Here is a 1,057,240-nt window from a genome sequence, read left to right as displayed (position 1 = left end):
GATACCCATTCTACGGACTGGGCCGAATCCACCAACAAATTTATCGTTCGTGGATCCTTCGTGAAATTTTCCACGTTGAACTTCAGGACATGGCTGCATGGCATCATCGCTTATCTGCTCTCGACGCTCTTTCACAGGAAGTGGAATAGGAGTGGCAGCTCCACGCAGCCGCTTTCCGCAGCATAAGTGCCGTGTTTATTTTTAACACGATGGACCTCCTCTTCTCAAAATACAGTATCATGCCTCTCCAACATCACGGCGGGTGTTCAAAGACCATCCAGTGAAAGAAAAAAAATGACCGCACAGATACGCATGCGGCACACAGGACGCGACGGCGTTCGGAATCTACTTCCCGTGCACATATGGTGCGCAAGCCTTTATTTTGGGCGCATGGATGCAAGTCACAAGGTTACCCTGTATATCAAACTGATATGTTTAGTGCTTCTATTACAATGTAAGCGGCCAGGCTCGGTCTGGCTCGGAGATGGCGAGGCGGCTTCCAAGAGCCTCCACGACGTTTCCACGACGTTCCCCCTTTTTTTTTTTTTTTTCTTTTCTTCTGCAACTGAAGCCACTTTTGGCCGGCCGCAAGTTCCTCCGCGAGGCTCGCCGAGCTTCCGTCGGGCCCTCGCCGAGCCTGGCGGGCCCTCGGCGCACGGGATCAATGCTCATGCCGCCAGACGGCGGGGCCCTATCTTCAACATCTGGGAGCGGTTGGCTGCGGCTGCGGGCGCGCGGCCACGCCCCTCCGAGCGTCGGGAGCCGGCGCATCTCACGTAAGGTGCAGATGTTCTGGAGGCCCGATCGGGTTTCAAATTCGGTGCCTCGGGTGCGCCACGGGGCTTGCGGCTTGTCGCTATTTCGAGCTGATTGAAAACAGTGCCAAACACTTTGGGAAAATGGGGCAAAAATGTTGTTTTTTTTCGTCAGAGCGGATGGCTGGGAACCGCCGTGTTACAACCCGTGCCAAGAAGAGGAAACTGTTAATAGTTTTCGTTCAATGAACAAGTAGTCATCCAATTAGATGTCTTTAGCACAGCAGACCCCTGCCACCAAAGTTCCAGAAACCTTTGAAAATCACTTTTATACTTTTTAAGGGTAAACAAATTAGCCCAGCACTAAATTTAGATCCTGGTTCTAATATTAAGTGGTCCTCAGAAGGTTCCTGGGGACGCTTGATGCAGTTGAAAGGCATTTTTGGTCCCAATCATAGGTATGAATAAACTGGGAGTAGTGCAAACCACTTTGGGAGAAATGATGCAAAAAGAAGAGAAGAGAAGAGAAGAGAAGAGAAGAGAAGAGAAGAGAAGAGAAGAGAAGAGAAGAGAAGAGAAGAGAAGAGAAGAGAAGAGAAGATAAGATAAGATAAGATAAGATAAGATAAGATAGGAAAGGAAAGGAAAGGAAAGGAAAAACTTTATTCGTCTCACAAAGGAGAGAAAATGTCATCTTTCCTCCAAAATCAGTATCGTGAGTATACTGGTACTTGTATCGGTCTGGAAAGTAGGCCGGGCACCTCCAGAGTGAGGTCGACCCGTGCTACACGGTGATGTCAATTCCAGAGAGGAGATGCTCGGCAGAGGGGCTTCCTTCGCTGGCAGCCTCCCTGCGGCGATGAGAGAACCACCAAAAACGGCACTCTGTTATTCTTTCCCTCTTCCTGTGCGGCCATGAAAACAACATCTCCGGGACGTCGGAAGTGTCGTTTGGTGGCGCGGCCTCGCCGTGACCTCCTTCCTCCTCCTTCTTATGAATGAGATGGTCTTGCTCGGTGAATCAAAGCCAGGCCTTGTGTTTTTGTTGGCTTCCTCCGACTCGGCCGGAGGAGTCAAGGGAGGTCTCGTAGGAAGTTATGGGATGTGATAATGCCCTCGGTTGGCTGTGTTGTTCAACTGAAGTGAGACAATCCCTCTCTTTATCTAAAAAAAAAAAAAAAAAAAAAAAAAAAAACGCCAGCTCAATCAAGCATATATTTTGTGAGCTGACCCTTGTGTGCTGATATGGGTTGGAACAGTTTTTGTCACGTTGCGTGGTGGTGGTGGACCCCAAAAAGCAGGCAGGAGGGAGGAGCAGGGTGTACTTGACGAATTGTATTTAAAACAAAGAAAACTAAATCCAAAACAAAGTCCAAAGTAACAAACAAAAACCATGACTTAAACAAAAACTATCAATAACCAAAACACTACTAGAACAAACATGACAGCAGCAAAGGAACAGCAAACAAACAAACATGACAGTAGCAAGAGCAAACAATAGGGGTGTTCACACGGCAAGATTTGGTCCGGTGCTACGCCGGGGCTGCCCCAGTAGAGCGTTCACACGTGCAAATTAGCTCCGGCGTAGCCCCGGAAAAAGGCTTACACCGGACCAAATTTGATCCACCTCAGGGAGGTGGTTTAAAAATTTGCTCCGGAGCAAATGCTCGTTTGCGAAGCAGCACCGATGTAAATTTGCACGTGTGAACGCAACTGGGTTAAATTTGCTCCAGAGCAAATGCTTGTGAAGCGTACGTACGGCGAGAATGCGTTGCTTTCGCGCTCTGTCGGACTTCCGTCATGTGTTTGTTTAATAATGACACAAGACTTGGCTGGTAACATCTTTCCTTTTGTAGGAGACTGGACTGTCTCGGAGTTGTTAGTGTAGTTTGTTCCTTTGTTGTGTGTTCACAACCCCCCGCCCCCCATATAATTTATTTAGTGATTTCCTCTTTTGATTTTCTGTTTGGCGCATGATGTGTTTGCTTTTCTGAGTGTCATTGAAGTCATCGTTGATTTACGTTTTCGGGGGCGGTCGACTCTCGAGCAGAAGGCACGGAGACCGAGAAGGAGAAGGACGTGCCTGTCCAGTAGTCGCTTGAGTTGTGTATACGTTTTAAAAAGAACCAACACGACAGCTCATTTGTTTTCTGTCGTTTTGCTCCGCTGCAGAAACTGTCGTGTGAACGCAAGTGGGGCTGCACCGACGCTGCGCCGGTGCAGACACGCTCAGCGGCTTTGTAAAATATATCGCAACAAAATACATCGGTGCAGCGCCGGAGCAAATGTGTGCCGTGTGAACACCCCTAATGACCCGACAATGAGTGGTTGGGCTGGGAGTCCTTTTAAAGCCTTAATTACGTAATGACCAACAGGTGTGCAGCTTCAGGGGGAGCCCGACAGTGCCACCTGTTGGTCCCAAACCGAATCATGACATTAACAATGACCTGGCACCGAGTGTTCGGGCAGGAGTCCTTTTATACAACTAATAATTACGTAATGACCAACAGGTGTGCAGCTGCAGGGAGAGCCCTACGGTGCCACCTGTTGGTCCCAAACCAAATCATGACAGTTTTGTGTCACGCACTGGTTGAGACAAGTTCGAAATGCTGCATGAAAATCGGAATACAGTCCCATTTATCCATACGGCTTCGATGAAAATAGAGCCCGTTTTGTCAATGATGTTTTCTTCTCCAGCGTAGCCGTCAGTGACGGTGGCATACGTTAAGTACAGATCACAAACGCTTCCTCTGGGTGGAAATTGTAAGAGAGCCTTTTTGAAAATACGCTATCTTTCCCATGCGGAATTAGGAGAAAAAGAAGAAAAAGTCAAAGTTATTTTTCGGAATTCTCTTGCCAAGATTAAGACTCGGAGGCTACAAAGCCGCTGTTAGATCACGCTTCCAATCATTGTCTCACTTCCACGTTCTGGTCTCTCTCAGAGAGGCCGACCTGCCCTCCACTCTTCTGCCGTCTCGCATCCTCCCTTTTCCTCCTCCCGCCGCACTTTGATCACAGCACAACTTTATCCGGGCCGTCAGCCGGGCCGTTAGTTACCGCGAGCTGGCTCGAGGCATCTGAATGCATGAGTCACACAACCACTCCTCCAACGCTCAACCGGCCATCAAAGGTTGGAAAAAAAAAAAAAAAGAGGAGGAAGCGGGGATGTGGTTATTCACAAGGCTACGAATTAATGGAGCTCGCGTATGATTGAAATAATGAAACGTGTGTCAGTTGCGATGCGAGACCTTCATGCTAGTTTTAGCTGCGGCCTTGGTAGCCGTTAAATGAAAGGAGACAGCAGCAGATTATAGTGTTTGAGCAAACCAAAGCGCATGTGTGCACATGACCGATGCTGAGCGATGACATGCTGATGTGAGGTCCTCCATTTAGCTGAGACTCATTCCGCATCACCTCGGAAAAGTCTACATCCTCGCCCTGAGGAACGCCGTGGTCCTGTGTGGTGCTCCCCCCCCCCCCCCCCCCACCCCGTTTAACAAAACTAACAAAATGAAACTGATGCTTGACCTGAAGGATTATTATACGGTCACAGATGTTTCACCATCCACAGACTCAAAATTGTTTCGAAAGTATCAACAGTAGAGGCCTTTAAAAAAAAAATAAAAAAACATTTCAAAAATCACTGGCGATCTTCTTATCTGAAAAGTTAAAAGCACATGACCCCATATTTTCACCTTTCAAAATTACAGACACAGCTGTAATAGATGCGGAATTATACAAAAAGAATTTAGTACATATTATTTGGAAATAAACAAAAAAATATTCAATGTGACACAATCGTATGCAACATAAGCATATTATTTTTAACAAAAAACAAAAGTTACATCAGCTAATTTAAAAAGCCAAATCTTAAAATACTCTCTATATATGTCAATAGAGGGGTCTGTATACATATACATAAAGATAAGTGTTTTTAAACTAAAATTGCCAATTAATATTCAAACTACACATAAAAAAAAATCTACATCAACGTTTTTGGGATTTTCGCTTATTTTATTGCCATGCATAGCATCCATACACTCTTTATATAACACAAACAAAATAAATAATATATCCTTTCGATTTTGATGACATTATGAAGGAAACATTCTCTCACTTTAATGGGAAAAATAAATCATTGTTTCATTTTGTTGGTTTATTTATTTTCATTTCATATGTTCCAATTTTTTTTTCATTATTCCCCAAGTTCACAATGATACTAAAAATAAAATATTTATGGTACTTTAAATATGAATATAAAAAAATGTGAATTTTAAATCATTTTAAGCAATGCTCTTTCTGGCAGCTAAATTTTGGGCACATCCTTAATCGGACCGCACGTGCGTTCTCGTGAGCATCTCGTGAGCATCCAGTACAGTATACGTTTGGACAAAAACAAATGAGGGGAGTCCAGACACCCCGGCGGTGATAATTCAAGGGCGATGATAAAAACTTGGACCTACTCAAGTTTAAAGAGACTCTGCTCCGTTTGGCTGGCTCGCATCTTGTCAATAATACGAGCCGCAGCAGCTTGCACATCCTCGACGAGATGTATAAATATTTTAATTACCAGTTACATGTAAAAAAAAAAAAATCGCCTCGTAAATCTTCTGTTTTGCTGTTTTGATGTGTGGTTGGCGTCGGGATTCAAAGGACTTTAATGTGTATCTCCATAAGGAAGCATTTAGAATCGCTAACAATGCATCCATTGCTGCTCTTCGTTATGTCGATGTTTTGCATGTAAAAGCCATGTGACCTTCGGTTTGTCCTCTAACATGTCAAAACCAAAAGGTTTTTTTTTCCAGCACAGGTGTTAAGTTAGTTTCGATGAGTAATAATTGAGCTTAAAAAACGAGCTTAAGAGTTAGTCTTTTAGCATTTGCCTCAGCTAACCATGCTAACTCACGTTTGTAGGTTACACTTGAATACGTGCCGCTTTTTTCACCAAACCAACTATTTGATTGTGTTTTATAATAATCTTATGTTATGTTTATGTTGTTTCTTTACACGCACGCTGTGGTCACTGGATATTTTCAGTCACAATGATTCGACACCTGATTTACTTATAGCTAACGGCTAACATAGTGCGCTCTTATTTACTCATCTCATCATCATGATCAATTCTATTACTAACAATTTCAATCAATATTTAGTGAATTAGTTTTCAGCTTTTATTAAGTTTTTGGTGTTGTTTTTCGCTTTCCACTTTCACATCATTTGAGGCGTCCATGTATAGCATGTGACATCCTCACTCATTCGACTTTAAAGCCGCAGAAACATCTCACAATGTTAGCAAAAGTGGAAACAGATGCTTCAATCTCCACCTTTTGCTGGATTTACACCAAAATTGGGCCCCACTTCTTCCATGTTCCTCCCCTCCGTGACATTCAAGTGTGAATTAACAGGCGAAAAAAAAAAATCTCAAAAAAATCCTTCCAAAATCATAGAGCTGAATATTTAGTAAGTTTTGAAAATGCAGTTTTGCACAATAACTTATTGAGAATTTAGCAGCCTTCTTGACACTTTTTATTGGATGTAGTCCTGCTTCCCCATCTGGGTCTCGTTTGGAAGACGGAAGAAATGTTTACTTAGATTTTCTTTTGTCCGCATGCCGGTTATGATTGACTGACGCCGATCCTTTTAGGTCCCTTCTGCCATAAATATAGCAATATATTTCACATGTTGATGGAAGGGTGTGGGTCGTGTATGTTTCCGGTCGGGGGGGAGGGGGGGGGGCTGGGAAAGCATTGCGCTTGCCAAAGAAAATCTCACAGCAACTCGTTCATTATGGACCATTAAATGGGTTTCACAGCTCATATATTATTTCAGTTCATCCTGCCACTCCATCTGCATGATGGCCTCGTTCATGACGAGCTGATGTGCAAATGCCTACACTACAACCAACTTACCATTCCATCTAGCTGCCTTCTTCAATCTACTCACCAACAGAGGAACCAACCGATGTACCCATTTGCATAACGAACTTCTGACCAACTTCATCCGCCATGGCAACAAAATCATGGCAGAGTTCAAGCGGATTCGGGATGCGGCACATCCCAAATTGGTGACTTTTGGCTTTGTCAGCGGCATTGGCAGTTTCCAATGGCGGTTAACATTTGCTGACTGAATGTCGGAGCGCTCCGGTTTCATGTGTTATAAAATCCATCCATCCATCCATCTTCCGAACCGCTTGATCCTCACTAGGGTCGCGGGGGACACCCTGAATCAGTTGCCAGCCAATCGCAGGGCACACAGAGACGAACAACCATCCACGCCCACACTCTCACCTAGGGACAATTTAGAGCGTCCAATCAGCCTGCCATGCATGTTTTTGGAATGTGGGAGGGAACCGGAGTACCCGGAGAAAACCCACGCAGGCCCGGGGAGAACATGCAAACTCCACACAGGGAGGCCGGAGCTGGAATCGAACCCGGTACCTCTGCACTGTGAAGCCGACGTGGTAACCACTGAACTACCGGGCCGCCTGTTATAAAATCATTTTTTGTAATTGACGCTTATACTGTCATACATGTTGATCTGATTGTTCATACTGTATTATACATCGTAGTTGGCGGCCATTTTATTGGAAATTATGACACCGAACTGCCGTTATAAGGTGCGGATTTGTTATGTCTAACCAGGTTGGACTGTACCAATCATGCCACCTACCAAGCTACCGAACTACCTACCATGGACCTTGCTCGACCAACTAACTAGTACCAAGTAAAAATCTACTGACCAACCAAGCAAGCAAGCGATAAAAGTGACCAACCTGCCCCTCTACCCGCCGGCCCTGCCTATAGACTCACCACCGAACGACTTCCTGACCAACCAACTGACGACCCAGACTGACCAAATAGCCTGTAACCTTGCTTGCCGACCGAAATAAACACTCCATAACCGTAAAACATGCCTACTCGACTACAAACTCACCAATCAACCGACGCTTGCACCATCCTATCAACCATAGCTGCGGCCTACTCATCTAATCGAGTCCATAAATGAAAAACTATTACGAAACCATTGTGGTCCAAATCCAGTCCATGGGTGCGAGGCCATAATGTGCTTAAATTCGCATACGGCGGGACGGTCCGAGCAGACCCTTCATCGGCTTCGTCAAGTGCCGCCGTTGTTGCAAAGTGTGCGGATTAAAGGCCCTTAGTCTTTTGTGTGTTCTCCCACAGGAAACATTTGCCTTGAACAATTTAATTGTTGCGAGTGGACATTCCACAGCGTCACTTTCTATGCGGCGCATTCCTTCTCCTTTTTCGGGGCCGCACAATGCATTCCTGGAGAGCAGGCGCGATCTCCATCAGAATCAGTTAGACATTCCTGACAATGTGTGAGGAATTCCATCCCGCGGTGAGAACAACGTGCCCGGAAGACGTGATTGATGGCGTATTAATTAGAGACCATTCAGTGCGGACAGCCTCGGAGATTGCCAAGTGTCATTGTTGAGACGGAGAGCTGCTGTTCACCGGACAAAGACATCCTGGTCGGCTCCTTAAGGGGCACTCAGCAGCAATTAAAGTGCGTGCGGATGCTTGGAGGTTGTGTCTCTGGCTTTTTCTTGGCTTCCTCTCCTGTGTGTAAAGCAGCGAGGCAAGAGAGGTGGAAGTATCTCAAATACACGATGTGTAAGTGTGAGTTAAATGGAGACGCAAGTCATTGCAACTTGGACTCGAATCACTGTTTGGATGGCTTGACTTGCCAGAAACCAAAAACACTCGAGGCTTGACATAATCTTGGAAGTTCAGCCTTGGCTTTTGAGATATGATGACAGGCTTGATTGTTGTTTATTTTCTATGTCTGATTTCAAGATGAAATATAAGAGCAATTAGGAACGGAATGCTGCGATTGGCTGGCGACCAGTTCAGGGCGTAGCCCGCCTACTGCCCGAAGACAGCTGGGAAAGGATCCAGCGCGCCCGCGAACCTCGCGAGGAGAAGCGGATTAGAAAATAGATGGATGGGAACGCAATGCAAGCGCGCGCTGGGACTGGCGCTGTCACGTCTGTCAATCAGTCAAAGTCCTCGCTCTCAAATTCTCAATCGGCGACCACCTGTTACCACAACCACAAAACAACCGAACAACCGAGGGACTTAAGAACTGACTATGGACAGAACAAGCAGCACCCCAGATTACTTGGCTGCAGTCTGAGCTACCAAGTATCTGAAAGACCAAACTTGCCCGCCTATCCTACCTACCACCAGACCGATTTACCAACCCACATGATATTTGGACCTATCCACCGATGACAGACGGACAAACCAGTTCACCAACTCACGTGTCACTCCTCTACTTCAACACCGAAATACCAACCAAATATCCAATCACGCCACCGTCCCGCCTACCCAAGTTGTGGCCTACACATCGATCTGTCCAAGCAATGCCCAAAGCGCTACAACATTTGTAACTGTCACTTTCCCTTCGCGATATCGTAATCGCAACAACAAACAAGGAAATAAGCATCCATCAGAGACAGAGATGAGATGAGGCTGTAAAAACAGCAGATTAATCAAACAGTGACGGCAGGGGTTGAGTTATGACAAAATAGGAAATGAATGACCCGCTCTCAGATTGAAAGCGACAACGTGAATTTACGCTTCGGAGTCCCTGTCTGGTCTGAACTCGACCATGGCAACTATCTTCCGTGCTCGCCCACCACATACCGGTGGAGAGACTTGCACTTCAAAAGAGTCAGTAGACCTTGGCTTCAGTACCAAGTGGAAGGGAACACCAAAGACTCTTGGGGTTTTCCTTCCACGGGTGAAAGATTTATTGAGGCAATTTCTGATGTCGGAAAGCAGGAGTGACACTAAACAGGAATGTATAAAAGCTTTTCTAAATCACGATTAACCTCCCGCTGACAAAGAAGCGGAGTTTTGCACCAAACGAGAACCACCTGTTCCTCCCGTGTTATCCGATGCCATCTGCGCAGGAAAGCACGCAAGCATCGCGGGTGAACGGAGATACACACCGAAGTGCGTACCTGCGTCCAGTATTCTCGCAATGTCTCACGACGGCTCATATTTCCTCAGGAAACGGAGCACGGGCGCCTCTGGTTAATGTTTGGCCCCAGTTGGAGTCCACATTAGACCCCCGCTGAAAGAGAGAACTAGCACGAGCCCCCGGCCCTAAAACCCAACTGCCGGTTTTATGCCCATCCACCTGGAAAACCGAGCTAACGAGGGGCGTAAAATTATAACATTTGAGTCGGTTTTGATCCGAGCTCAAGCGGTGCAGCACGCTGTGGAGAAAACATTGCGAATCATAGGAAAGACGTTGCATGGGACATTAAGTTTTATTGGTTCGTTGGGTAAAAATAAAACAGGAAAAAAAATAAATCCTGGCTGCGGTCTTTTAATTGCACAGAAATGCTCAACATTTAAGATGCAAACAGTCGCACATGCTCCTCGCATTGCTCATTCGACGAAATGCTCCGCCCAGATTGGATGGCACATGCGAAGAAGCTGGGCAATTTATCTCCCGTCACCCGTCTTGGATGCCTGCTTTTGATTCAAGCAGCAAATCTGTTACTAGGGCTTGGTCAGAGTAGAAAGCCGAGGAAAATCTTTTTCGCTGTTGTCATGGGACAATGAAAGCTTTTCATGTGTCCTGCTCCGATGCATTTGTCCAGCCAACTTCAATCAAACGAGTGTTGGGAGAAATGCCCAGTAGGAACATGTCCCGACGTAGCTTCTTCAAATTAACACGTCCCATTTCTATCTTGATTTTGTGCACGGGTCCTTGGTGTGATGCTATTTTCTCATACTTATTACATCACGTTGCACTTCCTAGTATGTCATTAGCTCATGCGCCAATTCAATCATTATGGATTCAAATGACAATGAAACGGAATACACCAGTCAGCATATAGTTATTGTAATTGCCTCATTGTGGGTTCAGTCCATAAGGCATAAAGTTCAAAGTATCACTTTGGAGCGACCTTTTTTCTACTCTACTAATTCTAATTTACGACTTGTCAGCGTGGCGTCGCCGTTAAGCTTCTAGGCGTCGTGTTCTTTTTGTTTGTTTGTTTTGCTTTTAATGGCTTTATAAAACGATTACAGAGGGAGCAGAAAACATCAGGAATGATTGCCGTCTGCAGGATATTTGGCCATCCATCGTCACGTCTGGAGGCGACGCTGATGACTTCCACCTCAAATGTAAATCCAAATGAAATGATAAGTTATCAAGGAAAGACACACGGAAAACAAAAACATCATCCATCGTCTTTGCAATTTTAATAAAGATTTGTCGTGTCCTGTGCTCATTACAAACAGGCGTATCAGTGTAATCTCTCATTAAGCACAAACAAACCCCACCGAGACGAAAAATGCTAAATTAATTTGTGGCGCCGCCTGCGCCATGTGGCCCCTTGGCTGCTCGAGTCCCACGTTCTGGAGTTCATCAGCTCGTGTTTTCCATTTGTCTTCTCCGAGCAGCAGCGTGCACATGTGAGGTGGACCTCATCTTGGCAAGGGATGGGACAGATGTTTACCAGAGGTGGCAAAAGTCCTCAAACTCTGAACGTAAGCAGAAGTACAAATATAAAAAAAGAAATAAAAATTGTGCTGACTATGAAAATTCCTCAAGTACTGTAGTTTAAAAGTAAACGGGAATGTTTACTGTTAGTTAGTTAGCTAGCTAGTTAGCTAACTTGCACATGAGTTCATTAGCTCAGGATGCTCATTTTTAAAATGTCAGATCGGCACTGACATTTAGTTTTTGTCCATCTTGAGTTAGTTAGTTAGTTAATTCGTTAGTTAGTTAGTTAATTGGCGAGTTAGTAAAAAAAAGGAAGCCATGTCAAGATGAAACTTAGTTTTTGCTATCTACTTGAGTTGCAAAGAACAAAAGGTTTGTGGCAGTTTCGGGATTGTTTTGGCCTCGATGGAGTTTCTAATAAATGATGATGATGGGAAAAGGGCTCTTAGTAACATGCCGACCTCACACTTTTACTGGAACACGTGATATGATACTGAGAAGATGCTGCAGCGGATGACGAATTGTGCCATCATAGTGTGTTTGCGGATGTGGTTGTATGTATGTGTGTGTGCTCTTTCATAGTACTCAGAACTCGTTTCAGTGCCAGCACTGGATTGTCAGAGTCCTCTAAAAATGGAAGTGAGTCACATAGGAAAGTTTTAGCTTAGTTGCAGCCCCAACTTTGAAGCATGCTCACGACGAACCATGTAACATCATGGCATTCTTGTCCGATGACTTCTTTTTGATTCAACATATGTTTTATGCATTAAGAAAACATGAAAAGGAAAGAGCAGCCGATTGGCTAAGCCGCGATATGTCAGCTGTTTCTTGGCATTATAGGCGCTTAGCACAACCTTGCCATTGTTCTGCTGTTCGAAAACGCAAAGTGACACGACCCCAATAAAACTTTGTGAACTTGATGAGGGGGGGGGGGACGGGCGCACAGCCGTGTCGCTCCTGGGAGCCGACACAGGTGACTTTTGAGGGAGCCGAGCCTCCTTGGGGTGATAACCTCCAAAACGTAACTTGAACGTGTATGATCTTGTTTTGCATCCGAGTTGCTTTGCTCGCAAGAGTGTGTCATGACTGAAAGGTTGAGCCTCGATGGAAAAATGCCGGAAATTAAAAGTTGCACAACAAGACAAAATAGAGTTGAGTTGAATTGAGTTCATAAAGATACAACGCAATCACAATGCAGCGACTAACGATGATTTTAATAATTGGTTAATCTGTCAATTATTTTGTCAATCGATGAATTGGATAAAAATGTTTTCATTCCCATCCGTTTATTCCAAAACGATTTTAAATTTACGATGCACAAAGATACGTGCGTTAAATTTCAGGGACTGGTTTGGTTTGTAACACGTCAGAAAATAGGCAAAAATGTTGATTAGTGTTTTGCAAAGTAAAAGCAAGAAGAAGAACCCCCCCCACAACAATAATCCTGCTGCTCTCATTGGAAGCCCATTCGGGTAGTTTCTGGCCACAAGATTAGGTACACCTCTCACAAGCCTTCAGCTCTGCACACCTGATTCAACTGATCAGATCATCAGGTGATGATCTGATCATTTGAATCAGGTGTGTTGCAACAGGGAGACTTGGAAAACATGCAGGACAGCGGCCCCCCAGGACCTGTCTTTGACACCTATGGCTCTGACATTGAACAAGAACTAACTTGATCATTAATGATTGTTTGTGGTGGTTTCAGAAGTGGCCTGTGTCGTATTTAGATCTGCTTTTAATATTTTGGATCCTATACAAGCCGCTGCGCAAACTTCCTTTTCCTTTTTTTTTTTTTGTCTTGTCTTCCATGCACAGTTTCATGATGCAAAGCACGGTGGCAGCAGAGTGCAGCTTTCAACTCGCCGCCAATTCCTTGTGGCTGTTTTAAGGTGAAGAAGGAGGCGCAGGAGGCTGCCAGTCCGCACTCCAGTCATGTGTTGAATACATTACATTTGGGAGAGTGAGAAAGCGAGAGTGAGGGACAAGTCCGCCGTCGGAGCCCCTACTCCGATTCTCGCAAGCAGTTCTTAACGGCCAAGCAGACATACGACAGTGGATGCAGATTTTGTTGGCCGCAGGGGAGGGGGAAGAAAAATCACCTCATGAGGAAGTTTTCCCCAATTTCATTTGGAGTTGTGCACCAGCAAGTGTGAGGAAATGTCGTAAAGATGGACGCAACTCTCACCGTCGTTTTGGTTTTCACTGGAAGGCACTGAGAGGAGGTTTTTTTTTTTTTTTTTGGATGACTTCAATCTCCCCTTGTTGTTGTCAGCCACCTGGGAAGAAACCCATGAATGTAAGTAGCCGCCTCGGAAAGTCTTGATGCGTAACCTTTTTTTAAATTTTTAACTTAATGAATGGATGTTTCACTTGCACTGCACCGTGCCAGAGAGGTGCTCGTAATATTTGCATTTCTGGTGGTCATATCTGCTCCTCATGAGACGCTCACAATTCTACGGAGGCCCTAAAGTGACATGGAGAAGAAAATGTTTCTCATCTGAACTTTCTAAGAAAACTTTCTCGACCTAATGAAAAATGTCTTTCGCCGCGAGCGCTGGCTTCTTTACCTGCGTGAGTGAGCTAGCTCTATTTTCAACCTGCGTCCAGTGCAGTGAGCCAATGTTTCGCAGAAGAGCACTTTCACTCATTCCTCAAAGGCAAGGACGACATCAAATAGCATCATCGACCAACTAAAATAAGATGATGATAATTGTTTCTCATTAGGACGAGAAAGTTGACTCGTTTGGATGAGAAACGTTCTCGTCCAAACGAGAAATGTATCACAATGCTATGGCAAATATAATGAGAATAGCATCTTGAAGTTTTATTTCGTGCATCTATGCAAGCCTTTTGTAGAGTGGTTATGTAAAGCTCTGGGAGCCACCCCGCAAAAAAACCCCCGAAACAAAAACCTGATTTTTACTACTTTTAATTTTTTGCAAATACATACGAATAAAGTCTCATTATTTGTACTGTATCTTGAATTTAGTTTCTTTTTTATAGCTGGAAAATGCAACTTTTACTTATATACCTATAAATAGCATCATCAAATTATTTTTTTCCTCTCTCCAGAGCTTTATGTACATTCTTACACACACAAAATTACAATATCTACTGTATATCTATTTATTTATTTTTTGCCTGACTTGTACATGACAGCGTTAAGGCAAAGCATCATGTGCAGTCATGCTAACAAAATGTGGAACATACAGGATATATTCAATGATTTTTTTTTTTTTGCGGAGGGCGGGGGGGGGGGTATGACTGTATAATCAACCTCTTTCCTATCTACTCATGTGTGTGCAGTTTAAGTTTGTGAGCACACTCCCATGATGATGCTTCACTCTGTACTGTAAATAAACCATCTCGGCAGGGGTTTAATCATGCTCACTTTTACTTTGCTTTGCCTTTGATGTAACTGTGTTGTGCTTCCATTGTCGTTTTTACCTACATGACCCATTTGTTTGCAACTGATCCACTCGTCTGTCACTGTGGAAAGAGACGGCCAAATAATTAAGGCTGCAAGCCTCATGAGTGATGACCAATGGAAAATGAGTGCCTGATGACGTATCTCGCCCACATTAGAAGGCGGAGGCCCCAAAAAGTTTCGCATTTTTGTGGCAAGCCATCTATCGTAGGATAAATGCTGGTCGAAATCTAGTTGGAGTTCGTCAAAGCACAAACCCAGCTGGGAATTTGGCTAAAATGGCAAAAATATCTGACTTCCTCTGAAAACAACTATTAGGCAGGGATGGTTAGGCTTTTTTTTTTTTTTTAAGGCATTTTGTTGTGATAGACGTGTCCACCAAATTTTGTGTCAAAACTGTTATTCCGGTCAATTTATTTTGCTCAAATGTTTGTCATCAAAATGATTGCTTGCTTCTGAACGCGATTCGTTTGGGCAAAAGAAGGCGGGAGTCAAAAGTATGAGCTCAAAACAGCCGTTTCAAACCAGGATTCTCGGCTTGCCCTTTTAAATTCATGAATGAATCCTTGAGACTTTTTCATGCGTCCTGTTATGATAGACATGCCCACCGGATGTGTCGATCAGGGAAACTATTGGTGGCTGATTTTTTTAAAAAGTTTTTTCTCCAAAACATCCCGGCTGATTTTTTTGGGGTGTGTATTTAGCTTCACCCTCTACAAGCAAATCTTATATAACGCTTCAAATAGAATGGTACACATAACATTTGTGGGAAGAAAATGACCCCAACCCCCCCCCAAAAAAAAGCATTTTTTTTTTTTCCCTCCAGAATTTGTTTCGGGAAATCTAAAAGGTCACTTTAGTTTTGTTGTTGGGTCATATTTGGAAGAAATATAACAAGGCGATATGAATCAGATATTTTACATATAAATAAATAAAATACAAAATATAGCGATCGTACAAAACATTTTTTTTTTTGGGGTGGGGGGGGGGGCTTTTTCATAGTTTGTTTCGAAAAATGTGCGCTGATAAAAAAAACGATGGCTCATCCATCCTGGAACTTCTTGTTCTTTGTTTTACTGTGACAAAATAACATTTCATCATAAGTTAGAACAGAATGATTTGGATGTTTTTTCAACTGGGCAAAGAATATGGAGCAGAAACGCCGATGGTGTGTTTTGCCCCAAAAGTAATGATTTGCTGAAATGGAACAATGCTGTGACTTGTTTGTCAATCTCTTGCCGTTCACACAATAACATCCATCCATGCAGCCATCTGGGCAGTTTCTTCTGCAAAGAGACGAACGAACGCATGTTTTTGGAACGTGGGAAGAGCTGGAGATTCAAACCCTGAACCTCTTGACTATTAAGTCGACGTGCTAACCACTTTTACACCCTGCCGCCCACGACCTTTTCAATGGAGGCAACATTTCTCGAGCATTTTTCAGACGCAGTCCCTGATTTCACAGTGAGTGTGTAACTTGTGAGTGAATTGAAACAGGATGATTATTCCAGTCTATTTACTTTTTTTTTTTTTGTTGACATTTTTGTTTGGTGGTCTGCCATGTGGTTCACTAATGTGAAATATGCGCTTTGTCTTGGTGAAGACTCACAAACACTTCTAATTTTAAGCTCTCTGGGGATTAGACATAACCGGTCCGGTGGTCCAGTGGTTAGCACGTCGACTTCACAGTGCAGAGGTACCGGGGTTCAATTCCAGCTCCGGCCTCCCTGTGTGGAGTTTGCATGTTCTCCCCGGGCCTGCGTGGGTTTTCTCCGGGTGCTCCGGTTTCCTCCCACATTCCAAAAACATGCATGGTAGGTGGATTGAACACTCTAAATTGTCCCTAGGTGTGAGTGTGGGCGTGGATGGTTGTTCGTCTCTGTGTGCCCTGCGATTGGCTGGCAACCGATTCAGGGTGTCCCCCGCCTACTGCCCGAAGACGGCTGGGGTCGGCTCCAACACCCCCCGCGACCCTAGCGAGGATAAAGCGGTTCGGAAGATGAATGAATGAATGAATGAATGAATGGGGATTAGACATACTCCACAAAAAAAAAATCTGTCTAGCTAGCCGTCCATCCATCCTTCCATCTAATCTCGTTTTTGAGGCAAAAAAGAAATAAAATCCCCAAATCTGTCCTGCTGGAGCAGCAACGATTCCAAAATGTACCCTCGTAGTGTTGAGGTTTTTCTTCAGAGTTATTGATCATATTACTCCTGGCATAAAAAAACTCCAATGGTGATGTCATGATTAAAGCGCCATCCTTTTACCCTCAACGCCCTTGTAGCCCGACAAGCTTGCTGATATGCAACCTTGCGTGGGATTAAAAATAATGACATGTGGATCTGTTTTGGGTGGCTGAGTCCGCGCCACCCAGAGGGACTCCTCTGGGACTCAAAAGTGGTTGCATTAAAAAAAAAAAAAAAGTACATTTAAATCATTTCCCTGCATTCTGGTCCTTGGAATTTTGGGAATCTGTTGAGGCTGTCTTGGCCAGAGTGTTAGTTTATGGAGCTCGTCACATCTCGCATCTCTGTAAACATCTTATTTTCTTTCATCCTTTGTTTTCCATTGTTTGCTCCTTTTTTTTTCTTTAAATAAGTAAAAGGAATTCATCCCAATTAAATGTCACGACACACAGGCGTCACGCCGAGCCATTCAACATCAGACACAATTAACCCCGGCATTAGCCTTTTTTATTCCATTTCAAACACGAGTACATGCTGTGAGGATATGGTGAAAACAGAACAACGTCATGAATTGAATACAAACATGTATGCACACCTACTGCGACACTTTCGTGAAATCGTCTATTACATATTCATCTACCTATTTCAGTACTGTGAAGCCACTATTTGACCAGTTATCAGTGAACTCAACTGTGATGTTAACATACCTGATCGGTTTTGTCATGACCAAGCTGGATCAAGTCTCTCTCGCTCAAGATTAAAACAACAATTTTCTACCGAGTTAGCTTGACAGTTTCAAACAACAAACTAGTCTAGTTCGAACTATGTCTCTATCTACAGTATATCTCTTGCTTTCTTACTCTAATGCTAATTAGCTAGCTCGCCTAAAAAAAACAAAACGACAACAACCACAAACATAGTGGAGTTAACTCTCTTGCTCATTAGCTACTTAACAAATGCAAATTTTCGGTTCAAGACTTTCCGTGCATACTGCTTTTTTGGGGGGATATTTGTGGACAATTTTAACAGCGTTCTGATCTTTTCACCGTGTCACATGATTCCCATACGGTGACCTATGACCCTGGCTGAGGCCATATCCAAACATCCCCCTGCACACGCATACTGACACCTGGCATTGTAACGCGATCTCCGTTGTGTTTTCGATGATGCCACCGAGGTGTGTGAAGCTGTGGAAATGCGGCACGTCTCTCTCACACACACACACACACTCTCTTACGCATGCCGTGGGAATAACTAAAATAGACGTTTGTCTGTCTGGCTAGCTAGCTATGTTTGCCTGTCTGCGTAATTTATCCATGTAAAACACCAAAAATTCAGATTCACCAGTTTTCGAGCTTGCTCATTTGACACGGGAATGAGACGATTCTTGTCGGACTGCTACTTTTCTCCCTGCTGTGCCATGTAGCTAACCTTGTGATGAGTTTTTCAAACATGATTCGAAGCCTTTGTAGTTGTTTTGGATCTACCCTTGTCATCTTCACGTCCGTCTGTCACTTGTGTTTGTGGTTTCCATTCTGGCTCCAGTGAGCCTGGTCCAGGCTGGCACGGCCTCTGACCACAAGCTAACCGGAATGGTGACGTGGAGTCAGAGGCTCCAGTTACATAGTGGGCTGCAATGGTAGCCCCTCCACCCCCCCCCCCAGGCTGTGTGGTGGCTTGGTTGCTTTAATTAAAGTTGTGCAACCGTGCTTAAGTTTGGATTTGCACATTTGTTGATTTATTGTTTTTTCTTTTGATAAATCGGCGGAAGTCGTAATGTGCTAAGTCGTCCACTCAAGTTACTGCAAGTCAAGAGCTACTGTGGCAAAAATCAAGCCAAGCCAGTCAAGTCGAGTCTATGTGAAATTTCAAGTCGAATCAAATCATTATTTGGGTGAAGCAAGTCATAAGTCAAGTCAATCATGCTCAGTCACAATATACAGTGTATTCACACATTAGCCACTTTGCACTCATTGCAACTGTCCTAATGCATTTGCTATCACTTTTTTATTTAACAACCCCAAACCAGTCTATGTATTGATCTTGACTTCTTGATTTAAGGTATAAAGGACACAAAGCCGATTGGTTTGCCCATCTATCGGTGAGCTTACTTGACAGCAAAAACAAAAATGTTTCTGGTTGGTACCCGTCTGTCTGACCCAGTTTTCTGAAATACAGCATAAGTTGACTTTGTTGAAAATCACACCCACCATCAGAGCCTGGCCAAATGTTGAGTAACGATGTGCGTTTATTTGATGAATGGCCGGACATTTTGTTAATGTTATGTTGTAATACTAGATCTTTCTGTGTTTCTTGCCACTTTCTTGTGTCATTTCCGCCATGGAATACATGTTAACTCCATAAAAATGTACTCAGACTTCAAATGTGTCCGGGATTTGAATCATTTAAGTCTTGACGCACCTTTTGGCACCTCACTTTCTAATGTAGATGTTGGCTTGTGGAAGGTGGCAACAGCGCCGATGCATTTTTCTTTTTCTATTGTGAGCGTTGCCAAAAATGTCCTTGTCGTGTACCCATGGCTCGGGAAGACAAATTGCACTTCTATGAGCAAGTTTATGTATTATGATGTATCAAGATGGAAGATGCGAGCAAGTCAGCAAACAGCCGTCCGCGAGAGTGGAGCAGATGTTTTGATTCTGCATGCAAGTCCTTGAAACCTTGGATGCACCCAGTCAGTGTTGAGGATTCAAAGTAGACGGACGCAAAGCCACAGAAGGGATTCGCTTGCTCACTGCATTCTATCAGCTATTTTGGTTGTTGTTGTTAAATTCAAGCCCATTACTAGTTAGCTACCTATCTTAAACACAAATGTTAAGTTCTGTCTATACTCCAAGTTAATCATCTTGTTCATGATCTCGTGAGCTTGAAAAAAGAAAAACGGAAAAAATAAAGTCCTATCAATCGGTCTGGCTTTCTGTCTATCAAATCTACCTAATTCGCTCCTGATGTGCCTTTGTAGTTGTTTTGGATCTTGGGTAGATAGCTAAAGAGCTACCTATCTATCTTGTTAGCCATCCTTCCAGCTATCAGACGAGCTATCTAGCTAGCTTAAAAACACAACAAACATTTGCAGAACTTTTTACATCATTCTTTATTGTTCGTGTATGTGCGTGTGTGTGTGTGCGTGTATATATATATATATATCTATCTATCTATATATAAACGTGGGTGTGTGTTTTACACTCAATATTGCGGACTGACCTCTACACATTCAGAAACGGTAATGGAGGCCTCTGTAAACTGTGTTACACATTTATTGTCGAGATTCCTCTCAGGCTTCATGTACAATCTTCTCCACTCCCAACCTGAGGTCTCTTTCAAATCTGCTTTTTTTGTGCAATTACCCCAGCATGTCTGCTAGATCCATTAGGCCTGCCTGGCTCTGCAGAGGTCCACTACCCAACCAAAGGGCTGCTTTATTTCAATTGTGAGATTCTTGCAAAGACTCCGGCCTTGGAAAGTTACCCTTTGTTACTTTGGAGAAAGGGAAAAAATTGCCCAGTGTTGCTGGAACATAAATCAACATGGAAGACTTGAAAGTTGAAGCACTTGTCAAAGGTTTCAAGCTCCGGCTGCGCTTCTGTTGCAGTCAAGAGGAGCACTGACAAAACTACTCGGCGCGTGTGCTACACATGTGCTCACCCTTGCCGCCATGATCGCAGGTCTCAAAGTGGTAGGAAATTGTAGGAAGCTAACGCACAGCTTGCTTTTAATTAAGATATATAAATATCAGGAACAAAAATGAATGTGCGGAATGCTTATATTGTTTTTTGCATGAAGTGGAAACTTTTCAAGGAGACATACCCCAAGGAGCAAGAATTACAGACCCCCCCCACCCCAATATTCACAGAGGATAGGGAATAGCGAAAACCCACAAGTAATAGGCCCCCCCCCTCTAAAAATATTCCCGATATTAATCGTTTAAACCAATATTATACCACACTCTATTACCCTTAAAAAGAAAAGACTTAATGAATTGATTTTGAAAAAATACACCTTAAGTGAGCATGGTTATGCACATGCGACATACCCTAACTTCCGCTTGACACACCTAAAATCCCACAAAAACAGCAGCAAAAAGCCAAATGAAAATGATGCCGCAATTGTCCTTTGATGCCATCTGCACCGACCTATCGTGAGATATGCCGTACCATTTCGAATCGTCACCTTCCCAAACTGCATGACACGAGCCTGTACATGCACTTAAAAAAAGAAGAAGTAACTCTTGACGTTAAAATTAGTATCTTTTGTTCTGAATGCTCTGAAATTAGCCACGGAAGCATCTGTGAGTGCTCATGGCTAGCTGGAAGCAGACACTAATTGCAATGGTGCAGAGCCAGAAAAAGTTTGCGCAGTAGACTGCACGGAGCCTTTGGACTCGGGGGCCCGTGTCGCCTGAGGATGCGACACACTGTATCTGTCCGGTACACTCAGATGAAGATTAGCACACATCAATCAAACCAATTGGGGCAGCCTTGATGAGGACTGATTATTAACCAAAGAAGTCAGTGTCAATCAAGCTTTCATTACCAAGAAGACCAGAGGTGGCGCTATGGCACTGCAACGTTGATCATTTATAAAACGACTTTCACGATTGTAGGTTTAAACATCATAATTTTTTTCAAATGTGAAAAATAAAATAAGTTGAACCTTCTGTACTTTTTTTTTCTGTGCTTCTTTTATGAGATATATTTTGAAATTAATTTTTAAATGAACCCCTTACATAACTGGTGCTTTGTGGCCAACTACTTTCCTATTTGGTTTCAGTATTGAAAATAACAGCGACTCAGTTGGAAACTACATGTTGGGTGTGCACACACAAATTCAATCCAGTATCTGGCCTGACAGACTACAGCACTTCACCGAATATTGCTATGGTGAGCAACAAAAATCAGAGCTGCGCCTTTTTAATTAGATGGAGTAGGAGCAGCATCCAAGGAGATGGGAGGTGGTGCGCTGCGGCATGCGGTTTTGATGTTAGGAAGTGCGGCCTCAGCGATGCGCAGGGGGAACAAGGTGTTGACTTATTCGGAGAAGTAAGAGCTGTCGGGAAAATGTTATGTGTGGGTTCTGTGTGGTTGGGATTTGTGCCTGTTGGACATATGGGAAAGTCTTTTTTTGGGGTTGCTTATTTTTCTTAAACGAGCTCGCTCTTCATGTCAACGCAAGAATAATACATATCTCCATTGTTTTTCCCGCTGTCAGATTTTGACATTGTTCAGCATTTACTCACCTGTACTGTATGTGTTTGCAGGTTTGAAAGAAAGGAGCCAAAATGAAGACGGCTGCCAAGGGTTTGGGGAAGTCCACCATGGATCCTTTGCAATGTGACGGGTGCTGGATCAGAAGGATCGTGCTGATGTTGTACGTGGTGCTAGGGCTCGTTTCGGTCCATTCACCAGTGGTTCAAGGCACTCTGGATCTACAGCTGGATGAGGAGCAACCGGCAGGAACCATCGTCGGTGACATAAGCGCAGGGCTGCCTCCCGGCATCACTGCGGCCCTCTATTTCATTTCCGACCATGAAGGCACTGGAGTGAGCACCGATTTGGACATTGACGAGAGCACGGGAATCATTAAGACTGCCAAAGTTCTGGACCGAGAACTGAGGGACAGGTACAACTTCATAGCTGTAACCATGACCGGCGTGACGGTGGAGGTGACCATCAAGGTGAATGACATCAACGACCACGGGCCAACGTTTCCCAAAAAACATGCTACCTTCAGAATCCCCGAGCAGACAGCTGTTGGCACTAGGTTTCCTCTTGACCCGGCAGTGGATGCGGATGGAGGTCAATTTACCACACAGGGTTACCTCATTAAGGATGGAAACATTGGCCAGGCCTTCACTTTGGAGACCAGAAGGGGAAGCAATGAAGTCCTGTATCTGGACTTGGTGGTCAACGCCATCTTGGACAGGGAGAAACGGTCGACCTATACTTTGTCCTTGGAGGGCTTTGATGGCGGTTCCCCTCAAAGAACCGATCAAATGACTTTAGACATCACCGTCCAGGATATCAACGACAACGCTCCTGTGTTTAATCAGAGCCGCTACCATGCCATCATCTCCGAAAACCTGCAACCGGGAAACAACATCTTGCAGGTGTTTGCCACAGACGCCGACGAGGGAGAAAACGGCGCGGTGACTTACGAGATCAACAGGCGACAAAGCGACCCAGATCGTTACTTTGTTATCGAACCCCACACGGGCATCATCACGCTCAACAAGCCGCTGGACTTTGAGATGCGGCGAGTCCATGAACTGGTGGTGCAAGCCCAAGACAATGCCACTCATCCGGAGGTGACCAACGCCTTTGTCACCATCCACGTCAGAGACTACAATGACAACCAGCCCACCATGACAATAATCTTTCTCAGCGAGGATGGCTCTCCTCAAATCTCGGAGGGCGCACAGCCAGGACAGTACGTGGCCAGAATCTCTGTCACGGACCCGGACTACGGCGAGTACGCCAACGTCAACGTGTCGCTGGAGGGCGGAGATGGCAAATTTGGACTGACCACCAAAGACAATATCATCTATCTGATTTGCGTGGATCAGATTCTCGATCGCGAGGAGAGAGATGTTTATGACTTGAGGGTGATGGCAACCGACTCGGGGACGCCCCCTCTCCGGGCCGAATCTTCTTTCACCATCGAGGTGACCGACATCAATGACAACCCGCCACTGTTCGACCAAACTGTCTATCGGCAGGTTATCCCGGAGGTGGTGTTTCCTGGGAGTTTTGTATTACAGGTGACCGCCAGAGACAAAGACCAGGGGCCCAATGGGGACATTAGCTACGGCATCCTTCGGGATAAAGGACCTTTTGCTCACTGGTTCAGCATAGACGCCATTACGGGGATTATCACCACTCTGTCTCAACTGGATTACGAAAAGAACCCCAATCCCAGCATAACCGTGGTGGCCACAGACGGGGGGAGGCCGCCGCTGTCGTCGACCGCGGTGGTCAACATCGTTCTTCAGGATATTAACGACAATGAGCCTGTCTTTGAGAGCAACTTCTACAATGTCTCCATCAATGAGGACACGGCTCCAGGCACGTGCATACTGAAGGTAAGACATTTTCTTGCTTTCTTGCTAGCTATCCGTCCAGCTATCAAACTAGCGATATAGATTCAAGATTCATGTACCATCCTGGTGACCAATGCAAAACGTAGCAATGAAGGGATGTTTGTCAGAACTTCTGTCGTCAGAGGTTTCAGCCAAAATGAGCGCCCCATGCCCCAACAGTCTCCTTAGTCAAGTCGATTAAGACTTCTGTTTCCACAAACTGTGTCTAAAGAAAGAAGTGTCACTGCAATCCCAAAAGGCTTCTTAATAAAGCTGAATGAGCGTGAGAAAAAAGGGGGAAAAATACACGGTAAACCTGAAGTCCAGGCACATTAAAGACTTGACAAGGACTCGAGAGTCATTATTCAATTATTCCGTATTCTTGAGTGTGTATTCAATTATTCCGTATTCTTGAGTGTGCTAGTTCCCCCCCCCCCTTACAAACTGAATCTTGCATGGATCAAAGACTTGGATATCGAGTGCAGTACAGACAGAGGGCTCAGCAGACGGGCTCTTGGATGAGGCTTTGGCCTTGGGGAAAGGGAGGGTAGCGGAGAGACGCGGGGCCTCACCGCGACTCCTGGCTCGTGCGCAGAAATAGAAGCTACCAGGGCTTTCTTGTGTGAGGTCCCCTAATTATAAATCACAGGAACCGCAAGGATGATGGGAGATGGGAACAAACTGACATTGATTATAGAATTTGGAGCATGAAGCAAGGAATAGTTAAAAATGTGTGTTTTGGAGGAATCCCAGGGTGGCTTGGAGCTCGTGTTGATGAAAAATATCTTTAAAGCCGCCCGCAGTTATCTCGCCAGGAAGGACATTTTCCTTCCTCTTCATTTCCTGAAGCGTATCACAACTTCTGGGTTCACCCGGGCTGTCCAAGTGGATGCCCGAGTATGAGGAGGCCGTCCAAAGGCAGCGCTCTCCAGACCCTCTTGAGTTCTTGGCCGCCCGTGTGAGAACAGACTGCCTGGACTCGGGAGGGCCTGTTGGAAAGCCAAACGTCTTAGCCAGACATGAATTACTCTCACACAACATTGTTCAAACACTTTGATATGCCTATTGTGATTGCCCATTTCAAGTGGTTTCTTTGTTCAGCCCCCACAGGTCCCCCAAAGCACAGCGGTTAACAATTATCTGTGCCTGTGATTTTTGCCGTTTTCCCCTCGTGTATTCATCTGTGTACACTTATTTATTTATTTTTGGGGTGGGGCAGAGGCGGGTTATAGAAAAGGCTGCCTCATAGACTGTTGGTTAGCAGTTCTGCCTTACAGTGGAGAAGTCCTGTGTCAAAGGGGCTCCGGCCAACCCAACACCCAAGCAGTGGGCAAAAAAAAATAGATTGAAAAAAGAATGGATAATAAAAAAGACATCTAAAAATAACAACTAAAGCCTGTTAACAGCCACCACTTTGTGTAATTTAATCTGCTAGATGTGTGCAAAGAAAATAGGTTGTTCTCCAGAGAGAAAATCAGATTTGACATTGAAAACATGATTTGAAAAACCACAAGATTCAGCCAGGAGCCAATACCAATTCTAATCTTTAGTATAATTTCCATTGCAGTGTCCTCTGGATGGTGCACAAGTTAAATATTACTGAGTGCCATTTTCACTTTGTATGTCAATTGTATTCAGTGGATTGGAACCTCTGTTCGAATCCAAAGCTGCCTATATTCATCACAAATGTGACAAGCCATCTTAGAACAATAAAAAACAGACAAGGTCCAATAAAAATAACAACCAACATGTGATAAAATGGTATAATTGTGTATAGAATAGACTCTCGATTCTTGACGATGTTGAGACAAGCCAACCTGCCAGACTTTTGTCTTGGAATAGCAAACTAGAAAAATTCCTTTGGAAATTTTAAATGTGGCTTCATGTCTGTAACCCGTGAAGATTTATTGAGAGTTGGAGAGCTATTTTAAACTTTGGATTCAACAAAACGGAAAGGCTTACAAAGGTAAAAGGTAGCATGTTAACACCCTAAAACATGTGCCCTGTGGTCCATTACTGCTTGCCCAAATGCTAACATTCTATCAGTTCTTATGCTAACATTTAGCCAGATAGCTGGATAGGGATTTTACATTGTACTCTGTGATAAGGTACTGTTTTCAAAGAACAATAGTCACACAAGTCACACGTATCCCTTTTCCACCCCAAAAAACTCGGTGCTTGTTGGGCGCCAGGGCCAGTGCTGTGCTTAGCTAGTGCTTAACAAGTTCTTAGAAGAACGTGTTTGGTTTTCCACTGGCAAAGAGCAAAGTAGGAGCGATCTCATTACGTCATCGCAAAGCATCCAAACGTCACCGCTTACGTCGAAGTTTAGCCGAGAGTAATATGTGCTGTTAGCATCTGCTAGGCAACTTAGCATAGCATCGATGATACTCTTATGTAGTATATAACAATCAGGGATATGCAATCAGCAGGTGATGGAAAAAGAATGAACTGGTGCTAACCTGAGCACTGGTCCAGAACGAGCACAAGCACAGTGGAAAAGGGCCAACAAAGGCAAGTGCATAAGGATTTTTTTATTGTGTTCTGTGGCAGGGTGGAAACTGGTCATAAAAGCAGCCTGTGCTGACTTTTAGATGACTTTACCATCACTTCCATTGTGTGTGCTTTAACTTCCAAAGTTATGACACGTTGACTGGTGCATTGCATATGTCGGGAACCTCATTTACACCTCACTTTATAGCCTGTTTTCTCAGCAAAGAATTGTCCCTCTGTCTGCATGGGGGCCCCCCCAGTAAAAAGGCGAAAGTAGTGGTGATGGTGGTTAGGAGGGGGTCTCTGGGTGGTTGAAGGGGAAATGAGCCCTGACAAGTGCTGGCATGAGTGACAGAGGCGACACAAGCAAGGAAGGGGGTTGGTCGGGGGGAGCGCACCCTCTTTGTCCGGCCTTCCATCTATCTCGGTACAGACTCTTTATCTGATCTCGCCTCATTTCTCATTAGCCGGGTGTGAGTTCTGACTATATCTCTCCCTCTCATATCTCAATCCCTGCTCCTGTGCTCATAGTCGAATGGGCTGCTCGTCATGAGACCACGCAGCGGCTTGACCCTTTCTTGAAGTTCTCATCCATTCACGAGCCAAAAACGGGTTTGACATCACATCGACTGATAGTAATGTACATACGGGAAGCTAAGATCAACTTTTAGGCTTTGGTGGAAATTTCCTGCATGCTGAATGACTAGAATGTCACATAATGAAGCCCATCGGAACCTTGAAAGGCAGAGTTGAAAGTGTGTGATGAAGTGGCACTCTCGTGTCTCCTTTCCTGCCAAATGACAGCAGCTCGTCCATAGGGGAACAAAAAAATTACTATGCGGCGACTGAATGGCAGACGGTGATTCTTTGAGGTAAGTGGCGAGCAGAATCCTTTTGTGAAATGACGAGGTTTTCACGTCTGTGCTATTCAGTCTCAGGTCCCTGTTTTATTGGGCCAATGGACTTCATTTACCTTGCCAAACGGGTCAGAGTGATGGTGTTGGGACTACGCGAGCTACTAGAGTGAGAGCAAAAGTGAAAAAAGGGATTTGGACAGAGCCCTGCCACAAATAGTGCCACCCCCCTCCGAACCACCCCCCCCCCCCCCAAACCAAGCAGAAAAATCTTTACACTTGCCTACAGTCATAATTCCAACTGTAAATGTACCACAAAATGCTATTGCAAAACACGTGACTGATGATTGGGTTCTGAAAAACAAGATGTAACTCCTAACCTCTTCCACTAACAACCCAGACCAAACGTAGCTCCTCCCAGATGTACAAAGCTCGTGTATCTGTCGAGATGCTTCAACACCAGTAGTTCCTTGACAAAAAGCGTAGTAGATGAAATTGTAAATTATTTTCTTCCCGTTCCACTCTCGACATTCCATAGTAACACACAAGTGACCATTCTAATGCGGACCAATCAATGTCACTGTGTCCAGTTGCACCTTACCCAATTGCACCATATTGTAGTTCAGCAACCGGGCCGATGAAATACAGAAAAGGAAATGTCTACAAGGGTAGATCAATATATATATATATATATATATATATATACAGTCAAACCTCGGTTTTCGAACGTCTCTGTTCTCGACCAAATCGGTTTTCAACCAAAAATTTCGAGTTTTTTTATGCCTCGGATTACGACTGAAAATCGGTTCTCGACCAAACTGAGCGCACTTGAATGCACCACTTGACTCCTCTCGCCTTCCTTACACGAGGAAGTGACGCTTCCTCGAGTAGACGAGAAAGTAACGCTTCCTCGTGGAGCGTTCCATTGTGAGCAGACGTGTTCAATAAAGATTATTTTTTTAAAAGAGCGTGGTTTCGGTTTTCGAACAAATCGGATTTCGAACAGCCTTCTGGAACGGATTATGGTCGAAAACCGAGGTATGACTGTATATATATATACTGTATATAAAAAATATAATATTTTTTCCTGCGTGGTATCTTTGGATCACAATGAAATGCTATTGACGCATTACCCCTTCCACAACTCATTTTTCTTTCTTTGTTTTGTAAGCTCGATGACAACATCTTTCAGCGTTCCCACATCATTTTCAAGGCTTTTATGAATCATTTGGCTTGGCCCCGCTGCAACAAGTAGCACGCGGCCATGCCGTTCTAGTTCCTACAGTACCGTTTAATCTTGCTCTGCTCGCTCTACTTCCCTCCCAGGGCTGTAGAATGCCAGCATTGCTTCATGACATCTTCATGTAGCTCATCCGCCCCTACACACCTGCACGGCGCCTCAGGTCTGTGGACCAGACCTTATTAGAAGTACCAAGAACTAAACTGAGGCTCAGAGGGGATCGAGCCTTTTCTGTTGCTGGTCCCTCTCTCTGGAATGACCTCCCACTGAACATTCGGCAAGCCTCCTCGCTGCCCATCTTTAAAACCCTCCTCAAAACTCACTTGTATTCTTTGGCATTCGACTCAGCATGACTTAGATTTGTTCTTGGTTTTACTGTTTGGTGCTTTCTACCGCCTTTATTACCGTCTTACTGTTTATTGTGCATGTTAAATTGCTCCATGTACAGCACTTTGTATGCAGCGATGGCTGTTTGAAAGTGCTCTATAAATACTGTTGACTTGACTTGACTTATGTCGGCTGTGGAATGCATCCACTTTAAAAGAGGACGCCAATGAGGAAACCTCTCTGCCTCTCTGAAGCACGTGGGATTTGCATACGAAATTGATCCGTTTCCTCGCTTCTATTTGCGTTCGGTTCCTCCATAGAAGATTTCTCATCAATGTTTCAGTTGCTGCACATACGGCAGCTTCGCCGGATGCGAGAACCCGCTCATTCTGCCAAATGGCCGTGCGCTCTATGCAAAGATTTGGTGTCCGCGAGGTGAAACGCAAATGCTCAGCTGCATTCTTAGCATTCATTCTTTTCCTCCCGCCGACGGACTTGGCCGCCTTTTTGGAATGGAAAGGTCTTCCAGAGTAGCCAAAGGATTTTTTTTTGGGGGGGGGGGGGGGGGGTTGTAAACACGGGAAGCCAGTTCAGCAGATAAGTCCAGAATTGGTATCTTTGCACAGAAAGCATGTAATCAATTCTCACCAGATGTTTTTGTGTGAAGAATTTGCGAGACACAAAACACTCACTGGTCTGTTTTCCTGCCAGCTTGGACGGCATCCCCCCGGAGAGGCGAGCTGACGCTGCGCTTGGCCTGCCGTGTTTCTTTTTCCCTTTCTCTTAACGACCTGGCTCCCCTGTGGTCATGCACTCGATGCAGGGGAATGGTAAAACGTCAGGAAACTGGATGTGCTGCTTAATGTGTTCCCAAATGTCATACTTTCTCGGGCAATCGCCCCTTGGGCCTTGACCATGAACCTTGCCCCCCCCACCCTCCCCCTGTGCACACCTGGACGGAGCCTGGGCATTGAGGTCAAAGTTGCCTCGCCGGAGGCTACCGAGTGCGTTTTATTGCCTTTGGGTGTCCATCGGCGAATTTCACGGGCATCCTCAGGCATGTGTTGGGCGGAGGGGGCCGGCGTTGTGAAGAGTCACTTTTACAAGAGAATGTTTTTTCTGTTCTGCCAAACCGGGCCTGGATAGGCATTTCAAATTGATTTATGGTCTTGAGGTTTCGGCAGAATAGTGCGGTAGCCTAATGCTTCGCACATCTGCCTCCCAGTTAGGACATTTGGCTTCAAATCTCAATTGCGTGGAGTTTGCATGCTCACCATGTGTTTGATTTTCTCCGGGTACTCCGGCGGCCCCTGGCGTTCCCAAAACGCGCGTGTTAAATTCATTGAAAACGATCTGAAGATGTGGATGGGAGCGCGAATGGTTGTTTGTTGGGTAGATGTGGCCTACGAGTCGGGAACTGTTTTAAATGGTGAAAAAAAGGCACAAATATGTCCTATTTGTATGCCAATGTATTTGTTGAAACTATCGAAGCAGTGGAGTGTGGTTCCCCTGGCTGTTGGTGTGCGTAAATGTCAGCAAACCAGTCCCTTCTGTCACGATTGGGGATGGCGGTCACATGTTGACACGCCAAACAAGATTCAGTCGGCTCGGATTTACTTGATTTGTTTTTTGACACTTGTGCATTTGACTGTGACGAGGGTTCGCTCAGAGCCTCCGCTTTCATTTGTTTTGCACTTCCCACACAAGGAAATTCATTTGCAACGAAGAGAATTGATGCAACGTGCTTTCGTCGGAGCGCAGATTTCAATGCGAAAACACTTTCTGCCGGTAATTGATTTTCCTAATCACTGAGCTTTGATTGTCCATCGTGCCGAGTGAACGTTAGTCAGTCTGCTTGTTATCAAACCAAACAAGGTGAGGGCTGGATGATCTGCGCAGGCTGCGGTGAAGCCACCCTGGCAATCAAGCCCCAACGTTTATGAGGTTTGAAATCAGCTGCGGGGCTTTCCTGCCCACATCTGGCGAGGAAGGAAGGAAGACGGCACTCTCTTTTGGGACGAGAATATTTCTATTAATGCGGCCTGACTGCCAGAGCGTCTGCTGCAGGTGAGGCGGAACTGAGCGGAACTTCTTAGTGTCGATGAGAGAAAGCAAACACGGGAGATCTTCCAGAGGGAGAGTCGGCCTCTGGCAGCTGCGACCGAGCTCCCGATGCAACAGCTGGACTCAGCTGTTGCTCCCCGCTTGAACCTCTTCCTCTCGCAAGGGTGGGATCACCATCGGAGACGAGGAAGAAAGCCCTCGCATCCGTATGACTCCGGACTCGTTATCTCCCGCGGCTTCCTTTCCCACGTTGTCCTGTCGTGTCACGTCGCCTCATTTCCTCCCTCCGGACTGGTGACACGCAGACCGGAGCAGGTGAACGCATCGCATCTGCTAACTCTCCGGCCTCCGCCGTTGGAGATCTAACGCCGTACTTGCCTCGAGGGTCCCCGTACGACCCTGCCCCAGTCGATCCCATTTGATAATGCCGGATGAAGTCAGACTGCAGGTGTGTGCTCCTTCATTGACTCCAGAGTCCATTATTCACTCCGCATCCCTCCTCCACTTGGGACAGCTGAATGAGGCCCAGAGGCTCTCCGGGATGAGGGGCAGCCAGGCCTTCTGTTCTCGCTGGCCCCTTCGCGCTTTGGCAGTTGCCGGACGGACAAGCTGGGCATCAGGAAGCATCATCTGCCCCGAGTCGCCGTTTGGTTCCTGAATAAATCTGGGCTAAATCAGCCGTGCAGCCCCCAGCTGTCCGTCGGGGGCCACCAGACTGGAGAGCAGACGCCGGGTGTCAGCATGCCAGACAGCGAGAATCGGTAGCCAGGGGAAACTTGATTGGGGTGGGGGTGGGTGGGCGGGGGCTGGTCCTTGGTCATCTCACCATTGGAGGTAACTAATTTGTGTGTAGAATTGGAAGGATACGAACTGGATGCGGCACAAGACGGACGGCATGCTCTGTTACCGCTGTGCTTTCACTTTTTCCTGACTGATTATTTTAAATTGATGACCCGGACCCGATGCCCGATCAAATACTCGACTGTGATGATGATTTTACGGTCGCTTTAGCCTAGGGTGGTGACAAACCGTAGCACACATTCCGACTTGCATATAAATTTAGGTTACCCTGCCGCCTAAGGAACGTAACTCCGTTATAAGCCCCCCCACTTTGTCTATTCCATTAATTACAAAACGACCGCTTCCAAGAAAAGCATGCGAGGCACATACACGCCCCACACACACAAACCCCAAAATATCCTAACCGCCCAGAAAATGATCTCCGCATCCAAATCGCGACTGTTTACAAAGAATGCTTCGCTCGCGTCTGCCAGCGACCTCGGGGCCCTTTTTTTGTTTTTTTTACTGACCGCCAGCCTCGCTGCTGCGTCGCTGGCTGCCACTTAAAATGTTAAGCGAGCTCGGCGTTCAGTCACTCGGGGCGTGCGGTCGCACCATTGTATTTCCACTCGGCTAATTTGATCCATTTGGTCTGATTAGAACCGGCGCAGGTGGCCCCGCGCCAAAAGGATGAGCGCCGATGTTTGGAAATGTTCACGTTTTATCTGATAAATGGAAAACAGCTGTTTGGTAATAGATTGTCACTTGTCATTTATCATATGCGGACCTCCACCAAGGCCGTTTAAACCCTTTTTTTGGATCAGCGCCCGAGTGGATGCCATTTTGGATATGCATATGTCGCATACATCAACAAATTGTCTTGTCAGTCAGATGCATGCATTAATCAAAGGGGAATCCAGCGACACTGTTGACACACTCGCACACAATTTTTTTTTAAAGTCCTGGATCGACACCTGCATCTAGTTTCTATCTTGGCCTGCGCTCCATCCTTCCATTTCTTCCGTCCGGTAATCGAGTCTTGCGTAATCCTCCTAATAAATGAAGACGTTACAGTCCGGCTCGATCGTCTTTGCAGTCGGCGGAGTTCAAAACGAGACCTCGGCAAAACTTCTAAGGTGGAAGGAAGGCTTCAGTGTCTCGCGATCAACAGATGAGGAAGACACGACAAACCACTCGGAGACGGATGGTTTGCGGCCAAGGGATGATCTACTTTTACATTTTGGTTGGCCGGCGTTGCCAGTTTGGTTTCAGACAGCGAGGCACCCGAGCCCAACTCCAGTCAGACTCGCTGTCTGACGGCGCAGATCCTCCATGGTGGTCCGGTCCCGCGCTGCCGCTTGCGTGTTTCAAAGCCACTTCGATAACTCCCTTTGCGTCATATTGGTCAGAATCCAAGGTCGTCCGTCCTGTCGTGTGACGAGGCAACTGCTTGTTTTAAAATTCCCCTCGGGGGTAGTGTTTAGCAGCGGGGCTAATTACCACAAGGTTGTGTACGCCATCAGTGGGGGCTAATTTGGCCTGGTCCTCGAGTGTTTATGTTTAGAGCTTCTTTTAAGCCCGTGCGTTAGAAGCCCATATTTAGATTGTCGTGCAGGACGGAACCCGGAGGCAGTGTGGGGAGCAGTGGGGCTCTGCTGTAATTAGGCAGCCCTTCTATGCAGGAGAGCCACACTTGAGATGTGTGATGTGGTATCAAAGCAGCCAAGCATTGGGTGTGCGTGTGCTCAAAGGCATCCATTTTTTTTTTTTTTAGGCTGGAATGAATTGTCCAATCATTGCTCTGGATTCCTTCCCGATTGCGTTACTGGTGTCGCCAGTACGCAAACACCAGCGACGGCAAGCGGAAACATTTACAAAGCAGTTGAGGCTTTGGCATCCTCGGGCCAAACGAAAGCGACACACGTCACTGCTCGGCTACGCCGGCGTTGCAGCTCAGCGTGCAAGACGAGAAAAAAAAAATAGCCCGAGGCTCTATATTGAGATCCCAGCGTGTTGTTCTCTGCTTGGTCTGCAGGGAAAATCAACTTATTGATTCTTTTGACAGCAACGTCAGCGCGTGGCGTTCCGTTTTTGCCGTCTCTGAAACAACGGCAGGATGCAGTTGCGGTCGGCATTTGCCTCGCAGTCCAGATGCGTTCGTGTCTAGACACAGCTGATGACAAGAAGCCATCTGGGATATCGGCTCCAGGTGACCCATGACCCAAGTGCTTCAGAAAATTGATAGACTGATGGATATCCAGATCTCGTTTTTGGATGATGACGGTCTAAGGGGGATTGACGCCAGAACTTTCGGGGCCGGTTGCCCATCAGTTGTAGTTGTTGGCCCAGAAACCGTACGCTGTTCTCTGACGTCGGCTTGTTGGGTCTTCTTCCCAACTCCTTCACAGGTCATTGTTGGCACGGTCGTCGCCAGCGGAACGACTTGAGTGCTCTCATGTGCCGGGCAGCGGTACAAAACAATCTCGCTCGGCACGACTTTGCAACAACACGAGCTGGCGGCGGCTCTTTGCAGAGCTTTTGGTTTGATGCCCGCACTAGAAAGTTTCAGCGTCACCCGTGCCTGTTTTCACCTCCAACAACATGTTGCTTTGGTTCCGTGATTAGTTCAGGCGGCAGGAACGGTGATTAATGTGGCAATTTGCCTCTGGACTTGGAAGAATAACACAAGCTAATTGGGAAATGTCCGTGCGAGGTACGGTAGACACTCAAGTACTCGATGGGGGCTTGTTATTGGACTCTGTGGTCCTTTTTTTCAGTAGCACGATGTACAGAAGCAAATGTTTGGTGAGAGAATTGCTATTGTCCACTTCAAAAAAAAAGGGATTCCCAACCGGACCTGCGTGCAAAACCTGGATTGCGTGCAAATTTCGAACCCCTAACTATGTATCCTGGTAGTGTCGTAGTTTATGCTGCTGCTTTTTGTGCATCCGATATATGTGTAAACGTAAAGTGAACTATACTCAAGACAGAACATTTGTAGACAATGGGCCAAAATGTCTTTAGAAATTTCCCATTGAATGGTTATTTTGCGGGTCAAATTTATTTGCGGGCGGCACGGCGCTCAACTGGTTAGCACGTCGGCCTCGCAGTGCAGAGGTGCAGGGTTCCATTCCGGCTCCGGCCTTCCTGTGCGGAGTTTGCATGTTCTCCTCCCCCGTGCCTGCGTGGGTTTTCTCCGGGTTTCCTCCCACATTCCAAAAACAGGCATGACAGGCTGATTGAACACTCTAAAATTTCCCGATGTCTAATCGTCTAATTTCCAGTATATAATGTCATCAATGTTTCCATTTCTCCATCCACATAACAAGGAGATGAAATGTTTTGATATGGTGTCCCCAGTTTTACATCTTACTACTGAATTTCCGAGCCGGTTGGGTTGGAGGTATCGTGAGAAGTGAGCCCATCACTGCTGCCGTATCATCTTTTTCCAAACGCAAATTTTGGACAAAGCCGTGCGAGTACAAGACAGGCAGGCAGGCTCATCACTTGAGAGTGGAACAAAGGCTTTGATTAAAAAAAAATAAATCGAGTATTCAGGGCCGATTTGGATGACGTGAAAAGGTCTCCTGGCCTGCATCATCTTCGGAGTGTGTGTGGTCTCCAAAGCAAACAGAAAGAGCAACGACCATTCATCTAACGCCACTCTTCATATTGTGGTTTCATCAAGGACAACACGAGGAGCGCATTAATATGCCCTCGCAAGTCGCAAAGGGAAAAGAGGACGCGGGGGGGGGGGGGGTGGGCGGTGAGCCCATGAATGAAAAAAAACAACAAAAAAGCAGTGATGACAGATCTGGTGACGGGCTGTCGCATGCGAGGAGCCTGCAAATGATCTAATCTCCGCCTGAACATTGTTGCGCCTGCCTGCTTGATGCTTACCGTCAAAGAATTGTGACAAGACACATGTTGGTTGTGTCTTATTTATTTATCTTTTTTTAATTTTCACACATATTTCAATATTTTGACATTCTAACTTTTGTTTGAACCCAAACATCGAGCTCCAATTAATTCCAGATCTGATTTGGTTACATTTCTGTGAGAGTCTGGGTAGTGGTGACAATAAAAATTCATTTAAAAAAAAAATCGATTAAATTAAATCCCACCCAAATTGAAACTGATCAGCTCCACATTCAATCTAGTTTGACATTCCAACTTTTGATTCGGCTTTGAAAACGTGATTTAAACCCGATGAGAACTTTGGGAAGTTCGTTTTTCTCATGGTACGTGGATCAACACCCAACCTGAACAAAATATCATCCGGATTCAATTAGGTCCTACGTTAGAGTTTCTGACTCGGCGAGCACATTGTAAATTGGAATCAAACCAGATCAAGCTCCTCCTCCTCTCAATGTTAGTCCCATCCTGAAAAGAATTGGCCGTTCAAAGGCTCACCCATAATTAAAAAGCACAACTAAAACTGCGGACGAGACGTAGCACACAGTTCCAATTCAACTCTTTTGGTGGAGGTAACAAAAAAAAAAAAAAAAAAATCGGCCGCTAATCAAAAACACGGTGAGAGCAGATGCTGCAAGTGAAAAGGAGGCGATTAGCCTTCACGCGGCGGATGTGCGTGCAAAATAGGCAAGCGGGCCGGGCTGGAGTGCTGGTGTGTGTTGCCATGGCGACGGGGGGAAACAGAAGGGCGCAGAGTTGCTGAAAGTAGAAACGGCTTTTTACAGGCTAATCATCAGCCTGGACCGCCTGTTTTTTCTTTCTTTCTTTTCTTTTTTTTTTTGTGGCTGAGTATTTACACAGCCCGGCGGTCAGCGAGTCCACCTTTCGGTATTTGCTGTTTGCCGTCTCTCAGCATCATCAACAAATTTAGACGGATGAGCGTTTGGATTTCGGAGAGGCGTCTTTCAGCCCGAGTAGGGTGTATTTATCTTGGCGAGTAAACGGTTTATCATCATGTGAATCCATATTGTTTATCAACTCGTTTCCGGGGCGACGGAACACACACTCGCGCACATGCTAATGCCTCAGGATCAGCCACCTCTCCAAAACTCACGTTTTTTGCCCGTCTGATTGGAGATCCGCTTGGATGATAACGCATCCAAATGAAGCGGATTAGGAAACGAGGCAACGCGCACTCGGTCTGGAAAACTTCCCTCTACAACTCGACAGTTTTATTCCACGGTGACATCCGACCTTCCTTTTTCGATGTATTCCCTACACGTACAATTTAAACAGCAAAAGCGTATGGACAAATACTCTGCTTTCATTCCGTCAATTCTGGGCCGGAACCTTCCGGGGTCTGCAACTAAGATGAAACTGACAGCCACATTAGAAGGAACAAGCAAAAAAAAAAAAAAACAACTTTTTAGCCTGACCCATTTGGGAAGATTACTGAGAAGGAGCCTTGGAATTCAGCCAAAATGGCTGACTTGCTGCTCAATTTTGGCCACGGGTCCTTGAGACTTTTTTTTATGCATTCTGTTTTGGTGGAGGTCCACCAGATTTAGTTTTGATCGGTTAAACTGGTGTCTGGGCTTTATTATTTTTTTTATCTACTATTCGGTCGTGGGTTACGTGGGTTGTGTTTTATTTTCACCACACACGTTGAAAAAAAGATTTTGTATCAGGACAATTTGAGGTGACCAAAGTGCGACTGATTCACACAAAACAGCAATTCCACCGCGGCCTTTACCCTGCCTGGTATTTGGATCTATATAAAAATTTATTTGGGCAGTCCTGAATAGTACCGCCCCCCCCAAAAAAAAGTCACTCAAATCGAGCCCCCCTGGGAAGTTGCATAAAAACAAATTAACCCCGAATACCAGTGTCACCATTTTATGCAAATTCCAAATCTTGATAAACTGCAACTCGGGAATTGGTCCAATCAATTTCCAATCGGAAGCAGGTATGGGCGACACTAACTGACAAAGATTTTTTTCCCCGTTCATTGCGGCGTGCAACTTTCCTTTGTCAGTGAAGGGTTCAAAATTCCAAATATTCTTCCTTTTGGGACACTTTCTTGGCGCGTACCAGTGGAATGAAACACTTATGTGGGGATTTAAGAGGATTGTAAAGACAATGAAAAATAGCATTTTCCCAGAGAACGGGAAAGATCAAATGTTCAGCGTGATCACTTTCCAAAGTGGAACATTTGGAGCGAGACGCGCGATCCTGGCGGCTACCGCTGCTTCTCCCGCAGGAGCTGTCTGCATGCCGTTTAGGCCAAACCACGCAAAAAAGAAAAAAATAAAAAAAAATAAAGGATCATGTTTTGGATTGGATGTGCAAGAACTGATGCCTCAATAAAAGCGGATTGATACGCTGAAAACATGGCATGACTCAATCATGTTCTTTTACCAAGCGCATCGAAAAACGTTGCCGCTGACTGGATGCGAGGCAGCTCGCACGACCTCGTTCGCCCAAGTCGGCATCACGCCGCGCGGTGAGTTCAAGGCTGCCACCTTTGAATTTGTCAACACGGCGCCAAAAGTAGCGGACGGGTGCAGCGAGAGGCCGTGAATCGCATCGGGGGCTCCTTGCGTGATCATAAACACATACTAGGAGGGCCCTTTTTTGTTTTGTTTTTTGGTGATGCTTGTTGAAAACCAAAAGCCAGCCAGTCATCTCCGGTGTATGTCACACTTTTGTTTCTTATCCCGCATTTCATGAAAAGTCCTTTGACTTCACCGATGTTCAAGGACTCTGCAAATAAAATGTGAATTTCACTTTTTTCCCCAATTAGCTATTTTCGCATTGGAATCAGATTCCAAAAATTCGGTGGGAGGTCGGGGAGTAATACAATCTTGAAAAAGCATTCTAAAAGGTATCGGGAACCAGTGAAGGGATGCCAAAGTAGGAATTCCCGCTTATGATTACCACTCAAGTGGCGAGCAGCAGCATTCTGGACCAACTGGAAATGCTTCATGGAGGATTTGCTTCAAACTCACATCGCCAAAGTGCTCGCAACTTGATTTATTAAACCAAACTCAAGTGTCTCCTCTTTCAGCCTGCCTGTCTTTGTTCATCTCTTTTTCAGCTTTGATACAAAGTCAATGGAGCAGGGTGAGATCTGAAGAGAAAGTAGCGTACATTTGTCGGATCTTTCTGGCGATCCAGTGGAAATTCTTGTTGAAAACACGGCTTTATAAAAACATTTTTCATAGAGGACGTACGAGGTGGCCACTGGACAGCCGCGAGTGACCTCGCAATAGAAATGTCCTTGGCAGAGGTCATGCGGCCACCGATGCCGACTCATTCCTTGAATCCAAGCGAAGCTATTGGGAAAATGCCGACGTAGACTTCATACTCGTGGATAGCCAGAATAAAAAATGAAAGTTACAAGACCTATTATCAGAACACAAAGGCGGTCAGTCCGGCCTCATTCAGTCACCCTTGTTGTTTTAAGCCGTCCTGCGGGATTTTTCACCGTCCACATCCTGGTCTGGTTTTGGGCTGCGTCTGAAGGGGAAATGAAGAATGATCTCCCCGGGGTCACGGGTCACGGTTATGGTAATAAGCAAAGCGGAACGACGCTCGGACAAAAATGGTCCCGGCGGATGTTTTTTTTTTTTTTTCCTTTTCTTTTTTTTTTTTGAGTCGCGGTGACAACTGGTGCAAACACAATGGCTCGTAAATGATACTGAAGTAGGTCAACGTTGGTTTCCATTCGAGTTTGAACTGGCAATTGTGTGAGCTTTTGATTTCAACATGTCATCGACATCATTACATGGAAAAAAACAAACCCACAAAATTAACAACTTTTAAATTTTTTTTATTATTATTATTTTTTTTTAATGATTTGCCGGTAACATATCAGGGATCCCCAAACTTTTTTCCATGAGGACCAAATAACTTTTGCCTTCTCTAACGGGGCCAGGGTCAGTTTGGAACAAAAAGTGTGATGATCACTGAGGTGCCCAAACATAAACATTTATTGTTTTCCAAAAAGCCACACATCACCAAATATGAACCCTTTCTGAGATCTTGATAGTTGTTGGAGAAAAAAAACTGAAAATAAATAATAACACTTAATGAAATGAATAACACTATTTATGAAAATAAATAACCAATACATTTTTCTCTTACTTAATCTTTTCACCTTTATTGCATTTTATTTGACAGGGGTGTGCCCAGGACTTTTTAATGTTTTTGTTTGGGGGGGGGGGGGGGGCGGGGGTTTCAGATAGCATTGTTCAGGGGGCCGGGCAAAGTGTGGAGGCGGGCCGTATCCGGCCCGCGGGCCCTAGTTTGGGCACCGTTGCAGTATATGTTAATAATGCGGAAGTTGCTTACAGGAAAAAAAATACATTCAACGGGTCAATTTGACCCGCGACAGGAGGGTAATAATCAATTTGACCCCAGCCCTTGCGTAATCATCCAGAAATGTCAGAAACTGAAAACAATCTGGGAGTTAACCTGACTTTTTTTTTTTTTTTTTTTAAGCGAACCAAGACATAGTCGCCCCGTTGTAGCCCTCCTCCTGTGTTGTAGCTCGAAAGTTCATTGCAGCTTCACTCTAACGAATAAGCTCATTAAAGCGACCCTCAAAAGGCAGCAGAGGGGGCAGCGGGGGTGGAAGGTGAATACTGAATCGGGGCCCGGAGATTAACTTTGCGACGTCATGGGGATCCAACCCTCGCATCGCAGAATGGCGTTCGGTTGGTTTTAAGCCAGGCGCACTTAAGATGTGGCCAGAAGAGGAGGAGGCGGTGGAGGAGGTCAGTGGAAAGGAACACTGAAGCCATGATGAGTGGATGTAGATGACAAGGAGGTAATTGGCAGCTCTTACAGGGGGGGGAAAGCACCACAGTAACTCATGGCTTTGGAATCTTCACCGTTGGACTCCCCATCTTCCCTCTTCGTCGACTGTCTTATTTGAACATTACCAAAAAAACTTTGAAGCATTTTTCAGCCTCAAAGGATGGCTGCGTGAATGTCCTCAAGCAGATACTGTCTTTTGTTTGTTTTCTTCACAAGTTTAAACAGCTTATTGATTTATGACCTTCGTCTTAATCAGATTCTGTCAAAACATCACAGGGATCGGGAATTACGGCACACTTTTCACCTTGCTCGAACCGTAAGCACTGCTGTGTTTGTATCAAGACATAAAAAAAAATGTAATTGCTTTTCAAATATACCCTTTAAGGCAGAGGTGTCCGAAAAAAAACAGACTGGCACCCGCCATCCATTTTCCAGCGGCTTGGAGCATATCATCAGCCGCGTAGTGCCCAAAAGTCCTTATAAAATATTTACGGAAAACAAGCACACATTTTTCGAAAAACACGCTACGACTCGTGATTTGGTTTATACGCCGTCGAATGTTAAATGAGGCCCGTTTGGCACAAATAATGACAATAGGTGACTCGAGCTAGGCCGTCGTGTCGCCGCGACCTTTTCTCCTGGCTCGGCATCTTCGTCTACCCACGACACCCTTGGCGCACACATTAGTCCAATTCAGTTAAGATCGCGGAGTCACGCGTAGCCACATGGGCTCGCCAGAGCCGCCCTCCCGTGTGGCGGCGAGGGCGGGGGTGGCCAAGGCAGTATAAGAATAGGAACCGCTTTGGACAGATTAGACCTTCCACATCTGGTGGAATGAGGCTCCGTGGCTTTGAGTCGATCTTTCTGGCAACCATTAAATAGTTCAAATGAGAATATACGGTCTTCTGGTAATTACTCGAAGTGTAATATTGCAAGCATTGAAGATAAAAGGACCGGTTGAAGTTCACAAAGAACTTTTCAATTGGTGCCCTGACCCCGGATTGCAAAGATACAAATAAACTATTTGTTGATTAAAATAGTAACGCAATTTCTCTTCAAAACAACGTGGCGGGGAAATCGTCATCAAAGGTTTGATCGACGATGCGGGGGTGGGTCTCGTCTTGTGTGATACAGCGCCAAGGTCACCCAAAATCTTAAATCCTGTCGTTTTTCCTTTAGCACCTTTTAACAGAAGCAGATTGTCACAATAACTAGTTGATTTTGATGTATTTAGTCAATTAAATTCAAAGAATTCCGAAGCAGGCTTGCATCCCTTCCATCTCATTCAAAAAAACATTTTGTGGCCCTCAAATGAAAAAAGTTTGGACACCCCTCTTTCAAGGGTTAGAGTTACAAACGATGATGTATACGTGTACTTTCCATGTTCCTTTGCAGCAACTAGAACATGTCTGCCCTCAAGTATTTCTTTTCAAACTCTTGACTTGGATGGCTGATGTGACGTTTAACAACCGATTTACTGTCTTTCATGCTCCGGGAAGTCGAGCAAATATTCCTAATTGCAGCTCTCCAGAAGGCTCGAGGATGTCACAGTACATGGGCGACCTTCCCCATAAAACCTAAGCGCTAATCTGATCTCCTTTAGAGGGCCAGTCTAGAACCCTTTTGCGCAGCCGTCCCGCTGTTGCCTAGCTATGTAAAAACAACAACAACAAAAAAGAATAAAAATGCAATGGGTGGGAGTCACCCAGCAATGTGTGTGTGCGTGCGCAGAATAGCAAATGGCACAAATGTGGCGTTCCTCAGGAAGTGTTGCTTTATGATGCTAAAAGCGGAGGGGACCCCCCCCCGGCCCCCCGGTTCGTGCGCCAGCGTAGCCGCATTGCACGCGAATTGCCTCAACACGTCCGATTAGCTGCTTGAAATAAACCGGTCGCTTCCCTCAACGGGGCCAACGTAGACATTGAGGGCTATTGAGCAAGGCCACAAAAGGCCGTCCGACGGCTCTCGTAGCTTCCCTTTCTTGTTGCTTCTTGGTCCGGATGGAAGGAAGGTTTGCGAGCTGCATGACAATATGGCCGCCGGAGCATATTTCAATGGCTTTTTGAAGGGTTGCAATAGAGATGAAGTTGTAAACAACCGATTGAAAACGTATTTTACGCTTTGTTCCTGGCGCAGTTGTCAAAAAACAAAAGAACAAGCAAGTGATGCGCAGCCTAAAAATGTGACAAATTAGCAAGCATTCCACAAACTGTCTTGCCAAAACATAAAATTAATTTCAATAACGTTACCCTAAAAAAAAATAAAAATAAAAATCACTCCAGTTGATGTGATTTCAAATGCAGTGAGACTCTCCGTAACTTCCACTAACAACCCAGGCTAAACTTAACTCTTTTCTGCTCCCAACAAACTTTTATTCATTTGACATTGTGCTACTTTCCTATTAAGACAAAAATTGTGAAAATGTGAGTTTTTTTCTCATTAAGAGCTGGCGAATTGAAAAAAAAAAGGATGAATAGGCTCATTTGTTCAATCGCAAATAGTGCTTGATCATTCTACCTTCAACTAATTTACCATACTCACCTTTTTTTTCCATTTCGTGTGTATTCTTGTGAAAATGTATTAAAGGGGTTCCCAACACGACATCCCGCAAAACTAATTCTTTCGCCAACTGGGCGGTATGAAAAAAATGAGCTCCCCATCATGACCGGAGGCCCGAAAATGTCTCCAAGAGCCATGTCTGCAATTAAACAGGAAATTGCCCATTTTGGTTGGAAGCGGCCATTTTGGGGCTTGCGAGGTTTGGACACTCTTATTTTCATACATTTGTTTGTTTTGTTGTGATTTGTTTGATTGCAAATTAAAGAACCGCGGCAGCTGTTTGGCTAGCTCACTTTAGCCGCACGTATGCTGCACGCATATGGCCAAAGCAGTCGGATGCGGGGTCTATTTTTTTTTTCCTCGTCTTTACATAGCATCGAAAATTATGGCATGAAAGGAAGCCTGCTTGCATTCATGTTGTTTTTTTCCTGTCATATTCCTTTGTCGTGGATGTGGCTCAAACACATCCTGTCATCATCACAGTTGTCGAAGAAGAACAAGATGGCGGTAAAGGAGGCTGAGGAAGGGAAAGTGGGGAGGCATTTGGGGTGAATGGGAAATGGCGGGGGGGGGGGGGGGCAAAATGGAATAAAAATAGGCTCCTGATGGAGCTGGTGTCTCCACGCAGGCAGGCCGCTAACCTCAGAGGCGCCACACTCCCCGGGCTTATCCAGCCCAGTGGAAAGGAGGGGGCGCGCCACAGAGCTCGCTGGCTGCCAAGCCCACTCCGCTCGCCTTCTGTCTGGCTCGCGGGAGGGCGACCAAGTGCCGCTCCGCTCTTTGATTGACGGCCAAGCCCACCAACCCCGCCCCCGTCATCCCCACGCCGGCCGACCCCCGCGGCAGTCACGCGGCCAGGTGCCAAAACAACCTGTCGGGTTTTCATCTGGGATGGTTTTGGTACTTCAACTAACTTGTGCGTGTGTGTGTGTGTCATGACAACATAAACTTTTTTTCTATAAAGAAAAAAAAAAAAAGGTATTGAGCTGACTGAGGTTGCGGTCGTCGCTGTCGCTTGCATGCCGCGTATTGCTTTGAACCCCCGCATACGCAACTTTGGAGCGTCGTTCGACCCTCGGCTCACCTAACTAACACACGGCAAACAATCGGTGCGCTAATTTGCCAATCAGAGGCCGGACTCTTTTCTTGGAGGCTGTTTACGCTCTGCGGTCCAATCTCCTCGGGCGTGCAACCGCGCCTGATTTATCAGGAAGTGGATTTGTGTTCGCAGCTTTTTCTTCACGTCAAGAGAAAATATTTTCATAGCCAGTTGAAATTGTACATTTTAGACGGATTAAGGGAAGCGCACACATATTTTTTCGCTCCCTCCCCCCGCCGCCGAGCTAAAACAACATCTGGGCCGCGTTAGTCGCGTCCTGTGTAATTATTTTGATTTGTCACTTTACAGGCCGAGCGTGTCGCGGGCATAAAACGTGTTTTCTTCGCGACCGGCGTATAATGTTGACCTAAAAGGCCGCAAATCCCCTGATCCTAGTGTGTAGTACAAAAAAAAAAAAAAGAGAATGTAGGTGAGACCGGACACCGTGAAAGCGCTCCTTTCGGCGACGTGATTTATGTCGATCTACAACGCAGCTGAGCCAAAACAACAAAAGCTTGGCGCAATATAGAATGAGATATCTGGCACGAGTTAATTTCGATACCCGACACGCAAGAGAGGCCACAAGACGGGACGAAAAAGCATTTTCTGGGACTGTATTTTCAGAAATATCCCCAAACGATCGACTTCAGACTCGCAGCAAACTCTCGACTTGTATTTCCCTCCGTGTAGCAACACTGCTGTTCTTTATTCCATCTGATCCTCCATACAAGAGTCTTAGTTCTACTCCGAGTTTGCACCCCGAGACCTTTTCATCTGGTAGCAATCTCCCGTGAGCCGTCTCAGCCGCCACAAGACCAATCCATCAGCCGCGGTCATGTGACGCGCTGCGGCTTGAAGAGAACAGGGGAGGCTAATGTTCTCGCGGGATGGAAAACAGCCCGTTGGTGCTTAGATGAAGCATAATATGCATTTATTTTCACCGCTTCAACAGTCCCCAGGTGACTGTCGACATGCTTTTTTTTGGATCCGGAATTACAGTGCACTTGCCACGCCCCCAAACGAGCCTGTTTTGAGTGGGCGGAATTGTCTCATCCAAGTGATCACCCTGCCCTGTGTTGTCTTTCTGCCTTTGACACGCAACGCAGGTGCTTCTGCGCACCCCTGATGACCAGACTCTGGTTAGCGCTTGAAAATGGCAGATGTTGGTCGTGGGCCCAGAAACTTGGTGCAGGTTTTGAATTCCATTTGTCGTTGAGGGAAGCACAACCACAAATACGGCGCACAAAGTCAGACAAATTCCATCAAAAGTCTATGCAGCTCTGCTTACCTTTTGGCTTTGACGTGAGCAGATTCTCATCCAGGTGTTTAATCATTCTGTACAGCGTTGCCTTCAGGAAGTGAAACACCTGTTCAATCGGATTCGGATCGGCCGATCGACTTGGCCCACTTCTTTGCCTTCAAAAACTCAACTTTCTCAGTATACGTCGGGTCATTGTCCAACTGCACTGCGCAGCGCCGTCCGTTGAGTTCGGCATTTAACTGAATACGGGCAGATGATTTTGCCCGAAACCGTTTTGGATTCCGGCAGTCATGCCGTCAGCAACTACAAAGCTGTGAAGCTATATTAAAAATCAACTTCAATCTTGCGTGCTCACCGCTAATATGGTAAACCAGCAACAGACGCCGGCCGTTCCAACACAAACAATGACACGACGCGCATCCTGAAGCGCCGTCCAAGCGATCGTAGACCGGCCACATGTCTCTTGTCCGCGAGGCGTACCGTATTTCCGTATTTTTATTATCTTTGAAATGAGTTGGTCTTGAAGTCATCGCATGGCAGAGCCTAACCGGTTCCACGATGTCGGAGGCAGATGATAACGGCGGGTCACGGTAGGACAGTACGCCCTTCAGCCATCACCCCCGCTCGCTCCTAAGACGCATCATATCCGCTGCACTTTGAGGAGTAAAACCTGGGATCAAATGTAATATTAACAGTCTCTTTTAAAGTGCGCAAAAGCTGGCCGGGGGAACACGCAGCCCCGAGCGCTTAGACCGCGCCAAGGTCGAAGGAGCGCTGCGTGGAGGGATTACGAGACGCAGGATGTCTGCCCCGCGCAGGAAATGAGAGGTGTCCACATAAAGCCACTTTAAATGAGGCCGAGCAGAAAGAAAAAAAAAAAAAAAAAAAGAAGTGAGTGAATGATGTATTCTTGCCTTGTGGCCTACACGCGTCGGAGGAATGGATCATATAGAGACAGCTGCTGGAAACGCGGCATTCGACATTATTGAATTGTCCCCCCGTGGACAGCTGCGGGGTCAACTGGCCCCCACAACGATAGGAAAGTCTGACCACGGAAAGATTCACCGCGAGTGCCGATGACGACAATTTTTGATCCACTCCAACAAATCGAAATATTGTGTTTCACCTGACCTGAATGCGTTTCGAGAAAAATAATGAGAATAGCATCATGGCCGTTTTTTTTTTTTTTTTTTTTTTGTGGTCATTTTTGTGAGCTGCTATTTATTTCTTGACTTGGCTTTTAAACGTCTAAAATTCTTATCTTGGTCAATGCCTATGAATTTTGCGCAGCACGTTTAACTATCTTCCATATGACATGCCCTTTGTAAGTAAAGCCGCCTTGCCTTGTTGTGCCGTATTTCTCCAAACCTGAGTTAAATTGAAGAACTTGACTCCAATGGACTCGAGGTATTTACCTCAAAGCAATTGGATTTCGGTTTGTAACACCGCTAATGTTGCCAGTGTTTAGTGGCGGCCTTAGCGTTAGCGGCTAGCAGCGAAAACATCAAAAGGTGTTTTCAAAAGTTGGAGGTCCAATACCTGAGGAAGCAAATGTTTGTTTGCTTATTTTTTTAATCATAAATCTTAATCCTAGTGTCGGGGTAAAATGAGTTGGATACTTTTTGTCTTTTCAGTTTTTGGGGTGAAATTTACTGACAGCTCGGCTTCCTATTTGTCTTCCATTTGCGTCCCTTTCGACCTCGAGGAAGTGAAGCCAGACGCCTAGCGAGCAGCTGCTTCTCATCTCGTCTCGCAAGTATGTGTTGTTATGGCTGCACGCGCTCATTGGAGCCCCTCGTATCTCCTCGGCTCGCCTACAGAGACCGGCGTTTCATTAGCATGCGCGAGACATCCGAACGCACTTCCACGCATCTTGCTGGCTGAGCTAATATTTGCCCATTCTGGCTGAGGGAGAATCGCTTCATCCCAGTGATGTCATTTTGCAACAACATGGTCTTGCACTTTTCGCAGTGAAAGCAACGTCAGCTTTTAACCCAATCCGCAATGAAAGCAGAAGTTTCGAACCATTCGCCGTTGAGAAGCTTCCTGCATCCTGGTCCTTTTCTTGTTTGTGGCGCAAAGCTCCTGTTCTTGCACTTTGTGTGTGTTGTGGGTGTTTATGGCTTGTTGTTTTTATTTATTGATTTTTTATTTTTTATTTTTATTTTTGCATTCGAAGTTGGTGTCACGTTGAGTTAGTCCAGAGGTGTGCCGAGTCCTGGCGAGACTGCAGAACAATATTTTTCCAAGATTGGCCCCGTGTGAGTGGCAGTGGGCCGAGCCTCGGGGCTTTCTCTGCATGGCCTTCAACTTCACTTGTTTCTCATCGTGATCCGAGAATTAATCCGACTCCGGGTGAAATAAATTGTGTGTGTGTTTACCACATATTTAAAATGTAGTGGGAATACAATTAAGTGTGTTATATTTGCAAAAAAACCAAACTGTTTCGGGGCCCATTGCACTGAAATTGTGTCGTACCAAGGATGTAAACTTCCATCTAAAAGGCATTCTGCAGGAGCCATTCTGTGCCAGCCAGATAGATTCTCTTTCGCCCATAAAACAACATCAACAGTGAGCCGCAGGGAGGTTTATTATCTTTATCTGCAGGATGCAGCGAGTCCACTCCGCACACCCAGGGTGGCTCCTTTACTCAGGCTAACAGAGGATGTACTGTACCACCTGTGATACAATCCGTCGTTTAAGTAAATGCACTTTACTTTGGAGTCAGACGATCCTCCATTAAGTCTCTTCAGTTGGTCCAAAATGCTGCTGCTCGCCTCTTGACTCACTATTAGAGGTAGCGAGAACTAAGCGCAGGCTCAGAGAGGATGGAGCCTTTTCCGTTGCTGGTCCCTCTCTTTGGAATGACCTCCCCCTGAAAACTCCTTTTTTTATTCTTTGACTTTGTATTCGGCGTGAGACTTGATTTTTATTTGGCCTGTTTTTGTGCTTTCTGCTGTCTTCGTTATGACTTTATGGTTTTTATTGTTTGTTTTTTGAATTCATTTTGCTCCATGTACAGGACTTTGTATGCTGCGGAGGTCATTTTCAAGTGCTCAATGAACGTTTCACCACCGTGGGTTGCAAAATCCCAGTCATCATTCAACACAAACAAGAAATGGGGAAATCAACAGGTGTTTTCATTCCAGTTTATGAGGTTAAATTTCCCAAAACGTTTTTGTTACATCATCCTTGGGTATCCCATTGTGGCATCTTTTAAGTTTATGTTCTGCTATTCTTCATATTTCACAAGCCTGATATCCAAAATTCATTATTTATGTCCTTTTACCTTTTCGAAATGCGTTAAAATGAGGAGTGCGATGATAATCATCAAGTTAAGAATTTGGCCGGCTGGCAATGCATCACCAGCAGCGAATTAGCCTGCCTAATTTGCCCTCCACAATAGACGGGGGCGTCCCACATTCCTCGCCCGGGCACCGACTCGACGGCGCGTCAAGCTGAAGAATGCGCTCCTCGTAGCGACCGTGAATGAGAACTCGTTTGGTGGCGAGGCCAAGGTCCGCTCGTTCCCACGTTTTCCGGACCCGGCCGGGTCCGGAGGAGGAGGCCCTCGCTGCGCCGTTGCCAAGAGTCGCTGACTTTGGTGCGGCTCGGCCCCGGCGGCGTCGCCGCCCGCATGTCGTCTGTCATCCGCGCTAATCTGCAGACGACAGTTGTGAAAATACGGCTGTCGGTGGGCTCCCCCGAGGTCTTTCGGCCTAATCCCGCAGTTGTTCCCCCTGATTGAAAACAAACACATCCTTCGTCACCGCCGTGATCTGTGGCGGACTTGAGTCGAGAGGATTCACCTGTAGGCGCTCGCTGACTTTGGATAAAATGGATCTTTCTACGATGAGATTCAAGTCAAGATTAATGTGGGAAATACACAAGTCATGAAAAATATTGAATGAATAATCGATACATTGAAGAAAATCACCTACGATTCATCAAAATATTATTAACGTAACTGAAGAAGGAAGGTCGCAAGTTGGATTTGCAGCGTTAGTTCAACCTGAGGACAGAGTGAATAGGTGACTCTGTCATACACGTGCTCATGAATTGAACTGTTTTTGATACCAACAGTGAAATTATGAATACCGAAGGAAAACAACAATGGTCCTAAAACAGACCTTTCCGGGACCCCTTTGCAGACATTCAGTGTATCTTAAATCTGACTCAAGTCTGCCACAGTATAGATGCCCTGTAATTAGCTGGCGACCATTCCAGGGTGTACTCTGCCTCTCGCCTGTTGTTAGCATAATTACCCAGGTCATGTTTAACTTACTGCCACAATATTAATGACCGAAAAAAGGCCGAAAATTGTCTTTTTCGTTTCAGTGTAGATTGTCAGTCATACTTGACTGTTGAATTTGTTGCATTTTTCCCCCCTTGTTCCTCAAAAATATTTGAAAATGGCTTGGCCACTTATGCTATCAGACGAATGATGTTTTCTCCCTTACTTTCCCCAGCGTGAACAGAACCATGACCTTAAAACCAAGGTACTGTACATGGCGGGACAGCCCGAGTATGCAATTTGGCCCATCTTCGGACCATTAAGGTGCTGAAAGGCCAAGGATCAGGCGTCTGAAGTCACAACGACTTTAAACTGTGCTCCAGGAATCGTCGTCAATGTTTCTCCATCTGGACAAAAGAGAAATAAAACAAAGCTGACACAGTGTCTTCCCCCACCCCACCCCTCAAAAGTCTCTCTCCTCTTTGCAGCTCCTCTTTCATCTCTGCTCGGCCGCGATCTGTTTCATCCATTAGCCCGAAGAGGCCCGTGGCCGCGGGGGCCTCGGGGGGCGCGTGAAGTTGTCGGAGCAGTTCTTTCGGTGGCCTGGCCTGCCAAAAGCCCCGAAATGGACGGACTGGCCTCAGCCTCTGAAAAAAGTCCATAGAGAGGACACAATGGAGTCCGTAGGACAAAAAAAAAAGCCTGTAGAGCTTTGACTTTGTGCGAATTTGCAATCGCAAATGAGTCATCGGCTGTAATGCGATGTGACGTCCGGGCCGCTTCCACCACTTCCCTGCTCAAATATCAATAACTCTTGCGCATTCCTTTTTGTGCTTTCGACGCAAGGGGAAACGTGCATCTCTTTAAGGCAAATGAATGTCTTTCCAAATCGAACGCGATTCGGTGAAACCCGAGGAGCTTTTGGGGAGTCCTTGACGGATGGCGTATATCAAAGCCTTTTTTGTTAGTCGGGACGCGACGGCCGACCAAGTCGAGCTCATTGGATGCCGAGAAATCCAGATTAGCAGCAAGCTTTGGGGAAGGCGGCTCAGCAAGGAGGTCGCCGTGCGCAGGTCCGTTTCACTCTGATTGATGGTTTTAATAATCACGTTTCTTTACAAGTCGGCTATGTTGATAATTAACCAAGCCCCAGTGAAATTCAAACACACAGGGAGGATGTCGCGCTCTTTGTTCACGTGCAAATTGGTGCTACTGCATGTACAGTATGTCTTTTTTTTTTGTCTTTTGAACCAAATACAAGGAAAGAGCTAAAAGCAAAAAAACAACAATTTTAAGTAGAGAAGTGGGTAAAAATAACTTTAAACTTTTTGAATGAACTCTCACAACGCTACTCAGTTTTTGTTTAGTTTATTATACGGTAGTTTAAAAACTATTATTTGTGTTGTATTCCATCACTTATATCATTTTTATTAAAATGAAAACATAAAAAAATATTTTTTAATCTAAAGTCATCCAAGAAAATATTTCGGCATAAGAAAAAATATATTTAATTTATTTTTCATTTCTATTTTTCCACCAACTTAAAAAAAATGAAAAAGCTGTTTCAGATTTCAAATGATTTTTTAAATTTAACATTGTTTTATGCAGATAACTGCGCATCTAATGTAATATTTTCTTTTTGTTTGATGCAAAAATTAAACCCCTTCAAAACTCTGTTTTGAGGGGTTTGTTTTTATTTTTATTTTTAATCATCATAAACTTTTGTTTTTAAGGTCATTTTTGACAAACATATTGATATTATGAAAATACACAAAGCCCATTTTCTCAAATAATAGCACATAAAAATATTTTTTGTCGGGGGACAAAACGAAATGATGATCATCAAGAGGGTCTTTTGTCGTATCACTTGACACATCCATTGCGAGAAAAAAAATATATATTTTCAATTTCATCCATTTGCACCGATCCGATTTGGCACCGCGAGCCTGCGCAGCGTCTGCATCGTCCGGCATCGGGTGCACCAAAAGTCACTCGGGAGCCAGCCCGGAAAGCGTGAGAAAGGCCGCCGCGTGATTGGATTAGCGCTTGAGCGCAACGTTACCTAATGAATGAAAACAAGGCGGCAGCGGAGAGGGAAGCCATTTGCGCCGTCAAGCAAATCCCTAAACCAGATTTCCCAAAGTGGGGCGGGGCCTTCCACCTTTGTTGTCTCGCGGCTGCGGAACAAACAGTGCCAACATCTACCAGATCTAGATCGTAGATGTGACCAGTTCACCAGGGGCTTGTGAGAGCGCAACATCGCATTCTTCTTTTCTGGAAATAATTAAATGCTGATCAAAGGCAGCTGCAAAGTTCAGATAACATCAGCACAGCTGGACATGACACCTTCAAGACTGTATCGTGGAAGTGGTCAGCAGAATCTGATGCTTGACGATCAGGTTAGGGTTTGAATACTTTGGCTTTCAAATTTGGCTTTCAAGCCAGTGTTATGGTTTTGTGTTGGGGTTTCAAATTTAAGGCTTGGGTTAGGGATACCCTGCGGTAGGGTTTCATACAAGAGTTTGGTGTTCAAGTAAAGTTTCCAAGCCTGAGAAATTGTCTTTAGCGCTTATTAGGAATGACTCAACCGCCCTTGACACTCCCTCATCTCTCCCTCGTTAACATGGTTAACATTGTCATGAAATAAACGAAGCGGCCGCTTGGCGTGTTTTCACGGCCGCTGCGTGACATCATCAAAGGCACCTCGTAAACATGAAGGAAGGCCTCCTTAGAGGTCGCCACATCCTTAGTATAACATACACGTTGTCAATTGGGGGGGGGGGGGGGGACTACCAATCTGCTGTTTTGAACTTTTGAACAGATGCGTAATTGCAGACATGTTCAAATGTACTTGGAGGCCAAACGCTACAAATGTAGCATTTTTTTTTACCCATAATGTCTCATGGCACGGACTTGCGCATGCACAATTTAAAAAAACAACGTTCACATTTGGCTTTCATGATAGCAATACGTTCAAAAATTAAGTAAACATTGTTTCTTCTAAATGTTACGGTTTTAGTCTGTTGGTCACAGTCTCATCAAGTGCATTTCTGGGGGAGGGGGGGGGCAAACACAGCAAAATTAACCAATCAACGAAGAGCAGACATGGCGTCAGAAAAAAAAAGACTTCCAATGTTGTCAGCTGCTGTTGTTTTCAAGACTTTAGATTTAATGCTGAATGATGCTAACAAACTTATCGTCTCTCCCGCTCGCACAGAAAAATAAATTGGAGCGAGTTTCGGTGTTTTTCAGTTGCAATCCTTTAAGTCTTAAACCGCAGGTCACCCGTATATGCGGCGCACACACACACACAAAAGAGAGACTTTGATCCGCAAAGCGAATATTTGGCAGAGAAAAAAACTGTTCCTCCGGATAATTGCCTAATGGGCCCGAAAGGAAAGGTAATCTCATTTTGTGGCACAAGAGGACTGCGGTGGGGGCCACAAAATGCACCAACGTATATCCCGCTACATAAAAGGATCTTCTATTATTCTGCATGAACCAGCATTGATGTCCAACATAAAAGGTTCATTCTTTTTCAAGACTTTCTTGACCCAAAAAGAGCAACATCATGCACTCAGTCAAACAAAGGTACAAAAAAACCAAAAGCCAAATAAAGCAAAATATATATATATATATATATATATATGCATGAATACAAGAACATTTTAGATTTTAATGACATTTTTTTGCTCAACGGGACATAGATTGGACAGTCATCCGCACTGCAGTTGAAGGAAATACCATGTTTCCCGAAGATAGAACCCACAGGGAACAGATACAGTGAGAACAGCAGAGGCCCCAGAATTGAACCCTGCGGAACACCACACAACAGTGGGGCAGTTCGTGACTCAGAGCAACCAAGACAAACACAAAAGGTTCACTCAGCTAAATTGGACCCAAACAACTCAAAGGCGATACCGCCAATGCCCACCAGGAGTTGCCAATGAGCCAACAGAATACTGTGACATCAAATGCTGCGGTGAAATCCAGCAAAACCAGAGCCTCGTAGTCTCCAGTGTCATTTGCCGGGAGTAGTCATTCAAAACTCAGAACAGACTGACTGACTCTGTCCTATGCACCATCTTGAAACCTCACTTCAATATTTAGACTTTGAAGAGCAACTGAGGAAACATTAAAACACCATGAAAATAATAATGTTGCCACAATAAGTAAAGGCAATATTATTTTTTAACTTACTATATATTTTTTTAAAAAGTCTGTCTTCGCTCAGCTAGTTAAAAACAACACAAACCTAAACCTTCTAAATTGTTTCCCGTTCATTTATTTCTATTTAATATTCAAAATTTAAAATTAAAAGACTTTCACAGAATAAACAATAACCTCTGGAATAGAAATTTATTCATCAAATATTTGAAAGAAGCTGATGCGGCATGGCAAGAGGGAGATTTATTTTGGTGTAAACGCTTCCCTCATTATTTATTGATCACAGATGGAATCTCGATGCTGGAGTCTTCAGTGTCTGCAATACAAGCAAAAAATGAGAATGTGGCGCTTTCGAGTCCGAATTGATGCATGTCGAGATCAAGGGTGTTGCTACTTGCTTGAAAGCAGCGCAGTTCATTAGCATGTTGCATAGAAGACAATTTTTTTGGTCAAATGAGATCTCACGTTGTGGTCCACTGGAAAAAAAAATTGGTGAGTTGAATTTACTCAATTTTGGTTGCAAGCGAATCATTTGGATCCAGATACATGTTTTGCGTCGATTCAAGGTCCACTTCAAAAAATATATCTGTATTCATTTTGTGCAACCACTTGACGAAGTAAAATGAGTGCCGTCTTTTCCACACTATAAGGCGCTTTCGAATATAAGGCGCACCTTCAATGCATGGCCTATTTTAAAACTGTTTTCATATATAGGGTGCACCGCGTTATAAGGCGCTTAGAATAGAAGCTACAATAGTGTCTGCGGTTATGTTATGCATCCACTAGATGGAGCTTCAATACAATACAAACATATTTATTTATATAGCGCTTTCACAACCGCTGCAGCTGTAACGGGGCGCTTCACAGAACATTTAAAATACTATGTCCAAGAAATCAGAATATTGATCCATATACAAGGCGCATCGGTTTATAAGGCGCACTTTCAGGTGCATCCTATAGTGCGGAAAATATAGTAAATTTGACCAAAAACTTTTTTCACTCTCCCTTATTTCCTGGAGAACTTTTCGAGCCTTTGCCCTGAAATGATGACTAATCCCTTTGAAGAACGCTTGCTCTACTTGTACGCACACACAGCCTTGTAGCCCCCCTGGGCCCCCCAAGAAAGTGTCATGTGACATGTGAATGGCCAACCCACCAACCCATCAAATAAACTTAAATCATCCCGGTGGTGCACTTTGAGCGATCCCATGACTCGTCAGTAATCCACAGGGCTCCGTTTCTTCCCATTGGTTTGTTGGGGGGGGGGTGGGAGGGGGGGGCTTACAATCTGTTTTCTTTGTGCCATTTTTTTCTCCTGCAGCGTTATTAACACTACAAAACAGCCCTCAGGTTTCTTTAGCAAAAGCCACGGCTAATCTCTCATTAGCCCACATTTGCATTCTTTAGCGCAGTGTTTGCTGGCTTTGTATGTGGTCTCGGCGGATTAGCGGAATCGGCAATTTCGACTCCGGCAATTTTTTTTTCTTCCCCCCCTACCAATGCATACATCTTTGCAAAAGCCTCCTTTGGTATTTCTTTCCCCGCTTTTTTGATGGAAGGTGCGAGTGTTTGACTTCTCGGCGGTGCTGATGTAATCTGTTCAAGGGAAGGAAAACATTGTGGACTGGTTGCTGAAGGAGCCGCTGGAAGTCTCGGGCCTCGTCAGAAGCTGGCTCAAACATTTCTCTTCATTTTTGTATTTATTTTATTTTTTTTTTGTTGCAATTTTTGGCTCCACTTTGCCTTCCTCTCTCTTCAGCAAATTCACTCATCGACTTCGTTCGCAAGGCCTGTTTTTTTATTTTTTTTAACATTTTTAGACAAGTCGTGAAATTCTTGTTTTTACAACGGGAGATCGCACCCTCTAAAATTAATACAAATGGCCGCGAGGGAAAGATTGAAGAGGTGACAGACGAGTAGCGCCGCGCAATAATAAACGCGGCGGCGGCGGCCGTATCGTAATCGCTTAGTAGCTGCGGTTGTTCTGGAGGATCCAGGAGAGACGGGACATCAGCACTTTTTCCACCGTGAAAAAAGGGTCGGGGTGTTGCGTGAGTGTGAGTGAAATTATTTCGAGTGAGGCCAGCAGCTTGAACTGTAAAAAACGGCATTTTTTTGTTGTTAAACTATATAATAAAACCCATTCGTAAAATAGTAACATAACATTTGGAATCTCTTCTTTTTAGGAAAGTGCAACGTCAATATCCCGGAAAGGAGCGATGCTAACAACCGTAGCGGTAACAATAACACTATAACATCGCGGCGTGAATGTTTTCTTTTTTAGGAATGTGAAACGCAAGAGTCGGTCTTGTTTTTTCGGAAGCAAAGGGCACATTTGCCTTGACGTCGCCAGAGGTCGAGCTGCATTGTGGTTGTTGACGGAATCGACATGTGGCGTAGCTGATCGAGCGTCGAGTGATTACATTTAGCGGGTATATTTTTCTTTTTCTTTGGCTTTTCTGATGCTTTAGTAGCCTCAACGGTGGCTGAATGGATGTTTACAGTCAGTCACTGGATTCTTGTTCAATGTAGAGACCGCATTGTAAAAAACGCAACTTGTATTTTGTTTTTTGTTTTTTGGGGGGGTGGCATGTAAAAAAAGACATTTGAGTTGGAAGACCTTTAAAATATAAACTCTGGACATTTATGGCAACGATGTGAGAGAGCACAACAAAAGCAAGCGAGTTCATCCACTTTGTCCTTTGTTATAAAAGTTGAGGTCGCCTCTTTTAGTGGTTTCAAGTTGGTTACTTTTTTTTTTTTTTTGGGAGGATGGGAGGCGAGGTTCCACTCGTATAGCAAAAAATAAATAGAAAGTGACATCTGTGACCTGACCTCCATTTCAACGTGTATGAGGCTCAGAAATTCACCATCTTGTTTTTTTTTTTTTTTTTTGTCTGTCTGAAGAATTGAATCCACTCTGGTGCGTCTTTTGACCCAAACCACAGTGAGCGCATTTTCTCGTGTTGCGGTCCAACAGAATTCAACAACCCCCCCCCCTATCCCCCCACCCCTCCCTCGGAAAACAAGCCCGCTTTTTTAAGCCAAGCGAAAGGGTTAATGACCCTCATCTCGCCACGTCCATCCTGGAAAAACATCACTTCTATCTTCTTTGTGTCCCGGGCACCATCTCCCGCCGCTGTTTATTGCCACTGCTTTGTTTATTTAGTCCCTCTTTCAGCACCTTCTCCCCTGGCTTAGCCCCGCAAACCGGTGACCCCTCCCCACCCACCCGGGGGGACTGCGGGCCGGACTCCGTGTCTTGGCTCTCCTCCCAGAAGTGACGCAAAGAACGCTAACAAACGCAACAAAAAGCCGAGCGCCGCGCGTGCGTCTTTGGGGGGGGGGGGGGCGACTTATCCTCTTCTCGGTGCTCCGCTTGAATCCCTCAGTGACCACCGTCATCAAACAAGCCAGAACCCTCTTTGGTGGGGGTCAAGGTCTGGCAGTTCCCCATCCACTCGGCGCAGCGCACCGGCGACCTCGCTCGTAGGCTGCGAATGAACCGGCGCGGAGCGTGACGTCCACCGACTGCTTTCTATCAGGATCCGAGTACAAAGCGGCTTCTGAAAGGCCCGGGCCTCATTTTTCACCAAACAGGTGCCCGGGACAGCGCTCAGCCGCCGGAATAAAGTCCATATGAGGTTTAAAATGCAGTCGGCGTAGAAGTGAGAAAACATGAGCGAGACCGCGAGGTGGAACACACTTGATTATGGCCGGAATGTTTTCAAGCTGTCCAAACACGCAACTTATCAAAGAGGCCGAGAGCGAAACGATCGCCGCTCAGCGCTCGCAAAGACAAGTCGGACGAAACGGAAGCCGGGATGGTTTAAGGGAAAATGATTTGGCATCCACGCTTTACCGTTGGGGCTCATTTGGCACATTTCCCCCTCGTCGGAGTTGGAGCGCTGGAATTCGTACAGAATGTTTGAAACCCAAAATGGTCTTGAACAAAATGAAGCTTGAGCAAGAGCAAACAAAGCTTTGCAATTTGTTGCCCGCTTCCCATTGTGGCCTCATTTGAAAGCCTCAAACCAAAACGAGCCCCTTCCTGTTCACTTTCATGCATCCACTTAACGACGGACATGCCCCCCCCCCCCTCCTCCACAAGTTTGTGTCAAGTGATGACACCGGTGTTGGGAGTGGATTTTTTTTCTTTTGGGGGGGGGGGGGCATTGAGTTTTGGGCTCTTGTGTTCCGGAACCCTGCAATACATCAATTTTCATCAGGATACACACATCTGCAAAGTTTCAGGCCTGTCGTGTCCCCCCCCCCCCCCCCCCCCCACTGAACAACCGATTGAACCGCCCTCCCTGAGACTTAAAGAAGAGCAACGGTGCCCTTTGACTCTTTGAACGACCGGGCCTTTTATAATAGCCTGCGTCACGGTCCGCCCCTGCAGATAAATCTGTCCTCGGGAGCCCAACTTGGATTTATTTCTGACCACCGCAATAACGGGACCGTTTGTTTGGGTGTCGTGTCCTTGTTTCAAAGACTGAAGCTTTTCTGTTGCAGAGGACAATCAGACTCACCGTTCGCAGAGCGTTTATTTGGTTTGGGCAAACTAAAGAGAAGGGGAGGTTTGTTAAACCTATTCGCTCAACGAAATAGATCCTGCAAATATGCTGCCAAACGCAAGCTCTCCGAATCAATACTTGAAACGGATCCGCGCTACGTAAGGGGAAAGAAATGCCTTTGCGCGCTCCTTCAGATGAACTCGCATCTTTACATCAGCAGACGGCCATCTTGGATTCCAGCTGAAGGTGCAGCTTTTTGCGATGACGAAGGGGGATTCTCTCCGGAGAGGAGAGGGGAACGCGCTCCGAGTCGCAAGCGCTTTTTGAAAAACGCCGCAGATGAAACACAACACCGTGACGCGGCGTTTGCTTTGAACAAAAGTAATGCTTCTCTCCCGGCTTAGCTCGACACGGCGCCTGAAGTGGAAAATAAAAGGAGGGAAATCAAACGGGAGGGATTCGGCTGTGCACGATGAAGCCTATAAATGGAAGTGGACGCAGATTAAGTGCGGTGTGACTGGAAACAAAAAAAAAGAAGACTTGACAATCTTCTTGTTTGATGTCCACCTTTGACAAGTGGCTTCCTACTTCTCTTTGTGGCTTATTTGAAGATCATTTCCTGCCTTGAGATGTCCTGTAACGCAATCCTGCAAAACCTGCGAGCGGCTGTCGATCGCAAAGCCAAAAACGGCACCGAGGATTACGCAGGCTAAGTTTACGTGTGATTTCTTTCTTTCCATCTTCGGCCCGCCACACCGTTAACAAAGACTGGACGGGGGGCTGGGCCGAAGGTCTTGGGGGAGGGCGCGGGGGGAGGCGGGGGCAACCGGTGGTTTGGCAGCCCTTTGACCCGGGACCTCACATGTTAGGCAGGTGGTACTTTCTGGCCGGTTAGAGCCGATTAGGGGACGGGCTTTGCTTGCAAATCTCATAAAAATATGCCTGAGACTTTGCGATATGATCAATAGGGGTATTGTGCTTTGGGGACACGAAACATGGCTGGGTGGATGGATGCTTCCAGGAAGATAACATTTGATATCGTCTTACACTTGGTGGCACGGTGACTGACTGCTTAGGGAAATGACGAGTTGCAAGTTTTGCATTCAAGTGCAAAAGCGCCAACGTGACTTGCGTCGCAGTCCGTTTACAAACCGGTGACGCTTTTCTTCGTGTTCGTCCTTATCAGGGCTGCGGGGAACTCGAGCCGATCCTTGACACCTGCGGACAATTTTGAGTCTTTCTTGAACTCCATACAGGAAAGTGACAACAAAAATGTGACACCGCATTCCCTGAAATCTTGTGCCGCGGAAGAAGGCATCCACCCACTCATTTCTGAACGGTTTCTCCTGTGCAGCATGACGAGGCTACCGCAGCCTATTCCAGCATGTTGCCGTGTACACCCTGAACACATTTCCATGTGCCCGTCTTGCTTTTTGCTCAAAGCCGCGCGGACCACTGACCTTCACGCGGCCAGCGTGGGATCGATTCGACTCCCCGAGCCTCCGAACAGGATCATCAAAGGCAGCGGATGTGTCTTTAGGTCGAGGCTATGACGTGTCCTGCTCAAAATTCCAAAAGCAAGTTCTTTAACTGGCAGGAATTAAGCGTAGCTTCGCAGGACGGAATTATCTCAAAGGTCAAATTTGGTGAGAGACGGGAGGGGGGGGGGGGGGGGCTGCGCTTTGTCTGGGTCATGGAGAGTGCAGGTTGGAATGAGCTAATATGCATCCTGCAAAGTGAAAGGCCAAGCAAAGCAAAAAGCAGGTTGCGTGCAACTGCGCCACTCAGTGATGAACCACGATTGGAATAATATTTACTGCCGTCGATGGGCCAAGAACAACCGCGGATCACAGGGGCGAACCTGACCACCAACATGAACTCCGGAGCCCCCCCCCCCCCCCCCCCCCCCCCCCCCTCTGAGGTCATTCTCTTCTTCGTCCCGGCCCACTCCTGGGTCCAATTTGCCCCGGGAGACTCTTCCAAGGAGTTAATAAAACAAGCGCTGATAAGGCCACAATTGCATGTTGAAGTGTGCTGCTGTAGCGCGAGGAGGCCCTCTTGTAGTTACCTACGCTCAAATAAGAAAGGAATGCATTATCTAATGACGCCTTTGGAGTTTTTGGACGATCGGGTTCCAGTTTAATGAAAAACAGCCATCTTTTCAAGTTGACAAATCGAAGAACGAAATAGCGTTTGCAGGTTGTGGGAGACCATCGCGCCAACAGCGACAGTCCAACCTCCTTTCAACGTATCCCGTTGACCTTTTCACCCCTAAAACATTCCCGATTTCACGTCAGTTATTTTCCATTGCCAATTTTGCTGACAAAGAACACCTTTATAATGTAAACGTCATGATAACGAGCATTTTTCCCCACAAAATAGTGAAACGGCTTTCGTTACAACGAACTGCGGGAAGCTAGCTGCGTCAAGCTAGCTGCCGACGCGTCCTTGCTTATGAACAAAATAAACGGCGCGGGATCCGCCTCTGTTGCTGAGTATCGCTACTTGTGTACTCGCACATTGTGGTACTTTCGGACTCTCGGTGCGGTCCTGGGCACTTGATCCAAAAAGACGCGTGGTAAACGGTAGCAAATGTTGCTCTCTGCGAATAGCTAAAATTGTCTCTCACTTTTGACGACACTCCGCCGAGTTGGCAAAGTCGACGATTTCGACAATCATCCGTAATGGCAACAAAATCACTTCAGAGTTCCAGGCCAACAGATTGAAAGACGACCGGAAGCGGCTTCGGGTCGCTGCGCGTTCTGAACTGTCAGCGGCACTTTTCATTGGCTGACTAAACGTTTTCAGAGATTTTGTAGGAACGCTACAAGTTGTTGGTTTCATGTCTTATCAAATCATTTTGTCTTCATATTCACGTATTTCTAAATGACATGTTTCCACTGTATCACATTTTTACATCTCTAAATGTTCATCCTGTATTATCCATCGTAGCTGGCCGCCATCTTATTCGAAACGGTGAGGACGGCCGGCCGTTATAACGCACAGATTCGTTTTGTCCCTCGAGGTACCTTGTACCCAGGTCCGACCGTACCATCGGAATCATACAAGGACATTTGAAAATCTCAATTTATCAGACCGCCCTAAGGAAGTGGAAAATGAACGTTATCATTGAACATCACGTTACACTCGGAAGGAGCTCTGTTGCCCAGCTGCGCAACGCGTTGTGGTCCAGACACATGCCGACAACATCCCACGCAAGCCTCATTTAGCACAATCATCCTCAAGATAAGTGGCCTCATTTGTTGTGGCGTGGGGATTGACTATGAAGTGTGCCAGGATCTACGATCGGGGGGGGGGGGGTTATCAACTTTGGTCCCGCCATCTTTTTCCATCTCTTGGCCGACGCGATGTTTACGGCCGGGCGTCTGAGAAACAAGCCGACTACCTTATGTATACGCAGAGACGAGATTGTTTAAAATGAATCATGCCGAGTTGGAGCAAAACTCGACATGTATACAAGATAAAATATAATTAGCCTATCACTTAAATATTTGGCCTCAAGCTAAATAAATATGCCGTCAAGGAAGCACAACCAGTTTTTGGGAAGCTTTTAAGGGTTCAGAAGAAGATCATCTGATGAATCGCAGTGAGGATGCCGAACACGCCAATCGTGTATTTCGTAGCTTTTCAAAGAACAGGAAGTGTCTGAGTTAGAGCAAGTTCGCTCTATGATTCTCTGTGCTTCCTGGAAAAGACTTTGTTCCCACGCAAGGTGTTTTCATGAAGATGCTTTTGTTTGTTAAGTGGAATGACTACTTAAGCAACTTGCGGAAGGGGAACGGATTGGTCTAGTATCTGGATAATGGGACTCTTTTTTTTTTTTCTTTCATTCTCAGGACTGGATGAATCTGATCGGCATTTTACTTCCGTTTCTTTTTCAATGATACTTTTCAAAATGAGTCTTGATTCCTGTGGTCATTCAGAATAAAAATTTGAGGTCAGTCAACTGCGACCCAAACGGCGCATGGCGTGGCAACTGTCAAGTCCTGCGTCTTCACAGGAAGACCGTCCTCTTAGCATTTTGGCCCAGCGTTTGGCGACTTGTTTTCAAATGTTTGCACTTTCAGGCTCCAAAACACTCCTGTCATGTCAAAACACGGCCCGAAACGACACCCTTTTCAGTTGAAAATGTTGCCGCGTAAACTGCCCCGTGGCCTACAGTTAAACAGACGCTTGCAGGAAGGAAGAACCTGCCAGCATCATCCTTGAGCGCTCTTCATTTATTTGCCAGTGTTTACGAGTCAGTGACAGGCTCTGTTTATGTGCGCGCTTCCGGTAGAGATCGAGTGACCCCGATGCCCGCACTTTAACCCACCTCCCGTTGCACTCCCTTGCCTCGTTTCCCCGCAGACGGACTAGCTCGCTAAAGTAAAGGTTCATCCGTGGCGGGTCGACTTTTTGCAATGCAAGAGATGAAGATTATAAAAAAAAAAAAAAGTCAAACCTGAAGTGGTCTTCCCATTGCGCGGGCGGGGTCATTCATCAGAATTCTTGGGCGCTGCGCCGTCAGCCTCTCGGATTTTCTCCAAGTTACATCATCGCAGCAGCAGCGTCTGTCGAGCCCATCGCTAAATGGAGCAGCTGTAGCCGCCAGCGGTGAGCTTTGAGCGGCCATCTGAGGGGAAAAAAAAAACTTCACGCGGGGTTGAGAATGTACAAATGCTGTGCGGGGATATGGTGACAAAAGACACCGTCTAAAATGTGAATATGTAAGTCGCACCTGAGTACAAGTGGTACCCCGACTTACGAACGTCTCTTCATACGAAATGTTCAAGTTACGAAAATATTGCCTCTTGTTACGAAATAAATTTCAAAGTACGAAAGGTAAAAAATACATGCGATCGCTCACGATGGTGATGTTTGCCTTGGACATTTCCGAAGGATTGTTAAAAGCCGACAAAAGTAAACGTCCTTGGAATAGTTCTGTACAAAACGCCAGGCCAAAACCACTTCTGAGAGAGAACATGAACTAAAAAGGGCAAAAAAAATATTTAAAAAAAGAGAATTTTATTATTTATTTTTTACATTTTGCACAACTCTCATTTATTGTGCAATCATCTAATTGTAACATGTGTTTGTTACATATTTTGATGCATTTGAGGGGTGTTGGGGGTGTCTTGGAACGGATTAGGGCATTTACATGGAAAACGCGTCTCTACTTACAGCATTTTCTAATTCAGAAAAGTCTTCCAGAACCAATTAATTTTGTAAGTAGAGGCACCACTGCATAAGAAACAGGATTATGGGGAAAAAAAAAGTGTGACTTATAGTCGTAAAAATACGCCAGTTGGAGAAACCGCTTTCAATCACGGGGAGAATACGCAAACTCCGCGCAGAATCTCGACTGTGAGGCAGGCGCACTCGCCCCCCGATTTTGTGCTTGCGCTTTCTGCTGTCTTTAGCAGTTCCGCAGGCTCTGGTGTGTTTTTTTTCAAAAATTTTTTCTCTATGATGTAATTTCATGCGTAATTTATAGCCGTTTGTTTGATTGTAAAACATTCTCATGCTTCGCTTGCTGCAAATATAGAACATCTTCTCGTTTGGAGTTTATTTGCGGGGAAACGTCTTATGAGACGGGCAAAGTTTAGTCTCCAGTTATTCATAATGCAATACTCTTCTTCTGCTTCCCAGGCCGTCTATTTTGATTATTTTATTTATTTTTTTTGTGTGTGTCTGTGTGTGTGTGTTCCAGGATTTGAGAATGAAACGGCAATTTCAGCGTAGCAATAAACATCAAAATCCATCAGCCTCCTCGGCATGCTGTGTAAATCTCTTCTCAATTGCTGCTGTCAGAGGAGTGAAGTTTTGAGCGATGAAGTCTTACCGTTTCATTAGGGCCAGACTGTCACTGTAAATTAAGCGTTGAGGAGCTTCAGAGCACTCGGGCTCTTGCCACGCCGCACATTTGGCACCGTCAAAGTTGACCGAAAGCATCACTTTCTCGCGCCGACCTCAAGTTTTGCAACAAAAGCCCGTGTGGCCCCGATGTGTTGCGTACTGTAGCTGGCGAGTGACTCTGCGGAATTCTTTCACGGATGCTGACTTGGGCCGGCAAGATCTGCTTTGCGATAAGTGTACCCCCCCACCGTGATGAATGATCTTCGTCCACCTCATCAAACATGCGCTTGGATCTTTGGGAACCGGGTCCTGCAACCGCATCTGTGCTGTGTTCGTGAATGCCATGCCGAGTGGGCAAATATGGAAGCAACCGCCCCCACAGCAAACTCTGGAGGAAGCTGAGCCAAGACCACATCAATGCCGCAGCATGCTGGGAAGGGTTCATTTTGGGTCCCCCCCCCCCCCCCCCCCGCTTCCCACCTAGCGAGATCCTTAGCCTGCCTCAGCCCACTTTGAGAGGGGAAAAGGAAGACTTCCCTACACTTAATTAGGCAGCGAAATTCAAACAACGAGGCACAACACAGTCAATTATAAAGTAAAACCGTTCATGTACATATAAGAGGACTGCACTAGGAACCGTCATTTTCTAATGCGTTTGTGCTCATGAGGGTCGTGGGGTGCCCAAGCCGATCCCAGCCGTTTTTGGGCAAGAGAGGGGGTTCACCCTGAATTGGTCGGCAGCCAATCGCAGGGCACCACACATTGACAAACAGCCATTCACACTCACAGTCTCACCCAGGGTCAACTTACCATTCCATTAACTTGCCATGCATGTTTTGGGAATGTGGGAGGAAACCGAAGTACCCGGAGAAAAGCCACGCAGGCATGAGAAGGAACATGTAAACGCCACACGGGTAGGCCGGAGCCGGAATCGAACCACGCACCTCCGCACTGCGAGGCGGACATGCTCACCAGTTCATCATTGTGTCACCCGCACTAGGAACCATTCCAGAATCTACACAGATCGTCAGTTCGTCACGGCGTTTCCGTCAGTATTTCAGGCCCAGTCCTTCCCTCGTTGGCGACAGCCAATCAGCGTCAAAATTATAATTTGCTGACCCAAAGAATTCTTTGGTTCGTGGTTAGGGTTGGGTAAAGGTCAGGAGTTTTGGTTCAAACTAGGGTTACGTTTCGGGGTTCACGTTATGGAAGGGTTAGCATTAGTTTTAGGGCTGCGGTTGGGATTACGATTCGGGGTTAGGCGGGAGGGTTCCAGGTCTACGATCACTCATGTCATATGTAGTTTAGGAATGTCGGCTTAACGGACGCAAGGCGAATGGTCCTTGTTTTCAGTCCTGACCGAATAGCTGAAAAGTCGAGCCTGGACTTTTGTTGCTCTTCAACCGGCATCGAAATCTCCGAACGACACGTTGAAAGGCCCGTGCATCCAATGCAGGCGTGTGACCTCTGGCCACTTTTATGTCCCGCAACGGCGTGCTCGCCCAAAATGTTTCGCATTGCTTGCAATGTGTCCCCAGAAACGAAAGCCATGTATGTGCTTTTTCGATTGACAACGGTAGCCACTGGACATGCGTGATTAAAGTCCAACTGCTCCGAGCGACTTTGTTGTTTTAAATACTCATTACGATTCAAAATGACTTGTTTCGTCCAAATCATTTGAACGGGCAATTTTCTTTCTTTGTTTTCTTTTCATTGGCCCCAGCGGCAATCAGCAGGCATAAGAAAATAACCGCAGGTTGGCGTCTCCTGTTTGACCCATGGAAAATAAACAGGCAAACGTGTCGGGCAGGAGCCTCTTTGCCGCTTTACGGCGAGCCGCGCTGCGTCCTTCCAGGTGGCCGATGGGTTAATAGGCCTCGCAAATATGACGGCGCACCCGGTGGGGCTTTAGCCTTGTTTACTTTTCGACCTAGTGTAAAGCTTCTTCGGAATTGTCCGTCGGAATGAATCTCGTTTGAGACGTCTGTTTTCACAGCGACTCCCAAAAGCTTCCTTTCTCAATGAGAAGCTAACATCGCAATATTTTAAGATTGTATCGACTCAGATTTTCCGTTGGAATCGCAAATAAAGGCCGGAGGATCGGAAACACGTCAACATTTCTTGGGAGTATATGCAGAATATCGCCCGAGAATGACTTTGTCATGACTTTTGGAACATTGTTAGTCTTGATTAGCCTGTCCAGATCATTTGAACGCCGAAATATCGTATGACATGCCCGAGCAGTCTCGGATGGTAGTTGCCCTGCCCATCCTAGCCATTTTTTTTTTGGAATTGCACAACATTTCTCTCTCCACGGCTCTTTCTTTCGGCCTTTTTCTGAAACCCTACTCGCCTTAAACGGTTTGATGCCTAATCCCTTCCAGATGGAAGGGCGGGATGAAAGACAGACACTCCAGTTTAACTAGAAAGTCTCATAAATGTTTAAGAAAATACTGGCCATCTTACCTCCCGCAAAATTTGTCAAAAACTAAACACTACATTCAAAGAATGGTTTGGCACCCCCGAATTCCCGTGAAGGTATCTCGTTGTATTCCGACGACTCAAGAGTCCGAATGTATACCACAGAAAGAGGCGATGACGTCACGCCTGAGATTCATCTGGCCATCCCCATTGCTGCCCGTTGTAGTGTTTTGAAATGTTTTTGCAAGCCTGAGTGAACGTTTTGACAACGCTCTCATATGGAGGTCATACTTCTAAAACACAGAGATGCAACATGCGCCTCTTTGCTAGGTCCTATCCTTCTCAGGTCAACGTAGCCTAAGCCCGTCAATAAACGAACCCGCGCCAACTCTGTTCCATTACGCTCACGCTGCAGATGAAACGCGGAAGCTAATGTTAGACTTAGGAACCAGAGCCCAGTCGTCGCCCGTCATCAGGATTTTTCTTTTCACGCTCGAAGAAGGGAGCCAAGCTCATCACGGGGAGGCCTTTGGCCTACCGACCAACTGCCGCCCAATAGATTTAGAGTCCAAGTCTTGTTTTGTGCTGACCACATGTGCAACCGACGGCCCCGTTCGGGATGTTTGGAACGTACTCTGGATGAGATGATTTGGCAAGCGTCGCAGGAGCGTATATTTGCGAGGAGATTTGATGAAAATTGGTAGCGACCTTGACGTTTTTATGCCACTTCTCGGCGGCGCCGCCCTCGGTCGCGCAGTCGTAGTTTAATGGCCATCTGGACAAAGCCTGCGCTCCACAAATCTGGAGTTAATTGTTCCACTCATGTCATGCAAGGACGTCGAAGACGAGCGGGGCATTCACACACGGACTGTTTTTGTTCTGTAATTATCAAGAGTGTAAATAAGCGTGACTTTCTCCGGCGTCTGCGTAATATTACCGAAAGCGTGGACAAAAGAAGCGATGCAAATGGAAAAAATTGGGAGATGATGTCAAACTGTTCACTCCAAAGGGTTCAAAGGCGCCTTCCTTTCAGTTCGGATTCTTTTGTGACCCACACGCTAAAGACTCGGGCCAAACCTTCCATTGCGCCTGGTGGGCGCTGCTTTTTTGTTTTTTTGGTTTTTTTCCCTCTCTCTCTTTTCTTTGGGTCCGAGCGTTCATCCAAGCACTTTGGTCGGGACTAGCAAAACCATAAAAAAAAAAAGAGTTCCAGTATGAGCCCCTTTGGTCATGTTATTTGCTACGGTTATTAACAATTTCCAGATGAAAGCTAATAGACTGAAAGCTGTTCCATGATAGCATGTCTCAAGAATCCACCGCTTTTTTTTGGGGCGGGGGGGTTCCCCCTCACGGTAGGGATATGTATACTTCAAAGACTATAAAAACGTTCAAATGGTGTGTTTTATTTTTATCCTCTTTGCCGCTGGCCACCTCTGGACTTTTTGTCTCTCCAAATATGAGAGGAACTGGCCCTTGCGGTGGCTTCTTGACGGTCAGAACCTCTGAACCGTCATCAAATGTGGATGCCCGGCCCAAAATTGCAGTCCTTCAGAGACAACCACGAGCCGTACGACTGCAAATTCCCTGCTTCTGCATGAACATTTGAAAGTGTTTTAACTGGTTCTATCCTTTGCAAAAAAAAAAAAAAAGAAGCTTTGCACACGCTTCGAAACTCGGTTCAGAACTGTAGTAAGCGTTGGTTGAAACGGTGTCGATGGTTGAGGTGTGGCGCTGGACGCGTTGTCCGAGCTGCCTCAGCGTTTCCGTGTGCCCAGCAAGAGGTTTTTGTCCTCCTTTGCTCAGAAGGGATGCCCGGACATCATCAGCGGCAGCGGCGGCAACCGCGGCGGGCTTTGCACCAGCTGTGCCAATCCCAAAGCTGTTTTTCTGGCCGCATTCCCGCAGCCCGCCCACTGGACACATTTCTTTGCAGCCCGCACTTCCCGTTTTACCTTTTTAACGATCAGCATGTTCTTCGCCACCTGCAATTGTTCGCGTAGGAGTCAAGGCTCGGCCGGCCTTTCAATCTGTCACGGAAATAATATTTGATGATGACGACTTGGGGGTTTTGACCACTGGTGGTGATTCAGCATGTGGCCTAAAATCTCCAAACCGGCTGGCGTTCATGGCGGCCTAAGCGCTGCGCCTTGAGCCACCATTTGGCGCGATCTGGATCAGCTGGGTGTTTTCATTGTTCGGAGTCTCAAAATATCGGATGTATTATACGGTTCTTTTGAATAGGTCGCAGTTAAACCGACAGCCTGATTAGCGTTCGTGTTAGACTCAGGTGAGCCGATGTGAACCCATAAAAACAGGAAGAGCGTTTATAAAATTTTCGTCCACGGAGGCGGCGCTTCATGACCCCATCCTTGTCAAGTAGCTTACAGTATGCATCGCCAAAGTCATTTTTTTTTTGCATCCGTATCTATGGTTATTGATTTAAGGACCCCTCCACAGTTATGCCTGTTCAGATTTAAACCACATTCGAGCTTTGCGGCCAAGCGCTGCAGCGTTCAGGTAGCCAAGCGAGATAAAAGCAAAGCGTCATAAATTTCAAGCTCGAGCCATTTCGAGACGGGGTGTTTTTGGATCGGCTCTCCTTTCTCATCTGCGCAAGGTTGAGCCGTGACCGTGCGGAAGATTGACTTTATTGCACATTTGAGTTTGCTGTCCATCTTTTGCACGACGCTGATGAGCCATGACATCGTCTCCCCGATGTTTGCAGGTTTTCGCACTTTTGATTGCGTGTTGAAGGTGCACCGAAGGGACATTTTGCATTCGGAAGGTGATTGATGCGTGCGATAATTTCCCGGCGGGCAAACATTTACATATGCGCTCCATCGTTCTGCGGCCTGTTTAGATTGGCAGGCGGCGGCGCGCTCCCGATCGGCCGGGCCTTCACGGTGGAGCGACGCGAGACGGATTTGTTTGACCGGGCCGCCGGTGAATCGTGGGGGAGCGTGATTAAAAACCGCCTTTCCGCCAGCTCTCACTTTGTTGGCTTTCAATGGGCTTCGGTCCTCCGCTGCTCATTTTCTCGGGGTAGTCATTTTCACGGCGTAGCTCGGCGAGAGGAACGGTAGCCTGGGAAAACAAGGCCAAAGTGACCTACGTACGTTTGCGTTGTCCTCTAGGACTTGACAAAAGCCCGGGTGCTCCATCACACGCTCGAGTGCGAATCCAATCGAATGCGATCCAGGAGCCCCATCAAATATTCTGCTGCTGCCAAGCTAATAACGCTCCCTTTCGGTCAGACGGGTATAAAACGAGGATTGTTTGAGGTAGCATGTTGGGTAAGTTCAGGGAGACATGATCCATCCATTGCCTGAAGCGCTCACCTCATCCTCACGAGAGTTGCGGGCGGGCCGGAGGCTATCCGGCCGTCTTCGGGCCGTAGGCGGGGCACACCTTCAACTGGTTGTAAGACGATCGCAGGGAGAGATTAAACAGATGCATTTTTCTTTCCTCGCGGTCTATGACAGCTCCCAAGAGTCCTTAAAATAAAAAAGCGATTCTTCAAAATCAAAATAAGGATAATCTCTAAAGAGTAGACTTGTAGCGGTCTGGTTGAAATCCCCGTAAGTGGGTGCTCAAACTGCAAAAGGCAAGAAAATCCTTTGACTTTTGAGAGCAATGATGCTAATAATGACGTCGCTCGGCCTGACGTTCTCTCCGACCGCAAAGCAAGGTCGGCCAAATGGGCCAGCAGCGTTTTTGGGGGGGGGGGTTCTCAGAGCGTCAGGCTCCCTGATCAATTTCAGCATACGGAAGATAAATATACACGCGAGGCGTGCGAATCTGCTTCTCTTTAGCGGATCGTCAGACGGTCTCCTGGAATCTGGTGGGAGAGAACCGCAGTGTGGCCCACTTATCGTTGGATTCTCCAGCTTGTTTTACCGAAGGGGCTCGAGGAGCGAACGGCGCCTGATAAGACGCCTTCCAATCGCGCCTCGCTCACCGACGCCGAGTGCGGTGAGAAAACCTCGAGCTGCCCCTGATCCAACATCGCTCCCCAATCTTTTGGAACTTTTCATCCAATTCAAATAACGGCTTGTGTAATGCCTCTCTACCTTGAAGTGGAAACAGTTTCATAGGATTGGGGGAAATCGGCCCCCCAAAGCAACATGACCAAGTCATGAGGAGTGTACGGAGGGATTTTTTTCCCCCCCTTTCCTTTGGTAATTTCCGCCAACTTTATTGACTGCTTCCTTGAGTTTTTAACACCTTTATGTGCCCAGTAACTATGTAGGACATCCTTGTGAAACAAAACACCCCAAATGAATAACCGGACTGGGACTGTTTTTATTATCGGTTCTTTTAATTGTCACACAAGTTGACCGCCGCTTACGAAACACAATAAATTGCCTACTCAGCCATAGCGTTGAAAATACCGGACACTAATGCTTGGAAAGTGAGCCGCTTCACAGAAAGACAAAGCGCAGCTCACTTGCTCGCACGCAGTCGACATTCTTTTGTTATTATTCGTGTTGCAACAGCCGTACTGCATTGAGAAGTCATGACAGAGACATTTGGGTAGTAGCGATATTTTTTTTTCTTTTTTGGCCTCCACACTGAAGCATGTACCTTGCTGATCATAGTCAACTCTCCACCTGATCACAGACGGACTGCTGAAAGTTGACTCTCGGCTTCCACTTCTGGTGTTTCACACATCTACATTTCATGTTAGCTTCGCGGTTCGCAGGCCTTCTTTGTCTTCTCCTGTTATCGCTTCTTATCTTAGTTACGTAAATACTCCTCATCCTTCTTTTGTCATAAGGAGACTTGTAGCGTTTGAAGTGTAGCTTTTTCGGTGCTCGGGAGGCGTGGATAGTGACTTAGAGGAGCAGCTCTGGACAGTGTTTAGCCGTGCTAGCTAGCCGGCCTCAGCTAGAAGCTGGTGCCCCCGATAGTTTCCGACTAGCCATTAAGTTTACTCTAAGCATCACTTCTGATCTTTTGATTTTCTACGTTTAATGTTAGCTTAGCGGTTCGCATGCCTTTGTTGGATTTGCCGCGCCCCGAAGCCGTTTCCGATCATATTTCGTAAATCTGTAGGCCTCAAAACTCTGCCGTGATTTTTTTGCCATTGCAGACGAAATCATCGACTTTGCCAATTCGCGGTCTCGGCTGAGCGTCGTCTGGGAGACTCCCTTTTGAGAGTGAGAGACAATCTCAGCCTTCGCAGACAGCGAGATTTGCTTCCGTTTACCAGACGTGTCTTCAGACCATGTGCTCAGGACCGCGCCATGCCTCCGGAAGTAGAACCGCATACGAGTCGATCAATAGCGTTGCTAAGCCACAGAGCGGAATCCCGCGCCGTACATTTTATTCCGAAGCAAGGTCATGCCGGCGGTTAGCTTGCCACGGTAACGAAGGCCTTTTCACTATTTTGTGGGGAAAATCTGGTCCTCGAAGTTGTAAAGGTGTCCGTTCTAAGCAAAATGGGCAAGTGGCGAATGAACCACGTGAAATCGGGACTTTGAAATGTAAACGTTGTAGTAGTGAAAACGTCGAAAAGCCGTTCAACTGCAGAAGGAGCAGCAATCCAAGCTCATTTTTAAAAGCATTTCTCAAAGTCATTGTAAACAATTGTATGTTTGCTCTGTATAATGTCTCTGTTCTTGCAAAACGCTTTGGCTTGCTCAAGTCTTTGCAGAATATTCGTGCCACAGCACACTACAAGTTGACAACGGTGAAGCTACAGGGAAGGGAGCAAGACTCGCAGGGAAAGGATCTTGTCGTGACATTGTCGCTCAGCTGGGAGCGTTATTCATTTTTCCTCCTCAGACTTTCTACAAGGCTTGTTTTGAAGCCAACGCGGCTGTGTTTTATTGGGCTCTGCGTGTCCCTTTGGGTTTATGGTTTGCGGCTTGGCTAATTTTCCAATGCCGGTTTTTCATTTGCATACGACCTCACGTTGTCTCGTGTGGGAAGTGCCGATCTCCTGGACCGCAAGGGGAGACGCCGCCGCCGAAGCCGCCAATGGAAATGATAGCTTTGGGGCACTTGGCTCCAAGTGGTAGCGACTTATGCAAATTTGCGGCGGGTTATCTGTGAGTTCATTCCCACCGACGTGCCTCACGCGTCTGCAGCACACTTTGTGACGGTTTGAGGTTTCGCAAACTCATCTGAACTGAGTTTTGAGCTGAAGCAGCAGAAGCTTCCTTCTAGCTCCTCCGCTCGGATTTCTCCACTGCATTTTCTGTTCCGTACCATAGTAACAGTTGCATCGAGTTTATTTATGCAGCATATGGGTGAACGACGGAGAGGGGCTGGGGGGATGGGGATGGTAGCGGCCAAATTGGAAAACAAGTAGTGTCTCCTTGAATATCAGAGCGAATACAATGAGCTCATCTGTTATTATTCGAGCCTGAGCACCCGACGCATGTAAAAAAAAATTAACAAAACTCACACAGGGATGCCTGCTGGGAAGTTTGAAAAAAATAAATACTGTAACCCCGACACCACTTTTATGGATGCATATGAAATTCGGTTGATACGTCTATCATAAGAGGAGGCAAGAAAAAGCTTCGGTGACCCATTTTTGAAATTGGACTGGAAATCCGAAGTTTTGGTTCAAAAATAGACACTTTAGGTTCGGAATTTCACAAACGCCAGCTCGCTAAATTGGCTCAGATGCGCTCTGCTCAGTTTTCCTAGACCGGTGATTCTCAACTGGTGGGTCGGGACCCAAAAGGGGTCACGCACTCAAATTGGGTGGGCCACAGACAACTCTTAAGTACAGTTTTTGTATGTCATTGTTATTGTTTAAAAGCAATTTGCTTTTAGCCAAAAAGTTGTATTTTCAGAGGCTAGCATTTAAACAAAAAACAAACAAAAAAAACTCTTTATTGTTCTTCATTTCCATAAAAGTGCTTCGTGTCTCAGGACAACAGCAGTTGAGAACCACTTTTAGAGATGCCAAATGGCAAAGTCATTTTTTTCTGTGTCTATGCCATCTAATCACGGCGGGCCCCGGGGCCAAATTTCGATGATCATTTTGAGGATTTGCCATGAAAAATTTGTATGCGGCGTCATTCAGTTGTACCAAGCTGCTGTTAATCATTTTGACCCGGTTCTCAACCAGAAACTCTTCCTTCAACTCCCTACGTTGCCAAACAGCTGGCGAGAAAACAAGCACCCAAATGCTTCAGGCTCACTTCTTTCACTGAAATGTTTGAATCTTACATCGCTAGCCAGCCGGCCGGTGCGTGCGCGTTAAAGATGGAGTAGCTGACTCCTATGGCGCTCGGTTTCCCCTTTCCTGGTGCGGTTTATTATTTTTCTCTTTGGCTGGCGCGCTCACTCCTACACGCCACTCGTCCGCCGTGAGGAGTTACAATGCACGCCTCCCATCTGCTGCTCCGACATCAGAGTGGAGCCTGAATGACTGCTTGCCCCCCTTAAGCCTTCATCGCCTCAAATGAATGATTTTACTCACACTCACTTCTTCTTTTTTGGGGGGCGGGATGATGAGTCTAGTTTTTGGATGATGAACCTTATTTTCCTTGGCCATGCTCGTGATGACAATTCAGGTGTTTGGACATTGTAGAAACAGGTTCTTTTTTTTTTTTTTTTTTTCCTGCATGTTCAACTTTAAAGGGCTGAATGCCAGCAGACAGGCATTTACACTCATGCTGTCATGGACGAACATTTGTATTTGTCTTTGAAACTCAACACGTTCTGGATGAGCGTTTGGAAAGTTGAGCTATGACTTTTGGAGTCCAAACGCGAGCAACTGACCGACAGTAGAACCGATCACTTGAGATTCGAAAAGATAGACCTCCCAATGACGGCATGACCTAAAAAAAACGCAAGCGGAGACATCGGCCCGACTGGTGACTTTACGATTTGTGGTTCCCAAAAGTAGTGGTGTCTTTCTATGATGAATTTCGATTTACAGGACCTAAAAAAAAACAAACAAACAAAAACGAAGGGATTGTCAGTATGGGGGCAAAGCTCCAATGAAAACGTAACCCCCTTTCATGGAGCTCATCATAAACATGTTCGCTTTAATCCCGCTGTGATAATTTAGTTGCAGTAGGCCTCCTTTCGCAGCCAACACTTGCAAATGATTATACACTGCCGGTCCCCAGAGGCCCCCATTTTGCATCTCTGGAGATGCCGCAGTAAATGACTCGGGTGGCTGACGGCTGGTGAGCTACTTTTACGACTCTGGCGGGTTCCAGCCATCTGTAGATAGCGCGCTTTTATTAAAACCACACCACAAGCGGGACATTACAGGGTAGAACGCGCCACACTGAAGCGAACTGTGTGGTACGCCGCCGTTCCGCAGCCGCCACCGCCGCCGTCACTGTCCTTTGTAGACAGACGCCATTCCCGAAGCAGGCAGTTTTTCCCCCCGCGCTGGCATCCTTCCCGGTTCCTGGAGAAGTCATCCTCTTTGGTTTTCCCTCAGAGCCCACATCCTGCCAGAGGGCCTGCTTGGCTCAGATAAACAAAATAGAAAGAGTCCAAAGATGCTCTCAAACAGCACCTGCGACCATATTCTCGCTCGACTATCGTATATCCTTCGATCTGGTCTGCTTTGCTTCCGACATTTGGAATGACGATTATTCAAACACCTGTGGGTTGTTTTCTGTTTTTTTTTTTCTTTCGTGTCTTCTCCTTAGGTGATGGCAACGGATGAAGACGGCGGTTCCTTTGGCTCCATCACCTACTCGCTGAGTTCGGGCCCCAACAGTGCCATGAACTCCCAGTTCACCATCGACAAGGAGACCGGCGTCATCTGCACTCGCGGCGCGCTGGACCGGGACCAAGGCCAGAGCAGCTACGACTTCACCGTCACTGCGGTGGACGGGGTGAGCCGCGGCCTTTCTGAAAACAAGGCTTCATACGAACGCGTCCCATAAACCCAGCAACGCGCCGCGTGTTGTCATTCGGGGTCACGTGGCGGCCAGTCGGCGGACGTGAGCATCCCGCTGGATTTATGTCCGATATCCCTGTGAAAATACAAGCTGAAAAATGAAAGAAAACGACGGCCACGTTAAAACGATTAGTTGAGGGGGGGACAAAATACCTTCGCTGTCAGCCGGTAATATTTTATTAGTTTGAACGGCCGCCTCCTTTGTTTTTGCCACCTGGTCCAAATGAAATGGCTGCATTGTATTCGGTGCAAATGAAAAAGCCTTCATGAAACAGACTGCGGAAAAGACCTCTTGCCCCCGGGCCGGCCTCTCTCGGGGGAGGCTATCAATCTGATCTGTTGGGACTGTTCTCCGAGGTCATTCTATACATAGACTATTTTCCCCGGGGTTTATTTCGACACCATTATTAGGGTCGACTCGCAACGCCGGCGAGTGTTTGGTGATTTATCCGACATGACGGTCTGAAATAACAAGGGAGCTTTTTGATTCTCGGACAGGGGGGACTGAGCACACTCGCCTACGTGAAGGTAGATCTGCTGGACGTGAATGATAACAGACCCGCCTTCTATCCGCTGAGCTACGCCGTCAGTCTCAGCTCGCAGAGCGCTCCCGGGACCTCTGTGGTCCGAGTGATCGCCTACGACCCAGACTCGGGAGAGAATGGCCGGATTACGTACAAAACTCTATCTGGGGGGTCTTCCTCTTACTTCACCCTCAACAAAGACACAGGTTTGCCGTATTTTCCACATTTTGGCCTTCAACGTACACGCCAGATCCAGATCGACTCCACGTGCGCTCTTGTTTGCGCAGGTGTGATCTCTCTTTCACGCTCCGTCCACGGCAAGGCCAACTCGGTCATCGCGATGGTGATCTCAGCCCAGGACGGCGGCGGTCTGGCCTCCCTGGCGAACGCCAAGGTCAACATCAGCGTGGTGGCGGGCGCGGTGGCGGCCCCCGTGTTTGAACAGGCGCAGTATTACTTTGCAGTTTCCGAGGACGTCTTGCAGGGGACTGTCGTGGGTAGCGTGCAGGCCAAGAGTAAGACAGGTACGTCGCGACCCGGATGATGCATCGCGACTTCAGCGGTGTCGGCCGACACACTTACCTCAGAATTGACATCGCTCATAAATTCCATTTTGCCGATGTGTTTATACATTCGTATTCGCAGACCTTTATGTGCACCCTGGAAAATGACAAATGGCATCTCCGGAGCGTGCTTAAGTGCTTTTCACCGCAGCCTCTCGGGTAATGATGACTTCTGGTTTGCGTCTCGTTTCCCCCTCCTTACAGGCCCCCCCAGGGATATGGCCTACACCATAAGCTCCGGGGACCCCGCGGGATACTTTACAGTGGATGCAGACACCGGAGCTTTGCGAACCAGTCTGTCCCTGGATCACGAAGCCCAGCCCACGCTCGACTTGGAAGTGCAAGTCCGCACGGGGAACCCCCCAGCGTTCGGTCAGACCCGCGTCCACGTCACCATTGAGGATGTCAATGACAACCCGCCCGTGTTTCTTCCCTCATCCTCCGAGTCCCTGCTCCTGCCAGAGCACACCGAAATGGGGACGGTGGTATATCGCGTCCAAGCTGAGGACAGAGACTCCGGAGCGAACGGCCAACTGTCCTTTGACCTGTCATCTCCGAGTGGTGTCCAGAGAGCTTTCAGCGTAGAACGCAGCAGCGGTGAGATAAGACTGGTAGGGGTCCTCAACTATGAGAGCGTCCCCCGCTATGATCTCCAAGTGGTGGCCAAAGACAGTGGTGTGCCTCAGCTTAGCGCCACTTTGATGCTCGTGGTCCATGTCCAAGCCGAAAATGACCAGGGACCCGTGTTTGATACTCTCAGCTACAGAGTGGAGCTCAAAGAAGGCACGCCCATCAATACGCGCTTCCTGCGGGTCCGAGCCCTCAACAGAGAAACCTTGGGCTCGGCTTACTCCAACCCTCTTTCGTATCATCTGCGACCAGATGGCGATGCCGCCGGTTTCGGCATCGCTTCGGACAGCGGCTGGCTCTTCGTGAAGAGCGCCCTGGACCGAGAAGTCAAGGACATGTATCTTCTGACCGTGCTGGCCAGCGCAGGTCACGGACAGCTGAAAAAGACGGGCAGCGCCACCGTGAGGATATCCGTGACGGACGAGAATGACAACTCGCCTCGACTCGCGCAGCCCAGAGTCTTCATGTCCGTGAGGGAAAACCTGCCGGTGGGGACGGGCTTCGGTCACGTGTTGGCCACCGATCGGGACAGCGGCTCCAATGGACGCCTCGGCTATCGTCTGCTGCACCCCGACCGCAATTTCCAGATAAATTCACACACAGGTCAGTCGCATGCGCGCGTACCGTTTTACCATGTTTCGAGATTCATCCGTCCTCAAGGATGTGTCAATTAACTCATTCACTCCCAAAGACGTATTTAGATGTCTTTTCGGACGCCACACATTTAATCGCAGCTCCTCATTTTATATTGACTGTACTTGAAAAGGGTCTGAAAGGCCGCCATTCAATTTAAAGAGACTAATAGACAACTCAATTTCAATTTGAGGCTTCAGTTATCCTTAGAAGCGCACTTTTGAAGTGGCAGGAACGGGTAGAACCTGCAAACTCCATTTCGAAACGTTCCGGTTGAGTTTCGAACCCAGATCTGCTGACTGTGGCTGTTGTATTAGCCACTGTATATCACTGTAAGAGTTCTGTCAAGAATCTCATCAGATCATTAATTCATACCATTAGGTCTGAACCGAGCCAATTGCTTTCGTTGGAAAGGCTGCAAATCAAAGCTGCAAATGTTTTCGTATGACACATTCATGACACACTTCCCAGCTCTCATGGAATTATTTCAATTATTCAGAAATAAAATCAATTAAAGCTAAACTTGCGTCTCCTCCGCCCCCCCCCCCCCCCCTGCTTCAATGAATAATTCAGACAGCGGTGACAGCGCCTCGTTGCGCTCTAATTGGCCCGCTGACTCTGTTAAGCTATGGGAGGAGATGCAGACTCTGATTTGCGATCGCTTTCTGGCAGCGTCGCGAGTCTCAACAGCATCTGTCAAACTCGCAATGCGGATCTGCTGATGCGGATCTTCTGCATCGTATCGTCCCCACGTGTCATCGGATCAAAGCCTGTTAGCTGTGCAGCACAGTACTTGTACCGGTACCCGAGCTCAGATTGAAGTCTCACGTCTCTCTCAGGTGAAATGAGCACCAAGGCCACTCTGGACAGGGAGCAGCAGTCCAGCTACCAACTGGCGGTGGTCGTGCAGGACGGAGGCTCGCCTTCACGCAGCGCCACGGGTACCGTCTTCGTCAGTGTGCTGGATGACAATGACAACGCCCCGACTTTTGTCCACAGCCACCCGGGGAAAAAGCTCATCTTACAGGTGACGCCACGAGACTGTCGACAAACAAACAAACATGACAATGCCGATCGTAACTTTGCTCCTATTTATTTGCCTGATGAGCAGGTATTGGAGGGTCAGTCCTCTGGGGTTCTGCTGGGCACGGTACAAGCCAAAGACCCGGACGAAGGCGAGAATGGCACCGTACTCTACTCTTTGTCAGGTACAGCAAAAGAAATCGGTGATGGCTTAGTTCTAAAGTGAACCATCATTTGCACGTTGCTAAATATTCAAAGCCATAAGAACTTGATGGGTCGGACGAACCCGCACCCGTTGAGCTCACGGTGCTAAAAACACAAGTTCCCTGTTTCCAAGCTCAATCAAAAAAGTGAATTTCAAGAAAGTGTTCATATTACAACCGTCGTGAAGTTCTTTTGTTTTATGGTATGTCATTTCTGATTTTGTTGCAGTACGTTTTAGAGCTAATACTCTCACTAGCTTTAGCTAGCTACCAGTTGGTGATTTTGGAGAGCTAAAAACAACTTTCTCTCGTTCTTGGCATCATAAAAAGCAAATGCAACAAATGAAAATAATCAAATTTGACTTGTTATTATTTCCATCTGGTTATTCTGACAACTAGCTACCTAGCTAGCCGGCAGTATATTGTGATCGAATAAGGTTATCGGTTCAAAACATCTGGAAAAAGGGGTGTGCCAATGTATAGCAAATTGAACCCTATTGAAGATAATTTTTTTTCTATGGAGCCTTACCTCATCTATTTGTACAGTAAACTTTGAGGACCTGATGTCTTGCAGGTCCGAGGGTCGAGCGCTTCTTCCTGAACCCCAACACAGGCGAGCTGCACTCGTCGTCGCCCCTCAGCCACTCGGAGCGCCCCGAGTACTCGTTGACGGTGACGGCGAGCGACCGAGGGCTGCCGCCTCGCAGCTCCTCCTGCTCCGTCACCATCCAGGTCAGACCCGAGCTGGAGCCGGGCCAGCCCAAACAACGCGTGTGGTGGTGGTGGGGGTGGGGGGGCGAGGGTCCACGTCTGCGGGGCCCCTCAGACGTATCAGACAAGGCTCATTCCCCTTTTCTCGCCGTGACATTTCAAAAGAGCTTTTTTTTTTTTCTTTCACTGGAAAAGCGGGTGTGAATCAAACACTCCCAGCTGGCTGGTGTGATGCGTGCCAGCTGCGATCGAGCCTTTTCGCGGTGACTTCAACACTCTTTCAAAACAGAAGCCCCTTTTGACATTGAGTGGCGGTGCAAAATAGCCCATTTTCAGCCTATTATTTTGAAAGTCCTTCTTTTCATTTGTAACCCAGAACGGAACGCTGACACTGAAGAAGGGACATCTCGGTTCCAGGAAAATGGCGTTGCCAGATTGACAAATTTATAGCTGACTTTTTCCTAAGACTTAAAGACATAATTATTTAATAATTGGATTAAACGGGCCAATGTTGTTCTTGCCTGCTGATGCGTTTATTTTACGTCCTTTAATCATCTCTTGCCGCTTATTTTCCAAGTCGGTCAACATTCAGAGCTGGAAGGGGCTCACTTTTTCCATCTAATGTGGAAGCAATTTATAGCATGTCATGTCGCATATCGTCAAAAAGCTTCGACCGACTGCGGTGGGCTTCCACAATGATGCAACGGCGCGTGTCCAAATGTGGAAAAATAGCATGACATTTTTCAATCAGTTTCCACTCCCTCTTGGAATTGCTGTTTCATATTATCCTGACGAATCGATATCTATTTTTGCGATAGTGGTGGTTGGGGTCAACATGCCTGAGAACTCACCAATGTGAGTTATCTTGACAAAAATCGACTTAGAGGTCTTGAAAATGGCCGTCCAAAACTCACTCACACTACCCACTGAAAAATTATTCAAATTTTCGAGATTTCAATGGAAACAAAAGGGAGGAGAAAGTCTCAAGAACCCATGCTGGCGCAAATGAACATGAAGTCAAGGATTTCAGATGGAAGCTGCCATTTTGAGCAAATTCCAGGGCTTGTCCCAGTGGATGAGTGGCTAGCGCCTTGACCTCACAGTGCAGAGGTCGTGGGTTCGATCCCCCTCCCTGTGTGGAGTTTGCATGTTCTCCCCGCGCCTGCGTGGGTTTTCTCTGGGTACTCTGCTTTCCTTCCATATTCCAAAAATATTATTGAACACTCCAAATTGTCCCTCGTTGTGAGTGTGAGCGCGGATGGTTGTTGGTCTCTGTGTGCCCTGCGATGGGCTGGCAACCGGTTCAGGGTGTCCCCCGCCTACTGCCCGAAGACGGCTGGGATAGGCTCCAGCACACCCCAAAGAAAAATCTTCAAACTGGTTTCGTTCCCCCGCTGAGAACGCATAGCTACATGGCAGCAAGTGCATCAGATCTGTTTCTGTTTTGGTCCTAAAATCCCAAACCTATTTATGGTTTTCTACTTCATGTGATTAGAATTTACCACCGCTTTGGAGTCATGCTCTTGACTCCTCAAATAAACCTCATGGTTGTTTTTATTCATTTTTCTTTTTACAGGTTCTCAACATGAGCAGACCTTCTTCAAAGTCCAACTGGCATTCTCTAGCTTTCAACTCCGTGGAGGAGGCCAAGCCGGGTTCGGTGGTCGGCTCCGTCCGCCTTCACGATGGAGAAACCCCGGCAGAGGGCGAGGTTACCTACATGGTGGTGGGCGGCACAGACAGGGACGGGACTTTTGTGGTGGACCGCCTGACCGGCGACGTCTACCTGGCTCGGCCTCTCGACTATGAGCAGGACGCGCACTACACGCTGAAGATCGAGGTGGATGACTTCTCTCAGGCTCCGCCCGTCAGCACCCTGGTCCACGTGGACATTAACGTAAAGGACAGCAACGACCACGCCCCTCAGTTCCCCGAGGACCCCGTCACGGTGGTCGTTTCGGAGAGCGTCCGGCCGGGTACTTCCGTCTTCACGTTCCAGGCCACGGACAAGGATGGCAGTGGGCCCAACAGTGACCTGAGGTACTCCATCCTCCAGCAGCATCCGGAAATACCCGGTCTGCTCACTCTGGACCCTTCCACCGGGGTCCTTACCTTAAACCAAGAGCTGGATCACGAGGTCATCCCCAGCCTGATCTTGGTGGTCAAAGCAACGGACTCGGCGCCGGACGCGAGCGAGAGGCAGTGGAGCTCGGTCACGGCCAGGATTTACGTCACAGACGAGAACGACAACCCGCCGGTGTTCAGCTCGCCGACGGCGGTGAGCGTGATGGAGGACCAGCCCATCGGTTTCGTGGCGCTCTATGTCATGGCCAGGGACGCGGACCGAGGGGAAAACGGCAGGGTGACCTACAGAATCCAGTCGGGCAACACGGGCGGAACCTTCAGCCTCAACCCCAACACCGGTAAGAACTGCCCAAATATTTTCCCACCCCTCCGGCAACAATTTTTCCCTAAAAAGTGACGAGCAACAAACCTCGCGAGTCTTTGTGCCGCATTGGAGATTTGCGGAGACTCCGAGATTCCTTCCGGAGCAACTGTTCGCCCCTCCGTCTGCATCCAGACTGCATATGGATGGCGCTCGCGCAAAGCCACGACGAGCGAATTCAACCGCACGAAAGCCAGCGCACTTAAGATAAGGAAATTAGTTAGTGTTTTTGTTATTTTGTTTTTTAAAGCCCATCCTTACGGACAAGGGCCTTTCAATTTTAGTTGTTAATTTTGGGTCACGTACTGGAAGCAGTGCGGCCAATGCGATGGACTGGCAAAAATAGACAATTGGGGGGAAAATCGTAATGCAATTTCGGGGAACAAATTTTACAATTTAGTTTGCAAAAGATGAGCCATCGTAGCTGACTGCAAGGAAGCAAATATGCCACCCTCCTTTTGTGTTCATTTTGTCCCCCCCCAGTAAATTCATGCCTTATCGACCCAATGACTGTGGAGATGATTGATATATGGCGATTACCGTAGGAGACGTTGGACTGCAAGATTCATTTCAACCCCCGCAACTCGAGTTTCTTTTTTGCAGCTTCTTTGCATGTTAAAATCCGCCCCGGAACGGCCATCCCTTTGCTCACTTTTTATATTTCCACCACCCGCTGCGAATTCCATTCCACCGCCGCAGCAGCAGGCCGGCCCACATGTGTTCACCTGTTCCTGTCATTTCACGGCTCCCCCCCGTTTGAAGAATTTGCGGCACCTGTAAATTTCTCCGGCCGCTGTAGATCCGCTCACCTTTGAACAGTGAAAAGAGCCCCCACCCCCCACCCCCCGACCCCCCCGCCGCCATCTTCACCTCACCTTCCCCCGCTTCCATTGATCGGCTGCTGTAAACACGCAAACTCTTGTCATCCTCTGTGAAACTTCTGAAAGGGGGCGGGGCGGGGGCGCTCTCGGTTTACCGATTATGACTTATTTCACTCAGTTGGAAGCCAGACAGATGAAGAGGGAATGACAAATATGAAGCACACGCGCACACGCAAGAGCCCACATACACACAGCATCATCCACGAAAGAGCAAAGAACCTCCTGCTCGGGCTTCTGGGAACCATTAGAGGAGAGGGGGGGGGGGGGGGGTCTGGTGGCGGTTACGCATGTTTATGCCTGCGCACGTGTTTGTGTGCGACGGCGCGCTCGCGTGAGACTGCGTTGCTCAGTCAAAACGCTGACCTCGGGGGCTGTTTAGTCCCGTGGGCTTTGTTGTGGCGTCGGAGACACGTGTCTGGCCCCGCCCACCTCATCGTCCTCAAGTTTTCGCGCGGGATGGAAAGAATCGGGGGTGTGGGGGGGGGGGGGGGGGGTCTGTCACGCCCATCACAAGTGTTTTCATGCTCACTTGTTATTTGGAGGGGAACAAGCATTGATCTCCTTAGCACCTGGTTCGCGACGGGGGAAAGACCGAGGACCATAGACCTCAAGTCCATTCGTGTGCCGTGTGTATGTGATGTCATCAAGTGTGCCGTGGGAAATGACCCACTTTCACGTTCAAACTCCAGCTTGGCAAGGTGGGGTTTCGCAACGTTGTTGATTATTTTGCGCCTCATTAATACGTATTGAAACTGGGACTCAAACGGGAGACTTGCGTCAAGTATCAGAGCTAAAAGAACCACGAGACGCTCTCTCAAAATCTTCGCTGGGCTCACGTCACCTACGCCGGCACTCGCTAGGTCGAGAGAAGCTCTCGGTTACTACTCAGCCTCAACACGTTGCCGAGTCAAACGGTCGTCTCCTCCGTGGCGACGAAGAAGCTCCATTTCTGATAAATGGGCTTCGCCGTATATGCTGTGCTAACTGATGTTTGGCTACTTTTTGAGACTTTTCATAGCATTTGCCACTCCAGCGATCCTACCTACCAACCCCCCCCCCCCATGCTAGCAACATAAGGCAACTTGATGTCTTCCCATCGAATCGTGATGAATGCATTTCAGCAACTAACCTCCGTGTTGTGCAAAACGTTGTGGCGCCACTTAGAACCACCCCAAATGAAAATTCCTCTCTCCCACATCTTTTTTATTTTTTAAACCTTTCACATGTGCTATGAGTGATCGGGGATCGAGCTGAATCGCGGAGTGAGTCAAAGAAAAAAAATTCAAAGCGGCAACTCGGACCAGATTAAAAGCTCAAGGGCAAAACTCTCTCTCGAGAGAGAGAGAGAGGCTCCAAATCAAACCGGCGTCGGCTTTCTCTTTCGTTCACGTTGCAATTTTACGCACGGAATTGAAAAGGATTCGACGCGAGCTCATGATCTAAAAGGATCAAAATAAGCGGCGAGGAGCGGTGCCCCCTTCATTTCCACGGCGCGCGGCAGGCCTTGATGTTGCGTGTCTCCGGCGCGTGTTTACGGCTCCTTCCCCCGACGGCCGCCGCGAGATGCTGTGGAAAATCTTGTAAATTGCGGCCAGACGGTTACAAGCTGTTAGCGCAGCGGCGCTGGCGGTTGTGAGCGTTCAGGTGGGCGAAACTCTGCGTGTGTGTTATTCGGCCCTCACACGGCAACTTTTCACACTTTTTTGGGAGGGGGGCAGGGGGGGGGGGCGACCGGCTGGAGAGCGAGCGCCATGTTTTATGGCCTCTGATGATTTCAGCCTGTTTTCACGGTCGTCTCGTGCAAAGACATCACGACTGACAAAAGGTTCAAGATCTTCGAGTCTTGGATGGAATTTCAGAGGGAACCCTAAAATGCACAAGAGCTTTCGCATTTATTCGCTTTTATTTTGACTTCCCGCGAAGTTTTGAAGGCGCTGTTCAACGTTTCAAGAACAAAACTTGCAGTTCGCTAACAAGGAGCTGAGCGGCAAATTTCACAACTGGTTGTTTGATCCATCAATGAATTCAAACTCGTTGATTTGAAGAAACCAAAGTCAAAACGGACCAAAAATAATCCCGAATACTCATCCCCCGATTGCCCCACAGGTTCTTTGTCCATCTTCAAACCCCTGGACCGCGAAGAGCGGGAAGTCTTCAACCTGACGGTGGTGGCCGAGGATCACGGCGCGCCCTGCCGCTCGTCCACTCAGCTGCTGCGCGTCTTCGTGGTCGACGTCAACGACCAAGCGCCCCGCTTCGAGGAGAGCCGCTACGAGGCCCAGATCTCGGAGAACCGACCGCGAGGGACCGCCGCCTTGACGGTGTCGGCCGTCGACCTGGACCAAGGTGATAAAGCGCGACTATAATAAATGAATAAAGGCTCAATCGAATCTCCTTCTGTTTCAAGGTTACGTCACGCTATTAACCTGAGCCGCCTAACAATAAGTGGTACGGGATCATAAGATTATGTTTTTATTTAAAAGTATTTTTACTTCGGGTGAACTTCGGTTTTGTTGGCAGCTTATTCCAATTGATGGCAGCATTACAGGTGGAATCGAACCTGTGGCCTCTGTACTCTGTACTGTGCCATATATATATATATATATATATATATATATAGATAGATAGATAGATATATACACACACACACACAGTCATACCTCGGTTTTCGACCATAATCCGTTCCAGAAGGCTGTTCGAAAACCGAAACGCTCTTTTGGAAAAAAAAACATAAAATCTTTATTGAACACATCTGCTCACAATGGAACGCTAACCGAGGAAGCGTCACTCCCTCGTGTAAGGAAGGCGAGAGGAGTCAAGTGGCGCATTCAAGTGTGCTCAGTTTGGTCGAGAACCGATTTTTGGTCGTAATCCGAAGCATAAAAAACTCGAAATTTTTGGTTGAAAACCGATTTGGTCGATTACAGAGACATTCCAGAACCGAAGTTTGACTGTATATACACACACACACACACACACACACACACGCACACTCACAGACAGAGTGAGCAGTATAAAGTTGATCTTCCAAAGGAATGACAGGAAGGATGATGTGCGGCGTGTCCTTTCGATTGCCCGCAGGAGCCAAAAGCAATCCCAGTTTTCCAAGATGTTCTGTCTAACAACCAACACTAGACAAAGACCGAATTGTGAGCCACATCTCTCAAAGCACGGAATGATATGAATTATAGTATGATGACAACTAAGTTGGATCTTCGAAACCGCGTCGCTCTCACAATTGCATACTCCAAGTCCAACAAACATTCTTCTCTTATGGCTTTTTTTTTTTTTTTTTTGGATTTCCATGCGGCGTGACTCAGAAGCAAATAAAAGAAAAAGCATTGTAAACGTTCAATCCAAAAGTGATGAGCGAAGTAAACAAGGCGAGTTTTCTGCCAGACGCCGCCGTTGTGCTCTCACACGCACCTGGAGAAGCCTCGTTGCTCAGTTACTTCGGCAACCGATAACAAACAAATAAGGGGGGGGATAAAAAAAATGAGTCATTACACTTTATGCTTTTTTTTTTTGACAGTAGATTTGTGTGTTTCTCCATCAGGATCTAATGGGAAGGTGACGTACGGTGGCGTCTCAGTGGAAGGTTTTACCATCAATCCTGTGACGGGCGTCATCAGCACCACTCGGTCGCTCGACAGGGAGCTGCGGGAGTACTACACTGTTACCGGTACGAGCTAGCAAAAACATTTTTTGTAATGCCCATTAAGGAAAATTAACAGTGGAAAACAAATGAGATGGGCAAACAAAATGGATGACTGTGCGACGTGCTAGTGGTTAGCATCAAAGGTTTGTGGTTCGGGATGGAATGTCGCCTCCGGGCCTTCCCACGCTCTCATGTCTGTTAGCTTCATTCAAATCTGTAAATTGTTCCTAAATACGAATGTGAGTGTCAGCTCTCTTTTGTGCTCAGTGAAAAATGGATGGTTTAAAAACATCATTTTCATTCTCGTCGTTGTCCAATGGTTTTTTTTTTTTCTTCATATTTTGGACTAGTGGCCACTTGCCTCATCGCAACCCTCTACTTCCTCGTTGTCGTGGCAGCGGTAGCCACGCTGGGCATTCGGTCCTGCGGGGGGAGGGGGGGGGGGGTTTGAGCACTCATTTGCATATGAAGCACAACCACCCCCTCAAAGTGGGCCGATTTCAGTGAGGCTAAACAAAAAGTGTTTGAAAAGTGTGCTCAACTGTAATTTTTGACGAATGTATGTCATAGACGTGTTAGTAAGACACCTGGGAACTGTTTTAAATTGTGCGTGTGTGTTTGGGGGAATGGGGGGGGGGGTGAAGCACATCATGTCTGCTTTAAAGAGGTGATCAAAGGCAGCGCAATCACCATGGAGTACTCCGAGCAAAAAACACTTTGGAGCCATTAGATACCGGTGGGCTCGTTACTCTTCCAAATCGCTCCGAGTGACACGTCGACGCGCAACCGCGTTGACAACATACATAACACTCAACTGAATTGTTGTTTTTTTTGCCTCAGTTTATGCAAAGGACGGAGGCCTTCCCCCAAACTACGCCAAAGCCACCGTGATGATCCGTGTGCTGGATGAGAACGACAACGCCCCCGTCTTTGGACGCCAGTACTACAGCATCGAGGTGCCGGAGAACATGGACTCTCGCCTCCTTTTCACACTGCGAGCCACCGACCAGGATGTGGGAGACGGAGGGAAAATAAACTACAGAATTACGGGTGAGGATGTGTACGGGATGTACTGACTGTACCTGTAAAGTGTCCCCCCCCCCCCCCCCCCCCCCCCCCCCCGCCATCTCACGGTTCACCTACTGCGGCCGCACAAGATTGTGGATGTTTTTGTGGACGTGGCTAGCCAGTTTTTGTTTTGGGTTTTCCAGTATACCGACTAACTGAAATGCCCTCACATGTGGGAAAGGAGAGCCGCAGTCTCCGATGCACTTTTCAAGATAAATGCGAGATTTGTGTCGGGATTCGGCATTAAAACTGTTAGCCACTGTGACAACCCCCAACGGGAGAAGGCAATTAAATAGTCGCAGAATTCACAGCCAATTCTCAATTCCCCGTGTCGACTTTGCTCTCGTTGCAGCCGGAGACCCCGCAGGCGATTTCCACTTGGACAGACAGTCTGGTGCGCTGTCCACCTCCGGCCCTCTGGATCGAGAAAAGAGAGCCAGATACACGCTGACGGTGGCCGCCCAGGATCAGGGCCGCCCGCCGCGCGGCAGCAGCGCCACCGTGGAGGTGACCGTCATGGACATGAACGACCACAGCCCGCAGTTTAGCAGCAACGGCTACACGGCGGACGTGTCCGAAGACGTGCCCATCGGCTCTTTGGTTCTGGACGTGAAAGCCGCCGATCTGGACGATGGCCCCAACGGCCAGGTGGTCTACTTCCTGAGCCAGGGCACCGAGAGCATGTTCGTCATCGATCAGAACACGGGCCGTATCATCACAGCGGCGCTTCTCGACAGAGAGCGGACCGCCTCTTACACCTTCGAGGTGTGCGCCGCTGACTCGTCGCCTTCCGACCCTCGCAACGCCACCGCCCGGGTCACCGTCCACATTCAGGACGTCAACGACAACGCCCCTTTCTTCATTCAGGACCCGCTTATTTTGAACATTTCCGCCAGCGGCCTGTCGGGCCCGAGAGTGCTGGCCACCATGAGGGCCGAGGACAAGGACTTTGGGGCCAACGGCTCCGTCTTTTATCGCTTCGCCAACTCCGTGAGGGGCTTCGCCATCAACTCGCTGACGGGAGCCATTCAAGCCACCGAGAAGCTGCAGGCACTGACCCAAAGCCAGAGGACTTTGATCGTGCAGGCTATGGATCAGGGCAACCCGGCTCAGTCCTCCCTGGGGGTGGTTGTTGTTTATATCAAGGAGCAGACCTACAGAGGGATTCGCTTCTCTCGCGCGGCCCGCGACGTCAGCCTGCAGGAGAATGCTGCCAAAGGTCGGTCGGGGAGATGAAAGATAACGGACATTTGTTTCCAAGTAAAACTGTACTTTAATTTAAACTTTGGATGCATTTCATGTTGCAGGCACAGTGGTAACCCAGGCCCAAGCCCGCTACCCAGATGGCTCTCAAAGCGGGGTCAGCTACAGTCTTTTCAGCGGAAACAAGTTGCAATCCTTCGGAATAAACACCATTACCGGTGAGTGGAGAAAATGGCGGCGGATGCTCCAAAAAGTGGCCCAAAAATGTCGCCTTACGTTTCTTTACGCGAATCAGGTGAAATATGGGTCCAGAAATCCGAAGGGCTGGACTACGAGGAGACCCCCAAACTCCGCCTCGTGGTGAAAGCCGAGACGGCATCCTCCAGCTCCTACATGGCGGTGAACTTAATCCTGCAGGACGTCAATGACAATTTGCCTCGCTTCCAGCTCCAGAACTACGTCGCTTATATCCGAGAGGCGCAGGGTCACGATTTTCCCATTATCCAGGTGCGCTAGTACGAACTCCCCCACCCTTGCCCGAGTTTATTGTGGTTGGCCGTTGTGAAGTTATGGAGCCGAATAGAAACACTCTTCACTCTTGAGCGGCCTGGATAGTTTCACCGAGGCGCAGTAATGAATGGCTGTATTCTCGGCACTCCCGCTGAACGTATTCAATCAGTTGTGCCTTGGAAGCGGGTCCACGGAGTCCATTTTATTTCATTTGGACCCCTTTGGCAATACTTCTCACCGCATCGAGTTACGCTGAAACGGCGCATATTTCTTTAGTTTCATTCAATCTTCTCGCAGGTTGCAGCAAACGACTTGGACCAGGGTCAAAATGGCCAGGTGACATATTCCATCCGGCCGTCGTCTATGAGCAGTCTGTTCAAGATCGACCCGCTGACTGGCAGCATCAGCACCACAGCCATCATGGACAGAGAGATCTGGATGCAAACAAAGTCAGTCTTTGTTTTAGAAAGGGGGGGGGGGGGGGTTCTTTTTTTCCTTCCTCATCTCGCGCTAAGCATCGAATGATCTGACACGATTGTTGAAGTGGAGGCTGAAGAAAGGGTCTTTTTGTGGAACCAGGCTCGTCGTCACGGCCACAGACCGTGGGACCCCGCGACTGGCTGGCTCTGCCACTCTGACGGTGATCATCATCGATCTGAACGACAACAGGCCCATGATTCCTCTGCCTCGGGAAATCCGAGTACCTGAGGGTAAGTGGGCCAGCTACATTTCTTTCCCCCCCCCACCGGAAATGTGAGAGAGCCCAAACAAGTTTTAGCGTTCAATGCGTTCGCCAAAGAATTTAATTTCTTATTGATTTAACAAAGCAACGAATATTTTTGCACACAGCCGCCGTAATTACAGGAGCAGAATCCATTTTCTGAAGACTATTCTTAAGGAAGTTCTGGCTGCACATGCATGTCAAGCTCAATAAAAAAAAAATGTGTTGAGTTTAGCGATCAGAGTCAGTTTAAGAGCTGAGCCCCCAAAATCTAGCCGGATCTCGTGTTTTCATCTCCCTCTTCACATCTAATTGGGCAATGTCAATATTGAGGGCGATAAAGCTTTCAGCAGGTTCATGGCGAGTGTCGTGGTTCACACAGCTGCCGCGGGCTAGATTGCTGGTCAGTGCCCTATTCACCATCGCCCTGTATTTGCCTGCCAACCGGCGCAAGGCGTGGTCCTTCTTCTGGGATAGGCTTCACCTCCCCTCTCCATCTTGACCAAGAATAAGCGGTATTGAAAATGAATGGATGCAACTGGTGCCTTGGAACGGAAACCTGTCCGCCCTGACTGTGGTCCAGAGGCTAATAAGTAGGAATGACTAGCGCTAGCAGCATGGCGCAACTGCAAAAAGTGCACTTGAAAGGCTTTCTCGGATGTAATTATGAGCTGGCAGAGAGGGTATGGGGAGGAGAACGAAAAATAGTCTCCCGGTAGGAGGCCTCCACATAGCCAAAACAGTTCTAAAAACTGGCCCGCGTTCAGTATGCGAAAACCTCTGCCCTTGTCTCATTTCCAGACACCCTGATAGGCACGGTTATCAGTCAAGTGACCGGAAACGACGTGGATTCCGGCCCGGCCCTTTCCTACACGCTCCACCTGGATGGCGACAGCCAGGGCACGTTCGGAATCCACTGCTATGGCGGCGGTGTGTCTCTGACAAAAGCACTGGACTACGAGGAGAGAACGTGGTACACTCTGACCATCCGATCGTCGGACTCGGAACATCAGAGCGAAGCCAATCTGACCGTGTTGGTGGAAGACGTCAACGACAACGCACCCGTCTTCACCCAGGATTTATATCAGGTATGGCTGCGACAGCAGCGTTTTCATGGCGGCGAAACGAATAAAACCATCGCTTGCCATCCGCCAGGTGACGGTATCGGAGCACCTCCCAGAAGGCAGCGCTCTCATCACCGTAACAGCCACTGACTGGGACTCCGGGGACAACGGGAAGATCACGTACCGAGTCACGTCATCCACAAGGGGTGTCTTCTCCATTGACCCGAGCAACGGTAATAATCCTCTGCTCAATATCTCCCAATTTCCGAATGTAATTCTTTTTTTGGCTTCCTTGCAGGCACTCTGTTTGTCAACCAAAAAACCGAATTGGACTTTGAAAATCCCTCCATCCTCGTCGTCGTCGAGGCTCGAGACCGGGGCACTCCATCCCTCTCATCCGTCGCTACCATCCAAGTCCAAGTGTCCGATATCAACGACAACGCCCCCGTCTTCGTTCAGTCCGAGTACAGAGCTTCCGTGTCTGAAGACGAGCTTCCCGGCTCCACGGTTCTGAGCTTAGAGGCGGCGGACGGGGACCTGTCGCGTGACAACAGCGGTTTTGATTTCGCCATCGCCAGTGGCAACTCCGGTAACGCCTTCCAGATTGAGAGCAGCGTGCGCTTCCTGGAAGGCAGGGGCTTCCAGACGGTCGGAAGCCTGATCCTGGTGGAAGAGCTGGATTTCGAATCCGTGTCAAGTTATAACTTGACCGTGGTGGTATCGGATCGCGGGATCCCGCAGCGCAGCTCCTGCGTGCCGATCCTCATCACTGTTACGGACGTCAACGACAACCCTCCGGCTTTCGCCCGAGGAGAGTACAGCGTGGTGCTGAGCGAGAGCGCCGCAGCGGGAACGGAGGTGCTGCATCTGTCCGCCAGTGATCCGGACTCTGCTCCCAATGGGGAGGTGCAGTACTCCATAAGCTCGGGAGACAAGTCGGGCCTTTTCCAGGTGGAGCGCTGGACCGGGGCCTTGAAGCTCCAGCGACCTCTGGGCGGTGAGAGCCAGTTGTCCCACATGATGGTTGTCCAAGCTACGGATGGCTCGGGACACTACGCCTTTGCCCCGGTCAGCATCGACGTGAAGGACATCAACGATCACCGGCCCTTCTTTCCGCTCACTCGCGTCACCGCCAGCATCAGGGAGAATCAGCCCAAAAACGCCTTTGTGACCATGCTGCATGCCATCGACCATGACACGGGGATCTTTGGAAAGTTGCGCTACTACATGCTGGAGGATCCTCAAGACGGAACAGAAGCCTTCTTCATCAACCAAACATCAGGGGAAGTGCGCACCCGCTCCACTTTTGACTTTGAGAAAGTGAACTCATTCGATTTCGTGGTTGCAGCCATCGATGCCGGCAACTATTCTGCTACCGTCACCGTGCAGATTTATGTCTCCGGGGAAGATGAATACGATCCGGTTTTCACCTCCGGCGAGTTCTCGTTTAAAGTGCCCGAGGACGCAAAGAAAGGTCAGGTCATTGGCAAAGTGCAAGCCGGAGATGAAGACGGCGGCCTGGACGGCATCGTTTTGTACTCGCTGTCGGGCAGTTCGCCGTATTTTGAAGTCAATAAATCAACGGGCGCCATCTCGCTAAAGATGGACAGCTACGGCGGACGCGCGAGCCGCTCCAAAAGAGAAGTGCGCCTCATGACGCTGGACCTGACAGCCCACAGCCCCCTAGAGACTTCGCGCACGGCCACTGCCAAAGTGACCGTGGACGTAAGTCACACCTCTTTCGGCCTCGCCTCAGACGTGAACGTGCTGCTCGTCAGCGTCATCGCCGTGTCTCTCGGAACAATCGTCATCCTCTGCGTCATCGCCGTGGCGCTCTTTTTTGTCAAACTGAGGCGCCGGAGGAAAGAACAAAAAAGACACCGACGAACCAAGGCCTCGGCCACCATGCTGCACAAGTTTGAGGAGACGAAAATAGCCGCCGATGAGATTATTTATCACCAGGCCCTTCCCGGGTACGCCGCCGATCAGAGCGGCGGCGGCGGCGGCGGAGGTCCGTACACTCGCGGGGGATCCTTGGACCCCTCCCACTCCAGCGGCCGTGGCTCGGCGGAGGCCGAGGCGGCGGAAGACGATGAGATCAGGATGATCAACGAATATCCTCGTGTGTCCAGCATCTCCTCCTCCATGCAGGAGCGCATCTCCGCCCGGGGTCCCGACTCCGGGATCCAGCAAGACGCAGACCAGTTATCAGATGTGTCTTGTGAGCCCTCTATCGATTGGTTCAAAGGGAAGAAGATGGGCAGCCTAAATAGTACCCTGCTCGCCGGGCAGGTGCCGATCTACCGAGATGAGGGGGGTGGGTATGTGGGCATGGGGCGGAGTCTCGGTGTCTCCCACCATAAGGACTATATATTTCCCGAGGACGGGAAGCCGCCCGTGGACGGCTCCTTGACCGCCATCGTGGCCAGCGACGAGGAACTGAGGGGCAGCTACAACTGGGACTACCTGCTCAACTGGTGCCCCCAGTTCCAACCTTTAGCCAGCGTTTTCACCGAGATAGCACGTTTAAAAGATGAAACGGCTCCCCCACATCCTCGCCGCTCCTTCCACCGCAAGAGCAAAGCAGAGTCCCGAATCGATCCGCCTCCGCTCATCACCTCCGTGGCGCATCCTAGTGCAAAAACTGTACCGCCCAAGCCCGCCGCGGGGAGGACGTTCCCCCACCTGTCGAGTTTCCGAAGGTCTCCCCTTAGCAGTGAAGGATCCATCTGCTCGGTGGCCATGTCCCCGAGTTTCTCCCCGTCCCTGTCGCCGCTGGCGGCGCGCTCTCCGGCCGTCACGCCCTTTAGCGTCTCCCAGGGCCCTTCGGCGTCCATCATCAGCGCAACAGAACACAATCTGGAGCACATTGACGAGGCTGAACTGAGGATTTGAACTTTTAGAGACCATCTGAAACCGCAGGCTTACACTTTATGACCGCAGCCTTGGGTCACTTACTGTACGTGCTTTGGCAACATTCCGGGCCGGCACATGTGCTGGAAGACAAACTGAAATGGCCACAGTGGACTTCGGGCCATGGACTATGTTCTGATCCCGAACGTTATCCTCCTCTTGGTCCATGTTGATTTGTACAGTCAAATAGGGGGGCGGGGTTCAAACATGATGTCAATATTTTGTAGAAAAGGCATTGTCTATATTTTTATACTTGCATATGGTTTTCTCACAAGAACATGGCAGTCGAGTCGCAAAGGGTTATTGGAAAAGAAAAAAAAATCACCCTCCTGTTTCTATATTTGTATATTTATAGCTTGTACTGTATCCGCGTTTGTACTGTAACCTTCAATTGTGTTTGTTTTTCTTTAAGATCTTCCAGATGTTGCTTCAGATTATTGTAAATAGATTTCGACCTGGACATCTCTGCTTGTACAAAGACTCCAGTTCCGCCGCGAAGGTCGGTAAACCGTGAATGTGAGGCGCTTTCAAAATGTGTGCTTCACTCACTTCAATTTATCACACAGGAGCTGGCCTTCCCACTTCTCCTTGTACACCATCAGAAGGTGATTTCATGAAAGGGAGTTCAAAAAAAATCATATTTTTTAAACATTACACAACGTAAGCTCCAAAGCATTGCTTCTAAACTTTAAAAAAAAAATCGATATTTTATCCCAAGTTTGTTTTGATTTTCAAATGACAGCAAATGAAGGACCATCACTGAATGCTCTAAACTAAACACATAGAATGTTTTATCCTTGGCCATAATTCACCATGACGGTTGCCTGCCATTTAAATAATACAATGTAAGGCTTGCTAAATTGCAAACTCAAGGATTATTTAATCCTTGGAATTATTTGATTTACTTTCCCATATTCCCCGGTGTTTAATTCTTCAAGACTTTAAATAGCACGCATGGATTTTTGGGGTATTTTATTATTTATTGTGTAGGCAGTCCTCGGAAGCTTCAGAGGTTGCATGTAAATTATGATGAAGAATCGTGGCAAGTGAAAATGACCAGATATATCCGCTCATCGACTTAAGGTACCTTATGACTTTTTTTTTTTTTTTTGTATGGACCTGTGTCACTTCTGGAGGAATGTGTTAAGCTCAAGTGCCTGATGAAAGAAATTTGATGTAAACGCGGTCAATCTTATGTCTTAAATTTGATATTAAAATAAAATGGGTGTCCACATTTTCGATAGCCATGCTTTTCACAAAGAATGATGCCCAATATATGACTAGCTAGCTACTGTATCTGTCTCTCTAGCTAGCTAGCTAAATATCTGTCTCTCTAGCTAGCTAGCTAAATATCTGTCTGTCTCGCTAGCTAGCTACCGAAGTTGACATGAATACCACGAAGGACCACCTGTCATTGCTACCTGAAAAAAAACAAAAGTGGACCAGACCTATTGTTGTGTTCTGTCTGCTTATGAGCATCTGCAACACACAGTAAACCGTGTATTATTCTGAGCCAGAACACACACACACACACACACACACACACCGATGCGGAGATGTTTTGCCCCAAAACTTTTCCCAGCTGGAAATAAAGGAGGAGCTGCCTAAAGCGGACAATCCGCTGATGATACGCTTGGCCTCTGTGTCACGGTAATGAGCCGCGCGCGGTTCCCCGGAATGATCGGGGGCTCACTATTTACACAACAGCGCTCAGAAGATACGAGCAAAAGAGGGCGAGTCGGGCCATTACTCAAAGCTCAAATTAAAGACTCGCCATAAACCAAATGAGATCTGTCATTTGGCCGTCAAAACGGAGCGCATACGCAGGAGGCGGCCGCTCCCTTTACGTGCGAGGAGCGTCGTTGTTTTTTCCATCATGAGTCTATTGAGATGTCAGGGCTGTCACGAATGCAAGAGCCCGACTGCGATTGCTACTCGTGCTACTTTTTCCTCCGACAGCCAAAACGGATGCGAGGGACGCTTTGAAATTCTCCACCGTACTTCATTAAAGATATTCAAAGTAATTGGTGTTTAAAAAAAGAGAAAGAAAAGAAAAAGGATGCCCAGGACCTTGGACATTCATTTTTTTTCTCGTCACAATATCGACATTTTCGAAAAGACAAATTATTTACCAGAAACCATCTTTCCAAAACACTTCACATTGGTTACGCATCTCACCTAACGCCTAAAAATCAATAGTTTACAGATAATTTGATTTGATATGTCACCTTTGAAACCTTTTATTAGAAGATCCGTGACCTCACAAAAACCTGAAAAGGGTTTTTGAAAAATAATTGATGGTTCATGGCATTCCTTTTCAAATCTAACAAGTTACACAAGTACATTTCCTGAAGAAGAACCAAATCCCACTTACATAGGGGACCTTATATAAAGTATATTCTGTGCGGCAACTCAAGTATGTCTTTGCACTGGACGACATGAATAAGAAATAAGAGTAGTAAGGATTGAACCAGTCGGGGTGTAACGGCTCCTATTAGTTTCTCGCTCAGGGATTCTTTGACCACGGAGCTCGGGCTTGAATCATTCGCTGTGTGTTCTCCCGGAAGCTTATTCCATTTCTACAAAGCCGGGATGACTTTTCTTTTGAAATCTCAAGAAAAGAGAAGAGGCGCTAAAAGAGTTCGAAGACGTACCTGACAACAAAGATGGCAGTAGCTGAGCAGGGGCTTTCCAAGGGCATTGATTTAAGATTCAAGACTTCGTTTCTTCTTTTTGCAACTTTTGGTTTGTCAGGGACATTCGTTTGAGATTCGGAACTTATTTTCAGCCTCTCTAGCTTCCATTCTTCTGCTCACATTCAATCTTTTCAAAGTTGAAAAATAAATGAAACACTCCTTGAGAACCTTTGAGCCCAGGTCCATGCCGCGTTGCCTTGAATGAGGTTGACGGATACAGAGCCGCTTCTCCTCCACGTCGAGAGGAGCCAAATGAGGCGGCTCGGGCAACCGATTAGGATGCCCCCAGAACACCTCCCTGGTGAAGTGGATGGGGACTCCCAGAGACGGTTTCGCTTCTATTGGGAAAACGGGGCCAGTCGAATTCATATTTTTACCACCCAGATAGTGACGCAAGTGTCCATATTTGATCTTGTTGAAAGTTGCCGTATACCTTATTCTAATTGTCATTTTTGTACTGCAAGACACCTTTTTTTTTTTTTTTTTTTGCTTTGAAAAATGTCTTTCATGCATATTGATCGTGCTCACTCTTGGATCAAAGAATATGCCAACGACGACGATATTTCAGGCATCGTTCAAGCCGGCATTCGTTTGCGGCATTCGCAACTCTGTCTTTGTCGTCAAGACTGCAAGTGGCTTGGCTAAAAGCGCGCGTGAGATTGTTGACACACGCTGTCAGGAAATGCAGCTTTTCGCACGGCCACCTGTCATAAAAGGTGGCACCCTCCCTCGTCTCGGTTCCCGCAAACGGTTGCCGCGCCTTAGAAGTCGTCGACAGCTTCGGGTGTTTTTTTTTTTTCCAGCCTTGAAGACATAATGACTAAAAGGACTGTGTGTGTGTGTGGGGGGGGGGGGGCGTAATGGTTTTAACATGGCCTCTGCACAAGAGCTTTGTGCCATGGCTCTTCTCTCTGAAGAGCTTTGTGTGCCGATTTGGCTCCAGAAATAGGCTACGTTTCAAAAGTGTTTAAATGTGGCTTGATGCCTTTTTCATTTTTTTTTCACAATCAAATCATGCCAATGAGATTATGTAACGCTTGTTGTTTTTTTGGGGGGGGTTTTCCACACAGTTCATCAAAGGAGTTTTTTTTCCTGTGTCACTGATCTGCTTGAGAGGTGGACACGAAGCAATAAGCGCTTTCATATAAGAGGTACCGTGTTGATCCTGCATATCTTCCAGATCCGCTAAAAATGATCAAGACTACTTGTAATGTACGGCATTTGAAAAGCCAGCGTAAGTGCAACCAAGCCATGTCTGCCATCTAGTTGCAACTGGTGATATTACGACATGAAACTACTGCACAATAAAATCTTGCTTTATTCATGTATTTATTTGAAAATTAATCACGTCGCCACTCGGAGTGCGGTCGGGGTGGGCACACGCGTGCCCGCGAGCCACCAGTTGCTCATCCCTGCTTGAGGTGATCATCGTGAGAGGGAATAGCTGAGCAAAGAAACGCCGCTGGTGTTGCGCACATTTCGTTGCTTCGCTTGGTTCTGTGCGGAAGATATGTTTGCATTCCCGCCAGGTCTCTGTTGCGGCGGTTTCTCTGCTTGGACGGGGGCCCCCGAATACATGTTGGAATGTCTTCCAATGTGGATCTTTAAAGCAAAGAGCTGAGCTGTTTTGGCAGGGCCGAGTCTCTTCTGCTCAGAAGCCGAGAGTGGCGTCCAGTCAAAATGAGGCCAGCGCGGCCGAGTCATCCTTCTTTTTCCATGCCCGGATTACCCGGAAAGCCTTCATACCTACACTTTGCACGGAAGTTGCCTTTCGCGGCAGGTCAGGCTCCAGTGATGCTTCCCACAATCCCTTCTCCAAACAGTCCGAAGAGGAACTCCACCCCCCCCCCTCCTCCTCCTCCTACCCGCCCCCCCCCCCCCCTTCCCGATCCTCCGCTACTGTCTCTTACAACTTCTCCTTGCCAGGCATCTTGCGTGACTAGAAGGGGAGGCGGTGATAAAAAGATTTCGAAACCCGTTGGCACGTGAGCCCTTTGTCTATTTTAGGAGAGAGAGAGAGAGACAGCGTGCGCATTCGGGGGTTTTTTTCTGCTTTGAAAACAAAAAAAGCCACAGGGAGAAATAGGCAATAGCGAGGCAAAAGGGGGTCTGTTTCTCATTTGGCCTGGGCCTCGCCAGCGTCAGAAGAACCACAGCGGTACGCGGGGGGGGGGGGGGGGGGTGGCAGACGAGAGGGGTGGGGGGGCAGAGTGTTTTTCCTGCAAAAACCACAGCCAAATCTTTTCGGGGGCCCTCGCCTCTTCGAGACTTGTCACTTAGCAACCCGACCCGCCCCAGCCGGGCCCGGATCCCATTCCACCGCCGACTGTTTTTATTTGTGTATTTTGTTGTTTGTGTCACTCCCACTTGCAACTTTTTGCTCTTCAAACTGCCACCGGCAAATTTGCGCTTCTTTTATTCGTCTTGTTGGTCGTAAATCGTCTTTGTGTGACATGGCATTGTTTCGGAGGACTCGGTTGCGTGGGCATCGCGGCGATTGCGTGCAGCGGTTTGTCGATTCACTTTTCATGTGACTACTCGGCCGCTATACTTAGCTTGTCGCCACGTATGTAATTATGCCAGTTTGGCAAAAAAATAGAAAGCCGCAGTCGAAGTTTAATGAGTCACACGCCAGCGCGATGAGATGTTCCGTGGATGATGAAGAGTTTCCCATCATTGATTGAACTTTTCTGGTCAAGAGAAAAGAAAAAGCAGTGATGAGTGTCCAAAAAACGCTTTTTATGTTCTTTTCAAAGCTACGTGGCCGTAAGTCAGGAAACGTCGGCGAAGGCAAACCGAGCGTGCCATCATGCCTCATTGTTATCTACTGAAACGTCTCTATTGCTGAATCTTAATAACTCGAGGATGGACGTATGCGTCGAAAAGACATTTGCAGCAAACCCGAGACGTCCATCGCCAGCGCAAAGCCCATCATTAACTCTGAAGTATTATCTGGAGGAGCCTTTCATTTTCAGCTGGAAAAATGCCTCCCAAACCGCATAAAATCATGTTCTGAAAGCACAACCGGTCCATCAAAAAGTACTTTTTGCGTTCGTCTTGTTGCTCTGTTGTTAGGCTGAACTTTGTTTTGAGCAACTGGTGTATTATCTGACCAATGGCCTGTGAAAAAGCTTTTTTGTGGCATACCTCAAAGATCTGTCTGTGATCCTCTGCCTTTCTTACCTCATGTTTTACACATTTGCCACGTCGCCACTTGTAAGGGATTTTATGGCATCGTGATGGCACAGATTGATGAGTTGATGAGGTTGAGGAATATATTTAAGTATGGGGGGGGGTGGGAATGAATGTAATGAGACAATTTTCATTACATTTCCTGTGATTTGATAAGCACCGCATAATTTCATCATGCTTTCCTTCTGAATTGTTATGTTGAATTATACTTCTTAGTAAACTTCCCTTGTATCCCTCTCGGAAGCGAGACTGCTTGATATTCATCCGTATGTATCATCAAAGCTTGATGTATCATCGAAGCTTGAGAAACAAATGCATTTGTGCAAGATGTAGCTAGCTGGTGCATCATTCATGCATCTAAAGTTTCTTTATTTGTGGTGCAAAAGAACGCCCTGACATCCCAATGCACGGATGAGGATTTTAAATCAACTTCCGTTTAAATCTAAGAAGCGACTTGCTGCCTAACAAATTGATTTAGGCGGTCCTTGGTTGGACCTGTTGCCTTTCAATTTGGCATTTTCAGTCATTGGGTTTAGTGAAACCTTAATCCGGCGGGATTATTCCAGCAAAATCGATTCAAAAAAACATCAGCAGTGGCAGAATCCTTTTTAATACCCGGCGGTGCATCTGCCCAAAATACAGCTGGCCATGATGCTAACATGCTAACAGCTAGATTCGAAGCTAACATGTTCGCTCGGATAACTTGGTATGCATCCGTACCATACCAAACGCCCTGAATACAAACAAACTCCGAACTATATTGCAATATTTCCCCTTGAAGGTTCGCTATCATTAGTGAGCATTCTTTTTATCGCTTGTGTTCTGGACACATCAAAAGCGACAGCGCTACGTCTCAGCTCAATGACATGCAATTGTCATTATCCTCATTTCTTGTTGAGAGGGAAATTAAAGCAGATTTAATAAGGAGGCCAATCTGGAACACAATTGATTGTACTGAACACAATGTTTGGTCTGTGTCATTGAAGTTCATTGCTGACTCACAATATGACATTCCATTCCCAACGACGCTACCCTTTTCAATCTCTTTTTCTATTATTTTGTCAAGTGGTCAGGAAGAAAAGTTCCTGTCCTCATAAAAAAAATTAGGAATGGTTCTCAAATAAGCAGCGGATGATTCCAAAACACTCCACATAATGGCAGTTTCGTACTTCCATATAGATTTTTTTTTATTTTTTGTATAGTATTGATGGTTTCCTTCTGTATAACGTGATAGTGGTGGAGGGGGACTATCTGGCCCACATAACGGCAAACGCGCCGCCCGCCACTGGGCCATATACATTAAACCACCAAAGAGACTACTGTTGCCCGATGCTGAATCAATACATTAAAGTTGGCCGCATCCCAATGTGTTGCCTCGGAGTAATCAAATCAGGCGTTCTTCTCCGCTGCCTTTGCCTCGCTTTCCAATTTCTGCTCTAAACATCTCGGTGTCATCTTACCCAGCGCAGACTGCACGTCTCTGGGTAGCGTGGCTCACTTTCGGGGCTACGATACCCCCTCCTCCCCGCAACCGCCGACCAACAATAGAGCACACGACGCAAGTCCGTTCTGTGCCTCAAGGGCATCGAACCATAACTCGTCGCAGGGAAGCTCATTATTTGGAGCTGAAAGAATGAATATGAACACAGTGGAACCGTATCAGTAGAATTTTGACCGGCAAATCTCGTGTCACTTCATATAATTGGATCATTTTACATATACGTATACATACATACCTCAAGGACATGACGAATCTATACGGTAGTTCATTATGGCCATTTCCAATCAAATGTCCGCCAACTACGATGCATCATACAGTATGAACGTTTAAAAATGTAAAAACCGGAACATGTAATACAGTACAAACAAGTCAATTACAAATACGTGTGTACAGTGAAGAACAATTGTTTTCCGATAAGATATGAAACAAACAACTGCAGCGCTCCTACTTCATCTCTGAAAACATTCAGTTGGCAAATGGACGACTGCCAGTGCCGTCGACGAAGCCAACTGTCATCAATTTAGTATGTGCCGCACCCCGAAGCTGTTTAACCATTTTCATCTTTCAATCTGTTGGCCCCGTACTCCCGCGCTCGACATTTTGTTCATAAGCAAGGTCGCGGGGACGGTTAGCTTCCCGCGGTCCGTTGCTACGAAGGCCTTTTCTCTATTTTGTGGGCAAAATCTGGCCGTTGAAGTTGTAAAGGTGTCCGTTCTAAGCAAAATGGTCAAGTGGCAATTGAACGACGTGAAATTGGGACTTTGAAATGTGAACCTTATAACGGTGCAACGAGGTTTGACTGTATGTCTATGTAAGTTAACTCCATTATTCAACAACTGTATAGTATATATCTGTGAATGTTTCTGCTTTGATGATTTAATTTCCCCGAGGGGATTAAAAAAAAAGAATTGAAATCTCTCTCATCTTTCTAGTTTGGCTGGCTTTTTCTGCAGCTAGATAAAGACAGATGTTTTTTTTTTCTTTTTGCAGTGTAAATACAGTCCTGTATCATTAGATGACAGGGCATGACACAAAAAAAACTTCATAGACACAAATTCAATGTTTAATGCTCTGCACAAAATGAGATTACAAAAGTGCAGCATACACTCTCGCATATGAAAGCTTTGAGTGCTCGCAGTTTTCAGTCCAGGAGGACTTCTGGCACATAAATTCACTTTCTACTCAACAAAGTGCATAGAGTGGAGTTTGCCAACTTTTTCTCCAGCACGGAGAAGAAAAAAAGAAAAGAAAAGAAAAGGGGCGACTACTTCCAATGGAAAATACTTTAACCTTAAAGTTCCATATGCTTTCATTTGGACGACTAAGTGTGTAACACGGCTTGAAAAATACGGAGATTTTCTCTCATTATGAGCCCGACTCAGGAGTGTGCAGTAAGCCACTCAGCGTCTCGTCAAAATTTACGGCTCGTAATTGCTTACTCTTTTCATCGTTTATAGGAAACGATTAAGGTTGAAACGTGGGCAAGAATGTCATTGATGTCGTGGTCCCTCTGAGGGACCGTCATTAAAAATCAGCCTTGCGTTGGTAATCGCTCACACAATGATTCAAAGTTAATGTCGCACATAAAAGGCCACGCTTATGATGTAAACTGCATTTCAAAAGTGATTTGATTTGTGTTGCAATAAACCACCAAAGTGGCTCACATCAAGACACGGAAGTGTGAGCTATTACGAGAGCGTGACGTTATTCTTAGTCTCATTTCATCTTCAGGTGGAAATGACCTGGATTTTCTCCATATAACAATAGTCGTCGTTGTATCTCAAAACGAAAGAGCCCAAAGAAAGCATAATGGCCGCTTCAAACTGAAGCGTAGGAATCGAATGAAGATTTCACAGATTGTCACCAAGGCCTCAAAATGGCGGCCGCCTCAGTCGGTCGAGTTTTATTTGCGGTTTTACGTGGTCTGCCTTTTCAACCCCTCCCTACGTCTGGTGTTTCCACTCACCCGGTCAGCTTTTAAACACACTACTCTACGCACACTTGACCATTAAATACAATCTTCAGGCTTGATTTCCTCGACGGTGAAGGGGCAAGGCCGTAGCTAATGCTAGCAAGCAAACAACGTGCAAGCATAAAACGCTTCACTTTGTCTCATTTCCCGAGACACACAAACACGCAAATGACCGCTTAAAAGTCTATTACATGACGTGTTGCTAGCATGTTCCAGCTAAAGTATGTTACAATGTGATTATATACGATGGGCCACTATAGAGTGTGGCAGTTTGTAGCTTCACGTATCCGTCGCTTCAAAACATCAATGACACTCGGGTGGATTACAGATGTTCTTTTTATCATGGCACTGCAATGGGAGCACCAATGAAGCTGTGAATTTGGGCACTGGTTTCGGAAAAATAAAATAATAATGTGATGGCGCCGTGTACTCTCTACATTTGAGGAAGTGAAATAAACACCCACGCGGATGACTATAAGAGGAGCTACAGTACCATGTCCTCCTTGACCTGCTGGATTTAATATTGCGCGATGGTCGTGGGAGGTCTGCTCGAAGCACGGCGAAGTAAACTTCGGGGGCTTTACCGTCCTGACATTTATCTGGCACAACAAGAAAGCAAAAGTACGCTAGCTGGTAGTGCTTGAACCGTGACACAGATGCCGCAAGAATGACATCAAAGCCGGATCATTGCAAACTAGCTTGCAGGTATAAATCATGTATGCTAGCGGCTCATTTTTGAAAGGTTTGTCGGGCAGGTTTAGCTGTTGCTGTGAGCCGTTAATTGCTGCTCCGGCTAATTAGCCGCGCAGGATATTATCGCTTCGCTTATCTGGCGCGCGCTCCATAGCCCTGCCTTCTTCCGTCTCACTTAAAATAAAACATTAAGCTAGCATAAACATCCAATTGTTCACTGGGAAAGACAAAGTAAGAAATGGGAGCAATCGTGAAGGGCGTAGGCTGTTTCGCTACAACCAAATACAGAGTGGCCTCATGATCACAAACATACAATTGTTTGCAGTTACCCTGGGGGGATGTCCATGTAAATTGCCCATGATCAAATGAAAGCAAGTATCAATGACGATGCAGAAGAGTACGACATTTCGGAGTGCTTTTCAGAGTGAGATCAGAACCGAGTCAAGTTGTTTGAGGCTGAGAGTGGCGCACTCATTTGCCAGCTAGTCTGCATCCCGACTTCAAAGTGAAATTCTCCGCGTAGCACAAAAGTCCAGACCGAGTCTCCCCAGAAAGACATTCTTCCCTCAAACCGACCGCAGTTGACCATCCCAAGTGCTCACACTGTTGCGGCTTACGACAGGATATACGTTGTGTTTATACATTTTGTGTGTTCTCAACTCGAGCCTGAAATTACTTCTCCAGTGTCTGTTCTTTACAGAGGGACTGAAGAAACTGGGATGGAAGTCTCAAACTGTGGTGTGTTTAAAAAAAACAAACAAACAAACACTCTTAAGCAGAGTTTAAATACTTGTAGTCACGCGGGAGCTTTTGGGAAACAAACATCGTATTCACCGCGGCTAATGAGCACATGGTTAAGCTCCTGGATTGACTGTGGCTCCTGTGCGACACTTTCAAAGCCCCCGCTAGCATTAGCATGACGCTAAATGTGTCAGCCGCGGGCTTGCCAATATTGAATAGATTTATGCGTGACTTTGAATACAGCCGGGAGGTTACTGTACCTCGTTTAAAAAAAAAAAAAAAAAAAAAAGGGAACAAAGTGTGGAGGGCTGGCGAACGTTGGACTTGGTGCCATGTAGGCCACGCCGCCACATCTGGGAAGCAGCTTGATGCTTAATGAGCGAGAGTTGGTGAACAGTGATCTGAATCAACACACGCCCGTGCAGGTGGGCGGGAAAGGCGACCAGAACTTCATCAAATGTGAGCGTACTCCACTTTTTTTTGTGTGTGTGTGTGCAGATTTTCTTGCTATTTTTATTCCTTCTCAGTAAGACAAGTCAAACATTTTTTGATTTTTTTTTTTTCGGAAGTGAAATGAATTAGAAATAGACCATTTTTTTAGGTTTCACTGTTCAAGAATTGCGGGTTCATTTGTAAAAGTAAAACCCGGCGTCCTCTTCCAGTAAATTAGTTAACGACTTTTTCGTAGAGCCTCCACTAATCCGTCCTCTCCGATGTCAGGATTTTGGGCTGTCCCAAAGTGGTCTTGGCCGGGCGTGTCAAAGGTCATTAAAGGTCTTCGGGGATGAATAACTTTGAGCACCAAAGTAAATCTGCCGCCGGCGTGCGGCACTGCGCTGCATATGAACGAGCGGATATGATCGACAGGCTTAGATCAGAGGAGGGAAAAAAAACAAACTCTGTGATTTTTGAAGTTTCTCTCAGGAATCACACATTCCCTGGAAGAATCGTGCCAAAGCGCTGGGAAGTGAGACTCAAAGTCGGTCATTTGAAACGGCTCGAACGGAATCATTTGCATTCCTCGGTGTCCATTCTGGTGCCTCAGCAAAAGGAGCGATCATGAAGCTGTGGCAATCTGGAAAAAACATCAGCTCCAACGATTCCATACGATGACCTACTCTTGTTCCTAATTACTGTCATTATTGTACAGACACAAATAAAACGTGTCTCCTTATGATTGGGAGCGGACTTTGAGGTTTCCTTATTTGATTATTTGTAATGGGCATGATGACGTTTTCGTAATTGCAAACTTGTTGCACCTGAGCTCTCCAAGCTGGTTGACCAAGATTCCGCATCACTAAAGAAGGGCATCTGTAGTTGCCATGGTAACACCAGGGACAACATTCTTGCTATTGCCAACCCGCGTAGCATCAGAATTCATTTTCTGTTCATTTGAAAGTGGTTCTGGTTCCCAATTAGTGAAATCGTCCGTGAACGTGACAGACTGAGGGCAAACTCGAGCGCGGCGCACCCGAAAGCTCGCAGGGTCGGCCGCTGGCCTTTGTATTAGCACCCGCTTCATGCTTTCAATAGGACTTATTACATTTCCACCCTTGGTCTCCACTTCCAAAGACTGTTATAACTTGGCTGAAAATGATTCATAATTGCCTTTTTCCCGACCACAGATCCCGTCGCGGTTCCCAGTCGTCTCAGGAGCGGGAAAACCTACCCGGTGTGGCCGCTTCCCTCCAGGTAAAGAATCGGGGGAGAGCTCATAAACCCGTTTTCCAAAAATAGCGGTATTTGGATCATGCTTTCAGAAATCCGGTAGCCACATAAGAGACAGCAGCTCCAAATTTAGTCTCAAAGCACTTGTCTGAAACATTTCGGTTTAATTTTGACTCTTTGAAATACTATTTTTTCCAGTAAAGGTTTTTTTTTTAGCCCCCCAAATTTTCCAGTTTTTAAGACCAATTCCTCTGTTGGTACGAGGTCCATTCTGTTACCTTTCCTGCCGATGGCGCGGCTTCGATTCCTGGTCGGTGCCCTCAAACCCAATCGCAGTCTGGCGGGCACAAGTCCCGATTAAAAAATGCGAGTGAACCACGGAGATGAATGTCGCAACAACAAAGACTGATAATTAAGTGCTTGGTGAAATTGCCTTCTCGCGCTGCGCCGACCATATTTTGTCAAGAGGTGCTTTGCGGCTCCAACGTGATATTTGGCTCTCCAAAACTGATTGCAAAGCGGTACTTGGTGGTCTCGATAGCTTTGTCCTCATAACGGGCTCTTGAGCCCGGTGGGAGGTCGTTCCGCAGCCATTTGTGGATGTTTCCCTTCATCATCATAAGGCTGAGTTACTGTTTCGCCAAACGCATCCAACTGCGCCCGAAAAGCGAGCCAAGCGCACTCTTGCAGCGCTTCCACAAGCTTGTACCTGACATATTTACTAAATAGTTGTCGGGCCTTGTTTGCTTGCTTTTCATGTGGCAATAATACGCCGCATATATCTCCCAGTTGTTTGAAGACTCTTGTGTAAATAATAGAAATCCTCCTGGCAGGCGAGGAGGGCACTCAGACGGGTTTGATGCATTGTTTGTACAAAGTTGTGTCTGCCGGCTCTTTTCTCTGTTGGCCTCTCATCCAAACATTTCATCTCATAAAAGTTGCAGTACCGCTCCCACGGCGCTATTCCGCCAAGTGGGATGATCAATATTTGTCGTTCTTTCGTGTTGAATCACACGCAACCTTTTCGGAGGTTGTCTGTGTTGCATTATACATTTCCGCCACTGGGGGAGCTCCTAAATGTCTCCGGTCCCAGATTTGTATGGTATTTGTGGGTGAGAGATTTGTTTTTAGTAGTCCAGTTGCAGGACCTGGATGAATGAGAATATCCACAAGCACATTCCAGGGGGCGCTACAGATCAAATTTGACAAACCTGCGTCGTCCAGTGGGTTTTCGAGCACGGGAAAGCCTTCAAAACGAATGACTAATCAGATTGGGTTTGTGTGTGATCTCGGTCTCCTTTATTAAAGTTCCAATGGGTCTCGTTCAAAATTCATTACAAAGCGCATTTGCTAGCTTAACTCTCACCCACAGATATGGTGTGGATACTGAGTGAGTCATGATCTCATCATCCAACGTTTACTGGATTGTCTGTCTTCCAGCTAACCGTAAAACCGTAAACAACTGTATTATCCTGACGTGGCGCCGTAGTTCGAGTAAGAAAGATGGCCGCTACTGTGTTAGTCCCAAAACCTTGTGTGCTGCATTGCATGGATTTGCATAATCTCTCCTCTTCTCTTGGCGTTATCCAGGGAAAATTGTATTTTGCGATGAGAGGCAGCTGAATGTTCAACACTGGATTTAACACGTTTGATCAGCATAATCGCCCCTCATTCGTGCAAGGAACTAGAACTAGAAAAAACTTGATTTCCTGATATCCCCGATTGTTGAGTCCGATGCTTGTAAGTGACTTTGAGTCATTCCCAAGCAAAGCAAAACAAGAGTCAAACCTGGACAGTTTGTGGGCCGTGAATAATGCACAGGTCAAAGGTATGCCGGGGGGGGGGGGGGGCTCAAGGATATGGAGGCAGCCTCTCGGCCAGGACGCAAAGTCAAAGCATACCCTTTATTCCAATTATTCAAAGTGAGGCGAAAGCAACTGGCCAGCCGTTGGGATGTTGAACTTCGAGTGAGTCTCAACAGCAACATTATTTGCCTTCTTCCTTTGTGCGATTTTACTTCCTGCCCGCTCACTGTACTCGACTTATACATGTGCACAACGGCTTTTTGTGTGCGTTCTCAGAAAACGGGATTTAGGCTCACAATTGCCGTGTTATTTTGAATTGACCTTTTTTTTTTCCATTATTATTCATACGAGCACTTCTACAGACACCCTTGAGGTTTGGAGGCGCTATCACAAGGGCAAGGCGGAGAAGTCGTCACTCAGGCAGGGATAATCGCTCTTTCATTTGAGATGTTCTATTCATTGCCCCCCCCCCCACGGCCCCCACCAAACTTCTCGCTTACATCGCACCTCTGGGCGGTCACTCGCAGCATGAGGTGCTCTGCAGCAGAAGAACGTACATTGCATATTGTAATTTTTTTTCAAATCATTTTTATGGGTTTGACAGCTAACAAGAAGCAGTTGAGAGGAAAAATAAAAAATCTGGATAGCAATGATCTCCGACCCCACTTGAAGCACAGGGAAGTCTCATGCACATTTTTTTTACATTTTGTTTAAAATAACACCCAGACATACAAGTTCTTTGGACCCAAAGGAATATGGTCGAATAGTGCAAAAGCAAGGAGGAGCGGGCTTGGGAGCCGCGGGCGGAGCAGTAAAACCAAGCATCGGTATGTTTGGGAAAAATGTCCCTTGCAGGAAATGTTCTTTCTAAGCACTTGGACTACATTTGGAAGCTGTGCTCGCTTCCCTCCGCTTTCCTTGATTGAAACAAATGAGGCACATTAGTACAGTTTGGCTCTATCGGCCTATCTGTAAAGACGACTGCAATCAGCAAGAGAGGCGGGGCGCAATAATGATCATAATAATAATAATCATAATAATAATCCGAAATTGCAATTCCCTTGGAAGTTGATGGTTAGATAGGCCATTTAATCATCCAGCTATCCAGTTTTCATACCGTTTATCCTCATTAGGGTCGTGGCTGAGCTGGAAATTTTCCAGCTGACTTTGGGCGAGAGTTGTGGTACACCCTGACCTGGTCCCCAGCCAATTTTAGGGCACATATAGACAAACAACTGTGGACAGTCACACACACAACTTAAAACTCTTTAAAGTCTTAAATGCAAGCCTGATAATGCTCCTGATCATTTGAATCAGGTGTGCTGGAGGTGGGAAACATCTAAAATATGAAGGATAGTGGTCCTCGAGGTTCGGAGTTGCCCATCCCTGACATAGACCATGCATGTTTTTTTTTCTTTTTGGGGGGGGGGGGGGGGGGTGGAGTAAAGTAATTAATGACTATCAGGGTAGAATAGCAACCAAGACACGTTACTTAATGCTCTCAAGGAGCTGTATTTTCTAATTAGTTAAATAACCAATATATTCAGAATAGTTGCTATTATACACGTTGAGAATGCTTTGTTTATTTACTATCAAAAAGAAAACAGAACGAGTTCCAGGCTATGAGACGTTGGTGCCGCATTTAATGAGGAAACACTGACCCCCTCAGCAAACAACACAGTATTGCAGTTTAGGCAGAACGTGACGTAGGCACTGCACGACGTGGACAACGGAGCAGGAGGACGGAAATGGTTCCAAGATTGGTGCTCTTTCAAAATACTCACAAAACTCTTGTTATACGCCTCCAGAAAATCGTCAACACCCTGAAACGAAAATTATTGCGTTATTTACTGTAGTATATTAAATATGAATTTAATTAAAAGCACTTAAACATGGACTAACATACCTTTAAAATAGGAATATTTTTATTGCGAAGTGACGTCAAAGCCGCTGCTTGGCTGGATGCAAGGATTTTCAGGATGAGTTGTACAGAACGAGGCAGCTCACGTAAACAGCAGCTATGGATGTGACATTGCACTGATCTGATTAAGTAGACAAATTGGCGCTTTTTCCCTGCGCAAGTGTAATATTTTATTGCGTTCCTCCGCGCTGTTTGACCTTTTTTTTTTGCACGAGCAAGCTGAGAGGCAGATTTAAGCTAGGCTGCCACATAGCCAGAAGCCACATCAGCTGCATTTAACAATCGGCGTAGCATCAACGTAAGCGAACTCTGCTCTTCGATGTAGTACTTGCGCTGTAAACTTGCGTATTTTTCACTGTCTTCTCAGATATTTCGGCATGGCAGAGGGAATCATGAGCAAAGCAGCCACGATGGAGATTCCCATTAACAGCAATGGAGACACTGGGACACAGCCAGAGGATGACAGTCTGGAGCAGGTCAGTTGATATCTTGTTTGATGGAATGTTGTTTGTTCAGCATCTCAGTGTCATGAAAGTATTCACCACAGTGGTACCTTTACTTACAAGCTCACTGAAATTAATTGTGCCATCATCTCTCCCCCCCCCCCCTCAAACAAATTCGTTTTTGTTTTGTTTTCAATGAATTACAAAAGGTAGCGCTGTTTTTTGGGGGGTGGGGGGTGGAGGGTGACCTAAACTCGTTTCATAAAACATAGTTGAGTTGACTTTTTTTCACCGCTGCACTGCATCAGTTTTTCATAATTGTACTTCTTTGTAATGCTATGCTAATTTCTTCCACAACTTAATTTTCTCTTTAAACTCTCCTGTCAACTTCAGCTTTACAGATGCCATTTTATCCACAGCATATTTATTATGTATTCATACGTAGGCTGCCGTACTAATGGTTGTGAGAAAAAAATTACTTGTTCAAGAAGGCAACTGGAACTTTGTGGAGTCCGCAGTTTATCATCATTAAAATAATTCTGTTGTTTGTGGCTCAGGATTTGCAGCAGGTGATGGTGTCGGGGCCCAACCTGAATGAAACCAGCATCGTCTCGGGAGGGTACGGCGGTCCAGCGGGGGGCATCATTCCAACCAGCACCATCAAAGGTAGCGACCACAATAGCATGGGCGATTCATTCCCCACCAACAAACCCAGAAGAGTTTTTAAATAGCGTTCAGTGACCGCAAGTGGTTGCCATGAAACAATGGAGGCTTTATGATTACTATGATTGACCCTCACTGTACACGTGCTGACCTCCAGGCTGCTGCTTTATATTACCGTATCTCATAGGGCCTGCCATTCGTTTCAACCCCGAATATTTGGACAGAGGACGTGCCCCCGCGCCTGCACCAGGTGCCTGTGCATTCTGGCGATGTTTCTCAACTTTAACCCTTTGAGTCTTCATTTTTTTTTTGTGTGAAAACTTTCCTATTTGGACAAAAGGACTTGTATGCAGCCTTGCTCGCATGCCTACATTGACAGTTGAGTGGAAATATTGGCGCCTTAGCCCTCATGTTATGATTTGGTTCTTTCCAAGAGGTGTATTTGACAATAAAACGACTGGCCAATCCGGTTTCTCACCGCTGTTATGTACAAAAACACAGAATTGTGCGCCCCCTCCCCCGCCAATATGAGATTTGATTATTTTTTTTCTTGACAAAATCAGTTTTGACACAATATTATGAGCTTTTTTTTTTTTAATTGCCAACTTCCACCACAGTGTTGTGCTAATTATCATATTGTGACATACGGATATTTATTTTTATTGCAGACCTATGGAGAATCTGAGACTATTATCCAGGTTGCAAATGAATGGCCCCACGGGGATCGAATTGTATTTTCTGTCGTGGAGGCAGCACCTCTTGACAAACCTGCCGATCTGTGCAAAAAAACAAACAAACAAAAAAACCCCGACAGTGGTTTGCCTTTTGTGGTGGACCGAAGACACAAACATAACAGGAGGGTTAAAGGATGCACTAACCAACTATGAACGTTTGTAATACTGGACTGTATCGTATGGTAATATTCAGACTGGCTGTCCCCGTTGCCGTTTGCATTTCATCTCATTAACTCCATTCTTCCATGTTTCTTGAGCGCATGACAAAAAAAAACCCGCATGCTGGCCATATCTTCAATCGCTGATCCCAAAAAGACACATTTCACTTTTCGTTATCCAAAGCTTTTCTCACCCGTCTTCCTCATCCTCGCTGCCCCGCCCCCTCCCCCGCCCATGCCCATGACAGACATCCGCATGAAATCCCGGGCCGCTAGCTTGCCCACCAGCCAGCCGGCTGCCGGTCGACTGGCGCAGCGCGGCAGCGAGCGGCTCTCAGGTATCATCATTGAAGCCCGTCAGTCACCATCTTGTCATTCACTCACTGCCGTGACTCTCGTGTCCATCGGGAATAACGCGAGTCACCGCTTTTATGTCAGTGCCCCCTTTGTTTTTCTTTTTGGAAGGCTCCTCAAACCATAACACCTGCAACGCGATTGAGGAAGTATCCCGTGGCGTGGCAGTGGAGAAGCTGGACAGTGTGAAGAAATGGGGCATCAACACGTATAAGGTAATTGCTGGATATTTTGCTGTTTGGGGCGCACGCTACCGGTACCTCCAATACCACTGCACAGAGAGCCTGTCCAGGTCGTCGCGCTCATTCTGAATTAAACTCAATTGAGTTTAGTTCAGAATATTAAGAGCACTTTGAAACAGTCACTCGTGCCCTTTGTCACATCGCAGCTGAATTTCTGTCATGCGCTTGACTTTGGAGTCAGCCGATCCTCCATTAGGCATCTCCAGTTGGTCCAAAATGCCGCTGCTCGCCTCTTGACTGCTACTCAAAAGAGGGAGCACATCACTCCTACTCTAGCATCGATTCACTGCGTCATGTTAGAGTTCTTTTTAAGATCCTATTATTTGTTTCCAAATCTTGGCCTTGCCCCACCTTACCTCTCTGAGCTCAAGTTAATTTTATTTCAACTCTGAGCGCTCCCTTAGTTGTTTTTCAACCATCCGTTACACCCCCCCCCCCCCCCCCCCCCTCGTCAGTGCACCAAGCAGATGTTCTCGGAGCGCTTTGGCCGAGGCTCGCGGACGGTGGACCTGGAACTGGAGGCTCAGATTGACTTGCTGAGAGACACCAAGAGCAAGTATGAGAACATCCTCCGGCTGGCCACGGCGCTCACCAGCCACTTCCAGAGCATGGTGCAAACACAGCAGGCTCTCGGTGACACCTTCACCGACCTCAGCCAGAAGTCACCCGAGCTGCAGGTAGCCCACAGCGCGACTCCAGTGTCACGCTTTCAGTGGTCATGTTCATTTGAAAATCATCTAAAAATATATTGGGGGGGGGGGGGGGGAAATAATGCCATGGAAATGATTTGATTTGGACTTTTTTTTAATATTAATTCATCGGCCGAAATAAGAATTTTCGGACCAGTTTCGTGATCATCGGCTGATGATCTCTCACTACGCAGCGGTTGAGAAATTGTTAAGGATGTGCACTTTTGTCTCCCCCCCATCAGGATGAGTTTGGGTATAACGCGGAAACTCAAAAGCTATTGTGCAAGAACGGCGAGTCCCTGCTGGGCGCCATCAACTTCTTTGTGTCCAGCATCGACACTTTGGTCAACAAAACCATGGAGGATACCCTGATGACTATCAAGCACTATGAAAATGCAAGGTAACCCAAATGTCGGGTTGGGGGTTCTCTTGCGTGGGTTCCCTGCAATGTCACGGCCTCCATTTTATGTTGTTTTCCTCCCCGCGCGCCCCCTCAGGTTGGAGTTTGACGCCTACCGCTCCGACTTGGAAGAGCTGAGTTTGGGCCCGAGGGACAGCGCCGCCATGGTCCGCATCGACATGGCCCAGCACGACTACCAAGTGCACCGGGACAAATACGAGCGGCTGCGCAGCGACGTCACCATCAAGCTCAAGTTCTTGGAGGAGAACAAGGTTTGCTGCGCTCCGCATCGCTTACATGACAAAACTGCACCATTTACGCTGCTACCTTGAGTTGACTCTTTTTAAAAAAATATATAATTCCTGTATTCTGAATAAGGCGGAAGTCACAACAACATCTGAGCTGTGTGACTTGTAGGGGGGCCAATGACAATGAAGCTTCTCCCTTCAGTTCAATGTAGGTGCAGGGCACCGATATGCCACCAGATGGTGCCAAAGTATTAAAAGCAATCATTGTCGTCAGCATTTGAATGGCATTTTTCAGTCATTTCCCCCCCCCCCCTCATGTCACAAAGCTCAAAAATAAATAAATAAATGAATGAATCCAGCAAGCACCATCGAGCGCAGGGACCGCCGGGCGTCATGTTTTTGATGTGTCCCAGGTGAAAGTGATGCACAAGCAGCTGCTGCTGTTCCACAACGCCATCTCGGCCTACTTCGCCGGCAACCAGCAGCAGCTGGAACAAACTCTGGTGCAGTTCAACGTCAAATTGAAGCCGCCCGGCGCCGACAAGCCGTCCTGGCTGGAGGAACAGTGACAGGCGTTCTCTGGTGGGATCAACACTGAATATTAGAATGAGAAAATATGAAATAGTGCTTTTTTTTTTGTAAATTCTCACTTGTTTACGGTACAAGTTTTATTTATATACAGTACATACATATTGTTTAGCCGCACACTATTCTTTGATGGTCCATTTATTTCCATGTATATAACAAATTGTAAAGTATAGACTTTTTTGTGGACATACAGTAGCTGTTGGGCATTCTTTATTTTTGTTGTCTTTTGATATTTTTTAGAACAGTAGATGAGAGTTTGGAAGTGATCCGTGTTATGTTGTGGATATCATTCTGGTCCGAGCAATACAGTTGCAATGTTCCTCTTGAAATTGCTTCGATTCTTCGTTATTAATTTCATCTCAAGAACCAAGGCCTGAAAAGGCACTGAAAGTCTGCCTTTTTCGGGGTCATTTCCAGGGGTTCTTTCAAGACAAACGTTTGTCCAATTGCTCCAAAATTTGATGTATTTTGGACAGAAGGATGGCAGGAAGTTATGAGAATTTCAAGTTTCGCTAATTATGTCAGGGCAGCCAAACTTTAATTTATTCCAATTGTGGTTAAAAGCTGCCATTTTGTGTCAATTTCGGACATATCCGGTGTTCCTTCCAAAACAGATTTCCAGAGAGTTTGGACTATTTCCTCGGAACGTAAACCAGGTGTAGTAGACAAACGAACGTCACGGAGTTTTGCAATTTTTAAGTCTTCATCATTCTATTTGGGCAGAGCATGTTTGACGAATCACCATTGCGGGACTCTTAATGCCTCAACTTTTGCAAGGTCTCATTTAAGGTCTCCACGCCGCGCTCCGAAGCGTTTTCACAGGCAGAAACGTATACACGCAATAACCGCTTTAATTTCTGCTGGCTTTGTGATAGAGCTGCCTCAATTGTCGTTTTACAAGATGAGACGGAACGTGTATATATTTATGTATATATTGAGTCAATCTCTCTCGGCTAGTGTACAATCTTTCAACTCCTGCTTTGGGTACCCGCTGAGCTAATTCAGCACCGTGACAACCGGCCTGTTAACAGGTTTTTGACAATGCGTTTGAGGTTCCGATTCATCAAATGCTTCGACCGAAAATGAACAGTGGTCATTGGTCAGTATTTTGAGCGAATGTGTTCAAAGAGTCCATTCTCTTTTCGGTTGCGTTTCTGCCGTGTTGTCTACCGTATGCAAGCAAGCGCGTTGTATTTTCACGTCGTTGTCCTTGTTGTGGTGCACTCGCAAATAAAGCTCTGCTGGATGATTTTGTTCCATTTAATGTGAAGTCGATGTGCATGTTTCTGATCTACGCAGTGTGATATCGCATGCAGGGTTGACTGTTGTTTTGTACAGCATACAGGGCAGACTTACACGTTAATGGCTCCGAACAGAATGTCTCTGTTTGGTGTTGTCGGCTGCGGTGATTTTGAACCGCCCGCTGAAGACCATCTAATCTCCTTTCTAATATGTGCCTTGGCTCGCCTCAGCGGCTTTTGGGAAGCACGTTTTCATGGCAGTTCCTCAAAGTGAAAGTTGTGAAAAGCGTCCGATGGGATTGCTGTGGCGTCATCTTGATGACGCTGACAGCCGCCTTTGGATCGTATTTGTTCTGGGGATCCCTGTGATAATAATATCATTTTTTACTTGACCGCTTGTGATTTCGAATGGGCAGCATGCTTTTATTAATTAAACAGCCGTTTACACTATTAATTAACATTTAACTATAGTAGGCATGACTCTGTTTTTTTTTTTTTTCTAATTGGGTTTATCAGAATTGAATTGTTCTCTATGATGAGGGCAGACTTTAAGATCAGGGCAAATCTTGAACTTGTCCCCCAAGAAGTGATTGTAAACGAGCAGATCATTTGCATTGAGGTGGATGATTACCCAAAGATCCCATCTTCACTGTCTCCCTGTTTGAATACTCATCCAAAGATGAAAGAGTTTCTATTCAATCACTAAGTGTGTGTGTGTGAATGTGCGTGTGTGTGTGCACGCCTTGAAAACAAATCAATATTAATCTCTATCTTTCAAGCGCACCTCATCACGTTGCTTGAGTCCATAAATCCAGCAGAGCTCACAGTCCAACCACTTGCCTCACAAGTAAGGGAGGTCCAGCAGGGATCCCAGAGGCGCTCCTTCCCGGGAAGGTGAGCGCACGCTCCCTCCGCCGCCTCCTCTCCATGGGTGTGTCCTTCTCCTTTGGAGGGAAGTGGAATTGCGACACTCTTTCAAGTTTCAGCACGAGAGGAGCCAAGCTGGAATGGAAAACTAGGACGCGGGATATCTTTTTAAGGGGCAAAAGCAAAGGTGAGTTTCTGCTTTACGACTCGATTGATGAAATTGCTTGTTGAGTCACTTCCGTGGTCTGCTATTGGATTTTGTCACATGGTTGCCCCTTGTTTCTTTATTGATGATATCTCTGAGGTCACGTCCTAAAGACACAATGCATACGGTTGCCAAAAACTGAGGGAGCGAACGTGTTCACACCCTGTACTCTTGAAGTAGAAGTACAGATATATGCGTCCAATACATTAATAGAAGAAAACTGAGAAGAAAAAGACTGGAGTTTACCTCTATGACCGGACAGCTTGTCTGAGAAGAAAGATCACATTAAGTCGACAGTAACTGTTTTTAAGTGCGATCAAAACAACACCTTAAAATGTGCAGATACCAGAAAAAAAATATGTGCGGTCATTTAAGTATTTGGTGAAAAAAATGTGCTGCTTATAGCAACACGACATGCGCACACATCAAGATAAGATAAGATAAGAAAACCTTTATTAGTCTCGCAATGGAGAAATTCCCAATTCACAGCAGCAAAGTTATGAAAGGAAGAAGTAGAACAACAAAATATAGGAGCACCCTCTGGAAATATATATATATTTTTTTGTTCAGGTTTTTAATATACTTACAGCTGCTGTGAGGTAAATGGCGGTGTTGGTTCATACCGAATAGCGAGCCAACATATTGCTGTGAACGTCTTTTGTGCGAAATAATGACGACAATGCGGAAGAATTTGCGTTCATCACATATTAAAACGGGCCACGTTTGTCTTTGCTCGCAAAGACAAACCATGGTTGTCTGCCTCATGTTTCTGGCTAAAATCGAAATTGAGCCACTGAGAGGAAGAGTGGGCTCGCTTCACATTTGTCATTTTTAAGTTAAATATGCAAGTGTGATGAGAAAAGCTATAAATCTATTTTTAGTTCCAATTTCGGCAGGTGGGGGGCAGTCTATTAATACAATCAACATTTTTGTAGTGGGGGGGGGTGCAAGTGCATCTGCATGTTTATATGTGGGGTTTTTATTTTTTTTGCATCACCTTTCATGAAATATTGATAAATTTGATGTATGTATGGACTTGCACCACTGTTGCACGAAACCTGAAGTGACAGCCATTGGATGGCAATCATTTTTTTTTTTTTTTTTTAAACGTGGGATCACTCCGCCGCGAATGACAATGTTAGCAGTGGAGTTAGCCCACTGTAGCGCTTGGTTGCTCTGCTGTCTTCACTTTCAACAACTCTTTTTAAAATAAATTGGACAATAATTGAGCAATTTATTCACAATCATGATGATCCTCTGAGAACAAACGCAACGACAATATGGTCTGCGACGTCATACTTCTTATTAATGATTACAAATAGTGTAAAGTACCAGTACCCTTAGTGTAAAGTACTACTAGAATGAAATATGAACCAGATTATTCTGGTAGCCAACTATATGATATAATTGTGTGTCTTTGAAGTAATAAATCTGTTGTAACCCCCCCCCCCCCCCACCCACACACACCTTTTTATTCCCCTAGAAAGAATGCATCACTCTTCCTGTCATTGTGGGCACACCTGTTGCACCCAAGTCCGATGAAAACAAAAAGCCTGGTGCTGCTGCTGGCGGGCTTCTTGTCAGCCGGCATGCGCAGCTGAGAACACCAACACGTTGCTGCTGAATCCCAATCACGATGGAAGCTGGTGATCCCCCGCCGCCACCTCCTCCCCCGCCGCCTTTACTGCCGCCCCCTCCGCCGCCGCCGCCGCCGCCGCCGGCCCCCGGCCAGGGCGGCTTGAAACTGGAGCGTCGGTGCTCCAGGATGCGCAACTTCAACTGGGAAACCATCCCCAAGCACACAGTGATGGGCAAGCGCAACATCTGGACGGAGGACGCAACGGACGGCGACTACGAGCTGGACACGAAACACATGGAGGAGCTGTTCAGTCATAAGCGGGCCCAGCGGCAGAACCAGCAGCTGCAACAGCTGGCCACCCTGGGCCGCCACGGTGCCAAGGCCCCGCCGGGTGCTGCCTCTGGGGCGGAAGTGGTGAGTAGCATGGGCTTCCCCTGCTTTTTATTGCATTTTTATGACACTTATCTACTTGTCACTGGATTTATTGATTTTTTTTTTTGAATGGACTTTTACAATCTATACACATTGCCTTGATTTACGAGAAGGGCTGAAAAAAAATGGAATGCAAAAAAGTATTCAGTCATCCCCTCCCCCTTCCCGGTCCCCCCAATGTTGCGATAAATGTTGTATTTTTTTGTTTTCCTCGGACCACTTCCCATATTTTTGTTAACAAACACAAGCGGTGAATTGTTCGGACCTAGTGAAAAAAAAGAATTGACACATTTTTGGAGGTGCTGGAACGGATTAACAGCATTTCCATTCATTTCACTGGGCAAAGTTGATTTCCGATATCAGAGTTGCAAGCATAGACACTGAATGACTAAACTCACAAGTCAATGGACCACTTTACTTTGCTTCCTGAGAGCTACAGTCGCCGATGCAAATTTCAACTGATTATTGAATGCTGGAAGACTAAAACGCACCAACACAATGATCACGCTCAAACAGGAGTTGCTGTTGACCACAGCTCACGCCCAGACACATACATTTACACTCGCTGATGTCACACAGTCACCCCGCCAGGCCTCGCCTCTTAAAGGCACCTAACTTACTGTTTACAATATTTTTAGTGTGTTCAAATATGTATCGAAGGTTTAAAGCATGTGACACATTTTGTTCTCATTTCACTTTTGGGTTTTTTTTTGGGGGGGGGGGGGGTTGTGTCTGCAATGTGGCCCCGCCATGAATCGGGTTCACTGTAGACCAAATTATGTAACGGCTACGTTGCAATAAACAGAACTGAAGTGTAACTGAAGCAAGTTTACTGCAAACACTCAGCAGAAATAATAATCAGGCCAGCTGCAAGGGCTCCACCAATGCTCCGAGGCTGTGACAAGTGTCAGAGCACTGTGTGCGCACGGCACACACAAATAAAGGTAAACACGCCACGACGTCATGGTTCAGCTGTGTGATCTTTTTTTCACACAGCGTGTGTTTGCTCAAGGAAGGTTGCCCCGTGCTGTCATGTATGAGAGCGCTCTCTGATGTCGTGTCAAATGGGGCCGTTTTTTTTTCACGATTTCTCGTGTCTCGTGACATGTTTGACATTTGTGTGTACGCGTGTGTGTGTGCGCGTGTGTGCGCACGCGCATACAGTATGTGTGTGTGTGAAAGTACCTCAAGCATTGAACGTACTTTTGTATTCTGTTTTGAGACTCTTGTTGAAATGAGCCTGTTTTAAGGGGGCGGTCATGTGGATGCATTTTCCCTCATTTGGGCAGCACTTCGTCACCAAACTGCCATTTTACACCAGTCAAAAGTTTGCGTCTTCTTTTCTTTAGGTGTCCATTCTCAGCGCCAAGAGGAGTATGAATATTGGTATTTTCCTCAAGCAGTTCAGGCGGTGAGTCACTAACCCTATGCAACAACAGCACATGGTGCAACACAACAACGCGACTGCGTCACACTCGCGTGTCCCGGCAGGCCCGGTCGAGCTGAGGCGAGAAGCGTGTTGCTCAAAGCGACTGAGCGTGCACCGCACATTCCATACTGTCAAGTCTGCCATTAAACGCGATAAAGGACAGTGCTGCCTTGATTTATGAGTACCACTTTTTCATTCTTAGGAGCAAAAATTTGACTTCAGAGTGAAGTTCAGACACTCCACCTCTAGATGGCGGCAGCAAAATTTAACGACACCGGGCCGCTATGAGTTCACGTGGCAGCCTCGCAGTGAAAGTATATGAGTTGTTTTTTTATATATATATATTTTTTTGGTGTGCATATTTTGGTCCTAAGAAAATGAGCCAATGATGCCTATTGCGCTAAATTGTTGACAAATTTGAGCGAGGTGTACTTGTAGTCAGCACTATGAACATCGTACGTCTACACTGTAAGGAAGCTGAAGGAGGGGGAAACCACTCCAAAAAAGGTGCAACGCAAGTGACGTGCCGTCGGCATTTTTTTTGTGGGGCTTGAATGGCTTTTTGTTGGGCAAAGGCGATTCAAGATCCAAGCGAGTTTGGAGTTTGAAACCAAGGCACCGCTGTATTTTGTGCGCCGCTTTCAAACCACATTCTTGTTTGCCAAAAGCTTGCTTGCCGAGGCCCGCCGGCGCAACGGCACCTTTGAGGTGCTCCAACCTCAATAAAATGGATTTGCGAGCTGACCGCTGTGACATCAATGATGATGCGCACCCCATCTATGTTTGCCCTTCAATCCACAGGCCTGTCATGGACATGATTGGGGAAATCCAGGCGGGACACGGCCTAGGTTTTGGTCCCGGGAAATTGAGGGAGCTGCGTAAACTGCTGCCGGATGACGACGAGGTACCTGCGACGCCTTCTCTCACGTCAACACACGCTGTTGACGGCGTTATTGTAGCACAAAAAAAGATTTTGTTAACCTTCATGAAGACTTTATAAACAGCTCGTTGCTATGTCTGTTGACACATAAAATGAAGATGTAATCATCTTTTTTTAAGTCAGGAAAGAACTGTTAAATCTTACCAAACACATTACTATGACCCTTGTGATTTCTTTAGAAAGGGTTTGTGTAAATTTGTTGACAATTCTCAAGACTTAAGACACTACAGATACTGTGCACATACCTCACAAGACTTTTGGGTATTGTTCTGACATTGTTGACACTAAAATAAAGAGCAAAAAAATGGAATTAATATCACGCTACCCTTAATAAGGGGTTATAGATGTCTTGTTAATGTGTTATTACTATTTTTAACAATTTAAGTCGTAGCCTTTTTGAGTAAATTAAGAACTGCTAGACTGACCAAATATGCTACAAAACATCCATATACCCCTTTGCAAAGATTACCTCATGAAAGGTTTATAATTTGGTTATTACTGCATGCATTGACACTTTGTAACGACTTGCTGTCATACACTGCTACAGAGAAATTACTAACTCTTAGACAACGCTTTCACGCCCCTTTGCAAGGCTGCCCTTATGAAGGGTTTATAAATGTTTTATAAATTGGTAAATACTATGTTAATATTTGATTGAGACTTAACTAACCCGTGAGTAATGCTGTCAGATGAACAAACTACTATTAATTACATTCAGATCCGGCACACTTGTGATGTTGGATTTAAATTTATTTATTTTTTGCAGGTAAAAGAGCTGCTTAAATTTAGCGGCGACCAAACAGGCCTCCCAGATGCCGACCTCTTCATGCTGATGCTGATCCACATCCCTGGGTGAGAGCCTCATTGCATTCACGTCCTCCACTTCCTTTTGGAAGTTTCCGATTGACGGGTGTCACGTGTGTATGTGTGTGTGTGTGTGTGTGTTTGTCAGGTATGAGGAGCGTCTGAGTTGCTTGGTCCTTAAGGAGGAGTTTTTCCCCTCTATGGCTGAAATGAGAGAATTCATTGGCACTTTGAAAGCTGCTGGAAATGGTGCTCTACTTTTACTTCTCTTTTTTTTTTTCAAAGCTAATTCTTTGTGCAAACTGAGCAAAATTCCCTTGTGTTTGTTTTCTCAGAGCTTTTGGATTCCGACAGTCTGCACTCAGTCATTCGTCTGGTTTTGAAGACGGGCAATTACATGAATGCCGTGAGTGAGTGCGTCTGTGGGTGTGGCCACGTGATTGGCGGTGTAGGGGCGTGTGTCAGCTCAGCTTGTTTGGACAACAGGGCGGATACGCTGGCAGCGCTGTTGGCTTTCGGATGGCATCGCTGCTGAAGTTGGCGGACACCAAAGCAAACAAGCCCGGGATGAATCTAATGCACTATGTTGTGATGGCAAGTGGACCGCGTCGCTTTCATCAAGTCGCCAAGAGCTTTTTGCATGCCTCTCAAAATCTTTCCTAATATCATTCTGACGCTCTCCTCCAGCAAGCTCAGAACATTGATGTGGAGCTACTTGGGTTTCCCAAACAACTCGCCCACATTAAAGCCGCTGCAAGGTAAACACCCGTTTGACTTCCCGGAAATCGACCACGTTGCACAAGCCGGCGTTTCCGCGTGGGCGTCAGCAGAAAGCCCCCGTCGGCTCTGTATCGGTCGGAAAGCCGGATCCCCATTTCATCCATCCATCTTTTGATCCACTTCTCCTCACGAGGGTCGCGAGCGCACTGAGGCCTATCCCAGCTGTCTTTGGGCAGTAGGCGGGAGACACCCAGAACTGGTCGCCAGCCAATCGTAGGGCACACATAGAGGAATGACCATTCGCGCCCACGATCACGCCGAAGCACAATTTAGAGAGTTCCATTACCTTGTTTTTGAAACCTGGGAGTGGAGTACCCGTAGAAAAGCCACACAGGGACAACGAGAACATGCAAATGCCACACAGGAAGGCCGGAGGCCGTATCGAACCCTGCAGCTCTGCACTGTGAGGCCAGAGCCCCATTTATTTATTTGTATTGGTTATTTGGTTTGTTTCTTAGCGAAACCAAAGTTGCCCCTCCTCCCCTGCACCAAACTCCATAACGCCTCATGGAAAGTTCGGTCATTCAATTGGCCATTTCTGTGTATCGTCGTGAGACACACAGAGAAGTCGCAAAGTCCATTGATTTGTCGCGTCGGTATTGTCACCGTCAATTAGGAGTGTCTTCTTCCCAGTTCCAAAAATATCCGTCCACCTTTTTCTCTTCAGAATCCATCAAAGTGACCTCGAAGCCGATTTTGATCGCCAGCTCCAAAAAGTGAACGACGCCAAAGTGAATAGTTTGAAGCAGGAAGACCTCAAGGTTCAAATGGAGGATTTCCTCAAGGTGCGAAAGGCCTCCGTCGGAATCATTGCTTGACTCTAATGAGGGCGTGACTAAGTGCCGTTCTCGGATCAGGATGCGGAGACCTGCTTGGACGAGGTGGAACAGGACCTGCGGGAGCTCCAGTCAACCAGCGACTCTGTGGCGGCGTACTTCTGCGAAGACCCCAGCAAGTTCCAACTGGAGGAGTGTTGCTCAATCTTCGACTCGTTTTGCAACAGGTTTCTACGAGCCGTGCAGGTTAGGCCCGTGTTCCGACGCCTTCCAAAAAGTCTCAAGTCAACACTTGATTCCTGAACATGCCTGCGTACGTTCTCGAGTCGTTGTGATGCGCAAAAGCTGAATTGAGGCAAGTGGACTGTGTGGGGTCCTTGAAGGACTTTGTGCCAGTATTTCTGTTCTACAAAATCATGGCATAACATGGCGTCGTGCACTCCAAATAATTGGACCACTGCCGTATAAATTTGAACCGAAGAAGCCTCTTTGAAAACAGGTCCTCACCAACCAAGTCCAGTTGCCTCGATGCAACTTCCAGATTGATTCGTCACGCTTTGCCGTTTTTCCGCAGGAGAACACGGCCCGGGAGGTGGCCGAGGTGAAACGGCGACACAGGAACCGTCTTCAAAGCGCCGCCAAGCGCAGATCCACGGCCACCTGCTCAGTCAGAGACAAAGAAATGGAGGGGATCGCTTTGGAGTCCATCCTGCAAAACTTCCTGAGCAACCGGCTCCAGAGGAGAAGGTCGGGACGACCCTCGTCGGTTCACGGCAGCCCGTTGAGCGCAAGCCCCCAAACGGGAAGCCTTTTGGAGATCAGCTCTCAGCCGAACCTCCCCGAGCTGAAACGCGCCAGATCTTTAAAGCCGGGTGCAATGGCGGAGAAAGAGTGGAATTCAGCTGTGGAACTCAGCGCAACTTCGCGCCAGCGGGAGAAGAGCTCGGACAAGGACACAGATGCTGCGGCCGAAAAGGCCGAAACACTTTGTGCAGTCGAGGACTCGAGCAGTCGGACTCCCAGTGTTTCCTCCTCGGCTCGAACGTTCTCTGCCGCCACTGAGAGTGACGGGGACGATATCCAGGACAATAACGAGGAAGAGGCCCAAAAACTGCGCGAAGCCTCAAAGAAGGTTTTGCTCTACCAGAGCAACCGAGGCAGCGTCTCCTCCGCTGAGTTTTCTGTTGAAAACCCCAAGACGCCCAAGACGAGAGTCACCCTGACACGTCAGCGGACCTTTGACATGGAGACCGACCGGTACCCGGGAGACCCGACAAACGAGGATCTTGTCAGATTCTTGCTCAGCTCTGCGCCTTCCTCCAAACCTAGCATCCCCCGCCGACACACCCTACCAGTGAAAGTCAAGAGGGACGAAGTTGAGGGGGAAGAGGACGACGACTTGTGGGCTCCCATCGCTGGAGCCAGAGACACGCCCCAGAAGACCGCACGCAAGTCCAAGCAAGCGTTTGACTTTCCTGACCTACCTCAAAAACGAGACTCTCGGTCCACCGAAACGGGGCTTAGCCTGGCACCGCCCCTCAGCCAAGACGAGGAGCCAAACCACGATCAGAATGGTCAAAGTGTCCCACCCGAAAGTTCGTGGAGCAAGTCGGAATCTCCCGGACGGTTGGACGGCATTTTCAAGCACCTCGACGATATTGACAGACCGCAGACGAGCAAGGAAACCTCCCGGCAATGTCTCGGTACGGATGTGTAACGCGATGTTTCCCAACCTTTCTTAAGCCAAGGGAGAGATCACCAAAGACAAAAGTCACTTAAAGGATATCATCCGAACTAATGCTGATCTCGTCCCAGTTTAGAGCTGCATCAGGGATCCGCTCGGAGCCCCTTCCTGTTTGCAGGAAGAAAGTTATGTCCCGTGATCTTTGAACATGGCATTGTGATCTGCAGTGGGCACGTGGAGCCGGTGGACAAGAGTTGAGAAAGGTAGAGGCACGGAAGAAAGCGGGGGCGGGGGGGGGGGGGGGCAGCGAGGCTGTGGAGTGAAGAGATGCAGTACTTGGTGGGTGGAGGTCTTGAAGTACGATTCACGGGGAGCGATGTGAGAAGGTGAAGAAACCGATCCAAGCAGGTCGGAACGGGTCTTGGAAAGTGTCAGGTGGGTCATGTGATAGAAGAGCCTCAGCTTGGGTGACGGGCACGAGAGGTTCTCTTTAGCATTGAAGTGGGGGTGTACGATTACACATACAAACAAGTAAGGTCATCAAAAGGGACAGCCGAGGTTCGACCTTTTGGAGGCGAGGTCAAAGAGACCAGACTTGGACTTGTTCAGAGGAGAGAGAGAGAGAGAGAGATACAGAGTGAGCGCGCAGGCTAGACAGGAGGATGCGGAAGATAGGTGGAAATGGATGATGTGCAGTGGCGACCCCCAACGGGACGAGCCGAAAGGACAGTTGAATGCACATGGAGTGATTTTACTTTCAGTACCTGCTGGTCGTTTCATGTGTTCTGTAAATGTAAACACAGTCCTGCAGGGTTTGTGTAATTTGAAACGTAAAATAAAAAGTAAAATCCAGATTGGGCTCTTCGGAACTTCCCTGAGGTATGCCAGATGAGCGGGACTCTGGCCAGAGGAAAAAAAATGGCTCTGCTTGAGTCAAGTTTTCATCAGAAGTGAGCGTTTTTTGCGAGTGCGACCACTAGATGGAAGCATGCTGCAGTCAGACGGAAAGTTGTGCTCAATCAAGACGTTGTGATTTCACGCATGTGGTTATGTTTTGGTGTCAAGCCATCGCTAACTTGACAAAGTTCTTTCTTGTGATGCATGCCGGACCCTCGGAAACATTTCCACATCCCATCTTAGGTGTTTCATTTACATTTGCGATCTTCATATTGTCCATCCAGTGATGTCATTGGGTGAGTTTTTGCTTTCACACAATCTCGCCTTTGTTTTTTTGCGGGGGCGGGGGGTGGGGGTGGGGGGTCGTTTCGAAGGGGCTTAAATGGGTCATTGTTACAAAGGCGGCCTGTCACTTTGTGGCATGTTGCGAGCGCTGCAGCATTGTTGGCCCACCAAATAAACAAACACCTGACAGTCGGTGAACATGGCAGCTTTTTGCTGCCCCCCAACAACTCTTGCCAGCCAAGTCATGTGTCATGACGGGCCGGGACAGATTTGGTGCTTCGATCAATTACAAACATGAATGTCAAATGTCTCAGACTGTATTACACCCATCCATCCATTTTCTGATCCGCTTAATCCTCACAAGAGTTGCGGGGCAGGCCGTAGCCTGTCCCAGCCGTCATCGGGCGGCAGGCGGGGGACACCCTGAAATGGTTGCCAGCCAATCGCAGGGCACACAGAGACGAACAACCATCCACGCTCACACCCACACATAGGGATCATTTAGAGTGTTCAATCAGCCTGCCATGCATGTTTTTGGAATGTGGGAGGAAACCGGAGTACCCGGAGAAAACCCACACAGGCCCGGGGACAACATGCAAACTCCACACAGGGAGGCCGGAGCTGGAATTGAACCCGGTGTTGACCTCTGCACTGTGAGGTCGACGCGCTAACCACTGGACCACCGGGCCGCCTACTGTGTTACATGTTCATGTTTTTACATCTAGAAATGTTCAGACTGTATTCTAGGTCGCAGTTGGCGGCCATTTTATCGGAAACAGTTATGACGAACTGCCGTCATAATGGACAGATTCGCTATGTCCCTCGAGGTACCTTGTAACCAAGTTCGACTGTACCAAATGAATGTCATAGTCTTTGTATGTCATTTATTTATCGAGCTACCTGAATTATGCAGCACATTTTTACACCGAAAACCACCATACTGAAGTTATTGGAAAGGGATCATTTACTCCATCTACTTTTTCAGGCGTTGTCGGGGTTTTACCGAATTAAACAAAAAAGAGGGCATACGCAGGAACGTTGCTGAATGTCACCTTCACTCGGCGTACTTGATGCGTACGGTCGGTGCCAGGCTGCGGCGGGCGGCCATGTTGTCGGCGCTCCGGTGTGGAGGCAGTCTCCATGGCAACCTGGCGTTGCAGAATGAGAAGCGGGAGATGACTCTGAGGGCGCCCCACCCCCTTCCGACAAACAACCAGCTGCCTTCACAGCGCAGCATCACACCACACATCCTGATCAAAGTGCTGTGATTGAATTCGTTCCTTTTTTTTTTTTTTTAATGTTGAACATAACTTAGCTGAACCGAATCATTGTAGTCCCCTGTGCCATCTTGAAATATTCTTTATGAATTATTTAGTCAGGCGTCGAGAAGCGGAGACCCCCGCCCCCTACCCACTTTTTTTTATTTTTTTAAATCTCCACTCCCCCCTGGTAATCGTCAGCCTAAAATGTAATAAACGCCATCCTTTGTCCTTTTAAGGTGGACTAGCTGGGTGGAATCTTAAGCAAGCCAACCCCCCCGGCCCCCCTCCCGTTTTTTTTTTTTTTTGCATCACATGCACTCCTTTTGCCGTCTGTCGCTGAGATTGGGATCCTCACCCACCCTCCCCCCCATGCCATTGGCTCACTTAGCTCCGCCCACAAGATGCCTGACCAATACCGCATACACGCCACTCCCATCACCGCCTCCTCCTTCCTTTCCTTCCTCTCCTTTCCCTTTGCCCCCCCCCCCCTCTCTTCCACCACCCTCATCGTCATCGTCCTCCTCCTCCTGCCAGACAGACCCTGCCCTTTCCTTTGCTTTCTGTGGCTCCTCTGTGCGCGTTTGGGACTATCGGACCGGACCGCGGGGTCACACAATGGCCGGCTTGCTGCCATCGAGCCTGCGATGCTGACGCCCCAGCTGCATTCGTCCGTTGCTGCTCCTCCTGGTGCTGGGATTTCATGTGAGTACCACCCCCCCCCCCCTCCACCCCCAAGCCCCCCAGTACATGATACAGACATACACACGTAGCTCCTTTTGATGCTTGCTTGCTTGCCCCGGTCTGTACTACCGACCTGCTAGCTGCGAATGAATAATTGATGTTTTGTGAAGTGAAGTGAGGTCATCTGCTTTTAGTTTGTGTTGAACCCAAGATGACCCCCCCAAAAACAAGATTTTATGTGGTGTAAACATGGTGACAGGCCTCTTGTAGCAGGTGTGCCCCGTCTGCGCAGTCTGTTCAGTATGCGGGGTACATGTGAGTCAGCTTGTTTGCTTATGTCACTGCTGTGTGTTTGTGTGTGTGTGGTGGGGGGGGGGGCTTTTCACTGCAGCAGCCAAGTGATGTTCCCTTTGAACGAGAGAATGGCGGGCCAGATAATTTTGTATCGATGAGCGGGCCTTTGTGTCCGAACGAGCCCTCAGGCGTCATCGGCGGTCTGAGGGAGGTTCCCTTGTAAGACGCCTGAGGGGAGATGATGCTCATCCGCAGCGTCAGCAAAGGGCTTCGCTGTCGGAATCCGTCATTCGGCGCCCGTGGAGAGGCGAGGGTGGCTCTGCAGCAGGATGTTCGGTTAAAATGTCGCCACGTAGGTGCGTGTGTGTGGAGCTTGAGCAGCTTTTTAAATTATTATTATTATTTTTTTAAGAAGTGCCGTTTCACTGCAGAGATAATCGAGCTGGCGAAGGCCTCGTCTCGGTTGCTCAGGGAGCGTGGCGCGCAAGTGAACGCATCGGCTTGCTCCCACATCCCCAAGACATGCAGGTGACACTCTTAAGAAGAGTTGGGTGAAAAATAACCCAATCTGAGTCCGAAACAGACCGATCCACCCAACTTTCTGCATTGCTTTGTTTGAAACAACCCCACAGTTGACTTGTTTAAAAAAAAAACAACAGGGTCAGATGGACCCAAGGAGTGGATTGGTCCATTTATGACCCAAATTGGGTTATTTTTCACCCAACTGTTCTTGGAGTAGGCGGCACGGCGGTCGACTCGTTAGCATGTCACAGTGCAGAGGTTGCAGGGTTCATTTCCGGCGCCGGCCTTCCTGTGTGGGATTGTTCGCCACCCTCGTGAGGAGAAGCGGATCAGATCGTGGATGGATGGATGGATGGATGAATGTTTTTACAGTTAAAGGTCCACAGTTATTGTGAACGATTGTTGTTCTATTTATGGCCTTTTGATAGGCTGGCAACCAGCGCGCCAAGGTTAGCCGGGATCGATTTCAGCTCACCTTATTTGAGGACAAGCACAATCGAAAAATGTCCAAAGTTTCGATGACGCCTGGTGGGATATGTTGCGATTTACAGTACAAGTGTTTGCAGCTTTTTTTTTTTTTTTTTTTTTTTGGTTGCATCAAATCATTTTGAATATTTCGGTATGACTTCTGGAGCTACACATCAAAGTATCAGAAACAGATCCTATATTACAGATCGTACATTACTACAAAAGTTGCAAAACAAAACATGAAGCGTGCAATGCCGATCATTTCTCCATCGCTGCACGTTTTAACGCGCTTCCTCATTTTGCTGCAGTCAAGCTAATTTGTGAAAGCGTGAGAAGAGGTGACAGGATGAATTGATGGCGTCTGCCCTCTCTCTTTTGTTGTCTGGTCAAAGTGCTGACGAGTCGCGTCGCGTGTTTGTCAGGGTTAGTCAAATGTGAACAAAGGTGACGCGCACGCTTTTGGTCAGCAACTTTGCAACGGGAGTTACATAGCGTACTTTGGCCTCTGTCCGGATCGTCAAAGCCTGATCGAATTAAATCGAGCAAAAGTGCATGACTCCTTGTGCGTATCCTGTCCCCCGTGTGACCCAACAGCAATTTGTCAGAAAATGACCAATTTTAGTGATGGCCGAGTACTGACGCCACGTATGGGTATCGGGCCGATAGGACCTTCTTTTATATCATTGTGTACTCGCGGAAGCTGCCGATACCAGCCCCGATACTTATTTTAAATCAAATCTCATAATTCAAAAGTACAAGAGTTATAGGATAACATAACTCTTCCTGAAACCCCGCTCGCTTTATGCTAATATGCGTTGCAAACCATGTGAATATTGAAACGCAAACCGCGCAGCAACACATGGAACAAAAGCAATTCATTTCAATGAGGAAAACTGACTCGAGTCATGAGTCAACTGTACTCTGTCGCCCTTCCTGACCGTCGCTCGTTATGACTCTCCCTCATCCTAACTGGAATCCTTAAGCTAAGCAAGGCTAGGAAAGTAGAAATATCGCTTCAAAAGCCCTGCTTCCTGCTTCCTCAAGCATCCAGCCAGGTGACGACGATGCTCCCCTCCGTGCTGCTCACCAAGTTAGCGTGATGCTAGCAGACTGAAAAAACAAGTGAACAAGTGAAAGCTGCACCTCTGCCACAGATTTCATCTTGCTATGATCCGCTGCGATGTAGGCCTCCATCCGCTCGTAGGTTATGGAAATCTTGTTTGACGGAAAGCATCCAGTCAGAAATGTGGATGTGATGTGGCCAAGCATAACAAGAGCTTGTTATTGGGAGGAGCAAAGCGTTCTGGGATGAGTCACCGCCGGCCGACCACATCGAGTGCGTGTTGACCCAAAAACACACATGCTTGTGTGTCGCAGACTCATTTTGGTCGGCCTTCTTGCTGACTTCTGGTTCGTGAAAGAAAATATGAGAGAAGGTTCTTTTTCTATGGTGGTACAAATATCACACTAAGGTTGTTTTTTTTTGGTACAATAAAGTAAGCCGTGCTTTAAGCAGCCGATATATGACCACAAATGGTGGAGCAACACATGTGGACAGATAATATAGCAATTCTATCAGGCATGTTTTCTATCCTGCGACGAAATAACTTCTATTACAGCAGCTGCATAGATGTTGATTCCAACCCTAACCTTAACCATAACCTAACCCTAACCTTAAATGCTAACCCAACACTAACCCCAACTTCAATCCTAACCCCTATTCCAACCCCAACCTAAATTTAACCATAACTCCAATCCTTAAACCCAACCCTAACTCCAACCCCAGCCCTAACCTCAACCCAAACCACAACACTAACCCCAGCGCTAACCTCAACCCTAACCTTGACCCTTACCCCAACACTAACCCCAACCTTGACACCAACGTCGACCCCGACCCAGACTCGTAATCTAAATTTGAAACCCTGACCGAGGAACAAAACCCTAACCGTGCCTTTAAACCCTGACCACGATTTCAAAGCTTTACCTTGTGTCGAAACCCTCATTTGAATTGCTAACCCAGGCCCGAAACCCTACTTTGAAAACCGAACCTCGGCAAAACCTTTCATTTGTCATCCAGAGTAGGATGCCTTGAGCTCATCGGAGGTGTTTCACCGTCGTCGGAATGAATGACGTCCACGCTCCGCTGGGTGTTTGCGGCCCTCCCAAAAAGGCCGTTCACTTCAGAACCTCGGTGACAAGATTAGCTCATCGAAGCCTCCCCGATGGATGGAAGAGGATGACTGACAGGGGAGGCCCGAGCGAGAAGGGAGGCGTCGCCGATGCTCGTCTGTTGCTTGTAAGCCGCTGGCGGGTCAAGTGGAGGCGCGCCACGTTTCGGCGTCGTCTCGTTTTAATCTAAATGGCAGACATGCCCCCCCCCCCCCCCGGTCCCTCGCCCCACCTCTCGTGGGATGTTAAGAAGCTTAAGTGCACTATCAGGTGAGAGTGGCAAGTGGATGAGCTCATTGGGTGCCGATTTGATGGCGCAAAACAGTCTGACATCAAGACAGTCCTCCTCGCTAGTCGTTGGCACTATAACTGTGGCAGTGTCATCAGAATGAAAGGTCTTTGGTCACCTCTTCTGCGAACGTGTTCACTCAATTTTTATACATCAAAAGTACTTGCAGTATTGGTACTCGGTATCAGTGAGTACTTAATAGTAAATCTGTATCAGTGTGGGGGCGGGGGGGAAAGAAGTGGTATTGAACATTTCTGCTCTCCATCGATGTCGTTTGAATGTGTGAACCGGAAGTTGAAAGGATTCTACACTTGAAAGGGAATTTGAAACTCGAACCTTGGAAATGTGCAGTTTTGCAGATTGTATGTAGATGTGACAGATTTGGTCTTTTCTGTAGATTCTGTCGACATTATAGAATGTGCAGATCAGTAGAATTGGCAGATTGTGGTAGATTCTCCGACTACCTGCTCGATTCTGTGAGCACAAATGAGCGTTTCGGTGTCTCCACTACATAGATGCCTGCGTTCCAGTTGCTATTTTTAATATTTCAACACACGTGACCTCTCGGAGTTAAGCATTTTTTTTTTTTGGAATGCTCACATCACATCTCATGCAGAACAAACGGCGTCAATATTCAAAGCGGATGAGAGGAAAACCGAGAGGGAGTTTGTTCGAGAAAGCTTCACTCGAGTGGAAGGAACTTTGACGCGCCGGCTGTTGGGATAGAGGAAGGAAAGCGTGGGTGAGTGGGGGCGGGGAGGATTGTGGGGGGCGGGGCTTCGTGACGTCACTGCGGTAAATCAGAGTTCATGTGAAAGGAAAGTGTGTGTGTGTGTGTGTGCGCGTGTGCGTGCGTGTTAGCATGGATGCAACGAGTCTTGGTCAACAAGGCAAGCTGCAAAATGCGCAGGAGGTCGGACAAGGCCACGAGTGCATCGAGAGAAGAAAGCCAAGACGACGAGCTGTTGAGCTGAGCTGGAATGTCGGCGTGAGCTCTCGTTCTTGCTGCAGACGGGGGGGGGACAGCTGCCTGCGCACTGTGCACCAACTCAAATTCTCCTTAACCCCCACCCCCGCTCCCTCTACCCGCACTGGCAGGCAGGTGGCGCTGTCTGGAACTCAGCTGCCAGCTGGGCATGCAGGAGAAGGAAGTCCAAGAATTGGGGAGAAATCTGCTTTCAAGCATTTGCCATGCACGTCCATTTTCAGGGAGGGGGTTTGAAAGAAAACGGCTCGGATTGTCGAGTTCAGGTTTCGAGGCAGACATCACTGAACAGCGCGCGAGGCGATTTCTTTTCTTTTCTGTTTTTGTTGATTATTGCGTTGCTGTCAGCGGCGCGTGCGGTCTTCATCGTAAGCCTTTTGGTTGGTGCCTTGGTGCCGATGTGCGCTCATGTCGGCGCTGCGTAATCCCCACTTGACCCACTGACAACGCAACATGGCATCCGCAAGCGCAGCGGAAGCGCTCGCAAACTTCCTACACGCTTATGGCCGACATTAACTCATTCAATACCAGCCAATTCTGGGCCAAGTCTGAAAAGACGTTTAAAAACGTCTTTGGGAGTGAATGAGTTAAATGGGAGGAAATGTAAGGAAGTTACTTGTTAAAATCAAGTAATCAGTAAAATAACAAATTTACTTTTCAAGTCAAGCACCAAAGTTGCTTTTGAATTGAAGTTATGAGTAAAGTTAAGAGTTCCTTTTCAAGTCAAGGAATTAGGTTCCTTTTAAAAGCAAGCAATCAAGACAGTAACCAACTTACTTTTCTTAAGGTAACGATGACAACACTGTCTCGCTCTCCAGCCGGCTTACCAACTGCGCGCTTGTCGTTGCCCGCAGGCTTTTATCCCAAGTATGCGGACGACTAGCAAAGCGGCGACTTGTTCAAGCTGTTGTACTTGACCAAGCCAAACGGCCCGCGGCGACGTGGGCGACAACAGTCGCTCGTTCCCTCTGCGGAAGGCGACGAAGACGGGTGGAGCGGCCATCTTTAGAGCCGGCCGATGCCGGGGCGAGGCTCTCAAAAGGCGTGACTCATTTCCCGGACGCTTCCCCGCCGGCGGCTCGGCTGACCTCGTCTCGCTGCGCCGTCCGCGCAGGTCCCCCGTTGGCCTGAAGCTGCGTGTCCATGGCCAAGCGCGAGAGCGGCGGCGGCGCCAGTCCGGTGGTGAGGCAGATTGACAAGCAGTTCCTGGTGTGCAGCATCTGCCTGGACCGCTACCACAACCCCAAAGTGCTGCCCTGCCTGCACACCTTCTGTGAGAGGTACGCGCCGTGCCGCCGTCCGACACGCGTGCGCAAAACATTTCCGCTGAGCCGGCACGTCAAGACGGGTTCAAATGAGTATTGGGGGTTCAAACGAAGGTTTTCTGGGTTGGGATTTCAAGACGGGGCTGGGTTGCAAATTCGGCTTTCGAACAAGACTCACGGCTTCAAGTGAGGTTTTCAAATGAGGATTAGGGTTTTGAATTAAGGTTTCAAGCCGGAGTCTGGCTTTCAAATCAGGGCTAATCTTCCAACTTAGGGTTTCAAGACAGGCTCGGGCTTTCAAGGCGAGGATTGGCGCTTCAAATTGTGCTTTCAAACAAGAGATATGGCTGGAGATGACGGTTAAAAATTAGCTTTAAGGTTTCAAAGTAAGTTTGGAAGCCAGAGTTAAGGTTTCAAACAAAAGGTAAGGCTTTCCTTTGGAGTTTCAATACCTGGTTAGAGTTTCAAGAGAGGAATTGGTTTCTCTCTAAATTATGGCTTTCTGGTTTGGGGTAGGGTTTCAAATGAGGGTTGGCTTTTCGAGCCAGGGTTATTATTTCAATCGAAGTGCTGATTTCATTGAGGTCTTCAAGTCGGGGATGGGTTTCGAATGAGTCTTTCAAAAAAGACTTCTGGATTCAAGTGAAGTGAAGGTTTAGAATTTCAGAGTAAGGTTTCAAGTCAGTGTTCGGCGTTCAAACAAGAGTCGATTTTCTGTTGAGAGACTTGTGCTTCGTCTGCGGTTTGAGAATACAACTGACTCGGGGGTCTTTTGCGTGTCCCCCCCCCCCCCCCCCCCTGCAGATGCCTGCAGAACTACATCCCACCGCAGTCTCTGACGCTGTCGTGTCCGGTGTGCCGGCAGACGTCCATCCTGCCCGAGAAGGGCGTGGCCGCCCTCCAGAACAACTTCTTCATCACCAACCTGATGGAGGTGTTGCAGCGGGACCCCGAGTGCAGCCGACCCGAGGCCTGCAACGTCCTGGAGTCGGCCAGCGCCGCCACCGCCTGCCAGCCCCTGTCCTGCCCCAACCACGAGGGCAAGGTGAGCGCACGCGGCACAAACTTTGAACAACCCCCGCCGACGCATATCGGATTTATGAATGAAATCGGCCGCACATAGCAGTGGAGCGCAGAATCTGTCCCCTTGGCGATTCGATTGATGCCACGACTTAGACCGGCTTTTCGCCAGTCTAAAAGTCTAGTCCCCTTTAAACAGCAGTGAACTGCAATTTCACGTCCGATTAGCGTTACGTTTTGTTCCAGCGGTACTTCCGCTTCAATCGCCGCACGAAACGAGCACACGTTGAACCGCTGCCGCTCCGTTGCGCCGCCCGCAGGTGATGGAGTTCTACTGCGAGTCGTGTGAGACGGCCATGTGTCTGGAGTGCACGGAAGGCGAGCACAGGGAGCACGTGACGGTGCCTCTGAGGGACGTGCTCGAACAACACAAGTCGGCGCTCAAGAACCAGCTGGACACCGTACGCAACAGGTCGCCAATGACGTCAGCCCTTCTTTCCGTTTCAAATTGGGCCTTTATTTTCGTTTTTATGGAACGTGGGTCTCATTTTAGAATTTGACTTCAGTTGAAATAATGCTAATGATTAGCATGAGCACTGATAGCAGGGGTCGGGCCGTTTCACGTTTTCGTGATACTGCGGCAGTTTCACATATTGAGCGCGACGCCGAAGAACGCCGTCTTTGCCTTTGCGCGGCAGACTTCCCCAGCTGGCGGCGGCCATCGAGCTGGTGAACGAGATCTCCAAGCAGCTGACGGAGCGCAAGCACGGCGCCGTGACGGAAATCAACGCCACCTTTGACGAGCTGGAGAAAGCCTTGCGCCAGCGCAAGAGCGCCCTGGTCGCCGAGGTGGACAACATCTGTGGCGCCAAGCAGAAGGTCACCCCCCCCCCCCCTCCCCCCTCGCCGCTCCTCCGCGCTTTTCCCCCGTCACGTGCAAACATCGTACGGATGCGGCGGTTGTTGTTTTTGCGCTCAGGTGCTGCAAGCCCAGCTGACGTCGTTACTGCAGGGCAAAGAGAACATCCAGAGCAGCTGCGACTTCACCGAGCAGGCCCTGAGCCACGGCAGCGCCACCGAGGTCCTCCTGGTCCAGAAGCAGATGGGCGAGCGGGTCAGCGCCCTGGCGCGCCACACCTTCCCCGAGTGCCCGCACGAAAACGGCCACCTGGAGTGCCAGGTGGAGACGGACGGCCTGCGGCGCTCCATCCAGAACCTGGGCGTCCTGATCACCACGGGGGCCGTGGGCCACACCAGCGTGGCCACCGGCGAGGGCCTGCGGCACGCGCTGGTGGGCCAGCACACCACCGTCACCGTCACCACCAAGGACAAAGACGGCGAGCTGGTCAAGACGGGCAACGCCGCCTTGCGGGCCCGGATCGTGTCGCCGGAGGGCGTCGCGGCCGAGGCCGAGGTGACCGACAACAAAAACGGCACCTACGAGGTGGGCTACACGGCCCGCGCCGAGGGGGAGTTCGCCTTCTCGCTGCTGCTTTACGAGCAGCCCGTCCGGGGGAGCCCCTTCCGCCTGCGCGCCGTCAAGCCCTCCGACGTGCTGCAGTCGCCCGACGACGTCAAGAGGCGGGTCAAGTCGCCGAGCGGCGGCGGAGGTCACGTGCGCCAGAAGGCCGTCAGGAGGCCCTCCAGTATGTACAGCGCCACCAAGAAGAAGGAGAACCCCATCGAGGACGAGCTCATCTACAGAGTCGGTGAGGCCGAGTCGCCGGCGACGAGCGTCGATGGGAGCGAGCCTGCTCGATGTACATCGTGATTCACGGGGAAATCGGGAAACGCTTCGCCAAGTGTGTTGGATCCTATTTAGTCCCGACGGCAATGTTTCTTCCGTCGAGTGCGTGCATGTGCTAGCCCTTAATAATGTTTTTGTGGGGCGGGAGGGGGGCGTCGCAAATTTCATACTAATCGCAATGAATGCTAATCTGCGATCCAAACTCGTTCCCTGTTTACCAGGAACGAGAGGACGCGACAAAGGAGAATTCACAAACCTTCAAGGCATCTCCACCTCCAGCAACGGTCGCATTGTGGTGGCCGACAGCAACAACCAGTCCATACAGGTCTCGCTCGCAGGCACAGACACGACACTCACTAAACCTAACTATATTATGTTATTGCGAAGTACTACTTTGTTTTCGGATTTGTCAATTAATATGAGACTTAAGCTTTCAGAGTCCATTTTAACTTGGGATGCTTCCAGCGATGCTCGCGCTGCTAGCTCTGCTAGCGCTTCTTGTACTGTGCGAGCGACGTACAAGTACAGTGTCGGTGAAGTGAAGTCATTTTTTTTTAGCGCCGTTAATTAGCGATTGATCATTATTTCAGGACAATGTATTGTTGTTGAAAGCAAACGTTTTTTTAAGGCAATAAACAAACCCCCTAACGCAGGCTGGAAAATTTGTCAAGTTAGCCATTTCGCCGTAACGAGCTGCCGGGAAGAACTTCAAAATAAAAGCCGGTCGAGGCATTCGTGCGCATACATTATGTGGGTTTCAAACGAGGGTTAGGGTTTAAAAGTAGGGATCCAAACTAGGTCTAGGGTTTCCAATTAGGGTTTCCAACTAAGGTTGGGCTTTCAAAGTAGGGTTTCAAACTTGGCTTAAAGTTTCAAACTTTGGTTAGGGTTCCAAAGTAGAGATTCAAACTAGGGTTAGGGTTTCCAACTAAGGTTAGAGTATCCAGTAGGGTTTGAGTTTCCAATTAGGGTGTCAAAGTAGAGTTTCAAATTAGCTTTAGTGTTTCAATGTCAGGTTTCAAATTAGGACGAGGGATTCCAAAATCTTACACACAAAACTAAACTAAAATGAAGCACTTTCTTCTCCCAAAATAAGATAATAAAAACGAATCTAAAGACTACCAGAAACTAAATCAAAAGTCAAAATGCAGTAAAATCTAACTCGAAATCCCGAACTGTTGTAACCCCCAACAAACCAACACTAATGCACATACAGTACATACATGCGCACTTGCACAAACGCACACACGAAAACATACAGACACACGTCAACAAAACTATGCGAGTTGTGACACGGTGGCGTCTTCTTCAGGTATTCTCCAACGACGGCCAGTTCAAGATGCGCTTCGGGGTCAGAGGTCGCTCCCCGGGGCAGCTGCAGCGCCCCACCGGGGTGACGGTGGATATGAACGGCGACATCATCGTGGCCGACTATGACAACAGATGGATCAGCATCTTCTCTTCGGACGGCAAGTTTAAGGTCAGTCAACAAAACAAGCAATTTGATGTCCTCTCAGAAAAGTTTGTCATTACTCATCGATGCCACAAGATGGCGGCAAAAACAGTTGTTTTTAATGAGACAAGGCCAAATGAAGCCCCTCCCCTTAACTTCCTCTAAGTTGCTTTGGCACCACGATGCAAAGCAAAGTGAATCCCGGACAATTTTTCCCCCCACTCAATGTTATGTATTTTTCATTGTAACTTGATGACCAAAACGTTTTTCCACGATGCCGTATGTCAGAACAAAATCGGAGCTGGTCGTCTGATGGGGCCGAAAGGTGTGGCCGTGGACAAGAACGGACACATCATCACCGTGGACAACAAGGCCTGCTGCGTCTTCATCTTCCAGGCCAACGGAAAGCTGGTCACCAAGTTTGGAGCCAAGGGAACGTCCGACAGACATTTTGCAGGTAGTATTCGTAACCTTCTGAGCATGAGCGTGTTTATTTCCGAGTCAAAAGTCTTCCTGTTGCGAGAGATACATTCCAGATGACGCTTGGATATTTTTCCAAACAAAAGTTGTCTGTTTCTCGAGCTCGCTAGCTAGACAGCTAAGTGTCTTGCTAGCTGGCAAGCTGGATATCTGTCAACAGTTTTTGCTAACGCGTGTTATGTTTTCTCTCCTTGCAAGACAAAAGCGGCGCAAATGTAGCACTGGAACAAAAGCTGAGTAAATCAGGCCCCATGTTCAGTAAGTATATACAGTATATATATATATATATTTTTTTTAAATAATCTTTTGCTAGCTAGACCAACTCACCCATTGTCCATTTCCTTATGTGTCTCCTGTAGGTCCTCATTTTGTGGCAGTCAATAACAAGAATGAGATTGTTGTGACAGATTTTCACAACCATTCCGTGAAGGTACAGATCTTTTTTTATTTTTTTGCTTTTTGTTCAATGTGTGGTCACGCTGCGCGTTCCTCTTCAGGTATACAACGCAGACGGGGAGTTTCTGTTCAAATTTGGCTCGCACGGTGAAGGAAACGGTCAGTTCAACGCACCCACGGGCGTGGCCGTCGACTCCAATGGGAACATCATTGTGGCCGACTGGGGCAACAGTCGCATCCAGGTTGAAAAAAAATCCGATACATATGACGAAACTACCGGCAATAGCGAAAACTAGCTCCGATGACAGCATTTTACCGAGTCGCTTATATTTGAAGTAGTCAGAGAAGAAGTACAAATCTACTTTGTTTGTGTCTACATGACTGTACTATACTGCCTCCCGGTGGCCAAGGCGGGCGCAGCAGTAGAAGCAGCACAATGAATTTGATTGCAGTATGAAATCATGATGCACACACGATTTAGATCTAATTTACTGGAATGCAAATTCCAGTAAATTATGTTGGTGCTCTGTGTTTTGCATAGTATATTCAATTATACTTTGAAAAACGGAAAACTGTACTGAAATAATGATTGAATTCACAATTAATTTATATAGGTAGATAGAACTACTGCTCTTTTTTTTTTTTTTTTTTTTAATCTGACGCGACGTGCTGTATTCCAAACCAGGTGTTCGACAGCTCAGGCTCCTTCTTGTCCTACATCAACACGACGGCGGACCCCCTTTATGGCCCACAAGGCCTGGCCCTCACCTCGGACGGCCACGTGGCCGTGGCCGACTCGGGCAACCACTGCTTCAAGGTCTACCGCTACCTACAGTGACACGCCAACGCCACAAGAAGTCCACAGGGTGCAATAAAACCTTCGTTCTCACACGTCGCCATGAGGCTCACGGTGTGCGCAAGCAATTTAAATAAATAAATAAATAGATCTCCGCGTTTGGTGACTTAGCTTCCGCCAAGGAGCAAGTGGCGGCTACACAGCTAGCTTGATAGATTCAAGTATTAAATGAGCCATAACTACGTCCAAATGCATGCGATTTGATTTCATCTCCGTAATGAGTCGCAGTGTGGTTCAGTTATCCACCGAGTATTGGGGCCACACTCAAAAGAAAATAAATAGTCAACAAAAACAAAAAGCAAAAACTAAAAACTAAGTGCAAGAAAACTAATGGGTACAATGAGGGGAAAAAAACACGCATGTTTTTGAGAAGTTGGATTTAAGTTGCAATAATACAAACAAAAATCAATTTGTAATTCTGCAGGGGGGTTTATTTTGGATCATGAGGGGGAAAAAGTGATGAGAAAAAAATTGGTCAAATTCCCCCCAAAAAATGTTTCTTGTAAAATGTTGACATTTTTCCTTGAAATTGTAAAATGATGACTTTTCTCTTCAGCTTGCAAGATTCAACATTAACCGGGTAAATTGTCAAAGTGTCCATCTGGACTTCAAGGTCAAAATAGTCAGACCCGTTGAAATTCCTTGACTTGGTTTGTTTTCCTTTTGAGTGTGCCTCACCTGTAGTTTTTTTTTTTGGACTGCTTAGCGTGAAACAAAGCAAGTGTCAAAACACGACCCGTGCATCGATTTGCTGTCTGTACTTAGTGTATATAGCTGACGAAATGTAAATTATTGTGTATATTAGACGACGACGACGACAAGGGCGCGCGTGCGGCGGCGGCGACGACAACACTGAAGGCAGCTGTTTTCACACGCACGCTTTTCAAAACTTGCTTGACCAACATACACTCAAAGAATATTTATTGCCATTCAAGCAGCACAAGAATCGTTTTTGCTCATCACTTTGGTTTTATGGGACTTTAAACGAGGAGGAGCAATAGGGAAGCAAAGATCATTTATTTGATGCTATACACCAGCTGTGCTTTGACACTTTTTTTTTTTTAATGGATGTGCTTTTTTCCTCTGATATATTGCTCTTTTTTCCTCTGTCCATATCACCTTTAAAAAGAAAAACATTTGAAATTTGTGATCATGTGAAACATGGTCATCAAAAGACTGATCGAGTGATCTATTTCATAAGTACGTACAAAATAAACAAATGGCAAATAAATACATTATTCAATTAAATGTTAATTTATATTAAAATTATGTCAATGACACCCCCACCTATCACAAGGATTTATTTTTTTTTTTAATTGAGGCACTCATCTCAGGAGACACATGCTGGCCGGAGTTTTTATTATTGATAATAATGATCAACCCACGATCATTCTTATACTGAAGGAACTTTAAAAAAAGTAAATTAGCGACGGCAGATTCGATGAACGATGATTTTCTGCTTTTCGTGTCCGCGCCATCTTTGTTGCGCCTCCTCCTCCTCTTTGCTTTGACTCCCCCTGCCGGTGATTGTGTGCCAACACTCGTTGAATTGATTCAAACGAATATCCTGTTTTTTAAATGCTCCTTCTTTGCAGCTGTGACCTAAATACGAAGCATTTCATCATTGTGATATATTTATATATTTGTGTCTTTCTCACACACACGCCACTACGACAATACCTGGTTTGGTTTCTAGAAATATGCACTGCTCAGTCAACAAAATTGGTCTGGCCCAGCTCTGGGGCAGACACGGCACGTACACTCGGCCCACATGCTTCAATGAATGACGGTCCTGCAGTGGCCCACGTCTGGCATCCATGATGTAGGCCGCATTCGGCCCAGATCTGAGCCGCATTGTAAAACCATATCTGGCCCTACTCCGGCCCTTCGCTGGGCCAGAACAGGTTCCTGATATCAGCCTGAATTCAACCTCAACTAAGCCACATCTTTCATGAGCCATATTTGACCCACATTAAAAAAAAGTCTCAAAAAAGACTGTTATAAAAATATGTTTATTGTCATAATTTGTGAACCTCACATATAAGGCGTTTTTAGCTGAAAAAAAGGACCATGAATAGCAAGCCGTTTTTAGCCAAAAAAAACCCTGACCATGTGTAGTAAGGCGTTTTTAGCCGAAACCCCCCCCCCCCACCACTTATAGTAAGGTGTTTTTAGCCGAAAAAACCGACAATGTATAGTAAGGCGTTTTTAGCCGAAAAAAAAACGACCATATGTAGTCAGGCGTTTTAACCCGAAAATAATGACCATGTATAGTAAGGCGTTTTTAGCCGAAAAAAACGACCACGAATAGTAAGGCGTTTTTAGCCGAAAAAAAGGACCATGTATAGTAAGGCGTTTTGAGCCCAAAAAAACGACCATGTATAGTAAGGCGTTTTTAGCCGAAAAGAACGACCATGTATAGTAAGGCTTTTTTAGCCGAAAAAAATGACCATGTATAGCAAGGCGTTTTTAGACGAAAAAAAACCCCATGTATAGTAAGGCGTTTTTAGCCCAAACCCCCCCCCCCCCCCCGATCATATGTAGTCAGGCGTTTTAACCCGAAAATAACGACCATGTATAGTAAGGCGTTTTTAGCCGAAAAAAACGACCACGCTTAGTAAGGCGTTTTTACCTGAAAAAAAAGACCATGTATAGTAAGGCGCTTTTAGCCGAAAACCCCCCCGACCATGTCTAGTAAGCCGTTTTTAGATGAAAAAAAATGACCATGTACAGTAAGATGTTTTTAGACGAAAAAAACCCCCACCACTTATAGTAAGGTGTTTTTAGCCGAAAAAAACGACCATGTATCGTAAGGCATTTTAGCCGAAAAAAACCCGACCATGTATAGTAAGGCGTTTTTAGCCGAAAAAAACGACCATGTATAGTAAGGCGTTTTTAGCCCAAAAAACCGACCATGTATAGCAAGGCGTTTTTAGCCGAAAAAAACGACCATGTATAGTAAGGCGTTTTTAGCCCCCCCCAAAAAAACGACCATATATAGTCAGGCGTTTTAACCCGAAAATAACAACCATTTATAGTAAGGCGTTTTTAGCAGAAAAAAACGACCATGTATAGGCAGGCTTTTATAGACGAAAAAAACGACCATGTATAGTAAGGCGTTTTTAGCCGAAAAAAACGACCATGTATAGTAAGGTGTTTTTAGACGAAAAAAACGACCATGTATAGTAAGGCGTTTTAATCCGAAAAAAACGACCATGTAAAGTAAGGCGTTTTGAGCCCAAAAAAACGACCATGTATAGGAAGGCGTTTTTATCCGAAAAAAAAACGACCATGTATAGTCAGGCTTTTTTAGCCGAAAAAAATGACCATGTACTGTATAGTAAGGCGTTTTTAGCCGAAAAAAACGACCATGTATAGTAAGGCATTTTTAGCCGAAAAAAACGACCATGTATAGTAAGGCGTTTTTAGCCGGAAAAAAAGACCATGTATAGTAAGGCATTTTTAGCCGAAAAAAACGACCATGTATAGTAAGGCGTTTTTAGACGAAAAAAAAACGACCATGTAAAGTAAAGCGTTTTTAGCCGAAAAAAACGACCATGTATAGTAAGGCGTTTTTAGCCGAAAAAAACGACCATGTATAGTAAGGCGTTTTAATCCGAAAAAAACGACCATGTAAAGTAAGGCGTTTTGAGCCCAAAAAAACGACCATGTAGGCTTTTTTAGCCGAAAAAAATGACCATGTACTGTATAGTAAGGCGTTTTTAGCCGAACAAAACGACCATGTATAGTAAGGCATTTTTAGCCGAAAAAAACGACCATGTATAGTAAGGCGTTTTTAGCCGGAAAAAAAGACCATGTATAGTAAGGCATTTTTAGCCGAAAAAAACGACCATGTATAGTAAGGCGTTTTTAGACGAAAAAAAAACGACCATGTAAAGTAAAGCGTTTTTAGCCGAAAAAAACGACCATGTATAGTAAGGCGTTTTTAGCCGAAAAAAACGACCATGTATAGTAAGGCATTTTTAGCCGGAAAAAAAGACCATGTATAGTAAGGCATTTTTAGCCGAAAAAAACGACCATGTATAGTAAGGCGTTTTTAGACGAAAAAAAAACGACCATGTAAAGTAAAGCGTTTTTAGCCGAAAAAAACGACCATGTATAGTAAAGCGTTTTTAGCCGAAAAAAACGACCATGTATAGTAAGGCGTTTTAATCCGAAAAAAACGACCATGTATAGTAAGGCGTTTTTAGCCGAAAAAAATGACCATGTATAGTAAGCCGTTTTTAGCCAAAAAACCGACCATGTATAGCAAGGCGTTTTTAGCCGAAAAAAACGACCATGTATAGTAAGGCGTTTTTAGCCCCACCCAAAAAAACGACCATGTATAGTAAGTCGTTTTTAGCCAAAAAAACGACCATGTATAGTAAAGGGTTTTTAGCCGTCGTTTTTTTCGTCTAAAAATGCCTTGCTATACATGGTCGTTTTTTCGGCTAAAAATGCCTTACTATACATGGTCATTTTTTGGCTAAAAACGCCTGACTATACATGGTCATTTTTTTCGGCTAAAAATGCCTGACTATACATGGTCGTTTTTTTTGGGCTAAAAACGCCTTACTATACATGGTCGTTTTTTTGGGCTCAAAACGCCTTACTATACATGGTCGTTTTTTTTGTCTAAAAACGCCTTACTATAAATGGTCGTTTTTTTCGTCTAAAAACGCCTTCCTATACATGGTCGTTTTTTTCGGCTAAAATCGCCTTACTATACATGGCCGTTTTTTTGGGCTCAAAACGCCTTACTATACATGGTCGTTTTTTTCGGCTAAAAACACCGTACTATACATGGTCGTTTTTTTCGGCTAAAAACGCCTTACTATACATGGTCGTTTTTTCCGGCTAAAAACGCCTTACTATACATGGTCGTTTTTTTTTGTTAAAACGCCCTACTATTCATGGTCGTTTTTTTCGGCTAAAAACGCTTTACTATACATGGTCGTTTTTTTCCGGCTAAAAACGCCTTACTATACATGGTCGTTTTTTTCGGCTAAAAACGCCTTACTATACATGGTCGTTTTTTTTCGGCTAAAAACGCCTTACTATACATGGTCGTTTTTTTCGGCTAAAAACGCTTTGCTAAAAACGCCTTACTATTCACGGTCGTTTTTTTTCGGCTAAAAACGCTTTACTATACATGGTCGATTTTTTCGGCTGAAAACGCCTTACGATACATGGTCGTTTTTCCGGAGCAAAAAAATGCCTTACTCTCCATGGTCGATTATTTTGGGCTAAAAAAACTTTTCTACATGGACGACTGTCACTGGGAACTTGAGAAGCCTATCCCAGCTTTAGGCCATTGGAACCGACGTATATGCTGTCACTGGACAGGGTTTGAACCTGCGCTGCCTGGACGGAAAGCCAGCGTGTATACCTCTACACCACCAGTGACTGTGAGTTGCTTTGCACGATAGGCATATTTGACATGCACTCTGGAGGGTTTGCAGGAAAAAGTAACTTTTTTGTGTTGTTTTTCTCACGTCATTGAGCTGGGTTTGAACTGGAGTTGCCTGGACCGAACGTCGGTGTGTATTGCACTACACCACCAGTGACTGTGATTTGCTCTGGACGATAGGCATATTTGACATGAACTTTGGAGGGTTTGCAGGAAACTGGTTTTTCGGCTAAAAACGCCTATCTATACATGGTCGTTTTTTTCGGCTAAAAACGCCTGACAATACATGGTCTTTTTTTTTCGGCTAAAAACGCCTTACTATACATGGTCTTTTTTTCGGCTAAAAATGCCCTACTATACATGGTCGTTTTTTTTCGGCTAAAAACGCTTTCCTATACATGGTCGTTTTTTTCGGCTAAATTCATGGTCTTTTTTTTCGGCTAAAAATGCCTTACTATACATGGTCGTTTTTTTTCGGCTAAAAACGCTTTCCTATACATGGTCGTTTTTTTCGGCTAAAAACGCTTTCCTATACATGGTCGTTTTTTTCGGCTAAAAACGCCTGACTATACATGGTCTTTTTTTTCGGCTAAAAATGCCTTACTATACATGGTCGTTTTTTTCGGCTAAAAACGCTTTCCTATACATGGTCGTTTTTTTCGGCTAAAAACGCTTTCCTATACATGGTCGTTTTTTTCGGCTAAAAACGCTTTCCTATACATGGTCGTTTTTTTCGGCTAAATTCATGGTAGTTTTTTTCGGCTAAAAACGCCTTACTATACATGGTCATTTTTTTCGGCTAAAAACGCCTGACAATACATGGTCGTTTTTTCGGCTAAAAAAGCCTTACTATACATGGTGTTTTTTTTCGGCTAAAATCGCCTGACTATACATGGTCGTTTTTTTCGGCTAAAAACGCTTTACTATACATGGTCGTTTTTTTCGTCTAAAAACGCCTTACTAAACATGGTCATTTTTTTCGGCTAAAACGCCTTACTATACATGGTCATTTTTTTCGGCTAAAACGCCTTACTATACATGGTCGTTTTTTTCGGCTAAAAACGCTTTACTGTACATGGTCGTTTTTTTCGGCTAAAAACGCCTTACTATACATGTTTTTTTTTCCGGCTAAAAATGCCTTACTATACATGGTCGTTTTTTTTCCGGCTAAAAACGCCTTACTATACATGGTCGTTTTTTTCGGCTAAATTCATGGTCGTTTTTTTTCGGCTAAAGACGCCTTACTATACATGGTCGTTTTTTTCGGCTAAAAACGCCTTACTATACATGGTCGTTTATTTGGGGCTCAAAACGCCTTACTATACATGGTCATTTTTTTCGGCGAAAAACGCCTTACTATACATGGTCGTTTTTTTTTCGTCTAAAACGCCTTACTATACATGGTCAGTTTTTTCGGCTAAAAACTCCTGGGCCGTGTTCGGCCCACATGCATTATGCCAGTGCCGACTCAAGGCCAGCTGTGCCAGCTTCATGCCGAATCCGGGCCAGATGCCTTTGCTGACTGGGTGGTAATAAAAGCACATGTTTACATGAACAAGTGTTTTTTGTGTGTGCTTATTGTCATGGTTAGCTTTTTTAAAAGTTCATATTTTAAGATTTTCCCATTTTTGCAAGAGGCCTTTTCAAGTTGGACATCTGATAGCTGCGACATGATATCGCAAGCCAATGAAAATATCATGCGACAGGGACGGCGCTACATCAGAGGGCGCTATTGCCCCGTCAGGAATCGGATCTGTCTGATTGATAGATGATCACATTTAAACACGAGAATGAAAAGACACCGCCCAGCCCCCCAAAAAATCTTGAAAAATTATTTATTTGCAGACCAGCGCTGTGCTTGTGGTCTATGTTACAAATACTTACAATCACATACTGTATGCGTCCCCCCATTTTATTTTTTTAAACAACCATTCCCCAAAACATCCAAATAGTATATTCCTAAGTACTATATTGATGTATATACATACGTACTGTACATACATGTGCATAAGAGAGTTCACTCCAAGCATTAGAGGACATAAACCAAGCACGATACAACGCGTGGACGGTGAGGATTAACGAGCAGGTTGTGCAGTGGGGGGGGGGGAAAAAAAAAAGAACCCACATCAAAATGTAAAATACGACAAATTGCATAGATGTCCTTTTCCCTCAACGTAAAATCCCCAAAGCATTTCACATGATAAGAACGAAAAGTGACATGCACACGGCAGAACGAGGTCACCCATTACCAGAGATGATTTATGGGAACTATTCAATCAAGTTTGAAGGCAATTCGGACGATTCGTAGCGTGAAGCAAGGAATACGCCAAGCAACGGACACAAAAGATGGCAAACGTGCTACTAAAAATTTGCCATTGTGTCGAACTTCATTCAGCTCAATTGAGAATTGGCGGACCCCAACCTTACCTGACTGAACTGAAACCCGACCGACCTTGATCCAACAAAAATCCGAAAGCCGGCCTTAACCTAACCTTCCCCTTACCCATAAACGTCAACTAGCATCAACTCACACCTGATCTGAAACACGAAAAACCCAAACCGTTAGTTACATTTTTATGTAACTTTACATACTTTACCAAAAAAAATAAAAATACCCAAAAAACAAACACAGTAGCTGTGTCATGCATGCACTGTCGTTAGCATCTGCCTAAAAATGTCCCCATTTTAGCCTACATGAACTACACTTTGCACTTGAGAAAGCGGGCCGCTTTTCTGGAATAATCTCCGCCCCAATGCGCCGACTGATCTGGAAAAGCAAAGTTAATTTAAGGCCATCAAGATTTTATTTATTATTGGTTTCGTTTGAGTAACATTTTTGGACAAGGTCTGAATAGATGGTCATGCTCTGACTTAAAAAAAAGAAAAAAAAAAGAAAAGAAATCTTGTTTTGTCATTTACCGCTAAAACGAACCCTAAATCTAACCCTAACCTCGTCGATGCCAACGGTCGATTTGAGACATTTTGAATGGACTATTGTCTTGATTGAACGAAATAACGTAAAAGACAGTCGGTGCACTTTTGCCTTCAGTAAATCAGCAGTTTGACATTTAAGTGTAATAAGAAGCACACGCAGCAAGACATGCACAGGTGCACAAAGTGTGATGGGAAACAGACGGAAAACGCAGCAGGTCAAACAAGAAGAACGCAACAGTTGCCACAAGTGGAAGGAAGAGAGGCGTCCGCTAGCACCTCTGACGCTAACCACTGACACTTTTTTGTTGTCGTTTTTTTGGGGGGGGAGGGGGGGTCGATGGGGCGGTATCAGAAGAAAACAGCAAAGGACGAGAGAGCGTTGAAAGACATCGGACGGGACGTCTCGCCACGGGACCGACAGTGAGCGCGCTTCAAGTAGATTGCGGAACACAAGCAAAAAGCTCTTGAGGCGCAGTTTTCTTTTTTGTTGTTGTTGTTTTTTTTTTTTTTAGTTCTTCAAAGGTGAGGCACTTGCAAAATAACGCAGGAGTGTGAAAGACACACTGATAAGAAAAAAAAAGAAAAAGATAAAGTTGTAATTTTCACAATGGGGGGGGGGGGGGGTTATCGGACAGGGCGGCGAACAGCGAAAAGCCAATTTTTGAAGTTTTTTTTTTCTCATAAAATTTCTTCTACTATCAGTATTTTTTTCTTTTTTAATTTCACTAAGTTGGACCTTGATCCAGTTTATTCAGTACATCAAATGACAATTTAATTTTCCTTGTAGAATTGTGTCATTTTCTCCAAAAATAAAAATTTTGTTCAAATAACGGTCGTGTTATAATCAGACTATATTCTTGTCCTTTTTCATTTTAAATTTTCCAATTTTATTCTTGTAAAATCAGGATTTATTTTCCTTGTAAAATTAAAACTAAAATCCGAACATTTTATATTAAAAAAAAAAATTTCCCCATAAAATGACAACTCTATCCTTTTTTGTGTCATGTAAAGTTTCGCACTTCTAAAACAGACGCACACACACACGCATACGCACACACACACTCCATTGTTTTCTTTCCTTTTCAATATGCGCTTACTAGTCCTTGTTGGAACCGGATCTTCGACTACGAGGCGCTGGTTCAGACTTCAGAGCTGTCACCGAGTGCTTGCGTCACCATTGTCTGGCCGCTTGCCGACGGGGCGGGCGCATCCTTGGCGTCACGCTTGTGCCGCACCAGCGCCACCAGCAGCACCACCACCAGGACGGCCAGCAGCATCCCGACCGCCACGCCCACCATCAGCACTGGCCCGTCTTCGTCGGCGCCGTCCTCGGCGTCGCCCAGCTCGCGCGGGACCACCCCGTCGGGGACGAGGACCTCTCTGGCGAGGTCGGCAGCGCCGGCGTCGCGCGCTCTGCGGTTCAGTGCGATGTGGAGGATGTTGGTGCCGCGGTTGTTGTCGGCGCCGATCTCCTCGACGTCGGCGGACCGGCGGTGCCGGCTGAGCGCGCGGTACTCCAGGCTCCGCTTGCCGATGCCACGGTTGGCGTTGTCCCGGGAGCGCACTGTGTAGATGGTGTGGATGAACCACTCTCGACCGGCGGACACCTGCCACCGCAAAGTGCACATGTGTGTCACTTGACCGTAGTTTGAAACCCTAACACTAGTTTGAAAGCCTAACCTAGTTAGAAACTCTATTTGGAAACCGTGACGCTAGTTTGAAACCCGAACCCTAGTTAGAACCCCAACTTTGAAATCCAAACCGTATTTCCAAACCCTAATTGGGAACCCTAACCCAAGTTTGAAACCCTACTTTGAAGCACTCACCTTCGTTTACAACCCTACTTGAAACCCTCACTGCAGTTTGATACTCTAAATTGAAACCCGAATCGCAGTTTGAAATCTAAATTGGAAACCCCAAATCTAGTCTGAAACCGTACACCTAGTTTGAAACCCTACTTTGAAATCCTAAGCCCAGTTCCAACCCCAAAAGTGGAAACCCTCACCCTTTTTTGAAATCCTAATTTGAAACCCTAACCCGAGTTTGAAGACCTAGTTCAACGGTTGATTTTGTGTCCACAATTTTTCGTGTAATCCTCCAACTTCAGTCTCAAAATTGTTCCTAATTTTTTTCTGCTCAAATTCCAACTTGAAATCCAGCGTGCGCGTTTTAGGTGACCTGGAAGAGGGCGGCGGAATCCATGCTGAATCCATCCGATCCCGGCTGTCTGACCAGAGGTAGCGCGGCCGGGTCGTCCACGGCCAGGCGGGCGCTGAAGGCCACGTTTCCAAAAGACCCGGCCTGGGTCTCGGGCTGGGCTTTGTCCTTGCGACAAGACAAGATTACTGTAATTACATTTATGTGGGAGCCAACCAGTCCTCCATCACGTGTTTCCAGTTGATCCAAAATACTGCTGCCGGCCCACGAACCGTAGCTCGTAGGAGGGACCACATGACTCCAATGACGGCTCCCTGTTTTCATGTGGTCTCATATCATGAAACAATTCAAAGGGGAGTCACTCTTATCTTGGGGCAATACTGTCTTTTAGGTTTGAGGCCGCAATGCCGCGCCGACACCTTCGAAGCGGACTTACGATAATTTTGAATCTGTAGAGTAGCGACGGCGCGTCAGCCAGGCAGCCAAACTCAAAGCCATTTGGGTTGTACTTCGGCACGTAGCCGTCGGCGCCCGTGCACAGGAACACTTTCTCAATGTTGCAGATGAAGGAGTCGCCCAGGTTCTGCACGGGGTCCACCATGACGCGTCCGTAGATGGTGTCGCCTGCACAGAGAATTATCAGCACGAAGCCCCGAGCGCGCCACGAGTTACTCCGCAGGGCGGCACCTTGCGCAAAAGCCGTGTCGCTGGTCTGGCCAAAGCCCATGGAGCCGTCCGAGAGCCACAGGCTCTTTTTGGAGAGCAGCATCATTTCTGTGTTCAGACTGAACTCCGCAGCCACGGGATCGCTGACCTATGACCGCACGCAAGATAAACAAGAGTCACGGTTAATATTCTTTTTCATACCTTGTGGAAATACACTTTATTCATGTCAAAATGAAGAAAAAATGCCCAAGTAAAAAACAGGTATTCGACTCTAGAAAAAAATTGATCCCACAGCAAAACGATTCAAAATAATTGTATCTCAAATCGTCATTCCCCACTGAAATGAATGGAAATGCCATTAATCTGTGCCATCGCATTTTGAAGGGTACGCCGATTCCAGCGAGAAAATGTCTGACAATAACTAGTTGCATTCCTTTCAAGGATAAATAAACAAATGTGAAAATACAATTTGTGGGAAAAACACCGAAGCACGACTGCTTCACGAATAGTCCTAAATTGATCGTTAGTAGAACTTGGCTGTTCTCATCTTGCATATGAGCAAAACTAAGGTTCCGTGATACCGTTTAATTTGGAGGGGCTGTTAAATGCTTTTCATGGAAACCATTCATGCTTCTAAAAACTTTTTAGTTTTTATTGAAATGAATCATAACACCTGAAAATTATTCCTCATCATTTTTTGTGTGGGTTTGCTGCAATTGCAGTCACATATTTGTTGTGCTATGAAGCAACAAATAGATGTATGTTTCGGTTTGGGGTCACGGTGGAAATGTCGACGGTGTATCCTATCCCACTGGCGAGATTCACAACATTTCCCTTGCATCGTACCTGCTGAAATCGGATGTCCAGGTCAAAGCTGACGGGCTCTCTGGGGTTGCACGAGGGCGGGAAAGCGAACTCCAGGCCGGGAGGCGACGTGCACGGCAGCAGCTTCACCGTGTACGTGCCCGAATAGTCGCGTACCTGAACGTGACGCGGGCACACCTTGAGACGCCGGCAATGAGGCGCAAAAAAACGAAAAAGCGCCAACGTTTGCTCACAGCAAAGTCGGAGACGAAGGTCCACTGCTGGATGGGCTGGTTGTAGGTGGGCTCGCTGCGCACCAGGCTGAGGTTGAAGGTCAGGCCAGGGTGGTCGGCGCACATGACCATGGAGGTGAGGGCGGCGGCTGACCAAAAGGCACAATGCTCATTGGCAAGCTTTTCTCAGAAGGTTCCAGAAATGGCCGTACGCGGAGGTGTGGCAGCACCCGGAATTGTCACGTAAACAACTCAATATTGGTGAGATTAAAAAGTGAGGGCAAAATTCCTGAAGTATTTTCCAAAAGGTTGCCAGAAAATGTTCGACGCGGTGTTTATACAAGACAACCACAGATCACGCGTTGCTTGGCTGCAGTAGCAATTACATACCAGTAGAGGGTGCCGATGCCCCGCGAACGGGCACGAGTACTTTGACGACGTCCGACGCTGAAAACACATCCGTGCCAGCAAACGTTTTGTGTGGACTTTGGTGGGATTTTAGGGTTAGTTATCCGACTTAGTTGACGTTTTAACCCAGTCCTTTTTCCAATATGGAACTTTTTCACTATATTCACATTTTCTGAGACACTGGGTTATGGTTGCTTTTCTTTCAGCAATAATCAGCAAAATTACAAGCAAAAAGGGCCACGTGTAATTTTATGTCTAATGATTCTACAATAATAATAATAATAATATTAATAAGTACCATAAAAGATCTGCAATGCTGTGACACTGTTAAAAGTAAAGGCAATATGGCGAGTGACAACTGACTGTATTTTGTAGATTGATATTTTTAAAAAATTACATATATATATACAGTACACTGTATATATATATATATATTTTTTTCAGGATTCCATTGAATAGATTCTACCCTATACTGAGCAGCATTCCAATCACATCTCTACTTTAGGAACCAAAGCAAGGGCATTTTCTGCTCAACCGACCTTCACATGGAGCTAAAAAGGAAGCGGAAACCATTAAAAGCCGATCGCAGGGCAGTCTGCAGTTGAAAAAGAACCGAATTCAACATACCAGGATGCCGAGAGACAAACAGGCCTCGAAAGCGAGCTTCGGTGCGGAAGTTGACCACCAGGCGTCCCTGCTCATTAATACGCATGCTGGTCGGGTAGAGCGCGCCTGCGAAAGACGGGAACCGTCAGACGGGGGAACTGTCCTTTCTCTCGACGGAAAGGCGGAGCATTTGTTTTCAGCCGCTTTACCTTGGAGCTCGGCCTCCGGCGGGCTGCCGATGCCGTCCCTCCACAGGATGGCGGTGTCGTACACAAAAGTCAGCCTCAGCTCGGACTGGAGGTCAAAATGCTGCCAGCCCCCGGCCCCCACGGGCGAGTGGAACACATAGGACACGTGGAGCGGCACCCGCAGCGTCACGTAGGACTGGACCAGGTTCAGTACCTGCCAAGAAAAAGAGGTCTTTACTTCGACGTAAAAACAGAAATCAATAGAAATTAGAAATACAACACGTGTCATTGCCTTGGTTTGATGTTTAGTTTGACGATCAGCAGCTTGAAGTGTTCACTATTTGCCAAACCGCCGCCTGTTCAGTGAGTTGAATTCACTGCCACCGTACAGTAACGAAACGGCTCATTTCTGCTTGCTCGTCCAAGCAAAAAAAATAAATAAAAAAAAATCCAAGAGATGGCTCAACAGTGATACTGAACAAGTCATGTGTTGAAAATGTAAACACTCGCAGAGATTTGTACAAATGGGACCGTTGCTGTTCTCGATAGGGCTGCTGTTGTGCCCATTGTTCACTCTAGAGGAATATCATGATTTATATTGGCATATAATTCAAGGAAATTACAGCAGTGTAGCAAACTGGTCGGCCTTCACTTCAATCAGTAGCCAAAAGGTCGCCTGAAGCATTCAATTGTGTTTTTCCCACCTGCTTTGTTGTCATGGCCACTATGCAGCTGACAGCCACCAGGGGGAGTACTCGCATTGTATTCATCTCATAATGGTCCATATCAGAAAAACACAACTGGCGATCGTTTGGTTTTTGTTTGTTTGTTTGTTTGGGGGGGGGGGGGCTTAATTCCCAGGGCCCCCAGGGGGTCGAGAAAGGTTTCAACATCAGAGGGCTCAATTCCTTTTTTTGTCTCTCATTTTTATTTGCACCATTTCTCTATTCTTCACCTTGCTTTGTATGATTGCATTCCATTGTTTGAGTTTTGGTTTTCAGACCTTGGCGTCATTATGCAAAGGCATGACAACAGCTGTCTGGTATTTCACATCTTATTCTGGCTATTTACTTTGATGTGTGCTGCATTTGATACGGTAATTGCCTTTTTTTCTGGTGGACCTCGGAACGTTTTTCCAACGCACGCACGCAAACATTCTCGGCAACTGCAACGTGATTGACTTTTACGTTGGGAATGGACAGACGGGTGTTAAAAGTTCAAAACGCACAGATTTCGCCCGACTTGCTCTGACACGCGAGGCTCGAAAGATGAGCTACGTGCACCTCTCTGACCTGCCGCGCGTGTGCCTGCCTGCCTGCTTGCGCCGCTCGGGTGAACGTGCTCAGGCGAGCCTCCGGGCGCGCATCGTGCGTTCATATTCATCCCCCTCGACACGACCCGCTAGGCCGTAATGGATTCCAGCGGCTCCGCTGAGCAGTGACATGGCACTCGCAGCGGGCCGTCCCTCCATGAGTTTCGTGCGGCTTCTCAGGGAAGCCCTTGCAAATTCAAAGGCCGGCCGGTGCTTCTTTTTCCACTTGATTCGGCCTTGGGGGTTTTGCCCATGACGCACGTTGCATTCTGGCAAGGGTGGGGCGGACTCAAGACAACAAGAAGTGCCACGAGTTGGACTTGCTCTATGTAGCTGAAAGAGCTTCCAAATGGCAGAACACACGTGGCTATGACCAACCTGTACTGAAAATGACGCGGATAAAAAACATGTTGTGTTAGGGTTTGTGCCACCAAATATACCCCCATTTTTTTCTTTTTGTACTTCCTACAAAAAGAAATCAAAATCAATTCATGGTCAGGAGGACTGAGTAAATCAAGTGGATCGCAACACTTCCCCCGTTAAAGGGACAGGGTGGGAATCAAAGCCAGCATCATGGCCTTGTGAAAGACATGAGCTTGCTAGCTAACGTGGGCGCTACGGTACACCTTCGACTTCAGCGTGAAAGGCGCGCGCCTGTTCAGCAACAGAAAAGTCAATTCATTAGTTAGTCCCTCAACGATCACGTTAATTAAGTCTGAATTTCCGCCACGTCTAATTTTGGAATCGGCTCACCTGTTCAAATATAAAGCGAGGCCGGCCCTCAGGCTCCCTTCCGAGCGATTTGCCGAACGTAACATCTTGTTTTCTACTGACACTTTACACATTGAAATGACGGTGGGAGGAAAGAAGGCTAAGATCACGGTTGAAGCCGTTTGTGGCGTCTTCTCAATCGCTCTGCCTTGGTCAAGGAACACCGAAGGGTTTCGTTTGCTAGTCTTCTGCCACCCATCTTTTTTTTTTCTTTTTTTTCTCAGTCTCACTCCCACCTCTGCACTCCGGCACATCGTAGTCCACCAGAGAGATTTCTTTAATGAAGGTGGACAAAGACCAAGGGCAACCTCAGCTGCTCTACTCACAGGATGAATAATTAAAGCAGCGCGGCGGCACGTCTTATTTATGACACTGATAAAGGCTTCTAAACAAGCGAGCAACCGCCTGCCGGCAAACGTAAACTCGTCGTACGCTTGCTATCTCAGCAGAAAATGGATTATGAACATTGAATGCGGTAGTGTCCTGTATAGACGGTATTGATCAAAGGCAATATCAGCGGTCGCGGGTTCCATTACGAGATGATATGCTCCTATAACGCGATTAAATACAAGAGCAGTTTCAGAAATGCAGAAATTTACAAAAGGTAACTGGAACCGCACGGTGGTCGAGAGCAACCATTAATCCCGTTGGGTGACATTGTATGATATTTACCACGCAAGTTAAAACTATTAACGTCGTCTTTTGAATGACATTGAACCTGGAGGAAAAAAAAAAACGTGCATCTTAGAAGTGGATCCAGGTTGGAAGGCGAACTCCGCCCTACCCGACACCTGGCTAGCACTAATGCCTCACCCTAAATTAGGAATGTCAAACTCATTTTTGTCATTGGCCACATCATAATTACGGTTTTCATTGGTGGGCCGTCATGCAGGGGAAATCGGATAAACATATGATTGCCTCATATTGCATATAAAGTACAACAAATTGATGAATAATTCATTTTGAAAACAGAGGCCTGTTGAAAGATGATTCTAGTTATTTTAAATGGACGATTGTTTTTTTTTTTTAATGAGCAAGAAACATGAAGTCACTGCACATGATTTACTTTTACGGACCACATAAAATGACGTGGGAGGCCACATCTGGCCCCCGGGCCTTGAGTTTGACACCTGCACGCGAAACCAACCCTCATGCTACCCACCCAAAACTACACACCTGGACCTAAAGGCGTTGACCGGCAAGTAATTTGTGAGGCATGCATGATTTTCACTTTGAGGTGGTCGCTCACATCGCCGTCAAGATCTCAGAGGTCGCGACTGGACAGATAATCCTCGTATATTATCTGCATCAATTGTGTAATGAATCATAAGCGCTACGTCGATACGGGCCGTTGGCACTGCGCATGGAGATCAGCTGGACCGGACGTGGCTGGAGGCAGATCACTTGCTATTAAAGGCGCACTGAAATTAACTGCAGACTTTGAAATCCATCTTTAAATCTTCTTGTCTTTGTCGGGAGCGAGGCGGCAAGGTGTCCAGGTGGCGGGGGAGGGGCGCTACTGCTCGTCACAGCTACCGCAGACAGCGCGTCAGGCTCATGAAAAAGGAGGTGTTTTTTTTTTTTTTTAAATACAAAATACAGATTTATACATTATGAGAGCTCACAAACTTGCTAATATGGACAAGACAAAAGAGTGCTCCTGGCGGGGGGGGGGGGGGGGGGGATGATGGACGCCCCATGTGGGCTTTGTCATCACTGCAGAAGAGAAACGAGATTAAGGACGCGAGTGTCCTGCGCAGGCTGTTTACTTTCAAGTCTTAAAATGAAGACTCACGCCAGCGAGTCCTTTTTAATGGACGTGCAAATGATCTCAGGTGTACTCACATTTGACTGTGCTTTATTTCTACTTGTGTTTATTTCTATTGCGCAGGGTGGCGAGAAGAGCGGTTGCATTCAACATATGACGGAGCTCATGCGCCTGAGCGGGACCACGCACGCCTCGGACTTTGTCGATGATGGTTTTATTTTATGAGGATTTATTGCAGTTCTACGAGATATTCCAAGTTGTGCAAGGTGGCGTTGTCATTAAAAAAAAAAAAAAAAAAAGTATGTAACTATCAAAGCACTCATAAGCCACATGTATCGAACTTTAGGTGTCAATGCACCTCCATCTAGTGGGAGCGGAAGGTACTGCACTCTGATGGTATTGAACTTTGAAGCGACTGTTTACCTGCCCGTCAGTGCCGATGGTTCCGCCGCAGTCGCTGAGCAGCTCGGACATGTCGTAGTAGGAGGTGAACTCCCACAAGCACGCCTCCAGGTTGAGGTTGCGGTAGAAGCGCAGCGTGCCGGCGCCCCTCAGGGCGGCGCTGTACTGGTAGGGCGCCGTCTCGCCGATCACCTGCGGGTTCTTGGTGGCGTTGCTGAGGAAGCCGTGGCGCGTCTGGACTTCCGAGTAGTCCAGCAGGTTGGAGCAGCGGTGGTTGCCCACGCGGGTGCCGTCCGGGCTGAGGGTGAGCTCGAAGTTGGACAAGGCGCGGGTGGACACCACAGGTAGCATACCTGTAAAATGGACTTTTGAAATCACTTGTGGACGGAACCAAAGCCATTTGACAGTGGAACACCCCCCCCCCCCCATATTAGTGTCACTTTTGTGGCCTGACCATCAATGTGAGGCATGTTGACAGTCAATTTGATGAGATTGGGATGGTCGGGGTTCTCGGCTCCAGTGTAGCGCAGCTTGGCAGAGAAGGGCTCGGCTCCCACCGTGCCCGCTACGCGAGGCTGGCACATGCCTGCCGCCCGGCCGCAAACAAACATCAAACGTTTAGTTAGCTCACAAAAAAAAGTGATATCCACCGCGCGGAAATGATTTTCAGCTGCCAGAGCAGCGACGGCAGCTGCTCACGGCATGGTGGCATTAGCATAACAAACAAGAGCAAACGCTGAATCACCCGTGACCGGCGGAAAGTAAACAGCAATGAAATACCGAGAAGAAGGTAAAACGAGACCGCCCAAAGCCACGTTTTGGTTTTTTTTGGGGCGGGTGATATCAAATGTGATTAAATCCTTCATAAGCACAAAAGATTAAAAGAAGAGTTTTGGCGTGTTGAACATGTTCAGTGGGATTTTAATTTCAAACTGCTGCCTCAGGCTCGGGAGGAGATCCAGGGTAGACTTTGAAATTGAGATAGGGATCGATACGATATGTGCTCCATACGCATACGAAACAAAAGGAATATGATCTGATGCATCCCCCGCAAAATACGAACTGATAAATGTTGCTGTTTTGAATCATGTCGTAAATATGTGGTTGGCCGCCAGAACACCAGAGCAACGCAGACTCGTTTTGCTCTTTTAATTCTTCACATTTTTTGTTTTTTCCATTCATGCACGGACCAACCAAACCAACCAGAATCAGTTGGTAAGAAGGGAGAAAAATGGGTTTTGTCTACGATAAACAAGACAAATTTTTTGGGTTGGGGGGGGATTTGTTCATGACGCCATGAACACTTTATTATTACACTGTAATATTACCAAAGATTTAAACTATGGCCCAGGGGCCCATTTGCGGCCCGCCATCAATTTTTCAGTGGCCCGTGGCCTCTACTAAAAATGATGCTTGACGCAGCCCACAAGACCAGTAGAAAAAAAAAAAAGAAAGTGAGGTTGGTGGTTGGCAGAGTGACAATGGAGGATGTCGAAAAAAAAAAATTGGTGCCGCTACTCTTAACTCATTCACTCCCAAAGACGTTTTTAAACGTCTTTTCAGACTTGGTCTAGAATTGGCTGGTACTGAATGAGTGAATTGATTCGCATTCTGAACAGTTTTTCTGGGTCTGCAAAGACGCGAATGAACTACTGTATTTACAACTAAAATAATTTCACTTCCAAATATTAACGAATAAAGACAATTACATTTGAGAAGCAAAAATGGTTTCTTCCACTTTATGCGATTGAACATGTCACATTCATTATTCTCAAGATTTTATTTTCTCAAGTGGTTGATTGAAAGAAAACCATCTGGATCCGGATCCATTTTATATCCGCATCCAAATTACTTTTTGTACAACCGCGTGCCGAAACAAAACTGGGTTCATCCAACACACCGTGTTTATGTTTTTACGACATCGACAATGCACGGACGCTAACCAAAACGGCCGACATGACACACTCACCCTCGTCCGTGCTGATGGTCACCACGGGGCTGCTGAGCTCCAGCCCCTCGTCGCCGTCCGAGTTGACGGCCCTGGCGGCGCATTGCACCCTGGAGCCCGCCCGGAAGTAGATGGCGTCCAGCGTGATGAGCTTGGACGAGGTGAAGAAGGTGTCGAAGTCCACCTCGCGCATCGGCCCGGTGACGCCGTCCGGGCCCTTGGGGGCGCTGACGAGCCAGCGGTAGCGCGTCAGAGTGTTGTTGATGTTCTCGCTCGCGCAGATGGAGCCCGTTTTGTCGTAGTCCGGGTATTTGAGGTTACACGCCTGCGGCGAGGAGGGGGAATAAAATGTCAAAGTAGCGTCACTCGCGGGCTCGTCTCGACTTTTTCACGATGAAGTCTCCGGCACGTAGGGACTGCGCAATCCCCGATATGATTTGAACAAACAAACGTTTATGGACACAATTCTGGGCGGGCGCGTCCTGAATGTCAGCCACAATTTCCGGCCCTTCTCCAGTGTGTGTTTGCATTTCATTGTAGATTTGGACGCAGTCGTGTTGGAGTCAGCCAGCAGTGGCATATCAGCCGCCCAGTTAGCAGCCGCCCGTTCTGAAAGCAGGTTCGGACTCCACCATGCCGCCGGCTCGTCAACTCGTCATGGAGTTTGGTGCATCCAGCCACTTGGAAATTCGAGTCTCGATTCTGTTGCAAGCCTGCCCGCTGCTCTTATTTTCATTGGGTGTCTTGAAAGGCGCTTATAAATAAAATCTATTATTATTATTGTGTGTGTGTGCGCGTGAATTTTATTTAATATGAAAATGAACATCGATTGCTGATAAGGTGTTTCCAAATTCTTGTTTTGCGGACCCCCTGAGATAGCCTTGACCACCCCGTGAGCAGCCCCAAAGAGCTCGCTCCACCATTGCGTGCTATGATGCTAATGTTAGCTTACAGGTTAGCCACAATATTTTACTTTTTTTTTTTTTTGATACGTGTGAAAAATGCGGCAGCTGGTAAAGCCGCTCCTTTGTTCAGAGCACTTTGAAACAGTCATTCGTGCCTTCATCACATCTCTACTGGATTGCTGTAATGCACTTTACTGCCAGCCAATCCTCCTCCATGAAGCATTTCCAGTTGGTCCAGAATGCCGCTGCTCGCCTCTTGACCGGTACTCGTAAAGAGGGAGCAAAAAACGTCGATTTGTCGGCGCAACCGCAAACAGGACAACATTTTTGTCACGGTTTCCGTTCGATCGCTTTCCTGCCAACCCGACGTAACCTGGTGCCGATTTCCGACGAACGATGAAAGGGAAACGCTTGGATGAGAATGGATGGGAGACGTACGGTGACGCAAACGACGGGGTAGCCGGCCACAGGGAGAAAATCTCCGCGCTTGTCGAAGTCGTCGTAGTGAAGCAAAGAGAGCACCCTGGGCACCGAGGGGAAGGTAACATCTGCCATGCTGTTGCTCTCCTCGATGTAGATGATGGCTTTGGTCAGCTGGGGAGGGAAAAGCAAAGGCGAAGCTAAAAGTTAATTGCTCAACGCCGTGCCGCCGACGCGAATCTTTCCAGCTGTTCGCGTTCACTTCTGCATACAAAGTATCTCTTCATGTATTCGTTTGCCTCTCGCCCGTGCACATGTACCGGATGTATTATTCATGTCCACCAACCAAACACGCCGCTGCTCTCACTCGGCTCACTCTCACCACGATGTCTGGGGATCGGGGCTCACCCCGATCCTTGCGCTGTTTAATCAAATCTGCAGTTACGGCGAAGAGTTTGCGAGACATTTTCTTAGTCCGTTTTTTTTTTTTTCTGCAAAAATATGACTTTGAAAGTTCTGTCTTCTTAAACTGCAACACCCCCCCCCCCTCCCCCCTGTTACGTTGTGGATTCATAAACTTGACTCCTTGAAATTCATTGTGCCTTTTGTTTTTTTTTCTTAAAAACAAGGATCTGGGAAGTGCAGTTATTGTTTTTGATTACATCGTTAATTCCTTATTCGACTCAAAGCGCGCGTCACTGACCCGTCAATATTGAACATCGAGGAAAAAAACCCCCATCTTAATATAGCATTAGGCTGAAATACATCCGGCTGTTTTATTTTAGTCAAGACAATCTCCGTTATTTATTGATTTCTTTTTAAATGATGAAGCAAATCCTGAACCTTCTTTTGTTTTGTTGCAGGTCAATTAAAAATTCGATCATCAAACAGATTCAACATTGCTGGTGACAGAACAGGTGGAATGATAATTGTATGATCTCATTGTGCACATGTTTTTCTATTCAATATGACAAACGGCTCAAAAGTCGACGTGGCGAATGACAAGGTACGCCAACAAACATTTTCGGGAGACTCCCGTTCATTCCGCGACGCACGCGAATGAAAGCGCAGACGGCCAAGGTGAGTAATTTGATCACGGCAAAAATGTGGCGTACCTGCGTCTCCGCCACCATGTTCTCATCTGGTTTCAGGTGCACGGTGAAGGCCTCCCTCATCTCTCTGACGCCGTCGTATAAAACCTCCACCTCCACGTCGCGCAGCGCGTCCCCTTCTCGGAACACCAGCTCTGGAGAGAGAAGAAAGCGCCTCCGTCGAGCATCTCGCCGTGGGTTGGGCTCAGTCCCGCCCTCGCTCACCCTCTGAAATGGGATGGTAGTCCTCCCCCGAGGTGGCGGATCCGTCTTTGGTGTGGACTCGGACGACGGACGCCTTGGAGGAGTCGCCCACGCGCAGCACGGGAATTCTCACCACGGACACTTGGCCTGGTTCCTTGGGTTCGTTCACACTGAACTTGGTCTCACCAAATTTGATGACGGGCTCTGAGGAAGGAAAGCCCGACGTCGGAGTACAAATCGGCCGGGCGGGCGACGCATTTCCACGTCGGGTCAAGAAAGAAGACGGTCATACTTACTGTCGGCATCGTCTTTGATTCTGATGAGTGTTTCGTTCCGCCGTCCGATGGAGGCGCCGAAGGGAGAATCGCTTTTTGGGCTTCCGAGCACGAGGCGCAGCTCCTCCTCGTCTTCGTGCTCCGTGTCGTCAACCAACTCCAGGACGCAAGGCTGCTCCACCTCCCCTGAGGAAATCCACAGCCACTTTAGCAGGATTATTTTTACATTCTTGGAAAGCGTTTAAAAAAAAAAAAAAAAAAGATTAACCGCATAGTCTGACGAGATCCAATGTAGGATCTGTAACTGTAATCTGTATGAAATTTAACATGTGGTCATTTACCGTATAGGGCAGGGAGCCAAATTGGTAACACGAGCTTCTTATTTTTCCAAACGATCGCGGCTGAAACAAAGTGCTGCACATGAATTAAATTGAATATAAGGTACAAAGTAATTTGTAAACAAAACAGAAAAACATGGGCAAAGCCACATGCTGTCATGAAAAGGACCAATTGGCTTCACCCAATTAAAGGAAAGGCCACACCACACGAAAGGAGGCAGCAGAATCACGTCATTGGTCCAGACAGTAAATAAATAAAGGTTCAAGATAATAAGTTATTAAATGTAGTCACAAACGGCCATTCAAAATATCACTGGAACAATAATTAGAAATTTGGGGAATTCATGCATTCATCTGAGTTTAAATGTAGAATTTTTAAAAAGTAGGATTTCACATTTCTAGAAATGCCCATGATGAAAATGTTGCAACAAAACTTAACTATAGGACAGAGAGACTCATAATAATAATAATCATAATAATAATATTATTATTATTGTCACTGCACTGATGAACATATTATTCCACAATCAAACCTGAACATAAGTAGCGTCATTTTCGTAGCTGTTCCTAATGTTCGGAGTGTATGTGGCATTTTGTTGCAGGCCACCTGGTAGGAAGGTGACGACGGAAGCGTCCGTGTTGGGCCTCTCGACGAAGTCCATCATGACCTGGGCCGTCCCTTGCCTGCTGTAGCATCGCACCGTGGACTTGTGGCCGATGTCGCCGCTACGGTACACCGTTGCCGAAATCCGCCCCGACTTCTCGTCGCCCGCGTAGACGGCGTCGCGGAACTGCACCTTCGGCACTGCGACCGAAACAAAACAAAATCAAGGCAAAAGCGCATAAATAAATCACAATCAACAATTGATCCATATTTCACGATCCGCTCTCACGGTCTGATACGGAGTCGTTGATGAGGACGGCGGCCTTGGCGGGCTGCCCGAGTAGGCCGTTCACGGGCATCTGCAGCACCAGCTCAAACCGCTCGGGGCCCTCCAGCGCCGGCTGGCCCAGGTCGTCCAGGATGGTCACGCGCAACGTCTGCATGGCGACGCCCGGCGCAAAGTCCAGATTCCGGCTGATCCCTACGTAATCCGCTCCGGCTGTCCGCCGACAAAAATGCGCGTGAGTGAGGCATGATTGACAGGACAGGGCGCTCAGGGGACGTGCGGCAAAATAAACCCCCACTTCATCATCACAAATTACATTCCAAACCCCGGCTGCTATACGGGAGGGGTCGATGCCCGACGTGAATCCGTTTGAATTTTCCATTTTAGCCTGCGCAAACATTTAAACTTATCCAAACACATTTGGCCCCAAAAATGTATGCATAAATTGTGTAAAAATATTGGACATATTGCAACGCATTGACACGTGACATCAGTGAGTCGGCACGCGAGTTGTATGGGCGTGAGTGGTGGTCAATAGCAGCTCCTGTGTGGCGTGTGTTTGTGCGCTCATTATGTGAATGTGCTCTACGGTTCTCTTGGCGTTTGATAAAAAGCTCCATTGGCGTTAGTGGCTCTCCTTTCCCACATGCGACAGTAAATATACTGTACCGTGATCTCCCGCCATTTGTTGTTCAGCCATCCTCTGTTATTTGCTGAAAAGTTCACCTATTTGCTGTTTTAGTGTGCAGGACAACGCAGCAATTGCATTTTTTTGAGCCCTATCAGGTGGCATTTTATTGCAGAGGAAACACTTGAAGGAGAATTGGCAGTTTCAATTCGATAAAAATTAGTTCTTGGCTGCCCTTTTGTGGCATCGAAGGGCAGCTATTTCCAAGCAACGCATTTCGCAAAAGATTCCGGGGTGTAAACGATGAACCAGGATAGACCATTAGCAAACTGTATTCGACGCGACATTTATGGCAAATGAGACCGTCCTGCAGTCCTAATTCATTCATGAATGTCAAGCGAAGGGCAAGATGAAAGGATGTGTCGACGCAAACGACATCATTATTTGTCCTCTACTTGTTCGTTAAAGCCTTGCTGGTCAAGTGGCTCGCACATTTTAAACTGCTTCTCTCCCTCTTCAGATAACCCCCCCCCCCCTTAAAAAAAATAACAAAGAGCACATTCATTCACAGTGTTCAGAGGAGTACCTAAAGAGAAAATATTGAAGCTATTAGTTGGTTTTTCATTTCATCGCATGCTTTATGTTCTTGATTTGATAAACGTTCGATTTATTGGAGAATTTACTGTGACATGTTTGATTTCAAATGTCATAAAATCTGTTCCTGCTTACACACATGAATGACGCCGTTTCGCCTTTTGCTCTCTTAACGTGACCATGCTAGCGCGCTTCGAGGCATTGCCGCCAAAGTCAATTTGGGTAATTGAATAAAATAATTTAAAAAAAGTTTCCAAATGGGAAATGTTTCGAATCCAAAGAGTTTCTTTTATATCAGGGGTCTAAAAATAGCCCCGGGTTCTAGCGCCACCTAGCGCTTTGACCTGCATGCAAATATCCTCGTTTCCACGCTCGCTTTGAAGAGCCGGTTCAGATGAGGCCGGCCTCCGCCCACGGGCTTTCCTCATGTACTTACGACCGACCCAAAAGTGAGCGAGCGAGCGTTTGCATATGATTAGATGGTTAGTTACTCGCGAGGTTAAGATGCAGTCGAGGGAGTCTGAGCGAGAGAAGGCGGCGGCGACGCGGGAGGAATAAGAGCCCGAAGGGATGAGATAATAGCGGCTGTGAGAAAGGCTGCGGGAGACAGCAACTCAAAGTTGAAGTGCAAATCAACAATCGGAAGAAATTCCGAAAGCTTTGTTCGTTCTCGATCACACAAAAGGCTGCATTTCCGAAAAAGAGACGGGCCTAACACGGAGCCTTGGGCTTTGTTGACATTCCACAGGTCAGTCACCCCGCATTTGCAGCCTTGAAAGCACCTTTCGGCCACAAAGGGTGACAACCGGAGCCTATTGTTGACATTTCACTTAGCACCTAAAGCTAAAACCTTGCCCGGACACGTACCCTCCGCCGAGACCGGATCCGTCTTTCGGGAGCGCACCGTGACGGTCCCGGCTTTGGACAGGTCGCTTCCCGTCCTCCACACCCGCACCTCCACAAAGCCGTCGCTCTCATCCACGTGGTAGTTGCTGTCGCCAAAGTAGAAGACGGGGGCTGCAAAAAAATACAAATAAAAAGGACGGAAGCGCACATCAGGACGCCATGCATGCTGTAATCTTCTCTTGGCTGCACGACAACAGCGTCTGCTGCGTAAGAATGCCGCTGATTACAGGAGAAATGAAGGAAATGTTTTTTATAAGGGCACACTGTAATTGGAGCGCTTTAAGTAGGACTCTCTTGCTTCCTGGAATCATGTTGGAGGGGGGTTTACATCTGCAAGCACCAACATTTACATTACATTACCGGTACGGAACATACAGTGCCGTGAAAAAGTATTTGCCCCCTTCCTGATTTCTGCGTTCTTTGCACGTTTAGCTCACACAAAGATTTCAGTTCACCAAAGCAATTTTGATATTACACAGAGACTCGCCGAGGAAATACAAAATGCATTTTCCAACTGCCAATTTCATTTACTAAAAGTCGTACTGGATTGATTATGAGGCGCACCTTCAAGGAATGGCCTATTTTGTCATTTTTTTCATATATTAGACGCACCGCATTATAAGACGCAATCTGCAATGCCTCCATTAGATGGAGCTACGCTCAAGGAAACGCCAACAGAACGATCAGATGTCACAGTTCACTTAACCAACAGCAAGTTATAACATTGACTCGTTAACGTCGAACTCTGTTGCCGATCGCGCTAAGTTTGAACTCTGCGTTGGAAGCATGTCTCGAGCAAGGAGCCATCTTGGAGTTGACATATTACCGCAATAACCATACATAAGGCGCATCGGATTTTAAGGCGCGCTGTGAGCTTTTAAGAAAATGGAAGGATTTTAGGTGCCTCTTTTAGTGCGGGAAATACGGTATGATTATTTTTGAAAAGGCAAAATAAAAAATACATATCGAATCAAAATCAAAGATGTTAGCTTGGCTTGGGGATAAGTGCCCATGTGCAAAAAGTGTACCGAATTCATTGGTGCGTTTCATATGATGTCACACACACAACCGATGAAGTGACCGGTCCAACTTGGTCAAACGGCGGCATTCGATCTTGCGTTCTATCTGAAACGGTTCTATCGGTCCAAACGGCTGGGCGTCGTCTGCTCTCCAACGCGCTGCCACGAGGAACAAAGCCCACGTGTTCCTTTCTCGTCTTTCTCGTGTTCCTTTCTCGCCGACGACGACAAATCGGAGGAGGCCACGGCGAAAGACGAGGCAATAAACACAATGAAATGAATGGCGCCGGCCATGGGCAGAGTTGTTGTTTCCATGACAATGGAACCGAGCACCTTGGAGAGGCTACTTCAGCGGTGGCGATGTGTGCGCGACGAGTGGGGTTGAGTGAAGGGGAGGGGATAAGGGGGGGGGCCCGCCGTGGGAGGAGGAGAGAGCGTTGAATAAAATACGACAGCGGCTGTGTGAAGATTGGGTTATCTGAGGGAAGCCGAGCACGAGAGCAAATAAAGAGATCATCATTTTGCCAAACATGGGCGATAACTGTCACAGATAGGATTGCGTGCTCTGTCCAAGCACGCCGCCGCGCTTCTTTCCAGCTTCCAAACAGCGCGCACACTGGCGTAAGGAAACGTGGCACAAGAAGGCACTTCAGGCCATGCTTGCAGTTTTTCCATCTGATCGCCTCATATTTATGGCCTAGAAGGGTTTTTTTTTTCTCCTCCAAACAACTAAAGTCGGCTGCCCTCCATCACAGGAGCAGCCATCCAAATAAAATAAAATGCACAATATCGGAATTCCCCCATTTAAATACGACCGAGGCATGTTTTTATCGTACTTACGGGACATCATTCTTTTTAAAGGTTTTTAAACACGTTTGGGGGGGAAAAAGCTACAAATTGAAACATGTAAATACATATATTAAGAGAGAGAGCACAAAATTATTGTACAGTGTACCAGTGCACACTGTACAATAATAAAAACAGTTTTTTTTCCAAGCTAACAAACGTGTTCTACAATATACATCAATATCCACCGCCAAAGATGGAAAAAAATAAAAATAAAAATAGACAGCCGTCATTTTGTGGAGGTGTAAAAAGCAGGATTGCAGAGGAAAAAACTTTTTCAACCAAAACCTGCTTTCAAATTTACCCCGTCTCAAACTAAATAGTCTCGTGGTCTGTAATCACATTCAAAATAAACAAGAGGTCAAATAAAATAGTTATTAAAACTCTGTGAAATAAACGTGCGGGATGGAGAGAGGGTTTACGATTTTGTCTAATTGTGACTTTGCTACTGTGCTCGCATAAAGTGGTGACGGACAACTGCGCATTCCGCACACATTGAACTAATTCAAAAGTCATTGTGCAGGTCCGACTTCCAAAGCAGGACAAGATGGAGAAATTGTGAATACCATTTAAAAAAATAAGATAAAATCACCATACCCTGGAAAGTGAGTTGCTTCTCGGTGTAGAGACTCGCCTCCGAAGGACAATCTGTAATCTTACTCGGCATGATTGCCGCTCGCCATTGAAAGCGAGGTGGAGAACACCCTTCGATTTTTACTCAGCACACTTACGACGCAGTTCAACATGTATTTGACGCAAGCGGCATTGATAGGGCCATTTATGAGAACTTCTTTCCTTCTAAGAGGTAACGGAGACGTTCAAGGTAAATCCTCGGCATTTCCACGTGTAAGTCGTACCATCTGCTCGGCGGATGCGCCCGCAACAGGACGAAAAAGAGCGGCGCTGGCGTCTGTCGCCGCAAGCTTGGCAGGACAATGAACCCCGCATCAAGAGTTGTGACAGGTGCCAGATTGCTTCCCCCCCCCCGCAGAGAAAGCAAACAAAGACGCTTTGGGCCGCCTGCATCCGCCCGCCAACACCAGGAGTAATCAGATCATGTAGCAGACTGAGGCTGGCAGCCGGAGGGAGCTCGGCGCGGTTTATCGCCGGCAAACGGCGGCGGGGAGCTTCAAAGAGCGACGACTCATTAAGTGAAAGGTAAACCCGCAAAGCGTCTCCAGTTACCTGAGCGTGAACGCGGATGATCCGCATTTAGACCTCGGGCGAGGCCGCAAATGATGAGAAGAATGTTCATTAATTCTAAAAACAACTTCAGGAAAAAAAAACTTCCCGTTCCATTCTTATTGTTCCTTGTGGAGAAAGTGTCGAGTTGGTTCCGGAGCAGACGACGGAACGCCGCACGCCAGATGATGGACAAGACAAAGGCGGTCAACTCTTGCATCAAACAATCGAGATCTCAAACGTATCGTTCTTGACTTGGAAGAAAGCCTATTTGAGTCACCTCGTGCGATAAAATGCATGCTGCTTCACCAAAAGTCAAAAGGCTGCTCGGGCAAAAACGACAGGAGGGCTGTTTACAAGGAATTGTACGGCGAGACTTCTATTCAAGTGAAATTGCTTTTGACGTTGGTGCCCGATTAGCATTGTCACAGGAAATAATTCCCCCGCCGCATACGTGCGGACATGAAACAAAGTGGAAAGCAGGCACGCATTCATCCATCCGTCCCCCAGAGGGATTGTCGACGGGCTGCTTGAATCCACTTGAACTTTACGTGACACCCCCGCGGTGCTGAGTGGCTTTTCTAATGGCGAGATTCAATTGAACGCTGGCAGGAGCTCCCTCCCGCCCACTCGGTGCTCCAGACTAAGATTGCTCCGGCAAAGTCAACTTTGGATGACAACGAGGCACTCGAGTTTGGAAAAAGCAAGCTCCGGCCAATGCGCCATACAGATCAAAGTTTTGGTGTTCATTTGTCCGCATTTTTGGATCTGAATCATCTTTTTGACCGCTGACGATAACTCTCCGATTTGTGACGATGTGTAGCAAGCTGTGACTTGATTTAACTTGGGCTGTATCGATCACCCAAATCTGCCGAATTCAAACTTTCCTCACGAATAGAGTCACTCAATGTTGCCTCTTGTGTGAATGATCCGCACTCAACATTGCGTTCAATGTCCGGGTGCTTCATCGAAACAAAGAACAATTAGCATCTTGTGATTCTTTGCTCAACATGTATTTTTTGTTGTTGTTGTTTTTTCTTTTTTTTAGTGAAGACAAAGAAAGCGCATTCAACTTGTCAGTTTATTAAAACAAAAGTACGTCACCATCTCCTAAACACAAGTCAAGAATGAGCGACTTTTTGTTTGGGGTTACGTCACCGTCTTGGGAGTCCGCTTCTCGTAAGTAAGGGCCATTGACTACTGTCGTCACCGCGGTCGTATTTGCGCGTCCGTTTATTATATTTCGCGGCTTATCGGTTTATTTAAACAAAGTCAGGGCAAAACACTCGCCATCGGCCGCTTCATTTAAACAAGCCAAGAGCATTTTCGCCTTCGCTGAGTCTTTCGGGCGATTGACTCTTTGTTGAAAACAGGTCAGTACGTTTAAGTGCTTTGGACATCTGTTTACAAATTGAAGGGGAGGAATAATAACAGTCTGCAATTCTTTCCCGTCCGGAGCCTCCCCCCCGCACACACACACACACACTGTCTGCATGGCAAGTCATAATCATACCTTCAGAACCTGGAGCAGAATTAACTGCCAAGCGGACGATAAACGCCGCAAGTGGCGTCTTGTTCTTCCCCGAGCGTTCCGACAGCAGCTAAACACGCATCCGGATTCAGAGGCGATATCCAAACGTAATTACCTCAGCAAGAAAGGGCAGGTCTGCCGAGAAAGCGCTTTGAGCACAGATGGGCCGTCCGCGGCCGGCGGCCCGAGTCTTATTCCGAGGATGGCCGTCCATCCGAGCGAGCCGCTTGTAAACGCTGCGGCGGCCGAGACGGCGGCTCGAGCTTTCCAGGCGGTCAATAGGCTGCTCTGACCTGAGCGTAAGTTTCCAAGATGCGGCAGAAGGTGAACTGAGGCAAAAGCGGTTGAAGGCACACTTCGTGCCGTACTGACGAGACGAAGCGATGGCACCGTGAGCGAATCTATCAATGGTCAGTCGGTTTCATTAAAACAAGGTGAGGTGATCGACTTTTCTCGGCAGTTCTCTCGCGAGCCTTCGCTTGCCGTTTTATTAAGACAAAGTCACGGCGATTGGCTTTCATCTGATCTTCTCGCCCATCGACTGTTTTCTCAGCTATATTTGCTCGACGGTTGATTACCGCAAAGTAAGAAGCGTCGACTTGTGTCTTGAATGTCTTGCGAGTCTTAAATAAAGACTATGGGGGACTGACTTTTTGTCTCGGCTGTTCTTTTTTCCCGTCATTTTACTAAAACAAAGAAAAGACGATCGTTTTTTTTTTTGACTGCCTTCTGAATCTTTGGTCTTTGCTTGACAATTGACTCCAACCACGTAAAGGCGTTCGCCTTTCCTCTGAACGACCTCGTGGGTCTTTCTTCATGGGGGTAACTAACGATTGCTTTGACTGCGTCGTGAGCCTTTGCGCTCTGGTTCCTGGAAAAACACCACCAACGTGCTTACTCCTTCAGGCTGTTTTGGTCGTTCAGTTTTTTTGCCGCGTACGAATAAAAGGTTCAGAGAAATCATGACAGTATGACTCAGACAATGGCGCAGTCCTCTATTTGTACATTTGATGGCATCAAATGCATACTTGAATGTCATGTCCGTGACCTTCATACACACACACACACACAAAGCGCGCTTCTTGCTAATGACACGTTCATCTTTTCCATTCCCTTTGGTCTTTGGTTCCCTCGCTCTTTGGAGACACACGGATGTCTCCCGCTTCATGTTTTCCCTTTGACTTGGACACTTTCTTTGCCTCTGCACTTCACAATGTCCTTGTGACTCCTCGGATCGAACGTGTGGATTACCCCGAGAGAGCCGTAATGATCCGCGGGGCTCCTTTAATCCCCATCCCGGCCAAGTCTGTGCAGTCTATAGCGCGCAGAGTAAAGTCGGAGGCCTTAAGATATGTAAATGGGGGTACGAGCGGTTTGAAGTATTTAAAACAAAGACTTGCGATTGCGTGACGCCTCACAATCAAGAGCGCCGCTTTGTTTTGTCGCGGGGGGGGGCGATGTTGCAAATCAGCCGCGGCGCCGCCCCGATGACAATTACATTCCGACTGAGAGACTCGAGGCGGCGCCGCGGTCCCTTTGTTCATTTGGCAGTTTGTTTCCGACAGAGAACCAACGTGCCATCTTTCGCGCAGGCGGAAACTTCCCTGGAAGCCACAAATCTCAGATCCCGGGCCACGGTACGAGTGCCAAACAAATGCGATTTTTAATTACACACTGGCGGTGGGCGAAGGTGTGCTAGTTAGCGGGACTGAACGAGGCGCTCGGAAAGCAAACCCTGCGCCGCATCGTTGGGGTGCGCAAAGTTATCAACACCGTAGGCCTCCGCTTGCTTGGCAGTGGGGTACAGTGGCTTGTCAGATGACTGCCAATCAGCGGCACATGCGGACACTTTTAGGGCATTACACACACACGCACGCTTATACACGCGCAGCCTGGGGACGTAGGAACACGTGGTTGCACATACAGGAAGAGGACCAAACCAAAGCAATCATGCCTGTTGTCAGTCTGAGAGGAGTTCGTCCTATTACGGTCCGTCTTCCTCCATCCCGCTACGCTCAGTTACGTCCCGCGTCCTAGACGCATCATTTACCCGCAGGACGCACAGTTCCAAATAATGTGCGTTTTTGGGACGTAAGGACATTTCTCAGTCAAAACAAAGCAAAAAAACAAAAAAACAAACTACGGTACTTCTTTTTTTCCAGCAACGCAGTTATTCAAGTGCACAAAAAACGTTTTGCGATTGCCTATCGAGGCGTCTGTAGGCGACGGCCTGACTAACTGAAGCCCCTCCACTCACTTCAACATAGTCCCTGGGTACCACAATGCCACAAGTAGGTGCCAAAGCACCAAATTGGAGAACAGTCGTAATCCGAGGACCTTTCTACTAGAATCTGAAAACTCCTACCTCTCTGATCACCAAAAAAAGCATATACCATTTAAGAGCGGCGTAAGGGAGCCTTTTTGTACTAGGTGTACACATTTCATTTAATTAGCAACGACCGTTTAGTTCCGACGAAGAGCCAATGAGAGCGGAACTAAACGTGCGCGCTCACGTGTCTCTGGAGTGCCTGCCCACCCATCAAGTGTGAAATTACGCAACCCAGTCGATCTTTGGTGAGCGTGTCGGAAAATGTGCCCGTGAGCGAAGTTTTGGCGGATTGTGTTCAGCGAAGTGTCCACTGCATGCGCAGATCTGTGACACAAATGGACCAGTGTAATTAGCCTGCTGATGAAGTGCCGCCGCCGTGATTGAAAATACCGCAAGTGATGATTTGACTCTTGTCTGGGCGCACCTTCTTCGTATTCCGGGCTACCACTGCACAACTAGTTGCCGCTTACCTCCTTGCAAGCCCGTGGTTCGGCCCTTGATCGTCATGGTAACAAAAGCCATACTCATAGACGGCCCTGCAGTAGAGGGCTGCGAAGTGAGGAGTGCTGATGTGAGGCAAACGAGCACGCTCGGGTACCGTTCGTCTTCTTGACTGCATTTCCTTTGATTGTTTTGGATTCACAGCCGAGAAGTTCAAACACAAAAGCTGGTGAGCGCCATTTAGACAAAATGAGAGCCCTGCCGTCTCGCGGACTCCTTATCGTGGCATCGTTCCCTGTTATATTTCCTAAACGGATAAACCAAACAACGATCAACAATAAGAATGTTACCTCAGAAACCGACGAGTACATTTGAATGCACGTCAATGCTTCGGTATTTGTTGAAATTTTTTTTTGGGGGGGGGGGGCAAAAAAACGGATGATATTTGAATGGGTTTGAATGTCATTATCTTTGCCTGACATTGGGATGTGTGAGTCAATATCGGCCGATTAAATTAGCCGGCGATGTGTCGGTTGCTAACAATCCTGGCGCGGAGGCTCCCGTCGGCTCGCTTTGAAGCCTCACAAATCAGCGCGATCAAAGCTCCATTCGGAACCCGAAAAACAAAAAGAGGACAAAAATGACACTGCCAAGCTGGAAAGCCAAAAGGATAAAATGAATTGCAGCTCCATATATCACAGGGTACTGCAACACCACCTTGATGCGTCGCTAAATTGCGAAAGGAATGCGGGCGACGCCACAATATCATTCCTCTTCTGATCTTACCCGATGATCTTCTCGCATACAAAGTCCAAAACTAATAGCAAGCCCCATCGTCCAACGAGACAGTCTTTAATTCCATTAAGTGGTGTTTTTAAGTGCCACGACAAAAAAGACGGGAACAAACAAAACAATAAATAACGACCAGAAAAATGAATGATGTCTCCAAAGCGTGACCTCACTCAGTCAAGGAGGATCTGCCCAAATTGAGCTGCGCCGCGCATCCCGTGAAAAAGGTTTAGCGGCATTCCAACAGCTGTCCCGAGAGGCCACAATGCCCCCGTGTTCACCGCCGCTCAGGTTACAGCGAACGCCGCATTCCCGTCACGTCCGCTCCCTCCTCCTCACTACTTAAGTAGGTCAAACAAATCCACTTGAAGCCGGACTTCCATGGGAACCTGTTACGCCGTCTGAAGCCCGTTAGCTAGCCAGACGGCGGCTTTGTTGCGCAGGTAGCAGGTTGGACGCAAGCCAGCGGGGCTGCAATAAGAAGACGGAGTTTGTGCCGATCGCAACTTTCTGGCAGCCCGGATTGACGAGGCGGCGCCAACTTTGGTTTTGCATCATCACACCGATGATCCGGCTTTCGGTTTCACGGGTTTCACCGGGCCTTTTTTTTTTTTTGGCATGATGGCGATGGCATCTGATTGCAATCAGAATCTGTGGAATTACAATCATCAGGAAAAAATGATGGTTGTTACGCTGAACAGTCAGCTCGACGATGTTACTTTTCCTTGAAATTAGCGTGTTTTTTTTCTCCATCTACATCTAAATATTATCACGCACGTGTCCCTGGGTACCAAAATTGACAGCCTCCCATAACCTGCTTACACAACAACACTTTGTCATATATCAAGTCCAAACCCCAACACCTGCTAAAAATGCTAATGCAAAGAGTTTTACCATCAAGGCTATTAGCATTTTCATGATCAAAAAGCCATACACATGCCCACACACAAATGCTCAAACACGCACACTTCTTTTTCAGATGTAAAACACCCTTGTAGAAAATAAACGGACCCCCCCCCCCCCCCCCCCGAATGTTTCGACACACGCTTCACTAGTAATGATTTGTCTAATCCGGTGGACGAATAGAAAGTTGAAAGGTGGTACGATGAATCCCTCTTCACGGGGAATAAGGACAGAGTGGACCCTCTTTCTTCACGGGGGAACGAGACCGAAGTTGACTGCAAAGAGCAAATTTCCACGAATTGCAGGGGGTCAGACCAAAAGGTGATTTTGATTGTCTGTAAGAGTTGAAACCTATGCCAATATTCCCACACAAAAAGGTTTGTAACTGCCTTTAGATGCCACAAGATGGCAGGCAAAGCACTTTTGTGGATTAGACAAAGCTACGGCCTGACAACATGAAGCTCCTCCCCTCAGTCCAACATAGCGCCTGGGCAACAAAATGCCAACCGATAGTGCCGGAGCGATATTTATATGAGACACAGCTTTGGCCACAAAAGAGTGAACAGGCAAGTTTCTCCGCAAATAACGGAGCATTATTTTGTCTCAAAAAAAAAAAAAAATCCACAATTTTATCACTTTCATTGTAGCCCAAATTAAAACCATGGCAAAAAGCGACGCCGTTAGTTTATGTAAATATAAATGATGACCGCGCTACACATCAAAGACATGCTAATATGGGTGCAGCAGCAGGCAACGCTGATGCAATTGAAAATTAAACCACCAACAAGCAGTTCGCTTCTCTTTTGGTGGATGACCATTTTTATTATTTTATCTTTTGGGGGGGGGGGGGGGGCTTACCATCGTTCATGTCGGGCACGATGGTGACGATGGCGCTGGGGAAGCGGGCATCCAGGCGGCCGCCCATGGGCATGCTGAGCGTGACGTTGAAGCTCTCCTCGGCCTCGTAGAGCGAGTCGTCGATGATCACCACGCGGCACGGCTTCTCCACCTCGCCCATGTCGAAGCGCAGCACGCTGTGGTGGTCCTCCGGCCGCGAGATGTAGTCCGAGTAGGACAGCACGGTGGTGGGCACCGTGCCAGTGGCTGACCCTGAGGCCGGCGAAAACACAGCAATTACCGCTAATGATCGGCGCAGTTCACACTCAGACCTCGGAGGAGTCAATGGAATCCGTTTTCTTTTTTGGCCCAATCACATCATTATCAAGTTCGCTTCACAAATTTCCAATGGAATGCGAAGCAAGTAGTGGGATTACTTTGCCCTTTCTGGGACTTTTGGATTGTAAAAAAATGGAGCCAGGAACATTATTGATAAATTCTGCTCTAGTGATGCGGGTCACGTTGACCCAACGTAAAGGTAAAACTATGAATCACTTCCGCTTGGCGTGATCAACATATGTGAAAAAACAACAACAATTGGTTGGTCATGGAATTCATGACGGAATTTCCCTTTTTTTCGGGCACTCCAAGATGATCAAACATCTCGGGTCAAATTGACCCAAGAACATTCGTTTTTGTATTTCATCCCGTTGTTACTGGAATACTTGGCTAACAGTTCATTTCTTCGAGGTTTGCAATGAATTTTTACGTTTAAACTTCCTGTTTTGTTGAGTTAAAATGAAAAGTAGAAACTAACTGGACAATGAAAATAGTTCATTTCACATTTTGCAATGGAAGGCTTAGTCGTGGAGTTAATCATGAGATTTATTATTATTTTTTATTGCATTTCTGAAACTTGTTCCTTCGGATTGAACATAACCGGAGGTTTAAACAAGCTTGTTGTTCTTTTTCTTATATTCTTTTACGTTCCGGCGTGATGTCTGCCTCAATGGCTTTGTTTTTATTTCATGCTCCTCATGTGTCCCATAACATGGTCACCAGCCCGACTTTGGCGGTTTTATGTCCGGAAACTTTTGGAAGATGTTATTACTCTTGGAAGTTCCAGAGTGCCAGTGTCTATTTTAGATATTATGCAGTCAATTTTTTTCTTCTTCACAACAATCAGGACAAATAATGTGCTGAAGGCTCCCCACTACGGAGCTCCTAAAGTGACATGGAGGGGGGCGGGGGGGAATGCGTTTCTCGTTAGGACGGGGATTTGATCCATATCACTTTAGGGGCTCTGTACTGTTGAAATAATAATAACAACAATCATCATCATCATCGTCTAAAGTCATTTGCATGTCCCCCCAAAAATGCACTCTCCCACCATTTCTTTTACCTTGCTGGGTGGAGCAGACCACCATGAGCTCCTGGCTCACATCGCCGCTGCGCCTCACTGGCACCATCAGCTCGCCGACGTCCTCCTCGATGCTGTACGCGCATGCCGGAATGAACACGGACGACTCTGATGGGGGGGGGGGGGGGGGTGGAAAATGAAGCATTAGGGAAGACAACTTGTGCTCACATCCCTTGATATCATTCGTTTGAGCGCGATGAAGCGAAGGAGAAAGTGCAATGAACTATTAAGGGAACCAAAAATCATTTAAATGCAAAACGTGGAGTTCACACGCCAACGGATGTTCCGTCGACGGAACATTTACTCCCGGCATGGAAGGGAAAAGACGACTTCATGTTTCAATTTCATTCCAGTTATGAACGTGCAGTTTTAATACGGGGCGGGTAGCAGCAGCACAGTGCTTCGACGGGATCAACACGAAAATGTGCGGTTACTCAAATACAAATGTCAGGGAGTGTCAATTATCGGCAGATTTTCATGAATCGTGGACCAAGCAAAGTTCTTCCAAGATGAACATTTTAAAAAATACATAAATAGCAGTTTTAGGGAATAGATGATTCATGATTTCTTTTGTTACATTGAATAATTGTTTGTAATAATTGGTACCTTCTTGTAATAATTTACAATGGTCAACAGCAAATTTTAATTCCAGATGGCCTTATGTGTCCCAAATGCATTCTACGGTATTTTGTAGGACAATACATGAGACATTTTCATTTCTTCAGTTTTTAAGTTTGACCTATCAAAGCTTGCACAATAAAGCTTTTACCATCCACCTTCTAATAGGCGTCATCTTCACGAAGGTCGTGGGCGTGCCGGAGCCTATCCCAGCCGTGATCATTTTTTTTACGGGCACTTTTCATCCCCGTTGGCTCCGCTTCCCCAAGCAAAAACCACTTGAACTGCCTCGCTCTGCTCCTTGGTTGTCACGGTAACTAAAGCAATTTTCACGAGACGGGACCGCCCCCTCAAAATGGGCTGAGTTTCCCAAGGCTTACGTAACGCCAAGTGGAGTGCTGGAAGTTCTTTATCTTGGGAGTAGTTTGACAAACGCTTGTCGCAGACATGTTGACGACAATGCAAATACGTCTTCATTAAGCACGCCAATCACGATGCATGACTTATCTCTCTTGCGGCTTTGTTTCACTTTTCGTGAAGGCTTCAGTCATCATCGTGCACATGAACGGGACCTCGACAACACACACCACCTCCAGGCGCCAGAAAACAAACAGCAGAAAGTGTTTCTTTTTCCTCTTCCTTGAGCGGCCAAAACGCATCGAAAAAAAAATTCCTCAGGTGATAACGAACTCGTGTTGACATATTGCCTGGCGATTGTCCACCCGCCAGAGGCCCGATGTTGCAGCGGACAAACTAGCGACTAAACATGTTGATTAGCATAAATTGTTGACAGTCAATCTTGCCTGTTGCAGCCGGCAAAGTCCCCAGAGACTTGCAAATGCATATTTATACGCTGCACTTTTCCCCACCGGAGCACTCTTGTTTACAGAAGCACCTCTCCCATATTTATTCCATGACCGCTCCACATGCTAAAGCGGCGCTTGTTATCTGAACTTCCTCGAGGCCGTTTTTTTTTTTCTTTTTTCGAGCCGTGCCCCGCATTTCCCCACCATGAAAGTCTGACCCTAATGTGGTCTGATTATGATTCACATCCTCGAGATTGCCGGTTCTTCCCGGCGGCTCGTGAGGTTTCGAGCGGGTTTCACACGTGGCGATTTCCAACTTCAAACGTCAACTCCTTTCCGGGAGAAGATCAAATCTGATAATCGGGGCCTTTGCGATTGAAGGAACGTGCTCGAGTGCGGACTGATTGTGCGTACGCGTGTACCGGGTGTAATGCGCTATTGGGTTAGGTTTTGGTGTCAAATACAAGGCCCGGGGGCCAGATGCGGCCCATCGCATAACTTTATGCGGCCCGCGAAAGCAAATCATGTGTGTCACATGCGATAAATAACATTAAGATTTGAAAATAATTTTGCTACCCTCCGGACGCTCACTTGAACAATAATTGAATAAATTATTGGAATCAGTCAAGTAAATTATGAAAGTAATAATCCATTAATTTGTCATGTAAACATTTTTGGGGGTTTCACTGTCATAACAGCCCTCCGAGGGAAGACGGAACGCCAAGGTGGCCTGCGAAAAAACCGAGTTTGACACCCCTGAGATGGCTTCGAGAGTTCACGTGGCCTTTGCCAGATGGATGTAAGCGTTTTCCAAGTAATCCCTGTTTTTTGGGGGGGAGGGGGGTTAAGTTAAAGTCCTTGGCCAAAGTCAGGACGCCCCTTGAGTTATCGTTTCACTTTGATGACTTTTCTAGTTAGGCCCTATCCCATACTTTGCATAAAATCCGATTGTTATTTCTTCGGCTCGGGTCATTTTGCTGCAGAAAGCCGCCCAAAGAGAAGTCGCACACACTCTAGGGTGTGATTGCCGCTCGCTCCCAAGTCGCTTCTCCGTGACCGCGCTGCATTCAACCGACGTCATACACGCGATGATTGCAAGTGGTGAGGTGGCCCGACCCGCACACAACGCATTTGACCTGAAACACTTGAGCGATAAGTGCTTGAAAATGGCTCTGACATCAAACTCCACTTCAGGATGCGTATCCCGGATTGCACTGCTAAAGGCTGCCTAAGCTAATGCAGTCAGATCGACGCACGTAGAGGAAATATTTGTACGATGAAAAAAAGAAATGTAGGTTGTAAATATAAAATAATCCAGATTAAAATCAGCGAGTCAAAACGGGAACCGAGTTTGCCTTCTTGTGCCGCGTGACCGTTGCGTATTCGGACTCAAAAGTCAAGGATGTAAAAAAAACGGTAAAAAACGACAGCAGTCCGAGAGCGGTTAGAAACCATGTTATCACGACCATAAAACGCATATCAAAGTCTTAAATTTTCCACAAAGTAGATAGAGCGCCTCATCGTGCGGGTCGCCTTGCACGCGCACCGAATTCCAAAATCTGTGAATGCCGTTGTGTGACTTTGATGACGGGTCCGCTTGACCGACTGATGTTGTGCCGACACACGGGATATTTGGAGGAGAAGCGGACGTCACTGAGGACAGCGTGCGAACGTTAAAGTGGGAAAGGGGGATGCGAAGGACCACGCCCCCCAGTAGGTGCCAGTTTGATGGTGAACTTGCCCAGCTGTTCATTTCGGATGCGGAAGATTAAGACTTTGATGGAGTTGATGATGAGGATTGATCCAAAAATAACACGAGTACATTGTTAAATACTTCAATAAAGTACAACCGAACTCAGTTTTGCTCCCACTAGCTTTTTAAAAACAGACGCTTGCATGCTAGCATTTAAGCTAGCGTACGTTTTACAATGCCTGCGTCCATTAACACATTGCATCTTGTGCATCTGTTAAACGCAGCACCGGGAACTGACACTACGCCTTTTAATACGGTGCGCCGTCTGGTTGTAAAAAGACGGTATTTCGAGGGTAAAATGCAGTGACTGACCGTCAGAAGGGTCCACAATCTCCACGCTGGCAGCCTCTGGGAATTCAAGGACGGCCATCACAGGCTCGGAGAGGACAATCTGGAAGGCCTCGGACACCTCGTACTCGCTATCTGGCAGGATGCGGACCTTCCAGGTGGCGGCGGTCTGACCCGGGTTGAACTGCACCTGCTTCTGAGCTTTGCCGCGAAAATCTTTATCCTTGAGGGCCGTTCCGTCTTTGGTGCCGATGCCTTGGCAGAGGACACAAACAAAAAGCTGTGAGCATTTGCTATTTATTTATTTTTTGCCACAATAAAATAAAAATGACTGACAATTATGCTGAAACTTTTTTTTTTGGAATTTGTTTTTTATTTATTGTAAACAATTGTTTTATTTAGGAAGAAACCTCCATTTATTGGAGGATCTGTTGCTAGCGATTCCCACTTCAGTTTCATATTCACGTAAATTTAACAAGTCTGAATTTCGTTAATGGAACCGTCACCTCAAAACCAAGATATGCACGGAAATCGTAACTTTTGGTGCACTGTTTATGTGTCGCTCACGATGCTGCCGTTGGAACCGAAAGTAGAGTGGGTGGTCGCCCAACAACATTTGTCACCTAAAAACGCCGCTGGCTTCTCAACCGCTGCGCTCGTCATAAAGAAACGCATCAATAAAACCGGGCCGAGTCCCACCGCCGCCTCCATTGCTCAAAAGTTGGGTCGACATCTGCCCATCTTCAGTCCCAAGCTGCGTGTCTCAGATGGTTACGGTCGAGCTGAAGCCAATTATCCACCTCCTCCGTCCGGAGCCCGTGTTTGACCTTCAGCGCGTCTTGACTTGACAGCGCGCGAGCCGTTTGACTGTCGCCGTGGCGCTGGTGGCGGGAGCGCCGAGGCCAGTAAAATGTCACACACCGACTTCATTGTCTCTTCTAACTGACCCAACAACACGTCGCAGGGCTTTGGCAGTAAACATGGCGGCCCACCGCAGAGCAATTATCCCGGCAGCCACAAATGCCGGAAAAAAAAAAAAAAGGAAAAAAAAGTAAAGCTTGAAGTGGACTGCCTGCTGGTTTTTGGAAATGGGGGTCTTGAGACATGTTTTAGGCATCTTTGGGCATATTTAATTGTTTATTTGATCTCAAATGTTTGGGCACAAAGGTCATTTCGCAACAATTTCAAGAAGGTGGAATAAAACGGTGAAACGCTGGTTTTTGGGGTCAGTCAAATTTTGATCCTTCAAAGCATAATTGATGACTCCCACCGCATTTGATGTGCTTTGGATGACGTTTAAACGCCCAAAAGACAATTCCATTGACCTACGTACAATCTGAAGAAAACGGAAAGCCATTTCAAGAGGGCCGTTGGAGCTCGGGCCTCAAGGAATTATCAGCAGAAGGAAAATGTTCAATAATTCCGCTTGTAGAAAATAAAAAGGTGTGCAGGCTACACACAGGAAATGCATATGTTTGACTTTTTTTGGGGGGGGGGGCGCAACTGATTTATTCACCTGCTTTTTGAAATAAAAGCAACGACTTTGATGTGTAAGTGGAGACACGAGGCAAAGAGGCCCGACGGAGATAAGACGCTCCATTTTAGCATCCCCCTTCCGGGGGTAGCGGGCTTGACTTGGCAAAGAGAACGTATTCATCCGAAAACTTTAGCACGCTCCCTGCGTGGCAGCGGTGACTCAGACAGACGCTCGCCGCACTCTAATGGCTGCCTGGATTGCGGCCGGCCTTTTCATAAATGACGGCGAGACGCGCCGCTTCATTTTAGCGAGGGAGGCTAATTGGCCAAAGTTATTCGCATGAAAGGATTAGCGTGATTATCGACCGAGGCGGCGTGTTTGTACAGGCGGAGTTTTAACTCAAAGCGTTTGATCGTTTGACCTTTTGTTTGGAAAAATAGGTGTTATTTTCTTTACGGCGAATCACACTCCAGGGAAATGCAAGGCCGCGCTCAATCTAGTGAGCAATGTACAACATAAAAACTTGTATGGCCATTGAGGGGCTTATAAGGACAAAATTGTTCGGACTTATCCGATTTCAACGTTTGTGATCTTTCCATCACCGGACGGCAGGTTTATTGTTCTCGTTCACTCTTCATTGATCTGACGAGAGCTGCGGACCACAAAGGGCCCGTATGCCATATGGGCAACACAAGTATTAAGACGCGGTCCATCAACGGCAGGTGAAAATGGAAGCGAAAAAAAATTGTTAGCTGCTATAACAGCTTTCATGCTTCCGGGACAACTTTCGACGAGGGCTTTGGAGCGTGTCTGAGGGGAGTGTTGAGGTCTGTTGCGAGACCAGAGCCAATTTTGACTTGATATTCTTGTTCCAAGGATGAGGAGAGATCAAGTTAAAAAAAACAAAAAAAAACTAGTGGGCCTAAAGCATTTCTCTGAGTCACTCCAAAACACCAAATTGTGCTTGATTGATTGTTATTTCGGATGGGTGATGAACAAAGTCTTGACTACAAGGACAACGGTATTGGGACAAATGTCCATTTTGGAAGGATGTTGTGCAAAATCACGATTGTGACATGAACTAGGGCAACAAAATATTGGCATGTGTCCATGGTAATTTCCCTCATCCAAAAAGTGTTTGACGGGCTTTTTTGACCACACCAAAATCATCTGAGCGTGCCTTTGGGGACCAAATTCAAGTCGTCCAATTTGTCTATCGATAGAAAAAAAGAAATGAATTCAGTTACTGGGGTGATTAAGTCGCGTCGTCTCAACTCTGACTGATTAATGAAAGATTAGGAGGAACATCTCAATATTTTAGTCAATTTGCTGCATTTGAATGCATGCGGCAGCCTCACCGTGTTTTGAATACAGACTGCGCGCCGAGTTCAAAGTGAAATTTCTTTCATTTACAACGCAAGCATGAATAAAAGAGCAAGCCGCTCTCCGGATACTCAAAACAATTTGAGTTTCCGCCCACGTCCTTTAAATACACATCCTTGTTTAGCTTTAATTTGTGAGGCTAGCACACGGGGATCATCGCGCAGTGATTTCACTTGTAACATTCCTTTTCACCCCCCCCCCCCACCCCCTTATAAGTAATTAGAAGTGAGCTTTTCCAATTTCACACCCCACATTCACACCATACTGTCAGCTGCAATCTCCTGACACTTTTTTTTTCTTAACGATTCACGCAGAAACAGTTGCTTTTTATTTCAAACGGCGACCGAATCGTGGGGTGAGGCGTGTGCCAAGCTGAACAAAGGTCAGAAATTTGCATCTTGCCTCCAGAAGCGTTGCATTCGTGTGAGGGCCTGAGGGAGGTTGTTAATGACGCCACGCTAACTGACCTTTAACATCAATTTTAATGATCCTTTAAATCTAGAGATGCCTAAAAAAACAAAACAAAACAAAACAAAACAGTGGTATCCAAGGTAAACTTCCACTGGCGGGAGACTTCACAAAAGTGGCTCCAACTGTCTCTGGCAGCTTTATTGTTTCTTTGTTTCCGGTCGCTAAATTGCTGGGTGTCAGCAATTGCAGGTGACCTCCCACGGGGATGTCCGCCGAGCGCTATTGTGCATCTCCAGAGTAAATGGCGGCCCGTGGAGAGAGGTTAAGGGGTTGTGCATGTGGTGGAGTTGGATAATATTTGCAGGCTCATAAAAGGCACAAGCAAATTACCCTCGCGGGCTCTAATGCGCATTGTGGCGCCGGGATTCTTTCCTTTTTTCATAATGAGGAGCTAGCCATCGACTGCTTCTTCTCTGCAGAGATGCCATCGTTGCTATCGGGCGGAAAGCCCGTGACAGTATGTCGCAAATGGATACCGTTGCTTTGCATCCACGTCGCCTGGTGTTTTTACACATTATGAAGCCATTTCACGTGTTGAAAATAGCTGCAGAACAAATCTTTAAACTCTCTTGGAAAGCTTGAGCAGTATCGTAAAACTTGCTCTCATTCTCACTGAGAAAGTATGGATTTTTGTTTCTCTTTTGAACTCAACTCAAGTGTATTTCTAGAGCACTTTAAAACAACCACCGCTGCATACAAAGTGCTGGACATGGAGCAAAAATAATTCAGACAACAAGAACCCACTTAGTTCTCGGTACCTCTAATAGTGTCTGCTCCGCAGACCTGAATCGCGCTGCAGGAGCGTCGGGGCGGAGGAGCTCAGAGAGGTCAGCTGTGGCCAGGCCATTTAAAGATTTGAAAACAAAACATAGGATCTTCAAAAGAACTCTAAGATGAGCAAGCGAAGGGATGCCAGAGTCGGAGTTATGCGCTCCCTCTTACGAGTGCCAGTCAAGAGGCGAGCAGCGGCATTCTGGACTAACCGGAGACGCTTAATGGAGGATCGGCTGACTCCAAAGTCAAGTGCATTACAGTAATCTAGCCGAGACGTGACGAAGGCACGAATGACTCTTTCAAAGTGCTCTCGAGAAAGGAGAGATGATAACGAGTAAAAATCGTGAGATTAAATACATCTGGGCAAGCCAGTTTTGTTAATAACTGATAGTTGCGATGATATGATGTCGTGGGCCGCTGAAAATGGATGGCAGGCTGCTAATGGCCCACGGGCCGGTGATTGGAAACCCCTGGGGTATATGGTTAACCGACAGTGTGCATCCACTGTTTTTTCACATTTGTGCCGCGGCTCAAGAATGGCGGAGAAACACCGTTCGATCCATCATTATCGAGGACGCCATTTTTTCCATCCATCTATTGGCTCTGACTTTGTATTGCCTCGGGTTCTGGCTTTTGACTTACTAACGAAGGAGGTCTCCCCCAGGTACCCTCGACGTTTCAGCACCACTTCCAGGAACTTGAGCTCCTCATCCACCACGTAGTGACTCCTCTCCAGTGAGATCCAGGCCCAGTTGAGACGGAACTGCTGGTTCCTCAGTTTGTTGCCGCCTGCAAAACAAAAGAAGACTTTGAAAACATTCATGTTTGACGCCCGTTCGGGTCGCGGGCGACTCGCTCGCCAATTACAAGGTTAGATATAGAGAAAGCGATTCACGCTCACGTTCAGCCCTACAGAGATTTGGAGTCGGCATTGAGCCTGACATGCAAGTTTTCGGGAGGTCGGAGGAAGCCTCCGGTGATGAAGCGCTTTTGAAAAACGACGCTGTGAGCCTTTGAGTGTCCGTGGGAGGTATGAAGGGCGGCCAAGCTTTACACTGGGTCCGTGGGATCCAACTGCTTCGCTTCTAATTAAGATAAAAAGGTGCGGGGTTTCCCCGTCTGAACTGCTTCCATTCATCCTGGCCTTTTGAAGCAGCTTTCAAAGACACACTTATACCCCCCCCCCCCCAAAAAAAACTGGGTGCTCGTTTGGCGCCAGGGCCATCTGCTAGGCAACTTAGCATAGCATGGATTGTACTTATGTAGTATATAACAGCCAGGGACATGCAATCAGTAAACACTTCTCATCTTTCGTAAACATTGTAGATGATCACGAGGCTGGCTGCCGGTCGGAGATCGCGTGCTAGCTGGACACATCGGCCATCTCTCTTCTGGTGGGACGCAATGGTGCCGGAGTTCACCGCTCAAAACCTTCCCTGTGTCCAAGGAGTCATTCCTCTACATCTGCGATCGTCACGATAACCCCGCCCCCTGACGTAGTTGGTGCCAGAGCCTCGCCCAACAGATAATTGGGGCCACATTCAGCATCAGAGCTGGAGCTCGAGCCAATTTCAGGGGGGTGGGGGGGGGGGGGGGGAAAGAAATAACGGGCTAAACTGGACACTGACCTGGAACTAGCACGAGCACAAGCGCGATGGAAAAGGGCCACCAGACGGCCTACAGTTCTCAGACCAGGTGAAGTGTTAAAATAAGCAGTGTACATGTTGATAGAAAATGGTGAGGAAGGGTTGGGGGGGGGCAATCTTTATGTTTGTACGTGTCAAGCTCCTGCAGGCAGCTGAAATAATTGCTTCCTAAAAGTCAACACACACACTCAGAGAAATGATGGAGAGAGTCGCTGCCTGCTGGCTGAGGCAGCGACGACGATCCGGCTACGAGCGTACCGCCAGACGGAAAAGAGTGCGAAGGGGGGTGGGGGGGGGAAACTCATGTGTGGCGAGGTTCAGTGGATTCGCAGCGTTTGTGTTCAGCATGACTTCTCTCGCCTTGTCCCAACCCCGACCTGGATGTTCCGGTCAGTAAATCGGCCACCTCGCAACTATTTCCATTTCCTCTCCCGGCGTGCATGCTCAAGATGTTGCCATAGAGTGCTCTATTAGCTGTGACGCGTGTCGAGAGGAGTGTGCGTCGACTCCCCGTTTCTTTCCTTTTGACCCGTACGCCTACTCAGGCAGTCCAAAAGAAGTGATATTAGAAAGAAGGGCCGACCTATTTCGAAATCATTTCAACACCTCGCTTGAGGCAGCCGCACTCTCTGAGTGTCGACCGTCTAAAGACACTCAAATACAATTTAAGCGTCAAGCAATTTTGGGACAATCCAATTGTCAAACCTTGTCGCCGTGCGCCACCAATATTTTTGTCCTTTTTTTTGTGCAATTTTGTGCAAAATGGTTTGTTGTCTGGCTGTCGGCTATTCAACTCATCCCAGACAAGGCGCGCGGATGCATAATTTCCAACGACGCCTGTGGGAGGTCATTATTTCAATATTAATTAAACAAAGCTGCTTTTCTGACGGCCTTAGACAACCCCCCCCCCCCCCCCCAGGGCTTCACACACGTCGCCTATTTCTTTTTTACTTCATTAACTGCTCATGATCATAATCACAGATGAGCATAGCATTAATCTATTATTAGTCTTTTGCGGAAAATGTGCCTTCGAGATGGTCTGTTATGTAAATAGTCAACTGTGAACGAGGGGACCGATCCAATCTCCTTTGTACTCTGACTTTGTGGACACCCCGTAGAAGTCGTAGGCAAACTAACTTGACGACGCCGCGTCACCGATGAGTCGAGCAGACCTACTTCCTACTTGTCGCGTTTCCCCAACACATTTCTACCTCCTCCCGCCTGACTCCTCTGTCATTCTGAAATGAGCCACGACGCACACAGCGACCACATTTAACTTCCGTAGAAATTGGGACAAAGTATTTAAAGTAATAACCGCAGTAATTCCAAGAGGACCCAATCAACAATCATGAATCATATTCTCCACCTGAGGATATTTTCTCTTTAATTAGCACCTAGCCACAGCCTCAGCGCTTGAGAGCTTGGTGGTTTGAAAGAACCAAAAAAAAAAAAAAGCCCCATTTTGGATGCAGGCTCAAAAACAAAAACAAAAACAAACATTCCGTTTCATCACGTTTCGTCTGGCGATCGACTGCGAATCTTTTGATACATTTCACGCTGCCATGGCAAGCGCAATGAAGGCACGTTTAGCCAAAAGGCTACAGAAGGCGTCAAGTATTTTTCCTTCCAACAATGACAATGCTTTCTTCTGTGAGGCGAAGACGATGAATTATCAACGAACACCTGACTAGCTTCACTTTTCCAGGAGTCACTCCATGGGGAGGAGGGGGGGGGGGGGGGTTAATGGAGTTCCTGAGTTCCTGACATGGTCATTGCGATTAGCAAATCATAATGTCAAATATGGTGAATAGGAGTCAAACTTGAGACATGGAGGCATCGAAGAATAATCATCTTGCAGAGAGCTTTTGATAGCTATTTTCCATGTCCGGTCAGCCATCAAATGACAGCGATTATGAATAGTCCAGTTCATCGGGTGCAAATTCATCACCGTCCAATTGCTCGCACCGACCGATTCCCCTCCTCAGCTGTCACACGAAGGGTCTATTTGTCTTTCTGCCTGTCCACCTTCTCACTTGAAAATAAGTAATCGAAATTCATGCCTATGGTTGGTTTTTTTTTTGTTTTGTTTTAAATGCTGCATTTGCCTTGTTCTGCTTTTCGACACGGACAAACGAAGCCTTAGGCTCGACGCGTTGCTGTTATTCATGCAGTCCGCTTGGCGGAGGAGGACCGGTTTGACATTAACAAAGTAGAAGCTTGTCGACGCTTAAACTCAGTGGTGGATTCTTGTGTGTTCTGCAGCAGTCAACCGGCGAAAAACAGGTGACCCGAGTATGACGGGAACCCCCAACCCCACCCGGCAGGGTGAAGGAAGTGAACTGCGGTACTGGATAAATCCAAATTCACACACTTTACAGGACTGCACACACAAGGCTAAATGAAGGCGGTTGAAGACGTTTTGCCACCCTTTTGAAGGCCAATTTGATCAAATAGAAGACCTCGCATTAGCAAATAGCTCACTGAGCCAATAAAGTACACAAATTACGACGACGCGTCGCCTTTTGACTGCACATTTCTCATTGACCGCAACCTTGACGTACGAGTGACCACGCTCGCAACTCGGATCACGATCGCAAATCAACCTTCACCTTTGAAAATAATCCAGGTTCAACCCCCCGAAAAATGCATTGCTTAGTTATTTTTAATAAGAAAAAGAGGACCTTGCATATGAAAACAGACAATCAAAAGAAAAGATTCTCTGGTGTGTTATTGCACCTCATGCATGAATTATTTTTCTTTTAAGCAACGACAACAACAAAAAGCAGCTGCTGTACTACATCAGGCAAAAAGTGTCTCCACCGCTTTTGTTTTGCACGCCCAACTAATCCACAATTTTTTTTCTTCTCGCAAATAATTTATGTTAAACGTTTACTCAGTACGCGAGCACATATTAACTTTGAGTTTAGGTTGCGGTGTCCTTTGAAGAGGGACTTGTGTGAGTGGGGAGGACACGTGTCCGGTTTCCAAAGGAAATCTTCACTCCTGCGGATTTCTCTCTAATTAAGAGAAGCACTTGAAACAGCCGTCCCGTCTCGCTGAGCGTTAATCTTTCGCCAGCGCTTTGTGTGCGATATTTGCATTTCCGGCGTTGGCGGAGGCAAAACTTCACCCACCGTTCATGCACATCTCACATTGATTTGCATTAGGAGCTATTTGATCTTATTAACATGCGAGGCATGCAAATTAACAAAACAATCGGGATGTAGGGAGTAGGGATGGGTGATCGTGGATATCCGTATTTGTATCGGGCTGGTAACAGCTTTATTTTCAAGGTATCTGTATTCGTGGAGGCTGCCGATACCAGCCACTGATACTTACCACCCCCAAATATATATATATATATATTTTTTTTTTTTTTGGGGTCATTGTCTTAAATGAAATTTTAAATATCAAAAGCACCGGAGGTAGTGATGAGTACTCAAAGAGTGAATACTGGCACTGGTATCGTTTTGAGAAAAAGTGGTATCGAACGTGGCAAATGTTGAGTGTGGTGAGCATGGTTGGCTCAGAGTTTTGCGGTTTGTTCTCTCCAGATGAAGAGTTGCATGGGGCGCTGGAGAGACCTACTTCGGAGTGAGTTGAGATCCCCTGATTGAGTTCTTGCAGTCTTCTGTCACTTCTCACTTTCTCGAGTTTGCTTGGCTGCATATTTTAATTAACACTGCATTTCAATCAATGTTCTTTTTTTTTTTTTTTTTGGGGACACACTTTTGCCAAAAGGAAAGAAGGGAAATAGAGCACAGCAAGCTGTTATACAGGTGTACAAATGCAGTCCTGAAGGGGTCATAAGCTGTAAAATTGACCTTTTCATTAGGCAGTTTACGAGACAGGTTGCCCGCCTTCCTCCATCGTCCCATAAAACATGCATACTAGCTTCATTGAAGACTTTGAATCGTCTGTAGCTGCGGATGGAAGTGTCAATGCGTGTTTGTCTTTATCTTCTTGTGCTCGGCTGGGCAACCGGTCTCGGATGGAGCCCGCCTCTCACCCAAAATCAGTCGGGATAAACCGCAGCGATGGAAAATGGATGGAGTTTTATGCCAAAAAACTACTTGTTACTCTTGGGGGGGGAGGTCAGTTTGACCCCCAGCATAAGAGAAGTGTCAAAATAACAAAGTAAATGGAGGCATTTGCACAGCGCTGTGTGTTCGTCATGCACCTTAACCTTAATCTGCCTTGGTGTCAACCCCCCCCCCCCCCCTGCCCCCCAGCACAAAAGTGCAGAGCGTGAACTCCGTGCACTAACACAGTGGGCGGATGACGAGCGACACAATCCTTTAGAGAGCCGGCCAAAGAATGCGAGGCCCGGGTCGTGCCAGCTCGGTGGCCCTCCGGGCTCAAGCCCCCGCCCCCTCCCATTTAGTAGACGCGCCTTATTTGGTCATCGTCGAGCATCCCCGGCGGACCTTTCATCTGTCGATTGAGCCGGGCAGACAGTCCGGCGGGATGATTAGGTCGGATAAATTGGGCCGCGGCTGAACCAGACACAATACGTCTAAAAATACTGAATCTTCAGATGGGGTTTGCATGCTTAATGTTTCCGTGACAGGCGATAAAGAGTCGGGCGCGGCGCGTGAATGTTGATGCGCGGCACTGATGGATGAGTGTAAACATAGTGGCGACGAAGGGGGATGTTTTCGTTGTCGTGGAGGTTCGAGGCTGAGCAAATGGCTCGCAATTGCCGGCTGACGAAGGATGCTCACGTTTGTGACCCTTCCATGCCGAACTAGACGCAATGCCATTGCCATGCAACTGGATCGCGTCACGTGACTCTTATTAACACGTTAACATTCTCCTGTCAGCCTGTTGCAAAATGGACCTGTTGTTTCATCTTAAAAAAAAAAATAAAATCTTTCATAAATACTGTGACTAAAAATTTCTGGATGAAACCTGATTCTGTTCTTTTTCTATTATGTATTCTTAATTTATTTTTTTTTTTTAATCTGCAAATTCTTCTCTTGGAGCCATATTTTGGTGGACTGGCGCTCAGCATAAAGACGGGCGGAACCAGCCCAAGTCTAGTCTAGTGTCCTGCACCTATTTGACCGTTTTCTTCGCACGGTGTTCGACACTCAACACTTCGATCTGCCTTTACAAACGTGAAGCTCAATTGCGAGAGTACGTCACCGGCTTTCATTTAAATATATGACACCGGCGTGGGACGGTCACGTTTTCTCGGAATCATTGTGGAAATCAATTCATTGAACAAATCCTAATCATTATCCTGTGAATAAGATTTTAATAGCACCCCCGTCGGTCCTGTGACACGACTTTTATACAAATGAGCGATACCGCGCAGAATCCCTGGAAAAAGTCGACTTTCATCGACGAGACTCCAGCACTCAGTCAATGGCAAGCCCCCGAAAGTGTAAAAAAAACATGACTCATGACACCGGTTTAAGGAATGAAAAGGAAAGCAAGTCTTCCTTCGACATTCATCACTGCTGGCAGCTTGAATTATCATTGCTTCGTTCTATGACTTTATGAATGTTATAAAAATGCCCCAGCAGGACAAGTTGCACAGGTGCAGTACTTTTTGGTTTCCATTTCCCACTAAATCATTCTGTAGGGCTGTCAGGAGACTTTCTTCTGAACCTTTCTCATGCGATGAAGTCATAATGGGGAGTCTAAATTCCAATTTCAATAAAATCCATACTAACGGCCGCTAATCCCAGCCTCGGCTATATTTTGACGGAATGTTTTGATTCAATAAAGCGCGAGACCGCGCCCGCATGCCTTTCAGCGGTCCAATTAAGGTGGAGGGGGAGAAGATAATCCTGTAGAAGGGAGAAAAAAAAGCGAGAGTGAGCTATATGGTCTAATCACCCTGAGCCTTGTGTCGGCATTAATGAGAGGGGAGTGGAAAAGATTTCCAATCGCAATCATTTCACACACCCTAAAACTAAAACCTCTTTTCTCGCATCCAGGGCTGCATGCCATAAATTGCAGCCCCTCGCAAAGAGCGCACCGACACCCCGTACCTATCTGCTCATTTCGAGACACCCCTGGAGGTGCCTGAGAGGAGGGCCAAAGGCGCCTCGGAACAAAAAAAAAAAGGTGGGGTCAGGGAAGCATGTGAGGCTTAGTGTGGAGTGAGGCTTTGCTCCCAGCAGGGAGAGTGCTGCGAGATTAACATGTGAGGCGCCGCAATGGAGCCGCTTTGGCCCCTCCAGACATGAGAGGGATGATAGAAGGATCATCAAAGGCACAAAAATGGATTCTACTTTTGTGCCCGGTGCGAGTCTGGTCAAATTTTTCGTTTTGATACATTCGCAGACCAGTGCAAGAGGAGGGTGCCGCATTAAAAAAAAAAAAAAAGGCAATTTGTGCCGTTGTGGGCGTGGACACGGACAACACCGATCAAAGTAGCTCCTCTCAATCCCTTAAGTGGTTAACATGGCGGAACAATAAAGTGATTTGCTCGTGTCCTACGACAGGTCAAGGCGCGCAGAATCCGTTTATAGGGAGCTGCAAGGGGACCAGCATGGGCTGGCGATATAAAGTTAGCTTGGGAGGTGACACATTTGTGAAGCCCGATTGTACGTATGTTAAGACTGATGCTTTGGCAATCACGTGCATAAAAATATAATTGAGGCTACAACCACCACGCTACACTGCTTTTCCAAAACATTTGATGGGCTGCACGGTGGTCAACTGGTTCGCATTTCTGCCTGTCAGTGTAGAGGTCCTGCCTTCGATTCCGGGCCCCGGCCTTCATGCGTGAAGTTTGTATGGGTTTTCTGCGGGTATTCCGGTTTCCTCCCGCATTTCAAAAACGTGCGTGGCAGGTTGATTGATCGCTCTCAATTGTCCTGAGGTGTGATTGTGAACGCAAATGGTCGTTTGTCTACGTTCGGGGTGAACGCCGATTACTGCCCGAAGCCAGCTGGGAGAGGCTCCAGCACGCCCGCGACCCTCCTGGTAAGATCCGATAATTGCAATGTGACGACAAGAATTCAACTGCTGAAAATGTGTTTGGTGTTGACAGTTGTGACGCTACTGCGAGACGTAGCCACAGCCTAACAGTACTGTTGTCGGGATAACTTTACGTACGGGGCACAGCGCGAGGGCTCTCGCTCTTATTTTAAAAGGTAAAATGGATCGTTCGGCTCACGACAGCCAGTTCGCAACTCTTGAATTGTGTACGGCTTCATGGCGGATTCTGCATCGATTTTGTGAATGCTCCGTTTGAGCTGCTATCTACCACAGCTCACCCCCAGACACTCGCGCACACTCACTGACATCACATGACCAGCCCACCACCTAAAGTCACAGATCGATCGCAGGCAACCGCAACAATGACGGTATTTTGGACTTTCATTTTATGGTGTGTTTAATTAAGTTAAATAACATTTTTTTTCCATTGTATTGTTTTCAATTAAACCTGGTAAGATGCACAAGATTCTAGCAGTGCCCTTTTTTTCCCTCCCCAGGATCACAAAGTTGAAGCCCTTGACTGAGCACAGCAGTCTGGAGGAAATTCCCAAGGCTCTTATTTCAAACGGGCCTCCTTTATGTGTGTCCCAGGAGACTTTAGAAGCAAAGGAAATACCGTACGAGGGCGATTGTGAGGAAAGGTCGACTCGCCCTGGCACTCCGCTACTGCCTCAGAATGGCCTAATTTGTCTTCTCAAAGAATTCGCACAAAATAAAACTCGGCAAAGTTCTTCGGCTGCTTGCCGGGTCATTGAGGAAACGCGAGGTGTCGGGTTAGCGAAGTGCCGCGACAGACATGAAAACGGCGCAAAGATGTATTCTGCGCTTGTGACTTCACGGCGGGATTTCACGCTTGATCCCACGCGCGCTCTGCCTGCGAGCGACTGTTGTGAGGAATAATTCAAGGCACCTCAGGGGGGAGGAGTGCGACGCCCGCGAGTCAACGAGCGCAGTCCCGCCTTGCGTTGTGGCTTGCTGATTTGCAGCCAGGAGCACAAGATGTTCCTCTCTAGGGCGAGCTGAGGAGTCGAGCCCTCCGATGAGTACATCATTAGAGTACATTAGGTTCAGATATGAGCAGACTTATTCCAAAGTAATACCCCGCTTTTAGGTTCGCGTACAGACGTGGAAGCAGACTAATCCCCGTTTAGGGAAGCGCAAAGATCAAATCGTCAGCGTCGTCTTTGGTACGGATGCCTTTGAATCATTTGTATGCTTCACGCATCTTGACTGCAGAAACTCGTATTGGGCGGGATAATAAGCGAGAAATTAAAACGCATCCTAATCTCCTGCGTCGCTGTGAAAGTGAACGCATTGATCACTAAGCGGAGTTTCTGCTTGGAAGTTTGGGGAAAAGTTCAACGTTGCGACTGGTGAACAGAAATCATTACAATGGCGGAGAGCAAAAAAAAATAATCGACAGGAAATCCAACGAGGCATTACCATGTTGGAAAGAAAACAATCATATTTGTCATATTGTTTCACTCCGGCCCTGTAGGTGGCAGTAGAACACTGGATCTCCATTCATCAACCCACAACAACCCACTATGGGTGAAAATGTTTGAAAGCGAGAGATACGTATTTTATTATTTTACCCCCACGCCCTGATACGTGCCTGTAAGAGGCGAGGCCTAGGGAGGTGGCACGTGACCCGTGCTTGCGAGTTTTTGGCCGTGAGCTGCGGCTGACAGCAGCTCCTGCGTGAGTGTGCTGGTTGTGTTTATGTGCTCTACGGTTCTTCCAGCATTCAAGAAATTACCGACTGCCACACTAGTTCTCCTTTCCCACATGTGAGGACATTATTACGATCTCTGAGATAGAGCAGGAACTCCAGTGACAGATATGTGTTCAAAAAAAAAAAAAAAGGTCTGCCATCTCGTGGTCTTACCAGAAAAAAACATTTTTACCATTTGACATATTTTGGTCACAATAGGACATCTCTACACTTCCTACAAGATGGAGAAAACTGTCTCGAGCACCACTTTACTAGCACTAGCTTCACTAAACTTTGATAAATGGTTGTTCATGAACCTTCCGGATAAAAGTCCTGAGGAAGGAATTTCACGGTTGAGTGAGAATGGCAGCAAAATAGAAAATAGCACCACGCTTGTGCGACAAAACTAATGGCCCTGAATCAAATTTCTTTCAATTGAACATATGTCTAGTTATTCACTGAAAATAAATCTAACCTATTTGCAGTTTTTGTGCTCTTTGTGAAACAGCCTAAAATGCTGAGAGATTGTGCCAAACTACCTCACAGGAAAGTAGTAACTGGATTCGAGAATATATCTTGAGGTGACGGATCTCAACTGTGGGGGTAGTAATCGGAGTCACGAGAGCACGTTCAATAGATACGACTCATCTGTCTGAATACCTTTCTTGCTTCTTCCTCCAACGTTTAGCCTGGGTCGTTGGCAGAAGTTGCGGAGAGTCCTGCCGCATGTTTTCAAATGTTTCGCAAATGTAATTTGTGATATATTTGTGGTTGAGACGATTGAAAAAGGCAATCAGAAACAATTTGGCGGGGGGAGGTCTATTATTTGTGTTTTTTTCGCTATTTGTGGGGGGTCTAAGTCAATATCCCCTGCAAGGTAGTACCCATTTTGTTCTCATTGTAAAAACACAAAGGAAATCACTTCCTGACTCACACATAATGGGCTCATAGAGACCAATAACGAAAAAATGCTGATTTCATTGTGACTTCCACTCAGTAGCGCCGGCGAGTGAATAGAAAGGCAATGATGAGGAGCTAACAAGAGGTGCTGGCAGAAAACAAAGCAGCACAAACAGGCAGCTTGGCGCGACTTGAACAAGATGGCGGCGGCGGCGGTGGTGGGGGTGCTTTTCCTTGACCCCCCCCCCCCCTCCGCCCCCTCTCCCCTCAATAGCGCTGTATTTGCTCTCCCTCGTCAGAGCGAATAACGGCGGACTGTTTGCCGAATGCGGCGGACGTGAAGCCGTTGAATCTAAAAGTGCAGCGCGGGCCCCGAGCGCCATACTAATAAGAGCCGTTTTCTCCCGCCCGGGCTTGAAACGAAGCACGCCGGGTTACATGTCGCCGTAGTGACTTGCAAATTGCGGCGGGCGAAGCCGAAGGAGTGACAGCGCCTGAAAAGGTAAAGCGTCGTTAAACGACTGCCGGCGCTTCTTTGTTTGCGGACGCTGAAAGGAGGCCTTCGATTGGAGCACAAAAAGCTGCCTGCGCCAGATAAGCTCGCCGCCTGGCATTCATTAAAATGAGAAAAGAAGAACAGAACATCTCCAAAGGATTTACGGCGTTTTCTGTCTGCGTGTAGTAATACGCGATTGAAGATTAGCGCGCGCAGCAGAGTAAACTTCAGGTTGGGAAACAGATTAGTGCCGAATCCAAACGCCCACTCCAACCTCAATCCAGGGCTGTTATCCTTTGACCTCGGAAGAGAAGAGTCCCCCCCAAGCCTCATTCTAACCCTAACGGCATGCATTTTCTGCTCATCTCACTCAAGTTTTCCTTTCCCCGCGGTCTGAAGTTCGCAATTTACAGGCGGGATGGAATAGTGCATGTTGTGGTATTCTTTGGATCAAATGCGACGTGAGCTAAGAGCTGTTCGGCCTCGCAACCAGACGATCAGATGTCACTCAAACGTATTTAATAAAGCAGCGACACGGTTCACTTAACCAACAGCAAGTTATAACATTGACTCGTTGACGTTAAACTCTCTTGCCGCTGCTCTATTTTCGTGTTCAACTGCGTAACCGATCGCCTTAAGTTTGAACTCTGCGTTGTCAGCATGTCTCGAGCAAGGAGCCAATTTGGGGGTCGAAATATTACCGTCATGATCATACACAAGGCGCATCGGATTTTAAGGCGCGCTGTGAGCTTTTAAAAAAAAAACGGAAGGCTTTTAGGTGTGGAAAATACGTCATTGTAACTGTATAACTTAAAATGTCCGTTTCCCCCAAAGCCAAACGGAGTAGCAACAGGATGGACAGGCTGTAGACCTTGTTTGCTAACTTCCATTGCAAAAGCGGCCCTGGCTGCTTCAAAGGGCCGAGTGATTAACGCCGATAAATTTGTCTCAAATAACCGGCTGTCTTTACACAACGCAAGTTTCTAGTGTTTCCAAAAGCTGCTTTGCGAAGCGACTTTGACATCGCGGCGCAGGCTGTGCTGACACGATACGCCCCCCCCCAAAAAAAAAGTCTCACACTGGGACAGCGGAAGCCCAGAGGAATGAAGAATGAGATCAGTTTCGCACTGGAAAAAAGGTGCCGGGTGGGATTTTTTTCCCGCGAGAACAAAAGCTCGGCGTGGAAGCGCGGCTGAACGTGAGAGGCGTGCAGACGTTTTGCGGCGTTATCTGTAAAATTGTACCTCACGCGCCCTCCCGTCTGTCAAGGTAAAAGCACAAATGAAATGTGCGCCCCGGCACCCCGAAGGGCAACTTGGGCCAGTGGAAGCGAGCGGCCTCACTCTGCCTCACTCGCCCACGGCTCATTGGCCACTGATAACCTCGTTAGTATGCCACAACAATTACGCTCTCATTAAAACGGCTTCAGGTGACTACTCGGAGAGTTACGGAGGCAAACGCCAGTGGCTCGTTCACACAGACCTGATGCACACTTTATGTAACTCATTCAATACCAGCTATTAAGACCCACATAATACCGAGTTCGGTGGCAAATTCAACAAAAACACCACTTTTGGGCCAAAGAGTAGAGAAAATGAGTTTTTGCGAAGGGAACCATGTCAAGCAGAATGGTGACTCGAGTCCCATAATTCTACAAGTGTCGGTCGTATAAATACACCAGCTTTAAAACATATTTTTTGGAATAGGCTAGCTGTGGTTGTAAAAAAATAAAATAAAAATTGAATCTTGTGACGTGTTTGTGTTTTGTCGGCACATCATTTGGATCAAATAAAGCATTTCATTCCTTTTTTCGAAGACAAGGCCAGGCAGTTGAATGGATGCAGCCCACTTCACACACAAGGCAACTCAATGTGCTTCACACAAGGAAAAGTGCAACACCTCAAAGCTTCAGAAACACAAAGGCAAAGACAAGAGAACTAAAGTAGCACACTAACAATTATTAAAAAGGACGGACACTGACAACAATGACATGGATTAAAAAACAAAAAGGTTTAAAGGGTAAAGTAAAGGAATGCTTGTCAAAAGTAGCTTTCTAAAGTTGCTGATATTGAAATTGATTTCAAGTGCTTAAAAGTCCTTCATCAATTTTTTTTTTTTTTTAAAGCCTAGTTTTTGCGATCATAATGCCTCTTAGCAGGCTAATTTTTAACTCCTCACTGTGAGAAATCGGATAAGCCCGGACATGGTTGAGTTGATTTCACGCTCCAAGACATTCTTCTTGGGAGGGGTTGGGGCTTAAGGCGATGAGATGGACTCTGGACTCTTTTTCGTACTTCTGCCAAGGAAGACAGGTTTTCACCGCAGTTTCTAGTTGTGTGTAATGTCCGACTGACTGTTTTGAAGCCTTCAACTGAATTGGGATTTTCTTTCATTTTCATCCTTGCCATCATGTTTGGCTGCTCCAGGCATTTGGACTTTTGTTTATTTCTGTCAAAATGACAACACTGAGCTAACATTGAAGGGAAAATTGCATGTCAGGGATGACAACATCAACAAAAAACCCTTCTGCTTTGGGCCACTTTGAAACGGGTTTGTCTTGAAGCAGTGATCACGTGATTGACATGTCTTGGGTAGAGTCTGGATAAAAGTTGAGAAAAACGGTGCTTACGCTACTGTTCAAAAGTTTGAGGGCACATAGACGATTGCATGCTTTCACGTTCACAATGTCGAGACCAGACAAAGTCAGATACCAAAAAGGACTTGTAGCCCTTGAGCGGAAAGAATTTTTTCGATAAATGTAGTCATTTAGAACTACAACAACACGAACCGAAATACAATAAAAATAATAAACACACAAAACATGACGCCCTCCCGGCATAAATCGAACACCACTAGATCAACATGTCGCCGAGCTCCAGAAGAGCATTTTTGAAACGACGAGCCAACCAGCATCAAATTTGTAATCCTGCTACATAATCCCAATTATGACTAGACGTTGCCAAAATCGGATGGTTTTGGTTTTTCGGTCACTGCAGCGGAACACAGTTGGCTTTTGTTGTATTCCGTGAGCCTTCAAGTCTGATCGTTGGCAGGGAGGGTAAGTGATGTGCTCCCCCTTACGAGTAGCAGTCAAGAGGCGAGCAGCAGCATTCTGGACCAACTGGAGACACTTCATGGAGGATTGGCTAACTCCAAAAGAATGAAGGGGGGGGGGGGGGGGAAAGAGAAACCAGGTACGGTAATATGTCTCTCTTTTTTTCTTTTTCCTCTGTTGCTGTTCAACCTTGTCGGAATTCTGCACTCCGCTGAGTGGTGGCTTGTTATCATCGCTTTTAAAGCTCTTCGGACTGTCAAGGCCGTCCAAGTGGATGCATTCATCGGTCTCGCACAAACACTCGAGCGAGGTAATTGGGAAACCAAGCACGCTGTGCAGGTTAAAAGGAGATTTTTATTGACACCTTTGCTGCCATCTTTTCCTTCAAAAAGCAAGATATGATTTGCAGGCCACCATCTGCATTCTAACAAAACATGACTCGCTCCTCAGCACAGTTTGACTGCAAGACGTCTTTTTTTTTTTTTTTATCTTCGCCCCACGTTAACGATTCTGTTCGGGGGCTCGAATATCCGAACGGTTCTGAGGCTGTCGCATATTTTTAGACGTGCCGAGAAGTGGGACGCGCGAACAAGCCGACAGCCACCATTTTTAAAAAAAAACTCACGCACAGGTAACGAAAGCGGTGCAGGCGATCCATCAAACGCATCCAGATGATGATGAGGATCCCCCGCAGGCCTCCGCTACCCGTCTGATCTTTCATCAGCACGTTGGAGCCATCCCGGCAGGTGACAGGAAGAGGCGCCACGCCTGGATAAAACCACAAGCAACGGAGCACGTCTATCTTTCATCTCCTTCGACTGCCTTCACCTCCCACGTCTGCGCGAGAGGGATGATTCCCCGTCCGTCGCGTTGATGGAGGAGGGGTGTGGGGGGGGGGGTCTGCACGCAGGCTCCCTCAAAGGGTTTCATCAACACCTTTCATGAGATAAGAGCGGCCCTATCGCGAAGACGCGCCGGATCCGACCGCGTTCCGACACTTTGCTTCCCGCTGCGCAACATGTCCCTCCCGCCTTGTGCTGAACTACATTTTGTCGGCTTACTGAACTTCCCACGTTTTTCGATTGCGCGCGTTTTTCTGCCCTACGTCATTGGGCCACTAATCAAAGGAGAGCACAGCTTGAAATCGAAGTTTTCAATTAAAGGTTCAGGGAGACGGGAAGCCTTGTGAGCATCCGATCCGGTTATGGATTAGGGCGGCTGGCATCGCGGTGCATACACAATGCGTGTTTTGAATCCATGATTCATGTCAAGTCATCTCTTCATATTCCATTATTCATTCAACTTGTCGGGGTCGGGCTCAGGGGCAGGGGGAAGTTGGAGACTGTCCCTACCGCCTTACACTGGATTTGCACGACAAGTTCAAGTGCTCCATTTTGATGGAATGCCGAGATCTGGTATTTTATGGAAGAACTGTGACTTGAAAAAATGGCATCATGGTCTATGATGTGACGGACTGATTTGGAAAACTGTCCCAGACATAATTTCACATTAAATTTGTTTCCATGTGTCATTCAAATTCAGCACTTAACTTAGAATAGTGGAGAAAATTTGAAAAATTGCAGCCAAAAATTATTGGCTGGACACGTGTCTTGAAAGTGAGTGCAAATTATGTTGTAACATTTTTGTCCATACACAAAAAACAGACACACATTTTGTGTCCAAAAATATTGCAATGGTAGCAGCCAGATTTTCTCAAGGTTATTGCAAATGTCAGTCATGTCTGGCATGCTACTGTCAATTTATCCCCAAAATGCTCTTCGGAATTTTGTGCAACATATGTCAACTAGCAGACGGGAGTAATTAACACCCTCCACCCCCCCGAATCGCGTATCATTATGAGTGTCACGAGCAACAGCCCATCCCAGCTGACTTGGGGCAAGGGGCGTGGCTTCACCCTCGACTGGTTGCCAGCCAATCACAGGGAATATGTTTAGATTCAAACAATGAGACCCCCCCACATTTCACACCTCTAGACAATCTTCAGTTAACCCTGAGATTAAAAACCAGGATGTGGGAGGAAGCTGGAGGTCCTGAGGAAAAGCCACGCGAGCACAGGAGGGGCTGATCAAACACAACCTTTCTCTCGAGAGAGGGAGAGAGAGAAAGAGAATGGCATCGTCAAGACTTTCACAAAGCAGGCAAGAGGCGGGTCCGACGCTTCACTTTATCCTCAGAGGAGTTTGCCAGCAAATTGGAACAAAAAGCCGCGGAGAGAGACGACGACGATGAGAGAGGCGTCTTGCCAAAGACAGCTGCATCAAATCACACTTTGATTCCCTGCTGTTTTTCTTTTCCTTGGGAAGATCACATTTCTCCAGACACTAATTAATGTGCCCGCGAGAGGTGTGAATTATTTGTCAAAGACGAAGAGCTGGAACAATTTGTACTGATGATCGCTACTCTGCGGGAACCTGAAGCGACGGGACGGCCATTCTGATTCTGATTCTGAGGGTTGGGACACTTCCTCTGGTGTCAGAGCAGCCCTTTTCACCTGCAGCGTTGAAAGTCCGGTCCTTTGAGAGCACCTATCCAGCCGGTTTTCGATGTCTCCCTTCTACAAAAATGCTGATCCAAATGATAAGATAAGATAAGATAAGAAAACCTTTATTAGTCTCGCAATGGAGAAATTCCCAATTCACAGCAGCAAAGCTATGAAAGGAAGAAGTAGAACAACAAAATATAGGAGCTGCTGGAAAGGCAGCCACTCTCGCGGCGCCATTTTGAAGTCAAAATAACAAAAATAATACAACACAACACATAGGACACAGACAGTCGTGCAATCTTCACCAATTTTCTGCATACACTTTGTTGTCTGAAGCAGTTCTAGATGAAAGAGGAGAGGATCAAAGTGTCCTTTCTCCAGTGGATCAGAGAAGTCATGCTGAAAATGTGCACACGTCTGCTACAAGCTAAGTTTTGAAAGCAAACGCGAAGCTGTAGCGTCCATTGACGAAAAGAGATTAGTTCACTTCTCCTGTCCCACGTAATCCGCTTCGAACTCCAAGCCGCGACTCCCAGCTTCAAATCCGCATCGGCGCTCCGCGCTAACGCTCCTTTCTTTTCATCGTCGGCTCCTCAAGACTTACATCCATCCAGCCGCAGACCGTTCAACAGCACCGATCTCTCCGCTGAACAAAGCGGGGCTGTGAAAAATGCTGCCCATTACAGGCGCAAGACACAAGCGCCCCGGGACTGTCCAGCAACGACAGTCAAATGGTGCCGACATTCCTCCCAGTCAAAAACAGTGCTGGTATACCCATGCTGCCGAGAAGGCGCAACCACCAAGCACAGAGTCTCCTCCTTGATGAATGTCGTGGCCAAAAAATGCTGATAAAAGTCCACATCAGGTCCACACGACGTAACAACAAACACAAAGTGACAAAACAAACACAAAAACAACAAAAAAAGCAAGGCTCATGAGAGCACTTGCTGACGGCTGCCTACTCGGGCGCCATCTTGACTTGAAAATCAGGAAGATCAGGATGGGATCGAAAACAGCCGGAGAGGGGCTCTCCAGGACCGGACTTGGACAGCCTTGATCTCAGGCAAGGTCCACACACAAACGCTCAATCAGGCCGAGAGACCAGCTTGGTTAGCGCAAGCAGGTATGACACAATGGGGATGAGTTTAAAAACGGAAGCAAAGGTGGGGAAAAACAACCCATGCTTTTGCCAGAGTACAGCACAGGATCCCGGGGATTAAAGTAAATTATTTTAAACTAAAATGGAAAACCTTTCCGAGCGTTGATAGATATACGCTACCTGTGTGTCGAGTGATCACGGGAAGTAGAAGGAGAAGAGTAGCGAAACACCGGCCACACGGTCTCTGTCATGATTTAATCACACATTTCGTTAGCTAAATACAAGAAGCCGCAACAGCTGATGCTCACTTGCAATGTCACGCTTAAAGAAGGGGCAGTTCTTCTCTTCCGGCGTTTGGGAGGATGAGCTGCGTCAAAACGGGAGAAGTCGTTTTCTATATCTGCACCTTTCCCGAGCTCTTTCAATGTCAACAACAAATATCGCGTTATCCCAAGAGCATTCCACTTTAGCCTTCCCATAATGCTCCGTTGTTTTGAACGCTTCAGTTTGCCCGAACACGTTTGAAGTGTTCTGATGGCATCCTGTTGCCATGGTAGAACGACAGACAGAAAGAAAGAAGACTCCTGGCCGGCCTTGAAGCAAATAACAACCCCCGCCCGCCCCCACCCCGTCCCCTTCGTCTGAGCTTTTCTTCCAAAGAAGAGGAATTTTCTTCAAAGTGGGCGCTTGAGGAACCTCAGTTCTGCTCCAGCGATATCCTAAGACGGCGATGACGACACGTATCATCATCATCCAGGGAACAGGCCCGGGCCTGGAGAACTTAAGCCGCCGCACGCTGACTTTGGCAAGTTCAAGACGGAGGTCGGCAGGGTTTTCCCCGCTGGTGAAACCGAGGGCATTTCAGTTCAAAAGGGTCTGAGAATCTGGTCCTCTGGTCGATTATAGATATAAACTGACCTGGTAATTTCCATAGTTGAAGTGATTTGGTCGATTGTGGGGATGGCGGTGCACCAGCTATGAGATTTAAAGGTGAGATACAAATTGTCACTATTCGAAAGAGTTCAAATCATGTATTGTTTCTTTGTTTGTTTGTTTTTAAATACCGTTTTTGTTCTGGGGCGTTCTCCAGGGCAGGAGACGGAGTGTGCACGAAGCCACCACGAGCTAATTTATTGGATACTTTAGTGCAGTCCTACTCAAATAGCAGCGGGGGTGTCGGTCGGGTGTTTGCAATGCCAGGGGGATGCGCGTGAGTCAGAATTACGTGTAATTGCACATCCGCTACAGTAGATGGCAGTGTGTGTGATGTGCTCTCTTTTTTTTTCCCACCTTCAATTTCAGACGAATTGATGCATTTCAAACTTTTTCTGTTACAGACTAAAAAAAAACTGTTAAAAAGTTATTCTTTGTTCTAAGTTGATCTGTATTTCTTTTTTTGTTTTCTTCAATGTTAATGAGGGAACAATATGATGCAGATGTGCGCTTATAAGAATGTCATGAGGAAATGTTTTCTTGTTCTTAAAAGGGGCAGAACAGAAAACCCTTGCATCTAGAAAAAAGGTGTAGATTTTTTGCTCTTCACTTTTAAAATAAAAGTCAACGGGGTAAGGAAAAGTTGTTAATAATGGAGACTGCGTGCAACATAAGGTCATGCGCTTCTTGAATGTCAGTGTTGCAAAATGGGATGAAAGTCATAAAAATCTCGTCCCAAAAAAAAACACATCTCCTGTGTTATAATGCATGGTGGCAGTTTGAACTTTTGAGGCACAATTGTCTCAAGAAAGCGCAAGATGAATACCAAATTCAGGCATCGGTGACTGCTGTTTTTGCTTTTTTTTTGAAGACCATAAGTCACTTTTTATTATAGTTGTGTTCTGTTTGCAGTGGTGGAGAACCTCACTTGGGAAAAACACCCGTCGGTAAGATACAGCGTAGTTGTACACGGAGCAATAATACTAAAAAAAACAAAACCCCCCTCCCCACATTGTTAAATGAAGACCTCTCCGAATGACTCTGCTCATTCAATTGTGCAGTGTATATTGTGACTTCGCTGTGATCCATCAACATTTTCAGGTCTGTAAAATAAATGAAAAGTAATCCGCGTTCACAACAGAGAAGAGGAATCATAAAACTAACAGACATCTGCTACAATGTGAAATTGAAACCTATAATGGAGCCGCGATGATAATACTTAATTCATAATCGAGCAATAAACCTCTCGCCGAAATGTGCTTATTTTCTGTGCTTGAATGTGTGTGTGTGTGTATGTGTGTGTTGGGGCGGGGGCCGGAGGTGGTGGTGGGCGAGGGGGGTTTCGTAAACAAAGGGGTTTGTTTAATCTCAAACTGAGGGAGACGACGTTGTTTGGAGTCTGTTAGGCGTTGATCCATTTTTCACGCTCAGGCCGCTGAGCAGCCTGCAAATCACACGCCCATCAAAGGTGCAATAAAAAGGAACGAGCTAACAAGGCGGGCCCTCGCGCTCGCCAATAAAAGCTGCTGAGACAACAAATGAGTTTTGCGGCTCCAAGATGCACCTCGGCAGCAGCTTTGCATTCCCATACTGACTCCAAGTTGCGCAAAGCGGCCTCGATTATCCCACGAGTCGCGTGGATCGATTTGATGCTCACATGCGGCGTCAACGGCACGACGCGGCACTACTGCAGTGTGCCGGCAATGGAATTTGACACTGGCGGTGTGCGCAATCTTTTAAACCGCTCGACTTTAGCCTCGAAAATAAATGAGCGCGAATGCTGAACCGCAAACGCGCATTCAACAGAATTCAATGTTTACCAATGATCAGTCATCATAAATCCAGACAACACAAAGCCAAGCATTTTGAGACCAATCTCAACCCCATCAATTTAAACAACCAAGTAAATCTTTTGTGAGCTGCCTAGTTGGGTTGTCGAAGCGCGGCCTAGCGTACAATAAGGCAATACAAAAGTCGTCATTACTCAACTCAAATGGATTTCGACAGCAACCACTACTTTACACAAAGTGCTGTATGTGGAGCAAAACATAATTCAGACAACAAAAAATAAACTAAACTAAAAACCAAGCCTCATGCTAAGTCCAAAGCCAAAGAAGAAGTGCAGCAGCATTTTGGACCAACTGGAGAGGCTTCATGGAGGACGGACTGACTCCAAAGTAAAGTGCATGACAGAAATCCAGCCGAGATGTGACAAAGGGCATGAATTACTCTTTCAAGGTACACTTTTACAGTCAATGTTTGTTCGAAAAGCACCAGGAAGCCATGAACGGCAAACCCTTGACATCATCTTGTTCAGATACTCAAGACCTACGGTGAGCGAACAAAGCCGCGATCAATCAGTGTTGCGGCACTGTCGAAAAGTGAACAAAGACTAAAACTCCAATTTAGCTACCCGGCGCCTAGAGTGTGTGTCCTACAAAACTAACAAGCTTGTAAGCCTTTCTTTCTTGAAAGTAAAGCAGCTGTCACACGGGAGCAGCTCTGTAATCATCTCCCAGATGTTTTCGGAAGCAAACACAGACAAAAGGTGGGGCGGCTGTGTAATTTACACTCACTTTGCAGCATTTTTTTTTATTTATTTTTTTTTGCAAGTGTATAATTCCTATCATTGCTGCCAAGGACGGACAAATGTCTCACACAGCCAGATAAGAGCGAAGGCGGAAAATGTAATTAATAATAGCGTAGAAAAGCACAAGGAAAATGCAGAATCATCATTGACGGACGCTGCGGCGGTGGTACCACACAAACACGAAGTCTATATGGCCTCTCACATCCTGCCCACCCATCATGCTGTTGTGCTCCGGCATGCTAAGGCGAGGCAGATAATCCCCTCTAACCTTGGGGGGGGGGTGTTCGACAGGAGGGCGAGGTGGGCGGATTTAAGTGTGCCACAAGGTGTCACAAGCATTTACACGATGATCACATTCACGCGGCAGGCGAAACGCGAAAGGCTGAGCAGACACTTCATTAGGTAGACCCACCCTAATCGAGCAAAATTTCTCCGTTACTTTTTTGTAAACATATTTAATTAAAAATATGTATTGCAATCATAAAATCCACATCATTGAAAAGAACACAATTGCATACATGTTTTGTTTTTAGACGTTAAAATGGTAGATTTTCTGGATTTTGGATGATAGAAAATAAAGACATTTCCATTTTTTAAACTATTACATAAAAAATACGCATTAGATAAAGCTCCAATTAATATTTTTATATAAATTTTATATTTGAAAATGGTTTTATTACACAAGGAATATAGAATAGAAAAGTTATTGGGGCTTCTAATATAACATAATTCAAACAATGTAAAAAAGGCCTAACATGTACATTGACAATATGTTTAAAAATGTGCAATGTATCCAATGCGGCTGTTCACATTTTCACACATATCAAAATGGACAAAATATATCTCAGACAGACAGACATCGAGCTAGAGATAGCTTGCTAGATAGCTAGCTAGCTAACTAGACAGCTAGCTAGATTTTCATTTTTTGAGAAATAAACACATATTGTATATGATACAGTATCCAATTTAGCTTTTCACATTCAAAATTGAAAGCTATCATTGAAAAGAGCAAAGTGTATCCAAGTTGTTGGCATTTACATTCCCTCCCGCCCGCTCTCAGTTGGAACCCAACCCAGCTGATTTTAGGCCAGAAAACCACAGTGGGTACTGGAGCAGATGTTGGACTGTTCCACGGCCATTTGCAAGGTACATACAGAAATCGGAGTTTCTTTTCATGAACTGCAGAAACGAGTTAAGTGCCAGGGCGGAAATTCAAACCCAGAACCTTTGGACTGCGGGGCAGACGAACCAACGACTCGTCCCCGAGTGCTGATGCAAGTGCCACGTATTAATTCAAACGTGCTCCTGCGGTGAACCTCCCGAACCTCAGCGTCGCAAGCCAAATAAAAAGCGCGTCTGTCAGTAATCACATCTTGGATGCTGACGGAGGGGATCAGAGCAGATGTGGACGCAGTTCCAAAAACACTTTAGCGGGTTAGTCCGGCCTTGTGTGTGTGTGTGTTCAAATAAACCCACCTGAACGGCCCACAATGGTGCACTGCGGTTAAGCAACCTGTTGATGCGTTACACAAACGCAGCAAGAAACCGCAAATCCTTTCCCAAAGCAGGATACTTTTAGAGCCATTAAGCAGCCTTTCATCACTTCCACATCCAGCTGTGATGTTTTTACGAAAACAGGACAGCCCCACTCCCTGCCCAGCGCCACCCCACCCTCATCACGCCAACACACTTATGCACCCGGCAAGAGTCGCCAAGCAGAGGAATTCACGAAAAGATCAGCGCAAGTCACAGGTGGAACAATAAACCTCCCCGACGGGAGACATTAACATGCGTGTAATTCCTGTCGACTGTGACTCATATTTGACGGCAGCGGCAAATAGCCCCAGCCACCAACAGCGGCTGGCTGTGTGCAAAAGGGACATGGGGGCTAAGAAAGAAATAAAAAAAACATTTCAAAAGCAAAAGTAATCGAAAGCCAGGCCAGTGGCATTTCCTTGGGGTTGAATAAAAAGGCGCTGTTTACTGCGACTTTGTCACCGTTATTCTCATTTGCATCAGGAATTAGATGAGTAAAGACACATTTGAAGCAGCCCATTTGCTCTGACCAAATCCTACTAAGTAATTAGCCCAGGGATGGGCAATTTAAATGCGGGAGGTGGGCACAAGATTTCAGCAGTGCTACTTAGGGAGAAGGACGACAAAGAAGGAGCTTTCTTGCCGTCAGTCGTATCGTCCAGCTGGTAGAAATCTTTTTTTAGGCTCGCGGTGATCGCAACAGCCGAAGCTAACGAAGCTAGCAAAGCTATCCTCGTTCTGGAAAACGAGAAGCCAAAAACAGCCGTGAGCAATTAGTCGACTTTTACATTTTTCCGAGGTCGATAGAGTTAACTTGTCGGCTCGACCCACAACTCTCTTTCGCTAGGGAATTCATCCAATCAGTCGCAGGGTTCGTAAATAGATGGTTGATACAATTTTTTTTGCCTACGCCATTGAACGTGGGCTGCTCATGCCGTCAAAGCTAAGTCATTCTCTTTACAACTCCGTTACAGATGGAATGTAAGCTGATCAGGTTGACAGGTCGATCCTGTCAAACAAATACATTTATGAATGAAACTCCAATGGCGCATCCATACCAATTACTGGTCGACAGCAAGCATCCTCGTCGCGCTTCATTACAGCTGTCGTGCGCAACGGTGGTGACAGATAAAAGTCATTTCACTCTGACGCATTGCCGAGCGCCTTCGCGAAGACGCTCGAGAAGGAGGAAGAAGGTTGGGAGGGGTGGGTGGGGGCTGTGTTTTCCTCAGCTGAAATTGACGGCCGACTCAATCCATCCATCCACCCAGCCCCCGCCCCACCTCGATACCAGAGGCTCCGTCGAGGGATGCAGGGCAGCCACCCGGCAAAAGTAAATCTTATTAGGAAAAAAATGTTCCTTCATGGCCTCATAAGCTGCAGTGGAGTCAGCGTTTAAGTCCGAGTGGACAGGTCACACCACAAAACTTATCTGCAGTCATTAATGGGCCACCATAAAGCTGATTGTGACTGCTTGACTGCTGTTACTTTGTAGCGGCCACTTTTTCTGTGCAGAACAACCAGAGGTTTTTTTTGTTTTGTTTTTACACCACTGTGGAAACCCTTTAAGTCAAATTTGGAATTTGACCTTGATTGCCAGAAAAAAAAATAGGCCTAAAAAAACCTTAGCAGCCTCACACAAGCTCAGATTAAAAAACATCTATTGTTAACTACATATGCAACCCAGCAAATTTGAGAAAGTGACAATTGACAGAAGATGACAAGAAATCAGTCAGAGGCGATCTGAACTCTCTGAAAACTTTTTCAAGAAGCATTTCTCATCGGCGCCACAAGGAACCGTTGGCAAGTTGGCAGCGGGGGGACCGCCGGGGTGCACGTGGGAACCAGGGGGCCCCCCCGTGAAGGCTCGTCCTTTGTGCGGCCAAAGGACTCGCCGTCGGGCACGCTGCTTCGGCTAATCGGACACACCGACGCGCTCGCCTCGGCTCCATCATCTTCCTCCGTTAGCTAATTGTTCCGTTCATCACACGGTCGCGGCGCGAGCGTGCACGATCGACAGCGAAGCCAGGTTATTAAAAATGTATGTTCCTGGATTCACGACGTACTTATTTCCCCACACGGCCGTACCGAGCTGAAGCAACTCAATGTAAATCTTCCATCTGTGCAGCCAGTGTTTACACTTAATTAAAAAACATGGTGAAGCGGGGCTGAGCGTGGCTTTACACCTGCACAGTAGAAATGAAGATCAGCTTCATTTTGCGTTTTTATCTCGATGCAGTGGGCGGTAGGGTGGTCCTCGGTTTAGCACGTCGCCGACATTTTAAGGTTACGAGGTTAGCTAGGAGGTGACAAGCAGGTACTTTCAGTAACCGCCATACGTCTTTTTTTTTTTTCCAAATTGTGTGACATTTACAGCCCAAAAAGGTTTTTCATTGAAATATTGACTGGTTATGACTTAGGGCTGCAACGAACAATTATTTCAATCTCCAATTAATCTGCTGACAAGAAGGCTTGACTTCAAAAAGAAAAATCAGGGGTGTAGCCAGAAGGTTTTCAGCGGCAGTGGCCAGCGTGACACGATACTACCTCAAGTGAGTACTTGAAGGAAAGGTGGTTTGAATTCTGAAAACGGCGGGGTGCCTCGTGTCGGTTAAAACTTTGTGCGACTTCTAGCGACTTTGGTACCAACACGGGTTGTGTTTCCACGCCGGGGAATGGAGTTCCAGCTAACGGGTGACTCACCGCTGTCTTCGATGGAGAACTGGAAGACGTCGTTGGTGGCGCCGGCGCCCTTCCTCAAGACGTAGCAGATGGTCATGTCGTTGATGGCCGCTAAATAAAGAGATGCGAGAATATCAGTCGTTGTTGCTTTTGACCTTTAAAGGTGCTCACGGCGCAAAGACTAAGGGTGTGGGGGAGGTGCTCGACACGCCGTTGTTCGCTCGACGCACGGATCATTCACTAAAACTTCTGAAATGATGATTAATTCACAGCAAAGAATGTATCTTATCTATGCCGGTGATGTATAGTGACAGGCAGAACAATTAAAAATGCTCGTCCACTAGATGGCAGGAGGTACAATTGTCCTTTGTGCCCACCTGTTGCCATTCATACAACACAACAATAGCAGGCCCACATTTCTCACTGACTAAGTACAATTGTGACTTCATTTAGAGCGGACCGTCGCTAGTTCAGTACGTTTACTTTGTGAGACATTTTTGCTGGCTACTGTGCTCATTTATTTATTTTTTGTACTGGTAATATCAAACAATGAGGAGGAGAAGAGAAATCATTTCAAACCCACCGTTGATGTGGTCTACTGTAGGACCTACACAACTCGATGAAGGGAAGTAAAAAATATACGACTGAAATATTGTGGTTGCAAAAATGTGAACACCCTCTTAACAACTGGGATAAGCCATGTTAAATAGGAGCCAGCACACACTTGCCTCTTTCATGTCTTTCTGATGAACCCCAAATAAATTGCAGCTGTTCTTGGTGGCTTTTCTTGATTTTTATTTTTTTTTAACTTCTAGCCTAAACGTTTTGGGCTAAAACAGACTGCTATATGGAACTATTGATGAATACGATAATACAAAATTTCAAAATTATTTCTGTCCACCTCAATTAAGGCCCCCAACGTGCGACACTGCAGCTACAGTGTCCTTTTGTTGATGAAAAGTGTTCTGTTTGCGCGAAGCATATCTGTTGGAATGCTGGGCAAAAACCTTTGTTTCACCAGACCACCACAAAATGTCCACTGAAGGTGGCACTGTGCTCAATAAAGTCTGGGAAAAACAGCGCGACGCTAACTGACAAGTGCATCAAGTCCAGTGTATGAAGCGCTGCCTCCACAAGTGAAACTTGTTTTATTGTCTCTCCGGGCAGTTGTTTTTTTCCCGCATTCGCGAGTCGAAGCCGCTCACCTCGTCGCAACGCCCTCGTTCTGCCCCCGAGGTCATTTGGCCATTGAATTGCGCTTCAGCACTCGAATTGCAAAGAGCAGCAGGAAATGCACTTGACTCTGTCACGACCCTTGAATCATATTAAAAGAAAAATAAAAATCTGCTCTATTCCTGAGGTTCCGTTCTTGCTCGACAGACTGTTTTTCACAGCTCTGACTCGGGAACAGCCGGAGGTTTACACCCATTGCCATCTTCAATATTTGATGGCCAAGCGTTTTCCCTTCAAAGAGATCGATGCATAGAATAGCATCTCTGCGTATTTCAAAAAAGCCCAGGAGACGGCGTCCTAATTTACTGTCTGTTTACGGGTGAAATATTGAACAGGCCTCTCGGAGAACGCGGCGGCTGGGCGAATAAAAGCCAGCCGGCGGCTGCACATGGCTGCGTTTGCATGTCGCCTGCTCCGGCGTAACTTGCAGTGCGCAAAATTGAGCGATGCGACATGACCTCCACTCTCTCCCTTTGACATATTTGCCAGTTATTTATTGCGATGCCTGTGATCTTCCTGTCTGCGAGCACAAAATGTGTCTCCAGTATGGTACAAATCACCTGCGCTACGTTCCCTTGAGTGTAATCCATTAGGCTCTCTTTGAAATTCTCCCGTGAGATCCACGGCTGCCTGAGGCGCTGGCATATTTCGCCACTCGTAATAGCAGAGGCTCTTGAGTGAAAAAAAATTAATTAATTAAGACATGAAAATCGTTCAGCATTTGGGGGGGGGGGGGGGCGGGGCACCATAATGAGAAACACAGCAAAATACCTATCGAAATTAAATATCATATTATGGAGGAAAAAATGATTTGGCTGTCTATGAATATAGTCTCTCTAGAGTTCCTGTCAACCCAACCAGGAGAGAATTTCATATAATTTTGTTTCTAAAATTGAGAAGAAAAAAAAAATCAACATTTTGGCCAGTTGTGATGTCGCAATCCAGCTAATTCGACGACATCGGAACGTCATTGTAAACAAAGGACGTCGCCCGTAAATACACGCCCCATCTTGGCTGCGTCGTACAACATGCGTCGTAAATGTAAAAAAACCAACTAAACAAAACAACCCACAAGTGAGTTATTTGCATGTGAAAAAAAATTTACCTCGGAAGCACAAGTACTGAAGTAAAATTGTTTGGAATGACCAGCAATGACCTCTTACCTTGTCTGAAAGTGGTGACCGTGGCATTCCCTTTGCTCGCGTCGATCAGGTAGCCATGCTGCGGCGGAGCGGTGATACGAAAGAGCACGGAACCCTGCGCGCTGTCTCGGTCTTCCGCTTTCAGGAATTTGCTGGTGATCACAAAGCCCAGGCGCCCGCCGTCTAGAACCCGCAACGTCGGCGCGCCCCTGTTGACCACAATCTGCGGCACGCCGTTGTCCAACGGGAGGATGCTAATCTTCATGACCTGGGGCTTTCGGGTCTCGAAGACAGTGTCGGGGAAGACGTAGAAGTCGGCGTGGGTGCCATCCGTGACCGTGAAGGAGAAGCTGTCCTCGGCGCTCTCGGTTCCATCGTGCTTGTAGCTGATCATGTTCTCGTTCAGGTCCTGCTTGGTGAAGGAGGTGACGGGCCGGGTGGCGTTGAAGAGCAGGCGCCCGTGAACGGGGATCTGGGTGACAGTGAACTTCAGGAGTCGGTCCGCGGTGTCTCTGTCCTCCACCGTCAACTCGAAGGGTGTGACGAGCTTGTTCTCGCCCTCCGTCACCACCATGCCGTGCACCGTCACCACCGGCTTTTTGTTGTCCACGTCCGCGATGGATATGCGGAAGGTGCGGAAGACGGGGTTGTAGCCGTCGGTCACTTCAAACTCGAAGCTGTCCATTTTCACCTCGTCGTCGGCGGTGTGGATGTAGTAGATTTTGTTGCCTGCCAGCTGAAGCTGCGTGAAGGACGAGATGGGCATTCCGGGCGTGTCCGTGCACTCCAGGTGGCCTCGCACCGGAGCGCGGGTGATTGTAAAAATTAAGTGCTCATCCGGGCTGTTGTGGTCGCTGGTGCTGAGCAGGTCTGTTGTCAGAGTGACCCGGCCGCCTTCTTTCAGGGACACGCCTTTACTGACCACGTAAGGGAAGACCATGTCGATGCCGCCCACCGTCACATAAAAGTATCGGTCGATTAAAGGGTTGAAGCCATCTGTCACGTCAAATTTGATGAGGTCGCGGACACCCTCCTGGCCGTTGTGCACGTAAATGATTAAACCCTGGTCCAAATCAGCCTGGGTGAAATTCATCCCGGCGGTGATGTTTTGCAGCACGCCGCTCGCTGTCGTTTTCTGCAAATAACCCTGCCCGGGCGCGTAGCGAACGACGTACGTCAGCGCGCTGTCCTCCGAGTCCAGATCGGTGGCCCTTAAAATGTTGCCGTTGATGACTTTTACGTCGCCCACTTCAACATCGAGACCGTCGTTGATCGCCATCCTGGGCGTCTCGTCGTCCACGGGGATGATCATGACGATCACGGTTTTCTGCACGCTGAACTTGCCGTCGGTGAGGAGCACGTCAAAGCTGTCCTGCGTGGTCTCCGTATCGTCGTGCTCATAAACGATGCTGGAGGCCTCCCTGATCTGCTCCAAGGTGAAGTTGGACACGGGCACGGTGCCGGTGGTCAGTTGATTGAGAACAAATCCGTGCGCGGGGGGTCTGGTGATGACGAACGTGAGTTGGTCAGAAGGGACGTCGGCATCGGCGGCGTTCAGGATGGGGGTATCGATCACGATGTTCATGCCCTCCATGACGACAAACTCCCTCATGTAAATCTCAGGCTTCTCGTCATTCGCGGGGATGATGGAAATGGGAAAAAAATGCTTCTCTGAGAAATTGATTCCGTCGGAGCATCTGAATGTGAACCTGTCCTCGACTGGCTCCGCTCCTCTGTGGATGCTTTGAACATAGTAAATGTGATGGCGCTGAATGTCCTTGATGGTGAAAGCGCTGACAGCCACGCCGGACCTGGATTTCTCGGAGCCGGGGGCCGGGGAGACATTCTCAACGTAGCCCGAAGTCGGCTGCACGATGATGGTGCACAGGAGGTCCTCGACGAGCGTGTCCATATCATCTGCGCTGATATGATGAGTCTGGATGGCATTCTTCTCACCCTCCAGGACGGAAAAGAGCTTGCCCACAAAGACCTCCGGGGCCTGGCTGTCCAGGGGCAGAATCGTCACGCGCACTCTGACTCCAGTAATCTTATTGCCTCCTACCGTCCATTCGTCAGACATGTCCGTCAGAGTTAAAGTGAAAATGTCTTCTCTCGTGGTGAAACCCAGTTCGCCGCTGGTGTGGGCGTAGATCACGTGGCCGCTGATGATATCGGCCTGGGTGAACATGGCCGAAGGGACCCCTCGGACCAAAATTTCGCCGAGTGATGGCGGATCCTCCACGATAAAGGTCAAACGCAGGTCGTCCGTGTCCTCGTCTCTCCCCTGAATGACATGACTGGTAATTTCCGTCGCCCCGTTCTCCAGGACATCGATCGAGGAGCCGATGGTGCCTGCGGGGAGGCTGATAGACGGGGTCTCATCGTCAATCGGCTTGACGTTAATCTTGACGTTGATCGGGACCACGTGGACCCCGTCGCTGACGTCTATTTGGACCGAGTCTGAGGTCGATTCGTCCCCGTTGTGAATGTAAGAAACTCGACCGTTGTCAATGTCCTCCAGGTTAAATGCGTCTCCTCTCATCATGTCTGTGAGCATGAACTGGACATGCCCGTGCAGAGGAGGCTGAGAAACAGTAAAAGAGATCAGTTTGCTGTCCGTGTCTGAATCTGAGGTATACAGCTCGGCGCTCGTTATGGTATGCGCGCCCCGCTCCAGCACTGTAAATCCAGAGTTGGTGATCAGCGGCGGCTTGTTGTCCACAGGCTTTAGGAAGATAGTGAAAACACCGTTGGCGCCGTTCCCCGAAACATCCTCCACCGTGTATCGGAACTGCAAAACGTGCGTGGTGATTCCCAGCTCCAGATCGGGCGGTCTGTAAGCTATTTTGTGATGGTTGATTTGAGCCTGCGTGAAAGTCGTGACTTCAACCTCGGGGTTTTCGGTCAGAACCAGAGCTCCCAGTACCACGGGGCTGTTCTCGTCAGTGTCCGTCGGCGGTCGGACGACGGCGTACTTGAGGTCGCGATCCTCCGAGTCGAGATCGGTGTAGCGTAGAAACTTCTTCCGCAAGTGCGTGAGCTGATACTCGTGCACGGTCATTTGCAGCGTGGCTTCCGGGTGCAGCTCAGGCGGGAGGTCGTCCACGGGGAGGATTTTGATCACGAACGAGCTCTCCTCCGACCGGTTGGGGGGCTCGTTGTCATCTTGAACGCGGAACTTGAACTGATCCATGAGCGTGCGGGTGCTGTGGGGCCCAACGTGCTTGTAAAAGACTTTGCCGTCGGTCACGTCCTGCTGAAGCCATTCGGTCACCGCTTTCTCGTACATTTCCTCCTCCTCGTTGAACTTCCATGTCGACGGGTCCTCCGGGGCCTCGGCCTGGCGCAGCAGCACCTGCCCGATGGCGGAAAAGGGCGGCTGGATTGCGAATTTGATGGTGGAGTCCTCCGAGTCGATATCGGCCGCGCTGAGCATGAGGGAGGAAACGGGCACCATTTGGTTTTTGAAGAGGACCAAACCGGTGTTGGCGTTGATTATCGGCGGCTCGTCGTCAGTGGGCACGACGGTGATGGGAAACAAAAACTCGACCTCGTGCGAGCCGTCCGTCATTCGAAAAACGATGTTATCGCTGTAAGTGTCGCTGCCGTCGTGCTGATAAATGACACGGCCGGCGTTGAGGTCGGCCGGCGTGAAAAATTTCCCACCGGCCCCCGAGACGCTTAAGTGCCCGTGTTTCAGGCCGTCGATCACAGAGATTTTGACCTTGTCCAGGTTGTCTTCATCACTGATTTCCAGATTTTGTGAGCTGGACAGCGGCCTGGACTGTCCCTCATACAGCAACTGACCGGTGTTCTTTGTTACCACCGGGGCCAATGTGTTCATCGGCTTCACGACGATCATGAAAGCAAAAGGATCCGACACAGCTCCCTCCGTGTCCACCACCTCAAATTCCAGCTGGAAAATCCGCTCGCTGTCTGAATCCACCACGGGGGGCTTGTAGGCGATTTTGAAGTCTTTGAGGTCACCCTGATAAAAGGACGTTATGGGTAAATTCCTGTCGTCCGTGCTGACGATGTAGCCCTCCTCGTAGGACAGTGGCGACGTGATGTTGAAAATTAACTCATCGGGGTCCGACTCGGCATCCTCGGCGGCCAGCATGTCGCCGGTGAGTGCCGTCATAACGAACTGGTCCACTTCCATCATCATCATGGCCAGGAAGCTGGGCTTGGGTGGTGTGTTCTCCTCGCCCTCTTTAATCCTCACCAAGATTTGGAAGAACTCCTGCTTGAGAAGGTTGCCCTCCTTGTCATGAAGCTCCACCACCATGGGGATGTAATCTCTGCTCGGCGACTTCAAAGGAAACGTGTGCCGGTAGCGGAGGTTCATCTCGATGAATTCCTCGCAGTCTGTCATTCCCGTGGCCAGGTTGCTCTCGTCGACCAAGACTCCATACCGGGGCAACGCGCCTTCTCTGGTCAGGGGGGTGATCCTGCACCGCTGTGCCAGCCTGTCAAATGTAAATTCCAAAACGCGCCTGTCGATGGGGTTGCTGGTGCCCAGCACCTTCTCCACTGTGAGTGGCATGTTTTTGGTGAGCACCTCCAGCTGCGTGAAGACCACTTCCACCTCCATCATGAAAGGGATCACAACGGTGTCGGTCTGCGTGTCGTACCTGAGCTGCAGTCTCACCCGGTCCCTGGCTGGACTCCGCGAGCCAAAGTGGGAATACTTGACATCGTTGGGGCCAAATTCGCACGGGAACTTTTTAGGGGTTAAGGTCCCGGGCCTCTGGGACAGAGGGTCATTGTCCAGCACGGTGATGCTGCACCTGTCACCGGGCTGAACTTGAACCACCAGGTCATTGATGGGGTCCACAAAGGCTGACCTCCCGAAAGGCACGCGGATGCCGTTGTTGGCCACCAACACCGTGTCCTCGGACAGCTCGGACCTCAGCGCGTAGGACAGCCCTCGGTCGTTCCCAAACTGCGCCTCGCTCGTTGCGGTGAGGACGAGCGCCAGCGTGAGAAAAGCGGCGCCGGACGCGTGCGCGCGCGGAGGAGGCACTGCACCCATTTGGAGCTGCACAGAGGAGACGCGGTTTAACTTTGCACCGCACACACACACACACACGGGGACTCACTCACAGACGAGCACGCACGCAACTAAAGTTGAAGAGTCACACGGCGTCGCGCAGCCCCCACCACCAAGGTGCACCATTCTCCCGCAGCGTCTGTGCACTGGCGAGCCAAACTTCATGCTCACTGCTCTTGGAAGGAGTAAAGCGCGGCCGCGCCCCCCTCGCATCCTATTGGCCGCCGTCACGGGGGCAATCTGATTGCACGGAGAGGAGATGAAGACTCATCGCGTCAATTCTGTCACATCCGGCATCTTTCCACTTGGCTCTGTGTGGAGAAATCCCCTCACAAGCAACGTATTTGCGTTGAAAGACGAGGGCTGAAGAAAAGGTCTGCAAGTGGAAAGCTTTGTCTCCCTCTTTCGGCGAGAGCCGCTCATGACTGCTTTTTATGAACGCGTATTCTTGACCTTTCTCGCCTTGCTCTCCAATGTGCAAAAAGAAATGGATAGAACAAAATAAGTCGATGGGGTGAAATGACCCCCCCCCCCTTTTTAAGTACATGAACACAATCAAATACAAGATGCACTGATATGGATAGCGACACATTGATGATTGTGGGTGAAGTTTGCGTCCCATCAAACTCTGGTTTATTTATCATGCGTTTCAGGCTACGTGCATAAAATACAATACACATCGAAAAATGGCCGGAGGTAGGACTATATCTGCCACTCAAAGAGTAAGAATGTACACACTCAGGGAAGTATTCATTTAACGATATGTTTCTGGTGCAATTTCACCTGCATGATGCTAAATATGCAATTATGTCTATTTCTTAACAGGGCTTATCCCATTCAAGGTCGCGGCTGCCTTCACGAGATTTCTTAAAATATATAAATGGAGCTGGCATCAACCCCCCCGGGTTATCATTTTAAGTGAACTTCTTCATAACTCCCAATATCATCTCTACACCTTATTAAGACCTAAAATCAAGTGAAAACTGCCTGGTAAAAATAAGTGCTTTGAGTTTTTGCAGTGAGGCTTTTTCCTCTTCACACAGGCCCCAAGATGTCAGCCACTTCTGTCAGCGACCCCCGCGCGCCCGCCCGTCCGTCCGAGGAACATTCTCCTGACGCACAACAAGCCCGGTCATGATCCGCCATCAGTCTGCAGCGGCGATGATGAAAAGAGAGCGGACACCCACGCCGAGCAGCAGAGCAGCGGGGCAGGTCAAAGTGAGCCGTAAAAATATCAAAAGCCAGTTTGAAGCATCATCCACATTACTGAGCCGAGGGTGGGGAGGGCAGGGGCGCCTTGAAAAATAGAAAAATGGCTCTTTTGGCTTAGTCGGGCAGTCGCAGTGGGCAGATGGCAACGAGTGACAGTCGCAGCTGTCCATCCGCGTTTGCTTCGCCGCGCAAGTGTCAGCCGTCCGCGTCATTGTGTTTCGTCCCCTCCGGTGCCTCGTCGAATTTGACCTCGGTCATCACGAGTCACCCCCTGACCCCATTTGGATGCTTTTCATGTCATCCTGAGGCGAGAACAGTGCTGGACCGTGTTGATAAATGCGGGAGGGGCAGCCCCGATGAACCCATCGATCAACAAAGAGGTGATGATGAGAGCGGGGCTTCACAAACATTTCTTGGCTCCATGAAGCCAAGAAATGTTTTCGGGGAACTCCTTCTAATTCTAATACCGGTTCAACACGACTGCCATGTTCACCCCCAAATTCCACAGCATCAATTGAAAAGTTGACTATTTTTGAGGGGGGAGAGTCATAACGTTCCAACTAAATAAAAAAAAAAAAAGTTTTCAACCTACAAGAACAAAGATACTTAATTCTGGGAAAAATCAGCACACACACACACACGCACACATTCCTGTAATTAAAAGATAATTGCACACACTTAACTGAAGGATAGTTGATTGCGATGAAGAAATTTCCCCGGAATGCCCCGAGAAACACTACGTCAAGGTTTGGTATGTGTCGAAATGGGCACTGGCCGTTGTTGACAGAGTCCAATTATAAGCATAGCCGAGCAAACTGCGAGGAAAAGCCCCTCAGGCTTTGACAGCTTCCAGATAGAAGTGAAAATGGGGGTGCGGGGTGTTGGGGCCGGCCGAATAAAACCGTCTGATAGCAACCCCGACAGAGAGGGAATTGGATCGTATCCCAAACCTTTGGGCTTTGAGTTTGAGGCCAAGCCACGTATTTTGATATCCGTCCTATCGGAGTGATCTCACATTTGGTGTAAATTGTCGATGCGGAGCGCGGTGTCACAGTGTCTGCTCGTCAAAAGGTGCTAGAGAGAGCGCCGTGATTTTTTAATGGCAACGACGCACAAGCGCACATTCAGCCAAAGTTTCCTCCTGCTTCAAATCCAACGACAAAGCAAGGGAAAACCTTTTGCTGCCCGGCGGCAACGCATCGTGGCGCGTGATTTGTTTTTGCCGGAGAAGATGCTACCTTGGGTGCACACCGAGGACAACACAACACAATGCATCCGTAATACAAAACGGCAGACATGTTTGCTTTCGGCCGAATGTCTCTGCACTTAAAGCTGCTCCCGAAAGGCGCGCTCAGATGGTTTGCAGCGGGATCAGCGGACGGAAGTGGACCAACGACGCGCGTGAAAGGGAACATGAAGAAGGGAACATTCATGATACTTAACAACAGAAGGCGCAATTAACGTCCGTGAAAAGATTGCGGCTAAAACGGGCAGCGGGAGCCATAGTAACGAGCTGTTATTGATTGATTTGAGTCTTTGAACTGGTTGTCAGTATGCAGTTGCCAGCAGAAAGCACCATTCGTTCGTTTCCAAGCGAAGTGTTGCCCAACTGGGCAGCTATATTTTTGTACGTTGAAGATTACAATAGCAAGGAATGCCTTTCAACTTTGAAAAGCCCCCTCGTTAGGGGAAGAGATGTTGATTTTTTTTGAAGGGCTGAAAACAAGCAGCAGAAGGTGAAATTCGTTCCCACCGAACTGATTTTCTGCCTCCGTGACAAAACAAAGGAGCAGACCTGGGTTATTCCTTTCTCACGTTTTGCTAGCGATGCGAGATGGGCCCTCGGCGGTCATTCCCCAGACGGGGCCTGCCTGACGTCATCGCGGAGGCAATTTCAGTTCATCAACTTTCTGTCAGGTACGATTCTTTTCCGCCGCTTCAAGCGCAAAACAGTGGCACCGCCGACGCCGAGCTCGGGCCCCACGAAGGCAAATTGTGCAACCTGCGGAAACGCAAGGCCGAGCCGGCCGGCCGCCAAATCCATCTTCCCCAATTTTCATTACTCTCGGGATGCCGCCCGACTCAACAGGCGCCATAACCCAGTCAGATTTAATCGTATTCTTTACCTTGGCGGGGCGATCCAATTCCCCCTCAGCCCCCACCCCCCAACCCCCTTGGGTATGCACTGTGGCTGGACTATTACGGATGGCGGGAGCAATCATACGGCTTTCGCAAATAAGTCAAATGATGTTGATTTACAGTGTTTGATTCATAAATGGCTTCCTTGCAGGCGACCTGCAAACTGAAGATGATACGCGGGGATGGAAAGAGATGAAATTCTGCGTCTCAACCAAACACTTGTGACCTTTCAACATTGTATTGGTGTCTTAAAACATGACTGAGCAAACTGTAGTACATACATAGTACATACAAACTGTAGTACATACTGTACATACACGACAGTCAACTGTCAACCACACAAATAAGGCCACAGCTCATACCTGTTGTAGGCCACAGCCCATACACGGACTTTCACACACAGACAACCTGACCACTCGGCTACGCTCCTTAAAGACACACTACAGCACAGTTCACCATCTTAACTCTGTCAGAGTCGAGTGATTACGCTTCACAGAACCACTTTTTTTCTTTAAATTCACGTTCATTATGTTTTTATACAAGACAGTGATATTTTTCTTCTATCTATAAAAATCGGACAAGTCAAAGGCCTGGCTAAGCTGCCGACTCATTCATCCGCGCTTCCGACTCGACACTTCACATCTGGTTTTAAAATCTCAAACTGCCCCGCGGCGGTGTGTTCACCCGTGGTTCAAAGTTGATGTCACGTCATCATCATCGTGCTGCCACCGAGCCTGCAGGGCTACTTTTGGTCTCTTTGCTCCACGAATGTCTTCACTTGTTTTTTGTTCATTCTTTTATACGTGTTTTTGTGAAGTACATTGAGTTGCCTCCTGTATGGGTTGTACCATACAAATAAAGTGACACTAATATAACCTTTACATTTTTTGATTTGAGTCCCATTCAACAACACTCGGTTGAGGGCCTGTTGCGGCCCAAAACATCGGTGGGGAGGAGGGGGAATATTTCAAATATTTCCACATTCCTCCTGCCGTGCTGTAATGGACTTAATCTGCCCTCCGAGCCATCTGTCATCTGTTAACTGGTGTCACTGATGCTTCCTGATAGATGTAGACTTCACTTATGGGCCTTGAGTTTGATTTATAACCCCCTGCCCCTGGTCGCCCCTCACACTGGGAAGAAAAAGAAAAAAAAGAAAAGAAAAAAAACATGCATACACACTGACAGGCTTAATGGGAACCAGCGCAGCAACTGACAAACTCTTGCTCATTCTTGTCAGGTGATGGGTTGTTGCTGAGCCCACAAATACCTGCAAACAGTCACAAAGACAACCTCTAACCCAGCACGCATCACCATCCCTCCGAGGCGAGGGGGATGGAGGTATGGGGGGGGGGGGGGCAAGGCCAGAAATGAACCCTAGTCGAGCTTCTTTTTGCAGGGCAACACCCGATGAGTTCTTCTGAAAACATCAAATGCGCTCCTGGCTCAGGCTTATTTTGCATTTGCTGCCGATGCTTGGTTTATTAGTGTGTTTATAGTTTGCGGTGGCTTTGAATATTTTTCTTGCCAGATTTTGTTTGCCTGAAAGGGGCAACATGAAAGAAACCAAAAAGCCCACGATAATCCATATACATCGATTTTTTTTTTTCAGAGGCGGAGCGACTCGGTGTTCCGTAGCCACCCCACTGGCCACCTCGGAACGACCCGGAAGATTCAGACCACTGTGGTTATGCGGTGCAGATCATTTTTTCCGCCTGACTGCCGTCCCCACCCAGTCGAATTACACTTGGATGGCCTCCCCATCATACGTCCAGACTGACCATCTCCCCAAACGAGCATTGCTGCTATCTGGACAACTCCTCCAACGACGACGTTTACGAGGGGTGCCGCCCGCAAGCGCGTGTGCCGTCACGGTGAAAGGGTTTCTCCACGTAGCCAAGTTGTTCTCGTGCCACACAAAGCGTGTAGCTATAAGCCAACTAGTAACTCCCACCCTCACATATAGAGTACGTGATTGCACGGCTCTGTTCGGGTTGCATCAATGTGTCAGTCAAGCGCCGAGGAGGCCTGGCAGCACTAATTAGCTCATGTTCACCTAATGATGTTTGAATTTCTGACTATTGCATCAGCAGGGTTCTTTTTGAGCGGCGAGGCCGAAACCTGGCGGGCGCGCGCGGCATGGCTTGGTCCAGCGCGACGGAAAAGGAGCCGAGGTGCATTTGCTTGAAATCTCAAGTGGAGTTCGGTGCGCGTACTTTTGTTGCAGAATTGGGGCTGGGAAAACACTTCCTCAGTAAACGATGCGATTAATATTAAATGATGTTGCTGCAAACATCTTCAGTTGCTGCTCTTGGTGCCCTCAAGCCCGCGGCGCTAAACCTTATTTATTACGCACATAAAACTCCTGAGTGAGAAAAGTTTAAAGCAGTAAACATGCCAGGAAGTGGACTGGAGGACTTGCTAACATTTGTACCATTAACCATTTTGTTGGCCCAGATTTTTCTACACCCAAAAAAAGAAAGGACGATCCCTTAGGGTGTTTTTTTTTACGTCCCCATAAGGTAAAAAATAATAATCCCCAGCTCCCGAATGGACCAGTATCATAAGTCATGTAGAGAGAGAGGGGTGTTGTCTGCCCTCTAGTGGACAGGCACTGTGCCATCGCTGCAGAGGCACCTTATCCTGCTGTGCGATTGGTCACTCCGGCTTTTACTACCATGAAGAGCAGGTGACACCCAGTGTTTCCAAACATGATGGAAATTCAACTCAACTGTATTTAGAGAGCACTTTAAAACACAATTCCACTCTTAGATTGGGTCTCATCAAACTATGTGAAGATGCAGATCTTTTCCTCATTCCATACCAAAAACAGCAAAGTGCCTTGTCAATGTCTTCTTGTGAGTGACAAGAGCTAGCGTGAACAATGTGAGTGCACGTCCTGTAAAGGAGAGTCAGAAAACACTCACTTCCTCAAGACCACAAGTACATTGACTGAAAAGTGCCAATCCGTATGGGGGGGAAAGACTTGAAATGAAAGCATTGAGATGAAGAGGGAGGTGGCGGCTTGACAGGATGTGTCCACAGAGGAGGGAGAAAGAGAGGCGGCGGGAGGCTGACTGCCCGACATGCCATTGAGTTAGTGCATCCACTGCACTGAGGGACTTCTGACTCTGGAACGGAGACGACACAAGCGTGTCATTTGTTTCCTCCATTCTCTTTGACATTTTCCGGCTGTCCATCGAGGAGCTACTTTGCACTGTGCAAAAGGTAAGGCCCGTTTCTATTCAATGGAGAGAAAGAGGGGTCACAAAAACTAAAACAGAACTAAGTGTTATGATGTAATTGAACATTTTTTACATCCGAATTTACAAAATGAGTTCAATTATCCGACAGCAGGTCAGGTTTGGATCAATTAAAACCTGGTCTGACAAGTATAGTACTAGTACAGTGGTCCACTGGTGAGCATATTGGCCTCACAGTACAGAGGTGGTGGTTCGATTCCAGCTCTGACCCTCCGGTGTGGAGTTTGCATGTTCTCCCCGTGCCTTTATGGGTTTTCTCCGGGTACTCCGGTTTCCTCCCACATTCCAAAAACATGCATGACAGGTTTAAATTGTACCCAGGTGTGATTGTGAGCGCGAATGGCCGTTTGTCTATGTGTGCCCTACGATTGGTTGGCGACCACTTCAGGGTGTACCCCGCCTACTGCCCGAAGACGGCTGGGATAGGCTCCAGCAAGAGGATACGTGGATTGGAAAATGGATGGATGGATGGATATATGGCACATTCCATACCCAAGGCAACTCAATGTGCTTCACAAAATCATTATATGATCCCACCTATATAAACCCGGAAGATGATGTGCAATCATTTTCAACAAAAACTAATCTCAGATACTTTCTGCTTTTGTTCTTTGTTCAAATTTACAGTTTCAAACTAAATAGTGTGCCTCTGTCTACGAGTCAGCAATGATATTACACGTGTTGTAAATCAGTGTTTGACCCAAAAAGTTATTAACTCTACAAAATACATTTGAAAAAATCCCGTTGCAATGTAGGGATGTTTATTGTGTACTTGACCCAGTATAATCAAGGTGCTGCTGGAAAATCCTTCTTGCGTGAAAGCACAGTTTGACACAGATCGAAAGATATACTGTATGTGATCAGTAGAGTCAGGGGGGAGCCGTGTGAACAATGTCCCAGCTGTACTGCAAGAAGACGGACAGCTCCTCGTTCAGCGACCGCATCCCCCTGCGCATCGTGCGGTCCGAGTCGGAGCTCTCGGCCCTGGAGCGGGCCTACCTCGGGGCGGTGGGGAAGGGCGACTACGCCACGGTGAAGGAGGCCCTGGAGGAGGCCGAGATCTACTTCTGCATCAATATCGACTGCGTGGACTCGCTGGGGCGCACGGCGCTGCTCATCGCCATCGAGAACGAGAACCTGGAGATCGTGGAGCTGCTGCTCAGCTACAACGTGCACGTGGGCGACGCCCTGCTGCACGCCATCCGCAAGGAGGTGGTGGGCGCCGTGGAGCTGCTGCTCAACCACAAGAAGCCCAGTGGTGAGAAACAGGTACGGTCATCCCAAAAAAGGGTGTACGATTGCCTGTCTTAACTACTATTGCGGTGCCCTCTTGACTGACCGGTGCCCCAATTTTCCCCAAATTACAAGCTGACACAAAGTCCGTATTTGGACCCACCGACAGACTGAAAGACAGATAGATTGAGTACAGACCAACAAAGACAACAACACAGGCAACAGACAGAGAGACAGACCAACCAAGAGACCAACTAACAGACCGACAAATTGATGGATCGATACAAGCGCATCGGTGAGACGGAATTCAAATCATTTTTAGTCTAAGTTACGCACGAAGGAGACACAGCGGCTACCTCCACACTGTCGTTTCTCTTACCTGGGTAAACCACAAGCGACGTCCGATCTGGTAATTGAACTACTTGTCTATTCCGTAAAGCTCCCACCCATAATGCTGGACAGACAGTTTTCGGACTTCACCCCTGACATCACTCCGATCATCCTGGCGGCCCACACCAACAACTACGAGATCATCAAACTCCTGGTGCAGCGAGGCGTCTCCATACCTCAGCCGCACGCCGTGCTGTGCGACTGCCTGGAGTGCGTGTCCAGTTTGGATGTGGACGGCCTGCGCCACTCGCACTCCCGCCTCAACATCTACAAGGCGCTGGCAAGCCCGTCGCTCATCGCCCTGTCCAGCGAGGACCCGTTCCTCACCGCCTTCCAGCTCAGCTGGGAGCTGAAGGAGCTCAGTCAGGTGGAGAATGAGTTCAAGTCAGAATATGAGGAACTGTCGCATACGTGCAAACGGTTTGCCAAGGACCTCTTGGACCAGACGCGGAGCTCCAAGGAGCTGGAAATCATCCTCAACTACCGCGACGACATCAACCCACTGCTGGATGACAACACCAACGATCTGGCCCGGGTGAAGTTGGCAATTAAATACTGCCAGAAAGAGGTAAGTTACCTTTTCAATTTGTGGGGGTGGGGGGGGGGGGGGGGGGAGGCAGAAGTGTTGGTGACACTTTCTGAAGTCTTGAAATGGACAAGTTGGCGCCAAAGTCCTGTCTAAAGGGAGAATGATGAAGGCAAGCCAGTCCAAACCCAGTCAACATCCTGTGAAGAGGTAAACTTATGGTCCTGAATACGGATTATCGACTGGAATAATTGGCTGTAAAGCGTTTTTATTGTTTCTGAAAAAAAATTGGGAAAAAAAACAACAACGGAGACATCAGCCTGTCATTAGAATTGCAAGGTCTAAATTGTAAGCATAGTGGCCTCGTGACAAGAACCGCGTCAAGATGAGCCACAAATGGCTCTAAATGGTTGGAGGCATCCCGAGGGAGCTTTGGCAGCCCGTAATTGCAAGGCGGGTTCTTAATGTAATCCATTACTGTTGCCTCCTCAGTCATATGCCGATTGGATTAGACAGCGATCATGACAACGTGATGCCTATTTCCCTGAAACTTGAAATATTTGAATCATTAGCCGCACATTTTGGTCATCGGACATTGCGTGAATGATTATTGGGTCTTAAACAGTTTTGCACAAATTTGTACCACACCCACAGGCTTTATGATATGTCAATATTGAGCGAGATTGTACTGAAGAAAGATTAAAGAAAAACTAAACAATAACCTGAGAGATCTGCCGCAATTGAGCACTTGCCGAAAGCTTCCCCTAATGTGTACAAATGACTTATTTCCCTCTTGTCATAAAGTCTACAATTAGGAGCATGAGAGGCAAAACATGCTCTTTGTATGTTCTGCACCTTCCTCACGGCATTGCTTATTTGATTGTGCCAATTCTGCTGCCCACGATGCAACAAGAAGCTTTTTACAGGTTGCTATTGTGGTTTTTCTGATTGGATGGTTCCAAGGTGGTTACAGACAAGCTGCGGATCATTACAAGCACTTAGCAGCGGTCTAAAAAATCTCTTCCTGCTCCCAGTTTGTGTCAGCAAATGCCATCTAAGGTAGAGCAGATTTCAATGACGCAGTCACGTCCACGACTCCTTTGCTCGATGCCATACGTTGTGGCACGCTTGCCTGCAGCCACGACACACGATTCGGCTCCTCCACGGGCAAGATGGGAAGTTTTGCCGGGATTCTGCGTGGAAAGATGACCTCATCAACCCGCCCATTATGGAGGGAATCCATTTGGCCATAACGAGGTTAAGATGAAATGAACTCCCATCACCAGAAAAAGACGTCTTGCAGATGTTTTGATCACATCTTGTCGAGCAGAGGATAAGAACCCCATTCGACAAAAAAACGGGAGGACAGATCATTTGTGGAACGTTTTTCAGTGTGTAGGGGAAAGTAAATCGGTTTCACCATTCTCGCCAAGAAAATGATTTGCCACTTTCAACTCATCCGTCAGCAGTTTCCTGACTTAGGCTGAGTTGCAGGTTGCTTATCATCTCTTTCTTTGTGGTGTTTGCAGTTTGTCGCCCAGCCCAACTGTCAGCAGCTGCTGGCCTCCCGGTGGTATGATGAGATCCCAGGCTGGAGAAGGCGTCACTGGGCAGTGAAATTCATCACATGTATCCTCATCGGGCTGCTCTTCCCCGTCTTGTCCATCCTTTACTTGGTCTCACCGAAAAGCCGCTACGGCTTATTCATCCGCAAGCCCTTCATCAAGTTTATCTGTCACGCCGCTTCCTACCTGACATTCCTGTTCCTACTCTTCTTGGCATCGCAGCACATTGAAGCCCCACAGCGTGACTTTCAGGGCCCGGCCCCGACCGTGGTGGAATGGATGATCCTCCCCTGGGTAATCGGTAAAGAATATCGGTTCCCCTATAATTGGCCCTCCTGCTGGTGCTACCATCATGATCCCACTGTTTGCTTGTGTGTTCAAGGTTTCATCTGGACAGAGATCAAGCAGATGTGGGACAGCGGGTTCCAAGATTACATGGATGACTGGTGGAACATCATGGACTTCATCATGAATGCATTGTATCTGGCAACAATTTCCCTCAAGATCGTTGCATACGCAAAGGTACTGTACAGACGAGTACAGAACCGCGGTGCATGGTCGCGTGTGAATGATTGGACAGTATTGGTGGAATATTGTGGTGGCATTTACAATCAGTAGGTTCTTGTTCTGACTCATTACAGTCCTTGACAGTTGAAGCACCGGCGAAAAGTTGAAACGTTTTCACTAGTGATGTGCTGAAAAGGCACAAGGGAGGTCACAAGACTGTGGACCAGGACTGCGTTAGAAGGGGATGTGAAGGAGTCTATTGATGTCGCAGAGGTGGAAGCAAGAAGCTCAGCTTATGTGACGGATATGTTTCTGCGAGGGCTATCGAGGACGACACCCAGAAACTTAACCTAAAGGGAAAGGAGGGATGGTAACGCTGTCATCTTCGGTGCCACTGATGAAACTGTCAGTTTTGTCGCCACTTAATTTCATAAAATTCGATGCGAAGCGGAGGTTCATGACTGCAAAGCAGGAGGTCGGCAAGAGGGTGGAGATGAGACATTGGGTTTACAGGAAAGGTAGACCCGGGTGTCATCCGCAAAGCAATGGAAGAAAATATTAAATTGACGGAAAACAGCGCCAAGTGGGAGGAGGTAGATGACGAAAAGCAGGGGCCCCAGGAAAGAGCTCTGCGGCACACCTGAAATCAGTGGGCAGGGGAGGGATGAGAAGGACTTGAGCTGACTGACCAAGTGAACAGTACGGGGGAGCCGTGCTGCTCATTGACAATCCGACGCATATTTACTTTGCAGTACAGCGGGAACAAACCCCGATGCAACTGGGAAATGTGGCACCCGACTCTCATCGCCGAGGCATTGTTTGCCATCGCCAACATCTTCAGTTCCCTGCGCCTCATCTGCCTTTTCACCGCCAATTCCCACCTGGGCCCGCTGCAGATCTCGCTGGGTCGCATGCTGCTCGACATCCTCAAGTTCCTCTTCATCTACTGCCTGGTGCTGCTGGCCTTTGCCAATGGCCTCAACCAGCTCTACTATTACTACGGAACCGACGTGGGCAGCAACTGCAAGGGCATCCGCTGCATGCAGCAAAACAACGCCTTCTCCACGTACGTTCTACACAAAACCATTGCCGATGACGAATAGCGTTGTTTGGCGGCACGGTGAGCCTGATGTATGGCGCCTTTGTTTTTCAGGTTATTCGAAACGCTGCAGTCATTATTCTGGTCTGTGTTTGGCCTAATTTCCCTCTATGTGACACGAGTGAAGCCGGACCACGAATTTACCGAGTTTGTAGGAACCACCATGTTCGGCACCTACAATATCATCTCCCTGGTTGTGCTGCTGAACATGCTCATTGCCATGATGAACAACTCGTACCAGCACATTGCCGTGAGTTGCCTCATGTATTGTTTAACCACTCCCGTTTGTCTCGTGTTCTTTTACAAACGCCCTGTGTTTTCTTTTAAGGATCACGCGGATATCGAGTGGAAATTTGCCAGAACTAAATTATGGATGAGCTACTTTGAAGAGGGAGGAACTCTGCCGTCTCCGTTCAACATCATACCCAGTCCCAAGTCATTTTATTATCTGACGGGATGGATACAAGCGCGTGTGTTTCGGAGGCCCAGCTTGAAAAGACTTGAAACATTTGAAAGTTTAGGGGTAAGTTATTTCATGAGGTTTTCCTGCATCTGTTCAGACCGAGAGAATTATTTCATTAGCCGCTCATTGAAGGGGACAAACAGTTATACACGCAGATATCGAAAATGAAAACATCCACAAGGAGCATGGAGGAGAGCCTCACCTCATTCCCGCCAACCAGGCTGCTGTCAATCGCTTCAATCCACTTATGCAACTTTTTTTTTCCTTTACATTCTCTTTTATGGTGTTTTATATTTTACAGTACAGAACTATTTATTTGATTTATTTTTACAAAATACAGGGGTGCAAGGGATTCATGTATTCCACGTGCTGTACAAATGTAAATTGAGAAGTACCACTTGGTACTTGATGGAACATTTACGTCTGTAATTATAGAGGCGTGCGGCAGACAATGTCAGACTAAACCACGAGTATCAGGTAAGGCACATTTCCATGATTGAAAATGATTGACAAGAGTCTGCCTCTCGGTGACTTCAACGTCAACATTAGTGGGTATTTTTCAGGAGGTTTTGAGAAACCTAGTCAAGCGCTACGTCGCTGCAATGATCAGAGACGCCAAGACAGAGGAAGGCTTGACTGAAGAAAACTTCAAGGTAGCGTAAACCCGTTAAACCAAAGACCTGCCCACCAGGGCCATTTGCTCCCATGAAATGTTTGGTCTTCGTCATCGACAGGAACTCAAGCAGGACATCTCCAGCTTCCGCTACGAGGTGCTGGGAATGATGAAGGGCAAATCGCAAGGCCGAGGCGCTGGAAAAGTAGCGAGCTCCCCCTTCGCCTACCCGGGAAACTCCTTCAAGTATTCCCCGAAATGTTGCACGGAGGAGAGGCTGGACGTGTTTGAGCTGAACTCCCACTACGCCAGCAACAGTCCGAGCGATGGCTGCGTCACGACCGCCAAAAGCCACGTTGGCGACACCCCCAAGCAGAGGCCGCTCGGGAAGCTCCCTCAGCACTGCGGAGGAATCAATTCCTCCTCGAACAAGGGCTCAAAGTGTTCGGAAAGTGCCAGAGGACAAAACCACGAGCTCAAAAGTCCGAGGGTGATCGTGCAAGTCGTACAGGAGGTGGAGAAGGACGCTCAAGAGAAGGAGCATTCATGCAAACTGCAAACCGCTGGACATTAACGACCTCGACACAGCGCACGTTCATCCGAGTCTGCAAATAATACATTCGCTTTTTTTTTCTTTCTGCTGCTTTGTGGTAATTTATTAAATGAAGACACTTTCCCAACCGTGGCCTAGTTCGTGTATTACATGAGAATGTGTCATATTCGGTTCATCATGCTGATAGGCCTGTGCTGACTTGTGGAAAGGGCTGTTAAAAATGTGTCACGTAGCGGGGTTTTTTTAATATATATTTTTTTAACCTCAGTCTATTTTCTTTTTTTTTTTTTGGTTACAGTAAGAAACCATAAAACAATACTAACTCTGGGCTATACTTCAAGGCTCATGTTATGGGTACAGTAAATGACTCATAATTTAAAGAAATGAAGCGGTTTCAAGTAACCTCAACACATTAAATTTGTACTAATGATATGGTGCAATACGCCATGCAGCTAAATCATTGTGACACATTTTTGTAGCATATTGCCTCCACCCCCCCCCCTTTTTTTTTTTTTTAAATTTGTGAGCAATCAAATAAAAGCGCAACTCCTGGAAAGTTTGCAGATCCCGTTGTCCAAATAATTTGCTGCGTTTGCTAATTTTCTCATGTGGATGTTTACAAAACTATCGCCATCGTTTAAATTGACTGGATCAGCAAATTGCAACGTGACACGCAGAAATGATCTTAGGCTCGAGGGAAAGACTTTGACATGGTGTCAAAATTCCGATACGTTTTAAAACTTCCATTTTTGGGCAAGTTTATCCGCTTTGCTTTCCCACCGCTCATCCTGTTTACCAGGGGCACAAAACTGTCCTTGTAAACAGTTTATTTCTTCTACAGATGACCTCCTTAATAGTTTGGGATGTCTATCAAACGTAATCGAAAGCCCCAAAACTGGATGTCACTTGAACTTATCCTCACTCGGGGTTTTCACTAACGGAGGAAGGCAGCAGAAGCTGATGTAAACCAAACATTTATTTTTTTGGCGCCAGTAATTCAAATGAGATGTGAACCGAGGGACAGAGTTACAAGGGAGTCTATGTATGCCTATTTTGACAACAGAATCAGTCGGAAGAAAAATAGTGGCTGGATAATGGCGTCGATAAAGCCTCGTCAGCATTCATCCCGTTCAAAGGGTTCCCTGCTGTTACGGGCTATTTCAGACGTCCCTTTCACTCAACTCTTTGATCTCGTGGTGCGGTACGACTCGGCAGTTTCCCATTTGATTTGCAGTGTTGACGGCCTAGCTTAATGTTTTTCAAACAAATATTCACCTGTGATTACGACATCTCGAAGAGTAACATTTTTTACTGTAATTCTGACTGTATTGAAATTTGGCACTTGCCTTGTCATCATTCATAGTTCAGGCTTTTTTATTTTTGGAGGATTTGTGGCCACATGAAATGTGGAAAGCGAGGCCCATCGGGGTTCTTTCAGTGCAGTCGGATGAGGGACTTCCACGGAAAGACAGACCGATGTTTGCCTGGAATATCCCAGATGTGTCCCACATGGCTTCCGTGCGTTTCCTGCATGTAACACTCTGCAGCGTGAAAAATAATTTGAGGTTGTGTGAACAATGCAATCGCAATTTCACATCACCTAGTCCAGTAGATCCAATTTCGCTCTCTCTATGCCAGCAACGACAAATAAAGGTTTTCTTATCTCCTTATATTATCTTATGGAGCCGCTGCTTCACTTTTTTGGTGTGTCGTGAAGTTTTTCTTCAATCTCGGATGTGCTTTGGCTCAATCCAAGTCGGAAAACGCTGACCGAGCATGACCTGACTGCGGTTGAGAATAAAAAAAACAAGGGGTCCTTTTGACCACTAGGTGGCACACACACAACATTCTGCAAATTCATCAACTGCCCTGCAGCATGCGTTGACAGTACTAAAGAAAAAAATCCAAGTCTGCCTTTCGCCACGACTATAATGCCGCTTTGCAACGTAACAATGCGCTATTAATGGGATTGCATTTACCAGAAGACGCATCAAACGCATGATCCTCAGAGCCGTTTCGAACATTTTGCTTACCGTACCTTCATTGAGCTCCGTGGAAGAGAGTGTGCAGGTGTGCCGAATAAAGTGTCCTCCGATGTATTTTGTCCTTTGAGAAAAAAAATGTGCATTTAGAAACAACTGTCACCGACACATATTTAAAAGAACATTTTGAAATTGCGTTCACGGTCTTATTTTAAAATATGTTGATAAACAAATTAGATAATTGCATGACAAAGGACACTGAAGGAAAATACTTTGAGGGAGGCCCTTGGAGCATTCGCGGAGTTTCCTGGTAGTACTTGTGTGCGTGATGGTGTCATTCTCCTGGAGCGGCGGGCCGTATATAAACTCCCACTCGGAGCGCAGCCCCTCATCACTTTGGCTGTGGAAGGCCGACAAGGCAGCAGACACAAAAAAAAAAAAAAAAAAAAGGATGAAGCTCCTGTTCGCGGCCGCCTTGGCACTCTTTGTGCTCTCATCCTTGTTGGACGGGGCACACGCGTCGGCCTACGACAAGATTGTGGCGCACAGTCGCATCCGGGCCAGGAACCAGGGGTAAGAAACAAGAAACGCATTGTCTTAAGAGTTGTGTTGGAACCCTTCACATACGTGATGGTGTCTCATGTCATTTCATTGCGAGTGCAGGATGCGTATGTGCGCATAGTAAAGTTGAATATTGTCAATCAAATGGATTTTTCTGTTTTTAAAGCAAACTCATGCTTCATGTATATACGTCATGAAACACATTTTTGGGAATGATGGAATTTGCGGTTTCCGTGAACTGCAGAATGAATCAAATGAGAGCATGTGATATTTCACTCCTCACTTCACTTCTCCAGCGTTCATAAGAGTGACTGATGTTTCCTCCCCCCCCTGCCTCAGGCCCAACGTGTGCGCCTTGCAGCAAGTCATGGGCACCAGGAAGAAGTACTTCAGCACTTGTCGCAATTGGTACCAAGGCGCCATCTGTGGGAAGAAAGCGTGAGTAGGTTTCATTGTGTCCGATGAGACGAGCGCAGTGAAAACATGATGGCGCTATTGCAGTGACCAAAGTGAGAATGTTTTGGGGTGGGGGCGTATTTTGAAGATATACCGAGCTCCGTCACAAAAGGCGGAAAACGGAAAAATGATTGGCCGACATTCAGAAAGGGTTAGAATTGAAAATTGAAATATTCAAAGTTCGATCCCAGACGGGTTTCCAATTCATTTTACAGGTTATGCTTAAAATTAAGTGTCTTCAAGATGATTTGATTTCGGGGAAAACAAAGCAGGGCGGCCCGGTAGTCCAGTGGTTGGCACGTCGGCTTTACAGTGCAGAGGTACCGGGTTCGATTCCAGCTCCGGCCTCCCTGTGTGGAGTTTGCATGTTCTCCCCGGGCCTGCGTGGGTTTTCTCCGGGTGCTCCGGTTTCCTCCCACATTCCAAAAACATGTATGGCAGGCTGATTGGGCGCTCTAAATTGTCCCTCGGTGTGAGTGTGGGCGTGGATGATTGTTCGTCTCTGTGTGCCCTGCGATTGGCTGGCAACTGATTCAGGGTGTCCCCCGCCTACTGCCCGAAGACGGCTGGGATAGGCTCCAGCACCCCCCGCGACCCTAGTGAGGATCAAGCGGTTCGGAAAATGGATGGATGGATGGATGGAAACAAAGCACCTCGAGCGCGTAGTGCTGCGAAGACTCTCTGTACCTTCCACTAACAACCCAGGCTAAACTGGGCTCCTCCCCAACATGCAAAGCTCGCCACGCAGTCGAGATGCATCACTTCACGAGACTTCCTTGACTACAATGTACTACTTTGCGATTAGACAAGGCTTTGGCTCCTACCTCAGAAACTGCGCGTAAAAGGCATCATTTTAGCTTGGAATCGGCTCGGACGGAAAATAAAACACAAAGCGATAACTTCACAAAGGACGAACATGAGAACATGTGTTTTGAATTACAAAACAAGCATGAAGAATGTGAGCAGCGTTCACCCGTCATCCACGATAGAGTCATTCACGCATTAAAAAACGTTTATGTTTATGTATATAAAATGTTAATTCCCAGCGCATGTGCATTCGTCTTCGGTGTCATCTCTCGAGCGTAGTTCTTTTTTTCGGGGAATAAGACGTTTTCCAGCCCGAAAGACATCTGGTAGGCCGCTTAAGGATGCGAGCGTTTGATCACATCCAAACGGGACCCCAAACTTTTTGAAGTCTTTGCGATCACGGGTAGTCTCGTTCATTAGCTTCTGGAGGGGGGCCAGTGGCCACTGTTTGAGTGTCAGTGTGGTGAGCCACAGACTCCAGGACGTGGCTCGGAATTGCTGACACGATTCATGAATGGAAAAGCCCGCCGTTTACTCCAAACTGCGCTGCTTGTTTTTTCTCTTGCTCTCTTGCCATTTCTGGCTTCTCAGCACTTTTGTGTTGAAACATGGAAGGGAGCCCTGGTTTTTTTTTTCTTCATTTTTTTCGATATGATAGCTTCATCATGAATACCGGTAGTTTAAATTTGCTTTTGAGTTGCACTGGATGACCCGCTTGCACTTGCCACGTCATGAGGCACACCAGTGTCCAGCGTATCGCAGAACATGTCGCATGGCTTGGCGAGTCATGAGGTGCGCTGTGGGAAATGATCTAACTTCACTTATTATGTCTGAAAAAGTTTATTTGCTTACTGCTTACAATGTATGTGACTTTGTTCCTCTATCTGTAGCGGTGACAGAAAGTGACAGGCAAAAACAACGAAACAAACTTCAACCACAATAATAAGGTGAAATCAACATCTCAGCGAGATTGTCAGTTAACATTATTCATTTGGTCAGCGTAGATTTTTGGGGGATCTAAATTTGATGTATCGAGACTCCGATTTTGTTCACTTCATGATGTGTCCAGTGGGTGTCTGGAATGAAGCAACAACAGCGTCAAAAAGCGCCACTTCTGCGCGACAATGAAGCCTGTGCATTTACTTCGTGTATCGCTGCAGTTGCTTACAGATAAAAAGGCGCAACCTTTTTCCTGGCACAAAAAACGACCAATACACCAACACAGCATCTTATTCTTTGAAGAAAACAACTTGGTGTCCATTTCCTCACAATTGGTCTTCAAAAGCATCGGCCCCAGTGAGAATGTCCGACGTGACCAATTTACCGTAGTTTTTTTCCCTGTTTTTCTTTTTAAAGGAAATGCTGACAAGTCAAAAGTCTCCGAATGTTTGGCCAGACACAATCCCTCTGTGTGAGAGAGCAATGTAGCAAATTATTATTATGATTTTTTTTTTTCATATGCTGACTTTGCCCTGACTGGGCTGCTGTGTGATGTCATCGCAGTGCCGCCAAATCCCACATAAACCACTAATAAGAACGATTAATAACAGGGTGATGTTAAAATCGAATCCTGTTTTTATTTTAAGATGAGAGCTTCTTCTTCAATAGGAATGTCAAGCATACAGTACCCGGCAATTAATTTGAATTTTTTTTTTAATCATTGATCAGGACATTTAATTTGGTAGTATGAGTTTTAAACCACATTTGAAAGAAAAACAGGTCAGTTACTGTGATGGGACAGATAGCTAGCTAGCTAGATGTTTTTCTTCAATGAGGGTTGGCCACATTTGGTGTTTTTGTCCTCTGACTGCAGACTGCATCCAAGACAGCATCTTTTCTTCATCTAATGATTCCAGCATGCAACATTTTTGGTGTGTTTAGTCCCCCCAAAATGCCTGAATGTGCACAGGCTCACTATTGTTGACAATTTCGAAGCGCAGGTGATTCACATATGGAGCCCCCGCCTCCCTCCCTATTTGTTTTTCAGCTTTCACGTGGAAACTTTTTTTTTTCCATGTGGATATTTGGTCATACATTGTTCGCTCTTGGTTTATATGATAAGGTTGTTGAAGTTTTATTTACAAGTGTAAGCAACAGCGCAGAACTTGAGCTAACCATGTATATGTTCCAATACCGTATATATCTGAATGTATATAACTGTGGCTCTTTTTTTATGTCATATATGTCGCCCCTCCCCAAAACGTTTATAATAGTGGATATGAGCTCCAAATACTTGCGGCTGTGTGAAGTATAGCCGTGTTTATATCCAGCAGCTGCACTTTATAAAAATAATTCTTATACTGTATTTGTCTTTCTCCTGCTGCCCCGTGGGTGAGCCGCTGCAATTTACCTGCACTCCCGGCAGCAAACATGCATGTTCTAGTGTTTGCTGGGAGACAAGCATGGCATGAAAAGTGCATTGGTGACTATGGCTCACCTTTCCCCCTTTTGGGGGCATTACAGAAAGTCTCCAGTTAACTCGCATAAAAACGACTGTAATTAAATGTCCCACTCCGAGGTTACAAGGGTCCAAATTTAAAAAAAAAAAGGTTCCAATCAAATCTAACCAAAAACATGGCTGACGACAACGATAAGACTGTACATTAGGTCTGCGTCTTCAGAGTAAGGTAGCGACACATGTCATTTTAGGGCGCACAATGAATTAGTTTGTCCAGTGGCGTAAGAATGTGCGGTCACGCAGCAAAAGAAGGGGCTCACACTTACCACCATACTTACTCCTTTTCACTCATTTCATTGTATTATATTCATGTCCTTGAACTGCGTTTCTGTTCTGTCGCTATCTGGCCCGATTCCTATGCAATTTCTACTCGTTTGTGCTGTAAGCGCGCAATACTTTGAGTTCAACAGTTTCCATGGAAGAGACCATAAAGGGTCTTTGTGCTGACCAAAATGTTCTGGAATCCAACATTGAGTATGCCGCATATTTCCGCGTGCCAAAATGAGGTTAACCAAACGCTAAGCAAATAGCAAACTGATTGTGAGCACTCTCTGTTCTATAAATCTGCTATTTTAATGTTAGCTTAATCCAGGGGCCAAGCTTTCCCATTAGCTTTTGGAGCCAGATGCTAGACGTGGCATCTTTTGGTAGCGACGGAGACAAACGGACACATCTGGAAACACTGTGACAACGCCGTCGGTCGCCAGATAAAGCATATAATCCCACAGTGTCTGTCGTCAACCTTTTAACGGATTTGCTACCTTTCAGAGGTGGATAATGCGCTTATTTCACTTGCAGGACCGTCCTTTACGAGTGCTGCCCAGGATACATGAAGCTGGATGGAATGCGCGGTTGCCCTGCAGGTGCGTGGCCTTCACCGACATACGTCGGAGTCAATTTATAAAAGCTTTATTTGGGCATATCTCCCAAACCCGGCGAGCAGCGGCTTGTTATTACTCTGGGAAGCGATGCTCTCACAGGTTGCTGACACGTGTTCTTTCGGATTCCGGTGTTTGACGGAAGAGAAAGACCAGGCTGCCTGTGAAGCATAACAACCTTCAGTGGAAGTCACGACAACGGAACATATTTGTTATTTAGCATTCCTGACGACCATGCAGGTTGAACAAGGAGTTGAAATATTCTTGATTTCAAACCGTAAAACGTTTTCTCAACTGTAATGACGCAAGAGGAGTGCATGATAAAAGCCTCTTTTATCGACTCGCACCGGTGTCAAAAGACATGGTGGCGCAGCAGCTAACTAGTCAGCGGCTGATTAGCTTGCAGCTAAGGCTATTAGCGGTCCACCGATTGTTGTGATTTTGATATCACAAGTCATGGGGGGGAAAAAAATGAAGGCCCACGATTGGTTAAAATAATATATATTTTTTATATCTAAATAAAAAGCCAAAATTAGACGCATCTTATTTTGCTTTAGCTGGCCAAATAAAAGGATGTGGTAGATGGAATCTTGCCCTGTGTCTAGAGTTTGGCACCTTTGGGTTAACTGATGAGTCTTAATTGCCCATAGGTGAGTGTGAATGGGTGTTTAGTCTGTTGATCAGTTCAGGGAGATGGATGTTTTCCAATTGGTTGGAATTTTGAGATGTGGTCATTCTGAAGTTCCTGTTTTCCCTTCCCACCCCGCAGTGGCCCCGATCGATCATGTGTACGGCACGCTGGGCATGGTGAAGGCCCATTCCACCCAAAGATACGCCGACATTTCCAAGCTGAGGGCCGAGATCGAGGGATCCGGCTCGTACACTTTCTTTGCGCCCAGCAACGATGCCTGGGAGCTTTTGGATGAGGTGAGGTTCGACAAACGGATCCGAAAATCTTGCGCCGATACCCAGAGCTGGCAAAACTGCTCACACTCTGTACTTAAGGAGGAGTCAAGATATTTCAGGTCTCATCTGTTCAGAATGGTTCTTTTTCTTCTTCCCCCTGCGACAGAGCATGCGGGCCGCGCTTGTCAGCAACGTCAACATTGAGCTATACAACGCCCTGCATTTCCACATGGTCAACAAGCGCCTCCTGACCAAAGACTTGCGCAACGGCATGACCATCACGTCCATGTACAACGACCTGGGTCTGCTCATCAATCATTACCCCAACGGGGTGAGCGCCGTCATCGTTTGGCACAAGCCGCCGCCGTGGCCTGGCTTGGCCTGGTGGCGTTCCCGCATGATAGACGCTGTGGCGCCCCCGCAGGTGGTGACCGTCAACTGTGCCAGGATCATCCACGGCAACCAGGTGGCCACCAACGGCGTCGTGCACGTGATCGACCGTGTCATCAGCGCCGTCGGGGTCTCTATGAAGGACGTGATACAGGTTGATGATGACCTGGAGACGTTGAATGTGAGTCGTTTCTGCTATCGTACCCTCAGAAGGTTGTTTTCTGATAAACCGGGACATTTTAAAATGAGCGTGTTATGCTCTATTTACTGTGACTGTTGTGTTTCGTGTCCCTATAATAGCAGGGCGACATGCTCCTTTCTATTCTGTGACATCGCAGCATTACTGGCTACGTGGTGACGTAACTGCAGATGAAGTCTTCGGTTAGGCAAGCCTGCGCCTTTTCACCATGCAAACAAAAATAGCTTGTGGACTCTGCTACTTTCCGGTGTGTTGTAGCACGCCGGATTATCCAGTTGAAGATCAGAGTTATCAACAAACACCAGTTCCGCTCCATTTTTTGGGGGCTGGGGGGTGGGGAATGGTTATTTGCGTTACTACGTCTGTGTATAGCAAACCTCCTTCCTGTTTACATTCTTGCGGTGAAAAAGAGACAAAGTCAATGTTACGTGACGCATTTTGGCATCTCGCATGCATGGACGTTCATATGGGTGTGCCTCAATTTCTAACGTGTAAAAAGTCCATAGGCTTACTGATTTTCATCAAAATGATACTTATTACAATAGTCTGTGCATCTATCTGTTATTTTCCTGCAAAGCAATATTGTAATCATACCGATAACCGTCAAAACACTAATGATATGAAAATTTCCTGCCGTTTCATCTCTAGTCCTTATCAAGTTGCTTTTCCCTGCTAAACGCGACCCTGTTGCTTACGTCCCTCCAGGATATTGCCCAGAAATCCGGATTGTTGGACAAGCTAGATCAGCCCGGACATTTCACTCTCTTCGCCCCCACCAACGAAGCCTTTGCCAAGCTTGGAGGCGACGTGCTCCAGAGGCTTCAGAGCGACAAGCAGGTCCTCCAAGGTACAGCGCATGTTTGCTCCCAGGGATGATTAATCGTCCCCTGACATCGCTCAGCGCTGCATTAAAGTCTACAACCGTAACAAAAGGTGCCTTGGTGGCTAAAAGGTGAAGGTAGCAGCATAATTCAAAGTACTCAGGCTTTGCGTTTGCTTGACTTCACCGGTTCCGTCGCAGCCAATTGGAAACAGCTGAAACCGCAATCTTCTGTGCAATGCGTCTGGAACCTGGACACACTTTGGCAGGCCACGCGTAACAAAGTTTAGTCGGGAATAATAACTAAAATTAGTCTCCACTTTCAAATGGCACATGTCATCGTGAACGGAAAGCCAACAGATGAAAGAGAATGTTTGACAAGATAATACGATCACACATTTACACTGACAAAGTCCTTTTGCGAGATAGCAAAACTGTCCCAAAATGTCATCAAGGTAGTGCTGCTCTTGTCTGCGGCAACATAAAACAGCTTTCCTTGGAAGCGGTAGTTATACAAAGTAAGATGGTCAACCTCAAATATCGGATTGGTTGATGATGTCAGACCACCCAATCCCACACAAAGTTAAACAGAACCGTGGCAGAGTCCCAAGTGGTTCTCCTCAAGGACCCGAAGGATCCAAGGGTCTTCTGGCTCCCGAGAGCTTCTGTTTGTAGTGTAACAAGAGATAGAGCAACAAGCCACGCAAGCAGCCCACGAGCCAATTCAATAACCGAAACGACATTCATGACGGATTCGTCTTTGCTTTCCAGCTCTTCTGAATTTCCACCTTCTGGACTCGGTGCAATGCTCGGAGGCCATCATGGCTGGCAGCTCTTACGAGACCCTGGAGGGCAACCACATTGTAATTGGTTGTGATGGCGAGGGCTTGACCGTCAATGGCATCAAGATGGTGCGCAAGAAGGACATTGTCACAACCAACGGCGTCATCCACCTCATTGACCAAGTGCTCATGCCAGACTCAGGTTAGACCCGCCTTCTCGCTCCCTCTCATCTTCACTGACATATGGCTTAGCAACAGACGTTGCCTCGTTACTATACCGTAACAGAAATGAGAACAAACGGACCCAAAGTACCTGGAACCTATGGAACTGATCTTTGATCAAACTGTGCTGGATTCCTTCCACAATCACTGGGCTTTTGGTCTCATCAACCTAGTGCAGTGTGACAGGTCATTAATTCAAACCTCAAACCAAACCATACTGTCCTGCGGTTTTCGAAATACTACACGTGAATCCTGCATGCCAGAAAGCTGATTAAGGATTGCTTCCAGAAGACTTAAGGCTTGTATTGACGAAACCCCAACTGTCAGCCCAATCGAAAACCTCACCGGAGTCTGATTGGTTTGTAAATACTGGCCCTGTTTTTACTGTGTAAGGATTTTCTCTGCTTTTCCAGCCAAACAGGTGATGGAACTGGTGGGGAGTTCTCAGTCCACATTTGGTGACATGGTGTCCGAGCTGGGAATCTCTGCTGCCATGAGGCCCGAGGTCGAATACACACTCTTGGCCCCACTCAACACCGCCTTCAACGGTGAGTGCCATATTGCCCAATCCGATGTGTCCGTAGGGAGAATACTTTGAAGATCTCCTCAGTCCCACTGCCACACCTTCCTTGGAGGAAGCACAGTCTGGGGATCCTGAGGTGGGCTCTCCTCACTGTGGGGTTGAAGTCACGAGGTGGTTAAAAAACTCATCGGTGGTATAGCCCAATGGGTGGATGAGTTCCGCCCAGAGTTCCTAAAGCCTCTCGAAAGTGTGGGGCTGACCAAGCTGGCGCGCCTCTAAAACATCACGTGGACATCGGAGGCAGTGCCTAGATTGGCTGACCATGTTCGCCAGGGTATGCGTTGACATCGATCAACAACTGCACCGTACTGAGCGCTTTTTCCATGTTTTCGCGGCAGATGACGTGATGACCATGGATCAAAGAATGCTTAAAATTATTCTGGAGAATCACATCCTGAAGAGAAAGATCACCCTCGGACAGCTGTACAATGGGCAGACGCTGGAGACCATCGGCGGAAAGCTCCTGAGGGTCTTCATCTACCGCACCGTGCGTCGTCCTCTTTGAGAAACATCAAGCGTTCGCGCGATTGAGCCGTGACCTTTGAGTGCTATGTCTCGGTTCTTTTGCAGGCCGTGTGCATCGAGAACTCCTGCCTCATCAGGGGCAGCAAGGAGGGAAGCAACGGAGCGCTCCATCTCATGAGGAGCTTCCTCAAACCCGCCGAAAAATCCATGTATGAGATTCTGAGAGAAAAGGGCGGGTTCAAGTAAGTACAGCGGTGGGCTTGATGAAAGCGGACCGTGGCATTAAGATGCTGCGTCACCCGTTGGAACCGCAGTGTTTTCAATCTTTCCAAAGAGTAGCGGCTGTATGGATATTAGATGTGGTTGCGGGACTCTCATGCCAAGTTCCTCTCTGTGCTGTAGGATCTTTTTGTCTTTGATGGAAGACGCCGGATTGACTGACTTGCTCAGACAAGAGGGAGACTTCACGCTATTCGCCCCTACCGACAAGGCTTTTGCCGGTTTAAAGGAGAGAGACTTCACACTCCTGAAGAGTAGGTCTCCAGCGCAGCTTTTTATGAAGACGTGTTGCTCGCTGTTAATACCGCCTCTCGCCTCTCTTTCAACTCAGGTGACATCAACGCTCTCAGAACGATCCTCCTGTACCACATCAACAACGGCGTCTTCATCGGTGGCGGTTTGGAGACGGGAGTCACAAACCTTCTCAAGTCTCTGCAAGGCAGCAACCTCAAAGTCATGTTTGTGAGTGGAGTTACATGCATTAGCATATTTTTTGAGCATATGAAGCAGTTTTTTTGTGTTGCAATTCTCAAATGGGCTCAACTTACAGCAAGCTGGTAGCTATTAGTACGAGCAGTCATCAGAGGTCTTGGGTTTGAGGTTTGCGGATGTTTCGCAGGCAAACGACACCATGCGAGTCAACTCGGTACAAATCCCCGATTCTGACATCATGGCCACAAATGGCGTCATTCACTATGTCAACCAGCTCTTGTATCCCGCAGGTACGATTTTCCACTTTTCAAGTAACATCTGTCACGCTGTTTTTGTTTTTGTTTTTAAATGTCAAGTTTGTGGACTTTCATGCAGATATGCCCGTCGGAAGCCAGGATCTCCTCTCGCTACTGAAGAGGCTGGTTACCTATATCCAGATTAAGGTGAGTCAGAAGCTCGGAGATTTGAATATTGTTGGTTTGAAATAGGTTCCCATTTTTATGTTTGTAACAGTGCTTAGGAAGGTGGACTAAAGTAGTACCACCCCCCCCGCCCCCCGAATCTTTTTGTGGTTCTACTCTTGAAATGCACACCTAGTCTGTGCGCATCACCAAATGTCGCGTCACCAAATGAAATTACGCTAACATACTTTCACTTTTGAATTTCCAGCACATTCCAGGCTTCAGATACCAGGAAATCCCCCTCACGTTTTTGAGTGAGTAATAAAAGAATCGAAATTGAAGACGCTCTCTTGAGTTTCAAATCTCCCGAAAGAGCTTCTGCGCGGTCATTAACGGCTTTCTCTCTCCTCTTGTCATTAGAGAGGTTCGTCACCAGAGTTGTCGAAGGTACCGTCATCACAATGAAGCATCATTATCGTGTGATTCCCCAGCAGGAAATTCTCTAACCAGGCACCAGCTTTGTTTAGCGAGAGGACCGCACGTCCCGTCGTTTCATCTCGCGAGTGGCCAACCTTCGTACAATATCAATTCGCAGATCACTTCACCCAGCTCAGTTAAATCCTGCTCACAATTATGAATGACGGGAAACTGGCATTTGAACCTACGCACCTCGATTTGCACTTCTTAAAATCTTCGAGAGGTTTTCCATGGCATGTTTCCTTACGGACCACAAAGGGGAGTCCCTAGCCTTGGTGGAGTGACCAAAAAAAAAAAAAAAATACCTCACAGCAATCTCTGTCACATATAATGCACAGCACAGATGCCACTAGTGATGTCATGGTTTCTTCCTTTGCAGAGTACAAAGAAAAAAAGTGCATTGTAGGGAGAAGTGGGAGACTGGAGTCACATGACTTGACACACGATTTGTCCCTCCTCGCTGCTGTAGCCGTTTACAAAGAAAGATATGACAAAATACAAATTCCAAGCAGTGGCCCTCGCACGTCCTTCTTCATGGGGAATCCTAAAAACGATCCAACTCCACACACATACGATCGCGGAGGCAAAAAAAGTCAATAAATAAACCCCAAAGTTGGACAAACGAAAAGCTTGAGTGAGGAATCCTCTGATGGTGAATCACATTGTTTTTGTTTGTTTGTTCTGACCCAGTCAAAGGTCGATTGGTCATCCCACATCCATGAACATGACGGTCACCCTTGTTTTATTTAGCTCCCGACGTGACCAAAGTGACCCGGGTCATCCATCAGGAACCGCCCATCACCAAGGTGACCAGAGTCATCGAGACTGACCCCGCCATCACCCACGTCACCAGAGTTGTCTCAGGCAAGTGTTTTGACGGGACCAGAAACAGCCCCATCTGCCAAACATCGCAGCTGCTGTCCGAACCGAATCTTGAGCTGCGCTTATCGCGTCATTGACTGTGTCGTTTCCAGGACCTCAGTATTCAGTGCGCACTGGCACCACCCAACTTGGCGTAGACGGTTAGTCCAACGATCTCACCGAATGCCATTGGGCCTTCATAAACGACGTTTTGCTCCAATTTGGATCTTCCCTTCTTCTCGTAGGATCTAACCTTGCAGAGTTCTCCACCATCGAAACGGATCAAAATTTTGACGGTGACCAACTTGTGAAAATGATCAAAGGTGAGGCAGAAGCGAACCGCTCGGTTCGTGTACGCTAGCAAGGGGCAAACACTGTTTGACCACATGATGTTTGCTTGCCTCCATATAGAAGGCGTTTCAAGGAGAAACCCTCCCCGAGGACTTTTAGGTAAAGTAATGATTCACCCGGTGAATACCGCCGCCGCCACCGCCACCGCCACCAAAGAGCAGTTCATACAGATCAGCTTGCGAGCTGGCTGAATGGCCTTGTCTTTGACAGAACAGTCTGAAACGTGAAACTTACTGTCGCTGTGTGTGTGTTTCGTTCTGAGAAACTTGGAAGTGGGTCTGGTTTGACTGCTTTCTTTTGTGAAACCAGCTCCAGTCAATCACAAGGTTTTGCATTGAACTTGATTCCTTGATCTATCGCCACGTTCTCTAGTTTTTATAATGACGCCTCGAGGACGGCGGCTTCGGGCAGCCACTGAGGCCACAGAGTGAAGACGATGAGCCGTTGAGTCGAACTGATGTCATCCATTTGGCCGCTCAGATGGCCCTGGTCCACCGGGTTTGTGCTTGTGCTAGGGCCGGACCGGGGCCCAGGTTTGCACCAGCCGGTTCTTTCTTTTTCCACCAGTGGAATTGGCTCTAGCTCCGGTGCTTGAACCTGGTGCTTAAGATGACTCCAATTATTTGTTGGGCCAGACTCTGGCACCAACTATGTCAGGCACTTTGCCGGTGGAAAAGCAAACACGTTATTCCTAAGAACTTGTTAAGCACCAACTAAGCACAGCACTGGCCCTGGCCCCCAACGAGCATCAAGAGGGTTTTTTTTGGGGGGGGGGGGGTATGAGTGGTGTGCGCTGGGGGGCTGTTTGGCAATAATAGAAAAGCGGCACGAGTCTGCCTTGTGAGAACAACCGGCTTTCGGATGAGGTCATGAAAGGGGTGCAAAAGCTTGGTGAACCAAAGCCCTTACGTAGCTGATACAACGTAGTGACGAATCCACGTATTGGACCACAATTTGAATTTACAGCTTTCAAGTCGTTGGCCTTGAAAAGACAAACACAAAGTTCCCGCCAGACAGCCTGCATTAGCAGAACATCTGGAAACGAATAAACAGCTGCTCGGGAACAAAAACGCATCGCGCCAAACACTTTTCAGTTAATCCCTGGCATCCAGGAACCGTAACATAGTAGAACATGATCAAGGTTCGTATTTTTTTTTTTCCCCACATCTCTTGCGGGATCATAATGCATGCAGGGATTAGGGTTAAGTAACCTGGGGAGCACGGGGACCTGCAGCAATGTTTCAGATAAAATGCATGTGATCGTTCATGATTATGATTCAATCGTGTGGCTTTGCTTTGATGCTCTGAAAGCTCACCGGAGATTTCATCAGCCGTCGCTCCGCTGGTGGGACACATGTTTGCCGGAGTTCACCTAGCGCAACAGTTGCGCACAATTTAAGGGCCATCTTAAGCACCAGTTTCAAGCACCAGAGCTCGAGCCAATTTGGGTGGTGGAAAAAGAAAGAACCGGTGCTAACCTGGGCAAGCTCGAGCACGAGCGTGGTGGAAAAGGGCCATCGGAGAGGAGATGGTTCCATTCGCCTGCTTTGCCAAGTGTGGTATTTCCATGCGGGCAATGTTGATGCACAGCCTCTTCGACACCTCCTCTAATTGGGGAAAAAATGTATCCAAACTGTCCTTCTCTGTTCTCGTCTTCCAAGCCGGCGGCAGGCGAAGAGGAAGGCAGTGAGCCCGGACGAGGGGGAGGGGACCGGACTTCAGGCAGCGAGGCATCACGGCACGGCAGCTTGAGAGCGGCTCGCTGACACGGGGACGCACTTTAAATGTCATTTCAAGCGTACTCACGGTTCAAAACGGTTCTGATAAGCAATCTCAGCGGCACTTGAAGGGTCTCAAATGCAAACATTTTGGCTCGACTTTCATACGAGCCATTAGAGGTGCAATAAAAGGAAAAAAAAAAAGACGCTCCAATCCTACACTTTTTCCCCGTGCCTTTTAATGCTAGTCGAAGCAATGAAACTCAAGTAGAAGATTTTGTAAATCCTAGCATGATAGATAAGTCCATCAATGAGGTTTTTCAGACCCTGAAATGACTTTGAAGTTGTTAAAAAAGTTTCACGCACATTTTGATCTGTCTCTCATTTCACACAATGTATCCATCTCAACGTTTCCCCCCTTTGTCTCTTTTTTCCCAACCATTTTCCAATAAAGTGCATTCTTTGACATCAACATGCCAAGGTTTCCAAAAGGACAACCGACAAGAATGGCCTTGCATGATTTCCCAAGTTCCTTAAAAGGTCTCGTGTCTCCAACCTTGAATGCGAATGATGCCTCTTTTTGTCGATTTACAAGTTTTCCCAAGTATGCGTGTTAAATAATGTGAAAGTCTTCCTGGCGGCCAAGTCATAATAATTGATGGTGGATGGTGAGCCTTGCCGTCCCGCTTTGGTCACCTCTCGAGAAGAGATTTTAAATAGAAAAACTGATTTTCATGTGGATCCAAATGGACTGGCCTGCAAAGCTGGGAGGGCTGCGCGTTTGTTTTCGATGAAATTAATTCAGTCCATTCGATTGAACGGCAAACCACTTGAGGTCTCACAAAAACACTTAATTCAATCATTCGCTGACATATATGTAACCATAACATTTTTCAGAATATTAAACAGTGGTTGAGTGAATCGAAGGGACAATGTACCGAGAAGTGAGCCCTGTGGAACTCTGCATCCATGACTGGGAGGTGTTCCACTGCAGTCTGCTTTATACCGACTGATTTTGGCAAAAGATTTAAAAAGACTCAACACACAAATTCACAATGACTGGGGCCCAATTGATTATGGCTCTTCAAACATCAGGCAAAATAATCGACTAACGGCCGATATTTTCAGATAGTTTTTATATTCAAGTACTCTAAACATTCATAGCAGTTGTACACAAGTAACACCAGTCTCACTATTTATGACAGCACACATAAATCTATGTCACAGCCTTGGATACTTAAACATGTCATGTCATGAAATTGAAAGCAAATAATTTTTTTGACAAGCAATCCTCTTGCGAGCAATGCGAGTTGTGCAAGGAATTGACCTGGATGTCACTCGTCGACACAAAACTTTTTAAGTCACAGTTGAAGCATTGGCCTAAAAAAAATCCAGTTCGGTTGGGCCCTTCAAATGAGCCGATTTCCTAAAGCCGACTTGCTTTTGTCAGCTGAAAGTACGCGCTACGCCATGGCGAAAATCTCCATCGGAGCTCATTAGAAGAGCACCTAATGAAGTGTGTGACGTGTTGTGTAGCCTTTTGGTCGGCGGTGTCCAAACAAAATGGCCACTCTGATGGAACGCAGCTTCTTGGCGAGCGTGAGGTGTTCGACGGCGGGCGCGCTTCCTCGTGAGTGAGCGCTCGAAGAAAGACACGCTGTAGATTGGCAGGCACCCGGTGCGACGCTCAAGCTGTTTACACGACCTCCAAGTGTTCTAAAATCGTGTAAGGCTCCTTCTCGTGTGCCCACCTCGTACACCAGGGAGTGGTACGATATCAACATAAAGATTAGGGACGTTCAATGCCGCGATGTCACCAAATTCTGACCTCCCTGCTACTGGCAGAGAAGATATCCTGCACGTCAGATTTTTCCCCCCCCCCTTATTATCGGTGGCTGGTATCAGTATCCTTTGCGAAGACTCCATACCTTGAAATAGGCTGGTATCGGCCCAATATGATGCCTGGTATTGGTACTTGCACATTCCTAATACAAAAACTATCGACAAATAAGACTGCTCAGTGAGTTGCAGTCGTGTTAGCTTTTTTTTAAATGTCTTTTAGTATTGATACAGTGTCTACATGCGTTGCTGCACCTTTTGCGTTCAAATATCTGATGTCAGCTTTTAAATTTTCCATGATTAATCCAAAGCGACGAAAAGCTCCCGAGGCAACGTTGATTTTTAGTCAAGTGCAAACGGCATCGCAATAAACACGCCGCCACCGTTGGCGGCCATTCTGGATTTATGTTAACGTCAGAGTGTAAAATGTGATCCAATGCGTATATGAGGAGCACCGAATGTCCTGGCGCAGCCATCGAGGAAAACACGGAAAGCTCATCGTCATTCCGTCATCGCGTCGGTCGAAGCGGCAAAGCTCCATTTACTGATGTGAAGCCGCGGGGATATAACTGGCAAAGGACAGATGCCGTATTTCATTTTCCATCTCTCAGAGTCCATAAAAGCCGCCGACTTGGAAGCAGAATTTGGCCGGTTGCGGAGGCACCGGAGGTTTACGCAGCCTTGGAAGTGGGTTTTAGGAGTCACTTAGGCACTCGCCACTCACGACTCCCAAGAACTTTTATCAGATCAAACAGTCCGTGAATTGAGATGAGGTCCTACACAAAAATAAATAAATAAATAAAATTGAAATCAAACTTAAAAGCCTAACCCATCCTTCCATCCATTTTTCGATCCGCTTCTCCTCAGGAGACTCGCGCGGGGTGCCAGAGCCTATCCCAGCCGTCTTCGGACAGTAGGCCGTGGACGCCCTGAACTGGATGCCAGCCAATGGCATGGCACACGTAGACGAAAGACCATTCATGCCCGCAATCACACCTCGGGACAATTTCGAGAGTTCCATCAGCCTGCCGTGCATGTTTTTGGGATGCGGGTGGGAACCGGAGCACCCGGAGAAAACCCACGGCAGGCACGGGGAGAACATGCAAACCCCACATAGGAAGGCCGGGGCCGGAATCGAACCCTGCACTTTTGCACTGTGAGGCGGACGTGCTAACCAGTCGCCCACTGTGGCGCCTATAATTAAATTTGAATTTGAATCCCCTAACCCTAATTTGTAAATTCAACCCAGTCTCAAAATCTGAATTTCAAAGCCCAACCCCGTCTTAAAACCCTAATTTGAAACACAACTGCAAACCCCAACATCACTTTTAAAACCATAAACCGTTCTTAAAACCCAAATTTGTTCAGGTAAATTTAAACTTGCTTTGAATCTACCCCAAAATGTGTCTTCAAATCGGCAACGGGATTTAAAAAAAAACACAAATGTCAAACCTACTTCAAAATCCAAATTTGCGCGCATGACCCCGGCAAAACGTCTGGCCAGATTTTTTTCTTTCCGCATGGACAAGAGGGACTTTTACAGCATTCTTGTGTGACACGTGTGTTCTTGAGCGTGAGAATCGCAGCCTTGAGCAAAAAACACGCGAGGAAGAATTCTTTCCATTCGCGCGCCATGTGTCGAGACAAGCGGCACCTTGGAGTCGGGATTTATGTCAAAAAACAAATCGTGACAAATCGCTTTGCTTTCCTATGCCCCAAAGTCGGCATGTTGTTTGGCCCGAGTCCAGACAAGCGTTGTCATATGAACACATGTACGATGGCCGCCTGCCATTTTTCCGTCTTTCAACACATACCCCCGCCGTCAAATCGCCCATGGCTCATAAACTGACTTTATTTACTGAGACTAATAAAGGTTTTCTTATCTTTTCTTATCTTCTTAAATTATACTGACACGTCACCAGTCATTTGATGAATTGATAAACATACAGTACGTGTACTGCCAGTTGAACAATTCTCCCCACGTTTATTGTTCCCACTTGTCTTTTTATACCTATTTTGGGCGATTTTACACTTGACAAATTGTTCTCCCCAAAAACTGTTCCCGCTAAGGTTGCCACCTGTCCCGTAAAATACGCAATTGTCCTTTAATCGGGAATTAAATGTTTCAATAGGGGACGCAGTTTGTTGGCGTGCGTTCGTGCGGAAGGTCGCGCTGGCGTACGCCGGCGGGAATCTTACAACGTTTGGACATCTTGTCTATTCACACGCATTTCTTGAGCAGCCCGTGTGCTTCATATTAGTCGCCTTTTTTTTCGTGTAGTTAGCATAGCTGCGCGCAGGCGTCGCAGCGAGCGTGGGGACAAAGTGTTTTTCCAGACAGGAGAGCCTCATTTCATCTGGGGAATTAGCCGGCAAGCTGTGTGACTCCGCTCATAAATCACACGAGAGACAGAGACAGCTTTACTGACCGGACGCTGATCATAAAAAAGCTCCTTATCTCTTGGTCGACCGTTTTTTCACCCAAGTTTCATCGTCATAATCCAAGAGAACACAGAGATGATCTTGGACGTATGTTCATTTTAGTTTCATTTTGTATCGATAATTCATGATAGGTTGATGCATCCAGCAGGCATGAGTGAGATTTATCGTCGAGTTTTGGTCGCACTGTCATTTAGAACGTCTTTACATCCTAACAGTAAGCCGGAACACGATGGCCCAAATTGCAATTTGTTTTGATTTACTAATCCCACCCCCCACAGAAAGCAGAAATAATCTTCCAGGGTCAAACTTTGGCCGTCGTGAACTTTTACTCCAGAAGTGTGAAGTTTTAAAGCGGATATGGACAAATGGGAAAGTAACTTTTAAAGGGCTCCATAGGCATGGATTTTGGGTCTCCGGAATGAGAATACAAAACCGAGTGCTGCATAATTTTTTGTCAGATGACTGTCAAAAAAGAAAGTGTCTTGAAACAAGCCATGGAATAAATTTGCAAACGTGGGAAGTAAAGTCTGAGGACAAAGTTGGAGCCGACAAAGGAAAATGCTGCCTGTGCGCCTAAGAGCACTGTGAAATCACGTGACTTCTGTTGCGCAAGAGACACGCGTGAGTGCGTGAAAGTATTTTCAGTACGTGAAACCGGGGACACTTTCACCTCTCTCTCTTTTCAACGTACACGTTGAATTATGATATCAGATATCGATATGTATATATTGCGATATTGTTAAGTTTTTGATGCATCGGCAAATGGCTCACTCGGAATTCATTTTTAGGACTTTCAAAGTGTTTTGGTGATTTTGCCTCGAGTGCTTCATGAAAGACACGGCGCCGTGTCGTGGTTTCACCGCCTGTGGGTTCAGCCCTCACTGAGGAACGTGAGTGCGATTGATCGTTGGTCCCTCAATGTGCCAGCGGGTGATTGATTGGCGCTCAGGTTGTCAGCTGGAATGTGATGCGGCTCCCCGCAACCCTGAACGGGACACGGCGTAGAGCAAACGGAGCAAATATTAGGGCTGCAGGTGAATTATATTTGTACAAACAGGTATTCCACCAAATATTCCCTGAATTAATCGAGTAATTGGATAAAAATTATTTTAAAAAATGATTCCAGCAGAATATAAATATCTGAAGCAATTCCATTTGACCTGCAGTCTAACAAGAGTTGATACAAACTCGAGGTTTTCCATTGTGAGTTGGAATTAGGAAACAAATAATTAAAAGGCAAAGACATTAGAAAATACTGATGGACTGCTCTTAATTGCAAAGACCTTTTTTTTTTACTGCTGGGATTCGCCGCCCACAATACTCATCATCAATAACAGCATGGCCATTGCACATAAACCTAATAGCTTCCATTCATAATTCTGGAAATATACAGGAGTAATAAATTACGTTTGTTTAAGGGGGATGGGGGGCGGGGGGGCAAGCAGACGTTACATTTCCTCTTAATTCCACGTACAGTATTTGCATTTAAACGGAGATTTAACGCTCCCTGCAGGCCTTGATTGGCATTACTCATTTTGTTTGCGGTAACAGTAAACAGTAAAAGTGATAACCTCGCCTTTTGTAACAGTAAACACACCTTATTAACGCATTTGTGACATATAATTTGCGTTGTCGCCCCTTGACGTGACTAAACAGTAATTTCGTTCGTTTAATGTCAGCGTTTCCTTTTATTCCTCCAATTTCTATAGAGAAAATTAACTGAGTATTGATAATACCCGGCTGTCGATTAATTACCCCCTCCGCCCGGCTCCAAAAAACATTTAATTCACTCAATGTTACGTTTCCAATCACGAGCGTTCCTTTATTGCCATCTTGTGGTGAAATCTAGGAAACGGCATTGGTTTTTAATTGTCAAAATACCGACATTGTCACTAAAAGTCCGTGGGCTTCTGGTGAGCAAACTTCAAATTAAAAGGTACGCGCGTTGTTTCTCGTTGATTTGACTACAGCGGCCAACATTGCTCATAATATTCTAGGTCACGTCTTGATACTATAGAAATGAAATTCCGCAATGCAGAATTAAAAGCAATAATAAACACATTGATTTCAGTGACACGGCGATGCTGCTTCCGGTATGAAAGAAAATAAATTCGAAACGACCGCTGTCGCTACTCGCTCCAAAGTTGTCTCGACGGCTCTTGATTGGGTTGTTGTTGCGTCAGGGTCCAAATTTATGCAAGCGAACACCTCGGGGAGTGATATTTGCGGAGCGCACAATTACACGTTGAAACGTTAGCCGCGGAGTTCGCTGACCGGCTGCTACGTTGGGAGGTAAGTTAACACCGTTACGACCTAACGGGGAGCTAACGCTAACTAGCTGAGAACAGAACAGAGCTGTCAGCTAATCCTACGTAGTTCAAAGTCCCAAAATCGCGCAGACGAATGGCCGCTCGAACATTATATGTTAAGATTAGAACAACTGCCATGTGCAGAGAAGCGAATGTGAGACGAATAGTCTGAAAGGTTTGGGGTGGGTGCGTCATATATCCAATAAAATATAGTACTCTGCCAATTAAATAGCTCTTGTTTGATAGTTGTTTTGCATGCACGACAAAGCAAAGTAACTACATGACACTGCCAAATATTTCCTGTGTCATAGCTGTTTTACATTAAAAAAAATGCTGTCACTGGTACCCGTGTCCTAACCCAATTATTTAATAAGTGTCTTATTTCAGAGGACATGGAGAAGGAGAAAGAGGATGCATTCGACCACGCCAGGCTTGAGGTGATCAAAGACGGCTACAACAGAGCCTTCGAGTGTATCAGCAAAGCGCTGACGGCCGACGAAGCCGGAAACAACCATCAGGCCCTGGAGCTTTACAGAAAGGGGCGCAAGCACCTCCTTAGGGGCATCAGCGTGCCTTCGCAGGGGGCTGAGTGCGTGGGCAACTCCTGGGACTCGGCCCGGGAGATGCAGCGGAAGATGCAGGAGACCCTGGACAACATCACCACGCGCCTTGCCGCGCTGGAGACCGCCGCGGGCGCTGAACGAGCCATCTACCCGCAACTTCCTGCCGAAAATGAGCAAGTTAAAAGCCTGCCCGGCGGTGCACCCGCATGCAGCGCCGTGGCTCTTGGGGACCAGCCGCCGGCGTACTCCCCCCAAGCGGCCGATGGCCACCTGTCCATCTCGTACGGTACCGAATCGGGCGAGCTGTCGCTAGTTGGTGACGACTTCTACGGTCAGGCGTCCAGCGCTGCGTCGTCACCGCAGAGCATGGGTGAGGATGCAGAGGAACTGCTGTGCATCCCGCAAGGGGTGCAGATATTCTTTGTGACCCCAGAGGGGGATGTGAGCGCGCCCTCGTACCCGGGCTACCTGCGGCTGATCAAGTTCACTAATGACTGCCCCGGGAGGCCACCAGCGTTTCTTCAGGTAATTTTGATGTTGGGTCGAACCTTTCGTGTTTGTTACCGACGCCATTTTCACACTGAAATGAATTTTCGGCCATGCGTCATTAATGTGTGCATGTGCTTAGTTTTGTGTCTTGTGTTTTTAAGTCATGTGAGCTCTCTCTCCCAATGATATAATTAAGTCACTTAATAATCAGGACTTCGGACTTTGAAGCAACAGACTCTGCAACGTTGTGCAGCCCCTTCTGTCAACCACAAAAAGTCATTTGTAGTCATGAGGCGGATAATTGACTCTTCAAGGGGGAATTTCCCAGGTACCCTTTGGCGGCAGATGACATCAATGTGGCGAGTCACATGAGTGAAAGTTGTGAGCAACAAGCATGCGCGTTGCGATGTCCACATAATCCTGTTAGACATGCGGCAGTCCAAAGAGAGGAGGGACGGTCTCCTCTTCATGTCCGTCCTCCACGTAAAACCCAATCGAGTTTCCTAAACTGTGGTTGACATGAGCGCTTGACCTCTCTCTCAATTTGTCCCCTAACCCTAACCCAATAGTTTCATCATCCTCCTGGGTTAAAAAAGTAACGCCTGTTTTGACACCGGGAGGAGTAGAAAGTGCAGATACAGTATGTCTGAAAAGCTCTCAGAAAAAAAACGTGTACTTCTGTAAATAGACTTTGTGTCTTCGCACGACTGCAATTAATCGCTCCTCCCTTGGCAGGTGTGCGACTGGCTGTACCCGCTCATGGCGGCAAACTCGCCGGCCCTGCTGTGCAACACCGGTGTGTTCATGTTCCCTGACATGATGGCGCCGGGACATTTTGTGGGCGTGGTCCTATCGTCGGAGCTGCCCGCCGCCGACCGAGAGCGGTTTCGGGATCTGCTAGCTCAGATGACGGACCTCAGAGTGCAGGTAGTCTCTTGCAGTGGTTTTTCAAAGTGGGACGCCCGCGATGCCACGCAAATAGTAAATAATTGTGGCAGACGTGATTATTTTAAAAGGACTGTTCAGACGTCTGAGACGCCACGAAAGTGAATTTATTCACAAAGTAACTGTTGTGTATAAAATATATCTTCACAAAGAGCCTTGTTTCCTGATTCCCCCCTACCCCACCCCAAAATTTGTTACTCAGCAGACTTTTTGACAGTTTCTTTTGAGGAAGCCAGCCTTGGTCCCTCTTGCCTCAGCACGGTCGGGATTTGAGCATTAAAACGGCGCTAATGCTCTTATCAGCTGCTATCGGAGCCTCGGCCGCCACACAAGGTCATTTAAGATGTGACGCTTCTTGCCGATTGGAACTGATCGCGTGTCGCCAACTTGGCACTTTTTCCCTTTTGTTAAGTTGCAGATTTGAGGCTTTCAAGACAAAGAGAAGCTTTTTTTTTACTGGTAAACAATCGCAGTTTTGTGACCGCGTCATGAAAGGGCGCTATTATTAAGGCAGCGTTGCAAGCAGACGAGCATCGAGCCGTCTTGAGGGTTTTGCTGCGCCATGTGTTTGTTCCATCAGGACGCAGACGAAGCCGTCGAGCATGTGAATCTCGGCAACCAAGTGTCCATCTCGACTCCCGCGAAGGAGCCGCCGAGCGAGGAGGCAACGGCGGCGGCGGAGGATGACAAGAATTTGCCCGAGTGGAGCGAGAAGGTGGCCAGCGGCATTCTGACAGGTGAGGTAGCCACAGAACGACCGATGCTTTCAATGTCACGCAAAAGACAAAACAAAAAAAACTTGAGTTTATCGAAACTCGCTACGCTCTCAAGTCCGAATTGGGCATCGGGGCATGTGGCTCATGTTTGTGACGACTTCTCACGTAGGCGCATCGTGGCTGAGCTGGGGGCTGGTCAAAGGAGCCGAGTTCACTGGCAAGGCCATTCACAAGGGGGCGTCCAAACTGCGAGAGCACATCACGCCGGAGGACAAGCCGGCGCACGTTAGCCCCACCGTCACCAAAGGCCTCCACGTCGCCAAGCAGGCCACGGGAGGCGCCGTCAAAGTCAGCCAGTTCCTCGGTGAGCGCAGCCGCATCATCGGCGTGTTTCTGCGTCATCTTTTTTTTCTTTTTTTTGGGGGGGGGGGGGGGGGGGTGGCGATTGACTGACTGTCGTGTCACTGCAGTGGACGGCGTGTGCGCCGTGGCCAGCTGCGTGGGTCGGGAGCTGGCGCCGCACGTCAAGAAGCACGGGGGCAAGCTCATTCCCGAGTCCATGCGCAAAGACAAAGACGGACGCTCCAACATCGACGGGGCCATGGTGGTGGCTGCCAGCGGAGTGCAAGGTCGCGCCGTGCCCACGCGTCGTCATTTGAAAGCTGCCGCACGCTGTGTGAGAGAGATTCCAGTGACTCAAACCCAATTTTGGTTTTCTATTTGTTGGCCAGGATTCGCCACCATGTGGACAGGTTTGGAAGTGGCGGCCAAGAACATCACGACGAGCGTGGCCTCCGAGACGGTCACCACAGTCAAACACAAGTAGGTCACTTCCCTTTTTCCAATCTTGTCCCATCATGCTTGCCGTGACATGACCGTGAGTGCGTGCGGCGTGTGTTTTGTGCCGCGCCCCCCCACATCCCCTCTCCAATTTGCTTTACAGATTTAGGGGTCTTCAAAATCTCCTTGCCCCACCTAACAGCAACATGTGATCACTTTCTCCATTAAAAACGCAATTAAAGCCTTGACTAACGACGAGCATGACACCGGCTGGCCTTTCTACTCAATTCCAAATCACTCTTTCCCTCTTTGTGGAAAATCCGTCCTAATTAAATGTTCTTCTCAAAGCCTTGACAAAAATCCTTTTTCTCCTTCTTAAAAAAATCTTTCATTTGACACAATGATGGCCGAGATTAGTACGTTTGTGAAAATAAAGGGCTAAAGAAATGGTGGAGGGTTTTTTTTTCCTTTGGAATATTTAATTCCTTATTCAGGCACTTAAGAGATGTGAGCTTTTTCCTTAATTTATTCCCATTCTGTTGCTAGATTGTTAGCTTTTAAACACATTTTCATCCCCGTACCTTCAACAAGGTAATTTATCATAGTGAACGGTACATTATATAGACTTGGAAGAAGAGCTGCATTTTCAAAAAAATCAACATTTAAGACGGTTTGGCACACTACACAAAAAGTGCCCCAAGGCTCAAGAAGAAAACCCCCCCCAAACTTTTCACTCTTTTCAAAACCTCGCCAAAATGAGCTCATTTTGAGGGGACGGTCAAGTCTCATGCAGATGAAGTACTGCGCACCTCAACGCGCGACCTGCGGAGTTTGCCAAATGCAGCTGTCATTAGCGTGACAACAAGCGGCAGAGCTCAAGGCCCACAACGTGTGCGAACTGACAGAATTCAAAAGTCAGCAAGTCCTAATCAATTTCCCCAATCACTCTCAGCATGGCAGCTTTGCATATTAATTCCTCTCTGTGTCCCGCCTTTCACCCCCACCTTGCCCCCCCGTCAAAAGGTACGGCGCGGTGGCCGGGCAGGCCACAGATAACGCCGTCAACTCAGCCATCAACGTGGGCGTGGCCGCCTTCAACATCGACAACCTCGGAGTCAAAGCGGTGGCGAAGCGGACGGGCAAGCACACGGCGCAGGCCATCCTGGAGGACTACAAGCTTCAGGACCAAGCGGGCACGCTGAACCAAGTGGAGAAATCCAGCAAATAGCCCCCCCGACCACCATCACCAACTCTCTTGCCTTATAATTCTAGACGCATTGAAATGTGTGCTTCGCCAGTATGCGGTTTAGATTTACAAGACTACTAATTGCTTTCAGAACTAAAAGGACTTTGATGTAGAGATTTTATTCTGTGAAATAAATCTAATGCGTAATATAGATTGTATAATTTTATATGATCCTAAGTAAAGGCACAGACTTGACATTGCTTTTCGTCGCACCACATTCATCTTTGCAAAGCATCACAGATGGTTTTTTTTCTTTTCCTAATCCGGTTTGTACACTTTCACTGTGTTTTGTTTGTTTTTGAAGTTACACCACTGATCACTGCCTAAAATGACTGTGCATAACGTTTTGAAGCGATCAAAAATTCATTTCAAACCAAAGATGAAAACTTATATTCATCCTCTGTCAATATTAATGTTTAAAGTGCATAGCGAGTTATTCCAAATTTAAATATTTTGTATGATGTCGTAGTTTGAAGTGTACATGTTGAATGTTTGTATAACTGTCCCAAATGTGTGACTTAACTGTAATGCTGCAACTACTGTATTCCTCTATGCATACAATGCTGTCCTCAAAATGCAGAAAACCTCTTGAAATCACAACATTGTTCGTTCACTTTGCCTCTCCAGCAATTTTCTTTTGATGTAACAAGAATAACCTTTTCCCTGGCTGTGAGGTTAAGTGGATTGTGCCTTTCCCAGCTAACTCGCACTGTGCAATGAAATAAAAGCATCACTTTAGGCCAACACACAAATGCTGGTAAAAATATTTTAATGGCTAAAACTGGATTTTTTTGTGTGTATTTATTTCACGCCCAACTTTCTTTTTGGAGAATGAACACAACAGATAATCAAAACACCGGGGTTTCTTGAACTGTTAGCCTTGCATGGCTAAGATTAGCTGTATCGTTGTTTAGCTTGTCAGCCAATAGTTGGCTAGTGACCAGAGTAGTAGCGCCACCTTCATTTCAAACCTAAACCTCAATTGTCTAACTTTTTAGACAAAAGGAACCAAAAAAGCATTTTAACTTGCACAAAACTTGATAGAGCCTTTCTCTGTGCAGTGTTAGCCTAGCATAGCTAAGAGTTGATCGCATATTTGGTACCGAGAGCTTGGTATTTACCCGAATTAATCGACCTGCTAATCGTTATCACGATGCAAATATTTTACAAAAGTGCAGTATCACACCACACAACTGATTGAACAAGAACAAAATAATGTTAAGGGCTACTTGAGCAAATGTAGTATTTCCGGTGTCTATCCAACCTCTCAGGTTTATAAACGTTATTGCGCAGGTCCGCCGATCGCCACTGCAGTGCAATGGCCGAAGAGGAGGGAGGAAGAAAAATGACGATGAGGAGTTGGTAGCAGGTGGCAGGGGGGGAGCGAGCTCGGCGGGGTGGAGGAGGGCACCGGCACCAGCACTGCCTCCTCCTCTTCCTCCGCGCGTGCGAGCAAGCACAGGGCAGCCGGGCGTGCACACGCAGCAACAAAGGAACCCTCGCTGCGTCTGTGACATCAAATGAATGCATCGAAGGGCAACGTTCAACCTGTTCTTTCGTGACACACTTCTGCTCACATCTCGAAGGTAGGACGAAACCTATCCAATTCATTTCCGTTGGTTTATCTTGTCTTTTTTTTCTACCTTGCAAGAAATCTAATTGCCATGCTGCTTTTATGGTCTTTACATATTCTGCATCGTTTGTGTATTGTTATTATATATTTAACAAAAGGTGAAATGTCCTGATTGTGGAAGGTGTCACAACAAGCAGCATGGGATGGGTGTGACTTGCTCCTTCCTATGTGTCCTAGCAGCTGCATGGTTAGAGGGGGGCTTCTGACGTTCCAACACGAGCGGATTTTTGCGGATTTCTCCAAATACACCATTTAAAACAAGCTCCCAAATGTCTTCCGAACATGCCCGGCATGCTTTTAGCAGCATAACCCGGGGACCGCCAATTACAGTACACTTGTCACCTTATTATATAGGCCTTGCTGAAATGAGCCTGTTTTGAGGGGGTGGCGCTGTTTTAGGAAAATGGGAAGGGGAAAAAAAGCCGGCGAACAAAAGAGTTTCATGGTTGTCTAATTTCACATTTAGCGGGTGAACAGGTATCCCAGGGACCCAACTGCTGGGCAGTTCAAAATCTGTTATCCATAATACGGTGTTTTATATGGGTGGGTTAGGGCAAGCCACTTACTTTGATGCACTTTCACTTATTTATTGAACGGTCCAAGTAGCTTCACACACAATTGGAAAAACGAAAACACAAGCAAGGAGCGTGACAAAAAATGTGGTTGATGCAAGGGGGCTGAAGCCAGGGCTCCTGACAGCACTCATTAGGCCACACCCACAGTCTCAAACTTGGGCCTTAAACTGGACAGTGATTTCAAACTCGATCGGCAAATTGGTGCCGTTGTTAAATCCAGCTTCTTTCACCTTAGACAGCTGGCCAAAATAAAACCTCTCCTCTCACATGAACACTTTGAGATGGTAATTCATGCCTTTGTCACATCCCGGCTCGATTACTGCAATGCCCTTTACTTTGGAGTCAGCCAGTCCTCCATTAAGCGCCTTCAGCTGGTCCAGAATGCCGCCGCTCGCCTCTTGACTGGTACTCGTAAGAGGGAGCACATAACTCCTACTCTGGCATCCCTTCACTGGCTCCCCATTCATTTTAGAGTTATTTTCAAGATCCTCTTATTTGTTTTCAAATCTCTGAATAATCTCGCGCCACCTTACCTCTCTGAGCTCATCCGCCCCTACACACCTGCCCGGCGCCTCAGGTCTGTGGACCAGACTTTATTAGAAGTACCAAGAACTAAACTGAGGCTCAGAGGGGATCGAGCCTTTTCTGTTGCTGGTCCCTCTCTCTGGAATGACCTCCCACTGAACATTCGGCAAGCCTCCTCGCTGCCCATCTTTAAAACCCTCCTCAAAACTCACTTGTATTCTTTGGCATTCGACTCAGCACGACTTAGATTTGTTCTTGGTTTTACTGTTTGGTGCTTTCTACCGCCTTTATTACCGATTTGTCTTACTGTTTATTGTGCATGTTAAATTGCTCCATGTACAGCACTTTGTATGCAGCGATGGCTGTTTGAAAGTGCTCTATAAATACTGTTGACTTGACTTGACTTTATGGGCACTACCCGACCTGTGTGTGTGTGTGTGTGTGTGTGTGTGTGTGTGTGTTTGGCTTGATTACAGTACACTTCAGAAAAAGTTTATTATTGAAGACTCTCTTTAATTATATACAATGTTCATTTTCCTTTTTTTAAAAAAAGTTACAAAAATATTGTTTTTCTATTCATTCAATTTTTTTCAATGGGTGGGGGGGGAATAACACATACATATGTGCAGTATATATGGCAATCCTCAGCTATGATCTTTGTCATGGAAATAATGAAGGTCACGAGTCAAGTTGCCACCATAAGTTCCCTTTTTGCTGTATGTTTTTTTGTTTGTTTGTTTTTTTGGAGGGCGCAAAAGCAGCGTCAAACATGGAGCTGGAGCACTTTGACGAACGGGACAAGGCGCAGCGGTACGCCCGCCGGGGCTCCAGGGGCAACGGACTCCCCAGCCCCACTCACAGCGCCCACTGCAGTCTGTACCGAACCCGGACGCTGCAGGCGCTGAGCTTGGAGAAGAAGGCCAAGAAGGTTCGCTTCTACCGCAACGGGGACCGTTACTTCCAAGGGATCGTGTACGCCATTTCTCAGGACAGGTTCCGCTCATTGGACGCGCTCCTGGCCGATCTCACGCGAGCGCTCTCGGACAACGTTAACCTGCCGCAGGGGGTACGCACCATTTACTCTGTCGATGGCACGACGAGGATCACGAGCATGGAGCAACTGGACGAAGGTGCGCTGTTGTCTAAAATTGACATCAAATTGCCCTCGGGCTCGCATTATTTTGATGCCTTCTTCACACACACGGACGGGCAAAGGGATCCAACGCATGTCCGCATACTTTTGACAGGCGAAAGCTACGTGTGTGCCTCCTTCGAGCCGTACAAGAAGGTGGACTACATCAAGAACGTCAACCCCAACTGGTCCGCCGGCGCCAGGACGGCCGTGGCGTCCCCCCGCGACCCGCCCTCCCTCGGCAGCGGCAGGGCCGGCTCGCCGGAGACCCGCGAGAGCAAGGACTTCATCAAGCCCAAGCTGGTCACCATCGTCCGCAGCGGCGTCAAGCCCCGCAAGGCCGTGCGCGTTCTGCTCAACAAGAAGACGGCGCACTCCTTCGAGCAGGTCATGACAGACATCACCGACGCCATTAAGCTGGACAGCGGCACCGTCAAAAGGCTCTTCACGGTGGACGGGAAGGCCGTATGTACCCTCTTGCTCTTTTTCTACTCTAGAATTTCTCATCTAGTTTTTGAGTGAGCTCTGACCCATCCGGACCGATATTTTCCGGCAGATGCCGATTCTGACATTTGGTAGGAAAAAAAAAAATCTGATAAGCGATCGACCAATGAATATTAAAAAAAAAAAAGTATCATGACTAAAATAAGATATTTATTGGTACCGGACAACAATACAGGTATGAATTGTTGGTACAACATTTGACTGCAAAGTTGAAATCCATTGGGAATGGGAAATTCGATTTCCGGCCTCGACTTAATGTACTTCTATGGAAAGGAAGTTAGACGGATGCACTTGATAACACAACAGCAGATGATCAATCCTATTTAGTGATTTGGCTCTCATGTTCTCTCGATCAATGGAAAGAAAAACAGACACATAGCTCGCGAGCTAGCTTGATGGCGAGATACACTGGAAAAACTGTGCGTTGAATTTACTCTGTTTTATCATGTCGAGTGGCTGCAAGCAACAGAAACATCTGGATTCAGATACATTTTGACTAAAATAAATGTGTCTGCTTCCTGATCATTTTTATTTCGTGCAACCATTTGACAAAATAAGGTTGCCCCCCCCCCCCCCCCCTCCCAGTGTAGACCAGGTGTGGGCAATTATTTTTCCCAAATGAGAAGCAGAAAATATTGTGGAGGAGCATTTTTTTTGTATTGTTTACAGAAGCTGATAAGAATATGAGTTATTGTTAGATCATGAGAGTGCAGTTGTTTTACAAAAAAAAAACATTTATTCAGTGAAATTACGCAAAACAATTGTAATTGTGCAACATTTGTAACTCTTTTTCAGTAACGTGAACATGACACTTTCTGATTTTAACTTCCCATCAATATGCCACCATGTCTTTCTATGCCAGTAATTATATAACTTAACTCACTTTTTTTTGCCCCCCCCCCAAAAAAAATCAAGTGAATATGTTTCAGTGCTTTTTTTTTCTTGTTCAGTGAGGTAAATCGAGCCTCTGTTGAGCTTCGACAAGTTAAATGTTTGAGGTGGAGATGTGAAGCACAAATGACAGGTGAACATCAGTAAGAGAGGGTCTGTACCTGAATTTCTTGAACTTCTTTTGTTGCTCCGGACATATTTAGCGCTGCAGAGTCCACCGAGCACTCTTGAACGAATCCTCCTCCGAAAATGGCTTCGTGTTTTTCGCGATGTTGTGGGCTATCACAAAGCGGGTCCTGGTTGCTCCTTCCCGGGTCGCGCGTCGCTTGGTAAAATCGCCGTGTTGTTTTGCTAGCTAAATTTGAAAAGCTGCGCTCTCCCGCCCTCAGTCCAATGTCGCCTGTCACGGCGACTACCGTCATCGTCTTTCAAGATGGCGACCGGCTCACCACAAACTAAACACACGGGTTTACCCCTGGCTTGGTTCAATAAATATTTAAAAGTCCGTATTTTCTTGAAACTGCGGCATTCAGCGTCCACCTTTATTTTTTATTATTTTATGGCATGGGCGAACATTTTGAAGGGTGACCATGACCGTGAATTGTTTCTAATCACGCTGTCTCTGCCAGAGTGCTTGTACGTAAATGACGCGCGCACACCGCAAGCAGGTTTCAAAGTAAAAGTACTGCTGTTTTTGTCCACGCAATGTGCCAAAATTTGAAAGTAGATTTTATTTCCTTAATTCCAGGCCACTTTTCAAAAGCCAGAAAGAACCAGGCCTAAGCCCAACACACAGTATCAAAGGTTTTGAAATTACTGTTGCTTTTATTTTCTTAATTCCAAGAAAATTTTCGTGGATTAGTACAAGCAGCATTTGACCCGGATATGGTGTGGACAGACATGCAGGCAGGTAGGTAGACAGACGTTATAGCTTGCAAGCTAGCTCGCTCGATGATAGATACTCTGAAAAAAGTGTTGAATTTACTCAGTTTTACCTTGTCAAGTGGCTGCACAAAATAGAATCGCCTGGATTTAGATCCATTTTGACTTTTTAAAAAAAAGTGTCTGCATCCAGGTAAATTTATTCCGCGCAACCACTTGACAAAATTGAGTTTTTTTTCTCAGTGTAGACGGGCAGACAGTCCTCAGCTCCCGAACTAAGCTCATTCCTGCCGTCCCTGCTCTCGACTATATCACAAATATCTGATGACTTTCACCGCCCCTCCCCTCCTATCCAATGGTGTCTATGGTTTCCATGGAAATGTGATTTCCCGAGCCGGTTGCTAAGGAACTGCTGCAGAGCGGTGCAGCAGGCACCGATGTCAGTGGAGGAGCCTGCTTGAGAGGCTTCTGGGATGCGGCGGCACCAAGATGGAGCGCACGGCACCTCGTCCCACAACTGTGTCCCGCTTGAGAGCTTTTCCACTCGTATTTCCGGGTGGCAATAGCCAGAATGTTTCTCAAATGGCACCACTAGGAAAGGAACTCGTCTGTGTCATCGCAACCTGAGTGATTGGGGACGTGTATTCCCAATTTATTTTCTTTCGGTACGCTTTGCAACCATCAGATGGAGTCCGTCTCCATAGCGATATCGGGGGCGCGGTCAGACTCTTTCATGTAACTAAAGAGATGTAACTATCCATGACTGACTTTGGTCTGGGGGGGGGGGGGGGGGGGGGATTTGGTTGGTCTGTGGCCTCCCACTCACCGCAGTACAGTAATGGATCTACGACTGCTGGGCCTGAGCGTGTGTGGAGCAGATAGGTTGAAAATTCAGTCTGACAACGCGCCCGGGAATATTCTTTTCGAGACAGATGACAATTTTGATCAGAAGAGTGGGAAAGTGCTCCCCTGTTGTTGATTTTGCGGTGGAGTCGTGTAACCGGGGCACCGGTGATTGTGCTGCTTTTGATTGATTTCGAGCGAGCCTGCTGGCTCAATGACACAGCAGCTCCATCAGGCCTCCCTGCCCCCACCCCCACCCCGATATCCGCACCCCTCCCTCATCCAACACTCTCATTGTTGTGGAGCAGGAGCGTCCTGTACGAGTATTGATCGAGCGACTGGCTTTTAATCAGCCGGTCGGGCCGAATGATGGCCGATAGATGGAGTTTGCGTGTCAGAAGAGGACGTCGTCAATTTGACGGAAAGACTGAGCAGCCGGTGGATTTTTCCGCAGCTTTATCGAGAACAGTTTGTCAGCCGGTGCTATCAAGGTGACCGTTTGCTATTTGGCAATGCTTTGCATTTGTTCTCACACTAATTGCAGTCCTTATCCAGCAGCATCTATATTTAGTTCTTCAAACCAAAAAAAAAAAAAATCTGATTGTCCCCAGCAAAAGGGAAGCTATTTTCGAGCACTGCCTCGATTTTCGGCTGCAAGATGCTGACGGTGAATATCAAATACGCAGTTTCTGGACTCTTATGCGAGGACAAAAGCCAACGTTTGTGCCCCGGTGGTAGCGACACCGAGCGTGGCAGTGCCTGTGTTGCATCGCCAAGTCGCAACAGTGGATTCCTTAAAAGCGCCAACACAAATCTTTGTATCTTCTTTTAAAGAAGAGGGGGGAAAAGAGCACTCTATCTTATCTTACTTTGGAAAAACAAACAGTGATAACACTATTGAAGCCAATTTAAAGAATGAAAGTTTTTGCCACATTTTTTTGTTTCTAGTGTTCATGCCTTGGCCATCTGGGGGCAGCAGAATGCAGGCATGCATATGCTGTATGTGGAGAATGCCTCAGTGCAGTAGTTATTGGAGTCAGTTTTTGCAGAGGATAAAGAATACATGCTGATGAGCGTTATGATATTATCGATCTGCATCCCTTGCTCAAAACAGTATGACTTGGCCACTTAGATGCTGCTTTGTTAGGCTGTCTGTGGTGTTTCCTATTAAGGCAGATTTTAAAAGTAAGGTTAGTGTTTCAAAGCAGGGATTCAAATTTGGGGTAGGGTTTCAAAGCATGGTTACTGTTTCAGGGTGGGGTTCGGGTTTCAAAGTAGAGTGGTGCTTTAAAAGTAGGCTTTCAAAGTAGGATTGGGGTTTTCAAAATACGATTAGGGTTTCAAATTAGGGTTAAGGTTGAGGAGTAGTGTTCCAAAGTAAGCTTTCAAAATAGGGTTAGGGTTTCCAAGTTGGGTTTTTAAGTAGGATATGGGTTTCAAAGTAGGGTTCACTTTTTTTCCAGGACCACATGGGCCTCAAATGTCGGGGCGCACACGGTAACTGGACTTATGAAGCAAATATTTCCACTCATTTTGTGCTGAAATGTGAAGGACAAGTTTGTCAACAACAATTGTTCAATAACAATAGTAGAAAAACACCTGCTCATTTCTTGGTCGGACATGTGCGAGTAGAGACAAATTCTGTCTTTTTTGCCCCCCCCCCCCACCCACCACCACCACCACCTTTGCCCCAGTTTGGCCTTGGTGGAGGTCAACATTGCGGTGGTCCTTTTCCTCGGCTCACCTGAAGAGAAGCGGTCAGAGGAGGAGGTTTTGCTTTTTAGTGCTCTGCTCTCTGGCCTGAACAGCTGCCGTGCCCTTCTCATCACTTTTTTCCTCAATGCCCCCCAACCCCCCGCCCCCGTCTCCTTGGCAACAGCCATCCTTGCAGCTCCCCTCCCGCTGGGACTTGGCACACGTTTTGGAGGAATGGCGGACGCAAACGGGGGTCCATCAGAGTGGGCGGGCGTGTCTGCCGAGACCGATTGGGCCCGGTGCTCTTTGTTCGACCATTTTGCCTGGACCGAGTCGCAAAAATAAGAAAAAACGCGTCCAAGGCAACGCTTTGTATAATATTTGCGCGCGTTCCAGCCAGGATGACATCAAAGCACGAACTACTTGAGTTAAGCTGGCAGCGGGGCTCTCCCAGTAAAAGGAAATGGGCGTCAGTTAAGTGTATCAATATCGGCTTTTAGGGAGAAGGCCGAGACTCCATCATCGTCTTTTGATTTATTTATGACCGCTGAGTTGGCTTCATTCTGATGAGAGCACCGACTGCATCCACTAAGACATTTGTTTACCTATTCGCAAGCTTCCGTGATTTCGGTGAGGCATGCTCCCAAGGATGGAACTGCCATTTGTACGCAGGCTCCCTCTTGTGGCACACAAAAGAATCACTGCCTAAGGCAATTTGCTTGGACAAAGTATTTGAATACAAGACATTGGCAGTGCATTTTTTTTTTCAAACATAATCACTGATATAGGTATGGCTGTAAAAAATAAACAAATACATTTAAAAAAAGCATGATCATGTTTTGCAGGTCGCGTGCCTTCAAGACTTTTTTGGGGATGATGACATCTTCTTTGCTTGCGGGCCTGAAAAGTATCGCTACCAGGATGACTTCAGTTTGGACGAAAGTGGTAAGTGAACAAAAAAAATGCTGGCTGGGAGCTCCAGATTTGGAGCAGGTTGGGTTACACTTTCCCACTGACTTGTTTCTCTCCTCTCCAGAATGCAGGGTGGCCAAGTCGTGCTCGTACGGTCGGCTTCCCTCAGTGCACGGTCGCTGCTCTCCAAGAAGTGGCGGAATGTCTCGCAGGAGCAAGTCGCCCTCATCTACTGGCTCAGGTGAGGCCTCACAAAGGCGCCATTGCTCGCAGGACGAAAGGCAATGACACCTCTGTGGTCCTTTTTCGCCAGCCAACGGGACCGCAGGGAGTCAGCTGTCCACGCCTCGATCGGGGAAATCTCCTTGCCCCTCCCCCACCAGTCCGGGCAGCTTCAGGAGACGCCAGGTAGGAGGAAAGGAAATTACTTTTTAGTCCTTAAAACACAACAAATCACAACTCACAAGCGCTTTTCTTAGGGAGCAGGTGGAGGTGCGCTTGCACAATTTTCATTCGAGGTCGAGATGAAACGGTCTGAAAATGACAAACAGACAAATGTCCCCGCAAAACATGAAAAACAGCATAAAAGTGTGACACAAAATGCCAAAATAATGTCAATGAAATCTTCTTAATTTGTGGTCAATTTTTTTGTGGTTGTGTTCAGGGATCCCAGCACAGCTGCTCGTCTCTGTCGTTGGCCTCCACCAAGGTGTGCGGCTCCATGGACGAAGGCGACGCACCCAGCGGCGAAGGTGAGACCGACCGCACGCCCCTCTTGGAAGACCGAGCAAGGTCATTTCATTCTGCCAAATCTACACCCCCTCCCCCTTCCCCCATCCCAAATGTCCGCAGCCGAGCCCATGGATGAGACCACTGTCCCCGCCTCCATCGCTGAGCGCTACAAAGTGGGTCGCACTTTAGGCAGCGGCAACTTTGCTGTGGTGCGAGAGTGTGTGGAAAGATCCACGGCGAGAGAATACGCCCTGAAAATCATCAGCAAGGAGAAATGCAGAGGAAAGGTGCTCTTTCTTATCAACCTGTTGTCATTCAGTTCATGGTTTTTTTGGGGGGGAGGCTTGCATACTCACAAATCGGCATCTGCAAGTTTAAATATTCACAGATTTTTTTTTTTTCAATAATTTTAAATACGATGGGGGTGCACAAGCAGGTATACAGCTATAAAAACAAAACATGCGCAATACTGAGTTGTATTCTATTCCTTGCTGTGCCATTCAGGAGCACATGATCCAGAGCGAGGTGTCCATCCTTCGACGGGTCAAACATCCCAACATCGTGCTGCTGATTGAAGAGATGGACACCGGCAATGACATTTATCTGGTCATGGAGTTAGTCAAGGTATGTCAAGCATTCAGCAGCCGTCTCCCGCTCCGGTTCCATTTTGAAAGCTATTTTGGAGTCCTACGAGCATGCTTCCCACGTGCCTTTGTGCAAGGGGGGCGACCTGTTTGACGCCATCACCTCGTCCAACAAGTACACGGAGCGAGACGCCGGCTGCATGCTGTTCAACTTGGCCAGCGCCGTCAAGTACCTGCACAGCCTCAACATCGTCCACAGAGACATCAAACCCGAAAACCTGCTGGTATACAAAGGGGAAAACAATTCTCCAACTGAGAAACGGACATGTTTTTTTTGGGGGGGGGGGGGGTTGTCTTAATATTTTGTCATATCATGTAAACATACAAAAAAAAACAACACACTAAACCTAAACCTTCAAATTCTCATATGGGGTCAACCCATCCCCACAATTTATAGGAAAAACTCACGATTGGCTGTTTTTTATGCTCAGGCCAAAGCCATGTCTAATAGAAAACTATTGGCACCATCTTGGGGCGAGGACCATGTTGAAATGAGGTGAAGCGCTTCATGCCATAGCCTTGTCTAATAGAGAAAAAGCCCGTTGTTGCCATCTTGTGGCAGCTATAGACAATTACAAACTTTGGTGTGACGATCAATTACTTTTTGCATGAATTTTTGCTATTCGCAACAGTCGGCTTTGGATCATTTAAAAAATTTAATATAATTAATCTGATTATTTTTGAGAACAAAAGTTAAATTGATTTTTTTTTCAATAATAAAAGGATCTTTTCCTGTAGTATTTAAGCGACTTGTTAAAATGTGCCTCATGAAACTTTGATCCTAATATCTTTAAATTATGTGATGACTTTCACTCGGATAAGTGTGACTTAAAGTCACAACTTTTCTTTTGTTTTCCCCAACAAAATACATCTCTGTCCTCGTAAAGATTGCACGCTGTTTTTCTTGTGCGGTGTGTGTGTGTGTGTGTGTGTGACGAAGGTTTACCAGCACCACGACGGCAGCAAGTCCCTGAAGCTGGGCGACTTTGGCCTGGCCACCGTTGTCAACGGTTACCTGTACACGGTGTGCGGCACGCCCACCTACGTGGCTCCGGAGATCGTCGCCGAGAAGGGGTGCGTCCGGCCATTTCGCTTTCTCAAGGAGCAACTTTCGGGAAAGTTCCTGGAAATTTTGGCACCCGAGTGCAACGTGACGACATTGTGCTGGTGTCCCTAATGGTGTGGCTTGTTTGCGTGCGTTTCACGTCCAATTCCAGGTATGGCCTGAAGGTGGACATTTGGGCTGCGGGTGTGATCACTTACATCCTGCTCTGCGGCTTCCCGCCCTTCAATTGGTGCGTGTTCCTGCATCGTCACCGGTCCTGTCATAATTCTTGCCTTCGTCGAGCTCTGCGTTTATTTCTTTTTTTTTTATCGGAGAATCATTGTTAAATTGCGCAATCTGACATTTTTGGAAGGTCTCAGCCCCGCCTTGTAACAGTAGAAATCAGGGATGGTTAGCTTCAATGCTGTAGGGCATAAGTGTCAAACTCAAGGCCCGGGGGCCAGAAGTGGCCCGCCACCTCATTTTATGTGGCCCGCAAAAGCAAAAACAAACATGTCAACTTCCATGATGCTAGCTAAAATCTGTCACAAAATTTAAAATTCTCATCTGCAATACATAAGGAGGATGTTGGAACCAAAACCTTCATGACAGTAACTTAAACTTCTTTATTTAGTTTCAGTCATCACGGCCCTCCAAGGGAAACGGTAATTATAATGTGGCCCGTGACAAAAATGAGTTTGACACCCCTGCTGTAGGGGGTGCTACTGCTATGCTATCATGCTCACAAAACAATCCAATTCCCAAACGGCCTCCGATTTGATAAATAAAAGGAACGACTCGACTTATTTCACCTGCGGATTTTAGCCGGACTTCGACCTGTCTCATCTGTCGATGATGAAGTCAAATGCGTTGATGTGCTTGCGCAGCGGCGGCGAGGACCAGGATGTCCTGTTCCAAGAGATTCTGAAGGCCCGGCTGGAGTTCCCGTCACCGCACTGGGACAACGTGTCGGACTCGGCCAAGGTGGCGGCCACGCCGGCAAACGGAGCTCGATCGCGGCCGCTCGCTCTTAACGCGTGTCCGCTCTGCAGGCTCTCATCGGCGGCATGCTGCGGGTGGACGTGGACCAAAGGCTGTCGGCCGGCGAGGTGCTGGAGCACCCCTGGGTCAATGTAAGAAGACGGCGAGCGTGTCACCGCTTCCCGTGCACTCAAAACGTCACGCGGCGGAAACGTTTGCTTTCGCAGGAGGACGGCGCAGCCGAGAACCAACAGCAGCTGCCCGTGGCCGTCAGGATCAAGAAAAACTTCAACATGGGACACAAGGGGAGCAGCGCGACGGCCGGCGTCATGGTCATCACGGTGGGTCTGCGCACCCGCGAATCGGCCGCACTTTTATCCGGGAAAAGGTGGGGGGGAAAAAATAGATGATTCTTTGCTTTCTATTTTTTTTTTTTTTTTTTAAATCAAGAAGTGCTTTTTAGGGGGGAAATGGTATGAAATGACAAATGTATTCATGTTATTGAGAGAAAAGGTCCCATTTTCCAAAAGTACTTTGAAGAAAAAAGGTTGCAGATTTCGACAACAGGTTGTAAATTACTGGAGGACCCCCCACAAAAAAAAAGCCCCACTTTTTCTGGGCAACTGTGTCTGTTTCCTCCCTCCGTCAGAACACGCCGCTGGACAAGGAGAAGCAAGTTTTCCGTCAAAGACAACAGCATCCCGACGCTACGCCGGCGGCCAGCTTCCCGCACGGCGCTCGCTCTTCCGTCTGCGCCACGTCCGCCCGAGGAGGCTCCAACCCGGCGCTCGTGTCGCCCGCCGACTTCACGTCGGAGTCGGACGACTACTCTCCGTCCGGTTCGGCCGACACGGTGCGCTCACCCGTGTCTCCGTTCTAAGCGGGTATAATGGACGCCCGCCGCCTGCTCATGATTTCACTCAACAACACTTCACAAAGCCACGATTGTATTTGAGTATTCGACCGCCTCGTTAGCCTCGTCGCATAATTGAATAGTTCAAATTTTTCAGAAATCACATTTTTCGCAAACTCACTGGGGCCAATTTTGCTTTCAGGGTCGCTACGTGATTCGGCACCAAATTTTTACCGTTCGACTTCTTCCACATTTGTCACAGCATTCCAACATGTTCATATCATTCATGAAATTTGGGGAATTTTCTCCGCCCCTCCACAAACGGTCCATGAGAATAATTCCCATTGAAATGAATTGGGCGCTTTTCCAGACAAACTCATCCTTCCACCATTCACAACGTCTTCCACCAATTCAAACCATTCTGACTTCAAACTGTTCGGCTCATTCAGGACGTCTTGGGAAGTATTATCGTTCCCAAATTTTCAATTGTAAAATCCCATAAAAAGGAATATTGACCTCCTCCACATTTCTCCACCAATTCAAACAACTCTTAAGTCTTACATTCAACATTTGACTTTTTTTTTCTCCAGCATTTCAGTTCAGCACCTTCTGTTCAGCATCCACGTTCACTGTATAACTCCTTCCAGATTTTTCCCGCCAATCCAAGTCCCATTCATTTCGAGAGGTCCTTCATCGCAAACAGTGTCAAAGGGCTTTCTTGATCTTTTCAAACCTCTCCAACTAATCTGTGCACAGTCCAACCACTGAACTACTTCCAAAGAATTGCAGTTCAGAGTCCGCTCTTCAGTATTCACAGGCAACTTGTACAGAAACGAGTTCCAGTTTACGGTTGACAGGTTCCACGATTAAGCCACTCAACTTTGCTCCTGAAGATGGCAGCGCTCTGCCGCCGGCTTGTGGTCAGGATTGTGTACTGCAGGAACACGCCGGCCTGCTTCACGGAGATTTGAAGCTGTTGATGACCGGTGATTATACTCGCGCAGCAAAGTCTCGCGTGACTTTCAACTGTCGCTGCACTCTCGAAGGTTCCGGTGCAACATATTCCATTAAACTTTCCATTAGATGAAGCCAATAATTTGCTGCTATAATGTTACTCCAGGTGTTATCTGTGCTATGCTTTTTTTTTTTTTACATTTAATAATGCTAATAATTGCGTGCTGATGGTTCAAAAACGTGACAATGTAAGAGCACATGACTGAAAGTGCAATTAGAGGCACCATGCCCCCAAAAAGCACAGTGTTAAATGTGAACAAAGAGACAAGCGAATGAAATGAATTATAAGAAACTAAACGGAAGCTACATGTTGTATTGGATGTAGCACGGTGCTTCCAGTCAAATATGACATATTGTTTATACAAAGGTCGCCTTAATTTTTTTTTATTTTTGGGCGGGGGCATTTTTTTTTCAAAGGCGAGTGAGGCTGTAAAGTGCATGTGCGCATCTTTGAAACGCGCTGTTCCAACTTCCATCAAATGTTTGTGTCCACCAATATTCCCCGGCTCGCTTGTTTGTGCTCGTACCACGCGTCACTCCATTTTGTTGTTTTTTTCAAGGGCTCCGAAAACGTTTGACTGGTCGAGACACAATCAAATAGCACAAATTCTGTTAGAGTCCTTTATTTAGCGGGGGGCACATTCTCCCCGCAGTGTCAGTAGTATAAAATGGTCCTCAATGGAAAGAATGCGTCAGTGTAACGTAACGACATACCCGTGCGTATTATCGAGATCCATAATCCACATCAGGATATTATATCGAAATGGATGAGCTCCTTTCAAAATGGACATATGGAATATTGACCTTTTAATAGCTTGCATACACTTTGTGTGGTCTCTGGAGTGCCTGCTCGCCCGTCAAGTGTCAAATTAAACAACCGAAACAATTTTTGGTGAGTGGTCTATTTCGAAACACGTGTAAGCTTTTCTTTGAAGTATTTATGACAAATTTAGCATACATTTTGATAAATGACTTGGTGAACTAAATATTACACCCTACTGACTGCAAATAGCAACAATTATCAAGCAAAGAAATGTCTTTTTACTTATTTTATTGAACATTAATGTGTTGTACACCCCTGATGTATTGTAAGGCATCTTTAGCCGAACAAAACGACCATATATAGTATGGCGTTTTTAGCCGGAAAAAAACGACCATGTATAGTAAGGCGTTTTGAGCCCAAAAAAACGACATAGTATAGTAAGGCGTTTTGAGCCCAAAAAAACGACATAGTATAGTAAGGCGTTTTTAACCAAAAAAAGGACCATGTATAGTAAGGCGTTTTTAGCCCAAAAAAACGACCATGTAGAGTAAGGCGTTTTTAGCCTGAAAAAAAGGACCATTTATAGTAAGGCGTTTTTAGCTGAAAAACGACCATGTATAGTAAGGCGTTTTTAGCCGAAAAAAAAAGACCTATACACGGTCGTTTTTTTCGGCTAAAAACGTCTTACTATACATGGTCGTTTGTTTGGCTAAAAACGGCTTACTATACATGGTCGTATTTTTTCGGCTAAAAACGCCTTACTATACATGGTTGTTTTTTTGGGCTAAAAACGGCTTATTATACATGGTCTTTTTTTTCGGCTAAAAACGGCTTATTATACATGGTCTTTTTTTTCGGCTAAAAACGCCTTACTATACATGGTCGTTTTTTTCGTCTAAAAACGCCTTACTATACATGGTCGTTTTTTTCGGCTAAAAACGCCTTACTATACATGGTCGTTTTTTTCGGCTAAAAACGCCTTACTATACATGGTCGTTTTTTTTTCGGCTAAAAACGCCTTACTATACATGGTTGTTTTTTTTCGGCTAAAAACGCCTTACTATACATGGTCGTTTTTTTTTCCGGCTAAAAACGCCTTACTATACATGGTCGTTTTTTTCGGGTTAAAACGCCTTACTATACTGGTCTTTTTTTGGGCTAAAAACACCTTACTATACATGGTTGTTTTTTTCGGCTAAAAACGCCTTACTATACATGGTCTTTTTTTCAGCTAAAAACGCCTTACTATACATGGTCGGGGTTTTTTTCGGCTAAAAACGCCTTACTATACATGGTCGTTTTTTTTCGGCTAAAAACGCCTTACTATACATGGTCGTTTTTTTCGGGTTAAAACGCCTTACTATACTGGTCTTTTTTTGGGCTAAAAACGCCTTACTATACATGGTTGTTTTTTTCGGCTAAAAACGCCTTACTATACATGGTCGTTTTTTTCGGCTAAAAACGCCTTACTATACATGGTCGTTTTTTTCGGCTAAAAACGCCTTACTATACATGGTCGTTTTTTTTTCGGCTAAAAACGCCTTACTATACATGGTCGTTTTTTTCGGGTTAAAACGCCTTACTATACTGGTCTTTTTTTGGGCTAAAAACGCCTTACTATACATGGTCATTTTTTTCGGCTAAAAACGCCTTACTATACATGGTCATTTTTTTCGGCTAAAAACGCCTTAATAATAATAATAATAATAATACATTTTATTTATAAGCGCCTTTCAAGACACCCAAGGACACTTTATAATAACAAAAAACAAAACAATACAGGTTGAGCAGCGGCAGCCAAAACGCGCCAGCGTTCACTCAACCCGGAAGGCAGAAAGAAACCACAAGGGAGGGAGAGGGGGAGAAAAAAATCCACGCTCAAACTACCCTCATTTTGAGGAGAATTTGAGCTAGGCAAAAAACTCCTAACTTGCTATACATGGTTGTTTTTTCGTCTAAAAACGCCTTCCTGTACATGGTCTTTTTTGTTCCGCACCTGCCAGTGAGAACCAGCTGGATTTTACGAAATCCATTTGCCCAACAGATGAGAAGCAGATTGCAAAAGAAAATAAAATCTTGACAAAGCTTCCCCCCACCCCCCAAAATCGTTTTATTCTTGTTTTATCTCATTAAAAATGCTGAAAAGTGACGTGGGGAAACAACATTTTTTTAAAGCGAAATCCTGCTGTGACAAGTTCAGACAGAAAGTGGCAGTAAAAGCACTTGAAAAGAAAAAGACATTCAGCAAAGTGACATGGTCATTTTTTAAACACGTTTGCATGAATCACATCTGAAGAGAAAATATCCCAGACTTAAAATATATATATATGTATATTAAAAATGCAACTCAGAAAACATAAGTCTACAAATAGGCAACTAAGTATCAAGGCATAAATAAAAAAACAGCGATGCATAAACACATTCACAACATCAACTAATGAATAGAAACGAATCTAAATGATTCTCAAACGAAAACGACAAAAAGCTTATTTTCCAGCTCTCCTCTCATAAGTTTGCCACAAAATATGAATCAATTTGCATACTTTAAATTATTAAATATGTTTCATGTCATGACTGCGCAGTTGCTTTGAGTTTCATATTGCTTCCCAGTGCACACGGTACAACATTCATTTCTTTTATTATTTTTGTCACACATTCAAAATGGACAAATGTATCGAGGGAGTGAAAATGTAAAAGACAGCTGCACAAAAATGTCTGAAGTGTTCCTATGTCCTGACGCTCAGTTCAGCTGAGCGGGGCAACAAATTTTGGATGAATTATTGTGCGATTCAAATGTACTTTTGATGATATCCAGTGTTTCAGTAGTTCAATTCCTAAGGGGAACTCAAAACAAATTCACGCCACATTACTTATTTTCCAGCTACATGCTACTGGAGTTATCGCTCACACCTGACAATAGCCTTCAAATCCACCATCGATTGAAATTACAATCGGACATGAAAAACAATGAGAATTACGTTTCAAGTGTAAATTAGGTTTGGGTTTCACTTTTTGAATTGAACCACTGCACGGAAATAAAGTTTTCGACAATCGCTGCTCAATAAAATCACGTGATGTAATTTCTAAATAAATCAAATCAAATCAAATCGCCCTAAAGCAGATTCCACACAAGACAAAACACTTAATTCCACAACAACAAAAACACACCAACCAAAATGTGCAAATAAAAGCGCACCAGAAAATTCTTATAAACCAAGTTAGCACTTGACATTACTTACAGTAGTTTTTCGTGTTTCGCAGTGAGAGCAAAAACGCTCCTGGGACGGAAATTGAAATGAACAACATAGAATCAGTTGTGCAAATCGGCTCCACTTATTTTTGGGGCGGGGGAGGGCGCACAGACTGAACGGGTGATGTCATACAAGCTAGGAGGACGCTTACACGCAGCCTACAAGTGCTTGAGCATCGCTGTTGTTGTGTGTCCGAGTGTTGGAAAACAGTCTGATAAACATGCTACAATTTCGATCGTGTTGTCGCCGGCTTGAGGAGGAGGAGCTGGTTGGGGACGTGGCCTCACACAGTCATTAAAAAAATAATAATGCTCTTTCATTCTTTGACTGTTGCTTTGGGATCAATGGTTGATTTGAAACGATTCTTGCATGATCTCGAAATTCAGATTTGCGTATGTTTGAACGTTTCTCTCCCACTAGAGGGGAGTGTTCAAGCACAAATGCGGGAACAAGCGAGAGCTACCAGCCAGCCAGGAAGTGTTGAAAAAGACAAAGGCCCGACTTGAAATTTTTACTTATTTATTTTTTACATTTAAAACATTAGGATGTCAAATTTTAAACGTTAATAAGATAAGAGGAGAATTGTCAGCAGGTCCAACTCCCCCACTTGGAGAGCAAGTTAATGGATGCCATGAATTGACCTCCACACATCATTGGCAGGGGACAAGACCGAGAAAACAAATTTCTCCCCTGTAAATGTCACCTTAATCATGGTCGTGACTCACCCCCCCCCCCCCCCCCCCCTTGCTTAGGTCGGCTGTGTGTTTATGAGCGCTCCACTAGGATGGAAACTCCTCATGGTTGTGTGCCGTGTGACTCTCTGGATGTTTAAAAGGGACATAAATAAACATATCCCTGCTTGACAGGAATTTTCTTCCCAAGTCCAGCATGTCACTGTCACATCCTGACACCGGCTTGTATATTTATGGGAGATAATCCGATTCCGTTCGGTTTACAAGCAAGTCTCGGAACCATTTGTTGCATATTTCCCACGTTCTCGTTTGGCTCCCGCAACTCTGGCAGACGTCGACGCAGCGGAAAGCGCGTCGATTCTTGAACGCAAACCTGTTCTTTGCGAGGCCACCGGGACGGGGCCCGCACGCGACGTCGCCGTCTCTCTCGGACCCGGTCGCGGTTCTTGGTCCAGAGTGACCGCCCGGTCGTCGCTCAGTATCGGTGTTGGTGCTCGTAATGCCAGCGGTTGAAGTCGATGTTGAAGGCGACGATACTTCCTGAGGCCATCCCAGTGATCAGGGTCCTACGGAGCACAAAAAAAAAAAAAAAAGAACAAATGAAAGACTTCCACTGACGCGCAGGCACCGGCTCGTAGACTTGACTGACGCGCGCTTGTGTGTGTGTGTGTGTGTGTGTGGCTGTTTATTGGAGCAACGTGAAAACGGAGAGCTTTGAACGGACAAAGAAGCGGCTGTAAAGTAAGTCGACTCGCTACGGGCCACGAGCCTCCCATGTTAAGGCCGCTTGTACGCCGAGTCAAAGCCAAACTGACAAGCGTGGCGCAAACGCGCACCGTGGAGCTTTTTCCTCAGGCTACGCATTATTTAAAAGTCAATGAGCTTTTTTTATTGCAACATTACATTTTTACACATATACTCCGGCTTCCACCCGCATTCCGAAAACACGCACGCTAGGTTGATTGACCGCTTTAAACGGTCCCTCGGTGTGCGAGTGCGTGTGAGCGCGGATGGTTGTTCGTCTATGTGTGCCCTGCGATTGGCTGGCGACCGGTTCAGGGTGTCCCCCCCGCTACTGCCCGAAGACGGCAAACGCGGATTAGAAAATAGATGGATGGATGTTCTATACATCCTTTGGGGATTAAAAAATATATATAAGACAAGGTGGCATCGTTTGGCAATTTGCGGCTGACCTTTGATCATGGGACAGGTCCATGGCTCTGATGGCGGCGTCGCAGGCCGGGTACACGTAGAGTGGCTTGAGGCTGCACGCCAGCCACACTTGGACCACGCCGTTGTCGCCACCGGTGGCCAGATTGTGTCCGTCGCTGCTCAGCACCATGGCCTGCACCCGGGGGGGGGGGGGACCCCAAAACATTCATCAGGCTCACTTTTTGGCATGCAACCGTGTGCGTAGTTTGCATTTTCCCCGTCGTGCCTCTCGTAGTTATTAACAAACTGCCGATTGCAGATTCTTTACTCATTTACAAGACGCTTTAAGAGCAAATAAAACCCTGAGAAGTAAAAGTAAAATGGAAAAGAGCACAGTACAATTCAGTGAGTAAAAAAAGAATCGAAGAAAAATGTTTTTTTAAAATAGAAAAAAAAGTTGAAGCAAAAAAATTCTAAACAAGTCAATGAAAAATAAAAGGGAAAAACTACATGACTTCTTAATGAGTCAAATGAAGTAAAAAAGAAAAAAAAAGTCGTATGAACAAATCAATCTGAAAAAAAGAACAAATCAAATAAAAGTACATGAACATGAAACGTATCAAAAAGAGCATTCAGCGGAATTGAATAATAGCAAGCAAAAAAAAGTCAGCAAAAATAAAGCAGCTTTTGCTTGTTTTCTAGCCCTTTTATTTTGTGCGTGTGTGTGTGTCCTCCTGACCCTGGTGCTGTCGCGGAGTTCCATGTGGGCCAGCAGCTTGCCGTTGATGCTGAAGTTGCAGAAGCGCCCACGCTCGTAGTACACGATGCAGTGGCCCTCGCTGGACACCGAGATGAGCCGCGGCCGCCGCCAGCTCTCAGGACCCTCCAGCGCCCGCAGCAGGTCCCCGGTGATGGTGTGCACAAGGCACGGGCCATCTGCCAGCCAACACACACACACGACGCTTGTTCACACACTGCCCACGTGAAGTCCTAAACTGACCACATTTTCAACTTTGAACGCTGAAATCTTCTTCGCTCATCGGTACGGCGCTAATATTACCCACCCTTTGCACAGGAAAAAGAATATATTTTGGTGTTAAATTGTCTCCACGCCACTGGACTGTTTGGATTCAATACGCGGCTTAAAGGGTTACATCACCGCAACATTGATGCAACATAAAGTTAGCATTCAGCATGTGGACTGAAAGGACATGTGGCTCTTTTAAATACAAAAGGTTTAATTGTTGTTGTATGATGCTTAGTTTTAGGGTCAACTCCAGATGGGAGTGGCAATAAAAAGCTCAAAAGGTACCATTGTACTGGACAGAGTTTTTTTGGTTGTTATTTTGTTTGACATATAGGCTGGCTGACCTTTGCCCCCGCTGATGACCAGCCCCAGCTCTGCGCAGACCGCCACGCACGCCACTTCCTGGTCGTGGCCCGTGAGGACAGCTCGCGGCGCCGGGTAGTCGCCTGCAACAGGCCACACAGACAGCACTCAAATTCAGATTCTGTACAAGAAAGGACCCGTGATGCCGTCAGCCTCGGTCATCACAGCGGATAAGGAGCAAGTTTGCCCCCAGGTGGCGTACTGTGGCACAACGCGGAGTTTCACCAATATTTATTGAGCAGAGGCACGTCTGACATGAGAAAAAAAGCTTGGTAGGGTCCATCCATAAAAAGCTACAGGACTCAATTTTCTGTTAGACCTTCAAAGATTAGCCAAATGGTCAAAAATGGCTGCCGCCGGCTCTCCCAATATGAGAAATCGGCGGCCATTAAATGAGTTAAGCTCTAAAAAAAAAAACGATGACTCGACGATTAAAATCGTGTCGTTAATTGTCAATGAATTTGATTGCCTGTTAGTTGTCAATTCATTTCCGACACCAATTCATTTCCGCACGGACCGGTTTTACACAGTAAGCCAATTAAAATCACGGCCCGAAAGACGTCAGTCGTACATGACCAAATCGGGCATATTGGGTGACAGCTGGGATCTCTGAGCAGATTTTTCTCAAAATCAGATCATGGTTTATCTGATCAAGCACATAAAGACAAGCTAATGCTACTATTTGGGGCTAATCCCTTCAGTCACGCATCTGAGTGACAATGGTGACAGTCGCGGACTCCCAAAGCTCGCCCGCCTCCCCCCGCGGTGGCGGTCCGGTGGGCCGGACTGTGATGGATGTGGTCCCGCAGAGACCGCGCGGGACCCTGAGCCGCGCTGTCAGTGCCAGCAGCTGCTCTGAGGATGATGTGGGGGGGGTACTTGTTGGGGGAGGTGGGGAGGGGGAATGGGGCTTGCTTTGACGAGGACAAGTGTCACAGCAAGCCTCTGGGGAGGTAACGAGGGAGCTGGAGCCGTTCACCTGCCCGACAAAAGATTCAATCTCAGTCGCCTTCACCCCGGGGACGAGCGCAACTGGCCCATCCGCCCGCTCGGTGCTGGCGTCGGGTGGGGGGTGGGGAGGGTGATCGAATGAGACCGACCATTTTAATTATTCGACACCTTTTTGATTGACATGGCCTCATCTCAGCGAGCATCAAATGACGACTGCCATTTGAAACACGTAAAGCGGAAATAATGCAAACATGTCATCAATCTTGTAATTCCCGACATGAACCACCAGATGGTGGCAAACTCCATTTCAGATATTGACTTTGCAACAAGCACTCACCAGATGGCGCCAAAGCTTCACAATGACATCAAACTTGTGAAAGCCGAAACACAAATACTGTATGAGATTTGTATACTTTAAACTGTAAATAAAACACAAACTATGATTGAGAAAAAAAAAATTCCAACTCCTTTAAGGTAACAATTTATGTTGTATATTTCATACACAAGATAACTCAATGTGCTTCACATAATTAAAAATGACAACATTTACAAACGGTTCAAGGCGTTTAAAAGCAAAGTCAATAAATCAAAAATATCTTACTCAGCGAACAAAAAGTGCAAAAACAAGATTTTGGAAAACGTGATTTTAAAATATTTTGACAAACCATTCACATACATTTTGGCCGACTTCTTTTCCAACAATACCCATCCACACAAATGGCTTAAAGATGACTTGATTTCAAAAACGCCCCCCCCCCCCTGTTGTGCACTTTTACGTTTCATTGTTGAAGAAGATATTCGCAGTGTTGATGATGCAGCAGGGGAATTCTATTTCCCCGCTGCAACCAACACAAAAAGTCTCTCCGGCTAATTGGACTCAGCCGAGCCGAAATTGTTAATTAGCCGTCGCCGCTTCTGTCAACTTCATCAAATCTGGACTTGCGCGTAGAAGGTGTGAAACACAAAGGCAAAAAAACAAAACAAAACACAAAGCCACTTACTGTTGGCGGGGTTGTCGCCGATGATGTGGTGCCTGCCGCTCCAGTACCACAGAAGAAGAGTGGCGTCTCGGGAGCCCGACACGATGTAGCAGTCGCCCCCGATGTACGACTCGGAGCGCGCCACACACGTCACCACATCCCAGTGGCCGAACACGATCTGGGTCAGCTTTCCTGCTCGGGACACACAATATGGCAGGCAAGCGTCCGTCATCGCGTCACGGGCTGCGTTAACAACCCCCAAGAAGGATGATGGAGACCCCCCCCTCCCCAAGCCCTTTCCCAAAAATATTCGGCACGATGGATGGATGAAATAACGCAACAACCGACACTGTTTTATTTTGTTGTTTTGATTACATTTCGGTTCCTTGTGTGTCTTTTGCATGTTTTGGTTCCACGTGTTCTCATCAGCGCGGTTCCTTGTGCAAACCAATCAGCTCCCTCCTACCGCACGCGTCTTGTCCATGCATTCCTCTTTGCCTCGTCGCTTTGCTCATATTTACTCATTTTTTTCAACAATTGTTTTTATTCTATTTTGTAAACGAAAAACATTTTTCAATTTTAGCTCGAGTTATTCCATTTTTGCTCACTAGCCTTGAGGATTACAAAACAGACAACAAGACAAAGATGGCTGCCGACTCATCTTTGTCACTTCGGAAATATTGTGAGGCACTTTGTTGCAGTCGCCAGTCTGGATATTAAAATATTGCGGCCATTTCTTTCAAAGTGCTTGGAGGGCGTCAGGTACTAAGATTTAGGGGGGGGGTTTTCACTACTCGCGGCCGGCCGGGTTCGCCATATGACAAAAGGGCCATTCGGCAGAGGACAACACGCCGGAGTATCGACGGCATCATCCACGCACCAGCGCGTCCACCTTTTGCGCCCACCTGTCTCCGAGGAGTACACGCGGAAGCTCTTGTCCCAGAAGCCGCACACCAGGATGTAGCGGTTGTCAGCTGTCACCACGAAGCACTGCGTGCTGATCTGGATGCTCTGGTCCACTAAGTCTGTGATCTGACGCTTGTTGCTCGCAGCGCCGTTGGCTGCGGCGGCAAAGGAGGACACGCGTCGACACGAGACGTTACAAGCGGCGTACGCGTTGGAGAAGCCGCGGGCGCGGGCGAAGTAGTGGGTATAACTCACCAATCAGAGGGTCCATCTCAATTGGGAGATGATGAGCCTGCTCCAGGGAGTATCCGGGTGCTCCTCGGAGGCCTGAGGAAAAGAGTACGCATTTTGAGTGGCGGAAAGTAAACAAATACAAACATACAATGCAATTTCCCTCAGACGAGCTGATTCACAGTATCAGTGATGTGGTGTTTTAACCCTTTCACTAATGGAGGTTTGAACACAAATGGTGGAGCAACACATGTATACATATCACAATTCTCACAGGCATATGTATTCTTTATTCCCTGCAAAGAATAACTGATTGACAGTGGCCTGCTGAGTCTGTTTCGAAACTCTTCATGTGTGTCTCTGTACTATACTGCCCCGATGGTGGTCCAGAAAAAGCGCCTTTTGACTTCCGCTCTCTCTGTGAACAAATATCTGAACTTGATTAGCTCTAGAAAAGATTTCTGGCTACTGATCTATAAACAGCAGCAAAGGTTTTCACGGTGTCAGACGGAGCACCGTGAACATATCCGAGGCAATACGCACACACGAGTTTTATAGCGAGGGTGGTGTGGAGGAACACCTTTAGGATGAAAGGCCACTGTATCGGAGAGACGAAATGCATGAAGACATTTATTCCGGGCAAGAATAAAATCAATGTGCGTCGTCATCAGAGCCGAACCACATTTCCTCTCAGCTCCAAAATGGCCGCCTGTGGTCTGCAGCTGCCCTCATTAGGGCGCTAGATTCCCTCTCAATGTGTTTTCCACTCTGACAGCTGGGAAGTGTGAGGAGAATGGGCGCTGTGCTGGAGCCGCGGCCTGATTTCCAAACAAGCATGGCGTTGGCCCCCTGACCCGGAGGTGGCGGCTGCGTTCTCAGGTTGGGCGGGGGGGGGGGGTTAACGCGGTTCACACGCCGGTGAAAGGCAACATGTGGAAGTGCTCCTCACCTGGTCGGGAGGCGCCGGCCCAGGTGAGGCTTTTATGGGCGCGCCCGCCACTCACCGACAGTGTTGTGCCATCGGTTGACGGCGAAGAGGCGGCTGCACGTGACGGTGACCACGGCCGGCACGGCGAGGTGCGGCAGCGTGTTGGCGGCCACGTGCGTCACCGGCGAGTTGGACGGGAACTTCAGCACCATGATGACGTCCTGCTGCAGCTGGTCCTTGAACATCAAAGGACTCTGCGAATGCACAAAGACAGCCGCTTTTTTTTTTTTTTTAACCATTTCAAACAGATCCCGGGTGCATTGGCGTAACAACATCGCCATGACGACCAGGGCATAGCAAGGGCGTTCAGATAAGCCAAGGGCTCCTCAGTGTTGTCAACTTGACTAATTTAGGATTTAGCAACTTTTGCAACCAATCGGGTGATGATTTAAAAAAAAAAAAAAAAAAGGAAAAAAAGCTACAGGCAACAAATCTGGCAACTTCTCGCGGCCTTATTGGAGAATTCTGGAGACTGAGACTGCTTCTCCAGCAGGAGACGTCCAGACTGCAAATGTATAGCATGTGTACATTTGATGGCGTTTTCCCGTCGTTTTCACTTCATCACCAAGTTGCAGATTTACACTTTGCGCATGAGTGACGCACATCTGTACATGTGGTACATGCAGGGCACACATCGGCAACCGCGAGTCTCGCCGTGCCTCAAATGCAACATCGTGACTGAGCATTGCTTTATTTGCCAGGTTATCAGAACTTTTTTACTTTGCCCCCCGCTGATGGAAAGTGCGCTATCATTCTTCATCCTTGGGGTGATTTGACAAAAGCATGTCACACACTTTATTCAATTATTTAAATTGTGAGGGGGGGGGGGGGTCTCTTTGAAATAGTTCAGAACTGCCCCCCCCCCCCTTCCTCCCAGCATGCTCTCTGCTCTCACCAGGTGCATGGCGGAGCTGCGTGGAGGATGTGGCTCGATGAGCAAGTGAGATGGCGTCTGTCCAAAGCTCCGGATCTGCGCCTCCGTGGCCTGCGGGTGGGAAAGAGAGAGGAATGGAGAGAGAGAGAGAGAGAGAGGGCTGCTGTCACAGTGGATATGCGTCAAAGTGATGGGTCAATGCGCTACTTGACAATGTGAGCAAATCCCAACTCAGCCTAGCCTCACGCGGCGGTGGGGGGAGGGCGGGGCGGTTGGGTCGGCAGCGGGCGTGCGGGGTGCACTCCCGGGACCGCCCCCCCCCCCTTCCTCATCCTCATCCGCCTCACCCTGCAGAGTTATCCAAGTGTTAGTATGGAAGAGACAGGCCTTTTCCTATTAACATGCTTGGCTTAACCATTCCCATTTGCAGGCGCGAGGGGCCCCCGCTTGCACAAACGCTAACCTGGAGTGACATCCCAGCCAGCCCGGACCGGGCCGCTACGCTGCTTCGTGCAATTGTGAGGAAGACAAAGGCGAGGGCGCAAACACACATGTTAACACACACGAATATTGAGAGGCAGGCAAAGGGACATGAGGCCGCCTTCAAATGTGCTTGCTTCACATGCAAGGAAATATTTGTCTGTTTTGAAGAATGCATGCACACGCACGCACGCACAGACGACCGGAACAGCAATCATGAAATCGCAGACTTGCTCTAAAAACAAAACCAAAAAATTTTTTTACAGTCAAACCGAAAAATAAAAACAAACTAATGAAACAATCCCAAACTATTTTAGCCCTGGTGTGGTTTGCGTTGACTTTAGAGGTTCGATTTCTGGCGGCGAATGAAAATATCCTTGACGGAGACGAACGTGCAACAAGGCAAATCAAAGATTCGCGTGGCTGTCGTTGATGTTGATGGGCGCGACCGGCGCCGGTTCCTCCATCACGGAGGCGTGCGCAGACGCCCGTCACGGTGGCGCCGAGCCCTCCTTTCGGACGGGGGCTGTACACACCGTTTAAAATCACACACGGCCAATGGGCAGCACATGCCAGGGCTGCGACCGCCGCACGGGACGTTCCGAGGTGATTCTGGATGAGGACAGGCCACCTGCGAGTACCCCCCCACCACCACCACCACCACCACCACCCACCACAACCACAACCTCGTCCTCATCCCCACCCACCAAAACAACTTCCGTTAGCCCCGCAGTCACTTCCAATCTGGCACGACGCTGATGTCGAGACTGTTGACATTCGTCTACAGTCCCTTAGCCAATCAAAATACAGAAAAACAATGCACTGAAAAAAATCTGTGAAAAATGAACCGAGTTATAGCGGGGGGGGGGGGGGGGTGGTACTGTACATCCGTTTGTTAACAGCAACAACATAGGCGTAGCAGTAAAGACAAATAGCGTCATAAAAATCGTCAAAGTGCATGAGAGCAATTTCACATTTGTCTTTTATGTCATCAGCATAGCGATAAAGACATGCAAAATAGTTGTGACACCTTCACCAATTCCCACATAGCTCAGAAATGACACAATTTCGGCGATTGTGCGAAGGCAAAACGGCTGCCTGGTGCACTTCGGTTCTCTGGTGTATTGCGACAACCTAACGAGGATCTCAACAGCGGCATGAAGAGCAAAGACAGCTCGAGCGAAAGAGACGGCCCATTTGGAAAAGAACCCAGAAAAAGGAACTCTGAAGATCAAATCTTAGTTTTCAGGGAAAAGGCCTCTACAGCAGTTGGAGAAAAATCCCACACATCCGAAAACAGAATTAGCATCCTCAGAAAACTTGCTACAAATCGCAAAACTTAATTTGGGGCACGTATCGGCATTTTGGCATGAACAGTTGGAAAAATATCAGTGCAGAATGGCTGTTTCTTTCTTGAAAACAATTCCTACTGTGCTAACAATTCAAATCCTCACATCAGTAAAATGAATTCCTTTTTAAAACGAATTTCAGCGGGACGCGTCTGTGCCACTCACGACAAAATGACATGGAAAAAAAGAGCCATTTCTACAGCTTCAACTGACTTTGCGGGCCACGGACGGGAGTATGCAGAGCGCTGTGGCAGCACTCTCTCTCTCTCGCATGCAATGCCGTAACACAACAACATCAAGGCTGTCAGACAGAAGGAGGACGCGCCCTCTGCTTGACCCGCTAAGCAGCGTGGGATCGCCGTGCGTCACGACACCTGAAGCCGACAACACGCCGGCAAGAATGATGGGGAAGACACGCACACGCACACACCCACAAATACTGTAAAAGCAGGGCCAACTACTCTCCTGAGTTTGAGCAGCATCAAGATGGAGAAACGACTGTCATTCGACGCTGTCCCCCCACAATGTACGCATTCTTTGGTTGGCCTGTACATGTCAGAGAGCTCACCAATATTAGTAAACATATCTATCATCCTGGAAACGCATTTCAGGTGGAGCTGAGCACAAATGGGGGGCTTCTTACGCCATCTTAGCAAAAAAGGACGTTTGCAAACTCGGACGCTGGAGATTGGAGGGGCCAACGTTTCCAGATTAGCTTAGCGCTAGCTAGCTGGTATGAAGGAACACGGACGGATGAATTTAAAACTCGACCAAAACAACAGGGTGGGGTTCTGCCGTTGGCCGGGGCGCCGCGAGGGATGCTGGAGGTTCAAGTTATTTTCAACTAAAAAGGAAAACCTTTGCAAAGGTTGATGCTAAGGTGCGTCAACGCGCCGGTGTACACCAAAGATACTTTTTCAAATAAGTGAACGAAAAATGGACAACGTATGGTGTAGATAAAGCACTTTCTAAGTGCACTCCATTTATTATTTTGACCACGAATAATTAAAGTGGATATTCGGTACGAGCCCGAGCTCAAATGTTTTTTTTAAAGCCAGAAAAAAAAAAACGCGTGGCATTGGTTTCACTGAATGACATGAAAGTGGGTGGACATGTCGAAAACAAGACACATGAAAAAGTCTTTCGGACTCATGGGTGGTCGAGACGAGGAAGCAACCATTTTGGGGCAACATTACAAGACAGACAGCTGTCCAACTTTACAGGTCGACTGAGGAACTTTTTTGCGAGAGCCCGCCCCCTTCCTCAATATTCATCGTCCTCTAACCTGTCAGTGATAGCGGACTCCTTTTAAAGGTCACTCAAGGTCAAGGGATGACACTTTTCGATATGACCTTCCATGTCTACTTGCCCTCAAGCTTTGGTGTCTTTGTCAACTCATAAGCAGTCAAGGATTGGGAGAGGGGCCGGTGGGGGGCGTGGCTTGAAGGGAAGCGCAGGTACGGTAGGGAGGGAGGACGGCTGACAAGAAATAAAGTCCGACTGATGATTAATTTGTCTGCCTCGTCCAGAGTGATGTCACACGGTCGGAAACCAAGGGGTGGAGGTGTCATCAGGTTGTTTTTTTTTGGGGGGGGGCAGTAGCTGTCAGGACGAGTCGTGCCCCCCCAGCAGGGGTCCCCCATCTGACATGTGGCCGACGCTTGGATTTCCTGACATGCTGACGCTGAGGCGACGAACGGCGTTGATGCAATTCGTCAGCTGTCAGCGGGCCACGGATGAATCAATAAGGCCTTTTCCGACATCGCGGCAGGTCCTCACGCAACCTTTAGAGGGCTCGATTCAATGCATGCATAACTCCTTAAAGTCACAGGAAAACTGTTTTGTTTATTGGACAAATGATGAATGAAGGATAATATCACCCTCGATTGATCTCGTGGCTTTAAAATGTTGTTTAGGTACAATTTTTGTGTCACTCATCAATTTCTGGGCCTGAAAAAAATTAATTTAAAAGAAAACGGAATATAACGTTGCTTGAAACATTTTCCAAATTGATTTTAAACATTTCTAAAATGAATCTGCATCTGTATTCTCTGTCCCACCCGCCCGAAATCAGAGCAGCTAAATCTGTAGAAATGTCGGAATCTCAAGACATTTCTCCACTCTCACATTTTGATGACACGACGCCTTCTTTTCCTGCCTCACTCCGTGACGTCTGAATTTTGGCCTGTTTTCCTGCCGCTTCTCCTCTCACCGTCTCCTATTGTCTGATACCCATGTTCTCATGGCCGTGTTTTTAAATGCATACCTTTCGCAAAATGTTGTGAAAGTCGCCATTTTTATAATCAGAAATGTGCACTTGAATACTTTAGAATTACTGTACGTCCTCATGATAATATGATATTTCACATTGCGAGAAAATAGTCCACCCGCCGACAAAATAATAACCTTGTAGATCTCTCATTCTCTGTTCATGCATAAGGGACATGCTTCTGGAGTGGGAAACGCAACTCTTAATGGATGGTAAAAAAGATGAGCGGCTGCAATTAGCGGACTCGCCCTCGAAAACACAACTGCATCTTGACACAATTAGAAAGTGCGCTGTGAGCTCTTGCAACCAGCAGTTACATAGAATAAGAATTTTCCGGCGCCTGACAAAAAAAAAACAAAAAAAAACAAGGGGGCAAAAGAGGGCACTTGGATCAAGCAAATCTTGGCGAGTGCATTTGCATAATGGTCACTTGATAAATAAAGGCGCCGCTGGAAGTGACAGTATATAAATGAGTTGTTTTGCAGACAGCAGATGGCGGATATCACAGGAAAAGAGACTCGTCCCGGAAAAGGCCCACAAAGCACGGCAGCTGCCGCCGCCGCAATTAAGCCATTCACGAGCGGCACAACGCGGCTCATAGATATTCAATTAACGTGTCGAGAACAAGGAGATGCACCCGCTCGGCTATTGACGGCCTGACCTCTGCCCATCGATCGCAGGATCACTCGCGCGCTCATTGATCCCGTTGAAAGCGCCGGCCTAAAATCAGCTGGGGAGAGCGTTTGATGATCAAGCAATGGTTTGTTGTTCCACACGCCACAAGACGGACGAGACAAGCGAGCGCCGGGACGGGACGGGACGTGATGGCCGTGAGCGAGGGAGGGTCACGGTCACCATGGAGACCAGTCTCGTGTACAGTACGGTACAGCAGCCCCACATCGACCGCAAATTCATCATCACACATTGGTCAACGATGAAATGCAAATGTAGTGAAGTCAGAGTTAGACAACCTCTGTGTGTGTGTGTGTGTGTGTGTGTGTGTGTGTGTGTGTGTGTGTGTGTGTGTGTGTGTGTGTGTGTGTGTGTGTGTGTGTGTGTGTGTGTGTGTGTGTTTACCTCTCTGGTCAAAGGGTCTGTGATGGCGTCTAGGCTGACGCCGCCCTCGTACGTCAGGTGGTGAAAGACGTTGAGGGCGCGCACCGCCTCGGGCCCGCGCTGCTTGTAGCCGAAAACGAGGTCAATCCACTGATGCAGCTGACACGACACAAACTCGCTCTCCAGCGCCTGCCCGACGAGCACAGGGGCCAATTAGAGATGAGGCGTCCGCGCGCGCGCGCGCACGCACACAAAGAGATGACACACGTTGTCCGTTCGCATTCGGAAGCGCTCGGGTGTGCAGATGACCTCACGGGACCTTGCAGCAACAGCAAAACGCACGAGACAAAACATGAGCAGCAATATACACAGCTGCCGCCCTACATAAGCGATATGTAATCATATTGATACATTTTTCACTGAGAAATTTGGGAAATATGTTTGAGTTTAAAAAAAAAAAATGTCCTCACATAAGATTAAAAAAAAGAAGATATAATAAGGACTGGAGTCTTGTATTAGAAGAGGAACATTGAACTCAAATTTCTGCATTGTTTGCTGAACAATTACGGAAATGAAGTCAAAGGCAAAAAATATACAGTATATATATCTATATATTATTTTTTAAGGATTTGAAGCATTTCTGCCTTACTCACTGAGAAAACAAATGCCGCATTCTCTATTGTCAGTGCACCGGCTGCGCTGCGTTGTGCCGTCATCAGGCTCGCGTACCATCTCGCATTTCTCTGCCCACTTAAAGGCACCTACTCATCATTTTAGGAGACGAATGGCTCCGCCGCTAACCGGCATCCAATTTAGTGTAAAACCAGCCTGATGAACGACCTGCGAGGGCGGATTCCTCCGCCGTGTCTTTTACTGTGTGAGCAGAGAGCGCAGATATGACGGCGGGCCGGCAGGCTGATGAATGCTAAGTGTACGCCGCACAATACGAGTGCCGGCGGAAGCGCTGCGGAGAGCGAGAAAAAACAGCCATTAGCAACAAAGGCTGCACTCGCGCACGCACGCGCGCGCGCAGGCACGGTTCGCCACAGGGCATGTCACCGCAATTGGAAGTGGCACATGCAAAGATGGAAAGTGGGAGGAAGCGAGGGAGGGAGAGAGAAAGGGAAGGGAGGAAGGCGGGTGGGGGGGGGGGGTGCAGAGCCAAATGAAATCATAGAGCAGGCGAGAGTGCTGCAGACTGGAACAAAAGAAGAACCCCTCCAAAAAATGGCGGCAGAGAGAAGATGGCGACGGCGGCGTCATCAAGCGTTGTGGAATTCAAGCGTCCGACTCCCACCGCCCGGTGGGCCGGCAGACTACAGAAAGGTCACCTCTGTAAGAGCAGCCCGGCTCTGTCACTCAGGCTGAAAAGGTCAAGCGTGTTCTGGCTGTGTTCTGCCAGCCAGCCCCCAAAAAAGAAGAGCTCCAAAAAGGACAAAGAATCTACCCGTCCAGTTTCTTTTTCATAAAGTCAAGACTCGCCTTTCACAAGAGAATCCGTGCCTTCTCTACATCTCGACTATGACGCGCTTTTTGGAGTCAGACATTTCTCCATCAAGTGTTCCCAGTTGGTCCATAATACCGCTGCTCACCTCTTAACTGGAGTGCGTAGGAGGGAGCATACGCCTCCAATTCTTGCCTCCCTTCACTGGCTCCCTCTAGGTTTTTGAGTTCCATTTTATTTGTGGTTGAATAAACTCGAAATACATTTGAAGATCTCAGAAAATAATAAGCCAGACTCGGTCTGATCCTCACCATTCTATTGATCCTCACAAAGTCTTCGGGAGTCTTGGCCCACGGCGGCAAGTCCACGTCGCCCACCATGACGCGGTCCTCGCGCATTCCCAGATGGTAGCCGTTGGCGTTGACCAACATCTCCGGCAGGTAGAAGAACTCCGGGATCAGCTCCTGAGGGTCGGACCGGCACACGTCGTGATTTTGCGGGTGCATTTTTGGATTGTATTTATTTGGCTCGTTGATATTTTTGAAGTTAGTTATTACTAAGCAATTCTGACCAAAGAAAGCGTTTTCACTGGATCATGTTTTCCATGTGCAGCGTTAACGTTTGAACCGCACATCATGTTACACAATCCATCCATCCATCTTCTACCACTTATTCGGGGCCGGGTCGCGGGGGCAACAGCTTTAGCAGGGAAGCCCAGACTTCCCTCTCCCTAGCTACTTCTTCCAGCTCTCCCCGGGGGATCCCAAGGCGTTCCCAGGCCAGCTGGGTGACATAGTCACTCCAGCGTGTCCTGGGTCTTCCTCGGGGTCTCCTCCCGGTGGGACATGCCCGGAACACCTCACCAGGGAGGCGTTCAGGAGGCATCCGAATCAGATGCCCAAGCCACCTCATCTGGCTCCTCTCGATGTGGAGGAGAAGCGGCTCGACTCTGAGCCCCTCCCGGATGACCGAGCTTCTCACCTTATCTCTAAGGGAGAGCCCGGACACCCTGCGGAGAAAACTCATTTCGGCCGCTTGTATCCGGGATCTCGTTCTTTCGGTCACGACACACAATCGAAAACATAAACTGCCGCAGAAGAATGAGAGGAAGGCGAACGGTAACAAAAACACAGCAAACAGCGCGGCGTGAAAAGTGAGGGGTGGTGTGAGTGGGGGTTTTTTCCCTTTCTTTTCACACTTATTACGACACACCGAAGTGCTAGCGTGTAAAACTGAAGTGCAAGTGAGTCATTGTTGTCGGATGTGACATGGAGGAAGCAGGCAATTCACTCACGATTGATTGACAAGTTTAGAAAATATGCTACCGGCCCTTTAAGCAAAGGTGCGACCGGTATTTCCCCTCCGCGGTTGAGCGCAGCCGTGAGACGGCCAGCCAAACGCCGACGCAATGAAGCGTCTGCACACCGGGAATGTTCACGTTCCGCGCTTGCGCCTGACAAAAGTCTCAGCACAGCAAACGGCTACAAGAAGAAGGAGCTCACTTTCAAAGTGTCATCCTTCTTGGAAACCTGATCTAATATCAGCCCTAACTTGAAACCCTAACCTTGTTTCCAAAGTAATTTCCAGGGAGTCAGTTTCTCTCGGCCACGACCTGTGCGTGTGCGGACAGATTGCGCATTCACGACCGGGGTCGTTGAGGTGTTGTTTCCATCTGACTTGGGAGGTCACTCAGGTCACACGACCACGGCGCGGACAAGGCGGCCCCGCCCTCGTGGTTGTCATTACTCTGCAGGTTAATGAAGGAGAGACCCCGGGAGACACAAAGGGCTTTTTTTTTTCCAATCAGGCAGCTCGACGGCCACCTCTGTCCGCTGGGCCTCGGATGACCTTCCGTCCGCCGCCTGACTCTCGGCTCAAGCCTTGACGGCTGTCAGGTGGCTTCATTAAGAACAGAGGCCATACAAGATTGACATCTAAATGACAACAACAACAAAAATCAAATTGACTTTTGAAAAGTGTCATTTTTCTTCTTCCCTCGGAAGACATTTTGGTTGGGCTTCTTTTAGCTGCACAAGTGTAACAAGTGACCTCAGACGGTGTTAAAATGGATTTCCTATGCGCTGTTCACACTGCGGTCAAATCTGGATCCGATCCAGATCCAGCACAGGTATGTTTAGCATTGCAGCGGTGCTTCTACACGAGCACTGCATCAAAGCTGTCCGCTGACTTCAACCTCCAACTCAAAATGCTCATTTTAAGACCTTACCTTTGTTTCAAAATATACTTTGAAACCTTAACCCTTACTGGAAACCCAATTTTGGGATTGAAACCCTAATTTTGACCCGGAAGCACAATTTGAAAGACGAATTTGAATTTGTGTGGGATTTCTTTTTTTTTTTTTGTTTAAGTACCGAGGAGGATGAGGACTTGATGTCACATATTTGGGGTAAAAAATATCGGTGGCTGGTATCGGCAGCAGTACCCACGACCTTAAAATAAGGTTGGCCGGATACCAAAACCTGTATCGATGCCGATTCTGATTTTGCCAGATGTCAATTTGCCACAGTGCATCTGAAATCCATTTTCCAATGACCGCCGCTCAAAACTGAATGATTCATATCTTAGCAAATGCAGCATTGTGTCTGGCACGAGATGGCGACGGAAGCTCGAGTCAATCCCGAGCGGACATTCGACGGCAACAACGTGGCACGCGCAGTGCGCTATTTGTTAACAGGGTGCCGCGTGACTGCCGGGCTGGCAGCGAGCGAGGACGACCGCTGTCCCGACACGGAGAAGGAGTACATTTGAAACGGCGCTTGTCATTAATGCTTTATTAATTGCCGCCGGCTAGCGCGCCCGCTACCAGGCTGCGCTGGAAATGGATGACACTTTGAGGTCAGCGCCTATTCCTGTTGCGTGCGTGCGTGCGTGCGGTTGGGCGAATCAGGAGGCTTCAGCGCCTTCTCTTTCTGCTCTTCTTTCGTTTTCTTCCACGGGGGCTTTGGCTTTTTGCACGAGCGCCTGAGATATTATATATGTGGGGGGGGGGGGGGGGGGTTCGGCGTTGAGGGGATTCCCGGGTGAAGGTTTCTCTGGTTGAGCACGGCATTCATAATTAATAGAATGTGTTCGCGCGCTGCTCTCGTGTGTAGCCGGATATGCGCCCGCCGGCCCAAATATTAGGTACACCGGCACCGAGCACGACAGTCGGACTCAGACTGAGATCTGCGGATCCTGCCTTGAAACCTGAATGGTGACACCGAACCCTCAACAGAAAGCCCAACCCCGCCGAAAAACTGGAATGTCATGACATGTCTTTGTTGAATACCCAAACCTGTTTGCGCCTCCCAATCTGAAAGCCTAACCCAGGTTTAAAACCCTAATTTGAAACAGCAACATGGTTTCCAAAGCCTGCTTTGAAAGCATAAGCTCTTCTCAAAACCCTAATTCAAAACACTGAACCCTTCTTTGACGTGACACTCATATGAAGCCCTAAACTGGGGTTGAAATCGAAATTTAACACCCAAACTACAAACCCTAACCTTGGCCTCAAACACGTACTGTAAATGTGTCACCTTGTTTCCAATCCCGAAATCGAAGCCCTATTCTTATTGGTTTTAGTATTAGTTGGAGTATTTTTCTAAACATATGGACTTTTTGAGGAGCGCCCCCCCCTCCCCAAAAAAGGTCATTCAGTGTTGGGCAATAAAGTCAAGCAAAGTCCATCTCTCAAAGGATTGTTTGACCTCCCTTCTTCTGTACGGTTCTTTTTTTTTAAACACCCGTTTCTACTTTGATTGTTGATTTCCAATTTTGGCTTTTTGTTAGACTCGTAATAAGCTTGGACCCATAATAAGCTTGGTTTCATAAAAAACCATGAAAACCTACTCCCTGTTGAAAAACACACAACGTGACACCCTAACACCTTACTTGAATCCCTAATGTGAAACCCTTGAAAGTCTTGAGAAAAAGAAGGGTGACGCTCGGAAGGGGGAACCGAGGTGCCACTTCCCTTGCAGGGCGACCACATTTGTTCGTTTTTTTTTTTTTAAGAGGACTCACCTTGACGTCGGAGGGATCCCGCTGACAGTTCCTCCACGAGCGGGCGATGGAGGAAAAAATGCGGTCCGGGTGGTCAAATGCGTCATTGTTGGCGCTGAGAAACAAGCTGGTGAACGGCTCCTGAGGAAGACACACACACACACACACAAGAATCGTCATGTCTTCTGTTTCAGACCTCAGCATATAAGATCAGTTCCTACCCGAGAGGGAAATTAACAAGCTTTCTGGCCAAGCACAACGAGCGTGAATGATAATTCGCTAAAATTAGTTTGTTTTCTTTTGCGGCCTGGCGTCGCCGGGCATCAGGAAGCAAGGGATTGTGGGAGCAAACCCGCAGAGGCCAATCTAGGCGCTGTCAAGGGAAGCTCCTCAGTTCATCAGCAGCCCCTTCCTACTAATGATGGGGGGCGGGGGGGTCAGCTCTCGGAGTTCCACAAACAACTTGTGCCTCCTCCTCCTCTTCCTCCAGTAAACGAGGACCAGAGTAAGTGTGACGGACACGTCTGCAAGCCTGAAACGCATAAACCTGTCACCCCCACCAGCCCCACGACTTCCTCCCACCTTGAGCAAATCATTACCCAGCCACTCTTTATTTAGCACACATATGCTGCTTTACTGGCCTGTGAAATGTGTGTGTGTGGGGGGGGGGGGGGGGGGGGGAGTTGGGAGCGGCTCCCGCCAATGGAGACGTAACAGTGTCATCGGGCCTGACAGGTGATGATGCGCTAATGCTAACTGCAGAACGGGGAGAGAGCCTGTTGAGAGGGGGATGCACGGGTTTTTTTGCGGGTGGGAGGGGGGGGGGAAGAATCACTCACCATTAGAATTTGGAAACATTTTATGAGAATTAATTAACGGCACTTGATGGGAATTCCAAGGGATAAACCGGGAAATTACAAAATCAAACATGGAACTCCAAAATACTTTGGGATGGATGGATGGAGAGATCGAGAGAGAGAAAAGACAGGAGACAGACAGACAGATGTGAGAATATGCCACTATAAACCTCCCAGAATGTCACTTTTAATGTAGTAAATTCTCATGGAAAGTTGCAGACTGAAAATTCTATTGGTGAGTGACGTCCCCCACACCACGCGCCCCTTCCGCCCAAAAAACATCCATACCCCTCTCAACAGCCTGTCTCCCCGTTCTGCAGATAGCGTTAGCGCGTCGTCACCGGTCAGGCCTGATAACGCTGTTCCATCTCGATTGGCGGGTGCCGCTCCCCTCCAAAAACATATTTCACAGGCCAGTAATTGTCCAGAAAGTTCTCTGCGCTTTGCGTCCCGACTCACCACCCTGATGAGCCAATGCAGCGCAGAGGCAGCCGTGGAGCAGTAGCGTCGGTAGTGGTACGGCGGTGTCTGGTCGTCGGCCAACGACTCGAAGCGTTGGGCGAAGAATGCGGCGCGCTTGGGGTTGAGAGCGCCGACAGGCTGCAGGGGGGGGGGGGGGGGGGCACCCCAACAAACACAACAACAAAGAAGAACAATGAAGACCTCAGCCAAAACTTACACCTAAAAAGCAAAACCAATAAAAACAGCGGGGGTCCCAAAGTTGACCTCTGTGGAACACCGTACAACAAAGCTTGCAACCCTACCCTCACCTTGAAACCACAATTTATTCATTCAATAATTTTGTTCATTTAAAACTGTAATCTGGGATTCAAACCTTATCTTGAAACTTTAACCCTGTCGAGAAATCCAAACTTGAAACCTGAACCTTTATTTCAAACTTTCATTTGAAACTAACCTGTTCATGGAACCCTATCTTGAAAGCTGAATTCCCATGGCGAAATCCTAACAACCTAATCTTGACAACCTAACTTGAAAACTTGAATCTTGTTCCAAACCCTAATTTTAAACCATGACCTCGGCTATAAACCCTTGATACCTTTATTTGAAATCCTGAGCTACTCTTCAGCTGCTAAGTTGAAAGCCTAACCATGTCTTGATATCCTAATTTAAAACCTTAACCTTCATAAACCCTCATTTGAAACCCTAACCCTGTCCTAAAACCCATCCACCCATCCATTATCCGAACTGCTTTATCCTCACGAGGGTCGCGGGTGTGCTGGAGCCTGTCCCAGCTGTCTTCGGGGAGTAGGCGGGGAGGCCAATCGCAGGGTCTTGAAACCCGAATTTGAAAACCTAATCCTATTTTGAAACCAAGGCTTGAAAACTGTCTTAAAACCCTGGTTGCAACCTTGAAAGGTGGATATCGATCCCTGGTATCAGTACTTGCCCATCCCTCGTCTTGTCATTAACACTTGTAACGGCGTCTTTTGCCCTTTGCTTGTGCTTTCCCATCGGCGCCTTCTTCAAACCCTGGAATGGCTCCTATTAAGCATACGCTTAGCCACCGATAAATTGCCTTCTCTGCCTTTTCAATCAAGCCTGCCAATACGAAAGCCCTGGAGGCACGCCGGCGGTCAATATTAATACACTCGCCATGACCCAGTCAGTCACAGTGAAGGATGACGGAGGGGGGGGGGGGGTTCGGCGTAATCAATGGCAGCTTTCTTGCCTGTGAGCGGCGACGTGAGTAAATGAAGCCGTTTGGGTCCCGAGTTACATCTGGCCACGAAGCCAAGAATAAGTTTATGGAGATCCGCGTGGATTTACGAGGTGATAATAGGCCCGCATGTGACTCGTATCGGGCCCAGCTGGAGCGCCGAGTGGGCTGCAAGGCGTCTTGCACGCCGTAAAAAAAAAGAAAAAGAAAAGAAAAACAGTTGTGGTGGATGATTCGAAAGTTCGACAGTGGGTACAAGTGAAATTATTGGGGTTTTTCTTGGTTTCATGACAAAAACCAGCTGCTGAGTAATGACAGCATGACAGAGGATAATACAGGCAAGCTACTTCCCCATGTTAAATGAGACATTAACCCTGATCTTGTTCTTTACGAGATTTTGCATTGCAAATATGACATTTTTCCATCGCTTCACACCCAAATTTGAAACCCTACCTCTGACTTTAAACCCTCAGTTACTTTGTCAAAGCCTAACCCTTGTTTAAAACCACAACACTGGGGTTACAGCCAGGCTCAAAAAACATCATTTGAAACCCTGACTTGAAAGCAGAACCTGACACGAAACTAAGGATGGGCGAGTACCGATACCCAGGTACCGTGTACTCATGGACGCAGCTGATAACACGTACCGATATTTAAGGCAATACTGTTATGGTGCAGCAGCGTGACACATCAGTGCAATCCATTCACTGCGTCAGAAAGAAAGGTCTTTAGTCACAATTTTGTGTGAAGCAAAATGGTATCGGTACTCAGTATCAGTGACTATCCAAAGGGTCATATGGGTATCGGTCTGAAAAAAAGTGGCATCGAACCTCCCTACTGAAAAGCCTAACTTCAAACCTTAACCCGGGTGTTAAACCCGACCTTGAACTCCCAGTTGAGGGTTCACTCGTAACCGTGGGTTGAAATTTGAAACTTTCACCCTTCCTTGAAACCCTATTTGCGGCTTGATAACTTCAAATCAAACTTATCGGCATCGTCAAACATTGACCGATTAGAAACCCTACCCATGCTCAACACCCCAACTTAAATCATGACCTTGACACACAAATTAGAATTAGTTGAAAACCCAAACACTGAGCTGAAACCCTGATTTGGAACATTATTTAAAAACCCTGACCCTCGTGTGAAACCCTAACTTGGGCTTTCATCACCCTGTTCTGTAACCCTCATGAAATGTAGTCCACCCCTGACTGCGATCCGCGTGCCGTTGCTGTCTTGACTGAAACCACAAACATGAAATCATCAAAATGATCCAATTCTTCCTTTCCCAAAACGTCTCCCGAAGTACAATCAAGCGACGTATTCGTTTCGATTGCGGGAGCGGCGTGAGGGGGAAACGCTTTGATTTTGCTGTCCAGGAAAGCGAGCGAGGCCGCAGATGTGATTTTTGTCGGGGGCTCGCTGTCATATTTGGGCAACGTTCACCTGACAGATGGCTGACGACGGCTGCGGTCGGCGGCGCTACACGCACGCGGCCGGCCGCAAACGGTGAAGCAAAATAAATGAAAGCTGACAGTTGATCCAATTCAGGAAGCATTTTCATGCATTTCCCCGAATCGAAGGAAGAATAACGAACCAAGAGGAACGCTGGGCCACTGGATTAGCATTTGCCATTCGTCACACGAGTCGGACTTGAGTCGCCGGGTTTCGGACTTGAGACTCGCTTGGCTACAAAAGACTCGACTTGATTTCGACATGAATGGGACTCGACAAGTCCAACCTGTCGGCATCTGAAAATCGCAATTTCGAAGACAGCGTGCCATTTGTTTGGATTCTGAAACAGGAGTCGTTTTTGTTTTTTTTTTGGTGGCGTCCGCATGAACGTGGCAGCCCATCGGCAGCGTCTCGTGTGGAATGCCAGAGCCACGCAGGAAGATAAAATGATCAAATGACGCAATCTGAATTCGAGATTCTGTTTTGGATCAAATCAGGAAAAGGAGAATGGTACCGTCCGAGAACGACTTCATCCGCCACAATCAAATCCGCAATGAAAGGTAAGACACGTTGACGACAAATTTCGGCCAACCGATAGCTGGTTAACCATTAAGTCAGCTTCGTGTCAGTTATTAAGCGTTTATTTGAGAAGGCAAAGTCAAAGGCAACATGACGACCAATTCAAGCACGATGCCGTTGTGATCGACGAGGTTAGGATCGCTAGCCATTAGCCAACGCCCAGCGGAGCTACTGAGAGCTCAGTGGCTCATTTGCGCCCGCATGAGGCGAGTGAGTACGATTGTTTCCCTTGTCTTGCTTAACTCTTGTCATGGGTCGACTCAAATTTTGGCAGAGTAACTTAGGACGTGCTTGAAACTTCAAAATGATGACACAATTGTGACTTACACAAGTGACAAGCATGTAGCGGCTGACCAATCTGTGGCTAATGCGAGAAGTTCACCCAGCAGTCGCCCTCACTGCATCAACCAAAACACTTGGTGGCCTCAAGGTCAAACACATTTTACAATGGGAGGGTCATTGGAAAGAAAAAAAAAAAAGTCCACCAATGGAATCATTCCATCCATCCAAAGTCAACAGCAGTCTGGGGATGACAAAACTCTCCTCTGTGCCGTTCTGAGTGACTTTTGGAGCAGGAAAAGGAGGCCTAAATGGAACCACGTGAAAACCAACTCCGGTGTCCGTCGCCGGCTTTGAAGCGAAGGCCAAACGCGCGCGCCGTGTTTGTCGAGGAAACCTCGCTTGGCACGTCACAATCGCGCAGTGTTGGTCCTGGCGACCGATGGCGTGTGAAGTGAACCGAGGGGCTCATACACATTGTGTAGGAGAAAGAAAATAAACAGTCATCTTTCGTCTGCGCCGCAAAGTCAAATTCAATTAAAGCTGAGCGCGGGGGCCCTTGCGCAGCCTCAACTTGGATCGCGCGATGTATGCAGCGTTGGAAGGAAAACCCGAGTGGCACGATTGCAACCGCACGTTTTTGGCGACGGGGGCGCCTACGCAGCTCGTCAAGTTGGTACCCTCGTCACGTACAAGATGTCTGGTCGGACCTGTGTTTTTCACATACGGCGTCGTCAAACTTGACCCGAACCGTTACGCCTTTATGCAATGACCAAAACGTAACAGTTTTCGCAATTTAGCGCCAGCTGTCAGTCGTGCTGATGACATTTTCATCTTTGAGAGTCCCCTTGAAAATGGCCAAACAGATGGTGGCTTCGGGTCAACTCATGATAGACCTGCCAATGAAATTTTATTTTCATTTCATATTGCTACGAAATAGAATCATATGGAGCCAGATACAAGGCGCCCACGCGCGTTCCAGCTGGAGAGCGCAATCCGTCCCGCGCGGGAGCACGCCCCACTTTAGATTTCACAAGGAATTACGCCGCGGCGCGTTGCGACGTCGGCACACGTCAGAGTCGTTTGCGCTCGCCTTGTCGGAAGGCGCTGCGGCCGCGGTCGCATGCAATCAGAGAGGCGGGCGCTCAAAAACAAAGCAGATGTGCGCCGAGCGAGGGCCACGCGAGGGACGGCCAAGAAAAGCTCCATCAGGGGAAAAGGGAAGCGGGGTTGTTCCCAAGACGACAAGTTCTCTCCGCGTCACACGCCATCTCTTCTCTGATTGGCTGGGAGAAGTCACACGGTTTTCCCGCATGTTGGCGCGTGGCTTCCAGTTTTGGATGCGTTGGTGTCCATGCATGAAACGTCGTGGAATGGCGATGCTCTATTTGCAGTGGTGATGGGTTTTTTTCCTATTGCTGTCATGATTGGCCTCCATAAGATGCACTGAAAAAAAAAAATGCTGTGTTGCAGTGATCATTTTAGAGTCTGAGCCCTGCGAGTCCCAGGGACTTGCTGATCAGAAAAGTATGAGTCCTCTTATGCATTTAGAGAGTCCCAAATTTCGAATTCTGAAATGGTCTACTTATTCAATTGCATATGATAATAACGCAAACAACAAACATTTCTATTGATAATAGGTTGATTTCTTATCGATAAACTCTGCAAACATTTAAATAAATCGGGCATACAAGATTATTATCGCAAAAAACGATCCAACTTTAGCTGCTTCCTCTGTGATATCTCCGCAATAAACCTTCGCAACACTTGTTTTAACGTTACACGACTTGGCGATCGTCTGCTTTCCACGCGGTGAAGGCCGACGATCTCGCCAATCTCGTCACGCGAGATCAAAACAACAATGGCGGCGATGATCAAACTGCGATCGTTGCTGGAAAAAAAGATTTACCGTAGTTTTTTTTTTTTTGGTGGGTTTTTTTGGGGACTGAGAAATTTCCTTACGTCCCAAAAACGCACATTATTTGGAATTGTGCGTCTGGCGGGAAAATTATGCATCTAGGACACGGGACGCGGAGGTCACGAGATGACTTGTGTTGAATTGAATCAATTTTATTTCGGCAGTGGTTGCACAAGATAAAATCATCTGGCTCCAGATACATTTTGAAGCAGACTAAACCGCTATTTGACGCAAAATCAAATTGAATCAATCCAACAAGATTTTTTTCTCAGTGTAGTGGCTGTCAGTAATAGCTAGCAAGAAGAGTCATCATGACGAACCGCGATGCACACATTGCACGTGTGCAAGTTGCGGTCAAGTGACGTGAAGCTTTTCTGACTAAATTCCGGCAGTTATGTTAATTACCATTAGCGATGAGGCCGGTATGATGACTGAGTCATGAGATGAGCGATCACAAGTACAATGCACGTGACTTGATACAACAGCAGCGCAGTTTTGGCTTCGTGTCGCGTGAGGCCGCAATATTTGAAAACAAAACAAACAAACAACTCGCATCACATGATTGAACAGCTATGAGGAACGTCAGCGTTCTCCTCGTCTGTCAGCCGCTTGTCAAGTCATCAGGAAATAATCGTTAGACTCCAAAGGTGCAACGCGTGGTGATGACCTGACATCCAAATATGCGGCGCCCGGGCCCGGGGGCGCCTCCTTTCACAGCCGACTGAATAGCCAAGCGGCAGGTAATCGCCGGCGAGCAGGTGAGCGGAATATCTGGCGGTGTGCAGCGGTTAAGTGCGGACGTTGAAACAATGCCGTCCGTCAAGCCGCGCTCAGCCGAGAGTGTGACAAATGAGACGTTAATGTGCTTTGTGATGTGTGGGAAAAGAAAGATCGCTGCCTCACGCGACACGAAAATGGAGAAGTGTCATTTGTTGGCTTGACGAGTGAAACTAAATTCTGCTTTTGCATTTTGGACATGGCGGTCGCCCCGAGTTCACTGATACTCTTTCACATTCGTCTTCAAACTCATTTTTCTTCTTTGGCTTTTGACTCGGCACGAGATTTGATTTTGAGTGTCAGTGTTTTTGTGCTTTCTCCTGTCTTCGTTATTCATTGATTGTTTGATTGCCGGTTGCTGTACGGATTCTTTTTGCTCCAGGCGCAACACTTTGTAGGCAGCGGTGGTTGTTTTAAGGGCTCTAGAAATGCAGTTAAATTAAGTTGAGCAAATCATCTCTCTACCGGGCCAGTGCCGGTTCTGGCAACGCCGTCATCCAAAACCGGTTCATGTAGGATTCTGCTCTGCCCTTGTTGTCACGGTAACCGAAGCCCAAATCTTGAGCACTTGAGCGGGTGGGCTGAGCAGGGTCCTCATTTGATTTCAGGGAAGTTGTTGGAGGACAGAAAATAATGTTAGTGTTCGTGTTCAAAGCATTCCAAAAGATTTTTTTTTTTATGGATGACATTACTTTTTAAATATGTCCTAATATATTTGAAAAATACGTCTGGCCAAAATGTTGCATTCTGTGCTGTTACGCATTGTCAATAAATTCCTAAAATGGCGACATTGGAATATTTATTTTTTCCCTATAAAGTATTGAACCGTTACTGTTTTAAGGATGCTGTCAGTGTCGACATTTACACTCATTTCGCCAGAACACGAGGCACACCTGCACAAGTTAACCAATATCATAAAGTTGCCTTTGCAGCCATTTCCGAAAAGTGTCATTCGGCTCTCGGGTGCGCCGAATGTCATCCATTATGGAGTGTGGGGGTGGGGGTGGGGGTGGGGTGCGCGCAGAGCCACGGGGCTCCAAGGACAACTGTCAAATGTTTCGGGCCTGTGAACTCATGCTAATGAAGGCAGCTCCGGCCTGTAAACAGCATGGGAGGATGTCACCGGAATACATTACAATACATAACCGTCTGCCTGGGGGCAGGTGGGGAGGAGGGAGGGGCACACGGACGGACGAACAGACAGACGGACAGGCGTGCGACCTCTCTTTCCTGAAGAAAAACAGCTCCGCAAATATAACGACGTGTAACAGGAGAATGTCGAGAAGACAAATTGTTTCATAAAGTTGAACGAAGCTAAATGTGACGGGCGTGCATTTTGCGCGTTCGTACGTCTTTGGGGGTGGAGGCGTGGCCTAGTCAGTTGGGTGAGGGTCGGTGTCTTCTGCACGCTCCTTGTGCGCGTTCTCATTTTGTATTTGTGCGCTTGACCGCTTGTACCGTTCAATCGACGGCTAAAAGCGCGCCAGTGACTGCGGCCCTCCTTTTTGTTTTTCACTTCACGCTAGCGTCGTCGTAAGCTCGTCGGTTGTACAAATGGTTTCAGATAGTTGTCATTTATTTTTGGGCTTTATTTTCCAGACGTTTTATTTGGCGTTTGAAAAGAGGGATAGCGACTCTTTGCTCCTGACTTTGTCCAAATTTGACATGCTAACACTGCGCCGCCACGCTAGCCTTGCAATTTTATGCTTGTACAATTTTTCTTTTTTATTGTCCCTCATACCTCAAATGCATTGTCTTGCGTTACACATGAACTAGAATTGCATTCTAGCCAGCCAAGGACAAAAAAAAAAAAAAAACTGCTGAGGATCAACGTGACAAAGTGAGTCAGTAAAGAGATGTGAGTCAGGAATGCGACTGTTTTCAGGTCAGTGAGCTCAACATTCTGAGAGAGAGAGAGATGAAGAGGGGGTGTGTGAATCAAGTAAAGCAGGCCAAAGTTTGCGCTAGAATAATCCGCTGTCTTTTCAGCCGCATCGGAGAACTAAACAAAGAGAAAACAAAAACCCCAAACTGAGCGCATAGTGTCGGCTTCAGCACGCCTGCCACCCTCGTGAGGAGAAGCGGCTCGGATCAGATATAGGATGGACGGAAGGATGTATTCAGCACGACACATTAGAATTGTCTCAACGGGAAATCTGGGCCTATCACAAGATTTCCAGCCCAATTTCCCACTGGAAGACATCGGATTTTGGAAATGTTCCTAATTTCTAGACCTGGGGTGTCAAACTCATTTTTGTCGCGGGCCACATTGAAGTGACCGTTTTCCTTGGAGGGCCGTTATGACTATCAAGAACAATGGTTGATTCAACGATTGTTTGAGTTACTGTAATGAGGGATTTGGTAACAGGAAAATGCTTACAATCTCTCTCTTATCTATTACATATGAGAAGTTGAAATTTTGGTCCAGATTTTAGCAATCATGGTAGAAGTTGACATGTTTGATTTGCTTTCGCGGGCCACATAAAATGATGCGGAGGGCCAGATCTGGCCCCCGGGCCTTGAGTTTGACATCTGTTCTAGACTCAAGAAACTTTTTTTTGTTGTTGTTCTTTGTCAGTGTATCATTCCCACGCCCCGACTGCAGTTCAGATCCCGTTTGAGAAGCCCGACAGCCGTCATATGGCGTGCTGTTGCGTGCGCTACCTTGGAGAGATCTCGGAAGTTAGCGGGCAGGGTGAGGTCCAGTTCCTGAGAGTCGTAGCTGGCCAGCACCCAGGGGAAGAGCGGGTAGCGGTTCAGGTCGTTGTACGTCCTGCCTGGACACAACAAAGCGGAGAGGCGGCGTGAGTGAAAGCCGGGGCGCGGGCCTCGCCGTGGGGGATCGGCGCGCCGCATTCCGACGGGCCACGCAAATCTTGGCGCCCTTAACCAGACGCGCTATATGAGAACGCTCGGCGCTTGCCCGCTGAGCAGAGAAGCCGCGCACGGGCCCGGGGTCAACCTCGGCCCGGCACGTCTGCTGGTTTTGATCCGCCTGGCTTGCCAGATGTGAGTCGACGCGTCCCGCGCTGCCAGCCGCAATATGGCTTTCAGATGGCAAAACGTGTCGGAAGAAATATGTGGGAAGATGCAGGGAACGTGTTTTCGCTTGTTTGGTCGAGACGCGCAACAGCTGCGGGGTCAGGAGTGAGCTGTCATCCGCAAGACTGTACGGACACTTTGGCGGATTGATTTTGGAGGCCAATCATGACAGCAAGTCGAAACAATGCGCGTTGAGCCGTTTCCAGTTGAAAATACACCGCGGGAATTGTTGGATCGGGACACGCGGCCAGCAGGCAAGCTACGCGTCCCCTCATCTGTCGAAACCCAAAACTAAAAAGAAAATAGAAAAAGAGTGTGAACTGTGAATCCCATGCACGCCCTCAAAACAGAAAAAGCACGACTTCTATTTTCACTCATGGAGGCAGCACTTCATCACCGTGAACCGAACAATCAATTAATTAGCTTAGCTCTTGGCTTCGGCCTGTTCCAGAGTCTGCATAGATGCTTGAAAATGCCAGATCTTCACCCACCCTGCCGAGCTGCCATTTAACTCATTCAGTGCCAGCCAATTCGAGACCAAGTCTGAAAAGACGTTTAAAAACGTCTTTGGGAGTGAATGAGTTTTAATAGGCAGGGGGAATGATGGTGTTGGGGGGAGGCTCCGACAACACTCGCTCACAGACAGACACACTTTGGCTGTTAAACTTTGCACTTGTAGGCTTGGCGGGAACTCCAGCGAGACATTTATTTGTATACAAGCAATGACACCATATTGTCTCTCATATTTCCACTTGAACATTCTTGTACACTTACTCAACTATGATAGGCAATGATTCCGTGATGCTAATGAATTAGCGAGGAAAAGGTTAAGATTTTTTTTAAAAGGTGACGTCAAAGTTCTGCAGAGTTTGGAAGCATCATCGCCACAAAGGAAAAAAAAAAAAGAAAAAAAAAAAGAAGCGCTGCGTCATTAAGGCGTCGGCGTAGCAAGAATCGGGGTGTCAGGATGTTAATAATAGCGGAATAGTGGTTAATTAGAAGAGCGCGTCCCCTTCGCACCTCTTTCCGGCACTTCTTCACCCCCACAGCCCAACTGTCTGCTTTCCTCCTGACGTGCCTGTCAGCCCGGGTCATTACCGGGGGATTTTTTTTTTCTTTTTCATTTAATGAATTTCCCGCATGTTTTTCCCTCCATCTTGCCTTTGCGTCTAATTAGCTGACAATAATGTATCGAAGGAGCCGAGCGCCGAGGCTAAATATAAATATGCATGAACGCGGCGGCGAGACGCCGGCGTGACACCTCTCAGAGCCGACGAGCGGCGCGGCGCGGCCTGGCTCGCCTTCCCTTGTTCGCTTCACTTCAGATCAGAGAGGAGACTGCCGAGTCTCTCCAATCCACACTCGTACGCTCTCGACGAGCCTAATTAGCCGGACGAGTGTGCGCTTCAAACAGCTCTCAACTAGCGTCGAGGAAGACCACTTAAGGACGAGGCAAAGAAACCGGGCCGCCGCCTGGCATACCTTCTGCGACGTCGCCAGTCACCGCACTCCTACGCCGAAGATGAGCGTAATTGCTTTCAACATAAAGCTTTCCGTTCCGATAAAATCTCTTCCGCGATAGGCCGAAAATGAGTCCAAATCAATGGAGTTGACTGATGGCAACAACATGAATGCGCGTACAAAACTACAGCTGCAATTAAGTGGCCACATCAGGCGGGGACGAGGCAGAACGAAGATATGCATTTTCTGCTTTTTAAATTTTTTTCGGGTTAAACCAATCCTTTCGACATTGACTTAAAGCTTCTGAAACAAGCCTCTAAATAAGTGCTTTTACATGTCCTTGTATGTTGCGCCTCATCAAAACGCATCAAAATAGTTGGCTTGTATTGCGCTTTTCCACCTACAAGGCACTCAAAGGGCTTCACAGAGACTTCTCATTCATGACATAGCATCAGGAGCAACTGGGCGATGAGTCATCTTGCTCAAGGACAATTCGACATAGTCACTAGGGCCGGGGATCAAACCAACAACCGCTTGGTTGGGAGAATATCACTCCATCTATCTTGTATCTATCTAACTGTCTGTGTTGCTAACTGTCTATCTATTTAGCTCGCTGTCAAGCTAGCTGTCTATCTATCTATGTAGCTATCCATCCATCCATCTATTCATCCATCTTCTGCTGCGACAGTCCCACCCCGGGTACGCCAAAGTAAAGTGAAACTAGATAAAGAAGTAAAAGGAGAGCTGCCGAAACAGTCCCAAAGAGATTTGCTAGGCTCACGTGACCTAGCGCGGCTAGTCCGAGGTCGAGCGAAGCTCCGTGCTACTCACAAAGAAGCAGCTAGCCATCAACGAGCTTCAGCTAACTACTAGAGCAGCTAAACACATTGCAGAGTCGCTCCTAAATGTTATCGACTGCCTAGTGGCGGATTACGAGAAAAGATAGAGAAGCCAGGCTAATTACTAAGCTAACATAAGATTGACACGGTTAGCGCGTTAAACACTGGAATTAAGTGCTTGGGTTATGGAGTCCCCTTTTCACAGACGTCAAAGTGCAAAATATCCAACTTTGAACAGAAAAATAGCAGGACAATTAAAAAGTGTCTGGGCTCTGGAGAGAATAAACTAATTAAGGTGCGACATCGACTCATTCACTTGGACGTTAGATTCGCTAACTGTAATCCAACCGCTTACTGCCAACGACATCTCGGTTGCATTTTTCAATGGGGAGGTGTGCAAGAGGTTCTCATCCGGTTTGTCTGTGAAATTCAGGTTTGTCAACCCCTGTAATGAGTAACAGGTCCCAACGCGGTCTTCTTACCTGCGATGGTGTTGAGGAACATGAGGTACTCAAAGTTGGAGATCTCTCTCCTCTGCCAGCGCTGCGTCATGTTGGATGACTTGAAGAGCTGCCGAGGGCTGGCCAGCGAGACCCGCCTGGAAAAGAAGACGTGCGGGCGGTTTTCAAACGTGCCATTTCGAAACCTGAGAGTGTGTATTCAGTTGCGGGGGAAGCTGGGACGTGACCAAAACGCCGAGCTTTGTGTCATGTCTGGCACGGACGGGTTGAACATGCGCTACGTCCGATGACTCAGCACTTCATCAATTAATGAATCAATCAGGGTTTGGATTTGAGCCCTGAGGTCTTAATTTGTCATTTTGGCAAGACATTTTGGACAATCGCACGCTTTGCGGAAACACACTTGGGAAAGGCCCTTTTCTGTTGCCAAGCGAGGTCCACAAGGTCACGCTTGGATGAGAACGCTGCGGAAGAACATGCGTAGCAAAACACCTTGGAAATATCTCTTGAGGATATTGAACTTTTATTTTTTGAATCGGTTAAAAATCAATGGCGACTTGACAAAATGAAAGATGTACATTGATCGAGGTAGTCAAGTGCAGCTGAGAGCTTGGGGACATTAAAAAAAAAATTGACAGCAATGACATGGAGGAACGTTAACCGAGGCGCATTAACGTGGCGATGACTTCAAAGACGCAACATATTCCCCAACAGGGGCCTTATTAAGAAGACTTGACATCCGTACCATACTAATTCCCTGCCAGCCATTTTCGAAGCAGTTTCCAATATTGCCAGAGCATTTTTGATCTTCCAAGAGCCAGGTCATATTTGCACACAGCCTACCAAAACACAGACTAGATTCTCTTATTTCACACAAAAGAATCTTTTTATTTTCTTTCGTGATTAGCAGTGGAATAAATTAAAAAAAGCCCCACCAGATTCTGACCCGAATGCAGAGAAAACGAGCTTTGGGAAAAGAATCTTATCAAGCAGGATGGTGCCTCTAATGCTATTTTATTTATTTATTTTTTACCTTTGTGACCTACTACTGTAGGGGGGGGGGGGGGGGGGGGGGAACAAGACTGAAAAAGGGCATTGGATGCCAAAATAAATTATTCACAACTATTCGTGGCTTTTTTTTTTTTTTACATGCGTTGGTCAAGCTGTGTAAAGCCCTTTCCAAGCCAGCACATTGGCAAATACAGTATAGACGGCATTTGCGTTCCTTGGTTTCCAGTTGACAAATCTAAAAATCCATCGTCACAATCTGTACTTTTTGACTTTTACTCAAGTATAGCAGTCAAATTAGAACTTTCTTTTTATATACAACTATGTGTACTTCTACTTAAGTAGAAAAATGTGTGTACATTTGCCTCTTTTTTTTTTTTTTTTTTTTGCATTGCGGACGAGTCAACGTCATGGTTGTAGCAAGAGCAAGCGTTGGCAGGAACTCTGTGGTCAGCAGGCTGTCAGCTAGGTCACCCTGGCCGAGGGTCAGCGCACAACAGTAAGAGTGCGCGATGGAACAAGTGCAAGTCTAGTTCCATCCAGTCTAGTTGCGCATAAATGCAAGTCTAATGCTCAAATAAATAAATAAATAAATAAGCCAAGCATCAGGACTTGCCAGAGAGTGCACCAGCCCACCTGTCTTGTGGGAGTCCATAGCTGGTCCCCACGCCGACTCGAGGAAGACTATGGACCGCTTTCTTCACTGTGGACTGGTCAGGGAAGTTAAACAGGACGGATGCTGTGAACGCACACACAAAAGAAAAACATTTGACCCTTCTAGAGCATTCTATTTTGGTTTGTTGTTCGATGAATATCAGCCCAATTTATTTATTTTTTTATAAGTGAGTCGTTAAATTAACCTAAAATGACATACTGTACAAACTTCCCGATAGTGTAGTCTCCTTTTATTCCTAATTCAGAGCTAGCATGTTTCAACTCCCTCTAGTTAGGACCCTGCATTTAGTTAAGGCACCCGTCTGGGCACCCTTTAGAGCAGAGGACCCCAGTTGTTGTGATTCACTGCAGCCTATGTGGGGCACAACACAAACATAAGCACTGAAATTCGTTCTTGAAGAATTACATTTGTTTTCTGTCTACACGGTGCTAGATTGATATTATTGAGTTAGTATTTACCTGTGTGGATCGTTTTTGTTATTTTTTTTAAATGCTTAAATTCAGTGGTTAAGCTAACAGTAGCCATTCTGTGTGTGGGAAAGAGAATGCGATGTACATCGAAGATAATATGGTGTATGTTGTATTCTATTAGCTAGATTTATTAGCAGTTATTTGTTTTTTCCTGTACCTTTATGCTGACGGCGACCCTATGCGGATTACTTTTCTACATATACCATTCATAACAGCTCTTATTTGTGTCTGCCAGAAAATTCGACATAAACCCCACCATAAAATGCCATCGGGTAACATTCTTTATACCTGAACCCTGTGGTGGGAAATACCTTTGGAATATACGGTTCCCACTTTTACTGAATTAGAACTTTCACACATACAAAAAAAAAAAACAACCAAGCAAACACGGCATTGCCGATGTACTAATAGAGGACCCAAGCCCCAAGATGTGATGCAATACAAAAATGGCGTACTTCTATTGGCCATGAAGACCTCCACGGCTGTGTTCTGCAGCAGGTGACACCTGGAGAAGACGGCGCGGATTTCGCTGAACATCCACTTCCCATGCAGACCTTCTGTGTACGCCAAAACCTGAGCCGGGACACATTTTATGGCACTTAGCAACTCAGTCTGACTTTGCTACCTTAAAGGAAAGCTTACGTAAAACAATGAGAGCCCATTAAGCCCCCGCCAGATCTCCACCATACAAAATGTACATGCACATGAAATCCATTATTTTAATGTGACAATGGATTTGTGAGTTGGCTGAAGCTTGGTCCTGAATCATCCCTTAATTGCCCCGCCGCTGGCCAAGACTGCTTGGGGGGGGATTTCCCATCATACAACTAAATCCGCTCTCCGCAGGCAGAACTATTCAAGGAGTATGGACTTCAAATCTGCTTTTCACAAAAAATGTGAAAGATTTATGGTGAATTTTTACAATTCAGAATACCAAAAAAAAAAAAAAAATTTTCTTAACTCATTCAGTACCAGCCAATTCTAGACCAAGTCTGAAAAGACGTTTAAAAACGTCTTTGGGAGTGAATGAGTTAATGTTTTAACCATCAAGTGTCTGCACAAAATAAAATCACCTGGATGCAAATCCATAACTTAACTAGATTACTGCATTTGGACCCATTCCGGGCATTCCCAAGTGAACCCCATGAGGCGTGTGACACATTAAGGGGAAAACAAGCACCCCCGCCCCTCCCCCCAAAAAAATCAATAAAAACATTGCATTGAAGGCCGAGGTGGCAGACGACAAAAGGACGGGAGCCGCAGGGCCGCGCGTATCGAAAAGTACGCCAATTGTTCTGACAGGTGAGAATGGGCCCCCCTCGCAGCGCCCCCTCCTTTTTCCATCTCGCTTCCCGCCGAACAATTTTATCCCGCGGCGACCTCATCTGCTCTCCCGGGTCGTTGCGGCGCCATCTCTTGAGAGGCATCGTGTGAGAATCAAGATAGAGCGCTAACACTGACGGCCAGGTGTGCGTGTACACAACCGTGTCTCGCAAACTTTATGGGGCGGTGCAAAAATTTCACAGCATGCCGGAAGAAAACAAGAAAAAAAAATAGATTTATACCACATTGAGATTTTGAAGTATTTTTGAGAATTTTTCCATGTACTTCCTACATTTTCAAACGATTTCTTTGTCAAAATAGGCTTGTAATTGTTTTTAACATCCGTGGATGTTGACGCCGTTTTTTCACAGTTATCAAAACGTGCCGTGCGCTGCAGGTACGTCAAAAAAAAGAGTAAGAATTCGGGGTGTGCCTCTCTCCACCAGGGACGATTCAATACGATTCTCCAGACGTGGGTATAATCCGATCCAAGGGTGTCACCGTTTTAAGATGTTGCCATCCGTTTCCATTCAGGCACGTTGGTTGGCAATCATGCATGCGAGGTCTGCGGGCACTTGAAATAAGTCCGTGGATCTGACTGCATGTGAAGCACGAGAGCGAGCCGTTCGGCTCGGTCAGTTCTGACGCTAATACTCATTGCAAAATAGAGAACGCCGGCGGTGTGCAGCAGGGAGCGCGTGCCCGCCGCCTTAATTTCTCCACGGAATAGCCGGCCGGCCGACCCCGCCGCCGCCGCCCGGCTCTCTGGAGCTCAATTAAAATTGGATTAGATGAAGATAGCGGATGTGCAAGCGCCGCATCCCTCAACTGATGCTCCCCTCCAGGGTAATGCCCCCCCCCCCTCTCATTTGACACCTCTGCAAAGCACCACGACACAGCATCCCCCACCCCCTCCCCCAACTCAAACAGTTGTCATAGTGACAGCGCGGGCCTAGAGGAGGGGCCAGGGGTTGATTGCTACGAGAGGACGGCAGGTGAGGGTCGGGTTTTTTAAAGCCCCCTCCTCATCTTTCTTTGCTACGTCCAGATGTTGAGGGGGGTGGGGGGGGGGGGGGTGCAAATCTGCTGTGTACAACGTCCAAAGGCATCATGAGGAGGTTTGAACAGCTTGTCAGGTGAGATGTGGCATTTCCATGACCGTATTTGGGCGTTGCAGTCCACTCTTTCAGCGCTTCCTCATTCGACAACAAAAACGTTGTATTCATCTCAAATACATTTTCAGTCAATGGATCGACTCCGAGGACAGATTGGCGAGAAAGCATGTCTGCCTCACAGTTCTGAGGTTCCGCGTTCGAAAATGTTTGCCAGAATTATTAAACAGCAACATCGCTTCATAAACATATTCCATTGGATGGATTATTATTATTTTTTTTTTTTTTTGCTTTTGAAAATTCAGACCCTGAAGACAGTTTCAAATCTGAGATTTTGGTGGGTGTGTCCATCATGAGCAAGTCCACAAAGAAGTGTCGGCAAGACTGAAAATGCAGTTTTACAATTATTTCTCGGGCTTGTTAAAGCACCAACTAGATCTGGAGATTTTGTCCATTTGCTTCTACATTTGAACAACAGTTAAGTATACGTGGCAAGATAGGTGACCCTAAATTGCTTTTTTTTAAGAAAGCATCTTTTTTTTGCTCAATATTTTGTCCAAAAGGACTGCATTTATCAACAGCAACACAGCCTGATGAATAATCAAAACGGAAAGCCCTGTAATCAGTGTGACCTCGAAATGTGACATTTGGGAGGCATGTCTATCATGAGTAGTGCCACAAAAAAAAAGTCTCAAGAGGTTATGCCTGAAAAGACACAGGAAGTCGTTTTTGGACTCAAGCAGCCATTTTGGGACAAACTTGTCCTCAATATATTATCTGATTGCTATTAAATTTAGACAACTTATTCTAACCGGACTACTTTAGCAAGCGTTCCTCATTAACACACACACACACACACACACACCCGCACAAACACAAAAAAAAGTCACGTTTCATAGTTTTCCATGCAGTTTCTTTCGGACCACTGCCCTGTCCAAGTGTACATTTCTGTGGCGTGACAAAGCGCAGGCCAAAGGGCGAGCTGTCAACAAAAGGGAGGCTAAAGACCAAGTGAGGGAGGGAAGTGGGGGGGGGGGGCTGATTTCAAACAGCCTCAATCAGAAGATTTGTCATAACAACAAAGCTTTTCGGGCTCGAAAGCCAACGCACGGCGGCCCCTCCCTCGCCATGTCGACTCGGTGCGTTGACAAAGCCCAGCGCTGATGTGTGTGTGTGTGTGTGTGTGTGTGTGTTTTCTTCAGGAGGCCCAGCTGTAAAAAATGCCATTTAATGAACCTGTCTGCCGAAGCCGTCCCCTGCCTGTCAGAGGTGTCAGCCGCTGACGAGCGCTGGGGACGGCCGCCTCCAGTCACAGACAGGCCTGCCAGCTGGAGGCTTCGGCCCCAATCTAATCACGCCACCAGGAAGGGACCGGCGCTCTGCTCTTGGTCTGTCACGCTCAGGGCTGCGGGAGGGAGGAGAGGAGCGGCGTGGGCGCTCGATGATGGAACGGGTGAGGTGGGGTGGGGGTGGGGGAGGGGGGTTTGCCGCCCAAGCCTTTTGTCTCCGCGCAGGTCCCCGCCGCGCATGCGCCGGGCGGCTGGGAGACGCACAAGGCTGGCCCGCCGTGCTGCACGTGACGCAATTCAACATGGCCCGCCTCTCCTTCCTGACTCGACGGAAGCAGCACGGTCACGGAAAACAAAAAGATTCGGCGTTGTCGCTCATTCCTGTTAGCCGACTCTGAAAATTCGAAACATTCCACAAGCATCGTTGAGATCCTTACAAAGGCCGAACCAAAGTTTCGTCATTTATTTTCTGTCTATCCGATGACAACCGTGCCTGGAGGTCGTGTTCCTCCTGTTATCTTTCTTGTTTGGGCGAATTTATTACTTTACTTTATTTATTACTACTACAATTTCTCATTGAGTCACTGTGCTTAGCGTCCGATGCGCTTAAGCATAAATACTCAAGTAACTACGGTATGAACCTTTGCTTAGCTCTTTTTTTCCCCCCTCTATTTGCAGTGAAAACTGCACTTTTCCTCAGGTGCCGCCATTTTGTTTAGCCCGGAAGCGAATCTGCCGCCCGGCCTTTTGTTTCCCTTGCACGCACGCGCAGCCGACACACGTTCGCATCCTCCCGTTCGCCTTTGCGACCTGACGTCGGGCGACATCACCGCCGCCGCGCGAAGCGGAAGCGCCTCGATGAGGAGGCGGCGCGCAGGTGACGCCGGCGTTTGAACCCGTCTACGCCAGCCTAACGTTAAGACTTTCAAACACCGGGCGCCTAACGCGCAGGGAAGGGACTCTAATCACATGTGACTGCCCGGTGGCTTCGACTGCACATTGGCCGTGATGGATGTTATTAATAAATCGAAACGGGGGTTGTGGAAATCCGCCTGCAATGGTCTGCATATTTTTCTCCTCGATGGGAGAATAATACAATTGGGGCGTGCCGGATATATTTATACGGGTTGAGTGGAGCGGTGTGACAGAGGGCATCTCGGCACTCGCTCACTCTGCAGATTTGTCTAATAGGCCCGGTCCCGTGGTGGAAGAAGGAGGGCGGGATTACCCCTTACAGCCCCTTTTCCATTGTACCGTTTCGACCCCGAAACAGCCCGCTTCCGTCCTGTGCCATCCCTTTTCCGTTACGCATTGGTGCTTCCGTGTGGTTCCAATGGAACAGTTCCCGAGAACCTCTTCCGACCTGGTTCTAGAATGCAGGATGACATCGCCGTCATCTGATTGGCCGCATTTCTTAAGCAATCCGCAGGCCCATTTCCTGGTTTTAAGCAAGCGCCACGTCTTCAAAATACAGTATATACAGGACACGTATATTGCGTTTTACAACAGTACTTAACCATATGTAGCGGTGGATGGGATGAGTGAGCTTGCGGTTAAAATTTTCACGAGCCACGCACACGTCGCCAGATGTCATTTAATTGAATGGAGTGAATGAGAGCGAGCGCCGTCTTTCAACGAAGCCGCTTGAATTTCTTTAACATACCGCAAGAGGGACCCCGCGTAACAATAATAGTGCTTGTACCGCACTGCGGCACGAGTTCGAAACCTAAGGCACATTTTCCAGTGTGAAAGTTATACGATTACAAGAATAAAGTTGTAGTTTTGATATTTGCTTTTTAAAATATGGTCACATGTTGCCGCCTTTTCCTGCAGATTGATTGAGTGACTGGATGGCGCCCTCGAGATTACGCCGCTGCCGGTCCAATGGACCCCCAAAAACCATGTGAGTGACTCGCTGCAGCGATTTCTGGTGGGAAAAGCCAAAAGTCACAACAAACTGTTCAATAAACATTAGAATTTAAGTTGCAAATCCGAAACTGTACTGAACTAAAAATGCGCACAAGAGGATGCTGCAAATTAAAAAAAAAAAAAAAAAAGAATGAATGAATGGGGAATAAAAAGTAAATGATTGTCGCCAAACGCACCAAAGTTCAAGTCAGTGTTGCATCAGGTAACTCGGGAAGAGTTTTCCTGCGGCAACAAGAAAGTAACGCCGCTGCATTTAACTTGAAATAAAGCGGAGTCGACAGCAATGGCCACACTTTCACATTAATCCATTTTTCCATGCCGCAAAGAATTAGCGCATCAAAGCACGTTCCCATCTGATCCTTCGCTCACTGACAACTGTTTTGAAGCCTCTTCCAAAATGCGATTCCGCTGCACTCGGATAGGCGCCGTATATAAATACACTCCGCTCCGGTTGAGGCCCGTATCAGGAGTTGAATAAAGTAGGAAGACTCCGAAAGCAGGTATTGGTTGGAGGTGGGGGAGGAGGAGGGGGGGGGGGGCGAGGGGGGAGATGGAGATTTGCATAATCAGTGTCAGTCTCCATTTGGGAGAGAGCTGGAGTGTGGCGGGATGACACGGCGTGGCTGCTCGGGTAGAGACCGGTGGGATAAAGCAGATGAATATGCATTACATACACTGACACTTCACTGGCCCGCACGTCCGGCCAAGTTTGTCAATAGCGTTTATGTCAGCGACGCCATTTTGCGCGCATTAGCGAGGCCCCGCAAGCGCCGTCTGCAAGGTGGGAGGAAACACTTTTATTTTTCTCACTACCTCCTGCTTACTTCTCTCATCACATTTGTTTTTGTTTTGTTTTTCCATTTACCCTGTTCGAATCACTTACTATGCCATCAAAAGACTCACTCTGTCACGACATCGGAAAAATCAGAAACTGGACAAGCAAATGAATAAAAATCGGCCCACGAAAGCACTTTTTTCACCAAGTGACCTCGATTTGGGTGAACGAAAAAGTCTCAAGGGCTCGTGCCGTGACAAAAGTCTTCGAGGAAATCTCTTCAAATGGGAAGCAAGTTTCCCAGGAAAAGGGCGCCACTCGCTTGATGGGCTGTTTGGGCCGATGCCATCTAATGTGGGCGGAGCATTGCGACAAACGTGTGATGGTCCTTTTTCAGGAAAGAAATGCGAGGAAAAACAAAAATTGGCTTTTTGACTGGTCAACAGCAATTTTGCTTGATCTCTCTCTCTCTCTCTCTCTCTCTTAAGTCAAACGGGTTGCTAAATGTCCCTTTTTTGACGAAAAACAGGTCATAGCCCAAAAAATGTGACCATAATGGCAAATGTTAAATGGAGCGCACTTACAAAGCGTAGGTAGCGCTCTATCCACACCAAATGTTTTCCGAAGGGCTTCACCACACCTCTTCACTATTTTGAAAACATATCAGAGTTGTACACCGACGTGCTGAAACAGCTGCGTCAATTTAGGGACTTTGGGTTTCCTTTTTAGTTGAAAATAACTTCTTATAACCTGCTGGATACTTCTCGTTGTACGCTTTTTTTTTTTTTTTTTTTAGCTAGCCAGTGCTAATAAGCTAACCTGGGAGATTTTGGCAATGTGGGCAATTACGCGCAAAGACCCATGAGAGAATTAAGTGGTCCACAACGTTGATTATTTTTCTTTTTTAGTACTGGTTGACGTTTGCCTTCCTTTTAGGCATCGAGCAGCTCATACCCAAGTTCCTTGCTTTTTTTTTTTTTTTTTTAGCTAGCCAGTGCTAATAAGCTAACCTGGGAGATTTTGGCAATGTGGGCAATTACGCGCAAAGACCCATGAGAGAATTAAGTGGTCCACAACGTTGATTATTTTTCTTTTTTAGTACTGGTTGACGTTTGCCTTCCTTTTAGGCATCGAGCAGCTCATACCCAAGTTCCTTGCTTTTTTTTTTTTTTTTTAGCTAGCCAGTGCTAATAAGCTAACCTGGGAGATTTTGGCAATGTGGGCAATTACGCGCAAAGACCCATGAGAGAATTAAGTGGTCCACAACGTTGATTATTTTTCTTTTTTAGTACTGGTTGACGTTTGCCTTCCTTTTAGGCATCGAGCAGCTCATACCCAAGTTCCTTGCTTTTTTTTTTTGAAAGACTGAGCATGTGGGGCTTTCCAATAACGCTGGTCTTTTTTTCTAATGCCGTGTTCCCTAATTATGATTAAGAAGAGCTTGAACATGCGCGTTTACACCGATTTCCTCCCCCCGTGCCTGTAAGTGTAAACCTCTTGAAGCGCGCTGGAGTTTGCTAACAAAGTCAAGAGGGGAGCCCGCCACCCCCAAGAAGACACTTTAGAGAGGCCATCAAGCAGATAAACAGCTTGAGAGTTTGGAGTATAAGGAGCTTGGGGCCCATCTTTTCTTAATGGGACTTTTTCCAGAGGCTTGTCAGCCTTAAGATGACTGAAATCTTTCCTGGCCGGGATGCCACCAAGCTGCCGCGGCGAGTGCCAAGCTGATCGCTTTTGATCCCGCTTATCTTTTTTTTTCTTTTTTTTTTTTTTTTAATGGTGGCGTGGGAGGGAAAGGAAAGGGACGGAGAGAGAACAAGACAGGGATGGAGGAGAGCAAGCAAAGCAGTTGGACGGGCGGCGCTGATGAGCAATGAGCCGCCCCTCCATTAATCTTGTCTGCCTCACCTTTGTTGCCTTTCACAAACGGCCTCATCCATTCTCCTTTTATCCTGCCAATTGCTTGATCATATGTCCCACATTTCATATCATTCTCCCCGTCACCTGCGGCACATCATGCAGGAGCAAAGCGGCCCCAATGGGGTGGACGCCCTTTGAAGATTATGCCGGGCTACACCTCCATCGGGAGCGTCATTTTCGCAGGCATCCGGCGGAATTAGCTCGACTTATCTGTCTGCCTGGGAAAAAAAAAAGGTGGAACAGGTTCCTTATCGGCTCCTCTGCATAAGAGGGGGGGGGGGGGGGGGGGGGGGGGACTTGTAAATGCAAATGTGCGCCTTTTGTCAGTAGGCGTCACCCCTCCGGGGTTGAGCGGGGCCACGCCGGGCCGAGGCTACGGTAATCCGGCACTGCAGCGCGGCCGATCATTTGTGCCTTATCCTCATGTAATGATAGCGTTCACGTCTTTTTACTCACGCTAATCCCGCCACCGAAGCGAGGAAATGTCCCGGCTGAGGTTTGTTAGCGGGCGACTAGTTTGTCAATGAGTTGCTGAGACCATGTTCGACAGGAAAACAAAATGGCGGAATTTGTCAATGTAGCCGAGGAAGAAGGAATTATAGTGCAACTAAAAAAAAAACACCCCATCCAATCCCACCCTTGCTGCCTGTTTTGAGGACGCGGACCTTTTTATGCAAATGAGCAACGACTCACATTTGTCTGAGATTTTCATGGCCTTTCAGTGATTTCGATATTCAGGAATTTGCATGTGGGCCTTTCAACTAAAAATGGGGAAAAAAGATTTGTCTTCAAGAAGACAAATTTCCACATTTCCCGTGTGTGGTGTCAACACGTGGCACACTTTCAAAAATAACTGACGCGTCACGAATTGCTGCACAGTTTTGCTATTTGCTGGTATTTTTTTTTCTTTTTTCAGCTTTTCACTTTCAATGTGGCGCATGTAACATGTTGAAGATGTATCTAAAACATATTGGAATGGATTTTAGGGGCCCGAGCTCCAAAACTCACTTTGTAGCGGCCATTATAAATTGAGAAAAAAAAAAAAAAAGCACCCTGGGCACCAGTTGCATGGATCCAAGGACCCCGGTGTACTTGAACCCCGTTCAACGTGACATAAACGAGGAGAGCTGTTCACAGAATTTTTCTGGAAGCAAGTGAAATACGCCCCAAAGTGTGATGGCTTTGGCAAAGACTTTTGAGACCTTTGTGGTCGTCCGGCGGGGATCCCGGCCATCGCCCGTGCCTGCCAACCGACGACTCCCTTCCCTTCCCCTCCGCCCTCGACAAGCTGCTTTGGCGCGCTGTGATTTGACTAATTACGTCGGATTAGAGCATATTCACGCAAGATGTTCTCTCGAGGGTCAACGACACGACGCTCTCCTGCCCCCCCCTGCATGCTATACACAAACCAGCCACTAGGACAGAACAAGGCTACTCACTCATCTTTTCATTCGGTCCACCCAGTGAGATACAACGCGAGAGCTGGTGAAAGGAGGGGAAAAAAAGACTCCCACGCAAACAAAGCAACTTCTAGCCTCTTTTTTTTTTTTAGACCGAGTCAACAAAATAACAAAGATAACATAACATTGATTGAAACTGCTGCTGTTGCCCATGCCCAGTTCAAATGGGCCTTTGACTTCTATAGCCGTCAATGGCAGTGGATGAGTTCATAAGAAAAATAGCAATCGAGTAATGTAGCAATCAAATAAGTAAATGGCTGATTCTGACATGGTAAAGATCACTCCTCAGTAAGCTGCAGTCATACTAGTTTGTAACATAAGCCTGTGCGTCCCGATTGTCTCCGCGTGTTGCTCCACCTTTAGCGTTCAAAATGTCCGTTGCTTCTCACACCACCATACACACGCATTAACGCGAATGAGCCTCGGAAAATGCCCGCGAGTGTGTGAATTCAATTGTGCTCAATCCATTTGCCACAATGGGGGGGGGGGGGGGGGCGTGGCTATTTGTATGTGTCATAATGGCCTTAAAGGCGGCCTCATATGGAGGCAGAATACCAAAGAGGCTTACAGCCGCCGTTTCATTGAACATTTAGGCAAAAAAGTTCCAAGGGGCCGTGCGTGATGAAAGACGGTAAAGCCGGTGGGATCGGCGAGCCTTATTGTACAGAAGTCACATCGAATTAATACTGAGGGCCACTCGCAGCCTTTCTTCTCCTCGGCTTTTCACAACGGATTAAGCTATGAAAACTCCAAAAATGACTAAAGCACCTATTAGGCTCCGCGCTGCCGCCTTTCTTCTGCCTGCCTTTGAAAGTTGCTCCGTGCGCGTCACGGAACTTCCTTTCACAACCTGCCTGTGCACTTCAAAGCAGGAAAAATGGATGCCGCCACTTGGACGCAGCTAACGTCGTCGCGTTGGAAACTGGCACAATGTCAATATTTGCATGAGTTTTAATCATTCACAGCCACAGTTGATTGACTGACCGGCCAAGTTTTAGTCCTGGTCACAAATATCGGTGGGTTGGGAGGGCTTTACACATGGCAATTATATTGAGTGGGGTTCTTTTTTTTTTTTTTTTCCCCAAAATCAATATCATCATATTTAAAATGAGGCTCCAAAGTCCTGAAAAAGAAAAAAAAACTCCCAGATTGAAAAGGCTGCAGTCCCGTTCTCTCCATCTCCAACTGTCAATCAAATACATTTGGTCATAACAGGACGTGCTCAAATGGCTGAATACCCCCCCCCCCCAAAAAAAATGCATTTTCCAATGTAAAAAGGCAAGCCTGGTCATTTCATGTCATTCAAATTCAAGTCTTCAAGTCTGACTTGTGTCAAATCCTCTGCCGATAGCGCCGCCTGTTGGCATGGCGCTCGAGAGAAAGCCATTCGCATCACGATGGCGGGGGGAGTGGTGGTGGGGGGGGGGGCGTTTTATTGAAAACCCCCTTGTAGCAGTGGAAGTAGTGAGCACCTCTCAGGCATGCAGAGCGAGCGTTGCCATTGATAGGTGGGGGGGGGGGGGGCGTTATCCATGCACCCCGACTCTCCTTCTCTCTGAGGCTCTTCAAAGACGCGCAGGCGGTGCATGAATTGTAATTATGGCTCCTAACAGGATTCGAGAGCGAGCACTTGAGAAGCGGGTCGTGTGGAGTTAAACGGCTGTCACACACTCCAAAGCCGGGCTGCCATGTGAACAAACCAACAAAGGCCGCACTCCCATCCAGCCTTGGGCCCTTCTGGGGCCACTTTACCTCTCGCCGGGAGATTAGAGATCAGCTTTAAAAGCCCAAATGGCATCTTGGCATCTTTGAGTCCAGGTTGCACTTTTTCGGGCTAATGCACAAAAGACGGCCAAAACCAGCAGTGTGGACGTACTTTATCAGTCATCAGGATGGGAGGCTTTAAGGCAAATGGGAACCGGTTTTGGATAAAAGGTGGGGGGGGGGGGGAGTTCGACATCCGATAATTGGTACCACCTGAAAAACCAACGGGAAAAAAAAAAAAATCAGTGTCAGATTATCTCCCGACCTGGCCATTTGGAGCGACGGGGGGAGGGGGGGGGGGGAATCATCTGTGCTTGCACAAAATGCTTCAATGTGGCAGCCTTCAAGTCCGGCCCAGCTTCCCAAAGGAAAAAAAAAAAAAAAAGCGTGACGTCCCCCACGCCTGACCCTCGCTCAATCCTTAATTGGATTGTGAGCAGCGCTGAAGAAACATTTGGGCATTGTTCACTCGGGCTGCGCTTTTCTTTTGAGCGGAATTCCTTCCAGTGGTTTGCTAGCCCAACAAAAACATTCAAACCGCCGCTGACGGGAAACTTTTCAGTTTTCATCAGCCAGACCTTTCTCCCCCTTTTTATTTTTTCTCCGATTCGCTTTCTGAGGGAGCTCGCCGGCGACGGGCTGAAACAGAGCCAAGCGAAAGCCATTGTTGTTGCCTTTCGCCGCCGTCGTGGCCTCGCGAGCGGCCCGCTACCGAGCGACGGCCGCCACGACCCTCAAATCGACACACCGGCCCGAGTGTCAAGCGCCCCGCTTTGAAAAACCGCTACCTGGACTTCAGACATGCTGCCAATTGATTGTTCGTGCTATAAAACAAAGATGTCGAGAGAAAAATATAAAAAGACATTTCAGTCAAGAGGTGGGAGTTGGAGTAAATGGCGTACCTTTTGACGCCAGTCGTTTCCCTTCTACCCCAACCAAATATCGGCAACAAATACTGTTTATCGGCCTCCCCCCACCTCCTAAAAATCACGATCAGCGTCTGCCCTGAAATAAAAACGTATCGGTCTATCCCGAGTCCGGAGCTAGTACAGGGTGCAGCCGCTTTCATTAGCAGCGCTTTGCTAGCGCCGGCAGCTCACGAGCTAGCAGCCATCCTGTAAAATCTGGTTGAGCAATCCAAGAAGAAGTCGTTAATTGTCGACCCGGGCACTATAGCAGCAGTCAAGTGAAAGAATAAAAATGAAGAGCTCAAATCTCTTAACTCATTCAGTACCAACCGATTCTGAACCAAGTCTGAAAAGACGTTTAAAAACGTCTTTGGGAGTGAATGAGTTAATAGAGGCAAAATATGTTTGCCGTTCGTCGGCCGAGATAGAAGAGCCAAGAGAGCGATTTCGCTGACTTCAAGCATCTTTTGACCCGATATTCTTAATGAGGTATTCTAATTTGCCATCCTTGGTAATACGTACGTCGAGATAAAATAAGATAAAGCGCAATTCCAGAGCTCATGGTCTCATTTCAAGACTTTGTATTGGCCCAGTGCATTTAAAGCCACTTTTGCAGGCACGCGTTTTCATTTACGTCTTTGCAGGTGAAACTTTTCAAACGTTTTTTTTTTTCTACAATTGTCGACAAAAACATGATCTACCGATGCCTTTAACAATAACATCAATCGAGCTCATTACCCCCTCATGTGTTGCTTCAAAAAAAAAAAAGAAGCGAAAACTCTAATGAAAATAATGACAATAATATCTCATTAAGGGAGCGAATGAGCGACATGGGGGGAGAATTAATAGCAGACAGGTGTACAACACACCGCAATTATGGAAGCTGAAATGAGTTCACTGCCTCCAGGCAAACACCGGGGAAATTCTGTGTGTGTGTGTGTGTTGATGGTGCTGGTTTCTAGGAGGGTTAGCAGCAGTGCAGACACGCAAAACAACAACAACCAGACAAAAAAAAAAAAAAAAGTCTTAAATGTGTAAATTAGGGCGAGAGGTACGCGCGGCAAAGCGGCTCCCCCTCCGGCAGACGCGGGCAGGCCGAGATGAGACGGAAGCGGGGAAACGTGATCAAGGCGAGCGCGCGGCGGCTCGGCAGGCGTCAGCGCCGCCGCTCAGCTCGGCGGCAAAGTGGCGGCGTCTCCTTTGGCAGTCAATCATTCATTCATTACCGAGTGCTGCCTCTCCGGCTTTTGTATTTTTGACCTATCATATTACTGCCTTGGTAAACGTCTAATCCACCCCCTTCGTTAGACGGTGTCAACAGCCGACATGCTTGCCCCCACCCCCAACACCGAGCAACCCTCTTGGAAAAAGACACACACACACACACACACAAATGCACAAGAGCGATGTATGACTCGGAACATGCAATTTGAATCGAGATATTTTTTGTAAGGCTATTAGATGCGACAAGATGTTGGAATTATCGCCCCCCCCCCCTGACCCCCTTGTCGAAAAATCCGTGATACATGTGGACACACATGGAATGGTTCAGAGGTCACCCCCAAGAACCCCCCCCCCCCCCCCGAGTAGCCTGTGGGCCTGTTTTAAAAATAGCTCACCAGTGATTTCCTCGGAATGTTGTTGTACACTGGAAAAAAAAAAATTGTCAGGTGGTTGCACAAAATGAAATCATCTGGATATCCAGAGACATTTTTTTAAAAGCAAATGTATCATCTCACCAATTTGCAGTTTGGCTGCTCTTTCTTCCACCCAAAGCCCGGCTGATAGGAAAGTAGGAAGGATTCAAAGTGTTTGGGGGCTCATAGTCGTGGGGAAGTTACAATTGAAACCATTAGGAAATGAAAAGGGCGGCACGGCGGTCAACTGGTTAGCACGTCGGCCTCACAGTGCAAAAGTGCAGGGTTCGATTCTGGCGTTCTTGCGTTTTCTGCCCGTGCGTACGTGACTTTTCTCTGGGTCCTTGGTTTCCTCCCACATTCCAAAAACATGCACGGCAGGTTTAAATTGTCTGCAGGTGCGATTGCTAGCGCGAACGGTCGTTTGTCTATGCGTGCCCTGTGATTGGCTGGCAGATTAGAAATTGAATGGATTGATGGAAATGAAAACTTTGGGGCGGGGGAGTGGATGGTGAATTCGTCACAATTTCATTTGAATGAATTGCCCAGCCCGAACGCCTAACATCCATGATTGTTTGTGCACGGATCTTAAAGAAGAAGACCCGACCGGGGACAAAATGTAAATGCGCGTCTAACGCGGTCCGAGTCTCGTTAATTGCCGTATAAAATAAGCAATTGGCAACCCGCCCCATAAGTCTGCACCAGCGTGGCGGATGGAAATGAGGTGGGCTCCATTTGACGCTGGTGCCGGGGAGTGGGCTCATATGAAGCACGGCTCAGTGGCAGCCACAACTAATCAAGAGAGACAAAATGTCTCGCGCTGCCATCTTTGCCTCGCGTCCTCTGGAGAGGCGAACCTCCTCCCCTTTTGCTTTCTTCTCCTTCTCATCTCGGCTCCTAAGGGGAAGCTGACCCCGCCGTAGAAGTGGCGGCGCAGCAGTGAGCAAGGGGGGGGGGGGGTGTTGCTAGGTCAGGCCCGAGCTCGAAAACCGGGTCACGATACGCAACGGGAAGGAAAATATTTTGCAAATGAAATAGAAAATAGGTCAACATAATGCTTTTGTTATTTTGCGACCTGCATCAAAAAATGAATAACAATAAAATAAAAACCCTCATGTGGTGATGCATGCTTCAATTGTTGTCAAGATTAGCTCATAACTACAATCATTCTGTGGTTGTTAAAAACAACAACAAGAATGATTTCTCTTCGGGGTTTTGATTAATTATTATTATTTTTTAATGAATAACTTGAAATGGAAAGTGTATCAGTGTACAGTGATCTCTCGCTACTTCGCGGTTCGTTTATCGCGGGTTCAGTGCATCGCGGATTTTTTCTCGCGGACCGTTTGCAGACTTTATAAAATATATATATATATATATATATATATATATTTATTATTATTTTTTTTAATCTGTTTATGTGTATTGGACGCTACTTCGCGGATTTTCGTTTATCGCGGGTGGTTTTGGTCCCCATTAACCGCGAGAAACGAGGGATTACTGTACCCCCAAAATGTAAAAGGAAACATGCTTGGTGCTTTGGATGCAAAGTAAAAACTCCCCACTCGTTCATTGGGAAAAAAAAGTCATATGACTGAAAAAAAAACCGAAATTAAGAAAGGTAGAAATTGAATACAAATAATGATTGACAGTTTGTATAAAATCATGGAAAAAATGTCCTACCAAAATCAGTGTATGAATATAATAAGTACAACGGTACCTCAAATGGTGAACGACGCATCTTATGAGACTGAGCCGGTGCGAACAAGTTTGCGTTCCGTGCGTGGCCTTATTTGAACAGAATTGGTGCAGCAACGCATGCAGACAGACAACAAAACAATAGTCGCAGGTATATATTCTGCAGTTTACAGATTCACGTATTTGTGAAACTTTTCTTCGTGTATTACGGATGTCTGGATTACACTGCCACCTGGTGGTCAAGGCCCACACACCAAAAGAAAGTATTAAAGGAGTTCATGTTGTTCTGGGACCGAAACGAATTCACGGAATTTCCATTTACTGACAATAGGAAAGATAATGTGCGATGTGTTTAGAGTTACAACCGCAATTACAAATTAAAATGATAAGTCGGGGTACAACTGAAGATGTTTTTTTTTTAAGTCCTGAAAAAAAAAAGTCTGTGTTTCGGATCTCTCTCAAAAAAAAAAAAAAAAAAATCTGTGAATCTGTGTGATTTATGTACTGGAAAAAAAAAGGTTGAAACACCGCTTTGATGGGTCTTAAAAAAACCCGATAAAAACTCTTGAGCGTGCTCTGCGGCAGGGCGTCGCGGGTGAAGCCCTCTCTCTTCGGATGATAACCCAACGGACATAAATCACGGCGCGAAACAAGGCCGACTCGTCCGATTCATTAATGGAAATGATGTGTCAATATGCTGCCGTCCATTCACGCGCGTCAGCTGGCCCCGCCGCACAATGGGCCGGGGGCCGACTTATGAACTCCGCCGAGTCCATAAAACAACTGGCGGCGCCGCTGGGGAGCGCCCCCGAGACGCCGCCCTCTTGCACGGACCAGCAGATGACACAGATGGGGCGAGGGCAAACAAAGCCGAGGGGCCCTTTGTGCGCGCCGGGAAAGCCTTTCAAGAGCCATTCATGCAACAAATTGGGCAAATCTGGCCAGGCCGTGGCCACTCCCGCTTTGCTCTTTTATTAGCGTGAGGCCGACGTCACACTGCGGGCGGAGAGTCTGATTTACTGCGGATTTACCCCGGAAAAAAACCCCCCCAAAACAAACACTGCTTAATAATTACGATATAAGAAGACAGCGAAAGCACTCAACAGGAAGACCGTTGAGCGAGAAGTATTGCTCGGTTGCATTTTATCGGCACAGGAAACACGAAACTGCAATCCGACTGGCTGCCACGCGGCCTAGCGGGGAAGCGCGTGATTTATCTGAGCCAGTCAGTGAAGAAAGATCATACAAAAATGAAGCAAAAAAAAAAAGTGTTTTATCCCGTAGTAAAGTTCATGATTTCCAATTTTGTCTCTGGCACACCAAATGATATCTCATGACAGATTAGTGGTTGGAAGTAAGACATGGCGTTGTGTTAGCCGTAGCGTCGACGCTCCTGTTTAAGTTCCACGTAAATGGCGATCAGTGAATACCAATACCAGGTGTTGATAATGGGTCGATAACGGCCTTATTTTAAGGTATCGAATAATTCTGATGGCTGCCGATACCAGCCGCCAATACTTAAATTTAAAAAAAATTGCACGGGTCTTTATTTAAAATTTGTTGCCATTGTGTTAAATACAAACGTTATATATCAAACGTATTAGACTTCAGGAACTAGAGGGATGGGCACCTGGTAATGATAACCAAAGAGGGAATACTCGCGCTGGTACTCGTCTGGAAAAAAAAAAATGGGATCGAACATCCCTACAGATCAGCGAGGGGAGTCCAGAGCCAATGTTGATATCAGATATCGCCATCCGGTATCAGCAGGAAAAGGAATTGATTCTTTTGGGCTGTAACAGCCTCAACACACGAGTTCCGTTGTTGGCGTTCAACGGCAGAATAATGGACTGCCGACAATTTCAACAATCGTTCGGAGCTCGAATTCCGCCAAGCAAAACAAAGCAAAAAAAGATTTTAACGCTATAAATATTTGACCAAGCAACAACTTGCAAGCGGGGCACTCCAAAGTCGGACCGCAGAAACTTTTTGTGACTGTTTGGTGGCGTGGGCTGAGACTTTAATTGCTGCAAATAAAATGCGCTTAAAGGTTGAAAAACGCCGCGCCTGGACCACGAACGAAGGTCCGCCCGGGGTGGCCACGATCGTTACAAATGTTCGACGCTTCCCCCCCTTCCAAGCCGGTGCCCTCATCAACATGATTTTGGAGAATGTCGTCGAAACCGAGAAACGCTTGAAGGAGAAGTTGGCCCTGAACAACATCGGTCTTGAGTGAGTGCCGTTTGCTTCCGCGCAGGTCATTAAATAAGCGCGCCAGCTTCCTCTCATTAGGCCCCGGCGCATTTTTTTTCACGGCGGCGGCGGCGGCGGCGGCGGCAACGGCACAAGCAATCTGCATGGAGAGACATTTGTCATCATTAGCCCGCCTCTGACAGTTGGCACCCGGCACCTCACATCTCCGCGACTGGCAATTATGAGCCCTTCATCCCTTATTTAGGCAACCTGGCCTAATTTGATCGCGGGGCCTCGACGCCGGCCGCGCCATTCGATTACCGGGGGCGGCGCGGCGGCGTTGCGGCTGGAGTCCTCTTTTGTTCCCTGCGCGTCATCCGGAGGGGAGGCGGATCCGAGGAAGAACCCGTGAAGGTGACGGCTTTCCGCGGGAAGCGCGGACGAGCGTCTCGGGGTCAGTGGGCAGATGATTACGGCGCCCACGCGGAGACGGTCGACGCCTAGCGCGGCATGAAGATTAATACGCTCCTTTTTTGTACCAAACGCACACAAAAAAAACCCCCCAAAAAACTGTTGCCGATGGTGTCGTCATTTGGTGGCAAATCAACAAAGTCACTCAGCGCAGTTTGTTTCCGAAGGAGCGTTGGTCACGGCCCCTATATAGCCCGTTCAAACCAAAATGGCGGACTTCCAGCGCGCTGTCAGGCACGTCTCTTCCGACTTTTTGGTGGGTCTTCTCAAGATGGGCATGCCAGCCAAATTTCAGATCGCAAAGTGAAGCTGGCTGACAAAGCACGACCAAATTCGTGACAATGTGGCCTCAGTCATCTGTCTCGGGCATATGGTTGAAATTTGGTGGCAATTGGACAAATTCTTGAGCTTGTTTTCAAAGGACCCCTTTCAATGGCCGAAACAGACGTAAAATGGCTCCTCGAAAAATTCAAGTGGCTAAATGAAACGGACTTGTTTGCGAGTCATTCTCCCGGTTTACTCATAACGATGGCGGAGTTAAAGACGCCTGAAGAAATGCGTCACGAATACACCACAAATCGCCAACCCTTCTCTCGTCTCAATCAAGCGATGCAAAATCGCAAGCTAACGATGACAAAGTTGCAACCAAATGATGAAACGTTCATTTTTTTATTTTGTTCTAAAGGCAAATTGAGTATTTTCCCAACTCTTAATTTGGCACGCGTGAGCCGCACCGCTGCTAAATTCATGCAAATGCATGCATGTAATTTATCACAAAGGCTGACAAGCGTAGCATATTGCGGGGGGGGGGGGGGGGGGGGGGCTGTGAAGGGCCAAATGAAGCCGAGACAATCAATTCCGTTTCTTAATTTACACTTTCGCCACCTTTTTGTGTGCAGTGAGAGACACGCAAAAATTTTTCAAAACGCACGTCTGGTCGTCGAAGTTTGTGTTGCACGGCAGCGCGCGCGCGCGCGCTCGATCCAGTTGGAAAAGGTGGCGAGCCTCCAGGCGACGCGCGGCAGAGGCCCGGCGCTGGAGGAAACTAATGAATGGACGCAAGCCAAAGGGGGTCCGGCAAAATTAGTCGGCCTCCTGCGGCGACACCATATTGCCCGGGAATAATAATAATAATACTAATAACAATAATAATGTTCCGTTATTTAAAAAAAGATCCCACTGACAGTCTCACGGTGGTGACAGTCAATATCCTAAACGCACGCTGGCAGCTCACCCACGAGATGAAACAATGTCACAGTGGGAATGTCACATTTCGGACATTTTTAAACTGATTTCGACAGAAAGATGTCATTTCGTTCCGTCCCCTGAATCGTATCGGCGCATTAGCTTGGCAGCTGCGGTATTAGCTAAACGTCCCTTTTTAAAAAAAAAAAAAATTTAACTTTGAACTTCAGCTTGACATGAGCCACTCGAGCGCACCGAGAAAGACAACTTGAATGGCATTTTTTTTTTTTTTGAATAGCATGCAGGCACAATTGTCCACCGTTTTATAAGGTTGATGAAAACAGAAAGTCAAGAGATTTCAAATATGTTCTTATTTTGTAGGACATACTGTATTCATTGAGATTTTTTTTTTTCCGACCAAATTTCAGGTTGCTAAGACAAAGAGGCTGGAGGCTCTACATTTCTAAATTCTAATATTTTGTTTGCAAAGTCATCAAACTCCTCGCATGGTGGCGTCGAACCAAATTAGCTGACTTCCTGAATGTATTTTGTGGGTCAACTCAAGGCTGCAACCTCAAAGTCACAATTTGGTAAAGTTCATATTTTTGTCACCAATCCACACTATTGGTCATTCGACGCACGTACGTGATTTTTACAACTTACTGACAAATCAAGTGTTGAAAATGGCTCGCGCTCTTTGACCAACGCTCACGCTTGAGTAATAAGGCCGTTTTTTGGGGGGGGGGGTCTCCTGAAAAGTGACGATTTTTGCACGGAGCACGATTGTCAAAATCGATCGTCTTTGTGGCTGATTTCAACATAGCCCGGATGCATCCACATCACCATGAGCACGAGCGTCGCGGTCAAAAGGGGGAATTTCCAGTCGAGTCCGGCTGACCCCGCAATCGCCTGCCACGTTAACAGGACAATCGCTCTTCAGAAAGAGGAAGACGCCAAAGAAAAATGGAGGACAAGAAGCAAAGAAGCGCCCTGCCCATTGCTGTGGAAACAAAAGAGGCCTTGAAAACAGGGTCACATGCGCCGCGAGAAATTTGGGGGTGTGGGGTGGCTGACAGCGGGAGACGCCATATTGATTTACACAATCACGCGTGGGTCAAAAACTGGGCCCGCGCTGGAATCGCAGGCGCATATGTTAGAGCGCGGGGCTTCCTCCTGCTTCTTGGGCAGGCGCGCGAGCAACACCGCTCCCAACGTCGTCGCGAGCGTGGCACCGCGGGGTCCGAGACGACCGGCGCAGCGGAGGGCCCCTCCGCCGGCGGCGCCTTTACGAGACAGCACATGCTTCGGATTAGCGGGCCGTAATCTGGGCTAAATCCCCGCGCTGCGATCGCGCACGCGGACGGCGACGGGCCAAAGAGGTTGCGGAGAAGCCGGCGCTTGGGAGCTGGCCGTACGCTGACGTCGCGGCGCTCTTCGACGGGAATGTCGGACGCGGTCTGCTTCTAATAAACGAGGCGAGCCGAGCCGCAGCGGGAGGGAGGATGGAACATTTGGCAAGACGGGAAGCCACTGTACGCTCCAAAATCACAATGTTACGTGGGATTATGAAGTGAATAGGGCAAAACGTTGTGGCCAAAATACATGGGGGAGGATTGTTTTTCTTCTTTTGGGGGGGCTAGTTGTGAATGACGACAAATCGCACGGCCATTTGTCAGCAGATTCACTTGCGGGAAAGAAGAAAAGTCTTCAATGGGACGCCTTTGACTTGTCCCGCTCGGAAGATTTATCGGTTACAAAATGTCAGGCCTCAAAGATATCAAAGCGCGAGATTGGGACATGCGATGCTGTCACCGCTTGGCCCCACGATCGTCATTTACGATCTGATTGCGCAATCTGTTCACGCCCGATTCCGCTGACCGCCGCTAGGGGGCGCATGCGTGTTTGAGACCTGCAAAATCACGGTTGCGACGCCATCCGTCTGTCCATCGGTCCCACTTGGGTCTTTCTTACTGCATCTCTTTGTTTTTCTTTCATTGTCCGTCAAAATAATACTACTTGATAAAAATGTGTGCTTCAATTATTTTTCAACACACACACACACACATATATATATATATATATATATATATATATATACTGTGCAACCCTCCCAAATTTCAGCCTTTCAACAGGAAAAATGTTGAATGTCAGATTTCGGTATGTGGGACAAATAAAGGATATCTTATCTTATTTTATGTCCATTCGATTTTATGTCAAATCGAATCGATGATCTTTTGTGCAACCGCCCCCCCCCCAAAAAAAACCTGCCAGCATCTGCTCTTCCTTTTTTTCTGACATGTTCTGGACCAAACCAGTGAGTGAATGTTAATTCATTTTTGTACGTTTCCGACATTGTGCTATTGAAATATTTTTTTAGAATAGAGAAATGAAAATGAGGACTTGTTTTAAATTTGGAAAAATCTGATTCAACGAATAATCCAAAAACTAAATAATTGACCAATGAAGCGATGATGATGTTATGCTAATATGTGGCCATTTAAATCCAAGAGAAAAGCACATTCTGATTTTCAAGTGAAGAGTATATGCGCGTACACGTAAAAACAAAATGGAAATGTCTTTTTCCTTCCTGGAGTTGAAGACGCTCATAAACGGCTGGATTATTTTGAATAATTACACATGACAACTGAAACGTTTTCAACTGTGTCTGTGAGAAGAACGCTCAGCGGATTGCTTCGTGTCCTTTGTGACGTTTCAGAACGGAGTTTTATACACGCCACATATCCACCAATGCGCCAAAAATGAATACAAAAAATACCAATGACATTTTTGGACAAAAAAAAAAAAAGTAAATCAAATCGAAGGTCTTTTCCAAATAGCTTGGAAGAAAATTTCGGTCTGGTTGAGTGAAGAAAGATAGAATGCGGGATATCAACGAGTATTTGCCACGCTGACAACGAGATTGTCATTTCTACAATTGAATAGAAAATACATTCGGGGGTGGGGGGGGGGGGATCATAAAACAGCACACCCCAAAAGTGCTATTTTTTCCCCCTTGTGCGTGGGTGTATTCCCTCGTGCGTCGACTCGTACTCGCTGTGGCCTTCCGATGAGCCCAAGCCGTCTATAAAGAGCCCCGGACGGGAGCGGAGTCGTTATGACGTGGCGCGCGGCCATTGGGCCAGCCCGCCACAAGCCCCTCCCTTTGCAAAAAAGCCAGCGCTCGCGCGCGCGAACGCCGAGGCGATGCGAGCCAGCAGAGCTCATTTTTGCACTCGGCGCAAAGCGCGCACGCACACTTCGCATTCGGCGCAGGACAGCGGGGGCCCTTTTCGCTCCCTTCTTCGCGCTCACTTGCGACCGTTTCTCAGCCATGTTAAGCCGCGAGGCGTGAGCGCCGCGCGGCCGTCCCGGAGCTCGAGCCCGCCCGCGCCTCCCCCCCCCCCCCCCAACTCCTCAAGCCCCCCGTTCCGAAGTGGGGTTTACTTCCCCCACCACCACCACCACCACCACCCCCGCCCCATCCCTCTTCTCGTTCTCCTTTTTCTTCGTAGAACGTTGCCTTTTCTCCTCTAAAATTGGCTCCCGTACAAACCGCCGCGTTGGATCCGTCGGCGTACTGCGAGACTCCGGTGTACAACCCGGATCTCTGCCCCAACATGATCGCCGCGCAGGCCAAGCTGGTGTACCACCTCAACAAGTACTACAACGAGAAGTGCCAGTCGCGCAAGGCGGCGGTGTCCAAGACCATCCGCGAGGTGTGCAAGGTGGTGTCGGACGTGCTGAAGGAGGTGGAGGTGCAGGAGCCGCGCTTCATCAGCTCGCTGAGCGAGATGGACAACCGCTTCGAGGGCCTGGAGGTCATCTCGCCCAGCGAGTTCGAGGTGGTGCTCTACCTCAACCAGATGGGCGTCTTCAACTTCGTGGACGACGGCTCGCTGCCCGGCTGCGCCGTGCTCAAGCTGAGCGACGGCCGCAAGCGCAGCATGTCGCTGTGGGTGGAGTTCATCACCGCTTCGGGCTACCTGTCGGCGCGTAAGATCCGCTCGCGCTTCCAGACGCTGGTGGCGCAGGCGGTGGACAAGTGCAGCTACCGCGACGTGGTCAAGATGGTGGCGGACACCAGCGAGGTCAAGCTGCGCATCCGCGACCGCTACGTGGTGCAGATCACGCCCGCCTTCAAGTGCACGGGCATCTGGCCGCGCAGCGCGGCGCACTGGCCGCTGCCGCACATCCCGTGGCCGGGGCCCAACCGCGTGGCCGAGGTCAAGGCGGAGGGCTTCAACCTGCTCTCCAAGGAGTGCTACTCGCTCAACGGCAAGCAGAGCTCGGCCGAGAGCGACGCCTGGGTGCTGCAGTTCGCCGAGGCCGAGAACCGGCTGCTGCTGGGCGGCTGCCGCAAGAAGTGCCTGTCGGTGCTCAAGGCGCTGCGCGACCGCCACCTGGAGCTGCCCGGCACGCCGCTCAACAACTACCACATGAAGACGCTCGTCTCGTACGAGTGCGAGAAGCACCCGCGCGAGGCCGACTGGGACGAGAACTGCCTGGGCGACCGCCTCAACGGGATTCTATTGCAGCTCATCTCCTGCCTGCAGTGCCGCCGCTGCCCGCACTACTTCCTGCCCAACCTCGACCTCTTCCAGGGCAAGCCGCACTCGGCCCTGGAGAACGCCGCCAAGCAGACGTGGCGCCTGGCCAGGGAGATCCTCACCAACCCCAAAAGCTTGGAGAAACTCTGAGGTAACCCGCCCGAGATCTTCTCGCCGGCGCCGCTCGCGCTCGCGGCGCGCGATACGCACTCGCTCGCGCGCACACGCTTTCCGGTACGATTCCCACGACCCCTTTGACGAGACTTGAAACGCGCGTGGACATTGGATACCGTCGATGTGTTGATGGCGTTGTGAGATTGTGAATGTTGGTGGCTTTTGTTTTTCTTGATCTCCCGGGAACGAAAACAACCTAATTTATACTTTTGCTCGATACGGTTTGTACTCCCTTTTTTTTTTCTCGCAAAAGTTTACATTTGAGTGTAAAGCATCTGTTAAAGAAACATTCCATCGAGTTACTTGAATTTTTAATTTAAAGAATCTTTTTATTGGCTGTTCTCTTTTTTTTTTAATGACTTGCTCTGCCACGATTTCTTTGGACTAAAACCTATATAAATATAGTAAATATATCTGACGGTAAAATTGAGGAAAAGAAATGCACTTGAACTACACTGGATTATAACATCTGTGACCTGTTTTTTTTTTTTTTAATTGTCATCCACTTAATTTAAAGAGCTAATAAAACCAACTGTTATATACGTATTTGTTCGTCGTCATGCTTTTGTTTGGGGAAAAAAAAGTGACAATCGGAACGACGATGGGGGTTTTAAATGACCCGTTTTTTGGGAAAATAGAAAATACACGGCGACGTGGACGCCATGACAATGAAATACAAAGCGGCTGATGAATTTGCGCAGTTTGACATTTGCTGCACGGCAACATGGCGCGTTGCAAAGGGAGCCGTTGCCGTTGCCGTTGTTTCGGGGAAGGCGTTGCGTGCGTGTGCAACTGACCTTGGGGCTGACCCCCTTAAAGGCGGGGTCGTCCTCGTCCACCTCGAAGTAGATTTCGCTGCCGGTGATAGAAAGGGTCCCCCGAGCCACCAGGCCGGGCGCCACCAGCTGGGCCGGGCTGCTCAGCACCACCGGGCCTGCGCGGCGCAAAGAGCCACAAAACAGCGCGTCAATTGCATTCACTTGAAAAGAAAAAAACAACAACAACAACAAACATGCAGTGGCAAGTATTTTTCCCTCCACGACGCTGTACCAATATGGTCACCACGTGACAACAAAACACCTATCGACTTGTTTTTAAAGTCACTCGCGTGTTTAATTTTGCAGGATTGTCAATTCAAAAACCAAAAAGTTTTTTTTTTTTTTTGCATAACGTGGAGTCAACACACGAGGAATAAATATCCTGGCAAAATCAAAACGTTCAGTGAAAATGAATCGGTCCCTCCGCACTATGAAGTGCATTTTAATTTTTGCAGGGTTGGAACTGCGAATTAAGAAAAAAAAAACAAGGTCGTGTATTCCAAACAATGCAAAAACGTATTGAAACCAATCATTAGATAAAATTGAATCCATTTTTTTAAAGTTATGACAAACTGCGGTGTGGTTTATTCCCGACAGGGTCTGTGTTATTAAGACAAACAAAAGGAAATGTCGCTTGTTTGCACAAGTTGAAATCAATACACTTCGTCACACACACATACACAAAAAAAAACCCCCAAAACGTAATAAAATGAACCACTATTGAAACACAGCACTCGCGATCCAGTTTGGGTTATTATTTAAAAAACAACACAAAGAAGAAATGTCGTTTTGTTTTGCCTGCTGTGTAGCAGTGACCAAAAGCGTACAGGGGGATGGGGGGGGGGGGGGGGGACTATCTGCAGTGAAATGGAGTCATTTCTTCAATCAAGTGTCACGTGGACGTTCCTCTTTCGCATTCATTCCCAGCAACTGTGGTGACACTTTTCCAGGCTGTGATCTGATTTCATAATTTAACCCCCCCCCCCCGCAAAAAAAAAAAATGTCCATCGTCAACGAGAACAAAATCACGAGTGCAACATTGTTCAGTCAAATATTAGGAACGGGCCTGCTCGGCCTGGCATCGGAAACGAAAACAACAACAAGAAACAAGCTGCCGCCTTCACCAGCCAGCAGTTTGCTTGCCGTTGTCGCACATTTATTGTTCACCGCGCTGGGCGCTGCGCGTGCACGCGGCCACGTATGCGCGCAGGATGTGGGGGGGGGGGGGGGAATCCGGATTCTTCATCGATCCCTTCAAGTCAAGAGGAGCCACTTGAACGCGCCGTCCGTCTTCATCGGCGTCCTCCAGGGCCAATTAGAGGGACGCCGGTGCGCCCCCCCCCCCTCCGCCCGCCTCGCACCAAACGCGCCTGCGCAGCGCCTCGACGCCATCCAACCTGCCCTCGGTTATCGTGTTTGGTGACGTCACCGCGAGTAATCCGATTGTTGGCAACCAGATTATTGTTGTTCGTGTAATAAAACCTTCGGATGGCGAGCTAAAGAGGCGCAGCGCACACGCACGCGCTGATCGGCGCGGCTCTTGTCTTGCAGCACATTGCACGATTAATAAAGCGGATTATAGAAACATTTTAATCCCCCCCCCCTCGGAGAGCCTTTCAGAATTGGGCGATATGGCCTTGCGAGGTTTACATGAGAATAATGAAATTAAGGGCACGTTAACACGAGATTTAAGTTCAAGCAGCCTGCATGCCTCGTTCTTTTTTTTCTCTCTCTCGGTGGATATAAATTGGAACATTTTAATATTGCAGGTTTTGGTAAAAAAAAAAAAAAGTCAAATTTTCGGGTTATTACCTCACAATACACCCGCACGAGATCGAAAGTGTAATTAAAAAAGCAAACTCCGTTTGCTTACGCCTACGCATTGGACACTTCATTTGGTACGGGGTGTGAAGAATAACACAAAGAATAAAGAATTATGAAAGAATAGACCACGTGACTATTGCTGTTGGAGCTTGGAATTGACACGGTTTCAAGTTTAAAACTCTACGAACCCCCCCACCAAAATATTCCGTTTTTTTGTGTGTGTGTGACCGAAACGCAATACAGTAATATTATTTTTATTTTACAAGGTACGTGTCGATGATAATTAAGGGCGGGTCATATTGACGCATTGACCACTGTGTGTGTGTGTGTACCAAATTCATAATCTAAAATAATGAACACGATGGTGACATGAGTGACCATTTGTATTAATTTTTGCGCACACGTACCCAATAAAATGTCTCAGTTGGTGCATTACATAATGTGCACACCATGCTAAGTCTTCCAAATGAGGAAGAATAATTACACCAATAATTAATATCCTTGGCTAAAACATACGGGATGCAAGAGTATGTTCATCAAACGTTAATACAAGACACGCGAATATTTATATTTCTTTCAAACAATTTTATGCTGCAGCTAAACACGACATATCCATTTAAAAAAATTGTGAAAGCTTTACAAAATAATATTTAAAAAAATATATTACCATTGTTAATTGAACAAAATACAAAGTAATTGTTGAATTGACAAACAATACGTGACACACACACGCACGCACGCACGCACACACACACACACACACACACACCACTCGTTTCTGAATTTAACATGAACAAGGCTGTAAAAGTGATACGAGGATGAAAGGTAACCGTGCGCATGCTTCACCTCTTGTCCGACATGGACACGGAAGTGGTTCCTTTAGGCGTCCGCGCACATGCCTGTACATTATTCGGATCTCTGACCGATAACTCTCCACGTGACCACGTGAAGTGCACTGAAAATTGTTGAATTGACTCGATTTTATTTGGTCAAGTGCCTGCGAAAAATAAAAAATACAATCAGAGGCATTTTTATAAGTCGCTGGTGGTACGAAGAGCTACTTCCATGTTAGCACTGTTAGATGTCAAATTCCCATTACAACAATCGACTTGGAAAAATGTCTCTGGATCAGATCGATTTGATTTTGTGCAACCATTTGATTGAAATAAGACAAGGGTATATTCAACACACGCTATATATATTATATAGATATGAAATATGCTCAAATGCTCAAAATAAAGCAACTCAAATCGTCCAAATGACGGCTCGTATCTTGAAAAAAGCTCGGCTCACGTTTAGCTCAACGTAGCATTCTATCCTTCCATTTGGACATGTTCGGCCTTAATCACAACTTCTCTTTTTGATGGAGAGTAATCCGTTTTTTTTTTTTTTTCATTCTGGTCGCTTGACTGTGAAGGTCGGCGAGAACGAGTCGGGCCTCTCGGTCACGCCCCCAGGCGGGGGAGGGCGCCGATGAGACTGGCTGAGGTTGAAAGTGGCGCTCGGCGCCGGCCCGCTCTCCAGTGGCTTTTTTGCCAAGATGACTGCGTTTGTGTGAACAGCTAGCTCATTCCCGCATCTTGTGTCACTTAATGTAAAAAAAATAAAATAAAATACACGACATGGATAAAAGTATTTGGACGTGTGCTCGTTACGCATGCCGGAAGAACATGTAGACAGCTTGCAAGTCTTCCAGGAAGACTTTCTTCCAAGAGTTTTTCGAGAAGTCTTTACTTTGTACTGCAATTCGGTTGTGTTTAACTTTGAAGATCAATTGATTTAACTTGAATCCTGAATGTTTATCCGGAAATGTTTGGTACATCTTTTGTAAAACGTTGATGTGCGATACATTTGAATTGATTCATTATTCACGTGCGCTCGTAGCGCTCAACATTTCCACGTCGCACGCGAATGCCTCTGAACAAATGACAGCCACCAAGGAGAGCGCATCGACTTGGTGACGTGACCCAGTCCAAGGTAAGGAGACGCACATTCACCGAGGCAAGAAAACGGAGCGCTGAAATGCAACCGAGTGGAGACTGCGGCGCCTGCGGCTAGGCAGCAGGGTAAGCTAACATTAGCACGTGTGTCGTCTATCAAGCGTTTTCAATTCGAAGGTGATTGGATAACGATTAAAGCATCACAATCACAATGCTTTCACAATGTCACCGAGCTGCCAAATGATGAGTCATGGAGACGATTGTGCAGCAGGAGAAAATGCAAACCCCTCGTTCGCTGACACACTTTAGAACAGTGTTTTTCAACCCGGGTGTGCCGCGGGAAAATATCCAATTTGTATGCCTGTGCGGTCTTTCGCCCAGAAAGTAATCATGTAGTACCCTCCCATACCGCTAGGGAGCAGCAACAGCGAGCCAATTGCTTTGTGTTTCGACTAGATACGAGCGAATTTTTGACGCATGAATGCAGGACGACGGTGAAACAATAAATATGAAAGATGATAAAATACTGTTTTCTTTGTGTTGATTTGATTCCAATTCAAGCTGTTATAACGTCATTCTTCAATGTTAAAAACGGTTATAGTAACAATATAACACGTTAATTGTTCAAATAAGCGGGGGGGGGAGGGGGTGTTTCCACATTTTCAGCTAGTGGTGTTCCGCGAGATTTTTTTTCAATGAAAGAAGTGTGCCTTGACTCAAAAAAGTTTGAAAAACACTGCTTTAGAATATGCGTTTCGGGGACAGGGATCGAGCCAGAATGGTTCGTAAGTGCCTGTTGATGGCACAAGATGGTGGTAGAGGACTTCTTTTGTTTAAAAGAAGCTCCTCAACTCACTTCATATTGTTTTGATGACACCAAGACACCACCAGATGGCGCCAAAAATCAAATAGCCGATTGTTTTTTCCCCCCCACCTTGAATCGCGGAGGATAGTTTCCGATAAAAGAATCTGCAGCTACATGCTGACCGCCAGCCCGCGGGGTCGAACTGGATGTGTGCCGTTCTTGACGGCGAAACGCCGTTTGTCGGAATTGTGTTAAAGCAAGCCAAGGGGTAGAGAGGGCCCAACTGGCCATCAAAACGGATTAAGTCTGCGTAAGAATACTTTTGGGGTTGGCTTTGAAAGGAGGCAATGCTAATCAGCTAAAAGTCATTGTTGTTCTCTCCCCACAACATCAAACGGACGAGGAAAAAGTGGAAGGAACGAAGACGGGATCTCTCGCGCTCGTCTGGCAGGCGAGTCGCCGCAAGAAGCCACTAAAGTCTCGCATGCGGTTTCAAGCGCGGCTCGGCTTGGCACCGCGACGCTTTTGGACGGCCGCTGAGAGCGCAACGCCGGCTCACGCGTCCCATTGTAAAGCCGCGGCGGGGGCTCGTAAAGACACCCGCAACGGATTGATAGCGCAATGGTACAAATTATGGGATGTTCCCCGGGGCCCCCGGCAGACTCTACGACAGGACGTATTGGGGATTGTGTTTCAAAAGGAGCGCGTGGACCGACTGACGCGTTCTCGAAAACGGACTCACCACCGAGGCCGTCCGTCTCCTTCTCCTGCAGCAGGCCGGCGGAGTCGTCGTCTCCCTCCAGAATCAGCTCAGTTTCGGGGCTCTGGCTCGGAAGACTTTGGCCCGCGAAGACCAAAGTCTTCAACTTAACCAGCTCGTCCTCTTCCGTCGCTGCCCAAAAAAGAGACACGGGACAACGTTAACCTTTTGGGAATATTTGGACCATCGTGGCTTGGCGCGGCGAAGACACAGTTGGCCCAAAATAGTTTTATCTGCGCGGCGTTTTAATCATCCAGTTAAAATGTTGTCATTGTTTTTGCACAATTTATTTCCCACACGTTAACAACGGTCTGGAATATTTCCGCGCGGCACTTGTTTTCAACGAATGCATCAGAAGTGTGGAACCGTCGCAGTTCGGTTTGCTTTTAGGAGTCCAGAAAACCCAACGTCAAAGATTAGCTAACAAACCGAGAGCGAGCGCGCGGTTGTTTGCATGTCGCACCGTCGAAAGCAGGAAGATGCCACGTGCCATCGTAGCGTATAAAAGCCGGCCCCCGCATTTGAACATCACACGTACGTTTGCTTTTATTCCCAGACAAGGTCAGGAATGAAACACAACGTTTGCGTCTTGAAAGACCAACGGCTCGCCGTCGATTAGCGCCGCGGCTCGCCGCTTTTGGAGACGTGACAAGAGGCGAGGCTGAACAGACAGCGCAATTAGGTTGCGCCGGGACTTCATCATCCGCCGGCAGCTCGAAAGAGAGCGCACAAAACAAAAGCGGGGGGGGGGGGATTTTTTTGCAACGCGTTCATCGGCTCGGAACAGCCCCCCCCAGATGGAGGGCTGCTCCGTGTTGGAATTTGTCAAATGGAGGAAAGAAATCAGATGACACACCCACAGCAATTTTGAACATCTTACCTGATTTTTTTTTGGGGGGGGGGGGGGTTTGGTGACGTCACACATCAAGAAAAAAAAACCCATTTTCTTTTCCTATTAGATGTTTTCACAAGATTACGCGGCAGAAGTTGATTGACTACTACCGGTGTGGCCACAGTTAGCTTGTAAAAAGAACTCAGTTACTGATGACTTGCTTGACAAAGCAATTTAGTTACTTGACAAATTCTTTTTAAAAGGAGCATGTGACAAGCTACTCTCATAGTTTCGTTCAGCAGATGGCGACAACCCTGCTCGTCATAAAAAAATGTTTTTATTGATAATCAAACAAAAACAACCTTTTGGATTGATCAGAATTAGAAAAAAAATAAGACTTATCTGGATTCCGCCTGACATAAATGTGCTAGTCTTTAATCAAAAAAAGGTGTTTTTTAAATTTTTTTATTTTTTTTAATTTAATTTAATTATTAATTAGCTTCCAAATTGGCTATGATTGAATTTTCCATCACAATCACAGCTTGGCCTAACTCGGGAGTGAAGCGCGCACGCGAGGACTTCCCATCGTAAATATTGACCACGTTTCACTCTTCCGATTGACATCTTGGGACCGCTTTTCTGAGCAGACGGCAGCGGCGGAATCAGTCGTCGCACGCCGCGCAACACGGGGAAATCAGGAAGTACAAATCTTTTGGAAACATCCGCGCATCAGTCAGGAGGCGCGCCCATCATCGGGCCTTTGGCGGCTTTGACGGGCAAGTTCGGGGAAACTTGCGCAAACGCGTGCGATTGTCAAGTGTGCGCGCAGCCCACTTAACTCATTCAATACCAGCCAATTCTGAACCAAGTCTGAAAAGACGTTTAAAAACGTCTTTGGGAGTGAATGAGTTAACAGGCGCCTCGTGTTGCAGAGGTCACACGAAAGAAAACAAAACAAAAAGACGCTTCCTGCTCTGCCTTGTATCTGGAGCACGCTTGGCAGATGCAGGGAAGCACTTTTAGCATTTCGGGGGAGGGGAAAAGCAAAAAGAAAAAAATCCCCATGAGTTCGAGTGGCCAGAGTCTACCACTGGCAGGGGATGAAACGTGTCATTTTGTAAAGTATCCCGCTGAAAGGCTGATGAGCAGACGTGCCGATGTTTGGATTGGCACGTTGGAGCGCGAGGCCCGACGAGACTAAATAAACGCGGCTAATTCCGACAAGCGCGCAGAAATCACACGCGGCCGCCGCTGCGCGCCGCGGCTTCGCCCGCGACGCAATTTGGGACTTCTCACGGGAAATGCAGCGGGCGCGCTTTGGGATCATCAAAGAAGGCGAAGGAATTCAATGCTGCAAGCGCGCGCTGGTCCACATCCAAGCTCGAGTCATTTTTACCGATTGACCACGGCGGGGAGGCGATGGAATCACATTTTTGACTATCATCAAGCTTTCAAAAAAAAATAATAATAAAGACCCCAACAATTTTCGTGAGCAATTGGGAGCCCTGAGTTGACAACGGATTTCCATGATGGCATAAACTGAATTTGTATGCGAGTCAGAGAAAATGTGCAGGATGTGCAAAGACAAAAAATCATCTTCGCCCAACCGCATCGTTCCAAAGCGATAGACCTTAATCATAAGTAGAGCAGGCAAGCCTATATTTTTCCTATCTTGTTTTTTTAACCCGTCGACAGCTTTTTCCATTTGCGTGCAGCATAACGGCGAAATGCCGCTTCAGCGCATTTGCTTTGAACTCGGGGCTCCGCGACTTGACCCGAGTCTGCAGACCTCAGAGTCCTACCGGGGACTCAAGTCCATTCAACAGCCGAGTTAAGTCCGATGTTCTGATCTCTTTGTTCTGGTCAGAACCCGAGCGGCAGCGACGTAGTTCGTGGCCGTTTGAACACACACACACACACAGACGGGCGCGCGTGCATGGTGACCTCAAAGAGAACTCAAAAGGCGCTTTAAGTTTTTGGGAGCTCTGTTTTCTGTCTGGCGCCGTCAGATCTCTGTAAATAACGGCAGCCATGCGGCGCGAGGCATTGTGACATCGTAAGGGAACGCCGGCTCCATCGAAAATCCAATCCGTTCCCAGGGGCCGCCCTCCCGCGCGGCGGCAGGCAAGCGCCTTCCGCGGAGAGCCGACGAGCGCTCCGCCGAGGCCGCCCCGACCGCCTCGTGCCTTCCCAATATCTGCTTCGAGCTTCGCCAAGGGGATTAAAAACAACAGGCTCGTACTTCCTGCCATGCGAAATCCCCGCTTGAGAGCGGCTCCGGGAGCGCGGCAGTAAACATCATAACTTTGATTTAGGGCCGCGTTTACACGGCGCTTCCTCTCGGGGAAATCGGAATTCAATATCCGGGGATGCGCTGCGTCGTGTCTGCGGGAGGCTGCCAAAGGCTCCTCCATGTCCCAAGTCAAACGCGAGTGGCGGAGATTGCTCAATCGTGGCCATCCGGTCCAACTCGGCGAACGGGAGTACACAAGCCTCGCTATCTGCGGGGAATTGACGGCCACAATCAAAAAAGGTTTCGTTATCGGTATATATATATATATATATATATATATATATATATATATATATATACACAGTATATATATATTTTCTTAATCCCCTTGGCAGCTTTTTCCAATGGCATGCAGCACAACAGCTAAATGCTGCCTCACCATGTTTGCTTTAAACTCTGGGCTCCACTAATTGACCTGAGTCTGCAGACCTCAGACCCTTTTTTTTTGGGACGAGTGGGGTTGGGGGGACTCCCAAGTGGCAAAATTCGGATCATGAAAAATGCATGGAAGCGGATATCCCCAGACTGGAATGAAACCTTAATAATTGCGGGCCTGTTGTCAGCTCTCTGCGGTATGCCAAGACTAGGTGTGGCGGATTAAAGGTGCGCGTGGCAAATTAGGTGACGTGAGGCCAAACAATCCCACACTTGCGTCATCAAAGGGACGAAGAGCAGACTAATCATACGCTTGCGTACGAGGCCCTCGTGAGCTTCAAGGCTGGAACGTGACTCATAGAATCATGACAATTTGCGTGCGGACATTCGAAAGTACATTTCCTTTCGTATGTTGGAATCGGGAAGTTCACCTTCCGCCTGACTGGAGCCCCGGGTCAGATTAGTCGCACTGCGCTGCCGAGAACAATCTTTGCGTCTGTAGCAATCAGAGCCAAGCGAGCAGAAGAAGGAGCTTCTCACCTGATTGCAGACCGCAAGGACACCCGGAGGTAAAACACCCCGTTAAACACTCGGATCAATATTAACGTGACTTCCATTTCACGCTTGCCCGCTTCCAATCAGCCCCCAATATAGCCCCCAACGGCGAGCCCTCGCGCAGCGACAGCGAATGTGCTGGCTAAGCTGCCAATGCGGCTAATAGACAATGAGACGGAGTGTCGCGCCAAATTGCGCGCGCGTGCACAAGGAGTGATGACAAAGGTTATGCGACCGCGCTGATGCGAAAGACACTTTTTATTTTTTGCTCAAACATCCCGCTGCTATGGCCCTCTTGGACGTGGATTATTTGTGTGATTCTTTCAACAAATGAATCACGTTCTGGAGGCTTCAACATGACTGAAAAATCAACAGATTTTACGAGGATGGATACGAGGGGATGGGCACCTGGCAGCTTGTGGGATTAACTAAAAAAATATATTCAAAAAAAAATTTCTGTAAAAAAAAAAAAAAAAAAAAAAAAAAATCAGGGGATTTATGAATCTATACTACAGCACGAGTAGGCCTATTGATTTTTTGCGGCTTTGGAATGACAAGGCAGGAGCTCAATAGTATTCAGATTTTGAGTGAGTTGATTTCTGTGTGGGGGGGGGAGCAAAACAAAATGAGTTCATGTACTTCATGCTGATTTGGTGTTAAGCAGTTTTGTGCCATCCTTGATCATTTCCATGGTCATTTTTACGCAAGAGAGCCCTTAGCGCTCACGGTACTGGTTCATTTTTTGTTTGAAATGCTTTTTTTGGTTGGCTTGGGACAGTGGAGATTTTATCCACGCATTGAGAAATTTATTATGAAAAATGAGTTTTTTTCAGAGCACCGTGTTTTGCGCAAATGCACATATGTTGTTCATATTTAAAGTGGCATTAAAGGCCCCCCCCCCAATTGCAGAGATGAAATGGCCCCTGCAGCATTTAAGTTGCCTCAACTTGATGTACAATGTAAAGAAGCAAAAACGGACTCAGCAGCAGCCCCCTTGGAGGTTCGAACAAAATGATCCCCGGACCGGGTTGACTGACTGACATGGAATTTGGTAAAGACGACGATATACGACTATCGTAACAGACGGCGGAAACACGCCACTCGTGTCTGTGCAATTTCCGATCAAATTCGTATCGTGTCAGCCAAAACAAAGCTCCAAATGATGCCCTAAAAAAGTGCCCGACTCTGATATGCGCGTCGAACAAAGTGCTCAGTGGCAGCTTGAAAAAAGGCACAAAGCCGAACACAATCTCGAAATAACTCCTTTGAGCGCGCACAACAAATAAATAAAGGGAGGCGGCCAGCTCTTAATGTTGCGGAGAAAACAAAGGCGACGGTGAGGCTGCGTCAAAACAGACACGGGCCACTCACTCAGCCGAACGTTCTTTGTGAGGGGAAACAAAAACAAAAAGAAAGAAAGAAAAAAACAATCGGTCCGCGTCACTTTTATTCCTTCAAGCGAGCGGAGGAAGAGTGACGCGTGCCGCCAGCGCCGCCGCCGCCCGTCTGCCCTTCTTCAAACGGCAAAAGATGGCGGCTGAAGCCTGTCTTGTCATATGCTGCTGTCATAGCAGAAAAAAAAACCTCTGCATTCTTTTTGGACAACCTAACGTTTCTCCATTAGTCCCAGATCGGAGCGCTTTAACGACGAGTCTCGTGGGGGGGGGGGGGGGGGGGGGGGCTCAAACGCGGCGCTTTGTTCTGGCTGCCCGTGCCAGCTGCAGCCCACTAAAAATGTTTAGTCAAGTCTGGATGTAACGGGAGTCGGGAGATGGCGCGCTCACCTCTGAACCTCGGCCACCTTCCGACAAAATACCTTCGACGCCACAAAGGAAATGTCGCCAAGTGAGCTGTCGTGCGAGCGCGAGAGAAGAGAAGCTGTGTGAGCGGTGACGGGCGAAAGCGCCTTTCAAAAGGTGAATCCAGGAAATGAGCATCCAACTTCGATGCCGTGCTTTGAACACATGACGAAGCAAAGAGGAAGAGAAAGAAAAAAAATATCACCCACGTCTGTCTCGGATGCGTGGAAGGAGATTGTCAAAGTACGATCGCCGGGATCCGCCCCAAAATGGCCGACATGGCATTCAATTTCCCGTATGGGTCATTGAGACTTTTTTGCGCATCCTATCATGTGAGGCGCGTCTACCAAATTTGCTCGAGAAAGCGCCGCACGGCGACCTACGCGCGCCGTCACGTTGAGAATCTGTTTGAAGCGTGAAGTGAGATCGCGGATCAAACGCAGACTTGGTTGCAGGTGACAAATGCGAAAGCCTCGGCGCGGGTCAGCGCTCCGCGTTTTGGAGTCGCCGATTGTCTCAATCGACCGGCAAGCCGAGGCGGATGACATCGGAGCTTTCTTTGCCTGACAAGATGTCAACGCGTCGCGGAGAGCGCTCGAAATTAGCCAATGACGGCGATCAAGCCCGCGCCGCCTCCAAAACACACACGCGCGCGGAAAATTAAGAGCAGACGGCACAACCATCGCTTGCACGGACCACCTGTGGCTGAGGCGGCAGCTGCCATATGTTCGCGTTGGAACCCAAAGCGACCACATGACGTCCTGAACTTGGCCAACGGTCCTCTCAAGATCACTGCTTTTATTGATAAATTGATGAATGTAATTTTAAAAAATAATAATAATAATTCCATCTGTTTATTCCAAAACGTGACACGATTTCAAATGGAGCGTCCAGAAAAAAATGCACAAACATAAATGGGCTGAGATTCAGTTCAAGGTTTGGTGGTTAACGCATCCGAAAAAGGGGAAAATATTTCAATTTATTTTAAGTGGAAGCAAATTACGGTTTTAAGTACGGCCAGTTTAAAAAAAGTCGACATCGTTGTATTCTGTGCAAGCACTTGACGACTTAAAATTGAGTAGACTCACTTTTTTCAGTCTCGGTCTCAAAAACAATCAATTCAGGATCACAATTGATTATCGACGAATTTGATAATCGATTAGTTTAACCCAGGGGTGTCAAACAAACGGCCCTTTAATTAAAAAAGGTGAAGGTGGGCAGAGTGAGAAGGGAGGGTCTACTGCAGAACTTTTCTCTATCCTCGAACATGCACATAAACCATTTATGGCTCAAAGAAGAACACAATTTATGTTCCAAACACTGTAGTGAATAAAGATCATTCAATATTAGAAGCAAAAATTATTTTGCATAAATATATATCCATCCGTCCATTTTCCGAACCGCTTGATCCTCACTAGGGTCGCGGGGGGTGCTGGAGCCTGTCCCAGCCGTCTTCGGGCAGTAGGCGGGGGACACCCTGAATCGGTTGCCAGCCAATCGCAGGGCACACAGAGACGAACAACCATGCACGCCCGCACTCACACCTAAGGACAATTTAGAGCGTCCAATCAGCCTGCCATGCATGTTTTTGGAATGTGGGAGGAAACCGGAGCACCCGGAGAAAACCCACGCAGGCCCGGGGAGAACATGCAAACTCCACACAGGGAGGCCGGAGCTGGAATCGAACCCGGTACCTCTGCACTGTGAAGCCGACGTGCTAACCACTGGACTACCGGGCCGCCTATAAATATATATATATATATTTTTTAAATCAAGGCTGGCTCTTTCCAGCTGAAAGCTGCATTTGCTATTTAATCAGGAGGCCAGCAGGGCTGCTAACTAGCAGCGCTTTTGCGGAAAAGTCAACATTGCCTTCCTGACATGTAAAGTTGACCCAAGGGCCAAGTGGGGAGGATAAAGCAAGGAGTCGTCTGATCCACCCCCCCCCCCCCCATCCCCCCGCCTCTAAGGACATGTTTTGACGGGGATAAAAACCCCAATGAAACTCACATGTCACGTTCCATTGGCAGCCCTCGTAAGACCGCGACATATTCAAAAAGATGCGAGCACCAGACGCGTCCGCTAATGATCAACATTTGGAGAAGATTGCACGCGTGTCTGTGTGTGTGTGTATGAGCTCACCGTACTCCTGCAGAGTTTTGCACGAGACCTCCATGTGCACAGTGCCCAGCGGGTTCCTGACGAATCGCCGCCTCCGCCGCAGGTCGTCCTCCCAGTAGTCCAGACGCCAAAAGTCGGGAGGCGGCCTGGCAAGAGAGCACAGAAGCAGGCAGCGTTCGTTAAAGCAACGCGACGCCAAAATAAAGTGCGGTGGAAGGAGATTTTGAAGAAGATACATTTTAGTCAAGAGTCGACACAAGGCATTCATTAACTGGCCACTAGTAAGAAAATGCGGTATTATCCAAGAGGAGACTGAGGGCCTCTACTTCTTATCATGGGATTGTGGGCCACATTAAGATATGCAAATGATATGCAAGAGGATAGAAGGACCGACAGAAGACACATTTTATCCAATAGCAGACTGAGGGCGTCTACTTCTGTTGGGCACACTATGGAGACGGATGTTATCCAAAACGAGAATATGGGCATTCCCTTGCTGAGTCAATTTTTCCTTCAGTCTTGAAGTTGGGGGGCATTCGGTGCTTATTTCTTCGTTGACAGTGCGGGAAGCCCATTTTCACGTGAGCAAAACTGAAAATATTTTTTTGAATGACCCGACCTCAAATTTTATCGAAATGATCAAAGCCAATTTTTTTTGTTTTTTTTTTCTCCTCGAAGCCAAGTATTGACGAGCCAAGTCGATACGACGCAGTGGAAATTGGCCATTGTGCATCCAGAAGTGTAAGCGTCGCGAGCATCCGTGGTAAGAAGAGACGGCAACGCTTGCGAGACCAGCAGGGAGCAGCTTTAGTGCCAGAAACTGCCACCGCGGGGTCCATAAATCACATGGCGGCGCTTCATTACCAAATCCGGCATCAAATTACAAGTCAAAATGGCGCAGCTCGCCTCGTTTTTTTTTGTGTGTGTGTGTGTGTTTTTTTAAACAAGTCTTGTAAATCAAAAGGTAGGCATCTCACACAGGCAGGCAGCACGGGCTCTAATGACCCGGGGGGGCTTGATGCACGAGTCTGTTAAAGTAAGCCTCCCCCTCCCCCACCCAACCCATCCCTGCCTTGGGCTCCCTCCACCCCCGCAAATGTGCGGCGGTGATTAAAATAACGCGCTGAAATATTCATCGTAATGATTCCCAGAGCCCTGGAGCAAGCCCACTGAAAATTGCATTTTTATTCATTATTAATAATGGCGAATTAGGGTTGTTAAAAGCGCGAGCGGGTTGGGGTGCTGAAAATTATTCCAGCATGTGGTAACCATCTTTTTGTAAATGATTATTGCGACATTAGCCAAGACCTGGCCGGCGTGGCTTTATTGCGGGCCCCTAATGCAGCCCATTAAGCGCCGGCACCGGCAAGGGGTGACTAAGTGCCGCTTGTTCACGCGCGTCAGCTGCAGAATTTTGGGTTGGTGTTTTTACGACCTCGTTGGAGGTAATGCGGGAGAATGCGGTGCCGCCTTCATTTGCCCTCGAGCGGGAAAGTGGTTTGTTATTCACGGAATTGTTCATATGCGGCCACTCGATAATTGCGCAGTCGACTCTATGGCATTTGGATGATACAGCGGTTGCGCCACATACAGACGAATACTACTTTGCCTTACAGAAACTTGTTAGCAAAATGCTAACACACAATGCGAAATGCCATACACAGGCTAACAACGCTAGCATTGATGTTGTGGTAGTTAAAGCACCTGAAGCCGGAGTTATTTGAACACAACACTTTGCTGTAACACATATAGACAGACAAGATTACAATACTAAAGGGTCTATATTCTTTATCCTCTGCAAAAACAACCCTTTCTTTTCTTGTTTAGCTTTAACCTGGATCGCTTAAAAATGTGTTTTTCCATCATGTCCGCGTAGATTCTCAGTCACGCAGGTCATGGTTTGTTTAATTTGCTGTGTGCCTTGAATCAATTAAGCAGTCGATGAATTCGAACCATGAATACAATTGAGGTCGTCAATTTCAGGTCAGAGTACCGAAAAATGTTTGTAAAAAATGGCTAGATGAAGGCAACAAATATTACAGGACGCTTGACGGTAAAAGCTTGATGGTAAACACGGGGGTGTGTGCAGGGCCACATTTTGGCCACTCCTACTTCAAACGCTGCTTTATTACATTGATGTTTGAAGCATAAAATTACCTACAACATACCGAAGGTACAAAAGGCCCCCGCGTTACTCCAACGAGATCTTGGCAGGCGGCCGTCGATGTCAACGCACGTATGGCTCGCGCCAGCGTATTGACGGAGTCTAAACAGATTAAAGTGTTACACGGATCACATGACAACGTCTCACACACACACCCGCACACACACACGCACACACACGGAGTCCTTTGTGTGAATAGCGCGAGTGTCAGAAATGAAGCGGCTCAAGAGACTTAGCTGAGGTTTGACAGCAACAAGAGCTCACTTTCAGTTAAATATCAATCAAAAGGCAGCATCTGCGTGCACAGAGGTTGCGCGCCGCTGTCGCAGAAGCAAAGCCAATGCCTGGAGCTTGTCCTCTGTCAATCTGAGCGTTTAAAAAAGGAGGCGGAAGAGAGAGCGAGATGTCAGTGGGCGGAAAAAAAAAGAAGAAAGCCACGTAAATGATATTGTAAATGCCGGATTACGCCTCGCCGAAAATGGAAATACCCGGTTACACACATTTTTCCAGGCCAAAGATTAGCTTCGCAGTGGAGGATTGGGGGAGGGGGAGGGGGGTGTAGTTTGGGATAAAAAGCTTCCACTTTGAAGATCCAACCAAGCACATTGAAAGCGCTTGTATCAGGTTTAGTGCAGGTGGTTCATTTGTCGACTTTGCCTTCACGACAAGCGACGGCGTTAAGAATTCGTATTTGCTTGCAAATCAATCGCTGTTCGCAGCATTTTATGTGAGAAAATGAGCCAATTTTCAGCATGTGTATTTTCTTTGCGATATTTGAATACATCCAGGAAATTGCTGTCCACCTTGTCATTACGGGCATACTGCCTCTTCAAAAAAAAAAAAAAAAAAGAAGTCATAAGTGTTTTCAGTGACACTACGACCAACAGTGTGTATTCCTTCAGAGGAGACTGGAAAAAAAAGGATATTTGCAAAATAAAATTTGAGCTGGATGTTGTCAAGCTTCACGTGTCCACCCTGTCACAGTCAAACTGTAAAATCCTTCAGAAATCCAGAAAGGTCAACAATCCGCTTGCCAACTGGATCATGTGGCTGACGGAAGGTCCATTGCGCAATGTCCGAAATGTCCACCCTGTCATAGTAAAACATCCACTGATCTAAAAACCGTCTCAGAAAATCGAAAGGCAGTCCGCCGTCACCTTGCCAGCTGAAACATTTTGATAAATGAAGTTCCCGTTGTACTCATTTCACGTCCACCCTGTCACGGAAAATCGTAATTGCAGTCAGCTTGCCAGCTGAAACATTTTGATAAATGAAGTTCCCGTTGTACTCATTTCACGTCCACCCTATCACGGAAAATCGTAATCGCAGTCAGCTTGCCAACTGAAACGTGTCGCTCAGCGAAGGTCCGTTGCACTCATTGGATGCCCTGAATGTCCACCCTGTCACTATCCACCCTGTCTGCAAGTCTTTTGCTCTTTGTATTGACACCGTCTGCTCGCAGATCATTCAATGTATTTTTTTTTTTTTTATTAAAAAGGAAGCTTGACCAACATGCATCTCGAGCGCCTGAATGTACGTCATACAACGTTCCACCGAAGTGCTGTGAGGGGGGTGAAATGGAGAAGACTCACGGCTGAAATGTTGAGCTCTCATCTTGCCGATTGATGACAAGCCCCAAACGTTTGCAGTCTGAGGCAACAGCGCAGCAATCGCCGTCGCTGCTCCCACACCGCTAAGAGGGGAATGCAAACGACGGGTGCCTGTCCACAAAATTGTTCTTTGGATGCACGCGCAGCCTAAACAGGTTGCGTTAAGGAAGGCCCGAACAGAGCCAGAGCGCGCCAAACACTCCATCCGCATCAGCGCGTTTGGAAAGCCGCAGACCTTCCTTCCTTCCTTGAAACATCCAACACGTCTGGCTTCGTGACAGCGATAAAAGATGGCCGTGACGAGGCCCGCCCGGATACCGGCAGAATTTATTAGCGCGCTCGCCAATCAATCACCTAAATGGATTTCAAACTGCATTTTAAAAGCTAATTTTCCCGCACTGATAACCTTCGGGAAACGGGAGCGCCGTTATTTATGGTGGCTTTCAGCTTTCGCTAAGTGCGGCGGGATAAATGCAGCGAGGGGACTACGTTGTCTGACTATTACTCTCCTCGTTGCCAATCGACACTTGAGGGTGGGTTTTTTCTGTTTGTTTGTTTTTTTTTAAAACTGAGCTTCATCCAAGAACCACCGCATCGGTGAATTATTATGCTCATAAAACTGCAGGGGTGAGACACGTTTACAAATAAAATGAAAAACGATGTGGTTTAAAATGGAACAAAAACTGCAAGTTACTGTGGAAATGCTGCGCACCCGCCCGGTGCCTCGGGTCTGCGCAGCAGACACGATCGGAGGTACCGGGAACGAAGCGGAGGCTGCGAGGGGGTTCCAGCCTTTTGCCTTGCCGCGCCCTCTCATTGGAATGACCTCCAAATCTTTCACGCTCGTCTTCCAACTCATTTTCCTTCTTCGGCTTTTGACTCTGCACGAGACTCGATTTGGAGTTGGACTGTTTTTGTGTTTTCTACCGTCTTCGTGGTTCAGTTCTCGTTTCATACGAATTCTTTTTGCTCCGCTTTGTATACCGCCGTGGTTGTTTTCAAGTGCCCTCGACAAACAGCTGAGTTGAGAACTACCCAGGGGGGTGCTACCGAGTGTGCGCCTTTGGGAAATGCTAACCTAACTTCCCGCGCATTGGATCAAAAATGATCAAAACCGAGTGCAGGGCAAACCTTGCCCGAAGTCAGCGAATTGGAAGGGATCACATGGCTTTGCTGTCAGTCGCAGCGATCAAGTTGCTGTGTTTTCAGTCTCTTGCGCAAACGCTGACGAAACGCGCACGCGCCCCCACACACACACACACACGGTGCCGACTCGCAGATAAAGGGTCCTCCTTTATTCTATTTATACTGGTGGGAGGATTTGTGCGAGGCAGCCAGCAGGGAGGACACAGACATGCTGATTCAATAAAACGCCATTATGCTCCGTTGCAAGGCGTCAATTGGCGACATGAGTGAGGGGGTAATTATTATAAATACCAGTAATCGGTGACAATTCTATTCAAGGGGGGGGGGGGGCTTGATGGCTGGTTTCTCTCTCTCTCTCACACACACCCACACACACACACACTTGAGCGCGCCTTTAACAGACACGTACGTAACAGTGAAGACAAGCCGTCTCTTCTTCCAGATGACCTTGGCCACTCGGTGACTTTAACTGGCATGCAAGTATGCAACAAAACGTGGCAATGGCTGCAAGATGCATTGGGGAAAAAAGTCGAAATCCAATGCTTCCAACGTGTCACTCGTATTTTTCACATAGGACATCACGGATGGACAGTTAAGTGCGTTTGAAAGGCGTGGCGTAATTGGTGGATAGATAAAGTGTACACACCCCTCTTCCAATGTTTGAATGCCATTTCAAAACGTCTGCGTATTCATGGGAACTACAGCCTCTCCTGGAGAGTCGGTCCAAATAAACAACTGAGATCATGTGTTTGCACAAGTGTGCACACCCTCCCCTAACCAGGAAAGTATTTGTGTTCAGACACATTCAAACTCAAAAATAGCAGTCAGCACACAGCTTTTCACATGTTTTGGTAGGCTTTGCCTGACATTTTTTTGTTCGTTCTTTCAAGCAGAAGCTGTAAAAAAAAATTTGTGCACTAACACTGACTGCTATTTGGAACTACACCTTGACTGATGATGATGATGATACTCACACCACCGTGCTATGTCTGTTTTGTACATTTTGGAATATTATATATACGCGCTTCAAATCTTCCAAATGAATGTGGGCAAACACTCAGGTGGCCTGCTGTGAGCGCTACGTTACTGCTGTAAATGCCAGTCTGTTTTAATTTTTATTTTTTTGGTTGAGGACCTGAAACAAGTGACACACTACTCCCTTGTTTCCTTTTACAGTCGTTTATACAGGAAGTAAGGGGAAAAAAATGAAAAGAAAAAAAATTCTGGCTTGCCTTGAGAGCAAAACATCTCAAGTAAATGCTAGTTCCCGTCAGCACATGATGAAAGTCATTCGTCTGCAAGCAAAGCTAAAAAAAAGAAGAAAAAAAAGAAAGAAAAGTAACCTTGTCTGTCGAAACCAAACAACCAGCTGCTGCGAGATGAAAAATAAAAGAATACAGCAAAGCGGTGGCTGGCAGCCACATGCTATTTGGGCCACTTCCAAACCGGCCAGTAAAGTCAGCGAAAGGCTAGTCAGTCATTTCCTCTTGAAAAAGCCATCAGGTTTGATCAGGCGTCACATGTTGATCGCCAAGCAATATACCGGCCTGACATCGTGATCACATTAGCGCGCGGGGCACGCAAACGCGAGTGCGCTTTCATCTCATCGACGTTTCTTATCGTGGCTGCACTCAGTGCGCTTGTAAAAAAACAAAAACAACACTATATAAAAGAACGACATTGACAAGTGTATTTCCAGCAACAACAACGTAGCTTTGCCAAACTTAGCTTCATGCTAACAAGCTGTGCAAATCTCCGTAGAAGGGCTCACAGTTAGCATCAGTGTCACGGTGTTGTCACCCTGAAGCAGATATTTGAACACAAATTGTGGTGCTATACGTGACGCGAATGAATGAATGACATCTGTATTATTGTGTCATGCATTCAATCGTACGCCAGACACTACACCATCAAACGGAGCCATCGCCAGGACAGCGGAAACTTGTGTCAAAAGAAATCGACCTTGTCTCCTTTTCCAAGCTTGAGATAACAATACTGACAAGCACACATTCTTTATCCTCTGCAAAGAAAACGACTATTCCTGCAGCTAAATGAGAAGCGGTGACCATCTCGGTGGCCAAGGTAGGCACACCAGAAGGAGCAACACAATGTCCATTAAACTGAAGCCAAAAATAAATGAATAAATCCTTAGATTCTATTTCATTCATTACTGTCATTATTGGATGTTTGTATAGAGCACAAAAATATATTGGGAGGCCGCAATGGATGAATGGCTTTTTTTTTTTGTGACTGAACAAAAAGAATGATTATGTTGCTTATTGATTATTAACGGACAGAAAATCAGTCACAAAAAACATAATATAAAAGTTAAAAGATTATTGGGGAGTGAAATAAGTGTTGGATTCCAAAGACAAACATTTCTTGCAGGTTTGCACGCAGCTGAGGAGACGACCCTTCATTGTTCTTGCTGAGGTAGTCATCCAAGATTTGACAGCACGCGGGAGCGTCCGAAAAGTTGGTTTGCAGAAAACAATATTTTGACATATGTCGGGGATGGCGGTCTTTTGTGATCCATTTTTTTTCCTCCCCCAAACACGACGGGTGGAGTTGATGCCAAATAGCTCCATTTTGGTTTCATCTGACCACAGCACTTTCTCCCAGACCTTCTCGGAGTCATGTGGATCTACTTATTTCACTCAGTAAAAAAAATGTACATCATTTTTCAACTTTTGCACCACGTGTGTGTGTGTGTGTGTGTGTGTGTGTGTGTGTGTGTGTGTGTGTGTGTGTGTGTGTGTGTGTGTGTGTGTGTGTTAAATGCATTTTGCACTGCTATTACTATGACTGACAAGCAACCATAAAAATTGTACACTGCTATCTTCTTTCTGAGGCAGCAAGCGAGCTTACATTGAACATAGACATGCGAGCCGCATGTCTATGCCGTAAACAAACACAGCACAGCACAGCTCAGGCTAGCGGGTTTTTCGAAATTGCGCTTGTGCTGAAAAGAAACAATAAAAGCTGTTAGATGTTGTAAACAAAATATTTTGCTGTCCGATTATTTCCTGCAAGCACTTTACAGCTGAAATTGTAAATGTCACATTTTTCACAAAGGAAATGCACTTTCATGTATTAGGATTTGTATACATATTAAATAAATTAGATTGGATTCGTTTTTTTTTAAGTGCATAACTTCCTACAAATACGATGTGCCAATACAACAAACAGAGCAAAAACTCCTGCCGAGTTTTGTGCCATTTAAAAGCTCTGATACCTTAGATGACATAAATCTATGATTTATGTCATGTGACATATCCTTGCATGAGTGAAGTATTTTTCTTCAAATATATAACAATTATAAAGTCCAAGTTTTTTTTTTAAGAATGAAAGGTGTTTTTTTTTTTTTTTGCTAATACAGGTGTCGAAAAGTAATATTTTGAGAATCAACCGCAGCTGCACAATCTCCCGAATGTGAACCAAACCACAACCTTCAAATTAAATGATGTACCCAACAGTAATTTTTTTTTGTGCACGGTGAAGCTGGGTGGACCCTTAACAGTGCCCCCCCCCCACCACCCGCCAAGTCCCCCCCTACAACAGCCCCCTCCCACGACCTTGTTTTTGTGTATTAGAATTGATGTTCTTTTAAAGTGAGCCCAAACACTGGCTGGCTCCCGGTGCGTAATCATAATTTTAAAAAAAGAAAAGAGTTATTGTCCCCATTCGTCACGTGTGAGGGACGAAACTGGTGGCGAGGAGAGGGAAGCCAATGTTTCACTGCCTTAACGCAGATCAATAGACCTCCATTTTGCTCTCTGCTACAGGGAAGGAGAAAAAAAAGTAATTATACAGAAGAAATGTTGACAATCAATAGAGCAGTCAGCTAAGGTTAAGGTCTGCTACGGTCGCTGATGGACGGAGGATCCTTCGTCAGCTGTCACTGACGCCCCCCCCCCCCCCTACCCCCTCTGGTGAATGTGGAACCCCACTGGAGAACAAAGGCTGGTTTTGCCTCCTTCGGACGGTTTTGTGCCGTGTGTGGTAATTAGCCTATTAGCATATACAAAAAAGTCATGATAGTGACCGCATTTTTGTGCCACGTGACGGCAATACTGTACGCCGGGGTGCCCAAGTCCAATGACTATAGCTCCCGTGCGATAGTCGCAGAACAAATTTAAAACAATAAGTAAAATAAGTAAAAGGATGGTTGAAGCCGCAGCTCGCTCAGGTATAAAAATGTCCGAATCGTAGAAAGGCTTGTCCTTGTGCCGAGGATTCATCCACCTTGACATCTACTTTCGCTTTGCACGAGCCTCAACTTTATAATCCAGCGGCGGCAGTTCAGGGGTCAACAACAGAGGCAAACAGCGGGCGAGGAAATCATTCCCTCCTCCTCCCAGTCCCGAGGAGAAAAAAAAACCGCTTCTGACATCCAATTTTCAAGTTGATTTATCAGTGCAAAGCCAAAATTGATAGTGTGTCATTACCAGGCAGGGAGCTGTCGTGCCGAGACGTATAAAAGGGCTCCTCGTTTTGATTTAGCGCGGCGGATCAATACAAGCCTATACTGTTTCAATTTGAGGGCTATTGATTTTTCTGTGCCCACTCCATACAGGGTGGGGGACATTCATCACGGAGGAGCCGTATAGCGCCATCTAACGCGGCAGCCCCGAGAGCAGGATCTGCTTCGCCTTCACTCGGGTCACGTGAGTACAAACCGCCGCGCTTCGTTCGCATTGTGTGACTTTGCAGTGGGGCAAAAACTTGCACATGTGACGGGAAACCAAAAAACTAAAACAAAAAAAGTGCAACCAACGGCTTGCATTTTGAAAAACTTTGGGTCACCCGTATCTCGAGGTACTTGCTTACTGTTTGTTAAAAAAAATGATTCATTTTCAGTGGGATCTTTTGGGAGGCTGGAACGGATTAATGGCATTTCCATTCGTTTCAATAGGGGAAGATGCTTTGGGATAAAAAGGGTTTGAGTAGAACAAACTATCCAATCGTCACCATATTTGTATTTTTTGTGTACTCTTACATGAGACTCATTAACATAATTACTGCCCGGCAAAGGGTTTCTCCACCCATGACTTGGAAGCTAAGGTGGGTTAGGATTACCAAACATTTTCAAGCAGTTTCAAGCGGCACGTTGAAGTCAAATGTAAAGCAGGGCTGGAGGCACAGATTACCTTTCGCTAACAACGTTATCATCTCATAAGCAGCACACACTTGAGTGCTTGGCTGTCCACATGTATTCGTGCATGTGCCATATGCACAGATTTGTAACACTCATCAAGAAGTGCTTAAAAATGAATTTTGTGTGTATATATATATATATATATATATATATATATATATACTATATATACTATATATATACACACACACACACATACATGCACATACACGTGCATCTCCTTCAAATAAGATTGTTTATAATTCATGCCACAGCAATGATAAACATCCTGGGGCAGAACTTGAGATTTCAGTGCATTTGATTGAAAATAAACATTTACAGCAAAGCTTTCTGCCCCTCCTCCCTCCACATTCACTTCAACATGCCGGAGGGCTTTATATTTTACAAGAGCGGCATAAATGGGAAAGTTAATGTAGCATTGAATAAGACTGAGCTGCCGTGCATGCGACGTCGCCCCGAGCACTCGGTGGCATATTGCGTCATTTTTCTTCAACAGCAGGTTACCATTAAATTTGAATTTGCTGGGTTTTTTTTGGCGGTGCCATTTACAACACGGCCGTCTTTTGTATCAATGCTTTGCGTCAGACACAAAGCGAGAGAGGGAGCGAGAAAGAGAGAGAGATCCATAAATATTTGAACGGGAGCCCAGAATCCAGTACGAGGTTTTTTTTCTGTCCTAACCGCTCCCTCAGAAGGTTCAGGGTGTTTCGTGGAAACGTTTGCAGCCATAACAAACACAACTTGTTCAAATTCAGTTTTTCATGAGACGAAAATGAAGTGTAAAACAAGCTCACACCGGATCATGTGTAATCACTCATCGAGGCTACTCGTCATCATCCCAATAAGTGATCAGACTGGAGGCTATCAACGATCCACTGAACACATAAAAAATATGATCATTATTGTAATTAGATGACGAGTGTAATGGACAGCGTTGGCGACCAAGCACTACACAAACAACAACGCACAACTGCAAATATGCAGGGGTTCACAGTACAATGATGTAATCATTTTAATCATCTGTAGAACACAACGGAAACTATTAGGTGAAAAATGCAGCGATATAATTGTGCTCTTTCTGTGATGACGAAAGATGGTGGCCAAAGGCCCTCCTCCATCTAAACCCCCCCCCCCCCCCTCCAACACTTGCTCAATGATAGGGTAGGAAATTGATAAGAAATTTGTGAATCCGATTCCTTCTTGAGCCTCTTACCAATTGTCATTGGGTGAGGGAATGAAATACAGTAATACAAATATGACATCATACCGACATCATACTGTGCAGATAGCTAGCGAGTTAATTACACTGAGCTTGCCAGCGGTCTGCCTATCTAGCCAGACCGCTAGCAAGCTCTTTAGCTAGATCGATAGCGAGGTAGACAGATAGCTAGCTAACTAGTGATATAGATAGCTATCTAGCTAGCTAGATAGATAACTAGCTAGCTAGAGAGCTAGTTGAGGATCTATTTGTATTTTTTTGGACTACTCTTGCGAACTACGAAATGAATAATGATGAAACCAATTGGCAGAGGAAACAAACATAACATGTGTGCTCAGTTTGTCCAAGACGAGTGCTTCTTCTTGATCTTTCCACTTTGCTGCCCGGCGGCAAAGAAGTGGAACGAGCGCTTATTTTAACAAGACCCGTGGGGGGTCGAAAATAGGAGGGAGGCAGTCCGAAACGACCGCCAGGTGCTGGTGTGCGTTGCTGAACAGGTCAATGAATGCCTGGACAGAACCCCCCCCCCGCCAACACACACACACACACACACACACACACACACGAACACACCCGCCAAACTGTCGGATGAGTGGCCAATCAAGCCCCCCCCCCTGGGGGCAAAAGGCCGTTCTGTGCTGTAATTGTGTTTGCTGACCCAGGAGGATTTCGGGAAAAATGACATAAACCGGCAGCCTCATCCCATCAAAGCAGAGTTATGAGGAAGCTTCTCACTCATCGGGTTGCTTTGTAATCTTCCAACTCTTTATAACCTTGACTCAATTGAACCTCCTCAGCCCCCAAAACTCAGCTGGGTAATTTAAGTTTGTTTTTTTTTGTTTGTTTTATTTTGGAAATGGGACCCCCCCCCCCCCGATGTTTTATCACTTTTTTTTTTCAGACCAAGACCACGAAACATATTCACTCGAGTACTCACAAATAACACGATCACTTAAGATAAATACAATTTGAATTAACACACTGACAAATAATTGTGAATGAGGACCTTTCTGTCTTCCTGACACAAATTATGAATTACCCGATACCTTGAAATAAGGCCAGTATCGGCCTGATACCGATACCTAGTATCGGTACTTGCCCATCCCTAAAAAAAAAAAAAAAAAAACAAAAACCCCGAAATGTTTTGGTGGAATATCAGTTTGGTACATCCCCACAGACAAAAACTTTTGTCACTGCTTTGAATTTCCATGCTCACCTCTGGCCCAGCGTCCCCCAGGCGCCATGTTTGTTGGTGAGAATGTTGACGATCTTCTGCCGCAGTTGACTGGCCGTCACGTGATCCCGATGCTTGGCGGCGCCGATCAGGTGGTCGCACATGGTCTCTTCCTCTCGTCTCTCGGCAGCGTACTGGCTGCAGTTCGACTGATTTCATGAGGGGAAAAAAGGGAAAGCTCATTCAACATCGTTTCAAATCAATATGCATGTACGCATGTTTTTTTTTTTTTCATGTCTAATTGGGTCAGTGACTCTGAAAACCGGGTTAGGGTTTACGTCTTCCCAATAAAACAAACATCGACATATTACTCCTTCCGAGCTTTGGGCCGAAGCGAGGCTCTGATATGATTATGACGCATCATCACATCGATTTGACATCCCTGCATGATAAAGTTTAGTTTTACCTCTCAAAGAAATGGTATACATTATTCTTACAGAAATGAAGTCTTCTTTTGCATATGCATTTTTTTATGCTTCTAATATGTGTGTCAAACGTGTGTTGTAATATTTTTAAAGCACGTGGGAGGAGTATTTTTAACCCTTGTGCAATTTTTAGAAAATGAGGCAGTTCCACTTAGCACACGTAAAACAACTCTTGGGATGGACTGCCTAGTCATTTCCAAAACAGAACTTGTTTGTGTTTGTTTGTTTTACGGTAAACTCCCGCCATATCCATGCAGACGGTGGCAATGCCGCTTGAGGAACATTGCCAGATCGGCATACACGCGTCCTCCAATGGCGCATTTGTCACACTGACGAATGCCCCGGCTTGAGTCAACACACTTGAGCGCGCCGAGATATTAGCAGACAGTGCGGGGATATATTGGGGCTCCCTCGGAGGAGAGCCGTAAATCACCGGTCGGTTGGAGGGGCGGGGGCGGGGGCGGGGGCTCCCGGCTAGGCGGGTGGGGCTATTAAGACCAGAAAGGAAAATAGTTTAATAGAGCCGCGAGGACCGTCAGCTGTCAAGGACGGAGCAGAGCTACATATCACCGCGCCGAGTCTATTATTGGCCCCCTTTTGAAGAGGAAATAGGCTCTTTTCTGTCAGGCAAAATAACAAGGCGGACGTACAAATCGCCGGCGTTGGGCCGAAACCTCTTATGTCACAATTTTGGTCAATTTCCTATTGCCATCAAATAACATTTGAAAAATACGAGACAAACTAAAAATAAACTTGCAAGTTATTTTGGGAAAAAAAAAAGTCCCAGACAGTCGAAACTGAATCACATTTTTAACAGCAATACAACATGAAACATTATAAATGAATACAACATGTGTGTGTGTGTGTGTGTATATATAATTGAATATGAAAATTGTCAACGATTTTATTCCAGTGGGGTTTTTTTTAAGAAGAAACCTGAAGTTAAGTACAAATGAAAATGTGAGAATCACAGATAGCTGCTGTTCTTAGTTGGAGCTTTTATTTTAATCTTATCGTGCTTACTTTAAACTCGAACTATCAATCTTTGAACGTGAATGATTTCATGTCAAGTGCATCCTGTAGGAGTGCGTAAACCTAACCCAGAGCGACCCGAGCTCTTTGCCGCTTGAAGGCGATTGTCTTATGAAGGCCTCCCGGAGGGGGACGGCGGCTGATCTTCAAAATCTAATTTGCTAACAGAAGCCGGGAGCTAATTGAATTTCCCGCATCAATTTTAAAATCTGTCAGATATTATACTTGAACGTATCGCTCATCAAGAAGGTAACTCGATCCGCGCGCGGTCACGTGACGCGTCGCGGCAAATATCCTTTATATGCGTCGCGCCACGCCGCCCCTCACGCCGTCTTCATTGTAAACGCGTCTTATGGGTGTCCCGAGTCTTTGAAGAGGTACGGCGGGGATAATAAAGTGTTAGCTGTCTGGCGTTGGCAGACAGAACGGATGGGGCCAGGTACACTCGCCCCCCCCCCCCACCCCCTCCGCCCCCCTCTCAAAACCTTCCCCCGTCTTCTTCTGACATTGCACATCCAGACGTCTGCGGCAGTTTATCAGGCGGGTCAAGGATCCCGGGCCGAGTGTAAATCAAGCAGCTGTTGGAGGACGGCTGCTGTTGGCAGATAAGAAAGTCATCACTCCCCGCGCGCGCTCGCCGCTAACGGTGGTGACGCGCTGCGGGTCTCGCCGTGTGCTTGCTCGTAGGACGCGCGCCGATACAAATATTCACACACGGCGACAACTGCCTCGATATTTAACACGCATCGAACCTAACCCTCAATCCTATCAATCCCACCTAGCGGCTAATACTAGCAACCTCACCTTACCTAGCTAACGTACAGTAGCTGAGCTAACTACATACACACCTAGCGATCAACCCAAACACCATTTTGAATTGGCTAGCGCCTAAGCCATCCGGTTACCGAGCAATTCTATCTGAGCCAATCCGTCTTTTCTACCTACCCACTGTACCACGTGTATTTACTTGAATGTATTTTGAGTGCAGGTCTTTTTGTGTCATGTTTATGTCACTTCTTATTTCCTGGGAGTCCATCCAACAGCCGATGCTCTTTTTTGTTTAAAGGTAGTACCTCAAACTCGGCGTGTTTGTGGACGTCCTCGGCTCGTTGTCTGTTCAGGATGAACTCTGCCTCGTTGGCCACCCGGACGATGTGGTCCTTCATGGCGTGACACAGCAACCTTCAGAGAATAGACAAGTCAGATACGAGACGCGTACGACGCTCGGAAATGCATCATTTGGCTTCTTTGACAGGGTCAAGACTTGCAAGAAGCATTCGCAAATGCCTCCGCGGCTTCAAAGGAGGAAAACGCACCCGAGCCATCGTGGCGCATTTTACACGTCATTAGGCTGGCTTTGTTTTAATTAAAAGCTCTCGATACAGTCCGTAATTTTGCCTGCTGTCCCACCAAGACGCCGGGCTTGAGCACGCAGAAATAAAAGACGTCCGTGGGCGATTTGGACAGCTGTTCTGCTCTGAAACTAATGGAGCACGGATGGGCTCTCGTGAAAATTCCGTTGGAAAGAATGCAAATCGTGAAGCCATTTCTGAAATGCTTATTTTGCAAACGCAGCCCGGAACGTGAAAACACGACAAATTACAGTCAATTACTTAAATTGTTGCGAGAACCAAATTGCACTGACAATTCTTGTACAAAAACATCCGTCACCCTCATTTGCTTCGTTGTAGGACGGAAACCACCAAACGTTTGGGGTCAGGCCACCTTATTTGATGTTTGGTGATGAGTTGCTTTCATTGCTCCTAATTTGTTTTGGATTTCAGTGTTGGGAAGCAAATATGATCAATGGAGTTGAGGAGTTCCATTTGGACAAAAGTAGTGCTTTGCAGCCGTATTGTGGCATCTCCAGGCAATTGTAATCCTTTGAGACTCTCAAACTTTTCCCGTGAGGGCCAAATAACTTTTCCCTTCTCTGACAGGGGGCGGGGTCAGTTTGAAATGAAAAGTGTGGGCCGTACCTGGCCTGCGTGCCATAGTTTGGGAACCGCTGCTTTAGAGTGACATCACTCCTCACTGGACATTTTTTTTGTATGATTCTTTGATTCTTCGAAATTCTTGTCAGCTCAAATGAAACGGTGCCCCCACTTTTGAATCGTAATCTTAACCAACGAACAATAACACCGCGGTCGGCGCAGTGCGCCGCCACCGCCAACTCTTTGTCCCGGCGCCAACGGGACGGGAGAGGCTGGCCACACAGGATCACTGGTAGGGGAGGGGGCGGGGGGGGGGGGGGTGACCAGTCCAGATGGGTCAGCAGATGGGCGAGGAGACTGAGCCGCTCCTGATCTGCTCAACGGAACACCGCGCCATCCCTCCCAGCTCAAGTCTGGGCCACGCCCACAACAGCAGGCGGGAAGGAGGACAGCGCCACAACGAGGCAACGAGGTGGACATCACAAGCGGCTGCGATCGAGCGAGTAGCCTTCCTTATATGCTTCTTAAGGACAGAATTTCTAGGCGCGGCCCAGGCATTGAGGAGGTGCGCTCTGGTCGCCTCAGTATTGCATCTCTGCTTTTGGCAGACGATGTGCCGTTGGCTTCTTCGGGCCGGGATCTCCGACTCTCAATGGAGCGGTTCGCAGCCGACTGTGAAGCAGGTGGGATGAAAATCAGCACCTCCAATTCGGATTTCAGATTAGGGTGAAGTGCCCCCTCCGTGTCGGGGAGGAGATCTTACCCCGAGTGGAGGGGTTGAAGTATCTTGGGGTCTTGTTCACGAGGGAGGGCAGGACGGAGCGGAAGAGGGACAGGCGGATCGGTGCAGCGTTTGCGGTGATGCCGACTTTGCATCGGTCTGTCGTGGTGAAAAGGGAACTGAGCCAAGAGGGAAGCTCTCAATTTACCGCTCGATCTACGTTCCTGCCCCCCCACCTTTGGTCACGTGACCGAAAGAACGAGATTCCGGGAACGAGATTTCGGACACGAGTGGCCGAAATGAATTTCCTCCGCAGGGTATCCGGGTTCTCCCTTGGAGATAAGGTGAGAAGCTCGCTCATTTGGGAGGAACTCAGAGTGGAGCCACTTCTCCTCCACGTCGAGAGAAGCCAGATGAGGTGGCTCGGGCATGTGATGAGAATGCTTCCTGAACGCTTATCTCGTGAGGTGTTAGGGGCACGTCCCACGTTAGGAGGCCTCAGGCAGGACCCGGGCTGACCTGGGAATGCCTTGGGATCCCCCCGGGAAGAGCTGGAAGAAGTGACTGGGGAGAGGAAAGGCTGGGCTCCCCTGTGACACCACCCCGGATAAGCGGTGGACAATGGATGGATGGATCTGGAACGAATTCAACAAGCTGGAAAACTCACTCTTGACATTCCAAATAAAACCAGCGCAAAATTCCCCCCCCCCCAGACACCAGTTTCAGCCGGCAACGTGATATTGGGTGGACACATCTAACACAAGGAAACAGAGCATAAGTCGGGCCTTTTGGTTCCACCATTCAAGCAACTCCTACTTGGGAATTTGCCCCAATCTGAAGCAGATACTCGCCACAGATGGATGAGGGATTTTTTTTGGGGTCTAAGACCTCTAAAGCGGATTCAATCAATATTTGGCGTCCAAATCTGAAGACCATTTCAAAAACAGCGCTCGCAGCTTGAATGAATGACTTGATTGAGATGCTCCTGCCTTGGGCTGGCGCTCGGGTTGCCCTTCCCCCCCACGGAATCGAGCGTCCAGATGAGGTGACATTGCTTGGCATCGATACGGAAAAATTCAATGAGGCTCGTTGCGCGGCGAGGATTGCGTACCTTCCTTCGTTGATGAGCTCAATGAAGGCCAAGCCGGCGTTCTTCTGGATGGAGTTCTGCCACTCCTGACAAGAAAACAAGCAAATGTTCAAAGTCAACTGCGTCGCAATGGCACATTTCTCAGAGCGTCGGCCCCCTTGCGTAAGAAAGGAAAGAGCGTCGAGTTCACTGACAAGACAATGGCGGCGGTGAGAAGCTGCGAACCACATGTGTGATCGCGCCGTCCCGCTCGGTGAAAAGATCTGTAAACACTGCGCAGACATAATTGCGGGATGAAACCGTATCCTCCCGCTTTTTAATGCGGCCATTTCCTCCGGCCTGCGCAGTGACAGATTAGCGAGCGAGTTGAGCCCCCCCCCCCACCTCCCCAACCCCTCCAGACCCCCACCTAGCCTGCCTGACTTGCTATTCGCCGTCTCTGGAAATGATTAGAAGACCGTTCCCCCTCGCTGTGGGAAAGCCGGCTCTCTCCCGTAAAATCACGGCGGGGAAAGAAAGCGGTTACGGGAACAAATTCGGATCAGATCACTGAGCTCATTGAAGATGTTTTCTGTCAAAGATTTGCGCGATTGCGCGTAGCATCGCCCACGCATGCGAGCGAGATTTTTTTTTTCTCGTCTTACCCGACACTAACACGGCGGCGCACACGCCGGTGACCCGCGCACGTGTTTAGTCCAGGAGACGATGCAAACAAACTGCTGAGCATCTGGTCTCCAAATGTTCCCTGTGCCCCCCCCCCCTCAACCTCTACATAACTCGCACCCCCCCCTTTTTTTTTTCCTGTGATACAGTATCTGTAAAACGCTGTGGATTTGGACGGGGGTCGGGCCCCGGCCGGGCGCTCACGTGACAAAAATAAACACAGAAATGGAGGCGCGCGGGACACCTACGGTAGGCGGCTCAGTCGGACAAGGTTTTGATGGACAGGTTTTACATTTCAAGATGTTGATAGAACTTTTCATTTCGTTTGTCGACAAGAGGCAATAGGGGACAGGACTCAAGTATAACGATGGAAGAGAAACCGGCGCGGGGCTATCGGCTAGATCCCCAAAACGTTTTAGTTTTAGTTTTGTTTTTCTTTCACTTGACTTCAAAATAAATTATAATGAATCCAGTGGCTTCTGTGGGTGAGGGGGAAAAAGTTGTACGTCGAGGTAAAGAGGCCACATTAGCCGAGTGGCGTGGAAACGAGATTGGGAACTAATCTGGCAGCCATTTTCTCACAGGTCTGCGTAACATTTTTCAAACATGTCGGTCATGACAGAAAAGTCCATTGACGAGCCAGTCCCTCCGCGATCAAGTCAACTCAACTTGAAATGTCACCACAGCTGCTGACAAAGTGCTGGACATAAAGTAAAAATCTGACATGCAAAAACAACGACAGTTCAAATGATAAACGAAGAAACAAATAAAACAGCAAAAAACACAATGAAATACTAAAACAATGCCGAGTCGAAAGACAAACAATAAAAATGTGTTTTAAGACACCTCTAAAAAAATGGACGACGAGGGGGTCTTGCCCAACTATATAAAAGAAATACAAATAAAAAAGAGAGAGATGGATTTACCAACAGCACCAATTCGCGAGTCCAATTTAAAATCTGTGCTCAATTTCAAACCCAATCATATATTTATATATATTATATCATTTTTTTTTCAAAAGATGTTATTTCAACAAATGACAGTGAATGAATTCCAAATCCCATCACGACCAAAAACCGTATTGTGAAAATTTCAGACAGCAGGACCATCTTCAGCATTTTCCCCATCAATGACAGCAAACAGATATGAACCTCAAATCCCATCACTGGGGTTTTGTTTTTGGATTCCCCCCCCCCCCCCCCGCCCCGCTTTCATCTCGCTGAGATTCAGCAGGGCAGCGAGTATTTGTGAGCGCTTGGATCCGACCTGTCAGAGCGTCCGGAGCCTTTGCTTTTATCTGCTGGCTGATACTCTCCACATCTGGAGGCCTTCCATCACTAAAATCTCCACTGGCTCCGCTCCTTCTCGCCGCCCCCGCCCCCGCCCACTCGCTCCCCTCCTTCCCTCGCGTACACTCAAACTGTTACAAGAAACAGAGCTGCTTGACCTTTTCGCTCGGCCCAGGAAAGCGGAGCGGCGTCGGCGTTTGCGCAACCGTGACGGCCGCCATTAGTATGCAAGAATAAGAGGAGGCGGGTCATTAGCGCTAATTCATGCAGGAAAGTGACAGGCCACTAAACAGTGAGGGTTCAAGGGTCAGCAAAGCACCCCGCTAGCTGTCCCAATGCATTATTGCAAAGAGGGGGAGGGGGGGGGGGTGCATTTGCTGCTTTGCACGATTGATCAAGTTGGTGCATGTCCTCGGTTGACGGGATTGTTGTTTGGCATTCGCAAACATAGCCTATGAAAGGACATTGTGGCACATTTGCTGAAAAGCTCCCCTATTTAAGATTCCGGTGCCATCTGGTGGCATCTTCGTGCCAAGGCAACATGTTGAAGTGAGTTGAGGAGTTTCATCTCATCATCGGTCATGCTTGCACCGCCATCTTGTGGCATCTATAGGCCATTACAAACCTTTTTGGGTGGAGCGTCAACTACTTGTGGGCTTTCCCGTACAGGCAATCAATCCCCTTTTTTGCTAGTGGATTCGGGACCGAGCAAAAACCATCATACTGCGTCTATTTTTGTCATGTTCGGCGGTTGCTAATGGCGACAGCAGTGGTGGCACACCCGTCGGTGGCCGGTCTCTGTGCGAAAGGACGCGCGGCTCTTCTAGTAGGCGGGGCCTCAACCTGAATTTCATCCTCAGAGCCCCTAATGGCAGAAAGCTCTGGAGCGGCCGAAATGCTATCTGAGGATCCAGGGAGAATCATGAAGGGGTTCAGACCCGGCGCGCTCTCACGTGCAATAAATCCAAATGTCCAGCAGAAAAAGCAGCAGAAAGGGGAGCCCCTCAGAGAACTTGAAATAACTCAACATCGGCTGTCCCATTTGGACGGGGTTTTTTTTTTTTTTTTTTTGGTTGGAGTCTGAATGACAGCTCCCGTGGAAGCGAGGCCAGGCACCCCGGCGGAGAGAAGACGTCGGTGGCTGAGCCGATCCGCCCTCTCGTGTCTGGATCCACCAAAGAGGCTCCAAGTAATGGCTTCCTTATGGCCGTCCCGATGCGAGACTGATGGGCTGACAGAAGGTATGTTAAATATCTCCCTTCTTACTGCTACATTGGGGCTCCGACCTTGCTTAAAACAAGGGCTTAACAAGAGCCTCGCAGGGTCAGTTCCGAGGTAATCAGTCAGTCGGGTGAGGGCTGGGGAGGGGGGGGGGGGGTGAGGCCAGGCGAGAAAGTCGCTGCTGCTGCCGGTTGTCAGCGGCAGGAACTTTTGACAATCAACAAAAGCACGCTATTCGCCATGCGGCACACATACTGGAGACCGTTTTATTTCACCCTCTTGTTCGGTTTCAGGTCAAAGCTTCTGCGGTTAAAAGTGAAGAGGATACATACGCATTGCATGACCTTATTAATGATGGCAAATATGAAGCTAGCCACCAGAGGCGAGTATGTGCGGTTGGAAGCGCATACCTCGGGTCAATCGATCCCCGAGACAAGTGGAAGGCAAACTTACTTGAGAACAAAGCAGCATCACCAGCTCCACCACCGACGTGCTTGACTTCATGCACACCAGACCTGGAGAGACAACGGGGGGGAAAAAAGAATAAACACGCAGTTAGCTTCTACAGATTGCGTTTTGCTTTTTTTTTTTGGATGCAGTGTTGTAGAAGCTAGACGACACTTTGTCAACAGCACAGCGTGCGCAACATACTTTAATATTTTATGAAGCCGACACGAACTCCAAAATATTGAGCTCAAATGTCAATCTCTCTCCAATTCTTCGCCAATTCTAGACCAAGTCTGGAAAAGACGTTTAAAAACGTCATTGGGAGTGAATGAGTTAAAGGCCACCGAGACTGGAAGAAAGTTGTCGTCGTCTCCGGAATGACAGGCCGTCACTCAGAGGAGAGCGAACACGTCGGCTCCTTGGTAAAGCCGCAAGGCTGCGCCGCGATGGCTTCATGCGGCCCGGCCGGCGTCAGCAGCGCCCACTTGTGGCACTTTTGCAAATATCGGCAGTGTTTCTGTTTGCTGGACTTGGTTGGTGGCGTTGCCCCGCCAGGCAGGGTCGCCGTCATCGTGTCTGCAAATTGGCCGAAGACAATTATCGATATTGATCGAATTAATAATTAATTAACAGGTTGCGAAAAATAAAGTGACCTTGACTTTCTGTTTGTATTCGCGAGTGCCTTTCCCAATTGCACGGTTTGAAAACATCCAATAAAATTTCATGCAATGAAATTAATTGTCTTGCCTTCAAGTTCACATCTTTGCAGTTTTTTTTTTGGGGGGGGGGGCTTTTTTTAATCACGCACTTTGACTTTTTTTTTCTGACACAAAGCTATTTTTCAGTGGACACCGCTGGCGTCTTCTTACCAGCACGCACTTTCGTAGTGCCGCTGGGTCGAAAAAAAAGGAGTTTGGTTTTGACGGCAACGTGAACGGATGGTGGCCAGATGTGAAGTTCGCCGCCACCATCTAGCGGCGGCGCGTCCCAAGCCAAACGCTTCAACGAAGCCGTCCCTTTTTTTGGCCTGGCCGAGGCGGCCCCAAAGGAGCATACCGTAAAGACTCTGAGACCGGGTGACCCTTCTCTCTCCTACACGGGGGCGCCGCCGCCGTCGACCTCTTGTTACGGCGCTGACACGCCGCGCCGTAAGTCAGCGCCGTGTGACGCGGGAGTCGGGCGGTCGTCTGACCTCGGCCTCGCGCCGGTAGACAAACTAAATGCGTTCTCTCGAAACAGGGAGCTGCCAGTCTTTTCGGCGTAAACGGCGGCCTGGGGCGAATGCGGCATTGTGGGGGTCGACGTCTCGGGCGGGCGGCCGTCACAACAGCGGCAGTGTTGGCGCGCCGGCCACCGGCTCCCGCTCGGCCGCAGCTCAGCGTGATTGCAACAGAGACCGCATGTCTGCGGGGGGGGGGCGCGGTGGGGAAGTGAGAGGTCAGGGTGAGGCAAAAAAAAAAAAAAAGGGCACCAAGGAGCACAAGGGGGGCTCGACCCCGGATAACGTTAGGAGTGATGGATGGCTCATAATTACGAGTAAAGGGTGCGCCTGTGCGCCGCCGCCGCCGCACAGTGTTCCAACTGTGCGATCCAGAGTGGTGGAGAAAGACGGAAGGAAGTTGGAAGGGACCTCCATCAACAACTGCAAAGATTAGCGCAAAAAATATTTGAATTTGAAGGCGATAAGAGGGCCGCAATCGCTGCGTGCCGTGTCGCTGCTAACTAGCGGCGCGAGGAGGCGATCAACTAACTCGGCGCTGCTTCACGTTGTCAGCCTACTGACAGATCCGAGGGGAAACACACATACTCAGATTTGTCCGGGCGTTTTTTTTTGTGTTTTTTTTTTGCTAGCCGCAACAGGCAGGAACACAAACCAGCGGGATAATAAACGCTTCGATTGACTTTAGGGTGAGGGTTGGAGTTTGAAATATGTGAGAAGAAACGTGCAAAGACAGATCAATTCAGCTTCGGTGAAGTGTGTTTCGCGTTTCTTGGGCTACAAGGTCTCCGCCGTGCGCATGCGGGAGCTGCACACGGAGCAAGCCGGCGGGCAGAAACCGACGAATGAGATCGGCTTGTGACAGAGATGGGGAAAAAAAAATAAATAAAGTATGCAGGACGTGTTTTGGGATGAGAAATGGAATTCAAAATGGGACTGCCAAAATGCAAGAAAAAATGTGTTGGGTTCTGCTGTTGAGTACTGGAAGCCTGCAACTTCTCTTCAGCACAATGACTTGAATTCCAGCCGTGCCCCCCCCCCCCCCCCCGTTCCAAGTCAAATGACCTCATTCGCTGCCGTCTCTCGGGCCAACTGGAATCCAAATGTAGGAATATTTTCCTCAAGAAGCTTTTAAACTTTTAGACCGGTAGTCTGTGCAATTCAAGCTTCCGCAAAACTCTCATGACAAACACAAACCAGTAGATGGCGCCACTGGAGTGGAGTTGAGGGGCTGAATATTGGCTTGTCACATTCTTGAGGGAGAGAAATGATAAGACGGTGGAAGAATGCTCCGCTCCTTCGGGACCTTTGGAACGCTCTATTTGGATAATAACATTTCCATATGAATGCGGTTTGCATTGAGATGTAGCTCCTCCTTCCAGAATTTTTGACTGATTCTAATCATCCCAAATTCAAGCTCCACAAGATAAATGTTCAATATTTCAACAATGCAATTAATCGCACAGGATTTCAGTGCCAAGTCGGCGCTTCAGCATTCACGCACTATTTCTACCGAATTTCTCGCTGGATTAAGCTCGTTCCCTTGGTGCGCTAATCCCCGTTTACACGCGCGCACATTTATGTCAGAAGATCATCAACAACTGCAAATAATTCTGAGAACCCCGAAGGTACACCTCACGGGGCACTGTGGGTTGAGGAAGGCCAGTTTAAGAGCAACCGTTTCCACGTTTGCCCTCCAGCAAGCAAAACAAGAGCGTGAAAACAAACGCCATTTATTCAATTGCCATTGTTCAATTCCGCTGTCTGTCTGTCCAGCTGAAAAATAAACGGTGAAAAATGGAATAACTTTGAATGGGGATCAAACGTATTGATTTCAAGGCCATTCTTGAACTCAACGCGGCACACAAAGAAGCTCGACAAAATGGGTCAAGTGGCATCCTTTCTCTCTGGCGGCGCTTATTTTTAGCCGACATTCAATCGCCGCACTCCAGCTGATATTGGTTTAGCTTTGTGCTAAACAGAGAAAAATATTCCGATTCAGGCAGTATTTAAAGGACACGCATTCATCCCCATCTGGGACGACACGCAGATAAAACGTCTGCAAGCATTCACACAAGCGGGGTGGTAATAGCCGTCTGTGAAAAGAGGCCAAGCAAAAGCAAGTTTTACACACACACACACACAAATGGCTGCTTCTAAACTAAAATCACCAAATTTCATTTCAATTTTCGAACATGGAAAGTTTTCCGTGCGTCCTATTACGATGTGTGCACGTTGGCAGTATAAGACAAGCAAATAGACCATCCTGAAGGCTCAGCTCCTCCCTTGGCTTCTCAGTACAACAGTCATTTTAGTCGTTCTGGGCAAACCTCCGGTGATCAGAACACTGCCGCATGAACGCGCATCGTTAGCCGTGTGCTAGCAAATCTTTTTCGTCAATTCTCTCTTTCTAAAAATGTGTCTGTAAGCAAGGCCGTGTGGATCCGCACCACATGCACGGATCCGCTACTCAAATCCCATCCGTCAATTTTTGGAAAGTGTAATTTGATAGCTGGCTGATGAAGTACTGCCTCCCCCCCCCCCCCCCCAATGAAAATTCATGTGTTGCATCTTGTTTAAAAAAAATAAATAAATAAAATGTGGGCGTACCTTCAATGAGCAGCTCCTGTCCGTGACTGCCCAGCAGGGTTCGCGACAGGAAGGGCGCAAAGTCCACAAAGATTTCCCTCAGCAGTGGGGCGACCTTCTCCAACGCTCGCTCCAGTTTGGAGGTGATACTGCAAAGGCCAACGTGGCAACATTTAAAATATGGACTAAAAAAAAAAAAATTGTCCGTTTTTGTGTCTTTGTGTAAATTTCGGAAAATAACCATTTGTTTTGTTTCATAATACGGTCATAAAATATCAAATAAACAATCGGACAGGACCTTTTTTCATTCGATATTTATCATTAATTTTCATAATGCAACACAAGCAATGCATGAATTTGTTACTTTGTTACTACATCTATTTCCAAAATGAAATGAGAGATTTTTGTTCTTTTGTTGTTGTTGTTGTTTTGTTTTAAACTGAGCCATCATTGAGTGGCCGGCTACGCCAGGTTACGGCGGGCACGGCTGCCATGGCAACTGATCCCCGATTTGTGCAGAGGGACACACGTGAGCGGAGAAAAAGCCCGGCTCTCCGGCGGGACTGTCACAAACTATTAGAGCCAAGGGGAGACGAGGCAAGGGCACTCGGGCACAAAACACACACACACACACACACACACACACACACACACACACACGCAACGCAGACCCACGAGCGGGGCAGGGCGAATTCTCTGCGGAAAAGGCTCAAATCCATCCAAGGCTCATTCCAGACTTGGCTGACACGCCACCACCGAACGAGAACATTTCAAGTAACCCACGCACGAACGACAGAGACATGTTGTGTCACTTCGGGCCTGACCGATTCATCGGTTGGCCCATTTCATGGGTCAATTAGCTCGTTGAAAAATAGCAAAAAAAAAACACGTTCAAAAATATAAATATAATTTTAATTTTTTTTATCACAACAATTACGACATTAGACAAATCCAATGACACCCCCCCCCATACCTCAAAAAATGTTCTGCTTTTTTTTTGTAAAAAAGCTCCAGACTTGCCCCCCCAACGGTGGCATTTTGTGCTTAAGATTTATTTGTTGCTATTTCTGAATATGTTCTGTTGTGAGCGAACGTGGGCTGCACGCGACAGCCCATTTAGCGGTTTAAAAAAAAAAAACATAGTGTGACCCCCCTCACATTTCAGGTTAGGGGCCGGCGGGCTCCGTGTTTAAAAAAAAAAAAAAAAGAAAGAAAAAAAAAGGTTGCTTTGGAGGTATTCAGACTTAGGAGACCTAAACTAAAATGATTTTTTTTTTCAATTATCATCCGACTAAGCAGTTATTCCAAAATATTTTTTTCAAACAGCAAGCAGCTGCAGAAAGCTCCTTAAATTTTTTTTTCTCTTTTGTCCCCATCTTATGTTTAAAATAACAGATCACATTACTGTAGTTTGATTTTGTTGCCGACCTTGCTCCCGTTGAAACATTTTGGATGACATCTTTTAAATAGTAGTCATGATGCTTAGTTCGTGTCCCTGCGCATGTATGCAAGCTGTGCGACTCAAAGCGCGTCGCTATTTCCAGAAAGAGAAGCGAAAACCAGGAGCGACATGAACTAAATCGACAGCATGCCAAATGAAGGTCATCATAAAGAAAGAGTGCGCTGCGGACGCTCGAGCTGGACGAATCAAATGCTACGATGCCTTATGAGAAGATAATTGAACCTTTATCTGTCCCACACCGGGGAAATTTGAACGGCTTTTCTCGAAAATGTTTGATTTCAACAAAGGGTCCATTTCCCCCCCCCCCCCCGAAACGCTGTTGACGAAAATTGCTCTTTCTGCTCGGTGAAAGTTGACTGGAGGATGGTTGTTGCTCGTACCTCATGTTCTCAAGAGTGTCTTCGGGCATGGGCGCCACCGTCTGCACAGCGGGGAGGTTCTTCCTGGTGGCGCCGTTGACGAGGGCGGACGAGGACGACGTCCCGGCGCCGCCGGCGGAGGCGTCGACGGCTCCTGAACGTGGCAAAGACGACAGTCGCCATTTCACATTCCAATTGACAAAAAAAAAGAATAAAAAAAATACAATGAAAGAAGACGTACATGAGGTGTCGTATACACGTGAGCAAAGGGGTTGGGAAAAAAAATGAACTCAACTTCATTTTTTTTTTTCTTTCGGGGCTGGAATGGATGACTAGAATTTCCAAAATGAAGTGATGTGACGTGATGACAAACTCGCAGCCGGATCAGATCTGGATTCAATTTATTTTCAGCAACTTGTTAGCCCGCACATATATTAGAAGTTTTATTCAAACACTCCAGGAGATTTTGACATATTGATCACCCACCCCCCCTTTTTTTTTTTTTTTTTTAAACCCGAATTTAACCGGATCAGATCTGGATTCAACCGACTTCATCGGACTGAAGATGTCCTGACTGACCCCCACATTAACGTCACCTCCAGATGCAGTGAAGTGCTGCAATGGTGCCGGATTTGGAAGACCGCAGCTTGAACGTGAAGAAACGCCAAGCGATCCAGTGCTACCCTGAACCTGAAGCGGCATCGGATGTTTGACATGGTGACAATAAAGCGTGTTGTGCTTTTCGGAAGCGGGGGAAACCCCCAAACAATGTGAGATCATGGGTGGACTGAGGGGTGGGGGTGTCTGCGTGAACGCCTCTGGCTTTTCGCTGCATTGGCCTCATTCCTGTGCAGGCTCAACTGAGGAGAGGGGATTTTTTTTTTGTTGCTAATTTTCTATTTATTTGTTTGTTTGTTTGGACAGCTTCCTGTTAAGTTGCGGGTCAAATCGACCCAGTTAAGACGCTTATCAGCGTGAAATCCAAAGGGCGGCCGGTTAATTTCACATTTTGGCAAAGTGTGCAATGAGGCTGTCGAAAGAAGCCCTTTCGGAGAATTCATCTTGCCCCGGGTCAAAGTGACCCGTTAACAGAATTGCGAGAAACCCAAGAGGATTTGGTGGGGGGCGCAAACAAAAGGTAACGGCGCACCTCGAGGTGAGACAGCGGAGTGAAATGTCAACACGGAAATGTACAGCGCACATCTCGAGCACGGAACACAAGTGCATTCGTGTGGAGGCAAGTGTGTCGCTGGGCTTGCGGGAGGGGGAATTCTGCAGCCTCAAACAAAGCTTGCTATTATCCGGCTCCGTGCGAGACCGCCATGGGGAAGTCTACGGCGCCATCTGGTGGAGTTTAGAAAGAAGGAAAATTTCTTTGGGGAGGGGGGGGGGGCAGAATGGGTAAATGTGGATCACATGGTTGTGTGTAGGTGAACAAACACGTTCACGGGTCAATGTGGCCCCTTTTAAACCAGCCTCCACATTAACAATTGCTCTGAAATGAATCGATTCCACGATCCAAGGAAAACAGATTTTGACTTTTGAAATTGATTTATTCATTTCTTTATGGCTGCACAGCGACTGTATGTGGATTCTTTGCCATAATGGTTCGAATGCTTGACCCCTTGACCACCTGGATGTGCCAAATTTGATTCAAATTGGTGAGAAAGTCAAGCAATGATGTCGGACAGATTCTCACAGAAATTCGACCAGCAGAGATCTGTATTCTGATTTGACCTTTTTTATTTGTTTGTTTGTGCATTCTCACCCACGTTTAACTGGATTGGATCGGGAGTGATTTTGTTTTCATATTTTAATTTGTGGGCCCCCTCTGAGCATTGCAAATTGGAACCAAATCAGAACAGGGAGTTAAGACATTCTGATGACTTTTCCGGTATACGGATTACTATCTGACTTTATCTGGAACCGACCAAGTTTCAAATCGGTGTGACGTGACGGTTTCTGACCCAGCAAATCCAACAGAAACGTTCAAAGGAATTTGTCATGGCGCGTGGACTTGAAAGTGAACTGAATCAGATCTGGATTCAATTGGGTTTGACTGCAAATCCTCTGAGCCGGCACGCCCAATGCAAATTTGATTCAAAGCGGATTGGATGTTTTCAAACAAACGTGCGTCTGGAGTGTGGACTCCAAATGGAACTGGATCAAATGCGGATGGAATTTGCTTGGCCGTTTTCAAAAATGGGACTGGCAAAATAACGGGGAGCGTTCGGGGAGCTGGCAGCAGACGTACGTACCCATGGTGTTGATCGTGCCCTTGGGGTTGCTCGAGGCAGCCGCAAAGATGTTGGGCGTCACCGGGCCGGTAGCGGGGCTGCCCCCCGCCGTAGTGACGGCAAGACCACCCGGGGGCGGCTTCTTGGCGGGCACCACCACGCTCCTGCGGGTACAAACGCCACAACGTCACAATCCGACACGCATCAAGCTAACAGCAAAAATTGTTTTTTTTCAAATTAGTTTTATACACGCCAAATGTCAACGGGTCAATTCGACCCGCGGTATGTTTAGTCTCCCCGCCCCCCCCCTCCCCAAATAAAAATCCAAACATGATATGCTTTGACTACATTTGGATTATAATGCATAGACGGATCTTCCGCATTTCACAAAATGCACGTAATTAAGAGCTCTCCGTTGAAAAAAACGTTTTTAGGAATAAAGCCTCCGTCTTGTTTTTGGTGAACACCGAAGCCTCAATCCATCCATCCATCCAAGGATACACGAGAGAAAGGTCATTTTATGGCCGCCGATCTGTGATGCAATCGCTCGTGACTGGACAATGATCAAAGACGGGAACTTTTGTACTCGGCGCATCTGCGGTTGCTCTTTGGATTTGTGTGGATGTCGGATGACAGCTGATAGCCAGCTGAGGCCCGTTCGGGTCTGTAAGCGAAAGGCCGGCGTCTGTCGGAGGCCCGCCCGTCTCTGGAAATGCTCAAAGCCGGACAACGCACAATCCCTCCGTTTCATGTTGCGTGTTACGGGAAACGCTTGCGATGTGACCCCGGCATGTACAGCCAAGGAGAGAGTACGGCTGGGTGAGATCTGGTCCACCTTTTGTTTGGGTTTTTTTGACAACACATCTCCACCAAATCCTTCGATGAAAAGATAAATGAATTATTTAACAAAGTTTTGCTTTGTCAACACAAGCAACAATTTTAGCGATGAAAACAAAATTTGGTGGACATAAAAGTACGCGTGAAAAAAGTCTCAAAAGGCCATGCTCGAAACAGAACAGGAATCCTACAAAGTTCAATCGGTAGCGCCCCCTGGAAACTTGGAGAGAGGGGGAAAAAAATACATTTCATCCCCCGGCACTTATCAACACAAAATTAACGTGACGTGGATGAGAACAGGCTGCGCAAAAAAAAAAAAAAAAGTCTCGAGGACCCATGCCAGAAATTCAACAGGAAGTCGGCCATTTTGGTTTGAAGTGGCTGAGTCGCCGGCTCGAAAGTTCTCGCAAAAGAGCGCCACTCGGAAGGAAGCGGGCGACGCCGAATTGCGATGCTTTTTGAGCTCACTCTGCGGAAGGCGTTTGACGATCACGGCGTGGGTGCGAGGGTTCGTTGGGCCTACTCCGCTTTTCATTATTCCTCGTTATCTCGTGTTGCTGAAACCCATTCGCAGCGCTGCCTGACAACCGGCTGACGACAAACCCAAAATTGCACTAATTTTGTTTTTCTTCTCCTCGGCGCCGCGGATCAAAACCGCCGACAGCGAGTGAGAGAAGCAGCTTGAAAGCTCGCCAAAGTACGCATCCTCATCTCCAGAGATTTTTTTTTTTTTTGCGCTCTGAAGCTAACTGATGACAAGCATCATTTATCTGCCGGCGCTTTCTTCTGCTCTCCTCATCGACAGCTATCAGAACATTTTTCCCGGAGACGAGGGAACCGCTGGAGGAACGCCGCCCGCCGCCCCCCCCCCACACACCCCGCTCACATTTGACGTGAATAATTCATGAGCCCGCCGCTCATGAATCATGCATGGCTTATCTGGAGCATATTTTATTAATAGGATTGTCTTAATTGAGTTGCGCCGAATAAAGCGGGGATTAATCTGGGAATGAATATTAACGAGGCCCGCGGCGCGCCGTGCGACATATCCGTGTGGGCGCTTCTTTTCGGCGGCGCCCGTTTCACCTCATCCCGGCGTGTTTCCTTTCGTGATACAAAAGGAAGACGGAGAAGGGGGGGGGGGGGGCTGAAATTGAAAGCAATAATCATTTGGCTCCATCGATCGTAAGCCCAAATATGTCACCAGAGGCAACCTCGGGGAGCTCATTCGGAAGGAGGACGGCGATATTTCGACTGGACAAGCACCGCACTCGGACTGGACGACATGCGGGGGGCGGGGGGGGGGGGGGGGGGGGGGTGCAGGGAACCTCAAAGGTTGGGAAAGAGCCCAAGTGAGCTTTTCTCGACTGTCAAGCGGGCGTTGTTGGCACGGAGCCGTTCACCTCGCGCCCATTTTCCTTCCTGATGTCGTCAAATTCAATCCGCGTCCATCCCGACAGCACCAATGAAAGGCCGGCGGCTCATTTGGCTGACGGGTGGCAAACAATCAGACACGCCGAACGGGAGACGCCACACCGAGTCATACGGCGGGACGGCGTGTGCGAAAGGCTTTTCAAAAACGATACTCTCGGCTGTAGAAACTCATTTGGGGCCGTCGCATCGCGTTAGCGCCGTGAAGGCTCAGGCGGACGCGGCCGCGCGGACCGCTTCTGTTTAATCTGTCATCAACACCCTGGAGACCCCCACCACCTTCATACACCCCCCCCCCCCAAAACCGATTCATCAGGCTCACCTCGCAGGCCGCGCATGCATTACAAGCCCCGCATTGTTGCTCGCGCGTCAGGATGGCCCACGAATCGGTTAGGGGTTTCGGGTTTACGCGGGCCAATCTTGCATTTTCTTTGGCCTTCGTGTTGAAAGCGCACTCGAATGACAGGTGGAAAGGACTCGAGTCACGGGACTCCACGTAGACTCGCATTCAAGCTACAAAAAAAAAAAACCGAACAGCCGCCGGGGAGATTGTCATCTGGCGGCCTGAAGATGTCCACATTTCAGTTTACAAAAATTGGAGGATTACACGTTGTGGTTTTCTAGCTAATCTTTGCCTGGTGAGCCTTTCAAGTTGTTTTACAAACAAAAGTTCATTTTAGGACATTTGAGATTGAGATTGATGAGTTTATTACATAAAGATTAATGAATTAAAAATACATGAATTCTCGTCTTTGCGGCAGTGGACGAATGGGCACGTTGCTATTTGATGTTTTTGATGTTCATGATTCAAAAACCCCCCCCCCCAAATCAGAACGATTTCACCTGTTACAAGGTGCTTCGGGTTTTCCCCTCCCCTTGAATTCTTAGGTCATTATTTGGAGGACTAATTTTGCTGAACGACACGACTTGACGAGTCTCGCCGGTTCCCGTGAGATTTTAAAAAGAAAAGTCAAGGTCGAGTCACCGAGTTGTCGTCATCAACACGTGACCGTAAAGCATTTGGTACCTGTCAAAGGAGTGGAACCGCATGGGCGGTGCCCTCCGGGCCTCGGCCGCGAGGTCCGGGCAGGAGACCGTCTCTAGCCCCGCCTCCACGCCCTCCATGGGCGGGGCCACCAGACTCTTGAGGATCTCCTTGACGTTGAGCCCCGAGGAGGAGGAGGGCGGCGGAGGCTCGGGGGAGAGCTCGCCGGCGGCGCGGTCCGGCTCGGGCTCACGGCCGTTGACTACGCCGACGAGCCCCTCGCTCGGGACGCTCGGTTCGCTGTGGGGAAGCGAAGGAAGGTCTGGAGGCTCCACAAACGTCTGCCCGGCTTCTGTGAGGGCAGAAACATAAGTCCGAGACTGACGACATTTTTAGAAACGGTCAAATATTTGAGACCAATATATCGATTGCATTATACACTCACCGTCCACAAAATTCGGAACACGAGGTGCAACATATCAAATATATTGACAGAAAAACATGTGGCACACGATAACCCCGCCCCTCCCGCATGTGCAGGTGCCGGTATTTGAGTTTATTCATATGGCTGTTGCAGAGGTTTTTTCCATTCCCATACTGTGCCCCTCCTTTATAGATGCGAGGTTTGGGATGTGTTCCCCCCCCCCCCCCCCCTCTCTCTCCTTATGTTTTTCTTTTTAATCAAAGAAAATCAGGTCACCAACTTCTGCATTCTGTCTCCCTCTGTTGGCTCCTGTCATGCCTCTTCGACGAGTTGCAACTATTAAGAGTGAATTTTGTTGCATGTGCAATGGCAATAAATTCGATTCGCATATACTGAGATATTATTTGATGCAACAAATATTAGCACTCATCCCCCCCCCCCCCCCGGCATCCCTATAATGAGGTTAGCGGGGCCGGGGGCAGCCTGCGAGTGGTCCGCTCCGAATCCCAGACAATGGTTTGTCTCTCAGAGTGGGGCGAATTCCCCATTTTCTGTCTTCCAGCAACCTCTTTGATCCCATTCCACTCTGGCAGATTGCTCGGCTAATGGCCGCTGACAGACGGCGGCTGGAAAGAACCGGCCGGCCGGGATGTGCTTCGCCTTCCACCAAAACCGGCAAAAGAGGTAGCTGGGCAACGAGCGACTGCCTTGTCGTCACTTAGCTTGTACATGCTCGTCTTTTTTTTTTTTTTTTTAAATTAATCCCTGGAGGCGAAATTCATTTCGGCCCAAGAGCGCCACAATGTACACCAGCTGACAACTGGATTTTTCTCATGCCAAAGTAGATTCAAGCAACGTGAGGGTGCGCTACCTTGTGACAAAGATGACAATGACAGTTTGAGCTGAGATTTTTTTTCTTTTTTTTTTTTGTATATATCGAATTTCTGTTCCACATTTGTGATTTTAAAACAATCACGTTTTAAAATAAACCACTCATTAAATACCTCCATCCACATTTTTTTTTTTTTGTAACTTCATTTGTTCTTCCTCCTTGTGGGTGATTTGAAGACTAAACCGTTTTTTTATGTAAAGACAAACAAATACAACAAAAGAAACCAACGACATTAAGCGCATTGCAACAACATGCGCGGCAGGTGAACGGACAAGCGTGAACATTCGGAGAGTTGAGGACTCACCCGCCGCAGCGGGCGCGTTGGCCTCCTGATGGCGTTGCGCACCGTGGCCCGGCTTGGCGCTTGTCCTGCCCGTCTCGCGCTGAGGCTCCAAGATGTCGCGGTACTTGGACACCATGAGAACCGAAATGAAGTAGACCACGGCCAGAGCCAGGAACTGAGCTTGCTTGCCGTCGTCCTGCCGAGGAGAGTCACAAGACGATGCCTCACATTGCTCTTAACTCATTCACTCCCAAAGACGTTTTTAAACGTCTTTTCAGACTTGGTCCAGAATTGGCTGGTACTGAATGAGTTAAAAGGATGATGGAAAATTGATTTTTTTAAATAATGAAGCTAAATACTGTGGCTGGGCCTCTGGGGCAGCCTGCTTGTCCATCAAATGGGAAGTGACACAACCCAATAACTCTTCAGTGAGCTGACTATTTCTCAAAAGGGGCCAGGGAGACCGGACGACACCCTAGACTGGTCACCAGCCAATCACAGGGCACGATGACCATCCACACTCACATTTACACCCACCGAGCGGACACCGCCAAACACAAATTGGCATTTTTCCTGACATCCGCCTTGCTGCGGGGCACAGGTGCCGTGTTGATCCTTGGCGTATTGTGACAAAAGCGTGTCACGCCGTTTTAAAATGTGAACAGAGGAAAAATGTCGATCGACGCCCCCTTCAACGGTGCGCCACGCTCACCACGTCACGGAAGACCACGGCACGCAGGCGGTTGATGTCCACATCCTGCAGGAGGCGATCGGGGTCCTTGATGGGAGACGGCTGAATAGGGACACGTTGGATGCGGTGAGTGGAAAAACTGGCGCATGAAACAAAAGGCAATGAAACGCTGTCTATTTGAAGACCAAAACATGTCATTTGGCTGGGTCCGATAGCAAAATGCTAACATATACTTTACACCATGGATGGAAATTAAAGGAGCTACTTTATAACCCACAAGGTTCGGCAACATACCTAAATAAACGAGAATAAAACATGAGATCTTTTCACACCGTATTCAACAAAATGTCATTTTGTTTCACAGCTAAGAGCGAGCTCAATGCTAAATTATATCATAGATACAAACAAGTGCTACTTCAACACACAAGAAGCAGCATCGCACGTATCCAAAGACAATTTGAACACAAAATTAAATCGGATCGTATATTCGAGCACAATATGACGGACGGGCATACGGTGGGCTTCGTCGGGGGACCTTCTCTGCCTCCGTCTTTCTTCTCTTAATTATGCTGCATGTACTGTGGACAGCAATTCTAAAAGTGTTCAACGGCTCCCTCTGGTGGTACGCAAAACAGTCACTGCCCAAGTACAGTTCAGTTAGATTGAACATTTTAGTGCAATGCATTTGCATTCAATATTGAGTTTCCTTTTAAATTCACATTTTGCTGTACCTTTTATTTCTTTATTTTAATGTGCAATACATTTGAATTAAATCGTTATTCAACAAGTAGCAAATCATAATCCAGCGGAGGACGCAAGGAGGGGAACGGCGCGGGGGTTTTACTTTCAGCATATAAAGAGCGGGAGAGCGCCAGTGGTCACATACTTGTCGCAAGGCACATTTCTCTCCTTTTTCAATGATGATTCTTATTTTATCAATGATCAAATGTTGTCACACTGGACCTCGCGGGGACTCACAGTATTTGGTGGCATGTCCTGGCACTTGTTGTTGGTGGTAGCGATCGGCATGTTCCCGCCGTGCCGCTGCCTGCACTCCAGACAGCTCTTCACTGCCATGCAACACACTACACACGCGCCCACACGCGCGCGCACACACACACACACACACACACACACACACACATATATATTCAATCATCTCAGTTGAAATGAAATGCTGATAACAGCCAAGTACTGCCATGACTTCTGAGTTCAATTTGCACCGTGACTAAGCAAGTAACTCAATTCATTTGCATATCAAATCATCACACACAATGGTACCGATGTGTCTTTTGCCTTTGAGGGGTGTGGCCTGGTGAGTACGGAGCTAGGTCAGGTTGGCGATTTTCGAAGGCCCTAACATCTGCTCCATGCTCCTTGCCAAGGACCAAGCCACGGCCCATTTTTTAAAAAAAGACCTTGACACAAGTGATGGTGCTATAAATCTGGATCGTTGTGGTATTTTGACCCCCCCCCCCCTCAAAAAAAAAAAAAACATGTTGCAGACATAAACGGATAAATAGACAAAATAAACGATTGTCACGGTGAGCTTACCGAGTCTCAGGCACTGACGCATGAGGCCGCCGGACGACATGTTCTTCTCCGCCTCGATCTCGCTGAAGTTGAGCGAGCTGGAGAAGACCAGCACGTCCACCATCACCATCAGGCGAGACAAGAAGGTGATGGCCGTCTGCGACGACATGCCCTGCGTCGCCTCGATGTTCTCCACCTCGACAGGAACGAAGAAAACAAAAGACAAAGTTGATATATTATGTCTTTATATATTCACATGTGATTGCATTATTATTATTAGTATGAAAACATGTGGGAGAGGAAAAAAACAGGGCTCATTCATAAACAAAGTAATAAAATTCATTTAGAAAAGTTAACTTGCATCTCTGAAGAAAAAAAAAGTGTCTTTATAAAACTTGAACAACATGAGAAGAGGAATATATTTGTTTGAATGACATTGAATTTAAATTTGATACAATTCTTCAAAATGTTACTTGTCACTCTTGGATCAAAAGCTTCCAAGACTACTTGCAGCATCCGCATATATTGTCGGTCAAACTGGGGGAAAAAAATGTTGACAGTGTTGAAACGTCATGAGGTAACTAATAGGGCAGAAAAAAAAGTCTTTCAAACAAATCATGTTGTGTGCAGAACCCATTCGTCCACTAGGTGTCACTACAGCCTCACAGTGAGCACGTACAGACGGAGAAGTGGCGGCTGAGAGCAGCGGCAGGACGCCACCGCAGGCAATGATGATGTTGTCCACCATCTGCGAGATGAGGTGGATGGTGTTGTGGACGAAAATGATGTTCTCACTGCTGTTGACAAAGTCCATGACAGACTTGCTGGAATGGCTGCGGCCGAGAGAAAGAAAGAAAGCCGATATTGTACCCCGTTAAGCGAGCCAATACGTGCGTGTGCGAGCGCGCGCCGACCTCCTCCAGACGTGCACGTCGCTCTCCAGGGCGAAGAGCAGGTCGGCCAGGAGCCTCTGGTGCAGGGCCGACCACTTGAACTCCGGGATGCGGAACATGGTGGTGCGAGGGCCCGGGCTGAACTGACGCCGCCGCTGCTGCTGCTGCTGCTGTTCGTACTCCCGCTCTGGCAGGGCGCCGTCGCCCGGCAAATGGGCTCCGTCCGTCGGACTGCCAAGTCGGCTGTTTAGGCTCTGAAAGAGAAAAGTCGTTTGCAATGCGGACAAAGAGAGGGTCGAGTGACGGTCGGATATGATATTCTCATCGATAGGTGAAGAGATGGCGAGTTCCAGTTAATGGGGCTGAAGCGGAACAATTCATCTGATCGCGATTGCAAATTTGGCGGCCAGGATTCAATTAACACGATCGTTGGCGATATTTCCATTTAACACGCAGGCTCGGCTACAAAATTTAATCAAGCACTTTTTCAAAGTGTAGTCAATTTTCAGATTTTGTTTTCATCATTAATTCTAACATGATCATCTACTTTTTCCGAAACTCATATTTTCATTAAAAACTTTACATGTTGTTTGTTGAAAAGTCAAAAAATAAAAACGTTTTCCACTCATATTATGGATAATGGCGATTAATAATAGAGATGACAACATTGGTCAAAACATTTGTGATTTTTATTTTGGCCATAATTGTCAAGTTATTTTAGTTGAATGGATGGATGGATACGAGTTATCTTAGCATACTAACTGGTTAGATGTATGGAAGGGTGCTAGTTAGCTTAGCATGCGAGCTGGTTCGGTGAATGAATGATGGATGCTAGTTAGCTTAGCATGCTAGTTTCATAATTTTTTTTTGTCGCGTCGGGTAAAACTTCATACGCTTCATGAGAAATGACAGCACCGAGTTCGTTCACAAGGAATGATGAAAATGCAACGCGTCCCTCAGACGACCTCCCTCCCAGGCGGCGCGATAATAAATGACGACAACAACAACAACAACACCTCAGTGCTGCCAATAAACATGAAACGAACAAGTCAGCAAGACGCAACGAAAAACAGCCTGTTAAAATGCATCGGCAGCAGCGAATTGAACACGAACTCAAAACGACATTTCTTGATCATCAGCATCATGGCGGGAATCCACAAAGGCAGCATGATGGCATCGTGGTTAGCACGTCTGCCTCACGGTCGAGAAGTACGGAGTTGGAATCTCGGCTCAGGTCGGTCTCCCTACGTCTACAAATTTCCGAGGGCAACATGACTGCCTTTAACCTCAGGAAAAGCAGCGTCGTGAATGACTTTGATTCTCAGCATACGTGTAGTCTAACCTGCGTGGTTGTCCTGGTTTGAATCTTTATCTCCTTGCCATCCTCCGCCGTGTCCGAGGGCTTCTCGCTCCCGCTCCACAAGGCAGAAACGTCGCCTTTAGAGGGCACCGCAACGCTTCCCCGGTCAGCCACTGGGATTGAGGCCCCCTCCGCCGAGTCGACGCCCTGGACTTCGAGCTCATCCTTTTCCGAGATGCCAGGTAAGGAGGCAAAGTCAGAGGTGGCCAGAAGGCGCAGATCTTCGCCCGGTTCCAAAGGATGAGACGGTTGCAAGTCGGGCAACAAGAAAGCGCCCCCCTGAAGGACGCCGTCTTTGTCGTCGTCCAGCGAGATCAGAGGAGCCGAGATCCGCCGGTCCGCCGCGCCGTTCTTCGGCAGCATCACGGCGCCGTAAACGTCGTCCAGCAGACAGTCCGCCTCCATCAGCGGGTCCATGTCGTCCATCTTCACCTCTGTTGCTTCCACCTTCTCCGCTTTGATGTCCACCAGGAGGTGCCGGACTTCCGCTCCGACGCCGCCCACCGCCGCGCTCTCCTCCGGCTTGCGCCCGTCGGCCAGGGCGTCGTGCGAATCGGCGCCGTCGCTGCCCGGCGAGCGGGAGCCGCCATCCATTTCCGCGATGTCCAGCGAGGCCGTCATGCCGGCGGCCTGAGCCGACAGACCCGAGATGGTGCTGACCGAGCCTTTCTTCCCTTTCTTGATGTTCACCTCTTCTTGACGCTGGTATTCGTCGTACATCTTGGCCAGGTACTCCTTATGTGCCTCGTATGTCACCTGCGAGGCAGCGTCGACGCAAATTGGGAAATAAGCAGTGCGGTAATCCCTCATCTATTGTGGCGGTTGCGCTCCAGACCACTCCCGTGACAAACGCAAATGGTTTGGACCACAACTGCCATTTTTGATCACTTCACTCAAGCGGCGGGCGGTGCGTCAGAAGCTCGCTCGCAACTCAAGTCGAAGCTCCGAACGCAAAGCCAAGTGGATTCATTTGGTGGGCGAGAGATACTGTGCAAGCGTGTCTGATGTTTTGTCCTGAGAAGCGCAGACGGATCCAGAGAAAGCCTGGACATGCAATTCTTGGATCAAATTCTTCCAAAAGCCAATGTTGGTTTTCATGGCAATGCAGATGACGCACATTTAACTCATTCAATACCAGCCAATTCTAGACAAAGTCTGAAAAGACGTTTAAAAACGTCTTTGGGAGTGAATGAGTTAAAGTAAACCGGGGAAAAAAAACGCGCTCATTGTTTTTGGCAACAGCGATATGAGGATCGACTCATTCCCCGCAGCGCTTGATTCACGTCTTTCGAAAAAGAATTTAAATGGTGTCCGAAATCTTGTTCTTGCACGGCGCGCTCATTGAGTAATTTAAGTGAGCAATTTTTCTTTTTTTTTTTTTACTTTGCTTGAAGACGTCTTGAGCTCTGGTTTATAAACAAGGATGGCAATAGCTAGTGATGGAAAAAAAGCGGAAAGGGGCGTGGCCTGGGCGGGGCGACCAATCACAACAAGTAAGACATCCTACACGTCCAATCGCAGGGCTGTTTACAATCGGAAGCTGGAAAGACTGATCGGGAGAGCTCGTGAAAACTCGACGATAAGGTACCTGACCCCCCCCCCCCTGAAATTTTCTCAACGGATTTAGACGATTCACAAAAATGATCAATTTAAGAAATAAAACGACGGATTTCCGCGTATCCGCGGAAAATTGCCATCCCTCTATAAATGTTTAAATGCCGTTTGAAAAAAAAGTGCACCAAAAATAAAGCTGTTTTGTTTTTTGTTTTTTTGTGACTCACCTTGGAGTGCGCGATGGAGAGCGTGTCCACCCACACGCGCCAGCCCCCCCACTCATGCTTGATGGCGTGGTACAGCAGGATACGGAAGATGTTGTACACCATCTCGGTGACCTTCTGCTCGTCCGGGCTTTTCGGGTTGATGTAGCCCAGAGAGAACATCCAGTCCTGCCACACCGAACACTGCAGCAGGCATCTGCAAGCCGGGATGGCGCAGGCAAAAGGTCAACTATTAGAGCATTTTGACGTGTGGTTACAAGGCTAGCACCTTTATGGCGCATTCCTTTTTTTTGCAGTACCCTAGGTGAGAATTTCATGACAGGTCAAAAGTGCTCAGTTCCATTTTAAATCGAAATACAGCCCCCCCCCAAAAAAAAAAGATCTGCGTAAGATCAAAATGCACGTTATCGGACAATACAAAAGCAAAGGACAATCCATAACACAAACGGGAATCATGACTTGGCCCTCTTCAATCTGTGCATTTGGGAGAGGCCAATTTTCATGGGGTGTTTTTTTTTCTTTTCATGCCACGTTGCCCAATTGTGCCACTTGACAGCAAAACATTGGAACACTCGCACAACAATTAACTTTCCTTTCTGCTGCTTTTCTGCCAGTGATTTCGGCAAATGGGTTTCAAAAAGGGGGGGGGGGGTTGAACAAATACATTCTGATGTCAGGACTACAAGGAAGAGTGGGCAGAGAGTTGGGGGGGGGCGGGCGGCAGGGCAACTGCAATGATTTTGTTTTATTTGTTAATTAACACTGTGAGGCTTTTTCATCTCTCACAACGGGGAAAAATATTCAACGAGTCTTTTTAACGCTCATATGAGCATCCAGCGACAGCCCAATGTCTAATGTATACCCGACAACAACAACATCCTTTGCAAAATGTTGCAAAGATGCCCGTGAAATTCTTTTGTCCATATCGCACAATCCATGAAGAATGGCCACAAACTTTGAGCCCGATTTTTTTTTTTTTTTTCCCAGCCAGTTTTGAGCGCGCGGGTCCGTCTCATCCACACGAGACGCGACTCACCTCGCAACCCCCTCGACCGCAGGGCCGTCGACGAGCGGGCCTGCGTTGCCATGACGACCGGTTGCGACTGGTTTCGAAGGCGGTGAATGTTGCCATCGCGTCAGAGTTCGTTCAAGGTCACCCATGTTTGTTAAACGCCCCCCAGACATTTGTCCAGACTCTTCTTGCGATGAGAAAAAACGTCCCCCCCCCCCCCTCCCCCTTACGCGCAATAGTAAGGCTAATCCAATGCGAGAAACCAACAGCATCGAAGACGTTAAGCAAACGGGCCTGTCGGAAGATGATGAGATGATCGACGTGAGCCCGGCGCGCAAGCTTCCCCTCGCTCCTCCCCCTTTGACGGCGACGATCGGGAAGATGATGGAGGGAGGAAGTGGCTCTCCCGCTTACCGTCGGTTCTCTCGGCTGCTGCTGAACAGTTTGATCATGTCGGAGAGGAAGAGGCGGCGGATGTCCATCAGCTCGGCGCTGGGGGCCGAGTTCTTTAAGAGGGTCGCGATCACTTTGAGGATCACTGTTGCGGCGAGCCCACAAACACACAAACGGGGGCGGGGCGGGGGGGGGGGGGGAGCGCTTCAGACCTCAACCGACTGTCGCGCCGCAGTCAGGAAACAAAAACGCACACCAGTTGGCCCCGCTCGCAGTGTGTTCAAATCAAAACGCATAATTCACGCCGTTGAATCATAGAAACAGGCAATGAGTCATACGAGAAGGATATCGCCGACGTGATTGCTGGGCCAATTGATTCATTGATGCGCTGATTGTTAATAATGAACACAAATAAATACATACATGGAGTTTTTTTTAAGAATGAAATAATACTGCATTTGTGTTCTGTTATTATTGATCATTAAATGTATTTCAATACGTGAACCGATTCGCTCATAAAAACGCTACTTTTGTTTTTCTTATCGATAATAAATAACGGAACCATTTTTCAAATGAGATCAGTGAATACGGTATCAAGTCCGTCCGTCCGTCCTCGGCCCGCCCTACGCGTCCAACGCGAGACTTACTCGGGTTCTGAATCCTGACAGCGGAGTCGGGCTCGGCGTGCGGCTTGTGGACCACCTGCGTGCACACCTGCTCCGTGAGAATCTGACGTGGGAGAAGAAGACCGCGACCACGGTCACGTTCCCGTCGGTGTCGCGATTGCACGGCGACGCGGCTTACCTCGTACAGCGCGTTGTAGGTGGTCACGGTCATGCCGCCGCCGCCGCCGCCGTGCAGCAGGAGCTTCTCGCCCAGGAGGGTGAAGAGGCTTTGGGTGTGCATGATCTCTACCTTTCGTCTGTGTGGAAAAATTATTTTGAAATACACTGCCTTTATTTTGAAAATATTTTTCCGGAAGTTTTTTTTGTTTGTTTGTTATTTTTTAAAAGTTAGAATCACTTACTTGTGTCCCAAATGTTTGAGGAAGTAGGCAAGCACTTTGAGGGACTGCACTTGAATGCTTTCACTCTTGGATGCCAGAAGTTTGTAGAGCACCCTGCCAGACACACAAAAGATTAAAAATAATAATAATAAAAATAAAAAACGGCACAAGCGTTCACTTCCTCCAATAAAATGACGCCAGTTGAGTTGAGGCATGCGTCAGATCTGCGGAGGCGCTTCTGGGTTGATTTTGACGCCATGATCGTTCGACTGTGAACAAGTTGAACAGCTAAAGCCCGGCCGCGGACTCACCGTATTCCGTTTCTCTGGTCGAAAGCGGGGATCATGGAGGCCGGGTGCTCGGACACGAGGGCCACCAGCAGCTGTAACACGTCGTGGAGGTTCTCGTCCTACGGACAAAATTGCACAGGAGAAGGCCGAGCTTTGAAACCTGCAGTGCATCTTAGTCAAGTTCACGTTAATGCTCGGGGATGGCCGATTTGTCTTTTTTTTTTTTTTTTTTTTCCCGACCGAGGGCCACACACAGATAGATGGTCGTGCCCATGTTGAATGCAAGAGTGTGATCTTTTGATCCGAAAAGTTGGATCACTCCTGAACAATTTGATCCCCCTCCTTAGTTTTAATTGTAGTCTCAAATGCTGTTTTTTATGTTTTTTTTTGTTGGCGGCGTTTTCAAGCTGCATGGGTGGGTGCGTTCTGGATGAACGAGCAAAAAAATCCCCGCAACTCCGATGAATTTGTTCAACGTCTTTGCAGATGAGTGGCAACGCTTGGAGCTTTAAAAAAAAGATCAAATCAAAAATTTTCATCAGGGCGCCGAGGTTAGCATGTCCGGCACGGCCGCGACCCTCATGAGGATTAAGCGCTGCGGACAATGGATGGATGCATGGATGGATATCTTCATCAGTGTCAGCTTGCGGTAGGAGCGAACTACCGCCCGGGTAACCACGGAGGAGTCTTGGGCAGCTCAAAAGTGCCCCAACAAGTGAAGACGCGTGCCGCAGCGTACCTCATGCATTGTTAACAAATAGTTGAGGATGCTCTGGAGCTCGTCTTCCTTCACACCTCGGTCCTGGAATTCAAAACATGGGAGATGTGAATTAAACATCGACGGGGGACAGTGATACAGAAAGGCAAGTTTTCATCAGCGAATCCAGCAAGAAAGAGAGATCTTGTACCCCAAAATCAATTTTTTTTTTGTACGGAATTTCTTGTGTTCGATCTTGGATTATACTTTTTTTTTGTTGCCTAATTTTCGCTGCTCACCAATAATCATGTTGGCCCATGAATGGGTTTGTCCCAAAACAGATCAGGGTGGGGGTAAAAAGACTGACACCGTATTGATGTATTTACCTACGCACAAGCAGAAAGATACTCTCTTGAAAGGCAGCCGTGTAGGACCCCATGTCATGTTTTGGTTCAAGTCTTCGGAAGTTTCATGTCACCAAAACTCTCATCTCAGACACACTCGAGCTGCTCGGCGCTTATCCGGGATTGCTTTTCCTACTTCGCTTTTGCGACGTCACGGAAGAGGCTGTTGTGAACCGTGATTTACAAATCGGAATCGTCCAATTCTACCCGTGCACGACAAATATGTACGTCAATGGCATTAAAGCGTTGGATTCTTTGAGTACAATCTAAAAAAAAAAAAAACAACAACAATACGGCATCAAACCGGTAACATTTCGTTTTGGGCGATAGCTAGCTAGCTATGTAGCTGCCTCGGCGCGCGAGTGATCCAGAGGGGTTTCTTGGGACAGCAACACGAGAGGGGGCGGGGGAGTGAAATGAGGTGACGTTCAACTCTCATTTGCCGCTTTTAGACGACACTCCAGCTTGAATATGGCTACCGTGCCGATTGGAGAGAAAAAAATAAAAATAAAGAAAACACGCCAGGACAAACTGTGCTTCTATTTTGAAGCAAGAGCTTGGCAGGAAGATAAAGAAAGGAGACGAGCATGCGCCTCTAAAGGCTAAGACGGAGTCGGGCTCGTGGGGGGCTTTGAGGCACGGAGTCGGCTGGGAGATACCTTCAAGATGAGTTGTTTGAGAAAGAGAAGCATAGAGGCCCGCAGAGAGATGATTTCTTTCTGGGTCGGCCTTGGACCATCTGGAGCGAAAGCGAGAGCGAGAGAGAGAGAGAGGGAGAGAGAGACAGAGCTGAGGCGCTGCAACGTGCACATACGCTTGTTTACATTGTTTTCTTATTTTACTCTTGGTTGGTTTTAATGATGCGGAGTTACCGTTTGAAGTCACCAATAATGAGCTACCCATGCCCGGCATTTGGAAGAAAGGGGCTCCATATTTTACACACATTTTCCACGCTTGGCTTCGTCTTGAACGGGATGGGGTTTTTTTTCTTTTTAATCATAAGAGGTTGTGATTAAAAAGAAGAAAAAAAAAAGCACATGAATCAACTTTCCGACGTTTACAACATCCTGAACGTGGAATGAAAAAACAAGTCGTGTCGCAAAGGTGATCCTGCGGAAGTCTAATAAAAAGCGGTCATAATGATTGAATGAGTAACAAAGACGGAAGAAAACACTAAAACAGCCAAACTAAAAATCAAGTCTCATGCAGAGTCAAAAGCCAAAGAAGCAAAAGACTTTTGAAGATGAGATCAAGCTCACGATGCATTGTGAGCGACATTTCACCTGTAGGGTGACCATCGATGCTCACTACTTGTCCAAATGCACTGTGGGTAATTTTGCGCGCACTATATTTGTTTTTCTCTCTGGACATTTGGAAACTCCCACTACACGCACACAATATATCTAGATATATACCACACACAATCTATATAGATAGATGGATAAAATAAACTGTGTTATCCTTCAATATTGTGCGCAGAGAGCCGCGATGGCTGCAAGGCTGGACTTTGCACGCCCGCCCCTTGTTTGGACAAATCCTTTTTTTTTTTTCTTTTTTTTTTTGACTTTGATTCCATGCTTGGCCTGTCAGGCGGGTTACGCCGTGCACAACTCCGCCTTGGCCGTTCATGCGGCGACAAAGCCAAGAGCCACAGAGCTCCGACAAACACGAATCAATGATGATGCTCCCCGGGGACGAGGCTACACCGGTTAAGCATCTCGCCGGTGATGAATAGAGAGGAGGGGGAGGAAAAAAAAAACTGTGCCGAGATGAGAGTCTGACGGGGAAGAGCTGATAAGAGCATCATTAGCGGCCGCCGATGCGTCGGAGTTATTCACAAGCAATTATGTTCAACAGCTCAGCGCGGCTCTTGTTTCTCCCGATGGCAGATTATACGGCGCTCCTCGCGTTGCCCAAGGGCAGGCCGAGTTTATTGAAAAATGATTTATTTCCGTGTGATTAATGCAGTCATCGCCCTGGGTTCATGACGGATGGTGGTTTTGTCACGGCATGGACGGAAATCAAAGCCTCCTGCAGGGTCTTGGAATCTTTGATGGAGCTTGCAAAAAATTGGACAGGGGCAGCGCCAGACTGGAACATAAACAGTTCGGAATTTGTTCCTCTGCCACCGACATAAACTTGTTATCGACTGTACATAAGGAAAGAGAAAAAACAAAAACGGCCCATATGTCTTCTTGTTACACCGAGAACCACCGTCGTGGATAAGATTCAAGTACAGAAGTGCAGTGGGCCCAGAAACGAGCCATTGATTTTGACACTGTATTTTAAGGAGCTGTGAGGAAAATAACAGCAGCGACTAAACGTTTAAAAAACAGAAAGATTACAAAGATTGCATGTCAAAGTTTGGCACTAAAAAGTTAAATTCAAGTGAAGTCCAATATGTACTGACATTCACCGGGGACCTGTTCATGCATTTTTGCATTGTTGCTTCATGCTGTGAATGGGGTCAAAAAATGGCGCCATCTGTTGGACCAAATTGAAACTAAAATAAGTCGCAGATTTGGAGTTCAGCTTTGAAACAGTCCTCCGATCTTTGTGATCCGTTTTTGTGCTCAGGCCAAAGCAGTAACAGTCTCGCTTTGCCGCCATCTGGTGGCATCCAAAGTCCATGACAAATCCTGACACGTGGGTTGTCAATTGTGGATTTTTGCCATTTGTGCAAAAAAAGCTAACATCTCAAAAATGCTTTTGGCGGAATAGAGCCACCTCCGATTCAAAGTTGCTGTTGTCGTTTACGAGCCCGCACACGTGGAATATGAACGTCGACAAAAGATCATCATGTCCGAGAACAATACTCCGAATGCCGTACATTCCCTGCGCTCCTCGGGACTTTGCAGGTGTAAATATTGGCGGTGTCACGCAGGGACACTTTTGAAAAAGCACCACAATTAACCGTCCGTGAGGGTAATCCATCAGGTTGAGCATCAGGGAAAGCCTTCAAGCGACATTAGCCCCGGGAGGCCGCAAAACGGCGCACGCGGACGGCGAGAGCGCGAGAGAGGCGCCGCGACGAGCAAAACGGCTTTTCATTGCTCATTAGCGAATGACGGCTGCGCGACAAAGAGCGGAGGGGCCATCGATTGAGACGGACGACCCCGTGGCTCAAAAGGAACTCGGGGAGCGGCCGCCGTGGCTTTCGCGCATAACCGCATGATATACGGCTTTCATTTGAAAGGCCTCACTCTTTAAAACCCGAGGCGGGGAGCTTGGACGTCCTCCCCGTGTCGCTATAATTGAACACTTCATTACCTGCGCCGCTCTCTCTTTCGAAGCGCCTTTGTTTGCTCATTTCTCAATCGACGATGACGGAGCCGCCAAATCAAGCTGAGGATTAATGGCGGCGTGATATAACGCCCGCAGGAAGAAAGCCATCCCCTTTTGAGATTCGTCTTCGCGCCCGACGGCGACTCGAGTCTCGGTGCGAGGATTCCGTATGTCGTCCATCTGCTCCGATTCGCAGAGACCGCTGCGTAACGACAAAGGTGTAAACCGGCATCGTTTGCTCCCTAAAAACAAGACGAGCTACACGGTCGACTTCCTGAAACGCGCTAAAGTTGGTCAAGAAAGCAATTACCGTATTTTCACGACTATAGGGCGCACTCTTGCCCTCGTCTGAGTCGTTCATTTGCTAAAAAAAAGATGAAAAACGATCCCTAAAAAGAACGAAAAAAAAAGATGATTAAATCTGTGCTCCCGCTGCCCTCGTCTGAGACGTTCATTCATCAAAAGAAGGAAATGTTCATGTTGGACTTGCCTGGAAAGATTTTAAATAGTATTTCATATTTTTTTTTGAACTGAATATATTATTGTTCTTTTTTTTCAGTTGTTTCATTTACTGGAGAATTAACAGCCAGTCATTTGATTTCCAACGTCATGAAGCTATTTCTATTTCTGGATGGGAATTGAACGGAAAACTCAAGGAACGGATAGCAAACTCGTATGAAAGTAGACCTTGTTCCGCTCGCTTTGCTGCGAGACAACGCAAGACGTCTACCCGAAGAAGACGTTGATCTGATCAACACAAAATTTGGTGAATGTCGATGACAACAGGATGAACAATACGTTTTTTAAAAAAGTCTCCCTGTGCCATGCCCGAAACGGAACAAGGGGTTGGATTTGTTCCAGGGCCCGTTCATCGCTGCTTTCATTCGCTTTGTATTGGCAGAATTTTGATCGAGCTCTCGCATTAGCTTTTATTCTGTTTGTCCAGGTGCAGCTTAAGTTGTAAGCAATGAACATATTGCACCGCCGCACTTCCTAATCGGCAATAAAACGCGAGATACGCGAGCTAAATTGCACCTTTGGCTTTGAAAAACGTTTTACGAGCTTCCATCATGCAAGTTTCCTTTCGCACAAAAGACTCAAGACCTCATTTGTGAAGCGGCGAGTGCGCCGTTAGCATAACTCGGCGAACCCAAAGCTGAAAAGGTCACCGCCGTTCTTAGCGGGGAATCAATTAAAGAAATAGAGGCCTCGGCTCATCTCTGGCAGGACCTGTGGGAATCCGTCTTCGTCCCGCGCCATCAGACGCTAACGTATTCCGAGAAATTAGCAGTGAAGCGTGTCGCTAACAATGGAAGAAATCACCCCGCGACAAGTGTTACGCGCTCAAGATGAAAGCTTTCACCGCCGGGGAGGTGATTACATCAAGGCGGGCCGTGGGATGAAAACAAAAAAAGTCACGGGTGATAGGATGCTAATAAAAAAATTAAAAAAAAGGAGAATGAGAACGGAGAGTGGAAGTGACAGTTCAAGGACACTTTCACCGCCACTGCTGTGACTGACTTCACTCCTTTCACCGCCACTGCTGAACTCACTCTGGAAGTCGAAGTGTCTTTCTAGAGCTCTTTAAAACAACCACCGCTGGATACAAAGTGCTGCACATGGAGCCAAAATAATCATTAAAACAATAACTGAACAAGAAAGAGAGCAGAAAGCACAAAAACAGTCAAACTCCAAATGAAGTCTCATGCTGAGTGAAAAGCCAAAGCAGAAAAATGATAAGTTTGAAAGATAGGCAGCGAGGGGACCGGCAACGGAAAAGGCTCCATCACCTCCGAGACACCGCTTAGTTCTCAGAACCTCTAATCGTGTCTGCTCTGCAGACCTGAGGCACCGGGCGGGTCCGTCGTTGGGGTTTGAAAAAAGATTTGGAAACAAAAGAACTCGGAAATGTGAGCAAGCGAAGGGATGCCAGAGTCAGTCGGAGTGATGTGCTCCTTTCTTCCAAGTACCAGTCAAAAGGCGAGCAGCAGCGTTATGGACTAACTGGGGACACTTAATGGAGGATTGAGTGAGAGACCAAACACCGTCACCTCTGTCTTGTTTTCATTGAACTTTCGTGCCATTCGCTTCTTGATTTCCTCCAGACAGGATAAAAGTGGCCTAACAACAAGCTGCCACAAAGTCAGCCCTCGGTTCCCGCACGCGTCCCCTTTGTGGACTGTTTTAGTGCCTCCGTAGGTGCCGCCGATTTGGCCAGCAAAAAATTGGGCTGAGCGGTTATAATGCGGGATGGACGGAATGCCAAAGAGAACTCACCGAGACCCTTTGCGGCGATGCCGCTGCCGCCTGCCGGGTTGACGGCCCAGTAGTAGTACTTGAGCGTATGCATGAACCGGAGCGCCGTGCCGCCACGCCGGATGGTGCCGTCGATGGCCGCCGTGCCGATGAATTCGGAGGACAGGTACGTGTACAGAGACAGCTGGATCTGCGGTGGACACGGGCAGGAGTTACTATTGCCGGGAGGAAACTTGATCAAAAATGTGAATTAAAAAGATTAAAAAGAGACAGAGAGAGAGAGAGAGGTGACAGACAGACAGACTGGGGGCAGTTTGGCAAATACAGAGATGGCAAAAAATATATATGTCCTCGAATTTATGAATCCAGGGAAACAAATCGGTGGGGCTTTCAAGCACAAGCCACGAAAAAGTAAACTTCCGAAAGTATGAGCCGTGTAATTGTTCTTTCCGCGACACTCCCCAAAATATTTCTTGGCTCCAAGTGTTGCTCGCTGCCACCATTTGACACCGGCCCGCGCCGCCGGCCAGCGCAGGAGAAGGTACGGCGCGTCCTGAGGGACGGCGCCGCCCGTGGCGCTCAAAGTGCTCTCACCCACTTCATTACCTCAACGTTTGTCTCATTTTTCTCCCTCTCGCTCCGTCTGCCGCCGAGGATAGTGGCAGGCCAGCCTCCAGACAATTTTTGCATTTATTCACCCCCTCATATTTATTCATGGCGGGTCGCAGCAGCAGCAGCAGCAGCTGCTTTCTGGAGACAAGCGTGTTTCCAACACCGCTCGTGTGATAACTCCTTTTGGAGCGACACGAGTTGGCCCGCCCGGGCTCACCTTGGCGGGGGTGTGGATCCAGATGGCGGCGTTGAACAGGATGTGGTCGCAGAGCTGCTTCAATAGCGCCGCCCCGTACGGCAGGCCGTCCAGATACTTGGCGAAGGAGAGGAACTGCTCCAGCACCGACCTGCTGATGTGCGCGCGGGACGACTGTGGGAGGAGGCGACAAGGAAGTCAACGACTGACACGGAAAAGATAATTGCGCACGGCAGGAAAGTGGGACGCGACTCCGCTGGTTGGCATTTTTCATTTCTCGTCAAACAAAGGCGAATCTAAAAATGAGAGGCAATTACAGACAGCCCCCACAGATTCAAGGCTCGCTTTTCAAAATATTGCGGAAAAACTCATCCACTCCCATTTTGGCTCTGGTGGTACTATGTCTTATCTAAGACAAGGGATTGGCAAAATGCGGCTTCAGAGCCACATGCGGCTCTTTCCGGGGCTGGGGGGGGGGGGGGGGGGGGGTTCAGCTGTGGCTCTCGGCGACTTTGGAAAATAAAATCATGACTATTTCATCGTGGTGCTCCATCGCTTCCATCACGATCGTCTGATTCCCGTGAAAAGAATACAGTGAAACTCCTCTACAACGAAACCTACATGGGTGAAAATACCCACTGGTGTGAAAAAATCTTCATGCATTAACACCATTCCCGCTTTCCTGCCCCCCATACAACGAAAAACATGTACACATGTGTGTGTGTGTGTTTACATCTGAGATCAAATTTGCTACAGTGAAAAACTCCCTGTTGTGAACAATTTCTTGCTGCAAACATGATTTCGTTGTAGTGGAGTTTCACTGTACATCGTCGACAGATGTCCATCAATGCCTTTTATTGCCAAACACACAAAAAGCGAGAACCTGCGGCTCATACGTTGCAGCCTGCAGCCAACTGGAGAGCAGCCCTGTGGGCGGCGTAGCATCTCATTTTGGTTCTCATTTTGGATCGATTCTTTATCCCACTCAATAAATGGCTGAAAGCCCGCCGGTGATGGCGGCTCTCCTTGCCCACGTAGGAGGGCATGACAGGAGCGTAATCGCTCCCAACAAGTGCGACTTTGCATCGATGCGCTTTGCCGACATCTGTTCTCTGCCCTGCTGGGGCTCCGGCAAAAGGCGAGAGGAGAGAAAAATTAGGAGACGGCAGAAGCGAGGGTGGCGGTTTAATCATATCTTGAACAGATGGAGCCATACGCCAGGGTGTGAAAGCTGGCAGCGGGTGGCAAGCGAGGAAGGGGGCGGGGGAGTCTGCGTCACAACAGCATCGAAGAAGAAAAAAATTTTGCTTTACCTTTTCGAGCAGGTAGCCAATGACCAAGAAGCCTTTTCCGCCCAGCATCTGCTCTTGCATGGCCACAGAGCTCTTCAGCAGCTCCACCAGGAAGGACAGGAGGGTAGCACTGCCAACAGAAAACCACGCACCAATTGCTTTTTTGGTTTATGTTGGGGTTTTTTTGTCTCCTTGAAAAGTTCAACATAGTTTCCTTTTCTTTTTAGCAAAGTGCAACGTCAACGGTTGGTCTTCTGTTTCGGAAAATGGCCCTTTTTTTTAAGCGAACTTTTCTTTTTGGGAAAGTGCAACAGTAATTGTCTTCCTTTTGAGAATGTGCAACATCGGTGGTTTATTTTTTATTTTGGAAAGTGCAAAATCAAATGTCTTTTCAGAAAGTTCAACTTTTTTTGTTTACCCTTTCGGAAAAGGCATCATCAATAGTTTATTTCCTTTTGGTAAGTGCAACATTTTTTTTAGCACAGTGCAACATTAATTCAGTTTTCTTTTGGCAATGTTTTTTCAGAAAGCATCACATTAAGTGTTTGTTTACATCAAAAGTTATTTTTCTTTTTTAGGAAGTGCAACATCAACCGCCATCTTTCTTTATATATTTTTTTTTTCGCAAGTGCAATATCAATTGCCCGTTTTCTTTTGAGTAGAATGCTCATTTGTAGGACACCATCTGGGTTAGGAAACCAATCACCATAAGGATGCTTAGTTCAATTCTTCCCACTTCCAGCGCCCATCGTCTCTCAAGTCTTCTGGACAAAACAAACCCGTCCGGAAAGACTCGATATGAATGCGGTTCTGAGGGACTTTCTGGAAAGAGGCTGATGTTGCTAATATGTGCGCAGAAGGTCACCTTAAGGGCTTCACGTGCGAGTAGAATGCAAGCGAGGAGCCACAAAAGGTCGGCTAAAGGCGCCTTGTCCATTGTTGCATTGATGCTTTTGGCTGAGTGACAGCGACGGCGAGCGGCGCTCCGTCATCGGCTTTGCCGGGGCATCCTCCGGTGGCCTCCGCTCAAGCGCAACAATAACAAGGACACAATCGCTCCGGCGCAGGCTGGCCCCGGAGATACGCTGCACGCATACAAAGTGGCGGCGCGGGAGTGTCGCCTCGTCTGTTTGCACCGCGCCAAGTCGCTCGTTCACTCCGATTAAAAAATAAAATCAAATCAAATAAAAATGATGCATTCAGAAAGGCAGGGGTCTTGTAAAAAGATGACCTCCAAGTGCAAGTCAAAGACGGAATGCCTCCGTGTCGTCTGCGTTTATCGCTTTCATGCTTTCTTGATGTGCAACTTTGTGTGCAGGATTAGGCAAAAAAAAAAAAAATTCTCAGTTAACATTTTTAGCTGTGGATCGAAGGAGTTCAAACCAACAAGTTAGCCCCAGCAGTAAACGGGTAAAAAAAGAAAAAAGAAAAAGAAAAGATACATGTGTGATGGTGCAGCAGTTGGGGTCAAGCCTTTTCATGTTTTGGCAGTTTTGAATCACTTGGCAATGCTCATCACCGCCACCAAGAGGACCGGAGTGGAACATCATGCATTTGACGAAGGCCACGTCCACATCCACACAAACACGGTCAAGTTGCACGAGGGCAGATTGAACAAAACTGTCAATTGCAAATAGTTTCAGTGATTATCCGAAAAATATTTTGGGATCTGTTATTGGCCTTGTCACCGATGACCGTCCAGCCAAGTCTATTTCTCCGAGGTTGCTATTGATAGGTACATTATGCGCTGGACTGAACTACCAAAAAAGTACGGTTGTTTTTTTTTTCCCCCTCATACTGTACACACAGTAGTGTGTTGTGGAAAGACTCCAAACGGCAGCGCCGGGAGGACAGCGAGCAAAGATAAGAGACGACTTCGGAAGCGGAGCGCTTTGGCTCACGGGGGGCTCTCTGGTCAAACTGTTGGCGCCGGACCGGCATGGAATGGGATCAGAGCTCCGGCGCCATCCGCGGCTCGGCTTTGGAGTGGCCGGCTCAGGAGGACGACGGCTCGCGACATTAACCGATGAGATTCATCAACACATGGCGTTACTTTGCAGAGCTGAGGTCCAGCCGAAAGTCCAACTGGCTGTTTGACGTTATTCTGAAACTAAATAAAACAAAAATTTGATGGCGAGGGTATCTGGTCGTTTTCATGCGAGTATGACTCGCAATGTACGAAGCAGCTATGTGCGGGGAATTAGGTTTTTTTTTTTTTTTTTTTTATTCACAAAGCGAGACCGTTAGCATGTGTCACAATGAAAGCGCTCCGACGTTCTTGAATAACTTGTCGCACTTAGCATCCACTTGTTACACTCTGCCGGCCGAGCAATTTTGTGGCCACTGCGACTTCATGACTGCCAAGTTGTAAAAAAGCACGAGCAACATTTTAGGTTGTTGGCGAGACTCCGATGTAACCCCCCCCCCCCCCCCCTCCCCAGAAAGCATCAATTGTACTTTCACTTTTGTGGAGGCAGCGCGTGTGCTCACCAGACGCTGGTCTCCAATTGGCTTTCGTTCAACTGATGGTAGTCCAGCTGAGCAAAGAGTGGGAAGAGAACTTGGATGCCTCCGATGGAGTGGATGGCCCGGTGGATGGAGTGAGTCACCGTGGCTTTTACATCCTGGAAAAAAAAAAAAAAAGAATCACGACCAGAAGATATGATCTCCATCCGAGTGGAAATGGCTCAGATGGCACCGCTGGTCGGTGAGCCAACTCTGGTCAGAAAAGTGGCAAAAATGGCTCCAAGCCTGACTTCCCTGCCGCCGGACTTGTAAAGCGTGACGTGTTTGCAACGAGTTTGAGTGACCTGAAGCATGAGCGCGTGGGGCGAGTGCACAAAGATGGAGCCGTGCTCCTTGGGGGAGGACTCCAGACAGAGCTGCGCATCGGTGGCTTGGGCGTTGTAGGCCAGCGCCACGGCGCTCGCCAGCTTGCCGTCGTACAACACTTGCTTGTGATGCTCGGCCAGGTGGATGTCGCTCTCAGACTTGAACTTGAACGTGCTCTGGGGAAGAAAGGAAACCAAACGAGGGTGAAATTAAAATATCGGGGGAGGCGAATGAGGACGGAGGCCTCTGCGCTTTTCATGACATGCTCGCATTCACGCGGGTTGATTTTTCATTCGAAACGCACGCTTGCGTTTACCCAAAAGACATGTTCTGGATAGCCGCGTGCGCATCGACTCATCGACCATTTGACAAATTGGAAAAACGGGACACCGATTCGCTCTGCATCCTTAAATACTTTTGACAAGCAAACAAAATATGGACTTTTATTTTATTTTATTTTTTAAATATAGCTTCGAGCAATGATGTAGGGGCACTAACACCTCCTTTTTCATGGCAGCGACTCAAAATGGTCATGTTCTCCTTGCCCTGCCTCCCTGATCTGGAGGGGGGGGGGGGGGGGCTAGGTGATGATGAGCCCATTGGATGTCGCTGTACGGATTCCGCCCCGATCAACATGGATATGATTTGCGCCGACGCAGTTGGAAAAAAACACTCGGAGGCGCTGCTATGAAGATGTCTTCATTGGGTTCGGAGGGGGGGGGGGGGGGGGGGCCCGCCTCTCGCCCTGCAGCCATTTCATCTTGTTAAAGGGACTTTGATCTCGTTCGAACTAGCATTGTACACAACGATGTTGCCCGCTCGGCATCCACCGCAACCTGGTCATCCCGGAAGCCCTTTGAGTTGATTGGCGATGAAAATAAATGTGACTTGAACTTTGACACCGTACCCAATTTATTGTCCGCACCGTCTAGGATACACGCGTCCAATCGCGGCTCATTTGTACAAATTCCCAAACTGACATCAAAGCGCCCCCTGAGCTTGCATCGCGAACGTCGCGGCTCACAACGTTTTTCAGGCATTTGGTCACGTGACGTTCGCAACGTGAGCCCGAAGGTACTCCGACGTCAATTTCAGACAACAGTAGGCGGGGGTATCATGTCAAAATGGCAGCCAAGCTTGGTAACAGACCAAATTACGTTTCTGTCTTGAGGCACTGCTGTACTTTTTTTATGACTTTTATGACTTGAGCAAAGCAGTACTTCATTACTTTGGCCTGAGCACCCCCCCCCCCCGGCCCCCAAAAAGAAAACAACAAATGCAGAGGATAGGTTCTAAAAATCTTCAAATGGGTGAATTTGCAAATGCCAGACTGAAAAGATGCACGTCTTCACACAACATTTGTCGGATAGACTTGTGAAGCATATGCAATGATACGGATTTGTCGGAGCATTTTATCTTCCTGGATGTTTTTATGACGCGTTACTCTTGCATTTTGGTCGGCATATTGTGCATTTGCATTTAAAATTGTGTTTGCCACTTAAAAAAATGTTAGATTTCATATAGTGGAGATGATACAATAAAATAATCTGAAAACAAAGTGTGATCCTATTTGACAAATAACTATTAAAAAAAAAATTAAAAAGTAAGGGAAACTAATCTCATCTCAGACTATTTCAGCGAGAACACACGTGAACATAAAATCAGCCGCTCGTCAACAAACACAGACGCCCGTTAGGTGTCGAGAACGAAAGGAGTTCATCATCAGAGCGGCTTCCCGGCCGCAGAAAGAAACGCGAGCTGGAGTGTTGAACCGTGTTTGACGTTGTGAATCGTGACGAATTTTGTGCTCAAGTGCCGCGATCAAGATGGAAAAAGAAGGCGTCTTTCAAAACGCGGCGACTGGCGACGCCATCCATGTGCGGAGGTAATGAGCTCAGAAGCTGTGGCTGAAAAACAGCCGCAGGCATCGGAGCAGGCAGTCCATTGGCCACCGAGTCACCCCCCCCCCCCACACCCCCACCAAAAAAAAAAAAAAAACAAGACTCCAGAGTGTATTGAGTCACTTTCTGTCCTGTTGCCAGAGGCCACCGTTGATTGCGGAGGTTTATCCCTGTGATGCACGCCAAGGAAAAGTTCACTTGACAAAGCCGAGAATTGAACACCAGTGAAAGGGGGGGGGGGGGGGGGGGTGAGTTTAGTCGAACTGCCGAGCCGGCAAAAGAGGAAAAAATCTCAGAGGTACGACAAGGCAGATGTGGTCCAACGAGGGCATCCTGCACAGACGGTGCCGTGAAAAAGTATTTGCCTCCTTCCTGATTTCCGTCTTCTTTGCATATCGCATACAACTTAGCATATTGCAGTTCATCAAACCAATTTTAATATCACACAGAAACTACCCAAGGAAATAAATTGGCGTTTACGAAACTGCGTTTTGTAAACGCCAATTTATCAGGGCACAAAAAAAAATGCAGCGTCAGTTCGAGGCAGGCAGTTTGAGGAATCGGACTTTCTACGGTATAAAACAACTGACTGAGGCTATAGCTAGCCATGTCGTCTGCTAGCCAGAGGTTTAGCTGAACTGTGTTTGTTTACGGAGGAGCAACTGACAATGTGTTAAGATCAATTTGTGGACCGAGCTTTTAAAAAAAAAAAAAAACGTTTACACAAGCGGAATACATCCATTTTACCAGCCCCCCCCCCCCCCCCTCAATTTGCCAGCTAGGCAGACGCGGCATTTCAAGATGCAAAACCAGCCACTGCAATTTGTTTCAAGTTGAGAAAGCACATTGCGCGCGTGTGCTAAATTCATCAATTTGCATCCACGCCCCCCCCACCCCCCCAGGACGTGCCAAAACGAGCTGTGCGGCAGCGTTGCCCGTCACCTCCCACATCTGTTTGCCTGAGCGATCAAGTTTGCGTCCCGCCGCCCCATTTCTTTTCAACGCAAACTCGGTCATCTTTGTCTGCGGCAACCGGCGCTCAGGTAGAGACGATCCACCATCCAGTCAAACGATCAGCGCCATAAAGCGAAAAGAGCCCTTGAGTGCTTCGCGAGAGGATCCGTCACGTAATGGCTTCATTGTTTTGAGCAGCCAAAGCAATGAGCAATAGTTTGCGGCGGTGCTTTGGGGCTGGCAGCGTCCCAGAACATCAAATTCACCCTCGCTCCAACCTTGAAACAAAAAAAAACCAACATAAGCAGGAGATCATTTGTGGGCTTTTTTTAAAAAAATGATATATTGGTGCAATCTCAACACAATCGTCTGCAGTCCACATGTTCTGATCCGTCTGGCGAAGCCTAACGCTACTAAAAATAGCTGCGATGATAGACGACAGCGAGCTGCTCTCGGTGTCAATACGGCCAACGCAACCTTCCTTGATATTATCAACCCCGTGACTGAGGAGCTTTCAAGGCACGCAAGCGTCGGTAGACAGCTGAAACTTCTTGCTTCCGCTTTAATGCGTGTAGCAGTAAACAGGATGAGGGGAGGGGGGCGGGGGGGGGGGGGGGACGCTCTTAGGCTCCTACTAAACCTGTGAAGTGGAATTTATTGTGATGCCCAAAAAGAAGCCAAAGAAAGCGTGTATTGTTTGGATCAAGTCAAAAGCTAAAGCTAAAGCTAAGCTAAAGCTAAGCGAAGCTGCGGCGTTTGGAGCGATCGATTCGCAGATGGTTTGCGTTCATGCATGAGACAACTAAACCAGTCAACGTGGTTAGAAAAACACACATTGGAAAATGAGCCCGCAGGGGGTTCAGCAAAGCAGAGACTCCTCAACCCTCGGCGAGACTGCCATTCAAATCGACCCTCGGCGCTACATGACATCGAATGGACAGCGACGTCATGTGTCGGACATCAAACTAAAGGAAGGAAGGTCCTCGACGCGCTTCATCAAAGGCCTCTCGTCCGCCGAACCGCTTGACCGGCCGGCCTGCTTCAATTCAGCGCACGGGCTGGGATACGTTGTTGAGAGCTGAACTTCTTCTCAGCTCCTGAATGGAAGGCGTCAGCGGCGAGCGAAAAACAACCGGCAGCATTTCCATCACCGGTGGAGTGGAAAGTGAGATGATCATTGGATCACATTCGGTCCTCGACGCCCAAGTCAAACATACGTCCAAAGGTGGGACTCTGGCACTTGCTCGACTGAAAATGACACGACAGGGTCTTGGGGGGCCAAAACCAGAAAGAGCTTTGCTGGGATTGTTCGCTACCTGACACCTGAGCAACTGTGACGACATCTTCGGTCAAAACAGCAGAGCTGCAAAACGGCCCACCAGGAGCCGGAAAACGGAGCTCGAGATGGCACCCACTTGGCCACGCCCCTTTAAAGGCATTATTCTGAAGGGTTCCAAAAACCCGGTCAACCAGGAAGTACTGACTGAAACTGTCAGCCTGGTAAAACTTTTCCTCTTCACCCCCATAAAAAAAAAAACGACCATTGTCTGGAAAAAAGAAACCTTCAACCTAATTTATCCATAAGATTTTTTTGTGGGTTTTTTTGCGGTCTAATTCGGCCCCCCCCGCAAGGTCATCGCACCTTATAGCTCGGTCCGAGCTGATGGATGGCGAAGATCTGCGCCGGATTGAGAGCTTCGCCGAAAACGTAGACGGCTCCCAGCTGGCCGCAGAAGACTCGGTTGGCGTCGGCCGTCTCCGAGGAGCCCAGGAAGCACTTCTCGTAACTCTGGCGAGCGAGCGCAGGAGGAGACCTCGTTTCAAATATCGGGGCTTTGACTTTGAACACTTCATTTCCTTCCCGAGCACCTCCCATTTCTTCATTCCTATTCTGACCAAAGGTCCGCCAACACTTTGACCTTAAGAAAATGATCAATGAAATGCTCCACGGTTGAGCTCGATTCCCGAAAGGACCGAAATCCATTTGAACAAATTAGGACTCGGCGTCGACGTTTGGGAAGTGGGGAATATTTCATTGGGAATGAAAGCGGCTGCCATGACGACCTCTCTCTCGGTGCGCTTTTTTCAACGTGATTTTACTCCATTTCAAACACTTTCCGGGCGTGCCGTGATAACTTCGTCACGCGATTCCGACGAAATAAGCAAAGGATCAAGAATGACAGCATGCTTTACTTCTTGTTTTCTGAAAAGTTGCCCGTTTTGATGAGCCATTGTTGTTTTATGCAAATGAGCGTTGCCTAAGCCCGCCCCCAATGAGGTTTTAGCCTCGGTGAAATGTGCCTTTTTTGAGCCCGGGGCCTGAAAAAGTAGCTTGGACCAGCGATCTACGCGTTCGGAGGAAGTAGTACCTCGTCATGCAAATGAGCAACTGCTCACGCTTTCTACTGTTGCGTCAGCGCGGCTTTTGTTATCGTGACAATGATGGGCGGAGCTACTTCTTGAACCCCGAGTCCAAATAAAATTCATGGGAATTATAATCCACCATCGAGAAAGTAAAAGGTGCGGACGGAGTTTTCACTCGTGGAGGCAGCACTTCATGATCAAGATGCCAAATTGCTGGGGGTCCTCGGTTTGCGGGTTACGTTCCGACTGCGACCTAAACCGAATTTGCACTCAAGTCGAAATGTTATTTACTTTAAATAGTCAAAAGAAAAAAAAAAAAAAAGGACGCTTGTCCAAGCCGCATTAAAAAAAATAACACCACTCCTCTCCTATTGGTGATGTCTGTAGCTAATGCCACCCACCCCCCCCCCCCCGCCCGGCATGTGCGTTCATCCCTCATCCACTTCCCTCCAATATATCTGTTCAGCATATGAATATTCAAGCTGGGGACCCAAATGGAAGACGCGTTTCTTCAAATGAAAAAAAAAGAAAAATACGGGCAGGCCCGTGAAGAAAAATAGCAGTGCACTTGCATCGTTTGTGTTGACGTGCCAGGCCATGTCTCCGTAAGAAACCAGTTGGCCGTCGACGTAGCAACGGATCTCGCTGTTCCTCCAGCGGCTGTAGACGTGGACGATGCTGATCATGTACCACTGAGGGAGAAAATCAGCACGGTCGTACATTGAATCTTTCGAGAGGAAAAAAAAAAAAAAAAAAAAAGACAATAGTTCCTCATTCAGTCGAACTTGGTTACAACGTAACCTCGAGGGACGTAGCCAATCCGTACCTCAGAACGCGAGCTCGTTGTAACCATTTCCAAAAAAAAAAAAAAAAAAAAAAAAAAAAATGGCCGCCAACGATGTGTTTAATACGGTATAAACCAGGGGTCCCCAAACTACGGCCCGCGGGCCGGATACGTCAGCACATTTTGCCCGGCCCTCTAACCCCCCTGTTGTCCTCGGGTCAAAATGACCCGTCACTGTGTTAAAAACGCCCCAAAAAAACCCTAAATGATCATTTTTTAACTTGACATTTTATGACTTTTCCTAGATTGGCCCCAACTGCAGAAAAATTGAAATGTTGTTTTTATTCACATTTCCAAGGAAGCTGTACAAAAAAAAAAGTACAAAGGTGGTCTTCGGGTCAAAATGACCCATGACGCAAATAGGGTTGAAATCAAGGTCACAAAGTTATTTACACACGATAGAATGTTTCAGTGTTTTAGTTGTGTCTCAGATCAATTAGTAGAACACGTTTACACGTTCTGTAAAGAACCTGGAAAGGGTTATTTGGTTATGTGTGGCTTTCTGGAAAACAATACATTTTTTAAGCTCCCCTACGATCGTCACACTTTTTCTGTTACAAACTGACACCAACCCCCCATCAGAGAAGGGAAAAGTTATGTGGCCCTCACAGGAAAAAGTTTGGGGACCCCTGGTATAAACACTTACAGTTGTGAAAACATCAACATGTAATACAGAATAAAAAGATTTGACTCCTTGAGTTCCGTGATCTGCGCTGGATACATTGTCAAAAATGAAGAATAGATTTTTCAAAGGAAATACATCTTGGTTAAAAAAAAAAGAAAAGAAAAAGGCGATCTGGCTGCATTTAGAGCTGCGACTGCAGTCGGAAAAAAGATGGGATTAAATTCACCTAGTGAAGAGGTAGCGAATGTGGATTTTTTTTAGTGCTTTCCGAATAACAAACGCCAATTGTGTCAATGCGAGTAAACACGAAACAAGCAACACGACACCCCAAAAGCGGAGTCTGAACATCGGACAACAAATGATAACGCAATTAGACGCTTCACTGGCTTCAACTGAGATTTTACCCGAGTTGCAAAACGATCAATGATGAGCTGATATCTTGTCAGAACTCCCATTGTTGCTTTTTTTTTTTTTCCATCTGCTCTGGAAACCAGCGAGGGGGGCTGCAGAGAGGCGTCATTAAAAAAAAAAAACGGCAAAAGCTGCACTCACCTTCCTCGGCTGGAAATCGTATTTAACGCAGTGCTGGAAGCCTTTCCCTTTGGATTTGAGAGACGTGACGATCAGACAGTTGCCGACGAAATGCGCAGAGTAGCCGATGCCTTTGCCGGTGCGGAAACTGCATGCACAAATGGACAATCGTATGTTTATGCTCGCTTCCCGCTCGTAGGTGAACGTTAACGTAAAACTGGCACGGAAACCGCAAGGCAATAAAAACAACAAAAGTCCAACAGCTTCGCGAAAACCCGTCGACGGGCTTTTGGGAACTCGGGCGCAGTTGTTTGAGTAATTTCTGTGTCACGCGTTGGCCCGCGGCGTTATCTCGTTATCTTCTCGTCTGATTACAAATACGGTAATGAGGACACGGGAGACTGGAAGCCACCGGACGTCGGCGTGCGTTGCTCTTTAGCGTACAACAACAGATACGGCGGAGCTCCTTTAGGACACGAGGGGGCCCTATTCTTGAAGAGAACACGTTATGCTGTACACAACAACTCGTTAAAGAAACACGTGGTGGGGGTGAGCCCGAGGAGCAAAGACTCCTCGACTTTCCTCAAACACCCTGTTTGTTTATTCTCGACATAATAACAGTTCCTCAACCTCAACGCGCGCGACTCGTGAGCGCAGCGGTCGGGTACACTTTGCTCGAGTCTATGCCCAAAAAAAAAATAAAAATAAAAAAAGTGTTCTCCGAAAGTTGAAAGAAGCAGTTGACCGACTGACAGAGTCAATTAAAGAGGCGCCGCCGTGTGGCGGGATACCATATTACGAGAACGGACGGTTTCAGCGTGCAGAGCAAATGAGCTGGGCTATGCTGTAGAAATAGCGCATATCCGATAAAAAGGTCAAGTTAACACAAATGACTCGATACGCCGCTGTGCTTTATCGAGCCTCGTTTTGACTTTTTTACCGAGGCCATCATGAATTGTCCAAGCAATAAATCCGTGCGGAAAAAGGGGACGCGTGTTGGTTTTTCGCACGTCTCCGTTTTATAACGGACATATTTCCTCTGTGAAGCAATTTTTATGCAGTACTTCAACCAAGGCTACAAATCTGGCCTGTGCGCATTAGTTTTTATCATACAACATATTTTTATTTAATATCCTTCATTGCGTGATCCAGTTTCCTACGCTTCCAATACTCTTCCCGTTTTGAACGCGAGATTGTTCCAGTGCGGGTATCGAGGTACTTTATTGAGCGATGGTATCTTCTATCCACATGGAATCTTGGTCTTTGGGGTCCAGCAAGTATTTGTATGCGGGCATCATCGGCACAGCCAGCCTAACTTGAAGACGTTGATTTCTCCTCGGCGTTTTCGCGTTATTTTCCGTCTCACCGGTGAAAACGGCACAGCGTGTATCCAGACTCGCGTAAACGCGTCGGTGCGTCTGGCGGGCAACTCGCCGGGAATACACGAGCAGAGTTCAACAAACAAGGCAAAACGCAGACGCGGTACGATTTAGGAGCGAGGAGAAAAGTCCCGCTTTATTCCTGCGGCGAGTGACATGAATATAATGCCTTCTGTTGGCGCTAGAGAGTAGAAAGCAGAAATGAGCCCAAATGCCTCATAACGTCGGTGTGTTTTTCAAACGTGGGAATAGCTCTCGTCATGTAAATGGATTATCCAAGAGTTTCAGAAATCGCAAGTTGCACCTTAACCCGAATATTGACTGCATGTAGGGAAAGTAGCGGCCCGCTAAGTCCAGTGGTTAGCACGTCGGCTTCACAGTGCAGAGGTACCGGGTTCGATTCCGGCTCCGGCCTCCCTGTGTGGAGTTTGCATGTTCTCCCCGGGCCTGCGTGGGTTTTCTCCGGGTGCTCCGGTTTCCTCCCACATTCCAAAAACATGCATGGCAGGCTGATTGGACGCTCTAAAATTGTCCCTAGGTGTGAGTGTGGGCGTGGATGGTTGTTCGTCTCTGTGTGCCCTGCGATTGGCTGGCAACCGATTCAGGGTGTCCCCCGCCTACTGCCCGAAGACGGCTGGGATAGGCTCCAGCACCCCCCCGCGACCCTTGTGAGGATCAAGCGATTCGGAAAATGGATGGATGGATGTAGAGAAAGTCTGTTGGCATAGCAAACACGGGCGATCCTCTTCCACGGTGATAATTACGGAGCCCCAAAGGTGACATGGAAGTGAAAAAAAAAAATTTGCGTTCCCCCGCAAATTTTTGCATTACCTCGCAAAGTTTGGTGTTCCCTCGCAGAGATTGTGAGATAACGTAAACGTTTTCTTTTTTTTTTCAAGGGCAATTTTTTTTTTTTTTTTTTTGCGCCTTTACGTACTTCCGGGCTAACTTGGCTACCGTAGACTCTCATGCACGTCTGATTGAGCGACGACACTACTTCGCGGAATCATGAAGGAGTACTTGGAAAGCGTATTTCAACTGAAGAACAGATTTAATGTCGTCGTTTTTCTTCCGCGAAAGTTAGTGTCGTCGCTCAATCAGACGTGCCTGAGAGTCTACGTTTAGCCAAGTTAGCCCGGAAGATGACCCGCAAGTACATGAAGCGCATTAAAAAATAATAATAATAAACCCCTCGCAAAAGTTTTTTTTTTTTCCTTCCATATCACTTTGGGGGTTCCGTAGGGAATATGACACCTGCATAAAAGGCACGGCAACTAAACCCGGAGCGACTTCAGGCGCACAAACAACTGCCGGCCTCTGCAATCGACTCGACGCTACTCCCACGCTCTTTCGAGCTCCGGGATGGCCCTCGGTGAACACCTCCCACTGAAATCATCCACACCGACCGACCCTGCGCCGAAGCACGCCGACGTTACGCTGCGGTCGACGGGTCGCCTGGCGCCAATAGCGCAGCTAGCCCTCGGACCCGCTTCTTGAGATGACGATCAGGTGAAAAGGAGGAACGCCTCGCTCGCCGTCTGACAGATTTTCCAACCGCTCTCTGAGGCAAGGCGATGATATGCTTCCGAAAACCGCAAAGCCTGAGCTGTCAAACGTTGACAGCCTCGCATCTGTTCGAATGAAACGTGAACGGAAATAGAAAAGCAGGAAGGGCATACGGCGGCGGCTGCCGTACAATGCGACTCTCACGTATGGAGTCACTATTTCATGCAGAACGTCAAATATGAAGTGGTCATTTTCAGGTTAATTCATTTGGGGTAAAAAAAAATGCGTTGTGGAGAAGGGGAACTTTTATTCTTTTGCTCCACATGAATGCAAACTTGTTAGCGGTTATAGTTCATTGAAGCACTTACTAGTCACTTAAAGACAAGTTAGGAGCTTGTCCAAAAGAAAAAGAAGACGTGCCGTTTTTTTTCTGTCGAGAAGATTGGTGGACTTTTATTCCTTTGAAGCGAGCGTCGCCATTGAGGTCAATATTTTTTTTTCCATGTAACATTCAACATATTTTGTGGGCTCATTGATTTTAAATGTTTTTTTTAAATATTGCTCTTTTCTTCGTTCTGACGTCAATGTTGGGACATGTTGACCGCACGGAATATCAATTCACACCCAAAAGAGGATTTTCAAGCCTCGAAAGAAAGAACATAAGACTTTTGGAACATCCGGTATCAATTCAATCAGCGCGGAGGGGGGGAGCATATCGTCACGTTGAAATTCGGGAGGGGAAAAAAAAAAAAACAAAGCAAACGTGTTTATTTTTATTTTTATTTTAATGCCACCGCTGACGCTTTGCCTCACACCTATCGCATCGTGAGCGTCGAGGACCGTTCTTGAGAAAGCAACCCCCCCCCCCCCCCCCCCGGGCTGCCTTTTGAAGTCAACACGCTTTTCCTCTTGTTGACACGGCTTTGCCGCCGAGCTGCGAAGATTAGCTTGACATATCTCCCACTCCGTTGCCACCTGACTATAGAAGAGCCTGGCCCAATATTCCTTCCTTTTATGCGGGCCAAACCTCTTCGATGAAAATCTTTTCCATTGAAACGTCCGTGATCCAGATGAGGGTCCGGAGCAAACAAAGGACACGCCTCCTTCATGACTATCTCGGACCAACATGGTATGACAGGATGTACATTGCAAGTCTGTTCATATTGCCCCCCCCCCCCCCCCCCCAACACGGTGTGGGCTTTATCCTGCTAGGGAATGACCATTTCGACCTTGGCGAAACACAGCGTGTTCTCCTAATCGACTCGGACGTGAGGTCAGGGGGGGTTTTCAACAGGAAGTCCGTGACGGCGCTGCTCCGTTTGCGGGTCTCCCGATAGCAGCGGGAACGAGCTCGAATGGGACGCTAAAGCAATTAGCATGATGGGGGAGGGAAAGCATGAAAAGTGCAACTGGGAGAAAATACCGGATGGGCAAAGATCTCTCCAGTGGCGCCTGGTTGAGATCATCACGTTGAATTCGTTCCGCGACCATGACCGCCGTCGCCATTTGAAACGCGCGTCTCTCAAATCATCTTTCCGATCGGAACCGATGGACGGCATCGATCCGTTCCCGCGTTCTCCCCCCAAAATGTTTTTCATCTACCTTTTAGTATAACAAATATCATCTTGGCTTTCATAACAGAGTAATGCAAGGCCGTTTTATCGACACGGCACATTTGAGACACACACACACACGGGGCAACTCAATGCGCTTCACACGAGACAAAGTATCGACGAGCGCTTCCAAACCCAGCCAGTTCGCGACTTTCAGAAGCAAAGTTCCCCGAGTTCCCGGCCACTAGTTAGTTCACGCTTGCGAGTCAAAGGGAAAAAAACAAAAAACAAAAAAAATCTTATCTCCAACGAGTTGAAGTCGGCCCACGCGCGCGTGAAGGCGCCGCTGCGCTGGTGTGTTTGCTCACCAGTAGAGATAGGGCTTGTCCTTGTCCACGTTGATGTTGTTCAAGGGATCCATCCTGAACCAGGTGTTGAACGTGAAGCCGTTCTGGTAAGGCCACTTGGCAATGGGAGGCAACGCGATGGCCTGCCGAGAGAAAAAGACCACATTACCGTGGCGCCCCGGCCTAGCGTCTTCAAAAAGGGCCTCCGGACACCACGAAAAGGGATGTCAGATAGTTATTAGTTTTGGGATAGAATACATGAAAGGTCTTTCTTGAAAATCGTCTGTCATAGGTTTAATAGAAACCCTCTCAAAAGCACCGGCGGTATCGGTTGCTTGGTATCGCCATCGGTGAGTGTGGTAACGAACATCCCAAATGGTGCTAAGAAACAGGGAGCGTCATTTTAGCTTCCCCAAATTAGGCAATGAAACGGGCAAAATGTTTGCTTAGCTCATATAAACGTTCATCTTCCGCCCCTCCGGCTCGTTTTCTGAAATAAATAACGCCTTCCTCCGTACAATAAATTTCACCTCCCTCCTGCTAAATATGTATTAAGTGTTGAGCCGTCTTTCAATAAATCTCACCCTTGCTGGCGTCTTTTGTGCATCTGGGTTGTATTTATTATTCATACAAGAAAGAACGTGATGAACCGCTAAAATGATGCGTAATGGAAAGCTGGGATTTATTTGCTTAAATGCCGCTTAATGTGCGTTTAGATGAGACCTTTGTTGGATGGCGTACCGCGCCAAACGAGCTTCTGTTTGCTGTTGGATAAACGGACTGTCATTGGGAAACGTGAATGAAATGAGGAAGACTATTTGGTGGGGGGGGGGGGGGGGGGGCGTTGCGGAGATTTGGGGGGTTTTAGATTAGTGACGAGATGCAAACGCAAAGTGCGGCGCGACGACTTACAGCGGCACTGCGGCCGGGGAAGTTGAAAAAGGCGTCGGGTCCGTGTCGCCGGGGCATGTGGTTGAGCACGGCCAGCATCTTGACAGCACGCCTGGGCTGCGTCGAAGAATGAGACGGCGGTGGATATGGCGGCGCACTCGGCGGCGGCGGCGCTCGCCGGCGGCGGCGTCACTCACCCACAGGCCGCCTTCCCCCTGCAGCATGCTGAAGAGGAGCTTGACCTCCCGCACCGTGATGCTGTAGCCGGCCAGCACGCCCAGCGTGTCCACCAGCAAGTCTTCAAAGGCCACAAAGCCACGCGGTCAAATAATGCAAACGGCAAGATGGCCTTGATTTTGCTGGGGGGGGGGGGGTATTTTTGACAAAATGTTTCAAAATGGACTTTCTAGTTTTGGCATGGCTGTCATTTAATACTTCTGGGTCAGAGGTTTGTGAATTGTTTGCTCTTATGTTTTTATTGTCATGCAGTATTTGTGTAGCCCCCCCCATCCCCACCCCCCCAAAAAATCCAATCGTTTTCTCACATTCATGAGTGCTTTTACACTCAATTTTTCCTACTTGAAACTAATAATTCTTCTTTTCTTCTCAGAGGGGATTTTTCCTTCCGAAATCGAATGCTCTTATTTATTTATTTTTTTCATATTTGTGTGATTTGATACTATTTTGGAGCTAATATTTTTCTGCCAAGTATTTCCAGAACACGAAAGGCAAAGCGACAGGCCGCACCCGCAATCACGTCGTCCACCGAGCCGATCCGGAGCAGCAGCCGCCGGATGAGGCCCACCTCGGTGCTCATCTGCAGGTTGCGCACGCTCTTGCGGAGCATGGCGGTCAGCATGCTCCAGATCTCCGCCTGGCAGGCGACGTCGCAGTGCTCCAGCAGAGCCGGCAGGCAGCCGATGCCGTCCGCCTCTTGAACGACGAAGTTGGCCTCCAGATCGAACTCGCCGGCCACCAACTGCACAGAGAGACGAGCGGCGGCATTATGGACCAACTGGAGACGCTTCATGGAGGATTGGCTGACGCCAAAGTCACGCGCGTGACGGTAATCCAGCCGAGAGGTGACGAAGGCATGAATGACTCTTTCAAAGTGCTCTTGAAAAACGGAAAGGCTTTACTTCCGCCCGACGTCTAAAATGAAAGAAGCTGCATTTGACAACAGCGCCGATACCTGTCGAAATGTACGTGACACTCGGCGTTCCATCTTTCTCCCAAGCAATCTATGTCACGTAACGTCTTTTTCCGAACTACGGCGGTAGAAAAGGCAAAAGCCTTCATTCAAGCTATGTACCCAACAAAACGCATCAAAGTTCTCCAGCTACCGTGTTTTGTGCTAGCTACTGCCAGCTGCCAGCTACTGTCTCCAATGGTGAGAGATCCCCCCCCCCCCCCATAGCTGGGAAACACTTGTCAACTGCTTAAGCTTCGACATTGAATAACCCACATGAATTGAGGGACGCCTTTTCAGGCATATGGTATTCCATCTCCCTTAAGTGAGGCGGGTAGTCATCATTTTCCCCTCCAAAAGGTTTGATCAGAATTTAACCATCCGTGAAAATTAAATAGCCTCTTCTCGAATGAAAAGTGGCGCCTCCGCCGCACCCCCCTTTTACTCACAAATAAAACAACAAATCAATAACGCAGTTCATCAAGTTCAACAAGCATGAAATGAGCCCGGCCCAAGACGCACGTGCTGCGTTCGCGCCGGCCCGCGCGAGCTCCGACAACAATAGATGGTCGGACATCAAAGTGTGCGGGGTGGAAAATGGGCCTGAGCGCATGACGGTGATTGACAGCTAATGGCAGACGTGGGATGAAAAGTCATCGGCGGATGGACGCGGCGTCAAGGAGACGATAAGGTGGCGGTGTTGCTATTAAAACACCGTTGCGATGAAATAGCCTGTTAAGAAAAGGCCGTGTTTGGCTACACTCTGGCCTTGTTATTTTGCCTCCCGACGCCGCATACTTAACTCCATTAGGGACGATTAACTCATTCAATCGCAGCCATTTTCACTGGAGCAGCCGCCTCAATCCCAGCGTTTTACTGGATTTTGACTGATCTTGCAAAGGCCCACAGAATATTTGCTTCTAATGCTAGAAAACATGGAGCCTACCAAAATAAAGTTTGGACTCTCTTCTGTCAGCACAAAAAAAAAAATCCATTCTTCAGCAATCGGCATTACAAAATGGCTACGTTTCATGGAAATGGCGATTCCTGGGCAAAACACGGAGAAAAAGAGCTTTTTGTAAAAGCATGCATTTCAATCACGTGAGGCACCACTGCCACCTACTGGTCGCTTTTTTTTTTACATGATTTACAATGCAAACGGCTTATTCTCATTCACAGATTGCATCAGACCCCCCCCCCCTCCTCTCTATGACGCAAAAAAAGACTAAGACGTACAAGTACGTCCTTGGTAGGCGGGGCCTAATTTTAAAAAGACGTACAAGTATGTCTTGTGGAATGAAAGAGTTAAAGGGACGGACGAAAACCCACTTCCGTCCTTGCTTAGTGCATCATTTAAAAAATTTTTAAAAAAAATTCTCATCCTCCGTCCCGAAAATCGAGATCCCGTTACGTCCATCTCTGTCAATACGTTTGAATTCAAGACAGAAGAAAGTTTGCCGGACCTGGAAACCGGGAAGTGCAAGCGTTGCGATGACCTAAAAACGTCATCATCATCCTCATCATCTGTTATTTGGAGAAGAAAGCTTAGGATGGCGCTTTCTTCCAAAGCCGTTTCGTATTTGCAGTGGAAAAATGAAGAAAGCGTACACGGCAAGCTAATGAGGCGGCGGTAATGTGCGCATCTGAGCCGCATTTGAGGAAACAATGAGGGCGGACACGACAGGGGAGCCGGAGACAAATCCATCCGCAAACAGAGTCAGCCAGTTAACCGCTGTGGGAAATAACAAGAGCGGCGCTAAGCCAGTGAGTGAGTGCTCTGCATGCATGCATGCAAAAAGAAAGTGTCCACTTCCACCGGCGCATTCGTATGCAGACGGGCCGGCAGAATAAATTGCGGCTTGTCATCTTTTTGAGTCGAGGAAGCCACCTCATCATCCGCCGGCTCGATTCATGCAGCGAGCACCGACGCCGGCTGCCCAATCAAGTTGCAGTGAGCGCTCTTGACTTCCCACTTGAATTTGTTCTGTGGGAACACGACCTCGGGATGAAAAGTGCAAAATCTTGGAAAGATGCGCACAGTGGACCAGCGCTATTTTCACAAATGGTGGCATTTACAGGTCCACTGAAAATCATTTCAATGATTTCATCCAAACACCCCAAAGACGAAGAATGGCGCGACACTTTTCAGCCGCTGTTTCAACGGGCACGGAAACAAATCACTGCCGACTTCCTCTACTTCAGGGACAACATCGAGTATGGCTTCTAATTACCATGGCGACTCAGGGGGAGAGCCTATCCCGGCAGTCTTCGGGCAGTAGGCGCGGCACACCCTTAACGGGTTGCCAGCCGATCGCTGGGCACACGTCGACAGACAACCATTCACGCTCACAATCGCACCTCCGGGACAATTTCGAGAGTTCCATGAACCTGCCGTGCATGTTTTTGGAACGTGAGAGGAAACCGGAGTACCCGGAGAAAACCCACGCAGGCACGCAGAGAACATGCAAACAGGGAGGCCGGAGCCGGAATCGAACCCCGTACCTCTGCCCCGTGAGGCCGACGCGCTAAAACAAACTAGAGGGGGGAAAAAAAAATGGACATTTTTATACTGACTCATTGGTTTGCATCCAAGTCTTCAGACACGCAATCTCATCAGAATTCACAGCTCCCCATGCGGCTTTGAAATGCGTCTCATCAACAACAAAGAGGTGCAGGCGTTGCTTCCATTTTGGATACCCCCACCCAGCGCACCCCCCCCCCCCCCCGCATTTTCAGGCACAAAGACATGTCCAGAAAGTGTCGGTGACGTGGCGGCCTCACTAGCTGCGGGAATTTGCAGACGCGCGCGAGGCCAATCCGCATTTCTGCGCTCCCAGGAGAGAGAAAACTCTGTAGCTAATTTATAGGATTTCAATTAAGCAACCGTGCGCCGGATTAGGAAGGTGCTCGGAAGCTCGATGGAGCCGTGCGTATAACGATTTGATAACGATGCACAGACAGCGGGGAGGGGATTTTTCGACTGGGCAGCTGCAAACTAATGGGACTTTAATTGGGCTCTATCTGGTCTCGGTTGGGCTCACGCCGCAGTGACTGATGGACAGCTTCACTAGAGTCGGAATGACGGAAGACCCCGGGATGTATTTTTTGTCAAAGAAGGGGGGGAAAAAAAGAAACAGAAAGGTGGAAACGGAGTGCGTCGCAGTATTGCTTCGGTGCCATTTGGCGGCATCTTGGGGCTGCAGTGAGTTGAGGAGCTTCGTTTACACAAAAGTAACCCTTTGGCGCCATCTTGTGGCGATTACAGGAGAGTATCAATCTTTCCTTGAGGGCTACATTCTCACCCTTAAATTTGCCTTTGAAATGAACAACATGCCCCCCCCCCCGCTACAATTCTGCATTGCTTCATGAACATTCCAAAACATGTGACGTGATGTCATATTCTTTTTCCCCATTGAAATGAACTGAATCTGTTCCAGCCCCAAACCTCTTCAATCAAGAAAAAAGCACTGTATCGAAAAGAATTCGTTTTTTATTTTAGAAAGACGAAGTACTGTCGGATATTTGAGTTGATGTGTGCTTTTAAGAGGTGCGGCCTTCGTGAGGGACGTCGGGAGGAGGCCGAGTCGTGTTTGGTGAATTGTGGCTGCAGCAGCTCCTTGCGAGTGCCTTCATTTTGTATTTGATGACGCAAAGCCAAAAAGGCCAAAAAAAAAAAAAACTCGGCGACCGCGCCCGAGTCGAAAAACTTTGTGAGTCGGGGCACTCATAACTCAAGGCGGCGCAATAATGAACGCGTTCAAACAGAAACGGGCCGGCCAACAGCTTTACGATTCCACGGGGAGTTAAAATCGCAATGCGGGATATCTCGGCCGAGCGCGCCAAAGCCGAGGCGGGTGAGCGCGAGCCCCCAGCGAGTCTTTATCATGCGTTCACCTCGCAGCAACTCAAGCAACACATTTGTTATGATGTCAGAGGCAAGAAGAAGAATAAAAATGCGATTAACAACTCGGAAGGGTCACCAGACTTTGCAACACTGTTATTCTACGTTCATCGTAAACCGGCTTGAGCTTCGCGGTTGAAGCCGCAAGCGACCATTTGTTCCTAAAAAGAACGACGTTTCCGACCGGTGAGGTTCCAAGATTATTTAACACATCAACGTAGGGGGGGAAATGGCACGCCTCTTATATCCTTGTTGGCAAGGCAATCTATTGGAGAGGGAATATTCCATTCCCGCGCTCCTTCCTTCTTCATAAATTTGCTCCAATCCAGACAGTCACCTTGGCAGCAGCGGCCAGGCTGCGGCGCTTTTTGACGGTCAGCCTTGTTAAAGCAGGCAAAGACTCGCGATCTAATCCCATAATGCTAACAACGGAAGCAAACATCGCCTTCTGCGTGAACGCGGAGGCAATCAAGCAAGGCCCTCTAATGTCCGGCTAATTAGCTACAGAAGAAAAAGCCGGTGACCTTGACGTCCCATTTGTCTTGCATCCCGACCGGCCTCAACAGCGTCGGGACAAAAGCCGATGTCCCTTGCTTTCTTTGAATCCAGCGCGTGGCGAGGGGAAAAGGAATTGAAATAGCTTCCAAGTACGCCCGCGTCACTGGGAGAAAGACGGAACGCAGCTTTTTGACTTTGAGCTGGCAGGGCTGCTTCGGAGTGCCTCGTTGTTTGCCGTGAGTGCATACGTGTGATGGAGGAAAGACCAAACAAAACGATGCAACGGCCGGCACGCGTACGTTGGGCCGAAGTCGGATTTTCTTTCACCCATCTAACGCTGGTACGATTTGATGAAGAAGCGTTGTCGCGTCAAGTCAGACTGCGCCGCAAAACAACCAAACAATTGCGGCATTGAGCGATCGACGTCGCGACCAAATTGCTTCAAAAGAACGGAGGCGCTTGTGAATCTTCCGTCTGTTCGCCGGCGCCTCATCCTCTCTCTCAGACTTCACTCTGATGTTTGTGCTGTGAAGACGGCGAAATGAAAATGAACGATTGAAACGCCGCCAGCCTGCCCAAGGTTTGGGATACGCGCTCAGCAGAAAGGAAAAAAAAAAAATGATGTGCTACACAGAAGTAGATATTACGTCTGCAAGGCAGCTATAACAAACCAAAAAAAAAAAGTGATTAAATTCATCAGTCACAATCAATTCAGACCCAACGAGCTGAAATACTGCAATGGTCGGTTGTTCCGAGTAAGAAAGCGATGCCCAGATTCTCTCTGGGAGTCATCAGGATGGACAGTCTCAGGAATGAGCTCATCAGAGGCACAACACGGACGGGAAGCATTGGAGACGAAAGTCGACAGGCCAGATTGAGCTCGTTGGATGTGCAGAGGAGGCGGAGAGGATCTATCGGGCGAAATGGAGCCACCAGGTAAGGAAGACCAGCGAGGAGATTTACGGATGTGGTGAGGCGAGATTTGCGGAAGATTCAGCGGACAGGATAGACGAAACGGGACGGGTTGCTCACAAGCCGAGCCAGAAAGATGTCTATCGTCGCCGAGCCCATTTAAAAGTCTCTCGGGGCCACGCGCGAGACTCAACAGGAAATCAATCATTTTCCGATCGAAGCGGAAGATTGATTCCAGGTCGCAGCCTGAAAAACTCCGACTAAATGAGTCCTAATCACAGGCAGGTACGTTGAACGCTGAACGGCATCCCAAAATCTATCAAGAAGAGCGACAGGTTCACACGTTTCAAACGAGCGTGAATTGTTTTTTTTTGGGGGGGGGGGGGGGGGAAGCAATCTTGTTCCCGTCTGGACCGCAATTAAGGAGGTAATTAATAAATCATGTTTGTAGCGCAGGTGAGACGTGCCCCTCAGCTACGCGCCTGCAACGAGTCATTAGCAAGGATGCTAAATGAAGACGTTAGCTTGAACGTAATGGCATACGTGTAATGTTCAAATAAAAGGCAGCCAAATGCAAGAATGCCGCGCGTTGTGTAAACGTTTACATGAGCACGTCCGATATACGCACATATACATACAGTATGTACCAGTGCTTCTCAGATATTTTCTGTTACATCCCCCAGAGAGAAGAAAACATTTCTCGCCCCCTCCAACTCTCCGCCGCGACTCTCTATTGTATCATTTGTCGAGAAAACTGTTTTTAGTACACCTCTGCGTAACATCGTTAACATTAAACAAAACAAACCAGAAAAAAAGAACGATGTTTCAATTCACAAAAAGAATAACTATGAACATATTTCTGAGCCCGTCGCGGAAAAGATTTGAAGTGCATCAATTTGCCTGAACTTAAAAAATGAATACATAAAGAGGAGAACCACTGCCACCTACTGAAGTGGATGTGCAATTACACTTTATTCTCATCGGTCCCCCCCGCACCAAAAAAAAAACATGTTTGCCACTTCACACGGGGGTCTCCGAAAACACAAATCGGCATCAGAAGAATACGATCAAACGCAGCCATTCCTGCTTCTCTGGTCACCAAACGGAATAAGAAAAAACAACAACAACATCGCCAACAGCAAAAACAACAAAGGAATCGTCTGAAAATTCAATGCGAAACCTCAGTTCCATCGGGACTGGACGCCCGCATGACAAACAGACAGCTGCGGCACGCCAGCCGACGTATCGGCGGCACCGAGCGGACCCGAGTCGTTTGCTCAAACTGCCACCCGCCGTGTGTGTGTGTGTGTGTGTGCGCGCGTGAGGCTGCGCTCCGGTGACCGATGGCTCTCTTATGCTCTTATTTGGTCTACTGTGTAATTACTTGCATCAACGCAACCTGCCAGCCTCAATCTGCCGAGCGTCACAAGCGGAATGCGGCTCGCGCCGAGCGGCTCAAGCGTCAACAAAGCAATCGCCGGCGTTCACACATCGACGCCAAACGGTGTTGCAATGCTACACCGGCACTCAAGCACACTGAGCTAGCTTAACGGCTCCACAGATTTCTTCCATGCTCGCGGTGAAAGTGTCCCGATAGCAAAAAAGAAAAACCGGGGATGTTGCCCAAAGACAATGAAGTCGATAAAAGCTGTCGCTCATTTCCGCGAGCCCACCTAAGGGCGTTTTGCACGATGTTAGCATTCAGCGAGCAGACTTTCGTGAAATGAAACGTTTCGGAAATCAAATATACAATGTTTAATTTTCTCTTGTTTTTCGCACCTCTGGTGGGAGGGCCAAAGAAAAACGTTTTTGTCTTCAGCTTCACAATACTTGAATTTGATTTGGCCAGTTTCCGAACTAACTGTCGCCACATTTTGACATTGCGCTCTTTGTGATGTGCCATTTCATACCGTCGTTAAGATTTGGGGCGTATGAAGTCTTGGAAATGTTTTCAAAAGACGACATTTTGCCGATGCTTTCATGTTGAGCTAATGTGTAATTTGTGTCATTTTCTTTCTGGTGTGAAAGCAAGTCAAATGACGGTTTCCTTGGAAACAATGCGCCCCGTGGTGGAAGCTCGCGCTTCTGCGGGTACTTTCTGGCGCAGCCTACGAACCGGGCATGTTTGCATTGGCCAACGAGCGTGCGACGCGAGCTTCGCCGCAATCGGCTCCGGCTTCGCGCGCAGGATAAACACTAGATAATAAAACGGATGGACGGGGGCCCGACGACAGCCGAGCGCATATTATGTTGAGTGAACAGTAGCGCAACTGGAGCGTGATCGGAATACCGGCCGGCCTCTTAACAGGCACAAGGAAACGGGCGCGCGCTCCCGACAGCGAAGAACCACATGTGCCGCAGATACTCTTCTGTCACGCCCGCAGTGAGACTTGGCTCGTGTTCCCAGACACATGGCAATCATTCGGCCGGCTGCGGGAACACCAGCATCCCGTACGGTCCGCTACGCTGCTAAACAGCACGGACAAGAGTCGTTCTGTCGATCCCGAAGAGATGCTTAGCGACAGGCTACGCTCCTGGACTCCGACTCCCTGGCCACGCGGAGGTTTTGAGCGGTGAACTCCGGCACCATCGCGTCCCACCAGAAGAGCGTGACGGACGTGCCCAGCTCGCGTGCCACGCCCGACTGTCGGGCGTTTTGACGATTGCATGTCCCTCCCTGACTGTTACAAGTGGAATTGATGCTATGCTAAGTTGCCTAGCAAATGCTAACGGCGCATTATCAATATTATTCCTAGCGCAGGCGCTCTTGGGGAAACGTCGACGTAAGCCGTGACGTCTGGACGCGCAAGACGCCCGATTGTAACAATCACCGCGGCTTTTCATCTGGGCTAAAGCGGCGCATTTTTACGGCGGCGGGGGGGGGGGGGACACTTCCGCGCCGTCCCCAGCCAGTGTTGCGTCTCAGCCAACTAATTCCATGCTGAATCATCTTCAGAGGAACGGCGCGGCGACTAATCTTCCTCTGCCCGGCGACTCGGGAGCGGCGGCAGAGGCTCTCCAGCCAGATGTTCCTTTCAGAGCGGTGCGACTAATAGCATTAGCCCGCGACACACATTTAGCATCCGCCCGTTGCTTGAAAATCGGGCCTGCGTATGCCGACATAAAGCCGCGCGACGCATTCCCGGAGCTAAATGGCAATTTGACAACACGGCGAAGAGCAGCTAGCGAGCGAGCTGCGCAGCACGCGGCGGGGGATGAAACTTTTACAAACATTTCAGAAGATGATCACGACCAAAATGATTACGATGATCAGAAGTCACTCCATCGCATAAAAAGTAATGAAAAAAAAAACACCCCACTGATGTTTATTTTGAATCTAAAAAAAATATCGCGTCAACCCAATGGACTGAGAACGTACGCCCGAAGTCATTTTGGGCATGAGAAATTGTAAACGGCAAGAGCCAAAAAGGGGGGAGTCTCCGTCCATGTAAGACTCGGCAAAAGGAATCCAGCAAATCGTGGCGAGACTCCCTTCAAAGATGAAAGTAACTTTTGAAATTTGAACGGATTTTCATGGATGAATAGACACGCAAGCATATTGGGGGAAATGCTTTTGCGAGAGATGAGCTGGCCACGTTGGCCATGTCTGATCTTCAGCTGAATTTGGGGCTGATCGTATCCACGGGGGGGGGGCTTTCACTCTTCCATTCCAGGCGGCCATATTCAAGCTCAACTCCAAGAGACGTTTTGTCTAATGTCGGCGCGGGCCGGGGGCCGCTTCGCAAAAAAAAAGGGGTTGGAGTGCGGCCCACCTGCTCACCCCCCCCCCCCCCCCCCCCCCCGTTTGGAAAGAGGCCGCGCCACGCCGCGTGCTACGTCCCGAGTTGAGAAGCCGCCACAATCAAATTTGCGCTGTGCCTGATGAGAAGCGGGACGGTCGAGGTCGCGACGTTCTACTTTTGCTCCCACCAACAACCGTCACATTTTCTTCATCTTGACGTCGGAATCGGAACATTGAACCCCCCCCCCCCCCCCCCCGAGTTAAATACGTCTGCCCGAATGGCTGATTCTTAAGAGACAGACTTAAAACGTAGAAGGGAGGGTAATGAGCCATTCAAAAAAAAAGTAATTGATTTATTCGTCAGGATGATCCCTCGGTATTCATCAGCACGTCATCTGGCTCTCGCCGAGTCCTTCAAGCCTCACGACTGGCGGGATATGGAGACAGAATATGGAAATCCGACTTGGCGTTAAAAAGCCTTTGAGACGAGGGTGTCGGCTTGAGCTGACCTCTTAAAAGGAAATGATTCGGGAATTAAAACGAAGCAGAGCCACGCGGCGTCCGCCGTAATCCACAAACCCGCATTCGCAGCACAACGTCATTCGTCGGCCGGCCCCAAGACGCAGCTCGCGTTTTTTCTCCGGTGACGCGAGCGCCTCTCCCTCCTGACGGGCAAGAGATGGCGCTTTTTGTTTTTTTTTTAAACACCCCATTTTGCGAGCAAGAAGCCCTTTGATGTACACCGAGGCTCGCGCTCATCTCGTTTGCTTCGATTCAAACCAACTGGACGCCTTCTCGCGTCAAGCTGGACCGTTTGGGTTCCAACCTCTCTCGCTTCTATGATCCATCAAAGCCATTTTCAAATCCACTTTGCCTCACGAAGGTCGCGGGCGCGCCGGAGCCTGCGCCGGCCGTCTAAATCGGTCGCCGGCCGCTCGCAGGTCACACGTCGACAAACGACCTGTCGCGCTCGCAATCGCACCTTTTCCGAGTGCGATTTGGGAATGTGGCAGGAAAGCAGAGGACCCGGAGAAAACCCACGCGGGCACGGGGAGAGCGTGCAAACTCCGCGGCCCGGAAATCGAACCTCCGGACCTCTGCACTGTGAGGCGTTTGTGCTAACCATTCGCCCGCCGTGCGGCGACCTCCAGATGATATTTAAAAGCTTTACAATGACGAAAGTTCCCAAATAATTACATTTCCAATCATAAATTCATTTCAGGAGTAGAACTGAGTCATCAGGTAAACGAATGATGTTGCCGATTTTAGCAGAGGCGGCCAACACCGCAAAGAGACGTTTAGGACGAAAGAAATGCGGCATTATTTTAAGAGACGACCACAAGGACAATGAACGGGTCGTCTAAACAACCTCAAGGTCAAACGCTCTCCCGCAACCGACTGTGGTCAAGTTTCAAGGGCCCGCCCAAAGAGATCCTGAGCCGGTTTGGACGGAGACTTTTATTCCGGACGGCTCGATTACGTTGTGCCCTGAACAGTGAGAGAGTGACGACGGATTGCCTTGCTCAAGGGCAAATTGCCCCCGATCGGAGGCTCCGCAAAACTCTTCAACCCCAACGCGTAAAATCCGACAAGTTGCCTTCGAGCGAATGGCGCTGAAGACCGGGCGACGAGTGCGTTGCCTCCTTTGACCGACGGCGCGCAAGTTTTGGCGGACACGCGTCGGCTTACGTCTATTTCTGCTCCGGCACTCGGCATTTGCCGCAATCGTGTTCGCCCCGCCGCTCCGAGCAAGACCACTCGGCTCGATCGCAGATGCGGCTCATCTCCATACAAATGAGCGCGCGCGGGCGGGCTGGGCTGGGCTTTTCCCTTTTTGCCGGGGTGCGGCGCAGTGGCGAAGGGGGAGGGGGGGGGGGGCGGGACATGGAATTGAATTGAGTTTGGTCGACTGCCAGTAACAGATTCAACATGCTCGTCCCCTGACTGTAAACGAGGACCGCGTCTCACCAACCACAGCAGATCTCACTCACTCTTGGCGACAAAAAGGAGATACACTTGTGCGAGAAAAGAAAAACAAAAAAGTCAAAGTACCGGGGGGGGGGGGGGGGTTGATTTATTAATTTTTTTCTCTGACCACGCTCATAGCCAAATTCCCGTTGAAACGAACAAACGCGCTCTTAGCCTATTCCAGTCCCACAAACGTTTTTGCAAAAGCGAATGCTGGCGCAGTCCTAAGCTAGCCTGGTCGCGTGAAATGCTGATGCCCGCTAACATGAGAAGCCAAACGTCAACCAGTCGCGATCGATTGAAAGCCCCGAGAATGAGATGGCCTGGATGAGCGAGAATAGTCACAGGCACATCATTTCATGCTTTGCCCGCCTTGGCCACCAGGGGGCCAGTAAAATAGAAGACAAAAGAGACACAAACCGAGACGCGTTTCATAAATGATTCGGTCACCTGCGATCGTCGTAACGTCAGTCATTTTTCAAAGTGGACGGAAATCTTGGACTGGATTGTCCGTCGGCGTCTTTGTTTTCAATATCAGTTGCTGAAAGTGTTGATGCGAGCCATTAGCAATTAGCATTTCTCATTGTTTGTTCCCAATAAGCTAGCGCAAGGCAAAGCTGAGTGCTTGATTTAAAATTCTGTTTGTTTAGGTTGAGAGTAAACTTTCTGTATTTTCTTCAAGAATTGGTCACTATTTGCCAAACCGCTTCTTGTTGCCTGCCACCATCTCGCGCTGGAGTTGCAAATGTTTGCTCACGCGTCAAAGCAAAACCTTGACCTAATTACGGCTTGAGAAAAAAAGAAAAACGATCCAAAAACAAAGAAATCCTCCTGCATCGTTTTCCTTTGTTCCTTTTCATCCTCGGATCTTTTCCAGCGTTGGTGTGAGCGGCCTCGCTCGCAGCGCCATCTCTGACGGGAAGATGCCGCGCTGATCTAAAACCCCGACACCGTCACATGTTGAGCGATGTCGAGCCCACCCGGGAAGAAATGGCCAAACGTTGTCCGGACCGGGAAGAAATATTATTGCTAATTAGAGCGCAAATAGCGGCGCCAGATAAATTGCCTTCGCGCGGGTCATCGATCAAGAAGCCCTCCCGAGCACCAGCGCAGACACAATTTTACTTACAATTTCCACCAAGGGGAAGGGCTCCATTAGACTTTGCTGACCTCTCTTTCTTTCGGTCAACATCCCAACGCTGATCGTTTTCAAGAACTCCCACAAAAGCACAGTCGGAAAACTCGGCCGCACCTCGAGATGGAACTTTATTTCCGCGACGACGATGAAGGAAAACCATGCTCAAAATTGTGCGAATGAAACGTGCCGGGGATTAGCAAGGACACAAATGGAAACGTGAGTGACTTTTGCACCGTCCAAAAGCGATGAAATAAGAAAAGGACAAAGACAAGCAACCAAATGCACAAAAGACTTGAAAATATACTTTTTTTTTCCTGAAAAAAACCCCCAAAAAATATTCAACAGAGATGGCACAAATATGAGACAAAGAGGAAAAAAATGTTAGTCGAAACATGACAACAAGAATGGAAAAAAAAAGACAATATTCAGACCAATGTAGAAAAAACAAAAATATTTGGAAAAGTAGAAAAGCCTTGGGAAAATTACATTAAAAAATATATACTGTATATAAAAATGAAAATGTAAGAACAAATTCTAGACAAAATGGAAAACGTGTGAAAATGTAATCCTACCGATTGAATGATGGGAAGCATCTGGCTCGCCCCCCCCCCAACCCCACCCACCCGTGGTCTTTTTCCATGTTTTCGTCCAGTATGGCGAGCAACTTATGCGAGAAACCAAAACAGAGACACCACATTGGGATAAAAGCCGATGACAAATTCAAGTGTTCGTAGTTAGCGTCTGAAAGGTGATCACAGCTTATTGGTAAACTGGTCGATCCCTCGCGGCGCCGGTCGCAAACTTTGGCCCCGCCGGCCTAAGAAAACCCTCTTGCGGTACACCGAAAGCTATTCGAACCCACCACCAACGTCTCAGCGGGGTAACGTCGCACGGCCAAGTACGAAGGACGGGCGCCGTCACAAGACAATGAGACCTCGCTGACGCAAAGGAAATGGACTCCCGGCCTTTGCTCTGCTTTGAAAGTTGGCTTAAGGGGAGGAGGTGGGATTGAGGGGGGGGGGGTGCATTGAGGGTTGTCATCTGTGCGCGCAACTCTTGGATTTTACTCGGCGGCGTTTCGTTTCCATTCCGCTGATGATTTGGAGGAAAACGACCATTTGGAGAGACGAGATGAAGAAGAGCCTGAAAGTGTCGCGTTTGGTTTTTGAAAAGCCTCGTTCGTGTTCCCGTCCGAAAAAAAGAGAAGAAAAAAAAAAAAGCGTGTCTGCAAAAATAGGACGTGGACAGATTTGTTCCATGAGCGCCCACGTGAACTCAAAACACTTTGCGTCATCTTTCCTCCACTGACGTATTTGAAAAGAAGGAGAGCCACGACAAAGCGAGCGGACTACATGGAGCGCTTAAAATACGTTCATTTCTCCAAAATCGACGGCGCGACTTTTAATCGAGCGCGCCTTATGTACGGATGTCGGCTTTTCAGTTCGTCAACTCGAATTCCTTCCGACTTGCGCTCTGAAAAATACGTTCTACAAATGAGTACACGTGAGCAAAAATGCTCTCTTGAAGTCTAGAATCAAAGTCAAATCAACTTTGGCTTATTTGCTTCCGTTTCCCTTCACGTACGGTCACGCGCCTCATAAGCCGTCACACTCGAAAAATGGACATTTCCCCCCCCAAAATAGACTGCACACATCGTATTTTTTAGTTTTTTCTCGATGCGCAGCATAGCTGGCTCGCTATTTTGCCAAGCACGACAATCTTGGTCATTCCAATGGTGATGTGAAACGTTCCGACTGTCGGGAGCATGATCCGAACCCACGCGTCGGGTTGCGGCGGACGGGAAGAGCCGACGGGTTGCCAAAGGTGAGCGCGTTCCTGGTCATCGCCGGGAAGAAATGAGCTTTCATGTCAACAAAGGCACCGTCGAAGCATTGGACGCGAGAAGCGATAACGAGCATATGTCAAGGGCAAAACATCGCCCGTGCATACTGTCGGCATCCGCCCGAGGCGGTTGGCCTGAATGGAGCTGAAAATTTGCGCGGGATGCGGCGGGCGTGACGGGAATGCGGTTCTGCAAACCCGTCTCATAAAATGGCGATTCATTTTTAAAAAAAGCACCCAAAAAAAAACGGCAACTGCCGTTGGGTCAAATGACACGTCGCGCCCGCCCGGGTACGCATCCGCAGAAAGATGACCCGGCTAAATGGGAGCCGTTCCAAAAGGTCAATTTGAGCGCTCTGGATTGTAAACGGTGAGGCCGTTTGGCGCCAGCGGTCATTACGCTGCGCAATCAATCGTCACTTCCGTTATGATTGCGACTCATTAATTTTCCTGGAATGGATTTGGACAAACGGACCAATTAGTCGGCGCTCGTAACACGGTGACGCCGTCCAATCTATTAAATCCGCCGACCTATTATCTCTGGATGGCAGATGAAGCCGTAAATATACTCCCGACCGCGTACGCAAAAAAGAGGCGTTTCGTCAACGTTTGGCTCAGGCGACGGGCAGAACCGTTGACGAATCGCATCGCTCCGAATTCGATCAATCGCGGGGAGTGGATCGTTCATCGTCTTCACAGGGATGGCAATGGCTAGTGAGGAAAAAAAAAGCGGAAAGGGGCGTGGCCTGGACGGGGCGACCAATCACGACAAGTAAGACATCCTACACGTCCAATCGCGCGGCTGTTTACAATCGGAAGATGGAAAGACTGATCGGGAGAGCTCGTGAAAACTCAACGATACCCGACACCGCCCCCCCCCCCCCCTAAAATTTTCTCAACGGATTTAGTCGATTCACAAAAATGATCAATTTAAGAAATACAACTGGTCTTCATCAATTAATCACGTTCGGAAGCCGGCGAGGCAAAATGCAGCGCGCGACTTGACGCTGGCCGGGACGAGGCACGGGCTGCAAGCGCAGTCGAAAAAAAAAACTTTGCCCGAAATGAGTTTGAGAAGGTCAACGTGCAAAGGAAAGAAGAGAGGCTGACACAACGTCGGCGTAACGCTCTCAGTCCAGCGAAGCAAGCGCGAGGAGAGCCTCGCGGATAAAATCAGACATCTCTCATCTTTTGACAAATAATGTCCGGAAACAGAAGGCGGAGTTACGGCTTGCCGATGCGCCACACGCCAAACACCGGAGGTTGGAAAACGAAATACTGTATCCCCAAAAATATCCAAGCTTAACTTTGAAAAATCAGTTTGATGGCGCGATGAGGTGATTAATTGATAACGAATCGATTATCAAATGTATCGATGAATCGCTCCGCATTTTTCAATTGAAAACTGTCAAAACTCTCGCAGTGTTCAGCAATTGAAGACAATCGGCGTCATCGGGAGGAGAAATGACTCAACTGCGAGTGCGCCCTTCGGATTTCCCCCAAATGTTTTCTTTCGCAAATGACACTTTGCAACGGCGTCAAGTTGTCAGAGTGCAGCTTGTGTCAACCAATAAATGGACCGTCCCCTAAAAAGTCCAAAAGCGGGGCCCGATGAGCCATTTTCCCATCCCAGGAATATCACGAAGACCGGGATGCGTCTAATTGGAAATCCCCCGACTGGCCACCGCCAGCTGGACGCGGCACCTGCCGGCCAAAAAAAGGCGAGCGATGGAGAACGCGCAAGCGTCGCGTTGATGCCCGCGTCCGTTTTGGCGAGTTTCGGGCAGGGCTCATCGCGGCAATGATCAAGAAAGCAGTCGGCCCCCGCCGCTCGGATTTGCATTCGGAGCTCCCGGGTGGGCCAAACTGACTGGTCGCGCGGTGGGCAAGTGTTTGAAATGCGCCTCAGCGACACACGAGAAGAGAGGCGAGAAAACAAGACCGAGTCGCTGGTGCCGCTCCAGTTTCGGACGAATTAAAAATGATTTCATCGGTCAATTGGAGTTCAGCCAGCGCCTTCCTTTGCGTGAAATTAGGCCAGAGCGGTCTTTGTTTACTTGTGGCGAATGCTGCTGCGCTTATCAACTTATGACGAGATTTATTCCCCGGCGATGAGATGGCGAGCCCGCTCCGCCGCGGAAGACGTCTCATTCGTGCTCATTTTGGGTCTCCAAATTCAGTGTGGGTTGTTTTTTTTTTTTTTGGTCAAACAATCATTCTCTTGGGATGATGTCACCACATCATCACAATTATGAACCACAACTATTCCTCATGTTCGAGGAAACGATTGTATTTTTACCGGACTACTTTTTTTTTTTTAACAAAATGTAAACCGTTTTCAGTGGAAAACGGAACTTGAAAATAAATGGGTTATCATTTTAGATAAGCTTCATTAAAAGGAATGCAGGTACCGAACCGTAAGGATGCGGGGGGGGGGGGGCTTCCACTGTACATCATTCAACAGAATGAAAAAAAGGATTCAAACCGTCAAAAAAAGGATTCAAACAGTCAGGTGGATACAATGCACTGGCAGCTCAGCTTCTCATCCGGCTTTTCTGTACAGCAGTGAAAGGTGTTCTTCGCAGAGGAGGACAAATATTTGCCAGTGACTTTTGTTTGACTATAGTCTGTCAACATGTGTTGCTCCACCGTTTGTGTTCACACATCCAGTGCTTGACTGCCACTTAGATGCTAATTGTTAGCCCTTGTGCAAACGGAGTTTCATGTATGTTAGCATTGAGGTAGCGGAATCGAGGTGGTTGTATTAAATACACAACGTGTAAATGTCTTTGTTTGATGTTTACTTTGAGAGTAACTGTCAGCTGAGCATGGCAAGATACAACTTGAAACCTCTTTTTGGAAAAACATTGACGAATGACATGGATATGCCAAACTGCTGCTAGGTGTGAAGTGATTTGAGTCACCTGCCACCATACGGTGCTCCTATCTCAGTTTTCAAGCCAAGCCAAAGGTTGCAACAACAACAACAACAACAAAAAAGCTCTAAAACTCGTACGTAGATTCGTTCGTATCTCAAGGCATTACAACAGTAAGTGTCTCGGCTAAAAATAAAGGATAGAAATCACTGCAGTCAATTTTACACGCGCACACGCACACACACACACACACACACACACACACACACACACACACACACACAGTAACTCATTTCAAGGGCAGGTGGTTGGGATGGTGCTCCATTTGTCATTTATCGACTTCTTTAGCCAGCAAACAAAAAAGTTGTGTTCAAGTTGGAAACTACCCCGCTCCATCACTCAACACAGCTGTGCAAGTGGAGTCGCTATTCACGACTCAATATTTACTCTTCCTCTCTTGGCACATTTCACATAACCTACGAAGATGCCAGTGTGGGGGGTTTTTTTCCCTCCCGATTAGTCAAGAGAAGATTGACATTTGCAGAGGGTGAAAATAAGTTTACTCACCAAATTGAGCACCGTGTCCACGATATCCCGGTTGCTAACCTCCCCAGCTTGAATGAGTCCGCTGAGAACGGCAAATTTGGTTTGTATATCCCGGATGGGAACCGATGGGTCGATGATGCCCGCCTGCTGCAGCGCCGAATCCGCGCCGGACATCGCCGCCTTGTCGTCGGCGGCCGCGCTTCGCCCGCTGTCACCTGCCGCAGGTGGTCGCTCCGTGCTCGGCATGGAGCCTGGCATGGTCCCCGCCGAATCGCTGCTGCTGCTGCTGCTGCTGCTGCTGGCGGCGGCGGCGGCGGCGTCCGCCCCGAGCGCCGAGTGTCCGACGCTGGTTTGGAGACAACCTTCCGCTGTCGCCGAGCTCCGGAGAGAACCGCCGGGGAGAGAGCGCGCAGAAACCCGGGGCAGAACACAAGCCGGCTCGCTCGCTCGGTCGCGTGCCAGCTGGTGCCGGGTCGTTTAACTAACCCGGCTAGTCCCTTTCTGCTCAGCTGTGCGCGCGCACGTACATTCCACTCTGCCGTCCGCGTGCTCGGCGTGCGCGTCTTCCCTTCATCTCGGATGTCACCGTTTGGAGTCTGAGGCGCTTTAAGCGCCGCCCGCTGGCGGCTCCCTCGAAGTGTCCCAATCACTCAACTGCGGCTAATGAAGAGCCTGAATGGTCGCATTGAAAACGTGTTAAAGTCGGAAATGGAACAACAACCGCGCAGTGGGGGGGCTCTCGACAACTGCAGCATACAACGAAATTTGGGTGCCGCTCTTTAGTGCAGGGGTGTCCAAAGTCGGTCCTCGCGGGCCGCCGTCCTGCCTGTTTTCCAGCTCTCCCGGGAGCAACACACCTGATTCAAATCATCAGAATCATTCTAATGCTGCTTGAGAGCACGTCTGATGAGCTGATCATCTGAATCAGGTGCGTTGCAGCCCAGAGAGACGCAAAACAGGCAGGACGGCGGCCCTCCAGGACCGGAGCTGGACATGCCTGCCTTCGTGCATCCTGAGTGCAGGCGACTCTGATTTGACTGCACGATAACATTTTCTTCCGCATTGTACAAATTTGCGGACATTTCGTCTCCATGTTGCCAAATACTTCAAAACGATGTGCGATAGGTCGATACAGACGCAGCGGCTAGCCGTCAACAGTTTTTGGGCTGTCGAAGATGACTTATCGAGCGATAAGCATCCAAACGCTGCATGAAAATCATGACATGAAAATGGAGATTCCTCCCTACGTCATTTGAAAACAACTTATCTGAACAAGCCAGAGCTTTTTTTTTTTTTTTTTTTGAAAACGATGACAAAACGTGTCGTGATGAGTGGAGTCGTACTGCCAGGTAGACTCACGCCCTAAAAAGTTTCAGTTGTATGTTTTCTAAATGAATCCATCATAGTTTGTGGGTGAGGAGACAACAACAACAAAAAAAAAATCAATTGAAGTCATCAGTAGTTGTGCAGAAAGGCCTGCAAGGGACAGCGTGGCAACAAAGCCGCCATCATTGGGTTGGCGGGAGGCATTTTTGTCAAAGGTGTGTTGAAATAGTTTGGTCTGGTTGTCTTTGACAAATTGACCCGAGTAGAATATCGTTCCTGCGAGATTAAAAACAAAAACATCCCCCCTCCAGGATGGTCGGACTGCACTTGTGTGCGACTTGTATCGCATGCAGTCGTACGGTGCTGGATGCAGTCGTACGAACGAGGCAAATTGGAGTCAATCAACTGAAGTCACTCAAGTACTGTGTGTGACATTATCTTGTCATTTCTATTCCGTTCAGTTTAGAGGCGGCTCCTGCCTGCAACAATCATGACACCGTGAGTGTTGCTTCCAAAATCACCAGTAGAGGTCGCTCTCGACTTCATCAGACAAATGACCGGACTCGGATTTCAACTGCGGTCATGACTCGTTGCACTCGCTGTCTGCTGTGTGACTTGTGCGTACCTGGTTTGCATGTCGGAGTCAATGGAACAAAAGCACCCGACCAATCTGATAGATTTATTCCAAACAAACATTCAAACAAACAAACAAACAAACAAACACGTCATGTCTTCTGTTGTCACCAGCACACGCAATCGCCAAAAGCCGGTTTGATCGAGTCAAACCTTCTGTCATTCGCAGCCATGGGAGGTCCAAGTGTGACACAAACAATTTTCATTTCAACTCCAAAGTAAAACCAGTTTACATTTTTTGAAAGATGACACACGATCGATCGGAAATGACCGTACCAACTGCAATATATACACCTCGGTGGCATGTACAGTATATTCACACATTTACAAGAAGAATAATTATAGCTTTCCATCTTAAAAGGATTATTATGTACACGCTTCCCAGAAGCGTATGAGAGCTTAAATGTCCTAGACATTGGGATATGACCGTCGTAATGCATTCCGTCATACGCGGACGCAACATTAGACGGTACTGCGGAGGATTTCCGAGATCAAAGGCAATGAAGTTTGAGCATTCGCTTCCCATTGAGTCCATAATTTGTTACTGTGCAAATGAAAAGAGGAGCTCAACAGCGTCATCAACATTCGATTCAACTGTGCCTTAGCTTGAGGGGAGCGGGGGTGTGGGTGGGGGTGGGGGTTCAAAGTTGCTCTTTGACTTCATCACGACGGAAAAGGCTCAAAGGGTTTCAGATTTTGGTCTCCGGACCGTCCGCGATGAGCGGCCGAAAGGAGTTGCGGATGCGAGCGGCTTCCGCCGCACAAATGTGGCCGAAGGCTTTGTTGTACCATTCCGGAGTCCTTCCCCTGAAAGCAAAAGAGCGCCTTAAGCTCCACTTGATCCATCGTGTGCACGCATTCGAGTACGACATCCTCATTTTAAAGGTGACAAGGCGGCGCGCAACGAACGAGAGAGCAAGAACAGGCGGTCAAGCGGCGCGAGGCCGTTGCCGTACTTCCTGTTTGGCATTCAAATGTTTCCACGAATGGCCGAAATGTGTTGTTCAGACAAATATTGACTGTAACTACGATCGGACTCCTGCATCAGCGGAAGTTGGTGATCGACTACAGCGTGTTTGGCCAAATTCGGTTTGCTTCTGGAGCTATAGAGATTTGGAATAAGAAGGCATGCTCAGTTACGGCTGTATTTCCACTTCTTTGTCGGATGTTTTTGTATCCATGGCGTCAAAGGCTTTCTCATTACATTTCCGGTAACGGGGAAGATTTTTATTGCTTTAGCCGAAGTAAGCGGCGGACTACGTCGCGCTTCGACTTGCCGACAAATTTGGGTGACGTCGCCAGCGTAACAACGGGGAACTTTGTGGTGAGCCAAGGACTTCCCCCCTTCCGTATCTTGGGTGTGCCTTTTCTTGGATTTGTTACTGACAGCCTCTTGTTCAAATCCACGTATTTCAATCGTCACTTACTTCAAATCCACTCTGCAAACGTGAGTCAGCCTGGACTTCCCCGAGCCGCAGGGCTCGAGCAGGTAATTGGACTCCAGGACAATAGCTCGAACCGCTCCGACGGGAGGACAATCCTCGTGCTCGATTGAGACAGAAACCAGGGAACAGGTGCCTTTGGGCAAGTCCGTCCTCCATGACCTTGGGGAAAGTATGAAACCGCCGCTTTATGCGTACGAAGTTCGGTCGCGACATCTGTCGGCGTCGCAAAACTCACCTGAGAACCACAAAGTCTCGGCTGGGATGAGGCGGCATGCTATTGAGGACGTACTGAAAGATCTCCGTCTGCTTGTCCAGCGTCTCGCGCACTTTCCACTGCAGCAAGTCAACATCCCACAGGTGGCGCTCCCGCAGCACGCGGTTCAGGACGACGGACGGCGGCGCCTCCACCTCCACGGACACCCTCCAGCGTCTCAGCGGGTTCCCGTCACCCACCTGGAAGCGGTCGAACTCACGTGACGCGCGGTCATCGTGCGACCGAAAGCGGCTCTCGAATAGTTGAGGGGGCACCTTTTTGTAGTGGAGCTCCGTGTTATCTGAGCTGCTGCAGGACACCCAGGATTTGGATTTCTCACGGGCCTCTTTGAGCAGGTTTTCGAGTCTCCCCTCGACGTGGTTCTTGTGCGTTCCGTTCTCGTCCTCCAGTCGCTTGAGGAGCTCGTCAAAGGTGGGCGCCTGTAGGGTGGCCTCCACGTACGAATTGCGCGACTGGGTGACCATTTCGCGAGGGATCTGATTTGACAAAGGAGAGCGGTTGTACGTGCGACCGTCCCAAGCTTGAGGACCAAACAACAGATGGTCGTTGTACCTCAAAGAGACGGCTGCACTCTGTGATCATGTGAGCGAGACCCTGCGTCGCCGCCAAATTTTCATTCAGGTCCTTCTGGTCCGGTCTGCCGCTCGCGTACTTTTTCTGCATTGCCCTGAGGGTGATGGGAACACAGAGCCTATTAACTCATTCAGTACCAACCAATTCTGGACCAAGTCTGAAAAGACGTATAAAAACGTCTTTGGGAGTGAATGAGTTAAGATCTCGACGCGGCGCGCGTGATATAAAGCCCGCCCTTTGGCTTGGCGGGCTGCATTTTTGATCCTTTTGTGCGCCGACGTCATTGCGGTAAATTAGAGAGCTTTGCTTTGTTTGCACTCAGCATGATGTCATAAAACGCCGAGCCTTCAAAAAGAGCGGCCATCCTTTTAAAAGACTCATCGACTGCACCCCCGAGGGTTTCGAAAACTGTCCGCTTTTTTTTTTATAGCGTCGCGGGTGACGATCATGAATGAGGAGTTCAGAGGAGGCGCGCGCATGTTGTGCAGTTGTGCAGAGTGACACGATGGCGGCATCTGGTTAGCTTTTACCTCGGGGAAAGATTGTCTTTCTTGAGTATGTTGAGGTGGAAGAGCGAGGGCGCCAGGCACACCGCGATGTTCATGGGCGTCATCTGGTTTTCCTCCACCGAGGACGTCACGTCGCTCAGGAAACAAAGTAGCGTCTGCAGCACCTCTCGGTTTTCGTCCGACATCAACATGATGGCAGCCTGGACAGCCTGCAGTCTTTGGTCCTTGGGTACATCTGCGTGTTTCGAGGCATTTATTATCAAAACGCCTCTGCGACCTCAGAAGCCAGACCGTCGAGGCCGAGCGTAGCGTCCTTACATTGGTAGATGTGGAGGAAGGTTTCCCCGAGCTTGCTGGTGAGCAGCGGCTCCGGGAGATCCCGGAAGAATTGCTTCACCATGTCTGCCACGTCGTAAGCCGATTGGTCCTCGTAGTCCACGTTGTCTGGGGAGCTTTCGTTCAACTGCCTTAGCGCTTGGATCCTGGATTTGACACCCGATTTACGAAAGAGTCCCACCTGGCAGCGAAACAAACACACGTTGACGCGACGGGAGAGCGAGCCGTTGCGCGTTCGTCGCCCGCCTTCTTGCGATGCCGTCCCTTGTACAACAGGCTGCGTCATTGTTCGCGGAAACCGTCCACCCCCATTGACCTGACCTGGTCAAGACACTGGCTCCTCAGGTACCGCAGGGCCTGCTGCAGGCCCAGGGGCAGCGGTTGTCCGGAGCGCTGCACGTGAACGATAAGAGGCACGCCAAACACATTCTTATCCTTGTAGTCCGGAACCTTCATTCTCTTCATAAACTTCGGCACTGCCCTAAGTGATGAACGAAAAGCACATTTGGGGTCAAGTCCAAGACGTACATTGACACACTCGGGCCAACTGCACAGTGTGTAAAAGACGCTGACCAGGTCCAGCCGTGTTTGTTGGACAAGGAGTACTTTTCCATGATGGCAGTGAGACGGAGCAGAGAGAACTTCTGTGACAAACTCAGCTGGCCTGCCGACTGGTTGGTCATCTGCAACGATGCCACCGAGTGGCTGAGACGATTTGATATCTGAAAGCTGGGCCATCGCAAACTAGGGAGCGACAAAAGAAACCGCAAAGTCAGTCTTCTGCGAGAAAGGCCATGTGATCATTTCAGCCATACGGGTAAGTCTTACCGATTGGGTCTCGTGAGGGAAGCCCCTACCCCCGAGTCTCTCCTTTCCCCGAGTCTTGTCGCCTCCGTGTCTGAAAGAGACGCGCCGTCCCCGGCGCTCGGCGCGGTCTGGCTTTCCGCCACGGAATCGGCCTCAAAGTCGAGCGTGATCTGACTTAAAGACTGCAGGCCGACCGAATCGTCCCTCGCTCCGTCGAGCCTCGACACCGCGTCCCCGCCCGGCAGAACATTTTTGGACCAGTGGTCTACGATCTGCTGCAGACCGCTGACATGCATCAGAATGTCATCCAGGTGAGGAAACAAGTCTTCTTTCTCCAGATCGATGAGGTCCCCGGTGCTGGCATAGAGATGAGAGCCGGGGACGTTGTCATAAACGCTGACGCGGCTTCCTCGAGAACAGCACCGGGTGATAGGCCTGGCTTCCTGCCGGCAGGAAACGAGCGCTGAGTCGAGGCGCATGCTGCCTGTGTGCCAGTTGACCGAAGCCCCGTTGGATGGCGAGAGGCTTTCAATGGACAGCGCTTTGGGGAAGGTTCCTGGCTTGTGGTCATTGGGAATATGGACCACCAGGTCCTCGTAGGAGCAGAATTCATTGATGCGATTTTGTTCTGCGACCTGGTTGCCTGAGAAGATGTCCACGTCTTCTAAATACATGCCGCTGCGCTTGTGGTCGCTCCGGTACAGCTTGCGATCTTTAAGCCTGGGTGTGCTGCCTGCACTTCCACCGGAATGGCTGCTGCCTTCGCTGCCGGACCGGGACGGAACCTGATGGGATGGCGGCTCCGGAGTGCCGCCGTCTCCGTTTATGATCTCCGCACACGGCAGATTCTTGAGGGCGCGGGCCTCCCGCTGCAGCACCGGCGAACTGATGACCAACGGCTTCCGACCCCTCGCGAGCGCTCCCCGGGAGCGCAGCGTCTCCATGCGCTTCAGGAAGTCTTTGGCACGGGTGCGACTTATCTTGCCGTGCTTGTGGGGCAGTGAGCCGTAATGACCGATGTCTTTGGCGACGTGAGACATTGTAAGCACCGTCAAGTCTGGCATGGCGACGGAATCTGGGCAGGTGCGGTTGGAACCGTCAGAGTCCTCGGTGCCGAAACCCAGTAGCCCACTGCCCCCACTGCTCTCGCTGTGTACCGAGGATACTTCTGGCTCACTGAGGTCCGTTAGGACACTTTCGCTGCTGGTCGTGGTTCTTAGAGGCAGGCCGTCTCCAGCGGACGGATCTAACCCTCGGTTTCCCAGGAGACAGTCAATGTCCTGCAGCCTGGACCAGCGTCGGCTGCTCCATTCAAACGTCCATTTGTCACTGATGGCAAATAGGTCTTCCTCGTCAGAGTCTTCGCTCTGGCGAAAGACATAAAACATCTAATCAGGGAGTCGGAAGACATAAAACATCTAATCAGGGAGTCGGAAGACAGGACCAGATTTTAGACCGTCAAAGCTTCATTTATGAAGTACTTTGGCGATGACGAGAATAGAGACGCCACCTGAGGGCGTGCTGCTCTCATAACAACCACATTTCTCCTCTGCATTGTCACTCAGGGAGCCTCTTTTATGGGATAAAGAGGTTAGGCTGCCATGTGTAGGATTACCGAGAGTGGATCGTTATTACCGGGAAGGACAATGAGTGTGACCTGCCCGCAGGGACCGGAGGAAGCGTCTGCTCCAACTTAATACCGTTACGCTATCAGGAAACAGTGATGCAACGCTACTCTTTTGAAAAGACACTGCCATAAATAGAGCAGGCTACTAAAAATACCTCCGACGATAGTGCAAAGTGGGCGATAGATTAAAAACGAGCAAGGACATCTTGGCGACATCCTGGCAATATACGCGGATGATCAGTAAGCAGTCTTGGGTTTTCTGCTTCACGTAAATAAGACGAATGAATCACATTTACTTCCGGGCATGGGCAGTTTGACATATTCAAAGCTAGGCAATTATTAAAACAGCCTTGAAGCAATCGGAAATCCTGTCGAATGATGTAATGAGAATCCAGCGGAATTCTTACTTTCTTCTTTGGGAGGCTGACATCAAGTTTCAAGGAGGCACACTTATTTAAGGTGTTGAGTCGCCTGAAAGACGAAAAACAAAACGAGAAACTATCAATGTCAGCATACGACAGGAAATGCACAAATTGTCATTTAATGAGAACTCCAGTGATGGCCCCTCCCTTCGGATGAGACTTTTTTTTCAGCAGTGTAATTCGCTTTGGTTCCGGACCAATGTCCACATCCAACCGGAAATTCCGTTTGACAATTGACAGCACGTCGTCCATGCACGGAAATTGACGATCGGCGATCTTTAATCGTGCTCATTTGCAGATATGCGCTCAACCAAGGAGAAGCTTCAATTATCGCCTGGTCGGTCAATCATTTGCATAGTCAGGGGAGTGTTCAACAAACGACAAGGCTCGTGTGTGCCTTTGCTGGTTTAAGGTTCATATTGAAGTGATATAATATAGTTTGTCTTATTTTTAGGATATGAATAACGCGGGGATTTCAATTCCCGGGGGCTGAACTGAACGCCGCCGAACGTATTCTTATGAGCTGCGCAAACGAGTTCACGGCAAGACGTTAAGTCATCTCAAAATTCTGAGGACTGACCACGCGGAGATGTATCATGATTTTCTCGACGATTGAGGCATCGGTCACCGACAGTAAATGGGCTGCGACTTTCGGGGTTAGCCCAACAAGTTCCCATAGTTGTTTACTGTAGCTAGCAGGACACGGCTAAAGGGAGGATTTCTCAAGCCGGGGGCCCCTTTAGTCCAAAAGGCCTCCAGAGCTTTGAATGCGGCGGCTAAAACAAGAGGCTTCTTAGCAAGGGCAGGCACGAAATATCAACTGAAATCAATCGCAGCTACAGCGCCTTTGAGTCGGAATTGCTCACTCCAAATGTTACCATAGCGATGGCGGGAATCACACTGCAGTTGGAACAGTTTCCACTGGTGTTCCATTTGTCCCCGTGGCCACTTTGGAATTTAGATGAGTTGCTTTAGGGCTGTTTAGAGTCACAGTACGTCGAGCGGCGCGAGGCGCCCTCGCACTCCTCCGGCTTTTTCCTCTCTTCATTGTTGCTATGGTTACTGTGGCGGGCCAAATGTCTTTTTTCGAACTCTTCTCGGAAGAGAACTCTGACATCATGGAGTGACACGGAAGCACACTTTCTTAATGCACTTGGACGTTGTAAAAAAAAAAAAAAAAGAAAAGAGAGAAAAGAAAAAGCCTAAAATGGATAAATAGTACACAACTCGTGTTTGTTGAGCACAATGAGCTCAATGCTCAAAGTCACTCCTATTTTGTTAGCATTGCCACTCTGACTGCTCGAGGTTCGTTTTCCAAGCACAACCATATTGAAATATGAAGACGTTTGATGTCTTTACCTGCAAAGAGGCTCAACCAGATCTTTGTCCAGGAAGTCATGGTCTTGTTTCACGGGGCTGATGTCAATGGGGAACTGGGAGTCTTGAAGGCCAAGAAAACAGTCGCATTAAAAGAGGTCCTTTGCGTCTGGCCATCGATGGCGACATTGAAACAGGAAGTCCAAAAAGCGAGAGAGGCAGCACCCCCCCCCCCCCCCTCCCCAGAAGCCAACTTGTGACACTTGTGTAGTATTTCATGCTCATGAGAAGGGACGGCGCTGTTGCTTGCGCGGGATCATTACGTATTGCGCCGGGTATGGGTGTTCTCTTACATAATGCGGTGGACCGCGTCCAGAATCTCTGAATCTAACATTCCGCTGCATTCATGTAAAGTCATTAACTTCTCATGAAAAGCGGGCCGGCGGGCAGCGATGACCGCTCGGACTCAAACAAGGCTCGGGCCTGTTCCTCGGGCTCTTTGGCTTTCAAGCGGCAGCGTTACATCTTAATCGCGGATTTCATCCACGGCGCGCGGTTTGGAAGAACCAGGAAACAAACTCGCTTTGAGCAGATTTGCAATTTCCTGCCGTGAACCGTTTCTGCCTCGACAGTGGATTTAGCGCTGATGGGCTTGCTGTTCCAGTCCAGTCAGCTCACGACCAAGAGGTGGTGGGGGGGGGGGGGGGGGGTGTTCCAATCAGAGCCCAAGAGCTTGGGAAATCAGCAAGACGGCTCAAATGTTTGCGAATTTCCATCCATATTGACTTTTTTTCCCCCGCTTTTCCAAGACTGTGCAGTATTTGTCTAGCCATTCAGTTTCCATCGTCATGGCCAGCGGTGGCATATCCGGGTCCAGAGAGTAAAAATACTTTGGCAGTTTTGGTGATGGAGTGGCTAAAGCCAAATTGCGGCAGGGCCTTTTCCTTTCTGCACCTGGATTCGCCATCGCGGCCATCTTGATGTCGTCCACGTCTTCAAAACGAGGGCCTCTTGACGAGGCGCCTCAAGCTTGGGGGGTTGGGGGGGTGGGGGGGGGTTCACACGGCGCCACGTAGGAGGGCCATGCTCAAGGGATTGTGAGGGGGAAAATTCGTAGTCTGTGCTTCTGGGCTTTGAAATGTCTCGTTCTTTTTCAACCCTGGAATTTTTCTGATACGGCTCACGGCCAAAAGCCCAAAAGTGTCTCGGGTTCATGTTGTAAGCCGAGCAGATGTTGGCCTTTGTTTTTGTCTCATCTGGTTGGCTCCGGAGCATCTCCGGGACTATCAATGAGCTCCACTATGCACGCGGCGCCCATGAATGCACGGAATTGTGGCGTGGCCGACAAGACCGACTTCTGTGCCCGCTCGTCGGAAAAAGGCCGCATTCATCTCGCCGACGGCGGCTTGTTTCACACCCACTAAAATAAAAGCCCTGCAGGGGTTATTTTGGTTTACGATCTTCGCCGGCTCTCGCCCGGCAGCCTCTTCTACTTTGTGACGAGCTTGGGAGTTTTCACGGTTACCTTCAAAGAGTTGAGCATACTGGGGGAACCCGGCGGCCCGCAGCCAGTCGCACGCCTCCTTCGCCTCGACTTCTGCAAACACACGACAGAGCGCGGCGTGAGGGGAGACATACACGACTCGCAAAAAAAAAAAATGTTGTTTTACAATTTCCACCTGAAAGCCAAATATCCCAAACTTCTTGCGAGTAGAAGATTTTATATATCCATATATTTAAAACATTTTTTTTTCAACACTCAACAGTGTCTTCAATCGTCTGTGCCGTGCTTTCGCTGAAACGCCACAATGACCAAGAATGACAGCACACTCGTCATCTTGTTCTGTCCTGGGAGGCCGCCCGGTTTCAAATTAGCCACTGCTCCCCCCCCCCCCCCCCCGACAGTGGGGTGTGCGAGGCGAGAACAGATTTTGTTACCGTGATGACGAGGGGCGGAACTGGAAGGTCTAAAAAAAGAGCAAATCCCCTTTCACGGATGGTATTTTCCCTGATGAAAGCAGAACTTCATCTCCAAACCGGCAAATTTCACTGGCCAGTCGTCAGCGCTTTCCGCTGGTAAGCGCCATCTGGAACATTCCAACGGCTCCTTTCCCCTTGCCGTTCGCTTCTTCAAGAGCTGACTCCAATTCATGTGCCGCTTTGCCATTTCTCGCATCTCTGCAGTGCCATGAGTGCCGTTTTCATTCTTGTGGTTCTGTCACTCTTGGGCATTCGCACCATTTTTGTTGTTCATCCGTATTACGGCACTATTGCTCAATCCATTTTTTGTTCTTTGTCAGCCGGGTTCCAAATGTTTGTTTTGTGAATTAAAATAGGCAGCTCACAAAAGATTTATGTGGTCGGACACGTTGACATCTGATGGGTAGACGGTCACTCCAGTGATCCCAGCGGTTCAAAAGTCGATTTTCCATCATGCGGCCCCTTGAAGAACAGGAAGCCGAATGAACCGAAACCACAGTGAGGTCAGTTTCATTCTGACTTGACCCAAGTGACGCATTGCACATGGACGGAAAAAGCTTCGCCGACTTCTCCAGGACGCGTGGGTGTGTTGGCCTGGGGCGCGGGGGGGCTACCCCCGCCAATTTTCCATGCGCCCCACCCCCCAACATGCTTGATTATTGGCAGATAGCAGGAGCAGGGACGTGACCTTGCTGGTCAGCCGACCTGACTCACATGATCCGGCTCTTTCACATGGACCTCATCTAACCAGCAACCGGGTCATTTGACTCTTCAGATGGCCTCCAAGGCACGACAACATGTTCCGCGCTAAAGCTGCTGTTTGCGTGCGTCGGTGAAAACATGGACACGCTAGTAAAAAAAAAAAAAAAGCAGCCTGCTACTTTTAGTTCAATTCATCTAACCAGACGCTCGCCAGACCCCTCATTAGCTCCTACCTGCACGAGTTAACGAGATCTAACATAAGAGGCGCATTAAAAAGCAAAGTTCTGCCAACATGAAGGAATTGGCTCTTGTGTCACTCTTCATAAATTCAGCGATTTGCGTTTTGGGCTCTTTCCTAAACACCCTCAGATGCCACACGATGGCGCCAAAGCCCCGTCTAATAGGAAAGTAGTAGAGTAGTAGAGTCAAGGAAGCATGTTTATATTTTATATATATATATATACACACACACAGTATATATGTTGCCACTCCCTCTCTTTGAATTGAATGTTGGGCAAGCCCCCTCGCTGCCCATCTTTAAAACTCGTCTTTAAACTCATTTCTCGACTCGCCTTTTTTTTTTAGTTTGACTGTTTTCACGCATTCTACTGTCTTTGTTATGAATTTGTTGTTGCATCGATTATTTTGGCTCCACGTACAGCACTTTGTATCCAGCGGTGCTCTCTAAATACTGTCGAGTTGAGTTCAAAAGGCAACATTTTGTTACCGTTGTTAGATTTCCTCGAGGAGGGCGCAAGTGTGACTCCAAACGCTCTTTCAAACACACAACGCAGAGACGCGACAAAACGATACGAAGACATCAAGCTGACACGACCCCGCTGCGGCTGTTGACATGGCAAGGAAACAAACTGTTGGCACCTTCCCATTAACGCTAACACAGCTCTTTGCCGCCGCCGCCGAGAAACATTGGCTGACGCAACGGTGTGACGGGACGCTCGGCATTCACAGAACGGATGACAAACCCCTTTTGCCTCAAACTACATCCATTTTCCCGACTACCATTTTTTTGGAAGTACCGCCTCCAAATCTTGATGCGCCACCATCATGACCGATATTAAAATACAGCAGCCGCTCGAGCCTTCTGTAGTTTGAACAATTAATGAAGTCTGTTGCATAGAATTTTGAATCGCGATGGGCAACGCTTCATGTTGAAAAACTAAACATCCATCAAAGTTCCAATCATATATTGAAGCGGACAAAGACCGCTGATCTGATTTCACGAAACTTCACAAAAGCGTTTCGGTCTCGTGACTCCTGCGCACTTTTTTTTTTTTCATCCAAGTTCCTCTTATCTGCGCACTGAGAGCATATTCCAAGCCACAAAGTGCATCCTCTTTGCGTGTGAACGTCATTCTTTCAAAAAAAAATAAAATAAAAAAAACTAAGAAATAAACTAACATTCAAGTGAACCGTGACATTTTTCTTTTACTTTCTACACATCTCGTCAGCATTTGCGATCAATTCAGTGAAAAGTGGAAAAGGTCATTCGGCCACTATTTCCCATCCTTTATAAGCCAAGGCAAATATTTGACCGGAGGAAAAATCTCATGGCACAATAGCAAACACAAATGGCCACCGAGAGTAGCACACAATGACACTCTTCATGACAAAGGCGAATTGCGCCTTTTCGTCTGCTGGCGGAACACGTGAAATTGTTCTGCCTGTCGCCGTCGCGGGCATAAACAAACAAACGTGGCTAAATTATTCGTATTAAGTACAATTGCGGATCCTCTCGCGTGAAATGTGATCATTTGCCGTCACGTTATGCTTACCGACGCCGCCCGGAATCTTCAACCAAGTAAGATCCAACGTACACGGGTAACGCTTCTGAGAAGAGCGCCGGCGATCCGAGCCAACCCCCGAGACTCACTTTTTGCCTCGCTTCGCATGCGTGTGACGACTGGCAAATCAATGACAAGTGACTTTGCTCTCTAGCCCTGACCACCAACAACTGAATAAATATTAGCAGTTCCCCCGCACCTCCATGTCTGTCCTTGGAAGAGAGAAAAAAAAAAAAAAAAAAAGGCCTCCACTGTTTACCCCGTCGACACGCCGCCAGCAAGGTCTGTTCCTATCTGCCGCGTTCACATCTGCATCACCAGGAGGTCCAGAGCTTCTGCTCAGCCTCGCCTCCCTCCCAGGTGCTTCATATCCCGTCGTCTTGTATCGTTTCCATCCGGCTCTTCCCTCTCCCACACAACCCCCCAACCCGAAGTAACAAGAGCTGGGTATCCCTCCGTGTTTGGCATTCTGTAACGCGACACGGAGACATTCTGTCCTCTCATCCTCTCTCCGAGGAAATCTCCCCTGGCTAAAAGGCCGGGGCGGGCAAGATGCCAAAGAATGAGAGCTTGTTTGCTCTCGGCGACCCGCTGCGCTCGCAACCTGTTTACAGTTTAGAGTTACACGGCCGCAGAAGCCGAGACGCCGACTGCCACGATAGCAGAGAATCTCCCAAGATGCGCCGCGCTAAAGCGTGTGAGGTGAAGAGAGGGCGAGTTATGGGGGGTAGTTTGTATGCAACATTAGGAGAATGCAATTTGACGCTGAAATTGGACGTGTGCGATGAGCTTGGAGGAGAAAGTTTGGCTGAACAATCACGAACAATACTTCGGTCAAGATCTGACACAAAGGCATGGGACGCAATTTTGCAATGCAGAAACTGTCATACGTACGTGTAGCGTTTTAAAATGCTTCTCCTGGCGCTGCAGATTGCCATCGGCACATAGTCATCATTTAAAAAATCCAATTAAAACGATCTATTGCAACAGCTCTGATCGTAAGCAGCAATTGCAGACTGCTGACCGCGAACAACTTTTGGCCATCCAGATCGTGCGCCACTAGGGGTTAAAATGTATTTGTTTGTTTTTTAAAATATTTTTTTTCTGTGAAACTGATAGAGCACACTAAGCATGCTAAGCATCCTACCGCAAAAATATACAGACATGAAAATCTTAATTGAAACAAAAAATAATAATCCCTGACAATCGACTTGGGACCAGCCCGAGATTGCGATCCACATGTTGGGCACCCCTGTTCTAGGGGATTAAATGCAACAGCCAGATGCTCTTGGTTTCTGTGCCTAGAGTAAGATGGCATCGAAAATTAAGTTTCAGCTCATCCTCCTGACGCCCTAAGTCCCGATGTGCTAAAATAAGATGAATCAAAAGGCTCTTTGTCGGGACATCTTAGTTCCACTTGCTGTAGTGAAGCCATAATTATGGGAAATTATTTCAATATAAAACAATCAATGCATTAAAAAAAAAAAAAAAAAAAAAAGCAAGTCTAGATCGAACTGAATGTGCCTTGGTGTGCTGCGTGGCCACATATCCTTACGCCGTAGTGCAAACTAGTTCCTTGCGTGCCATTTGTAAGCTCAAAATGTTGCCGGGGCCACCGCCAACCGACCGGTTTTGGCCGAGTCACGTGACTGATTCGATATCAATCAATATCACGGTGACGGTTCACAATTCCAGTGATGAGACATCCTTCTCGGAAACAGTCGAAAATGTTCATTTTGCTGCATGCTTTGAATGAAGAGTGACCTGGCAAGAGGGCTATCTGCGCTCACGAAGCTATGCTAGCGCAGCAGTCGAGTCATGGTTACAGTAACTCTATGGAAAAGACTTCTTGGACATAAATGATCAAATAAACTGTCAGAGACCGTCGAAAACCATCAATTGCCGTCCCTCACAAACGTCTGCGTACTCACGTGAAATTTTCATCATATAGCCCGGCTGCCTCAAGGCCCTCGCGATACCAAAGTCACAGCATCTCTTATTCCCACGTTCCCGCTCGCTCTCAGCGCAGCTTGCAGTCGGAACGGAGCTCCTTCTCCTTTTTCTTTTGCCATCTCACCCCCGCTAGCCCCCCCCCCATCACCACTAAAGGCCTGTCCCCACACTAAATCTTTCCTTCAACCCACCCTCTTGCTGCGCGACACTCCCACCCCCCCCTTGCATGTGCCCAACCCTCCGACCCAACGGTGCCCGAGACAACTCTTGTCCGACCCACTCGCCACGGAATTCTTGAACCCATGCGCGGCGCCCCCACCCCCCTCCTTCCACCCCCCAACAACAATCTTTTCACTGTATTCTCGTCCGATTACATCATCAAAGCTTTTCTCTCTTGGGAAGGTTTATTTCAACCATTTGTGGTCTTTGCCAGGCGGTGCAGATGTTCTTCCGGGGGGGGGGGGGGGGGGGGGGACAAAAACTAACAAAAAATAAAAACTCAGGTTGGTTTAGAGAGCGGGAAGGGGGGGGGGGGGGGGTTAATGACATGAAGCGTCAGCAGCTGTGAGTCACACTTGGTCGTCTGCCGAAACTGTCTGGAAGGAATCCACCAAAGAAAGGATGTGTGTTTTCCGTGTCATCTGAGAGAGTGATGACTTTCTTGTGACAAATCGCACATGGCCACGCGGCCCACAAGGAAGCTGAAAAGCGTGTCCTGACGCGTTCCGAGAAGCCCGCAAAGCGCCTGCTGTGTGATGGCGGTCAAGGCCACATCGGCTGTCAACCGTCTTTCCAGACAGATTGCATTCGATTATTCTTTTTTTTTTTTTTAATCAGCACAGTTTAACAAGCAACAAAAGTCTGCCAATATATGAAGGTGTTAGTCAGATGTTCATTTCAGCCAAATGAGTTTGCTGGCAAGATAGGCTGGCCAAAAACCTGAAGTGACACTTGCTCTCATAATCACGACAACTTCCCGTTTGCTCGTCTGCCGTCTATTTTAGCCAAACTCGTTTTCTACCTCGATCGGATGGAGATGGCTTTCGGGAATTTGGTTCCATTAAAGCATGCGTGCATTCGTATAACAACAGAAAATGTATTCAAATTCGGGCTGATACGGGTTCCTTCGATAATTTGAGTGCCTCGGTTCATTTCTTTCTGCCTCGAGTACCCGCGTGGTCACGAATGTATCTGAATTCTGTTTCTCGATTGGGGAATCGCGTGCGCTGCCGCGATGCACAATTTAAATAGAAGTATAAAATGTTGCTGAATCTAAAAATGAAAACCAGTTGGCCGTCCATTATGAGGTGGAAATGTGGGGTCTTATGTATCTTTAACGAAGGAATAGAATTAATATGTGTTGATTTGTTTTTATGCGAAGACACGATCGTTCGATGGACAATTTCAGTCGGATATCCTATCCCAAAACATTTGAGAGCTGCAGCCCGACTTCACACGTCAACCCAGAATGGGACAAGTCCACGGAATTATGAGGAGATGTAAACTACTCATTCTTTCAACATGCGGAACACATGCGATTACATAAGACATCCCCCCCGTCCATTCCGCAGTTTCCTGTAACATCGGAACATTTTCCAGATGTCGCTCCAGTACCCCGTGAGCCTATCTGCCATGTAATCCTTGTAAAACACAACTGCTGGAGCCGGCGCCCGCCTTATAAAGCCGACAGGCGAGCAGACAGGACGACGGAGGCGCTCCACTTTAGTGGGCCTTTTAAAATAAATACTCGCTGCTTTAAAAGCACTCGAAAACAAACCCGTCGGCTTTATGCGCGCTAACTGCGTAGACCCTTGGAAAATGTGTCTGCCCCGTCGCATCCTGACGCCTCCCCTCCTACCCAACCCCCGCCCCCCCTTCCGCACCGCACTAAGGCGCCTGACTGAATCACCCAGATGAGACTTGAAAATACAGGTATTCCCGTACCCCCCGCCCCCACAGAAAAAAAATTCAATTTCAAAAATCTGATGAGGCAGTGGATTTGATACATATCTGGAGTTGTTGTTTCTAGTTTTAATAATGATCATAAGAAAATAATGGACTTTTTTTTTTTGCTCATGATTTTTAAATAAAAAATCAAGTTTGATTCAAATAGTAAAAAAAGTATTTTTGAAATGAATCATTTGTGGTTTCTTTTAAATGATGACTAACTTGAAAAACATTGACATATTTTTCAAAAATATAGTAGTAGACTTTTTAAAATACAAATGGTGATTGTTGTACTAATATCATCATTTTTATAATAAAAGTTATAATGAAATTGTTACTAAAATACTTTGTATTTTAAATAAGTCATGATTTTTTTTTAAAGAATAAAAGTCAAATATTTTTAAATATTACAAATCAGGAATTTTCATAACGATGAATTGTTTTTATAATAATTCATTCTTTTTTAAAATATATATCCTGTATGTTTAAAAAAATAAAAACCACAATTTAAATTGCAATATATAAATAAATATATTCTTAAATAAAATTACTTTTTTGAATGTAGCTTCGAAATAAAATCTCTATTTTTAAGTAAATATTTACGGGTCACAAAAATGAAAGTAAATCTAAATAAAATAATAAAAAACCCACGCTGAATCGGAATATGTTAGTGTAAATTAGGATTCTAAAACAAAGCGTTCAGAATTAGCCTTGCTAACCGCGTGAAGCCTTCAAAAAGGTGTCTGCCTCGTTCCACGAAACCCTCCCGCCGCACTGAGACGCCTGAGTGAATCACTCAGACGAAGCTTGAAAATAGGCCCGTCCCAAAAAAAACAAACAGACGGTGAGTGTTTACATCAAAAACACCTGGAGGGGTTTTCAGAGAAGAAGAAAAAAAGGAGGAGCATTCGCCGGCAAGGACGTGTCGTCACGCTCAAGGGCCTGAGGTTGATGCCTGTCTTCCGTCTTTGTGATGCTAATCGCACACACACACACACACACTCAGCAATCAGCCGACAGTTAAAAAAAACAACGACACCGGATGCAGCGTGCCCAAAAAGAAGCTCCCGTTTACTCTGTCAAACACACGACGTCAACATCGATTCCGTCTCCCAGAAGCCAAATAATTGCGTCGGAATGTTGGAAATTGTTTTTTCCAAGGGTGGCTTTTAATTAACGGCCCAGCGGGACTCCCGACAAGCGCCACAATGGCACAGTTGTCATGCTCGAGACGAGGTGGCGCTTAGCAAACACCAGCCTTGATAAAAATCTGAATTGCTTTAAGATGAAGGAGAAAAAAAAAGAGATCATGAAATCATGATTCCTTTTTACATTTCTGGATTTTTTTGGGGGGGGGAGGGGGGAAACGGGAGTGAAGGCGCAACGAACATCTTGTCAAGAATTTTGACTTCACCTTGAAATCAACGGCGGCAAAAACGCTGACGCGTCCTTGCCGCCAAACACAATGCTTCAATCATCCGTCTCCAGCAAAGTGACTAACAGTCAACGCAGGCCACTAATTACACAGAGCCCACGTTGAATCACCCGCAGACTTCCTGAAGCCACATTTGACTCCACACGGGGGTGGGGGGGGGGGGCAGTGGGGACTAGGGGGGGTGGCGCATCGTTGGAAAATGATTTCCCCCCAAGGCCACGTTGCCGGGGCGACACAGGTACACTTAGTCAAACCCAGAAGAGCCAGCAGATGCTCTCACTCAGTTCTGGGGTGCACGTTTGGGCCAAGTTCTGTTGTCTTCATGCCGATCACGGGACAGCAGTGGCAAATTGTTGTGCTCAAGCACCGCATTTCATTTTTTACACCAGACACGGGCAGAATGCCAGGGATGAGAAACCGGGTCGGTCGGACATTGCGAAACGGGTGTGAACACTAACAAACCACGACAGTACGTCAAACTTGGAGGTGAGGCTAGAACGGCTGAACTTTAATTGGGGGTTAATGAAGTTCTGGGAGTTTTTAAATTTTTTTTAACATCTCTGCTCTCCAGAAACACATTTGAACAGGGGTGTGTAGACTATTGAGATCTACTGGCATCCCATGGTCCTTTCAAGTCATGCCAAATTTGCGGGGGATTCCTGTAACATCTCACTGTGCTGGGTGGGCTTTGTGTGAAAGGCACACGGGGGACGAAATGGCATCTTTTTTACTGCAGGATGGCTGTGCGAAAATGGCGCCCGACGCTGAGCATAAAAGCACAAATCATAATCGCCCGCACCTTTTCATGTCAGATTGAAGATCGTCTTTGTTCATGTCTTTAGTCTAAACAGTGAGGCCTAAGCAGCTTAACGTTTTTATTCTCCGATGACACACAAAGAGGAAGAGCTTATTGATTGCCAGGGTAAACAACGGGAGCCTGCGAGCTGGAGAGCCGCTGCTGTTGACCGTCGTCAAAGCACGCCGGGTCAAAAGTCGTGCGATCGCCGCATGGAATTCAAACAAGAGCGGCACAGCTGGGGGAAAGGTGGTCCACCTTCCGAAGGACACCCAGACAGGCGGGCCTTTCGTCCTTCGGGGGGGGGCGGGGGGGGACGTCTGCAACGGCGAAAACGCTGCTGCCGGCGAGCGTCCGCATTTCATAAGCGGTCAAAAAAAAAAAGTTGGCCATTCCTGACCCCGAGCCTTTGTGGCCGAAATGCCCACCATGCGGGTTTTCAAGCTATTTTCATTGGTCTTAAACGCCTGGAAGCGCAAGGTCCCCCCCCCCCCCCCCTCAAAGGTGATGCCCGGCGACCCAAACGTGACTTGAAATCCAACTTTGAAACCTAAAACCGAAGCCCCAACCACGGTTTGAAGCTCAAATTTGAGACCCGCGATGCTTGGAGGAAACCCGAACTCGTTGAGACCCCAATTCGAAACTTGAAACATGGTTCAAAACTTAAGTTTGAAACCCTACCCCAAGACTGAAACTCTGCTTTGACACCCCAGCCCTGCTTTGAAACTAGAGATGGCCCAACAACATTTTTTGCACCCGAGTCCAAGTCAATGAAGAGTCATTCAATACCTTGGCAAAGGAAAAAAAAAGAAAAAGAGGGTCTCCAAATTGACTTCTCTTCTTTTTTTTCCCCCGCCTTGTTTCTCTGCGGCGCAAAGCATCTTGATGGCCATCTCAACGATCTTTATGAAAGATGTGCTTTCTTTAGTGATTACAAAAAACAAACAAACCCTCAGGTGGGGATTTTGCAGATTCCACTGATCTGAGCCGGTGTTGATCTTTGCGGCCTTATCGCCAGGCTGCTTTTTCCACGATTGTCTTTTGTCCACAAGATGAATAAATAACTCGGTGTAGGTGGAATATGCACTGCGGGCTGGACAGTAGCTCACTGTGTGATGTCCCCCCCCCCCCCCCCCCTGCTCCCCATGATCCTCTGTCCATTGTTAAGATTGCTGAGCCTCCAGGACGGTTTACTGCAAATGGCGTCAAAGACAGCATTCCGCTTACGCCGCTATTGAAACACGCGTCTACGGCGACGGGTGTGAAAGGATGGACCTGGAAGCCCCTTGAGTGTTTCAGCAACCGAATGCCTCGGCAGCTTGGCATTTAGGGGGCTGCTGAAATGTCCAATTACGAGTCACGTTACTGACAAACGTCAACATTTAAAACCGGCACATAATAACCCGAAACAAAGGGGAAAGTGACTTCCGCCTATTTGCGTTCAATATTCTTTTTTTTTTTTTCCCCCCTTTGGGAAACTTCACTCTTCGTGGTTTCGTCCTCGAGCCAAAGCTCTAATATAAAGCAGTGCTTTGGCGCCATCTAATGAAAGCTTGATGTCAAGGAACTATGTTGAAGTGAAGGGCACATTTGTTGTCCCACCAGAAGAGCGATCGCGAATGTGCCCGGCTAGCGTGCAATCGCCGACTCTTGACACATTTCTTTTTTTTCTAAACCTCAGCAGTCTGAACGTTAGAGCTGAGGAAAAAAAAAAAAGTGGATGGAAATTGTGCGTGTGTGTGTGTATATATCGAGAGAGAGAGTATTTTAAGTTTCAGATGCAAGTGATTTGAGTGAGGAACACGGTCATGGTTCATCTCGAAGCCAAGGTTCCGCTCGACCGTAAGCCGGTTCATGTGAAGCGGCTTCAGTGTAGCGTTTCGTGCCGGACGCTCGTAAACAGCACAGCGAGACACAAGGGAGGAAAAGGCTCCCCAAAAAAAAAAAAAGAAACCTCCTCCCATTTAGGTCCATCTCATTTGGAGCCGGTCCCAGAGGGGACAGCGTGGGGTCGCCTCCTTTCGGGAAGAGTCAAGAGGGGAGGTTGGGGGTGGGGGGGGGGGGGCGGGGGATAGCGCGGTGACCGACGACATGAGAACAAGGGTCCCCACCGTGAGAAAGCCCTCTCAGGAACTCGGCCATAAAAGCGGTCCCTCGCTTAATTAACGGCCGCAAGACGACGGCGGCGCGGCGGGAACCCTTGTTCCATGCGTGCAAGTGTTCATCTCTGCCACATGGGGGCACTCCGCCTTAAGGGGAATTTGCAGAACAGCGCCTTGGCTTCAGCCTGCGAATGACCCTGTGGCCACTTGCAGCGCAACTTGAAGTGAAGAGAAATGCAACGAATTGGTCGCAGGCCCAATTTTGGGGTGGTTTAATGTTTCGTGATAGGAAAAGCAAACGGCACGCTGCAGAAGGCCCCTGTGTCGTCATCCACAGAGGTTACGAAAAAATTACAATAGAGAGAAACCAAGTCTACGCTGAAATAAATATTGCACTGAATTTACCTAATTTCATTTTGTCAAGTGGTTTTACAAAATAAAATCATTAAAGTCGAGACACGATAAGACACGATACGTCTTCTGGATCCCGATGATTTTGTTTTGTGCAACCACGTGATGAAATATAATGAAGTAAATTCAACCACAATTTTTTTTCTGTGTATTCTGCCACGATAACGAGTACGACAACTGAAGTAAAAAGGAATCAGACAAAAAAAATACTCTTGCTAAGGACAGATACCTGAAAAATCGAATACTCCATAACTTGAGCTGTAACTCCATATTTGTATTGAGCTATTTTGCACCACTGGAGATAAGTCAGTGCAGAAAGAAAATGTGCTGTTGCTCGAGAACATAAGTGCACACGTGTTGAGCAAAACATCTGGCCGTCAGAATTTAGGCCAAAAGGGGGTTGCTAGGTCGGCGACTGCGTTATTTCCTCATCTTTGGAATGTCCAAATCCCAAATCGGAAGGAAGATACCCTCAACCTATACCACACACACGCATGCGCGCACATACACACACACACACACACACACGCGTGTTCCAGTTAATGTGTGACCACGCGCTTCTGTTACAGTGCAAACGGGGCATTTGCGAAATGCGCACTCAAGTCACTGATTAGCCAGGCTTCGGCGGCTGCTCAGCCGTCACCGAGCTTTGCTGTAGCGAAAGGACTGGACTCGGGCTGCCACCTGGAGGCCCGAACCGTGAATCGAAACCATCGCAGGTTTTCTGTCCTTGGAAGGCTATACGGACGCTCGCCAGACACTTGATTAGGCACGCAGGAAATTACTCGTAAGATATGTTGCCAACACCGGATTACGGTGTTAAACTGCGATGTTGATCGTGAGGGCTTGGCTTCGGCACTGCTTTGAGTTTTCATTCGAACTATCCTTGGGTGCCGTCTCATATTTTTGACCGTCTCGTGTGATCCTCAACATGCACCGCGTTTGTCGTCAAATATACTTTTTAGGAACCATATGTCTCATTTTAGATGAACACTCAGAGTAGCTGCCCTGCCAAATTTGACATTTGTTGGAGTAAAGAAGAGCTTTGCCATGTAGAGGATCATCCTAAAAGTCGCTGTGACTAACTTACTTAACTTAGCCGGTGTGAATTGAAATGTACAGACAGCCCCAGTGGACACCCGCCCCCCCTTCCACAGGGGGCTGTGGAATAGGAGCTCATCCAATAAATAGGAGCTCATGCATTTGAAGTGCGGAAACGCCAATGGCGGATGCAGGCAGACACGCTAATCACATTGTCAAATTGGCTTCTTTTTCTTTTTACGCCCCGGTCTCTATTTACTACGCGGCGGAAGGCAGCAAATCAAAATCTGCATGACAACGACGAGCACATAAAGCCCCTCCACCCCCACCCCGCTCATGAATAAAAGATGAAACGGGCTCTCGCAAAGCAAGCAAACAACAACGACGCCGCCTCGTCGCCGGCTTCCGTATTTGTGCGGAGAGTAAAATTCTTGAGAGGCAGAGTAAATCCTTCCAAGTACTTGCCAGGCCAAGGACCCGAATAATGTTAAGACACTCCATTCGGTACACACTCTTCTGTTACCCAATAGGCCACAAGAACAAGCCGCCCCGACCAAGATAATCACGACTCAGTTCAATTGTTGTGAATTTCAGTTCGAAGGAGGGAGAAGCGACGGCAATGTGCAGTCATCTGCGGTGCTCGGGTCAAAACAAAACCAAACCAAAAAAAAAAAAAAAAAGAAAATAGGAAGCATATTTTGTCAAAGTGATGAGCAGAAAGACCAGATATTTGTAATCAAATGTCCCAAGTCAAAAGGCTTGAGGAAAAAAATAAGACACTCAAGTCCAGAGAGCTGAAAAAGATGCCCGTGTGCTTCCCACGCTAAGTCATGAGCTCACCTGCTAATAAACGTGCTGAATTACATAAAGTACAATCGATATCTCTTTTCTTTGTTTTTGACAACAGAAATGCAAACCTTACAGGCTTGGCTGGAATTTTTGGGGGGAGGGGGCAGGGGTGGGGGGGGGGGGTACATAACTGTACGTCCCCTTCTTACCACTCACTCACTTTCAACCTGCTGTGTCAACAGAAGTGTGGAATGCAGGAGACGCCGCCGCTATTTATGCAGATCTGTGTGTGCGCCAACTCCACACAGTGCTGCAGTCACGCTCTTAAAATACTCGCCGCTATCTCTGGCATTTCATCATGCCAGGTGAGGCCGAGCAAAAGGGATCGAGAAATGATTCACAAGGGGCCAAAACGCTGCAATTCATAAATTTAAGGACCCCAAGCATCCTGATATGGGGGGTAAAAATATTGGTGACAGTGATACCACGCTAGAGAGTACCTACTGATGAAAATATAACCAGAAAGGGGGGGGGGGGGGTTCTTTTTAAAATTTCATCAAAGTCGGTGATTTCTAGTTGCGCTGACAAGCTGCAGTAAGTACGAATTGATTTGTAAACCACTTGAGCGCTGCATTCAACTCCATGCAGTAGCATTAGCAAAGATGCTAGCAGTGAACAACAAGAAAGGAGGATGTCGGCTATGACCGCAGGCAGCTGAAGGAGCTGAAATGCGATTGTTGTGCATGTAGCGGACACGGAGACATCTCAAGCACAGAAGCGCGGCGCAGACGGTAACGCTCAAGCATAGCATTAGCACGGGTGCTAGTTGAACTAACTTGGGGTAAAAAGCACTTCTTCGGAGCGGAACCGAAATCGAGGGTTCGGGGTTGACATGACGGCAGATGCGCCGACAAAGGGTCACATTTTCCCGTGAAAGAAAGTAACGCGCGTCCCAGTATGGCGGGGGAACCACGTGAGGCGTCTGACTCAGCGGAGCCACTCGAGCATGACTGGAAAGAATGCCGTCATAAGGACCAAAGTATCGGAACGCAATCCACTGACAGGAGGTTGGAAATGCCAGAAGAAAGTGGGCCCGTTCGTCCACTTTGCAGCTCGTTCGCGGTGATAACTCGCTCTTGCACAACACAAATAATCGGAACGACGAGGAAAACACTCGTGTGCAGTGGGGGGGGGGGGGGGGGGGGGGAGGCCATCGAGCCGCGTAAGCGCCGCTCGCGTACGGGCGGGTGTCACGGTGACAGCCATCATCGACACCTTTCACCGCGCAGAGCGGAAATAAGCTGAAGAAACTATTCGTACCTTTTTACCTCCATAAATCTCCAGGTGAATGTAAAGAATCACGTCAGTAAAGCCGCGCCGGATCCTCGTAAAGCCGTCGAGGGTCCATCCGGATCTCATCAATGTTTACACCCCAGTGGCTTCCCACCTCGTTACATAACAGCCACTTATCTGCCTCTCTATTGTCAGTCAATAGGAATTATTTACCGCACCCGCAACACCCTCACGTTGGCTGAAGGTCAAGTTTGTCGGCACGTATACACACACACACACACACACGTGCACACATGCCCGCGCGGCAGTATGCTAGACTGGCGGCGACCTTTTGCCAGAGACAATCAGCTGATGTGGAAAGGAACACAACAAGGGCTCGCCCTTCATTCCTTCCCGTGCTCCCCCCCCCCCCCCCCCCCCACTGGTTAAGCCCAGCGAACACTGCGGGAATTTTACCACTCTTTTTTTTTTTTTCAGCACACTGCCTTGTTATTAACATTGTTTTTAGCATTAGCATTTGCGGCTAGGGTTTGCAAAAAAAACTTTTCTACGTCGGAAATCGCTCTCGTGAGGTGGGAGAATTAAATGGATCGCAATTCAAGTGGATGCCCTGAACCGTGGGAGAGGAGGAGAGCCATCTGCTCGACATGGATGTCTGATTATGAAAGCACAAAATGTGCTGTGTATACTTATGCTGGAATATCACGCACGCCAACAGGTTGACTCCACCCGGCGGCGCGCAAGCAACGCCCCTTTCTCTAAATTCATCCATTTATCCGTTATTTGAACCCCTTACCCTCACGAGGATCGCGGGCGTGCCGGAGCCTATCCCAGCCACCTTCGGGCAGTAGGCGGGCGGGGGGGACACCTTGAACTGTTGGCCAGCCAATCGCAGGGCACACAGACGACCAACAACCATTCGCAGACGCAATAACACCTCGGGACAATTTGGAGCATTCAGTTAACCTGCCGTGCGTGTTTTTAGAAGCTGGGAGGAAAGCGGAGGAGCCCTTGAATCGAACCCCGGACGTCTGCACCGTGAGGCGGACGTGTTAACCATAATATGAACAATTGACATCAATGTTTTGATATCTAACGAGCATTTATCCGAGTCCCGATGAGGAATGCGCCCCTCGTTGATCTGCGGCGCACAGACAGTATGCGGAGTTGAAACGGATTATAATTAATATACTGTTCATAATACAATCCACAAGTCAGGAAATTCCTATTTGTTCTGCAGTTCTCTTGAAAGAACTCAGTCGATCCCCCCCGAGGACTTGAGCGGACCAAACGACCGTAGCGTCATGGCGAAAACTAAAAGTGAGAATGGCAGCCTAACTTTAGCCATGTGGGACCAATTCCTAGGATTCTCTCACTGTGGCCCCCCCCCCGACCCCCACCCGCCTACCTCCAGCTATCCTCTTGAGGAGCTGCTGCCTGGCAATGATCCGTCCCAGCCTGTAGCCGGAGCGCCGACGGCGGTGGTCCATCCTCAGATAGATGTCCCGGCTCTCTGGGGTCATGCTTCCCAGACACTCGCTGCCCGAGGACTCCTGGAGTTCTCGAAACATGTCCGTCCAAAGGTGGGGGGGGGGGGGGGGGGGGGGGGAGAAAAAAAATATGCTCAGCTCTGGCTAAAGCTATCCAACCGGAGTGCCTGGGACTCTTCACGCAGAGGTGCAAAAATCCTCGAGTGAGCCGAGTGGGACGGCACAGAGGGTGGGGTGGGGGGGGGGGGGGGGGGTTCAGGAGTGGTCACGTCATCCGGGGGAAGGCCAATGGCCGTGAGGCTGTGGGAGCCCGGCCCACCTCGCAGAGCTGAATCCAGGGTTTGTGTGAAGGCTTGTCAGCACGGGAGGGAAAAATAAATTCCCGCCGGAATGCTGACCGAATGAGTAAGGAGCGTAGTTGGGTGGGCTTAGAAAAATAGTGTTGTTGTTTTTTTACATTGAATCCACCCTGCTCCAGAACAACTCGTCTAGTGTGGCTGGACACGCAGAGTCAGGCAAGGCCCAGAAAGTGACCGAATGGTGCTGGCACAAGACCGCCTGAAGCTATTTTGCTGGCTGGAGAATGCTGAATTCAGTTAACGCGCATGACACAACCGCCACCCCCCCCCACCCCCACCCCAACACCACCAACAATCCAGAGAGGCCTCTCGACAGGTCCCCTCAAATTGTCAGCACCCCTTGGAGCTAATGGCAAATTCAAGCCGGGACACATTCACTCGCCCGATAACCACGATCAAGTCCGTCCGCACGCTCAAGTGAGAAGTCAACCCGACTGCCGCACTGATATTCACCAAACTACCACAAGATGACTGCTTTTGACAAAATGAAGCCCCTCAACTCACCCGTTCACTGGCACCAAGATGCCCCCGGTTTGGCCCGAGTGTCAAAAAGGTCCGGCAAATCCCGGAGGGAAGGTTCCCGAGAGAAATCCAACCCATTAGTGAAAACTGAAATCTGTCAATGGTTTGGATGAAGCTCAAATTTGGTCGCCATCAGACAAAATCTCAAGACCTTCAAATGTCTGCTTCGAATCCAAGCGGCAGACTCCCTGAATGTTTTCAGACGTGGCTTCTTCAGACTTTTTTTGTGGGTCTACTAATGATAGATATGCCAACCAAATTTTAAGTTTCAATATGAATCTGGCTTCGGCGGCTCCGTTTTCAGAGTTTAGTGTGTCCCGTCATCAACTTTGCCCCTGCAAATGATAACTTCAGAGCAAAACGGCTGACTTCCTGAATGTTTTTGGGCATAGCGTATTGAGACTTTTTTTTTTTTTTACGGGTCTACTCATGATAGTCACGCCTGCCAAATTTTAAAATTGCAACGTGAAACGGGCTTCAGGGGCGGAATTTTCCCAAAAGCCCATTTTCGGCCTTGGCAGCGCACGTTCAGGCACTCACTCCAACGTGTGCTTTTTTTTCTCCACTTTACGACTGGACGACAGCATTCTCCGCGCACCTGTATTAAAGTCCACATGCGGACGCGCCCAGTCCCTCTCAGGATCCGGGCCACGCTGGTGGTGACGCTGCTACTTTTGTGCCACACAGTCCCGCCTGTGTCGGAGTGGCAATGAGCAGCGTGGCGCCATGTGACCACGTTAAACACACAGCCCTTGTCTGTGCACCCCCCCCCCCCCCCCCCCCACCATCAAACCCAGTCCGGCTTAAGCTCACAAAGAGCACAATTCAGCCGCACACTTCGGGGGTTTTCATAAACGTCTCCTGGGATTAGACGCCACCCCGCCCACACACTCCCAACAGCGCCCCACTCACGCACACGCACTCAGGTGGAGTTGCTTTTTTAAGCGGCGGGTGATGGAGTCACATCACTTGGGTGATTTCATCGGGCGGAGCACAAACACCTGGCTTCATTCATAGAATAACTACCGTACACATGAGTGGCAGCACGATGGTTGGCATGGGGTGTAACCGGCCCCCCCCCCCCAAGCTGTGACTCCCGTGTTTACTTCCTCGCTAGACGTCTAGGCGGGTGCATTCCAATGCCACCTTGTGCCTATCGCCTCACGGAATCCACCGCCAGCTCATAACCGACCACAAATAAGATCGGCCTGGGCGATTTTATTTATATATATATATATATATATTTTTTTTTGAACAATAATTGTTGTAATGTTAAGGTACAAAGGTCGCGTGCGATATACCGTACACATTTAAGCTGGCAAAAGTGGCATAAAATAGCTCATAGGAAAGAAGTAATTGGTACTGCGATGGGTTTCCGGCGTCTACGCTTTTCTGTTTAAGGCTAACGTAACTTACGGAAAGCTCGTTGGACTTGTTCAGTCGGAATAGATTCACACAAATGAAAGGAGAGTGAGACTTTGATCGCAATATTTTGTCAAGTTTTGACGGCGTTTCAAATTTGAAAGATGCCGAAAGAGACCTGGCGTGCCGTAGGCGGGTCGAGCTCAAAGAGGAACAGCTCCGGCGTCGACCGCTATCAAACGTGTCCCGGCACGCCTGCCGTCTGCGGTTCCGCGCTGGCCGACTGCTACGGGGGAAGCCAAATGGGCCTTCGTCGGCGCAGGTGCTTCCACTCGCGGCCGCTTCACTTGGCGCGCGAGTCAGCGCGGCCGGCAGCTCGGAGGGAATTCGATCAATGAGCAGAAAAAACGTCGTCTCGGCTGGGATTTCCCCACTTCTAGCGCGGATGCATTCCCGCCGCTTCAAGGCCGCTAATTAGCGATAACGGAGACAAATCTGAGCATTTGTGACTTCCGCGTTCAAGTCAGCAAAGGGCCAGATTAAAAGATGAGTCTCAAGTAATGATCTTGTGCTGATAATCGGGCTGAAATTGAGCATGGGGGATTGATTATCTTGTGGTGTGCGCACGTCATGATGATCAGGCAGAATTTGAACATTTTCCCCGACGTTCAAACTGACACGAGCGAAGGCCAAGATATTGAACATATTATCTTGAGGGGTTATCCTCTGGTGTGCACACACGGCAATGAGCGGGCCGAAATTGAGGATTGACTCGCACTCGGCATTCAAAGTCTGCAAAGGCCCGAATATCTGATGTGTCTACAAATCCTCAACAGTGGTGTGAGGCACACGCGTACCAATAATCGGGCCGAATTTGAACATTGTCAACATTCCAACTTTTTTTTTTTGTTCTTCGATGCTGTGATCATAACATCCTGACTTTTTTTTCTAAAAATGTTTCAACTTCTAAATTCCCGGTTTAGAGGTATACGTCGAACTGAGTCCCTGGGAAAATGTCTCCCTTGTAAAGGGTCCCTGGGCCCAAAACGTTAGAGAAGCAGTGTATGCAACATCTGCACTCTATTATCGTGACTTCATCTCCTCGTAGCGTGCCGTTTCCCACGCGAAGGCGGCTGGCGTTCATGTGTCACTTGCTGCACGGCCGATCGCCTCACACTGCAAGATGCGGCTACTTCCAAAATCCCTCCGTTTCCTGTGGCCTACGTCGTCTTTTGGGTCACGGGTGAGCTGAAGCCTGTCCCAACTGCACCGCAGATTGGTCGCCGGCCAATCGCAGGTTACATTCATTCCTCACACAACCAGCATGATTTAGAATCTTGAATTTACCCCGTCAAAGCCCACGCGAGAACATGATTGTTTTTAAACAAGATTAGATTCAAACCCAGAACCCCTCCACTGTGAGGCAGACGTGATACCCTCCGCTCCACCGTGAGAGAAAAGGACTCTCGACATGCAGGAATGTGAAAGCTTAAAAAGTGTACATACCGGATGAACGATATATCTTCGATAACGTCTGACTACTTCCAATGCAAAGACGACCCATAGCGCCACCCCGTGGCCACACCGGGCCCGCGGGTGCACTCGTCTCTTGCACCCCAAAACCCCATCGACAATTTCCTACAAGTGGGCAAAACGCAAGAAAATGTTTGCACCGGTCATATTACATTTTGGAAGCTAACGTGACACATGCCATACTGTACATCGGTCGAATGTCCCCAAACCTCTTGATTTTATCACAACTGTCCAAAAAAGACTTTCCATGTTAAATAACACGCTGCAACGTCATAAATTAAACGTGAATCCGTGTTTGTTCGTTCTTTTTTGTTTTGTTTTTTTGCCCACCCCTCCAGAATCGGGATGCAGCTCGAGCGTAAGAAGCCGGGCTCGGGGCCGCCTCGCCCGGGGCTTCCACTGACCTGCCAGCCGCCGCTCGCGGACATTCCTCCAGAGTAAGTCCCACGCTTTGGACGTGGAGCTCCGCAGCTGCGCGCTGAAAGACCGCCGCGGCTTCAGCGTGGCCGACGTCCGTTTAGACGTCATCGCCCTCGGACATACTAAACGCCGTATCCCTCAAAAATCCTCCAAAACAGAAGAAATCCCTCGGCTTTTTTTTTTCCCGCTTCACTTTCAAACGGCTTCTCCTTTCCACTTGTCCGGGAAAAGAAAAAAAAAAGCAGCAATGGATCCACGTCAAAGTTAAAACGTTCTCATCAACGTATGAAATGTGAAGAAACGATGGCAATCGACTTTCACGCTTCCCACCAGATGTGCGCGCGAGCGTGTGCGCGCGCGCCAGAGAGGAAAGCCACGCACGGCGAGAGCCTGAACAGTTGCGATGCGTTCAATGGCTGTGGGAAATGTGTCAACGCTCAGGTGAAACTTCAAACGCGTCTCGTGACAAAAATGTGAAAGTGGGTGACTGGCACGAAGAGGCAGAGCGGCCAAACGTACACCCTGTGCTTATGTAAAAGTATGATTTCAACTCTACTTGTAAAAAAATAAAAAATAACATCACATAAAAAAAGGCACAGTCTAAAATATACTCAAGTACAAAAAGGGCATTCACGTTGTAAAAGACGCTCGTTCCTACCGACTGCTGTCAGGCTGCTGAATAAAAATAACAACAACAATAATAATTACATGATGTGAAAAACAATTGTAAATAGCACTGCGATTTATCCCTTTTGTATTTATATTGCACTTAATTGAACGGTGTCCGTTTGTTTTTCTTCTTTCTACCCACATTCTTGCTGCTGGAGGCTGTAAATTTCCCCAGTGTGGGACAAAATAAAGGATATCTTAAAAAGGAGCGAATTGTATTTTCCTGTGTGGATACAGTTTCTACATTATGGGACAATTCCAAACACAAATATAAATTTCAGTCCAACTTTCTGAATGGGTTGTATGGTTCTTGCACAAATGAAATGAATTGTCAAGGGATTGAAGACGACTGCATCCCTGTAAAAAGAGCAGGAAAGTCACAAGTCTCTCAGGCTGTGGGAGTGGCTCAACAGTGACCAGCTCTGGCCTCTGCTCTGCCCCTGGTGCGTCATGTCAAATTTAGGAAGAATTTATTTCCACTTTGGGGGGGACTTTCAGTGCTGAGCGCGTGTACGGTTGCCGCCTTGGCGGACAATCACACGCGAGCATCATGAAGACAATCAGGCCGCACATCTCGTGAAAGCTGGCTGCGACAGTCGAGAGAAGGTCAACGCCTGGAAAGCAGGAATGCGACTTTCACTTTCAGCACCATTCGGCGCCGTTGTCGCAACATCCTCCCGCCCAAAAACGAGGCCAAAGAGTGGCGGATAAGCACGCAAACCAAGTTTACCTTGACAAAGGCTGAATTATTTAAGGGATTCCAAACCTCGCATTGTGAAGGCCACGGCGGCCGATAGCGTTATCGGCCGCACGGATGTTCAGGGCTGGTCTAATCTCGATACTAACGTGACCGGAGCGACTGAAGACCGGACTTGGGCGGCCTCTCCAAACCTTGCCGCCACCTGTCGCTTACCTTTGGGTGATGACGTCATCGGGTCAAGGAGAGATGAAAAGTAGCAAAAGGGCAGCACCGTTTCAAATGAATTTGACTGACGTCATCGCGCGGTGACGAATGTTGCCGTCCGAAGTCTCACGTTTGCGGACTTGACCTGTGCAAATTCTTAGAAACGATTAGTGAAATGAAAAAGATACAGACGCTAATTGCGCTATGATCGTCATCTTGCCTAATTATGGTTAATTAGTTTCAGGTTTCTTTTTTCAAGACACTGGTCTCTCTTTTATTTTTTTTTTGAGTGAAGAGGAAAACTCTTAGCTGGCCGACAGTACTTTACTTTCTTTTTTTTTTTTTTTACTTTAGCCTTCATCGGAGCCGTCAGTACTTTGGGCCAATGTTAATTTGACACACAGCCACCGGGGGCAGCACATTTTCTTTTTCCACACACATTTCTTGTGTTGTCATAATTGAAATTATGAACTGCTTTTTATTTTTTTTTAAATATATGAACAGTCTGTCTCACTTATGTTGGATTGTGTCGGACGTCAGAGGTTGGAAGGTGGAAAACGGCTGAACGAGTGCAAATGGTAAAACAAGAAGGAGAATAGGGAGAATCGGACACGCACGAGCGTTTGGTCAAAGCGCGGCCACGCTTTGACCCGTCTTGACGTGAATCAGCAGAGGGGAAGACACCATCTCCAGAATGCAGCCCGGCTCATTGTGGCCGCCGCCACTTGGCAGCGAGTCGACGACAGAAGAGGAAACATCCATCAGGCCTGCGAATCCCCCCCCCCCCCCCCCATGCTGACGCGTCCTCTTTGTTGCTTTTGGACCACTTGAAGCAAGAACACCCCGAAGAAGCGCACGTTTGACTTGATTGCCATTGTGAAGCCAAGAATTCCGCCGCTTCGCCCAGCGTCCGCCCGTGTCACGTGACCGACGCGATGGGAGAAGAACGCTAGCGGACGTCGACGCGCGCTATAAAACAAACAACCTGGAAGTTGTGATCAACTAACAGGAAGTTGAGACACCGAAACATTCACACAGACCACCAGGAAGTTTACGCACAAACGATTTGAATAGAGCCTCTCCGAGTTCTCGTTTAAAAAAAAAAAAAAATTATGATTTTGCCAAGGAAATTTCCTTTCCTATCCCATCCAAGCGAGATCATTCCAGAGTACTTGGAATGATCTACAAATGCTTAGAAAAGTTGCCGAAACGGTCAGCCAGGTAAGAGTTTTTTTCCTCTTCAAAAAAAAAAAAAAAAATTAAAAAAAGAGATCATTGTCTGGAAAAAGGAAACCTTAAACTAATTAACCATAAGTCAGCAAGATGGACGTCATAGCGCAAAACGGTATCGGCGTCTTTTTCATTTCGCTGATCGAATGTAATATTTGGCAGGTCGGGTCCGCAAGCGCGAGACTTAGGTGGGCAACGCTCGTCGCCACGTGATGACGCCAGTCGGATTCATTTGAAACAGTGCTGGGGGGTATGTTACTCAACCACTAGCAGGCTTGAAACAAAGTATGTGCAGTTGACAAAATCGAGCAAGAAGTTGAAAAATGCCAGATGAGAGGAAAAGTGATTTCTCCTCCAACGCTCGGGTCACGCTCGGGCTTGGCCCCCTGAAATAGTCTGGGAGAGTGCACTCATGGAAACGGGGCCGAGGGAGCGCGCGGGCGGCGTACACATCCAACATCCAACCCCCCCCCCCCGAGGGCTCGTCTCAGGCATGTGCTATAAATTTCCTGACCACATATTCCCAAGTCGAGTTCATTTTTCCAGAGGAGCCACACATGTGGTGCATATCTGGCTCGAGCTTATGGCTGGAGGACGACGGGGTGGCTGGGGTGGGGTGGGGGCGATGTGTTGGGGGGGGGGGGGGGGGCTGACTCCATTAAAGTGGTCCCTAATCTTGTTTTCTTGAGGAGCTTCGTCATGGTTTCTTCTCGCTTATTACTTTCCCAGAGGTCAACGCAGACTTGTTAGTTTGAGTCTTTTTTTTTCTTCTTTTTTGCGCACTCGTTTTGCGACTTCCATCTAAATCAGGGAACCCAGCAAGTCTGTTGAGCCAAGTGTCGCATTACTAAGAAATAATGCGGAATGACCGAGCAAGTCATGCTGTTGGCTCCCCCGCTCGGCTCAGGCGGCCCACAAAGTTGCCGCCGACCTCCAGCACCTGGTTTGTGTGAAGTACCGTTCCACTTTCCCAATCGCTCCATTTTTTTCGCACCCAAAAAAAAAATTGCACCAAAACGTTGTCACGGGTTTTCAATGAAATGCTGCCGTGATGTTAAATGATCATTTCAACACATTGCGTGAAGTCATGTAGCAGGAAGTCGACAAATGGAAGTTGATACAATCGAAAGGGGAAATCGACACACACTAGCTGGAAGTTGGAGCAAAACTAACAGGAAGTTGGCACACCGCAGGCAAGTGGCAGCTAACCAAACGGATGCCAGCGTGACAAACTACCCGAAAATGGAAACAATCTTCCCGGAGTCGACTGAAACTAGCAGGAAGCGGACAGACAAAAACTGGGCCTTGAAACAAACTCCTGGGCAATTGACGTGAACGAACAGGAAGTTGAAATTAGCAGCTAGCCGAGGCAGATGAGCAGGAAGTGGACACGCATGACCTGGAACCCGAAGCTCACGAGCAAGAAGCTGACGGGCACAAACAGGAAAATGAGAAAATATCATCAAAAGTCGGCCCCGAACAAACCAGGAAGTTGAACCAAACTAGCAGAAATCGACGGCAGCTAAAAGGAGGTGACCACACATTATCCATGAGGGTTAGGGATCGAATTTCGGGTGAAAGCCCGAAATTTGGCTTCTCGGGCGAGGCTTTTAAAGGAGGATTTAAAGTCAAGATGAAGCTTCCAAGCCAGGGGAGGCTTTTCACATCACGTTCAAGCCGAACTTATGAATGCAACATTTCCAACCGTGATGAAAAGATTTTTGCGGTTGTCAAAAAAGGTTCCCGCTCCGTTCTCCCCAATATTGACAAACGTGCACGAACGCTGAAGAAAAAGTCACCAAATACTCGTGGCCTTCCCCCCTCGCTTTTTTTTTTTTTAATTTTATTATTATTTTTTCCTTCTCTCCCTCTCTTCACTGGCCGCCTCCGCACTCAGGAAACCGCAAGTCATTTTCCATCTTTCCATGTGTGGAATTTTTTCATGCTGCCTTCACGCCAGCGGCCCCCTTTACACTCATGAGCAGAGGCTCATAAATTTAGCGCATGATCTCACCCGATTGGCGACCAATCAGTTGGACTCCACCCAGGCATGCGGCGCGGCTTTTTTCAAATAACCACACCAGGCGACAACATTGCCAGGGGGAAAAATTCGCTTGGAGAAAAAAAAAAAAGTTTAAAAAAATAATAATAAAAGGGAGGGGAAAAGCCCCTCCCCCCCCCCCCCCCCCCAAAGCAATGTGATGTTATTTTCCCAGAGCCAGCGGAATGAAACGTGCAGACATTTGGGGGTCATGTCACATTTTAAAAGGGAACTTAAAGAAAGATGCGCAGCATCTGTTGGCTGTTTTTTGGTTCAATCCAGTTAAGAGCGAAAACTCCGATATAAAAAAGAAAAAAAGATGGCATACACGGTGGTCTCGACGCTGGGGTTTCCCAGATTTACACTTAGGCTTGGTCACGCCACATAATTCTCACACGCACACACACACACACAGACATACAAATAGCGGTTGCATAAAAGTGACATGGAATGTTTACGTCCACTCATGCCGTGGCATCATGCCCCAGAGTGCAACGTGAGCTTCCGCTCAAATCCCGCAGCTGCGCAGCCCCCCCCCCAACCTCCACCTCGCCTTCACGGAACATCCCGACAAGCCCTCAGCATGATGCAAAGAATGATCTGACACCCGGGCCTCATTTCTAGTTTTGATAATTGATCCGCCGTTTATTTTATTTTTTTTAAATGACAAAACTATTCTTGTAATCTTTTTTTAATATGTACCCCCATTCTTAATTGTTTTTAATATAGAAGTAGAGCATGTCGGATCCCCCGCCCCTTTATAAGGAATTTTAAAAAAAATTTTAACTGAAAGAAAAAAAAAATCATGTCATATGACCGGCATTTTTGAAGCGTTACAGATACAGGGTGACCCAAAAAGATGCGTACTCATGAAAATTTCAATTGTGAGTTTGATTAAAAAGCTATTTATTTCAAATTACAACCACACATTATTCGGTTTATGGAAGACCATTCACCAGAGTTTCAGCTATTTCTGTCAGTTTTTAGTCAATTTATGGCTTTCCCAAGATGTGTTCCAAATGTCCACCATTCCGTTGCATGCAAACCTGTACTCGTCTGACAAAGTTGTCAATCACTTTTACACACTCCTCTTTCGGGATGGCTCTTATTTTTGCTGTGATGGCAGTTTTCAGTTCCTCAATTGTTTGTGGATTTCCCTGGTATATACATTTTTTATCGAATAAAATATGGGTACGCATCTTTTTGGGTCACCCTGTACTTGGGATTTTGCTGAAAGAGCAAATGTGACGATAACCATAGAACGGTTTATGGACATTATTAGAGCATAGCGGTACCATGGCGACAAACACACTTCTCACACAGCAACATTTTGCAGAAAGTGGTTTGCCGCTTTTTTGTGATGCCACCACCGAAGCGGGGAGGGGCGCGGGGTGAAACGTGATGCTAACCGCTGAGCAGATATGGACATTACCAGAGTGTAGCGCTAGCATAGCTCCAGAAAATTCCCACCAAAGAGTTGTCATCCTACCTGCTCCTGCTTCACTTGTCATCGTGTTGAAAACCTGGAAGAACAACAACAAAAAAAAAAGTAAGAGTCAATGTGGTCACACAATCATTTTGGTCAAAATTAATCAGGAGCTTCTGAGGGAAGCCGAGATGCGTAAGAAGTCGACAGATTTGTTTTGGGTAAGCCGGGCCTCTCGCTGAAAGCCTGGACGACGACAACGTCAACATTCCTCTCCGTTTTCCTGCCTGCTCTGATTTACACTCGCCTGCTTTCCACATTTTTCCCCTGGCGGCGACTCGGCCACTTTCCACCGCCGTTGACCTTCTCTTTGCGTGGCGCGCTCGCGTTTCCAACTTTCTGTCGCTGCGTATATTTTGAGGGGGACCGCGGCCGGTCGCGTTCTCGAAAATGCTGCGCTCGTCACTCGAAACATTCAAAACTCAAATCATCTTTCCGATGGAAATGGATGGAAAAGACGTTCATCCGTTCCAGCCCCCTCCCAAAATGTATGCGCTCTTGGTTTAGGAAAACGAGCACTCTGTAATATTTTACGTGATGAAAACAGAGTAACAACAAACTCATTTTATCATCAAACTCCAAAATCTTTCTGTTGGAGTACAGAAGAGAGTTGACGTTCCCTTCAAAAGTTGCGGGGTCGGAATGACTCATCAGAGCCAAGCCCTCGGGCAAGGCCTGGGAAAGAAATTGCTTTGAGTTCAACTTTCCATTTGACAAGAAAACGTGCAAAATTGTGAATCGTTTCATTCCTCCTTTTTAAGTTGTAAGCGATGTCAATGCCCTTCGACGTGGTCACTTTTCTCGCAGTCTCCCCGGAGGCAACCGTCCTCGGTTCGTGCCGCCACATCTTCCATTAACCCCTGAAAATCGGACGCCTCGTCGGGCGTTTGTGCCTCGGGATTTAACCCGGCAATTCGTTTTGCCGGATGTTCACACCTTGGCCACCAGGAGGCAGTATGAACAGTCATGCGGACGCAAACAAAAGAAGAATAGTATAGTACTGGTTCTTTTTGAATTACTTTTTGTAAAATGAAAATAAAATATATATTTTTAATGTCCTTAAGACAATACGAAGACATGGAAATACATATGGAGGGAGTACAAGATTAACGGCAAACAATATTGTACGAACAACATAAAATACAAAAACGCTTTTCAAAAATCTCCCATTCAGGAGGACCACAAAAAACTTTTTTTATTTTAAATTGTCGCCAACCAAAGGGAAAGCAGCAATCGGGAGAAAAGAGACTTGCCTACGTTTGAGTACCGGTAGTGAAGTTTTTAACACAGCGCTGTCACAATGATTGATGGGGGGTGTAAATTAGGTCTTGTCAAAAATGTCAAGGCGACAATTGGAGCGCAAATGAACCTTGCCGACAATCTGTGGGCAATGATAAGATTCATCTCCATCGCGCATGACAGTCCGACGACACGCTAATCAGCAACAACAAATTTATGCGAAACACTCTAAACGGAGATCGATAATAGAATTATTCAATAAAAAAAAATGAAATCTACAAATGTAGTGCTGGATTGAATTAAAAGGAATTCAATACAAATGAATTTGTGTTTGAATGAATATTTTTCTGTTTTGGGATGAATAATTCCTGGCCTATCTGTGATCATACAATCAATCACATGAATAAATTCATGCTTGTTTCATATTGTAAAAAAAAAAAAAAAAAATTACAATAATCATTTCCGAAAATGTATTTTAAAGCATTTCACCAAAACCAATTTGCTGCTCATTGAACAATTCAATAATACTTGATGTGTTCAATTGATCCTGTGCTTAATAACGACTACTATTACTGCAACTCGCTGAGCAGTTGCGACCGTCTTCTTCATGTATGACACATGAATGTGCTACGGAGGCTCCCTCGACCAAGGTATGTATTAAAAGCATGAAATCTCTCGACACCTTTAAATCTTTCCATTTCATGGATGTATAAATTACAACACTGTGAAGTGCAAAAACGCACCGCAAAAAAAAAAAAAAAAGTTTCCATTGATGTTTTTATGAGCGCCTGGAACGGATTCACGGCATTTCCATTCATTTTAAGGGACAAGATGATTTGTGTGTATTGAGTGGAGTGTGATCAGGGGATGAATTAAACTTGCGAGTCAAGGCACCAAGTTGCTGCACTTTTTTTTTCTTCTGCCGGGTTTTCTTCAAAAATACAGATACATATTTTGGGGGTTCCTCCGACAAGACAAACAGTTGAACTAATCAATCTACCAAAGTAAATTGAAGCCCCCAGGCACATTCCATCTGAGATTTGCGCCACGATGATGCAGATATTTTGCTATTCTGACGAGGTGGCACAAAAAAACAAAAAAGTATCCAGATTCTTCCATAAAACACATCTCGCTGGAGAGAGAAGTCCATCTGTGTCACATGGCCGCTTCCCGCCGTCGTATGGAGCGCTTACGTAAGAGCATTTTGGTCTGCATTTTTTTTTTTTTTTTTCCCGCCGAACAACAAAATGTCTCAAGGCAAAACAGAGATGGCGGTGGAATCCGGCGCTCCGAACACCTGACACATTCTCAGCTGTTCTGAACGCGGGCTTCTGTCGCTTTCCAGTAGAAAGCGACAGCTGGCGTCTAATTCGAGAGGGCAAACCTCACTCGAAAAGGCAGACCTCCACCAAGGCTTCCGCATTTGCTAGTTGTAAAAATCGTCATCTGCTTGACTCGGGTTGCGGACCCGCATGGAATTGAACTCCTTTCAGCGCTCACAATTGACATGGCCGTCAGACGTGACGTGACGGTGGTTGCGGCGCGCTCCGTCTACTTGACTGCCAAACTGGATCTGATCCAGAGGAAGTCGTGATCAACAAATTCCATCGACCGTATCTTCACGACCAAAAGGCGCACTTAAAATCAAAAGTCTTTCATTTTCCCTTCAGAGGCTGCGATGCTCATTAGCATCGTCCCGAACAAAAACACGCGCTTTCCAAAGACCTGAGCGCTACGTCGGCATGTCGGGAAGGTGTGGGAAAGTCGTAAAACTCACCACTCTGTTCCGGACCGCAAGATCCGATTCGGCTCGACCATTCCCCTCGGCTCGGTTCGCACGTTCGGGCTTTGCTTCAACGCCCGGCGCCGAAACGACATCCGAGGGACATTCGGCATCCGTTTGTCTGTCCAACCCGGACCGGAATAGGACAAAGACGGGACAGGAGCAAAACAAAAGCTCGAGGTCACCGTCTGCGGTCGGGAAAGCCGAGTCCTCGGCGAGCATTCGACGCCGACACAGGAGCTCGTATGCGTCCTTTGAGAGGACGGGGACGATGACCTAGTCGAGCATCCCAGTAAAGACGACTCGGCCCGTCAAGCCAACAAGCAGCGAATGCCGGGGCCGCTTCTGCAGATGCCTGCCAGGCATTCGCCAGCCCCTGGGAAGCATCCCCCAAAGAGCCCAATGGAAACAAACACAACAGCTCCTCTGTGGCCCACGAAAGGAGACTTTTGTGCACTGGGCGCTACCTCGGCATCGGAATGAGCACAATGGCCGCCTGTTCTGGCTCGTCACTTGGAGGACGTGCGGTACCAGATCAGGAAAAACAAGAGTCAGACGGATGCGCGACAGAGACGGCAGTGTCCTCTTCTTTTGAAAGAAGAGGACGCCGCTCTTGTGAGGCGGGAAGGAACCCAGTTCAAATACTTGCTCGCGGTACTTCACCCCTCGCCGGCAGCCGTTTTCAAAGCACTTGCTCATCTTTGAGGCCGTTTTCGAGCATTCTGACTGAACTCTCAGGAGCCGCAGCGCATTGACAGACGGAAAGACCACACTGGCTTCTTTGACCAGAAAAAGTTTGGGGAAAAGAACCTCGTCAAGCACAACAGTGATGACGACGCGAATATTTTGCAAGCGGAGCCAATGCCTGCTAGCTAAACAGCTACGAGCTACTAAGAAAATTGATTTTGGCCCAATTGACGACATGACCAGTAAGCAACGGAGAAAGAGAACTTTTCCCTCACCCGTTTCTTGCGTGCGGTGCAGGGCGTGTCACAAGGGGAGGAGCCTGCGCTCAGGGCCTCCTCGATGTCCAGATTGAGCTGGTCCAGTTTCTTCATCAGCCGGCTCATGGACTCGGACCAGGGAGGCTCGAGCTGCGGGGACTCCTGGAAGGAATCAAGAGAATGATTCAGCGTAAAGCCCAATTTCTTGTGGGAGACGCGTTCCAGATCCACCTGCAGTCGGCGAAAACCATCAGGATAGAGATGTATCCCTCTGTCTAATGCCAACAGTCATTGGGACTCAACCCCGAACATCTGTTAGCATGCAAGCATCGTGTCAATTCTTATTCAAAACAGGCCTCGTATGCAACCGCAAGAAACATGGGCTGTAAAACTCGTGTGACTTCGGCAATTTCATTTCCTCCTAGGTTATGAGTTTATTCTCATTAAATGATTTTTTTTAAACAATTCATATTGTTATAGGTTGATTTTTGCTCAAGTTAAGATTTTTACTGCGATAATATCGGATTGTTTTCTTGTCGCATTTTAATTATGCAAGTTTAAGACTTTGGTATGGTTATTTTTAAGCTAAACTAAAATAAACATTTTCTTTTCATATTATAGCTTTAGTCTCAATTTTTTTTTCTTGAAATATGACTTCACAGTATTCTCATAAAATTATGACCCCCCCCCCCCCCCACCACCACCACCACCACCACCAAATTTGGACTTTATTCCCTTAAATTGTTCTTCCATAACGGCAGAACTCTCATTTTCGATGTCATTTTACTGGGGAGACAGGGGGGGGGGGGGGGGGGGGTTACCTCTTCACTTGTGAACATAAACAGATTTTGAAAAAACAATTTCATGGTGAGTTTGAATTGTTCCACATGGAAATGCATTCTGTTCTGCCGCTTCTCTTGGGGGTGAAAGAGCAAAGACTTGGGGGAGGGAGAGGGGGGGGGCAGTCAGTCATGGAATGCCCGCTTTTCTGCCTTTCAATGCACGCACATACACACAAACACAAACAGACGCGCGCGCACACACCCATGTAACGTGTATAAATAGAGCATCCTCACACGGTGGAGAGCAGGGCCCCAAGATGTGCACGGCCATAAATCAAAAGGACGGACTCACTCACCAAATGCTCAGGATGAGATCTGCTCGTGTGTGACTATCCACACACACACACACAAACGCATGCAAGCGCGCACGTGTTGTGCAGTTATGAAATCGAAAACCATTTTGTTTGACTGATACTGCGTTTGACCCCAGAGGCTCCCCCTGGTGGTCGGCAGGAGGTCAGCAAAGAATGTGGGCCCACTTTAGCGGAGTTTGGCAGAGGAAACGTCAGCAAGCTGAGGCATCGCGTCGCGTGCACTTCACCGGCCAGCAGTTCACTCGTGAGGTGAATTTGTTCCGTCACCAAGATCAATTTGCGAATATAACAAATCATTATCTCCCACTGAAATGAATGAAGTTTCTCATGAGAAGGGACTTTGGTAATTGTTCTGTGTTGAGATGGCCTCGCATCCGTTCATGACGTTTGAATGCTAATGAAGTCGCGGCCGCAGCAAAGCAACGCGGCCTCCGAGAATCGGGGGCATTCCAAAAGGAGGTCGGTGTCTGATTCACAAACAGACACAAAAAAAACTTTTTGCTGCTTCCTGTTGTCTCCATCGGTCCATCCTCCCGCCCTGGCGCCATGGCAACCGGTCCCGCTACGGATTGGTGTTATCATGTCGGCTGGCCAACTCTAACTTCATCGGTGCAAATTGTGGGTATTGTGTGAGGGTGACACTGTCGGCTTTCTAATGGAAATGAGGAGCGGGAGAGCGCGGAGGGAAGAGCGCCTGCTCCGAGCCACCCAGCGAGAGTGCCCGCCGATCACCATGGAGTCGCTCAACCAATGGCGCTAAAGGCTACCTGGACGGCTGCCGCAAAGCGCATTCCACTCCCGATGCGTCTGCTCTCAAAAGGCCAAGGCGCAGAGGGGAGCTGAAGCTTCTGGAAACACTGAGCTGCTGTCAAGAGAGCGGCGGGGAAATCACGCACAAGGCGCCCCCTCATGGTCGGCTTCATAACCGCGTGCCACGAATGAGGATGGGCCGCTCCGGACGACAAAGAATGCCAATCGAGCAACAGGTGACATGGGACGAGTCAGTCGAGAAAGAAGTTGTGACACGAGGTGAATTGCTCGGACAGCAGAGGACACGCCGGTCGGAATTTCCACGGGCAAAAAGTGGAAAAATTGACGTTCCAGAATGTGTCCTTTCTTTGGACACTTGTGATTAAAAGGCTGCTTTTCAGTCAGCCTGCGCCATCGCTGCACGCCACTCCGGGGCCCTCCGAGCGTGTCAATAGCGTCGCCTCGCCCATGTCCTGACGCCGCGCTTTTGAGAATATTTACAACGCAACCGCCCGGATTCCTCACATTTTTTCCCGCGGTTTGAAAAACAACTCGACACGGCAGGCGAAGAGCGTCTCTCGGAATTTGCGCCTTATCTGCAGCCGTGACATTAGCGTGCCAGTTGATAGGCTTGCTGCGGATAAGCGCCTCGTGTACAGACGACACAATGAAAGCTTGAACGGGCCTGTGAAGGGGGACGAGGTGGAGATAATGGCGCCATGACAAACTTCAACTGCGACAACATCAGCTGGAAAAATAAGAGATCATTTGACGGTGTTAAATTCATTGGGAAGTTGGTCCATTTTTTTTTTTGTTTTTGTTAACTCATTCAGTACCAGCCAATTCTGGACCAAGTCTGAAAAGACGTTTAAAAACGTCTTTGGGAGTGAATGAGTTAATGGGTTGATATGAGAATGCAGATTGTCCAAAAGCAGTGGGACACTACAGTGCAATCTCGAGGCCGACCTTGTTCTCGTCATTTGTTCAGAAGTCAAGGGCGCATTTGTCTTGAGACGGGAGGTGTGCGTGTGAGGGATGGGGGGGGGGGGGGGGGGGGTGTGCAATTATGGTTTTAAGGACGGGGATAGCAAGGTCCGTCTGTCCTACAAATAGAACAACGGTGAGCGCTCGTCTTTCGGTTGCCGGTTGTGTCACGTCCCCGCAAAGACTGAAAGGCTTGCGATCACGTCAAACGTTTGATGTTGTCGCAGGAGGAGCAAAAGACCGATTGGAAAACAGCCGAGATGACCATTGAGATGTCAACGATGGAGATAACGGCAGCGTGCTGCGACTCGAGTAAAACTCAAACTTTATTCTACGAAAAAGTTATCCAAGCATATCCTGAAAGCGTAAAATAGAAATGAGCGGCTCCATACCTCCTTCCTGCGGCTGTCTGGCTCCGCTTCGAAACGACACGTATCGCCTCCTTTGGACCCTCTACTGCAGTCGCTCTGCCTCTTGCCACTTTCCCTCTTGTGCCGTCGATGGACCCGCCGCTCCAGGAACACGTCATCGTCCTCGTCGCCTTCGCCGTCGGCCCGTTCGTCGTCTGAGGACTCGCCATCGTCCAAGCTGCCGTAAACGTCGGCGCGATTCTCGGCGTAGTCCGAGAAAGTGATGGAGCTCTGCTTGTGTTTGACGATACGGGGCAGTTCATGGGTTCCTTGGCAAGAATTGGTTGCGGGTGAAGAGTGTGCGCGGTAATTCTTCGATGTTTGACCGGCACGGCTGTTCGAGAGCTTCTCGAAGACGACATCCTCACAGTCCAAGTCAGGTGCGTCGGCCGAATAATTCTGAGGCTTCAACTCTCGATATCTGACGGACACTTGACCATCATGCTCTACAAACTGACTAAGGCGGACGCAGAAAGAACTTTGCTCGAGTCCGCCGTGTCTTGGTTCCGAGCGGGAGCAGCATTGAGACTCAGGAAGAAGGTCATGCACTCTGTGGTCCAAGACAGGAGACGGACCACATTTATCTTCGTGTAAACTCAGAACAGCCAGAACATCTCCAAGCACCCCAGACGCGTGTCCTTGCTCCACGACAACATCCAGGCTATCAAGGCCAACACAAACAGACGTGTCCTTTAGTCCCTTAGTAAGCGATTCCAAACGTGAGCGGCATTGATTTTCAAGACTACGCTGCTCACGACATAGACTCAAGAAGCCAAGGTCTCGAGGGGTATGTCCTCGTCCAGTCTGCCGTGAGTACAACTCCTCAACCGGTTCTGTATTATTAGCATACGTACAAACAGAATTGTACCCGAGTCCTTCGGAAACCAATTCCAAGCAGCACGGATCCTCAGGAAAATCCGCTCGATGGTCCTGGGCAAAACGTGGACGGTTAGGAGCTAAGCTCAGATCACCTCGTCCATGCTCCTGAAAGCCTAAATCCTTTTCAATGTCTGCTTTGCTTCGACCATCACACGTAAAAGTGTCCTTTGGTACATGCTGTCCTGCTTCAAACTGGTGGCAGAATGACACCTCAGGAAGAAGAGCATCTCTGTTCTGGTCCTCAGCGGGACGTGGTCCACAGTAGTCCTTTGTTGAGTTCAACAAACTCCAGTTTTTCAAAACTTCTTGTCCATGTAAATCCACTGCAAGTTGCTCATTACCGAGACAGACACAAACAGAACTGTCCTTCAGTTCTTTCGGACCCTGTTCCAACTTGGAAGAGCATGGACCTCCACCAAGACCATCCCCTTTCAGGTTCGGACTGTGGCGATCCTGCCGTGAGCGAGGTAAATTTAAGTTTTGATCAGGCTCTTGGAGGACAAATTCCCCAGCCGTTTCCGCGCCATGAACAGAACAGTCCCTTCGTCCGTGAGGAACCGGTTCCAACTGGGAGCAACGTCGACCACCCGGGATAGGATCTTCTCCTTTCGGGTTCTGGCTCGGACAAGAGTGATCCTGCAGTGAGCCGTGTAAATGCGGGTCTTGATCATGCCCCCGTAGGATAAATCCATCAACAGTTTCCGTATCAGGGCAAACTCCAAGAGATTCGTCCTTTAATGCGTTGTGTCCCAGTTCCAAAAAGTGTGAATCCTCAGCACGCAGATGGTCCCCCTTGAGGTCCCGTGAGCTGTGAGCAGCACTTTCTGCAGACGCGCCCGGTGTTGAAAAGGCCAATTTGTTCGATCCCAAGCGTGTGGATGGATGTCTCGCTAAATGCGCCTCAGGCGGAAGCTCCATTGTTGTTAATGTCGACAATTTGTCATGACTTAAAATGCACGGACGGGTGCGGCTGCTGGCTTTGAGAGCGTGCGTGTCATCCAAGATCCTCGGTGTGATTGGGAACACCTAAAAACAGAGTCAAAGGGAAAAGAACAACACATGAGGTCGGGACTCTATTTGTCTGCGTGTGATTATTAGGATGCGAGTTTGTCATCTTAGCCTCGCATCGTATGAACTTGCGAGCGCCCTCTTGTGTCATCCCTGCAGTCGTGCGTGCCGCGGATTTGAACATCTGGCATTGGGGGTGGCGAGGGGGGCGTTCGTGTCTGGATCTGTTTGACGGCGGTGACATCACTCTACAGAGGAATCCGACGGCTCTTCCTCGCAGCGGGTGATTTAGTGCCATCCGTCAGGAGAGCTGGCCCATCAAGAGCGGCTAACGTCCCGCTCGGCTCACCCCGTTTTCACCGCGTACCTTGGACAGGTAAGGTCATCGCTGAATTCCACCGCTTCGGCGAACCGCCGCTAATGGGTTTCCTCGAGAGAGACGGCGGAACTCCCGCATGGTCAATCAACACGTTTGAACCCCCCCTCCACCCCCCAAGGCAAAATGATCTTATCTGGCAGTCTTGCGACACACAAGAGAATGCTGCAGGTGGCAACAGCCTGAAGAATCTTGACTCTGCCCCGCCGGCAGGACCGCCACCCCCCGCGCACAATCACGCATCTACACAATTATACCCGTTTACTTTTGAGATGCGAGTCGGTAACGGGACCAAAGAAAATGGTCAGACTGATCGAAATGCCAAGTTATGAGCGATGAGAAAGAATAATAAATAATTATTATTATTATTTGCGCAGCACTTTCAGATAACAGGTCAAATCAACGCAAATTCTCTCCATGACCAAACCCACAATGTTGACGAAACATGCTGTTCAGTATTTCTAAAAACTGTCCGTTTTTGGGATGAAAATGTTTTTTGTTTTTTTTTTAATGCTTGGGCCTGGAAAAAAACAAGTGTCATCTTTGGTTTCATTCAACGCAGTATTGCATTGTATATGTGATAATTGTAAAAAAATAATAAAAAGAAGAAGAATTAGAAAGAAGAATACTTTTTGGAACGTAACCACCGCGTTAATGTGAGCCTGGTTCATTATTTTTTTTTTTTCGTGTCTGCCACTTTTGGGTAAACGAGGAACTTTAATGGCGCACCTAATCAACAAAATCACATTGATCACAGGCGGATTTATCAACTCAACTCGAACGTGTGGCCTTGACCGACGAGCTAACTTGAGATGAGCTAACGTCCGGCCAAACGCAAACGTGAGCCTCCGGTTCTTGCCGAACGCAGTCTTGTGTCGGCGTCCCGTAACACGGCATCAGCAGGACTCACCTGTGGAGTGGAAACGAGACGCGTGGGCCAAACGGGGCTGGGGGCGCCCCCACCGCCGCCGCCGCGCACGGGGGGCCTCTGTGACTCGCAGGCGGGCTCGTCATCCCCGCCGTTGGCGCTCTCGCCTCCTCCCTCCCGTCGGTGCTGATGTTTCCTCGCCGGCGCTCCAAACAGGTTCAGAATATGCGCCAGAAGGTTAGCGGCGATGTCTATTTGTGAGGCGGACGGGAAGGGGGAGGAGAAAGAAATCAACGAGGACAGAAAGGGAGAGGGAGGAGTGAGAGATAGTGTGCGCGGGGTGGCGAACGAGGTGAAACGGCTTAGCGGCGGGGTGGACGCTGACCCGCTGCCACTCCGCTCATGGAAACGCGGACGCTGCGGGAATGCGTTCAAGTCCCGGGGAAAAGGCACCAGTCATTGCAAACGTGATCGTCTTTTCGCAGAGAAAGATGATGCTTGACTGAAACTCAATGCGCTATCACTAAAACAAGGCGAGCATCGGTTTGGTCACAGAAACAAATCAGGATGATGTTTTTTGGTCAATAGAAAAATGAAAATATTCGCAACTGCTACTTTAAATCCTGATTTTGAATTCGGCTTTGAAATTAGGCTCGAGTTTGAGTCATCGCAATCCAAAGCGGTGACGTCGTTCGCTGCCATAAATCACACACCTGGATTTGCTTTGACTTTGCCTTCTTCCAAGTTTTGGCTTCTCACACTTTCCCCGTTCACAGAATTGCCCAAAAGCCGATGGTGAACCTTTGACCCAGGCTGGCTGAAGGGCCAGCCGAGGGAGTTGCTGAGTTCTAACACGCAAAGACAAAAAAAACCAAAAACATTTGAAGATGAATGAAAGACTGCAGGCGCGAGTCGTCTTGGCGTTCACCTTGGTTACCGAATGAGCCAAGGCCGGTGGAGATGGAGCTTGGGGGGGGGAGGGGGCCATCTTTGGGGAGGGCGTGGTACCTTTGGGACACACAGCTGCGTGTTCTCCCGAGTCCTGATAAAGAAAGAAGCACAACAGCGAACAAACAGTGCAGACCTGAAAGCCGCCAACAGAAAATCTCGGCCCAGATACGAGCGTAGCCGGAGACGTTTTGTCCTGCACTTCCCTTTGGCCAGAACATTTTTCTTAGTTACTTAGTCAGTTAGCTCACACGCAAACGATACAATCAAACTTGCAGGATATGTTAGCGCTCGGTGGCACACGGGCCAAGGAAGAAGTACTGAAATGGAGGTTACAGCTCGAGGCTTTTACTGTTGTTAGTTACCGTCCGCTTGCACTGGGGTAGGCAAGGCAGATTTATGTCGATAGCGCATTTTATACTCCAGGTAACTCAATGTGCTTCACAGAATGACAAATGCAACGTTTAAAAGTATTTACAAGCAAAAGATTGAAAGACATTTTAGAACAAAGAAAATAAATAAAAAGTAACTTACCAGAATTACTCAAAGAAAGTACTGCTTTGGGAGAGCTGATTTTGAAAATGCCTTAATCAGCCGTTTCAAGGGAGGGGGGGGGGGGTTGTTTTTAATCTGGATTTAAAAGCACTCACACTTGTGGCTGACTTCACTTCTGTTGGCAGCTCCTTTCATTTGTGTGCCGCAGAACAGCTAAATGCTGCTTCACCGCGTTTGCTTTGACCTCCGGGACAGTGGTCCCATCAAGAGGCGGCCCAGGTGCAAAACGCACAGATCACCACCCCATGAAGATCTCATCACTGAGACGCGCGGCACGCGCCTGCTGGCTGCCTTTTATCTCGCCCCCCCACCCCCCGCCGCCGGCGTTTTTGCAGCTGCACCAGAGCGGCAAAAATGTACGCGCGAGGAGTTGTTTTGTAACAAAAGCGGCGAGCGAGCGCTACGAGACATTCCGACAATACCGCAGTCTGACTGCACATCTCGGCTTGCTGCTTTCGCACGTGTGCCGAGTTGTAAGGATATGAGGGGCTGTCTTTCAGTAGTGTGTGCGAGTGTGAAGAAACAGTCAGTAGTGTGGACGAGAGCACTTTAGTGGTGCAGTGGAGGTGAGCAAAAAAACATATCAATGGCGTCTCATTAGTGTGTATTTCAACATTTCGGCAGAGAGCGTTTGTGTGTGTGAGAGAGTGTTTCAGCAGTGTGTGCGAGTTACTACTCTCTCATAGCCCCTCATTGGGGTCATCCCCCCCCCCCCCGTCAGCTATGTGCACACACCAGGAATGCTGGATACACACACGCACGCGCACACTCCAAATGAATGGAGCGCAACAACAACAACACGACGGCAACGTGCGGCAACTCGCTCCGCCGGCACTCGCAACCGAGCCGCAAATTCCTCCCGCTCCGAGGCGACGAACGCGCACGTTTTCTCTGCCGTGTTGCAATTGCACGGCCTTGTAATTGACAGCTGAGCAGCCACCCTGGAATTCGCGTATGCGATCCATGGCAGTCCAAGGTGACGTGGGACGGGGCCCCTTCTTTGGTACAAAGGTTAAAACAATCCGCCGATGGAGGCCCGGAAGAGGAACCGTGGCCACTTTTCATTACAAGCCTTGCTGGCAGTCGGCACTCAACTGACTTTTTAAGTGCGGATGTTCAAATGTCGGTGTCAAAAGGAGATTAGGGTTTCCAAAATGTATTTCGGTTTGGGTTTCTAACGGAGCTCCGAGTGACAATGAGGGATTCGGGACATGGTTCACGTGTTAAAGCGTATCATGAGGGTTTCGAGCCTGCATTGGGTAAACAAATTGAAATGCCAACCTTGACTTGAACCTCTTAACCCTGGTGTGAAAACCTAATCTGAAGCCCTAACCTGCATGTCAAACTTCTGCTTGAACCCCGAACCACGGCAGATGTCCCTCCATGGAAGAGGTTCCGTCCTGCCCGAGACCGATTCACCGAACCCTTGGGGTCAAGTCAAGTACAACTTTATCGTCTAATGCGCTGTATGTGTAACACAAAGCGCAGATGAAATTTCTTCCCTCTCAACCAGACAACAAGAGGAGCCGCTGCGGGTGCCCGTGCCGCCATCAACGCAACAGTTAACATAAAATAACAAAATAATACAGCACAACACATAAGACACAGCCAGTCGTGCAATCTTAACCACTTTTCCGGCAAACACTTTGTTGTTTGAAAGGGTTATAGATGAAAAAGGAGCGAATCAAAGTGTTCGATCGAACCGAGTTTAAGAACCACTCACTGGTTTAAAGTTGGGGTTTCAAGGCAGGGTTGGCTTTCAAGACGAGGAGAGGGTTTCAAGCAATTGTTTGGGTTTCAAATTTGAGATTCAGGATTTGAAACTAGGGTTTTCAAGTAGAGTTTGAAAGTGCATTTTTCAAGCTAGTGTTGGTGTGACAAAATAAGGTTTGAATCCAAAGGAAGGGTTTTTCTTTTGTTTGTTTTTTAAAAAAATAGGTTCCAAAATCAGCAAATAAGGTTTCAAAACAGGGTTGGGGTTTCAGTTTGAGATTTTGGTTTCAACATACAGTATAGTTTTAAACGAGGGTTAGTTTCGCGCCCTCAGGATGAGGCATGAGTGACGACACTAAGTTCGGTTGAGAATACAGAGTTTTATTCCTGGCAACCTGTGAGAACTGGATCTGCGAGCATGAAACATACAAACAAGTGCATTACAAACCAAATAAAAGGCAAAACCATAAAGACAATTGATTTAACATAAATACACACAAACCTCGTGGGCTCACACCCATAAAGGCCTAATCTTCGCCGAAATCCTGCCCGTCGTCATCTTGCCTCATACAGTCGATTCTTGGCACTTTCAGGTTCTTACAAAAATGGCTAAGCGGAGCTTACAAAACGTGTCTTTTAATGTGCGCCAGTAAATGCGCACGGCAACTCGGGTCGGGTGGAGCTTTATCCGCGATAATTGGTTCCGGCCAACAATCGCCACTAGATGACGTCAGAACACCAACGATCAAACTGCTTAACCCTTTAATACCTGACCCATCAAGGAATATCCAGAAAAATCCGATTTTTGGGAACTGAGAAGTTCATTAACCCTTATAACAAAATCCACAAAAAATATTTTTGCCATATCATATTGTTTTAGATATTTGTCGTATTCCATTTATAAGTATTATGTAGATTACATCTGAAAATGAAAGTTTGGAAATAATCATATTTTAAACCTGCAGCATTAAATTTGGTACAGATGACTTAATGTAATATAAAGAATGAGTTACATAATGAAAATGCATGTATCAAATATGATACAAATGGCATTATAGGGTTAATGTGAAATATAGGCAGTCACGGTTAGGATCTTCAAGGAACAGACCGGTCACAATTCATTTTCCAGTATTCAATTAGCGCCCGATTCCCTGATAAGAGGTTGTAGTGGTTTAAGTACCCTCCCCTAGAAAAAAAACGGTATCCCAATCCATTTGTGCTATGAAAACGCTGCATGCAGGGCCGACTCCAGGTGGTCGCCTCGGGCGTCCTCTGCTGGAGGGGGCGCCAAATTGCGCCGCTGGTTGCTGAGCGTTTTGGAAGAGTCTGCGCAGACGGGACGTATTTTTCATGCACTTTGTGTATTTTGAAGGCAAGTTTAAACATTACCATAGCGACCAGAGAAAGTTGCGGCCAGACTGGACGTTCCTCGTGTCATGATTCGTGTTTATTATGATGTTAAAAAAACACCAGCGTTTTCATGCCGGTCAAATATTATTTTGTTGTATTTATCTGCCACACCTAAAAATGCCGGGACCTGAAAATATTGTCCGACATTAAACCGGTCCGTGGGGCAAAATAGGTTGGGCACTGCCGATTCAGACGGCATTCCCATCCGTCAGGTTTCATCTTCTTCCTTTGAAAACGCAAAACAAAATTTAAAAAAATCACAGGCTGACAAGGCAGCCATCCTGCAAGCTTCAAATGCGACTCTTTGACAACGCTACGTCCCAAAACCAGAACGGATTGGCACCAAAATGTATTCAATTCAAGTGTTGGCTTGTGCTAATCAAATGCTAGAATGAAAACTCGCGAGATTTCATATGAGTGACGTCAGAAGCCTTTGCCTCAATGATGTGCCAAAACTACTCTTGAGACTCCACAACTCTCAGCACAAAACCTTTTATTCACGAAAAAAACGACAGTGTTGACAGCACAAACACTTCCTTGGCACAATGTTTCAAGTTTCCATGTAAATCACAAAGCACGACAACGTCGATTCACAGTATGAGAAGCGGTCGAGCGCAGTTTTTCTGCTTGTTGGACGACGAGGACGCGGCGACGCGTCTGCGACTTCATTGCCTCGCACATGCGACGGGTCAAAGCGCAGTGCGGGGGGGGGGGGGGGGGGCGCGCAAGTTGTCGCAACAACAAACAACCAAATTACGATTCTATCGCGGACTACAAATACAACTGGAACCAACACTTAGTTTCCACACGACGATTTGAAGATTTTGTGTCAATAAAAAGGAACAGTCGTGCGTTGCAGCCACGGACGAACTTTTGCCTTGACGGCCACGCTCAAAGCTGAGCTGTTCAAACTCGAGAGGCAGACAAACATTCATTTTTAAAAAAAGGTCCAAAATGTGTGCTTTTTTTTTCAAAGTATTTTTCTCTGCACTTGTATTTCTTTTCCATCTAATTTCTGTTCTCATTTTCAGATATTTGTTGGAATCTTTTGAGCATTATTGCTTTGATTCTGCCGGTGTGCCGAATGTTTTGACTTGTGCCCACTCGCATTTCTTCAGCACTGCCTTCTTTTTGCTTGAAGCTATCTCTTCGTTGCATTTTCTGCCAAAAGTGTGGTACAATTTTGTGTAACATTTGTGTGTACCCCTCCACCCCCCCCCCCTCAAATAAAAGTAGTAAAAGCAGAGAATTAGTCATCAAATTCAGAATTCTGTAGTAGTAATAGTTAGTCATGCTTTTCTTTCGGGGTCTATTTCCTGTAATACTGGTCCCCCCCCCCTTCTTTATTTAGATTCTCATCATGCCTTAATAGTGAAATAAACTGGTCACTATTGATGATGCATTTTATTCTGAGTGTTTTATTTTTTTAAAAAGTGTCAGTCTGACAAATGCCCAAATTAAAAAAAAAATCAATCAAAAAAACAACAACTCTGCATTGCAGCTTCAGAGAAACGTTTCTCGTTTGTAAGACTTAAGGAATCCTCATTACCTTTGTAAAATTTAAAAAAAAAATCATAAAAAGGGGGGATTTGGTGCCATAGAACTCGCACGCAGATCTCCCCCCCCCCCCTCCCTCTAATTTCCCCACTTATTATTTGTGCGTTTCATCTACGGTAATATTGCAGCGGTTTTCTATAGTGTGTGTATCGATTTTAGCCTTCATGAGCATTATTGCTTTGGCTCTCTCAGTGTGCCTAATATAGTGACTTGTGCCACTTGCATGAGCAAAAGCCCAAAGATTTTTAGATTCATCTTCGGCAACTACAGTCTTAACATTTCAATTCCGACAGATTTAAAATAATAATAATCAATAAATAAATGGTGTCCACGTTGAGCATTTTCTACAAGGTTGCCTTGTTGCGAAATCTGTTCGGTGCTTTTTTTGGACAATGTAAAAATCGGGTCTATCCAACACCCTCAAAATGATTCGAAAAAAAATATACGATAATAAATATGAACAGTCGTGCGCTGTAGCCGCGGAATAACGTTTGTGTTTGTAAAACCGTAAACTCCTAAAATCATTAAATAAAAGTCAAAACGGGGAGTTCATGGAATCATCAAGTGAAAGTAAAAACGGAGATTTCAGTGCTAAAAGTCGGAGGCAGACGATAAAAATGGCGAAATAGAAATCTAAAAAAAAGAAGAAGAATCCAATCAGATTTTGCCGGGCTCCACCTTCTCGGCCACCACGCACCAGTTGGCGTGGTCGAAGTAGGCGTGGCGGACGCGGAGTTGGGCCACGTGATCGGCGATGAGCTGGGCCAGCTCGCCCTCCCTGAACACGTGATAGTACCTCAGGCAGGAACCGTCCGTCGCCGCGCTTTCCCGCCCGGGGCGCTCCCTCTGGAAAGGGACCAGGTCGGGCAGAGCCAGGGCGCCGCACTCCGGCGCCAGGGCCGCGCCGCCGGCGCCACCGCGCTCCTCTTTGACATCTTCGGGCTCCTTGTGCAGATCGGCGCCGGAGCCGAAGACGTCCTCCTCGGACCCGACCGTGGAAGGCGGAGAGAAGAAGCTGGAGAAGTGCTGGATGAGAGCCCGTCCGGGGCCCCGCGGGCCCGCCGCCCCGCCCGATATAGTGCCGAGCTCCCGTGACGACGAGCGGGAGACGGACAAGCTCCCGAAGTCCAGGACCGAGTCCAGGGAGCGGGAGAAGAACCAGAGTCTGTGCGGCGCCCCGTCGGCCACGGACGATGTGCTTCGGACCTTCCTGTGCTTGTCGCCGTCGTCGCCCGCGCTCTGGGCGGTCGCCCGGCCCGGAGGCGGCGACGGGGGTCCCACGTCAGGCGAGCGGAGGTTGGGATTCCACGGCACAAAGATGTCCTGCTTCTCAAACTTGCGGCGCTTCTGCTCCATGGCCCACACGTAGATCATGACGCGGCCCCCCGCACGCAGCGTGCGCGCCATCTCCCTTATTGCTCGGATACGACGTTCTTTGGTGGACAAATGGTGAATGACTGCAAACGTCACAGGCAAACATCTTAGCGTTTGTCCCATTTTGTAGGGGGGGGGGGGGGGCTGCCGCTCCTCGAAAAACAGAACGCGGGTGTTACTGTGACGACCGGGCCTCACCTGCGATGGAGAGCACGGCGTCGAAGCAGCCGTCCCGGTAAGGCAGGCGCAGCCCGTCGCACATCTGCACCTCGTGCCCTCGGCTGCCGGCAACGTCCACCAGGGGGCGACAGACGTCACAGCCCAGCTTGAACGCTTCCTCGTTAATGTCGAGATATTTGCCATTGCCGCAGCCTGCTCGGGGCCGCAAAAGTGACGCGTCAGAACAAGTGCTCAGGAAAATTATAGATGGCAAGATATTTCTTGCCACTGATTGTTGACCGGAAAAAAGGTCAGCAAAATAGATGTCCGATGATTACGCTGATGGAGGAAAATCCACTTAAGCTGTCATTTTTTAAAAATGAGCCTCGTCAAGCCTCAGCAAAACGGGCTTCTGTCAGCGATGGGCCATCATTCTAACGAAATGAAAGAAAGAAAAAAAAAAAAGTCGTGGCCAAAAGTTTTGAGAAGCCAGGCTCAAAGAGGGCGGCACCCACCGACGTCAGCGACGATGCTCCCGGGCGGCTGGTCCAGCAGGAACTGGCGCACCTTGGGCCAGGCCTTGTAGCGGCTGTCGTTGAAGTAGGGCGCGATCTTGTCGTAGACGCCGTGCACGTGCTCTCGCTCCAGCCGGCTGGCCGCCTCCTCCATCGTCGGCGAGCGTCTGGCGTCGTCACGTCTGTGCGTAGCCAACGGGAACGCCATTAGGAAAAGGATTCCATTTCAAACAATTACAGTCGCTATTAATTAGCACTGAGGATGTCGCATCGAAGCATCTCGGGGAGTTGACACCTGCCGCAAGGTCCTCTTTGCATTCATTAACCTTTCCGAGCGAGGACCGTTGAAAACAATTACAACTCGTGTCTGGTGTCGCGGCGCCTAATCATTTCTTTTTGTCGATCCATTCCCGCGCACGTCTTACCATCGATATTTGCAGTTGGATGTGATCGCCGAGGGGGGCTGGCCCAATGACACGTTATTTTCTACATTTCAGTTCTGCCAGCTGGCACCAAGCGCATTTGCTTCCAAACCATCTAGCGGTATTTTTGCAACTCTTCGCTCGCTGCCGCCGCAGCCCGAATGACCCTGCTCGGAAAGTCTTGCGAGCGCTCGACTGACGGAGGCAAGAGCGTCCAGACATTGGACGTGCGGAACATTAAACACCGGTGACGGACACCGTAAAAGCCTCCAAGCTATTTGCAGAGCTGCTCGCATCATCCTCCTCAGCCCATCCAAATGGAAGGAAAACATCCCTTATGTAACGCGGTCCTCATTCAGTCCCCCCCCCCCCCCACACACACACACCCGACCCCTCCCCATCCCCATCAAAGTGAGGTACTCCTTATGTAATCGGCAACAGGGAGAGAAAACCTCAGACCGAAAAGGTAAACGCGGGATAGCATCCGAGCTATGCAGCGGAGTGGAGCGTGACCTCGCCCCGGGAGCAAGCGGAGGTCACGCCGTGCTCTAAACAGCATCGATGATCCTTAAAATTAGGATGGATTATAATTGAACAGACCTGAGCTGCAGTCAAGGTTGCTAGGCAGCTCATCCCTCCAAAACGCAGACAAACGGGTTTACCCGTCAAAGGGGAGCCTGCAGCCATGACTCAACTTGACTGTTTAACCTCACTCACCGTAGTCGTCCTGGGGGGAGGTTTCACAACTTAGGAACCAAACAAGTCGAAACTCACCGTAATGTCCCCGCGGTATATTGCACAGAAACACTTCTTTCAAAAAGATGGCGACATTTTCCAATGGATTAAATCATATCATTTAGTCGGCGCGCATTGCACCACCTCACCATGAACGGGCCGAGAAGCGTCGCCGCGGTAACCGCCTCGGAGCTCCGGTCGCCCGGGTCGCGGCGAGTCAACTTGCCGCTCCTCCTCGCTAATTGGCACCGGGCGGCCCCGCACCTGCTGCCGCAGCCCAGGGCGGCGACATTTCGCTCTTAAATACGTACGCACACGAATACGCGTTACATTACGTCACACGCGTGGAAAAATGAGCCGCCGTCGCGCGTGAGCCCCGTGCGTGAGCGGCCGCCGATAACGACCCGACGCCGGACGGCTGGGGAGCCATCGTGTTCGCCGACGACGCGGCTAACACCTGTAAAGAGAACCGTTGGGAGGGTAACGGCTACTTCCGGCATGGCTGAAACAATAAAATAATTCAGAGGGGTTTCGCCCAAAAGTGGTCCAGTACTTAACGTTCATGTCGCACATAGTTTCAAGAACCCTAAATTGGTGTATTTTATTTTGAAACGCCCCGTGTTCCTTTTTTGTGCTTTTATGACAAAAACTTGACTCGGATTGGAACGAGTGTTCTCTGGTCGAAAAAATAAAAGCACGCGGTGGAGTGGCGACGCTCACCTGGATTGGCTCGCCGCCTCACGTGACCACTACACTCCACCACTCGCATGCAAACGAACACGCGCACCCAGAAATACATTTCCCAGCAAACAATGAATAGCTGCCATAAACTCAGTCCCATTATGTTTCTCTCTGTATTGTGTTTTAAACCGAGTGAACGTGGCGAAATACGCCGCGTTTCCCTCTTGGCGGACGGGGGCAGAACACAATTCTGCTTAGCAACGGGCAACCGTGTGACCTGTCGTCAAGTTATCATTTTGTAGTTGAAGAATCTGGAAATGTTACTTTTCTGGTCAATGGCCGTCACGTAAATTATAAAATGCCATAATGGTGTATTTAATTTGAAAGGCATCATTGGACCTGAAAAAAAAAACATGGAAGAACAACAACAAAAAATAATCTAATTTTAATATAAAGTTTGTATCTTGCTTCATTCACGTCCAAATATTTATAGATGTCATTATTTCAGGAATCATTGAATTCGATTAAAAACAATCAAATATGATGCGTCATTTTTCAGCACTGGAGCTTCGTCACCATTATGATCAGCTCGCGTGTGGATGTTGGATGCAGGCGCCGTGAGGTGTCAACAGACCAAGGTGAGGCTCTCTTGTGTATCACGTTGCGGCTCATCAAATCGAGTCAGCCAAACAGCCGCCAGCCGTCCTGCATTAGCTTTCAAGGACACACTCGGCAGCCTCTGAGTAGTTGAGCTTCTGCGCCACGTTTGTCAAGCATCGGCGCCAGGGTACTTTCATGACGACTGTTGATCGGAACATTGCAAGTGGTCATTTACTCCTTGTAAGCATCTACTTTTCAACTGTCGCTTCACACATTCAAACTACCTGTGGGAAAAAGCACGCGTTGAACTCTCTCACCTTAAAAAGTGTGGCTATTTGAAAACAACAAAAATCTAAGAATTAAAAAAGAAAAATACTCATGCATTAAAGAACAGTGAGAACAATCCGACGTTGACGTTCATCTTTTTTTTCCAATTGAAAAAATAACAAAAATCACCGTGCCTTGTAAAAATATATATGATCATTTCTTTTCTTAAAAAACAAAGCAGTAAAACTTCTCCAATTTACAAAAAGCTGTATAAAATAGCTCAAAGACAAAATGAGTGAGTCTTTTTTGGCGGCGGACTCCCGCTCGCTCTATCTGAACGAAGCTCCTCCGTCTTCCCTCCACTCGGCTTGGCGCCTCTGGTGAACGTGCTGCGGCTCCTGAGAACTCAACACCACGTCCACGGAGATGGGGGACCAAAAACGATCCAGCATCTGCGCGATCTTCTCCTGAGGCACACCATGCTTGTTCCGCCTGTTGTGGGGGGGGAGAAAAAAAAGCATTTTGTTGACTATTGTCTGGGCCAATAGTGCCCAACCAAAATGGGTTGTCAAGAGATGACACAAGGTGACTGATGGCAGAACTTTTTTTTTCTCCCCCCATTAGAAAGTGCTGCGGGCCAATGGAAATGAAGCTCTTCCTAGGAGTTTATCGCTGCTTGGCACCAAGATGCCACCAGATGGCGCCTACGCAATAGTTTGAAAGACCTTTGGGCTTGAGAACAAACAGCAAACGTGGATCGGCTCCCAAGAGTAACCCTCAAAATAGTGTTCTGTTTGACCTAAAAAAATGAAGCAACCTCAAGAAAGACAAAAAAATGTTACTTCTCCAGCTCGTAGGGATCATACTTCCAGCTGGTGTTTGGTTCACAAAAGTCTACCCGGTATCCTTGCTGTAAGGCCTGCGGATGGGAGGGGGGGGGGGGGGGGTGACGGTCACATTAGAAAAAGGAAACTGCCATCTCCATGTTGTAGACAGAAGCTACTCGCCATTTGGACGTAAGGCTTCATCTCCCAGGCTTGCAGGTTGGTGTTGTCGATGATGACGGGAGAGCGGCCGTCGCGCATGGCGGCGCAAGCTGTAAGGCAGGCCCACACCAACAACTATTGAACCGAAAACAGTACCGCCCAACGAGCGCGCCGACAACGCACAACTTTTTGGATTCTTGATGGCTTTTTTTTCTTTTGCATTCCTCATGAGTAGCGCTGCGTTTTCTCACCTCTTCGATGGTTCCACTCGTGTGCGTCTCCGAGAAGGCCCGCTTCGTAGCGGTATCCGCCGTTATGGGCAAAGTAGTCGTCTGTGCTCAGGATGAGGCCGCTGGGAGCCGTCGCCAGCAACTCCCTGTCAGAGATATTCATTTAAAAAAAATACAATAAATAAATAACAGCAACACATGAAAATCTCAAGAGTTGGATTTGAGCACAGTCCAAACCGACAAATATGAGCATTTTCACATCCTTATCGTATTTCTCTAAAAAACAAAGATACTCTGAGAGCTTATCGAGTGGGTTTTAGTGCTCGGTAATCGGGACATGTTTTAGCATTTGTACCCTTTTCTAATTAAAGTCAGCATTGGTTCAGCTATTGGAAGTCTCTGAAAGATCATTCCTTGTGATTATCGTGTGGTGTGGAGTGGACACAAACCACTAAATTGGGCTTAATTTGATCCTTTTTGCCCTCTTTTTGCTTTGAAGTGATAAAAGGTTGTCTCACATCATAGAAACTGGTTAAGATGTTCAATATCATTACATGCGTAGCCCACTTCAAAAGACGTACCTCGCCATTGTTGTCTTCCCCGAGCCTGGGAGGCCTCTCATGAGAACGAGCACCAACGGCGAAGTTCTGTCAAAGTTGTCATAGCAACGCTGTTGCTGGCTTTCATCTTGTCCAGAATGACATTGCGGTGCGTCGCAGAACCGCCCGGCATCGTGAGCACCACCGTCGCCATTACCCCAGTTGCCATGGTCATAACGAGGTGTCCCCCAGAACGGCCGACTTCCAGCGGGATACCAGTCGTCGTCGGCGGGATTCCCATGGCGGGGTGGAGGTGAACAGTGCGGGTATGGAAAAGAAGGCAGGCGGAATCCGCGGGACGGTCGGTCACTCGGAGTTGGGTGGAATGCCGGAGGAGGATAATAATCCGGGCGATACCGAAGAGACGCCCTGTGAGTGGAATACGGCTTGTTTTTGTGCCAGTGAGGCGACGATGGGTGTTTGACTGCAGCCCTCCTGATGTCGTCCTCCCCGAGAGGTTTTTCTGGACGTCTGCTTGTTGATGAAGTTTCCAGTTGGATACAAGTGGCCCGTTCCTTCTCGACTTGATCGTCAATGGCTTGGATCTCTTTGTAAAAGTCACTCAGCGAGTCATTAATGTTCTTCTCCGGGGGGAAGGCGGGACCAATGAAGGTGGCGCTGGTGAATCCCACCTCCTTTAAAACGCGTTGGACGTCTGTCGCCTCTTTGCAGACAACTTCACCCTCTGCGGTAATTTCGTCCTTGTCCACTGGAGCATCGGCAGAAATTTGGATGCATGAGGGAGCCGCTTGAGACATCTACACAAGATTTTTTGGAAAAAGCTCTTTCAATTTAAAGTAGTGCTGCAAGGGTCACGCATCTGTAGAATATATTGATCATTATCCCATCTTACCTAACGTAATTGTGCATTGTGAGGCGTGGGTAATTATCTCTGACCACTTGGGGTCGCCGTCATATTCTACACTGTCGTATCTGTGACTTTGAAAATGTGTACGGGTCACTGGTTTGTAATGGCGTCAAAATCACGTTGCGACGCGTCCGTTTGAGGAACTACATTGGCTGTTTGTCTCCTTCTGGTATCCGTAGCGCAAAGATAGCAGCGAGACATGGTAGCCTCTTGTTGGGGAGGCATACGCTGGGTAAATATAACGAGCAATTACGTCACCTACCATTATCAAAAATAATTACGTTGTGATCGAAGTGTTGTTGTTTTTTTGCATATTACTGAAACGAATACTTTTTAAAAATGAATTAACGTTGTAAAATCAAAGCATTACGCAAACTGCTCCTTTAACTATAATTACTACTTCGCTTGTGAAATTGTACACTTGCTTGTTGTCTCGTTTTAATTCAGTAGAGTGGGAGGCCTTAATGTCTCAGCGTTATGACTTTTCCTAAAACCTCATCGCGGGGCATTCTATTGTTTTGAAAAAACACGGCACTTGCTTAATTCCACTTGTATACCAGCCATTAAAAAGCAAATAGCCTATAATATCAGATGATCGTACAAGCCAGCTGGCTAAAGAAGCTCGATTCAATTCAATGTTAAACCGTAGCCGCGTCAATTAACTTGACACCATCACATAAATTAAATGTTACCAGTTACCGTTCAACGCCAAAAACGTGCTTACTGCTTACCTTAGGTTATGTGATGAAACGAAACGAAAGCACGGGCGAGATGACAGCTAACTGCAACATTGCTAAAGCTAATTCAGTGTTTACGGATGTGACATCACCGACGTCATTCACTTCTACGTCGAACGCGCCGCTTAATGACCGGCGGGAGACGTTGCATTTTTTTCCCCTTTCATTCAGTTCCTCTTGCTGCAAATTGCTTTTGCCTTTTTTTTTACGTTTTTAAAAAACAAAACAGTAATACTTACCTTGATTGTGTTTGTAATATTGTATTGTATACCTAGATATATATACCCGATTCTATATTTTTTCCTTTGAGATACCTCCATTATATATGGAGAGAGACAAATAATTTATTCAAACTTTTTTTCTTTTTCTTTTTTTTTTACATTGTGGCTCCCTTTAACAATGCAGCAGTGTGCAGTTATAGTGCCTCATTGGAACGTAAGGCCTGCGTATCAATCATAGCGAGCTCATGGTCGTTCACCCACGCTTCCTCCTCCTTTTCATCAGGTGGACTTGCAGACACAGGCGCCAGGTTTGGGGTGTGTACAGTTTTTAAGGTGCTGGCTCTCCGAGGAGGGTTGAAGGTCTTCTTGACGAAGGGCGAAGCAGCCAGGCCCGGGGGGAGAAACAATGGCGGAGCAGACGGCACGCAAGAGAGGTAGTCCACAGCTCGCCTCCTCTTCAAGCTTCTCGGGTCTTTCTCCGACGAAGAAGTGTCGGCTGCGGCCTGAAGGTTCCTGCTCGGTGGAGTGAAGGAGCCGAGGCTTCTGACCGGCTGCTGAGATGTGGTCTGTAAAGGGCAACACGCTTAGAAGACAAATTACGCAACCGAGCACGAGTGGAGAAGAAACCTTACGTTTGTCCACACGTGTTGCGTGGGTGGAGTTTTTGGAGGCAGAGCGGGAGAGCACACGTCCCTCTTGAGCACCTGGGAGAGTTTGTCCTCAGCGCACACAAAGAACGTCTCTTGTTCCTACAATACACGGATGCAAACATAACTACCACGCACCTCATCCGGCCTCCGAAGCGGTCGTCTCACCGACGCAACCATCGAACTGACTATACCCAATTCAGAAACATACTGACCCAACCCCCCAAATCCCGTTTTCCCCTTCTGAGTACCCATCTCAGCGACTTATCCGGGCATCAAGAAATGCTCTTGAGCCGTGAGAATGTAGGTGCCGTTACTCTGTACCTGCAGGAGGTCCCTGAGCCGCCCGAGGGCCTTTTGAAGATGCTCTTCTTTGGGTTTGGTGGAGAAGACGGTGAGGTCTCCTGCGTACACGACGGGGGTGGGCCGGGTGGACCGGCCCCTCAGCTGCAGGTTGCTCAGCGCGAGCAGCGCGCCGGGTTTCACGACGTCCGCCAGGCCGGCCTGAAGCAGGCTGCCGAAGCAGAGGACCTTCACAAAATTCACGTTGCCGTCCGCCAGGTAGAAGGCGGGGGAAGGGCCTGCGTGAAAACCGAAGATCTGAAATCAAAGTCTGCCGAATTCAAGTCAATCGAGGATGGCGCAGGGACCTTTTCCATCTAGCACACTGACGACACATCCCGTCAGATCAACCTCCCCGCACGGAGGGTCAAATTCCAGCTTTTGAAGAGCCACAAAGTCGGTAGACACTCTCGGTCGAAAGCATTCTGATAACCATTCCGGAGAAGCCTAAGGGGGTGGGGGATCAGTTCATTGGGTGTTTCATTTCACCTCCCTATCTAGCCCCGACTATTAATCAACTTGCCTAGTTAAGCAAGTAAAAGAATGAATATTGGTCACCTGGAGGTCTTGAAATTGTGTTTTCTTGGTGGCGGTGAGCTGAAGTGCCCCAACAGCGCCACGCTTCTTCCTGTCCGACGTGGCCAAGTTGTAGACTTTGTATCGACGACTTTCCTTTAACAAGGCCTGCACGTCTGAGGACGGTCGCCAAAGGTTCAACTGGTAAACTTGAGACAAAAAAAAAAAAAAAGGAAGACATGAGTGTACGTAGAATACGGTTAGGTAGGTGAAATAGTAAAAGGCGGCGGCTCACCGTCGCCGGTGGGATTCAAAGAGTCTGCGACGCAGAGTCTCCAGACAGGGGTGACGTCTCTCTGAGGGCAGCTCGTTTGGCCGCCGTCCGTGTTTTTTTCGGTGGCGCGACGGTAGCGATCCTGCATTTCTGCCCGTTTCTTGTCCATGAGCGAGCGGCTGTACGCCCGCAGCGTCTCCAGCTGCTGCTCGCTCAGAAGGGCCTGGAAGCAGGAAGTCAACGGCAAAAGCCTTGACAAAAATCGACCTTGAAAGCGAGCGAACTTACATAGCGTCGACTGTTCCTGCATCTCGCAACTTGTCTTCACCCCCCCCCCACACACATACACTTAAAAATACCTCCCCAATCCATCTCACCTTCCTTCCTACTCATCCAAATGACCCAACGTGCTCTTTAAACAGTATTTTGTTACCTCAAGTCCAGCTAGGTCGTCTCCCACAGCCTCGTAGAGCTCCTGCCCGTCCTGCAAGCTTCCAATATCTCGATGACTCACAGTCCTTCTCCTCAGTTGACGTTTGCTGTCTGCAAATGAGCACAGTTCAATTTGGTTTGGGGAAAAAGTCGTCTTTTGGATTCTTCCCCATACGGGTACCACACTTGTATGATCGGTACCCGAAAGGATGTCTGGCCTGCCCCGAATGTTCGAAACTGGCCCTTGAGTCACGATAATTGCCACCTTGCACAACAATAATAGAAATGGAAGTCGATCCAAGTCGTACCGATGTCCTCTTGTTCAAACTCTGCTTGTATCTTGGCGTAAAGCACCTCCATGGCCTTTTGCTTGCGGCCGTTGTGGCGCGCCTCCTCCTCCTCTTCGGCGCGGGCCAAGCGGAACACCACGCCTCCGTCCGACTTCCTCTCCATCCACTGAATATGTATATGCATAGTGGGGGGGGGGGGGGGGGGGGGGCTGTGAATTTCACCCAAATATCTTGTTTATTTATTCGAGCGGGTACCTGAATGGGGTAACTTCTCAGCACCACGATGTCCACGCAACCGACAGGCCCCCCGTTACTGAACAGTGACGACAGAGGAAGCAGGAACGGCCGAGGATCTTTGTAAAATCCCAGCTTGGTGTCCCATCGCGCAGGTCTGCTGCTGTTGGCGAAAATCTAAAATGAAAATTTTTAAATTACAATATGAGATCTTGTTTCTGCTGCGTGTCAACGACAGCCACAAAGCAGGTGAGGAATCTTGGTGTGGATTATTGACTCTGATCAGAGTTTTCAAAGCTTCGGCTTTTAATACTCAAATTTGTCCAAAATGGTCTACCCGCACACAGGAAGGCGGCTCTGTCCGCCACATGTGTGATTCCACAGTCTGAACTAGTTCCAATTAGCTACTGAGCCTGGAGAAAAGGTCACAGTTTCTACTTATGTAGTGGTTAACAGCTCGAACAATCATCCCTCACCCTCGGGGAGAAAAAAAAAGAAACACGTTGCCTTGGATGTACCTTCAACATCAGCGATTGGGGCGCTTCCAGCGGCGAGCAGGCTTCCTGCGAACCCGCCAGCTGAGCGCCGTGGATGATGAGCTTCCCGCCTGCGGCCAGTCGTCCCTTGCGAAGCAGAGCGCTCAAGGGCTCATCCAGCTGCGCCTTCACCGAGTACCAGCCGTCAGTCAGCCACACCACCGCACACGGGTTTGCCACCTGGTCTTGGGAGACCACCCCGCAGATGCAGAGAACCAGAGTTTTGGCCGCCGCGTCGTCCTTTTCCATGATCTTCCTCAGAGCGGGCCTGCGGCTGTGGTCCACCTCCACGTCATATCTGACACGCACGTTGTTGAGTTGGTGATTGCAATAAGACCACTTATCTGAAATAGGCTGACAGGTGAGCTGGAGCTTATCCCAGCTGGCGCTCGGCACATAAGGACAAACAACCGTTCACATGGAGGACAATTGTAACGTTTTGGGAATGTGGGAGAGAACTTACGCAACCATGGAGGGGGGGGGGGGGGGGGGGACACACGCAAAGCCCACATGGGTAAGCCGGAACCTGGATTCAAACCCCGACCTCAGAACTGAAAGGCGGATGTGCTAAGCACTCACACACCACGCTGACCCTTATTGCGTCGATTCATTGGAATCGCTTCGAAAAGGTCTTTATGAATACTAAGCACAATAACGACAATCCATCTCTCGAGGATAGCAGAGTTCTGGACTTGACCCAAAATGGCTGCTTCAAACCAAAATGGCTGACTGACTATCTTGGGCAAGGCTGCTTGAAACGTATTTGTGTGCCCTGTTATGACAAACATGTCCACTAAATATCATGTCAATCAGTGATTTCGGGGGCTCCCCCCCCCCCTTTCAGTGACATCGTGTTTCTGTGTCGTGTGACAGTTGTTTACAAAAGGAGGATCTTTGCCCAGCCTACCTCGCGCAGCGTCGTGTCAATTCGGGCAACTGTTTGGTCCCACTCCTCGGCAGCTGACTAAAGACTTACTTGGCCGTTTACTTTGACACTTGATGGGTGGGCAGGCATTCCAGAGATCCAATCACAAAAAAAACCTCCAAAGGGAGATTCTATAAGTCAACCAAGCGCAGGCTTTGTCCTTCTCACCTGTACTTGAGCTGCAGTAGAACCCTCTCAGGTGTGAGGCAGCGGCCTCCCATAGTTTGCGGGAAGGACCTCTCCATGGAAGCCAGCTTCCACACGATCCACCTGTAGTGATTGTACACCCACTCGTCAGCGAGCAATTTGGGATCCACTCCGGGCGTGTCGCACAAGGCTCTGTGGGGAGACATCACAAAACGTCGCCAATTTAAAAAAAAAAAAAAAGTTCCATCCAGCACAAGCTTCGGTCGCTGCGTTCTATTAATTCACCACAAAATGGCACTTAATTCTACACGCCGGACTTTTAAGCACGTATCAAATCCTAGTTTGACAATCACCGACCTGCAGAACTGCTCTTTGCCGGCCGTCCCGTCCTCGCTGGGAATCAGCCGCCCGCCGTCCGCAAGTCGGATGCCGCTTTCGTCCGTGAAGGCGTCCTTTTTGAAGAACAGCTCAAGCCGAAAGCGAAAAGCCTCCGCCGTCTCGCTGGTGATGTTGCACACGTGCCGATGCACTCCGTATTCGTACAGCTGTAAACCGAAGCCAACAAAGTCCAAATAAGTAGAAGATAAGCACAAAAGCTGTGAGCAGCAACAATGAAATGAGCAGGGGCCGGATAGACGAGAGCACCCCCTTAGCAGCGTGCCCGTCCATACCTAATTTCACATGACCAAAGTAGAAAGTGCTTCATGGGCTGATTTGGAGTTTTTTGAGAGGGGCGGGGGGTGAAAACTGACCTGCTTCTGGGTGTACTTGGCAGGGGGCCTGCGAGCCGCCGCATCCTTCAAACGTATCCTGGTGGCTCCCGAGGTTTTGGCTCGAAACAAGCTGCCAGGCAGAGGCCTCACTGTCTGCCGTGTCTTCTTCCTGATCCTCATGTCTTGCATGTCTCGGGCCAGCTCCACGTTCGCTAGCGGCGGCCCAAAGCAAGGATTCATCTCTCTTGTGTCCCCGTAACGAAAAGATGCAAAATGTTTACCTTGACCCCAAGATGTGTCAGTAGGTGGGATGCGGCCGTAGAAGGGATCGGTCATACTTTGGTCTGAGGCGGTTGTGGGCGGGGCCTCATTGTTTTGCGTCGACTTTTTAGAGAAGAGTTTCGTGGAATCCCGTTCGACGACTGTCCTCTGTCTTTTAAACGGAGGAACGAAGGCTGGAGGCGTTGCGATGTCGCTCCTCCTCGGTCGGGCCTCAGTCTTCTTAAAAAATGGCAAAGTCAACCCCGCCGGCGAGGGCTGCTGGTTGCTCTTCGATGAGGCGGCGGCCGCTACGGAAGCCGTGCCGTCTCTGTATGGGCAACAAGAGGGTGACGACGGTGCGTGTGATGGTCGCACGCTATCGGCTGGCGGCTCACCTGTGCGGCCTGGTGATGTTCGGGCCGAGTGAGACGTCGTACTTGAACACGGGCCTGTCCTTCAATAGACCTTAGAACGAAACGCAGTAAAAATAACCCAAATAAAAAGTACGCAGGGTGGAACGTCATAATATTTGTTAACTGTGGACACGTGAAGGCCTTTGAGACGTTTGTTGTGATGAGTTGACTTGACCTCAAAACCTCCGCCAAGAACGCAGGCTAAATTTTGCTCCTCAGCAACTTTGGTAAGATTTTTAACAATTGCAAATCTGTCAATTGGACATGCGCTACTCTCAGAATTGTCAACCGGCGTCGTACCTTTGGGAGAACTCGTTTGCGGGCAGAGCGTCGATCCTCGCGGGCTGTCGAGAGATCTGTCAAATTCTTCCAGGAGTCTTCTTTTCGAGGGAGGCTGCCCTAGAATAATTCAAATCATCATAACACAACAATTAGTTCCTGCTTCGAAACTGAAGTTGAATGCAAGTCCGCGATGGTGCCGATTGGATCTTTACCAGCCAATTCGGTGCCCTCGGCTAATCTTTTCTCATGCGCAGGCGGGCGAGAGGCGCTTTTGGGCCGCAGGTTTTCCAACGTCATGGAAGGTCCGGCGAGACTCTCGTCCTGCAGCAAAGCTTTGGTGCAGTCCAGCGCTTCCTGGGCCAGAAACAACTGCTGCGTTTCAGTACAGTCACTCAGGTCCAGGGACTCCAAGTTTACAATTGCGGCTTCCTCCGGCATCGGGATTGTTCCTCCGCCTAAGGCAGCCGACGGTTCCTGTCCGTGGAGGTCGTCGGCCTCCGCGCGGGCCATTTCGTCTGCGGCTGCTGGCTTTTTCTCTCTTGAGCACGCGCTTGGACCTGGAGTAAGTCCAGATACCGAAGGCACACTGAAGGTTTTTCCCCGTGCGCCTGCTCGGACACCATCACCGAGGCCAATGTCCTCAAACAGAGCTTTGGCTTTCTGCAGCGCCTCGGTGGAAAAGGACGCGGGCTTCCCGCTGGCTGCGCTGAATCCACAATGGCTTATTTGGCTCGGACCGACACCGCATTGCTCACCCGGGGGATTGTTTGCTTTCTTTTCCGCCACAGACAATCGGAAGCCAGCATCTTTGTCCACGGCGCTTTCATCCAGCAAGGATTTTGCTCTTGCCGCGGCGCGGTCAGACACGAGAACTTTTTTGCCGCCGGCTGTGCTGAAGCCCCATCGGCTGGCTGCGGACGCGCGGGCCGCATCACTTGTGCTTTCGTGACTCTCTGCGAAGAAGGATTTTGACTTCTTGAGAGCAGCGGACCCATTAGAAGCTCTTCCGCCGTCGGCCGTCCGGAGTCCCACGTGTTGCGGACCGTCCCGTTTGGCATGTGGCAAACTAGCGTTGCGGTGGAGCTTCTGGTTTTCACCCTCAAAGTCATTGAAGAGAGATTTGGCTCTTGTCATCGCTTCATCAGAAACGGACAGGCTCCTCCCGCCGGCGGTAGAGAATCCGCTGCCACTCGGGGAAGATGAGCAAATAGCCGATGATGAAACTGCGGCGTTTGCCAGGTCCTTATAATGCCTCGTGTTTTTATCGTCTCCAAATGGAGCGGCGTTCTTGTTTCCAAGCCGGATCTTGGGGATATTTTTGCTCACTCGAACATCTGACGTTCCATCTCCAGCGGCCATCGTGTCCCAAGTCGAGCCGAGATCGCCAAAGAGGGACTTGGCTGAAAATGACGCAGGTTTCTCGCTAGGTGACAAGAACTCACTTTTTCTCGCGAGCGGATCATCGTTCGGATGGTCCTCAACTGAATCACAATCGTCGAGCAAGAATTTCGCTCTCTGAAGCGCAGCGGAAGAAACGGTGACTCGTTTGCCTCCCGCTGTCTGAAATCCACCCGCTTGACAGTCGAGGCGGTCGACGCCCGAGGAGCCTGCGCCGGGGTCATCCTCGTGGTCTTCTTGGAAAAAATGTTTGGCTTTTGCTGCAGACACGGGTAGCGTGCTCCCACTGGCGGCAGAGAATCCAGCGCCACTCAGGGAAGAAGCAGCAACATCCAAAGATGGATTTCCAGGCTTTTCCCCATCGCGGCGAAGCCAAATGTTTTGAGCATCCGTCTTCACGTTCAATGCCTTTGCGCAGACTATGGACGGATTCTCTTTTCCCGACGTTCGATCGTGACTGTCCATCATGCCTTTGAAGTGAGCGTCTGCTTGTAGCGCCACCTTGTGGGGTAAAGATGCCTTTTCCGGTGTCACAACTGCGATTGGAAAACAACCACCCAACGTTTCTTTGCTTGTGCTATTCCCTCGTTTCGAGTCGTACGGCGTCAGAGCGGGACTCTCTAAGGTGGAGCCCAGGTCACCTTTGGCTGCAAATGAAGCTGGCTTCTCACAAGCTGGCAGGAACTCACTTTTCCCCGAGGGTGGAGAGCAGCCCGGGTGTTCCTCAACTGCAAGGTTTTCGGAAAGCAAGAGTTTGATTGTCGGAAGAGCAGCGGCGACGTTTCGGCCCGCAGCCGCCAGGTCAGCGCGTTCGACACCTAGATGGCTTCCGTGTGGCATTTTGGAGCTCAGGGCGTCTTCATGCAAAAGATCTTTGGCTTTTTGCAGGGCTGCCGCAGACACGCATACCTTCTTCCCACTGGCAGTCGAGAACCCACCGGCACTCAATGAAGAAGAAGAAGAACCGATCTCCAAAGATGGATTTGCCACATTATTATCACGCTGTCCATTTTCTACCTGATCATTTGGACAGTCAATCTTATCCACAATTGTGGCATTTGCCGTTTTTGCGTCCTTCACGCCAGAAACGGACGGACTCTCCGGACTGCGGTCGAGGTTGTCGAAGAGAGAGTCGTCGGCAAAGAGTGAATTGTCGGAAAAGGATCCGGGCTTCTCGTTAGCAGACAGGAGCTCACTCTTTGTCGCCGTTGGATAACAGACCGGATGTTCCTTCACTTCAGAGCAATCGTCAAGCAAGAGTTGTGCTTTCTTGAGCGCGGCTGAGGAAACAGCAACCGGTTTGCCTTTCGCCGTCCGGAACCCGCCCGGCTGATGGTCAACACCTTTGAGTATAGAGGAGGTTCCGTTTTTAACGTCTGCACTCGGGTCATCTCCGCGGTCTTCTTGCAAAAGTGGTTTGGTTTTTGTCAAGGCCACCGCAGACGCCGATGTGTTTTCCCCACCGGCAGCGGAGAATCCACCACCACTCCAGGTCGAAAAATCCAGCTCCAACCAGGAACTTGCAGCGTTTTCACTGTTTTCATGCTCTGGCTTTTCATTCTCAACAGGATCGAGTTGACCATCCGTTGTCTGCACGTTGGCAGCAGCATGTCCTCGTTGTCCGTCATTTGTCTTTCCACCGGAAACGCAGAGACTCTTTGAAGTGGAGCCCAGCTTGTCAAAGGGATCATTGGCTGAAAACGAGCGAGGCTTCGCGCTCGTCGTCAGCGGGAGCTCACTTTTGCCGAATGCTTGGTCACATGCCGGATGTTCCTCAACTTCATGACAAACATCGAGCAGGGATTCCGTTTTCTTCAGCGCAGCGGAGGAAACCCGTTTACCTCCTGCGAACTGGGATCCACCACCCGGCGGATGGTCAACCTGCCTGATTCCTGATTCCTGATTCCGAAAGTCCTCTTGCCGGGCACGCGCAAGCATGTTGCCGGGACTTTTTGGAGCGCTTTGATCGGGTATGGCGGATGAAAAGAAGCCTCGAAGCGGCCCCTCCGTGTCGTAGCCGTCAACGAATTGCTGCTCATTCCGAGAGGTGCGCACGCGCGGGGTGGACCCGTCGTTTTCAACACTTTGCTTCTGCGCTGGCGTACTCGCCTCCAAATCCTGAAATAAATGTTTGGTTTTCTTCAGACATTTTTGGGAAACTCTCACGACACTTTCTTCAGCCCTTTCTTCTTTTTCCGTCGTGTGTGCACATAGGGGTTGCCTAGCAACAGCGGATTCTCCAAGATGAGTCGTACCACATGAGGTCAAAGTCGTTTTCTCATTTGCCTCTGCGCAAAAGCTGTCATCGAAATCGATCCCGGACAGCAAGTGTGGCTCAAGGTCTTTGTCAGCTTTCGATGAAAGGGCGGAAGCCGCTTTGCCCGGTTGTTTTAACTTGACGGTTCTGAACTGGGTGAAGTCAAACTGGCTGCCTGCTTCTTCCAGGAGGGCGCACAACGCCTTCACATCAGCTTTCTGGGAGGCGGTCAGCCGGCTGTTGGACCGGTCGCAGTTTTGGGCCCAGGAAGCGGGAGCCGGCGCTGCGGGAATTTCCTCTGTCGCATCACGGGCGCATTCGAAGGCTCGATCAGCTTGACGCGCAACCGCATTTGCGTTTCCGGGACTTTTTGTCGCATCCTGAACCGGCTTGACGAATGAAGAGAAGCCTTGAAGCGACTTGTTTATGTCGGAACTGTCAAATGGCAAATTGTTTTGGGAAGCTTTGGGTGGACAGCTCGGGGGAGAATACGACCCCGCAGGAATTTCCTCTTTGGGATCACGATCGCAACCGATGGCTGCATCAGCCTGACATGTGCCCGCGTTCACGTTTGCGGGACTTTTTGGGACATTTTGAGCTTGTTGGAAGGAGCCATCGAAGCCTTGCAGTGTCTCCTCCCTCTCGGGACCATTTTCATCACTATTTTTCCACATACACCTTTCAGACAGACTTCCTGGACAGCTCAATGCAGAATCGGACGTTGTGGGAGTTTCCCTACCAGGGACGTTTTTCATGGGTCGCCGCTGAGCATCACACACGTCAAAGAGTTGTTCGTCTTTCTGTGGGTCGGCTGCCGATATTTGCGTACTCTGGTTAGAAGTCGTTTTGAATTCCGACACTTGAATGGAGGGAAGAGAAACATTGACAATCTCTTGCTTCCTTTCACAACCGTTGGATTGAAGTGAAAGCAGAGGGTGGGTTGAGTCTTTGAAACTCCCTCGTGTATCTTTGGTGTCAATCCACGTTCCGAGTAAAACCTCCTCCAAACACATCTCGTGTTGTTTCGTAGGTGTGGACTCGAACGTCCGCCGGTGATGCGGTTCCCGTTTCTCCGCGCAGGCCGCGGTCGCATGCGAGACGTCGGCATCGGCCGACAGGAAGCCACTGTCGCTCGGCGCCAGCTCATCGACGGACTCGTCGAGAGGTACTTCGCCGTGAAGCCCGACTTGCCTTTTGGCCTTCCATCGAGCAACTCTCAGCGCGGTCAGACAGGCAAACGGGGAGAAGCTGCAAGGAGGAAGAGGAGGAGAGGGCGGGCCCACTTGAGGTGGTGCGCCCGGATAGGACATTTGACTCAAGTCTTGCGCAAACGCTCGGCAAAGCTGCGACATCTCCAAATCCTTCGTCTTGACTCGAAGCAAGGAAGGCAGCTTTTCTTTTGCGACAGCTTCCCGTTGCTGAAGCTCGTCCTTCCCATCACCGACGTTACAAACGCCGGCTTCATCGTTGGCTTTCGACATCTGCATAACGGGCAGCTTATGACCTGAAATGAAAGTACAAAAGTCAATGCTGTTGATGTCCAATGAAAGGCAGCGATCTCCATATTGTAGCGGGCTGTGTAACGTGAATCAAGAATGTTTTGAAAATTCAGCCCAGTGAGGCCAGTTTCACTTGGTGTCATAACATTTCAGAGAAGGTCCGTCATGACTAACAATACCCCCCCCCTGCAAAAGTAAATAAACAACTCAAGAATTCCAAAACACACACGTTTTAGGTTCACCATTTCCTTCAAATCAAAATATGCTCGATTGATACCAACTTTGTACCACATCAAAATGTGAGTCTGCGTGTGCGGAAAATTCAAGCAAAAAACGTACACTTCATGAGACGACAACAAGTGTATTCAGTACATCGAGGCGTTTTGTGAAATACCTTGCACGGAGTTGTTCTTTAACGAGTGCTTCTCCTTATCAATGGTGTAAATAAATGGCGTCTTTTTCTGGGTGAATCCAGCACACTTGAAAGATGCTCTGACCGGACTCTTCGCTCGTGTTGTGCATTTATCTTCCACTTGGGTGGCAACGGTGGTGGCTGGAATTTCTGATAGCGGCAACGGTGACCACGGTGTCAGTTCACTATCTTCAGTTTCCACTGGAGGATTTCTGCATCGCGCTTGATCAGATTCTCTTTGCTCAGAAAACGCAAGCTCGGACTCAATTGAGACATCCAAGGGGCTGCTGCCGTGTTCTTTTTCTTCCGTCCTTCTCGTTCTTTCGCTCTTCACCTGCCTCAGTACCGAACTGCTGTTGGCCAAAAACACGGGCAGGCTGTTTTCGGTCCCGTCAGGAACACTGGGCGCCGGGCTACGGATCGCCTCAGGGAGCGGCTGCCTCCGGGTGCCATCGTTGTGCTGCGGGGATCGCCGAGGGGACTTTTGGAGCGTTGGATGAGGGCAGGCCTCTGGGCAATCAGAATCTGTAAAGTGGAGAAGGAGTGTTGTTCAATATTCATTGGCAGCATCATAATCAGATTTTTTTGGGTGGCCTGGAAGTATTTTTTAATACAAGCAATTACGACTTCACCATTTCATTAGCATCGGTTAGTGATAGACCACGACGTGTTCTGACTTGCATACAAATTTGGATGACGTCAGTGCCGAAATACAGAAGTGTCGTCATCTGAGGATGCCCGGTACAGCACGCAACCTCATGTGTTGTGATGTGCTGGGATGTATTCATCGCTTTCCATTCATTGAAATGGCGGGAGGAGATTTAAGATATCATCGTTTGTTATTTGATTTACGATCATCATCACGGGATAAATTGAACTCACAAGTCAAGGGAGAAGTGTCACAGCATTTGTAATACCTTGCAGAACCTCAAGCGGGTCATTGCTTTGTGGCGACGCCACCCCCTGTCTGGAATCGTTGGACAGAGATGGGAAGAGTTTCCGAACCAGCTAAGGAAAAAGTGACAAATATCATCATCAAGTATACAGTGTAGTTAAAATATCAAGCAATATGCAAAGTGTACACAAGAACTCACCACGGCACTCTTGCCCATACAAAATGTCGTCGGGCTGGGACTTTCATTTGTCTTCGCTGCAGGTCGACAAAAGCAACACAGTGGTTGTCAAGCTTTCCATACAGTAGGAATACAACAAAATTCTTGCTTACATATAATGAGGGTGGAAGGCAAAGCTGGCGGCGTATTCAGCGAGCTGGTCCACGAGATATCGGGGTGAATGTCGGCGCCCAGGCTTTCGGAGATGCGTTGGGCGTAATTGGCCTGCATCATTTCAAACCCGATTGTTGCCATTTTCCTCTCATGTCAATAGTGTCACATTTATGGGAGAATAAATGAACTTACTGGGGACACTTGTGGCGTGTGAAGCCGATCTGAAGGAAAAAAAAACCCAAACAAAACAAAAACCATTAAGAAAGGACATTTTAGACTTTAAAAGGTGAAGAAAAAAAAAGAAAATATACAGGTATGTGTTTTTTAAAAAACTGCAATTTCTTATACGTTTTAATCAATACCATAATTCTAATAAAATACAATTAAAATATTGTGTATAAATAACAACAGTCTAGTCAATTTCAATTAAAAAATCTATATAATAATTACCAAACCAGTTGGGAGTGCGTGGGCGTGCATATCCATAATTTGAATGCGGGACCCTGTGTATGACATCATGGGGTTTGTTTCACAGATTTACCAGTAATTGAAACATGCACCGGAAGCGTCACTTCACTTACGCGTCCTTGGCAAGCCCAAACAAACACGGACTCCTGGTATCCCACGGCAGCGGTTCATTCTCTAAGAGGAAAAAAAAGGTGCACATTTTGGACACTTAGCCCTAAACTAGAAGCAGAGCGGCAGTGTTGTTGGATGCACAGATTTAAGTTATTATTGGCATGACACAGCGCAATTTGATGGCTTGAATTGCTGCCACAGGAGTGAAAATACAAGCCATGCTTTTCACTGTCTTGACGGGAGCTTGCTCCAATCATTATCTTGGGTGAAAACCCCAAATTGACCTGACTTGATTGAATCATTTGAATGGATTCAAATCAGAAATGTAATTTTCCACACCTTGTTGGTAGTCATTATCCGGGGATGGAACATAGCTGCGTCTGAACACCCGAGGTATCGAAGAGTGTTGACTTTGGGCCACATCGGCAGCAACAGTTTTGCGCAAAGGCGTCTTGAAGTTTGCCTCCTGGTTGGGACAAAGTTCTTCTTGGTCGTCCGAATCGGAGAGGTTGCCTTCCTTAGAGGACGCTCGTGTGGTCAACACCTGGAACCAGTCGGGGTCCAACTGTCCCAACTCTGTCATGAAAAGAAGACGATTGTAGTTGAGAAAAAAAAAAAAACATATTTGAAACTATCATACGAATCACTAATCCATGCACTAAAACCCATACTATCTGGTTAACTAATTCAACCCCAAAAACATACATACCACCTGAGCTTGTTTGGAGGTCACTCAGACTGCGAGTGCAAGTATATAAAGTACTGTGGTTCTTGGAGTAGTGTGTGTTGACATTTTTTCCTTTTGGTATATTATGCGAATGCACCTAATGTTACAACGAAAAGGAAACGGTAGCCGAGTAAACGTCCATGATTCAGCGACTGAATGTCATAATGGAAACGACATTTTATTTGACTTCATAAATTTGCTGTCATTGAAAAGAAGACTTTGGCGTGGATCGGAATGTAGGTTGGCCTCAGGCCCTTCGGGAAAGGGCTCATCGAGCAAATTCTTTGTGGACAGGCAAGTCACATTTGTATTTACAGTCGTTTATGTCTTGTTACCTTTGCAAAGTTCTTCTGTCAAATAGTCGTTCATGCTCCGCGAAGGGAAGAAATCCACCCCCCGAGGCTTAAGTAGTCCTAATATTAGGTCCTGTTTGGCACACCTACAGAGGGACAGGGGCCATAAAATGAAGCTCGATTGAGATTGAACACACTCAAAATGACACGGACGAGCCTGAAAGCTGTTAAAGACAAATACGACCTTTTCGACCCACTATGAAATTACAAAATGATGTGAATTCGACTCCACTTACCATAACGGCGTGAGGTCAACTTATAGAACGCCACAGCATTACCCTTAACGTATCAAAGTTGTGAAACAAAACCAAGCTGAACTTGGCAAAGGTGTGTCGAAGCTTCAAGGAAGCTAATGTTACAGACATCAACATTTAAGCTAGTTTTGTACCAAACAAACCTCGCGCGCCTCGCTGAATACCGGAACTCCACTAGGCTTGCCTTCAAAATAAGAGATTTATTTCGGCGAAATAATCGAAATACAAATGTACTGTACAGTACTTATGAACGTCTTGCCTTCAAAATAAGATTCACCACTTACGCTCCTTTTTGCATGGTATTTGCAGTACTGTATTGTAGTTCATTTTTCACCATTTACACATTTCTGTTGTAGTACTGTATCCCAAAAACATTCATTGTACAAATGAACAATATTTGACAAAGGTACATTTTATTTTTAATTGTAACATTAAGTGTACACAACACCAAATTCAGGACATGGCAAAGACTATTTACAACATCCGACTACAACTTCTACATCTTTAAAAATATGCATCTCTTCTACTCACTATATATGCAAATTGCACTCCATCCATGCATTATCCAAACCTGAAAGTCTCGGGCGCGCCGGAGCCTATCCCAGCTCTCTTCGGGAAGTAGGCGGGCTGCACCCTGAACTGATTGCCAGTCAATCGCAGGCAAGTCACATTGCAAGTTGATAAAAACAGACTCGAATAAAGCTTCCAATAGCGCTATGTACAGTTATTCATTGAAAATAGTTTTGTCCACAAAGAAACTAAGAAGTGTGTAACAGGCTCAAAAAATAATGTTTTCCTTAAATATAAATGTCATTTGCTGAAAAGCTGTTCCAAATACAAAGTACAATTTTTTTTTGTAATGCATAACGCACTCATAGCATTACAGTAGATCTGCAGCATTTCAAAGTAGTTTGACTACAGTCCATTTAAATCAGCATCCATAATTCCCATCTAAAATGGCCGCCGAATAAAATCCCACACGTACACAAGCACACGCACACATCACTAAGTAATACGTCCTCCCTTATTACGTTTTTCTCTCAAATACATTCTTTACTGCACAGTAAAATTCTTCCACTTGTGTGAAAGAAAATTGCACAATTCCCCTTTAAGATGAATTGCAAAGCTTTGGTATGTTATTTCTATTTAGCGTGTGACCGGTAAGTATACACCATGCCAGAGTGCAACAGAAATCCGTGTGCCAAGTTCGTGGCAGAGTCAAGAAGATTTCAGCCTGTAATAAGATAAGGTGCATAAAACAAATGTATTGGGCAATCCTATCGAAAATGTTTTTCATCTCGATGTGTAAAATCTTGAGGGGGAAAGGGAAAAGCGGTGGTGACCAAAGAAATGAACTCTTTTCGGGCGCAGTTGCGTGTGAATGCCTCGTCAATAGTGCAAGAAGAGCTGTCGAGCGCGTGGCGGTCAAAGGCTGGATCCCGACACCTTGGCGTCGGGCAGGAAGGCGGCGACGGCCCAGTAGCCGCGTGCCCGGCCGATCACGTCGCGCATCTCCCCGTTGAGTTCGGTCAGCTTGGCCGAGACGTCGCTCAGGTCCCGTTTGCAGCCCACCAGAGCCAAGGTGCCCGTCCGGCCCAGCGTCTGGTGGCGGAAGTAAATGCTGAGCAGGGTCTGGACCTCGTCCTCCGAGGGGCTGCCGAAAATGTCGTTGGGCCACGTTGTTCTGGAAACAAAAAGATTTTCCTTGGAGGTTACGCCGGAGGCTGACGGAGGATGTCCACAAGTTAAACTCACCGTCACTGTCAAATATTTTCAGAATCAGTGATTCTCTGAATAATTGCACCAAAAATGAAAATTAACCGATGCAAGTTGTTTATTTGTGATGCTCAAAAGGTTTGAAATAAGCAACAATGACAGAGAATATTTACTTTGTGAGGCTTTTTTTTTTTTTTTAGGTGAAACTATGGCTCTGAATGATTCAGCGATTCGCAACATGACTGGCAATGAATTTGATGATTGATTCATGGGCAAACCTTAACCTTCAAACCCAGCCAAAAAGGTCCCATTTGAAATGGAAAAGTAATTTTTCAATATTTTGGGAATATTCCGAGTTTCCACTTCCCCCAATATGGTCCAGTTTCGTCCCCGCGCCATGTCACCTGCACTCCCGAATGTAGCGAATGGCCGAGGTGAAGCCGCCGCTCTTGAGAACTTCCAAGATGGCCTGCACAGCCGCCTCGGACGAGCTGAAGGCGCACGGCTCGCCCGGCGTCCTTTTGTCATCTTCCAACGCCGCCGCTCTCAGCTGGCTCCTCAAGTCGCTCAGCTCTCGGGACATGTCGCTGAGCTACGGGTCCAGGCGGCAACATGTCACAAAGTCAAGGCGGTTGCAGCGCTATGATCCCCAAGCGCTCACATTTCAAACTCATCTGACATTACCCTGCAAAAATCAACGGCTAACAGAAACAACACGCGGTGAAGACTCTCCACAACGTCTGGCAACAAGCCAGGCTAAACTTAGTTCCTCGCAGTTCTGGCCGTCTTCTTTGTCTACATACTTGTCTAACTGAACCGTTCAATTCTTTCTATTCAGTTTAATTGTTAGTACAGTATGTCGAAAGTACAATACTGCAGAGTGCTTTTTTTCTTTTTATTTGTCAAGGCGTCACTTGGGTGTACCTACTTTGGGAAGAGAGCTGATTGCGTAGACCTGCTCGACCAGTTTACAGTAGGACTGAAACAGCAGTAACAGCTGAAAGTGGAGTTTGTAGAGTCTTTGACACAGCTCCAGTTGCTGAAATGCGCAAAAAACACGATTTTCTGTCATCGTTTTCACACTCTGCTTTATTCTCTGCTTTTCTAACAGTCGCCGGTTCCGTAAGTAAAACAAGCAAGGCCAGCCTAAAGCGGCTAACTTCAGACATGAAATTAAAATGACGACAATAGAGAAAAAGAAGCCGGCTCCAACTTACAGCAAGAGATCCCATTTGCTACAAAGCCAGCATGTCACGGGACAGAAACAGAAGTGAGCAAGCAAAGAGAATCAAAGGGCGGCCCATGCAAGTCACTTTGTGTGCCGCCCCCCGCCCCCATTGCTCAAAAAAGATGATTTCGCTCACATTCACAGGCAGCAGAGCCGCTATGCAATTTCACTTGACTGGTCCCTATACCTTTTACTAAAAATGATGTCTATGTGTGACCTGCGAGTGGCTGGCAAGCAGCACGTCCGCGACCCTCCTGAAGATAAATGGACCAGATCATGGATGGATGCTGTTCAATTAGGGGGGTGTCTTACCTGTGGGGAATTACGGTACGTGAGCGTAAACGTTCCATAATATGCCCCCTTTTACGATGACATGCGGCAAAAGAAGCTTATGAAAAGTATGTAAGGGGGAAACACTCACAGGGCCACGGCGTCACAGCGATCGCAATGCAGAAGGTACGGTGCGAGAGCTTAGTTGGAGTGGAAATGATTTTAAACACCATTCCAAATGCACATAAGCAAGAGAGCTTTTCATCAGTCGTACATCAAGTACCCTGGCGCCCGCTCTTACCAAACATTCTCAAAAGGTCTCCAGAAAAGGATTTTTGATGGACTTTTTTTAATGGACACTGTGATGCTTTTTAAGCCCCCAACCGGCTGTTACCTTTTCCTCCTGCTCCATGGGTTGGCGTGTCGTGTCGGGACTTGGGAGGAAGGTGGCCTTACAGCTGCTCAGCCACTTGGAACCAGAACGTGGAATGATTGATTGCAACTCCACCAGATATATTCAAGCCCGCTTTACCGTTCCTTACCGTGAGAGTTGCCTCCTTTTTGCTGTTGTAAGTATCCAGGTACTCTTGCAGCTCCAGCACGCTGAATTTCATTTTATCCAGGAGACCGTACGACATGATCTGTGAACAGTGAACGCCAGGCGTTGCGCTCCAGATACCTTCGATACAACACGGCGTTTGAAACGGACGCGTTCGTCCTCCGACGCGTCAGGTGACTCACCGTGTCGGCGTCAATAAACAACAAGGGGCACTCGGCACACGTGGTCAGCATTTGAGACGACCTCAGCAACTTTGCTCCTAATCCTCTCAGGTTGTCGTTGAGGGAACTCACAGCGTCGCGGGTCAGTGAGCTAAATTTGCTCTGGATACTCTGTGATCAAAAAACAGATCTTCAAGTCACAGTTTGTCCACAACTGCACTGTTATGAGGGGATGCACAAAAAAAAAAAAACTACAACTAGACTACAGAATCCTGCCGAACCCTGACCTAAGTGAACGTGCACACACCGCCTGTTGATTTTGTGCTGCATTTTTTTTTTCCTCAACCGTGTCTTGCAAAAATCCTTCAAAGCGGGATATGCAAAAAAAAAAAAAGGATCATTAGTCTTCCTGTCCAAAAGTCAAGGCGTACCTGGAAGAGGCAGCAGAACACGTGGAAGGTGTAGACGGCGCAGGAGCCGTCCGAGTCGCACGCCAGCTGGTTTAGGTGGGCGCGCCAGGCCTCCTCGGCGTTGTCGCACGCCGCCGGCTGGAATGCCGCCAGGATGGCGGAGAAGAAGGGCGAGGGTGGCGGCGAAGAGCCCGAGCCCACCGTCACGTCATCTCGCTCGTCCTCTGCGAGGCTGATGGCCAAAGAAGAGTTCAGACGGCGTGTTTAGCCAGCACGAGTGGCAAAAAGTTTGATGATGACACACAGATGAGGCTATTGCAACTAAGCTGCAGTAATAAAACTCACAGAGGATAAATAATATATGACCGGGAGTATTTTTGTATGCTCTATCGCATGTGTTGTTACCGCTTGTGTTCAACAGCAGTTGTTCAAAGGGGAAGTCGAGTCATTAAAATTCTTTAGAATACGTTCTATGCGCCCCCAGTACGTTACTTCGCTTCCGGGGAAGAAGCCAGGTGGGCGTACCTGGGCAAGCCGCTGCGGAGGTCCGGATCTTTGTAGAGAGTGAGCGAAGCCTCCGGAGTGTCGCCGCAGTGAAACTCAGGAGGGAGGGAGCTTACGGAGGGCGATGTGTCCTGCTCGTTTGCGTCTTCATCTGCTTGTAAAAACTGTTTGAAAGCAGGAGACGTGCTTCTTCAGCATGTTTATACACACAGCAATGCAGTAGGCAGCAAAATGTGAATACAGTGAACCCTCGCCAATGTACGTACTTTGGGGAGAACACAACACCCCCCAAAAAAATGTCGGAAATACTTGTACGTAAATAAGTGTACTAAGGCAACTCTAAAATGTTCATTTCACTGGCAAATGTCCACGCTTCACGTTGGGGCTCGGGCTCACCAACTCTTTAGCGAAGGTTCACAGTATCCACAAATAACATGCACAGTTGTCAACATCATGATTTTTTTTTTTTTGGGTGGTAAATGGTCGCACTAACCTTGCCAGGGACGCTCCTCGAGGTTTTTGTCTTTCTTTAGAAGGATTTGTTGTGCCAATTACACTGATTTTGAGTCTTAAGTGCCAGCCCAGCACACTCTTTTTCATTTCGGGGGGGTCGGCAATGTGTACACCTTGTGTAGGTCCCGCATGCCCAAACAGGAGTTCTCCCCGCCCGCACATAGAAGCAGTAGGTATACACATTGCCTCTTATAGCAGAGCGACACACAGAGAGGGGGGTTCTACGATCCCAGCATAATTTCTACTATTAAATAAAGCGTTATGATAAAGCCGGCTTTGCCAGTTCATTCCCTTCTAACATGCAAAAAGAAAACAACACCATTGTCACATGCTCTTCTAAAGGAGAGGAAAAGTCAGAGAGGAGAGAACGTATGAGGAAGAACCCAAAGCGTTGAAGGAAGAACCCAAAGGTAGAGCGAGCGTAGCGACTATTTAGCAAAATTGGTGAAAAACTCGAGAATAGAAGAGCGGTAGGAGCTGGTCGTCTCCAGAATCTCAGACACCCTGAAGCCCTTATTCACCCGCTGCTTCGAGTCCTCCGGCAGTTGGACCTCGAAACTGTGATTTTTGCTGCTGAGAGGCGTGGAGTTGGCTGACATGTTGCTACAAAAGGAGGGAGAGTCCATGTTACGGATCTCGGCGGTTGGGGAGAGGTCGCCGGCCTGCGGAAAGAGACACGTCGGAGATGGCTTAAAACAGCGGGGGGGGGGGGGGGGGGGGGCGCGCCACATTCCTCAAGTGCAAAGAAGCGGCAGGTTCATATGCCAGAAATCCGCTTCCGTGCTCGCTGTCAAGTGTGTACGGATGGCACACTTAATATTCCGTGACAGCGTGGATATTTAGTTTTTTCTTTTAAAAAAATGCATCGTGTTCACCGAACCCATATCATCATTGAGATATCGGGCTAACATATCCAGCTATTGCATTTCGGCCATATGGCACAGCCGGAATATGAAGCGCATCCGGTTAGCAAGAGACGGCGCGATCTCTGATGGCCCCGCGAATAAACAAACCCTCACACGTCATTTGACCAGAGAAAAGTGGGTAAATGCCTTGAATCATCCGCACTACGTTCCGTAAGTCCATCTATGGCATTTCAAATCGTATGTTAGCATTAAGCTAGTGGACAAAATGACTGAACGCGTTGCTGTTTAACCCCTTTCACGCACCCTGTAATCCGTAATCTGATCAAATGATTAGCTGTCCACTGTTGTAACCAATGTCCCTGAAAGAGTTAAATATTCATTTTTCTAAAATTCTCTTTTGCTTTATGTATCCGTTATAATGTCAACTTTAACTGGGAATGACAAATAAGGGTGAGTGACTCTTGTATAAATCAAGAAAGAATATGTGCCCCTACTAGCTGCGAGCGGGAGAGGATTTGGCTGGCCGAGAGGGAATCCTCCTCCTCCTCGGAGGAGGAGGAGGACTCCTCCGAGTCGTCTTCGCCAGTGACGCGGCTCAGGCCGGGCATGCTGCTGGACAGGTGGCTCTCCTCCAGGGCGCGCAGGTCGCTCTGGTCCAGGCTGTCCACCGAGTGTCGGCGCACACCCCAGTTGAAGTTGTCCACCGTCTCACCCTGCGACAAGCAAAAAAAAAAAAAAAAGACTCTGGAATATCATATAGGCAAAAATAATAATAAATTCCAGTATAAACCACAGGCAGGTCAAAAACGACAACCACAACAACATGCATACTTCATGTGCCAGGAATTAGTCACATCTCAAACACGCTGCACAAGTGGTGGCATGCGCGCACAGCAAAAAGAGCAGAGAAACTTACCTGCAACTCCTGGATAGCGCACAAAAAAAGAAAAATACAACATTACTTCATCACTTTTTCATATGCGATCATACAGTAAATTTTCGAATGCCATTTTTGTGGAAAATGCATAATAGCGCCGAACAGCTGCCACCGAAATGAAATGTTGAGTGCTTCGCTGAACTGCTGGAATTGAAAGTTGGAATGTGAAGGATGAGGAACTTGATGCTTCAGCTACTTGAATGTTTTTTTTTTTCAATATGGGTATTGTAGAATTTTTGCAATGGGTAAAATAGCTCCCTTAATGTCCCAAATTTGTGAATAAATGATTTGAATCGGTTGAAAAATGTGTAAGGGGTCAAAAGTTAAAAAAAAAGTGAGGAAAATCCAACTGCTCTCCAGGTCATCCTGCGGCATGTACTGTACTTTACGTGCGCAGTGAACTCACCTCTCCGTCTTCAAGCTCCACATCCAGGAAGTCAAAGTCTCGGAAGACCCGGAACTGCTGCTCCGAGGTGGTGTCGTCCACCGTGTCGGCTTCTCGACTTCCGTCTTCGGATGAAACCAGGCTCGGCTGGCGCTCCATCAGATCCAGCTCGCCGCAGCTCGAGAAAATCACCTGTCACCGGTTAAAAAAAAAAAAAGGGAAGTTAAAACCGCCGTTCTGTCAATGCTGACGAGATCGTGTTACGCCGTAGCTTTACCGAAGGGTTTTTTGTGAGGCCCACTTCCTGCCCGCACAAAGATAAAACGTGCACAAGTTTCTCTCTGGTTCTTTTCTGCAGAGAAGGGGAAGAAAAACGGGGTTTGAAGCAGCACAAACTTTCAACGAGGCTTTTGTCCCTATCTACACAACAAGCTCTTCGGCAGAGGCAACGAAACGGGAACCTGGAAAACTTGAACAAAAATGAACCTTCTAGTCACATCAGATGGAAGACTGAGGCCTGAAAGAGTCGTGCGTCTTTACCTCGCTTCCTTCCTACCTAGCAACGACATACCTTCCATTACCCAACGACTTCATTCCTTGTGTCATCCAAAAAAACAACAAGATAATTTACGGGTTTTACAATATTTGTAAATGCTGTACATTGTGTTATACATTTTTTTTTTTTTAAGGAAGGCTCCTTGAATTAAAGTCGGCAAGCTTTATCGAACCGCCCGCCATCCTCCCTTCCCTTCGTCATTCCTTTCCCTCCCAACTTTCACCTCTGCCGATTTCGCTTCCTTTCCTGCGCCGAGCTGTAAAAGCGTTTCCATGAAGTTCGCGGAAACGCAGCGGCATCACCTGGGAAGACTGAGGCCTCTTCCAGCTGACCGGCACCAAGACGTTCTTGGACGTGGACCCCAGAGAGCCGGAGGAGGAGGAGGTGGTGGTGGTGGTGGTGGTGCTGCGCGTCACCGCCGCGCTTCTGCTCTTGCCGTCTCGGACCGGGCAGGGGCGCAGGTCATCGTAGCGCCGACCGATCACGGGCGTCTGACACAAACGCGGCCATGTAAGCACGGGAGGAAAAATGCGCTCTGCACACTTAGCAGCCTGTCCAGGCGTCTCGGTGTTGTCACACACACAAACACGCACGCCGTTGGCAAAGAATCACTGATACGCGCACAAAAGACAGGCAGCAATGATGTGACATCACATCCTGCCATTCATGCGCTACACAAATAGCTCTGTGTTCCAGTGGCACCCCCTTTTTTTTTTTTTCTCCCCACGCATGCTGCCGCTTATTTATTTTGTTTACCTTTTCAGCTTCGAGTCTAATCATCAGTTGAGGGGAACATAAGGAAAGGGTGCGGTGGGTAAAAATGTTTCCCTTTTTCTGAAGAATTTCAGCAAGATTTTGCACCACGCCCACCACACCCTGGAATAATGGCCCTGGGGGGGTTTTAGCGGGACGGGTTTTTCCGCGTGAGAAAAGAAAGAAGTCTCACATAAACTCGTGTAAGAAGAAGGTCGTTCACCTCGGATATGTCAAAGTGGAAATCCAGCGTTTTCCCAGGCAAGGCCTTAGACGAGCGCTCCCACACCCGGCCGATGTCCTCGTAGGAGAGGTCGCCGGAGGGCTGCGCCAAACTGGCCGAGCGGCTCACCACCAGCTTGAGGATGTTCAGCGCTTCCCTCCAGTGGGCCGTCTACAGTCGGCACAGGTGCACAACATCACCATTGGCACGTTGGCGTTGTGTGATTTGATGGGAGTCTATTTTTGGGGGGACAGAGAGGTTCTGGCAAAGGGCCGCGGAGGGAAGCTGAGGCCAGATCACTTTGGACAGGAACCGTTTATAGTTCGGGCGCGTGTACAAATTTACTGCACTGACACGAGACGACCTTTTGGATTCCGATCACCCACCCCCGTCTGCAAACATTTTGCTACTTTCCGAATCTTGGTTCCAAAGCTACTTATGTCAAAACAAAGAAACGCTACTCCACACTTGAGTGACTAAAAACTATCAGTCGTGGCTCGAACTGGGCCTCGTGGGAGCGGTTTCCCTCTCTGGCGACATCAAGTCTGGACCGCCTGATGATCTGATGTCTCCGAAAGATCAGCCTGAGCAATTATCCCGTGGCGCGAGGTACACTGAATATCGATAATCGGGCCTAATTTGAGCATGCGGCGACCTTTCTGATCAAAGTCAGAGTAGGACGTATCGGGATGATTATCTTCATCGATTATCCTGTGGTGTGGTGTATGTTCAGAGTGATTTATTTTTTTCAACGCGTCACACAAATCATTTTTCACAGTCGGGACGACGACGAGCAGTTGGCCACCACAATGCAGTTACCAGATAAGCTCACAGTTAGCCGAGCTTCTGCAATACCTCCACTACCCGGACTGACAGCGAATATGGTTGTAGTGAAACGTAGTAGCCGCTTCTCCTCCACATCGAGAGGAGCCAGATGAGGTGGCTTGGGCATCTGATTCGGATGCCTCCTGAACGCCTCCCTGGTGAGGTGTTCCGGGCATGTCCCACCGGGAGGAGACCCCGAGGAAGACCCAGGACACGCTGGAGTGACTATGTCACCCAGCTGGCCTGGGAACGCCTCGGGATCCCCCGGGGAGAGCTGGAAGAAGTAGCTAGGGAGAGGGAAGTCTGGGCTTCCCTGCTAAAGCTGTTGCCCCCGCGACCCGACCCCGGATAAGCGGTAGAAGATGGATGGATGGATGGATGGATGAAACGTAGTGAAGGCCTCACCTGGGCAAATTTCTCGATGGTCCTGAGGACTTCCGTGTTGAAAGTTTTGGCTTGGATCCCGCTCAGGTCCATGTGACTCAGCAGACTGTAGATGATCTGTAAAATGGTCTGCTGCATACCGGCGAGACCTTTTTCCAACAGCTGCGGCGCAACAAGGCAAACAATTTCAAGAAGAAGAAGAGGAGGAGGCGACTTCGGCAACATTTATAACAACTGTTTGCCAAACCTCCGCCATGTACGTGACCAGGTTGAGCGTGATGTCGGAGAAGGCCTCGTGGAGGTACCTGCACACCACGTTGACCCACGAGAAGCAGTTGCGGGTGTAAGAGTGCGTCTTGTAAAGAGTCATGACGTGGGCCAGGTTGGACAGCTTGTCGTTTTTCTCGTCGAGGCACACCTCGATACAGACATAAAGAGGTTTAAGAGGCTTGTCAAACATTGACCACCTCATAAAATACCAGCAACGCGAAAAGTGTTCACGAAAAAGCAGGAAGGGGTTGCATTCCTCTAATGTCTATTTGATCCGTTTGAAAGCTACTGTAACGTGATATAAAAGATTCAAAGTCGTTTTCATTCAAAGTTAAAAACAACTCAACTGTTCTTAAAAATACAGGTAAGACGTATTGTAGCTGTAAAAAAACAAAACAACCAAATCCTGTCTGGTCAGGCTCAAGCCACTTTTATATCATGCGTAGTTTCAAAACAGAGTAAACTACCTAAATGACGCGTGTAGAATGACGGTGGGGGGGGAATAAAAACCTTTGCTATCCTTTCGGCGACATCCTGACAGAAGTGTGTGGGCCCATCAAAATGCCGCACAAGATGTGGGAGCAGGCAAAGGACGTTCAAGGGGAAACCTAACGTGGAAAACAAAGACCCTCACAGCGGACCTTCTTGGAGTACCGTGCTCCCCCCGTTTATCGGGTGGACCATACGTTGAAAAGCGATGGAAGGGTTGGAACGTACCAATAACTTGCGAGGTGTCCACCACGGACACCCGCGAAACGGGCGTGAGCTGCCGGAAGAGCTTCAGCGTGAGGTCGACGGTGGCGGCGGACGTGAAGCCCTTGAGCAGCAGCTGCTGGAGCCCCGTGAAACTGCTCCACTTCAGCTGGCCCTGAAGCTTCTCCAGCCTGTCGCGGTTCTCCCGCTTGTCCAGCGACACGTGGCCCAGCAGCTTGTCCAGCAGCCTCAGCGACATTTGGTACTCAAACTCAAAATCGGACTCCATCAGCGACACGGCCGCCCAGAAGACGGTGGCCGGGAGGTCGCCGGGGTGGTTGACGTTGGCCGGGTCCGAGACGACGTCCTCGGAGGACGAAGGGCTGCGGTTTTTGCCCGCCGGGGGCCGCCGCTCGGCCGCTTGGATGCGGTCCAGGGTGGCGCTGCGAGGCGGGTCGCTCCACCTGTCCGCCTCGCCGAACTTCTTGGGCACGGAGGAGCTCCTCTGATGCCGGCTGCGCTCTTCTGTGGGGCGGTAGAGCTGCCCCGTGCTCTTCCTGTTGGACATCAACTTCAGCGCGCGAACGAGATCCGGAGATGACGCTCTGCAATCACAGGGCACGTTTCAAAACTCAACTCGAGTGTATGTCTCCAGCACTTTCAAACAGCCATCGCTGCACACAAAATGCTGTACGTGGAGCAACTAACATATACAACAGTCAAGCGACAAATCAGTGACAAAGACGGTAGAAAGCACCGAACAGCAAAAACAAGAACAAATCTTGAGTCATGCGGGAGTCAAATGCCAAAGAATACAAGTGAGTTTTGAGTCGTTCGTGGATCAAACACCTGTTTGTACAATTTTGCCCTTCAGTTCCTTGTTCGAGAACAGCAAGTTGTGCGTCAAGTCCTACTGGACTGCATTTTAGCTCACCTGGTCAAGATGGCCATGAAGTCGTGATTCTTGAGGCACTCGGCCATGTTGTCCACCACAGATTCCAGCGTGAGTAAAACTTCCATCACGTAGCCCTGCAAGACGACACGTCTTTGCGATTTTGTTTTCTTTTTGCTTATTTTAATTTCTAATTGCCCCACGGGGATAAATAACGTTTTACGAACCCGGAGAAAACCCACACAGGCCCGGGGAGAACATGCAAACGCAGGAAGGCCGGAGCCAGGGTCAAACCCACGACCTCTGCGGTGTGAGGTCGTCGCGCTAACCACTGGACCAACGGGCGGCCCCGTTGATTTTTCACGTTTAAAAATGGATAAAAATAGAAAGTAGATTTTAATTTTTTGGGGGAGGTTGTTCCGGTCTCGTCATTACTTGAAATGATTGTGTCATCATGGTGACAAATGTTTGCATGAAGCCAGCTAACTTGAGTAAGACAAAATGATACGTTACGGTTTGCTTGCGCATTTTGATATTTGAATATAAAATGTCTTCTGTTTCACGTTTTACGCACACACTAACCTGCACTTCCTCTCCGTGTTCCCCGACGACCTCTACCAGCCTGGAGAGCAAATCGGAGACGGCATGCGCGCAGATGGGCTGGCGCAGTGCTCGGAACACTTGGAAGGAGCGCCCGGCGTAATGACGCGAGGAACTGCACAGGGCCGTGCGCAGGGCCGCGTTGCTCAGCTGCCGCTCCAGCTGCGATTCTAGAAGGGTGGTCGGAATACATGGAATGATGTTCTAAGAAAATGAACAAATCGCATGTTCTGTTGATGGAAAGGGCAGTTCTCGGCGGAAGGCTTACCGGGTTCTTTGAACACGGACATGACATGGCGCAAGAAGTTTGTAAGCTGCGCTGTACTTTTTGAAACGTGATTCTTGGGCGAGATGTCCTCGTGGCACCACATGGGTCCACGTGCTCTACAAAATGCATACGCAGCGCAATTATTTGAAAATATTTTACACGGTTCACACGATTCACATGCACTACAGGGGTAATTTGTTTAACTCATTCACTCCCAAAGACGTTTTTAGACGTCTTTTCAGACTTGGTCCAGAATTGGCTGGTACTGAATGAGTTAAAGATCAAATCATCTGGAAGCCATTTATTCACAAGGGTCGTGTTTTTTTGTGTTTTTGCGATCATAATTCGGGGTATATTTACACATGAAACCACGACAGGAAATTATTGTTTCAAGATTTTATTTAATTTTATAATTACTCTAACATCAACCTGCAGTCTCCACCACTAGATGGTGTCCAATCTACATGCTTATGAGCTCCAGGGAGTATTTATTTTCTTTTTTCTTTTTAAATGGTCATCTACGTGCAGCAAATTCTCAGCCAAGCCTTTCCACATGCATTTAATGGTTCTCAGTGGTACCTGGTGGTCAAAAACTCAATGAGCTTGCCGGTCTTTTCGTCAGCGGTGGCGCGGGCCGCCAGCTCGTCCGAGATGTCGGGCAGGTCGCCGCTGCTCCCGCCAAGGCTCAGACTGGACGACGTGGAGGAGGAACTCAGACCGGAGTCCAGCACGGGAGATGCCTGACCCTCCCTCAGAAAGTCAAAAGCTCCTGGGGCACAACAGAGGAAATGGCGCGCTGATGGGATCGGTCAAATTGCACGTACAGTGCAAATGCGCTTTATAAGGGGCCGGGAAGGAATGGGAAGCCGGGTAATGATGTATTTATGTGCCGTGGGGGATGTGTTATTGTACTACTTTTAGCAACATAAACCCTTTGGAAAATCTAGAATGTCTTGACATTTGGGGGAAAGAAAATCTTGGTACCAAAATATCCGCAACAGCCAACTTTTTTTTCGGGGTTTACTCCATTTATGAGAGGGATTTTGTGTGGGCAGCAGTATTTGGGGGGGCGGGGGGGGGGGGGGGGTCTGAAGAGCACGTGTTCCAAATTTCAGTCTCGTGCTGGCATTTTAAGGAGTCTTTTACGTAGATGCTCCACTATAAGCGCAGAGTATGAGTACTTCTGCCACCTCGGGAGAAAACCTACCGTAGTTGACCGCGTAGGGAGCTGCGAAGCCACAGCAGCGCATTGGAGCCTTGACAGATGGCTCCACTTGGGGCAAACGGGTAAAAATAGCCACGTGGAATGCTTTAATCAAGACCTTTGAAGTCCCCCAGCGCTGCATATTGCTTTTGGAACAAGCTCCAAATATGCTCACCTCAGATAAGAGACTTATCTACAAGCATTCCGACAGAAATGTAAGCCATTCGTCTCCCTTCTTGACGTTCGCACCAATGCCGACTTCGGCATTTTTTTCTTCTTCTCTTTTTTTCTTTTTCTTATACCTGACGTTATGAACTCGGGCTGAAGGGCGGGCTGGCAAGTGAGAGTCTTGGCTCCGTCGAGGTGGCGGGTCTGCAGCAGCACCGAGGCGACGGCCTGGAAGTTGTGGCGGCAGGACAGCGCGATGAGCAGGTGAAGGAGGAGACGCTTGCTGTGCTCATATACCTCCGGACGGTTGTGGTCCATGCCTGAGGATGAGAAGACCATGACATCACTCAAGCGGCGGCATTGCTGAAGCTCACTCGCAACTCGACTTTGTTGTAAAACATCCGTCAAACGGCGGATTGTAATTTGATGAAATTAATTTGAAGTACTTGTAGGTCAAAGTACACCAAGATGCCACCAGATGGCCTGGGCATAGAAAGAAATCACCAAAAAGGTGAATTTGTGAATGCGGAACCGCAACTTTGTTGGGTTCACTGTCCGACATCTTCCTCCCACATCCCCCAAACATGCATTTATGGTTTCACTGAAAACTCAACTATCCATCAATGGAATGTCAGAGTGGATGCTTGTTAATCTATATACGGACTGTGATTGGCTGGCGACCAGTCCAGGGTATACCCTCTCCTCTCACCCAAAGTCAGCTGGGATAGGCTGCATCTTACCCACAAATCCAAATGAGGATAAGCAGTATAGAAAATGGACGCTCTCCCTTAGCTGACCTCAGTGTGACACGCGCAGAAAGCCGCAGTACAACTTACGCGCGACTTAAAATACCGTGCACACTATATCACACGAGTTAACGTAATTACACAGTCAGGGTTTCTGAGAAGACGACAAATTATAGTATAGACTTACCCAAAAATAAGGCGTGCAGCAGCAGCGGGAGGTGCAGGGCCCAGTCCTCCTGTACGCTGTGGTCCACCACCATCTCCGTCATGAATATGACTCCTATATTACACCTGGGATGGAAAAAAAAAAGTGCTTAAAACACAAACTTGTGAAAGCGACACGGCAGGAACTTTAATCTCGGCCGTGCCGTGCATTGAAATTATTATAAATCAAAGATCATCAGGGAGTGAATGTTGTATTCAATTCAATTCAGTGTTCCCAAGCAAACGAGATCAATCAAAAGTGGTACAGTATCACCGAGTCCACACCTGTGTAGAGGTCCTCTCGGGGTGAGGGTCTCGGGCAGGAAGTCCACCAGAGGAGCCCAGCAGCCGCCGTTGACAGGCATCGGTAGAGGATGGGGGCGGTTGCTTTCAACCACGGCCATCAGCCAGTCAGCATAAGGGGGGAGAGGTTCAACACCTGTGGAGGGACTATGGCATCAAACTAAAATAGATGACGAGATCAAATAAAATAAGATAAGATAAAATGGCTGGTAGCTAGCTGAACATTGGTTAGACTATTTGTTATCTAGCAATATGTTAGTTAGTTTAAATTATTAGTACATGTGAGGTAGTTCAGCCTGTTAGCTAGCCAGATGCTAGTTAGCTTGTTGGTGAAACACGGTCGATGCTAGTTATCGTATCTTGTTAGCTAGGCAGCTAGATAGATCCATGAATGCTCATTTAAACAGGTTTCTATCTCCTGTTGTTTTCATTTCAGCTGGGAGAAGTGACGTTCTTCTCGTGTCTCGCACTAAAGCCAACACAAGCTAAACCAAATCTGGTCCTTGACCATTTCCAGTACGTTCCATGCAGTCATGATTCAAATTGCCGACCTGAACTCAGTGGACAGACAGATGGGACTGTGCCATTTATACTCTTGGCGTAATCCCACTAACAAACAAAGCAACACCCCTGCTATATCCTTTAGGCAGGGGTGCAAAACTAGAGAGAGGGAGGTTGAGGTTGCCACTTAAAAACAAGGCCATTTAAGGACAACTTGATGGCATGACCTCAAACCAAAAGGGTGTAACAAAGTTGCATTTTAGCCCAAAAGAAAGGCTCGAGACTGGCTGCTCGTCGATGCCATTTCTCACAGAAGCCTTTTCAAAGAGCCCCGGGACACTCTGCATGCACTGTGCCTATGCATTATCAATGACACCGACGTCCGTCGCCATCTTTTTATCCCTCCGGCCTGCTCTCGCCAGACGTGATGAAATTATTGATGATGGCGAGAGGTACTGAAATACACTTGGATTTACCTTCATCATATGACCCTCCCGAACTGTTGCTGTAGCCAGATTCCAGACGGTGGTGAGCTCGCATGACATGGCTGAGCCTGAGGAGGGACACACATCACTCACTTCAGCGGGGTAGATACATTTCAATCAGCAGGACGTCTTCTCCTCTGATCAAACCAGCAAAGGGCTGATTTTTAGAAGTCTCTAAATGTTGTGTGTCTCCCCTTTCGACTCAAAGTTCCGATTTTAGGCAATTTTCAAAGATAATCGTGAACGATTATCTGCCGCTGTGCAGTGCCCACATACGATAATCTGAACAAATATGACCATTTGTCCCCCTTCTAATCAATGTCTTAAAAGTCTGATGATCAAATTTCCAAATCCGATTTCCAAGCTTGAAAGATGTTCCTGCGGTGCAGGGTAAAACACGTCACGTTAATTGGGCCAAATTTGAACATTTGTCGCAACGTTTGTGATTTCACCTCTCCTCATTGTCCTTTGTCTTGTATTCATCTGCATCCAGGAAGCTCTCCTGTCCCGCCACCACATTGTTGGTACTCGATGCGGTTCCTGGGGAAAGAGTCCAAAAATCAACTTGTTTGCTTACAATCAGTTAGGTGCTTTGTCAGCTGTCCGCCCAGGAGTTACCTGACGCCGCGTTGACAGCGGCCTTGCTCGAGGCGGTGAAACGATAAAACGGCGGGCTGTCGCAGTGCTGGACCATCGGGTTGACCGGGTCAGTCTGCTGCAATTCCCAAATCAACTCCTCCATGGTTTGCATGGTGTTGTTTCGACACAGATAGATCACCACCTTCTTGATCTGAGCACACAGGGGGAAAATGATCACAGAAAAGAACATGTTAAGCTAAAAGCAGAAGTTCCTCACGCTACCCACCTTCCCCAAAATGTCAATCGTTTTCCAATCCCTATTCAGTAGACTGCCCTCCCCCAAAAACACGCAGGCTAAATAGAAGGCGTCCATCATGTAAATACATCCATGAATTATACAATTCATCACTTTCCATTCAATAGTTAAATTTTTAGCTTACTCTTTGGGTCCTGGGAATGAATCAGTTAAACTTGCATGCTTTCCATAGTGGCACGAAAGACGAAACCAGAAAGTTGTAGCATTTGTCTTACGAACGGCAGGAGCGCGGTGTCGCTGCTGACGCCGCATAGGCTGATGAGAAATTGCAGCGCGGTTCGCAGGTTGTGGCTCCACTTTTCGTTGCACACCAAAGCATTCCATGCATTTTCCATTTCGGATCCTGGTAATTCATCTCCAAACTGGCCAAATACAAAAACAATGCCGTCAGCTCAGTCCGAAATTCCGCAGCCAAGGAGTTGATGTTCGCATTTGGTGGAATTTGATTTGAGGTCCAGGTCCTTTGGCATAATATCTCAGACGGTCGTGTCCAGCTGCCCATATCATGGTTCATTCTTTGCACCAGCGCTGCATCTTGAATTTTTAAGCAATTTATTTTATTTTTTTAAAGGATCTTCTTTCCCTCCCCACCTTTTGCTGAGCTCAACTTTAGTTCTAGAGCACATTGAATACAAGAACTGAGAGAAAGTCCTGGACATAAAAATAATAAATCAAACATTAAACATAAAACTATTACATCTAAAAAATATATGAAAGTAAGCCCGATGGGACCAAACTCCATCACGCGAGTCTTCTTATGATTCATACATATTTATGGAAAAGTGGTTTCAAGGAAAAAATGTCTTTCTTCTTCATTGGCACATAAGGTTGACTGTCATCAGCGTTGCTATGAAAGGGAATATGAAACCTTCTCAGTATGGAATTCTAGGGAAACAAAATGAGAAAAGCAGGGCTCTAAAATTGAACCCTGTGGAACCCCATATCTGTAGCTTCTTTTCACCACCCTACGTTTACCCACTTCCATTATCGAAATACCTCTATTTATTTAACGATCTAGTACCTGACCTTACTGTCCTTTTACCTACATTTCTCAGATTTTTTTTAATACGGTCTCACTTTGTTGCAGATTTTCACGCATTGCGTTTGGGTCTGGAATGTATCACCCGCAATAAATGGGGAGTTTGTTATGACCGCCGCAAGATGAATTTACCTTGGCGGTCATGTACATGAGGTTGTTGAGCACCAGGGACGTGGCTTGCTGGGAGCCCCAGCCGGTTCCCCTCAGAATCTGCTGGGGGGAGGCAGAGGCGCGCCCACTTGCAGAGGAGTCGTCGTCAGAGGACGACGGCGTGAAGGCCGGGAGCAGCAGGCCGCTATCTACCAGCTCGATGTTGCTGAGCCAGGGTAGGAGATAAGTCAGCATGATCTGTCTCCCGTTGGGGTGGGTGCTGGGGAACCTCTGGCTAACCTCTGGAGCACACATAAATAAATCCTCAGAGGAACATCGCACTCCTATCCGAGCAAGCTGTATGCGGCGCAAGGCTGGGCAAAATGCTGTACTCAACAAGGGCCACCTTTGATACTTCAAATCAAACAGATGGACCAGGTCATAAATAGATCAAGCAACAGAAAGCGAAATTATGCACAATAACGCAACATATGCAATAAGAAAGTTAATGAATAAATCTGGATTTTTTTTTTCATTACTCAACAAATATTCCATTATGTTCTTGATAATGTTAGAACAACTCTGTGGACTCTATGTTGCTTGCGGGTCATACTTTGCCCACCCCTGGTTCAATAAAGAGGACACATCTGTAAGTATTACAGTGGTTCATTATTTGTAGCATACAAACACAAACAAGACTTTTTACACCACCTGAAAAAAGCGGGAGCGTGAGTTCAGGGTACATCCTGGCCAACTGGCTGGAGAGCTGAGGGAGCGAAATGCTGTAGAGCGGCGGCAACCCAGCGCGAGTGCCGTAAAGGACGCCGTTAGGCTTCTGCCCAGCCATCTTCTTGGAGTCCACAAACAGCCTGGCCTCGAGAATCTGCTCCAAAACAGGATAAAGGGGATGAGTGTACTCGTCACACCGACGCTCGACTGAGGACTTGTGAGGAGGCGTGTCTTTATCTCACCTGCATCAGTTGCATAGAAATTTCATAAATCTCTCTGCTGGCATCGGATGCCTTGAAGAGGACCAGATTGAGCAGCGTCACGATATCGCTTGGGTAGTTTCTGCAAGTCACCACAAAGAAAAAGTGGACATTCAACAATTCAAAACTATTGTCAGATGTCTCCGTAAATGCTTTTGTCAAAATACAGTCCCCCAACAATGAAGAATTTTCAAGTAGTCACCAAGAATAATAATAATCATAATAATAGCGCCATTATTATTATTCATCAGATGATTTCTTTGTACCTGCGGCAGCACACCATCGCAATAGCCTTGAAGCAACCCGAGGCGAGCCGGTAGGAGCCGGTGTAGCAGCGATCCACGGCCCAGTTGAACAGGTTGACTTGGTCGGCGTTGAGCTCCAAGAGCAGGATGACCACTTCGCATCCCAGCTGGTGGACCTGAGTCGAGAGGAGAGCCTCAGCAAAAAAAAGAACGGTGTCTCAAATGAAGCGCCCACATGAAAATAAGCATTGCGTACCCGCTGGTCCTGCCAGGCTAGGATGTTGTCCAGCCACTTGTAGAGGTAGCCATCTGGAGAGAGGCCCACGTTGTCAAAGACCGGGCCGCAGCACAACACGGCGGACATGGCCTGCAAGAATGCGAACTCAAGCTCACGCATCCATTTTCAGGAGATCTCAATGTAGATCACAATAGTGGGAACTCGAGCCTCGTCGAGCTGGCTTTGGGTTTGGGAAGCGTGGTCTGCGCTTGTTTGGCAGCCAATTGCAATAAAGCAAACCGGCATTTAGGTAAAGAAACGACATTCGCGCTGACATTTTTGTAACACGATGCAATGTTTATACCTTCACTCTGCACGTCAATGTAGGAAAATAAATGAAAATGGACTACATGTCACAGTTAAATAGAATTGTACGTCAATTAAATATTTACACGCAGAGTGTTTGGATTGATTGCAGCGTTCGTTTAACATGCGAAGGTGCATCGGCGACTACGGCTCTCCTTGCCCACATGCGAGGGCATTCCCAACCAATCCATGTTTGTGCAAGTGTACTAACAAGGAGGCGGAAAGGCCCCTTACCTTTAAGGCGCAATACTGGTAGCGCGTGATCTGGTGAGTCCTGTCACTGTAGCGGTCCAAGGGGGTGAACATGATGCTAAAGGGCCCCGCCCACTGACTGAAGAGGATGAAGAGATGATGTCGGAGGCTCTGCTGCGGAAACAGGAAGCGCCTGTGGTGCACTGAGGAGGGGAAACCAGACAGGCTCTTATGTGTCGTCTCACTTAATTAGCAGAAAGTCAGCAGAGCGTTGAAGCCTCCTAAACACTCAAGCGCCAAAATGGAATTTTCTCATTAAGCATCCAGTAACGTATGATGCCTGCGTCCTCAATTTGCGCAACTCTTCCAATCAATATCTTAGCGTATGTCGGATAACCAGGGTTTGGAAGTAAGGTTGATTTTTTTGTTGTTGTTGTTGTTATCCTCATCAGCTAATTTAGCAATTAGCCCGTTCACAATGTTAGCAAAGATATCATTTCTGCATGAGCCAACATCAGTGAGCCACCCCCCCCCCCCCCCTTTCTCTCCTCAATATGAGCACCGTCCAAGTGAACAAAGCTCAAAAAATTCCATTTCTAGAGCACTTTTTGGCCATTTGAATAGGGGGGGGGGGGGAGAGATTCTTTATATCCACTGTACAGTAAAAAACAAAAACAAGTTTAGCTTTGCACATTTCATAGTCTGCACTGTTTTACTTTTACTCAAGCACCGAAGCTGAATCAGTGCTTGTACTTTTACCGGCTTTTTTTTCTTGTCGGTGTCTGAACTTTGACTTCAGTACTGAGTGTGAGTACTTCTGCCACCATCATCCAAAGCAGACAACGAAGATGTTTGCAACTACCTGGCACACACTGTATGAGGTTGGCCACCATGGCGCTGAAGTGAACTCGAATGTCTTTGAGGATCTCCGCGTCTTTGTCGTTTTCGGCTTCCAGGAGCATCCGCGTCAGATCGACGTACTCCAGGAAGAGGGCGCCCAGGGCGAGAGTGTCACGCTCCAGAGCCCCGGTTGTACTGCGTGAAAAAAAAAAGTGAATAAGACCAAAAAAAAAAGAAAAAAACCAATAGAAAATGGGTTTGCTGCTCGGGTGTTGTGAAGGGAACCGACCTGTCACTGATTACGCCCGCATCTGCCAGCAGCTCGAAAATGCGCAGCAGTTGAAGTCGCAGAAGGTCCCGGCGCTCACGTCGCTTCTTATTCTGTAGAAATGATCCAGCAGGACCTTCACTGAATTCTCTCAATTCAAGTCAAGGTTTAAAAAAAAAACCCCATACTTTTATTATCATGCTTATGATTGAGCTCTTAGAAAGCATTTTCAAACTTCTTCTTGCACCAATTTTAGTTCGCTTAATTGATGTACTCTGTTTGAAATGATTTTAAAGCACATTGAGCTGGAATGTGCCATAACGCAGTCACCGAAGCTCTCTTGCCTTGCCTCGTCTTCATTTAACAACTTAGCAGTCTGCGCAGTCGTGCTTGTCGTTTGCTCTGACGCAAATCAAACCAACCAACCTCAGGTCTCCTTTCCAGTGCTTCCTTCATGAGCGGATGCAGTTCCTCCACAAGTTCCCTGAGGCCGGACAGACAACATCGGTCGTCGCGTCAATCAAAAAGCTACGACAAAGAATTCTCTAACTGCATTCAACCTAAAAAAAATAATATGTTTTATTCGAAAGCATTGGAGATGCATGGCCATAATGCTCTGCTTCGCCCAAATGAATGCAGGTCAGTCCACTTTAATGACATCAAGCTCCGACTCGCAGCTCACCGCACCCCTGTTGCTGAACGGAGGGGGCCGAAGGAGTCTGCCAAATACCTGAAGACGAGGGAGTTGGTGCGGCCAAAGCCCAGAACCAAAGCCTCAGTCAGCTCCGCGCTCTCCGACCTCATGAGGGGGACCAACTGCTTCAGGAGCCAAGCCACGGACGGGCAGCCCGGCACCACCTGAGACAGAAAACAACTGTGTGTTTTGTCCGAGCTTTGATGCGACTGGAACGTATTAGCGCAGAAAATCGGAGGCTTTTATCGAGAACAAAAGTATTGAATCACGAGCACTACTTTGCCTTTGAAGCATTTTATCTCCCAAAAGTTGACATTTTCCATTGAACTTCACAATCATTGCATGAAGACAACTCAGGGTGGGGGGGGGGGGGGGGGGGCTAAGCAGCTCAGATAATGGATGGATAGATGGAAATAAGACAACGTACTGCTGGAAAACCATCCAGAGAAGGAAAACGAACCTAAAAGCAAAAGGTAATTTGAATCATTGAAATATGCTTTTTCTGTAATTGAAGAGTGGAAAAAAAACGATTTGTAATCGAAGCGACAAGGAGGTTTCGTTTTGTTGCGGCCACGTAATCGATCCCGCCGCATTCGATCCGTCAAGTCACATCTCTGACCTTGTTGTCGCAGCCCGCGGCGCTGTCGGGCGCGGCCGCGGCGATCTCGGGCGCGGATGCTCTCAGGTGACCCGCGCTCATGATGCTGGGCTTGGCCACCCCGAAGCAAAGGATCAAATAGTTCCTCCACAGAGTCACGTAGTTGTCGACGCTGCTCGAGGTGCTGCTGGTCTTCTTCGCGTTCGCCGGGTGACTGGAAATTCACACGGTTATTTGGGACACCCGAGTTTGGATATCGGATAGCGTGCCAACGTTGCATGTTGTACAGGAGGTTTGTGTATCGTGTTTTGTATTAGGGGGCTTTTAATAAAGACAAATAGCACTGCATTGTATAAAAACGTTGTAAAATAAAAAAATAGAGAAATCAACTCTTTAACACAGCCAGCAGCAAACTGCTACATGTATTTAATGGGGTTTTTTTTTAAGTTAAAAAAGGTGTTAAATTGCTGCTTATTAAAACACTTTGAAAATATGAAATTGTAAAAGATTTGAATGGATGAATACAGGAATAAAAAAATAATTGGAAGAATTCAAGGTTGAATGGCTTGAGAAATAACACGCTATGTTTTCAAAGATGTAAAAATTTGTCACCCAAAAATTTTTTTTAAACAAATTTTCAAATTAAATCAATATTTTGGAAAACTGACACCTCGAGATTTTTAAAATTCTGTTCATTTTGTGACGTCGTTTGATATCATCTATCCTGCTCGTCAATGCCTGTGTAAATAAAGCCAATTGATGAACTCTCACTTGGGGTCGACCAACGGCATGAGCGTCTGCAGCCGAGCGAAGGCGTAGGGCCACGCGTAGCCGAGGGCGGCGGGGCAATGCTTGGGCAGGTAGTCCTGTCGCAGCAGGCTGTACATGCACAGCACCCACGGGTCTTTCGCCGACTGCGCCAAGATCCACACGTGCGACGGGCTGCGGATGTCGTAGCGGCTGTTGCCCAGCCGGCCGTTCCACTCGGCCAGCCACTGGAGGTCCACGTGGGGGCCGGCGGACGTGCCGTCCTAGAAAAAAAGGCACGTTTACGTCGAGCTTCGCATACGGCTCCGTCGAGGTAAAAAGGCTGCTCGAAGTAAATGTGAAATCATGGTCAAAGACGATGAGAAGATGAAATCGGTGTTCCAAGTAAAAGAAGAAGGGTTTGTCTTTGAATGCGGATCGTTAACTCATTCACTCCCAAAGACGTTTTTAAACGTCTTTTCAGACTTGGTCCAGAATTGGTTGGTACTGAATGAGTTAAGTGTCGTCGCCCTCTAAGTTCTCAGTGGCCCCTCTGAGGCTCTGATGGAATTTTGCAAGCCTCTTACAACTTACTGTGTCAGAGACGGCCACGCTGACGAAGCTGTCCGCGATCACAGGGCTGAGCTGGTCCATGACCTCCATCATTGGTTTATCGTCGTCCTGCAGAAGACGAGGTGGGACCCTGAACTCGACAGCGCAGCACGTGGCGTCACCTCGCCGCCTGCGATCTTACCTCCGACTGCCCGACCGCGGCAAAGAGGCCGCGGATCTCCTTGAGCACGGCGACGGCGAGCCTTCGGGTGCTGAGCCGGCAGGAGCAGAGCAGCACGAGGGCCAGCCCCTCGACGGCGTGCAAGACGGCGGCGCGGGGGCCTCGCTCGGCCGCCGTCTTCACGTCGGAGCTCGTCTGCAGCAGCTAACGGATGAGACAAAAAAAACACAAAAAAAACGCATTCAGAGATTGCGGCGACCAGATGAAAACATGCATTTCCAGTTCCAGGCCAGTCCGAGGGAACTGTGGCAAAAATAAACCGAATCCATCAAGTATTTCAGCACCTCGGCAGTGTGTATCCGAGCCACGTGGTAGCTCTTCCCCGCCACCGCTGCCGTCAGTTTCCACTGGGCGAGGAGCTGCAGCAGTAGCTTGAGCGACCCGTCTAACAGCCCCTGGTGGGTGTCATGGACCTCACGCAGCACAAAGCCGGCGAACCCGAACAGCACGTCTTCCCGCCAGTCCAAGAAGTCCACCAGCAGACTTTGCAAAGAGTTCTGAGCGATGAGTCGGAGCTCGTCGTCCATGTGGATCGTCAGTCTAATGGATGAAGAAAAACGCATTTTTACAACGCAGAGCACCCAAAGAAACGGAATTGTGACGGGGGGTGTGGGGGGGGGGGGTGTAGCATCCTTTTTGCCATTCGGTTAGCTTGTTAGCGGCTTACTTCCTGGATAATGAATCCCATTGGGATTTTTCACAAAACTAACTAACCAGTTGAGTTAGATCAAAGAGAATTCTAATGATCTCTATTTAATAATCAGACAAGTAAATGTGACGTGATTTTTTTGTATTGAAAAACAAATGTAACTACTTCAACAAAAGCTGGATCACTTGTTTCAATTTGAGCGAAGCTTTCTGTTAACCAGCAGGTTTGGGCTCAGGAGTTTATTTTTTACGTAAAAGTAGTTGACTGTGATTGACAGGAATTTGACAGAATACACCGCTAACTGTTCGAAAAACGACTGCACTTTGTTTCAGGTTTCAGTCATACTTGCTTCAAAATTGCGCAGCTCAGATGGACCACTCTACCGTTTTGTGTAAGACTCGCTCCTAAACTGTTCGTCATCTCACCGGGAGAGCAGGTCGACGAGCTCCGTCTTTGACATCCCTTCGGGCATCATGCGAGGAATGGCTGCCACGCACGTCCTGAACAAGTCAATCTTGGGTTTCCTTTCACCCCTGCCACACATTTTCTGTACATTTAAACATACTGGTTTTGAGGTAAGTGTCTTCAATCCATTTATCATTTGCTCTTTTTATTTTTCAACTTGAAATCGAAAATCCAAAGATGAAAAAGTGTCAAATTATTATTATTATTATTATTTTTAATCTAACACCCACACCCACAAAAAAAAAAAGATGGCATTGTTTTCAGATAGAAATCTTTGGCTCAGCTTTAAAATATGGAGAAACGGGCCACAGGACCGAATTTGATTGGGAGCTCAAATTGTGACCTGGGAGTTTGGTGGAAAGAGCAAATGACACATCGTGGTGGAGTTCTGTCATTTTCAGCATACGTGATCATGTCCTCGGGCTCTTTGTTCAACATCTGAGCGTTGGTCATCATCATGCAGCGTCCCACCTCCTTGTCCAGGTGCCTCAGGATGTTGTCGATAGCCTTACGCACGTGGTAGTAATACTGGGACATCCCTGGAGGGGGAGGATATACACCGGTTACATTGACTGACTAATATAACTCAGTCCATGACCAATACACAAAATCTCAGCATTCGAATGAATCCCAAATGCCACGAATCTGTTCTTGAAAAAACACCAAAACACATTTTTGGTAAAAAAAAAATTTAAGGTGGAAAAAAGCACTGGAAAGGGAATTCATGTCCGCGGTGTGACTCCCTTTACCGATGACTTTGGCCTCCTCGTCCGTGAGCGTTTTGCTCAGGTACGTCTTCTTTACTCGCAGCGTGTTCCCCGAGGGTAAAGTGCAGCCGCTGTTGGGCATCGGCGGCTCGCCGTCCTTCTGCTGAAGTCTGTCCGCCACCACCAGGAAAGCTCGCAGAGCGATATTCATTCTCTGCACAGATAGGACGCTTGCTTTACAGTCAGGTTGAATGCGGTTTTTCCGTCATGCTTCATTCCAGTGTGTCGGTCGGTACCTCCGGATTAAGACTGAAGGCTTTTGCAGGTTTCCCCACGCACAGGAGGTCAAAAATAATGTCTTTCATAGCGAAATCGAGTCTTTCCTGTCATGAAATCAGAGGAAAGAAGACGAGGGCTAAGAGGAGACCAACAGGAAGCGTGAGGCAGTTTTGTGCTCACCTGCGCAATAAACTGGATGATTTTGACAAAGATGTTGAGAGGCATGTCTCTCGGCACCACGCTGCGAGAGCCTTTGGGGAAAAGTGTCGTTACGATGGTGTTGAGGCGGCTGGGGACAAAATACAAGAGAAGATCGCGAATGCTGTCATTCGCAAGAACGATAAACAACAAACGATGCTAAAGGACGCCCACCCTTGCGTCGCAATGTTACTCTCGCACTTGATCCTGATCGTGTAGACCCACAGCAGGCGATACAGAGACTCCAGCGCCACGCGAGCCAACTTGGGGTCTCGACTCTGCAACGCAATCACACCCCGAGTGGAGAATCACACACATGTGGCATTCAGGCCGACGTAGCGGGGACCGGACGGTCTCTCATCTGAATGACGTCGTGTTACCTTGAGATTTGAGAGGCAGTTGCCGAGGAAGACGTGCCATCTGTTGAGGAAGAAGTGCTTCTGGCTGACGCACAGCAGGCAAGTCACGAGCGGGTAAAACGCCTGTCGCGGGGGGGGGGGGGGGGGGGGCAAAAGGAACACAGGCAAACGTCTCACGGTCCCGTTATATTGCGCAAGTGTGATGCCACGGAGATATGTGTAGCGCGGCGGGTGAAATGAAAGATGCCAGTGAGCTTGTTTTGCAGCCGTTCACTAACCAGCGAATGCTTCTTTCTGGCCGACAGGTCGAGCGTTGTGTCATACAAGCTGTCCACAAAGTTCCTCAGGCAGGGAACGTTCACCTCATTCTTCACCGCCTGCGACAAGGACAGTCGCAGAAGCACAAGACTTCCTCTTAAGAGTGGTTTTTTTTGTTTGTTTGTTTTCCCCATCGTTTGATAAACTTGACAATATCCGTACGGTAAAGCGCCAAAGTAGCTTACCGCCGCGACAGGAATCAAAATCTCAACAAAGAGCCCAGCCAAGGCGTGCTTAATGTCTTTGTCCTTAACCTCCAGGAAGTATTGGGCGCATTCCTGCAAAGAACACATTTACACAAGAAGTAAACAGATTCTTCTTTTTTAGATGACATCTGAGCCGAACTTCCAAACACAATAGAATCTTTTTTTTAATGTTAGCAAATTCACAATCCCCTCCCTGTGTGAAAGGTCCTCTGTGACGATTTGAATTTTGCATCTTTTTCCCAATCCCTCTTTCTTCTTCTGAGCTCGGATTTGCTCTCGACATGCCCGCAAAAGCGCGAATGTTTCGATTACCTGCATGAACTGAAATGAAGCTTCGAAATCCTCGACGGGATACATCTTAATTCGAAAGAACTTGACTCCCATGATGAGGCTAATGGTACTCTGCACGACGTATGGACTCTGCTCTTTCTGCCTGAGCTCCTTCAGCTCCGTCATGAACTTCTTCTTCACGGCAGGAAACCTGAGGACCATCAACACAACCGCATGTCCTAACGTGAGACGCGTCACCCCGTCAGAAAAATCAGCACTTCCTGAGTGGCATAAAAGCATGGCACCATTCCAGGGAGACTGGGAGATTCTATTTCAAGACGCATGCCTCCTCAAACTATCGCCCCTAGCCCCCCCCCCCCCACCCCACCCCCCGCCTCCCCCTCCAAACTGTAGCCAGAGAGTCTGCACTGTAAAGATGAGCTCCCGGTTGAGCGCCTGATCCCTCTCAAATTGAGCCAGAGATGGGCGGACTATTTATAGTCGCTCATTCATCACAAGGGTTCATACGAGCGCCACTCTTAGTGGCTGCCCGTGCGCTCGCTTGTGAGAAAATTCAACATCTTGTCTTTGTGAGTATCAACTGCGTGAAACAACATTTCATTCACGGCCGTGTAGGGTTAAATCAAACAACCCTGGTTCTATTTTCAGATCTTTGTTCCGCAACAACAGTAACAGGGCACACCACAATTTCCAGCCCCAGTTTGGTTGCGACGGTGTAAAATGTCCAAAAACGAGAGGTCCCAAAACAACGTTCCAGTCTCCTGAACTGGAGACGCGGCGGCGCAGTGAGAGAACTCCACAGCACCCAATACCATAAGAGCGCATGTACTCACTTGGACTGAGCCAGTACGCCAATGACCTCGGCGTAAAGGTCCGCTGCGGTGTGCGTGTTGCCGGTGTTCGGACCGTGATATCTGTCAAAGAAAAGGGGGTCACGCGAAAAAGTGGTCAAGAAACGCTCAAAGCGAGACTTTACCCTTCTTTGTATCTAAAGTGCTGAAAGGCCGAGTCGATGACCTCGTTGACCGAGCTGTCCGGTACGGGGTGCAGCGGCATCTGGAGAGTCATCGGGAGACACAACAGAATACGACTGAGGCAAAAAAAAAGGGAACATGATTGAGACGGGGCGTATATTCTCTTGCTAAACTAAGCGCTATTATCTTTAAAAGTAAACTTGGGCTGATCCTAGCCCGAGCTAAATAAGTTAGCATTATTAGCACTGTGACACAGATTTATTTATTTTTGAACTCATTCAGTACCAGCCAATTCTGGACCAAATCTGAAAAGACGTTTAAATACGTCTTTGGGAGTGAATGGGTTAAACATACTGTATATGTTGCTCCCCTAATGATGGTGAGTGCGTCATCCAGTACTGTGAACCAGTTTGCTCGATATAGCAAAAAAAAAAAATGTTTTCGCCCATATGAGATGAAATGCGAATGTTGACAGCGTTTTGAGAGTTGACCGCGGAAAGGAAGTCACCTGCTTCAGCACTTCTATGAGCGCGAGGGAGAAGATGAAGTCGATCGCCAAATCCCTCCTTTCAAGTAAATAATCCCGCTGCCGCTCATCACTGCAACGGACACACAGGCGAGGCGGTCAGCATCGAGCCGAGCGTTTCGCCGTCTCTCGATCTCACGTTTTGGATTTGGCGTCGGCTCTGGGCCGGTACTCGTGCGGCTCCTCCTCGAGGCCGACTTGCCGTTTGTACCAGTCGAACAGAGTGCGCAGGATGGAGGGCAGGCAGTACTCGGCCAAGGAGCTCATGGTGCTCATCAACTGCAACACCAAGCAAGACGCGTACGCCCATCAGAGATTGCAATCGGCGAGCGCCTTCCTGACTTCGGCGGACGACAAACTTGCAGCAGAAGAACATGAGAAGGACTCCGTTATTTACAGCGCTGCGCAAACAGTCGCGCTTCGCCACTTGCTCGGTTGTTTTAATGGCGTGAAATCACGGGAGACGCCGGTTTGAGCAAAACTTCGCAGGATGGCGTCCGTTGCGGACGGCGGCTGTGAGCCAAAATGTTCACACAGTAGAGCAGGGGTGTCAAACTCATTTTTGTCGCGGGCCACATTGGAGTTACGGTTTCCCTTGGAGGGCCGTTATGAATTTTAGGAAACCATATAAATGTTTAATCACCTCCACATATTACATACACAGAACAGAGTACAACAAATTGATGGATAACTAGTTTTGAAATCAGAAGTCAAGAATAATGACTGTTATTGTGGATTACATACGGCAATTTGAAATTTTGGTTCAGACTTTAGCAAGCATCATCGAACTTGACATGCTTGATTTGCTTTCGCGGGCCACATAAAATGATGTGGCGGGCCAGAACTGGCCCCCGGGCCTTGACTTTGACACCAGTGCAGTAGAGTAACACAAATGTGTTTTCCTGTGAAAGTGATGATTCGTCAATGAGGGCTTGGGTGTTTTGGTTCCGAGTAAAGGGGCAGGTTGTCACGTCACGGCTAAGAAGGGAGTCAAGGTGCCCCCGCAAGCTGCCTGCGTCGCCTGTAGGAGGGCGGGGGTGAGGGAAAGGAAGGAACGGGCGCGTTCAGAGCACACAGGAAGGGAGGAGAGTCTGGCGCGGGGGGCGCGGCGATGGGGGGGGGGGGGTGCGGCTATACAAGCGAGGCCTTCATTGCGCGCGAGGCCTGGAGAAGAATCCGGGCTCTGTGCGCGGGCCGCTCCAATGTGCTTCGCGCGGCGGCACAAACGCGACGCTGTGGGCCGCCGTGAAAGGAGGCTCTCTGCGCAGGCACGCGCCTCGGACCAGCGCCAAGGCTCAAGGTAAACATGCCTCGCCCTTTGCCGGCTCGCAAACAGTTTTGTCGGGGCGCGTGCCAATGAGCCTTTTTCAGGTAGCATCCCAAATGCGGTCGGCGCTCACACACACACACACACACACACACACAGGAGGGACTGAACCCTTCCTGGAACAAATGCCCAACTAGCAACATTTGTCATTTAAACCCCAACGTTTTTTTACGCGGCCCAGAAAATCAAGTCATGTCAAGTCGCCACGCAACTTGACGTGAAAGGGTTGCCCTGCCGTGACTTGAAAAGTGTGCCTCGAAAACCAAGGCCAGCTGCTGTCATGGGCGGAGAAACAAAGCGTTAAGGGCGCTTTGTAAATAAGAGGAATGAATGGTGATATCACAATTTGGGGAGTATTCAGAAGGGCTCAAGTCACAGACACATGTTCGCAAAATAGTGACTTGACTGTTTGATTTCCCACTTGAAGGTCGGGGGTGCACCCGAGACCCAACGTTTTGTACCCGCGTCATTAAAAAGACGATTTTCCTTCGTATATCCCGTATGAAGGAATGGACGAAATGATGACAAACAAACATTCAAGTATTGAACCGATCAGCTCACTTGGTCAAACTGAAGATCTTCCCCCCTCTGAAGAGACTTTGACAAGGGCTTTTCCTGCAAAAAAAAAAAAAAGTTGTTATTCTCTCAAACTGGAGTTTCACCCATTCCACATTTCTGATCTTATTCCGAGCGATGAGAGCGGCATCAATCAATTTCCTACTGCCGCCGATATGAAAGATGCGCCGTTAATGGCTCCTCGCATTATGAAAGTCCTCCATCATGAGATGCGATGACAGCTTTCATGAGGGATTAACGCCACCTAATGAGTTTCGCGCACATCCTCTTCATTAATAAATGGGAGGCTGGATTGACAGTTAAGTGTCGGGAGCACAAAGAAGAAAATGTGTCATTCAATCACTTTGTCAACAAGCTTAATAATTAATGCAACTCAAGAAAAAAAAATCAAGCAAGTCAGGCGGCAAAAATGAAAAAATGAATTTGCAACGGCATTTCTCAACGCGCCGTACGTTGCGCGAGAGGCACGCGGGCTCCCTCTTGTGGTACACAAAAGAATCACTGAATGGAACGTTCAAAACCGCGCATCATGTCAATGTGGCTTGAACTTTTTTTTTGTTTTGTTTTGAATCTTTCATTTGCTTATTTTGTATAATGAATAATAGCTTTAAAATGCAACCTAAAATCAATATGACAGAACAAAACTGACAGTTTTTGTCTCAACACAGGCTTGCCTGCACTACCATCAATGGCCCATCAGCAAATTGGGACCTATCACAGCTTCATGGCACACCCCAATTACAGCCGTCCGACAACGCAACCGGTCATAAAAACCCAACACCCAACACAACTTTCCAGGTTAAAGACGGCAGTCGACAGATCAAAACAAAACTACGCCGTCTCCCTCGGGAGGAAAAAGACAAGGGGGTAGACGTCCCGGAAGGCGGCATGCTGACACGGAGGACCAGCGCGCCTCATTAACAAACGGCTCCCTGCAGACTATACAGGACACGGTGACTCATCGCTTTCCTTAAATGGCCACATGGATACTTGAACATGACGAGGTACACGTGATGGCGTTGTTGCGGAGCGCGCGGTATTTGTTTTTTTATGTGTTTTTTTTTTTTCTTTGCCGACTCACCAGCGGCTCCGCCATGATGACGCGGATCTTGTGCTCCGACACGGTGGCGAAGGCGGCGAAGAGGCTCTTCAGGACGTACTCGCCCGGCTTGCTGTCCGGGTCCACGCTGATGGGCGTGGCGAGCGGCGGGCCCTTCTCCCCCTGAGGACTGCAGACCGGAGGGAGGGGCGGCTTGTTGTAGCCATTGCCCACGGGCGAGGCTGCGGGAACAAACACGTGAAGGATGAAGAAAATGCTTGAAGACGCCGGTCACATTGTGCGCATTCGGAACATTGAATTCTGTGATTCTTTCGCGCACCACTAGAGGGAGTCCGCATATTGCTGGCCGCACTTTGACAATCGCTGATTACAGTCAACAAAACGTTGCAGTTTAGTGTCCGTCGGTCAAAGTGTTTCACAAACTGAAGACACCCAATTTAAAAATAGGAGGTCAAACTGGCGTTGTGGGCAAGTTTTTTTTCCACGAATGAGTCAGGCGATTAATTTGTTGCAAAAATAATACTCATCGGTGATAAGAAGCGGGCTTCTAACTAATGAGAGTTCAAGTGCGCCAGACAGGAGGTTTTCCCCAAACATGGACATGAAAATTCTCGCCATGACAGACGCTGACCAAAGGGCAGCGACTCTGGCTTTGCTACGGCAACGCCGCGCAAGGAAAGGAAAAAGCCTCACGGGCGGCAGCTGCTGTTTTCATTTCCAAGCAAAGATGTCAGCGATGTGCGAGGGCAGCCAAAGATCTCACCAATGCGACCAACCGCATCGTGTCGCGTTTGATTACGTCCCCAAAAAAAAAGTACACTAGAGGAAAGCTTCTTATCACTAAATGTCAGAAAACTGTGATCAATCCTCACCCAAATTTACGTGGGCATTTCTACTTATGCCCACTTCAACCTCTGCAAATCGCCCCAGTGTTTTCGTTCTGTGTTTTCCTCCTTCCAAGTTTCTAATATTTGCTGCGGTTAAGGTGGGCAAAAGTGGAAATGCCAACATGCATTTGGGTGGCGACTGATCACAGTTCGCTGACATATTAACTCATTCACTCCCAAAGACGTTTTTAAACGTCTTTTCAGACTTGGTCCAGAATTGGCTGGTACTGAATGAGTTAAGCGACGTTCAGCTTTTTTTTTTTTTACATTGTTTTAAAATGCCCCAATATCAAAAACTCAAATTTAGATGAATGTGTGTGCCGGTCCATCACTAATCTATGCTAATGCTGCACTTTAGTCACGATTATCAAAAAATATTTGGATGACGAAAACCGGTTAACTTCTCCTAAATACCCATTCAGTTTCCCGGAATCTTGCGACCCGACTGCAGTGTTAACGTGGCCGAGTTCTCCAGGTCTTGCCATGTCACTTTTCAAGGAATGAGCAGCATGCGCGACCTCTCTCGGCACCTACCCAGGCCCTTGATGAAGCTGATGACGCTGGCTTTACTCCAGCACATGGCTGTTGCGTCCATGGTGGGGAAGCCAGATGCCGTATCGGGGTTCGTATCCTCCTCCAGCCCCCCCCCCCTCCCCAAATTCTCCCCTATGGAAAGCCGCCGACGTCCATATCCTGCGCGTCAGCTGGCCGCGTCCTCCCGGGGAATAGTTTTTCCATGGTGGGTGTGCGGAAACGGGCGCAGACTGAGACGAGAGACCACACAAAACTCGTCTGTCTCTCTCCTTCCCCGAGGTCCGCGTTTGGCTTCCCCCTCTCGTCTTGTGACCAGCCTGCCGCTGCCTTCCAGGAGTGAAGGTCAAGTGGGAATTTTTAGCCCGGGCAAAGTGTGGTGATGCTACGGGGGCAAAGCTGTGTGGTTATAATTAGCCCCACAGAGGAGGGGGGGGGGGGGGGGGAATTGCGACGTGTGTGGCCACTAGACTGACATGACAGTCACACCATCAGACATCAAGATGGAAGGCGCAATTGGGTGGGAGGCCGTTTGTGTCTCAGGCATGCGACCGGCAAATAAGGGGGCTGGCGGGGACATGACATCAGCGACACCGTGCCGAAAACAAACCGAGCATGGTACACTCCCCTGAGGACCGCGCAATGAAGCAAACGAGTGCCCCCCCCCTCACACATCATCTATAATAACTTCATTTAGGTTGCAATAGAGAGACCGCAAGGTCACAGAAAGGCATTTGTCCGTGCATTCACGTTATTCTGACAATTTATGAAAAAAATAACCTGGGAAGCGACGGATCATTTTGTTTTCCGTTTTTACCGATGCAAACAACATCCCAACAAATTGGTTGACCAGCATCCCACGATGGATTTTGTTCCATTTCAAGCGTCCCACTAAAGTCCAAAATACTTTCTTCCCGTTTACTCTGTTTTGTTTACCGTTGCCCATCTCGAGCCTGAATCAATTGCATGATGTATTTTTTTTTCTCATAAAATCCATTTAACGATGCAGATTCAATTATCAATATTAATAATCGACTTGATTTTTGATTCTCTTCCTAATCCTCACTGGGTGAGGGAATGGAAGATCGTCATTTTGTATATCGTATGATATGATACATTTTGCTGCCAGGAAAGTTTCAATAGTTTTCAGCTATTTTGATGCTGCTGAACCCCCCCCCCCCCTCCCCCACCCCCTCCAAAATGACAGATTTTTCTGAATTGGCTCTATTTTTTTTTTCATGCCCAAGTTATGACAGTGGTATTCTCTTTCCGCTCCAACTGATTTTTGTACAAACCCTCGGATTTTGAAACAGTTTGCAATAAAGCTTTTTAGGTAACTCAAATAAATCGATGTTGTCGTGTACGCAGCAGACGACGTTCTCCTGAGGAGAGAATCAAGCAACGCATTCGCGTCCACAACGGAATTAGCAGCCATTCATATAGGGAGTGGGTCAGCACCTTTTAACTAGACCGGCATGTCCACAAACACAAACAGCCACTAGACTATAAATAAACGCACTCGAGTAGAACTCAAGGCTAGTAAACACTTGCGCGTCGTGTTAGGTAATCAGCAGGAACACCCTGCCCGTAGATTTGTGATGTCAAGTTTTTACGCCGGAGGGACTGAAATGAATAAATAAATAATATAAAATATCAACATCGCCTTTGTTAACACACAAGCCTCACTGACTCGTGTTCCACAACGAAATGGAAAATGAATAAAATCAATAAAAAAAGGGTGCGCTCAGTGTTTAAATTCTGACGACATGACATCATTTTTTTTTTATAACAAACTAAAGAGTGAATCCCTCTTTGAGAATCTGTGGCGACATTTATGTCAGTCAAGTCACAGTTGGATGCCTGACAGGAGCTACTGTCGCTATTTGTGTTGACACAATGTGACCTTTTTTTTTTTTAAACCAATTCAAGCAATGGGATCATTTCAATTAAAAATAAAAATAACAATCACGAGACGAGCAGTAGTTGATCCCCCCCCCCCCCCACCGCGTGGCCCCAATGGAAGAATTCAGCTGGGTTGCAGGTGAAGCTCCACTAATCCTATTAGTGCGTCCTCCCGCTTACTAAGAGCGCTTTAGACCATGTGAGAACTCTGCACACTGCGCTTAACAGCAACAGCAGCAGCAGCAGCAGCAGTGCATACGAGTTGGCACGCTGACTCATGGCGTGTACTCTCGTATCGACACCGGATAGCGACTGAGACTGGATTGAAAACTGCAGGGCCGAGTCTCCAACTGCAATCGAAGGCCTACGTTCGCAAAACGCAAACAACCGTGATTGAAACACTGCCATGCCATTGAAATATCCTCACACAACTGAACATTTCTGAATTCGCCTGCTGTTCGAAGATGAATACGCTCCGATTTAGCGCAGCTCCCGTCAGATGGCTGTGAAAAGTGGACTCGTATCACCCGAGCGCCTACTTAATTGCTTGTGTTGAACGCGCTAGCTAGGTTAGCGTAGCAATTAGTAAGGCTTGGAGCTCATTCACAGACGACGGCAATGATTACCGTCTTGGAAGTGGTCAATACGGTCAATACATTTACCAGATCGGTATGTGCGAACTCCGATTTTTTTTTTCCAGTTTGCACCATTGAGAAATTAGGCTGTCTGGTCACCCAAATTGGGTGCACTCTCGAGCCCTGATGAGGACACACGCCAAACTTTAGCTTTACTCTACTGGCTGGTGTGGACAATTACTTTGCTTATTTAATGACAGGGACAACTATAATGGATGCAGCGTAAATATGTCATCACGAGCTGAAAAAAAACAAAAAAACCCCCCAAACAAAACACAAAAAAACAGTGGCGCAGCAATGAGCGGCTGAATTGTTGCATATAATCAGAGAAAACAAGCATGTCATGATAATGACTCAGTGCGCGATGGACAACTTCTCTGAGGAGGATGCGTTACTGCGGCAATGCTGTTGCTAAGAGACGGCCAAATAGAAGTTCCACTGTATGTAGCTATGGAAGGAAAACAAATGGACACCGTTGTCAAACTGAAGGCCTGCAGGCCACGTGCAGCCCTCTGTGTCATGTACATGGCCAGCCATTTTTTTAAAAAACAAACAAACAAACAAACAAATGTTTATTGAACACGATGAGGACAGTAAAAAAACAAAAACAAGCTCCCTCATATCAACCTGACACAGTCGCTGTTGTCAGCCACAGCTCACGGCCAGACACCAAACGCCAGCGCAGCAGGCGCCGCCTATTAACTCATTCAGTGTCAGCCAATTCTAGGCCAAGTCTGAAAAGACGTTTAAAAATGTCTTTGGGAGTGAATGAGTTAAACGCACAGATCTAATACGGATGGATGAGGCAGTTTCGATATTTTCTCATTCGGTACATTTGCAATGCGTTGTCAGTGTTTTTAGGTTTAAGCAGAATGGGTACAACTAGTTTGACAATGTTTTTATGCTGGTGCCGGTGAAAAACGGCGTGTTATTTTTTTTTAACTGCATAGTGCCGTTACTGTTGCATTCGTCTGCATCCTTCACGACCTTAAAAGACGAGTCGTGATCCCCTTTTCTAAAAGGAGAAGATTTAAAGAGTCGTTTGATTTGGAATGACATTGGTGCAAATTCCTCGCAAAGTCAAGCCTAAGCCAAAACAAGTTTGAGACCTCTGTTAAATCGAAAAGAGACCAAGCCGCTACTCACAGCCGCTCCATGACTTGAGCAGAGATTTGATGCTGATCTCAAAGAAGCCCGAGTCCTGCTGGCTGGCCATGATCTGCCGGCTTGCCTCGGAGGCGGCGGCGGCGGTGGCAGCGGCTGATCTGGGACCGGCGTCGCCGTCGGCCCTTCCCGCGGCCTCAGAGGCGACAAGCCGGCAAGTCTGGGGGTCCTCCGACGTCCTCCCACTTGCGCTCTTTCTCTCCCCCCCCCCCCCCCCCCCAACCCGGCTCCCCCCACTAGCCTCCACTGACGCTCGGCATCGCGCCGTGGACAGTGAGAGGCGGGCGGTGGGCGGGAGTGCGAGTTCCCTTTAAATCACTGCGCGTGGAGGCCGGCAGTGCGGGGAGCAATCCTCTTAGCCGGCGCGCAGTTAATAATAACTTCTGTTTGTCTGCCTCATGATGATAACAGGAATGACGATGAGTGCGTTACACCAGCCCGTCATCTCTCATCTGTCGTCGATGGAGAACAACTTATAAGCACAAGCGGGAAACATCTGGGAAAGCGGTGGGAAGACTGCATTCAAGTGATCAACAACACTGCAATGTTTGTAGCGCAAAATGTTTGGAATGTAAATCAGACAAACGGCTTGAAGGAAGGGCCGCTTTTATCCGCTTATGCAATTTTATGTTGAATAAGGCAACATGGAAATATGGGTGCGGTGCCCTTGGATAAAAAAAAAAAAAGCTCCATTAGGTTCTGCTGAAATTTGGGATTTATGGCCCCCAAAAAGCCTCCACCCCCCCCCCCCTCATATTTTCCCAGCATTCCCTGCCAGCTACATCGTTTCCTCGCAGGGGCTGAGCTCATGTAGTTACTCGACGGCAGACGACGACCACGGCCAACTTATTTGGAGACATAAAAGACGTCAACCGCGACACGTGACACTGTCACGATGTCAAAATGAAAAGTGCCCTGGGAGCAGTCAGGTTCATCTTATGCGCTCCTCAACATTAACGACCAAGAGTCTGAACTATTTCACGGATGCCAAAAAAGATCCGAGTACACGAACTTGGCGCCTTTTCTAATTGAACAAAAATCCAATTGAGATTGTAGAACTTGAGCGACAAAGTGTGCTCATTTCCCCGCAGATGATCGCATCTTCTCCACAGTTGCTATCACAAGGAAGTTGACATGTTTGCTTGGCTCTTGCGGGCCACATAAAATGATGTGCTGGGCCATGTCAAAGAGAAACCAATATTTGGGGAATGACATCTCATTAATATTCATATCATATGCTGTAGTTCCTGGTCAACGCAAGTGCAAATGCAACCGCTGATGAGATCATCCGCACTCTGCCGCATAATCCCCACAACTGACGCCATCAAAACATTTGTCCACTATTACATAATGTACTTGATGGTGAGGAACCGTCACGAACCGCACCCCCCCCCCCCCCCAGCCCACGATCCCCACTGGACCACATCAAGACGTTATTAAGAGCATTAGCAGGCGCTGGTGATGGTGAGGAATGCCAGCTATGTGTGGACTGTCTCTGCGCTAGCGCCCCCCCCCCCCCCACCTCACCCATGGCCCCCAAGGGCCCCTTCACATCTTGGGACCTTCGCTCCTATCATACTGGACGGGTCATTCCACAATGTGGGTTTATTTTCTCTGAGAAGTTCCGTTACAAAATACGTTTTGGCCATGTCGCGCGAGAGAAACGAGCAGCAATTAGCAAATGGTGAAGATTTATTTAAGAAAAAAAACAAAAAAACAGCTCAAGGCGAGCATCAAACTAAGCAGCAAACAGAATCGCACCTCAAATATTGAAATAGAACAGGATACGCAGATCAGATAATGGATGGATGGAACTACATACAGGAGCTTTCAGTAGCTTAATGCTAACACAAAGCGGAACAAAATTGGTATGCGGGCGAACAATTAGCATCCACAGTATGTGGTGTGGGGTGATCCTTTCAGTGGCAGACGTCTGAACACAAACAGTGGGGCAACACACATAGAAAAATAATACTCGCAGGAATGTATTGTTTATCCTCTGCAAGGAATGACTATAATAGACTGGATTGCTTGTATTCCTCATTAAAAAAAAAAAAAAAAACCCACACATATGAAATGATATGGGTTAGCAGCTGTTTTTCCAAAAATGATTTCAAGTATGGTTTGTTTCTCAAAAACGTGGTCTCAATTCTGAAATGAGCCCAGAGTTGCCAAACAGACTCAACAAGTGCGCCACTTGCAAGTGAATATGGACCGAACCTACTTTCAAGGATGGTGGGCCTCTTCTTGTGCCGCATCTTTTTGAACTTCCCTCTAAAGTCCCGCGGCGGGAAAGCATCCAAATTGGCAAGGCGCCCCGGGACCACCTCATCCTGCGGGCACGCCGTCCCCGTTCCCGTTCCCGTTCCCGTCCCTCTCTGGGCCTCCGAGCTCATGTTGGCAGGCGGCGAGCCCCGGGTCACCTCCATCGTTTTTCCATGTGAGGAGGATACGTTCCCTTCGTCTTCTTCTTCTTCTTTCTTTGCCCCCCTCTCTCTTCCTGCTTGCCGCCTCTCTCTCTGCCTGCTCATGTGTGCTAACCTCACCACTTGTCAGGGCAGTTGAGCAAGTTAGTCCCCCCCCCCCCCCCACACACAAAAAAAAGTCATGAATCGGACAGGTATTAAATTACTTGGACAGCCCCTTCTCTCTTTGGGGCCAAAAGGCGAGAAGTCAAGACTATAAAAAAAAAAAAAGAGTGAGGGAGGGACTGAGAAAGGGAGCAACATCCCCGCCTAGTGTGTGCGACTGTGAGTGTGTGCGCGTGCGCGTGCCCACCGGGCATTGCTGAATACATATCCTGTATTTGTCTTGCGCTATTTGACGGGTGGAAATGGTGCACACCCTCGCCGCAAACGAGATGCAAAATGAGGAGTGAGATGAATTTGAGGCCTTGCTGGACTGGAAAACGGAAGAAGCAATAAGGACTCCAAACATTGATTAGTACAAAGAATTTATCATACATAAGAGATGATAAATTCATTAAAAATGGATGCGTCGCAGGAAAAAGTCAATCCAAAGTATACCACGGGCACCAGCACTACTCTCTGTAAAAACAAACAAACAAACAAAAAGCCTTCTTGCAGCCAGCATCAACCACGTTTTTTCTTCTCATGACCTACATCGGCAATACAAATAGCCTGTGTGTGTGACCCTTTCGTGTGTGTGTGTGTGTGTGTGTGTGAGAGTGTGTGTCCCAATGTGCGTGTGAAGGCGTATTCCTGTTTCCACAGTGACACCTTTCCACTACACTCCTCAAGTGCGTTTTTGTTTGGGGGGGGAGATAGTAACATTACTTTACTTTGGACAGTAACATGCCCCCTCTTGCGGTCAACGCATGTATGACAACAAAGCCACAAGTGGGTTGAACATTTTCACAGTGAAAGATTGAAGTCAATGCAAAATGAGACGACTCTGCAATTTTGCTTTGAGTAAAATGAACATCTCTCTTCTATTCTTCAAACTACTGACGACATAATCGTCGCTCATCACCAAGTTCCCCAATCAACGAGCATTTCATCCCACATTTCCATCGATGGAGTGGGACGGACGAGGGAGCGAGACCAGCAGGTTGTCGTTACCATGGCGAGACGCTTTTGGATTTGCACACGATGAATAATTAACGGGCATCAGGCCGACTGACAACTACAAGCACTTGCGCTGCATCGCTTGGGAGGAAATGGGGGGGGGGGGCGGGGGCAAAAAAAAACAAAAAGCCTACGTGGGTCACCCACTTGTGACCTGGCAAAGTTCTGCACACCAAAGGAACAATCAGCAGCCCGCCTGTTGCCACTTGACAATTCTGATGATCAACAACTCACGGAGAGGCCCCGCCGAGATGAAAAATACTCCTATTATGTCCTCCTCGTGTTTTATCTATTGATGTTTTTATTTATTTTTCTTCGGAAGGGGGCGGGGGAGGGAGGGGGGGGAGATAAGGGAGATACCATGCCTTTACTTTACCGGTTGCTACGAAAAAAGATGAACAAAGTAACAGTTGATCTTGGCGATGAAGAAGTAATAAGATACGGTTTGTTGTTATCACGGTAACTGGCAAATGTTCGGCACAAATGAGCCTTAATACGCGTTACCTCCTGGATGGCAAAACGATGGGAGGCAAGGAAGCAATACGACGCACGCAAAAGAAGAAAAGTACCTCGAGATGCAGTCGATGATGTCATTTTTTTCCCCCCCTCAGCCTTGATGTGGCACCTTGAGAGTCCCCAGCAAAGAGGTCTTGTTCTGGTCCACTTTGGGTCTCCATTCGGTGGCGTTCAGGTTCCGGCCCCTGGTTCGTCATCAGGCTCAGGTTCTCCTGAATAATGAACAACAATCAACAACACGGAGGAGGTGCTGCCGGCTCAAGGTGCGAGAAGGGGTTTGCATTTGACATCTTTTTAACATCACTGTGCTTTAAAAAAAAAAAAAAAAAATCAGAGTCGACGCAAATTGCCTATGAAGCGGCAACCCAAAATAATAACGGGGGTCACACACCGACAGTAACACAACAAGGAAGAAGTCTCAGCGGAGTCGCTGGCCTGTCGTGCGGTCGCAACACTGCCAACAGTCCAAGTGGACATCAACAGCGATGAGTGCATTGTTTTGCCAGGAATATCTAATAAAATGGCAGATGGGGGGGAAAAAAATAGGCCAGCGCGACCTCCCAAGAAGTAAATAAAACAGGAAAATAAATCCAGCAGATGGTGCCACAGGACCAACTTCGCAAAAAGTGAACGCGATTGGCAAAACGAGGTGAAATGCAAAGATTTGAAATCCCCCCCCAAAAAAAGACTTTGCCTTCCTGAGGTTCAAGATCGGGGGATGTCGTTACTATTTGTCAACCCTTTCAGACTCGTTTGTGATTAAGGGTTATGTAATTACATTTGACTTGAGAGTGGCAACATATGACTTGCCAAGTATTGCAAGAAATAAATATGTTTTCGCTTTATTTTGGTTTTGGAAAAAAAATCAAGTGTGCAGACAGAGGATTTAAATCAAATCCTGCTTGGCAGCGTCTCCTCTCAACAAGTCAGTGTTTTAGCAACGAGAGTGAACGCCGAGTTGATTTAAGATGATAACATGCCCACGAGCTCCATCCGGACCACTGCCAAATTGCTTTGCCAACACACACACACACACACACACACGCACACGTGACAAGAGTGATGGCGAGTGACGGTGCAGCAGGTGCACCATCGTGCAAACCCAAAGAGGAGATCTTGCAACTAAATTATTATCAATAAGACTCCAGTCACTCGTATAGAAGCAAACACACGGGAATAATTTTGTTTCTGTCCCCACCCGTCAAATAACAAATAATCCAGAAACAAAATACAGAAGCACAATGAAGAAGAACTTGTGTCAATGATAGTCCAGAGCCCAAAAAAAAAAAAAATGAAGCATGGCTGGAGTAAAAGTGATTGCACCAACTAGCCCGTTTTCTTTTGACGACCAACAATTGAGATGCGATATCAAAATAAAGAAATCTACTTTTCTGGTCTTATTTTGTTGCCGCCTTCCTTATGCCATTTTGAATAGTCGTACTTCTTCCCTCAAGTTGTGTCTCAATACACATGCAACCCAGTAAAGCGACCTTTTGAAACCATATTGGGGGGGGGGGGCGACATGACTCAGCGGAAACATCATCAAGCTAATTGCTACGAAGCATGACGCAGACCCTTTTCAATGTCTCCATGATAAATATCAAGTTTCTCTTTTATGATTGTTCTTCACCTTTTAGCAGAGCAGCTAACAAGCGGCGCGCGAAGCACACCGGATGCCCCGGGGGCCGACGCTTGGTTTCGATACCCACAAAAATCGACATTTCCAAAATCATCTTTGGAATTATCATTCGTCACTTGTAAAGGTTCCCCAAATCGATGGCGGCACAGACGGGCGAGCGAGCGAGAGCGCTTGAAGGCTACTTGAGAACAACGTTGTTTGCTCTGTTCGACATGATACGCTGCGCCTCACCTCTGGCGTTTGAGATGGCGCCCGCCTCTAATTTACACGCGGGCCTCGGGGGAGGCGTGAAGATGTCACCTTGCGCCTGCGGGGCGCGAGCGGCATCGCGCGGGGCTTCAATCATCCCGACGATTTTTGGAGCACGCGCCAGAGCCGACTTTCAACTCTGCTGTTGACACAAACGCACGTTTGATGCGTCGGCTCAAACAAAGAAGGCTGAAAGGCGAGAAGAAGAGAAGATTTGGAAATAAAGTGGAGTAAAGAAAAATAAAAAATAGGGCATCATTTAAATCAGGGGTCCCCAAACTTTTTCCTGTGAGGGCCACATAACTTTTCCTTTCTCTGATGGGGGGGCCGGTGTCAGTTTGTAACAGAAAAAGTGTGACGATCGTAGGGGAGCTTAAAAAATTTATTGTTTTCCAGAAAGCCACACATAACCAAATAACCCTTTCCAGGTTCTTTAGAGAAAAAAAGTCAGGAAACAAATAATAACACTATTAATGAAATAAATAACTAAATAACTCTCTCTGGCTTCTTCATAGAAAAAAAAAGCCATGGAACATTAAGTTTCTGTTGTGCCAGGCACAATCTTAACAGATAAAAGTTCAGCTCAGTTGTCAGAGCAGAATCACTCTGACACATATGAGCAGTCTCTTAACGTTCTTGTGTTCCTTCCTTATAATCCTTTTGTAGGTTCCAGTAGGCTCGTAGACAACGCCGTTTGCAGTTAGGGGTTTTTTTTGGGGCGTTTTTAACACAGTGACGGGTCATTGTGACCCGAGGACAACGGGAGGGTTAGAGGGCCGGGCCAAATGTGCTGACGGGCCGTATCCGGCCCGCGGGCCGTAGTTTGGGGACCCCTGACTTAAATGATGCAAAGTGGAGTGTTAAAAAAAGGAAATGTTGTTTCTGCATGTGACATTTTGGACAGGGGGAAGAGAAAGCAAATGTGTTGAGCCGCCCGGCCTCATTTAGGTGGCTTTTATGCAAGAGGCAAAACAAGCGGCCTTGAGAGCAACGCTGGAGGAGCTCCCGTCCGGGATCATTATCTCGGGAGGAGAAAGGATGGCTTTTGGCGAAAGCGTCGGAGGATTATTAACAAGTAAGGCGGGCCCCAAGGTCTTGACTTGGAGCAGGATACCGTGGCCGCAAAAATTCAATCTGTGCTTGACAGACGAGAAAGACGCACTCGGCGTGTGCTCGATGTCAGAAAAATTCATCAAGAAAGAATAATCACCATCGGTGCCGCGCAAAAGCTCAATTAAATGACACCAGCGCTGTGGCTGTTTTGCTTTTTGTTTGGCAGACAACGACCGCACTTGCTGGAAGCCGGCAAGAAAAACCACAAAAGAAGCAATTTGTGAGACAATAGGAACACTGTTCAACAAATGTTTACTATTTTATTTTAATGAGATGCAAGGAAACGGAGCCCCACGTAAGAGGCCAATTTTGTTCTGCTAACCTCGTCTGTTTAGCAGCCGGATGCTAACTGCTGCCCCTCACCAAAAAAGAAATAAATACAATAAAATCATACTACAGCGTTTTTCAGGTAGATATATTTTAGTGCTGACAAAATTTTTAACTATTATGCAAGTGCCCAATCAAACATCCCTTGAATGAATGTTTTGGAAAGCATTTTTTTTTTAAATCGTATTTTCCCAAATCTTTTTCTAGCGCTGTACTTTCATCTCGTAATTCTGGTAAGCTTCTTTTTATTCCTGCACTTTAACTCTTTGTAAATTATTTTAAACGTTGCAGCACGTTTAACTCATTCACTCCCAAAGACGTTTTTAAACGTCTTTTCAGACTTGGTCCAGAATTGGCTGGTACTGAATGAGTTAATCACGCGAAGCACATTGACTCGCCCTGCGCGCGAAAGGCGCTCTCGGAACACAGCCGCCTTGCCTTCTTGCGGTTACTTTGCCCGTCTGTCATTGTGTCATAACGCTCGATGTCAAAGCTTTCACAAATGTGAAATATGCTTGTGAACCAGGGCAGGTGCTAACGAGTGCTCGAACAGTTGGCTATGACGACTACTTCATGCCAAGAATATGAACTGCAAGTGTCAGAGGTACCTGGGATGAAAGTATCTCAAGCTAAGGAAGAAAAAAAAATAAATAATAATAATAATAATAATAATAATAAAGAATCCTCTGGTATAATTCATGCCCTTGCTTTTTCCTCTGACCTTGATCGTTTTTGTTTTTTTTGTTCCTAGCGATGCATGAATCCTCTTTGTGCGCGCTTCTATTCCAGTGCAGCAACAAATCCTCGTCTTTACCAAGGACAGGTTTCAAGAGATGAAAGGGTCAAATCGTCCCGCTGAAATGTGATCTTTGCGCAGCTTTCATTCATCATGCCGTCCGGTGTTTGTTGCCACTCTGTCCTCCATTTTGCTCATCTCGCCCAGGAGGTGTCACGTTGCGAGGTGGTGGCGGTGGTGGTGGTGGTGGACCCCAAAAAGCAAGCAAGAGGGAGGAGCAGGATGAACTTGACGAATTCTATTAAAACAGAGAAAACTAAATCCAAAGTAGCAAACAAAAATCACAACTGAAGCTGAAACAGAACCGTGACCAAAACAAACCTGACAGCAGCAAACAAACGGCAACAAACAGACATGACGGTAGCCAAGAGCAAACAATGACCCGACACCCAGCGTTCGGGCTGGGAGTCCTTTTCCGGCACTAATTACATAATGACCAACAGGTGTGCAGCTGCAGGGAGAGCCCTACAGTGCCACCTGCTGGTCCCAAACCGAATCATGACAGGAGGGATGAAATACAAAACAAAAAACAACAAAAACTTACCGGCTCTGCAATGCAACGCTGAGCAAATAAAATAGTGAGGCAATTGTGATTGATATTTTCGGTGATTGATGTGGGCATAAGTAGACACGTGCACATGAATTTTGGTGGCATCTTCTATGCGGAGGAAAATCTTCATATGCCCAAAAAATCCAAAATACAGTGGCGGTTGTTTTGACTTTTTCATAAATTGAAGTGGTCATGATTAGTCGTAGTTTCCTAATCTTAAATCATGTTAACCAATTTTTTACACACACTTTAAGCATTTTAGACTGTCCCCAGAACATGAACAAAACCATAATTTACTTTGCGGAAGACATTTTCTAACAGGTAGGATATTTATGAATTGTTTGATGAAGTTGTCTTTCCATAGTTTGAGGAGGGACATAACGGCGAGCTCGCTAGCTAGCGGCATCAACGCTATTTCGCATTCTCCCAATTCCAGGAGAAAAGAGCGCGCCGGTGCGATCGATCCGATGAACGGGATAGTCACGTAATTAGTCAATCCCTATGAATACGTGAACTAACGGCGTGTCTGAATTTTTACCACGTCTATTATCGACTCGATTTACTTGTTGGAATGTAAATCGCAGCGGCCATTCCGAAGGCTTCGTTTTGCCAAATGGCGGTGCCTGTGACGTCACGGTGAAAATGTCTGCTTCCAGTTGAGAGAGAACAGAGCACTAAATGTAAATCCGTCCGTGAATAAATTTGCCAAGACGGGCGACAGCAATCCGATAAAAAAAAAAAAACATTAACAGGCGTTGAATATCAAGACAGAGTTATGGGACCGTGTCCGAAATCACTTCTAATCCTGTTTGTTATTCCATTGATTGACTGCTACAAAAGCTCCGCAGCTGTCACTCAATGAGCGTGTGCGTGCCGCAAGTATCTTATTATGTGAAGGTCAATCAATTTGTTCCGGCAGTAGCGCGCGGAGATGTTAAATGATGAATTGCCCTGAAATCCGCGAAGCCATTAAGTGAAGGAATTAGTATTGACCTTTTTTTTTTTTTTTTGTGTGTGTGTGTGTTTACATCGCTTTGCTTCGCCAGCTGCAGCCTACCGTTGTAAATCTGTCACACAACATCTTTCCGTCCTGGATCATGATGAGCATTATTTTACACAAGTTGATCTCCAACCAACAATACCAATAAAATACATTCCAAACAATCAGGGCACGACTAACGAATGCTGCGCGCAATACGTTATGTTATTCCTTTGAAAACAGAATACGTTGCTTTTTGTTGCATTTTTCAGGTATCGCCATTACTTCACTCTGTGCGAAACCCGAATTTAAAACTTGAGCCATGACTTGACACCACCCCTCGCAGAAACCAAAGACGAAACCATCTGGCAATCCTTTGCATGCCACCATCATTTCAGACCCTAATTTGAAACCGTAATTTGCCCTAACCCTTGCTTGAACCCCCGAGCCTGGCTTGATAATATAAAATACTTATGAGGAAAGGAAAGTGTCTATTTGAGCACAGCAGCCACTGACAGTCTTTTTAGATGAATTAATGATAGCAGCCCAGAGGTGACAAAAAAAAAAACAAAACGACCATTATGTCTCCTGTGTTGCAATGTGGCTCTGACATTTTGGATATATTTTCTGCCTTGAACCTTTCGGGTTACTTGATCCAAGCTGGATTTCCTCTGGGATAAATCAACAGTACTGTATGTCCGTACATATTTCTTCCATCCGTCCATTTTCCGAACCGCTTGATCCTCACTAGGGTCGCGGTGGGTGCCGGAGCCCATCCCAGCCGTCTTCGGGCAGTAGGCGGGGGACACCCTGAACCGGTTGCCAGCCAATCGCAGGGGACACAGAGACGAACAACCATGCACGCCCACACTCACACCTAGGGACAATTTAGAGCGTCCAATCAGCCTGCCATGCATGTTTTTGGAACGTGGGAGGAAACCGGAGCACCCGGAGAAAACCCACGCAGGCCCGGGGAGAACATGCAAACTCCACACAGGGAGGCCGGAGCCGGAATCGAACCCGGTACCTCTGCACTGTGAAGCCGACGTGCTAACCACTGGACTACCGGGCCGCCCTACATATTTCTTTTCATCTCGAAAGCATGTAGGCAAGAGAACGAGGTGTAACGTAATAACAGCACTCAATCTTCTCGCACCTCATGCTTTATTTCAGTAGTAATCAAAAAGAAGTAATTGGGCCTCGTTAAAATCCACCTCTTAAGGCCTCCCCGCTGCAATTTGCTTTACACATTTGCGCGAGGTCTCCTTTATTCCGGCTGAGTGGGCACTAATGAACCCGGAAAGTAATGACTTCCTTTTATTATTATGCCCGGAGAGTACTTGGATCTTTTTTCCCCCTCTATCGCAGCACATGACGAGCAGATGTTTGCGACCTGGAGTTGTGCGATAGCGCCCGTGAGATTTCGAGTTTTAATTCCCAACTGTGTCATTGCGTCTCACAAACAACAACGACGACATGCAAGTGTGCATTTGGAAGAAGGAGGGAATCATTCTTCACATTTTAAAAAGATCTGATTTAAAAAGGGTGTGAAAACAGGACAGTTGTTGGCCGGGGGCAGGTGGCATCTGTAAAATCAAATTTGCAGCGCATTAAGCACCTTAATTCGACTTGAGTGTGTTACCGTTGACACACAAACAGCCTGCGGATCTGAGGTGAAATCGGTAAAAATGATGCCGACATTACTGTGAATGCATTTTAGTCCGACTGACTAAAATGGGCAAATTTTGCCCGACGACCACGCACGCATAAATCAAAGCCCCACGTATGCATTCAAATAGTGCGCGTCAAGTCAAACAGGATTCAAACGCCCATTGTTAAAAATGTACATTTTTATTTAAAAATAGATTTTACAGCTCCAGTGGCATCTTGTGACTTCACAGAGAGAACATCATCCGGAAGATTTCATCACACATTATGTATATATATATATATATAGGTATATGTCTCTATATATCTATATATACAGGTATATATATGAATATTGACAAGTCATGCAAGCTCATTCCACGCAAACCGACTGCGTCGTCGCTTTGCTTGAACGACACGTGGCTGCTCACATCCACGTTCATCCAATGATCAGGTTTGGATTTCACAGCTCCGTCTTGGTGCTTTTATTGTCAGCCGAGCTTTTACGGTGGCCGTCCCTCAGCCATTTGTTAAAAACGACCACGGGGTCGATGTTCCAGTGTTTGTGGAAAGAAATGGGCACCTGGTGAGCGAGCAAGTCTGCCGAGTAGTCCTCCGGGCGAGCCTGGAAGGGAACCGCCACGCTGGGTTATCATCGTAAACTCCATTGTGATGCGACAGAAAAATAATATATCGATTTTTTTTTTAAGATTGCTAATTGCGGTAATCTGCTGGAGGAATGCTAAAAAATTTTTTAAAAAAAGACTCGGTTTCAGTAAGCACTCCCTGTGAAAGATAAATGCAACAATTAAAAAAAAAAAAACAAAGTGCTTTGACTACGATGACATCAAAAAGTGCTGTTATTTTTTTCGAAAAGCATTTTCAAAGCCATCTTTCCCCAAATGCACAACATTCCATGTGCAACACAAAAGCAAACTTTTGCTTTTGTGTTGCATTATTTAATTCAGTGGTGCCGCTGAAGGGGACCGAGGGTTAAATTATTCTTTTGAAAGAATTGTCATAAGAAAGAATAGTTGACACTTTTCACAAATTAAAAAGGAAAGTAGAGTTACAAGAATGGATTGGATGGTCACTGCCGGAAAAAAAAAATGTTGAAAGGCAAATAATTATACTGAGATACAATTGATGTGAATATAACATGCAAATAAGAAAATTAACTCATTCAGTACCAGCCAATTCTGGACCAAGTCTGAAAAGACGTTTAAAAACGTCTTTGGGAGTGAATGAGTTAATACATTTTATGGAACGACGTTAAATTAAATGGCAAAAAAAGTTGTTGAAATAAATGAGTAAATGATACAGCATCCTTTGGATCATTAAAAAAATAATAAATGTCAATATAAATAAGAATGAAAAATGTTTTGGATAACTGAATACAGTCATACTCAAAAAAAAAAAAAAAAGATATATGCCCCCCCCCTTTTTGTTTTTTTTTTTTTTTTTGCTTTTGTCATTACGGCTACTGTACCTAGTCCACTAAAAAACAAACCAAAAAAAAAAAAAACATTCTGTAGTGATTATTAAGGTTGAGGGAATAAGCAGAATGACTCGGCTCATTCCCAAATCACGATATGAAGATTCTGAGCGGTCATAGTCATGCACGACATGAAAGGTGGCCGGTCACCTGATGGAAAAGTGGACTGTGGGTGGCGGGGATGCCCAGAGCGTTGAGGCACATTCCCAGCACCATGTCGTCCGGAGCGTCGTCACTGTAACACTTGCAGCCGCTTTGCGAGAGTCGCGCCACCGCCTCCCGACTGAACACCATGCTGCAGACACACAAGTACTTCAATACTTCCAAAATAGAAGCTTATCATATATTTTGGGTTCCGGTACTCGTGCGCATCTGGGTTAAAAAAAATAAATATCAAATAGGTTATGTGTGCATGCTTGGAGCTCTTTATTAGTCGCGCCAGGAAAATATCTGCAGTATTTGTATGAAGAGAGAATCAAAAAAGGACGCAAGCGCTACAATAGACTGTGGCATGGTTTTATTCAGCCTCTCGGAATCTGAATTTCCATATTTTGTCATCTACAATACCATTTTTTTTTTTTTGCTGATTATTTGGACGTAGCTGTAGCATGGGGGGGGGGGGGGGGTTCCAGCCACCTACTGTATTTCTATTTGAATTTTCAGGAATTGCAGAAATAAACCTGAATGCAAAAGCTCGACATTGGAAAGAAGGTCTAAAATGAGCACAAAAAAAAATAAATTACGATTAGCGGGGTGGATTTTTTTGTGTATCAATAAAATACACATTCTGGCCACGGAAGCAGGTTTTGCGAATAAACGATGACAGGACCGGTTATTATGTTAATCTTGCATATTGTAGTCACAAAAACGATCAAACGTTTTGAGTTTTTTTGAGGGGCGAGGGGTAAATAATTTCATGATTGACTAAAAGAAGCAAACATTACCGCGGGAACGCGCCCACGTTCACGTACAGGCGGAGAACGACGCCACCTTTTCTTTGGAATCTCCTTTTTATGACGGCTCGCAACCCGGTGGATGGCGACAATATTGCGACCAGAGTTCTTCCAATCCACGAGCGCTCCTTCGGCAAGCTTTCCGCGATCACTTTTGTTGACAGTCGGCCGAGCGTCTCGTGGCAGAAAGACGCTCTCACATGACTTCATGTCATGGCGCCGTCAGTCTCGCCTCTTCTCAGTACAGTATTTGCAAAATAGCGCTGCCGGGAACGAGCAGAAGTAGCATTTTCCGTTTTTCCTACGGGGACAAATCGTCCCGCCGTAACTCGGATGTCAAAATCCTCTTGAGCGGCGTGCAGCTGCTTATGCTCAATGTTTACGATTAGCGGCAGAACGCGAGTGCGCTCGCTCACATTTTAATCTGCACCGAAAGCCAAAAAAGCTTAGGCCACAAAACGACAATTCCCGCTGGCTGTGCTGCGTTTTTTTTTTTTTTGAAGCGAGCACAAGAGGTTTATGTTGAAATGACAGATAAGGGGATTTGCTTGATACATCCGGCGGGCGTCTGGCGGTTCAAGCTCACCCGCCGCCTCCCGTGACGTAGCTGTAGCCTCCCTGGCTGAGGCCGTAGCCGTAGCGCTCGCCCAGATACACGGCTTCCGACGGTCGGTAGCAGCTGAGCAACGATCGCAGTCTGGGGAGGCTGAGGCACACACACACACACGCGCGCACACACACAATCCACGTGAAGAAGCAACTTGACGGACATCAAGTGAAGTCAGAGGGACTTTTAAGAGCTTCCTCCCCGCCCCCCCTCTCTCGCGATGTTCCGCATCAAGTTGAACATCTGCCACAGTGATTACGACGGCGGAGTTCGGTGGGCCGTCATTGCGCAAACCTGATCAGCGTGTCGTCGTCTACGACGAGGAGCCACTCTGCGTCGGGGACGTCGCCGCTGACGAATCTCTTGAGGATGGCGAAGGTTTTGCCGCAGTGGCCTGCAAACGCAAGACGGCGTTTTGCGGATGATTTGATTTTGAAAGGACGGCGCTGGAGCGGTTTAGCTTTCGACACAAGAATGACTACCCGCGAAGGGAATCGAGACTTCTATCATTCTGTTCACGTGGTCGCTCGCTCACTTGTCACCTCATGAGGGACGCTCAGAGAATACTCGAAATATACATCCGGGCCTCCAAATGATACTGCGACATAACAGCGGATGGACGATGAATAAACAGAGTCATGATCGACAAATACGTAGTTTCGGACCAAGTGAGGCCCAGTTCGGTGGGTGAGGACCCATTTAAAAAACAAGAACCAGTTGAAGACCAAGGAAGGACTAAATGACAACAGTGTCGGGCCAAGTGAGAACCGGTCTAGCACACGAGAACCAGTTTTGGAATAAGGACCAAATAAGAACCGTTTCATACCAAGTGATAGGTAAAACCAGAACCAGTATGAGACCACAGATGAACCAGTTTAAATCCATTTCAGGACTAAGTGAGAGCTCGTTTAGGAAAATGCAAGGACCAATGGGAATCCGGTTAGAACTAATTAGGACTGTCACAGAACCAGTTTAAAGAGACATTTTGAACCAAGTGAGGACTACTTCAAGTATTTCTGGACTGGACTATGTCTGACCTTCGAGTTTTCACCGCAACCGATTGTTGGAATGGACTGGCTGGTTACGATCAAACCGGACCCGGTTCAAGGTTGACAGATGCTGCCTACGTGGGAGGAAAATGTTTTTGTTGAACACGGGGGCCGGCGGCAGAGCCGCTCTGACACACAAAGAGCAGAATTGGGAAGTACGAGCACGGCAACATAGTCATCATCCGGGCACAGACGGAAAACCCCCAGGGGGCCGACAACACACGGAATACAAGAGAGGAGGCCTTGCTGGATTATTTATGCGCCGGCAAAAGGTGGTGTTTGTGTGTGTGTGAGTGTGTTTGTTACCCGGTATCTGATACGGCAACAACTAGTTTCAGACCGAGTAAGGACTAAGGGATAACCTACGCAGGGGTCAAATGAAGTGAGAACTCGTTTGGAAAGGGCGAAGGACCAAATGAGAACGCATTCGGCAGCAGGTGACGACCAGGTTAAGACCGAGTAAGGACAACCGGTTGAGACACAACTGAAGATGAATTCCGGACTCGATGAGAACCGGTTCAGGGACAGAAAAAGGCTGTGCAGGCGCGGCATGCCGACGAATGAGAAATAAATACGGAGATGAATAAAAAGCGGCAGCCGAGCGGCGAGGCCTTGATGGCTGGCGACTGCCGGGCGTCGTTAGCATAATGCTGCGGGTTGTCGTGGGGAAAAGCGACAGACGGGAGGAAACGACGCGCGCCCGTCTGCTTGAAACTCACTCCTGAGCTATTTCTTTTTTTTGGGTCGCTCCCAAGGAGGAGTCGTCTCTTATTTGGTAATCATCGTTCATAAACATCAATTCGTGTGAAATTACGTTTCTTAAACCACAGATGAAAGCGGTGGCGCGCATAACAAATGCAAAAAGCAGTTGAGTTTAGCACAGCCGGCATCGTGTTGGCTTATATATGAGGGCTGCCGCAACAAATCAATAAAATAGATTTAAAAACAAGTTTTGGCAACAAATGTCATCCGCGATTCGTGTTGCACGATTTTCGGCTCGGTTTCAATGTGATGTCATTGTGTGCTTTCGCCGAGTGTGTCGTTCCTGCTGTACATGCTTTGGCCTCTTAGGGGCAGTGCGGTGCACACGGGCTGATCATAGTCGAGAAGAAGGAAATGGGCCAATATTAGCATACAGTGGACGCCCCCCCCCCCCCCGCCGCCATCTCCCCCCACTCGTAGTGACTGAGATGCCCAGTGAATAGCGAAAATAAGATAAGATATCCTTTATTTGTCCCACACTGGGGAAATTTACAGCCTCCAGCAGCAAGAATGTGGGTAGAAAGAAGAAAAAAACAAACACCGTTCAATTGAGTGCAATAGAAATACAAAAGGGATAAATCGCAGTGCTATTTACAATTGTTTTTCACATCATTTAATTATTATTATTATTATTGTTATTTTTATTCAGCAGCCTGACAGCAGTCGATGATATAAATGTATATAAATACACATATAAAGTAAGTATGTATAAAAAAAAAAATTATAATAAATGCTTTAACCCCCCCTGCAAATTCTGAAATGAGTAGGAATAATAAACCACCAGTAAAACCACGGAATCTGGATTTGCTGAGAATGAAGTTTAGAGTAGTCACCAAAAGTCAAAAAGAGAGCGCCTGCACGCTCGAGTGGGTCTGCTCTGCGGTTTGCAGACCGTCGCGGTCCGACGAGCAGCACGGCAAATGGACTGCGACGCCTCGTTAGGGCGTCGCGGATGGAAAGCGACGCATTGCGCCGCTCTCGTCCCTCCCTTGAAAGCGGCCGCATCATCCCATTAAGGTGCAACACCAAAAGGTCTTGGGCGGCCTTTTCGTCGCCGCTAGCGATCTGCTGTCTGGAATAATTTGCCCCAGAGTGGTCGGTAGCCTCAGGCAAAGCGCGAGACAGAGAGCGAGAAAGAGAAAGCGCCAGGAATGCTGTGAGACTCGGCGCGCATCCTATCACGGCGACTTGACACAAGTGACTCAGCAAAAATGGGACCTTTCGGATAAGTCTGGCCGGGGCGGAACACAGAAAGTGGCGCCGGGCGCCTCGGGAGGCAGAGCTGTCACCTTGAGCAACCGCAAAAAAAAATAAAAAAATAAAAAAAAAAAAACACTGCAAGGATGCAGAAAATTGCACCTGTGAAATATCCCCCCCCCCCAGTTGTGATGCTCAATTGCCAACATCCGTCCAGTAAGGTAGGTAGGCGTTAAGGTAGGAACGCCAGAGAAAAGATGGACGGAGCAATACAACGGCGTAAGTAACTGCGACTGTTCACTGTCACACGTGGCCCGGCGGCCGTCCGCCGCCCATCGTCTGTTTTGAGACGTCCACGGCGAGCCGTAGAATTGAACAAATGTCGCGGCCTGTGCCGGTTGCCCGCCCCGCAAAAGGTGCCGTCTCCACCGGGTGCCGAGTTAGGATGGAAATTGGCCGTCGTCTCCCACTAATTACACATCATCCTGGGAATCGCCATTGTTTGCGTCCGAAGGTAACCGAGGGAAGCTTTTCCGTTTCATCGGGCGACGGCCGGCGCTCACCTCTCTCCGTGTTGGCGACTCCCAGATCCACGGTGGGTATGGAAGCGTCGGCGTGGTCGCTGTAGTACTCCAGATGGACGGCGTCGCTCTCCCAAGTCTTCTTGATGACGGGAACTGCATTGCGTTTGGCGAGAAAGTCGCAATATGAAGCCACCACTCAAACAGTGCGACGTTTGGAGCAGCGCGCAGGCAAAATTGATTTGACATTTACAGCCGAGCCCGTCTGCAGCTGGAAATGAAACCTTTTACCGCGCTGGCAATCAAAGCTCGGCATTAGATTGGTAAAGGCGGAACGTTGCGGCGGCAAAAAAACCATCGCGATGCGGGAGGGCACGACAAAAGACGCTCACCCCTTTCACCGTGAAACTTCTTGCAGGTTTTCACGGCGACAAAGATGTTGTCCTGACTGACCGGCTCCCCCTTTTTGGGAAAACAAAAAGGAAGTCGTCAAGAGGCACAAGAGGAGAAGTTTAGCCGCGGGTTGTTTCTTGACTTCAAACTCTAGCTACATGTCGATGCTGCATTTTCCCGAGATGAAAACGAGCTACTGGTGGTGCACTTTCCTCAACAGAACGTTCAATACAGAAATCAAACCAATGATGTTGCGCTTTCCAAAAAAAGAAAACAAACTACTGATGTTACACCGTCTTAAAAGGGAAACAATTGATGTATATTCCTAAAATGTAAAGAAACGATTGAGAGATTTAAAAAAAAACAAACATCATAATAATTTACTCACGCAGGGCGGAGGCTCGAGGTGGAGCGCGGTGGCGCACGGCTCGGCCCTCGGGGAACCTTCGGGCTCCGTGCACAGCTCGGGCACGGCGGTCAGATGGGGACCCTTGCCGTTGTCCCAAATGTACAAGGCCACCTGCCGGAGCGCACGCGACAAGCGCCGGACTGACTGGAGCGGTTTGTGCAATAAAGCAGTTGCCAGTCAATATTCTTTTCAGAACGCACCTCGTGTTTCAGGTCAATGGTGAAGTCCGATTTCAGCGGCTCCTCTCGGACTTTGTTGGCGAGTCTTAAAAAAATAATAATAATAAATGACAACCTTACAGCGGATCTTCAAACCAAACTCTGGATGAGCTCACTGACCGGACCACCAAGGGGATGCTTAAGGCCCACGCGGCAGAGAAGTCGGGGTATTGAAAGACAGAAGGGTTCTCGGCAAAGGCGTAGTGATGGATGATGGTGGACTCGTCGTCGTGGAGCGGCTTCCCCAGGAACCATTCCTGGTGAAAAGTGAAAAATCAATCCTCAAAATACTGCTCAAGGCCAAAAGGGACCCATTTAACTCATTCACTACCAGCCAATTCTGGACCAAGTCTGAAAAGACGTATAAAAACGTCTTTGGGAGTGAATGAGTTAACTGCAGTAAAAAAAAAAAAAAAAAGGAAAATAAAAATAGCCACACTGTTCTCTTTTCACTCTGAAATTGCGCGTGAATGCGAATTTTGAAACATGTTCGTCTGTGTACATCGTAAAAGTTTGCGTCCATCAATGCCGGCATCGGACGACACAAACGTAGCCCCATTTTGAGCCGCCAGGCGCGTTGCAGACAAAAGTCGTCTCTCGTCGCTAACTTTTGAGTCGTCTTGGCACGTTGTGTGGCCCGTGTCGCGTGACGTACTCAACGATCGGCCGTGAGGTGTCCCGAAACGCTTCACGACAACGAAAAAAATCGTAGTTGGTCTCGCCGCACGACGCGACGTGCCCAACGTCGTCCTTCGATCGGTTCTTCGGCACCAGCGCCCTTCCGCTTGTGACGGAAGAGGCTGGACGTGGCGCAGACAACGGTGTTGTAAAGTATTTCGAAAGGGGAAATACTGGAAAGTATACCTAGCATTGCGACTGACGCTACGTTTGCTAACTGCAAAGCTAGCAACGAGTTAGCCAACGGACCGAATCTTGACGGAAGCACGCGACGGGTCGGTGACGGACTTGTCATGGACTCGAGTCCAAGACACGGAACGATATTTATCTGGTAGTCTGACGGACGACAATAGAGTGGTGTCGTTTGAGAAGACCGTAACGGGGGTAAACGTCGCCTTCACAGGCAAAACCCAAATGAAATCAAACTCAGCGCGACTTTGCAGAGGATCAACACTCGACCCACATTGGTGGCAAAACCTGGAAGTAAAAAAAGAAAAAAAAAACATCACCAGGCAGGCGGCTTTTTAATTAGCACAGCGGCGGCGAAGTGACTGACACGTCTGTCGACTGTCACGGCGAGGCGAGCAGATGGCGGAGTTCTTAATTGAGAAGACACTTTGTACCTTACGATGCTTGCTTCTTTTTTTTTTTTTTTTTTGCAGAAGGAGGCAGAAGGAAAAAGACAGAAGAGACGGCTTACTTTCTTCTCATCAAACTTTGCGAGCGCTTCGACGAGCCTCGCCGTCTTGACGCCGGTCTCCTCTTCCAGGAACACGATCCACGAGGAATTCTTCCCGAAGGTGCGAGACAAACTGAGGACGCAGAGAAATACATTGTTAGAAGCAAGTTCGTCTTTTTTGATGCGCTTCGGATTCCCTTCGGGCGCTTAGAGCAAGAATATATAGCGTTCATAAGCAAAACTCACTCATTCACTCATTCATTCAACTCACTAAGGCAGCAGAGGAAGGATGCTCCAGTCCCCCTCGTTGTCGGATAAAGTGTGAAGGAGCAAAACCATCGGAGGGTTCTGGAAGACAACAAGACACCACATGTCGACGGTCTGATCGGCATCCCAAGACCAAGACCCCAAATCACCTTTTGTCATTTCTCTAAATGTCATTCATGTGCAAAATGTACTTTCCATCTTATTTAATGTACCCATTATAATACCCAAAGAGGAAATTCAACTTGCCTTCTACTCTGCTGGATGTATTTTCTTCATTTCGTAGCTCATTTTGGGAGAAAAAAAAAAAAATCCAAACTAAATATGAAATTGTAACAACTGCTACTGTGTCGTAGCGGAGGGCTTTCTCTGCTTCTCCGAATTCGACGACGACACGCTACACTGAAGGCGCGCGACTCTAAATCCGGCTGGCTCGATACATAAATACAATTTCCTTGAATTCTAACTTACACCTACACTGTGAAATCCCCTAAAAACATTTTTTTCGCGATATGGCGGCGACAGCTAACATGCCGAAAATAACCGTGGGGAACCGTGCGGCTCATTAGGACCAACGCATGCCAGCTGCCATTATTTCTCATCAAGGCAACGTCGACGCTACCCGCAGACACGTCGGACAGCGGGATGAGGATGCGCGTGAAAGCACAACAAATGTCTGCGTATCCAAAATACATCAAAGCAAGAGCCTGGGCTCATGCTGCAGATTTAAAAAAAATAAAAAAAAGATGCAGCAACATTTGTGGAAGTGGATCGCTTTCTTTAACGCGTCTATTTGTGCTTTTCATGCAATGTGGAAAACAAGTTTTGGGACAGAGCAACGAGCCTCATCGCGAGTGAGTTCAACATCGCTGTGAAATCGGAGGAAGCTTCAAAATTTGTGTGCAAAATTTGTGTGCACTTTGGTGCGCAGTGTGTGGGATGACACGCAACGTCCACTGTGCTTGACAATAAAAAGAAAAAAGAGGAATAAATGACTTCATTTTTACCAACAGAACAAGTCATTCTTACATGTCAAGCTTTCTTGACCCACGCATGGATTCCCATCTCCCACAAATAGAGTGGATTAACCGTCAACAGATAACTTCAAAAAGTGCACCCAAGTCTGAAAATGTCAACGTGGCGTTGAATCTTACCTTTGAGCGAGCACGCGCCTGCTGAATCAAATCCTCTCGCCGTTTCTCCGCTCGCCCGGCGTGGAAGGAGTTGCTCTGACTCCGGATGATAAACACGACCTCTCGAACATCTGCCCGATACAAAAGGCCCGCAGGGTGAGGGAATAAAAACAGCATCGATCGATGACCTTCATCCCCGTGGCGGGGAGGGAGGGTGAAGGGGGGGGGGAAAAAAAAAAAAAAAAAAAAGCAACCGCGATGATTTGCGCTAATCTCCGTCGGCCGTCGGGCAATAACAAGCAAGGCATTAAGAGCTTAATTAGGTGGGAGAAGCCAGAAATGTCACGGCCCGCACGGTGTCACTGAATGAAAAATGTGCACCGCTTCTGCAAAGTACCAGAACAACCAAAGAAGAGCTTTCGAAATGAGACTGAGCAACACCGCTGCTTGCATTCTGTGACACTCCTGTCGGTGGAACGTCAAGGCCCTGCGTGACATATTAAGTGCATCACAATCAGGTTTCATGGGGCGTATTATGGTTCTGTGAAATTCATTCAAGCTCATATCCGCAAAGAATCACTTCAAGGTACGTTTGGCATAACGACCGTGCCCTTATGTGGTCAAAAAATGGATTGTAAATTTCCCCAATGCGGGACAGGTTGTGTTACAACATAACGAACCCATTTTGACCAAGTCAGGACAGCACACATATTCATTTTCAAATGTCCAAGTACAAAGTCATCACAAAATACTGAAAAATACAGATAAGTCGGCAAAAAGAAATAAAATCTACCCGAGTGCAGTCACGGTCTCGGTACTTTGTTACTTCTCACCACTGCTTTTTCTTAGACCTGAAAACGCCGCTGCTGTGAAAATAATCTGTTTTGTCACAGCCAAGTGCAATGCTGCGTTTATTTCGATGGCAACTGCCAGGTTTGTTCTCGCGTTCAAAATTGCCTGCCGGTCGCCTCCAGCTAATTTGGTGCCGCCCACCTCAGCAAGCCAAAGCAATCTATATCACTCAACGCGGCCTAAAGCCCCAGCTGTACTGACTGAGGGATTGATGTCCCTCTGCAGCCGCTTTGTATCTCAACTGTAGTTGCGGCGTAGCGCCACTATGGAGGCGCTATATCAACAGCGGTGCGCAGGAAAGGCCGGAAGAAACGGCTCACGTCCTCCTTCGCCGAGCTCCGGTACGCCTCCGTGTCCTGCGCGCAGGCGCGTCAATATTGTAATGACGACTCCTTGTCAATAAATCTAACATTTGAAAAAAATTTATAAAAAAAACCGTCATGGCTATAATGGCGTTCTGAATGCCATCAAAAGACGGCTGCGTTGTCAACAAGGGAAAAGTGCAAACCTTGCCAGAGAGGAGCCAAGGGCTGAAACGATGCCATCTCATTTCACCATTGATGACATGGTCAGGAACAAATTCGAGGCAGGAGAAACCCTGGCAACCGCTCCCCTGCTTGTAAAAGTAGACAGCCCAGAGACATGAGACATTTTTGTCCCTTTTGGGCGGTTTGGTTGGGACGCGGCCATGCGAGAGCCAGGGGGGCTTTCCGTTGGACTTTGTTGGTGCAGCCAATATCATCCGTCACTGAGCGCTGTCACGACTGCGGACCTTTAAGCGGATGTCACATGAAGACGAATGGCGGTGCGAGCTCGCCGCTTTCATGGCGAGCCGGCGATATCGGGGGGGGGGCTGCGGTGCGCTCGTCTGTGAGGCGAATGTCATCACCAAGCGAGAAGAAATCCAGATGTTATCACGGGGAGCACATTTCCTTTGTATTCAGCGGCCTTCAGATTGATGTGTTTCTGCTTCCTGTCAGAAATTGAAATTTGCAAAAGCCCGCAGCTCAGATTTTGTCTCTTAAATGGGGGCTGAAAACTGTGACCAGTCGTCACAAAAAGCAGTGCAGTCGACAAGAACTGGGCCGGACCGTGAATACTAAAAATCGAGATTGAAGGCTACGGAAATGCAACGGGGGGGTGATTGAAATACAAAGTTTTTCTATTTTTTTAACGAAAATTAAAATCATCCCAAAAAAACACCATCTAGAATACGTTTTCCACAAAAAAACAAGGAGAAATGGAAGGAAAAATAAACAAGACAAAAAGAAAACACCAAAATATGAAAAAAATATATGTAACAATATCGGACAATATGTAAATCTGCGTGTGCTGATCTGCGAGGATGCGGGGGTCTACTGTTTCGTGGTAACTTGAGAGTGATCCTATTACTCTCGATTGTGAAATGATTTGATGATTCGATAGTGTCAGCCCTACACCGGCCACCAACGCGGTTGCCTCGGAATGAAAATCCTGTGTAGACTTTGCTACGTTTATTGAAGTCGCCTAGTTGAATCAGAACTTTTTACATGTTCAAGTACTACGGAATGTGATTGCCTTTCCCACTTCTGAGGAAAAGCAGTTCGACACATCTTGGGTTTCTCGCTGTCTTGACAGGCAGCTCAAAGGGCTCGTTTGTGATGAAATGTGCAAAACGTTCTCGGCAACTGAGAAGAGGCCCCGGCCCCAAATTACGTTCGCAAGTTCAAAACATCATTTGCAGAGAAGAGGGTCATAAATTGTGATTTTCAAACACACTGAATCCTTTGGCCTTTTTAATAAGTGAAGCGCTGCGGAAGAACAAGTGCAATAAATCCATTTCAAGCAAACTTTTGCATGTATGCATGTCAACACCTTAATGTGATTTGGAGAATAGGTTTAATGCCCCAAAACTACTGGACTGGAAACCAAATTCATCAAGGATGTGTACGCGTCCATCTTTTGAAAATTGGAGCAGGCCGTCCCGCCTCCAAAACGGGTCTTTGTAAAAAATTGATGGTGAGTCTGGCTTGCCTTGTAGAACACTTCCATTTTGGATTTAACTACCCTAAAGTTTTACAATGGCCCAAACTTAAATGACTGTTGCTAACATGCTAACAGTTGGTATGTTAACGTGTATACGATTCCCTTTGTGTCCTGTGGTCAGGTATTATTGTCAAAGAGAAAAGCTCACAAGCTAACAGTTGTGATGCTAACACTTAGCAAGATAGCATGCAGGGCGGAGAAAATGACGAGGCACTTCCATTAAGAGTTTAACGTACATTTTTCGCTGTCGTCGCATACAATTGGGATCATACTGAGAATCGATACCATGCGAAGATGCTAGCGGTCGTTTAGCTAACAACAACAAGCGGTCGAACCACAAGTCTAGATTGCATCCTCCAAAATAAACCGGGCTACGCTGTAGATGCGCTAAAAGCGGTGGATTATAAAGGAAGGGTTCCGCCTTCAAATTCCAAGGTTTTCTTGACTTGGATGTCGTCACGGTAGCTGAACGGAGATATGACGATGGGACTCTAAGTGGCCCTCGGTGGAAAAAGCTCAGACAACCCTGATGTTGACATTGACGTCCTTTGGAATTACGCCAAATCAAGGTTCAGAAATCCAAGGTCACTCACATGAACTGACCGATCCCCGGGATAGACAAAATCACCCAACGAAGACGCGAGTCCGCACGTCCGATCTGAGGGAGAGCAAATCCCCCCCACCTCCAAATGTCCTGTTGGGCTCGCTAAATGGCCGACTTTGCATGTTTCCAGAAAGCCCAGATCGACAGTTGAATCAGATAAACCGGTTCCCAATCCCTCATTGCAGAGATAAAATTGTGCTGTGTGTCGAGTAAAAAAAAAAAAAAAAAAAAGGGGGGTGGGGGGGAGAAACTAATTAAGACTGAACATGTAGGCTTTCGACTCAATACTAATGGCTTTCGATTCATCATCAAATTGCAGGAAGAAGAAGAAAAAAAAACCAAGGGAACATCGTGGAGAGTGTCCTTCACTCCGTCCATTGTGTCCTTCGCCTTTCAGGTGAAAATCAGCATCTGCCAGCGTCTGGCCACTCACCAGCGACCGTGACGGACGGCGAAGGCGCGATCAATCCATTGATCCGAATGCACTCGGCTTGCGGCTGTCAAACATGAGCAAAGGAAATGGGCTCGCTGCCCGGAGAAGTCGGCCGACGGACGGTTCGAAGAACGTACGACGGAAGGAGTTTACTGCCGAATGGTTGCATGAGCGCTCGCAACGGTGACTGGGCGTCTTCTTAGGTCTCGGTTGCGGTGCGAGGTTTGGGATGATGAGAATTTGTCAGCGGTGAAAAGTACAAATCCTATCTGGGAAGTTTGACTTGGCTACTCCACTGAGGAAGCACAGGAGGGGGAAGTCACTTAGCCTGGAGGCCAGCGGTGATTAAAAGGATCAAGGGCGCTAAAAATGAAATTTGGAGATGTGTGTGTGTTTGTACGCGCGCTGTGTACATATGCTGCAAGTGAACGCGGGATGGCCGGCAGCCGGGAGAGCGCAAATCAATGGTGACACTTCCCAAGGGCGGCAAAGCGGATGTTGCGGAGGACGGCGGAGGCGAGCGCCGCACGCCTCGGGCGCCGCCGTCAACTCCCGCGGAAAGGCGTGCGCGCAGGGGAGCTCGCCATAGCGAGGAGTCGCCATGATAAACACGCAGCGGAGAGAACACGGGCTAAGGCTCAGAGTTCGGGGGGGTCAACACTGTTCCAGTCGGAGCCAGGCGTCGACAGGACGGTCCAAAGAAATTGAGTGCAGCTGCTCAGCAGCACATCCGCAGGTTGTATGTGGGGAAATAATCTTCGGAGCGCCGCCGGCATTTCTGAAGAGGTCCCCCGAAGCAACAAGAAAGCCAGCAAATAAATCGATAAATATAAAAAGCAAGACTTCAAAAATTGAAATTTCACCTGGAAAAATGACATGCGTTGGGCACAACACGTGTCTCAGGAAGCCATTCCTGAAAAGACAGGAAATTTGCCATTTTGGCTCGAAGCAGCCATTTTGAGCAAGATTCAAGAAAAACAACAAAATGTTTTGTGTTCATTTTGGCCATTGCATCGAAACATAAAACGAGAGCTCCATAACCCAGCTTCACCGATGGCCGTCCTCGGTAGGCTTGCCAATCGTGAGTGGACCAACAAACGAGTCTCAAGAAACCACGTGACAGTCGAAGAGTAACTGTCGTCTGATGACTTTACTAGAAAGAGCAAGGTGAGATCAGCTGTCCCTGGAAGACGTGCACATTTTGGAGTCACGCGTTGGTGACCTCATTCCCGCCTACGACCTTCGTAAGCGCCCCCTAATGGCAGAAGAAGAAAAAAACGCATGGCTGCACGCGCACTGGATTGTCGCACGCCTGACACACGAGGGCCATTTCATCACTGCTTTGATGTCTTTGTCTTTTCCCAATCCAAAAACTCCTTTCAACTTTTGCATTTGCAATAAATCAAACAAAATGTGTGCGGTAATGCCTGCGATGGACCGGGCCCACACAAACAATATTCTCCACAGGCCCGTCGAGTCTGACTGGTGTGAAAAAGGCAATCACTTTTTACTCTGCGTCAAACAGCGTGGCTCCCCCCCCCCCACGCCCCCCTTCAAGACGGATGTTTGTATTTGTGGCAACGTTATGAAGTCGGTTGTTATTGCTTGTGTGGGGAATGAAAACGGACAGGCGAAAAAGAAAGAAATAAAAGACAAAGAGAGAAGAATCCATCTCAGATTGAGACTGGATAATCCCCCAATGAAGCTAGATTTATTTTTATTTTTTGCACGTTTGGTTTGTGTGTGTCGTTTCCCTGATGGGGGGGAAAAAAAATACATTTATAAAAATGTTTTTTTTTTTTTTTGCTCACTTGAGTTCTGACCTGAAATTGGGATGTCAAAGTCGGCTTTCATGTCCTTGCGGAACACTGAATGGCCCCGTCTGGAAACGGTGTCCGATATGAGGAAAAATCCCGTTTGCCAAAGGTCTGCGCTCCACCGAGTGCCGTTCCAATTCATTCTTTGTTTACTTTTTGAAGCAAAATGATGAAGAAAATGTCAGCTTCTTGGATTTTCCGTCATCGTCGCACGGATTGAAAAACAACAAGTCGATGTGGGATTTGCCAAACAGTACTCGGTCCCACCTCAACATGGATGTCTCAAGCCTGGATGTTTATTTAATAAGCAGTGAGCGTCTGATTTTTTTTTTTTTTTTTAAAGTACAATGCATTGACATTTATAGACACGCATTTGTACGCACTTAAACTATTATTGCTACACCAGCTGTCATGTTGGCACAGTGTCAAACAAAGACTTTGCCCGGATTTTTTTGTTGTTTTTTTGTTGTTTTTGCGCTTCCTTATTTTTCTGATCAGACTCACAGAGTTGCCCGGCAGGGATCCCCTGCGCATCTTCTTCCCGACTCTGAAAAACACAGCAAGAAAGAGGCGCTTTAATAATTAAGGCCGACAAGAAGGAGCGGGGCGGGGCGGGGCGGGAGAGGGTGCAAAATAACCAATAAAACATCCCCTAAACTCGCACGTGGTCGCTCGGCAACAAAACATCTCAGATGGGTAAAAATTGTCGGGTTCGACGGGTAATTAGGACACGTCCCCGCTGTGGGTGACATGAAGGAATAACGACCGGGTTCGCCGCGGTGCTAATTGCGCGGCGAGCGCTTGGGGCGGGTTGCACCTCAAGGGCTGCGCGGCAGACGACGGGAGGGATGACGGGGAAAATCAATCACGAGCCGAACGCGGGTTTGAAGTCTCATCTTTTTGCCTTTTTTCATCCAGGCGACATGGCGCCAGTCCCCGGAAAGCAGCCGAGTACGAGTGGATCGTGGCCAAGAGGAAAAGTTGAAAAACCGGAGGCCTGTTCTGATTCATGACGAGCCCCACCCTTCAGAGAGGCGGGAAATTCCACTGCGAGCAATTGGACAGCGAATGAGGGACCGGATCTTCATTTCGAAGCCACGGTGCTAAAGTGGTCGAAACCAAAGCGAGGATGTTCCGTGTTCCCCATTAAAAAGAACTGAAATGTCATTCATCTGTTCCAGAACTCCCACGAAAAAAAACACAACGACTTTTTTCTCATGCATTTTTAAACGGCAAAATGGCAATTTTTTGGGGAGGCCGATGCTGATTCTGATGTTGGGCACAATAAAAAATTCAGGTGATCGTATAGAATCAATAAAATAACTCATTTGGATATCAACATTTTATAATACTTTGTCTTCAAGAATATGCTTAATTTAACAGCAGAGAGAATAATCGGCAATCATCGGGCGACTTGTGTCAATGTTCGAAGCTCAATATACTTGCCTTATATTGTAATGTGTTCATGTTTTTAAAGAAATAAATTAATTCATGAAAAAACCTGCAAACGTCGGTTGAAAATCGTCCAACGTTTCGGCCAATGCCCAATTAAAAACATCATAGATAACGTAAAGAAATAAAGTTGTTTCATAAAGTGCAGTTAGTGTACGTGGGAAGAAGCCAAAAGTCACTATAAGGAGTGTTGTATTGTGCCTTTTACTCATTCAGTACCTGCCAATTCTGGAGCAAGTCTGAAAAGACGTTTAAAAACGTCTTTGGGAGTGAATGACTTAAGGGGCGTGGCCTAGCATCCGACATCGGGGACATGTTCGGTCAGTCGGCGTGTGAGTTGTGGCCTACTTTGCCGAGCTTTGTGCAGTTTCACACCTCAGTAGGTCAAGCGTTCCAAACGGACTACCAATGTGTGTTGTTCATTTGTGGTCGTCCTCATTCAAGTGCTTTGAGCCGATTCCGTGTGGTCTCGCTCGGCAATTACAACCCGATGATTTGCAAACTCCTCGATATTCCATCTACATTAAAAAAAAAAAAAAAAAAAAGAAAAGTGTTACATAAGCACCCAAGATGCCCTCAAAGCCCAGTGCTGAACCTTTGCTTTGGAAGCGCCTCATACATAAGCTCATGCCTTGCGCCACAATCCATCCCCGAGGGCACACACAGACACACTCGCACCGCAGATGTGTCAGGTCGCATTAGCTTTGTGCACAATGATGCGGAGCCCCACTGCAGGTTTGCGATACGCCGCGGCAAAAAAAATCTAACGGGAGACTCCGAACGTCGCAGAACATTGAAAGCTGTCCACTCACTGCAATGAGAGAATGAAATGGCGCACACGCTTCAACGATTGCCCGGCGTCGGGGTTCCAAAGCCCAAAAAAAAAAAAAAAATGACATTAAGAATCGGAAGAACGCATGATAAGATGAGAGAATGAACTATTTTTTTTTTTTTTTTTTGCTTTGTTTTTCTGTTTCGTTTTGCTCGCAAAAACTGGACATTTGAGTGAGTTTCAGAGCATTCCACGATGCATTTTCTTTCCCCGGAAAATGTTAGCGCATTGCCAAGTTATGGCTTCGAACATTTATGCATGCAACTCAGCAGTATGTACTTGAGGCACTTGTATGATTAGTCACACTTCATCACTGTGGCGCCTTGCGAGCACGATGTGTAATTACGCGCATCCCGTCAAGGTAAATTAAGGATGCAATTAAGGAGCGGGAGGCCAGCGGTGGGGCCGTAACCGTAGCAACAGGCCTCCGACTGCCCACAGTGGGTGGCGGTAAAAAAAAAAAAAAAAACGACTTCAGCCTGAAATATGCACAAATATCAAATATTCATTCAAATTGAATACTTCTTTGTTGAATTAGTTCAGAATGCGGAGGGCGGACTGAGAAGAAAAAAAGACTCATCAGGTTGATCCACATCCGCTCCTGCTTCATTTTGACGTGGGCTAAAAATGCAAACTAAAGACGCCATATTTTATGGATTTGAAGTTGTCAAATTGGGACGTTTGGCCTCTAATGGGCTCAACCCCCCCCCGAAATGCAAATCCTTTTTGATGTCTACTCTTCAGGCGGATTTCATTTTAAAAGATTGGCTTTATTAAGTGGAATGCAAATAATTTGGCGGAAATAATTTTAAACTGATATGCATGATGATTTTTCAGAAGCATTTAAAATGAAACAAAATCTGCACCTTTTTTTTTTTTTTTTAAACAAAAGGCAGATGAAGATGAATTTTCATCACTGGGGACAAACGAGGGAGGATATCGAAGCGACCTTCCTCCGAAAGGTTAACAACGGTTCCAGCGCCGTCCAACTAAAGCTCATTCATAAAACAAAAAAAAACTCAATTTCACTTTACATTTGCATGCCAGTGTAACGACAAAGGTTGAATATTTGACCTCAGCGTCTCTTTCATGAAAGGACCAAAATACACGGCGCTAAATATGGCAGCTAATGGCGTAAATATGAACCTCGGCTCAGACCGCACGCCGACGCTTTTGATCACCGTTTGATGAGCGCTCGGCGCAGCTGCCAGAAAACGCACCAGACTGGAGAAAATTGTTGACGGTGCTCTAAATCTTGTTGCCGCGGGCAACCACAGCGGCCCGGCCGGGAGAGAACAACTGTCACGGCGTAGCCCTTGCCGCGCCGGTCATGTCGTGCGGCGCGCTCAGATGTGCCCATCGGCAGTGCCCACATTCACTCCTACGTTCAAGTTGGCTCCGGACTCAAGCGGCCATTGCTGCGATATGTCGTGAAGGACGAAGCTTTGCCCATTTGGTGGAACATTTCTACACCGGTGGGTCAAATTTAACGAGCTGCAAGCAGAGCCCTGGAAGCGCTTTTTCCTGAAAATCTGCTCAAAGCACCTGCGGGACCAAACGATAGCGGCAAAGCACATCAACACACGACAGGAGCCGGTGAGAATTTAATCAGAGTGGATTGATGTTATTTATTTCTTGGCTTTAACGGTGATGAGTTCAGCTGGTCGGAGCCGAGGGGGCTCTTCCTCATCTCATTTTGTCTCGTTCGGCCGCAACCTTCATCGGAACGACTCGAGGCCGAGCGGTGATTAAAAAAACCGACACGCGCTGTTGCTCTGCGAAGATTAAAAGCAAAACAAATTCGCAAAGTTTACAAAGCTAAGAAGCCAAGCAGTAATTAGGGCCTGAGCATGAAGCGGTGCCAAGGCCCTCTCAGAGTCCTTGTATCTTCTTCTTCTCCTGATGAATTAGTCATTCATGTCAGGGAGTTCTCCACGTGCCGGAAAACATTCCTTTCTAATTTGTTAGCGGTGTCCCCCGCTTGAGGAAATGAGGGCGGGCTGCAAACAACCGGTAGCTCAGCCACAAAGCTCCTTGCCGCCCCGCGTCGAGCTCCACACATGATGGAGGTCTTTTTTTTTTTCCCCCCCCTCCACAGTTTCCGGGCCGTCACGTCTAAGAACAGACGTAGCGAAAAGTTCGCGATCAAACACCGCGCGTGTGATACGATCTGCTTCTTGACTTGATCGACTTGACCCGCCCACATTGATTTTTGGACCTAAGAATGCGTGTGCATGCCCGCAGGAATTCTACGGTTCACCAGCGGTGGGGGACTCCAGTTATACCATTTCAATTAAGTCTCCGCGTTTAAAACGGGGAGCGGCTTGGCTAAAATTTCACACCAGCGGGCACGGGGGGGCAGCACTTGGACAAGGGACCGGCGGGCCTCGGTGCTGTTCTCTGATGAAAGTCCATTCGCGTTGAGCCAAAATGATGGCAGCGGGGAGAGCGCTACCCATCGGCTAATTTCATCTTCATGGACGACAACGCTCCAGTTCCTCGAGCTTGAGGTGTACCTCAAACGGAATGGCCTGCACCTTCTCCAGACCGGAATCCTATAACCCGTCCGTGTACCCCAGAACCTCAATGACCTGATGGCTGCCCTTCCGGAAGACCACTCTAGCGTGAACTGTTGACCTTTTCCATCAATTTCATCTAAAAGCCTTTTGGTGATGAGCGTACACACTGGTTATGTTTCGATGTCTCAGCAAGCTTCTCGCAAAGGCCGTTTTCCACCATTTTCCACCCTTCCTCACATTTGCTTGAAAAATTCAGACATTCCCGGGGAAAAAAAAAAAAAAAAAAAAAAAAGAGATTTTGACAAAGACGAATGGAGATGAGAGAAGGCCCGGGCAGTAATTTTCCATTCCTGCCATGCTAAGCAACCCTGCAAGAAGCCTCCCTGTCAACACGCTCACAGCGAGCCCAAGAAGCAAAGCGTTCATTATTTATTGAGCTGCAAAGTACCAATGCAAAAAAAAAAAAAAAAAGAGGCTTAAGACAGGCCCACAAATCAAAATGCAACTTTTTGATCCCAAAGCTCATCATTCAGCAATTAGAGAGGCGGGGGATAGGGAGCGTTTTGTTTTCTCTGAGCAGGTAATGAAAGTCTTAAACACAAGCAAGGGGAACCCGAGGAGTTGGACTGGAGTTTAAAAAAAAATTTTTTTTTTTTAAAACGCTTACCTGGGAGGCTTCTGCTGAGCTGCCAGCAGCTACGATGATGAGACCTGCAGGGAAAGGTCAGAGGTTACCTTTGGAGAGAATTCATGTCAGCAGAAATGAATCATTTGGAATGAGCAATTTCTCGCTCGGATGTTTCGGCCCATTTGGAAAATTCAGCTCCTGGCCCCGGTTTTGCCGAGCGACATTAAATTCGGCAGCCGTGTTCGTTACGAGACGACGCACCCAAAAGAAAAGGCACAGAAAGTCAGCCAATTTGGCCAATGAAGGGGCGGTTCGGCCATGGTTGATGACATGCCAGACAAAAAGAAAAAGAAACAGCTTTAAAAAGTCAGCCCCTGAACCTACTTTGACTTTGTAACAAGTTAATACTTGAAACTGAGCCACTTTTGAGTGCGCATCATCCGGATTGTCGTCCGTCACGGTTTAATAATCGTCTCATAATAATAATTGGAACGCCGTGATCCGTTTCTTTCCAATCGCGCCGCCAGTCCCAGATCCTCCGTGTGGAGAACTTCCCCGGGAATCAATATGGTGAATACAAAAAAAAATAACAACCACCACACTAGAGTCACACAGCCGGTTATTAAACCAGACTCTCTGCCAACAGCGGTTCACCGAAACGGTGACCTCTATTCGACGTCCACACTGAGAAAGTAAAAAATAAAATAAAATAAAAGAAGTGCTGCGCTAGCCATTAGAGGACAACTCGGGAGTGTTGATGAAGACATAAAAGCAGCAGTTCACCAGCAACGAGCCTGCAGACGTTCATTCTGCAGCCGTGCCGTTAGTCATAAAAATGTCTCATAAGAATCGACATATTTCCCTGCCGGGCCAGGCCGGCTTTTATAAGCGAGTGTGCGGTGCCCTGGTCAGATGTGATTCCTCGCGCTGGGAGGGAATCTCATCTATTTTTCAAAGGCCCCATTTGACTTCCAAAAACACTTTTAGTGTCAGCGCTTAGGCCCGGGGTGAAGCCAGCCGTTCGGACGCAGAGAAACACCAAATGGAATTACCGCATCAGGCCAGTTGCGCAGAAATGGCAGAAAAGAGCACCGGCGAAGCCCCTTTCGCATTGGCTTCAGTCAGCGTGTCATTTTACCCTCGATAAATCACGTCCGCTTGACAGACTGCTGATGTGCCGACACGCGGCTTCGACGGAGGGAAGGCGGACGTCGCTGAAGACAGCATGCGGACGTTCGAGTGGGAAGAGGAGGCTAAAGGCACGACCCCAGTAGGTGGATCTAGTTTCTAGAACAGAGGTGGGCAAACTACGGCCCGCGGGCCGAATCCGGCCCCTTGGTCTTTTTAATCCGGCCCGCCGAAGGTCGGTCCGCAATTAAGGTTCGATGTGAATGATTGCATTCATTTCAATTGGACTTGTATTGACAGGCATTTCACCGCCAGGTGGCGCATTGATTTGAAGTTGCGGAACACGGGGGGAAGGGGATCTTTTCGACCACCCAGGACCTCTGTATCGCTCTACTTCTACTGGTCTGATCACAACCCATCTGCAGCGATGCACAGGCTAAAAGAGGGCATCAACAACACTGTTGTCATTTAAAAAAGTATATTAATACCGTACTTTCCTGCTTTTGTTCTGTTGATGTTTGATATGGACTGTCAACAAATGCATTTTTTTTTTAATGTACCATAGCTCGTGCTGACCTGGCCCTTCTGTCAAATTTTAAAAGTCAATGCGGCCCCCGAGCCAAAAAGTTTGCCCACCCCTGTTCTAGAATGTGCATTGTGCAAAACGGCATCCCCAAAATGGCAACTACGAAGGGACACGGCAACCCGGCAAAATAAAACATTGCGAAAGTCAACTCAAAAGAACAACTACATATCATGAACCGAAAACTTGATGATTACAATTGAAAGCAGCATCAAAGTCACTTTTGCAGTCGGAAAGTGGCCCAGATGTTTGCTGCTGATGCTTTTAATTCTGTTCTCAAGTCTGCCCTCTCAAGTGCACCTCATGGAGGACGTGGACCCGGAAAAAAAAAAAAACTTCAACAGCAGCAGATCTGGCCCGAGTGGACACATACGCATTCCTGACTTCGTCCTGGTCGCCGCCATTTATATTCCACACAGGCGGAGATACCCTGAGCCCACTGAAACACGTCCGTGGCAAACAAACGAGCTTTTGGCACAGGCACAGGCACGAGGCGCCGTCATGTCCTGCGGTCACGTGGCCGCCCGTATTGTGCAAGTCGAGTCTGAAGGGGGTTCATTAAGGCGACAGGCAATTTCTGGTTATTAAATCAAACCGGAGCGAGAGGTGTGCCAGGAGACTCAATATGTACGAAAGCAGCTTTCTCCAACCTTTATTAAGGCACGCAGCACATTTTGCATGAATAAAATGCCACGGCACGAAACCAAATAAAAATGTTGAATGAATACATTGTCTCGGGGTTCGATATCGGTAGATAAAAAATATGATCGGGACATCCCTTGAAATGACACTTTTGAAAAACAGGATTTCTGTACATTCTCTTTTTGTTTGTTTTCTCATGTTTTTATACAGAGGCGGGGGCGGCAATCGGGAATTTCGGGAAAATGCGTTTGTTTGGAAATTGTCGAATTGGATTGCATGTTAATTGATTTTCATGCATGTCAAATGTATTTGATATACGGTGCGAGTATACTGCACTGCGCTACAGCGCTTTTGTGGCATGCCTTTGCATTCAGTGCACAACCTCAGATGCACCAACGCAAGATACTGTACTGCTGCATGCACTTCAATATGGCACGCACCCACGCACACACACACACACGATATGATTTGAAATATAATATTTTTGTTGATGATTTTGTTGCCCTAAAAACAAACATAATCTTGGCCTGTATTTATTTCAGCATATATTCCCATTTTAAAAAGCCATGTTACTTTGTATTATAATAAACACTTTGTAAAGAGCCGGTGCATCTTTCATCGACTTTATATTCTAAACTCGAAATACTTAAGACAAATGTCACCACATCTTTTACTGACAGGTAAGGCGCTCCAAAACCAAGTAAGACATGGAAATGCAACCCTTTCACAAGACGATTCTGACGTTAAAAGTAGAAACTACACGCTATTCAAAAGCCAAAGGTCATCAGACAGAAATTTGCAGATACCTGAACAAACCTACTCTTGTACAATCAAGTACTGTGTTTCTACTCCGTTACTTGCCACCACTGGCCGTTCCGTCATTTTTCGATGTTACAGAATTTACCCTGCAAACTTCCTCGGGAAGTTGTCAGCGATCACTTGTGGAACGCTTGCGTTGAAGCGACGCGTCTTTTTTGTAGTGTGATAAAAACTAACAACAGCAAAGCATCGTTCGTTAACCACCCCCCCCCCCCCCCAAAAAAGAGTGAAGGCGGCCAACTCACCGAGGGGGAGCAACAGCAAGCCCGCGACGTACCACTGCCTGTCCCCAAGCATTGTCGTCTCGGTTGGCCGAGGCCCGGTGACACCAGCCCGGGCTCCACGCGGGAAGCTCGGCGTGTCGGTGGCTATCTAAGCGCGGCCACAAGGTACATGAGACGCGACGTCGGAGCTCTCGAGCACTTTGACGAGCAAACGGGGGAGTGAAGTGAGGAGAGAGGCAGAGCTCTGGAAGCCTTTCGCTCAGCCTGTTCTCTTCTCTCGTGGTGGGAGGCGGCATCGTCACTTGAGCACCGCGGCTCAGGGGCGCCCTCAGGCAGGCCGGCACTGGTACTGCACCTGGTCGGAGCCACAGTAGGGTCGGTTCATCGCTACATGCGAATTCGGATCGTTTTTTTTTTTTTTTTTGTCAAAGCCAGAAAAGAATTTCACTGATGAGGAAAATGCGTATTTTTCTCTGAAACGTATTCTCTCTGGAATGACCTCCCACTGAACATTCGGCAAGCCCCCTCGCTGCCCATCTTTAAAAACCGCCTCAAAACTCACTTGTATTCTTTGACTCAGATTTGATCTTAGTTTTACTGTTTGGTGTCTTCTACCATCTTTGTTACTGATTTATTGCTTTATTGTTGTATATATGTTCGGCACTTTGTATGCAGCGATGACTGTTTGAAAGTGCTCTAGAAATACAGTTGAGTTGAGTATTTTATATTTATTCCCTCCATGACTCATCACTATATCTAAGGGACGTGACAACGAAATTAAATTATTTTTTCTTCAAGCAATTCCACCGAAATAGTCGGAATCACGCAACAAAACGCTGTTTAAACGTTAAACGTGAATGTTCTAAAAATTAAGGAAGTCGTGACATTTTAAAATGTTGAAAAAGCGGGCAAAAACCTCTCCAACCGTTTGGGGGCAAGAGCAAAGAGAAGCATTTTGAGTTAACATAAAGGCCATTTCAGTAGCGCGACCCCGGTCTTCTGTTGTTTGTTTGGCTCCCGGAGATTCCCACAGCACCCTTGGCAACGGACAGCTAGCTTATTCCGCCGGATGGCTCTCCTGTGTCACGAGAGCAGCCCTCTGGATCCGGGCCGTGCCCGGCCCAAAAGGACAATGTGAGTTCCTGTTCCCATGGGCTCGCCGACCGCAAGAGGAGCAAAGGAGGTCGGGCTTCCATTCGCGTTTATTGATCCGAACGGCCTCTCCTCGCGAGCGTGCAGGAAGCTATCCCAGCTGTCTTTGGCCAGTGGGGCGGACTACAGCAGCCATTCACACTCACAAACAAATCACGGGACGATTCGGTGTTCCATGAACCGACCATGCGTGTTTTTGGAACGTGGGAGGAAACCAGAGTCCCCGGAGAAAACCCACGCGGGCAAACTCCACACAGGAAGGCCGGAGCCCGGGGGTGCTAATCAGTCGTCATTCTTGTTTCGTTCCTCAAAAGTGTGATTCTTTACAGAGAATGATAATAACAATACTAATAATACCTACAGAAACAAACACGAACAAGGAGCATGTGGAAAATATCCAACGGAATCTCCTCCTTGTCACTCATTAGGCCATGCTCTTTAATGTACAGTACTACTGTGTGTAGGTGGGTGACTTTCACCTTAATTACACTTCAACAGTCTATTACATTGTCTGACATTTATAGAACACAATAAATGAATGGTTGTGGGTTTTCGTCAGGGCTGGAATGGATTCATGCCATTTCAGTTCATGTCAATAGCGGAAAGGATATTCGGGGCAACTGTATGCTTCTTCTTATCATTATTGTGATTTACAGCGGTGTCAGACTGCACTGCATCATACCGAGAGCTGAATATTTCGATTCCCCCTGCACCCCCAGGCATAAATCACGTCAATTTGAGCCAGAGCGGGCTCATTAGCTTCTTCAAAACGGAAAGGCTGAATGCAAAGCGCACGGAAATCAATCGAGGGACGGTTGCTATGAGTTACCACCACTGAAAAGAAATACACCACATAATACGCCATATACACCCTGTCGTAAAAATACACACGGTAGCAACATTAGGACGCGTGACTTCCCAGAAGGAGGGCGGGGGTGGAAAGGCGGGAGCCAAGGTGAAGATGAGAAAGTGGCGCCTTTTAAAGCTCTCCGGGGAGATAATGCAGCCTATCGCGCTTCATCGGCATTGTACACAGTGGACTGTGCAAAATGCAATTTTGCATGCATTCCCCCCCCCCCCCCCCCCGTGATGCAACACGCTGTTATTTCCACATTTAATGGCACTGTCGTCGTCGTCCCCCCCCCCCCCCCCCGCGTATGCAACGCCTCCTTCGGCCTGACTGAGCAAGGGATTTGAAGGAATTACACGTTTTTCTTGTTTGTTTGCTTTCCCATTCGATCAGGGTTGCTTCCGGGAAGAGGAGATGCGGAGGCTCCACGTGGCAGCCTGACCAAATGTCCCTGTGCGGAAACATCAAAAAAATGTTTGGATATTTGCCCACTAAAATGAGATTTTTATTTTTTTTAAAGACCAACTACAGCAAGTCTGTAGAGAGGATTCAGATTGGCCTTGCTGCTTTACAGCGCCTCAGACTTTTTTTTTTTTTAAACTATGAATTGTATCCAGTCTTTGTTAGTTTCTATTGTTCGAGACAGTGAATAAGCGTATGGCACGTTTACGTCGCATCACGTGAGTGTGCCAGAGAAGAACTGTACCGATCTTGAGTACATCTTGGCGCGCTCGCACTAGCCAAACATATCGGATTTTAGGTGTTGAGTGGTCACCTTGTGTCTGAATTCCCTTAGATCACAATTACAGAATGTTTTAAAACCTGTACTAAAAGTATTCATGAATGCATCTGGCCCAGAAGGGATTTGCACAGTACAAAACAAATAAATATATATGCAACTCAGAGCTCGGCCACAAAAACCAACGGATGTGTACTTTTTCGGGGCTTTTTGGACAATCTTGGTTCACTCTCCCTTAAAATGCGCTTACAAGTCTGTGTTCCAATTGATTATGAAGTTGTTGGTTGTATTTAAACCCAAATCCCGTGGTGACGGCAGCTTCTGGCGGCCGACGGCCACTCCGCACAGAGGGTAGTTACAAAGTACCGACATCGACGCTTGGATCACACGTCGACGCTTCGTTTTCAAATCCGAGGTGGCGGCGCATAAAAACTGCCAATTAAATTCCGGCTTCATCGGCCTGCGGTGGTTGAGGAGCCTCGCAGGAGTGCGGGAGTTTGTTTCCAGACACTCAAGGAGAAACGTGTCGGCAGGCGGCGGAGGCGGCGTTAGCTGCAAGTGTGGACAGAACATCGGCGTGCCATGCGTGGATTTGTATTTCTTTGAACAAAATTCTGAACTCAAAATCTTAGCGTATATTTGTAAGGTACGAGGTTGTCACAAAAAACGGTGAGGGGAGCAGTTAGGCTTATCGCATCGCATATAATGTCACGCCCACATCTGGCATGGCCTTTTTATTACTCTTTGGATTACTTGCAGTCATTCTGTTGATTTTTATGATTCACCCAGATGTGAATAACCGGAAAGAAGTGCAATCGCGTCACAGTCATGGCATGTTTATAATGTGCAAAAATAAAAAATAAAAAGCGGCATTTTTGTTGGCCAAAAAGTGATCTGTGCGACATCGCTTTTTGTGCAATTTCCAAACTGAATTCTTGCCGTGGCACAGTGGGAGACTAAACGAGTTGCTCTTATGCTGTGTTGACCTTCCTCTGGCGGAGTCATTATCGTAAAACACAATCAGAAGATTGCGGCTCCCATCACTGGGTCACATTTTCCATTATAAGCGCTGCGTCATTTTTTTTTTTCCTCTCCCAATGGGCCTCTTTGAGCATTGCGTGTCACCATCATATGTAATGAAAGGAATCATGAGAAGTCACCTCATTGGATCATACCGTCTTTGGAGGGGATTCATTTTCTCCCCCAAGTGTGCTCCAGTCGATTGCGAAGCCATAAAAGGAGGTTCACCTTGACAGAAGGGCGGCCCGGTAGTCCAGTGGTTAGCACGTCGGCTTCACAGTGCAGAGGTACCGGGTTCGATTCCGGCTCCGGCCTCCCTGTGTGGAGTTTGCATGTTCTCCCCGGGCCTGCGTGGGTTTTCTCCGGGTACTCCGGTTTCCTCCCACATTCCAAAAACATGCATGGCAGGCTGATTGAACGCTCTAAATTGTCCCTAGGTGTGAATGTGAGCGTGGATGGTTGTTCGTCTCTGTGTCCCCTGCGATTGGCTGGCAACCGATTCAGGGTGTCCCCCGCCTACTGCCCGAAGACGGCTGGGATAGGCTCCAGCACCCCCCGCGACCCTAGTGAGGATCAAGCGGTTCGGAAAATGGACGGATGGATGGACCTTGACAGAAAGGCGTCACGTCAAACGCGCAGGCTTGATTGATTTCTCTGGATTCGGTGGCGAAGCGGAAGTCGTCCGACTGGTCTCCATGTTGCATGGCGGCCTGTTGCCGAGTGATATTGTAGCTGCGGGCAAAATGGAGAAAAGTTACACGACTTTTTTGTTCAACGCTACGCTTTCGTTCTTATCTCACGTTATTGCTTTGTCCGAGTAAAGGTATCATTTCAAACAAATACTCCAAGCGACTGGATATGGCGCATGATGTTGCTCCATTTGTCATTTTCAAAACAGAGAAGAGTGGAATCATAAGACCAGTCGGCTGAAACCAACATCAGCACATCAAGCTAATGAGTTTATTCCAATTCATTTCCATTTTTACTGCCTTATGGTCACTCGCATCTTTGTTTGACAGTAACGAAACAGTCAGTAAAAAAAAAAAAGAAAATGTACAATGATATATTAAATTATTTAAAAAATTAAAGGCAAAGTTAACAGTTTGTGAGCGTATATAAATGGTTGATGAAGTAGGCGGCATATACAATTTCGCCGAGGGTGCCACATTGGCACGCCCCCCCCCCCCCCCCCCCCCCCCAGTACTGCTCCAAGTTGATCCTCTGGGTGTGGGCGGTGTACAGAGGCAAAGCCATGAAGTGCAATATGGCGCTGGTGACATCTTGAGGCCAACATGAGAACTTTGAAGGGAAGGTTCCAAATCAATACTGTGGTGTGCCTTAATGGGGGGATCACAGGGTCACTTTTCTTGAGTAGAGCTTGAGGCAAGTACTTCGAGGCTGAGAGGCCGATCCATGGCGACTCTGAGCTGCGTCCTCGCGAAACATGGACGCCGTAAATGAGTGAGAATGCTGCGGGAATGGAAATGTCGTGCCTGGTTATTGGGATTTCCACAACCGTGTGCAGACCAATATTATTATCGTTAAAGGAATCTAATGAAATCACTCAAACTAACACATATAGAAACGAAGGCGTGAGGGTGTCTCACACACATTCGTGGGGGTCCACACTCTAAAACTTTTTCAGACTTCTGATATTTATTTCGGATAGGACGGAGTTTATTTTCACGGTCAATAAAACAAAAATGGAAATGTTAAACCATTTATCGTGGCTAGATTTACCTTCGTTCATGTTCATATCTAATCGCTCCACAGGGATAAATAAAGTTTTCTGAATCTGAATATCATTAATGTCCATAAGAAAAACATGATTTTAAGTAATATTGTTGGGCATTGTTTGAATTTGCATATACCTATTGCACAATAGTGTCAATTTGACATTCATTCGAGTTCATTGATTTTCAAAAAATGAATCAGAAATGACTCCACAGTTAGCTACTCTGTACTTGAGTAGTTTTTGCCACGACCTACTGACTCAAGTAACGATGTGGTGGAGGACTACTTTCTTTTTTTTAATATATGACCAGTGAGATGAGCGTTGCCGTTGCCGTTGCCGCTCCTCTCACTGGAGTCCGATTTGTGGCTCCTGTCGCTACCTGGGGGGCATCTTGCAAGTAACGCTCGGGGTGGCGGTAGCGCGAGCCTATTTGCCATTCAAGTTTAGCGCCACGCCGTCCCGCTCCAGACAAGCAGCCAACCGTCCCGCCGGTGCAAGTGGCCGCTTGCCCAATTAGACACTCGCGGGGGGCTCGGCGGCAGCCAATGTCCGCCGGCTGCAAGGCTGCCGACAATCAGGATAAACACGCGAGCATCATCATCATCGCGCACTCGCATCGTGATTTTTGTCCCATTGTCTGAGACGACACACGTACACGCGCGACTACTCGAGGTAAGCCGTCGCTTGTCACGAACTTGTTGGATGGTGTCGGGTGGAGTGCAAGCCTTTACCGCGGAGCGCGTTGTCCGTGTGTGAGTGTCTATGTGTGTGCATGGGGTGGGTGGGGGAAAGGGTGAACTTATTTGAATGACAGCGATGGGAAAGGATGCTAGCATAGTGGGACACGCGAGTCTTTCGAATGGTTTTGAGTTGTCTGATGTAGTTGGGGCTGGGATGACGAGGGGGCGAAAATGCCTCGGCGGAGTTCATTTATTCACGCAACGTGGAGTGACGGGTAACTCCTCCCAATGTCAACACACACTCAAGCCGTGGGTCAGCCTAACGTCCGCAGTTGTATCAACGGAGCGCTAACCTTCGAGAGCTAGCCCGTTACGATAGCTTAGCCGAGCCTAGCCGCAGCGAGCTCGAGAGGCTAACATCTAGTACAGAAAGTGAACTTGGCACCTATCCAAAAAACTCACTGTACAGTAATGACCATGGTCACCTCTACTTTATCTCTGCCGCTATACCTTTTCCAAGCTTGGCACCGCTGTGCGACGAGCGAGGAGGGCCTGCGGCCTACCGTTAGATGTCGGCCTTCGCGCAGCCATTTACGATGGTTAGCTCGGTGTGCTAACAGTGCGGCTAACGAGCTGGAGGACACAAAGCGAGCGCTCAGGGCGGAGCTAATTCTAATGCATTCATTGACAACATTCACCTGATAGTAAAATAACCCCCCTCTTATATTGGTGTGGTTCCTGGAAAGCAGATGGTACTCTAACATTATGGTGTAATGCAGTACCACAGTGGTCATAATGTACAAAACCTCATCAGTCATTCACCCAGACTCCCTCCTTTTCCTTTCTCCTCCCTCCAGCCCCATTAAACAATAGACAAAGGCAGACACTAGCCAGACATGATTCTGTTCTCATTTACATATTGCCTGTGCGTCTTTAAAGTGTCATATATTCATTCCTTTTTTTTTTCTAATTTCCTTTGTGTGTGTGTGTGTGCACACCCACAGTCTAAGGGAAAATGGGGAAGGATCCAAAGAAGCCGCGGGGCAAAATGTCCTCTTATGCCTATTTTGTGCAAACGTGCCGAGAGGAGCACAAGAAGAAGCATCCTGAAGCCAGTGTCAACTTCGCAGAGTTCTCCAAGAAATGCTCAGAGCGATGGAAGGTAAGGGATGACCGATTGTCCAAGGCAAGGAAACTCCTTTCAGTTCTGGGGCCGCATTCACTCCAGTTTGATCACAAATTTAGGTTTGCATCAAATCATCCGCACTTTCTTCACAAAATCTTTCAGCAGGGAGCTTTTCAAAAAGAGGGTGCAGCTGTCGCCGCCCCGCCTTGGACATATGTCAACATCAAAGTTCATACACGTTGGAATTCGTTGCAAATTGGATGACTTCCACGCGCTTCTTTGACACCAATTACTACTTTCCCAGAGATTGGACAGTATCTTGTGGCATCTCGGTGGATTGCAGAGAGTGCACATAACACAATTATAAATTGCAATATATATACTGTATATACATAATATTAGAGTGCATACCTACATATGGAGCCTGGCGTGCCAAAAAAGAAAAAAAAAAAAAGCCCTGCTACATTCTATATTTGGTGCTTTTGTTTTAGACAATGTCCCCGAAGGAGAAAGGCAAATTTGAAGACATGGCCAAGCAGGACAAGTTGCGCTATGAGGCCGAGATGAAGAACTACATCCCCCCCAAGGGACAAAAGATGAAGCGCTTCAAGGACCCAAATGCTCCCAAGAGACCACCGTGAGTACACTTTGAATTGACATCCAATGTTGTTTGTGCTCCTTCGGTTTACGTCAAACTAGGGAGGGGCTTAAAATGTGGTATTTGGGGGGGAAATTAACTATCAATTTTTTAAAACTAATTTCTATGTGTGTGCGTGCGCGTGTATTTTTTGTTATTGTATTCTGTTAGGATATTCTGTCCGATTAATCGTTGAACAATTCAATTATGCATTGTATTATATTTTTTTCACCCATTTTATTCAAATTGTTGGAATTTTGTAATATCAGACATTTCCATCAATGTTTTCTTATTCATTCTATTTTATATTAAGATGCATCTTTTTATGCATTACTTTATTTTTATGCATTTTTCACATATTTATCCTAGAAGAAATATTTCTATTCCAGTAATGTAAATCTCCTTGATTTTTGCATGCAAAAATACCATTATAAGTGTTTCTTAATTTGTGATATATCGGTGTGACTATTCCAAATTCCCGTTTACTTGAATGCCACATTGAGTAGAAGCAAATGCTGCCCAGTGGACTTTGTCTTCCTTCCTCCACTTTAAGACGGCAAACTTGTAAGACGGCACATGCGCCGGTCACGGCTGACTAGCGGGCCCCCACTTCTGCTTCGGTCGCATTGGGACTCGGCTGACCCGAGCAGAGCGCTAACTTGGTTTGCGCCGCTGCCGTTGCCAACAGGTCGGCCTTCTTCCTATTCTGCGCCGACTTCCGCCCGAAGGTGAAAGGCGAGCACCCGGGGCTGTCCATCGGCGACACGGCCAAGAAGCTGGGGGAGATGTGGAACGGCTCGTCCATGGAGGACAAGCAGCCCTACGAGAAGAAGGCGGCCAAGCTGAAGGAGAAGTACGACAAGGTGACGTCACGTTCCCGGCGCCGGCGCTGCCTCGCGTTGTGTTTCGCACGACGCGGCGGCATGGGCCGTGACCCGTCGATGACGCATTTTAGGCCGATTTAATAGCACTGTTTCTTTCCGCCAGACAAACTGGCCCTTTAATTAAAAAAAAAATAATTGTTAATGCATTAGCGCTGTTGTCTGTGCTCGCTGCAATTGCACCCGAGCCCTGCCCCAAATAATAACAACCTGTGCCTTTTTAACATCCCCACAGTAAGATTTTATAAGAGGAGACAATCCAAATGTCCTTTCACCGGTGGATCGGAGACGTCATGCTCAAAATGTGCATACGTCTGCTCCAAGCGAAGTTTGAAAGTACAAAACTTTTGCATTTGAATGGAGTGGGTCAACTTTTTATATCTGCTGTGCTTTATGGAAGCTTTTTTTTTTTTTTGGTTTTGAATTCGTGCAAAGCTATTTTGTTTTGAAGACCCCCCCCCGGTTTTGCCGTAGGATATCGTGGCCTATCGCACCAAGGGCAAAGTGGACTCCAGCTCAGCGGCTGCGGCGGCGGCGGCGGACGATGACGAGGAGGAGGATGAGGAAGAGGAGGGAGACGACGACGAAGACGAGGAGGATGATGATGAGTAGGCGAGGGAGAGGGGGGGGGGGGGAGGAGGAAGAAAGTGGGGGAGGGACCTGAATTTTGTCCATGCCAGATAACCAACCACAATGTACTCAAGCCACCATGTTGACGTCCAGATGGAACATGTGTATATTTAATGTTTTTAAGATGTACTGTACAGTGTTGAGGAAAAAACAAACGCCACATATCTTCCCTTTTGGGGACTTTTCTTGTGCTTGTTTTTCTCCCCCCGCCAGCAGGACAGTATTAAGTCGCTGCAGGTGTTCCCTCTCGCTCGGAAATGAGATTTCCCAGTTTTGATTGTAAGGTCTTGTTTTTATTTTGAAAAGTCTTCTTTTCCACGTGCCATCCTCCCTGTCATTTTTATTTTGTTGGAATCCCACGAAAATATCAACAAAAGTGCAGCTGTCGACATTCAAGAATGTCCTATCGTAAAATAAATGTTTTTCTGTTGTTTTTTTTGTGTTTTTAAGAAGTCATTCTTTTGCTCGCCCGACTTAACGGTTTTCAAAGGTCAAGTTAAGCTTTTCCTGACTTCACAGCTCTGAGGAAAGAATTGGAACGGCTGCAAATTTCAACCATTTTGGCACGTGCAGATCTGTGTTGGGGTGAAATGAGCATTCCGTTTACTACTTCCAAATACAAACGTTATAGTTTGGAGCACATTTATGCAGAAAATGACAAATGCTCAAAATACAAAAAAAAGGCCACGGTTTTATTTTTTTTCCCTCGAGCTTTATAAGCTTCAATAAGGATTGTTAAGGTCAAGAAAACACAGAACAATCTGGAGAATTTTTTAAAAGTGCAAAACAAAAAAAAAGGTACTTCATGGAAAATATTTTTAGCAACTGGGGAGAAAAGGTGTCCCAAAACGTTAAATGAGGATGCCGAAAGTTTGGAAGAAGCGACTACGATGCGGCCGGGCGTGTTGCCTTCCTTTTGTGAAACTTCCTCTTGAGGTTCTCCTTGATCTCCTGCATCTTGAAGCAGTAGATGAGCGGGTTGACGGCGGCGGGCAGCAGGCTGTACACCATGATCACCACGATGCGCACCGACTCGCTGAAGTGGAAGCCCTGATTGTTGGCCATGTACACGAAGCAGCGCGGCGTGTAGTACAGGCCCGTGATCAGCAGCTGCGGCGAACACGTCGACAGCACCTTGCCGCGACTCTCGCCGCCGTACTTCATGAGCACCGTGGCCATGATGGCGCAGTAGGAGAAGATGATGAAGGAAAGCGGGCAGAGGAGGCTGAACATGGCCAGGGGGAAGGCCAACCAATTCACCTGCGGGGGGGGGGGGGGGGGGGTTGCCAAATGATGGGGAAAAATATGAAGCCATAAAATAATGCCCGTGTATTTCTACAGCACAACCAATAGACAAAGTACTGAACAACAAAACGACATTAACCACATTCATTCCAAAGAGAGGGAGAGGCAACGGAAAAGGCTCCATCTCCTCAGAGCCTCCACTTAGTTCTCGCTACCTTTGATGGTGCCAGGTCCGCAGACCCGAGGCACCGGGCAGAGGGGGAGGGGGAGGAGCCCAGAGAGGTAAGAGGTGGGGCCAGGCCATTTCAAGAGAAAATATTACAAATCTAAGTTGGGGGGGACAAATGGCATGGAACGTTCAGGAAAACGTTGCATATTTTCTGCGAGTGTGACAAAGAAAATGCAAGTAGCATAAAGTTTGGAGCCCCCTACCTGGGACTGGTCGCAGCTGAGTCTGGTGATGCTGAAGTGGTCGCAGTAGCACTGGCGGATGACGCGGGAGTCGCAGAGGGGCAGCGCGAAGGCGTGCGTGACCACGCCCACCATCCAGGAGGCCGGCATGAGCCACGAGACGCCGCCGAACAGCGTGACGACGGCGTTGGTGACCACGGCCGGGTAGCGCAGCGGGTCGCAGATGGCCACGAAGCGGTCCAGCGCCATCAGCATCAGGACGAAGGAGTGCGTGGCGCCCAGGAAGTGCACGAAATACATCTGCGTGAAGCAGGCGCGGAACGCCATCCGCGCGTCGCCCAGCCAGTACCTCCACATGACGCAAGGCATCAGCCGGCATGCGGCGAACAAACGCTTCAACCCGAATGCCCCCGTTGAAATGAATGCAAATTGCCGACATAGAGCTGCCAACTCTCGTCCGTATTCTGTTACGGACGGAAAATGTCAGTTACGCGGACATTAAATGGATTTCAATATCATGGTTCACAACACGCGGCTTCCGTCGGTGGCTCCGGTGACGTAAGCATCGCTGCAGGAAGCTACGCGAACACGCTTGCATGTGAGTCCGAAGTGAGCTGAAAGCCAACAACTTGACTCGGGCCCGATCGCCGCTCGTCTGAATAGATTCTGAATAGATTCAGACGAGCGGCGAGAAACAAGTGCAGCCGCACAAAGTCAAGCTTCGCTGGCAAATCATTTTGCCCATTAATGCGCACACGAGAATTCGGAATGCTCATGACCGCCGCGGACCCTTTTTGTGAGTCGTGTAAAAACAAAGCAGAAATAAATTCTCCACTGCTTACACGACTAAAAGAAATGATTTTTTTTTTTTTTTTAAATACGAAATGTTCACCTCCAGATGACTCGAGGCAACGTGACGGTGCCGAAGAGCAGGTCGGTGAGAGCGAGGTGACAGAAGATGAGGAAGGTGGGCTTGTGCAACCTTCGGTCCAACTTGATGAGAAGCAGAATGAAGATGTTCCCGCCGGCGATGACCAGGAAGACCAGAAAGAGCAGCGCCGACACGGCACCGTGATACCGAGGCACCAGGCCCGGGAAACCCAGCAGGAAGAAATTCGGGAACCTCGTGCCGTTGCTGGACATCATCTTGGTATGGAAATATTTGACAGCAAATGTCATTTGCACGCCACGTGGAATGAAAGCATTTAAGAATGTCTGCCTCCCTCCTACAATATCATTAAAAAAACAAAAACAAAAATGAATTCGAGGAACATAATGGAAAAGGACATGGAATGTTGAGGAAAATATTGCAGATTTTCAACGAGGGAAAAAAGCTGTGCAATAATTCAGTTCAGTTAATTGCAATTAACAAGCCAAATAGAATCAAATATGGATGCAAAACTCAAGAATCTGGCTAAACAGGGTGAAAACAATGTCTTATATAAAAACTGTACAGTGTGAAACATGACATGGATTGATCAGGAAAATGATTTCAGGAGGGCAAATGCGTAAAAATGCAATTAACAGGCAACATAAAAAGTATGGATACAAAATTTAAGAATCTGTTCAGTAGGATAAAAGCAACCCGTTCAAAGTTTTTTTTAAAATAAAAAAGGGTACATCATGCTAAAGGACATGGAACGTGAAGGAAAATATTGCATATGGTCAGCAAGAAATGCAATTCACAATCCCCAAAATATGGAAAGCGACACTGAAAAACCTGCACCTGCTTGAGCAGCACTTAAGCAACAGAGAACAGAAAAAAAGCTGCGTCGTGGAAAAAGATGTGGAGCGCTCTGGAGAGTGTTGCATATTTTCCGAAGGCATAAATGCAGTTAGCAAAATTAATACGATGAAAGAAAACATGGGTGCAAAAGTAAGCGTCTGGCTGGCTGAGCAAGATGAAAACGGTCCGCTATAGCAAAAAGGTACGTCATAGAAAACGACATGGAAGCATTTTCATCAGGCAACGTGCTGCTGAAAATTCAGTTCACAAAATTCAATTGTTGCCTGCCTGGGTGAGCCGGGTTACTTAAAACAACCTGTGATAGACGTCACGCAAAATGACATGGAACGTCAAGGAAAATATCGCATATTGTCAGCGACAAAGTGCAAGAAAGGCAAATAACAAGCCATCAAAGTTCAATAATACTGATGCGAAAAGAACACATGACAGATTAAAAAAAAAAAAGGCACAGCATGGAATGATCAGGAAAACATCTTTCCAGCTATTGGAGAGAAAAAGTGCACAAGACTGATAAAACTGAATTTGTCTCCAGTAATTGGAGTCAAGAGTAAAAAAAAAAAAAAAAAAAAATGAGCGTGTGACCCGAAATGTCCATTCGGGTCATCTTGACAAATCATGAGCAATGACAGTACTGCGAGAATCGAAGTCAATGGGAAGACGTACCTTGGAAGCTCAAACGGGTACGCGCCTTGGCATCATTCGCTTTATGCTAACGTCAAGCTCCCCAGGGTGACGTTCCAACGTGTTGACGTCACGCCGGTTTCGGTCGGGGTTTGTTTTTTTTGTCTACCTCTGCTCAGTCCAAGTATCGTTTGAAAAACGACAACAACACAGGAGGCAAATGTGGCAAAAGTATTCTGACTCTGTAAAGTTAAAAAAAAAAGAAAAAAAAAGGGCCTATGTACTAAAGTAGGCAGCGAGATCGCCAAAAGAGACGTCTCGCGCCACCATCCAAAGGAATTTCAAGCACAAATGAAACATTTGCAGGAAAAGGTCACAAAGCCATTCCGAGATCTAAGATGACAACGAAGCAAGGAGAATCGATACATTGGGAGTGCTGCACAAGAACAATTCAAAACCACTGAAGGCATTTTGGCTGATGAGGGAAATCGCTGAGATGATCGTCCTAATCAGTTCCAAATCCCACAAGTGCAGATTAGCAAAACTCCCGCGCGCATTTAAATTCATTAGACGTGTAATTATCCCTTGTGGTTAATGTTTCACACTCGGCGCCCGATCTTTAATAGGCCAAACACTCTTTTGTGTGTGTGTGTGTGGTATCGCAGGCCGTCTTTCGGGTCACAAGCTGCTGTCACACTTGGAGTCTAAAAACCAGGGACTTGTAACTTCAATGTCAAAGGGTGGGGGGGGGGTGGCCACCATTTTTCCTCAGTGCTACTGGGTACACATATTTCCTAACCATCCGTATGACCAAAAAAAAAAAAAAAAAGCTATTTCCTGCACACACGCACACACAAAAAAGACCATTCAAGGAGAGCACAAAACTGCTGAACAGCAAACCAATGTTCAGTGCAAGACCACCAAACCAAGTCCAATGAGATCATTATCTCATCACATCTCGCAGCCTGTTATGGTTGTTTTCCAACGGTTATATTTACAAAGATGACCGTTGTACAAGCAAACTACGAATAACGAATTCATGTTGCAGTGCAGAAAATGGCGGCAATCCCCCGGAATGCTCAACTCCTTCGTTTTTCTTTTTTTGCCAAATCTCTCAATTTAAAGCAAAATGGTCGTCTTTGCGTGAGTAAAGTGTTAAGTCGGTATCCCGGGAGACGGTTGAAAGTGTTGCAAAGCACAATTTCCGCTGTTTACTGTTTCCCGAACCCCCCCCCCCCGAGACTCATTAAGAGAGTCGAGCGGGCGTCTGCGGAGACCGGAGACTTTGCGTTTCCTATTAACAGCTCGCAAACAAAAGAAGTCATTAAACGTAATGAGCAGCAAACATGAAGCCAGACGTGACACGCAAATCCCCACGCGGGAATTCTAAAATGTCGTCGTCAGTGACGCACGAAAACATGATACCTAGGCCAGATTGATTTCTTCTTGAACGGTGTAAAAAGATACATTCGGAAATTGCAATGTTGTCATCTGAAGTGCATTCGGTGTGTTTTGCACTATATCAGGAAAGGTTTGTGTCTAGAAACCTTTCACCGGGAAAAGTTTGGGTGCTAAAATACACAAAATCCTTCAATTTTGTACGATGAGCCTGCGACTAAGGAAAATTGAAGAGGGGTGCCGCATGCGAGATTAAGGCAACGGTCCAACGAGGAAGATCCATTTTTCACAACGCTGGCCCCCTTCAATGACGTAGTGAGGCTCAAGTGTGCAAAAAGCATCAATTCTTGGCGTCATTAACATGTGCCGAATGTAGTCGTAAAAAAAAATCCGCATTAAATCCCGACTGAATTTTTCAGGGGTCAGGATTTTACTTTCGGTATATTTTTTTGACACACAGACCTCTTACATAAGTGCCGATGTTCATCAACAGGCCCTTTATAGTTGTAATCTAACAAGAATAAACGTATTTTCTAGACCATTGTGTATCGATCACAATTTCTGCGTAGTTCGTGCATTTCGGATCAACCGCACTGAAGAAAAAAAATCGTTTGTTTCCATCGAATGAGCTCGATTCGAACACGGACGTCGGTTGCGTATGATTGAAACGTGTTCAAGTGACATATTCGAATGCTTTTTTTGAGGAAAAGAATAGAAATATCACCCTAGTTGAACACATTCTAATCATGTGCACCCGAAATTGAAGTACTTTTATGTGTGCGTACAATGTAAGTGACTTTGATTCGTGTTTATCAGTGTATGTTTCCTACTACCGCTGATCAGCGCTAGGGGGCAGCAAAACACACCAAAGAAAACAACCAATCAAGCTTTCCCACTTGGGCTCCAAAGATTGATTGTGTTGAGTGTGGCTCCACCTGTTGGCTATTTGTTAGTAGCGCAGCATTTCCCAAACTTTATTGAGCCAATTCAGGCACACGACTGGATTTTTACATGACACAAATCTCACGGCACCTGACACCAGCAACCACAAATGTCACAAAAACGACATCAAGTCTAGAACGATCTCAATTTAATGACATTTTGCCAACTAGCTTAGAAATGTGGGCATGAAGACAAAGCCGTTCTATTGTGTGAGCGTTAACACATTGACAACACAGGATAATTGTATATTCCGCCATGTAGCCCTATCTATCCATCCATCCACAATTTTAGTCTGGTGACAACGAATTTGTGGCAAAAAAAACAAAAAACGGGTCCTTTTCTAAAACCTACGAGCTTGAGGAATGGCGATTCCTGACACAGGATTTGAGGATTCTACTCCTAAAAAAGTGCACTATATTGTCCCGGATCTCTTTCGTCTTGATCCCGTAGACGATGGGGTTGAGCGACGGCGGGAAGATGAGAGTGGAGGAGCCCATGAAGCTTCTGAAACTGGGCGGTAGGTGCTTGACCCTGTAGGAGATGATGGTGAACAGCCCCAGACTCTCTAGCAGCAGGAAGACAAAGAGGTGGGTGGCACACGTCTGCAGGGCCTTGGCCTTGGTGTCGGATTGCCTGCCCTGGAAGCACACCAACAGGATGCGCGCGTACGTGTACACGATGACACCGTTGGCCAGCAGCTGGGTGACGGCCACGATAAACAGGCCGTACGCGTGGTTGGCGGTCGTGTCGGCGCACACCAGAGCCAGCAGGGTGGGCTGGTCGCAGTAGATGTTGCTGATGGTGGAACGGCAGCGGGGCAGGCGCAGGAACAGGAAGAAGAGCACGCCGATCATCAGCAGGCAGGCCAGCCAGATGGCGGCGACGATCCTCACGACGTGGCCGTACGTCATCACCGCGTTGTACTTGAGCGGCAGGCAGATGGCCACGTAGCGGTCGTACGCCATGGCGGTGAGGATGAGCACGGTGCCCGCCGCGTAGATGTGGATGAAGAAGGCCTGCGTCACGCACGCCGGGTGCCACACGCGCCCCGAGCCGCTCCGCAACTCCTTGAGGAGCTGCAGGAAGAAGGCCGACGAGCCCAGCAGGTCGTTGACGGGCATGTTGAGCAGGAACAGGTGCATGGGCTGCCGCAGGTTCTTGCTCAGCGCGATGGTGAGGATGAGGAGCAGGTTGCAGAAGAGGATAACGGCGTAGCTGAGGCTGGCAAAGAGGAAGGCGGGCACCGCGCCTTCAGGGGGGATGCGGAAGTGCTGCCACACCAACACGGAAGACGCGTTGTACGGGGTCTCCATCTTGCGCCTGGAATGCATTCGTTCTCTGTTCTCTATGTTTACACTACTCGCAAAAGTGAGGCAAATTCTGTGTTGAAGTGAAATTTCAGGATGAAAAGTCATACACAAGCCTTGGCATACTTACATCGTTAGAGCGGTAAGAAATCTCGGGATGGATGTAAGGTCGTACTTACCAATGTCTCGCCTCGGTATGTACTTGCAGTCGAGCTATAATTTAGCATTCAACGCTCGTGCAATAATAAGAAGAAAAGGCACGCGTGCGGTCGGTCATTGCGACACGGCTGGTGTCAATGAGCGAGATGGTCCGGGTGTGAGCCGCCGCTTTTGTAGACGCCAGGAGATGAGCGACAAAGGCTGAAAACTCTTTTGGGAGCTCGAAGAGGTTTGGGCATTGCGAACCTCGCCGACACAACAACATAGCGACAGGAGATGAATCCATCTCTTGAGGATTTTTCATCTGTCGGTCTCTCTGTCTGTTGGTGTGTCCACCTACCGGCTTACATGATCTACCCATCGATTAAATTCACCCATCTAACCTGCGAGCTTTAGTATTGACTGGAGCTGGAATTTCTGTGTCTTCCGCATCTGTCTGTCTACATATTTGTCTGTCATCTTTCGATCGCTCTCTGTTGATCGGGGAGCCCTCATTTTTAATGTGAACGGGGGGGGAAGCCCAATGACTAAAACAAGAGACAGATTGTTTTATTTTTTGGGACGTAAAGTCTTATGATGATACGAATGGACAAATTCAAGTGGACTTGCATCGCCCGTAATCACAAGAGTCTCAAAAGGGCTACGCAAGCCTACATTTGACAAATATTAGCGGTATCCAAAGTGGGCACCTCAAAACCTCAGAAGGCAGGAAAAAATTAGAAATCTTCAAATGGGGCCCACAGGAGAAATGGGTTGTATTTTTTATTTTTTTATTTCTAGTTGTCAAAATTCAACATCAACTGTGGCTCGGGGGCTAAAAAAAAACACACTTACACTTTTATACAGGCATTGAAATTTTTTATTTTTAATAGCCAGCTTGTATGAAATCAGTCATTCTCCTTTTTCTTTTTTTTTTTTTATTTGCAGTTGACATTTATCTTCATCATGCCGTTCACATTTTGAAAATATGAGACCAAGACGCCACCCAACAATTGATCAGCCGCGCGGCGCCTTAGCGAGGCTTCAGGCGGGATGTTCTGAGAGGCGAGCGAATTGAGCTTGTTTGGACGAACTTGCTGTTCTCTGACAAGGGGCGGAGTTGCAAAATTCACGTCGGGCGTTTGTCCCTTGAATGGACCCGACGGATTGCCGGTTCCATCCAAAATGACTGATAAAACATTTCTCTTCATCATGCCGCGCGCACGTCGACAACGCGTGACCCAGGCGACGACCGGTTGTCGGGAAGCTTAGCCGCTCGGCCGAGGGCGTCGCGGCAAGTTTTGCCGTGCGAGTTTTGCGGCTCGACTCCTTGTTCGAGGCGGAAGAAGATAAGAAAAGAAAACCTTTATTAGTCTCGCAATGGAGAAATTCCCGATTCACGGCAGCAAAGTTGTGAAAGGAAGAAGTAGAACAACAAAATCTAGGAGCTGCTGGAAAGGCGGCCACTCTCGCGGCGCCATTTTGAAGTCAAAATAACAAAAATAACACAACACAACACATAGGACATAAGAGGTCGCGTGCCGAAAGCCGACGCGGTGGTGCCGCAAGGCATTCAAATGTTGAGAGCGGGTCAAATTCAATTTCACTCGTTCGGGTTACATTTGACGGCAACGCCCCACGACCCGACCCTCCGAATGCCGTTTTAGACAAAGACTCGTTTTTTCAAAACCCTGAGCAGAGTGTTTCGTATTTCACTGGTGTACAGCCCGTAGACCAGGGGGTTCAGGAGAGGCGAGATGAGGAATATCAACACGCCCATCGCCTTCCGCAAGTCGCCGGACACATTTTGGAACCTGTGCGACAGGATGGTGAAGGTGCCCACGATCTCGAAGATGATCAGGATGACCAGCTGAGCCACGCAGGTGTTGACCGCCTTCTTCTTGGGCTCGGTACGCCTGGTCGCCACGCACGCCATCAAGATCTTGACGTAGGAAAAGACCTGGACGGACACGCTGACCGCCTGCACGACGGCCGTGTTGACCAGCCCGACGACGTTGTTGACGGACGCGTCGCCGCACATGAGCTTGAGCAGCGAGGGGTTGTCGCAGAACACGTTGGCGACGTCCGAGCGGCAGCGCCGCAGCCCGCTCTGCAAGGAGAAGAGCGCCGCGATCAGGACCAGGTCCAGAGTCCACACCGAAGCCACGACGCCGACCACCACCCCGGGGGTCATGACGGCGCCGTAGCGCAGCGGCATGCAGATGGCCACGTAGCGGTCGAAGGCCATGGCGGCCAGGATGAAGAGGAGGCCGCCGCCGTACAGGTGCAGCAGGAAGGCCTGGAGGACGCACAGCGGGTACGGCATGCGGTTGCTCTCGGCGACGATGCCCGACAGGACTTTGGGCAGCATGGCCGTGACGCCCATCAGGTCGTTGAGCGGCAGGCTGAGCAGGATGAAGTAGACGGGCTTGTGCAGGTTGCGGCGCAGCGCGATCGCCGCCAGCAGCGTCACGTTGCACAGGACGCAGAACAAGTAGACGAAGATGCCCGCCAAGAAGATGGGGTACTTGCCACCCGGCGGGATCGCAAACGTGTCCAGGCTGACGTAGGCCATGGCGCCCGCAGACCCGTTTGACATTTTGGCCAACGGGGTGAGGGAGCGGGAGGAATGGAGGAGGGTCTCCCCGCATCCTGCTTTTAATGCAGTCGCCGACCATAAACGGGTGACATCACTGTCCTCCTCCGGGATTATCGACTTGTTTATCCCAGTATCTGTGTGAGACTTGAGGAAAAAAATAACTGGTTCTGAAATTTGGTTGCAGTCTCTGGTGGTGTCGTGGCACAAGCTGCCCTTTCACACGGACGCCGCCGGTTCACGATTTCCGGCCACCGCCCCAATAAGCACTGATACCACTCGAACTTTCCATCCATCCGATCCGCTTTATCCTCACAAGGGTTGCGGGATGTTCTGGAGCCTATGCCAGCCGTTTTCGGGCAATAGGCAGGGGACACCCTGAACTGCTTGCCAGCCAATCGCAGGGCACACAGAGACGAACAACGCTCACACTCACGCCTGTGGACAACTTCGAGTGTTGAATCAGCCTGCATCCATGTTTTTGGAATGTGGGTGGGGGGGGCGGAGTACCCATAGAAAAGCCACAAAGGCACGGGGAGAACATGCAAACTCCGCACAAGGGAGGCCGGAACCAAATTCCAACCTTGCAAACACTTTCGCTGTGAGGCCGACGTGCTAGTTGACCGCCGTGCTGCCTTGTAAAAAAAATTGAAGAGCCTATTTTGTCCAAAAAAAAACGTATTCGCGACTACCAGAATTACGTCAGCCTCATTGCTGTCAAAACACCTCGTTATTATTAATGAGTTCCTTTGGGAGCGATGCAGATATATATATTTTTTTGTTATTAACTCACTGCCTGGCATGGTAATTACTCCCTGTAGGCTCCGTTTCATCTCCCGGGGCGCCAATGACGATGCCATTTGTTAGTGTGTTTAACGACGGCCCCCAGTGTGACCCCTTGTTTGTTTTGTTGACTTTCAACTGTGTCAATGTCACAAGTTGGAATCGTTGTTGTTGTTTTTTTTGCCTTTCGCTCGCACCGTGAAGAAAAGCAAAGGACATTTCAAAAACGCGTACCAAACAAATGGGAGGTATGTGTATCGACGCAGCACTATCGATGCGCGACAAGGTGTCGTGTTTCCGGTCAATGTAGCCAACGGCGCAGAATGAGAGAGCCGAGTCGTCAAAAAGCCATCAAAAGTGGACGGCTGAGCCTTTTTGTTGATATCTCGGGGAAATGCGTCGCGCTAATTGAATCGTTCAAGGGGACGCGGAGTCCTCGGGAACTGTTAATGGCCACAACGCGGCAGCGATTAGGACCCTTTGGAACGGACTAATTGTGTCTCGCCCCAACCCGTGAGACCCAGCGTGGACACTTCAGATCCTGAGTGGTCCCTTAATTAATTTGATTGCAAATGGCTACAAATCCTTTGGCCCTGACAGAGACCCTGAGAGAGGAGTGCTCATCGCTCGCCCAGAGAGCAAGGAGACGCGGAGAGCATTTCAGACCGACGGGAACAAGTGACTACATTTTAATGGAACAGATATTGAAATCGTACGCTACGCACGGACGACATTTGGTGGCCACTTAACGCGCTGATGTCGAGCGCGACTCCACCGAAGCGACGGGCGAGGTGTCAGACGGCTTTGCCCATGATGAGAAGACTCATGAAGAAGACCATGATGAAGAAGGACCACATGAAGAAGCGGTCCAGGACCTTGGCCACCTTCTTCCACTCGCCGGTCCTCTTTTGAGTGGCCCGTTGCTCCCTGTAGCAGTTGGCGATGTACTCCACATTCGGCAAGAGCAGACGGCTCTCGTCGCGGGGCGGCCCACGAGAGTCCCGCCTCTCGCTCACGCCCCCTTTGCGGCATCTCCTCGCACGGCCCAGGTCGTCGTCGTCGTCGTCGTCGTCCATGCCGACGACGGCGGCGTTTTGCCGGGGGCTGTAGCAATCGGTGGCCTTCGCCCCCAACGCCCCATCCAAATCTTCTTTTTCCTCTGCGGGCACGGGGAAAGCCGTCGCCGTTCCAAAGGTCTGTTCCTCCGCGAAGGCCCCCGCCGAGCCGTTCGTGTTGCGGTTCTTCGCCGGCGGAGGTTCCCGCTTCTCGGACGGGGGAGACATGCAGTTGTCCCCGACCTCGTAAACGAAGCACATTCTGGCCATGTACCGCAGGACGACCTTCTTGGCCCACTTGGGGACGGGCTTGGCGTCGGGGCCGCAGTGGTGAATGTTCATGATGAAGATGGTCAAGGCGGTGGAGGCCGTGATCATGGTCATGGTGGCGATGTAGTACTTTCCTGCGGGCGAGAGACGACGCATACGGTTTGGCATGAGTTGGTTCCGCTCGCTCATTTGACTGAGGTCAACCCGAAGGAAAAGTAGAACAAGTCAAAGCCTTGCTCCAAAGTGGCTTCGAAGGAAAAGCATCTGTGGCTACAGCCCAATTGTGGCAGTTTCGCGACCGGGATTCCACACCCCTGCCCGAACCCCCAACCCAAAATCAATTTGGACTCTTGGCCTTTCTTTGCCCTAAATGTTGTTCCCTCTAATTCTGAGGACTCTCCGTGAGCACTCAAAAAAAAATGCACGTAGGTTCAGAAAACTAAATGGTTGTCTCTTGATTCCTCGCTTTAAAGATCACCGCAGAGATTCGGATGTCTAAGCTGCTTGATTTGTTCTTTTTTTCTCTCTCTCCGTTACCCACGGTTTGTCATGATTCGGTTTGTGACCAACAGGTGGCACTGTAGGGCTCCCCCTGCAGCTGCACACCTGTTGGTCATTAGGTCATTAGTGCTTTAAAAGGACTCCCAGCCCGACCGCTCAGTGTCGGGTCATTGTTTGCTCTTGGCTACTGTCATGTTTGTTTGTTGTCATGTTTCTGGTTATGTTTCTGTTATTGATAGTTTTGAGCTTCAGTCATGGTTTTTGTTTGCTACTTTGGACTTTATTTGTTTAGGATTTTGTTTTCTGTGTTTTATCAATACACTTCTTCAAATACACCCTGCTCCTCTCTCCTGCCTGCTTTTTTGGGGGTCCACCACCACCACCTCGCAACGTGGCGCGGTTGGGATCGGTCGGCGCCGGTGTTAAAGTGTGACCGGCCATGCGGCTGACCAGAGATGTCACGCTCACCCGCGGTTATCCGGCTTCAGCTCGGAGGAATGGAAGGACGCATCGGGCCATTGCGATCGCGCAACATCACCTCGGTCATAGCGGTGACGGATTGAGCCTTCATCCCTACCGATGAGCGGTACATTCTCCGATGGCGGCATAATCTCGGCGACCAGCAGTTGAAAGACGGTCAGCGGCAGCATCACGGTGACGCCCAAAGACACTTTTTCTCCCGAGTCCGCGGGCAGGTAGAAGCCCAGCGGAGCCAGGAAGGAGATCATCACGCAGGGTATCAGCAGGTTGAAGACGTAGAAGGAGGCCCTCCTCTTGAGTTTCAGCGTGAAGGTGACGTCGGGGTAAGGGTCGGCGCAGCAGCCGTACAAGACGATGTTCCTTTTGGCCGCCATACCCAGGACTTGCCACTCCACGTTGTCCACCAGGTCGGCCAGGTCGGCGCTCTCCATGGCGTTGAGGATGTCCAGCTGGTTGCCGTTGTAGGTCCACGAGCCGTAGGTGAACCTGCACTGCTGCGCGTCAAAGGGAAAGAAGGACACGTCCACCTTACAGGAGCTCTTGGTGATCGCCGGCGAGTCCCACGTGATCCGGCCGTCGTGGCGGATCACCACGTTGGTATCCATGGGGCCCGTGAAGTGGTCGTCGGCGCTGAAATTCAGAATCACACGCTGCGCTGAGAAGCGGACTGGATTTATTCCATTGACGAGGCATGCGCTCCAACTGGGGTCCTAAATTGGAACTTGGAGCTACAGTTCCACTCCAAGATAACTCTCAATGTTGCGCAGCTTTAAAATAAAATCGCCAAACATGTCCTTACCATTGCACAGGTCAAAATAACGTCACCCTAGCTCAGAGGTGGGCAAACTACGGCCCGCGGGCCAAATCCGGCCCGTTGGTCTTTTTAATCCGGCCCGCCGAAGGTTGGTACACAATTAAGGTTCGATGTCAACGACTGCATTCATTTCATTTGGACTTGTAATGACAGGCATTTCAACGCCAGGAAGCCCGCAGTAGCGCCAAGTCGAGCAAATCCCGTTCGATACGACGGAATAATGTACTCTTAAAGTCTGAAAAACGTGCCAAAAAATGCAAAATACTGCTTTTTAAATAAAGAAATCCAATTAATATTATGTCGAATTTAGTTCACCCTTTTGATCCGGCCCTCCATAATATTTTCTGGTTCTCATGTGGCCCTATGCAACAAATAATTGCCCACCCCTGCCCTAGCTCATCCAAAACTTAAATTGGTCCAAGTAAGAGCATTGCACAGTTTACGGTAAATAAGACGCCCGTAAGAATCCAGCCAACCTTGTGTAGGTTAACACAAGACCACCGCAAAACGGCCTCAAAATTGCAAAATAAGACGACCTTGAATACAGCGCAGGTTTAGCAAAGACCCCGAAAAGACACAAGTACGTTCCGCAGTCGTTTGTGTCTGGGTTTTACGTCTTTCCAATTCGGCAAAGTCGAGGGGAGTCCAGTCTCAAGAACCAGTCAACCGCTCTTCACTTTGTCCATTTACTGGTGCATAAAAACCAGACAAGAGGTCTGCACACTCCCATGAATAACGTCTTCAAGGAATGTCCAGCTTGTGTCTTTGGGATCCAAACCGAACGGTCGTACAATGGAATCTCGACACCAGTCCGACCTACTTGTTATATAGGACTATATCAGGTCTCCATACATAACTGCTAGGTATACGGATGGTATCGAGGCCATCGTAGTCCTCCTTACTCCATTTGAGGTGTGCGTCGCGCCACGCTTGTCGTATCCACAAGTAGGCCGTCAGTATTTGATTTCGCTCGTCCTGGAAAACATCCCTTATTAACCGTGGCCATGAACTGCATCGCACAAACCCACACAAAGTTGCGCAGCGTGACATAAACCATCAATTCCCAATAAGAAAAAAAATAATCAGATTACGGTAAATCCTCATAAAATAGCCTTTTACCATGTCGATGATTTGCGAGAGCGTGACCTGCAGGGTGACGTTAAGAACGGCCTCCGTGTCCTCCACCGGCCTCAGAGCGCTCGTGTAGTTGTCGAACAGGTCATTGAGGAGTTTCCGAGCAAATCTGCTGTGGGCGCATCGGGAGACTGCGGACACGGGAGACAATGTCACCAGGTGGAACGGACACTCATTTGAAGAAATCGCCGCAATTCTGGTGTAAATGCTCCTTTGGTCCCACGGTGTCCCATGAAGAACCCTTTTTATGTTCTGTCCTATTTTACCCCATCGTGTTCCCTATTACATCCCATTTTGTCCTATAGGATGTCACCTGTGTCCTATTTTGTTGCATAGTCTCCCCTATTGTGTCCCATCAAGTCCTATTATGTGCGATTTTGTCATATAGTGTCACACAAAGCCCCTAGCAGAATCTCCTCCCATTTTGTGTGTGGCAAAAAAAAAAAAGAAGAATGAGTAAAGTGAGTGAGAAAATGATATGAGTTGCATCAAGCCCTTTTAAAACAACACACCAAAACTGTTGAAAAGCTAGCACCTCAGTGGCCACGCAAATTGCAGTTAGCTAGTTGTCAGCTCCTAAGGGGCTAACGCTAACCAGTGGAGCCGAATGCTAACATTAGCTGCTAGCCACTAGCTTGTTGGCTGATAACTGGGGTTGGTTAAGGTTGTGTTTGACAATGAGGAGGAGTGTTGGCTTTTGGGGAGGGTTTTTGTTTTTTTGCACTTGTCTGGTGGTCAGTGTAACCATCTCTTATTTTCCCTCTAGCATGATACACAAATGTTTGCGCAAACATTTACAGGTTTGATGATCAGGACAATAAATCAGGGATGCGAGTTAAGTCACAAGTGTTAACAAAAAAAAAGTCAAGCGAGTCAAATGGACTCCCCACTAATGTCGAGCAAGTGGAGTCAAAGCATTGCTCTGGCCAAGCAAGTCATCCGTCAACATTCACACACGTTAGTCACTTCGCACACAGTATCTTGCTCACTTTCCCCTTGACATCTAGACTTTGTTCCTAGTTTACTTATATAACTTCGAACCAGGACAGTCCGAAGTCCTCAAATTGGCAACATTGGTCTGATGTCATGTCTCCCAGCTTTGCAGTTTATCTTAGAACAGATGATTCCTACTTTCTTTTTTTCCAGATGACGCTGTACTTGTACGACTCATTCTCTGTTTTTGCTGCAATTACGTCAGTAAATCGGCTGGTTCAGACGTGGCAGATGGTGGGCCGAAGCCTCGGCGGGATGGATTGTCCCTCGCGGTGACGGCTTTGCGAGGAGATCCTGACGCAAATCCGCTATTAAAAACGTGCACACACGTCCTCCATCCGTTGCGCATGTAAGTGTAAAATGTCTCACACACACACAGAAGGCATGAACATGTGTTTCAACTTTTGGGTTGTTAGTTATTTAATAGGACAGTGTGTTAATGGGAGGCGTATTGAAACATTTGGATGCATGTGCCAGATGTTTTGTGTTGCAGTAAAAGCTTACTAAGAAGGTTCTCTGACAGATACACACACACACACACACGCATACACGCTCACAAACAGGAGGGATTGCCATGGCGGTGAAATCCCAAACAGCTGGGCGCCACAAGATCATTTTGCATGGAACCAAGCCAGCATCCATAAAGAATAAAATCTACATGAAACCGGCATTTCATTGGATAGGTTTACATACTTTAAAACTACAGCTTTGGAGGGAGGGGGTGACAGGAAGATTGTGTACTACATGGTATTACTAACATGGACCCTAATGCAAAAAACAAACAAACTAATTATAAATTAAAAACTGAAATGATTTACGAAAACTGGGAATGTAAATATAAAGTGAAACAGAATTAATGATCTAAACAACAATTTTTTAAAACTTTCTATCAAGAAAATATTGACAAGTGCCCCCTATCAATTGCAATCTTTTTTTAAATACACTCCCGACGCGCACACACACACACACACACGCAGATAGAGCCTTACCTGTCAACATTGAGACACAAACAAACAAGCACAATAAACTTTGCATTTCCGATCGTTTCATGCAGCTAAAAGCGGTCAATCTCAAATCCACGATCATTTGAACAATTCCAGATACACAATAATGACTTGATGTGACCAAAAAAAAAGCGAAATGACACGAAGCAGGCTTCGTGTACTGTATGCTTTAGCTTCGTATTAACCTTGTGTGCGTTTGTGTGTGGAACGGGAGAGCCCGGGGAGGCGGGGCAAAGTGCCGATGACGTCATCGCCCTCACGTCGTTTGTTGGCTTCAGCACCGCGGAGAGCTTCATCGCCCCCCCCCACCCCCACCCCGCGAAAAAAAACATCTGGACATGATGAATCGATCACGTAACGCGTGATCCGAGGTGTTTGGGTGCGCGCGTGCACCCCCCACGTCGTGGGTTGGTTTGGCGCTGCAGCCGGCCGCCCCCCTTCATCTCCATCGACGACAGGAGCGGGTGACAACGTGTTCTTTTTTTTGTCTTGCGTGCGTGCGCGTGTGTGCGTTCATGTTTTTTTTTTGTTGTTGTTGTTGTCACGCAGTGGCTGCCATCTTTACTAGGTCATTTCATTAGGCACACCCGCAAAAAAATGATGCTTGGCGGAGATAATACTGTAATAATCGTCAACAGCTGGTTTGTTATCGTGGCTGGGGAACCTGTGCTCCTGCATCATACTGCGGGCGTATTGACAGAGTGGTAATGCGCCGCAACAGCGTCGCGTCCGACGAGTTCCAAGATCAACAAATCAAACCGAGAGATGACACAGTCCGCTCCCAAAGTATTGGAACGGCAAGGTCAATTCCTCTGCTGTGGTTCTATGCGGCAGACTTTTGGGTTTCCGATCAGTCAAAAGGTGAATTTGAGACAAAAGTTCAGAATTGCCGCATTGACTGTATTTCGCGGTATTGACATCGAGATGTGCTCGACAACTCAGTCGAGTGAGCAACCATGCCGTATTTTCTACGTTTTTTTTAATCATTTCAAATCATGTACGGCGTATTACAACTTTTATGCGAATTTTTTTTTTTAAATTGTGACACCGATCTCACCAAGACCATTTTGGCTCAAATCCAGATCGTCTCACCTGCTGGTAGCCAACGACAATGCCGTCGTCGATCGCTACTATTGTCACGGCAAACCAGCAAAAGTAATCCTCAATCGCATATTTTTTTTTTTCAGCGCTGCGTACGGTACGATTGATAAAGTGTGATGTGCGCAAGCGCGGTAAGCCGTTGAAAGGGTATTTGTTGCTTTGTAAGGGCGTTCGTAATCATTTATAAGGGCAGCTATTAGCCGAGGTGGACGGGTATGAGCACCTTTTGTGGGAGGCGGGCCACAAAAAGAATCGGTACACATGATTGATGAGCGTTGCTCGTTGCTCAGGTGCTGTGGCCTTTTAGATTGATGCCTTTTGCAATCTGTGATTTCAGATCTTAAACAGAACAAGTCATCGAATACGGTGGACGTGCACCTGTTCGGGTTCGCAAAGAGATTTTCCAGACAGCTATCAGCTCATTTCTAAAATCAGAGTTCACAACAGTCTTTGAGTCGCTGATCACCTTCCGAGGTTCTCGACGAAACTCACGACCCGAACTCGTGACTGGGAATGTCAATAGAGATGCGTTGAAGACGATGGATGATTGCGACGTGAGATCACCCGCTTACCAGCCAAAGCGTTCCGAGTGGGCGTGGCTCACAGGATGACACGTTGTTGTTGACATTCTCCCAATACCAGCAACCCAATGCCCGTCGCACAGTACGTTCCAGTTCAACCGCTCGGCGGGCCCCGCTCTTGGCTATCGCGCATGATCTTGCGTTCCAGTGCCAGTTAGCTCACCCCTGGGTGTCATGCCAAACCCCAGCTGTGTGCCGTTGGGGCTTGATCCAGAGGGAAAAAAATGTCCCGGGCTAACAAACATTCCATGTCAAGTGACATTTTCTCCTGAATCTCTCCACCGATCATACTTGAGGGTTCCGAAGCGATAAAGATCCGATTGTGAACAAGAAGGAGCCACGCCACACGGAAAGGTGAGCGAGTGGAACCGCTTCCTCATTTCTTTTTGGCGCACGCAGTCTTTGACGGCTCGCCATGGTTTTACTTCACATCCAGTCTTTGTCTGCGTTGTTTCTGCGCAATTCACGCGTCTCGGAAGATGTAGCAGCTTCGGTGACATCGAGAGGCAAAAATCTCAATGCTTGACAACGGATTGCACGTAACCCACCCAACTGTGCGCGGCCATCTCGATGGAATTCTCTTTCACCGCTTAGCTGGAAAAAAGCTTCTTCGTGAACATCTCGCCTGGCTCACTGTCACGCACTTTATTTCGGAGTCAGCCAGTCCTCCGTCGAGCGACTCCAGTCGGTCCAAAATGCTGCTGCTGCTGCTCGGCTTCTAACTGGAGCTCGTCGGAGGGAGCACAGAACTGCAATTCTGGCCTCGCCTGTACATGTTGGAGTTCATTTTAAGATGGATTTTCTTTTGTCTTTTAATCTTTCAATGGCCTCGCTTCCACCTTGCGCATTTCCCCGATGCGGACCGGACGCTACTGGAGGTGGCGCGGACTAAGCGGAGTCTTTTCTGTTGCCGGTCCCTCCCCCCTTTTGGAATTAATCTTCAGTGAAATGTTCAACGAGCTGTCCATCTTTCAAACTCATCTCAAAACACGTTGCCGTTGTTTGGCTTTCAACTCGGGCGCGTGTCGAGGCTTCACTTTGACCATCACGAGTTGACAGCGTTATGATGCATGTCGGCTCTTTTCTTCGGCAAACGCTGTGGCGCATCACAGCTCACGCATCAGAGTGTCTTCTAAGACATCAAAGTAGGATTTGTCACACTCCTTGGCTGCAGTTTTGTTTTTGTGGAGGGGTTTGGCTCGATGTGATCGGGCGTACTGCACGTAGCGCTGGCGTTTGGTTGAAACCTCCCATGTCAAAATGTGTTTTTTTCCCGCCCACCACACCTCTATTGGTCAGTCACCACACGTGGGCGCTATTTTCGACAAATTACAGAGCAATAGAAAGCGTTTTGCTTGCGTCTTTGTGACGATGCAATCTTGACTCATTCAGTACCAGCCAATTCTGGAACAAGTCTGAAAAGACGTTTAAATACGTCTTTGGGAGTGAACGGGTTAATGGTTGAACAAAACATGCTATTTGATTTTTATTTTTTGTTCTCCGACAAACGATGGTTTTCCCCGTATTGAGGAATCCGCCCGGCAGCAGCGATATTTCAATAGGAAACTCTCGGACGCTGAACTCAAGCGTGAACATTTTGGTAAGCTACGCTATGTCACCGAAAAAAACTTGGCTCCCCCCGCGTCCGAACGAAGTGACATTCCATTCTCAGTTCGTAGGCTTTGACATGACGTCACTCCAGCCTTTCCGGGGAACACCCGCTGATGTCCAGGAAGGCTCACCAAAGTGTTTATTGCGCCATTTCACCACCTTGTTGAACAAGAAGGTCAGGACTCCGCGCAGGCCGGTCAAGATCATCCATTTTAATCTCTCGAATCCACGGGCTCGCAGAATTAATCCGTTCGGGGGGCGCGTTAGACCAGGTGTCGATCATGTCGCAGACGTTTGCGACCCGGCAGGTTGAAAAAAAAAGGTCCGCCGACGCCTTCGTGGGCCCGAGCGCAGATGACTGACTCCCATTTGTCGGCAATGGAAGTGGCTCCTCCGTCGCGATATGAGGGCAAAAGTCCGCCGCTGTGGTTTGGCGGAGTTTTACGTCACGTTCAAAAAGCCTTTTTCTGTCTCTCGCCTTCCCTTTGGGTAGCAGGGGCAGCAAGCGGGAGCCGCGATGATTTCGGGCGCGTACGGCAACGAGAAGCCCCTGGTGATCCGCGTCTCCTTCATGACGTGCGCCCTGGGCATCGTCTCCCTGCCGCTGATGGCCCTCGTCACCTGCGTCCTCATCTCGTCCATCTTTCACTTTGAGGATTCCACGAGCACGCACTGCCACGTCAGACCGAGATGCCAAAAAAAACGTCCCGTCGGCGCAACGCACGCCCGGCCGTTGACCTTGTCGCGCCATTTGCTTCCTTCCTCGACAGGTTCCCAACTACCTGCCGTCCATCAGCGCCGCCATCAGCCTGAGTCCCGAGTGCCACATCTGGCGCTTGTGCGTGGGCCTGCACTCGGCGCCCCGCTTGCTGGTGGCCTTCGCCTACTTCAAGTTCTACAAGGTGCGCTTCGCCGCCTGCCTGCCCGAGAGCGCGCTGGCCTACCTCAGCCTGGCCTTCTCCGTCTCCGAGAACCTCGGCCTGCTGCTGCTCACCTACGTGTCGTCCAGCGAGACCTACCGTGAGTACTCGAGGGGCCGCGTGGCTCTTTCAGCACCGCAAGGGTTGCATGGGGTCGTTTCAGCTGCCCAACTATTCTCGCTGAGAGGGTTCCGTACCCACGGGACGAACACCCACTCCTTTTCTAAAGCGGTGTCGCACCCCATTTGGGATGCGCGTGTTTCAACGCACCCGCTTGTCCTGTTAAAAGTGTGCAACATCCACCCTTTTCCTTTAGGGGACCACACCTGTAAGTGACGTGGGTGTTGCAACATCCACACTACTGTACACCCACGTTTTAACCCAAGTGTGTTCTGTGGGTGTGTTGCAAGCTAGGGTGGCAACACCCACACTTTTCCTATGGGGGGGTTGCACACGTTGGGGAAACTATTCCAATAAAAAGTCTTCAACTCGCCATTGTTTTCCCACTCCCGTGGGTAAAAAGGTTCCGCACCCACATTTTTTGAGGAGGGCCGTTGCACCCGTGTGGGTGTGTGTTCAATCCACCCACATTCCATACACACGGAGCGCAAGAAGTAGCAAATGTTTGCAGGTGTGCCCTTTCTTTAACGCAAGCGTGGCCTTCCCCTTTCCGTCGTAGTTGTCCACAAGGAGGGCTTCGTCCTCTTCATTCTCAGCTCCTTCGTCTACATGCTCATCACGTGCCGTCTGTGGAAGGCCATCAAGAGGTATTCCTTGAACCCCGAGGTAAGTCGCTCCTTGCGGGAGCGTTTCATTTTGTTTGTGCGAGCGCGCACTTCATCGATCCATTTCGAATCAACTTTCTGATTGAAATCAATGACGTACAAACGGACCGACTGTTAGCAAGCAAATCAGCGCGTGAGATAGAAGTGGAGGATGAGATGGTACACAAGTAACCAATCAAAACGACGTCATTTAGTAAATTCATTTGTTTTTTCTTGGATTTTTGAGCCTGTTTATGCAATTTGAGTGCATCGAGCAAGAATTTCACGGTGTGGTCACCATTTTTGAACAGATGATGATGATGATGGTCAATTGTTTTTGTCATTTTCCCAGGATGCCAAGTCCCATCACTGGAAAGTGCGTTTACTAATCCTCAACTTGAGCTTCTGCGCTTTTGCCACATTCTTTTACATCAAACACAACTTGTACTGTGAGTCGGGGAGTAAGTATGACATCATCACGCCGCCGGTCCGTTCAGTATTTTGGAGGAAATTGGTGTTTTTTTTTTAATTTTTTTTTTTTACAGTTCAAATTACATTATTTGGAATACTATTTTACATGTAATTTACGACAGTAAATCAGTGCCAGTGTGACAGAGTTTTTTTTTTCTTCTCAAGAGTACCTGCTCAGCTAGCTGTTATATTTGAAGTTGGTTGGTTTTCAATGACACGAGGCAATCACTTTTTACTCCAGCTACATTGTGCCTCGGGATAACTCGAATTTACACAGCATGTTTTTCTGTCCACCAATTCTGGAATGGCTCATTATTACAATTAATAGTTGACTCCCCCAACCCCCAGGTTACACATTGTTTGCCCTGTTTGAGTATCTCATCGTCTTCTCCAACATGGCCTTCCACATGACGGCGGCGTGGGACTTCAGGAGCCACGACGTGATGGTTATTTCCTGCTCGGAGCCGAAGGACTTCTGACTAGAGACTTCCCCCAAGAAACCCCTCCCACATGTGAGGAGAGGACATAAAGTAGATGCACAGAAGTTGGAGGACGGATGCCAGCGTGCCAAGATGCTTAAATGTTCCTCGCTCCGTTTTACTGGTGACGTGCATGAACACGGCTGCTTGTTTTGCTTACTTGCGCAGGGAGAGACTCAACAGTAAGTCAAATGACAACAGCTGATTTGATCACAGTGTGCCAAAGGGGCAGCTCTTTGATTGAGCTAAAAAAATAAAAAATAGGCATTAAACAAAATCATATTTATTGCAGAGCGGCAAGCACAATGTTGTTATTTATTGTAAATTGTCCTGGAGCTGCCATGATTGCTTTGATTTTTTTTTCTCAGAAGAACATTGTTCTCTTGAAGAGGAAATAAAAATGTCTTTAAAAAGAAAATCTGAAAAATATTGACTTTTTTATTTTGCATTTCAAAGAATATTTGTGGTGTAATATACCGGTAATTTGTGTTGAATGTCAAATTTAAACGTAACCACCATTTTAGGTTGTTATGAATTGAATGACATTTTCCGAACGGGAGAAGAAATGACACACTAATCCTTTTCATTATTTTTTAAAATGATTACTTCTTGTGGAACTAGTGCACTAGCACACAGATGACGACTAGTACACAAAGTTGAACGCCACAGTTGTCCTTTTAATGGGTAGAAATGTAACAGAGCAGGCAAGGCGGTCGTGGAAATACCAGGATGACAGTCTCTCATCGAGTGCGCTAATTTGTCTTTGTGAAGACAAAACATGGACCCAAGCTGGACATCAAGGCTATCAAGCCACTTGTGACAACATAAACTTAACGCTGGTAAATGTTAAAAGGCTAGGAAGCTAGTCTTGCTCAAACAAAAGTATATTAGTGAGCATCGGGGTTTTACTTGTGGAACTAGTAGCAGCCAGAAGTCAGTTTTGCCTCATTGGCAACATAGTTGACCTGCTGGAGGAAAACTTGTTACTACTAGCGAGACGGTTGTTCTCTTAGCGCGCTAAATTGTCTAACGAGTGAGTGCACTAAAGTTCATTGCACTAGTAGAAAGCCTGCGTCGTGGTGGGTGGGACAACTACAAATTACGATAAGGAGGCAAAACTACTGGCCTCTACTTGTAGAGTCCGGGAGGCTACTGGTGCGTGACAACTATTCGCAACTTCGTATTTTTTTTTAAATTGGCTTCAATCTTTATTGTAAGAAATGAAAATGAATTTAGAATACACAAAGCTCCCGAATAAGCAAACGGCCTTTTCGCAACTTCGTATGCGTGACAGGATTGGCTATCAAATGACGTGGCGCGCCTTTCCATACTCAACCACAAGATGCCCCCCTCGAGTTATGCCCTCAAATGAGGTCCATGTGCACTCCGGATCGTTAGGGGGCGAGCGTTGCAACTTGACACCTGGGGGAGGGGGCGTAAAGCGTAAAAGAAGAAGAAGGTCCACTTGTGTCTCCACATTCTGCGTCTCTTTGGGTTCCGAGTCGGAGTATTCACTCAGTTTCTCTGGGCTCCGCGCTGTGGGGAACGAGCCAAAGAGAGCGACACTTTCCAAGGTGGACCGCGTCCTCGCTTTCGTGCTTTTTGGATGTCCGAAGCGATGTTAATCCAGCAGTAAAATCAATTTGAACGCCGCTTCTTTATTCATGACACGTAAGTTTTGGTGCTGATGAAGTCTCCCGCAGCAGCTAGTTGATGACGGTCCGACTCGTTCAATCGGACTTTTCACGGAGACTTTCAACTGGCGGCGAAGAAGCCGCCAGTTGAAAGTCTCCGTGAACGGTGCGGAAGATGTCGATTCAAACGTTGACAACGTTTTTCGTTGAACGACTTGCTCGTCATGCGAGCTAGCTTCAACTCCAACTAGCTTCGGCGTTCGAACCGGTGGAATTTATTTCGACGTGTTTGTGGGTCGTACGCAGATTCGACATTTTGGTTTTCTTAGGACCCGAACTCTACATTTGTTGAGGTATTTCGCGCAGGCAATTGGCTGTGTCTGTCTAATGTTAAGGCCAACCGAAGTTACAGGACTGTTCTTCTTCATGAAGTAAAGTAGGGATGGGCGATTGCCCTTAAAATCAAACTTCACCCCCCAAAAATCCGACTAACAAATCTAATTAACGACACTCCTCCCTCCCTTCAATAAAGAGAAAAATCAAACGAAAGTTACCTATGCAAAGTTTAGCTGTTTGAATTTTTGTATTTAATTGAAAAACAAGTTGCCATATTTTTTATAATTTCACTCCAATTCGTTACACATATATACCGTATATGGCCATTTCCCCCCCTTTAATCGACTGAGAAGCGGGAGCATTTTGTTTTGCGAGTCTGCTGACATCTTCAAATGGATCGTCTGTCTGTCTTTGAATCATTTATTTTAATTGCTAATCTGATGTGTGCTAATATGTGCACGGGGAAGAAGAAATACAGGTTTTACATAACGCATTAAAATTTGAAGCCTCACGAGGAACGCTAGCAACTTTGCGCCATTGTTGAAGAGGAGCCTCACCCGAAAAGTAATATTGATTTCTGTATATTTCATCGTTATTTTCCTGGCCAGAAATATTAGCTCTCGGAGACACAATATTAGCCGATTGTGCTCCAGTTGCCTGCCAGGATGTTTGATGCGCTTCTCCTCTTATTTTTGCAGCAGAGGAGCAGACATGGAGCTCAACAAAGTGGTGACCCTGTGGATATTTTGCTTGTGTCTCATTAGAGGAAGCCGGACCGACAGGCCCGGTTCGCTCTCGGCGGATACTGCTGAAAATGCATTATCAGGTGAGAAACGTTGCCAAGGAGGGCAAAATATCCCATCAATTCCCGGAGAGTTTACAGCAAATGTTTATGGAATGTTAAGATCGATAAATGTCCAAAGATTTCAAAATTTGAAGAAAATGGAAAGGAATTAGGCATCAATCCAAACATTTTGCCTGCCGATAAATTGCAAATCGCTCTCCTTGCCCGCAGGCCAGGATGTTCTTGAGGAGCTATCACTGTATTTGCATGAAATCCGGTTGTTTGTGTCCGGATTATTTTAAAATGTTCTTCAACAATATTTAAATTCCCGAAAAATAGCTAACCTTCAGTTTTGTAAATTCCGTTCTTATTTCTGTTACAAAGTTAGTTGTCTATATTTTATTGCCTAATTTTTTTTGTCACCTTTTTTGCCCCATTTGTGTCGAATGTCTGCCCGCTTTTGTGAGACTTTAGTCTCCACACCAACCCATATTTTTTTTCAGCTATTTTTGTCAATTGTTTATTCCGTCCTGTTTTGCATTTTCAAAACTGGACACATTTGTGCACCAGTCTAAATGTGCCGGTCTACTTAACCTTCACTCATGCCTGTAGTCATTACGCCACAAAAATTGAGTGTGAAAAGCGCCGGGTTATTCACATCAATTGCTCCGAATTCAGACGGAAAGTCTCTCACTCTGAAAACCTTCCTCACGGGTGCACAATTCAGTTCTGATGTTAAGCGGTGGCCGAGTTTGAGTCAGACAGCTGGACTCAAACTCGGCGTGCGTCTTTGCGCCGGCTCTATATGTGGCCCGGCTGAGAATAGTTTGGCCGGCCCCGCATTTTCCAGCGCGCATCAAAACGCTTTGTCAGACAGGAAGCAATTGACCGATGCGGTATCCTCGGATGCCTTGCTACTCGGTCACGTTTCCTTTCGATTCACGAAAATCATCTGGAAATGTCAAAGCAAGTCATTCCTCGGCAAGCAAACGACAGGGTTGAGAAGTCGTTGTTTATCGTAGCAACCGCAGTCCGTGTCATGCCCATTTGTCCAGAACCCCGCCACGCATTCTTAACACAAGTAGGAACAATGCATCCATCCGTCAAGCCAGAGTAAAAAGCAGCATTCAGAACTGTGAAGAATGAAGAGATTTTTTTTTTTTTTTTGTGGCATGCTGCTTTTTCGATACCATTTGAATGGGTGGGCCATCAATCACGGTGTGACGATGACTCGCTCTGATTGGATGTTAGCTAGCCACTGCAAATCAGCGCATGAGAGAGAAGTCGACTGTGAGGAAGTCCAGAAACGTTAAACAACGGCAAATAAAATGGCGCTGTCTCGTAAATGAAGCTCGGCAAAACGCGGCCTTTTATTTGGACTTGATCCTGCTCGTGTGCTGAGCAAAGTTCTGGGTATGCCCTGACTGCGGATGCTTTGATAAACAATGACTTCTCCGTTACAATTCAGTGTGCGTTGAGATGTTGTGTCAATCGGGCCACCCCAGTGAAAAATACCTGGCTACGCACACGCGGTTGGAATGCGCGCAACGTCCCTTGAAAAGATGACGTTCCCCGAGGTGAATTGTTTGGAGGGGAGACAGAGCGACAATCGTCATTTACCTTTCAACAGAGTCGTCGATTGTCAAATATTTAACGTGACCATCGAGGGACCGGCTAATTATTGAGGAAAACGTCTTCCGCGTGGTTGGCTTGACTGCCTGTTCCTTCACAAGTGGCTCCTATGCCTTCGGGCAGTCTTGTGACACACTCCGTTTATCCTCCTCCCCTGCAGGCCAATTATTATCATTACTTATTAAATAAAATAAATAAATAAAATTGAAGGGGACAAGGACAACCTCGCCCGTCACCTCGAACTGGGTCATCATTTCAGTTCAAGTTGGCGGTGCTCACTCGCTTCCTGCCACCTGAAACGACTCTGGCACCGATCGCTGTGAAAAGGTCAATAGAAGCGGGTGTGTCAAAAAGTGCTGCCAAGACCAAAACCTGCTGCAGTTTTCAAAGCCCCCTTTTTCCCTCCCCCCCCCCCCTTTTCCTTTTGTCCATTGTGATTGCGTCACACAATGCGCGGTGTTGTTTATTATGAAAGCCAAGGCATGAAAATAATAGTAGTGTACTTCCTCATATAGCAACAAAGAGTATCAGCCATCTGTTCGGCCTGAGCAACCAATAACCCCCCCCCCCCCCCCCCGCAATCCCCCAAAAGGCATACAGAAATGTTAACTTGAGCCCGCCACCGTTTTATTCCACTTAAAAGTATCCCTGCTGTTATATTTTGTTGATTTTTCTGACAGTGCAGGTTAGTCCATCCAGTGTAGCGCAGCCTGGCGTCTTCGTGGTTCGCACGCTGGCCTCGTACAACGGCGTCATCCCACTTGAGGAAATGGACTCGTGAAGATTGCAAATTGGCTGCGGGTGCGAATGCGGTGCAGTCTCGCATCGTGAGCTTTTGCTGTTTTTTTCGATGGCGTTGAATCGGCGGGAGCTGCTCAGGCTGTGTCGTTGGAAATGTGTGGCATCTGCGCTGCGCTGACAATGACTTGTATAACTGGAGCTCTTTAAAAAAAAAAAAGGAAGCAGGCTGACTGGTTTGTAAAGCTCGTATCTGCTTGTCAGAGGTTTGCAAGGCAAATGATGGGCGGCTTGCGCAGGTGAACCCTTTCACACGATGACAACTTGTCAGCTGCGTTTTTTTTTTTTTTTTTTTTTAGGAGGTGGGGGGGCCGTGTTATGTCCTCCCAGCTGCCTCTGCACAATCTTTCACATGAAAAATGCTTGGGGAAAATGTTGCGGGGCTTTCTGTTCAGTGTCTCGTGCAAAGATTTGCCAGGACACCGCGCACATCTGTGGTACATACTGAACAAGCGTTGCTCATATGCGGAAGGTTTTATTTGGGAGCCTTCAGGAAGGCGGAAGCCGGCGCCAAAAGGGAAGGATGCGGCGCTGGTGGGGGAAGACCGGAGTCGCTCCTTAAGGCCTCACTGACAGATTGGCCAAGTATGCCGTGACATCATCGTCTGCCTTTCGCTCAAACGCGCCCACGCCAAGCTAACCTGCCAATATTTCAAGCCGCAGGACAAAAGTGATGAACTGTAAAACCGCCCGCAGCAACCGAGCATTGGAACAGGGGCCGTGTGGATTTTATTTCCATTCTTGAGCCGAGTCCCGACTTTGCCCGCGACTTTGTCTCTGGCAGATTTCTGTCGCATCGACGAGCCGCTGTGCCGGGACGAGAACCCCATGCTGAGCTTCGAGGCCATCCGCAGCATCCACAAGCAAATGGACGACGACAAGAACGGCAACGTGGACGTCGTGGAGACGGACGGGGTAGGAAGCCGCATTTCCATTCCTTGTAACGAAATGAATTCAACTCTGAAGTCAGGGGGCCACTCTCTTGGTTCGAGGTTTCACGAAGCGGCGAACGTTGGCGATATCACTTGAGCACTTTTGCAAAATGTTACTTGATGGCACCCGTTGTCATGAGCTCACGCGTGGTTCGTATGCATGCTCACGAGATAACCCGTCGGGCTGCACGCTCTCTCTTTCAGCTCACTATTGCCTGAAAAGCCTTTCCTTTCATGCGTGACGCCATTGTATGATTGTGTTTGAGTGCCCCACCCCCTCCCCTCCGTTTTACATCCTCCCCCCCCCGCCCGTCCAAAACCACGGACGACATCTTGAGTAACGCAATAGGAGCCTTGCGTCATGCACTAAACTGCCAATGTGGTCATCCTGCAGTTCCTGAGGGAGGATCTGAACTACCACGACCCCAAGGCCAAGCACAACAGCTTCCACGGGGACGACCAGTTCATCAGCGTGGAGGATCTGTGGAATACCTGGAAGGGCTCGGAAGGTTACCGCTCGCCTTGTTGAATGCGTCACCAGACGCACAACCGTTTTGCAATGCGGGAGGGAAACCGGAGAAAAGTTACGGAGGCGGGGACAACACGTCAAGTCCACATGGATTCGAACCCGCGCCCCCCTGCACTGTGAGGCGGACGTGCCACCTCGTCCGTGTCCAGTATTTATTTTGGAAATGCTCAATTTGCACACATCGCAAGTTGCCGCGGCGCGCTCTCCTCTTTCCACATGAAAACGTTTCCAAACTGCAGAGGTGATCATCGTTACGTGACGCTAGCTTCACGTTAGCTTCCTGTGACAACGGTTGCAACGTTTCCCCAATGGGCTGTGTTTACTTAGACTGTCGCTGAAAATGGCCTGATCGGAATCGGAACATCCCTACTGGTGGGTGTTTGCGCACAGTCCAAATATGTTTTTTTTTAAACGTTTTGCAAAAAAAACAACATTCGCCTGATGCGCACATACTCGCAAAGATGCGCCGCGCAGTGGTTGCAGTTTGTCTCTGAATTTTTTTTCCTAAAGAACCTCTCTTCGCCCTTAGCATCAAAACAGTTTTATCATCGAAATGATGTGGGCAGAAACGGAATGGTGTGAGAACACCCCTCTTTAAATGCCCCCCCCCCCCCCCCCCCATGTAAATGCATAATCTGTGGCTCACATAATCTGCCTCTTGACCTACTGATCAAGGCGCTCTCTCCGCCGCCGTGTCACGCAAAGAGCGGCGCACTCTGCAACATCCTCCAGCCTGTCGACACACATGCTGTCGCAACCCCCCCCCCCCCCCCCCGCCTGCTGCTCTCGAGCGGTCGGGCTTTCATGTGGCTCGCCGTTATCTGCCTATCGCGTCTTTCACACCCTGGCTGTCGGCCGCCTTTTCTCACACTCGTAGCGCCCTCGCACACGTTGACTTTGCGCCGGCGGCTTCGGAGCTGGTTAGGTTACCCCCACTGTTCCCTCCCTCGCCGCTTCACGGTTATGATACGGCATCGCTCGTTTTGGGATACGGCCCAGATGCAAACGTTACAGGCGCTCTCCGGCTACGGCGCAATGTCAACCTTCATTCCGAGCCCACCGCCGAGTTAGCCAACGACCAAGCGGTGCAAATTGTCTACGGCAGTGTTTCTCAGGCTCGTACCACCTAAAAAAAAAAAAGAAAAATGTCACCAATTGTCGTCTTGGTCCAAAATGAGTCGGGTTTTATTCCTAAAATGTCGTTGCAAACCGCTGTAACTGTAAGCGGCAGTCATGAAAAAGTTCCCATTCCACGTTGCTAATCATGTCCAGCAACTGAGCTAACTGCGGCGCCCCCCTCCCTCGCTGTCCTCAGTGTACAACTGGACGGTGGACCAGGTGGCGCAATGGCTCATCACCTACGTGGAGCTGCCGCAGTACGTGGAGGCCTTCCGCAAGATGAGCTTTAACGGCAGCGCCATGCCCAGGTGAGCCCGCCGCGTTGGGACCAAAACTCCGTGCCGGCGACACGTCGGGGCCGCCGCCACCGATTCATCCCGAAGCGCGTGACGGTTTCCCGTTTGCAACGCGCGCTCACAATCTTCCTCCCCCACGTGTCTGTTCTCCTTCAGGCTGGCCGTGAAGAACGCCACGCTGACGCACGCCATCCTCAAGATCCTGGACCGCAGCCACGTTCAAAAGCTGCAGCTCAAATCTCTGGACACCGTGCTGTTTGGGGCGCCCCTCAGTAAGTGGCTTTCACCTTTCACCTTCTGTTCTTTTTTTTTTTTTCTTTTCAATGTAGCATGCGCGATTCTCTGATTAGTTCCACATCCTTGTTGTTAGCTTCAAAGGAGCCGAGTGCAGCGGGAAAACTCCCATTTTTGTTTTTGCTTCAAAAGCACGTGAAAGTTGTCAAATGGATCCAAATCCAACCGCGAAGGCGTGTTGAATTATTCGCTGAAGACATGTGTCGTCATGCATGACGATGGAGTGACTCTCGCCCATCAAAGATGACTCGATACATTATCTTAACATGATTCGCGCTTTGGTTCATGGATGGACAGATTGATTCCTTTAGAGTCAGTTAAACTGCGATTCGATAAGGTACGGCTCCTGTAAATGCGGCGTTTCCGTCTAAGGGCTTCATCAAAAATGAAGACGTGTCCTGTTTATTAAGAGGCAACAACGTGTTCAAGCTCTCCCGAGTCCAAATATTCAAGTAGATTCGGCTCCAGGAAACGACACCAATCACGGGGACAACATGCAAACTCCGCACAGGAAGACAGGAGCCGGAATCGAACGCTGTGTCTCTGCACCGCGAGGCCGACGTTCTCGCCAGTCAGCCACCGTGCCGCTGAGCCGAGACATTTTGGTTGAAAAAAAAAAGTTGGCGCACCCCCGAGTGAAGAGGAAGTGTTAAATTCAAATGTTCAGCTGCGGCCGCACGGTCGATATCGTAATCGCTTGCGTGAGAAACCAGGAAACCTCAAGGCCGTCGTTCTGTTGGTTTTATCTGGGCAGATAATCTGAGCACATGACCGGCCAGCGCCGCGCACGCTTGGGCCAACTTTGTTCAGATGTCAACGTGGATTTCGGCACCCAGGAGGGCACAGGCGAGCGGCGTCTGGCTTTGACAGGCTCTCCAAGCGCCGGCGCCCGCTGCGACTTCCTCGGCAGCATTTTAAGACACGCGCACAATGAGGCCCGTCCTCCTCCGGACAAGCTTACGCAAGTCAGCGCGCCGAGTTGAAGCGCATCGGTTGCGTGTCACCGATTGCACAATGGCAGATGTCACGCTTGTTCGTGTGCTAACCGGGCGAGCTTTTAAAGCCTTCTTGAAGCTCCCCGCTCAGGAGGAAATATTGCACTTTGGGTGACGAATAGGTCGGATGTGCGCGGATGAGTGACGGGTGACTCGCAAACCTCGCCAACTTCTCATTTGAGGGACTCCCGCAAGGAACTGTCGCGCACGAAAACCACTCATGCGCAACGTTTTTACAAAACAACGAGGAGCTCTTCCGAGTTGACTTGAAAGCAGGTCGCGACCTGATCCGGGGCCTCGCCCAAATATTTGGATCGCATTACCATGAATATTTCATCACGCTGCTCAGAGGGATGTCGAGTCTTGTTTTCAAAACTTGTTTGAAATTGTGACCAAACAAGAATGAGCGCACAGCACCCTTGATTTTCTGCACGTTGCAGTGAATCGACACAACCACCTGAAAGACTTCATGCTGGTGGTGTCCATCGTCATCGGAATGGGCGGTTGCTGGTTCGCGTACATCCAGAACCGCTACTCCAAGGATCACATGAAGAAGATGATGAAGGACCTGGAGGGCCTGCAGAAGGCCGAGCAGAGTCTGCACGACCTGCAACAAAAGTGAGTCCAATTTTTTTTTTTTTCCCGTTCCCCGGCCTTACCAGCACAGAGTGAACCCTTGTACCTGCCCGTCAGTGACTCTCCAGGTCCGTCCCGTGCAGGGGTCCCAAACGTCAAAAAAGGGCCCTGGAATATTCCCCGAAAAGTACACACTGATGTGAACGTTTGAACGACTCCACCCATCCACCCGTTTTCTTCCGCTTGGGTCGCGGGGGAAGCCGCTTGACCCAGGGAGCCCGTACTTTCCTCTCCCCCAGCCGCTTCATCCAGCTCTTCCGGTGGGCAGCACGGGGCGTTCCCATGACTGCCGGGTATTCTCTCGCGTGCGTCCTGGGTCGCCCCCGGATCACCTCACCAGTGCGGCGTCCGGGAAACATCCCGACCGGATGCCCGAGCCTCTTCATCCGGCCCCTCCTCCCGGTTCACTTGTCTCTCAGGAACAAGTCCGGACGCCCTGCGGAAGAAATATATCTTGACCGCTTGCATCCAGGATCTTGAATCTCCAACTCAAATAGTTTCTTCGTGATTTGAGTGACCTCATGAGTAGAATTGCCAAAAGGTTGTTTTCACACGAATCCTTAATCTGTCGAGTCAGTGACTGTTCAAACCTCGGTTTGTCAGTCCAGGAGGCTTGCAATCCTTCTCGTGAGTGCATCGCAGTCAGAGGTCCTTAAAAACAGCCTTTTGGATAGACATTATATCCTCTGCCGCCGCTTCTTTTGCCGACCGCCTGGCTTGAGCGATTCCACATATTTAAACAGTCTCGCAAACTGTGCCTTGATAAGATAAAATAGTCAGAGTCGTTTCAGGCAGCGTTCAGGGGATCGGAGCAACTATTTTTGGGGAGGCTAATACAACAAGGAATGCGGACAGTGTGCTCCCGAGCGGGCGCGCCGTCTCTTCTTGTTCCTTTCAAGGAGACGCTCACACGGTGATCTTTTCAACTTGCGGCGTTGATCCGGGGGACGGGATGCGCTTGACTGGAGGCGGCGGACCGGCGAGGCTTTCTTTGCTGGCCCCGACACTAAAAATCACACGCACTGACCTACTTTTGCAACCTCAGCGCTCATATCTCCCAGAGATAGCGACCGCTAGGTGGTTATCGCAGCAGATGCATACATCGATCGTGAGTAGTCAAGGCCGATGTACGATATTTGGAGTTGATAGAAAAATACTTTAAAACTTGAAGTGCTTTTTCGCGTGTTTATTAAACACATTTACAACATGCTGGTTTTTTTTTCCTCTTCATCTTCGACAGTAGACATTTAAACATTTTTTTTATCCAATTTGTGTTTCCATTTCAATCACGTCCGCCGAGGGCCTTCACAAGTGCTCATTGAGACGGCGCCTTCGATTGCCTTATGGTCATAAAGAACGGTTTACAACCGTATCCGTCTGTCTGCAGTCGCTGCTCTTTTGGTTCCTGCTATTTGGTCGCTTCGAACCATAATGGGCGACTTCCTGTTCAATTTCCGGCGTGGGTCCTTTTCGAGTGTCCCTTTGTGATAGACATGCCCATCCAATATCATGTCACTCAGTCACAACGGGTGCTGAGGGCGATTTTTTTTTTTCAATCTTTGCAGGGGGAGCGACTAAGTGACCGCTGTCACTTACTAAGCCACGCCCCCTTAAAGGCACACTGCTCAGGTGCAAAGTTGTTGCCCAACTCAAAGAACCACAAAGTTTTTTTTTTCTTTTTCTTTTATATGTATTTTTCTAGACTGGTTTTATGAACCACGTCTGCTCAACTTGGTGACTTCTGCACTAAATCTACAATTCGACCAAGGGCAAAAACAATTCTTGACGCCAAGGCAGTGTAGCCGCAGTACGCCCACCGTTTTGTCCTGATCCCTCCTGCCAGCTGCGACCGTTCCATACGCTCAAGCCCGGGGCCACTTGATACCGCCGCGTCCCTGAAGAGAGAGACATTGGGAGGAGGCTGGATTTCCAGGGAGCCCTTTCGAGCACCCTGTGATTCAGAGACGAGGTGTTAAGCATGATCGCTTAACATGTGGGGCTTTGCTGCTAATTCTGACACATTGGTGGGGGTGGGTGGACCTCGAGTCGTGGTGCGAGCAGAGGGTGGGGAAAAAAAATTGTCAAGGACGGCGTCGAACGAGTCGTTAACACAACCGTTAGCATCAAGAAAGTACGGCTTCGTCTCTTGGAAAATGTCCTGCGACGTTAAGTTGGAATCGCCTCAGTGCAGCCTCCTTTTCCCATCGGGATCGCCTTTCATTCCCACCCCACTCTCCCCTCGTGGAGGTCCTGCTCCTGCATGCCAAGCGACGGTATTCCTGCCGTAAAAGAATATCCCCCAAACACCTTGGGCGCTATTATGATGGGCTGGGACTTAAGTTAAGGGCTGCGCGTGACTAAGCACTGAGTAATTAAGTCATGGGCGATCAAGCCCTCCTTCTTTTGTAAAGTCATGCTCACTTCTAAAAATAGAAGTGCTCCGTATATACACACACACGGGTCCGCGTGGTGGTAGTACACAAGCATTGAGCAACACACACACACACACACACACACTGTACTGTTCTATAATTGCACGCCGACAGCTGTTCTAGCCTCTGATGCCGTTTTATTGTGCGCGCCAGCGAGAGCCAGCGCTGGGCTCTGCTGATGCCAGCTATGCATACAGTACGTCGGCGCACAACAGAAAGACGTGCCGATATTCTGTTGCCCGGGGATTGCGTTTCGTGGACACGCTCAACGCAGCGGTGTTGCTTTTGGTGGTTGCTCATCTTGGACACGTTGTCTGGAACGATGTCACAAGTGTGAGCGCGAACGGTTGTTGGTCTGGCGCATGCCCTGCGGTCGGCCGGCAACCGGTTGGGGGTGAGCGCCGCCCGCTGGCGAAAGAAGGCTCCGGCACGCTCGCGACCCTACTGAGGATGAAGCGGATCAGATAATCGGTTCATGTGTGAATCAAGTCTTTGGGAATTTGATACATTGAGCTCATACAAGACAGAGGGCGCAATGCTATGTGAATGATTGTGCAACTCGTGTCATTGTTCCAAGAAAGCAAATTGCGGTCCTGCCGCCGACCTAACGGGCTTGTTGAGATGAAATTGTGTCGCGTGTTGGCGGCAGGCTGCAGATCGCCCAGGAGGAGCACCGCTCGGTGGAGGTGGAGAAGGTCAACCTGGAGCAGAAGTTGCGGGACGAGATCAGCACGGCCAAGCAGGAAGCCCAGCGGCTCCGGGAGTTGCGCGAGGGCACCGAGAACGAACTCAGTCGACAGAAGTACGCCGAAGAGGAGCTCGAGCAGGTATGAAAGGCGCCATCCGCTGTGGGGAAACGTGTACGCTAATGTCACGCTCCATCGGAGTCACGGAAAGACACCCGTGCTCGGCTTTGTTGAGCGGGAATTTGGCAGGAAAGATTGAGCGCGGCAAACCTCACCGGGGCGGTCTCGCCTCCATTTACAAAAAACCCGGCTCATATTGAAACAAATGTCCGCTGGCTCCGCGGTGAAATGCCATCGAGGGGCTAACGTAACTTGCTTCCATGTCGCGTTGTTGTAACCCCTTGAAGCAAAGGATATTTGAACGCAAACATACAGACGATATATGACAATACTGACGGTTACCGCAACTTGCGGAGCGGTATGGATGCGCGCTAATTATATTGCCCCCTGGTGGCAAAGGCGTGCACACCAGTAGGACCCACACTGCGTGTGAAAAGGTGAACTCGGGATGCAACGGTTGAATTTGTTAGGTGCCATCCGATGTATGACAGATTTTTCTTGATGGATTAATTTGATCGCGGATGAACGGTCGCAGCCCGAGTTCAACGAACGTGGTCTTTGACGTCCCGGGCAGGTGCGCATGGCTCTGAAGAAAGCCGAGAAGGAGCTGGAGTCGCGGAGTAGCTGGTCCCCTCCCGAATCGCTTCAGAAGTGGCTGCAGCTCACCCACGAGGTTGAGGTCCAGTACTACAACGTCAAGAAGCAGAACGCCGAGCGCCAGCTCCTGGTGGCCAAAGAGGGGGTCCGTCCCGCACCCGGCTCGCGTTCGGAAAGGCGGCCCTCGCGCTTTGTCCGAGCGGCGGCCGCCTTTACTTTTTGCGCTGTCTCCCACAGGCAGAGAAGATCAAGAAAAAGAGGAACACCCTCTTTGGGACTTTCCACGTGGCGCACAGCTCGTCCCTGGATGACGTGGACCACAAAATTTTGGCTGCAAAGTGAGTCGCAAACACAGCAAGTCTCTCCCAAATTCATTTGAATTGAGTGAACAAAAAAATACTGACAAACTGTAGGACGTCTCGGGAAGCATCTTTCACATTCAAATCATGACGATTTCTCCCAGAATTTCCCGCAACCCAAAAAATGCAATTCAAGCGAATGAGACATTCAACGACAAAAAAAAAATCTTTTTTGCATTCCCGCCAAAATATTCAGAAAATCACTGGAAGTTCTTTTCCACTTTTCAAAAATCTTTCCCTCTCCTCCACCAGTTCCATCATCTTCAAATGAATTTGAAAAGTTCTGTAGCAGTGAGTGAGAAGATTCAGACATTTGTATCGGGTGACTGACTGGGTGTTTTGTCCCCCCGCAACCCAGACAAGCGCTGGGCGAGGTGACGGCCGCCCTGCGCGAGCGCCTCCACCGCTGGCACCAGATCGAGCTGCTGACCGGCTTCACGGTGGTCAACAACCCGGGCCTGCCGTCGCTGGCGTCGGCCCTCAACCTCGACCCCAGCTTCGTGGGGGGGCGGGCCACGCCGCAGCACTTCCTCGTGTCCGACGACATGGACGACCTGGACGAGGACATCCTGCCCGCCGTGCTGCAATGTAAGAGTTCGTCCGAGTCGCTGGGCTCGTCGGCCGGGAGTAGCAAGCGATCCCTTAAGCGCCCCAAGATCCTGCTGGGGAAATCTAGACATCAGAACTCGTGAGGGTGGCGCGGGGGCTTGCCCTTTGCGTCATTGTCATTGTTCCGTGAGCCACAACCCCCCGAACGCATCTGTGTGTCCGCTTGACTCCAGTCCGCGATGGTGACTGGGGCTCTTTTTTTTTTCCCCTGTAAAAAGAAAAAGAAAAAGAAAACGAATCTTCTTGGACTTGGACTTCTCAATAAGAAAGTTTTTGTGCTGTACATTTCGTCAGTGATGTGTGTTCATTTGTCTTGGATTTTAAGGAGTGACTTTGTAAGCGCAGCCCAGGCTTTCCGTGAGTCTGGTTTGGTTGTGTGGGGACGCGTCTGTGTTTTTATTTGTACTTTTTCTGGCTTCTTGCAAATGATTTTCTGTTGTGGCGATACATGCGCCTTACTTTGGCGCAGCGTTGGCGCAGTTCCCCCTCGGTGACGCTGCGAATGTCGGCGTGAATGGTTGTCCGTCTCTCTGTGTCCCGTTACTGTGCCAGTGCAGGCAGCGCCCCGACTTTTGCCCAAAGGGCCAAGTCGGCGGCCGGGGATATTTTTTGTCTTCTTCAACTGTCGCTTGAGCGGTTCTTAGTCCGATGTCGACGCTGCGTCCGCACGCGTGTCCGCTCCCGGGAACAACGCGGGATAAGATGGAGGGAATATGTCTCGCGGGCTGGCCTGGGGAAGAGCTGAGCCACGTCGCTGGGAAAGTCTGGGCTTCCCTTGCGAGGCCGCCCTGGAGAAGCAGAAGATGGCCCAACGGATGCTTGAAACCTGCAGCGTAGTCCAGGCGCTCCAGAGCACCTCAACTTTTTGTTGTTTTGACAGCCTTATCCCAAATGGATTTGCCTGATCCTCGCCCACTCACAAAATGTTGGATCGCACACACACACAAACACAATAAGACTAATAATCGAAGCCCCTTTTAGTTGTGTCCCAAGCTTATGTTTGTTGCGGACACACAGAGAGGAATTGACTTGGCTTCAAGAGTAAGTCTTCTCATCGGTGTTAATTGCACTTGCCTCTCTCACTCCCTTCTCTTCACATCCGCATCACCGCCACCCTTTTGCTTCCCCGCCGACTCCTTTTGGTCAACTGCAGATGGCGCTCGGCTTTTGGAGCGGCGAGCCAGTGACCTGTGGTCCCGAGGCTCGGATTGTCAGCCCATGTGGAAAAATCTTGGTTGGCTTTTACTCGATTTTACCCCAACGCCCCTCCGACCGACCCCCCCCCCCCCCGAGTAGAAATCAAAGCCACCTCTGACCCAACATGACAAATCACTGGCTCTTACCGTAACGACCTTGCTTTTAACCCCGTCACCACCCAGCTTTGCTTCTCATCATGATCTTGATCCCGCCTGGGAAAGCCGCCATTTCACCGCCTTTGCCTCATGTCACTTTTCTGTACCAAAACGACCCCGACGCGAACTGAAATGCATCCAAATGTTTTCCATATCCACCCAAAAACAAAAGAATGGACTTTTTCCTTTTTGGACCGTTTGCCTCGATGGCGTATTGAAAAATCTAAATGCAAAATACCCTCCTTTCACCTCAGAGTGGCGCAAAATTGTTGCATTTCTCATCCAAAAGGCGGAAAATGTCGGCTTTGACAGGCTAAAATCATCACGTTGCTATCCATCACCTCGATGTTGCAAGACAGTGAACCCTCGTGTACTCGCAACTTGTGTAATGGCTTGCGTTTTATGGCGAACCATCCCCAGCTTGGGATTTGGGACAAGAGCATTTATTATTATTATTATCCTCAGCTTGCTGTTTTCAGCCATGTCTGATGTAGAAATAGTGCTTTGGCGCCAACAATTGGCATCTGGGTGCCAAGCGATGACGTCCGACGGAGGCAGGAGCCTCATTTTGTCAGGCTTCAACCGTGTCTCATCGAACAAAAATGCGTTGCAGCCAGCTTGTGACATCGATCAACCTGTCGGGGTGGGCGGCCAATCAAAATGGTGGCCTTTGGCGATTCCTGCCCACACATCACGCACGGGGGTTCACTGTCGCGGCACCTGGCTCCCGATTCCCTTTCCCCCGCATGTAAGGAGAAAAGACACCACGACTGTTGGGATTTGATGAATGACTCCCTGTTTGTGTTGCCCTTGTTTTGGGGGGGACGTCACGGTCAAGATAAATTCAAGATCATCGTCGTACATATTTGTCATCATATTGGTGGTGTAGTCATGTTTGTATCAACTGACACATACAATGTGTGTGTGTATAAAAAAATATATCATGGGTGGATGTGTGTATAATATGGCTGCTTACCGAGCTCGGAGGAGAGCATCTTTATTAAGTGTGCATTATACTGACTCCTGGTGGCCAAGGGTGGCATTGATTTCTGAAAACCTTTTTTTTTTTTTTTTTTAACTCTGGGATGGTCATAAAACCGGTTTATCCTCACGAGGGTCACGGGTGCCCCGGAGCCTATCCCAGCGTCTTGGGGCAGGAGGTGAGGTCCACCCTCAACTGCTTGCCAGCCAATCACAGCGCACACATAGACGAACAACCACCCGCGCTCACACTCGCACTCGCACCTCGGGACAATTAGTGTGTTCCACATTCCATACCGGAGTACCCGGAGAAAACCCACGCAGGCAGGGGGTGAACACGCAAACTCCACACAGGAAGGCCGGATCTGGAATCGAACCCTGTACTTCTGCACTTTGACGCGCGAACCACTCATAAAATCCCTCAAAGCAAATACGGAGTCCATTCAAGTTTGTTTGGAACCGAATCCCAGTCAGTTGTGCTTGTGTTTCCACCGATTGCGGAGCCCGCGCACGGCGGTTTCCGAGCGGCGAGTAACGTGGTTGTCGCTTTGTGCCCACAGCTCCCAGCATGATGTCCCTGCGCCAGCGCCACATTGACCCCCACCTGGCTTTGAGCTCGCAGAGGTTGGTAGAGGGTTCCCCGCCGGAGGGCCAGCAGGGGGAGGGAGCCCCGCACCCGGTTCCCCCCCGTCCTCGGCCCGCCTTCCGAGAGTCCCGGAGCCAGTCTTTCGGGCACCTGGAGAGTCTGTGTCTGCCCCCGCTGTCCTCCGCCGTGTCCCACCCCGCCATCATCTGTAGCTCGGGCGCCGCTGCGCATTCCTCCTCCTCTGTCGCCCCTCATTCCTCGCACCTTCATCAGCCTTCTTTCCAGCCCATGGACCCGATTCCCGACCTCACTTTCTCCGACGACTCGGAAGCGCACTCGGCGCGTCGCGACAGCTTCGGGTATCCATCGCCGCGTGGCATGCGCGTGTGGACGCTCGGCCCCTGCGCTCACAAACGCTTGGAAATTGTGCGTGCGATGGAACCTCCCGTGTCCGAGCAAGCCCGACGTCATTTTTGGCAAATATGGAGTTGGGGGGGGGGGAAAAAACCCAAAGCAAAGAAACCTCATTTTCAGAAGACGTCCGCTCCTTTGGCCAAATACGATCAATCCATTTGATAAACCACTTCAGGAGGTTCCACTGCACTCGGAAAAGCGTGACTCAAGTGGGTTTTGCATCCGTGTGACGTGGCTTTTGCTTAGAACAGTCTCCCCTTTGCTTGAAAACTAACACGTTTGGCGCCGCCATGTGTCCTGGCCCGCTCCCGCAGCGTCGCGAACGTCGGAGCCGCTCACCTAGCTTCGGTCTGATCTTGCGTTTCTCCCGCAGGGACCTGAATCGCTCCGACTCGGACTCGTCGCTGTCCCTGTCGGCGTTTTCCTCCAAAGGCCTCCTGATGAAGCCCGTCTCGCTGCTGCACGGCTTGCCCAACGGCGGCGCCCGGCACCACGAGGGCGGCGCCGGCGCCGAGCACCTGCCCGACAGCCCCGTCCTCATGCGGAGTGTGCAGCAGCAGGAGTGGGCGGCGGCGGGCGAGGCCCACAGCCCCGCCGAGTCCACCCGCTCGCTCAGTTCCACCGAGCCGGAGACCCCCTCGCCCACCTGGGCCAAGGGCGCCGCCACCCGCATCCCGCAGCTGGCGGCCAAGAAGAGCCCGCTGGAGGAGGACAGCGGCTCCACGGGCGAGGATACGGATTCCGCCGCCGGACGCAAGAAACACACCTTCAAGATCTTCAAGAAGCAGAAGAAATGAGCCCCCCCCCCCCCCCCACCCCACTTTCTTTTCCCCCACTGTGTCTTCTTTTAATTTTCCTGCGCTGCTTGTTCCAACCTTCTGGACCGTGGGAGCAAGCAGGCGCTTATCGTACTCACCAAAAAGTTTGCCTTCTGCGGCTGTTGGCTGAAATTCCACCACGTTATCCTTTCTAAAAAAACATGGAATGAGCACTTTAAATATCCATAAGGCAAAAATAACCCCCCCCTCCCAAAAAAAAAAAATGGTGGATATTTTTTAAGTGAAACTTGTCAGCCAATTTTGGAAGGGGCTGGCCTGAGAGGGCTGAGGAATAACCACCTCAAATTTGAAGGGTCTTTTTCCGACCACAGTGACCGAAGGCGATGGCACAAAAAAAAAAAACATTCCTCCTGAAGGCCATTTTTTGCCTACACACACCAAAAAAAGTGCAATTTCTACACAAGGCTTTAGCTGATTTGCCGCGTTGTATTCGGTTTCAAGTGACCTTTCCTACCAAGCTTTTCATTTTGGGGGAAATCCCGTCATGTAGTGTGCGTTGATCCAGAAATGTCAGCCGACAGCCGCGCATTTCGAACTTTGCGTGAGTGGTGCGAGTGTGCATTTGTGTGTGTTTTGGGGGTGATGCATTGTCAGTTATTTATTCGATGCCACTCCCAAAGGGAAGCAACCATTTTTTTTCCGTGCATGTATTTTGGTTTGAGTGCTGACAGTTTTTTTCCCCCCTCATTTTATCATAGATGACTCAAAAGGGGACATCGAGTGCGAGCGATACTTTTTTTGTGGCCTTGTAACCCAGACAAAACGACCCTGCGGTATTGAAACTTGAGTCTGCCAGCGGTTCTTTATTTTGTGTGCAAAGCTCTCATTTGAAGCAACAATTATTTGAACAGACGCCTCGTGTCCTAAGGAGGAAAAAATGTTACCAAAAAGAAACAGTCGTAACGTTCGAGGTCCTCATACACAAAAAGTTTTAAAAAACTCCTCCGACCCACAAAGCACTTTGTTTTTTTTGGAGCTTCCTGGGAACATTTGTAAGCAGACAGATAATGCTAAATCTCAACATTTTTTTTTCTCCACCATCTAATGTGGACGGAGCACGGCAACAGAGTTTGAGAGTTATTTTGAAGCTTCACCGTGAAAAAGTGGATGCGAGGCGCCATTCGTTGTGGCTTGCAGCTTTAATTTCTCCATTTTTTGGGGGGTGTCGTATATGGTGTGTAGTAGATCATGGATGTGTCGTGGGTGCTGGAAAAGGGCTAAAAAACCACCCCACCGCAATCCTGAAGCAGAAAGACCAAGGTTGCCACATCAAAGTGCCAAATCGCCTTTTGCTGGCCAGCATGATGTTCGGTCGGAGCGTGTTCCGCAAGCAACAAATCTTTTGTCTCGTATGTTTACATTTGTCAAGGGGTCTCGCGGAACTATGCATCTGTACTTTCAGCTTTTTATCAACCAAACAAACATAAAAGGCAGTCGGCTGAATTGTCAAGATGTGGTTTGGTGACAATTTTACCAATGGCTGCTTTTGAGTTCTTGGCAAATTTGCTCCATGTTTTTACACGCCAGCTGTACTGAATGTTTTTGTTGATGCATGTCAAAAGTGCTGTGCCCCCCACACCCACCAACCCGCCAATCGCCCTGTTCGAACTTCTGACCTTTCAACTTTTTAGCTTCTATTTATGACATCCCCACCGTATATTTGTACAGAGACAACTTTTTTTGCATCTTCTGTGATGGTCTTTTATGGCACTCTTGCATGAAAGCAATAAAACTATTTTAAACAAAGAATTGCGGGACCATTTGTTGTCCGTGCTGCTTCACATAGAGCCCTTGGGCGTTGTCTTACTACCTGCTTAGCTTTAGATTTCATATCTCAGACGTCCAAAGAAATTAGACGTAGTCATGCGAATGCTGTGAGCTATGAAACTCCAAAACGAGTCCCATTGCGGCCCTGCCCAGAAGTCATTCATATCAGAGACAGCCTAGGTTGGGGTTCACGTTTGAAGGGGGGCCCGCCCTGCTCAGCAAACAAAATATAAATTAAGTTTTCTGAATCTGAAACTCTCGACAAGAAACAAAGACGCTCCGATTCGCAACGACGCAAAGTTCACAGCAGAGGGCGGTGTTTCATCAAGTTCTCCCGACCGACAACTTCGAATGGGTTTTGGATCAAAACACAATTTGTCGGTGCGTGTTTTACGACAAGATTCACCACCACCCCCGTGTAAGGAGACATAAGAGCCTCACCTCAACATGGCAAAGTTCTAATATCTGATCGTTCAACTCCTGAGCTTTTCTTTGTGACATCCGTGCCGTATTTTCGACAGACACAACTCTGTATCTTCCGTGATGTTTTTTTTTTTGAAACTGTTGCATGAAAGCATTTGGATGCTTTTTACTCATTACTTTTTCGAAATTGGCTCAATTACTTTACATTTGCTTTGTGAATGACAGCAGGACTCAAATAAGGCAGTAAACGTTATCTTTTAAGAGAGGCGTGCAGAGGAGTTTTTGTTGTTTTGGGCGTTTATCAAACCAAGTATTGTGTATGATGAAATGTGAAAAAACGCAAGTACATTTCAGAGCAAAACATGTCTTCAGCCCTACATTGAAGTACCGATTTCAGTCAGAGCTTCGCTCGCTCGCCGACGTTTTTTGTTTGTTAGGGTTTTTTTTGCCCGTTCGCCAACGTGGGTCTTTCACACCCGGGGGTGTGACGTCAGCACGCCTCATGTGAGCGTAATTCGTCATTTCCTGTCACTAACACCATTATTTCTTTATTTTTTTTTTGCAAACCTCTGCGACTCACCGCAGCATTTCCTCTCAAATGTTGCCCACTGATTGACGACGGTCGCCCGTTGTGCTTCCAGGCTCGACTCCTTTTAAATATCCCGTGAAATATGTTGCCGCACATAAATATCAAAGCAAAATGATTTTGATTGACACTTTCACGCGGTACGCAGTTGGATCGCGAGCCAGCGTTAGCTTAGTCTTTTATGCTGTCCAAACGTTGTGTTCGAACCAACCAAATGTGATTGATACATTTGCCAATTAACTGAAATAATACACATTTCTCATGCGGGGTTTCATCTTAGACTCCTGAATTTGGTGCTTTTTTTATGTTGGTGCGGGCAGTACGTTACCATCTATCTATCAACTTAATTTGTTGAGCACTTAAAAAACCCCAGCTGCAACTGAAGCAAAGTGCCGTGCCTGTACAACAACAAATGCATAAAAATGCTGTTTGATGAACACATAATCTTCAAAATCAAAACTCGGCGGGACACAGAAACCATCCGGGGACTAAAATGAAGTAATCAAACAACTCTTCATCCATATCTCTGCTGTCCCTGTTTCTTTTTTTTTCCACCTGACAATTCCTCATGCTCTCAAACCCGTTTTCTTTTTTTTCTGTCATCTCGTCCTCTGCTGAGTTCTAAGAAAGTGATAAGCCTATTACTATGATAGATATCTATATTTAATTAAAATGTAGCAAGTAAAAGTAGAGCGCCAGAAAAATATTCTCATGAATTACAGATACAGCTCTGTACTGAGAAAATCTAAAGCATATCAAAGTATTCCTGCTTTGTTACTTTCCGCCACTGGCTACAGTGCGTTTGGCATGTCACCCACCGAATTCCCAAAAGCCCCACCCAAACTGCAACCGGCTAATCATTGGCTGCAAGGAACCGTGAGCTATTCAATATTGACTTTAGGAGTCAGGTGGAGCCGGATGACGTCCGGGTGTGAAGGTTTGCTGCTTAACTTTTTTATTTTATTTTTTTGCCATTGCAGTTCAACCTTCTTGACTGGCAACATGGATATGCATTGCAAATACATCTGCGGGCTGTGGCTCAGCGTACAGGTACGAGCAAGTTTATTATTATTTTTGTAGACTTGGGGGACGGGGGGGGAGGGAAGAAACTTGAATGTGTCATTTTTCCCAGGTGGGCTTTGCTTTGGACTCGGTGAGATTTGCGAACACCCCCCTGGAGCCTGTTGCCCAGCATCCTCTGGAGGTTTTCTACTCTTGTGATGCACCCGCTACTGTACAACTGGACTGTACAGTGACTTTCGACATTGGCGACAGTTTCACGTCGCTGCTAAGACGATGGCATTGCCTCCCGGGAAAACCCCGAAAAAGGACCCTGAGGGTGAGCCTGCCCGATTGGTTGGTTTACAGACCGGATGGGATTGTTCCCGAGTCCCGATGGGTGTTGAGCTGCATCCTGGGAGCATCTGTCAGGTACAGGAACGACACCAATGGCGAGTGGACGGTGGCGGTGCAAGACGTTGCAACTTTACAGCCTCGGTCCAAATATAGCCGGCCCACAAAGCAGCATCGTGTCTGCTTCGCTTGGGGTGCGAGAATGCTGCGATTTGCGCAAGACCACGCAAAGAAACAATGTCCGGCGGAGCAGGGTAAGCTTTGTTGCCAATCTCTGGTTTACTGGAGCTCAACAAACTTTATTTGACGGATAAAAAAACCCTCAAAGTGAAAACGAACTAATAACAGAAAAACAGTAAACTCAATAGAAAACTAAAGTCTAAAGGGCAACTTGGATCAAACACCATCACTTCCGCGTTCTTGTTGCTGAAGTAGTTTTGTTCCATCCAGGCTTTGATTTCTTCCAGACAGGACAAAAAGGGGCCTTGAGGAGAAGGCGCCCCTTTTTTGCTTAACTTGGCTGTCATCCGCATTGCAGTGAAAGGAATTGCCACGCTTTCCCAAGATGAACCCCAGAGACCAAATGTAAAATGAAAACAGCAGGAGCCCCAAGATTGATCCCTGTGGATTACCATACGACTGAGCAGAGTGGGACTCCGAGCAAGCGAGGCTAACACAAAAAAGTTTTATCCACCTGAAACCAAAACAAGGAGAACTACCTATTATTTATCCAACCAAACTACATGAAGTACAAAAGTACCCTAGCTTAATGCTAACATACAGTACAAAAAGAAACTAGCACTGGTGCCGCGATAATTCTAAACCTTTGCAGAACGGATATTTGAATGCAAGCGAAAGTATCGTCAAGCGAATAATGCGGATTTACCGTAATCCTCAAACACTCAACTTATTTCATGCCACCTGTCGTGTTCAGAAACGGTGCCTTTGCTATCTTCAATCTTCGCCTCTACTGGAGGAAAATTCGGCATCGTCAAGAATCTTCGGCTCCATGCCAGCGACGTTCTGGAGCACCTGCGACTGCAGTCCCTCATGTTCCCCTGGTGCGTGAGAGGAAACGCAAACCTTACGAAGGAAATCTCAGCCTCAGCTCCACACCAAAAAGCGTTTCCATTTTCAGTTGCTAATCAACAATGAGAAAATGAGTCATTATGTGCCATTTGTTTTTTTTTTCATCAACAACAACCGGACTTTTCATCCTCCAATTTGAGGCTCGGATAAAAAAAACAAAACACTCAATGGAGCGAGTTTGATTTTAAGGGTTAATTGGTTGCACTTACAGAAAACAATCAGTCACATTTTCATTTTATTTTCAGATTTTTGATTGGCCGTTGCAATCGGAGAGAGCAGAAGGATACGCGGCCTCACGGGTTCCTTCCTCTGTTGGACAGGTCCATGTTCTCCATCTGGCTAATGGTGACCCGACACTGCCGCGATAGCACGTGCGGCGTGCTTCACCACATCGACTCCCACAACGACTACGCTACGCCCACGATACTCCTCACTCAATCAGGTACACGTCGCCCTGCAAGCGAATCGCGACACTCGATTTTTGGTCAGAGACGCAAAGTCCCCCGTTCATGGATCAAGCTGATCCGCGGCCTTCGGTTCAGGCCTGCTGCATGTCCAAGTGCACGGTGGGCCGGGGGAATCCACCGCCATCCTCTTCCCGCACCGGCTGCCTCTGAGCGAGTGGTGTCAGCTCACCGTGGCGGTGCGAGGCAGAGAGGTGAGTCATGCAACTTAATCACAGCGCGGATGATGAGCCAAAAACTCACAGATGTGTCGTCAGGTGAAAATCACCGTCATGTGCTTGGGTGAGGAGTTCGGAACAGCAAAGTCCACGGAGAACAGGTGAGCGTGCGTCCACAAAGGTTTCCAGTCAGGTTTGAAGTGATTATTTTGACTTACCTTGAAAAATCCGAACGGCATAAGTTCAACTTCGCAAGATTAAGTGTGGTGGCCATGTCTATCGTGGGTCTGCCATTTTGGTTCAGCAGATTTTTTTTGTTTTAATTTCGTTTTCTTTCTTTTCGTAGGTTGCGCCACGACATCAGGCTGGACGACACCGACGGCTACTTTGTGATCGGTGGGGGGAGGTACGTGAAGGGCGCCCAAGGTTACTTTGGGCCGTCAGTTTACTACCGCAACAGAGCGCCGATTCAGAGCCCGGTAACCCACAAAGCGCAGTTGCAACTTATTGTCCAAGTTGTCCTTTTTATGATCATTCCCCTCATCCACAGTCAGAAGTCGTTCTTCCCAAGGTCGTCCGAGACGTGGACCTCACGAGATGGATGCACGCCTGCCGACAATTTTCTCTCCAAGTAAACCAGAGTGTGCGCTTCTACTCCCTCCTGGCCGGGCACAGCCAAGAGTCAGGTTAGTCGCGGCCTCGTCCCACAAGGCGGTGCCGACGTCATTTCCAAACATCTTTTGTGAAGTCACTTTTTTTTCTTCCCCAGGCAACCGTTTGGGGGCGTTTCACAGCGGGAAACGAAAGGATACCCCGAACACGTGCGAGTTATGGGAGGCGACGGTTCCGCGATATGTCGCCAAAATTGCGGAATATTTGGCTTTCAAAAGTGGTAAGAGGGGCAGAGATTTATGCTCTTCAACAGAAAGAATACTTTGGGAAACTCGATTATTTGTTGTCAGCTGCTATCCGTTCACAATCAGTGGCAGAGCTACAATTTTGTGTCTTGCGCTCTCTTTTTATCTCGTTGTCTTCTCTTTGGGTCGAGTTAAGGTTAGCACAATCAGCATTTTGAGCAGCTGCACAGAATGCAGTCGAGTGCATGAGCAGGCAACTTTGCTTCTCTGCAAAATAACTGGTCAGCACTAAATGGTACGAACAGTTACTTACATTTTAGCACTGTTAGATGTCGAATTCCCATTCCAGTATACAGTGATTTCACGGTTCGTTTTTCGCGGCTTCAGTACATCGCAGATTTTTTCAAACATACATTTTAAAAAAAGGTTTATTTTCAAATACAGGGAGTACAGTACTGTATATGTTGCTCGATGTGACTAGCTGTTGTTTTGCTGACTTTCGCAGCTTCTCGCAGACCGTTTACGGACTTAAAAAAAAAAGTTAATTGGTCGCTGCTTCACGGATTTTCGTTTATCGCGGGTGGTTTTGGTGCCCATTAACCGCGATAAACGAGGGATTACTGTATTCACTCCCCGTTGGCCAAACGACTTGGAAAAAGCAAGTAATACGCGTGGCAAACGCCGCTGCGAGTGCGTCTCGGTTTCTGAGGAAAGCTCACGGAGATTCTGTAGCACGCAACTTCTGGCAAGACAAAATAAAGATTTCAAAATAAAGATGACATCAAATACAATGTAAAGATCCCAAATACGTCCTTTTCCCCGCTACAAAGCCCTCTCAGTTGATTGTTCATGTGAATATGTCATCTTTGCCAGGAGGACGAGGCGTCAGCCCTGAAGCGGTTGGCCGAGCGCTGTATTCTCTGTCCCTTCACAAACTAGCCAGAGCAAGCAGCGAGCGAGTGTTGGCTCAAATATTACCTCCGCTGCTCAAAGCCGCCTGCTTGAATAACACCGCAGCTCTGCACGTGTCCTCGGTTCTCTACCGTTTGGATGTGGGAGTGGACAAAAAGCCCAATAAGGTGTGTTCTTATCTGCCAGCGCCTGCGACTCGAATAGCTTCGTTGATGCTTGACACACGTACGTTCGCGCAGAATCAAGCCGACACGACTTTTGCTGCCTTTATTGACACCTTGCACCTTTCACCATGACGGACGGCAAAACTGCCAAATCGCAGTAGACGGAAACCGGAGCGATTGAGAGACTGTAGAAGTTATTTTTACCCATCCGGCCATGACATCCACCACTTCAACTGTTGTGCTCATTGGTTTAATCACATTTCCAATTTGGCCGCAATTCAGACCGCGCGACTTTGACCATTACGATGGCAATGCCGTATCCCTTGACATTGGAGCTGATTTAAAAGCTCCAAAAAGTCTGGACGTCCACCGTTTTTTTTTTTGTCGATGAAATGCTACGCTCACACAGGGGGCACAGATACCTTGTAATGGCGAAGGTAAAACTTGCTTGTGATGCTAACTGACAGTTTTTTTCCCACATCCCGTCCTATGTTTGCGCAAAACAAGACGCAGTCATTTAATGATTATGAGTAAAATATATGAATCACGGCCTGCGTGGGTTTTCTCCGGGTGCTCCGGTTTCCTCCCATGTTCCAAAAACATGCATGGCAGGCTGATTGAACACACTAAATTGTCCCCAGGTGTGAGTGTGAACGCGCATGGTTATTCGTCTCTGTGTGCCCTGCGATTGGCTGGCAACCGGTTCAGGGTGTCCCCCGCCTACTGCTCGAAGACGGCTGGGATAGGCTCCAGCAACTCTCGCGACCCTAGTGAGGATTAAGCGGTTCGGAAAATGGATGGATGGATGGATCTATTAACCCTGTAAAAAAAATTATCGCAGTAAAGTTTTGAATACTTTGAGGACTGCCATCCATCCGCATGTATGTGATAAAAAGCCCGGTTTGGCTTGCACTGTTGTCTATTAGTAGATCCGACAAAGCAAGATATGACCATTTTAGAAGATAATTCGCTTTGATAAATTGATAAAGGGGCGGCCCGGTAGTCCAGTGGTTAGCACGTCGGCTTCACAGTGCAGAGGTACCGGGTTCGATTCCAGCTCCGGCCTCCCTGTGTGGAGTTTGCATGTTCTCCCCGGGCCTGCGTGGGTTTTCTCCGGGTGCTCCGGTTTCCTCCCACATTCCAAAAACATGCATGGCAGGCTGATTGGACGCTCTAAAATTGTTCCTAGGTGTGAGTGTGGGCGTGGATGGTTGTTCGTCTCTGTGTGCCCTGCGATTGGCTGGCAACCGATTTAGGGTGTCCCCCGCCTACTGCCCGGAGACGGCTGGGATAGGCTCCAGCACCCCCCGCGACCCTAGTGAGGATCAAGCGGTTCGGAAAATGGATGGATGGATGGAAATTGATAAAGGACGATAGGCTTTACAGGATTTTCAACAATTCAACAGTCGCAAAGAGTTATTTTGCCGTCCGTCAAGGCGGAGGGGGCGTTTCTCTGTTACCGGACATTCTTCCAGACTATAGGGGGCAGTGTAGAGCATCTATGGCGTATGACTTGTAAATAGTTACAAGCTTAGTCATGGAACAAATTTAATTGGTCCGTCAAGGTACTGCTCTATTTCTCCTTGACAGGCGTGGCTGCTGGCCCTGTTGGCGGCCCAGAAGAACCATCGCTTGGCTCTGCTGCAACTGGGCCACCTGCACCACCTCGGCCTCCACGGCGTCAGCGCAGATGAGGACGTGGCCTATGCTTACTATGCCAACGTGGCCAAGCGCACCATTGCGGACCGGCAGAATCCCTCGCCGAAACAGGTGACGGCGGACACTCACAAGTTACTCACGTCGGGGAGATGCTTGATTTGATTTGATTAGATTTTTGATCAATTTTTCCATAATAAGTCTAATGTCCATTCTTTGGAAAAATCAGATCACAATGTGGGTTGAAAAAAATACCGAATTTCACTTCACTTGTTTTTTTTAAATAAAAAAATCTGTGGCTATAAAAATCCTACACACGCCTGTTCTCATACTATTTTTTTTTCAAGAGACCAAGAGGGAAAATAATTTAAATCATTTAAAGTGCCTCCGATTAACCGCAAATCAGATGTTCAAGTTGGAAATGTCTTACAATTTGTGGGGGTTAAAGGTTATAAAATAAGCCACAGAATGATTTGCACCGACTGAGTTGGGCAAGAACTGGCTCGACCACTCGGGGGCGCTGCTATGAAGATTTCTTCATTGACCAACTGGGCTGGTTTCAGAGGGGGGCCCACCTCTCTCCTTGCAGCGTTTTCGTCTTGCGAAAGGGACTTTTATATTATTCTGACTAATATTGTATAGTGCAATTTTGTGTTGCCCGCTCGGCATCCACGGCTGGCTGGTCATCCCGGAAGGGGCGCGGGGAGGGATTCTCCCATCTGCGACCCCTTCTCAATGATTCTCATTTTTCCCCAGATGGGTCAGAGGATGTCGTGACTACTTGTCAACTGTGGGCATGTGAAGCCCTTTGAAAGTGTTTGGCATGAAGGGCTCGAGAAATAAAGGTGACTTGACTTGAGTAGAATGATTTCTGGTCTTCAGGTGTACGCGGAGGACGTCTATCTGCACAATGAGGAGATCCTGGGCCTTCAGACCAACGAAAACCATCACATTTTCCAGTGGCTGAAGTTTCAGGCAAACCAAGGCGCCCCTGACGCTGAGGTACGCTCAATGTCCTTCATTGAAGACAAAAATAAAAAAAAGATGAAGTCAGTGCTACTCCATCTTCATTATTCCAGCAAGCGGTGGCTCGCATGCTGTTCTGGGGTCAGCGAGGGGTGTCACCCAACATGAAGGCGGCTCTACGGCACTACGAGAGGGGGGCGGTCCGCCTGGAGGACCCCGCGTCCATGTACGACTTTGCCGTCGTCCTCTTGCAGGTCACTTTCAAGCCCATTTTTGAATGTTTTGGATTGCCGTGGTACCCTTGACAATTTGTATCTCTTTCCCCATTGAAACCAACGGATCTGATCCGATAAACAAACGGAAAACGTGCTAATTTCATGTTAATTTTTTCTTTTTCAACAATCTGCTTAAATTCTCACAAAAAATTGGGGTTTAAGGGTCTCTTTGTTGTAACTCAAGACTGCCACGTCGAGGGAAACTAACTGCATTAAAAATAGCACTCACAAAGTAAAAATATGTTTGGCGGTTGTGCTTGGCAAGGAAGGGATTCCTGTTTCAGCCCATGCCATTGTCACTGCGATAATATTGTACTACTGTATATAAAAAGAAGTAACAACATCAAACATAAAGCTGTTACTTTTTTTCACTTGTGGGTCAAATTAGCGATCAACAAAATCCTCAGTCCAGTGAGTGGCTACATACTAACAAACAAACAAACAAAAAAACAACAACTCGTCAATTGGAGCACTGATAAATCAAGGCACTGCTGCAGCCTGACGTTGTTGTGTCCCCGTAGGGCCACGGCGTCGAAAAGGACATTCCCAAAGCCATCAAGTTATTGAAGAAATCAATGGACATGGTACGATACGCTATTCGTTGCGATTTACTTGAATACCGGCTCGGTTTCTATGATGCCTGGTGGCTCCTGGCATCTGGATTGACTTACTATGACTGTGGCTATTTCTCCGAACCGTTGATTTGCGCAAGGTATCATTATCATGAATAAGTGGCCAGAGTCGCTGCGTTGCAGTTTCGGGCTGAAACGAATCCTGAAGTAATTCCGGTTTCTTGATTCTAAAAATTGCTCAAGGTATTTTTCCGCCTCGGGTAGCCGCTTAATTACGTGCCAAGAAGTCGTCAAGCTAACCATAGCAACAAACTGCATGAGAGTAACACTTTGCCAATGCGGTAAGAAGGCTGATTTCAAAATAAACCTTAGCTTCACAATATGGACATTACGTACCTTTAACCAAGCAAGAAAAATAATTCACTTCTTGTGAATAAACGATTATTCGATTTGAAATTAGCTTCGGATATCAAAATAGCAAAATATTCGATCGCGATTCCAGTGGCTCCCGTGGCCTAGTATGAGACTGTCCTTATTTGGTTGGTCAGGGTTTCGTCCCCGCCATCAGCGCACTGGCCTGGTACTACGAGCGCTTGGAGTTGAACTACGAGAAGGCGGTGGAGCTGTGGGAGCAGGCCGACGCCCTGGAGAGCCCGGACGCCGCTCTCAACCTCGGCATCGTCTACTCGCTCGGCCTTTACCCGCAGAGACCTGCCGACCAGGTGGGAAGATGACCGCGTCGAACGCCGTTTCTTCAAGAAAATTCCCCACTTGACCAAGAAATTGGAACGAAACTGTCGGAATTTGAATTTCATGCCTTTGCCATTTCCGACACGACTCCTTCATTCGACAGCATTCACCTGCAATTTCTCCAGAAATGAATGGTGTGCTCTTCCCGCAGTACGTGGCCTACAAGTACTTCCTGAAAGCTGCGGAGCGAGGACACATCAGGGGCGTGGCCGAAGTCGCCGACGTCTGGTCCACCGGGCTGCCCGGCTGCGTCAGTCGCCGGCCGCTGGATGCTGTCTTGTTGGCTCCTTACCTTTTTTGTTTTTTGTTTTTCTTTCAAGCGAATGAAAACAACTTTATTCACATGACCAAGGTTTCCTAATGTGTCTCCCCACCTGACCGCACAGATGGGCCAAGTCGACGGCACAGCAAAATGGCTACCTGGGTCGTTTGCTACGGCAAGCCCTGGACGCCTTCCTCAACAATGAGCTGTAAGTGCCCCAAACCACACAAAAATAATTTTCTAGCTATCTTGCTAGCTAGCTAGCTAGATGGCTAGCTAGCAAGATAGCTAGAAAATTATTTATATATACTATCTAGCTAGCTAGATAGCTAGAAAAATATTTATATATATTATCTAGCTAGCTAGATGGCTAGCTAGATAGATAGATTAAATAAAAATCAAGAACCAATCTCGTTTAGATGACATCACCCAGCGCTGCCGATTCTGAAGGCCCCGGCCAGATTAGATTGGTGTATAAATCCTATGGGACAAAAAAAATCCAAAGAAATGCTAGCAAATGCAGCAAATGAACACAATCCGGTGGAACAAATATTCCGACTTCGGATGGTAAATGTAGTTCGGTGCCCCCTGTTGGTGATTCCGGCGAGCAGACCTTGCTTGTTGTTCTATCCCAACGCTTCTGCTCGTGCGTTTTGCTTGCCAGGTTTGTCTCGATGGTGTATTACATGATGGCGGGCGAGCTGGGCGTGGCGGCGGCCCACTTCAACGCAGCGTATCTCTGCGATCAAAACGAGGCCAGTTACCGACGCTGGCGTGGCCTGGCTGTTCAGCTGACATGTTGCCATAACGTTGATTTTTGTGCTGGGTTTCTTCGCAGGGGGGTTTCCTGCCTCCGGCATTTGCGCTGCGCTGCAAGAGGAAATATTATAACCTCTCAATCCACCATCAGGAGGCGGAGCCCTACGGTAAACTGCACGCGGGGTTCGTGATTCAAAGTCTGGTATCAAGCTCGAGTTAGATGAGCCCTTCAAGCTTGTATCTGGTTTTGAGCGCCGACTCGGCTTGACAAGCCCTCCTCGACGCGCCTCGGTGACGCTTTGTGATGAGTGCAGGGAGCAGACTTTGCCCTCTTCTCGCTCTGCAGCTTTGCTGCGGGTGGGCGACATGTGGCGCGAGGGCCTGGTGGACGGCCGCAAGAGCTCGGCTTCCGCCGCAGAGATGTACAAACTGGCGGCGCTAAGGAACGAGCCGCAGGTCGCGCAGCTAACCTCTCACTGCTTTTTTCCAGCGGGTCAATTTGTTGTTTCCAAATATTCTGAAAGGTTCTTTTCGTTTCCACCCAAAGGGTTGGTACAACCTCGGCTTGCTGGTGGAAGAAGGCTTCAGGCCACCAACGGCGCTGCTCGCCGAGCTCGGCCTTTCCCGCTTCACCTTTGCGGACGAGCGCGCGCTCGCGACTGCTTTGTACCAAAGGTTTGCTGAAACTGCCCCAAAAAATGAACAACTATTTGAGCGTGGGCGACCGTGTTTGCGGTGAAAAAAGCGGGACCATCCAACTGATGTCGTTTTCCCCGCGTTCTCCCCAAAAGGTGTCGAGACTCTGGAAATTCCGACTCCTTTTTGCCTTGCAGCCTGGCTCTGCTCAGCGTGTATCTGCGGGGCTTCCACAAGGAGCATTGTGCGCTTCTCAAGGTTGGTGGCACGTGCCTGATTGCAGAGCGCGTCGACCTGAAAGCGCATGCGGCTCAAGCTAAACCCTGGCAGGGTTTTATACTTTTCTGCACCTAGGTTCTCCACATCTGGCCACAGTTACGCTCTCTGTTGTGTTCTGCTGTCATTTCCGCAGTTGGTCGCCACCGTTGCCGCAGCTGCACCGGTTGTCCTCGTGGTCCTGGGCCTCCTCGCTCGACGGATCTTAGCGCGAAGCTAACAGCGGCTGCGACCTCCGCGGTCCATTTGGCGTCTCAAAGGATTGATGGTTGACCAAACAAATGGATGCGCGCTACTGAAGTTCCGAGTGTGTTCGCGGATACGTTTTATGGAAATCAAGAAGTCAAGAGCACTGTACACCGTTTTTATTCTCACCCTCTGGATTCTGCCACAGCAAGAATGGATGCAATTGTATTTCCAATGAAATATGATGTCCACTCACTCCCATCGTTTGGGTTTCCTTCATGGGGGGGGCCGTTTTAATGGTGAACCCAAATTGCCTCATATTTCACGCAGACAGCAAATTGGTGACGAACTATCGTTCTGTCATCAGAGGCCATTTTTGTTCAAATATCTATTGTAAAAAAGGGATTGGTAGCAAAATTGTTTGTACTATCCAAATACTTTTAAGAGTGGAGACGATTTGCACTGTTGGTATTTTAGCAAAAAAAAAAAAAAAAGCTTTTGCGGGTCACATAAAATGATGTTGGCAGGCCAGATCTGGCCCTCGGGCCTTGAGTTTGACACCGGTGCTCTAATTTGAAACCCAAACCCTGGCTGAAATCCTCATCCCATGTCTTTCAACCATCGACGAGTTTGAAGATCTCATTCGAATCCCTGACCCTGTCTAAAAACCCTCGTTTGAAACACTAACTTGAAACCTTGCCCCTCTCTCGGTTGTAACAGCAGATGTGATGAATTTGCTTGATTTGTTTGTCGCCCCCCCTTTTGCTCATCACTTGTTGCTCGGTAGAATTTTCGCAGAAGGAGTCGGCGGCCACAAACAGCCTCTTCTGGTAGGCTTCTTCTAGCCGCCCAAAGTTCGACATCCAGCAAGTGAAGTTCCCAAGTGGGACAGCGAGACGAACGACCCGAGAGACGCGCGCCGCTTGATGAAGCGCGCTCTATTTCGGTCCCGTGCATTTGTCTTTGCGGATAATTTGCTGACAGCGGCGCACCGCGCCAGGCCGGCATATGGAAATTGCCGTCCTATGCGTTATGTTACGTCACATCGCACGGCGGCTTGAAAAAGAACATCGGGTGCTTTGCTGGAAGCGGAACACAAGCGGCCTTGCGGATTCTGCGGATTCGAGCCAGACATGAGCACAAGCATTTGGTAATATGTTGAAAGGGAATAAAATTTGGATCGAGGGCTAGCATTTTGGTTGCAGGACACATTCAAAACAAAGCGTAACCCCACACCTGTCTTGAAACCTTAACCCTAATTTGAAACCCTACACCAATCAAGCTTGTTTGCGATCCTAACACTTGACGATGAAACCCTAGTCCAGATTTGAAAGTCTAATTTGAAACCATAACCCGAAACCCTAAACATGGCTTGACATCCAAAGCCTAACTTGCAAACTTAAAACCACAAACTTAAGGCAGCCCGAAAAAAGCACATTTGAAAGACGTGACCCGAATTGTTTTTTTGTAACCCCAATCCAAATTTGACACCCTCATTTAGGTTTGAAACATTCATCGGCGCAAGGGTGTGATCCCGTGAGCGCCACCGTGGTGACAAAGCCGTCTTTCCTCAAAGTGACTTGTGAGAGAGAGTGGATGAGGGATGAATCTCCCCCCTGAAATTCGTCAGCGTCTCATCAAGGCTCGCGTCTCGCTCCGAAGACGAATGTCGATGCGGGGGCCGTGCATCACCGCCTGCCTGCCTGTCAATGGTGGGCGTTTTTTTTTCTTCACGTATCTGCACCTGAGTATTTATTTGCTGACGTCCTCGTACTTTTGCTCCTGAAACATGTAGTACCAGTGAAAACCGCAGGGTGGCAGGCATTACTCCCCAGCGCCCCCAAGCCCGCGGCTGTAATCGTTTAGAAAATCGTCGTCTCATGGCCTCCACAACGCCGACCTCCGAAGTACACGAAATGGAGACGCCCACCCGTTGAAAGTCGGTTTACAGTGCTCTTGTGTGCTCCAAAACATGGACATATTCAACGCCAAGTTGAGCTGCTGAAAAATTGTGACCCCCATTCCATCGTTTACTTTGTTGCCCGTCCCTGAAGTGGAAGGTAAGATAGATCAGCAAAACGGTGTTTTTCACCGAGACGTGATCCAGCTTGTTTGTGGACTTGAGGAAGATTCTGAATATGTGTGCCTTGAATTTCATGACACCCTGAATGTGAATGGCACAATCAACACAGACCAGTCGAAATCGGCAGCAGATTGTTTTCCACCTTTGTTTTCCCCTTTCAAATAATATAATAATTTATCGCAAATTATTTCACGGACCCCCACTGCTCACATATCCCTTAAGTTTAAGAAGCACTGATTTATATCCGCCCGCTGGCCGACGGTGCTTCCATTTGTCTTCCTCGACCTTTTCGCGCACGCACACCCCGAAGAAAAATGTCCGCAACGCTAACACGAGGCTTCTTTGATTGATCATCCCATATCGCGCCGTAGAGATGAAGTGCAATTAAATGCGTTTAGAATGCAAATATTCTCCGATTGGTATCGCAGTCAAGAAATGATGAATTCTCGAAGAAAATAGTCGCGGTTGTGAAGACGACGCGAGACCGGCGAACACAACGGGAAGAAGTCGAAGAAGATGACGATGATTAGGAGTAGGAGGACGCATCGGAATGGAGAGCGCTTCGTGCAGCCCTGGACCGGCCATCTGGCGTGCAGGACAGATGCCCGGTGGGCTGGGGTCTTTTGGGGGGGGGGGGGGGGTGCAGTGCTATTTAATGATTATCTTCCTGCTCTTTACCCCAAGAGACCGGCCGGCGGTAAATGGTAGCCAGGAGCTGTCAGGAGTTATGTCTGAATACAAATTTGATAAGAATATGTCTTTAGAATAGAACTTTTGATTCTTACAGCCAATGTCTCCAAAGTCAAAATGCCAGCGTTGATTTTACGTTGTTATTTTTTGTGCCAGGCCAGCCCGGGCTCCATGTACGGCAAGAGTAGATATGCTGTGACACGACAGAGCAATTGCACTCAAGCTCATTGAAATGATAAGATAAGATAACCTTTATTTGTCCCACACTGGGGACATTTGCAATGAGACCTAAAACACAAAACAAAACTGTAATTTGACCTGAAATCTTAACCGTTATCCGAAATGCTAATTCAGGCTTGGTGAAACTTGGTGCCATAACCCAAACTTCAAATCCTACCCAACTTGAAACTCTAACTGCAGTCTTGAAATGCTAATTTGAAAAGCGATTTGTCAGGTTCGAAAACGAACCGAATCATGTTTTTGATCCCAAAAATGCGAATAGCAAAAAATGTTTATGATCAAGAACGCAAAACTAACTCGGTCCAAAGAGAAGCCGCAAAACCCAACGCTGTCCGGGAGCCCTCCCAAACATTGCCGAGGGAACGAACGTCCGGGGCCAGTCGAGTGTTGTGACTGTCCTTCTGTCCTTTCTCCATCGGGGGGCGCTGCTCCCCTTGTCTTCTCAAGCATTGTTCCTCCACGCCCTCCTCACACTCCACTTCTCTCCCCATCCTTTGTTTCACTCTCCCCCTCCAAAGGTGGCATGCTGTGTCTTTTTCCACACTCTGTGTTTTATTATTATTATTATTTTTTGGTCCAACCCGTCAATGGCTCACGAGCTCGTCTATTGTTTGAGAGCCCGGCGCGAAATGTGTTTTGTCCTCAAAACAACGAGCCCATTGACACCCGTTCAGTGGATTTGGCAGCTTTTTCTCGTTTCGCGCCTTTCCACCATTTTGCTCCCCTCGCAGCCACAGCGCCACTTGAAGAGCGCGTCGAAAGAATCGCGGCGTGAGGGCAAACGTTGACGTCAGCGCGCGTCCGTGTGCTGCTCTTCCGGGCTGGCGCGCAAGTTCCGTTCTTGTGCCGAGGCAGACCGGGCGTGGTCTCGAGTCGTTTTCGAGTCGCAGCAAAACGTGCTTGAAAACGCTGCGTGAGGCTGACAGACGAGTCGTCACCGACCTTTTTGTGTGACGTCACACTAGGGCTGCGGGATGATGAGGGCGACTTGTTTGTGTGGCCTTGAGTTGCCTTCAGAACACGCAGAGCAATCCCTTGACGCAAAATACAGTTTTGGCCGCCGATTGGCCGATTTTCAGGTCAGTTATGAATCGCAGCGAGATCGCTCATAAAAAGTAGCGGCAGAAGTCGATGCCGCGCGACACTTCGGTCGGATTCGGCCGCTTCGCTCGGTGCGCGGCGGCCCGGTTCGAAGAGCTTGTCTGCAATGCGAGCATACGAAAAAGAAAAGTCGGAGAAACTGATCATTCCGCGGTGATCTGCGAATGCTTTCCAGAACTGTGAAAAAAATGTTGTGAAAACAAGTGGAGCCATGAAATTCAAACATTTTTTTCACGTTGTGTGTAAGCCGCTTTCATAAATATATAAAGTGAAAATGGTCATTGTTTGCGGACTAAGTCTTGGCTTCAGAACAGGCGACAGTAAACACTATCAGCGGCAAACCAGAACCTCCCGAGCCCGTCGCAATCTGTGACGAGCCGCCGCCAAGAATGTCAGCCCCCCCCCGCCCCCAGCCCCCGTTTGGCTTTGGCATTCCATGAAATAAACGTCTAATTAAACAATGAGGCATTCCGCTTCCCCTCGCTGTCCTGTTGACTTTGTCACAGCGCTCATCCTCTCTCTCGCCGCATCAAAGCGGCGTGGCCTGACGTGACGACCGCGTCCGGGGAAGAAGGGCCGCCATTCGCGTCCTCGTATCTCTGAGAGCCAAAGCAAAGCTCTGTCTGATGACTTTTGGTTTGAAAATCCGTTGACGTTCCGGTGGCCACGCGCTTCTCTTCAAAGTCGAGTCCCGAAGCCGCTTTCGCGTACCGATACTCCGCCATACTGAGTACCAACACCTCCACTCCTCTCACTTCAACACGAGGCCCAAAAATTGTGACGAAGGACCCGTGTTTCTGATGCAGGCGATAGTGTTGTGCCAACTACGGCGGCGCGTGGTTTCGAGTTTGGGGTTTCCGGCCTGGGTCGGAGTTTCAAACCGGGCTGATCTTGGATCACTCTTTGAGAAAGAAAGCCCGAATGTATGAGAAAACAAAATGTACGTAACTTTTTGTCCCCCAAAAAGTTAAATTTTTGCGAAAAACGAGGAAAAATTGAACAAATTTTCCATAATAAGTTGAGGACAAAAATTGAAGAGGATCTTTGAGAATTTTTTTTTTTCTCATAAAGAATTTGCGCATGTTTTTTTTTTTTTACCTTTTCATTTTTCCCCCCAAGAAACTACATGTATGTTTTCAAGAATTAAAAAAAAATTGTATAAAATTGCGTATTTCTGCGGGATGAAAGTTTCTGTTTCAAGAAATTCCTATGATGTATAAAATGGTTGAGGAAAAAAAAATCAGCTGATTGTTGTGTTGAACGACTCCGTCTTGCCTGTGCGCAACTAAAAAAAGGATTTTCAAAACAGATCTGGGTTGCTACAAAAAATAAAAATTAAAAATCTTTGAATCAAACCAAACGCTCATCAAGCATTCGAGCTTGTTGTCGCTGATCAGTCGCGACTGCTGTTGAGGAACGCCCCTCCGTGCATCCCACGAAACCCGCCGCAGCTCTGCTTACCTTTTGGCTTTAGCATGATTGTGCGTCTGCCTCGATATGTTTTCCATCCACACATTTTCAAAAATATGTTTTGGTGAAAAGAAAGAACAAAAACCGCGTGTTCCCTTTCGTATAACGTCTTGGCATGCGTGATATGAATATCCTTGGGAGACGCTTGATATTACATTTTTCATATGGGCTCCAGTGGAACAAACACAACTTATTAACTTTGTCCCATGTTTAATGTATTACTTTTTCAACGTTAAGAGCGCAAGATTATTTGACGTGAGAGTTTAATATCGGCGCGAGCGAGATGCCGAGTGTCTGCGATTGGGACTAAAGGCCTGGCGTGAGAGAAATTGCGAAGGTCTATTGGAATCTCCCCAGGAAAACGCTCGCCATCGTAAAGAATCAAAGGGCTGCTTTACCTACAGGCCATTTGCAATCGCCCCCAATAAGCAGAGAGTGACAGGCCCGACCTTGGGCTATTTGTAATTTTATGCCCCCCCCACATGACTACATTATCAATCCCCAAGGGGAATGGTGACTCTGCCACATGAAAGTGCAAACCGAACGCTTCCTCCATTGGGTGGACTGAGGCTGACCTGTTCGCAGTGCGGAAATTTGCAGCCAAGACCGCCGCCGCCGTCACAGTTTCAAGCCAAAAATCGAGTTTAAAACAAGGCTTAGTTTTCCAAATGATATTTGGGTTAGAAACAGCGTGTGCTTTTCAAATTTTGCTTTTAATACTAACCTCAGATGGTTCCTTATTCCAAGCGCGGCGCGGTCAACACGTGCGCATAGCTGGCGTTTTCTTTCTTTGGGCGAGGGGTGTTTGCGCCGTTGTGGCAGTGAACACGGACGACTGACTTCTGAGTCTTAGAATGCGGCTCCATTCATTCCCTTCCAATTCGGTGCAGGAGAAGCGCCCACATAGTCTTTGGCATTGCGGAAACGCACCTGAAAGATGGAAGCATGGCAAAGTACGCCTGCAAGGAGTGCCGGCAGACCTCCACTTTTGGCTGAAGTTGACCAGGAGACGGCATTCCTCGCCGATCGTTTGTGTCCATGTGTGAGAATTGTGTTCAAACACCTGCGCCACAACTGCGACTAGATTTTAGCTAGTCCAAGGTCTCATCTCCTTTCTGTCACCAAATTTCAATGTCGAGTTTCAAGCCAGGGGTTTTCAAATCTGGCTTTCCTCTGCTGTTCGGACACAGTTGAAAAGTGCTGGTCATCAGAAGCTAACGCCGTTGGCCAACTGCTTACCATGAGGGAAATGTAGCCATTGCTCTACCAAGCGACTTTGTCCACTTTTAGACAGACGGCTGTCCTCTCCGGCTCGCTTCTTGATTGTTTTTGTCTTGATTGTTTTTGGCCGAGGCACTCCCCCCCCCCGAGTGCCGACGTTGATGGGCAAGGACGTTTCAATTGAACGCCGTCTCCCTCGTCCACAATTTGCCTTTCCGACGGTGACAACTTTAATCAGGGGAAATTGAAGTTGGAAATGTCACGTCTGCTGCCCCATTAAATCGCTGTCAGTGGCAATAATAGATATGATCATGTCTAGAAAGTTCGAGCAAAGGGGGCGGAATCACACATTTTCGCAACCAAAGATACCTGGACTTTGGCGGCCCCTTACAGTCAACTGCTGCTATTATTATCATCATTATTATTATTATTATTATTATTATTGTTACAAGGGCAGGGACTGGTCCGGCTCTGAAAATAGCAAAATCCGCCTGTACTTGATGTCTCGTGAAATGCGTTGGGGAAAAAAAAATTCCCCATCCGTCCGTCCGTCCTTTTCCTCATCCGCTTTTTTCTCTGCGTCGTGCATCCGAGATAATCCGGGAGGGTGGGGACCAAACCGGATTGTTCTGGGAGCAGCTGCCTAATCGGACCTCTCGGCCGTAATTTAAAAAAAAAAAAAAAGTAATTTTTTTTTTCTACAAATGTTTTTCTACAGACATCAATTTCAACTTTAATGGTGAAATGCGACTTGCGCGGAAATGGACGTTGCCAGCGTGGGACCGTAACTCGAGGACTTCCCGGATTCATAACGGATCCCTCCCACGTTGGCGTTGACGTCACAAAAAGGCAGATTGGCAGGCACGGCGGGCATCCGAAGCGGCGGGATGACGGCTCCCGCGTCCTCGTGCCCTCCGCCGTTTGTTCCGTGTCGCTCATTAAAGCCGCTTAGCGCCAGAGGGCCCGACCGCGGCTGGACCCGCGTCGCCATATGCGGACGTCCTTCTGCCCCGCCACCATCCCGATCACCGTCGACACCTCCAACACCGACCGCCACCCTTGTTTGACACGAGCCGTGCCGGTGCCAGATGAGCTCTCGTTCGACGGCCGGCTGGATGCGCGCCCTTCGATTTCCCCCCCCCCTCCCGCCCCCCGCCAGTTCACCTGTCAGCCCGAGTTCCTCTTCGCCTTCTAAAACAACGCCGACACCTCCGGCGTCCCTCCTCGCCTGTCACTCTTTTCATCTCCGCGTCACCTTCCTCCAGCTCTCGGCGCTAAGGAGTTCGCCCCCGAGCCGCTGCGCTCCGTTCTCCCGCTGAAATTCCCTCTCGAGTTCTCGTACAGCTGCCGCCTTGGCGCCCATGACGGGACTCGATTTGGATAGATAAAAATAAAGGCAAACTACTCCCCCTGAAGATGGGCCAAAATGGAGTCTTGGGGCTCATGACAGTTTTTACTCGGCGAATCGGAGGGATGTCGCGTCACATCGGCTCAAATGTTCAAATGTTTTTATTTCAACTTCACACGGTTTCTTCTTGATTTTGTTGAAAAATAAATCGACCCGAGTGATCGAAACGCGAGCAGAGTTTGCGCAGCTTGCCCACGTCAACATTAGCATTAACAACCCGTATTGTTTTGTGTTTTTTGTTATGGTAAAGTGTCCTTGGGTGTCTTGAAAAGCGCTTATAAATAAAATGTATTATTATTATTATTATTATTAGCGGCTTTGTCGCTAATCACGAGCCGGCAGCCCCATCGTGTCGTCTTTCGATCAAGTAGCAATGAAGCTAACGCCGTACGTAGGATCGGAACTTCACTATTATTGCGTTTACGTGAGAAGGCATATTTATTCGTCCTGATTGGTCCGTTTATTAGTTGTGTTGTTTTATTTTACATTTCATCGCTCATAAAATGATCCTTGTTGACAGCCCCTGTGATTTAAAACTGGCAACGCCCCCCCCCCCCCAAAAAAAAGTTTGCTAGTCTGCCAACAGCTCAACTGGTCTGTAACACAAAACAGGTTGGGGGCCAGCGAGTTAAGCTACTGTACGTCTGTGTGTGTGTGTGTGTGTGTGTGTGTGTGTGTGTGTCTAAACAACTGTGAGACAAAATGCGCTGAATTCACGTTTGGCCACCGCGTTTCATTGCGAAAGGACGTGCGGCAACGCATTTGTCAAGGTTTCCGCAGGCGTCACTTGAGCGCACGCACGCAATTGGTTTGCTTTCGGGCTTTCTTTGACATTTTCGTCTTCTTGACTCGCCATTAATTATCCTCGCGCCACGACGTGAACTTTTGAACATCCGCGTTGAATGTTGTTGATAAACGACGTGTCCGGATGTCGCTTGCTCACATCCCAGCGTGGCGGTGGAGGTGTGTGTGTGTGTGTGGGGGGGGGGGGGGGGGGGCGGGGTTCATTCATGGAAATAAGGCCCGAAAAGCTGGCCTGATTAATGATGATGACACCATGTTTGGAGAGAAAATGAAAAGGCACTTGGCCGGCAACGCGCTCCAGTGGTCGGATCAAACAAGAGCGCGGCGTGCCCGCTCGCCAGATTATGTATTTGCAGTCGGCTGGCAAATGTTCCCCGCCTTGATAAATTGGAGCTTGTTGGCTGTCGAAGCAGCTTTGGGCGCGTTGGTGCGTCGCACCTGCGTTATTTTGCCTCGTAACTTTCGGTAAAGTTTTGCTAATTTTAAGAAGATTTCGTGTCAGGAACTTCTTGCGACCAAGGAGCACGTCTGGCGAGCAATGCAAAAATAATCAGTATGAATGATATTTACGCGTCATATTTTGTCGATTACATTTTGTGGAAACCAACAAAAACACTTCTTTTTAGGAAAGAGCAACATCAATAGTTTGTCTTCTTTTTCGGGAAATGAACAATGCCGATAATTGACGGCTATTTACATTTATTCAGTTGTTAATTTATGGGTCATTTCCAAATGACAATTTTGTCGTGAAAATGTTTTACATATTGTTAGAAAATGCGCAACTATTAATTCGGATTCAGGTACGACTTTGGTCCGTTACCTCCGTCAGACAATCGGCAAAACATGTTGTTTGTTTTTTTCCAAAGTAAAAACAAATGTTGCAAATGGATGCAAAAAAAAAAAGCAACTCTTGAAATGGAAGGAATTTGTTGAGAGGCACAAATTCTGAGGACTTGGACAACTTTAAGTTGAAAGTTTGTTCAACGATTATTCAATGACCATCGACGATTATCAATCAATGAACTCATCATTTATACCTGGCAAGGCTTCTTTTCTGTCGAGAGTGCGTTTCATACTCGAGGTTCCTCAGCGCTTCACTTGATTATCGGTCAAAGAATCGATCAAATGATCGATTCGTTCGATTAATCATGATTCGAATCGATTAATCGTGATTATCGTTTTGACGATAATCGTCGAAAGCTAAAAAAAATTATTCTTTTAAATTTGTCCAAGCGACAACTTGGAACTTGGCGCACTCGAAGAGAAGACGTCAAAGGAGCGCGACTCACGTTGGATTATTTTCAAATGAGAAAGTTGTTTGGCGATGTTTGGAAACTACTATTCTGAACCACGTCGGGCCGCGCCGCTGTAACGGATCGAGCTCCACTTTGGACAGGACGGGAAACGCTGAGCTGATCCGACACACTTAAGTGTTCCCCCTCCGCTCTTCCTGCCTGATCTTGGATTTGCCGGTTTGTAGCCTGCCGTGAATGCGAACGGAGCGGCGATTTTTTTCCGCCGGCTACCCCAAAGGTGCCGGCTCGTCCGAGTGGCCTCGTGTCCCCGTATAGCAACCCGCCGGCCACTCAATCTCCGCCGGCGGGTTGTTTGAAATAACGGAGTGCTGGAAATGCAGGCGCCGCGTCCCCCCCCCGGCCGGGCCATTTGCAGCGCGGCGGCATGGGGGTGAGCGCCATTTGGAAGATTGACAGCACGATCGCCGACATCTTAATCACGTCGGCCCGTCTCCTTAATCAGGGCGAGTAGGACTGTTCAACGTAATGCGGCAGTCCATCAGCGCGCCCGCCATCATTCCCGTTAATAATTTGGCTCACCTTCAAGGAACGCTCACTGGCGGAACAGGCGGACGAACGGCGCCTTTTTTCTTTGCGATAACTTTTGTGTGACATCTCGGCGGGATGACTGTACCGCGCTTCTTTTTGGAGTCTGCCAGTCTTCGCTCAACCGTCGATCCGAAATTCCCAACTGGAGCTCGTAGGAGGGAGTCAAGGAAAGCAGGAGTTTCCTTGACTGGCTCCCTCCACGTTTCAGGGTTCATTTTAAGGTTTTTTTTTTTTTTTTTTGGGCTATTAATCTAGAAATGGTCTCCCTTCACATGTGAAAACCAACATTCTTTTCCCTAGGTATGACCAACAAATAAAACAAACAAACAAACAAACAAACAAAGCACATCGCCAAATGTCATCATGGAAGTATTTGTGATCGACATGTGAAATTCAGCCGCGTTCCGTATCGCCTCATATGTGTGAAAATCAAAGAATAGCTTTCCCCCTGCTCGTGCCAATAAATGAACACCAGAAGGCTGTGCGCCACGAAGCGCCCCCCCCCTTCCCCACCCCCGTGTGAAAACGGATCCGGTTTTCTGCAAGAGAGCCAAAAAGTCTCGAGGAAGGAGAATGTGATTACGGAGACACCTGACTTAGTCAGAGTGCACTTGGATCCTGCCGTCGCATTTTGAAGCAGCGATATGGAGGATGAGGAGGAGGAGGAAGGTGGTCCATATACACACATTATTCCCCTCCTTCAATTTGGACTGATGAAACGTGCTAGCGGAACGGCAAGCGTGGACGCTCGTGGCCTGGGCGGCCCGACGTTAACCGGGAAGTGTTGGCAAGACGACGACGGCCTTGTTTGTAAGAACACCAGCTCACGGCCGGAGCTTGCCATCTCCTCGCGGGGGACTTGGGGGGTGGGGGGTGGGGGGGGGGGCGCTGACAGAAGGGCGTGGCTGGCCGCGAGTGACCTATACATGATTTTTATGTATTTATTTATTTTTGGGACGCACTGCTATAAAATGTAATTGCACATCCACAACAGTAGGGGGCTGTGGCTGATCTGATTGATTTATTATTTTTATTTCTTTATATCAGGAAAAAAAAACAAATGAGAAGAAAAGTTATATTTTTGGAAAAAGTCCACTTTAAAGAATGTGTATATATATATATATATATACAAAATGTACACTATGGACTTTTTATTGAAAACATTTTGAGACGAAAGCGATTTATTTTTTATTTTTTCAATTTTTTTTTGGATGAAAGAGTTCCTATTTTTAACACTTTTTTGGGTCACAACATTGTTGCGGCTGAAAGCGAGTGACTAACGCCATCAACTTGATCGCATAAAATCCACTCATGTGCTCCTTTCTTGGAATTAGTTCAGAAAGTCCCCCCCCCCCCCGCGAACATAACGCTAATGTGTTTTGAGCAATCGTGCGATTTACCTCGTCCGTCAGCGGGCGAACTTAATAGTGTCGTTAAGGTTAGCGTCTATTACGAGTGACTAATGTCATGTTGCTTTACGGCGCGCCGCTAATGCACGGGGCTTGGAAAACACCATTTTAATTCTGCAGACCGCAGCAGCCGCTGTAATTGAGATGTTATGGTGTGTTTTGAGAAATTGAGAGTGGGGGCGAGCGCGCTAGCTGTTGGAAAGCGTTATTAAATTGAGCGCGGGCATATCGAGTCCGCGCGCCGACCGCTATTTGTGTGAAGAGCCACTGACCTTGATCGGCCGCCGCGGCTTTCCATCCAAATTGGAGAATTCTAAATCGTCCAACGGAGAGAAGGCAAGGAAAAGCATCTTTTCATCGTTCTTGTTGGTACTTGATGAAATATGAAAGGACTGTTCAAAGGTTGGAGGCGTCACAAAACCAAAAGTTATTAGCATCGCTAAAAGCTTTTTTAAATTCAAAATAGGTGATTGGGGTGAAACCAAGAAAACAGGTTTGAGTTGTTATTGTGTTTTTTTGTTAAATGACTAGGCTTGAAAAAGTTACTGCCCCCCTCAATTCCCAGCGAACGCCCATGGAAAGTTTCCCAATTGAAATCTTTGCAAGATTTCCCAGTTGCACTCGCCATGGAAATTGACCGGAAATTTCCACTCGGAGCTGCTATGATTGATGGCGGCGACTTTTAGTCTTCAGTCTGGAACCCACAAAAGCACCACATAGACACTCACCACATCGCTTCTTGTTGTTGTTGTTGTTGTTGTTGTTGTTTTTTTTTTTTTTTTTGACATTCAACGAGACAAAATGTCCATCTGCCAATCTGTCGGGAATGCGCTGTGGAGGTTATTAACATGCCCTTGCCCCCACATCCCCCCCAAAAAGAGGTTCAGCTTCTCCTCCATAAATCGCCCGCCAGGCACTTTTATTGCCGCTTGCAAATAGAAAGCCGTGCTGTATTTTATGACAGCCATCACAAACTCATTGGGATTCTTATTATGCCTCTGTTCTTTTGGCTTGGACCCCCCCCCCCCCCCCCACACACACACACACGCGCGCACACACTCTGTGGCGCAGCTCGTGTGCACAAGTTTACACTGTCTGAGAGAGAATATAATCCCAAGGTAATTGCACTTTGCCCGTACGTCTCATTTGCATATGGACCGGCCTCTCCCCCTATTTGCAGCCAATTGCTGATCGGCGCAGAACGCCATCAGAGACGCGGACCGCCGCCCATTTATGATGAGGACGCGAGACATCATCGACCGCGTGTATGTCGTTTCCCCACAAATGTTGTATTTTGGGGGCCATCGATGTTTCCATTGTGTTTGGAATATTTGATGACCGTGCGGGCGTCTTCAGAGCAGATAGCGCGTGAAGGCCATTTCTGTCGAGATTGCATTTGAGTGATGAAAAGCTGCATTGAAATGCGCTTGCACATTGCAAGAAGTATGGGAGGAGGAGAAGTGGATGTCAGCGGTCTCTGAATTGGGGATTTTTAACGGGGGATATTTGGATATTTTTGGAGTGGGAATTCTGAATAGGCCGAATGTTAGATCAAATGATTTGAATTGGACAAGAATGAATTCATAGTTTTACAAGAACAGTGAAATCAAATAAAAGTAGCTTTTTTTTTATTGAGAAAACAATATTTTGAGAATATTTTAAGTTAAAAAAATTTTTTTTAAAAGAAATGTTTATTCACACTGAAAGTATCACGATGAGTTTGGCGATGTGATCCACGCAAGCAGCGATTCCAAAATACGCTCCTGAGCTGCTGGGATTAGGAACACTGCGAGCCAGCAGATTATCAAGTATCTGGGCAGGCAGATGCGCCCAAGAGAGGGGAAAAAAAAAAAAAAAGCAGAGGCACAAAAAAAGAGCCAGATCTCCATCAAGGCGAGGAGGGTATGATCAATTCATTGTGCCCGTAACTGAGAAAGCAAATTTCACGCTGTCAACACATCAAGAAGACAGCTCACCTTCCCCCTCACCCCCTGGTCTTTTGTTTTAACGTCTTTTTTGATCCCCCCCCCCCCCCCCCCGCCCCTCCCCTCTACACTCTGGAACGTCTTCGCTGGCTGGCGATGGAACGTGACGCACACATGACAGAAAACACACAGTGGCATGCTTTAACCCATATTTGCTGAGTATGGTAAACGCCTGTGTGTAAATTTTTAAAGAGGTTTAGCCAAACCCGAGCTGGAAACGTTTACGCCCCCCCACCCCCACCCACCCCCACCCCACATTTTGCCCAGTGGAGCTTCGTCCTTATCGGCGCGCTGCACCCACGCCACTGCGCCTGTCGTCGCCAGCAGCCGACCTCCTCTCCTGCTTGACCACATTCATCCCGAGGGCTCTTGTCTGGGGGTGATAAGCTGTCAAACGTAGCGGGAACTGCGCAAAGCGCCCCCCCCCCCCCCCACCACCCCCACCTCCTCCCCGACAAAATTCCCCTCTGCTCTGCTCCCGTCCACAGTCTCCAAAATAGAGGTGGACGACTCATTCTTTTGAGGGTACTTCAAAATACTTTTTTCGAGTCTGATCGGTGACACAGTCGGCTTACAGCCGCCTCATGTGCGCCGCAGGCCCAACTCTCAGGCAGCTCAATTTCTTTCTTCACTCACTCACATTAAAACGGATAACACACGTGGAACACTCTCACACCAGAGCCAATTATGTCGGTGAATGTTTGTTTCCCCCCGCGCGCGCGTGTGTGTGTGTGTGTGTGTGTGAGAGACAATGGACTAGCGCAACAAGCTAACATCGGCGCGTGTCGACCTTTGTTCACAAGCAGGATGGCCGATCGCTCAATGAGTCGAGTCCATCGCTCAACGAGTGCGCAGAGTCTTTTTTTTTTTCTTCTTGGTCTGTGTTTTGATGTGAAAACAACTTAAGAAAAATCTTGCGGGCTCACAGGGGACCAAAAACAAAGACGCTGGATGCTAATTTCGCCAGATTTCTCGTGTCTGTGCCAGCTAATTTTACACTAGACGCTCCCCCACACATACAAACATCAAAGTCAGTCTGACACCAAGCGCCACAGTTTGATTTCACAACATCGCAGTATCTACTGTGCTACTGCACGTTTACTGGAATGATCTTTTTCTAGCTTTATCACAACATCTTGTCCTTGTGGCTGTCCGTCAACAATGCCAAACTAGATACTTCAATATCCTTGCCTCGTGATTTTATTACCTACTGGCCTCCGTATTTGATTATTGATTCTCGGGACTAAGTGTTACACGGCTAAAAAAAAAAAAAAAAAAAATCATCGAATTAGCACTCGCACTCTTTTGGCTAGCCATTCAGGATAATCTTCACCTTGCGCGACAGGAATGAACAGAACATCTCAAAACAATCCGTTGTCTCAAAAGCCAGCACTGTAAACCACTGGGGGCAATATCCAATCTCAATTCGAGGCCAAAAACGATCAGGGTGGAACCCGCGAATAGTAGCAGTGTTGCGGGAGATGTCCTCTTGGGTTATTTGAAAGAATTATGTTGTTTTTTTTTAAACCTAAAAAGACCATCATCAAAACAAGCCATGGATTATTTATTTATTTATTTATTTGGGGGGGGGGTGGTCTTCAGACTATAAGATGCAGATAAAATTCTTTTATTTTCTCCAAAATCTCGAGCGCGCCTGTATTTTTTTATGGATGTTGAACACGAAGTTGACAAAAGTGTTTGTTTTTGGGGGTGGGAGGGGCCAGCCAGGCAGCCTCCTCAGCCAGGGCGCTGTGCACCTCCCACCTGTAGCTCATCAGCTCGTTTGGGCCGGTCTAAGATGGCTCCCGAAGCAGTCCTCGGTGCAAGTTCGTGTCGTGAGCACCCCGCAGCAAGCAGTTCTCGCGTCCTTCCTCTCCCCGCGGACTCTTTGTGCTCTCGCTTGAATGCTAAGTAAGTTTTCAGTTCGAATTCTCCTGCGTTGACTTTGCAAGACCAATAAACTACGCCAAGTTTCGGCTAACGCCATCCTTGTCTGGTGCTGTGCGTTTGGGGTTACGTACAAACCCTCACACTTGTTTCCTTAATGAGCACTCATGCCCGCTTTTAACTTCATAAATGGAAATTTCCCCAAATAAATTTTGTCATTGATACTGCGCCTTATAGTCCCCCCCAAAAAAAATACAGCACATGATGGCCGCTGCTACACTTTACAGCTTTGGAAAATACCCGAGCGAGATACCCGAGGGTGCCAAAGCTGAGTCAATTTGGAAGTTGCCAAATGTACCCCCTTCTTGTGACCGCGCAAGAAGTGACAAGTGTTCTTTGTAATGAGGTTTGCGCTAATGACAGATGTTCCTGTTAGCTACTTGGAACGGGAAAAACAGACATCTCACTCTCTCTCTCACGCCGAGTGTGCGGAAAGGTTAATTATATTCTCAGTGATTGTGATTAGCGACAAGCCCGGGAGAGCGTGACGGGACGCTGAAATCGGGTGGGCAGGTAGAAAATGAGCAGGGATTGCGTGTGAATATTAATTTGTGCCGCAAGGCTAAAAAAAAAAAAAAAAAAAGAGAGAGATGGCTTTGGAAAGCTGTAATTAGGGACATAAAGTCGGAGGTCTTGATGCCTGTTGGAGCCACCCACTTGCGGCAAGCGCCTGTTTTATGAACTCGGGAGCGGTAGAAACTGCGGAGCTGACAAAGCTCCGAGGTTATGAGGCTTTCAAGTGCGGATGCTATCTCGGTCCGGGGGAGAGGGGGGGGGGGGGCAAGACTGGGCAAAGGTGGAGCCCAGAGAGAACGCGCTCATCCAGCAACTTGCTATGCGATCGATGGGCTGACGCGGTATACAAAGTTTACAAGAGAACTGAATCACTCGCGAGGCCTTTTTCCACCGCGCTTTATGCTAGTTCTGAGCCCCTGCCCAGGTTAGCACCGGTTCTTTCTTTTCCCACCAAACCAAATTGGCCCTAGCTCTGTGCTTGAAACTGGCCCCAATGATTTGTTGCGCCGGACTTTGGCCGCCAACTAGGTCAGGGGGGGCGGGCGGGTGTGGTTTTGGCGCCATTGCGTCCCACCAGAAGCGCGATTGCGCACGCGCCCCAAACGTGCCCCGATTTGCATCCGCCCTCGTGACCAACGATGAAGAAAAAGAGAAGCGTACGAGTATCATCGAGGCTACGCTAAGTGGCCTAGCGCATGCTAATCATTACCGAGTCAACTTTGGATCGCCCAAGCCGACGCCATCGGTCCCATTGATCCGGTTTGCCCCTTCCACATCTTCTCTTGCCGATGTGCCTTCTCCCCTCCAGTCAAAACGAATCCTTTACACTGCCGGCTGCGATGCGGTCGACACTCCTTCCGGTCAAGATCATCAACGCAAATACGGGCGCGAGCTATATGCCGGGCTGACCTTTGGTCTCCGGACACCTCGATCGGTTTGCTGGGTTTTCCACCAGTTGTTTGAGACGTTGGGGCAGAAAGGGAATTGCCACAGCTCGGTGTTAGTCTCGGGGTTAGTCTAAGCAGGTGTTTGGGTTAGCGTTTAGTTGATAACGCACGCAAGCGTTTGGTCGAGTACTTCGTTTGTTTGGGTTTAATCCTAGCCGTCGCGGTCGCAATCTTGGCTCGTCTTGGGCTGTACCAGAAACGTTTCCGAATGTTTGTCTTGTTTGGAGACACTTGACAAAAGTGATCCCAATTCCCTCCCGTTGCTACTTTGCCTTCTCTCGTTTCTCTTGCTACTTCGATCAAACTTACACAGTCCGGACCGATCCGATCGAAAAATGCCCGTGAAGGTCGTCACCGTAAATATGAGCGGGAGCTTTTTTTTTGCTGCGACTTTAGTCCTCTGAGATCTTTTATTTATTTTTATTTTTTATGTTTCCCAGGTCTCTCATCGGTCCTTTGCGGAGTGCAGAAGGTGGATCACGCTCCCCATCTCTCCTTTCGCCCCCCCCCCCACCCCCCAGAGTGATAGAGGAGGGAGGATATTCCAGCAGCAGCAGAAACAGTCACGGCGGCTTCAGCGGCTGCGACGGCATCCACAGCGGCGGCGTTACGCGACGGACGCAGAGCGTTGGAGAGGGAGAGCGAGGGAGCGCGAGGGAGCGCTGTCTGTGTGTCTGGCTCTGTGGGTGTGCGCGAGCGCGAGTTCCGATGCACCGCGCTCAGCGTGGCATCGCGGCGCGGCAGGCTGCGCGTTCCCATCGGTTCCCCCCCCGGCGCTCCTCAAGGCCAAGGCGGGGGATGAAGCAGCAGCACCAGTGAGGGACCCCCCCCCCGCTCCCACGGCTGGTGGCATCGCACGCGAGCAGCTTGAGCGGCAGCACCGGCAGAATGGCGGGCGAGCTGGAGACTTAACCGCTGACGCCAGCGTGACGGATGAAAGCCGGCGCGTGGCTGCCCGCCCCAGGAGCCATGTGAGAGTGTCTCGGGCCACCAGCAACTCTTGGACATGTTTCCCAGGTCGGAGTCTGGATTCCTCCCCGCCTTTGAACTTGTTTTGTTTCTCCTGGTGCTCTCCGGATGTCCCGAAGCCACCTACCCGGCTCGGACCAAAGGGAGATGGAACAAGGGAGGTAAGAGAGCGCGCTTCCTCGCGTTTGGCGTTCGGCGTCCGGGTTGGCGCTGATGCGATGCCGGGTGGCCTCGCTTTTGGGCGGAGAGAAACCTCCTGTTGAGTTGTGGGTCCAATTGGTTTCACCTTTGGAATCCGTTACATTTGGATCATTGAACACATGAACGAGAAGTCAACATAACAGGAGGGTTCTTTCTGCCTTCTGCTTGTACTTGGGCGACTATTTGGCAGTGGTCATTCCCGATGGGATAGAAACCATGTGGATGGGTTTCATGGGTCAGATTGACCCGGAAGGCTTCACGCCGTTCCCGTTTGTTGTTGTTGTTGTTTGGCACATATTTGCAGTGAAATGGTTCTGAAATGTTGTGATTGTTTCTTCTTTTGTATCTGGCATGTTTGGATGAGTAACGGGGGGTCGATTTGACCCTGGAAGATTATTGCCATGTCTGAAATATTCACGCATCGGGAGGGGTTAAGCCGCCCGCTCGCTGTGCTTCGGCAACTGCTTTGCAAAGAAGTTGTTTGTGAGTTCGATGTAAGATGTTTGTTTTGTTTCTGATCTGACTAAACATGTAACGCAGGGGTGGCAAACTGGTTTGTGTCGCGGGTCACTTTGGAGTTGCGTCTTCCCTCGGAGGGGCGTTACCGCAGCGAAACCCGAGACTTGTTGACGTTCATCATCTCGTCCTATTATTTCTTGTACGCAACCAATTGATGGATGACGAGTTTTGTCATCACAAAAGTTAACTATTTGTTTGTTGTATTCGTTTTTTTTCCAAGGTCTTTTTTGGTGAGGAGGAAAACTGACCAAGTTACGGATTTCGCTTTAGCCTTCATTGAACCTGGCGCTGCTTTAAAAACGGCAACTTGTTGGTCGTTTGGTTGATTAATGTTCAAATGAGTGTAGACGGGCTTACAAAAGGATCGCGAAATCCCAACATTCATTCTCACATGTCACAATTTGACATTCGGGTGCGGACTTTAGCAAGGATCACGGAAGTCAACGCGCATGTTTTGCTTTTGCGGGCCACATAAAGTGATGTGAGGGGCCGGATCTGGCCCCCGGGCCTTGACTTTGGCACCGAGCGGGTCAAATTAAGGCGGGAACCGCCGCCGTTCCTGGGAAACGGATGTAACTTGAAGTCAGAAACGAATTTGCAATGAAACGGCTGGAAGGTATCGTTTTTGTTTTTGTTTAATTTCAAACATGTTTTCTTCGGCGACCCTCTTTGGAATCCTCCAAACGAATTTCTGAGGCTTTCGTTGTGGCACTCTCCTCCGAAGTTTCCCCAATGTGTGAGACGTGTGATTTTCGGTTGACGTGCAGAGTTGTTGCCGACTCTCCTCCGTGGGAGCGGGTCGCCCCTCGCCGTTCTCTTGTGGGGACGTAATCCCCATTGTCGGATTAAAGGGACCCTCAAATCTCAGCGAGGAGGCCGAGATGCGGCACCCCGTCGGCGTTGTTAACGCGCAGCGGGATCTCGGGGCGTCTTCAAAGAGGCACGGCGGCCGCCACCGTCAATTTAATGATTCCTCGCCGCTTTGACTCGTTCTCCGCGTCGCACCCAAGTTCAGCCTTAATGAGTCGGCGCTCGGCCTTGGATTGATATTTCCGGCTCCGAAATCTTGCTTCACGAAGGCAATCTGTTTGTTTTTTTTCTCATACGTGCACTTTTGCCCCTTCCTACTTGGTGTTTATTTGCTGCAATAATTATCAAAAGAAACGAGAGTTGATTTCATTTCTAGCGTGGCCGGAATGGATTATTAGCGATGATGAATGCGACTTTTTGGCGCACAAATGATTCACAGCCAAGGGCGAACCCGCAGTTGTGCGCGGCCTCTGCTGAAATAGAGGGCAGTGACCACACTGTGTATATATATCGGTGAAAAGCAAATAATGCCACGGGTTCATTCGGAACGGAGATCCATAGTTGTAGACATGAAAGGCTGCCGAAATGGAATATCGCCATCAATATCATGGCTCAATTCAATTCACATTTACATTGTGACCGTTTTTTCCTTTTCAAATGGCCTACGATTCCCTCCCACGTGGATAATCTTTTTGTATTTGCTCAAAAATGAACATGACAATGCGTTGACAAGATCACAACCGGTGAACAAATATGAGAACATCAAGGGTCCAAATGGACAAACGGAGATTTGGCGGATTTAGCAAGCGCCGCTAAGCCGGCCGCATTTAGACAGCTAACCTGTTAGCGAGCGCTCATACTTGAATCCTATTCGCACCGCTTCCGGTCGCCGCAATTCTTTGCGGACTGTCGCTAATGTTCCCGTCGTCGCGCCGCAACGAGGTCCCCTTTTGAGGAAACGGAAGGACGCTTTCCCAGCATGCTTTGTTGCACTTCGCAGTAACACTCGTGACGGTGTTATGCCCCTTGAAAGTGTCATTTTATGTTCCACTGGTGTAGTCTCAAGGCCAGTGTTTAACTCATTCACTACCAGCCAATTCTGGACCAAGTCTGAAAAGACGTATAAAAACGTCTTTGGGAGTGAATGAGTTAAATGGATGCGACTTGGTGACAACACCCTTCATCACCAAGGCGGCGCATTCCTTGCAATACGTTCTGCAACGGCCGACCGGTATCAGTTCACATGTTAGCAATGTCATAAACACATTTCATCTGCTGATTTCAAGACAGAACAGAGGAATTTAATGTGGACCCCGTTACAAATGCACTCAAGGGAGTGAAAAATTTTTCTTTTGATATTGAATACTCTCATCCGCCGCATAATTGCGGCTCGCTATTCATAAATCCATCTTCCGTGTCGCCGATCCCCCGCCTCGTCACCCTCCATCTGTTTGCGGTTTTTGAGTCACGAGATGCTGCGCAAGCCTTGTCGAAAAGCAACTGTTGTCAAGGGAGTGAGACATTTTGATTGAGAGACGAGCTTTGTGTGTTGAGCGGGCGTCGACCTTCGCCCGAGTCGCTGGTGGACGTGACAGAGATTGTGTGTGTATTTGTCCAACAGAACAATCATCGACAAAATGTGTATTTCGGAGGCTCCTGCTGCAGAATGAGTTTGACCTTTTGATATCTCAAACGGCATGACGGCAAACCTCTCGACATTGACGTCTCCGCTTGTTGTTGGCAAGAATACAAACGGGAGGAAGGCTCCTCTGTGCCCACTAGCAAGTTACGGGGCACGACGAGCGTTTGTTGATAGCCGGCGTAAGTCACTCGCTCATCGAGCAGGCCGCGACACGTCAGCGAATAGACGAGTGAGCTTGAAAAGCACAACTTGAACACCTTGGAACTCTTCTTTCACTTTAGTTTCCCGACACTGTTTATATAACAGCTGTAGCTACTGTTAGCGATCGATGCTATCGCTTATAATAGTGTTCATGTACTGTATATATATATATTTTCTGACCAGTGGATCACAGTCTGAATCTGCACAGAGGCGGGTTAGACCCAGCGTTGGTAATTTTGCAGATGGGAGCTAGCCAGTGCATCTGTGAGAAAGGAGGGGGCTGCACCGCAGTGGGAGTGCTCACTGCCAATCAATCAATCAAGCTCAACCACCGCGGATCATTTCATTCCCTTTCAATGCAGTGCGATAGTTGCGAAATAGCAACATGGCGGAGATTAAACGCCGATTACACGAGCCATTAGAAACGTCATCGCAATTTATCGGTAAATGGCAAACCTTTATTTCTCCGCCCGTGGCACTTGGGCTGCCTACTGTTGAAGGTTTTTTTCCTCTTCCCTCTTGGTTATCTCGTCCGCGTTTGACGGCATCGTGCGCTTAATGAACACTTCACGTCGCCCTTTGCTAAAGCTCCTATTTGACTCTTCACACGGAGAATGTTTCTCACTCTTTCGCTCGAAATCGGCGCCGGTTACATTTTATTGCGGCGGCGGCAAGTTTTCAATTTGGAAAATGATCCAAATAGCTGCGGGGAGTTGTTTTTCCTCCTCCTTCTCGTCACGACACGCAGCTTTTTTGGATTGCCTCGCATTCCTCCTCAAAGCCGGCGACAATCACAGCCGCCGTTCTCCGGGAGATAGAAACGCTCAACTTTACTGCCACCTTTCAAGTCCGAGGGGCTTTTAAGACGGAATCCCAAAGGATTTGGCTGACGCAATTAGGTTGAAAACGCCCTGGCTGTTATTTCGAGGCAATGATGCGCACGCCACACGCAGTTTCGGTGTCGCTTCTCAAAAAAATACGAGCGCGTGAAGCAAAGTGCTCCAGCAAGGCGGCGCTTTCTTGCGTGTCGCAGGCACGTCGGCCGACTTCGAAATGCAAAACCCTGGAAAATTGAAATTGGGGAGTAGTCTTGGTTTCAACGGAAATATCATTTTATTTTGAGTGCGCATGATTTGTTCCACTGGTCTGAGCAAAGTGTTGCATTGGAGGGCCGCCTTCCCGTTGGCTTACGATAGGGTTGTCCAAACTAAGACCCGGGGGCCATTTGTGGCCCACCATCCACTTTCCAGCGGCCCGCGACATGACCCCAAAACCCCCCACAAAAACCCCCCCAACCCCCGAAAAGTGACATTCGACACAGGCTGCAGTGTTCATTAAAAAAGGGATAGGTGAGCAGGAAGAAAAAAAAATCGTAGAACTTAGAAGATACGAATTTTTGATTAAAAGAACAACGCAATTTATCTTCAAACCACTGAAGTGAGTCAAGATGAGTCCGTTTTAAAGGAGTTTCTTCCACTTGGTGCTCTCTGGCTGACTGATGAAGACGTCACATGAATGATCCTCAGGTTCCTGAAAAATGGTCACCCTGCTGCATTCATTTGTTTTCTTTTATGCTTCTGAATACGGAGATGGCTTTCGGCCGCCGTGAAGTGCGACGCCCTAAACAGAAAGCTGAGGAAATGAACCGGACAGTGCAAAAGATATATCGGTGCTTCCTCGATTGACTTTAGTGTGGTTCAAAGAGTGGACACATTTGAAAGTGGCTCTTCCTTTTTTCTGTAGGCGGCCCTCAAATGAAAAAGTGTGGCTTACGCTATGCCGTTAGCATGCATCGGTCTGGATCAAAAGCGCCACGTTATGAACATTTTTCAGGTCTCAATCAGCCGTCTTTTTTTTTTGGGGTCAGATTAAATTTGTAATTGCATTATGCTCTTTTGAAATGAAATGAAAGTGTGAATTGGGCCCCCCCCGGCCCCCCTTTCCCGCGGGATGCCAGCGGCGTCCGTGCCACGGCAGGACAGCAGCGAGCCGGCCAGAGGGATTGAATTGCTGTACAAACTAATTGGGTGGAATATTAGGCAGCAGGCTGACAGAAAAATGAAATCGGCGTCGTTGCTTTTTAATTAATGTGTGTTGACTGGCGTCTCGGGCGGGGCAGGGGGGGGGGCTAAAGGGGGCACAGTGAGGGCTGCTGGGGATCGGGGCTAAAATCACTCACACTATGTGCTTTGTGAGCTTTTTTTTTTTTTACTGTTGACACGACGAAGACATTTGTTGTTTTTAGTTAAGCTGGCAAATTGATGACTCACAAAGTTGCCGTCCGGCCGTTGAAAAGGGCACACGGAAGGCACAAACCAAAAGCTTGCTGTTCTTCCGGGCGTAATAATTCCACTTTTGCGTGTGCAGAAACGCCTTTAACTCATTCAGTACCAGCCAATTCTAGACCAAGTCTGAAAAGACGTCTAAAAACGTCTTTGGTAGTGAATGAGTTAACAAAAAAAATAGACCAAAAATCCACGTCGTCCTGTATGTAGCCGCCAGAACGCGTGGGCGCCGTTGCGTATACGCCGCGACGAACCGGATTGGCTTGTCATGAAGCAAATTGTGTCGCGGCGTCGCCTCGGAACACCGCGGGGCCACTCGGAGACATTCAGGGCGAGTCGCCGTGTTTGTCCACCTTCTTTGTTGTCCAACTGCGACGCCGCCATGCGCCTCCCCCTCCCCCGCGGCAGTGGACAAAAATGGCTACTCCGCGTTTCCAGAGCTATATTTATACATCAACGCGCCGTGAATAATTCAGCGTCGCATCTTTCATAGGAGATGAGGCGCTTGAAGCCCGTCTGGTCGTGTGGCTCAGTAGGGGGCTTCAAGAGGACGGACGGCGCTGCATTTCGCGCTTCCCATTCATACGAATGGGCAGGGAAGCCCCCCCGTTCACCGGGGGGGGGGGGGGGGAGGATGGATCGAGCCCTCACGCAAAGCGCAAAAAGTATCTCAAATAGAGCTTTGAACTCACGACTATTTCATTCGGCCATTATTCTGTCGATCATTTGGCCGATTGACCACCGAATCCGATGACGCCTTCGGTTGGCACGCGCGACCTATTTTAAAAGAACGCCCGGCAACCGGGGGTGCCGGGGACAAGGACGTCATCCGCGGTCAGAATTAAAAACCAAAGTCATCTTATCTGCGAGCCAAAGCGCTCTGACTCATGCGCTCTCTCGGCATAGCGCCTTACCTCTCTTTGCTCTCTGCGATAAAACTTTAAAGGGATAAGAAGCTTTTTTTTTTTTTTTTTCTATTTCAGGGTCACCATTAGCCTGAATAATGCATGCGCGAGAGAGAAGAACAGTTTGAGTCCTAGGGAGGATAGAAAAGCACTGCCTTCAATTAAATTATACATCGTTATCGCAGCTGGCGAGGCCCGTCCGCCGCGTTACGCCCTCGCCGTCCGCCTCTAAATGTTCCGTGTTACCGTCTTGTCCAATACGGCGCGTCAGGCAACAAGCGCCTTGTGGCGCGGAGGCTCCGGTGCATTTCAAAATGCTCCACCGCATGGACGAGGAACACGCAAAACTGGAGCCGGCGTCCATTTTGCTTGAGGGATTTGGGCGAAAAGTCAATTCATTGAAGCCAAATTCAATGGGCACTTGATGGAAAATGGGCCTTTCATTGCCGTTTTTAACAAAACGCCCGCTTGTTTATTTTCACCACCGGTTAAATTCCAAAGCGACCACTGGCTCACCGATCGTTCAACATGCCTCCTTCCGAACACGGTGAGTCACGTTGTTAGTTCCCCACACTGCGTGGGAAATGGTCACTGGGTAGCGCCGACGTTTCCCACAATTCCTCATTTTGTTTACTTCCGGTTTTGCGACCAAACGCCAGAAACGTACCTATGTGCTTTCCAATACGGACGTGATGGGAAGTTGGATAGACTAACCATGATGATCTAGCAACTGGCTCATTCGCTGACTTTTCTTTTGCTCGTACCAAAGGCACAAATGGAAAATGGATGGCTGGCGTGAGCAGGCTACGAGGGGCGGAACAACAAAAGAGAGTCTCGCCCAATAAAAGAACCAGGTAGAAATTGAAATACATTTGTGACAATGGAGAATTGCGTCTTTTGAAGTTTAGGGGAAAACAAAAAAAACGTTTTTGGAGTTTATCTACCGTGTTAGCACCAAATACAAAGTGTCACAGGAACAGATAATCAATGATGTATAAGATGTTATTTACTTTATAAGCGCTTTCTTTTTAACCAATAGACTCAGGCAAATGCAACATTAGCAACAACGTGACACTCCATGACAGCTGAAGTCTCGTTAGGAAATTTGTTCGTGCTTTGGCTCTGAAGAGCTCAGGTGAGGCCGTTTCAATGCCACTGGGAGCGGCGTTCTTTTTTTAAAAATATGTTTGACGCACTGACATTTAGTTCCACATACTTGCCAGAGGCTGAGCTGCACTGTGTTTGTTTACCAAGCAGTCATCTCATACCATGGGGGGGGGGGGGATCCAAATCCATGTGCTGTTGCCGCTGTTGCGACATCCGATTTACTTTTGCAAAGCTCGGGGGGCATTCGCGTTCTAATTAAAAGCCACTTGAGATGACCTCAAGCGATTTGAGCTTACATCGAAAGGCCACATCAAAGGATCACATTTATTCTTTTTTTTTTATTTTTTCTTTCACGTCGCTGCCAGGAGCTGCAGTATGTCAGCGCAGTATTTATAAGAAGCGGGGGATTTCAAAAGCCAATATTAAGGTCTACAAAGGCCACGTCGGCGTTTTGCATTCGTCTGCAGCTTTTTTTTTCCTTCCAAAATAGCCGCAAAGGTTTCTTTCCTGGCGCTCTGGAACAAAGCAGGAAAAACTGCTGCCGTTACATATGACCAGCTTGGAGATATTTACTTAGCTCGTAATTGCTGTCCTGTGCATGCGCTGCCTTTCCGCCTCACTTTGCAAGTGTGACGATCCCGCAGGCGGCCACTCAAATTGCGGGCCGCCGTTTTCCCATCCGTGCCTTGGATAGAACAACCATGTTGAGTTGTTATGTTTTTTTTTTTGTTTTTTTTTTTGCCGGGGGTTCAAATTGGGCCAAAAATCTTTTTTTGTTATCCGCGATTCCAAGAGCTTGCTATCCGTAGCATCGAATGTCAATGTTCTGACTTTTGAATAAAACTTGACGGCAAATGCTTATCAGTGACGTCGTCGGGCGCCTCGGCCGGCCATCCGACTGCAAAGTCCCGGCGCCGGTCCGGTCACCAATCATTTTGTCAGCCGTTGCTCATTTTCCGGGGGAATAAGGTTTCCGGATTCCGATGATGAAATTAATTGGTCCGCGGACTTGGGAAACGGCAGTTTTTGGGCAATTGAGTTTTAATCAAAGGCGAGGCGGGGACCATTTGTTTCGTTTCAACACATTTTCAAGTCGTTACTGCTTTGAATGGAGGGCAAGAGAGCGTCTTAGCTGTCGGCAGAAAGCGATGCCCAAAAGGAGAACTTTCACTTTCGAGCTGAAACTTCTTTTTGCTCGGGCTTGGACTCGAAGCGCCGCAGACCGCGTGATTACCTGCCCCGCATTCGGGCCATCTTACGCTAACATTGTCCTTCGCTCGCTATAGTTAATTAACCCCAAAGACCTTCATTTGCAGTCCGATAATGCGCAACAATGGATTAACTTCCCATTCTCATTACTAAGATTGTTTGATTAAAATCGCCGCTTCCGTTCTCGGTTCCGTTGCGTCTATCAGCGAGTCGCTGTGATTGAGTTGACCGAGTTCCATCCATTCCTTGAGACTGCCGCAAAGTTGGAGTTCACTTCTGTCACAATCGCGGGAACCACGTGAATCCACGTTTTTTTAATTTTTGGGGGTGGGGGCGTGTTTTGGGTGCCTTTGCCAGTGGGAGGCTAATGGCTAATGGCTGATCCGTATGCAACTTGATCCTTTCGTTGTTGACACGGCTTCATAATTCCGCCGGCGTACGAAACGCAAATGAGTTTTTTTACCCGTATTTGAAAAAGCTTTTTTTTCTCCTAGTAGAATCGCGCTCGCCCATCTTTATCGCGTACTAAATGGCCTTGTGTGAGTGTGACAACTTGTGTGAGCTTCACTCTGCGTTTGCACTGAGATGGCGACAGTTCAAGGAAATACACTTAGTCCGCCTCTTCTCAAAGAAGAATCCAGATGAAACATTTTTTTTCCAGTCTTGGCGGCCGGAATTAAAACAGAAAAATAATTGAGGATCATTTTTTTTTTTTTTCTCGGAAGATTCTACACAATCCACGCAGATGCTTGACTGGATTCTGTGTGGAAGGTTCTGACGTGGCAATTTAGCGATGGCGCCAAATTGGGCCAGCATGATGGAACTCGGCATGCGCATTTACCTTTGCCCATATTGTAAACGCCACGAGGGCGGCGGCGGCTCAGATAATCGCCAGCGGACAATATTCCGATCAGCATCGAAGCTAGCGGACGCCGCGTTTCAGTGTTTATTGTCCGATTCATCATGCTCACTTGGCCTGTCCGTAGGGGAGGGGGGGGGGGGAAGAGAAGACATCATGTAATAGCTTTGCCTTGCAAATTCGGCATCGCGCATATAAACAAATGATCTTTGCAATCTGGCAGCTTATGTCCCCCCCCCTGCAAAGAGGCTCCGAGAGCATCATTACCTGCAAAGTCAAAAGAACTGAAGGAACCAGAGGCACCTTTTGGTGGAGACCAAAGCAGGATATTACTCTGCATGTCCACTATTATTCGCTCTTATGACACGTTAAAAATGAGGTGGGGGTGGGGGGGGGTGATTACGGTGAACTTTAACAGCACGATGGAACCTCCAAAGTCAATCACAATCCATTCTGCGGTGTGTGTGTGTGTGTGTGCGCGTGTGCGCATTCGGACACCCAGACCAGATGAGGACTTTAATGACTGCTAAAAGTGATGGCCTCTCATCCAAGGTGACCCCCCCCCCCCCCTCCGGACAAGGGGGCGATGCTGCCAGAGCTCCATGAAAAGTCAAGCTAATCCCTTCTTCCTCATTTTGATCCACCTGTCACCAGCACCGCCACCAAAGCCCGAGGCGTGTAATTACACTTTTATTGTCTACATTCACACTGCATCATTCATTGTGGGAGGGGGGCCAACTGGGAGGGGGTGGTGGACTCACCTGTGAACTCCGGATCGCAATGTAACAGACGTTTGATGAATCTTTCTCTAATGCAATGTTAATGGTGTGCAGCCGCCGTTCGGGTGCTTTTATGCGCTCGTAAGCAAGAGGCCACCACGCGCTGGTCTCTGGGTAGGACGCCCCCCCCCCCCCCCGCCAGCCCCTCCCACCCCATCGCCCTGACACCATTTGCTCCGCTGACATATTATGCTTGTGTTTCCTTTGTAATTTGTTTTGTGTGTCAGCATGACGGATGTCTTGTTTGCTGCCACTTCCTCACACGCGGGAGGCCCAAAATAGTCGCCCGGGGGGGGGGGGGGGGGGGGGCGTCGGTGGCTCCCGGCTTCGAAACGGGAGACGCGAGGCATTTGTTTTGGCCAACTAGGTCGTCGGGGACCGTGATAGGAAGTGCGCCCTCTGCGCTGCTAGCGGCGTTAGCTCACGCCACTGCTACTATTCCGATGATTAACTTTGGACTCTTATCGGGTCAATGCTGAAAACCATTCAGGACATTTTCACAATGGATTCTGAATTGAACAGAGATTGGAACACCCCATCAGCACTGACGGAAAACCCGTCACTGTCGGACGAACGTTTTGCTAGCGAAAGACCCGCCAAAGTGTGTTTTCGTTTGTCAGCGGAGTTGACGTTGGCAAGGGTCAGTACTGCCGGACCTCCGAGGCACCGCATGCCTCCCGCCCGTTTGCGGGAGACATCAGGTGGCCGTCAGCGTCACACCGCCTTGTTTTGCCGCTCGGCCTTGCGATAAATACCTGAAAACGACGCGCGGTCAGTCAAGTCGTCGCAACCCCCGAGCGTCTCGCCGTTCGCCTCGGGAGTGCTTTTGACTTGTCGTGTTGAGACGTGAGCGTCCGCATGAAAAAAATGTCCTTCATCCGCAGAGATGGATTCTTTTTCGGAGTGGGGGGGGGGGCACTGCCATGAAGGCGGCGACGATTTTGCCAGCTCACTTTTTAAGAGCTACAGTACATAATCGAGGAAAAAAATCAGTCGGCAAGAAAACAAAGGAAGCACTTGGCATCGCTTTTTCTTTTGCAGTTAGCAAAACAGACGCGCGCTAATGTAAGAATTTGTGCTCCGATATCAAGCGTCGAACAGCCGCCAACGATTTCTTGACGCCGCCGGCCGCAACCTATTTGAAAAGGAGAGCAATCCTTGGATTACTCCGACACAAAAGCTTCATTTGCTTTTGTGGCTGTTTGTTTCTTTTTTCCGTTGCCTTTGAATTCGGAGCCAAGCAGGCGCGGCTCGCTCCGATATGCAAATTTGGCGGCGGAAAAGCCGTCTGGCTCGCAGAGAGCCTCTTATCCTTTCGCTTCCGTGCCGACTGGAGCCAGTAGATCTTGAAAAAGCGCCCAGAGATGGAAGAAGTGTTTCTCTGCCGTCTGAAGACCCTTTTGCGCGGCGCCGCATGTCTTCAAACGGCAGCCGGCGGCGTTTATGTACTCGAAAGCGGAGAGATCCGGCTGCGCCTTTGAAGCGTGCCGTTTAGTTTCAAATTTTGACCGGACCTCGCCTATGATACGCGCACCTGGTGAAATGACATCTATTCAAGTTGGCACTTGCTGCGCGGCTACGAGACTATGCTTTTATATAGGAGATGACCTTGACCTTGACCTTGATATGTGTGTGTGTGTGTGTGTGTATATATATATGTATGTATATACAGTATATATAAATAAAGAAATACATATAATATATAAATAAATATAGAGAAGGAGAGAGGCCTGGTGATCAAGGGGTTAGCACAGTGGTGGGCAAACTACGGCCCGCGGGCCGAATCCGGCCCGTTGGTCTTTTTAATCCGGCCCGCCGAAGGTCGGTCCGCAATTAAGGTTCGATGTGAATGATTGCATTCGTTTCAATTGGACTTGTAATGACAGGCATTTCACCGCCAGGTGGCGCATTGACTTGAAGTTGCAGAACACGGGGAGGCGGGGCAATCTTTTCGACCACCTAGTACCTCTGTATCGCTCTACTTCTACTGGTCTGATCGCAACCCATCTGCAGCGATGCACAGGCTAAAATAGGTCATCAACAACACTTTTGTCATTTAAAAAAAAGTATATTAATACCGTACTTTCATGCTTTTGTTCTGTTGATGTTTGATATGGACTGTCAACAAATGCAGTTTTTTTTTTAATGTACCATAGCTCGTGCTGACCCGGCCCTTCTGTCAAATTTTAAAAGTCAATGCGGCCCCCGAGCCAAAAAGTTTGCCCACCCCTGGGTTAGCAGTTAGCAGTGCAGAGGCGCAGGGTTCGATCCGGCCTTCCTTTGTGGTGGAGTTTTCATATTCTCCCCAAGGCTGCGTGGGTTTTCTCCGGGTACTCCGGTTTCCTCCCACATTCCAAAAACATGCACGGCAGGCTGATTGAACACTCCAAATTGTTGGTCGTGTGAGTGTGCGTGCGGATGGTTGTTGGTCCATGTGTGCCCTGAGATTGGCTGGCAATTGGTTCAGGGTGTCCCCCGTCCGTCCACTGACCAAAGACAGCTGGGACAGGCTTTGGCAATCCCGTGACCCTCTCTCTCTCTCTCTCTCTCTCTCTCTCTATGTAAAGAACACTTTACGAATATGCAAATTGCTGTACACGTAGAAAATTCAGACATCCAAAAACTAACCGCTAAAACAATAAATGAAACCTATAAAAACGGTCAACAATATCAGACACAAGATTGTCACTCAAGGCGCCGTTGACCTCATTGTTGCCACACGTTGTTCAGCCGCCGCAGAAACAACTGCAGTCTTTTTATTTTTATTTTATTTTATTTTTCTCGCCTTTCGTTGCCGATAAAACAACATCTGGCAACGCTCTTGGTCGGCCGCCTCTCACGTCTCCGGTCGCCCGCCGCGCTTTTTCTGTGATTTGTAATTAGCATATCGGAGCGCCGTTCCAATTGATGAAGACGAGTCCCCCAGCGGCCCCCAAAATGTGCAGCTGAGAGGATGGACTGTGACTCAGATGGATGGGGGAGCGGATGGCAGGCGACGGGCGCTGCCCGCAGGTGAATTAGCAAGACTTGATGCGCAGCGCCGGAGAAGTCAAACCACTTGCAGCCCACGCTCCGCCCAGCGCTTCATTTTCCAGCAGTAGTGGGGGGGGGGGGGGGGGTTCTTGAGAGTAGAAGGCCGTCAGGATCTCATATGAATATTTTATTTGGAGTCTTACATCCTATTTCTGCACATGGAGGTGAGGGTTGTTCAAACTTTGCAGTCGTCCATCCTGACTTCAGCAGTTTGATGATAAATAACAGGGCCCGTGATGCTAGTTGTTGTTTTTTTTTTTTTGGGGGGGGCATCCTGCATGGGCGCCACTCCCCCAATGACTCCTGCTGCGACTACTCATGAATTGATTTTAGACGTGCAGCAATTAATCAAGTCATCGACGACTCTTTCCGAGCGCCGAAATTGTCCGCCTCCTCTGAATTTCAACCTCTGGGCCGCAAATAGTCTCATATTTCTTTCGTCTTCGGTGTGAGCAGACCGAGGGGCACCATTTTTCTTGAGTTTCGGTCTGACAACTGTTTTGAACTCATTTTTGGGTGCAGAAAACGCAGCTCGGGTTTTCTAGATCGCATCAACTTTTTTGGAACTGTGCATCCCTGTTTTCGAAAACAAACAAAAATAAAGATTTCTCTCTTTGGAAAATAAAGAGTTTCAGGACACAACCGCCTTACACACGTCCTGAATCCAGGAAAGGCCTAAAAAGATGAAACGGAGCTGAAGACTTGAAGCTGAGATGGGCTTCCGCGAATTGTCTGCATTTTAAAAAGTTAGTATAAGCTTCAGCGTATTTGGTTCGGATGGCGGCGAGCCGCAAACGAGGACCCCTTGCCCGTCGGGTTTTGTTTCAAGTCTTGTGTCCCTGTCTGCCTTGTCCACGTCTCGTCTGGTTTTTGTCTGCGCCGGTTCTTATCAGGCCCGTTCCTCTGGCTGTCACTCGGCTCCCTCCGGCCGCTCGTATCACGTCCAAGTGTGCCTTATCGTCTCATCAGGTGGTGAAAATGTCTGACGAAAGAAACCAAAAGTGTTCCATGTTCGTTTGGCGTGACAGCGAGGATGCATCCTCAAGTTTCGTCCCCCTTTTGGGTGCGGTTGCCACATGCGGCAACGGCATCTGTGCACTTTATCGGCTGCTGTAAGCATTTCCTTCAACATCTTTTCCGTTGAGACACAATCCCTTGACCCGACGTCCTGCACTAGTGTGAGTGGACCCCCCCCCCCCCTCACCCCCGCCGCAAAAAAAAAAAAAAGCAGAGTATGTACAGTATGTATGAGTTGTTTTTTTTTTTTCCTTTTACGGCTTGATGGACTCCAGCCGCGACAGTGACGCACAGGCTGGCGGACAGTCGTCAGTCCCTCATCACAACAGTGATGGAAACCATAAAACGGCGACGCGTCAACTGTGACCTTGACCTGAACAGAGCAGTCGACGTGACAAGAAGAGACATCCCGGCTGGCGGGGCATCTCCTCTGCTCACGGCCCTTTGGAGCCCCAAGTTGGCCTCATTTCAAAACACTCCCCAGCCCCCCCCCCCTACACCCCCAAGGTGAGCTTGCATGTACTAATCAAGCCCGGTGGCGTGATTGACAGATGCTATCAACCACCGGATCAGTCCCGCGCGGCCTATCTGCGCCTGTAGGAGCTTCTGCTATCTATCTAGCCCTTGTCTACCTTGAGGTGTGGGCTGCTACATCTGCGCCTCTCTTATCTCCTCCATATTTAAGCAACCCCGCCATCAAAAGGGCCCGTAGCGCTTCCCGGCTAATTGCCGGAGGCTAATAAATTGCGGAATCCCCTCACACCCACATCCTCTCATTTCACCTCCACCATCTCGGCTACAGGTAGCTCATAAACTAGCGTGAAGGATTTCCAGTTTACACACAGAGTGACCTACTTTCAATGGGAATTGTCACCAAATCTCTTTTCAATAAAACACCGGGAACGCTCATCAAACCCGCCCCGACCCGCATTTCAAAACGGATTTCGAATAGAATTCGCGTACGTGCATGAAGGGGCCTCGCTCATCTGTTGCCTCGACAGTGAACTTAAGCCTTACCTTCGGCCTACTGGCATAATTGCTAACCGTAGGCGGCGAGTAGCGGAAGAGTTAGCTTTAGCCCGACCCTTGCTTGAATATGAGTCAACCCTCCCCTCATCTCCTGACCCTTACCCAACCCCCCAAAATTTGACACCCCGCAACCCCACCGGCAACGCCTTTGCGCCGCTGTAGTAGCCATCACTCCAATTGCCCCACTTTTACGGGATTATTGTCTCCCGTAATGAGTCCGTTGTGGGGTTAGAGCACATTGACGGTATTAACACAGATGGCGAATCCATTATTTTTTTTTTTTCACGACCCGACCGGATTAGTTAGTCTGTAAAAAGCGGCGGAATATTAAAATTGCACACAAGGCAAGTTCTGGTGGAATGGAAAGCCTATGAAGTGATAATTACCGGGGCTACACCCGTCATCCTCATAATGGGAGGCTTAATTATTCCTCGAAAGCGCAAACGTCGCCGTCGGGCGACAGAAGAGCTCCGCCGCAGTGTTTTATCTGCGCCAGCACGTCGATGGCGGCGGCGGTCTTTTAAGGGGATCGTCATTATTTAGCTTCGACGGATGGAAGACCCGTTGAAAATCGATTCGACGTCCGGATCTTCGGAATTCCGCGGGGGTTCCGATAAACAAACGCGACGAGTAGAATAAATCCACAGCCACTCGTTTCAAGTCCACAGCGGCAAAAATATCTGCAAAGCGGCGTTTCGTTTTGCAGGAAAGGCTTTCGATGAAAGGCGAAGGCGGGAAGCCCCTTTCACTCTGCCCTCTTCGCAAAGGGGCTCATCGGAGGCGGTTTCCCTGGAACTGCAAAAACGGAAGTCGGGACATTTGTTCGTCACGCTACTGTCGGATAATCAACACAGTTGCGACTCTCACACCGGACTGTTACCTTGCGTAATATAACGAAAGGAACAGACGCACTCGAAATAAACACGTAGGGCAGTCTCTCTAGTGAATTTCCCTTTCATCCGAAAACATTATTTTTAAAGTAACCCGAGAACGTTATCGTAAGCACGGATGGCCATTTTCTGCCACGTTCACCCTCGCACACGCCGACGCCTTTGCCGCGAGCTGCCTGGCGCACACCGTCGGGTGCCGCCGTTCACTTAGCAGTTACAAATAGCAAGTCCCAAAAAAAAAAAGAAAAAAGTACAGTCGCATGCTCCCGTTTATTGCGCCAGACTGGCAAGTAGATCGAATTTACAAAGTCACCTGTCAGCCGATAGCCGCGTACGTTTGTCACGCTTGAGTTTGTTGTTTGAGTGCGCTGAACAAAATATTTCAGCAAACACACCTACAAAGGTTCAGTGGAAAAACAAAATCCAAAACACAATCAAATTCCCGAAAGCCTCAATAAAGCCATGTAGCAAACAAAGCGAAAACCTTGGACCGCGCGGTCGGCGCGGCGAGTCCTTTTAACTGGAAATGACATGATGACATGATGAGCAACGGGTGCGACGCCGGAGGAGAAGCCCTCCCGCGCCGCCTGTTGGTCACAAATGGAATCGTTCATCGATGATAGCAGCTTTCTTCCACAAGACGGTCGATCGAAACTAGAGATGGCTTGAACGACTCGAGAGAGCCCACGCAAGACGGACTCTTTTTTTTTCACATGCATGCCAAATGGGCCACTTTGCACAATAGAAACAAACAAACAAAAAAACCCCGGCTAGGAATAAGTTGCAGGCAAAAAAAAAAAAAAAAGTCCACGGCCCGTCCCGTTCATTTTCTGCTCGACTGCATAATTGATGCGATGACTCCTCTCGCCACACTGCACAATAGAAGTCAAGAAAGCGACTTTATCTGCTCGTACGCTTGTGAATAAACTTGGCAACTTTCACGATTTCAGTGCCAGATTTTTAAATTTTTTTTCCTTTTCAATTCCATCTCGTCCTCCCCGGAGTGCACTCTGGACCTCGGGGGATCCCCCCACGGTAACCTCGCAGCAGTCATCCTCCCTCACGTCTCGTCCCACTTCCCCCCCCACGCGCTCCCTCCACTTCCTCTGGGTGCTAATTAACGCGCGCAGGATTTCCCCGCGTCTTTTGTTGGCTCTTCCCAGGGCATCGGATGCTACGTTTGATGCTACCTGCGAACATATCCTGTCGATATGCACTCGTTTTAACGTCCCAACTGTCTTTCATCCCCCCCCCCCCATCCCCCAATTTCCCTCCCACGCATGTACAGTACACACGCTGACACACTTTATTTGCCATTCGTGTGATGTTTCTTCCAAAATTCCGGCAGAAATCCAAAAGTGGCAACAGCACTCAGCCTCACGACTTACTCCAAGTGGCCAAAAAGTTGGAGGTAGAGATCCAAAGTTCTGATTTTGATATCTTACTGTCCTTTGATATCTAATCGTCCTTCGCAGGCGATTGGTTGCAGCTTTATTATTATTATTATTCTTAACTCCTAAAACCTCCCAAAATGTTAATTTCAAGCTTCCAAATGGCTTTCGCTCAGCGACTTTCTCGACTATCAATACGAGGCCATAAAATATTCATCGCACTTAATGATAACAAGTGCGAGCAAATGAATTGCTTCCAAGTCGTTGATCCTCAAGCAAGTGGCCACTGGCAGGTTGTTTGCTTGCGGCCGACGTCGAGCGCGCCGTCAAAGTTGAGCCGCGCCGCTCGCGATAAATCCTCTCTGCGTCTATTATTCAGAGCAATAATGGGCCCCATCTGTCATCCAAAGCAGCAGACAAATGAACTCCTTCAATCTTGTGTTCTGCCGTGATTCTCTCAAACACCTTGTCAGCTCTTTATATCATTATTTTGCTTCTTTGAGAGACAAAAAAAGCTCATGTGGAGGGCAGCATAGTGCAGTTCCCCCTAATTTTAAAATGTTTTATTTTTTTTTTTCCATTCGCCGGTGGCCATTTTGAGCCTTTTTTGAGACTCGACTTTAGTTTGACTGTTTTTGTGCTTTTTACTGTCTTTATTATTCATTTTCGTTGTTGTGCGAATGATTTTTGCTCCATTTCCGGCTCTTTGTGTCCAGCCAGGTTGTTTTCAAAATTCTCGACAAGTGGACTTGAGTCATTCGCGCGTTCTCCGTACACAATAAGCAAGCGTGTCGTGCGTCGGTGACGAAGTTGTTTGCCGCACGCTGGAATGTTCGGCAATAGATAAGTCATGTTCTACGCCCCCCCCCCCCCCACCTCAACACGCCTGCTGTATTTTTTGCTTCTTCCTATTGTCTCGTCCGATTACATTCAAGCCGTCTCCCAGCAAATGATAATTAAACAAGGAGTGCGTCAAGAAATCCTGGAATTAAAGCACTTAATTATGCATCCTCGCCGCATGAATATTTCATGGTAAGGGAATCAACATTCTTAATTATTCACCGCTGCAAAATGCATGAAAAAGTTAAATGCGGGAGCGTTGAAGAATGGGAAGCCGACCCAAATGATGATGACGGTTATTATCATGATGATTGTTATTTTTTTAAGCCGCATCCCCGTTGCTCTTTACAACTTGTGTTCTTCCGTCATCGGCGCACGTCAAATGTTATTGTTAGGGATTTTTTTTTGGGGGGGTCAATGCTGAAAAATGCTGCAAACGGCCCCCGGGCCGTAGTTTGGACACCGCCGTTGAAAACATCCATCACGTTGCTGCGTCATGAAGGCGTCCGAGTTAAACGCGACTCAGTGCTTCTGGAATCTTCCTTCTCGTCTTGTCGCCGGCACCCTCTGCCATTTGGGAAGAGCGCCGACCGCGTACCTGAAGGTCACCCGGGCAGTTCTGCCGGGAGGTCTCCAGAGCCCCCAAGCAACCCAAAACCTTGGCCGCCGTCGCTTCCCCCTTTCCCGCCTGCTCTCACAACAAAGCGGGTGACCCGAGCCAGCGCTTGGCCTCCCTCCTCGGTCTCTCGTCGGCAGCGACGTGCGTAGCCGCGAGAGCTGAGCGGGCTTCCCCCAGCGAGGGTCCTGGCCTGTCATCTGACGGAGCCCAACAAAAGAAGGCGGCAGCAGCAGATGCCCGGCTTCCGGGGCCAAACAGATGGTCGGGCCAAGTGGCCCCCGGATCACCGTCACCGTCCCGAACTCGAGAAGGCAGCTTGGCCGTCGGCCGCTCCGTGTTTTCGATCCATTAGAACGGCCGGCGTCCAACGTTGGGAGGTCGAGAAACGGCATTAAAAGAGGCTTCCTGTGGGGTCGGCGGAGGGGGCGGGGGTCTACCATCCCACCCCGTCTAATCCTTCACCCGCAGTTTGGAAGGGCCGGAGGGGAGGTCGCATGTCTGCGATATCAAAGCGGCTAGGCCGGCCTCCAGCGCGGCCGAGGGGCCGACGGGAGATTTTGGGGGGGGAGGGGGGATGCGGAGCCACAATGAAACGACACTTCCCGAGGCAATGCTGCGCTAAACCGTTTTTCAAACTGACCGCTTCCATCCCGGCTGCTCTGCCGCGTTGCTTTTTGATGTTGCCGTCAGCGCTTCCCGTTTGGCCGCCACGCCAGTCTCGGATGTTCAGAGCTCGTCGCGCTTTCCGCTTTCAAAGGCTTCCAGTGTGCCGCCGATGCCACGCCGTCGGCCCTACGCCGCCGCTCGGCTGGGATTTTTTGGGCGGAAGAAACGGTCCGACCCCCTGCCTATGAACTATTTCATCTCCTAACCATCAAACCGGCTGATGAGCCCTTCTCGTTGGAGGTTTTATTTTTATTTATTTTTTGATTGTCGTTCAGGGGTAAAAAGTTGATGTCGGCAGACGCCACACGACACTCCGAAGTTTTGTTGCGACTCGTCAGGGGTCACGGCAGCGACTCGCTTGGCACCGATTTGACGCCGGATGCCCTTTCAGCTGAGCCGGAGGATGACGGATGGCGTGAAAATCCGTCATCATTTATTTATTTTGCCCCTAATTAGTCAAAACCGTCTTTCCTCCCGGATCGCGACCGGCGGTGGCCGGGAATCCAACCTCACGCCATCTGCGTGACAGGCAGCGGCGTGTTCTCTCTGTTCTCATCTGTGATCGGACACTTCATGTATTGCAGTCTTGCGTGGCTAATGTTGGGGTGCCGGTGGGACGGTAGTTGTGCCGGAGTTCACCGCTCAACATGGCTCTTTGCCACCACGCTTTTGCTAGCGCTAGCGCTAGTTCCGTGCCCGCTCCCAATTGAGCACCAGATGTTTCTTTTGCCACCACGCTTGTGCTAGCGCTAGCGCTAGCGCTAGGGCTAGTTCCGTGCCCGCGCCCAATTGAGCACCAGTTGTTTCTTTTGCCATCACCGAAATGGGCTCGAGCTGTGGTGCTTGAAGGCGGGGCTTGAGCTGGGCGCAGCTATTTGTTGGGCGTACACGAACAAAGCAGAATTAGGGTGCCGTGCTCTCAAAGTTCCCTCGCTGTCAGCCGCACGGTCAACGTTTTCCCAAGAGACGAGAACTGTTTGGCGTTGAAATTTTTCCGCCGCGCCGATAACAAAGGGAGCCAATCGGATGCTGCCGTCAGTTAGTTGAATTAACAATCGATGCTCGGAAAGCGCAGACAATAAAGGCCGCAGCGGGTGGACGCCGACCGATATCAGCGCACGACACTGCGCTCGCCGCTTCTCTTTGGACATTAGCGATAATGAAAAGCCGCACGTCTTCTGCCTGAACGGTGTGAAAATGAAGCCACCTCTCCGTTAAGCGTTTTCACACTTCAAACTCCATTACGGCCCCAACCCATGCGAGCGGCCTGAGCTGAACAGGGGGTGGAAAAGGCTGTTTGAGGCAAGGGGAATGGGAGGGGTGGGGGGGGGGGGTGTCGGGGCGGGGCACACTTCCCCTCCAGAGTGTCAGCGGGAGCTCATTGGGGAACATCGGCCCGCCGCAGCGAGGACGGGCAACGTGACTCATTAGGTCCGGGCCGTAGAGAGCCGCATGCCGAAGTCGGGGGTCCCAAGTGGTCATCTCGCCGAGAAATACACGCGGAGAGGAAATTGTCCGCCCGCACGTGAATGACTCGCTCGCGGTCGCCACTGCAGCCACGCAAGAGCCTGGCCAGTGCTCGGAGAAGAGCGCCGGCCTTTTATTATCCTAATGAGGCATATTAGCCAGACTTGCCGGGCTTCAACAACCCTGACAATTTTACACTTGACATTAATTGCGTTTCTGACGGGGGTGGGGGGGGGGGCGCGAGAAATCTTCCACCACTCTCCTGCCCCTTTTTTTTTTTTTTTTTTTTAATGTCAAGAGTGTCATTTATCAGGCCGGGTTTGGAGTTAATGGGTGGTGGGTTGTTAATGGAGACGGGAGTCGGCCAGAAGTTTTCTATTTGCGAGGTCGGCGTGTCAATAAAGGGCTCTCGTGATGACATCTAGCACCCCCCCACACACACTCCCCCTCCCCCAACTGTGCTTCCAAAAAATCCTTTTACTCGCCGTCCGGCGGCGACGCCTCTGCGTTTTAAACGGCACAAAACAAAAGGCGTCTTTTTCCTGCTCTTTATTTTTCACCTTGACTAATTAGATCCTGGAGGATACGAGCTGATGAAATGTCGCGCCACTCTCCGAAATGAAATGTCGTGTGCAATTAGGGGCGAAGAATGACTGATTCTCACGCCATCCGGCGTCCTTCAGCGTGCCTTTTGCGTGCCGTTTGTCATCCTGTTCTTCATGAAGGCCCCATTTGAACAGGGGAATGAAGCAAAAAGGGGGGGGGCGGATGAAATCGCTCGTCTACGGCAGCGGCCCCCCCGACCTGTTTTGTTATTTGCATTCTCATGTAGACGTAATAATAGCGAAGTTCACATTCGATGTACGCCGTTAGCATCATTGCTACTTGATCACAAGACGACACCGTGGATTGCTTGCTTTCATCCGGGGGGGGGGGGGGCGGCCGGCTCGTGATCGGCGACTGAGCCGCTAATGTTGACGTGCGCAACGCTCTGCTCGCATTTTTATGCTTTGCACTTGATCACTCGGTGCTCCGTGTGCAAGTAGTTCAGCAGGTTTCTCGTATTGTCTCATTCTGGACGACGTATGAGGCGCTATGGGCGCGGGGGGGGGGGGGGGGGTGTGGACGTCTCTTGTCCAAATAGCTTCGGCTTCGGAAGTCGTGGCCGCGCCTTCATGAGCAGCTCGTTTGCTCAACGTGTGACTTTTACTTTCCTTCTTTCGTTGATTGGCGGATTGTGTTGATGACGTCAAACGCGTCTCTGCGCGGTGCGATCTAAAATGAGCCGAGGCCCGGTACGGGTCCGCCGACCAGCGGTTGGGGACCGCTGGTCTTCAATATAGAGCGGATTGCCATGGTGAAATAAAATCAATGAAATGCGGTAGAGTGGGGGGTGGGGGGGGGGGGGAGACACTATTTGTGAAAACCCCCAAAGTTTTGACTTGAGTTGCAGTGCGTGCAACTGCTGACGGTCCTCCACATTGTGTCCCACTTTCGAAAGGGATTTATGTGACATGTACAATCCGCCAACTGCGGAGGAGAAAAAAAAAAACCAAAACAGCCCATCCCTGGCGGGCACGACTCCCACTCGACACTCTGCGAGCATCTCTGTCACATTTCGCTCACCTGCAGTGATTTCTGTGCGCTTTGTGTCCGTTTTTTTTTTTTTTTTTTTTTTTTTTACGATTTGATTCCGCAAGTTCCGAGACGGCTTTTTGGGGGGAGGCGTTTTGAAGCATCAGCCCATCATGAGGTGACCGTCTCTGTATCAGCGCCTAAGCTGGTCGCGCTTCAACCCCCCGGGAGGATTCCCGAGCTCGGTCACCTGTTCCCTCCCCCGCTCAAAGCCGGCGTGGGCGCTTCGCCGTCATTTAAGCGAGTGTGCTGCTTCTTGCTTTTGTTTCACGCCCTCTCTCGAATAATCTCGCTCCGCTCCTCCATGGAGAAGTCGTAGCCTACGGCGAGCGCCCCCCCCCGCCCATCTTAGATGCTCTTCGTCTGTTTCCGGAGGCGCGCTTCGGAAGCGGGTGGGAGCGTATCCGATGGCATTAGCCCCCCCCCGCGGCATCCGATCGTTGCCCGCCACTGGGTGGGAGGCGATGGAGAACTTGAGTCGCCTTGGCGGAGGCGACGGTGTGGGGCAAGAATCCTACTTAGATGCCTGGCTTGGAATCCAAAGGGGGGCTTATCCAGAATTCCGGATCCCCCCCCCCCTTCTTCCTCCTTATCTTTCTTAATTAACACAAACAGTTCATGTTGTCGGTTCCCTTGCTCCGCTTTTGTTGTTGCGCGTTGGCACATGAATCGGATTGCATTTTTCCTCTCGAGCCTTGATGTTGGAGGGGGGGGGGGGGACTAGTATAGCCGTGTCTGAGCGGGCTTCATTTGGATCAGCACCAATTTGTACAGCTTCACAGATGCCCGCCCTTTACGTCTTCCCCGGGTCATTAATGATGTATCGTCGACTTCATCAGAAATAATTTGAAAAGAAATCTCCCTCCTTTTGTTCATATGTGAAGACCCAAATCCATCGTTTCAATGATCTGGCTGAATGATTTGGGCAGGGGGGAAAAAGTTCCTTGGTGTTTAGGTCAGGGTTCGCTTTGGTTGTAAACAGGATTTCATGACATTTAAAAGTGTCTCCAGTAAATGATCCAAAAAAAAAAAAAAGAAGAAGAATCTTCACATAAAGGAAAAGAAGAAAAGTGATGTCGTTAAAATATATTAGCCGCTAGTTTTTTCCCCCCCCCCTACTTTTGGGAAAGCGTTTGTCTTTTTGAGGGAAGCGGCAGGCAAGGGCAACAATGAGTTACCCTGGACGCCAACCTCCCATCGGCAGTTGAGTAAATAAAACAAAATACGTGCACAGAAAAACAATGTCAATATTTAATGGTGTACGGATACATGTAAGCGCTTTAGACCTTCCGTTTTTAGAGGAGCGCAACATCGTTTGTCTTCTTATGAGATAGCAAAAAGACCGTGTTTGAATTATTACCCGGTGAACGCGCCAACAGTGGAGGCACAGTTGTTAAGATGAAAAAGGTGATCTTGCCGTTCATTTTCTCTTTGATTCCTTCTTGGGCTGTTTTCCTCAACTTCACAAAGTTTTAGTCATCTGCAATTTTTTTTTGATGACGTTTGACGATCCAAGTTGACTTTGGGTGAGAGAGAGAGTCGGAGTCAAACGCCGATCTTCTGCCTGCGATTGCGAATCCACTGCGCATTTCCCTTCTGTCGACAAAGTCTCGAAGAATTTTCTTCATGAGTGACGGATGACTTGGTGAAAACCTTTTCCATTGCCGTGCACTTCTCAAGGTATGGAAGCTCCTGAAATTTTCATGAATTCCTCCGAAAAAAAAGTTTTCACGGCCCCGCGTATGAAAGCGGCTGCTGGGAAAGTGGCCGCCAACTCTGACGTTCAAATATTAACCAGCTTTCGACACTAATGCTTGAAGCCTTCAGACCAGGACGCGCCATCAAATGTTGTCTTTTCATCATCCTTGATCATCTCTCGCAAAAGGAGCATGACCGAGCGTATCGGCGACCCGGAGCCGCCGCTTGACTCAACTCTGTGGGCGTGCTCTCGATTCACTCTTTTGCACTCTGATGAAGAAAAAGAGAAAATCACCGCAACTTCCATCACCTATGGGGAAACCGGCTCTTTCTTTTGCTTGAATTTGCACAGGTGGCGCCACGGTGGGATGGAACGTAGCCCTTTCCTGGCCAATGGTAGCGCCATCCCACATTTGCGTTAAAATCAGTCCGGCGGGACCGCAGAACGCCCGAGTACGCGACGCTCGGCATTGCGGAAACAAAAATAGACTCGCTGGGAGCCGTGGCATGACATTGGCGGCTCGACCGCAAGATCTCCCCTTGTGGATGATGTAGTATTAGTACGTGAGCAATTTGTGTGGGGAGGACTCTCCTGAACAACCCGGACTAAACTTAGCCTCTCCCACAACGCACGCCTGTGACAACGCATCAGTTCAACTTGTTGGCTCAGTTATTGTGGGACCGCAGTTATCGTGGGAAATAACGCAGGAATCTGACGCGCACCCAAGACACACTTCTGTCTGTTAGACGCGGCTACGGCCCGTGTAGTAAAACTCCTCCCCTCACTTCCACATAGCTACTGGCAGTATTTCACAACACGTGGCTTTGTCTTGAGCACAAAATGGGGAAGTTCTAAAGTGCCTCATTAACCCCCCCCCCCCCCCCCCCCCACACTCCATCTACAATATTTTCCAATTGAAACAGCAAGTCAAATTACTGTGCTCAGTACCCATGGTCAAATGTCTATGGCTCAAAATAACCAGTCATCATGACAGACTGGATGACCAATCAACAAGCAAACCCTCGAAGAAGCCTTATCCGCTCCCGGAGTAGCGAGTCGTCATTGCGTTATTCATGCTGTGCACAGTCAGTTCGCCATTATTATGCAAATTGTTAGATTGCAAAAGACTGTTTATGTAGTATGTACGGGTGGGGGGGGGGGGGCGGGGGGTCCTCTGATGAGGAATTGCAGATAATTAGCCAGCAGGCATTTTTGTTTGAACCCCGCCACTTCGACTTTGCCGTCCAGCTCGGAAGGTTGCTCGGTAAACAAGTGACGGGAAGAAGGTTGGTGGGGGGGGGGGGGGGGGGCGCACTCTTTTATCTAAACCCGTGCATAATCACGCGTCGTGTTGCTAAAACGCTGATGTGAAATTAGCCCTCTCCGCCGTGACCGTTCCCCGCAAGCGCTAATCCCACACGCGGCGAGAGAGCAGCGCCTCTGAAGCGGCCGCAGCCGCCCGCCAGCGTGGCTATTTAACGACGGCTTTGGATGAAACCATGCCGTCGGGCTCCGCCCACTCGGCTCCCCGTCGCAGGCGACGGCTATCATCGTTTCCATTCCATTTCACAGCAATGGGCCTTGGGGGGGGGGGGGCCGAAGTGGCTCCCTATCCTTGAGCTCTGTCACCTCGAGGCCTCAAAAGCCAGAGCGGCGCACGCACGCTAAGCCGCTCGCTGGCTCCTGCCTTAAGTATACGGAGGATGCTGACGGATCTATTTGGGGCCCAAATGGTCTGTCAAACCGAATAGCATTCATATCAGCGACGACGTTTCAAGGCGCCTTGAAAAGCAGTCGCTGCTATAAAGAACCTTTTATCGAGTCCAAGCCAGCTCTTTTTCTTTTTTTTTTTTTTTTTCTTGAACCGTGTTATTCAGCAAAAGAAGGCAGAAGCGCTGCTATGTTGTCGTGATGGATGCGTTCAGGCGCCTGCTGATATGGTGGGATTTTCAAATACGCTACAAGCCGCGGCACAATCCATTTCGGAATCTGCTGTTTCTGTTTTTTTTTCTCGCACAATTGATGAGAAATATGACAAAAAGTTTGCTCAGCAGACGGCGCGACCCTTTGAGCCCATTTGAAACCTGAAAGATCCGGCCCCCCCTGCTGAGAATCCGAAAAATGTATTGGGCAGCGCATTCATACCCGAAGCAGTGAATGTTTGCTTGCTAAATGAAGTCTCAGAACAAGTCTTGCTTGTGTGATTTCTTTTGCACAAGGTACACGGCCGGTGTCGGTGGAGGCTAATTTGTTTTCGTCGGGGGGGGGGGGGGGGGGGGTAGGAAGACGCTTGAGGTAATTAATCACGCTCTCTGTTGTGCGAGCGCATGTTTGGCGCACACGACCGGAGGCGCGGTCATCCATCAAGGCGGCGGTGGCGGTGGCGTTGGCGGCGCTGGCGATGCGCCGCGTTTTTGCCAAACGCTCCATCGTCTCTCCCTAAAACGTAATCCGAAGCCCGCCAAATTCAACCGCCGCTCTAACTCGAAAACCTTAAACCCAACCCGCATCTCTCATTCTAACCCAAAGTTGCACCGCCTTGCGCTCATCAACTTTGGAGGACGCATCATTTCATTTCCCGCTTATGAGCCTCGTCTTTCTTCTGCTCGTTCGGGCGAAACAAAAGCAATCCGTCGCCGCGCTAGCGCTAAGTAGGTAAACGCGTCAGGTTGGCTGTTTGCTGAGGCTTATGATTATTTTGGTTTGTTTGTTTGTTGGTTTTGTTTCGCGCACTAACTGCTCTCGTCTCGCCCGCCAATCTTTCATGTGGATTTGAAAGCCGGCAGGTCCGCAGATGAAGCGAGCGAGCGAGCGAGCGCAGCGGCAACGCGAAAGGGAGCCAATTTCCTTGTCTCTTGTGAAGATTAGCCCGGGCTCGGCGCAACGTGCGCGCGTTCAAGAGCCTAGCCAAATGCCGGCACGCGGTCGGGGGATTCCTAATTATCTTTTTATTGCCTCGCGCGTATAACGGATACCCCCCCTTGGACCAGTATTCGTCTACGTGACTGACGGGAGGCGAACTGGTGCCTCTAGCCCACTTTCCCGCATTTGGTACAGCGACCAAATATGGGAAACTTTTCACGTCATTTGCATATCAACGCGGTCGTTGCTTGCTTACACTCTTGAAACTTGGTTGCGCCGCGTTTGCCGCGCACTCGCGTCACGATGAGAAACGGCGACACCTCGTGGAATCCAACGTCACCATCGCCGAGCAAATAATGAGGCGCTCCATTTCGGATGTGAAGGTATTCGTGCGTTCAACGTGGTTCAACGTTTTGCGGTACAGTCGGACACCCCCGCGACTTACGAGCATTATTAAATGAATTCATACTTGACAAATAGTGTCAATTGAGGTTGCGCAGGGGGCGGGTTCGAGTCAATTGCGGGTCTTTCTTTTGCGGAGCTGAGAGATTTGTGCTAACACCGCGCAGCTCTGCTTACCTTTTGGCCGTGACGTGGTCGTGTTTGGAATGCCATGTGCCGTTGTTGCGATTGCAGGTGAAGAAACGGCGTTTGCACGATTAAGGCCGCCGTGTTCAAAGGTGGTTTCCTGAAAGCTGGAAGATTTGCAACATTTGCCCATTTGTCACCCCCCCCCCCCGTGTACGTTTGTGAAATAGAGAGGAAACGTGATGAATCGTCCCGGTGGTGGCATCCGTCAGCCGCCCGGTGATTTATGAGCTTAATAACCGAGTACATTCGCGAGCCTGTTATTTTTTATTTTTTGTTGTTCCTGTTTTGACATATAGTGACAAAAATAAAAACAGCCCCCCCCCCAAAAAAAGAGCCACATTTAGCCTCTTTCAAAAACACATAAAGCCCCCAACTGTACTCTCAAATGAACCAGTTGAGCCTTTGGGCTGCAGCGTTCGTGTTCGCCGATGATAAAGAAGGCGCCCGTTTACAAACTCAAATCAACTTTGTAGTGAGCGACTGCGATGCACGGACAATTTACACGCGCGTGCGTCTTCATGGAAGGGGTTTTTAGGAGAACATAAACAGACAAAATAGGAGGTATAGAGAAATGACCATTTTCAAAGAACCCCCCCCCCACCCCCCGCCCCCGCAAAACCGACAAAATACAAATGAGGTCGCTGGTATACAGAACCATGGGGGGGAAAAATGCCAATGAACAAGAAGTACTTGCAGAAGGCAAGGAAATAATCATCGTCAGAATAAGCGCTTGGTACAACAGTCGTGAGCAAGGCCAATAATCCGCCAGTTTGTTTGCCGCTAAAGCATGACAGGTGCGGTGCTGGAGGGAACGCCCACCGCTCCATGCCGTAAATTGAAACGTTGGCTCGTTTGGAGCGTCAGCGGTCGCGCCCCAAAGCGGTTTGGATCCTATTTTACGCAAGCACAAGGCTCAGATATGCGTTTCGGTCCTTTAAACAAACTTGATGGGGCACAGCAAGGGGCTGTTAAATTCAAGTCAATGCTAGTAAAAAATAGCATTGACTTTTTCAAGATTGATTTTGATTTTTTCAAGATGGCTGAATCCATTACAGGGCAGGGTCAGACAGTCGATATCTCGAGAGAGACAATGGCACCCTCTTCGAGTGGGGGGGAAATAATTATTTCCCATTTACGTCACAGCGGAAGTTTTTTTCTCCACCGGAATCAAAATGATTTGGAATGGAAGCTAAGCAGAACAGGACGTCGCTCTTGGTGAGGCGGCATGTGCTTCATTGGGTCGGATAGAACAAACTTCTATTTAAGTTACTCATCTTTAGTGCTTTTTTTTTGCGACTCAAATTGCGGTTCCCAGTCCAAGGCTGTTCCGGTCACTTTGACGGAAAGCGAATCGTTATCCCCAAAGAGCATTTTGGATGGATTATTTCCACACTAGCGTTGCGTCATGAATTGGAGTCATTTGAAGCCGTGTCAAAGTTTCTCAAGTGCAGCTCATCGCCGCGAGGGAAGAGATTTCGAGCGACGCGTCGGAAAGTAAAGTCCAAACAACATGCACCTAAGAAAACTGTCACATCGCTCAAGTTGTCTTGGCCGGCGAAGGCGAACGCTCAATTTACAGCGGCCATCCGGTGCTGCTCGTGTGGCCTCCGTCTTGTTCCGCGCCCGTCTCATAAACTTTCCCGCGGCCGGCAGTGTTTCATCGACATGCCGGGGGCAGCGGGGGCGGAGGAGGCACCTTCCTAATGAGTCTCCCCGAAGGAGCTCAAGGGCTCCATAAAAAAAGGAGATGTCGGCGTTTGACGCCTCGTCCGATTTTTTTTCTCCCGCCCGCCCGCCTGATGAGAAATGGGCTCCGTGACCTCCAACAAACTCTGGGCTGTAAAACACCAAAGACGGATGCCGTCAAGTGGCGGCGGCTGTTGGTCGTGCCGGCTACATAACAAACGCGCCGCCGTCTTTGACGCGAGCGCGCAGCTTAGCTTTCTTGCTGATAAACGAAGGGCTGAGGAGGCACTTGTGATCGTTTCAAGCCGAGATAAGCTCTCCACAAAGCCGGGGCGGGGCTTGCTTTAATTGCTCCACGCTTCCGATTCACCGCAGTCAAACTGGAAGGATTACGGCCGACGGATGATAAATGAGCTGACAAAATAGGAAGTGCGGCCCATTTCGGGATTCCATTGGAGAGCGTGTAAATTGGCTTCCGTGTTTATTTGAGTCGTTGTTGTTGCTTTTTTTTTTTTAAATCAAGGGTCACATCGAAGTTACTGTTTCAATTGTGACTCATCATATTATTACATATCGAAATTTGTCGCTGCATTTCATCGTGTTTGAATAGATATCATTTTTCGCAACACATTTCAAAGTCGGCGAAAAGCGGGACAACCCAATACGAGGTCAAATGCTCTCGTTCAACCAACGACTGCAGCGAACCCCAAAAAGTTTGCTCCCAATCGTTTTGCTCTTTGTGTTGGTGTGGCCTATCCTGCCCGGCAACATCATGAATGAGCTCAAGTGGCCTATCGCTGCGCAACCCCCCCCCCCCTCCCCCCACGATCCACATCATGCGAGCATAATTGGACTTGCGTAGGTGCTAATTTCATGTACGTTAAAAGGCAATTAGGAAAATGTGTCTTTCTGACGGGCAGGGCAGGGTGCGGAGCGGTGGGGGGGGGGGGGAGGATTAAGGGCTAATCTGCCGTGCCAGCAGTCTTCGGGGGGGCGCGGGGTTTATACGGCGGGTGTGCGGGCCGGCCCCCGCTTAACGACTCGTCATTATGGTCATGGCGTTAATAAGGCCATATTTCACGTCTCTACCGCCAGTGCTACATTTAATTACACAACGAGCCGCTGTGACAAATGAACGACTAATTGGGGAGCGGCTTTTTTTTTTCTCTCTCTCTCTCAATCTCTCTCTATGTTCCCGGCGCCCTTTGCAAGTTTGCTTCATGCTTTATTTGGCCAAATGAAACGGCAACCTTTGCTTATTCATTGATTCACGCCTGAGATACACAAATTGGACCTTCTGCCATCTAGTGGAAGAACATTGAATGGAGCGTGCGTGGCCCCCATACGTTTTTTTCCGCCGGTACGTTCCATGCAAGTGCGGACAACCGGCCTCCGCTTTACTCAACGTTTGCTTTTCTCCAAATTATTTATAACTCATAAATATGTAAATGTGTCCCAGCAAGCGTTGAGGGCATGGAAGGAAATGATTTTATAAACGCTGTGCGATAACTTTATTTCTCTGCTTTTGAGGCGAACGGTTTTAATCAAACATTTCCTCTACCTCATTTTTTTTTTTTGGGTGGGGGCGGGGGGGGGGGGGGGTTTGCATTTGCAATATTCTCTCCTAGACGAGATGATTACCGTACGCGTTGACCAGGAAGTGATGTTCATGCATTTACTGCACCTGCTCGCTTTGGAAGTTGGAGAAGCTCTTCGGTATCCGAAAATGTTGCTATTGTGCCATCGCGTGCATGCCATTAGAATGTGTGTGTGTGTGTGTGTGTGTGTGTGTGTGTGCGCGGGCATTTCTGCCAAATAGTGGCTGTGGGGTGCATGTGTGTTTATTTGCTCAAGCGCAGATGGGACGAGGCATAGTTTGGGCAGCGGGGGGGTATTTGTACACATTTTGGGAGTCGCCCATAACAGACTGGCGTTGTTGGAACATCGTAATTCCGACGGCTACTGTTGCCGCATTCTTTGTTTTCGAAAAATAGCCAAGCTGTTGACGTTGCACTTTGTGTACAAGAAAATCTTTCAGTGGCTATATCTCGTCAAATATTTTGTTTGACTGTATTTATCTTTTCTTTTATTCATTCGACCCAACTGCAGATGGTTTGCCGTTGCAGTTGTCCGCATCATCCAGTTCCGAAATAGAAAAAAAAAACGTATTGTTGTGCACTTTTCCTAAAAAAAAAAACAATATCGCAGTTAATATCTATTGAAGTTCTTTCCTTTTTTGGGGTGTGTTTCTTCAAAATAAGAGCAGCATTGGTGAAGAAAAAAATGTAAAGATGTGATTATTTTGTCATTTCATTGGAGGTGGTCTCCGGTAGCTTTTTTTTTTTTTTTTTGAATTTGCTGTTGCACTTGTCGGCATTTTTCATTGCCTTAAAAAAAGGTGAACTGTACTCCTAAAAAAAAAAGAAACGATTTAAGCGGTTGCATGCGAATCTTTTATTGATCAGAGATTTTACACCGTGCTGTTTTCTTTCTTTTATTTTTCACTGAATCTGCTTGTGTTTGTCCAAAATCTAAGCACAAATTCCTTTTTGTATTTTTCCGTGACACCCCCAACATAGTTTCTCTCGTCTGCAAATGAATTGGACCGATGACTTCCCGCAGCTCAATCATTGCGCAGGTATGGATTAATCACTCAACCTGAGCGCTGCATTAAAAAAAAAAAAAAAAAACACCACAGCAGCAAGCGACGTTGGTATTATTTGTGAAAGTGGATTATGAGTGGATTTCAACTCTTTGGGCTTGTCCAAACACAGACCGGAGATTAGAGACCCATGACCTCCCTCCCAGTCCCATTTGAGATGCTTATTTGGATGCCTTCAGACAGGCTCACTCTGAAAATAATTTTTTCCAAAATTTTATTTTTGGGGTGGGAGCAATTTCCCATGGAAAAAGAAATGACAGGAAATGCAAATAGGCTGCTGGGAAGCGACTGTTTAATTAAAAAAAAACAAACATTTTATTCGGTGCCCTGATGCACGTTCTACTTGCCGCTTCATTCTTGCTGGTGCTACAAAAAAAAAACCCTCCACCATCTCCGACTCCGCCGCAGTGTGATGGAGCGTGTCTCAGCACATTCATATTTCAGAGATGTATCTCCGGTGTCACTCGGCATCTCGTCTGAGGATCCGGCTCCCGTTTTAGTGCGGTCGCTTGGCAGGGCGGGGCACCGTTGCTCCATTTTCCCATGGACACATTAACCCATTCAGTACCAACCAATTCTAGACCGAGTCTGAAAAGACGTGTAAAAACGTCTTTGGGAGCGAATGAGTTAAATAGGGCTGGGGAAATGGCGGCAAATTGAAATATTCAACGTGTTCAAGTTCATGCTCCTATTAAAAAAATGTCACTCCGGAATCTTTTGAAAAAGCCTGATTGGATGTAATAACATGAACTTTGATAGCCGAAAAAAAAAAAAAAAAGTTTAGAAGGGCTGGCGTTTTGTGGTAAGGTGGATCATATCCTGGAGTGCCCCAAAGATGAATTTGTCCGAGCTAGTTTGAGCTCACGCGCCGAAAGTTGAACCATCACCGCATATTTGACGCACAATAAATCGCCAAGAATGATCCTTTTTGGTCATGTCATGTGGGCCGAGCATGTCCGTGAAATTTGCTGATTGGCTATCAACCCCCCCCAAATCTAATAAGCAAATGCCTCGCGTGCGCCCACTGCCCCCCCCCCCCCGCCCCGCCTTGAAGAGATTCCGAGCCATCCACGTACTGGCGGAAATTTCAAGACGAGATAACCCCGCTCGCATATTCTTCAAAGTGCCATCGGCTTTTGAATGATCTTTGCGAGCGGCCGCGTCCGAGCGCCGCGAGTCGCGTCCCCCTCCCCGGAGATGAGTGACAAGGCATCCATCTGCCCGTCCTTCATATCGCGCCCGTCACGTGAGACGCCGCGTCCTTGCCGCCAAGAGAGACGGACGGGCGAGATAAATGTCTTCCCTAACCTTTCACGATGTCTCTCGCATTCTCCATCTGGCCCCTCCAAGCTTCAAGGTTCCTCCGGGCATATTCACGCCGCAGCGTCCGCCAAGCACTAATCCCGCCTCTAAAAATGGCAGACATTTCTGAGCGATTTTGTCCGGTCCCGGTCGCCGCTTCCCGGGCTGCATGGAGCTTGGCCACTCCCCCCCCCCCCCGCCTCCTTTGCCAGACCGTCCTCTCTCCTCGACCTGGCTACCTTTCCGTCATCGTCCCTCCGTCTTTAGTCATAATCATCCACCGTCCTCGACTGTCCCCGTCGTCCTTTTAAGGCGCCCCCCCCCCCCTCCCGCGCTCCGAAAATTCCAAGCAACTTTTCGCAGGCCCCCGCCGGGGTTTGGTCGAATGCCCGATTCCAGTTTATTGAACTCCAGGGACGGGGAGCCAATTATCTGGTATTAGCGTATTTGGCAGCCACGGCCATTTGCGCGCCTTCATCCCGCCATCTGAAGAGCCGCTCGGACTTGATTAAAGCAGACCAATGGGCAGCGTTGCGTTCAAGCGCGCGCGGCACTGGAAAATGGCCGTCTGCGCTCCGCGGCCTCGATTCGGGCCAACGAGAGATCAGATCGCCGGGGCGAGCTTCAAAATGTGAGTTCGCGTACGTTGAATAGCAAACACTGAGAGCACGCGGGGGAGGGTTAGCCTATTTGTTTAGCCAGTCGGCATGTCCGACGGACGCGCATCAGTAGGGTTGGCGGACCCTCCGGACCAGATCAAATCACTTTATCGGCTTCATCGGCTTCTCTTCTGTTTACCAGCCCCCCCCACCCCCACCCCACCCCTCTCTGTACCCACCACGCAGATTTTTTTATCACGTTACGCTGCAGTAGCCATGGCGATCAGGGTGTGTGCGTGCGCTTTCGGATTTGACGCGAGAACAGCGCCGGATCAGTGGAACGGAGCTTGACGGGAGAACATGAAGGAGAACAAAAGCCCATGCGGGAATATTTGATCGGCTGTTCAAAATGATTTGATCTCAGACGGTAGAGGACCGTGCGCAATCAATTGCCAACAACTCAATCGCTACTCGGCTTTGTAACCGAAATGAAAAGTCAGTCGTCTTTTTCACGCTGCGGTCCGTTTTTTGTTTTTTTTCTTCCCTGAAAGAGACCCAGTTTCTCACCAGACTGCACTTACGGGTGATGTGAAGTCTCGCCACGTGCTGAACTCGAGAGTCACCGAGGACGATGCGAAAGATTTTTCATCGAACGCGACCACTGCGCAGTTTTGGATTCTTGGTGTCCAAATCATCAAATCAATCAAACGAAGCATTTGGTGCATCTGACCAGGTGTCAACCAGCCAGGGCAGAAATGGAAACGCGTGCATTTTTGTTTATCTTGCGCTAACCAATTTAACGCTAACCTGTGCCCCCCCCCCCTTCGCTTTCTTTTGGACTTTTTGCGGCGGAGTGAAATGGGCGAAGCCTTTGGCATCTCCAGGCGACCGACCGACCTCCTCCCGCTCCCTCGCGTCCTCAAGGCGGGCCTGCCAGTCGGCGCGCTCCGCTGCGCCGTCGGCTGGTGACGGGCTATTTGGGATTTACCCCGCCGCCGCTGCGCCTGTCTCTTCATCCGCCGCCTTTCACGGCAGCAAAAAGCAGCGGGGGGGGGGGGGGGGGGGTGCGCCTCGCTCCCCGCCCGACTCACCCTTATTCCATACTCATCCTCATCCCCCATCTCCTGCCTCATCCCTCCCGCCCGCCCGCCCGCCCGCCGCCTCCCCTCCTAATCCCATCCTCCAAAGGATTGTAATTGAGCAGTGCAGCATGCTGGGATTAGGCCTGTTATTTGGAGGGTATTATCGTCGCGGGGAGAAATTCGGGTGGAAGCGCGCAGGCGGACGCAATATCTCCCGCCACTCCGGCGGCAGGCCACGGGAAGTCTTCATATGTCAAGCGCATGGCGGCACCTGTCCAAATATGTACCGACTTTACCCATTTACCGTGTGCGTTTTTATCTTGTGTCAATCAAATCGGAGCAGTTGTTCAAAAAAAAAAAAATAAACAGACGGACATTTCGCATGGGTACTTTTGTCACGTTAAGAAGATTTGCCTCCAAATAGTTTGGAAATGGGATCTTTTTATTGATGTACTTTAGTTGCAAAGCGATCCAAATTGTAGTCTGCTTTTTCCCGATGCCACGCATCAATCAAATGAGAGCGTTTGTCCAAGAAAAACGAGTCACCTTTTGCGTCGTAGCCACGCCCCTTCCGCCCCGACGCAATCGGCCCCAGTAGACGGCCGCTAAATCCTTCCGTTTTGCGCAACGATTTCATTTTTACCGTTCGTCGTGGTGCACTCACGTGATCGCATGACGTCGCTGCGACGGCTCAATCGCGGAATTTCACGCTTGGCCGGAAATTGTGCGTTTTTGTCCCAAATTTGATCACGTGCCAACCAAAAAAAAAATAAATAAAAAAAAATCAAAATGACTCTTCACGCGCATACACTTTTACCGCGTGTCCACCAGATGAGAGCATTTGCTGGAAAAAACACGAGCATTCCTCATATAAAAGGGCTTATTTACCCAAAAATGTGTCCAAATGTACACCGACTCTGCACAAATATCGCTTTCTCAAATGAGAGCACGTTTCCAAAAATTGTCTTCTACTGTGTGACGACGATATGAAGCACTGAAAAAGTGCGCGTAGCAGGAGCGGGTGGCGGTAAGAGGCGTAAAACAAAAGATTCAAGTACATATCCCGGGTGGTGGTATCATCTGCCCACCCCCCCCCCCACCCTCGCCCCCCAACTCCTGATCTGACAAGGTCCGTCTTGAGGTCACGGCTCGATGTCTGACAAAGTGACAGCAAATCCATCGAAGCGTAACGCCGAAACCATAAAACATCATCTTGCCCGGTCCGGACTGACACGGGGGATGACGAACACGTGCGTGCTCGCCGCCATTTTCTATCCAACACGTGGAATTACATTTCACCTTTAACTGCGGAAATCCATCGGAGAGATTGACGGTCCTCATCGTCATTCGTCGGGATTTGCGGCAAAGAGGGAAAGGGATATCCTGACACCGCTTCAGATTTACGGGCCGGCATTTCCGATTCCTATTGATCAGGTTGATTCGGTACTGTGAGGCTTTTTTTTTTTTCTTTTTTTTTTTATCGCCCCCCCAGCAGGAGATAAGAGACGACATGGAAGGCGTGATACAGGCTTGATTTTTCACTCGGTCTCCGAGTTAATTGAGGGATTTGCGACGATCCGGATGACTATCGATTCCCTACAGACTTGCATTGGCAAGGAGGTGAAGCAGCCCATTAGTGCGCTCAATCAAATCAGAACGTATGTGGAGTGAGGGGGGGGGGGGTGCTCATATAGGGGTGCGTTTTTACCAAATACCCTCAAACGAAATCAAGCGTTTGTCCCCAAACGATACCTCCGCCGCGATGCGCGTTTTCACCCCGTCAACCAAATTAGCGCTGGAATTTCCCATCGAGCGTGAAGTGGCGTCTTCACCGGCACTCTCGGAGGTTTTATAAAAAAATAAAATTAAATAAAAAGTTGTTGCGGAAGTTGATTCGGCGCCACTCGGTAAGCCGCTTAAGGCCGGTGCCGGCTTAGCATCGGCGCATTAACATCAGCGCCCGTGAAGACAGTTGTGACGAGTTTCCTTCCTCCGCACGCTCGCTCGCCTGCCTGCCTGCCGGGCGCCGGTGCTGGGGAGCGACTGTCATGAACTGACAACCGTGCGGACAAATACTTAAGTACGCGTTAAGCAGATGCCACCGTGCGCCCGCTTTGCATTTTGACATCAAACAACACTCGCTCAAAACGAGCTCATATGACGGACAGAGCTTACTGTCGTTTTAGCCGCCGATGAACGCCGTTTACCTGCCCGGAATTCCTGGCCGGGCGATTAGGGCTCCGATTTTTATTTATTTTTTTTACGACAGCAATGGACAAACGCGCGCACGGGGGCGGAGTGTTCCACTCAAAGCCGTCAGCAGGGGGAGTCTCGGACATCACCTGGAGATGAGGCGCTATCGCAAGTCACGCACACGATTGCGCGTCGTGTCGCGGTTCTTCGAAGTGAGCTGCGCAAGGCGCCTCCGAAAAATCAGCTGCAGCCTTGTTTTACTCAAACCGTGTATCAACCAAATATGAGTGCGGTTTTTGGGTGTCAACGGGATTTGAGAAAAAAAAAATGGGGGGGGGGGGGTTGTGGATTGTGTTGTACTGCAGGAAGCTGCATCAGGATGCCGCGTGTCAACCAAATTGGAGCGTTTGTCTCCAAGTCTTGAGGAATTCCTCAAATCCCCCAAAAAGCATTTCTAACAGCTTTCAACCGAGTGCGAGCGTTTGCCCATAACGGACTCTGCTGAACAATTTCCCAATGTAGCGTTTTTATTGTGCGCCACCAGATGAGAGCATTTTTTTGTCCCTGACAACATAATGAAACGCTTCATATGCAATTTTACTGTTTGGACTGTAAATGTGTTGGGGGCGCTCAGCTCTTTTGTTGTCCCGGCTGTTTTGGTTCCACATAAAAGCAGCGTTTCCGCTTCTGTAATTCCTGCGTTGCGTTGCGTTGCGACGCGCTGCGACAGTACAGGATGAGCCGCGGCTCCTGACGGGTCCGGTCTTAGCGTCAGCGACTAAATTTAACGCCCGTAAGCCTCTTAGCCACACAACGCTTGTTCTTTCCCAAAACAAAAGGTGTCCTTATAAAAGAGCGCCGCCGCAAAATGATGTTTGCCTGTCACGTTGATTTTTAGGCCGCACGATCGAGTGACACCCCCCCCCCCGTCCCGTCCCGTAAAATGTGCGTTTATTTACTGCACGGCCGATATGACTTGCACATAGAGTCGGGTGGAGGCATACCTGTCGACTCGTACGGTTTAGCCATAGTTGATACGGATTTTGTGGTGAATCTTACGTATATGGCCGTATCGCACAAATCATACGGATTCTGAAAATTTCCGGGGTTTTTTTTTCACCAACTCCAAATGATTTGGAGTTGGTGAAAAAAGTAACGCAGGAATACAACTCTGAACACAGTAATGCCACTAAGTAGAATGATGATTAGACATTAACCAGACATTGTATTATGGAGATCTACAATAAATATCATTGAAAATTTCGTGGGGTTTTTTTTCTGCCGTTATTTTGACATATAAAATGCTTTGGTATGTTATAAGGATTTTTTGCTCTTTATAAGGATTTTTTGGGTAGTTTATACAGGTTGGCGCTCCGAAAAGTTGACAGGTATGTGGAGGGTGCTTGAGTTTTCCAAGAGCTCACTTTTGGACATCAATTTATTGACCAGAAAGCTGACTGGATTACCGATGTGGAATACGTGGCGCCCGCCGCATGATTTGTCAGCGTCATGAGCACGGAGTTCCCCTCCAAATGGGCTCCGCCCTCCGCGGCTGCCCTGATGGCTTCCTGTGTGTGCGTGTAATGTATGTGTATATATACAGTATATATATTATATGGATATATTTAATTTTTTTTAAACACTGTTTCAAAAGCTATTTTACGTGCATTGTTTGACATCATTGTTCTTCAGTCAACCAACAGCGATGAACGTAGTGAAATCCTCATATTCATGGTCATTAAATGAGCAATTAGGATTCTGTATGGACGTTTGCGAGTCAATTACTCAGCTTGAAGGACTTTGTGTGTGTGTGTGTGTGTGTGTGTGTGTGTGTGTGTGTGTGTGTGTGTGTGTGTGTGTGTGTGTGTGTGTGAAAATGGAGGATTTGGAGTGAGCCGATGAAATGAGAGTGCTGGAAACCATCTTGTGGCGGCATTGCTCAGGTGTCCCTCCTGGTGTCCCCCAATGGCTAGCATGTAGACATTGGAAGCTAACAGTATTAGCATGACGATATCCCTCCCGAGGCTACCCCCCCCCCCCCCACACACACACTATAGGTGTCCACTTTAGGTCTCGCGTGTGCCCATAAGAGGCCATTTCTATGGTAATGTCTTGTTTACACCACCACCACAAAAACAATAAATAAATCTATCATGCGCCGATTTAGCCGTAAAAACAACGACGAATTGCAGGATTTTGCCCCCCCCCCCCCCCCTCACACCGGAGCAGATTACCATCAGCTTTGTGTGTATTATTTTTTTGAAATTGATGTGAGCACTCCCGATAAAACAGACCCCCCCTAGGATACTACAAAACGGGCATACATTCGAACCGCGCGCGCAGGCTGCCTTTGCTTTCTCACATTTCATCTTACCCTTGTGTTCATTCATATTCTTCTTGCCCAGCTTTGCCTTCCAGACACGAAACGTTTCATCCAGGCACGCACACACACACACACACACACACACACACATGCAGTATACAGGCCCGAAAGAGATATCTTTTTCTTTGCGGGGCAATTTTCCCAATCAATGACGTCATTCGAGGAGCAGCTTATCAATTCCTTTGCAGTTTTGCCGCTTCAAAGTTGGATGTTCTCCACTTGGATGCGGTTCCAGCTGGATGTCGGTGTCCATCAACGAATCACTTCACTCCGGTGTTTAAACACGCGAGTCGACCAAGCTTACTCTAGGTTAGCTTAGCGATTAGCGCGGCTTCTCCCCTTCGTCACAACGATACCTGCCATAAACAGAGCTTATGTATGCCAGTGCGTGCGTGTTGCTGAAACAGCTCCCGTTTTTTTTTTTCCTGTCAAGAAACCGGTTCAATGCTCACCCCTGCCGTTTGCCCCACGCAGTGTTTGTCGCTTCAACAGAAGGCCCGACCGACCTCAGCATTTTTGCTCATGTCACATGACGAGCCTCATGCTTGAGCAGGCCCGGTTCCGAGTAAATGCGTTCCATCTGAGGTTGTTGCATGACATACACACGCGCACACACACACACACACACGCACAGATTCACGGCCTTCCTCCCACGCGTCTGCAGAGCTCGCATGCGCTGTCCGATCAGCAGGTGGCAGCATTTCAGCACGCGTGCCCGCTTGAACTGGGAGCCTCCGTCCAAAAGCCTGCGCATTTTCATTTCGCAAATTGGTGACGACGAGGGAGGCAACCCGATGTGTCATCGCGGCACAAAAAAATGGAAGACATTTAAGGCGGATAAAACTTTAATGGCTCATTCATCATTTACAACAACAGATGGCCGCTCTGGCGTAAGGCATTGAAATGATACACGTTGGAACGTGTGCGCGCGTGCGAGCGTGCGTGCGTGTGCGCGCGCCTTGTCTGATTACAGAGCAATGGGCGTCATTACTTTTTTTGTCTCATTAAAAGACCTCTCAAGGTCACGGACGGGGTGGCCAAAATGACATTAACATGTGACGCGCATCAAAATGGTGGCAAGCGTCAGAGGGCGTGTCCCAGCCACTCTCATCCGTCTCCATTGTTTTTCTCGAGTGAGATATTCACTTGTCACCGGGGCATTCATTATTGATGACGTATCAAGCGGCAGTAAATGAAAGCCGATCAAATCAACAAAGTCACCGAGGCACTAAATATTTCAGGAGCATCTATATGTTCTTTATTCATTCCATTTTCGCTTTTCACTTCCAACTGCCCTCATATAAGTGTGTGCGCGTGCGTGCGTGTGTGTTTGTGTGTGTGTTTCTGTATATGTATATAGATATCGATATAGATATAATGTTAGATTGACTTTTTAATCTGTTGGCTATAATCAACATCTTGAATTTTTGTCATCGCGTGCGTCAGCCAAAGTTGGATCGCCGGCCGCACGACACCAAAACCCGATGGGTGGAAAGCCCGCTCGCTCGCCTCCGCGTTCTCTTTCCGAGCGCTGAATAAGCAAGTGGATTGCAATCAGAACTCTGCGGCCCCAAATGACATTGCAACGCTGATGACATTGACCTGCTGCGAAAGTCTTTGTGCCGCATCCCGACGTGCGATTTGTCGCGCTGATTGCATTAGGTGCTTGCGCTCGGTCCCCGCGGAGGAGCCGCGTGGAGGCCGTTTGTCCCTCAGCTGTAACTGAAGATCTAATAATCCTCCAGCGGCGCCACGATGCCCTTGATTGGCCAAACCCAATCTTGGCCTTTTTGTGTGTGTGTGTGTGTGTGTGTGTGTGTGTGTGTGTGTGTGTGTGTGTGTCTGGCCCTGCAGGATGGAGAACGCCAGCGAAACTTGGGCGGAGCAAAACCAATATCTGACATATTCATTATATTTGAAGCAAATCGCAGATTTTTCTTCTGACTAGAACATGGGTGGGCAATTATTTGTTGCATTGGGCCACATGAGAACCAGAAAATATTATGGAGGGCCGGATCAAAAGGGTGAACTAAATTCGACATCATATTAATTGGATTTCTTTATTTAAAAAGCAGTATTTTGCATTTTTCGGCACGTTTTTCAGACTTTAAGGGTACTTTAGAGTACTTTTCAGACTTTAAGATTATTCCGTCGTTTATTTGCTTGACTTGGCGCTACTGCGGGCTTCTGTATGGTCTCCCCCTTCCTCCCTATGCTCTGCAACTTCAAGTAACTGTGCCGCCTGGCGTTGAAATGCCTGTCATTACAAGTCCAAATGAAATGAATGCAGTCGTTGACGTCGAACCTTAATTGTGTACCAACCTTCGGCGGGCCGGATTAAAAAGACCAACGGGCCGCATTTGGCCCGCGGGCCGTAGTTTGCCCACCTCTGGACTAGAACGACAGGCAACATCTCGAATGACGGACACAGATGACATGATTGTCGCACGTTTACGACCTCGACGAGAATGCGACCTCGGCGACCTTCGCGTCCGTGTTCGCCGCTGAGTGGGAGAGCGAGCTTGAATACATTCGTTTCCCCGGCGGCATTTTGGCGTGATTTTCTGTCTGTGTGGCAGGCGGCGATCGGGTATCGTCCCTTCGTAACGTCAAGGAGCTGGCGATGGCCGACTTCAAAAAATGTATGTTGGTGTTCCCGTAAGGCAAACCAAATCATTTTTCCGACCACTGGCCGTTTGCCCGCATAGCGTGACGCGTTCGCTGTTCTCGGAACGCGGCGATAAGTCTCCATTCTCGCAATAAGGAAACCCATTGTAATCCGTCAAGCGTTGATCGGCCACGCCCGTGGGGTCGAATAATGGGCTGTAATACGCCCCCCGCGCCCCCAATACTCGCATTGTTGCCATAGCAACACACGACCGCGGCACGACAGCAAACGGGCCGCTGAAGATAAATTGCCCATTCGCCACATGTTGCCCATTGTGCCATACGCGCTCGTTTGCCGACTCGGGATTTACGCGGCGGAGCGACACTCGGCTTTCGTTCGGGTGGGACCGAGGAGCGGATGACCCGCGTGTTTGCCGACAGCCGCTTCATTAACCTCCCGCAAAAGAATACGAGCGGGGGCGCTAACTGCTCTCGCACAGGATCGATCGGCCCGATCGCACTTGACGGCGAAACGTGCGAGTTAATTGCTATTGGCGTGCTTCCGATAGACAGAAGGCTTTATTTGGGACCCGCGGCGGCTGGGTCGTTTCGAGTCGGCCGGAGGCAAACGTGCCAGCGCCGCCGCCCGATGTTTGATGGCCGAGGCTGACTTGAAATTGCCGCCGACGACGGTTGCCTCCAACTTTGTATTCATTCCAGCCAGACTGTAAAAACGGAGCAACTTTTGCAGTCCTGGTTCCCATTGGAAGCCCTTTGACACCTCAAGTCCGGTCCATTTGGAAAGCCGACTTCTTGCCCTGTTGCACGATCCCACACCTGATTTGGACTTCATCACCCTTCAAAACAACGACCAAATAAATAAATAAAATCAAAGCGTCCAGTGTACTTGCTGGCTGAGCTGATGTCCATATGACAAAAGCCTTTTTGTCCCGCCGCGGTGAGCCACTCGACACCGTCAGCAGCGATCAGGTCGAGAAACGCGGCTGCGGGAAAGCGATGAACTAGCGCTTGGCGAGTCACCTTTTGAACATGACCGCCTTTGTCGCCCGGCGTCGCTGACGGACATTTTTTTTCCGCTGAGGCGCCAGCTAATTTCATTAAGGGGATGAGGCCGGTCGGTCTCCATTATTTCATAATCACGAGCCCAAGCGGGATCAATAAGTCGAGTTTCAACATATTTCTTTCTTTCTTTTTTTGCTGGTTCCACGGAGCAGTTCAAGCTTGAAAGAAACAATCACGCGTGCGCAAAGGAAACCTTTCTTGATACGTTGACTGCAATGCAACCTCGACGCGAGGCAAATTTGAGTGTTGGAGCTTAGCTGAAACCCCGGCGGAGGAGCTACGGTACTCTCGTCGCCGTGTTAATTAAGCGATGTTGCGCGTGTCGTCGGGCACTTGTGTGCAGTATTACAATTGTAAGAATAATAATGGGTCTGTCTTTTTTTTTTCTCATCTAATCCCGCCTACGATGTGCGATTCCCAGCGTGGCACTGAAAAAAAAGACACGTGACATTATTACTCTATAACAGTAGATGTGCGTCAACCACCGCGGTCCCAAAACCAGTCCGTGGTGAGCCCCATTTCTCACCCAAAGACGGCAAGCAAAACAAACAAAAACGCAGACTGTCATGAGCAGGTCCACGAATGCAGCATCAAGCTTTTGGGAGCATGATGAGCGCGGTTGCAAACTGCATGCATGTCACAACCGCTCACCATTTATTGAGCCAGAAAAACGGATCGGTTTGATTTTTATAATCGGCCAAAAAAAAAAAAAAAGGATTAAGAACAAAATATTGTCCGGCGTGAACAGCTTCTCGTCGTTGATGAAGCTGTCGAGATTGAGCAAAATCTTAAGCCGACTTGCTTGGCGCTCTCTGCTTCGAGCCGGACGGCCGGAGGTCATTCAAACAAAGCGCGGGGCTGCGTTTTGTGTTTGCCGCCGTTAATGCGCTCTTATTTGGTGCCGCCGGGCCCACCGGGAGAGCCGCTGTCCTTTATTTTGTTTTGTTTTTTGGTCTGTGGGGTGAACATTCATTTGGGAGCGCCGGCTGAGCGCGTCTTCGGTCTCCGTTAGCGATGCGGCGGACGTGCGCGTTGATTGCATTGTTTCAATGAAGGACGCGTATTGAATGCGCTCATTCTGAATCAGTCGCTGGTTTCCGATGGCCTTGCAGCTCCCGATGGAATGAAAATATGAGGCGGAGGCGCTGTGTCACATTACCGGATGCTTCAAAATATGCATTTCTTGATGCGTGGTTGTTTTAGGCCGCAGGTGTCAAATTCGAGGCCACGGGGCCCCTCAAAATTCCAGGGGGGCTCCTGAGTCAGTTTTGGGGGAAAATGCGCACGCAAATGTGGACCAAATGAACCGGATGAACACTTGCGGGAAAGCACTTAAAGTGGCGATTTGGTTCGCCGAAAAACAGCCGCCGTGACAGTCCAGCTGATGACCTACGCGTTCCTCCTCCTACCTATTTTTATTTTTTTTTTTAAACCCTCTTCCTTTGTGTTTACGCCGTCGTTTAATGCCTTGGTGTAACACAACATTCATCAAGTCAATTTCCCCTTTTCATGTCAAATTACAACGCTGGCGACGGTTGTGACGAGTATAATGGCGGCTTTGAGCGCTTTTATGAAATCCATTTCCCTCTCGATCAATCCGGTCTGAATGTCATCTGTCTCGTTCGCATCTAACTGCCCCCGGGACTGTATTAATAATCGCACGGGGGCCGTATTGATTCCAATCGAGCGGCTGGCGGCACGGCGGGGCGGGGCGGGGCTGGGGCGGGGTGTGTCGGGGGGGGAGGGGGGGGGGTACGAGCGGCGCGGTGCAGTCGCGCGGCCGAGCCGACCCTCAATCAAGTGACGTCTCGTTAGAAGCCGCGGCGGCTCCGCAGCGGATCTTTGGCCGTCGGTTAAAGACGGAAATGGCGAGCGACTGTTAGCATGAGCGATGAGGACGCTTTCCGTCACCTTCGATTGATTTGATCGCGGTTGCCATTGTCTCCGCGCGATGATGAGCCGGCCTGGCGGTGGCCGCTTAGCGCCGGGGCCAAATTGAGGAGCCAATGTCGGATTGTTCGGGCAATGCCGACTTGACACCGAGGCGTTCGTTACGGCCGTCGCTTGTGTACGATACAAAGGCAAGTCAAGCCGTTTCTGTTTCACGGGATTTGTTGTCGCTTTGTTGGGCGGGGCAGGAAAAATTCACATGGTTACGTCCTGGGGGGGGGGGGGGGGGGGTTCAGGTCAGGGGAGGTCGTGAATATTTGTCCATCGCAGGATTTGATTCCGGCTACGGGCCTCCATGTGTGGAATTTGTCTGTTCCCCGCCGTGTTTGGGTGGCTTTTCTGCGGGTACTCCGGTTTCCTCCCACATTCCAAAAACATTCAGGGCAGGTTTAAATTGTCCTGCATTGTGACTGTGAGCACAGATGGTGTTTTGTCTTTGCGTGCCCTGCGATTGGCTGGCGGCCGGTTCATGGTGTCTGCCCCCCCCCCCCCCCCCCCCCCCCCCGCCCCACCCCCTGCTGCCCGAAGACAGCTGGGAGAGGCTCCGGCACACCCACGTGAGGAAAAAGTGGATGAAAAAATGAACGGATGGATATCAAGGCACATTTCGAATCAACCTTGCCGATTGTCTACGGACGAGAAAACCATCCTAAATGTGCTGAGAAACAAATGTTGACTAGAAAAAAAAAAGCCTGAATACTAACAACTCCTCTTTTTTCTTTTTCTAATGCTATCGGATGCATGGAACTATTTGATCGCATAAACGTTTCATTTTAATTGCATTGCAAGCGACAACCGACACGAAGTCGTCAATTGATTCCCGGCAGCCCCGCACGCGCGCTCGCTCGTCCCGATCGGCGTTAATTCGAATCATCATCTGCTTCGTTCACGTCTTCCCGCGGAAGCGGCGCCGCGTCGGACGGCGCGAGCCGGCTTCATCCTCGGCTGCGGCCCGGCGCCGAATGAGCGTTTACGATTCGGCGTCACGCTCCCACGCCCGACATCCAGGCGGTAATGAGTCGCTAATGAAATTTGGGTCGATGCGTGCCGGCTAATGTGGCTAAGCAATGCGTCGGAGGCTCGGCGGGGTGCGCTCACTTGCCCGTCTGGGCGGAGGCCGCCGGGCGGGCGCGTCCTTTCACAAATGGAAGTATGTGTATGTTATCAGCTGAGCATGTGTTACAGTTGGGAGCAGAAAGGATGACACAGTTCTTGGAATGAATGACGAAAACCAAAAAAAAAAAAAACGTAACAAGCAGTTAAGTTCTTCATGGCTGTAAATTACAAAAAAAAAGATTTTTTTTCATCAGAAATCTTCACTAAGTCTTACTTGTTCTAGATTGAAAAGTTACAAAACTGCTTTGCTTGATCTGTTTACCATCACAAAAGCCGGTTTCTCTTCTTTTGGGTCAGAAACCAGTGGCTTTTTTTTGGTGTGTGTTTTAAAGAACAACAACAAAAAAAAGCCAAAAATCAACTCTTTTATTTTCTGGTCAAATAAGACTCTACTCTTTGTTTTTAATACATTGGTTGGTCAAAATCGACCACTTATTGGTGCTGATATTGAGAATTTTGACAAGAATTAGCCTTTGAAATATATACAGTATATACAGTATATATATATATATATATATATATATATATATATATATATATATATACACACACACACACACACACAATATTTCGGCCAATAAAAGATCGATTTAAAACCGAGTTAACTTTCGGAAACTGTTACTTTGGGGTGGGCCTGATGCGTTGAATAGTTGTGACGCTGGTCATGGCTTTGTGAAATTTGACAAATTGCGAACGGCCACCCTGCCAACTGGATTTTATCTGCTACACTTTCTCATCCTTTGCCAAACTACCGTTGTGTTTTTGATCTGTTTTTTTCGGGGGCCCCCCCCCAATTTGTGTCGGGCACTTTGAAATAAGCCATTTTTGCTGCCTTCCAAATCCACCTTCCCCCGTTTGCCACCACGGTGACAGTCACACGGCTCGCCGAGACACTTGGGGAGCATGTAAAGGCTTTCGGGGGGGGGGGGGGGGGGATGGCTGAGCCTCTCTAATGAGTGGTCGGGAGTGCCGGATGAAAGGAGCACAGCAGAGAAGAGAGACCACAGAGCACGGCTGACCCAGGGATTGCGCTTAGTTTTGGCCCTTTGGGGCAGGCGGGAAGGGGGGGGGGGGGTTGATCACAGCCAATTGTAGCAGCCCTGCAGTCGGGGACTCACTGCAGGCTTCGGGAAGGGCTGTTTTCTCTGCGTTTCCTTTGGAGCAAAGGTGGAAAGGACAATGTAAGAATTATGAAACAATCCAGGAGGGGGTTCTCGGTTCAAGAGGGTCCTCCTGGCGTACAAGATTTTGAGGTTTTTGTTGCACGTGATTGCTTAGCTCGCTTCCTCAAATGGAAAAAAAAAGTTTTCATAGGTTAGCAGATATTTATTACTGTTTTTTTTTTTTTTAAGAAGACGACGACAATTGATGGAACATGATTATCCGACGACGTTGCGTTGATGTCGCTGGCAACAGTTCGTGAAGGCAAGATCAACTGAAACTGGCCTCCAGACCGGAAGACCAGTCAAGTCAGCTGCCGTGCCATGACTTGCTGCCAAGAACAATTTCAAAATAAAAAGAGACCAAGGCATTGATGCGCAGGTATTACAGTACTGTATTTGGGAAGATTTTATTTTGAAGCCTTCTCTAGGTTGTTGCTGCGACGGGCTTGTTGTGTTTTACCGCCATGGGACACAAAACAAACGGATACCCGAGGCAGAAAAAAGGTCTGGGGCATTTTTTTTTTTAATCGAAGTACTCCAATTGCCTTTTTTTGGTCACTTCTAATGCGCACTTCAAAGGCAGCATTTGAATACACTGACCGCGCCCTTTAAATGTATTGCAATTTCCCAGGTTATCTTTTTTAACCTCGCGTCGTCAGGTTTCCAATGTCCCCTGCCTTCGTTAATATGCCCGACGTCATGAAAGCACAAACATCTCTTGCCCCCGCTCCCCCCAATAGTGTGTGGCGAACCTCATTTAAATGGAAATGGGGCAATTATAACCCGTGTGAAGCCCCGACCACTGCCGTGATAGAATGGAGACTTTTCTCTCTTTATGTCACAGATGATAATGCAATTACTGACCTTGAGTTTCCTTTCACGTTTGATCGCGAGGGAAGCCTGCAAGTGGTGTGTTTTGCCTCCAAATGGCATGTCGCAAAAACAATGTCAGCCGTGGGAGCCGAGCTGCGGCGGTAATCTACATTTCAGCATGACTCGCAGCTTCAGCCGGCACAGTAGCCCGGGCCACTTATCATAACCACCCGCCATTTACCCACGAACACAATCCTATCCGCCCGACGTGGTAATTGCCGCGTATGCTTCGGCACAGTTCGTCTCCGCCATGTTGACAGGCACGTCTACGGATGACAACTACGGCTCTACGGATGCGCCCCCCCCCCCCACCCCCCAACCCCTTTTTGTTCAACTCTCAGCACCTCGAAGAGACACACATGGCACCATGTTGTTAGTTTTCTTGTTCCAACCTGTACATCACCCCTCCCCCCACCCCCTTTCATTTAATGGAGTCATTGAACACTGCGGTCTCCCCTTTCCTTCCCAAACTGAAATAGGTACCCTGCGTTTAAAAACAAAAAGAAAACCAAACAAAAGCAGTGGGACCAGGAGCACCCCCCGCCCCCACAAAAAACAAAATGAAACAAAAAACAAACAAACCCAAAACGTGTAGTGCTAATGAATAGAAAATAGCTAACTAAAGCTAGCTAGCATTGGCTCAGGCTTTTATGTCATGAAGACATTTTCCTGGAGCTTTGCTAATGTTTTGACTTTACTGAGAAAAAAGGTTAAAATAGCGAATAACAACTGAAAAAAACGACGTTTTGATAACTCACGCCTAGCCAGTGTTAGCTTGTTTTCATTAGCTAGCCTTGGCTAGCGTGTCTGTAACAGCACTGCATTTGCTCATTTTTTTTGTGATGCCAAGTGATCAAAATGAATTTGTATACAGGGGAACAAAATCTGATTGCTTGTCCAGAAGGACATTTCCAAGTCCCTACTTATTGAATACAGGAGTTGAATCTGTTTCACATGAGTCTCTCTCTACTTCTCCTAAATTACTGAGTGTGTGTACTCGTGCTCTTTCGAGCAGCTGCAAGATATTTATGTACATGATGTGCTCATTATGTGTTGTATTTTGCATAAATACAAGGCTCCTCGGATGGCGGAGATAAGCAGCCTCGGGAAGGGAAGGGAAGGTTTGACGAAGCGGATGGGAGCGGAGGGCGACTTTTTTTTTTTTTTTTAATTTAAGCAGCTGTTTGAGGACCATAAAGGCTCGCGTGATGTCGGTCCTGTGCACTTCACAATGATGACCTTGGATCCCATTAGTCTTGGAATCAGGGAGTCGACATCCCATGCCCTGCAATTAAACTGGAATGAGAGCGCCCACCCTACCCCCCAATACACCCCCTGACCAAGTTTGGAGTATATGAGGGGGTTGTCACGCAGACCAGGAAGTCGTCGGCCTCCTCGCATTGAGTGGCGGCGCACTGACGTGAATTCTGCAATCTCTGTGTTTGCATCTGCTCAGTGGTTTTGGGAGGATGTTTTCATGTGTCCCAGGGCAACATGGAGCTGGAACTACAACTGGTTTTTCTCATAGTAAAGTTTCTTTTTATTTTATTCATTTATTTTTTTTTTGAAGACAAATTTGTATGTAGGTTGGAACACGCTGCGTTTTCTATCACAGACATACGCAGTACTGTACAGGGGTCAAGTTGTTGGACCAAAGTCAGATTCTTGTCGAGTTAAAAATTGAAGAAATAAGTTGAAGTTGGGATGGCCCCGTTGCGCAAGAGGTCCAATTCTTTCAAAGCAGTCTGAGTTTTAAAAGAAAAATGCATTGATCTCTGCGACTGAAGTTGTATTATTATTTTTTTTAAGAAATATTGGATATAGTCAAGAAAAGTGTCGTATTTTAAAATTGGAGCTTACTGTTTCAAGACTAAAGTCATATGTATATACTGTATATATATTTTTAAAGGTAAAAGTGGTTGGTGTTTGACGTCAATCGGATTGCGCCGTCATCTTAGGACGACTGAGCGCGACTTCTTGTGCCGAATGACCGCAGCGCAAAATAATTTGTCGTATCCCTCGGAACGTGCAACGCGAGGGCCGTTGTACGACCTACATTTCCCCCGAAAGGAATATCAGCAGCTCAAGTTTCTTGTCTTCTGCAGCTGCCATTTTGTTCCAAAATACTGTTGCTCAATCAGCGTTAGAATGTTGTCACGGGAACCCCCTTTTTACACCCAGAATCTATCATCGTTTCACTGAAGGACAATGGGTCTCGAATGAATTTGCCAATTTTGGACAGATGGTAAACTGGCAATTCGATTCAACTCCCATAAGACCAAACAAATAAAATGGTTGCTTTCGGAGACCATGTGATGATTTCTTAATTAGTGGGGCCGGCTTAAGACCCATACGCACCCATATATTGATATACATATCTCTCTCTCTCTCTCTCTCTCTATATATATATATATATATATGTATGTATGTACAGTATGTATGTATATATCAATGTATACATGTATGTATATGTATATATCTATTGATGTGTATGGCTGTTTGTCTTTTTATGTATACTGTATGTGTGTATGTATATGTGTGTGTGTGTGTGTGTATATATTCATTCATTCATTCATTTTCCGAACTGCTTGAGCCTCACTAGGGTCACGGGGGGGGGGGGGGGGTGCTGGAGTCTATTCCAGCTGACTTCAGTGTGTGTATATATATATATATATATATATATATATATAGCTGTATATATATAATCTATACACACACACACATTCATACTATAGTGATAGTTTATTAAAAGCTACGGTGGCAGGTTTATTGGAGTGGAGGTCATATATGAGACTCTTACCTGCATCATTTATAATTCATTGTCAGAATATGCTCGTCTTTGCGGGATTAAAGTTTAATAACTCGACGGGCTCTGTAAATACCGCTTTGTGTGGCTCCAGCATCTTGGCCCGGTGCGGAGGCTCGCTCTTGGGCTGTGTCGGGTGGGGAAGGGGGACGGGGGGGGGGGGGGAGATTGGAAGCATCTGCTGGCTGGAGAGGCGGCGCGGTTCAGTTAGGTTGAAGCCCCCGCAAGGCCGTCCTCAGCAGGATGAACCACGTCTTCAATGTGTTTTCCTGCAGATAAGGCGACCGGTCCGGAATGGGGGTGGGGGGGTGGGGGGGGGGCGCTAGGAAGATTTGCGGCCCCTACCTGTGATGCTTCGTCTTGTGTGCGGCCGGGCCAAACGGAAGACCTCTGACAAGGTTTATGTTGTCACCGGCGCACATGGATTGAGGTCAACTGTTAGAGCCGACATTCTGTATTTGACGTGTGCGCGTCCTCGGGATTGACGTTTCCTGATCGGGAATCTTGAAATCCACATATCGTATTTTTATGACGGCGACGTACAATGACCGGCACAAGCGGATTCATGGCACAAAGAGGCGCCCGTATGCTGACGTGAGCTAGCAGACAAGCGATGATGTTTTCATCAATGACTCAAAGTCCACCCAAGCAACGTTTCACGAGGGGGGGGGGGGGGCCTCAATGCCATTTCAGCAAATTGCATCCGCACGTTTTTTATTGTCGCCCTCGTGCGTTTTGCCGTCGCCGAGATTCGGGTCAGCCGACTGTCTTGGGCTGGGCCTGTCACCGTTATTAGGTCCGCCTTGTTTATGGCCACCTGTAGCCGGCGGTCCAGGTGGGGGGAGGGGGGGGGGTGTCACGGAAAGGAAAGCGCTTCTATTTGCTCATCACTCAGCGTTTGTTGGAATCACAGCGGCGCCATGCGGCCGCGATTCTTCCGTTGCCGTCCCCCCCCCCGCTCTCCTCTCGCTAATGGACTTATCTCCTGCGTGGCCAGACATCACAACGCCACTTCGGTACGCTGACCTTTCCGGTCCATCGGCTCCCTGGCAACGCGCGGCTTTGTTGTGGTCACACTTGCGGACGTTGGGAGGCTCGCTCGGTCATGCCAAGCGTTTTTCTTTGGCATCGGTGCCTTTTCGGCACGCGTTGAATCACTTTGGCGTCGCACCAAGCAATTAACCCCCCCGAAATGTCAATCGGGGGTTGTTTGAAATCCTTCCTGTCACGTGGAGGGTCCCCGCAGTTTCCATCAGGCGGCAGTCGAGGGAGGAGGGGGGGGGGGGGTGGTGATGCGATTAGATGATACGAGTTTGAGTGTCTGTGTGTTCCTAATTTGGTTTTCTCCATAACGTGGCCACAAACCCCCTTTCGAAGCCGCGTGCACGTAAATGTATTTTGTCCGCGACCCTCCGCGACCCTCCCCGAGGCCCTTCTCTCTCTTTCAGCTTTACCGGCGCACATTACCGCGTAAGCGCTTTGATTCGGGCGCCGCGACGCCTCTGGTCTCCGCCTCGCCCACCCCTCAGCCCGTCTTGGAGCACGCCGAGCGAGAAAAAGGTCAAGCGCGCTTACGCCCTTTGCCGATAAACTGACGGGGACGCCGGATTGCGGGTCATTTGCGATCGGCCGCCCTGAAAATGAATCGATGATGGTCCAGTGTACGTAAGTTTGCCACTGTTATTGCAGAAAAAAAAAAAAGACCCGGCTGCCAACCAATAGCAGTGCAACAACAACAGGCTACTACGATGTGCAGTGTGCCTCCCTCAAACTCGGACCCGACTAACACGAGGCGAGTATCGACTTTACGGCCACGTAGTGATGGGTCCATGAGGCCTCATGAGGCGTGTCGACACAATGACACACTGTGTTGATACTGTACTGATACTGTGTCGCTGACCACTGCCACCTGCTGGACCTTCAAAATCCCTGCAGCCAACCCACTTGACAGACTGAACAAACTGATTTGATGATGACATGTATACAATGCACTACCTCACTCTACCCACAATAGCCACAAGCGCCATTGTTTATGTTGTTGTTTATGCTTTTTATATTGTTTCAGAATCAAAATCAGAATCAGAATCTTCTTCTTGTACTACAAAATGGTACTACAAAACTACTGGTTACTCTAATATGGTTCAATGATTTTGTTGTTTACGATGATACTAATGCAGCGTGTTATACCGGAGACAAATTCCTTGTGTGTTCTACATACTTAGCCAATAAAGATGATTCTGATTCTGATGATGGTTTCAGGCTTCGACGGAGCTCGCCCATGAGCTGATCGTTTGATTTGGCGCGTCGAAGTCGAGAGAGATCGCAAACAGGCGGGAGAAAGGCTCTCGAGAAAGGCGGAGTTCCCGACCCCGGATGAAGTCAGACGAATTGCCATCAATTGCCATATTTGAAGAAGGCTTTCTTTCCATCTGAGCCGTTCAACTTCACAAAGTCACCAATCGGTTGCGCGCGCCAACAGATTACCTCCCCCAAGGCTCATCGGGCGCATCTAAGCTGGATGTTGTAAATCACGAGCGCCGATTTTAAATTCAAGTATGCCACGCGACAACCCGGGGCCAACCCGCTGTTAGGCACCCCCCCCCCCTCCCAATTTATGGCACCCCGGGGAGGTTGCTTTTAAACTGGCTACCGCCGCGCATGAGAATCGATGCCGCGTTTCGACACGCAACGTTGAGAAGGCTCGGCTAAGCGTGTCGCGTCGCGTCGCGCCGCAAGGTGGATGACCTCGCCTCGGAGTTTCGTGGTCTTGATCGGAGACCCCGGAGAGGACGGCGGAAGTCCGATTGGGAATGCATTCGAGCCACTTTTCCTTGCGCGCGTCTCACGACCTCACCGAGGAGCTGTCTCGTTTGAATGAGGTCGCGGCATCAGCGCGGAGGTGAGCGCGCAAAGATCTGCGTAACCACCTGCGCCCTACTTTTGGGCCCCCCCCCCCCTCCCCACGGCAATTAACGTACGCAATGTGGAAATAAATCCGAATGATGAGCGCAGGTTTTTTTGGGTTTTTTTAACCCCTAAATTCCTGCCATTCTTCACGCTCACAACACAGGCGGCAGGTTTATTGGCATCGCATTCCATTGGCTCGTTGTTTGCGGCGGTACTTGATCCGAATGCGTTTTCGATCAGCTCTTTTATTCTTCTCTTCGCTTTGAGAATCTCTTCTTCGGTTCTTCTGTTTGTTCACACTTGTAGAGTTGCGAAGCACATTGAGTTGCCTTTCGGCATGAAGCATGAAACGTTGCCCACATCCTGTTAAATCAAGTTTGCTGGGAAATGTTGAGGTTCACCCGTGAAAAAAATGCGACGAGTGGGCCCGTTTCACGCATTTTTTGGGGGGAATTCTGATGCTCTTTTGACTTCCGATGTTTCTTTTGCGTACGTCTAATGACCAAACAGGCTGTGATCCTCGTGACAACCGCTATGCACCAATGCAGTCGATCTTTGCACTGCGCAGCCAAACCCCGCTAGCTGCTCCAACCCCCCCCCCCCCCCCCCGCAACCCCACCCCCCTAATCACCCCTCTTTAAAAGCATGTCGCGCGGCATACGACTAAGCCGAGAACAGCAGAATTATTACGGGCTTTTTGTTGTAGTGTTTGATGACCTCCTCAGGACAGAGCGGACAGTGACCACCTGCCCGCTGCAAACTAATCAGCTCCCAAAAATTACTTATTGATCCTCAGGCCAAGTCTTGGAGGCTGCCGGTGGTGGTGATGGTGGGGTGGGGGGGGGGGGGAGGGGGGGGGGCGAGGCTCGAGGTCAGCGGGAGGCCCCCCTGGTGTCTGATTGCCACACGGTACACACAGGCAGCCGCCACCGCTCCAAATTAATTAAATCAACCCTAACGTTGTTCTTCAAAACAACAAAAAACGTATATATCTCCCGTTCAATATTAGGACTCCAGGAAAAATGAGTCTGAGAGTTTTGTTTCTGATCAACACATTTGAAATGGATTTTTATTTGCACTCCTCGCTTGACATTTAGCTCGGAATCATAATCGGCAGGCTCAGTCGCAAAAACTGTTCTTACTTTCGAGCACATTAGCTTATTATGATCATTATTGTAATTGTTATTATTGATGTTGTTATATACGAGAGCAAACCTCTTTAAAAGAGAACTTGCGTCGGTCAATAATGAGTACGAATTTGTCGAGGGGTTTAATCTCATCATAATGTTGACGTACTTTGAACGCCGGCTGCAGTGTCTGACTCAGCCGCAGTTTGAGCGTTGACATTGAATGGTTTGTCTTTCTCGACCAGTGCTCCGCATCTGACTGGCGACCAATCCGGGGTTGTAGTCCGCCTCCCGCCCGACGTCAGCCGGATTCGACTCTTGTTTTTTTTTTTTGCCTCCGTCGCGGTCTCGTAAATGACTTCCACTGGGGCTCTTTCAATGAAATCCGAGTGAACGCGTGACTCCAGCCGCCGGGCCGGCGCCTATATGTAGAAACTCATAAAAAGACAATATTTCAGCCATATTGATTCCTCGGGTTAAATTGGTTTGAGCTATGAATGTGCCGCGCCGATTGTGTGCTGAAATGTTTTGCCGCCGTGGGGGGAGGATGCCCTTGGATGGTCCCCCCCCCCCCCCCCCCGCCCATTCATTCTGCCTTTGATCACCCTTTCATGTTTTTCCTTCTCCTTGTAGTGTCTAGCGTTTTATTTCGAGGGCCAACGCTCTTTCAATCGCAACTACGCTCTTTTCAGAGCAAACACACTCTTGTGAAAGTAGTTCTCGCTTCTTAGAACATTTCCCCGCCAAACGTGGAGAGCTCAGGCGCAGCGTCGGGCTTAAGCTAACATTCACATGCGTGCCCCCTTTAGCCGCATATCCGTAGAGCGGGATCCTCCGCTGTTACGTGTCGTCAAAGAAGACGGTCATCCCTCGTTTTGGGCGCTTAATTGGGGAGCAGAACATCGCTGCAAAAGGTTGAAAACCGCAAGCTAGGATTTGCCTTCCCCCTTTGGAATTTTAGTGTTCGTGTAGGTGGGTTCCAGTATGTTTAAAATGTGTCACCGATATTTATACTTGACATATTTGAGACAAAGTTGACAACAGGACACGTATTTATCCGAAATATGTCATTCTAAAACCTCATCCGGTAATTAGCATTCATTGCTAATTGTTTATTCGCAATGAATTAGCAATGAATGCTAATTACCGGATAAGGTTATAGAAGATTTCGGAAGATTGCCTTCTGAGCGAGGCGAACCAAGAGGCTTGTGTTGGTGGCGTAGAAGGCGGCTCTCGCTTGACTCGTAGGCTGGAGGCGCTGAGGTTTTTCAAAATACGGCGATGGGGAAGTGCCATGACCTTCATTTTCTTATTTCAAATAGGTCGTAAGTTTCTTCCCCCCCCCCCCCCCCCCCCCCCCCCGGACATAAACCAAGATGATTTTGTTGTATTTTCCTGCCGGCGGCAAAAGCAAAACAAACTAACCAAGATTCGAACAGCCAAACTTCGGGTGGCGCAGAGACCCACCTGACAAACTGAGCCGGAATGAATCGGTCCGCAAAGAACAGACGTGACCAAAAAAAAAAATAAAGGATAATAATAGGTCTTCTTTTGAAATCAATGCTTCCAGTGCTGGCAGCCGCTGGGTTTTTTTCTGCGTTTGAACGGACAACCTGTCGTCTCTCCCGTTGCGCCATTTGGAATGCGATGAGGATGGAGTGAATCGGTTTTACAATAGGAATCAATGTCGCGATGTATTAAAATGTCATTAATGTCCACTTGTCCTCGTCCCTGAGATGGGCTCGCCATTAAGTCACGATAAATCTCAGCGAGGTAGAAGAAAAGAAAACAGCAACGACATGGATGTATATTTTTACGGCTCTCTCCTGAAAGCTTGAACTCGCCCGTGTTTTTTTTTTTTTTTTTTAGTTGAATCATAAAAATGCTCTCGGTGGCCTTCCATCTGCGTCCGTTGTAAAGGTATAACAACCTGACGACTTGAGAGCCCAGATGAACTTTTCAGTTTTACGCGTTGGGCCTTGATGGCAAGCGGTAAAGTCTCAGGGTCGGCCTTGTCGGCGGCGCGGCTCCAAACGAGGCTCCAAACGAGGCTGCCGATTCAAGGCTGCTCCTCTTTGTCTTCTGTAAGGCTTTCAGACCAACGGCACAAAAAAACGCCGCATTCGTTCTTTCTTTGATAGTGTGTACTTGTATTTACGTATTTTAGAAAGCACCTGGCAATAGCCCCCCCATTTCATTTATAACCACCCGCCGGCACAACAGAAATAATCAGGAAAGGAACTTTAGCCAGCGGGTTTCAAGTGAACAGAAGTGTAAGAGGGGCGGTGACACCCGCTGTTCATTGGCCACGCCCCTTTCGCATTGGAACCAATCATTTCTGTCACCGGCAAGGTCGCCGTCTCACGTGGAATTGTTCAAATGCGGAAAGCCGCAGTGGCTGTGTCAAAGTGCAATTTGGCAAGTTCCGTCCAAGTTTTGGGCCAGTTTTTTTTTTTTTTTTTTGCAATATGCTTCAGTGGCAGAGCTGGCAAAATACTTCTGCAAAATTTTTCACTATAGTTACTTTTTTTTGGGTTTCATTTTGACTTTGAAATTCAATGAACTAATTGTTTTTTCGAGCAGGTTTGCTCGTATTAGTTTTGATTTTTTTTTGGGGGGGGGGGAAATCCTTCACTTGTGTTTAGTTTTTATTAGTTTTAGTATTAGATTTTTCTTTCAATAAATGGAACATTTTTCAAGTGCCACAGTAAAACAAAATAACAAAAAGTGAACTCCGTATTATGGAATAAAGTGAAGTCGACTGCAAACATTTGATGTTCTCCTCCAGTCAAAAATTCACAGAGGAGAACGTTTCTACTCAAAATGTTTTTTTTTTTTTATGGCTTTATCGATGATCTCCCATCCCGCTTTTATCCGAGAAATTGCATCTGCGTTGTGGTTCCATTAAAAAACTCGTCAACAAAACACGTTGAGACGAAAGCGCGCATCCGCCTTGCGGTTTTGGAAGCGCTACAATCGGGATAAAGAAGCTATTCTTGGAGGAGCAGACGTCGCCGACACGGCGGCGAGGGGGGGGCGAAAATAAGGCAGATTAAGACAACAAAGGCGGGAGAGAAGAGTCGTTTAATTCCTGCGTTAAAGCAGATTACCGAATTAAAAAAAAAAAAAAAAGAATGGAATCTTGATTGCTTTCGTCTTTGATGTTACGCCGTACGAACGAGGAAGGATAATCATCTTTGATGGAAGCCAAGCCGAGCCCGTCGTTCTTGACCTCATTCCGTCATTTTGGCGCACAAATAAATGACGGGAAAAAAATGCGGCATTGACGTTTTTGGGGGTTTGTTTTTGAAGTTCTCACTTTTCTGTTTATCGCTAGCATCATCAATATGTGGCCGGAGGAGCGTTCGCGTCCACGTTGGTCGTACACTTACATGGACTTTTTGCTCTCAAATTCAAAGTTTGCTGTTGACCTGTGTTTTTTTTCTTCTCATCAAAGAGCCTTTCTTGGCCTTATTTGAATTGTTTTGGAGGTTGAGGTGTCAAAAAAAAAAGTCAAAAAAACATTCTGCAGGGGTGTTTTTTGGGTCAGAAACCTCTTTTGCTTTTTTTTTTATTAAACCAAGCCATACTGCTAATTACTAAAGAATGGAAAGCGCTAGAAAATATTTTGAGCTGCAAAGAGGAGGATTGACTGTTTTTGTTGTTGTTATCGTTCCGTTCTGTGACACAAAACATTCTGCCCTTCTTGAAATCTCAGTCAAAACGTTCTCAAACGATCGTTTGGTGGAGGAGCCACACGGATTGACGGCACTTGTTCTCCGCTGCCAAACGTTGATGGATCGGGCGCATTTGAAGCGCCGAGGCAACGCCCGTGTATCGATTGGCCGTTGAGATGCGTCTATTTGCGGCACGGGTAAGCTTGCGGGTGCGCTTGCGTCCGGGTGCGAACTTGGGTTGCGCTCTGCTGGGATGGAGGGAAAGTGCTTCTTCAGCGCTCATTATCGGAGCAAATTGAACGGGGCTCCCGGCCCGGCCGCGTAATGACACGCGCTTCGTCCCGCCGCCTATTGTTCCCCTACAGTCGGGGTCAGGGCCGCACAGCAGTAATTGTATCACTCTGACCCCGTTTTGCTCTTTATTTTGTCACAGGGACCTGCTCTTTATCGGCCTATCCCTCGGGTTGTAAAAGCCTGCCCGGGCCCGCGCAACCCCGAGGCCGGGAGGTGCCCCGGCCGCCTCCGTGCGTGCCAGCGATCAATATGCCGTTGCCGTTAAGTGGATTTGCTGCTTATGAGGCAGCAATTAGAGTGTGAAGTCGCAAGGCCGGGCTACTGCTCCTGTGGCCCTGAGGGACGCCGCCAGAACAAAGCCGGCTTCATTAGAGGACACCAAAACGATCTGTGCTGACTGTGTGACACAAAAGCGAGACTTTGACTTTCTCTTGTGCAAGGTGGCGTTCATCCCGGAGAACACTTGCGGCAACATCCGGCCGCTAACGACAAACGCGGTGGCGCAGCGTTTCGCTGTTCTGCCGCGTGCAAATGGTCTCGTGAAAATGCTTTTCGGTCCAGGTCGTTCGAAGCATTTTTAAAATCATGTTTTAGTGAGCTACTTGTATTTCTTGACTTTGTTTTTGAATGTCTTGTTTAAATCAGGGGAATCAAGCTCATTGTTGTCGCAGGCCACATTGTCGTTACGTTTCCCATTATGACTGAAACTATAAATGAGGGGTTATTCGAGTATTTTTAAGTAGCTGTCATGAGGCTTTTGGTCACTAGAAAATGTTTCCAGAGGCTCTCATTTATTACAGAGGAGAATTTGAATTTTTTTCTTTAGCAAGCGTCATGGAAGTTGACATGTTTGATTGGCTTTTGTGGGCCACATAAAGTGATGTTACGGGCCAGATCTGGCACCCGGGCCTGGAGTTTGACACCTGTTTTCTAAATGGTGAATTACGTGAGGCACATTGAGTTGCCTTGTGTATGAAAGGTGCTATTCAGTAGAAATAAAGCTGCCTTGGCTCGTGGCCCTTTCTCCTCTGCAGTTGTGGATTTTGCTCACAGTGCGTGTTTGAGAAGAGGTCAGTACAGTCCACCTAACTTCATGTTTGTCTGAGTGGCGATTAAGGGGGGGGGGGCGTGGGTCGGGGGAGGGGGGGGGACGTCTGTCGGCCCTCCCCAAAAAAGGTCACGCTGGCCCCTGTGCAGCGTTGGATTGAAAAGATGTGGGTGTGTGGAGCATAATGCACCATTTGAGGTTGACTCTTACCCGGGGCGCTAAATCACTTTCCACTTTGGGGGGCACGATTATAGCCCAAGTCGTGATGCGGACGGCCGCCAATTGATTGGCAAGAAGGGAGGCGGGCCGTTCAGCAGCACAAGCCTCAATTTTAGCCGTCAATGTTTTGCACTCGGCGAGCTTTTAGTAAATGAATGTTTTTCCAGCTGCTTTCTACTGTATGTCGCGTGACGGTGATTCTGAGGAAGCCCGCAACAACTCTAATAACGTCAATTACCTTCAACTAGATGACCACCACGCATCGCGCCAGACCAGAGCGACAAGCGGAGATTTTCATTCACCTCCGTTTTGTTTTGACACCAATAGCAGGACGTCGTTTATTTCCGCCGTTTGAGCGACCGCGTGTCCCACACGCAACGTGTCTAGACAATAAAACGCGTAGTTGATCAAGATTAATGCATCGCGGTGTGTGACTTGGCCATCGGGGGGCAGTAAAACGCAGTTATGCAGACGAGGAAGAATTTCACAGCTACCGTAAGTGACTCAGGAAGCTGCCGTAATAAGAGTTGTTTTTCAGAGGATAAAGAATATCGCCCAAAGTGCCAATGTCTGCCGACATGCTGCCGAATGTTTTTAGAACACCGCCGCACAGATGCCATTCACTGGCCGCTCTGTGGCGTGTTGGCCGTTTAGCAAGCTGGCTTGAAGACCAAGTTAGATAGTTGTTTTAAGTACGCAGTTTGTCATTTGATGTTTACTTTGACACTAGACTTGAACCGGGCGGTGCACGAAACAGCTTGAAGCCCCTCTTGGAAGATAAATTCGCTGTCTGTTGCGTTCCCTCGCCACCCGGCGGCGAGCCCTATCTTGAATTTTTGCCGCACGATGTCTTGCTGTGCGTTGTATGGAGCATTTTATTGTCTTCGAGTCTTTACGGCGTGAAAGTGATCCCTATTCACTCTTTTACATGCGGTAAAAGCTCCGCCATTATGCAACTGTCGTTCTTCACGGTTAATGAACTCAGACAGTCCGGCGGAACGCGCCCCCGATGGGCCATTTTGACCGTCTTGATGGCTAGCACGGCGGCGTCCGACCGCATCTGGAAGCGGCAGCCGATGACTCCCGGCGCGCGTTGCCTTGTAACTTTTCCGCCCGGTCAGTTGTTTAGTCGGCAAAATGAGTGACCGGAGGGCATCGCCGCCCGCCCTGCTTGATGAGGTCTGCAGCTGCGGACTGTGCGTGGGAAGAGCGTTTGCTTGGCGATAAGGATGCCGGGGGAGATAGTTGAGTGGCTGGCCTCCTCTCGCTCCCTGCGAGACTTTTCCGTTGGCGCTCATTAGCAAACCGGCTGGCCCATCGCTCAGCCATTGTTTATCCCGGCCTGTCACGGCCGCCGCCCGGCACCCCGCTATCGAGGTCCGGCCTCTCGAACCGGGGGAGGACACTCGTGATGGCTTTCAAGCAGAGGGTGGTGGTGGGGGGACCGTGGGGGGGGGGGGGGGGTATATAGGTCAGCTCATTAGGGCCGTCAAAAAGGCTGTTTTTCACCTTAACGGGGAAATTCCACTGACGCACTCGGCGAAGGAGGCCTTGAATGAAGGCGAACTTTGGTGAGGAAGTTCAGGGAGCAGCCATTAGCCTCTGGAGTGCCCAACGTCAGCCGACTTTTAAATCGCCTCCTTTCGGAGTTTGAGGAGCGATTCGTATCTCAAGTCCTTCAAGACTTGATCCCAGCCGGTCCGCATTTGCGCTCGTAAAATATCGCGACGTCCTCCAGCTGGACTGAAAAAAAAATGATAATAAATGGATGGATGAAATAGATGCGGCCGATGCGTCGCGGCCGACGCGACGTGTTTCGCTTGCCACGTACGAGCGGCTGGAAATGAAACGGTGCAGCGATCTGGTTTTGCGCGCGGATCTTATTCCGTTCTGAGCGGCGATGATTTGCATCGCTGGCCAAATGTGTCTTCGCCGAGGAGAGGTTTGTCACTTTTCCACTAGCGTGTGGATTAAAGTCTGGGAAATTACACATTGAATGGATCTGTGGGCTCCTTTCAAATAAATCTGCCAACGTTAAAAAAAAAAAAAAAAATCTAAAAGTGTGTCCGCGCCACGCTGGGACAATTTTGTGTGTGATTGCCGAAGGATGCGGCGGAGCTGAGTGCGGCTTAATAGGGCTGTTTGACATGGAGGCACATTAATAAGACCCCCCCCCCCCCGCCCACCCCATGCCCAATCTGACAGTAGTGCTGACGGAGGAGGATCACGGGGAAGAATCATGCCCCTGCTCGGGGAGCCCGGGCGGCAGGTTGGGCCCATTCCTCCTTCCCCAGGTGTCATTACGGCTGCCGGGGAGGCGGCGCTGGAGGGAGGGCCGCTCCTGACATCTACATTAATCACGCCCCCCCCCCCCTCCCCATCCGCCGGCGCCCGCCAACATCCAGCTCCTAATCATCCGCGCTCTGAGCCAGCGAGGGCGTACGCGGCCATGAAAGCGATCCAGCTAAGAGCTCCCCGAATGCCCCTCCCAACCCATCGTGAGCGATGCTGCTACCTCAACCTCTGACCTGTCACACAATTTAAAAAAAAAAAAAAAAAAACCAGCCCTGCCCGTCATCCCCAAGCACACGTCTACTCGCATGCCCAAAAACAAAATCCTTTGGATTGACCTCATTCCATCATGTACATTGGCTGCCCGTGATTAAAATGCGTTAACCCACCCCTCCCCAAACTACAGCCCCAAGATGCATTCTCTTTTTGGTTTTTGGCAGCCATTTTAGATGTAGTCTTTGTCTCTCTGGCAAAAATCCTGATTAATTTTTGTCACATTTTAGTCATTCCTATTCGTGATAGTTTTCGTCGACGAAAACTCCAGAAGGTTTGAATCTAGTTTGAGACCGTTTTCGTGAAAAAGTGCCATCCAAAGCTTTCCACCCGATAGCTGCGACTAGCGACGAGAATGCTTGAACAAGATAGACTTGAGGCGACTCCCATCCCGAGCGCAGTTTTGGTTTCAAGTGGATTTCATCCTCCGAGCTGACAATGTGTCAGATTTTTCCGCTCCGATTCCATCACCGCCAGCTCCGAATTACACGAGACACCCGTGTGGGAGTTCCACGGGAAACTTTACGCCCGCAATGAAATTGATCACGAGCCGACAGTCGAGTCTCAAAGACGCACCGGCACTCTCGTGCCCATCGACCCGTTCAGTCCCATCGATTCCGTAAGCAGATGGCAGAAGCGCAACAACGCGATTACGAGCACATCAGTGAGCCGCCAAGTGACAATGGATATGCCGCGCGATGACTTGAAAATAACAAATGTTCCCCGTTGGGAATTGCCGAGACCGCCTTTGCGAATTAGGGCGGCCTCTGCGGCTCATTTATTGCAAAAAGTCTGGTTGCTCGCCAATGCCGTTATCGGGCGCAAGATGGCATGAAGGCGACCCGCATCTCATTTTTATGTCTCCAAGTGGCAACGGAGTCGCCGCTTCTTTTTAATTAAAAATAAATTCACGTTGGCTGATATTTAAGAACGGGATGAAATATATCGAGGCGCTGCCGCTGATACGCTGATTGAAATGGCGCCGCTCGCAGGAGGGGGGGGGGGCGAAGAATTACACTCTCGTTACTTTTCCGTCAGTGGAGCTGTACGCGGCGTTGTTTATGTTGAGGAGCGGGCTTTTCGTCTTCCTAAATGACCTTTCTACAACCCCCCCCCCCCCCCCCCCCCCTCCTCCCTTTTTCCATCAGCCACACTGATGAGACGGCAAACGCCCTTATTGACGCGACGGCAAGTACAAAAAATAAAGCTGCCGGCAGCGATGAGAGGTTTTAGGGGCGGGGCTACGCGCTCCCTCAAAGGCCACGCCCTATGTTGAAAATTCGAGGGGCTACAATTGAAGAGTTACACAAGACACACGAATGCGTCTCGGCGCCTAAAAATCGGAGCAGACGAGCAAACCGTCAACCTTTCGTGGGGCGAGCTGCGACACGCCGCTGTGCAAACGGAACGGAGGAATCCTCGTACGCCCGCCAGAGCTGTTATTAAAGGCCACAGAAGTGGTTTCCCCCCCCCCCCCCCCACCCCCCAAGCCGCCCTGTCACGCTGTTGCTCTTGTGTGCACTTTATCCGGAGAGGATGATTTTTTTTTTCTTTTCACAGCACGGCCCGGAGCGAAAACTCCTCTTTGACCGCCGATGGCTTTGTTCGCCGGCGTAAATCACAACCCGGCCACATCTAAGCATCTCGCTGCTGCTTGTGATGCTCGGGAAGCTCTTATCTTTGTCTGCTTTGACTCTTTCTAAAGGGCCCCGACGCAAAAAAAAAAAAAAAAAAAGCTCTTGAAATCGCCTCGTTTGTAATTACCAAAATGCCTGTGGGTGGGGGTTGTCCAAAAGAAAAGATGGCCACCTGCATATTTGGAATTCACTCTTTATGATTTTTTTTAATCCATCCATTTGCTTTATTTTTTTTTCCTTCTCTGTTGAACCCATCGCCCCGAAAAGCTAACCGAAGCTTGTCTAAATAAGAAAGTAGTAAATTGGTGCCAAGAAAGCATGTTGGTTGAGAGACGAGCTCTGTATGGCAGGGAGGAACCGGAAGAAATTCAGAGCTAGTCCACTCCTACGTTTGTGAAAGAAGACATTTGAACTTACTCAACGCGACAGCTCAGTTGGGAGATTTGCTTTGTTTGACACCCTGCTTGCTTTTGGGAAAAGCAATTTTGGAAATACTCATTGACCAAATAGAATGCGATATGATATTAGCTTGATACTGGACGCAATTACAGCGATTGTGCCGTCACCCATTTGCAATATTCGGGATGTTCAATCGATATCCACCGTGGAGGGGGTCTTCTCAAAGGCAAAATAATTTTCCAAATTTTCTTTCTTTCTTGTGAAAGTCAAATTGAACTTGTGTCTTGAAAGGGGGGCGCGCGCTCCCCCGTCCCCTCCAGGAGAACTCGCCTCATTCAAATGGGCCGGGCGCGGGCTGAGGGGGAGGTAGTCGCTTGTCTGACCAGTAGGGGGAGCTCAAAGTTCACTCTGACGGGAAGGACGTTGCTGGGCAGGCCGCATGCGCCGCAGCCCTTCCCGTCTTGCGTGAACCTCAACAGCTTGTGTCACAACTGCTGCCCGCGTGTGTCTTGCCGGCCCCAAAATCGTCGTCGTCGTCATAACAACACAGCACTTCGGATTTGAGTCTTTGTGCGTGCTTTTGGGCGTCGTCGGGGACGCCGAGGCAGCTCGGACGCCTTGATGGATTCATTCACCCCCCCCCCCCCCTTTGTGCTCTTTTTGATCGAGCAAGTCGAGCCGTGGACTTGTGATGTTCCAAAATACGAATAAAGCTCACGCAGCTGTGGTTGACAAACCAAGCAAACACTGGAAATCAGGGTGAGGGAACCGCGGTTCCTCTAAGAGCCAGATCCTGCCCTGCCCGTTTTCGGGTCCCTCCCGACCCCAACACACCTGATTCAAATGATGAGCTCATCAGCGAGCCCTGATCAATTGTATCGGGTGTGTTGGAGTAGGGAGAGACCGAAAACGGGCAGGATTGGAACTCTCGACGAACTGGACTTCCCCACCCCTGCTGCGAATGAGCAATTTATGCCCGCTGACATTCAAATGAATCGAAGTGTGATTTTTTATTTTTAATGTTCATACATGCTTGTGACGCAGCAAACTACATTTTGAAGTCCTTTTAACGTTTCATTTGTTCACCTCGCAGTCGGTGTGATCTTTGCGAAAGGGTGGACTCGGCGTTGAGTTTCATCGAAACTAACCGCCAGATTCCAGAAGCCGTCCTTGTTTTGCTGAAAATAAAGGTGTTTTTTTTTATCCAGTCCAAGCAGCGACTTTCTTGCGGGGACGGTGATCGAGGGCACTTTTTAGTGCGAATCCAAGGCTCGCCTGGCTTGGCCTCGCCTTGTTGCTGGTGCGGGCGATGCCGGCTGCGCAAAGAGCGTGCGCGCCGCGTGCGTCCGAGAAGGAGGAGGCGTCGGCGTCGGCGTCGGCCACGGCGGCACACGGGCAGGAAGGAGACTCTTCTGGTTTGCTCCCGCGCCTTCGAGAAGACTCACTGGCACTTGGCAGCCCCCCCACCCCACCCCCCGCGCACCGCTCTCCCTCCTTCCAAGGGAGGGTGCGCGTCTCTTTGCTCCCGAACTAGTTTTGTTTGCGTTGCGGGAATGTCGCGGTTGATGCGCGCGCCGCGCGTCACCGCAGCCGACGAGCGACTCGCGACGGCGACGAGGTGCTGCTCCTCCGGACGCGCGTGAGGAGCGAAGCCGGCGGCAAGAACGCAAAAGTGCTCCACTTGGCGCTTTGGCAGCCCCGTTGTGGACTTTGTTTCTCTTGCTCCGTGTGACTTGGGGGGGTTTGAGCAGGTTTCCCCCCCCCCACCCCGAAGCACCCAACAACAAGCAGCGTGTGGACCAAGACGGGATATCCGACTCCGCTTGAGTGCAACGACAAGCCCGAGTCGCCGGGTGACCAAGCCCCCCCACCCCCCTTACATCCTATTTTCAATGGATGCTCTCGTTTTTATGGACATCGACTGTATTTTTGTCAGTTTTTACGCGGAGTAAAGCTGCACGACCCCCCCCCCCCTCCCTTCCTCACCCGCTGCGCCGAACTGGAGGATTTGCGCGCCACTCGTGGATGTTTTAATATGCGAGAATGAGTCCACTCGCGTTTATCCTGCTGGCTGGATTATTGTGCTTTCAAGTTGATGGTGAGTTGAAGACTTTTTATTATTTTTTTTTTTTTGATCCTTCGCTTTTCGCATGGCAGATTTAAAGCTCGCGCTCACTAGCGTCCACTTTCGCACAACAGTTGTCAGTTCTTGTCAAACGACCCTGTTGAAAATGTCTTTTTTTTTTTTTTCCTCATGTCCAACTCTTGCAAAACTTGAATTCGTTTTTTTTTTTTTTTTTTTGGACGTTCGACTGACATTTGTCAGCATGGCGGTGCTCTTGCCTTTGCACGAACGCGAGTGACCCGACCCGGAATGGCAAGCGGTTAAAATGCAAAACGTCTTCGGCGGCCCAAACAATGCCCGCTTTGAACTTGGTCGCGCAACAACCGAGGAGGGTCTTGGCGGCGGGCGCGGCGATGCCGATTGGCGGTGAAATGCAACAGAAGGTCATTCGAAGCTGTTGTGCGGCCGGGCCGCGGCTGTTGTGCAACGTGCTGAGCTGATGGTCCATTTTCATTTCGGATATGGATTGAATATTGGCTGGGATGTTTTTTTTTCTTTCTTTCTGCCACTCCGAATGCCTCTTTGTCGATTTGGGTCTGTGGGCTGACGGCGGAATGAAGGCGATGACCTCAATGAGACTGAAGGGAAAGAAACTGTGACTCACGACGAGTCCATGAGGTTCCCCCGTCAGACCTTGATTTTGTCCAGCTCTGCCCCAAGTTGGGTTATTTTTCCTCTCTCTCTCTCAAATTCTTTTGGTGATCCAAAAGGCAGCCCGTTTGTTGCATTTCAGTTCGCTTTTTAGGGGGGTGCCTTCAAAACCTGTCGTCTTTGTACTTATGCAAAGTGCAGCTGGAGAGAAATGCCTCTTACGCCCGATGAAGCTGTTTGGTGAACGTCAAACGCAAGAATAGGTTTGAACTACGTTATGGTGATGTGACGGAGCTCCCCCCCCGCTGCCCTCTTCTGTGTTCGGCGAAGTGACTCTTTGACGGCGCAAAACGCCTCTTTGTCAACATGGCGGAAGGAAGGCGGCGTCTGTTTGTCTGAATGCCGATCTTTTTTTTTGTGAATGATTGCTTTTCAAACACGTCGGAGTCGACATCGCACCTGCGGCGGTGAGGAAATCGTCGCTTTTTGTTCTTACAAGTCGGCGCTTCATGCAAAGCTTTTTGTTGCGTGCTTGAATGCAAAATCCGGCTCGGTTTTTGGCCGTCGCTTTTGTCGCTCGCAGCTGCTCCTACATTCAATTAGTTTTTTGTTCCATTCGAGGCAGATGAAGCAAAGTTTCTGTCAGGTGTTCTTACAGAGTCGCAAAAACCTCTCGAAGAAAGTTCCTTGAAATTGCATTTCGCCCCGATATCACAAAAACAAACGTGGCACCGACGTCCATCCGACTGAATGGAGCCTTTCCTTTTCTTGGTCTCAGGCCACCGGTTGCTAAGCAAAGGGCCCGATGGCATTGCCGGTCGCGGTGGATCTTCCTAATCAGGCGCCCCTTCCCTACTACTCCCCCCTTCCAGCCTTTTTTTCCAGAGGTAATCTGGGGGAGGGGGGGGGGGGCTTCCACTTAGGCAGGCTCTGGAGTTGTATTCTTCAGCAACAAAGCCACGGCTTGTGAATGGCATCAGGCGCTGTGATGAACACGAGAGGTGAGCGGGGGGATGTTGCCATGACCCAGGATCGGTTGGGGGGGGGGGGTACATCTTAAAATTAGTTAAGACAGTCGGAGTGAGTTTATCCGAGGACTCTTGTTTTTTTTTTCCTTTCAAATCCAGTGTATGTTCAAGGGGGTAGTTGGTGGCGTTAAACATTTTCATGGGTCAATTTGACCCGGGGGGGGGCATGTTGTCACAAAGAACAAAAGAAACGTCCTTTAATTTCCAATCATAATTATTCCCGGGGAAAAAAAAAACGTTTTTGTCAACTTCCTAAAATGGGTCCGATTGACGGGCGGGTTCGACGTCAAACGTTGAGGAGGCCCACAGACGGAAAGGCAACATTTCCGCCCATCGAGCTGGCAAGTCGTGCCGCCTCCATTCAAAGAGTCAAAAGCGAGGACCGGAGCGCTTGCGCGCAGAGCCGCCGCCGCCGTGGCGCGCCCCAAATGTGATGGTTCCGCATCAGTGGGCCGCGTTTAGACCGCATTACCGGAACGGCGCCTCATTTGCCCGAATGGGGCCGCCGCGTAATGAGGGAAGCTCCACCGGAAACGCTCGTCCCCGCCCCCGCGCTGTCCGCTGCGCTCTCGTCAAGACGGCGAGTGTTTATTCTCTGATTTGCGTCAAAGAAAAAAAAAAAAAAAAAAAAGGAGCGGCCATCGAGACCAAAAGACTGGAGAGGCGATCAGAGGGGAAACGGGAACAAAAGACGGCGAGCGAAGCGTGCGAATCAGCCGGTCCTCGGTTGGGACGGACACGAGTGCTTCCGCGGGGGCCCGTCAGCTCCTATGATCTGTTAATAGCCACGTTTGGCTACAGGCAAGCTCGGGTTTCAGCAGCCAACTCTGGGCCTTGTTCCCGTTCAAATGACTTTACCTTTTCACCCGAGTGGAAGAAAAAGGGACACCGTCATTGCCTCTTTGGTGTGGGAAAATTCCAATTCAATCAAAGGTGAGAAGTGTATATTCCGAAGGGCGTTGAGGTGTTGCCACCGCAGGGCTCCGGTCAGAGAGCGATGACGGAATGACACTTGATGGCATTTTTATGGTGGCTTGTGTGTTGAATTTTCTGGCGAGTTTCCTGAACGCAATCTACTTCCAGCTGCTCTGCCATTGGCTCTTACCTAGCAGCTTCCTGGCATCCCATTGGCTAAGAGGGACCTCTCCTTTTGGTGTCTGTGTGTGTAGATCAGGGGTGGGCAAACTTTTTGGCTCGGGGGCCGCATTGACTTTTAAAATTTGACAGAAGGGCCGGGTCAGCACGAGCTATGGTACATTAAAAAAAAAACTGCATTTGTTGACAGTCCATATCAAACATCAGAACAAAAGCATGAAAGTACGGTATTAATATACTTTTTTTAAATGACAAAAGTGTTGTTGATGACCTATTTTAGCCTGTGCATCGCTGCAGATGGGTTGTGATCAGACCAGTAGAAGTAGAGCCATACAGAGGTACTAGGTGGTCGAAAAGATTGCCCCGCCCCCCCCCCCCCCCGTGTTCTGCAACTTCAAGTCAATGCGCCACCTGGCGGTGAAATGCCTGTCATTACAAGACCAATTGAAATGAATGCAATCATTCACATCGAACCTTAATTGTGGACCGACCTTCGGCGGGCCGGATTAAAAAGACCAACGGGCCGGATTCGGCCCGCGGGCCGTAGTTTGCCCACCACTGGTGTAGATAGATAGATCGGTGTCAATGCAGCGTCCTCGGGAGGGGCGAATGACGTTTGACGTAAATGTGAATCACCCAAAAAACGTGTTTACCAGTCGGGCGATCGCCCGCTATGTTGATGTTTGCCCTGGACGTTTTCAAAGGATTGTGAAAAGCCGACAAAAGGATCGGCTCGTGACAAAACGCCAGGCAAAAGCCACTTTTCAGGGAAAACATGAACTAAAGAGGGCAAAAAAATGGTTAAATGACCATCACTTTTATTCTTGACTTGATTCTTTGTTTTTTGTTTTTACATTGTGCACAACTCTCATTTAACGTGTTCGTTACATTTGGATGCGTTTTTATGCGTTAGGAAACATTTTGTCTGAATTTGGGGCGGGGGGGGGGCTTGGAACGAATTAGGGCATTTACATGGAAAACGCGTCTCTCCTTACAACATTTTCTAGTAAAGAAATTTCTTCCAGGACCAACGAATTTCGTAAGGAATAAGGAATTTTGTAACATGGGTTTTTTTCTTTGTCGTAAGACACGGCAAATAAAACGGGGACGCGGCCACTTTTTCTCCCCCCGCCTTCGTGTCGCTTTATGAAGCATCAGTGAAGCTCAACGATGACATTTACAGAGCAGGGAAGAAAAACAAAGGACCAAATGCTTCAATGAGATTTCAGTTTGATCCGTGGTCATTTATTTGAACTGAAAACTGTCATCGGACGGCGACGCTAGTTTTGCATCAAGGAGCGCCAACACCAGATATGAGAGAGATAAGATCAGATCAGATAAGAAAAAAAATTAGTTGTCTCACAATGGAGAAATTCGCCATTTACAGCAGCAACTTCTTGAAAGAAAGAAAGTAGAAAAATACAAATATTTGCATGCACAAAATGTAAAAATGAACTGTACACAGTACAGAATGAAATATAAAATCTAAGATGGAAGGATCGCCGGTATCCAAACGAAGGCCTGAGGGCCAACCGTTTTTTAGCGGCCAAAAACATGACCCCCACCCCCCCAAAAAAAAAAACGAACTGAAAATGACATTGGACGTGGAGAAGGGAGAGTGTCAGAAAAAACAGGTGCCATGACTACAGTCGAACCTCATTACGACGTACCGCGAGGGACGTCGCGAATCTGTACGTTGAAGCGGTAATTCATTATCGCCATTTCCTACAAAATGGCCGCCAACCACGATGTATAATGCAGTATGAACACTTGTAGATGTAAAAACAGGAACGTAAAACACAGTATAAACACGTCCGTTACAAAGAAGAAAAAAACGATTTGATAAGACATGATTGATACCTTGTTCAGATAGTGTTTTGTTTTTTTTCCCTCATCCGACTCGGTGTTACTGCTCTCTCCATAATAGAATGTTTGATTTCACGGCGTAGTGAAATAGAGACCCCCCCCCCCCCCCTGCTAGGACAGCACCAAGCGTAATGGGCTTTCATCAAAGGAATGCTAATTCCAATGCTAATGCTAGCTGGGAGTCAGTGTGAAAGCAGTTCATTTAGACTCCGTGTCTTTGATCTTTTTACATTCCCCCCCCCCCCCCCCCCATCGAGAAGTACACGGAAGAACAAAGTGTCGGCCATGGAAGGAAAAATCTGCATTCCCTTATTGTACGCGTAGGTGCGAAAATGTTTTGCTTTGCTCACGCACGCAGTGACTGGATCGATGAGGGAGGAATTCAAACATGACCGTGCACCTGTGCAGGCTGAGGCCTCCATGGGGGGGGGGGGGCATGCCCTCACCTGTCTCACGCACCTGCACGAACACAATACACACTTGTGGTGTGCACATGCACACGCACACGCACATTTTGTGTGTTGCCTCTCTTCTCTGGATGTTTCCATTGGAGGCCGGAAAGGGAACCGCTGTCCAAGGACACGTGTTTTGGGGCGTTCTGAACCTTTCGCGTAGAGGTAAAAAGAGCACGACGTACTGTTTTTTTCACCTGACGATGACATGCTGGAGACGTCCTGTTCAAGTAGGGATGAAAGTTGTTAAAACGTCGAGACGGTTGGGACACGGCTCGACGCGATACGAGTTCTGGCTTGGTTATCAGGCGACCTTGACTTTGGCACCGTCTTTCTAAATAGCCTTTTGTCGCGTCACCGACGCATTTCCTCGGGCGGCCTCGCCGCGAGGGAGTCGCGGCGATGCAGAGTATTTGTGATTTTAGGGCGTTTCCCCTCTTCATTCCTGTTGCAATGAAATTCTCTGAAATGTGAAGTTTCAACTTGGCTTGAATTCAATGCCCGATGCCATGAATGAAGAGGTGGCTAGCCTACGACGAGGCCTTCGAGCATCTGCTCCAAATGCTTCTTCATGTGTGAACACAACCCCCGAGGTTGATTGAATGCATCTCCTGGCTCCCGGTCAGACTCTCAACCGCAGTAAAGCCTTAATGGCGCCCTTGAACGTTTGAACCGCGAAGCGGTTCGGCTGCAACACCCATCTCGGGTAGCGCCTTGATTCAATCCAATCTCTGTTTTGTAGACGCAGTCGTCCCCCCCCCGCATTTAATGAGCGGGATATGTGAAGTCGCGACAGCTGCGTGGCTTGGGTGACTTCTGTCAAAGGGGCGAATAAACGGCGGCCTCATCGCTGCTTTTTCTCGATTCACCATAACGTGAGCCTTCGTTCGCACGCTCATCGGTCACAAGGCCGCACCGTCAACAAATAGCGCGCGGCTTGGTTTCCTGCTAGCAAAGGACGATGGGAAGGGCGGCCGTTGTCCGGCGACATGCGGCAATACGGCGGCTTACTCATTACTTCGCGTTACTTCGCCGAGTAATAAGCCGCACGCATGTTTCAGGGATGGCAATTTTGCGCCGTTTTATTTCTTAAATTGATCATTTTTGTCAATCGTCTAAATCCGTTGAGAAAATTTTAGGGGGGGGGGTGGGGTGTCAGGTACCTTATCGTCAAGTTTTCACCAGCTCTCCCGATCAGTCTTTCCATCTTCCGATTGTAAACGGCCGCGCGATTGGACGTGTATGATGTCTTACTGGTTGTGATTGGTGGCCCCGTCCAAGCCCCGCCCCTTTCCGCTTTTTTTTTCCTCACTAGCCATTGCCATCCCCCGATGTTTGCATTCTCGGAGCGCTCGGCAATGCGGGCGAGGCCAGAATCAATTGATGCCATTCATCTCCTGTCACCGCGGGAACACTTTCAAGTAGCCACACGCTCTCATGTTGGGAGCGTTTTTTTGTTTTTTAGATGTTTGTTTTGCGGGCGTGTGATTTCTCCCGCCGCAGCTGCGTTAGCTTGGAGTTTATTTTTTTTACGTCTGATTTTTTTATTTTATTTTAATGTTTCAACTGTCAATGTGGGAGTTTGTGGGTGAGGTCGTGGCTTCTATCGGGTCCCTGTGACCACAGCAGCCCACGTCTGTTGGCGCTCTCAGGGGAGGGGGGGGGGGGGGAGCGAGCCCTTCCTTCATTTTTATGCTGTCGGAGAGGAGCGCTCGTCTATTGATTTTAGTTTTTTTTTCTTTCTTTTTATCGGTGGGCTCAAATTTCTCCTGGGAGCTCATGAAAATGATTAGAAAAAGATCATCGAAGCTTCGGCACCTTCCGTTGCCCGCACGAATAAAGATGTGACGGGAATAATGGCAAAGACCGCGTGGTGTGTGTGTGTGTGTGTGTGTGTGCCTGCGTGGTCGCCACAAGTGCGGTCAAGATTTTATTTTCCTTTCCCAGCTGTAACCTTTCAAAGATGCTAAATAAACCTTGAACACCGCTAGCTTGTCTGATGCTTGTTGTTTTGTGGGGGAAATTAAAGCGGACTCCAGTGAGGCTGACAGAAGTAATCGGGCTGGGGGTGGGGTGGTGGTGGTGGTGGGGGGGGGGGCAGGCTTCTGGTTGAGTAATCCTTCTCTGATTTCATTAGCTCTTCGCTGGTCTGCGAGCTCCCGTTTGCCTCCAGTGAGAGCTGACTGGCGGTGAAACTATTGCAAGTGTGATTGCAAACAGAGAGCTTGTTGCTTCGCGCTGAGGTTGGGGGAGGAGGGGGGGGGGTTGTTTCCGGCGCGTGTGTGTGCCTTGAGACCCGGTGAAGTGCACTCGCCCCAAATTCTGAGAGCACTTGATTAGACGGCAGCAATGAGCATGAAAAAAAAAAAAGAGCATTTAGTGCAATGAGAGCAGGACTGCGCGAGGCCAACGGACAAGGCGGGGCGGGGCGGGGCGGGGCGCGCACACTTTGTTTACCTCCCGAAGGCGACCCATTCTGCATGCAAAACCATCTTTAAAACCGTCGCCAGGTGTCCCGATCATCCGTCCGTCCATAACGTGCTCCTGTCAAAATATCACGAAGAATGATGGCGCATTGTTTCACGCTGTTCATCGAGTTGTAGACCGAGCCCCGTTTTGGGTGGGCGGTCCTGTCTCCGAGAGTTGGCCGCTCTTCCGTCTCCGCGGAAAAAGCATCATGACAAGTACGGATTGTATTTTCACCGGCGGAGGCGGAGCTTCTTGACTCGGCCACCGACTTGCACTCGAATCTCGCAGAGGCGTGCGTGTGGCGCATGAAAGTCCGCCGGGTCATCACCTTTGCTGTCACTCATATATGTTGAGACCGCAGCTCTGCTTACCTTTTGGCTAAATACTCCATGTCGTCGTTTGAAATAGTCAGAGCCAGCCCGGCTGCAAGGTCACGGGCGGGAGACGCTCCGCCGCGTATTGACGAGTCCGATCGCCTTGGATTGATGGCTTGCGGGACACCGATCAGACAATCAACATTCATATCCGGCCCTGGATCCAATTTTCAGAGTCTTGTCCTCATTCGGGTTGCGGGTAACCGGAGCCGCTCCGAGGTGACTTTGAACAAGAGGTATTTTATTGATTTGTTTGTTTGGTTTACTTTGGACTGATTGCCAGTCAATCACGAGGCCCGTGATGTTTTTGAAAAAATACCCGCAGAGCGGCAACGGATGCATCGACGAGATGGACAGGGCAGAGATTGAATGAACCGAAGGCAAATAAGTTAGCGGTGTTGAGTTTCAAAGAAGGCCCTGGTCTTCGGGGAAAGACCAGGGCTGCCGGGGCTTGGGAAATTCGGGCTAAACAGATGCAACTCACTTTCTGTCCCTCTGCGTCCGTTTTTAACGGCGCTAGGATTGAATTATGCGCGGCGGCGGCAGCGGCGAGCTCTGTTCTGCTCAGCCGCATCTGAGGGCCCATTTAGCAAGCTAGCGGGGCCTGATCACCAATCAATGGCAGGGAAATGGGAGGAATTAGCACAAATTAGGCAGACGGGAGTCCAGACTACCTTCTGTTCACGGGTCAATATGCCACCGGCTTCTTTGGAAGCGAAGCACTGGAGTCACGAATGCGAACCCCCCCCCCTCAGGGAGATTTAAGTGGATGGGCTCGCGCTACATGTGCACGCCGAGCCAAACAAAGCGCAGGCCTTTCCCACCTTCTATCCCCCCCACCACCACCACCACCACCACCACCCTTCCACTCCATTCTGAGATGAGCCCTGACGTCAACGCAACGGCCGACGTGCGGCGCCGCATCCTATTCGACAAGCGTGCGGCGTCCCTCAGGGAAAGGCGCCCGGCTCGCCAAATGGCCTCCATGACATGCACGCATGCGGCAAGACAAAGCATCTCGGCGCTCTTTTTACGACGGCTTCTCCGTGAGGCCAAACATTTTCATGGGTCAATGTGATCGATCGATCTATCTATTAGCCAATATGTTGCTTCATTGAATGAAATGGAAATAAGATGGAATAAAAATGAATGTATCACCTGGAAAAACAAATGTCAGCGTATAACGTAAATATAACCCCCCCCCCCCACCTTCCCCAGGTGGTATAATAGACATATCGACACACGGGGGGGGGCCTTGTATCAACATCCCATGTAAATGATGATGACACCACACTGTTTGTTTTGAACACAGGCCAGTTTGACCTGCGCCTTAACAGGAGGGTTACCATTGAGTTGCCTACCAGGGGTCAATTTGACCCGCGACACGACAGAAAAGGGGTATTAACATTTTGCCTGCCAAACCCAATCCAACATATCCCCACGTTGAAAGAGCTCCGTTTTTCTTTTACGGCCTCTGCCGTTTGAACGGCTGTTCGATTGTGATGCGGCTCCCTTGGCTTCCGCCGTTTAAATACGTTAGTGGACACGCGCACTGCCATCCCGAATAAAAAAATGGGAGAAGGGCAAGGTTCGCCGCCCCCCCGAGGAGATGGGAGGAGGCGGAGGGGGGGGGGGGGGGGGTTAACGTTCGACGTGAGCCGAGACACCCCCCCCCCGGCATCAATATTCATGTCAGACGACCATCTTGAGAACGGCGCACTCAACAGTTTTGGACTTGTTTGCGCTCGGCGGTGAAATATCTCCTTCCTTTTTCTTTTTTTTTTGTAAGCGTTGTAGCCACGCGGGCGCTTTTTTATGCCTTCGTTCACCGGTCACCCTTGGGTCCAATTATCCACAAGCTTGCACTTGTAGTGTAAGCGAAGAGCAGATGGTTGCTTTTTGTCCAGGTTCAACTGCTGATTAAAGGATTTGCTTTTTTTTTTTTTTTAATGCGTGGTTCAACCCACGGCAAAGCAACGTGTCGCTTCGTGAGTTGCGGTTACAGACTTTGTGTGGACTGGTGAAGTATCGTCACTTTTTGGGAGATTTTGAGTGGCGCAGAACCCCGCAATTCACCCGAGAGATTGTTTCCGGGCCTCGGTCGGGGGGGGCTGCCGTTTTGGTCAGCAATAGAGTTGACCGCGTCGGAGTTTTTTGTATCCGAACCGAATTCACGACACTCACTTTGTTGGGTGAGTGTTTGTGACGACAAGGATTTTTGGACTCAAGCAGAGTATTTCAAATGTATGACTTGCCTCTTTCCAGCATGTTGAACTTTGACCTTTGACGCGAACCCCGACCGTCGATTCTCCGGTGTTTTCTTGGACGTTAAACGCCATCCCCCCCCTCCCCTGCGTTTTCCTCCAGGATCCCGCCTGCGCCAGGAGGACTCGCCGCCCCGGATCGCCGAGCACCCCTCCGACCTGATCGTGTCCAAAGGCGAGCCGGCCACCCTCAACTGTAAGGCGGAGGGCCGGCCCACGCCCAGCGTGGAGTGGTACAAGGACGGCGAGCGGGTGGAGACGGACAAGGACGACCCGCGCTCGCACCGCATGCTGCTGCCCAGCGGCTCGCTCTTCTTCCTGCGCATCGTGCACGGCCGGCGCAGCAAGCCCGACGAGGGCGCCTACGTCTGCGTGGCCCGCAACTACCTGGGGGAGGCCGTCAGCCGCAACGCCTCGCTGGAAGTCGCATGTGAGTCCTGATTCTTTTTCCTCCACGCGTCCTTTTTGTAAATTGACCCGATTAGCTTTTTGGTTGCGGTGGTGCCGAAGCGCTCTTTGTGATGATTCTTCACCAAATGCATCGCTGTGCGTTGACGGGTCGTGAGTCTTGGGGTCTGCTGGAGGTTTTTTTCTTTATTTTGGTTGCGTCGTGCCGACTCATGTCGGGATCGGCGAGTCTGTTCGCGGTCTTGAGGAGAGTGGTCTTCGATCCGAGGCAAATTCTCTTGTCATTCAACGTGAATACACGAATAGAAGAGAATTCAGTGTGGGCCTCTACATACCCCGAAACTTACCGAGTTTGCCAAGTGCCTGTATCCGGGTGAAAATAGGTATTCAAAGTTGTAATGGATTTTTTTTTTTTCTGCCCAGATTGTGTCAGTCGCGAGTGACAGCAAAAAAAATATATCAATATAATATATCAAAAAAAAAACGATCAAATGACCTTTGAAGAAGAGCTTGAGGTGGGCTTCCAATGGGGCTCAGAGACCCGAAGCTTTGCAAGGACTTGGAATTGAAAACATCATTCCACCGCAACGTTGTTGTTGTGTGTTTTTTTATTTTTATTTTATGGTTGCGGCTGCAGTTTAATTGAGCAAACTTGTCGTCTGTCAGCCATTCACGGGACACGACGGTTCTTTGCGCTTCGTTAAGCACCTCCGCCGCCCCGAGTTCAACTTCTACTTCCCTTTAAGTGTAGTTCCAGTTATTGCTGCCTTGTGATCTGCGAGAAATTGGCTTATGTGTAGTGGGGGGCCGGGGGGGGGGGGTCCACCTTTTGATCGAGTCCCCCTGCTTTCCCCTGGGCCTTTTAAGAAGACCTCCCGACCCCCCCACCCCCATTCCCGGGTGCGACACTGCGACAGCAGCTTGAACTATTGATCGTCGTAAGAGGCGCGCTCGGGCCCGAAATGAAAATTCATCAAAAATAGATGGACTCAGTGGATTATTTGGGATTTCTCCCTCCTCGTCATATTTCCTCAGCCTGACTCCACACGCACCCTCTTTTGTGTAAGCAGCTGAAGAAAAGCCATAGACCGAGGGGGTGCCCAAGTCGGGTCCTCAGGAGCTCGTATCCGGCCTGGTTTCAAGGTCTCCCTCCTCCAACGCACCTCCTTCAAATCGTTACAAGCTTTGCAAAAAAAAAAAAAAAAAAAAAAAGCCTGATCGTCATTGCGATCGTTCACATCGGCTGATTTGAAGGAGGGAAACATGTCAAGCAGGCCGGACGGACGCTCGTGAGGACCGGACAAATTATTGCGTGCGTACCCGACGGAGCAGTCAACAGAGTTTGCGTCGTTACCATGGAAACAAAATCGGCATTAAATATAAAAAGTGATTAAACAAGATTTTTTTTTTCTTTTTCCGTAATACACGAGGGTCAGAAACGTCAGTCGTCTTGCATCGCGACAACGCAAGGCCTCACGCGGCAGCCCAAACGCTGCAGACCATCAACGAGCCGGCTTGGGAATTGCATCCTCGCGTGTTGCGAGCGAGCGAGCGACATCGGGCCAAAAATGTTTACGCCGAGGGAATATGCAAGCTTTTGCGCAGATAGGAAAAGTGTGTGACAGTGCTTGGGAACGACGTTCAGCTTGTATCTGTCCATCTATGAGAAGTCCTTATTCCGAAAAAAAATTCACCTTATTTATTGAATGGCCCTCGCAATAACCTCGTAATCGCCGTCCAAATTCACGATGAGACATTCGCCCGCTCATTTTCCGGGCTCGGTGCTTTCTTGGTTTTCTCTTTCAACCGAGATCTTCTGGGGGGGCTTTTGCAGAGGGGGGGGGTGCGTTTTGGTGGGAGGCTTAATCTCCCCCCTGCCTTTGGCTTACCACGGTGATTAGCTTTATCAGGCCCCGACATCCCTCCGGTTATTGTAAAGCTCAAGCTAATGGCACAAGAAAAAAGCAACCTTTCAATCCCGTATCTGTGTTCAAATGGTTTTGTGGCCATGATCAGTCCGTCCCAGCCACCCTGCCCCCGATCCACTACCTTACTACCCCCCCCCCCCACCGCCGTTCCATCGCCGTTCACGAGTGGCTGAGCATGGACCCCGGTGAGATAATTGAATTGCAGCTCTGAAACAGATTGAAGTCGGTGTCCGCCAAACGCCGGACATCATCCTGGGTGCCGCGTCGGAAGAAAAAATAAAATAAAATAGAGGAACTGTGGAGCTAAGAGGAAGGTGGGCGGGGCGACGCCCCCAAAAGGCACTTCTGTATTATTAAATAGGAGCGATGTTGGGGGGAGTGTGGTGTGTACATGTTTTGTTGGTGCAATGCTAATCAATGGATGGCTGACTTGAGACTGTTGTGTACGTGGCTCCATTTGGGGGGGGGGGGGGGGGGGGGGGGGAGAAATCATACAAAATCCGGAGGACCAGTTTGTCTTTGGAGGTCACCCGGAAACGGGCCAAAATGGCAACTTCAAAGCGAGAACCACAGACTCGCCGTCTACTTTTGGGGGCGTGGCCTCTCGAGACTTTTCTTTGTGGCTCTACTCACGGTCGTCGTGCCCATCGAAATTGGATCTTGCTAAGTATCCACTTCGAGACGCAACCTTCAAAATTGACTGTGCGAAATTTGAAGGCGCGATCTGTCCGAGATGGCCGCGTGAAGTTTTGAGCCAAATCTGTCTTGATAAAAATAGTGACGGCATCCCAATGACCTTGAAATCGTCCCTTCACATCAAATTGGCAGACTGGCTGCGTGCTTTCCCTCATGGCTTCTTGACACTTGTTTTTTTTTTTTTTCCACTCACAACGGACAGGCCGAGCAAATTTTTGCTTTTGAGGCCGATTAGTTTTTTTTTATTCCTCTTCTTCGTTTTTCTCTACTTAAAAAGCCAAATCATCTCAGTGAGCTGCTTTGTCACCGCAGCCCTTCCCAAAGTGCCCCGGGGTCGGCACAGGCGCGATAGATCTGTCGCTTAGAAGAAAGGATGTGCCCCCCCTTCTCTCTTTTTCCGAATGAACTGGGTCAATGAGCAGCTTCATAAATCATTGTGTCAGGAGCGCTCGCTGCAGCGCTGCTGAATAAATTGCTAGCATGGCATATATATATATCGTGTGTGTGTGTGTGTGTGTGTGTGTGTGTGTACATATGGACGAGTGTGAGTCCTGGAAAATGTTCATTATCTGGGTGCCTTCAGGTAGGCCGCATGCGAGCCTGCGCCCGAGCCGAAAGGGCCGACGCTTGCACTTGCCATTATTTCGATTGCAACTTCGGCCTTCTGACGCGGGAAACAAACCGGGCCTCAAATTGGAGACCTTCTAATTGTCTTCTTATATTGCGGGGGGGCGATGATTTCGACAAATGGTCGAGCGCACGGCAGCACCCGCCGCGACAGTCGGGACGCGCCGGAGAGACCGTTGTGCTTATGTGCTGTACTCGTGAAGAAGTTAAAAAAAATAATAATAATGTCGGTCGAATATGTCAAAGCTAAGCAGAGTTGCAGTGTTGTTGGATTTGCCCGAACCAGAAAAAACACGCATGAGCTTTCCTATAATGCCCACGTAGCAAAATAACCATAAAGAAGCCGCTCAAACGGGATTGGTTGACTTTTTTTTTTTTTTTCTTTTACAAAGGCTCCTCTGATATCACCTAATGTTCCGGTTCCCCAATTAAGCGGTGAGCTTGGTTGCATTCGGCAAAGTAATTAGCGAGGAAATGGAGCAGAGTGGGGAGAGAGAGCGAGGGAGGGAAGGGAAGTGAGTGGTGAACACACGAGGAGGAAGAGGAAGAGGAAGAGGAGAAGCGGCTAATAAAGAGAGGGAGCGGCCCCGGGAGGAGCGCAGCCAGGTGGGAAGCCAGGTTGAAGCCTTTCACCAGCGCTCATCTGGGCTCATTACGACTTTTCCGGAAATGAAGCGCACACAATCAACCAAAACAGGGAGGGGGGAGGGGCAAGGGGGGGGAAACAAACAAACAAAAAAAAACCCAAACCGGCGCACTCATTTAATCCCCACATGGAAGTCCTCGAGTCATAATGAAAGCTAATGAAGACCCAAGCAACAATGCAATCATTACGGCACATTAATGACGCATGCGACAGTTAGGATGTAAAATCGCGACATTTAGTCGGGTCTCATTTGGATTGAAATGTGCCCCGACTCGCCCCGACGTTAGGAACTCCCGCGCAATCGGGCGGGCTCCCGCGCAAGAGCTCGTGCTCAACAAGGGCTGGAAATGCCGGCGTCCATCTGCCAGTAGGGGGCCCCCTATCAATCTCCGGCACAAAAACATTTCATTTCTGTCCTGGACGACATCTGACGTTCCATCTTTTCAAAGATGGCTTCTTGAGACTTTTTTTTTTATATATATTTTTTTGGGGTGGGTCTAACTTCTCCTCAAAAGATTCTGGCAGGCCCAACAAAAGCCAGACTGCTCCCTGGACAATTTTGCGTTTGAAGGGCGCTGCAAATGGCCCAAAATAGCGGCTTCCGCCCAAAATGGCAGACTTGCGACTTTTTGTGGTTCTCCTCATGCTGTTGCCGCAGTACGCGAGACACGCTTTGGGGGCTGAATTAAAAAAAAAAAAAAAAAAAAAACTTGACTGAAAAGGCGAGAATGTTGTCCCCAGATGGCGCGGCGCAACATCTTCTTGAGATAAAGTGCACGCGAGGACACCTTCCCCGATCAGACGCGCGTCCGTGCGAATTGACTGAAGAGGTGTTGTTGTTGTTATCTTGTTGAGATTCACACACCAACGCTTCAACTTCCCAAGCTAGCAAGCTCTCAGTTCAGCGAGCGGGGAGGGGGGCGGGGGTGTTCCCTTTGGCTTTTTTTTTTTTTTTTACCAGTGGTGTCAAAAGATGCACTTGGGTAAAAAAAAAAAAAAAAAAGACCCATCCTGACGTCTCCCGGCTTCTGCATCCATCCCTTCGCTTCCCTTAAAACAAAAAGAAAGACAAACGATTGCCATCGCCCGAGGATGACCTTTCCCTCCGCGCGGCTTTCTTTTCTCCCGCCACGATGTCACGCCGGAGTTTAGAGCAAGCAAGACGACGATCGCGAAGAAGTGAGCCGTCAGCCGAGGAACGCTGAGCAGGCCTCTTCTCACGCCCATTAACGTCCGGCAAAGACCGGGCGGCGGCGGCGGCGGCGTGCTTTTTGTTCCATTATACGGCCTCCTCTCACACTCCCCCCGCGTTCGCTCTTTTGGAGTCACGCCGTTATTGATGGCCTTTTCCGCCGCCGACAATGCCGCTCTCTGGCTTTTGTCTGCCCGCCCGCCTTTTGGCATCGCCCGACTATTTTTGCGGCCTTTGCTCCCCTCGCCGCTTTGCGACAAAATAAACATTGGCATTAAAATCCGCTCTGACGTGCGTATCGTCGTCGGTACGTCAAGTGGCCTCTTAAGTCGTCCGAGCCGCTTTATCCTCACAAGGGTCGCGCGGGGGGGGGGGGGGGGTGCTGGAGCCCACCCCGGCCGTCTTCGGGGGAAACCCTGAACCCCTTGCCGGCCAATCGCAGGGCACGCGCAGACGACCAACCATCCGTGCTCACACTCGCACAATTTAGAGTGTTGAATGAGCCTGCCATGCGGGTTTTAGGAATGTGGGTGGAAACCGGAGTACCCGGAGAAAATCCACGCAGGCCCGCCTCTTAAGTCCTCCGTCAAATTGGAAAATGTTACGGCGGTTAGCGCGCCGGTCCAGGGTTGGATTCCTGCCTTCCTGCGTGGAGTTTGCATGTTCTTCTCGTGCCTTTGTGGGGGTTTTTTTCCGGGTATTCCGGTTTCGTCCCACATCCCCAAAACACGCATGCCAGGTTGAAATGGTCCTGAGTTGCGATTGTCTACGTGTGCCCTGCGATTGGCTGGCGACCGGTTCCGGGTGTCCCCCGCCTACCGCCCGAAGATTGCCAGGATGGGCTGCGGCACCCCCCCGCAGATTAAGTATTGATTTTTGAATGAGAAAAGGCAGGGATTCTAGTTGGCGTTTTAAATATTGACTGAAGCGTTTGTGATTGGAGTGCGTTTGTTCTTTTGTTTCTTTGTGTGGTGGTTTAACCCGCAGTGGGTCACAAGAAAGTGTTGTAGAAACGGACGTAGCCGTCCGCGCCTGCCGGCGAGCAGACGGCGCTCTCAATTTTTGATGCGTTTCCGCGGGCCGATTATTGATCGAGTTCCAAAGCGCGGACTCACTCGCCGGCAGACGACCGTCGTAACGGGCGAATTCCGCTTTGATTCCACGTTGAATATCGAACGAATTCTTGTGATCCGTACGAGCCTCGTTTTTTTTTTTTTTTTTACATCGCATGCGGCAACATTTTTTGTGAGGAGCGGACACGGGATCCGCTATCGGGCTGTTGTGTTTTTTGCTGACCAGCTTGCCGAAGAACAAGTGAGTCATCATCACGCGAATCAACGACTTTGACCTTCGATTGAATCTCTGTCGATCTCTTTGGGGGGGGGGGGGGGGACTTGGATCCCGTGACCCTGAAAGAAGCCTTTCCCCTCCCCTCCTCTCCATCCGAGGATTCGACCCAGTCCACGCAAAGCCTCCCCCATTTTTCTGGCTTTGTTTCAAGAGGCTTCCGATGGCTTCTTCACCAAATCTTTTTTGGAGCGATCGCATCCCCCGGCCGGATATGTGACGACTTAGCGATTTCTGCGCGCCGCAGTCTGAGATTGTGCCGGGCTCGGGTGACGTTTGCCCTAAGGGACGCTTATCGCCCCGGACAGCTGCGGGCAAGGGTTTGAAACCGGATCCTCCTGTCTCTTTTCCTTCCGTGACTCCCCCCCCTGGCCCCTCCCCCCCCTCCATCTTTTGCTTCCTCCATCACCACTTGAAAATGATACTCGCAAACATTTGATCGTGTTCAGAAAGCTGCGGTTCCTTTTGCTTTTTCTAGCCTGACCGTCGCATTATTCAAACGAGGAAGTCAGCCGTCCGGTCGAGGGTCACCTCGCAAGGCCGAGAATAAATGCCCGGCGGAGATGCTCCGGTGCTCGGGTGGGACGCAAAAACTCAGGAGGCCCTTTCACCGCCGCAGGCCCAAAAATACTCAGAATCTCGGTAAAAGCCCATTCAAATGCTACGCAGAACGTTATCTCGCCGGCTCTGCTGCTGGTCTTGGCGCTCGACACCGTCCGGGGCAAAGCTATTAACGTCCGCGCGGGTTGCCCCCCCCCCCCCCCTTTGCTTCTCTTTGTCCGTGCTTTAAACGTCCCGCGAGGCGCGCCGACTCATGAAAAGCGGGTTCAAAAGCCACGAACGCTCTCCGGTTTTACTTGCACTTCACGTTCTTGATGCGGCTGATTTGGAAAGGCGTCACTGCTAATGCACACAAGCGCAAACTCTCATTTGAACTTTTTTTTTTTTTTTTTCCGTCTAACTGGCAAAGTGACGATCGTGCCAGCTGAGAGCTTAATGGCACAGTTATTGGGGAAAATGACGTTGCGTCGTAATGGAGCTGAAAAAGAAGGCCTTAATTGGCCCAACGTAGACACGCTCGTGCATTAGCACTCGTCTCATTTGCATTTTGACTTTTTTTCCCCCCCCTCCCCCTTTTGAAAGGTCCCCGCCATGTGCACGTGGAACGGGCGCGTGAATTCTAACTGCCACTCCATGAATAGCGATTGTGCCGCCGCCGCCGCTAAGTGGGAGGTTGCGGAAAATGTTGAACGTTTGCGGCGTGGGATCCGTTTGAAATGAATCGCGTGTTCGTTTAATTGACGGAGTTTCTTTGCTAGCTTAACCCGCGCACATGGCGGCAAACAAACAAACAGACAAAAAAAAAAAAAAACGTTGATCACCAACGATAATTCCAGCTAATCATAATTAATCAATTCGACGAATAAATGATTCAACTGACTGAGTGTTGGATCGTGGATTCAGATCACATTGCGTTTTGGTTTTTGGAACACGGATGCATCGATGGAAGGATGCTTTGACAAATCACGGCCCCGGAATGGCCCGATGCCGCACGCGGAGCTTTGGAATGCCCTCCGCTTGTCGGCCTGATTTATCCGCGCTCGCGGGCAGCAGGTTGCTGACCTCCATGGGTCCAGAGAGCCGACCTTTGGCCCCGCTCTAGACATACAGTAACCCCCCCCCCGACTGGTCATCGAGTGACCGTCGGTCGACCCCCGAAAAAAAAAAGGCCGGATGTCCGGGAGTGGAAGTCGGAGCGATTCCTGTTGTCAGAGCGAGAAAAGCGGCCATCTTTCAATTTGGGGCCGGGGGGGATATGAGGCATCTGTCATCGTGTTTGTTCCTTCGCTTCGCCTGTGAATGTGGCAAACTCCGACATAAATCATTGTCAGCTTCACCTCATTTCCTGCTTGATGACGAATGGCCCCCGAAAGCAATGGCGACGTCCGCCGGTCTTCACCCTTCCGACTCTTTCCTGCCCGCTTTTACATGACAATAGGCCTTCAGATGCTTTGGGGTCTGGCGGGGGGGGCAACCAGACCTTTTGCCTTCCTTGCGTTGGCTGCTATCTCTCCTCAGCATCTTTCCCCCCCACCCCCACTTCCCCTTTCCCTCCTTCCTCCATTGCTTCCAGATCTTAAACCGCTGCTCCCTAACTGGCCGTCGGTGATAAGAATTGAAAACCAGCGGGCCCACACGCCTCGGTGGAAACCAATCAAATAGTCATCTTAGCGGTTTATTGAAAATGAAATTAGTGGACTTTTCGAATCAAAGCATAAAATGTCGCCGGGCTCCATAAAGGACGTTGATGAGGGCAGCCAGAAGAACAAAAATGATTTGGGATTTCATTGGGTCTGAAATTGAACGTCGGCTGGGGTGTAGTCATTTGGGGGCCCGAGCGGGAAATGGAAAAGGTACGCGTGAAAGTCTTTTATTTCTTTGTCGTCGGTATTCGCCGACCGAACGGAGCGTCGTCTTTGCCGCTTTCCGGATACTTTTCGTCTTTGAAATCGCATCCCTGAACTCGGCGCAACGGAGCAACCGTAAATTCGGTCACGACGTCCATCATAAATTGGTGCCGGAAATAGAAGCAACCGCGATCCATTTCCGGGGGTCCTTCGCATCACGATTTGCCTGGTAGCCCCCCCCCCCCCCCAATTGTTCATCGGGAGTCGACCTGCACAAAGGAGTCTCGGAGGTGCCCCCCCCCCCCCTTACTTGTCAGTGCCCGTTCAATGATTCTCAGAAGGGCCCCCCACTAGCCAACGATTGCTTCTCCTCTCTACCGAGCGCATCGGCGGGCCAGCAGCAGCCCCCACCCTGATGCTCGGCCGGTCCGGCGACCGCGCCATCGTTAACTTGTTTGAGTGGCGGACGTTAAGCGCGGCCCGGCGCCTCCCGCGGGCCGTCCCTCATCCTGCATCGAGCGCCTTGTGCTCGCCTGCGCCTCATCCGCCCACCCGGCAGCGGCGGCCCCATCTTTTATGCGCTCGATGCTCGGTCAAGGGTGAACGAGACGAGGACGAGGCGTGGGCGACGTTGGCGTGCGTTTGAGGACTTGCTTTTTTCATGCCTAAATAAGAGCGGCGGGTGACTTTAGCACGTTAGCCTTCGTGCGGCGCCAGCTGCCGAGCGCCCCGTCGCGCCGTCCCCCATCTCGTTCATCACAAGGCCCGGTGCCGGAGTCGCCGACAGCCCCGCAACCAGTTGGCTTGCCACCTCTTTGCACTCTGGGAAGGCGTCATTATGTGCTGACGGGAAAAAGGCGGCGGTGCGCTGCGGCAACAACAGCTGCCGGTGCTCGTTTGGACCCGCCGCGTTCCCGGCCGCACTCGTCTCTCCGGCCAACCTAAGCCCCCGCTCGCCCCTGCCCCCCTTAATCCACGTGTGTGCGCCCCCGCCCGACCCTCAAGCTGTTTGACTCCCTCTCGTTTGAGGTTCACAAGTTTTGAACTGAGGGGTCAGAGGTCGCCGAAGTTGCCGCGGCATCGCTCGGCAGCGTCGCACGTCAGGAGAGCTGCTCGCGCGTGACGGATGGAGGCGGTTCGGGGAGTTGCGGATGCGGGAGGGGCGCCTCCTTCACTTCAGCCGTATTCTCTCCGTTCTCTCATTCAGCGTTGGTGGCGGGATGTTGTTTTATTTTGGAATGGCTTTTGTTTGAAGGCGTAAAAACGGCTTTGGGGGGAAGCGTTCCGTGGTCTAGTTGTGTCACAGGCATGTAGCTGTGCTGTCACTCGTCCCTAATTGGCCCAGATCGTCTCAAAGCGCACTGACCCACCCGTTTTTTTCTCTCCGTATGTGCGCGCGCGTGCACGTGAGCATCTTTCCTGCGCCAAGACAAGACAACGGCCTCCACATGCTCCTCTCCACTAGTGGACGCTAAAAACCCCCTCCCTCAGCAGGCGACACGGTACAGTCATTGGGTGGGGCTTCATCTAATCCCGATCGGAGACCCCATTGATCCGGGGGGTGAAAGTGGGGGGGGGGGGCGATCGCCGCGGGGTCAGCGCACGAACCGACAATGACACGCTTCATCATACCGGGACAAACCAATCGCGGCACTTTCAAACGCGGCGACAGCCAATATTAATCTGGAGCAGGCCATACGTCGCCCGCTTTGTCGTCCATTAAAGTTGGAGCCGGCACCTCGTTTAGCGGCGCTGCAATCAGTCAGCCGGCCGGACTCCAAAGCGGGCGGCTCGTCCTTTCCTCAGCCAAATGGAGGATCTATGATGCGCAAGGGCCCCGGGAATGACCCTTGCGGAGTTGCATCCTGGATGACGGCTCTAATTGGATGCTGTGACCTTTCCCCGTTGTAATTTGGAAGGGGCTGATGGTCCATGTGGTGGAGAGGACAGGAGGAGCAAGGGGGGGTCAAACACATTAGAACGCAGCGAGGGGGGTTTGGGGGGGGGGTGATTGATGTCGGGGATGAACACTGGCAGGTAGCGGCATGGCAACATGTGAGGCGACAGCTGTTGAAAGGGAAGGAATGTCATCGGCGGGCACATCCGACGCCGCAGCGTGTTGCGGAAATTGGGATTGTTTTGATGTTTTTGGGATTATTTAGGGTTTGTAATTGCTTCATTTCTTTTCCGTCGCTATTCTTAGGCCTAATTCCAACCGACTGCTGTCAGGCTGCTGAATAAAAAGAATAAAAATAATAATAATAATAATAATAATTAAATGATGTGAAAAATAATTGTAAATAGCACTGCGACTTATCCATTTTGTATTTATATTGCACTTAATTGAACGGTGTTTGTTTTTTTTCTTCTTTCTACCCACAATCTTGCTGCTGTAGACTGTAAATTTCCCCAGTGTGGGACAAATAAAGGATATCTTAATCTTAATTGAGGGCTTTTTGCATACTTACTAACGAGCGTGCGGACCTCCTTCAAGGATGAACATCCTGCAAAAAGGAGCCACCGATGCCATTTTGGGACTTTTCCCATTCGCAAAAACTTTGTAGCTGTGTTTGGTAGAAGGTACGGGCCTGACCCTGAAAATGTGGGGAAGTAGCGCCCGCCGCGTTTTTGGGGAAAATTCAGCCTCTCAAGCCGGTTTCACGAGCTTTGAAAGTCACTGGAGGCCACGGCTTGTTTTTAATGGAGCCATTTAAGTGTCGTTTTGGGGCTTTTCGAGCAGTCCTTTAAAAACTCCAAATGTGTAACAACTGCACCATTGAGAGCACCAAAACGACACTGGGGTGACACTAAATTCACAAAAATGTGAGATTTTGGTTTTCCACGGAGGCGGAGCGCGACGAGACAATTTGACCGTAAAACCATGACCGAAACGTTTTGCGTGCGAGGAAGACTCTCCGCCTTGAAGCGATTCATAGCTTCTTCCCCCGCTTGGCATAAACGTATGGATGCAGTAACCTAGCGCCCCTCCCCCCACTGCCCCCGCCCCTCCCGCTCCAGGCAGGAAGGGCGAAGTTCATCGCCGCTGACTGCTTGAACTATCGTTTGTTTGCTCGATGTCCCTCCATCACGAGAGGGCCGTGGGGGGGGGGCGGGGCCAGATGACGGCTTTGTGAGGAGTGGCGATGGCGCAAGGGGGTGTCCCGCAGCGAGCCCCGTTTCTTGCTTTTCTCTTCGGCCGACAAAAGGAGGCCACACGAGGATGCGCGATGGCATCAGGTGGCTCCCGTGCTGTGCTGTGCCGTGCCGATCAGCTCTCTTTAGCTTCCCCCCATAGCCCCCCCCCCCCCCCCAAGGCAGCTCAAACTCGGCTGCCTTTCAATGTGCCGTATGGCGAGTTAAAGCACGTTTTGGCCCGTCTGGCTAAACAAGTTGTTGCCCGGAGAGGCGTCCGCAAGCTCGGTCGGCGTCTTCCGTTGTGCCGCAGAGGTCCGCGCTGTTTTGTGTCGGTGCTTTTTGGAGCGATTTTTAGACCACCTTGAATCATCAAATGTTGTGGTCATGCTCCACGCACACGCGATGATTGAAACGGAATTGTTCAGCGACAGCCGTGCCCATCTGCCGGCTATTTATAGGCCAAATTTGGAGGCGATCATACAAAATGTGCGCTCCCAATTTGGGTGGCTTTTAGACAACACGTTTGTCTTTGAAAGAAGCCCGAAGATGGTCAAGAGATGTCAAACCGAAACGGCAGCTGTTCTGTGTCTCTTTGGCCATGGATTCATGAGCCCGTTTTAGATACTTTCATCATTTTGCTGCTGTAAATTGAGAATTTCTCCACTGTGAGACAAGTTAAGGTTTTCTTGTCGCATCTTAAATCCGCACAGAATGGACACAACGTTTCATGCCGCCGAGAATTTCTTCTCAATCCTTCTGGAGGGCTGCCGGAAAAGTTCAAGGACTCCCTAAATTGTATCATAGGACCTGAAAATAATCTTTTTCTCAAGACTTTTTGTGGGCCTGTCAAATTTTGTGTGTCAAAGTGAAACTGGTTTCAAGGGGCTGGATTCTCAGCTGCTGTTCTCTTCCAACTGGATCTGATACTAAAATGGTTGCTCTAAAGCCAAATTTCTGTGTCTCTTTGGTCATGGCTTGTTGAGAGGTTGTTTTTTTGCCCCCCAGACATGCATAACCAAATTTCACATGACAAAGTGAAACTGGCTTCAACTGGTTTTCAAACAATTCTCCGGGGCTGCCAGACAATTTCCTCTTTGAAGGACATTTGAAAGTGCAAATGACACTAAAATAGTCTTTTCAGCCCAAACTCACAGACTTCCAGTGTCTGATTTGTGCTTGAGACTTTGATTCATCAAAGACACGCCAATCAAATGTTATGCTGCTCAAAGAAAATGGCTTCTGGGGCTGCATTTGCAAAAACATCCGGTGCACATTTTCACCAGGCTGAAGACACACCTGCAAATGGGATGATTGTGATATTTTTTTGAGGTATGGTTGGTTGGAAAATCCCCGAGTGGCAGTTTCAAGTCTTTTAAGAAGAATCCATCCATCTATTTGTGGGTTGGGTCGCAGATTTAGAAGGGAAGCCCAGACTTCCCTCTCCCCAGCCACTTCCTCCAGCTCTTCCCGGGGGTCGCGGGGGGGGGGGGGGGTCCTCTCTCCAATGTGTCCTGGGTCATCTCTGGGGGCTCCTGCCGGTGGGATATGTCCAGGCGGCATCCTAATTAGATTCCCGAGCCACCTCATCTGGCTCCTCTCGACGTGGAGGAGAAGCGGCTCCACTCTGAGCCCCTCTCGGATGAGCGAGAGCCTCACGTTATCGCTAAGGGAGAGCCTGGACACATTGCGGGGGAAACTCATTTGGACCGCTCTGTTTTTTGTTTTTTTTCGGTCAAGATCCGCAACACGTGACCAGCGGAGAGAGTCGGAACGTCGATCGACTTTTAAGAGTCATGACAATTTAAAGCCTTGGCCGCGGCTCGTTCCTCGGAGCGACTTTGCACATCCTTGGCAAAGCTCGGCACCCGCCTCTGGCTTATTAGCTTTCCGCCATTTCCTCTCTTCCTTTGTCACATTTCGCAACACGTGAGTAACGATCCAAAGCGCTCCTCTGTCGCATTTACTGCTGGTGCTCACTCGCTTTTGCCTCTTTCTTTGCTTTGCCTCTTTAATTTATGGAGCACCGCACTTGAGCACAGGCTCGCCCTCGTTAAAACCAGCATCGGGTCCATGTTTGGCCTTTTACCGCTCGACGGGAAGCTTATCTGTAGCTCGTTGATATCGAGGCACCGGAGTGGAAGCGGGGGCGGCGGCGAGAAACCCCTCGAGTGAGACCGCTGGATTTCTGTTTTGCCGAAAGACCAAAGTCATTTGTTCTTAGCGCTCGTCGTCTCACGGGACCTGTTAGCAAAGACCTTGGAGGGATCGGCCTTATCCCCCGCGGGCCTGAAGTTTTGCATCGTCCTCCGCTTTTCACCGCTCGGTAGTACTTGCAAATACATTGGCGACGATCCCAATCATTCAAGTCATCCAAACGGCTGTAAATCAGGTGCACTTATCTGCCTTGTCGATCGACATTTGCTTTTGACTTGAACAGTACGTCTGAACGCGGGATTAAGATTGATGATACCTTGGGGCAAAGACTTCAACTTGATTTGGGCGCGAAAACCAGTCAATGTGGAGGCATTTGTTTATTATCAGTCCTACAGCAAATAACTTTTGGGGGGGCTTCAATGTGCCCTAATCAGAAACAGTCCCCAAACACCTGACCTTAACCCCCAAAGAACCCCCCCCCCCCCGCCCCTCCCAAAAAAAACATCTGGGGAAAAATGAGAAACCTTGAGAAGGGGCCGCAGATGGGACAATCCCCCTCGCGCTCAACGGCCTCGCGCTAAATTGCAAAGTCATTTTCTCCGCGCTCGCTAATGTGAGCAGAACATGGCGTCCAAGTGTGATGATGGTTTCGTAGATTTGTGTTGAGAAAACGGCCCCTTTCATTGATCCTCGCCGCTTGAATCAGACTCGCGGGCATACGCGACGCGGTCGGTCCGTTCGTGTCAAATTGCACAAAAAAGCCCCACGCTTACATCCCGGTGCTCAACTCGTGTCACCCTTTGATCACCATTGGACATAACAGAGAGGAAGACGTGGGGGGGGGGGGGGGACGACCAAGAGAGAAGTGCAAAAGTCACAGAAAGGTTAGCAGGGGCTCCCAAAGGACGGTAAATCCCCTTCTTGTTTGGGAGCCATGAAACCGGATTCCTGTAACAAGTCTCTGATCAGCGCAGCCTTCGGGCCCAAAGGACTCAATTAGACCGCAGCGATCCGTTCTGCCTGAGCCGCCTCGTCTTTGCTTCACCCCTCCCGGCGCGTCTCCTTCGGATCGGCGGCCGCGCGCCAGCGCCAGCGACAGCAAATGGTGCCTGCTTTGTGTGTTCGGAGATTGAAAGAACGGCTCAAGAAAAGGAGGGCAAAAATGCAACCGGACCAAAGCCGGCTTTGCCGTCGCGGCGCGCTGTCGATGGCAACAACACCGAAGGCGACTTGTCTGCTCGGAGGACCCGAAATACACGAATGACGAAAATGACTATTTGAAACGGCCAAACTAAGCGTGCGAAATTGTATTTAGGCTGATCGTTAACTCAACATGTATTAATCCCCCGTGCGTGTGTGTGTGTGCACTCCCGGCACCAACTTGTGCCGCCAGCTTGCCCGACGCAAGCACCTGTAAACTTAAGAGGCAGCCTTTCGCCTGCGGCTCAACCTTTGAGCAATCGCACATCAGAGTCTCTCGCCAAGTGAAAAAAGAAAAGCGAAGGCGAAACTCATCCCGCGAGCCGTTTAACCGCCTTTGCTCAATAGCTTTGCCCTTTGCAAATGACATAAAAAAGCTTCGTTTACTTGCGTTGCCTTCCAAGATCGCGCCGTCTCTCGTCACACGTGAAAAGGTCCGCGGATCAAGTCTACAATATTAGATTAAAAAAAAAAAAAAGTCCTGAGCTGTGGCGGTAGGAACAAGTGTGCCCCGATTGTTTCGTAGCACATCGGCGATTCCATCAGCGGCTCAAATCATACACGCGTCGCGCATTGCTTGCTTGGCATGAAAGTCAATTAGCGCGCCCATTTCGGTGAAAATGACTCCCAGATGCAAGAAGTGTCCCGAGCTCGTCGGCCGAGCGGGCGAAAAGTCGAGAAACCGGCGAGGGCTGGCGGTCCCCGAGGAAATGGGGGGGAGGGCCGAAGCCCCTTGATCAAGACTTCCGTTTAGACGGGATAATGTCTCCTAATGAGTTCATCAAAGACAACGGTCCTCGACAGGCGGCTTCTGTCTGTGTCGTTGCGCAGTCGCCCGCAGGTGGGGAAAGCCTTGAAAAAAAAATAATAAAAAAATCCCCGTCTGGTCGGCTTCGGTGTACACCCGCAGAATTCGCGCACGTGCCGGCACTTAGTGGAAATATAAACGCCAGAATCCCCCCCTCCCCCGCCCGTCACCAGCTGGGCTATTCCAAGGTCCTCCGGTGTGGACAAGGTGCAATGTAAAGCATCGACAAAGTGTCTCTTCGCCCCTCGGAGCTGCCATCGGCCGGCTGAGTAATACTCCGTTTTTCTCCGTAATCAATTAGTAAACCTTCCAAAGCCCGGCCATTCGTTATGTTGGGGTGGGGGGCGTCAGCGGGTGCTGATACATGGCGCGGCTCTCTGGCGATGGCTCTCGCATTTTAAAGGAGGGAGGCCATTAGTCTGCCGAGCGAGCGTTCATCTGCGTGGGCGACTCCGCGTGACTTTGTTGTTAAACAGCCGGCCGAGGAGGCCTCGTTGACTGCGGCTCAACTACGGGGGGATCCTGTAAAAACCGAATAATAATAATAATAATAATACATTTTATTTGAAAGCGCTTTTCATCACACTCAGACACTTTACAACACAGGATAAAAATGTGCACTTAAAACAAGCATACATAATTTACAAAAGCACATTTAACTCATTCACTCCCAAAGACGTTTTTAAACGTCTTTTCAGGCTTGATCCAGAATTGGCTGGTACTGAATGAGTTAAATGAACAAAAAGCAAAATGGGTAAAAGAGATTAAAAAGTATTAAAAGCATTGCGGAACAGGTGAGTTTTAAGGGTATATAAGGGAGAATAAGGGTCGGCGAGTAATGATCCGGGAATTTAACAATCGATTATGATCAAGATGACTGACTTGATATCAGTTCCCGTAGAAGATGCCGTAAAGTCACCAGAGTGCCGAACCTTTTTGGTGAGCCGTCCTCTCCTTCCGTTTGCCCGTTCGCAAGGCTGGTCCCGTTTATTTTTTCGAGCCGCGGGCCGGCGTCCCATACTGCAAGTTTCCCCACCGCATGACCGTCATATTTCTTTCACCCGATGGCGGACACGCTACCTTTCGGACAGCGGCGGGTTGCAAAGAGAGCATTCGGCGTTGATGCGGCGTCGCGTTGGACGTTGCCCAGACCAAATGTTTTGATGAGTCTTTGGTTGCAAAACGCGCAAGCGAGCAGGCTCTGCGATGTCGGCGCCGCACGTTAAGACGCCGCAAAAGCATCCCAATTACCGTGCTAGCTGCTAGCTCTCGTGAATATTAGAGTAGCTCGGAGCGGCACCGGGAATCATTCATGCGAAACAGATGTTAGATGCGTTCCCCGCTGCCGCCGCAGTGCCCCGCTACGGCGTCAACTGCCGGGCTTATTGGGATGCGTAATTAATGGGAAAGGGGGATTGATGGCGCAAAGTACACGCGTGTTAGTGTAGGTCAGCGAGGAATCGCGATGAACCGCGCACAAACTATTCAGCGAGGAGGTATCGGCGGGTCTGCCACGGACGGCGGCTTTCTCGGGATCACTGAAATGAATGCTCCTTGGAGACTTTTGTCTTTGCAACTGGAAGAGGGGAGAAATCATTTTTCCTTTTTTGTCCCGCGTGCGCACAGACTGTTTCAAGCCTCGTCAAAGGGAAAGACGTGCGCTAGGTCTCTCAAGAGAAACAAAGTTTAGGACTCCCGGCGTGTGCGCGGGGCGACGGAGGCGGGCGCCGCCGAGGACGCTTTGGAAAAAAAAAATCAACACGAAAAAAAATACAATTTCGACCAGAATTCATTTGACGGATGAAGCTCACCTTCTTGTCATGACGATGAGCGCCAGCATATTTCACGAACTCAGAACTCAATCGGGGACGAGCTGAAAGGCAGCCCCACCCCCACCGCACAACCCCCCCCCTCCCTCACACAAAGCCGCCAGGTGTGAGTAACATCTGCCGTGTCACCGCGTCAAACCCGCGCTCGCGCTGTCTGTTTCCATTTGCTCCAATAACGCGTTTGTCGCCCTCGATTTGCCGACTCGGGCAGCAGCCGACTCCGCTTAATGGGTTCCAAGATTAAACACGATCCGGCGAGCAATTAGCGCTCGGCTCTGCATATTAACATTGGCGTATTCGCGGGCGCCAAATCCTCCGCGGTCGAAGGCACGGCGGGGCCCAACGATTGGCGGGCGCCGGCAGTTGGAGACCCATCGGCGTGTCTGCCAACGGAGAAACTTCTGTGGTGTGGAGCCAAGACCGTCTCTTTACCCCACCCCACAAATTGGGGAGGGGGGGGGGGGTTCCCGAGGCTTTGGCGAAAGGGGGAGAGTGTACATATGGACAGAGAGTGGCCAGCTGGAGTGGTCTGCTTGGGGGGTGGGGGGGGGGGGGGTCCATCCAGTGTGGATGTTGGGCTAAGTGGAGGTTGACTTGCTGGCGGAGAGGCGTGGCCGCAAAGTGCTCTTTAGAGACGGAAGGGGGGTGGAAGGTTTACTTTGGCCAACAGATGTTTTGGGGAGGTGTGTTTGTGTTGGGGGGTGTGACCCGGTCATTGAAGGGCAGTCGGGGGACCGCGCAAGAGGACATTAGATGTTCCGGGCCTGCTGTTCGACTGGAGCCGTTCCACATGCTGTAAAAAAAAAAAAAAAAAGAAGAGAGAGAGACTCAGGCTTGTGTTCCGGCTAATCCGCTCTCAGCCATAATCCGCGTGAAAGTTTTGTTGCGGTGCAGACCAGAGATTTCGTTCGCCGCTAGTTGCGAGCGTTCGGTCGCCGAACTCACACAAACGGCCGACGATATTTGACACCACCGACCTCACAATCCAAAGAGGCCGGCTTCAAAGTTTCCAAGAGAGTTGTGCGATTTTGCTGCGGGACTTTTCCTTGAGCGCCGCGTCTCCGAAATCGAAAAGCGCCATCTTGCTTGATTGACCGAACGCCACCTTCAAATTGGTATCATACCTGGTTTTGCTGTCGTACGCACGCCTTTTGCACACCAGCACCAACCCAAAACATTTTCATTCGCCAAATGCGATGCGCTAAAGAAAGTTGCTAATCGATGATTCTGTAATTGATGAAAATGGCACGTTACAGTTCTTGCGCCATTTGCATCAGAGTCCGTGCTTGCCGCCAAACGAAAACCCTTCAACGCTTCACAAAAGCAAGCCAATACGGTTACATCATTTTCCCGAACTCAAAATTTTGGAGAACCGTGCGGAACGCAGTCCTTAAAAAAACGACGAGCTGAATAGACGGAAGTGTCCAACTTAGCTTGCTCGCTGGCACTCAGTTCTGCAACAAAGCCTCGCGACAATCCGGTTGTAACAAAACCGGCTGGCTCAACTGTTCCACGTTTGCTTCTTCTCCATTTTTTTTAACAACGGCAAAGTAGTTCAGCTCTTTCCTTAACGCAAAAAAAAAAAAAAGAAATGCTGCATTGTTGACTGATTCCTTTGTCCTTGGTGGCCGCTCATCCATTCGCCTCGGTGCCTCTTATTTTTTTCCCCCTTCCGCACCATCCGGGAGCATTTTATTTGTAACTCCATTTCTCCAGGAGAAGTACTTGCACCGATCCATTTCTCCCAGTTTTTTTTTCTACCCCCCCGACATAATTGTCACATGGTCTTTGAGTGTGGGTCTGGGCGGCTTGCTAGCAACTCTGCCAACGTGCCCGCGAGGTCTCGTCGGCGTTGAATGGGAACGAGATGAATGGCGTCTGTAAATGAGTTTCTAAAGGCCACGGTGCTTTATCACGGGCCCAGCCGCCGCCCCGTCCCGTCCCCTGTCTGAATAACAGCCGAATTATCACTCGTGGGGGGGGGAAGGGGGAGATGAATACCTCCGACGACGACGCCCTGGGGACACACACACGCACGCACTCACACGCACCCGCACGCGCGTGCACACAGGTAGCAAAGAAGTGTCGCTTGGGAGGTTGCATTATGCTGCGCTAATGGCGTGCTCCATTAATCATACAATGATGACGGCCATTTCCTTTATTTAATTGGCTGCCAGCGTCTCGGTGTCTTTGTTGCACTTCATTTCCAAACGCACGCTGTGTGCTTTTAGCCGGGAGGTGTTAGGGGGAGGGGGGGGGGGGGGCGCGCCGGAGATGCGCATCAAACAAGTGTCTTTCGTGCGCTTGTTTGAAACCAGGCGGGCTAATAGACACAAACATGCCCTCGTAGGCCGGCCGAAACGGGTGTCAGAATGGAGTGCTCTCATTTAGCTGACAAAAGGCGTCCTTTAAAATAAAATAACATAATGCCAAAATGTCGCTTGTGAAAGTAAATAGCATGTAATTCTGTTTATTTTCTATTTTAGTCTTGTGAATCTTTTAAAACTCGTTCATTGTTAGCATACGTTAGCATTGTTGTTGTTAGCATACGTTAGCATAACCCCTCAACTGATTCACTGCCAAAATTACACTTACAAAAAAACCCATCATTTAGTGCCAGAATTACGCTTTTTTTGGGTGTTATTTATTTATCGTTATTGTGATTATTATTTCTTTTAATTACATTTTTTAAATAAATGGTTTCATGCAGCTCCTCATTAAGTATCACGGCTTTGGAAATGATTGCAGTATGATAAATGACCACAAGATATCAGGAGGGACTTTGATCTGATCTTGGTCCACACGAAGTGCGTATGTGTGTGTGTGTGTGTGTGTGTGTGCGTACGCCCTTTTTTGTGGTTGTTAGTCGGAAAGCATTGTTTCGATATTTGAGGTTTCTTCTTGAAACGCATCCTTTGACAAAAAGCTTTTCGGCAGAATTTCTCTTGCAAATGGAGTATTTTCAAGAAACTTACCGATGTTCAACTGGCGTCTACTAAAGATTGGTCAATTATTATTACGTGTCACGCGACGTTCGCTTCCAGTAGGATTTAATATTCTTAGATTTTAATGTCGGTGGTACTCGGAGACCAAATAATGTTTGGAGGCGAGACTTGACCGTACAAAATTTGAGTACAACTGTAATGTAGTTGAATCAAACATAATAGCGCTCTCGTCAAGGTGCAGCCGATCCCCCCCCCCCCCCCCCCCCCCGCCGCCTTCGTTTGCCTACGTCGCCTCTGCGGAAAGCGGCGTGGTTCTCCGCAGATCAACCGAGTGCTTATTAAAAACATAAATCTGCGATATTAAAAACACGCCGCAGCCAGTGAGCGAGTGCCGAGGTGATTCGGCGCCGAGATAGCGGGGCCGAGTAATGACAAACGGCCACGCTCGCGTGAACATCGGCGCCTAATACTCCATCGGATGACGTGGCGACTGCGCCGGCGACCCAGAAAGCGCACCAGAGACCCAAACGGGCTCACCGGTGGCACGGCGCTTCACTTGGCTGCAGATTAGCCGTCGGGCATCATCGGGAAGCCGTGAATGTTGGTCGTACGTGTCGACAGAGAGAGAGACATCCTTTCATCGGCAAGCGATGGAGGAAGTACATCAGCAAACGACGCAATTCAGCGGGCCCTCGACTCACACGACGCTTGCCGGCGCACATTCGGCGCTCTCTCGTCTTGGCGCCCGAGCCAGCCTCATCACAACGCCGCAGTCGGCTTGTTTTCCTCATTGCGGGCTGATTGAGGGCATGGCAATATTGACTGAGATGGTGCACTCCCACACACGCAGTCTCCTCCAGGCCGACCCCCCCCCCCCCCCCGCCCCCCACCTCCCTTCCCTTCCCTGCTAGGCTGGCATTTGAGCCTCATGAGCTCGGGGATGTGTTTTGTTTTTTTTCCTCGGGACCAGTACATCTCTTTGCCATCCCCCGCAACCAAACCCCCCTCACCCCCCCCCCCCCTTGCTGCAAGCCCTCGACGGACATGCTGCACAGGGACACTCACTTCCTCATTAAAAAAGCAAGAAGCATTAATGTTGGATGAGAGCAAGAAGGAGCCGGAGGAGGCAGAGCAAGAAGGGAGGGAGGGCGTTTTCCCCTTGATCGAGTCCTAAGGATGCATGATGAATCCTCACAGACACGCAGGCCGACATGCGGAGGGAGAGGAGGAGATGAGAGCCCGCAGAGATATTTTATATACAAAAAAAAATTTGTAAAAAATCCCTTCTTTCCCAAAGGCAGAAGGACTGACAGACATAATGGAGGGCCTGTAAAATGGCTGCGGGGTTTTCAAAGCTGCAGGCCGTGCGGCTTCGCTGTCGAAGGCGAAGGAATCGAAACGCATTGATCGCAAAGCAGAAGGGGAGGGGGCGGGGTGGCAAGGGGGTAATCGTGAATGTGGAAGCACTTTTTTTTTTTTTTTTGCCTGATTGTCAAAAAGCTCGAGACACTTTAGAGCAGGGGTGTCCAAACTATGGCCCGGAGGGGCCATTTGCGACCCATCCTCTGTTTTTCGGTGGCCTGTCACATGACCCCCCACCCCCCTAAAAAATGACAAGGTTAGTTAAAAATAAAAAAGGTGAAGGTGGGCAGAGTGAGACGGGAAGGTGCCATTACTACAAATACATTTGTTGATAGACAGTTGAGGTTTTTTTCTATATTCAATGATACAAATGAACCATTTCATCGTCAATACAGATTCAATTCCATTTAACCTGCAAAAGTCGTTCCTTCCCACTTTGTGCTCGATGGCTGATGGATGAAGAGAGCCTCAAGTTCCTGTTTGAAAAAAATGGGCACCATGCGACAGTGTTCTTTTTGGGGTTATGAATGTGGAGATTCGGCTTTTGTTAAGTCCACATCCGGTCCTATTCTGTGTGTGTGTGAGTGTGAGTGTGAGTGTGAGTGAGTGAGTGAGAGAGAGAGAGAGAGAGAGAGAGAGAGAGAGAGAGAGAGAGAGAGAGAGAGAGAGAGAGAGCCAGAGAGAGAGAGCCAGAGAGAGAGAGCCAGAGAGAGCCAGAGCCGTTGGCCACCCCAAAAAAGTCCTCAACTATTTGCCTGAACACCTTGAACACAAAGCCGATGAAATGAACTCGACAATACCAAGAAGGTATTGCCGGGTCGAGAGGGCGACCCAGCTCTCTCCCCCCTGCAGCGTTTTTGTCTCGTTCAAGGGACTTTGATCTCATTCGAAGCAACATTGTACAGTACAGTATTGCGTCAAATGTTGCCCACTCGGCATCCCCTGCTCATCCCAGAAGTGGCGGATTCTCCCACTCAAGGTTTCTCTTTTTTTTTTTTCACCCAATGGGCTTTTGGGAGTTTTTCCTTGCCCTCCTGGGGCTTCAGGTCAGGGGATGTGGTGAATACTTGCCAACTGTGGGCATTCTAAAGCATTTTGAGACTGTTTGCGATGAAGGGCTCGAGAAATAAAAGTGACTTGACTAGAAAAGAAGGTCACGGTTAAGAGACGGAGCGCTTTCACCGCCGAAATCGGAAGCCGTGAAGGCTCCTGAGTGGCGTGTGTGAAAGAGCTTTTGAATCGCGACGGCATCCGTCAACCGCGACCGCGGTTGGGATGAGGACGAGACGCAATATATGTTGATGCCTCTCGTCTCTTCACCTAAACGCTTCAAATGTTATCCGCCAGTCAACAAAGATTTCTTTCTTTTGTAAGCAATCGATGGGCGTTGCTACCCAACGCTTCATTATGCCGCCATCTCAAGGACTCTGGCGGTTTATTCGATTCCCCGCGGTCGTCACGCAATATCCCGAGAGCCGCCGCTACCTTTCTGACTCTGACAGACACGCCGGCCCGGGGAATCAATGCCTTCAATTTTTTTTTTTGCGTTGACCTCTGCGCATCGAGTCGTATTTGGGTCTCGGCTCGAAATTGGTAAGGGCTTTTCCTCAGGATCACCCTCTGCGTGCCGCGCCTTGTGTGGATATGCGTGGAGGGGGGGGGGGGGGGGGGGGAGTTAAAATTGGGGTCATCGTCGGCAAGCTCGCGGAATGAAAACGCAGCCCAAAGCAAGATGAATGTTGTGTGATGCCGTGTGTCTTTTCTTTGCATGCGTTCAACATTGGGGAGGGGGGGGGGGGTTTGCGTGGAGGCTTCCGATGAGAAGGGGGGCCAGGGTGGGGGTTGCGGCACTTGATCTGCGGGGAAACTTGCTGACTACGCCGCCGTGTCTCCGGGGCCCTGTCTTCGCGCGGCGCGGCGCGGCGCGGCGCGGCGAGCCGGACAAAAAGATGCCGAGAGCGCGTCGCTTTGGCCCAGTCGGCCGTGTCACGAATTTACTGAAAGCCTCGTTACAAAGGCACGCAAAATAAAAACCGGCGAGTGTCCTCACCGTTACCAAGGGAGCATCTCCGTCGTGAGTTGTTTGGCTTTTAACTCATTCAGTACCAGCCAATTCTGGACCAAGTCTGAAAAGACGTTTAAAAACGTCTTTGGGAGTGAATGAGTTAATGGCGCCAAAAGCAAATCTTCGCTGTCTTAACGGGCATTCGTTTTTTGTTTGTTGTTTGACTGCTTTGGTCCAAACGTACGTTTCCATAGCAACAACCTTGTAGAAACAAGAAGCTGAAATATGCATGCCGGGCCACTAGTGGGCGGTGTCGCTTTGTCATGAAGCGTTTGAAATCCTTAACCAGGTTTGAGGTTTGAAGCCTTCCCTCCAAAGCCAAAATTGAAAGCCCTCCCTTGTTTGGAACCGGAAGGAAGGATTCTAACACTAACTTTGGGCCGGGAATCTTTAATTTGAAAGAACCTCCGACCACGCCCAAAGTTGCATTCAAACCTCACTTCAAAAAAAACGCTAACCCAAGTTTGAAAAGCTCAACGTTGGTCTCCAACCCTTGCTTGAAACCCTCCCCCCGATCACATATCCTTTCTATTTGAAACCCGAAGCCGTCCCGAACTTTGTTAGGACGTCTCATTGGAATCCCGATGGGTGCTCTTCTTTAACGCTAGTAATTGGAACACACTCACTTGAAACCCGAATCCAGAGACTTAAGCCTTGTCTTGAAATGCTACTTTAAAACGCACATCCTTGTTTCGTGCTATATTTCAAAACCTAACCCCAGTCTTCAAACCCCATTTTCGAACCGTCAGCCTTCTTTGACATCCGAAAGCAAGCTTGCAAACTCTATTCGGTGTACTTTGCTCATAATTTATGTGTATGCGGTGCGGTGTGGGTTTGGTCTAATTATCGCCGCCCTCCTCTTGGTTTGATGATTTACACATCGCCGGTCCCCACTGGGTTTTTTGGTGTCCTGGCGATAAGCCCCCGCCTCGACACCCGGACGCCCCCCCCCCCTTTCTCTCTCTTCCAATCTTCACCCGCAAGTCAACATAATAAACAGTTTCAGCATTTTGTTTTGCTCGCCGAGGCCTTTGTCTCTCCCGAGGATTTATCATCTGCCTACAGTATTTTAGGGGGCCTTAATCTGCACGCCGTTTGATTACCGGCAGCTAATTAAACCGGGGTAGGGGTGGGGGGGGGGGGCGTCAAGCAGGTGACGAGCTGGCGATTGGTGGATGCGGAGGAGGGGGCTCGGTCCCGCCTCGGTCTCTTCTCTCCGCTCCTTGTTCGCGCTGCTTGTCGTCATCTGTGCAAGTCGCCCAAGAATAAAGCCATTTGCATATTTCAACTGCGCCCGATTTGTTTTCCTTTGCGAATTATAGCCTGAGAGCCGCCTCCGCCCGCTCCGAGTCAAATAAGACCCGCTTTTTGACTTTTGCCTTGCCTGTGACTGAACCGCGGGAAGCTTTTGTGGGCTTTCCAAGCGCCGTGTGTGTGTGTGTGTGTGTGTGTGTGTGTGTGTGTGAGGGGGAAGAAAGAGCTGCAGAGATCTGCATCTCTAAGCTGTTTTTCATTGAGAAGAAAAGAAGCAATGCAAGGGATGTTTGGGGGGGGGGGGGGGTAAACGCAGAAACAGGCTCTCTGCTGAGGAGGTCTTGTTATTTTTCCTTTGATGTTGGTTCCTTTTGTCCCTCAGTGGGACGATCCCAAAAAGCTGCTCAACAGCTCTCCTTTAAGGAGTGCTTGACATTACTTTGTGATGATTTAAAAAAAAAAAAAAGCTAGACTGATTTCCTAAGTCCCCGAAAGAAAGAAAATGAAAAGGTTACGGGCGGACTTTCAATTTCGGCCCGCTTCTCTCGCCCGAGGTGGGCTGGGATAGGCGCCGGTTTGCCGTCATCCTAATGAAGAACGAGGCCGCACGTTGGGCGCGGCGGTCGGCCTGACGGCGGTGAGGTTCTGGCTTTGAATCTCAGCTCCCGCCTCCCTCCTCATCCCGCATCCCAACGCACGGTTCTTCAAGGAAGACTCGAAATGAGCCCAGAGAGGAGCTCCGATAAACCGTGCCGCTAATTCCGACAAAAGGAAAACGTTAGCAATCGGTGAAACGAAACGATGCAGTTCAGCGGAACCAGTCTGACTCCCCTCGGAGGAGCGGGACGCTCCACCGAGTGACGTCGGCGCTGCTTTGTTCCCCCTTTTCAGATGATTACCCGAATGTCCGAAGCCATTCATCACGTCATTTTGACACGAGGCGGCTTTACAGAGCCACGCGAAAAAAGGGAGGCGCGCCGACTGGAAGCGGACAAATGTCAAAGATAACAACGGGTTTGTTTCCGCCGAGAGATGCCCTTTTCCCGCCGTCCCCGAGCGTCGCCAAAACCTTCTCGGGTCTCAATTCCTTGTCTAAGCGCTTGAACCCGCGCATCCGTATGCATGCCGCGACACGCCGAGCGCCGCGCGTCTGCTTGTCGCGCCGAGTCGCCGGATGTCCTTCGCTCCCCCCCCAAGGCCGGTGACGATGTGCTGACCGTCGAAAAGGGGCCGCGAAGACGCTTGGGGGCGGGTTGATGCTGTGACTACAGATGAAGCTCCGGATCTTGTTGATGAGCCCACTTGGATTCAGAATTGGTGTTCCACCTTTGGTTGATGCTTTGCTTGAGATTCTAGTCGAAGGGAACGTCGGCCCACTTGCGAGCCGTTCAAAAACTGAGGGCGGGTCCAAAAAAAAAATTGTAAACAAAACCAAGCGACTATGAATACCAAGCTACTTTGTCCTGCACCGCCCCCTTTCTCTTCAGATTGCGAGTTCTTGTTGGACCAACGGTGCATACGGAACCATCACCCCCGCCCCTCCCCCCCCCCCCCCTCCCCCAGCCACCTCATGTCTATTCCGGCATGATGAAATGCACTTTTCATTGCTATCAATCCCTTATCCACTCTGTTCCGCCACACACTCTCTTCCCCGGCAAAGGTGGGTGAGGAGGACGGGGTAGGGGGGGGGGGGGGGCAAAAAGCTTAAGCTGGCTGCCAGAGCCGAGCCGTCATCCGCTGGCAGTCTATTTGCCGTTGCGTCTGCCGGATGAGTAACGGCTGCGCCGCTGTCCTTATCGGCGGCTCACACACCTGCGCTCCTCCCGACCAACGCAGACTTAATTGCTGCGCGCCCCCCCTGCTTTGGGGTCTCCATATCTGCTTATGCTCCACGTCGCCGGATCGCGGCCTCGCGTCCATTAGCGCCATGTCCGCATGCCGTTTACAGCCACGCGGTGGGCGCGGCGCAGAGGAAATCGGTGTTGCCGGGTGGGAAAGGTTGTCTTCTCGGTCAGAGGAGGAGGGGGGGCTGACTTCTTCCGCGTACAAGAGAGACGAACACGATGGGGGCAGGGAAGGCGACTAAAATTGAAACTGCAAGTAGTGATGAACGGAACCCCCCCCCCCCACACCCCCGCCCCAACCCCCGTACCACCACAAATCCTTCAAATCATCACTCAATTCAACTGTATTTGTGGAGCCATTTTGAATAAGCACCACTGTTGTCGGGCGCAAAAGTTCAAGCCTCTGGAATTCAGCGCAAGTGGTGGCTTCCAAACAAAAATGAACAGACTTTTAGCGTGTGATCTGATGAGTCTGTTTTTTTTTTTTTTGGGTCCCCAACTTTCCCATATTTTGAAAATGAGCCCTCCTACCGCTTGTGGCTTTTCTTTTTTTCCCATTTTTTGCCACTCGAGTGACGGACGCCACGCCTTCACCGTTAATGCCGTGTTGCCATGGTAATGATGTATCTTGCAGCACATGGTGACACATCAATTCTTTCGGTTCTTTTACGCAGCCCCCCACGTGCAAAGTACTGCCGTGCGATTTCTGCTATGAAGTCGAGCTGGAAATTTGCAGCCTTTTGATGAAGTGGCAGACCCTTAACAGGCTTGTGAAAAAGATCTCTTCCCAGTCACCTGGAGACCATCAGCCGTGGTCCAGTGCCCACCCCAGAGACTTTGCACTTGTTTTCTCAGCTTTTGTCATTTCTATTAAAAAAAAAAAATCAACAAGAATCCAACGCACTATGCCTTCGCTGTATCCAAAAGTGTTATTTTGGGGCGTTTTGGACACGTTGCTTTCACCGTGGCTCAACCCGATAAAAAGCAGCAGGAGCAACAGCTCCAGTCTCCGTGGAAGCGCATCCATCCTGGCCACCATTCGGCCGGCCTCCAGCTGGAGCCGCAATTGGACTCTGCCAGCCCTCCTCCTCTTCCTCTTCCTCCTCCCAGTCAGGTCAGGCGAAGAGGCAACTATTGGCAAAGCCTCCCCGTCTGATAAATAACCAGGAGCTGGCGGGATGACACCAAATTCTTCATCATTAATCCGAATCATTACGAGGCCGTTTCCACCGGAATTGATCCCCCTGTCCAGTCCAGTCCAGTCCGGCCCCTGCAGGTTGGATTGGCGACCGAGTGAGAATGGCACAGAAGAACGCGTGTGAAGTGTGTTTGTGTGTGTGTGTGTGTGTATGTATGTATATATACATATATCCAAAAAATACGTTTGGGTGTGCATTCTAAACTCAACTGAAATCTAAAATCCAAAAGCAAGTGAAGAAAACGGAGTGCAGTATTTGCTTGAAAGAAATGATTTATCTTTTAAATATTTGTTCATTCCGATTGTTAAAATCCCAATCTCATAGATCGGTTGCTGGACGGGCTAATCTCTAAAAAGCAAAATGCTTCAGGTTTGCAATTGAGACACCGTTACAGCATTCTTGCGCGAGCGGCGGCATATTAGCTAACTTATTGTGCAATTCAAACGACGATAAGTTAAAAACAACAAAATGGCAAACCAAGAAAATTAATTTGAAAGGGCCATGAAATAACGGTTGGCATTGACAATCCCAATAAATAGTCGATCTCACTTTGGCTCTTGATGGAGGTCATCAACCAATAATGGCTTCTCACATCAAGCTGTCGGCTCGAGTAAATAAAAAGAAAGACATTTGGAGTCTGCCGACCCTGGAGGTGAGCTCGGAGGGGAAGGTTGTGACCCTTTGACAGCCTTGGCGGCCACCATCATTGAGGGCGGGGGGGGGGAAGTGCGGGGGGGGGGGGTGTCAGCCGCACACAATCAACCTCACCGAAATTGTTTGCGAACAGCCAGGACGCGATCCTCGTGGAGCCCTCCCGTCGTCCTCCCATCGCCCCCCCCACCCCCCCGCTTTCTGCCCTTCTGTCGAAACAAGAGAGAAGCTGTCATTTCACAGCTGACAGACTTTTCCTTTTTCCTGATTGAATATCATTTGGAAAAGCGAAGGTAAATCCCGCCACTCAACCCCCGCCATCATGCTGGTACTTGGAAAGCTGCACTTAGTTTTTTTTTTTTTTTCCCCCCAGATGAGGTATTTTATTTTTTATTTTTTTGGCTTGTACAAAGTTTGAGAAGCACTCAATGGCTGGTGACAGCATGCTGCCCGTGGTGGAACCTTGTGTGTGTGTGTGTGGGGGGGGGGGGGGGGGGGGTATTGGGTGGACGATGTAATTACCTGCATGAGTGAGCATGAAGGTAGGGGCCGTGGCACCAGCAGCTGGAGACTCACGCTGCGAGGTTCAACACGCAGGCGGGGCACGCAGGCACCTGTAGCCCGATGACTCCTTTTATTGTGCGAAGTCAAACTCCAGGCCGTCATCAAGATTGCATGAGAACACGTCGTCGTCCGTCTCCCGCGCTGGCTGTCGCCAACCCCCCCCCCCCCCCCTCCCACCACGACGGCCCGATAGAGACGTCGACGCAGGGCCGACCGCGCCAGTTATTACTCGGCGCTGCCCCTAATGAAGTCCAAATTTAATTAGCAGCTAATTTGCCGCGTTGTCTCCGATGACGCCAAGTTCTCAAACCACCCGTTGTGTCGACTCCCATTAAAGGCACCGCTGTGATTCCTTTATTCATTCGCAGCAGGTAAGGCAGAATAACACGGCCGGCCAGATGTCACCTCGCCAGAAGAAATAACTGTGGAATTTGCTCATCATACCTCCTAATGCTCACGTGGGTTTATGAAATGGCAATCCTCTGTCTACAAACGGCTTGGATCAAAGTCAGAGGGGCAAGAAGGTAGACAATCACTCAGGAGGGCTTTTTAATATTATATATACGCATATATATATATATTTTTTTTTTGTCATGTTGCGGGCCGCTGAAAAATGGATGACGGGCCTCAAATGGCCCCCGGGCTCTAGTTTGGGTACCACTGCCATCCATCATTATTACCTTTGTCAATGCCAAGAATGGTTTGAGGGTATGCAGCTGAATCCGAAATGGCATTGGTACTCAAGACTGGGCTGTAGTTTTCGAGATAGTCCACATATTTGTTCAAGAAGAATGCAAAGCGTCTGTGTGTGTGTGTGTGTGTGAATTCGTCCGCGCGCGCAAGTCTTCATAACGAGGCCAAGCGAATGAATTCCAGTAATTGCGGCTGGCCGGATTCCACGTCGGCGACGCAGTGAAAAATTTAGTGCGATAAAATGTGAAGCTTGTGTCAATATTGATCATTGTGAATAATTCACGACGACCTCTTTTGCTTGAAGGCCTTGGATTGAACCATTGCATGAAGGTGGGGGGGGTGCACTTCTCTCGCGGCTGTCTGCGCTTTTGGCGTATCTGCGACTTAAAAAAAACAAAACAACAAAAATAAAAAGAGCAACGTACTCGTTTGCCAATTTGCTGCGAGTGTCGGATGCCGCTGCGTGTTTATCGGTCAGGAAGAGTGCGCTGGTGAGGGTTCAACATCGTAATCTCTTTGTCAAATGAGCCTAACGCCGAGCTTCGTTCACCTGCAGGGACCTTTAATCCGTTTCTCTTCGTCTGTTGAGGAACACGCGCCAAACATTTTCTTGTGCCGCAGCGGAACGCGGACCTCGCGTGTGCGCCCATTTCTTTGTTTTGCTTTTTCACTTCAATGTCATTTCACTTGGTGTCAATTCTGCGGCCCTTAAAAGCTTAAAGCGCCGTGGAGTCGTCGAATGCAACGATGGTTGCTTCTTGAAGTTCTTATTGCAATTCTGCTTCATGCTTGAGGTGTCAAACTCGAGGCCCCGGGGGCCAGACCCGGCCCGCACATGATTTTATGCGGCCCGCGAAAGCAAATTACGTGTCAACTTCCGTGATCCTTGCTGAAATCATCACCCAAACTTGTCATATCCTCCAAGGGGATGCAGTCCGCGCCGAAGGCACTGTAAGATTGCTTTTGCGTTTGGCGTTGGACTTGTAGTCCGGGAAGGACTGAGGGCTGGCGGAGTCCTGCTGCACCATCGCGCGCGGGCTCCATTCTCCTTCTCCTTTGCTTGGAGTTGCAAGTTGTTTGCAATCAAGCGGCAGCAACCTTTTTCCCCCGAAGGTCCCATCAATGCATCCCGCTGGCCTTCTCATTCCACCTGAATATTCCATCATCGACTATGCCCCGCGGCTCTGTCAAAAGGGGTCTAAGTATATGGGTCAGGGGCTACCTGCCGGTCTCCCCGCCCCCCGACAACCTCTGATCCATGAGCTCCACCGCCGGCCATTTGCTCACCCGCCTCGCCCGCGCCGCGATAACTTTTCGGCCGAGAATCGGCGCAATCAATTAGCGGGCTGCGAATATCCGTGTTTCTTTGTAGCCGAAGCGTCAACAGCCCCTCCGGCAAGAGGAGGCCAATTAATAAAGCGGATAATGCCCTCTCGCGGCGATCAACGTGGCGCTGGAATCGCTGCAAAGAGTCGAAAATACCGCGCAGTCGTGCTTTGATAGCAGGATGTCCTCAGGTCTTAACGCTGTGCAAAATGCAAATCCTGGACAATTCCTCATTAGCGTCGGGTGCGAAAGTGCTCCTGGATATGTTTTTCTTCCCTCCGACATCACTTTTCTGCCGCAGCAAAGGAGCTGCAGATACGGTGATCTTCAAAATGTTTATTTATATGTATATAACGACAACAAATCTGTAACGTTATAACGGTAGTTCATCATAACCGTTTCCGATAAAATGTCATTAACGGTGTATAATCCAGTATGAACATTTATTGGTGTAAAAATATGAAGATGCCCGGGAGACTCCCTTTGGAATCCCTTATCCACTTCGGTTTGGCAGCGACGCTGAAGCTTGTGGAGTTTGTTGAGGATTAGCGCTCTTGACAAGATGGCTTCTGTTTGGGTCGGGCGGCGAAAAAGCGGGATGTTTTGCGCACTTAGGCGACGCTGGCTTCTCTTGAATGCGTTTGCGCGTCTGATTACTTCCCGCCTCGACGTCCCCTTTGTCCTTCTTGGTGATTTCGCTCTCGCCCAATGAAGTGCTTCTTGTCATTGTGTGAATCTGAGGTCATGTCCAAAAACACACTTTTTTTTTGGGGGGGGGGGGGGGGTTCCCCCCCCGAAATATTCAAAACAATTTTGAGTAATTTATTGAGGGGACATGGGCAGCCCTTGAACATTGAGGGTCAAACAAACGCCTTCTGCTAGCCTTATTTTCGGCTTTTCTTTTCGTTTTAATCGTGAAAGGTCGACCGGGCGTGAACATCAAATCAACTCGGTTGAGCCGCGACGAAGGGCAAGTAGGCGAGGCTTTTCGGCGGCGCGGGCGGGGGGGGGGGCATTTTGCCGTGCATGCTGGAAACCCGTCAATAATCAGATTTGCTTTGTTTGCTATGAGGCAGGCGGAGGCTGAGGAAAGGCGGGCGCGTCCCTCCAGGTAGTTATTGGCGGGGGGGGGGGGGCCTCCGCGATGCGATGGAAGGCGAAGACGAGGGGTCAGGTAATTCACTGGGGCTGCCCCGCAAACTCTCTTTCATGCTAGACCGCCTTTCAATAAATAAAAAATGTCTCCCCCCTCGCCAATATAATATTAACCCGATCTCATCCGTGGAGAGGTTGGAGGTTCTTGCGGGGGTCCGGCGGTGGAAACGCCTGCGGGCCGAGCCGCTAATGGATGAACACGTACGCGGTGTTTGAGGATTAGAGCGAAGCCCATCTTGGGGGAATATAGGAGGGGTGCGAAGGCATCTCATTTGGAGCGGGAGGCTTCACTCGCTCGGTCACGGGGTTCACGGATGAGCGTGGAAAGAAAGACGACAAAGCCAAAGAGGCTTCGTGCCGGGTTACCTTTGAAAACCGGCTCACTTTTCGCCTCATCCTAAATTCCATTTTTCTCTTCGGAGACAATCTATTGGTCACAGTCTAGGACCAAACCCGACGGATGTTCAGAACCGGACTCCATCGTTGGCCTTGAGCGCTCAATCCCATCATCTGGACCGTATCCCCCCCCCCCCCCCCCAAAAATAGGATCATCGCTAATGGCACCATTTTAAGAATCGCCTCGGTCTGGAAATGAGAATTAGGGCGACATAGAATATTTCACGTCTATATCTCTCGCTTTCATGAATGCGAGTTTCATGAGAAAGGATGCTGAGTGAGGGCCGACGTTAATTATCGTCATTCGTTTTCCCCCTAACGGAGGATTCAGCCTCATGATTCTCAGAAACGCTGCTTTGTGTGCAAACGGGCCAATCTATCTTACGGCCCGCTAAGGTCAGCCGTAACTGTCTGTCCTTTCCAAAGTGCGCAGAGACCGCCCCCCCCCCCCCCGCCTTTCGTTTGTAAGGTTAACCCTCCCCGTTGCATTTGTTTCTTTGGCAGGCCCCAAAATATCCGTGGCAAGGTTTTTGCTCAAACGCTGTCGTGCGAGGGATTGGAGGAGTGGTGGTGAGTGGAATCATTTGGTTGCTTGCTGATAAAGTTCAGCCTCCGCTAGGGAAAATGCTTTCTAATCTTTGTGGCCGCTTACCTTCTAGGGACGGGGTTGGGGGAGGCGGGGGTTGGGGTCGAAAAGAGGGTTGGCTCCACACAAGTCCCATTCATTTCCTTCAAGATGTGCGCTCTGGACAAGTCTCAGAACCTCCACTAACTCAGTCACTAGTTTTCTTGCTAGACACTTTTCAAAAAAACAGTCGCGAGAGGTCAAAAGGGGGGGTCTGAGTTGCCTTCGCCTCGTCCCGACACCTTTTAATCCACCTCCGGGCTTTAGAATGCCAAGAACCGTTACTCGGTATTGGCGGTCTTTGGAGGGAAGAATGTCAGAGAGCTTTTCTAAACGACACGTTTCCTTTCAACAAGAGGAGGTTAATGCCTTTCGTTTTACTCCGAAAGCAAATGTTGTCATAATTCTTAGAAAATGGCCGCAGAGGAATGCAGATGCAGCGGCTGAATACGGAACGGACGCGCCTTTGTTCACTCGGTGGGGCTCGTCTATAATTTACAGGGTGTCCGCCCCTCTCTGTCACTAATGGATGAGGGCGTCTGTTGAGAGACTGAAAGGGTGGGGGGGGGGGGGGGGGTCGGGGGTGGGGGGGGGGGTGGGTGCCCTTATTTGAGGATTACCTCTCAAAGGCAACGTCCGCTGAAGTCAATCGGGATGCATGCTGAATCCGCACAAAGACGCCGGCACACCGATGTTGAATTGTATTGTGGCATGTATCAGATTGGGGGGGGGGGGGGGGGGGCTATGTTGTGGAGAGTACACACCATTATTACCATTCTCAATGGCCGCGGGGGCTCGTCATGCTGAAGGCAGCCAGATTGAAAAAAAAAAAAGGGCTAATGGCAGCCCGGGCGATGCCGTGCAGAGTAATTTAGTGTCGGAGGCGTGATGCGGGAGACCTTAAGCGCTGCCATAAAAGGAAATATATTGTTTCACCTTTGAGCGCGGGGGGGAGCACCCTCGGATACGTGGCCGACAGGTGCTCAGCCCGAGAATGATGGAGGTCAACGTTCCCCTTCGGCTACGGCTCTCCTATCGACCGGGCTGGCGACGGAGGCTTTGTTGTCGGGCCTGTTGGCAGCCTTGACACCAGATGTGAGGGTCAGCCGCAGGATGAGGAACAGCCGCTCTGAGCTTGTGACAGGATGGCGCGGGTAAGAACGGCCGAGCCCTTGCGCGTTTGCCCTTGCGGGTGAACTGTTGCGCTGATGGCATTTAGGCTGGCCGGCTGGCTCGCTCGTTCGGACTCTGCCAGGAATAAAGAGTCCATGCCGTTTTGTTGTTTGTGCATCTTGTTGACCCCCCATAGTAAAGCCCTGCTCATTCACGGCATGGAATTCGACTATCTGTGGATTTTTCATTGGGACAACCTCACTCCTTGCTCGTTTGTTGGGACGGAAATTCTTCTCCAGCCGCCGGATCGAGAAACTGGACGCTGGGGTGGGGGTGGGGGTTGGGGGTGGTACGGGGGTTCCACGCAGATGGCTCCGGGGAGAGCCGTGCGACCAGAGCCTGATGAAACCGTTGCTTGGGATCTGAAGGACACAGAGGGAGCCGTCTGAAAGCGTTACAATCAATCGAATACGAGTCCGCCGATCAAAGGCAAGCCCGTGGGCTGCTCCGTATTTTTAGTCGTGCCTTTCCAGCCACCGGTCATTTTCAATCCTGATGAACTCATGCAGATCCCGCCCTGTTTTTGAGGTGTTAATTCACATTAGCTGGCTGACGGAATGGTTGATGACGGATGCACAAGCAAAGCGACGTGCCCCGTAACACCTCCAGGAGACATCCAAATCAGATGCCCGAGCCACCTCATCTGGCTCCTCTCGCGGAGACGTGGAGGAGCGAGCTTCTCACCTTATCTCTGAGGGAGAGCTCGTATCCGAGATCTCGCTCTTTCGGTCACGACCCGAAGGTGAGGGTAGAAATGTAGATCAATGGAGAGCTCGGCCTTTTGGCTCCGCTCCTTCGACACCGCAACAGATGGATACAAAGTCCGCCACGGATGTGCGTTCCCTCATCTGACTGTGTGGATCTTTTTATCAATGAAATGAACGCACCCAGACCATCGGATTGGAGTCGAGCGTCATCCGTTTCGAGAAGTTAAGCATTTAAAGCTGACAATTAGAAGAAAAAAACTTTCTGTTTGAAACAGTCACTCGATGGCGAAGCAAATTTTTACTCTGAGAGGGGGCAGATCTTCCACCCAAACTGCATTTTCCTCTTCCCTATAAAAGCCGATGTGCTTCCTTGAGGTGTAATAAGGCTCTGTATTATTATGTAGAAAGGCAATGGAGCGAACACACTCCAGTGACCCCGCAATTGGCTCGCGTGGCCCGGCGGGCGACCTGCTGTTTTCTGCTTGGCTTCCAACCCGCGATGCTTTCGGGGAAAGAGATTAGGCCCGGGCCGAATCGTCGAGTAATTGGATGAAAGAGGCCACGGCTCCTGGTGATCCCATCACAGGTTTCACACCTCACTGGCGTCACCCCTCCCCCCCCCCCCCCCAACCCCAGAGCGGTTGGGGGGGGGGGGGGGGAGTGTTTGCACATTGTCTTTTTTCTCTGTCCGAGTCGAAACACGGGACCTACGTGTGAACAACACGGAGCTCTTGTTTGACTTTGGTCATGGAAGGAAGCTCGGCGACCTCTGCACCTTGTCCCGGGGTTTGTTCCAGGCTAGCCAATTTTCCACTTCTTTTTTTATGAGGTCATTACTTCTGCCTTGCTCTGCAAACGTATGTTAAGCAAGGTCATGTGGTCAACGCGGGGGGTTGCTTGGACCAGAGCTCGTGCAAGTACAACACCTTGAATTTAGGAATGTCGTAACTTTTTGCTGTTAAGATTCATAGCCCCGCACAGAAGTGGAACTGAATTGCTATGCTTCAAAAAAAAGAAAAAAAAAAAGCCAAAAGCAATGTCAAAGCAGCAGCGTTCCACTTATGCTAACCAAACAAAGTGATTGCAAGACAAGGACGAGCGGCGGCGGCGGCATTGCCGGTTGAAGTGGAGCACGTCGCAGGCATTAGCCCCTCTTAACGGTAGCGCGCGGCGCTGATACCGTCCTACTTCAGCGTCCTTATCAAATTTCATCCCTGCCGACCTGCCTTTGCCGTCCTTGGCTGTATTTATTTAGCGCTTAACGCACAGTGAGGCCGCTGCGTCGCCGTCATCCAACAGAGGCTCGTTATCTGTTTGCTCGCGTCGCGTCCTCTTGCTATCTTTTCAAGTAAGTCACTTTATCCGCCGCTCGTAAAATTAGCGGTTCCGGGCAAGATTATGACAGGACAATGCCGTAACGTGCTCGTAACGTCGCGACGGTGCCGCCGGCGAATGAATTGATGGTCTGATCGCCACGTTGGGAGGCTGTGCTGGCATGCGCGGGGGCGTTTCAAAGTGGGGGTTTGTTTCATTTCATTCTGTTCAGTGCAAACACAAAACCGCTCAGCACCAAAAGACGTCATACCCAGTGAATAACATGCTATAAAACGTCCTGGAAAGCCTACCAGAACATGGGAAATATCTTTGCCGTTAATTGGGGGCCGCTTGATATGGCGGCAGCCGCGTGCCGACTCGCGCGCAACGTGAGTTCAAATGTGATGGATCAATTCTGAACATAGCTGTATCCCTGATCTCAGAGGGTGTGCACACTTATGCAACCACATCATTTCAGCTGTTCATTGCCACATTCGTCCGTCTAAAAAAAATGGAATATAAACATTTTGGTTGTATTGTCTGGATTTGTGGATCACATCAAAGGCGGAAACGGTTTTGAAGCGGTCTCGTTTTTATATGTCCCCAAAATGACCGATTGTGGCGCACCAAGGAAGCAAACTCATAGCAGGAGGCTTAAGAAGCCAAATGATTCGGAAGGAGGTCTTTGCGGCCGCATCTGGCCGCTGACGAAGAAACAGAAGGTAACCACATTCGGATTTTCATTTGCTAATGCTGCAGGCATACACAGGGAAGGCCCGCGGGTGTGAGATTGGGAATCAGACCCCCACTACGATGAGGCTCCATCTGGGTCTTGGTTGCTGTTGGCTTGACCAGAAAACCTCGTCTCCCTTCTGTTTGATCCTATGGCAGCAGAAGTGGTTCGAGCTGATTTTTTTTTTCTAGGATTTTGTTTGGCAAATAGTGGGAAAAAGTTTTTCTGTCCCCCCCCTTCATAGCCCCCTTGTGCCAATATATTTATTTACCCAATGTCATCAGATACACAGTTCCCTTTTTGATCAAAAGAACAAATGAACGGGGCCAGCAGAGGTCGATTGTCGTTGCTTCTCTTCTAAAAATGTTTTTTTTTTTTACACTTTTAGGCAGCACAATTTGACACGCAACGTCACAGCAGGCTTCGATGAGTTGAAATCTTTTTTTCATAAAACTAATCTCTGCTCTTTTGTGTCTTTCATGTCTCCCCGATGTGCTGCTGCAACATCCAACAATCAGGTGAGTGGCATTTCTATTTTATTTTATTTTTTTTGCTTTCCGTGTTGTCAACTGATTGGTCGCTCAATGTCTTTCGCCAATATCCCTCCGCTCAACTCGCTTTGTCCTCGGAGAACCCAGACGAAATCAAAAACTATTTGCGGACCTGCCCGGATACCTTTTTTGCTGATGTCGCCGTTCGGGAGTCGTATCGGAACTGAGTCACACACTAAGAAAATCACGCGGTGTTTCATATCAAAGCAGCGCTGCATTTAGGACATTTTTGAATCCAACCCGCAACTTATTTGCTGCCGTCAACACGGTGAGGAGACGGTCATTTTGGGTGTCATTCTCAGGTCTACTGTTCTCTGTCTTCATGTTTGTCAATTAAATTCCCCCCTAAAAATTCAACTATTTACTCCAGAGTGCCTTATAGTCCGAAAAATACCACATTTTCAAACATTCACAACAAAATACTTTTTTTTCATATTTAAATAGCAGGTCTGTAAACACGGTATGAATCTAAATTCTGTTGTCTATTCAGCTCTGAGCTCCGCCTAATTTCTCCTTGACTGACTTTGAAAGGAAGAGCATCAGAAAACAGCAGCTCATGTGATTCTGCTTCCTGGGCCCCGTATTTCTTGTCGTGCACGAACGGGGGCCTCCTTGCTGACACCGGTATTAGTGCCTCTAATTTCTCCAGTCAATGTGATAGGAAGCCCCCCCCCCCCACCCCATAGGCCACCACCCCTGTCACACGTGTGCGTCAGTGGCATACGTGTATGTCGGCGTGACAGGCAGATTTACATGCTTTAATGATGAGGGATCATGGTGACGACTGGACCCGTCAGCACACCCTAATGAGCCGGGGCTCCATATAGCCCGAGGCCGGGGTAAAGATTCCAGCCGCTTGGTGGGATGGAGGGGGAGGAAAGGGGGGGGGGGGGTCATATGAGCTCCAGGGAGGGGGGCTCAAAGGTGTCAAAGGCTGAGTGAGTGTTGCCTCCAGTGACACATTGTTGCCAATTCGGGATTGTTGCGTGAACGTCTGCAAAAAAGGGCAAGATGATCAAATCATGCAACGTTTTGGTCATCTTGACCGCATCAATTCATAAGACTCCCTTTTTTTTTTTTTTCTTGTTGTCAGTGAACGGAGATCTTTTTTGTGACGCTCCCAAACTCAATGTAGCAACAGATTTCCACGGCTTGCGCGATGAGGGACTTTGATGAAGAAATAAGCCACAATTGAAGGCGGGCAGCCTCGAAAGACGGCCGATGCCAAATTGGCAAGATTTTGTACCTGCGCCATCCGACCTGGCGTCAAAGGTGCTTTTTGCGGGACCGAGCTGGACAAGAGGGAGGTCGGCCACTCGGAAGCGCTGCTGTAAAGATTTCTTCGTCGACCAAAACAAAAATGGAGCTCCCAACACAAGCTTCACACTTTCATCAACATGAAATGTGGCGTTGTTGCCATCTCGAGGACCCGCGCCCAAAATGTCCTCGGAATGCCATCATTTCGGTTTGAAGAAACAAATTGTCGATTAGGTTTGTTCTTCGCATCTGACAACTGTCAGGTTTGTACTGTTAGGCAACGGATTCAGTCATTCGGCAGCTTTTAAGCAAGGTATGAACAAGGTAGAATCCCGCGGATTAGTCAAGTCTTATACTAAGCCTGTGGAGACGCCCTGTAGAGCCGACAATTTTTTTTAAATATTTTTTTTCCTCCTCTCTTTCTTTCTCAACTCGGCATCAGCAGCCCGAGCGGGTGCAACATCGCACCTTATGCCTCCGCCCCCGGGCCCTCGGGCCACGTGTGCAAATGAGGAATGGCAGGCCTGACCTTCGCAAACAGCACCTGAGCTGGACTCCTTGACTTGTACACGGGCACTCCAAAGTAGCGCAGTGCACGTATAAGGCAGCGGTTCACATCGTTTGGCATCCTGTTGTTCTGTTCATGGGGTGTCCGCCTTTCTCACGCTTTATCACATACCCGCTGATGAAGAAAAAAGACGGCGACGTCCAGCAGCAACCCACAGAAAGGGCTGGCCGCCCTCAAAATGTCGAAAGGCAAACCACTTTTCACCGCTGAAGCTAAATCGCGTCATGGAGGGCACAGCTGAGCAAAGCTCGTCGCAGCTGCAAATGTGCACCTCGAATAATGATCTTACAATACAATACAATACATGCCGATTTATATAGCGCTTTCACAACAGCGACAGCTGTAACAAAGCGCTTCACGCAACAGTTAACATAAAGTAAAATAATAAACACAACACATAACATAAAACACGGACAGTCGTGCAGTCCTAACCACTTTTCCGTCACACGCTTTGTTGTTTGAAGCGGTTTGAGATGAAAGAGGAGAGAATCAAAGTGTCCTTTAACCAGTGGATCAGAGACGTCATGCTCAAAATGTGCACACGTCGGCTACAAGCTAAGTTTCAAAGTCAACAGGAAACTGTAGCATCCATTGGGGAGAAAAGAGATTGGTTCACTTCTCCTGTCCCGTGGAAATCCATTTCAATTCCAAGCGGCGACTCTCAGTTCCAAATACGCATCGGCGCTCTGCGCCAACGCTCCTCTCTCCTCATCCTCAACTTCAGCAGCCATCCATCCAGCCGCACTAACGCCGACTGTCCAACAGCGCCGACATAGCCACTGAACAAAACGGGGTTGTGAAAAATGCTGCCCGTTACAGGCGCAAAAACACAAGCACCCCAGGTCTGTCCAGCAACGACAGTCAAATGGCGCCGACATTCCTCCCAATCAACATCTGCGCTGGTACAGGCGTGCTGCCGAGAAGGCGCAACCACCAAGCACAGGTACTTCTCCTTTGACGAATGTCGTGGCCAAAAAGCGCTGAAAACAGTCCATATCGGGTCCACACGATGAAACAACAAACAACATGTGGCAAAACAATAGACAAAAATACCAAAAAAGAACAAAAAAGCAAGGCTCTTGAAGAGCACTTGCCGAAGGCTGCCTACTCGGGCGCCATCTTGGAAAAAAAAATAGAGCATAACATCACAGCTGTAAGAAAAGCATGTGTGCATGAAAATGGTCTTGTTGCTTTGCTTTCAAAAGTAGCACACTCTTTTCTGTATGTCATTAATGCCCCCCCCCCCCAAAAAAAATATCGGGGTACAAAAATCTGAATTGTCCTAAGCGCTTACTCCTTGGCATGGTCCAAAAAAAAATTCACATCAACACAAGTAGAGTTGAAACTGCGCAGTGCATTAAAGCTGACCACTGGCTTGACCTTTGACACCGGGGACATCTCAGGGGTACTGCATGGCTTTGGGGCGTTTCTGGCAGGCTTGTGTGAGTTGGGAGGGTTAATCTCCCTCGACACATTGCGACCGCACATGCTGCAATATGGCTTTTTTTTTTTTTTCCTGCTAAAAGCCATTGATAATTCATATCGCGAGTGTGGAGATGAGCGAGATTAACCCTTTTTCGCATCCCGCTGTCCGCCTGCTACGGCCAGGCCCCTGCCAAGAGGCGATCAATAAGATGGACGATATGGTCATCCGCTGGAAGCCATTCCGCTGAATGCGGCTTGTTAAGTAAAAAGTGCAGTTGGATCGGACGCTAGCATTCCTATTTGCCCATTAGTGGGTTGGAACTTGGAAAGTAGATTGCTAATATGATATTTTTACATACTTGGCCAGTAAATTTGATTCGGATTCTAACAAGGAGTTCTGTAAAACGATGGAGAAAATCATTTGCGACCACAAATTGGGCTTAGGATAGGAAAAAAAAAAATCCACCCTTTTTTTTTGTCTGCATGGCTGAGAAAGCGTCGAACGCTGCTGGCAGCTTTAATCATCCAACTCTTCATCACACTTGAGCCGCAAACCAAATCTGCAATCAAAGCGATGAAAATATGTCGTCATTGCATTCCACCCACCTACTAGTTAGTCGTACTTTCTCCTTTGATGCTCAAAAATGGCAAATAGCAACTCGGTGGGATTCAGGTTGACATTATGCGAGAATCAACCATTAACCCTTAAAAAATGCCGACATCTGTGGCACGTGCACTTGAAAGATTTGCCGCCATTTTCTTTTTCTTTAACACAAATCTCAAATCCATTTCAGTCGACACGGCCCAATTTCGACCTCCAACAGGCTCTGTGTGCCGGCGTTTTCAACATTTTCATTCCTCTGTATTCGGCGTAAAGTTAGAAAAAAAAAGACATTGCGTGTATTTTTATTTCTGTCACGTATCAAAATGAGTCCATTTTGTACCAGTGTGTAAGGTCGGTCCAATGACATCCATTCCAGGAACTCTGTTTGATGCGTAGTAGAAAAAAAAAAAGAAAAAGGACGGCGTTTGATTGAGACAACAGGGCCCCCGCCGGCCACCAGAGGGACGTTGTTAAGATATCCTTTATTTGTCCCGCAATGGGGAAATTACAATTTATTAATAGCGCCTCTCGCCGCACCGCTCCTGCCCAACGCCGGCGCGCCACACGGCTCCGTTTCGGGGCCGCGATCAAGGGCCAGGCAGAGAAACCACATCAGTTGACGAGGCCTCATCCTGCCCCGCTGCCGTTTCTTCTTGTTCTTCCCTCCGCCTCTTCGCCGAGGAGCCAGGGCCATGCCTCTCCTGCTCTAAGTATAGCAGGAGTTTCACAATCTGTAATTTATAAGCCTGAAACGCTGTAATTAACCGGGGCTTTTATAGGAAGGCATAAATAATCCCGGGTTTTATTTTCTAAGCGGACTTCCCTGCCCGGACCTTTGCTGATTCAAGGTATTAACGCAGGCGTCGGAGGATTGTTATTCGAGGCGCCCCGCTCAACCTGGTAACACTCCAGTCGACAGCCTCGGAGGCTTTTTGTGAGCTTCAAAAACTGGAATTACGTGGGAGGAATGTGGAAATGTGTTTTTTTCCCCAAAACCAAATCTTCTTTTTGGTGTCGGGAGATACAGGAGAGCCACCTTAACGTCTTTGTTGTTCTTGGAAGCGCGTCGAAGTGGGGCGGTAAAAGGGGATCGCTGAATTGCCCTGATAGACTTGCTCTTAAAAGTAGTGATGTAATTAATGGCTCGAACAGAGCAGGGACAGAAAAACCACACCGGGGCAGAAAAATGTTCCCATATGGCTCGAGTAGAGACGGATTCTTCTTTAATGGCCTGAGAAAAGTATCGGATGTGGGGACGCGCGCTTGGTTGAGCTACTTTGGGACAACGCGCGGCATCAATGTTTTGAGTACGGTTTTCGAAGCTTCAGCTTTATCTGGATCCTTTCTCGCGGCGCATCCTCATATTTTTGTCACGAATCTGCTTGACCAACGAGTGGCTCCCACGTAGTGACCGACCTCGGCGTACGTGCTACGATGCTTTTGTTTCGCGGTATCTGCTAGTTGGCAAACTGAGAGGGGCGTGGGTGCCTACGCTCGGTGGTCCCTGTTGGATTCGGCCAGGTTGTCATAGGCTTGTTTGTCTTCGCTTCGCCCCCCCCCCCCCCCCCGTGATTTATGCGCTGGTCTTGGCATCGTTTTGTGTCCCCCCGGGGAACGTAGCATCCACCAAACGCTCTTGACTCAGCCTTCTTCCGCTGTCTTTCCAACTTGTTCCTCTGACGGCACCGACGGAGAAAAATGACCTCGTCTCTCAACCGCCCCCCCCCCCCCCAAAAAAAAAGGAGACGTGTAGTACAAAGCCCTGGCTGAGGACGGAGAGGTGAAATACGGGATAAAGAGGCCACCCCGGGCATACAAGGACGGCTCTGAGCACCCACCGCCCGGGACTGTGCAGACAATAGTCCATCTGCCCGAGACAGACGGGCGCTGTCAGGCTACGCAGAAAAGCCCCCCCTCCCTGGTTTTGGATGCATCTCTCCCCCAGCTCCTCCCCGTTAACGACCACCCACACGCCAACCATCTCCCGCACATGTACACGGGGAGATGATGATGATGATGATAGTGCTGCCCTCTTAAGGCCCCGCCTTCAGTTTTTTTTTTTTTAAGTATCCGCCAGAGAAAATCACGTGACTAGTTCAAGGCAGCCGGGGGGGGGGGGGGGGGGGGGGGTTTATCAGACTGTTCATCTTGGAATCAATTCATCTCAATCGTGTCCGGATTCCCCCCAAACATTTCGGGCCTCTTGATATGTGTTCGGGGGCGGGGTGGGGGTTGGGGGGGGGTCCATTTTATTCTGCTGAGAATCCTTCCTGAATCCCCCAACACGAACCATCAGAATAAGATAAAGCACACCCTCAATGAAATCCGAAACCTCGACCCCTGACCTCCTCATGCGAAAGCTACCGCTAACCGCTAATCCATCCATCCATCCGTCCATCTTTGGACGGAAGGCAGACTACACCCTGAATTGGTCTCCATGCAGTCGCAGGGCACATAGAGAGCCAAACGACCATCCATGGCCCCAACATTCACACCGTCCGTCACTGACCCCACAAATCGGGCGAGTGGACCGCGAGACCATCAGCGACTTCCTGAATCCATACAAAGGGACACGTAGACAAGGACAAGACAAGAACAGATTGATTTGCATTGACTCCAGATTGAACAAGATGACCCGCGAGCCATCGGGAGGCTTCATGAAGGCGTCCGCATCCACTTTGTCGTTTTTGTTTTTTTTTTCTCCCCCTGCGCCTTCGTATGAGCAACACAACGGCTGGGACCGTACAGCCGGTCCACAGCGGCACGGCTCGGCCTCCCGGGGTGCCGTCCTCTCGTTTCCCGCTACGCCGCCGCCCTTAATGACAATATGGTGGCTCAGCCATGAGACCGAGAGATGCGGGTGCGGTGGGGGTTGATTTGCGGAAAATCCCCAAGATGTTTACCGGGCTTTTTTCCACAAAGTGCTCCCCCCCCCCCCACCAAGTGTTTCACAGAGATTCAGCTTTTTCTGCTTTGTCCGATGTGCAGTTGAGCTTCTTTTATTTCATCATCAATGGGCTACGCCCCCCCCCCCCCGAATATTAAATCTCGATTGTTTGTGCGGACTGGTGTTGTAGCCTTTTTGCTGATCTTTTTTTGAAGCGGCGGGCGCCGGCGTCCAGGGGGAATCCCCAGGGTTAGCGGTGGCCTCAATTCCAAGTGTTGTTCCGGAGTTTCTGAACGGTCTTAACGCGGCTGGCAGCTCGCCTTCCCCGTCCCGCCCCCGCCGCTCGGCTTGAGGACGACTCAAGTAATTGCATGTGCGTGCGTGCGTGTTTTTGGGTATGGATATTGCAAGCGGAAAAGCTCTTGATGCGAAGTCGACGTTAATCCCTCCCGTCTAACTAAACTGCGAGCTCTCGGCTATAATTTGAAGCCTTCCAATCTGAATCTCAGCGTGCCTCTCTCCGCTTAAGTGGCGGGTTTGCGGACGCACGGCTTCCGTCCGTTGCTTTTTCCCGACGACGTGCTTTGACCTCCGCCCCCCCCCCCCCCCGCGCTCACACACGATGGTCCCCGCGGTGTCCCGGCCTTGCGTAATCCGATCCGGAAATGAGGAAAGTGGCAGGGAGTCAGATGTTCCCTTGAGTGTTTTGAGCACGGGTTCCCCTTTTTTTTTTTTTTTTTCCAAATGTGTGTACCAGTTGGAAGCTAGGGCAAGATGACAAGCCTCTACCTGCCCACGGAGTAATATCTCGCCGGCAGTGCCACCCTCACTATGGCAACACACTCACACTCACACACACACGCACACACACACACTTGTGGGAGTGACAGCAGCCAAGCACAGCAAGCCAATTATTAAGAGCCAAGCAGCAGGCGGCGCAACGGCCCTCTTGGAATTGCTGTTTTTTTTCTCGTTCTTATCAAAACACCCGATGAATCGCGCTTTTGGAGGCTGCAGCCTGGACAAAACCTCACAAAGTGAAAAAGGTGCCTCGAGTAGACTTCAATTTATACTGGTACTACTCATGAAATTAGGAGTAAACTTGAGGGCGTCAGTCGCGTTGATTCTTCATCAAAGTCTTGCATCAGATTCTGTTTATTCATAACGGCCGTCGTCCAATCGAAGGCCGTAAACTCATATTGCGAACGGCGAAAGATTTGGCCTTCGCCAATCGAACGTTGAGACCGCGTATCCGAAGCACGGAGGATTTATTTGAGCGGGAAATCGCTGTGGCTGCAAGACAACTCCCAGCCCACCCCCACCCCACCCTCATTCCCCCTCCCAGCGGTGCCCAGTGGGCTAATTAGCGACCGCCTCCAATCCGAGGTGCAACACCACCCGAGAGCAGAAACGCAAATCGCAATTCTGACATGCGCGTTTTAGCCATGAAAGTCTTTGGGGTTGTTTTTTTTGTTGTTTTTTTTTGCATTGAGCTCCCCTTCTTTCACCCCCCCCACCCCCCCCCCCCACACACACATTTTTCGCCCGGGCGGTATGGCCGTCGCCATACGCCGGCTGCCGCGCTCGGGCGATGAGGTGGCATGATGAGGACATCGTGCTGCACTAATTAGTGAACGCGTTGTGCTGCCTCATCGCTCGGCTCAAGGCAGAGGATCTCATCATCATTGTACACGTTTGCACCGCGAGCGCTGACACCTCGTTTGACTTCACCTTCGCAGAAAGTGATGATCAGTCAGAAATGTTTTGACGCTCAGTCAGTACCCAAGAAATGCCCCCTCAATTTCTACCCAAAAAGCACCTTGGCAACAGTAGCCGCGGTCGCAACAGGGGAAAATCTGGGGGCGGGGTCTCCAGCGGGTAAGCAAGAGGATATATGGGATGGGATATGGGGCCGGGATGAGATGACGAGGGGTGGGGGGCGGGGGGGGATGGTTGCCATCATGCAAGTCATCAAACAAAGCAATAAAATGACCGCCATTGGTTTTTAATATCGCCGTTCGGGATATTGTCGGAGAGTCTTGCGCGTGTCCCGGCTTCCAAGTGTCAAGCCTGATTTAAAAGGTCATTACGTTTGCCTTATAAAAGACGAGAAGGCAAACGTCTTCTATAAGGCAAACGTATAGAAGACGTATATATAGAAACGTATAAAAATCTTTGATTTTTGGACTCGGTTCTCTCCTCATAAGACATATTTGCGCCGATTGAATGGAAATCTGTCCATAGTCGTACTCTCATTGGAGGAAATCAACACACTGTCACGTCCCCACATTGATGGGCGCGCGAGCCGCGTGTGATTTCATTTTCATTTGGGTTCTTGTCATCGCGGGAGCTTAGCACACCCCTCGTGCGATTGCTCTGTGATCTCAAACACCCGCAGAGGGGAGCCCCCCCGCCCCCCATGCTGCCGTTGCCCCGGGGCTTTCCCCGCCGTCGCAGTGGGCTCGCCTTTGATATGAGCCACCGCCATTAGATGTCCTGTTCCAGCGCATTATTAGTTCCGAGGCTGACGAGGCCAGGGTGGCCTGCGCCTGGATGGCAGTCGGGCTGACTGGAAAAAAAATAATAATGTGATAAGAACAATAGAGGGCGGGTTCGGTGGTTGACGTCACGTGATCTCGACTGGAGTCAAACCGCTTGCGATTGGTGGCAATTCCAGTCCGTCATCCAGCTGGAGGTTTATCTTTCCTCAGTCCGGAGCGCCTCCATCTTTTGTTCCTCTGTTTTTGAAAGATCCAAACAATTTGCAGTGACACAATCCCCCAGGTGGCGCAATGACAAACTCGTACCGCTTTTCCATTGCAGATTTCCCAACGGCACCCGCCTCGGTTTCTTATACGTTACGATCTGCCTTTTGCATCATGTGACAACTTTGCAAAGTGCAGGTCATCAAATGCACAGAAGCTTTCATGCATATGCGGACTTCTCGCCCCAAAGAAAGCCATTAGGTGGCGCTATAAGCCTCAACCGTCTGGCCATTTCATGCAGAGACAATGAAAGTGTGCAGCGCGGTTACCCTTTTGACCCTTTGACTTTGTTTCAACACATCCGTCCTATTCATTTGATGACTCGGTTTTTACACGTCGAGAGAAGACCGGCCGGCGTAAAAAGCGGAGGCAAATTCTGCGGGAGGCACGCTACATGAAACGGGAGCACAGAAGGCAATATAGCTGCAGAGACGCCAGCGAGAGGATGCAACCGCTATGCCGGAATAATAAATCAGTCTCGCTGGCGGGCAGCCAGGCGCAGTGTGAGGGCAGGGTTCAGATAAAGAGAAGGATAGGAGACTTGGAAGTTGGCCATTTCTCACCCCCCCCCCCCCCTTTCCTACCCACTAACTCACTCCTCTCTATTTATTGTGGGTGCCAAGATCGTTTGCCAAAAAGTAATGGAAACTCCCTTGTAGCGTGCGCGGAAGAGGAGCAGCTCTGTATTTAATTGCTCTGGTCTCATCCATTTGCTTTACTGCATCCGCTGCACTCTTGAGTTGACCCCCCCGTGTTGCTTTCGCCAAACGCGCCATCCGTGCACTTTCTCTTGCCTTTTGTCCTCCTCCGGGAGGTCACCGGTGAGCCGGAGACCATCTCGGGCTGGACTTTGGGCGAGAGTCTTAACGCCGACCAGTCGTCATCCACTCATGCGGCCGTGGACAATTTGGAGTCTTCAATTAACATCAAATTGCCTTTTGGGGGGGGGAGATGAGGAAGCCGGAGCACCGGCAGAAAAGCCACACATGAACATGCCAGTGGAATTTGAATGCGCTCCCCATGTCGTTTGCGGTCCCCCCTCCCCCCCCCGTCAGTCACAAGGGGACGTGGTTGACAGAGCAGCATTCACCCCTACAGGCAATTGAGAGTGGCCAAGGGGGGGTTGGAGCGTTGGAAGAACGATGCCAAGTCCCAGCCGAAAAGGCCTGATTGTGACGCAAATGCCGAGGTCTTGGACTGAACCCTCCCGTCGGATTCCGGGCTTGAAACAAGAAACGTCACCTGTTACGATTTGAGTGCGGAAGCCACAGCTGACCTTGGAGGAAGAGAAAACACGACCCCCCCCCGCCCCCTCCCAAACATTTAACCATCACAACATCAAAGATGAGTGTTGCACAGATTGCCCTGCAACGCCGCTTGCAAAAAAAAACAACAACAACAAGTTCTCCCTTGGCACCCCCCCCCCCCCATCTGTTCTCTGCCCTTCCTCGCCTCACTCCAGAGCGCCGAGGTTTATCAGAGTGCAAAGGCAACGAAAACGCTGACGCAGCGGAGTCCGCCACTGCGCCTCGTTATTGCCACTCACATCTCAGAGCTGTCAGGGGCCCGCTGGTGGCGGTGTGGGGGGAAATTGGACGGACTGCACAGCCCCCCCCCCCCCCTCCCAACCAGCCACCACCAAATCCGCCAGTCGTCAGAACATCACCTGTCATTTTTCTCCAACAAACCAGGGCAATTCTTCAACTGGATGCGGTGGTGGTGGTAGCTTGTGTTTTTGTTGCATTTGTTTGAGGGGATAAGGAGCTTATTTTGGGGGGGGGGGGGCATGGAGGTTGCAGCAGAGGGGCTAGAGTATAAGGTTTTCAGATCAGGGGTGAGTTAGTCGTCTGGATGAACACATTGGTGAGTCTCCATGGAAGCTGAATGGCACCTCGATTTAGTGGTGGCGGTTGTCGACCTTGAATCATTTTTTTGTTTGTTTAGTTTAGCGGCTCCGAGATCTCGTCGACAACCTAGAAGAAAGTCATTTGGATCTTTTTCAACTTTTGGACCTGGATGACAGACTTGCGGTCAAATCCTTGCCTTATCCTGGCTTCTGCTTGGCCTGGAGCAAGCGGGTCAAATCCAAATGTTTGCAACCCAAAGGTGTCGCTTGACATTTTTCATTCACACCGCCGAGACAACCTCAAGTCCGTTTGCCGTCATCACATTTTTGTGCCTTACCTTGACCGGATTTACAATCAAATCCTGCGGTTGTACTTTCCGACTTTGGAGGTATTTCTCCTGGAGCAAGCATGTCTTATGGAGAAAAAAAAAGTTGTGCAACTCCGAAATGCCTCCAAAATAACGCGGCGAGATAAAGCCGCGCTCACGGATGCGCAGGCGGCAAACGGAAAAATTCTCCTCTGTGCGCCACCTGCTCCCCCCCCCCCCCCACCATACGTCTCTGACGTTTTCCTCTCCCCTGCAGCTCATCAGGGATTAGGGAAATTGCCTGGAATGAAAGAAATCTGTTCTTTGATGGGCCTTTTTCATGCATATGGTGGCAAAGGCACAGCTGGAGGTTTTTGTGCCACAGCCAAGCAAAAAAGGCTTCAGCTGCGGAAAGAAGCCAATCGCGGCGAATAATCGGGCCCTTTCCCCCTCCTGGAAGGCGCGGCTATTTTTAGACGGTGCTCGCTTCCGTTCAATGTCGCGTTTGGATCAGTCAAGTAGCTCGTCTGCCGCGGCGGAGCTTCGCCCGGTCTGCTTTGGCATTCTGGCAGCAGATGCTTGCTGAATCGGTCCTCTTGAACCGCAGCCCTGCCCTCTTTGAGTCCAATTGCTTCTTCCAAACAGCAGATTCACTGCAACGTTACCCCCCCCCCCCCCACCACCACCCCCTCCCGGCGGTTCTGCTTCATGTTCCGCAAAGTGCTCACGGCTTGGCCCTTGACTGCGACTCAGGTAGCCCTCTATAATTGCGGCCGCATGTTTCAGGGCGGGCGGGGCCGGGCCCTCACCGCTTGATGCTGGTCCCGTTTTAGCGAGGACCGCGTCGCAATACCACACGACATGTTGCGTGTCACCACTCGGAAATGTATACGCACGCGCCTTTTTATAGGCATCTCGAAACACGTTGAGTTGAGGTGCAGGGTTGGATTCAGGCTGTGGAGTTGGCATGTTCTCTCCGTGCCTGGAGTGGGTTTCCTCCGGGTATTTTTTTTTCCAGAGTTGCATACTGGATGTGTATATTCAGTGGTATTCAAAGTAAAATCACAGTTTGGTTTCAGTGTTCATATGTCCAAGTATCACAAACAAAAGTGAGTCCTGTGCCCATGAGCCCTCTTAACATGACTTCCCACACCTTAACGTACTCCATTGCTGTGGGGATCGACTTTTATTCATGGAAAAACGTTTAAGATGGACTCTCCATCGACGGCTCATTCCAACATCGACGGCTTTGTGTTATCTTCACGCACTTTAGTAGTATGGCCCCGGGGATTAAAAAAAAAAAAAAAAAGATCGAGCGGCAAAAGGCTGATATGAACTGCAGCGGGTTTTATTGACGATCTCATCCTCATTATGCAGACGCTCACCTTTGACCTTTGCGCGGCGGCGGGTGTGTGTTTAGGTGAGCATTAACATGCTAAATGTATTCTATTATTGCCAGAGGAGACCGAGGCAGGGAGTCATAAAGCAAACAAATGAGCACCGGGCACCCTCAAATTTCCCTCATTCCCACTTAATGACTTGCGTGTAAATACGGTACTCGATTCTCCACTTTTTTGCTTTGACTAACGACGGCATTTTTTTAAAAAATCGTTTTATGTACTGTCAGTTTTCTCCCTTTCAGGATAAACATTTTTGTGTGCCTTTCGCTTCCCTTGGATCTCTCTCGGCTTTGTTTTAACCACAGCAGAGAGACTTTGATCGTGTGCAGATGGCTTATTTTTGGACGTGTATTTTTAAGTGTGCGCTAATAACCCGCACGGAAGCAGATGTGGAGCAGAAGGAGCAAAAAGATGGGGAGCGCGTGCGTGGTTTGCGCGCACGCCGGCCTGCTTTCTTCATTGTGGAAAATGACAGCGTTACACGGTCGGGCGTCCAACGTGGGCCGGCGGAGCCAATGACTCGCCGTCGTGTTGCCCCAGTCGAGTCAAGGGTGGAAAGAAGGGTGGCCGCCGCTGTATTTGCGTTAGCCGTCCCTCGCCAGAGTCGGCCGGCTCCAGGAACCGCCAGCAGACCGAGCCAGTTGCTTCGCTGCGGTCTCCCCCCTCGGTTTGCCGCGCCCTGGCTCGGATGGCTGGCGTAAAAATAACAGCAAAGACATCATGGGTTCTCATTTCATGACTGAGAAAAGACCCAAAATAAGCACGGGCCACAGAGGAGGATTTGGGGCAGGGGAGGGAACGTGTCCTTCGAACAAATCGGCATCTTTTTTTTTTTCTTTGAAGACGAGATCATGGGCTCAATATCGACGGTGCGCTTTTGTGCTCGGATTTTGGCTCTTTGGTTACATAAACAAGTGTCGTGATGTGAAACTTGTGTTTTACCCTTCCTGCCATCTTGCTTCACCTCCACAAAGTTAAAAAAGAAATTCGAGTTGCTTTTAAAGCTGAAAAAAGTCCGCATTAAAAAAAATATATATATCTATTATATATGAAGTATAACCCTTGGGCTACGTTAACTTAGCAATGTATCGCTACGGTAACTAAATCCACAAAAAGGTGTCAAGAAGCCGCGCCTAAAAAGGCACAGGAACTATGCTGCCTTGGGCTGAAGAGGCCATTTTTGGGGTCATGTCGGCTTTTTTTGAGGGTTGCTTCAAAGACGAACCCGTCCTTCAGATTTTGTCCGACTGCTGCGAAATTGGAAGCGCTAGATCAGGGCTGTCAAATGTATTTTTGCCACGGGCCATTTCGTAGTTCAAGTTTCCTTTGGGGAGGGGGTGGTAAAACTGGTTTTATACATTGCGTTGATTCATTCACACAATAGTTCACATAAGCTACATATACACCCATTTTTTTTTTTTAATGTGTGCGAAAAATATTGCTAAGAGTTAATGTGCAATCGACAAAACGAGAGGTTTAAATCCGCAGTTCTTCCCCGGCAGCTCTTATCTTCTCAGTCCCGCAGGGAAGTTGGGCTTGATACCTTCCCGTCGTGAAGCTAATGGGCCACGCGATCTCCGTCACACCGCAACAAGTCCAAATAAAATCCCTCCCGCTACCTGCGCAAGTTTACGACTGCAGCAATTAACCGCAATCGACTCAACACATAAGCTTCCCACTCTCGGGCAAAAGCGGGCGGCGGCGCCGTCCAGGATGATGGTGGCTGCCCTTGGGGGCGTGGCTACCGTCGTGCATCGCTTATCCTTACTTAGGGGGTTCTCCAAACGCTCGGTACGCTGACCTGAGCGAGATGAGGCCAGCGTCCTCTCGGATATTTTCCACGCAAATCCACTTCGCTTCAGCTCGAGCGGCCCGCCCGAGGGAAAAGACGCCTGACGCGAGATGAGGGTGGCGCCGTTTCCACTCCCTCTTTGCGTCTCGTCTTTTTTGGGGGTAGAAAAAGCAGCATTATGGCCAAAGTGCGGTCGCGGCATCGCTGCCGCAGTGGAACGTCGTATGGGATAGGATGGAAAATACATTGCGCAACGTTGCTCGGAGTATCCCGTACGTAGCCTGACTCTTCTTGTTCCAGGAAGTGGTCAGCCTCAAATGTCTTAATCAGTTAATTCATCGATACGAAGGCAGGTCAGTACGTCGGGAGAGAAGTCGGTGCAGACGGAGGGTCGTGGCCTGTTGCCTAGCCGCTGTGAGCACGCGCCCTTTGCAGACGGGCGTACCTCGCGCTCGTGCTTTTGTCGTACCTTGTAACTTAAAAGACGACGGTCAATGCAACGCGATCCGACATCATCAGCATCAAGCTCCGCTGCCGTCCAAGTAAGCTTAGTTCCCTCCAGACCGCGCACCTGAGAGACTGAGAAGATTGAAGGCCCTCGCGGCTCGATCGTCCTGCAATCTGTTTGACGAGAGTCTCTCCGCACGATACCAGACGGAGTGTAAAAACGGAAAATAAGGCCAAACACTGAGCGCAATACAGCTCCCATTAATCTGCGAGCCTCCGTGGAGCAATGCTGCTGTTTGGAATCATGTTTTTCTTGACATGCGCTGTCAAAGAGCTTACACAGCCCACTGGAGTTGGCAGGAACAATTTAATAGAATTCCCGCCTCGGCTTTTCATGTCGCTCTTAATGGAGGGAGCAACGCCTTATTATGTTCTCATCGTCGTACGGGACCGGCCTCGGCGGTCGGGTAACGGATGACGACGTCGGAGCAAAATGGAAGAACGGCGTTGCGCCTTTTGAGATGCTACGATTTGGGGGCTCGGTGGACATTTCTTTATTTTGCATTCCCACCCACGAACAGATGCAGTCTAGACGTAGCCGTATGTTCACGCGTATAGAAATAGCCTGGCGTTGGTCTCCGAGCAGGTGGCATGATGTGCCGACATCGCCAACTGGGTCCGAGCGAACGTCATCTGGAAAAAAAAGTGGTCTCCGTATGGGAGCGCCCGGCTTGCGATGACGTGTAGAACTGCCGCAGAGACCCAAACCCAACTGCCGGGTCGTCTATCCCCGATCCCCGCCGCGGTCGCAGAACACCTCTCGGCTTTTGTAGCGCGGTTACGTTGAGCCCGCGAGTGCATGTCAAATTGTTTCTCTTGGATGCGGATAAAGGAAACCATCGGGGCGAATGGGGACCCGCCGGGCGCACGGCTCGGCGGGATAAAGAATTGAAAACGGTCAAGGTTGAGAGAGTGCTTTTCCTCGGGAGGTCAGGGGTCGAACGGATTAGCAGATGTCAGAGGGAGAGGAGTTAGCGCTGCGCCAAATGCGCACCTGGGAATACCATCGTTGCGGTATCGTTGATGAAATCTTTTCGGAAGAATATATCATCGAAGATTTGTTGCCGTTTTCCCTTTTTGACGCCATGTTTCTCTATTTTTTTTTTCCCCTATGTGCGTCACTGGCACCTTCTCCCCCGATCAACGATGCTCTTGGGCCTCTCTAGGTAAGTGAACATCCATCTTAAACGCGACTTAAAATACAAAATGTGCAACCGGCGGCTCCGTTGCACCTCTTGATGACATTTAGCAAACAGGCCGAAGAGGGCAAAGAGTTTTAAGAACTAATGCCGCTTATAGGATATCCCCGAGCATGTTCTATTGCCTCCCCAATTACTTACTTTCCAAAGAATCCCACTGCAATCCCCCCCGGATGAGGAGTTAATGTTTGTTCAGCGGACACCCGTCAGTGTGTGTTTAAGCCCATCTGGGATCCCGCGGGAGCGCAAAGGGAAGTTAAAGACTGAGTGAAATCAACTAAATGGAGCTGATCTGGCACTTTTGAGAACATTGGCAGCGGATGCCGCGTGAGGTTATCCGGAATGCGAGCGCTCCTTCAAGGCGAGTTACTTGGTACCAGATGGACAACGTCAGGGAGGAGCAGCTGAGATGGTTGACGAGTCGCTTTGTAGAGAGAGAGAACAGGAAGCAAGGCCTCCCGGCAGATCCATACGGAGGACGGAGTGGTACCGCGTCACGTGGAGAACATATTTGCGGTGGTCCTTCCGCCCTCAACAGCTGGTTCGTCCCCCGTAGTCAGAGTCTAGGTGCCGGTCCTCGCATCCTGCTCCATTACAGCCCGAAAATATGCAGCATTTTCATGTCAGGCTTTAATTCGAGCCTTGTTTCTCTTGGTTACGGTGCAGTTTTGGAGTTGGGGAAATCGCAACGCGATAGTACAGTTTGGAACTTAGAAGTTCCTTCATCGTGGTTCAGTCCCATTTGATTTGGGTTGGGAGCTTCGAGTATGGCAGGGCCAGGTAGGGCCACGGTGCAGTTTCCAACTCATAAAACACTTTTCTTCAAAGTGGCTCGGGTGTCAGAGTTGGAGTTGGGGAGGGTCAGGTTTTTGTCCACTTCGGACTGGGTTCCAGGTTCAGAGTTGAGGCCATTTGTACAGTTTGGGAACCTATGAGCTCTGCTTATTCGCAGGGGGTCCGTTTGGTCATGGTTACGAGGTTAGGGTTCAGGCTTCAGTCTAGTTTTTTCGGCGTTCGGGTTAGGGCCATGCTACAGTCTCCAACTTATCAACCACATATCTGGCTTAGGTGCTGGAGTTTTGGGCACCAGAATTTAAAGCGTTGCTTGGAAATGTGGCTTTACTCCCAGTTTTGGGACCACCATCTCATTGAAATAAATCCTCCGTTTTTGGCAGATGCGGTGTATTCAGTGTAGGTATTGATTCTCAATGCCCTGCCCGTCCTTGTCTGTTTGGCATTGCTCCCCCCGTTTCCACTCTCTTTGCTAGACTGTAGCCTGATAAGAGCTCACGATGGGCCCCAGTGGTTCCCCGGGCCCATCTGTATCTCGAGTTTTCACGTCTCGATTTTGGGCACTCGTAAGGCGATGAACGTTTGTCCAAAACAATCTGCCTCTCATCAAACCAGAAGCCTTGCTTGGAATTTCTCTCCAGATGCATTTGATGACATCAGAGGCCGGAAATGACTTGGAGTAAACGCCATGATTCAGCATCTCCTTTCTGTAATGATTGGCGCAGGTTGATGCAGCAAGTCTTGGAGGGCCGTCCCCATCTTTTTCTTGGACGTTCCTTACTTGCTGACAGCGTGGTGTCTTTTTGTGCGCGGCAGTGCGTGTTTGCGTGAGTGTGTGAAGCCTTCTTCGTCTTCCAGCGTCCGACCGATTTCGCTCTTTGTACGCGTGTGACTGAGATCGAGTGTATTTTGGGGAGCACGATGGCACTTGCGTGTGGATTCTGGATCAGGTCTTGGCCAGTGGCACCAACGTAATCTTTTGATTGGTCACTCATTTGGAAACTTTGAATTTGAAGCATAAACACTTTCCTAAACCAATAAAATGTCGAGCAGTGAGTTGGAATCTTACTCTTCCAGTTTTGGATGGGTCCGATTGTTCTGTTTCAAGTAAAACAATGACACCTTCCTTATTTTTGGGGGTTTGTTTTTTAGTTTCTGGCACTTATGGCTCGTTCAACGGGCCCAGGGACATTTTTGCTGTTTCTGATAAATGAACGTGAACAGCGGGGTTAAATTCAAGGATTGCATGTGAATATCACGCATATTCATGTGCAACTCCGTCTTCCTCTGTACGTGTTCAATTTGTATTTCGCAGCGGTTTGATCGTGCGGTGTCCCTGCCAGTTATTCTATTGGCCAGCGTGCCCTCATGCTGAGTATCTTGCAAGGTGATATGGGAACACGTCAACCCCCCCGCAGAGTCACAACCCATCAGGGGTTCTTTGCTTTGGCTCGAATGCAAACAGGCGGTGACGCGGTGGAGCCGCTGTCTGTCATCGCTAATCGAATGAAAACATCAAAGCGAGTGAGAAATGTGGATCTGCAATCCCATTTTCCTGTGTAAAATCTGGTACGCGCACTTTTTTTTAAATTTTGGCTTGCCCAGTTGACTCCATGTTCTCATCGTCATCACTTTTGCGGCTTGACGTGTTTCCGTCTCGGCAACTCAGCCGCGCAGAAAGCGCTTTTGCCTAAACCAGACTTTGCATTTTACGATCCGAATAAAACCTGGCAATTACCCGGACGTTGTTTGGAATTTCCCAGAGTGTAACCCCCCCCCCCCCCGCCCCCGCGCTATTCTTGGAGTTTGCACTTGTTCTGTGACTCAAGGTAAAGTTCTGAACGTGAGGAATACGACTGCTTTGTCATTTGAAATCCCGTTCCTTGACTTGGGTGAGCGAGGCGCCGAAGCTACAACGGATTCCCGAAATGTTTGCCCGAGTGAGTCAGGGCTAATTGTTATTTGAATATGATGCTGTGAGACGGATTCCTCCGCTCGCTGCGTGTCCGGACCCGGTGAAAAGCCGCAAACGGACTCTGCGGGACGCTTACGCAATGACATGTCATCACCTTTGCGCGTTATCGACGACACGCACTTCCGTGTTTGGTTTACAAAGTGAAGGTTTGGATAAGGGCCACAGGGGGAAGGAGAACACACAAGGTGGATTTGTCTAAAGTGCTCCAAATAAAACACACGAGACCTTGGATTGCTTCATTCTTGCAATCGTTAACCAGTTTGCCCAAGTGCTCCCATGCTCCCTCGGCTTTGCCCCCGACAGCCGTGTCCGCCGCATCTGGTATCAACCAACACGAGCTTTTGTTTAGCCGCCAACCTTAGCCTTTTTTTTCCTCTTCTGTCTCACATTGGCCCCTTGAATGAGATGATGGGGAAACCAGTTACCCGCAGCCCCCCCCATCATCAGCTTCTATCTTTCGGAGCACATTTTCAAGTAGCCGCTATTATCCTTGAAGTTATGTTAGCGTAAAAGCTAATGAGAAGAAGTGCGGCAACCCGCACGCTCCGTCCAGACCGCAGCTCGATTAATGGTAACGCGACCCCCTAATAATGCCTCGGGAACGAGGGGCAATCATCCGTACTTGTTTTCATTTTTCCCTCGTCCTGCTTTCAACAAACGACAGGGCCCGCCGGCCGGACCCTGCGCGTGGGGAGTGTTTGTTTTGCCAGCTTCTCTCGCAAGGCCTGCTGCTTGTGTTTGTTGGCATGCAGGGCAGACCAGGACCGGAGGAGCTCTGGCAAAGCTGCTCGTTAGAGCCGACACGGTGCGATCCGGTTACCCCAGCGGTGGCCGCGGAGAAATCTGCGGCGACAGGATGGGATGACGGAAGCCTTCTGGGAAGGAAAAATAAATAGCCAGCATGCGTGGCATCTATATTGCCCCTTCTCTATGCCACATTTGCCCCCCCCCCCCCCTTCTTGGGGAATATGCCAAAGGGTAAGGATTAGGGTTAGCGCCCTGGTACCGTTTAGAGGCTATTAGCCACGTTTCTTCAAAGTGGCTCTCTCCAGTTTGAGGTTGGGGCGGGGGGGGGGGGGGCTATTGATGAGAGGGTTTGGGTGAGGGTTCGAGCCATTGGGCAATGTGGAATCTGGAACACACGTTTCTTCAAAGCAGTTCAGTCCGGTAAGTGTTGGTGTTTCGGGTTTCAGCGTTTGAGGGACACGCTTCGGGCTGCGGTGCACTTTGAAACCAGAAGCCCCCATTTGGTTTTGGGACAGTTACCATCAGCCATCCTCTTTTCTTTAAGAGATTAGGTGAGAGGTAAATTTGGGGTCTGGATCACAGGTACAGTCTGAAACCTGCGACGGACATTTGTTCAAAGTGATTCACTTCTCTTATTGTTTCCGGTCGGAGTTGGGTCAGAGGACGAGCGTCGGGGCAGAGAACTCCACCACGTGGATAGTTTCATGCGGAGCTGCCATTGCCACAGGTCCTTGCTCCCCAGCGGTGGCCCTGGAGACTGGACGGTGTGTTGAAGGAATTCCGTTTGGCAGGGTCTGTAAGGGCCCCCAGTTTGCCCCCCCCCCCCCACTCCAAAGAACCCATTCGCCTCTTCTAAACTTGAGAGGCTTTCAGGTGAGAGAGCACAGGCTGGGATCTCCATCCGCGTCCCCGGTGACTCACCTCGTCTTCCACTCGGGTCGCCGAGCGCTCGCTGAGGTGTAATTAGCCCGCCGACGCAGAACTCGCGTGAACGTACAGTCATTTGTGCCACGAGTGTTGAAACGAAGCCCGTGGCAGCGCCGCGGCTTGCGTAAACAAATCATGTGGCGCTCGTGGCGGGCGGCCACTGCAATCTTCACTCCTTTATTTATCCACTTACTCATCCGTCGGGTCACTTAGCTTTGCTCGGCGGCCTCGCTTCTGACACATAATCAGATTTAGCGCACGGCTAGAAGCGCGTCGTCTTCGCCCTCCGGCCTCCCTCGGCTTTTATCGGGAGTTTTCAATCTTTTATCCTGAAGCGTTGTTGCTTCTTTGTTTCGGTTTATTACTTGTCAATGTTGTTTGCGCGTGGTTAACTCGATGTTATTTGCAAGGTGCAGCACAAAGTTTAGGGTTTCAAATTGGGGCGCCGAACAAGGGTTTCAAGTTAGGATTGGAAGATAGGCTCAGTGTTTCAAAGTAGAGCTTTTTTGTTAGTTTTTTTAAGGCCAGGTTGGGTTTCCAAGAAGGGTGGCAGTTTCAAGTTAGTGTTTCAATTTTTGGGTTCCGATTTCAAATGAGTTTTCAACCTGGGATGTGGCGTTTCAAATGAGGTCTTCAAGCTAACGTTGGGGTTTTCAGTTTAGGGTTTTGAGCTTGGCCTCGGGGTTAGAGTCGCAATCCTCTGCCAGGGTTCCGACATTGAGCTCCGTTTCTGTTTGCCTGTTTTGAAGTCCGGTTTCGAATGTTGTTTACCACCACCGAGATGTAACGACTGAGATGTAACGAGATTGAGATGGTCTTCATTCAATTTTGACCCGGCGTTTAGGGTCAAGAGTCGCGGGGTTAAAATTGCCCATTTAACCTTCGCCATCCTTCTGCCTGATACAGGGGAGGAGCGGGAAGGAAGAAATGCAGAGTCGTCGAGACGGACAGTTGGCGCATCGGGGCTTTGAAAATGAGGTGGGGGCGGGTGGAGGGGGGGTAGGCAGACAAGACCAGACCGGACTTCCAGCGATGATAGATCGAAGAAATAAAAGAAAGACTGAAATGATTCATCACTTGGGAAAAGGTATTAGTGTGATTGAAGGAGCGTAAAAGGGGGCGGGAGATGCAGTTAAAAGCTGCGTGTTGGGGAAAGAGAGGGTATTAACGGCCCAGAGCAGATGGAGGGACTTCGGCGAGTTTGTTAAATGGTCATGAGAAGCGGCCGTGGAACGGGCTCGTCTTTTGTTTTATCCCCATGCGTGGCCTTCAAAGTGCCATTTTTACCCCCCTCCTTTTCTTGCGGGTGTTAAGGGGATTAGGAGTTTTTTGCCAGGCAGACCGGGGCTTGGAGATGAATGCCTCTTCGTTTGAATCCAAGATGGTCATTATCGTTCCCACATGGTGCCTCCAGATAAACACCCCCGTAACCGCCCCCCCCCCACCCCCCACCCCCGACGAAGCCAGACGGTTTTGTTGTCCGTCCCGTTTCGGTCTTTTGTCTCGTCATTTTCTCGGAAAAACGTGATGACGCTGCCTTTTGCTTTTGTGTCGGCTTCCCGCTAAGGCAGCCCGAGGCCTCGCATGGCCGCGACATGCAATCCGGCAGCTCATTTGCAATATCAATAAATACATCACGTCCCGTCCTAAACAAGCGCTTTGAAATACATCTGGACGACAATTACGTTGCTGATTAATCCTCCTGTCGCCCAGCGGAAAATTAATCGTGCCTAATTGCGGTATACGCCGTGATTAATTGTCAAAAGAATCAAGCCCGTTTTTTTATTTTTTCAAATAAAACACTCCAGACCTCCATGACGCAGTTGTTTGCTTAGCCTCTTTGTAATCCTCCCTTTGCTTTTTAAAGCATGCGTTTAAAAATTGAATAATTTTTTTTTGGACTTCAGTAGAGAGTACAGCAGTAAATGTTTCTCCATTTCCGTTTTGCGTTTCCTTGGGAGCAAATGACAAGGCTTGAAAGCCATTTCTCACATGGATTGCCCTAATGGCTCTCTGCGTCTCATTTTGCTCCAATCAGAGCCCGTGCGTGATTGGTCCCGTCAGTCAGCAGTCGGAAGCCTTCCGGCCGCCGGTGGGCCGTGTCTAAGTGGCGCCGCGCGATGCCCTCCCATGAGCCATTCTTCCCCCGGCCGGCTTTTGTCGCGACCGTGGGGTATTGTGGTGCGAGGCGGCCTGCCGACTCTCCTTTCTGTGGGGGTCATTGTGTGAGGATGTCTTCGATCCCGGAGACTAAATGGCAACTTTCACACCCTTTTTCATTTTGCTCTTGCTCAACAACGTGAACCCTCATCCCGTGTTTGCTCAAGTTCATCTTTGGTGCTACGATTAAGCTTTCATTCGGGCGTGTGATCGATTATATTCCAGCTGCTGGAGGTCAACGTTTCCAAATGTTCCCGATTCGTTTCCTCTGTTGGACCTGGCGCTCTGCTCCTGATCCTTGATTGAATCGGGTTGAAAGATCATCGACAAACACGCGGTCCAAAGCGCTTCCGGAGTGTCTTCGTGGTCAAATTGTCCCAAGGCTAAAATGATCGTGGCACACCTTGAGCCTTCTTTTTTTGCCCTTGTTGAAATTTGTTTGCGTTTGATTTTCGTACACCTCTCGGCGAGTGTGGCTAGTCTAGCTTATCACTAGTTCGCGCTGGGAAAAGGGTGAACACTAAATTGTTGTTGGTTTTGAAAATGATCGTGTTTCCTTAGCCTTCGCTGTCATGGGCAAAGGAACTCTGTGTGGAGGGCGGGGGGGGGGGGGATTCTTTGTGAATGATCCTCACTGATGTATCACAGTCTGGCAAAATGGGGGTCACTTTTCCATTTTCAAAACAAACAAACCCCCCAAAAAATCCAACTCATATTACCCATGAAACTTCCAGTCCGTCATCCAAGCACCCTTTCCCAACGTGCGTTTTCTATTAGAAGATCCTGTCCATTGATGGCCACCGTGGTCCATTAATCTTCATCAGGTTCCATCACGGCGGAGCCCTGCCGATCCCCAGATTGGGGGGGTGGGGTCCCCACCACCACCCCCATTTCTGGTCGCTTCTTCTTCATTGCCTCTCACTTGCCCCGAAGGCTCCGCGCATATTCTCATCAAGCCGTATCGAGAGAAGCACCTGGTGACAGGTGGAATTGCTCTCTGTGGCGCTAAAGCCGTTTGCTCTTCTCATTGCTAAGCAGACTGTGGATAAGAATGGCTGCAGTGGAGGGGGGCGGGGGGTGGGGGGGGGGGGGTCTACAGTGCGCTGGAGCGTACACAAGGCCAGTATAGCCATGCTACGGGTCCAGTCTATTTCCACCGGAACGGTCCGGTCTGACACGAGACTGAAATGGCAGGCTGAGGCCAGTTAATGGGCCTGTCAACACAGCCAAGCTCGCTCGCAGTTTACCGCTTTACCGTCATTTTCTCCACGTGTGCGCTGTGCTCCGACGTGCACCGCCGCCCTCTCATCACTCAAGCTGAATGGATGTCAGGCAGCGTCTCCCCCCACCCTGGTGGACTGTCACGCCGGAGATGGAAGGGGAGGGTGTGTGGTCCGGTTCCAGGGCTCCTCCACCCCGACCCCCACTCCCCCTTCTTGTTTTTTTTTGTTTTGTTTTATGAACATGGTGCCCATTTTGATGCATTTTAGTGTTTGACATGCTCTGACACCCTGTCAGAAAAGCACAAGGACCTGCAAACAAGAGTCAGGCCGCCACTCTCCAAGTCTCGCCGGCCGTGAAGCTACGGCCATCTTCACGCCGCGTCCCGAGTTTACGGCTGTACTCTGGTCAAACGGTTACAACGCGACTAACTTTCGAATCTATGTGCAGTAAAAGGTGATCGTAGGAATGGGGACTCCAGTTGCTCTGGAATAACTGATTCAACAACGAGTACCGTTACCCATTTCTTTCTCACGTCAAAAACCACGAGTACCGCAAGGGCCGAGCGGCCAGTGGTACAGTCCGATGCGCTTCCGGTAGGTGCGGTGAGTTGAAGGAATCAATCGATTCATTCGCTTTGTATTTTTGACGGTGTCAGTGTATCTAAGGCAGGGGTGGGCAAACTTTTTGGCTCGGGGGCCGCATTGACTTTTAAAATTTGACAGAAGGGCCAGGTCAGCACGAGCTATGGTACATTAAAAAAAAAACTGCATTTGTTGACAGTCCATATCAAACATCAACAGAACAAAAGCATGAAAGTACGGTATTAATATACTTTTTTTAAATGACAAAAGTGTTGTTGATGACCTATTTTAGCCTGTGCATCGCTGCAGATGGGTTGTGATCAGACCAGTAGAAGTAGAGCGATACAGAGGTACTGGGTGGTCGAAAAGATTGCCCCGCCCCCCCCGTGTTCTGCAACTTCAAGTCAATGCGCCACCTGGCGGTGAAATGCCTGTCATTACAAGTCCAATTGAAATGAATGCAATCATTCACATCGAACCTTAATTGTGGACCGACCTTCGGCGGGCCGGATTTGGCCCGCGGGCCGTAGTTTGCCCACCACTGATCTAAGGCGTGGCTTTCAGTGGCCAAACATGAGCAGAGGCGCAGCTTGTGGCTTGACAGTGACGTTGCTCGCTCGCCTCCAAAGTGTCTCTTTATCAAACGGCTGTCTAAAGTGAGGTCGCCCCCTCTCCCTTCTTTTATGAGTCCGCCGTCGCCGCCCCCTTCGCTCTGCCATTGCGGTTAACCCGGCGGCATCTTCCGCCGCCGTGCTTAAATGTTTAGAAGCCCTCTTTCCCCTTCAGCTTTTACTGTTTGGTGACCGTTTTATTGTTTTACCATGCCCATAATTTATACGGCCTGTTCGAGTATTATTGCCTTTGTCCTTTTTATCCTTTCTTTTGTACGCGATAGGCTTTTTACTGTGTTTGTGCACTCAAATGAGGATGAATACCTGGCCAGATGCTCGGCCTCCCGTTTACGAGTCTATCGGTCCAAACAGAGAGATGGTATTTTTCCCCAAACGCGCTACCTCCCGTTTGATTCTTTGTTTGGCTTCCGATCTCATGTCCGCAAGGTCTGCTCGCCCTTGCAGATGGAGAGCCTTTCATTGGCCCCGTAAATGTTGCCGTGATTCACGGCTGGTCATTCCAGCACGTGTCAGAGTGGAAAGGCCTCGCGATTTGCTCGTTAATAGCGAGGCCAGGATGTTGAAAGAGAGGAAAAGTTCTACCGTCTCCCTGCCGCAGCTGTTGCTCATGTCCAGGCGCCCGAGAAGGTCCACGCATTGCTGTCTCCATTGTGTCCCTTGGCGTTTCCACTGTCGGCCATCCATCGTGATTGAGTGTCACAAGGTCTTGGCTTTGATTGGGTTTTCGCCACCTATCGACGCTATGTATTTTGTGTCGAGACAAAAGGGCTCGAGGAGAAAGATCTGGCCACCCAGCTTTATCTCATCCTTTCGACTTGTAGCATTAGGATACTTGTGTCCGAGGAAACTCAAGCCCCGGGGTGAAAGGTCGGCTCAAAGGGAACCGCACCTGACCGGTTCCTGCCATGACCCGAGATCATGACGTGAGTGCTGTCTCATCTATCACGCTAGAACCTCACACCCTCGTAAAGGAGGGCAGGTGATTTCGTATCAAATTCCATGTTAATGTTTTGGTAACCGTTAAAATGGTAACCATGAAAATACGGCATCGTTAATTAGATCACGGTCTTGTCTCACAAAGCAACTATGCAACCGACTCGCTCAACATGTAGTTAACTGAGTAACTAGCTAGCTAAATCACGAATTAGCTAACACCAACCAAGTCAGTAGCCGCTTTGCTAATGGCAACCGCATAGTTTTCTGGAAGCAAACTGACTCACTAATCGACTTACTCGGCAGCTCAGTAACAAGCCAAGTAGCTGGGTAGTCGACCGACTGCTTGGTTAAATGTAGATATGCCCTTTGTGTCACTGCTGCGTTCATATGAACAGACGCCGTATTTTGGCGAGAGCATCTTTTGTTTTGTTCAAAGGGTTTGGTGCTGCCACATAGCTTCAGCCATGCGACTGCGCGTCTGGTTGCAGACCTTTTTCTCGGCCTCGAGGGAGTCTGTCTCCACTTCATCCTCCCGCTGTTGCCACCCGGTGACGAACAAAGGAGCCCATATTGAGCCACTCTTGTTTGGCCGCACTCCATTCCACCCTCGGCGTTGACTGCGCTAATCTCCGATGGTAATAGATGAGGCCTTGTTAGCGGCTCTCCAGTCATTGAAAGACTTGCAAACAACACATCAAAGGGGACACCCGTTGGTCCGAGCTGCCTTCCTTTAAATGTTGGACTTGACAGAGAGCCGGTGGGTGGATCGATCTGTTAATTGCCTGCGCGGTTGCACATTGCTGCCCCGCGCAGCCGAGCGCAGACAGACGGACCCTCATCAAACCTCAAGCCAAACTACACAGGCGTGGTGAATCTATGATTCAAGGATCAAATTAGCCCGCCGTCTATTTTTGGTCTCTCTGCGAATTGAATGCTAATGTGATGATATTGCAGAAATTAGCGCACGCACACACAAGCACCGAAGACCGTTTGGAACCATTCTGAGCAACTGTGATGCCGTCTGAAGCACTGCGGTAAAACCGGCTGACATTTCAGCACTTCATGCGCTGTTGTCACAAAATTAGCTTCCCGAACTCATGAGTTCCTTTTGGCGCAGCGCCTGTCATTTTCTGCGCAAAGTGATATGATGCTTACAGGAGTGAGATAAAATTACATCTCCAATCCAGTTTGCCCATCGAACGCACACATTTGAAGCTGCTTCTGCATACCTGTCAACTTTTCGGAGCGCCAACCTGTATAAACTACCCAAAAAATCCTTATAAAGAGCAAAAAATCCTTACAACATACCAAAGCATTTTATATGTCAAAATAACAGCACAGAAAAAAAACCCACGAAATTTTCAATGATATTTATTGTAGATCTCCATAATACAATGTCTGGTTAATGTCTAATCATCATTCTACCTAGTGGCATTACTGTGTTCCGAGTTGTATTCCGGAAATGAAAGCATTCGAGTAGACGAGCACCATTCTGGGCAAAAGCAAACGGAACTACCTGTTTGGGGTATGATTTGTGCGATACGGCCATATACGTAAGATTCACCACAAAATCCGTATCAACTATGGCTAAACCGTATGAGTTGACAGGTATGCTTCTGCGCCCCTCTGCAGAATTGGTTCATTCGGCGTTCGGTGATTGGATTAGCTCCTGCTAGAGGGAGCAGTGACCCGCTAGAGGGAGCTATCACTGCATTCTAACCCAAAATGGCCGAAGAAGAAGACGTTGATCTGGTCGCGAAAGTACTTTCTAAACAATTTTGAAGACGGACCTTCCACGAAAAGCTGGATTTTGTGCGAAGGTGTCGCCCAACGCCTGCGCTAGCTAGCCTGTCCCAGCAAGGAAAAGGGTTTGTCCGTCATTTTCAGACGAGCAATTATGAACGGTACCCGTGGCTCACAGTCTCTGAGAAACGCTGCAAATTGTACTGCTGGGAGTGCCTATTGCTTGCAACGAACCGTTGGGAGCCACAGTGGATTTACCCATTTAAATTGTTTTACCAAGGCAGCAAGGAAACATCAGAGCACGGCTGGGCACTTACAAACTACGGTGCGTTTAAAAACGTTTGGGGACACTCGCGTCGATGTGCAGCTCAGTGAACAGGCACTACATTGGTGAGTAAATGAATTTTATTTTACATTTCTTCTTGTCATTTTATTTCGTTCGTATTAAATTAATGGTAACGAAATAAAACGACAAACATACAAAAATGTATCAAATAAATCTGCTCACCTGCAATTTATAATGCCGCATTGTAGTCACCTTCGTGCACTAAAGTTCGTTCAATCTCAGCTGCTCAACATCGTCAGTTATTTGCTGTTCTATTGCCTATTCTCAAAATGCAAATGATCTGTTAACTTTATTTTCAAAGAATAGTTTGTTTTGTCATTGTTTGGTCGGTGTCTTATATGAAACTTCGACATTGTGCAATTTATTGGACAGACTTGTTTAAGATCACACAGCGTCATTTGGGTGGCGTTTTATTTAGTATTTTTAAATCATCTTTTTATTTTTGACAATAGCTATAAATGTAGTTTCCTGCTCTTAATTGTGAATGCATACTTGATGGTTTTAAATGCTCCTGAAATTAAGTGCTGCTTGACGAGCCTATACTGTATTGTCATGCATGTGACGTCACTGAAGGTCTAAGGTTGAAATGCACGGCCCGCCACTGCATTGGCGATACCCCGAACCCTATCCCCCAAAACCCGTGTGAAACAATTTGGGCCGTTTCCATCTTTAGAATCAAAACCCATTTTGTCTTTTTTTATTGGGGGGGGGGGGGGGGGTGTCACGCGCCCACTAACCCCCTTTGGATTAGGGACAGGGAGCTCGGGTTCCTTGAGAGCCATATCCTGCCCGTTTTAGATCCGTCTACTTCAGCACAAACGATTCAAATGATCAGCTCATCAGCAAGCTTTGGCCAAGCCCGGGACGATCAAGTCAGTTGAATGAGGTGTGTTGGAATGGGGCGAGCTCGGAAACAGGCAGACATGGCTCTCGAGGAACCCCAGTCCCCCAACCCCTGTATCAGATCAAACGCTCCGCGTCTCTTAGCCCAGAAAACCAAGGGCCAAACCCCAGCACTGTCATCTTGCCCTCGGTCCCCGCATCTACTCGGGCTTCTGAGCTCTGTTCATTGTCAAAGTGATTCCATTCCACAGAATCCCATCGGAATTCGGGATCATTTGTGTTTGATTTGCTGGCTGCGGAGCGCAAGGAGTCAACAAGGAGATTAGCCGCCGCTTTAATTGCGCCACCGTGCTTTACAGTGGGACTGTTTTTGTCCGCATCGATCCGCAGCGAGAAATCATAAGAAGATAGCGGGCGGGGGGGGGGGGGGGAATGCAGTGCGGGAGGGGGTGAAAGAAGAGGCGGCGTGCGAGCGATCTCTCGTTACTGAAGGAATGACATATCGATCGCGTCTGACAGGCTGCCGCGTAGCCGATCAATCGCGCCGTGAGAGGGAGAGGATCCTGTTAAGCGCATCTAGCGGCTCGTCACGGGGCGCTCAAACAACGGGTGACGGTCGGGAAATTAACCCATCAGGAAGACGGGCAAGACGGATGGACGCGCGATATCGCTGCGTGAGATCGAGTGTAAATCCGTACGCCCACTGTAGTCCGCGTGTCGTCACGCTAAAAGCGCTCGTCCTGCCACACCGACTCGCTCTCCGCTCTCATTGCGGGCAACGTTTTTTTAATGAGGAACTTTATTTTGCCGTTGAGTGGAAGTTGGCTCTATTTTACGGGCAAAAGAAGATAAATGAAAAGCGTCCCCGCCAGGCGAATAAGCAGCAGTTAGTCAAGTGAGCACACGCTTGGTTTGAAAGAATAAACAAGGCGAGACGCAGCGTCATCCATCACGGTGCTCCAACATCTGCCCGAACGCCTTCTTTCCCAAAAAGCCCCGCCGCCTCCACTGAGCCCGGCCGTGCTAATTGATAGCCCGTGCGTTCCTTTAAGTGTCCGCTATTAATGAAAGTGCCGGCTTGACGGTGAAGTCCGTGCTCCTGGGAGAGTGTTCCGGGGTGCTCCACCAAAGGCGAGCGGCCATTAGCTCTCAAGAAGGAATCCGCTATCGAGCCGTTTCAGCATGAAAAAAAAAACTATTGGCGCAGTGCCCTCTTTTAGCCGACAATGTTGTTCAGGTAGCGGTAGTAGTTGTAGTTCAGGCGAGCTCACTTAGTGCCCTACTTTGTGTCTTTTTTTTTTTTTTTTAATGTGATTGTTTGATATTGATAAACTAGAATTGTTTTCGACACAAATATTTACGTGCATTCACAGATTAGGAGTTGCTGGCCCATTTCTACCTGAGCTAAGTACTGACTCAAAAGTAAAAAGATACAAATTATTTTTACTCCAAGCGATAACGAGTTGCCAACCTCTTTTCCTCAAAAGGAAAATGAATGAATTCATTTTGGGATGCAAAATAGTTCCCCTCTTTTGTCCACTTCAACTTTCTTTATTATTTTTTTGTCTTCGAAGACGTCTCGCCTCTCATCCTCGCGAGCTTCATCACGTCCCCGCAAGGCTTGTTCAGGACAGCACGAGTGTTGGTGTGGAAACCCAACACCCGGGCTATTAGGTCGACTGACATCTTTTTATTTTGTATTTCGGGTCTTCATCTGTTGATATTTAAAAAAAAAAAACGTGCCAAAGTAAGGCGTCAAAAGTACAGAAAGCCGTTTCCCTGTGGGGGAGGGGGAGACAAAATAAAACGTCGTTGCTCATGAGTGAAGCGTACGCAGCTGAAAACTGCCTTGAAATAACTCCCACCACTGTTAAATTTGGGTGACATCATTGTGCGTTGCAGCCAGGCTTGCCAGGCTCTCCTCAGCCTTTTTCAATGAACGCTTCCGTCACCCGAGTTGCATTTAACCCGCATAATTGTCGGCACACATTTAGAAAATATGGCCGAGCATGAAGCGCCGATGGTAATCGCCAGTGAGCAATTTGTTGATGGACTAAAAGTCAGGTGAGCGCTCTGAAATGATCTGCCTTAATGACAGCTTTTTAGCGTGCCCCGCGATGCTTTTGTTTGCTTTTGCGTGCGTGCAAAACACAACACTCGACGGAACGCGGCCCCCCCCCCTCACCCCACTCCCCGCTCCCTCACATCCTTTCACCTCAACCCTTTTGCCCCCCCCCCCCCCCCTCATATTTAATTCAGTAACAGAACGACGTGTGCGGGTAATTTGGCGTGGCCATCTTGCCCCACTTTTCAACCCAAACGCAAGGCTAACACGCCTTCACCCACCCGGCGGCTTTCATTCATGGAAGACGCTTCAAAAAAAAAAATAAAGAAAGCGGCATGATGATTGTCGTCGTCTTTTCCAGAGAGGGGTGGAAGCGGTCATGCATGAGCAGCTGCCAGCTCTTCATTTAAAAATTCATTTTTGGGAGGGGGGGGAAGAGGATGGGTTTTTTTTTTCACGCTTCCCTCCCCCATATTCTGACATGCTTTATGAAAAATACAACTCCGGGTGTGCTATCATGGTTCCTGCTCTTCAGTGTTTGGTGTCCGCAGGCTGAATAATGAAAGACGAAGAACAACAAAAAGCACTCCGCCTCGTTTCCTCCCGTCTCTCCTCATAGCTCCCGACTCAGATTGAGGCCCGGCGTCGATAACGTCGGAAGCAAAGTCACTCGAATTGAGTTTGCTGTTCGATCATGTTAATGGAAATTGAGCATGATCAACTCGTCAAAGAATATCAATCAGTTTCACATTGGCAAAGCTTCCCGATGACCTCTCCCTTTGGGGACACGTTACATGGGGGATGTCAGAAACGATTACTCAAGTGAATCAAAAGATGCTATGCTAACTCGCTAACAAAATTAAGGGATTACGTGGTGCACTCTGTCGGTGCGACGACGCCTGTGTGCCCTTGAGCTCATTTTTCCAGACCGGGTAGCTTCACTCCATTCTTGCGGTGCGCCAGGAGTGGCAAAGAGGACAGGACAGGTGTCCAGGCTGCGCTCCCGGTTGGGGGGTGTTGCGACGGGGGATATGCAGTGGCGATCCAAGAATTTGACTCGAAATGTGAGTCCCCGTGCTAGTTTTTGTAGCATTCCGATGCGTTTTGAGGGGAGCGGCACGGTTTCTTCGACAGCAATCAAAGAGCTCAGAGCTCGCTGTGCTCGGGAATCACTTGAAGCCGCGGAGAAGGCAGCGCCGCCACGTTCGTTTGAAGGGAAGGAAACTCGGCTGCGTGATTGCAGAGTCTTCATTTCTGTCGCTTACCCCCGACAAGGAGGCGCATCGACGGCACAGTGTGAGACGGTGAACGGCAGGGACCCGGCCCCGCACCTGCAAATCTCTGGCCAATTGAACGGACATTTGTAACTGTCTCCGGATGCGAAAAGATGGCGACCAAGCGCTTCAATTGGAGAGCAAAAACGGTCGTTGGCTGTGTCAAGAGTTCAGGAGCGGGATAGGATGTCGTTCCCCTGCAAACTTGTCGTCGTCTTTGATGCAGCTCCTGTCCTGGATCTCATTAGATGTGCATGCGTGTCTCCAGCAGAGAGAGCCGATCAAACCGCAGGCACTAATTGGCTTTTACAGCCGGCGCAAACTCTCGGTGCTCTTTCATGACCCAGGGGGCAGTGCATCCGCTGGTTCCCCTGTTCCGGAGGGGCTATGGGGGGGCTTGGCACACGTATGTAACACGCTAGTCGTTGTAGGTACGTGCGTACGCATACGGCCCCCCCTGCGACGCGGGGACCCCCACGGTCGCCGGAGTGGCGACTCAGAGGTCGGTGGCAAACACCGCCGTGGCCCCTAATGGCTCCCTTGCGTCGCGCTCTCTGGGGTTGAGGCATGAGCGCTTCAAATGTCACTGTACGCCGGCGACCTTTCAAGGACCCAGAATTAATCAGAGGAAAAATTGCGCCTTCCTTCCTAAATGGCAGGAGGAGTCACCTTTGATCCGAGCCTTGATGGAATCGTCTCCGCCATTGAACGGATGCCAGGATGTAGAAATGGCCGTGGAGGTTTTAGTCCCCCCCGCCCCCCCCCTCGGGGTGCGAGGGAGACATTATCCTTTTCGGATATAGCGGTCATGTGTCCGTGTAATTTAGAGGTTGCAAGCATCTAATGTGGAGAGCCAAAGGCAAACAGCATTCGGGCATAAAGTCATTTCTTTGTCTGGATGGACACTTCATTAGCTACAGCCGATACTCTCCAGCGAAACGCCCCTGCGACATGAAGCGTTATGGATTGTTGTCGTGCACGATAATCGGCCCCTCGCATGGCGGAAAAAAAGATTCAAAATAATCCACAAAGTAAAAACAAAACAAAACAAAAACAAATTCACACACGTGATCGTTTCTTGCTTTCGGTTTGTGAAACCACGCCCAAAAGTACTCATCTTGCGTCACAGCATTTGCATAAATTGAAACCAAAAAAAAAAAAAAAAAACCCACTGCGAGATTCCACTCAATTATTTCATTTGGTGGGAATGAATTGATGTCTTGTCCAAACATTTCACCACTTTCAGTGGCATAAGGGAGGTTTCATACCTAGCATCTGGAGTCACCGCTGGACGGATTTTGTCCGATTGTCCATTTTTAGCTCATACATTCAAGTTGTCGCGATGAGCTGCCAGAAAACCAAATTGCAAAGGTCGCCTAAACCAGGTCAGTTCTTGTGCAAGCGTCTTGTGCGTGTTGGAGGCCACGCCCTTTTCACACCGTTGCAGCGTGTTTTAATTTAAAAGAGCGACCGATTAGTATTGATTCTTGGCTGTCTCCAGATAAGATTTGCAGGAGATAACAATCGCGTAGCAAAGGGGTAATTCCAAAAAGCAGCGACTAAGCAAGCCAGCCATCATTTTTATGACATCTGGATTCCCAAGGGAGCAGCAGGGAGCTCAAGCGTTTCTTTTCAGCATTTTGGTTGAATGCCGTTCTTCCTATAGCTCATTTGAAAACCCTACTTTGAAGCCTCGGTGCCTCTCGTAGCAAGTCGATACCTTCTGGGTGATGTAAGCCAGAACGTATGGCCCCTCATTGTTTGGGGCCATCCGTTCAAAAGAAGCTAGTTGCAATTTGTATGCCAAGTGGGGTTGTCGGAGTCTGCCGAAAGTAACTAATAATGTTATTTGTAATCTAACTCGGTTACTTTTAAACTCCACTAGTCAAGTAAAGTAACAATGTGACTTTTAAAATCACTACTATTGCCACGACTATGATTCGTCGTTCGGTGTTGTTGTTTGTTAGCATGTCAGTGACAAACACAAGCACGCACGCGAACGTTAGCTTAGCCTGTTGTTGCTATGCCTCCCTTTTGAATGCAATCCGCCACCCATTAGCATGTGACGCGGGGCTGCTGTAAAGGTATACAGAATGCAAGCGCAGCGAGCCGGAGAGCCGATTACAGATGCAACTAACACAATTACTCCCGGCGTAACGCGATTAACACAAATTGGATTGTGAAATAAGCGAGCACGGCCTGTCATGCCGCCTCCGCCTCCCGAGATGTTGCGGCCCTCGACGGCACGACGCCAGGCCGGGCGCAGCTGCGATAAATCTCCCGACGAGTCAACGTGAGCGAATGTGTTCCGTTGTGTGTGTGTGTGTGTGTGTGTGTGTGTTTGTGTGCGCATGGGTGCATGTGTGTACGTGCACGTGGACTCGAATTGATCATTATGTACGCAAGTGTGAAGTAGCAGTGATTTGCGGCATCAGCAGTGCTGATGTGTTCTGCTTATAACATTTCAATGTTTTATGCGCGACGATCGCAGGCCGCTGATCATCATGCATGTTTTAGAATGAATGTGAATTCTCCAGTGGTGCCTTGAGGGTGATCTTTTCCCATTAACATGAATGGAAAGGCCAAGAATCCGTTCCAGAAAAAAAAAAAAAAAGAAAAAGCAAAATTTGCAACATGTCTTTTGCAAAGACTCAAGTGGACTCTATAAATGTATTGTTTTCTGTTTAGGTTGACCCTTTACTTCAACTAAGGGTGCCATTCAAATCATGGCATCCACATTGATGTGCTCGGAGAAGTTAATCTTGCGTACACCAACCCAACCTGGGCTCTTCTTCGAGAGCTCAGATCTATGAAGCGATCAATAAATGTCTCCGCAGGTGATTTAACGCACCGACTCCAGTCCAGCCTTCACAGGTCTTTGGCTTGAGCTAAACTGACCTTTTAATGTTTCGTTGCCCGGTTGACTCAAGGTGCTCACCATATGGCAAAACGTCTCCGGTAAGCGACAGTGGAGGTGCTGGATTTGACCCTCGGGGCGGTATCGATTTATGGGAAAGCTGATTCGAGCCGGCCATTTGGAGCTTCGCAGAGGGCTCAAAAAAGCAACCGGCCCCTCGCGCTGCATTGTCGCTTGTAAAAAGCCGCAAGTCTGCATGATTTACAGCGGCGCTAGCTGGGTTTTCAGTCTTTTCTTTTTTTAAGATTCACATTTGCTGCTTCCGTGCGGCTCAGCCAGCTCTGCATCAGCACCACATGAGTGCGCATGCCTGATGGGTGGGGCTCTGTCACAATGAGCACAAGGGCACAGCGGCGCACGCAATTGCTGCATTTGAATCGTCTTTGCATCTCTCTATAGGCAGACATGCAAGTGCATCCAAAATATATGAGCTCGAAAAGATCGAAAGAGTATTTTTTAAAAATTGTAATAAAAAAGGCCAAAGAAATCCACAAATATGAGGAATATTCAGAATAGTCCCCAAAATGGACAAAAGCATTTACTTGAGAAAAGAAATGAAGCATTAAAAGACAATAGCCACATTTTAGGGTAAATAAATAAAATACAAAAACGCAACTGTTGTTTTACAGGGAGAGGCGAATACCAATACCAGGCACAGGTATCGGGCCGATATCAACTTTTTCTTAAATATTGAGTACTTATTGCGGTTGCCGATACCAGTCAAGGCTCCCCAAATTGTTTCTTTCTCAGCAGGCGCTATACTGTGACAAATTCTCATTTTTGTGTTGAATGACATGTTATGTATACTAGTAGTAGCGGTATCAATACTCGGTATCAGTTATGACTGAAAAAGACCAAATAGTCCCACTGAAAAAAATATATCTTGAACATTCCTCGTTGTTTTTTTCCCAGCTCTGGAAAGATATGCCAGTATTGGATTCACACTCCATTTAAGATCGCTGGCAGCTCCATCAGGGCTCCTTTCAGTGCTCTGTTGTTATTGATGTGGAAATAAACACCTCCTTGGCTCGGCCGCCTGACAAGGATGTGACTTTACGACTGTGGGGCAGCACGCTATGCTGTAAAAATCAACATCAGCTTCAAGTGAAAGCACGATGACACAAGTGTAGGCTAAAATGAGGATTTCAGAGGGTCCCTATTAGCATATTAGCTCATGAGCTTAACCTCGCCCGCAATCTTTAATCTTTGCATGAATTTGGCGGTTCACCTGTTTTCTGAAGCTGAGCCGCGATTGGCCGTTTATCTAAGCCGAAAGCAACTGTGATGTCATGTTCATTCGACAAAAAAGTGGCAAAATGGCCGCTTCTGAGATGGACAAAACAAAACAAACGGGTGGATTTTACTGCTTAACTCGGACTCCACAAAGGCAATATTCATCAAAATGCCGGATTTAGACTCATGGGGGCGCATACAACAAACTCTTGTCAAGAACATTTTGGGGTTGACTTGCCCTTGAAACATTTATGTGGTTTCACCATCATAACAGCCCTCCGAGGGAATCCTTGATCACAAAATGGCCGGCGACAGGAATGACTTTGACCCCCCGCGCATCAGAGCATCATTAAAAAACAAATGACAGAAAACAAAAATACACAAAATAGTGGGAGAAAAAAAACTGAAATATTTGAAAAGAGCATACAAAATACATGCCCAAAAAATTCTGCAAAAAAATATGATTAAGATGATAAACATTCACCCCAGCACAGTTCTTCCCTTCTACCGATCGTCATGTGATCACGACAGCGAGTCCGATAAGAGGCGCTCATCTCCACGGCGAGCCGGAGCTTCATTAAAACGCCGACTGACACCTTTTTATAAGCTCCTAACAGCTCGCTCGCCCGTTACTGCCAATCCAATTATGGAGCAAAACAATAAAAAAGGGGGAAGGAAAAAAAAAACCCCGCAGCGGTGTCAAATCGAGGCTGCTGTGTAATATAAATTTATTGGGAGAAAAAAAAAAAGGGGGCCGTTAATGGTTAGAAGAAGACTGACGCAGAAGATTACAGGAAGCGCTCAATACAAATGGTTGTGTCAAATGTGGCGCTCACCTTACGCATGCCTGTGGTTGAGCGTGTAATTGTGTGTGTGTGTGTGTGTGTGTGTGTGTTGATGAGTGCGATGGTATCCATTCTGTTAAACAGCATCCTGAGGATTATCTTTCCCGGTGGAAGGGCAATACCTCAATGTCATTGGAGAGGAGTTGGACATACTGTACACATTTTCATGCCATTCCCTTCCATACATGTACCGTATGCTCCTCCAGTTCAAAAATGTTCAAAGATTACATAAACATATGACAAGAATATTCGATTATGGTAACCCACGAATCGTACAAAATAAGACAAAATATATCGCAATACGGTGTTGTGGATATATGACTGCTTTTTTGGTGAAAAATACAGAAATATATGATTAAAAAAATACACAAAAATGAAGCAAGGTAGTTTTTTATGGGCAGCACATTTCATGTGCTTTACATAATTAAAAGTGCAGCATTCGAGAAACCTTCAAAAACAAATGCGTAAAAGACATTTAAAAGCAAAATAAAGGAATGAACAAAAAATGCAAAGAAATAAAATTCGAAAAAAACGTTTGGGAAATGTACAAAACATTTTTTAATACATGAAAAGAAGACAAACACCACAGTCAGCTTGGGCTGCCTTTTTCCGATTTCTAAAATGAATTCCGAGATTTGTTTCTAAATGTAAATGTTTAATCCTTATTCCATGAACGCAATAATAATCCAAAGACCTTGCTTTGACTCGTGCTGGCACATACAACTCATACAGAAAATTGGGATTTAATTCACCTTGAAAGACTATTTATCATTTTCCGAAGGAATCAATACTAGATACGGCACACGCATTTGCTATTCGCACGCTGGACGTGAAATGCAACCCGAGCTAAGATGGTTTTCATTTCCCCTTCTCCGACCTGCGGGTTCACTCCGACATCATGAATAGAATTTGGCCTCTGCGTTTGAACGCAGTTGTCTGGCAAGTCGACCGTATCCAAGACGACCACTTCAAAACATGCGAGCCGGCGCTCATTCAAAGCGACACCCCGTCCCGAGACAAATGAACCCGGAGACCACCAAAACGGCATCACGTTTCTTCGATTATACCGCTTAATAGCAAGCAGCATGCCGACAAGCAGAGAGAAGACGACACATGTTCCAAACTATGTGGTGCTGTGACGCTCTCCGCAAGCTAGCGTATGGTAGCCGCGGGAGCTCGCTAACAGAAGTCATCGTTTGTACCACAGGATCCCAACATTACTTTTACGGCATGATGATAGCTAGCTGGCTGTCTGCTAGCAAAGTGTATATTCAAACGGAAATGTTAGCGCCTTCCCAAATGTAACGTTAGTTGATTGAATGAGGACGGTAATCACACACTATTCGCAGCGGAAAGGGACCAAACCCTGCCCGTGAAATGTTTATAATTACTTATATTAAAAGAGTTCAAACTGGAACCATACTTCAAACTATCATCCTAAAGCATATAATTTCAAACTCATGCTAAAGCACTTGACAGGGAGTCTACTCCCGCTAACAACCCAGGCTTAGCTTCGCTCCTCCCGGACAAGGTCGTAGAAAAGTCAAGACGTAACACTTAGACATACTTCACCAATTCTTATTGAGACAGGGCAATTACTGCTTTCCTATAAACTGAAGCTTTGACGCCATCTTGTGGCATCTTAATCTGAAAAGAAAACATGAATCAATGAGGTTTTCAGCAACTAGCTGTTGATGGGTTTCATGAAAAAAAAAATCATAGCCTCAAGATCCTTTTGTGATTTCATTTCACTCCAGGAATTCTAACCTAGACGATCGGTTATGAAGCGCATTGTTATAAGACGGGAACTAAGGCCACATTTCAAGTACTCTAATTTGGACAGGCTTGAAATGTAGCATCCATAGAAGGCTGTTGCAGTTTTATTTCACTCACTTTGCCCTCAAGTACAGGAAGCGCAACCCAAGAGCGAACAACGTAACAATGCTCGCTGCTTAAATTTAGAAAAGGAAGGCAAGATTAGAAGGCGTCTTTAACTTGGACATCCACACACTGCCTTCAAATGTAGCCACTAAAGAATCATTTTGTGCTGTAATTTCACTTCCCTTGCCCTCAAATACAGGAAGTACACGCTAAGTCTGTTGCCTCCCCACAAAAAGAAAAAAAATTGTGAAAGGGAAGCCACATTTGAAGGAGTCTTTGATTCGGGGCATGCTTGAGTGCATGAGTACATCTTCAAATTTAACCTCTCCATGATCCCTTTGTGGTTTGGTCCCCCTAAGCTAAGGGAGTACAACCCACCAGCTCCGTAACAACGCTCAACACGAAAAAAAAAAAACGGGAGAGGAAGGCAACATTTGAAGGAGTCTTTGAATTGGGTCACCTCTCACGTGGCTTTCAAATGAAGCCTCGGAAGGATGTGTTTGCGGTTTCATTTCAGCCGCTTCACCCTCATGTACAAAACGACGCACGTGCTTCCCTTTGCCCCAAAGATGCATCAAAGGAAGGCTGCATTTGTCGGACTCTTTAAATGTAGCCTACAGATGTTTACGTTTTCGTTTCACTTGACCCCCCCCCCCCCCCCCTCGAAGTACGGATTTCACACCAGCTCCGGAACGAAATCTGCGGCCCCTCCCCGCCGACACTGGCAGAAAATCAATCCCTGTCCTCATCTTTCCCCCATCACGCCCTCCTCCCCCATTTTCCTTCGCCCTCCTTCACGTCTTGCGACCCCCTTCTGGCTGTAAAGTGTCCACTCCAGACTTGAGCGCAGCCATCACGCCGGGCCCCGCGCCTTATCGGAGTGGGCACCGAGTCCCGCGGGCGCATTGTTCATCAGTATTGGCCAGCGCGGGATTGGGCACACTGGAGGCATGCGCCAAGTTAAAACCCGCAAAGCCAATCGGCCGCCCGCTCCCTCCGCTCCTCTCGACAAAACACGCTCGTTAAGCGTCAACAAGAAGTGATGATGATGATTTTATTTTTTTCTTTGGAGGGCGAGGGAATGGGTCCTTAACGATAGCGATGAAGGCTATGACACGTCTTTATTTATTATGCAAATGAGTACCATTTGCGACTCAATTAAGTGATTAGAAAAGCTGTCGCACTGCGTCCCTCTTTGTTTCCTGTCTTTTTCTTTGCTTTTCAGCACATTACGGTGATGAAGCCATTACTTCTTCAAGTGAATGCTAATGAGTTTTTAGCTAACATTTTAATGAGCTATACATTACCAGAACGCACGGATTAGGCAGCGGTGTGAGCGTGTGCCGCCATTGTTGGGGCCCGTGAAGGGGAAAAGGTCCATTTGGAGTTCATTATTTTCTTTCTCAGGAGCGACATTAGTTTTGGGTTTATTTTTTTTTTGGGAGGGGGGGGGTTGCCTGTGTAATCGTACAGCCTCATCACTGCCACCATTATGAGCGCCGGAGTTCTCGTACTTTTTACGTGAAGTACAATCTTGAAAAAAAGTACTTGGCTTTCCAAATACAACCATCATGTTATTAAAATATGTTTATGAGGAAGGTCAAATTCTAAAAAGTAGACTTAATAGGATTGTAAACCACTGTAACGATTCTTTAGTTTTTTTTTTTTTATCCAGTTATTCAATTATGATTTCAACAAATGATTCACAGCGCGCGAGCGTCTCGTCAGCGAATCCGCTCATCTTCCAGGATCTCTCAGGCTCCGCCCACCAATGCTGGGGAATTTCCATCTGCTTTCTGGAGTGACCTTAGATGTTGTTCTAAAATGGTTCATACGTTCGGGGCAAATTGCAGAGTATTTTTTGACGAAGTCTTAACCCTCTCCCAAGTGAGCCCAATTAGGGACGAGTGTCCCAGACCTGTGACTTTCAAAGTGTGGCTCCCTCTAGTGTCACAAAAACGTATCACTGCCTGGTCAGACAGTTCAGCTGTATTGAACTTTTTAGGTCAATGCATTTGAGATGCCTTTGTTGTTTGTCGATATTTATTGAGGTAGCATTTCATTTTTTTTATGTGCGATACATTGTAGCAGATTCATCGAAGTGCAGGATCATTGTACTGATATATTTAAGCGATGTGAATCCTTGAAGGATTTACCACGGCTAAAGCACGTGAGAGCCTGTTCATCGTTGCGTGCGGCCTTATTTGCCTTCATTGTCCAAATGGACAGAATGCCTTCTTTGCATTTCCCACCATCCGTGTCCTCCCGCCGCCTCTTCGCTTTGACCTTGAGCGAGCCTTCTCTCATGACGCTGCTGTGTTGTGGCGTCTATTGTCTTGGCTCTTTTCCTTCAAAGCCAATATTCTCCTCCATCTTCCCCTCCGATGCATCCGCGCACATAAAAGACGCGCGTTTCGTTCCGTCATACGGCTGCCTTTTGAATTTCTGCCTTGCACTGCCGTATCGCTGTCAGCCGCGCGCGTCTCGTCTTGACCGCACTTGCCGCGTCTTATCACCGAGAAAAAAAAAGAAAAAGTGACAGTGTTATTTACAGTCCCCTGGGTTGCGATAGAGGCGGATGGCGTTGGGAGATGCTATCGGGGGAGCTCGGCGGGCCGCGGTTCATTGACACCGTGCGCGTGGCTTCATCTGCAGTCGGCGCGATGACTGAAAACGATCGGGCTCGCGCGGGAGACGGCGTGAGACGCAGCCCTTCGGTCACAGTATCACATCTGGCCTTGGAAAAAATAATAATAATTGGAGACACGAATTGTATTGATACTGCGGCAGGAAAATAAAAACAAACGGTCAATATTGTGTTTTATCGTGTTAAGTTTCACCTTTGAATGTGATGTGTTTTGCGTTTTTGCGTGAGATGTTTTTGACCTGCGGCTCGCCTTCGTGCCGAGGGGGGTCATTTCTGCATCTGGACAGGTGGAGTGCAAAGGTCAGTGAGGAAGGGGAAAAGAGACCCAGCCTATCTCCTCTAATGGAATGCCCCCCCCCCTCCACCCTCCGACCGCCTTCAGCACGGAGACGAGTGCGAATAGCAACAACACACTGGTGTGTTTTGTCTGCTGACATATATACTCGCTCCCTCCTCTCAGGGCGGCACTGAAAACATTGTAATGACACTCTTTGTGAGACCTCCACTCCAATGAAATGATGTCATAGCTCCGAGCTACCTCTTTACAGCGAGCCCAGATATCGTGTGTGCGTTTGTGTGATTTTTCCAATCAGAGCGTTAACGCTTGGTGCCGGCCGATGTCCCCCACCTCCCTCGGGCTTCTAATCTGCCTCTCCTGTTTCTCAGCCTCCTGACCTGGCACCAGTATGAAAGCTTGAAAAGCTTTTGTGCTGTAGACTGGATGAAGGGGGGGCGGGGGGAGCAATAAAAATACACATGCGTTGCAGTCTTATGAAAAATGTAATTGCAGCTTGGTCACCAGGGCACTTATACCGATTGACAATTTCAATTCGATCGTATGTATCTCCTTGCGATCCCACAAGTACCACCTGAGGAGCCTGTGGGCTGCTCTTAAAAAGAATAAAATAAATTAAAAAATTAAATGGTATTGGTCTTTTTTTCACTCACACTTGGATTGGTGTATTTTTTCAAGTTCTAAATTTACTGTTTTTTTTTTTTTTTTTAATGCTACCAATGTCATTTTTGGAGCGCGTGACCTAAACTGTAGCGCCCGTGGAGACAATCTATGAGACGCCGTGATAATGCGGAGATGATTTACCAGTGAGTAATTGAAGCAAATTTGTTCTTTGAAAAGTGCGTACGCCATCGCCAGCCCTTCACATTTAGCAGGACCCATTTCAAGAAGGTTATGGATCGCTGCTATGACTTCTCCATTCTTTTACATGAGACATTTCCAGCCGATATCATGTTGGTTGGGGCCATTTATTTATTTTTTCGAACTTCCTCCGGGGTTTTGGTGTCGCGTCTGTGAAGGTGCCCTCTGTGACCGCATGCTTTCGGTGCGAGCCTGTGAATGGCTTTGTCAGCACTTATCTTGGTATGCGGGCTGCAAGGATGCCTCAGTCAAGGCTGCCCACTCATCTTACTGACAAGCAATGTCATAGCCACCACATGAGTAATGTTAAAGGGGGGGGGGGGGGGGGGCACACCGGACCGTAATATACGGTCGTCGTCCCCGCCCCACGTTCTTGCCAAGTATGCCCACCCGGTTTACACGAAAGCATCGGGCGCACCTTGCAATCCAGTAATTCTATTTGGAGATGGTTGTAGCCATTGCGCTTCACCGCGCCAGCCTTCGAGCGGTTCCGAGCGGGGTTTCGACCCAAAGCGACGGTTTCAAATCGCGCTCTAAAATCAGTGTTGGAGTTGAAGTTTACGCCACATTTTCCTTCCTTCCTGTCGGTGTTGGTGTCCCAATGTTTTTGTCCGTTTATTGTATCACTCTTTCTTAATGATGTCAAAATGTGGCATGCGTGGGAGTCGACTTTTGGCAATTCTGGCAGGGAACCTCCGCCGGCCCGTTCACCCGCACCCCACGGGGAGCTCCACAGCGTCTCAAGTTCAAGGTGGTGTTGGCGAGCCAAGCGGAGGAGCTGTAATCTTCAAACCAGCCCACTCCTCTCATACTGACATTTTTTTTAATGTCAAGAAAAACACAAGATTCGTACTTTGCGGATACGGCTCCTGCTTCGCCTGCAGCCCGATCCGCCGATAACGCTTGCCAACACAGAGGGGGGGGGGGGGGGGGTGTCAATGCAACCAAACATATAAATATTAATAACCCAGGAGGAAGAGTTTGGGCTGGGGGAGGTTGAGGAGGGGGTGGGGGAGGGTTCAGGCGGCTCTCCTGGAACTCAGCAGGAGACGAGGTGTTGTTGCGATCGTTTCACGGTAGAAACGCAATTATCCTTCATCCAGGACCGGATGCCTTGAGGGCCGCCGAGCGGGAGCGAGAGTTCACTTTCCCCCGACATCAAATACGCGCTGGCTTATCAGCCCGTTGACTTTGTTCTTGGAAAACAAAAGCATGAGTCAAGTGCCTCAATGCGCAGACAAAGACAAGCGCGCCCCTACAGGTGCTTGCACACAAAGCGGGAAAGCGGCCTTGGGATGTTGCGCTCCCTCCACCGCCTTGGGCTGCATGCCCGCTCGCGCCTGGATAGGCTCTCGCGTTCGGCTTTCGAGTAGGGAATGGCGCGCCAGGTCACAGGACCGTATTTCAAGCTATCGGGTACTCGTGGAGGGTGCGGAGGGAGGACGCGGGGTCCTCCCTGGCAGTAGTTGGCGCTCCACTGCGGCAGTTTCACACATCGGCGAACCGTTGTCTGCGCCGGAAAGAAAGGTCCTCGTTTTGTCACGGTCTCAAATGGATTGAAGGGACATTGTGCTTTCACTTTGGGATTTCAAGTCGGGCGGAGGCTTTCCAATTGGGCTTCAAAGCTTGACTTCGACTTTCAAGTCCAAGGTTAGAACTTTGAATTGTGGTTTCAAGTCAGGTTTGGCCTTGCGAATGAGTGTTTTACATCTTGCTTCCGGTTTATGGCTTTATCTGCAATTTGAAGGCAGGGTCGAGGTTTCCGATTCGGATTTCAAGCCTGGGTTTAGGTCTTCAAATGAGGTCCTGAAATTGGGGTTTCAAGTTTTCGGAATGGTGGCTTGAAGCTAAGATGGGGTTCGAAATTCGGGTTCCAAGTCCACGTTTAATTTTGCCATTTGGGTTTGAAGCCTGGCTGAGCGTTTCCAATGAGTGTTTGAAGCAAGGATCCGGAATCTGACGTCGGCTTCCAAGCATACGCGAGGGTGTCAAATGTTCATTTTCATCAGAGGCTGACTTTCCTGCAATGGTTTGGATGAAATTCATGTTCAATCAACCCACTGATGTGGGTTCCTGGTTCGACTCCCTCGGGTGCCATCGCGACTGAATGGAGGGGAACAATTCCAGGCAAACAACATTCTGTGTGTGCGTGCTATGTACACCAGGCCATCCTTTAAACCATTGGGGTTCATCCATAGATAAAGCAAACAAAGGAGGGGGGGAAGAGCAAGGGGGGCAACTAATTACCTCCCAAGTCCTGCACAGAAGGCATGGAAACCCGCCTCCCACCTTCCCCGCGTCTCGTGTGGAGTGCCCCCATTTGCATTCACATCACACCAAAGTCCCCCTCTCGAGCCCGCGATAATTGGCTTGAACGCTTCCCGTCTCCCCGTCGGAAATCAAGACGAGGGGCATATCTCCGCCGAGAGGCGAAAAAGGGCGGGGCGACCAGTTATCCAGCCCCTCCCATCCTCCTTGTAAATCCCGCCGACAAGCAACCCTTCGGAATGTGCACGAGGACCTGTGGCCGCCCCTTCATCGAGCGTCTTCAAACAACCCCCGACAGGGGCGTGCGCGAGGCCCTCATCGTCCGTCAGAGGCGCAACGGGGAATTCCCAAAGTGTCGTTCCCGGGATTAGAGGGGGAGGCGAGAGAGGGGGGTGGCGATTGAGAGCAGGCGGCGGGGAGCAGGTCAGGGTGACCCTCGCTCACTGGAACGATGGATTCCTTAAATCTGCATCTTAACCTGGTTTAGGTTTGCAAATTAGAGATTTGGACAAGAGTTAAGGTTTCAAGTTAGACTTTTGAAGCCAAGGTTAAGATTTTAAGCAAGCGCTGCGCTTCAAAGTAAAATTCCAAGTAGGGATGGGCGAGGACCGGTTCCGGGTATCGGTACCAGGTACCAGGCTTGTTTTAAGGTATCGGGTTTTCGTAGGGGCTGTTGATACCTAAAATCAAAAATCGGACATTGTGTCAGTCCTCCTTGGCAGTAGTTGGCGCTCTACCGCGACAGTTCGACGAATCATTGTCTGTGTCGGAAAGAAAAGTCTTTTGGTCACAATTTTTGTCATTGGAATGGAGTCTTATATATTCAAAGTACGAGAGGGTACTCGGTATCTGTGACTCCTCAGAGCGAATACTGGTATTCGCGTTGCATGTCAGGTTTACGGTTTCAAATGAGAGTTTTGACTCGATGTTGGCATTTCAAATTCGTGTTGCAAGCCCGATTAATCGCTCCAAACAAGAGTGAGGCTTTCAAGTTACGGTTTCGAGACCAAATGTGGGTATAAAATCTAAGAGCCTCATGGATATATTGTCATTCATCCAGGTCATTTCTTTCTTTGCGTTGACTCGTTCACAACTGGAGGGCTCACTGAACAAGGAGTAAGGCTTTCAGTTCAGGAGTTAGGATGCCCGTTAGGTCCGATTAGCTTTCCCGCAGCTTTTCGAATCAAAATCAACCGTTGTTTGTTACCATGACCCGGATGACTTGGGTTTCAGCCTATGTTCCGCATTCGACTTTCAAATTCAGGCTTCAAGTCAGGTTTAGGGTTGGAAATTTGGCTTCAATTCAGCATGACCCAAAGATTGACAACTCCAATATTCAACTTGATACGATTACTTTCTGATATTGTTAGTAAAGGCAAAGAAATTGATGACCTGCTACCAAAGAAATCGAGCGATTCAGAAAATCATGATGATGCAAAGTCATATTGGTGTTGGCGCACCCGCAGTGAAGGAGGCCGGCCGGGTGAGCAGAGGCTCATTTGCCCCCTTGAAATATTCACTGAAAATTGTTTTGTTTTGTTTTTTTTCCCCCGTCCCTCCCTTTTAGTGCTGCGCGACGACTTCCGGCAGAACCCGACCGACGTGGTGGTGGCGGCGGGCGAGCCGGCCATCCTGGAGTGCGTTCCTCCCCGAGGTCACCCCGAGCCCACCATCTACTGGAAGAAGGACAAAGTGCGCATCGAGGACAAGGACGACAGAGTCACGGTCGGTACCCAACGCCAACCTCCTCAATCAAATCCCTGACCTCAAAAGACTCAAACAAGCGTTGTTGTTTCAGATCCGCGGAGGGAAGCTGATGATCTCCAACACGAAGAAAAGCGACGCCGGCATGTACATTTGTGTGGGTACAAACATGGTGGGAGAACGGGACAGCGAGACGGCACAAGTCACCGTGTTTGGTAAGCTTGATCCCCACTCTGAGCCGTGATCATTTTTGGTGTACCGTCGACAAAAACATGACAGATGTCAAGGAAGGCTAAGCGGCAAACACCCGCACGCGTGTTTTTCTGCATTTGCAGAGCGACCGACCTTCCTTCGCCGGCCCATCAACCAGGTGGTGTTGGAAGATGAGACGGTGGAGTTCCGCTGCCAGGTGACCGGAGACCCCCAGCCCAACGTTCGCTGGAGGAAGGATGACGTGGACGTCCCTCGCGGGAGGTAAGACAACCCGTGAGCTTCGAAATCAAGCATCCACAGGAAGCGCAAGTCGGGTGAAAATAGCGCTCCTCCCACTTTTGGTAGCCTCTGCAGAAAGCAGTTTGCGGCTCATTTGAAAGAATTTCCCAATAGCAATCGGTCAAAGCGCTGGAATTTGATCTAAGTTGCTTCTCGGAACTACAACGGCTGACTTCCTGTTCCATATTTGGCATGGGTCATTTTCACACCCGAACAGTGACTCGTACTTGCCAGCTAAAGTTCGGTGGTGAGAGTCCCTGCTCCTAAATGGCAAAGAGCAGCGTCAGTGTCGCAAGTGGACTGAAACAGGGATTGCCTCACATGGTGATTGCATCACCCTCAAGGCTAAAGCGTGGGCGGCGTGTTTGCATCTGATAAGGGTTGTTTTTTTGTGGGTTCACTGTCTGCCAGGCTTTTTTTTTTTTTTTAAACGCATCGTGCCAAAGTAAACACGCATGGAAAAAAAATTGTACACCAGTTCATGAAAGGCAGTTGGCTCTGAAAATGAGTCCAGAGAGGACGATGAGAGGGTTTTTTTCTTACAGGGAAAAAAAAAAAAAAGACAAAACCACATAAGACAATCATACCAGTCAAGTGCAATCGAGTGAAATCTCAACTCAACTGTATTTATAGAACACTTAAAAACAGCCACTGCTGTCTACAAAGTGCTGTACATGAAGCTAATATCATACATACAACAATAAACAATAAATGAATAAAGAACGTGATCCATTGCGGACTCCTGTAGGAAGTCAGCGAGGTTGAAATATATTTTTTTTCCAGTTCTCTGCCTGTTGCCGTCATTATACCCTGTTGACTGTGTTCAAAATAATTTTGAAAAATTTAACTACCAAAGTATTATATAGCAGTTAGGGGGGGGAAAAAAGAAGAAATTGGAGAAAAAAAAGTCATTAGCGAAATAGGAACTCCCCCCCCCCAAAAAACCGAACTGAAACTGCATCTTGAGTTTATAAAACTTAACTTTTAGGGTATTTATTTAGGTATTTCTGTACACCAGACCCTGTAGAAACACGGTCCTCTTTTTTTTCTTTTTTTTTTGTCTCACAAAATGTCCTTCAGAGCATTTCTTTGCAGAAAATACAAATGATCAAGATTCCCCCCCAAAAAGCGCCAATGTTTGTTAAAAAAAAAAAAAGGTTCAAAAGAACCCTAGAAAGGAATAATTTCCTCTTGGTTTGCGCTTTACTGGAAAAATGTGACGCCGCCATTCAAAAACTAAATCGGACACGCTGCTTCATTTCTTTGTGAAGGAGGCGAGCTGGAGCCTCAGCTGAGTAAACAAAAGCGTTCGTGTTCTCCGCCGCTGGATGCCATCGTAATGTTCTCCTTTCACGACCACCGTCTCCATTGGAAGGCATTTGTAATTTTTTTTTTTTTTTGGAAGGGGGAGGGGTTGGTTGAAATATGATAACGGGCCAGTTGCTGCAATATAATCAGAAGCCCACGGAGGATTGCAGGCACGCACGCATGCAGAAACAATTAAAAACGGCAATCTGCCACACGTCGGGGAAAAGATCCATAAACGGCAAATGAAGTTGTCAAGTCATAACAGATGCTTTGTTTTAACGGCCGGCTGATCTTATATCTTCCGCGCCGGATGCGAGGACTATTATGGGATGGAGGCGAACAAAATCGGGAGGGATAACGCTGCGCCTGCAATATTAAAAAAAAAAAACACTGCTCCGTTGATAAGATGGCCCGTCTTTTTGGTTCTAATTGCACGTCCGTATGAGATGAGATTTGGATCTGGAGGGGAATCGTTGAGCGGCTTTACTGCGGCGCGCGTCTCAATGCGCTGCGAGACGTCGATGTGGCTTTTAAGCGTGCTGGCCTTCGCGCTCACCCTATTTTGGCAGCAATTGCTGACAAATGACAGCATTGAATTTGCTCTGCATTAGCTATCAAAACCCATCAGAGCTGCTCCAATGTCACAGACGAGCGGGCCGCTAGTTTTTGTTTATTTACTTCTTTTACCATTTCATCTGCTCAGGCCACGCCTTAGTGGCCAGCGCAGGATAGACAAGCGGCCTAATGTGACATATTTCATCCATAAATTTGTGAGCACCGGGCATCAAACCATTTGAGTCATTGTAATATCAATCTTTCTCATATCATACCCCCCCTGGGTGGCACGGTTATTGTGCTGGGGGTGGGTGTCCCAAGTGCCCACTTCACAGCGCAGATGTGCATCCACTCGGGCGAGACTCGAAGGTGTGATTTATGCGCCGCATTTAACGGGAATGACAGGAGCCACTTTGGTTAGCCATCATTGAAATCCGCTGTGGCCGTTCCCACAGCGGCGCAGCCCTCCCTCTCCCACTTGTTTGCAAAACTCTCGACATCAGGTCTCACCCACGCCTCTGCGCAAAGATAGGCCACATCTTACGACATTCACCAACATCGAGCCCAAATCGCTGACATGAAGTAGGAAGTGCCGCAGCCACCTGTGAAAATGCTTGTATTGTCTTCACGGGCCGTGAGGAGAGTTTTGCATTTGAAAACTTGATCGGGGACTTTATCCCAGTCCCACCGCTGCACACCTCCGTCAGAAAAGCGCTTCTCTCGTCTTGGCACTCGTTGACATTCCGTCAATGACGCGTTGGATGATTGTCGACTTTGCTCCCAGGGCGCGTGTGCGTCTGTGCCCGCTCAGGAACGGCGAAAAACAAGAGCCAAGTTGGCTGTGCTCTGCAGTGGCATTCCGGCTCTAATGGAAAACTGAGTTGTAGGCCAATAAAGAGCTACTGTTCCCTTGTTGCGGCCGCTTGCGTGCGGCCACAGTCGGCTCGCAGGGCTTCCGATTCCAATTTGGAAGATGACGACAACGTTTGGCTTTGCTCTTCGGAGGCAAAAGCAAGGCAGAGCCAAGCGCAAATGAGCAGATCATGGTCAAAAGCTTTTCATTTCAATTTAGTGGGCGAATGAAAGCGCGAGACACGGTTCTCGTCCCGCGAATAAGAAGGAGGTAGCGTCGCATTAGCGCCTGAGAGGTTGCTGGCAAATTGTTTTGCAAGACGCCGCTTTCTGCTCTCCGCAATACTTCCACTGTATATTCTCCTCTGGAACAAAGCATTCAAATAAACCATTATGGCTTCTTAAGTAGCTGTGCTGAGAGAGGTGGAGCTGACAGTCAGCGAGCAGGAATGCCGCCTTTGAGCGAGAAATGTCACGCAAAAAAAAAAAAATAATAATAATAATAAAAAACACATTCCAGGGATTGGCGGCACAGGCTTAGCTTCTGTTGACATGCGGCCGTCGGGATTGCGGCGCGCCGTGTAAGCGCATCGTATAGGTACGGCTGCACGTATGGCTTTTCCAGCTCCGGGGGGCTGGCGGGGGGTAATGGACCGCGGTGACAATGTTCCGGAAAGTATGGCCGCAAACTGCGCCTTCCCGCCAGATGCAATTGTCCAAAGAATCACCGGCGGTAAACGACTTGACTTTCCGACTTTGAAAAAAAATGCCCTCCATCACTGTTTTATCGACGACGCGGAATGAAATCCCGGTGCATCAGCCAAAAGCAACAACGCATCATATAACGTACTCTCTTATGCTGCGTAACTTGTGAACACACACACGCGTTATTGAGATTCATAGCATCGTAAATGCCAATAATGCCTTTGTGAGTTCGAAAGGGGAATGAAAACTCGTTTCCGTACAATTCCATACACTTCGGGTCGGCGCGGTTGACATTTTCTGTGGCTCGTCATCGGGTCGGAAATGAAGTCCCTTTGTGCGTGCCTGGAGAAAAAAAAAAATAGACTCAAGGCGCAAATCCACAAAGCAGTCCAGTGAAGCCATTTTTTTCCACCCTCTTTGTAAAGAGTTTCAATTTGCAGTGTCGGAGTACACTTTGGTTGACTGGTTGGTGCATGTTAGAGGATGTCCCCTCAAAATAGGGGTCGCTTCAGCTGCTATGTCATTTTGGAGTGGATTTTTTTTTTTCTTCCAAAGGGCCATATTGAGTTCTTGTTCACCAGTTGCCGTATGCCCTCGTGCAACTTAATAGGCTTATAGAATTGACCAGTTGCTAGAATGGCGGCCTTTTTCCGTGTACAGTATATCTTAAAAGTATAGTAAGTGCTACATGTTTGTTTGTTTTTTTTCCCCCCATTTCCATTCCAAAGTTCCCAAAATATGCACTGAAGTCTGTCCCAATTTGCAGCATCCCTTCTTTGGGTTGTGCGTTTGCCTGAGTTTATTCAAATCATCATAATGTATATTTCAAAAGAAATCAAACAGGCGTGACAGTTTGAGAACAAGTCATCAAAACACAAACATACATTCATCAACAAAACAGAACAGTTTCACATCCTGAAGATCCACGGCTGGATTTCTTGACTTTGGAGTCGGCCAATCCTCCATCACGCGTCTCCAGTTGGTCCAGAATGCCGCTGCTCGCCTCTTGACTGCCACTCGTAAGACGCTGGCATCCCTTCAGTCGCCCATTTACGGATTTGTTTCAAATCCGTAAGTGGCCTCGCCCCACATTACTTCTCGGCGCTCCTCCGCCCACACACAAACACACACACACACATGCAAATGAACAGCAGGAAGTTAAATCCTCAGATGAAGGCGTTTTCAACCTTGACGCCGGGGGGCCAAATTGACCTGTTTTTAAGTTTCGGAATATGAAAAAAAAACATTTGTTAAAACCCTGACATCTCCTGACATCGTCGAGGGTTTCTGGAAGACAAGAATGTCCCATTTTTTTGACACTTGACTTCACCACGTCGCTGTCATCTGCCCGCCCACGCAGCAAGCGAACCCTGGCACCCGCGGGAAACGCACGCACGCGCTGCGCTGCTTTTCGTTGACTTGATTGTGTTCACTTTGTCCCTTTTGTGCGCATCTCAGTTCGGTTATTATTCCGAATGAAAGACAGGCAAACATTGCCAAGCCGGCAGCGCGGCCCACCCCGTCCCTCCCACTTTTCCGCACGCTTATCCTGTCGACAGCGTTGACGATGCGCACGTATTTAATTACCACGGGCGAATTGAAAGCACTTTTGCCTTTTGTGCGCTTACTCCGCGCATTGTCAGACCTTGACCGCCGTTGGCTTTATGACTTTATTTCGATGGCTTTATTTCCCCACGCGCTCTCTGTGGGGAAAAGAAAACAAGAGGAAAAAAACAAACACTTGATGACTATATGAACGAACGTCATTGAATAATTGATCGGCTGCCTCTTGATCTCCGTTCGTCACAATGAGCAGGAGGCCGTCAGCGGACTTTGGATGTCCTGTTTTTGTTTTGGAGAGCTGACATTGCATCCCTTTATTCCCGACAGGTACGAAATCAAGTACGACAAGGACGATTACGTGCTGAGGGTGAAGAGGGCGTCGGTCAACGACGAAGGCACCTTCAGCTGCGTGGCGGAAAACCGCGTGGGCAAGCTGGAGGCCTCCGCCACCCTCGTCGTCCGAGGTAACCGGACGTCATTCGCGTCGAAGGCCTCGACTTGGTTTGAATCCCCGAGCCGGTTTCTCCCATGAAGCGATGGTTTCACTTCTACGCGAACTCGAACCAGGATCGTGTACATTTGTCGGCCGTTCACCGTATGTTGGTCCCACCCCTAACTTGTCTAAACGGCGCCTTGGCGGGGCAAAACCCAAATGTCAAGCTTTGCATTGACTGCTGATGCCTGCAAGCCCGCAAAGATGGCGGCGTTTTACGAATCATTTGAATTGTTTACATTTCCGAGGTGCCCCACTTTGCCCCTCCCTCCTTCCTCTTCTCCGGTTGTCGTCGCCTTCGCGATCTTCCCGTCGCCGGCGAAGCCATTTCACAGTTTACTGGCGCACGCCGCCACCTGGGGGATTGCGGGGTTAATAAAAAGGTCCGAACCGTAATTTCCCGCCATTGTCGGCACTCCCGCCGCCATTAAACCCGACGTGTTGGCGGTCCCCACGGCGGGGGAGCGCTTAAAGGCGGCACGAGTATGATGCAGGGGTGCCGTGCGCAGTTCTTCTGCAGGCCTGGTTCCTGGGAAGCTTGGGATTTGAAATTGAAATAGCATTTTTGCACCCTTGCCTGCCTGGCTTTTCGCAAACCACACGTAGCATTGCAGCATTCATCGGCGTAGACAGAGAGGGTCCAGCGGCTGGCGGCTCGGCTCGCCAGAGGCCGCTTTGGGCAGACGATTCGACCCGCCAAAACTCTGTACACTGAACCCCCGCGTGAAATTATGTGGAGAAGTGAAACTTAGACTCACCTTTTTATGATGCCACAAGCTGCATCATCTAAGTGACTAAATCATGCCATCTCTTCAACATAGTTCTTGAACACGAGATGCCTGAAGAGAAATAGGTGTAAATAGCAAAGGATAGCTTCCCATTAAAAAAAAAACCAAACAAAGACATCAGCCAAGAAGTCAATTAACAAATGCCCAAAGCGTGAATTTGCAGGGGTTCACTGTCGTAGATTGTGAATACAAATTGGACCTTCGCTGTCTTGCTTGCTTTCAACATGTCATTCATTCTGACTTTGATTTCTTTTTTTTTTCTTTTTGTATGTTTCTCTTCTATTTTTGTTGAACATTTGTGTTTTCTTTCTTTTTTTTCTTGTGTGTGTGCGTGTGTGTTCACCCCTCCATTGTCGTGTCTCCAGATGGCCGCGTCGGTAAGTCAGCATTCTTCCGATTTGACTCCATCCCGCATGCCCTCTTTGCAACCCGGTGCCCTTTACTTTTAACACTTTTTTTTCCCCCATGACAGAGGACCAATTGCATTTCTATCCCATTAGATGTGATTTTCACCCCTAAGGAAATAAACAGAAGTCGCAGTTCAACCTTTGAACTTGTGTTTCCTGTCTGTCCGTCTGTCCTTCCCTCCACTCCGAAGGATATGACTCGTCATGAATTAAATATGGACACCGCACCGATCGTTTTTTATTTTTCTGGGTAGGGTGACAGGATGCAGAATCTCCCATGTCATTAATGTGTTCCGAATCAAAACAGTCTCAGCTTTCCCTCAGCCGAGCTGTGAAATGATCACGCGCTTACAACGAGCCCCTTTCGATCGACCGCTTTTTCCAGCCCGGGCACAAAGCAGTCAAAAACAAGACCGCCCTCATAAAGGAGAGTAAGGACGGCCGTTGCCAACACCAAGGTGCATCCGGTCGTTTCGTTTTTTGTTGATTTGAACGAATCGTGCTCGGCAAAGAATTGGCCAGAAGCTAAGGAAGCTACGCTAATCCTGACGCCGTTGGCGCTAAATGCTAACGGAACTAATTATGACACCTCGTCTTGTGTCGCAAACCACAGGCGCTAAACTAACACAGCACGAGAAGGGTCCCGGCTGGTCCAGCAAGATCCAATCATGGCATTCGGTAATAACGTAGTACGTCAGTCTGTCTCGTTGCTTTCAATGAATACGAGCTGACCGTCAAGCAGTCCGCACCGTCTGCAAAGTGTCCTGGCTGCGCCGACAACATCAAAGGCCACTCCAACATGTCATCTTGGGACGTTTCCGCTCTTCTACTTCTCAGACGTCGAGTGTCCCGTCGACAGAATTACAAAGTTGTTCGCGTGTGTTCCAAATATGACGTACTGTGACTTTCAATGAACACTAGCTTTTTCTTCGCAAACCATCATCGATAGAAATAGGACAAATGGTTGAAACATAAGATACTATTAAATTGAGCGCCTATGTGCTATGAAGATGGCTTTAAAAAAAAAAAAAAAAGAGCGAGATCGTGAGAAAGGACAAGACGGCTGGTGGCAGGGTTTTTTTGTTTTTTTTCATGTGTTTATGGATGCAGTGTGTGGGATGGCGGAAGGCGAGGGAGGCAGCTGAGTCCTCGCCAGAGCGTGATTTAGGAGCTCAGTATCAGTCCCGGGCTTTGAGAGCAACAAGATATCCACGCTGCACAAGGCCAAGCGAGAAGGCTGTAAATCTGCGGCCATCTGTACCCCTTCCCAACTGTGTGTATCTTGCACAAATGCAACACGCGCACAGATACGCGCGCCGGCGGAGGGGGATTACACGCAAAAGGCAGCCAAATGGGACCGACTTGGGCCTTACTGGAACCAGCTGGCTTGTCAAACTTGACAAGTCATAAGACGAAATGGGGAGGGGACACAATGTTGCAGTGCACCCGAGGTCTCCTAAATCTACTTCTCATTGCAACGTACGCAATCCAGTAGGATGTCGAGAAGCACCGGGAGTGGAACAAACAAACCGCGTCGGTGACCACCGGTCGACGGACCGGCGCGTTCGGCTTGAGGGAGAGGCCGTTGGATTTTCGAGCGGGGCGTCTCATCTCCCCCCTTGTTTACTTTCAACGCGCCTCCGTCGAGTTGTCAGTGGCGAGACGTCTCACTCGGGCTCGATTGGCGATGCGTTACGACGGTTCGAGCGGCCGTCAGACGAAGCCCGCGAGTATCGACCGCCTGCCGACTTTTTGCCGTTCGACTTCAAAGTTTGACGCTTGACATGTCGGACGCGAGGGCCGGCTAGCATATCCTTCAAATTCCCTTTTCCACCGAATCGGCCCGCGCCCCCCCTTTCGGCACCTGTTTGTTTCTCGGGTGTTAAGTGGTGTTTTCCTCCTGATTGTCGATGATGTGACTGCCATTCATTCTTTGGATGAATGGCCAGCGTGGTTGCCTTGGCAACGGTAGCTGGCGTTCAAAGCAAAACCCGGAGATCAGACCGCATGGATTTTGGTTTGACCGTTTTGGTTGACCGTTCGCCTTTGCTTGAAATCCCGCAGTAACCCGCCACTTCTGATCTCTGACGCGCACTCGGCTCCGCCTTTGCTCACGCTGACATTGAGGTTTTTGAATTTCAGCCGCCCCGCAATTTGTCATCCGTCCGAGGGACCAGATCGTGGCCCAGGGACGCACCGCCACCTTTCCGTGCGAGACCAAAGGCAACCCTCAACCTGCGGTATTTTGGCAGAAGGAAGGAAGTCAGGTAAGAGCAGCGCACCTCACACATGGGGCGGAACCCGACTAAATCGTACGCCACGATGAGGACACACTTGGATTGCGTCTCCCTGCCCGCGCAAATACTGTACACACATCTTCACAGTTCACTATCTGTCATCGGGATCTTTCCTGCTGACGCACCTTTTTTCCCCGCCGGCGTGCCTGGCGAAGCTCGGATCGCTTTCCCCCCCCACCCCCACCCCGTGACCCGCCGTACTGATAAGAACGATCCCATCTCTCACTGGAGCAGTTAAGCCATTCAAATAGCTCGCAACACTTCACAAACAGCACCAATTAGGAGCCGGTCGGGGCTTGCCGATGAGCCCGGCGATATGATTCAGCCGTGGCGACGCTTCAAACACACAAATTCACACGCTCGCGCGTAGCCTCCGGGCCGTCAAAGTATTCCTCAGAAGAAGTGCGTGTCGTCGCTAGTCGGCGTGATGTTTACCGCTAAACCCCGACATTGACTCACGAGTAAAATAATATTTGGGGGGGGGGGGGTGGCAAGTGTCTCGCTGCTGCTGTTGAACTTTGGGGGAGGCGGGCGAGTTCCGCCGAGGTGCGATGCTAATTATTGACAGCCAAACCCAGCGTAATTAATTTCAAGTAGGTGACAGAAAAGAATGTTTCTTTCCCACCTTCTCCCTCATGAGGAGAACGGAAGTGTTGAACGCTCACGTGCGACGGACGTACTCGTTTGCTCAATGTATCATTTCACTTGTTGATTTGTCGCATTCAAGTGGTTTGCACTAATTACATCTCGTGTGTTTTGCTCTCCACCGGTGAAGACGCCCGGAGGCACATCACGAATCTGTACCTTACGACGAACGCCGCTTGGTTGTAACCGTTTCCAAGAAAATGGCCGCCAGCTACCATGTAGAATGCCAAGCATTTTTTTCTCTCACAAGTCAAATCGGTTCTCGGGTGTTTTTTTCCCTTGCGGAGGAAGCACTTCTTCACCGAGCCGCCCAGTAACACTTGTATCGGTGCGTTTTCCATACGGGGCCGACACGTCACCCAACACAAATACTCCCAGTCCCCGATCGGCAAGCGAGCCGGTCGTTATCGGAAGCCGATGCTGATGACGTGTCCTTCCAACAATGGAGCCCCGCGTAGCGTTTGGCTTCGACGCACTCGTGTTTCCATGCTTGCGAATGACGGATCTGTGTCCGACCTCACTGCCGAGTCACGGGCCAAGAAACTCCCTCGCGCTGGTGCAAACTTTGACCGAAATAGACAGAAAAGACCGTTGGTGTTCAATTCTTGGTGCTTCCGTTGACTAATTGGGCCCTTTGTCTGTCTTGCCGCAGAATCTGCTGTTCCCCAACCAGCCGCAGCAGCCCAACGGCCGCTTCTCGGTGTCGCTCGGCGGCGCCCTCACCATCGCCTCGGTGCAGCGGGCCGACGCCGGCTACTACATCTGCCAGGCGCTGACCGTCGCCGGCAGTATCCTGGCCAAGGCGCAGCTGGAAGTCACCGATGGTAAAGCTCCGTCTCGCTCCAATTTCCATCCCCGTGGCAACACGAAGAAGTCCCCCAACATTCCAAATGAAATAGAAAGTATCACCTTCATGCGGAGAAGCAAAACGGTTCATATTCTTCCTCTCGGTGGCTTGGCAATTTGTTGTTTGGCAATTTCAGATGTTCAACTCGTCGCCGATGCTTTAGTGGCGCACTCGCCGGACTTGGACACTCAATGACGCTGCGCGTGTGGTTGTGAATTTGCAACCGACCGGCGACCGGTTTAGGGTGTAGTCGGTCTTCTGCCCCAAGTCAGCAGGGATTGGCCTCAGCAATTTCCCCGCGACCCTTGTTGGATAAGCGCTGTTGAAAATGGATGTTCAGCTCCAAATTCAATCGAATAATCGAGTAAATGTCGGGATGTCAACCGCCAACGGAGGTCAGCGCTTCTGGTCGTGTACCGTTACAAGTCGGAGTGCGACGTCTGTCATTTTCCCACCTCAAAGAGGAACGAAAGCATCGCCCTTGAGTTCAAGTTTAACGGCCGGCTTGTTGAGAGGCTCTCTGATTGAGTGACTGCCACGGCGAGAGAGACGACCGTCCTCCCGTCTGGCCAGGAAGTTAGAATGAACATCCGCGCTGACACGGTAGGGGAGGAAGAACGGGCTGTACGGGGGGTGGTGTGGGGTGGCGGGGGGGGGGGGGGGGGTCAGGGCCACACCCGCTGTAGCCGCGGCGGCCGCTGCGTGATTTACCGCCGGGGTTCAAGGAGACCCCGTAATGAGAAATTCCTGATCCGGAAACCCAAGGCCCCGCGGTCCGGCTTCCCGCATTCCGTCAGCACATCCATCAGGCTCGGAATGCGGCCCCGGGTTCCCAGAACGCCGTTTGCCGTTCTTACGCAGCCTCCTCGTCCGCCCGGTGGTCTTTGGGAACACTAAAGGGAGTGTCTGGAAAAGAAGCAGCTGCGTCTCGCCGCCTTTGTCTGATTTACATCTTGCAATCATTTCATACCTCTCCCCCAGGCCGGCCGAGCGGCACGACAAAATGCCGCTGAACTGGATAATCGTGAGCAAATTGGAGTCGGTAACTCACCTGCACCCGGCAATTGAATGGCGCTCGCTGTAGGACTCGCCGCCACGATAAAACGGCGGCCACTTTGTGCTCTTATCGGGAAAGAGCATATCGGGGCGCCGCATACTGCTTATCATTTGAAAGAATCATGGTGTGATTGTCAAAGAAAGGTAAAGGGCAAAGGTCAGGCAGACATATTTGATCGGCCGTTGGCCTTATAGATCCGTTCACGTTCGTAGATTGCACGCGCCCCACGTGGCAGCAGATTCCCCACACGTGTTGCTTTTTCACAACTTGTCCTTTCACCAAAAGGGTGCAACCAAACGGAATAGACACAATAGTTCTCGGTGTGTGATTTTCGGTCCGCTAAAAGGGATTAATGGCATTTCTATTCAGTTGAGTGTGGAAATTGATTTGAAATACACGTGCGGCTTTGCTCGGTGTGCCTTTAAAGCCGCAATCGAATTGGAACCATTCCCATAACTGGGAAGCCTCTTTGCTCTGGTGTTAAAAGGGAAGGCTGTGAGAACGTGTTGAAAGGTTACAGAGGTAGCAGGCTGGCTAATTACCAGCCGCAGTTGCGGTGTCATTAATCCACAGTGTCTAATTAATGTGGCTTCTGCGATGATGATTTGCCGCGGGGGCGGTGGGACTCGGCGTTGTTCAGATCCAGTGCGCCGCCGTTCACCCTCTGACACGCCCACTCTTTCAAAGAAGGAATCCCGCCACCCCACCGACACAAGCCGCTAAAACGATCCGATTCCCGCGGAAGCTGCTTGCATTGAAGAAAAATAACGCGACGCTCGGTTTCCGGCGTCCGTTCACGGTGCGGTTTCTCCTTTCGCAGTCCTGTCGGACAGACCGCCGCCCGTCATCCGCCAGGGGCCCTCCAACCGGACGTTGGGCGTGGACGGCGTGGCCCTGCTCAAGTGCCAGGCGTCGGGGGACCCCATCCCTTCGGTCAGCTGGCTCAAGGACGGCGTCAGTCTGCTGGGGAAAGACCCCCGCATGTCCCTGCAGGAATTAGGCAGCCTGCAGATCACCAACGTCAAGGTACGAGGACCCTTTCTCAATATCGACTGTATCTCTCACAGAGAGGGAGAGAGAAAGTGCTAACGAACAAAATTGATAAAACTGAAAGAGGTGTAACACCATGTGCGTTTACTTTGTATACACACACACACACACACACACACAACACAACATCAAGAGGATTGACAGGAGGACATCTTGAAGAGATGAATAGGCTGCATTGATTTTTGGCCTTAATAGTTTGATGGGATTACTGAGTGGAGCGACAGCTCAAACAGGACCGGGCACTGCGGGCTTGGATGGCCTCCAGCCGGAGTCCCCGCGCAGCACATGAATGCGTGTCCGCACTCCGCACACGCACACGCACACACACACACACACACACACACACACACACACACACACACGCACACTTTTCAAGTAGATTAAATGTAAAGCCCGCACCTTCCTTTCCCCACTCTGAAGCCTCGGCGGAATATCAATTTATGCTTGATGACATGGCTGACGACCACTGACATGTTATTGAATAAATGGAAGGAACACACACAGGCAAAACAAAGCCGTGAGAGGGGACGGACGGACGAGCCAGCTGTCGTCGACCCAGGGGCCGCCGCTGCGGCCGGGCCTAAATGAATTAGCTTTGTTGTGGTCGGCGCGACGCTCGGCGAAATGAGGAGAAAGGAGGCTGGAGCGCCGATGGAAGGGCGCCGAGTGGCAAATGAAATTCATTAGGAAATTAGCGTCAGCGCTGGCAAAGCGAGATTCGCTCGTAAAAGTCGCCGCCGGCGCTTTAGCGGCGCTCGGACGCGAGCGTTTCTGGGAAGTGCTTCGCATCCGTGACGTCATTAGCGTGGAACGCGGCGGCGAACGGGATTTGAGTCGAGATGTTTGATCACACGGACCGATACCACTTTTAATGCGTAAAAAATTCACTTAACACAATGACAGATCATTCTGCACAAGCTTTCTGCCGCATGTGAGAATTTGCCATTGTGTCAAACCGCCGCAGTGTAGCTAGCGTCTTCCACGAGCAAGGATGACTTTTATTTTTTATTTTTTTTTGCTTCTAGTATCGGTGGCTGGGATCAGCAGCCTTCGCGTGTCCTCAATAAATTGAATTAAGACCCGTATTGTACCAACACCAATAACTGGGATGGGGTGCAGGCCCATCCCTAACATTAGCGAGACAAAATGTCGTCTGTTTTTTTGTTGTTTTCATTTCAAGCTGTCCGACTCGGGGATCTACACGTGCGTGGCCACCAGCTCCAGCGGAGAGACATCATGGAGCGCTTTTCTTGAGGTCAAAGGTACGTGGCGACTTTCTGACACGGGTTTCAATTTTCTCCGAGTGCATTGACACTCGACTCTAGCCAAGGGATATCCAAACTACGGCCCGGGGGCTTTCTGCGGCCCGCAACATGAAAAAAAAACATCAGCATCGTCTTGAAACTTGAAACCTTGACATTTTTTTCATTTTGGTGCAGATTTGATTATTTTTAGAATTTGTTTTTCTTTTTTTTTCCTTTAAATTTAATGAACAAAAATGTTTTTTTCCGCCTGCGCTAGTTTTAGTTATTCCATTAGTTTTCGTGAACTACGATAACCTCGACCCCGAGCTAGGCACGCTACCCAGCCACAACCCCCCCCATTCCCCGAACTCCCAAATCTAGCCTTCGAGGACTTGCTTTTCGGAAATGTATGGTGTGACGTTGTGCAGAAGCTGGCGGCGCAGCGCTCCCAAAGGACCACGACGACGCCGACCTCCCAGGCCCGCCCTCCAAGCCGCAGGTGACCGACGTCACCAAGAGCAGCGTGTCTCTGTCCTGGCAGGCCGGCTTGGCCGGCGCCTCGCCCGTCGGCTCCTTTGTCATCGAGGCCTTCAGGTTTGTGCGCCGCCTGATTGATTTTGTGGATAACATCACCTTTGACAGGTTTTTTTTTTTTTGGTTTGTTTTTTTGCTTTTGTGACACCTTCATCAATAAAACAAGGATTTTTTTATTTATTTTTTGGTCAGAATAATTTCTTTACAGATGTACAACAAAGAAACGCGCTGTGAGGTGACCATTGCTGCCGCGACGGCAGCGGTGCCCAAACTACGGCACAGGGGCCGTTTGTGTCCTGCCATCCAATTTTTTTGCGACACCAGCGTCGTCACTCATACGGCCGTATTTGTCATTTCCCCTCGCAGCCAGTCGGTGAGCAACAGCTGGCAAACGGTGGCCGATCACGTGCGGACCACCCAGTTCACCGTCAAGGGTCTACGGCCCAACACCATCTACCTGTTCATGGTCCGAGCGGTCAACGGCCAGGGCGTGAGCGACCCGAGTCCCATGTCGGAACCTGTCAGAACACAAGGTGGGTCGTCAACTCCGGCGAGCGTTGCGAAATACGTCGGAACTTTTGCAGAGGTCAAGCCGGTCCGTCTCGGCCCCCGCCTCATTACGGCCGACGCTTAAGCAATTACGTGAAGTGAGCACGTCTCCTCTCGGGTTCCCGGCATGTTAATGAATATAACGGGCAGAAAGCACTGCCTCCCGGCACGTTGGAGATTTTATTACAGTGGCGGCCGGGCCGCCGTCTCCTGATTACATTGAGATGATAATCAGTCTTTGGGCTAAATGCCGTCAAGGCGAGTGCGTGCGCTTCATAAAAAAAGATGAGTGCCTTTCGACTTTTTCATCCTCGAGAAGGGAGAGGCTTCCGAGTGACGGATAGATCTGTTTATTGACACTCGCAATTTTTTCAACCGTGTTTTTTAACCCATCTTGCGTGATTGCTTTGGATACGATTTGTGACTTTTGAAACGTAATCTTCACTGATGTTTTTTTTTTTTTTTGGGTCTGTAAATTAAAAATGCAGTGAAAAATTGCATAGAAAAGTGGAAAACGTCAGCAGGTGTTTGGTTCATGTTTTTGTGCAGCCTGATGACGAAAAACAATTTTGATTGCTTGGAAAAAAAAACATCTTGATACATCGGTCCTCACAACTTGTTTTTATTTATTTATTTTACTTGATGATGAAACATGCATTGCTCATTAACATTTCTGGTGCAGTAAGGAAACAAAACGAAGATGTTCTGTCATGCGTGGGCTAGGCTGCACTCTGGTTTTCACGTCCTTCACACTTCTGACTCGTACAAATTTTGTATTTTTGTATCTCTGTCTTCAGCCCAAATACAGACCCAGCTTGTCGTTGTTAGCCGCTCGCTGTGCACCATGACAGAGAAGGTCAAACAAACGCTTAATGTGCCATGCTTCTTTGTTGAAAGTGATTTAGAATTTTTTTTTTTTTTTTGCGGGGGTGGGGGGGGGGGGGGTTACTGAAACTAGAGTGAAACTCGATTAATCTGTGACATTGTTGGGGTGTGGTTTTCGGCATGGTAGGGCAGCAGACTGTCAAAAGTCGTCTGTAAATTGTCGGTTTGGAAGACGAGATGTCAAAAAGACACGATTAGCCGACACGCACGCGGCGTCGTCGAGATGACGAATGGTCGCGATCCCTCTTCTCTGCCTCTCTCACCCCCGCAGACATCAGTCCTCCGGCTCAGGGCGTGGACCACCGGCACGTGCAGAAAGAGCTGGGCGAGGTCATCGTTCGCTTGCACAACCCCGTGGTGTTGAGTCCCACGGCCATCCAGGTCACGTGGACGGTGAGTTCGCGGCACCGAATGCGGGCGGCGTTTTTTTTCTGATCTGCGCGTTGCGATACGGACGCAGGAATTCCTTTTCACCCGTGGCCTTGGCGGAGGTCTACACTCTCATGCGCATAATCAGAAGTTCACTTGATTACGAAATCCAATGTTGTCAACCAAGGCTAACAAGCCCAAAGAAGTCAAATTAATGTTCAGTCCTGATTTCGCGTGGGTTTTTTTTTCATATCGATCACACACAATTCTCCAACCACTATTAACTCATTCACTCCCAAAGACGTTTTTAAACGTCTTTTCGGACTTGGTCTAGAATTGGCTGGTACTGAATGAGTTAATAATAAATAATAAAATTCAAAATGCCGTTTTCATATAGAAATTCAACCTTTTAAGACACAAAGAAAAATCCAAACACACCAAATATTGTGGTTTTTCTTTTTTTAATTGGATTCTAGAAAAATATCAGTGGTTCATTGCCTGTAAATGGACAGAAACTAGTTGCAAATGACGTCTTTAAGATGCGGCAGAACCAGCTAGGAATGTATCGAAACATCTGGTTGTTGATCCATCTTGGTTTCATGACGCGAGACGCATTTTGGGTCTGACAGAAATGAATGTTTATGGTAATAAAGTGTTTAGCAAACAGTATTTTTCCTGCAATGATATGACGCATTTATCTTCCTTTCTTCAGCGTGTGTGCAAAGCGCTTCCATTTCACAACATCAGCGCATTCCGCTGCATGTGACAAATTACCGAGCAGCTACAAACTCGTCGAATGTAATTTTTTCCCCTTATTTTATATGTATATACTGTATTTTTTTTTTATTATTTGGATAAATCACCGAGGTCCACACGAACACACACGCATATGCATCTATTATTGATGCATATGTGCGTGAGGTGTGGGGGTGGGGGGTTGTTTCCATTTCCAAACTCGTGCCACATTAGCAGTTTTCCTGCTGACATGTTTATTTACCCGAGTAATAAGTCTCACCTCAGGACTCGCCTCAGCTAATTTAAGGCGAAGTCTTTTTTTTTTTTCTTCATTACGACACCAACATCCAATCAACTCCAAACGCGACAACCCTCATCAATCAGCCTGCGACGCACCTTCCGTAAACAACCGCAACCTCCGCTCAGAGATCTTTTATATTCCCAAATCATTCCATTAATAAGTCAGCCGATGCCATTTCGCTGATTTACTCTGGCAGTGGGAAGGAAAAAAAAGAAAAAAAAAAGCACGTGTTTAATATGTCGTTTGGAAAGCTGGGCTTTTGCTTGTATTGTTAACAAGCCATTACGATGAATGATGTGGCCATTGGCCTGGCGCAATGAGTGGAGGTGGGTGGGGGTGTCTTCTGGTCCGAGGGGGGTTTCTTTTCTCCGTTTGATGGCACACATTTGCTATTATCGCTGTGACATTCCCAGTTGGTAGATGCTGCTTGGTATTTCGAATGCACGCATGCGTCCTTCAAAGTGCCGTTATGGAACGTCTAAGAGGGGGTCATTCGTTCGGCAGGCGACGCGCGCTCATGTCAGAGTGTTCATTAAGCTAAGCGTCGATGTAGCTGGTGATAAAAGGGGCCATTGAATTAGCAACGGCCTCCGAAGCAACCCAAGAGCGTACGCGAGCGTCCCCACCCAAAAAAAAAAAGACAAACCATGACAACGGAAAAGGCTCCATCCCCTCTGAGCCCTCCCTATTGCCCCAAGACGACCGGATAGGCTCCAACATGCCCGCAACACGTATGAGGATAAGCGGATTAGAAAATGGATGAAAGGATGGACTTTCTGGGATGTTTTTGCCACAGGTGAATCTTATTTTCATGGGCGCAGCCTTCTTGGAAGCGCTTTGTTGGCCTAGTTGGCCCGATTCGAGATTTGAGGCAGACGTGCCGAGCACTTGGACACCGTGGCATCCGCGGTGTAGGGAAAATACACGCTTGGCTGCTCACCTCGTCGCAAAGCCCGAACTCCGCCCTCAGTCTTCATGTAACGAAAGCTGTACGAAGCCTCGGTCCCTTTTTGAGGCAGTCGGAGTGAGCAGTTGCTAAATTGCATGAGACCCAACCCAAAACCGAGAGGATTCATTTCATTCATTCATTCTGCATGAAAACGATCAGAGAACTGCACCATCGCAGTGTAACTATTTTACACGTAGTCGTATTAGTAGTTGTATTTAATAGTGTGTGTCCATTTGTGATGATCGCGAGGGTTCCCGTTGATGACGTTATACGTCAACGGCGTTGAAGGAGTTAAACGACTGAGACCAATCTCTCCTGTTTTTTTTTCAGCTGGATCGCCAGTCGCAATTCATCCAAGGCTACCGAGTTCTATACAGGCAGACGTCGGGGCTGCCCTCGCCGGGACACTGGCGGACGCAGGACGTGAAGGTGCCATCGGAGCGTACCGCCGTCCTTTCGTCTCTGAAGAAGGGCATCGTGTACGAGATCAAGGCGCGGCCTTACTTCAACGACTTCCAAGGCATGGACAGCGAATCCAAGACGGCGCGGACCACCGAGGAAGGTAGGGCTAAGACCGATGCGCTTCGTTGCGGGATGTGACGGCTGACTCATGACCACCCCAGGCAGGCGTTTGTCATCGCTCTCAGATACTGAGACAAAATACGTGAGGTTTTTTTTTTTTTTTTGCCTGCCGTGACTTTTTTTTTCCCCCCCGAGGAGTTGTTTACAAGTGTGTGTGGGGCGCTTGTGTATCCTGACTGCTAATCCATCACCCGGCAGGCGCGGGCCTGAGGTGTGATTGGAGGACGAACACAGACCGTCATGTGAGGATGACGGGCGCCTTTGATTCAGACAAGCTTTGACGAGGCCACGGAGCGGCGTGGCGCACCAAAACAAGTCTGCGCGCGGTGGAACTTTTGACCCACGTCGGAAATTGCTTTTTGTATACGCATTGTAGCATAAACCCAAAATGCTAACGACCGAATCCAACTTTTTCAGACTGCCCAAGACTCACTTGCGAGGTAGCCCCCCCCCCTGGAAAGCTCAGAAAATTTTGCATCGTTCACCAATTTGACCCATTGACGCAAGCCTGAAAGTTGACAGGCTATTTTGGTTTTCAGCAGACGTTGCGGGCAAATTCCGAGGCTAGTAATCGCTCAGATCAGAAGCAGGTATACTTGAGAGAACGCCATTTTTCTTTCTTTTTTTTTTTTTTTTTCTTGTCTATGTCATCTAATTTAGGCGGAGAAATGAAGTCAAAGTTTCATGATTATTTTGGGAGGAATAAAAAAATAAAATTTAGTGAAACGTCGGAAAATACGAGAGAAAAAAAAGTGACAGAAATATCAATTGTCGTTTTTATTCATAGGATGAAAGACAAACATGTTTTGAAGCTAATCTGAACCCCCGAGGATCGAAAATGCACATTTGAAAACCCCTCCAGCTGAGGTATGCAGAACTTCGTCAAGTTTGCTAAGATGTACAGTACATGAAACGTGCTTCATTTAGCCCCGCCCCCCCCCTCCCCCTACCAAAAACTCAATGTTCATCTTTGCCGACATCAGCCTGATTTTGTCAAAACACATTACGTGTTTCTCACACTAGTTATTGTAGAAAGCCACGGCATCAAATCTGGCAGCAAAGAAGTAAATGCTAACTTCCTCAGCATCCGCAGAAGGTGGAACTCTTAATTTTACGCTCAATTGAAACCGCTCCGGAGGGATTTGGCTTAGGAATAATGAAGTTTCCCGCTGCCCAAATGAGTCGTGAGCAAAGTTGTTGTTGTTTTTTTTCTTTTTTTGGAAGCAAAATAGCTCGGGCGGGAGCGACTTGCTATCACCCCCTCGAGTTACATTGCGGTATTTCCATACAATTAGTCAAATATGTCTTTGTCAGGCTTGCGCAATGTCGTGAACGCAGGGGATTTTCCAAACATGTTGTTGGCCCGCGCTTTTGAAAAGTCACTCCTTTAATTGCACTGTTGCGGTTGCGCTTGAACAGAATCAGTCATCGGTGCTGTCGGCCGTCAAATATTCGTCACTTGCTTATGCTGCAGGCTTGTGCTTGTGCCTCGTCTTTTTTTTTTTTTTTTTTTTCTATGATGGTACATACGTCAAGTTGTTTTTGTTCACTCATTTCTACAATGCGACCTTATAAAGTGTGCGGTTGTTATCGGCTAATTCTAATCTGTGTCTTCAACAACACCGGAGCTCCGCTTTGAATTGTGGCTTCGGATGCAAGTTCCGTGTAGTCGACAATCTCATGAAAAAGACGATCGATCGTGATTGCTCTCATTTTATGACAGTCCATTGCTGCCTGGTGTGCGTGTCGTGTCGCTTATGGTAATGAATTATTTCTCGTCGTTCTATTTCTATTCTGTGCAGTTTCAACTTAAAAGTTAAACACAACTGAACTGTGCTTAGGCAGCCCACCCAGCGCACATGGACTGTCCTCAAGGCTCTGTTTATTGCAAGGCTGCAGCTGTTATGTATATAAACTGGCCACCATCTTTGTGGAGCTTCCTAAAAAACACAAAGAGTGTTTCTAAAATTCTCCACTCAAAACAAAATGTCCGACGAATGTACATGGCTTATTCTATGGCGCACACTGCTCTCGCAATTAACGTTTCATGTACGCTATTTAAATACAGTTTAACTTGACTTTTGGGACAGATTTTGTGATAACTGCCCCCACCCCCTCAAAAAAAAAAATCCTCCAAAAAAAATCTGACAAAAACTCTTTTTCTCTGGAATCGTCCGATTTTCAAAGTTGTCATTGCGTTGTCCTCAGGCTGAAGTGCCCATTCCACTCGGAATCAATATTTTGCATCCTTTTCATTTTTGGTAAATCTTGTCGCGACGCTAATTCTCGCAAATGAGGCAGTGGTGAGTCGCGTAGCAAATTCTAGTGATTCGGCAGAAGTGAATGATGATTAACTGCATTCGCGATCACTCACTCATTCCTTTCCCTTGAATCACGACAAAGAGATTTTTTTTTTGTGGACATTTGGGGAGCGATCTCGGTGCACAAGTTGAAGAGGCAAATTGAGAAATCTTGTCAGGTTGCTCATCGGAGTCATTAGACCATCACGCTTCCGTTACGAGTCGCCTTGAAAGCTCCCGGCACAGCGTGAACGCGACGGTCAGGTAGTTGCGGCGACCGAAGGCCATCTCGCCTCAGCGCGCGGAGGCTCGCGTGTGTTTGTTCACATCCCGTCAGGATGACAGGTCCATTTATTTCCCGCCGTTCCTCCAAGGGACCGCGTCTCCGGTGTAGCGGCGTTGCAGACCGCTCTAGCGGAACTGTCGTCAAACGCGGAAGAAAACGGCGACGAGAAAGCACGCCAAGCCGCCCCCCCCCCCCAAGGCCCGCCGGAAACCTGCATGTCGGCGCCATGACAAGCGGAGATAACTCCCTCGGAGTGATTGAGCGCTTTCTATTTTGGTCCCAAACCCCCCCGCCGTCAAGCCCGCTCCGAGCCGGCGGGCCGTCCGAGATGGCGGCTCGCCGGCTCCCCCGAGACGCCGCGGGATGCTAGATGGAGAAGTCAGGTTTTGGGAGTGATTAAAACTTAGTGCCGAGCATTAGCCAGCGCGCTTGCAGATTTCCCTCGGAGCGGGTCGCCGTTGCTTCCGTTGTTTTGTGAGGATGGCAAGAGTGGGCCCGCGCTGGCGTTTGATTCTTATTTCCCAAGATGGTCTTTTGGAAAGCGAGCGCAGATTAAAGCGGGCTCTCGCACGACGAAGCCTCGCAGTGATCGTCAAACGTTCACGGCAGGGTACACCGCGCGCTAAAAACCTTCACGTAATTTGGCGTCGCTCCTTTGTCTTGGACAGGAGTGGGATGCAGAATTACTCCATCGAGAATAACTGCCGTGAGGAACCATCGCGTTAATCGTGACGTGGCACAAGCGCATGTGTCTGGGCCGTCTGCGCAATTTTGTCAACTTGAGGATTTATTCTCATTCCGTCTTTTATTTCCGTTGCGCAAGAGGGTTGAGCGCGAGTTAAGGTGGCTGACCGGCACAGCCTGGTTCTTGGCCCCCATGAGCGAACTCTATTTCCCGCCGTTCCTCCAAGGGACCGCGTCTCCGGTGTAGCGGCGTTGCAGACCGCTCTAGCGGAACTGTCGTCAAACGCGGAAGAAAACGGCGACGCATATGCGTTTCCGCGCGCGTGCACGTCCGCGATATGATTAGTTTGTATTTCTTCATCATCCAGAACGGCGTCGGCGCCGACGTGAGAGACAGGAGGTCACATTCGCGGCTGCCGTACATCACGCGGCTAATGGCTCTATTAGCGCCCCCTCCGAGGGCGGGCTCTAATGAAAAATGGGAATTGTTTAGCGCAAATATGCATGCTAATAAGCCGCTAAATCATTCATACCATTAACTTTGAACGACATTGCCCCGCCGCACGCACCGTCGTCACCTGCGCCGAATGCGGCCGTTTGATCAGATTCTCCTCGGGTAGATTGTTTCTAATCTGCTGGAGGTGGCGGCTTCATAACGGGGCCCATTCATCTCGGGAACCCGAGGCCGGCGGCGCTGAGGGATGAGCTCAGATTTACTGGCTGACAAGTGCCATTTTGGGATGGAGGCGAGGTGAGCGAGAGCCGGCGCGCGAGTAATTGACCTGTCAGGATTGGGAGCTTTTGCTTCCGCCCCGCTGCGGAAATGAGAAAACATGACTTTTCATACTTTGCGTTGCCAAACTGCTTTGTTTATTTCCCGAATCTCTTCAAAAACAAGAGCGTTCACCGAGGCGGAGACAATTAGTCCGCCATCATCGGCGTATGAGATGAAATTCAGCGTGTAAGGACCGAGCGAGCCCTGCCGGAAAATGTGAAGTATGTCGCTGCCCCCCCCCCCCCCCCATGGCACAAATTAAAGATCTTCCCCTGACTTCAACGTAGTTGCTTGGCACCACAGCATTATTTATTTGGAATGAACTCGATATGGCTACTGTCAATCTCCTGCTCCGTCCATCTCCCTCCTGAACAAGACCCCGAATTTCATGAGTCATTGTCTCCCCCCCCCCCCCCCTCCTCCCTCCATTGTGCACAGCCCCCAGCGCGCCCCCTCAGCAGGTTACCGTCCTCACCGTTGGAAACCAGAACAGCACTTCGATCAGCATCTCCTGGGACCCCCCTCCGCCGGACCATCAGAACGGTATCGTCCAAGAGTACAAGGTAAGAGTTCACAGCGCGCCAAAGCCGAGACTCGGCGGCTCTGCGGCGCAACCGCGATCGTGCCTTTCGTCAACGCCTCTTTCTTGGCCTCCAGATCTGGTGCCTCGGGAACGAGACGCGCTTCCACGTCAACAAGACGGTGGACGCCGCCATTCGCTCGGTGGTGGTGGGCGGGCTGCAGGTGGGGGTGCTGTACCGCGTGGAGGTGGCCGCCAGCACCGGCGCCGGGGTGGGAGTCAGGAGCGAACCCCAGTCCATTATTATTGGTAAGGACTTGACTATGGACAAGGTTCAAGCCAAGATTAGGATTCCAAGTTTTGAGTTTTATGTCGAAATGGGTTACGGTTTCAAGCGCGTGAGAGCATTTCAAGAAAATGTTCAGTTCTCCCAAAACGGCTTTGATTTGATAGGAGGTTTTCAAGGCAGGTTTGGGCTTGCGAATTTGGGTTTCCTGCCAAGGTACGAATTTCAAAGTAGGGTTTCAAGCCTCGTCTTGGGGTTTCAAAAAGGGTTAGGGTTTGACCTCACCTCGGTTTGCGGTTTTAAAGTAGTGTTTGAAGCCTTTGTCTGGGTCTCAAACAGGGGTCTCACCTCACAATTTGGGGATTCAGAGTAGGCTTCTCAGTCTTGGTGAAGGTTTCAAGCAAGGGGTTCGGGTTTCCAATGTGGTGGAGGGGTTTCATTTGTGGTTTCAAAGCAAGCCTCGTTTTTCAAGGTAGGCTTTGAAGCTTGCTCGAGATGAAAGGTCAGGTGGACATAATGAAGTGTCCACTAGGCTTTCCTGTGCCCCCCCCAATTATGATCCCAAACTCCGACTGCCTTATTTCCCCAGCGTGACTCCCAACACAGCCCGAATCTCTCGTGGCAGGCGCCGTCAAAAAGTGTCAAGCGCGCGAACGGGCCCGGACACGGCGGCCATCGACCCGTCCGTTCGCCGGCTTTGCGTTGCCGTCGCAACGTTGCCGTCGCAACGTTTCAGCAGCCTTGGAGCGAATTAGAGAAGCCCGGCTTGGCAAACAAGCGGCTCACCTGGGGATTTTTTTCTTATAAGCTTTGTCTTTTTCTTTTTTCTTTTTTTTGGGGGGGTTTGTTTCCACCTGCAGTATATTGCACCTCGTGACTCAGTCGACCCCCCCCCCCCCCCCCGCTTTGGTCGATATCTCTCACAGCAAATCATTGGGCATTCTCCGAGGTTAATCAATGTCCTGACTCCCATTTCCTCACCACTCGGATTGCCTCTGCATCGTCGCAGCACGAGGGCCGCATGACAAAGCGTTGCCGGTTCCAACGTATGAATACATTTCAACTTAAGGCCTTCCGTCCGTCTGGCAGGCAAGGCCATCCAGGACGTGATCATCCACGGCAACCGCAACAACAGCATCACGGAGCAGATCACCGACGTGGTCAAGCAGCCCGCCTTCATCGCCGGAATCGGGGGCGCCTGCTGGGTCATCCTCATGGGCTTCAGCATCTGGCTCTACTGGCGCAGGAAGAAGAGGAAGGGCCTGAGCAACTACGCAGGTCAGGACCCCCCCTCCGACCCTCGTACCACCGGCGACGTGCGTTGTCGGTTCGTAGCCGTCGGTCGGTCACGCTCAACGCGCTCTCTCCGGGCGTGTTCGAGTGTCCTCCCTCGCAATTTTTCCTTGAGCGCCACCCCTCACCCAGCCTTTCTCGCCGGGTCCGAATGAGTGGTCAGGACTCGGCTGTGTGGAATAAAAAAAGGAAGCCTCGCGATCGGACAGTCCCCTTTTTTTCTTTTTTTTTTTTAAACTCATTCAGTACCAGCCAATTCTGGACCAAGTCTGAAAAGACGTTTAAAAACGTCTTTGGGAGTGAATGAGTTAATAAGCGCCATGGCAGCTTGTGTGACGCTCTTCATTTGTGTTTGTGACATTTTGGTGTTTTCTTCAGTCTGCCGCTGCTTTCGTATCACCTCTCAACTCTGGCTGCTTTCCCGCCTCGACCGAGCGCTGCGCATGGGCGGGACGTTACGCAAGGCATCTTTGAAATGGCTTTCAACCCAGCGGCTGGCTTCGTTTGGTCCGAAGCAGTCCGTAACCTGCCACGTTTTGTTTGTTTTTTGGTCTTTTTTTTTAACGAACTAGAAATGGAAATTTTGGTTGTGGGCTTTTAGATAAGACTTTTAAAACAAGTTGAGGGTTTCAAGTCAGGATTACGCTTTAAAAGTAGAATTTCAAATCAGGATTGGAGCATCAAAGTAATATTTCACATTCCCAGAGTCGGGTTTTACACCGGATTTTGGTGTCGCCTTTGAGTGCGGAAATCATTGTTTTGATCCTGGCTCAAGGTTTTCCACCCGGGGGGAAATAGCATTTGCAGTCAGGAATTGGATGAAGATTACAAATTAGAGTTTCGTGCTTTCATTCGTGTTTCAAACAAAGGTTCGGTTTTCAGATAAGTCTTAGATTCAGCTAAGTGTTGGGGTTTCAATCGATGGTCTTCGTTTCAGTTGTAGGCTGACAAAATGGTGATGGTTCTCAAGTTACATTTAGTGTTTCAAAGTCGAGGTTTCAATGAGGGATCGATGAGTTTCGATACTATCTATCGGTATCGTGCACACAGCAGCCTTTGTTGAATGTGTCATTGAGGCCGCCGATACCTCTGACAAAATAATGTGACGTCCTGCTCACCAGTTTGAAATGATTATGTGCGCCCGAAGGAAAGACCCATCTTTGTTTACAAATATCCAACCAAAGTACTGGTAGTATGAGTACTCGGTGTCGCCGAGTGCGCACGTGAATACAGTACTTGGAACGTCCCGAGTTTCACGTCGAGCATGAAACTCTGGTTTCAAAGAAATCTTATTTTAGGAAGAGGGTTTGAAGGCAGGGCTATGGTTTCACGTGTGGGTCTCAAAGCCTGGGTTGCTGTTTTCAACGGAGAAGGCTCTCGAGCCAGCGTCGATTAGAAACCGTAAATCGGTTGATCCATTTCCTACCTGGAATGGATTCCTGTCGAACTGAGCAAACTGGAATGGGCCCCAACGGGCCTCCACGCTTGGCCGAAGCGTGGCCTAGCCTGGCCGCCAGTGTACAGAGCGGTAGCCACAGCAGCCAGCCCCTCCCCCACCCCCCGCCGCTCCCCACCCCCACCTCACCCAAAGCGGCGCGTCCCTCTGCAGCCTTTAACACACAACCTTTCTGTCTTCTTGTTTTGCAGTTCAGTCCTTCACCTTCACCCCTGCAGGTACTGTTCATTTGTCCCGTCTCCTCACTCCTGTGGCCCTCATCGCTATTGCCCCCCCCCCCCCCCCAATCCCTCGCCCCCTTTCTGCCCGCTTAATCGATGCGCCAGGCTAATGGTCATGGCTAATGCTAATCTGACAAAGACGACAGAGCAGTGGTGGGCAAAGCAAGACCCACTGGGCTTTTCAAGTAGGAGGGGCAATATTTTAGCCATTTTTCCTCTGTATTTGTTTCGTTGCAATAAGTTGATAAATCTTGATATTGATTTCGTATGGCTTTGTCAAGTCATGTCACATTCATTTCTATAGCCTTTAATCGCAGTCTCCAAGGGCTTCTTCACATGTCCACAATTCAGGCAAGGGAACCCCCCCCCCCTCAAAAAACCCCATCTGGAGAAAAATGTGAAACCTTGAGAAGGGGGCCGCAGATGGGAGAATCCCCCGCCTTCTAGGATGAATAGGCTGCAATGGATGCTGATTGATTGCTGGTTTTATGATTTATGTCAAATAATACGAGTATGCACGGGCCTAAACGTGGTCAGCGTTGGGTTCAACGACAAAATAAAAAAATGAACGAGTTGAAAGTACTTTTTCAACCTCGTCTACGAATGAACTGCCCCCATCTGTCTGTTTTCAACATCAAATGTGCAAAGCCAAACGATTTGCCCGCCCCTGCTCTCAACTGACTTGACATATCAAAGATTGTGCATCGGCTGTGACCAAAAAGCTTCGCAAAGCCCCTCTGAGGTGTTGCATACTTTGTTGCGGTTGTCTGTGTGTGTGTGTTGCAGCCATTGGTGTTTGTTAAACCCAAAAAAACAAACAACATTTTTTTTTCTTGACCGCAAAAAGAAAAAAAAACTACCGTACAACATTTGCGAACTTAGAGCGGCATTAAATGCCTCTTTTTTTTTTTTTTTAAATAAACCTGAACGTCTAACACAGTGCTCGGGTTTACCTGTTGCCAGGCAGATTTAGCTTGGCCTAATTATTTTTGACACCCCCACCTACTGCACAAAAAATATATAAAATGAGAATCATTTCAGTTGTAATCCTCACTCCACTTTTAACTTTTTTATTTTTACTTTGTAAATCTTTTGTAAATGTCTGCCTAGGTCAAAATCACTTGTGGGTGGTTGATTGATATTTTCCAAATCTCTCTCTCTCTCTCTCATATATATATATTTTTTTTTAGGCCATCCAAAATGCTCAACTGGAAGATGAAAACAAGGTCAAACGAAGAGGAGGGATTAGCAAGGCGATTTTTACAACATTAGTGTGAAACACGGCTCGGCATTTGCCCGTATTGACAATGACGTGATGAATTGCGGGTGTCCCGTCCGGGCCTCCTAAAGCTGTCGGCTTGACAGAAGCTAAATCAGCAGCCCGGCAGATTTGATGGCTTTTTTTTTTTTTTTTTTTTTTTAATACGCTGATCATGTCCTGCCTGCCTGCCTGCCTGCCTTTAGTGATGATTAAAAGAGATTCATCTGCATTCGGAGCGCCTTCGGGTGCTTATCTGAGGAGGTTGCGGACGTCAGGCCGGCCCGCTTCAAAGCGTTTGGCGGGAGAAAGAGAGAAGCGCATATCAACTGTTAGAGGCCTGGCTCTCAAACACGATGCGGCCGTGTAAAGCTTGCAAAACAAGAAATTCAGGTTCCAAGTTAAGGATAAAGAATCAAAGGAGTGCTTCCAGGTATAATCCAAGGCTGGAGAGTCAAGACAGGGATAGGGCGTCAATGTTTAGTTTCTTGTCTGGCCTAAATTTTCAAAGAACGGTTTCGAGACCAGGTTAAGATAAGATAAGATAAGAAAACCTTTATTAGTCTCGCAATGGAGAAAGTCCCAATTCACAGCAGCAAAGTTATGAAAGGAAGAAGTAGAACAACAAAATATAGGAGCTGCTGGAAAGGCAGCCACTCTCGCGGCGCCATTTTGAAGTCAAAATAACAAAAATAACACAACACAACAGATAGGACACAGACAGTCGTGCAATCTTCACCAATTTTCTGCATACACTTTGTTGTCTGAAGCAGTTCTAGATGAAAGAGGAGAGGATCAAAGTGTCCTTTCACCAGTGGATCAGAGACGTCATGCTGAAAATGTGCACACGTCTGCTACAAGCTACGTTTTGAAAGCAAACGCGAAGCTGTAGCGTCCATTGACGAAAAGAGATGAGTTGACTTCTCCTGTCCCACGTAATCCGCTTCAAACTCCAAGCCGCGACTCCCAGTTCCACATCCGCATCGGCGCTCCGCGCTAACGCTCCTTTCTTCTCATCGTCGGCTCCTCGAGCCTTACATCCATCCGGCCGCGGACCGTTCAACAGCACCGATCTCTCCGCTGAACAAAGCGGGGCTGTGAAAAACGCTGCCCATTACAGGCGCAAGACACAAGCGCCCCGGGACTGTCCAGCGACGACAGTCAAATGGCGCCGACATTCCTCCCAGTCAAAAACAGCGCCGGTATACCCATGCTGCCGAGAAGGCGCAACCACCAAGGACAGAGTCTCCTCCTTGATGAATGTCGTGGCCAAAAAATGCTGAAAAAAGTCCACATCAGGTCCACACGACGTAACAACAAACACAAAGTGACAAAACAAACACAAAAAGCAAGGCTCATGAGAGCACTTGCTGACGGCTGCCTACTCGGGCGCCATCTTGACTTCAAAGGGGTTAGTGGGCCAAGTCAAGGTTGCGGTATCAAATAGTTGTTTCTAGCATGGCCAAGGTTTTCAAAGTCAGGTTTGAAGTCAGTGTGAGGGCTTCAAATGAGTGTTTACTAAAATTGTGCTGTCGAATTTGGGTTTCGAGCCTGGGTTATGATGTCACTGTAGGATTTCAAGCCTAGTTTGGGGTTGCGAGTTGCTGTCATGGTCTGTTTGGGCGTTATAGCCTAAAAATAAGCAGTTTGTGCGATCAAATTAGCTTTTTGCGCCTCATTAAAACACATTGAATAACAAAAGTGAGAACACCGAAGCACAGAGATGTCCCAAAAAGCTTGGCTTTTCACGGTTGTCTGGCTGTGAAAGTGGAGAACGGACAAATTTGAACAGCAAAATAGCAAACAAGTTCAGAAGCATCCGGACTCTGGAAAGATAATCTACTCACTAAACAGAACCAGAAATGAATTCGGCTATGCTTCATCATATGTCAGGAGTGTCCCAAAAGGTTAAAAAAAAAAAAAAAGTCTATTATACGATCAATTTCAGAGTAGAGACCTGAGTTTGACTTTTTCGGTGTGCAGAAAATGACATCACAGTCATCAATTTACCTTGCAGCTATCCGCAATGTGAATTGAAACAAAAATGTTGAGAAGAAGAACCAATTGCTCATTTGTCATATTGTCATATTCTAAACCTAGCTTCTGGTCCCTTGGATTAAAACTCCACAAAATCAGGCCGTTGCTCCTCAAATGATTCTCAAAGCTGCTCTGACGTGCGGACTTTCAACGAGTCGGCGCATTCGGGAGTTTCCCTTTGCCGCTCCGGCTTGAGCTTTATTGCGACATCGCATCTTCAAGGAAGCCGAAAGCCTTGAGGGGAGGAAAGTACGGTAGCCGACACGCTCTATCATCGCAGCGTGTTTGACAAGTGAGAGCAAATGACAAAGATCAGAGGAGCACATTTTTGGGGGGGGGGGGGGGGTTTGACATCATCTGACATCCTTTTTTTTTTTTTTTTTTTTTGCCAGATGCTCATTGTTCTCACCATCAATGGAGCCAAGGCTCGGCTTTCAAGATACACTTCGGGCAGGGATGTCCAAACTTTTCCGTTGGAGGGCAGAAAAATGGAAGGACGAAAAGGGCCACTTAAAATTTTTGAAATTGGACTTTTTTGAAAAACGCCAACATCAGCCAAGAAAGCAATTCGGTGTTGTTTGTATTGAACAGTTTATTTCATTATCAATGGTGAGGCGAGGCCTCGAAACCCAAACTTGAAGGCCTACGTTTGGGTTTCGAACCAAGGATAGGGTTTTAAATTGGGAATGGGTGAAAGGGCGAGACTCCACACACGACAGCATTGCGATTTAGAAATGATGGGGTTACGCTTTCCGTGTGATGTCGGGGTTAGGGTTTCAAGTCGAGGCTCGTGTTTGGAGAACCTAGGCGCCTGATTTATACAAGGATTAGGGTTTCAAGGCAGTTTCAAACTAAGTTTGCAAGACAATCGTATGGATTTGGGTTGAGAGTTCAGGTAGCAAACAGGCGTTATGGTTTTCAGGATTAGGTTTAAATGAAGGTTTAAAAAACATGGGTTGGCGTTTCTAAATGAGGATTAGGGTTTCAAGATAGGGTTCTGAACAAGGGGGCTAGGGTTTCTAAATTTCCGTTAAGGTTTCAAGATCGTTTCAAACTTTCAAGATAATGTTTTGCTTTCTGCCTAGGGTTAGGGTTCAAAGTTCAGGTTTGAAACAAGGCTTATGGTTTTAAGATCTGGGTTTAGAGTTCCTAAATCAGGGTGAGGTTCGAGGATTTCGAATAGGGTTTGAAAGCAGGGGTTTTGACATCGATCGGCTCTGGGTTTCAAGTTAGCATTTTAAACATGGGTTGTGGATTCAGAGTAGGGTTTTGAATTCAAAGAGGTACGGTGCCAAAGTCATATTTCAAACCCGGATGAGGGTTTCGAGTCAGCGTTTGGGCGAGGCGTTAACGCCGCTGAGTGAAAATGAAAGGCTGCGAATGTGGCCGCCTGCCTTTGGCACTTCCTCCCCCCGAGCCTGGCTTGTTATCTCCACGAGGTGGCCCCTGTGAATTCCGACACTTTGATAAATGATCCCGCTGCCTTTTTTAATCATTTTTTCCCCCCCCAGATTTAATCACGCACCTGATGAGAATAAGCTAGCAGCAAAAATCAGACAAAATGAGTTTTCCGTGTCGCGTCCTTCAGCGACACACATGACGTCTCCCAACATATGCAAAGCGACGATGCGCCATTCTCATTATTGGACTTTTTTTTTTAATTTTTTATTTTTTTTTGGACTAAATGCAATCATGGAAAGTTAATATGCGCCCACTTTGCTTTGTCTTTTTCTCCCGCTGCAGTGACGTTCCAGAGAGTCGACGGTGGCCTGATGAGCAATGGGAGGTGAGTACAACAACAACAACAAAAAAAAAGAAGGCAACACAACTTTGGCCTGTCCCGAGACATTAGCAGCCACCAGCACACCGCAAACAAAAAGAGGCACCAAAAGTCTTTATTAGTCCGTTTGTCACCGCCCGGGCCGAGCCGCGCGCATCGCAGAGCAAGAGATGCGTCCCCCCCCCCCCGGCTGACTGCCTTCGAGCCCCTCCGCAGTATGGCTGTGCTCTTTCCCGCTCCTCAAAAAGCAAAAATATGCATTCCGGCTGCATCCCGCGCCTTCGCGCATCGCTAGATGAACTCATCCATCTCTTTGGCGGAATTAAGCGAAACAATTTAAGCAGAGAGGGCTTTTATTTTGTCATTTATCTTTGCGGGCAAAGCCAGGAGCCCTCCGGAGTGATAAATTTGCCTGTCACCTCGCGTGGGCGGCCGGGATCTGAGCACGTGTAATAATGTAAAAATAATTACCCGGGAGAAAGGTGCGTGTCCGCCTGCGTGTCCGCCCGCTCGCCCGCGCGTACGCGCGCTCCCAGCCCCAGCAGCTCGTGCAGACGGCTCCATCCGGGTGCGTGTTCGTGAAAGGTCTGCAGAGAGCATCTCAAGTGACATCACTTACGTACGTGCTTATTGGTGCGCTCTTAAAAAAAAAACTGAGAACCCAATCTGGATCCAAAATGGACCCATCCACTCCTCCACAATTTTTACCCAAATTAGGTTCTTTTTGACCCGACTGCATTGAGAGTCGGGAGTATGGGAAGACTCCTGCCATTTAGTTTCGGCGAATGTGGCTGGTTGCAGAGTTCAAGTCTTCGGTGGAAAAAGGAGGCGTTGTTTCTAATAGCTGTCTGGTTGCTTCGAAATGTCAATGTCAAACCAAGTTTCCTCCTGATTACTTAGACATGGGTGGATTTTTCTCACAAGCGCACTTTGGCTTTTCGGGATCGGAACGCAAGCGACGCCCCCCCCGTCAAATTAGCAGAGCATAGCCGCCGCCTCCAGGCAGGAGCTCTCCCATCCGCGCGTCGTCTTGCAGATGTCGCTGCTTCCCCATCTGCCCCCCCCCCCCCCCCCCCCCCATCGCAACGTGCGGCTTTTTGGTTGGCTGAGCGTGTACTTTTTTTTTTCGTCTTATTCTTTTTTGCATTAATCAGGCGATCGCAAATGAAGCCGTGTCTCTTTCGGCTTTCCTATTGGCCACCGCCAAATTGCCACGCCCGAAACGTCAACGATTCGCGGAAGATGAATAGGCAGCAGATTGGCCGATTTGATTTATTTATTTTTTTTTGAAATTCATCAAAGGCAACCATTGCTTCATTGGTTCTTTGTAATAACTTCACCAATCTTAGCTCTGATCAGTATTTCAGCAAAGATTTACTTTACGAGATGTGTTGTGTTGACATTGTTGCCATAGCGATTCCCCCCCCCCCCACCCCCCCTTTTTTTTTTACACGCTCACCAACAGCTCTCAGAATGAATCCCCATTGTTGGACGCGCAAGCTCTGGACAATGCTTTTTAATCCAAGCTGCAAGATAAATGAACTTTCCCTCCGTTTAATATCATCCTAGCTTGCCGTATTTACGGCACTTTTTTTTTTTTTTCCTTTGGCCAGCCCAACGCGACGCCAATGAGATTTGATCCGCCAAGGTTGCCATCCATCCTGGGTCAGGCGGGGGGGGGGGGGGGGGGGGGATTAAAAGTCAGGTGTCAACTCTTCATGAGATAGATGTATGACCACCCATCCCCAAGAGCAGCACACCCTCCACACACACACACACACAAATGCGGTGTGTGTGTGTGGATAACAAATATCCCCAGTAGAAATCAGTCTTATTCTAATTATCCCGAGCGGGAGTGCTGCGGTGTGACGGATACAAGGACGACGCAGCCATTCAGCTGTCAGGTGCTCGTCTTTCAAACTGTCTGCTGGGCTGGCGGGGAAGGGCCCCACACACACACACACACACACACACACACACACACACCCAAACCCTGTTGGCCCCCAGTGGTAAAAACTTGACTTTCAATGGAGGAAAGTGTATGAGGTCACGGTCGAGTGAGAGCAGTCGGCGGTGAGGATGTGTCGGAGGCGCAGCCATCAATTTGAATGACTGCTCTCCCCCCGCGGGCCTGCTTTGGCATTCAGGAACCCAGCGACGCTCGCCAGGGCCGCTGCGAATGTAAAAACCGCCGCCCCGGTCTCGCTTCTCATTAGACCCTGTAGCATCTCGTCCTCGCGGCTGCAGGTGTCCCCCTCGCCCCCACACTGCCCCCCTTTCCTTTAGTCCCCTCAAAGCCCGCTCCTCAGCTCCAGTAGGAGCTGAGACAAGAAGGACCCACCAGGCAGCCGGGCTGCGCGCGCCGGTGCGACACGCAGCACCGGCGGGCATAGACGTCCCCCCCCTCTGCTTTAAGTACGGGCTGATGAGTGCGGGGTGAAAAAGAATGAAAGCATATTGTGGCTGTTTCTTACATGTGGAAGTCACGCTTCGATGGTGTGCGCTTGCTGTGATCACGACGTGATGGGTTCAAAGCCAAGTGTAATAATGCCAGGTTGAATTTTGTGTGTGTGTGTGTGTTTTGCGCAAGCAAATATGAGCATCTGTCCCTGCAAATGTTGTTGGAACGAGTGACCTTTGTTTTTTGTTGTTGTTATTTTTTTTTCTTTCCCAAGGTGTCCAGCTGTGCGTCATTGCAGTTTAGATGATAAGGTTGGGGGGGGGGGGGGGTTTAGGGGCAGCAATATCAGGTCTCAGATTTTGGCTTCGAGTGGCTTTAGGGATTGGGAGTTGGGGTTAGGTGGGCGTGGGTTTTAGAGGGAGGTCTGGCTTGTTGCCCCCACCATCCCACCCCGCATAAGTGCTAGAGGATGGATGGATTGGTTCTGGGTCTGGGTTAGCTTTGATTCGGAATTTGGGTTAGGATAGTTAGGATCGGGTAGGAGTTGGGTTTGGGGCTAGGTCTAAGGGCTTGGATGAGGATAGGGTATAGGGCTGGTGCGTATTACGCCCTGGTCCTGGCCTCGGGGTTGGGGTCAAGTGTAGTTGATGTATCGATGTGTGGTCAAATTAGAGCAAAATTCGGAGGTTCCGTTCAATTGAAGACATTTTGGGGGGGGGGGGGGTATTCGCTCAATTAAAACCCCCCCAAAACAAAACTTGTTACCTGTGTGAATGGTTTTTCAGGATGAGTGTCCTCGGGTCAGGAGTGAAATTAGTGTTCCCGGTTGGAATTTGGTCAAACAATCTAAAATCGGATAGAGGAACAAAATCAGAACCCCGATGAGCCGCGCACGCTCACATTTGGCGTTGATGAACCGAACGCGTCCATTTCTGGTCCTCACTTAACTGCCGCCCGTGTCGCCCCCGCACGAACGAAACTCTAACGTGATCGTACAGTTAAGTGGCCTTAATGGCCCCGCTGCAGTCACCCGTGACAGGTTACACCTCTTAGTGGCTGACTTTTATGGTTGGCGTCCCTTACGAGGAGGCGCGCAACACCTGTTCAGTGGACCCACCTCCTCCACCAAGCTCCTGATTGATGTCTCATCAAAGATTTGGGGCTGTCCGGACATGGCTGCAAAGAGGCCGATGGCGAAAGGAAAGCGCTTTTAATGAAGGCAAAATGAATTGCACGGAGGAATTTGTTCTCGCGTGACAAAAACTCGGCCGAGATGAAGCGCCGCCCTTGCCCGAAGGAATTCCGACTTTGTGGCGAGGAGAAACGTATCGCTGCCATTTCTCATCGGCGTCCGCTTATCTCAGGCCAGCACCTGGCAAGTCCTCTTACATGTGTTGGATTTCCGCTTTGGATTCCGACGGCCGCCGTGCGTTTGTTCTTCACTCTACAGAATCCGCAGAAAGTTATGCAGATTTTATTTATTTTTTTGGTCAATTGGAGGTTGGGGTTAGAGTTGGACAAGGATTGAGGTGAGGGGGGTTACGCATTTGTTGCCACTTTTGACTAAAAGCTGCTCTCTGATCTCGTGCTCCTTCCCAGCCGGCCAGGCCTACTGAACGCCGGCGAGCCGGGGTACCCCTGGTTGGCCGACTCCTGGCCCGCCGCCGGCTTGCCCGTCAACAGCACCTCCGGGGGACCCAACGATCTCGGCAACTTTGGCCGGGGAGGTGAGCGGCATGTCTCGTTTACCCACAAGATGTCGACCCGCGTTCATCCTGGGCATCTCTGCCGAGGACGCCCCCAGTGCAAACCCTCCACCGTCACCGGGGTGACTACTGGAGAACATTTCATCCTGTTGCTGTCGCAGGCTGATACATTTGAGTAGCAGAATGGGAGTTGGTGGTGGGCGGGGAGGGGGGGGGGTGGTTGCTGTGTGAAAGGATGGTGAGAGGAGCAGCCAGTCGTGAAGGACAGGCGCAGCTTGAGTGGCGCAGATGCGCCCGCTTCCGCCGTGGCTCTACATCATCTCCCCTTGGCTGGGCAAGCAAGCGGGGTGGGGAGATGGCCGCTATCCTTCCCGGGCTCGCTCTCACGCAGAGCAACCGTTGTGCTTTACGCATACAAATTTGGAAGCGAAGGGCCGGTCCACACTCGGGGGTTGGCCATCTCAAAGAATTGCCTCGCTGGAACGTCAGGAAAATGTGCATTCGCTGCTCAATTATTAACCATACAGCATTGGTGCCGTTGCGGTCGTTCAAAACGGCTACACGACAGTTTTCCAGAAAAGGTGCTGATTGATGGATTGAATTTATTTGGGGATCGCGCAATAAAGCGCCCCCCGCCACTCCGCATCACAATGAAGCCCAATTGCGGTCCTCGACATGAAAACAAAAACATGAAAGGAGGGGAAGGCAAATGCTTGAGGAGTTTTCAAGATGTCGAGGTGCCCCGGTTCGGTGTGGTGCAGACGATAGCCCATCCCTACATTGAGACCCAAAACAAAGGGGGGGGGGGGGGCGCTCTTCATCTGACCTTTGATAAGCTACGGTGTTATGAAGAGAAACGTCACTTTCAAAAGTTCATTTGCATCTTTGCGTCTCTGTAAAAGCGCCGCAGTGACAAAAATGAATTTATTAGTAGTAGTTGCCGCCCCATCGACCACTTCCTCCCGCCCTGGGATGTGAGTGCCTCCACCCCCGACTCGTTTCATGACACTCATTGATTTTTTTTTAGTATGTGGCATTGAAAAATGGATGTCGGGGCCACAAATGGTCCCCTGGCGATAGTTTGCACACCAATGCTCTAAAACGGGGGTGCCTGATACATCGATCGCGATCGACCGGTCGCCCGCCAACTGGTCCCAAGTCAAATGCGTCGTGAATATAAGTGCAGATAAATTGTCGGCCGCCCCTTGGCCAAAGCGGGCCGAGATTGGGCCCCGGCCGCCGCGTGACCCCGTCGGGGCCGAGCGCAATGGGAAACGGACGGATGGCCGGTCGCCGAGCGGCTCCCGTATTCTTGCATTTGCCTCCTTGCAGACATCGCCGGCAACCAGGGGGACAAGACGGGCACCATGCTGTCGGACGGCGCCATCTACAGCAGCATCGATTTCACCACCAAAGCCAACTACGGCAGCCCGGGCCAAGCGTCGCAGGCCACGCCTTACGCCACCACTCAGATCCTGCACTCGGGCAGCATCCACGAGCTGGCCGTGGAGCTGCCCGAGGCCCAGTGGAAGGCCTCGCTCCAGGCCAAGCAGGAGATGGCCAACTTGGGCTACTCGCTGCCCGACAAGAACTCCTGCAACAACAGTAAGTGGCGAGGCGGACCCGTCGTGGCCGCCCCCTTTGAACGTGGCGGCGCTCGATGGCTCTCCCATCCGAGAGCCTCGGCAGTCGCTTGGAAGCGCGCAAGCCTGTCTCGGAACCTTCTTTGAGCCTTTTCCGTTTCCTCCCGACTCGAGTAAACAAGCTGCGCTCTCGGAGCGATAATTCACTGATGCTGCGCTCATATGGTGAAACACCCGCGGATTAATTACTTGCAAATGGCCGGATCGGGAGTCCTCATACATATGTATGATCTCATTTGTGAACAACCCGAGAAGACGACTTTGTAGCCGTCTAACGCGCACGTGTCCAGTAGAAGAATGGTGGGACTATTTGCACCTGTTGTTTTTCTGACAAACACGATTAGCTCGGAATGAAGACGCACATGTTATGTGGAAGCCTCCGCTTACGTTTGTTTCTATGGTTCTGCGGTGTATTTCATATATATATATATATATATACTGTACATATATACAGTATATATATGCGCAATGTAATTTTTTTGAATGGGTCAAATTGACCCGCAATATACCTGGATGGTTCAAATATTAGCACGGGTCAATTTGACCCGCAACATGCACAAGAATCCTCGTCCTGCCCCCCCCCCCCCCACACTTCCCCCTCGTTATTGAGACCTCGCTATCATGCTTGCTGGGTGCTCGAACTGCATGCGTTTGCACGTGCTTGTGCTACCTGTCACCTGACGCCACAGTGATGCTTTGCTCCCCCCCCCCTTTTTTTTCTTTCTCCCCCCTCCCCCTTTGGCCTCCCCCACTTGTAGCCCTCCTTTTCATTCCCGACTACCGGCTGACCGACGGGCTGTCTAATCGAATTCCGCACAACCACTCGCAAGATTTCAGCACCACCAGCTCTCACAACAGCTCAGAGCGAAGCGGCAGCCTCTCAGGTTGGTTTTCTTTGGGGGGTTTTTTTTCCGGGACACGCCCCCCCCCCCAGGGGGGAACTCCGCCTGGTGATTGACAGCTCTTCTAATTGCTTCATTGCTTTGGAATTTGCATGTACAAGGCCGACATCTTTTGATGAACGCCATCCCTACACCAGCGAAGCTTCGCTCTGCCGCTCCCCCCCTCCCCCACACCCCCTCCTCCGCTTTCATGTTGTTATTGCCGGACGACGTTCCCTCAAATCGGCGCCGTGCCCCAATTAATCGTTGTCCACTTGAGCCGACGAGCCTCGAGTAGACGGCTCCCTTTTCCCCGACGAGGTAGCAGAAGGACAGCGCGCGGCTGTCATTAGCCGCGTGATGCCGCCGTTTGGCTGCGGCGGTCGTGGCATTTGTAAAGCAGGAATTCATCGTGGTCTTTGGAGAGACGCGTGCCGCTGAACGCAACCCCCAAAATGTTATTCTAACTGTAAAAAGCAACCACCGTTTGCAAAGTACAAATCAGACAAGAGAGTGACAGTCAGAGTGGCGTTGGCACCCCCGCGCCCGCCATTCGAGGTGCTCGGCTGGCTCAAGTGGCGAAAGCGCCTTCCTGGCCCCATCGCGCGAAAACTTCCCCCGGGGGGAATCGCGATGTCATTTGTAGGACGCGTCGCCTTGACTGTTCTCCAATTCAATCGTGCGGGGCGAGGTGAGGCACAGCGCAGCCCCAAAAGGGAACTTTTCTCCACGCAGGTCGTAGCGCTGACAGAAACATTCAGTTCAAAGCCTGACCCCCGCGGGAATATCGTCACCTTTTTGAACACGTATCATCGGCGTCCGCTATATTATATACTTTGTATTTTGAAATGCTGATGCTCATCGTTAAGAAAGCCTGCACATTGTCAGCCGGCCGTGTGGCCAACGTTGCGGCGCTTTTTAACAACGTAGCACGAGCGCCATCTTGCTCCCTGCGGATGCGTCATCGACACGCATTACGCCGCGTTCCGTCCAACCAAAGTCCCACGAGAATCGCTTATTTCGGTCCACGTACGGATGCAGACCAACCAGAGCGAGTTCCGCCGAGTTGCTGCTGTCGTAAGCGCACAGCATAATCGGCCGCTCTCGTCTCACCTTGCTGCGATTTTTCTCTTGTTGTTATTTTTTTGGGGTGCGCGAAGCCAAATCAAATAGGAGATGCTTCACGGTTATTTTGATAGCCGTCTCCGCCGGTGAGTTATGTGCGGCTTCCCCCTCCTCGGCACCCAATGAAAACACGGCGAGCGTCAGGGCTGCAAATCCTGCACTTTTTATGCTGGGAGTGCCCCGAAAAACCTCGGGGTATAAATACCCAAAGCGGCGTCTATATTTAGAAGGCGCCCGCCGCTTTGCGCGCCGGCGGAGGCCCGCTTCTGTAATTCGTGCTTGGCTGCCTGGCCGCAGCCCTCGCGCTCTCTACTTTTCATATTTGGGGGGGGGGGGGGGGGGGGGGGGGTTCTCGGGTGCCAGACCGCCAGACTTTTCCTAGAAGAAGAAGAATGGGCTTCGTGTCAATTAGTGCCGTCGTTATTGCTCAGAGTCAAGCGGTGCCCAGCGGAAACGCGCTTATGCCCTCCATGGAACAGCGCGAGCAGCCGACGGCACAAAGACAACTTGGAAACACTCCCAAGGAGCGCATGTCGATTCAGTCCGCGTCTGAAGTCAAGTTGAAGGAGATTCGGATTCCTCCGCTGACGAATTTGTTTTGAACAGCAATGACAACAAAGTTTCTATTTTTTTTTGGTTGAAAGCAATCCCAAACTTGGGGAGGGGGGGGGGGTCATTTTCCGTGGCTTTCAACGGGCCATTTATTTTAGATGCCGTGCGAAGAACTAAGATGAACCCGGATTCAATCAACGCGGCTAAAATGGCTGGAAAATGAACACGGGATGACACACATTAATGTCTTGAACTCATTCAGTGCCAGCTATTTTCATTCCCTTTTTTAATCCTACCGTGTGGGGGAAAAAAATCTACAAGTAAATTGACATGCTTGGAATTAAATGCCCGGATTCTTAAAAAAACACGGGAAAAAATGTCTTTGGCATTTAATGAGTAAAGAGAGAAAAGCGGAGGAGCCGCAACAAAAACGTGTTCTTTGAAGAGTGGAGGAAAAAAAAGGGGGGGGGGGGGGTGATGCTTGTCTGAAACCTGCTGCCAAGCCGGCCGGCATCTTTACAAAGATGGACGCAACGGGAGGGGGGGGTCAGGTTTTGGAAGGATGCGGGTGAAAATGCCCGGGTGGGGGGGCGGAGGTTGGCGGCTCTCCGGTGTAATAAAAGAAATGAAAGAAATAATGGACTGAGGGCGAAATGCACGAGGACCACACCGACTCCACCGAAGCCATTCATTATGATGAGGCGGCAGAGAGCCCCCCCACCCCCGTGAAACCCAAAGCGTGCAGTGAAAGAAAGAAGGGCGAGCAATGGGTGGAGCACCAAGGTCTGCGGACGACTCCTCGCCGCTGTTTCTATGGCGATGTGCGGCTTTTCAGCCTGTCGATCGATGGCAAGTTGCTTTTCATCCGACGACCTTGGATTTTTTTCTTTTTTTTTTTGGTGTGTAGGCAGCATCTTGTTGAAAGGCTCCATTTTCGCTTCTTTCTTCCAGCTGCTGCGAAAACGTCCGTCTCAGCTTGGTCCTCTAACAGAAGCGATTTGTTTTAGGTGGCAAAGGAGGAAAGAAGAAGAAGACCAAGGCCGGTTCCAAAGCCCCAAAAGCCACCGGCTCCACCTGGGCCAATGTTCCCTTACCCCCTCCCCCGATCCACCCGCTTCCGGGCACCGACATGGACCACTACCCCAACGAGCACCACGATGCAGGAGGGTGGGTTTCAAGAGATGGCGTCCCTTGCAAAGTTGCAATAGTTGGGGAATTTTTATTTCATTTGTTTTTATGAGTTTGAGGAAAATGCGTTGTCGTAGTTTAGTTGTAATTATTAGTTCGAGTGTTTTTTTTCTTTTACAATTGATGTATTTTTTGCGTGCAATTTTTAAAAAACAGCTTGTGGTATTGTGTACTAAAAAGTGAACATTTCCATTCACAAGTCAAGTAGAGGTATTTTATAACAGTCCGCAAACTTCAACGTGCAATAAGTGCAGCGCATAATGCTGTGGTCTTGCTTTCCATGCCTTGTCTGCCAAGTGGAGAGCTTCTGAAGTGGATTTGTGGCTTGAGTTCCTGTTCGGAAGTATTAAGCCCGTATCTGTTGTTGTTGTTTTTGTTTTTTTTTTTACAGTCAACCCTCCGTTTTCGAACTTCTCTGTTCACGGACAAATCGTTTTTCAACCAATATTTCGAGGTTTTTATGCCTCGGATTAAGACCTAAAATGGGTTCTCGAACAAACTGAGCGCACTTGAATGCGCCACTTGACTCCTCTCGCCTTCCGTAGAAGAGGAAATGACGCTTCCTCGTGTAGTGTTCCATTGTGAGCGGACATGTTCAATAAAGATTTTTATTTTTGAAAGCTAGTTTTCGGTTTTCGAATAGCCTTCTGGAACGGATTATGATCGACAACCGAGGTATGACTGTACACATTTCCAGTTCGGAACCAAAAAAGACGAGCACTTGTTAGCGAGCCTCGCGTTTCGGCCAATGCAGGGGAGCCGTAAAAGACGTAAGCTCATCGCCGAGGAGCGAAGTAAAAGGACCGACCATAACTCCCAAATGACTTTTCGGCCTTCATTCTTTCCGACCGACGGCCGTGCTGACGAAATCCATTTAAAATCACCCCTGTTGAAAAATTCCCCAATTCTTAACCCCGGTAGCCCACTCCATGACCGCGGAATAAACCGTCGACGGCGCAGACGGTTTCAAATGGAATCTCTATGTCCCGGTTCCGCTTTAGAGTCTTTTTGAGTGCCGCGGACCACCGAACACTTCCGGCGAGTCGCTTTCCTCGGTCCGGCGGCTCGCGTGTCCCCTCGCTCGCCATTTGCAATCTGGAAGAGTCATCCGCTTTAATAGGCCGGCTGCCAAATGAGGTGCAATGTGCGCTGTAAATCTCCTCATGGCAGCCGATTAAAAGTGCAATGTCCTACACGCCTGTGTACTGACAAATTTCTTTAATGAACGCTTTCTTCATTCTGCTATAAGGGCAGTTAGCGGCTAGCCCGGCCCGACTGCATCGGCGCGGTTCGGTGAACACGGCGCAAGGTTGCTGAAAAGACAGCCAAGTTACTCCTCTTCTCCTGGTGGTGCAATTCAAATTGCGTTTGTCATCATTCAGCCCAAACGCGTTCCCCACACTGCCCGTTTTCAAGCTTGACGGTCCTGTTTTGTCCAAGTACCGTTTTTCAGACTGAGGTGCACTTAAAATCTTGCCGTTTTCTCAAAAATCAACAGTGCGCCTGATATATGGTTTGTCATGGAATATCCCTCTATATGGAAATTTCTAAAAAAGAGGCCGGTTCCGTGCGCATTTTGCGGTCACGGTTGCTGCGTTTTCTCAAAGTACAGTATAGTACAGTCTGCTCCAGTTCGGTGAGCATTTTTCAACGTTCCCCTTGTTTAGGATCGGCAAAATATCTGCAGCTTGTGAAACAAATACGCGAATATGCAAATCAGTGGGTGCTGAACCATAAGGATGTTAAGGTCGACTCTTTCGGGAGCTGTCTTTTTTGGTTTAGCATTTCCATTGCCATTGTTTGTTAGTTTCTTCCTTTTGTGTGTATCCATTTTTTGTTGTTTGTTTAAATCCGAAATCCACCTTCCATTCCCCGGCCAGATATGAGGGCGACGGCTGGGGTCCGCCGATGCCGGTGCAGACGTACCTCCACCAGGGCATGGAGGACGAGCTGGAGGAAGAGGAGGAGCGGGTGCCCACCCCGCCCGTCCGCGGGGTGGCCTCCTCCCCGGCCGCCGTCTCCTTCGGCCAGCAGTCGACGGCCACCCTCACCCCGTCGCCTCGGGACGAGATGCAGCCCATGCTGCAGGCCCATCTGGACGAGCTGACGCGAGCCTACCAAATGGACGTGGCCAAGCAGACATGGTAAGCTGCCGTCGACGACGAGACCTTTGCTGGATTACGTTTGCCCGAGACGCCCGCAGACGAAGCGCTTTCTTTGCTTTGCTAACTCCCGAAGCCTTTGATTCAACTGGCACGGCGTTACGGTTTTTGGGGCAAACCTGTTGCGAACTTAATAGAATTCCATACCAAATTCATGAATATAATAAGAACAGTGGTAAGCAAATCATTTTTTTAAAAATCACAGATGCAAGTCAACTTTTTTTTTTTTGCTCTAATTCCAAATCTGCCTTCATTTATCCTCAACCACATCAAGGTTTCATAATAATAATAACCATATTTCGTGGTATAGGAATATATTTAGTCATATTTTGGAATAAAGGGTTAGGTTCAGCAACAGGAGAATTTTTTTCTGAAACAACATAGCAAAAATTACAATGCGGGGTAAAATCTGTCATCATGTCATCAAATCATATTCAAAACAAGAAAATATCTATAAAAAAACTGCAAGTGCTGCTTGAAGGATTTTTTAAAAATCATTTTAAGAACTCATCAAGCCATTTCTGGTTAAAATTTGCCATTGACCATTGTCATTTATTCAAAACGGACAGTTTTGGAGGAGACTTAAAATATGCTGCATACAGTAACGAATTAGAAATATAGATACTGGAAAGATGTCCTTATTTGTGTTTCGATAAAGTGGCTGCCAACCCAAATCAAGAGTTAGGATAATAGCGCTAACTGCCTACAATCAAAATATTAGGAATAACCCAATATAGAACGTTAGCATGACACAAAACAAAACATTGTTTGGAGGTAGCGGAAGAAAAAATTGCCAGACCATTAAATAAGATCCGCTGCTTCGGCCTGACAACGTAAACACACCCACACACACAGTGTGTGTATGTATGTGTGCGTGTGATGTAAAAATGCTTACTGTATGCGTATTTGCCAGAGGCGGCAGGATTGATTCTGTTGTTGCTCTAACAGCGACTCTTTGTGTCGCCTGTGTGTGCAGTGGAGATAAACCCATTAATCATTTCATTTTAATGGCACTCTTGCCAGCGTGCTTGCGGACGGACAGACCCCGTGTCCTCGTCTTTACACGCACGCGCACACATTCACATTCCCGGCCTGTTGTGTTGATGCAAGTCATCCGAAGGCCAGGCTCCTTTCTGTCCGGAACGAGGACGATCTGGCATTCATTGGTACGGGTGCCAAGGGGGGCGGGGGTCTCATTGTCAGCAAGGAGATGTCATGTTAGCCGTCGTAATGACTATTGTTGCTCGGAGGTGGCCGATAATTACAAGCCTTCGGCGTGTCACACAAACGTGGAACAGTGGCGGTCGGGGCACCGCGGCAGCCCGCCCTTTCCGAGGAGCGCGCGCTTTTTGTGCCCTCCGCAGCTAATGGGTCGTCGTGTTAGCATGTCAGCCTAGCGGTATTGTGGCGCAACATTCATCCACATGTTAATGTTCCGGTCCTCGCTTTCCCGGGTCCACGACAGGCACGTGCAAGTGGGGTCCCTTCCCCCACAGGCCCCGGCGCCTCCGGTAGGCTACGTGTCGAGCACAATGGTGTCCGACCTGGAGACGGACCTGGCGGACGAGGATGACGAGGAAGATGACGACGAGGAAGACGAAGGCTACGGGGCCAGGCATCCCCGAGGAATCGAGCACACGCCGGGTTCCAGCATGGACAACCTGGACAGCTCTTTGACGGGTGAGCCCACATTTCAGTCCTCCAAAAAGCTTCGTCTTCGGAAGTCACCGCTGCCCATCAGCTGCGTGTTGATTTGCAGGACGTTTGCTCAATTTGTTATTTTCACTGGCTGGCGCTCGGCAAAAACAAAAACAAAACAAAGATCTTGGTTGAGTCTCTGTGCGGCCCGCTACCAAATGGGACCAGTGGTTGGGGACCACAGTTCTAAGCAACAAAACTGAAGGATATTCACATTTTGACCGTCTCCTTGATTTATGGTCTTCTTAATTTTTTTTTTAATGGTAGTATGTGTGTGTGAATACATTTTTCTTTTCATCTGTGCAACCTTTGGACAGTTTCTGAGTAGTTCATTTGAACTTGTTTAACTTCTTTGTGAGCAGCGCATGGATTTTGGGTTGTCGTATTTTACCTTTCAAAGGTTTTATGACGGTCTTATTTCAACACGCGCCTCTTTTGGTGGATTTTGAATCATGACGCTTTTTTCCCCGCCTTCCTCGGTGCTTAATGAGTGTTATTTGCTTTCCACAAAGAACTCCGCTGCGGCGTCATGTCTCAGTTGTTTTGTCATCTCCCGTGACAGTCGCCTGATTGTTGTTGTTCATGCGGCGTGTTGCCCGTGCCTCCGCAATGTGTTCATTTAGATGAGAACATGCGCACCCAATGTCCCTCAATCAAGTTTTTAAGCACCGCTGGCACACTCGGGGGAATTATAATTATCCCCCCGCACCCCTAAGAAAAAAAGAACCCAAAAAAACGATAAGAAAGTCCATGAATTTTAAACAGGAGAGCGAGAGGGAAATGAACAGGCAGTCTGGCGCCGCGCGGCCATATCTCATGGAGGAGATTTGAAATCAAATTCACGTGTGGCAGTGCCTATTTCCATTCCGAACCATTTCCATTTTTACAACTCTCTGAAAACTTTAACAGCCATCTGTCAAAACCGAGGGAGGCGGGGCGGGACGGGCGAAGGGCACAACGTGGCCACCGCCGCTAACGCGCTGACCGCGGCAAAGTCGCGCATAAATGAAACGAGCGGTGTTTGGCCATCCAAATGGCTTTTGCGCCGTAAAAACGGCGACGCCTTGCTCCTTCGCTCAATGAAAGTGGAGAAAGCCAATCAGGAAATGTATGTGAGGAAAGCAAACGCGGAGGGGGGGGGGGGGGTGGAAAAAAAACTGGCGGAAAATATCTGAAAGGAATAAAAGATTTGGCTGGCTGCTGCGGCCCTTCGGTGGCGGGTAAAGTACTTTTCCGCGGCATGATGGAAGTGCGGTTTTGCTTGTGCTGACACATGCTGCTACTGATGTATTTAAGGGAATATAAAGCGGCGACTGCGCCCTAATCTGCCGCATCTCGCCTGCACTGTATTACCGAGAAGACAGCACTATTTCTTCTCATCTATCTGCTCGTCGGTCACAGCCGGGCCTCGCTCGACACCCCGAGTGGGGGAGCAATACTGCCAAGATAGCGACGGCGGAAGATTTATTTGCGGCCACTGTACAAATAGCCAGAAGCTTCCTGTCGAGCCTCGATGGATTTGTCATTGTTTCCGACCGACACAGAAACGGCACTTTGCGTAAGAAAGCCGAGTCTTATCCGAAACATTTTCAGCGGGGACGCTCGCGATATTCGGGCCGCCTGGCGCCGCATGTGTCGAAGAAGAGGCGGGGCAAAAAGGAGGCTCTTTCCTAATCAACAACGGACGACATTGCGACCGCAACTGCTTTATACTTGTTGTGCCAACAGTCCGTCGAGAAGCAAACAGTTGCTTGTGTCGCGTTCAAATTTTGAAAACAAAACAAAGAAAAAACCCAAAATGCAACTTACAACAGCATGCCTGCGGTTACCGGGTGAACAGAACAGCCGGCACCAATCCTCTTCAATACTGACCTATTGGGTGCCGCACACAACGTGAGAATGCAATTTTGGACTCGGCAGGTCAATTTTCGCTCTAATCAGCATTCAAATCTGACGCGACAGATTTTTTTTCCCGTGTCATCAGTGGCAGAACTTCACCTGTGTTTAAGGGAGGACTCGAGACACGCCGGCGAAGCGTCTTTGTGTTGAAGGCGATTGTCACCGTCCCCGACTGAATGGTCGGTTGTGTGAAAAGAGCACTTTTAGCTTCTTTCAAAGATCAAGGCACAAAGAACGCGCTTGCCGGGTTGTTTTTGGCGTGAGCATTCCCAGTCCGGGTCGTGTTCTTATTTGTCTGTCGGTTTCGAAAATGGATTTGCTTTACTCATTCGGTGCCAAACCATGTAAAGTTCATGGCCCTTTCCTTTGAATTCTGAAGCCGTCAACGGGAGTGACTTGAGCTAATTTGACACTTTGCGACTGTGTTAACACAAGCCAGAGCAGTCGTCATCTTCCAAACCGCACCATCGTGGTCGCCGCATGCTCGTTCGGGTCAAAGTTTTTCCTTCCCCTCAATTTGAGCGTCAAAAGTCATCCAGAGTTGGTTTTAAAAATCGGAGCAACTTTCCCCCTTTGAGCTTAAGACGTTTTTAAACGTCTTTTCAGACGTGGTCTAGAATTGGCTGGTACTGAATGAGTTAAAGAGAAAACGTGATTGAATTTTTATCAAATTACGACAGTTTTGATTGCGCCGCTATTTCATCGAATGGAAAGTGGCTGTTAGCGGGGGGAAAAGCCCCCCCAAAAAAAAAGTCATTCTGTGATGTGATATGCCGAGGCAGTGTTCCACCTCCAAAGCCGCGGCAGCTTTTTTGCCTGCCACTGCCCCCACTTCATTATCGGCGCGATTCTTCGCGCGGCGATTGGACCCGCTGGAAATGGCTGTCTTTCTGTCTCCTGGTGAACGTCTGAAAGGAATTTCAAAGGGTGGTAGAGGGAGAGGCAAGATGGAGGGCGCAAAGTTGTTACCACCTTGGATTTCAACTTAGAAAAAAGTCAAATAAAAAAATTTAAATGGTTGCTGAGAGGGTGGTCGCTTGATAGCTTCCCGTAGCTCACGCAAGCGTACGTTTTGGAGAAGTTTCCTTTCATCGGAGAACTTTCTGACTGCAGCTCAAGTGAAAATATGTTGCAACCTTTGCCGGAGAAGGCGCAACTCTTGAAGTGGAAACTCTTTGAAGGGGATTTGCCCCTGTATCTAAATAAGTCATAATCATCTTCCCATCCCTCGCCATCCATATTGCAGCAGTTGAGGCATTCGTTCGCCTCTTTTGATGTCTGGTCTTGTCAAGTCTGCTCCTAACTTGGGACTCTGCGAAGCAGCCTTGTATGTACTGTTACTGTAGTTCAAAACTGGTGACTTCCAAGAAGGCAGCCTCATGGTTTCCATGTCAACACGTGTTTGAAACTGTGTCGGAGTGTCGTCATGCCCTGGCGCATTCAAAGAGTCGCGCTTGGTGAAGGCTGTGGTTTGTTTCACGGAAAATTTTCAAATGTTTTGGGGGGTTTTGTCTTGTGTGGAAAGATGCCATAAGATGCCCAGAGTAATAGGAAAGTCGTTCCTGGCGTGATTTGATCCATTCTTGCCTGTTGTAAGATTGAAGTTTTCAGTACAGTTCTCGCGAGGTTTTGGATACACTGGGTGTGGTGGACTTGACAGCTTCCAAGTGAACAACTGGGACGTCAGCTCGACGAAAATATTGAGTGAAACGACAAATGAACAAAGGAACTTTTGCGAAATAAAAAAAAAAGTGCCACAAATTGAGCAATGCCAAAGAACAGGCGTAAAAGCAAGCCTCGGTTGTGACAAAGGTAGACGAGGCGTTTTCGCGATCTTTTCATATGCTAATTAGATCGTTTGCACGAATTTAGCAGCATTGCTATGCTAATCCGCGGAGCTCCGAGCTAGCTAAACGATCTCCAGAAGAAATCTCGAACTACTTGTTAGCGAGGTTCAATTTACAGCCATTGCTTTTGAACGCGTTTTTGTTCTTGATTGTAAAGTGTCCTTGAGTGTTTTGAAAGGCGCTTATAAATCAAATGCATGATTATTATTATTATTATAAAAAGGGAAAGCAAGAACGGAGGGCCAGTTCTGGCAGGCTTTCTTCAGCACTCACGTTGAGATTAATGGCTGCGTTTTTCAAAATGAAATACAGGTTAAACAATTGATGACTGGATAGAAATTATTGTCAGCACAACGACCTTTTTAGCAAAGAATAATATGAATTATGATGTTTTGAATCAGTAAATGTTGTGAACTTTTTTCTTTTCTTTATGAAACACCTTTGGAAACTTTTGCTGTGGGCAAAACATTTACCACAGTGCATTTTTTTCCAAATCAGATATTATGGGAGCTGTTTCTAAGGGACATTCAAATAAATTTTTCGGGGGGGGGGTTGTTATAATTTATTGTGTAAATCGTAGACATCTAGGCAACTGTCAATACATCTTTTTAGGGTTCTTATTCAGTTAGCTGAAAAGAGTTGAATTGAGTGTCTCTGCATTTTGTGCTCTGTATTTCTTTATCTTCAATGCCACATTTGGAGAAGGGCGTTAAAAAGGGGGTGGGGGGGGGTGTCAACCCGCCAGTAAAAATCTGGGACTTTGGCGAGCACGAGAGCAGTCGGTTCATGTGACAGCTTTCTGTGGGCCCGCTTTGGCACACGGTTCTTCAGGGGTTCCTGCCCAAGTGCTCCGAACTCGCTTGTTTGAGAGGGGCAGAGTGCTAACAAGGCAAGCGTGGGGGGGAGAGCAGCTTGAGGGCAAAGTTGACTTTTTGGATACACCACCACAAGCTGGCAAAAATATATATATATATTTTTTTCTTTGTGGTTGTGGAAAGTTTCAGTTGGAAGATAACCAACTGTTGTCCTGTGCATGCCAAGCCACTAGTTGGCGATATCTGTGCAGTGACTCAAATAGTAAATGCAGACTTTGCAGAAGAGCATTGTAAGCTAAAGTTGTAAAATGTGAGTTTTTGATACACTCGGGAAGAGATGAAGTGAGGATCAGGAAGCGCAACTGCCTCCCGCTTGATCCATACGTCTTCTCCGCAAACAAATACAGTGCAGCTCAACCTCTGACTAGCGGACGTTTTGTGGCTATTGATGCATTGTATTGATGTTGCACTTCTATGAAAGGGAAAAAAAAAGATTTTAGCAGCAACCGTTTTATTTTATTGTATCCATTAGTCTATTAGTAAGTGCTAATGTTGTCTGCAACATTCCTAAAACAATTGACGTTCCCAAAAGAAAAGTTGAAGGCAAACTACAGCTGGTTAACATTGTTAAAAAGAAAAGAATTCAGATGTTGTGAATTGTCCGTTGTTTTTTTTTGGAACTTCCACTGACTGGAGAACTTGGTGCCAGCAGTTTGCAGTTGACTTTCATTCTAAATGTCATCAAATGCGTTGTTGTTGTTTTTGCAAATGAAAATGGCTTATTGTTTCCTTCCCGTAACGAACCGTCGCCGTCAAACCCAAGGTAGGGCCCCAGTTAAGACTGATTTCCGTGCGTTTGAACCTCGGCCAAACACTCGGAGGAGACGTTTGCTTCACCGCCGGCGGCGACAACTGTGGTGTTGCAGGCTCCATGGCCAACGGCTGGGGCTCGGCCTCGGAGGACGAGCGCAATTTCTCCAGCCGGCGCTCCAGCGTGGCCAGCTCGTCGGACGGCTCCATCTTTACCCACTGCAGCTTTGCGCAGGCCCTGGTGGCCGCCGCCGACAAGGCGGGCTACCGGCTGGACGGCACCAGCCTCAGCAAGCGCGGCCGCTGTAAAAGAGGTCGGTGTGCCGGCAAGAGCCCGGACCTTCTACCCTCTGGGGCGCGCGTTTCTTCTTCCTTTCTGCTCTCCGAGTGCTCCTCTTCCGTACGGATGGCCCGCTTTGCGCATGGCCCCGTTTTGGGTGGCGACGGCCGGCCGGGTCTTCTCGCTTCTCCTGGCTTCCGACGCCGATCGCTTCAACTCGCCCGGCCGGCTTTGCGGACCCGCGTCCTCCGCGGCAGCGTCTGCTCTCATGCTAACGTTGCGCTTGCTTGTTGTGTGTGTTTTTCCGGCGTCCGGCAGACAAAGGCACGCCTCACAGGCAGCGGCCCGGCAGCCCGTTCTCCACAGATGGCAGCACAGTGGGAACGCACAGCCTGGGCCACCAGAGGGCCGCCAGGCCGCCGCGCAAACCCCGCAACCAGGGCTCAGCGCCCCACCGCAGAGACGCCGCTGCGGACGGTGGGTGCTTGATATGTTTTTTATTTTTTAGGAGTTTCCTGTCCATTGGAAACCCGTTCACCCTTTCGTGCTTCATGCGTTTGAAGGGGCGTCAGCTGCAGTTTTTCCGCAGTTACTTGACTGATTTTTTTGCTTGAACAAGTAATTTAGTTACTCTACTGATGGCTTGCTTTGAAAAGTAACTCTTACTTTACTGGCTACTTGCTTTAAAAAGTTACTTTACTGGTTACCTGCTGTCAAAAAAATCTTGGGTACTTTACAGGTGACTCACTTTAAAAAGTAACTTATTTACTGATTACTTGCTTTAATAAGTAATTTAGCTATTTTACTAATTACCTGCTTGGAACAAAATTGGATTTGAAGTTACTTGAAATGACACTCAGCAGATACAGACAACACTGCTCAACAAAAATGACACCCGGTTTTGTCACGGAATTAAAAGTGCGGTGAGATTTAAAAAGACAACCTGTTGGACGCACCAAAATAATTGTAATTTAAAAAAAAAAAAGTCTTGATATTTGTGACTTTTATTCAATTAAAAAACAGTCATTCTATAGCTGGCTACAAAATCAATTACATTGAATAGAAATCAAATGGAGGCACTGTTGCTGAGAATCCTGTGCCGTTGATTTGACTCTTTTCGATTCTTTCTGCTCACTGCCACTTGCATTGCCATATTCTTTTTTTGGGCGAAACAGACCTACCCCCCCCTCCCGAGCCCCCGCCCGGCCAGGGCCAGGCCCGAGCCCAGACGGGCCGCTGCATCAACAGCATGATCCCGCCTCCGGAGAGGAAGGCCACGTCGCTGGAGCGCCCGCCCATGTCGGGACCGCCGTCCGGAACGGCGGACGACAGGCAGATGACGCGCGCCACCCTGGAGCATCACCGCCAGGCTCAAGAGCGACTGGGCTCCGACGACGGCCGGCGAATTCACAAAAATGGTACGTGCAACTCACTCAGTAGCGCCCCCTGGAAAATTTGAAGCAAAACAAACAAAAGCAGTACCAGTGCCATTGAGCCACAGACGTTTCGTCAAATGAGCCCGACGATAGGCCATTGTTCGTCTAATTCAATCAAGTTACATTTCTAACTAAGGGATGTCGCGAATGGTCATTTTCGAAATCCATCTTTTGTAGGTGGCTAATTAATAGCAAATCATTTTCCTCCAGAATAGAGCTGCTCATGTAACATGCATTTGCGATTGTGTACGTGCTAGCGGCATGGTGTTGTCGCTTTGTTCGATTTTTATATATTTATTTTTTGCATCGTTTCACACCTCACAGATTTGGAAAATTCAATTGGAACAATTGCGTATCGAATTAAAAGGAAATACAGGAATGAATGGATGGGCGAGTAATGAACTTCTCCACGACAGCCATTAATGGTACCAATATGCGATGGCCAAAGAAGCCACCGTTTGCTCCGTTTGTGAGGCATTTTTCAGTCTTTTCTACTTCCCGGAACAGTGGCAATTGACAGAGGCTGCTCATATCGCCGAGCAGTCGCTCACGCGCTCTCTCGCTTGCTCCTCCGGTGTGAAAGTTAGCGCTCATGCTGCAGTGCGGTCAACAGATGGCACTGTCTGACACTAGCGCTGGCTCTGGCAAATGTGCCAGCTCAACTCTGCCCGGTGAGACCCCCTCCCACCCCCCACCCTCCCTCGTCGATGCTCCTGCCAGCGTTTGGCAGGCGCTGCTTCTCCCAAACCGCCCGGAAATGACTTTGGCTTTTGTAGTTCCCGCGACAGCAGCAGACGGATCCGGCCTCCCATCTGGGTGCGCCCGTCTGAACTCGGCGGAACGACGCGTTGACATGCTAGTTATTGGTGCTAGTGAGGCTGGCGCTGTTGGGAACGGACCGGACCGTTGCCGTCGTCGCCACCCTCCCTCCGCCTTAAGCAAATCTCCCGACGCAGACGGTCAGGCTACAGAGTTGGGTTTCTGTCCGAGGTTCCATCGTTAGGCCGATATGTCTGTTGACGTTTTTCTTTGCCTTCTTTGGATACCGTTGCTTTTCTTTAAAGGGGAAGTCAACTCCGAAAATGTTCTTTACAAAATGTTGCATCCGCCTCCACTTGCCCAAACACGGCACGTTATTGCGTTTCCGAGATTTGAATTCAGTGGAGAAGTCCGCCGGTTTTTGTCATGTCAGGCGGCAGCCATTTTGCCACTTGCGGTCGACTGAAAATGACATCACAGTTGCTCAGGTAACGGCCAATCACGGCTCACCTGCTTTTTGAGTTTGGTTTCTCAAGCGGAGCCCTTTTCCTTTTCTGTGCCAGTCTTTCTTTCTGTTATCAACCGTTACTTTTGATTGCGCTTCCTCTGTATGGAGCTAAGCTAACCCCAAGTGCTGATTGGGCTGAAGGGGGGTGGGGGATGCTAGTTAGCTTAGCTTGTCAGAGAGAGAGGGAGACTATAGCAGCCCAAACGTTCCATAAAGCAGGCTGACCAAGGCGGAAAATTCACGGTTAGCCACTCTGGCCCTGGCTGGCCCCACCAAAATTACTCCATTTGCCGATTTTGGAATGAACCCGTGGGATGAAAGAGCGCCGCTCTCCATGGATTTCGCTCGTCGCTGACGTGTTTGCAAATGTTTGTGCGCTCAGAGGAGGGCTGCCTGCCGTACCACCGACCGTCCTTCCCGTCGCCGGGCGGCCACAGCTCGTCGGGCACGGCCTCCTCCAAGGGCTCGACGGGGCCCCGCAAGCCGGAAGGCCCGCGCCAGCCGCAGCAGTGGACGGCCATGGAGCACGCCGACTTCCTGGGCGCCAACGGACAAGGGCAGTACTCAGGAGAGCTATGTAAGTGCAAAAACTGCGCTTGTCTTATTTTGAAAGGCGCAACTTTGACTTCTTTTTAACCTCCGTGACGCACGATGAGGATTAATGACCGTTTTTACTTTAATATGCACAATTTGGAGTGGCTTTACACCGTCAGGCGTTTTATAGTTGAGTGTGGTCAATCAAATGACTGCATGGCATGCACAACTTTTTAGTCTGATTCTGTTGCACTATTTTGGGGGATTTACGGTAGTCTTTATAATTTAATATGCGCAATTTGAGACGGCTTTAACATCTTTTTTTTTCTTAAATAACGTGTGGAATTTTGATGCTATTTATTGTTGAGTGTTGTGAATTAGGCAGCCCATGTACCTTTGACTAATGTTTTTTCCCCTCCACCTTCACAGAGTGTTTCACCTGGATGAGATCTTCAAAAAAAAAAGTAATGGTTGAGTCCCCCCCCCCCCCACCCCCTTTTTGTCAAGGGCAATGACGACTGTCTTTGCGGACAGACATCCTGTTAGCAGGAGCGGCGGGCTGTCGGAAGTGTACATGTTCCACGTATGATGTATAGACACAGACATATTGTACATCTCACTATGGTTTTGGTCTTTGAGGAAAATTTGGACTGTGTGGGTATTTTTTTGGGGGTTTTTTTGTGCGTGTCCAACAAAGCACACAATTTCCGGTGAGCGCCCTTTTCTAACCTCAACTTTCCTTGTAAATATCTTCTTTTAACTTGCTGTTGCTATGCAAGCCTCCGACAGTTTCTTTTTTTTCTTTTTTTTTGTTTTATTATTGTACTACATGTGAATGGTGTGGCTGCTGTGCCATAAAATTGTCGTTTTTTTCCCCCCTAAACAATCTGTTAATAGTTGCCATTAATTGTAATATTATTCTAATTATTGTTTTTGGGTTTTTTTTGCACTGCAACTTTTGGTGATAAGCACAAAAAAAAAAGACCATAGCTCCTGCTGACATGAAGATGATGATGTGAAGAGGAGTTTCTGTTCTGTAAAGAGAAGACAAAGAGAATTATATCGTGCAAAATGTACAGAGATGTCTTGTTTAAAAAAAAAAAAAAAATTGGCGAGGAAGCCAGGAAACTCGAAGAGGAAACTGTCACTTTAACGCAACCAATTATTCATTTGGGAGTTGTTTTTTTTTTTTTTTTTTTTAACGCAGTTTTGAACGATTTGACCACACTGATGTGATGTTTCGGCACTTGCGCAAATGTGGAGCGTCCAATTGTTTACATGTCAATTTGATCTTTTGAATGAATATTTTTGGTTTATTTTTAGGGAGCACTTGACCGCTTTGCTCCTCAACTGATGTTCAGTCGCCCTCATCCGAGAGCCGCCCGTCTGCAGTTGTGACGAGGTTTCTTGGGAAGTGACATGTCTCTCACACACACACACACATGCACGCACGCAGCTGTTTACCGACTACTAAATTGTGCTGCTTTACCAGTTTTTATCTTTCTTGAAAGATTCATGTTCTGATATATTTTTTTCTTTTATCACAACAAAAGTCATTTGTCAAATTGGAATAATTCAAAATAAAAAGTCTAATTCACGGAAATGTTTGTAGTTGTAATTTTTAAGAATTCTTAAGACTTTGATTTTTGTTGTAATATTGCACTTTTATTCATTGAACAAAAAAAAAAGTACTTTTACAAGAAAAAGTTCCTAGTTGCTATTTTACGCCCCCGCCCCCGAAAATTGTTTTTAATTTTCCTCAGCTGAATTTTACAAGAAAATTCTGTAATATTTTGACAAAAGCTTAAAAATACCCAATGGGAATCAAGTTGCAATTTTCGTCCAATCAAGTCGTAATATGGGGCGAAATATTGCAAGGCTAAACTTGTCACTTTTTATGGCTGTGCAGTCTTCCTTTAAGAAGCTTCCAATTCTGCAGACACACACACACAGCATCAGATGATGTTGTGCTTGTTACTTTGCCTTCGACCAAATCTCTGCTGCTCAACATTTTCAGTTTTTTGTGCTGCGATCATTTCTTTTGTTTGTTTTTTTATGCTGTTAAAGGGTTGCGAGGTTGTCGTGACGTCACTTCATTCATTTCAATGGGCACAGAGGCCAGTGTTTTCTGGAAATGAGGTGCATGAGAGTATCTCAGGTTCTTTTACATTCTGCTGGTGTTGATGTATATACGTGTATATTTATATCTGTATACATATACATTCTATCCAGAATGCGGTCCCCCACATTCAGACAAAAAAAGACCAAATTGCAATTTCTAATGTCCAATAATCATGTTGGCCCTTTTACGTTGACACCACAACCAACTTTTGTATTTATTTGGAAAAAAAAGACTTAAAAAAAAGTCTCGTGGAATATGCATAACGATTTGTGGTGTGCGACGAGTGTTTTTCATTTCTGTTTGTATTCGTAAAGTCGAATGCGCGAGGCGTTCCGTGTGAAGGAGCTCCGGTGTGCAGGAGGAGCCCAAATTATTTTTCTTTCAATATCGTCGGTCCTTTGTAACCTCTCTGTGTGTACTGCCTTTTTCATAATTAAAAAAAAAAAGAGATGATTTTAAAAAGTGGTCGGGTGAAATTTTTGGTTCATTCACTTTGCGAGTCACGTCGGGATCCCCTTGCATGTCCTCCTGGCCCCCACAACGGATGTGACGGCCGCGCACAGAGGAGCACGCTCCCCCCGTGAGATAACAATGAAGACATGTTCTTTTGCTTTTTCCCTTGTACCCGCCTCAATATCAAATCAAATAAAATAAATTTGAAAAAGGACCACCACAGTCTCAAGTCGTTGAGAGCAGCCATGATGTTGTTGGGACTGTCTTTGAAACTGGAATCGGGGTTTCACATTAGGGTTGCAAAGTGGGGTTAGAGTTTCCAATTGTTGTTTAACCAAGTGTTGGGGGGAGGGGGGTCAAATTAGATTTCCAAAGCAGGGTTAGGGTTTCAAACTAGGCGCAGCCCATTTGCTGGGTTAGGTCATGTGACATTGGCTCGATGACATCACTCTCACTCGACAGTGGAGGCGATGATGGATAAAACATCAGCCGCTTCATGTGCGCCTCGAATAAATAATGATGTCGTTTCCGTCAAACACCTTTCCAGCAAGTCGCCCCTGAATGCAGGCATGATCAGACACCAGCACAGTTTGGTGTGGAAATGAAATGATATGCTCCAGCAGCTGCGTACGTGCCTCCCATCCAAAAGATAAGATATGGGGGGGGGGGGGGCACATAAACAGGAAGGCGGCATTCATGTCAGGTGGGAAGCAAAGCCTTTAGAAATGCATGACTGTCACTATTATGCTTCATAATTTGAACAGCGCGTGGGCGCACGACTTGTACAAGAAGGAAGGAGGGGGGGTTACATTGAGCTCAAACCCCTCCTTCAATGATGTGTGTCACTGAAGCAGCAAATTAACACAAGGAGATGGAGGAACGCCGTTGCTATTTTTGCACTTTGTGGCAGTTGATTTCTGATCTTTCAAAAAAAAAAGTTCCTGGTTCCATTCCTCAGTAATCCGCAGTAAAGTAAGTGTCAGGTTCACAACCCCCCCTCCCCCGCCCCAATAAATAAAAAACGACATAGTATAGTAAGGCTTTTTTTGGCCGAAAAAAACGACATAGTATAGTAAGGCGTTTTTAGCCCAAAAAAAAAAACGACATACTATACTATGTCGTTTTTTTAAGCTAAAAATGCCTTACTATACTAAGGCGTTTTTAGCACGAAAAAAACGACATAGTATAGTAAGGCGTTTTTAGCCGAAAAAAACGACATAGTATAGTAAGGCTTTTTTAGGCCGAAAGAAACGACATAGTAAGGCGTTTTTAAGCCGAAAAAAACGACATAGTATAGTAAGGCGTTTTTAGCTAAAAAAGAAAAACGACATAGTATAGTTAGGCATTTTTAGCTGAAAAAAACGACATAGTATATAAGGCGTTTTTAGCTAAAAAAAAAACGACATAGTATAGTAAGGCGTTTTTAGCCGAAAAAAATGACATAGTATAGTAAGGCTTTTTTAGGCCGAAAGAAACGACATAGTAAGGCGTTTTTAAGCCGAAAAAAAACGACATAGTATAGTAAGGCGTTTTTAGCTAAAAAAGAAAAACGACATAGTATAGTTAGGCATTTTTAGCTGAAAAAAACGACATAGTATATAAGGCGTTTTTAGCTAAAAAAAAACGACATAGTATAGTAAGGCGTTTTTAAGCCGAAAAAAACGACATAGTATAATAAGGCGTTTTTAAGCCGAAAAAAACGACATAGTATAGGCGTTTTTAGCTAAAAAAAAAAAATGACATAGTATAGTAAGGCGTTTGTAGCCCAAAAAAAAGACATAGTATAGTAAGGCGTTTTTAGCTAAAAAAAAAACGACATAGTATAGTTAGGCATTTTTAGCTGAAAAAAACGACATAGTATATAAGTCGTTTTTAGCTAAAAAAAAAATGACATAGTATAGTAAGGCGTTTTTAAGCCGAAAAAAACGACATAGTATAGTAAGATGTTTTTAAGCCGAAAAAAACGACATAGTATAATATAGTAAGGCGTTTTTAGGCCAAAAAAACGACAAAGTATAGTAAGGCGTTTTTAAGCCGAAAAAAACGACAGTATAGTAAGGCGTTTTTAGCCCGAAAAAAACGACATAGTATAGTAAGGTGTTTTTAGCCCAAAAAAAACGACATAGTGGTACAGTAAGGCGTTTTTAGGCCGAATGAAACGACATAGTAAGGCGTTTTTAAGCCGAAAAAAAAAACATAGTATAGTAAGGCGTTTTTAGCTTAAAAAAACGACATAGTATAGTAAGGCGTTTTTAGCAAAAAAAAAAAAAGAAAAACGACATCGTATAGTAAGGCGTTTTTAGCTTAAAAAAACGACATAGTATAGTAAGGCGTTTTTAGGCCGAAAAAAACGACATAGTATAGTTAGGCATTTTTAGCTGAAAAAAAAAGAAAACGACATAGTATAGTAACATGTTTTTAAGCCGAAAAAAACGACATAGTATAATATAGTAAGGCGTTTTTAGGCCGAAAAAACGACAAAGTATAGTAAGGCGTTTTTAAGCCGAAAAAAACGACATAGTATAGTAAGGCGTTTTTAGCCCGAAAAAAACGACATAGTATAGTAAGGTGTTTTTAGCCCAAAAAAAACGACATAGTGGTACAGTAAGGCGTTTTTAGGCCGAAAGAAACGACATAGTAAGGCGTTTTTAAGCCGAAAAAAAAAAACATAGTATAGTAAGGCGTTTTTAGCTTAAAAAAACGACATAGTATAGTAAGGCGTTTTTAGCTAAAAAAAAAAAGAAAAACGACATCGTATAGTAAGGCGTTTTTAGCTTAAAAAAACGACATAGTATAGTAAGGCGTTTTTAGGCCGAAAAAAACGACATAGTATAGTAAGGCGTCTTTAGGCCGAAAAAACGACATAGTATAGTAAGGCGTCTTTAGGCCGAAAAAACAACATAGTATAGTTAGGCATTTTAAGCTGAAAAAAAAAGAAAACGACATAGTATAGTAAGGCGTTTTTAGCCCAAAAAAATGACATAGTATAGTAAGGCGTTTTTAGCTAAAAAAAAAACGACACAGTATAGTAAGGAGTTTTTAGCTAAAAAAAAAACGACATAGTATAGTAAGGCGTTTTTAGGCCGAAAAAAAACGACATAGTATATAAGGCGTTTTTAGCTGAAAAAAAACGACATAGTATAGTAAGGCGTTTTTAGCTAAAAAAAAAAATGACATAGTATAGTAAGGCGTTTTTAAGCCGAAAAAAACGACATAGTATAGTAAGATGTTTTTAAGCCGAAAAAAACGACATAGTATAATATAGTAAGGCGTTTTTAGGCCGAAAAAACGACAAAGTATAGTAAGGCGTTTTTAAGCCGAAAAAAACGACATAGTATAGTAAGGCGTTTTTAGCCCGAAAAAAACGACATAGTATAGTAAGGTGTTTTTAGCCCAAAAAAAACGACATAGTGGTACAGTAAGGCGTTTTTAGGCCGGAAAAAACGACATAGTATAGTAAGGCGTTTTTAGGCCGAGAAAAACGACATAGTATAGTAAGGCGTTTTTAAGCCGAAAAAAACGACATAGTATAGTAAGGCGTTTTTAAGCCGAAAAAAACGACATAGTATAGTAAGGCGTTTTTAGCTAAAAAAAAAAGTGACATAGTATAGTAAGGCGTTTTTAGCCCAAAAAAATGACATAGTATAGTAAGCCGTTTTTAAGCCGAAAAAAACGACATAGTATAGTAAGGCGTTTTTAAGCCGAAAAAAACGACATAGTATAGTAAGGCGTTTTTAGCCGAAGAAAACGACAGTATAGTAAGGCATTTTTAGCAACAAAAAAAAACGACATAGTATAGTAAGGCGTTTTTAGCAAAAAAAACCCCACATAGTATAGTAAGGCGTTTTTAAGCCGAAAAAAACAACATAGTATACGTTTTTAGCTAAAAAAAAAACACGACATAGTATAGTAAGGCGTTTTTAGCCGAAAAAAACGACATAGTATAGTAAGGCATTTTTAGCAAAAAAAAAAAACGACATAGTATAGTAAGGCGTTTTTAGCTAAAAAAAACCCACATAGTATAGTAAGGCGTTTTTAAGCCGAAAAAAACGACATAGTATAGTAAGGCGTTTTTAGCTAAAAAAAACGACATAGTATAGTAAGGCGTTTTTAGCTCAAAAAAATGACATAGTATAGTAAGGCGTTTTTAGCTCAAAAAAACGACATAGTATAGTAAGGCGTTTTTAGCTCAAAAAAACGACAGTATAGTAAGGCGTTTTTAGCTCAAAAAACGACATAGTATAGTAAGGCGTTTTTAGGCCGAAAAAAACGACATAGTATAGTAAGGCGTTTTTAGCTAAAAAAAACGACATAGTAGAGTAAGGTGTTTTTAGGCCGAAAAAAACGACATAGTATAGTAAGGCGTTTTTAGCTAAAAAAAAAACGACATAGTATAGTAAGGCGTTTTTAGCTCAAAAAAACGACATAGCTATAGTAAGGCGTTTTTAGGCCGAAAAAAACGACATAGTATAGTAAGGCGTTTTTAGCCCAAAAAAACCTAGTATAGTAAGGCGTTTTTAGCCCGAAAAAAACGACATAGTATAGTAAGGCGTTTTTAGCCGAAAAAAACGACATAGTATAGTAAGGCGTTTTTAGCTAAAAAAACGACAGTATAGTAAGGCGTTTTTAGCTAAAAAAAACGACATAGTATAGTAAGGCGTTTTTAGGCCGAAAAAAACTACATAGTATAGTAAGGCGTTTTTAGCTAAAAAAAAAAACGACGTAGTATAGTAAGGCGTTTTTAGGCCGAAAAAAACGACATAGTATAGTAAGGCGTTTTTAGCTAAAAAAAAACACGACATAGTATAGTAAGGCGTTTTTAGCTCAAAAAAACGACATAGTATAGTAAGGCGTTTTTAAGCCGAAAAAAATGACATAGTATAGTAAGGCGTTTTTAGGCCGAAAAAAATGACAGTATAGTAAGGCGTTTTTAGCTAAAAAAAAAAACGACATAGTATAGTAAGGCGTTTTTAGCTAAAAAAAACGACAGTATAGTAAGGCGTTTTTAGCTAAAAAAAACGACATAGTATAGTAAGGCGTTTTTAGGCCGAAAAAAAAGACATAGTATAGTAAGGCGTTTTTAGCTAAAAAAAATAACGACATAGTATAGTAAGGTGTTTTTAGCTCAAAAAAACGACATAGTATAGTAAGGCGTTTTTAGCCGAAAAAAACGACATAGTATAGTAAGGCGTTTTTAAGCCGAAAAAAACGACATAGTATAGTAAGGCGTTTTTAAGCCGAAAAAAACGACATAGTATAGTAAGGCGTTTTTAGCTAAAAAAAAACACGACATAGTATAGTAAGGCGTTTTTAGCTAAAAAAAACGACATAGTATAGTAAGGCGTTTTTAAGCCGAAAAAACCGACAGTATAGTAAGGCGTTTTTAGGCCGAAAAAAACGACAGTATAGTAAGGCGTTTTTAGCTAAAAAAAAAAACGACATAGTATAGTAAGGCGTTTTTAAGCCGAAAAAAACGACATAGTATAGTAAGGCGTTTTTAGCTAAAAAAAACCGACAGTATAGTAAGGCGTTTTTAGCTAAAAAAAACGACATAGTATAGTAAGGCGTTTTTAGGCCAAAAAAAAATGACAGTATAGTAAGGCGTTTTTAGCTAAAAAAAAAAACGACATAGTATAGTAAGGCGTTTTTAAGCCGAAAAAAACGACATAGTATAGTAAGGCGTTTTTAGCTAAAAAAAAACGACAGTATAGTAAGGCGTTTTTAGCTAAAAAAAACGACATAGTATAGTAAGGCGTTTTTAGGCCGAAAAAAAAGACATAGTATAGTAAGGCGTTTTTAGCTAAAAAAAAAAAAACGACATAGTATAGTAAGGTGTTTTTAGCTCAAAAAAACGACATAGTATAGTAAGGCGTTTTTAGCCGAAAAAAACGACATAGTATAGTAAGGCGTTTTTAAGCCGAAAAAAACGACATAGTATAGTAAGGCGTTTTTAAGCCGAAAAAAACGACATAGTATAGTAAGGCGTTTTTAGCTAAAAAAAAACACGACATAGTATAGTAAGGCGTTTTTAGCTAAAAAAAACGACATAGTATAGTAAGGCGTTTTTAAGCCGAAAAAACCGACAGTATAGTAAGGCGTTTTTAGGCCGAAAAAAACGACAGTATAGTAAGGCGTTTTTAGCTAAAAAAAAAAAACGACATAGTATAGTAAGGCGTTTTTAAGCCGAAAAAAACGACATAGTATAGTAAGGCGTTTTTAGCTAAAAAAACCCGACAGTATAGTAAGGCGTTTTTAGCTAAAAAAAACGACATAGTATAGTAAGGCGTTTTTAGCTAAAAAAACCCCCGACAGTATAGTAAGGTGTTTTTAGCTTAAAAAAAAAAACGACATAGTATAGTAAGGCGTTTTTCGGCCGAAAAAAACGACATCGTATAGTTAGGTATTTTTAGCTGAAAAAAACGACATAGTATATAAGGCGTTTTTAGCTTAAAAAAAAACGACATAGTATAGTAAGGCGTTTTTAAGCCGAAAAAAACGACATAGTATAGTAAGGCGTTTTTAAGCCGAAAAAAACGACAGTATAGTAAGGCGTTTTTAGGCCGAAAAAACGACATAGTATAGTAAGGCGTTTTTAAGCCGAAAAAAAACGACATAGTATAGTAAGGTGTTTTTAAGCCGAAAAAAACTACATAGTATAGTAAGGCGTTTTTAGGCCGAAAAAAACGACATAGTATAGTAAGGCGTTCTTAGCTAAAAAAAACGACATAGTATAGTAAGGCGTTTCTAGCTAAAAAAAAAACGACATAGTATAGTAAGGCGTTTTTCGGCCGAAAAAAACGACATAGTATAGTTAGGCATTTTTAGCTGAAAAAAACGACATAGTATATAAGGCGTTTTTAGCTAAAAAAAAAAAAAACGACATAGTATAGTAAGGCGTTTTTAAGCCGAAAAAAACGACATAGTATAGTAAGGCGTTTTAAGGCCGAAAAAAACGACATAGTATAGTAAGGCGTTTTTAGCTAAAAAAAAAAAAGACGACATAGTATAGTAAGGCGTTTTTAGCCCAAAAAAACGACATTGTAAGGCGTTTTTAGCCCGAAAAAAACTATAGTATAGTAAGGCGTTTTTAGGCGTTTTGTCATTTTTTTCAGCTAAAAACGCAGTACTATACTATGTCGTTTTTTCGGCCTAAAAACGCCTTGCTATACTATGTCGTTTTTTTCGGCCTAAAAACGCCTTACTATACTATGTCGTTTTTTTCGGCTTAAAAACGCCTTACTGTACTGTCGTTTTTTTCGGCTTATAAACGCCTTACTCTACTGTGTTTTTTTTTTTTTTTAGCTAAAAACGCCTTATATACTATGTCGTTTTTTTCAGCTAAAAATGCCCAACTATACTATGTCGTTTTTTTCGGCCTAAAAACGCCTTACTATACATGGTCGTTTTTTTCGGGTTAAAACGCCTTACTATACATGGTCGTTTTTTCCGGCTAAAAATGCCTTACTATACATGGTTGTTTTTTTCGGGTTCAAACGCCTTCCTATACATGGTGTTTTTTTTGGGCTAAAAACGCCTTACTATACATGGTCGTCCTTTTTCGGCTAAAAACGCCTTACATGGTCGGTTTTTTTCGGCTAAAAACACCTAACTATACATGGTCGTTTTTTCGGCGAAAAACGCCTTACTTTTTACCTAAAAAAACGACTTGGTATATAATAAGGCGTTTTTAGCCCCAAAAAGACGACCATGTATAGTCAGGTGTTTTTTGCCCCAAAAAGACGACCATGGACCGTGTAGTCCGGCGTTTTTAGCCCAAAAAAGACAAACGTGTCGTAAGGCGTTTTGTGAATTTATCCTTGACAACTGGCAGTGTATTTTTCTTATCAACACGTGTTTCAAAGCGAATACCGAGACAGGAAATACAGAAGTTGGCCCGCTCACTAAAGATGAACAAATAATAAAAAGTACATTCACATCAGTTTGAATTTTTTTAAAAATTATTCATCTTTTTATTTGTTTTTCCTTTTTTTGCATTATGAAACAAATGTTTGCAGATGTCCTATGAATAAACAACAGCACCCTTAGCTCCCTTGAAAAAAAGACGGGCGGGGCCTTCATCGCTTCTGTTTTGTCCACCAAAAAAACTCCTTGTCCTCTCCAGATCACCCTTCTCGCCTCCTTTGATTTGACATTCCTTTAAGTGCATTTAGTCGACAAATCGAAGCCATTTTTTTCATTTGTATTTTCCCCCCCCCCTCTGTCAGTTTCATGTGCAATCGTTGATATTACGGTCAATGCCAAACAAATATTTACATTGCAGCTGTGACTCACATGAACTGTCCTCCTCCCCCCCTCTCACTTGAGAACCGGAGAAGGAGACGTGCCTTCGTAAAACGGCGAACGTTATGAACCAAATCATCATCATCATCATCATCAGGATTAACTAGACTCTTTTGTCTTCACCTGCAGTTTCCTGCCGGTAAGACAAAAGGATTAATAGACAACATGGTTTAAAATAAAGTTTAGTGATTGTGCTTTTAAAACCAATGTAAAACAAACAAACAAACAAACAAAAAAGCAAATAACATTCTCCAAAAACATGAAACATAACAGTGCATTACAAAAAAAAAAAAGAAAAAAAATCCCAGAGTGGCACTTGGGGTTGCAATTTACAAACATGGATGGAAATGATAAAATATTTATATTTACTGGCATAATAAAATTAGGATTCCCGTTAAAAAGACAACAACAACAACAAACAAAGGGGGCAGGGGGGGACAAATTGCGGTACCACAATGGGATGACATGTTTGACATACCGTACGGATATTTACACACAAAAGTCCAGCCCTCTCTGCTTGCATGTGTGCCGACTCGACAAAAAGAAACTCTCGACCCCCCCCCCCCTCAGACTTCACTCCATATTGCATTGGAATTCAACATAAATATCCTAGCGGGCCACTTGAACGCACCATTCGTTTTCTTTCCTGATCTCCCCTCTGCTGTGATAAATTAGAAGATAAAAAAGGAGACCTCGGCATGTTTTCCGAATGTAAAGAAATGCTGGGATGCGGTATGATTGGTCGCTGACATGGCGGCAAAATACTGATTTATGTAAGACAGAAAATAGGGGCGCTTGGCAAAAAAAAAAAAAAAAAAATCATCCTATTCGTCTTCTTCAGCTTTCCACCATCTGGACAAGAAGTGGCAAAACAATGACGTTAGCGTCACACATTTTTGATAATGCTATTGTATTGAATGTATTTGTTACCTCAAGCTCTTCATTTCCTGTGTGGAAAGCCCCCGTGGCGCCGAGGCCGACGTCGGCCGGGTTCCTGTGGCCCGCCTCGCCTCGCCGCCGCCCCCCCGAGCCTCTGGAGGACATGGAGCCGGAGGAGCTGGGCTCCCGCGGGCTGTTGACCGCGGGAAACTGCGGTCGGCTGTAGGGCAGTATGTCCTCCGTACCTGCCGGGCGCAAACAACCGTCACCATTCCAAAATCTCCACAACGTATTGGTTTCGCTGGAATTGGCCCGAAGAACTCGGAAATAACAGCTTGAAAACAAAATGGCAGACTTCCTGTGTCTGACTTTGTTTGTGGGTCTGCTCATCAGAGACACGATTAAAACATTTCATGACAAATAAAATTCGCTCCAGAGGCTGAATTCCCCCCCCCCCCCCCCCCCGCAACCCTAAAACTCCAAAATAACATCGTCTTTCACAGAAATGGCCGAAATGACCTTGAAGTGGCTGCTTGACAGCGAATTGCCAACCTCCGCAGGTTCTGTTTTTGGAGACTTTTTGGTTTAGTCGTGACAGACGTTGCCACCAAATTTCATGCTGCTTTGAGAAAACTGGCTTCCAAGGTTGAATTTCCAAAAAGTGACGCTTAGCATTTTGGGAGTTGGAGCAAGTCAACCAAAATGGCCGTCTCCCTGTATCCCGTACCTAGTTGTTGGCGCCCCCTGTGGCCGCCTTTGCCCCCCTGCGCTTTCTGTCTCTCTTGGGCCTCCCTGCGTTCCGCCGAGCTGGTTCTGGGGTCCGAGCCTTCTTTGGCTCGGAATCCCGCCGCCCCTCGCTTGTCTGTCGATTTGGGTGAGACCACCCCCCGGCCCTCCAGGCCCACCTTGGACGGGTGCGTGGGGGACTTGAGCACCGCCGGCGGAGGGATGGGTGGCGGTGGAAGATCTGAGGGAGAAACACGGCAAGTCCGCTCACATTGCAGCCGTACTTGACACCGTCAATCCAGCTCTTGCCGGCAAACGCAAAGATTCCGACAGTAATCCAAACTGGACATGCGACGGAAAGCGATATGAAGCAGGAGGGTTGTGGAGTGGGGAGGGGGGGGGGCGTAGACGTCGTTTTCTTCCATATAGGACCGCGCAAACAAAAAGCACAACGGGGAAGGCCAAAGGGGCGGGGCAAGTTGCCGCTAGAGGCAAATTAATCAATTCAATACGTCTTCGCGGCAGACTGACTATTCTCAGTCTGGAGCAAATCAAATGACTGACATGTTTGAAGAATCGACAAGAACAGAGATTGGACCTTGTCAGAAGAATTCAGGGCAATTGTCTGTTTTTTTTTTCCATCTCGACTGGATTTAATCAACATATTGCGTCTTTATGGTCAAACGAAATACAGGAAGAGACCGGATGCCGTCACGTAAAAGCTGTCATAGAAAGGACATGAATGAAAAGTTGGGAGGCAGGTGTGCTCCCCTTTCGGATTTAAATCCAGTTGATAAGCACGGAAGAAAAAAAAAATGCAGGACCGTATTTGGGTCCTATTCCGTCAATAATAAGAATTAAAACAGAGTGTCTTTTGTTTCTAATCATTTTAATGCGTCTTTATGAGGGGGATACGCTCAGTCTGGAGGAAAGGAAAAAAAAGGGAACAATATTTTGGATGATATAATTAGATTCGTCATAAAAAGAAAAATAATTCAAGCCAAGAGAGAAGCCCTTACAGATGTCGCACTGTTCAGTTTGAAGTATTTGCCGATGTCGAGTCGTCATGAAGAAGTGCTTGCATCCGATTTTTTTCTTCATATGAATCTCAAAATATCCCTCCATCAATGGGTCCAGATGTTGTTTGAGATCTTGATTTTAAATGGCACCTTCCACCAAATCAGTGCCAAATGTTTCTTGTAACACTCAAAATAAACTCAAGATCGCCGATGTTATCCTTTCTTTTTCTTTTTTTTTTTTTTAAGCTCACTCAACTCTCGGCCCCGATTTCCGAGCACGCGATGGCATCGAGACATCTTCAGTATTCACGAGAATTACAGCTGAGAGCCTCAAATCGAATTCACGTGTCTTTATGGTGTGATATTCTCAAAAAAAATAAATAAATAAATAAGGAAACGATTTGAAATCATAATCGGGATTCAAGTTTAGCATTGACACGGAATTACCTGCATCTCCCCCCTCCAGTCATTAAAAATACAAAATGTGCATGAAAATAATCAACAAAAAACTAAAATCTTCTAAAATGGCTATTATTGTGTATATACCCTGCAGGGAGACGGATGGGAGCAAAGAGGAGCGGGGGGACGGGGGATGGGATGGGGCGGGGGGCGCAGGCAATAACCTCCAAATGAAAAACAATCCATTTAGATCAAATGCAATCAAGCGGCGGACAGACGGACGGACGAAACCGTCAGGGCCGAGCCCTCGCCGCTCAAACAAAGACAGAGCGAGAGGAGGATGGGGAAGGAATCTCGGCAGCGCGAGCCCACGGCGGGGGCGGCTTGAATATGTCGCCGCTCCGCCGGCTCCCGCCGAGCTGGATATTAAATGGCGCCGTCAAGCTGCTTCCAACACTCAAGGGCGGCCGACACCGAAGAGGACGGCCGGCGGCACACGGCCGCCCGCATCAGCCGCGCACCGAGACGTTGGCGGCGGAGTTTTCACGCTTTGCGGCTAATAATGCCTTCGCTAGCACCGGACACTTTGCATGAACATTCATCCGTCCGTGGGTTTTTTTTCTCCTTCTTAATTATGCATTTTTTGGCCGGTGCGACATATAATCCGAAAAATACGGTACATGGAAGGATTGAGGCGGGCGCGAGACGAAATTCAACTGTGTGCACGTTACACTGTTTGTGTTGTTGAAGCCGTCTACTCCTTTCGTTGCAAGTAAAAAATGAAAAGGAATCAAACGATCATCACGATATTTCTCCAAGCGTTGGTGCTCAACCGGAGTCGAGATGGGCGCGCTACCTTCGCTGTAGGCTTCCCGTCGCTGGTTGCCCACCGCGGGGTGTTGCTTCTGCTTCTTGGGAGGCCTCCTGTGCACGGCCGCCATACTCATGCTGCCGTCCGTGGACACCGGACTGCCGGGACGGTGGCCCGCCGGGGTGATTTGGTATTTCCGCGCTAAGAAAAAAAAAAAAAAAAAAAAGAAGAGACGGGCGGGGGTTATGTGCCCGGATGTCGTGCTTGCGTGGCAACCGCCGCGACCTGACCTCGAACATCGATGAACGTCGGCGGCAGTAAAGCTCCCGGCGGAATTATCTTTTGAAACCATTTTTTTGTTCTTGTTGAAAACCTACCCGACAGCGCCGCACCTTCCTGGCTTTGCATTCCGGGATGCTTGGCCACCCGGAGGCCCGAGTACTCGGCGGCGGCGGCGACGGCCTGCGCGAAGTCGGCATCGGTGAAGAAGGACCCGTCGGAGGAGCTGACGGCGCTGGACCTCCCCGAGGAGACATTATCTTCCTCGGAGGCGGAGCCCCACCCGTTGATCATGGAGCCCGTCACCGAGCTCTCCAGGTCGCCCGTGCTAGACGCCGGCGTCTGCTCGATGCCCCGCAGCAGCAGCCGGCGCGGGTGCGTCTGCAGGTGGTGGGGGTGCGCGTGCGGGTGGCCGCGGCGGTAGTTCGTCTCGGCCGCCTCGGCGTCCGTGTCCTCGTCCTCTTCGGGGATCCGCCCTTCGCCCTCGTCCTCGGTGCCGTCGGTATCGCCGGGGCTGGCGATGTAGCCGTACGTATGTGAGGGCGAGATGCGCTGGGGAGGGGGGCTCGCGCCGCGGCGCCTTGCGAGACGACGAGAAGGGGTGCGGAATCAGGATGATGTGAGGAAGAAACGGGACAAAAGACACTTCGGTGCATTCCGTTACGAAAAGTGGGACCACAAAATAAGCTCCGGGCCAACTGGAGATATTTGGGGGGGGGGGGGGGGGGAATTTCGCCCCGGACGCTCGTTTCGCTGAACCTCCAGAGGCCCTATGCTGCATGTTTTAAATGCTTGGGCACCCCTGACTTAGCAACATCAAAATTTGGTCCTCGGGTCTATCGTGAACAGAGCCACAAAAAAGTCTCAAGAAGCCATGACTGCCATTTTGGTTGAAAGCTTTCAGTTCAGTCGTGTTGGCCCTTCAACTCATTCAAGCAAAGTACATTTTTTGAGCGGGGGGGGGGGGGGGGGAATGCAGCCTCACAACTCATTTTCTTTTTCGCATCAAGACATTGAGTGCCATCGCCAATCATGAGCAGAGCCACAAAAAAGTCTCAAGAAGCCATGCCTGACGACACACGGGAATTCCGCCATCTTGGTTTGAAGTGGCCATTTGAATTTCCAACGTCACGGTGCCTCAGGGCTCAGTTTACCATCGACACACGACCAAAACTAGAATTTCAAGTCCCGCGTGATTGTCGTGACTTGAGCCCCAAACAACCCGGGTGGCATTTTCAGTCAACAGCAAGTGGCAGTACAGGGCAAAATAGCTGACCCCCTGATACGGATAAAAACTGGGGGCTTTTTCCACCTTCACTTGTAATATTAATCGAAATATTCAGTATAGACTAGTGGGAGGCAGGTGGCGCGTAGAAAATTTTAGTGTTTTGATTTGACATCCCCTTTAACTCATTCAGTACTAGCCAATTCTGGACCAAGTCTGAAAAGACGTTTAAAAACGTCTTTGGGAGTGAATGAGTTAAACGACATCCCACTCCCTTGAACATAATAACTGTTGAATGAAGACTGATTTCTTACTTTTTTACTATTTAGTTACCTTATATTCTGTCAAATTATTACTGTATATGTTTTATGTTCAATAAACAAACAAACATTTAAACCCGCTTTTAAAACTGCCATTTGAACACGGAGAGAGAAAAAGAAAAGCGAGGCGACAGCGTGCCATCGGGACGAGCGTACCTGCGCTCGTGCTCCCGCAGCACGGGCGTCATCTCCTCCTGCGGCGAGGGCGTGAGCGTGGCGGTCGACTGGTGGCTGTACGAGACGGCGGCGGGGGAGGAGGCGGTGCCGCGGACGGGCGGGGTGGGCCCCCGCTCCATCTCCATCTCCTCCTCCATCTCCTCGAGCTCGTCGGGCTGCAGGTACATGTGAGAGGGCGGCATGGAGCACTGCATGTCTGGCTCGCGGCTGCCAAACGACGGAGAGGGAAGTGAAGGCTCATTATTTCCGCATCATTTGCCGGAGACGCGCGCGGGTTTCAGGAAAACATTGTGGTAAATATTCATGGCACCCCTCCATCAAGGTTTGACACAGATTAAACCCCCCCCCCCCCCACACACACACACCCAACCCCCTCCTCGGGCACATGCGTACCTTTCTTCCAATGACAGCGAGTAGTCCTCGGCGTTGCGCGACGGGGGCGGGTTGGCGGGCGGGGGAGGCAGGAGGTCGGCCCAATTCATTGTGCTCTGTTTGGGCGGCTTGGGGGTGCGCGCTCCCTTCTTCTGACCCTGGCTGCCTGCTCCGCAACATACACAAAAAAACAACAACTTGAAACCGGCAACAACCGGGCTTTCAGTCGTCCTTTCTCCATTCCCCCCACTTTGATAAATGCGGGCATCTAATTTCACGTTGATTGGAAAAACTGATGACGAAGGGATTTCTCCCCCCCCCCCCCCCCCCGAGATCTCAGGGGGCCCTTTTTTTTTTGCGGGGACTCCTCAAAATCATCATCAAACTTTGGTTTTTGTAGCTTTCGGTCCCACAGACAGCAATGAGATTGTCCCATTTTGTTTTGGATTCCACAATTATATATATACAGTACACTGTATATATACATTTTTTTTTTTTTTTACTCTTCTTTCGGGTGCTTTTGGGCAATTGAAGGCGATGCATTGGCGGAAAGAATAATAACGAAGGTCGATTCCAAGAGGGCACTTTGCACCACCTTGTGCTCAAGTCCAAATGATTGACAGATGACTCGCCGAGTATGAATTGACCACAAAATCAAAATGCATGAAGAAGAATGCCGAGACTTTGTTTGAACGGGCCCACGTGCCTTCCAGGGCTTCAGTAATGGGACGTGCAATAGAGGCAGGCGTTTACCCCCTGGCGGTATAAGAAAATGCTGCGGGAAGAAAAGCGTGTCCAATTAATAGCGAGCGCGCGAACCAATGAGCTGTGAGGCCTGATGACTGCAACTTGAAATGGAAAATCAGAATGGATACGTGGCATTAAGGGCGGCAGCCTTGCATGGCGTCTCGAAAATGTGCTCCCATTTCTCCTTGCCCCCCCCCCCCCCGTCCCCCGACACAATTAAGAGGCAGTTCCACATTTAAAGCCAATTACGGGGAAACTAAATGTGAAATAAATGCAAACTACTTACACAGAACAAAATCAAAGAAGAGTCCTTGAATGTTTGATGTTGAGCGTCGTGGTCAAAATGGTTTTTGATCAAGATTCTCATCCCAATGAATAATCGTCACGTTTGGGGAAACATCTGTATTTTTACGAAAACTCCTTTTTAACAAACGATATTTTGCGTCAACAGTTTCCAGCGTAAACAGAAACCAATCACTCAACATTCCCGAGGACTAACTGAATAAGTACGCTATTATCTTGTTTTTGCCCGAAATCCGAAACAAGTCGATGGAATGATTGTATCTTATCATATGGAAGAAGATCATCTCCGCCTCTGGTTGTGTTCTTTATCGCCAGTCTCGGTGCTACTTGGAAATGTTTGTGATTCTACTTTATAACCTTATCACATTTCCAGACAACGGATCACTTTCAAGGCGCTTAGCCGATATTTGTTGCTCTTTCTTGTCTCGCTTTGACTCAGCAGGGTTCGCCCGCTTCTTACTTGGGCAATTTAGTGATGCCTGAACATCGCATTCACCCCCTGGCGGTGCTTCATTAGCTAGCGCAGCAGAGCCCGATTTTGAAATGGGGGGGGGAAAAAAAATAATCAATCAATCAATCGCCACCATCAGGTTGATTTCTAAATCGTGATCCAGATTCAAATTGGAAACATTGCGCAGCCCTCGGCGACATCTTACCTGAGGTGCTGCTGCTGCTGCCTCGATCCGAGCTGTTGTAGGAGCCCCCCGTGTGGCTGTCGTGGCTGTATGGGATGGTGGCCGGCATCATGGGGGTGTCGGCGCCTCTGTGGCGATCTGATTGGCAGACGTGGGGGGGGGGGGGGGGGGGGACAGGGTTAGGGTTAGGGTGATGACACGATTTGATTGCTTCTTTCATCCGGTGGCTGCCAGCTAGTTAAAAGCGACTCAAGCAATAATGTTGATGCGAGCAGGCTGTTCAAACTCCGCTCACATTTTTTTAAGCCTTTCGCTTCATCACTTGGGTGTCACGTGGTCAAATAATTCAACGGGGGGGGGGGGGGGGCAGGTGGCGGGCACTCAGCAGAAAAAAAAAAAAAAGATCTTGGTCTGTCTATGTGCGGAACGATACCCAACGGGCCACGGACCGATGTTTGGGGACCCCTGCTCTAAACAATCATCCCAAGCCGTTATCCTGTTCTTTTGCCACACACACACACACACACACACACACACACACACACACACACACACACACAACACACAACACACAACACACACACGGGGAAGGGATGGGAACTGGATGTCCATGCGAATGCAACACAAACACATGAGAAAAAAAAAAAACACCCTATGAAGAACGTGTCAGTTAAAAATGTGTCCGGAAAGAGACAAAATCCAATGCGAGGATTCCATCAGCATTGAACAGCGCAGGGTAAATCCAGCCTTAGGAAAAACACACTTCAGCATGCTAGATAGTGTTAATCGCCATAGCAAGTCATGCTAGGTGGTTCATTTGACATGTTAGAACATGCGCATGTACTGAGAAAAAAAAGCCGCCCAATTGTGTGCTTTGCTTTTCCTCGAGTTTGGCGAGGTGGTCAAAAGCGAGGGACAAAAGACCTTTCGGAAATTTGACACTGAAGATGAACCTTGGGAGATGATCCCGATAGCGTCGGGGCAGAAAGGGATGAGAGCATCACATCACAACACGGTTGCGGATGATGAAGGATTAGATTTAGGGGTGGCCAAATGTTTTCCTCCAAAGGGCCACATACAGGGAAAAAAAATGGACTTATATTAAACATGCTAAGAACCCGTCCATCAGTGTATGTAAAAATGTGCGTATTCTAATAAGCGCTTTTGTATCTGCAGAAGGGGATCGAGATCAGCATGAGAAAAACAAAAAAAGACCAAGCGTTGGCTTTTAACTCATTCAGTACCAGCCAATTCTGGACCAAGTCTGAAAAGACGTTTAAAAACGTCTTTGGGAGTGAATGAGTTAACTGAACGGTGGTCTGCAAATGGCCCACAAGTCAGACATTGGACACCCCCCCTGTGTTAGATGAATCTCACACAAGCACAAGCTGAAGGGAAAAGTGACGGCATCAAGATGAGACTTGGAGGATGGCCTTTCTTCCGTGTTGGAAAGACTGAATCAGGAGGAGGAGGAGGAGGAGGGTGACGGTGAGGACTTTCGGGGGGCCACCAGGCTGCTGGCGAGAGGGCCTCTGCGCACACTCACCCTTGTTCAGCTTGTTTTGCTCCATGATGCTGTACTGCATTTCCTGTTTGGGCTGCGGGACGCCGCCGGGGGGCTTCCAGCAGTGTTTGTCATTGAGCTCCCCTCCGCCGGCGTTGTTGCTCATGATGCACGACTGGATGAGCTGCGTGGTGGCGTACGGCGTGGGCTGGCCGCCGGCGCCCACAAAGCGGCCGTCCTTCAGGTTGGGGCTGTTGAAGGTCTTCATCTCGTTGATCTTGTTGGACAGGTCCATCTCACCGTACACGCCCGGCTCGGGCGCCAGCAGGCCGCTCTGCTTATTGTCCATCTGGCTGTTGTAATTGGCGATGCAGTCGGCTGGAGGACACGGGGGAGGGTTACTGACCGAGGAGGCTCGCGACTCCCTATCAAAGCGTTGGGGCCGTTGCGCGGGCGAGCGGAAGACGCGTTTGGATAATTACTCATTCTTTGTCATTTCTGAAGCATGCTGCTTAGGGTCCCACACGCAGACACACACAAACAAACACAAGCACACGCGCAGGTGTCATGCAAAGGACTCTTACTTCCTGTTACACAACATGTCAAGTGTGCGTACGCTTACTGGACACATGCAAACCCTATTTAAGATCAAAGATTGCTGATATTGAATAAACCGCTTACCAAACTACCAGACGTACTTTGCTCCATTTTGACACTAGGTTTCAGCTACATAGCTCGCGAGTTCTTGAGAAAAAGTAGAAGCCAGACAAACGGATGAAGCTAGGGGGCTACTTTTTTATCGTATATATACCGAGATATGCATAACCAGATCAATAAACTGATGAATAACTAAATTAAAAAAACATAGTTCTATCCATATAGCTATGTAGCTCAGAAGTAGCTTTTAAGCTAGCTCGCTAGGTAGATTCTAGTTGGCTTAGCTTGTATATAAGATAGATAATCGATCGATAGATAGCTACGAAGCTAGGTGGCTCAATAGCTTCTTCAAAGGTAGAATGATCCAACAAAAGATATGATGGAACAACCCAATGATGGAAAGATACAGAAATTCTAAAAGAAACGGATAAAGTAGCAGCTCGACAAGCAGACCGCTGGCTCGCAAGCTAGATGGTCTGTTAGCTGTTATGAAGCTTTTAAGAATGATCATCTTTTCTTTTGTTGTAGACCTCCAACTGCACATTTCACAGTCGGCTACGCACCAAAGCAACATCTCCAGTTTCTTCTCTCTCTTTTCGCGTTCCTTTTTTTTTTTTACCCGCAAACATGTCAACCTCTGCCTGGGAGAAATCAAACACAGCCGCCTGCTCATAATCCTAATATTTCCTTTGTGCAGGTCGCGCTTGTGGAGACAGAGACACACACGCACGCACGCACGCACGCACGCAGGATAAGAGAGAACTCTCGGGGGAGCTAACCCAGATATCACACTTTACTTCCTCCTGGCAACTCCCACCTGGGTCTTATCTGCGCACTCTTATTTTCAGTGGCTTTGGTGTTGTTGTGTTCAGTTGTTTTTGCGCTTGACGTACCGGGCCGGCTGTACGTGGCCAGGTTACCGTCGCTGTTGCCGTTGCCGGCGGCGCAGCAGTTGATGCTGCAGTTGTTGTGATTGGAGCACGAGTTGGGCCACGTGTCGGCCAGCCAGGGCTGCGTGGCCGACTCGCCCATGTTGAGGAGGCCCGGCCTGCACCCAAAACACAACGACAATGAAAAGCGTTAGCGTTTGAAACTAAACGCCGACATTCATCAACTCACTCTTCTCTCAAACTCGGCTCTTCGCTCCAAAAATGTGTCAAGTTAGGGCTGTTCCAAGATACGTGATCATTACAAAAAAGAAAAGCTGCGGCAAGTCACAAAGAGATGTTGCAATATTGCACGGACAAAAAAAAAAAACCCCAAATACTTCAAGATTCAAGAAAGACTGCAGTTGTAGCGTTACAATGACAAAAACAGAACCCGGTGGTGTTCATGTGAATGAAGTGCAGTCGCATCACAATCGAAAGAGAAGATTAGGCGCGGTTTATTCATCCAGCAGCTGAGAAGAGGGAAACTACAAATCCGGCTTTAGTACTTTTTTTTGCCTTTTGAACACAGACACACACATGTGCGCGCGCGCGCGCGCACACACACACACACACGCAAACATAACAATCCCAGCAGATTGTGCGTGTACTCGCCTTGCCCAAAGGCCACAACACTTTGGCTGAGCCCCCGTCAGCATGAGCAAAGCGCCCAGATTAGACACACGGATCAAAGTCACTTGCAATGAGGCTAAATGTACCGTCCCAAACTGCCCGCCAAACCCTCGTCACAACACACGCTCACCTGTTGAATCATCCAGCCCCTCCCCCTTTTGTTTTTCTGACAAACCAAACTACAGATTCGGTGCAACTAAAATATCGAGGTCGATCATTTCTTATGAGCCAGGTCTTGGGCACCGTCTTGTGGCAAATCCCAGCGCATTTCAGAAAGAGCACAAAAATGGCGAATGGATCATTTTTTCGGCAACTGGCTTGGGCCACAGGGGGAAAAAAAAAAAGAAGCTAAATTGGGAATGGGGGAACTAGGAATGTTAAAGGGGATGACTGCCCCGTGTGGGCGCTTGCGTCATACTTTTGTCGTGATGCAACGGCGCAGCCTGGTGGTCGTTTTAATAACTTCCTCACGGTGGACTTGAATGTCCCCCGCCCCCCGCCCCCACCGCACCCTCTTTTTTTGCTCCACGAGAAAGTCCCAGTCCGCCCTCTGTTGATCAGATGGGGAAAGAACACCCCACCCGACCATTTTCACCGTCTTGAATAAAGCGAGAGAGAAACGTAATTCGCTCTCGTGACATCTTCTTTTCGCAGAGTGCGGCAGAAGGCGAAAAATCATCACGCAGAACATCATTTTATTCCATTTCACAATGACTATTAGCTGAAACTGAATGAGGAAAATTCAAGACGATAAAAACGGTGGAGGTTTTGGGGAACAAAAAAACAAAACAAAACAAAACAAATAACAGTGGAGTAGATGTAGTTGCACAATTTTTCCTTTTGGATAGATATAGTTTTGATGGTATGTACTGTTTACATCCTTTTATGTATTTTATTCATGTTTTTTGTTGCTTCCAGATTGTGATTGTATTTTTTACCCACCTTTTTCACTTTTTTCTTGAATGTATTTCTGAAAATTGATTTCTCTATGATTTCCATTTCCACTCATCGTATATTCAACTTTTCCCCTGATATTTTGATTCTATCATAATCACGAGAGGCAAAAATATGCATGTCAATGTACTATTTACATTTTAAGTCTTCCATTTTCTCATTTTATTTCCTTATTCTATTCTTTGAAACAATATTAGACTGGAGACTTCCTTGTCATCGCACGGTTTAAGTTGACTTTTATTGCATTTTTTTTTTCTTTTCAGTGTGACAAAAGGCACACCGAAGTGCTCGCCATTTGCACCTTTTGGTGTTTCTTACCTCCCAGCACTGCTCACTGCTTCTCCACCTCTCTGGTACGCCACTGCAAAGACAAAAAACATCAGGAGTCATCAAGTTTACGAGTGGGCATACGCGGATGCCTTTGCGCTCGTGTTTACCTGTTGGTGTGAAGGTAAAAGATGGCACTGTTGGGAGAGAAACATCAATCAATAAATGCACGTTATTATTTACAAAATGGACTTAAATAACTACCGCATGTGAGAAAGTTAGAGAAATAGAAAGTTAAAGGAATCTTGGCCATGACTTGAAAGAGCAATGCACAAAAACCCAAAAGCGGTGCCCAATTCTGCGAGGTCACATTGCCCTCTACGGGCCATGCCCGCTCATGCGCATGGGAGGCCAGACTGACCCTTGCGTATGCCGGCGTAGCTGCCGGAGAGTCCGCTCCTCTTCTTCCTGTGCCGGTAGAGCCAGACGCTGAAGACCAGGAGGATGATCCAGCAGGCGGTGCCGATGCCGGCGATGAAGGCCGGCTGCTTCACCACATCGGAGATTTGCCGCGACAGGGGGTCGCGGGGGTCCGCCGCCGCCGTCATCCGCCCCGACTCGTCTAAGCCGCGCACAGTCAAACACTCAGCAGTGTCATTTTGTAAACCGCAGCCCTCTATTGGGTTTCCTCAGGCCAAAAATTGGGTGTCGAACATTTTTTTTTTCTCCAGCCCTACTCCTAAGTCAAAGGTAGCACCGCACTGGTTTTGCGCTCACCGAGTTGGAAGTAGGCGACGTCGCTCTTGACCCCGGGGCCCGCCCCGGTGCTGGCCGCCACCTCCACGCCGTAACGGATTCCCGGAGCCAGACTGGGAATGAGCAGGGAGAAGGTGGTGGCATCCACCGTGCGGTTGATGTGATACCTGCTCTCATTCCCCAAGCACCAAATCTAACGCAGGCGAGACAAAAACACATTCAAATTTCACCTGATACTTCGTGACTTTGACTGTTCGTGGTATCAAACGTTCAATCGGACACCGGTGACATTTTCCCCTCGAATCGGTGAGCTAGTTTGTTAGCTAATGCTTTTAACCCTGAGTGCAGTTGATGCGAAACGCCGTCGTCGGAAAGACTAAAGGGGAGCACCCTCGACGCCGATCGTCGACTCGATTTAATTAAACTACCGTATACGTCAATACCATTGTCGATGTGAAACTGGCTCATGATCCTTGTGCACATGCTACATGCATTGATGCTTTCTGATTTTTCTGCTGGAAGAGCTTTGCTGCCATCTTGTGGCATCTGTCAAAAAACATGGGTGCGTCAATCATGCGTGGATTTGAGGCAGGGATTGGCCGCCGGCTCTTTGCCACGGACGCGCGAGGGACGTCGCGACGAAAAAGTCAATGGAATCAATCAAGGCGGCTTCTGCGATCGTCGCATCTCAGCGGGACGTGACGATCGCGTTCCGGGGGACGTTTTAAAAATGCAAGGTTATGTTTCACGCTGAACAAAGACTCGCTTTTAAAGCGCTGTAGTCATAACCTATGGAAAACAAACATGGGGGGGGGGGGGGGGGGGTCAGTAATCATGCCGGCAAGCCAATTAGAGCGGCTTGGAGGAGCTGTCACTCCAGGGTGCGCGCACTCCCCAGCTGAGCCAAAATGTAGGAGTCACAAAGAGAAGCATACATCCAAGTCCAGAGCTTCGCTTTCCCGACACCCGTGCGCGCTTCCTGGCCACTCAAAGCGCCGGAGATGAAAGTCATCCAATAGCTCCAAATGGCCGAATGAATGTATGTTGTTTCGATCAACACGTGGAATGCCAGACTTGCAAATGAACGCCAAGCTTTGCATACAATACTGTGTCGGCTGCCACTTTTGTTTACATATAAAATTCATGAAACGGAGTGAAATTAAATTCTGTTCAGCTTTGACAGAGATACTTATTACAGAGATTCATATAACAGTACTGGAATAGGAATTACTTTAACTTTGTTAAATTGGAAATAAAATCTTGCCTATTCTCTTTGAATATATACAATAATAATGGGCAATAAAAAATCTTTTTCTTCCTATCCCCCCGACTTGAGCTCAACTGCACATTTACCTGACACAGTTGGGCTTTTCGCCCACTAGATGGCACTATTTCGCAACAGTGCGCTCTTCTTTTTTTGATTTCCTTGCTAACTACGCATGCGCGGAGCCATCTTTGTGTCTGTCCCTCCACCTCTCCGACGGGTCGGGTGCTTGGTTACCTTGTATTCCTGGACCACCCCGTTGCGCTCCTCCTCCGGCGGCGGTTGCCAGGAGACCACAACGGCGGTCCCGTTGTCGCTGCTCTCCGTCACAGTCACCTGGCGGGGAGGCGCGCTGGGCACTGTTGGGAGGTTGAGAGCGTGGACAAAGGAGGAAAAAAAGAAAAACCCCAAAAAAGGATGAGACACACCTTTTGCGCTACATAGAGAGTTGGAGGTGGTCTCGCCTAGTTCCAGACAACAAAGGAATAATAGCAAAAGGGGATGCTGTTTCACACTCCTGCTATTTTGGCTGGCAGTTTGAAAGAAAAATCATACCTACAACAAATATTTTCAAAAGAACGACCTTTTTTTTTCTTCCCCCCGCTGGGCATATTTTTGGTTTTAGCGCGACAAAACAAAATAAGGAGTTCCTCTAATTTGGTTTTAGCTGTCAAGACGAAAGACCGAAATAACTAAAATACAGAAAGTGATCCACTCATTTCCTCAACCCTACATTTCGTGTCATACGCACTCACTCACCTCATTTCACAGCAATTTAACAAAACAAACCAAAAGCGCGGCTGCGTTTCATCCTCAATTTACCGAGCGGGACGGTTCATTAATTTGAGAGTAAATTAGAGGACATTTAAAGCTCCGATTAAAATAATGACAAATACACGCTAAAAAGAAGAGTGCGATGTGCTACGAAAGCTGTCATTTTCATCAGAGGCAGCATTCAATTAAACACCAAAACACAGGAAAATACGTCAACGCTTTCCAGTCAGCGGCGTGGCGGCCTGGCGGGCATATTCTTTTTCCTTCTGCGGCATGAATAACAATTCCGCGTCATGGTAACATTTGACAACACAGGAAGAAATAACTAAATAAACACACGTGCTACCGTTAGTTTGCCTCCCGGGGGCAAATTTTACAATGACGTTGCAATTTTATCCAAGAGGAGACTAAGGGCAGCAGGAAACCGTAGCGCTGCACCAAAGTTCAACGATGGAATATGCTTTTGCAATGGCAAGAAGTAAGGCACGGGTTTAAGGTGATGTCAGCGCGAGTTTATTTTCATCCTTTCTTGCTGTGCATCCTCAAATGTTGCAATGACATTGCGGTTTTTTTGGGCTAAAAAGATTGTGGGTCCCTGAAGCAAAGCGGAGACTTTGGACTCAAGAGTAAAAGCACTGAAAAAGCTTAGGTTAGAGGTTAGAGCAGGGGTGGGCAAACTTTTTGGCTCGGGGGCCGCATTGACTTTTAAAATTTGACAGAAGGGCCAGGTCAGCACGAGCTATGGTACATTAAAAAAAAACTGCATTTGTTGACAGTCCATATCAAACATCAACAGAGCAAAAGCATGAACGTACTGTATTAATATACTTTTTTAAAATGACGACAGTGTTGTTGATGACCTATTTTAGCCTGTGCATTTCTGCAGATGGGTTGTGATCAGACCAGTAGAAGTAGAGCGATAAAGAGGTACTAGGTGGTCGAAAAGATCCCGCCCCCCCCCCCTCCCTGTGTTCTGCAACTTCAAGTCAATGCGCCACCTGGCGGTGAAATGCCTGTCATTACAAGTCCAATTGAAATGAATGCAATCATTCACATCGAACCTTAATTGTAGACCGACCTTCGGCGGGCCGGATTAAAACGACCAACGGTCCGGATTCGGCCCGCGGGCCGTAGTTTGCCCACCTCTGGGTTAGAGAGTCGGTAGGTTCACCATAGAATGTGTTTAATTTGTCGCATATTCTCAACTATTGCAGTGACGTAGCAATTTTTAATTGTCTCACTGTGTATCCTCAAATGTTACAACGATGTGGCAATTTGATCCTATAAGAGACTGCGGGTGCTTTCTGAAAAGTGGAGACAGTGGACTCAATCACACAAGTAGAGTCAGAGTGTAAACCAAGGTGTCTCTGTGTGTATCCTCCAATGTTAAATTGCCTCTGCAGCACAGTGGAGACTGCGGAGTATAAAAATGCATCGATGGAGCCGAATACGCTTCGGTGTAGAACATTTTTATGTCCCCCCCCCCCCCCTGTAACAAACACACACTCCCCTCGGCCCCCTCACGCCCGCCGCCGCTCTGCCTGGTGTTAACAGCTGTTGTCTCCTCGCACACATGCAAGCTGAGGATATAGCACGCATGTGAGTGCTAAAGTGCGAAAGCACACAAGGACACACACACACACACACACACAAACACACAAACATACACGCACCTTCCTCCAGGGTGCGTGCAATTTTCACATCGCTGTCGGTGCCCTGGAATTCGTTGAAGAAGGGGCGCACTTTGAACTGGTACGTGACGCCCTTACGAAGTTGCGGCACGACGGCGCTGTCCTCGCCGGGCGTGCGCACCTCAAAGGTGGCCCAGTCGCCGCGCGGCGGCCCCTCCGGGGACGGCCGGTACATCACCTTGTAGCCCTGGATGTACTGGGACTGCTGCTCCACCTGGTGGACGGCGGGAAGACAAAGTGGCAAATGATTACGTTCAGCAGTAAAAATTGAAGGAAGGTTAACAGTGACGACAAAGGCTAGCGACCGGGTTGGGTGTTTTTATTTTTATGCTGCGTATGCTCAAATCCAACAATTTTATCCAAGTGGCGATCAAGGGCAGAACGAGTATCGTGATGCAGCTTCCAGATGAGACTGCGGGCCACTGCTACAAATGAGGACCATCGACAGCGAAATAAACGAAGGTTAGCATGTTTATCCGGCATCTTCCGAGGCTGGAGTGCAGCAGCAGAGTTAAGTTGCTTCGCTCACTTGCATGGGATGGAGTCTACTTGTTGGCAACGTGGCCTTCGAATGGAAAAAGGATCGTCACCTCCACGGTAGCATCCCAAAACCGCAACACCGAAGGATCCGTCGCAAGTTGTCGGGCCAGCGTTGGCGTCCGTCTCCGACACGCTTTTCGACTCGCTGTCAATAAGCTCGGCTTTGGCACGGTGCGGCCGTTTGTGCAAACCGCACCGTGAGGTCATTGGCCAGAGGTTCCTGCCAGTCTGGAGCTAGTTAGAGAGCAGGATCGGCTCCATTGCATCCGGGAGTACCGGGAGACAAGGTTAGGCAGGCTAGGCTAGGCTAGGCCATGCTAGCTCACGACTGTGTGTGTTGAGTTAAAGCAGCTTTATGATGCAGCGTAACCACAGGGCTAATATGCTCGTAAGCCCCAGTGGAAGGTGAACAGATCTGCTTTTAAACATATGTTGTTGTTGTTTTATTTATTTAATAATTTAATAATAAAATAAGCTGCTAGCTCAGGTGGTTATGATTAGCGCTCAAGTGCAAAACCAAGTGAAATAGAAGGCCAATAAATCACACGGTGGAAAAAGCTCAAGCCCTGAAAAACATGGGGAAACGTGCGGCTTAAAACACTCATTATGTGGTGGGTCAAAATGACCCGGTCACGATACAGTGGTCTTATGCTAATGTTCCCGACAAACTATAGAGTCGATTTCTTTGCTAATGGACGGGGTTAAAGTTAGCAGGCGTATCATATATTTAAAACTACTTTTAAAAGTAGATATTCGGTCAAAGCAAGGATCAAGGTTCACAGGAAGGAAATCAATCCTTTGGAAATAATACATCGCAAGAAAATGTCATGAAAAATAAAACAAAACCACTATTAATGGAGACATACGCTATACATGCTATTCGTCCAGCAGAAATCAAAAATGTAATCCAGCAGAATAAATGTAATCAAAATTATACACATATATATACATACATACATATACTGTTTTTTTTGAGTTTCTTTAAAAGTGGGACAGAGTTAGGGTAATAAATGCATTTGAATATATTTTAATCGGCTAATCTATCCTAAAAAAAAGAAGTAAATATCTCACCAGATTAAATGTAATCCTAATATTAAAAAGGCTGTTCTGGATTTCCTTCACGATGACCGACACTCTAATCGGAGTGTAAATGTGTAAAGTTACACATTACATGTCCAAATAAGTGCACATTGCATGAGCGCTTTATTTTTCAGAAGAAATGGACAAAATGTTGATACTTTATAATGACCTAATTTGAAAACGGGTCAATCTGAAGCGCCACTAACAGGCGAGTCACGCTTGCTTCTCCCACTCCCACATTTATTTTATTTCGTTTTATTTCCAACATCTGCAAGCTATTTCCACTGAAGAGCCAGAGAGTTGGCCGCCTATTTTAACAGCCCTCCACTGTTTTCAATCAGAGAGTGGGGGGCACGAATGGACACGGCCACGCCGCTCGGCGGTCTTCCCCGTTGCGTTAAAATGGCCGCTTTTATTTTTATCTTTTTAAAGGCCGCGTACCGAGACAAAATGACCGGAGAGGCGCGCCGTCGGCCGTAGAGCTTCCCGACAAAGCCGCCGGGAGCTTGCCAAAGGCGGCATCAGCGGCACTCACCGTCCACTGCACCCTGACGGAGGACGAGGACAGGATGGTGGGGTTGTGCAGGTGGATCAGCACCTCGCCAAGCTCCCTCTGGACCTGGCGGTGGTCCACGCCCTGGCTGGTTGGGGGGATGTCTGCAGGCAATTCACGTTAGCCATCACATTTATTTGCACGCCAGTCACTTGATTTTCAGCATCGATACGGAGTCCTGATCCAATATCTCGGCAGTGCACAAAGAAGGAAAAGAAAAGCGCCTCCAAATTGTTTTCTTTTTTTTGTACTGCCACCACAAACCCCAAAATGACATCTTGTAAGCCAAAAACAAAGTTATTGCTCTTCTGTTTGGATATAGTTCTTTGTAACCACAATTTGAAAACCTGATTTGACTATACCGATACCGATCAGCTGAAAACCACGTGACCAACCCTGATGTTTGATCATGTGGGCTCAACTCGTGTTAGCCATCATGTCAAGTAGGCAACTGCAGCAAAGTGGAGACTGTGGAGTATCGTACTGCAGCGTTGGTAAAATACTGTTAGCATTTCTGCTTATAAATGTTATGTCTTCCTGTGTATTCCTAAATTTTACGACACAACAAGAGGAATCAGAAGGCAGATGGGGGGAGAAAAACTAAAACACGGGCCAGTGCAGCCAAGGGGAGATTGTGGAGTAGCATACCTAGTGTTTTCACAGCATCAGTGATTGGACTGGGGTCGCTCAGTCCGTAGGCGTTGGCGGCCCTCACCAGGAAGAGGTAGACGGCACTGGGCTTCAAGCCCCTCAACACAAAAGACTCGCTTCTGACGTGTTCCGCCAGCGTCTGCCAGCTGCTGCCCGACGCGTGACTGCACGCACACAAGGTGCACACGGAAACGGCGGTTGGTTTCAGGAGAAAGAAAACAAGACCAAAAAAATAATGGGCCAAAAAAAAACCCAAAAAAACAATGGAATTACATGCATTCATTTTATGAGATTTTATTGAGATTTATGAGCAAATATTATTTGGGTCACTTGCAAAAAAAAAAAAAAAAAAGGCGGGGAAGGGTGGTATTTTGTGGAGACCTGTACTGTTAAAACGACAGGGCAAAAAAAAAAAAAAAAAAAAAGAACAATCGAAGATACAAGCAATAGTTTTGCAAGATTTTTTTTTCGTATTTGTTTCGTGGCAGATTTTTTAAAAAAATGAGAACAATGTGTCCAAGGTGTCTGGCGGGGGCGTTTACCTGAACGCCTCGATGACGTAGGAGGTGGGCGTGGCCCCGGCGTTGAGGTTGGGCCTCCAGGAGAGCGTGACCGAGGCACGGCTGACGTCGGTGACGTCGGGTTTGGACGGGGCGCTCGGGATCAGGTTGGGGTCGGTGGGTCTGTTTGGCTGCACGGCAACTCCGAATTCTGATCGGACGACGGGACATCGTGAAACGAGTCGCCCGCCATTTCCCCATTTCGGTGCCGCCATTGACGACGAAGCGTTTTTGCCGTACCTTGGACTTGTAAATGGGCTTTCCACGAGGCCTCGCCCCCAGGCGTGGAGGCGATGCAGGCGTAGTAGCCCGAGTCGCTCAGCTGGACCGAGACATTTGGAGAAAATGGGAAAGATCCGTTAGTGTCGGACACACCCAAGGGCGCTCATTCGCCGGCGGGCCGGACGGTCGTCCGCGTGTAGCAGCGAGCGCGGCTGTCGCTTCCCCGTCATCTCGTTCTCGTGTCTTGGGTGGAAGGTTGACTGGCGGATGCCAAATAGAAAAAGCTGCACAGACTAATTTCTGCATCTGAGTGCTCCCCCCTCCCTTCACCTCGCCGCCTTAAAAAACGGCACTGGGAAGCCAACAGATGTGACTTGCTATGTTTAAACCCGGCGGCTATTTTCATTAGCTTCTCCTTTTTTTTTTTTTTTTCTTTTTTAAATCACGGCTCACAGTTGGGTTAGTTAGCTAATGATGTGATTTGCACACTGTTTTGAGATAACACACAAGCAGCGGTTGATGCTGATAATTTGTATCTCGACAAATAATTTGTATCAATACATATTGCTGGCACGGGGCCCGAAACCTCGTACCTCCAAAGTGCTTTTCGGAAGAGCCCCAAAAAGCAACCGATGTACATTGCGTCATCAAAGAGAGCAAGCCATTTGCACCATCATGTATTGCAGGGGTGCCCAATATGTCGCAGATCGACCGGTCGTCCGTGGATTGGTCCCAAGTCGATCGCGAGGGGTGTAAGGGGGGCAAAAAACTGTGTGTGTGTCTGTGTGGGCGTTATTCTATATTTTTGTGTTAGCGCACAGCGCACACGAAGCATCCTATCAGTTTCACTTAAAAAAAAAAAAAAAAAAAAAAAAAAAGAGCAAGCCATCTTCAACCAAGGGTAGCGAACGATTTGCATCACCGGAAGTCGTTAGCGGTCGAATTGCAGCTTGCGAGTTGTTGCGATCTCTTTTTAAATGTTTTGTTTTTTGTTCGTTTCATGTGTTTGTGCGCATGCACGTGTGCTCGCTCTGGAAACACGGCGGCCGCCCGCATGAATAAAACCAAATGCCTCATGCGTCGCAATCATCCTCATGAAAACGCTGCCCGGGAGTAGTGACGTCTTTGTTAATGCAAAGTGCTGGGCGGTTGCCCCCTCTACCCCACCACCCCACTGCCATCACCCCCACATCTGCTTTCACCGCAGGTCCACTCCCTCTGCAATCTTGTAAACCACAAGACACACCAACAGTCACGGCCGCACCGCAAAGTGACGCGAACTCTGACCCTGCGACAAGGGGCGAACACTCCCGCCCCCCCGCCCCCCTCAGCTCTCACTCACGGCGTTTCACACAAAAGCCACCGACTGACAGCGAGCCAATTCTTTGCAGAGTCGAGCGCGTGAAGATTGAGTGGCGGCTCACCGAGGTGTTATTTGCAAACCTGCGGAGATGGGATTAACCCACGCCCCCACCCCCAAGACCACATGGCGATGGAACAAGCAATGTACATCAGTCACTACGGCGGACGGATATTGAAAGAGACGTGTTACACAACATTCACGCAAAATATCCATGTAAACAGCTTTGGAATAGCTGTCCAACCATAGCGCCTGATGCAAAATGTCAAGATCCAGGCCAGCGGCGTAGCTCGAAATTTATAATATTGTGCTGGCCAGTGTGACACGACACCTCAATGAGGCGGTTCGGGGGCGGTCGCGTGTGCGGCCGCCATTCTTCATCGTCCCATCCAGAGTCAGGATTTGGCAAAATAAAATGTACACAGGTGCAGAACAATGGCCGACACACTCACAAACAAGCAAGATTTTATGAAAAAGCAACACAAATTTTGTTTTGTTACAAAATAACGCATGAAATGTTTGAATGGTATTAGATGTAGTAGCACGTGATCTTAAAATAAATGTGCACATTGTGACTAGTGAAGAAAAATGGAACAGGTGTCCAGCGTCGCGACCGACGGGCAACTTTGACCCCAAGCGTGCACTTTGGACGTAGTCTGACCTTGGCGTAGCGTATCTGCAGAGCGCCCGTCTCGAGCTGCTTGACGCGCGAGTCGTGAGTGGACACCAGCACGCCGTCCTTCCTCCACAGGATGGTGGGACCGCCCGAGGCCACGCAGCTGAGGACCACCGTGCCGTCGACAGCCACCGTCTGATTGGTCGGGCCCTGCCTGATGATCGGTGGCGGGCGGTCTGACACCACTGCTGAAAACAAAAGAACAAGAATCCGGTAATTATGTGTCCAAATGGGAAGGGTGGGGGGGGGGGGGACACAATAATTACATCCAAAGCTTTGTGTGAGGGAAGTCACAAAAGGTGGCAAACGGGTGACAAGCAGCATGAGAGCGGGGGGGTGAAACCAAGCCATTCTGAAGAACTGGAAGCAATTTTCTAATCATTCCGCAGCAGGCGGACGGCGTATCAAACATAAACAGCACAATTAAAATCATACGGCCTCAGACGTGCGGCGCACATTTGACGTTGGGAGGTGGGCACGGGAACGCCGGCGGCCAACGCGAATCTTATTTTGCGCTTGAAAGGCTTCCATACAGTTGCATGCGACTGCAGCTTTGCATTTTTGCATTTGTGTATTCCCCAAATCGCATTGACAATACAACACTCAATTTTTCCAGATCTCAAACAGCTGGCATCCTCGGTACTCGAGTAAAGTGTTTATTTGTAATCTGCACTAAGCGTCTCTGTAGATGATTCTGTGTTGATGTTTTTCTTCAACGCGACGAGAGATAAAAAGACCAGAGTCATCTGACACGCAGCCCCCCCCCCCCACACACACGTGATCATTATTATTCATCACTCTTTTGATGAGCGCTGCCGTCGGCCCCCCGCGATTCACCAAGCCACAAGGAGCTTGTCGGGCCAATCGCGCATCCCCGCGCACGATGGTGCCTGTTTGGGTTTTGCCGAGGTTGACCAAAACCACTCTTGTCGTGACCCCTCATTCTCACTTTCATAACTGTTATTATGATCCACAGAGCAGGATGGGCGGAGGCAGAGTTGAGTGGAACGTGACGACGAATGGGCTCGGAGGAGATTGCGCGAAAAGGCAGGGTGGTGGAACTTGGAGGCAGACTTTGAATTTAGCGACTCTGACGGTAAAAATTCATTTTTGCTTTCACGCTTCACTCATTCACTGCCATTGACGGCAGCAGACGTCAAAGATCCATTTGAAGTGGGCCGTCGGGGAATGAGTCCATCGCATTGAGTGCCACTCACTGACTTGGCCTAGTTGCCTCCGCAGCCTGAAGTTTTACAGGATTTGGTGGAAGGAAACAACCAACAGAAAGAGTCGATTCTGCTCTTTCATCAAAAACGGTTTATTTTCTTGCTGATTTTGGGCGAAAAAACAAAAACGTAGGCAAAAACATGCCAATCAGAACAGCGACTTTTGGGATTTTTAATACTCTCCATGAGGGCTTTAACGTAAACCTTCGCAAGTGCTACTGTTTAAAAATTCTAATTAGCATTAACAGTATATTTTCCGCTGCATCGTCTTGCCAGATGACATCAAGCATAAGGATTTTGATTGGAAAAATGCCTCGTATTAAAAAAGATTCAAATGAAGAAAGGCTGACTTCAGACGAAGCACTGATTCAAAAACTAAAAGTTGTTGACCGGTGTCACTATCAGACAAACAGAATTGACTTACGTCGTTATTTTTTAATATCGTGACACTACCGACAGCCGTGACTATTTTGATAAAAGCGAGTGGTCGGGCGGGTGGGCGTACCGTCAATGACATCCAGCAGGGCCTTGGTGATGACGCTTCCGGCGATGTTGAGAGCCTGGCAGCTGTAGTAGCCCCCGTCGGAGCGCTGGGCGCCGGTGATGGTCAGATCGCCCGTCTGCGACACCGAGAAGCGGCTGGACGGTTGCGGTGGTTGGTAGGAGAACAGCAGGTTCTGGGGGACAGTCGCAACAAATGCGCTGCCATCGTGACGTGCCCCGATTTACAAGTTCCTTTGGTTTAGAACCACGGCTTTGTGCCGACTTGTCCCGCTTACCTGACTTCCTTCCCGTTGCCAAAATATGGCCGGTTGAGGGTTGCCGGTGGCTTCGCACTGGAAGGTGACGGTCCTGCCGACGCCGACCACCTGGTTCCGCGGTCTCACCACAAATGCAGGCGGCACTGGAGAGCAGCAGAGACAGCGGTTAGCCACCGTCTAAGACCGGGGGTAGCTAACTGATTTTTGGGGATGGTGCAGAGGCCTAACGACTTCCCACACGCAGTGTTCAGTAAAGCTTCGCAGTGTAGTGTTTGCCTAATTGCTGAGGGGTGTCCTGTGATTTTTGATGACAAACACTTTCGCTCGCTATTTTGTGCTTTTTGGGTCTTTGTCTCATGTTTGAATTTGGCACCAACTGGTGGCATCTTGGGGATAGATAATAGATAATTTTGGAAATGAATCTTAGTCAGGCCGCAGCCTCGTCTAATAGATATGAAGTTTTTGTTGCTGCCTACTTGTGGTATATGCCGGCAACTAAAAATGTTTCATTATTTGAAACCTCCCGTAAACAGCGACAGGAAGTGTGAGTGCTGTTCACACAAAAAAAAAAAAAAGCGGGCAGCTCAGTCTCTGGCTAGCAGATGTCATGGCTAGTGGGATGCTATGGGCAATTAATGAGTTTGAAACAGCAAGTCATGTCGATGTGAATATCACGGCTGCATGTAAAGTACTAGCTTGATGCAAACGCAACTTTCAGACTGAGCCGTTTGTGCTTTTAGAAGATCAGAATTCAGACCGGTTGGCATTGTTCTTCTCTTCAGGCAAATGATGGTCGATGGATTCCCACAGCGTGCCAAAAAGTTTGAATATTAAATTAGCTAGCTCCTAGACATTTTTCGGCTGACAGTGGAGATTTAATAACACCTCAAGCACAAAAGTCTACCTTTGCCACTGCGCATCCCAACTGTCGGCAGTCCATCGTAATGTTGACAATTATTAGCGCCGACTTAGCGACGTGGACGTCGCCTCGCTAAAGGCCGCACCGATGCAACTGTGCATGTAATACAACCAGGAATGGTTGCCCAGCTGCCAACTCATTTACATGGAACAAGGGCTCGGGGCGTTAAAATTTACATGGAAAGGGTAGAAGACATTTGAACCATCCGCTCCTCGCCAACAGCCTCTTAATGACAACCTGAACGGGCGGGGCATCGACACATTCGACCTTCGACGTCGTCGCCCGTGTGAGGAGATGCACGTCGGCTAGCGTCCCGGCGCGGCCGAACAATTTCCGCCGTCTAATGTGCGAATCATTTGCACGCCGAGGTCATTCATAAAAAAAACAATTGGAAAGCTGTCCTTTGAAATCAAGGCGTCATTTGTCCGCGAATTAGACGCGCTATTTGGAAATGCATTGAAAAAGGGGGAGGGGACAACAACAGAAAAAGAAATGAGACACCTTTACCTTGGAGGGCGGAAGACCAGTGGGTTTTTTTTTTCCTTTTTAATTTTTTTTTTTTTTTTACCCATTTCGTCTCCGTTGCTGGTGACAACAGAGACATGATTGGCGTGTGGAGTGGTGATGGGAGAAGGGTGGATGGGGGAGTGAAGTGGGTGGAGTGGCGACAGCTTCCTGTGTCGGGTGACAAGTCAACTTACCAGACACGACTAAAAAAAAAGGAAAGAAAAAAAAGACAACAACACAAAACGTCAATGAGCAAGGTCAAAATAAGGTGAAGGCAATGGGTACAAATGCATACAAGGGTTGTCATTGACTAACAAAAGACAAGGCACATTTCACCGTCGGACACTCCGGGGAACATCGAAAACCTCCCGTCACATTGACCACCGAGTATTAAAAATAATTCAAGAAGATTACATTTCTCATGGCCTTTTGTTGTTGATTCATATATCCGGATTTATTATTTATTTTCTTTTGGGAGGGGGGCGTTGACTAAACCGCGAGTGACCAGTTCAACATTCTCAAAAAACAAAATAATGTTTGTAAAAATGACTTAATACAAGACTAAATAAATATAAAAACACATCAGTATAGACAAGGCTTGAAAATGGCATTCAAGTATTTTTAAACCATTTGGAAGTTGCTATATATTTTTTTCCTTCTTTTACAATGATCTTAATTTTTATTTTATAGATGTATTTCATATATATATTTGTAACTATCCATATGCAGAGTTTGTAATTGACCTGCAGTAAAGCTTGAACGTGAAAATAAAACAAAACGGAGGAGAAAACTACTTCTGGCTTTTTTAAATTCTATATTTAGTTATTATGTTTGTTCACATTATTTTGCTCATGAATGTTGTGATAATGACAGAGGCAGTGTGTGTGTGTGTGTGTATTATTTGATTGTGGGGTTGCGATTATGATGATGTTATGTCTAACGATGCAGCGGATTCTTTTTGGTGTACCAAAGGAGAAAAAAATAATAATACAAAACTGGAGGGTTGCATACAGAGCAAAGAACATTTCCTCCAAATGGACACAAAGAATATTTTGGATGATGCAAACCAAAATGACAAGATGATGGAACATTCCCCAACTCATTGCGATCAACACTTCCGCACGCTCCCAGTTGGCCGAGGGATATCCACCCAGTCACCAATGTGAGCGCCGCTCCATTAAAAACAAAAGGTGAATGTTAACTTGACACTCCCGGGGGGGGTCATAAATCTTGCGCGGTCGATGGCTCACCTTATCTAATCTATGCGCTCCCACCGAAACATAAACGCTGTCAGTCGGAGTAATGATCTTAGCCCACCACGCCTGCTGCCCCCCCCACCCGGCGTCATTGACTCATTTGTGCCCTTGCAGATTTAACATCCTGCCCGGTGAAGACACTCATTTTTGTACATCATAAGAGCTTGAAAATCTCAAGACTGTCCCAAACGCACGTCTGAGCTTTGAATGAGGCGAGCCTTTATGCGGAGTCTTTGGGCGGGCAGCGTTGTGAGCTCTTTGCTAACTTCATCAAGAAGCTGATCGGAAATCGAGGACGACGAACCATCTCAGGATTTCATCTTGACAATTACGCAATTACTAAAAAGCAAACTGCTAGCAGTACGCCCCCCACCCCCAAAAAATTAATTCATAAAAAATAAAATGGGGAAAAAAAAAAAAGAAAGAACTAAGCCATGGTGGCTGATATACGCGGTGACTAATTTCAAACCTAAAATTGGCAGTTCTCGCGCCGACTTAGCGGCATCCGACCCAGCAGCACTCAAAACCGGCGAGGCGCTGACACCGAACGGTTATTAGCGCCACAGTCGGAGAACTCACAAGATGAATGGTGACTCCCATCGGGAGTCGTCAGCGTGCATCTGCGCTACGGCGCAACGATCGGCATGTTGGACATCAACGGTGAGCAAAGCACGATGGAAATGCGCTTGAAGGCTGAGAAAAAAAAAACCCGCGCACGCGCGCAGACAAACGCGGTTGAAATTGTGGTCGGTCACCCAGCTGGCGTTTTGAGTGCTTTATCCACAGCATGCACGCTGCTGACAAGGAAATTCCTGCCTTGAAGTCTCCTTCAAGGTTCTTTAGCACGGGCCGTTGGTAACGTCGCTCTGGGGACGGCGAGTCCATTCAAAAACGTTCTGCGCCTCAACTCAAACAAATAAAGACGACTTATTTTGTGCGGTAAAGCAGCACATCATCAAAGTCATTCAAAGACTTTTGAATGACGTCATCTTTAAGCCTCCACACACGACGACAAGGGTCCTAAAATGGCCCAAAAGTTGTGCAGGTTAAAACAAGACAACCCTAAACTCTCCCAAAGTTGCAAAGATACAGAGAGAGGCCCTAAAATCTGACAAATTCGGCATTTGGCAAAATAATCTTAAAAAAAAAAAAAGGTCTGGGACGGGAGTTTGCGACTCCAAGCTGCGCATTAGCTTGCTTGCCGACTCAATGGCGAAAGTAACGAGTCGGCGCATGGCTTGGAGCCAAAGTCTTAGCCTTGACTTTGGTGGCTTTCCGCTATCAATGAGAGGGAATATTTTTCTTGACATATTTATAAGTCCCGGGGAGGTGTTGCGGACTGAGAAGCGTGTAAAACAACAAGTCGCCGATTTAGTTAGTAACAAGAGCGGCGCGCATCGAAAGAAAAACAGCCCCGGGGCACCACTCGCACAGTGACTACATTGTTTCGTCGACAGTCTGACCGTGGAGGGTGTGAAAAGCCCCCCCCCCCGCCCGTTTTTTTTCTGGATTCCTCTTCTGGGGCTCAAAGGAGATTTAATTTGAAAGACGCTGGCTACGCCCTGTGAATGGCATTTTCTCATGCTATATTAGATCATAAGACAAGTGAAGCCACTGTAGGCTCGAAATTGAACATACATTGGTGCGGAGGTGCATTTAGTGCAAGCAGCAGTTGACTGACAATCCACCAAAACCATCCGCGATATTATATATACAGTATATTTTTTTATTTTTGCTTACACCGAACACCTTTATGATGTAAACTTGAAATGCTTACAAGGAACTACAATTCGAACGTGCAGATTCGTTATGTCCCATAATCAGGTTCGACTGTATCGATTTATTTTTTATACATAAGACTATATGAGGGTGACTAGAGCAAGAACACTATTGATTGAACAAGCTCGTCAATAACCTTTCGTCAGGGAGAAAGGTGAAGGATAGCGAGCGACGGGAGGGGGGGGTTGTATCGACTTGGTATCGGCAGCCGCGGCTCATCGGACACCCTGACTCCAAATCGCTGTCGGAGGAGGAAAACGAAGAAATAGTGGCAAAGGGGAGCCGAGTGAGGATGAAGTGGACGTGTTTGTCGACAGGCGGCGGGAGGTTGGCGTGCGCTTCAAATTGCCCTGCCTCATTATATCTGAGCGCCGCCGACTGCGGGAAGTGACATTAATATGGCTGACCTCAGCGCGGAAAACCTCTCCAACAGAGCCAGCGCGCGTCCCAATTGCTGAGACGTTCCGCATCGCTGGCGAGACGCCCACTCAACCATCTTTTTCACCCAGCCCCCGTCCCCCCACGACTCCCGACATTCCCATTAGTTTGCCGTTAAATGGCCCCTGTGTTCCCTCCGCATCTCAAGGGGGCTTCTGGGCCAAGTCCGAGCCCCCCCCCCCTCCCCCCCAGCTCCCCTGAATGGGCTCTTTTTGAATGTTCACGCTCTGTGACCGGCTGCTTTCGATTCAAACCGTGTTAATAAGACGCCCAGTGGAGAAGGCCACAGGAGGCGCAGAGATGTTTACAAATAGCACCGGACGGGCTGAAGACGTAAATGAGGGGGAAAAAAATAATAGAAGAAGGGCAAATGAGATCGATTGAAGGGTTGCCGGGGGTTCGCTTGCTCCACTTTGTGTTCGCCGATCCAAGCGATGTGAGCACGCCATTTTGCTTTGGAAGCTTAACAACGAGTGAGTTTTGAGGTTGGGGACCTCTGAAGTGCATCATTTTCCACATGTGGTTGAAATTAAATTTCGAGGTGTCTTTACGCAATTCAATGACGGGTGGAAGGCGAATTAAAGCTGCAAGCGGCAGCGAGCTGTTCGGCGGCCTACACGCTGAGATCACATTTCGACATCTCAAGCGTCTGTCTTGGATCGCGACCCACTGCCAATCGCTCCTGCTATCTCTGATTCTTCAAGGGTTCGACGAGACCACAACCCAAACCGCTGTCATTTTAATCAATTTTGGCCACGTGAGGAGCTTTTTCAGGCCGCGCCGAAAGGCCAAGGCTCTTGTTCAGACCCGAAAATGTCCAAAATGAGCGAATCAGAGCTGTAGCCGTAGATGGGTCCCCGTGACGTCAGCACGAGTGTTGCAAAAACAAACGTAAACACCTCACCCGCCATCCCGGCGAGACAAATACCGCCTTCCAAAGGCAGAAAATTGGCAGAGCGACTCAGTCCGCCCACAAAACGATCGAAGCTTGATCCGATGAGCCTGTGAATCAAAGGAAAGGCCCGAGAGTCCGCCGAGCGCAGTCTTACCGTGGACGGTGAGGCTGGCCGACGCCTCCGCCTTGCCCACCATGTTCTCCGCGACGCAGGTGTAGGAGCCAACGTCTGCCGAGGTCAGACGGCGGATCTTCAGAGTGTGGTCCTCCCGGATCTCGTACCTTCGGGGAGCGCCGATCGGGCGCGGACGTCAGCCAGAGACCAGAAAGAGCCGAGGAACGGCTGGCTGACTTTCGCCCACGATTCGCACCTTGCTTTGGGCAGCTCTCCGTCGTCCTTCCGCCATCGCACCGTCGGCACCGGGTCACCGCGCGCCTCGCACCGGAACTCCACACTTTGGTCCACCAGCACCACCTGGCTGCCGGGCCGACGCACAAAGCTGGGTCGCTCTGCACGGGCGGAAATAGCAAAGAGGTGAATTTCAAAATCTCAACATGACGATGGGAGTTTTTCCAAGCTACAAGCCGTCCCTTGGTCAATTTTTGCTTTGTTTTGCGAGCTACGTAAACTCATTCACTCCCAAAGACGTTTTTAAACGTCTTTTCAGGCTTGGTCCAGAATTGGCTGGTACTGAATGAGTTAATGGCCTTTCACTTCACTTCAATGGCAGAAAGGGATCGGAGATGAGAGGATATTGAGTGACAAGTTAGGTCACGGAACAAATTCAACTCTTAACTCATTCAGTACCAGCCAATTCTGGAACAAGTCTGAAAAGACGTTTAAATACGTCTTTGGGAGTGAATGAGTTAAGTCGAGGTACCACGGAAGTAAGGAAGTCAAGTGGTGGTGTGCTGCTTTTATTTGCTCGTCAAAACCAGCTGACACTTCTAGTGAGGCGGTACGTGAGAAGCTCAATGTAACCAAGACAGAAGACTGCCCGTGCCGAACGCCGAAAGGTCTCGTCCTTTATCGGCGGAGGCCCGCTCGGCCAACTTCATGAGGCCTCCGAGGAGTCGGTGATAAAATTCCGAGGCAGGAGGTGTTGGAGGTCGCTGGGGCGAAACGGGGGTGGGTGCAGCTGGTGGTGTCAGCGTGTGATTGATAGCTTGGAGAGTGAGATTGGAGGTCATCTCACGCTCTTATCTGATTAGAGGTTAGCGACAAAGTCAAGTTGTCTCGGAGAGAGACCATCAAAGGCGGGTATCCGGATCATCTGGAAAGCGCGTCTGTGTGCTCTTGAATGTCGGAAGACGTGGAAGTAAAAAAATAAAATAAAAAAGCATCGATGGAAGGCAAGAACGGGAATTACCGAGCACCGTGAGTTCGGCTATTTCGCTCTCCCGTTCGCCGACCATGTTCGTCCCGACGCAGACATACTTCCCGGCGTCGCTCTTCCTGGCGTTGGTGATCATCAGCTTCCCGCCGCGTATCTGAGGAGCAAAGGGGGGGGGGGGGGGGGGGGCAAAGGAAAATGAATGATTTGGTGGCGTGCGCCTCGGACATGTCGCGGTGGTTGTTATGGCCGTCGCGATGAAACAGCCGGGCTCCGTGAAAAAAAAGTGGTCGCTGAAAGGCTCCATTCATCGCGCTCGCCTCTCAGCTTCCGCTTCAAGTCGAAATCACTATCAGTCAGCCTGCTTCGCCTCAAAGGTAAATTGAGCCAAAAAAAGACTTTTGCAATCCAACACAACCTCCAAAATCACCCCGGGGGAGCACCTGAGGCTCTACAGGACCGATAGCACATTTCCAGCTGTCTCCAAAAGCTGCTAATCAGAGTCCAATGCGGCGGCGGGAGGGGGGGGGGGGGGGGGGGCAATCTTTCAAGAACTCGCGGCTTCCTTCGACGTACTTTTCCGTGTGGCAAGTCAACGCTCGGGAGCAGCACGCGAGGAGCCGTCAAGGTAAGGTTTGTCCGGGTCCGGGCATTTCCCAGGGCTTTGATTACAGGCCAGAGTGGCGGCTTTGTTCGCGGGGAGACGGAGACAAGCCGACCGAGCCCCCCCCCGCCTCTTCGCAGCACTCCTCTCGGCTGACAACCGCAGCGGGCAAACAATAGCGCGGGGACCCACGGTCTCTGCATCCCGGTGGGGCTTAACCTTAGAAGCGCCTGTGAGGCCGGCCGGGATCAGCACCTGCGGGCAGGTAAGCGATCCCCTCATTAGAGAGCTAACTGACGGGGAACTTGACACGCGCCGTTTGCAAAACCGCTACTTGAAGTAGAGCGACGGCGCAACAATCCCTTTTTGGCTTTCAAGCGCAAAGCCTTTTTGTGGGAATTGATCAAATCAGCTTTGCCTAATCACATGTCCACATCAAATCAAAACACACGTGACCCGATTGTTTTCTTTTCACATCTATCGGGGCGCTTAACAGTCTGTTACGTCCATTTCTGTTAAGGAGACTCATTTCTGAGACTCTTTACCGGGGGGGGGGGGGGGGATCAGCGGGGTTTGAAGCCCTTCGTGGGATTCGTACTCCGAAGACCAAGGAGTCACACACTGGAATTTTTAGAGGATGTATTCACAGCACTTTACGTTGTTTAAAATTCACGCCGACTCGAGACTAGGGGGGGGGGGGGGGGGGTGCAGAGGTTGTGGAAAGCTTGGTTGATTTGGGGCACCCTGCGGTGCCGCGAGGGTTTGAAGTATCATGATGTTCCTCTTTGTTGGAGTCGGGCTTAACAACTAAAACACTGTGACAAGCACAAAGCGCCCGAGGTGCGTGGCAAGCAGCGTAAAGGGTGCGGGCTGTAGTGGCGGGGGTCCGAGGTCACTGTCGCTTCTTCAGGGGGCTATGACATGAGGATCCACTTAAAGTCCGGTCCACTCACTTACCCGTGACTGTGGCAGTTGCCCGGCCTCAGAGGAGTGGCGGAACAGCAGGGACCAAAAGTGAACCGCAGCGTTTCTCCACATAAGCGCCCCTCCCTCCACTCTACCCCCCTCCGGCAAACTGACCATTATGCCGACATTGTGGGGCAATGGCTCCATCCTGTCTCTTTTTTTTTTTTTTTTGTCTAGTGCCATTTGGCAATGCTGATAATGGGAGAGACTCCATTCAGTGCGCATCCTCTTTTGTGTTTGCACAGCGCTTCATTCTGCAGGATGATGATTAGCTCCAACGACGCTACAAAATGAGGCACAATACTGCAGCTGCGTTTTTTTTTTGGGGGGGGGGGGCATTTACGACCAACAGACTGGAGACCTTTTCATGAGGTTTGGAAACAATAGGTGTAGCAGAAAAAGGAACTGAATTAAAAATCATAACACTAGGGAGCAAGTGGGGTGGGGTGGGGGGGGGGGGGGGGTTGAGCTAGATTTTTATGCTGAAAACCCCTCCACTAAAATTGCATACTGATTCCAAAATTGTGGTCAGTTTTTTTTTAAAAGCACATCAGTCTTTTTCTCCATCTTACCAGATTAACGACATTGATTAGATGCGCTAAGACTTGCTATCTTATTCCGATTGGACTCGTCTCCAGATACATGACATTCTGGTCGCGCGGTCACAAGTGAGACAGTGCGGTGAGAGAGGTGTGCGTGCGGCTCCAAATAGGTCACAACTATCAGCAGCTGCAAAAAGAAAACGAGCAGTGTAGGAATGAAGACGATTGGCGCTGGCCTTTCTCTTAACCTCATTCAGGTTTTTGTTTTGTTTCCCTTCAAAGTTTGGAATGACTTCATCTTATCTTGATGTTTCATATCTTTTAAGAAAACGGGGATTGTATTGCTCAAAAACATGACGTGACACCGGCGCGGGGAGAACACGTCAACGCGACATGAGAAGGCCGGGACCGAATTCAAACCCACAATTTCATGGAGCAGAAATCCGGGCAACAGAACAGTCAACTAATTAGCCAAAGTCCATGTCAACAATTTCTGCATATCCGCCGCGTCTATTTTAAATCGAATTACCTGTTGAAATGTAAATGCCGGCAGGCTTCAGTCCCCGCTATCAAGCCATATCCACTGACTTTTCAAATAACACTTCCCCACTTTTGTTTACTGAGGGCGCCGTCGGAGTACGTGTCACAAGATTGTTGAAAAGGTCAATTGCAGCGAGCAGATGTTGCTGGCCAAAAGCCAGGGCGGGCCTCAGCCAACTGGTCGCAGCGTGACAAAAAGCCACGCTGCCTCGTGTTCACAAACCGCACCACACACACACACACAGCCAGGAATACATTTTTACAAGCGTGTCATCAGCGTGTACGCACAATCGACCGAAATAGATGGGGGAGGGGGGTGGGGGGGGGCGTGCTTGGGAGGCATGTTGCAGAAATCCAAACGGCAAGAGACTTTGCGGTTGCCATGGAGACGGCATGTTCCGGCACGCCGCGCGACGGGAGGAAGGCTCGACGCTAACGACAACACTGCGGCAGGGGATGGGGGTGGGGGGTGGGGGCTTTGATGTGCTCAGCTGCTAGAGACGTTGGAAATATTCCGCCGTCTGCTCCCCCCGCCGCTCCGTACATCCACACCATATTCGATCCGGACAAAGTGACTCCGGCCGGCATCAAGACGCTTGCGTGTTTGACGCCATGCTGTGCGATGCCACGCGGATGTCCCCGTCTGCGGCCATGCTGGATTTGACAGCCTCAAATTCTCCGAGACCATTTGCATGTCTGTTGACCCTCCTTCTGGCACCCATTTTTATTTTCTCTAAATCAGGATCATCAAACTAGTACAATTAAATATGCACCCTAAAGAGCCATCTACCGTGGGCAAAGCATGGCGTCCGAGTTCAATCACTATTTTGAGGCTTCTTGTACGAGAGTGCCGATTAATCGAACTCCAAGGCTGATATTTGGGCCAACTCCTTTGGAATTCCCCCAAATGAGCCCCAATCAAAAGCAGACGGGCAATGCTGAATTATCAGAGTTATTTTTGTTGTTTGCGAGCGCCATCTGAAGTGGGTGACGAATGATGTTGACGTTTGATGATCATTTTGAGGATTCACCACGAAAAAAGGGCTTGCGACAGCCTGCTGGTTGCCGCTCGCAACTTTGATGGTGTTTGTAAGTGACCTTGCGTAAGCGCTCTGCAAAGTGCACCGATGGCTAAAAAAACACACCAAAGTGTTTTCAAAGGAGGATTGTCTCCCACTTGGCCCGGCTCATGCCCTCCTGACTATAAACACAATGTTTTACACCAGTAGCGTGTTATTACCACTTTCAATGACCACATAAGCAAAAAATGACACTTTGTCACAAATGCCAAGACATTAAAAGGCAGCCAAGCAATAAAAATAAGATCCAGCCCCTAAGTTGCGCCCGTAGCCGATGGGGCGTCTTTTTCCGGAGCTTCGCGTGACTTTCCGAGACACTCGCTCTCAGTCGGCATGCGTTGTCCATTGCTAGCCACGTGCTAACTGCATCGTTAGCACTGCTGAGTCCTTTCAGCTCCAAGCGTCTTCGAGAAGATGTCAACGGTGGCCGATCGATGCGGTGCGGCGGACTAATGGCGCGAGCGGGTTTCCGCGCCACGGTCATTAAGATTTTGAAGCGGCGCGCTCGGGATCGGCCGGGCATAAAGAGCTAATCAATGTTTCAACAACCGACTCAAGTGGCGATAATGACTCGCATCAGCGGGGCCGTTTCATTCCTTTAAACTCCAGATGAAGGCATCGACATATTGCACCACGCCTCACCGTGACCCTCTCATCCCGGTCGTCGATGTTGAGGCCGTCTTTCTTCCAAGAGATGGTGGGTTCTGGATGCCCGCGGGGCGGTTGGCACTCCAGGACCGCCGGCTCTCCGGCTGCCACAATCACATCGGCGGGGTTCTGTCTGAAGTCGTCACGCAGAACTGCAGAAAGAATTCAGAAAAAACAAAAACAAAAAAATCCCCAGTGAGATGCGGCTACGTCATCCTAAAACAACTGCCGTCGAACATATTCTTTTAATTGTATGCGGCCCCCAAAACAAAAGAGTTTGGACAGCCCTACTCGGAGGTGGCTGCTTAATGTTCAGGTCCGGCGTGGAATCGGCAAGCCTGGGAGCGCCGGAACTTTAAAGACTTTGCAACTTGGTCGTTGGATGGCCCCCGTTTGGAAATGTCAGACTCAAAACCAAAACACGCGGAAATGTGCATTTCGCTTGTGATCTAGGCCCCAACCACGGTCTTAGTAGCCCCTCATGGAATCAAGGCCGAAAGCCAGTTTCACTCAGCAAAGTCAAACTCAAGTCGTGCGCCAAGAGCAGCACAAAAAAAAATAATAACGTTTCAATGTGCCCTGCCCGTAAAGACGGAGGAAGTCCGCCGTTTTGGCCAGCGGCAGAGGTCCTCGTCCGCCAACTTTTGTCCGACTGCTCAAATCAAGTCTACTAAGACAGATGGGCGAGTCGGAACGTTTGAGTTTTCGGCTGGAAAGTGGCGGCGGACATTTGATGACTCGCTATAAAAGGCAAACCTCAAATAATAAATCAACTCCGCCAGGTCGGAGCTTGAAGAAGCGGCACATGAATGGTAAAGACATTCAAGGGCGCCCCCTTTTGGCAGAAATGCAGCAAACGCCAAGTGCTGCATTCCAAACTCCTCAATCCCCGTTTTTTTTTTTTTTTACTTGCCACCTTGCTGATCGCATGCCAGCTTCGATGGGACGGAAGAATTTCAGGCTTCCGATTTTTACAGCTTTCAAATCGAGATTGTCAGCGAGTGGATCGGTCCGCGATCTTGACGGCTAAGCATCATTTGAGCCCAAAGGGAAGGCAGGCGTGCGAGACGCCGGGAAAAAGCAACTACCGGTTTTTATTTTTCCAGCTTGGTGGCGTCAAAAAAAAAAAAACAACCCAAAAACTTTCAGGCCACACAAGCAGCACGCGTTATGTCGCGTATATGCACGCACGGGATGAATAATACGGATTATTTGTGGCCGCTCAGGGAGGTCGGAGTGAGCTTTGGCTGGATCGTCTCAGGCTCGTCCCCTGGCTCCGAAATAACAGATCAAAGTCAGAGCTGGGAAAGCTCGCGGCGAAAGATGCGGCCAACGCATTCCTGAGTCCACTCACGCCAGCCAAAAAGCTCCTCCAATCGGGGTAAACTTGGCGCTCCTCTCACATCGTATGACCGCAGGTGGCAAAAGCGGTCACGTGCGTTACTGAAGTACAAGCACGGATAAAAGTGGAAAAACATTCTAAACATCAAGTCATGTCGGGCTTTTGCGGGGATACGTCAGGGATTGGCTTACAAATAGCACGCGGATGGGCAACTTAACAAAATACTTCCGAGATCTCAACTCAAGTGTATTTCTCGAGCACTTTCATACAAACCATCGCTGCATACAAAGTGGAGCAACTGACATGTACAACAAGTTAAGAACAAAGACAATAGAAAGCGCCAAACAGTAAGACGAAGATCAAGTGGGAGTCATGCCGTGTCAAATGCCATCGAATGCACGTCATCATCGCATCCGTCGAAACGGCTGCGCAACCAACAAGAATGGCGCCCGCGACCGACCGCGGGCTCACACCATTTACACAACCACACGCATGCTGCAATCAAAAGAGAGCTGGCGACAAGAGGAGCAAGTCAGCCCCTCGGTGTGGATCTCCACCCCGCCCCCCTACGCCCCGTGTCCCATCTTAGACGCGCAAAAAATGAATTCAAAACTGAAAGAGGCCCAAGGGTGTCTTGGCACGGCCCCGTGCTTACAACCAATGCCGCTGCTGGGAACCCCCCCCCCCCCGCCCCACTCCTCCTCCAAACGAACACCTCTTTGCTGTAAACACAGCTGAGTGCGCCCCCAAACATGCGAGTCCTCCACGAGGGCGGCGAAGGGAGCCGAGCCAGGGCTTCTCAAGAGGGCCCGAACCGGGGCCTGGGTGTGCTCCCAAAGCCGTTTTTGCCCAAAATTGATCACACGGCCTCTCGTTTCCCTTCCTCTCCAAATGTTCCGGGAACAAACGGTGGTGAAGATGCTGAAATTGTCTGCCGGTCTTTGTTTGTGTGAGTTTGTGTTGGGGATAACGAGTCTCCCTCCCTGGGAGAATTCCGTCGCTCGTTGTAAGCCTGCAGCTGTCTGGGGGTGGATAATATTTCCTGCGCGATGAACAGGGAGGCCGGATTCTGTGCGTCCGTACGTCTTCATGTGCGCGCGAGTCAAAGAGCCGAGTGTGAAAACCGAGGGCGGATTGGTCAAAAGACGAATGTTGTCGCCAACCCCAACGAATCAACCGGGCTTGAAAACGGCAAATGTTTGATGCTACTTTTTTCCTCCAAGCGATACCGGCACAGCTAGTCACTCTTCATTACTCACCGATACCGAGCACCGATACCACTATCCGTCCATCCATTGCTGGAGCCTATTCGGACGGACTTTGGCCGGAAGGCGAGTACCGACAGGCCCTTTGCACTGTTCGTCATTGTTTTGTTCGTATTGTTTCTTGTGCAGAGCGTGCCTGTTACGTGAAATCTTCGTTGCGCGAACGTGTAATGACGATAAAGGCCAATCCAATCCGATCCAAATCCAAGGCAGACAACACACTGAACTGGTCGCCATTCGGTCGGCAGCGCACATATAGAGACGGGCCAACGTCCGAACCCACGGCCGCACCGTCACGGAGTAGGAACCGAGCCCGCGCTGCCCGCACGCAAGTCAGGCGTGCGTATCGGCGACTTATCCTTTGACAGATTTATTAATTTTTTTCCAGTATGGGTGGCTGGTCTCGGCAGCCTTCACGAGTACCCGATACCTTAAAGTATAACGGAGAGTGGCCCGAAAACCCATTGTGGTGTTCAGCCATTGCTACTTGTAAGCTTAGCTTGACTTCGCGCTGTCTGCGAACGCAATTAGACGCAGTCGCGGATGCTGCAGCCAAATGTCACCTCCACACCACTGGGGTCGTCACCCCTTTCACTTGCTGACTCTCTCACACACACACGCACGCACGCGCACACACACACACACACACACACACACACACACACACACACACACACACACACACACACACACACACACACACACACACACAGACTTGGTCTCAGAGGAAATTGAAAACAGATGTTTAAATGTCAAATTAAAATGAGAGCCCCAAGCTGCCCCTCCAAACATTAATGAAAAAAAAAAAAAGAAATAAAGGCAGAAAGAAAGAAAGACAGAAAGGCAGAAGCCTTCGTGGCACACACACGCCAAGGTAGAAAGATCACAAGAGCTTTGTTCTGAGGAAATTAAAGCAACGGCAACAAATCTTTGCCACATCGGAAAAAAAAAAGAAAAGCCGCTAAGGATTGAAAGATGGATGAAGAGACGCGGCGTGGGTCTCGCCCTCGGCCTTTCCTCCAACCGCGGTGGACGAGGTTGGCCCTAACGGGAGGGGAAAGAGAAGCGGCGCGGAAGGCGGAAGCAACTGAAAGAGACGAGCGAGCCAAACAGAACGCGGTTTGCAAAAGAATCGATTTTTTTTTTTCATCCCATTTGTATGCGAATTGCATAGCACATTGACTGTTGGTAGCCTCGAACATACCAAGGGGCATGCGGCGACGCTCCTTTTTAGCGCCGTAGGTATACAATATGTCGTCTATTTGTTTCCGTTCCGGCGGCAAATGCGCCGCAACAAAGAATGACGACAAAGAAACGCGTCTTGGCGAGCACAAAAAGGCCTTGCCTCGCAAAAAGCCAAACAACCGCTCGGCCAGGGTGTCGCTTTCACGTCCAAAGTGAAGTCATTCTTCTGCAGGTGGAGCTCAGCCGTTGGCTCCCCCGGGGGGGGGCGAACAAGAAGAAGAACAAGAGCAGGAGGTAGACGTCACCTCATTCATGCTATCTCTCAACACTCGGGAGATGATATCGGGCCGCGAGCTGCCTGCGCGCACGTACAAAAAAGAGCGCGGACACCTGCGCGCCGGACCTTCTCTTTCTTCCCCAGCTGGGAAAACGCCAGCCTGCTTGTCATGTGCACAAGATTAGGTACACCCGAGACATCTAATGAGAAGCTGTCCGAGAGGTATTCGCGTAAAAGTGCGGCGCCGTGTTGAGTCGGATGACAAACAGTAAGTGGGGGAGGGGGGGGGGGGGGGATTTGGGGCAAGTGGGTTCATCGGCTCGTCTTCGGCCAAATGAAATCGGAGGGGGCGTCGCAGCGCAGATGGACAATGCCGCGAAGCGTCCTTCCCGAGCAACCGAAGAGTTTTTCAAATGAAAGTCAGAAGGAAAAATTGATGTGGATTCGCAAGAAGAAAAAAAAAAACGTGTTTTTGGATCCTCCATTTTCGTTTCAGCAAAGCGCGATATTAACGGTCGGTTTCCCTTTGCGTGCACCACCAAAAGTACGTTTGCTTTTTCGGAAAGCGAGACGTTTGGTCTTCGTTGTTTTTTTCCCCCGCATGAGGAAGATGGACAGGTGCGACCGCGTCTTGATTAACGTGAGAGCGTCTTCTTTCCTCTGATTGCATTTTTCACGAACGCCAGCTTCGTCAACTCTTCACCTCTCTCACGCGAGCTTCCGGACGGAACGGCGCGGCGCCTAAACACGTTCCTTCCGTCCACGCGTCTCCATCTCCTCGCCCTTCATTTCCCTCCGCGCTTCTTTGGCGCGTGAGACTTTTCGCCCTTTAACGGGATTTTAAACAAGACGGAAGAGCGCCATGTGTGTCCTTTCGGGCCCCCCCCCCCCCCGGAGGAGCCGACGTCAAACCGGCGAGATATTTGCTGACAGTAGATGCGTCTGTGTGGGGCCCGCTCTCCCGGCATCGCCGCACATGAGGGCCTTATTAAAACAATCTTTCCAATTAACATTCCTGCTCCCCTGAGCCCCGTTGACCCTCCTGGAAGACGCCCCCCCTCCCCCCCTCAGTCTCCTCCTCGAGCCCTCCGATGACAAAGACGCCGTGTAGCAACCCGAGCCGCCATCGGGAGACCTTTGAACGAGGCCGAGGATGTGAGGCAACTTGTTTTCCTTTCCAGGGAAAAGCCAGCAAGTGTGCGCCGGCGGCTCGTCTGTTTTGACATGTGGTTTCTTTGAGTGGGCGAGGACAAGGGGACAAAGGAGGATTTGGAGCTAGGACGGCAGAATGGGAAGGACCATGGGAAACGACGGCGGGCCTGGAGATGGATGTCAGCGGACCCGCTCGCATCACCTCTGCGGAATTGCGTCGATAAACAAATCGGGAGGGAGACAGTATATCCTCACACGTCTCTCACGGCGAGGATTACGCTGCGAGCTGGCAGTCGTGCGTCGATGAAATGAAATGAGACACATTTCTGCCAGTGGGGGGACGGTTGTCGGTCGTTTGATCACATGATGGAGTCGCTCGGTCGGATTTTGTGGACCTTGAAGGACTCTGGACTTGCTTCAGATCAAAATGGCAGAAATCGTGGATGATTTTAGACATACTGTAGGTTCTTGAGATTTTTTTTTGGGGGGGGGGGGTTGGTTCTTCTGGTGATAGACACGCCGACGAAATTCCATGCCGCTAAGTGAAACTCGCTTCGGAGGCTGAATTTTTGTTGATTGGCACAAAGAGCAAGATTGCCTCACACGAATCTCCGCGGGTGCGCTCAATCAAGTCTCCATAGCGCTTCGTTAAAAGCGAAGACGCTAATTCGATACATTTGTGTTTAAGTTGCAAGCGACGCCTCTCGCTTGGATAAACGCGCAATGGGATCCGGCGGACGGGCACCGAGCAGATGTTTGATGCGTAGCGCGTCAAAGCAACTCATTAACTTATTCAATCGCAGCCATTTTCACTGGAGCAACCCGCTCAATCGCAGCGTTTACCCATTTTTTGACTGATCTTGCAAGGCCCACAGAATATTTGGTTTGCATGGAGCCAACCAAAATAAAGTTTGGACTCTCTTCTTTCAGCTGAAAAAGAATTTTTGTTTCTATCTTTTTCCATTCTCCAGCAATCGGCATTACAGAATGGCAAAGTTTCATGGAAATGGCGATTCCTGGGCAAAAAAATGGAGAAAATGAGCTTTTTGTAAAAGCATCCATTTCAAGCACGTGAGGCACCACTGCCACCTACGGGTCGCTTTTTTATAACGTAAACGGCTTATTCTCATTCACAGATTGCATCAGACCCTCCTCCTCTCTATGACGCAAAAAAAAGACTTAGACGTACAAGTACGTCCTTGGTAGGCGGGGCCTAACTGTAAAGAGACATACAAGTACGTGTAGTGGAATGAAAGAGTTAAAAGCAGGCAAAGAGTCCAAAGGGCGGAAGCCTAAGCGGTTTGTTTGTTAAAAGAGGTGCAGGAAGTGTTTGGATTTTTTTTTTTTATAAACGAGCGGTTGAGTCACACAATAGCGGCAGTAAGCTGTGGAAAACGCCACATGGGGATCACATGCAGTGTTACGGCACATCCCTCAGACTTTGGTCATGGGCACTTGCACATTCCCTACATGCTGATGCCTCGCCGATGGCTTTACCAGGCACTTTGGGGTGGGGGGGGGGGGGCTGTATAAGAAGGGAAGGGACACGCTGGAAAGGTCAATGCATGGGGATGGAGCACAAATAGGAGCATGTTCTGAAGCTCCAGAGGGGAACGCCGTTGCCTGTTCAATGGCTTCCACATGGACACTGAACATTCCCAGATGGATGCGTTGCCATTTGCATTTCGGCGCTAAGTAAATGAAACCATTTTCAACCACCTGCCTGTGGACTGCTTCGAACCTGAATTTTCCCATCATGAGCGATGCGATGTTGCCTGGAAAATATCATGTTGGAGGGGACAAAATCATTTAGGAGTGATGCAAACTTGTATAAAAACATGGGGGGGAAAAAAAATAAGAAAAAGATTTCGGATTGATGAATCATTGCTTTTAACTCATTCAGTACCAGCCAATTCTGGACCAAGTCTGAAAAGACGTTTAAAAACGTCTTTGGGAGTGAATGAGTTAAGAAAAAAAAAAAGAAACAAAACCACAAGGCTTCAGTCATGCTTCCGTAAAAAATATGAAAAACAATCACAGGGATTCATTCATTGATTACCCCCTAAAATATGTAAAAAAATTAATAAAATAAAAAGGCCGCGCCCCCATATCTTATGCTATGTTGTATTGCAAAAGGAAGACTTTTTTTTTTTCCAATTTAAGCATTGTTTAAAACAATGAACTAGGCATCCATCCCTCCATCCATGATCTGAGCCGCGTTTCTTCACGAGAGTCGTGAGTGAGCATGCTGGAAACTATCTCGGGTGGCTTCGGCCAGTAGGCAAGGCGAACCCTAAACTGGTTGCCAGAAACACACAATTCAAGTTGAAAATCTGGTTAGCATCCGACTGGTTAGCATGTCTGCCTCACGGCGCGGAAGTCGCGGGTTCGATTCCGGAGTCAAGTATCTTTTGGGACAAAATCTTTGACATCTTGCAAAATAGAGACGATAAAACACGGTCGACCGGGAGGATAAGTCGCCGTTTATGAGAAGAAAATCGAAACAGGCCAGTGGCTGATCTTGAAAACTCATCACGGGCCGTGTGAAAAAGGCGCGGCCTTCTGGAGAACAGATACGACTGCCGCATTTGAATTCGGGTTCTTTGACTATCTCCAAATACGAACGCAGCAGTCGCCACTAATCTTTCTTTATTTTTTTTTTAATTGGCGGTGCCGCCCGCAAACTGGTCTGACTCAAAACACAAAACGGCAAAGATTTGAACAGATGTGCTTTGAAAGGACAGGACGGGAGTGAAAACAAAAGCGGGGACGTTTCCTCCTGCGGTCATCGCAAAGACGGACTTTGCCGGCCAAGTGCCGCCAGCTGCGCGGAAATAAGACGCAGACGTTGACTTGTCGAGAAATTGCCAGATTTGACACTTGACTACCTGCGTCCGAGTGGTTGTTTTTATCTGCCTCTGCCGTTTGCTAGTTAGCCCCTGTTGGACTTTGCTGCAAATTTGTTTCACTTCTGCTTTTCGGACGCGAGGTCATTTTCGAGCGCTCGTACGTGCCCACCGCACTGCAGCGACCTCCGCTTCACCTCGTCACAACAAACAAGAGTCGACGCCGACGGCATTTTTCAACGTCCAAGGGCATGCGGTTAGCTCAAAGCTCTCGGCGCACTCTGGACCAATTTAGCTCTTTGAGAAGCCGTCCGCAGCAAGACCGGCGAGGACAAATAAACGCTGGCGAACCAGTTTTAAAGTTGAAACCTCGGCGGAGAGACGCTGCTCGCTACGCAACCAAGGGTCCCGGTATTTCCAGTGCGATTGCGTCGGGTCTGATGCGGTGAAGAAGGAGCTGAGCCAGAAAGCGACACTCTCGATTTATCGCTCCATCTACATTCCTACCCTGAACCGAAAGTGACCGAAAGAACGAGATTCCGGATAAGAGTGGCCGAAATGAGTTTCCTGCGCAGGGTGTCCTGGCTCTCCTTTAGAGATAAGGCGAGAGGCTCGCTCATCCAAGAGGGGCTCAGAGTGCAGCCGCTTCTCCTCCACGTCGAGAAGAGCCAGATGAGGTGGCTCGGGTATATGATTAGGATGCCTCCCCGGCGAGGTGTTCGGGACATGTCCCACCGGCAGGAGGCCTTGGGGAAACCGTGCCTCCCGGCTGGCCCGGGAACGCCTAGGGGTCCTCCGGGAAGAGCTCGAAGAAGCGGCTGGGGAGAGGGACGCCTGGGATTCTCTGCTTAGGCTGTTGCCCCCCTGCAACCTGACCCAAATAAGCGGTAGAGAATGGATGGATGGGACATTTTGCCTGTGTTGACTGATAGCTAGCTGGAGTTAGCCATAGCATATGAACTCATGATTAGAATTAGCTTAAAACAGTGAGGAAAAAAACAAAGGGGGAATTTTAAATGTCGCCCTCATGGGTTGAACTTGAGGGCAAGGTGGTGTTTGTATGAACGCAGCAGCTTTAGGAGCTGCTCGCTTGTGCCTGTCGCCGGTACGCATCTCATTAGCGCCCGCCGACCGGGTCGCTTGGCCGCGTTCGTCCAGTCGGCTGCGTCGAACCGGCCAGCGTGAAAGCAAATAATGAAACGGTTCCCGTGCCAGCCCGACAAACAAAGCGACAAACGACTCCCTGTCAGACAGAGACGGCGGAGGATCACGAACACCCCCCACCCCCCGACGCGACATAATCATCGCAACGAGGACGGCAGATAAAGTCCTTGCCAAGAGATAAGACGAGTATGACTCATACGACGGCGGATGCGCCGTTTGAGCACATCGTCAAATCAATCCGTTGTTTAGCTTGCGTGAGGCCCAAATATGCCAACGGCGGCGCGATAAGACGGCTAAAAAGCTACATTGTGCTCAACAAAAGGGGAGAGACGCCAATCGGGGAGTGTGCGGGGGGGTGAAATGCGACTGGCGGGATGAGGGCGATCTGTTCGGAAAATGAGCGGCCTACATCTACATCACGCAGGGCATATCTGACCCAGAACACGAGTCAAAATAATGCGGCGTCCTCACGGAGGCGGCCTGAGAACTTTTGACTCGGTCTTCAGAGGTTCTCGCAGTCACTCGTCCACGTCTCGGGGATGAGTCCCCTTCCTCCAAATCAAGACGGCGTCATCGTTTGGATGACACGTTTTCCAAAGTTTGGCATCGCGCGGTGTTGCCAGACGTGTCATCTGTTTTGTATTTGATGGCCGACGCCTTTCTCTCGTGAAGTGACATGCGCTTGGTAGTGGGAGCCCCTATGAAGAGGAAAACGCCCGAAAATACTTTTCAGAGGTGGATGCGAGCATTCAGTAAAGACGCCGACGTCAATTTTGGTGAGCGTCGATCGCAGTTTTGGCACATCTGTGACGTTTCGATTCCTACATTGAGACTGTCATGTCGCATCACTGTACGGCAAGTGAGAAAGGACAAATGACATTTAAAAGCTTGAGGACGGAGGACGATGATTAAATGAATCAAGATAGAGGGACGATGACGGAAGGGTACCCTGGTCGCGGACGGACCGACCGGCAAAGGAGGGTCAAGTGCCCATCTCTGATTACGACGATGAACGAAGAAGAAAACCGCTTGGCACAAGGTCAATTCTTACATTATTTCTTTATTGAAATCATGTTCTTGCTAAAAGTGCTGCATTTTCTTCATGTCTATACCCAGAATGGGGACTCTTGTTTGGTGACTTTGCTTTTGGGGTTTTTTTTTGTCTTCTTTTCCAGAATGGTTCAAAAATGACCTTTATGCCATTCGGCGAACGAGACACGAGTCTGACCTTTGTGAAAGTGATCAAGACGCACCGGCTTTCGTGACCCCGCTCCCTCGGATTGGCGGTCTGATCGGACGGACGTAATCATCCGACAAACACAAAAAAATAAAAATAAAAATGGAGGCTTCGACAGACCCCCCCCAGTGCGACGTGGGCTCAGTCTCATCAGCCATCCAAAATGGAGAGAGACGGACATTGCGCAGACAATTAGAGTCGACATTTGCATCATTTTGGGAACGTGGCACCGGAGTGGCGCAGCTGGCTTGCGTTACGCTGGCGGGAGAACTAAGTGATGCTAAAACGTTACAAGCTAGCGTTCTTCTCTGCCTGCCAGCCCTGATTGCAGCAACGCAGCCGCCCCCCCCCCCCACCTCCCCTCCCTCCTTTCCTGGAGCACCACATGCCTTCTTTTGTCTGGAGTCCGTATCTGCTGCTGATAGCATCTGAGTGAGGCCTCAGTCGGTGAAGCTTTTTATTTTTTTTCCCCCCCCTTCAATTTTTGGAGAGAGCACCATGGCGCACCTGCACAGTGGACAATGGGGGCCGCCGCATGCAGACCTTTTCAGCACGTTTGTAAACAATAGGCGCCCGGACAATAAGATCAAATAAAAGTAAAACATTTGTTACACTGGATCGGGTAAAGCACCACTGCCGCATGCGAAATCTCCTCTTCCACTCAAGTGGCAGCAAGTTTGCATAGCGTCACATAGGTGTCCTCATATGCACACGTTAGCGGCGGCAAAAGCGTTATCATAAAAAAGCAGCCGCCCCATTACGAAGAACCCGTGCATGAATTATTCAGAAGGCGCGCAACGCTCAGATTTTTTCCCGTTTCAATCTGGCTGCTTGCGTCTGGAGCAGCTTTTTCAAGCTCTTATTTTCTCTTTCCTGGAAAGCAAAAGTATCGGGACCCACGGCAATTCGTTACCACCGACTGAGCTGGGCTCGGCCGCTCGGAGGCGCTGCTATCAAGATTTCTTCATCGACCAATTTTTCATCTTGTTCAAGGGACTTTGATCTCATTCGAACTAACATTGTATGGTCCAATTTTGCCCACTTGGCATTCATGGCAGCCTGGAAGGGGCTTGGGGAGGGATTCTCCTATCTGCGGCCCCTTCTCAAGGTTGATCATTTTTCCCCAAATGGTGTTTTGTGGGGTGGGGGGGTTCCTCGCCCTCCCGGGGCTTCAGATCAGGGGTTGTCGTGAATACTTGTCAACTGTGGGTATGTGAAGCCCTTGGGAGACTGTTCGGGATGAAGGGCTCGAGAAATAAAGGTAGGAACATACAATTCAACACGCGGCGAAGTGCCACAGCGCCTATAGAGCTTAACAAGTAGCTTACGTCGGCTCGTGGCGCTAAGCAAACGCAAATGACCGGTCACTCCGGAGGAGCCGCTTGAAACGGGAACAACAGCGAGTGTTCAGAGAAGCCGCTAGTAGCCTCACACCTCACCGTAGTGAGTGGCCACTCCACGCGAGAGCCCCGGTGCTGAAGAGGCCCTCCACAGCCTCCGCGAGTCCTTGGGGGACACGCGCATCCTCGCCCACCTGAGAATCCTTCATGAGCTCGACACCATTCAAGACAAAATGCATCAACGGACCTCTACGAGTTCAAGCGTGAACAAGGAAGCGTGCGTGACCAGCATGAAGGAAGTCAAGACCACATGGGTGAAAACCAAGACGTTATCGAAACGAGAGTGTCGAGACCGAGACAAGCCCAAGACGGTATCTATCTCACACAAGCACACGCAAAACCTGAACAAAATGATCAAGAAAAATGACCTGACCTCGCGCCGCCTCTCTGAGCTCACCCGCCCCTACACACCCGCCCGGCGCCTCAGGTCTACGGACCAGACATTATTAGAAGTACCAAGAACCAAACTGAGGTTCAGAGGGGATGGAGCCTTTCGCGTTGCTGGTCCCCCTCTCTCTCTGGAATGAGGTCCCACTGAACATTCGGCAAGCCTCCTCGCTGCCCATCTTTAAAACCCGCCTCCCAAACTCACTTGCATTCTTTGGCATTGGACTCGGCATGAGCCAAATTATGATCTTAGTTATACCGGTTGGTGCTCTCTTCCGTCTTTGATACCGATTTGGAGCAATGTTAGTTGCTCCAAAACTGCAATGCGAGATCAGTCGCGCAAGGTGTCACTTGTGACGGAAGACCAGCAGAAGAGGACGCGCAGTCAGTGGGAGGCCTGGAGAAGAAGCCAAGTGACCAGACCAGGCTGGCTGCTCGTTTGTGCTCGATTCCTCCCCTGGCGGCGCCGCATCGTTAGCAAGTCACGACCGAGCCCAAAGGCCGAAAGGCGCTTGCACGCCATCCAGGATGCCACGCTTGGTTTCAACCCTCTTGAGACCAAGCGACGAAGGAAGAAGAAGAGGAGGGGGGGGGGGGGGGGGAGTCCTTTTCACCCTGGAAGGGATGGAAGAACAGAGGTCTGTCTGTGTGTGTTTTGCTGCTTTGACTCCAAATGTGAGCCAGATTTGTGCACAGAGGCCAAGTTGCTCTCACAATAATACTTTTGCAGAAGCAATATTTGCTTCCAACTTCAACCGTGTGGGAATTAAATCGTTGACACAATAGCGCGTGTTATGGCCCTGACATATGCTGAATTTGCCTTTTTTCTCTCTTGGGCCAAATAGAACAAAAAAAATAAACAAAAGAAAGAAATACATCTTGCAGCCTTCAGTTGTTTCGCCCCCCGATTTCTAGGACCGCAATTCTTTAGTGAAATGTGACTCGCATGGCGTCGTGTTTCTTTTCAAAGTCGGCCTCCTTCCCGTGCCGACGGGGTCCGGAGCGCACGTCGACAAACGCCAACCCCAGCGATTCATGCGTTCGGTTCTAGTTTCTCGTTATGCGTCCAAACAGCGGGAATGAGTTTGACCAGCAAAGTCAAAAACCAGAATGGGCTTCCGATAATTGACTTCCTGTCAAGTTCCCAGTCGTAATGGCGGAAAGTCGACCTGTACTTGCCCGCCTTTTCCCGCCTGCCTGATGGATATCTGCAGCCGGGGTCGTTCCCACCATAAAAACTCATTTAGTCGCCGCTCTTCATCGGAAGAGTCACGCTGAGAACCCGACTCCCCCCCGAGGGCCACTTAAGGAGGTTTGTCTTCCGGCATGCTGTCGAAACGTTTCCTCAAAGGGCGTGCAACTAAGTTGCAAAGTAACAACATTCATTCAAATTAGCGTCACAAATGTTCATAATTCGAAGAAGACAATGTTCTGCCTCGAAAGGCTGAACAATGGGAGTCGACGCAACCCAAAAGGCCCATTTTATTGAAAACAATAACCCAACCGGTCCTGTAGGTGGCAGTACAAAAGTCTCATCAACTTCCAACCACAGTAGAGCCGTGCTCGCCAAGACACCATCAAACAGGCATCTTAACAACTACGGTGGGGGGGCGTTAATGCTCAGTTTGACGAGACGGAACCTTATCACCGTCGTCAAATCAGTTCATTTGGGAGATGCAACTCATTACGTGGTGGAAGATTAAACCAAAGTTAGTCGGCTCCATTTGCATTTGAAACGCGGATTTGACAGTAACGGCTCATGAAAAAAAAAAGGAAAAGGACTCCGCTGCGGCGTCATGACCTACATCTGCGCCGAAGGAATGCCGCCGACGCTTATCTCGTGTGGCGTGTGGCCCGGGGAGCGACATCACAAACAACACAAAGAATCAAAGATTTTTGTGCAACTGTTGCAAATGTTGGTCGTGGAGCAGGAAGTGCTGCCTCGAAGAAGAGGGAAGAAAAGCCAAAGAAAAACGGTGCGCCATGCTGCGGTGACCCTTGATGGGACGCACCAAAAGCCGCAACGCGCTGCTGCGGGAAAAAGTATTGGGGGGAGCGGAGCGGTCCGCTTGGGGCTCGTTTAGGAGGCACCCAAAATGATGGATGGGTGACAAACGAGAAGCAAACCGGTTCAGTGAAGTTGAATCAAGGCAGAAGGTGCCTCGAAAGGGGGGGGGGGGGGGGGGGGTGTGGCCTGAGTTCTGCGCTCCCTCTTACGAGTAGCAGTCAAGAGGCGAGCGGCGGCATTCTGGAGCGGCTGAAGGCGCTTCATGGAGGACCGGCTGACTCCAAAGTCAAGGGAATTGCAGTAATCCAGCCGGGATGCGACAAAGGCATGAATTACTGTCTCCGAGTGTTCATGAGAGAGGAGAGCTTTTATTTTGGCCGGCCGTCTAAGGTGAAAGAAGCTGGATTGAACAACGGCACCAATTTGCCGATCAAGTTTGAAATCACTGTCCAGGTTAAGGCCCAAGTTTGAGACTGTTGACTTAAGAGAAAGAGACGGGGGGGGGGCCCCAAGTCTACAGGATGGGATGTACAAGGGCCACTGGGACCAAACAGTCTGTCTTCTTCTCATTGAATTTCAAGAAATGTTGTGCCATCCGGGTTTTGATTTCTTGCAGGCAGGATAGGAGTGGCCTTAACGAGAAGGCGTCTTTTTTGCTCAGTGGGGACATATCGGTCTGGCAGTCATCTGCATAGCAGTGAGAACAGCAGCAGCAGCAGAGTCCTCAAAATATTCCTCGAAGCAATGCCTGCCAAGTTAATAAACAGAAGATTTCTCACGTCCATTATTTCCTCTGGGACAAATTTGCCTGGAAAATGGTCCAGCCTTGAAATCCCCACCACTGGAGGGAGGGTGTCCATTAAAAACAAGTCAATTAGCATCTCAATCGGCTCGGCATAAGCTACAGCGCCATCGGTCCTCGAAAGAGTCATTGGATCCATAAAGGCAACAGAGAGGAGCGGGATGCGCGTTCTTTTGTGTTCTTGCACTGCCACCGATCCACTGTATCAGATTTGTTTTGTTTTTCCGTGCTTGGACGAGGCCCGATTGTCCGTTCCACGCGTTTGTTCTTTCGACTTGGGTTAGCATGAGGCAGTCGTGTCACTTGAGAGCAAATAAAATTTACCGAAGCATTCACGGAGCGGCCCCATTCGCGTTTACCACATTGGGAGGGTGTCATAAATCGACTGCTCAAACCGCGACCTTCAAAGCCGTTCGCGGCAGAGGCGCAACAGCTCCAAAACTGTTGATTCCAGACGCCCTGAATCATTTATTCACAATTCGTCCTTGAGATTAGAAAAAAAATAAACGTATTCGTTCTTTTTAGTCTTGATAAAAGCCCTCGGAACAGCATCTGGTTCATCTCCTTTATCTGAACATGGCAAACAACTCGCTAGAAGAGCTACATAATAAAAGAGACAAACAGCAAGCATCCCACAGACACCCCCCCCCCCCCCAAACCTCCCTTCTTCATTTATGATGAATGAACAAGGCTGCAAGAGTCCTTGAGGTTTGGGGCGAATTGTGTGTGTGTGTGTGTGTGTGTGGGTGGGTGGGGGGGGGGGGGTTGACGAGGAAATGCCATTGGCCTATCTGTCTCAATTGTTCTCAATGGGCCGTGATTTCTATGAGGCCGTGCAGGAATGCGCGCGTGCATTTGGCCAGAAAAGAAGGAATGCCGTGAAGCCGTGAAACGATGGCCCAATTATTACAGTCGCCTGCAAAACGAGGGCACATGTTACTCTTTGAGACACTTTTTGTCTCTTTTATTTTCAAAATGTTTGGCTAGAATATTATTGACATACGGACGATAATCAAAAAAAAAAAGAAATTCCGTCCTATTCTCCCCGGAAACGCCGATTCCTTTCTTCTCCAATTGAATTCATTATCCTCCCCTATTTGACTCAAGGTTAGCTGGGTTGGCACACAAGGACATTCCTGGGGGTGGGGGCGTGGGGGGGGGGGGGCGGCAACGCTTGGCTGCCACTAAATAAACGGAGACGTTTTATGGCTAGCTGGCGATCGTAAAAACGGGCCGATATGACAGCTCAGACGGAGGGGGCGGGCTTAGGAGCAAAAAGATGGCAAATGTCCAGCAATACTGACAAGCGTTCCCTGGATCATTTTCGACTCATTTTTGTGGATTTCTTTTTCTCAAGGTGGGGTGATCACGAAAAACCCTCCAAGGAAACGATGGCAGGAACGCCCATGCCGTGCCGGAGGAAGGCAGGCGCGGCAAACTCGCACTCGCCAAGCACGCGGGACTTCGGATGTCAAAGGGAGGGGGGGGGGGGGGGGGGGCAAAGCACCGTTTGCCCGACCTTGAGCGAGTACGCCCCGAAAGTAAATCCGGCAAGTATAGATTCACCAGGGAAGAAAACAGCCCCGGGGTGATGCGGGTCTTTCCTTTTGCCCTTTGCATCTCTCCGTTCTCGGGGGCCAATCAGACAGAGAGGCGGGAGTCTCCCTCCCTCGCTTTGACCCTCCACAACCCTCCGGAGACACTTGTTGGGAGACGTTTGCCGACTCGGCCCTCGCTTCTTCATCGCCGGCCGCCCGGTAGCCGAGCGTATCTGCTGATAATGTTACAAGGAGGAGATGCCTCAAATTGCACACGGATGGCTCATATCAACGGCCGCTCGGCACAAATCTTGAGTGCAGGTTCTCGGTTGCGCCTTGGATGACGGACTCCGGGGATTGTCTTGGCTCGGCTTCGCCCTCCGCAAAGGCGGCTGCGGGAACCGCAGAAGCCGTCAGACGTGCGCAGACGATACGTTGGAAAACAAAAGCCGAGCACGAAGGAATGCTACGCGCTAGTCTCGATCGGTGACAGCCAAAAGACCGCGGCGTGATTTAAGCGCGCCGTCACGCTGCGGTGGGTCGGGCTCAGCGCCCGCGACGTGATTCCCCCCACCCCCTTCCGCCCCCCCCCCCCCTTCATCTCTCACGACTGTTCTTTCGCATAGCTCCTTATTAAAAGTGTCCAAGCATGCCCGGCATTCCTAATCGAGGCGATTTACACTCGAGGATGACCCCGTCGCTCAATCCCCACTCGCTGGGCCCTCTGCCAAAGGTCACCAGTCCAGTTTCCCCATAAATGAGGGGGCCCGTCCCCTTTAAAATATCAACGCTATAAGGCCAGCGAGCCCCTGCCGAAGCGCTCCTCTTCGCGACGGAGGACTCCTCGACTGTACCGAGGAGGAGGAATGCCGCGCGTGAATTATTAAAGGCAAGATCAGAGTGGAATATTTTGATACCGAATGCCCTCATAAATAATTCGAAGAGCATCAAAATTAACAACCTTGTTCTTCATGTAATGCAGAAGGCTGGTGTTTGTCTCCGGGGGGGTTTCTGGTGTAAGATCTCAGACAAGGGATCTATTTCGCGCTGATTTTCAGTACGGCGGGCCGAGGGGAGCGCCCTGATGTGTCGCGATGCGTTGGGACGGCAGCGGATGGTGTATTCCCTTTGATCCGCTCGGTCAAAGGCGGGTCCGCGGAGAGGCTCCGCTGGGTGTGAAATGCGGAAGGTTGCGGGCTAGCATGTCCAATTATCTGGCAGGAAAGGCGCGAGAGGAGCCGGCCAATTAGAGGAGCCGGAGACCCCCGTGGAGAGACGGACGGGCAGGCAAGCGGACAGAAATATTGCCCGAGGAGACGTCGTCAGGGAGGGCGGGGGGAGGGGGGGGGGGGACTGCTTACGAATGACGTTGTTGAGGCGTGTACTCGCGAGTCACCTCAAGCCAGCTTCTGCAAGCGTTGAAAGCGCGTGATCGCAGTCGGGTGTTGAAGTTTGTCCTCGGGACTTGCTTTTCCGCCGTGCAGAATTCAAACGCGAGAGTCGTGTAAGTCCCAACGACAAATACAACGTTCCGCCCCAGAATAATGCAATCGGTACAATCCCGCCATCTGACGGCCGGAAAACAATATCAACAAATGCAAGCAATGAAGGAGGATGTCAACATTTTTTAAGGACATTGTTACATAAGAAAAATATAGAAACTGGAGCCTGGAGCAGCACAAATAAACAAAAGAACAGACAACCCCCCCCCCCTCCCCCCCGTCTGTGAAAACAAAACCTCCTGCGCTCAGGTAAAGATCTCATATTTCCGCGTCTCTTGACTTGACCAGGTAAAGCGACTTTGGCAGACGCTAGCGAGCAAGCGTCTAATTGGACGCAGAGAGCAGGAGGCGGCCACCCGCTTGAATTTGCAGCTCATTGGCTGCACCCCGACAGCATCAGGACGGAGGCGAGAAGAGCCGCCGAGGCTGCAGTGTAAAGTCGAAGATAAGAAGCAGAGTCTTGCTGTTGACAGGCAACCCCCAGGCGGGAAAAAAAAAAAAAAAAAAAGATGATTATAAGCCATGCCAAGAGGCAGCCCGCCAAATCCTTGACTGAACAACATGTAATTGGGTTATTACTTCATTAATAATACCGTGTAGCCAAGTGGAACAAAAGCTCTTTGTGCGGCTGCCACCGTTTACGGTGATTTACGTGGGACATACTCTCCCGCTTTTAAGGAAGCCCGGCGGAGGCTTTCCATTAAATTCAGTAAAGAGGAAGGAACGCTCTGATTTTGACGAGGACAATGGTGAACAACCTTTGGCGAGATGTCATGTGGGAAAGATGCGTGCCTGCAGCAAATTTAGCAGTCTGTATAGTTACCCGGTACCTCTCATCGCGTCTGGTCTGCAGACCTGAGGCAGCGGGTGGAGGGGGAGGAGCCCAGAGCGGTAAGTTGGGGCCAGCCCATTTCAAGATTTGAAAACAAATCACGGGATCTTCCAGAGAACTCTAAAATGTTTTTGGCGAGCCAGTGAAGGGACGCCAGAGTAGGAGTACCGGCCGAGAGGTGAGCAGCGGCATTCAGGACCGACTGGAGACGCTTGATGGAGGAACGGCTGACTCCAAAGTCAGGCGCATGACAGTAATCCTGACGAAGGCCTGAATGAGTGGATCTCAAAGCGCTCGGCCGACAAAGGAGAGGCTTGACTTGAGCCGGCTGCCCAAGATGAAAGCGATCGGTACATTTTTCTTTTTCTAGCAAAGTGGTCAAAGAGCTGAGCTTCCTATAAGAGCCACCACTAGTCTAGGGCAAGGGGTCTGAAACTGCGGGCCTGGAGGGCCGCTTTCCTGCATGATTTGCGTCCGTCTCTTCCTGCTGCAACACACCCGATTCAAATGATCGGCTCATCAGCAAGCTCTGCGGAGGCCTGTTCGTTTGAATCAGGTGTGTTGCAGCAGGGGGGCGGGGGGAGATGGAAAACATGCAGGAAAGTGGCCCTCGAGGCCCCTGGGCAATCACATGACCTGCATGCCCCCCCCCCTCCCCTTTCCTTGATTTGCTCTTCCTTGATCATATGTGTGTCTGAACAATGCTCACTCATTTGAAGAATGTCTGCCGACTCCCTTCAATGTCTCATTTAAGACTTAGCAAATTGAAGGCTTCGGAGCTGCGACAACCACTGAGCAGTCAAGTCCAAACAGGGCATCTCGAAGTTTTCAGGCGAACTGTGTAATTTCAGACACCGCAGGAATGGAGCCACGACTCAAGAAAAAATAGAGTGAGACAATATTGAAACGCCGCCCAGAAATGTGAAAGGGAGATTCTGCCATCATACGCCGGCAGTAACTACAAACTAGTCTCTGAGGTCATGGCGAGCGCCTGCATCAAAGATTAGCACCTGATTAGCATCCCGGAAGACGATCCAAGATGACCCCCGTCGTCGAGGACGACACCGCCCCCCGATCAAAGCCGCGGCCGTCAATGTTGTACCAAGTGCAGACAACAGCTGCAAATAACACACGAGAGAGGCTCCGCTTGTCGGACGTTTACAGCCGGCTCCCCGGGCGCTAGCCAGTAATTAGCCCGGCGTCCACTTCGCATGCTCGCCGCTAACCCCCGAGCTGTTTCTCGACTCGCCGCCGCTTCCCGCCAGCGTTGTAAACGGCGCTTTGATCAAGGGGCAGCGGCGCGGATGTTTAATACGTGCGCTCATTCGGGCTCCTCTGCGCGGCGCTAATGCATCGTCATTTGGAGAAGAAAGGGCAAAGAGGCTCTCCGCGGCCGGCCCGCAATTGCCCCGCGGTGCCTCTTCGAGGTGAAGAGGCCGGCGCGGCAGCGATGTGCCGAGAATTGCGGCTGGAAAGGAAAGCCCTCGCCCATTTTCATCATCAGACTTTGATGTGGTGGGCTCCGTCCGCATGAGAGGGCGCGGGCAAAAGGGGCTACGCTATTTAGCGCCGCCTCCATGCCCGCTCCTGATCGGGGCTCGTGAACTTTTGAGGTGCACGTCGGCGGCTGCGAGGAGCTCAACTCAGCCCGGCCGCACTCGGCAATGCAGTTTTGCCCGAGGACTTGGCGGTCCGTAACGGAGGAACGCTTTTTGTCTGGAATTTCAATGACGAACGGCACTGATGCTTTTACAGCATGCGTCGCGCACAGAAGCCAGTTATTAGTCCGCCCTACTTTCTTGAGTAGTCGTCAGCGCTGACCGCAGCCAAGAAAGCTTCTCCTTTGTTCTCCGGCACGCCGCCGCCGCCGCCGCCATTTGTCTTTAAAGTCGACTGCATCCTGTGGCAAACCACATCGATGACTTCTACACACATGCGCGTTTCCCTATGGGGGCGCGTGGATTTACTTGCTAATCATAAAAAATGTTTTTAAAAAAAAACCTTGAAAAAAAGTCTTCACATTGTATGGATATTCAAGTCAATGATTGCAGCACACATGTAAATGATCAACAGAAGACATCAATAACCATCAGCATGAAGTACTGCGCATTCCTAATGATGTGAATAAATCAGTAAATCCGTCCACGTCGTGACATCCCGAGTCCCCCACCCCCTCCCCAGAAGGTTTCATCCAGTCATTCCTCATTAACAAACGCTGATTTATGCCGCACCAGAATCCCCAACGCGCCCAAAAGGACAGCACAAACATTCACCACAGCTAAAACAAGATACATTGAACGTGCGGCAGGCAGGCTGGGCGGAAAATCGCAGGCGCTACTAAAAGGCGAGCGTTTGATCAAAATCAGGCCTTGAATGCGCGATCACGCTTTGGAATTTTTTTTTGAAAAGCAGCGTGTGCATACTGTACACTTGTACAGCGTATTTGAAAGAAAAGCACCCTGGCCCCTAACCCACGGGTGGGCAAACTTTTTGGCTCGGGGGCCGCATTGACTTTTAAAATTTGACAGAAGGGCCAGGTCAGCACGAGCTATGGTACATTTAAAAAAAAAAACTGCATTTGTTGACAGTCCATATCAAACATCAACAGAACAAAAGCATGAAAGTACGGTATTAATATACTTTTTTTAAATGACAACAGTGTTGTTGAAGACCTATTTTAGCCTGTGCATTGCTGCAGATGGGTTGTGATCAGACCAGTAGAAGTAGAGCGATACAGAGGTACTGGGTGGTCGAAAAGACCCCCCCTTCCCCGTATTTCTGCAACTTCAAGTCAATGCGCCACCTGGCGGTGAAAGGCTTGTCATTACAGGTCCAATTGAAATGAATGCAATCATTCACATTGAACCATAATTGTGGACCGACCTTTGGCGGGCCGGATTAAAAAGACCAATGGGCCGGATTCGGCCCGCGGGCCGTAGTTTGCCCACTCCTGCCCTAACCCATCCCAGCAAAACCTTGAACTCACACCTCTCTACCCCCCCCCTCCCCCCAAAAAAAGAAAAATTAGCACTCTTAAAGCCACTTTGCAAGCAAGTCAAGGTCAACCACTTGATCCGGCTCTCAATTAAATAAAGCAGCCATTAGTCTCCCGGCAAATTGCCGTAATCTGACTAAGAAACGAAGCCTGTCTGCCATTGTGGAAGCGAGCCAGAGGACGCCCTTGCGGTGCGCTTTCGGCTTCTGCCAGCGGCGAACCGCTCCCAGATGAGAGGAAAAGATCACCCGCTCCCATCTGCTCGTGGCGGTCGTGGGAAGAGAGGAGGAGCAAAAAAAAAAAAAAAGGAGCGAGAGCTTGAAAGCGCACCTCCGTCCCAGGTAATGACAGAGCGCAGCTTCCAAATGACTAGGTGTGCGGCGGGGAACATTTTGGAAGGATGAGTCAGCTAAAAAAAGGAAGGCAAGTTGTCGGTTCCATTTCCGGCCTTTTCATCCCGGCAAAAGGAAACGTGACCTCCAAGTTTCATTTGAAGGGAAAAGTTCAAATGAAGCTGCCAAGGAGCTCTGAAGTCATTCCAGTCTGGTCTCTTACGGCGAGTCAGCAAATTTTGAGGGCACACTTTCGCGTTGCTAATTTGTCGAGTTCAGTTTTGTCAAATTTAATGGCCGTTCATGTGTGAACTCGCCGTTTTTTTTCTCGAATTTGGAGAGCCCGTTTTTGCCAGCCGTTTTTGAGCAGTTGACTCATTTTTGAAGGCCTCCAGAAAATGGAGTTTTGTAGTAGTAGCTATATCTACACGGAACCAACCAAAAGAAATTTTGTTTCCTCTTCTTTGATCAGGGAAAAAAAAAATACCTTTTACAATTCCTTTGCAAACAGCAGCAGAAAAGACTCGTTTCAAGCAGAACTTTCACTTTGATGCCATTTTTTTTCTTCGTTTTGCATTTGCGACAGCTCAAATATGGAAGCAATGCTTTCTTACGACATAACAACAAAACATGATGATGTAAAAACACTGCACCAATGCATGAACTTTTCATGAACGGTGAACTTTATCCACGTTCTCACCACCACACTGCTTTCGCACGCCACCTCGCCAGGTGGGAGCGCGCACTGTCGAACACACACTGGCACCGTGTGTCGACCAAGATCGGAGGAAAGCCACTCCTGCCACCTCGTGGCGAGTCCTCATACTGAAATCCTTCCCACAGTCTTGATACTGAGGAGGCGTGCGAAACCCTAGAGTATTTTTTTTTAAATAAAAAACGGGCAAAATGTATTTTTAACGTTTTAGCACTAAACGAGTGAAGTGGAATTGAAGTGTCTTATGGCTAAAAAAATAATAATAATAAATACATCGAAGCTGCAGTTTTTGGCAGAGGTCAAACAGGAGGCCTCAATGGACCAAGAGCCCAAAAAGGAGGAATTTGCTCTGACATTTGTACGTTGAAAGGCCTTCCCGGAGGTGTTTTTCACATCGGGCGCCACGCTCAGGTCTTCTCGAATGCCCTGCTCGGATGTCGGCCGACCCTCAGCGCAAGCACATCCCCCGGGGAAACGTATAAATGGAACGTTTTCATCTTCCCTGAGAAGGGTTTTAACACCTTGAATACAAAATGACTTTCTCGCACCTTTGAGTTCACTCAGTTCAAGGTTATCGCTGACATCATTTCGCAGAGTCACCCCAGCTAACTAACGCCTGGCTTACTTCTCCGGAAAGGTGAAAAAAAGCCGGCTTATTTTGTCACGGGAGAGGATTAAAGCAGCTGTCTCGCGCTTGGCACGGGGCGCGCTCGATAGCAGGGTGACTTAGCCAGCAAAGTTGACAGATAAATTAGAGCGGCCGATTAAGGCCGGACCAACGCAACAGCCCCAAATTTCTCTCGGAGTGACGACAGCGTCTTTTGAATGGGAGTGACAAACAGGAAGACAAAAACAGACCACGCTGACAGCTCACGGCGTGGCACAAAAAGCCTTCCCTAGCTCGCTCTGTCGGATAATTCGGCGCTGGAGAAATGTCGGGCGGGAGAAGACGGACGGACGTGACGTGACGTGACGTGACAAGGCTTTAGAGGGCGGCCACTATATGAAATGCATTCGGAGACAGTCTAGTGTGAGAGTGGCGACGCGCGGTTCAGCGCGATGAGCTCCGGGCAAGTCTGGGGGGGGTCCGTAGCGGCAGCACTCAAACAGGCGACGCAGAGCCCCCTTGATTCAACGGCGAAGAAACATTCGGTGATTGAATTTCAAGCTCAAGCAGAAAGAAACGCCACAATGCCAAATGGACAGTTTCTCCACAGCCGAGCAGCGTCTCTCGTTAGCTAGCCCTCCTAGCTTCATAGCGCATCGGAAGGCGCGCGAGCCAAGCTAGCGGCCGTGCTCTGGCACAAACGGCTGCGGATGCGGGACAAATCTGGTGGCAATCGTACAAAATGTCCAGGTGGAGTTTGTTCTTGAAGAACCACAGGAAACGGCCAAAATGATCCGAGTCCCGTGTTTTAGGGCGCATCGTCAAACTTGGCAACCCACTCGCGGCACTCTTCAGTTGTCTTTTTGGTAGCATTCAGACAAAATTCCAAGCACGAGTTTGTCCTGGAACAAAAAAAAATGAGACTGACCCTAAAGGAGCCACTTGCAACCAAAATGAAAGACTTTGTAAAAGTGATCCATGTTTTTATGCGCACAGACACACGTCCACGGCACCTCCCTCTCCCTCACTGTACTTTTATACACACACACACACACGCACACGATTGAAAATTGGGTGAGAAAGACCTCGATCATCATCCAGTTGGACGGCGCGGGATCACTGACTCGCAAATTGTGCACTGGCAAGCAGAGGGAAACCGTCCAAATCGCCGGTTCATCCCTACTGAGGAGGTCCACCTGCTCAAAAATTGAGAGCTTGCTTGGATAAAATCTGGACGGTGAGATCACTGCGCAGTAATAGGAGAGAGCAGCCTGACTCTCCGCACGGGGTAGGCCTCAGATAAGAGCTCCAAAAGTGTTTGTGTATGCGCCAGCGGGTGATGGATGAGCATCGCCGGGGTTAAAATGAGGTCACCCTGTTTGTTCTCAGTCGTTTAGTCGCAGATGGAGCCGAGGAGTGCCTCGTGACTTCACCCCGGTGTTAATAATAGAGGTCTGTTTGCCGCACTTCATCACCATACCTCAGAGTTGCCGTATCTCAACACAAGCCCATCCCACCCACACCTCTAGATAAACCCGAGGGGGGAGTCTGGAGAGATACTTCATCATTATCTCCGGGTAAGTGTGAATGATCGCCACGCCCCGGTAATGACTCGCTCTCCCTCGAGGTATCGCAGTTTGCAGTGCATCAGCGCCACTTGTCGCCGTCTCCGTCCGTCAGCCGAACGTCCGGCACGGCGTTGGGCCGTCGCTCCCGGCCGGCCTAATGGCTTCGGCCCGCTCAAATCTTCCTCGGATGGGGAAGACGTGAATTCTCGTCACCCCTGAAATAGCCTTAGCTCGTGAGGTTCAACCGACATCGGATGTTGTCGAAACCGCAGCGGGTCCGAATGATATGATGGACCGATATTCCGTGCCAGAGGTCAAGGCGGTGACGAGGACGCGATCATCAGGATCACTCGGAGTTTTGGGCACATAACTCGGAGCACAAAAGACACAAGGAACCAAGACCAAAGACCATGGGAAAGGATTTCAAAAACCAACGTGACGATATACAGACCGGATCCTCTTCAGGAAAGGCCACATGACTGACACAAGTTCAAGCTCCAACGGCGCACCATGACTCGGCGCCATGTCAAAAGTCCAATGAACTTTAAGATTTGGAGTTTGATTTCAAACTCGATCGGCAAATTGGTGCCGTTGTTAAATCCAGCTTCTTTCACCTTAGACAGCTGGCCAAAATAAAACCTCTCCTCTCACATGAACACTTTGAGATGGTAATTCATGCCTTTGTCACATCCCGGCTCGATTACTGCAATGCCCTTTACTTTGGAGTCAGCCAGTCCTCCATTAAGCGCCTTCAGCTGGTCCAGAATGCCGCCGCTCGCCTCTTGACTGGTACTCGTAAGAGGGAGCACATAACTCCTACTCTGGCATCCCTTCACTGGCTCCCCATTCATTTTAGAGTTATTTTCAAGATCCTCTTATTTGTTTTCAAATCTCTGAATAATCTCGCGCCACCTTACCTCTCTGAGCTCATCCGCCCCTACGCACCTGCCCGGCGCCTCAGGTCTGTGGACCAGACTTTATTAGAAGTACCAAGAACTAAACTGAGGCTCAGAGGGGATCGAGCCTTTTCTGTTGCTGGTCCCTCTCTCTGGAATGACCTCCCACTAAACATTCGGCAAGCCTCCTCGCTGCCCATCTTCAAAACCCTCCTCAAAACTCACTTGTATTCTTTGGCATTCGACTCAGCACGACTTAGATTTGTTCTTGGTTTTACTGTTTGGTGCTTTCTACCGCCTTTATTACCGATTTGTCTTACTGTTTATTGTGCATGTTAAATTGCTCCATGTACAGCACTTTGTATGCAGCAATGGCTGTTTGAAAGTGCTCTATAAATACTGTTGACTTGACTTGACTTGACTTGGAGGTTTCCAAACCTGAATCCCGCAAAGACAAGGCCACATCCCTCAACCGCAGATCTGTGGGAACGGGTCAAAACGACGCCACCAACCACGACTCAGCGCAATGGGGAAACGCCACAAAACTCAAGCGAGGCCATTTGGAGATTCACGAGCCGGACCTGCCGACGATCTGGCACCTAAGTCAGAGTTAAGCCTCATTTCTCTGGGGAAAACTTTCAAATGACACGATTGAGCAGTTTTGGGATTTATCCAAAGCGAGAGACGTGCCGGCGGCGGCTAAAGGAAATTTGTCGCAGAACCCGCAGACGTATGTTCAAGCTCAAGTCTCCATCTCCCGCCCGGCTTCCCTCCGATGTCACGAGTTTAAAGTTCATCGAGAGGTGAAGGTTCCGTCCCACCCCCGCGTCCCAAACACCACCTCCCTCCCCGGTCGACCCCTCGCTCCCTGCGCGTCTGAGTGCAAGAAGACCCCCTCGGGGATCGACCTGTTCCTTCCCCCCCCGACAAACAAACAGGCGCTCACCCCGCATACCTCCCTTTGACGGACACTCTGCAGGTGTCGCGTCACGCCAAAGCCGAGCGAGCGCAAAAATGTGCGCCCTCGCTCCTCACGAGGTGCCGGGCTAACCTCTGCGTGTCCCGCCAGCCGCCCTGGTTCAAGCATTGAGCTCGGGCCTGCGGGGGTTTTGCGAGGCGAGAAGGACGAGCTGCATACCAAAGAGGCAGCGACGATGGATCCTTTGGCGGCCGCATCACGGCTAATAAAAGTGACCCTCTGATCCAAGCACAAAAAAAGCTGAGCGTGGAGAATCCAGAAGGGAGCCTTGCGCATCGCTAAATATCTTCACGGGATCGACAGGAGGACAGGGAGACGGACCGCCAGTCGTAATTTATATTTCAGTATGGAAACACGAACGTGGGTCTTAAAGCGGACAGTGATTTGAACAGTCGGTCATGCCTACGTCACATCTCGGCTGGATTACTTTGGGAGTCAGCCAATCCTCCATCAAGCGTCTCCAGTTGGGCCAAAATGCCGCCGCTCGCCTCCGGACTGGTGCTCCTAAGAGGGAGCACATCACTCCTACTCTGGCTCATTGGAGAGTTCCTATGAAGACTCGACGATTTGGTGTCAAATCTTGAAGTGGCCTCGCCCTACCTTACCTCTCGGAGCTCCCTGCCCCGGTGCCCCTGACACTATTGGAGGTAGCGACAACTAAGCGGCGGCTCAGAGGCGACGGCGCCTTTTCCGTTTGCCTGTCCCTCCCTTTGGAATGAACTTTTGGCAAGCCACCTGGCTGCCCATCTTTTAAAACGGGTCTCATTTTTATTCTTTGGCTTTTGGCTCAGCTTGAGACTTGATTTTTAGTGAGTGCGAGCGTAAAAAAAAAAAAGCGTCCTTCACTGCGGCAACGGCGGCCCGTTCAACCCACAGGACCGTGACAGCTTTGAGCCATCACCAAGATGGATGGCTGCGTCCTACACAAGACCTTTTAATTAGCTCCGCAAGCTGCCTTTTATGAACTGCGCACACAAAAGGCGCACGCACACAACACGCAAGATTGCCCGCAAGCATATAAGCAGCGACAGCAAAAAAAAGCTCAAGGTACTCATCATGCCATCCTAAATATCTCGTGTTGATTCCAAACAAACATTGCCACAAACCAGTCCTTTGTCCCAATGAATTTCCACCACACCATCCATCATGAGACGCGCATTGGCATGAGATTGCACAAGTGTACCTAATGCCGTGTCGGCTGAACGTACACCCGGTCGGGGAGGGGCCCTTGCGACCCTTTCTAAAAGCACTGAGTGCAATTTAGCGATGTCCAACGGAGCAACTTCATCATGGCGTGGAGTGTTAACCACGCGGCCGCACAAAAGCAGAGGCGAAGGCGGCAAAGTACGTCTGTCACACTGCTGGAACAAACAGAGCAGCCTCTCAAGACAAGCCCGCCAGCTGTTCCCGGAGCCTTGACTTCACAGAGTTAGTTTATAGCTCATTGTGTAACCGCAACCCCCCCCCCCCCCGCGCCTCCCCCCCATCCCATCACCCCTTGGTCTTGTTTTTCCCCCCTTTCTCTATTTCAATTTGCTCGGATAGACGCGAGTTACAAAGGAGGTCAGTGTGTCGACGCCCAAGGGCCTTTGTGGACTACGGCGAAGGAACGATAGCGTAGACATCCAAGAGGATCCGCTGGGGACGGACGGGGATGAGCACTTTACGCTCTTGGTGAACGTTTACATGAGACCATTTTTAAAATGATACACGGATAAAAGCTGAGTGGCTTTGGCTGACGTTTACATGACAGCAGCAATGTTGGAGGCTAAAGCTAACATCCAGCCATAAAACCCTTGAGTGTTAGTGCCACTGGGTGCGAATATCTTTTTTTTTTCTTATCTCATCTCTCTCCCTGACCTTAACTACAAAATGTCGCTCTAACCGTCACCCAAACACGAGCCCTAACTCTACTCCTAGACTTCGGCCTACGCCAACTTAGCTCGTACACCTAGCCTGAAACCTAGCCCGAACTGTAAACCTGAACCTAGTGCTAAACCTGAAACCTCGCCCCAAAACGTACCCCAAAACCTGGCCCGATACCAGAATCCAAGTCCTCCATAATCAGCATTGTGAGACAAGTAAAGGTTTTCTTCTTATCTTATCTTATCTCACTGTAAAATCTTAGGCCCTTCGCGTGACTCAACCCATAAAGGTAATGTTAACCATAAGCATAAAATTAATGACAAAGCCAAACTCTAATCCTGACAATTTTTTTTCACATTTGAACTTTGGGGGTTAGGGCTCAGGCTTAGCCTTCAGGTTGAGGTTCGAGAGCATTCCCGGCCAAGGGTCTTCGCCAAACGCTGCCTTAGCATGTAGCTACGGCTGTGAACCCAAAGATGTCGGCTTGACGTGAAATTTCCGCCTCCCTAAAACTTTCACGACATAACTCGGAGGACAGGCTGCTACATGATTTGTTTATCGGCCGACTCCTAAAGATCCAAATATAAAAAGTACGTGACTTTAACAAAAAAGAAGAAGAAGAAGAAGAAGTGAAGCAATAAAAGTGTATGCGACACCGCCGAGTGGTTTCTTACGTTTTGACGACTCCTTTCTTAGGGTGCTCCCCACGGAAATAAACGCGTTGCTTATCGCCGCGGCTGAGAATACCGACAGTGCTATCAATGTCAGGTGCACTCCGCGTAACACGATTCGCAGTCGCTCAATCCTCATCCTACTGCCGCGGGAAAAAAAACAAAACTAACAATAATAACGCTCCTCACTGGCAGGCGAGAGTCAAACAGATTCAATTTCACTCATATCTGGTATCAACGCATTTTTCTCTCTCCTGCGCCAGCCGTAACCGAATACGCCTTGTTGCCCTCTCCCCTCAGGAGAAATCTTCTGCCTAGCAGGCTCAAGGATAGCAAGCGAGAACTTTGACTGCCTCTGCATGGAGGTTGGGGGGTGTGGGGGGGGTTCACAGAAGAGAGAGAGAGAGAGAGAATCTGAATGGCACATACGGATGGAGGGATGGGTGGTGAAAGCAAGGGAAGGTCGAAATCAATGAATGTGTCCTTAGGTCCAAATGTACAATTTTTGCTTGGAGGGAAAAAAAAAAAAAAAAAAAGTACCGTGCAATCATCGAAGATAACGACGGCAGCACAAAGAATCCTCCCAACAGCGAGAACCTTTTTCTTGCTTGCACTGGCAGCCATGGCGGCGAGGAGGTAAGAAAGGCAAACATATCTTCAGGCGCGACCCGACTCCAACCGAAAGCAACAATAGCCATGCAGCCGTACTGTCATATTGACATCTCCTTTTCTTGACTCAAAGCCTGAAAATACCTTTCTGGCCCGAGTTTTCATCTTAAAATTTCTTTTCTCAATTCTCTTGGGATCGGTAAAAAAAAATGGCAAACAATCACCCCAAGCATCGTGCCGAGGGCGAGGCTCCATGGCCCTCCCGCGAGGTCAACAAGGAAGCCCCCCCGCCCCCCCCCCCCTTGAGGATGGATGCTATTGGGACCGCCGACAAGCTCCAACAAGATGGCGCTTTCCATGGATCTCAAGGGATAATCACCCGGCGGTTCCCCCTTCTTGTTTTGGACATTTCTGTTCAAATTCAAAGAAACGACAGCGTTTCTCTGCGGACGCTTTCGTCGGACCACCGACAACACGCTGCTGCGGCGTGGACAGCGCATGAAAAGGACGGACGGCACAGTGGCTCTTCTGTGGGCCGCGCCGTCCTGTTCGCGTCCGCTAATGAGCGCGTCCGACTAAACTAACACACTCGCACACAGCTTTGCTTAGTCTACCCGGTCTCATTGTATAGTCCGCCGGGGCCATAAATAGACGCGGCCAAATGCTACAACGTAAACTCAAGACCGAGTTGCGTCCCCTCGGCAGCATCTGCCACGCAGCAAATCTGCCTGCAGCTTGCAGCTGTCAACGGGAAGCCCAGAATGACCCCCCCCCCCACACACACACACACACTAGCGTCTTTCATCTGTCCACGACTGGCCCAAGTCCAGTCCGGCATCTCTTTTGCGCTCACTTATCAATAGGCTTGCACAATTCATTGACCCCAATTGATTCCCATTACGTCTCCGCAGAGGACTTTCAATTTGGAATCTTTCCAAAATTTCTCAACTTTAACTGGCGGGAAATTACGAAAGAGCCCCCCCCACCCACCCACGCACCCCTTTGCATACCTGCTAACTAATAAGCTTCAAGTCGGCCTTGCTATGTGTTTCATGATCAGCAGGCACAGAAAGAGTTCAGGTTGATTTGCGGTTTGAAAGAAGCAAATGAAATTGCTCTTTGGATGGTTTGTAAACATTAAAAAGGGCCTCGCTGGAGTCCGGGGGGTGGGGGGGGCTTTCAAGGGCTCTGCTTTTTGTCTGCGCTGTCTCCGTTGCCACTTTGCACATTTTTCCACCCCTCCAGCACGTTGGCAGAACATTTGCAAGCGGGCTTCTCTTTTCTTGTTGGCAGGCAGCGTGTCTTTTGTGGGGGGGGGCTGAGCATGCAAACGTATTATTCTTGGACCAAAGAAATGAACATTGAGAGGGCTTGGGCTTGACTCTGATGTCAATTTCCAAAAAGTCTCCAGAAGCCGTGCCGGAAATCACACAGGAAGTTGACCGGGATGCTTTGCAGTGGCCATTTTAGGCTCGCTTTCGGCCATTTTCAGGTGTGACTTTCAACAACAAAGTTGAGTTTTTGTGTTTGACAGAGACTCGCGGCGAAGTGGACTCCAAAAAGCAGCGGTGCTCTCACGACATGTTGGAATAAAATGCAGCAGGAGCGAACGCAAAGTTGCCCGCTGTCCTGCGCACCCAAAAAATCATTCAGCACGTGTTATTAACGCGAGTGATGAAACAGGAAGACAAAGCGCATGACACACGGGTGCATTCGGGACACAGTGGGGGGGGGTTGTTGCACCTCTGGGTCTGTCAGGCAAAGGGACGGGTGGGCATGCTCCTGTCCTGGTGCCAGGCTGCCATCTGTGCCCACAGTTAATGAGGGCTATGAAGCCCTCCTGCATCGTGACTCCAGCAGAGCCTCACCACAGCGCCACTTTCATGTGGAGGCGACATGACGGAGATCAACAAGGCTTTTTGAAAAACTCCTCGCTTGGGGGGGGTGGTCACTCGCCACTTCTTTCAAGCATGCCAGACGCTCCGAGTCCAAACGGCAGTGGAGGGGCTTGGAAATAAATGAGTGGCGAAATGCAGAAGCCGCTGGCTGACCCTGGGTGCCATTAGCCCTTAATTACCAGGCAATTCTTCCATGAGCCCGGGGGGGGGGGGGGGGGGGGGGATGTTCATTAAAGGGGGATAATGAAAGGCAACAATGGAGAGAAAAAACATTTTGTGAACTCCAAAGGATTATTTCGTGGATGGGCCGGTGGTCTCCATTTTTTTTCGACTGATTGTATTTATTTCAACATGCGCAAGAGGCGCAGTCGCAGGCGAGCGTGTGCCAAAATGGATGCGGACCCGCTTTTGAAGCACAATTCATTGCTTTTGCCTCATTCAATAACACAAAACATCCCCGGCGGCGGTAAAAAAGGCTCACTAAATTCCGAACCGTTCCAAGAATCATTTGTAAAACATCTACTGGCCAATTGGACATTTTCATTTGGAGCTTTCAAGAGCGGCATCGCCTCTTAACCGCGGCGACCAAGCCGAAAGGGACGACGACCTCCGTCGTGTCTTGGCAAGACCCTTCCATTTGTCCGTTCTTATTTCCGGGCGACACAATGCGTACATTCTTTTCCCCTTTTTCATTCCTCTGTGTCCGCGGCGAGCGTCATTATCCTGCCCGAACGCGGCAAAGAAAGCAAAATATTTGTCATGGGGAACCGCAGCCTTTCTTTTTCACTGCGCGCAGCGCGCAGGAGGATTGCGTGCCGGTATTCCCGTGACAGCAAAGCCGGGTGCAGAGTCCGTCTCTCCGCACCAGCTGATGGGGGGGGGGGGGGGGGCTTTAACGGCGGGCTCCGTTGAGGCACTCATCGCCGATTGTCAATTAGAGCGTTTGTCTCCTGTGACCTTCCGGCTCGGAGACTTTCCCGAGCCGCTGACAGACGACGAGCTACTCGCTTTGTCATCGGGACTCTTTAAAATTCAACCGATAAGAAGACAAAATGAACATCATCGCATTACTTGTGCACTTCCACCAGCCGATGAACACGTAACAGGCATGGTTTTTAGGCAACGCGCGTACTAAGAGATTGTCGAGATGCCCCGCCCCCATTTTCGTACTGCAAAAAGCTATTGTTGTGTAAGTCAACGGCTCGAACGACATTTTATTTTTTTGTTTCTTCAGTGCTGAATGCTGCACGTGTGAAGGCAAATTGTAAAAAGCTCAGGTATCACGAAGACGAGGTGAACGGCGCGGCTTTTTTGCGTCCACTCGGCAGCGCTGGCGTTTTATTGGGAGGCTTGTATTTGTTAACGTGTCCGTGCTTGCGCGTTGCGGAGAGGCCCGAGGACGCCTCAACAGAGGGGCCGTTGTGCCGCCCCCGGTCTGGCCCGACTCCACCGGCCCGAAAGCCCGACGGAGCCGTGACCCGACGGCTCTAAACCTCAGCCGGGGATTGTTCCTGACAGCAGCATTGTGGTAAGGCGAGAACGGTGGAGGGCGGGAGGAGTTGTCGGGGGGGGGGGGGGGGGCTTCGGTGGCGGGAGGCCATCGGGACACTCGGGGGAGGAGAGACAAGCTGAAGGAGACTCTTGAGAAATGGCAAACCTTCAACAACGCTTCAACAAGGGCTGCAGTCATCCGGCGGAGCTCCGCTGGAAACGAGCAAGAAAGAGTACGGGGGAGAGTGCACGGGCCGGACGGGCCAAACTCAACTCACGGGAGAGGGGGCGACCGAAAGCCCGTCGCTCGGACTGCGCGCCGCCGACATTGACATCTTGCACAGCGGGAGGCGGACAAACGAGAAGTCTTTGCGGAAGCAATCCAGAAATACTTGGCGGGGTCACTCGAAATACCGAAAAGTTGCCATGATGTTTTTGGGCAATAAATATCACAGGAAGGAGATAAAGCTGACGGGAATTCAATGGGAGGAAGGAGAAAGGTGGACGTTTGTGTGCGTGCTTTATCGGGAACTGATAAAGACAATCGCGAGAGACTTTTGTTGACTCTGAGACTCCCTGCTCAGAGCAGTCAGAGCAGGACATCCACACCCAGCAAACACAGTCGCCAGCCTGTTTTCAAGGAGGGGGGTCCCGTTTCAATGCGAAATGAGCCCCACTAATGCGGAGTGGGGGCTCAAGCCCCAAATGTAAAATGTTGTTCCCGCTGAGCAACGCCGAGTGTCCAGAGACGAATGACAATTTCGGCAATCCGATCGAAGCACTTTTTCTGACGATTGTTGACCGCGACGCCGGTCAACCCTGCTACAAATTAACGCAGCCAAATCCGGCGCAATTTGTCCAAAATCACAACCGATTTTTTTTCACAGACGCTCGGAACAGTTTGCTCGGTTGTGTCATTTTCATGGCGCTCTGTCGACAAAAAGAATTACAGAGAAGCAGTTCAAAAATAGTGACTCGCTGAACAATCACACAAAACTCCTACTGGCCTTCGTCCTACGACCAAAATCCTTCACGAAAGGAACGCTTGGCATTCTATTAATGAGACAAAAAAAAAATCCTCTATGACGCATCGCAATGATACGCGGTGGCCATGATGGATGTGCTGACGTCCACACCTGTTCTGGAGTGATCAGCCAACGTCGGCGCAAAAGCCTCAAAGGGACCGAGTAAGCGCTAGCCGCTTGCCTAATGGCCGTCGAGAGAGCGAGGGGGTCGCCGTTCTCCCCCTGCCGCTGGCGTGGACAGTAAATCCTTCCTCAACAAGGCTCCCGACTGAAGGCTGTGCAACATGACCGCTTTTGGTAACACAACAAGAGACGGTAGCTAATGGTTTTAAACGCTAAATCCCCTTCTGTCATGTCCACAATTGCTGCCAGTGAGTCCTCGCTACAGCTGCGAGCTTTGTTTTCCCGCGCGTCCGATCTCTTGAGCTTTGCACCGGGAAGCTATGTGACTGCTATGTGAGCACCGGGGTGGGGTCCGGTTTGAAAAACCTGGTCAGAATAGCCGCTACCGGGGCCGGCCGGGGTTCTTCGGCTCCAATTTATGTGTGAAGTCAACGCCGAGGTGTTGAAACTAACAGCCTCCCAACGAGCCACACTCTGGTTCTCTGATATTCTCACCGCCCGTTTTCCTCTCTTGCAATTCTTCGCATAAAGCTGCGGCGGCCAGGGCAATCTCTTCTTTTTTTCTTTGCGGTTCAATCAAACAACACGTGTGGGGTAGCTTTAGCGCCACAAACAGACGAGAAGGAGAGCGTGAGGCAACAATCAACAGTCGGGCCATTAAACGTGACGCCAATGTCATTTATCAAGGAACCTCGGCTTGTGGGGGGGTGGCGCAAATATCAACATTTAGCCCACGACATATTTTGACATCATTTAGTGTCCGTCCATATGCCAAACCGGACCGCCTGGCATTCCTGGACCGTCACCCGGATGGCAATTTTCGTATTAATAGCTCAGAGAACGCCACTCAAGCTTTAGCCGGCCTCCGAGGCTTTGGTGGCGCACGTCTTACGGGTCACGTCAAGGACAAAAAATATATAATAATCCTCGGGGTAGCTTGGGAACTATCAGAACCTTCAAAAGGTCAAAGGTCAAGAGCTCTGGGATAAATTGCGCATTGAAAAAAAAAAGGCCAGAAGAAGCTGAAGAGCCAGGTCCCAAGTTTAGTTCAGACGTTTTGAAAGGTTGAGAAGCGTGGGCGCCACAATGCCAAGTGCATGGACCACGTCAGCTGGGTACAAACATCCTGATTCTAGCTAACGCGGCAAATGATTTTTTTTTGATCGTCGGGGTTTGTTCAAAGGTTTGCAAAGATGTTCGCCAGACATTCGCAGTTTTAAAGGTGGCAAAGCGTTTCTTGTCGCGAGGACATTTCGAACCCCGTTCAGAAAAACGGTTTGCGACTGCCTGGCGAACGTCTTTGCGCATTTTTGCAACCCGGACGCAAACATTGGCAAACGTGAAGAACAGAGGGGGGCGGCGGGTATCGAGACGCACTTTCAAAGAGCTGAACTTTTATGAGTCGGCATATAACCCGGCGGACTCGGTCGGACGCACGCATCTGCGACCACTGAGCCGGAGGCGCGGCCCATATACGCCGCTACGGATCATTTAGCGCACGGCCGACGGGGCAGGGCGAGAACAAGTGAAAGCACGTGTGACATTTAGGAGTTCAAGGTGCGCGCAAGTGTGACGATAAATCCCCAAAATGTTCTCTGGCCAACTTAAACACGCCATCAATCTTTTCCTCCGGGAGACAGCTTGGAGCAAACAGTCGTCGGCCGCATGCGCCCGAGTGGCAAGGCCCTTCCTGCCGGCAAACCTTTCAATTTTCCGACGTCGCCAACGCAAGACAAGCCAACAAATGGAAAACAAGCTAATATGAAATCCAGACACACGCCGCGAGATCTCCGGGGATGCTGCGAATGAAAGCGCCGGAATAGGAACAATGTGGAACAAGCTGCACTGAGTGGGAAAACGGCAACACGCGAGGAAAACAATGAGCGATAAGGAGCCTTACGCGGATAATTAATGAATGTCGGCGTCAAGTGGCAGCAGCTCCAACAGCGGGGACCTCCTGTCCTACTTCTTTTGAATATTAAGTGCGCGGAAAGCCTCTGCAAGAGGGAGCGGGGGGGTAGTGGTCGCAAACGCAATCGAATGGTGAGAAGATCAAAACGCAGGTGCGGAAAAAGCAGTTATGCGGCAGCGCCAATGAGCGAACGAAGCGGAATGCGTCCGACGGGGACGCCGCGCTGCATCCGATTCAAATGATTCCAACCAGGAATTTGCTGGGAGTGCCGACAGAGGGCCAAATGCCAAAGGAAAACAAGAACAGCAGCGACAAAAACAATTCAAGCAGACCTTAGCGTCCCGGGGAATAACTCAAGTGGATTTCTCAGGCACTTTCAAACAACCACCGGCAAAAAAGAAAACAAGAAAAAGATAGAAGGAAGCACAAAAGCAGTCAAACTAAAAATCGAGTCTCATGCGGGAGCAACTGGAGATACGACATGGAGGATTGTCCGACTCCAAAGTCAAGTGCGTTCCGGTCATCCGGCCCAGATGTGACTGAAGCATGAAAGATTGGATCTCAAAGTGCTCACCCGAGAAAGGAGAGGCTTGACTAAGATGAAAGAAAAAAAGAAAGAAGCTGGATTGGACGACGGCACCCATTTGCCGCTCCCATTTCAAATCCCTGATCGGAGCCGGTCGGCTTCAGAGGAGGAGCCGAGTTGGCGGCGTGGGGACCAAACAACATGACTTCTCGTCTTCATTGAAATTCAAGACATTGAGTGCCATAACAATAAGACGTGAATCCCCGTAAAGCAGGCCCGAGCCGACGCGAAGCACCCGACAGCCATTTTGCGTGATCAAAGCTGCCCTACTTGGCGAAAAAAAAGGATCGCCGTTGAGTTGCGAGTCCATCTTCCGAGCGTCCTCTCTCTGGAGCAGGGAACGCGAAATTAAGCATCGCGCCGGCCCGACTCACGCTCGGCGGCGGGACGCCGAAAGAAAAACAGAGCGTTGTTCCGTTCGAGGGACACAAAGTGCGGATTCATTTGAATTTCCCGACAATGCGGAGTTAATCCGCGTGGCCTGTGGCCCCGGGGGTCGCCGCATGTTCCCGTCAGCGCCGTTCACACCGGCGGCGCTCTTTGTCCGCCGAGGACGGCGGGGTTTAAAAGGTCGACTCCACCTCGAAAATTGCCGGCGCTCGGCGCACCGACGACACAGTCACGCAACGCTGTACGGCGGGCGTCGTCCCCGAAGTGTCCGGTATTATCCGCCCCGACCCCCCCCCCCCCCTTTTTCCCCGCCGACAGCGCCATGTTGCACGACGCGTCCGTCCATCCATCACGAGCCGATCGCTGCCGCCAACGACTCAAGTGGGTCAGCGCTTTATTTGTTTGCTTCTCACTTCAGATAAAAGTTTGAGATCCTGTTCGAAATGGAACACGCATGGTAAAATCTAAAAAATACGGAAGAAAAAAAAACGTGCAGGCTTCTGTCCAAATTTAGCACCATTTGAAACGTATGGAAATCTACAATTAGTCTTTTGCGCATCGGTCAACATGCATCCGAAGATCCGAAACGGTTCAAATTTCAGAATCCGCAGTTATTTCAAAACGCCCCCGAATGACAACGACTTCACTGACGCGAAGATTCGTGCGTCATTCTTTGGGAAGTGAAGAAAACTGTTCAATGCATCTCTTTTTTCAGTCGACGGGAAACAAAAAAAAAGTCTTCTGACATTCGTGGAAATTGGGGAAGTAGCCTGAGGCTAAAAACGGCATTTGCGAAAGCTCACAAACAAAGCAATGGGCGAAAACAAGCAACATCAAAAAAAAAAAAAAATTTTAAAAAGGCTGGCATGCTTCATCTTGTCATTTGAAAACTGGCAGCTTGTACACGGTGGCGCTTTCCTCCAGCGAGGCGTCCGCGACTCATCCCAGGAAGCGGCAATGACCCCCAAATCATAAAATCTAATTTTACCGCCGAGCGGTTTGGACTTGAAGGGTGACTGAGGCAACGGCGGGAGGACCGGGCGGGCATCCCAAAGGCAGCGAGCAAATGAAAGACAAATCGCAGCAACAACAACAAGACGCCAGACCGGTCGCTCGCCCTTTGCGTGCCGCACGCTCAGCTTCGTCCCGAAGAAACGCCGGGAAACCGAAATAGAAGAGACATTCTGACGGATACGCAGACTAAAACGAGATCGACCAAACGAGCCTTTCAATTAGCCACACACGAAACGGCGAAAAAGGGGGGAGCCGGGTGTTAATTAACACAATTTGTCTCGCTCCCGAGGGGGGGGGGACGAGCAAAACGCGGCCCGTGTCGACAAGCGGGGAAACGGCGCTTTTAATTAGCGGGGCTTCATCAAGGCGTCTCTCGGTGCCACTTAGCAAAACGCCGCATTCATCAGTCACGCGACGCGTTGCCGCCCAATTCTGCGGCCGCAATGAACACAAGCCCCGATTAACGCCGAGTGCCGGTCGCGTTAGCTCAAAAAGACGCTTCATTTGGATTCTCAATTTCTAGTCAGAGACCGTCAAATGCCACCACAAAGTCCATCTGAACCCCCCCCCAAAAAAAAAGCCCCTTCGGCGTACATCCGAGGCCCCAAAACGAGTTTTGTGTTCCCTCATGTCCCCGAAAGCACACCCGTGTCCCCATGAAGTGCGCCCCAGCCCCTAAAAAGCCACCATGAAGCGCACCCGAACGCGCGTGGAGGGAGTTACGACCGGGACGACCCGAGCCCCTCACGAAAGGCGCCGAAGCTCATAAAAAGCCTCCAAAAAGTGCAACGCCCCCCCCCCCCACCCCCACAAGCCTTACTTGAAAAGTGTAATGACAAATACAAAAAGTAAGAAGCGGCCTGACGACTGAAGGGGGCGCTGTGCTCCAACGGCCTGTCATCATATCGAGGTCAAATCTCAGCGTGCATGACGAGGATTTGACTAATATTCAATTACACGGCGGATTAGTCGGAATACAAGCCATCCGTGACTCGGTCGGCGAGGCTTTGACGGCCATTGAGCGTGCGCGGCGTTTCACCCGCAAACATCCCGCGCGCGGGAAACGGACACCGGGGCCATCGTGGGCTTTGTTTACGAGGACTCGTTCCGGAGAAACACATCCGACCTCGCAACCGGAACTTTGATGGCGCGTCGACGCCGTCGGAAAGGTTACACCGCCGCCAGATGCCCAATGCGTTGAGAGGCCGCCCCCCCCCCCCCCGCCCCAATCCAATTCCCTCTCATGAGCAGCATTAGGCCGAGCTGCGGGCCGCACATTCCAGTTGACGTAAGCGGGGGGGGGGGGGGGGCTCACCAGCGCGGATTCCTCCGCAGGGAGCCGATCCGGTGGCGAAAGGGCCGCATAAATAAATAAAAAGGAGTCGAATCGCTGCGCTTTTTGCCGGTTCAATCATGCTTGGAAAGCAAGACAGCGGGGGCGCGGCGGGGGTCCGGTCAGGCTCAATTAGAGAGCCCCTCGCCTTGGACACGGCGAATGATCTCGGCTGCTTTTCCGCGGCGCGCTGCTTTGGAGAGACTCAACCGGGAGTCGAGGCGAAACGCGCCGCGCGGGATGGAATGATTTTGATTGTTTTCAAGGTAAATGCTGCGCTAGTCTTTTAATCATCAGCGCTTTATTTGCAGCTTCGAATATTGAGAAAAGTTCTCCTCCGCACTCTTTTTTTCACGACCCAGCCTGCGTATTCCAACCGACCGACCAACTCCACGGCTTTTTTTTTGTCTTTTCACCAACCAAACGAGGCAAACAACCCGAATGCGACGCGACGGCAAGAGGTGTCATCTCTCGCGGCATCCAGGCAACAACCTCAGCCACCGAAGCAAAGCTATTTTCTTTCTTGGTCTGAGTGCCCCCCCCCCACCCCTACATGAACTTGACTGAAAATCAGTTGGGGAAAAATGAGCTAACGTTAGCTTATTAAGCATTTGTGTTGCATTTGGTCTCGGCAACGGCAAACAACAAGTTGGTGTAGCGCGCGGTGGGAAAGGGGCCTCTTAGTAAGTTTCCTTCCCACAGCGATTGACCCGGTGAGAGCAGGGGGGGGGGGGCCGCCTTTGTCATCCAAACCTCAACAGTTTATCAACGGAGACAGACGGCACTAAAGGTGCAAGGAGGGAGGTCAAAGTGAAGCGGCGCCCACATCGACGACCCTCCCGACCTTTGTCCGTGACAGATACCAGTCGCCACGCTCCGCTGTTTACTCCCGCCGCCGCTTTCGCCAATTAGCTCGGCGTCGGTATGCGGAGTGATGACAGGCGCCGCTGAGATTGGGGGTGGGGGGGGGGGGGGGGGTTGTTCGGACTGGACTACAGGGACCAAGAAAGCATAAGCGTAGGCTTCAGGCGCTCCTTTTCCATCACGCTCGCGCTAGTTCCGGATCAGCGTCCAGGTTAGCGGCGGTTCTTTCTTTTTCCCCACCGCCGAAATCGGCTCAGGCTTGAAAGCGGCCCCGCTTATTTGTCGGGCCGGACGGTGGCGCCAACAAGGTCAGCGGGTAGGGGGGGTTATCATCAACGCTTGAGCGGTGAACTCCGACACGATCGCGGCCCGCCAGAAGAGCGACGGCGAATGCGCCCGCCTAAGCGACTCAACTCGACTTTCGACCAACCAAAGTGCCGTACGTGGAGCAAAGATCATACCCAATAATAAACATTCCAACAAGAGATGCAAAACAGTCCAACTCCAAATCAAGTCGGAGTCAAAAAGCCAAAGGATCGAAACGAGCACGCCAGCACCGACGTCTCCAACAATTCAGAAAGATCGAAGCGTTTGCCGATCGCACGTCCTCGACGTACGGCCGACCGACGGCCTTTCAGCATCGTTGGCGGTCGGCTGAACCGACTTTTCAAGCACATCGTCGGCATGTCATTCTCAACGTTTATTGTTTTGCCTTCCAGTGAAATTGTCCTGTGACAATTTTTGGCGTGGGGGGGGGGGGGGGTGTACAGTGCATGCTTGTTACCGATGAGTCAAAAGAAGCATTTTTGATAGACGATAGGAAGTGGGACGCCTGCATCCGCAACATAAGAGAGCCTCCATTTCCGCCAGTCGAGTGCGTCGAGTGGATGAAACTTCCAGACTTTCTGCTCAAAATTGTACGCCGCGGCGTGGCTTCGCCCCCCCCCTCCCCCGGTCGCACCTGATGCGGCCAAGTAACACTGCGAAGCGCTCCACGAGGGACAGCCCGTTTTCTACGTCCTGCAGAGCGGAGATCACTTTGCCAAAAGAACTCGATGAGCACACCGATTTGCCTTGCGTATGAAATAGGCCACAGGAATCGATTTGCCTTGCCACAAAGTTGCGCTCATTTGTCCAGTACTTGTGCAACGCGTTTGCCATTTTCTAGCCGACAGCAATTCGATTTGCAAAAAAAATCTCCCACTCGATGGAACAAAGAGACGTCCTGCGCCATTGTCCGTATGCGACCCCGGATGCGTTGCGCTAGCTCCGTTAGCCAATTTACAGGTCAAAGCTGTCGGCGGCCCGGCCGCACGCGGGGCGGGGCAGGGGGTGGGGGTGGGGGGCTGGGGGCTCCCCGATGAATTGCGGCACGCCGACGATATGAAATGGCTCGCATCTGGAAGGTCTCTGTGAACGGGAGAGACGCGCAACACATGGAAAGCTCACAAGCATTTCCTTCTCAGCCGTCTCACTTTACATGAAGTCTTCCGTCTTGGCACCCGCAAAACAATTCACGCAACTGACAATGAAAGGCGGCTCAATGGAAATTAGATCTGACCCGCTGGTGGGGGGGGGGGGTTAAATGAAAAAAATGTAACCTGCACAACTCTGGCCAACGTACTAAAGCGCACATCCGACAAATAGTCACTTTGGGATTCCCGGCAAAACTTTACAGCTGGCGGGGGAAGCCACTTATTGCTCGGCGGAATTCGTGGGGCTCGGTTATTACGCTCCCGCGGTGAAAACATCCTTGGCAAATAAATCGGGTGTCTGTCATGAAGAAAATAGAAAATACACACCGGAATGAGCAAATCACAGCACAAGTTTTACGATCAAGCATTTGCTTGGCCAATAAATCACTGATCTGAATGACCCTATTTTGCAGGCTGGAGTATAAATCGCATTTTGGGGGGTTGGGGGGGGGGTTGTTTTGTTTTGTTTGACAAAATCCAAGACAAAGAACAGTAGGCCTCAAACTGGCACGCAAAACCTCAGTTCCCTAACGAGTCCCTGAAATGTTTTCCTTTATAGTTGAAAATGTTTTCCCTTCACTTTGTGGCCAAAAGGTGCAATCCCGCTTGCTTTCTGAGCCCCTTTTTTGTTGTTGGAAATAGGAAAGCCTCGTTGCGGCAGACGCCGCGCGCAAAAGAATGTGGCGGGAACGTACCAAAAGAATTTGCCAACTGCCAAAAGAAAAGAAAGAAGAAAACCCCCAAAAGGGATTGACCGTTTACAGCAGCGAAATTGGACAATGCGAGGCAAGAGAAGTCATTTTAAACTAAAAAGAAAGAGTTCTGCACAGTCCGTGTCCCACCGAGGGGCGAAGGTTTGCGAGTGCGCGTTGACCTCAGGGTTCGTTCAAGGTCGCGAGCACGTTCCCCAAACCTCCTCCGGATGTTGGCCAGACGGCTAAAGTTTCAAATCCGACCGGAACCCGTTCGCCGGCATCAACGCGATGAGTTCGTGGGGTGCCGAGTCCTTTTAAAACATTCCGAGCAGAAGTTTGGGAAAGCGGCCATCGTTCCGTTTCGTTTCTTTTCGCATATCGAGCGCCGCGCCGTATAAAGTGCGACACGTACCGTATGGGAAAGATAGCGCGAGTTGCATTCTCACAGTCGCATCGCAAATGTTACTGAAATAACAATAAAACAATCACGGAAGATATCGACTCCAGAATCATGCCACGCTTGCTAGGAAAGAAAAAGAAAAAAAAAAGATGAAGGTCTGAGAAGTGGCAAAAAAAAAAAGGGAAAGCTGTCAATCAAATCGAATGACTTTGCAGGCTCTTTCCGCTTCAAGCTGCCAAGTTAGCGAGGGAAACCTCTTGCCGTGACTTCACCGGATTACTCCGACGGAAAAGCCCGATTTTGCCCTTTCTCCCCCCCCCCCCCCCTCCTCCTCACACTTTTGGAAGGTCTGCATTTTCGCATCCATCCATCCATCCGGGAGGATTAACGGCCCGGTTGGAGTCTTATCTCACCTCGCAGAGATCCATCACAAGCCCCAACGCCGTTCGCGCCAACAGAAAGAAAGCGCGCACGCCCGCGCGTGTTTATTTGGACGCGCCGTTAAGCTAGCGGATCATGTTCGGAATTCCACCTCCATGTCCGTGACACTTTCCAGACAATGCGGAGGGAAGGAAAAACCTCAGAGAACTTGAAGACACGTCCACACAGACTTTTTTTTTTTAACATGGCAATCCCCCCCCCCCCCCCCCGGAAAAACACAACTTTATCTGAAATCCTCAATAAACCGTTGTCAACATCAGTACAGTTTTACAGAACGTACGACAATGCCTTGCCGGTTTGAGTGACAGCTCAGACGAAGGCTGAAGTGGCAGCCGAAACTGTCAGCTCGGTTCATTTTTTCCTTCAGTTCAAAAAAAAAAAAAACGACCGTTGTTGGGGAAAAAAAAAAAAGACACGGTCGACCTATTTCAACTAATGAGGAGACAAGATGAAGGTCATAGCGCTGCTTCCCATCGCCATGTTTATTTTATTTTTTTCCCCACAGTTTCAAAAACTCAGCGACTCCATCGGCGCCTCCGGCACAAGTCTCGGAGCCATAAATCGTTTTGCGATCGACCGCTGGCCCGAAGTCGCCGAGCGTTCGCGTCATGCGGTCGCAGTCAACGCGCTTGACGATGACGTAGGCGCGGCCAGTGAGCTGAAGGGAGGCGCCATCAGCAGATGACCTTCGGCGCCGTGACGGGCCATTCGATCGCAACGCCGCGGCGTAAGAAAAGAAAGATTTGGCGAGTGGATTACAGCGGGCCCTTTCAAGCGGAAAAAAAAAAAAGGCCTCCATTAGCGTCGGCACGCAACAAAAGGCGCATCCCGATCAAGGTGACCTCGAGGGGGGGGGGGGGGGGGGGTTGGCTTCCAACATGAAGGGATCAGGTGCAGCTTCAAAGAGTCTTTTTGCGTTTCTATTGCGCTGACATCAATCAATAAAAGGGGAGCCGCTGAGATCGAACGCAATCTGTTACGGGACGCTGCTCGTAAAAAAAAAAAAAAAAAAAAAAGAGGACTTGGAGAACCACCAATTTGTTGCTTCGGAATGCAAATCGAGAGGGTGGGGGGGTTCGCCATTTTTTTTCCCCCAGGATAAAAAAAAAACACAGGATGACATTAAATAAACACGATAGTAGGATAACAAACAATCGATTTTTTTTTCATTCGAAAGTATTTTTGTGAGAATCAATTTAAAACAAATTTTTTCCAAGAAAATTATTTTTAAAAAATGACAAATCAATTTCTTTAAGTACAAAACACAAATCGATTGACCTCTGTTAATAATCAGGTATTCCCCCCCCCCCCCCTCCACAAAAAGAAAGTCACGGTGTTGTGAAAATTCAAAGCCATTACAACGGGACAGTTGTATTCCCCCCCCCCCCCCCACGCACACCCACAAGACAAAAAAAAAAATGGCAGAAACGATAGAAGGTTGCATGCAAACTAACCGGGAAATCCTCAAAATGACACGACATGCTTTCGGGAATTTGAAAAGGGACCGTTGTCCCCCTTCTTGCACGAGCCACGCGTCTTTGGGCACATAGTGAGCGCTTCTTCAAAATAGAAGTAAAGCGTGCTCGCACAGACACGAAGAAGATGCTAATTCAGTGTCTACATCTGCAATCGTGCGGTAGAACCGGGCAGGAAAATAATAAATGAGCCCAGCTTGAAGTCGGGCAGGACAATTCATCTGCCGATTATGAGCGTTCACTTGGCACAAATGGCTCCATAACTCCACGTTTTCCACGTTTCGCCTGAGGCGACGGTGAACTGCGCAAAAAAAAACTGCGGAAGGAAGAAGTCAGAAGAAACGTCAACTGTTGTTCGGCGATGCCATTTTTATATTCCAGAGAAGGCGACAAATTGCGGCAGCTGCAAGAGAATCGTTTTCCGTTTGGGGGGGAAAATGTGTTGTCATCTCTGAAACGGATGGTAGAAATGTTGGCCGCGGTGTCGGTTCCGTACTTGAACGAGAGGTACCGTGTCCAAATCTCCAAATTTTGGACAACGCTCAGTTGGCGTGACTTGAAGCATTGTGAAAGAAAACGGCGGGCAAATTTGAGGTTTCATCAAAAGTGGACGAGCCGCTCTCCGGACAAAAAGGTACAAAGGCCCCCCTCCCCCCCCCGCCCTTTGCGGCCCCGACGGCCGGCTCGGCCATGTTGGAGAGGCCGCCTGAGCAAACGGCGGCCTCCGCTTCATTTAGTGGCAACTCTTCTCCTTGGCCGCTTACAAAGGCGGCGGGGGGGGGGCGCCACTCGGGGGTGACGTGCCGCCATTGTGGCTGCGCCGCCCGCACAAACAGAACATGTGGAAGGAGCCCAAAGTGCTAAAACGAAAGGACTCGAGGACTCTTGCCGCATCCACCTTTGGTACACTTTCCACCGGCAGGCCGCGTTTGCGCTTGCTCTCTCTCTTGGCCCAAAATTGTTCTCCCGGTGGCTGCTTTGAATGGGGAAGGCTTCAGTGGTGGCCAAGAGAAGCCCACAAGGTACACACACACACCCATGTTTTCTTTTCTTTGATTTATGAGCAGTTTGTTGGGGGGGGGGGGGGGGGGGGTGCAACACAGGCCATCGATAGGCCTTTTGGTCCTGGACGCAATCCGTCATTCGCATGCGGGACAAAGGCGGAGAGCATCCGGAAAAATAGGTTAAGCAAACACGCTCCGCCAACAGGAAAACGCAGCTGGGATGTCCTCCTTTGGACTGCCGGAACGGGAATCCACCCGCAAACATTGACACAATATTTGGAAAAAGGGATGGAGAATGTTCTACGAAGATCAAGAAATGAGCCGATTTGAGGCTGGAGCGATTCGATTCGATTCGACTCGACTCGCTGGGGATTGTGATTCGACTCGAGATGGAGAGGCTACGATGCCACGACGGATTGGGTTCAATTTGAGGCAGGCGCAACTTTTCAATCCAAAAAAAAAGAGTCCGATCCCAAATATGATACGTCGTTCCCGTAAGGGGTAGAAAATGGGACGGTGTATATCTAAGGAGCGAATTTCATCAGATGAAATGCGCTTAAAGGCGTAAAATCTTTTTTTTTTTTTTTTTAACGATATTTCGATATCACAGATGTTCACCGAATCCGAGTGGGCATGGAACGCGTCCAACGGGCGTCGCAACGCGTCCGTGATGTCGGCGCTCGTGTTTCTTGCAGCGCTGCGTGACGAGGAAAGCGCCGACGCGAGGAGTGAGTGACAATCCGAGCAGCTGTCAGGGAAACGCAGTGTCAATAACGGAGGCCTGCGCTGATGTTTTACCGACAAGCCGCGCGCCACCGTGGCAGACGGAGGTCAGGCGCCGCGCGGCTAAAATTAACGCGGCATCTCGGGGCGTCTTCATGCCGCAGGACAGGGGGGGGGCAAGGCCAGCAGAAGTCATTTACATGGCGGCGGCGAGGTGATTAAGGCCTGGCAACATGCTGAGTGATGATTAACTTATTCCCTCGCACGTCGCTTCTTGCCTCTCCGTCGAGCAATCGATAAGCTATTACGGCTCCAAAGTGGAGGCCAAATGAACGTAACCTGTGCCTGCGGAGTCCACACTCTCGGGCTAATCTCGGAGCGGACGTGCCAGAGGTCATCTATCTACCTGTGATGCGAGGCCCACCCAGGGTGGCCCCACTTGAGACCTACGCCGAGATCGAGACGTCCTCGTTTGGACGCGCAGCAAAACTGAAGCGCGTCAATCAGTTCCGCCCTAACGGCAAGCGGCGGACGACCCGCTTTGAGAGATTGCCATTTTTCCAGACGCCGGAGATTTTAACACAAAGCGTGGCGCCAAAACTAAGACGATCCTACACTGCAACGCTCGGCCTGACAATAACGCCCCCCCCCCCGCCCTCAGGCCATCCTTTGAAACGCGACCCCCATCTTGAAACCAAATAACGTGTGCCCTCTCGTTCCGCCCTCGCCCGGGTTTTCAACCCGAACGTGAAACGCAACTTTAAAAACCCAAGACTGGAATTTTGAAACCCCCACCGTGGCTTCAAGCCTTCCTGAACCTCCATTAGACATAACCAAGTGCAATTTAAAAAAAAAAAAAAAAAACGGCACGGCCATCGTGGGGTACAAACAGAGAGGAGGACGCGATGGCGGCGCCAAGCCAGCTCATTGAGCGTCTCGTCGCTCAGGCCGTTTGTGGGCTATTTTGAGGTGAGAACGTTCGGCGGGGAGGGGGGGGGGGGGGGGCGTCCTTCAGACCAGAGAGCCACTTGGCTAACCGGAGCACAGGCAGCGCTGACAGATGACAACCCGACACTGGCACGAGCTGGATCAAGAGAGTCAAAGATGTCTGCAATTGAGAAGGGACGTTCAAGCACGCCCCCCACCCCACGTAGTCTCCCCCCCCCCCCACACCGACACGACAACTATGGGTACCGTGACGACCACCACCAGGGGGCCAAACGGCAGCAACACGGTCATACACTAGCGGGCCTCGCTCACTCACTCACGTCGGCCCTTTCCTTTTGGTATCTGCTTTCTAAAAAGGACACCCCCCCCCCCCCTCTGAGCTCATCTCCTTTTACACATGACGTCGCCCCGTCTGCCTCTTTGGCCGAGCCCTCGACGCGATACGCTTACACTGTGGCGGGCCCATTGTGCGGCCCTCTTCAGAAAGGTCAAAAGCACACAAAGGCCCGAGGTGAGAGTCGATCTGTTCTCTTCAGCCGTGGGGCAGATTCGTCATCCCGCCCCCCCCCCTCCCACCCCCCCCCCCCCCCCCGTGGCTCAAACGAGATGCTTTCGGTATGTTTAGGCGGAGAATTCCCGGCCAGAAGGGCCCGTCTTAAAAGAAGGTGTCATGCGCGGCCATTTTGTTTTGTCGGCCATGTCCGCTTCACGGCTGGACGTCTGCGGAAACGTTGGAGGGTCGCTGCTAAAGTCTGGGGGGGGATGCGGTCAATCTGGAGCGTCGCTCTGCAAACCACGAGGTGAAAAAAAAAAAGCCACGTTAAGCGAGTTTGTCCAAGTCCTGTCGCAAAGTCTCCCAACCCGCTAATCCCCAGCAAACTCCGCCGTCTCGGATCAAGAAGCGTGATAGAAGGTCGGGAGCCGGGCAGGCTTAACGCAGGTTTAATAAGCGAGCGTGCTCGTACGAGGGGGGGGGGGGGGGGGGGGGGCGTCAGACATCAGAGCGCGGCCGAGAGACGTGCGAGAGCTCACGGATAAAAGCTTACAAGAGTAAGAAGCAGGTTAGCAGCTAAGATTAGCGCCGGGGACACGCATTCGGCGGACGCGGCCTCCAATCGCGCGAATACAACATGGACATCGGGGAGAGAATCATTCCCTCTCAGGTTGGGGGGGACGTGGACCTGAAGAGGTGAAGCGAGGACGCCGCCGTATCAAAGTCCCTCGCGAGCGCTCGTACGAGAGCCCTCATGCGTTATCTCAACCGCACTTGATGAAGTTCATGTCATACTTGGGCCATCCTGGGAGTGAGCTTCCAGGATAACGGCGATGCACAGACGAGGACCGCCGGGGAAAGAAGAAGCAGTCGCGGTGGCATTGAAGGGGGGGGAAAAAAAAAAAAAAAAAAAGAAACGAAAATAAACTCAGACACCTTAAGTGCTCAGACACAAACCGAGCTGCGGTTTGACTTCTGAAGAGTATTATTGTGTGATGCAAAAGCTTCCACTGGGGGTGCGTGGGCGGGCAGGGGGGGGGGGCGTCGTCACAGCAGCCTTTCTCACTCATTCAGACTCAGTCGAGAAGTCTGCACAAGCTGCTTCCCACTCGCTTGCAGATGAGAAGGAATAAAACGCCTCGGATTCACTCGCCGCTGACTGCGCATGCCGGCGACATCGATCACACGGAACCGCCAGGCTCAGGGGTGTGGGGGGGGGGGGGGGTGTACCAACAAGAGCAGATGTTGGTGCCATGACAAGGTACCCTCTGTTCATTCGTCTTTTTCTCGGTAGCTCTCATCACACGAGCAGGAAGCGGAGTGACGACAGTGCGGGCGCCGCTACGGTTTGCCTCCTCAGCATTTTTCTTGGCCAAAGGAGGCCGTCAGAGTTGGGGGGGGGGGGGGGGGGCGCAGGGGGCTTGACACCAAGACGCCCGTTATTTGATGAAAACTTCCGCGATGTCGCCAGGCATCTGCCGATCCGGCTGCGGCACGGTCGTGGCGAATGAATGCCTCAACTACTTAGAGCAGGGGTGACCAAGCCGCGGCTCGCGAGCCGCATGCGGCTCTTTGGCCGGTTCATTTCGGCTCTCGGGCTTTCACGCCATTGTGGAAAATGCCTCGGCGAAGGCGCTGCCATTCAAACAACGGTGCTTGATACACAGAACGAACTACGGCGGCCAATCAGCAATCCCGTTATTTGATTTGACATAGAGGGCAACCAATCGGATGACTCAATCACCGCTCATGCGCAGACAGCGGGGCTAAGTGCTAAGCTAGTCAGCGAATTCCCTCTGTTTTTTAAGGCAGGGGTGCCCAATACCCGATCGCGATCGACCAAGAGCCAGCGGACTGGTCCCAAGTCAACCGCGAGCGGTGGGAGGAAGAAATGGGGGGGGGGGGGGGGGGGGGGGGCGTTGTCACTTTTGGTTTCATTTATGTTCGGGCGCTCCGGCTGTTGCTTGTCGTGGCGTGTATGCAAATGTGCACGAGTGCACGGTCGCGCACGGAGCAAACAGCCCCCGAGCGCCGGCTCAAGATGCGAGCGTCAACAGCCCTGGACCACGTTTGCCGCCTAGACGTGCCGCGGGAGATGGAATGAGCTCCTTCCCCGTGGACTCGGCGTTTGAAAACGAACAGAAAATCGACTGCGGCACGCGCCGCGGCAAAGTTTCAGAAAAAGATCAACACTGTTTGCCCGTGCGTGCGTAGCCCACGCCTCAAATGAAGCAGACCCCGACAAGCGCCGTTTGCACCAATTTGCTGCGAACCAAGCCGAGACAAATAAGCGCCGCAGAGCCTGCGACTCGTCGGGCAGCTGGCCAGCGCGAAAGCTTGCCAGCCGGCCGGCCGGCCGGCCGCTTCCTCGGCTTCGCTGGCGTCTGCCTGTCCTGATACATTTTTTTTTTCCATTTGCGGTGCCTCTGACTCACTGAATTTGTGTCTCGGTGTCAAAACGGGATGCGACAATAACCGCGAGGAAGAGAGACAAACGCCACTGACGAGCGACGAATCCTTTAAGAAAGACGACAAAAACAAGACAAATCCCCGCGGAGAATCCGCGCCGCAACGCAAATCCGGAGTACTGAACGAGAGCTTCCTTATCGCACTCCTGAACCGTTTCAAATCATATTTGCCGCCACGTGTTTATCGGTGCAACATTTGGCGACAGGGGTTGCCCGAATGGAACAGGAAGTGGGCCGTCTTGACAAAGGCGCTCATTTTCGCTCCCTTCCCGGCTTCAGACTTCAATGAACCGCCCCCCCCCCCCAGAGGAATTGCACAATTTCAATTGAAAGGTGCTGCTCTGGACAAACTCCAACTTGGGAATTTGCGCAAATGAGCCCCAATCGGAAGCAATCGTACGGGACCGGGGGGGATTCCCCGAGAGGCACTTTCCTGCCCCGTTTTACGTCTCTCCCCGCTCCAACGCGCCGGATTCGAGTGACGGCGATTGCTGCAGACTCCTACGGAGCTCGCCGATGAGCTGATCGCTTGAATATATCGGGTCCGAGGACTGAGCGCGCACAAACTTGAAACCGATGCGTCAGTTTTCAGATGCGGCGAGCTAAGCGCAAGGGGACGTTTCGAAGTGCAGTCGTGGGACCGATGTGGCTCAAAGTGCCTCGGGGCGAGAGAACGGAGCCAACGCTCGCAGCAGAGGAGACGCCGATTCAAACCAGACTGGTTCCGTGCGACGCGAAATAAAGTCAGACGGCGAGCGGGCGGGATGACAAAATGAATTGCTGCGACGGCGGCGGCTAATTGATGATGACGGCCGGCCGGCGGCGAGCTGCCGTCACAAAAGGCAAACTTTTTTTTTTTCAACCGCTTGGAGTTTGTCGAGAGTCAGAAAAGCAACTTGGCAAGCAATCTTTGCCGCAAGCCCCCCCCCCCTTTTTTTTTTTTTTGCAGCATTTCCACCGGAGCGCCGACTTCCAATATGCTAGCTTCCAACGTGCGCGGGAGGAACGGCGCAACCCGTTTCAGACGGAATCAACGGGTTTTAACGATTAACGAAGCAAAGTGGGTTCGCACCCCCCCCCCCCGCCCCCCCGTCAGCCGCAGCCGAGCCAAACAGGACTTGTTGAAACTCGGCTTGTGTTCGCAAGCGGCGGCGAGGGAGAGTAACTGCAATAACGTCTCCCTTAAAAGTTCAGCTCTGAGCTTTGGCTGCCGGCCAAGAATGATTTCTTTTTTTTTGCCATCTTAATTTTAAACAACCGGCTCTCCCGGGGAATTGATGACGAAAAACTTTTGCAGTCACACAACCAGAAATTCCCCCCCCCTTTTTTTTCAACTTTGTGTTAAACTGAGAGGATTTCATAAATACAAAAAAAAAGAAAAGAAAAGATGGCATCGCCGTTCGCCAACAGAACGACGGGATCTTTTTACAACTGACGAGCCCATCGATGAATCAATGATGAGTGCGCATTGATCAACTGGCAGAAGTTCTAAATGAGGCCTCGAGAAGGAGCCCGCCTCCGTGTTGCCGGAGATCCATCTCAGCTCCGGCGACTGCGTGATTACGTGCGCTTAAGCGCGAGCCCCCGCCGAAGGGGGGGCGAGAAGCTCGGCGGCACGGCGGCGGCTTGTCATTACGAGGTCTGTTTGAAAGCGGCCCCGGAATAAAGGAGCGCGCCGACGCCGCTCGCGCGTCCTGCCGACAGCCTCGTTTCTTTTTTTTTTTTTTTCTCCATGTGACAAAATCCATTCCTGACATAAACACTGCAACGTATATCATCCGCCCGCGCACGTCGGAAAATCTTCGGAGCTTGGCCTATTGAAAGGCGCATTTTAACGTCATCCCATGTGATTGATGTCTGTGGGAGCTTTTCAAAACATATTTCAAGTTTTGCGAGCAGAAACGTGACATGGGAAGTAGGCGCCGAGGAAAGCGTTTGCTCCAACTCGAACCTTTTTGGGGCTTTCGTCAACGCTCCACGCGCGCAAAACGGAGGAAAACTCCCATTTCCAAAGCATTGAGCATCACCCGTCTGTCGAGTACGTGTGGTTAAAATTTGGAAGCAACTGAATGGAAAAAAAAAAAAAAAAAAAGGTTTTGGAAAGATCCGTGGAAAAAGGGCAAAGTGAGCAGACACTCTCTCTCCGCATTCAAGCAAATTGGCAAGCTTCCCGAGTTGACTTTTTTTGTGGCTCTCTTCATGATCGACACATCCACCAAATGTCAATGTGCGATGTGAAACTGGCTTTTGGGGCCGAATTCGCCCCCCACCCCCAAAAATGTCAAAACTAGCAACATGAAGCGCACCGCAGCAAATGGCAGACTTCCTTTGTGATTTCAGGCATGACTTGTTGAGTTTTTTGTGGGTCCTACTCGGCCGTTTCAAGGCTTGCAGCTCCAACCAAACCAAAGTTGCGCTCGGACTGACTTTGAGCACCGTGCCAATGCTCACTCATGTCGAAATGAGGACATATGACTTTTCGGGTAAACTCGAACAACTCTCCTGCCAGGGCCGCGTCTCACGTTGCTGCCATTTATGCCAAACGGGTCGAAGCCAGCTGAGCCCGAGCAACGCCGGCGGCACCTTCCATCCTAAAAACAACACGTGTGATCTGTCCTCACAAGATGACCGGCAACCGGCTATCGAAGCCCGCACATCCGCGCCGCGAGGCAGACATTTAACGCTAAAGGAGACCGACCCCCCCCTCAAAAAACTCCTCACACCTGACATGTTTTGCATTGGCTTTTCGCAAGCCGACGCATGAGTGAGGACATTGAAAGGACTTCATCTCCATCTCACTAACAAACAGCAGAAGTCGGGCCAAAACAGAACGGCCTTTGTTACCATTGTGGCTCCTGACCACCTACTAAGGGCCCTTTGAGAGGCGCGCTCGCCCTGGAATGATCACCCCCCCCCCCCCCCCCAGCAACTCCCAAGGCTCCGCAGAGCTCTGCGGAGAGCACTGGGCCAAACACATCCTGCCCATCTCCTGAGAGATTATCCAACTCAATGAGCACATTGATGCCAGAAAAGACCGAAGGTGGCGTGGGGGGGGGGTGGAAACCGGAGCCGGCTATTCAAAACTTCCAGCAGAACCCCCCCCCCAAAGATAAGAAGACATGCCGCACTTACTGGCTACTTCCAGCGAGGCGTTGTGGCTGACGGCCTCCCCCAGGTAGTTGCGGGCCACGCAGACGTAGGAGCCCTCGTCGGGCTTGCTGCGCCGGCCGTGCACGATGCGCAGGAAGAAGAGCGAGCCGCTGGGCAGCAGCATGCGGTGCGAGCGCGGGTCGTCCCGGTCCGTCTCCACCCGCTCGCCGTCCTTGTACCACTCCACGGTGGGCGAGGGCCGGCCCTCCGCCTTACAGTTGAGGGTGGCCGGCTCGCCTTTGGACACGATCAGGTCGGAGGGGTGCTCGGCGATGCGGGGCGGCGTGTCCTCCTGGCGCAGGCGGGACCCTGGAACAATAACGGCAAAACCTTTTGAGATTCGGATGGCGACGGCGGACTGATTTTTCGTAACCAACGGATCCGCCTCCTCCCGTTGCTGCGGTCGCGTAGCTACGACTCGTTAGCTCGTTAGACCTTTAACCGCCCGCGACTGAATTTTCTCAAGTCGGTCCGATGATTAACGCACGAAAGCGTGGGCCCAAAATGTAATGATTAATCGATGACACGCTTGGAAACGGAAACGCTGATAACGGTCGGGGAATGGTAAGCGATTGGAGATTTGACCTTGTTGAGCTGCCTTTTCCGCTTCCCGCGTGTCACGTTTAGTCACCAAGCGTCGCCGCAATGCGCCGCCCAGTGACCAAAAAAAAAAAAAATCCAAATAAACGGCAAGAAAAAAGTTGTCTCATGTTGACCGCATGTTTGGAGCAATCCGATCAAATCTCGACGACGCATCTCGGGAGGACCGCTGGGAACGGACAAAAGCAAGCCCCCCCCCCCCCGACCCTCCCAAATGGCCGCTTCAAGACAAAATGGCAGACTTGGACTTTGCGGGCGTGGTTTCATGAGACTTTTTGGTGGCTCTACTAATGATAGATATCGCTGCCAAATGTCAACGGAGCCAAGTTGTTTGGAGTTGTGTTTCGTGGCGAGTCACCAAACGTTGCCACGCCGGACTTCTTTTTTATTTTTGGCTCTCGCCTCTTCAGACTTTTTTTTTTTTTTGGGGTGGATTTGGCGAAAGGCATTGGTGCCAAATTTCATGTTGCGACATCAGGGGTGAAAAAAAAAATCTCGAGGGGCCATCACGAGACATTTTGGAGGTTTTGAACAAGCCCCCAATTTGACCACGGAGCCTCGAGGATGGCTAATTCCCTCCGTTAATTGTGAATCCAGTTTGTGGGGCTGTCATACGAGCGCGCGACCTTCCATCCCCAGAAAGACTCGCTTTGAATCCGCTGCGGTGAGGTGCCTCGCAGATCAAACGGCAGCGGCGGCGGAGGGCAAAAGGAAATGAAGTGACAGAAGATAAGCGAAGGACGCGCGCATGTGGCGCCTGGTGACAAAGAGGAGCGCTGAACTGAAACCAGCACGGGGGGGGCTTCAGAACACGTCGACATTATCTGGGGTCAAATGACTCCCCGAATCGGAGGCTCATTAGCTTCCTGCGCTCATCATTGCAGTCAAAAGTAGCCCCCCCCCCCAATTCGCACACCGCCACAACTTTCAAGTCAGGCATCCGGCGCCAGTTGGTCAAATAGGCGACTTGGATTTCATTTAGCCGGCATGCCGTGACACTGCCACACTGCATCCTTCTCCCACTAACTCAGCCTCCGCCATCCTGGGTGCCCTCTGCCCCCCCCCCGCCACCCCCCTATTAACGACCGCTGCTGAGGAAAGCATCTTTTTAGTGTGGTCGCCGCACATTTCCAAGGAGTCAGCATGATTAGGGAACGCGCCGCGGTAAGATTAATCACTTGAACACAAGCGGCGGCCGGTCCCGCACATTGTCAGGAACAAGACTTGCGAGCCACGGTAGTCGCTTTTATTCTGAGAGGACATCGTCAATTTCTTTTCTCTTGCTCTCTTTCTCTGCTGGGAGTTGCCTTTCACGCAACGCTGCAAACACGCCACCATGTGTTTTCTATCAACTCTTTCCAATGCATGGCTGCAACTGTGGAGGGAATTTTTTTTTTTTTTAAACCCAAAACGTCAGCGTACAGTTAGGGGAGGCAGCCGCTATTTATATCGCTACCGGGCGTTGGACAAACTCGATGGACTGCGGGGTAAAATTAAGCATCCTTCAAGTGGCAGATCTTTGAATGAGACCGACAGAAGAGCGACGGGGCGATATCGACACACATGGTTCCTGACAACGCTCCGGAAAGAAGAAACGCATCCAAAGACTTGAGTCTGAAATTAGCAGAGGCGGTGGGCAATGCCCGGCCGGCCGTCGGTGAGCTTCCGTCTGTATTTCAGAGCGGTTGGCGTGGGCCCAGTCCGTCCCCTCTTCAGGCCAATCGGCAACGAGAACGTCATTTCCGCGTCGCGAGCCAGAGAAATCGCCACGCAAACGTAGAGTGGTCAATATCTTTGAATTTTCAAAGTTGACTCTTACAGGGATGACAATGGCTAGTGATGAAAAAGGGGGCGTGGCCTGGACGGGGCCACCAATCACAACAAGTAAGACATCATACACGTCCAATCGCAGGGCTGCTTACAATCGGAAGATGGAAAGACTGATCGGGAGAGCTGGTGAAAACTCGCCGATAAGGTACCTGACACCCCCCCCCCCCCCCTAAAATTTTCTCAACGGATTTAGACGATTCACAAAAATGATCAATTTAAGAAATAAAACGGCAGATTTCCGCGTATCCGCGGAAAATTGCCATCCCTGCTCTTAGTAATCACATCTTGGGGGGGGGGGGGGGGGGTAATGGCGTCATTGGACATATGATCAATCGAGGAGCCCGACCTTGCCATCCGCCTTCGATCTCCTTCCCTGGCTCGTTCTCAGCTTTTGCGCGATGAGCTCGAGCCTACCCGCAGGGAAGCCGGGACTTGGACGGCGAGGATCCAATCGATCGAGGCCTGGGGCCAAATATTTCCTGCTTTCGTGCGAGCGTTCGCTCAGACCCCCCCCCGCACCCGCCTTTCTTGTTTGCTCTCTCACATGCGCATAAAGTCAAAGAAATGGAGGCATGAGGGAGTTCATTAAGAAAACCCACAGCCGACGAGAGTTTCTTTTCGCTCGGCAAGGCCCGCGAGCGTGTCGAGTCGACTCGTCTGCGCAGAAAGCGCCGGGGTCCGGATGCCGAGCCGTCTCGCTATAAAAAGTCCTTTCACCCAACCCCATGGCAAGTCCATCTGGACTTGCCATTCGTCCAAAAGCCTCGAGAAAAGCTCGAGCTACACGTCTTGAAGGACTGGCCCTCTCGCCAAAAGAGAGAGGCCGGTTTGCAGGCACGGCAGACAAAGAAATCCCCCCCCCCCCCCCGAGGATCGATAAAGATCATGATTAATTAATTAGCGTTTGGGATGTTTCCTGAGTTTGTTGTTTATTGCTCTGCGTTTATCATCATCATCGAGATGGAGTGGAAGGAAAACTCCTATTTTGTCAACCATATCACAATGAGCAGGAGAGCGAGGGGGGGGGGGGGGGACTTTTGACGCAGACATTGATTTTTTTTCTGTTCAAGCAATGAAGGAAACCAACATAGGAAGAAAAAAAAAAAAAAAGAGCGTGAAGACCGCATGCCGAGCGAAGCGACTCTGTCAGAACGGGGGTCATCCCTCCGAGACCCGACGCGCAATTAAAAGCTAACCGAGGCCCTCCGGCGACAGCATGCGCCCTGTATCTTTTGCTAATTAGTCTCAGCTGAATTCATCAACAGGAAAAGGGGGCGGGACGGGGGGGGGGGCACAAAGAAGAACTGATGGCAGAATCGGCTGCGGGAATGGCTTTTTTTTTTTTTTTTTTTTTTTGGAAAGCTCTTCATCACAGCTTCTGCCTTGGCTCCGGAAGGACAACGAGACCACGGGGATGCCTCTCAAGAGCGCAATCTGCTTCCTGGTAAGATGAAACGGCTCACGACGCACCACTTCGTAAGATGACTTAAGTTCGACACTGACTATTGCCGACACGCGTTTAAAACAATGAAAAACAATCGCCGTGTCCGGCCGGGATCGCGCCGCATACACACCAAAGCAAAAGTGTTCCGATTTGGCAAGATCTGCGACTACCGAATGAAGGCCGCCGAGGAGGGTGAACCGACGGGAATATCCTCGGCGAAACGGTCTCGGACGCATTCGCCACCGCAACGCGGCATGTCTGACCGGTAAAATAAGTTTCGTTTCCATCATAAACGCACCCGAGGTCATCTCATCAATGGCCCGCCGCCGCCGCCGCCGGGAGCCCGAGCCACCTGTCAGAGGTTCCCGCAGATATGCAATATGGATGCCTGATAAGCGCAGTCGAGCGCCGCGTATCTGCGGGGCCCATTAAGGTGCGATTAGGGCACTCCGGAGAGATTTATGGCGCCGATAAGAGCGGAGGGGGCGTGTCCCTCGGGGCTTTGACCCGCGCCATCAAAGGTCGGGCGGAAATTCATGTCGAATATTTCCGCATCGGGCTAGCGCTTACGGCGCTAAGAGGCGGGATCGAAGCCCCCGGTGCGAATGCGCGCCGAGGGCCGAGAGGCGGGGCCAGGTGAGCCGATGGCCATCTTTACGGCTGATTGATGAAGACAAGTAACAAGGAAATGAAAAATGGTCATTTTACGACACTTTGTTCTTTTTCGGATCTATTCGGTGAGCTACGCGGCTGTTATGAAATTCAGTCCCGGTATGCTTTATTGGACGAGGGGAAGCCTGGAACGCTCGTTAAAGGGGAGCAGCTTGTCAAAGTGGCTCCGGAGACCGCGGCGCTCGGACACGCCGGCCATCCGCGGCTGCAATCTCAACAACCGTCTCGCTTGAACGTGTGAGTGACAGACTGCGCATGTTGAGCCCGCAAATTCAGGAGCGCGCCTCCTCGATGCTTCCGAAAAAAAGAAAAAGACGGGCTCGCGGATGTCATTCCTGCCGCGGATGAGGGGCCGCAGGGGAAAAAAAATGTGGAATCAAGATGGGCCCCAGATGCCAAGCTGAGAGGCCGCATTAGGAAAGGATTACGGAAAACCCGCACATGGGCAATGACGTCCTTTTCCTCTTTCTCCACTCTCTTTTCTCTTTTTTTTTTTTTTTCTTTGAACAAAATTTGACCGGTGGGCCGCAATCAGTCCGTGCGATGGATCAAAGCCGAGCATACATTGATTGAGCGCGTTTATTCCTCCAGCGGCCGCTGCCTTTTTCATCCTTCGGACGATAGACTGGCGATTCTCGAGAGCCTGACGAACTCGGGATCGGGGAGCAAAAATAAATTGGATGGTTGAGTTGATAAACGCCAGTTGAAAACAGCCCCCGCGTCAACATGTTGGCCATTTAAACCAGCATCTTGATTCACAAATTAATGAGCCCGTTTGTTTCACAAACGCGGAGACCATCGCAAGAGCCGCGTATAAACAAAAAAATCAATCGTAGAAAGGAGACAATCGGAAAACAATTCTTTCACTCTTCGAGCCAAAATCAAATGCCGACCACGAACCAGGAAGTAGCGCAAAAACACAATGAGCCCCGCCGAAATTTCAGCCTGCAGCCAGTCTGACTCCACGACATCGTTCGTCAGCGCGTCTATCAGAAGTAGACCCACAAAAAAAGAACAGTTTAGGGTCATTTTGGCCTTTCCACGCGCATCAATCCAAATATTTGGCATCATTTACCTACTTGAGAAGTGGCAAAATCTTCGAAACGCTCCCACTATGATGCGGCCAACATTTACCCAAGGAAAAGCACATGTCAGCTGAGTGGAGGTTGATCTTGGATTTGCTGGAGGACCAGCAAGCGCAGCGACTCATTCGCTCTTTGTGCCAAGAAAGAAAACGCCAAATAAGCTCGAGGGCTTAAAAAGCCAAATTTAATTGGTCTTAATGCTACTTGCTTCGATGGCAGCGGCTGATAGGGACCTGCCGTTCTTGGGTTACAGTCCAACAAGAGCATGCGAGCGCCAATGGCCCGAGCCGTTCGTGCGGGCGAATCGAAGTGCTCAGGCCAAACACATTCTCGCGCAGAGCGCAGACAGCCGGGTGTCGAAAGGGAATCTCGGCGTCGAGGTTTACGTCTGAGCGCAAAAAAAACAACAACATTGGCACGTGTTCTCTGGGCAGCCATCAGTTAAAAGGGGAAGCGCGGCTCGCGGCTCGGGCGTCCGTGCGCTTGCGCTGGCACATGCGACGAAGGTTCATCAGCTACAGCTGCGGCCGTGAGGTATTATTAAATTGGTGAGCGAAGACTCGGTGGAGCCACCACTTCATGCGGCCGAGGCGTGGAGAGACACCAGCGCGAGCCGGGCTGAGCGGGGGGGGGGGGGGGGGGGGGGGGGTATGGCCAGCTTCCAGACAAATGGGAGCTTCGACTAGCCCCCGAAATCTGGCCACTGGAAAATATGAAAGCAAGCTTTTTTTTTTTTTTTCCAAGGGATGCCATGTGTTGCGGCGTAAAATATTTGGTCAAAATTCATCACGAAAGGGGCGACGGCTGCCAAGAGCTTTCTGAATTACACAGAGGAACATTTGTGCAATGTTTGTCAGGCACTTTACGTTGCACTTCCACTGTCCAAAATTGAGCCAGGTAACAAAAATCCTTTCGCAGCGCCTTCAGTGCATCGCAAGCGACGACTGAGACCGAGACGTCATTTATTCGTCCGAGTCTTTCCAACAAAGGTAGACCTAGCATGGGAGGGCGGCAATGGCCCGCTAAGGATTGGGGAGAACCCACTTTCACTTTGGCAACATGAAATTTAGTAGGCAAGCCCAACAGACAGAAAATTAAAACTACATAGCCCCTAAAGTGACATAGGAAAAGAACAAAAAGATCAATCTTTCCCCGCTAGCGCTATATTATTTACCCGCGTGAGCTAGCTTCTGTGAACACCTTATCTTCTTTTAAATCGGTCGACGACATCTAATTGGTGTTGTCCTTTTTTCGAGGAGACAGCATCAGTCCTCTTCTGCCCCCGCCGGCTCACTTCATTGGAAGTAGACGAGCGTTCAGAGGAAGCTAGCTCACGCGCATAAATAAGCTAGCGCATGTTTATTGCTACCTGGAGAGCATCCAACCCATAGAAAGCGCGGTTGAAAGACGGAGCCGACGATACAAAACCTTCCAAAGTGAAGCTCTGAATTGAAACGCGGCTTTTGGCAATCACCTACAAGATTCCCTTCTCGTACCGACAGGTTGAGAGCATCGAGGCGATGGCCTCTCCAGCTGCGACGAGCAACGCATTCCAGGTCCTCCGTTGCCATCTGTTACGTTTTAGCATCGGACATCGGGATCACTGTCAGACGTCCCAAGACCAGTTCGGCTCCAAAGTTGGAGAGATGATTGTGGGGAGATGGGGGGGGGGGGGGGGGGGGGCCTTGTGTGGGCTTGTGCGGGCGGAAGCAGTGAGCTGGGGCGACAAGGTCCACACGAGACAGCTGTGAGGACAAATGCTTTTGGGGAATCACCCGCCTCAGGACGTATGCTCCAAATGTCAGGTTGAGGAGCAACCTTCTGCATATTGTCAATCGTTCCCGTTTGCCTCAGGGAATCTCTGTTAGGTGTATTTCCTAAGCACACGAGCATCCAAGTCGGTAGGACGCCCACCCCTGCGTTCCGGCACTGAAGTCGAGGCATTGCGTCATAAAAAGTGGTTGTTTTAGTCAGGCTTACGCAAGGATAAGATCTCAACTCAACTGCAGTGTATTTCACGAGCACTTGAAAACAATCGCCGCTGCCGATAAAGAGCTGAACGTGGAGCAAAGAAAAAAAAAAACAATTCATACGACGACACTAAATGAATAACAAAGACAGTAGAAGGCAGCAAAGCAGTCCAACTAAATAAAGATCAAGTCTCAAGAATAAAAATCCCACCCGAGAGGACCTAGCTGATCTCACCCCGAATGCCAGACAATGCATCCGACAATGGACTGGAAGAAGAAGAAGAAGAAGAAAAATGACGAGTTTCAAAGATCGGCTTGCCCAACCTTCATTCCAAAGAGAGGGACCGGACCGGCAACGGAAAAGGCTCCAGCCCCACCCACCCCCACCCCTGAGGCGCCGCTTAGTTCTCGGACCAACTGGAGACGCTTTATGGAGGATTGGCTGATTCCAAAGAAACGCGCGTTACACTCATGCAGCCAAAATGTGATTACCAAGAGTCAACTTTCAATTTGGGACATTCCTGGTTTATTCCCGGCTATGCCAATAAATTCCAGGTCATTCCCATCACTTTCTGTTCTCTCAGGGAACATTTGCCACTTTGAAAATTCAAGGATTTTGACCAGTCTACATTCGCACGCCGATTTCTATTGTCCCATGCACCGAGACCGAGGCAAAGCATACAACAGATGAGGCCGCACAGGCATCCAGATGTCGAAACCGCGTCAAAGACGGACCATGCAATTAAAGACAGGCTGGGGGGGGGGGGGGGCAATTACTCATGAAGTCGATCCTGCACCTTTCAGCCACATTTTGTCCCTCCGAGTGTCATAGGTTACATTTCGCTGCACTTCAAGCTGACGCTTGCGTGACGCGCGGGGTTTCCGATTAAGACTCGCAATCAAATGCAAATGTTAAGCCAAAAGAGAAGCTGCCTTTCAGCCAGCAGAGCTCCAATTGTTATTCAATTAGAGCTTTCGCCGAAGCCGCACAGAGGAGGGCATGTGGGAGGCGGCTGATCTACAGACCCTCGATGCCGGAATGTTGCGGCTTAAAAAGCTTTTTCTGGGGGCGGCTGAAGTGCTAGCGCGTGTTTAAAGCTTCTTGCAATTTTTTTTGACCCCCCCCCCCCCCCACCACCACCACCTCAATTGTCCAAGGGGGTTAGCTATCAGCAGCTTACTTTTTTCCCCTTTGGTGCAGTTCGTTAGCTTAAATGTAAAGTACAACAGTCATATTTCAATGCTGAGCCAGTCACTACAGTTAGCTTAGCACTTAGCTTCCAGAGAAGCTTGGTGACCGCGCGGCAAATTCGACACGGTCGGCTAAAAGTATATCTGCGAGCCTAAAGCTGAAGCTCACCGTTGTTTACGGAGCAGACACATGCCCGGAGAGCGATGACGTTACTACACATCCTGTCTGGTCCTTATTCCGCGGACTGCACGGAAAGAAATCAGAACATGAACGTTCCGTGACTCGTCCAAAAGTTTGCAACGGCCTGTCATGCTCCAAGATGGTGTCGAAGCTTTTTTTTCTATTAGACACGGCTATGGCCCGACCAAATGACGCGCCTTTCCTCACATCAATACTGATCCTCGGCCTGTTTGTTTGAAGCGCCGTGGCTCCATGTGAACGCTGGGAAGGGCTTCTATCATGATGGATCTCAAGGTCACCTTCTCATTAATTATGTTCCGTCGCGCCGACTTCTATGGCCATCATTTTTTTTGAGGGGAGGGGGTGGGGGGGGTGACAGACGGCGGCAATCGAGATGTAAATTTGCTGACGCGGCTGCGGCCGATAATAGCTTTCGGATGAGCGAGGCGACACAGAGGAAAAGTTGAAGATGTGAAGCGCTTGATGGTTTGAACTGTCAGCAAAAGGGAATATTAACCGTGACAATAAAGCGGGGGGGGGGGGGGGGGGGGGCGGGGGAGACATTCATCAACTAATTAGCAGTCTCTCTTTAACTGCTAATTGAATCTGAGCCCCTCAGCTTCTCTTTGGGCAGCTCTCCCCCGCTGTGCGTTGTCAGGAAAGACGGCAGGGGGGGGGCAGGGTTAGCATTTGAAAAGTCGAGAAGACGGCGACAGTCACTCGGGCCCCGTGAGGAGGCCCGAAATCGGGCGGTGGGGTGGGATAGAGTGTGTGGGGGTATATAACGGGCAAGGCAAGGCGCAACTTCTCGTAATTTCTTGTCTTCTCATTTCTGCTGTGCAAGGTGACTGTTCAGCATAAACAACTAGCAAGCGTTGCAATCCCGTCATTATAACAAAGCGCATATACGATGCATCACAGACTTTTTGGGACTTTGTTTTATTTCTGTTGTGTCAGGTCATGTTCATATTTATCGATACTTGCAAGGTAGCGGCATAATCATAACGCACCTAGGTACAGAATACCGGAAATGACGTCTACGTCACTGTTTATTCAAAAGTGGGAGGACCTCGGTCCGCTCGCGCGTGTAAACGGGTGACTCGGAATGCTTCAGAAACCAGAATTTTCACCTCAACCCCAATATTGACTGCGCGTAAACATAGTCAACCGCGAGCGTGGCCGACTTCCAGCCATCCATCGGGTGGGCTCAAGTGGGCAACCTTTCAGAAAGATCCAGAATATGCCGAAGTGCGCCGGGACGCAGCAGCACAACTGCCGCTTTGTGCCAGCGCCCTCCGTTTACTCAGCACTTCCAAAAATCAACATCATGTCTCCCCCAGATGTCCACTTTTGAAAAGAGACTCCCTCAAAGCCCTTCGCCACCATCAGCACATTCGCCGCCACAAGGGGAGGAGCTGCGGGAATGCCAGTGGTTTCCCCCTCCTATTCTGTCCACCCCCACAACGGAACAACCCCCCCCCCCCCCACCACCACCCCCCTTAAATCGCTGGCGAATCCGTCCCCTCCTCCACGCCTCACAATCGACCCGTTGGGGCGACACAATGCCGCCTCCCCGCCGGTTTCCCCACAAGCTCTTGTGCGTGTCGACCAGCTATATTGGCGAAGGAACGAAAAAAGCCGAGCCTTAACAACCGGCCCGAAACAAAAACCGAATGGGAGTTTTCTTTGGGTACGTTTTGCCCCGTCGACTCTCTAGTCAGATATGCATTTCCAGGATGCGGGCTTGAAACCTTCGTGTGAAACCTGAACTGACGTTTGGAAAGGAAAACTTGCCTTGAAACCGCAAGTCTTGCTGTTGACCTGATTTGAAACCATAATCTGTGTAACCCAAACCAAAAACCATTGAACATGTTACTTTGTGTTTGAAAATGCAATTCGAAACCCTATACACGACTCCCGAGTTGAAATCCGAAACCGGTCTCAACCCTCAAATTTGAATTTTCATATGCAACTCGGAACCCTGAATTAAAAATCCTAATGCGGTTTTTGAAGTTTGACATTGAACCCATAAACCGCTCTTGAAAAGTGCAATTCGAAACCCTACCCTGTGTCTGAAAGACTCACTCAAACTTGGAACCCTAATTCGCAAAGCTAATCCCGTGTCGGAACCTTCATTTGAATCCTTCAGCCGAGGTTGAAAGCCGAAGTGACGTCTTTTGGTGATTCGGCTTTCCACTGGCAGGCATCTTGATGAGAAACCGCGGCTTGCTGAGCGCCCGTCCAGTAAATTTGTCAGTGCGGATTAGCATGACGTAACCACGTTGGTCGGCATAAGCCTTTTTTTTTTTTTTTTTTTTTGCTGCAATTTGTCATGACAGGATGCAGAGCCATGGGAATTCCAAGTGGGCCGTTTTTTTTTTCCAGACAGAAAGCAGACCGTACTCTATTTGAAAGCCTTACCCACTAACTTGAAATCGTAAGCTTGGCTTGAAAACCAATTTGAAACACGAACCAAGTCTTAAAACACAAACATGATTGATTCCTCGAGGACGAGAACTATACTGATCTTATTTTAAGGGGTCGGGTACTCCTAGAGACCGCCGATATGAGAGACCATCGAGTAAATCCTCCTCGGCGGCGCGATACCGCAGGACGAAAATATCACCTGCGTCTTTGCTCACAATTTCCCTGACTTGAAAGCCTGTTATGAAGAAGGCCCAATGCCGCCTTTGACCCTTTTCCCCTTTTAGAGCAACAGATGACAATCTCCGGACACGAGAGGGACGAGCTAATGAATCCAATTAAGATGAGAGAGGGGGGGGGGGGGGTGCCTGAGCAAGTCATTAACTCATCCAGTACCAACCGATTCTGGACCAAGTCTGAAAAGACGTTTAAAAACGTCTTTGGGAGTGAATGAGTTAAGAGTCTCGTTTAGCTCCGCCCTCATGTTTATCTTGTCAGTCGTTACGGATTTCGTCACGCTTCTCGCCGGCTTTCCTTCACGAGGCCTCGCCAAAGCAGAATCCGCCTGGTTTCTGACGGGAGGCTTTCACGGGCACGTCGGATTGGAATGTTTGAGCCGCACGCCGGCGCCTCGGACAAACGACACACATCCAACCATCCTCAATTGATCAAGTCAAACCTAACCCAAACTTCAAATGTTCATTCGAGGAACCTGAACCCTGGAGTGAAACCAAAAACCAAGATTTGCACCCTTGCCTCAAACTGTACTTTGAAACCCTATAAGCGTGCCTTGGAACTCTAATTTCATATCCCGACACTGGTTTGACACAAACCTGAATTTGAAACCCTCCCTCTAGTTTCATCACCTTTCACCTCCCGGCCGAACCCGGCGCGCGGCGAGCAATCGCCGCGCGCGAGATAACGGGCGTCGAAAGGCTTTTTCAGGGCAGATGGGCCCATAAAAGGCCCGACGCGTGTTTGACGCGCGCGCGTTTACGAGCGGCCGACGGGGCGAGGCGGCAGCGGTGGCAAAGGGCGGCTTGTGGCTCTCCGGGCCGATACGGCAACACGCCACCCGAGCATCGGGACCAACTCCATTGGCAAGGCCAAGACGGGCCAGAAAGCCGACCCGTCGGTAGAACCTCAATTCCAACGGCTAAAAACGTTCAACACTGGCTGCAAATGGCAATCTAAATCCCTAACATAGGGCTTGAAAGCCTCATTTCAAAGCCTCTTTTGAAACTCGAACCCCGGTTTGAAATTGTCATTTGAAAGCCAAATCTTGGCCTCAAGCCTACAGATTGAAACCACAACATGTGCTTCAAATCCAAACTCCAAACTAGAGATGGCCGAGTACCTGGTATCGAGTGTTGGTATCGGTGCCGATACCAGCTTTACTCCAAGGCGTCAGTACTCGCCACGACATGACCTCTTGTGGCCGTTTTACAATCAGGGACTAGAAACTATGAGAATTAGGAGGTATAGGTCCGAATTGATCTGCCTTTTTTGAGGTGGAGAGTGGTGGGGATGGAGGGGGTTACCTATCAAAAGTAGTCGTGGGATCGGTATCGGTGACGACTCAAGAATTGAGTTCTTGTACCGGTATCGGGCTGAATAAAAGTGGTACTGAGCACGCCTTTGCAAACCCGTCTTCCAACTCCAAACTTCAAAGAGAAAGTCTGGCTACGAACCTTAATTTGAAATCCTAAAAAAGCCGCATCCCAAAACATCAATGCTTGAAACCTAAATTTGGAACACTGGCCCTACTTTGAAAGTTTGAAACGCTAACCCCGGTTTGAAGTTATAATTCCATACTCTAAGCTTGGGTACTGACCCAAATTAGAAACTTACGGGCCTTACTCGATGTCAGATTCTTTTTTTTTTCCCCACTGTCATCGGCATCCTTCACAATGACCTGACCGCTTGAACTAAGGCCAGTATCGGCCCAATATCGGTGATCAGTACTTGCTACTTGAAAGCCCCATTCGAAATCCTCACTGTGGCTCGGAAGCTCCCGGCTACAAACCTTAATTTGCGACCCTAAATTCAATTTGATCCAGAACAGACCTCGCAGACCAGAATCAAGTTGCGAAGCCTCCAATGAGCATCCGAGGCGACATCTTGGCCCCTTAATCCACTGCACTTGTGCATCTCAGCCACTCTGCCCTCGTCGAGTACTCGCTCCATCTCCATGCGCTTTCTCACCGTCCCAAACGGGACACGGCACCGTGCGCTCTCTGCTCACCACGACTTCCTGTTTGGGTAAGTGGCTGCATCATTTCCTGTTGCATCTGCACTGATGAACCACCTGAAACAAGGACTTATGGAGAACCCGCTGCTTTTTTTTTTTTTTTTTGGGGCTGGGCGAATCCAATCTGGGAACAGACAAAGCCTTTTAGACAAGATACCACAAAAAAACGCCCTACTCAGGACACACTTGCACTAATGTCTTTAAATAGGGTGGCAAGTGACCTGGAAAAGCTTGGCTATCATGGTCCGCAAGCTCCATAAAGACATTCATGTGACGGCCCGAGAGGAAGAAGATAATAAGGAGGACAAAAGGCCAGAGAACCAAACCAACCCCCCCCCCTCCACTACCTTAGTTGTGTTACAGCCTGCTGCACTTTTCCTTTTATAAACAGGTCAGAGAGGAAATACAACGTCCGGATTAGGAACCGTGTCACTCGATACGGCCAGAAAAGAAATAAAGCACTGAGCTCAGCAAAAAAATAAATAAAAATAATCAAACCACGCTGAGTGAGGGGGCTCGTCCGTGAAGAACGTTGGCATCCGCGCGCGCACGTGACTTCGACCACTTTACGGTCACGTAAATGTGCTTCAGATTCCTCATGGCAAGCGCACAACGTCTATAAGCATAGATAAAACGTGAATGCAGACACGTTCAAGTTCAGTAACCTTTCAGCAAGATGTTTTGTGGTGGGCGGGGGGGGGGGTTGTTTGTTTAAACAGGAATCAAGATTTGCTTCACATTTTCCGTTCTGGAATGCAAGTGACAAACGACAAATCAGTCATGAATAAATGATAATGTCAAGTCAAGTCAACAGTATTTCTCGAGCACTTTCAAACAGCCATCGCCGCATACAAAGTGCTGTACATGGAGCAATTTAACATGCACAATAAACAGTAAGACAAATCGGTAATAAAGGCGGTGGAAAGCACCAAACAGTAAAACCAAGAACAAATCTAAGTCGACTTCCTAGGTTTTGGGGCACATTTGGTTCTGAAGCAGTCAATGAAAATTCAGGAATTCATTTAAATGTAAATATCCGCCACGAAAGACACACATTAGAGCGCCTGTCATTGAGTTTCCAGAGCTTCTGGAGTGCTTTATTGCAATTGAAAACATGAGGTGGAATTTTCAACGGAACTTTTTTTTTTTCAACCAAACGTTCATCAATACAAGTTAAAACTATGATTTCGCACCCGAATCAAGAAATAATCATTGATTTCCACCCTTTTTTTCCAATTTTCTATACGGCTTGTACGCCTCATTGCAGTCACGGTGATTTCACTTCTGACCTGCAGGCCGCCTCAAACGTAAACATAAAAAAAGGTCAAGTTACGTTCGAACGTTCACCTCTTCTTTAAAAAAAATAAAAAATAAAATTACAAAACATAGCAATTGGCATTCGTGACCACCGACTACACGGGTGATGTCGTGAGTTAGAAACGATCCGAACGAAAGCAACCCCCCTTTGCACTCACCTGAGCACACTTGGACAATTCCGAAGAGCAACACAAATCCGGTACAAGTTGGAGACATCATTCAACGCCTCTCGGTGCCTTTGCAGAAGTAATCCAAAGTAATTCCAAATGGGGGGGGGGGGGGGGGGGGGAGGCTGTACGGACGTCAATGCGCGTCCTCTTGTCGAGAAACGCGTCGAATTGAAGCAAAAAAGTGTCCGGCGTGTTGAAGCATCCCGATGTCGCCGCCGCGTGCGTGTCAAAAACTTCATTCAAACCATTTGGCAGAGGGGCGGAAACGACAACAAGAAGGTGTGGGGGGGTGGGGGGGGGGGTTAAAAAAAATAAAGGTCGAAAAGAAAATGAGAAGAACGCGATAACTTCCTTGCTGTCAAATCACATTATTCCAATCCGACGTTGTGTCACCGGAGTTGGGGGAACTTTCCGAGGCACCGCCGTCCCTTCCGCGTCTCCACCGGCAACACACGCACAGAAAAAAAAAAAAGGTAGGAGGAAATCCAACGCAGTCACCGCAACTTTTCCATCCCAATTTTGGGGCTTTTCTTTTCTTTTTACATCCCGAGGCTTGGGAAAGAGAGCAGCAGCGGCAGAAGAAGAAGAAGAAAAAGAACACGCAGCAGCGCAGCAAATCGCTGCTTGACTATTCAGGGGGAAAAGCAGCAATGGCTGTGTCCGTGAACACACCACAACACCCCCACTCCACCCCCAGTCCTCCTCCGCCTCCTCCTCCTCCTGCTGCTGCCGCTGCTTCATGGAGATGTTTCCCCAATGTGGAAATGTAACCACTTCCCGTCTGGAAACACACGCAAAAGTTTAGGTGTCGTTTTATCATGATGATTTGTGTGTGTTTTTCCCAACATGGCGGTGCCACTGGGACCAAACGATAAGCTGCTGTTTTTCAAACTACGCTTATTATGTAATGGGCCCCGAAGCGCAATGTTTGCTCTCTCGGGGGTATTAATATTCCCAGTCATTTTTCAGCAGCTTCAAAAACATTTCAGTTCCCGTATGTCTAGTATTACATTTAAAAAAAAACACCAGCAGGACCAAAGAAGAAATTGTACCGTACTGCTCAAAATGCACGCGTGGCTGTACTAAAGGCGCAAAAATGACACAAAGTACGAGTCAAAACTTCATCCAATTCGTTGACATTTCCTGAATTGCAGATCAAAGTGTTTGAGACCAGTGGAATTCCACGGTCTTTCCAAACCTTTGACTTGTACTGTATCTACGTGTGTGCGCGTATGTACATCCATCCATCCATCCATCCATTATCTGGGCCGCTTATTCTCACGAGGCTCGCAGGCATGCTGGAGCCAATCCGAGCTGTCCGTGGGCAGTCGGTGGGGTGCACCCTGAACTGATGGCAGTCAATCCCAGGGCACACACCAACAAACAACCGTTCACGCTCACAATCACATCTATGGACAATCTAGAGTGTTCAATTACCCTACCGTGCATGTTTTTGGAATGTGGGAGGAAAACGGAGTGCCCGAAGAAAACCGACGCAGGCATGGGGACAACATACAAATTCCACACAGGAAGATCGGAGCTGGAATCAAACCTTGAACCTCTACATTGTGAGGTGGACCACGCTCTCTCTCTCTATAAATAAAACTGTATGTATCATTTTTGTGCTTGGCCCCTCGCACGCTAGGTAAATGATTAATGCTTGTTACGAGGTTGGCTAGCTCAAATGTTAGCTCTAACTAGAGCAAAGGTGTCAAACTCTAGGCCCAGGGACCAGATCTCACCCGCCACGTTATTTTATGTGGCCCGCAAAAGTAAATCATGTGTGTCAACTTGCACGATCCTTGCTAAAATGTTTCCAGACGGGAAGTGGTTAACTGAACTAGAGAAAGAGAGAGAGAGAAAAAGTTGAAGCTATTGAGATTGGTCGCGCTAAAGCTAGGTAGCTCATTAGCTGCTTGAAAGATAGATAGATAGACAGACAGGCAGATAGATGGTTGAAGCTATACAGTATAGGGAGGTAGCTATGAAGATATGTAGCGATCAAGCTTGGTATCTCATTAGCTGCTTTAAACGTTAAATAATAGATGAGAGATGGACAAGTAGAAAGACAGAAAGACGATTGACGGACAGACAGACAGAGATACACAAATAGAAATATATACGCATACTCACGGACAAATAAGAATCAAACTGGTCAAACGAGGCTGTGCACAAATGTACTCAAACAAACTGCAAGGAAAATTGAAGGAGTGGAACTCATGAATAAATACATCTAACAATTCAAAATCCAATAAAGTGATGGGGGGCGGGGGGGGGGGGGTCCAACCACATTGTCTCATCATTTAAATGAAAGGACAAAGGCGGGTTTAAGAATGAACACTTTGATTAAATATGACGCGACTTTTCCTCATCGGTTTGCATGAACCCTGTTAGCAGTCTCGCCTCTTTTTCTGTGGCACTTTTGATGAAGCAAAAAAAAAAAAACTTAAAACACAAGCCCCCTCCTCCATCTCATTAATAATTCATAGTGACGCATTAAAAGATGATATAGGCGCGAAAGGGGGGGGGGGAGTCATGACTGGCATGAAACAGAATAACGAAAGTCTCTGCCTCCCTCACTCAGGGGCAAAGAGTTGCGGCTCTCGTTACCAGCTGCACATTTGTGACCACGCAGCGACCTCTAGCGACGCTCGTCTGAACTGCTCTGACAGGGAAACCACTTGTCTCCGAGAGGAAAAAAACATTTCGAAATGCATTGCTCGGGTCGAAGCCAGCGGGGTGGGGGAGTGTTTCGCTATCTTCACGTTTTAATAAGAATAGCAAGAAGAAGAAGAAGATAGCGGTCCATTCGTACACTTGTATGGCACATATCTCATTCACTAGCAGCCATTTCTAAAGCATAGTTGCCCACGTTGCCATGCCCGTTTTCCAACCTTATGACTGATATTTCAAAACCCAGAGAAGATTGTGAACCCGCCAAATGGAAGCGTCGGCCCCTTCTTTCCATTTTCTAGTCAGCAAGAGTGGAACAAGGCTCAGTTTCACCAAAAACTCCGGTTTCAGACTAAAAAGCAGAGAAAATGAGGCTTGTTTAAAAAAAAAACGTCCAGCAGAACCGTGACGGGCGCCATTTTATTTTATTTTTGGCTTTTATGAAACCTAAATCTATATACAGTATCAACAAGAGTGTGGAAGGGCATTTGATTGACAGATATAATACGTTTGTTTTTTTTGTTTAGCCAGCGCTCGTCGTTCACTCCAAAAAGTGTTAAGACGATAAGTCGCGCAAAGAACATATTTTGACTTCCGAGGCTCGTGAAATCAAAAGTCGACACTCGCCACTTACTGTAAGGACATGTCGGCGCTTTCCCGTGGGAACGTCGGGAGGAAGCGCGGTACGGTCCAGAGTTTCCAGCGAGCCCTTTGCACTCGTGTAAAGCGGAGGAGCGACCAAGACCCCCGCGGCGGTTTTCTCTGGGGACCCCCGACGTGACCAGCGTGGCTAATAGCAACAGTAAAATCCGCATGGTCCTCATCTACCCGTACGTCGGCTCCATGTCGGACGATATATCAAGCAGATTTGGTCAAGTCTCGCAAATCTTCCGCGCGACCGTCCATGCGCCAATCCGCAAATCGCTGTGGGCTGGCCCGACGATGTTTCCCCTCAAAGTTTGCCGGCATCTTAATGAGGACATCCCTCAACACAATGTGCGATGGGAGCGTCTGCACTCCCCCCGCCCCCACTTTTAAATCTCCCCATCGCATCCCTCAATGAGGCCGTTTCATGTGCCGCAACACTCCTTTTAGTTGTTGTTGTTGTTGGGTCTTTTTTAGGGGTAGGGGAGGGGGGGGGGGCGTTCCATCTTATCTTGGGATGTTTCTATCCATGTGACGCAATTGGGGGATCCTGTTAGCTTCCATGCTGAGCTGCCATTCACACGCGTCGGACCCCGGCGCAAAACCCGGCCGGGCCTCCTCGGGGCTGAAGGGAAAGGAGCCCGCATTCCCTTAGCAACTAAGACCATTAAATGGTTTTCGTTCCATTCTTGCTCAAACAGGGCAACAGAAGGGCAAAACAACAAAGATGCTCTTGTTCCGACACAAGCAAACAGAAGATGAAGACATTTGAGGGAGCAGGGGGGGGGGGGGGGGGCTCATGAAACACATTGCAACATGAAAGTGAGAGCAGAAATAAGGAAAAAAAAAAAACAATCTTTCTTTGCTTCATCGAATAAATACGCTCCAGGACTCGCATTACAGTTGCGGAGCGGAATTGGCGACAGAGCCCCCCCCCGATTCCCGGACCGTTGCAGTCAAATGAATGCTTGGGCGCCATCTGACGGCATCTCAGTGCTGAAGTGAGTTGAGGAACTTCACCGAGACCAACCTAAATGGCGCGTGAGTGAGCGAAGCACGGCAGCTCCATTTTGTGATCGCAGAAAAACCCTCCCCGAAGAGATCCCCCCCCCCCTCCCCGCCCCCATCTCTTGTCGCGGGTCCTCTTCTTTCAGACAAGTCATAAAGAGTCCATTAAAAAGCAGATTGGCTGGCTTCAAACTTGCAAGACTTTCAAAGCTCCACTAACGGCGATTTGAGTCGAGACATCTTTCAAACCGAGTATTTGGACACGGAATAAATGGATGGACTGGGGGGGGGGGGCCACGAATGGCCCGCAGCTTCCCCACCGAGTCACCTGCAAAACGTTACAAATGAGCAATGAAAGAGGCCCATCACAGACAATTCCTTTGACTTGCCGCTTATCTGCTCAAAAGCACCTTGGGGATTGCGTGCTCACTGCCAACCGCCGCAGACAACAAATTTGCTCTGTACATATAGAAAAGAAAAAGACATGGCTCCTCAAAGCCAGACAATACAAGTTTGAAGTTTGGACCACCAAAGCGTAAACATTTTGGCTCCGGACCAGACGTGGGCCAGGATTTGCTTCCTTTTCATTCTTCTGGCCACGTGCAATCATGGAAAGTCAAATTCCTTGCGGTTGAATATCGTGTCTGGTGCACGTGGCTCAAATTTCGTAGCAGTTCTCGGTCACTCGGTTGCCGCAAACGACTGCTTTGGAAGCAGTTGCTTTTCTCGCACGGGGTTTTCAAAGGTCTTTGTGGGTCTACCCGTGAGAGACGTGCCCGGCAAAGGTCCCGCTCCCAAGTGGGTCACCTCTGCAATTATTTGGACAAAATGGAAAGGACCAGTTTGTCTTGATAGGACCTGTGGAAATGGCCCAAATCACCTCAAAATGGCCGCTTCCGACCAAAACGGCAGACTTTCTGTGCCTTTTCGGCCAGGGGTTTTTGTGGCTTTTTCGTGGATCTGCTCATGCCCACCAAATGTGTTCATCAGCCAAAGTGGCATTGGAGGCTGAATTTTCAAAAACAACCCGACTGCCGATTTGTCAAATCTGTGACAATTGGGCCAAATGTCTCGGCCCAAATGGCCCCCGCAAGCTCAAATGTCTTTTCAGCAGTGGCTCCACGAGACCTACTTTGGGGGTCTCCTCATGAGAGACATGCCTGCCGTCTGTCATGTTGCTCGTGAGAATTTTCTCCAGAAAACAACCAACCGAGGACTGTCGCCTTATCCATGAAGCTAACCTTTTTTTTTTCCCCACCAATGATGATGCGAAAGCCCTCCAAATGGCAAATTTACTCGGCTGAAAAAGAATGACAGCAGCAGACAGCAGCCCTCGCTTCTCGCTCCCCCCATGGCAAAACGTCTTGCATCCCCGTGCACAAACAAAGGCATTTCCTCGGACAATTTGCCGTCGGAACGCCGTGCGATTTACACGCGCGGCCTTGACGCCTCCTCCCCTTTTCGTGTCCGTCTGGTATGGCAGCGGCGCGAGGAGTGACGGCGAGGCGGACGTTCATTCGAGATGGGGAGGAGACGGCGGACGACCTTGGCAAAAGGTCGATTGTATTTCTCTGGGCGAGGGCCACCGCGAAAAGAGGCAACAAATCATCTCCGATCACACGCCCGGGGCAGCCTCCAAGAAGCACGTTACAAATGCGCCCTGACGCTGGCTCGGGGATATTTGCATGTAATTAAGTGGCCAATGTCGACCGCGTTTAGAACGAATTGATCGGGATGATGTGGAGCAAAGAAAATACGGCCCTTGCGCTTGTTTTGTAACAGCGATGGCCACCAAAAAAGCTCTCAAAAACAGAGCAGAATTGGAACCGAAAAAGTAATTCGGTGCTTTGCTTTCAAGGCATTCGTAAACACCCGCCTGGACACATTTACTATTCACATTTTTATTTCTTTGGCAATTATTTTTTTGGGGGTCGGGGGGGGGGGGGGGGCGCTGCTCTTTCTGTAAAGCCGCAACCTGGCGGCCACCTTTGCATGGGTGCTTTTGGACTTGAGCCATATCTCTGCGTCACTATTGATTGCGAGATGATTACGCGCTGGCATGTTCTTTGCCGCTTTGTTTTCACGCCGATACCATGACTCGATACCATGACCATGAACATGCCGGCCTCCACGAGTACCCGATCCCTGAAAAGAAATCCCGTCTTGGCGCCCGATTCGTCCATCCCTATTGACGCGTATGCAAAACGGGGTTTGTGTGCGCTCCTCTCCGTTTTTGCCGGCGGCCTCGCATTAGCATCTGTTTAGCGTCAGTGGAGACGTTTCAACAAAACAAACGGTAATCCACCATGTCACATGCTGGCAGGACGACGTGAAAACTAACTTGAACTCGAACCCTGGCTTGAAACCCTCGTTTGGAAGCGAAGACGCACTAAGTCGAAGGTGTCAATTGAAAGCCTTGTCCTGATTTGGGACCCCCCCCTCAGATTCGGAGATCTCATGCAGGCTTGCAACTGTACTTTGGAACCCGAACTGGAAAGCGTAACTCCCGCGTTGGAATCCTCACGCCGATCTCAAAAGCTGAACCAGGTTTGAACCTAAAACCCCAACGCTGGTTTGAATGCAGAGGATGCTAACATGCTAACATGCTAAGAGAACTCTGGGCCGTTCTGATGTTTTCCGAGATGCTCAACTAACGTCGTCCTGCTCCTTCTCACCATCGGGCGAGCGATCCAAAGTATTTCACAGCTGCTTTTTCCGACTTCAAACTTTGCCATGGCCTAAAGCCCGGCTGGCAGGACAAGTTGGCCCAGGTCTGATGACGGGGGAGTGACAGTACTTCGGAAACTTCCCAGAAAAGGCAACAAGAGGTTTAGTCCTCTTGGAGTCGGCACCTTGACGGGAGCGACGCCCCCCCCCCCCCCGCCCCCCGCATGCCTCGTCCCCTCTTTCCTTCATTTTGACTTTCTTTCGTTTTCTCTGTCCGCACAGCTGCCAAAACAAAGTGTCACCGCGATGAGCGTAATAAACATGAGCGATGGGATATCGGCTGGTGCTGACCTCACAGCGCGCGGCCAGTCGGGGGGGGAGCGGGTGCTGCTCAGATTTATGACCCCCCCCACCCCACCCTCGCCCACGGCCCCCTTTCTTCCATTGACAGCCTCCCGCCGCCGTCCGATGATATTCGATGCCACACACGAGCTGATTTTGGCCCGACTGGGAAAGCTGAAGCTCGAAGCCCAAACCTTTTGTTTACAAGACCCCAAATTCTCATTCAATACGACAACCATCGTTTGGAAACCATGTTTCACACTCCAAACCCGATTTGAAATCCTCATTTCGAAACCCAACCCGAGTTTCAAGTCTACTGAAGATAAAAGAGCGGGCCGTACCATTGGAACAGTGGAGAAAGTTGCCAACATTTTTTGCCCGCTTTAAAGCCGCCCTTAATTTCTCAACACAACGGCAACTTCCAAAGACCGTTTTTGTTCCTTTGTTTCCGACAACAATGGTCTGGCTGGGGGGGGGGGGAAAAAGTGATATTTTGTCATCACGTCCCCACACAAGTAACAGATGACGGCGATGAGTACGACGGACGTCAAAGCGTAGCATCCGGTACCTGTGTAGCCCAAAGAGTTGTCTTCGCCGTGTCCCGCGGTGGGAGCCGCCGTCGGAGCCTCGCTCAGGCCGTCCTGCGCCACTCCCGTCTCTGTCAACAATAACACCACAGGGACTGAGAAGCCGGACGCCTCTTCCGCACTGCGCCCGCTGCCCGCCGCGCAGGCCCAGAGCAAACACAGGCTCCATCCTTGCCAATTGTCCATCCCGCTCAAGAAAAATGCATCTCAAAAGGAAATCTGAGCGGCGGAGATGTAGTTGAGTCGCTGCTTGACGCCCAAGTGAGTGTGACGACAGTCCAGTCTATCAATAAGTGGCTGTACCCCACATAAAAGGGGGCTGAGGGGGGCAGACTGACACTCACCATGATCGACAACCCCCCCCCCCCACCCCACACACACACATAGGCTTAATGCAAATCCAATTAGGTGCCATTAATTGCTAATTAGCGGTGACTTTTGTGTCATCTTCAGAGTGACAGACGACGCGCGAGGGCGGGACCAATCCGACACAGCCGTGCTAAATCTCTTTGTGGGTCAAGACGGGTTCATTTCAGGGACCGTTGGAGCTAACGCCCCCCTGTCCACCCCTCAGCACTGGCCTTTTGCACCTCACCCAGCGTCAATCTGTCCCGAGTATTTGTCTCCTCGGCGAGGTCGGGAGCACGACTCGCGATAGACAACGGGCGGCCAGACGGGAAATTTCGCCGCAGAGCGCTCGACGCGGCCAAGTGTGACCACCAAGGGGCGGAGACTCGCTATCCTTCTGTTTATTTCTATTGTGCAAGGTGGCAGTTAGCATGAGGAACTGGTGAGGGGCCTTGGGGCAGATGAAGACGGGGAGGCGAGGGCGGGAAGGGGGGCGGGGTGGGGGGGGGCATCATGGTACGACATTTAACGCGCATGTGCTCTTGCTGCGGACTACTTTTCAGCCACAAAACGTGCAGAGGCTAGTAACTTGAGTGCTGCGAGGTCAACGCTGGCAACAGGCGCCGTACAGTACAACGTCATTTGTTTTAAGCTCCCTCCATTAACCAGCGTCGTGTTGTTGCCATCGATAGCAACGGTTTGTGACGGCAATAAACGCTCCGGAAGTCAGCCGTTGTGCCGCGACAAGCTGCAACAATTGAACAACTTCAAAATAAAAGCGCGCCTAGGCATGGATGTCCACGTTTGGCAATTTAGATTTGTATCAAAGTTGTCCTCCGTACTGCTTGACTTCTTCTTCTTCCTCACGGTGTGCACATAAATAAGCGGGTACTTGGACAGAAAAAAAAACAACGCCTCGAGATTGCTTCGTGATTCTCTCTCGTACCACAAGAGGGAGTGCCACACTGTCCGCGTTGTCGTGTTTACTTGTCTTTGCGACTCACTATTTGGCAAGAGAAACAGTTGGTTTCCAACTGGCAAAGATTGCTCATCAGGATTTGACAAACAGGAAGTCAATGTCATGCTTCTGCAAAATATTAAACAAAGTGATTCTAAACCCTTCCTAAAATACTTATTTTGTCGAAGGTTTGACAAACGCAAAAGACACACACACACACACCCACACTGGAAATGGGGATGAAAGATGAGATAAAAGCAGCAGCAGCAGCCTGTCTGACTGACGGAACACGACACCGACAGGCTTTGTTTGCGCGCTCGTCACAGCCCAAAATAGAACAAGAGCGGTGCGACGTCTTCATGACTTCATCCTTGAAGCCCGAGCGGTCTCTCACATACTTTTTTAAAAAGTGTTCTTTTTTTTTTTTTTTCTCCTCCCTCCCAATGTACCCACACTCGGTTGTCAAGGAGACGGCCCCGGATTGAAGCGATAGGTAAGATGATTTTGTTCAACGTGCTCAAACTCATAAATGAACATGAAGACACGGTGCAGTTACAATATTTGACTAATTCATTGCCCCGCATTGAACCCTCACGCAGGTTCGAAACCCGACTTTGAAAGCTGGATTAAAGCATCGCGTGGAGATGGGAAGCCTTCTTCGGATGCCCGACCCTTGTTTGAAAGCCTCTGCGCGTCTGTTCTTAGTTGAACAATGAAACTTGAATCGTGCAAAAGTAAATATTACATCGACACAATTTATTCATAAAAGGTGCGGGCTTCCCGCCAACATGGATTAAAAATGTAATTCTTCTCGCTTTTTACTTCAATTATTCATTTGACGTTTCGCATCAACACGAGAACGGTAAAGACTACAGCAGCCCTCGTGTGTTTATTACGCTCCATATTTCATTTTGTGTTCTTGACACGATGCTTTACGTCCCGCCGAGCCCGCCGTGCGGAAATAGCTTTTCACGATTGGCTGGCTGCCCGCGCCGCGTTTCCAACGGTGATGAATAGCCGCTAAATAAGGTTGTTGCTTTGACAAATGCTAACGAAAGCCCAAGCCAGGCTTGGAATTTGACTTGGAACCACCGTCGGAAAAAAAAAAAACCTCGAAATGAAACGCGAACCCGAGCCCGAAATCTTAACGTGAAGAAAATGCGCAAGCGTTTCAGGACTAAATTCTCCGAAAGAGTATCGGGGCACGCTAAAAAAATGCAAGTTGCGCTGAATTCGGAAATGTGGTTGAGTATTGCGGCAGAAAAGCAAGAGAAGAACCCGAATAAATAAATCAATAAGTCCGCAGTCAAGTGAGGAAAGCTTCGAAAAAAGCCCAACGACAAAGTGCGGAGACGCTCGCTCCTTTTTAACGAGGCGCATGTGCTCTTGACGCAAAACGTGCCTCGATCGACACATGTTTCGTGTTGAAATCCACTTCGGGACTGGCTAAAAAAAAAAAAAAAGAAATAAATAAAAACATTTTGTCATTCGTTGGAAACGTTTTGCAGCTGCCAGAGAGAGACGAGACGAGATCTCGCTTCGCTGCACTTTTGCATTCACGTAACTCACGGCAACTTGAGCAACACATCAGTTGTTCGTCGGGAGCCAGCAAGCCCACCGACGTCTTTCCTTTTGCAAAAGACGTCCGAGTCACGGCGAACGGTCTCTTTGATTTGGATCACTGGCCCGAGTTGAACTTTCCATTTCTGGTGTCTCTCAATTCACTTTGAGGGAAAAATATCGTCAAGAGACATTGGCCAGAAGCGCCATTTACTCCATTTTGACCCCCCAAAAAATGGCGACAAGCTTAGGGGCTGCAAAGCGGGCGATTAAATCTTAAATCGTTGCCAACAATATTGGAAAAAAAAGGTGTTCAAATTCCGTCTAAGGAGTATTTTTATTTATTTTTTTAACGGCAAAGAAAGGAAGCGCGCCGAAGAATCCGAGCGAGCGAGCGCGACGGCGTCGACGGGGCCCGGCCAACGTCTGGCGTTGTGGCCATTGCGGCGTCAACCTCAAGGAAAGATAAACGACGTGTCAGATGTACGTTGGGATGAAATGAATAAGGTCGCCGAGTGAACGAAAAAGACGGGAAAAAAAAAACCCTGACGTCCGTCGCCTCGGGCAAAGTGAAAGAAAAGTGTCCCCGTCATTATCACCTTGTGGCCGCAGGGGAAAGGGGGCGTCGCCGTCTACTCGGCGCAACGCCGTCTGCGCGCCGGCGGGCGTGCGGCCGTCCATCCGGAGGGACTGTGCGCATTTGAGACTGCCACATCATCATGAAAAACAAAAGTGAACTCATTCTGTCAAAGGTCAGCGTAAAAATGTGCCCATGTACTTTGAATTCTTTGGAACAATGGCGTGAAAGAAACCTCAACGTTTTTTTTTTTTCTTGCCAGAAGCGTTCAGCGTGCGTCAACGTTTTATCTTTGTCTACCCATTTTTTTTTTTTAATCTCCATCCCCGCCTCTTCACTTTACTCCGATGAAAAATGTTCACAGTAACGTTCAAAAGAAGGCAAGCGGTTCACACTAACCCGATGACTAATACAACAGAACTCCAAAGACCTTTTGCTCATGTTTGTCAAGAATAGGCGCCAGCCGGGGTGCTTCGACCCGTGAGGGCAAATTGCCCGGATTCTGTCAGATTCCTATTTCTACATTTTGAATCCTCTGCAAAGAATGACTAATATTAGTGCCGTACTGAGGAGTTGAGACTTCTTGATGTGCAGTAAACTGCATCTGTCTGTCTGTCAGATTTTTGTGTTGCGGCAAGAACAGCTTTCGAGGCAAAGTTCAGAGGCCGTTGTAAGTACACAACGTGGAATTCTCTTGGTTTGAATTTAAAGTTCAAGCGGGAGCGGCTTTTTTGAACAACGGTTCATTGAATCCATTTGCAACTTGTTGGGGGGGGGGGCAAAAGGGACCAAAAGCGCTCCCCGCTGCTGACATCATCCAATGTGGTCATCGAGCGTTCCCGAAAAGCAAGGCAAAGCGCGTTTGCGTCTTTAAGCTCGGAGCGCTTCGTGGCCGGCGTCCGGACTCCATCTGCGCGTGGCGCCAAAGCCGCCGGGATTCTGCCGGCGGTTCATTAGCGACGACGCTTTAAACCGAGCGACCCGCGTATCCTCGCCGAAGCGAACGTCGCCTTCGATCGGATCAGAGGATGACTTTGAGTCTTTCGGAGACCGACGCGATTGAACGCGAGCCGTTCCGTCCGCCCTGATCGACTCCAAAGACGCGCCCCCTTCAGTGCCTTTAGTAACAAAAATGAAAATAAAAAGATAAGAAAAGAAACAAATGCTAAAAACACAACAGGTGCTCTTAAATCTAGGAACATACAAACACTGCCAATGATTAAAACGTATGGCGCGGAAAATAACGTGAATGGTTAAAAAGTGTTCACTTGAAAGTGAAATACAACAGAGTGATAAGCTTCGCCAAATCCTTTTTTTTGGCCGACGTTTCTGGCACTGTCACGTGAGCTTTCGTACACTTTGATGGAAGCGTGGGAGGCGCGCGGCCACCTTCCCGCGGCTTCTCCAAACATCACGAGCAGAGTCTGTCGGCCGCTCAGTTCGTAATCCGCCTCATCCATCACCGGGAGACCACGTCGGGGCGCACGCGAGCAAAAAATACCAAATAAAAGCCGGCCGCGCCGCCGCTGATTGCGAGCAGCCCGACCGACCGACCCCGACGCCGGTGCGAGGAGAAGACGAGAGAAGCGCCAGAAAAGTTGGCCGTCAATGTGGCCAAGATTAAAAATAGAGGAGCTTTTATTTATTTATCTGGTGTTATGCGCACAGGTCCCGCCAGCGCTTGGGTGCCACACGCATGCACATTTGATGTTGACGCCGAGTTCGTATGCAGGACACGCTGCTCTGTGTGCGCCAAAAAAAAAAAAAGTCAGCTCCATTTAAAACGATCATTAAAATAACAATAAATGTCTTTCTTTTTGTTTTGTTTAATCATTGCGCACATCTGAAGGCCAAATCCAGGTCTGTGTTTGTTCACTTCCAAATGGTTAGCAACCCAACAGGACTACTCATTTGGGCCTGAAGTTGCAATTTCCAAAAAGGTCAGATGGAGGGAGGGGGGGGGGGGGTGTTTGGGGGCAAACTCATCCAAGACTTTGTGGAACGCCCCCCCCCCCCTCCCCAAAATTGGACACATCCAGCTCAAAAAATGAAGGCTACAAATAGGCAAGGACTATTAGCGGGTTTTCATTTTTAGGTATCGGGTACTCCCGAAGGCTGCCGATACTACAGCCAAAGACAATAGAGGACAGCAAGTCAATTCTCCTCGCCAGTAGTTGGCGCGCGACACCGGGGCAGTTCGACACATGAGTAAATCGATTTCATCATCATTGTGCTCAATCGGTACTCGGTATCGGTGAGTACTCAAAAAGTGAATTGGTATCCGTCTGGACAAAAAGGGAGTGGGATCAAACATCCCCAAATCAGACCAAAAGCCCAACCGCGGCGTCCCAAGACTTGAGTCCACATCAGGGAGCACATGGCATCCCTTCACCGGCTCCCCATTCATTTTAGAGTTCTTTTCAAGATCCTCTTATTTGTTTTCAAATCTCTGAATAATCTCGCGCCACCTTACCTCTCTGAGCTCATCCGCCCCTACGCACCCGCCCGGCGCCTCAGGTCTGTGGACCAGACCTTATTAGAAGTACTAAGAACTAAACTGAGTCTCAGAGGGGATGGAGCCTTTTCCGTTGCCGGTCCCTCTCTCTGGAATGAGCTCCCACTGAACATTGGGCAAGCTTCCTCGCTGCCCATCTTCAAAAGCCTCCTCAAAACTCACTTGTATTCTTTGGCATTCGACTCAGCACGACTTTGATTTGTTCTTGGTTTTACTGTTTGGTGCTTTCCACCGCCTTTATTACCGATTTGTCTTACTGTTTATTGTGCATGTTAAATTGCTCCATGTACAGCACTTTGTATGCGGCGATGGCTGTTTGAAAGTGCTCGAGAAATACTGTTGACTTGACTTGACTTAACGGCGCGTGGCGTGGCGCTTCTGGCGGCCGTAATATGGCCATCTGGGTCGCATTACGCTGACACGTGGCCTACCTGTGACTGACTGTCTGCTTGCTAATCCAAAACGCCTGTTCCTGCAGGTGGGGAGGTGAGGGTTCAAAAAAATGACGCGCTCCCAAATGGACCACCGGTGGAGAACGTCCGCGCGTCCTCAGGAAAAGCAGCGGTGGGCCTGCGCCCGAGGGTCACACCGCAGAGCCGCTCTAAAGTACACAAGTACGACTCCCCTGGACTCAACGCAGGAACAGGAACGCACTATGGAAATGAATCCCCAAAAGAGTCTCTCCCTGTTGTTTGGCTGAGCAAAAGTTCACACAGGGACGGGGAAATTGTACAGTTCGTGAATGGTGACAAAACCTGCACCCAAAGCAGGAACAGGAACAGAGAGCGAGTCGGTGTTTTTGCTCCATTCTCTCGACACGACGCAGCTTTTGGTCGCACGCGGGACCGTCTGCTTCAACAGTGGCGTGACGGAACGTCATCAGGACTGAATAAAACGGCACGCCCGCCGCCTGGCGGACACTTTTTTTGCTGCTGCCTTGACTTACGACTTGAATCCGTTTTGTCACCAACCTCAGAACTCAATTCGCTCGTCAAGCAAATTGATTTTCCCCTATGACTTGACATGAATCAAATGCCAGCACCCCATTAACACAAATTATGTTTCGAAAGCACAATTCAGCCTGAAGCCAGACACACACACGCGCACACACGCAGAAGTCAAGATCAAAGCTGTTGCTTGAAAGATGCATTCCGCCCGGGTAAAAATTGGGAGTTCTGAGTGCGCTCCAGCCCCCCACCACTAGACGACGACAGCGAGTTGAATAACAACCGGCTAAAAACTGCAAACAAAGCCACTCGGCTGGGCTCGCTGCCTTTTGCCAGTCCCGTCGTCGGCATTTCATCTTGGAAAGGCATCAAGACCAACCGCGTCCCTTTTGACCTACGCGCCGCACCACTCCATCACTCAAAGAGTCCAGCGCTGCCAAACAATCCCATGAGCTGTCAGCAGTCCAATGTCAGGGGACGGCGACAACCGTTGCTTCCCCTCCTTCGATCCCGGAGCGATCGCGTGTCGGCAGCGGGCACGCCAGTTTTTGCTCCGGAGCGCATTTCATCAATAGGATGCCACCAATGGGACCCGGAGGGACGCCAATAGGAACGGCAAAAGATGGCGGAGGAAAGGAGGAGATTCTCCCAGTGGGATGTACTCGCAACCCACCCTGCGGAACCCTTCCGAGGGTGTACTCGAGCCGGTCCGCTGTTCTACAGCCAGGACCAAAACCACATGGCTCCTCCTGAATCTGAGATTCAGCCCCCCCCCCCCCCCCAAAAAAAAAGACCTTTCCAGGAAGGACGAGGAGTGTGACCCCCATGCAGTTGCTTCCAGAGGCCTGAGTATCAGAAAAAGTCTTCCGATATTTGACCTCGCGGTTGTGGTCTTTTGAGCCGTGCTTTGTCTGGTTCTGACCCTGCCGGGGGCACGAAGGGACCACCTTGCTCCTCGGATCATTGGGACACGCAAAGCGCTCCAGCACGATAAGGCCTTTCTCGACGACATCCTTTTTTTCCTCGGATGTGGCTACAGCCTTTCAGTTATTCCTCCCAATATTGTAACTCCGCCCCCTCCCTCCCACCCCCAAACCTAATTCTTTGACCGCACAGTATTTTTTTTTTCCGGCGCTCTTACTCATCCTACAAAAGCCTCCAGTCAAAATAAGAAGGTAGCTGTTCAAATGTGATGAACCTTTGGATGCATCCACACGGGAGCATCCAAAGCGCCCCCCCCCCCCATTCCGGAGAACGCCGCACACGCAAGAAACGGCAACAAAACGAGCCCAAAGTCCTTGAAGCAAAGCGGAAGGGACGAAGGCGGCATTACTCACGGCTCCTGTCCCCTTTCCACCTCCAGCTTCCTTTGTACTTTCCCGGGGCGTCCCCCGGCGAGCCCCCCCCGCCGTGCATCCCGACCAGCAGCAGCAGCAGCAGAAGCAGCGGCGGCGCCGGCCGCCGCCTGGCCATGCCCGCGACCCGCCGCGGCTCACTGCCGGGCTTCAACGGAAGCTGCCGTCGTGTCTTTGGAGCCACTCGGCACCGGAGTCCAGTCGCGGTCCTCCTTGAGGATCGGACCCATCCCCCCCCCACCCCCCCTTGCCCGAGTGCCGAAAAAGCCCAGCACTGGCGCAATCCTCACTTCTTGCTCTCTTTGAAGAGTCCTTTGAATGCTGGAAGTTGAGCAGCACTCAGGCGGGAGCCATCCACCACGCCGGCGTGTGCGTGCGCGTGTCCTCCCCTTTCTCACCCAGCCCGTCACTTGTCCCCCGGTGTCAGAAATAAATCACCATAGAGCAGCCTTGACTTTGAGAGCGAGCGTCTCGCCAAGTCCTTTCACAGCGGCACGCCCACGACGCTCACCCGCAGACGGATTTTCATCCTGTCGGTGTGCATCAATACTCGCTCACACACACACATTGAGAGGAGTCTGACTGGCTGTTAATGTGCAGGCGGTAAATCGCCCCACTAATGGCTCTGAAAGAACATCACACATTACGCAGCAGAGCGTCGGAAACGGCAACGCTTGCAGTGGCTCGGCAGCAGGAGACGCAACATGAGGCGTATCCGCTTCGTCCGCAGGGAACCCGAGCTGGAGGATACGTTTCGTAAAAGGTGAACGCACGTTTAGAGGTCAAGAGAGGAAGGCTCACCGGAGTGATCAATCTAACTTTCCTGCCGTGTTCTGACCTCACGCAGTAACGAAAAAAGAAAGAAAAAACCCTCCCAGGGGTGTCACATTTTTCAAAATCGGGTTGGCCTCAACCAAGCCAAATGACCCCACGGTGGCCGCTTTCAACCCAAATGTAGATTTCATGGAGTGGCTTTTTTGGGGGGGGGGGGCTCTACTCATGTTAGAAATGCATACCTAATTTCATGTTGCGAGAGGAAAGTAACTTCAAGGGCTGAATAAATCAAATAAAAATATTCCATATTTGGAAGTCCGGCTAAGACGCCTTGCGAATGGACCCTGAAACACGCGCACGCCGCATCCGAGCCTATTTTGGTCAAGACAAGCTCGCTCAGCAAGTCTGCGCTTCCGGTTGCAATGCCGGTTTCCCGCGGCTATGGGGAGGAGGGGCGGGTGGCCGCGGGTTACCGCGTGAAACTGAAGGTCGCGCCTCTCCGCTCATTGGCTTTCTCGCTCGGTCTGTCCTCGGCCCGAGTCCCCGCGGTGCCCCCTTTCTTGGTTGCCAACGTGTAGGTTGTCATTAGCGAGCTCGGAGCGCAGCCAAGTACACAAATGGCTTCACGTGCCCATTTTCAAGCGCTCCAAATGATCAAACTTTGACGCCATGCCCCGCCCGCCCACACGACATGGCAAAATGCTCCTAAAATGGCCGCTTATAAGTAAAATGGCAGACTTTCGCCGTCTTTCCTGACATGGCTTCCTCAAGACATTTTTGTGGGTCTACTCGTGCCCACCAAATTTCATATTTTTAACGTTTGCCTCCTTTTGGAAGGACCCCTGGAAATGGCCAAAATGACCCAAAAACGGACTTAAAACACATTTCGTGCTGCTAAAAATAGCAACGACAGATTTACTGATTAATTTAAAAAATATAAGATGCATATTTTTTTTCCACCAATGCGTTTCAATGGCTGGCTTGGCCCTTGTTCCCCATGAATATCGCCGGTCAACTGTAAGCATATTGTTAAAAAGAATAATAATCCTTTTGGTACCCCTATTCATCACAACGTAGCATATTTCTCACATAAAACAAGGTACTGCGTTGAGGACGACGATAGCTTTGCTTAGCGTCAAAGCTAATCACGAGAGACAATGCAAAATAGGACCGACCACTTTGGCCTGCTTTCAACCAACGGCAGTCTTCTTCCACGGGTAAGCCTTGTAGTCCAAAATGCGACGCTTCAACAAATTACTCACTCGCCTTTGGCACAACGTTGAGGAAAGAGTAACCGTCACAACGTATGGCAAACGCTGCGAGAAGTGTGGAAAGCAGGCATGTCCGGCTCCGGGCCTGGAGGGCCGCCGTCCTGCCTGTTTTCCATCTCTCCCGGGAGCAACGCACCTGATTCGGACGATCAGCTCCTCAGCCAGCTCCGAAGCAGCATGACAACATTCCTGAGAATTTGAATCAGGTGTGTTGCTCCCGGGAGAGATGGAAAACAGGCAGGACGGCGGCCCGCGAGGACCGACTTTGGACACCCCTGGACTGTGAAGCTTACGGAGATTCTGTAACACATAACTTTCGGTATCCTATTTTCAAAATACAAGCACGGTATTTCAAAATAAACACGATGGCAATTACAGGCAAAAACAATGGGCAATCGTCGGCCATTTGAAGGCACATCATCAGCCGATTAATCGGTGGAGCCCTTCTTTGGAAATGGACAAAATGGCTGTAAAGCAGCGCAGTTCTTGCATCTTTTCGATTGCGTTTGTTGTTGGGAAGCGAAAGAAGGGCCTGGCCGTCCCTTTCCCAGTAAGGCGACAGCAGGCTGAGCGGGTGCTCCGGGGACCGACACGTGGGAGGGGGGGGGGGCAGCTTGAAGCGCAGCAGGAGCGCCAAAAAAAAAAAAAAGAAAAGCAGGAAGAAACAGCAGATGCCGAAGAAAATGGAATGCTGTTCCATCGATTATGCACAAAGTGACAACTTTGTACATAATGCACCAATTTAATTGGTGTTAGGACCATAATGAAAACCAAAACAAAGTCATGTTTAGTGATGTGAATGATGTTACGGCAAGCTACGGTACAATAAAAATCGGTTTAATATGTGCACTGTGTGTTTATTAAATGAATATACCAACATTTGTGTGTGTGTGTGGGGGGGGGGGGGGGCTCAGAATATGGACCGCACGCCTGCAAGTGACCGAACAAATTCCACCATTACACGATGAGCCATGCAATCAGTGTGGCGGGTTTTTTTTTCTTTCATAAAAAAAAAACAAGGACAGACGGCATGTTTTCAGCACTCACACTTTTCCGATTTGCAATTTGGCATTCGCAAATGGGTGTATTTTTTTGGGGGGGGGGGGGGGTGCATGTGATACGTTGGCATCATCAGTTACAAATATACCAACAAACATTTTGCCCGAGCTACAACAACAACAACAACAATAATAATAATAATTGAATTCCCTGCATTGCATTTAGTCATCTCTTAAATTAGATTTTTTTCCAACCTTTTTTTGTACAGTGTACACAATTTTCCACTGTATGTGCACGGCTAAGTCAACTCTGACACATAACACAAAGACGTAATATATAAACTGTCCACTAGATGTCAGGGTTGTATGCCGTTAGAACCCTTTCAGCGTCACATCCCTGCCAACGTTGCAGCTTACTTGAGTCTAACTTCATGGCAGAAACAAAGCCTGCAGTGATGCGCGCGGCCACCAGATGGCACTGACGCACTACATTGTTGGAGTTGAGCGCTTGGGCCAATCGACCCCCCACACCACCCACCCCCGCGCAGTTGTGCCAAACAATAGGCCCCCGCAGCCTCATCCTCCTCTTGTTGTTTCAACGGGACTAATTACAGCGCCCTTCATCATCTTCACCGCGAAAGAAATGTTCATTCGAAAATGATATCAAGATCACATTGCTAATGCTAATCTCATTTACGTTGTGTTATTTTCCCATTAATTCTGTTAATCCTGCTAATATGAGATTCCCCCAATTGCAAATTTCAGTAGACCTTGACATAATGTTTACAAGCGGTAGACAGCAGGCTACTTAGCAGAAAGTGATTGTTTATCGCTAAACTGAACTGAAAACAATGGCGAAAGGGTCTCTCGTTTGAGTTTGGGCTGCCAGATCCAAAAGCTTTAAACCCCCCCCCCCCCCAAACTATGTTTTATCCCCCCACAGGTGTGTTCGCTTGGATTGTCCTTGTTTATCAGAACGTAACAGCTAGCCTATGAGCTAATCTCGGCTCACTAACAGGCTCTCGTCAAAAGGTGACGTCTGTGCCATCAATCCAAGCGCCAGATTCAACCAGTCCCTCAATGATCACGTCTGAATGTTCCGCCGCTTCCATTTTTCATCCAGTCACTTGTTGAAATCACTGCCAGTTTCATGGCATCTCCAATTCAAGCAAGTAGCCTCATCTAGCTTTTCACTCGCACGCGTTTGAGAAGGTTAAAAATCATCATTTGAGCCATTTCGCCTGTTTTCTAAGGCCACGTAAGTGTCGCTTATGAACTGAAGGCGCTATCGGAGCTTTTGCCACCCGGCGAGGTCGATCATGTCCAATAAATCATTCACGCATTCACCTTGCGAGGATAGAGGGGGGAAAAAAAAGCAGCGCGGTCATCACAGTGTATGTAGATGATGATGAGGACAGCGCCGGCCTCGCTGCGATTAATGGAGCCATTTTCTTGGCGCGGCTTGGCGAGCAGGCCCCCACTTGGCCCCCATTACGCCTCCGCAGTGCCATTCGTCAGGCAGGCCAGATATGAGCGCTGTTGTGTTTGCGGATCTTCCTTTGCCTGATTTATGAGCCGCCGCGTCCGACTTGCCGGCTCTCCTGACTGCCACGCACGAGGCGCGCAAGCCAAGCCCCGCTCCTTCAACTTTTAAACGTTTCTGTCAAATTTGGGACAGATTTTGCGCTGGCAATGTCTGTGCGTTGTGGCGGATTTGTTGAGCCCGTGAAGCAGTTGTCATGTTGGTACGATGGTAGTGGACTCAAAAAAAAAAAAAAAAGAGTACTGAACAAAAACCACTTACAGGAGTTGAATTGAAAAACTCAATCCAAAACACAAAATCCTGAAAAATCGGAATAATCCCACGTAACAAACAAAAGAACCACGACAGTGACACAACAATCCAACGCCTAGTTGGCGTGGCAGTCCTTTTCACAAAAAAAAAAAAAAAAGACCAAGTGACATAATGATCAGCAGGTGCGACACCAGAGCAGAAGCCCTTCGATGCCACCTGTTGGTCACAAACGGAACAGAACCATGACCGGAAACAATAAAACAAAACTACATCTAATCTAAACAAAAAAAAACAGACTCCTCACATACGCAAGATGATTTGTAACTGTGAACAACGTAGCCTCCAAGAATTGCTTTTGTTCACGTCTTTCATTTGGCCTTTTGACACTTTTTTTTGGTCATGCTGAATCCGAAAAATAAACCACCATCAAACATTATACTCTTTTTTTGTTGCATTTTCCACTTTGTTTTCGCACTTAAGTGTACATTTGTATTTTAGAAAGTGTGTTGATGTAAATATTATGATTTTTGTGTCAACATCGTTGCTTTTGTGCCCGCGTAATATTTAACTTTCATCACGATGCTGCGACGAAGCGTTTTATTGTGAAGATTGTTACGAACAATTCCCATTAATTCCTATGGGGGGGCTTGCACACAGACAATTTCCCCCCATTTAGAAGCGTATGCAAATGCACTGTTAAATTTCATTTTTCAAATCCCTTTAATCAGGAGCGGGGGGAATAAAGCCAGCTGGTGGGAACCCGTGTTCAGATGTAATTAAGCATCTGATTGAATTTTCCGAGCCGCGCAAAGGCGCGCGTGCCAAAACGCGGCAGCCGGAGGGGGTGGCCAAAGATGGGCAGGGGCTGCGGCCCGCCTTCGATGCCACATGGAGTGTTTTGGGAAGGAGTGCGGAGCGGCAACGGGCGGGCGAAGGCGACAACGGGGGACCTGGACCTCGAGGCGGGCCTGGAATTTCCTCGCATGCCTGAGCAGCGATCAGAGGAACGTTTTTTTCTACACGTCTGAGGGAGCTCCCGCGTCAATCATTTCCCGGCTGGCGTGGGGTAACATATGCTGCCGGGAAAACTGGCAGCCGCGACGTCGCGCTGGAAGCAAACATGTTGACCAAAAAAAAAAAAAAAGCACTGGAGAAGACATTTTTTTAATCATTCGGGGTAAGTCTGGGGCACACATTGTAGTGATTAAACATTTGAATTTTCATGATTAATACACTGATGTAAATTACATTTTGCTGCACATTGGGGGAGGGTGGACAAATGGAAAAAAAAAAGTGGATTTTTGGGGCGTTTTAACTCATTCAGTACCAGTCAATTCTGGTCCAAGTCTGAAAAGACGTTTTTAAACGTCTTTGGGAGTGAATGAGTTAATTGTTTCATCACATGCAAATAAACATTCTTCTTGTGTTTGAAATTTGAGAGTTATGCCCTCCGTCGCTTATAGAATAAAACAAATATGTTCATTGGAGTGAATAAATACAGAACGTGACACACTTGCAGTGGCCTCGTCAATGTTTCAAGTTAGAAAAAAATCAAAAATCCATCATTTGAACTCATTTACCTGTTTGTTTTTACTATAATCAATATAATAATTAACATAAGTCATTTACTAATGCAAAAATATTTTGGGGGCTTCAGTAAAAACACCGGTGTAGTGCAACCCCAAGGCACCCCCCCACCCCCCACCCCATGTGGTAGTGGCATTGATACGTTTCTAAAATCCCCCACTGCATGTTTGCAATCTCTAGTCAAACATTGCAAAGCAACTCGAAGAGCTGCCTGTGCAAACACGCTGAAACCGTAATGACATCCATTCAGGAAGGAAGAAAAAAAAAACGGCTTTCCCCATCGACGGAGGGACAACAATAAAGGCCGGCGTCGGAGTGCAGACGAGTGGCGAGCTGTCATGTGTAGTTAAGTCGGACCGGCGCGGAGAAAAGATCCATTACTGGGCCTCTTTCATCGGCTTTATTGTTCCGGCAGCTGATGGGAGCGCGGCGGGGGGAGGGCGGCAAGGCAGACAAAGACGGCCGACGCAATCGGAAAGGTCGACCGGCGCATCTCGCCGCCCTATCCCGCTCGCCCTTCACCTTTGCACCCGGCGGCTCCATCTGCTTCGACAAACGCCCACCAAAGACTTCAAAGCTATCGGTCCAAACAGCAGGCAGGTTGCGGCAAAATCAAAGAGTCACAAAAAGCCTCCTGGAATCTTTGAACTGTATTCATGAAAGTGTTCATTGCCAGTCCCGGTTGTCACAAGTTGACTGTTCAGATAAACCTCCCAAAAACATCATTCTGCCAGATTATTATTTGCTAGGGCAATGCTAACCCAAAATGGGAAATGGGCTGACTAATGGCATTGCGGTGTTACAACGTAAGCAAAGGATATCGCTTGGAACCCAACGGGCATGTATTCTTTATCTTCTGCAAAGAATGACGTATAGTATCCCGGCCTACGAAGGAGCTGAGAGCAGTTCCACCTGCCCCGATATCTGTATTCTACCGTCTCCAGGTAGCCACGGCATGCAGGCAAGAAGGAGCAGCGCAATGTCAATTGAAGGGAAGCCCCAAAATCGTTCATTTCTCTACCTTTGATTAATTACTGTACGTTTTTATCAAGTGCAAGGTTATAGGGTGCCGTTTTCCTATTTAGAAACGGTTAACCTTTTGGGGGTGGTGGCGGGGACAAAGCACAATAGATGAATGCCGTTCATCGCAGTGGGGAAGTGTGTTGCTGCTGTGCCTCCTTTAAAATGAAATGAAGCACAACATAAGTATCTGCCCTCTCCCTTTCTTCCTCCCTGTCAAGCGGGTGTTTTATTGCAAAAGCCTTTTTACAGCGAGAGAGCGTCCATTTCGGGAGCCGCACTTTAATCGCGGCCAACACAATTGAGGAGAATCGATAACGCTTTCACATTTGATCATCCATCACTTTTCTTCGACCTTCCTTTGTCTGCCTTTTTCTTCTTCTGCGGCGATGACGCGTGAACGCACTCAAAGCTTCTTGCAGCTTGAGGCCGGACAAAGTTTCTACGCGTGCGATCGTTCGTGTTCGAGTGCCGCGTTGTGGCTGTAAAGTGTCGACGTCTTGTCATGATTTCATAGCGAGCGTCGTTACTCCGAAGTCTAATTTCTTCGCTTATCTTCCAGTCGCATTGAGAGGAATGAGCGAGATGTTAAGAGAACGCTGAAGCAGGAGTCCCCAACCTTTTTTGCCCCACGGACCGGTTTACGTCAGACAATATTTTCACGGACCGGCATTTAGGGTGTGGCGGATAAATACTACAAAATAATCTGCTAAGAGCTGCGTGAACACCGGGGGGTTTTCGAGATAAACACGAGGAGCGTCCAATTTGGCCGCAACACTCTGATCGCTACGGTTTTAACGCCTTCGAAATACGATCCAACGCAAATTCAAAGTGCATGAAAATGTCAACTCACCACAATGCTGAATCAGTGCGAGCGCCGAGCTTGATTTTCTGCAAGCGGGCGGTCCCATCTCGGGGTAATAGGAGACAATGACACCTCAGGTGTGTGCTTCATGTCGAGTCTACTTCGTTATTTTGTTTCAGTCGCCGTTGCTGCACAAACCCCCCCCCCCCCCCCCGCCCCCCCTCACACAGGTAGCATGTCGGAAATAGCAACAGTGCTATTGTGGCCATCTCAAGAGTATTCAGCCATAACTTGAATCCAGAACACCGGCAGAGTTGTTGTCTCCAACGTACTTTTAAGGCCGCCGTCATTTGCGATCTCCGGCACTTTATTTTACTCATTTAGCAAGCTCTGGTGTTTTGTTTTGAGCGTAATCAGTCACGTGACGGAGGAGCGTGGTTTGACGTACATCAAGTGACACGGGTGGATGTAACGGAGAATCCGGTAATTTTTCAAAATAAAATACCTTTCGTATTCCAAAATAAATACGACGGCATTAATGTAAGTTCTTATTGCGCGGCCCGGTACCAAATGCCCCGAGGACCGGTACCGGTACGCGGCCCGGCGGTTGGGGACCCCTGCGCTAAAGGCTAAGATTAGCGCTAGTGTCCATGCTTGCTAAATTAGGGATCATAAGTGTCATTATAACGCATCAGAATAAATGTCTGTATAAAAAAGACATTCAGAACAAGAGCAGGATGGATAGATGGATGGAGATAGATCGATCGATAGATACATGGGAATTGTTCGCTTAGCTTGCTGGACGGATATTTGTGGGTTAGCTTAGCTTGTTGGAGAAATGCCGCTTAGTTTAGCTCGTTTGAGAAATGCAGGTTAGCTTAGCTTGTTAAATGTATAAATGCTAGCTATTTAGGGACTTTAAAGAATCGCCTTTTGCGTGGTAGTGTAGTAACTAACCAACAGATGGACGAACAAACAAACACTTGACATTGAGCCTTGGTGGAGGTTTAAAGGTCGACGTCATTGACCTGTATCTTGTTTTGATAGCGGTTTGTTCGACCTTCTCATTTGTAAACTGTGCGCACGGGCGCGTATACACGCACACACTCAAGTGTGTTATGGCTATAAAACCGTCTCATTACTTTGTGTCTCCTGACATTTGGGTGGAGGAAAGAGACAAACAGTTGCAATGTGAAACCTCTCGCATTCCCCTGAAGGCTCCTTCATCAAAGCTACAGGTGAAATTATGCAAATGCAGCAACTTTCAGGGGCGGGGCCTTTTCTGCAACTGGCCAATCGGGTCGAAATGAAGGTTTGGTTTTAAGTAGACGTTTTGACAAGGTGTTGCGGGAGGTAAAGATGACAAGGATGGCGAGGCCTGTTTTGAAGCGAAGCCTCTTTTTCAGGGAGGAACAACAAAGCCGCACGCAGGATGCCAAGTAGAACGAGGACTCTTTTTTTGGATTACCGGCATCCAGGACGGCACGAGCATCTGCACAACTTTGCCGACAAGATTCAGGAGGCAAACGACTTTTGAATAGCTTGACACTGTCGTGACAGACGCCTGACATTAAGATCCACGAAGAAAACGGCTTCTCAATCGTTTTCTGCTCGAGTGACCGAGGAACAACTTTGATGACTTTTTGAATCTGCTGTCCGTGCAAAAATCCAAAGAGTTGAATGACTTTTCCTAACTTGCTGTGAAAAAAATGCCAATTTTTTTTTTTTTTTTTTGCACGCCTGACTACAGAGGATCAACAGATGGGCCAAAAGCCTGTGCGGCAAAAGCGGTCGCGGGGCCGAGTCTGCCGACGATCGATCCCAAGCGGGCGGGCAGCGTTGGCACGGGAGTACTGCAAGATCGGAGTCGACGGATTTGGTTTTGTTTTTATTGGCCACCTCGCAAAGGAACTGGCTCCTTCTGGGTGAACAAATATAGAAATCCACATCCCCGATGGACAGCTCGCAGACTCACAAAATCTCAACCTCAGTGTTGCAATACTTTTTTTTTTTTTTCCCATCTCACATAACAAAGCTGCAGCTTCTCACCTCTCTTGGCACGCATATATTTGCACTTTTGCCCAACCGAAGGGCAAATGCCGACTCCGTATATTTAGCAAAGCAGAGCTACCTCTCGGCTCCGGGTCACTTTTTTTCCCCCCCTTCTGTACGGCGCCAGGGACTCGCGGGGGCTTTCGCCGGCTTTTCAGCACTCTAATGGGGCACCCAGGGAAAGGAGGTTTGAGCCGGGACTATCTCCCATTCTTTGGCGAGCCTAATTGGGCATAAAGAGACTTGACGCGCGGCCTCCACCGCCGGGCTAACGCATGCGGCATGTTTAAATAAGAGCAGAGGACAAAGCCCCACCTCCCCGTTTCTTTTTTTTTTTTTTTTTTTTTGCCGAGGCTCTCATGTAAGCAGTTTTCAGGTGGAGATGCACTTTTGGAACGACGCCCGTTTCGACGGGCAAACTTTTGATTTCTAAAACAGAAAGAGCCGCCTCGTAACTTGTAGATAAGAAGATTTTCGGTGAAAAATAGTAAATCGGTGTCTTGCTGAGTTCAGATCACAAACCAACATGAGATTTGGTTGACATATCCACAGTGAGAAGAGGTACCAAAAAAAGCTCCTCCGAAAAAAAATCTATCCGAAGGTCTGCCAGTTTGGTTTTGAAGGAGCCTTTTTTGGGGTCAACTCGCCCAAATGCGTACTCCATCCGCATGTTTTTTCATTTGGAATTCAGTCACCAAAGCCAGTTTCACACAGCAAGCTTAAATTTGGTGGACCGAGCAGTCGAACCGCAAAAAAAAAAAAAGGCTCAAGAAGTCATGCTTGAAAAGACAAAGAAAGTCTGCCAATTTGATTTCAAGCAAGCTATTTTACGCTCAATTTCTTCAGTTGCGCCCAACTTGATTGATCGTTTTCTTTTCAATTCAACCCGCCCAAGCCAGTTTCACATGGCAGCACGAGATTTGCTCAAAGATTTGTCTGAAGAAGCCATGTCTAGACACGGGCAGTTTGCCATTTTGGGTTGAAGCGGCCAGCTCAGATGAGCGATTTTCAGATCATTTTTTGCCACGCAAGTAAAAACTCGCCACCGCGGCTGCAGAGCTCGGGAAGTGCCTGAAAAAGCAACGACATTTTAGCCTCATCCTAGCGTTGAAGCATATTCATCAAGTCAGGATCGACGGTACGGGACGCTCAGCAGCACAAGCCCAGGGCCGCAAATAACGCAACGCACGCTCCAAGGACAATCTCAACGAAAGGTCGGAGAGAGAAAATCAGAGTGGGCCAATCGATGGCATCCGACGATAGAGGTCTTTCTTGGCCGTCCTTTGGTCAGCGAGAAAGGGTCACGGAACCCCAAATGGACAAAAGGGGCTAATGCGCGCTAATACGCGAAAAGCCACAAGTCACTTTGCTGTGATGGAATTGGTGCGGATCGCATGATGCGGCCGGCTCGGAGAAAGAAAAAAAAAAAAAACAAGACCCCCCGCCCTTGGTGGCCACCTCGTGAGCGGCAGCAAAACGACTGACGGCAAATCAATCGGACGCAGCCCGGTTCTCCCCATCCGGACACATCATTGGACATGATGAATTCCGGCAAATACGCCGGTACCTTGATCTAACAGCGCCCCAAACGTACAAGGGGTTGATTTTTTTTTCGACGGGACAACTCATGGTGTTCAAATCCAAGTGTAGTTTTGTGTGCCTACGGCATGTCTTTCCTCTGAGGAGGCGAGGCAGCACGTGGCTCGTTAACCCTCCCGTTATGTTGGGGTTCAAATTGGAAAATCGAGAACAAAAATGGATTCCGCTGAATCCGTTAGCCTCGTCACGTGGGAGCGGCCGGAACCAGACCAGCTCTTCCGCCGCTCGCACTCGCTATCGCCGCGTCAGCCGGCCGGCTCGCCGTCGATCCGCGAGCTTCTTCGGGGAATAGCGCTGGCCGACTCCAGCGAAGCCATTGAATAAAGAAATCCAAGGCAGAAATGAGCGTTGACGGGCGCGACGGCGACGACATAGTCACCTTGACGCGACCCCGCCGAGCGCCACGTCGTCCCCTGACACTCCCCGCGTCTTGAATGATCATTTCGAAGCCTTTAAGGAGACGATTAAAAAAGAAAAGTCTTCAGCCAGAGACATCTCTTTTTCTCCGTCGATGTATATGGCCGCCATAAAATTAAAAGACGGCCGTTCAATCTGTCATGAAAGGCCTACTTAAAGACTGTAATTGGCCAGCTCTTAAATAGACATCATCGCCACGTTTGTTTTCGTAAGTGTCACATTAGGGCAGCGCAGCTTGCGATGCTGAAACCGGTCGGAGACGATTTCAACGTGGGACATCACTTTTTAAGTGAGCCGTAGCATGGTGAATCGAATCCCAGGGCCACTCAATCAAACCGGCTTGAATTCTTCCACTTGAAAATCAAATACTCCTTAAATCGTATCACACCCTGGGTATTGAATCGTCCTTTATGGGAGAGATGCACACCCTCAATGTATGTCGTGTGGTGTTCCGCAGGGTTCAACCCCAGGGCTTCTGCTGTTTTCATTATTTTTGCTCCAGTTGAGTTGAGAGTTGAATAAGTGCGAAAAAGAAAATAAAACCATGATGAGAAGTCTTTCAAAAAAAATTATATTTACACACACACACACACACACACACACACACACGTTTTTTCCTGAAAAAACATTTTGCACTGACAGACACTCTTGGCACACGCATCACAGCTTCGAGTGCAATAAAATCGGGGAAGATATATGAATTATGCATTTACCATACAGGTGGATTTATGTTTATGAGAACGTTGTGTGCCAGATCATAAATAAGCCATCTCAAAAATTCATCTCTCTGCTTGGAGAGCCCACAAAAAGTTATGAAAGAGAATCAAGTCTTGAATGCAAATGTCCTGCACCGCAACCTGCGCCCAGTCGGGACTCTCCAGGTGTCTCTTTTCTTTTCTCAGCAGCTGCGAGGGCCCGAAAACATCAAGTCAGCACTTTGTCCGCACAGGAAGTCCAACTCGGCACACTCGCTCAGCAAATAAGCGGCGGCCTTTGCGCAAAGTCAAATCAGAGAGGGGGTGTGTGCGCTATTATTAATCATTGAAAACCAACACGATCTTGTATTTTTTCTTATAAAAAAGAATGACAATTTATCCAGAGAAAAGAAAGCAAAAGTGATATATTTTGAGAAGAAAACTAATTTGTGGGGGTATAACAGTCCCGATCGAGTACCTTCTGTAGGCCTAAAAAGCAGCACTCAAGAGGATTTGACATTGAATCATTATCATCCAAAACTAGTCCAAGATCAAATCCAGGCCCTTTTCTTTCAAATGTGAAGTGCCACCATTTAAAGAGGAAATACATCCCGAATTAACGGATGAACAAAAATAGCGGGAGCGCGAACACAGGACGCAGCCAAAATGAGGCAGCGGAGATGCGGGCAACACATGACAAACCTATCGATCGCATGATCAATAAGCAATCAGCATTGACAAAAGATAGAGTGTCAAATCGCTCGATCTTGCACGTCGGCAAACCGCTTGATTGAATCACGTTGCGTGAAAGGGAAAAAAAAACCCACACGCAAAAAACGAGGGACGAAAGGGACGAGAATGCCGATCGAGTCCAATGGAAACACACGAAAGACGCTCAACTGACCCTTTTGATGACTTTGACCTGAGGAGGAAAGTACACAGATTGGATTTTTTTTTTTTGTCTCTTATTTTGTGCCAAATTGAGAAACATAGTTCACTTACAGCTACACGGCCCCACGGTCCCTCGTGCAGCGCCGTAATTCCCCCAAATTCCGAACTACGGACATATCCGAGCAAGTATTTCCATCCGGTGTTCACTTGGGGTGGGGGCGGGCCACTGGTATCAAAGTGATGGCGACGGCAATTCCTCAAAGAACGTCCATCGGCTGGCCATCAAGTGTACTCGAGTGTGGCGAGCCGCGACTTAATGATATTGCCGCGCCGATAAAGTGGCCGTGAAGGAGCCGCTAATAAGGACGCCGCATCCTAAACTGCTAAATTTGGGGAGGGTTGTGCACACACACGTGTGTACGTCTGTAAATGGCTACATTCACAGACAAAAGTATTGGGACAGGCGTATCTTCCATCTGCGCCGCCCGCCGTCCTGCCGGCACCCTTGAGCCGCCGCGACGGGCGAGCGTGACGGGCGCCCGGCCGGCGGTGACTGATCACCCGGCTCCCTCGTCAGCGTTTTGCCGTCATTATACGGCCGGCGGCGAGGGGGGCGGCCATAAAAGCCAATGTCGGCCGACTCCTCTTTTTCCCCAGCGTCAATTTGCCTGCCGCCTGCCTTTTGTGTACTCACTTGCACTTTATAATCCTGTTTTAGCGTGGCCGTCTTTAGCGCTTCAAAGTCATCGGAACACGTTTGGCTTCATGTGCACGCTCAGAAGTTGTGATGCTTTTGGCTACATGCTAAGTACATTAGCATCTGTTTTGTTTCATTCGTTCATTGCTGAATTGATCTTTGACCAAGTGACCCAAAAAGACTGTTGGGGTTTTTTTTTGTTTTTTTTGGGTTTGTTTGTTTGATTTGTTTTTTGACGTGCTCAAGAAATGAACAACAGATTTTTTTGGGTGACTTTTGGCAATTTAAGCTAATTCAAAAATCCGATACCGATCAGCTGAAAAGTACGCAATCGGCCTCGATTTCCAATAACCGCGATAAGGATTGGGACAAATCTCGTGTAGAGCATCAAGAATATACTATGCCAGTTTGCTTCGATATCCGTTACTTGAAAGGTTTTACAAGCGCAACAAGCAAGGCTAACCCTGAGCAGGGCATGGGAGTTTTGCGTTCTTTATTCGTGGTTTCCCCAAGGCGACAACGTGTAATTCTCTATTTGACGTTTCGTTTTGCAGGCGGCTTAAACAGGGGGTGGCACCAAGCAGCTTGAAGCCCTTTTTCTTGTCAACCGCTCACTATTTGCCAATGTCAAAACAAGCAAGGAAAAAAATGGCCCCAATGACATCACATATCTCGAAAAAGTTGCGCCGTTCGTCTCTCAAGGCGCCACCGCAATCATTTGTATTTGTTGAGTACAGAGGTTCCGTTCCCTCCGACTGTGGTTATCGGCACACGTTTGGGCCACTTTTTTGCCGTCCGGCATGATCCGACTTTCGTAGCGTTTCACTTCAAAGGCTCCCGCGCATTTGAAATCCGTTTTGTCAACCGGGCCTCTTTTCATTTCCCATCTCGCCTCTGTGGCCGTTCAATTGACGCAGGAACAGGAACATTCCTCAGCTGTGGTAATCTCCCGATGTCCAGCCCGACACATTGCTCATCCCAAGCGTGACGTGATTAGGAGAGCAGATAAGAGAAACTCAGAAAATGCTCACATTTCATTTCCTAAAAACAAACCAACTCCAAAAAACATATGTCGAGATATAAATACATCTATCTTTTCCCAGCGCCTCTGAGAGTTACGGCGCTGTTGTCGTCGTCTGCGAATTGAATAGAAAGCCATCAGTGAGCGGGAAGGCGGGTATGGCCCGGCGCGGCCTTGGGAGAGACGCCGATGTTTAAGTCGGCGCAAGCCGCTCCATTATTCAACAGCTCTGCCGTCGCGCCGTACTCCTGACCTCCTGCTTTTGGAGGCGCGGCTGGCATGAATATTTCACAGCGCAAACACGCGGGGCAGACACCCGCGGAAAAGTTCTCGCAAACACGCCGGCAAGCTTTCACACAGTGGGGGGGGACTCAGGAAGAAGTCCAAAGATTGACGCAATCGTACCAGCAGAAGGCCCAGATGATGTTTGCTTCATGCGGGCGGCCATATTTTGTGCACGGCCTTGTTTCATCACACCCCTGGGCTTTGGAAAGCGGGCCAGCACTCAAACAAATGATGCAATACCACAACAAAAATAAGAACAAGAATTTTTTTTAAAAACAAATATCGATACAATGTTTTTTTTGCCATGTATGGTGCATGACTTGGTTTTAGTTCTCATCACAAACACAGCGACAAAACTCCTCTGGGTGCTAAAGCTCTCTCAAATAGTGCGAGGCCTTCATGAAAACTCCAAAATGGTTGGATAAGCCAAATGTGCACAACTTCCCCTTTAAGATACGTTAGACACTCAGCTCAACCGGATGTACAGAGCAAGAAACAAAACGTTGCGGCATACAAAGTTCTGCACAGGGAGTAAAAATCATTGCATATAAAATATAATATATATATAATATAAAAATGTGGTTCGAAATGATTTGATTTTCTTTCAAAAAAGACTTGTATGCGGGACTCCAGACTGCCCGGACAATAAATGGTGGCCTCTTGCCTCCTAAAATTGGAGAGCGCACGAGTACATTTTTCGTCTACTCAGGATTGCGCGAGCAATCAATCCCGAAACATGTTTGAAAAGATTTTTCTTTGGCCGTTTGCAAAGTTCTCCTGCACACTTCGGATCGATGGTCAGCAAAACGACGGCGACGGAAACTCAGAACAAAGAAAATCACGGCCGGCACACGCTGAGCTTGGCGCAAAAAGGCGATTCCAACACGAAGGGGCACGAATTGGGGTTAGCCTGATGTCGCTCGCTTTGGGCCGCTGGGCTTCCACCCGCACCAGCAGCAGCGAAGCCACAGAATGGAACAACGAGGACGGCCATTTCAAGAGTGCGAGCGTACCGCGCCAATCAGTCGTCCCCCCCCCCCCCCCCCCCACACACACATTTACGCCGTCTTGGGGTGCGAAAAGAACCAACGCCGCCGGCGCCCAATTCAGCCCAAGATGAATTCCCTTCAACAGCAAACGCTGCTGTCCACAGCAGCAACGTCCACCACATTTGATGGTCATAGTTGCGTTTGATGACAAAAAAAAAAAGAATAAATAAATCGACAAATCAACAAAAGTGAGCGGCAGAATAGCCCTCGGTGGCCCGGAAAGCCAATTTGAGGCGAAACGCGAGGCGGGCGCTCCCCTCGGACTCCAACGCTTCAGTTTAACGAGACAATCAAGGCGAAGGCAAACACTCCTTCCAGCGTGTCGGAGAGGAAATTTGCATGAGATTAAAGCGGCTTTGTCCTGCCCCGGACGGACGCCTTTTGCATCGCTAAGGTACGATACGTCCTCTCTTGGGGATATTTGGACAAAGAATAAAAAAAAGGGGGGGGGGGGAACGCGATTGTACACGGTGGCAAAATAACTGCCGAGACGACCCATCAAATGAGTATTTATGTTTGTTTAGCGGCTGCGGATGCGTGACTGGTGCACTGTGACTATTTTATTTTTTTTTTCACCTTATGGATTAGTTGTGAGTCCTTCGCTTCACTTCCAGACTGCGAAGCGACAGTTAGCAACAATCACGGACGGGCGACAGGCGTCCTGTGCAATCCATCTCAATGGAGTGGTTACTGAAGACATTTGAAGAAGGTGTGGCCAGCTGAACCGAATCGTAAAGAAGTGAAACGTCTAGAAAACGAACAGCCGGGCGCACAGACTCATCCGCCACCTGGACTTGACGTTATCGCTTGAACCGCAACAAATACTCCACATTTCGGGCTCAGTACTTTCTGGGTTTAGTTCTCAGCCCTCAGAAAGGCCGCACCGTGTAATTGACGGCAATGCAACTTCTGGGTTTGGTAACGTTACGTGTGGTGTCCCTCAGGGGTCGATACTCTGTTGTTTCGCATCTACATTACACAGACATACGGCGATCATTTCCACTGTCGAGCTGATGCTACCCAACGATATATGCCACTGGAAATAACAACAGAAAAAGATCTCTGTGTGATATTAGACTCAACTCTCTCGTTTTTTGTTTTTGTTTTACTTATCGGAGAGCACTCGTTTAAAAAAAAAAAAAAAAGCTGTCACCGAACAGGCAACTTTCTTCGTAAAATGTTGACCTGGGGCAACGGGGGAGGACTGGACATGCTGCACGCACACATTTGTCAACATGTTTGTCGCTTTTGACTTCATGAATGGCCCATGTGTGTATTTTTGCTGGAAGTGCACATAAAAGGATCAGTGGGTGAAAAGTTTGCTTGGCCAGCGGTCAAAGGCCATTCGCATGCAAATCTTGTCAGCTTCATCTCGACGTCCAATTGAATTTGAACTTTCAATGGCGGCATCCGCTATTTTCACCCCGCGCGTGTATTCTTCAGCGGGCCTTCGCGCGAGTTCTATTTGCACTCTTGCCTTTTGAGATATTGGAGATGAACCCCGGATTCTGGCAAGCGGCCGCTTTGAAACGGAAGCGAATTCAGCGCTTTCATTCGTCAATCAAGCTGAAGGGTTCGTCTTCCTCCGTAATTGCTGCCGTGGCCTCGCCCGCCCAGTGTGCCCCTCCGGCAATTTTGCACGAGGAAGGATGCTTGAAAGACGACGTGGGCCGAGTCAATGCCGAAAAAAAATTGAGAAAAGCTTTGTCGCTGGGGCGTCAATCAATGACAAAAACGAAGGTCAAGTCAGAAGGTAGCTTGGAATCGTACGTATCGTCGCTGCCGTTGGTCGAAATAGTACCGATATGGGCAATTTCCCATTTTGTCCTAAAGCGTCGAACGTGGCTTGCGCTCTTTCACAATGCAAATGCCAAACGTTGGACAAAATAAGGTGGTGATGCCAAGGCCTTTCCTCCAGCGTGCGCCAGGGCCTCCCGCCATTGGGAAATGCCCGGAACACCTCACTGGGGAGGCATCCCAATCAAGATGCCCGAGCCGCCTCATCCGGCTCCATGCGGACGAGAAGCGGCTCGGCTCTGAGCCTTTTGCGGATAAGCCGGCTTTTCACCTTATCTCATTTGGGCCGCCTGTACCTGGGATCTGGTTCTTTCGGTCGGGACCCACCGCCGGTGAGGGTAGGACCGCAGATCGGCCGGTAAACCGAGAGCATCGCCTTTTGGCTCGGCTCCTCTTTCACCGCGACGGACCGATGCAAAGTCCGCGATGAACTTGCCCGTATTTGGAAATCTCGTACGAGGTTCCCGGCCCGTATCGGCAGTTCCACACAGTTGAACCTTTGAGTTCAGTCAGTCTTCACATACCACAAAGACTTTGGAGAATCATCGTCCGATATTTAACCTTACGACGGCACAACACTTGAAAATCTATTGAAATCTCTTAACACGGCCGAAACAAATAGCCGACAGATCTCCGCGGCGCCGGTTGTTTCAAAGCGCTGCGGAAGTACAGCGGAGCTGATATTGCAAATGTGCAAATGTCGCATCGTGGCTCCGTAACCGAGGCGTCCGATCCAGGCTAAGCTAGCGGGTAGCCTCTTGTCCCCGACGTGACAAGATCACTTCCAACATGGTCGCTTGACGCCAACCGGATGCGCCGTCTGCAACGCAAACACCGTCTTTAATGGAGAGGAATTCATTTGCGGGACGGCAACTGCACAAAGCCCTGGAGAGGGACGCTGTGGGGGGAGGGGGGGGGGGTGTACACGTGTGACTGACTGAATGAGAATCAGGGTTAAGAGATACCGAGGTGCCCGTGTGGCGTCTCTCTGGAAATCAATAAAGCACGCTGCCGGCGCACGGCGCGGCATTTCAATTGAAATGTCATCCTTTGCATTTAAGAGCAATAATGTCAAATTTAATGGCATTAGTCGGCGTTTTATTCATGCGAGATCTGAGAAGCCAAAGGAGATGGTGCGCGGGGGGTTATTTGAGGTGACGTGTTTTGCGAGACCTTTGTTTGTTTCTCAAGGCAATGCGACTTGAAGAGGCTTTTTTGTTTTACATTTTGGTCAAGAACCCGCCAGTGTTTTGGTCCGTGAAAAAAAAAAAAAAAAAAAAAGGCAGCAGGAGGAGCATCCGGCTGAAGGTGAAATCACATGTGAAGCTTTTTTTTTTTTTTTTTTTTTTTTAGCCCAAGGCGCTCCTGTTCAGGCCCTCCGCTTTCAAGACCGGAAGAACAATATGAAAAAGGAAAACCGGCAGAGACGTCCTTGGACACACTGAGAAGGATGTGAATAAAAAGCAGCAGAATGATGCTAATAAAAATTTTAAAAAATGACAGGGGGGCTCCCGGAGCGGATTCCGCATCATTAAATGGTGGCCCGGGGGCGGATGGAGTGTGATGAGCAAGTGCGGCCTCTCCGTGTAATTAAATGGCGGCAGGCTGGAAGACGATAAGAGCCCCCGTGCCGCCACCCGAGCCCCCCCCCCCCCCACCCGCTACACCCCACCCCACTCACAGGGAATTGTTGAAAGCTATAAACAATCCCATTATTGGTGGGCAAAGCCACATTTTCTGCCAAAACAAGGGAGGCGGACAGATTGCTTGTTTTCTAACGGGGAAAAAAAAAAAGGAACCTCGGCCACGATGGCAGCTGAGGTCTCCCCCAGGACCACCTCGCCAGGGGGGGGGCTTTGTGACCGGACGTCCGGGCTTTTCTCGGAACTCCGCTCGGATGAGTTTCGGATCCTGTGGTCACGGGCGGGCAGGCTCGAGCGGTTTCCCGCGAAGGCCCCCGTGACACCGAAATCCACACTTGGCCGCCAGTTGATGATCGCAGCCCGGCGAAGCCGAGCGGAACTTCATCGGGCCGCCAACCTTCGGGTCCGAGCGACCCTGAGAAATTCTGTTTTGAACTCTGTAAATGAATGCGAGCGGCATGCAATCGTGCATCGTGCGCACCGAATGACCAGCAAGCAGAGGTCTCATAACCCCCCACGGACGGCCCCCCTACAAAACTACAAAAAAGTCTGCGAGCCAGACCCCAAGCCACTTCGAGACTCCGACACCGATTGGATCAGCAAGTCAGATTTGGAGGTCTCGCAACTTGTGAAGCTCTTCAGCGAGAGTCCACTGCGGAATTTCTGTCCACAGAAGAAATGGACCAGACCTCCTCAGGGCAGCTTCTCACGACAACGAAATTCAACCTACTGGTGGCCATGCAAGCAAACTATGACATCGGGGAGGTGGGCGTCGCCCAGACTCCGAGCGGACTCCCCGAGGAACCGCCCCAGTCTCCCAACGCAGCCCAGCGTCATCCAGAAAACCCGAGCGGCTCTTCTCCATTGACTGGAGCCGGCCACCGACAAGTTTTCAAACCACCTTGGCAACCCCCCCCCCCCACCCCCCACCCCCCACAGACTCCCACATGGACGTCTGAGAGCTTTCCGCGGCGCAACATTGAGATGACTTGGAGCTGTATTTCATTCGGACGTTTTCATCTGTTAAGAGCTTTCGTGCGGTTTTTGCCAAGCGCGGCGCGAGCTCGGTTTGGGCGCCAAATAAGTGCGGTCATCCCCCTTGAAAAATGGCCGCAGCTGCGCGCCGCCATGCCAAAAGGGGCAACTTTCACGCTTCATCTTTCCGGCTTCAAATTGGATCAGCGGCGGACGACCTTCAGCTCTCAGCCGCAGACGATAGCGCTGACTCGGGAAGGAGGCCCGCCGGATCAAGACGTATCTTCGTCCCATCGCCGTTAATGCGAGGCGGCAGTTTCAGTTTCAATCCTCCGCTGGTGTCAAACGTGGTTCTGACAGAAGATTTCTAAGGAAGGCGGACCGGCGGCGGCGGCGGCGCATCATTTCAGCCGCCGGCTGCGTTTTGGCAGCCGGGGGGCGATGAGCTTCGCCGCGGCCGTCTCGCGCGGTCGCTCTTGTAATTTAAAAAGGTCAGCGTGGCTCCTGCGTAATTCAAGGCTCTCGCCGACGCCGTATTAACCCCCATATTTAATCACCCTCAGGCGGGCGAACGAGCCGAGCAATGCAATCTTCCCGTCACCATAAGTAGAAGGCGGGACGATTTGCCCTCGTGGCTTTTTGGGAGGCCTTTTATGGCTCACGATCGGCTCGACCAAAAAGGACGAAGCGCCGGAATTTGAAGCGCCAACTTCTCCAACGTCGCTCGCGTCACGAGCGCGCGACGGTCGCGGCTACGTTCGGAACGTGAGCGGAGGCCAAAGTGTGTTCCGTGGGAAACCTCCGATTTCATGTCAGTGGAAGGAGGACAGGAACCCGAATCAGGGTTGCAAACAATCAGTTCCACATTCAAGGGAGGCTTTCGAGACAAACTTAGGGCTGGCTTTCAAATGACGGCGTACACGGCTTAGGTTTGGATCCTCGGTTAGAGCACCGCATCCGGGTTCCCGTTTGAAACGAGGCTTCGGCTTTTAAACGAGGGCTTCAAGCTTGGGTCGGCGATTGGAAAGGCGCTTTTCATGTGAGGCTTCGGGTTTCAAGTTCAGATTCCACAAATCGGCCCAAGTGGTCACGTAAACGATCCGCGACAAAGATTTCAATGAAACGTGAGCAATGCCGCTAGATGGCAAAGGCAAAAACAACCCGATGACTTCTCGGGAGCCGCCGGTTTCCCGCCCTCAAAGGTCAGACGAGCGTGCGCACGCGCGTGCGAACGGAGGCGGACGGGAAGCCGAAGCGAGATGGCGGCGGTCTTACCTGCTTCTAAGGGAGCCTCCTGACAGCACGCCAGCTCCAGCAGGACCATCAGCAGGAGGGGAGCGGCCCCCGAGCCCGAGCCCGAGCCCGAGCGCCTCGCGCGCATGACGCCGCTCACTTGGACGCCATCTCTGGACATGGGTCTGACGAGACAGAAAAAAAAAAAAGGCCATCAAGAACGCACGATACCGACAAAAGCGCCGCACGCGCTTTGTTCGGCATCGACCCGCGTTTGGCGTGAACACGTTTCGCGCTGTCGCAACGTGCGCACGCGCTGGCCGGGCGCCGACGAAGCCACCGAAGCCATCGAGTCCATCGCTTCCATCCACATTGGATGGATATCAAGAAGCTGTCCGGAGTCCGCCGGTGTGCGGGAGACAAACGGCGGCGCGCCGACGGCAGGCGGCTGAAATAAATCGGGTCCAATTGTGCGGATCAGCCATGCGAGGAACAACCTGTTCACCTGCGTTTGATTGCAGGCGGCCGCTTCCCGGTCTGGATTGCGCACCCCCCCCCACCCTGCTCGCTCCGACTTTCTCATGGCAGCCACTTGGCCATGCGTGACGCACTCTCCAATTGCATAGGACGCAAGTGTCGCGGCATCCTGTATACAGTCTGCCTTCGGTGGATTTTTTTCTGATTCTTTCACACAGACAATTCGACTCAAGTGGAATTCTGCAGCATTTCCAAACAGCCGCCGCCATCTACAAAGTGCGGGGGGGGGGGGGGTGGTGAGATCATGAGAAGCTTCAACAAGTCACAGAAGGCGAGCGTTAGCGCAGCTTAGCGGCTGCGGCTAAACTGCGCCATCGATGCACAATTACAAGCAATCGGGAGTTGAAGGAGGATTGATTTTGCGAGAAATTCCTCGGAGGACGGCTTGATCGACGTGAGCTCTGCACGCGCTCAAAATACATGAGCGGGTTTTTGGGGCATCGGGCTCGCTGGGTGTCACCGCGGGAATGGACTTTGAAAAGAATACATCAATAAATAGAAAACGGGAGGTAAAAATCTTCCGCCGCGGCCGCCTCAAAGCGCGAGTGCTCCTCCGACCGGCCTTTTGCGGGCGGCTAAAATCCTACTTGCAGCTAAGGCGGAGGACGACTACTCTTGCCATTTCGGTGGCTCCCGAGCTTGCATTTCAAATGAGCGCCTTCATCTAATGAGCTCGCGACGCGTTTACGCTTAATTAAAAAAGCGGATACAAAAAACAAAGGCAGCAGTTAATTAGCATTGTGACAGACAGAAAGTAGCGCCTTGCTTTGGCACCCATTGGAAAAGTGACTTTCTCATTGCTCGTGTACACTCTCGGGCGTGAAAATCCCCTGACGAATCCATTTCGGGAGGCGTCGCTCGGCTTTGGCAAATCAATGCGTCACTTGCTCGATGGCTGTCGTCTCAACACAAAGCGATTGTAATCCGATGACATGTCACACCGAGCTCGACTTATTTTGCCACACCTGACGGTGGAGGGGCCGGGGTGTGTAGAGGCTAATTTGCATGAGCTAGGACAAAAAAAAAAAAAGGTGCTTTCAACTGGACTATGAAGACAAATTGCGCCGTTTTGGCTGCAAACACGAATTTCATACCAAAACAAGTGTTTGACAGATAAAAACCAAACTACTTTCTTGAAACATCAGCAGGAAACCCAAACTCTGTCTTCAAACCCCAATTTAAAATCATGAGCCCTGAGGTGAACCGGGAAGCTTTTTTGAAAGTAAAAGCTGAGTTTGAATCGAAATATGTCATCCGAACTCGAAATCTTAACCCAGGCTTGAAACCAATCAGGTCATTTGAATCCTGCAACTTCTGTTGGTCTACATGGAAGGAGAAGTCACAGTGGGGCCACCACCAGCAGCGCCGGCTGCTGATCCCCCCGCCCGCGAAACTGTTTGAGGTCATTCCAATGTGCAAACATAGTGGGGGGAGGGGGGGGACTGAAAGGTGGCGGTTGCAACCTTGACACCCTCATCAGTCTTACTTACACTGCAGTCCCAAGTTCTACGCAGCACGCACGCACACACACACGCGCACACACACACACACACACACTGCTGGCTCGACGTGGCAGTACCGTGAAGAAGCTTAATGGAGCATCAGATGGAAATTTTGCAAATATGGCGGCGGGGTACAGGAGGGCAGGACAAACCAAAATCCAAATTTGACACCTCAACTTAAAAAAAAAAAACAACAACTCTCATGTCGCAAACACTTCCATTGTTCATGTAAAAGTTAAAAAAATAATAATATGAAGGACCATCACCATCAATAGAAGATAAAGAATGAAAACATTTAATGCTCCAATCCAATTCGTCGTGCTGCTCCTTCTGCATTGGATCCACTCTGTTCCACTTTAGCCCCGATGAACACGGCGCTCGATTATTTTTTTGTTTTTTTGTTGATCCCCGGCGGCAAATATAGGACATCAAAGCGGAGAGCCGAGCACGCGCAAACTTGACGCGCCGCCGGAAAGAATGCTAATAGCGCGTCTGAAAGCGATGGGGATGACCTTGGAGTACGTTTTGTTGACGCCGCCTAAACGTAGCACGAAAGGCGCATCGATTGGCCACGTCGAGAAACGTCTCCGTTGCAGCCGGTGACATCAAAAGGAAGACGCATACAGAATAAGGGCTGGCACGTGAAAAAAATGTAATCAAAATACACACGCACACACACACACACACACACAGTAGAATAGTTCCAGCAAAGAGCCTTGCAAAAATACAAACAAAATAACGAAAAACACCAGCGGGTAAACAGCTCAATGCCTCAAGTCCCCACCTCCACCCCCCCGCCGGGATGCAAGCTGTGTTCCGAATTTAAAAGCTGCTCAATAATGCAAGCGGCCAGAAGAAACACAAAATAATGGAGAACAAATATGCTGGAACTCAAAGCGAGAGGCTCAACTCACCGAGAGACGGACAAAGAACGCGTCAAATCCGGGCTAAACTGCTTCTTCATACTTGAGGAAATACACGCCGATCAAATTATTTCCATCTTTCCCCCGTTCAGCAGATGCACAAGGTGCTGCAAATCGGTTTTAGCATGCGCATAAATGCTAAAATGCGAGCGGCATGAAGGGAACAATAGACTCGATGGTCTTTGACCACTTTGACAACATTCCTAGGAAATCCGAGTGCCGCGTCGCTGCGAAGCTACTTTCATAAAAAGCTACATGGACAAAGCTAATCAACTAGCACCCTCGGCTACCTAGCCGCCCAAGCAGACGCTAATATTCTACCGCCACAACCGTTCCCAATGAAAAGCTTCACAGCCAAGCTTGGACATAATTGTTATTTGAGTGCATTTGTAAAACTCACGACTTCAAAGCATGGCGAAGTAATTCTGCGGGTTCGCTCGCTCTCAAGCTGAACTATTACAGGTACACTCAGGATAGCTAATGAGCTCGGCGAACCCGACAGCGAAGTAAGACAATAGTCGGAGACTTATTCAACGATGCCCGCATGCTATTTTATGTCTCTTAACAAGCCCGGATTGTGTTTTTCTCCCCGTTGTGCTCCTCAAATGCTCCCAAAGTTCACCACGGAGGAGAGCAGATTTATTCTGAACAATGGGCAATTTAAATGCAGTAAGTAAGGCAGCTCCATGCTGTGGCTGCTGATGGTCTCGGGAGGAGTTTATCAACTGATGCAAGGAGCCTGAGGCAGCTGACAGCAGGTGCGCCAAACAAACCACCAGAAAAAGAGGGAAAGCGGGGGGGGGGGGGGGGGGGGGGCTCAGCCGCAGTAAATAAGAGCAAGGCAAGTTACACGGAGCTGAGGCAGGTAAGCGGGGGGGGGGGGGGGGGGGGTTTGCAATTATGGGAGGTTTGCATTTCAAGATACGCATTCGCTATTCATACAGATGACCTGAAATAAAACGGCACCCCCCCCCCCCCCCCCTCCCCGTGCATTTCACAGCATTCTCCTTTTTGGTAAAAGGGCGGTTCAGTGATCGACCTCACGGTGCAAAGGTGCAGAGTTCAATGCCGGCTTCGGCCTGCCCGGTTGGGGTTTGCGCAGGTTTTCTCCGGGTATTCCGGTTTTCTCCCACATTCCAAAAACATGCACGGAAGGTTAACGGATCACTCAGTGAGCGCAGACGGATGTTCGACGACGTGTGCCCCCGCGATCGTCTACCCTCGTGAGGAGAAAGCGGATCGAAATGGATGGATGGATACTTTTGATACTTCATCTTCGCGTAAAGCGCGGCACTCTCGTCCGTCTCTACGATTTACGTAACGGCGCGTCTCCTTAAGGAACTTCCCCGAGAAATCTTAAGCCGCCGGCTTTTGATGACCGACTTGAGTTTCCCCAGCACCCGAGTCTCCGTGTGCCACTTTTCACAAACGCTCGTCTCTCCGCGGCGGTCCTCGCTATGCGTTGGGCCGCGTGACAAATCGAAGAGCGGCACGCGATTGGGCCGACGCGGCGATGCGGAACAGTGCCGCAAAGGTAAGGAATACGAAGACGTGAATCGTCTCTTCTTTACACGTTTCCCCGAAGCTCAAAACTCGGTCAACTCTCGACGTTCGCATTCAGGCGGTGTTGTCGTCAAGACCACATCAACCGAGACCGAGACAAGACCAAGACATTTGGAAGTTAGACTGAGACGATAGCAAGTCCGTTTGGATATCGAAGAGAAGTCGCCCGCACCCGCCCCCAAAAAAAATCAAACTCGGACATGGTGTCAGCAGCTTCTGTCCGCTGTGCACCGCAGAATTGCAAATCAACTCCTTATAAGTTTTGGAAATCAAGCATGACTGATGATTTTGCTGATATTTTTTTTTTCACATTTGGGGGCCCCGGGATGGGGCGGGGCTTCATCCGCGGTCTGGGTGGAGGGGGCGTGGTCGTCCGGGCGACATCAGGAAGAAGGCATTGTGTGTTTCTCACTGATCCAAGTTGTCCTCCCCTGATCTCGACTGGTCTTGATCAGAAATCCAGAGCCTACCCCGTCCAAGACCGAGAATCAAAGACATTTGAGAGGAGACAGAGTTCCTCAAAAAGCGGTCTCGGAACCAAGACCCGTAACGCGACATATGAAGGCTTTGTTTTGTCTCCCGGTGAGAGCTCCGTCTCCTCATACGTGAAAATGTCGCCTCGTTCCCTCACCGGGAATTGAATCTCGCAGCAACACATGCTAATCCGCTTCGGCGCCGTGTCTACCTGCCAGGAAACGCTCTCCGCAGTCCCCGCGGACGTGACTAATTGACTCGCCGGCGCGGGTGACTGACACGTCGTTTCCAGACCGTAATAATAGCGTGTCGCGCGGGAATGATGGCGACAAGCCGGCGGCCGGGAAGCTCCCCGACCTCGCAGTCGGGGCGGGGGGGGGGGGGGCCCCCGGCGACTCCGCCGGGGCGAGACGGCGGCCGGCTTTTCAATCAGAGACGGTGGCAGGACAGTGATCGAAACAATAAAAGGGGAATCAATCGGCGGCGGCCTGCGGGCGTTTGGACGTCTTGAGTGACTTCCTCTGTCATTCTCAGCCTTGACAAGGCGCAATTGGCCTTTGTGCGACGGGGAAGAAAAGGCAGGAGTGATTTGTCGTTCATCTTTGCCATTAGACTTGCTCCTGCGGGTCAAATCGACTCATTTGAAAGTAAATAAAACGATGTCATGAATAAGTCCATTTAAAAAAAGGGGGACAGTAAAGTGACGCATGTCATTGAATGACCCTGAAAAGATCTCAAAGTTGTGAGATCGATCAAGGCGCTTTTCCGCGTCAACGTGCGACTTTCTAGTCCAATTGCATCCGACTACCGTATTTTTCGGATTAAAAGGCGCCGTCTGAATGAACGGATCCGTTCTCCGGGGAATTTCTATATGTTGCATACGGTACGCGGAGTTATCGGGCGCGCCGGGTTATAAAGTGCGTGGCGGTACATTAAAGCGAACCACTAGGGCAAATGAATCAAAGCTTGGTCCATTTCAATTCGCAAATCACGCAAAAGGTTTTGCTTTCAAACACTTTTGGATGATTAAACGTGCAGCGGGTCAAACTGACCCAGGAGGTCATTGCATTTTGCGAGAAATGAACAGAACACTATCAGGCGAGGGGGGAGTGAAACTTTGTTAGTCAGCAGGTTTATGCAAAATGTGTTGGTTTCTAACTGCTAAACACTGCCAGGGTCAAATTGACCCAGGAACATTTTAGCTATTTCCTGTAACCGGAGGCTTAAAGACTTGCAATTCCAGCAGAGCCCTTGAGGGAGACACTGGTGTTCATGTCTTACTCAGCGTCTGCCTCCTACCCTACTTGATTATTTTTTTTAGCCGATTATTCACTAATCCCGTTAGATGGAAATCTATTAATGTTCCGCCTTTAGGCTACCACACACAAACTTGGGAGCTTTTGTGCCGATAAGCAGCCCATAACACCCCCCCCCCCCACACACACACACATCCGGCCAACTTCACCACCCCCCTTCGCTCGGGCCCCAAATGCGGCGTGAAGGCACATCAACAGAGCCGCTCCCCGCATCAGGGAGCTTTAGCCAGACGAGCGACCAAGCAGCCAAGTGTGACCGCACCTCGAGTCACAAAAGTGGATTTCTTTTTTTTTTTCTTCAATTTCCACAAATTCATCCGCGGAGTCGGGCTTACACTTGCACTGACTCCATCCAATTGGCTGAATCTAATTCAAGGATTTCAAGTAAAACAAACCCCAGGGTCACATTCTAGAAAGGGGGGCGGGGGGGGGGGGTAGATTGAGTGGAAAATAAACAAAAGACAAAGGAATGACTAATAGAAAAAAAATAAGTAGATATTTTATTTTATTTTATTCCGATAAAAAGTAAGAACTTAAGTAATGCTGTGATCAATTTCATTGCGCTCCTCCCGCTGATGCGCCCGCTTTGGCCACCGGGCGGCAGTATAATGTGGTCATGCAGACACAAATGACGGAGACGAGTTCCGACTGCCTTTACTGCGACTCAGTCAAACGCTGTCGTATTTGTCACATTTTGTCGAGGATAAAGAATATATGCGATCGAATATTGGCATATACACGTGCTGCGCATGAAGCTAGCAGGCTTCTCCTACGGCGACATGAGTCGATTGTTATAAAATATAAATGGACAAATAGTTTCAGATCTATTCCCTTTTCGAGTAAACTTCAGCCGGGAGTGGCATTTAACCGCTCGGAACTTGAAAATCTCTTCGCGCCACTAAAAGTAAAAGCTTTCGCTCCTTTGAGGGGCGCTCGTCTCGCCGTTGGTCAAGTCACATCAGAGCTGTTGCCACATTCAACCGAATTTGCCTTCACGTTCCTGATGACAAGCCCCCCCCCACCACCACCACCACCACCAAATCTCTTCTTCTTCTAGTACATATTATATATGAATACATATATACAACACGTACATATTTGCTGGACACAATTTTCCATGAATTCAATTTGTTGCCGTGCGTGTCATGCCTTCATCGAATTTTTCGAGTCATTGCAACCCTACTCGGCCCATGACAGAAATTGGGGGGGGGGGGGCAGCCAAATTGTGAGCTCCATCTGCGAGTCAACCGATTGCACGGAACAAGTGACGAGAAACACCGGCGGCGTGGCAAAGTTTCAGCACCCCGGCGAGCGCTCCGAGCACGCCTTCAATCAAACGCGCCCCCCCCCCCCCCCTACCAAGTCCGCATCAACTCCGCAGGCACGCCGAGCGACCTGTCGAGCGAGCGAGCGGCAACACTCGAGCGACCACGCGGCCGCTCGCGGGGCTCCTGCGCACGGCTCATCCAAAAGGCGCGCGCGCACTCACTCACCTGTCCGAAACGCACCGCGGCCGCCTCGTTCACCAAGCGAGCTCATCCGCAGCCGGCAAACTTTTCCGATCGTCTTCGCGCATGCTCGCACCCCAAAAAAGGAAGGCGGTCATTGGGAGGCTGAGGACCGGGCGGAGTGCGCAATCTTGCCGGCGCGGTGCTTCGTGTATCCCCCGCGCGCGCTCGCTCCCGGCTTTGACGCACGCGCGGGACGTATCCTGACAGCGAGGTGAACTCAGATAAAAGGAAAGGAAAAAGGAGGAGCGGAAGCGAGGGGGGGGGGGGGGGGGGGGGTCCCGGGCTGCGTGTGTGTCTGACGCTGTGCGGCGGCAGCAGTGCCGGAGGAGGCGACGGCGGCGGCGGCGGCGGCGGCAGCCGCTGAGCGTGCGCGCTCGAGTCACCCTGCAGGCAGAAGAAGCGTCAGCCTCCCTCCCTGCTGGGTCCTAAAGCGGCTAGCGGACAATGCGTGCGACGGCGCGCTTGTTTCTTCACGCACGCGCAAATTCCATGTGCGCATTTCAACACATCATCATCGGAAAAGGTCCAAATACACAAGTACCATTCGACTTTCTCAGTTGGACTGTGAAAAATGATTTATCCGTTTTTTGTCCATTCCACCAAAACCACTTCTGTAGTTTTCTGCAATATTTTGACATTGGAATCAACTTTTCTTTTATGACACAGATGATGATTTGTCAATGTGTCAAACTGTTGCAATAAAGTGCCAACAACTGCTCGGGGGGGGGGGGGGGGGGGCTTTATTGATGTCAGATTTTTATTGTCTTTTTTGCCTTAAGTACCATTGGTATCGGCAAGCCTCCATGTATACTCGCGATATATTTATACATATTCCAGGCATCATTCATTATCATATCATTCATGTGATGACGCCCCTCGCCGCTATTTCATTCATCACAATCACCACCTTGCACGATTGAAATCCAACAGCGGCGAGGAGTAATCCAACTCCATTTAACGGCAAATGTTATGGTGAGGCTCTGAAATGGTCCGTGTGTGTGTGTGTGTGTGTGTGTGTGTGTTGCAAACGTTGAGTTTGAGCCAGGAAAGGAGGACAGATTGGTGTTCCCTGCAGACGTGAACCCCCCCCCCCCCCCTCCCCGTGGCCACTGCAGACAAGCCTGTTCAAATGCACTGGGGGACGAGGAGAAAGCAAGAAGGAAAAGAAGAAGCCGCCGCTGAGCGTTCAATCCATTGGAAAAACGCTCCGGCCTCGGCACTGATTGTTGGGGGGGCTTACAAGCGGCACTCACTCGTCCTCATTGAAATACATGAGAAATCCCAGTCTGGGGCAAAAAGGGTCGCTTCCGAACGGCCAAATTGGACTACTTGAATTGATTGAAGGGCATGATGGAATACATAAATGCATGCGGACGGAAATTCAAATGTCAAATTCTTCTCCTTTCATCTCCAATGATGGGGCGGGCGCTCGGTCATTTTGCTTCCAATTCCAACGAACGGTGGACAGGCACGCGTCCTTCAAAAATCACCAATGACAACTTCGTTTTGCTATGGGGGGGCGGGGGGGGGGCTGTCCCCTCTCATGCAGCTTAGCCACTGCTCGCCCCGCCTTCCCGCTACAGCAGGGTAGATCCTCGATGGACAGGCACCACTGAACTGCGAGCATTTTGAGTTGTCCTCATTGGACGTCGGTGGATGGAGCAATCAACCAAGCAAATTTTGTTCAATGAAAATTATCCCCCCCCCCCCCCCCTCCCGAAGACATTTACAGGCCAACGGCTTTGACTAGATTTTGTCATCTGCATTGCCACACCCACTTGGCAGACGCAAGGCAAAGTCTGCTTTGTCTTTTTTTTTTTTTGCTTTGGGTTCCGACACCTTGCAGGGAATTCTTTGGATTTGAGCGCGTTGCAGACAGACGCTGCACCTCGGTTGCCTTGCGCTATGAAGAAGGACAAGCTGAGCACCCTCCCCATGACACTGCTCATGTAATACGTGTTTGGGAGAAGACCCCGGAGTGACGTTTGAAGGGGGAACGAGTCAAAAAGTCACCCCGGTGAGCTCCCCAAGCACACTCCGGATATGTCGACTGTAATTTCCGCCAGAAATA

General features: G+C 48.5%; 27 protein-coding genes and 4 long non-coding RNA genes across 84 annotated transcripts; 18 read left to right on the top strand and 13 right to left on the bottom strand.

Annotated features, from left to right (window-relative positions):
• Positions 1 to 13,315: 13,315 nt before the first annotated feature.
• LOC147196902 (protocadherin-16-like) lies at positions 13,316 to 95,656 on the top strand. Its single transcript, XM_086126218.1, has 21 exons — positions 13,316 to 13,545; positions 22,139 to 23,959; positions 75,201 to 75,389; positions 75,953 to 76,184; positions 76,266 to 76,493; positions 76,746 to 77,774; positions 78,644 to 78,831; positions 78,916 to 79,012; positions 79,605 to 79,762; positions 81,318 to 82,164; positions 85,175 to 85,414; positions 86,625 to 86,750; positions 87,567 to 87,776; positions 88,147 to 89,013; positions 89,102 to 89,215; positions 89,293 to 89,504; positions 89,805 to 89,956; positions 90,087 to 90,217; positions 91,030 to 91,316; positions 91,384 to 91,525; positions 91,591 to 95,656. Exons 2-21 carry the CDS (start codon positions 22,160 to 22,162, stop codon positions 94,185 to 94,187), a joined length of 9,846 nt encoding a protein of 3,281 aa, XP_085982344.1. The 5' UTR covers positions 13,316 to 13,545; positions 22,139 to 22,159; the 3' UTR covers positions 94,188 to 95,656.
• Positions 95,657 to 110,425: 14,769 nt separating this feature from the next.
• Positions 110,426 to 116,162, top strand: LOC147196901 (arfaptin-2-like). 4 transcript variants are annotated; one of them, XM_086125601.1, is made up of 10 exons: positions 110,426 to 110,692; positions 110,762 to 110,870; positions 111,395 to 111,503; positions 111,688 to 111,750; positions 112,641 to 112,730; positions 112,858 to 112,961; positions 113,444 to 113,665; positions 113,920 to 114,077; positions 114,175 to 114,349; positions 114,739 to 116,162. In XM_086125601.1, exons 2-10 carry the CDS (start codon positions 110,772 to 110,774, stop codon positions 114,892 to 114,894), a joined length of 1,176 nt encoding a protein of 391 aa, XP_085981727.1. In that variant the 5' UTR covers positions 110,426 to 110,692; positions 110,762 to 110,771; the 3' UTR covers positions 114,895 to 116,162. The 4 variants fall into 4 exon arrangements, with proteins under 4 accessions (XP_085981727.1, XP_085981728.1, XP_085981729.1 ...); XM_086125602.1 differs by lacking the exon at positions 111,688 to 111,750; XM_086125603.1 differs by lacking the exon at positions 112,641 to 112,730.
• A 139-nt stretch (positions 116,163 to 116,301) lies between these two features.
• On the top strand, positions 116,302 to 126,504 carry fhdc4 (FH2 domain containing 4). Its single transcript, XM_086125600.1, has 12 exons — positions 116,302 to 117,208; positions 118,710 to 119,219; positions 120,587 to 120,648; positions 121,468 to 121,570; positions 122,373 to 122,458; positions 122,559 to 122,659; positions 122,746 to 122,816; positions 122,897 to 123,004; positions 123,098 to 123,168; positions 123,858 to 123,975; positions 124,048 to 124,212; positions 124,541 to 126,504. Exons 2-12 carry the CDS (start codon positions 118,863 to 118,865, stop codon positions 125,681 to 125,683), a joined length of 2,385 nt encoding a protein of 794 aa, XP_085981726.1. The 5' UTR covers positions 116,302 to 117,208; positions 118,710 to 118,862; the 3' UTR covers positions 125,684 to 126,504.
• A 2,080-nt stretch (positions 126,505 to 128,584) lies between these two features.
• Positions 128,585 to 142,009, top strand: LOC147196899 (tripartite motif-containing protein 3-like). The gene is made up of 13 exons (XM_086125365.1): positions 128,585 to 128,796; positions 134,617 to 134,782; positions 135,572 to 135,812; positions 136,108 to 136,259; positions 136,486 to 136,666; positions 136,767 to 137,496; positions 137,756 to 137,859; positions 138,847 to 139,014; positions 139,276 to 139,444; positions 139,666 to 139,725; positions 139,827 to 139,897; positions 139,965 to 140,105; positions 140,549 to 142,009. Exons 2-13 carry the CDS (start codon positions 134,646 to 134,648, stop codon positions 140,699 to 140,701), a joined length of 2,307 nt encoding a protein of 768 aa, XP_085981491.1. The 5' UTR covers positions 128,585 to 128,796; positions 134,617 to 134,645; the 3' UTR covers positions 140,702 to 142,009.
• A 5,939-nt stretch (positions 142,010 to 147,948) lies between these two features.
• On the bottom strand, positions 147,949 to 219,111 carry frem2b (FRAS1 related extracellular matrix 2b). Its single transcript, XM_086125215.1, has 24 exons — positions 213,952 to 219,111; positions 211,577 to 211,666; positions 186,087 to 186,233; positions 181,364 to 181,594; positions 177,857 to 177,982; positions 176,476 to 176,727; positions 166,539 to 166,688; positions 164,453 to 164,662; positions 164,167 to 164,364; positions 163,243 to 163,407; positions 162,968 to 163,150; positions 162,767 to 162,897; positions 161,670 to 161,825; positions 160,348 to 160,651; positions 158,833 to 158,964; positions 158,400 to 158,731; positions 154,147 to 154,339; positions 153,959 to 154,063; positions 152,945 to 153,072; positions 152,733 to 152,867; positions 151,908 to 152,034; positions 151,657 to 151,844; positions 151,242 to 151,388; positions 147,949 to 150,670 (listed from the first exon to the last, which is right to left on the bottom strand). The coding sequence occupies exons 1-24, from the start codon at positions 218,963 to 218,965 to the stop codon at positions 150,203 to 150,205; spliced, it is 9,312 nt and encodes a 3,103-aa protein (XP_085981341.1). The 5' UTR covers positions 218,966 to 219,111; the 3' UTR covers positions 147,949 to 150,202.
• A 7,377-nt stretch (positions 219,112 to 226,488) lies between these two features.
• On the top strand, positions 226,489 to 232,648 carry trpc4b (transient receptor potential cation channel, subfamily C, member 4b). The gene is made up of 10 exons (XM_086125657.1): positions 226,489 to 226,866; positions 227,270 to 227,788; positions 229,276 to 229,612; positions 229,694 to 229,833; positions 230,571 to 230,884; positions 230,972 to 231,167; positions 231,246 to 231,440; positions 231,816 to 231,857; positions 231,944 to 232,033; positions 232,115 to 232,648. Exons 1-10 carry the CDS (start codon positions 226,489 to 226,491, stop codon positions 232,565 to 232,567), a joined length of 2,664 nt encoding a protein of 887 aa, XP_085981783.1. The 3' UTR covers positions 232,568 to 232,648.
• A 2,293-nt stretch (positions 232,649 to 234,941) lies between these two features.
• On the top strand, positions 234,942 to 249,046 carry postnb (periostin, osteoblast specific factor b). Its single transcript, XM_086125658.1, has 22 exons — positions 234,942 to 235,101; positions 235,429 to 235,527; positions 239,609 to 239,673; positions 240,458 to 240,615; positions 240,761 to 240,925; positions 241,019 to 241,165; positions 241,889 to 242,030; positions 242,775 to 242,987; positions 243,421 to 243,555; positions 243,929 to 244,077; positions 244,161 to 244,297; positions 244,458 to 244,588; positions 244,666 to 244,796; positions 244,954 to 245,056; positions 245,142 to 245,209; positions 245,436 to 245,481; positions 245,588 to 245,614; positions 246,395 to 246,508; positions 246,619 to 246,666; positions 246,751 to 246,828; positions 246,917 to 246,955; positions 248,518 to 249,046. The coding sequence occupies exons 1-22, from the start codon at positions 234,980 to 234,982 to the stop codon at positions 248,544 to 248,546; spliced, it is 2,346 nt and encodes a 781-aa protein (XP_085981784.1). The 5' UTR covers positions 234,942 to 234,979; the 3' UTR covers positions 248,547 to 249,046.
• A 5,854-nt stretch (positions 249,047 to 254,900) lies between these two features.
• On the top strand, positions 254,901 to 260,689 carry spartb (spartin b). 3 transcript variants are annotated; one of them, XM_086126147.1, is made up of 9 exons: positions 254,901 to 255,147; positions 255,552 to 256,252; positions 256,952 to 257,143; positions 257,742 to 257,898; positions 258,047 to 258,241; positions 258,348 to 258,506; positions 258,609 to 258,699; positions 258,821 to 258,865; positions 259,681 to 260,689. In XM_086126147.1, exons 2-9 carry the CDS (start codon positions 255,557 to 255,559, stop codon positions 259,883 to 259,885), a joined length of 1,740 nt encoding a protein of 579 aa, XP_085982273.1. In that variant the 5' UTR covers positions 254,901 to 255,147; positions 255,552 to 255,556; the 3' UTR covers positions 259,886 to 260,689. The 3 variants fall into 3 exon arrangements, with proteins under 3 accessions (XP_085982273.1, XP_085982272.1, XP_085982271.1); XM_086126146.1 differs by lacking the exon at positions 259,681 to 260,689 and having other exon boundaries at positions 254,902 to 255,147; positions 258,821 to 258,915; XM_086126145.1 differs by lacking the exon at positions 258,821 to 258,865 and having other exon boundaries at positions 254,906 to 255,147.
• A 655-nt stretch (positions 260,690 to 261,344) lies between these two features.
• On the top strand, positions 261,345 to 275,652 carry dclk1b (doublecortin-like kinase 1b). Of its 2 annotated transcripts, XM_086125932.1 has the most exons (16): positions 261,345 to 261,489; positions 263,385 to 263,766; positions 263,884 to 264,233; positions 269,429 to 269,528; positions 269,620 to 269,736; positions 269,809 to 269,903; positions 270,160 to 270,247; positions 270,348 to 270,514; positions 270,732 to 270,851; positions 270,949 to 271,095; positions 271,812 to 271,945; positions 272,089 to 272,166; positions 272,804 to 272,900; positions 272,969 to 273,049; positions 273,125 to 273,238; positions 273,547 to 275,652. In XM_086125932.1, the coding sequence occupies exons 2-16, from the start codon at positions 263,406 to 263,408 to the stop codon at positions 273,775 to 273,777; spliced, it is 2,280 nt and encodes a 759-aa protein (XP_085982058.1). In that variant the 5' UTR covers positions 261,345 to 261,489; positions 263,385 to 263,405; the 3' UTR covers positions 273,778 to 275,652. The 2 variants fall into 2 exon arrangements, with proteins under 2 accessions (XP_085982058.1, XP_085982056.1); XM_086125930.1 differs by having other exon boundaries at positions 272,969 to 273,238.
• A 1,538-nt stretch (positions 275,653 to 277,190) lies between these two features.
• Positions 277,191 to 438,147, bottom strand: LOC147196892 (neurobeachin-like). The gene is made up of 56 exons (XM_086124702.1): positions 437,679 to 438,147; positions 419,793 to 420,024; positions 419,243 to 419,343; positions 419,067 to 419,162; positions 418,176 to 418,297; positions 413,391 to 413,517; positions 411,942 to 412,061; positions 410,648 to 410,794; positions 406,129 to 406,326; positions 405,809 to 405,942; positions 403,340 to 403,448; positions 402,048 to 402,200; positions 401,240 to 401,408; positions 396,337 to 396,416; positions 395,316 to 395,378; positions 394,598 to 394,695; positions 394,308 to 394,400; positions 394,085 to 394,202; positions 393,928 to 394,009; positions 393,302 to 393,425; positions 391,879 to 392,071; positions 390,080 to 390,853; positions 388,759 to 388,991; positions 388,524 to 388,677; positions 387,866 to 388,040; positions 387,270 to 387,396; positions 386,333 to 386,450; positions 385,642 to 385,816; positions 384,064 to 384,373; positions 380,790 to 380,932; positions 378,553 to 378,685; positions 376,732 to 376,859; positions 372,909 to 372,970; positions 369,304 to 369,368; positions 366,611 to 366,719; positions 364,063 to 364,229; positions 351,571 to 351,695; positions 343,557 to 343,706; positions 338,225 to 338,361; positions 313,498 to 313,615; positions 312,533 to 312,635; positions 310,910 to 311,025; positions 307,750 to 307,862; positions 298,859 to 298,999; positions 297,564 to 297,683; positions 293,852 to 294,004; positions 292,118 to 292,285; positions 286,964 to 287,053; positions 286,085 to 286,262; positions 285,105 to 285,176; positions 284,849 to 285,004; positions 283,965 to 284,135; positions 281,994 to 282,095; positions 281,362 to 281,558; positions 280,664 to 280,815; positions 277,191 to 280,036 (listed from the first exon to the last, which is right to left on the bottom strand). Exons 1-56 carry the CDS (start codon positions 437,913 to 437,915, stop codon positions 279,946 to 279,948), a joined length of 8,322 nt encoding a protein of 2,773 aa, XP_085980828.1. The 5' UTR covers positions 437,916 to 438,147; the 3' UTR covers positions 277,191 to 279,945.
• Positions 335,898 to 337,973, top strand: mab21l1 (mab-21-like 1). The gene has a single exon (XM_086124700.1). The coding sequence runs from the start codon at positions 336,324 to 336,326 to the stop codon at positions 337,401 to 337,403; it is 1,080 nt and encodes a 359-aa protein (XP_085980826.1). The 5' UTR covers positions 335,898 to 336,323; the 3' UTR covers positions 337,404 to 337,973.
• A 1,500-nt stretch (positions 438,148 to 439,647) lies between the features above and the next one.
• Positions 439,648 to 487,068, bottom strand: stard13b (StAR related lipid transfer domain containing 13b). 3 transcript variants are annotated; one of them, XM_086125150.1, is made up of 19 exons: positions 486,519 to 487,068; positions 486,304 to 486,438; positions 485,633 to 485,841; positions 482,442 to 484,364; positions 479,178 to 479,321; positions 475,197 to 475,230; positions 448,452 to 448,523; positions 446,969 to 447,050; positions 445,595 to 445,658; positions 443,582 to 444,927; positions 443,327 to 443,497; positions 443,075 to 443,234; positions 442,736 to 442,934; positions 442,439 to 442,652; positions 441,888 to 442,002; positions 441,590 to 441,811; positions 441,297 to 441,514; positions 441,044 to 441,220; positions 439,648 to 440,423 (listed from the first exon to the last, which is right to left on the bottom strand). In XM_086125150.1, the coding sequence occupies exons 1-19, from the start codon at positions 486,757 to 486,759 to the stop codon at positions 440,306 to 440,308; spliced, it is 5,844 nt and encodes a 1,947-aa protein (XP_085981276.1). In that variant the 5' UTR covers positions 486,760 to 487,068; the 3' UTR covers positions 439,648 to 440,305. The 3 variants fall into 3 exon arrangements, with proteins under 3 accessions (XP_085981276.1, XP_085981277.1, XP_085981278.1); XM_086125151.1 differs by having other exon boundaries at positions 486,528 to 487,068; XM_086125152.1 differs by lacking the exons at positions 475,197 to 475,230; positions 479,178 to 479,321; positions 482,442 to 484,364; ... (1 more) ...; positions 486,304 to 486,438; positions 486,519 to 487,068 and adding an exon at positions 464,586 to 464,754.
• A 3,624-nt stretch (positions 487,069 to 490,692) lies between these two features.
• On the bottom strand, positions 490,693 to 495,436 carry trmt9b (tRNA methyltransferase 9B). Of its 2 annotated transcripts, none has more exons than XM_086125012.1 (4): positions 495,128 to 495,436; positions 493,822 to 494,003; positions 493,346 to 493,519; positions 490,693 to 493,230 (listed from the first exon to the last, which is right to left on the bottom strand). In XM_086125012.1, exons 2-4 carry the CDS (start codon positions 493,973 to 493,975, stop codon positions 492,431 to 492,433), a joined length of 1,128 nt encoding a protein of 375 aa, XP_085981138.1. In that variant the 5' UTR covers positions 493,976 to 494,003; positions 495,128 to 495,436; the 3' UTR covers positions 490,693 to 492,430. The 2 variants fall into 2 exon arrangements, with proteins under 2 accessions (XP_085981138.1, XP_085981139.1); XM_086125013.1 differs by lacking the exon at positions 495,128 to 495,436 and adding an exon at positions 494,247 to 494,602.
• A 652-nt stretch (positions 495,437 to 496,088) lies between these two features.
• On the bottom strand, positions 496,089 to 500,052 carry n4bp2l2 (NEDD4 binding protein 2-like 2). Of its 2 annotated transcripts, XM_086125011.1 has the most exons (6): positions 499,941 to 500,052; positions 498,324 to 499,099; positions 497,764 to 497,888; positions 497,534 to 497,622; positions 497,369 to 497,445; positions 496,089 to 497,018 (listed from the first exon to the last, which is right to left on the bottom strand). In XM_086125011.1, the coding sequence occupies exons 2-6, from the start codon at positions 499,097 to 499,099 to the stop codon at positions 496,856 to 496,858; spliced, it is 1,230 nt and encodes a 409-aa protein (XP_085981137.1). In that variant the 5' UTR covers positions 499,941 to 500,052; the 3' UTR covers positions 496,089 to 496,855. The 2 variants fall into 2 exon arrangements, with proteins under 2 accessions (XP_085981137.1, XP_085981136.1); XM_086125010.1 differs by lacking the exon at positions 497,369 to 497,445.
• On the top strand, positions 499,315 to 500,810 carry LOC147196888 (uncharacterized). The gene is made up of 2 exons (XR_015102423.1): positions 499,315 to 499,441; positions 500,451 to 500,810. It is a non-coding gene; the product is annotated as an uncharacterized LOC147196888 (long non-coding RNA).
• Positions 500,225 to 514,991, bottom strand: brca2 (BRCA2 DNA repair associated). 3 transcript variants are annotated; one of them, XM_086125009.1, is made up of 27 exons: positions 514,867 to 514,991; positions 514,613 to 514,716; positions 513,890 to 514,126; positions 513,553 to 513,613; positions 513,422 to 513,474; positions 513,164 to 513,192; positions 512,971 to 513,082; positions 512,840 to 512,895; positions 512,663 to 512,753; positions 511,728 to 512,270; positions 506,392 to 511,338; positions 506,198 to 506,296; positions 505,880 to 505,949; positions 505,505 to 505,812; positions 505,263 to 505,435; positions 504,868 to 505,055; positions 504,532 to 504,702; positions 503,421 to 503,736; positions 502,924 to 503,079; positions 502,687 to 502,834; positions 502,380 to 502,489; positions 501,968 to 502,169; positions 501,715 to 501,881; positions 501,465 to 501,603; positions 501,139 to 501,395; positions 500,800 to 500,916; positions 500,226 to 500,733 (listed from the first exon to the last, which is right to left on the bottom strand). In XM_086125009.1, the coding sequence occupies exons 2-27, from the start codon at positions 514,644 to 514,646 to the stop codon at positions 500,362 to 500,364; spliced, it is 9,156 nt and encodes a 3,051-aa protein (XP_085981135.1). In that variant the 5' UTR covers positions 514,647 to 514,716; positions 514,867 to 514,991; the 3' UTR covers positions 500,226 to 500,361. The 3 variants fall into 3 exon arrangements, 2 of the variants coding, with proteins under 2 accessions (XP_085981134.1, XP_085981135.1); XM_086125008.1 differs by having other exon boundaries at positions 500,225 to 500,733; positions 505,263 to 505,812; XR_015102422.1 differs by lacking the exons at positions 500,226 to 500,733; positions 500,800 to 500,916; positions 501,139 to 501,395; ... (2 more) ...; positions 501,968 to 502,169; positions 502,380 to 502,489 and having other exon boundaries at positions 502,695 to 502,834; positions 502,924 to 503,065.
• Positions 514,992 to 515,280: 289 nt separating this feature from the next.
• LOC147196884 (protein furry homolog) lies at positions 515,281 to 555,041 on the bottom strand. 4 transcript variants are annotated; one of them, XM_086124740.1, is made up of 63 exons: positions 554,760 to 555,041; positions 547,438 to 547,637; positions 546,342 to 546,395; positions 544,593 to 544,732; positions 544,436 to 544,526; positions 543,930 to 544,009; positions 543,787 to 543,867; positions 542,975 to 543,143; positions 542,642 to 542,734; positions 542,417 to 542,515; positions 542,160 to 542,261; positions 541,954 to 542,057; positions 541,762 to 541,870; positions 541,599 to 541,685; positions 541,345 to 541,516; positions 541,002 to 541,134; positions 540,556 to 540,663; positions 539,766 to 540,021; positions 539,443 to 539,625; positions 539,283 to 539,369; positions 538,713 to 538,972; positions 537,963 to 538,155; positions 537,771 to 537,803; positions 537,380 to 537,507; positions 537,076 to 537,133; positions 536,671 to 536,762; positions 536,404 to 536,576; positions 535,584 to 535,744; positions 535,023 to 535,133; positions 534,788 to 534,942; positions 534,504 to 534,603; positions 534,244 to 534,415; positions 533,575 to 533,834; positions 532,619 to 532,765; positions 532,127 to 532,298; positions 531,961 to 532,048; positions 531,500 to 531,576; positions 530,505 to 530,658; positions 530,203 to 530,306; positions 529,404 to 529,589; positions 528,477 to 528,666; positions 527,898 to 528,013; positions 527,612 to 527,799; positions 527,072 to 527,166; positions 526,162 to 526,742; positions 525,955 to 526,052; positions 525,422 to 525,592; positions 525,196 to 525,336; positions 523,966 to 524,136; positions 523,292 to 523,480; positions 522,711 to 522,785; positions 522,455 to 522,625; positions 521,606 to 521,824; positions 520,767 to 520,907; positions 519,754 to 519,896; positions 519,250 to 519,460; positions 518,840 to 518,989; positions 518,641 to 518,739; positions 518,493 to 518,567; positions 517,818 to 517,835; positions 517,529 to 517,639; positions 517,005 to 517,192; positions 515,281 to 516,568 (listed from the first exon to the last, which is right to left on the bottom strand). In XM_086124740.1, exons 1-63 carry the CDS (start codon positions 554,962 to 554,964, stop codon positions 516,310 to 516,312), a joined length of 9,177 nt encoding a protein of 3,058 aa, XP_085980866.1. In that variant the 5' UTR covers positions 554,965 to 555,041; the 3' UTR covers positions 515,281 to 516,309. The 4 variants fall into 4 exon arrangements, with proteins under 4 accessions (XP_085980866.1, XP_085980868.1, XP_085980867.1 ...); XM_086124742.1 differs by lacking the exon at positions 537,771 to 537,803; XM_086124741.1 differs by lacking the exons at positions 537,771 to 537,803; positions 554,760 to 555,041 and adding an exon at positions 552,518 to 552,739.
• Positions 520,956 to 523,165, top strand: LOC147196886 (uncharacterized). Its single transcript, XR_015102402.1, has 2 exons — positions 520,956 to 521,321; positions 522,470 to 523,165. It is a non-coding gene; the product is annotated as an uncharacterized LOC147196886 (long non-coding RNA).
• On the top strand, positions 545,619 to 547,584 carry LOC147196885 (uncharacterized). The gene is made up of 3 exons (XR_015102403.1): positions 545,619 to 545,753; positions 547,025 to 547,360; positions 547,441 to 547,584. It is a non-coding gene; the product is annotated as an uncharacterized LOC147196885 (long non-coding RNA).
• Positions 555,042 to 564,123: 9,082 nt separating the features above from the next.
• b3glcta (beta 3-glucosyltransferase a) lies at positions 564,124 to 593,333 on the bottom strand. Of its 7 annotated transcripts, XM_086125124.1 has the most exons (17): positions 588,876 to 589,141; positions 585,498 to 585,541; positions 581,855 to 581,997; positions 580,532 to 580,574; positions 574,318 to 574,427; positions 573,413 to 573,449; positions 573,171 to 573,247; positions 572,921 to 573,032; positions 571,663 to 571,799; positions 571,525 to 571,588; positions 571,304 to 571,435; positions 570,915 to 570,984; positions 570,565 to 570,678; positions 567,288 to 567,387; positions 566,973 to 567,092; positions 565,584 to 565,728; positions 564,124 to 564,563 (listed from the first exon to the last, which is right to left on the bottom strand). In XM_086125124.1, the coding sequence occupies exons 7-17, from the start codon at positions 573,236 to 573,238 to the stop codon at positions 564,402 to 564,404; spliced, it is 1,224 nt and encodes a 407-aa protein (XP_085981250.1). In that variant the 5' UTR covers positions 573,239 to 573,247; positions 573,413 to 573,449; positions 574,318 to 574,427; positions 580,532 to 580,574; positions 581,855 to 581,997; positions 585,498 to 585,541; positions 588,876 to 589,141; the 3' UTR covers positions 564,124 to 564,401. The 7 variants fall into 7 exon arrangements, with proteins under 7 accessions (XP_085981250.1, XP_085981246.1, XP_085981247.1 ...); XM_086125120.1 differs by lacking the exon at positions 573,413 to 573,449 and having other exon boundaries at positions 580,034 to 580,574; XM_086125121.1 differs by lacking the exon at positions 573,413 to 573,449.
• Positions 593,334 to 594,802: 1,469 nt separating this feature from the next.
• Positions 594,803 to 598,737, top strand: hmgb1b (high mobility group box 1b). Of its 3 annotated transcripts, none has more exons than XM_086125143.1 (5): positions 594,803 to 595,022; positions 596,035 to 596,192; positions 596,648 to 596,793; positions 597,482 to 597,656; positions 598,149 to 598,737. In XM_086125143.1, exons 2-5 carry the CDS (start codon positions 596,046 to 596,048, stop codon positions 598,284 to 598,286), a joined length of 606 nt encoding a protein of 201 aa, XP_085981269.1. In that variant the 5' UTR covers positions 594,803 to 595,022; positions 596,035 to 596,045; the 3' UTR covers positions 598,287 to 598,737. The 3 variants fall into 3 exon arrangements, with proteins under 3 accessions (XP_085981269.1, XP_085981270.1, XP_085981271.1); XM_086125144.1 differs by lacking the exon at positions 594,803 to 595,022 and adding an exon at positions 595,025 to 595,102; XM_086125145.1 differs by lacking the exon at positions 594,803 to 595,022 and adding an exon at positions 595,170 to 595,305.
• A 28-nt stretch (positions 598,738 to 598,765) lies between these two features.
• Positions 598,766 to 601,115, bottom strand: LOC147196881 (olfactory receptor 52E8-like). The gene is made up of 3 exons (XM_086125146.1): positions 600,853 to 601,115; positions 599,982 to 600,309; positions 598,766 to 599,564 (listed from the first exon to the last, which is right to left on the bottom strand). Exons 1-3 carry the CDS (start codon positions 601,104 to 601,106, stop codon positions 599,190 to 599,192), a joined length of 957 nt encoding a protein of 318 aa, XP_085981272.1. The 5' UTR covers positions 601,107 to 601,115; the 3' UTR covers positions 598,766 to 599,189.
• Positions 600,240 to 601,218, top strand: LOC147196880 (uncharacterized). Its single transcript, XR_015102429.1, has 2 exons — positions 600,240 to 600,756; positions 600,859 to 601,218. It is a non-coding gene; the product is annotated as an uncharacterized LOC147196880 (long non-coding RNA).
• Positions 601,219 to 605,015: 3,797 nt separating this feature from the next.
• LOC147196879 (olfactory receptor 52B2-like) lies at positions 605,016 to 605,999 on the bottom strand. The gene has a single exon (XM_086125141.1). The coding sequence runs from the start codon at positions 605,997 to 605,999 to the stop codon at positions 605,016 to 605,018; it is 984 nt and encodes a 327-aa protein (XP_085981267.1).
• Positions 606,000 to 606,991: 992 nt separating this feature from the next.
• Positions 606,992 to 610,009, bottom strand: LOC147196878 (olfactory receptor 8G17-like). The gene has a single exon (XM_086125142.1). It carries the CDS (start codon positions 608,710 to 608,712, stop codon positions 607,777 to 607,779), a length of 936 nt encoding a protein of 311 aa, XP_085981268.1. The 5' UTR covers positions 608,713 to 610,009; the 3' UTR covers positions 606,992 to 607,776.
• A 141-nt stretch (positions 610,010 to 610,150) lies between these two features.
• Positions 610,151 to 615,961, bottom strand: chrna10a (cholinergic receptor, nicotinic, alpha 10a). 3 transcript variants are annotated; one of them, XM_086125115.1, is made up of 5 exons: positions 615,729 to 615,961; positions 613,732 to 613,877; positions 613,433 to 613,587; positions 611,787 to 612,428; positions 610,151 to 610,951 (listed from the first exon to the last, which is right to left on the bottom strand). In XM_086125115.1, the coding sequence occupies exons 1-5, from the start codon at positions 615,823 to 615,825 to the stop codon at positions 610,210 to 610,212; spliced, it is 1,782 nt and encodes a 593-aa protein (XP_085981241.1). In that variant the 5' UTR covers positions 615,826 to 615,961; the 3' UTR covers positions 610,151 to 610,209. The 3 variants fall into 3 exon arrangements, with proteins under 3 accessions (XP_085981241.1, XP_085981242.1, XP_085981243.1); XM_086125116.1 differs by having other exon boundaries at positions 611,896 to 612,428; XM_086125117.1 differs by lacking the exon at positions 613,433 to 613,587 and having other exon boundaries at positions 615,729 to 615,940.
• LOC147196876 (acyltransferase PGAP2-like) lies at positions 614,805 to 622,088 on the top strand. Of its 13 annotated transcripts, none has more exons than XM_086125127.1 (7): positions 616,011 to 616,207; positions 617,182 to 619,211; positions 619,530 to 619,715; positions 619,807 to 620,056; positions 620,636 to 620,742; positions 621,073 to 621,181; positions 621,540 to 622,088. In XM_086125127.1, exons 2-7 carry the CDS (start codon positions 618,936 to 618,938, stop codon positions 621,668 to 621,670), a joined length of 1,059 nt encoding a protein of 352 aa, XP_085981253.1. In that variant the 5' UTR covers positions 616,011 to 616,207; positions 617,182 to 618,935; the 3' UTR covers positions 621,671 to 622,088. The 13 variants fall into 13 exon arrangements, with proteins under 13 accessions (XP_085981266.1, XP_085981261.1, XP_085981253.1 ...); XM_086125126.1 differs by having other exon boundaries at positions 616,011 to 616,604; XM_086125130.1 differs by having other exon boundaries at positions 616,011 to 619,025; positions 619,098 to 619,211; positions 619,533 to 619,715.
• A 1,042-nt stretch (positions 622,089 to 623,130) lies between these two features.
• Positions 623,131 to 642,379, top strand: LOC147196875 (stromal interaction molecule 1-like). Of its 5 annotated transcripts, none has more exons than XM_086125054.1 (14): positions 623,131 to 623,341; positions 624,339 to 624,466; positions 627,639 to 627,769; positions 628,181 to 628,295; positions 629,631 to 629,742; positions 629,887 to 630,002; positions 631,460 to 631,637; positions 634,737 to 634,914; positions 635,468 to 635,635; positions 635,728 to 635,828; positions 636,208 to 636,437; positions 637,612 to 637,692; positions 639,352 to 639,415; positions 640,165 to 642,379. In XM_086125054.1, the coding sequence occupies exons 2-14, from the start codon at positions 624,352 to 624,354 to the stop codon at positions 640,586 to 640,588; spliced, it is 2,013 nt and encodes a 670-aa protein (XP_085981180.1). In that variant the 5' UTR covers positions 623,131 to 623,341; positions 624,339 to 624,351; the 3' UTR covers positions 640,589 to 642,379. The 5 variants fall into 5 exon arrangements, with proteins under 5 accessions (XP_085981180.1, XP_085981183.1, XP_085981182.1 ...); XM_086125057.1 differs by having other exon boundaries at positions 639,352 to 639,736; XM_086125056.1 differs by lacking the exon at positions 637,612 to 637,692.
• Positions 642,380 to 643,377: 998 nt separating this feature from the next.
• On the top strand, positions 643,378 to 654,997 carry LOC147196874 (protein sel-1 homolog 3). 4 transcript variants are annotated; one of them, XM_086126338.1, is made up of 24 exons: positions 643,378 to 643,904; positions 644,387 to 644,456; positions 644,539 to 645,013; positions 645,694 to 645,820; positions 646,169 to 646,290; positions 646,391 to 646,506; positions 646,570 to 646,631; positions 646,817 to 646,949; positions 647,021 to 647,156; positions 647,240 to 647,362; positions 648,201 to 648,406; positions 649,994 to 650,173; positions 650,942 to 651,061; positions 651,139 to 651,279; positions 651,822 to 651,884; positions 652,421 to 652,594; positions 652,774 to 652,901; positions 653,009 to 653,092; positions 653,549 to 653,639; positions 653,723 to 653,810; positions 653,990 to 654,099; positions 654,191 to 654,318; positions 654,435 to 654,537; positions 654,692 to 654,997. In XM_086126338.1, the coding sequence occupies exons 1-24, from the start codon at positions 643,900 to 643,902 to the stop codon at positions 654,773 to 654,775; spliced, it is 3,069 nt and encodes a 1,022-aa protein (XP_085982464.1). In that variant the 5' UTR covers positions 643,378 to 643,899; the 3' UTR covers positions 654,776 to 654,997. The 4 variants fall into 4 exon arrangements, 3 of the variants coding, with proteins under 3 accessions (XP_085982464.1, XP_085982461.1, XP_085982462.1); XM_086126335.1 differs by having other exon boundaries at positions 643,378 to 644,456; XM_086126336.1 differs by lacking the exon at positions 651,822 to 651,884 and having other exon boundaries at positions 643,378 to 644,456.
• A 17,998-nt stretch (positions 654,998 to 672,995) lies between these two features.
• On the top strand, positions 672,996 to 894,797 carry robo2 (roundabout, axon guidance receptor, homolog 2 (Drosophila)). 6 transcript variants are annotated; one of them, XM_086124772.1, is made up of 30 exons: positions 672,996 to 673,536; positions 751,377 to 751,703; positions 837,526 to 837,683; positions 837,757 to 837,877; positions 837,998 to 838,136; positions 843,465 to 843,601; positions 846,968 to 847,092; positions 848,420 to 848,591; positions 850,492 to 850,697; positions 851,902 to 851,983; positions 852,394 to 852,559; positions 852,866 to 853,032; positions 854,205 to 854,326; positions 856,618 to 856,849; positions 861,353 to 861,477; positions 861,572 to 861,743; positions 862,810 to 862,998; positions 864,661 to 864,687; positions 869,729 to 869,771; positions 873,766 to 873,893; positions 875,205 to 875,477; positions 876,274 to 876,399; positions 879,081 to 879,240; positions 881,142 to 881,405; positions 882,889 to 883,103; positions 888,609 to 888,806; positions 889,091 to 889,249; positions 889,948 to 890,190; positions 891,858 to 892,052; positions 892,439 to 894,797. In XM_086124772.1, coding segments are annotated over exons 1-30 (4,797 nt in total). In that variant the 5' UTR covers positions 672,996 to 673,412; the 3' UTR covers positions 892,441 to 894,797. The 6 variants fall into 6 exon arrangements, with proteins under 6 accessions (XP_085980898.1, XP_085980899.1, XP_085980901.1 ...); XM_086124774.1 differs by lacking the exon at positions 672,996 to 673,536 and adding an exon at positions 740,324 to 741,107; XM_086124773.1 differs by lacking the exon at positions 864,661 to 864,687.
• Positions 894,798 to 902,787: 7,990 nt separating this feature from the next.
• On the bottom strand, positions 902,788 to 1,055,420 carry robo1 (roundabout, axon guidance receptor, homolog 1 (Drosophila)). 5 transcript variants are annotated; one of them, XM_086125090.1, is made up of 31 exons: positions 1,055,152 to 1,055,420; positions 1,047,386 to 1,047,528; positions 1,016,461 to 1,016,550; positions 993,405 to 993,731; positions 939,334 to 939,491; positions 934,997 to 935,117; positions 933,998 to 934,136; positions 933,781 to 933,908; positions 927,851 to 927,975; positions 927,577 to 927,748; positions 925,831 to 926,033; positions 923,828 to 923,909; positions 923,570 to 923,738; positions 923,025 to 923,191; positions 922,359 to 922,480; positions 920,186 to 920,417; positions 917,976 to 918,097; positions 916,496 to 916,667; positions 916,140 to 916,340; positions 915,889 to 915,915; positions 915,770 to 915,812; positions 913,832 to 913,986; positions 912,324 to 912,659; positions 910,799 to 910,915; positions 909,114 to 909,258; positions 908,700 to 908,927; positions 907,097 to 907,578; positions 906,765 to 906,920; positions 904,492 to 904,731; positions 903,816 to 904,009; positions 902,788 to 903,737 (listed from the first exon to the last, which is right to left on the bottom strand). In XM_086125090.1, the coding sequence occupies exons 2-31, from the start codon at positions 1,047,522 to 1,047,524 to the stop codon at positions 903,723 to 903,725; spliced, it is 5,007 nt and encodes a 1,668-aa protein (XP_085981216.1). In that variant the 5' UTR covers positions 1,047,525 to 1,047,528; positions 1,055,152 to 1,055,420; the 3' UTR covers positions 902,788 to 903,722. The 5 variants fall into 5 exon arrangements, with proteins under 5 accessions (XP_085981216.1, XP_085981218.1, XP_085981219.1 ...); XM_086125092.1 differs by having other exon boundaries at positions 925,831 to 926,030; XM_086125093.1 differs by lacking the exon at positions 1,016,461 to 1,016,550.
• Between the last annotated feature and the right edge of the window lie 1,820 nt (positions 1,055,421 to 1,057,240).

The sequence above is a fragment of the Hippocampus guttulatus genome, chromosome 12 (assembly GCF_054856545.1).
Source record: "Hippocampus guttulatus isolate MCC_2025c chromosome 12, RoL_Hgut_1.0, whole genome shotgun sequence".
NCBI classification, from domain to species: domain Eukaryota; kingdom Metazoa; phylum Chordata; class Actinopteri; order Syngnathiformes; family Syngnathidae; genus Hippocampus; species Hippocampus guttulatus.
Note: the sequence above shows the minus strand (reverse complement) of the source record. Positions and strands in the feature narration are given on the sequence as shown.

Coding starts and splice junctions, on each gene's coding strand:
- LOC147196902 (XM_086126218.1), top strand. CDS start 22,160: ATGAAGACGGCTGCCAAGGGTTTGGGGAAGTCCACCATGGATCCTTTG. Junction 85,415..86,624: donor GGCCGTCGACCTGGACCAAG/GTGATAAAGCGC, acceptor TTTCTCCATCAG/GATCTAATGGGAAGGTGACG. Junction 89,216..89,292: donor CGGAATAAACACCATTACCG/GTGAGTGGAGAA, acceptor TACGCGAATCAG/GTGAAATATGGGTCCAGAAA.
- LOC147196901 (XM_086125601.1), top strand. CDS start 110,772: ATGGCAGAGGGAATCATGAGCAAAGCAGCCACGATGGAGATTCCCATT. Junction 113,666..113,919: donor AGAAGTCACCCGAGCTGCAG/GTAGCCCACAGC, acceptor CCCCCCCATCAG/GATGAGTTTGGGTATAACGC. Junction 114,078..114,174: donor AAGCACTATGAAAATGCAAG/GTAACCCAAATG, acceptor GCGCCCCCTCAG/GTTGGAGTTTGACGCCTACC.
- fhdc4 (XM_086125600.1), top strand. CDS start 118,863: ATGGAAGCTGGTGATCCCCCGCCGCCACCTCCTCCCCCGCCGCCTTTA. Junction 122,660..122,745: donor TTTGAAAGCTGCTGGAAATG/GTGCTCTACTTT, acceptor TTGTTTTCTCAG/AGCTTTTGGATTCCGACAGT. Junction 122,817..122,896: donor CGGGCAATTACATGAATGCC/GTGAGTGAGTGC, acceptor TTTGGACAACAG/GGCGGATACGCTGGCAGCGC.
- LOC147196899 (XM_086125365.1), top strand. CDS start 134,646: ATGGCCAAGCGCGAGAGCGGCGGCGGCGCCAGTCCGGTGGTGAGGCAG. Junction 134,783..135,571: donor CTGCACACCTTCTGTGAGAG/GTACGCGCCGTG, acceptor CCCCCCCTGCAG/ATGCCTGCAGAACTACATCC. Junction 137,497..137,755: donor CGAGCTCATCTACAGAGTCG/GTGAGGCCGAGT, acceptor CCTGTTTACCAG/GAACGAGAGGACGCGACAAA.
- frem2b (XM_086125215.1), bottom strand. CDS start 218,965: ATGGGTGCAGTGCCTCCTCCGCGCGCGCACGCGTCCGGCGCCGCTTTT. Junction 162,898..162,967: donor CTACCATCCCATTTCAGAGG/GTGAGCGAGGGC, acceptor TTCTCTCTCCAG/AGCTGGTGTTCCGAGAAGGG. Junction 151,845..151,907: donor CGACACGGCTTTTGCGCAAG/GTGCCGCCCTGC, acceptor TTCTCTGTGCAG/GCGACACCATCTACGGACGC.
- trpc4b (XM_086125657.1), top strand. CDS start 226,489: ATGTCCCAGCTGTACTGCAAGAAGACGGACAGCTCCTCGTTCAGCGAC. Junction 227,789..229,275: donor TTAAATACTGCCAGAAAGAG/GTAAGTTACCTT, acceptor TGGTGTTTGCAG/TTTGTCGCCCAGCCCAACTG. Junction 229,834..230,570: donor AGATCGTTGCATACGCAAAG/GTACTGTACAGA, acceptor TTTACTTTGCAG/TACAGCGGGAACAAACCCCG.
- postnb (XM_086125658.1), top strand. CDS start 234,980: ATGAAGCTCCTGTTCGCGGCCGCCTTGGCACTCTTTGTGCTCTCATCC. Junction 240,926..241,018: donor TCAATCATTACCCCAACGGG/GTGAGCGCCGTC, acceptor GCGCCCCCGCAG/GTGGTGACCGTCAACTGTGC. Junction 245,615..246,394: donor CGTCACCAGAGTTGTCGAAG/GTACCGTCATCA, acceptor TGTTTTATTTAG/CTCCCGACGTGACCAAAGTG.
- spartb (XM_086126147.1), top strand. CDS start 255,557: ATGGAGAAGGAGAAAGAGGATGCATTCGACCACGCCAGGCTTGAGGTG. Junction 258,700..258,820: donor GTCACCACAGTCAAACACAA/GTAGGTCACTTC, acceptor TTTGCTTTACAG/ATTTAGGGGTCTTCAAAATC. Junction 258,866..259,680: donor GCCCCACCTAACAGCAACAT/GTGATCACTTTC, acceptor CCCCGTCAAAAG/GTACGGCGCGGTGGCCGGGC.
- dclk1b (XM_086125930.1), top strand. CDS start 263,406: ATGGAGCTGGAGCACTTTGACGAACGGGACAAGGCGCAGCGGTACGCC. Junction 264,234..269,428: donor TCACGGTGGACGGGAAGGCC/GTATGTACCCTC, acceptor CATGTTTTGCAG/GTCGCGTGCCTTCAAGACTT. Junction 269,737..269,808: donor GCCCTCATCTACTGGCTCAG/GTGAGGCCTCAC, acceptor CTTTTTCGCCAG/CCAACGGGACCGCAGGGAGT.
- mab21l1 (XM_086124700.1), top strand. CDS start 336,324: ATGATCGCCGCGCAGGCCAAGCTGGTGTACCACCTCAACAAGTACTAC.
- LOC147196892 (XM_086124702.1), bottom strand. CDS start 437,915: ATGCCAGGCTCCATGCCGAGCACGGAGCGACCACCTGCGGCAGGTGAC. Junction 402,201..403,339: donor TTGGCTACCTGCTCGAAAAG/GTAAAGCAAAAT, acceptor CTCCTCCCACAG/TCGTCCCGCGCGCACATCAG. Junction 313,616..338,224: donor TTAAGGGGGTCAGCCCCAAG/GTCAGTTGCACA, acceptor GTCCCGGCTCAG/GTTTTGGCGTACACAGAAGG.
- stard13b (XM_086125150.1), bottom strand. CDS start 486,759: ATGTTCTGGCCAAAGGGAAGTGCAGGACAAAACGTCTCCGGCTACGCT. Junction 445,659..446,968: donor CTGGTTGAGCCTCTTTGCAG/GTAAAGACATCA, acceptor TTCGTCTTTCAG/GCGACTCAACACCTTAAATA. Junction 442,653..442,735: donor CTTCCTCCACATCTACCAAT/GTAAGGACGCTA, acceptor CGAAACACGCAG/ATGTACCCAAGGACCAAAGA.
- trmt9b (XM_086125012.1), bottom strand. CDS start 493,975: ATGGAGGAGGCGGCCAGCCGGCTGGAGCGAGAGCACGTGCACGGCGTC. Junction 493,520..493,821: donor GAGCATCGTCGCTGACGTCG/GTGGGTGCCGCC, acceptor GGCCCCGAGCAG/GCTGCGGCAATGGCAAATAT. Junction 493,231..493,345: donor CGCCGTGCTCTCCATCGCAG/GTGAGGCCCGGT, acceptor TGACGTTTGCAG/TCATTCACCATTTGTCCACC.
- n4bp2l2 (XM_086125010.1), bottom strand. CDS start 499,099: ATGTCTCAAGCGGCTCCCTCATGCATCCAAATTTCTGCCGATGCTCCA. Junction 497,623..497,763: donor CGAGTGGAACCATCGAAGAG/GTGAGAAAACGC, acceptor CCTGCCTTACAG/CTTGCGCCGCCATGCGCGAC. Junction 497,019..497,533: donor TGAAGCCTTACGTCCAAATG/GCGAGTAGCTTC, acceptor CCCCCACAACAG/GCGGAACAAGCATGGTGTGC.
- brca2 (XM_086125008.1), bottom strand. CDS start 514,646: ATGAACGACTATTTGACAGAAGAACTTTGCAAAG. Junction 513,475..513,552: donor TTTGGGCTTGCCAAGGACGC/GTAAGTGAAGTG, acceptor TGTCATACACAG/GGTCCCGCATTCAAATTATG. Junction 501,604..501,714: donor CACAATTTCAAGACCTCCAG/GTGACCAATATT, acceptor CCACCCCCTTAG/GCTTCTCCGGAATGGTTATC.
- LOC147196884 (XM_086124740.1), bottom strand. CDS start 554,964: ATGGAGGTGACCCGGGGCTCGCCGCCTGCCAACATGAGCTCGGAGGCC. Junction 541,686..541,761: donor TCATCCAGTTTATTGCGCAG/GTGAGCACAAAA, acceptor ATTTCATGACAG/GAAAGACTCGATTTCGCTAT. Junction 534,943..535,022: donor TAGCCTGGCAGGACCAGCGG/GTACGCAATGCT, acceptor CTCTCGACTCAG/GTCCACCAGCTGGGATGCGA.
- b3glcta (XM_086125125.1), bottom strand. CDS start 593,319: ATGCAACATGGAGACCAGTCGGACGACTTCCGCTTCGCCACCGAATCC. Junction 567,093..567,287: donor GACGACGACACGCTGATCAG/GTTTGCGCAATG, acceptor TGTGTGCCTCAG/CCTCCCCAGACTGCGATCGT. Junction 565,729..566,972: donor TACGTCACGGGAGGCGGCGG/GTGAGCTTGAAC, acceptor GTGTGTCTGCAG/CATGGTGTTCAGTCGGGAGG.
- hmgb1b (XM_086125143.1), top strand. CDS start 596,046: ATGGGGAAGGATCCAAAGAAGCCGCGGGGCAAAATGTCCTCTTATGCC. Junction 596,193..596,647: donor AATGCTCAGAGCGATGGAAG/GTAAGGGATGAC, acceptor CTTTTGTTTTAG/ACAATGTCCCCGAAGGAGAA. Junction 596,794..597,481: donor AATGCTCCCAAGAGACCACC/GTGAGTACACTT, acceptor CGTTGCCAACAG/GTCGGCCTTCTTCCTATTCT.
- LOC147196881 (XM_086125146.1), bottom strand. CDS start 601,106: ATGATGTCCAGCAACGGCACGAGGTTCCCGAATTTCTTCCTGCTGGGT. Junction 600,310..600,852: donor TTGCCTCGAGTCATCTGGAG/GTGAACATTTCG, acceptor CGTCATGTGGAG/GTACTGGCTGGGCGACGCGC. Junction 599,565..599,981: donor TCAGCTGCGACCAGTCCCAG/GTAGGGGGCTCC, acceptor CCCCCCCCGCAG/GTGAATTGGTTGGCCTTCCC.
- LOC147196879 (XM_086125141.1), bottom strand. CDS start 605,999: ATGCATTCCAGGCGCAAGATGGAGACCCCGTACAACGCGTCTTCCGTG.
- LOC147196878 (XM_086125142.1), bottom strand. CDS start 608,712: ATGTCAAACGGGTCTGCGGGCGCCATGGCCTACGTCAGCCTGGACACG.
- chrna10a (XM_086125115.1), bottom strand. CDS start 615,825: ATGATCGTGGATTTGAGATTGACCGCTTTTAGCTGCATGAAACGATCG. Junction 613,588..613,731: donor TCTCGCAAATCATCGACATG/GTAAAAGGCTAT, acceptor GATGTTTTCCAG/GACGAGCGAAATCAAATACT. Junction 610,952..611,786: donor CTGAAGCCGGATAACCGCGG/GTGAGCGTGACA, acceptor TCTCGCCCGCAG/GAAAGTACTACATCGCCACC.
- LOC147196876 (XM_086125127.1), top strand. CDS start 618,936: ATGGTTTTCCCCGTATTGAGGAATCCGCCCGGCAGCAGCGATATTTCA. Junction 620,057..620,635: donor GTCGTCCAGCGAGACCTACC/GTGAGTACTCGA, acceptor TTTCCGTCGTAG/TTGTCCACAAGGAGGGCTTC. Junction 621,182..621,539: donor CTTGTACTGTGAGTCGGGGA/GTAAGTATGACA, acceptor CCCAACCCCCAG/GTTACACATTGTTTGCCCTG.
- LOC147196875 (XM_086125057.1), top strand. CDS start 624,352: ATGGAGCTCAACAAAGTGGTGACCCTGTGGATATTTTGCTTGTGTCTC. Junction 630,003..631,459: donor GCTGTTTGGGGCGCCCCTCA/GTAAGTGGCTTT, acceptor TGCACGTTGCAG/TGAATCGACACAACCACCTG. Junction 634,915..635,467: donor CCGAAGAGGAGCTCGAGCAG/GTATGAAAGGCG, acceptor CGTCCCGGGCAG/GTGCGCATGGCTCTGAAGAA.
- LOC147196874 (XM_086126335.1), top strand. CDS start 644,118: ATGAATTACAGATACAGCTCTGTACTGAGAAAATCTAAAGCATATCAA. Junction 645,014..645,693: donor ACAATGTCCGGCGGAGCAGG/GTAAGCTTTGTT, acceptor TGTCGTGTTCAG/AAACGGTGCCTTTGCTATCT. Junction 646,291..646,390: donor GATACTCCTCACTCAATCAG/GTACACGTCGCC, acceptor CCTTCGGTTCAG/GCCTGCTGCATGTCCAAGTG.
- robo2 (XM_086124772.1), top strand. CDS start 673,413: ATGTTTCCCAGGTCGGAGTCTGGATTCCTCCCCGCCTTTGAACTTGTT. Junction 673,537..751,376: donor AGGGAGATGGAACAAGGGAG/GTAAGAGAGCGC, acceptor GTTTTCCTCCAG/GATCCCGCCTGCGCCAGGAG. Junction 853,033..854,204: donor GGAACCTGTCAGAACACAAG/GTGGGTCGTCAA, acceptor TCACCCCCGCAG/ACATCAGTCCTCCGGCTCAG.
- robo1 (XM_086125090.1), bottom strand. CDS start 1,047,524: ATGTCCAGAGATGGCGTCCAAGTGAGCGGCGTCATGCGCGCGAGGCGC. Junction 913,987..915,769: donor GCAGTGAGCAGTGCTGGGAG/GTAAGAAACACC, acceptor TTTTGGGTGCAG/GCCGGGCCTCCTCAACATGG. Junction 907,579..908,699: donor CTGCGGGAGCACGAGCGCAG/GTACGCTCGTCC, acceptor TCGTCTCGCAAG/GCGCCGCGGCGCGAGCCCCC.